Source organism: Harpia harpyja, chromosome Z, assembly GCF_026419915.1.
Source record: "Harpia harpyja isolate bHarHar1 chromosome Z, bHarHar1 primary haplotype, whole genome shotgun sequence".
Taxonomy (NCBI): Eukaryota; Metazoa; Chordata; class Aves; order Accipitriformes; family Accipitridae; genus Harpia; species Harpia harpyja.
In genome coordinates this window covers 79,104,738-80,258,170 of record NC_068969.1, presented here as the reverse complement: position 1 = coordinate 80,258,170, position 1,153,433 = coordinate 79,104,738, and the positions used below count along the sequence as shown (strand labels likewise).

Genomic DNA, 1,153,433 nt, shown 5'->3' with positions numbered 1-1,153,433 from the left:
CAGTGGTCTGTCTTGTGTTTATTTGTCTACACTCTTGTCCCTTTTCTGATCGAAAAAAAGTTATGCCTAGAAGATGTATTTGTTCAAGTGAAAGAGCTAGCTGAGGTAATTTAATATATATATAAGAAAATGAAATTACTATAGAAGATATCTTTTCTCTGACCTACAGCAGTCATGCTGTGAGATCAGTTTAAACATTATTACTGGAAGTATTTTGAAAGTCATTTTCAGAGAAGCAATAAGGACCAAATAACTGTACTTTCATTGAAGAAACTTGAATGCTTGTTTCAGCTGCTGAAACAGTGCATGACATCATCTCTTTCTGTCACTTTGTCCATTTATTCTGTTTTGTCATGTTGATCGTGAGCTATTTGGGGTGGTAGTGCTTTCTCAACCTTTCACAGCACTAGAATCTGCCCTAACCAGCAATAATTGTTCTACCAAAAATGATGGAGAAGTTCTTTAAACTCAGCATTCAGTTCTGTGAAATTCATATCTTGTTTTCCACAGACAGCTGCAACATCTTCACAACGCTTTTGTTTCTTTAGGAAGCTAACCTTGTTTCAGAAAAGATTCTTCATTTCATTTTTGGTGTGATGCTCTGGGTCACATCCTTACACCATTCCAATCTACAAAACAAGTGAGTTTCTAAAAACACATTACTTGTTCATATTGAACTACACACAAAATATTATGTATGGAATTGTTCTGTATATTACACTGTTCTAGACATTTGTGGTTGGTTGACCCTGGCCAGCAGCTAACCACCACATAGTTGCTTGCTCACTTCCTGCCCCCAGAGAATAGGAACGGCAAAAGCGAGAATACTCGTGTGTTGAGGTAAGAACAGTTTAATAAGTGAAGGAAAGAGGGGAAGAAAACGCCAAGGGGTGTGGACCAATGCCCAGCCAGTCTCTGAGCAATGGATACCTGCCAGGCTAATCCCCCATCACCCTCAGGTTTTTTGTTGAGCAAGGTGCTATATGGTATGAAATGTCCCTTTGTCAAGTCAGGTCATCTGTCCCAGCTGTGTCCCCCTCCCTGCTTCTTGTGCACCCCCAGCCTACTCACTGAGGGGGCAGGGTGGGAAACAGAGAAGTCCTTGATGCTGTGCAAGCCCTGCTCAGCAATAGCTCGTGTGTTATCAACATTGTGTTATCAATTCAGTCACAAATCCAAAACACTGCATTGTAGGAGCTGCTAGAAGACAATTAACTCCATCCCAGACAGACCCAGCACAACATTATTACTATTGTACAAAGCACAGTAAAGCTTACAGTTTTCCGTAACTAATGTGAGCCATGGCTTCTGCCATGAGATCTGCACCAGTGCAAGATTTGCAAGAAATCTAGCTATGAATAGCTACAGTGCTAGCATCAGGCTTTAGTTTGTCTTAAGGCCATTAAGTTTTATTATACTACAAACAATAACAATAGAGTGTGTAAATTAACATGGTAATTACGAGAATAGTTTTAGGCATTGACTTCATCATATGACTTTACTTGGGGCCATTGATCAATTTGTGTCAATTCCAGGATCAACTAGTGTCAGAGCTTTTGGGGATGTGAAGACCTTATTAATAGTGTTTTGTCAGGGTCTGTGTATCACCACAGCTTCTTTGAATGTTTAATTAAATATGACCTTTTAAATGAAAGAAGACCTTTGCCTTTATACATATCAAAACTGGCAAAAGATGTGGTGCTAAAAAGTGGTTGCATGCTGAGACCAAAATCGAAAACTATTATAAAGAATGAATATTTTGGGTTGTGAAAATAAAGTAAAAAGTCTTATAAGGGAGATATTTTAGAACTGTATGCAACCCACTAGATGTAATATATACTATATAACCATATGGAGTGGGTAGATAATGCAACAACTGCTACTGATTAAAAAAAAGCTGGGTACTTTAAGCTCATGTTGTTAGAATTTTAAGCTTAATATTTTTCTAGTCAGACCAGTAGCAATTGCACTGGTCTGACAAGATGTGTTGTAGATTTGTTTTCAGGAATTAATCAGGGATTCCTATTCTAGTTGGCTGGTAGCAGCTAATTGTGTTCCACAGGAATAACTCTGACGGTAACATCTAAGTTGGGAAAATGGGTTTACTAATAAAATATCACCTAGATTTGACACCAAAGAAAAGCAAAGAGAAAAGATCAAATCCTAGTATTACTAGTACTAATAAAGGCATTGTTATCATACATCAATACAGTACTGAAGTCTGTGCTCTGCCTTGATTTCATTGCAGGCAGTTTGTATCACCTGTGTATGCTTATAAGTTTAAAACCAAGCAATTCTGAAATACTGTGGGAAGTGGTTTGGTTTAAAAAACCCTACAGTTAGCTCCAGAATGCATTGGATCAATTTCTTAATCAAAGAATGATATTATACTGGCTGTACTGAGTGAGTACACTCACCAACAAAACCTGTGTTGGTAAACTCTTAGGTTTTTGTCATTTTCAGTTTGGAAATGGTTCTTCCTAACTCAGTTAAAGACCTGTGTGGCTTTGACATTGAACATTTCTGTAGTAAAGCATGAACTGACATATAAATGAAATCACTAATAAGTAAACAATTTAGCACATGAATACATTAGTGTATGACGGATGAGGATATATCAACAGAAAAAACCAACTTAAAATCATAGGCTATCATTTTTTAAGGCACTTATCCAGTGAAAAATGTATATCAAAACATTATTATTACAACTTAATAATGTGAAGAAGGCAGGTTCAAAAATATCTGGTCTCTGAGAGTCCAATTTGAAAGGCCATAAAGTAGCCTTATTTTTCACATATGGTGTGTATTTCACACATGCTTTAGTGTATTAGAACTGCTCAGGGAAAAAAGGAATTGAAGTGTAAGTCCTCTATAAGTATGATCTACTGTGATTATACATAACGTGTATGCTTGCATATCAAATCTATTAGTTGTAATTTTATCTTTCCTTGATTTTTGTTTAAACTTCCTTTTTCCTTTTTTCTTTTGTTTTTTAAATTGCTGCTATAGATTCTTGAGGGTCTTTCTGGTACCTTCCTTTCTGGAACTCTGAACTAAAAGACAAGCACAGTGGAGTTGCAGTTTCTGGGATCCACTGTTGCTATTGCTATCAGCTTGTTCACTCATCATGAGCCTCTTTCAGAGTTTGGATACACCAATAAAGTTTATCTAATAATATCGTAAGACTGTTGTCTGGCAATGTTTGTATGTCTGAGATGTTCAAGTCAATGTTTAACTTTGTTTATTATCATGCTTTTTGTTTGTCTGTGCTCAGCTGTTTATCATTATTTGTAGGCTTTCCATGTGCCTTTGCAGTTAATTTCCTTGGTATTTCACTCCTTTAATTTACATTTCTTCTTTGCACCATTATATCAATGTGCATCTTCTAGCCTGATCACCTAAGTCTGAGAGAGATGTTATTTTTAAAACTCGGGAAGCTGATTCAATTTGATTTAAAAAGTACAGTTGAGCTTATTTTTCCATTGTCAAATACATTGCATACATTTTGCACGAGCCAATTTACTGTTGGACCATTTCAAATGCTACAAAAACATGTTGTCATTTATCTGTAATTTTTTTTTTCATAGTGTGTGCTTTTCTACTTGGGGCTCTCTCCTCTCTTAGTCTACTTCCTTCTATAAGCTTGATCCAAGTTGCCCTAGCTCCCTGCCTATAACATTTCAAGTTTCTTCATCTCAGCTCTGTACTTGCAGACAGGTCTATATACAAGATATTTTGCTGGAAGTACTGTGGATGGAGGGACCCACACTTGAATCAGAAAATGGGACAAATTTCATTGTACCTCCTCTCCCCAAATTTATGGTAGGGTAATTTTGGTTTTAATAACTAAATTTTAGATAAGTACAGAAAAATGTTAAGTTGGGAAGTGGTAGAAAAATAAACAAATCTTGGAATCAGATGAATCTGTAGTGCTTTTTTGAAATATATCAGCAAGTCCTCTCTAATGACTGTATTTTGAATACACTAGAGGCTGTAGAGTACTTCACCTCAAATGCCAATAAACAGGCTTCATAATTCTGCAGTCAGTTTCTGTGGGATGAAGGCATTCTGCAGAAAAAGAATTTTCAGGAGTTAGTCAGCTACTGGTGAGAGATAGTTTAATAAGATAAGCCCCATATATGACGATCGAAACAAAACCTTATTCTCTCATTTTAAACTCAGCCAAGGTGTCTGTGTTGACAATCACAGTTCTGCTTGAGTCATGGAAGTTGAATAGGCTAGGAGGATCTTCTGACAATGAGTTACTGCTCTTTTCTCTCAGCCAACAATTTTTAAATAAAGTTGTCTTGCTCTGCTTTTGACAAAATGCTTTTGTCATAGTTGCATATTGAAACAAAATAACTTCAGTTATACAACTGATGATTTAAACTAACGCTTAGTGTTATTTCACTGAACGGGAGAACTTCAGGAATAGGAGAGGTGGGAACTTGACCCATCAATTCTTTGTTGTGCAGTTTGGCTCATGTTTAGCTGCGGAAGGTAGTATTTGAGCTCAGTACTTGTGTGGTGTTGGGGAACAAAAACCAAAATCAGGTTTGAATTCCATTCATCTTTCTTTCAGGTCAACAAAGTCTTTCCAGCAGGAGTTTTCATACTGTTTCTTTTATTCTAGTTTTAAATAAACAAAGGAGAGTGGCCTCACTCCTGCTGGGTTTCTTCTTTCCTGTTAACCATGAGTACAATTTTTTCTCTAGTCATCTCGCTATTTTTTACTTTTCCTAGTCTTTTACATCAGCTTTACTAAATCCCAGTAATCGCTTTTTTCCACTCCAGATAGTGGTTCTCCTTTACTGTCATTTAAACCTTTCAAACAGTTTTCTTTCAATAGTATTATTCTGGTTTTTTTGATTTTTTTTTTTTTTTTTAAGCTGCGAGCATCTTTCTGGCTTAGCCAGATCATTCAGAAATGATCATAGAAAAATTGTCCTTTATTATTATTATTCTCTTTATTAGTTACTAGTTATAGTAGTAATGATAATAAAGTTTCATTATGCAGCATTAGCAGCATCAGACATCCTATCAAGCTCTAGTTCTTGCTTAAAACTAACTAAAAGTCTTCAACAGCAGAAATGGGATCTAAAATTGAGGCTTCTTTTGGCACTCCTGCTTCAGACCTTGTCAAAGGCGGGGTTAAAGAACAATTGCAGTGGTTCTGGTCTGGCACCTGATCTTCCTCCCGCTGCCTGAGCTGCTATCTGTTTAAAACATCTACTATCTGCTGAGAGCACCCTTGCAAAGAGACTGCCTGGCCTGGCTAGGCCTTCTGTATGGACCAGCTGCATGGAGGATACCACCCTTCCTATGCAAGCCTTGAATAATAATGATATGGTGGACTTGTGTGCTCTAAGGGTATGCTGCTTATCAGCAATGGATAACCACTACTGTGATGATTTAAATTGTAAAAATTACATCGGGAAGAGTCAGTAGCCAGGACAGTGTTGAATTACCCTGTCTTGGTGGGAACCAAAATGTTAGGTTTTGAATAAAGAAGTATACTGGTGTTTTTTCATGCAGTGAGGTATGAATAAGCTTTAAAAAGATTTCTGTTTGACCAAAGTAAAGCCTGACAGTTCTGTTGTTATTTCAAGAATATTTCTGGTAGACTGGATCAGGAAAGGATTTTTAATTGATTCTGTGGAAACTGCTTTGTTTTACTACTGATGGCATTATGAATATAGTTATTTTGCTGAAGACACACAACAAAAAATTGTATCTATATTTAAGAACATTTTCTGGTTTAATGTATTAATTAATATTTTGTGTTCTAAATACCAGGTTATTTAATCTTACAGCACGTATCCTATTGAACCAGTAACAAGGAATGAAGATAAGTGCCATGTAAAGGAGCTTAGCCTAAATGATACTGTTTTTTCCCTAGTGTTTGCACTTTAAGAAAAATTGCAACAGAGTATTTTTTGCTTGCACCTTCCAGGCTCTAACCAGAGAGTTACAGAACAGTGTACAAGAGCTGAGAACAAAAATCAAACAGGCAAAAAAAATGGGAGAAGTGAGAGCGTGCAAAAAGAGCCTTTCCCAAGAGTCTGTTCAGTTGGCAGCATCTATCCTTAATGTTTCAACAACTGATCTTGAGGAGATATTAGAAGTAGAAGATGATGAGGTAAGTTATTTTAAGGACTCTTCCGTAAAAAGCAGCTAGATCAGAAGATGCTGTATATTTGCATTCCTGAGGAAAAGGATTTCCTGGTAAAGCCTGGAATTTCATTGTGCAGCATCCAGCACAAAAAGAACAGAATGGTTGGATTTAAATAAAAAGGTCGGGTTAGAGACTCATAAGGTGGCAAGACTTCAGGCATGCATAAATAAAATATAAATATACTGGTTTGAGCATGTAGATGTAGAGACATTATTTGAAAATCCTTAGCAGTTTCCTTTTTCGTGAGACTATCTGGCAGGGTTATACATCTTAAATAGACCTCTACATTAATGAAAATAAAATTAGAATGTGTCTTGCTGTGCCAGATTGATTCCATTGATGCTTCCTTTCTTGAATTGATACCTATTAGAGGTATTTCTAGTAGACAGATGGTTTCTGGGGGAATCCATTGCCTTTTTTGGTTGATTCTATCATACTATGAAATATTTGATAGTGTTTCATCAAATCACCCTCTATTAAATAGAGACACTAATAGGATTTCTTATCCAGATTTATTTAGGCCTGATCAAATAATACATGAAAAACCCTGTACACTAATAATAGTGTCTAGGAGTTGACCATGACTGGGCTGTAACAGTACTCTGGTGATGACTTAGGTAGAGCCTTATTGGAGCTTTATATTAACAGAAATCACAAAAGAGAGTTTTCACATTGGTTAAGTAAAGGTGCATCGTATGTGTATGCACTGATATGGATTACATTCCTGAATACAAATAAAATGGACTGATTCCTGCCCTGTTTACTAACATTTATACACCCCTGTAAAGTGATTCACTTTGACAGAATTGTTCCATGCTTACCTCATTCTCAAAGTAATTTCTACATCCTGTATCTTTTGCAGTAATCACTGTTGTGAATATATGTGTAAAACATAGAAACATACGTAACTATAAATAGAAAACAAATTTAAAATACACGTGATGAATTTATACCTCACATTTTAGATACATATTCTGTTTATCAGTGTGTAGACTCAGGAACCTTTACATTGAACTCGTAAAATTTACACATAGATCAAATGTATATTCATGTGAAAAGGACATGCCGTACACGTTTCTAGGGACACACAGAGACAAGGATAGGTTTATAAATTTAACAGAGCCCTCATACTTGAGGTATGTTTCAGGTAACTAGTTTTGCAAGCATGGTTCCCACTTCCACATGCTGTTTAGTCAATGTATACCCAGTTACACATTTCCTTTATTGTTCATTATGTTCTTCTCGGGTGGCGTCGAAATATTGTGTCTTTGTTATATTTTTCTGTTTTTAGGAAACGGCAAAGATGAAAATGGAATTTGAAAAAGATAAAGAGTGGCTACAGTATATACAGAAACTTATTGAAGCACAGGTGCTAAATTTGCATCTTCCCTTGATGAATTATAACTTTCTACTCTGAGCAGCTAAGTGATTTTAGTTTGTAATTAATCTATTGCATTTGTAATTATGTTGCCACTGATGGTCCCAAACTATACTGTGATAAGGCAATGTAAAATCCTTGTTCTGTAGCGTTTCCTTTTTATTTCTCTTAAAATAACAGTCACTGGATAAAACTGAAGAGATGTTAACCAAGGATTTGTGATAGCTAACTTAGCAGCTGAAACCAGTGAAACAATGCTGGAGAAAAACAGCACAGATCTTCGCAAATGTGTTAATTGAATTATTGAAACAGTGTGTAATGCTTGCTAGAGTGAAAAGGATCCATTCTCTCATACCTCTTAGGAAAAAGAGATTTTTTATTACGTGCCTTTAAAGTTAGTAGTTGATATGGACACCTGAGGAGTTCATGGGTTTCAGTGACCTTTTACTGTGGACCTGTTTCCAGTCAATTCATGTTTTCCTCATAGCCAGACAGCTGTTTATTATCGTGTCTTCTCGCATTCTCTACAATATTTTCTACTGAGACCTCGAGCAGCTTGTTAGTGGGAAGTAAATATTGATTTGGCATCCTGTCAATGCAGAAAGAATGAAAAAATTTCCACCAGAGGCCCCTCAAACATTTTCCTATCGACATTTTCTGGGCAGAGAGGAAAGCTGCATAGAGGATGACAAGGCTGAGACTAGCAGAAATCCCTGAGGGGTCCATTGAGACTGCCGCTGTGACCTGTGTTATACTTTTTCTTCTCTTTCAAGTCTTTTTTTTAATACACACAGAGTCTGCTGGGATGCTCCCCTCTTGTAAGTGATCAAGGGCAGTTTATTGGCAGGTGAGAGCCCTGCTTTTCTAGCCACAGTCGGCTTTTGTTTGGACATCACTGACAGCATACGCTGACTCTTGAAACTTTTCCATTATATTTTAGTTGTCTCCTTTATTCAGATGATGGGTAGCTGATGTCTGAAAAGAAATAAACTTTGATTTATAAATCCAGTGTTCCTAATGCATATTCACTAGCATGGGTCCATTAGCAATGTAGTTCATTTCAGTTATGAATGTGAATGATTGAAAATATTTTGAAAGCCATTTCAAGGGAACATTCACATGCAGATTTATATATTTTCTCATTAATAGCTTTTGTGTCTAGATTGTGTCCTGTGGCCAGATTTTTAAGAAATGACAGTTTTTCCCTCTTTCATTATCAAAACTTACTACCATTAAGAGTGCTTAATTGCTGCAGTGGAAGAGATGGAAATACCAGTTTGCTTTTACTGGCTTTGTCAGAAATACTGGCATTTTAATTTAACCTCATAGTATTACATGGCGTTCAGCAGTAAAAGCACAAATATTTCTATTCACTAAATTGCCTTAATTTTAAGAATTTTTTTAAAAAAATCTGTAAATTTCAAGATTTTTTCCATATTATAGACTCAAAAATAGGAATCAGATTCATGGAATATGATGAAGAATTTTTATTCTATTTTTTTGTTGTCATTCTTTGGTAAATCAATAAAAAATCCTAAGCAGAATTTTATCACTGCTCTTTGTCTGATATACACAGGGAGAAAAAAACAGGGCACAGGGAGTGAGGGTGTTTTTGACTATGTAACCAACTATATTAAGATTGCAAAAGTTAACTAAGGATAGAGGAGCTCATTGCTCTCAGCTGTGTAAGTTTGTGTACAAGTTAATAGTGGTTTTCAGCAATTTTTGCTCCATCTTGTGGGGTTCCTCAGGAGGAGCTCTGAGGGTAAAAGTAATTCTTGGCAAGCTGACCATCTTTAGAACTGCAAAGGGATTAGTGTTTCTTGGGAGCAGCCAGCTCTGCTTTTAATTTCTGTCTATGCTAAGTCACATGGATGGAAATTGCTAAAATTTCTTGGTCTCTATTTGGAAGCAGCTCACGGAAGAGCTCTATGCCCTTTAAAATGCTTAAGTCATATCTCGTAGAGAGTTTGGTTGTGGTTTCCTTTAGTAGGCATTGGTAACAATTTTGATCAGAAAACTAAAGCTCATGGTGAAATGAAGGCTTTGTGTCAGGACTTGGCTCATATCAGACTGCTCGCTTAGTGTTTCAGGTTGGCAAACTGTGTACCAGTTTGCATCTTGAACAAAGATGCAGGTTTGCCCCTTTTCTATTATTCTGAGAAAATGTTCGGTTGAAAATTGCATCAGATCACTTAATATTGCAGTTTGATATAGTGTCTTTTTGTGCCATTGAGCCAGGACTTTGGAACATAATTGCCCAGCAGTATTGATTTAATTGCCTAGGTTTATTTGTGGACTCCTAATTATTGACTGGAGGTAAATTTAATGGGGAAACCTTTATGAACACTGGGAAACTGCTGCTGTTGCTGTTATACATAATGAACTGCATCATATCCCTTTAGATCATTCTTCAAGCTAATTTTATTCCACTGTGACAGTACGATAACATTTAAAATGTCATAGACATTTTATTTTTATTACTGACATACGCCATTTTACTGCTGCATTAGAATTTAGGGGGGGACTGAGGGAAGCACTAGTTGCTTTTTACTGTCATTTTATAGATTCCCCTAAAGTGTAATGATAAAGGATAGCATACCTCTGTTTTACTCTTCATCTGTACCTTCATTTTCTGTACTCTTATGACTTGAAAAAGTCTAATTTCTGTCAGCTTTACAAGTATGTTAATATTTCAGTGATAAATATTTTTGCATTCCTGAGGCTCACAGACACCAGTCAGAGTTTGTGTTCTTATTTTATCAACTGCTATAGAAACACATGCAGAAAAACTACACCACTGCTAAGAAGCTTACAATTTGATAGAGACATCTCTGCATCAGGATGTTATTATGTAAATCAGAATCATATAATTGAAAAGTACAGTCATGTTCTGAATTCTACAGAGCTGGTAAAAATCACTTATTGTCTAAACCTACGTCTGGAATGGCCAAGTGTTTTCTCAGTTGCCTTTTTGTATTTGTACATTAACACCCAATGACTGAAGTGTTCTCACTAAAGTATAAAAATGAAACATCTTAATAACTGACATTAGGATACAAAGTAAAATGTTCACTTACCTATGAAGAACCTGTGTGTGGAGAGGCTTCACAGGAGCACATGCAGGTGTCTGCTACCTGCACAGGGATGTCTGAGTCATGTATAGAGACATCAGAGTGATTACGCATTTGTGACTGGGCATGGGAGAGAGAAGCTGGAAGAGGTAGTGTGTTATAGACCATTGAGTTTTTACTGGTTTGTGGTATTTGGGAGAGGAGGGAACAAGTATGGTTATCTCAATATATATGTGGGTTTACAGCTTGCATGGCAAGTGATGAAGCTTCTACGTACTTTCTTCCTCACATCTGGGTGTATGTCTTTTTATTTGAACCTGACACAGGATAGTGGCACTCTCTTTTTGTAATGACTTCAAAAACCCAACAAGCCAGCAACCTTCTCTAGCTTTTTCCCATCATAGGAAACTTACATAGCTAAACCAAGAGAGTGACTTCTTTTCACATAACTTAAACAAGATTACTTGTACCACCCCAGACTTTCATTCACTGTGGCTGATTGTAAGGAATAGCATCTGGGAACAATCCATTAATAATTTTGTATGTGAGTACAGCATGTTAGCCCAATCCAGATTACTGCCTGATGTCTCCAAGAACTATTTTTTAATAAAATACAAATCATCTGCCTAACTCTTCCAAGCATTGAAGCAAATGACAGCATTGATTTAGCATGTCCCTTATCAGATATACAGCGGCACTTGCCTTCCCTCCATCCTCATGTACTCCTTGGGATATCACATCTCACATAAGCAAAGGTGCCTAATAACATCTTTCCTCTCATGACCTCATTATGAATCTACAAATCATATTCCAATGGTGAAAACTTCCAGAAAAATTCCCTCCCCTCTGTTCTGTGGGCACTTTGTAGGTGTGTGTATAATCCATCTCTAGAACAGGTTTTGGAACTGTATATTCATTCTTCATCAGTAGGGATCTTCCCCAACCCTTTTCTAGGATTTGCACTGGCTTCTAAATATAGATTTCTGCTGGTGTCAACTGGGAATGTGCACCTAACAGCTACTGTTGTTTCCTTTCAAACTTCTTGGGTTGGAACTCGCCTACTTTGCTTTCGTTAGTCTCTCCAGCCTGTGTCTGTCTTCTTTTTGAACAGGTCTCTGTTCTTTGCCTGTGTTCTGCTCACACGCACACATATGTATTCACCCATGCACTAACACACCTGTGCACACTTGCCACTGCCACCATCACCAGGTTTTTCAAGTACCTGCACGTTAAAGAGCAGCACCAGTGAACCATATCCTGGGGACCATTAACATTGATATCAGCCCATCAGAAAGTAACCATGATTTTCTTGTCATTATGAGAATAAGAGCTCAGTCCTGTGCATTGACAATCCATTATGGTATAAGTCTATGTTTTATCTCATACACATAAACAAAACCACATGACATCACTTGTCTTGGACTCAAAACAGGGAGAGATTGGCTTGATTACTCAGGATAAGAGTACAGACAGGCACATACATATTTATATAATCATGTATATACAGCCATCACAAAGTAGAATGGAAGAAGAACAATAGTGAAGCATTTCTCTAATTTTTTTTGTAAACTTTGGCTTTTAGGTCATAGTGAAATTAGGAGGGGTTGGTAATTATAATCTGAGTTTCTTTAGTTTTATTTCAGGTTGTTCTTTGTGGTTCACTTAATTCAATTTGAGGCAGCTCTGCAGTGTGTTTAGATGGCTTTGTTGGGCAGATTTATTATACTGATGATCCATATGGGGAGATTTAAAACAGGTGTAACCACTAATTTGTGTATTCCAGAAATTAGATCCTTTTATTTTTATGTTAACACATTTTAGACTTTGTGAAGCAGAGGCCAAGTAACGCTGTACTCTGTGAATGGAGATGTTGTGTCTCATTAGAATTGCCTTGCATTCATTGTAAGTCTTTTCACTGGCAGATCAGTGTATATTTATGTGCTTGTGCTGAGTGAGACTTAGTCATGTAAGGTCGATATATATTACTAGTTTATTTTTTACAGAAGGGATCTCCAAAAGAAGTGTACTCAAGGTCAGAATAAATAGGTGAGAGAAGTAGAAGTAACTGTCAGCATTCCTGACTTTAGGATTGTATTACCTTACAGTTATCCATACACCAAGATATCCGTCTGATAAGTTGTATAAGAAATATGCCATTTCATTCATATGGCTTTCTAGTATCAAAGAAGAAATCTGTAATTCTTGTAAAGATAAAGAAATAAATAAAAATCTTTAAATCCACATGTAGTTTGTGCTTTCAAATGTTTGGAATTTATACAAATGAATTAAATACTACTTCTCTTAAAGCCTACCATAATGTACTGATTTAGGATCGCTATTATTGTTTATGCGTAGTGTTCAGATAAATTGGTTATGGCACAGATAACTGGAAAACATTTGAAGGAAGTATCATTCTGTATTAAAATATATAATTATCAGTGGTATAAACAAGCTTTCACTCCTTAGGTGTGCACTTAGCACTCACTGAATTCCCAAAGCCTTTCCCAAGCATATGGCAGGTTTGGAAGCTGGGATGAATACTTTGGAGTAGAGACATTTTCAAAAATTGTGAAGTTCTGGAGAGAAGTGTAGAGGGAAGCTTCCCAGGATAGTTACAGAGCCATCATTAAAAGTAAATCTGACAGGCTTCTGTTAAAGATGAAGACTGTAGAGATCTTCCAGTTCTGGGTGTCAGTATAGAAAGAAAACCAGATAAAAACATACAGCACTTTCTCTGCTGCATACCAACAAATGTTGAAAGAATGACATAATATTCAACTTTCAAATGCTCTTGATTTAAATGAATTATTTAAATGGAAAGAGTTCTTGAAAGATCACTTTGCTATGACATGGAAGCCACAGTGAGTAGTAAGCAGCAAGTAAAATGTAGCTAGAATGATATGAGCCAGAGACATCAATAAGAAACCATTCATCTTAGGCACAACATTAAGAAGGTGAAATGTATCAGAAATGAATGTAGTTCAAGCTAGGCAAGAAGAATTAAGAGACTTTGAGGTAACAGTATACTGTTCTCGTAAAAAAACATATTTCGACAAGGAGGGGGAGCAATTAGAATGAGCAGGATGCTGGAGTCAGTGTTTTTAAAGCACAGTAGCAAGTAAGTGTCACAGAATTTCAGCTTAAGATTATGTCTTATATTACTCTGAACAGATTTTTGCTCAGTGAATTGGATCCCTTTATTGCCCAAAAAGTCATCACAGTAGCGTACAGGAGAAGGCTGACAGGTGTAGATGACTAATAGAAAATTCTTGCCATAGACAGAAGTTATTTATGACAGATGGAGACACGTCTGGCCAGCAAGTACCAGCCCTTCAAAACCCTATTCATTGTAGAAAAAGGAAATAATGCATATTATCATCCTTTTTCTGTAACTGCAAAGTGACTGTTGAGCAACATGTAGGATTGCCATTGCAGTCACCTAATGATAGATGCTTGCTATTAACAAGATTTTCCTTGCTACATTTTTTTTTCTGACTTGTTAGTGATTGTAAGTATCAGTATATAGATTCATATCTGTATATCGGTTCAGACATTACACCAGCATTTGTATTTGATGTACTTTTACATCTGGGGGGGTTTGTTTATGTTTTTTGTTTCATATATCTAGGAAACAGGCAGTACTCCATCTGGTATAAGTAGCATACAATTTTCTCTTTAAGTTGGAATATAGAAGTGAAAAAATAAAATCAGAGCAATGATACTCGAGTGTGGAACTAGAGAGTGGTTCTAGACGTAAAAGTGTTGCCTTGAACTACAGTTGTGAAAAGCAGAGGTGACTGGCCTGCCTAACCAACTGCTATATTTTACCTAGTTTATTTCTTGTGGCCTTATTAAAGTAAAATTATCTCTCCTTCCGATATGAGCATGAGCTGTTACTTTTGGTGTGGGACTGATGCCTCAGTCACCGCTGGTCTCACCAGCAGTTCAAGAAAGCTGACAGAGCTCTGTGAAGCTGACAGAGACTTTCCAAGGGTGAACGAAAACTGTTCTGCTCTCCTCTGGCGCAGCACTGACCACTCTGGGTGGAGCTGCAATGCCTAGTGTTTTGTACCACCTCCAAAAGTACTTCCCAGCATACAGCACACTGATGCACCAAGACTGTGAAAGAAAACCTCTTTAAGCATTAAAGCAATGATACTGAAAAATATACCAAATCTTTCTTAGAAGACATCGATTGTGCAAATACATCCTGTTTATCAGAGCAGATATAAAAGAGGTTTTCACTTTTCTCTAAATATGTAAATACATTTTTTCGGTACCGTGTTTTAGAGGAGCAGATGTTTGTGTCATATCCCAATCGATGCAATTGGAACTTTTGGGCTTTGGGGTTTTGTTTTGCTTTGGGGTTTTTTATTTACAAGTTTTCACATGTGAGTCTAACGCAGTTGCCACAGCATTGAGAGCTGTACTGGTAGTTCTATCTGATCCTCCTGAGAGTAGTGAACATACACTACCATTTCTGCATGCCCTAGAGATGACTGTAACCTTTTATTGATCAGCTGATTGAAGATAAATGACAGAGATGCTGGTACTGCAGTTTACATCATTAACATGGTCAGTAAAGCATGAATTGTTCAATAAGGCGTTTATCTTTTTTCATTTTACTCTGTTCTTTTATCATTTTTATGATAGAGAGCAAATTTTCAGACACTAACCAGGCAGGTGAACTTTAAAGATCAGATATGCACATGTGTGGTAGTTGTCAGAACTAAGAGAAATCTAACAGTTTAAAGATATTTAATAAATGTTTTTCACATGAAGAAAATAAAGTTAAATGATCATTTTTCTTACTATGTTTCTCTTTCAGTTTCCTTTTGCCTCATACTTAATGGATGCCATACTGGAAAAATTAAATGAGAAGAAGAAACTGGTAGAAGAATACAGTTCTCTCATGAAATGTACTGTATGATATTGCTAAGACCTCTCTTTGCAAAGTGTGACTAAAATATGCGTGCTGTTCCCTCATGTCTTTTCTCTTCACATAAAGAGCTGTCAATATGCATGTTCAATACATAAGCAGAAACTGTGAATTAATTGTTGAACAAGAGGAATTAATTATGCTCCTATTTAGAAAAGTGTGGAGTCTGATTCCTGAAGACAAAAATTGCTGCAAATCAATGCAAAGTTAAATATTATTTTCCTTTAAATGCATTAACAGGGAGCACCAGTGGAGGCTTTGTAGAGAAAGGATGGTTTTGATACAACCAATACACATCTGTACAATTCAGAAAGTACAAAAAGCAGCTAAGTAACTCCCGGTTGTACTAGTCAGAGCAGTAGAAGTAGGATTTACAAAGGAACTGGGAATATCATTGGGATTTTGAATACCTAATTTCTTTTAGCTTCTTTGTAAATCCAGCTTTACGGTATATGCTACATAAAATGATATGCTCTCTTTTTGTTGGAAAAAATGAGAAAATGAATGATTGTAGAAATAGAGTATTCAATGTAGATGAATACTCCTGGGAAAAGCTGTATTTTCTTCTGAGTTGGAGTGTGTTATGTACAATGTATTTAGTTGTATTTAAAAAATTCAATACAATAAATTTATTTCCACTGTGGGTTTTTTTTCACTAGTAGTCCAAGTTCTTTCTCAGCTAACATCAAGCTGCAAGCCCTCACTTTCCTTGGGAAAATGGTATAGTTTTAGTCATTACCACCAAGATTTATCTGGCAGTACTAACAAATAATTGCTGTTTCTTCATATCTTTTATCTTAAGAGTTTGTATTCCTCTGGACCAACCCACCTGAAAAAACGAAAGACCCAGGTTTCTGAATTCATGTGGTAATAACATTTAACTCTCATATATGACTCTTCACCTATGGATATCAAGTTGTTTTACAACAGATATCATTATCTTTATTTGTATTGGGTGGGGAATCAGAAGCAAGATCTGTTTCACCTAAAATCTCTCAAAAGAAGCATGAAACAGAAAAGTTTTCTGCATGTCAGTCCAGTGCTTTTCCTAGGATGTCACCGTGCTTCTTTTAATTTATGGAGTTAATTAATTGGTGTCTCTAAGGAAAGGATGAGGAAGGGAAGACATTCACTAAACTACACCTGATGACAACAGGGGCTTGAGCTAATTTTTATTGGAATTACTGAAAATCATGCAAACATATTCCACCTGCAGCTGTAAACGAAGACCTGGAACTAGCCCTATATAAAAAAAGAAACACATCTTTAGGAATGGTTGAACACCACTTTTTCCAAAGCAAGAAATAGAGGACATCATATGAAACTATCAGGTGACATATTCAAAGCAAGCAAAAGGAAGCCACTCCCATGCAAAGGGAGTTGAGCTATGGAACTATTTGCCTCAGGGTTTTCCTGAAACTAAAAATTTACATGGGCTCCAATGCCAATAAAATTATGCCAATAAAAATTACAGAAGATAAATCCATCAAAATACATGGAAACCATGTTCATATGACTTTCAGTAATTCCAGCAAAATGTATTTGAAAATAATTTCAACATAACATCTATTGCTGGGCAGTGGAAAGAACTTCATGAGGCCAAATCTCTGTGAAAATTAGCCCTGTTGTCTTCATTTCCATGGTCTGCAAGACTTGCTGGTGCAAGACTGATCTTAGCGCTTGCTGATCTTTCCTCTTAGTGAAAGAGCAGGGAACATCAGCTAATTCACATGGAAACCAAAGAACTTTTGAGACAATTTCCCAGACTAGTACCTTCTTTCTGTAGCTTAAACATCTTGCTTTACTGGCCTTGCAAATTTCTGTATCTCCTGGGCACCTGGATATGGAGAGAGCTCTTTTCTTGGACCAAGAGTAAACAAGAGCGGTGAATGCTGCAGAACCAAATTATTATTCACTTCATCTGAAGAGAGAGAGAGCATGCAAAACAAAATCCTTAAACCCAGGTGGAGCCAGAATTATCACCATTTTTTTCAAGGAATGGAAAATACAGCAAGTGTTATTTATTTGCAGCTGTTTCTTTTGTGCATCATGTCACAAGAGACCCAAAACTGCTCTACAAAGAAAATTAATTCTCCATAAATCTCTGTGGCATAGGTCTTAAGGGTGGAATTCATTTTCTCCCTCTTTTCAAAATTAGGGTCAATAAGCCTGATAAGCTTTCTTGGCTAAAACATCGTATTTGGACTCTACCAAAACAAGTTCTGCAGGATGTACCTCGGTAGAGATACATCTCCTCTTTCCCTTCATCCAAGTCTTCTGCAATTGTCTGCCACTTCTCTGATGAGACTTTAACTCCTTGAAGTAAATGTTCACTCACTAACAAGTGAGCCTGCAGAGCTGCCATCAGCGCTTGTGCTCCATGGAAGAGGCAGATGACGGCTCACTGGGAAAACGAGCGAGTAACTGATGGCAGCAGCATAGCACTTTGATCAAGCGAACAACAAGCCGGCTACGTGGGAGCTGCATATACCCTTCCAATGAAGAAAAAACTTCCTTACTTGGTCCAGCAAAAAGCCTTTAGAAAAGATCACTGAAAAGACTTTTGACCTATCTTGTTGTCACAGGCAACAAAACAGCTTCACGTAGGGGAATTTCCATCAAATTAATTTATTGGCAATTAACAAGCTTTTAAGTACTGATTCTGGTATTGAGAAAGCAAACACATACACATGTGCTTAGGACAGTCCCAAACCTGGTCCCACACAGGTCACCTGCTGCTGCCACCAACACCTGCCAGCTGGACCGTAAATGGATGCTCTCTCTGTCCCTCCTGCTGGTGTGTTAACCTGGAAGCCTTACCGCTAAACAAACTTTAAGAAAAGGTCTCAAGTTTATACAGAGGAAGCACGTGGTTAAGTACTTGATGTAAAGGTTGGAAAGAAAACTACAAAAATTTGCAGTTTGTGCATTATTTTAGCTACCTTAAGTATGCATGGCATCGCATCCCCAATTGCTGCTTCAGGATTTTGAGTGGGGTAGCAGTCTTTGGCATGGCCTAGCAAGCAGTCCTCAGAGAGCTGCTCTGGAGACCTGGCTGCTTTCTTTGGTCGTAGCTCTTAAGGCTTGCTAATCCAGTAGCAGATTGAAATGAATTCTCAAAATAAATCATGGCTGCTATAGCGTTGGTTTTCAGTTTCTAAATTTAGAATTACAAAATGCAGTCCATTTTTACCATTCCTGCCTTTCTGCTCAGGGAAGCTGGTTCACACAAGCCTTGTGAGCCATCAAAAATGCAAAATGAATGGTTGCCAGGTCTGTTTCATCAGTCCCTCAAGCAGCCTGTTTCTTTTTCTCTCTAACGCAGACGTGGAGAGCAGCGGAAGAAATTCTCACTGCATTTTCTTTGCTACACCAACTTGTTCCTTCTGATGCAGAGAGTATTAACTTAAATTGTGTATTTTAAGAAATGTTTTTTAAAACCCTAGCCCCGGCACTAATATCTTGTTACTTTGGCCCCTCTGAAATATAAAAAGTAAACATTTTGAAAGTGGGAGCATGCAGACTAAGGGATGTCTTCCCTTGGATTCTGGTGTATTTGGTGTTTCTTTCATGGCATTTATCACTTTCTTGGGTCAGTGGTGTGTCCTTTATCTCACAAACCAGCTTCCAGCTTCCAAGAGCATCAAACCAGGGGACCAAAGCTCAGATTATAGTTTACTGTCTCAGTTGTGCAGTGAAAATGCTGGATCAGCCCACTTGGATCTAGACTCAGCCTAGAGCCTGGGAGCTCAGTGTCTCCCTCACTGTGCTTCAGGGGCACCTTCGTTATGGGAGAGATGGGGCCTGGGCATCGGTGACATGGCTTGAGTGCTGGCCTTTAACCTTCAACACCTGCCTATAGACAGTGCCACAGCACCCACTGCAGCAAGACATAGGTTGCTATAGCAAACCAGTATAGGTAGCAGTCATGACCCCAGTCTTTAAAGACCATGGGACACCAGTCATCTGCTTATGAAATTCAACAGTAACTTTATCTGTTCCTCTTTGTACATTGTACCAAACAAGGTATTTTGAGTCACCAAGGAAAATGTTGCCAGCGAAAGAATACATGCATTGTCAGTACCAGTTTATCCCTATAAAAGCCTCTGGAGTGACAGGGCCGGGATGGTGTCACAGTCCACTCGGTGGACTCGTGATGGTTCGTTTGCTACGATCTCGAAAGTGCAAAATTAAGGTGACCAACACCAAAGGGGATAGCAATAATCACACAGTAAAACTTTATTGTATTGCCTGTGAAGAGGCACACGATAGTTAGAGATGGGTGAAAGAAAGGAGAAAAGTAAAGTAAAGTTTAGAGAGAGGACAAAGAGAAGTTATAGCTACCACTGCTGATCTCAAGATGTCCTAACGGTCCCAGATCCAGCTAATGCTGCGTTGTCGATCGTCGTGGTCCTTGGTGGGGAAGCTTCAAATTTCCGTTGTTCAGAAGTCATCTTTTATGCTTAGTAACACACCTTGCTCCACCTCTGCCTCAGGAGTCTCCGCCCTTCTTGAGCGAGGCTATTACGCAGGCGCGGGGTCGGTGTCCGAGGCGTGGTAAGTCTTGGAGGTGTGTTTTGGTATTATAATGAAGCAAAGTTCGTCTAAAGTTCATGATTTCTTCATCGATGTTATGGTAACAATTGCAATCCATCCTTTTTGGACAGTAGCTGTGCGGTTATCTTTAACAGAGCATTGTACCGCGCGTTCTGTTCTTGGGATCGGCCACTGCACTCCCAAACAGGCCGTTGTCAGATAACGTACTGTTCATGTTCCTGATGACGATGTTGAGACAATGCTGATTTTCTGACCATACTGTTCATGTTCCTGATGATGATGTTGAGATAATGCTGATTTTCTGACCGACTCCTACAGATGGGAGGAGGGGGATTATCACTTGAGATAAAACCAGTGTCTCTGCTGAATACTTCATTACTCTCCTAAAATTATCAGGCCTATTCTGGCAAAGATTTTCCTCCTTCTTACATTTTAAATGGTGGTAGGTACAGTCTAGATTTTTAGTACAGTTTTTTTAGGGTGAAAATGGAACCTAAGTACCCTAATGAGAAAAGGAGGGGGAAAAAACCTAAACCATAAATTAGATTTTATGACAAAGAGGAAGAAATAAAAGAACTGTAACTACTTCACAGGTGCTCCTGAAATTATAGCACTGCTAGTCTTTCTGCAAACTTTGCTGGAAAGGTTGCCAAATACCTTTAAAGATGTTTCTTAATTTTTTAAAATGTATTCTGAAGGTATTTCCAGTCAACATTTCTAATTTGGTATAAACAAATGAAAATGGAAGTATCAGCATTTTTCAGTGAAAAAATTTTCATCTGAGATATTTTTGTAAGGAGAATAAAAAGGCTGATATTCCCAAGAAAACACATTTTTACCTTTCTTTGTCACAAATGTTGAATTCTGTCTCTACAATGAACATATTTGTTTGTACTGCTTATTTAATCTTTGATCCACCAGGGGACGAGGAGAGGGCTTCTGAATCAATCTTTCTTACTGTAAAAGGATTAAAAGTACTTATCTTGATTATGTTTTACAAGTATTTAAAAAATCCCTTTTCGCTGGAACCAGGCTCAGCTCACACATGCATGTGACAAATTTAGCGAAGAACTGATTCTGTTTTGGGGAGAAGTATCAGCTCGACACTTTCAGGATAATATTGCCAACAAAGCTAAACATAAAAGATATTAAAGGCAGTGCTGTTTTGAACTAACTGTAGCCACGAATAGCCAGAAAATCCACTTGATCTGTTTATTAACGTAGCAATTTTGTATCCTGGTGCTTCCTGATATGGCCTCTAGATGGCAAACTTTCACAAAAAATGGGTGCCGAGCCGGCTTCTGACGGCAGCCGGTGCGGGGTTTCCCTGCGCAGCCTGGCCGGGACCTCTGATTCCTGCAAGCTCTGAAATACTGTGTCAGACAGACCTGTTAGTCGGCAGCAATGGCTGGTATCTCAACATGTGAAATAAATATATTGGCTCTTTACAGCCATTACGTACAGTGTCACACGGGTGAGTCCCTAAAATATAACGACTTTTATGTATATGTATACAAAGACATATATCTCTGTGTGTGCACACAAGCTTCAGAGTTATGCAGAGCTTCTAAGTTGTTTAATGTACTAACCCTTTCAATAATCTTCATTATGTACTCTAAAATGTCAAAATTAAAGTCAGAGCATCTGTCAATAGTGACTTCTCACACTATGTTTCTGTAGTGCCATCTGTTTAACCCACACAAATCCTTATTTACCTTAGTAGGAATCAAAGACATGAGTTTTCCAAGATGTAGATCTCTTATTACAAATGAGATCCATCTGCTTCTGTCCTGAGGATTTTCCATTAGAGAAGGCGCTGTGTCTATCTCCCTGTGTGCCACAGCACTTTGAATAATCCAGTTATCTTCTGGGGTGCAGTTCTTAAGGTTAGGTATTCTTTACATGAATGAGACTCTGGCTGATAAGTGTAATTATATGATATGACCTAATGATCACAATAAAGAGGAGTTCAGGGAGAAACTGAAAACATTTCAGTGTTCATGTAGCCATCATGCAGTGTCTCACTCTTTGTACTCTTGGAAAAGAAGAAACCTATTTACACCATCATTTTTTTTTTCTGTAGTGCTTTGAAGTAATATACACTACATTCAGTAGAATAAAATATTATTCTAGGTCTACAAGTCCTTGAACCCACTTCATTTACTTCCATGCTTCGCTTTGTTTCATTATGCACTATTCTCATACATAAAATAAGGGTCTATTTTTGAGATTTCCTGATTTGAGATTTGAGAATTCCCAGGGTATAATTATTTGAAATTTCTTGTGGTATAATGAATGAGAGAGCTGGGAACACTCCCTGACTTCTGCTGTAATCACATATTTATAAATCAATTCAGTTGTATTGCTAGCTCTGTTAAGTTTTTGTTGTTATCTTCAGGAATGCAGAGAGGGAGCTAATTTCAGTAGTTGTGTGCCATTGTACACGAGTTTTTGCATCACCACTGGATTGCTGATTGCTTTGTATGATTAAAACTGGATATGAAACTAGTATGTGAAAGGAATATGACTTCAAACAGGTCCAGAGCCAGATAAACAAAGGGTCCAGCTTATTGAGGATATTGGCTCGGTATCTTGAGTTTTTTAGGTCAAGATAACAACCTTTCTGCAATAAGTGGATTAGTATTTGCATCTTGCTCAGCTATGTAAAAGTCCAGCTTTCTGTGAGGGCATGTTTAACTGGCTGGGGAAATTTAAGGCTCACATCTTTGTAAAAGAATGAGCTTACCAGACGAACAGCCTATTCTGATATCTATATCAGATGCTATAGAGAAGAGGTTCAAGTGACTCCAACCTATTGCAGAGCACAGGTTTGACATCTTCCTGAAACAGGGTAACTCCCTTCGTAAAGGAATCACACATCATTATCTGTAATTCAACCAATCCTAGATTTTGAAGGATCACAGTCACATTTCCTTCATGGTTGGTTGTTGTTGAACAAAACAGAACTTGCAGCATAAAAATGTTAGAATTTGTATTTAAAAAGGTACTGAGCCTGGACTGAAGAATTGATGTGATGGAGAATCCAGTACAGTAGCCCTATGATCAATAACTCTCACAACTCAAGATTTCCCATTGAAATTGTCTAGATTTCATTTCAAAGCCTGGCATTTATAACTATCAAGCAAATCCCCCTGTGCAGGTAATCAAGGCTGTGAGCTAGACAGAACTTTAAGTCATGGTGTGCATGTGTGGAGGAGGGGCATGAGTAGACCACAAGCATCGTAATGCATCTTTACATGTTGCTTATTCTGCAGAAAAACTATTTAAAATATGCGCCAAGTAATGATCTCACTACATTATTATTATTCAAAAGGTAGTTCTATTTCCCTATTCTATTTGATCTTCCTCTAGTTACACATGCAAGGATCACATTTAGCCTCTTAGCTACAAATCTGCATTAGGAACTCATGTTGAACTGATTATTTCAAGGGATTAACCCTCGTTCTGTAAGTATGACCAAGGTCTTTTTTCTTCTGTTTATGACCACACCTCAGAAATAACTGTAGTCAACAGGAGCTCTGCCTATAGCTTATCAATGTGAAAATCGAGGTTTACAGGTGTCAATTGAAATTCAAATTATTTTTACTTTGAAAATACTGATTTTCTATACAGTATACCTTTTACAAATGTAAATGGGAGCATAGGATGAATGGTTAGTTAAATGCTTATTTATGTGATTTAGTATCTCTATTAAATTTAATTTAAGGTGCTCATATAGTGAAGCTACAGATTCTGCACTTGTTTTTCAAAATCATAGTTTTAACTTCGGAAAAAAATACATTAGAAATGAAAACTGGTTGTATTAGCAGAATATCATATACATAAGAAATGTACGGATTTGGGAGTGCATTGCTGTGTTCTCCATACAGCCTATACTTGAGCATCTAGCTCAAGACAGGAATTTCTCTTGTCAATTTCTCTTATTGTCGTGCATGTTTTCCCAGCACTAAAAAGCAAGTGAGGCTACTAGCTGGCACAAGCAAGACAAGAGCTAGCCCTGGGGACCTGTGATCTGTTTCAGACAGTACAGACCAGCTTAATGCTCTGAAGACCCAAAGATCCTATGGACTAGGGCTCCACCCTATTGACTTCCCTGGGCCCTGCCATGTGCTTACTCCAGAAGCACAGTCTCCTCCAGCACCCAGTCCCAGACGTGGTGAGATGGCTCCCATAGCGCCTGCCAGAGACCTGCAAGAGCAGGTTGCTGACAGCCACCAGCTGAGTGACAGGCCTGCAATCGTCAGGCGAAGTGAAGTGATGACTCGTGTCCAATGTCAGCCCAGGAAAGCCAAACAACAATCCAGCAGCAGCAGGAGACAGGACCAGAGACAGGCACTCCTACAGCATAGCGCAGCCCAGGACAGGTTGAGGGGCTGGGGGTGCCAGGTGAAGGTTCCCAGAAAAGCCTCATGGCTCTGACAGCACTTTTCCTTGCTTTTCCAGCAGAGCAGAGTTCACTTCCCACTTCAGCCCACTGTGAGAGACTGAAGGAGTTAATGTCTCAAACACTGTGGTGGGGCAAGTTCTGCATAATGGTGGAGTCTGTGTAACAACCAACCCTGCCTAGCAAGGAATCAAACCTCAGGTGAGAAGTCGGTCAGGAACAGGACACGGAGGCCATGCTGTGCCAGAGGGTGCGCAGTTCCGTGTTCTGACATGCTGAGCGGGGCAGCTCACCGTGTTTGGCCAAATGTCAAACAACGGTCACACCTGCAGGGAGGGAGAAGTTACTCCCCAAACAACCCCAAAGTCCACCGACCCATTTCCTGAAGGTTATGGAAGCACAAACTATGCATGGTGCCTAATGAGTTTGAGTGCCTGCCTAAAGGAGGGGCAAGGAGATGATAAAAGGACATGAATTGAAGCCCCCCTAATGCAGGCACCCTCCAGAACTGGACTCTTAGGCTGGCTGGACCAACACTGGACCCAGGGCTGGTGAAATCTTTCTTTTTTCTCTCTCTCTCTTTTTTCTTCCCATAACCCCTACTCTTTGTCCCTTCAGACACAGTCTCTCTGTCTCTCTCTCTCTTTTTTTCCATAATCCCTACACCTCATCCCTTTAGACATAAACCGTTGACCAAGTCTGGGACTAGGATTGGATCCAGCCACCCTGGAGCTCCTCTCTGAGAAGGAGTCTAGAAAGCAAGGGGGTCTGCTCTGAACCTCGTGACTCAATGGGAGAGATCTCCTTATTGTCTTACCTGAAGTGATCCCCAGATAAGCAAGACTTGTAGTATACGTTTGGTGACGTATGGTTAGCACATGTTACATAGTTTACTGACATAGTTTCACGCCAATTCTTGTGAGGGAATAAAAGTTGAGGTTTCTGAGTTAAAGGGTCCCTGGTGTTGTTTCACTGTAATCCTGACCTGGGAAATGGTGAACCTGAGTCATCAGCATCCTGAGAAACTGGGATGTGACACCCATCAGGCTCCTTTGTGTTGCTCCTCTCTTAGCTCTGCTTTGATTCCTTGCTCTTTCTTGGCTCCTGCTCTGGTCCTGATCTGTCTTTCCAAGCCTTCACAGGTAAGATTACATGGCTGTGAAGCTAATGAATGTTTATATGTCATTGATCTAGTTGTTGTTGGCTTCATGTATTATTTTGGAAGTAATGAATACTAGATAAGAATGCCCGTGAAGTGTGAGTCTGAACTACTAGAGTTCATGAAAAAAACCTAGTACATCAGTTCAACACTGGCTGAAGAGCATCATCTTTAACAACAGCAAAATGAAATGCCATCTTCTCTTCCTCTGTCTGTCACTTCAAATAGAAAAATAAGCGGTGATAATTTTTTTAAACATTCTGTCAATAAAATACTCTCCTTCAGAGGAAGACTTTAGAGGGGCTTGCTATGGAAGGAAGTGGTTATAGGATAAGTTCTTAGTCTTTTAAGACTGAAACATCTATGTCCTCCACGTAATACAGACCTTCCCCCTGAACAATGAACAAACAGGGAGCACATCATTTGCAATTGATCTGAACTGCCACTAAGACACATGATCTTTCATTTTTTCAGGACAGAATTTCTCAAATCACTGTGATCCTCTTCCTTTTCTATGTTTAATGCTTGAAATTCTGTAACTGAATTAAAAACTATGTTTCTAAAAGATTTTAAAACAGTAAGTGGGTGGATATTGGACATATGTACTGTGAACTTGGAGAAGTAAATCAGGAACTGAACTATTACTTTTTTTAGGTAAATGACCTTGTGTCTAACACTGGATGGCACTGAAGTACACACTATGAAGACAAGTAGGGTACAGGAAGTGGCTAAGTTCCATTACAAGGCTGCTTTTTGCATGGAATTAACTGGATAATGGGTTTTCCTGCTATTAACCTCCCCCAAAATAGCATCTGTACTTAAGGTGCTATGCAAAGAGGATTTATACATCATCCGTGAGGTCCGGTTCAGAATTAATCCTGGCATTATGACAGAAACTCAGCAGACACTTGGCATAGTGACAATTTAATAATTTAGACTAAGACTTCAAGGCAGAGTACAAACTCCATCCTGATACAATGCAGACTAACTTTAGTCTGGTTTCATGTGACCCTGGCTTATCTACTGATTGACATAGGCAGTTTGTTGAGAGTTGAATACATGCTCTCTAAGAAGGAGATTTCAGTATTCATCAATATGAAGGGTTTGCAGTGGTACAACCCAGGAGGGGAACTGTGCATGTGCTGAATTTTAAGCCCACTAGAAGTCCCCTGGGTATTAAACAGCCTCTTGAATTGGTGCTGACCCTGTTGTCAGAAGAATGAAGAATGATGATGCAATGCAGGCACCAGATGAGTGGCAATGCCTTCTTCCTGCCTTCTCATATCTGCATCTGGTGTGTATTCTACAGAAGGAAAGTCTCAAAACAATCCATTTTGGGGTGATTTTGAAGAAGTTGTCTTGCCCATATTTTAAGTTTCACATTTTTGCTACTCTTAGAGCTCTCTGGATCTTGTTAGCAGAGCAATGAAATGGCAGGATCCCTCCTATTCTGAACCTGTCTAAGACCTTGTCGAGTCACTTGTTTGCTATGACAGAGAAGCTATTGGCAGGAGGTTCTGATTCCTTCATATGACTTTGTTTTGTTTTGTTTTAATTTTAGTAGGCAGTATTTTCCTTGATTCATTGTTCTTTTCCAAACTGTAGTGATTCATTATGATTTATTTCTACTTTTGTTCTTGGATGTGTGCTGTTAATTTTGATCCTTGTGCTAACTTGGAATATGATCCTATATTTAGTCAGAGACAGGTAAAGTACCAGACACTGCTCAGTTCTTCGAAAATATCACTGAACAATAAACATAGCCTAGTAATAATTTTAATACAACTTTTATCACAATTGTTACCTGAGTGAAGTCTCCCAGCTTCCTGTATATGCAAAGTTTATTATTCAACAGCTTACCAGTGGCCTCCAAAACACCTTCTTATTTATGCCTTTGAACTAGAGGATGTTCTGTGCTGCAGGTATAAGCTAATCAAAGCCTAATTCTGACACCCTCAATATAAGAAGTACCTTAGTCCACAAACTATTGAGATCGGTCAGATTTTATCTACAGAGTTGTATGATGGAGACTGGCACATGACAGCAGCATCTGGCACCAGACTAGCATCAGTATCTGGCTGGTAATTAATATTTAAACTCAATGATAAAAGCTAACACACTGATATGAGCTATCTAGTATTATTTATGTCTTACATCTGAGGAACACTTTACACCCAAGGAACTGAAGTCTGGGGACAAGACTACTGTGTCCATCCAGAGATATGGAATGAATCAGTCATAGTCCAAAACTCTGTTTTCCAGTGCTGCACCATGCAGATCACAGATCATAATCAGATATGACAGTCTGTGGAGTTCATGTTTCTTTCAGCTGAGATGGGCACCCATGCTGCTTTTGCTAGGTTTTACGTCTCCTGACATGCTGCTTTGCTGCACAGTGTCCTGTGCCAGTAGGTTGTACTTTAGATACCTGAACCTAAATGACTAGTGATTGTGTTTTGAATCTATGCTCAAAGAACTGGAAGTTTGTGCAGATACTATGACAAGGATGGGAAAACTCTGCAGCAAGGAGATAGCCTGAGAAGCACTTTCTAGTGGTTAGGTCATGTGTATTACAAACATTTCCAAGAAAAAAAGCACACTAATATAGAATACGGTTTTAAAAATAAATTTTAATCATTCATAAACTGAGATGCAAGCTTATCATAATTCATATGTAACTTTTACCTTACATTATCCAGTAATAAAATCTGACATTAGTGACTCACTCCTTCACTCCCTATTCCCTCTCTACATTTAAGAGGATTTTGTGACAGGGACAAGTAGTGGCTATTCACTTTTCAGCTCCATTCCTCTGAAACCTGCTGACTGAAAAAGAGTAGTGACTCATTGTTCTTGTGTGTGGTTCTTACTGCATAATATTTGTTGATAATGTGTGAAATGCTACACACATAAACCAAAAAGAATATGCCTCTTGTTATGGTTTGTACGTTGGAATCATAAATCCTAAAACACTGCTAAAAATACAGTGACTTTCCAACAAGTGAATGAAAAGTGTCTCACCTTTTCAGCAGTTGCTGATGCCCCCAAGTAATGAATGACTTTTGGTTTAAAAGGAAGTGTGGATGGATAGAAAAACAAGCCTCTCCTCTTGTGAAATATCCAATGGCACTTACTTTACAGTTACACAGCAGTCTGTCAAAATAGAGAGAGGAAAATAAATCAATTTTAACATGTCTATAGATGGTCCCACAAAATAATCCTGATCAATGCTCATGAAATTTTCAGTAGAGTTCAAGCCTGAGTAGCAGTAAATTGCTTCTGACATTGCAGTGGTTTATATATCATTTTTATTGGCTTAATGAAATATACATGTGTATGTTCTCCCTTGTCTGCCCTTGACTCTTCCTAATGAGCTCACCTGTTTGTAGCCTTCGTTTGCCATAACAACCACCTTAAAGCAAAAGGAAAAATACAAACCATTTGATAACTGTTGTGAGTTAAACTTGGTACTAGATGTAATCTCGGTGTTGAATATGTTCTAGGCTTCATACAGTTGCCCATTCAAGCTACCTGCCCTAATTCTGCTTATGAAAAAATATCAGGTGTCATTGATGAAAAACATTCTCTTACAGAAAATTATTTTGCCATAATTATTCTGATCAGCTTATTAATTATTAATCACTAATATTTATGTCAATATTTTATAACCCAACCATAAAACCAAGAAGGCAATCAGGAAGAAGTGATAGTTTTTAATGAAGAAGAGGACTATGCTTTAGATGCTGATTCCTAATCAAACTCAAGTCACAGGGTAAATGATCGAGTTCACTCATGGGAATGGGATAATGCTGAGATCTTTGCATTTAGGCAACAATTCATGACCAAAAAGCAGCAGTGTAGGACACTTTGCTGGTTGGTTAACCCATGAATGAGGTTAATTTAGACCATGGTTTTGATACTAGTGGTAGCTCAAGGGGAAAGTACATGGAGCAGAATTAATTTATCTAAATTCTGCTAGATCGGCATAACCTCCTCACTCTGAATCTTATTCACCTCCTCTACCGTACTTTCTATTTTACTGTGACACTGGTTTTGCCTCCAGTGTCTGATGTATAAGTACCACAATTGTCCAGCCTTATTCCTTTGCCAGAAGAACTCATCTGAGCACACGGTGGTGTCATCTTTGTACAGTGAATGTACTTCGCTGATGTTTGTAAACTTCTGTATTTTATTTCTTGGTTGGTTTTAATGTATATTAAGAATTGACTTGACCATATATATGTCTCTACTTTTTCTTATTGTATGTAACTTTTGCCCATCGAACCTTCTGTACTTGTTTTGGCGGTATAGAGTTAATTTTACTTCAGAGCAGCTCTTATGGTGCTGGGTTTTAGATTTGTGACTAAAACAGTGTTGATAACACACCAACTTTTTAGCTATTGCTGAGCAGTACTTGTAGAGCATCAAGGCCTTCTCTGTTTCTCAAGCTGTCCCCCCAGCAAGCTGGCTGGGGGTGCACAGACGTTGGGACAGCTGACCCCCAAAGTGTATCCCATACCATATGATGTCACGCTCAGCAGTAAAAGCTGGGGGAAAGAAGGAGGAAGGGGAAACGTTAGGAGTGATGGCCTTTGTCTTCCCAAGTAAGCGTTACGTGTGATGGAGCCCTGCCTTCCTGGAGATGGCTGAACACCTGCCTGCTGATGGGAAGTGGTGAATGAATTCCTTGGTGTGCTTTGCTTGCACGCACGGCTTTTGCTTTACCTATTAAACTGTCTTTATCTCAACCCATGAGTTTTTGCACTTTTACCCTTCTGATCTCTCCCCCGTCCCACCGAGGGCTGGTGAGCAAGTGGCTGCGTGGGGCTCAGCTGCCCACTGGGAATAAACCATAAGACCAGTCTTCCTCAGATACTGTTTCTTGTAGTATTGGATGCTCAGTTACAGAGTGCTGTGAACTGTCACTTAGCTTCATTACAGACTCTGACTTCCTGTCCCTGACAAAGTCTTATTTTTCTGTCAGGAATTCATTGTGTTCCCCCCTCCCAGCCTGGCCCCCGTAATGTCTCTGAGCTTCTTGTCCCAGAATCTGCTCTGGATCTGCTCTCTCAGTAGGTGTTCAGCTCTTCAAAATCATAGGACTGTTTTCATTTTTTTGTTTGTTTTGTTTTGTTTTTAAATTAGGTTAGCCACATGCTCTTCTTACACTTTGTTTAAAATATAAATATTTTCTTACATTTCACTTTTGTATGGAGTGCCATCCTCCCTGGTTTCATAGAACTCAGTTGCCATTGCCCAACTTAACTAAAAGGCATTTAATTTATCATGTACTTCAAAACCAACTACTGTTTTCTTTTCTTCTTGCAAAATGAACTTTTGTTTAAAACTTTTCTGATACCCATCTCTGCAGAGCCAAAGTCTGTACCCAGCTGCACAGATTTTAAACTATAGTGGGGCTTTTAACTGCTCCATCTTCCCCATTAGGGTTTCTTACCTGTGTAAGTAAGTGGTGACCAGGCATTCCTCAGGTTGTGGTATTACAGTCACCCTAAACCAATAGAAATGCTGGCTGCCATTGAAAGTGATGATCTCTCCATCACTCCCTGCTTTGGCTGCATGTCCTGCTACTCCCTTTGGGCTAGTGCTATTTGCTAGGTAGCTAAATGCAAACTGGACCTTTTTTCTTTCCTTTGGTTACTTTTCAGCTGTGTCAGTTTCCTGACCCAGCTTGCTGTAGAGATGCAGAAATCCAGCCAGTCATAGTGTGGAGGGGCAGGGAAAGAGGACAAGAAAAACACAAGCTTGGGGAGGAGGAAGAAGTCGTAGGAACTTTATCCTCATGTCTTAATTTTCCTACGAGAGGTCTACTTACTTTGTGTTCACCTGCAACAGGCTTTGTATAAAAAGATGCCCTGTCCAGACGCAGATGTAATACTAAACTCCTAAATTCAAGTTCTCCTATGCGGCAAGAATGAAGATATGGGTCAGATTCTTCTGGCTTCAGATATAAGATTCCTCTTTTGATTTAAATAGAATAAACATTGCTCTTTGGGGAACACAGAAATCGAACTAGTCCTTGTTGGTTGCTGTGTGTTAAACATATCTTTCAATCTGTTCAAGAATGCTTAGAGTGCTAAGGCTGGAGACGATCCCAAAAGCTTCTAGCAGCTTCTCACAGAAGTGACCCCTGAAGCCCCCCCTACCAAAAGTTTGCCACCCAAAGCCAATACAAATGGAAACAGTTTAGCAAGTGCACCATGGAACTTTTCAGGTGCCTCCTGCAAATTTAGCGTCCTGTAGAAATGCCCTGTGAGGTCCTGGCAGAAATAGTCACAAGTAACAAATTAGTCTTAACTTCAATAGAAAAATTGTTGGCTCCAGGAAGCTTTCGATTAAGTAGAAAACTGTTGTTACAGCAATATTTAAAACTACTTTGTGACACAGAGTTTCAAAATGTTTAACATGGTAAATGAAAATCATTTGTGCCTGAAAACCTTTTCTTCCTTTCAGAACAGTTCTCAAAAGACCTAAATAACAGCACACGAGTTTGCTCCCCCCCCCCCCCCCCCCGCCTTGGAGAAAGATACTAGAGTGCCAGGGTCTGTATGAACAGTCACAGCCCCCCTTGTAAAGATCATGACACAAAGAAGGAGAGTGCCTTGAGGTTAGCTAGTGATGTTGACATTGCTCTTAACTCAAACCAGCTGTTTTAATTTGAAATCTAAGCACAGGACACTGCTACAAAATTTGTAAAGATACAGGGAGTAGAAACAAAGGAAAACAATGCTACATTTATTTGTTTTAAAAGGCAAGTCCAAAGGTCTTCTTTCTATTTCTTTATTTCCAGCTGAAAAGCACAGGTGCTTATCCACTAATAACTAGATCATAATAGACTCAAAGTCGGCAAACTGTTCTTCTGTTGTGCTCAATTTTCTCTTTGGAAACTACATCCAGAATAAGATTACTGCGCTCATCAAAGAGGAGACAGCTTTGTAAATCATCCTATAATTCTGCCTCCCCTTTGGAAATTACCCTGTCACTTTTGCACAGATAATATGCTGTTTCTTGTATTTGAGGAATCATTTTGCAGTAATCAAAATCTCTCACTAATCTTGCTCTCATCTACTAAGGAAGGCAATGTGTAAATTTCCATCTGAAGCCTCTCCATACATCGGCTTTTATATTTCAAATAAAAAAATATATTGGTAACCATTATCTGATAGAAGCATACACATGAAAATCTTACTCGTGGATTGAGTCAGACCAGATACAACAGTAATCAACTTCTTTAAGATGATAATGTACTTGGAGTCACTAATTCCCCAGCTTTATCTCTGAAGGAACCCATAAGCACAGGCCATTGTTTTTAAGTGAGTTTCTTTGAAGATTTGGACATTAATATTTACTAGTTTCCTTTCTCTCCAATGTGAGAAAGAATGGTATCCTCCCACCAGATGCAGGTGACTTCCTACCACATCCTTGTGATTGAAGGGAAGGAAATGGAAAGATCAAAGGGCAAAGATGGCATACAGATGCAGTCAAATCTAACTTGTGAATTGGAGAGAAAAAAGCTGTCAAGACCTGTCAGGAGGTATGTATAGCTTTCTGGGCTGTGAGACAAAAGCATAACATGGCACCCAAAAGATAAAATATGCAGGGAAAGAATGATTATGAAAGAAAAAAAAAGAAAAAGACAGTAAGAAAATAATTTTTTTAATGAATGAAAGTCAGGAGGAAATATACAAGGAAAGAGAGCTTTCATGGCTCTGAGTTTGTCAATGGCTGTTTTGAAAATTTATGTGAAAGACTGCTCTTTGGATGATTAATACAAGCTGGATACCTTATCTGATATACTACACTTCTTTAGCCTCTTTTATAGTGGCATAACTGGAACTATCTAAACACATGATAAAAGCAACATAATGGAGAGATCACACTGAATAGGAACTCAGAAGATTTGTACTTGGGGCTTTTTGTAAATATTCCTTAGAATAACAATTGTGCCTGGCCCTTTCCTACATGCCATCAATAAGTCGAGAAAGCATGATGCTGAGATTTTGGAAGCGATCTAAAATAAGAACCTCTTAAGAGTTGTAAGAACAAAGCTGCAAAAATTTTAGCTTATTATTCTTTGAGCATAGAATCACAATATAGAGCTGTTGGATTTAATTCCTCAGTGGCAGTTATTCTATACTTTTTTCTTTTCCAAGCAGGTCCACTAATTGTGATGATGTGAGTGTTTAAAGCCCTAATGATTGTTCACTCTTAATGCTAATCCACTGACCTTAAGCAGCTTGAGCTGAAGATATTTGTAGTTTGGCACTGCCTGAAGTCTTGGATGTTGAATGAGAAAGCAGTAAGTGCTTCCTTCAATTGCTCATTTCTGACTATCAGCTTGCACTCTTGGCATTCCATCAACATCTGGGAGCAGCTGGCCTACTTTGTCTTGTATGCACTAGTGTTGATAGAGTATTTAAAAGGACATTAGTAAGAATGGTCTGATGACAGTACTGTGCTACATGACCCATGACCCAAGGTCAGTTTCCAATTTTCAAGCATTATGGCAGAGGCAAGTGCAGGGCAGTACCACTTTGAGCAGTTCTAGAGACCCTAATGGGCTCTGAAAGACCAAACAACAAATGGAAAGGAGCACCTAAAGCATTTCTCTTCAAAGCAGGCGTAAGGCAAGTCATTGTTCTTCAGAAGAAGAAGCTAAAGAAGTAGTTTTTAATGCTTGGATTAGTTCATTGCAGAATATACTTTATTTTTTCCCTTTCTTTTTTTTTTTTTTTTTTTTCCAAAGTTACTTTAAGAACCCAAATGCAATCTTGGGGGAAGACTCTTTACTGATTCCATCTCCTTTACAGCAGGCCTGACTTTCTCACTAGGCTTAAAATTCAGTTTGCAAAGGAAAGTGTGCACAAAAATAGGAATTCTTAAAATGGGTTTTCCTCTTAATTTAAGGACTTAATTTAATTTAAGAAGCATAGACCAAGAAGTAATAGAAGCAGAATTCAGGGCAGAATGTCAATACTATGTTTTACGTAATGTGCTGAGCAAGGACTGCACCTCTGAAAGTTTAAAACCACCTTTTAGAAGGTCCCTCAGCTATGCAGAGAGAAATACTCCCTTTCATTAGTTATCCAGACTGGCGTACTTGGAAAAAACTCTTCTGCACAAAGTCATTCAGTCTTCTAAATATACCAGAAACCTGCCTGATCTTCCCAACCATATCCTCTGTTCTAACAACCTACCTAAAAATATGGTCTGTATTCATTTCAACAAAATATCATGGGTACTCAATTAAATACAGTTCACTTTTGCTGTTTGCATACACAGTGTTTATCTCCTATGGAAGTCTCACTGGGAGAGTGTAAATCAGTGCTGCATATAAAAGACACATTTACTGATCAGTAGTGAATGTGGCATCACTGGCAAAGAGCACAGAGATATGTTGCACCAAGTACAAACCCACAAATGATGTTTCTTTCAAGCCATGAGGAAAAGGCATGATCAGAAAGAGATTTTTGCTTCCAAAGGTATCATACATTTTTAAGTTACTGATTTCTTATCTCAAGAACTTTTCTTCCAGATATGATGTAAGCAGCCTTCAGTTCAAGACTTGCCTCTTTAAACTTGCTATGGGGCAGGAAATACAGATCGCTTATAAGTTTAAAAAAAAATAATAAATAAACCAGTGGGTTTTTCAACAAGTAGCTGCAGTCTTCAAATAGTAAAGTAGACTGAAGAGTATCTGAAATAGCTGCAAACAAACAAACAAAAAGTGTTAGTGGAAAAAAGAGAAGGAATTTGGAAGGATTCCCCAAATATTGTAAAATAAGCAACACAAATTAAAATGCTTCTGTCTCTAATTATTTTTCTAATTAGCTCTTCAGTCTCTCCTTTCCTCCTCCATCTTTATGAGGTTTTAGGGTTATTTTTGTAATGAATTAAATAATCCCCTCATAGTAGTTTGCAGAGTCTCTCCAGGGAAGGAATTGCAACCTGTAAGCTTATCAGGTAAGTTGTGAAACCCTGTCTGAATTCACTTATCTTGAGAGTTTAACATTGTCTGATATGTGTCAGCAACTGGTTTAATGCTACAACCTTCAGTTAGCAATAAGTGGAAACATCTATGTTTACATCTGTACCATTGTGAAAAATCTGTCTTCTGCATATCTTTACTACTTTTAATACAATAAACAAATGTATTCGCTCTCCTCCACCCACACTGTCTTCTCTTCTCCTCTGTCCCCAGCAGTATTATTGCCACCTAATTTTAGGCATCTGCTTTGGAAAAAGCCTACATCTAAGCTGGTTGTCTAGTTATCTTCGAGAGTCCATTGAAAGAATAGGTGTATCTGGAAGGCAATTCATGTCATCTGAATACAGACAAGTAAATCAGGTTAAGTTCTGCTCTAGAAGTAAATATGTCTCTTTGCTAATTAAAAAGAGAGTTGTAAAGATATCTTAGATGCGCCCTCAGCAAGTTTGTGGATGACACCAAGCTGAGTGGTGGTATTGATAATTCCAGAGGGAAGGGATGCCATCCAGAGGGACCTTGGCAGGTTGGAGAGGTGGGCCCTTGCAAACCTCATGAAGTTCAACAAGGCCAAGTGCAAGGTCCTGCACAGGGGTCAGGGTAATCCCAAACATAGATACAGGCTGGGCAATGAGTGGATTGAGAGCAGCCCTGCGGAGAAGGACTTGAGGGTATTATTGGTGCATGCAAAACTGAATAAGCCGGCAATGGGCACTCACATCCCAGAAAGCCATACATATCCTGAGCTGCATAAAAACAAGTGTAGCCAGCAGGTCGAGGGAGGTGATTCTGCCCCTCTAGTCCTCTCTGGTGAGACCCCACCTGTAGTACTGTGTTCATTCAGCTCTGGGGTGCCCAGCATAAGAAAGACATGGACCTGCTTGAGCGGATCCAGAGGAGGGCCACAAAGATGATCAGAGGAATGGAACACCTGTCCTGTGAATAAAGGCTGAGAGAGTTGGGGTTGTTTAGCCTGGAGAAGAGAAGACTCTGTGGACACCTTATAGTGGCCTTCCAGTGCTTAAAGGGGGCCTAAAAGAGAGATGGGAGAGGGACTCATTATCAGGGAGTGTAGTGATAGAATGAAGGGTAACCGTTCTAAACTGAAAGAGGGTAGATTTAGATTAGATATTAGGAAGAAATTCTTTACTGTGAGGGTAGTGAGACACTGAACAGGTTGCCTGGAGAGGTTGTGGATGCCCCATCCCTAGAAGTGTGTTCAAGGCCAGGTTGGATGGGGCTTTGAGCAACCTGGTCTAGTGGAAGGTGCCCCTGCCCATGGCACGGGGGAGTTGGACTACATGATCTTTAAGGTCCCTTCCAACCCAAACCATTCTATGAGTCTATGATTCTATGCCTCTGCTGTATATATTTAAAGCCAGGTGAGAAGTGTACTATTCCTGAATTTTTACAATTTCTTTTTTTTTTCTTGTTTTCAACACAATATGCTTACATGAATTGAAGATGTCCCTTTCTTTCTCTCTTATGGATTTCCATAGCCTCCAATACTGCAGCACGTTCATGCAAATCAGAGTTGTACTTACAACCTTGTGGGTTTAGCCTTGTGACATCACACTTGAACTCAAAGTAGAGGAAGGCTAGCCCATTGGAAAAACTTATGAGTTTTCTAAATACTGTGTCTTTGGACTGTATAATCCACCACTGAATAGTAAAAGACACCTTTTTTTGCCTAACTTACTTCTTTTGTGCAAGGAGTGGTGGTTCAAGTATTACACAGATGACTATACAAGAATAGAGAAATGTGGTTATAGTGGGTGGAAAAAATGCACGGTTCTCAAATTACAGGTGGAAGTGGTTGTGAATCCCTGCAATAGCTGGATATTAAAACTCTGGCATATGTGGATTCATGAGAACCAGCTAATTTCTGAATTCTCAAATGCATCATTATTGTACTCTGGAATAAGGATGTTTGTTGTGGGTGTATATGCTGGAGGTGGGACAGGAAACACAAAACTGTAACTTTTGGCTATAATCCAGGGAGGAAGGTATTAATTGAGCTAGCCAGTGCTTCAAAGAGGCCATGTATCATGGAATCCCAGAGATGATGTTATATTATAAAACAGGCTAGGCAAGAGTCATGACCTCTTTAGGCTGCTCAGCAAAGGTTGAGAAGTTTGCACAGTGCTCAAGATTCACTCTTTTCTCATTGACTTTTGACTCCCGTTTCTTGTGGGGCATTTACATTTATTTTTCGGAGTACTGAACACTTGCACTGCTATCTACATTTTTGCATTTCTGGAGTTAATGAAGTCTAAATACTGGAGCCTTTCTAAAAAAACATCATGGTCTTGCAGGAGTCTGCTGCCTGCTTTTATGAGGCTCTGTCTCCTCTACAATGCAGTGCAAGCTCAGAAGATGCATACAGGAACTCTGCCTGTTTCACCCTGCCTGCTCAGGTTGCATTGATTCCCTCATGCAGGTGTAGAAAAAGTTATGAGAAAATACACATTGATAATCCCACAGCATTTTTGTGAGTTACCCTGTCACATTTTGGGGGAGAATGCCTGAGAAGCCCTGTAGCAAAGGAGCAGATGCTGTAGGGAAGAGAGAAATAATCTTTTGTTTCCACAGCATAAGACCAGAACTGTTTCTTGTTTTTTGTAGTCAGTGGAGGTGGGGGACTTGTTTGTTATCTATTTTGTTTTTGTAGAAGCAGCAAAATTTATTCTTTTTTCCTTTTCTTTCTAGTTTAAGCCTTGAGGTTAGTCCAAACTGTGATTCCTAATGAATTATACAACTGAATTTCATTCATAGTATAACTCCACTGTAGCCACTGGAAATGCATAGGTGGTCAATTCTTCACTTTCTGTACAAACCCTGTTTGTTATAACTCAAGTCTAATCATACAAATGGGACAAAAAACCCTATACTGGAATTCTGAAAGCCTCTCTTGTGCAGGGAAAAGATGGAATATTAATCATCTTGATAGCTGAGAGAACTGTACTGGTCACTTAATTAACAGAAAGGAATCTATAAAGTGACAGCTGTGTGGGTAATGCCAAGCTCTGGTTTGGATGCTCTCCCTGTTTCAGCTTCTTTGACACAGCAGTCTGTGCAAGTTTGTTCACTAAGGGGAGGGTAACACAGGACAGAGAACCTGGGGCATCCTAGGCTCATATTAACACAGGTGCTTTTACAGTACCAAACCAAGTGAGTGTAGGAACATTCCACTTAACTGGGGCATGATGTATGCTGCACAGCAAACTGCTTTTTCTTTCCAGCTTGAACATCAAGGCTAGAGAACTCAAGGCACATGTGTTTGTGATTGAGGTCCCTGGCTCAGCACTTAGTTGGGATCTGTTACATAGTACAGTACATAGCATTCTTAGATGATAATTACTGCAAGGTTTTTACTGGAGCTGGTAATCCTTACCTAACCAGTGGAGAGAAAAAAAAAACCCAAACAAAAAAACAGTTCAGAAAGGAGGGAGAGGGATCTGGGTGTTTCATTCACACTACTAAATAGTCAAAGCATCAGGTCAAAATCAAGATGTTCCAGGATCATCTTATTTCAGCTGAAGCCTTTGAGTACACCAATTGCTCTTCCATTGCTTCTGTTATCCCTTGTCTGACCTATTTGATCCAGGCAAAAGTCTCAGAAACACCTTTTCTGGAATTGGACCAAACTAACATTAATTTTCAAGTTTGTGGATCCATATGCTTGCATTAATATCTTAACATCATTCTTGCATTAAGGACTGCTGGGAATAGGTCACAATGTCTGTGAACTTCATTACTAATCTGTGTCAGGGGTGGCATATAATTCTTCTCAGGACATCAAACAGGCACAGATGGGATAGCCCCTGGACCTGTGGGCACCACCACAAATGGTTGGACACGATAAGATTTTAATGCTGTCTGGTTACAGTTATTATTGGACATTCAATAGTACAGAAGGACCAGTCAGTGCCCAAAACCTCACACAGATTTGTGGTAGTACTGTGAAACAGAGATATGTGGGCAGGAAATTGTGCATTTTGTTCTAATGAGGTTAAGACCTAATGGCACATCACTGAACCAGAATTCACTGCTTCAGCTATTGCTGCAGAGCTGGAAGAGCTGTTTGGTTTTTAAGGCTCATATTCTAATATAATTTGCTATGACAATTTGGTTGTTTCATGCTGGCTGCACTGGTAATTTGAATCTCTGAAGATATTTTTACCTTAATAATGTCCCTAAAAAAAGAGTACATCGGAGGTTCCCCAGTTCCATCTAGTATTTCTGTAATTCTCTCCCACCCCACCTGTCTGGAATGTTTTGTCCTCTATTAATCAACCTATGCTTCCACAAAAGAAAAGAAATTTGAAACGTGAGCAGAAAGTATGGAAAAACTGGCCAGTTGCTGATTCTCAGGGCTTATAGTCTCAAGAGCCAAAAGTTTCTTTAGAAGGTCTACTTTATTTTGTATTAGCTGCATATGCGTCACAAAGAGACAAAGATAATAGGTTAAAAGTTCCTAAAGGTTAAAATACTTAAAAATATCTCCAATGGACTAAAAATAAAAGCAAATATAAAACAGTCATTTAGGCACAACTGGGATTATAGCATAGGAATGAAAAACTGAGTAAGAATTTTGCAACATGTATATATATTTATATATATATATGTTGGTCCATCCAAGAAATTGCAATGAATTCTCACTCTGCACAATCTCTGTCTGAACAGATTGTTATTCTTCTATATGTAATGTAAGCTGTAATGAACCAAACAGATTAAATGTATCACTATGCATATATTAGATTAAGTTATCTGAAATAAGACTATGCTTGCTGCAGTGCTTTATTTATGACAGTCTTGCTGATACAGTACTGCGAGGAACTGGTCACCAACACAGAGATCACAAGTAGCACTCATTAATTTTGTCAAGAACAAATGATGCTTACCTTTTTGCTGTGCTCTGCCTCCTGGGAGTTGGGGATATGGCCATGCTAACATCTGCACAGCTTAGTAGCTGATAGTCTGTTGCAAATAGGCAAGTGACAGAATATGAGCAATTAAGCCCAATTCTTCTGCTGATTAAATTTTTTATTCAAAAATCTAAGTTAGCTGCATACCTAAGGCACATTTCTTATTCTACTGCACACACGCAAACACATGGATGTGTGTGCATGCCTCTTGTCTGCACAACAAACAACCTGAAGGTATCCAAAATCCACTCTCAGGACTTCTGGCCTACGAAGGCACCGATGTCTAGACAGTGCAGCAAGCATATAAGCAGAGCATCTGTGTAAGATGCTCTGGCATCTCTGAAGTCGAGCTAGGTTATTCTGTGTCGCTAGCTGCCTGTCATGGTTTAACCCAAGCCAGCAACTAAGCACCATGCAGCCATGCACTCACTTCTCACCTCTCCCCCAGTGGGACGGGGGAGAGAATCGGAAGGAAAAAGGTGAAACTTGTGGGTTGAGATAAGAACAATTAAACAGAAAGGAAGAAACTAATAATGATAATAATAACAATAATAAAATTACAGTAATAGTAAAAGAATTGGAATATACAAACCAAGTGATGCACAATACAATTGCTCGCCACTCGCTGACCGATGCCCAGTTAGTTCCCGAGCAGCGATCCCCCCAGTTTATATGTTGGGCATGACATCACATAGTATGGAATATCCCTTTGGCCAGTTTGGGTCAGCTGTCCTGGCTGTGTCCACTCCCAACTTCTTGTGCCCCTCCAGCCTTCTTGCTGGCTGGGCATCAGAAGCCGAAAAATCCTTAACTTAGTCTAAACACTGCTCTGCAACAGCTGGAAACATCAGTGTGTTATCAACATTATTCTCATACTAAATCTAAACCATAACACTATACCAGCTACTAGAAAGAAAATTAGCTCAATCCTAGCTGAAACCAGGACACTGCCTTAGCTAAAAACTGATGCTAGATCTACTGGCCAATGGCCTGTGTCTTGTCTGCAGGCATTTTTCTGATATTTCTTAGTTGTTATGATGAAATGGCTGCTGCTGAAAAACATAGATAAAAACTGCTAGTGAAAAAAATGAAGATGGCTGAAAATTAATTTTATTTGTTTATCTTAAAGATCTATTTATTATCCAGACTAGCCAGCATCCAGTGATTGAGGGGTCTAACTACTTATTTAACTACTGGCAAAGCTGAAATTAAAAGAGACTTGAAGCTTGAAAAGAACCAATCCATGCTATCCCTTCATAACCAGTGGAGCAATTCACAGAAACTTATTAGCTTACTGCTGGTGGTAAAGCACAATGACAAGATTCATGACTGCATTGTCCTGCATTTTTCAAATATGGAATTAAAATGGACAAGGCAAGACATATGTGCAGAATAGCAGGATTAGGAACGGATCTCATTCAACATGGAAGGGACCCTCATAAGTATCTTTAGGAACAGGACAGTGCTCAGCAATAATCTTATTAAAACCATGCTGTCAGAAAAGGCTCTCATCAGCTAAAACAAACAAAAAAATGTTTGTTAGCAAGATACTATGGAAAGAACACAGACCTTTTTTTCTGTTGAGCATGGTGGCAAAAAAACCCGCAGTGCTTTAATAAACACGTGTTGAGGAAGTATACTGTCAGAGTATTGGTACTGTGTCCAATTAAGCTTTGGGTACTTTTATAAAGAAGAACTCTTAGACTTTATAGGAAACCTCATTTGTCAATCATCGATCAAGAAACAAAACTGAAGTTGTAAATCCATGAGGCTGGAGATGGATGATTTGGAAAGGTAAATCTATCAGGACTAAACCTGGATAATCTATGTTAAGCTTGAAACAAACACAAAAATTTAGCTATTTAATTTGTAAACTACTGTGTGTGGAAGAACAATAATACTTAACTGATAGGAACAATGCTGTTAATCCTGCTTCATTTTATTCGTTTGTGTGAAGTGAAATGAAATGGCTCCTGTAATTCAAACAAGAGGATGGGGGTTACTGACATTTTTCTGTCCTGCTTCTTTCCTTGTTAGATGTTTCCATCTTCCCTTGCTTAGAACTTAGTGCCTATGTCTTGCGTACCTTCTTACCTTCAGAAGCTGCCAAGACAGTTCCTGATCAATGGAAGAATTAAATTTTTTTAAGAGATAATGCAATAACGGATTTTTTTGTTTGTTTCCTTTATGTATCACACTTCCATGGCCATCATGTTTTATATTTTTTTAAATTAAACATTGGTTTAATGTTCATACAATTATTCTGTGCCTGCTGATTTACGCTCCTTGAATTCACCCATATTTACTAGCTGCCCTGTAGTAGAGTAGCTCAAAGTAGATTTCAAACAAGGACTCTGATACAGAAGTTTTAGTTTCTGGCTTAGTTTCTTCCTGAGCTACACAGTTCCTGAGCAATTGTGGGTGATTGACTAAACCTTCCCCAGATCCTTGAATTCCCATTCATAAGGTTGTTTTATATTTTTCTGTCTTAAACAAGCATTGTGAGGATAATATCAACAAAGATTTCACGTAAAATCATTGACTGAGCACCATAAGGGACTTTATTCAAATTCTTCCCCAGTGAAATGTGAGTGAACACTCTAAGTACATTTTGGTATTTCTGTGTTACTTATTTTGAAAAACTTGTATTCATAATGCCTGAAGGTTTCTTTTTTGTTTGATTATATTGACCTTTGGTTTTTCAGTGTGCTTTTATTACCTCAGTGCTGAACAGAGTAATTTACTTCCAGTGCACATTCTGCAAGGACCTAGAATGCAGAGCCACACCACCTTCTCCTGGAATTAGTTTTTTAATTCTCTGGCTGAAGTACTTTTTCCTAATGTTTTTATTGTATTTTTAGCATTTTATTTTATTTTGGTATGCAACTTATCAAGGGACTTTATTATGCCTTAGGTCCCTTTGTGCTGTTGAAATATTAGCTAGCTGAGTTTTAAGAAAAAAATCTTCTAAAAAGGAGCTTGTATCAAAAAAACATTGATCAAATTCTTTGGGATCTACTGAAATGAATTTTTCCACTTATTTTGCAAAATGACTTTCAGATTGAGAATAGCTCTGCCACCTTGCATAGTAGCAACATATAGTTTCTAAAAGAGATATTTAACTTGCTCAGAATTTGGATGTGAGATTTACAAAGAAGACTCAGGAGACAATGGTGCCATTCCTTTTGACTCAAGTTCTCCAGTATGAGTTAGTGAGTGCTGGTGCAGATTTAATTCTTACTGGCTTTAGAGCTCAGTTTTGTGCAGTAGAGTTGCATCTTTAAATCATCTTACTTAGGAAAGGAGTTACAACAGCATGGCGGCTATTCTGCCTCATGCCACTTCTGGAAGGTTCCTAGATTTATACCTCTATCTCTGTTGCAAAGACCCCAGCAAATACCGTATCTGTAGAGGCTGCAGTTGGCTGGCGCTCTGCTACGCATCTTCATCTCCGGACAACAGAAAGCAGACCAACCCCCAAATCCCTACAAATGACCTAGTTGTGTCACCCCTTTACTCTCTGTCTGTAAAATGGATTTAAGTTCCTTGGAGGACATTATGAGGGAGAACTTGAGAATTAGTCTAAGAATGGCCAGACAATAGGAGTGAAACGTCACTGTAAAAGAAAGAAATGAAGATTTTGAGAAAAACTGGGCACATTTAGTTTGTCTGTGCCCAACTGAAGTAACAGAAACATAAGACTGAAATCAGGGTGCAGAGTGAATGGGAACAAGGCTTAGACTGTATGTTAAAGAAAACATTGATTACAGGCAACATTCAAATGTTGCAAAGAACTAATGGAAAACTTGTTCTGCCATTAGGCTTAACACTGTAGTGATCTGCAAATTGCTACAATGACATTTATAAGAGGTTTATTTACTATCTAGATAGCCATAAAAGATTTTTACACCATGTTTTGCTGAGTAACACAGTTCAGGTGACTTACATTGTCAAAAAGATAGTGAAATTTTGTGCATTCTGCTGGAGAAAGCCAAGGTAGGGTTTTCAGAAACGTTCTGTCCCAATAACTCTGACAACGCTTACTTGTCAGAGGTTCTGAAAACTGGGCATTTTGAATCTGTAGCTTAACATCTGAACTACCTCAACTTAGTTGCTCCCTTGAAGATCAAGTACAAGATTGCTCCCCCCCCCTCCCGTTTTCTTCTTTGCATTCTTTAAAAAACTGAAGTGTCTATGACTGGGCAACTGGCAGAACAGAGAAGAACCTCGTTCTAAATTCTTTGGAATTATATTATCATGTAGGTTAATAAAAGCATTTCTTGTATGATCTTTACCACACTATCAGTATTTACAAGGTCACACTACAGGTCTTTGCAATTCTTTCTGAGAGGTTATTTCCTGTGTATTACTCCCCATTGTACGTGCATGACAAGTTTAAGTTAGCAAAGATTTTTGCTCTTCAAATCATCAGATAATGCAAACCAATACTGCTAGAGGTAGCACGCAGTTCTAAATTTGGAGAATCAACTATGTGTTTTGTAAGAACGATAGTGATAATAACCTGAAGTCATAACAATGTATGCAAAAGACAGGATTGGGGTTGCACCTGCAAAAGCACTTACTGCATTTGGTTATTGCTTGGATATGCAACAATGACATTTTCTTAATTTATTTTTTTGTTAGAATTTTATTTTACTGTATGGAATAAAAAGTGCTTAGCCTATTACATTTACTAATGTTAAAATGGGATTTGGAGTTAGAATATGTAGAGGTACACATATATACACATAGATCTCATAAATACATATGAATATTTTAAAATGAGATGTGATACATTATAGGCAAACATCATTTGCTATTGTTCACTACAGTTTATTAAAAACAGAAGTCACCTCACTGAAGCTCATTTCAAAGCATTATTCATGTAGATTGCTCCAGGAGAAGAAATCAGAAACAACATGATATACTAAAGAGCAGACACTAAATTAAGTTCCCTTTGGCCGACATGTGTCACCATTTAATTTACTCAAAGTAGTTTTAAGTCCATTGACACTGACACACGTAAATTGTGTTTTAATAAAGGTAATACTTTCTGCTCCCAGGAATATAGATGTTCTAGAAAAAAAAAGAAAAACAAGTGTGAGCACAGGTAAAAGTGTTAGATTCAGCTGTGAGAATACAAATATGCACAGCCAGTAAATTAAGGTGAATCAGGGCATTCAACTACTATTTGGGTTGATTTATAGCCAGGCAGCATACTAGTAATTTCAATTGACATGCAGTAGGAGCTGCAGGGGCATAATACCCTTGAAAATGAGGCCTTGTATCTCCAGCTTATCACCCAGAAACTGAATTTGTTGGACATTTCTATGCCCACATTGTCTCTTATTTATTATTTTATTCACACAATTTTCACGTAAAATTTGTAGCAGACAGGAATGTACTCTTTTGAAATAGCCAGCAAATGCCAGATCCTCAAATGTAACTGTCCAATGCCAGTTATTTAGTAACACAGAAATATATTATTCATTTTATATAAATAATTAAAAGTACGACATTTATAATTTTCATAGGTCTACTTTCTACCTCTCACTGTGTCTGCAGACTATAGAGCCCTCTCCCAAGTACTAGGTACAATGGGAGTTTTCTGTCAAAAGGACAATGGCTAGCACAAGAAACTCCCACTCCTTGCCTGGAATCTCCATATGGTCTCGTTTTTCATCCTTTAAAATAATATTAATACTGAAGTGGTTGGAAGTGTTCTATGTGGACTTGGGACTAGGCCAGAAACCGATGCCTCCTACTGTGCCCAGGATGAGGCTGTTATAATTTCCCACCCTACAGTGAGCAGAGGGATATTCTCGGTTTGCCATTCCTCACGATGAACAATTTCGGTAATACTTCCAAAAGCACTGATGTGACTTGCGTTCAAGATCCTTTCTCTCGTTGCAAGTCGCTTCCAAGAACTGCACGAAGTCAGTAAAACTCGGTGATCTGGAGGCATTGCTCTGCCTCTGGATGCCCAGATATGTGGTGTAGTTGCTTCCCCCATACCTCATAGAGCTGAGATGGTATGTGGGCCTGAAGAGTGAGGCAGTACAGCTTGGCTAGGTGCACCAAGCCTGTGTGATGCACCATGGCAAGTCCACATAGAGTTTAGAAACAGCTTTAGGTACTTTTGGAAAATGCTGTCATCCCATCTAACTAGCTTGAGTGTTTGTTGTGACGGAATTACAAAGCCAACATAGCATGGCTGCTTTCAACCAGCTGGCAAAAGCTTTGTGCGAGCGTGCATCCTGGTTGTGCTTATTTGCAGCCCACGTACACAGTGACTGGTCCAGCCTGCAGAAGCAGATCATCATGTTTGGATCCCATGGCTCACGTTGTTTAGTCTTTCACTGGCAGAGCCTAATAACTGTTAACTACTGTTCTGCTGGCGTTTATAGCACTGAACTGCTGAAGTACATGGCTTTCATCTGGGGTCTAGGCTTTTTACCTTCAAGCCAACAGCCACACCACCAGGTTAGAGCGACGAGGCTTTAGATTTGCTTTTCTACACGCCACTGACATTGTGATGGGAGAAGAAAAACAGTACTTGTTGAGGGATCCCTATTAGCCAGGGTTCGACTACCACCTGTGGTCCGAGGCAAATCGGGCCTGAAGAAGCCGCTGTGGCTATAAACGTTTCTTCGGGTGTCTGGACCACGTTGATCTCCCCTCTGCTACCGCTTTCCTCGCCTTTCCTCGTTCTGTTCGGCCAGTTGCTTCCCTCCGGGCTCACTCCCGTGGAGGACGTCCTGAGGGAACAGACGCACCCCTCCTTGCCGGGGGGGCCGCTGAGGCGAGGCCGAGGTCCGCGTAGGCGGGGGCGGCCGAGGAACCCCACGCCTGTGGCCCAGGCCGGGGCGGGGGAGCGGGGATGGCCACCCGGGGCGGGGGGGGGCCGTACAGGACGAGCGCGCACCCTGGTGCTGCGGCGGCTCGGAGGGGGGGGGGGGACGACGGGACCGGGGTGGTGGGGCGACCGTTGGGACCGGCCGTTCGAACGCGCGTGTGGGGACGCTCGCCCGCGAACTGCGGGCGACTGCCGGGGCGGCCAACACCTGGGGGGGGGGGGCGGGGGGCGGTGGCGAGGGGCGGCCCCGCGCGCCCGCTGGAAGGCGGTGCGTCCCGCCCTGACGTCACGGCGCCCCCGCACCGCCGCCGTCTGGCAGCCTCCGCCGGGCAGCGCGAGCGGCGCGGGCAGGTGGCGTGCCCCGGAGGCGGCGGCGGGACAACCGCATCACCCTTCGGCTCCCCTCGCCTCGGCTGCAGCTCGCCGCCCTCGCCATGTCGGTGGCCGGGCTTAAGAAGCAGTTCCACAAAGCGACCCAGGTAGCCGCCGGCCCCGCCCTCGCCCCGCGCGGCAAGGGGTGTGCGTGGGGCGCACGCGTGGGTGCGCGGTGCCCGGCTGCGCGCTGGGGTGCCCGGCGGTGCACTCGTCGGCTGCGTGGTGCTGGGCTGCGCCTGGGCTGTGCGCCGGGCGCCCGCGTGCGTGGGCATGCGGGGGTGTGCGCGGTGCACGAGCGCGCGTGGGTATGCACGCATGTGCGCGGGCGTGTGTGGTGCACGAGCGTGCAGGTGTTCCCACGGTGCGCGGCTGTGCGTGGTGCGCGAGTGGTCCGCAGGTTTGCATGGAGGGGCGGGAGTGTGCACGCTGCCTGAGTGTGCGCGGGCGCGGGTGGGACTGCACGAGTGTCCGGGGATTTGCGTGTGTGTGCGCGCGCGCGTTTCCGTGAGTGCCTGGGCTGCACGGTGCACGCGTGCGGAGGGCCCGGGGTTGCCGTCCGGCTGCAGGGGCTCCCCGCGCCCCCCGCCCCCCCCCCCCCGCGGTCCTCGGCCGCGCTGCGGCAGGCGGGCTGGGGCTCCCGGGGCGCGGGAGCGCGTCCTGGGCTCCCCGCCGGGGCCAGCGCGGGCACGGAGGGGGCTGCGAGGCTGCGGGGGTGGCCGCTGGGGCAGATACCCGCCGGGGGCCTCGGACCTTCTTTACCGAGGGCTGTGCGCTGTGTTTTCGTCGGCATTTCCGTGGCCTGACTTTGTAAATCAGCAATAAACGTGACCTCTGTTTGTTTGTTTGTTTGTTTTCTGGCTCCAGACCACAGCTGCAATCTGAATAATGAGGTTTGGTCCTGTTGTTTTAGGCAGGGTGTGATATTGCAGGAAGGTCAAGCAGGATGTTTCACCAGTCTTCGAGTTGTTTCATAATATAAAATCTGTCCGTTACAGACCATAAGAGTACAGTTTCTGAATCAGGTTCTGACTCAGCGTGCTTTGGGGATAAATCTAAAATGATTTCATAGAAGTCAGGCAAATTTGTTTGGATTTAGAGATTTGAGACCAAGACCAGTGTAATGTGCCTTTTTGTTGTTGTTGTTGTGTGCAACTAAGTACAAGATCCCCGGTTATTTCCTGCTAATTGTCATTGCAGGCATTTTCAGGTAACGGTCTTGGTCACTGTAAGCAGTCTGTAGCCGCAGGTGTTATGCTTTTCAACACCCATGTTTTTCCCTTTCTCATCCATCTCATCTCTTTCATCTCATCTTTTGTTGCACTGTGGGGAAGCGTTCCTGAAAGAATGGTCCCTAATACGAGAATTTGTCCGAATTCCGATTCTCCATGCCTTGCAATTACACCGATACCCATCATGACTCTGAATGCAGTGGGGTATGTCAAGTCCTGCATGGGCCCATGCAGGCATCGAATGACGACGTTGCGTCTCACCTTTCATACCACATTGTGCTGCATCATTGGTAAAATAAGCTTCACAAGAAATCTGCTGTACTCATGACAGATGTGGTAACGAGCAGTTAAGAGTGCCTGAGCCCATCCTGCAGCACCCATTTGCTGCTGCTACTTTGTTATTTCTCCCCCCTACCTACAGTGCTATCAGAAGCCCAGGAATCATCATTGCTGCACTGAGTTCTGGTACCGAAAATAAGAATTACAATGTCTGTGTCATCCAAATTTAAGAAGCAGGCAAGTAGAAGTTCACTTTTTAATAACAGAAGTCTTAGTTCTCCATTATTGTAAGCTAATGAGTATGCCTCTGCAGCAGCAGAGGTAAACATCTTTTTTGGAGGGAGCATGGTGTGAAAGAGGCCTGTGATGCTGTTCTGCCCTTCAGATGACACTCTCACACTGATTGTCAGCAATACTTCAGGAAGGAAGAGTTTTAGCTGGCTGGAACCAAAATATCAAGTTTTTGATGCCAGATGCAGCAGCCTGACATCAGATGACCCAGGGATTTTGGGGCCCAGCCTTCACTTTCACAGATTGTATGCAGGCCACGAAGACACATTCATGTATGAGAATGATTCACAAGTAGGTTGATCTGTATGTTGGCTGTTTTCAGTATGAGTGAGAAATCCAGGACTTAGTCATGCTGACCTTACTCTAGGGAATAATCCTTTTGGCTAGGGATTAATCCCCAGGTGAAATATGGATTGACATTGCCAGTATGAATAAAGCTTCCCAGATAGGACCAAACAAATTGGAACTTTTAAAAATTCTGAATTATTCCTCTGGTTCTTAGTCACATAAGAACTTGTGTATGATGTGCTGTCATAATAGGGTCCTAAATCATACCAACAACAATTTCAAGTTATTTCTCAGGTTGCTGTGTCCTTTAACCCAGTTTAGCATTGTGAATTCTTGAAGTCTGTGGTGTAGTTTCTTTCTGTCTTTATTGCTATTATTGTTGTAACATTTGTATGCCTTACAGAGAGTTTATGATTATGAGCATACAATTTACTAATACAAAATACAGTTCTAGTTAGAAGTATAAAGATTTGTGGCACAATTTAAATGTTATAAAAAAGTTTTTCTTTCATCCAGAAGTCTGCTTCCCATAGCATAACTTAAAATTATGTGACTTCCATGTCTGGATTGTTTTATACAATGCAAGCATTTTGTTTTCATTCATCATTTTTTGACTTGTAAAATGTCAAACTAACCTGCATGAAATACTGCCATTCTGTTTTTTACTAGAAGCCACGCTGAAGAACTTAATACCTGTCAAATTCCATGCACCGACTGCAGCAGCAGTGAGTCATTGAAAAGTGGGAGGAAACTTCGCTCCTTCTAGAATGAATGGAGTGTTCACCCTTTTGCCTTTTAACCGTTCTACCTCTGTGCAGCATTATAAAGTTTAGAAGAAATATTCCTGAGTTTGTAAAAGGAGGGTGAGTCTGGGAAGTCATGACATTCATGCAGAATTACAAGATGTTAAACTGACAAGTATGGAGCAGGTTAGATTATTCATTTACCGCTGTTACCCACAGAGCACCTAAGAAGAAGTAACCATGTTTGAATGTTAACTGTGCTGCTGCAAATCTGTCAGACATCCTGGAGCTAAGAAGATTGCTCCAAAGAGTGTTCTTCCAGAAATGGTCCCTTTTTATTTAGGCATGCAAACTCCTCTGCCATTAGTGCTATGTCAGTGTGACCGAGAGACTGTTGCTTCCTACAGGTTTGTGTACAGTTTTAAAACCACCAGAATAATTTTGGGTCATGCAGATTTGACAGTCTGGGGCATTTGAACAGAGTTGTTTTGAAATAGCATGAGCTTTGTTTCCACATGACTGCATAAATTGCATAATATGGCTCTTGTGAGGCACACTCAAGCTTTCAGAAAATAATAATTTCGTAGGGAAAGAAATGAACAAAAATGCTGGGAATGGCCACATTCGAGGTTTGCCTGGGAACCACTGAATAAATGTGACCGACATTTAAATAGCGGTCCAGATGTAGTGATTTGAACCAAAAGGCCTGTAATAACGATTTATTTTCTCTGTATTCTGCTTTTATGATACAACTGTTTTAATTTGTCTTAACACTGAGACGGAAGTCATCAGTTTATACAGTTTTATAGAGAAACAGGTTTATTACTGAAAGAAACAGCTGAAGAAGTGACTTCCGCTCCACTCATAGTTGTCAGTAGCTTGTTACATGCCCTGACTTTTAGGTGGAAAGTGTCACGCTTCCCTCTTCAACAAGGCAGCCTGTGAAGTAAGAGTTTGAGCCTAGTGTTTAATAAGCAAATAAGACACCTGCCTTGCTGTGCTATTACCCCCATAGCACAAAATCCTGTGGGCTTCATAGGGATTCTGCATTGATTCAAATCTGTCTATGTACGTTCATTTGCAAAAGAGAGCACATTAGGGTTGAGGCAGAGTTTGAAAACATTGATAATCTGTTTTGGAAGCGTCCTGGAAGAGCATCTGCTTATTAGCATGGATCCACCAAACCTTCTGAGTGTGCGGCATCACCATAAACTCGTGAGCAGTTCCATTAAAATCAGTGGGAATATGAGTACGATGGAAATTAATCTCCTTGTCAAATGATTTTTATATTGTGGTTCATCTAGCTGAATGTTTTTTAAATTCCTTGGTCAGAAGTGTGTAAAATATTTTTCACTGGAACGGGTGAAGCAAGCCTCATTTACGCACAACATGTTTTCTACACATGCTAGACTCTCAAACTGCAACTAACCAATTGTTATGATTCCTTTCATACTGATAGAGAATGTGGATAGTGACGTGTTGATACCAGTATTTTCCTAAATCCCCATCAAGCCCCATATTCATAGCATGTTCCTAACTGTCCTGCAGTGTTGAGTGGGACCTGTGCGTACTTGCCACCAAGTCTTTTCCAGTGAAAGCACCCCACCTGTCCGTTCCAGCTGACTGTGATTGGAGCTGGACTCACACTGGGACTGCCTATCTCCTTCCATGTTTCCTCTCAGCCTTACCCACCAAATTATGGTCAGTTCCCATGTATGTATGCGAGCTGGTCTGGGAAATTGGACAGTGCTATACTTCTCCTAGTGTGGCTGCTGCACTGTGTATTGCTTATGTTGGACTTAAAAGAGCTCCCTCCTCCTGTGGCGTGGAAACTTGTGAGCAGGTGGAGGAAAGAGGAGAGTTGTTTGCAGAGTGGTGTGGCTCTGAGGGTAGTGCCCAAACGGGCTGTCAGAAACTTCTCTTCGAGAGCCATGTACCACCAGCAGTCTGTTGGTGTCTCTCGGTGTGGAGTAGTACAATTTGAGATTAAGGAGAGGGAGCAAATTTTTGATCTGGGAATAAAGAATATTTTTAGAAAAAATATTTACTTAACGGTGGAGGGGATTATTTCCACAGCAGGTAGGGAAATTCCTTTTCTTTGGGCACTCTAACTTGATTGCCAGATACAGTGTTCACATTTGGCATCATTCCCATGTGTCCTTTTATTGATATTACATAATTGAAATGGTGAAAAATTGACCTTAATCTAAATTGCCCTTTAGTTGAATACTGTGTAACCCTTCCTAGCTGTTTATGGCTTAAACAGTCAGCTCTAACTTCTAACCCTGTTTCTAAATCTAATTGGAAGAACTGCTGCTTTGTGTACAAAAAAGATAATGCCTTGTTTTTGGGGGAGGATTTCTCAAGTATCTGTCACTGCAGTAGCAGTTTCCATTTGTATGTATGTATGTAATAAGGCTGGAGCACTGATTGACACCCATCTGCAGTTTTTCTCCCAGTGATGTGTGGAGGCAAAGAGTATCTGTGGACACTGCTCAAAACACAGCCTGCATCAGATTTTTGTTTTATATCTTGACTTTCATCTTTCCTAGAAGTATTACACAGCAAGGAAGAACTAGCTGCTCTTGGTCATTTGTGCAAAACAGTGTCTTTAAGATTTAAATGTGCCCTCATGACTAGCATACTGATTGATAGCATACTTCATAAAAGTGCTGAAGCAGCATGAACAGGTCTAATTGAAGCAGATTTTGCAGAGGTTACTGTGCTGAAGATTCTGTAGTTTTACATAGCTGTCAAGTGGAAATGTAAGAGAGGTGCTGGGGTGGTCTTACACATTTGTTGCGGAGGATGGAGGGTCAAGGAGCTTGAACACTGACTGTCATGATCTAGTAGCGTGCCAGTGAAGTCTTTGACTTTTAAAAGCTCAGCAGGAGGGAAGGACTTGAAAATATGCTTTGCAGGCCACAAGGAACTGTTGCCACTCTGTGAGTACATCTGAAGAGAAATTGTGAATGGACAGCATTTGGTGGGAAGTGCCCTGATGAAGCAGGCCCATGGCCCTCTTCTCAGTGAAAGTCTGTGGTACCCTCAGGGGCAGCCGAAAGCATCCTTCCAAACTTTTCTTCTGGAACTAAAAAGTCTTGCTTTGTGCTGCTTTCCGGCAACTTCTGTGACTCTGGTCTTCATTTTCTTCTCACTTAGTGGTCTCTGATCGTCAATGGTGGTGCTGATCCTCTCTTAAATACATGGAGGTATGCAGACTAAAGAAAAACTGAGCTGCAGTGTGGTATTACTGTGATGATCTTTGCCACAGCAGAATCACCTAGCCTTCAGTGCTTATCTAATCCTGCACTTAATCTTGGAGGCAAAATAGTAGCTTTTTTTAAACCTGAGGTTATAGCACATGTCAGAGGAATCCATCCAACCTGTCACAGAAGTGATAGGAATTAAAATAACTTTTTTTTTTTTCCTCCTGAAGCGGAGAAAAAAGATGGAAATTCATATTTACTGCGCTAACATTTTTCACAAGCTTTCCCTTTATGGAGGCTCTATAGACCTGCATGGGAGAAAATAAAAAATAAGAAGTGGCCATTTGAAGCTCAGCATAATTTCACTTTGTCTGTGGATGGAGACCAATGTGGCAGACATGGGCTAAATGATTCATGGATACGTAGTTGTAATTGAGGTAATACTGATGATGCTCTTGTGCCCATGATGGCAGCCATATCTATATAACTAAATATTGTTTAAAAAAAATTTCCTGTTATGTAGACTGAAATTGGGCTGAAGTAGTTGCAGCATCAGATGGGTCACACTGATGGGCAGCAGTTTGCTCTCACCTTCTTTCTCCATCACCATTCCCCCACCAAAGAAGGGGTGTTATCTGATCCCAGCAAAGGTGCTGCTGAGGCAGGAGTGGTGTAACCTTGCTAGTGGCAGCCTGTAAAGGCGGCATGGTGTGATGCCAGAGGGCCTTCTGAAAGAACAAGAAATTCAACCACTGGTTTGGCTAACAGGGCTATCACCAGAGGAGGGCTGGTGAAGTGAATCCACATCTATTTCAAAATAGATAGGTGCCACTAGCTAGGTTCATTGTCAGCAAAACAGCAGGTATCATAGTGAGGTAATTTCCACTGGGCTGTGTTTTGGTCATACATTCCTTGGGTTTGTTATCACTTTGTCAAATGGAGATACTATACTGAATCCTTTGTAAGCAGAAGTTCTAAAATAGAGAAAAATATTGGCTTCCCACCCACCCCTTTCCCCCCTACTCCAAGGGCAGAAAAGCACTTTACACTGTAAAAATGTTTACATCGTCCTCTTCCTTCTTCATCTTTTTGTGGCTTTCAGTTTGATTTTTTAATCATTTGTTATTTATTTATTTTTCTATCAATTGTTATTTTTTTGATTGCCTAAATTCCAGTTCCCAGTGGCTGCAAAAGGTCTTTAAATGTGAAAACAATTTATCTAAACATTTCAAAATAGGACTTGTTTTTCACCTTTGTGTTAAGAAATTTGGTTAGTGTTGTGCAGTATCACTGGGGGGACAATTTATTTTCCATTTTAAAATATCCTTACACACTGGACATCACTTCTGTTCTGATTCTGTGGGGAAGAGAGCCACCACAACAAAACAGGGTGATAACAGAACATGTTCCAAAAGAGATTGAGGTGCGATTTTTTTTCCCTAGAAAGAAAATTGAAAATTCTTCTGAAAACTATTCATGATTTCATCTTTTATGACTTTCAGTAGACTACCAGGACTTGCTCTTTTAAGCAGCACTAGCCAATTAGACATTTTTGCTGAGTTCTTTCACAGTCTGTACGATTTTCAGCCTTCAAAGTATGTGCCAAAAATTCGTTTTCATGCAAAATCAATCTGGATGCAGCAAACCAGTTAATAATTCATAAGGTATAAATGTCAAAAATAGTGTTTGTCTTTCCAGATGAGTCACTTAGAGCTTGGCTGTCTTGGAAAGTTATGGCACCATAATTTAAGGACTGAATTTGAAGTGCTGCAATTTTACAAGTATAACTCCACAATGGATGGATTTCTTTCTGCCAGTAGAAGAACAGCTTTTCAACTTCATTGATTTTGTTTGGAAAGCGATCTGAGGACAGCAGACTGAGCCCTATCCTTCCATTGGAATGGCAGTGTTTGCATAGAACTGGCCAAGGCATTAGAGATGAGCAGTTAGTGTATTTTTCTCAACTAATTCACCAGCTAAATTTGTGTTTCTCTAGGAATGCTATCTTTGTCATCAAAACAGAGTTAGTTAAACCTGGGTCTTGCTCCAGTTGAAGTGAAATGAGGTTTCAGTACTTAGGAGCAAGTCCTAAGTGAGTTTTCGGTTGGTTGCTTCATCCCATTTCTAGCATTGGCCAGGAATGAGTGGAATTTGATTTTACTTTCTACTGTTATGAAGGGAAATAACAACTTCTAAAATAGAGCTGAGGCACCATGAACGTTCAACAATATGCAAATATTTTTAGGAACCAAAACATTTGAATGTGGAAATGTGCCTTGACATGCAGAATAACCACGTGTACATGGTTTACTGATTAGACTCCATCCCCCAAGGATCCTTCCACTAGCATTAACAAATGGAAGTTTGTCTCTCAGGAAGGATGGCTGGATCTTTGTTTATGGTTTGTTGTTTATGGTCTAAATTTCATAGAATCATAGAATTGTTTAGGTTGGAAAAGACCTTTAAGATTGTCAAGTCCAACCATCAACCCAACACCACCATGCCCACTAAACCATGTCCTGAAGTGCCACCTCTACACATTTTTTGAAGACCTCCAGGGATGGTGACTCTACCACTTCTCTGGGCAGCCTGTTCCAATGCCTGACAACCCTTTCAGTAAAGAAATTTTTTCTAATATCCAATCTAAACCTCCCCTGGTGCAACTTGAGGCCATTTCCTCTCATCCTATCACTAGTTACTTGATAGAAGAGACCAGTACCCACCTCACTGCAACCTCCTTTCAGGTTCCTTGGTTTTTAAAATATGACCATGTTGCTCTGAGGCTGACAGGGAAATCTCCTTCCTTTTCCACAGAAGTGCTGAAAAGCATCTTGCCATATATGAGGCAAATCTGTCAGAATTGGGTATGACTGTTGCAAGCAGTAGGCATAATATGCCATACATCTGGCCTGTCTTAAGTATAGACAGGTAAAATGTGAGTTTCTGGAGGAGAGGAAGACTTAATTGCTGAAAGCAGAGGCAAGCTTAGATAATGTAGATTTTTAACTTTTATGCAGAAGAATATATTTTCCTCTATCAGTTTTGTCCGGTTTGTTTCACCTATGTAAACTGCTACAAAAAGGGCACATGGCAGCAAAAGTTAAGCTTTGCATGGTAGGAATGGGGTTCTCTGACTAAAGTAAGAGCCACAAATACCTGATATCAAGAGACACATGACTTCTTTTCTTTGTTTTGCAATGTTGTAATTCAAAATAAGTCAAGTCAGGGTGATTTGAGACCTGTGATTTTCACATCCCTCCTCAAAGGTCTGGATTGGCACGTTTCGGAATGGCTGCATTTTGATGGCCAAAAAACCTCTAACACTTGAAATAGACTATAGAACTTTTGGTGTTCTCTGGAGAGTATTCTCATTTTTATTTAACTGTAAAGATGGGTGGGAGTAAGATACCTAAAAGGAAGATGAAAGAGGATGAAAGAGTGGGGAGGTCCGCAACAGGAATCCTTGAAAACTGAGCAGAGGCAGTTTCTATGCTCTGGTATGTATGGATAACTCCGACTAGAGGCAGAAGAAATGACAGACACCGGTGAATGAAGCCAGCACTTGCTATTTCCTGCTTCATTGGCCTACTGTATCCAGGATTCTCAGTTCCTGATCTGGACACTGTGATACTGTGTATTGTTCCAGCCCAGCAGAAGAGACGATCAGTGTTCCCAAAAGACATACAGCCTAAATAACACCACTGGGTTAAAGAGGTCAGCATGGATTTAATGGTGTCTGTCAGTATAGGTGGAATCAAATGTGACTAAGGAGGAGAAAAGCCAACGTTGTTTCTAAGATGATGAGCCCATCTGTTGCAGATTTCCTGTCTCAAGGGGAGAAAGAATAAGGAAAAGGAAATACTCCTCCACTGCCCTGATTTGGGGGTAGTCTTTCAACAAAAACTGCTGGACAGTCACTGGAAAACAAGCCCTCCATGACTCAGGTGCTTGTTCCTTCCCCTAGGAAGAGTTTGCTGTCCTGAGCAGGCTGTCAGAGTCTTTATGTTTTGCATGTGGGAAGTTTCCCCAGTGCTGACTGCCAAAGGTTCTGCTAGGTTTTGATCAGCAAAGTGCCTGCTTCAAACCTCATTCAAACACCTCAAAACTGTGCTGGGCAGAAGCTGATATCTGTGTTAGCATATTCCTGGGGCTCCCTGCAATGCCATGGCGTCTGCACTGCGGCCTGCAGTGCTGTCAGTGACTGAAGGTGCCTGGCTAGGTTGCAAAGGCAAAATGCAGTAACATACTAGCTATGCAGACATATGGCTTTTCTTGATTAAAGGCAAGATTGTCCCAGTTTGTCTTACTTCTCCATAACCCTGATGTAGGTAGAAGACTCTGTTACTTTAATGCGAGAAAGCATTGGTGCAGATTCTAAGATAAGAGTTTCAGTGTATCTTTAGGAAAGGAGCTATCCTTCTGGTTTGTGCTGCTCAGTGCTTAACATAAGTGATGAAATGATATATCCTCCTTCTCCATATCACCATTAATCGCTGGACATAGGTGTGTTTGTGGTGCTTAAGGTCTAGAAGGCTGCAGCTCCAGGAGCTGGGGTTTTGGCTGTTGTACTTCTTGATGCACATCCCAGATGTACTGGTCAGGAAAGCAGCCAAGCATGCTTGGGTTGAGTTTCTGACTGGGACCTACTGGTACCACTGCAGAATCCATTTTAATAATAAAATAAGTTTCTGAGATAAAAACAAATTGGAATGTGGTTGGACTTAAATTTGAAAATATCTGCTAAACTATAGGAGAAATCTCAGTGATGTCCAAGGGCTGGCCTTACTCTCATTTCTGTTGCTGTAATTTTGGCACTAGTAGGAAAATTGCTGATTTACTTCTCTCATCTTGAGAACAAGACCGCTTCCCAAATCATACATTAAAATCGGCTATATGGCATTTTTAGCAACTTTTATAAAAAGCAGACAGTCTTCCCGACCAGTTTCAGAAGGTTCTCTAGAGACACGCAGACACGTGCTGTTATATCTTGTTCACTTGTGTTCTGTGAAGGACTTTTTCTCTCTCTTCTTGGACAGCACATTGAAGCAAGAGAGTTTTGAAAATGTAATGAAGATGCAATAAAACAGACTATTCTAGTTCCATATTTTTCTTATTTGTGTTTGCAGATTAACTACACTTGTGTCCAGGGAAACTTCTTGATCTGCAAGAACTGAAACAGATTCACTGCTGTAAACTTTTTTTTTTCCTGATTTCCTCCTGATATTTCTTTGTGATACACCTTTGTAAAATATTATTACTGAGAATTGTATTTCTTTTAAGTGCCATATTCATTTTCTTGCAATAAAATTGAAGTTGGGAAGGTAAATTAATCAGCTGGGGGAGAAGCCATGCGTATCAAATGAGCTTTTTTTTAAAGCATGAAGGCCAGATGAGTAGTTTTGAGTAACAACCCTGTGAACCACTGAGCCAGAGGTGAAACATGCTAGAATCTTAGGGCTTTTGAGAGCATGTGAAGGAGCAGGTAGCAGAGAGCCAGCAACAGAGAAGAGTGGGAGCAGGTGTTGACTTCGCATGCTGTGTTTTAGGAATTTTATTAGCACTACACTGAGGACTTAACAGAAGAGCATGTGAGGAAGATTATGACTCTTTAATATTTTTTTCTATTCTCTAATGCAATGTCATGTAAATAGTCATGGTAGGACAGCACACTGTGGCTGTATCACTGTCAGAGGTCAGCAGTTGGTTGAGGTGTCCATTTTCTGGTTTAAAGATTTAAGATGTGCTGCGTTGAAACTTAGCAGCGTGAATAAGCATGGATAAGCTAATGCCAACTTGCTCCTTAGTATTCCCAGGTGAGAGCTGAGAGTGCTTTGACGTGTTGTTGCCCCATTTTTGCTTGCATGGGCTTGTCTTGGAGGTTACCTTCTGGACATTGAAGCAGCAAGTAGTAGCCATTTCTGGCTGCCCTGTGCTAAGCTGTGGGGAAGCCTTGAGGGAAAGATACAGGAACTCAGTCTTATCCTATCATAGATAAACCTACCTCCCTGACAAAAAAGCGCAGGGATGAGGCGTGGGGGGTGGGGCGTGGGGGGAGAGACATAAAGAAATCAGAGCATAGTTACAGCAACTTTGTTTCCTACCACAACCCTCTCCAGCTGGTGCCAACAGGCAAAACTGCAGCGCTCTCTTCTGCAACCATTTCCCTTCCCACATCTCTGCCGACCAGGAGGGAGGAAAAACTGACCTTTGCCTCTTTTTCTCTGCCATCCTTTGACATCTGAGGAATTTCTGGCAGGTTTTGTGGGCCTAGTTTCCTCTGCACCATCTCGATGTCACCAAGGAGCTGGGACTTAAGCAATTAATTCATTGTGACTACGATTGTGACTCTTGGCTCTGCTGAAATAATGTGTCCGTTTTGCAGGCTGGAAAGGTTGGGGTTTGTTCTGATACCTTATTTATTCTTAAACAGCAAGTGTGCTGTCATTAACAACTGCTCTAAATTATGAAACAGAGCAGTATGGCTTTTAATGCTTAAATGTAATATTTAAAAGGTAGATAAATCAAAAAAGTAAAAAAAAATTTAAAAAAATCACAAAAGCAGAAGGAGTTCTTATAATATCAAAGGTCTTGCAAGCAAGCAATGCAAACCAAGACTTTCAGAAGTTTTTGCAGAATTTTGTCTGCTACTGAGACTTCTTGCAAATGAACAATGGAGGTGACCTGGGTGTTGATAGGAGATGTTCACTAATATGTGTGCTATATGCCTTTAATCATAAGCAAGAAATTATTCTGCAGACTAAATTCTGCTTATTTGGGGTATTTTGCTTACTTATTTTATTTTAAGTGTTCAGAGGTAATTTTTAACAAAGTTTTTGTTGTTGTTGTTTTTAATCAAGTGTTTTTGCAGCATATAATCCCAAACATTAAGAAAACATTACAGAATCAAGCTATTTTAAAAATTAATAATGCTGTCTCCTTTTTCTTCTTATCTGAATTGTCTTGATTTCAGGGTTTAAATTTTCAGTTCTTTTAAGGGTAAAAGCTAATGTTTTGTTATAACCATATGATTATAAAACTTAAGAGTTTTGAAGGGAAAACTACACATAGCAGGAGAGAGATGACAGCCATTGCAAAGACCTGGCAATAATTCCTCTAAGCCATTTTCTTTCCATACAACTTACCTCTTCTGGGAGCGGTTCCAGTTTAAAATGCATGCCAGATCTTTGACGGGTGCATAGTTGTGCCTGCTTGCTTTCTTTCAGATTGAGTGATGTAGCAGCTGACCTGAACTTCTGAGGCTATGTCTATGTTGGAAAGTAGTACAGTGCCAAAGGCATGGGTCTGTAGAACAAAACATTTGGTGCATAGGACGCAGTGTACCCCAGTGGAGATTTATGATTTTTTTCTAATTTTATTTTGGACTAACTCTACTCTGGTCCTGTGGACTGAATGGCTGCTAGTGATTGAAGCATATCAGGTGAGCTCTTGGAGAAAAAAATTCTGCTTCAGTTTCATTCAAAAGGAATCCAGTTCACATGCTACAAGACTGCTCTGCAATCTAAATCATAGTGGAGGAAGTGGGGATGACCATGAGATTTATTTTAAAAAGTTAACTCCTGATCTGCACTGAAATGCTAATGCATCTGGAAAAGTACTTGGTAGTTGTTAAGCATTTATCTTTTCAATTTTATTTGCACTACTTAAAATACTTTCACAAGCCCAATGCTAGTGAAAACTGCAGGAAATATTTGAAGTCCAGGAGGGCTTTTCTATGTCATGTGAATATTTAAAGTCTTGTTTTCACACAGGTGTGAAAAGCTCTCTGTTCAGCTGATGGGTTGACTTGAGTTTTAAATTTACTAAATTGCTTGGCTACTACTAACTTCCTTTGCAAGCAAGGGTGCAGGTAGAAAAAAGAAGAGAAGTAAAATCATCCACAGGGAAAGTAAATCATATATATTTGTGGATAGAGAGGGCTGTATTTTAAGAAACGGTGTAATAGTGAACAGATGTGGCAGAGCACGTTTCTTTACCTTGAGTGCATTTCAAAGAACTAGATTGTGTCTTCTAAGGCACAGACCTGCATGGGGACTGTTACAGAGCCATGAAATACTGAGAGGCTATTGACTCCTGAAAAGCAGCGTGTGATCTCCGGTGCTCTGGTTAACACTGCCACCTTGCCATCGAGGAGTATCCTTTTCAGCAGATCCAAGGAACTGGGTGCCATGCTACAGCACTGATTGTTCACGTCTCCAAGGTTTGGATCATGCAGACCCAGGAGGCTGGGGAGGAACAATTTCTGTGGTCTGTCGTGAGCTCTGATATCTGCCTTAGTTGGCCTAAAAAGTAAAGGATTCTTAATCACTCCTTTCCTGCACACCCAGCTAAAAGCTGGGCAATAGATATTCCTAGTAACTAAGGGATCCCCACTGGCAGTGCAAGCTTTGCTGTGAATTCCTCTCCCTGTTTTGCATCACTTGTCTCACCAGTATGCCAAAGCTGTAACACTGAAAAACCAGCTGCAAACTAGTGAGGAAACTCTCTGAATTCTTGATCTCTTGGTATGCCAAGAAGGATGGCTATTGTAAATGTGGCCCTGAGGGCAAATGTCTGTTTATACTCTTTTTTACTGCTGTTACATATCTCTTTGTTTATCGCTGATGGGAGCCATTGCTCTCATGGAACCAGAGCCCAGAGAGTGGAGTATGATCTTGCCTTATGCTTATGCTGGTCTTGCTACAGAGGCATGCTGTGTAATTCCTGACTTGCTAAATTGCCCAAGTGTACTGGTACTGCCATACCTGCCTCTTGTCAGTGATCTGAAATATGTTGTTTTAAAACTACACTTTTCAGCCAGAGATGGACCTACTATTTCTCCATGAGATGCCAGCTGAGATTTTGCCATCAGTGGGGCTGGCAGGTGTGAAGGATTTAATCTATACTCAATAGGCAAAGCACCTTGTAGGAACTGGAACATCTTAGGTGAGTATAGGAAGTCTCTGGACTCTGCATCCCTCTGAATAGTCAAGAGCATGATGCTTCCTGGTCTCTGGAGACTTATTCCCATCCTTCATTTGCACTGCAGCTAATTTGTTGTGTGTGATAGAACAAAGATGGGGACATCCTGTACATTTATGTTATTTTTTTAAGTCCTTATATTTAATTTCTTTGTAGAGTTGAAGATTTAGATGAAGAGAGTTTATTTGGAGAGGTAACTGCATTGAGAATGAGTTGATAATAATTCATCATCTTTTAAAATTTGGGCTGTCTGGCCGCACTTCCCCGAAGTTCTCACAAAAGCTTGACCAATTGTAATAAACACTGCTTCTCATGAATAATACTTTAATCCATGAAGGAATTTATAGTTTTTTTAATATATGTGGTGAGAACCATTCTCTCTTCAAACAGGTAGGTGTACCTCCTATTTAATCATAGGTTTGCTCAAGACATGAAAGTTAAAGGCTTTTCCACAGGGTCACTCCCTGAATTTGCTTTTTTGTGGGGACTTTCTTAACTTGCTAGACATGTAGGTGGAGCAGACTTGGCCATGAGGTGTAGGAATGTGACCTTCAGGTTTAAAAACAGAGAAAAAGAGCACTTCAGGGTGTCTTCTATTTTATCTATGCAAAAGCTACATGTCAGCTAGCATGCGAAAGTGTTTTCTTGGTGAAAGAGTGGGAGATGCCTCAGAGCACCCCTAGGTGTGTCTGTCACCTGTGGGGCTTGGAGAAACCCTAGGTAGTCAGGCTGTGGTTTACAGCATTTGCCACAATGAAAGGAAGAAATCGTTCCTTGGTATGTAACCTTTTGAGCCTATCTTGCCCTGCACTATCAGGAGGACTATGACCACTCCTGGAAATGAAGTTGTGGGAAGTCTATGGGATATTTATTTGGTGTCTATGCTGGCTGTAGCAGTTCAAGTGCAGAAGTCCTATTGCTAGTACGTAAGTGAAGTAGTGCCCATCTGTGCAATTTTAACTGTTGTACCTACCCACAAGTATAGTGTTCGTCATCTTTGAACTGGAGTTGTGGATTTCAAAAGGCTTGAAAGACCACTGGTGAGAGTGAGCAGTTTGAACAAACTTAGTATTGTGTGTTTTGACCATGCAGTTTTTGGGAGCCTTTTCTTTTTTGATCATGAAGTATGTTAATGATTATGAAGAAGATAAAATGATTTTTAATGTCACAACTTCTTCTAATGCATTCAAGGTCTAAATGGTACCCTACAAATAATTTTGAGAACAAAAAAAAGCTGAAATTCAGGAGAAAAAGCAGTCATTACTTTTTTTTCTTTTTTAATACACCATCAGCATTCAACACTAGAGAAGAAGTTAAAGGAAAAGAAATTTTTAAAAACCCAGTAACAGTTTGTTACACTGTCCCAAAAGGATTAAAAAGAGACAGTCCTACTCCCAATTCCCTGAATAGTGTTAGAGCCATGCCGTTGTTCTTGATCTGTTATCTTTCATGTCTGTGTTCCTTAGAGACAGGTATTATTAAGTTGTAATTGTGTGGCTTATGTGCTTTCATTGATACCTGAGAATAGAATGGTATGGTCATGCCATTAAAATATATAGGTAGCTAATACTTTCTGTGGATCAGTTAGGTATCTTGTCTTTGGTTTAGTCTGTGTTTGCTATTGGTAATACTGACTCCCAGAGCTCAGTATGCACTGAAGCCTGAACATACTGGTGAGTGGGGTGAAGAAACCATTAACAATGCTCTACTTCCTTTTCTTTATGTGGTGGGACATTTGTATCCCTGCAATAAGATGATACAGTGTATAGGAGTAACTGCAGCAAATACACTATTTTACTATATATCTCATTATATGTCTCTCTGGTTCTATAGAGTCATTGTGATCTCTGCAGTCTTGCTTGGTAGGGGCATGTGGATGTCAAGATTTTCAAGGCTGCGTGTATCTTTGACGTTTTCAGAAAGCCCTTTTTGTTACAGAGTGCTTTCTTCTAAAGCGGATAGATATTTTTTTTTTCTTTAAATCTTTCTAAATGAAATGTCAGCTTTGTGGTGTACTTTACTGTCATGCTGCAGAAAGGATGCTTATCTGTACTTAGGCAAATAGCCTTCATGAGAGCTCTGTTCCTTCTGTTTACTTGTGTTTTCTAGGGCTATTATAATCTTCTGTGTGTAAGACTTAATGGCATCACTGAGCAGCACTGCAAGTGATCTTGGTTCTTTAATATGAACTAATCACTTGCAAAGAATTGTCCAAGCAGTGGACCTCAACGTGACTAACCTGTGTTGTATTTTTTCAGTGGACTGTTCAAGGGAGCCGCTGCACACAGCGGAGGTCCAGGAGAGCGTGTAAGAACACAGAGGTTGCTTTGCCCTCAGACTGCTATAGCTCATGCTGCAAGTAATGATAAAGATAGGCGTATCCTAGCAGCATCTTACATATACACCCAGTTCTCTACCTGTGTCCTTGCTTCTGTGAGGACAAAACCAGACAAAACCAGAGTGTGACAGACATTTCCTTTATACAACACTAACTTGGTATGCACAGTTTTACAGCTCGATTGCTTGAGTGACGTCATGAAAAGTAGCCGTGCCACTGAGACTAACCCAGCTTTGCCTGTTTTCAGATGCCTTGGCAGTTTGCTGCTTTTGGGGTGATGCTGTATGTGGCAATTACTCTTCCTCTGTTCTGGTCCTGGTCCTCTCCCAGGAACTATGAAGCTCCTAGGAGCCATATAAATACATTACTTGTACTTGCTTTTTTACACTACAAATGTATTTGTTTTTATAGCAGTTCTTCTGCCCACATAACCCTCATCTTCCCTGCTGCTTTCACCTCCACATGCTCTGCAGAAAGGCTTGTGAGTCACTCTCTGCGTCTCTGCATTTGGAGATGGATTTAAAATTCTTGAATCCAATTAGAGTCTCCCCATAGACATGCAAGCCTTTTTCATTTCATGTTCCTCTGCTTTACTTGTCCTTGTGGAACTAGCAGTGAAATTACTGCAATGCATCCCCTATTCACAGATCTGTATATGATTATGTATGAAGCATTCCAGCCATGAGGATGTGCACATTGTACTCAGACAAAGGAGATATGTGTTTTTGTGTATTTGTCCATTTTTTCATGTGTCAGCATAGGAGATATTTAGATGTATACATCCTGCGTCTGGTAATCTGCAGTACCTCTTTGGACAGACTGTAGAATGAAGGGGTAGGTCAGAGGAAATGACAAGCTGCTGCTACCATCTGACCAGTGCACAATATCTAAAAACTGTGGTTCTGTTGTATATGTATCCACTGCAAAAACAAACAAAAGGGCAAGATGTGGATACTAGCAGAAAAGACATTAGCAAGCTTTTTGGAGCAGACCTAAGCAAAACATTATCCTATTACAAATTAAGAGATAAAAGTGGCTTCTGAAGTGGTGATTAATATTTTATGTTGCATATCCAAGTTGCAAATTATGGTAGTTTAATGAGACAAGCAGTACTATTTTGATATATAGCATAGTCAGCTGTGAACATTTAAAAATCATGAGGTGGGCCATTATGGTACTGAGAGGCTGAACTAAAAGCATGAGTTTAAAAAAATAATTCTGGACTGGTTTTGTATTGTTCTTGATTTCAAGATTTGGGTGTTCATGTTTCCAAGTCTTCCAAAAAGTGCAGGGGCCAAATGCTTACTTTAAAAGTCCATGAAGTAGACATTTGCAAGTAATAACTTGCCTCAAAGTGCATGAGCTTTCAGGAAAATACTAAATAAAATTGCAAGATTTCAAAGTAATAAAAGCACAGAAATTTCAAAACCAATAAAGTGAATTCCCCCATAGACTAAGTATAGTATATGGCCTTTTCTTTCCATTGTTGGTGTTGGGATAATATCCCTCCTAACAAGTGACCTCAGCTGCTCCTTGTAATTCTTGCCCTTGAGGCCTTTTACCAGCATGGTTGCCCCCCTCTGCACACACTGTAGTAGTCTGATGTCCTTCTTATACTGAGGTGCCCACAACTGCTCACAGTACTCGAGGTGGGGCCGCACCAGTGCAGTGTAGAGTGGGACAATCACCTCCCTTGACCAGCTAGCGATGCTGTGCTTGATGCAGCCCAGGACACGGTTGGCTCTTTTGGCTGCCAGGGCACACTGTTGACTCATATTCAACTTGCCATCAACCCAAACCCCCAGATCTCTTTCTGCAGGGCTGCTCTCCAGCCTCTTGTCCCCCACTTTGTACGTATAATCAGGATTATGCCGTCCCAGGTGGAGAAGCCAGCACTTACTCTTGTTAAATTTCATATGGTTGGTGATTGCCCAGCTCTCTAGTCTATCTAGATCCCTCTGTAAGGCCTCTCTACCCTCAAGGGAGTCCATAGCTTCTCCTAATTTAGTATAGCAAACTTGCTTAATGTACATTCGATTCCTGCATTAAAGAGCACTGGCCCTAAAATTGAGCCCTGGGGAACCCCACAGCTGATTGGCCGCCAGCCTGATGTAACCCCATTTACTATAACTCTTTGAGCTGGACCCATCAGCCAGTTCCTCACCCAACATATTATGGACTTGTCTAGCTGTGTGCTGGACATTTTGTCAAGAAGGATACTGTGAAAGACAGTATCGAAATCATGGATAATGGATGCTTTAATTAAGAACTACACATCCTCTCCATTGCATAATATGTTTTTAACTATTTATGTTCACAACAGCAGAGTGTGAAACTTCTTTAACCAATCCTTAAGACTGTCAAGAAAATTATTCTTGAGTCCCCTATAAAGTTTGCTTTAAATCTCACCTTCTCCAGTTCTACTTTGTGAATTGTTTTCCCATATATAAAACTGCAGAGATGACTCAACTGTGCTGGGTGATATCTTGACCCCAGTGGAGTAGTTTTATAAAACCAGCAGGACTGCAACTTGGTTTTTCTGCACTGAGTAGAGGGAGTCAGCTCCAGATAAATTTCACAAAATGAGCTCTGCATGCCAGAGACTCTGTCTATAGGGTGTTGTTCGGTGGCAGTGGAAAAGAAAGGCTCTAGCTAAACAAGGATCACTGTACCAATATGGAAATACTAGTATATGACCCTGGCAAATACCCGTGATTGCTGTATTAACAATACCATTGTGATTAAAGCTACTATGAAGCCCATCCAAGTAAAACAAACTATAGAAGAAAAAATTGCTTTGACATTTCTGTGCAAACGACTTCTTTTGACAGAGGTCTGGAGGTCAGGAGTTAAGTCAGTTCCCAGCCAACACTTAAGATAGTTATGTCAGGGCAAGTATGCAGTGTAGATCTGCCAGAAGTGGTGAGTGTGAAAAAGGAAGGACAGGAGGATGGTCATGTAGTGTCACTCATGCTGGCCAAAGAGCCTGAAGCAATACTGAGTTATGGCTAGCTTGGGGGATAGACCAGGCTGCAGAAGGCTGCTCAGGGGTACAGTGTCTACGTATGTCTTGGAGATCAACCCAGACCTCCAGGTTCTTAGAGGATGCAGGGCCTGGTCTTCAGGCACTGTGCAGGTGATGAAAATGACGTGCTTCCTGAAACATTCAGTTGTGCTTTCAGATTTTTCGTCTAGGCTCAAGATTTTTATTTAAGACTGGGAAGACAGATTTTGATACGTTGAAGTAAACAGGAGCTTGTGAGACAGATATTTATACATAACACATCAAACATTTTTGTATAGGTAATTTCTGTAGCTTAATTCATTCTGACTATAGAAGAAATTTTTAATCTCTTAAAATCCTAATGTTTATTATTACTTTATTGTAATATATTATAGAATTTTTGTTCTGTGTATTTTGGGAAAGAAAATAGATTATTTTTCTACTTCAAGTTCTGCACAGTGGTTTTCTTTGAACTTGAATTCTCAAATAAGTGGTTCTTCCTTGAGCTACCTCTGATGTGTTGAAGAATATTCAAAACACAAATAGTTCAAAATTTCAGTGAGGACATGTGTTGTGGTTTAAGCCCAGCCAGTAACAAAGCACCACGAAGTTGCTCACTCAGTCCTCGCCCCTGCCGGTAGGGTGGGGAGGAGAAAGTACAAAGGAAAGCTTGTGGGTCGAGACAAGGACAGGGAGGGATCACACACCAATTATAGTCACGGGCGAAAACCAGACTCAACTTGGGAAAAAAAGACAAAATCAATTTGTTTTGTTATCAATCAAACCAAAACAAGGATAATGAGAAGTAAAACCACATCTTAAAACACCTTTGCCCCACCCCTCCTTCATTCCTGGCTCAAATCCACTCCCAGTTCTCTCTACCTCCTCCCCTGCAGCAGCACAGGGGGACGGGGAATGGGGGTTGGGGTCAGTTCATCACACCTTGTCTCTGCCGCTCCTTCCTCCTCAGGGGGAGGACTCATCACCCTTCCCCTGCTCCAGTGTGGGTCGTTCCCACGGGCTGCAGGTGGGCACCTGCTCCCCAGCTCCCCTCCATGGGCTGGGGGGGAACAGCCTGCCGTCTCACCACGGGCTACAGGGGCATCCTTTCCTCCTTCTGCACTGACCTCGGTATCTGCAGAGGGGTTTCCCTCGCATTCCACTCCCCTCTCTGCTGCAGGTTTCTCCTTCTTAAATATGTTATCCCAAAGGTGCTATCACCGTCGCTGATGGGCTTGGCTTTGGCCAGAGGCGGGTGCCACTTGGAGTCGGGGAAGCTTCTAGCAGCTTCTCACAGGAGCCATCCCTGTAGTCCCCCTCACCTGCTACCAAACCCCTGCCATGCAAACCCAAAACAACATGAAATAATATATCCAGCAATGATGCCAACTACTGTGGTGGTAGTGGGAACAGCTGTCTGTGATTCTGAGGTAAGCGGTAGGTCAAACTGAGAGTGTTACAGCATCTTCTTTCACTAGTAAACAGTAATTGAACAGTAGTTAAAGCCCAGTTAGGCTTGTGATATATTTAAAGCACATATATGTGCTTGGGAGTAAGTATTCTCTGTATGACTAAATGAAATGTAAGTAGATATATATGTGGCTTTGTATCTTGGAAGACACTCCTCTCTTACTGATTTTCCTCCCTGATCCTCACTGGTATGTTCCAAATCCAGTGTTGCTTCTTTTGCTGGTGAGGCCCCTGGCTGATTTGTCCTGTGGAGATGGTCTTGCTAATAAGTAATCACGTGACACAGGAGTAATGCTTTTACACCAGCTGTGGAATAGAGCAATTTTTGCTGAGAACTACAAATTTTCACAAAACTTTTGTGAAGTGTTGATACACTGAAACATTTATCCATGGGATGTAGAGGATGTAGGCAGAAAGTCCTTAGAAGCATTTGACTGGGGCACAGAAGTTTCAGTTTGCGTTTGCAAGCATTTTTTAAGCCAGGGTTTCATTGATTGTCTGCTGTTCTTTCTTAAGCAGCTTCAGTTTCTTAGAGTGGAAGGGTTATTTAGAAGTGAAAGGCTCTGAAAACAAGACAGACATCCACTGACACTGCAAACCACAGCCTACTTGTTATCAAGTAGGGTATAGTAAGAGCAAGGGAACTTACCTGGTGATAAATTCTGTCGCTCCTTTCATAATGGCAGAGAGGACCACATCCTCTGGGCCTTTCCCTGAAGCCCTGGTGCTGCCTCAGTCAGCAAAGTCAGTCTTGATTCAGATGGCTAAGTGAGGGACCCCTCGGATGCAAGTGGTAGCAGAATTACTGTTGTGGGAGGAAAAGGAGGCGGCTTTGGTAGAGTATTGCTCCGGAAAACACTGTGTTCAGGAGACAAAAACAGGTTGAAGACAAGCACAACAGTGAGGATTAGTGGGTGAGACTGGTAGATGCAGCCTCACTGGCATTTTAAAACAAGTAAGAGTGTTTACTATCCTTCTTCTCAGGACCCGCTCTGGAAGCTCTCTAGTTGTGCAAATATGAGAACTGGGGATTTAATTTTCCTAAAACAGGGATACTGAGTAAGTCCTTTCATATAAATAATGACTTTTTCATAGGAACAGAAAAAAAGAGCTCTTGAAAATTTAAGTTTCCATTGTAAGCTCTCTAAAAGGGAGAAACACAACCATTCAAAACACAAATGCTGGGGTTAAAAAATACACATTTTTAGAGTTGGCCTGAGGGAGGAAAAATGCTGCTGCATTTCCAGATGGGAGTGCAGTCTTTACAGGAAATGCTGACATACCACAATAATCCCCTTCATGTTCACACAAGTAACTTTAGGAGATCGTGGTAAACAATTAGTTAAGAAATGAGTCATGCGTGGTAATACACAAATACTTTTGACTGTAAAGTCCAAATTACACCAACGACAATTGGTATTTCAATCTTGTTTTGTGTGATGAGACTGTCTTTGTGATGCAATGATGGCTAAAGTTCTGACACATCTCAGGCTCTGACACGTTCAGTGATGCTCATTATCAAAGTGCCACAGCTAAGCCACCGTAACTATTGTATTGCATGCTTTTAGTCTGCAGCAAGCACAAATTCCAGTTAATTTAGTAAATAATTTTAAACTGCTTTTGAGCACTAACCTCTGCAGAATCCAGCACTGTCAAAGGGATTATTCATTGTTCAAGGCTTTCAAGCTTATTATCTTTTCTCTGCTTTTCTTCTCCCTAAACTATGTGGAGGCCTACAAAGGGGATCTGAAGAAAGTGGATCTGTAGGGAAGATTAAAGCTAATTGTGTTTTGTAGGAATAGCGTATCTAATTAAGACAGGAAGGGAAATGATTTGAAGGGTATTGTAGAAGTTCAACAGCATCAATAAAATAACAACTTTGTAATTTAACTTTATATAGAAAAATCCATTTGACATTTTGGTCATGTTCAAAATACCCAAATCTCAGTGCACATGCTTGAGATTTAGGTACTTACTATGCCAAGTAGATGAATTAACGGTGAACTAAGGGTTAAATGAATGTGATTTATTGCAGTCCATAGGTAGAGGAAGCGAAAAAAAGGCTATTCCATTTGTCAGGTGAGTTTTCAAATGAGACAGTAAAAATAAGTACATTGATTTGTTGGCTTTATGGATGAGACTACATAAATATATTTATTTTGAGCTTTGGCAATTCTAGAATCACAGAAGAAGATACTCGGCTGAAAAGCCAGTACTGACCTGAAATTTGCATCAGCATGTTAATGGTGTCTGTGGGACATTACAAAGTCACATTTCTTCTAGGCTTCCCCAGAACACTGCTGATTTGAAAATCGAGTCTTCCACTGTTCTTTCCTTCGTGCTTACTTGCACAGAGATCAGTGACATTGGAACAGTGATGCCTGTTTTGGCTGGGGGCACTTTCAGTCAAGTCTGTGGTTTCCAGTATAGAGTGTGCTGTGTGTGGGTGGCCCAGAGCATATTGCTCCCCTGCGACTTTCCCTTAAAGGGAAGCTGCATTTACTCTCAGCTCTTGCTTTTGTTTTATTTCAGCCTAAGAAAAAGCTCTCTGTGGAGAAGCTTGACTGTAGTCTACTTTTACCTTTCTTCCAGCAGAACGCTATTTAGTGTACATCCCTTTTCCATTCAGAAATATTTAAAATGTCCACTACAAGAGGGAGACTGAAGGAAATCTTGTTTTGTATTAGTGTTCCATCTTTCCTTTGAACTCTCCTGATACTAGTCTTGAAGAAGCATTGAAAAAAATAATAATTTGCAGGAATTAACAACACATGCTAAGAGAAAAGAAGTTCAGACTTTTTGAGAAGTCCATCTTGGCATAATCATGTTGCAATAAGCTGGTGGAAGACAAATCTGATACTGTTCGTGTATCTGGTTTGGTGGTGTATAAAAACACAAGCATACGGGAAAATACAGAGCATTCACAGAACTATCAATAGGACATCTGCATTTCTCTAAAAACATCTAATAGTAACCTTGTTGATATAAGCTGGTCATAGTAATAGTATGTAATAGTAGTATTATCATTTAAGATTAATTCTCACCATGGTGGTGAAGTCCAATGAAATTTAATAGGAACTTGAGTTCCTTCTGTCAATGTGGCATTCACGGTTTGGTTTTTCAGTCTTTCTAATAGTACCTTATGTAGAGCTCATTTTCATTTTTGATGGAATCATATGAATTCCTCATAAACAACTACACAGAGGAATAGTTTGCTTTTAACAGCAAGAACTTAGCTAATTTGTACTGTTGAACTAGTGGAAAATAGTTACCATTTTCAGCAGCAGGTAAAAGGCTCATTTTCTATTTAATTTTTTTTTTCCACTGAAAGATTTATTTTTTAAAAACAGCACCATCAGTTGCCTACTAGGTGAAAAAAATGATCTATACTTCCAACGATGATAAACAGTTGTTTCAGTGGGGAGATCCAGAGCTTCAGCCAAGTACTTGTGGGTTTACTTTTTGTTAATTTTTACTTTTGCAGACTAAAAGGGGAAAAATACTGAAACAGAAATTTGCTTAATTGTTTATCCTCAGTTTTTTCTTGTCTGAAAAGCAACCACAGGGAGATGTGGAAGCTGGGAATGAATAGCATTGTCATAGCCAGACCAAAGGCCTGGCAGTGTTTTACTAACACCAGTACGGTTTAGCTTTTAGCATCATCTCTCACTAGGAAGGAGATGAAACTCTGATGTAATAGAAAAGGGAAGAGGCTATTCTGAGTGCTTATGTTACATATACCATACTTCTTCACTTAGTTATCAGTGCAGACTGTTGGCAGTAGTTCAAAGGGAATTGAAGAGTTCACAACAGCCTGTTCTCTGCCTTGCCACCTTGTGGCAGCTGGCTTATGGGTGAGCGGGAAGCAGTGATGCGTTGGACACGTATCCCAGGATTTCTTTGCTAAAGTCTACAGGGATGTTTAAGGCAATTAGGGTGATCCTAGTGGTAAGAGTGCCCCTGTCATTCTAGTTCCTGCTAAATCTCTTTGACAGAGATAAGTTGTCATTAAGGCTTATAAAAAATTCATAACCAGGAGTGTTACGCTGCTGAAATGAGTTTTAGACTGCTGATGGGTTGAAGTGGTAGGAGGCAGCAGTGAGAATTTCTCACTTGTGGAAGTCCTGTACTCATACACACTGTGCAAGGTACCAAACAGGTTTTCATAGATGGCTGCTAGAAAGGTGCTCACTGGGCTCAGCATGATCATGTATGATATCTTAGGATAATTCAGAGTTAAGCTTGGGCTGTGATTCTGGAAGTCTCTGAGCTCTCAGTCCATGAAGTCTTTGTTCAAGATGTCAGCAGTATGTCCACTGTCATTTTAGTACGTTCTTAGAACAAAGTAATCTGGGATCATCTGTTGACTTCTTGCTTGTCACAAGAGCCAGGAAATGGAAAAGGCTTTATTACTGGCATGTAGGGCTGGATCCCTTCTGTAACTGAAAGTGGTGGGGAAAATTGCAGTTGTCTTCGGTAATGGGGAGATCAGTCTTAGACTGAGTGTGGGCTGGTTAGAAAGGAAGGAATTTTTATTTTGTTACCAACTTCCCCAGGCATCTCATGCCATTGTCTCTCTCTATTGTAACTTGAGAGCCTGGTAGCACAGACACACAGTATGGGGATCTGAATATCCGCTGGTAGCTGGAAAATGGTTTACAGACAAAGTAAGCATTTATTACATTAAAAAAATGTGTCCTAATATTTTGTGTATTCTCTGTGCTGACTGGAAGAGTGGGTTGCACTTTGAATACTGATGTGAATTGGGACTGCCCGAAGGGAACAGTGACATTGTCAGTGTAAGTGGATTGTTCAATATTATATTCCATTTAAACCTCACACTCTTGCAAAGGAATACAAAGTTAATAACTTTGCTGTTCGGACATGGCATTTTTAGGGTACAGAGAACACAGCTACAATTTCTTATGCTTGCTATTCCTTCACCTTCTCACTATTAATAGCTTGGAAGCATAAGCACTTGGGAATTTGCAGTCAGATAAACACTGGGTCCTGCAAGGATTCACCAAGGAAAAAGGAGATCTTTGCAATACTTTGCTTGTCTTTGCACTTATGGCTGTAAATGAATAAAGTTCACATTCAAGACTACATCTTGAAATGAAAAGCTCAGTTTTTCAGTGTAATCAATTCATTTTTATACACATAGGAACAGAGGAAGACTTGTTACAATCTCAGCCAGATACCTTGGCTCTGGCTGTAGCTTAAATGGTGATTGCTATTGTGGCTGACTGTTGGGTGCTAAATGAGGAACATCCGTGACTAAAAGTACAAGATGGTTCAGGTTAATCTTGGATCCGGAAGCTCCCTGGCTGGGGCTATGGCTGGTTCACATGCTGCAGAGATAGAGGATGGGAAGGAGCCATCAGTGGATCAGTGCTAAATCATTCTGTCCATCCCTTCAAAAAAAGTTGTACTCTTTTTATTGGTGGTTGGCTCAAACAGAGATAAACCCTTGGACACTGACAGCAGAAAAAAAATCTCCATTGTTTTTCTAAGAGACACGAGTCATTCAATTCCTGACGAGCTGTACTTAGAACCTGTTTTTGCTGTAGAGAGTTTGTCACTGTCCTTGTCTCCAAATAGTCAAATATGCTGTTGAGGCTGTGTCAGTGGCTCTAATTAACACATTCTCTCCTGCCGAGGACTGAAAGCAACTATGCTGAACCGTTTTAAACTCATTCTTCAAAGAACCACATTGGTAGTTTGCATCGATCTGTTTTTAGGGTGTAGAGCAGCATGTCAGTGTAAGAGTTTCAGCAGTTGTTAGGAAAATTTTAAAGATGGCACTGTTATGTGATGAGAGAGTAACTCCCAAAACACGCAAAGTGTGTTTAGAAAGGAGACATTGCTTTATTCTGCGCAGGGTGCAAGGTGGAAGATTTCCACAAATTGAGCACACCTACTGAGGTTTTTCAGTCCAGACTTACACGCTACAGTTAAAACACCACGCCTGTCTTAATACATGTTGTAGTGGGTTGACCCTGGCTGGATGCCAGGTGCCCACCAAAGCCGCTCTATCACTCCCCCTTCTTAACTGGACAGGGGGGAGAAAATATAACAAAAGGCTCGTGGGTCAAGATAAGGACAGTTTAATAAACTGAAAGCCAAGGTCGCGTGCGAAAGCAAAGAAAAACAAATGATATTATTCTCTACTTCCCATCAGCAGGCGATGTCTAGCCACTTCCTGGGAAGCAGGGCTTCAGAACGCGTAGTGGTTGCTCCGGAAGACAAAAATGCCCCCCTTCCGTCTCCCTTTACTTAGCTTTTATATCTGAGCTGACGTCATATGGTATGGAATATCTGTTTGGTTAGTTTAGGTCAGCTGTCCTGGTTATATCCCCTCCCGAGATCTCGCCCTGCCCCAGCCTGCCGTTGAGGGGGGGCAAAAATGTTGGAGAGACAGCCTTGATGCTGTGCCAGCACTGCTCAGCAGTAGCCAAAACACTGGTGTGTTATCAACACCTTTCTAGCTACTGATGCAGAGCACAGTGCTATGAGGGCTGCTGTGAGGAGTATTAACTCCATCTCAGCCAGACCCAATACACATGTGTTCCACCTAACTCCTGCATATTCATTACGTTGAGCAGGCATGATGTGTTGTTCTCTTGAGCAATCATCCCAGAGTCTTCTACGCCTGCACGTCGGTCTCTGGTGGTCTTCATTTGGGGAAGAATACCCCTACTCATTTTGTGCTTTTATGGTCACACGTCATCTGAGGACACCAGGGGCTTTGTTGCTTTTGCCAACCCCTCGTTTCGCTAGTGGATGTATGTCCTTAATTAGCAAGTCTGCGACTCTTTAAGCATGCTCTATTGTAAGCAGAATCTTAAACTACATAAGCTTTACCTTGAGCACACATAGTCTAAGCAGTCCTCGAATAGCAAACCTACCACGCTTCTCATGTTTTAGTTTTTTTTTTTTCTTTAAGCTGTCACGGCCTTCTTGTTTGTTCATCAGTCTTTCGAAGGCTTGAGGCGACAGCACCTTCGATGCCTGCCTGCAGCGCCTGTCCCTGGGTGCGGTTTCTCTCTCCCGTGCGAGCAGCCCCTTTGCCCGTCGTGTTCGGCGGGACGTGGGGCGGCTCGCTGGGGAGCGGGGCTGCGCCCCCGACCACCCCCCAGCCCCCGCCGCCCCCGCCCCGTGGAGCTGCGGGGGTCGGACAGCTGCCTGCCTGCCTGCCTGCCTGCCTGCCTGCTTGCCTGCCTGCCTGCTTGCCTGCCTGCCTGCCTGCCTGCCTGCCTGCCTGCCGGGGGACGTCGGCGCGGCATCGGGGCAGGCCCTCACGTAACAAACTGCAGTTACCATCAACCATAAGCGCTGAGGAAGGAGCGGGGCGGGGGCAAGGGAGCCCTGCTTCACCCCCTGCCTGGCCTTTCCCAGCTGATGTAAGAGTATTACCGCGCTTACGTAACGCCGCTGTTGGCGTGTCGTGGGGGGGCACGGCAGTAGGTCGCGTGCCGGAGGTCGCCCGGTCGGGGAAATTACGAACTACGAGCCCTCGTCGGGGCAGCCTTGCCCCCTACCCTCCTGAACTGATTTATTGCCAGCTGATAAGAGCAGTGCAAGCGACTTCTATTCTCTCGATTTGCCGGATAGGAGGCAAGGCCGCGTTTAGTCACAGGGTATGATAAGCTCCGTATGGCTTATCGGCAGATTACGTAATGTCCCACAGACACGGGCCGGGGGCTCAGCTGGCCTGGCGCTGGCTGTGCTGGCCTTGTGCCGTGGCACTGTTGTCACGGCCTGTATTTATCCATTTATTTAGAAACGGCTCTTCCGTTTCATACGGCCTTTTATAAAAGATGTTAAGGACAACCCTTAAGAAGCCAAGGCATCTAGAATAAAGTCCTTTTTTTCATTATTATTATTTTTTATTTATGGCGCTGCATACATGGAAAGTGAATAGGTGATATCACGAAATAGCTGTCAACGTTTTGCCATTTCTAAACTTTCGTGTACCTTGGCAAGACACAGATTTTGCCTGAAATGTCTCCAGTTCTGTTTGCTTAAATACTAAATATTAATAATTTCTATTATAATTTAAAAATATTTAAGTGCAGCATAGTTACCAAAAGCTGACATGATATTCCAGTAATAACAACTCTCGAATTCTTGGACGTTTGGCTTAAAGATCGTCATTAAAATTTAACCCTGAAAGGATTTGTAAACTATTTTCTTTGTGCTTTATGAGCACTGCTGTTTGATGTTTTAAAAGTCCTTTTAATAATAGTGAACTTAAATCAGGTAGTGATGCAGGTATTTGTGAACTTTGTATCCCTTCTGCAGTTCATGTATCTTATTTCCTTTATTAAGCCCTTTTTTTTAAGGCAACTTCAGTATTTCTTTGAAGTGTTCAAAGGCTGCTTACAAGACTTGTGCTCTTAATTAAAAGAATGAGAGCAATAGGAATTGAAAGATTCTTTCTGGGGGTTATTATACTGTTTGGATGCTGTTTAAAGACATTTTTCCTGCAAGAAGCTTGTCTATGGAAACTCTTTTTTTTCCTATATGTTTTCTTCTCCGACTTGGTATATACTGGCTTATGATTGTAGACCTGCTGGCAACATACTGTGTTTCTGAAGTATGATTCTCGCAACTACAGCATCTTACGTCATAGCACTACTGTAATAACAATACAAAGCAAGGAATTACATTTGAGTTTATCAGCCTTCGCAATGTCCCTTTAAATCTGTGGTCTGTTGCTATTCCCTTGAGTCATTTCTCCTGGTTTCTAATTTACTAGAAAATGGTGCTTCAGCGATGGATTGTAATACCGGTGTGAATACTGTGAAGGATCAAGGAATCTGTATTATTAATCTGTATTACACTACTGTAATACAACCAGTTAACCAGTAGTCAGCAAGTTACCAACGTACAGCAAACGTTACTTAATTTCTGCCAGGATTATCTCCATTGCAGTCATAAGCAAGGATAGAGTTGTGGCCCTCCTGTAACTACTTATAGATGGTGAATAAAGTTTCAAAAGCTTTCAGATTTTGTAGAATTTCTTTTCATCAGGTTTTGACAGATGAACTTTTGATGGCTGTAATACTAATGTGCACCAGGAAAGCACAATATTTAAATGGGTGTGGATTATGTATCTTTGAAGGCTTACCTGTGAGCTTTCACTGGTGTGAATTAAACTGCTTGTTTATGCCATGAATATGCTTGCTTCTGTATGACAGAGAATGTCCCTGTGTTGAAAAGCTTCTGTTACGCAGAAGCTGTTATACACATTATGTTACCAGGGAAATGCCACTAGAACTTAAACATGAAAAATAAGAACATAACGGTAAAAAATAATTATCATACTGTAATTTAACTGATTCTCAGATTCAGAGCCAGAAACCAGTTAATACTGGAAAGATTATTTGTTTCCATTTCTGAATATACGGAAACTTTGCAAGTCACAGTTGCACTGAAGTTATATTCCAACTTGTGATGGATGGACTTAGGGCACTTTGATTCTTAAGATACTGACCTATTAATTGATGCTTCAAATAGAAGTCATCAATGTGCAAGCATGGAGGTATATAGTTTACAGATGAGATATTCCAAAAGTAACTGTCATGACTGCATGCAGAAATAAAAGATGAGAAAGTAGTGAAGATGTGAAAACTCTTAAAGAAGAAGCTCAAGTTGTCGCAAAAAGTTCTGCCCATATAGCAAAAGATGCAATCACTTAGGCTTTGATCATGCAAGGAAATTTTACAAGGCATGATTCAGGTTTCAGTCAAAACCATATTAGGGTACAGGTGCCCCTTTTTTGTGCGGAACTGGTGCTTTAGCCATGAAATAGTTTTAGTCAGTCACTCCAAAATTCATTAATATATTCTACAAATAAATAAATCAAAATGCAATAAGGCAGTTGGATAGTCTTGCAACAGTACTGGTTGTTTTCCTCTCTCTGCCTTGCGAAGAGTTTTTGAGGAGTTACCTTTGACAGGATGAGGCCCACACTCTAGAATAGTTTTTCGATAAATTAAAACATCTGATGAAGTTATGTGTTAGGCACGTGGGAAGTGCTTGGAGTCAAATGTGAGTAATCGATGAACACATTTCACCATAAGCTGTCTTTAAGTATTTCACCAGAATCTGGTATTCTGTTTACTGTATTCAGATAGAAAAAACAAAACAAAACCCCCGCTAATATCAGAAATTGGCAAGTGATTACTTTGTACTAAAAACTAGATAGAGATTTTGATTTTAAGCCTATATGGAATGATATCAAACCCTAGGACTTGTACTTTGAATAAAGATTTCTCCAAATATCCCTTGGAAAATATGGCAGAGAATCTTTTAGTGCCTTTGTGCAAGTCACTGTACAACCAGTTGAGATTTCTGATGGGAAAGGAGTGGATGGGAATTGAAATTGAGACAGCTGGAAAATGAAAGTACATAGATTGAGATGCTACACCCACCCTCAAGTAACCCTGCTATTTCCTACTATAATTCGTTTATGAGCTAAATAAGAAAAAAATTATACCATTATCTATAATAGTAGTCCCTTCCCAAAATCTTTCCCCAGCGTGCAAAGATTTTAGGCAGAAAATGGCAAATCAGTTAGAGAGTAAAATATAGGAGATGTATACAAATGTTCTCAAAAAAGCTGTAAATGTCAAATTCCTGTTCTTTTAATCTCTAATTTATACTAACCTGGCATCTTAAGAATGGTAGTTATTTTTGAGAAAGCATTGTCATTGCTTACAAATTAAATTTGTGTCCTTTTTTTTTTTTCCTGGAAAATAGTAGCCTTTTAGAAGTATTTCCTTCATGTCCTAAATAGAAAAAAGCTGGACATAGCAACTGGGCTCAGTAATAGCAGCACTGCTGGCTTTCACCAGCCTAACAGTGGTTATCTTTTTGAGTGAATGTGTAATCTGCAACCTAAATTGAACCCAGCTGTCTTAGCTTGTTATTTAACTGCTGCAGCTTCTGGAATAAGCAGAAGCTTCCTGGAGATTATCTGTGCCAGCAAATAGGAAATTGTAAAACTCTGATATGTGCCTAACAGTACTGGAAAAATTCATTTGCAGTCTGATGATCTGGGCCAAATACGTAAAGTTGATTCATTTGCCTTCTAATTTTGATGTGTTATGATTATATCACTAATCTTGAGACATTTTCTTTACATGTCAACTTCATAGGGTTTTAGTTTTGGGGGGGTTGTTTTTTTTTTTTAGGAAAAAACCATTGATGAGCCTTTGTGAAGCAGATGGAAATTGTCAGAAATACTGCTCAGTATTTCTGAACCTTTAGCAAAGTACATTCAAAGCTATGCTTCAAAAATTGATGCCTATTTCTGAAAAAAAGGAAGCATAAGCTTTGAAATGTCTGTGGCTAGCCGAAGGCAAAATCCCTGGAAAACTGACATCTTAGAGATGCTATTACCTCTCTGGTTCTCTGTGTCAACGTGTATCAAAGTGGAAAGACACCAGTAATGTCTACTCCAAAGGATTTCTAGTATTTGTTTTTAAATTAAAGCATCAATTTTGGGTAACACAGGAAAGTGCACATCTTTGACATAATTTTACATGCTTTTTAGACTTAAAAAGGTATAAACACTATTTTTTGGTTTTTATTTGTGAGTCTGTGAAACCTACCATATGTATACCAAAAACATTTCTCCACCTATCAAGACACATGCAATTTGAAACGACTTTCCTTTCAAATGGCTTTTGTAGTCTTCCTAAACCCTTGCATGTTAATTTCCTGCAAGGATTATTCCCACTGGTCAATCTCCTTTCTAGATTTCTCAATGCAGCTTCATTTTGAAATTATGTTTTGTGGCAGGAACTGCATGGATTTTATTTCAAACCCTTATCAGTTAGTGATGACTTCTAGTTAGTGATAGTCTTACTCTTCCACTCTCCTATTTAATTTCCAGCTTGTGTATGAATCAGGGCCACAAGAGGATGTTTCCCCTTCTCATTTTCTTGGATTCTGAGTTGATTTTCATCTTAGTTAAAACCATAACTAAAGGACAAGTTACGAGAAGAAGGAGACCCATATAGGCTTGTCACTTCACACGGACCTCTGCTTTCTACTGTGATGGTAGTTGGCATTCTTTACTTGGTAAGAATACATAATGATCATGGAGCTTGGTATGTATCTCTTGTCCAGACACAAACAACTGCATCCAAGAAAGATTGATTAATTTTTTTTTCAACATTTGGATACAGGTTGTAGTTTTGTTTCTTTAGTAGTGTTGTGGGTTTTTTTTTCCTAGTGCAGGGTCAGTGATGTTCACTGGAAATTAATTCACAGACAGTGGAAAACTCGTCTTCAGTGGAGCTGGTACATGGGAGTAAACAAGCAGGGTTAAAATGTTTTAAGTAAAACTCCATTTCTGCTTATGTTTTTTATTGTTCATAAAAATTAAACTTTCAGGTAAACTTCACTTTCACAAGAATTGTCAGCTCTTTAAGTAAAATTTTAACTTCTTTCATTAAATTTAAAGAAGTATGATTAGGAAAATTTTCCTCTGCTTGGGAGATTATTTCAAGTGTATTTTCCCCTTTATGGGCTACAGATGTGTGAAAAGAGGTATGGTCTGGTATGCTATGAGTTGCTTTGCTTATAAAGCCTTCCACAGAAGGATGGGCTGTAGGAGGCTTTTAGATTATAATTCTTAAGGACATGATAATACCTTTTCTGAGTCATGTTTTTCTACCTAGCAAAGGGTGGAACATGGGTAAAGATAATGTATTTTGACTATATTTGATTTGATGCTATTAAGAACATTTTAAGATGATTATCAGACCATAAAACTAGCTTCATTCAGCAAGTCTACTAGTTCTATTGAATGCAAGAGAGATGAAAACGATACCTTGAAAAATTAATGTGTAAATGTTACTACATAATACAGTCCTTTGGGTTAAAGTACTAATTAAATGTTTGAGTTTCCATTTGTAGAATAAATCTTGATGCCTTTATTCAGTCTTTACACAAGAAATAAATCCATTGGCTTCAGTAAGACCTTGCCTGACTAGTAACTGAGCAAAATTGTGGACTTCTTATTCAGTTGAGGGTGAGCAGCTCTGAGTTTAAATCAGCTGGTGAAGAGGTGGAGACACCACTTCTGTGACATAATATTTTACTTATATTTTATTTTCCTTGCTGCTGATTTGTTTCTGAACATATGCAGACAAGCAAGTAATGTGCCTGTCAGCTGTGCTTTCCTATGATGTAATAGCTGCTAAAGTAGTATGTCATGCAGGTGTCTTTCAGTGGCTGCTGTCCTATTATTTCTGCACTTATCTTCACACAGTTAACCTTTTTTGGGTAAACAGGAACGGAGACTGAAAAAAAAGACTCACTAGTCCATTTTTTTCCATGATGGTTTTGGTTTTACCAGCAGAAGTCATAAAGTCAATTTGTATCATTGTCATTTCAGTGTCTCCATACTTAGGAACTGTATTCTAGTACTTGGAAATGTGTTTGATGGTTGGAGCTTGGGTTCTTTGAAGGAGTGTAGTGTTATTTTGAGTATAAGATTATTTAAAGTGCCCAAATTTCAGTGATTTGAAATCTGCTTCTATGCCACAAGCTACCTGTCTCTATTGCTTTATACAGACATATGTAACAAAGTAACCCAGCTGATGAGAAAAACTTTTGTTTAATACTTAATATCAGAATCTATTAATGGCATGCTGCTGACTTTTATGTCCAAGAACAAACCAAATCATCTGTCTTTTCCCTCAGTTTCCCCACTTGGAAAACTAGTGGGATGTCAATCATTCATCTTGGAATCCTGTTTGCACTGATACTTGGATGTCTTCCACCATGCCTCCAAAATGAGTCTTTTACCACTTTCTGCAGAGAAAACCATAGGCAGAAGAAATACTAATGAAATTCCTCATTAGATAATGTAATGTGGTGATACTGTGAAACCACCAGTGTATGCAATAAGGAGTATCTGTTAAGTAAGTAATTTTGATTACTTGCTTATACAACCAAGTGTACCCATCCTGAGCTTCCTCATAGCTCCTGTGAACTACAGAAGAACCTTTTGGGTTTTTTTAACAGAATTTATAAGTTTTGTGATTTTTTTCAAGTGTTTGTGAAGGCATGCTCTTTTCCATAGGCTTTTTATTCAAACATGAGTCATAGTTGAAAAGAAGTACACATTTTTATTGCAGTGGTGTGAAGCTTACAGATACATAGCATCCTAGTATCATCTTCTGATACAGTCGTTTTTAGGCTCCTCTGAGGTCCAGACTTTCTGCCATCTAAGGACTTGGCTAAATGTTTATTTTGAATTAAGGAAAAGGAGAAACAAGTTTAAAACATCACAGACTCTGGAACAGATCTCTATGCTCTAGAATAAGAAACCTTTTGCCATAGCTACTCTATTAACTGGTAACATGGCTTACCATACTTCTATGTTATACCAAAGGATCCATCATTTGTTACGTAATGATTAATTTTTTTGTGGACTAAAACGAAGTGCATTTTTGAGACATTTAAAATTTTAACAGGCAAAATAAAAATGTGATACAGAGAAAGTGACATGGGGTTTATTGCTTGGCTGGTTGCAATATTTCAACAAATGCAAAATAAATTTATTAAAAAGTTGGAACCTACAATAAATCATTGTCTCACTACAAACTATCAAGTTTTCTTGTTAGCTGCTAAATTAAGCAGGCAACAGCTGCCAGCTGAGATGCATATAGGTCTGCAGTCATGTATTCTTAATGAGTCATTCAGATTATGCTTACCTTTGTGTTACCTAAAATAAGTATCGCACCTAGTCATTGCTGTATATGATATTCATCTGCTTATTATACCATTTCTTCAGTCTGAATTTCTTGCTGCAAGATACATTATCATGGTCTCTTAGCAATGAATCTTCTTAAATTGTTATATTTGTCATTGCAAGGGGTAAATGCTTGTAGCCCTTTCTCAGATGGTAAAAATTGTGCTTCTGAACTGCTTACAGGAGCATGCCATCTGCTTAAGCATCATGTTTGAGTAAAAATTTAGGTTTTCATAGAAATATGATAGTTACACAGGGCTTTATAATGTAAACCCAAAGTGACCTGAAATGGTAGATACACTGGAAGAGCATCATGTTCTGATATTAAGGAGTAAGAGCAGAATAAAATGTGTCTCAATCACTAGGCTTGTCTCCTCTCTGATTCTTCCTGGTCTGTTGGGATGCAGTTTGCATTTGTCTTGGACCACAAGTCATCACTACTTTTAAGTGGAATCATGTGACTTTTGCTTCCTCCAGACTGAAGAAGAGTCAGCCACAGTTCCCTGCCAGTTGACTTTAAGTACTTCTGTGGGCCAGTCTTATTTTCTTTGGCTGAAGAGCTTTGTGCTCAGGCATTGATGGCAGTCAAAACTGGTAATGAAACAGCCATCTTATTTTTTATTTGGGACACATCAGAGAAAACAGATCATTAATTTATAAGCCATTTTTATTCCCGCATAGGTTTACCATTCTCTGAGTCTAGGGGAGGATCTTGAAATTCTCTATATATTATGACTTCTTGACTAACAAAGTTTTGTGAAGGTGCCGCATTTCAGTGTTAGGAGATACTCACCATGAAGTTGTATAGTTTTATTTTGGAAGGTAGCTAAAATTGCCTTTTATGGTTTGTTTTTTTGGCATTGTAAATGCAATGATTTTTTACTTAACAATGTCAGGCTTCAAACTTAACTTGAGAAATAAAAATCAGGTAGATTCTTTTCTCCAGTACAAATGGTAATAATATATGTTTTGCAGGCCATTTGTCCTTACAGCTGGATTTGAAAGCAGACTTAGCTGAAATCTGTCCCTGAAATTCCAAACTTGAAATCCTGAAAAATCCTATTCAGCTTACCCCTAGGCCAGAATGCATCCAAACTTTTACTGGCTTTTAAAATCTCTCAGTGACTTTAGTTCTGTTTCTACAGATAACCAGCTGAATTCTAGCCTTTAGACAAATTAGTAGCTGAGCACCTTGCTTATACTTCAGAAGAACTGGGGTTAAGAAAACTGATGTTCATCTCTCTGAAGTGGTCAATGCTTCATGCCTTCTATGCAGTGAGAAGATCTGATCTTATACTCACTTTGGGATGGTCATCTCTCTGTTTGTAGTGGATTCATTGTACTACTTCTCTTACCAGGCCTTATAACACTCATTCAGAAAATGGGAGAATTCTTCAATGGCCGTGTCTCCTATTTTTCTTAGCAGTCTTTCAGTCACCAAAATGGGGATGTTACACCTTATTCCTGAAGCAGATCTAACAAATGAACAAGTGACTGGGAACATGTCTGTGAGATGTGATGTTCCCCTACCTGGTTTGACCATGTCAGATTTGGAAGATTTCTATCCAGGGACTGAGGGGAGGGCAGGGAGTCAATATTTGCAACATCTCTTGCTTAAATTATTTTACTGTCATATCATTTTCATTATACCAAATTGTTACTTAATGCTCACCAAGACCCTCCAAAGAGTCTTAAATGTTAATGTTATAATAAAAACCTAACTGAAGACATAGAAGTGTGCAGATACTGAAAGTGTTTTTCTCTACTACATTCCCTTAACCATTCTCTGAGGGCTTGGAAAGCTGCTAATGGAACAGAACCCCGGCTGCGGATGGAAGGTGAAACATGGGAAGAACAAACAAGACTGAAAATTGAGCTTGTTTTGGTGTACGTGTGTGTTAGTGGTACTTGAAAAGTTCTCCAGATGAGTGCATACCTATGTTTTCCCTTTCAGCAAAGCATCATGAACAACTCATTCCACAGGACACCAGGGCCTGCTGGCATCTGTAGGAGCAAAGCAGGTTTTAGCAGCAACTACAGTAAGGAAAGGAGGAAGAAAAAGGAAGTCTAATGTTTTGGCTTCCTCATAAGGTATTTAAATGTGTACTGTGTTCTGGGCCAGCTGGTTACAATTAACCCTGTTCATTTAGAGCAAGCAGTTCAAACAGGTTTTGGAGACATCTTCTGCAGTATAGAAAGGAGGGAGTGGGACTGGAAGGGAAATGAGTTTACAGAATATGCATCAATATGTCCAGATATTGTGACCATAAAGGTACCTGTCTGTCAAATACAGTCAAGCGAGAAGTTTATGTATCTGTTCCAATGCTCTTTATCATGCTGTTGTAGCTAGGCCCCACAAAGCAGAACTCAACAGCTGTTAGTCTTTTTCTGAGAGGAACGTGTGTAGCATAGCATCTGTTGAGTCTAACTTCACCCACGTTTTGCTTTACATTAAGAAGTTGCCTATAATTTCCACTGCTTCCATGAATATTTGTGGATGCAAAGTTCTTCTAGAAATCACATGCAATCATTCTTGTAAAAGCTGCTTTCAAAAAGGGGAGAAGCATGTAGAGAAAATGGCTTCATAGGAGACTGGGAGATTTAGCTGAACAAATCCTCTTTTCCTACAGCAATAGCACTTTTCACTTAAAGTGCCTCCTATGGCAGCATCTCAAAGATTTTTATCTGTTTTCCACAGGTGAGGAAACTGAGGCAATGGGATAGGCAATTTACTTGTGTCAAATTGTAAGACAGCTCTCCTGTGCAAGTACAATTTGTATGGGATGTGCATTGTACATTAGTAAAATCAAAGCCTGTTTTGTTAGTGCTTTGGACACAGCATTACCCATATTTATATGCAAGCAGAAAAAAATCAACCCTAATAAGCACAGTTTGCCTGGCAAAGGTGTATCATTGCTACTGATGTGGAGGCAGAGAAAATCCTTCTTACACAGTTCTTGCTCTTACAGCTTCATCTGTAGAGTTCAAAAGCAGAGTAAGTCCATGACATACAGACTGCTAGCATGTTATTTTTACCCTCCTGGACTTGCGAGAACAGAGAAAAAGATGTTGCTACTAATGTTTCAGCCTTCAGTTTTAAGAGATTATATGTTGAGAAAGAGAGGGAAGGGAAGTACTCTTACTAATTCCTGGTTTTGTTCAAAAGTTGAGCTTTTCCATTTTGATACTACTGTCATGAAGACGTAGACACCTGCACATCTATCACGGTTCCAGTTAAGCCACATAGACTTAACACCAGGCAGGATCACTCTAACAGAAGTTTTATTTAAAGATTGTTGTGGGCATAATAAAATCTATTTCTGGAGGAATGGGGCGGAGACATAAGGATAAAAGCAGAGGTGTGATTATCTCACAGCTACTTACATCTGTATTAGTCAAAATCCCTGGTAAACTATCCAAATGCACTTGTTCCCTTCCAGATAAACAGACACTGCATGTAAACAAACAGCTTGTGTTAAGAATGTCAATCTGCTAATTAAACTCTGTGTTATTGTTTGCATTTATTTCATTTAATCACTTGGTGAATATAATCCTCGGAAGTATCTTGCAAGAAGGAAATGTACTTTGCGAAAGTCCAAATCCATGACAAACCCAGAACAGTGAATGGCTCTTGACATACAGGTATCTCCCTATCTGGTTCAAAAAAAGAGAGTGGAGGTACTTGACCTTATCTTTGGTTATTCACGTATCATCCATAACAAATGGAAGCAATAAATCATCTCCAACTCTGATGATCCTTTATAATACTTATAGCTTAAGAAGCAGGTTCCTATCTTAAAACTTTCCAAAAATAACCATTCAGCAAGTGACAGAAGGACCTCTGTCTCTTTTCTTTTGTTTTTCCTTTATGATCAACTGTATCAGTGCATTTGAAATTAACTAATAGGTGGCACTGAGAATTCATTAAGAAATCAGGCTCTTGGAAATTGAACATGTTCATCCCTTAAGAGATTGCTTTGTGCCAGTTGAATGTGGCAATGACAGACCATGATCATAGGAGTTACCTTATGGTAGAGACACAATGCTATGTAATTAAAGACTGTGTCTAGATTTCTTCAGATGACTGAACAGTATCAGCACTTGTCAGCAGAAACTAACTTATTTTTACTTGATTTTTAAAGAGACTGAATATTCCAAAACGAGTCTGTCAAGTAGCTTTAGCACATGGAATATCACAGGAGAGAGTGGTGTGTAGCTAATATTATTCAGACAGGGAGCCTTGAAAAGTATTCTATTTCTTTTGGAGCTGTCTTTAGGAGAAAGATTGTATCTTTTTCATTTCAAGGAAAAATTAAAACATGCATCTTCTGGAAAACACTGGGGACTAGTAAGTGATGCTTTTTCACCTCCTGCTCTCATGCTGTGTGTCCTTAGAAGTGCTCATTTTTCCTCTAGTATACTGTCTTTGATAGTGTTACTCCAGAATAAAAGAAAATTTGAACATTTATGCGGGAAATTTTAAAAGTGTGTTCCACCTCATCCCTTAAATGTAAGTGAACAGGTATGGAAAGAGCATCTGTCATTCTGCTGTATGCACAGCTTTGTATGTATCATACAATTAAGAACTGCATTTTTATTCTGTTGAATTTTTTGATGATTATAAAACAGAGGAGTGCACTACTTTGTGTGTTATTTTGTAAGTGAATTACATTTGAGGTTCCAGCACTGGCTTCCATTACTGCTGGCTGCTATGGTGGATGGTATATTTTCATATGGAGCCACTAAGGAAGAATAACTAAGGAGTAGATGACTTCACATTTGGTCGTTAAGCCTTCAGGGAGGAGATGATGACCTGAGATATCCTTTTCTTCAAGCTGAAACATCCTTGGGAGCTATATCACACCAGTGTAAGTATAAGGTCCCTCTGCAGCTGCAAGGCACAATGCCCTGGACCTGCAGGCTGCAGATGACTTACATGGATCACCAGGAAACATTTTAATATGTATTTCAAATGGCTGACTATGTGAAAACTCAGCTGAAATGTAGTCAGCATCCTTGAAGCTGACTCTGGATCTAAATATGGAGGACAGCAGTTTGTCTGGGCTGCAGGTTGCTAGACCCTGACCAGCAGCCTTCCTCCTCCTGGCAGTGAGTACCAACTGCTGCCCTGCTTTGCTTTATGATGGGATTTTTCCTTTAATGAGGAAAGGAACCATGGCCCAAACTATCTCTTTCTGAGACAGTTTACCTAAGTTGTATTCTTTGGCATTTCTAATGGAAAATACTGTAGTAGTGTATGTAGCATGAAAATGCGTATTTCATGGACTAAGGGCAGACCTGCCCGCAGCTTTACAGCAATAATGGCAGGTATGAACTGGCACATTTTTTGTACTGATTAGTTACATCTGGAAAGAAAAACTATTTTGTTGGTGGTGCCTCCTCTTCAGGACTTTCACAGCTAATTAAGACCCAAACTTCTCATATCTGTTATGTGATGCTACATGTCTGGGTTAGCTTCTGGGTCTCGAAGATGTGGGTGTAGCTTTCAATGCTTTGCTCATGTTTATAGTGGTAGTATCCTGAGAATCCCAATCTCCCTATGTTGATATGTTCTTACCAGGTTTAAAAAGCAGCTAAGATTTAATGCTGCAGTAGGAGATTTGGGATAAGACCTAGTACATGATATAGCACCTTACAGTAGCGCCAGGCTAGACAGTCCAATAGAACTTTGTAATGCAGATACCCTCACTAGAACCAGGTAAAGCTGCATAGTCATATAGCAGGTGCCAACGATAACTGCTGTAAAGGCAAATTCAAAGACCAGAATTCTGAGTTCCCACATCAATATTCCCATGGGGTGTCTGGACCCAGTTTCTCTGCTGTCCTCCTCCTACTCACTTTCTGTGCTGTATATTCTCAGAGAATAAAGCTTAAATTCACTTTTATGCCCTTTCACTAGTATCAATGGGTATTTTGCACCGATGTGAGTAGCAAATGCCAAATGATCATTCAAGACAATGGTTTATCAACAGTTCCTTCCCTTAAAAATCAATCATGGAAATGGGGAGAGTGTTACGGTCTTTAGAGCATGTTTCAATTAACACAGGTCTCTGAAGGTTAAAGGCATTGTCTTGGACTTTATCTGAAAGAATATGGAACTGATGCAGATCTTGAAAATATAGTTGTCAAGCACCTACTGTAATGTACTCAATTCTTGCATGGGCATTTCAGTAAAACATGCAATATTCTTTTCTTGTTAAGCAGTACCCCTTTTCAGTAACAGATGTAACACAAAACTGTGTAAGTCTTTGGTATGTGAGCTTCTCTATTTGCCATGAACATATAGGAATAAGGCATTTTCCCACTTGCTGCCATATTGGCCAGATAACAAGTGTATTTCCAATAAACCAAGCCCCCATAGGAATTTACATGTACATTGATTTTGTTAAGAAACAGTTTGGCTGGCTTAGCCATTAACTCTCCTTTTAATAATACTGTTCTTCATTTTACATTGGTACTGACAAGAACTGTTCTTTAAAGAATTACTTAGAGCCCAGAGATTACCTAGAAAATACCAGACTCTCAATATGCAGAGGAACAGCAGAGTCTTGTTCAGCTATTATAAGTACCTTAGAAAATCTTCTCTTTAGATTACAACAATGTATCTTTTCTTTTCCTAAAATGACATATTTTTGGAGGCACATTGAGGAGAAAAGTCCTAAATACTACAGTTTACATAGATACCTTCAGAAATAAACCAGCCTCTTCATTCTTGTTCATGTTAAGGTTCTCCGTGATAAAGTTTTGGGTTGATGTCTTTTCTTTTTTTGCCTGTTTTTTCAGGAGCAATTGTTTTTTCTTTTTTCTCTGGAGGTTAGTGGGTGTTACCTGGCAAGGATGCTGTTGAAATTGTGCAGAATATTAGAGGTCAAAATCAGCTTTGCTTTGTACCCTTCGCCTTCCTCTAAAGTCAGAAGTGACAGTTGAAGTTAGCCCTTAGGATTCGTGTTTGTTATTAGTATCAGGAGCATTTACAAGGTTAGCTTTTATTAAAGCTCAGTGTGGAGCTAGATGGGTGCTGAACATTTTGCCCTTTTGACGTACTCAGTAACTGCATCATCCTGATCAGAAATGAAAATGTGTAAATATTACCATTCATTGAGATATAAGATGCTAAAAGTCTTAAACCACTGAAGAAATAGAGCCTTACTGCACCTTTATTGAACATGGCTCTGATTCTGTGCTTTGGGGCATTGTCCCCTAAATCTAAAATCACAGAACAAGAAAGGAAACATTGCTGCTGAATGAAATAACGTCAAGCTCCTCCCATCTTAAAAAGCAACTAATACAAACATTTTTAAAAAGCATACTGCATCATCAGATTAATCCTTCCATATTCAGAAGTGTAGCTGACTTCTCAGCCCTTTAACTCCGAGGTTAGACAGTTCTGGTAGACCTTCCTGTGAAGTCCAACAAGTGGTCTTACTTGCTTGAGAGAGCCTCCAACTGACGCTGGCTTTGCCACCAGATAAATGCAGCTGGGCCAAAATGCACCTACCACATTTTACAAAGTCTTGACCCCAGGTGATACGTTTTCATCTTAAAATGTTCGTTTTCTTTTTTGAGTGTCTCTCTGATGTTCTGCATGCTGCTGTTCAACATCTTGCTAACAAAGATAATGGTTTTATTACAGATGTCTAGCAGCCACCATATCCTAATATATTTCTAGGATTGGGGGTTTTGTACTGTACCTCCATTAAGTAATAATTATTCTTATAATCTTCATTGCAGATTATATATATTTTTTTTTAAAGATTATTTTGAAACTGTTTTCATAGAACCACAATGTTTCTGGAACACATTCTTGTTTAAGCAAGTCTTTTTTCAGTTTGGTTTAAATAATTGTAATTTAGTTGGTTTAAAATCACATTACATTATAAATAGAGCAGCTGCTTATGGTGGACAGACTCTTCTTACAGTTGGATAATCCATTTGATGTTAGTTTGGAAAGCTCACTGCAGACAGGGAAGAAGAGAAAAAGGACTTGACCTTTCCTTTCACACTTAAAGAAAACCCCCCAAAACTCACGGAGATGCTTCTGCACAGCCCTTACTCGTTGTTCTGCAGGCCAGATCTTCAGCAGTTAGAGAGAGGGGTAGCTTTAGTAAGGAACAAGAACAAATGCAGCATAAACAGTAACCGTCCTAACCAAAAAGTGGGTTTAGGTTCTCTCCAGCTGCCAGATGTCAAGTGATGCGGAAATGGTATAGCTTAATTAATTTCACTGGAGATATTCTTACTGAACTTCAGTTGGGAATTGAACTCTGAGATTCTAAAACCTCTCTTTACTGACTGTGTATGCCCTATCAATATCACTAAGAGGAAGAAATGTGATTGGCAAAAGAGTTGAAGGTAAGTTAGGGTCAAGTCCTAGGGTGGAGTAAGGTACCTCATTGCTGTAGTGAGTAGCAAGCTTTTAAGTACATCATTAAAAAGTAATAAAGGCTGTGATGTTGGCAGTTTCAGCAGGGAGGAATCCCCATGACTCATCTTGCGTAAGTAGAGCTGAGTCCTAATGCCCAAAATAGAAGAAAATACTCCAATTCCTTAAAGTGAAAGCAAAATAGTTGTAGAAAAATAATCTCTTTTTTTACTTTTGTCCTTTAGATTTATTTCAGTTGTGATTTTGTGGCTCTTAATTAAGCAAGACTTTCACAAATTCATAAAGTCTCCCGATAGCATAAAAAGCCCCCAAATCACTCAAATGTGCTTGCACGTGTAAAAAATGTTACTACAACCAGATGGTAGAGTAGCAAATATTTTGTGTGATAATTATTCAATTTTTTGTGCATTTTATTAAAAATGGACTTTGCCCTGTGTTCCATCATGCTTTTAGAAATGGTGTCTTTTTAAAGACATTAGGGAGTGCTTTTGCTAGATGTATAGAAAAGCAATCCAAGTAATTTTTTTTTTCTTTTATATAGTATGATTGTAAATAGTTTAGAGAAGAACAAAAGGGCCATCTATTTACTGTGTTTGCATAGCACCATGCCCAGAGATGTCTTTTTTGTATCTTATGTTTTGTCATAATACTATTTTTAAACATACCACGTTAGTCATAAGAAGTGAAGACTTTTGAAGTAGCAGTAGCCACGACAACCTTCACTTTTGGGGGTGCAGTACAAGGTTTTTCACTGTGTGACTGGACAGCGCATGCTGCAGGTGACTGGACAGAATGTTATTGTATATAGTAAAAATAATTATGACTTCATTAAAGACTACTTTTTCCAGGTTTTGCTACAAATTAGCAGCAAACTGCAGTTCAGGATATTAGTTGTAAGTGCTATGCTTGTTCCATCAAACACTAGGTAAAGAGACTACTGTGCAAGCAAGGGCTATTAAAAGGGCATGTTTTGTAGATTTTTTCTTTCTTTCTTTTTTCTTTCTTTCTCTTTTCTGTTTTCTCCTTCTCACATTCTGCTTTTCTTCCTTTCCTCCCTTTCTTCTTCTTATTTTTCTATTTTTCTTCTTTTTTTTTCTATTTTCTGCTCTTGATCATCGTCTGTACTTATTGCACACTTCATGACTGAAGTCAAGTAGGCAATTTTGTGCATATTGACTTAGGTCTTGGGAAAGGGGTATGAATCACCTGAGGTGGCATTTCTGTTGCTGGCTCTTGAAGCTGAGACTAATTGAGAATAACATGAAGTCAGAAACTGAGAAATTTGCTGCAGTTACAACTTGAAAATGTAATACTGCTTTCATATTTATAGTGCTGCATAAGGTTAATATTCAAGGTGAGAGTTTTTCAGGTGAATGCCTGTAATGGTAGGTCTTGCAGTTAAAGCCATACAGTAGCTTCTATAGTTTTAATCATATCTGGGAGTCAAAGGAAGACCTTTCATCAGTCACTATTAACATTTCAACTACACCTGTGAATTTGAAACAGAAGTCCGTGTGACAAACAAGCAAATAACCTCTTTTTTTTCCCACTTACTTGGGAGGTGCACATGTTTTTTAATCCCATTTGAGTTGTATTGATCTTTAGCTGCTTAATTCTCAGTATAGTCAGCTGGAATAATTCAGATGTTTTGTGATGCGCATCTTTCATTACTTCGGAATTAAATTATGATGTATTTTCTGAAGGGACCTGAGGACATTTGAGGGTCACCAGGGCTATATTTAGATAAGTGATGTTCTCTTAAGCACCTTCGATAATCAGCAATGCAGCTAGAAGTGGCTGAGTAAAACTCTGAAGCCCCTGTCTCTACTGTAGTGGGAAAAAAAATTCTTTAAGCAGAGGTTAAGCTTTGTACATAACCCCAGAGGTGTTTATGATCATGTATTCTTGTCAATCTGTAAATACTAAATTAAAAGAATATCAGAAACTGTAATTAGCAAACACAAAAAAGTAAGGTTTTCCACAATCTCATAGAGTTGTTATTACAATAAATTAAAACATTTTTTTGTAGCACTCAGTTTAGGTATTAATGAATATGGTTGGGAAACAACATTATGAAAAACTTAATCTTTATGCAGGATACGGTTTTCTGGTAAGACAAGTGTACACAGATTGAACAGCAGAACTAAAAGCAAAAACCAGGTATTTTTTAAGTGAATACTGCCCATTCTGTATAGTGAATGAGAGTATTATAATGAAGCTGCAACTAGCACAAAAATAGTAAAAATTTGTGTATCATAATGCAGATGTACAGAGAGCCAAATTAAAATTACATAGTTATTACATAGTAATTTTAATTGTGTCATTTCTTGTATTGTTGAATATGTCTCTATAAATCCTTCATTATCTTTAAAGCAATTTTATGCATGCAAGTTAGTTTATCTCTTTTTATATCTGTAAAATACAAAGTTATGTAGACAATATTTTAGAAAGAAATATATAGATCGTATCTTAGAAATAATTGTAGATTGTAAATAACTGATTAGAAAGAAAATTTATTATAGATAGAATTAATTATGGTTAGATTATATTATAATAAATTTATAAATATTAAAGAAATTTAAATTTTTACATATATATCTTCAATTAAAGAATAAATATCTTCATTAAGACAATTGCTTGATTGCTTCTCTGAAGTTTAAGGAATTTTTACTTTTCAGTTGAACAATAAGAACAAAGCTAACCTGGATTTTTTATTGAGTCATTTGGGAATGAAATAGGAAAAAATTGTATCCAGGCAACAGCACTTTAATAATCTTATAGCTTCTTAGGTCCACTTGCTCAATGTGAAACCATTTTCTGAGTGAAAAAGAACATCTTATATAAACCACTTGTTTTGTACACTCTACGTATATACGCATTTCTGGTAGACGGGAGAGTTCCTCCTTGTTAATGCAGAGCTAACAGTTAACAAGTTAACAGTTAGTTAACTTGTGCCTGTATGCTTAGAGGCATATGCATCGATCTGTGCTGACAACAGTGTAAAGTGCGATGGATTGACAGGCAATGGCCTCCGTACTCGGATGCAAATATTAGGCACTGGCTTTCAAATGGCAGGAGGAGATGAGTGTAAAAAACATCCTTCCTTTTCTCAGCATCTGGTGGCATCTGCTTCTGGGGGCAAACCAGCGTGAGAACCGGCTGTTCTTGCTGTGTTGGGGTGGCAGAGACCTGGGGACCTCCTGCCCTGAGCCCACTTGTGGTGACCCTGTCTGCTGGGGGGGACGGGGATGGGGTGTTTGCCCCCAGGAACAGGCTTGGAGGGCAGGGGACAGGGTGGTAATGTACCATGGACCATGACTGCTGGTGAAGTTGTGTGTGCTGAGCAAAATGCCTGGGAAATTCCAGGGGGGGAGGAAGAATGTGGGGAGGAGCAAGGTTCACGGGGCCATTTCCAGAGTATCTGGTGTGGGGACAGCCTGGGCATGGCACCCCTCCCCCAAGGGACAGCCTGGCACTTAAACAGAGATGCTGGCTCAGAGCTGTCAGTACCAGGTTCTCTGTCAGGCAAGTCAAACCCGTCTCTGTCGGAAAGACCCACAGAGGTAACACTCCTGCTTGTGATCCAGCATCTTCAATTGGAGTTTGCTTTTCCTTTTTGTTCATTCGTACAAAATAAATCTGGCCCCGTGATAGCTCCTTGTGATCAGCACAGAACATCCTGACACAGCGTACAGACGAGTTACGTGCTGCATGTTTGTATTGCACATGACAGTGTGAGCAAGCCACCTAATAAGGTGATTTTAGTGGCACAGTTCATATATTAGTTATGTAACAACCCTTATTTCTTTACTGAACTTGGACATAATCAAGTTTTCCTGTATGTTTGACTTCACAGCTGCATGACAGATCAGTAACTTCTGTATTTGAAGACAATCTTCTCTAAGGTGTTCTAGCACATAGTATGTGAGCATGTGAAAGGTGAGCACGGACTGCATTATGTTTACTTTAAAGGGTGATATATGTCTCTGATTTTGCTTTTGAACTGTGGCAGATGTGACTACTATGTTTCTTTCTCTTTGGCATTGGTACCCAGCTAGAAGTCTGTGACAATCGACATCTAAATCTATCCATGATAGAGCTATCACTTCCAATACTACATTTTGTCAGGACCACCAGCTTTTGGTGTGGCTTTTCTGAAACACTTCTGATAAAGTTCTAGTATTTAATTTTTTCATTTCCAAGACTGTCCCTTGGACTTTAAAGTCTTTTTTTTTTAACTATAAACCCGACTGTACCAGCATAAAAGAAACCTGTCTCATACATGAAGAAAAACATGCACCTGGAGGGCAAAAATGGGAAAAGGATAAGGACAGGAGTGTATTGAGAGCCTATGCTTTGTGGTGCTAAAGCTTTTAGTATTCCTTGAAGGGAATAGCCTAGTCTTCTAGGAACTATTGTTTTCAGCTAATTTGTTGAAATAAAATGCACTGGCATTCTTCTAAGTATTTCAGAATGGCTCAGGAAGCTCATTAAACAGCCTATAACCAATGCTAGTGTACAACAGTGGAAAAAAACCTGCTCATAATTAAGTTATATTTACTGACAGGAAGTCAGTATACTTCTGTGCTATTGATTCTAACATGATAATGCAAAATATCCTTTAGTTCTTAAAAGAGAGTGGAATTTCCATTTTTTTCTTATGTTTTATACCTGCTTGGGAACACCTTATTTTGTAACTTTGGAAGAATTTACCTGTATTTTAACTCTTGTCTGAAATCTTTTTTTCAAGCTTCTACCTCATGGAATGCTTATGACAAAGCCACACAGTGAATTTAAAACACAGATGATTTATTAACTATTAAGTTGCTTTTTAAAAGTTGCTAAACTTTTTTCATGACAAAAGTGATAATGTTGAAGTTGCCTATCTTATAGAGATATGCAGTACGCTGCACATAGCAATCCCATGTAAATCACGTTACCTATTCTGAAACATTCAGGCAAAATTGCCTGTGAAAATGATTTCTTTTTGATTGTGACTTACCTAAAAATCAGTGAAAAAATGTTGATACAATAAGGCTAGCTGAAACTGAAAACTGAATTCTGGTTGTCCCTGCTTGCTTTCTCACAGCTTTGAAGGTATGAAGCATCCATCCTGGGACAGCATTTGCTTCAGAGACTCCCAATGCCAACCGACCCTCTTTACTTTGTAACTGCATGTGCAGTGCTGCACTGCATCATAGACTCAGGCCTGGGGTATTAATTTTCAACCTTGGTGGGCCAGGTTCCATTTTTGCAAGGTACAGAGCTCTGAGTCAAGAGCTGTCATAGCTTACTGGGTTCTGTATGTTTCTTCAGATAAACTATTGTCTTGCAAGATGTATGATTCCTATAGACCATGCAAAGTTGTGAGGGAGATCTGGCACCGCCACCACTGACAATCTCACAAGACAACAATTTAGTCTTAAAGCTAATTCAAAACTTCAGCAGAAGAGAGAGTACAGAGCTGACCTGCTGCTCCTGGTAAAGAGCTGATGAGCTGTATTCTGTATAACTGCAGCTTATGGAGGTCAGTCTGAGCCTTGCAAATAATGAATTGCAATAGTGAAGCTGAGGAATGGCAGACTGTTAAATCACTGGCTCAGGACTTCCCAGCGAAATAGGCACCTCAGCTTGAAAGCACTCTACAATTGATTAAAGTTTTTTTCTCAGTGCTATGTTAGAGAGGCTATGAAAAAGCAGATACTTCTTCCAGAAAACAAAGCAGAATTTAAAGCCTCTTCAGGGCTGAGAATCCAGTGTCACTTTGATCTAAGTCAGAAAGTTTTTGTAAGGTGAGAACAAGGACTGATAGCTTCCTGAAGCAAAATTCTGTTTGGTATAAAGAAAAGAGGATTTAAGACTAAAAGTCTACAGTATAAAAAAACAAAAAAAGACTTGTTTGTCTTGGCTTTTATGTCATCAGCTGTCACAGTGGGTCTCTCTCTGTAGGTAGAGGACTCTGCACAGAATGTGATCAGAAAGTTACTTCTCTTTTGCAGATAGTGGTAGGAACAGATTTGAGGTGTGGTTTTTATTTCCTGCTTTAAGAAAGCACACTGGTTCTAATTCTTACACATGTGAAATAATATAAACTTTGTGCAGGAAAAAAAAGAAAACTGGACCTTCAAGTTGAGCTGATGCTTAAATATTTGAAGAAATTGCTTCAGGAAAGCTGTGTTAAAAGGATGATTTTGGATTCTAAAAAGCAACAAGTGGACATATAACAAAGCGATTAATGTAACCTAGGATAACATAAGATCTGTGAATATGTTTTTACATGATTTATTAAGGTCATTAAGTGACCCATGTGAAAGTAGTTAAATAACTCAGCACTGGTAATGAGGTTAACAGACTTTGATCTTTAAGTCACCAGCTTATATCAAGATGAATTGTGTAGGTGGAGCTAAAAGTAATGACGCTCTTGGTCTGCTGCAAAGCATTAAGCTATCCTGCTTATCCTTACTCAGAGAAATGATAAAACAAAACTGACCACATGTAGGGAATTAATTAGTTTTTTAACTTCCAAGGATGTTACTGTGAACACAGAGTGAGATAGCAGCTTATAAACAAGCTTCTGCTGCTAGCAGTCTGGATGTGTTTAGGCTGTTGTAGGGATTTGTCCCCCCCAAAAAAGCAGTCTCTGTGACAGTTTATCTGAGTCTTTGACTAAAAAAACCCAAAGTGTTATTTCTAATGGGCCTGTTTGATAGCATCCTTGGGGTTGTGTGCTCTGGTGTGTAAAAAATGTTAGAATTCAGTGCATGGTTTTGCCTCTGCTGGATTAGAGACGGAATCTGGTAATGTAGTATAATTTCCTGGCCCATTTCCTATTTGTGACATGGATTTGTTTCTGTGATATATTAGTGTACAGTTATATCAATACCCTGATTCAACACCTACAGAACAAGAGTACTGTTCTTCAAGTTATGTTCCCTGTGGGCCAGTTTCATAAATTGAAATTGCTTGCTAATGAACTTGGCTTTTTGTAGGGGTTTTTTTTTTCAGCAATATTGTTTATAGATTCAAGGTTTCTTTGATATACAAATGGATAGGTATTGGCAGGAAGCATATTCTAATGTTTTGTTTACACTGCAGAATTCAGAATACATTGTTCTCTTTTGCATATTCCACATAGACCTTCTGGTGTTTCTACCTGGTGATAGAATTGACGCTGGCTGAATTCATTGGTATTGGAGCCAGTATTTGCTAGACTTTCTCAGGAAAGTGTAAAGAGCTGTACTAATTATTTTTGTTTCAGCAATCTGATAACACAGGACAATTAGTTTCATATTCCTTTTATTTCATTAAGATATACTATTTTAACTTTTGGAGAAGAAGCCTGCACGGTTCATTCATCTGTAAAGGTTTTTAGGGTCTTCTTCATGGGAATAGCAAATTTGGGGATCAAAAATCCCAGTTTAGTATTTTCAGTTCTATGGGAAGTATTCTTGCAACTACACAATTAATTCCCATTAAAGCTAATATAATGTAGGAAAATTAGCCCAACCTGGATATTTAGTTACCTAAATGGTCAAACAAGTTTTAACCTTAATATCTATAAAAATTCATGGAGTTCAGTACCCATGAAACTGAAGCTACTCAGCTTTGAGTAATGAGATGCTATTAGAGACTTGCTAAATAGTAAAGAATTGTTACAGAATGCTGAGAAAATTGTCAGTTGTGACCGTCTGGTGGTGTTGGTAGATGTGATGTGTGGAGGCACTGCATCATTTTGTTACAAAGGCATCATTTTACCTGTCAGGAGGTAAAGGGACTGTTTATTGTGACCCTCACTTTCCCATCAATCTTTCGCATTTGTGTAGCAAAGTGGAATCTCAGTGTTTACTTTCAGAACTAAAAGCCTGTGGGTTTACAAATTGGCTGAGAGTTTGCAGGTGTGTTCTGCCGGGCATGTTGTGCAACGTGTCCTGCATATGGGGTGTGGAGCATGGTGAGGCCTGTTGTGTAGGTGATGCTTCAGTGTTATTTAGTGGGTTGGCAGTCAGCTGTTCTGGGATAGTGGTGTTATCTAAAGGTTCTTTCTAATGTACTCTAGGATTGAAAATACTACAAAAACTATAGTGGAGTTGTGAGGTTTCAAGTATGTCATGGAGAAAAATGTGGGGAAGGTTTTTTGGACTAGTGACTTTGGGTTGGCATTTTTTCAGTTTTACTTAGAAGCTGTGTGCTGCTCTCTTCATTTGGGAGGAAGTATGTATATTCTGATGAGCGGCTATTGAACTGGTACATGTTAGGCTACCTGGTTAATCGCTGATCACAGTAAACACAAAAACCCACCAAGGCTCAGGGAAAGATCAGAGGAATGATGATGGGCAGAGGAAGCCCTATAACCTAGTGCAAAGTACACTGAATCAGGGACTAGGCATCAAAACCCACCAAATAAAATCAAAGACCATCAGAGGTGAATGGTTGGACCATTGTACTTAGTGCAAAATCTAAGGAAAAGGTCTAAGGAAAAAAACTCTGACCTCACTAACTAATTGAGGGAGGTCCTCCATATGGTTTGAACTGACAGCAGAGAAATCCTGTACTTTTGGGGGGGAACTCTTGCAGAACTTAGTCCATTCTCAGCCTATGTCCCTTCAAAAGATCATTTTGAAAACAAAGAAATTTCTCTGACTCAGAGGCTCCCCATCCTGCATGCAAGAATAGCAAGTATAAGCAAAATTACTCCTTTTGCAGGAAGTCTGTGAAACAAAACCAATTATAATGTGTTGCTAAGACCATTGCCAAGTGCTTAGCTGAAGGTGAGACTGCAGATGTTGAAATGCTCTTCCAGTTCAAGGTCTTGCAAAAATTCAGCTTGCTTATTGTTGCCAGAAAGATCTCTTCCACCATAAAAATAAACACGGAAAACATTTTAGATAGTGGAGAAGAGCTAAATGGATGGTATAAAAAACCCAGCTTGTACTATTTCAGATTCCAAGTTTTACTGTAAATTTCATTTCCTACTCAAAGGAATAATGTCTTACCTAGTGGTTTATTCGAATTTACTTCCTGTGCAACTACAGGAGGTACTTTGGTAATTTCTTTTCACAAAAGTCCTAACATTAGTACTGCAGAAAGACAGTGTTGCAATCATGCACATCTTTTTGGGGCTGTGTGAGACTGAGGAAAAATAATAACTTGAAACTTGTTTTAGGTGGTTATTAAAGAGAGGGAAAGAGTTCAGTTAAGGGAATGATAAACATTTTAACACAGTATTTACTCCTTTTAGGTCCAAGTTAAAAAATAAATGTTTGCTGCTTCTCCAACAAATACTCTGTTGTATGTAACTATTGTAATAGCACAAAAAGATCCTGATCCCTGTCTAGAGCCCTAGGGATTTTTTGAATTAAAATCCTTATTCCTGGGTCAGTGGCAACACACCCCTTTCTTACTTAGTTTCTACTTAATAGAATTATTGTAATTCACCAGGTGCCTATTTGGAAACCTTAACTCAGTCACAAAATGAAAACTAGAGTGTGGAAAACATGAAGGATTCAGCTCTGCAGAAGACCCTCCCGTAGCTTTGAGAGTGCTATGTCAGCATTATTAATCACAAAGATCCTCCTGAAATTATGTGCAACACATCTTTCTGTTGGCAGGTGTGACTGGGTGGTGTCCTTGGTACTGCAAGTCTCAGGGCAGGCTGCTTAGGGCTAGCGCTGTCTTTCAGCTAGCCAAATTCAAATCAATCCTTTCTCACTACCTGAGGCATTTTGATGCCTATTGCAGAGGTGGATTCAGCTCTGTGTTGAACCGTAAGTGGAGTAGAGACCTTCAGTTTATAAAGAAAGGTAAAATTCACCCCAAGAAGAAATTAGTCCAGTCTCTTTCAAGTAAATGTACTAGAAATTTTCCTTCCTGTCCAGCTTAGCGGAAATGTAGACCACACAATAAGGACAATTGTGCATATTCTGTTAATCTGCTAGAGATTTTGCTCATATTGCATCCTTACCTGAAAACTGCTGGTTGGCTGTCATTTTCCACACCCTCTGGGACCCTCCTCCCTCATGTTCAAACCACCTGGGCTGGTACTTTTTATGCTGGTGAATATGAGCTGCACAGCTCCATGCTTACATTGCTGTTTTGGGTATCCTTCTCCAATTTAGATTTGTGTAGCTGAAAAATCTCTGCATGCATTGGCATTTCTTTTGCTCTATGTAAGTTGTTTTATTCTTGCTTGTAGTAATTCCTCTTCAGTTTTCTGTTTCTGCATTTTCAAAGTTTCATCATTCATTAGTTTGGTACTATTTGCTTTATCTTTTTTCCTGCAGCTTTGAATATTATTTTTATTGCCTTTACAGTTCTGTTCTGTGTGGTTTTCATTTGTACTTTTCAGTAGATATCTCTTTCATTTCAGAAGTCAGAAAAAGTAAAATTTTAACCTGTATTTCTTGGAAACAATATTATTGGCAACTTTACTGACAGTTTGAGATTTGTAAAATGACATTATAGGTTTGAGAAGTATTGTAGAACTGTCCTTGAACCCAGCTTGAGACATTGCTTAGGGAACTGACAAAGACAATACCTAACCTGAGTTTTTTTAGCATCTGAAGAGAGAGAGGATGTTATAGTGAACTTCTTTGAACGGCTTGTTTTCTCTAGAAGTGGGGCTTAAGTGCAATCATAATCCATAGTGGAGAAAAAACAGAGAAAGGGAGGAAATACTACTAAATCCTACACAAAGGAATACGTGCTTTGTTTCATTCCGTGTCTAAGAGTCTGACCTGTCCCATTTCCTGATCCTCTCTAGCTCCCTGGCTGGTTTGTACCTCTTGCACCTTCAAGATGGCTTCCTACTTTTCTCTTCCTCTTTTTCTCTCTCTTCCCCTATTTTTTAACTTTCCTTTCCTTTCCTTTCCTTTCCTTTCCTTTCCTTTCCTTTCCTTTCCTTTCCTTTCCTTTTCCCTTCTCTTTTCTCTTTTCTCTTTCTTTTCTCTTTTCTTTTCTTTTCTTTTCTTTTCTTCTCTTTTCTTCTCTTTTCTTCTCTTTTCTTCTCTTTTCTTCTCTTTTCTTCTCTTTTCTTCTCTTTTCTTCTCTTTTCTTTTTTCTTTTCTTTTTAAGAGCTTTCACGTAGGAAAGGCATAGCAGTGTCTGGCAGGTCAGCTATTAGTAACAGTGACCTGAAAATCTCTAAGCTTTTGGGCTTTCAGATCACACCACCTCTACTAATGTCAAGGTCACTGAGAGGGTTAATCGGTGCATGTGAAGTCTTTACAATGTCATGTGGTTGATAGCACTAGATAATGACCAGTAGCAGTCTCTCCATCAAAGCTAATGCACTTCAGCCATTCTGGGACCTTTCCTAGACAGAGTTTATTAACCCTATGATTTCATTCTATGAACAGGTGGTCTCTAAAAGTAGGCTTGAAACCAAACACATTTTTCTTTGTAGGGTTAAACAGGGTGTGGAATTAAGCACTGAAGTGAAAGTGTAGTGTACACACATCAACTCTGCAAAAGGTGAACAACCCAGGGAGAATTATTTTCATGCACAAAGTCTGTGGATGCTCTTTAATTGTCTGTTACAGAATGACATTTAAGCATTGTCGTGGTTTCAGCCCAGCCGGTAACAAAGGACCACGCAGCCGGTTGCTCACTCCTCCCGCCCCCCTCCGGTGGGATAGGGAGGAGACGGAGGAGAGAAAAGAAAAAAACCTGGAACCTCGAGGGTTGAGACAAGGGCAGTTTACTGGGACAACACAAAAAAAGGTTACAACAACAACAACGGTACTAATGAAAGAGTATACAAAAAGAGTGATGCACAGTGCAACTGCTCATCACCCGGAACCCGACGCTCCGCCACCGAAAATCCAGAGCCCTCCCCCCGGCCCGCTCCCCATTTATATTCGGAGCATGATGTCACATGGTATGGAATAGCTCCTTGGCTAGTTCAGGTCGGCTGCCCCGGCTATGCCCCCCCACCTCCCAGGTTCCTGTAAAAATTAACTCTATCCCAGCTGAACCCAGGACAAGCATCTACTGCTGTTCTTAATTTTTGTTTTTATAGCTACTCTCTGAAAAGTCTTTATATAGCCCTTACAAAGTTCTAAAAAACCTTTCAGTTTAGTAGTGCTAGATGTTAACAGCATGGTGAACTTGCAATAAGTCAGTGGCGTGTCCAAGAAGAAAAAATCCCACCACCATCTGTAACAAGGAGAGAGCTGTGTCCTGGTTATGAAACACAGCTCAAAGATAGCATTCACTGAGTCACAGCTCTACCACAGTTCATATAGCTGATGTAGGTGAATCTAAACTGTGTACAGAGATACATCTTGCAATTTTTCAAATGAAGGATTAGCTCAGCTTAGGTACAAATACAGCGCCTTGCAAAATGAAGCTGGAGCATGGTTCATCCTGAACCGTCTTTATAGCTGCGGCAGACAATAGCATAGTATGTTCTGTGTCACATAATGGTGGTATTCCCAAGAAAATAAGATCTTCTGTATCATCATCTTGAATACCAAAGAATAGTTATGAGTTATCCCTGTTGTCAGTAGTTGTTCATGGCATTGTATAATGTCTCTCTTGTGACTCCTGGCTTATCTGACATCTTCCTAAGCAAAACTAAAACAGTCATGGCTGACCTGATAATAAATTAGACAAGCTAGTAATAAATGCTACTTGTGTGGGAAGTGAGAGCAAGATTGTTTGTATAAGACTGAGTCATGATACCTCAGAGAGTGCCCCTCAAATCCAAACACAGGAGAAAGCCATGTCAGGATGGTTGTATGTCTGACAGCATACCTGGGACTTCTCTGCTCTTTACCTGCCATTGACAGTGCTTGCAGAAAAACAGAACCAACTTGTGGTGTGGATAGTGGTTTTAAACCTTTCTACTGCTATATTGGTAGTATATTTCTTTTCTGAGAGAGAAATTTTTATAAAGTCTAAAATTGTACAATTGTAATAAAAAAGTAAAACAAATTTTGAATGAAGACACATTTTACTTCTGAGTTGTTGCAATAAACCTGTATCTATGCTGACTTCTGTGCAGTAATGGTTATTGAAGACATTGTACAAATCTCTGTATGATGAATACTGTTTCCCCTCTGTGCAATCCTAATTTAGGTCTAACACAGGAGTGGGGCTTTATTGTATGTCAAATTGGTGACAGGTAGATTGTAAAAATAAAGCATATGTCCACTGCTTTGCTTGAATAAGTGTGTTTGCGTGACTTAGTGACCTTTCTTGGCAAGAATTCACCATTTTGTCAAATTATTAGTGCTCTTTTAAGAAAAACAACAAAAAAGTTCACTCTTCACTGATTTGAGGGATCTGTCTTATGTCCCAGTGTTTTCAACAGGCATCACTATAGGAGAGTACAACTTTTAAAAAGGTGGTTGTCTTTCTTCAATTTTTTTTCTATGCATACTCACAGTTTATAAATCAGTACAGGATGATGTACTGTGCTTCTGAGACGTTATATTAACCTGTGGTGCTTGATGATTATCAACCTTGAAGGCAGCAGATTTCTTTTTCTGCATGTAGGTTGAGATGACAGTTCTGTAGCTCTGCATTGGTGTTGTGGCCTAGTGATGCCTTACTGTCTTAAAAGCTTTTCTTCACTAAGTATTTCATTTGAGCCAAGCTAATTTAGGAAACATGTGCCAGTGGCATTTCTACTGAAATTGGCCTAATGCAGAAATCAGCTTAATGAGCCTGAAGACAAGAACTTAGGTCTGATTTTGCATGCGTTGTGTAAGTGCAACAGCTGCTCACCTGTCAGGAAATACGTTATATTCAAATCAGTGAGACCTGCCAGTTGCATTGCAGCAGAAAGCAATTAAAAGTTAGTTTAGCAATGACCTATACAGTGAAAATATTATCCTTCATCTGTTAAACAATTCTTTACATAGAAAAATGGTAGTAAATGTGTGCGGTCTAAGGACATATTTGTGTATTTGCATACTTTTTTTTTTACATGCAGATATAACCCAAAAGAAAGTCCTCAGCAATTGCTACAGCAATAAGTAATAATTCTATCTTATATTGTATAAAACATTACATGATTTGGTATGCTGCATTTCTGTGCATAGTGTTCAACTGGACTTTTACTGGGAACAGAGTCTGAAGCTTAAATACAAATTTCTGGTAAGTTTCTACAACAATCAGCATGCAGAGTATCCATCTATGCTGATGAGTTTTACCACAGATTATTACAAACTGCTGTTGCCTTCAAAGTTTACAAGTCAATTGCACTGGTTAAAATTTTGTTTCTGTAGGGGAAAGGCTTGATCTGTTCCCTTAATGGTAATTGATTTAGGAATGCAGATACATCGCTTATGATTTTCAAATGCAAATTTCACTTAAAAATTCCTAAATTACGTTTTAAAGTATTTACATATTCTGCAAGATGATGTGGGCATTTGCTTTCTTTTTTGCCCAGAAAATCAGCTGTCTAGCCACTGCTTTTTCTAAACAAACAAACTGTTCTTGTAGTAATTTTGCACTAATCACTCAAATTCAGATCTCTCCAATTTGCTTTTTCTACCAAAAGATTCTTAAAATTCCCTGAGCTTTTTTCTGATGCTGGGCATCCTATTCTAGTTTTAGGCAGAGATCATGTAATACATCCAATCTGGTAGGATGTACAAAATCGGTACTTTACCATATCTACTTTATATATACTGATGTTTCTACTGTTTAGTTAGTCAAACAGTTCTTAGCTTACAGAAGGTTCAGTAGTCCTAAGAACAGGGCTGTAGTCCATAAACAAAGCTAGAGGCAGAGAAAAAGCACATGAGATGGTCATTGTGGCTTGTACGGGTGTACTCTTCACGGGGGAAAAAACTGGCTGGATGGCTGGGCCCAAAGAGTTGTGGTGAGTCGAGTTAAATCCGGTTGACGTCCGGTCACAACTGGTGTTCCCCAGGGCTCAGTACTGCACCCAGTTCTGTTCAATATCTTTATCAATGATCTGGATGAGGGGATCGAGTGCACCCTCAGTAAAGTTGCGGATGACACCAAGTTGGGTGGGAGCATTGATCTGCTCGAGGGTAGGAAGGCTCTACAGAGGAATCTGGACAGGCTGGATCGATGGGCCGAGGCCAGTTGTATGAGGTTCAACAAGCCTAAATGCCGGGTCCTGCACTTGGGTCATGACAGCCCCATGCAACGCTATGGGCCTGGGGAAGAGTGGCTGGAAAGCTGCCCAGCAGAAAAGGACCTGAGAGGTGTTGGTCGACAGCCAGCAAATATGAGCCGGCAGTGTGCCCAGCTGGCCAAGAAGGCCAATGTCATTTTGGCTCGTATCAGAAATAGCGTGACCAGCAGGACTAGGGAAGTGATTGTTCCCCTGTACGTGGCACCGGTGAGACTGCACCTCGAATGCTGTGTTCAGTTTTGGGCCCCTCACTACAAGAAACACACTGAGGTGCTGGAGCGTGACCAAAGCAGAGCAACAAAGCTGGTGAAGGGCCTGGAGCACAAGTCGTATGAGGAGTGGCTGAGGGAACTGGGGTTGTTTAGTCTGGAGAAAAGGAGCCTGAGGGGAGACCTTATCGCTCTCTACAACTGCCTGGAAGGAGGCTGTAGCTGTAGCCAACACCCTCCAGGGTGTTGTTCTCTTCTCCCAAGGAACATGTGATAGGATGAGAGGAAATGACCTTGAGTTGCATCAGGGGAGGTTTAGATTGGCTCTTAGGAAAAATGTCTTCACTGAAAGGGTTGTCAAGCATTGGAACAGGCTGCCGAGGGAAGTGGTTGTGTCACCGTCCCTGGAGCTATTTAAAAGACATGGAGATGTGGCGCTTAGGGACATGGTTTAGTGGTGGACCTTGGCAGTGTTAAGGTTTATGGTTGGACTGGATGATCTTAAGGGCCTTTTCCAACCCAAATGATTCTATGATTCTATGATTATGGCATAAAATTTGAGGCACAGATTTCAGCAGAATTTAAGATTAGTTACACTCACTCTAGTAAAGGCTGTTTGACTTGGGGAACCTAAATCTTAACTCCATAAATTACTTCAACAGATGTCCCAGGAAAGCTCAAACTTTTGAAGTCTGGGTTTAAGCTACTCCTGCTCAGAAGGACCAATTGTCTCTGTCACTGTAGTGAAATTGTATGCTCCTTCACGGTCAGCTCTAGCCTGTGACAGATGCACCTTGGGAGGTCTCTAGTCCAGGCCCCTGCCCTGGCTGCACTGCTGGGCAGTCCTCCTGGGGAACAGGCTTCACCTTATTTACTGCCTGAGCCTCTTGTGTTCAGCTTGTGCCGCTGTTCTCATGGGCCTTGCCATGCTCATACCACCCTGGGCGCTGCTGACTCCTGTTGCTGCCCAGGCACATGTCTGGCCCTGGCTCAGCTCACTACCCACCAGCACCCAGGGCTGTCCCCTAGAGCTGCTTCCCCAGGCAGCCATGTCCCTGATAAAGGTGATGAATAGTTGATGAGATTCCAGGGCAGACCCTTGAGGAACTCCAGTTGTTACCAGCCTATAGGTAGAGTATGAACCATTAACCATGACCCTGTGAGACTGATGATCCAGCCATTTTTTCACTCATCTACTTGTTCATGCAGACTGTAGCATCTCAGCCTGGTTACTTGGATGCTCTCAAAAGTCTCGGTAAAATTACTATAGGTGACATCTGCTGTGCTTTCTTCATGCCCAGATTTAGTCATTCTGCCACAGAAGGCAATCAGGTTGGTTTGCCTTTGACAAATCCATGCTGTCTGTTTCCAGTCACCTTCTCCTTCATGTGCCCAGAAATGGCTACTGAGAGGACCTGCCGTATGATTTTCTTAAGGACTAAAATGAGGCTGTGGTTCCCTGGATCTGCCTTCCTGTCCTGTCTGGAGATGGGTGCAATATTTGCACTACTTCTGCTTTGAAGGGTTCTCCCTCAATCTCCATGACCTTTCCAAAATGATAGAGCGCACCCTTGCTAAGACATTGGCCAGCTTGCTTCGCAGCCATGGGTGCAGCCCATCTGGTCACATGGATTCATAGTAATCACATTTTCTCAAGAGAGCCCCGACTTACTCTTCTTCCACTCCTAGTAGCTCCTTTCTGGATGGAAGACATTACTGGTGAACACCCAGGCAATGAATGCACCAAATATCTTGGCCTTATCTGCACCCCTTGCAATAATTCCTACCCTGTTCAGCAAGGGGCCTCCATTTGTCTCGTTTATTCTTTTAATACAGTGATAGAAGCTCTTCCTGCATCTCTTGGTGTCACTTGCCTGTTTTGGCTCCAGCTGGGCTTTCAAGATTTCCAACATTGTCCCTGCACACCCACGCAAGGTTTCTATATTCCTTCTTTGTAGCCTCTCATTGCTGCCATCTCCAGTGTACAGCATTGAAGCTCAGCTGTGAGTGCCCTGCTTAGCCAGGCCAATCTCCTGATGTGTTTGCTTGTTCTCCTGAGTATGGAGACCATATCTGTGCTCAGAGGTGGCTGCCCTTCAAGGCCTGCCAGGCTTGCTGCACACCTTTGCCTTCCTTCACCACCTCCTGTGGACCACATCTACCATTTCCCTGAACAAGCTGAGGTCACTTGCTCACCACAGCACTGTGCTATGCTCTTGTTGATAAGCCAGCTTTCCCAGAGGTAGCTGGGTATCTTTGACATGTGGCTGCATTATGCAGTACAGACATGCACGTGTGCCTCAGCAGTGTCAAGCAAGACATGTTTGATACTAATCACAATTTTGCAGCTTTGTCAACATCCTTAACATCAGCAAGTTTTGTTGCTTCTGTTGGTCAAAGTATTTCCATGAGGTAATTAAGCATATAGAATTGAAGATAAAGCATGAGAGGGGGATGCCTAGACACCAAGGTTTCACTTGTTGATTTAGTCCTTAAAAAATTTTACACATACCACCTGGGGTAAAACCCAGCAATCCTATGCACTGCATTGGTGCTTTTGTCTAAAACCTCCACAAAGCAGCAAAGCCTGTCTGAAAAGCCTTACCATTTTCTCCATTGGAAAGACGTGACAGAAGTGATGGGAAATTACCATTCTGCTGTGAATAATTGGCACTTATTTTATCCTTTGTAAAAGCTGATGGCTTAAAAGTAAAACCTTTTATTAGGTGCAGCAGGCTACCATGAAGTAATTCAAACACTTTATTACAGTGCAATCAAAATACATAGTTTATAACTTGTGGTTATATACAAATGGAAGGAAGATTTCTGTGTCTTAGCAGCAGCAAACTTTGTAATGAGTGCCAGAATGCTTTTGCCTGAGTAAGCACAGTTATCATTTAGTTTCTCAAGAGCTATAGATGAATGGACTTATAATGGCTAATTAAATTAAGAAATGCTATATAATTAAGTTCACAGATCATGAACAATTTTCCGTGATATTTTTGCTGTGCAAACAAATTGTTTTTCTCTTGTGTATTTAGTTACTGTAGCTCTTTCTGGTACCTTTTTAAGTGGGAATCACACAATGAAACCTCACCAATGCCATGGTAGGGCAAACCAGGCCTGTGTTTTTTAATTTACACATATGGAGGGGTTCACACATTCTGTATTTGTAATGTTATCTTCCACCTTTCTTACCTTACTTTGTAACCTGCACATACTATCTGCTGACTTAGTTCTCAGCGCAGTCAGTATCGTGATAGGAAAGGGGTTGGCGAACCAACTTGTCACCAACCTCCAGAGCAAGGTATCTTCCCTAGGGTCTATTAAAAACACGACATACCTAGAAACTCTGTAAGGTACAAATTCGTCAAATGAGAAAGAGCATGATTTTCTTGCCCTGTGCAGCTTTTTGAGATTACAGAAAATTTCCTAACTTGCCTGATGCTGAAAACAGTTCTGAGGTACCACAGAACTTTTGTGGAAAAAGCTGAGAGCAGCCTACTTAGATATGTACTGTTCTGTTCACGCAAATTTCTCCTGTGAACTGGATGATCTTAATCTCTCCTTTTGGACCTCCTCCACTTTGTGTGAGTTCCTTCTTCTCCCTTTTCCTTGCCTCCAAATGTTAATTTGGCCAAGCATAACTTTTTTACTGAATGGCTAAGGCTGTGAGATGTCAGAGATCCACATTTTAGGTTTTTTTGTAAAAGAGACTGTCTGAGTGACCTTACAGGGTCGCTTCCTATGTGCAGTTTTGAATAGAATTTCTGTCCTGGCGTGGAGAAGACATTTCTCAGGTCATAGTGAAACTGGTAGAATCCTGTCCAAAAAAAGGCTTTTTGGCCAATTGGCATTATCTGTCAAACTGTTTGAGAATTCCTAAACATCTCTAAATTTACTCTATAGTGTACTGGCAGTTACTATTTCTGGTTATCATTCACATGCCCTAAATTATAAAAATCTTTCTGCAGTTATTAAAGGCGTTGATATTGTGGGTTCCCAACTGTCTTTAAAAAGGGCATCAGAATGATCAGAAGCTATTATTACATAGAAGATTCCAGGGAGGAACAAGACATTGTCATGCTGTATCATTTGAGCTGTTTAAACAGAGCTCAGATCAGTCATCTCCTTGATTGTGTCAAGGATCACCTTGAGATCAAGTCATCACCTTGATGCCTAGAGTCATAATAGCTTCACTTTCATTGCTTTTGTTTGCAGTTTGCAGGAGGCTATAAAGCTTACATGTAATGAGGAATGTGAGAGGTTTTTAGTTTTTGGACATATACTCAGGCAGTTTGATGCTGGAAAAGTTTTGCTGCATTTTGCCTGTCAAAATGAAGGTATACATCTCCTCAGCCCTAGTGCCTAGGCAGTGTCAAGCCTATAGTCTTGATAGGCTGAACTAGGATGATGATGTATACTCTGCATAAAAATAGTCTTGGCTTTACCCAGGCAGACTTACAGCTCAAATACACAAGAGAGAGAAAAGTTGAGGAAAAAGTAAATGCTACTCTTCACACAAAGAACACTGACATAGAAACATTAGCAGCCTCATTTCAAAAAATGGCTAGCTCTGTCAGCTTGTATGGTTTGTGCATCTGGTCCCAATCCTGCAGTCTTTTAGAGGTAAAATTTCTCTGAATTTTAATTAGGAATTTTTCCTGTGTCAGGACAGCAAAATTGGAACTTTAATTGTTTTGTGCTGGTTTATTTTTCCAGCTAAAATTTTTCCAAATTTTATGATAATTGTAAAATTTATTGATAAGCTATTCAGGGCATAATGTCCTTATTTTAAACTGGTTTTTTTCACTGATATTCCCACAGTATAAGAGAAAGAAACACTCATTTGCAATTCTAACCATTCATTTTGCTCTGTTTGACAGAAGCAACTTCATATGTTAAAGGAAAAGTGAACTGGAAAAAAACCCAACTTCACAAAAGAAAGTTGTACAGCAAATAAGAATTAGAAATTTATCAGTTACTGCTAAAGATAAGTACAGTGTTTGTTATAAGACCAAATTACATGCTCTTTTGCATTAAGCACAGTAATTCTTCAATTTCCTCAGTAATTTAAAGTAGCATTATCCCTCAGAGTGGCTATGCTGTGGTAAGATAAGCTTGAGAATGAAATGGAAACTGTAGAGCAGCAAAGGCTTCTCATCCTCCCACTTTCTGCTAAATAAAGTAGGTCATCAGTCATGAGAGTGGAGTGCACTGCCAGGTTATCTCAGCAAAGGACTCCAGTTGTAGTGATGCTGAAACGGTAAAAATACAAAGTCAGGGTGGCTTGTGGCAGAACTGATACATGAACAGATTCTAGTGTGGTATGTGGTAGTTGGAAATGAAAGCAAATGGTTGGGTGGCCACAAGGTCATGAGAGCCTGTAATGATTTTTCTGACAGCTCCACCACTACACATTGCCTCATGTTCGTGGGGAAGAGCAAGAGATGGTGTATAGCTGGGGGTAGTCTTTTTTTCCCTTAGAAAGAAGACTTTGGCCTGTGCGTTTTTGGCATCTTTAAAAGGAGATGCTGTTGGCCTTGGTTCTCCTAATCCCCCCCAACACGCTGTCCCCTTTCAGAAGTGTAGTGGCAGTACCAGTTGTCTTATTGAACATTTCTGTGGTGCTGGAAGGCAGTGTTCTCCCGGCTGCTGTTTCCACACCACTGCTAAGGCCACAGCTTGCTTTCCCATGGGGCTCTTTTGGAAGTCCTAACACAGACAGGATTCAATGGGTCATTGCCCACCTTGTCATGGCCCACATGCTGGTAATGGAGAATGTAAGGCTTGAAGAATAGTAAGTGGATAATAAGTCTTGAGAGCACCACTAGTATATGTACCCATACAATTTTTTTAATCTGCCCTGATTTGTCAGATTGCGTATACCAAGCTTATTTTCACAGTGTTGCATGTGTGTGACACTCTTTTGGCTTTTGAAAAATGCTGGTAAATTTGTATAAAGAATCTTCTCTTTTTGTAGCTCTTGTTTAGAATTTATTCATGCTTGTGTTGGCATATGGTAGCTGCCATGTGAGATTATTGGATCATAATAAGAAGGCAGAACACGACTGATTTGTAGATCCCATCACAACTCATGCATACTTTAAGGAGAAGATACAAAAATGGTTTATTCCTCTGGATATTACCATTTCACACAGTAGCTAAGGAACTGGGACACAGAGAAAATGTTATTCACAGGTTCACGCATATTCACAACATGGCTTATTTGTTGTCCACCAGTTTACACAACTTCAAAGTGAGTGACATATTCAGTATAAATAAAGTGTGAAAAATGAGATATTGCAAAAGCCAGTATGACGTCTCTGTCTCCATACTCCCTAGCTTCAGTTCTAGATACTTTTCAACCACTAAAATCCTTAGTTTTGCATTGCCATTAGCTAATAGTGAAAGAAATACTAGCACTTACATGTCTACATTTTGTATGTATATTATACATAATTATATAGTTTTTATTATTTTAAAAAAACCCCAACTTCATCTGTACTCATATGTATTGTAATGCCTGTATTAGGATGTAACTACATGATGAACAACCATGCTGCAAATTTCACACCAAATTATTGTTGGCAATGTAGAAGCTCAAGACACAAGTAGTTCTTTATGCTTAAGGAGAAGGAACAATTTTTCTTTTTTTGGATGCTGTAATGCCATTATCCTGTAGAGCTAAGTATTAAGGATAATTCACCTAGGAAACAGGTGGCATACTGTTACCATGCTTGCTAGCATTGGATTTTGTGGAAACAATTTCTGACCTTCCACATTTGCATCTAATTTAGAGGATCAAAATGCTTTCATTTGCATAGTTAGAATGTTAATGGTTAAAGTGTAGCTATATTTTCACTCATTCCTTCTTTCTCACCTTCCATGTGCAATGGTAGCTTTAATTCAGCAAGCCACTATGCTACTGCTTTTTTTTTATTCCAGCAGCCATCTTCAAGTCTAAGTTGTCCTTACTATATCTTATCTAAAAGAAGTGTTAAACTGGTTGAGTTCCAGCTTTGCTGACTGTATGGGAAGTCCAGGTGTAGGGAGGTCACCTGGCTTTGCATAGTGAAAACCTCTTCTGAGCAGGGCTGGAAGTAGCATTGTTCCAGTTGGCAGCAGTGTACTGCCAGCATTTGAAGGCCTGCTGGAGCCAGGGTGCTTCTAGCCATAAGGGAGGTGTTTTTGAAAAGACTCCCTAGAGCAGGCAAAGCTTTTATGTATTCTTATTAATAAACTAAAATGGTGCTTAAAGCAAAGACGCTAATGGCTTTAACTGTGGACTACTGCATTATAGTTGTTAAATACTGATTGTATTATATTGTATCAAACAGCAGCTGATAGATAATAATGAAATACAAAACCATTGCAAGGTTGACATTTCTTTAAAAGTTTCTCTTTCAAAATGTCTAACATTGTGTGGCAAGGTTTTGGTAGTGGGGAGGTGTTACAGTGGTGGCTTCTGTGAGAAGCTGCTGGAAGCTTCCCCTGTGTCTGACAGAGCCAGTGCCAGCCAGCTCGAAGACGGACCCACCGCCGGCCAAGGCCGAGCCCATCAGTGATAGTGGTAGCGCCTCTGTGATAACATTTTTAAGAAGGAAAAAACAGTTGCTGGAAGACAGAAACGGCAGCCAGAGAGAGGAGTGAGAACACGCGAGAGCAACAACCCTGCAGACACCCAGGTCCAGACACCCAGGAGGGGGAGGAGGTGCTCCAGGCACCAGAGCAGAGATTCCCCTGCAGCCTGTGGGGAAGACCATGGTGAGGCAGGCTGTCCCCCTGCAGCCCATGGAGGTCCACAGTGGAGCAGATATCCACCTGCAGTCTGTGGAGGACCCCACGCCGGAGCAGGTGGGTGCCTGAAGGAGGCTGTGACCCTGTGGGAAGCCTGCGCTGGAGCAGGTTCCTGGCAGGACCTGCGGATCTGTGGAGAGAGGAGCCCACGGAGCAGGTTTTCTGGCAGGACTTGTGACCCCATGGGGGACCCACGCTGGAGCAGTGTGCTCCTGAAGTACTGCACCCCATGGAAGGGACCCATGCTGGAGCAGTTCGTGAAGAACTGCAGCCCATGGGAAGGACCCACATTGGAGAAGTTCATGGAGGACTGTTTCCCGTGGGAGGGACCCCACGCTGGAGCAGGGGAAGAGTGTGATGAGTCCTGCCCCTGAGGAGGACGAAGTGGCAGAAATAACGTGTGATGAACTGACTGTAAACCCCATTCGCCACCCCCCTACGCCACTGCAGGGGGTAGGTAGAGAATCCGGGAGTGAAGTTGTGCCCAGGAAGAAGGGAGGGGTGGAGGGAAGGTGTTCTGAGATTTGGTTTTATTTCTCATTACCCTACTCTCGTTGATTGGTAATAAATGGAGTTAATTTTCCCCATGTTGAGTCTGTTTTGCCCGTGATGGTAATTGGTGAGTGATCTCTCCTGTCCTTATCTTGACCCATGAGCCCTTTGTTATATTTTCTCTCCCCTGTCCAGCTGAGGAGAGGGGAGTGATAGAACGGCTTTGGTGGGCACCTGGCGTTGAGCCGGGGTCAACCCACCACACATTGCTGTTCCCTTTGGGGCTGGTATTTCTGAAACGTGGTTAGTACATTATCAACTCCAGTTATCTTTTTTTTAACGTAACAGATTCAAGAACTTAAGATCAGTGACTTATGAGGAGAACCTTGAAATTGATAAGACTAACTTTAAAAATGAGATTACTGATAAGCAGAATGCATCATTTATTACAGAATCATTTGGGTTGGAAAAGGCCCTTAAGATCATCCAGTCCAACCATAAACCTTAACACTGCCAAGGTCCACCACTAAACCATGTCCCTAAGCGCCACATCTCCATGTTTTTTAAATAGCTCCAGGGACGGTGACACAACCACTTCCCTCGGCAGCCTGTTCCAATGCTTGACAACCCTTTCAGTGAAGACATTTTTCCTAAGAGCCAATCTAAACCTCCCCTGATGCAACTCAAGGTCATTTCCTCTCATCCTATCACATGTTCCTTGGGAGAAGAGAACAACACCCTGGAGGGTGTTGGCTACAGCTACAGCCTCCTTCCAGGCAGTTGTAGAGAGCGATAAGGTCTCCCCTCAGGCTCCTTTTCTCCAGACTAAACAACCCCAGTTCCCTCAGCCACTCCTCATACGACTTGTGCTCCAGGCCCTTCACCAGCTTTGTTGCTCTGCTTTGGTCACGCTCCAGCACCTCAGTGTGTTTCTTGTAGTGAGGGGCCCAAAACTGAACACAGCATTCGAGGTGCAGTCTCACCGGTGCCACGTACAGGGGAACAATCACTTCCCTAGTCCTGCTGGTCACGCTATTTCTGATACGAGCCAAAATGACATTGGCCTTCTTGGCCAGCTGGGCACACTGCCGGCTCATATTTGCTGGCTGTCGACCAACACCTCTCAGGTCCTTTTCTGCTGGGCAGCTTTCCAGCCACTCTTCCCCAGGCCCATAGCGTTGCATGGGGCTGTCATGACCCAAGTGCAGGACCCGGCATTTAGGCTTGTTGAACCTCATACAACTGGCCTCGGCCCATCGATCCAGCCTGTCCAGATTCCTCTGTAGAGCCTTCCTACCCTCGAGCAGATCAATGCTCCCACCCAACTTGGTGTCATCCGCAACTTTACTGAGGGTGCACTCGATCCCCTCATCCAGATCATTGATAAAGATATTGAACAGAACTGGGTGCAGTACTGAGCCCTGGGGAACACCAGTTGTGACCGGACGTCAACCGGATTTAACTCGACTCACCACAACTCTTTGGGCCCAGCCATCCAGCCAGTTTTTTCCCCCGTGAAGAGTACACCCGTACAAGGCATGAGTAGCCAGTTTCTCCAAGAGAGTGCTGTGGGAAACGGTGTCAAAGGCTTTACTAATGTCCAGGTAAACAACATCCACGGCATTTCACTCATCCATTGAGCAGGTCAAATGTTTAAAAAGCCATCACTTCTGCTGGTTTGCTTGATCCTATATCAGTTAAGTCATTGGGAATCTTTCTGCTCATCTCTGTGGTAAAAGGTAAGCTCTGGAAGCTACAGCATGTTTGCTAGGAAGCAAGTTTTGCTACCTTTCCACTAACAAAATTTGTACTTCGCAAACTTTCTAACTCCAAGATGTGGTGGAAACTGGGATCCTAGCTAATTAATCCACCCTTCTACTGATGTGGTGTAGGGAATAATGTATGCATGCTGAAATCTGATCACAGGTGTTTAAATGACTTGGCATAGGTCGCGCTCAGTCAATGGGATACCTCACTAGAAAAAAGCTGTAAAGCCAGTGGCGTAACAGAGACCCACCAATGTATGAGTAGAAGTGGTGTCTGAAGCTGTCTGTAGGGGGTACAGTATCAGTTGTAATACAGGGTTTCCTTGTTTGCTGGCTTTCTACCTAGAAAGCTGTGAGGATAAATGAGTTCATAGTATTTTTAAAACTATGTAAATGTGAGACACCATCATAAGCAGGTAACAGTGAAAAATCTGTGCTCCTCAGAGTCTCCATAATCTGTGGGTAGTACTGTGACAAATGCCAGGAGCTTGTGCATGTTACTGAATGTTTTGTGCAGGCTAGTGTAGGATCTTCCCTAGATTGGAAGGTGCATTAAGACAGCTCAAAACTAGCAAAGCATATTTATACATTTCAAGCCAACCACCTCTGTGTATAATTTCTGCTTGTATGTTGCCTTTGAAAACTAATTCAAACACAGGATTTTAAAGCGAGAAACAACAGTGTAAAAGATGTAGGATTTCTCAAGAATTACTTTTAACTTCAGACTGAGTATACTGCTAAGCAGCTTCCAAGGCAGAGTAAGGCAGTTAAGTATTTAGTAGCATTTCTATCTCTGCGTTTCTTTTACAACCAACTACAGGTCTGAAGTCTGTGGAAGAATACAGAGCCCAACTTATTCTTCCCCCCAACCCCCCAAGATAAAGCTGCTTGGGTATAATGAACATGTTAGTGGCATAGCTGTCTGCACAATGGACAGTAACTCTGAACACATGGGTAGTTAGGCTAATTAGGCTCATTAACTAATTACATCAAGAGGCTACTGCTGTATTTTTGTTTGTGGTTGTGATGTTTGAATTTAGACATTTGAAAATCTCACTTGGTCTGCATTTTTTGTTACTTTTTGCTTTTGCACCACCACAGAATAACTTTGTGTAAGTTTCGTATTGAATATAAATGTTCTACTGAATTTCATTAGCAGATTGACATAAAGGATCATACATGCTTTAATATCCCATGCAGACTGCAAGACATTTACATCCTAAAATTCAAGACAAATTTTAGTACTTGCCAGTATGGGAAATATGGGGAGGAGAGAGGGAAGAAAAAGTGTTATTTTCTCCTGTAGTGTAAGGTGATTGTCTTTAAAAACATTTTCTGTTAGGTTATTTCAAATGGAAGAGAAATCCTATGCATTTAAAAGCTTTATTTTACATGTCCCTTACATCTCATTCTGTAAAGTACGCGGATACCTTTTGATGAAATGTGGTACCTCTGGGATAGAACCTGGCACAAAACAGATCAGCACCTGGCAACATAATACAAATGTTTTTAAGAAAAAAAATGAAAGAAGAGGAGATGGTTTTTTCACTGACAGGGGCAGCATAGAGCATCTGTTGGGATTACTTGTGTTGTAAAATGGAAGCCAATTTGTGTATGTTACACCAACAGAAGATCGTATCTCCTCTGTACTTTGCTTTCCTTGCTTTTTTCACATCCCCTCTCTCCTCCTGCCAGGTAGTAACTCTTTTGCAGGTAGCACGTAGTAATCTCTATGTGTTTTACAGAAGCTGGAAAGTCCCTGTGCACATGGCAAGGACTGTATAGCCTGCCTTATGTCAGCTATGTACTGCAAAATAGATTCAGTCCAGAGAAAAGAGGTGTCAGTGAGATGGCTGCGGATGTGCAGGCAAGCAGGGTCTGTGGGAGTGGGCCACAGGGGCTGCCTTTCCTAGTCTGTCAAAGACAGATGTGGTCTCTCTAAATGGCATGAGACCGGTTTAAACTATTGCTGTGTAACTGTACTTGACATGAATATGCAGCTGTCTTTTTAGAAAGGCACTCTTAGGATGGCCTTTCACCTGCATTAGCATGCTGAAAGAATCAGGTGGGGTTTTCGTACCAAGTAGTATATTACCATGCATACATTTCTGCACTCTGAGCTGTGAATATTACTCCCTTTATGTAGCTATGGTTTTATTTTGTAGTGCACTGTCTAAAAGGTGACTGCCGTTCTTTCAGATGGGACATGCCTATGGTGTGCTTTAGGAAGGATGAAACGTCAGTGTTCATAAAGTCTTATTTTTTATGGAGGCTCCAGTATTTTTCAGATGTAGTTTATCTCTGAAAGTAGTCTACATGCATGTGCATGTGCACATTGGAATCTACCTTGCCTGTTTAGTTTTCTGCATGGGCTAATGCAGTGTGAAAATACTTTCATTATGGGTAGTGGACTGGCAGAGGACTTCCAGACACTAAGGGCAGAGAAGAATGTAACAATGGATTAACTCTCAGAAGGAAATTCAGAAAAGAATCTGTTGCCACTTTTCATATTTTTGTATTAAGCAAGAAATGTAAGCAGTTCCACTTTTGCATCTTGCTAATCTGTTTTTAAAATTCAAGGGCTGTAAATGAGCCTGCACAGCCAGTTCATGAAGATTTCGTAATATTTCTAGGAACAGTTAATGGAATCTAATAGCTTTATAAAACTGAACTTATTCATTGCAATAGTTTATGCTCATGTGATTTTATAATTACTGGGGATATAACCTGGCAAAAAGCAGCAACTGACTTTGCACTGTAAGAAGAACATTTCTCTTTTCTTTTCTGAGAAACTTCAGGTATGTATGTAATTTCATCCACAATGGCTCAGAGCTTCAGCTGCTGTAAAAGACCGAAATATTGACTGTGAAAGACCGTAAAAGAGTGTAAATATCTTGAGATAGTCAAAAGTGTAAGTGCTTACAGTTTTTGAGCTGGCCACAGGTCCTTTTACCAGGCCCAATATTCTCTTTTATTATATTTTCATCTGGATTCCGCCATTCAAACAAATTGTGAGGTAACGTTAGCAAAGAATGCCTATTTCATTGTTATGTCTCAAAAATCTCTATATCGCTCCTGGTATTAAGATACTACTTTGTAAATTAGATAAAAACCTAGTGAAAGGTTTTCATTTCTGTTTGTCTGAGGAGCCGCCTTAGAGCATCAACATGTCGAATACCAGTTAGAACCATAGACACTTACTATTACTGCACCTAAAGCAGAGTTTGTTGTGTTGATCCATGTTGTATTATGACCAGTCCTGACAGTGGTCATGAGCCAGATCATTGCTATAGTATAATTTGTTTCCAGGGGGATTTTGTAGACATTTTTCTTATTTCTTCGGTACCTCTTAGAATTTCCAAGTAAGTATCAGAGAGCACTGGGCTTAGCTCTGCTTTTGCTTAATTCAGGTATATTTACGTAACTACCGGGACTTCAGGGGTGCTGCTGGTGAATTGCTGTTGTTTAGGTCAGAGCCAAGTCTTGGGTCTCTTGTTTATGCAGGTTTTGTTTCCTTACATTTTAAAATGTCCTTTGTCACTGGTAGCTGATACACACAGTGGTGAAAGGAGGAAAATAATCGTCTTCAAATTTAAATATTAATCCCCTAGGGCTGTGGCTATGCATTCATTTTGGTAGGAAGGGGCTGCTCCTCCTCGCCACTAGGGACTTTGACAGAATCCCTTTGCTGACCTTGCTACAGCTGCTGAAGCAAAGCTGCATCTGGTCCTGGCCATTGCGCTGTGCAGCATGCTCACACACAGTACACAGTCAGGCTAAGTGGTGATGTCTGTCATTTTTTTCTTATATCTGGATATGTTTCATCCAGTCCTAACACATGCAGTCCCCTTTCTCATCTTTTTCATTTGCGTACATCTCAGAAGTGCAAAAAGGCACACCACAATTTCAATCAATCAATCAAGGGTGTCACGCCAGAAATAGCCAGAGCTTGTCTGAGCATTACTGTTGTACTGTAGTGCTCTCCTGCCCCTGATTACAGGCCAGTGCTTTGGCACGTATTGCTCCTACACAGTGAGTGTGAGATGCAGGACATGAATTTAAGGAAAGAGCATTCAGCTTAATATATGTAGTGCTCATGTAAAAAAGTTAAAGCTTAAAGCAGATCTCAGCAATTTCTGAATGTGCTGCTGTCAAACTGAAAGTGGTAGATGGCTTTGGGTTGCTCTGTATGTAGTTAATAATTATCAACACTGCCGACAGCATAAGAAGATATACAAATAGTTTGGACTGGCAATTTGTTGTGCTGTACAGACTGCAATCTTTTAGACATTGTGGCAATAGGAACAACCAGAAATAAAATGTACATCAGTACCAGCAACAGCTTATAGACGTGCTTTTCCTCACAAACTCCCTTAAACATCTTGTCTTTGGCAGATAACAATTCACTGACAGATTCCAGCAAATGCACTTTCAAATGTAGTAGGGATGAGTTCACAATAGCGCAGTTTGTACAGCTGTTAAATCGATGAATCATATTTAAGCCATGTTTTCTTCTCTTGGCCTCTAGCAGCTTCTGAATGTTGCTGGCATTCTCCCATTTCCAGATGTTAAGGTCTAGGCTGACTTTCACCCAGCAGAAGACATGCAGACTGGTGTACATTATGTAGAATTATAAAATATGCCTTAAATGGGATTTAATTGCTATAAATGTCTCATGCTCTTATTTTGCCTTTTTTTTTGGCCTGAGTATATCATATTTATTTCTGCTAAACTTTAATTCATTCCCGTACTTAGAGAAAGAAATTATGACACCCCCAAAGCTTTAATACTCTGTAAAAATGAGTAGTTGATTTGCCTAACAAAGTCTTGTATAGTAGAGTCTGCTTTACCAATCAACAGTACATCTTTGCATCACTGCTTGCATAATGCTGATCAGATATTTGGACTCCACATTTTGTGGAGATCTTAGCAAGGTATAAACTGTGCCCTGGCACTCTTCACCTGCTATGCCTGCATGTGAAATATTGTAGTGTTTTTCAAAGTTGATGTTTAGTGCATGTAAGTTAGCTGGATCAGTAGCCAAGCCTAAACATTATTCTTCATGAGGAGTGAATGTGAACTCTGCCTCCCAGCTGGCAGCTTAAACCACTGCTGCAGGAAACAGTTTTGTGCTGAAATGGAGTAGGTGAGCTCAAGCAGTCCGGTGACGTGGTTTGAGAAACCATGGGACGGTTTAAGCCACCTGTCACCTGTACCCAGATTGGGTCTGCTGTGTGGTGAGGTATGCATGTGCCAAGTGAAGCAGTGGGAAGGAAGAGATCCTTGTTTCTGCTGAACTTCGAAGCTATGTGGATGGAGCAAGCATGTCTTAATGTATGTAGTTGAGATAAGATGGATCATGATCTTTAAACTGAAAGAGGGTAGATTTAGATTAGATGTAAGGAGTAAGTTCTTTACTGTGAGGGTGGTGAGGCACTGGAACAGGTTGCCCAGAGAGGCTGTGGACGCTTCATCCCTGGAAGTGTTCTAGGCCAGGTTGGATGGGGCTTTGAGCAACCTGGTCTAGTGAAAGGTGTCCCTGCCCATGGCAGGGGAGTTGGAACTAGGTGATCTTTAAGGTCACTTCCAACCCAAACCATTCTATGATTCTGTGATGCATAAGCATGCTGTACCTGGGCTCCAGATTAGGACGCTAGCTGGATGGATACATGCTCTGTGTTCTCTTTCCCTCTTTTTCTGCTCTGTGTACTGTCATACACCTCTGTATATGGTTTTAAGATCCACAGCTCACCTGCCTGAAAGTGCAGCAACAAAATTTAAAGCTGCAATTCTATCTAGCCAGAGGAAGCATCTTCCCCTTAAAGCTTCCTAAAATTCCTTCTTTGAGACATGAGAGAAGTATGAAAGTTTGAGTGAATATGTAATTTGATGGTTTACACTCTCCTTCTAAAATACAAAAACATTATTTATTTATGGTAACAGGGCATGATAGGTCAGGAGCAACGCATAGCCGTCCAGATGAGAAAGCTGTTGCTGTGCAAGCAGGCAAGAATTCTGAGACCCCCCCAAACTCTTAGTGTTCTTGTATTAGTTTTACCCCTCTCTCAGAGTTTCCATATCACCATGCAGCTGTGTGAGCCACTTACATTGAAGAAACACTCAGGTAGCTACCAATTTTTTTGGCACTCTGGGAAGTAGAGCACAGATGTCCTCTTTCTCTGTGCAGTGCAGTGTAGGGCAGGGCTCCCACTACTGCTTTGTGGAGAACTCATAAGGATTGTGGGTCTGAATCCAGATCCCTTTGCACAGGACTAAAAAAATTTCTGAGCATTTTATTGCCCATAGGTCCACTAAAGGGACTGTTGTCGTCAGAAGTAGAAATACAATGTGGGAATAGATAACATACGGGAATAGATTCTCTGCTCCTTTTCTGTACTGAAAAAAAAAAAAAAAAGCAAAGCAGAGATTGGCACATCTCCTAGCTAATACAGCCACCTTTTTAATTCCAATGTCTTCTCTGTTTCTCATACTGTTGGCCTGCTGGGGACAGAGCGTGTTAAAAAAGCACACAGTGTTCTGACTGTCCTCAGCTCTCTGGCAGCTTTTGAACTTTTGCCAGCTTCTCTTTGCCAGCTCCTGAGGCCACTCTAAACTGCAAAGGTGTGGGGGTTGTAACCAGATTTCTGGCTGATCTTAAAGTTTGCAGAGGACTGACCTCCTAAAGTGTGTGTTGGGTAAACAATGCGAAACTTCAGTAATAATTTTAAATGTATGAAATGGATTCTCTTGGTTGTCGTGGATGCACTGTGGTGTCTCAGCTATCAGCACACCTCCATCCCTGGAATATGTAATACTGATTTAAATTTTTGTCTGCCCTAGTGTAGTCCTTACCTCATCTGTCATGGTGGGTGCCTCTGTGCAGGGACTTTCCATACAGAGATACAGCACAGGGCACCTCTACACCAGCACTTCCTCAGCAGTTCTTCCCCTGCTCGCACCCTGCTTTTTTTCACTTACCAGTGGACAGCTTCCAATGCGATGCAGCGGCATTGCAGCAGAGGCTCTGCAGTAACTCCTGCCAGTGCAGAAGCTTGCGGCATTCTTTTGTATTTATTGTGTGCTAGTGCTGAATGTGAATGGCTCCCCCTGTGATGCTGGAGTTGCAGGAATTCTGCAGTGTGGTACTTGCTAGTAGTCAGCAAGCAAAATGCTAGATCAGACAGGTTGAAGAAAGGATTGATCCAGACACCCTCTTCCCTCCCCTTTGACAGGTTTAGCTGAAAATGAAAAAAAAAGGCAAATTAGGGATTGATTCTAAATGGGGAGAGTAAGAATGCAGGACAGGTTCACAACGCGTATTTCTTACACTGCAACAATGCTCGAGGTTGATACCCTGATCTCTTTTTGTCCTTCTGGGGGAGAAATAGTTCCACTGCGCTGATTTGCTTTTGCTCCAGACTATCACTGGCGTTACTGGAGATCCTATCCCATGAACGATTTCCTTCGTGACTTGACAAGCTTTAGCAATGGCTTTTCTTTAGCATTGCCAGTTCCTGTGTCTTATGTATGTCACATCTATAGCCAATTTCCCTGGCTTTCTGACCGCCTTCAGACTGTTAATGGGGCTCTAAACAGGGCTATGGGCCCTACTACTAGCAGCTGTGAGGACTAGCAAGGCGAAGCTATTGTATATATATAAAGGGTACTTAGAAAATGCTTTGTGAGAGAAGAAGGCAAGCCTTTTAGAGTCCAGTCATAGCCTTCTGTTTTCTTCTTGAGTTTCCAAAATTCAGTTCACTTCCTGATCTTTGAATCGTGCACTTTATTGTTGACATTCTGCATCCAACAGCAGAGTCAAGGGAGCTTTTAAGGGAGGATAAACCTACCCAGCCTGTGGCTGGTGTGGTGTTGTGGTGGAACAGGCCAGCGAACAAAGACTTCTAGCAGGAAGAAAGTGATTTCAGTGCTGTCGGGGGAGGGAGTATATTATTGTCTGATTAAATATATTTGCTGAGTGACAGAGGGAAAAGGAAAAGACAATCTCAGGCTTGCCTGGCAGATGCTTACTTTAACTACATCACAAACATTTCTGTTAGGTATGCTCCTGATGGCAAGCAGTGGCAGGTGTGAATTATTGCTCACAATCTTCCCATGTGGTAGGCAAGTGTATTTCTTCATTTTGCCAAAGGAGAAAGCAAAGCTTCAATGGCATAATCAAAGTCTCAGTGCAAACAGGAGATAAACAGTGAAGTTCCCTGGAGATACATGGATCTCCCATTTTTTCCCTTTTGCCTTTCACCCTGTCTTCATGTCCCCTTATAGCTTCTGTGATAGCAGTGGAGTCACTGTGCTCCTCAGTTCTGCAAGGGAAGGATCTTCTGCTGAAGAGCTCCAGCTGGCATTGCACACTGCCCTTTTAGCTGTCCCAGCTGAAGAAGAGAAATTTTCTAATGAAATGTAAATGGGCATAACTGTATCTCAAATGTGTGTTAAGTTGGGATCCTATTTTCATTTTACTACTGAAGTGGCTTATTTTATATTCTCATGCCATGTCCTATTGACAGTCCCTATTTTGCACAAGGTGTTTACAAATTAAAAGAAAAATAGAATAAAATTCAAAGAATTTGAAATGCAAGGGAGAGGGCGATAAGCTTTCCTGTCTTGTGAAATCTTTTGTGTTTAATGAAAGTGTGAGTTTTGCTCAGTTTCTCTAACGATGAGTGCAATGTAAGTGTAAGGCTAATCAGACACTTCTGGCTTCTTGTGAGATTTATCACACCTGTTGAGTTTCCTGAAGCTTTCCAAAACTAATGATATTGGATCATTTGGCTTGTAAATCAGGACTTCCCTCATCTAGATGGCTGTTCTGGAAAAGCTTGAGCAAGATCACTTTACCTCAGTTGAAATCAGATTTTAATTCCTTTCCGGTACAGGATAAGGTGCAGTGAACGAACACTGGTATTTTCTACAGCCTCTTAATGTTTCTGAAGATAAGCTATCTCCAGATTAATCTGGAAAAGGTCCTTCTTTTCTTTTATATTCTGATGTTAGTTGGAGAAGGAGGAGAAGTCTAAAATACAGCTAATTTACATGTGCTTTTGTGGTGGGTTTTTCTTTTAGTCCCTGTTCTAATTTATCTGAAATCAGCAGAAAATCTCCTCTCTTGCTTACTGTTGTTGCCGAGAGTGTGATTTGCCGAGAACGTGGTTTGCCACAAGTGTGATTTGCCACAAGGAAATATGCTTCATTATCTGCAGAGAGCCAGAGCCACGACCATAAATCTGAACTGCAGATGTCACATGTTTTCTGTTGTAGCAAATTCTGATACCATAAATGCCAAACTGTGCAGGATCAAACAGACAGAAAAATTAGCCTGCAAGTGGCAGTTTTATCTTATTCTAGCATGTGAAGTGACAGAGAGAATAAAAAAAAATTCTTGATTAGACACTGTGCTTTTTATAAATGTTATTTTTAAAATGTTTTCTCCTTCTGAAAAGCCTACAGTGTTGGCAAACCTTCACCATGTGTACACAGACTTCTTCTGATTAAAATGTGTATTTCTCACTACTTTCTTTTGCAAGTCAGCTATGTCTTCTTGTGTTTGCAAAGCTAACAAAGCATCACAGCATTTTAGAGCCTGTTTGAAAATCTTTAACAAACCTGAAGATAATTCTGTTGCTATGCTTCCAGAACACGAACACTTACAGTGACAAGCAAAAGTCAAAAAGGCAAAAACTACATGGAAGACGCACGGAAGTGAACAGGTGCTAAGCAATCAGGAATAAGAAATCAATAGGGTGACTTGCATTTAAAAAGCATGAACTACAGGAGCATTATTTTTCTCCATCATGAATTTGTAAGGTCCATTCATTACTGTTTCCTGTAGCTTTCATATTAATAAAATTTTTTTTCCTACCACCCTGTCCACTGTGTGGCAATTTGACAGGACTTAGTGTCAGCCTTCCTTTTAGGGATAGAGAAGTTATGCTATGGCAACTGAACTGTGTGGTAGATAAGAAACGTTGTGGAAGGACAGTCTCCAAAATATCCGAATGGGAAAACTAGTCTAGGATGGTGGTAATGATAAAAGGTATAAAGAAGTAGATCAGAGTTTGCTGTGTGCTTTGAGTAAAAATGTTGCTGTGCTCCATATTTGGAGCTATGAATGCATGCCATGAAGAGACTGTTAGATTTTTCAGTCTTACTGTGGTGTAACTGCTTTGCAAACAGGGCATTCGATTTGCATCACAGGCAAAGGTGGTGTATTGTGCTGATAATCTATTCAAAGCTGGTTTTCTACTCCTGTACAGAAACAAAGCTGCCTTCTATACATGCTGCCAAACTAGTATTTCATTAAATTAATAGAGCTGCAGACTCAGGTGACTACTATTGTAGTTTAATGCTGATCTTGCTGCATTTTCAAGTAGGTAGTGGTATATCATACTTGTGCAAGGCTTTCTGGTAGCAGTTGGTTGAAGTGTGAATTGTTCAGAAGGCACTCTAGTACAATGTAGTGTCATAGTACTGAAGAACGTAATTCTCATGGATTAGCTATCTAATGCACATTTGATTTACATTAATGTCTTGTGAGTAGTGAGAGATGAGAGCATCAGATTCACATCGTCATTAGAGGACTGCTGTATGGGATATTGTACAAGTAATCATCAGTGTATTCTATAAAAGGCAGCCGGAATTTTCAGCATATTCATAGTGACTGCACAAGCATTTTTTTGTCCTGCATAACATGCTGCATCATGACACAGCAATACAGAAAAAAGGTCAGTTGCACAACTATGAAAAATGAAAGAAATGGCTCCATAACTAAGACCTAATAAGTTTTGTTGTTTCACATGAAAGCCATCTACCAAACCACACTCCTGCCACTATGGCTTATATTCAAGATCCTGTCAGCATTTACCAAAAACCTGCCTTTTTAATATTATCTGCCAGGAAAAAAACAAGTCTATTTTTTCTCCTAAGTGTAGGATTCATGCCACTTTTGTTGTCCCTACTGAAACCATTCTGACCAGCAGATGTTAAGTTAATATTCTACCTGAGTGGAAGTGGGATCTTTATAAAATTGGAATTTGCTCTAAGGCACATAGCACTTGTTTTCAGTCATATAAAATACGGAGATCCCAGCTGTAAAACACGACATTTTTCGGTGCAGAAAAGGTCTGTATATTTTTGATGCATAAAAAAATGTTTTCATGACATTTTTTCCCCCACCCAGAAAATATTTTTATGTTGACTCTGTTATTTTTCATGAAAATATATTGATATTTTAATGATAATTTTATTGTAAGGCTTTTGGGAAGCAAGGTGGAATAGGTAATCAACATTTGAAAGAGAAGGCATGATCACAAAATAACTAAATGAAGTTGGCTGTGGTATCAGATTAGGTTTTAATTCTGGACTGGACTGGACTAGGAGGAGCCGAAGTACAACTGTTTTGAAAGACAACTTAAAGGCCCTAATTTTCATTCTGTTGTAAAGCAAGAACCGAAATGTTGAAACCTTGACTCAAATGACATGGCAAAGGAGTCTTTTGTTTTCTGGCTGGCTGTAGCTGTTAGCTGCCGATGTTTCTGACTGCTTCTGAATCTTTAGCACGAGAGCAGATCCTCAGCTGTTCTAGCTGGCATAGCTTTATGACCTAGGATAATCAAATCTGGCGATTTAGAGCATGGTGGAGCAGTAGCCTTAATGAAATGCTTTAACAGTTGATTTGGAGGATGGATATAAACGTGCTGAAGAATATCTCTAAATTTAATCAATACAGTGATGACATAGATGTGGGCTCTGTTACAAATGCTTAGGCTGCCTTTTTCAGGCCCACTGCTCCCACCTGACGACTTTAGATAATGGCCTTGTAAAGGGAGCTTAATATCCTCTTCTGAGTAGATTTCCCCCTTCTGCCCTAAGGGGAAAGAACTTTTGAGGGTTTAATTTTTTAATATTTTTTTTCTTAAATTTGAATCCTTAATTTGAGTTCTCATCTCTGACTGCGAGTGCCTGTGGCCTTCAGGAAAAAAAGCCACTATCTGAATTTTCAAGTGGGATTTTGGTTCGGCTGCTCTTTTCCTGTGGTCTGTCAGTGCTTCTCCAAACCAGATTTTTGCCTGGATAATGGAGGTGAAGGTACTTCCTTGAGGGCCTATGATGTAACTACCTTGAAAGAAGAGTCACCCAGCTCCTGAAGGGCTGAAGTCTTCACAGCTCATGTCTCTCATTTGACTCACCTCTGTTGTCTGTAACAGTACTTGACCCAGAGTTTTACAAATGAATTTCCTGCTTGGTACATAGTTTTGTTAGTCACCTTAAATGAGTGACTCATGATGTGAGGCTAATACTGACAAAATGGAAATGGAAGCATGTTTAGGAGAGAGGGATGACCTGCCTTTTTGACTTCTTAGCAGTGACCACTCCAGCAGACTACAGAGCTGCACTATTAAGAGTGTCATACATTCCTCAGCTAGAGTAATGATGAATATGGAGGAAGGAGTAATTGCTATGGTTTGTAGATGTGAGATGGGATCTTTAGGGCATCTGTGGGGATGATATGCCATGTCTTTGCAAATCCTCATCAGCTATGAAAATATCTCAAAGTGATGAAAAGTAAAGCTACAGCTAAAAAGGGCTGGAACATTAATTATCTTTGGGTACTTTTTATCCTTAGAGTTGAACTTCAATTATTCAAAATCTGTTTTGAATATTTAGGTACAAGCATATTTGCATACTGTTGTTTTCAGGGACCTTAAATCTTTGTGGTAGAGAGTCCTGTGTAGATTTTGCTGTATCATTTGTAGTAGGAGGTCCATTTGCAGAAGATTCATTCATGGGTTGATGAAGAAAGCTTCTGGTCTTTTATGCTTCCTTTGTTACCATTTTTCACAGAAACTGCAAATGAATAGCACCTTTTAGGACACTAAATCTATCCCTTGTCCACTGCAGAATTGTTCTTAACAGCACTGAGTTTGAAATCTATGATTTTTTTGTAGCACTTCACTAATCTCTGTAAGGCACAAGTTCAGTCATACAGACCACACAAACTGATCTGCATTCAGATTAATGATACGAGAGTGTCTGCGTGCATTTTCCTTCTGTATAGGAAAGAAGGGATAAATAAAGTTCTTTTTTTTTTCAGGATGTTTCATAGTATTGTTGGCTCATTAATGCACCATTTTGGGTACTAATTTGCAAGGAGCTGACAGAAAACAAACAGAACTGACAGCCATTTCTTATTGCACAGATAATTATAGCCTGCATTAGTAAGTACTTGGCCATGCTGCACTTGCAGCTTTGTTGGATTGAACTGTAGTGAATTTGAAATTAATCCAATGTCTGGATTTTATTAACAGCACGTGAGTGATTGACTGTGGGTCTTCTCCTTTATAGTAAAAGAAAGCCGTAGAAGAGTTAACACAGTGGTTGAAACCAAGAAGAAAAAAGTGCAATTTTTCCTCCGTTACTTCTTGTTTATTGCAGGAGTCACTTCACTGTAATCAGTAGTTACACTTAGTTAAAACAGTCTAAAGATGATTCAGAGGCATCTAGGAATGTTTGTAAAATTAAATGGTGTTCAGTACAAAGAGCTAAAAATGGATAGGAAACAGAAAGTCATATGTCTGATGAATTTCTTATGACAAATAACCAGCCCAGTGAAAGATTAGTACATTCACTGGATCATATGCACCTCACTTAGTTGTGGAATTACACCACTAAAAACACTTTGTGACTGACAATGCAATTGCTAACATCCATTTTGAATGGTGCTGCATAGCAGTTACCATTCAAATCTGTTGCTGTCACTTTTACTGACAGTAGAGGGAAACTCAGTTCAGTGTGTTCCTCTGAATCAGGGAAATGAAACGGTAGCACAAAATCATTTTCTAATTAGTTTTCAAACTGAGTATTTTATAAAATAATGGAGTATTTGCTAAAGGCGTGGCACCAAAGTTCCCTTTCATTCTTTCTAACAGATGTGTCAGCTGAGTATTTTATATATGACTCGTGAACCTCAAAGCTCTTGCATGGTGTGAATGTAGGGGGGTTTGTATCTATCACTTTTATTTAGAAACTTGATTTTTGATGGTGAAGGTCTGGTTGTGGCTTGAGTCAGTATGTTTCTGAGAGTTCTCTGGTGTGGGTGCCTGTTGCCTTCTGGGTGGCTAGAGTCAGGCCTTGGGAGCTTCTTCTTGCTCTGTGCTTAGGCATTATGATTACCCATGGTGTTTCGTTGATACAGGCTGGACAAAGGAGCTGGGGCCATTTTTCAGCTCTGGTGAGAAATTTTTTAGTGCCTTAATTCTTTCCCAACTTCATTCTATCAAGTCACCTCCTTTTTCATCAGCACACACAACCATGGATATTTCTGTCTGCTGAATACAGATCTGTCATTGTTGATTATTTGCTTGATAAGGTCCAGCGTACAGATATTCATTCAACAGAGAAATAGAGGTGTGACCTTGGCAAAGACGTGATAGTATGTACTTCTGACACCAGCAGAAGATTGGGTCTCTGAGAGTTAAGCAGTAATGTATTATTTTCTGTTTGTTTAACTTAAGTTAAAGTGTGTTTGAAGTAAGTTTTTCAGAAAGAATAATATGTCTGACTGTTGTACCAACTTAGAGAAAAAAAAACATTTCCCCAGGAAAACACGGTGGCTAGATTTTTCAGTTATTGCTGGATCTGTTTATTGTTCTTTTTTTAACTGCAGAAAGTGAGTGAAAAAGTAGGAGGTGCAGAAGGAACCAAGCTAGATGATGACTTCAAAGAAATGGAAAGGGTAAGTCTAAATACAGATGTGTCTATTCATTATTACCATTCATTTTTCCTTTCTAGGACAGGAATTTCAATCACTTGAATAACTTTGAAAGATTTAACTTTTATTTAGCAGGACTGAGCTTTCTGTTTCTTACCTCTTTTTGTTTTCTAACCAAGGCATATGTAATATATGGCACTCTTTATAATGCCAATATTTCATTCAGAGATTGAGGCTGTTGTCAGCTACAGATTAGTTTCAGTTAAGCCATTGTAGAGGATCTCTGAAAACAGAGTCTGTCTACAAGATGGTAATTTCAATGGCAAAGGGTGCCAGTCATTCTCAGCACCTTGAGCATCAGTCAAGAGGAGCAAGAGCTGTCTGCCAAAGGGGGTTGACAGTGGCACTGGGATATTCATTCATAGGTTCAGACATCCTGTTAGGCAGCCTCCACTGGCAAAGTGCATTGGGTAGATGCGGCTAACCTCCCAACAGACTGCTTGGTGAGACAGGCAGTGGTAGCACTGAGTGTTTCTATGGGGAGGGAAGCCACAGCTGTGTGTGGTGGTGATAATATTTCAGTTGGAAGGATCAGTAGGGGCAGGTTTTTTTCTGGCTTCAACTTTGAAAGGTACTATCAAATCTTGTAGCACAAGCTACTGCTAGGTGATTTGTAGGGTATGTATCTGATATATAACTCTGATCAAGAGAAACAGAAGCTATTTATCTGTACATTTGTATGATGAGATGAGGAAAAAAAACCTTGGATGAAAAATAAAGGAGAAGGGCACATCCTTTGTACTTCTTACAGCAAAAGTACTGCAGAGTTGGTTTCTCCCCTTCTGCCCAGCTTCCCTTCAAATGTGCTGCAAGTATAGGCACTGCCGTCAAAACTGGAAGATGTTAACAGAAAATTGATGCAAGGTTTAGAGTGGAAAATAGGACATTGCAACAGCCAGGGGTGAGTCCCACGTAGTGCTTGTGGGCGGCATGGGTTGGCGGTCCGGGAGATAAGAGCACTGAGAGTTGAGAAGAGAATGGAGTAAACTCATTGGTTGCCTCCACGCTCCCTGCCTGGCCCCGTGTTCCTTGCCAGCTTTTCTGCAGGCAGTGGACATGCTCCTTCTGCCTATCTCTGGCCTTCTGTTCCCTCGCCCCCCACTCTCCTCTGCAGCCTTCTAGCCATTTCTGCGGTCCCTACCAGGCAGTTCAGCTACTTACTCATGCAGGGCTGGCAGACCTCTTCTGCTTCTTTGTGTAAAGTATAGAGCAAGACCTGGCAGATGGCAGTGGCAACAGGAAACAGGAAAGACATCAGTCACAGCGTGCTGCAACCAACCCATCTCAGGTGTTCTTTTTTAAAATAGGAACTTGCCATTACGGTAGAGGAGTTCACCCTGTGGGACACAAGCTACCCTGCAGAGAAATGCAATGTGTCTTCATAAATGCGTAGTACAGGACAGGTTATGGAGATCCCCAAATCTGCCAAAGCAGCATTTTTTTGTTGAGGCCTGATTCTGAGGGGGAGAGTAGTTGCGTACTTTGCTATATGCAGCTTAGGAAGCTGATGCAGAGTACTTAAGAAAGCAAGAATTCCTATTACAGTAGAAAAAAGTAATGCTATTGAGTTCTAAGTATTTTAAATTCCTAAATATAAAATAATTCTTCCTGGAGTCAGCCAGGGGAAATAAATGGTCAGTGCATCCATGCTGATAGGTTTCTTGAAATTGGAAACTAAGTGATACCTGGTCTTCCTTACCCCAATTTACCAGGCCTCGCTCTGAAAGAGGTAGACAGCCCGTTTTATCATTGGTGGTTGGTTTTGATTGACATCTGCTTTCCCCTCATTTTGCCAGTTATTAGGCAATCAAAGATGGCTAATTCTTCAAGTAGTTTTCAGTGACCATTCTGTCAAAAAGTTTTCCCTGTTGTGGACGCTTCCCAGGGTGACATAAAGTATCAGCATGGTACAATGAGTCATATCAAATTCCTGACACATCCTCAGGTACTCTGTACTTAATGGCCTTACTTGAGAATGGATCTGCTATAAACTGAAATGGTGGACTCATGCTTTGGTAGTTTTCTAGGTATTATCACCATTCTGGTACCAGGGCTGCTCTCAGGGACACAAAAATAAAATTATAAGAAGAGTTAAAAGAATTTATAAGAACAAAAAGAAGAGAGAAAAACATTTTCCTGTTGTCTAACATCTTTTTTTCATGTTTCTTTTTGTTTAACTCTCTGTCCTTTAGAAAGTGGATGTTACCAGCAGGGCAGTTGTGGAAATAATGGCAAAGACAATAGAGTATCTTCAGCCCAATCCAGGTAATGTAATTTCACAGTCTCACAGTACTTGCAGCACTTTTTGAAAATACTCTTTCTCACCAAAATAGAGTACGACAGATCTCATCCTCACTGGTGCAAGTTAAGACAAAATTGGTGAAGTTATCGTCAAGTAAAAGACAGAGATGAGTACAGGCTTCTGTGTTAGGCTGTCAGAGGGAATGGAGACTGGCTTTGGGAGGTGTGTTTTCATTTTGTGTTGTCTTGCTTTAGGTGAGGGAGCAGCATGTGCCTAGAAATCACGTGTGTTTACTTGCAGGCATCTGAATGTCAGCACTGTGAGCATGGGGGGGCTTCCTGGGAGCTGGAGATGGCTGTGGACTCCCCAGGGGCGGCAGGGCAGGGCCTGGAAGTCAGGGCCCATCCCACTGCTCCAGCCAGGAGCAGGGCGGCCCGGGTGCTCTGGGGCGGCAGCAGCAACCCTGGGCATCAGGCATCTCCCTGGGTATGGGGACGGGCCAAGGCCAGGCAATCAGCCCACAGGTGGGGATCAGGATCAAGCACGGTGAGGGTGTCTGCATGAAACATCTCTTTATGCTGCTGTTCCAGTCATTTACCCTGTGTGAAGGAAAAGGACCGGGCAGTCCTTGCAGACTGTGGGAAGAAAGACAAAGTTATGAAGCAGCTTCCTCCAGGGCACAGGAAAAGATGTAACAACACCTTTCACCTGGTTGTCTAGCGGTTTCCCATCCTCATTAACGTTACTACAAAAGGGAGGGTGGAAAAGAGGCGTTGATGCTGAACTGGAGAAAAGGGCAGATAAACGGATGTAATCAGAGATGACTAAATTGAACCCTCAAAATAGAAACGAATGATTGGTTTCATTGGGGAGATGAAAGAAAGGTTTTGTGATTGGGCTGATGGAGAGCTGCATGCTCCTTTCTTGCCAAAGGATCCTCACAAGGAGGGGTGATCTGGAGCTGTTAAAATCAAGTAAACCATTAAATTCAAGAACTTGAAGATTTCCATAGTGATCTAGGAACATAAGGGCTTTGATACTAGCATAAGTCAATGCCAGCTTGACTGATGGCATCAATGGAGTTATGCTTGTATAAAATTAGCATGAAGGTAAAATGAGGCCTCTACCTACAGTAAGTATCTTAGAATTTCATGGAAGTACAGACCAAATTCACTCATTCACTGTGAGGAATTTGTTTCCTAATAGCTGGAAACAAATTTGAACCAGTGTGAAATATTTTAACTCCAGTGTGGTAGCATGAAGGACTGTTGCTAGTATAGCTTAACTGGTGATATTTTTATGTTAGACCACAGAGGAAAGGAGGATAATTTGATGATGCTGCCAGTGGATTGAAAAAAGGAATAATAATATTTACGAGTTCCAAGAACTGCTAGAGAGAAAATAATGATGACTAGAACGGTTTCTATGTCAACGGATGAAATACTGTTTATGACTTGAGTCCACAGCTTCATTGCTCATCGTCAACAAGCACTCTACAGGAAAAGCAATAGGATTGACAAACATTATGGGGCTAGTGATAAAATTGTTAACTGCTGTCAAGCTGCTGTTGTGCAACATTGTATAGACTGAGTAGTAAGCTTTGGCTGCTCAGCCCCTCTCTGGCTGCCTTCCTGACACATCTGAGTGATTATGATTGCTGTGAATTGTGAAGGAGGCTCACAGCAATGGCAGAGAGCAAAATTTCTGGAAATAGCTAAGGATGTGATTTCAGGCACCTCAGGCTCATGTAAGTTTGCCGTGCTGCAGGAAAGAGCAGTTTCCATACTCTAGCTACACATCCCTTCATCTGCTTGTGGCATTGTCCTGGTTTCAGCTGGGATAGAGTTAACTGTCTTCCTAGTAGCTGGTACAGTGCTATGTTTTGAGTTCAGAGCGAAGAATGTTGATAACACTGATGTTTTCAGTTGTTGCTCAGTAGTGTTTAGACTAATGTCAAGGATTTTTCAGCTTCTCATGCCCAGCCAGTGAGAAAGCTGGAGGGGCACAAGGAGTTGGCACAGGACACAGCCAGGGCACCTGACCCAAACTGGCCAACGGGGTATTCCATACCATGTGACGTCCCATCCAGTACAGAAACGGGGAAGTGGGGGGCAGGGATTCGCCGCTCGGGGGACTGGCTGGGTGTCGGTCGGCGGGTGGTGAGCAATTGCACTGCGTATCATTTGTACATTCCAATCCTTTCATTATTGCTGTTGTCATTTTATTAGTGTTATCATTATCATTATTAGTTTCTTCTTTTCTGTTCTATTAAACCGTTCTTATCTCAACCCACGGGTTTTGCTTCTTTTCCCAATTTTCTCCCCCATCCCACTGGGTGGGGGGGGAGTGAGTGAGCGGCTGCGTGGTGTTTAGTTGCTGGCTGGGGTTAAACCACGACAGTCCTTTTTGGCGCCCAACGTGGGGCACGAAGGGTTGAGATAACGACAAACCTGACCAGAGCTTGTTAAAACAAATTTGTTATAAGCATTCATTATAGCGGTCTAATAGTTGCTGGTCATTATGTTGATTTATGTGTTCTTAGAGTTGTTGCTCTGGTTTTTAAAGTTCTGTTATGTATCACCTCGCTTGCTGTATGTAGTCCCTCTTCTGCTGCTTATCATCCGTGGGAGGTGGATTAAGGTTTTCGCTTTGATGTATTGTATAACACTGGTTTATGGTATGATAAAGTCGTCGGCTGTGGGATTAATCCGGTACTTGCACCCAGCATTGTCACCTTTATACTGTGGAAGCCATCTGTGGGAAACTATTAATAATTATACCATTTACCTTTCCTCCTTGGAAAACCAGTCTATGGGTGGGATACCTTTCTTCCCCTCTCCTTTCTCCTTCAGTCCAGTTACAATGGTGTTTGAGAATTTTGAAAAATTTGAATACTCTTGGGATGTTGGGACCAGCACGGTCCTAGCCCTACTGCTAGGAATTAGCATGCTTCTGAATGTGGTTCAGCTCTCATTTAAGGTTAAACAACTATTTAAGAAAATCACCCAGAGATCTGCCCCAAGGCTGGATAATTATGAGTGGCAGGGTGTGTGGGGTAGTATGGGCAAGTACCTAGAAAAGTGGGCACCTCCAGTGTTTTGGAAATTCACCCCTGAACAAGTGCAGAATCCAGAAGAACTAGTAAAATATTTGGAAAAGGTATGCTGTCACCCCGGCAGCTCCAGAGAGATACAAATTACTGCAACGTGCTGGGGCCTGGCCCATGCCTATCGAGCCCTGTTCGACACCACTCAGTACCCTCAAGGGGAAGAGAAGGTCTCTGGACCTAACAACAAAACGATGAGCACTGTGGCTATCCAAACCTCAGCGACAGGCACTGCAGCCCCTCCAGCCTCGGCAATGAGCACGGCAGCTACCCAAACCTCGGCAACGGGCACTGAGGTCCCTCCAGCCCCAGCAACGAGCACAGCAGCTACCCAAACCTTGGCAACAGACACTGCGGTTATCCAAGACCCGGCGAGCGGTACTGCAACTGAACCAGTGGACCAACCTGCACCAGTATCAGTTGCCTCCGTACAGAAAAAGAAATATACAAAAAAATCAGTTCGCTTAGCGAAGGATGAAGGCGAACCAGGGTCATCACGGGAACAGGAGGAAGAGGCAGAACCAGAGGTAATAACCCGGTCCCTATCCTTGAGTGAGCTGCGGGATATGCGAAAAGATTTTGGCCGCCGTATAGGTGAGCATATTATCACCTGGCTCCTCCGATGCTGAGACAATGGGGCTAATAGCTTGGAATTAGAAGGTAGGGAAGCCAAGCAGCTGGGATCGCTTGCCAGGGAAGGTGGCATTGACAAGGCAATTGGAAGAGGGACACAAGCCATCAGCCTCTGGAGGCGACTCCTGTCAAGTGTGAAGGAAAGGTACCCCTTTAAGGAAGATGTTATATGTCAATCAAGCAAGTGGACAACCATGGAAAAAGGTATCCAATATCTGAGGGAATTAGCTGTGCTAGAGACAATTCATCATGATCCAGACAACCCACAATTACCCAAAGATCCAGACGAAGTCCAATGCACACGACCCATGTGGCGGAAGTTTGTACGGAGTGCACCATCGTCCTATGCCAACTCACTGGCAATAATGACCTGGAAAGACGAAGAGGCACCGACAGTGGATGAAGTGGCTCGCCAACTCCGTCAATACGAAGAAAATCTCTCCTCCTCCCTACAAGCCTGCATTTCGGCTGTGGAGAAGCTGTCTGAGGATTTCCAGCAATTCAAAGAGGAGATGTCCTGTTGCCCACCTGTAAGGACCAATGTCTCAGCTATTAGGAGTGAGCGCTCCTCTGCCCAAGAGAGAGAATATAGAAGGTACACACCGCGAGGTGCCCTGTGGTTTTACTTATGTGATCATGGAGAGGACATGAGGAAATGGGATGGAAAACCTACCTCGGTCCTAAATGCACGGGTACGTGAGCTGCGAGGAAAAAACACCACAAAAGGGGATTCTACCAGGAAAAATGCCGCTCCGGTTTCCAAACAGAGTAGAAGGGCTGATCTTATTTCTGATCCTCTTGAAGGGACTTCTGAGCCAATTTTACGAGAAGTGAATACTGGATACTCTGACCAGAATTAGAGGGGCCCTGCCTCCAGCCAGGTGGAGGAAAGGGATAACCGGGTCTATTGGACTGTGTGGATTCGATGGCCTGGCACGTTAGACCCACAGGAGTATAAGGCTCTAGTAGACACCGGCGCACAGTGTACTTTAATGCCATCAAGTTATGAAGGGGCAGAACCCATTTCTATTTCTGGTGTGACAGGGGGATCCCAAGAGTTAACTGTATTGGAAGCTGAAGTAAGCCTAACTGGGAATGAATGGCAGAAACACCCCATTGTGACTGGTCCAGAGGCTCCGTGCATCCTTGGCATAGACTATCTCAGGAGAGGGTATTTTAAGGACCCAAAGGGGTATCGATGGGCTTTTGGTATAGCTGCCTTGGAGACGGAGGGCACGGAACAGCTGTCTACCCTGCCTGGTCTCTCTCAAGACCCTTCGATTGTAGGGTTGCTGAGGGTTGAAGAACAACAAGTACCAATTGCTACCACGACGGTGCACCGGCGGCAATATCGCACCAACCGAGACTCTCTGATTCCCATCCACAAGTTGATTCGCCAACTGGAGAGCCAAGGAGTGATCAGCAAAACTCGCTCACCTTTTAATAGTCCCATATGGCCCGTGCGAAAGTCTAATGGGGAGTGGAGACTAACAGTTGACTATCGCGGCCTGAATGAAGTTACGCCACCACTGAGTGCTGCCGTTCCAGATATGCTAGAACTTCAATACGAACTAGAGTCAAAGGCAGCCAAGTGGTATGCTACAATTGACATTGCTAATGCGTTTTTCTCAATCCCTCTGGCAGCAGAGTGTCGTCCACAATTTGCCTTTACTTGGAGGGGTGTCCAGTACACTTGGAATCGATTGCCCCAGGGGTGGAAACACAGCCCCACCATTTGCCATGGACTAATCCAGACTGCACTGGAAAAAGGTGAAGCTCCGGAACACCTGCAATACATTGATGACATCATCGTATGGGGCAACACGGCAGAAGAAGTCTTTGAGAAAGGGAAGAAAATAATCCAAATCCTTCTGAAAGCCGGTTTTGCCATAAAAGAAAGTAAGGTCAAGGGACCTGCACGGGAGATCCAGTTTTTAGGAATAAAATGGCAAGATGGGCGTCGTCAGATCCCAATGGATGTGATTAACAAAATAGCAGCTATGTCTCCACCAACTAATAAAAAGGAAACACAGGCCTTCTTAGGTGTCGTGGGGTTTTGGAGAATGCATATTCCAAATTACAGTCTGATTGTAAGCCCTCTCTATCAAGTGACCCGAAAGAAGAATGATTTTCAATGGGGCCCTGAGCAACAACAAGCCTTTGAACAAATTAAACGGGAGATTGTTCACGCAGTAGCCCTTGGACCAGTCCGGACAGGACAAGATGTTAAAAATGTGCTCTATACTGCAGCTGGGGAGAATGGCCCTACCTGGAGCCTCTGGCAGAAAGCACCTGGGGAGACCCGAGGCCGACCCCTGGGGTTTTGGAGTCGGGGATACAGAGGATCCGAGGCTCGCTATACTCCAACTGAAAAGGAGATATTGGCAGCATATGAAGGAGTTCAAGCTGCCTCAGAAGTTGTTGGTACTGAAACACAGCTCCTCTTAGCACCCCGACTGCCAGTGCTGGGCTGGATGTTCAAAGGGAGGGTCTCCTCTACACATCACGCGACTGATGCCACGTGGAGTAAGTGGATTGCACTGATCACACAACGGGCTCGCATAGGAAACCCCAGTCGCCCAGGAATTTTGGAAGTGATCACGGACTGGCCAGAAGGCAAAGATTTTGGAATGTCGCCAGAGGAGGAGGTGGCACGTGCTGAAGAGGCCCCGCTGTATAATAAACTGCCAGAAAATGAGAGGCAATATGCCCTGTTCACTGACGGATCCTGTCGCATCGTGGGAAAGCATCGGAGGTGGAAAGCTGCCGTATGGAGTCCTACACGACAAGTTGCAGAAACTGCTGAAGGAGAAGGTGAATCGAGTCAGTTTGCAGAGGTGAAAGCCATCCAGCTAGCATTAGATATTGCTGAAAGAGAAAAGTGGCCAGTGCTCTATCTCTATACTGACTCATGGATGGTGGCAAATGCCCTGTGGGGGTGGCTACAGCAATGGAAGCAGAGCAACTGGCAGCGCAGAGGTAAACCCATCTGGGCTGCCGCACTGTGGCAAGATATTGCATCCCGGCTAGAGAATCTGGTTGTAAAAGTACGTCATGTAGATGCTCACATACCCAAGAGTCGGGCCACTGAAGAACATCAAAACAACCAACAGGTGGATCAGGCTGCCAAGATTGAAGTGGCTCAGGTGGACCTGGACTGGCAACATAAGGGTGAGCTATTTATGGCTCGGTGGGCCCATGATGCTTCAGGCCATCAGGGAAGAGATGCAACATATAGATGGGCTCGTGACCGAGGGGTGGACTTGACCATGGACACTATTGCACAGGTTATCCATGAATGTGAAACATGTGCTGCAATTAAGCAAGCCAAGCGGTTAAAGCCCCTGTGGTATGGAGGGCGATGGCTGAAATATAAATATGGAGAAGCCTGGCAGATTGACTATATCACACTCCCACAAACTCGCCAAGGCAAGCGCTATGTGCTCACGATGGTGGAAGCAACCACTGGATGGCTGGAAACATATTCTGTGCCCCATGCCACCGCCCGGAACACTATCCTGGGCCTAGAAAAGCAAGTCTTGTGGCGACATGGCACCCCAGAACGAATTGAGTCAGACAACGGGACTCATTTCCGAAACAACCTCATAGACACCTGGGCCAAAGAGCATGGCATTGAGTGGGTGTATCATATCCCCTATCATGCACCAGCCTCTGGGAAAATTGAGCGATACAATGGACTGTTAAAGACTACATTGAGAGCAATGGGGGGTGGAACTTTCAAACATTGGGATACACATTTAGCAAAAGCCACCTGGTTAGTCAACACCAGAGGATCTGCCAATCGGGGTGGCCCTGCCCAGTCGGAATTTTTACATACTGTAGAAGGGGATAAAGTCCCTGTAGTGCACATAAAAAATATGTTAGGGAAGACAGTCTGGGTTACTCCTGCCTCAGGCAAAGGTAAACCCATTCGTGGGATTGCTTTTGCTCAAGGGCCTGGGTGCACTTGGTGGGTGATGCGAAAAGATGGGGAAGTCCGATGTGTGCCTCAAGGGGATTTAATTTTAGGTGAGAACAGCCAGAATTAAACTGCATATTAGTTGCTATATAACCCTGCTACTGTATATTATCCTTACTATAATTATGTGCTATATCCATAGTACTATAGTAAGAATCACTTAGATCAAGCAAGAAAAGAACTGTGATAAAACTGAGCAAAGCGCAGTAGTGATGGAACCAGAACTGACTCCAGCATGCAACAATCCAACGGTGCACACCATCCTCCTGCTGCGCCAAATGTCACCTGCTTGTCACACTGCACTGAAGCCCAATTCTGCTCTACCGACTGAGAGGACTTTGCACCATCCCTTCTGCCCAGAAAGACTGGTATGACAGATGGAGCCCAGAGTCGGAAACTAAATGAACTCAATGAACATTTTATGAACATGACCCATGAACTAAAGGAATGATATCTCTGTGTGTGTATACATATATATATATCATTGCTCATATGTCTTAAAGGGATGGAAAGGTGATGATTGATCAGAATGTAACTAAAGGTATGGGAACTGTGCATGACGTCAATGGTATAGAATAAGGGGTGGATACTGTCCTGGTTTCAGCTGGGATAGAGTTAACTGTCTTCCTAGTAGCTGGTACAGTGCTATGTTTTGAGTTCAGAGCGAAGAATGTTGATAACACTGATGTTTTCAGTTGTTGCTCAGTAGTGTTTAGACTAATGTCAAGGATTTTTCAGCTTCTCATGCCCAGCCAGTGAGAAAGCTGGAGGGGCACAAGGAGTTGGCACAGGACACAGCCAGGGCACCTGACCCAAACTGGCCAACGGGGTATTCCATACCATGTGACGTCCCATCCAGTACAGAAACGGGGAAGTGGGGGGCAGGGATTCGCCGCTCGGGGGACTGGCTGGGTGTCGGTCGGCGGGTGGTGAGCAATTGCACTGCGTATCATTTGTACATTCCAATCCTTTCATTATTGCTGTTGTCATTTTATTAGTGTTATCATTATCATTATTAGTTTCTTCTTTTCTGTTCTATTAAACCGTTCTTATCTCAACCCACGGGTTTTGCTTCTTTTCCCAATTTTCTCCCCCATCCCACTGGGTGGGGGGGGAGTGAGTGAGCGGCTGCGTGGTGTTTAGTTGCTGGCTGGGGTTAAACCACGACAGGCATGTGCAAGTAGGATCAGAAAATTAAAATTGTAATAGGCAGGAGGAAGATTTACTTTCCTGCATATCAAATTAGATCATGTTATTCATTCCACAGCTGGGCAATGGGTAACAGATGGAGTAAGAGGAAAGGGGGACTGACTCTTTTCAGCTCTCACCTGATCTTAGATTGTTTTATGCCAATTGCAAAAGGGCTCCCTACAGTGAGAAGAATTGCGTGGAAAATTACTTCTTTTTTCAATAAAATAAAAAATTTCCTTTTAAAATTCTCCCTACAATTATATTACAGTTTATCTGGGACACCAAAAATGCTGATTTCCAGTATTTCCTGTTTGCTTTCTCATTTTCATAAAAAATAGAAACATTACATTGGGGAGAAGGGGGAAATTTAATGAAAAAAAAAGTTCTTTAATGGCACTGTTTAACAGAAGAATTTCTTTAAAAGTTTACCTGGGTTTGGTAGGGAGAAGAGGTTTGGGATGTAGGAGACATTCCTTGATAAGTAAGATGTGCCCTGGAAACATCAATATGCTTGGATAACATAGTACTGCAGTGCTAGAGATCAAATGGCTTCATGGTGTTTTGAAGGATCAATAAATTAAGTATGAAGCATTGTCTAACTTCACTAAACAGATTAAAGACAAAGGTGAATTTATTGAAAGAGGTGTTGGGCTGAGGTTAGTATGAATGAAAAAGATAGCTTTGTAGACTTCTCAGTTATGAAAAAGACCTGAAGGGCAGCTGAAAATAACTAAAATTGGACATGATGAAGGCTGAAAGACTTTCCGTGCAGAGGTACATGACCATAATTTCAAGAAAAAGAGGTGTGCCAGATGAACAAGATTGAAAGTACAAAGAATGAGCAATTGAACCCACTGCTGAAATTTCTTTCAAAGACTTTTGGCAGTGTTCTTATGATTTGCCATGGCTCTGTTAACACTTAAAATTAAGGTGAATCATTAGTGGCACCATGAAAGTCAATGTAAAGGAAAGGGAGTGCAACTGGGAAAAGAAACAAGTGTTCAGGTCACTTCCATGTGGTTTTTTTTACATCTCTGTCTGTCTTCACTCAGGTTGAAACATAACTTAGCGAAGAAAGCACATGGCACTAGCACAATAAAGCAATAGAAGTGAAGGGGCTCAGGATGGGATTTTGAGATTGACTGAGCACAAACTTACCTCTCCTCCCATGGAAGTTACTGGAATCAACTTTAAAGAAGGAATGAGACCACTGGTGGATGTATTCTATGATTTCCTACTAAATCAGGGTTCTAATGTAATCATTATTAAATGATTAAATGATTCATTGAAGCATGAATTTTTCATCCTTACCTTTCTTCTCTTTATGGTTTATTTCTTGCCCTTGCCTTATTGTCCTTTCATCTGTCATTCTTTCCTGTACCTTTTGCATTCTACTCTTACCTGCCTGTCCAGAATATAGCCACTTCATTTTTTATATTCCCTCATTCATTTTTTCCTTTTATTTCTGAAAATACTCCCATTTGTTCCTGTTTTAATTCAGCTTGCTGCCTTCATTCCCCTGACTGATTCTGTTTGTGCCTTAGTTTCTTTTGTGCTTCTGTATTTTCCCATCACCATCATCATTTCAATGCCATTTTTAAAGGCCAGACACATCATTAAAATGCAATTTCTTATACTGAACAGTCAGCCAGTCTGCTGACTGTAGTTTTGTAGTGGGTGGAAACAGAAGGCATCAAGAAATTCAGATGCTGAAAAGCATGATCTGGTGGCACTCAAGGGTAGTGAGAAAGTTATCAAAACCATAATTACTATATGTTAAAAATATGTTATCCTTTCATAGCTGCTTCTCAGGCAAAATAAGTACTATGACACTTGCCTGATTTTCCTGTGTCTGTTTCTGTGTCTACGTGCATACACTTCTATGCCACGAAGTGAAACATATTCGGCAACAAGAACCATCTCTTGACAGGCACTTTCAACAATAAATTAAGAGCAAAACACTTGTTGACTCCAGTCTGCTAATGTTTTCTTTTGTTGCAGAAATGTGTGCAAGGTCGAGTTTTGACCAATGAAATCAGCACATGAACAGTGTGAGCTGCTAATGTTTTGTAAACAGAAATGCTAACTCATAAGAGCAACTAACAAAGTCAAGCCTTTGCAAGGAGGAAGGTAGAGGCATTCATAGCTGCCCTCCTGTAGCATACACAATAATGTAGGTAGAAGCAGCCACTGAGTCAGTTTTGCTGGCAGTAGGATATAGCTGGCAAAATTTGAAGTCAAGTGCCATTAATTAATTCACTCTCTGCAGGCCATTCACATTCTCTAGCTGCAAAAATTCACTAAAGCACATCATCAAACAGATTAGTTCTTTTATGTTTGCTGTCTTTGTTTTCATCAGTTATGATAATTGTGTGATTTCTTCTGATCTGCACTTGTATATCTGAAATAAAATACAAGCTAAAGTACAGCTGAAAACTGTATTGAAGTAGGAGTTTCCCCAAATACCCATAAAAAGCAAAAAGTGTTTCAAAGGTTGTTGGGCATCACGTTTGGGGACATAGGTTTTATTTAATATTCTACAACAGAAAAACTTTCAAATGTTTAAAAAATGTAGGGCACCACAGTTTCATTGTGAGTGTACCTAGTCTGGACTTTTTCTTGAGAGGAAGGCTGGCTCAATCTGCTATCGATCTGGTACCCGAGGATTTTAAGATTAAGGCTTTGGGGACTGCTTCAAGATTTTTCTACCTGAGTTGTAGCACGTCAAACATGCTATCTTGGGAGTGTTCCTGGGCTTTCTTCTGTCCAAGTCATTTCAAGGGAAGCTTTGACTTAAAGTTCAGGACAGAGCCTCCTCTCTGGCCTACCAGCAGAAGAAAAAAGTCAGTGACCAACAACATTTCATTCCTTTGCTCTAAAAATAATTGATTAAAAACAGGGCTTAGTCCTAAACTTAGATAATGTCCTTCAAATACATTGTGGGTAGCTCAGATAAATTTAAAGAGTGCATTCGTGTCTGTGTAGTCAAACTGTTGCATGCTTGTAACCTCTGTCACTTGCCTGCTTCAGCTTCCAGAGCTAAACTCAGCATGATCAACACTATGTCAAAAATTCGAGGCCAGGAAAAGGGACCAGGTTACCCTCAGGCTGAAGCCCTGCTGGCAGACGCGATGCTGAAATTTGGCCGAGAACTCGGAGAAGAATGCAACTTTGGTAACTTGATTGCTTCCCTTTCTGTTATAATGCAGTAAAAATGGCAGTAAAATGTAATATAACTCTCATTATTAAAGTGTTGCGCTCTTACAAAGGAAGAACTTCTGCAAGAAGCATCAGAGTTCTGCTTCATCAGATTTCTCCTTTAAGGTCAGTTTAGGCCTATTGAGTATCCTTTGCAGATTTGGACTAGAGATTTTTTTCTTGTGGATGAAAGTCAAATTGTTTCCATTTGGACCCATATCCATATAGGCTTAGGCTCTCTGTCATAGATTATGTTACTGGGGATGTGTTGGGATGAAAGATGTACATGTTCAGAAATCATATTATTGTCTATGCATGTGTGCAATAAAACCCTTTTGTCCTCAGAATCCTTATAATAAATGTTACTGTCTTCATTGCAGTCAAGGAATAAAGGCTAATAGGTTTTTAATAGACTGTGACATTTTTTTCTGACCAAATTCCACATTTTAAGGCTCTAGTGAATATTCCTGTCTTACCTGTCAACTGCTCCCCCCTCCAAGCCCCAGTTTACAGCTGCCTGAGTTAAAAATGTTAAACTGAGACTTAACAGTGTGTTCTTCAACAACAGAAGTCTAACTAAAAGAGATGACATTCACAACAGGATCCTTTGTCTTTCTGTCCTATTTGTTTGGGCTTCTCTGTGGACATTTTTATATGATAACACACAGGACCCTCAAATAGGACTGTGAAAATCCAATTTCCTATTTGAATCTTCATAAAGTGTTGCTCCTGGCATAAAGGCATCTGCAACGAGAAGGGTCCTTTCTTGGGTTTGTTATATAATTTACTAGTTAGCTTGGCAGATGTAGGTTGATTTGTGCTAAAGACTACTGAATTTATTTTTCTAATTGGTTGCCTCTCATTTGCTAAGTTTCAAACACATTTTTGAAGGGAAAATGAATAACTAATAGAATTTAGTTTGTGCAAATTGCTATATATTCCCCAATGATTGCAGTAGCATGCAACAGAATAGATATGGCAATTATTTTCACATTCTTAACTAACAGCAGCCATTGTGGCTGTTTGTCACTCTTCACCTGGGTCTGGCAGGCTCTCTAGTTTTGCAGTGCATTGCTGGCATCCCCTGCTTGAGAGACAAAGCTCCTTCTGATTTCTCACATTTCCAGGTTTTCAGGTGCTTTGTATTCTTTGAAAGTGGATTTTTTTCCACCAACCTACGCCTCAAACCAGGAGGGTATTTTTGAGCTTCTTGCTTTTGGTTTTATGGAGAGGAGGTAAAGCAGAGTGGTAATTTTTGTGGCCCTCAGGTTAATCTTGGAGGAAATCTCAGAAGGCAGATAATTCTTACTGAAGTTTATAACTTGAGTAGGTGTATGAAGTCGATAGTTTCATCAAAAAAATCTTTCATCAAAAAAAAAATTCTGTGAAATTTTAAAGAATTTTTTAATTTGATACTGTCACTAGTCTCACTGATACAAACAGGGAGACTTAGACTTCCATTAGAGCTATGTTTGTATGCAGTCTAGTGTCTGGTGATGGCAACACTGGAGCAAATACAGGTAATTCTTTTCTAGCATGTTTGTTTCACCGGTGTGAGGAATGAACAGACAGCAAGGGGCGTGGAGGAGGCTGTCTTGATGCAGCCTGGATGCTCAAGTTCAGCTGTATTACAAGGCATAGACTCTGGGGGCTGCAGAAGCGTGAAATCCATGTTGCTGTTTCACACAGTGTGTCATACTTTGTTTCTTTCCTAAACTTGAGACTTAAAATGAAATGTTAACTGAAATTTCCATGACTCAGTTTCATTCTACAGTGATTTGGAACTAAGTTATTTTGAGATAACCGGACATCTTTTCTTTCAGGACCAGCACTTGCAGATGTGGGAGAAGCTATGAAGGAGCTTTCTGAGGTCAAGGACTCTTTAGACATGGAAGTGAAACAAAACTTCATTGACCCACTTCAGAATCTCCATGACAAAGATCTGAGAGAAATACAGGTATTGCCCTCAATGTGGCATTTTAATAATGTCAAATGTGCAGACTGTGTATATGTTCAAAATTTATGTTAGTTGTATAGCTTAAAATGGGCTTTCAGATTTACAGATGATTTGATTTTAGTCTCTTCTGTCTTGAGTTTTACTTATCGGTTCTGTCTGTCTTGTTGATGGTTTAGAAAGGGAAAGATTGAAATTCTAACATTTTTTGACGGTAGCATCACCAAGTTTAAGCAGGCATGAGCACAGTACTCTAATCCTACCATTTGAAAGCTCATTTCACTAAATAAATGAACAGATGTTTACATTCAATCTTCTAGTGTATGACATGTGAGGGCGTTTTGATAGTTGCCTCTGTACTGGCACTACCCTTTTGTCTGTATGAAGACTGTGTCTGAAACATTCCCAGGAATTTGGAACACAAACACTGTTTGCTTGCATGAATTATGTAATTAGTAATCCAGGAACCAGACAGCATTTACAGAAAAAAATCTGTTTGCACACATACTTCTGCAGACACAACCTACTTTTGTAATTGTGGAAGTGTCTCCCAATTCAGCAATGCTTATCTGTATAAGTAACTGTTCTTCTGAGCTCAGTAAGGCTTTCATATTGTTAAATAGGTGTGGAAGAAAGATATCTTAGGCAGTTTGAGATAACTTACAAAGCTGACAAATTTATAAATATCAGATGACAAATTGATTCTTCTGAGGGAAAGTAAACACCTAAAGTAATCATGCTCATGCTGGTAGCATTAGCTCCTGGCCAGCTTAATGTGGCAGCTGCTAAGCAGATTGACATAAATGTTACATCAGTTAACAAACTAGAAAATCTTTAATAAAAGATAACATTAAGATCCTTTGGTGGTCTGATGGACATGATAACAATATTTTCTGTGTTGCTTTGTTTATGAGAACTGTTACACAGGCAAAAATGTACTGACTTGTGCTTTTAATAGAGTTTTCTCTTAAACATCTAGGGAAAAACCATAGTGTTCAGGTAATTCTGCATCAGAATTAAAAAGCTAGAAACTCACATACCTTTTATACAGGTGGTGAATGCAGTTATGCATTCTGTGTGGCCTTTTTTTAATGTTGAAGGTCTGTCATTTAGACAGCAGCACACCATAGCTTCTTAAGTGATACATAAAACCACCTACTTCATTGTTCTGTATTTCTCCCTTCTGAGGAAGGGTTGATGTACAGCAAACAGCACACGCTTGCAAATGTACGTGGACTACCTGATTACAATGTAGTAGAAGGAGAGTCGGGGAACATCCTTTATTCTGTGCTTGTGTTTGCGTTTTTGTTTTTTAGCATCACCTAAAGAAAATGGAAGGTCGACGTCTGGATTTTGATTACAAAAAGAAAAGACAGGGCAAGCTCCCTGATGAAGAACTTCGCCAGGCTCTGGAGAAATTTGATGAATCAAAAGAAATTGCTGAGTCAAGCATGTTCAACCTTCTGGAGATGGATGTGAGATATCCCTTGTTAATCTTTGAGCTGAATCTTAAGAAGAGCCAGATACTGGTTCAGCAGCGAAGGCAGTCTAAAGCAGTCTAAAACTTGAAAGCCTTATTACATCCATGATGCCACAGATTCCTGTCACTGTACAATGGGGAAGGATATACTTCCTTGTTGGACTCAGTGAGAGGCTCAGAAGCTATAGTAATGTACAGCATGCACATGAAGGACTAATTTTATAGGTAACTGAGCTAAAGAACATAAATCCTCTGAAGCATTGATGTGCTTACAAAACTGAAATAGCTTCCTTCTTAGAATTATGTAAATGTAAGTCATGACTTTTACTTAGCTGTGGTTTTAGGGTTTGAGCCAAGGCTTTTGCTCAAGCGTGTGGGCTGCTGAGAGGATTGGTAAAGATCAGAGATGATGAACTCACAACCCCATCGTCTATGCTGTAATCAGATGCAATAGCGAATAGGAAAGCCAAAGTTAATGTGACTGCTCAAATCTGACTCTGCAGCGTATTTTTTGCTTACAGAGTGGTTTAGGATTGAGCATATATTAGGTTTTTTTACACTTTGATTTATAATTAATGTTGAAACTGTAAAATCAAGCGAGAAGAAAAATTTCTCTCTTTTGGAGGAAAAAAACATTTCAGCTGAAGTCTGTCTTACAAAATATGTGGTCAAAGCAAACTCAGTTTAAATATTTCCATTGAAGTAAATGACTGGATTTATTTGAAGTTTAAATACACACCCAATTTAATTCTTAATTTTGTTACCAGATGGCTGTAGAGGGGCCATAACAAACCTGAAAATATTTGTATGTTAGAAATTAAATACAGCTGTGCTGAAGTGAAAGAAGTATAGCAAGTTTGTAGTTTTAATCCTTGTAGTAACATCCAACTCCATGTGGCCAGATACTGCTGGTCTACATTAGACCATTGCGACATTATGTATTATGGAAACTGCTAGCAATTGCATTGCCCACACAAGAGTTTTGGATGTTTTTTCCCTCATGAAGTAGAATGCTACCTGCCTTCACTACAGATATTGTGCATCCAAGAGTATATAGTATCCTCCTGTTTTGGTCTGCTTCACAGGCCAGAATACAACTGCAGCATGACCATAGTTCCTATGGTTTTGTGCCCCTCACATGCAGGGAGGGAGAAGGTGTACTACATTCTCATTACAGTGTCATTTTTGCTTTCGTAGTGTTCACTGAATGAGGTAGGTTTGTAGGCTGCTGTTCATGCAAATCAGCCATGGAGATGATCAGTGGAGAAGAGCTGCAGTTACCATTCCAGATCAGGTCATAATCAGACATGATAATGAATAAAGACTGATATGTAACTATTTACGAACTACAAAGATGAATCAAGGTTTTAGAGAGATAAGTAAAACTGCCTGTGCAGTGTCAGCATGACAGTGGTCTTTACTTGCTATTGCTGAGCTGTTAGTAATCACCTAAGGTCTGATGTTTTAATGTCAATCCTCAGATTGAGCAAGTGAGCCAGCTTTCTGCTCTTGTACAAGCCCAGCTGGAGTACCACAAGCAGGCCACACAGATCCTACAGCGAGTTACTTCTAAGCTGGAAGATAGGTAATGCACTTTTTGTAAGTTTGTTGAATTGATATTTTGTTTTACAGAGGCAGAAAACCTATGAATAGAATGCAACACTTATCTTTTGCAACTTGGTAATTGTATGTTTATGAAAACAAGGGCCATTTCATTAGGTAATTGCAAGCTAAGATTTGTATGTTTTGGAGATGCATATACTTCTAAGTATGACTGAATGAGGACTGAGTTCAGGAGAGCATCTCAGCTTAGTAAAGCTGTTAAATGTGATTTAACTGAAAGCAAGTGTTTATAAATATTGGAAGTCAGTGGGACTTAGAACTTTGGACTCCGTACCATTCCTGCATGTATTCACAAAATAGTATTTCTGAGAGAAGATGTTAATGATTGCTACTGAAAAAGAGTATCTTGTTATATTCTCATCTACCTGAACATCTTCCTGAGCCAGGTAGTGAGATGCCCATCGTTTGCCACCTTATTAAATACTCCTTTTTTCCAGCTGTATTGCCAGATCAAATTTAGTACAAGGCTTAATTGAATTTACGTCTTCCATCCCCTTTTCTGTAACTGTGAATGCTGTCTCACAATTGATACAATATGTTTTTAATAGAATTTTAGAATATTTAGTTTTGAATTTCTGTTTCTATCAACACAAACCAGATTGTACCCCCTTGAAATGAGGAAAATAATGTTTGTAGAAGTTTATCAGCTTCCCACACACACATCCTTCGTCAAGGAAACTTAACATATATGAAAGATTTCTTTAGTCCACATAGTTCTGGAAGACTCTTCCTAAAAGCTGGACATAATTCCCAAGAGCTGATAATGTTCACATACTGTGTGAAGGCAGCTTTTTAGTCATGCATGATTCTTTGCTGTTTTCTGATGTCTTTAGTGTAGATCTAGTTTCTGGTGCTACTGGGTCTGTCAGTGTTTATTTTCTGAGAGCACACAGTCTGTAAGCCTCATCCAGTTCTAAGTCTAAAATTTCTTTGTGATTAGGAGCAGCACTTGGTAGGTAGGCTGCCCAGCAGGCTGTTTTCTGGATACAGTTTACAGTACTGTCTAAACAGCTAACAGAATGATTTTCAGCACTTCCAAATGAATACTGCAGTTCACTTACTTTACATAGTCATTAAAAAATCCAGTTCACTTACTTTACAGAGGCAATAAAAAATCCTCAGGAGTAGGTGGGTTGTTCTGTAGTCCCTAAGTTATGCCATAAAGTGAACATACCTCTCTCTGCAACAGATTTCTCTTCCTGTATCGATTCGTTTGCCCTTTTGAAAATTCTCCTAAACAGTCAGTATCTTTGCTTTAAGTTTCAGCTCTTCATCGTCAGCTGAATGATTTTAGCTTCTCAAGAACCTTGCATCAGACTGCTATTATAGATCAGCTGAAGTAAATATTTTACATAAATTTACTGTGCATCCCTAATTGTAAAGAGTCTACCGGCTAAATCATCCTTTGTCCACACCACTGGATGCAAATTAGAGCACTATGATATGCTCATGCCAGGAATTAAGCAGGGACGTAGAGCTGTTACTATTTGAACTACTTGTCTTTTCCTGCTGGTGATATGCAGGTGGCAAAAAATGCATGGCCCTGAGTTTTGGGGGCTGTTTTTTTGACCATATGGAGCAGAAAATAAATAATGCTTTACTTTTAAGCTAAGAAAATTTGTTACAGTTCACTCTCAGTGATGTCTACAGCACATACTGCCCATTTTCTGCATAGTTTTTAAAAGATGTGAATGGAACTTGTTCATGCTGTTGTTTGGCATGGACAATGTCTTCTAACTGCTAAGACTGTCCTGTTTGAAATATTGCCCAAAGAATTTTAAAATAATATGAGTTACGACTGCAAAAACCATGAAAAATTTAAAAATATACTCAAGTCTTCTATTCTTTCTGGGCCCTTTAGGCTTCAAAACTTTCTTCAGAAACTGCAAGAATTTTCATTTTTCTTCTACACATTAATGGAAAGCATAAACTTCCTTAAAACACCATGATTACGTGAACTGGGACTTTAGAAACTTGGCAAACATTGGGAGACTTGCAATAAAATTAATAAAATCTGGAAGGTCAGCAAAAGCTTTTCCTTTTAAACTCTCTTTTTCATCAAGCAGAAGGAGGCTGCAGTTTTCAAGACAGAGTATCGTGACAGAGCAGCTGGGAAGCAGGAATGGTTTCCTTGGAGATGTTTCTTTTCTTAAGAAACATGGCTCATGCTGAGCTTTTGGGTAATTTTTAGCAAGTCACTAGAACTGTTGCCTTCTAGTTCATAATTGTAAAAAATGGTTTTTGTTTCACAGAAGTATTAAGTGTAATAGAACTTGGTTTAAGTATTTATTTCTTCAAAACTACTGTTTTGAAAAAGTAACTTCTGTTAATGAGTGAAACACAGCAAAGCCTTTTTATTTAAGTTTATTTTGACAATTTCATTAATTTAAGTTTTTAATATGCTTATGTTTTTGTTTATGAAGAAGAAAAGCAGTTTCTGGGGACTGACTAATATTGATAATATTTGGGATGGTGAGGAAACCAGTGTTATCAGGACCAAAACTAGTTAAGTTAGAAGCAGATATTTTCAACAGAAAAATCAAAACGTGCTACAAACAGCAAGTCTGGGGCAGATCTAGAGAAGGTTAGAGAAACCAACTTGTCCTTTAAATATGGAGGTCTTGATTACCCTAGAATCTGAAAATGTACCCTTTCCTAGAAATTCTAGATTTCTCAATCAGAAGAATAAGTTGGAATGAATGAATGATGCATAATATTTTTATTTTGAGAGTCAGGAAAGCTGGAGTTGTGTGTCTTTGTGAAACAAGTATTCCAAATTACAAATGAACTAAGTCTGCAACTGAAGTCAGTACGTTCCCACACAGTCTCCTCACAAAATGACAATAGTTGGCATCGACCAACTGAATAGTTAAGGCTTGCCAGGGATAGAAGCAAAAATCACACTAAAAATGGGGGCAGACATGTTTGTACAGCCCTTCTGTAAGCATTGCTAATCACATAACTAGTTTTTCTCCATTAGAAGCTCTTTGTTATTGTTAGACAAAAGGAATCCAGACAAAATGCTTGGTTCCTAGAGGGAAAGAAAAATTAACAACCTCATGGAATAGTCACATCAGGTAGTTTTTGGTAATTTAAACTAATGTTGTAAACAAAAAATTACTCCAAATGTCAAAACTTGTTTAGTCTGGATGATTGGTGGATGGGAGCTTCAGCCATGGAAATAAAAATGTTTGGTGCAACTCATCTGTTAACAAGAAACTAACTCTTGACATTGAACTTCATGTTTTGGCAGAATAAAAGAGGCATCATCTCAGCCCAGGAGAGAATACCAGCCCAAACCCCGTATGAGCCTGGATTTCACAACTGGTGACAATACTCAGCACAATGGGGGAATATCCCATGCCACCACACCTAAACCATCAGGTAATGGCAGTAGCAATGTCAAAAGAAAAGCCAACTCTGTCAAAGTTTTGCTACAATGCAGAATTTCCATGCTTTCATCTAGAGATCAGTTCTTCCATAGTGAGGTAAAATGAGAATGAGGATAGTATGGGAGACAGTTGTTTGGACTGTTGTAAAGCATTCACATCCCCAGGCAGAAGAACAGGCATGGATCATCCACTGCTTTAAGTGAGTCTTTGGGTCAAAAATTTCGTTAGTCCTAGAAGCTCAAAGAGATGCCACCGTACTAAATTCACCTTGAAATATAGATCTTTACAAAATAGGCATTTAGAAAACTGGAAGAACAACTGGAAGTTTCCATGAAAATGCAGAACCCTGAACACCCCCAAAACCTCTGTAATCTTATCCTGCTTTTTAAAACCAGGTATTACAACACAAAGATTCTGAAAGGAAAAATCACTAAAAAGAAAAGCAAAGCCATCTGAGTTATTTTCTTTGTCCAATTGGGAGCGGCACAAGCAAGATTAAGCATTTATATGACTATGCATAATTGTTATCTTAAAGAAGTGTTTATTTCATATTAGCACATACTAAGAAAGCGTTATAAGTTGTTTCTCACAAGTAATTGTCTGTTATCCCATGCCATGGTGAGGGCTGTCCTCTGTCAAGACCCTGACCTCAGTTATTCCATTTTACCTCAGTGACAATTGCTAGCACACTCCACCCTGCAAGACTGAATTTTTTTCACTAGATCTTTAATCAGGATTTCCTTCCTTCCCATCACATCCTGATGTGAATGTTTCATGTTCTCCCAGTTATAGGCAGCAACAATACCTCCATGTGGCACCTGCAACTGGAAATTGTCTTGCGTAATCTTGCAAACTCCTAGTAATGTCTTCACTATGCTAGCAAGAAGGGGGATACAATGGGGATGCCTTGTGCATGAGCATGGCTCGAGTCTTGCATGCTAAAGCTCTTGTCATGCCACCAGTAATTTTCTTCTTCACTTTTTTTTGTAGTGTCATGTACACTTGTCTGTGCTAAGGCAGTGCAGACTGATGTTCTTGTGTCTCTTCTTGTGTTTTCGTCTTCAGAGAGCAGTATTTAGCTTTTTCTGCAATAGGGGTTCTTTCTTTTGAAGTGTTTATTGGTTTCATAGAAATGCCTTCTTTGAAAATTCTTTAATATATGTTTGGGTTGGTTCATTCAAGGCTCCAATCTTCTATGGTCATTTGAGTTTATTTGCTAAGTCTTTGAAAAATTCAGCTGGTAGCAACGAGGATACCAAACACATGCTGTAAGGCTTGTTGATGCCAGCAAAATAGTCTTCATGACAAATAAAGCAAAATACACTATAAGCAATATGTAAAGAAGTTTTCATTACAGAATTTAATAAATTAAATCTGGTATTTGAAAAACTTGCTCTATTGCGATCTGTAGGAATGGAATATTTTTGTCCTAAAATAGCTCAAGCATGGGCCTTCTAGCCATAATGAGTGGTTGAAATGAATATGCAAGAAGTTTGAACCTGAAACTTACTCATTCTGAAGCCAGTATACATGAAAAAGCTGAAATACATACTCTTAGAAGTGCCATTCTGGTGGAACGGCATGTGTCAGTTCATTCTGACCACTGGAAGTACATGAACTTTTACTATGGAAAGTCAGGTAGGGGTGTAAGATTCCTTACAATTTAGTGGTGCTAAATCCTAAATATTCTGACCAGTTACAATTTTGCTTTTGGTAGGCTTGAACCTGTAGAGACTTTGGGGCAAGGGGGAGAATATGGGGGATGGGAGGAATACTTATTAATTTCATATAACGTTTGAAAATCTAATCTAACTAATGACTTATAATAATACCCATTAGCCACCGTAAAGGGTTTATGGTCAGGTGTTCATGAACTAGCATATTAGAAAGCTTTCAATTTCAAACTTGTTTTGAATCTATACTGGTGGCCCTGCAATCAAGTGTCTTGTGGGAATGGGGAGAAAAGGTCTTTGGAAACCTCATGCTAAAATTCAGAGGATTAGGAGCATATACAGTGGTTTACAGTATAGCTGTTCCAGTGAAGTTTCCAAATAAAGGACAAAGACACAGTTATATCTTCACTGTTGTTTTAAGCTACCCCTTACATTACTTACCTTAGGTAAATAGATAAAGCATCTCTGTGCCAGGAAATCTGGAAATACATTAGGGCTTTTTCTTCATTTTTTGTATTTTGTAAACTGATAAAAATTATGTGCCAAACTGATTGTAGCCACGCTTTTTGGTGTGGGCTTGACTGTAGCTTGGTTCTTTTAGGATTCTCTGACATGTACTGGCAGTCACATATGAAAACTGAAGGCTGCCAAAAGCTGATAGCTGTCTTCTAATGAAGTTTAGCAGTCCAAATTTAGATATTATCAAAGAACTGTCATCAGCATATGAGTGACACCAGAAACAGCAAAATCTGTAGTAGGTGCAATGGTAAAAAGGATACTGAACTGTTGAGATTTTTAAGCACATTGTTTCTTTGTGTTTCTTCTCCATAGGTGTTCACATGGATCAGCCATGCTGCCGAGCTCTGTATGACTTTGAACCAGAAAATGAAGGGGAGCTAGGATTTAAAGAGGGTGATATCATTACCCTCACTAACCAGATTGATGAAAACTGGTATGAGGGGATGCTTCATGGCCAGTCAGGTTTCTTCCCCATCAATTATGTCGATATTCTAGTTCCATTACCCAATTAGGATGGCTGATCCACCACCTCTGACCCAGATAGTTGAGTCAGTACCACTGCTTTCAAAATGCTGCTTCTTACACCTTACAAGTGCAAACTGCAGTGGTTAGTGTCATTGATTCCCACGGAGCATCTTTGGTTTACATGTTGTCATACTGCGTGGTGGTGATGCGTGGTATCTTCTGAGCTAGCATAATGTGGGTTAGGTTGTTGGCCATGCTGGCCTGGTGGTAACCATTACTGAGGTGAAGCTGGGAAGGTGATGGCAAGCAAAGCAGGTAACTCATAGTGAAGGAGCAGGAAGTGAAGGTGGTATTGGGAAGATAATGCCTATCACCACTGTATTACTTTTCAGTCTTAGTTCTCTATAAAAAGAGGGAAAAGTTCTTGCCATTCCATCTTTTCCTTCCTAATGATACAGTTTGCACAGGACTAACATTGACTAACCAGAATTGTCTCTTCCAACCAAATTGGCTTGCTGTTCTCACAGAGACAGTGTAAATGTACAACTTCTGGTTTCTTACAAAGTGAACCACTGTACTGTGTGTCCTGCTGCTCTCTGCTCATTTTTGTATTCTTAACTATTGTTAGAAGGCGTAGTTCCATCCAGAGGTAAGCTGTAAACCATAAAATGGGGATTCCTGTAGTAAAAACCTTGGACCACAAACCACCTGAATTTGCCCTTCAGGAACTTTGAGCATGCTCACCAAAATGCCAGTAAGAGGGCAAGATGGGGAATAAAACTGGCATTTGTTAACTGTTTCTTGTCAAGTCTTGGCACAAAATCATGCTGCTTAAGCACCAGATATCCTTTGTAAACTCCTTGACTGAGGAATACAATAACCAACCAAACATGACCCTTACTTCATTTGTTTCTGTCTAGCATGTGTTCTTTGAACATCATTTGTGCATATTCTGCCCTCAATGAGGACTAAATAAAACTTTTCTTGTGTTGACCAATTGAAGACACGTGGCTGTATATGCAAAAACATTTCCCATATGTTTAGTTGGTTCTCTTGTGTTCCTCCTTCCTGCACTTTGTGTGTACAGTGCTGTGCCTAGCTTCTTGGCATTCTTTTGGTAACAGTTGCAGAAGTTCTGTTAGTTTAGTTATCCAGAGTTCTATTTATCTAAATTGTACAGACTCTTTCAGAGGTTTAATGTGCTGCTTCCAATGTGCCACTTCAGTACTGGATGATGTGAAATGAAGACAATTAGCTACTGCTTAATCTATAAACTATATCATGGAAAGTATTGATATTTCAAATAAATGCTGAGAGAATAACTAGTATAATGTTGTGGATTATTACTTTGTTGCTTTCAAATCTGTTGTGCTAACTTCAGCTAACAAGAATTTTATTTCAGAAAGCGTATTCCTCATTTCCTGCAAATGTGAAAAATACTTTGTCATTATGATACTGCTTCAGTCAACTAAAACTCATATGTATAATGGCCCTCATAAACAGGATAAACTGAACACTGAGTACATTAAATTACTGCCAAGATGACCAGCATGCAATCTTGTGGATACAGGTTGTTTCTCATTAAAGAATGCTGGTGTTCACAAACACCCTAGTAGAGCTTAAAGACATGGTAACTTATTATTTATTTTTTCTTTCATATGACACAGCATTTTATTTCATTTTATATTCTTTGTTGTACACATACTGTGGTGGGTTAGCCTTGGCAAAATGCCAAACACCCACCCAGCTGCTCACTCACTGTTCCTCCTCAGTGGAAGGATAAGAAAGCTTGTGGGTTGAGATAAAGACAGGGAGATTTTTTACCAGTCATTGTCACAAGCAAAACAGACTTGACTTGGAGAAAACTAATTTATTACCAATTTAAGTAGATTTGTGTAGTGAGAAACAAAAAGGACAAACATTAAAATAGCACCTTTCCTGCCCCATTTCCCAAGCTCAGATTCACTCCTTCACTCCTGTCTCCTCCCCACCAGCAGCGCAGGGGGATGTGGAATGGGAGGTTTATGGTCAGTCCATAACAGCTCCTCTCTGCTGCTCCTTCCTCCTGACGGTTTTCTGCTGTTCCAGTGGTGGGTCCCTGCACAGGCCACGGTGTGAGTATCTGCTGGTGGGTCATCATGGACCGCCTCCTCATCGTTCTTTGACCTTGGTGTTCCCTCTGCTGTTTCTCACTGTCTTATTTTTCCCTTCCTCCTCTCTCTGCCCAGTGTGTTTTGCCCTTTCTTAATACGTTTTCTCTGAGCTGCGACCATCTCGCCTCAGGGGTTCAGCCATGTCTGGCGGTGGGTCGGTTGGAGCTGTGTCCAGCACGGAGCAGCTTCAGCCTTTCACAGGGGCTGCCCTGCAGCCCCCCACTGCCAGTGCCTTGTCACATAACCCCATAGGCCTAAGGGATGTCCATACGCACACTGACAGAGACTGACAGAGTAGAACAAGACAGAGTCTGACAAAGATGGAGCCTCATTCAAGGCTCAGTTTAAGGTCAGGCTGGACGGGGGTCTGAACAACCTGATCTAGTTGAAGATGTTCCTGCTCATTGCAGGAGGGGTTGAACTAGATGACCTTTAAAGGTCCCTTCCAACCCAAACTATTGGGAAAAAAAAAAAAAAAAGCATGTGTGTGTGTGTGTATACACACATACAACTCCTGTTACTTTTTATTACAGTTCTGGCCTAAATTCTAGGACTGGCCTCTAAGTAAGTTTCTGTCAGTGATTGGAGGCAATCTGTTTCAAACCCAATGGCCCTGAAACTTTTAACAGATGCGTTAATGGTGACGTACTACAGTTAAGAACTATGTTACAGTTAATTAACGATATTAATTATCAAGGCCTAGCAGTCACAGGTAGTGCCACTGGATCTGAGACACATGTTTCTGGCCATGCCACACCCCTATTTTATCAATTATTATTTTGTAGTGTTTGTGGAGGGCGTGCAAACATAGGGCAACTATCTTAGAGATAATTTTACGTGTTTTAGAGAAAAAGGATAATTGGTGTGTAGTGCTGTCCCACCCTGCTGAGGGGGCTTGTTTTTTAAGGTGTAGGGAAATATTGTGTATTTCAACAAATGGGGCCAGAAGGAATGCACAGAATAGTAAAAAAATCTGTTATACGCCATCACTGGATGACATGGGCACAGTCTTGACATGTTACACAATTCTTGGCAGTTCTGTATTGCTCTGTTCTCTGTATCATATAGGTAGTCCCTGAAGAACTCTTTATTCCTCAGGTGGCAAGATCAAAATGTGACTTGGCCAAGACAGAGATTACCAGGTCTGACAAAAGTTTGCATCTAAAGCTTCAGTGCTAGGATGAAGGGTGTGATCCAGGGATTGGAAGAAAGCAGGAGGCTGTTTGCTTTTACATCTCAAGATAGTTCAAAGCTTTGCCTACGGAGCCCTGTGACTATTGCCTTCTAAAAGCACATAAGATGTTGGTGGAGGTGACGTCCTTTTTTCACTGGCAGACTTAAAACTTCTGTCATCCTGGTTCCTAAGGTGTATGTTTTCAGAAACATTTGAAAAATGTGACATGGGTTCTTAATTGCCAAACTTGGCTGTAGAACTGCTGCTCCTCACAGAGGAAATTAGGAAGTCTTCCAGTGCTGAGCTATCAGCTGCCGAATATAGCTAAATGTTTTGGGTTTGATGTTGGGTTTTTTCTTCCTGTTGAACCCTAAAGTTTCTTGAAGCTTTTACCTTCTTAGACTTTCTCATTTATTGCAAAGTGAAACTTTCTGAAAAATACAGCAAAAAACCCCAACAGTTCCCTGAATAGTTCTCCATTTAAATAAAGAAGTGATTAAAGCAAATGAGGGTGGGTTTTTTTCCCCTTTTAAAATATCCCCTTCCCTCCAGAAGGATAGTAGTTGAGAAATTTGTATTTGAATCTCAGCTTAGTGATTAAACAGACAACTCTCTCTTCACAGATAATCATACTGCTTTTGCCACATGAACTACATGTACAAGACTTGAAAACTGCTATGAGGATTTCTTTCCTGGCTTCTTATTCTTAGGTCTTCTAAATCTTTACAGCTACCACTAGGCTGAGCAATAGTTCTGCTCCAGGATGTCTCCTGGACTTGCTGTATCTACAGGCTGAGGAAACTGGCTAGACTTACGAAAACAGGGGACAGGTTATGTGTAAGTCAGTGTGTAGATGTCTTCTTCCCAGCTGAGTTTGAGATGGGCAAATGAAGTAATGAATTAGGGCATATTCCCAGGTAACACTGTATAAAACTGAGTGCATTCTATGGAAATGAACATGATCTTAAGTTTCTATAAAGCACCAGTAGGTTGTCTTAGACAAGCTCAGAATTTCTAGAATGCTCTGTAATTATTATTTTATTAATTGTAAATTTGTAGCAGTCTGGTAGTTCAAACACAGACTTGGAATTTCCAGAAGGCTTTGCTGTCTTTTCTTATCATTTGGCCTGAAATGTTGCAGAAGATGGGAACAGCTTTGTGATAAATTCTTGCTGTGCACTGTAAACTACAGATAAATTCTAAGGTATTTACCTTTAATAGTATCTCCTTGGAGATAAAGCACAGGGGAGCAGGTCAAAGAAGCAGCAGCTTCTGCCATGCCTTCCTAGAGCCACTGGCTCTGGAAAGCCCCGGCAGCTCTGGGACTCAGAACATAGCCCTTTCAGATGCTGCTGGGGCAGACAGTGGACGAGCTGAAGTCCCTGCAGTAGGAGCCCTCTCCTGGCCTGCAGCTCATTTGCTGGGTTAGTGGCAGCCAGCCTCATGCTACTTGCACAGTGCTTGGGGCTTGTGCCTTTCACTCTCTTCACCTTTTGTGAAACCTGGAGTAGAAAAGAAGCACTAACAAAGCAGGGAAAGAAAAGAGTGCTCGTGCTCCTGTGTGTCTGCTTGTCTGTGAGCTGGGAGGCTCCAGGAGGGGCTGGGCAGTTCCCTGAAAAAAATCTGCTTTCCAGATACCTGCAGAAACACATGGGTGCTTCTTTGGGTCACTGCCTGAAACTGGAGGATTCAGTGATTTATCCAACCACCATCAACAGTGCTCCTCTGTGGGACTTCCCTGTCCCTCTACAGTCACTGACCTGTGGCATGTCCTTTGCTGAGACCATCCACATGGGCAGTGAGGTCCTGAAGTAGGCACCAGCTGTAATTCACATCACCAAGAGAGCTATTTTACTAGAATTTCTAATGATCCCCATAGTCACTCTGTCTCCTCCCACACCAGAGTGGCAGAAGGTTCACTGAGGACATGGAGAACTGGTGCAGAGGGAAGGCATGGCTCTAAAAGGGTACCCTTTCCCCGGGCCTTGGGGGTCTGCACATCCCTGGACTATGGGTGTGCTTGGCACCCCACAGCTACTTGCCATTTCTTCTACCTGCTGTGGTGAGCACCAACACCAGGCTCCACAGGCTGCGAGAGAGACTTCTCATAGGTCACTGTTAGCTGTACTCTAGGTGCTGTGCTCCTGCCCCACAAAGACCACATACTTTGGTCTGAAACCATATACCAATTTAATGCCTACTCCCAAATTCAGTGTAATGCATAAACTCTCTTGTCCCACTTACAGACCTCTATTGTGACGTGTAACCTTCACACTGTCTGACATTTCTCCTCGGGTAGGACTTGGCATTTCCTTTTGCTGAAGTTCATGAAGTTCCTGTCAGCCCATTTCTCCAGCCTGTTCAGGTCCCTCTGGATGCCAGCACAACCTTCTGTATCAGCCACTCCTTCCTGTTTTGTACCACCTTCAAAGTTATGGAGGGTGTACTCTGCCTAATGTTCCAGACCATTAATCATAGAATCATGGTTCATAGAATGGTTTGGGTTGGAAGGAACCTCTGAAGATCAGTAGTTCCAACCCCCCCACCCCACCATGGGCAGGGACATCTTTCACTATATCAGGTTGCTCAAAGCCCTGTCCAACCTGAGTTTGAACACTTCCAATGAGGAGGCATCCACAACTTCTCTGGGCAACCTGTTTCAGTGTCTCACCACCCTTATTGTAAAACAATTTCTCTCTTATGTCCAATCTATATCTACCTTCTTTCAGTTTAAAACAGTTGCCCCTTGTCCTATCACTACAGGCCCTGGTAAAAAGTCTCTCTCCGTCTTTCTTATAAGCCCCCTTTTACATATTGAAAGGCTTCAATAAGGCCTCCCCAGACCCTTCTCTTCTCCAAGCTGAACAACCCCAACTCTCTCAGCCTCCCTTCATAGGAGAGGTGTTCCAGCCCTGTGACCATTTTTGTGGCCCTCCTCTGGACCCACTTGAATGAAAATGTTGAACAAGACTGGACCCACTACTGACCACTGGTGTACAACATTCATGGCTGGCCTTCAGCTAGTCATTGTGCTGCTGAACACAACCCTCTGGGCTGTCATTCAGTCAGTTTTCAATCATCTACCTCACTGTCCCCTGATCTAACTCATACTTTATCAGTTTGTCTATTAGGATGTTAAACCACAGAGAATGTTACACCACAAGACTTTCAAAATTATAAATTGTATGTATTTCTGTAGCACTTCCCTCTATATAAAACTGACCATAGTCTCCTAAAACATTTGGATTCTTAAATAATGGGTAGATTCTTAAATATTGAACACTTTTAAGTCTGGCATCTATTTTCATGTTAGATTTGGAGAGTCATCTGTGGAGTCTAGTCCAACCTCCTGCTCAGAGGAGGTATGATTAGATCATGCTGCTTAGGGCCATGTCCAGTTAAATCTTGAACATATCCAAGCTGGAGCTGCAGATTCCCCAAACTTTTTTTTTGCAGAGAGGTAGAACATCCTTAATTTCCACTGAAAATAGTGAGGTCACAGCACTGTAAAAGTTAGCTGGTATATGCTATGCATCAGAATACTTGGATATCCACAGGTCTTCAGTGCTTGCTGTAGTGGCTGCTTCCAAAGCTTGTATGCTATGTGTAGTGAGAAGGAGATTAGTTATGACTCTGTGTAACAGTTATGACTATAATGGTTGACAATATGAAGTACTTGAGGGGTACTGAGGCATTAATGGTGGAAGTGACAATACACAGCTTGCATAATTACACGGAGTTAATTGCATAAGGAGAATTCCACAAATACCTTGGTTAGGTTTCAAAGATTTAACATGCATTCTGAGCGCCTGTGTCTAAGGTTTGGTTTCTCAAAGTGCCCATTGAGTTGCCACTTAGCCCAGTGGTCATTACAGGTTTTGTTTCTAAAGTTCCTCAAGTGTCTGCGTTTCTTACCCAGAAGCACAGAAGCCTTGGCAAAACTCGTCTGTGACCCTTTGCAACTGATGAGCTAGATAATCCTCTGCTAATACTGCAAGCAGAACTTAGTCCAGTATGCAGTCATATTTTCTAAATTTATGTCAAGATCTGCTCGGTGATCTGATCTTTAAAACCCGTCAGCAAAAATTTAGCACTAACTCTAGCTGGGCAGTCCCGTCAAACATTTTATAACCCCATCTGCCTGGACCTTCCAGAGATCATCAGAACAGGAGGAAACCCAGAAGCTCCCGCAGTAATGTAGAAGGTATCAACTGTCTGAAGCTTCAGTCCATATATGGAGTTGCATGATGAACAAAGCAACTTTAGCAGAGGCAGAAAAGATGTTCAATCTGCTAATAGGAAGCTTCAGAGCCAGAACTGTCATCTCTTATTGCTGACTTTTCAGGTGGTGCTGGGAAATTAATACTTCCTAAATCATGAAGGAACAGCAGAGTGCTCAGTAAGAAAAAGAGGAAGGGATTTTATTTAGCTTCTATTCTTCTAGAGATGGGACTTGTGTTCCTGGAATTTCTCTGATTTTAGCCTTTAAGTGAAATGTGATCAGAGCTGCTTGTAAAACAAATACTGACATGAAGAGCAAAACAGAGTCATTAATAGAAAACCTTGTAAGCATACTTTACTTCTTCAGAGTGAGAGAAGGAGGTGGCCTCTGACAGTCCTTTTGCAGTAGGCTGAAGTAGCTTGTAAACAGCTCACAGTTACCGTAATGCAAACTTGAACCATCAGGAAACGATATAGTGATGATAGACATCAGCATGCATCAGTGTTGATGTCCAAAGGAAACTGCAGATGCATCAGCTTCATCAATCTTCTGATCCAATGTTGTACCTGGTTCCTATGTGATGAGTGGGGTAGAGGGAAGAGTAATGCTAAGGCAGCTGGACTGTTTATGCCATCATTTTAACATTTCTGAGCAGGAGGATAAAAAGGCTGGCACACCACATGAAAACAACTTAGCTCGCAACATCCGCTACAAAAGAGCAGCAGCTGCTATGCTCAGCTGTGTGTAAAGCTGAGAGAGCTGTTTAAAATGAGAACGCTTCCAAAGGTGTGGGACATTATAGATCATTTCACCATGTCCACAACACTCCTTCTCCCAGAAACTGCTCCTTGCTTTCACTTTGGAGCATCATGAAGTTATTATTTGCTTTGGCCTGGAAGTCTAGCAGGGTCTCATGGGGTCACCAAGGTCACATCACTTGTGTTTCCAGATCTGTTTAAGGCTCTAGGATGGGACTCAGCATAGATTTGATTTCTAGTGCTGGCAGAGAATTGTTGCCAGAAACTGGGCAGTGAATTTAGTTTAATTCTCCAACTGTGCAATAGGGGTGTTAATAATTCCATATTTCACAGAGCTGTTGAGAATATATATTAATGTGCAAAAAGCTCTCAGACTTTACACTGTAGATTTGAGGAAAAATCTGTTCAGTTTGTTCTGTACAACTATGGTATTAATCCAGCCAAAACAAAATTTCTGCTTTTACCCAAGGCCAAAAGTTTTACTTTTGCTGGTTTAAGAATATTTACTAAACATTAATACTCTAACTTTCAGTTGAGAGTCTGAAAACAGAATTAAGCCGAAGGTAACTTCCACTGAATACTGGGATGATGTCTGGCAGCTAGAGGTATTAATGCACTACAGTTTCATAGGTAGATGTCTGGAGGTTACAACTTCAGCACTTGTCTAGACTGTGAAGTTAACTGTAGATGTGCTCCTCCACACCCTCATGTCAGAGGGCCTATCAAGTAACCAGCATCAGTGGTTCTTTCTCTGTTCTTCTTCTCAGTGTGCAAAAGTAATAAACAATCCTATTATTTTATATATTTTTCATTTCTTTATGTCTAAAGGAAGTTTGTGGAATTCCAAAATTCCCTATAAACCAAGAAAAGTTCTCACTTTCTGCTGCTCTCTGCAATATTGCAGTATGAAGAGGCATGAAGAAACAAGTCTGCTGATCTGGCTTGTAGCACTGTATGCACACCTCTAGAGATTACCAGGAGGTGAAACTGGAAGCACAGACAGGTGTTGAAATGTTCTTCCTGTGTGGGACACTGCTTGCTGAAGGTCAGCAATCACCTGCTGCCACCTCTGAGCAAGTATTTCCAGTTTGCGCAAGAAACTTCTTACCTGGTGTCTGAGGTGAAGAGCTCACTCTTGATAGTGTGCAGCTATCAGTCTTGTTTCTAAACTAAATACAGGCCAGTAGACCACTTTTGTCATGGCTCTTGCGGGGCACTAGAACAGGGAAAGACTATGCAACAGCAGAAATTTCACAATCCCTGCTGAACTTGTAGGCTCTGATGAACTGTAGAAAATATAACAGGGCATGCTTTGTTTCTATTTTCATACCCCAGAAAGCATTTTTTCAACTGATGATGCATAACGTTGCAGCCTTGTTGCTGCAATATCAATGTGGTTTGCTCTACCATGCAGTCAGCAGCCACTGGAGAAGCCAGTCAATTTCTTCAAGCTGCATACAGCCTATGCTGCCACCACATTTTCAAGATGTGGGAGGGATCCAAATCTGTTTTTAACAACTCCAGCATGTTTCAAATTAAATGCAGCTGGCAATCTTCTCTTAGATTTTGGACCATGGTTCCTGCCAGGTTACAAATGCTTGATTTTTGTTACTGTTTGGTGTTAATACTGTGAGCCAGTAGAGGGCATGCTGGCATTTAATTTTAATATTATTAACTTTTAAATAGATACGTTTTCTTTCTGAAATTTAAAGGGTACAGTTAACAAACGCAGAGATTCCTATAGAAAAGGGCCATTGTGCAAAGCTAATTATGAAAACCTGCTTTTCCAATATCACCCAAACCTGAACATTAAAATTAAAAAATCCCCAAACAATCCAGAAGCCCAAGCTGTGGAAATTGCTAAAGTTCACCCTACCTACTTTCATCTATTGCATTTTCATAATGTAGGCAAATTTTTTTTTATACATATCTTCAGAATGGGTTAATAAAACACACCTAAGGATTGAAAAGTCCAGTAAAACAGTTGAATAGCACCAACATACTCATGTCACCCATCTGTCCTGAATAAAGTTATTTTTAGCTGTCTCCTAGCTACAGATCCTTCCAGCACAAAGCTTTATAATTTCAGACACACATGCTTACATGTAGCTTTTCCTCCCCTCTCCCCCATATAATACTAGAATTGCAGATGCTCACCTTCAGAAAACATAAAATAAAAAAAAAATCAGAACAGCTTCTGAAATTGTTCATTCAAACACAAACTATTCATCATGAAATATATCTGTCAGCCTTTACCTGGAAGGAGAGTTATGCTTACTTTGGGACAAACTGTCTCAAGGAATATATTAGAATATGAATGTTTTGACAGTTTATAGCACCTTTCATCTGAAGTTCCCCAAATACTTCGAGTATATTAATTGAGGTTCCTTCTTGTAGCAAAATCTTTTTATTAGACCCAATATGCATATGGGCCCTTGAGGCATAAGTGATTAAGACCCACTTTTTCCAAAGCATGTCTTGAAATAGTCGTCTCAGTGCCTGGTTGCTTTTCACTGTAAGATTAGTGAAACAAAAATGTGTTTTGTTTTGCTTCTCTAAAAATGTATTAGGAGTAAGAGGAGTGGGAAGTAATAATGTCTAAGAATTTAATTAATCTGTAACTTGACTCTAAGAGATAAGTATAAGAAAAAAGATCAAGAAGTGTTTTCAGGAGTAAAGATAGGTTCGCCAGAGACATTCCAAGAGTGATTCATATTGGCAAACAGCTGAGCTGAAAGTGCCTGTTAAAAGTGCTGAAACAACTACTCTCATGTGAAATCTTAAAATGATCCTCAAAAATAAATTTTAAGAATATCAACCTCATGCACATGTGCAAAAGGACACAGTGTGTGGGGCAAGTGGATAATAACCTGAGGCATTATAGGCTTGGTTTTGACAAGGCAGAGAGGACTCAGGATGTCAAAGGTAGGAGCAATGATGGCAAATCATTGCCATGTGTGTCCTGTGTGGCACCGCCAGAAAGCTGAGCTGATGTCATCAGCAATGCCAGTGCTTTGTAAAATGTGTTTTTGCCCAGAGGCACACAGAGACATCTTTTCCTGAGACTTTCACTATCCCTAGCTATCATTTTAACCCTTGAATTATAAAGAAAACAAAAGAGTCTGACAAAAAGAAACTAGGTCTTTTTTGGCTTCATTGGAATAGAAAAATAAGTGTGGAGATAGAGCTCCATGGATACTGGGGCTAGAGCTCCATGGGTACAGGCTTCTGCTTCCACCTGTACACAACTGTTGTAGGAAAGGCATAAAAGCTGTGCTGTGGGCAGACAGTGTCAGCACATTCCTTGCAAGTATCTTGAATGTGCAAAGTAGAAATGTTTTGTTGATGAGCTCTGGAAAATCCATTCTAGCAACCTATCTTTGCTGTCTTTATTCCTGGGTGCTTTCAAAGCATCATTAGTGACAGCACTTGCTTCAGCTAGTTCCTAAGGTTCCCTAGGTTCCTAAAGACCTAAGGGAATTCCTTACAGTTAAACCTATCAGGATTACAAAACACCGCGTTTCCAAGGACTAGGCAGACCCAGCTCCAAATTATTTGGATATTCTGTGTTGTGATAGATTTCCAAAATTTCTGGACATACAGACAGCAAAATAACTTGTGATGGCTGAAGGCAAATCCTTTTCATAGGGTGTTTAAACTTTCATTCCTTTCCAAATATTTAGTTTGAAATTTTTGTCTCCAAAATCTTTTTTATTTGCTGCAGGAGTATCACCGCCTTTGCCCCGTTCATAAGTAAGTAACTAAGCATAATTAGTCATGGCTGACAGGCAAGCAAGCAAGCAAGAACTGAGGTGGGATGAACCATGGTATGATCAACAAGTGCTAGGAGAACAATACCTGAAACTGCTGGAAAGGCCTAGTGTGGTATCATCGTGTATTGATTTGAGACAGCATCTGGCTATAAACCCCCCCCAGCAATAGAGTTTGGAAAAGCTGGTATGTGGACATCTCACACCATGTAGAAGCAGAGGACCCGAGATGCAACCACTAAAACCTTGCCTACCAAGCCCTCAGGCAGACCCCACCATGGAGCAGCTGGAGAGTGTCACTTTTTCTGCAGCCTCAACTTCTGGCATGGAAACAGTGGGGGAATCATGCACATAACTATGCATGTTAACTGTGTGTGTGTCTGTGTGTGCACATGCATGTGTGTGCATGTGCACATGTGTGCACAATCCTTTACCTGATGCAGCTTATCCTACTTCTTTGGTCCACTGTCATGGTTTAAGCCCAGCCAGCAACAAAGCACCAGGGGGCTGCTCGCTCACTCCTCCCCCCTCCCAGTGGGATGGGGAGGAGAAAAAATAACAAAAAGCTTGTGGGTTGAGACAAGGACAAGGAGGGATCACTCACCAATTATGGTCACGGGCAAAACCAGACTCAACTTGGGGAAAAAAACAAAATAAATTTAATTTACTACCAATCAAATCAAAACAAAGATAATGGGAAGTAAAACCAGATCTTAAAACACCTTTCCCCACCCCTCCCTCCTTCCCAGCTCAACTCTACTCCCAGTTTTCTCTACCTCCTCCGCCCAGCAGTGCAGGGGGATGGGGAATGGGGGTTGGGGTCAGTTCATCACACCTTGTCTCTGCCGCTCCTTCCTCCTCAAGCGGAGGACTCCTCACTCTTCTGCTCCAGTGTGGGGTCCCTCCCATGGGAGACAGTCCTCCACGAACTTCTCTGGCGTAGGTCCTTCCCACAGGTTGTAGTTCTTCACAAACTGCTCCAGCTTAGGTCCCTTCCCGTGGGCTACAGTCCTTCAGGCACAGACTGCTCCAGCGCGGGCATTCCCGTGAGGTCAAGGCCATCTTTGGTGGCATCCCACTGTTCCAGCGTGGGGCCCTCCCCGGGCTGTAGGTGGGCATCTGCTCCCCCACTCGCCTCCATGGGCTCGGGGAGGACAGCCTGCCGTCTCACCACGGGCTGCAGGGGCATCCCCTCCTCCGGCGCTCCTCCTCCCCTCCTTCTGCACTGACCTCGGTGTCTGCAAAGGGGTTCCTCTCACGTTCCGATCCCCCTACTCACTGCAGGTTCCCCTTCTTAAATCTGTTCTACCAGAAGTGCTACCACCGTCCCTGATGGGCTTGGCCTTGGCCAGAGGCAGGTCTGACCTGGAGCCAGGGAAGCTTCTAGCAGCTTCTCACAGGAGCCACCCCTGTGGCCCTTCCGCCACTACCAAAACCCCACCACACAAACTCAAATCATGCACTTAATAAAGTCAGCTCATCTGTGTCATGTTATCCAGTGTTCCTTTTCCCCCATGACATTATATTAATTATCAAAGAATAGAAGTTATCTTGCTTGAAAATATTTTCTCCCTTTCTGTGAGGGATTACAACTTTCTCTTACTTTTAAAATGTTTTGTGTAAACATCTCAGCATTGGAGAATTTTTTTTTTTAAGAAGTTCTTACTTTTGACGCAATATGGAGAGTGAACAGGTTTAATGTTCTGCTCTCTGTATTTAAATGATACATTTTGAAGTAAAATGACTAATATTTTCTCTCTCTTCCACATTTTATATGCCATGTTTTGCCCAGGTTTCAGTAGATAAGAAAGCATGTGAAACAAAAAAATGAAAAAATATGGGAATATATCTAACTTTGGAAAAAGGTATTTAAAGTATTACTCTTACACTCTTCAGGTATTGTACTCTGAGTTGGTATTCTAAGAAAAATGCTACTGGAAACAATTTGTAATTAAAAAGTCTCAACATTTTTTTCTGACAAACAATTATTGATCAGCTCTTGAGTATTTCTGTAATTCAGAGATGTCACCTAACTACAAGAAGAGTTCTTAGGCCAAGGTTAAGATATACTGCTTATTATGTAACATGGTATCTATAACTGCTTTGATATGCAAAATTACTGGACAACTTGCACCATGTCTTCACCCCTGCACTAGTTTTCCAGTCTGCAGATTTAGGCAACAGCCTCTTATTTTATATTTTTTTCATAGTTGTATGGAGGATAACTTTTGTTTATGTAGAAGATGTACACCTACTTGTTAAGGAGTTTGTCCTGAAGGAGATAATTTTGATAAAGATAATACCAAATTCTGCATCTTTGTTATCAAGATTATTCTTCTTACTTTCATTTTTTCCTGTCATCACATCTGTCTTGTGTATTCAGCGTAAACCCTGAGAATCTGCTCATGTTCCAGCAGAGCCTGAAAACAGTTACTCCTTTTCACCTCTTCTGGCTACATATCAGAGTAGCCTCTGCAACTCTTTTGCATTTGGCCTTTGTCCTCTTTTTAACATTCTGTAAAACTTCATAAAGCTTTTTTTTATTTTTGTGTTGGATGCTCAGACATCAGGGATCTAGCTGAAAAGCACTTTTTAAAATCCCCTAAATTTGTAACTCTTGCCTGCACTTAGCAGTGTGCTGCAACAGGGTATGCGCATCTCCCTTATCTTTCAAGTATTTTGGTCCAATGCCCAGGCAATTAGTGACCTGACTTTATTCCTACAGCACTTAGTATAGAAAGAGGAAAAAATTCTCTATATTGTCTTTTTAACACTCTGCCTGGCATGGTGCAAGTTCTACAGTAATTTTGCATATCAATCCTCAGCAGCTATAGACACAATTCTACATAATACCCAGTATATCTTAACCTTGGCCTAAGTAGGTTTTCTGTATATTTTCTATAATAGTATATTATTCAGACTTGCTTTTAAAGATCTCCAGTACTAAGCTCTGTATTGACAATCTTGACTGTAAGGACAACCTTCAGATGCTGCTGCTCAAGTGCACTTACAGAGAAAGTAACAGGTGAAATCTCTTGCATTAGCAACATTTAGGAACAGCTAACCCTATGCAGTTGGTATCCTTGGGTTTAGCAGTCCTGCAATCTGGAACCAGTTACTGGGGATCTGCACTGAGAGGGAGATAGAAAGGGATGCTGAAGACTCAGAGTCTGGTGAATAACTCTGGTGATAAGAAAGGTTAATTAGAAATTCCTGGCTGGTTGGTATCAAGCAGGATGCCATCCAAGGTTCCTGCTCAGCTTGACACAAAGGAAATACAAGCAGCAAGAAACTTCTGACTGAATGCTCTTCTCTCAGAGTAATAAGAGGAAAAGCATCGGGATTTGTTCTTCTCTTCCCATTAGGTCTGAAGACATTTTCTTGTCTGAGCATCTCATAGTTCCTGCTTTTATTATTTTCAGTTAAGAGCAAGAAAGCTAAACCTTCCCACAAAATGTATTTCCAAAGTGCTGATTTACCAGTCAAAATATTTTGTGTAAGCTTCTGTGTGACTAGGTTTAACTTAGTTTCTGACATCTTGAAAATGGCTAAAGCATAAATAACCACATTGATAAGATGTCATGGCTGGTTTTACTTTGTAAAACTTTATCTTTAAAAAAGAATGGCTACATTTCTGACCAGCTTCTCTTATGTTACAGCTGCATATATCCAGAAATCTTTCTTAATAGTTCTGTGCAGGTGATCTGACATTTAGAGGGATTAATACTGACAACCTGTGGTTGTTCTTTAAGAATTGATCAGAATTCCATTCCTCATACCTGCTTAGGCTATCAACAAGGTCTGAAGATTTCTGAGGGGTTTTTTCCCCCACCTTTTAATGTCTATGCTCTTTCTTCACCTCTACAATTTGTTGGCTCATGAACAGAGCTGAGGAGTTTGTCCCATTCAAAACTGGTTTTCATTCTGGGCTGCTGTTAGAGGCTGATAAACAGAGATCATAAAAATCAGTGTCAGGTGACAACATGGGTATCAGTACTGAGATATAGGCATAAAAACAAAAGTCACAAACTTTTACACAAGACGCCGTGGTGAGAAGCAGAATTGGTATCAAGTACAATATCCTCATTAAGCATCATTGGGGACAAATGTTCAAAATAAGGCCTTGGCTGTAAATGCTAGTTTCTAATAGTAAACATATTGACTTGATCACATATTTGCTATGAATTTGCTACCTTTACAGCTGCTTCCAGCAATTCAAAATAAATACTACACTTCCGCCCTAACAACAATGCTGCTAACTTTCTGAAATATGTAAATAGGGTAGTAATCAGTAGATGTAGAGAGGCCATTTTTGTGAAACTGATGTCAGAACACTACATAGAGCTCCAACATTAACACTTACAAAGCACTGAAAAATGGAAATGTGGGAAAATACTTGCTAATTGTTCAAAGTTTAGGGAAACACACTGCCAAGACCCAATCCTTGTTTAGCTCTAATAAGAAACAGAAATAACTCAATTTTGGTAGAAAAATATATTTATTGGTATAACTGGGATAAAATATAGAACATACTGGGTCTACTGAAGCTCATAAATATAGTAAAGAAAGGCAGTTGGCCAAAATTTGAAGAGATGCATCCACAGTCTGTTAGTGACTGGGTCCCTTCCAAAACGCAGAGCATAATAAGGCACAGTTTATAGGTGTAGTTACTAAGTGGCAATTGAATGAAATTCTGTGGCTTGAATAAATATGTCTAAGAAGTGTTTAATAGCTCCTACCACTCTGAAAGACAAGAAGTTGCAGTGAAGAAACCAAGGGAATTGAAGAACAGAGGAAGAAATGAACATGCCATCAAAGAAGAAGAGGTAGATAACAGGAAGGTAGAGCAACATCACAGTAATGACTTTCCCTTGATTAAATGAACAGCACTGATGGTTTATTAATAAGAAGGTTTGTTTGAAATGTGCAAAGAATACTTTAAGTCATACATTAATCAAGGCTTCCTCTCTAAATTCCCCTCTCTTTTCTTAAAAGGATGCTGAATGGGTCACTGTTCCTGACTGCCAACACATTAGACCAACAGTGTAGCCTCAGTTGAATGGGTTAATAGGATCTGAAAAATTTATCTCTCTGGTATGCTGTCAAAAAACAGCTAAATATCATAATCTTTCATTACGGTAGCTAGCCTTTAATGGTGATGAAATCCAGAGAAAATATGGTGTATGGAAAGAATGCACTATGGAACTTTCAAAAATGTGACGATATTTAATATATTACTGTCGATTGCAATTCTGCGTCAAAAAAGCATCAGAAGAAATAGGCATGTAGTGGGGTTTTTAACTACGTAGTTTCTCAGTATGATTTAGTATGACACAATTGCCTATGACCAGCAGTTTTTACTCAAGTGCTTCAAACAAGGGAAGAGCTTTGGAGCATGACTGAGATGTTGTTAATGTTAATATTTAAAATACATTTTCTTCTATCTGTGGTTCACAGTAATTATGCAACATTCATGATCTGAGAGAAATTTGTTGTGATTGAAATAAATAAAAAATTGAAAAATAAAAGCTAACTTCCACACAAGATAAAACAGAAATATTTGTATTTAGGCACTATTTTTCTTTAGAAATTTACAAGCAGTTCCTCCTCACTCATACTTGGCCTTTTCTAGTGTTCTTCGAAGCTGAAGATTCACACTTGTTTATTTTAAAAAGAGAATATAATACAAGGATCTTTCTAACATGGGCAGCTACATAAATAATTTCATTTGGCATTATAGAGTCAAACCCTTCAGCATTTCACCTCCATAATACCTACGCTGAAAATTTACCTGACTTCATCCATTTTAGTTTAATGGCATATGTATGTTTCTATAGTACATGAAGAACAAGGCAATTTATATTCATGATAGGTAATTTTAAAGTTTTAATGGATGCTTTATCCCCAGCTAGACCTGAAGAATGTTCTTCTACTGTATTTGGGCACTTGTAACTGCATGCTAGAACTACACAGTGCAATAGAAGTGTTATCACATTTAAAATCTTTGCCTAGCTGGCATACAAGTGCTTTTTCTTTTCTATTTTCTGTTATGGAAAACATTCCTAATGTCAAGCATTATTAGCACACCTCTGTATTCCCTGCATATTTTCAGTTTACAAAAGAAGCTGCATTGTCCTTGTTCTTTTTTTTATGTAACTAGGGAAAGAAATGAATTCCTTGTACAGTAAAGAATATAATAATTGAGTAACCTTTGAAATATGTCAAACAACTTCTTCAGATAGCATAAGTGGGTAAATTATATCACGTAACGCTCATACAGGCTTTTAGCTAGAGATACACAACACAAGCTGATAGATGACAAGAACAAATCTTTTAACAAATGATCTTTGGGCTCTTTTTCATGCAAAACTAGGAAGGCATTGTCTTACTTCCAGCTCTTCAACAACTTTGAGCAATCGGCACCAAGCCAAGACAGAAAGAAATGGATACCTGCGAGTACCTTTATTGCAGTGAGAAAGGATTGCATACCATCCAGGCAAACTGAGAAGAATCTTGGTAATGAAGAGGGAAACACTGTTTGCATTTGGAAGTGTTCAATAGGTTGCTTCATCTTTTCATTTGTTCTCAGAAAGCACCTATTACGGAGTTTTGTTTTCCTGCTCATTAATACATTGAACTCAGTGCTGCTCTTCCAGGCGTCTCAAAAGTGGCTCATGAAAAGGTAAATTTGAGTCATAAAGGTTGGAGGTAGAGAGCCACTGACAGTGTTGAGGAGGAAAATAATGTCCAGAATCTTTTGTCTGTTTTAATGGCTGCACCAAACTCTCTGCTAGAGCCTACATTACAGTATCTAGTACCTAATTACTCAAACTTTCTTTATTGTCTATCTCTTTGAAAGACTTTTAAGTTTTCCTGTGTATTCTATGCATCTTAAAATCAGAATTATTATTCGACTGCATGGATAGTAAACAGTAAAAATCCAAACTTCATGCTTTAAGTTTCTTTTAAAGTAAAATCAATGTCTTCTTTATCTTAATGATTCTAGCACAGCTCACTGCTGCAAAGTACTGAACATTGCTTTTCTATTTGGCCCAATTATTTGATAATTTATGAGGTAGAAGATTTGTGATTTGTACTCAGATTTGATGTGATTCACTCTGTGCACCTGAGCAAAATGTGTACTCTCTGCATACCTCAATAGCACTTGTTAATCAAATATCATTAATTGCCTATGTGATAGTTACCATAGCATTTATTGACATTGCTCTAAGTACCAGTTTGCTGTGCTGTGAATAAGATGATTTTTGGTGGCTGCAAAACCACAGAATCTGTTACAGTGTAAACCAATTTATTAATTGGATAATAAAGAGTGAATCTGCACTACTTAAGACATATATATATATATTTATACAAATATATATATATTTATATTTATACAAATATATATATATTTATACTGGCATAATCTAAACTGAAACCTAACGTAGTGTTCCAGTTGGTTCAATGGGCTTTGTATCAGGACCGAAATCCTGTAGTGACCGAATAGATGACCTCTTCCACCTTGAGAAGCTTTAACAGGAGGAATTGTGTATTGGTAGTGAAGTGCTTGAAACACACTTAAAAACACCTGAAAAATAATCTCCCAGAATTTGCCAGTCAAAATCCTCTTTAATCTGCTTATAGTCTTTCATCCCGGTTAGGCACAAGCACAAAGAAGTGAAATAAAATTCCACATGCTTCAGCCAACATAATGAGAAAAAAACTTTTTACTTCCTGTGTTTCTTTTCTGACCTGATAGAAAAACTCTTCCCAGTTGTTGTATTTCAGTAGATAATAGATTATGAAATTCTTCTAATATTTATTTTTGCTGCTTATCTTCAGCCTAAGATTTTGCAACCCTCTGCAAATAGTTTAGCTTGCAGATACTCTTCACTTCATTTTTGGCAAATTTGTCCTATCGTGTGTTGGGTTAAAGAGTTTGCAGGAGCACACGTGCCAAACAGAGAGGCAGGGGCAAAACTAGGCAATTTATCTAATGTCAGAACTACAGACTAGAAATCTATCTGATTAGGTTAACAGACATTTGCCATGTGAAAATGCCTTGAAATACTGCAGAATGAAATCCTGGGTTCTTGCAGTTCTCTTCTTACCAAGGGACCAGTATTTTTCTCCTGTTTTTTTCCCCTTCTCATCGTTTCAAATTGCCTTTCAGCAAGGTTGTATAATAGTAGATAAATACATGGGTTGAGAGTCTTTTTTTTCCCCTTCCTTTTCCTTTGGCCTGGGAGGTACCTATGCATAGACCACTCCTTTTCAGCTTTAGCATAATATTACTGATAAAATTGCTCATCCATGAAATGCTTCAAGATGGAAAACTGCCACTTTACCAATCTCAGCAAACGTGCTTGTTCCTAGGCAATAATCGGTGTGTACTGCACCTAGTGAATGGGGTCACTTAATAATAACCCCTTTTTTTGTGTTTCCCATGTCTCCACCAATACAAATGAAAATATCACATGAAAAATCCTTATTTTTGGAGGGTTGTGGGATGTACAGACCGTTTGAAAGAAGCTAGGCAGGAACTGTACTTCAGATATTGCCCTGAGAAAGAAACTTAATTTACAGGGCTTTCCTGGAGTAAGAAGCAACAAGGTAAACGCAGAAAAGATGAGATAAACTAGACTGATACTAACAGTCTCAGTGCTCTGGTATGCTACTTCCTTTGGAAAGAAAAGAGGTCAGTTCATTCCAAAGACTTTCAAAAAAGCTCCTGAAATCAATGGAGAGTGTTTCAATGAGGAATATTGCATCTAGTGATGCAATGTCTTGCAAAATATTTAAGGCAAATCTCACACTTGTATAGGTACTTCCCATGCTTTATATGTGTGTCTGTGTAAATGTATCTGGTGAATTTGTTTTTCACAAATCATTAGGATATAACTGATTAATTGTTAGTATGACTTTGCACACTTAGCTAATGGTAATGCAATGTTTCAGATCCTTTTAACCCACACCTAATATCAGGTCATCACCAAGTAAGATTTAGTGCATTTCAAATTAACACACATTTTGGCAAACAGGAAATGCTCTTGGTATGAATTCCTAGATGTAAACAACTTTAACTAACCCTGGCTAGTAACAGTTAGAAAAATATCTCAACATGCTATAATTATTTCAGAAGTGATTATGGACTGCAGAGCACATGATAGGGTAGAACTTTCTTTCGGAAATTCCGTAGCATGTTTACCAGACATTTTGTTGGCAATGGGATATAGATTTTAGTACATGGTTCAATGAAATATCGCCCCAATTTGTTCCATACTATAGTGCTACAAGCAAAAGACAAACAGATTTTATTCTATTCATAGAAGACTCTGTGTTGCTTATACTCATGCTGAAAATGCCCTGTCTTGCAAATTTTCTTGCAGATTTGGATTGAATTATTCAGAAAATAATATGCCACTTATTCACTGTAAAGGCAGCAAACTTCAGCCCCTAATAAGATCTATTTCTATTTTCCCTTCATATCCCCTGCAAATAAAGTGTTTTATTCTGCCCCTATATTTTTTGGTTCCTATGTTCTTCCTTCAAATCTAGCAAAATGTAAATGTTTTCAACTCTAGTACTCTTTCAGTCTGGCTGTTTTACATTTTTCACTTTGGATTTCTTTCACTCATCTAACAGCTGCACAGTCATGCTATCTCCCTAGGAGTCCCACATTTGTTCAGATGCATACCCCGCACCCCACCAGACAATACATGGCCAAATGTGGTAGGATTTCTGGATCCCTGGGCTCCAAGAACCCACTGTTGGAGTCCAACTGCTCAAAAAACTTCAGAATTCATAATATGTCCATTCCTCTTTTTCAGGGCACATTTGATTTTAACTTCTGGAAGGGCAGAAATAGAAAATTTATTGCAAAGTAATATTCCTTAGGATTCACTATTAGTTCAGTCTGGAAATGACTTAGCCTGCAAGGCTTCTTGCCAAGCTCCTGCCCCTTAGGTATTAGCTTCTAGGTTGATTCACTAAGGATGCACGAGAGATATCTGGGTCATTTTCAACACAGATACACTGTCAAACTAACTGCTTCTGAAATAAACAGATCAACTTCTAAGAAAAGGTCTTGTTTAAAGAGCTGCCAGTGGGTATGCTACTGTTTGCCTCCTTTCCAACCTCCTTTTTCATTTTAGGTTATGAAATTTTCTTCTGCTTTGTCTGGATTCTGCCTTTTTAAAATCATTAAGAGTTTGTGCCATGGGATGAAGTCTGTAAAACAGGAGGAATAGGGCCTAACTTACAAAGTTTTAAAGTTCAAGGACAAATATATGTACAACCTTGCCAAACATTTCTTGGAAGAGTTCTTGCCCTATTCACCTATTACTGCACTTAAAAAGCTTTCCCCTTTTCCAGTTTATAATGTCCTCCAATTTGATCCACCACTGTAAGTCATAATAATGCTACATTTGTGACACTGTGTTCGTTTCTACGGCAACAAAATGCCAAGTCACAAATATAGGATTATGGCTGTCAGCAAAATTATTCTTATCCAAGCACAAATATGCCATATAATAAATAGCAAAGGAAATATAGAAAATATAGAAAAAAAGCTAAGTTGTTCTGCACAGAAATATAAAAGAATCAGTCTTAAGAGACTACTCAAGAGACCAGCAAAAATTGGTTGCCTAGTGTTGGTTTTTATTAGAGGTCAAATAAAATCACATTAGAAAATTTAGGGATGTTCTCAAGTGTCACTAAAGGCAGGAAGTTTCCTGCTGGAAATGGGATCCTTGGTACCAACGTTATTATATTCTATTAAGGGGTCTTGGTGTGGAAAAGGCTTTAATAGGAAGACTTCCAGTAGGAATTTTCTGACTGTTCTTGACAAACTATTTACCTCTTGATAGGATCATAGAATCATAGAATGGTTTGGGTTGAAAGGGACCTTTAAAGGTCATCTAGTCCAACCCCCCTGCAATGAGCAGGGACACCTTCCACTAGACCAGGTTGCTCAGAGTCCCATCCAACTTGACCTTGAATGTTTCCAGGGATGGGGCATCTACAGCCTCTCTGGGCAACCTGTTCCACTGTCTCACCACCCTCATCATAAAAAATTTCTTCCTTGTAGCTAGTCTGAATCTACCTTCTTTTAGTTTAAAACCATTACGCCTTGTCCTGTCACAACAGGCCCTGCTAAAAAGTCTGTCCCCATCTTTCTTATAAGCCCCTTTTAAGTATTGAAAAACCGGAGCCTTCTCTTCTCCAGGCTGAACAACCCCAACTCTCTCAGCCTTTCCTCATACGAGAGGTGTTCCAGCCCTCTGATCATCTTTGTGGCCCTCCTCTGGACCCACTCCAACAGGTCCATGTCTTTCCTGTGCTGAGGACTCCAGAGCTGGACACATGTCCTGGTTTCAGCTGGGATAGAGTTAGTTTTCTTCTTAGTAGCTGGTACAGTGTGTTTTGGATTTAGTGATAACACACTGATGTTTTAGTTGTGGTTAGGTAGCGCTTATCCTAAGTTTTTTGTTTCTCATGATCTGCCAGCAAGGAGGTGTACAAGAAGCTGGGAGGGAGCATAGCCAGGTCAGCCAACCTGAACTAGCTAAGGGGATACTGTATACCATAGAACTTCATGGTCAGTATATAAACTGGGGGGAGTTGGTCGGGAAGGGCGGATCGCTGCTCAGGCTTCAGTCAGCAGGTGGTAAGCAATTGCATTGTGCATCACTTGTCTTTTCTTGGTTTGTCTTTTTTTTTTTTATTTTATTATATTCCTTTTCATTACAATTATTATATTTTTATTGTTATTGTTAGTATTACATTTTATTTTACTTTAGTTATTAAATCGTTCTTATCTCAACCCACAAGTTTTACTTTTTTTTCCGATTCTCCTCCCCATCCCACTGGGAGCAGGGGCAGTGAGTGAGCAGCTGTGTGGTGCCTAGCTGCAGGCTGAACTTAAACCATAACAATGCAGTATTAGAGCTGGGGTTTCACCAGAGCGGAGTAGAGGGGCAGAATCACCTCCCTTGACCTGCTGGCCATGCTTCTCTTGATGCAGCCCAAGATATGGTTGGCTTTCTGGGCTGCGAGTGCACATTGCCGGCTCATGTCCAGCTTTTCATCCACCGGTACCCCCAAGTACTTCTCTGCAGGGCTGCTCTCAATCTCTTCATCCCCCAGCCGATATAGGTAACGGGGGTTGACCCGACCCAGGTGCAGGACCTTGCACTCGGTCTTGTTGAACCTCATGAGGTTTACATGGGCCCACTTCTTGAGATTGTCCAGGTCCCTCTGGAGGGCATCCTGTCCCTCAGGCACGTCAATCACACCACTCAGATTAGGGTCATCTGCAAATTTGCTGAGGGTGCACTCAATCCCATTGTCTATGTCACTGATGAAGACATTAAACAGTACTGGTCCCAATACGGACCCCTGAGGGACACCGCTTGTCACTGATCTCTGTCTGGACATTGAGCTGTTGGTCACTACTCTCTGGATGCGACCATCCAGCCAAGTCCTTATCCACCAAAAAGTCAATCCATCAAATCCATATCTCTCCAATTAAAGAGAAGGATGTTATGGGGGACCGTGTCAAAGGCCTTACAGAAGTCCAGAGAGATGACATCTGTAGCTCTTCCCTTGTCCTCTGATGTAGTCACTACATCATAGAAGGCCACTAAGTTGGTGAGGCAAGACTTGCCCTTGGTGAAATCATGCTGGCGGTCTCGAATCACCTCCCTGTCCTCCATGAGTCAGCGGTGAGGCCAGCAGAGGCAACGGTAAGTCGGCGGCTAAGCACTAGACTGAGATGGACAGGGAGGTTCCCGAGGCCCAGGAGCGCCGGGGAAGAGCGGAGGGACCCGGCCAGAGCCGCCGGCTCTCGCGGGAGAGGCTGACGCGGCGTGGGCGTTGCCAGGGGCAACCGCGGGAGATTTGAACGGCCCTGAGGAGCGCCGGCGACCAGGAGCGCGGCGAACAGGGCGTGGCGCGGCAGTTTGCGCAGGCAGTTTGCGCAGCCCCCGTCTTCCTCTTCCGAGCTTGAGAAGGCTACTCAAGTGGCAGGCGTCGGCCTGGAGGGAGACCCAGGTATGGCTGCCACTCGGGGGAAAGCCATTGTTAGGAAAAATGTGGCAACGCAGACGGAGCTCCCATGTAAACATGCAGCTGTCCAGGTCTCTGGCTGCAGGGAGTGCCTGAGTCTATGACTGATGACGGAGGGCAGCGGGGACACCTCTTGTGTGAGGCGTGACCAGGTGAATGATCTGCTCAGACTGGTGGTAGAGCTGAAGGAGGAAGTGGAAAGCTTGAGGAGTATCAGGGAGTGTGAGAGGGAGATAAGATTGGTGGGCCCACACCCTGCCATCCCTGAGGCAGGGGCAGCAGATGGAGGCTCCGCAAGAAGCGGAGGTTCCCCTGCCCTCCTGCCACCAGGCAGGAGGGGACCTAAGAGATGGAGGGGAATGGATACAGGTCCCTGCTCGGGGAGGCAGGCGAATCCCCTCCCGGTCTCCCTCACCTTCCCAGTTGCCCCTGCGCAACAGGTATGGGGCTCTGGAACCTGAGGACCAGGCCAGTGAAGATCAGGGTGTAGATGAAGCCATATCTAGGGAGGTGCCTAAGCCCAGTCGGGCAACACCACACATTCTCACCTCCTCCGAAAAAAGAAAAAGGAGGGTAATTGTCGTAGGCGACTCCCTCTTAAGGGGGACAGAGGGCCCGATATGCAGACCTGACCCATCCCACAGGGAAGTCTGCTGCCTCCCTGGGGCCCGGGTAAAAGACATTACCAGGAAACTCCCTGGTCTGGTTTGGACCTCTGATTATTACCCATTGCTGGTTGTGCAGGTTGGCAGTGATGAGATTGCAGAGAGAAATCCAAAGGCAATCAAAAGGGACTTCAGGGCACTGGGGCGATTAGTGGAAGCATCGGGAGCAGTGTTTTCCTCAATCCCTGCAGTGCAGGGAAATACACTGAAAGGAACAGGAAAACACATCTGGTTAATACGTGGCTCAGAGGCTGGTGCCATTGGCAGAATTTTGGGTTTTTGGATCATGGGGAGGTTTACACGGCACCGGGCTTGCTAGTGACAGATGGTTTCCAGCTATCTCAAAAGGGTAAAAGAATCCTCGCTCATGAGATGGCAGGGCTCATAGAGAGGGCTTTAAACTAGGCTTGAAGGGTGTAAAGGATAAAACTAGGTGCACCAGAGACGAGCCTGGGGGCAGCGTGCCGATGTTAGGGGTGGATTTGATAACCCAGCTCAAATGCATCTATGCCAATGCACGCAGCATGGGCAATAAACAGGAGGAGCTGGAAGCCATCGTGCAGCAGGATAGATATGACTTAGTCACCATCACGGAAACATGGTGGGATGACTCCCATGACTGGAGTGCTGCAATGGATGGCCACAAGCTCTTCAGAAGGGATAGGCAAGGTAGAAGAGGTGGTGGGGAGGCTATCTATGTTAGGGAATGTTTTGACTGTACAGAGCTACACGATTCTGATAACAAGGTGGAATGCTTATGGGTGAGGATGAGAGGGAAAGCCAATAAGGCAGATATTGTGCTGGGAGTCTGTTATAGACCACCTGACCAGGTTGAAGAGACGGATGAATCATTCTACAAGTGGCTGGCAGTAGTCTCAGAATCGTGTGCCCTTGTCCTCATGGGGGACTTTAACTTTCCAGACATCTGCTGGAAATACAACACAGCAGTGAGTAAACAATCTAGGAGGTTCCTGGAGTGTGTGGAAGATAACTTCCTGACACAGCTGGCAGGTGAGCCAACCAGGGGAGAAGCCTTGCTAGACCTATTGTTTATGAATAGGGAAGGACTGGTGGGAGGTGTGATGGTCGGAGGCCGTCTTGGGCTTAGCGACCATGAAATGATAGAATTTTCAATTCTTGGTGAGGCAAAGAAGGTGGTCAGCAAAACCACCGCTATGGACTTCCAGAGGGCAAACTTTGGCCTCTTCAAGGCACTGGTTGAGAGAGTCCCTTGGGAGACGGTCCTTAAGGGCAAAGGGGTCCAGGAGGGATGGACATTCTTTAAGAAGGAAATCTTTCAAGCATATTACTTCTGAAACCCAACTTCTGGCTGAGGTGAGGTGCTTATACAATGTGAGCAGTATCTAAGGAAAGAGGACAGGGCCCCTGCAGCCTGGGGGAATACCAAGCATCTTCCAGACACCAGAAGTACTTGGCAGATCTCCAGGTTTTGACAGACTTTTTTTTCTTTACAGAGAGACTGAAGCAGGGAATGGATAACTCAGGCAGATTTCTCGGTGGTAGGGGTGGACATGGACAGAAAGAGAGAGAGAAACATCAAGTATTAGTATCAGCAGATGCTGAGCCACAGTTTTGTGGCAGAAGCTTAACCTTTTCAAACAGTCATTTTCCTGGCCAGGTATTTAGGTCAACTCTCTTAACTGTGTGCATCTACAAGTACCACATTTACTACAGTGGGGGTCAGACTTTGTATATCTCTGGTTCACAGTAGTTATTTTCTGAAAAACTGCTGTCAGGTGCTTTTCATCTAAGTATTTCTATCTCACACGATATATATGAAATAAATAAAATAACTATCTTTAAAAGCAATAGCATTTGAAGAAGAGAATTCATCTCTCTGGTACAAAATGAATTAATCTGTGTGATGGCAAACAAGGAAATAAAGAAGTGTTATTTACTCATATTTCTATTCAAACAAAAAAGCTTCTTATCTTGCAAGAGAAAATATTCTGATGAATATCAAAGATCTTCGAGATTTCTACATCACCTATGAAAAATGTTAAGAATTTTGACTGATATGTGAGAGGCCATGCTATAAAGAAGTGAGCAGTTCAATAGATGGTGCTTTGTGCTTACCAAGCTAAGTAATACTGTATGCAAACAAAACCGATAAAAAGCATTTAGTTGCCTCTTAAATGTCCAGTACTTCTTTGTAATGTAAAAGGTGGAACTTACAGACATATAATGCATGTACATTCCATGGGACTAGTAGGGTGTGCACAGTTAAAATTTTATCTAAGTGAATATGTGAATAAGTTCTAAATAAGAAAAAATAAAATTAATTTATCCAGTTTCTTAATACAGTAAAGCATCTCAACATGTATTTCAAAATGTTTTGGTTTTTACAAAGCTTAATCATTTTAGTAGTTCAGAAATATCTAAAATGCATGTATTGTAACTGGGCCAGAGCTGCAAACTAAGGTCCAGATCCAAACATCTTTAAAACTCAGATATGATCAGATCCAAGGTTTTGGTTCAGCTCGTTACAAGACAGCTGCAAAATCTGGATTCTGATGCAGTAACTTCCTCAGAGTTTGCAGTGTCCAGATGTTTGGTGGGGAGTGTTGCTTGCTTGGGCCATTCTATCTATTTGGTTTTTGTCTTGCCTTTTCTTTTTATATTCTTACATTTTTATTGTCATCTTATATCTGACATATATCTTTTGAGACAGTAAGTTTTATGCTGACTGTATTTGAAACCCTGAAATTCCTTTAATACTGCTTTTTTTAATGCAGTAGAAACAGAGGATAAGCATGATACTGTACAGAGACTATTCTGCATGAATTCGTTGTGGGATTCTACTACTGGCCACTATCTTGAATTCAGTTTTGGAGTGATCCAATGTATCAGTTCAGGGGCTGGTAATCTTCAAGACATTCCTACTGCCTTGTAAGACCAGTTAAGCTAACCATTGCAAATTTAAAAAATGGAGCAAAAATATTTTTCAAATGTGAGTTTTAAATTAAAAAGTTTATCTCACTAACACAACTGTGTCATGTTCATACTCAGTTAAAAAGGTGTCATTTGGATTAAAAAGGCAAAATAAGTTGTTTTCAAAACCAGAACCGTATAGATAATGAAGACCACACAGTTTGTAATATGCTGGCAGATCTAGCATTTTCATTTATTATGAAGTTTCTGTTCCTCTGTTTGGAATTCCTTAACTCCAACATGTCAGCTCCACTCTCCATTTGTTACTGATTTGTTGCTTCCTTTACACATGACAATCATTCCAATGAGTTGAAAAGTGCCATTGTTCTTGAATGACCATACCTTCTCCAAACTGTTCATAGAAATTGACCTGGCAGAGTAATTATGCTTTAAGCTAATGATATCACTGAAGTAAGTACCTTAACCATAGCAGACTACACTTCAAGAAATTTTGGTTTGCTTTCTTATGAAATTAAGCCCAGAGGCCAAAACCAGGGATGCACTTCTAGGTCAATTTACCCAATTTAGAAAACAAATACACTGTGACGGTATGTACCTTCCATGAAAAATAGTGAATATTTTACTGACTGTATTGTAGGCTGTGCAGCATGCAAACAAAACCTTCATCTAGAAAGGGCTGTATTTGAAAATAATTTGTTCTGTGGCATCTAGACAAAAAAAGAAAATGAATTCCCTGCCTCATAAACATACTCTGTTCTGCAGAATTGGACTGCAGGTGGTGACCATCCGGAGGCAAAGCTGGGAGCACTTCTCAGCAGAGAGCTGGAAGATGTGACACTTCTACATTCTCTCCCTGCTAGAAAGCCATGGGCTGTAAAATGGTGCGTGTTGGGGTGGGGAGGGCAGGGCCATTCTTTGTGTGTCTCCCGTGCCCTACGATCAGTGTTCACTTGGACCATACTACGTTCAGTCAGTATGACTTCATTAACAGGGGACAGTTTCCACATGTGAGGCAAGGAGGAGCAGTGCCTTCTAAGTCACAGGGATGTTGACAAAGCTGAGCCTGAGCTGCACAGGAACAGTGTGCAGACAAATGTTTGGCATCAGAAGTACACTTGGGCTCCAGCAGTTTAGCTGCTCAAGTCCGGTGAGGCTCCACAGCCAAAATCACAATCCTCTGACTTCTCACTTTATAGAGACCAGTTTTATATTAGGCATCAATCTCTCCTCAGTTTAACCTACTTCACAGTGTACCAGGAGCAACTACTTGCAGCACCTGCAAAGGTGTAAATATTGACTTACAAAGACAGCATGAGATATGTATTTTTGTTTGAAAAGGAATGACAAAATTACTGTATCAGGAGCTGAGCAGGACTTCCAGCTTCTGCAACTCAGGATAGTCTGAAAGTATGTATACTGGCTAAACTCCTACTGAGCTGTCTAATAACAAGAATTTTAAAAGAAGGGCTCAGGGGGTATTTTGTGCACCATCTTTACTAGCAATGGAATATTATTTTATTTCATAAGTAGCCTTATTGATCTCTGAGTGAAGACTTGGATGGTAAATTACTGTTTAAAATGTATAAGAAAGGCAAAATTAGACCACAAAGCAGAGCTACCTTTACAATATTGGGGAATCCAAAGCAAGTGCCCTTACAGTGGGCCAAGGAATTGCTGGCCTTTTTTTAGAGCTCTGCTCATCTAATCCATCTCAACAAGCAGGGCTCAATCTGGCATTTAGCAGCAGTGTCAGGGAGTGTACAGAGTGTACTTCCAGCACCAGAGGATAAGTAGGAGGCTCCTCATTTGCTTTCTTTATGGTTCCCCTTTAAAGAGTGCCTCTGGTGCATCTGGCAATCTCCATTCACCTACATATAGAGGCAGAAGCATGTTGTACTTCTTCATGTACTTTTTCCTGGCAACATGCTCAATAAGAATTTTTGTACTTTTAGCACATAAGCAAGATCAAAATTTTGCTTATTTCTTAAATTAATTTTTAACTCTTGTAATAGTAAATGTTGAACAATTTGCAGAACAATCAGATATCCCTAAGTTAGTGCTATGAAAAGAGGATCCTTTTCCTGAAACACGATAGTTACACACAAAAAAAGGATGGAGAATTGCTTTGGGTGGTACCATGGAGTAGAGCTGGGAGTACTGGAGTCAGATGGTAATAAAGAGAAATCAGCATAGACTGAGCAATCAGAAAAAGTTCTTAATGAGTTAGCATCCCAAGAGGCATAGGGAAAACCCTGTCATATGGAATGCTTAACATTTCATGTTTAACCTTAGACTGCAAAATGCATTGAATGAGGGAATAATCCTGCTCTGGCAGAGAAAGGTACTTATAATGCAACTAATAATTTCAGGGCCAAATTCTCTGCTAGCATAAATAAGCCAAACTCTGCTGAAGTCAAAGGAGACCCACCCTTTCATGCCAACAAAGGATATAGTCTTCTCTGCTACTCTGAATGTAGCACAGTTTTGAATGGGGATCATTAATCCCCACGAAGCAGAGGTCTGTGTGAGTACTTGGCTCTCCAGGAGGGTTTCTTTTTTTTTTTTTTTCCTTTTTTTTTTCTTTCTTTTTTTTCCCCCCACTATGAGGAAAGCCTGAATAAGAAAAAGAAAACTGTGGCATGCTTTCTTTAACAACCAATGTGTGGCGTTGACCCTCATAGCAGTCTTTGTCCTAGCTGTGTCTCATGAGGCTGTATGATTTTTTCAAATCAGGTACTGCCAAGAAGAATTGCATTGAACTAAATCTTTAATTTTTTAATGACTATGCTTGACGCAGCTAAGGGCATAAAAACAAGTAACCAGAATTCTAACTGCATGCATGCTACTAAAATCCCTTTGGGTTTTTTTGTGGTCCTCCCTTACTACCTACACTTAGTTTAAACAGCTAAATCTCTCTTCCCTCTCTCTTCCCTCTGCTTCCACCAGCTTCATTCCAAATAATAATAGGCTCGAATGTGAGCTTAAGATGTATCCTGGGAGATCATCTAACCTCACACTTTCAGACCTCCAAGTTTCACATGCCTAGCAGCAATTCACAATTTACTTGTTCTTCTTGCTAGCTCCTTTGCAAGGCTTGAGGGAATTATCAAGACTTACTAGCAATTGCAGTGGAGAACTTTTCAGCCAGGAATGAAAGTTGCTGTCATCAGGTAAACAAAATCTGATGAGATTTAGTCAGAAATAAAAATTAAGCCAGCATAAACCTGCTGGACTCTGACCCCCATCTATTCACAACATCCATAAGAATTTGGTTGAGTAGGCCCAGGCAGAACATTGCTTGAAACCCCAAAGGGAAAGAGCTAAGTGTGATTCAGTGCATTATGCAGGCAGAGGCAGCACACAATTTTTACAAGCATATTAGAATATCTTTAACTCCAGGTTTGGGATCTGAATGGGCTTTACTCTTCTGTCTGTTTCCCTGCACTTTGGGTGGGATCACTGCATTTAAGAAATGAAGAGAAATCTTGCCACCGATACCAGTAGAAACAAGCGGAAGTGCCCTGCAGAGATAGCATTCCAGTTGATCTGGTCTGATCCTTATCCTGACTAATTGTATGCCTATGCCACTTTGACATGATTAGTATTTATTGATTATAGGAAAAAGTGTTTTGCTGGCTCTTCAGCAGGTTTATGAAAAAACTTTTGCTTCTAGGAAGTGTGGGGAAGAAAGACAAATTGTAAGTCCGTAGTGCTTTCTATCTACCTTATATATCAAAACGATGCAATACTGCCAAAATGGCAATATATTGAAAGGATGCTTTGCTACAAAGCACTTTGCATCCATTCAACCTATCCAGAACCCACCCATCCTACTAAACTAAAGCTTCCTTTCTGATTTCAGCTTGAGGTTTGATAGACTGTAGGTTTTACTCCAATTTGCATCAGGGTGGAAATGCTTTATCCAGTGCTGTCTTTTCAGTAGGCACTGTTGTGATGTGTAGACTTGAATGGAGACATGCCTATGGTAGCCTTGCAGGGAACAGGAGTGTTCCCTGGACACACTTTTACTACTCAGACTTTTAGTGAATCTGCAAACCTTTTTCAGCATGTGCATCTCTTGGGGTGTTAATGCAATGCTCCCCTTCAACATATCCTGGGCAATTTCAGAAATGGCCTTTATCAGGCCATCAGAAGCAGTGCAGAATATTGCTTTCCTCTGCCAGGGGAAGGACTGATCAACAGCTCCAGGAGGGACAGACATTGAGACATTGTGTTTCTGAGTCTGCACTGATAGTAATGCAATATGTCCGTCCAGATCCTCTCTCTTTAGTGTTGAACACCAGTCTTTTTTATTTTCAATGTGTAAAGACCCACTCTGGCTGGAAAAGACCAGTTCTTAGCCTAAAAGCCTCTGGGGTAGAAGCATTTAAATCAGCAACTAGATACCCATGTGGTACTTCGGAACATCTTTTAATGGTTCTAAAAAGAACAGGGCCTTGCAGGATACATCTGCCTGGCTAGGGACACAACCTGGAGGTTGTCTCTGGCATTCTCTAATAACACCATATATTTTGTGTTGAGAGTGACTGTGCAGCTCTTTTTGCACATACTTAGTAAAAGCTTTCTCAGTTTTGTTGCTTTCACAAGCAGAGTTCGTCAAATCATTGATCACAACCATATTTACTTTATTTGAAGGAAATAAATGGCTATGACTACGACTTTCAGATGAGTCCTCCACAAATTTGATAAAAGAATATTTACAGAGCAGTTCCTGCCAACAACAGTCAGACCACATATTATTCTCAGGCATAACAGAGAGGTAGTGCTTGGCATTCTCCAAAAGACCTTTTACAAAATATACTTTCCCACAGTTGCTAGGCCATGCCAGAATAGCAGAAGAGGGGTGCTTCCAGCACATGCCCATAATCAAAAGCTGTACGGGAGGTTTTTAAAATTTTGGTCAGTTCTCTTTGTCAGACTACCTTCTGCATCTTCTGAAGGGTCCTGGTTTCTATTGCCCACTTCTCCTCACTCCTGATGATAGAGCAGTGCTCTGTCACACTCTTAAGGTCATCACTGGCTAGATTTATGATACAGTCCATCGTGAGACACCTCAGTGCTTCAAAATTGATACTTTCTCTGTTTGTTGCATTTAAAGTGATACCTTTAACCTTTAAACACTTGCCTCCATACTGCAAGTAGCCATAGGATTTGGGGCCTGATGACGCAAACTCCGTAATGTGCTCATCTGGCAGCAAATTGCCTGTCAACTCACCTAAATAGTCCCCAAACAGCAGCATCCAGTCCCCTGGATGACTCACAAATATCACAGAGTCTGTATCATGATAAAGGCAATGGTCTTGCAGGGCATTTAAAAGATTGTAAAGCTCGAGGCCTGGGTATGCCATGGTGAAGCACACTATGAAAATGTTAGTGTTACACTCCAGGGCCACAAATCATTTAGCATGCTTCCATAAGACAGTGGCTGCATCCTTATCAATACAATCACAGGAGGGCACATCGTAAGCCAGAGAAAAGAGGTGACCCTACAGCTCATCTGGTTCTCTTACAATGGCAGTGTTGGGTAGGTTGGATCTCTGTTTCAATTTTCCCCATGGGGAGTTTAAAAATGATTTTGTAATTTGGCATTTGACAAGGTTTTTCTTAATATGTTCAGGCCACAAAATGACATCTTTCTGCCTGTAATCTTCAACATGTCAGCTTTTTTGTCATCATCTGTGTACCAGGCTGGGTAGCCTGAATCTTCCTGCTTCTGGCAAAGGTGAAGTTTTGTATAATCTGGGAAAAGACTCCTAACCCCTGTTCAAAATGTCAAACCTCATAAATTTCACAGACCCTGCAACCCTTCTCCAGAGCCTTGTTCGCTTCCAGGGAATACCAGGAACCCACAAGAGCTCCTTCTTCATTGCTCTGGATGCAGAGGGCCTGGCAGCTTTCTGCAGAAGTGTGGCACAAGGGAAACAGTAGCTTGCCATTTACCCTCATGGGAAGCACAGGGAGAAGGAGCCCGTGAGGTGCGTAGACCTATACTTTGAACAACCCAAAGTAGGCTGTCAGGGTGTAAAAACTTTCAAAAATAACTCCAGGGTGTCCAAGAGGGTAATGTTTTGTTTTGCTGATGAAAGGATAGAGGCTAGAAAAATCATACTAATGTATTTTTCTGTCAGTGGCTGGTTTGTAATACTCACAAATAGCATTTGTCCTGCCACATCTCTAGGGACCAGCAGCGTGAGCCATTTTGTCTGCAAGTTCCATGTCTGATTTTGTCAGAGTAACCCACTCATGCACCTGTTTAGATCTGATGTTAAAACCTGCTGTCTTCAGGTGGCCCATCTTTTGTTGTGTTGTGTAATACACATATCCAAAGCTAGGCCCTGCCAGAGGGTTCCAGTGAATTTCATGGTAGCATTCAATACAGCCATGGAAAAAGCACCCATTAAATTAAAAAGCCGTTGGCATCCTATCAATGACTGCATGGCCATCTAGGAAGTAGGATCCTACTTGATATTCACCATCTTGTAACACATGACAGATTTGATTATTTTCATTTTTGGCCACATACATAAGCCATTGAATAGAAAAGGCTGAATATCTCTTTTTCCTCTGATGATAGCTGTCTGGAAGGAGGAGAGTGTAACTGTGCTAAGTTTAAGGAACATAAACTGGTACATGGACATGCAAGTAGAGGCCAGTGTAATGCTGGGGATCTCTACAGCAATAAACCTTCACCTTTCACTGTCCTTTTTCTCAGAACCTGTGATGGGTCATCGCTATAATCTCATTCTTGTATGAGCTGCAGGCCTCCCTCAGCATTTTTACATCTTGTTGGCAATAGTAGCTCTGTTCATTTCGCAAGTCAAAAGTCTCCTGATTAGTTTTGTGCCATGGCAAGACCTGATTTTTTTATTCAAGCATCATGCTGTCCACCCCATAATATTCCTGTGGTGGAAGAGTGCCCAACTAACTCTGATTTTCAGCAGTGCTGGAAAAAATGGGGGAAATGAAATAAATAACTTTTGCAGATCTTGATACTCAAAGCTTGGGGAAGGCTGCTTAGTTTCATGGGTAAAAAATTTAAAGAGTCTATGAAATGTATACTCAGGCTGGGTACTTCTATGCATATGAGTTTACCACCTTGGGTGATTAATTGCACACGCATTTTTTCATTTAGAAGCTGACTAACAATGAAGTAGCCATCATAGCCTTCAGCATTATGTGCTAGGAAAGTGTAGCCCCAAAACTTTGTGTCCATAAACAACTGAATGAAGTGCATGAGACATGTGTCCCCTTTAAACTCCCATTCTCCTTCAGTTTTCCTTTCTGCTCCTTCTTCTTCATCCCAAGGGGCATCCAGTGATAACTCCATGGCAAAAATGTAGTTTGGGATATGTGTAGCAGTCTCCTGCATACATTCCATGTGATAGACAGTACAGTTTTGACCTTCTTCTGGATTTTTGATCATGGGCATGAAACATTGGTGCTGGTTTACGTTACAGACCTGTGTATAGCATATTCAGCACTTCCAGCTTTTACATTCATGCTGTTTCTCTACATAGACATCACACTTTTCACAAAAAATCACAGCCAAACAATCAATTATTTTTTTTAATAGCCAGAGTTTTGTGCCTCTCTGTAAGCATTCCCCAGAACTGCACAAGAGGCTGCAGCTGGGGCACCTTATACTTTTCCCCAAGGTAAATGCATGGTCATGAGACAAGCAGAGCTGGCAGTAATAATAAGAGCTGTGGCCACGGTTATACAATGTGTGACAAAGTTTACAAAAGTTTCTCACCCCAAATATCTTCCTGACCTCCTTAACACCATAATAATGTTCATCACATAAAACAAAGAAACAGGTCTTGGGGTATTTAAGACTGTTGTTTGGCTTAAAAATCCCCCAACCTGTTAACCCTTCAGATAGGAGGATTATACGTAAATCAACATGTAGCAGATTCTCATGCAAGGCTATGTCACTCAACATGACCCTTCCATGCACAGACAACCACACTTTGTCACGTAGCTCTTTTGCTCTGCTTAACAGTTCTACATCTGTCAAGTCCCTCTTGGCTGTGAGTGCTGCAAGACTCACAGCAAAACAAAGATTATTGTCACTGTTACTTAGAGCAATTAAATAGTTCTGCTTTTTGTCTATAATTTTGGATTAGGGGATAGGGTGCAGGGTTCTGCAAACCCTGCACCCTATGGCTTTCACAATGACAGCTAGAATTAAAATTTGATGAAAACATAGCGCGCTCTTACATTGCAGGAGAGTACTGACCCAATCTAAAAATTCTGTTGCATTCACATTGTTTAAATGAATAGAGGGAGAATATAAGAAGTCATGCAAGCTGACAGCTTCAAGATGGAGCTGAGCATAATCACCAGCTTCAAACAGCTGGCATAAATAATCAAAAATTTGCTCTATACCCTGATCAAATGTTTCATAAACTTCAAGCAAGGATACTGGACCTAAAGTAACAAATCTGTATTCTTCTACATATCACCCAGCTCTTAACCTCTGCACTGGCCAGTCCCACTGCCTAGCATGCTCCATGGCAGCCATGGAGAGGAGTGCTGCCTCCTCCACCTCTGCTGCAATAACTGGTAAGTCTTTTCCAGGGGGTCATCTTCTACCTTATTGGGAGACTTGTTCACTGGCCTGCATGTTCAGAAAAGCAGTTTGCACCTAAGGGCTCTGGCTGTTCCCCCTTGCCAATAAGACACTTGCAGTGATGCAAAATCTGTTTGGCTTTCCTGATTAGCAGTCTTTGTTCTGACATTTTTTTTCTGTTTTGCTGGCTTGTAAGCCAAGACCCCAGAACCAGCAGCCCCACCAGCCCTTTTATCACCACCAAACTGCTTGCTGCTCCTCTGTGCATGAAAATAAATAATCATGGTTTGTGAGTGCTAAAACCTTTCTTACTGTTTATTGTTGCACCCCCAAAAACTGGCTTAGCTGTACTAATTAATGGCCTTGTTCATAACACTGTGTTTTGCTTTGATGTCCTGTGAACAATAGCCACAGCCTTATAAGAACAGCTAGTGCTTGTACGACCATCCTCTTGACTTCTTCAGCCTCTGTCATAGCACCAATGCCTGCCCTTTTATCAGCAGCATCCTGCTGATGTTCTCCAAGAGCATGGGGCTGCAGTCTGTGTCCCAAAGTCTGGGTCTTGCTGCTTTTGCAGTTATCAGGATGTTCTGTAGCCTGGTGAAGTGGGGGACCCCAACCTGGCCCCAACTTCTGTTTAATTGTTTTCTATTCACATTTAAACATTAATTAGTCATCCAATTAGCTCTTATTAAATAATGCTTTATCCATTTTATACCTATGCTTTCATGGATTATATAGATTTAATTTCTATATTTTTATAAATGCACATATATATTTTTCATATATATAATACTGTATCTATGTATATATAAATATATATGTATATACACATATTTTACCCTCCTTTTTATATATATTTCTATATATGTATATATTAGATACAAATATATATATTTTTATATCTGAGCTTTTCCTGGCCCAAAGGACACAGGTAGCCAGTCACAGGGCTTTCTGAAAACATGTGGGTATGATGGTGTCAAGAAATGGCCATTAGCCAATCCTAGTACAGTATGAAAACATGCGGGTTACTGTGTTTAACTAAAGGTGCCATAAAATGTATGAAAAAACACGATTTTCCTTTAACTGTTTGAGTACTGTCAGGTCCCTTTATGCTATGTGGTGTCCATATCCCAGCTCCCCGAATTAGGTGTTGATTTTGTGGAACTTGCCAGACACACAGATGTCCTCACCTTTTTTTTTTTTTAATAATTTCTCTTTTCATTTGTTTTTTTACGTTTGGAACAAGCAGAAAAAAAGAAGAGGAGTTGACCTGAACAAGCAAGTAACATCTCTCTCAAATGTTCTACAGCCTTAGAAAATATGAGGTGTAGAGGTTGAAACTGCCTTCAGGCAGCTTCAAGTTTTAGGATTGGTACTTACATAACTGATCATACTAGGCCTTACTGAATTTGGCAGCCAAGTAGCAGTTATGTTTTTCACATGGATGAACTGTTTTTGAACAATTTCTCCAATGTATTGAGCACAAACAGGCTTTTCTTCAACATTAAGCACGCAGGTGTCCCCTCTCTCTTTCTCACCCTTTCTTCGTCCCTCCCGTCCTCCTAACAACAAATGAAGTTATTGTGGTCACGGTGGCGGCAGAGTGGATTCTGTCTAACAAAAAAAAATATTTCTGATAGCACGCTGCTATTAAGAATGGGGAAATAGAAGTAAAATCACTTTGGGCTGGGTCGCAACCCACACAATTATGCCAGAGAGGGAGCATACAAGGATATTGCCTCTGTGCTCACACACTCTGCAGATCAGCAATAACCACAGTCCCTGAGGATTAGCAATGCTCCAGCACAAACAGCTGAAATCCCTGACAGGGTGGAGGGAATACTGCAGGGCCCCCGCCTGCTGTGCATGGCCCACGCCAGCAGAAACTGCTGCTCCGTGTCTGGGAGCAGGGGGACATGCGGCTCTGACCTCCCTGTGCAGCAGTATGGTTCAAGCCTTTAGAGGGGGATGGAAAACTTTTCCTTTTCCTTACATCCCAGCGTCCAACAGGCACAGGGAGGTGGGGGTAAAATACCCATGATGTGTTGTGACTGGCTGTGTACACTCGACTCACCTCTTGTCCACCTTTTGGGTTGTTTTCTAAGTAGTTTCTGTAGTGCTCGCTATATGAGCAGTCCAGGAATAAACAAGGGCTTTCTGAAATTCTGAGAAAACAGAAACCATAATTACTGTTACAGTTTGAGAGAGGAAACTTTTGCTAAAAATTATGCTATATAGCTATTGTAGGAGGAATAGGGAAACCGGTACATTCATTTTCCAGAACAATGGCATCCAAACGAATATTCCAATATACATTTCCATCTTTTTTTTTCATTTGAGATACTATCAGGAATAGGGAGAGCAATCATATGTAAGTTAGTCACTCTTTCAGAATTAGTCTGTGAGCTAATAAAAGCTAACAAAACCCATATATTATATGAAAGTTAACACAAACTGTGAAAACCTCATAGACCCATGTGGAATTTTCTCTGAGATTTTTTTATTCTATTGTTTCACTACCCAAGCGTGCATGAATGAAATTTTGGACCTATGGATGTTTCATTTTGATTATAGTCAATCTGATTTTTCTCATTTATTAAATTTTTATATTCCCTGCTAGGTTTCTCATGGCTGCTTTTGTTAACGTCATAGTTAAATATAACATCTATTTAAATGTGATGATTTTACTTCATGCATTCATGCTAACAGCAGTATTTACTTTGAAGGCACATGTTGCCCATGTTTTCTGATTCTGGGAGATTAAGGCATCAAACTACTTTTTAACATATGGAGAATCTATTTTACTAAATATTGCAACCATTTTACATGACTCTCTGGTTTCTCAGCTTCCCTAAAATGCTGGAGAATGGAGACTGCAACTGTTTATTAATTACAGATGAACTAGGGACTATCTGTGAGGAGGAACATAAATAATGGGACAAGTCCTACACTGTGCCATCTGCTATTCTAAAATCAGTCTCCAAACAGACCTTAAAGTGCTATAGGACCTGGCACATTCAAACCCCAGCCTTGCCTGCCTTCAAACCCCCAACTTAGCTTGTGTGCTACCACAATGATAGCCCTGTAGTAAACTGTGTCTTCCAGGAAATCAATATTGTGCTTTAACTCTGTACCAAAGTAATGAGAGAGATTCAAAAAGTAACAGCAGTGAAACAGTGGTGAATTAATTAGTTGATTATCAGAGATGTTAGGCTAGCCAAGCTACTTACAACAAGAGCAGCAGGTGTTTCTGTATATTTGAAAATCAGACTATAAATGGGGAAGAAATGAAGCAGAGCAGCTTTAAAGAACATCTGAAAGCAAAATGAATGCAGGGAGACACTTCCTAAAAAAGCCCTGTGCAGTTGTGCTTAAATAAAACTGTTCCTTGTTGAATAGTGGATATTCCCCATAGGACATTCTAGCAGGATGATGTAAAGTAGTTCGGGTGTGGGAGGCCATACCATGAAGCACAGGAAATAGTTGAAATCTTTTGATATGTTTATAATGCTAAGTAAATGGGAAATGGCTACAGCTGAGGCTGTCAACCACTTCACAGTCATTTTTTCTGGCAGATGGTCACTTTTCACTGTCAACATTTCTCTGAAATTGCATACACAAGCAAGGTATAAGGGCACTTTCTGCAGCTAGATCTCAGGATATGCTCTCAAAGCAAGTTGCTTTCAATTTAAAAGTTTTGCTTTGTTATTCCTTATCTCCTCTGTGAGGCTTCTGAATACTCCACATGCACATCAAATGTTTAAATATGGTGGCCTTTTCTTTTTACTGGTGGGGTTTGAATGCTCTTTACTGTACAGCACATGCTTTTAAAACAGCCTGCAACACCAGCCATTACAATCTTGGAAGGCACTTCTGTCCCTTTTTCTGCTGTTGTAAAGCTGATTTCCAAACCACTGAAAACATAGCAGAAGATTTTTTTCTTTTCATCCCATTCTCTGTCCCTCTCTCCTTCCCTTCCTCTCTCCCTCCCTCTCTCCCTCTTCCTTCCTTCCTTCCTTAGAATCACAGAATCATTTAGGTTGGAAAAGACCTTTAAGATCATCAAGTCCAACCTAAAGTAAACCTAACACTGCCAAGTCCACCACTAAACCATGTCCCTAAGTGCCACATCTACACAGCTTTTAAATACCTCCAGGGATGGTGACTCAACCTCTTCCCTGGGCAGCCTGTTCCAATGGTTGACAACCCTTTCAGTGAAGACATTTTTCCTCATATCCAGTCTAAACCTCCCCTGGCACAACTTGAGGTCGTTTCTTCTCATCCTATCACTTGCTACTTGGGAGAAGAGATGGATGCCCACCTCACTACAACCTCCTTTCAGGTAGTTATAGAGAGTGATAAGGTCTCCCCTCAGCCTCCTTTTCTCCAGACTAAACAACCCCAGTTCCCTCAGCTGCTCCTCATAAGACTTGTTCTCTAGACCCTTTATCAGCTTCATTGCTCTTCTTTGGACGTGCTCCAGCACCCCAATGTCTTTCCTGTAGTGAGGGGCCCAAAACTGAACACAGTACTCAAGGTGCAGCCTCACCAGTGCCAAGTCCAGGGGAAAAATCACTTCCCAAGTCCTGCTGGCCACACTATTTCTGATACAAGCCAGGATGCTGTTGGCCTCCTTGGCCACCTGGACACACTGCCAGCTCATATTCAGGCAGCTGTTGACTAACACCTCCAGGTCCTTTCCTTCCTTCCTTCCTTCCTTCCTTCCTTCCTTCCTTCCTTTCTTCCTTCCTTCCTTCCTTCCTTCCTTCCTTTCTTCCCTCCTGCCTCCCTTCCTCTCTCTCCTTCTTTCTTTCTCTCTCTCTCTTCCTTTTTTATTTTTCCTATAAAAAGATAGCATTCCCCTTTAGGATGCCTCAGTGCAGGTAGGTTTGTGCCTACCTCTCCTGTATGCTTAATAATTTGGTTGCCAAAGAGGCTCTGGAGCTTTTAGTAGGGAGAGTAATTCAGAGCTGTTTAGAAAGGCTCAGGATGAGGGGACACTACAACAGAAAATTAAAAGTATTGAGACCCTGATCCAGGACAATGTATTCATTCAGTGCACTTTCATCTACTCCTGAAACCACTAAGCCTGAATCCAGGGCTTAAAGTTAGGGGTTTAGAATTCACACTTCAAACTGAAGCAAGTTTGGTTTGTTGGGGATTTTTTTTTTCAAACTTGCATAATACCACCTCATTTTTGACTGATCATAAAGAGAAAAAATAATTAAAATCAAAAAGCACTGACCAAAAGGAAAGCCTGACCAAAAAGGAAGGTTTTTAGCACAGTTACGTTTTTTTCAATTTCACTGTTAACATGTACTGTTTTCATATAGGGGACTGACAATTCCTATTCCTATTCTTGTACTGAATGGGTGGTGTGCTCCACAGTTCTGTTCCCCTGAGTCTCTGAAAGTGCAAACCAGCCTGTCTCCACCTGCCTCTGCAGCCTTCTTTCTAAGGGAAATGAAGGCAAGGGGGGGGGATAATACACATGCTGGTCTTAGCAGCAGCTGGGAAATGGGCCCAGTATGTATGTGGATCTAGGAACCTTATTCCTTGATTTAGATGCAAATGTATTGAGTGCTCTTCAATCACTAGCCAGAACCCAGAACTACATCTGTCCTAAGAGAATAAATACATAATGGGCATTAAGGCAACTGCATATAAAACTATAAATACTAATAACCTATTTGATAAACATTAGTTTGAGAGATCGTGCAACACACAGTTTAAGCTTAAAGCTGGTGTTGAATACACAGGAAGAGTTCTTAGGCTGAATGACATATAAAGTCTTTTATATCAAACAAGTATTTTGATATCGCAAATTATCCATATCTGTAAAGGTCTCTGCTACCTGTAGTTTATCATCTTCCTTGTCCCTTCCTAAATTTAACTTCGAAGCAAGCCACTCCTCATTGCTTCCAACAAATATGATTGTGGTGGTTGGGAAATCAAAATAAGAATGTTTTGTGAACAAGAGAAAGAAGTAGTCTATTCCATGAGATTTTGTTCCTTAAACTTCAGGGACTTTAGACTTTGCTTAATCCTACAGGTACAATACAAAAAGCAGCACTGCAAGGTTCAGCGTAAGTGTATTTAAGCCCTGAACTGCATGGGTTATCCTCTATGTCCCTTCTGCTGTAACTACTATAAATGAACTAAAAGTGGTTTGTTCTAGTTTTGCTGTAGTTTTCATCCCATCAAAACTGAACACCCACTTAGCTTGGAACAAATTATTGGAATTGGTAAGAATATTTTCAGCATAATCAGAGCCTCGGCACTGAAATTCTGCCTGAAATTTTTATCTGTAATACAACACTTGCTTGTAAGATAGACTACGGAGAAAGGGTCCTACCTCGGGACTTTAAAATCCAGGAAAAGAGGTGGTTATTCAAAAATTCTCATAGAAAACTGTAAAATTATATATATATCTTTAAATCTGTGGTGGGTCCTTTTCAAGGCATTAAGGGAACACTACTTACTGCCCACAAAATGTACATTCTTTGGCCCAAAAGCTAGACATGAAAATGTTCACTGTTTACTAGAAAAAGCAAACAACAAAACCTGCTTTTCTCCATTCAAGTAGTTTAATATACGTGAATCTATAATCCCATCTAAGGTAGGGTAAATGCCATATATATAATAGAAAAATCTCATACAGAGTCTCTTATAAGAAGAACATCTTTCTTGTCACAGAGTTCATAAAATGGCTGTAAGCTTGCCCATAACACATAGCAGCCTTCAGTATGAGTGTAGCAGGCAGTCACCTCTTTAGGCAATGAAGTTAATACTTCATTCTGACCTCTATGGATTACTTACTACCAATGACACTATAAGGGAGAAGGATAATTCATATCTGAATGATCATTATGTATCACGGGTCTTCATTTTGGCTAGGTTCTGGTTTTCTGTATCACACATAGAGGTGTGCCTTAGATGAAGGTAGTTCCAGTCCCACTTGACTACACATTATAGAAGAATTATTTTTCTGAGAAAATGTATGTATGCTTTGGAAGAATGCATATCACAGCTGAAACATAATGTGGCATAAAAGTAATATTTTTTTTAATAATTAGATCTGACTTGCTGAAAACAAAACAAAATAAGAATTTTAACTATTTTACTATATTCTAAAAACACTGTTCCAAACTTTTAAAAATAGAATCCAGGCCCTCCAGAGGTAAAACTATTGTAGAGTTACTGGAATGAAAGCTTTGCAACAGACAGGATCTGGTCTTACAAGTAGCAGCACTCCATTTTACACTGGCTGGTGCTTATCTCCCCTAACCCTATTATTTGCGACAGTTTCCACCTTATAAGCAAATTACCGTATCTCTGTGTGCATTTCTTTCCTAATCTGTGAAACAGAGATCTTTATACTTTGGTTTGAAAAGCATGTTGAAAATTACTAATGGAAGAACAGTATCTAAAACAATATTTTGGTTTTGGTCCATATGAATGTATTTTTCACACTTTTTTTTTACAGCATCTGATTATTGCCAAATCACTATTAAGAAATGCTTATCTTATTACCTGCTCTTTTTCTGCTTATTTTTGAAGAAAGGTTATGAATTTATTGGGTCAAGTTATTTTCCTCATCATAATATGAACAGCCAGACTAAAATTGGGAATACTGAATACTGTTCATGGCAGATGCCATTTCAACAGCACTGGAAGATACCACATCCACAGAGGAATGGGTAGAAGCAGTGCCTACAACCGTACAGTTCTTGAACCAAACCCGATTTACATGCACCAGCATCCTCAAAACAGCACATCTTAGCTTCTGTTCTTACTTAGTGTCTTCTAAGACTATCAAAGCGAGATGGTTCATATTAAACTTTTTTGTAATAGTAGACACTATTTTCTTAAAACTGTCCCAAACTGTTTAAAAAATTACCTACTGTGCAGCTGTGAATTGCTAATGTATTCCATGCTGGACAGATTCAAACATGGTCTTCTGATGTTTCAGAAGTAGAGTCTGAAGTCAGAGTAGTATTAGAATAGTTTAGGTTCCTGGTATTATATCAGTGGTGAAGTATTTCTATACTTTTCTGGAGTGAAACTGTTGAATAATAAATGACAAAAAAATATTAACATTTAACTATTACATCTATAGTCTTTTTTCTTCCCCCACAAGCCTAGCATTGAATGAAAATTAACTGAAACTGACTATTGCTGTGATAGTTTGAAATCTTGTGTTCTGCGTTTGAGTTGTGTCTGGAAAACACTTTAGGAATAAACACGATTGACTGCGTTTTTTCCCTTTCTTCCCATTCTTTACTATTGGAAAAATCTTCTTAAGATTTTTTTCTGTAACAAATGCAAATTCCTAGGGATATCAAATTAATATTGGTGAATATGTAATACCCAATACAGCCCAAACACATAACACTCTCTTTGTTCCCTTACATGTAAAAGATACAATTTCTGGCAAATAAGTTAGCCATAGTTGATAAAACCCAAAGAGAAAAAGGCAATTGAGGCTTTCAAATTGTTTTCTTTTAGACTGATGGGCTGTAGGCTTTTAATATATTTTGAAGTTAATATTGCTTGGCAATATAATTAAACATGTCTGTCTTTATTCACTCAGTCTGAATGCTAATTTTGATTTAGCCCTGAAGGGATCAGTTCAGGAAGAATTTATGCACCTTTTGCAATATTCGTAGCCTTTTTTAGGGAAGTGTGGAATGCTGCAAAAACAAGTAGAGTCACAGAGACTCCTTATCTATTTATATTAACCCTCCAAGCAAACTCTGCTCTCATCAACGCACCAATAAAATATGGAATTCACTTAAGGTGGATAGTAGTTCCACTGTAGTGAAGTGTGAAATACTTGTTTTAAGCATATGTTAGCTTTTGTGGATACATGTAAATTCCCTGGGGTAAATTTTCTATGAAACAATTTTAATTTTCAAAGCTAACAGAATTTTGCAAATAAGGTTCAGTGTCCAGTTTCATTACCTACCAATATATTCACATGCAAAGATTTATATCTTGTGCTGATGCACAGAGTTTTACAGGGTAACTTTTGCAGATCCATTACATGTGTCAATAATTTGTCCATGTCTTTTACATATATCTTTGTACATGAAGTTGCTGTTTTCTATGTGGCATATTTGTGGTTAGGTAACTGCAAAGCATTGGCCAATTCCAGCTCTAGAAAGAGCTTGCTTTCCAAACACAACTCTCATTGATCCTCTTCAGCAATTCTTGTTAGATAGCAGCAGTTAGATGGCAGCATTGTAGGTTGGAAGTGATGTCACTAAGAGCAGAGGAAAGTAAAAAAGACCAAATTATTCCTTGTGCTATTGGTCCACTGTCTGAAAGCACCCTAAATTTAATAAATAACATCTCTACTTGTCATCCAAAAGTTTGAACTGCGGTGTGTGGGGGGGTGTGTGTGTAGTTATTGAATGTGTGTGATTTTTTAATTTCTGCTTAAAAAAGGCAGAGTTCTTATTTTCGCTGTATAAGGTCCATGTTCACTCTTGCTTCACAAAGGAAGTCTGACGTGGGCATTCTGGAAGTCCACAGTTTGTTTGTAAAGGCAAAGGAGCTAATTTATAATTGTGGTTAAGGTTGAAATGTTCGTGTGCCTTCAGTTATTCACATTAACCTTAATGCTGTTATGATGTGGTTTCCTGGTGCAAATCTTGTTCCAAATGGGCAAATGTCCACAAGAAAGAGACTGGCACTATGAACAAATGATCTTAATCAGGAGGCAAAAGGCTACTTTCTTCTTCCAGCAGAAGGTATTTCTTAAGTAAAACTGAATACTAGCAGTATCCATGCTTTACTTTACGGTTCTTATCAGAAAGCAGTTTACTGCTATATAAACAAAACAAAACCAACAAAAAAACTCATATGTAGAAATCAGCATTATAGTATGTAACAGCTCTTTAATGTTTGGTAACACTTTCTGTTATTACTTAAAAGAATGAATGTCATGTAGAATGCAAGGATGATGACACTTCTCTAATGTCTAGTGAAGAACTGATTAAAACTCTCCTTTAAGAAACTGGTAATGGTACTATGATGCAGCCTAACTCTACCTGTGCTTCTGTCCTCCAGACAGGCATGATAGAGGAGTAGATAGCTGCGTAGATACTACCTCAAAGGAAGGTGATAGGTTTTAATTATTGGATTTCTTTAAAGACTAATCAAATCAATTTATTTTTATTTGAAATTTTGAACAGATTTTAAGACAGTTTTTAATTCTTCTGTGAAGCAGTATTCAAAACATATATACAGATCATTAAGTAAAGATTTTTATGTAACAAAATCAGGGATTTGCATTTTGGAATCTGATTTTCTGCAGTGTCAGATCTTTGAGTATTTACTTCAGTGAAAGCGAGAATCTTTCTTCATTTGAGTGTTCTTTACAGTACTGTTCTTCATATTTTTTTTCAGCAGGCAACGTAGTTGGCATAAACCAGACCTATGCTTTTATGATATGAACAGCTATTTTAAATGGTGTTCAGATGTCTGTGTTTATGGAATGTGCTATATCACAATCTGCAGATCGAGAATAGATGGTACCACGGTGCCCCACAACATATTTTCACCTTGGCCTGGAAGGGAATGAAAGAGTACACTACTGGTGCTTAGTGTACTGATTCCTTAGCATTTTTTGCGGAGACTCTTAAACAGTGGCAGAGACAGCTTCTGTAATGTGAATCCTTTTAGGCTCAAAACAGCTCAAAATAGAGCTCTGAAAACTGGCAGCAATTTTATTTTATTTTATTAGTGATGTGTGAAGACTTTTTAAGTTAGTTATTCTTTCTCTCATTTTTTAACTGCAAGCTGGAAAAAAGGATAGAACCTGCAAAATGCAGATCTAAAGCCACACCTTCCCTAAACTGGGTGATTTGGGTTTATATTTTGATAAAGAATGCAACAGACGCTAGCACCTATGTTCAGGTCCACTAAAACTGAATGCAAATCACTAAAATATGGGAGTTCTTGGAAGCATGATTTTAGTCTGTAGTCAGCTGTGATTTGCGCCAAGGTAACCAAGATATATTTACCATAAACACTGGAGGTTCTTTCCTTTTTTTTTTTTTTTTTTAAACCAAATGTTTAACTTCTCATAAACTTTTGATGCACTGTATTTCCCAAAGCTTGAAGGGTTTTATTAAAAGACGTAAAATTTAGTTAGACATTAGTACAAGATAATAAATCAGTAATCAGATTGACTACTAGTAGCTCTTCATCTTATCCAGTTTGACAGCATGTATTAGCCAAAAGGTGTATTGGATTGTGTATTCCTCATGTTCTGCCCTTCACTATTCTTCTCCTCTTTGTTACACATGGATGAACAAAAATCAGCTGCAGAGCAATTTTGGAGTAACTGTTGATGCTCCTATTTGCATAACATCAAAGATATCTTGAGAAATTCTAAGGCAAAAGGCAAAATTCAAGGTAGTATGTAATTGAAGTGCCTGGAAATGATTGTTAGGGCAGAGTATAGTTTGTAAAGTGGAAGTCTTAAAAGGATCTTATATTCTAGAAATATCTTTTCTTTTTCTTTTTTTTTCCTTCTTTTTTTTTTTTTTTCTGGTAAAGAAAGGAAAAAAGTTTGGGAAGCATTTATACATGCAGCTAGCAGTCTAGTTCTGTAGTGCCCATGAGAGTAGCGGGCTCTTCAGACTAGAGAGCAGCTACTGATCCCTTAGGGTGTCCCTGGTGAGTTATGGAGCAGGCTGCAGAGTGTTAAAATCAGTGCCAACTGTTTAGATGCTGTGCACGTGCATCTTCTACTCTATTTCAAAAAAGGCATAAGTAGAACTCGAAGGTGAGTTCTCACCTTCTTTCATACTGTGAGATCTTATCCTGACTGATGGGATTCCTGTAGCAGAGGAGGAGGAAGCCTGGTCCACTGTATACTTTCTCCGGGGCAAGAGTTAGTCTCCAGAGTTACTGGAATATAAATCTGTGGAGCCCTAGGAAAAGCCACTGCTGAGCTCATCTTTCCTGCTCCTTGTTTTTAACTATTTATGCAGGAGCTGCCATATTAGGGGAAGTCAGTAGCCTGCTTGGCTGAGGTTGTGCCTGTCAGTGTTGGACAGACATCGACTGTGCCATGCATGCTACAATTTAGTCAACTGTGTGCCAGGACAGTGCACGTTTGTGCCTAGTCGTCATCAGGTAGCTGGAGACTGACAATGTAACCTGTCCCTGATACTTTCTGTACACCATGTTTTAGAACTAGTTATTTTCCTTGCAATATGTCTAGCCCACTTTGCCTTATAGTGATTTTTTAGCCTCAGTGACATCTTGTGGCTGTAACATGCTCATCCTTCAATTTTCAAAAAGTTAATTTTTTTCATCTTGTAAGGGTTCCACTTTGAAAACTTTATGAGAGAAGGTGAAGAGGAAAATTCTTAGTGATATGGAGCTGTAGGCTTGCTCTCTGAGTATCAACAAGTTGAATAAAAGTCTTTAAATAAAAACATTATCTGGGGTTTTATAATGAGTTTTAGCCTGTGGTAAAATGGAATGAAACATGGTAAGAGATTTACACAGGTATACACAAAAAAATGAACACAAGCTAGGACTTAACACAGCTGGGCATGACTTTTTACATCTCAGATAAGAGGGTATCACTGGCTTTCTTGTCAGGCACCAATTACTTCCCCACCAGTAGGACTGAACTTTTCTGACTTCTGAAATGGTATTTCAGAAGACTGCATCTGATCCACAGCTTATCAATAGGCTTCAAGGGCCATGGGATTACCCTGTTAACATTTGTCTTACTTCTTTGTTTTCCATCTGAAACACATCTCTATCCAGTTCTACCAGTTGCTGGCTTTCCTGTCCTCATTTATGTCAATGTTGTACAGAAGCTAATGTAACAGCAGCGATATTCTGTTCAAATGCCATCTGACTAGTATTTGCTGACTCTTCCTATGTAGGAGGACCCTTGCTTTAGGCTAGATAGGGAAGGAGAATGCAATCCAAAAGAAACAGCTGTCCTAAATGCAAAGAAAGGTGAGCTTTTAAACTATGACGTTTTAAAATACTTCACACTTCAACTACTTGTTCATGAAACAAAATTTCAGATAAATGAGTATCAGTCAATAGAAAGGGAGCTAAATTTGCTTTATGGCTAAGCTGCTGACCAAATGCCTGGTACAGAGCTTGTTCTTCACTGAATCATCTCCAGATCACTGGTGCGGCGTTACTGCTGTTACTCTAAAAAGGAGAGAACAGTTTTTTCCATGCATGGGTCCAGCAAGTCCAGTGTGCACCTGCCAAATTTCATAATTCTGCTTCAAACTGTCAGGATACAATGTGCATTATTGTTGGCTACTGTTTCCGTTTTGTGCAGAACATGAACAGGATTTCTATTTTATTTTACAGTTGCACTTTAACACTGAGATGTGACGTTTCTTGATGCTAAAGGAGAAGATAAGACTGCCTAAACTTTTCAGGTTGCTTTTGTCTTAATGAGCACATGGGCTGTTCTCTCTTCATTACTAGGAAGGAGAAAAGTAGTTTGGTTATGTGTGCATGCCACTGGTGAATGTAAATGTTTTTACTATGCGTACACTGTATATGTTAGGTTAAAAGAAGATATTCTATGCTGGCAATTTTTCCATGCAACAGTTGTCTCCCTTTCACACAGACAGCCTAGGCTCATCAAAGATTTTGGGCCTAATTCTGCTTTCACCCAACTGCTGATCAAATGTAACTCTGCAAAAATTGGTCAAATTGTTCTGGCAGGAGAGAATATTTGGGCTCATGAGTAGTTCTCATGGGCCCAATTTTCAAAAAAGTGGATTGTTTATGTGGCCTTTTAACTTGTGGGTGGTCTGCTCCCCTATACCTCAGACTGATATATGAAAGTGAATTCACTACTGGGAGAGAGCAAGTTGGAATAAAATGAAAAAAAAAATGCTGCAACTGGATGGCTTATGTCACTAAAACATTTTGGTTTTCAGTAAATCTTTCAAAAGACAAGGGTGCACAGAATACCTTAGAGCTTACAAATAACCTCTGCGATTTTTGGAGGATGCAAGAGGAAAAAGATTAAGTTATCCTCTTGAAAAAATCTTCCTGTGCTGTAAGCAAATGAAGCCAGATTATGGCTATAAAGAGCTGACAAGGAATAAAGTAAATAGTTCTGCTTTTGTGGAAAGTTGATCCATCTTCTGCGGAGAAGGAAGGAATACACAATGAAAAGAGGAACAACCCTTCCAAAACAGCTGCTACTCTATGCACCCGAAGTCAACATGTCAGGAAGGAACTTGATCATTCAATAAAAACATGCAAATAACCCCCAAATGCTGGGAATTGCACTGACTTGATTTATATAATAATAGGCTCTGAGTAATAGAGAATGATTTGGACTTTTTGTGAAGTGGGTTAGGTAGAAATGGACTATGTATATTTTGTTAAATCAAATGTGTTGCTACCTGTGTCTCCAAAGAAACACAACTAATATTATAGGACAGAGGACTCTACCTAGGAAACAGACACTCTGGAAAAGATTTGTAGGTTATAGTTGATACTATGAGCCAGTGATACAGTGGCCAAAAGGTTTTATGCAACCATTGGATGTGTAAAAAATGAAAACTAACTAGTGGTGAATAGCTGACATTACCAGCGTATCTAGCACAGATGCAAGTATTGCTGATCGTTTTCTTACATCCGTAACTCCTGCAGGATGCTAAACTAGAGAAGGCTCTGAGAAGAGTCAAATGAATGATTAAGAAAAGACTCAGGGAATCAAACCTACCTAAGTTTGTCAGAGGATAAAATTGATAAGGCCATAGTTCACATTAGTTCAGGAAGTCCTATGGCCTGTCTTATACAGTAAGTCAGCATATGTTATCAAAATGGTGCCTTTTGCTTTTCAGTCATAAAAATGAAGTCTTGGAACAGATCTTTAAACACAGAATTGCTTCAGGTTGCTGGCTTTCAGGCTGTCGTGGTTTAACCCCAGCCAGCAACTAAACACCACGCAGCCGCTCACTCACTCCCCCCCCCCCAGTGGGATGGGGGAGAAAATCAGGAAAAGAAGCAAAACCCGTGGGCTGAGATAAGAACAGTTTAATAGAACAGAAAAAGAAGAAACTAATAATGATAATGATAACACTAATAAAATGACAACAGAAATAATGAAAGGATTGGAATGTACAAATGATGCACAGTGCAATTGCTCACCACCCGCCGACCGACACCCCGCCAGTCCCTGAGCGGCGAATCCCTGCCCCCACTTCCCCGTTCCTATACTAGATGGGACGTCCCATGGTATGGAATACACCGTTGGCCAGTTTGGGTCAGGTGCCCTGGCTGTGTCCTGTGCCAACTTCTTGTGCCCCTCCAGCTTTCTCACTGGCTGGGCATGAGAAGCTGAAAAATCCTTGACATTAGTCTAAACACTACTGAGCAACAACTGAAAACATCAGTGTTATCAACATTCTTCACATACTGAACTCAAAACACAGCACTGTACCAGCTACTAGGAAGACAGTTAACTCTATCCCAGCTGAAACCAGGACACAGGCTGACACAGTAAAAGTGGCATGTGGCTCCAATCTTCAGTTTATCTTCTTATGTAAAATAAGTAGTGTTTCATGCTGAGAATTGCAGTGACAATGTTGTCCAGTCAACTTCTTGACTATGACATTTGGTGCTCTGTACCAAACACTGAATGATATTAGCTCAGAAATATTTTTGCCCTGGAGAGTTAAGTGTTTGAAGTGATGCAGGAGCAAGGGATCAAGTTTAGATTCAAGTAAAACAATAGATACTGACCTAAAATTTCAGTAACATAGTGCTTTGGAAAGATAATCTGATGCCGATTTACCAGTATCTGAACAGTGCAAATGAAACAATTGCATGAAATTGCTTATGGATTTTTTTTTTTTTTAATCAAACCTTTGGAATTCAAAGGGCTTGGATGTTTACTTCTTGCATTTTCATTCCCTGCTGTTATAAATCTTTCCATTAGATTGTATGTCCCAAAAGACTGGATTTTGCTCCAAAACAGGGCCAAAGGAACAGGTTAATAGAAGCCATTGTTATGGTTGGTACTTCAGAAGAGGTCCGCGGATGACAATCTAATTTAGAGGGAGAAAGCCTATTTTTATTTTTATTACAATTAATATCACTAAGGATGAGAGCATCATGAGCAAAAGCTCATACTAATGAAAAGTTCCTTAGGAGGCAAATAAGACTGCTTATTTTTATTATCAGATAAGACAAATAAGAAATACTTAATAAACTCCAAAAGTCATATTGCTAAAGCATTATGACAGAATGTAGGAATTGCCATTATTTGTTTTGGAATAAATACCAAACCTCACGAAAGAGTTTTCCAGGTATGCTGTAAGTACACAAAAGTAACAAAAAAATGCCCTGGTTCTATGCTAGCGTGATGTTTTAATGAGGAAAAAAAAGCACCAAAATACGCAAACAAATACTTAAGCCATGTCAGAGATTGCCATTCTACTGCAGCAGAGAATGGTTTCTGGGGATGGAACATGTAACTGCCTGACAGCTCCTATATCAACAGAGCATTTCCTATGCCACTCCATCTTCCATGAGGGGGTAAATACACCATGCTGAAATACTGAAGTCTACACCGCAAATGGTTATTTACAGGTCAACAAAAAGGTGTATCTCTTTCTCCACAGCTCCTTACATAGCATATTCAAATGCTGATGACTGTATTCTGCTCTCATCCCCTTTTCTGAGTGATTAAATCACTTGAAAAGAGTTGAGAAAGAGGAAGGAGGGGACAGAGTTTAGCTACCACCTGTCTCTTCCTCTAGCACTTGAGAAGAGACCAAGGATTGCAGGTGCAGGATGAAGAACAGGATTCATCCTAACAGATAACAGGTTTTAAATAGATCTGGGAGAGGCTTCCTTCCCTGAGATGTTGCAGCACTTTTCCTGGGATGGATCTACCTTGCCCTGTGTAAAAGGACACTAGCAAGTAACTTTGAGACCTGCTGGATTCTGTCTACCAATTTGGGTTTATACACTGTTTGACATCACTAACTGCATTCACAAGTCAAGAAAGTTGCATTTTTTTTTTGCTGTTGTCATCCCTTTTCCCTAAATGATGATGGAGAACTGCTAGAGGAGGCTGTCCCAGAACCGCCCTGCACTCATGCACTTCTTACTGTAGACATGACCACATATTTTGGCAGCATTGTTGACTTCCACTTCTGGGGCTTCCTTATTTGGATAAAGGAAATATCTTAAAAACCCCGTACGTTCTTGAAAAATCATAGTCCTACTAAATGTAGTCCAAAACTAAATTCAGTACATTATATGTGACTGTTTCCTGATTACATCCTAAGTATAGAGACTTCTAAGCTACAGGTGAGGTGCTGAGGGAATCAGAAATAACTTCTGCATCAGTCTGCCTCTTCCACAAATGTTACGTATCTTAGTATTTTATCCTTGGGGAACAGCAGATGGTAAGTGCTTTGGGAAGGTCTTTAAACACTCTATGACAATTTCAACAACTTTTTATTGTTATTAATCCTAGATCTTGTATAGCTAGTTAAGCCTCACCCAGAAAGCCTCACCCAACAGAGTTTATATGTGTTTTTATACTTTGGAATGTTAAGTGTTTTAGATGCAGTCTCTGCTGGGAGCTCTTATATAAATAACAGGTTTTCTTCCATGAAACAAGCAAGTATTCAAAACACACACACCAAAAAAAAAAAAAATCCTGAAATTGTGCTGTATTGTTTAACTTCTTAAGAGTTTGTGATGTCATTTTTTATAAGTTAAGAAAAACAAATCCTGTCACATTCTGAGTTTTGAATAAGCCAAAAAAAAGAGATTAAGTGTTCCAAACACGTAAACATTTCATCCAATTAGTTAGTTCAGTCTGGCTTCTCTATCTCTGAACTGCTTCCAATAAACTTTGAATATAGAAAGATAAACCCATTGATAAATTTCTACTACTGTCAAGATATAATGTTGCTTTTCATAAAAAGTAGTTTTAGTATTTGAATTTGTGTATGAATTATTTGTTCTTTTTCTGTGGTGATTCCTGAATTTCTGTGACTTTTTTACTAATTCACTATATTCTGTTACTCTGAAACAATTCCGAAGGGGCCTGATTCTGAAGACTCTGAAAGACCATCTCTGGAATAATCAGATGTTTGCTGGCTGAGTGTCTCCAAAGACAGATGACAGTAGAGAAAGATCACAGAGAAGTAGAGCAGCTAAAGTTAAAAAGTGATTGCTCAGATGCCAACAGATGAAATCTGATTGGTGCAAGCATATAGCCAGCAAAATGCTAGATTTTTTTGGTTTAGGAAATGGAAAATGGCAAAGGAAAAATGGAGAGGAGAGGAGCTGTAGATATTCTGCTTCACTGTTTTTAGCATTGGTAGTAAGGCATATTGCTAGAGTTTGAATCCCTTTCAGCTTCACCATCTGGGGTGGAACTACACTATCAAAACTGCATGCTCTAAGGAAAATGATTAACTTTTCAAGAATAAAACTTTAGCTCACTAACATATTCAGTATTTCAAACATTGCTGTTTTCTGCATAAAATGCTTCCGCCACTGGTTATCATTTATTTAACTTCTAAGGTTCAAGTCAAAGTCATGCCAGATATTAACTATAAAGAAAAATCTTGTTTGGTACTTCTAACTGATTTTGAATAATGTGTAGTTAAAAATGCGGAAGAAAAGGAATCTGAAGATACTTATACAATGTACTTCAGCCACCCCGTACCTGAGCGAACTCTACCTATGGAATGGAAACTGCCAAACAAGCTGAAAATCATTGTATCACTGGCAAGCAGTGGAGGAAAAGAAAGGAAAACTTATACACACATACTGTATATTCTTTGAAAAGTGCTGGGGCTCTTCACTGCCTACACTGAGCAGCAGGTGACATACAAGAATGAAGGGCCTACCTACCCCGTGAGACACCTGAGGGCTCCCACATTCAGAATCCCCCAACCATCTAAGCAGGACCAAAGTATCACAACAACTTTCTACATTTACGAAAGGATTGTGTATTTACAACACAAACTCCTGCTCACTGATGCAAGTTCTATTTATGCAAGCACCTAAGTGGGAACTGTGAATATCTAAATGGAAGTGCATCTCCCATTGTAGCTTCTGAGCTGCTGGAAAACCTGGGCCCCTGGAATTAATCCTGCAGAAATACTGAGAGCGATGGGACATCACTATTGTAGTGCAGAGGGGGCATTTCACCCAAACATGCTGTGTAATTCTGAGAATGATGTAGGAAAATGCCTAAACCCTCAGATATTTAATTTAACATTGACCTACCATGTATTATGCCTGCTTGGAGGCTCTACCTGAATTTAGAGCTGCAAGTCTGTGTTTAAAAATGCATTGCCTTTTCTGCAGGATATAAAGAAGTTATATAGGAAACAGAAAGAGACACAGAACAATCCTATCTTGTAATACCAAAGCAATGTTCCTGGGAGGAAAAGATAAAGAAAAGGTTAGATTTTCTAAGAGCGTACCCTGCCTGCATTCTAAATGTGGAGAAAAGCATATTCTTGCTAAGCATATTATTTGCCTTCTTCTGGCTAATGCTAAAAACTACTGCAAAGTTGTTAACCTGTCTCTTTTTCTGAACAAGGAGAGTCATTCCTTAGGAAATCTCCTTACATACATTCACTCCCTACACATAAAGCCTTGATCTTTTCTTAGATCTTAAAAGATCTTAAATCTTCCTAAGTCTTCTCAGATCCTTGGGCTGAAGACAGTATAGCTTTGATATCTTGTGCCTGGCAATATTGTTGTGAGTCTCACAAAAGAATAAGAAGCATACTTCTGTAAGTTCTTCTCTGGTTAAAAATAGCATTGTCAAATGTCTTCATGTCGATTTAATTGGGAAGACACTTTCAGAAAGCTCTTTTTTTCTCATAATCATTAATGCATAACTCTACTGTTCTTCTAGACACAACTGCAAGAAAAATAACTGGGTTTTTTGTTATATCACTGTTAGACAACAATAGTACACTTCCAATATCAAAGGAGTGTAAAATCATCTGCAGCTAGAAAGTCGGTGTGATAATGGAGGAATCTTACATTTTATATGCTAATAACACAGAATTCATAAGGTAAATAGTAACAATTGTCAATAAAACATTTCCTGACAATTAACATATAGCTTGGTTTTACACTGAACCCTCAGGCCCTTCAAACTATTGTAAATGCCAGGAAATGTCCTCCTTATTTCTTAAAAGATAAGCATAGTTTGCAACATGAAACTTGTAAACAGCTCATTCCTGACAAATTGGATGTCATGTTTTCTTCAGCCAAATTGCGTTTCTTGGATTATGCAGCATTTATGACATATTTTAGACCACACTACTCCATGCATACAGGAGCCTTAACCTCTATAATTACATGCTAATAAACCCAAGAACCACAGAATGTTTACATCTTTGCCCAACCAAATGTCTTTAGAAAGAAACAAAAATTCCAGAAGTTCATCTGTCATGCATATTCATAGATTATTCCAGGGTGTACTTGAATAAGCAAGCACTTTTTAATTTAAGCTACTGTGCTTTACGTAGCTGTACTTGAAAGAGCATTTCTAAAATGTTAACCATGGCACTTCTGTTTGTTGTACAAATAATAGGTTGTAGAGAGTTATCAGATGAAATACATTGTAAATCTCAATGCAGAAGAGCTGTTATGATTTCATGTGCAGATCTGAGCTTTAAACCCAAACATGCCTTCTCTGCACAGGGCAAAGACTTTCTCAACAATGGCTGACATAACGCATAAAAGATGAAGAGAAATGTGGCAGTCTTTAGTCCATGCACATGCTGCTTCATCAACATATAGTTTTATTTAGGATTCCCATATGATTTATTTGGCTCTTCAATGAGGTGTGCATTTTCCAGGGATAATCCAAGTATGTAAACACATGTGCCCAGACGCTATGGGAGCATTCGAATAGGCTCATGGCAGGAGCTTTAGAAATGTGTGTAATAACAATACATTTTCTTGTGGTTTTGCAAGAGACTTATAGGAGCTGCCATGAACCTTTCACAAGCGGCCAACACAAATTTGGCCAGGTTGATGTTCTCATCTGATTGCCACAGCTTGCATTTTGACTGTTCTATTAGCAGATGCTGGAGTTGCAGATACTAGCCAACACGTTTAAGTGAAGGCTTGAAGGGAGCTAAGAGAGCTGTATGAAGGGGCTTTGCTCCCCAGGCCAAGCACCTGCAGCCTTTACCTCCAGACAGACGGGAGCAGCGAGCGTTACAGCACAACAGCATTTCAGCTTATGTGTCCTAGAAACGCTCAAAGCCTTACTAGGCAAGCACATCAAAGGAAGCAGACCAGTGCACCAGGGCGGGAGGGGGCCCATCCCTGGATCTGCACACCCTGCGCCTGCACGACTGGCTACGCCTGCCTGCCTTGCGCTGGCCACCGCCTCCCACCCTTGCCAATGTGCCCTATTCCTGCTTCAGCCATCCCTCCCCGCGTGCCCCTCATCCTCACGGGGCCTCACCCACGGGGCTCACCCCTGCCCGCACGCCCTCTGCCTGCCTGCGCGCCCCATCCCTCCCCACACACCCGACCCTCGCCCGCGCCCCGTCGCTCTCTGTGCGCCCCACCGCTGCCCGCACGCTCCGTCCCTGCCCGTGCGCTCTGCCCTTGCTCGGGCGCCCCGTTCCCATGCCCACCCCGAGCCTGCCCGTGCGCCCGTCCGCGCACGCCCCACGCCCGCCTGCGCGCCGCGCACCCTCCCCAGTGCCCGCTCCGTCCGAGCCCCGGGGGATCCTCGGGGGAGGCGGCGGCGGCGGGCGGGGGCGGACCGGCGGCGGCGGCCGCTCCCCGCCTCCCTCCCCGCCGCCCGGCAGCGGGGGGCCGCGCCCCCGCGCACCTCCCTGCCCTGCGGGGCCCGGAGGCGCCGCGCACCCCGCGCCGCTCGCAGAGGTGCGTAGGGGCGGCCGCGAGGCAGGCGCGGAGCGGCGGAGCGGGCGGCCGCCGGTGCGCCACGCCGGAGCGCCGCGGGAGCAGGATGGCCGCGGCGGCGGGGCAGCGCCGGGGCACTGCCGCCTCCCTGCTCGCCCTCGCCCTGGGGCTCCTCGCCGCCGCGCAGGTAAGGGGGTCCGGCGGCTCGCCCACCCCCGTCCCCGGGGGGGTGGGGGTGGTCAGCGCCGGGCCGGGGCTCCCCTGCTCCGGGGGAAGGGCGGGGGGGCGCGGCGGCGGGACCTCCGCGGGGCGCGGCGGCGCGCTCCGCACCTGCGGGCGCCGGGATGCTCCCGTCCCCGGGCTGGGGGAGCGCTGCCCCGGCCGGCGGCGGGGCTTCTCCTCAGCCGACAGGTAGCTGCCGCGGCTGCCCGCAGCCCCTGCCCTGCACGGGGGGCTGGCGGGAGGCTCTGCCTGCAGCTGTGTTTGCCGAGCGGACGTCGGCGGGAGTCTGCGCCAGGCTGGTTTTACAGCTCTCTGGAAGGGAGGATGGGCGGGTCGTTATTACAAAAGTTACGATACTGCCGAGCTTTGCCGGGTGTTGGGGGGGTGCTGGTGGTGGTGAGGTTCTTAGCCTTCTTCGGTGGGGGAAAATACTCTCCAAGATGCAGAGCAACTTTCGGAGTCCCCCGCCTGCGTTTCTCGGACGGATATGTCGTTTTGAAAGCAGACCGCAGAGCTGGGCCGTGTCACTGCATTTCCCTTGGGTGTAATTTACATCCTCGAACATGCTCTACAGGTAGTTTGCTTTGCTTAGTCATCAATTTGCCATTGCCCAGCTTTTATTTCAGACTCTAGCAAAGGCAAGAAAAAGAAAGAAAGAAAGAAAAAAAGAAATAGAAAAAAGAAAAATAACCTCTCTGATGATGCCCCAGCCAGCCCTCTGGAGACAATAAATGAACTCACTTTCAGCTTTGTATGTGCCCTAAAGAAAAGCAAGTGTGAACATGGCTCTCCTAAATCATTCCCATTTGTTTTTGTTCTTAAATTTTGAAGCTGAGTTTTAAATAAGTAATAGCACATTTGCAGTAAAGATGACGATCTTTTTGTGTTTAGGGCATTAGCTTAACTTAACCCTCTCAAGGAAAAAAAAGCCCAACTTAATTAAAAAAACGTACAGGGTCACTTGAAGTAAACTTAGAAACATTATTCTCCATATAACTTCAGGCTGCTGCTGAATGGGACATTTCAGGTCCCCTCCTGTGCTCCTGACCATGTATTTTCTCCTCCCTTGAACCTCAGTGGTAACTGTACATCCATGAGCAGGTTAGCCTAGTGATCTGAGTAAAGTTCTTAATCTTGATAGAGAAACTTTTATGTTAGATTACTTTGCCTTCTGTTGCACTACCACTGGATCCCATGCGAAGGAGGTGATTCAAAAGCACAGTGGGGGGCTGTGGACGATGAGATGTGATGCCAACCTACAGTTGCAGGCTTGTGGTCAGGACTGGATCATGACTGTGTCACTGGAAAATTTGCTGACAAAAGGCTACTTGGTGCATTGGTAGCACTGATGTGCCTCAGGAACGCACAGATTGTCCCATAGAGGCCAATGTATAATGGGATCTGGTATCTGTTTCTGATAAAGGCCACTAGAGCTGTAATAGCAGTGGTCCTGCAATGGAAACCTCATCTGCCACATCCTTTAACCCTGCCACCAGGTCTGTTCCCAAAACGGAGATTGAGCTGATCTCCCCTGGCACTCAGCTCTGTCCCTGCTTATCCTGTCCCTGTGCACCTGCTTGCCCTCTTTTTTGCAAGCAGCTCCTCTTTGTGGGGAATTAAAATAGCTCCTTACTTCTTTTTTACATGCAAATACAGAATATTCAGGCTTACTTTGAAAAAGTGTGGAGTGAGTGAGATGCAGTGCAGTGGCCTGGGAGCTGGAACAGACAGGCAGTTTAGTTTCCTTTGGGTAGTTAGTTACATGAATTTCATTTTACAGTTACTGAGATAGTGTTACTCTTGAAATAGCAGTTTGGCGCTGCCTCCTGCCTCTAGTCTCAAATTTACACAGTGATATTGTGAATAAAATCAGTTGTCCTCAGGGACAGCATTTCCTAGGGCCAAGAACATAATCAGCCCGGGAAGCCTGCTGTTGTTTTTCTAGCATTTGTAATGCGAGATAGTGGAATAAGTGAGGATTAAAGTTATGCTTTACTAAGCAGTCACAGATATGTGCATGCATCACAAAGAAGATATTAAAAATGACTGTAATTCTGTAATGCTGCATTGTATTAATCTAAATTTTAGATTAAATTAAGATGAAAAATGATTGTTCTCATGTAGTAAGTATGACCATGAATTTAGGATTTGGATGATATTGCCATACCATATTATGATAAAAAGGAGAATACAAAACCCTTTGTATTTTTTTGGAAGGAGAAGTAAACTGAATCTTCAAATTGCGTGTTGTTATTATTATTTTATAAGTCCTTCAGGAACTAGGCCAAATTGGGTCTTTTAATTAGTAGTTAATAGGATCTATTAATAATTATAGGTCCGAACTCTATTTTGAAGCTGTATTTTGGAATTAAGTACTAGTGTGCTGGGGATGACATGCATTCCTACTGCATCCTCAGTTCGGTGTTCCTGTGGAATTTCAATTTCCTCTTCTTTTTGCATAGTTTTGACAAAGAATGGCTATCACAATTTTTTATAGTTTTGTCCTCCTTTAGGTCTATAAACCAATAGCTGTCGAGTTTTAGTGGCACTTCTCTTCTTTAGAGTGATTCTTCTCACAGTGATTTTTTTATTTTTATATACTTGCTGTGGCAAATTTTAAAAATGTGGAAGAGATTACAGTAGATACTCCAACAAAAAAAACCTAAATTGGCTTTTTTAATTTCATTGTGACACAATAGTTATTGTAGTAGACTCAGCTTTTAGCTCTGCTGAAGACCTCATGTAGGAGCTTCATGGATAAGTGCAGGCATTTTCAAATGTGTTTTATGGGCTGACTGGATATGAGCAGGTTTCTGTCTGGAAGGGGTGTAGGGAAATGTAGACCATTGGTAAATTGAATTTTCATTGTACTCCTAGACTTTTTGTGCCTCATGTTTGTTTTTATATTTAAATAGTGTGGATGTTACAATGTTCCCTTTTTTATATCCATGACATGTATTATAGGGTGGGAGGGAGTGAAGTGGGTGTATTTTGTGTGTTAAGAAATAGTTCTTATGGAGAAGAAGGCATCCTTCTAAAATACTTGCATGTAGTGAAATAATAGTAAATTATATTAAGCATCTACCTTTATCATTTCTCCAACAAAAAACTTACCAAGTAAAAATCCACCGAGTTTTGTTCCACTGTCCAGAGAAGACTATAACTTTCTCTTCTATTGAATAAAGTCAGAAACAAGGCCAGTCAAAGCTACTGGAAACAGGAATACACTCACAATCCCTACATTTGAAAAACAGGCCATGTTACAGTTAGAAGGTCAAAATACTTAAGTCTGGAAGCAGCTTAGATGAGACTGTAGAAAAAAAATGAGTTGAGGATAAAATATTAGAATACAAATAGTAAATTGATGTAGTTCAACTAGTCAAGCCAGCACTGAAATATCACCATGCCCCTGCTTGTTCCATATAGAATCATCTTGAAAGCAGTTTGTACACATCAAAATAATTTTGTAGTGTGTTTCTTGTGGATATTGGTAGTATTACGACCAAAATTACACCAGTGAATGTAATTATGGCTGGTAATGTTAAAGTTGAGCAGACTCAAAGAAATTCACCTTGTTGTAGAAGGCTTAAATAAACTTCTGTTACTTTAATGACTGGAGCTGTCTTTTGAGCTTTGTAGTACATAAAATGGGTTCTTGTTTATATTGTCAGCTGAAGGTATGAAGACACAGGAAGTTATATTCTTTTTACACCATCATCTGTCATATCATTGAAGTTCCCATTGTTTCAAATAATAAGACTCCTTCTCCCCCTCTAATTAGAAACACAGGATCACAGACTGGTTGAGGTTGGCAGGGACCTCTAGAGATAATCTTGTCCAATCCCTCTGCTCAGTCAGGGTCACCCGGAGCCAGTGGCCCAGGACTATGTCCAGATGGCTTTTGAATATCTTCAGGGATGGAGACTCCACCATTTCTCTGGGCAACCTGTGCCAGTGCTCAGTCACCCTCACAGTAAAAGAGTGTTTCCTGATGTTCAGAGGGAACCTCCTGTGTGTCAGTCTACAACCTTTGCCTCTTGTCCTGTCGCTGGGCACCACTGAAACGAGCCTGGCTCCATCTTCTCTGCGCTCTCACTTCAGGTATTTCTGTACATTAGTAAGATCCCCCTGAGCCTGCTTTTCTCCAGGCTGAACAGTCCTTCTCAGCCTTTCCTCATACGAGAGATGATCCAGTCCCATCATCATCTTTGTGGCCCTTTGTTGGACTCTCTATGGTATGTCCATCTCTCTCTTGTATTTGGGAGCCCAGAACTGGACACAGGACTCCAGGTGTGGCTTCATCAGTGCTGAGTAGAGCGGAAGGATCAGCTCCCTCGACCTCCTGGCAGTACTATGTCTACTGTAGCCCAGGATACCATTTGCCTTCTTTACCACAAGGCAACACTGCTGGCTCATGGTCAACTTTTTGTCTACCAGCCCTGCCCCTGCCCCATCCTTTTCTGCAGAGCTGCTGTTTACTTACAAATTTGGTGAAGAGAAGACTTTGGGCTAGCTTTTTCCTGTGGTGGGCACCTGACTTTAACCAAATGTTTTTAGGAAAGTTTCATGCAAAATTATAGAGCCATTTCTGAGAATTCAGGTGGATGGGGAAAAATGTAACTTAAAGCAGTTCTAATGACCTTTCTTTCATGAAAGCTTTAAGTCCCCTTAGTTTCTTTGTGAAGAAGGGTTGAAGATTTAGCAAGAGGAAGGCTTTGCACTGGAGATGTCTGTTGCTAAAATTGTGAAAGTGAGACTAAATTTGCTTAAGTTACAGGTTTCTGAGCATTCATAGCCTGCAGCTCACTAAGGATTTAGGCCGTCAGCATTTTCACACGTTTTCACAGGCCATATGTGAATATATGCATATGTCAGTGAAGAAGCTGTACTTCCTTTTCTCTTGTTGCACCGGGCAAAGTCAGATTATTCACAAACTGATATTACATCTGGATCCTACAGTCATGTTTTCATCTGGACATACTGTGCAAAGTTGGGGTGGATGAAGGATTTGTGACATCCAAATGCAGATGAAACAAGAGCTACAACAGGTCAAGAGATAAACACAGGGAATGGGAATATTTTAGCACTGGCCTGATTGTACAGCTTCTGACAAGTTATATGATATCTGACAATATTAGTTGTTGCTCTCTTGTGTGACCCCAATACACAACTCTTCTGTAATAGCTTTTGCCTCCTTAAGCTCAAGAGAAAAGAGGGAATCAAACTATACTTTCATGACATCTATCTGATTTAAAATTTTATCTCATTCCTCTTTACAGCTATATGCCAAATGTCACAGAGTTAAAAATATTGCCCTGTTTGTATTTCCAGCAATAATTGGGTTGATAATGCAACCAAATGTACAGTTAGGTACAGACATGGAATACTCTGTTATCTTATCATTAATGAGTGATGGCAGGATTGATTGATGAACATATCCTTCAAACAGAAGAGGTATAATTTTTGATAATCTAGATTAGATTACTAGTATCATGTTCCAGTCTCATGTCCCTGTAAATTACTTCTCTTAACAAAAACGTAACCTGTGCATTAAAATGCATCTCTGTTCTTGGTGTAGAAGTTCATATGGGGTGCATGAAGTGGGCACTGCTACAGCTTTATGGAAACATCAGAGGATGTAAATCATTGCTGCTAGGTGTCCCAAGGATTAAGGAATTTTGTGTGGCTCTTGGATACGTATGTGTTTTGTACTAGGAGTTTCGAAAATCTTGGTTAGAAATTGAATCTTTTCCTTAGATTTTGAAGTCACTTAACATGAAAAAAAAAAAAAAAAAAGAGCCCTGGTATGCTTTTAGTCCTCTTTCACTGCAATCCATACTTCAATACTTTTACTCTCCAGTGTCTTCTAAATTTTTTTTCCTACAACATGTAATACAGTATGCCTTGCCTGTGATCAAAAAGATGATCAAACATGATGAAGTCTGCTAATGGGATGATGTATGGTGAGTACACTAGCAAGTCATTAGCTGGATTTAGCAACCACAGTATTCCCTGTATGCTTCTGTTCCTGTATTTTAAATCTTCCCATAACAGCTCAATGTTACCATTGTGGACCTTAAGGCCCTCTGCACCCTAAAAATGCAGTTGTGTCTCAGCTGCAAACAAGCCATTTCTGTTTTAGTAAGCAATGTAATAGCAGTGTAACATGTCATTTACAAGACTTGGTGAATAATGCCATGTGCATCTGAGTCACGCCCCTATTAAATTTAATTAAACTCTTTAGACCCTTCTCAGTCTTAAGAGTATGTCTTTTGTATGCCTTTTGAGAGAAATGCGCAGTCAGCATAATTGTTGAACATGTATTTGCAAGGAAACTTACCAAGAGGGGGAGAAATGGAAAGAAAAAAGACAATTCAAGGCCTTTGGGAAATACATTAAGTGGAGCTGCAGTAGGTACCTTGGAATAAATTATGGGATGAATAGATCACTAGTGTTGTTTGACACGCAGTTATATTTTCTACAAATAGGAGAAAAAAAGAAAGGAGAGAAAAAAAGAAATTGCATAATTTGGAATGAACATGTAGAGGAAATGAGATTACAACGAGTTCTGCTGGATAACAGAAAGCCTGGTTCTTTAAGCACGTTGTTCTACTGAGTGGACAAGAGCAGTATTATATGTGCTGCTTACACACCAGTTCGGGACTGGTGTGGGAATGGAGTGGGTGATCTAGCAGAATTGTCCCATCTCAGCCAATAATATCCATCAGAGGAATTAAACAAAGCCTATTCTTGCATCCATGCTTCAGTTTGTTCATAGTCCTATGTGGCTAGGTGCCATAAATAATGACTGCATTACATCAGTCCCAGATATGGCTTGTGGAGTGTTGTTTGATACTGTTACTTTTGACTCAACCAAGTGTTTCCAGAATTTTCATCTGTACAAATATATTTTTTTAAACTGACCCTGTATATGTCAGTTCTTTCAATGAGGCATTTAATAATGGAAGAGTGGATTTATTCAAAACTGCCAGTAATTGTTTCATTTAGTTTTGTTTTGACGGATTAAACAGGCATATGTATTGCATTGAAAGGAGAGACCTGCCTGTGGATTTTGACATAGTTGTAATAATACTGCGACTCTCCGTGTAGCTCAGGTGGGCTGCAGAAACCAGTTTATCTTTGGGCTGCACATGTTTTTTGATTCTATGAAGAGTTGATATGAAGGAAAGACTTCATGTATAAGAGTGACACTACTATGTAAGATAATAGCCAAAAACTAGTCCTGTGCGGCTGCGTGTTTTATTTTCTTTTATTTTATTTGTCTCAGTGTTTTTTAGAGGAAATAGAGGGGACCTAGGTTCATCCTGACTTACGCTAACTCCCAGAGAAATGACTGACCAACTGCTGCACTGGAAAACACCCCTTCCTTCTTGCTGTGGGCTTGGCTGGGCTATGTCGTGGTAGGGAAGGGGAAATGAAGAAGGGAAGATTTTTTTAACAGATGAATGACATTTCAAGCTTTCTTTTCAATTTCAGAAAATCTGATATTTAAGTGTTTGAAATTTTTCAGTTGGTTGGAGAATTAAGAAGGCAGAAAAGATTGGAGCTGAATGTCTCAGTGATCATTTTGCTTAACTAATGTTTGGAAAAATGGTGCATTTGTAAAACTTTTTTCAAGGAAAGAATAACTGCTTAATTGTAATAGGCAGTGTCAGTAATTTCATGGCAATGTACTATGGTAGACTGGTGCAGAGGGTGGTACATGGGAACATTTTGAAGTGAAAACAGTTTAATTTTTCTCTGAAGTTTAATTAGAAAATTCTCTTTTTGATATCTGACATTTTAAACATCTGTATGTTTCAATGAGAAAAAGCTACCTTTGCAAAATCTCTCAAAGAAATAAAGGTGTGCCAATGTAAAAGACAGAAATTAATTTCCAAATATTTTTTGTCTTCCCCCCTTACTTCTCCCTGGCTTTCTGAATCCTCTTGCTACAGCCATGCTCCTGCTAAAATGTGTGTATGTTGTGTGTTTGTAACTTCAGTTGTAAGTGATCCCAGTGAACCTAGGAAATCAGTCATATGAATCAACTTAGGTGTTTGCAGATTTGGAGGCTGTGTCTGAACAGTCCTTAGAAAAGCAACAAGACCTCTACGTTTGGTATGTTCTCCCCCATTGCCTTTTACTTCTGACCTTTAGCTCACAAATAATGGCACCGGATATTGCATCCAAAGGCTTATTATGAGCACTGTCACTGAAGCATAATGCTTCACCTGCAATTTGTGCAGCGGCTTTTCAAATTCTGTTTAGTGGAAGACTGCTGTCAAGAGGTAAACTCTTGAAATCCACTTGGAGTTTAAATGAAGTACCTACAAGTTTCTGTGCTGTACTGCAATGATTAATTGAAGGTGGTGTTTATCCTGGAGGTGAATGATCTTCAACCTTTGAATATAACCTTTTTTCCTTTTTTTTAAGAGATGCTTTTCAGGTATGAGTCAGCATTATATTTAATGACCTGTCTACAAACATGTTTTTGTAGAAATTGTCCTGTTTAGGGTTAAATTCTATGACATGCTAACCAACCTTTGCTTAGTCTTTATGAAGGAGTATTTCAGAAGATTAAAGAGCAGTTGCTAGATAGGTTAGAAATTTGAACCTTTGGCTTTCATTGGAATATTTATGTTGGTATTTAGGTTCCTACTGAAGTTCATTTTATGACTAAGCAAGCTCTCTCTTTGCTTTTTAAATTCCATATTTTCATGTTGCATAGTTGATAAACGCTTAAGCATTTGCATTTACTAAGAAAATGTACACTTATCCTGTAGTCCCTTACAAGAATAAGCTGTTATTACAGTCTAGCACCTATACACCTGTATATGCATATGTTGGGCAAAGGTAGAAGTCATTAAAAAAAGATCCCTTCTACATTTGAAAGCTACTTGCCTCATTACCTTAGCATTCAATTACAGAGAGAAGATCTTTTAATGGGTGATTTTGAATATGAATTATGCCCTACATAAACTGTGCTTAATTTGTAGTAAGCAAAACTAAGATACAGAACAAAGACACGTTGCACGCAGACAGGAAAAGAACTCTGTTTTTCTTTTAACATAAAAGCTTGTGCTGTATTAATATTTTTATTAGAAAAATGTTTCTTTCCTCTCCCTTCTGTATTCAGTCTCTGACACTTTTGGCGACAGTGTCATAACATTGTTATGATGTTTTGCATTTAAAAGTAAATAAGCATACTGAAACGAGGACTACGTAGTTTTGGGGTTTGAACCAAAGACCAGGAAATGGCTTTATCTTTGCATTGGTTTATTTATTCAATTTTCCTCATTTAAAACAGTTTGAAGCAGTGTGGTTGTAGAACGTATGCGTCTTCAGTGGCAAATTTTAAACATATCTGGCCTGGGTTAATCACAGTGAGGTTGTAGTGTAGAAAGGATTTATTATCTGGTGGCTGGCTTTTTCAAGGAGGTTGAGTGTAGGGGTTACTTGACTGCCATTAACTTTTAATACAATTTTGAAGCCTAACTTAATCTTCTTATTACGACAACTGAGGAATCTACTACACACTGAACAGCCACACAGTGAAGAATGTTTTTACCTGCTAGAAAAGACACATAGGGGAAAGAAGCAGGAACAGCTTGGTTGCTGTTCAGGGGGAGAAATACAACAGAATTCATCTGGCAGGCGGTAGTTTCTGCACTTCCCTTGACTGACTGACCTGCGGCAGTCAGGGGATAGCAAGCTGAAAAGTGATGTGCTTAACATTTCAGGTAGGTAGTATAAAAGTGATTGCACCCAGTGGGAAAATGACCTTACTAGATGCGTATGTGAATATGAACTGCACAAAATTATTAGACTTGTTGCTAAAAGACAATTTTAGGAAAGGATTTTAAAGCTATAGCTGAACATTTTTTAAAGAAATGTCTACTCATCAGAAGAAAATTCTTCTTAGGAAAAGCTTACTTCTAGACCTTTTAGAAATTTTAGAAACTATTCTTATTTTTTCTAAAAGCTTTATTTGAATTATATTTAAAATAAAAAAATTTGACTTTGTCAGGCTCAAATTTTTTTTTTTCTGTAATTATCTGAAACTTCATACCTGGTCAAAGTGGACCATTCTGAAATTAGTTTAACTAGTGAAACCTGCACGCTGTTCAGAGGGTTTTGGCAGGGGTAGGTGGTGTTTGCCTGTTTGTTTTCTCTCCAGATTTTTAAGATTTCTTGGGGTGTAGGGGTCTGCTTGTGATTTTTTTTTCTTCTTTTCTTTTTTCTTCTTAAAGTGTAGTAAGAACATTTCTGATATCTCAAATTTCTGTAAGAGAGGAACATGGATTTCCCCTCAGGTTTAAAATACTGAAATTAGCTGGCACCATGTCCTTATTTCCCTCCCTCCTGAAATTTAGGTGATGGAGCAGTATTTGAACATGTTGATGTAAATTAAATTTTTGCATTGAATCTGGGATATTTTTCAAAAAATTGTAACAGGGTTCTTCTTTTTTTTTTGTGGCAGTGCTTTTAGTTTTAATTTCCTTAAACTTAAACCTCAACTTTCAGAAGAAATTTTTACCTAGAACAAGTTTTATTCAGTATGGCAATTGTAAAGCAGTAGTCTGGGGAAAATGAAGAGAGGTTTATATAGCATCAAAACTACCTTCACCTGTAATTCCAGAGTCTTGCCATATGTCTAGCACTGGCATACTGCTATTAATTGGTTGCTGATGAAAAGGAAGGAGAACTGATATTTTAACAGGATCCCTGAAACATTCTGGGTTGTGGAACAACCCATTTCCTGGTCTTGGAGACTGCATGTTTTCATGTCAGATCACACAGAAAGAATTCTGGATATTGGAGTGCAGTTAAAATGAGTATTTACTGGGTCCCTTTCAAACTGGTTTACTACCAAGAAAAATATTACAGCTATAAGTTATGCCATTTATGTAACATCAGACCTCCAACAAGGTGAAAATATAGAGGAAAGCCCAAGAGTTCATTAAAATAATTTTAAATGTTTATATGAGAATGATGAAGGAAAGAACCTGTGCAGTAAAGGATGGGCTAGTTTTGTTTTAAAGGGAATATTCCTCTGTAGCTGATTCTATCCTTGATATAATTTGACACTGTATTGAGACTATGTCAATACTAGGAGGAAAACAGGTGTATTTTTAAAAATGTGCTAAACCCCTTATATGTACTTTATGCTAGTGGTTTGAAATTAACTGCTGCCTATGTTGGATTTTACTGCTGATGTGATGTATTTTTGAAAGCTTACCTCTCTCCTATCTATACAAAGCCAAAGTGTCTGTTTTCATATGAAACATCAGTTTGGCTTAGATAGTTCCATGCAGAGTTTCAGTGCTGGTCTGTGTTTACTTCTGTGCAGAACAGATTCTGGCTTTGTGAACCTGAGAGCCTGGATCATGAAAACATGGAAGAAGGCTAAGTATGTAGCTGCTCCCCAGTGTTTTTATAAGAGTATATTTAGAACCTTGTCAGGCTCCTGTAATATACTTACAGGATTTTAACTATAATAGAACATGTTCTGAAATAGTGACCATAGCTACAGAAGAAAGCTGACACATCACGGGGTCACTGTGGGCACATAATATGATAAAATGCAATAGTCCATCAACCTACTTAGAAAAAAAGCCATAGTTTTGTAGATTGTTAGTCAGCATTCCATATGATCCAAAATATTTCATCATGTAATGACCATTTTAAGATTGCAGCAGATACGATTATCTGACTGCAGTGGTTAGTAAAAGTACAAGTACAAAGGTACTACTGGCATAGCTACTTACTGGCATAGCTACTGTTGTATTTTTGTTTGTTCGTTGGGGTTTTTTTGGTTTTGGATTTGGGTTGGGGTTTTTTTTTTGGAAAAGAGCTCTTGGGATTAATGTGGGAGTCAAAATATTTTTGCATATTTTGAAACCAACCTCAGGATGCTTTTTGTGTTCCTGTGGTCAAATTGCATCCAACATTCAGTGGATGAATTTCAGTTAAAGAAGAGGGGATGGAAAGGTATATTTTTGCATTTATTTTGTTATCTTTTACTCTCTGCAAGGCTTTAATCCATCCCACAGAATAAAATAGGGATCTATTACAAGTGGGGAAGCAATTTTGCAGAAATATAATTTTCAAAATACTTATATTTAATACTCTGTTATTAAGGTGTCCTTGTGATCATGCAGCTGAAAGTTGAGGTTTGTTTCATTCCTCTTGTAAGTTTTGCAGTCATGGCCTTCTCTGATGGGGTTACAGCATTGATGGATAAGGGAAGAGTGACTGACGTCATCTACTTGGACTTGTGCAAAGCATTTGATACTGTCCCGCACAACATTTTTGTCTCTAAAATGGAGAAACATGGATTTGACAGGTGGACCACTTGGTGGATAAGGAATTGGCTGGATGGTTGCACTCAAAGAGTTGCAGTCAACGGCTCAATGTCTGCATGGAGACCAGTGACAAGTGGCATGCCTTAGGGGTTGGTATTGGGACCAGTGTTATTTAGCCTCTTTGTCAGGGACATAGTGGGATTGAGTGCACCCTCAGCAAGTTTGTGGATGACACCAAGTTGAGTGCTGTGGGCTTGTATCCCCTGGTGAGTTTTGACTTCAGCAGCTTGGAAAAGTGACCTAGCTCCTTCCAGTGTAGGGGGAAAAGGAGTGGCTGTATAGAGTACCAGGTGCTGTTACAATTTTTGCTTATGGATAATTTTGCTAAACAGATTTTTAAGTATCTAAAATACATTGAAAAAGTTTGAGTTGAAAAATTTTAAGTGTTTGGCAAAATGTATATGAGTATATAAATACTATTTATTGCATCAGGCTTATATGTGCATGAATAGATATTTTCCAAATGTCCATAGGTTCTTGGATGGAAATCAGTTTCCTGCAGTTCAGAGAAAGGGACAATTGTACATTTAAATGGTAAAAATATCCAGGATTTTCAAATATTCATGAAAAACAGGAAACAGCAAAGCAGGTAAGCAAAGATATTACTTTAAATTTTTTCGCCAGGCTGGAGGAAGCCTGTTCTTAGAATCAGATGTTTGAATGCTTTTTTTCAGATTGTGATACAGGAAGGCAATTATGTTTTCAGTCAGTGAGTTTTACCCAGCTATAACCCCCCAAATTTACTATTTTGAAAGTCCTCCACACAGTTACCTGATTTTCTTTACCTTTTATTGTGATATAGCCTAGATTTTGAGGGAGAGAAGATAATTTAATATAACTTAGCATTGCATCCTGTCAAATGTAACTTTGTTCAAGTTTTTATGTGTATTTTGTGTTGTAAAAGAGTGGTGTTGACTGGCAGTCATACTCCCACTACTTTAAAAAAATACACCTGTGAAAATCAAATTGTTTTTTGGACTTGAAAAATAATCAAACAATTTAGAATTAAATATCCAAAAGAAAAAGAATCATTCGTATGGATGAGTGGATTTTGAACATGCAGAGTCAGATGCTCTGGGCCACATAAATGCATTTAACACTGTTAAATATCGTGTACATGCAGCAATCTATAAATATAGCTGATGAATTGCTGTATGCTGTGAGCACAAGAAAAACAAGTGGGTTTTTCAGGGGTCCTTACAGTTGTTATCTTTACAGAAAGAAAAAATTAACCTCTGGAGGACACAGATTTGAAACCTTCAATTTGAGAGAGAAACAAATGCTAAACAAAAGAAAAAATATCCAAATTTTATTAAAAGGCTCGTGGGGGGGTTTGTTTTGTTTTGTTTTGTTTTGTTTTTTAAGGGTCCATAGGTAAAATGAAAGGTAAAATGGTAAAGCTCCATATGGAAGTTTGTACAACATTTGTGGCCTGCGGTTGAGCAATTGCAATTCTTGAAAACTGAACAGATGTGTTAGAGTTCCTGGCTGCCGAGGAAACTGCATCACAATACTAAGTGGGCAATTATTGCCAATAGAGGCTTTGTAATGAATCACTGCTTTAATTCGTTGTAGTTTTTCTTCTGTAAAGTGTAGCATAAAAATGTGTCTTTGAAATTATAAGTTAAATAATACTGAAAATTGCCCAAGAACTCTAGTTAACTCCACGTAGTTAACTAAGTCAGTTTTGAAGGACTGGATTTAAAAACAAAGGTCCAAGTGAGAAGAAACTGAATGCAACTAATAAGCTGACCTAGACTGCCTTGCCAAGGCTAAGTCTAGGCTGCGTATCTAGTTTGGGAAGTGGGGCAGGAAGAGCTGATTTAATCAGTTGATCTCTACAATTGAGAGTTCAGGCAAGGGCTGGTTTGAGACCACATTGCCTTTTTCTTTACTGCTCTGTTGCCCAGGTCTCTGGTCATGCGAGAGCTCAAGCTGCAGTTAGGTTTACGGAAAAGTGGTAACTGAGCTAATCTGATTCATAGGCTTTTTCAAGATAAAGTGCAGACAAGGGGATGGGGGCTGCACTGGATGGAAGGTATTGGTGTGGGGTTTAGCAGCAGATAGAACTGACCAGATATCACTGGGTCTAGGATTTGTGTTTCAGAATGGCTCGAGAACAGGGAGAATTAAAAAGCTGATTTTGTGTGTGCTGTAAGAGTCTAGCGTGATTAATTCAGTATGTTGTTTAAATGAATTTTTTTTGTTAGAAAGAAAGCAATATATGTTGCCGCTAAGAGAAGCATGCTACTGCTGACAGATCTCACTGCAGCTCAGTTCTGCACATCAGACATGAAAAGTATTTCTAAAAATATCACTGCAAGCGGTTCATCATCAGTGATACTGCAAAAGTAGAAGAGAGGAACATTTTCCTTATTTCACCTGTGTGAATGCAATAGTGCAGTATATATAGATTTTGCTATAAGTTGGTTTTTGTAATTTTGTTTCAAGACATTTTTAAAGAAGCTGAGAGAACTGTAGTTGAGATCTTTGAGTTTCTGAACTGACTTTTAATGATTTGACATGTTCCTTTCATCTACCATTTGGTTTGTACAGGATATCTGCTTTTCTTTTTCAAGTTACTTTCTGAAGATAGGTAATGGTGTAACATGAGAGCCTTATGAAACCAGTTTGCTTCATGATTAAGCGTCCATAGGTTTTGCCAAGTCAGATACGATAAGATGTAAATTGAAATCAGCTGTGGATAGATCAGGTATGCGTAAATAGATTACTTATAAAGTGATGTCTCCTGTAGATTGTCCTGTTACAGGTTTGTTCTCTGAACTGTTTGGGTGTATAAATGCATAGGAGTATAGGATGTATAAAAGTGCATTTCAATATATGCTACTTCTTTCCATCTGTTCTTTACAAGGCATGTTTGTGTTTCTATACATAGTGGATTCTAATTCAGTCTTCGGGACTCAAAGTTTTACAGATGGCATATCTATTTGTGATAGCATCTATTACTACTACAACTGTATTTTATAGTAGGTATATTTATTGCTGATTTTGTCTTCATTGCAGTCAAGACCAGTGTTTATTCAAAGGATGTTAATCCACCATAGGTTACCACTTTGCTTTGAAGTCTATATGCCCTGTTCTATAAGGTAAGTAATTTATTAGTATAAATTTACATGTCTCTGACTGGTTCGCGATTACCCCAGGAAAGAGTCCACTAAAATAAAACAGTAGTTCTATCAAAACTATCAAAAAAACCCAGTAGTTCTATCAAAAAAAATGACAATGTGGGATCTGAGAAGGAAGGAATGACATTTATATGAAATTAAAATGCTGAACGCAATCTGCAGGCTAATATAGAGAGGAAGAGATAAATTCCTGGTATTTACCCATTAAATGACAGATGATAGAGGCTTGAATTCACTGCCAGCTACACCACAAAGCCTCCTTGGCCTTTGGCTAAGCCATCTTAGGACTGTGCTTGTCTTACGGTGATTATACTTCACCTACCTGAGGAAAAAGAGGGTTAGGAGAAGCAACAAGTTTGTAAAGTGTATTGAAAATGAAATGTCCTTTCTTTTAAAATTCTTATTGTTAGAAATAAAAGACATTTTTGAAGGGCACGCTGGCATTTGAAAGATTATTTTATCACAGAAATGTCAGTGATTGAGCAGTGTTATGGAGATGAAGAGTTGGAGAGACCTGGGAGGATGGTACTGCCAGTGTTTCAAACAAAGCTGCTTCCTTCAGGTGGTGTACAGTTTCTCAGCCATTATTTCTCCCTTAATAAAGAAGATGTAATGAAAGGATGCTTATGCAGGCAATTACTGGGGAGGCAGGAATCCCAAACTGTTGATGTAATTTGGGTGTTTTTTCCTCTAATCAAATGTGAGGGAACTGATGAAATTAATTTCTTACTTTTCATCCTAGAAAAAAGGTTGTCCTAGAGCACAGAGGTGCCTAGTTATTTTTAAACAAAATTTAAGAGTTAACCACAAAGACAGCACCAAGTTTTTAAATTATTATACTTACTGGCAATGTTGCTGAAGTATAGGCAAAATATTTTGAATAACAGTAAGACAAGTATGTAATAAAAATGGACTAAAAAAAATTTGATATAGCTCTTGGACAGTCAATTTACTGGATGCTACACCAGAAACAAACAGGTTTGTAAGTTTCCAATTTAAGGGAAAATTTCACTCATATTGTATAGTTATATTAGTTAATTGTCTATTTAAAGTTGTTCTTGAAGAGCCAGAGTTCAATGTTTTGTGTGTGTGCTGGTGTTCGATAATGAGAATGGAGTGAGGCACACCGTTATGTATCGTGTAGTAGGGGAAAGCTGAATTTTCCATTTGACCTGGTTCTTTGATTTTTGGGGGGTTGAGAAGAGAGAGTCACTTGCAGAAAAATCTCACTGTGTTGTTTTTAGGCCAGTGGGATAGGAGGCGAAGGTTCACTTCTTTGAGTGCTGTATCCTGCAACAAGGAGACAGGGTTGAGATGGACTATTTAGAAAAGAATACAAGCAGCAAAACAAGTTGACTGTAGTTGAAAAGAAGAAATGGATTAGTGTTAATCTCAAAGAAGAAAATAATGTAAGTGAAAAGGAATACAGTACATGTATTTACGTCTCAAAGAAAAGAGGTAGAATTTTTTTGTTTTGTTTTCATAAACTTAAACTCTGATATCACATTTAAGATTTTATCCTCAAATTCAAATGCTTATCTGTCTGTCTGATGAACAAGACATCATTCTGTATATTGCCCAGTTCTGTGTCAGGAGGGAGAAACCCTTTTGACAGCAAGACAGGAAGAAAGATTGCTGCTTGTCTTTTGCATACCCCTTAAACACTGGTGAATGGAGAAATGTGAGAATGCAAGGAGGATGTTGGACCTGCATCTTACTAGTGTTTTCCTTTGGGCTGTGAACTGGAGCCTCCTAAAAACCTTTTACCTCCAGACTTTTCTTTCTTCCCCCATACAACTCTACATTTAGAGCATGATATTTTGTTCATAGATCCTGCCACAGTATCAAGCTGAGGTCTTGAATTCCTAACATCTCTTAAGTACCCCATATTTTACACTCTTTATACAACTTTCCCAGTTGTAAAACAGAGATGAGAATTTATATTTTCTTGTGTCTTTTATATTTTTGGTTGGTTTCAAAGCAGGGATTTGTATGTTCTTTAGGCAGTGCACAGCACAACACAACCTAGTTCTTTGCAAAGTTCTTCAGAAAACATTGCAATTTAAATAACAACTGTGAAAACCACAAGCTTTAATGGCAGAACCTTTGCTAGCTGCATTCTTGCCAGTTGAATGTTTTTGGACTACAGGATTAACACCTGAAAATGGTTTTTAAAATAGTTAAAGTTAGATTTTTGCACTTCAGCTCTGAAATTCAGCTTAGGATCTGCTGGGAGCATTTTTCTTACTTGTAATAACAAGATTACGTGTCTCCTCCCCAAAGTCTGCATTGTGTAAAGAATAAATTATGAGCACATATCCTTCAAACTCCTTCTCAGTGCTCTTTCCATCACTATCCCTGCTTTAGTCAAGATATCCAGGTTTTTCCAGGATTACAGCTGCTGATAAATTTGTCTGTAATACTGGGTAAAATCATGGTCTGGAAAGCAATTTGTAAAACAGAATTAGGAAGAAACTTCGACTTCTTTAATGCTGTGCTTTAATGCTTTTGTCAACATTTCGTAGCATAGCTGAAATACAGGAGACAGAAGCCAAAGAACTGACAATACATCTTTTCCTCTGGAGACACCACCTTCATGAAAATTCCATCTACAGTTCTGCATATTGGTGTATGTGTCTAGCTGGTTGTCTTTGTAATACAGAAACCTTATAGTAAGCAAAATTGGCAGTGGGGATATTGAACTTGACAGCTCTACTTCATTTCTTGAACATGAGTTTTTGGCACATTTACAATTCTTGCAGTAGGCAGTGTTTGTCTGAACAGTGGCATCTATTATGAACTCAGAATATAGAATAGATTCTTGATTGCATAAAAAGCACAAAATGTCAAATATCCTAAGGCCAAAATAATGTTTACAGCAATTACTTTTTTCTACTACATCCTATTTTAACAAAGTAGGAGGATTTTTTTTTTTTTTTAACTTTTTAGGAGTACTTTGGAAGCACTTCATGCTGTTCATTTAGTTTGGTTTATAGAGCTTCTAACTCTGTTTACTTTTTCTAAATATTTCAAAATGTCCAGACGAAAGACTGGATTTGTAAAATGGCGTGAGTTAGAAAGATGTAGGTGGTTCTATGAGATGAAGATAACATGGGACTTAATTCAACCTGATAGAAGTTCTCCCACTTAATCTGAAATCTAAAGCCTAGGGATCCAAAGATTCCTAGTTTCTTAAAAGCTCTGGAGTGTATACTTGTAACTCTGAGAAGGACAAATAATTTATACTGGATTTTAAGTTAAGAAATTTTAAATCACTTTCAGTGTGTGCTAGAATGACTAGGAGTATATGGTTATGTGGCAACTTGGGTATACTTTCCACGTCATTGCTAAGACCTGGTTTTCTGTGCCTTTAGTCTAAAAGGGTAGATTCTAGAATTGTCAAATTTTGAAAATGTTTTTTTGGTTCATGTTAAACAGCAGCTTCTTCACTTGATGCTAAATTTTCAAAATTGTGAAAGAGTTAGCAAGAGAGATCTGAAGAACTCTTTTGACGCTAGGAACCTAACTAGAGCTTTTTTTCAGTGTTTCAGAGGTAAGCCTTGCCCTTTGCAGTATGACTTGTTTCTTAGGAATCACAGATCAGTAGGTTCAGAAATTCTAAGGATTCTCCCCTATAGCAATGGGGAGAGAATGAGATTACTGGGATTATAGCTTCAAATCACTTCAGCTGGTTTCATGTCACTGAGGACTGCAGCAAGAGATGTGTTCATGTCAGGGTTGTTTTTTGGTTTTCTTTTTTTTAAATAGAGGGGAGCAAACCATCTGTGGAGCCTCAAACAGTAGTGTTTGGAACTGGTCCTTTCCGGTTGTGTCTGATTGGTTTAGATGAGCATGTCACTGATCTTACTGAGGTCAAGAACACGTAGAACATCTTCTTTAACTTTCTAATTGTTGAGCTGAAGGAACATGTCTTCCTTCTTTAACACAATCTGACAGTAGGAAATCACTGCAGGGCATTGAAAGCTGAGGACTTACGGTGTTTGCTGTGGGTTATTGGATGCCAGAATAAAAGTGATTGAGTTACAAAAGAAGGAAGTATGAATTTTTAAGCAGAATTAATTTTAAACTATTTTTAAATAATTAAGTACAATGTAGTCAAACAATATGAAATTTGAGATTGTGTTTGTCTTTAGTAGCAACAAGTAGCTTGATTTCTCAGGTTATAACGATTAACCATACAGTTACTATTTTTAAGTAGTTGGTCAGAAAGAATAGATTTACCCTTGGAAAGCTTGTTTACATAATTCAAAGGATTAAATGAACACAGATAGTATGTGTTTATTATTCTTAACTGCAGTGGTAAACTACTTAACAAAACCAAAACAGCATTGTTCTTTTGTTTTTGAGCACTATGAGAACAAAGAAAGCAAAGAAAATAGAAGTTATTCTATGCCATTTCCTGATTAGAGTGTGTAGGTACTGCTTGAAACAGTTTCCTTAAATATGGTGTCGTCTTCACATTACGCCATGATTTTTGTTATACTACTACCAATTATAAATGCTTGTAAAACCAGGCATCTAGCAAGGATATCTTCAGACAAGAGTAGTTTGGAAAAATACTGTTTCATTTCCAAGAAAGAGAAAATTCTAAAAATGAGAAAAGAGATGGTTCACAGGATGTTAAGAAAACAGAATAGAGGATGACCCTGGATTTTCACTTAATGAATTCCTCTAGCAACATTCACTAGCAGGCACAGGAATCTCACTGGAAATGTTTTGAATAGTTATATGCAATAATACATTGCACATTGGTAAATGGTTTAGAGGAAAGTATGGACAGAAACAATTAAACAGTTAACTCATGTTCATTAATCTTTTGGGGTAGGTATTTCCTTTTTTTAAGAAGCCTTTAACTAATAATTTATTTGTTCTTTAGAGTTGGACTTCTCTTGGCTAACAGTTCGTCCATTAAATTTAAAAAGTAAGAAAGAAGGAAAGGAAGGAAGGAGGAAAGGAAGAAAGAAAGAAAGAAAAAGAAGGAAAGAGATAAGAAAGAAAAGAAAGAAAGAGAAGTGATTGGTTTAATGTTGGCAGTAGCTCATTTTCACGAAATTGCTATAACCATTGTATTCTGTATGGACACACGGCTTTTCTCAGGTTTATCTCCCTTCTTCCTCTTCTACCTCTTCAAGTCTTCCAGCAAAAATACACGGTTTTCCCCACAATAACATACCATGTCTTGTTGAAAGCAAAGTTTAATACAAAGATTTAATGATACTAATTACACAAAACCAGTGATCATAGAAACAGGACTTTGTTCCTTCTTAATCTTGAGTAACAGGATGACATGCTAGTTATCTCCAGAATCTTGGAAGAATTATTTACATCCTCTCCTGACGCAGATTATTTGTTTCACCCTCCCCCTCTTCCCCCACCCACATTCCTCTGAAGCTCTGGACATTTGCCATGGCTCGAAGGATGTTGAGCTGCATGTTCAAGTGTTGCTGTTTACTTGAGAAACTTCCCTAGTGCTTGGTTGTGTCATTTTGCTCACTCTTAATCCACTTGCTAGATTTTTAGGTCAGCATCCCTACGCTTTTCTCAAGATCATCTGGGAAGTTTCATTTAACAAATTCTTTGTTGTAGGGGTGCCAATGATGTGTTCAATTTTTCCCTTCCTCGTGAAGTGCACCGATTTGTGACCTTAGGTACTTCGTACAAAAGCGATGTGTCTAACCGTCATTCCCAGGGGTTGTTGGTTGTATGTGTGCGGTAAGCATGCTATGGAGCTTTCTGAAGTTGGCTTATGTGAAAATAGTGACCCACATGATTCTATCTAGCCCTGTTCTCATAACTTTACAAAAAAGAAGTACTGCCAATTGGGTCTTTTCTGTCAGGTGATTGCCTTTTGTAAATAATTCATTATCAGCTTTTGTATTATGCATTGTCATGGGCTCTCCAAACTGCCTGTCTTGATTAGTATGGTAATAAAATTTCACAACGTGATGAATCCTGTTAATCAGTCTTTTTCATTTTCTTTAGGATGGTTTGGATAATTAAATCTGTGTTCTCTGGAGCTGTATTTTGTTTAATGGAAAAAAAACATGACAAAACCAGAAAATCAATCCTTTTCAAGTCTTCCATCAAGCTTTTGTTTATTAATCAAAGCAAATTGCCAGTGCATGCATTTATGTTTGAAAACATATTTTTGTTCTCTTCATCAGGAACTGTGATAGTACGGTTCAAGGATTTCAGTGTTTTCTTACTATGTTAGAAGCTAGAAAATACAAATTATCTAAAGACAACTGGATTAATAATCATAACCTGGAATTTGTACTGAAGAGCTAAGAACCACATTTATCCTTGATTTATCTAGGTATGAATGCAGGGCCATTTTAATGCAATAATGCATAGGCACTGTTGAATTAAAAACTCAAACTCTGTAATGCTGACATTATTTTCTCTGCTGATGGTTTTTCCTATTACCACCCCCACTCTCACCCCAAATCCTGCACGTGCACTGGCACATTTTCACAGAAAAGTTTAGAGGAGGTTGTTTTGATTTTTTTTTAGTGTCCTGCCCTGGAGACCTAAATACTAGGAGGTAGTGGCTTGTCTATCTTTGAAGTCCTGTCACTAGAAGAGGAAAAAGAAGCATGTTGTGGATCAAAGTCACCAGCATGCAAGCAATAGCGAGGGAAACATAGATATATGTCTGTATATGAAAAGAGCAGTGATGAGCAAATGTGATAGTAGAGCAGAGTAGATACAGTAGAATGGCATGTAAGTGAGCCATAAACACAGAAAATCTAGAGGGACACAAAAACAAGAGAGGCAAAAACTTATAAGCAAAATGATACTATGTGACCAGTGGGTATTTTTGTGCCCTTTTATTTGCATGTCTGAGGCAAAATACATGAAAACGTTATTAATACCAGTCAGATCTTAACATGCTTTTGTAGACAATTGCTACATATAATGAAAATGGGACTCTGTAATTAGGAACCACACTGTGTTATCTTAATCTCACCTTCTGCTTTATCTACACTGTAGAATTTTACCCAAAGAATCTGTAGCTAGACAGTGACTTGTGTTGAAATTTAAAAAGTTAGCTATGCAAGATACCGATATATTGACTCAAAATTATTTATTTTTAATTACATAGTAATAGCATTGTTGCGCAAAACCAATACTATCTACCCCTTACAGAAGGCACAACATTTTGCATGGTACAAGAGATGGTTTTTGTTGTGCAATAAGGCTGTTTGAACTGGGAGATGGAAGTGGCAGCCTCACTAACTTGGGGTTCTGTGATAAACTCTTCATGTAACTATAAGCCACAAACAGATCCCAGACACCTTGGTGAGCAGAGCTCAGAGGCAAGGGAGTGTGTGGTTCCTCAGGGACCCTGTCCTGGGGACAATTGCTGGGACTGGGAGCCTGCTGGATCCTGCAGTTTCTTTGCAGCTCCTTCCACCCTATCTGGGAATTTGAATTATATATTAGCCCCCATGTTAGCAGAGGTCTTCAGCTGCTCATATGAATTAGCTGGTAGCACTGCAAGAGGGTTGTTCGTCAGCCACATATTGATTGCCCATACTTTAAGTATGTGAGCATATAAGGAATTCTGTAGTGCCATTTGTATGATGGTCTGTATCAGCAGGAGATAAATATAACCACAAAGGGATAAATTCGATAGAACTAATGAAGCACACATTCCAGAATGTGGGCAATTAGCCAAAGATGCATATTTTGACTCTCTAAGGTATGTGATGCCATTTTAACTAGGTGGGAAAGCAGAAAAGCAGGTTTGCACATGTTACTTCTGCTTGGGAACCATCCTGTATTGTATAGGAACACTGTTTAGATCAGATAATCTAGGAGATAACAATATTTAGTAAAATCATCACTTCATTCAAGGAAATTGAGACTTTTGAATCCAGTGCTGCAGAATATTTTTCTGTTTTTCCTGACACTGTGCTGCAAGAAATTGAAGAGCACTGAATGATTTGAACAGTAGTAGGCTAGATTAGATCTGCAGTGAATATAACCACTATAAGAATTTATTATTTGGATTTGTTAGTTTTTCCTTAACGCTTTGAGAATGCTTCATTTAATTTTTTGTGAAAAGGTTTTCTATTTATTGGAATGTTAACTGGGAGCAACAACCATTAGCCTTTGCTTTTCTAAGAGCTGACTGAGCCAACGTGCCAAAATCACCATGTATGGTATGGCGGGTACGTTCAGGTCCTGAGCAGCATGTACTGCATGTCTTGTGATCTTACTGGTTCAGAATTTAGCACAGATGCCTTTTTCAAGTAAAATAAATAAGTCAAACTGCACACCCTTCATAACAACACACTTTAAAGGAATGTGCATATATATCTCTCTATATGTAAATTTATATTTATATGTATATACATGTAAAAATTCAGATAAGCACAGAGTGAGTCTTAAGAATCTTTTTTATATAATTTATATATGTGGTATGCAAACTTAGAACAAACCATTTTATTTCTATCACAAATAGCATGATACTGAAGGATATGCAAAATAAAGCTTGGTTATAACAGGAAATAAGCATTTTTCTTAATAAATTTTAGATACAACTTTTGTTTTCCTGCCTCTAGCTGGGGGAAAAAATGATGTAATTAACTAACCATTTAAAAATGTTAAACTAAGTCATGATTTCAAAGTGTCAAAGTTGTCTAACACTGTATAAGTACTCATTTTAATACTAGTTAATAATATGGTGGCCAGCAGTCAGTTTTTTTGGAAGACTTATGGGATTAAGGAAATACAGGTTTATTTGAAAACTGGTAAGCAGTGCTTTTAATCGGTCTGGCAGTAACAATATGTGATTCTGGTATTTTCTTCTTTGGGACATTATAGAGACAATCTATAAAAAGGTATATCAAGGCTATTTAGTTTTCATATATCCTATATTCCCAAAAGGATAGGGCTGCAAAAAATGGTGGATAGGATAGTTCTTTTAATACTAGATTTTCCTGAATTCGTTCTACACATGCTCTGGATTGCTTCTTTTGAAGACTTCAAAGGGCACTCCTGATCCTCATGTGAACTAAATGCTGTCTGGGGGTTGAAGGGATTGAGAGCAGCCCTGCAGAGAAGGACTTGGTACTGGTGGGTGAAAAGCTGGATGTGAACCAGCAATGTGTGCTCACAGCCCAGAATGCCAGCCGTATCCTGGGCTGCATCAAAAGAAACGTGGCCAGCAGGTTCTTCCCCTCTACTCTGCTCTGGTGAGACCCCACCTGGAGTACTGTGTCCAGCTCTGGAGTCCTCAGCACAGGAAAGACATGGACCTGTTGGAGCGGGTCCAGAGGAGAGCCACAAAAATCATCAGAGGGATGGACCACCTTTCCTGTGAGGAAAGGCTGAGAGAGTTGGGGTTGTTCAGCCCAGATAAGAGAAGGTTCCAGGTAGACCTTATTCCAGCCTTTCAATACTTAACGGGAGCTTATAAGAAAGACTTTTTAGTAGGGCCTGTAGTGATAGGACAAGGGGTAATGGTTTTAAACTAAAAGAGGGTAGATTCAGACTAGATATAAGGAAGAAATTTTTTATGATGAAGGTGATGAGACAGTGGAACAGGTTGCCCAGAGAGGTTGTAGATGGCCCATCCCTGGAAACATTCAAGGTCAGGTTGGACGGGGCTCTGAGCAACCTGATCTAGTTGAAGATATCCCTGGTCAATCCAGGGGGCTGGACTAGATGACCTTTAAAGGTCCCTTCCAACCCAAACTATTCTATGATTCTAAATACAAAATAGAAGGAAAATAGAATTATTTGTCCAATGCAGATAGATAGAGGACATGTGACTGGAGTTGGCAGAAGGAAGGAATAATGGTTAAAAACTGCCAGACATCAGTTGAAAGTCACTATCCAGCTGAACATAAGGAGTGATGAGAGAGGGGTGGTGTTGTCAACTGACCACATGTAAATTCTTTCCATGTATTTGTGGAGAGTTCAGTGAACCATAAGATAACTTAATGAGGAATGCCTTTGGTTTAGATAAAATGGTGAAGAAGGGCTATTTTAATATCATCAGATTTGTGTGGTGAAGAAGAGCTATTAAAAATATCAGGTTTGTGTTCAAGTCTGTCTCTTGTCAAAGATGAATGGAAGGCTTTTGAGTGAGATCTCCTCCATTACTTTTCCAATGCAAGCAAATGATAATTAATTTGTAGGTTGTCATAAAGATACAGTACAATGGATTTGTTCAAGGACCAGGTGTGGAAGCAGCACCACTATTTGACTTTTTCCTTTGACAGATGACTGGAATTGAAGATTTGTCTGGGGCAAACATTACCTCATAACATATTTGGCACCAGCACAACTAGACAGATTATAAAATAGTAAAGTGCTAAAAGATGAAAGAGTGTCTTTTCCTCCATGCAAAATTCACAATTTGTCCATTAATGCAGAATAGATTGTCTGAGAGTATCTTATTTCGCTATTTTGTGTATGGAAACAGGTGATGCTTGCTGGGTAAGGTATTTCTGGACATCTCTAAACATTTGAATGAACAATTTCTTCGTATGTGGTGATAGGCAGACAGTCTTATTTATCATGCTTGAGGAAGGTTAACAAGGTGGTCATGCTGTTACTTTGTGTACTAGCATACCAAGCTGCCAGTTTCTCCCTGTTTCGTCAGGCCTAATTACCTGTGAGCTACTAGCAAGCTAGGAGCAAGCTATGTTTAGAATCATTTCTGTAGTAACACCTGGTAAGAGGGGGACCTACCAGCTCCAAGATCCCTGGCAGTTGAGTCCACCCAGCAATCTGCTTTCAATTTTCTCACAAGCATTCCTGGTTTTGCTTTTCAGCCTTTGGGAACTTTATGGACTAGTTTTCCTTTTCCTCTCTGAAACAAATGTCAGCAGAGTCAAGATCCATAAACTCACTGTTGAAAAGTGAAAACAAAGTGCTGACTCAGCCACAGGGAGTTGGAACCAGGTTGCTCCCATAACAGGTTTGCATAGAAATGGCTGCTATGATAGTTGGGAGGGTCTTGTAAGTTTGTTTTTTATTGACATTTCCATATGGGCATCTGGCATTGTGCTTTTGCATCATTGTTTGAATTACATGGGCTGCACAAACTGTTTTGGGACACTGGGCCAGTAACTCTTGTTGAGACTGTTCACTTATTTGTGTGGTTTTGAATTGGTATTGTCTGGTGTTAATCAATGTCTCTCTCTGCTCTGAAATGTGGCGGTGTTCACCTCTGGGAACTGTGCTGATATAACTACGAACTGGCAGGTGGAGGCAAAGTGTGAGCGCTTTCTGGCTTGTATTTTATTTCTCCTGATTACATTCTGAAGGTGAAATCAAAACTATTCTTTGCTTTTAGAGAGTTGTATCTCTGAATTAGGTAGGGTTTGCTCCCTTGAAGACTTGCCATGTGCTGCTATCCATTTACATCATCTCTGCAGTGAGAAATAAATCTGGCAAACAAAACTGGTTTCATTAGCCTTAACTTTATAATTTTCCACACTAGGCAGTTATCTAGTTAACATATGGATTGTACAATAGATGATCCCAGTGTGACTATGCTGTAACCCACTCAAGGGATTCTGCTGCTGTGATCGATCACAAGAGCATGTGCTCTAGGGCCATGTGTTATTATTTATAATATATACTGTTTATACTTCATAAAACTCCCTTATCATTCCTTATTTCATAAAATCAATTTATTGAAAGAAAGAGCCAAAAGATTCATCATTTTTACAATAAAATATCTGACTTCACCTGCCAGAAGTAGCCAAATTGATTTTTAACGTCTGTTAATGATTCAACTTTCCCTTTTTACTGACGTCAATAAAAGGGTGTTACCACTCCCAGTCCTCAGTGAAAGGGTATTTTCAGTTTACAGAAGAATATACTGCTTGTCTCTGCATTTATATATGCGTAATGTACACTATGCTTTCATTGCTTACCTGTAAAATGTTGAAAATTTAGTTAGAGCCTAGATAATAGGAAATCTAGAGACTCTGAATGTGGTGCTGGGCAAGAGGGCATAGAGAGGGGTTTCTTGATGATTCATATCTTACATTTACTCTTCTTCTATTTATTATGAATACATAAAGTAAGACATCACTTTGATTTGCTTATTTATCAATACCCCTGGTTACTATTCAGAGATCTTCAGATCAAGTACTGATTAAGTTAAGTCCTGAGGAGTGTGTGTGTGTGCACACATGTGTTTTTAGAAAGAAAATCCATTTCAAAAGGAACTGAAGTCATTAATTTAATCAATGCTGTCTTATGCCTCATGGTATATAACATAAACACAGATACTGTTTTCCTCATTTCACAGTAGAAAACATCTTCTTAAAGCTATCATTAACATCATGTGCTGTGTAAGGCTAGGGTGAATTTCAGCCTTCATTGTGCTTGTGTGATAGGTTTTCTTTCTTCAAATGGATCTTCCACTCTTATTAAAAGGTTGATATAAATGCCTAACTTGATTATAAAGGGATGTGATTACTTTGTATGTAAGATCTTACCAGTTAAACAAAATACATCTTTGTTTACATGTTCTTCCTAAAAACGAATTAGTCAGAGGTTCCTATCTAACATATTTTCAACTGTTGCCTGATGTTTGTCAAAACTTTTTGTAGAAATTTAACAATTTCAATTTACCAAGACTTCTCTTCTGAGCGTTTTGCACATCCAGGATGGTTTTCTTGTTTCACAGTACGAAAAAGAAAAAGAAGAGCACCCATTACAGAGTAGCCAGAAAGATGAGAAAGATGCCTGCGCAGTGAGGAGTTTGTCTGTTTCTGCTGCACTTCATTTGTAAGTTGTCACTGGTAATTATTATTACAAAGTCTTACGATATGGCTCCTCTTTGTTGAAGAAGGAAGCTGGGATGCAAGGGTCATTCACTCTGCTTAATTCTCAAACAGGGGAAAAATATTTTAGGCTCCCTGTTCTGTCAAAAGCAGGCAGTTTTTTGCACCTTCTGGAAGATGTGATTTTTTTTTTTTTCTGAAAGTGCCAGTGTTTCTCTATTCAGTATACAGTAAGCTTAGGAGGACTGCCTTCCTAATTTGGCACATGTAGGTTAACTTCTGGTATCTCGGTGATGAACCACTCTAAATCTGTGGCCCAGTGACAGCCTGGGAGGCCATAGCCTGATGGAGAGGGCACTGAGCTGCTTTGCAAAAGTCACTGGAATCTGAATCCGAGTACTAGTCCTATGTGCTTTGTCTGAACTTGCTGTGCTTAAATTTCAAATGATCATGGTTTGGGGTTTTTTTTCCCTGATAGAAAAAAAGAAGATTCTGAAATTTTTGAAATAATGGTTGGCATGAGCTATAATCATGAATACATTTTACCTGTTGTCTTAATTCCTTAGAAGTGAAAGGTTCTGAACTCTCACCGCCTTTGAAGTCTCAAATCAGATCCAGTCAGTAAAAAAGAAAAAAATTACTATGTCTATATTCTGAATAATAATCAGTTCTCACTAACACTTATTTAAGAGTGTATTTTTACCTGTTAAAATTATATTATCAGAATTATTAATTTTTAAAGGTCTGTCTGAAGAGCCTAGTCTTTTGGCTACTTTGCTTTGAGCAACAGTGAAATGTTGCATTTTTCTTAAAATCCACTTGCTATGGCTTGAACAGTGGTTAAGCAGAACTGGGTCAAGACAATCATGATATTTCAAAATTTTTTTTTTTTTTTAAGTTATATTCAAATGAAGTACGGACCTCTTTCTTTTCTTTCCCCTCTCCACCTTCTGAGAAGACCACTCTCCAAACAGAAGGAATCAGTTTTGAGATTATCATCAGGAGACTGACCATTTCAGTAGTCCATTTACGCAGATGGATATCTGCGTTAATGGTGACATTAATTTTTCAGCCTCAAGAGGAGAAGATTATTCTTATTTTCAAAAAGTCTTGCTTACACTCAGGTTAGTAATAGCAGAAGTAGTTTGTTGCCTACTCTAACAAGAGCATGGATATTTATGGCTATACAATTGCATTTTACTCTGATTGATAGAAACCACATTCCGTGAGCTGAGCTATTTTGGACAACAGAGTATATGACTGAGCTTGTGTGTGCCGAGATTACTGACCATGGCAGGAGCTTAATAATACCAGAGGGAAAGAAATTCCAAGGACAGTAGCAGTTCATAAAAACATGGTGTGTAGACCATGTCTAAGAGATTTTAAACCTGGTGGGAAGCACCAAAAGGTAATCGGGAGCCTTTAAATGTGGGAATAGGTATGACAGATGTATGAAGATATTTTTCTCCTCATTAGCAAGTCAGCTAACTCTGGCAGGAATTACAGGACAAGGGAAGCTTGGCAAAGACAGGTCACAGGCAGTTTAAATAATTATCAGGCTTTTCCAGTGCTTTGCAGGACACAATAAATTGCAGCAACTTCAGCTACTGGGTAGTCCAGTGTTACTCACTGAAACGCCATTTCTTCAGTGAGACACCCAGGAGCCAGTTAACGGTTAACCTGATATGAGTGAAAGTGTAGTTCCCTGAGTTTTGTTACCGGTTTCCCGAGAGTAGGGAAGGTCTGTTAAATCTCTTCTCTGAAAGGCCTGGCTATAGCTGGGGACTGTGTTTTGGCTTTATGTGGAGAAGCAACTTCAAACTGGCAGGACAAATATCTCTTATGGTGATGAATGTATGGTTCAGTCAATTAAATGCTAAAGTTTCCTTATCCCTTGGGATCCGTACAGCTACTTTTTGATTACATAGCTAACATATGCCATTTTTCATCAAGAAGCGTGATTGCCCATATGGTGAGCAAATCCATGCAATGTAACTATACCACTCCAGAAAATTAATTTCAAAGCTGTCTATAGGTGGGAGAAACACTTTGAAATTACATTTGGGGGCCCACTGATGTACTGTTGTGAGTCTAGGCTACCAAAGTAGCAGCTTCTCCATTTGTTTGCCTAATTGGATAAATATTCTTTCAGGGAGGTAACACAACTGACGACAGGAAGCTTGGCATCATGGGAAAAATTGCAGAGAAAAAGGACTTGGTTTAATCATTGACACGGGATTGAAAATGTATGGTGCACCTTAGATCATAGTACAAAGCATGCACTGCAACAAGTTATCCATGAAATAGTTGTATTCTGCTTACAATAAGTTCTGTACATAAAATGGCTTTCATAAAAGACAACTGAAATGTAATAATGGATGTGAGGAACTTAAGATAAGGTTATCTAAAAAAGTTTTTTTTGGGGGGGGGTGCAAAAGAAAACAAAAGCAAAGGACGGTTAATACAAGTTAACAAAATTCATGATTCAAATCAGAACTGTGCCTTCAGGTTTCTGCTAGCAATTAGCTATTAAGTAAAATGTGAATGGAGCATCTGTGTAATCCACTGCAAGTGCAAAAACTGGACCTATAAAGACTGACTTGTCAGTCTTATATATAGACTGACTTGTTGTGTTACTCTTTGTTTAATCTGGTACTTGATTGAAATTTCTTACTATATGAAGCACAAAGAGTACTTATCACTGATAGTGGAAAAACAATTCACATGCCTTAGCCTTCTCTGGCATGTAAGGTGTACTGTGTGTTACACTTCAAATGAACAGAGCATGTAATCTCCATTGGCAAAAGAGAGACAAGCCAGTACAAGCAGGAGTCAGAAAGTTAAGAATGCAGTGATCTTTTAACACAGAGTAGTAATAATACATACTGTGTTTTCTTACCTGAGGTAATTAACCATTTGTTGCAATATTTTGACAGGGGTTCCAGTTGCTTTCACTGCATGTGTGTCTTATAGTTGAAAATGGAAGCAAAAGTTAAATTAAGCACAGATCTTTTACTTTTTTATGTAGAACTTTTAAAACATCCAAGTACACAGTGAAATCACAAAAATAGCAATATAAATGTTTTTTACTCAGAGATTTGATCCAAGGTCTGAAGAAGCCTGACTGTTTTGAAGACCTAAATAGAATTTGACGTCCAAGGTAAGTTGTGTAACAACCTACGTTGCAAACTGCAATTAATACCCCACACAAACAATCGGATAAGCCAGAATAGGCTTGGGATACATGGATAAGACAAAAACTTTGAAAAAAATTAAAAATTTGCAAAATATCAAAATTTTATTTTCAGAGGTGAAAATTTATTACTAAGAATCAATGAGATCTGGGAGCATAGGTGTAAGTGAGCATTTTACAAAACAACTTTTTTGTTAGGTTAAGGACTTTAAAGCTATATGGATAGGACTCTGAAATGTTTATATAGTGCAAATATTTTTTTCAGGCTAATCTCACTTTTTTATTTTTTCATTAGAAACTCATCAGTTATTCCATTGAATCATGCCAAAATCCTCAATCCAGCATTTCCTTAACTTTTCCTCATATTACACCCACCTTGTCCCATTCAGTTCAGTAGCTAACCAAAAATAGTGTGGCAAAGTGTGGCATTGCTTAATGGCAATGATAAGGTGTGACTGTTTTGTTTTTTCTAACATAATGTACTAGAGTCAGGAATGCTGCACTGTAAAATTAAAAATATTTCCTTTTCACCGGAGATAACTGCATTCTTAATTAAACTTCTTTGCCTTTCAGATGCAAAGGAAAACGACTTCCATTTACACAGGCAGTTTGTTTAACTTTGAGCTATTGATAGAGAAGTTCCTAGCACACTGCTGCATTGCGCAAGTGTCTTTAGTTCCTAGTGAGTATTAAAGAGTATGGTGTGGCACTGGGTTTGTCCCAATCAGATTAGAGTATAACTCAAACTCAGATAGACATTGAAACAGGAATACATATTTAAAAGATACTATCCTGCCAAAAGCAAGCTCTTAATTAATTTATCTTAACTGGCTGCATCTTATAGAAGTCTGATCTCTATTCTGTGTGACCTGAGTACTCTGCTTCAGTTCTTAAGCTCTATACCTCACTGTGAGCTTGTCAAACCCTGGTACTTATTCAAAAGGAAAGATGCTGTAGTTAATTTAGGGCAGTGGACAGGACAAGTCCCAGGTTGACGCCTTGTTGTTTTGATGCATGTACATCTTGTTGTTTTGAAGGATGTGTTGTCCTTTCCTTTTTTTTTTAATGCACCTTTTAATTTTCATCAAGATCTGTCTCCAGCTATAGAGTGAACACAGTATTAAGGTTGTGGTTCAGAAACGTTCTAGGCTTCGCAGACTTAAATGTTTCTGGGTAAAACTGCTACCAACCATGGTGAAAAATGACTTTGATTCCTGTCTCCCTGTTCTGTAGATGAGGATCCTTATATTTTGCAAAATAATTTATAGGAATGGAATAAGCAGAAGGAAAAGTACGTGGGGACTGCGAAGGCATTACTGAGAGCAAATTCTTCAATAGTCACATGGGACAGGATTGTTTGGTGGTATGTCCCTCTCACTGCCTTTGTCTGCCTTCCTCTTCGGACACGGATCAGTGGGATGTGCTATCTGTCAAATGCTGTAGGACAGAGCATGCATCCTATGAATTCAGCATTCTTTCAGACCTTTACTTTGATAACATATGCAGAAAACTCTCCAGAATGAGATAGTTTGGACAAAGTCAGATAGTTTGTGGAAGCATTACAAACTCCATAAATTAGCTGGTTTGTGTTTGGTTTTTTTTGTAAGTGGTGACAGTGACAGGTTACATGCTACATCTGATAAATTCCATTGACTAAATCCCTTCACAAGACTTGAAAAAGACTGTGACTGAAGTATCAGCTTCAGGGACTTTCCTTGATTACCCATGTGGATCATGAAAATTGCAAAGAATGACTAATATAGAAATTAGGAAATGTAGTATGAAACAGAGGATCCAGCAAAGATTTTTCTTTAAAAAGCTGAGTAACATTAACTATTATTTTTAAAATGAGAGTTGTAGATTTTCAGGGTTTTTTTTTAAAAAAACTTGGTTTCGGTAGCTTTGTGATTTATTCTTTGTCAGTGTTGTGACTGGTAACATTAGTGCCAGGATCTAGTCGTTAGGTGCTAATAAAGGGGCAATATTCACAGCTTAAAATACCATTGATCCATTGTGAAATAGGACTAAAAAAGGAAACCTATGGCAAACAGAAAATATAATTTGATGACAAACAAAAAAAGCAGGTTCTGTTTCTTACTCTCTTCCCCATTCTCTTACAATTTTAAACTGTATCACATGCCCTCTTGGTTAATTAAGATATGATATTCCCATGCTTCAAGAGTAAGCTTTCAGCTTTCTCTATCACCAAGAGAATCACACGTGCTAGAGTTTTAAATAAGTTAGTTCTCATTTGGTAACAGAATACATTGCGGATTGGTCTGCATTGTTGCTCCTGGATGAATGGAGCTGGTGGGCACTCAGACAATCACCTTGATTTTGTCAGTTCTGAACCTGTTCTGTACCAGTGGAGTTTGCAGTATAAGTCACAGCAAGCTGCTGTGAAACTGGCTGGCTGGCATTTGCTCCAGAGACCTAGTAAGGAATTTGGGGATTATTAAAACATGTGAAAGCCCTACCTGTACCACTTCTTCCCTGGTTATACTCACTAGACCAGAAAGTAGTAGGACTATATTGTGTTTGACATCATTGCATCGTTTTTGTACCATTTGAAAGCTTTACTTTCATGTTCCATCTTAAAACCAATCTGTACATATTTTAGCAAGATGGATAAAAATTATGGAGGAAAAGAGTAAAACTGAGTAGACTGTAGTAGGTATGGTGCCAGAGAACTGTTATTTATACATGTCCTGGTGGTATATTCCTCAATAACTGGATTACACTCAAAATTAAAAAATCGTGTAGGACATATTAAAAAGTGGTTCATTTCACTAGCTGCAACAAATACAGTCAATCTTTGATGAAGCATTTAGTTTTAGATGTAGAGCACAGTTCTGATCAGCTCCATAATTTACTGTGTACAGCTAGTTCTCAATAAGTAATAACAACAGGGCATTTTAAATTGAATTACACTTTTCAGCCAAATAGTAACTGATAGTCATCTGGTAGTAAGAAATGGATTCTCCAGCTTCTAAATCAGCGCATCCAAAATGTTTGCATTTATTATGTCCTTCTAGTTAGCTGAACATAAATTGGAAATGATATACAACGAGATTTCAGCTATTTTTGAGAAGATTAATGTAAAAGTAGGTAAGGAAAATAATATCTCAACAGATTATTGAAAATGAAAATTTATTCCTTTTTGGAATTTTTAAGATTAGCTTAAAATTTGCTTTTAGAAAGAGTATACTAAGATTCTAAATGAGTTATTTAAGATTTAGCTTCAGAGTAATTTATAACACAGGCTGTCATTAAAAAAGGAATATGGGGAAATGCTAGTTCTAGCACTAGCATTTAAAAAAAAATGCCATGACTATACATAAGGGATCCTGTCCCAACATCATTGTGGACTTATTTTAGCCTGCTCAGCAGAATGTTTAATACTTCCATTACCTCTGACCAGCTGCTTAGTGATTCCTCATCTGCAGAGAGATCCCAGTGATGCAGAGGAGAATGTATTAATTCAAGAACTGAGATGCAGTCCCCTAATTCATAATCTGTTAAACTCAATTTGAGACCATTTTTTCCTTCCAGCTGAACCCATTTTAGAAATGACCTCTTGTTTCTGCATCGTTTAATGGCTCCTGTATCCGAATATAAATACGGCCCTATAATGTCTACAGTATGTTCTTATATTTATACATATAAAATAAGTAAGAAAAAGTGATGAATTTATATTACATAAATATACAAACCAATACTGTAATTTTTTATATTTTCAATCTCCAGTAAAGCAGCCATGTAAATATAAATATACTACCTTATATTAAATTATCTACCTTCTATGCACTACTACTAATGTTACTTTGAAATTATATAAGCAGAGATGAGAGTAAAAGAAATACCCTTTGCAGTTAATTGCCTTTGCTGCACATGTCTTAGCGTGTCCATTTAAAGCATCCAAATTCACATGTAATAATTTCATGGAGTTTCCTTTGAACTGAGGCATACTTGTGCTTGAACAGCCCTAGTAGTTTGGGAGCAAATTGCCATCTGAAAATACCTTTTTTATTTTCTGATCATAAGTGTTTAAGAAGTGTGCTACAGGTCCCTTTCTACTTCTAAGAAATTCTGTATTTGCGTACTGTACTGCAACAGGCTTTGTCTGTCTGTTATGTAAATTAAACCTGTAAATATTTCTGTTTGTTTAAGCCTTTAAACTACAAGAAAATATTTTAAGTAAAACTTGTTTTCTTTTGTTTGATGGGGATTTTTCTGTTAGCTCCCTGTAAGTTTCTGTGATATTAATACTTTGAGACTTTTGGATGACTAGCTCTGGCTTCTTTTCACTTTTTCACTGATTTACAAGTTTGAGTTTATTTTCTCAGTCCCGTGACTGGACAAATGAAGCTAAGACTTAATTAAAAAAGGAAGCTCTGAGCAAAGAGAAATCAAATTGATGTAAAAATTTTTCTACTTTCAGTTTTACCTGTGCTACCACTGCAGTGTCTAGTGAGGCTGACACTGGTGCTGCTCAGGAGGTGCAGAATTTCATCCTAACAGCCCCCTGTAGCCTCAAGGGGATTCACTTACCTCTTTTTCACTTTTCTTTGCAAAGCTGGGTCTTACAGAAGACCCTTCTTCTGCCCTGTAATCCTATCATGAAAGGCAAGATTAATCTGAAATATTCTGAATGTCAGTGCTGACTGTCTCTCAGACATGCCATGAGACATCAAAGAAAGGTCACAATGTGATACAACATTTGAAAAAGTCCCATCAGATCTGCTACCAGACCCCTATTAAAACTTTTATTTTCAAGGAGCTAACTACACTGACCTCCAATCTACTTTCCCTGTGGTCAGTTTTTCAGTCACCTCCAGAAGTGCTGAATTATAATCCAGCCATAACTGAGATGTTGATGAGGGAGAATGATGGTATGAACAAATAGGCTATGCACAGATGTGAAGCATTTTTCAAGTCTGCTGATGTAGCTCACCCTTGCAACACAAAGCAAAACATATTTAGACACTTCATATTCCCTTTACATATATAATGACCTCTTTAAGGTAGAGAAATCTTACGGGGCTTTCATCATGGCAATCCATGTTAAAATTTTTGAAGTCAGATGGACAGAGAAGCCAGGTGTCTGCCACCCTGAAATTCCCCTGTGAAAAGTAATGCTGAGCTTAGTAGCTCTGAAGAAGTAATTTTATCAGTTCATATATACCTGTTATGCTCTACTTATCTTTCAGAAAGTAGTTGACCATAGTCTAGCTTTCTGGTTTAGTTATGTCATCCAAGCATACTTCTCAAAAGGTTCTGTTAAGTATAAAACATAGAACTCTTCCCTCTTCAAGCAAAGATATTGAAAGCTTAATTTAAAAATTCTATATCTAATTCTGAAAAGTGTTAATATTATTTTAGATCTATACCACTGTAAATAGTTACTGGTTTTGAGAAAACTGATTCTAGAGTGAAGACAAGAGTATGAGCAGCTACGTGATAATGGATAGTGCATGTGGCAATTAAAACCAGACTCAGTAACTTACATGCTGGAATGCATTTCAGTATTAGCTCCACTGTTTTGATAATCAGAATCGTGTCTCCACCAGATTCACTGAGTAGGAAAACCTAGTTTCTTACTGAAAGCAAATAAGCCCTGAGGGTTTGAACTTCTCTGTGAATCAATGGGTTCTTGTCTCCTCTCTTTTTCCCAAGCAGTGCCTTTCACTTTAATATCTTGCCTCTGTAAGGTCCTCTTCTTTTTATAGCACAAGGCAGTGGTCTAGAAAGACTACATTTTAACAGTTTTTATTGTTGTTCAGAGTTATTCTAATCATATTCAGTGCTTTTCTGTGAGGAGAGAATTTATATGCTCCTGTATGTTTATCAATAGCAATCCACCTCCTGAAGTTGCTCCACCATTTTTGTGATAGCCTTATCGACAACAGTATGAGAGTAAGGCAGATTGTTTTAAATCATGCTGACAGTGACTTTCTATATAAGGTCCACATTTTGCTTTAGATTTATTGAAAGTTTGAGCAAAGTTAGTGATCGGGGATATTAGCAGATCTGAATCTTGATTTTTTAGAGATATAGCTCCCCTGGTAATGCCCACAGTCTTCTAAGCCACTGCGGTGTTCTCATTTGGTCATATACGTGTAAAGGCTAGTTACAGACAAAGTTAATTCCGGGGTTGTTTGTCAGTGTAGTGAATGAGGCAGGTTATCCTGTGGATAAGCACATAGTCTGACTAAAGACTGCATCTTAATGAATTCTCAAAAGGTCACAGGTTAAGAATGCATCAACAATTCTAAGTTTTGAGTGACCTGATTTCTGGATTGATGAGACTGTGGCCAGACACAGTCAGTGCTGGGTCTTACCTCAGGACCAGAGACTTTCCTAGGCTAAGTACAGAGTGTGGCCCTTTGGTTTTGCAAAGTTTTCAGGAGAACATTAGCCAAAATATATCCTACAAATGTAAAATATTTCTGTCTTGATGTATTTCAGCTTTGCAGTCCATCACAATTTAAACATCTTGTTTTTATTTTTGAATAATTACCACCAAGGTAGAGGCTTGCTGTCAAATCCCAATGTAAATACCAATACCATCTAAAAATAACATTTATGGGGAGTGCACAAAAGATGAAAAAAAGTAAGCTGTCATTTTCAGGTGCTAATGCAGAGTTGAGCTAATCCTTTTATGCTGTGGTGATGCGATGGTAAATAATGTGTGACAGTATCTGCCAATAAATTGATAGTATCTTTGACTAATTCAACCATAATTCTCCTTGTTTCACTACATGCAATGTCATGACATGGTTGAAGTCCCACTTTGCTTATTTTATGTGTATACCATCCCTGCATTTCACATGTCATCATGCAAAGTGTGGAGGGCAGTCCCAGGCTGGTGGTGTTACATGGATAGGTATCACTTTGTCTGTATAACTGGTAGATTAAAAACACCTGTTGGCTGATAACGTGTTGAGGTTTAATTGCAGTAGATGTTAATGAACAAAGTGGTTGTATTAATGGCTACGGTTAGCCTGCTAAGCTGTGGGCTTTCATGCTTGCGGGCCAGGAGGGTATAAAAGCAGAAAGAAGCATTCAGGTTCTTGAGAAGCAGGCTTTTTGAGAATACCGGCAATAGGATCTTTTGATCTTAGAGCCTTGCTTTGCATTTTCCTCAATTTAGCAACCATTAGTAAGATGAACTTATGTAATTTCTGAGGTCAAATTGTAGATCCCATTGTGTTGATTTTGTTTTTTCAACATCCTCATTCTGGAACATGTTTGTTAAGTTTGGGGTATTTTTAATTACTATTTTATTTTATTCTTATTTTAATACAATTTTTGTCCAAGTAGCTGAAATATTTAAACAGTGAGAAATACCCCAATATCTAGGATTATTGTTACAGCTGTTCTTTTCAGTCCTGCACCCCTTCACCCCATGCCAATTCAAATATGTCTAGAATGAATTGAAAGCATTCAGCTTCAGTGATAAGTGTTAGAAAGTTGGCTTATTGTAGTATTTTTGTGTCCAGGGCATGACACTTAAGTTTTCAAAGCTAGATAGCCCAAATAGAAATGTTGTGGTAGTCTTCTAAGCTGTTGAGGTGCCTCACCTTTTGTGGTTAGGACAGTGGAATTATAAAAGTAACATGACAGAATAGAGCATATTAACAAGCATCTTGATTTTCAAAAATAGTAGTGACAGTTAGAATAATGACCTTCCCAACTGTAAAGCTGGTAAATTTGATGTGGTCCTTGAGGTAAAAACTTTGTGATGCCATTTTCACTGCCACTTGAACAAATTCAGTGTGGTGTACTTTTAAAATACCAAAAGTATTCTAGAGTTCCTCATGTATATGGTCACCAGCCACACATTTTTTAAATGATCTGTTTTGGAAGAAAAGAAAATCATATAGTTTGAGATGAAGTACAATTTCAGGGGAATATAAAAACCTACTAAAATACATGAGCTGATAATAAAGGAAAATATATAGGTGGAGAGAGTGGTTTTATTGTTTAAAATCCTGTGATTAGAATGGAAATGAGAGTCCATTCTTATCTCTAACAGAGACTTTCCATGCAGCTTAGGCTTCTTTGTCTTTCCCTTTGTTCTGCCGTTTATCCATCTGTAAAATCAGGTTGGTACTTAAAAAAGAGCTTGGCTTTCTGACCTCTACTGTGTGTATGTATAGTGGAAAGCACAACAGAATCCTGACCATATGAGAAGGTCACCATCTTGATATAGTCATTCTCAAACTTGGAAATAACCATGAAAGAAAAAAACCCATTACAACTCAGAATAATTTGTGCTGAGAGAAAGAGCAGCCAATGACTTCATCAGTTATGAATCACCCTTAAAACTGAATAATCTTAACAAAAAATTATAAATTGTATATATATTCTGCAACAACACATTTGAGATTTTAATTTTTCCTTTTTTTGTATGTTGTTTTTGGCTGATTAGTTTGTGTGACATCCCGATCCTGTGAATATTTATGGCAAAATCCTTGACGATTTGAGTGAGAGTAGACTCTCAGTCAGGGTCCCATCTCACTAGGACATAAGAATCTAAAGACTGGTGAAAACAACAATCCATAAACCCCAGAGTTTTGATGTCTGACATTATGCAATAATGAGTGCCAAGATATGTGAGGCATGCAATGCAAGTATACAATGATATTTTTCACTATAAGGCTTCTAGCACTTTGTGTCTATGGTTCTTCCTGTCCCTTACTGGCGAATTGTCTTATGAATATGACTAACAATTCCTTGAATCTATCTGTGTGTTTGACATCCATAGCATCTCTGCAGTGGTGGTAGCAGCATTTTTAGTTAAGAGTAAAGTAAAAGCAAAATACATGTGCATATGGATAGGCATTTGTTTCTTGAGAATAGATGATCGTTGTAGTCAGTCTTCAGCAGTGTGTAGTTCCCTTGCAAGCTTCCAAGATGTGTTAGAAACTCTTAAAAGCATTCCTAGGAGCTTCAGCTGGTCTGTAGTCAGCCTCCCCACCTCACCCTCCAGAACAAGCAGCAAAGGAAGGGCTCCCCAAAACTTGAACTCACAGAGCAACTTATACATTGCTCACACAAACACAGGAACAAGCAATCACACCAAAGCTGTGGAGGGCCATTTATTTTAAGTAATGCATTGGTCATTTATGGTTTGTTCCACATAAGGTTTTTAAAGAAAATCAGGGACATTTACAGGAATTAAAGGCTAAAGAAAAAAAGCAAACTATGTTCTTTTCCTACACAGCTACACGGGGAGCAGAATTTGATCTCATACTGAAATTGATTACCTTAGGTCTTCTTGCTTGCTCTGCTTGCAGTGTTGGTGTGTGGCAATTTTATGCGACAATACTGGCAGAGGTGGAGGAGACCTGTGAAATGAGCAGATTGAGTGATGGTGAAGTAATTGTCAACCCAAGCCATTAAGGGTTTTTAATTCTGCCCAAGCACCACGGATCCTTGGTTGTATGACTAACATACAGGAATTTGACACTTAAACCAGAAAAGTAATTTAAAAAATTACCTTTTCTTAAATATTCATGCAGTTTTATGGCTGCTGCCTTATATATTATTATGTTATTTCCTTGTTATTATGTTATAGTTACACTTCAGTTGTAAGCATACCCACACAAATTTGCACCTAATCAACAGGGATAGTATCAAAGGTATGTTAACACATTTTTATCTGCACAGGTCAGAGTAAAGTTAAGTGCTGGCAAGATGCCTGGTGTGGCAGTTTTGCTGTCATTGACAATATATACCTATGCTGGTATATATACCTAGGCTGGGCTGGGCTGTAAATTCAAAATAGGAAGTTTTACAATAGAACTGGTGATTCTAGTTGGATCTGGGCACAGGGATGCAGAAATTGAATTTACATATATCTTTGTCAGCTTTTTTTGAAGTGCTTTGAAGTTCCAGAAAGTGAAACCACATTTTACATAGCATCTTCTGTATAAATAGCACATCCTGTTTATAGAAGTGCAGTCTGTGGGCTCCTGTTACTTAATGTGTATGGGACCGTGCATGGTCATACATGATGGATTTTACGAAAGCGCAAGTTAAATGCATAAAGCTAACGACTGTAGTGTGGTCTTTTATATATGAATATGTGTATATTAGGAAGCATAATTAAGATTGTAGGAGTCTTAGCTTTGGTACATCTCTGACTCTTGAAGCTTGATAGCATAATTCTAATGTTTGTTTTATGTAGTTTGTGTCACATGGGATAGATGGATCACTGGTAGTCTCCATGCAGTCCCCCCAGGAAGGAAAATAAAATGAGGTTATGGTTTAAAAAAATTATAATGACTTCAATGCAAGGCATTTGGAGAGGAAGGAAGAATTAATGATTACATCATCTGCTAGTGATAATGCAGCATTAGTGAAAAGATTTATTATTATTTATGGCATTGTAACGGAATATCTTAGAAAATATCTCTGATAATTCTCTGTCTGAAGCTATGTGAATTTTGGTTTGTTTTTAGTTTATATGGGTATATTCCTTTAATGACCTCAAGGGCAGGATAGATGCAAACATTCAAAGCTTTGAAATTTTTCTTCTGCTTTTTATATAAGAAAAACAGCATCTATCTGCTCTGTGGATAGCGATATCTGTTTAACAGTATGTAGTCATGGTACTGCAAACAATAAGGAGGTAATCTTTCTTCCTGAAAATACAGCAGTATTGTCAGTTATGATTTTTGTCACAATTCTCTTGGGATTTGGTGATGTTCTTTTCCCTTTTTTTTTTTTTTTTTTAAGCTCCCCCTTGTGGAAGTGTGAGAATGTGAGATTCTCACCTTCCCCTTGGAAAAAAGCAGTTTCCAGTTGTACTGATTATGGAGAAAATATTGAATATATGAATTCCAGTGATTTCAATGAAGGTGAGCAAGTAAAAAAAAAATCTCATAATAATTTTACATCATCACTCCTGGAGACCTGGAATGTAATTTTGCAAGACTTGGGGTGACCGATACTGAGATCTGGTTTGTTGCATCTATCTACATTGGAAATTAAACAGGATGCTTCTGCTAACATTGACTTTTGTGTGAAGCATTACAGACCTTTCTATGTGTAAAATGTGTGGGCAGATCTCTGCTACGTTTCCTAGGAAAGGTGGACAGCAGTCGTAAGAAAGATATGATATTGTTGAGAGTTTTTTGAATGAAATAGAAATTGAGGTAGAATACCCAGAATGTCTGATTGACATCTAGAGACTGTGTTTAAGTCTTTCTGAAAACTTTATGGCTATTCCAACTTGGTTAGCTAGACTAAAGCTTTAATGACTGACCGTTAATCCATGGAACAATGCTTTCTTCAGGTGGAGGCACAGCGAGTTACCTCTTGCTGTTAAACGTATAGGTCATCCAAGGCAATTCCTTCTCATCAGGCACTTATTCTTCTTTTTCCATCAATTCTGTAGCAATTGTGAGAGATAAAACCAGACTGCTGTAACAGATTTCTAACACATTTGGATAAAACACTACAGAAGCCTGTCATTCAGAGTTACTCACAGTTATGCTCCCATGGAGCACTCCTCTGGAGTGCAGCCATGAGTTTATATTGGTATAAAGCATGCTTGAGTATGCACCAATGTTTCTGTCAATGGAGAATTTTCTTCCATATTGTAGGTACCATAGAGTTCAGTGGTGTTGCCCAGCCAGGGGAGTCTTTGCTGAGCTGATGCTTTCATCTTGTTTCTGCCTGGTTTGCAGCAAAGAAAACCTTTGCTTCTGAATGTTTTTTTCAGATGCTCATCACCAGAAAACACCACATTTTCTCATTTTGAGTTGTCGTGGTTATAAGTGTTTGGGAATTTTTGAACAGTATATATGGTGTGCTTTTTTTTCTCGTGAGAAAATGTAGATTCATCAAAACTGAAACAAGAAAAACTCAGTTTCTATAAATTTTTGATCAAGTTTAAGCATATTTCAAAATTTTCAGAATAAATGTGATTGTTCTGTTTTACAACAGCCTTTTGGTTTGAAACGTCAGTTACTTAAAAAAATGTAACAAAATAAAAATTAAAATTTTTGAGGTTATACTAATGAAAAGTGATAACCTCAATCTTATTTTTAAAAATTATTCACTATGTTACATATTTAGGTAATAAATTATAATAATAAATTAGATTTATGAAATAATAACGAATATTCTCTGGTAATTTCCAGTCCACAGTGGCCAGGCTTCTGTTTATGGGTATTAGATATTGTTATGACTTTGTTTGTCAGTTTAGAGAGCTACCTACTGTTGAAACTTTGGCAGACATTTATAAGTGAATTTAAACAGTATATTTTGATTTCACTTATTAAACTAAGTTCCTGAAAGCATTTGTCATGAGGCAAAACATTTCCTTAATTCTTCACATTATTTTTGTAATTCGCTCAGAATTTTTTCAAACTTTCCATAACTATTTTGAAGTACAGATGCCAAAAATGAGTTAAGTGGTCTCATCAGTGCTCTAAATGTATGATATTACAACAAACACCTTTAAACTGTTATCCTGGTTTTGGCTGGGATAAAGTTAATTTTCTTCCTAGTAGCTGGTATAGTGCTATGTTTTGGGTTCAGTATGAGAATAATGTTGATAACACACTGATGTTTTCAGTTGTTGCTGAGCAGTGTTTATACTAAGTCAAGGATTTTTCAGCTTCTGATGCCCAGCCAGCAAGAAGGCTGGAGGGGCACAAGAAGTTGGGAGGGGACACAGCCAGGACAGCTGACCCAAACTGGCCAAAGGGGTATTCCATACCATGTGACATCATGCCCAGTATAGAAACTGGAGGCAGTTGGATGGGGTGGGTGGATCGCTGCTCGGGAACTAACTGGGCATTGGTCAGCGAGTGGTGAGCAATTGCATTGCACATCACTTGTTTTGTATATTCCAATTCTTTTACTATTATTGTAATTTTATTATTGTTATTATTATCATTATTAGTTTCTTCCTTTCTGTTCTGTTAAACTGTTCTTATCTCAACCCACAAGTTTTACTTTTTTTTTTTCCAATTCTCTCCTCCATCCCACTGCTGGGGGGGTGGAGAGTGAGTGAGCAGCTGCGTGGTGCTTAGTTGCTGGCTGGGGTTAAACCACAACAACTGTTAAGACATCCTCTGCAGGGGAAGGTGTCTTTGGTATTTCTAGTACTTTTAAAATGGAAAGGAGCATGTATGTGTGCAAACATCTTGATTAACAAGTAACAAGTAACAGTGATAGTGACAAAATCACATATATAGGCTCTCCTACCTAGAGAACAAAATCCCTCCAACTGCTTATGAATGTGGAGAACTTATTCTGTCTGGTAGGTAAAATATGTGTAAGTCAGGTAGCATTTAAAAAATACATTAGCTTTTGTACTTGCAGACATTCACTATTGTGGGATACAGTCTAAATATCAGTAGAGGTTCAAGCTAATACTAAGCTTGGGTGTTTCTTTAGTTTGAATGATGCTGATTGCATGCATTAAATAGTGTTATTGCTTTAGATCACTGATGATGAGCTGTAAGGTATATCTGTACATACACAATGCAGTTCAAGTACAACTTAAGCTAATTACATTTGTTCAGCATTTGAAATTCTGCCAGGTGAGATCTATGGCAAATTTAATAAGCTAATGGCCATTCTAGCCCATCATAGGCCATTCTAGCCCATCATAGCTTGCGGCTACTGTTCTTCTGTTGCTATATGCTTTTAACTACACTGTTTGGTATAAATATGATGGAGTATCTGCTGATGAGTTTTACACAGTTCCCAGAAAATGTTGAGCCTAGTGAATTAATGGTGACTTTCTCAGTGCCAGATTAAGTTAAAGAAACTGCTGAATAAACTGCTTAATTATGAAGCTGATTCATCTCCTAGTTTTTTCTTTCCTGGTGTTCCTTCCTGGAGAACACCATAATTCAGCTCTCATGCAAGGATGGAATCTGGACCTGTGGAAATTTTCAGTTAAATGCGAGCAAAGATAGAATAAAATAATAAAATTATTTATTTTATTTAAATTGCAGTGCTAGTGGAGTGGGGTCATTAATTAATTTCACAGATATTGTGACATCCTTTGGATTGTACCATAAATTCTTTGCAATATCAAAATTCTTCTATGGTCATGGGTCTTTTTTCAGTTAAAGGTGGCAAAAGTCATATCTAGTCTGCTGTCCTGAAATACTGAGCTCTCAATTCAGCTGACAGGACCTTTCTTGTCTTATGGTCTGCATGAAGTCAAAGTGTATGTTAGCAGATCTAAATGATGCTTAAAAAAAAGGGGGTGGGGAATGGAGGAATATGTATAATAAGAAAAACACATATCTACTGGGTGAAGTTTGAGCTTTGAGTGTTTTACTGGGTTGTGGCTAAATGCACCTTTGCTCTCCTGACTCGGCTGTACATACGCAGTACTTCTCCCCAGTGAACTCTTTACCCTAAAAAATTAGAAATGTTCACAAAGTGCCTAGTGCTGTAAGAATTTGAGATTTTTCAGCATGTAACAGTAACTAACCTGCAAATGTTCACTGCACAATTTTGTTCGTGTGAACTGGGAAATATCTCTCCTTGTATATCCGTGCATATCCGTGTAACTTTTTCGTTGTGTAATTACCTCTGAGGTGGTAGTCAAAAATAACCCCAAGCCAATCAGATTGAATTTCCCTGAACTTAAGCATGACAGTCAGGTTTGTAGCTGTGGAGAAACAAGAGCTTGGCACTGTTGCTGTTTCACCAAGCTTGAGGACGAAGATAAAAAGGAACACCAAGCCAGGAGACAACTGTCATCTCCTCTTCCCCTCCAAGCCTAAATAAGGGATGTGTTTGGCATCACTGAAAGCTGCTAGGGGGATTTTCTGCACAAAGGCAGAATTTGTGCTGCAAGCAGGATATTTTTACTTCAGCCAGGGAAGGGCCAAGGGGAATTTATAGAAGCTGACATTAGAAGTTAAGGGCTGAAGAGAACACATGGATAGTGGCCGAATGGTCATTTTATCCTTGGCTCAACTTGCTTTGTGCATTTAGGGAAATTAAGACGTATGATTTATTTTTTGAGACTTTTTTTTTATAGCGTGCTTTAATCAAAGGTCCCGGGAGTGAAAGCATAGATGGGTGTCAAAAAATGTTGCTATTCTCAAATCAACCCCAACGGCAAAGTCAGAGGTGGCCTTGCTGCCAATCGGCAGAAACCCAGTATGAATGGTGGAACCAACTGCCAACTCTGAGCAAAAATCAGAAGACTATATTGTGCCTGAAAGAGATTGAGAAAAACAAAGGTAGAGTTTCTCCTGCAGTGGTGCCAGTAGGCAAAGGTATGCATTTTAAAAGTTATCTTAAAAATTTTGATCTATCAGTTCATCCTGCTATCTTGTTAGCCCATTTCTCAAAATCTTTTCATTGGTTTAGATGCTGAGAATTAGATACCTTTATGATTTTTTTTTTCCCTCTTTACCGGTATAGCAGTGATAAATCTATGGTGGACTAAGTTTTCTTGCACTTCTTAATGTTTTTTGCAGAGTGACATGCTTCACAAGAGATGAGCCTGAGTAGCCTAATAGATAGGTCTACATGAATACATGAATAACACCCTGAATGTTGTTTGTATTTCCTCCATGGTTCAGTTGAAAGTCTTTGATAGTTGTTTCAGAAAATGTTGATATTTGGTCAGCTTCCTCAAAACATCTTGATCCATAAATGTTGTATCAAGGAATTAGAATTTTTCAGTTGCAATTCAGAATGGGTACATTCATACTTAAGCTGCCTAGTATTAGGATAAGATTGGCATACCTTATCATCAGAGAATTGAGTACATAGCTTTGTTATTGTATGGATGTCACCACTTTGAATTGGCTGAACCATTATCTTATCACAGAATCACAGAATGGTTGAAGTTGGAAGGTACCTCAGGAGGTCATCTTGTCCAACTCTGCCTGCTCAGGCAGGGTCACCTAGAGCCTGTTACTCTGGACCATGTCCAGATAGCTTTTGCATATCTCTAAGGATGGAGATTTGTGGCGGGTTGACCCTGGCTGAATGCCAGGTGCCCACCAAAGCCATTCTATCACTCCCCCCTCCTCAGCTGGACAGGGGAGAGAAAATATAACAAAGGGCTCATGGGTCAAGATAAGGACAGGAGAGATCACTCACCAATTACCATCACGGGCAAAACAGACTCAACATGGGGAAAATTAATTCAATTTATTACAAATCAACCAGAGTAGGGTAATGAGAAACAAAACCAAATCTCAGAACACCTTCCCTCCACCCCTCACTTCTTCCTGGGCACAGCTTCACTCCTGAATTCTCTACCTACCCTCCCCCAGTGGCTCAGGGGGACAGGGAATGGGGTTTACGGTCAGTTCATCACACGTTATTTCTGCCACTTCATCCTCTTCAGGGATAGGACTCATCACACTCTTCCCCTGCTCCAGCGTGGCATCCCTCCCACAGGAGACAGTCCTCCACAAACTTCTCCAACGTGCGTCCTTCCCACGGGCTGCAGTTCTTCACGAACTGCTCCAGCATGGGTCCCTTCCATGGCGTGCAGTCCTTCAGGAAGGAGCACACTGCTCCAGCGTGGGTCCCCCACGTGGTCACAAGTCCTGCCAGAAAACCTGCTCCAGCGTGGGCTCCTCTCTCCACAGATCCACAGGTCCTGCCAGGAACCTGCTTTATCACGGGCTTCCCACGGGGTCACAGCCTCCTTCGGGAAACCACCTGCTCTGGTGTGGGGTTCTCCACGGACTGCGGGTGGATATCTGCTCCACCATGGACCTCCATGGGTGCAGGGGGACAGCCTGCCTCACCATGGTCTTCCCCACGGGCTGCAGGGAAATCTCTGCCCCGGTGCCTGGAGCATCCCCTCCCCCTCACTCCTCTCTCCGGCTGCTGTGTCTGTCTCAGCAACTTTTTCCCTTCTCAAATATGTTATCACAGAGGCACTACCACTATCGCTGATTGGCTTGGCCTTGGCTGGCGGTGGGTCCGTCTTGGAGCTGGCTGACATTGGCTCTGTCGGACACAGGGGAAGCTTCCAGAAGCTTCTCACAAAAGCCACCCCTGTAACCCCCCCCCCCCCCCCCCAAACCTTGCCACACAAAGCCAATACAAGATTCCACAACCTCTTTGGGCAACCTGTGCCAGTGCTCAGTCACCCTCACAGTGAAAAAGTGTTTCCTGATGTTCAGACAGAGCCTCTTCTGTTTCAGTTTTTGCCCATTGCCTCTAGTCCTGTCACTGGCCCCCATGGGAAAGAGCATCCCTTCAGGTATTTATATGCATTGATGAGATCCCCTATGAGCCTTTTCTTCTCCAGGCTGAGCAGTCCCAGCTGCCTCAGCCTTTCCTGCAGTCATTTCATGATCTCAGTGGCCCATCATTGGACTCTCTTCAGTATGTCCATATCTCTCTTGTACCCAGAACTGGACACAGTACTCCAGGTGTGGCCTCACCAGTGCTGAGTAGAGGGGAAGGATTGCCTCCCTTGATTGCTGGCAACATTCCTCCTCATGCATCCTAGGAAACTACTTGCCTTATGCGCCACACGGACACTTCACTGGCTTGTGTTTAACTTGATGTCCACCAGGACCTCCATGTCCTTTTCTGCAAAGCTGGTTTCCAGCCAGTCATTCTCTGGCATACACTGATGCATGGGATTATTCCTCCCAAGGTGCAGGACTTCGCACTTCCATTTGTTAAATTGCGTGAAGTTTCTGTCAGCCCATTTCTCCAGTCTGTTGTGGTCCCTCTCATGAGCCATGACTTAAATATTGTATAAATCATTAACTCAGCTGACACTGCAATATATTGCTATTCATGTATTAACTGCAATTAAACACTTGCTTTACCACAAATGTTACCTAACTGCTACAGCATTAATCAACCATACCTAAATATAGGACTTATTTTCGCTAACTGTAAAATAAACAGTCAAAGCTCAGTTTACTTATTCTGGAATAGAATCCAAGTTTTTTTTTTTTTTTTGTTCTGGTGGTTTCTTGTGTTGTTTGTTTGTTTTGTTTTTTGTTGTTGTTGTTGTTTTTTTAGTGCTATTTGGTTTTGGGGTTCATTTTGTAGGGAAGCTCCATGAACAGTGTGATACAAATTGATAAGTAAGTCTTTTTTTGTCTGTCTCATAGCTTCTCTTCTTGACTTACCTGACCTCTCTTTACATTTTCCTATATCATTTGCATTAGGAAAAGAACTACATTGTATAGTATTTCTTCCCCTTTCTTCTGTGATTTCATCTTTGACCAAAATTTCTTCTTGGTCTTCTTACTGTGGTCTACAAGGTATAACACATAAACAATTAAGCATGCTGGCCCAGATTTCATAGCCTAACAGTAGAATCACTGTCAGGACATAGTTACGGTGTGTGAATAAATGCCAAGTGAATAATACTATTGTAGGGATCACGGCTGTTGAATTTTACAGAAAATGAGTTTTTGGATTTAACTCTTTGTTGTGTTTTAACCCCAGCCAGCAACTAAGCACCATGCAGCCGCTCACTCACTTCCCCTCACCCACCCAGTGGGATGGGGGAGAGAATCAGGAAAAGAAGTAAAAGCTCGTGGGTTGAGATAAGAACAGTTTAATAGAACAGAAAAGAAGAAACTAATAATGATAATGATAACACTAATAAAATGACAACAGTAATAATAAAAGGATTGGAATATACAAATGATGCGCAATGCAATTGCTCACCACCTGCCAAGCGACGCCCAGTTAGCTCCCGAGCAGTGTTCCTCCCCCTCCCACCCGCCCCAGTTTATATACTAGATGTGACATCACATGGTATGGAATACCCTGTTGGCCAGTTTGGGTCAGCTGCCCTGGCTGTGTCCCCACCCAACTTCTTGTGCCCCTCCAGCCTTCCTGCTGGCTGGGGCATCAGAAGCTGAAAAATCCTTGAGTTTAGTCTAAACATTACTTAGCAACAACTGAAAACATCAGTGTGTTATCAACATTCTTCTCATACTGAACTCAAAACATAGCACTGTACCAGCTACTAGGAAGACAATTAACTCTATCCCAGCTGAAACCAGGACACTCTTCTGCAGTGCTTGCAATCAGAGATAAGCTTGGGAGGGCTTTCCTATGCAGAAGACAGGGCTGCAGGCACCCTTCTGGGAAGTGTGTGCATGTGTATACAGGAGAACACTGTAGAAGGATGGGAGCTGCTGATATTGAACAATCTGGCTGAAAAAAATATTTCTTACCTCAGCTGTTAGAGATGGCATTACAGCATGTGGCATAAACATATGCAGTTTATCTGAAACTTCTTCCATTGAAGACAACAGTCAGATTTCCACACATTTACTTGGTGTAAATTGTCCTCTGAGTAGTAAATTTCTGTTAATTTGTTAAAGAAGAAATATTTATTCTTACATATTTTTATGTTAAAGTTGATACAGTCATATCTCAGCAAATGGGTTAAATGGTGACAAATGGCTAAGCTGAAATATGGCTAGCCAATTCCAGATACGTGTCCTGGATAAAAAAAAGAACTGGAGACTGGATTCTTACCTTTTTGCAAAAACAAATTGAAAACTCTTACCTGATAATGTATTGGTTTGAGCCAAAGTCAAACGTCCAAAGAAATTGTAAGCATGTTCTGAAAAGCTTTACTTTAAAGTATTTTTCTTTTTCTTTGAAATTCCAATAGGCAGGTTTTGACCAATCCTACTTAGATACCCTAAAAGACACTATGGCTTTGCACACAAATATTTTAATGTTTTGTTCCAGTTCTGTTCTGTGAAAGATAGAAGGTATGTACTAAAATGGGTCATTTACTCTCACTTGAATTCCTTCTCATCTGGGGGAGGGAGCTGGGACTGGGGGGGAGAAATAAATTAATAATAAGTTGAAATAAAGACATTCATGATAGGGGAAATAACTTGAATTTGATACTATGCTACCAGCTGTGTCTGTGTCTTACTGCTGTCATTTTGATGATAACGTTTAGAGTGATATGGTCACCAGGACTATTTAGAAGAACTGAGAAATACCAGAATTATGACAGCTACAGGAGGATCTCTCAAAGGAGGAAGCTGGAGGAGCTTTTCTTGACTGTCACTCTTGCCTCTCCTTCAGGAAAGGGAAACTCATCATTGTTTTCCCATGTCCTACCAACTGATACTGTTGGAGCATATAATTTCCCACATTTTTCTATCTATATCACTCCATTATGGAAAATGCATTATTGTAGGATAGGGTATGTGACTGACAGAGAAAGAGATTCCTCTGCACAATTTTATGTTCTGCTTGCAAGTATACATATGGCAGGGAATGGATTAAAAAAAAAATAAGTGAAGTTTAAATCACGTGCCTTTTAGACCAATAAACAGAGGAGCTAGATCTGTTGTGATGGCACTTGAACTTCAGGACTGAGTCTTCACATTGATTTGCAATATAGTCTGAGCAGTTCTATCATCTATTCAGTGTGCCTAAGAAATGGAAATCAATGAGCTGATATTGTGATGTCTTAATGAGGAAATATATTAAGCAAATGATCTCACATTCTTTAAGAAAAAAGTAAGAAATGAAATAGTGTGTAAGGGTATTGTTTCTATTTCATTTACAATTAAGATCAACAATTGACGGCATGTCCGTCTTTCTTCTCTAGTTAGTCCTAAATCCTGCTGAAATGCCTGCTGGGATCTACATTTGTGTGTTCTCAAGCTGAGCTATATGTGTAAGTTAATTATATTTTTTTCCAAAAGTATATTAAAAACAGTTATTAAAACCCTCTAAATCTGAGGCAGGCCCAAACATATGTGTATGGAAATGCAGAAAACGACATACTACTTCTTCATGTGACTGGTAGCAAGTTAATTTAAACAAAAATACATAGTGCAAAGTGAGAGAATCTTGTTTTCGGAACTGCTTCTTGAACTATCTCTAGCACAGAGAAATCAGAGGAATTAAAGTCTCAGAGGGCATATAATTCTTGGTGAACCTAGAGAAGTATTTGCTGGCAAAGTATTTGTTTCACTATGGAAAACAGTATTCAGCCTCTGTGGCTGGATGATGAGTGTTCTTCTCCAAATAAGTTAGAGGACAAGATGGCATGCTCACTCATCAGCTTCGGTTCTTTTCTCAAGTAGTGAAATTTCCAGGCATGGGATAAGTCTTTTCATTAAAAAGCTATGACTATCTCAATCAAAAATGTAAAAAATATGACAATGAATTTGTATTCCATGAGAGGGGAGAAAATTACCATTGATATGAAAAGGTATTTTAAATGAGAGCAAGGCAGTATGTGAAGCAATACACTACTCTCAAAAGGGTCTACCACTGAATAATAATTACTATATAGGCATGGTCATTTTGGACCATATAGGCACCGTGGAAATCACCAGAGACTTTTATTCATGCTTGGTTATAATGTGACTCTTACATAAATGTATGGTTAATACACAATAGTAAAGAAAAAACATACAGCAGCATTTCATAGTCAATCATTTACAAGTTCTTTGTTTTGAGTAATTTCTTCTGTTTTGCCATGTCCCTGTGCCTTCTCTGCCTCTAAGTGTCCAGAAAGACTGAGATTTAAAACACTGATTTATGGAAGTTCTTTTATATATGAAAATCTACAGTGTTTTTTAAAAACCACTTCATTCCATTGATAGTTCAAAGAATTTCAACTGCATTGTCCAAAAGTTGCCTTCCTGCATGTGGAAGTATAAAATAACTTTAATCGGCAAAAATAAACAATGCTAATACTTATCTTCATAAAGAAGAAACAAGTTTACTGTATGTTGCTTAACTGTTCACTTGAACAACTACCAAGTATAAGGCACCCACCTTTCCAGTGAAAATCTGCCCTTTGTGTCTTGATGCCTTGTTCCCTATGTAGCAAAAAATTGCCCTGAAAAGATATTTGATTCTTGATAAAAAGTGCATTTTTTTACATTTACACTTAATAACTGCAAATTTAACTAAAATTTCGCATAAATGAAAGTGTTTAAGGCTATGGGTTAATACCGTGTGATTTCCCAGGATAATGAGTTCAGCAAATGCTTGATGAGGAAATGAAGAGTTAGGTATACGAGCGCATAACTTTAACTCTGTTTTCTTGGAACTGGCAGAAGCCACTGGAAATTATCTGTAAGAGTTCCTGTTGCATGCATTATGTTCTTCTTGTGTCCTTCTACTGTAACTATGTTTTTCCAAAGTGAGGAACATGCTGTGGTGCAATTTGTAGTCCCAGCTTGGAAGCCACTTGTGCTTTCAGTTGGCCAACAGTTGCAAAGTATTCTTGTAGAGGATGCTTCTACATCCTCGTTCTGCCTGACCACTCTGCATGTCCAGGCAAACATATAGATTGTTCTCAATAAGTCTAAGGCATCTGCTAGTGCTTATTGCTAACACCTTAGCAGTATATTCTCTCAAAACAGTGTATAGCATTTTTATATATGTACCTTTCCACACCAGGCATAAATAGGACTGGCACAAGCCAGTGGCAGTTGCCTTGTGGCAACCCCATATTTTTCTCTGTGTGTGCCTGCTTTTGCAGGTTTTTCTAAGGAATACTATTTGTATGAAGAATGTCTCTTGAACTGTGGTGTCATATCCTGCTGATAGATTTGGTTTGGAAGGCATGTGGAATAATGAAAGAGGAAAGCTTTTGTGGTGATACAAGGTGATCTGAAATACATGACTCTCCTCTTCCTCAAGATTGAGAATGATCAAAAGGTATGGGCAGCTTAAAATACATGGCATACTTCTCCTTAGTGCAACTGAAGATAATGTTTTATTTTATAAATAGAGGAGTCTTAAAGTGAAGTAGAAAACATTTTCAGGGAGCTAGCTCATTGTTTTCGTTCTGATTTTTTTCAGCTGAGTCAGAAAGCACAATTTGAAAGGGAACCCCTGGCAAAGGTGGATGCCTTTATTCATCACAGTGTCTATTCTTCCTCTGACCTATCCCTTCTTATGTCCCTGAAAGCCGTGATGTACATAAAGATGTCCCTTAACAATTCCTCAGCACTGTGTGCTTGAGGTGTGTGCCCACCCTAGTACTTCTTAGCTCTCCATTGAGACAGAGGGCTGGCGTTCCCTGTGTGTTCCCTCTGATGTCTAATGGGAAAAAAATTACATGCAGCTAAGTACATGTAGAGGGAAAAAGTGGAGGAGTTCAGGAAAGCTCAACTCCTTTTGTCTTTTCTTCTAATAATTACAAGCAGTAAGGTGGGTTGAGTAAAAAGAAAGAAAGCGGGAGTAAGGAAGAGGTAAGAAGGACACATCTGGAGAGGTAGAAACCTTTCAAAACCTGGACTTCTGTGGTTTAAATTATGGATGCAGAAGAAAATTCATGAGGAGAAGGGCACCTTGGATGGTGGCAAATTGCTGCTGTAATTGTAAAATGGGATGAAACGTTCATTAAGTCATTCTGTGTTGGAAGATTTTGAGGGAGTATACCTTTTGGCCATTCTGTGTATATTTGGTTTGTGCACATATTTCATCTGCACAGTTTGGTTTGTGATGCTGGCACCTGCCTGAAGAGGAATTTTGACTTTGTTGTTACAGCTTTTGGTTTTGTTCTTCCCAATGAGAAAGAAATGTCCTGCAGTATAAGATAATGGTCAAACGAGGCATGCAGATATAGCAAAATGATCAATTACTGTTTGTTCAATGAAAAAAACCTGTTAGAACCTATCAACATATTTTGGGCTTTTTTTTGGTGAGGAGGTGGGGAGTTGCAGGCTGTATCTCTGCTCATTACTCTGAGAGGCTGATGAAGTTGATGAAGTCATGAATGGAATGGAGAGCACATGAATAGAGAAGAGTTGGTTACTATCCCTTCCAATCCAATAATTGGAGATCCTCAAATTACAGCAATAGATGTTAAATTAAAAGGAAAAAAAAGGGCCATATTTCTTCAAAATGTACATAATTAAGCTGTAGGAAGACACAGATTCAAAGAGCTGAGATCATAGCTGAGATGAAAATAGGCTCATACTTGCTCTGTTCTTATACTCCCTCTTAAGTGACTGCTTTGGCCATGGTAGAAGCAGGGTACTGCTAGGGAATTTCACTGAAATCAGTGCAAATTCTCTATCTGAAAAAGAAAAAAATATTAATTTCTATTGAGAGGAAAAAATAAAAACCCAAACCCTGCAGGCAAACATCTCCTTTCCTGATGGATCAATTTTAAATTAGCATAATCATAACCAGAAAACATTTCCTATAGCAATACTGGTCTTGCCTGACTGAGCCTTGTATGAATATTCTAAAATGATTATCTTAGATTGTGCACAGCACCTGTTTTTAAAAACAGTCTAGAATCACTAAGGAGAAAACTCATTTAACTGAAACATTAGTATTTACAAAAGTTGACTATATCATAATTTTTAAAGAGCAAATTTTGTACAGATGTTCATCTGTACACAAATAAATTTTTAAAAAACCCAACACAAGCAAACCCCAAACAGGTTTGCCTGGACATCTGTGGTATTTGTGTTGTTTTGTTTTTATGAATAAGTGAGGGAAGAATGTTTGTATCTCATAAATATTTTTGCAGCAGGAGAAATCACAGATGTAACTGCCAGTCTTAAGTTTCTAACAAATTACTCTGCCAGTCCCATGTGAGGTTTTTAATTGAAAATCTCTGTTGCACTGAAATTTAATGTGTTAGTTGTTTGGATTATTTGCTTGTCTTGGAATCAAAAGGTTTTTTTCATTTTTATTTTGCATTTCTTTACTTCTTCCTTTCATTTCGAGGATCACAATTTAAAATATTTCCTTCAAATGGATTTTGTCCATGTCCTGCTCTTCTGTTACTCCAAATATAAAGTAGGCTTCACCTTTGCATTTCTATATTACTGTCAAATATAATTAAATGTAGCAAGAAACCTACCTGAAAGGATGTGGCTTGCAAGCTCTACACTACATTAACCTGAAGGAAACAGTAGTGTAAACTGAATAATCCCAGTGTTAGCAAAGCTTATGCATTCTTGGCAGAAATAGAGGGAGGGGAAAGAAAGATAACTTGCTGCTTTACAGAATAATTTCAGCTGTCTGAATCTCTTGATATTCTAAATCTCTCTCCTATCCTGCCTGCACATTCCACCATGGAAATCTTCTGTAGTAGCTAAATACCTAGATTAGGAGTTTGTGCAGTGGCTGCAGCCCTGCTTGTAAATCTCTGTCTGACATTTGAGCCCACTTAACACTGCTGTTTCAGTGCTGACTATTCATTTGCAATTTTATTCACTGCTATTAAAAAAGATAGAATGTGTCTGCTGCTGTTTCTGGAATACATGAAAGATTGAGTAGAAACACTGATTTCCTTGGGTTGTGCAGGCTTCCAGACTTCCTCACATACATGTAGAAAGAATGCCTGTCCCCCACACCTCTTTGTCATAAACGCCATGATCCCGATGTGGATCCTGAGTGGTTTTAACTGACCTTAAATAAATTATTAAAAGTGTAAATGTAAAAGATTAATATGGAAGTAAAATTTAGAGGAACAGTTAAACCTGATACTTCAAATGTGCATAACTGAAAGGTAGAGAGACATACCACTGGCATTGTATCTGATCTCTCTGTAGATCTGTCCTTGCAGTTGAAAATAGTTGATATTAAAAGTTCACTAAACAGGAGCCGCTGCTCTGGTCCAAAAATGTTTTTTTGTGTGTCCTTGTAAAGTGAATTGTTCAGGTGCCTCTATAATCTTAAATGGTTAGATGTCCTGTATACAATGTAAAAAATGCCATTTCTTATCACCATCTCTACAAGGTATTGAGTTGCAGAGTTAATCTCAATGACACTCAATCGCTAGCAATAAAGATTTTGTATGCCTGGCTGTTGCCTTCAGTAATATTTGTGCAGTGGTGTTACCCGGAATGTCTTTATTTATCCTCTAAGGGAAAATTAGCAAATTGCTTTCTTTCAGAATATGAAAGAAGCAAAAGCCTATTTCCTCTCCACCTTTTCAAGGCTAATGGGAGTAAACAGTAGTAAACAGACATTTGTATGTTAGCTCAGGGGCACTGATGATGTGAGGTATCAACTACATGTTACTATAGCATTTGCCCAGAAAAGAGAAATATTGCACTTCTTTGCTGTACTGTACTGAAGTACAGGGTTAACGTCTGATGTGTGGTAGAGAATATTTTAATAGGAAGCTTTTCAGTGGAGGTATTACTGTAGAACTGTTGGGCCAAATCCTCAAGGACTACTTGTTGTTTCCACTGTTTTAATACCATTGGAGAGCATGGCAGGATGTCATGTCGGTATTAACTAGCTCTAAGGACTTCTTTTAGCATCAGTTGTATCTTAGTACTGCTTTACAATTACATTAAACAAATTTAGGAAGGTGAGTGATTTTAATTTGTCTCATCTTTTATATACCCGAAGTGAAATAAATTTTACTTTGGGAAATGCATGTTAATGTTTTTAATTAAAACTGGTTTAATATCTTTAAAAGTTGTTTAGCCTCTTAGAGAAAAGATACTTTGGAATCCTCTCCAGCATGTGGCCTTGGTTAAAAGCTGTTTTGCTGAAAAGCCTGGCTGTCACATAACACAAACTCCTCTTTTACAACATGCCTCTTGCTGTTAGGCGGATTGTTTGGCTGTTGTAAATCTCTTTTGTCAAGTGGGTGTTCTGAGTATGAACCAGGCTCTACTCTAATTTCCATCCAGGTTCTGAAAGGCAAACCCAAACTATTCACATGCACTTCTGTTACAGTATCTCCTGGGCTTTGGCTTTTGTTTGGGTTTTGGGGGTTTTTTTGTTTTTTAAAACGATTTTTATTCTACCATTTTATTTTGGCTTTTTAAAAATAAAATGAGATAGGTATTATGTACAAGCACCACATTTATGGTCAGTGACTGGCAAAATACCCTTTTCCATTGTATGCTAGGCAAACTGTAGAAAAAATGAAAATAACTATATTGATCTCCACGTTCTTGGGACTGTGCAGCTGGATGCAAAACTTTGCGTTCTTAAAAGCAAAGAGAAATGAGGAGAAAAGTGAACTGGCTGCCACATTCTTTTCAAGAAACAGATCTGTGGATCCTCATTTCGTTGCAGACAACTTAACTCATCAGAAGCCAATCTCAATAGTCTCCATGGGTTTACAAGTCTTTTGTGAATATGTTACTTTTGAGAAATTTCAGATGAGGTTTTGGATGATAACTGGGTCTGATTTGTTTGGTGATGCTGTTATGCTACCACATATTATATCATTTTTATTGAAAAAACCCCTTTTCTTGGGGAATAATAATTTTGGTGCAATTCTAAAAGTCTAACTGAAAGATTTACAATATTGTTCTTTGTCCATCTGTGGTGAAGACTCGCTCATGAATGCTCTTATTCAGCATAAGAAAATCAGGTAAATTAACTCAGTGATTCCTGATCAGTACCAATACAGTAATATTTGTCCTCTAGGGACAATTACCATGTAGAGACTACTTCCATCTGCCCTTTCTGTGCATGTGAGTGATCATACCACTTTCCTTATTTCCTGTACTATTAGCCCTTCTCTCTCTTTAGCAGTTAAGCTGTGTGTTGCTCTAGGGACACTTATGTTAAGGGTTTGTGGCCTTTGGCTGAAATTAGCTTCTATAAGGTATAAAGGTTACTACTGGTTGATGTGGGAATCTTGTGGCTGTGCTGAGCTGACTTTGACTTTCATAACAAGAATTGTTATGACTTTCGTAAGCAATTTCTGCAGCAAGCATTTGTGTGGGAGAAAAAATGAAATATTATTAAATGTATTTGGAGTGGCTCAACATTTTGGTGGTGGAGAGAGGAATATTTCAAAACAGTGCTTTTCAACAGCTGGAAAAGCAACTACATGTAAAACTGACTTCCCAGTTTAACCCCCAAAAGGGAAGGTGCTGAATCATGCAGGCTGCACTCATGCATCTATTTTCCCTTTGAGCATGTTTTCTCTGCAAAGCAGACCAGGAGCTTTGTCAGTTGTTTTTTTTAAGTATTATACTGCATTGTAGAAAATATACCTTATTATTGCCTTTGGCAAGAATCACATTCAGCTCGTCTTGTTTTTCTGTAATAATCACGATAAAAAAAAAAGGTCTTTATCCGTGAACTTGATTTAATCTGAAAGCACCTAAAGCCAGCTTTCTTGCTGATTTGGCTGTGTTTGAGATAATCTTCTAGTGGTGGTAGCCTGGTGCTTTTATTTCTGGAGGTCAGTATCCCGTTTTAGACTCTGTGACTTGTGCATTTAAAAGAGAGCAGGTTGAAGGAAAAGTTTGTCTTGTCTGCTACCTACTCTACCTAAGCAGGCCTTTGAAAACAGCAGCCAAGGGTGTATTTTCCTCCTTTCTGTTTCTGTATCAGTCTGGAGGCAGAGGCAGCCTCCTCAGTGCTAATTTTCATCTGTGAAATGGGAGCTCCAATAGAACTGGAGTTTGCTGCAGAGAAGTAATTTCCTAGGGTATTGTTGAAATGACACAGTTGAACAAATTAATAGTTCCCCCATGTTAATTTTATATGATGGGTAAATCCTTTGAGGATAAGTTCTTTTGTAACAAACAAGGATGGGTTAAGATACTATAACACATTTTTAGTGCTCTCTGTACCACCAGAACAATAAGGGGACAGAGAGTCTAGTGCTGAAGTGCTCGAAGGGCTGGCTGATGCCATCTTTTGTGTTTTGAGCTTCAAGGCTGTAAGTTTAACCCAGATAACTGAAACATCCCCTTATATGGCCTTACCATCCTAGGAGATGAGCAATGAAATTCAAATATCTCTGCATGTCCATAATCCCATTACAGTTTAGAAAAAATTCTGCAAGAATGGCTGTAACATTGTATTCGTTTGGAATAGGGGAAAAAAATGGAGTTTTGCCTTAGCTTATTCTAGTTTCCTAGAATATATTCTATTCCTTGACTGGTAAGCACATGCAAACCACACATCTGGACTAAAAAAATGAGTTTGGGGTATCTAACACAAATGCGGAGGTAGCACAACTGTCTGGTTATTGCTCATTAAACATTTCCTGCTCTTGTGATTACTTCAATTCTTTCTTGAAATCCCCTTTTGTAACAGAAAGTTATCCCCAGCTGAGTAACAATTCTGTTGACACTTGGCAAGGCATTTTGGCTCTTGACCCATGTTTCTGTGACCTTTGTTCATGTCCAATTTTACCTGAATGCTTTTTTTTTCCCCCAACTTTTTTTATTATTTTTATAAAGACCTCAAAAGTTACTTTTAAACCAGCTCTCCTTTTCAATGTTGTTGCAGTGGTTGCCATTAAAAGGTCATCTTTCACTCCCAGTTAACATTTACAGTGTTTGAAATAGGATTATCCAGGTTTAGAATAGGAAGTTAGTTCAGTTTCGTACAGCAAATGCTCTAATATAGAAAATGATGCACAAAAAATTGGATCTGCAAGAAGGGACTTCCATATTTCAGAGAGAAGAAGAGTAGAGAGCAGTGAATACTTTTGAGTAAATCAAAGATTGAATGCTTGTGGCATTAAAAAAAAAAAGGATTAGGGGATTAGGTGATATTTGGAAATGGAATATTTGTCTAGGATACTCTGTTACAAACAGCTATGCTGCATTACCTGTCTAATGAATTGTCACTGAGACTGATTCAGCCTCTCCACTAACAGAGATTGACTTACTCTAGTTCAGCTTACTTTCAAGAGTCACGAATGTTTATGCCTTGATTAGAACATGCAACAAGTAAGAAATTAGGAGGATTATAAAGTCCTCCTAAAGGTACAGCTACAGCCAAACTCCTTCACCTTTATTCATGTCGGTATTTTTTTTCCCCACAAGTAATCTCATCAATGGTACTGTTCAGTCTGAATAAATAAGGGAAAACAGCCCTTTGGAATGACTTTTTATCAGATATTGGTCTTCAAAAATGGATTTCTGTGCAGCATTGTAATTCTTACTGTGCTACTGATTTGGACTTTGTTCTCTTGATTTACTGGTAAAATACCCATAATCGCACTCATATTGTTGAAGAACAGCTACTGTGATCCATGTTGTACAGCTGTGGCTGTTTGGGGCAGGGATTCCTTGAACAATTTTTATACGATGGCTTCCAACTACTTTCCCGTTTCATATTTCTATCTTTCAAAATATGGTGCGAATGTGGGAGAGTATGACCTGTTGAATACAGGTAATGTTTTCTACAGACATTGCTGAATCCTTTGAACTGGAAGCCTCATCTAGTGGCTTGAACACTAGAGAGAGACGCAAAGGATAATGTTTCTGTCCACTGTTTTACCTAAGAATTCTTGAGTAAGAAGGGAAAAAGGCATAAATCTGGTGAGGCACTTGTGACATAACATGCTTGTGAAGTTGAAATGAACATTCAGTTAGCTAAAATTGGTCTGGTTCTTTGACATTTTTAATTGAATGCTTGCAGAGTTGACTCTATACACACATAATTTTCATGCCTTCGAATGTCTTAACTACCCTTCAGTGAGGACATAAGAATGTTTTTGCTGTATGAAATTTGGTAAGTTTGGCTGATACTGGTTGTAAACTTAAACATATGGTCAAGCCCATTTGCTTTTCCTCAGGGGATTTAGTAATTCTGAGCTCATATGAAAACCAAAACAAACAAAATAAAATAACCTCTTTTGATTTTGGTGACTATCTACAAGCAAAGAGCAGTTTTGTATTCATCAGTAGCCTACAACCAGAGCTGCTGATTAACAGTCAGTTTTGCTGATGTACTGGAGCATGATATTGGGGAAGGCAGCTTTGAATGAAGAATGTGCATTTTCATATAAACTACTGTTACAGTTATTTAGTTTGTCTTCTCACATGACAGGTCTGGAAAGGAGTTGTGTATCCAAACTTTCTCTCATGGAGAAAGAAGGTGGTAGACGTTGTACATCTGCAAAGTCATCTTAAGGGAGATGACACAGGATGTCACAGAATAGGTTCAGAAGTCACAGACTGTAAGTCATAGACACATCTCCAAATGACAACACACATTTAAGGGAGAGTTCCTGAAGCCCCTGGAAGAATTGTGCAGTCTTTGTGTCTTTCGGGTAGCGAAAATGCAGCCTAGGCAAACTACATGCAATTTTTAAAATAAGTTTCTCAGAGCTCTTTCTAGTATAGGCTATTTTTGCAACAGTTTGCAGATGTTCAGTTCAGGCTTCCTCTAGAGAATTGTTCATTTAGTACTCTGGAACTGATGCAAGGGAAACTGAGATCATTTTAAATTGTCCCAAGTTTGTATACATAATATGTAATAAAAACTGAGAAAAAGGAGGAGAGAGGGATGTCAGTTGGCAAACTAAAAAGTAGTTTGTTTTCTAATCTATAATTTTAGGAGTGTATAGAGTTTGGTTTTCATTATTATTTTTATTTGGGTATTTTAAAATGAAGGACCATACTTTTTTTTGGGGGGGACAATTAAATCTGTTGTGTAACAATTAACTTGGCTATTTGCAGACCTCATGGAATTCTTTTGGGAAAGCATTAATGTATGAAGTAGTTGCTTTCTAAAATGTGTTGTCATGGCTCTTTCAAAAGAGTTTTCTACAACTTTTAAGAACCGTGGGTTCAAAATCAGTTTAAAAAATCTTTTCTTCATTGTAAAAAAGCCTGAGATGAAGAAAATATAGTGTCTCTGAAACCTGTTGGAGTTCTTTGTGAGAACTCCACTTTCTGCCCAAGCATGTAGATACAGAATGTTTGGTTGATATCACAGAATCACAGAGTGGCTGAGGTTGGAAGGGACCTCTGGATGTCACCTCATCCAACACCCCTGTCACCTGGAGCTGGTCGCCCAGGACCATGTCCAGATGGCTTTTGAATATCTCCAGGGAAGGAGACTCCACAACAACTCTGGGCGACTTGTGCCAGTGCTCAGTCACACTCACAGTAAAAAGTGTCTCCTTACATTCAGAGGGATCCTCCTGTGTTTCAGTTTGTGCCTATTGCCTCTTGTCCTGTAACTGGGCACCAGTAAAAAGAGCCTGGCTCCATCCTCTTTGCACCCTTCCTTCAGGTACTTTCATATACTAATGAGATCCCTCATGAGTCTTCTCTTCTCCAGGCTGAACAGTCCCAGCTCTCTCAGCCTTTACTCAGAGGAGAGATGCTCCAGTCCCTTCATCATCTTAGTGGCCCTTTGTTGGACTCTCTCCAGTACATCCATGTCTCTCTTGTACTGGATAGCCCAGAACTGGACACGGGACTCCAGGCATGGCCTTACCAGTGCTGAGTAGATATATATCCTCTTTCATTTCCACAGAAGTCATTTGACAAGATCCCTCACCACTAAGTATTTGAGTATTAAAGAAGACAGGTCCTTGTATAGCCAGGTAGTTGGCTGAAAAACAAATAAAACAACGGCCAGATTAACTGGCCAGTTTTCACAGCATAGCAAGATCACCCATAGAGTTTTTCAGGGACTCTGCAACTCTGCAGGTGCAGGCAGCTCTGCAGATTCATCAATGATCTTGGAAAGGAGTATGTATCATTAGGTAGGAAAGTAAGTTGGCTATACTAAGTTATTTCAGGTGGGGGCAGATATGAAGAACTGGAAAAACACTATATGAAACTGAAAGACAGGACAATAAAATGGCAAATGAAGTTAAATATGGGTAAATGTGAAGTGACATTTTATGGGAGAAAGGAGGTACCTTAGGACAGAGCCTGTAGTTTTGTAAGTGAATGAACATCACCCAGGAATAATAACTGAAATAGGAGGTTCTATGGAAATGGTAATGCCTAGTAGTAGTAAAAAAATGCTGAAAATTATTAGGAAAAGAATAGAGAAAAAAAAAAAAAGAGAGCATTACTGTGTCCCTGTATAAATCTATGGGGCCTGTTATTTTGATTGATACGCAGAGTACTGATCCAAGCGATCTCAGAAAATAAAATAACCCAACAACTGAAAAAGCTTCAGAGAAGGGTGACAAGGATAATCAAAAGTATGGATGGCTTCTCTTCCAGGAAGAATTAATAGCATAAATCTATATCTATAAAACCACCAGTTACAAAGGGAAGATATGTAGAAAATGGTTTCTTCTTTTTCTACCCAGTATAAGAACTAGGGGGCATCAGATAAAACTAGCCCATGGCAAAGAAAACCAAAGGAGGTTGTTCTTCACTCAGGGTGTAGTGGAGCTACGGAGTTCATTGTTGCAAGCTGCTGTGGACACTGAAATTTTGTGTAGATAGTAAGATAACTGGATATTCTCATTGAAAAGGAAGTCCAGTAGAGGCTATCTTAAAAATCCCGTAAAAATGCCATTTTTGGCCAAGGACGTTCTTTCCAAATTGTTGGAATCAGTGACAGTATTGTAGGGAAAAGCTGTGTTTTTACATTCTTCTAGAGGCATACACTGTTGGAGACAAGGTAGGGCGTCAGTGGAAGTGTGATTTCACCGACTACAGTTGTCCTCATAATTTTATTGTCCTTTGTATATTGTATAAGCCAAAGCAACAGTGATATCTGCTCATCATTTTCCTGTGGACTATTGGGTAAAATTAATACTTGCTAAGATTTGAACTTAAAGGAAATTAACTTTAAGCTGGTGTCCCCACAGAAGCTAGTTCAAAGAGCTGGTATTTTGCAGAGGAAGTTTATGTACAGCTAAGGTGTTCTGTAGCATCTAGAAAATTGGTCTTCACTGCCTTGCTTCTGCAAGATGAGACTATCAGTAGCTGAAGCTCTATAGTCACAGCTCCAAAGCTCCTGCAACTACATATGAGCTTATTTGGGTTGAGCATGGGAATGTTTGGGATAAGCAGAGGGAAATAAATGTATGGAGTTCAGAGTGGTAATAGAACTGAAGCAGTAATCCTCATGTCCTGGCACCAGCTTTCTGCATCAGGAATAATTTTCTTCTGTGATTAATTTGTCTCAAATTGTTGTGGCATTAATAATCTTAAATGCGAATTTAAAGTAAAGCAGTCAGGATCTGGGGAATGTGTATTGTTATTTTTTGTGCAGAATTTTAAAATTGATAATATATTTTTGTTAAAAAGAAGACAAAACTTCCCAGACTGAGATATGAAGCCAATAGCAGGAAAAGTTTACTTCTAAATTTCAAACAAGAATTGATAATGGAAATGGGGCATCCTGTGTCTTTAGCTATAACTTTCCACAAAGGCCATCAAAATAAAAATGCTGTATGTTATACATAACTGATATTATAAATGTTGTATAACCACTCATAACCACTCACCAATCCCCACATATTCAAGAGGCCCTATGAAAACAAAAGTGGTTGGACACTATATTTTAGGGGGTAAAGGACTTTATCTTGAAAATACAGATATTGTTCCTTTCAGCATACTAGCTGCAAACAAATGTAAACAAAAGCATAAATTAAAAGTTTATTTCTGCAATATCCTAGCTGAAAGAAATGCATGATGTATAAGGAAAGAACACACAGACAACACCCTTTTAAGAAAAATTTTAAATTCAAAGTATTTCTAATTTTTGCTATCTAGGTAACAATCACTAACATACTGGATAACATAATTTATATCAAAATTATGACTTTGTAAGAAAAAGGGAAAGAAGAAAAGAAAATCTTGAGAAACAAAGAATCTGTGCTTAAGAAAATAATAGTTGAACAGTCCTTTAGACTCCATAGTCTTCACTGGTCCTATCCCTTTACTAGGTGACCTGGTTGGTGGGAACATTCTCCAGCCTGTCAGTCACCTAAAAATATAGGAAATCTCCCAGCTATTTTTATTCTCCCGGATTGTGCATAATTCCTTTCAGGTCACTCCTCAAATATACCAGTAACATCGTGTGCTTATAACCAGTCTATGATCATGCTTTCCAACAAGTGTGTAGCATATTGTTTCAAGTAAGCTGGGCTTCTATAGAACAGTTTGTCATGTGGAGTCAGTGTAACCTATCCTCATCCTAGTTGTCATCTGGTCACTTTTACAAAGTGAAAGGGTTAAACCTGCCAGCTGAATGCCATGGCAAGAAAATATATGCTGTCAGCTCAGCAGAGGGTCACCTGTACTGGGCTGAGTGAGGCTCATTCCAACTAGTTATAATTGCTGGACATTGGTGCATACTCAGGGCAGGAATGATGAAAAATTGTAGTTGCAGGATGGCTGAATTTTACGGTGGCAATGAACTAGCTGAAGCATTTAGTATGAATAGTATTCACTGGGATAAAACTTTTGGTGCTAACCCTTTGCTCTAGAATATGTAATTTAAAAAAACCCTGGCAAGGTGTCATGTCAGTGCAGAGGCCTGCAGTTTTGAATTTGTTTAGCAGAGCTATACCAAATGAACCAGAAAAGACTGCCTGTTTAAATGATGAGGAGACAAAAGCTAGAACAGTCATTCACTGAAGACCTTGCCAATTGATCAGAATAACACCAGTTTTGATTGGCAACTAGTTATAATTTCACCTGCTTACATAAGGTTCTTGGAATACCTGGAGGAAAGGGCTCACTTCAGTAGAACTAGAGTAACTAAAATAAAGGTCAACTCCTATTGTCTGGGGAAAAAAGTGATAAATATAGTAAAAGAAAGCAAAAATAGGATCGTATAAGAAATACATAAAACTTAGAGGTGGGAAAGTTGTTCTGTTACTAAATGATAAAAAAAGCTAACTCACTGCCACAAAGCACTGCTAAATCCTTGTGATTGTTTTCCCACCTTTTTATTAATCTTGCTGGAAATTTAGAAGTAGAAAAATAACATTTTTTTCTACTTGGCTACTAGTTGCTTAGTAACAGATTTAAAGCCTATTGAAGTTCTTAAAGAGGTTCCCAGTGTCTACTGTGAGACTTTGGTCTGGGTTTTATTTGGTCAAAAGCTCCTTAAATGCCTTTCGAGTCATGTAAAAACAGTCTTGATCTGTCAGTGAGTTCCCTGCACATTCAGAGTTTAGTTTGTGTATGTCAAGGTTCATAGGGCTTTATGTCAGCAGTAGCAGCAGCAGAATTTCTGAACTTGCCTACGTGACTTAAAGTATATTTACACAAGCAGCTGATATGCAAAATGGGGGTGCCTGAAATAATTAAGATTGTAAATTGTTAGGCTGGATCACCATGCTGCCCTGGTTACCAGACCAGCTTGACTGTGAATATAGCACTGGAATTGCCCTAAGGGTAATGGATCACAGGTCTGAATTTCCTAAGTCCTGTAAGCAGTTAAGAAACTTTTTCTTGCTCTTCAACTTGGAATGCAGTAAGGAAAAACTATTATAAAAGTAATGTAGATTCTATACCTTTTCAGTTTCTCTGTCAGTTTTTGACACTTCTCATTAGTTTGCCTTATGTTAAAATAAGTATCCTTCAAATGAAAAGAAAAAAGAATATGTTGGGGAACAAACATCCTCTGCAGTCTGCCCTCTCCCCTTTCATATTTTTTTAGGTAGATTTATTTTTTCTTTCCCTATGGGGAAAGAGCAACATAACATCACTGCAAATTGTTGGGACATGTGTGGTTGCTTTTTGCTTTCCTATGGAGTAATTTATAAAAGTCCTGTTTAATTTTAAGGGTTGCATAACCTATTCTGGTTTAATTGTTTATGTGGTATTGTTATAAACCTTTTAAAATGGGGATTGAATATTTTACTTAATGTTAGTCTCGCATTTTATCTAGTGCACATAGGTATAAACACTGACTGAAATACTATGACCTGTTTTTCAGATGTCAGATTACCTGGTTACACTTTCTGGATTTATAATAAATTGATTTTTCTACAACCATTATAGTCAAGGACCTTCGTTTGCAATACTTGCATCCTTTTCAACATTGAGAAAGATGAACCATGTTTATAGCCCTAAATTATACTGAACTCTTGCACAGACAAGTCACATTGATAAATTGAACATGATATGTGCTCATCACTGGTCACCTGAATAAAAATTTGAACAGAGAATTGCACTTTAACAGCCCTTTAATACCAGTCCCTGGTATCCAGTTACAGGATGCGTCAGAATGGTTCAAAGCTGCCTCAGGGAAGGTTCAGACTTGGCATTAGGAAGCATTTCTTTACTGAGAGGGTGGTCAAACAATGGAGCAGACTTCCTAGAGAGGTGGTCGATGCCCCATGCCTGTTAGTGTTTAAGAGGCATTTGGATAATGCCCTTAATAACATGTTTTAAGTTTTGCTCAGCCCTGAAGTGGTCAGGCAGTTGGACTAGATTGTTGCAGGTTCCTTCCAGCTGAAATATCCCTCCCCTCCCCTCCCCTCCCCTCCCCTCCCCTCCCCTCCCCTCTCCTCTCCTCCCCTCTCCTCTCCTCTCCTCCCCTCCCCTCCCCTCCCCTCCCCTCCCCTCCCCTCCCCTCCCCTCCCCTCCCCTCCCCTCCCCTCCCCTCCCCTCCCCTCCCTTCCCCTCCCCTCCCCTCCCCTCCCCTCTCCTCCCCTCTCCTCCCCTCTCCTCTCCTCTCCTCTCCTCTCCTCCCCTCCCCTCCCCTCCCCTCCCCTCCCCTCTCCTCTCCTCTCCTCTCCTCTCCTCTCCTCTCCTCTCCTCTCCTCTCCTCTCCTCTCCTCTCCTCTCCTCTCCTCTCCTCTCCTCTCCTCTCCTCTCCTCTCCTCTCCTCTCCTCTCCTCTCCTCTCCTCTCCTCTCCTCTCCTCTCCTCTCCTCCCCTCCCCTCCCCTCCCCTCCCCTCCCCTCCCCTCCCCTCCCCTCTCCTCTCCTCTCCTCTCCTCTCCTCTCCTCTCCTCTCCTCTCCTCTCCTCTCCTCTCCTCTCCTCTCCTCTCTTTTTTAATGTGTATTTGCCTACATAACACTTGCCATCTGTGATTACTTGAAGAGCACATCAGCCATTTTTATCAATGTCACCAAACCACAAATGAATGCTGAGCTATACTTTTCCCATAGCTAATTATTTTCTGATCTTCCATTTGCAAAATGGTTGCTGCTCCTTGACCTGAAAAATGAAATTCCATGCTAGTCTGTAATTTTTAAGTAATGTTAGTATGTAAAGAATTTATATTAAACTTAACTATCACCTAAAACTGTGATAAATGTGTGATTGATTTACTAGAGGCCAAGTTATATTTTCATTAGGAGTAGAATGAACCCAAATGACATTATGGAATCCCTTAAGCTAAACCTGGGTGATGAAGTCAAATCTGGCTTTAGTCTCCTGTTTATCAGCAGAAAAGAACATCAGTGTGATGGGTTGACCTTGGCTGGCTGCCAGGTGCCCACCAAGATGCTCTATCACTCCCCCCTCTATTAACAGGACAGTGGGAGAAGATATGACAAAAAAACTCATGGGATGAGATAAGGACAGAGAGATTACTAACTAATTACCATCATGGGCAAAACAGACTCAACTTAGGGAAATTAATTTAATTTATTGCCAATTAATTGTAACAGAGTAGGAGAATGAGAAATAAGAACAAAACTAAAACACTTTCCCCGAACTCCTCCTTTCTTTCCAGGCTCAACTTCACGCCTGACTTTTCTACATCCTCCTCCCAAGTGGTGCAGGGGGATGGGGAATAGGCGTTAGGGTCAGTTCATAATCCTTTGTCTCTGCCAATCTTTCCCTGTCATCTTCTTCCCCTTCTCAAGCATGGGGTCCCTCCCACAGGATACAGTCCTTCACGACCTTCTACAATGTAGGTCCTTCCCACAGACTGCAGTTCTTCAAAAACTGCACCAGTATGGGTCCTTCCCACATGATGCAGTCCCTCAGGAATGGACTGCTCCAGTGTGGCTTCCCCACGGGGTCACAGGTCCTGTCAGAAAACATGCTCCTGCATGGTTTCCTCTCCAAAAAGCCTTGGACAGAGATGTGACTATCTCAGAATCATGGCTGCCTAAACTACAGTCTGATAATTGGTCATTGACTTTTCAGAAGAATATAGCATGACATATTTGAGTTTCATGACCTCATTTTCCCACTTTCTTCAGACAGATTGGTCTACATTAATTTGTGAAATGCTATGAAAGTCAAAGGATGACTTGAAGGATTGATTTGTCCCAGGAATAAAAATGAATTGCATTGATATGTAGGAGTGACTCATCTGAGCTTTTGATGCAACAAATGATAGTTTTAGAGCATGATATCCACAGCCTTTCGTGACATTAATGTCATCAAATTCCCCATCATTAGTGCATAAGTAAAATTACTAGATTCTCCTTAAAAACTCTTTTCCTATAACTTCCAAGTTGACAGTGGTCATGTTTTGGAAAAGAAGGTTTCTTACAAGTAATATAAGAAGCTTTTCTTGAATGCAGCTAAGGTAGAGGTTTCACCAGGGAAAATGCTTAGTCATGCAGCCCTTGATAGGAAGTCTAAGGGGATGGGACATGTAAAGGCATTCCAGTACATGTTTTATGAGGAGAAAAACGTGTTTCAAGTTCAAGTGAAACTTGAAATGTAGTTGTTGGAACTTGAAGATAATAGACCTGACAAAATTAAAACTTTTGGAGAATAAACCCAGGATGCTTTATGCATCCTGCTGCTCTGCTAGAGGTGTATGTTGTTAGGCCAACCCTCTGTAAACATCTTGAACACAGTGAGCTGGATGCTTCTCTGAGCCCCTTCACTATTTCTGAACTGCACCAATAAATTCAATTAAGTTTGACAGTTGCATAAGTGATTTAAAGTGTCAGGACCTAGCAAGCTCTGCTTTCAACATGTTCAGATGTCTCCTGGCAAACAGACAGAGCTCAGGCTTTTCCTTCATTCTTGACAGCAAATCTGTTGACTAATCCCGTGGATTTCAAAGCGAGTTGATTATCGTCCTGGAGCTGTTCAAGGTACTAACCCTCGCTGCCTTTGACCACTTTGGCCTACCTGTGTTAATCCACCAATTTTAAGTACTGATTATTCCTATCAACAGGAAAGTGATGTAGTAAAGATATAGAGAAACAAGAAAATTTAAAAAAAATATATTACCTTTTGCTCAGCCATTGCCAGACAGAAATGTATATATATTGTGTTCACGTGCTGACTTAATACCTACTTATTTTGACCAGATGTAGTCAGTGCTGCTGTAAAAGGTGAATGAATTAGACCTATTTGGCACAAACATCTGTCTCCTTTTCTCTCAGGGCTAGACAGCCAGCTCCATACAGCAATGATCTTGTCTTCATGCTTTGCTTTGTGCTTAATACTGTGAGTTCCTGTTCTTTGAGTGCCCTAAAATAATACTGAAATCCATGGAAACAGGAGCTTTGAAAGCAAGGCTGAGGGAGAGATAGAAAGGAGAACTGACGGAAAGAATATCTATCAAAATGAGGCCAATATTCATCCTGGAGGAGAGTAATTAATAATTCTAAAAGGAATGATTTCAGGGCTGCTAAAATAAAGGTGGTGTTATTACAATGGAAATCACAAAAATTAGCAGTTACATGCAAACTTAGAAATACAGATATCATCTTTACTACAACATCGGAAGCATGCACTATTTATTGTGTGTGATTTTGCTATGATCTTAGTTTCCAAAATAGTCGTGAAAGAGGAAATGCAAAGCTTTCAGTAGGTTATATAGTGCTGCTAGTGCTGGCCAATGTGGACCTCCATGAAAGGAAATAAAAACATCAGCTTCCTGTGAGGAAGGAAAGGTGGATGATTACTATCCAAGGGATAGTCTGCATGTAGCTGATGTGCTTTCCCATAAGACTCCACAAGGGAAATGGAAGTTCATGCTGTGAGAGGATGTGGGAACAAAAGACGGTAAAAGGTGATGAACTGAAGTGATCACCTTCTGTCTGATTGGGTGAGGCATAGGAAAAGATGTTGAAAGAAGTGGAGTAGGGGCACACACCTGCTATAAAGCAAAGACCAGCCTGTTCAAAAACACAGTAAAAGGAAGCAACACCACTGACATATGGTGATAATCAGTGGACTGGTAACATTGATAAAAGCATGAGAAGGACAACGTGGAGAAAGGAGCAGTGCTTTAAAAATCTTCTCTGCTATAAGGACAAGCAACTTTCTTTAAGGTTCTGCATCTGATGCCTCAAGAAAATGTGCTTTTTTTTCAGGTGCCTAACGTAGCTTTCATTTTTTTTAGAGATTCCAGATATAGAAAAGGAGTATCAAAACAGTTCAGCTATTCACCAGCAAGGCACATCTGCCAATCCAGGAAAAAAAAACTACCTAGCATATATTTGCATATCTCATTACACTATAAATATATCATTCCAGATAAAGGTTGCATGTTTGGTGCAGTTTACTTCCATTGCCTTTATTTTAAATATTCTGGTTTTGTAGTTGCTTGTTTTCCAGCTGACATATATTTGATGGGAATATTTGCATTTGTAGAAATCTATGGGACAAATCTTCCCTGTCCCAACATATTGACAGTTTTAGAGAGAAGTTGGCCATAAGTCTCTAACTCTCAGGTTCTGTTGAAGCCTTAGGGTAACTTAAAGTACACAGGAGACCTGAAAAATTAAGAAAGCCATTCAGAGTCCATAAGCACTCAGAAGCACTGGGAGCAGAGACGAGTTCCTCAGTGTCCTTAGTAATGGATTCCTGTGGGTTGAGTGCTGGGACAATATGAACGTCAGCTCCCTGGTCTGAGAATTTTTCAGATGTCTTAAACCTGTTTGAAATTTCAAGATAATAATACTGATATTGAAGCCTCACTCTCTGATGTATTTTGAATCACAAGATTTAAATACTATATAGGTTGTCCAGGTAGATGATAATTTTTTTGTCTTCTTTTTTCTAACAACAAAAAAGTTGATTTATAAATGCAACCAATTTACAAATACATTTATAAATACAACCAATAAATTGGTTGTAGGTACTAGCTTTATGCAGAATGAACACAGGGCTTGAATGAGGGTAAAATTTTCACGCAATACAGGGAGTCACAGCTTGTAACATTTGGACAATAAAATTACTTCATTGAACTGTTCTAATTGTAGGACAGGGTAAGTGTATTTATCCCGTGTATGGTGTCTTCAGGCAAAAGGATCATTCTTGCACCATACAGTTGAACAAGTGTTTCAAGGACATAATGTAGAAAGAGAAACCAATCTTAACTCCCAAGGAAGGAAAAGGCATGCCAGAGATTTAAGCAGATCAGTCAATACCTAAAGTATTTCTGGCAAAGTTTTCTGATTCAATCTGAACTAGGGACATTATAGACATTATCTTTGTACAAGTTAACATTTTGCTCAATGGTAGTCCAATGAGTTATTGATCCTAAATTCCATATACAGACTGAATTTCCAAGATGTTTACCCATTTAGTTCAGGAAATACCTCTCTACCTATGGCCTTTATGGAATATTCCCATTAAAGCTTTCACGACAGAATTACAGCGAATGTTTAAAGCACAACTTTATGATGTCTAACCTACTTTCCTCTTCCTAGCAGCAGGAATTGTATTTGCAGAGGCTGAAACACAAGTATGGCAATAGTCCTAATTTAATTCTAGATTGTTTGTAAACTACTTTAAAAGCCGTATTGGAAAATCCTTTGCAGCTGTTTTTTTGTCAAAGATTTCTACTGAAATGCATAATTGGGCTACCCCACCCCTGGAATGGTCACAGCAGCATGTGCATGCAATTAAGTAGAGTGGACAGGATCATCTTGTCCATACCTGCTGAAAATCATCTGAAAATGCTGGTGGTTCTTTGTGGATCAGTCAGACACAGAACATAAAATCACCATGTTTAACATGTGCAGAACTAGTAAGGTGGGGCTTTTTGGATTTAAAAAGTTATTCTTGCAAGGATGAGCAAAATATCAAGGGTATAAATATCAGTCAGACAGGGGTCTGCATACCAGTAAGATGTTCAGAGTTGCTGAGGGATTTGTATTTCAATTTTTAGCCTTTATATCTTTGTTTGAGAGAAAGAGTGAATCAGGCCCAAACATGATGTTTAAGTAAGTCCTTCTCATTTTGTCCACTGCCTTCTGTTACTCTCCCTTTATAGAATGTTCTCAATCTTTAGAATCAGCAAGCCTACATCTGACTTTATATATCATGGCGCTCCAAAGTCCTATTAAATATTTAACAAGTCTTACAAATTGCAGGCAGGTAGGTTATGGTGAAAGATCTTTAAAATACAGTGTATTTTATACTGTGATAAGTTGCACGCCATTCCTTCATGATCACTTGTAATAACTAGGGCACAAGCTGTCTTTGAATCATTTTCTATTTATTCAGCTTTTCAAAATCCTTTACAGAGAACACATGGTAGTCTTTACAGTAAACTGTTAGTCGTGCTTCTGATTGAGAAAAAAATTCTAACCTGTAAAACAAATGCTTATATTTTTAAAATATACAGATCCACCTTCTGAATTGTAAATGCTATGGTGTGTAACTCCTTACACAGTCAAATGTAAGAAAAAAAAAATCCTTTATTAGTCAAGGAAAATGCTAAAACAGAAGCAACCAGGGCTAACTGCAGAGTATGACACTAGTGCTGGCAAATCCTTCCAGCTGACTGTTTTGGTTCTGTAGACCGCTGATCTGCTATTAGTGTGTTAGCAATCCTTCCTTCTGGTTTTCAGAAAATGCTAATTATCTCCAGTAGACTAACTGTACCATTGCAGTGTGTTTGTAAAATTTGTGTTGGATAGGGTTTTTTTGTTTACAGGAGCAGCACAGCTATTCTAATACAGGTGAAGAGGGTGTGAGAATTGAAACTGGCTTTAGATACACCAAGGCTCCAGACAGGCTGAAGCATGGTCCCCTCCCTGCTGCCACCCATACATTAGATGACTCGTAGTACTAATTAGCTTGGCCTCCTGGGGTGCTTTCTTCTGGTCCCTGGGGTCCCAGGCAATTGCCCTGCTGGTTCATCCGTAAAACTCTGTCTGAATCGTGTTTGTGACGTGCATTACATCAATCTGGTAAAGCTATGAATAATGAAGACCTGCGTGTTGGCAAGTGTGTGTGATTTTAAGTACTAATGTGAACTTTTCATGCCCCCCTCCCCAACATTACTATTCTTAATCTTTTAGTGTAAAAAGGTTTCCTTTTAAACAGACATGGTTTAGTTCTTACAGTACTTCAGTTGTTGGCCTTATGCCCAAGAAATAAGTGAGGTGTTTTTTAAAAAGAGAGTTTGTGTCTCTTTTATGGGCAAGTTTGTGTGTGAATTCAGGCAAAACAAGTGATACTGAGAATTAGCTGCAGTTGCTCTCAGCTTCTCTGTGTAATGTGTGATCTGATGCTTCTCTGTGAAAAGTAGCCCTGATTCAAGCATCTAAAAATGAAAGTACCAGTAAATAGCATGAAGACACTGAGTTTTAGCCTTATGGTTCAAATTCTTCTGACAGAAGCCAAGGATGACAATGTGTTAGCTTCCTAACCCTGAAACAGACAACTGCTTTTTGAGTTCCCTCAGCTGGAGATGAAACAGAGTGAAACAGCTAATTAGTATGTAGGATGGCAAGCATTAATTAAGCATAAAGTGCTTATATTATGGATGTAAATTTCTCTGTATCCAGTACAAAGATTTTTAGATTCTCCCAATTGCCCAAGAAATGTAAATATCACACCAATGAATTGAACTGAGTAATTGTAGCTTAGGAAGAAGCTATTTAATATGTGGGAAAGGTCATTCTTCAGTATGAATAATATGTGATTAGGAATACCATATTAAATTTCAGGAAGGAATTGTCTTTCAAGGAGGAGTCTCAGAGAATTCCCCTCCATTTTCAGTCTCACTGTTTGCATCTTGTTCTTCAGTGTCCTGAAATGAATCTGTAGCGCAACTGTTTATGGACCTAGTGTGCCAGAAGCATAGTAGGTATAGTTAGTATCCTTCTTATAGTCTATCTTGACAGCGAAAAACATATGAGAACATTAATGCTCAACAGGATTAGACCAGCGCTGGGTACATCCACCAACAGTGGTCTGTTTCCAGCAGAGACAAAAGCAGATGCTGCTTCAGGAGACTGCACAAACCTAACAGTTTCTTCAGTCCCATCCCCTTGTACTCCTCCAGCCTATGGAAGAGGAGAGCACAAGGTGGCAGCGGACATCCCTCCTTACTTCTTTTCAGTAGCTGCTTACAGATTTCCTGCCTGTGCATCCGTCTGACCACTTTTTGTACCCACTGTCACTGCCTGCTTCCACAGCCTGATGGAAACAAATTCAAGAATTTCACCACCCACCATATGACACTGTACACGGCTTTATTTGTTTTAACCTGATCTCCTGCTACTTTCAGCAAGTGAACCTTACGCTCATACCATGGCATCTGGTGAGGCACAGTCTCCCATTCAGGTTACCTGTAGCCTTTAGCAGTTTACAAATCTCAGTCACAGCCCTCTTCAGCCTTTTCCTTTCCAAACTGAAGAACTACTCAGCCTTTTAAATCTCTGCTTGTAAAGCAGCCAGTCCACCTCCTGGACCATTTTAGCTGCTTTTCTTTTTATGTCCTCTAATTCTCCTACCTTCCCTTTGAGATGCAAAGACTGGAATGACATACAGCACTCAAGATGTGGGCACATCAATGTTTGTTACAGGAACAAACAGATGACCTTGTCTTCAGTGACCTTCCTGATGCAGCCAAACTTTTTCTTGGCTTCTCAGATGCCCTTGCACTCTGAGCTGATGATTTCAGAGAACTGCCAAGTTTGACCCCAAGATCTTGTTTCTGAGTTGAAACTGCCAGGTCTGTGTTTTTTTTCCTCAGCACGACCTTACACTGATGCTCACCTACCACACCCCTGAGGCCCTTCTACAGTTCCTTGCCATGGGCACAGCATTTGACTACCCATAAAGCATGGGTATCAGCTCAGTATCACCTGCAAGCTTGGAGGTTTCACAATTGCCTCTCCTTTCCAGGTCACTGAAAGGGAGGTGATATAAAGCTGTTCCCAGCACCAACTCATGAGGGAGGGACCCTGCTTTTGGCATTTTTCTATCCTGAAAGTGACACCTAAGCACTACCTTTTGTTTCCTCTGCTTTAACTGGCTTCCTCTTGCTAAAAGGACCTCTTCTCCAATCCCGCAGCAATGGAATTTCTTTTTAACATTTCGTGTGATGCTTTGTCAAAGGCCATTTGAAAATCCAGGTCAGATTTTATCCACATGGTTATTATTATCCTTCTGCAATTCCAACAGGTTAATGAAGCAGTATTTCCCTTTACAGAAGCCACACTGATGCTTCCCCAACAAGACTGCATTCATCCATGTGCATATTAAGTAATCTTTTTTTTCACTCTTTTTTTTTTCCTTTTCTTTTTTCTTTTTTAAAGACAGATTGCCATCTTCCCATGGATGGGACCAGTCAGGCTCACTGGTCTGTAGTTTGCAGGATTTGCTCTGGAGCCCTTTTTGTAGATGTGAGTTATAATGGCAACTTGCCAGTCCACTGGCACAGTGGCTGTTTATAATGGTAGGTTACATACCTTGGCCAGCAGTTCTGTAACTTCGTATTTGAGTGCTGAAGGAACTCTCCAAATTCATCTCAAAGAAGTAGGAAAGCTGTCTTTTCCTTCTCAATTTTAATGTAAAACCACTTAATCCTTTTGGTAGTATGGTGATTTGCTACAGGGAAGGAGTCGTATTTCACACTTTGCCAGATTGTTTTGTTTAGTCATGCATTTGATCTGACTTAAACCAAAAGTCCCCAAAACTCCAAAAATCCCCTTCAAATCATGTTTTTTAATTTTGATATTAGTGTATGGACTTACTTGTTTGCAAAGGGCTACTTAAGAAGGATTGTAATTAAAAACATTTACAAATAAAGAATTGAAACGAAGAGCTTTGCATTATTATTTTTAGTGATTTTTTTCATGTAACACTCAGTAGACTGTTATAATTCATAGTGTATTTGAAGAATTTGGATACTTTACAGACAATAAATTGACATGTGAAATTCACAAGTGAGATGAGTATTTCTTTTTTTGGATGGAGTGCATAGGAAATCTCTGGCAGAACATGCGTATCTTGACAATCAGCTGTGTGCTTTATTGTTAAATATTTCTTCTCTGGATAAATAATGTTTTTGGAATTTATTGCATTTGTCTAAGAAAAAAAAATCTGTCTCAAATACAGTCATGCAGGAAATTCAAGGAGATTAGATTCACAAATCTTAGATTTCAGTTTTATGATAAAACCTTCTGAGTTTCATGGAGGTTAAGTCCTCCTTGAAAGAACATGGCTATGACAAGATACTGTAGTTGCTTTCCTTTTGCAGATCTCAAGAGGGATCTTTTAAACAGCAGACTTTTATTCTCTATGCAGCCCTCCTGAGTTGTGTTGCAGGGGGCTCTGGAAACCTTCACAGTTGTAGGAATAGAATGAATCTCTGGAAATTTTGGAGGTGGGAGGTTGAGAGAGCGTAAGATGTTGATGACTCTGAGAAAATCTTCTCTCCATGGTGAGACTTCAAGGTTTGTAGCAGGGCTTCCAATGCCTTTCTTCCTCTATTTCATGGATTAGGGAGCACCACACATCCCCTTCCTTGCACCCCTGCAAACACACATGATCTGCCCTATACACATCTACCTGTTTCCTGTTTGGAAAGCAGTCTGTGCGTCAAGTAATTGACTATGGCTTATGCCTTGAATATGCTCTTAAGCTTTGAAATCACAGATCTTTGTGCACTGCAGGAGACTTAGTGAGACTAGGTCTGACAGGTAACTGAAGGATCTTAGTTAAAATGACCACACAACTTTTAAAAGGTTATGAAGAGGTTGAAGGAATCCTATGAAGAGGTTGAAGGAACTCTGTCCCCAGTATGTGAGTTAACATCTATTCCCATTATTAGCATGAGAAAAAAGTCACCTCTCTTTGTGGGTTTTCTAAAGCTCTTTTTGATCCTTGGATAAATGAATACAAGTTTTCAACCTTTTACTTTGAAATAACATCTGAATTTCTATTTCTGTCTGACCTTGCAGCTGCTTAGGTACTCGCACACTGCAAATTCATGCTCTAGGGTGATCCTTGTAGTTATTAGCTCATCTGCTACAGCTTCCTCACCGGAGCTGGTGCTGCCTCCCACCAGGATAGTCTAGTCAGGATACTTTTGGGCCACCAACAGAATAGGGAGTTGCCAAAATAAATGTTCTCCAGCAAGATTTCACACTCATGCCCAATGAAATAGACATTTTTCTAACTGTTGCTTTAGAGCTTATATTTTCTTCAAGGTTTGTAATGAAAATATTTCATGACCTGTTGACATATTCATATGGTGATTTTCAAAAGAGAGATTTCGTTTACAAAATGGTGTTGGCAACAAACTGGAATATCTGGAAAGCTGAACAAGACTGTTGACAGGCAAAATTAGGGCTGAATCATAACTGACATTAGCTTTGCAGCTGAGCCATTTTTAAAAATGACCGATAGGATTTGCTTTGGTGTTTTTGAGAGTACAGAAGTGAGATGGGTAATCAGTGCATACTCACAGTGGTGATTGTGGTTGTGGAGATAGTTACATGAATGGCAGGTTTTGACAGAATTGGCTAGCTCTTATCTCTTGTAGTGTGCACACTACAAGAATGGCACAAAGAAAATGCTTGACTTTTAAGAAATAAGTCATGCTGAGAAAAACTCTTTTTTCCTTGCCAGTAAACAATAAAAAAAAAAAACTTTCTAGGTTCCCCGCTTCTGTATGTTTTTCCTTTATATCCAACATTTATTTTCTCATCACAATGGAGAAATTCCAGGTTTTGTCTTACTGTCCAAATTCCCAAGTGCATCAGGAGTTGGCGATTCATTTCTGCTGGTTCTAAAGCTTGCAAGTACCCCAATAATTCTTTGTATTTATTCAAGAAATGAGCACAATCGTTTATGTCAGATTGAACTGTGAATTCACTCCTGTTAGAGGGTCATGTTTTTGTGTGATGCAGAGGACCTTAGAAATTCTGAGGTTTTAATTACAGTTGCAGTCATTCAACATCATATAAATGCAACCCTTATCTTTGAAGAGCCATATCATTCACTGCAAGAGGGTGAACAATGTTCTTTATAACAGTGGAAACAATAGTTCAACCTCTTAATAGTATCACTCTCAGGGAAACAATGCATATTCCATGCAAGCAGTTGCAATGTAAAACTTAGGAATCTATTGATGAAAATTATGCTAATCACTGCAGTGATTACTTTTTTGTATTGGAGTATTTCACAGAAGTGTGATAACCTTAAGCGTACACTGTGATGTAAATATGAAAACAGATGACTTTTAGATGACAATTCAGGACAAAAATGTTGATCCAATACAGTATAATTGTGATTGTTCTAAAATTTAATATAGCTTGTAAATTGATTTTACTGACTCAGTGCAAAATAGAGACTCATATCTGTGGCAAACAGGGAGTTTACAAATTGTATCTAATGTAACTGAGCAATTGCTAGGCCTAAAATCTGAATACTTCCTTCAGATAATATAATGACACTTTGATAGTACCCAGCAGCGTAATTGGGGATGTCTGTAAAGTAGACTTGATAGAAATGGTAGAATTTATAGAAATGAATAGCAGTTTCATGTACTAAGCATTTTAAATACATATGCTTACACAGGCATAGAAATTAAATTACACCCATGCATTTTAATTTTCTGTTGAAGTTTTAAATTTGCAGAAGTAAACTTTCCTAACTGAAAATACAATGCTGTGCTCTGTCAAAGCTCATTTTACCTGACTACATATAGTACCTCTAATAAATAAAAGCAAAAGTTTAGGGTTTGCATTTAATAAAGGGTAAGAATAGAAAATATTTGGCATAGTAAGTGTAATATGCTTATAAAAGAAATGCCAGCCATCTTTTACATCATCCACATTTATCAAAAAACAGAGTAGGCTATTTGTTTATAAGGTCTGGACCACCTCAAAAAAAATTTTTGGCAAATAAAGAAAGTCGTATTTAATGGAGGACCTTGACTTTGCACAGATGTAGAGCTTCACTGCTTAACATTTTATTGCTGTGTTTTGTGGTACCAGCACTTGCGCAAACCTTCTAAGCAATAGGCTGTGAAGCAAAAAGTTGCAATTATATTTTCTGCTAGTGAAGCATGCTTATACATATAACTACTTGCTAAAAAGAAAAAAAAGTGGTGGGATGGATTAAAAAAACCCATAATGAATCATAAATCCATACTTTTCAACTTTCCTTCAAACACAGAGCACCAGTGGGAACAGGAGTGTGGAAGTATGGAAACTGCTGATTTTTTGGAGACTGTTGCTAGTCCCAGGTCTAGTATTATCGATGTTACAAGTGTAACAAGTTATAAACTTTGAGGACTAAAATATTTTGACAAATATAGTTCATGCTTTTTACTTCCTCAGTGTATTTACAACCATATTTTGATACTCGCACAGATCACAAGTTTAAAAGTGTTAATTTCTCACTACATAAAGTCAGAAGTTTCCTAAAAATGAATATGTTGCATAAAAAGCTGCATGTACTCATTCATCTGCATTCTTTCATCTGTTAAAGATTAAAGCAACTGAGGTTGGGTAGTAAAATAACTTTTCATTTTGCAAGAATTTTATTCTTGCTAAAAGGTAAAATTTCAGTCTTCACAAAACTTAGTAGTAAATCTGTCAAAATGCTTTGGCTATAAATTGAAATATTCTGGATTTTGTTTCATTTTTTGTTTCATAAACAGAAATTTTGGAGGAAAAAAATTGTTTTGCACTGTTCCAAAGAACAACTAGTGAGGGGAACGATTAACCTGGAGAATTTTTCTGAACTGAGGTTTTTTTGCAGCTTTGGGTTTGACAAAGTTTTGCAACTTTGAATTTTCCAGTGTGAGACTATCTTAAAACAATATACAATATTAGCTCTAGTCATTACTCAGGGATTACATTAGGAGACATTGCAATATGACTTGCCTCACCTTTAAAAAACAGGTTCTCACAGATGCTGGTCATATGGTATAATTTATTTAGCTTCATTTTAGCATTCTTTGAACAAGCAGAATGTCTTAATCAGGGTTATGTACTGCTGCAAAATAATTTAGAGTGATAGTACTTACGACCTGCCTTCACTGAACTTGGTAAGGTAAAACCAGAGGTAAAGATGGTCTGTTCATGAGCAGTTTTTTGTATTTCTTAGACTGTGATGCCACAAACTATGGCTTGTCCAAAGTAAGAAAGCACTATGCTAAATAAAGGACATAGTGCAGTACCTAGCCTCTCAAGCTATGGTCTGAATCTTTCTATTGTTTAGATTAAGCACAGTAATAATTCTTGCAGTCACTTCTGTGGTTTTAAATGGAGGACCGTATGCTTTGGTTTGGTTAAAGCCATTCCAGTACAATAGAGAAATTACTTCAAGGAAATATTTCATCTTCAATTAGTTCAATATTGAGGTTAATTTAGCTAATAATGATGTATTCTCCCTTGCTTGAGTTTATTGCCTGTAATAAGCTGCAGTCTCTCATTCCTATAGAATAAGGAGGAGGAGAAATAGAAGTGTGTTGTGAACATTCTTGGTCTGGTTTTGGCAAGTCCACACAAAAAAGCATGAGTTACTCAAACTCAGCCTCACAGGATGCAATGATCTGAATTTTTCAGTTTGGGTCTTTTTTATACTTGTAAATTTCTTAGAGCAAGATCAGTCTCTTGGTTTTGGTTTGCATGCCACATAATTGTTCAAAGACACTAAGGATTATCACAACATAAACAGTAAATTGCAAAAAAAAAGTTTGAGATAAAAAAATATTTATTTATAAATCACTGACTAGAGGGAAATTTCCCTACTCAGTTTTGTATTTGATGGAAGAGGCACTCCTGGTCAAAATGACACAGCCATCTCCAACAAGTTTTTGAGTGCTCCAGGAAGAATGATGTGGTATTAACGTGAATTTTTTTTTTAACAAGAAAATTAAAAACAGTAGGTACTGAATAAATCAGCCTTCTCTTAAAAAAACCCTGCACATTTTACCTGGCTGAAAAGAGAAAAGATCCCTTGGAAACTCTAAAATAAATTTATATTGATAGAATCAGTGGCATTGTGAAAGGTTTTCTTTTATTGATTATTTTTTAAGTTTCAGTTGTTCAGTAATAAAGAAGATATCTAACAGTTGAAAAAAATTGAATTTTGAATTGTTGGAAACTCCTGAACATATTTCACTCCATTTAAAGACATTACAACTTTTTATTTATTTATTTATTTTATTTCAGCTGGAGTTCTGGTTATTCATGAAGCCTTATCTGATATATTTGTTGCATTATTTCAGTGGTATTTTAAAGTGATGTTAAGGTGATGAAATATACACTAAAGCTTACTTGGCTGTGTTTTGAAGTCCTGGAAAGCATCCAACTATTTTCCTTTAGGCAGTCTCTTGGTGTCAAATCAAGAAGATGCTATACCACTATAATATTGATATAGAATGAACTCAGAGAACACTGTTTTTCCTCATATTTACTGAACCCAAAGTATTTTCAAATAACTTCTCTTTGTTTGGTTGTTTTTTGTTTTGTTTTGTTTTGTTTTTTTAAAGCGTATCATCAGTAAAGGATGATGGAAAGAGAAGAATTGTGACTACATGAGATTATCATGTAGCATATGTAAAATAGGTTGTTGGATTCAACCCGTTTCAAGGCAAACAGGTGTGTCTATTACAAAAACAACATTGCTACATGTAATACTAATTGAAACTCATGTTGCTGGGTGTTTAAGAACAAATGCCAAGGATTAAGCTGGCATGAAGCCTAAACTAACCTTTCCTTCTGTAATAGGTGCATACAAAAAGCTGTTCCAGTTTCATGAAAGAGCTGAATTTCTTTATAATAATACTTGTTGAAGTATTATATTTATGTGCACACAAAAAGCAAAACAAGAAGCCTAAGTAAATAATTACTTCTCATTGTTTTCTGTAAATTCATGTGTAGGACCTAAATGTAACTCAAGCTCAGCATTGCTTTTTAAAATTTCAGTGTAACTTGTTGTTTTAGAAAATAATTTTCATTTCACACATGGAAAATTATTTTAGCTGCATTAGATGATCATGAAGCTTTTATGTTGGCCCCTGCATACATACCTAAAGTTTTTTAAGGCATGTCTTTGGTAGATAATAAATGGAAATAATTTTCATTATATAAAATGCAGTGCAGAGAAAGTATTGTTTGAGGTGATTGAAGCTGTTCTTTTCCCTGATTAGAGAAATAACAAACATCTATTTCTTTCATAAAAGTGAGAAAGAACAGGACTAATGAAGAAACAATTAAATGGCAGTAATGAGAGGTGGATTCAGTGAGAGCTTTCAAGTGGATATGCTTAAATTTTCTCCTATAATGAATTCCCCAAAAGGCTTTCTAAACTTACAAAAAGCAATTAAAAATAAAACCAATAAATTCAGCTTTTTAAATTGAGAAAAAGACACTTAGTAGGAAATACTTCAGTAAGAGTAGAAACAAACAGAAGATTTATAATAGCAGTTCTTTCTCTGTTATTTCCATCCTTACAGAACTTACTTGTTTCCAGCCAACTCAGTGGTAGCAAACTCATACATTTCTCCCTGGTTCCAAGGAGATGCTTCTTTCTACCACCTCAGAGATACCATGCCATCTCTCGAACTTTCTTCTCTTTCAGCATACTTAGCCTCTCTCCATGTGAAAGAGAAGTAACCTTTTTTTCTCTGGGGGAATCTTCCTTACTTTTTCTTTTCAGAATAATGTAAGCTTAGAAAGAGCTTCCAGTGGACATGGATAAAACAGAGGTACTCAGTGCCTTCTTTGCCTCAGTCTTCTCCAACATGGTCTGCCTGATCCACCTGACTGTCTTTTATGAAGGATAAAATGGCTGGATTTGTGAATTATGTGAGGGCACTGGATGTCATTTACATTGCCTCTAGCAAAGCTTTGGACATTGTCTACCACAATATTCTTGTATTCATTTTAGGACAATGATGCTCGGGTAGGTGGATGAGCAGAACGTTGTTTGGATGGTCATGTTGCTGTTTGGATGGTCATGTTGAGAGGGTTGTACTCTGGAGGCCAGCAACAAGGGGGCATTCAACAGGGTCTGTCCTGGGATCTGTTCTGTTTCACATCTCTCTCAGTAATTGGGAGGAGGGGATGGAGGGGACACTTGTCAGATTTGCAGATGACTCCAAACTGTGGTGACCACCCCTCCATCAAATTTTGTGTGCTTTCCTACAATATTTCTCATAATTTTTGAAATGCATATAAGCAAAGAATAGAAAATAGCAATGTTTGTGAGCTCAAAATGCCATAACATCTATTTCTTAACTGCTTCTAATTCAGGGATATAGGTTAGAATATCAAAATTAAAGTAAGTAAGTTGATTATATAAAACACATAATGTTTAGCTTAGTGTGTTTACCTTGGCTTCATCCATTCAGTTTGTGAACTTGTGAGCTACAACCATCATAAGTGAAAATTTGGAAAAGCGAGATGTCTATTGTTTTTGCCCTGATTAATTTTTATGTGGTTTTTTTCTTTCTTTTTTTCCCCCTCAGCTCCTTTTGCCAGGCTAGTGTAAATCAGTGATGTGATTTTGCCAATGCTTCACATATTGATTAACTCATTCCTTGGGAAACTTTCTTGCCTGCCCCAGAGGAGTGTTTTGAGGAAAATTTAATATTCGTTAATCCTAAACAAGCTAGGATTAAGTTGACTTTAAAATTAATGCCTTATTGTTTCTGGTAATTTGAGAAATCTCATAAACTTGAAAAATCTTGGAACTTTGTTTTGGTGTTACAATGCTGCTATTTGCTGTTCTTGTTGAAGCTGGAATGAAACAGCAAGAGGGGTTATCAGACCAGCTAGCAGTTATTATTGAGGACAACAAAGACAGTGCAAAATGATTAAAACACTCTCTTTGGAGTTGTGTGTTAGAAATCTAGGACATAGTGTTAAATATATTTCTATTTTTGCTTAAGAATGTTTTAGCAATAAACACTCTCTTGTGCTAATAACTTTCCAGGGAGACTTGCCTAACATTAACCTACCTTGTTTTAACATTCAGTTAACAGACACATGGCAGCTGGACAGGGTCCCGTTGTTAGGAACACCCCTAAATGAAATGCCCCTCATTACTCATGATACAAATGGTATGTGCAGAAAGGCAAAGCAGCCAACTCTCGATCTGTGATCGCCTTTAATGGGGGCGAAGGGGGATACTCTGGAGCCACAGAAGTCGAAAACAGAGACAAACATAGAAACAGCATGGTCAGGGACTGTTTTAATCACATAATGGGGACATGATGATTTGATCCAGCTCCACTCAACATTAGGAATAGATAGGGCTTCTGAAAACTGAGTGTATTCCAAAGTGTAATAGTTTGAGGTTCAAATGAGTTGGACTGCTTTCAACTGAATAATCAAATATCTTTCTCTCATTCTTGTGTATTTATTACTCAGATAAAAGAAAGAGTTGAACAGCAAATTATCACAGGCTGCCTTCTAACTATAGTACAAACTATGCTAATAGAGAAAGCTGCAGAAGTTGGCACTACTGTATTTTGGGGATAGAATCTGCATCGTTCTGCACAGTGATAATTAGATGGCATAGATTTAGCTTTAGATGTTCCACAGCCTCGCAGAGAGGAGGCATAAATAGTCCTTGTCTGCTGCTTAGCTACTGTTTTCAGAAAACAGAAACAAAATGTCTTCCAAAGTCTTGAAGTCATTCTGCTCTTATTATTGTGGTAGCACTAGGGCAGCCATATCTGGAGGGAGTCCTTTTAAAAGTAATTTTTTTTTTTTTTGGCAGTGTCTTTTCTGATGGTGAATAGCTCATAATTCTAATGTGAGACTATTACAAGCAAAGTCATTGTTCCTATTCAATGCTACCTGCTTTTATTAAAAGAATGAGTAACTTCCATAAATTCCTTAGCTGTTATTAGAGATTCCGATCTGAGTTTCTGATATAATCACCATGAATTTGTGAAATATTAAATTTATTGTGAATATAGGCATATGTTTATGCTGTCCTATTAAAGGTTGTACGCTCAGCAAAGAAGAATGCCTATCCTATTGCTTCTCTTCCTTAAGTGGCTGCTAGTGGCCACTGTTCTAGATTACCAACTGGACCACATAAAGCTTTGGCCTGATGTAGTATAGTTGTTCGTATGTGAATACCACTGTAAAGGAGGACATTTCAGGTTTTATATGCTGCATTGTTGTAGCTTGAATTGCTTATCTTCGATTCATATACTTTTAACTGATTTGAAGCTGAGATGAGGTGGTTTGAGCAAAATACTGTAGTAGCAGTGAGCCTGGTCCAGATGTCAGCAGGGTCTCCACTAGGAGGTAGTACCGTTTGCTCAGTAAGCTAGGCTTCTGACGAAGTACAAGCATGAAAAGTCGGGGTGAAATGTGTACTTTTACACACTCTGTGACTTTAAATCTCAGTTCTCATTAGTTTGAAGATAATCTTCATAATATGAACTGTGTTTAGGCAAGTCTGATTGCTTCTACATGAAGTCCTAAAAAGCAGCGTTAGGAACCTGGCAGCTATCCTAATTTCCTCCGAAGACTTACAAATTCTCTTCTACTAGGTACCATAGTGTTTTCATTTGCCATATAATGCTGAGTTTCCTACATGATTGTTTTCAGCATGCTAAACACCTACAGCTTGAGCTGAGGGGCTTGAGTGTTGAGCTGAGATAGTGAAGAGAGTATCACCATACTTTAAAGTAACCTTAAGCCTAAGGAGTGTATGAAGACAGTTTCCTGTGAAAGTAAAATTTCTTCTCACACTTGGCATTAAGTAGTATTCGAATAAACTGTTATTCTCAAGTACTGTTTTATCACTATATTGTGAATATAAGTTTTAAAGGTGAGGAATGCTTCATTTTGCACTGTTTTTCCTGGTTGGACTTCAGTGCACTAGAGACTCTCAGCCTTGACTCACAACATTTGAGTGGATGTTTTGGTCTCCCCCCTCATCCTCATGGAAATTACAAGACAAAACCAGAGATGGCCCTAGTTTTAAAACAAGTAAATAAATATGTATAACGGTAGGAAATAACGAATGATGATTTTGATAACAGGTTAATAAATGAATATAATGTTTTGTTGTTTGTTAATTACATATACCTAGCGTTTCTATGTTTCTCATATGTAGTGGAACCAGTTATGTGCATGAATCACCAGGTTTGGAGCTTCTCTAATATTTACCCAACATGCTGCTGATTTTTACTGTTAAACAATGGAACCAGTAAAACTTATCTGTGGGAGAAGGAACTTGACAAAATGGAGTGCTGCTACTTTGAAATGCTACCATGACTGCTGAATTAAGCACACTGAAACTTTGCGCTAATAACATGTAGCTTTGGCATACTGATGTTTTTCAAGTAGATGCTCCAAGCAATACATTTAATCTACAAAATGTATTGGTATTATGACAACTAAATATTTTGTATGTTTTTTAAAAGTGATTTTCCTGTAAAATCTGGGCCATTACCTCCTCTGTGGGATAATCTGAAGGTGCACTAGGGTATAAGCACATCCATGTAGCCAGTGGCACATGTCCTGCACAACTGTCAGCTGATACTACTTGGGCTCAGCTGAAGTTGCTGCTCAGCGTTTCCCTTAGTTGGCCTGCAATATATAAAGGATTTTAAGCAACCAAATAACTTGCTAGTCTGACAAAACCAGCCGGAAATAGAGTGAAGGTTTGAGTAAATTTAAATCTTAAAAACCCAATTTTAATACACCACTGGTAGAAGAGGCCTGAAATACCAAGGAATACTATAACCTTTAGGCAAATGGTGTCTATATAAATGTTTGTCTTATTGGCACAATTTCAATAACCAAGTAGTTGAATTTACGTGAGTACATTTTGTGCTTGTAATTCACAAGCCTGGCTTGGGGTGGAGGAGGAGTGGAGTGGGGAGGGGGAACCTGAGGCTAAAGGTCCTTAGTGCTTTGGAGTTTCTTATAGTCGTGTTTTGAAAAGATGTTGGGAGTTCCCAAACAAGAAGGTTGGTTTTTATTGTTCACTAATACCTCTGTTGCCAGACAAGGGGGCAGGGCTGGTCTCCCAAACTGTCTGTCATCCTTGTAGAATGTGGGGAGTGGAGACTTGGGGAGCGCAAAATGAAATTTCATCGTGTAACCAGGGACTCATTGTTAACACTGTCAAGCATATGGCACAGCTGTGAAATTTTTGTGCCAGGCCTGGTGAGCTAGTGGGAAAGCTCACAAAGCCAAGCAAGCCATTTGGATCGATGGTGTTGTTAGTAGGAAGAAGCAGATGATAAAACAATTTTATTTAAAACCTTAGAAAAATAGTCCTGTGATTTATTACCTAAGCCACCAGATGTACTGTACTATACTGTACTACATCATTGAGACAGCATTCTCTGATGTAATAAAGATATAAAATGTGTGTGGGTGTGTGGAGGAGAAAGGAGTAGTGGAATTGAGGGTAAGTTGAATAAACTGTTGGAGATTTGTTGCTGGCTTTTTTTTCTCTCATTGCAGAGTGTAAAATCCTAATATGCCCCATAACCAGAAGGCTCTTAAAAATAATGGTAGGCTCAGAAGGGCTGATTTTTGCCACAGATCAAATCCCTGGCAAGCCATTCCCTGTGTATGGAAAGATGGTTCAGATTTTGTCATTCTTTTTCAGAGTCGTTGTTGTCAGCGCTGGGAAGGTTAGTGACCTAGGGATTGGGTGTGGAGAGGGGAGAGGTTTGAGCTACTTTGGCAGACTTCAGATTATTAGCAGGAAGCAGCCAGGAGGAAACGTGCTGTTTCTGGAGCCCCGTTCAATGCTCCTAGAGCAACGAGAAACATGCAGGGGTTTTGGTAGCACAAATGGCCATGCTGGACACGGTTTTGTGGTCTGCTCAGATGGTTCCCTCAGACTACAAGATTTTTATGTTGCCTCCAAGCCACAATTTGAGAAGTCCTCTGTAGCTGTATGTGAAAGGCATTGTCCAGATGGTGGGGCTGGGAATATAGGTCAGCTGTAGAGAAGGCAGGAAGGTAAGAGCCGTGGTCAGTGCTGGCAGATATCCACCATGTCAGAAATACATTTGAAACTGCTAAATGTTTATCATGTACCTGTAGATGTCACCTGTTTTGCATTATAATTGCACAAGAACCAAAAGCCTTGCAAGAACTCTGACAAAAGCAATTTAGTTTGTAAAACTGTAAAGCTGTTTGAGATACCAGTTTTAAAAAAGAAATCAGAATACCTCACTGCTGTGCTAAATGTATTCTTTTCATAGCAGGGATTCAGGTAATAGAGATAATGGCAAAAAGGAAAGGATGAGGGGAGAATCAATGTCTGTACAATTTCTGTGAACCTTCACCCAGACGAGTTTTTTTAGACCTAAATTCTGGATGTCATATGTCTCTTTTTATAACAGAGCTAGCAATGTACAGGTGCACAGTATTTTTAGTCTTCAAAGAAGAGAAACTGTGAGGTTTCAAATAAGACTCATTATTTATCAAAAGGGAAAGGGAAAAGGAAAAGGAAAAGGAAAAGAAAAAAGCACTGTTATATCAATAGACTTTTTTACTACTTGGATTTTGACTTTGTAGAACAAAATTTCTGATTATTTTTTTCTGTCTCTAAAACAGTGCAGTTTTACTGTACCTGCTTGATGCAGAACCATCAAAAAAGGTAAAGCTATAAGTGAATAGCAGTTCAGTAAGGGAAGAAATGAAGCCATTTCCCTACTCTCACCTCAACTCAGAAACTAAAAAGTATAAGAAATTGTAAGATACATCTGGGAAAATTTCTCACAAAAATGTTGTTTTGACTGAAAATAAGCAAATTCCTGAACAGGGAAAGTGTTGATTTTGCTGGAAATTTTTATGTAAACACAAATTCAGACTTTACAGAAATCTGTTACATTCAAATATTTAATTCTGAATAAAGGAATAGTTTGATAAAGCAGAATTTGCTGTTAAAAAATATATTTGTTCCAGCACATTTGTTTCATGATTTGGGGAAAAAGCTTGTAAGTGAAAAGTGCAGACCTGTCCACGAAGACAGATATAAGTCTGTCTTAAGGAATGGATAATGAAGCCTTTATCTGAGCAGCAAGGAGAAGACAAATATGAATATGGGCATTTAAGACTGGAATTTAGGTCTTGTAATATATCAGAGGCAAAAAGGCTAGTTTTTAGCCCTTAAGTTATCCTGATCTATTGTACTCATATGTTATATTTCAGATTCTGACTTGTGCAATTATTATAATTTATCGGATTCAAGTCAGTTTGACACTACCCCTTCCTAAAATAACACAACCTTTTTGATGTCTGATTTCTTCTGTAAATCAGAATTCCTTGATGGAACAAGTCTCAATAAGTGTCTGAAGTGTATGAGGCTATGTGGGACATGTAGTCTGACAGTGACTCAATTATTATAGAAGAATGGAGGCTAGAGATTGTTTTTAAGACATACAAATACTTTTAAAATACTAATTTTCAATTATATTTGTAACGGGAAATGTCAAAGTATATCAGAATTTTTTCTGTTTGTTTGTTTCCCAGTACTTTGAATTTTTTTTTTTTTACTGTGTTCTTAACATTAGACAAAAGGAAAGGTTGAAATTCAATTTTCCAGTCAGGCCTAACATCATTATTAAAAACCATAATAAAGCCTGTGGAAGAAATTACTATTGGCATTTCCTTGTACTTGCAGAATTAAAATCCTTTTAAGTTTTATTTTCGTTGTGTTAAATTTAGGCCATTATCACACATGATGCCTTCTTTAATTTTGCAAGGAAAAAGTACATACTGTGAAAAGAAGGTGGCTTATGGTAGTGACTGATGAAGTAATAGTTTTGTTCTGTTTATATCACAAAAGGCAGTTTTGTAAAAAAGGAGAAGTCTTACACAGTTTGCTCAAAAAAATCTTTTCAGAAAATGGGTTGTATACGAAATGTCTGTTTGTATTCTATAATATTTTTATGTTTTTGAAATGATAGCATATTCTCATAAATAAAATTTGGCACAGCAAAAGATGCTTTCTTGCTTACATTATTAATCTTAATTAAATGACGTGAAATAATTTTCATCATGTCAGGGAAATGGGACATCCTGTCCATCAGCACATGACCTCTAATTTGTGACATCCTAAAGAGAAAGACTGTGTGATGTTGCTATGGATCCAACCTTTGAACAAATTTTCTAGAATATTTTGGCAAAGGAATTTTTGTGCAACTCAGCTACAGGAATTATACTTTTACTGTGAACCTTTCAATATTCTGGGGGCTGGCTTTTCTTTAAAATTCTCACATATTTCTGATTTATGCATTTTTAGGAAATGTTTCCCTAAATCAAAATAAGTACTACCTCCCTACCCTTTTCTGTAAAGACACCTTTTCAGTAAAGGCATCCAGGAGCTGTGCATGGACCTCCTCATCTACTTATCTTTACCAAAGCAACCAACTTCTGGCTTTGAAGAATTATTATCTGACCTTTCTACAGAAAGGTTATTGTGTCAAAGGCCAAGAAAGAGACAGGAGACTGCACTGATTCCTGGAAAAGGACTATGTTACATGCCCCAAATTTTCAGTCAGCATGTTTTTCAGTCACCAAAAAGGGGTGCCATAACTTTTCTCTATCCTGAGACTTTACATGTTGTGCAGTGACATTTGCCTTGTCTCCCAGGACCTGTGCTGAAGGTAGTCCTGCATGTTGCAGCCTGTATTGCAGGCTTTCAGGTGGTGAGGGGTGGGAGCTTTGCATTTTTTTGTGTGAGATTGTGAGGCCTGAAAAGTAGGGAAAACTGGAGAGTAGGAGACCCATTTGTTTCTACTGACAAAAAAAGGTGAGGTGGTAGAAGGCTATGGGAGAGAAAAAAATGAGTACAGCATGAAGCAAGAGCATGAGCTGAAGGTGTTGCATATCTTGTGTAGGTAAGGTGTCAAATCAGACAAGAAAGGTTTTGGATCTAGGTCGTCTCTTTTCCACAAAGCTGTTTTATATACAGTGTCAGTTACTGTACTGAGTATAGGGTTAATCAGAAGTTGAATTCACTGCAAAGTACGTGGAAAGCCACAGTAAAGCTTATTTTTAAGGTTTTAATGAAATGGAATTCAATTTTTTTTAGGCAGCCCTAGGTTTTTGACATAGGATGCTTGCAAAACGGACTGGGAGAGAGCAGTTGCCCCAGAGTAACAACATAAGAATATCTAAGTTAAATGAAAAAAAACCTTATGGGTTTTTATAGCACTTCTGTAGCTCATGATTTTTAAAGCAGTCATCAGTGTTTTGAGCCTGATTTAAAGCTCCTGGGCTATGAAGGTTTCTCAGGATAAGAAGTATCCAGTTTAAATATCCCTTTTCTACTATATCTATGAAGGCTAGGGTTCTGTATTAGCTCGTTTCTTTGTAGGGTCAGAAGTTCTCATAAATAGGATTCTACACTGTGAATTTTGTGGAACAGGGTACCTGTGTGTGATTTTCACTTCATATTACCCAATGTCATTTCTTTTCTATCCCTTTGTTTCTCAAGGTCACATAATGGTTCTTTGTGTTGACAATATGTCATCATCATATTTTGTTTTTTGTGCCAAGATCATGAGTAAAATATCATAAAATATTGAATATGAGGCCCTTAGAAGCCTTCTCAGATTCCTGTCCTCTCTCATTCGGTCTTAACTTGCTGTTTTTTCACCATTTGCTGCAGAAGAACTATGAAATGCCAAACATTTGATGTGATAAATACCAACTTGTTCTTATCTTCACATGGAACTTATTCACTCTCTCTTGCCTTCCTTACCTTCCCCTTACAATATTGTAAGTTTTTGAATTACATTTCAACATTTGCTATGGCAGTTACCTTTACACATTCTCTACTTCATAATACTCGTTCTGTGCCTTTGCCCATATGGTCAATGCAACTAATCCTGTTTCAGATTTATAACAAAACTTCACTTGTGTTTCTAGGCTGAAATTCCCTATCTTCAACCTTGATTCCCGTTTCACCCAGTAGCATTTCTCCTTTTTTCCCATCTCATGATCATTATTATTTTCTTCCTCGGGGTTATATCCAGTTTGGCTTTTAGTGAATGTTGTTTTATCCTCACAGTGCTAAATCCCAGCTTCCTTTCAAGTTGAGTCTCTCTTTTTTTTTTTCTTCATTTTTTGCAGGCACACATATATTGCTGATAGCCCTTTATATACAATGATTCATTACATTAGTTCTGGATGCTTTTCTTACTTGTTTGGGATTTGTGTTCCAAGTAGGGCTTCTATGTAGTTTTGACTTGGGGAAATTTAAGCCCCTATATAGTTTGAGACTTTGAACTCTTTGGTTTAACTGAATTTGCTTACCAGAGGCCTTAATTTCTCACAGACTGATTGCAATAAAAGCCTATTCAACCAACTTATTTTTTATCTTTCCATCTGTTTATTTAAATAAATAAACATACAGCTACTTCATCCAAGTATATTTTCCATTATTTCATTCCTGCTTACCAAAACTACGTCTAAAGTAGATAAGTAGTTCCTTTTTTTTTTTTGCTGGTTAGTTGATTAAATGTTTTTTGTTAATTTTAAAATTCTCCTAGCTACTGCATCTAGAAATTACTGGGCCTACAATTGTTAGTAGTCCTTTCTTTTCCAAAGTATGTTTGGGATATTAGTTTTCCATAATGACACAATTCTTCCAGTAGTTTCCTCTCCAATAATAATACTGACATCTTTGCCTATATCCAAATGGGACTGTAGTTGTGATTGGCAGACTTATTCTACAGTCCCATTAGAACCTTTTTTTTTTAATAATTATTTCCCAAAATAATTTTCTTCCATATAATTTTTAAATAAGTGAAAGCTTACCCAACAGTTTTATTTCCACTGTTATTGAACAATTCTTCCTGCACAGTACCTATATTCAGAAGTTTTGGGTTTTTATGTTACACTAAGCTTTACGTCTTATACATGTCAGTCTAGTTTGTTCAGTGTGTTGATCAGCCTTCTTGCATAATTCTACAAAAATCTTGCTTATTTCTCATTGATTTCATTCATTTTCCAAGCCAAGTTTGACAGCTTTTTCACCCTCTGTTTTTCCTATTTTATTTTTTCTCTCCACTTCTTGATGTTTTCTCTCATGTTTGTGTTTTCTCTAACTTTTCTGTAGATCTTTAAAATCTATTTTTTTATTTTTTTTACCTGTTTTTCTACATTCTCTAACGTAGAGTTATGAAAACAAGCCTTTCCTCTCTCTATGTTTAACTCTTTCCAGTCTCCCACTCGCCCTGCTCTGAGAAAGCTATTATTTTACATTTTTGGACTATGTACATTCAGACTCCTTTTTCCATTTCTGTCTTCTGACAGCTAAAGGCAGTCTAGTACACCAGTTCTTGCTTTTTGTCATTACATAATTCAGTTTTTCTAATAAGCAAAAGAATTCCACTACAAGTCACCTGAATGTCTGTTTCTGTGAAACCTCTTTCCCAACATGGCAGATTTATATTTTGCCTGGAAACATCCTTTCTCAAGGATGGCTTAGCTTGATCAATAACAATCTCCCACCACCACCACTTTAGGATACTTTTCAGGATTTAGAATGCACTTTGTAGCATTATTTTGGCAGATAGATGGATATTCTGAGTTTGGTCTCTTTGGCGTCAAGCATAGACCTTCTTTGCAAAGGCCCTGAGTTATTTAGTTATTTAGGCAGTTGGACTAGATGATAATTGTAGGTCCCTTCCAACTATTCTATTTCTTTTCTATTCTATTCTATTCTATTCTATTCTATTCTATTCTATTCTATTCTATCTACCTGTTCTTTTTTTTTGTTACTGATCTGAAAGTATGAAATATATGTATTTGTGAAATACATTGCATGTATTTCTGTTCTCCAGAAGCTTGCTTCTTGTGTTGCCTCTGATTGTGGCTACATGCTTCACTGGTCACTTTCTTTAGCTAGTGGCCTGCTATTGCACAGAAACTGATAGGCAGAAAATTTGTTTTTAAAAAGTGCCCCAATTTATTGGGATCCTGGCATAGGATAGTGCTCTCATAAATTCTTTCAAATGGGATGATTGGTTACTGTCCAAATAGTGATATCAAGGGTCATTGCTAACTTCAGCAGGATCAGGTGAAACTCTCTGAACCACTTTTTACATTCACGTGGTCCTGTGTCACTACTCCAGAACATGCATGATCCTTCATTATTGGTTGGCTTGGATTACATACAAAATATCTCCTAACCATATTATCCATGTGCAAAGGACTGTTGTACGTGACAATGTCTGCATCTGCAGGAAGAGTTTCTACTGACTATTTATAACTGTCCTATTTCTTACTCAGTTCTGAAGAAGAATCTCCTAGGGAGTATCTGGAAGGAAGGGTGGGATTTCTCCACCCAGGATGTTAATCACCATATTGAAACATACAAACTGGTCAGTGAACTTTGACCATGTTTCAGGAGGCATCTTCAAGACAGTCCAAAATTCCCACCCAAAGCACTCCTGGACCAAGTAGTCAGGCACGTTGTTCTGAAGGTGGCTTGGATTTCAGTGAATCACCTTTGTTGTAGTCAACTCACTGTTTCATATCAATCCATTTTCTCACCTATGCAGATGGCTGTCTGAGGAGTTCCTGGATTGTGCAAGGAATTCATGACTTGAGTTCACTGGATGCACACACAGGCACAGGTCTGATACTAGACTATATCACATTAATAGCTATAGGACAAACTTGAATTTCATCCTTGTATCTTAGCTATTAGCTAAGTTCTGTAGCTCTTGGTACATTACCCTCGTGTTGTGCAGGTTTCTGAAATCTCATTTTCTGTGCAGCTTCCCTATCTTCAAATTCATCTGGATTCCTACTGTATTTATTTCTTGTCAGCTGTCATTTTTTCCATGAATTCATTTTGGAAATAATTCAGACATAATTAACTTCTAGCAGATAACCATTCAAAGAAGAGAGAGCTTTGCATCTATTAAGGAAATTTTGCTGCATGCTGAAGTTTACAACTGAGCGAGAATTTGTTGAAGCCATATTACTATTATACCATTGAAGAAGAGGAAAAAATACCAGTTGCCAACTTTTGAAAGGTTTTTAGCAGTCCTGGGTTTCAGAATGTCTTGCCTTTTCATTTCCAGATGAACTGAAAGGACACAGAGAACGTTAGAATCAAAGACAAGAATCTGCATAGATGAGAATCAGAGAAACAAGAGGCACGGGTGGTTGCATTGTGTAAAGAGTCATCTCTCTGTTAACCTGCAGAGTAGGGATACAAAGGTGTATAAGAGGTACAGTCTTAAATTCAGAGGGAGAAAGGAACAAAAAGAAGTGACTAGGCCTAGGGTGAAAGAAGGCATGAGTTTGTATTTTCCTTTCAAATTTAATTGACTTTTCCTTAGTTTATTTTTGTTCTTGAAAAAAATCCTTGGTTTGATCTTCACTAGAATGTCCCTCAGGAGAATGAGAGACAAAGGGCACACATTGAAATGAGAAATCCACTAGCTTTCCTATGAAATGAGGGGAGCTGGTCAGCAGTTTCCTAACATTATTTTTCCAGCATCTTTTCCACTTATTTGTTGTATCTTGTTTTTCTGAATTGCTAGCCCTTTCTTCTGAAGGACTAATGTTATCCCTTTTTGCAGACTTTATGCTCGATTTTACAGTGTGATCTGTTTGTATCACTGCTCAAAAAATGGATTGGTACCTGCAGGCTGGAGACTTTGAACAGCATTTTCAAATGTTTTGCTTGTTTTAGCACTTACATTCCTTAAGTTTTCACCTGCATGTCCTAATACTTTGGGATTACTTTGTTTAATGGCCCTTGTCTCATTGAGGCTGGATGTCAGCCATACCAGTGACCCATTGTGGTTCTCTGTAATCTCCTCCTTTCCTGTGTCTTTCTTTGGGGAAGATAGAAGTAACAGCTACAGGATGCTTTCATGCATGTGGCCAATCTTCTCCCAAGTAAAGGCTGCAGATTGCACAGCTGCAATTCCTTAGTGAAAGCAGATGAACCGTGACCTACTGCCGACGGCCACTTTGGGTTACATCATCCCACTAGTCACCACCCACTGCTGCAGCCAGCCAGCCAGAGGGACGCAGCGAACAGGCAGCCTTTCATTGACACTTCATGAATTAACGACTAGGGGCTGCTCAAGAGGAGCACAGTTGGCATCTCTTCCTCCTCAGAGACCCAGTGTTTCAGATCCCTGTAGCAGAAATTCAGGGAAAAGAGGATAGATTACAAGTGTCTCCTTGCTGTTTTGGAATATGTTGTTCTTTTGGCAACAGTGCTTTTTTTTGTTTTGGGTTTCTCCTTCTGTGCTACTAGGTTAGTATATTACCTAAAAAGATAACCCTCTTCATGCAGAATGCTTGAGGGAATGTGCTGAAGATGAATTCCCATTCTTCTCGCATGACATCCTTTTGGTTCTTATTAAAAGGTGACTGCATGTCTCTGTTTCTTATCATCCATGTTTTATACTTTAGCTCTCAAAACTAGTAATGGGCACAGTGGTGAGCAAACGCTTCCTCTTTCTGAATTGCTGATTCGAGATCTGCTCCTATGAAGTGATCTGTCAGGCTGCCTTCAGTTAGAGTGTGGTTTTACTTTCAGATTAGAAATCTTATGAACAGATCAAACAAAAGGTAGCTAAACAATGGCTTGCTGTTGGATGTCAGACCAGCAAAAACTGCTTGTTAATTCCCTGGAAATAAAGTAGTATTCAATATAGTGAGACAAAAGCTGTTGAAAAGTTAAGTCACTTCAGAGTGGCATTTATCCTCAATCACAGCTAATCTGATGTAATGACCTCTTAATACAGAAGCAAAGAAATTCTCCAGGGCAAAAGATTTTTTAACCTGAAGCAGGGTCTCTCAAAATTTTTCAGCATCAATGCACTATCTAGAGTGAAGGGTAAAGAAGAGGTGTTAGGCAGGCAGGATAAGTACATACAATTGGTAGCCTGATCCTAGTTACTAGTATATAGTTTTGCATAAATTACTTTATACAGATGATTTTTCATGTCAGTAAAACTGCATTTAATATTTGAATCTGACTTTGTGATTTTTTGTTCCACAGAGATACTTATGACTGTGAAAAGAAAATAGAGGCTTTGAAAATTCAAAATGTACTGAAAGGCATCAGTCTTATTTGAAGGATAACTAATAGCAGCTGCATATCTGTTGTGTCTTTAAAAAGTGATGCAAGTACTTAATAATCTATGCTCATTTATTTTGAAGTGTAGTAGACAAAGATCTATCCACCTACTTTACTTTTGAAAATGGCTACCAAACTGGACATTTACAAGTTTTTATCCAGTAGTAACTACTTCCATGACTTCATTTCCTTGTTTATTTTGATAGAATTGTATTTGCAAATTAAATAGGGAAAGGAAATCTGTTGATCAGTAGAATTTTCTTCAAAATTCAAATGTGCTTCAAGTGAAGTAAAACATGAAAGATGATAGCTTGAAATAAAATAAGTGGTTTTAGTTTATATTGGCTTCAGTTTATTTTTGTTCAACAACATTCATAGCAGTTTTCTGTATGATATTAGACGGTCTTAGGAGTTAATTAAATAAGCTTATTTCTAAAAGAAAATTGAAGTAGCACTGAAGATAAAATTAATGCAGCCTCTGTCTGTATTTTATCTGGGAAGTTAATTCTACAAAGACCTGCATGCTCCCAATTCAGAGAGCCCTGGCTGGGTATGTTCATATGGATAAGGAGAAAATCCTGGAAGACAGAGATTCTAGATTTAGTTTGCCTAAGTCCCTTAAAGATTTCTGACATCTACCTCAAATTTTGTCTGAGCCACCAGAATCTGCAAAATTTAGCTGGGAATTGCTTGAAAATTTACAGTAAGGCTGCTAGTATTTCCTGCCCCTTCTTGATCTGAGATGGCTGTAAGAGCAGTTTGTCTATCTTAATGGAGTTTTAGCACTTTTCTCTCTGGGGAAAAATTAAACTGATTGGAAAAACAGGAAACCAAATATCTGAGCAACTTCAAAACCATTTGTGGTTTTGGTTTTAGAAATACGAAGCTTTTTGTAGGTGGAGGCACACATTTATTTTTCTGAAGCAATTTACAAGCCCATAAAAAGTTCATCAAACCAATGACCGTTAGTTGCTCCCTTCTTATCCACACATTGTGGTGTTTAGATTATATAAGTGCTGCAGTAATATAGGTAAAAATGATTTGAATAAAACTGAAGTGATCCATTTTCTTGAGAACTAAACATTAAGCAACAGTTGAACAATCTTTAAAACTTTTCCTGCTGTCACTTGGATAAATATAACAGCTCTGGAACTGGGTCATTGTCAGGCAAGAGAGAAGTAGGGAAATCTGTTTAATGGAACAGTGCAACTGGGAACTGAGTTCTTATTGGAAAACACCTGGTTCTTCCATTATTTCAATAATATGAATATACTCTAGTGATCAAATTTCCCATTTTGTAAAATTAAAGTTATAGGAAGAGAGCCCTCTTTACTTTTGCTAAATCCTGGAAGAGCACTCACAGATGGCTGGGAGTGTGTAATAGCTGAGAAAATACTGTAGAGAGGACTTCGATTATCTGAGATGAGTCAAGTGATGATTTCCCTGGTTCATGATATCCTGTAAATTCCTGCTATAGTTTAGATAAAGTAGTTCACAGAAACACATTTTGGGGATTATAAGGAGGTACCATTAATATTCATGTGCTGGATAAGATGCCTGAAGCATGCCAAGATTTTTTTTTTTTTTTTAATTATCCTTAAATAATCCTTTTATAAAGTTTGCCAAAATGTTTTCTGAGTTTACTCCTGTTCCTCAAAATAAATAATAAAGTAATATATAATAAACTGTACATTTGAAGTGATTTCTGCTTGTGTCTGATTAAAACTTTTACCTGAAGAAGAAAAAAGTTTGTCTGAACCAAGGCAAATTCAAGGCCTCGTGTCTAGTAAAAGACGGAGTGTTTTGCCCTTTTTTTTCTCAAATAAATGTGGCTCGTATGCTGAGTTACATTTATCAAAAGAAGGAAGTGCCCCAGAACAGGTGTTGAAAAAGAAATAAATTTTTTTTCTGCTGTGTGAATCAATTTTCCTACATATGAAAATAGAACTAGGAGGTGTTTCCAGGACCCCCATCTGATACTAAAATAGGAGTGTGAAACATAACTTCATGTGTCAAGACAAGAACTGTTTTTTCAATTCCTTGATTTCCTACTGGAATGAAATTAGTTTCTATCTTTAATATAACATACACTCAAATGAGACAGAAGCAAATGTCAATAGGTTATGCATTGTGTTGCACAAAGTATGAACAGCTTCGAGAAGTAAGAAAGATCCCAATACCTAATGTGTGTAATGAAAGGTGATAATACATAGAAATAAAGGAGAAGAGGGCAACTGAAATCTAGGGTACATATTAATTTCCATATCATGTCTGGATTTTCTGTTTGGGCAGATGTATTTATGTACTGAATAGACAGCTTTAAATTACTTACCATGACTACTCTTCTACTTAAGCTTATATTGGTGAAGTTTCAGTGTAAAACCCAAACACCTCATAATTTGCAATTCTAATCAGAATAACAAAGGTGGCTTTATTTTATACTAGTTAAAAATGCAAAATAATGAGGTCTAATACAACTATACTCATTAAAACATCTCATTTATCTGTGATTCAGAGAAGTATATAAACAAATGGGCTGCATGATGAAGTACTGCTCCATCTCTAGTCCCACTTAGCCGTAGTCTTACTCACTAGTGAACCAAATATGAAGGTAATTATTATGATCAGTACCCCTGTTTTTTAGAAAAAAAAAAAGTGAGACAATTACTTCATTTTACACAAGCTGCTTAATTGTATTTTAGAAACTGTCATTGCTGAGCAAGTTTTTGTGCAGTAAATGATTTCTTAAATGCTTAGCTGTCTGTTTGCAGATTATCCATAAGCAGATCTGTTCAAGGGTGATTCTGTCTCTTGATTTACTGATTTACAAGGTATTGAGGAGCAAAACTGAAATCAAGGTTTGACTAATCTATAATTAGAGATTGTTAAAGATTGCTAACAGATTGTTAAAACTAAGTTGAACTTACCTGGGAGAAGAAAGCAAAGGCTCATACGTGACCACTGGAAGTTTATAGAAAGACTTTTCTTAATTAACTTTAAACAATAAAGCACTGCTGTGAATGCTAGTAGAGTTAGAATAAACAGGATTGTAAAGATATAAAATCAAATTGGCAGAATTTATTTTAGGGAATATATTATGAGTGTTTGCTCAGCTGCTATAACTACCAATCAACTGCATTTCAATAGTCAATGTAAAAATTAAATTTTTGTGAACCCTTTCAGCCAGTCAGTAACTTTCATATAAATGAAGTTTTGCACTGGGTTTCATTAAGGGGGAAAAAATGATTCTTCTATTAAATGAGCAGATGAGTAAAAACTGTGAGCAATTTTGAACTTAGTAAGTGGTCTCTTGTAAATTCTCTGCCTACTCTGTGCTTTATCTACAGCTTTTATGATAAGCATTTGTGCAGAATATTAATTAAAGATATTTTTAGCATAGCACCAGTTTGGGTGGGAGGCAGCTGTGTGTACCTCGTGGCAGATGGCTTTGTTTTTTTCAAGTTTACTGACACAGAAGAAGCCATAAACATGTAAAAAAGTAAGAAGATTTCAAATTGGGAAATCAGCAACAGAGCATAGATACTTTTTAAAACAAATAATGTTGTGCATAGCTTTCAGGCCAAATGGGAAAAACAGTGTGGTGTATTAGACTTTTAAAGGAATTTTTCCTATGTCATCAAGTCAGTGAATCAAATTTTTGATTAGCATTGCCTGTTATTCATTTTCTACCACTGAAGTACACTGTTATGTCTAATTCAGTGTGATGCATGTTGTATTCTTCTTTTCCAAATCTATTGACTGTAACAATATCCTCTAATAATACTGTGTTTACTTCCTCTTACTGCCTTCCTGTCCCTCTTTTTCCTTATTCTCTCAATATATGGCACCTATAAATTAAATACTGGTTTTCTGAGTACATAGATTCTATTTATCTTTCTTGTCTTTGAGAGGATTGTAGAACTGTACTGGTCATTTCTTAGCTACTTGCAGTAACTTCATTTGAATTCATTGTTTTTTCTGACTTCTGCTCTGTTTCAAAATTTCTGGATTCTGAGACCAGAAGAAGAGTAAGCTTCTCAACTCCTGTGGGAATCACTTATCATGTGTTCTCATCCATCATTTCCACTACCATTGTGTGAGAGTTCATTTTTCCTGCTTTCCTTGCTGCTGTGTGTTACCAAAGTGCCAAGGAGATGAATGGTAGTGGCATTAGACTAAGGAAGTAGTGAGAACTCTTTGGCATCTATTATGTGTAATGTCTCAATTTGCTGCTCTAAGATTTGGAGTATATTAGTTCTTACAAGATTTTTCATTGCCATTCAGAACATCACCTGCTTTTTTCTGGAGTGTAAACTTCTTTACCCCAGGAATTACTTACATGGAATTTAAAGTCCTTCATCAAGATGTGCCTGTGAATGAAATCACTACAGGAGATACTCCTAGACTTCCTTGGGAACCATTTCAGTTTTCTGTGTGCTGTAGACATTCAAGATGCCCATACTAGTTTTCTCCCTAGACTTGAAGACAATGAGAAGGGTGTAAGAAACTGTCTTGTGGGAGCCAGAAAATACAGCCCTGTTTCCATTCTTGAGATGTGAGAAGAATTGCAGGCTGTGTAGAAGAAAGTAAGCTCAGCTCAGAGGGTTTACTTTGCTGCTAAAGGTATCAAGGCAGGTGAAAAATCATTTTTCAGCCTGTCTAAAGTTAGTTTTAAATAATCTTGCTGATTGTTAACAAAAAATAGATTCCTACATTATTTCTTGGAAACCGTAGGTTGCTGCTGTCTTCCAGGATCATGATGGCTTTGCATGATTAAATCCAGTGGTGTAAAGCATGTGACATTTAAAGACATTTTTGTTCTTTTTATCATAGTGGCTGTTTCACAGCTGTTGAAACAACACCTCATTTTTTTTCCCCAACCTTTCTTTGAATTGAATACTGTGACTCAATGCATTCTGTTGGAAATTTGAGAGAGAGAATCTTTTCTTCATTCCTTATAATAGCCTGGATCTGGGCTTCTGGACAGGAGGCAATGTCATGTTTTGTATACTGTTATTTTTGCCAGATATTCTACTACAAATTGTCACTGAATGTTGATATGAATCTACAACATTTAAGTTCTTTGATAGCTATCTTCAGGGGGTCTACAGCTGAGTGTGAATAAACAAACATGGAAAAGAATGTACTCAGCCTGTTAATAGATGATGTTCTTCCAGTTTAAAACTCAAATTTGAAAATCCAGGAGCTTTTAACTTCATAGCTTTATCCACTTCTGCTTAGTGATGGAGTCTTCCAGAACTTCATGATGAAGGTCATGAGTACATTACTTCATTGCATTCTTAAAGGAAGATATTCTATATAAAAACTTATTTCTGAAAAAAGTCAGTCTAGTTTCTGTTTCCTTGTTTTGCTAACATAACTGTAAAACTCGCAGATTAAGACCCCCAAAATTATCTGCTTGAGGTTTAGAACTTCTTGTTGATGTACCAGATGATTGTGGAAAGACTAGTCTGTTTCTTTTTAGGAATACCTCACTTTATGTGAAACAAGGTCCAGTCACTAGACCAAATTGGAAGTTCTAATTTAGAAAAGTACACAATAAATTCTGTAGAATATATTGCAACATGAATATCAGATATCATCAAATGCTTATTTTCTAGTGTGCCAGCACTGATATCCTGAATCAGACTGGTGTTCATCTGGTCCTGTGGTACATATCCAGCTTGCGAAATTAGAGACTTCAGCCAAAAGTACAAACACAGTGAGCAGACATAGTATAATCTTCCTTTTTCAAATGGAACATATAGACGTCTCTGATTTTCTTGTCCCCTGAACCCTAATAGGTACTACACATTCCAGTGTATGTTATAATTCACTGTGGTAACCCTTCATACTCTTCATATCAATTTATATGTCTGGTTCTGTTCTAATCTATTTCAATTTCAATCCTACTATATTCAGTTCATCCTTTGCTAGTAAGTTTCACAGCTCAGTTATCTTAGGTGAGTCTGATCACAATACCACCCTGTTTTCAGCTGTACAGCTTCTGGGCAGCTTGGACGATTGGACAGTGGCATCTGAATTTTGAGTTGATAGACTCATAGTATCAATAAAATGAGACACTACATTTGGCAGGATGCTCACTTACTTGTATATTAGTGGGATATTCCCATAAACTAGTAAAAAATCCAGAATTAACTTATTAAGAAGGTAGTTTGTCTAAAAAGTGCAGCAGTAAGGACTGCTAGTGAAAGTTGTCAAGAGGTTGAGATCAACTGGAAGATTCTTTCCACCTGGATTTTTGATGCATTGCAGGCTTTTATTTGGAAACTCCTCTGCATCTTTTCTTTCTTTTGGAGTTCATCCATGCGAGGAGTGCTGCATTTTACTCTGGGTTGTGATAAACAGGAAAGAGTTGAAAGTAAAAATTATCTTTTAGAGTTCTAGATCAAGGTATTTTACTCTCTTTACAAATTAAGACCTAAACAAACAGGATAAATTTTCCTGTTTTACATGGATGCCCTATCAATGCCAGTATCTTCAGGCTGAGAAAGAGTCAATTTCAAATTCCTTGATGCCAAGGAGGCCCTCAGAGCAGCCTCATTGCAGGCATTTGGGAGCTTACTGAGAGGCTGTTTGATTCTCTGCTCTGTCTGCCTCTGTGCAGACTCCCTTGGCTGCTGGATTCTGCCTCTGTCTATGCCTCAACCTTAAACACATGCAGTAATCTTCTAGCAGCTCTGAGTAGCTGCTGGATGCTATACATTCTATAGTTGGTATTTCTTTCACTCGCATATACCACAATTGTTTTTTCGTTACACTGTACTGTGTTTTAAACAGAAAGATGTGACAAACTGCACTGAAAAGCATTTCAGGAGGGAATTCAGGTGTAATACAATGTACTTATGCTAGTACAGGATGTTATTTCATGCTCCCTAATCATCAAGCGATCAGATGCATTTTGAGACTGGGTGCTTTTTCTAAAAGATGTATTTTCCTTCATCTGAAAGTTATTGATGAGTAATGCAGAGTACATTGATGGCTTAATGCAGGAATTATATGTCTGAAACTGTATAACCTGATAATGGATGTGGCCTCTGGCCTTCAATACTATGAAACTCTGAAAATGCTGTGAAACACCATCTGGCGAGACTAAGAGGTGTATCTAACACAAAACAAGCTTCAGATAACTCTGCCACAAAAGGTATATGACTCATGTTCTAGGAAATTCTCTCATTACTGACTGTAGGAACACAGCACAGTGTAAAAGGGGTACTCTGTTGTATGTGCAGATAGGGAGACACCCTGTAGTACAGGTGGTGAAGGGGACCTTGGTCGTGCTCCGGAGAGGCAGTGGGATTTATCGGGAGCTGGGAAGGGTGCAGGGAAGGTGTTCTCCGGCTGGATGCATGAGCTCATAACATTGGGCAGCTGCTATGTCACTGTCCACTGCACTCAGACAACAGGGACTCAAATATTCTGAAAAGTGAATTAGAAATAGCATCTTGCTAAACAGTACAGCCAGAAAGATATATGGAAAGGTGAATAAATAATTAGAAAGTCCTGCTGTGATGTAAAAAAAAATGTATTTTTGTTAAAGCAGGTATAATTCTTCAGCTGGTATAAATCAATAGCTTAAATGAAGCTGTGCTAATTTACTCCAGCTGAATATCTGGTCTGTTACTTGCTAGTTTGTGTCAAATACCCAGCCCTGCTATCATCATCTCCAGAAACCATTCAGCTCCTTATTTAGAGCATAAAGATCTGAGAGAATTTAGAAATTCTGATTGCAAGAGTCTGACCCAACTGACTTCATTGATAACACATGTGACAGAGGTTTGGTATACTAAATATGGAGCGATAAAAAAGGAAACCTCCAACTCTATAAAGACAAAGCTGCCTTTTTTTTTTTTCCCAAAGGGAAAAAAAAAAAAGCCCAACTCCTATATCCACATACTGTTCAGAATTAAAAGGACTCTAAAGTTATTAAAACCAGTCTTACCATTGGCAGAAAGCATTACAAATCTCATCAAACGTATTTTTAAACTAAAATACAGGATGTAAAATCCAATGTGAAGAAAAAGGTTCCTCAGAGTCTATGAATCAAGTCTTCTAATGCAAGGACAATCACAGTGGAAAGATTTACACAAAGTCTCATTCCATGAAGCTACTCATTCTGATACTTTTCTTACTGGATATTACTTAATATTTCACAAGCATGAGAAAATCCTGGCTTCTATTTCAGCATTTTGCAAGCTGTCACAACAGCTTATGAATCTGATCACAAAATACAAACAAAGCCAATCATTGCGTTGATGGAAACAATGGCAGTTTAGCTACCCAGCCAAGAAAAACCATACTCACCTGGACTGAATAGAATTTGCAATGCTTCATTATAAAGAAATGAGGTAACTGAAACCTATCTGATTGAATTGCAGGTCATAAAGATAGCGTTACTACTGTTTTCTAATGTCTATGTTGGCTATTTGAAGCATCTAGCTTGCTGTAAATACTGTATGATTTGATTAGCAGACAATAGTATAAACGTAATAAATACCCATCAGTGGTCTGCCGGGACATTATCGTCTCTAATAAAGCAGAGAGATGGTCAGAGGCCCAACAATATGACAAGACTGTAACGAACAAACTATGGTTTGCATAAAGAACCCCACCTTGCAAAGAATTATGTTGCGATAATTGCCTTTTTTTGCATTAATATGGTAGAGATACAATAAACAGGACCTTCCACCACCAATACTTTAACTCTGTGTAACTAGAGTTTGAGCCAAAGTCCATAATGTCAGCTCAGTGAATTTTCTAGACCGTTCATTATTCTGCAACATAATAAAGTTTAATAGTAAAAAAGAAGCAGAATCAGTAGTTTGATTACTTTGTTTAAAAGTTGTTTGGTGTCCACTGGTCTTGGGTCACAAAAGCCCAAGATTCAAGTACTGAAGAACATGTGAAGGTTATCATTATGAAATTTTATTTTCATGATGAAAATATTGTGCTCAGAGTGCCCAGGAAGACTGATGAAGTGATTCTGGAGAACTTGCCAGTTTCCTCTTCCAAAACTCAGTCAAAATTGAAGAAGGAAGCCTAGAGGATTCTGTAGTTCAGCTGAAATAAAAAACCTCTGAGCAATGGGATTCAATGAAGAGGAATACAATGACTTCTTTAAATTATTTGGTCTCTAGATTAAATCAGATTATCTAATTTAATTATTTTCCTGGGTGCACATTTGTCTTTTGTTATTTCTTTACTACAGGAAGGTTGTCTTAGTAGCATTTTTTCTAACATGCACAAAAATACGAAGTGCAATAAATTGTGATAGCCCAAGTACAGCTAATTATGATGTATGTTGCAAAACAATGGTAAATCTTATTTTCTGCTTTTTTTCATGCTAATAATAATTTGAAATCATGTATTGCTGATTAGGTAATATTTGGAAATGGCTGATCCTGCTAATCCCAGATGATTTTTTGTCCATTCAATTTGGCATAGTTTGTTGTCTATTCTGGCCTCTAGGAGGGTATTACAGGTCAGCGACAAGGTGCATTGGTAAATGAACATATTGAAGCTTGCAGAATGATTTCTGAAGCTGTTACTTGCTCCAGTTTCTCACATGGCACATACTGATTCTGACCATTTTAAAACTGATTTGTCTTTTGAAAAATGGCAGTGGAGTTAACCATTCCTTACCTGTTGGTGGTCTAACCAAGTGGGGTAATGAAACAAGTGGTAGAAAATGAGTTCTCCAGATTGTACATCTTGGTTTCCTTTAATTGTGTGTCACATAACAGTTCATGTGTCTGCTTTCAAATATTTTGAACAATAGTATTTGTTTGGCATGTTTTGGAAGAGAAATCTGGCTTGAACTTAGACACAATATTGCTTAAACCACAGTAGTTTTTTGATTTTTTAAAAAATAACTTGCTTGAGGAACACAAGTCATACCCATCTAAATATCTCTTGTGTATCCAGTAAATGAGAAACTTGATAATGTTCTTAAATATAATTCTATCTCTTGTTTATGAAGCTTTCTAATGTCTGTGCATTTTGTGTTAAATACAACTAGAAAGAAGGTTCTAATCAGCAGGATTTAAAAGGAATTGTATAACTTTGATTTGTTTGTTTCCATGTGACTTCACATTTTTCCCCACAGTCTGCTCTTCTTTTTTTTTTTTCTTTTTTTCCTTGTTCTTTCTCCGTTTCCTCCCTCCCGCCTTCTTTTTTGGCTAAGGTTGCTTGGCAGCAGGAGAATTGCTGTGGTTTTGTGCATTCTGCATTTTTGCCACTCCATTTAATGGGCCCATATTGGCTTTCTCCCTTGTTGGTACACTGTGGGTCAAGTGTAGGCGTGTGCATGCTTTACAAATTTATCCCCATCATTGCTAATGTCTGTCCAAGATGTTAGTAGCTGGTAGTTTTGTTTGAGGGACACTTCATGCTGTAATTCTTGAGCGCAAATCACTTTTTGTTTCTTTTGTTCATTTATAATGAGAGACTGAAATGGAGCTTAAATAATTCCTTCAATGAATACATTAACCAGACCCTTCTATTGTGGCTGTTTAAGAACTGAAAACAATTAGCACAAAGCCACATTTCCTTCACAGAGCTTTAAAAGAAGTCAGGGCATTACCATTAAGATAATCATGAATTCAGTCTCTGTGGAAAGGCAGGGAGGAAAGAAAAAAAGATTAAATATATTTCAAGTCAAGCAAAAAGATTTCTGGTGGGAACATTTCACCGTTGAATAAAACATTCCCTTGGGAAATAAATTGCTATTTGGGTTTGTATTTTGAAGCACTGTGAGTACCTTCAGCGAAGCCAAATAAGAACGTCCTTCTCTAAAAATTCTAAACCTACAAACCCACTACAAACAGTAGCCAGTTTCCCAAGAGACAGGCTGTTAATTCAGAAACAATAATATCATCACTGTTTGGAAAGACTGGAATCAGAAAGCAATATTGTTGGTATTCAGGTCTCAAGAAAAATTTGTTTTCCACAGGGCTAAAATTTTGTTTGTTTGTTTGTGTCATATAACTTATCCTTCCCAGGACATGCAGTCCTATTTTGTGACATCAGAAGAAGATATTGCAGTAGTGAAAAATGCTAGCTTAGGATTGATTTAATTTGTAAACCTGGACAACCCTTTCTTCCATTTAGAAGAAAGTTAGTGAGCTGAGAATCAAAGCCATAAATTGTAAGGGTTGTAAGGCAAGAAATAGCTACTAACTATCCATGCCAAGGAAAGCTGGGAATCTAACCTCTAAAGGTTACCTTCAGAAAAAATTCTGCATGAACAAAGAGAACTCCCCTTCAAAATATACTGACAGGAAAGCTAAGAAGAAATCCTGCTGATAGTAGTTAGCTTAGACCTGGAACAGCCTCTTCTACCTTCAGTAGATGCTGAACTTCTTCCAAGGGTAATAAAGAATTGAAGGTGAGGGGAAAACACAGAGAACATCCTGAGAATCTAACTACTTTCTTATAAGCTTTCTACTTGCTGTGACTGCGTGAGAGTTGTGTATACAATCACCTGAGTTTTCTCCTACCTTCTGACGTGGTGTTAAATATTTTCTATATAGTGATACCACTCCAGTAGGTGGAGTTCCAGCATGCTAATAATGAAGATGCTCATGTGAAAGCTATCTACACCCCCATGAGCACATTTGTCATTGGCTATGGGGTCACTAGGAACCTAACCTCATCACCTGTGGTAGATTTATTACAATAGCCCACAGTTGCCTTTAATTTTGTTACAGTGGCCTAGAAATGAAACAAATCATCTTGTCTGACCTCACAAAAATTAAAGAAAAAAGAGCTTTTTTGTTTTGTTCTTGTTGTTGTTTTGGCAAGAAAACCATTTATTTGGAGTGAATCCAAACAGAATTACATTTTATAGATGGGAAGGGAGTTTTCATGAGGAGAACAGTCATCTTCACAGACCTAGTTCAATCTGTGGGAATGCAATTGTAAAAGAGGAAGAAAAATCTAAGCTGGAGGTATTACTACTTCAGCCTAAAAATCAGATTTTTTGGTTTGGAGTCTACTTTATCTCTTGATTCACATTAGACATGGATTCTTCTATTCTTTGGTTTAAAGCAAAAGCTGACTTCATGACAGTAAAGGTTTCAAGTTGTCAACCCTATTACAAATGCATTGACAAAGCCTCTCTGATTACCTGGGCTTGCGTATTCCCCTATGGGGACCTAGAAAATCTGTTTGGAAAATCCTGAACATTTCTGAAGGACCAGTGTATAATGTGTAACACAGAAACATAGCATTTGGAGAGTGATGTCCTTAATTAAATAGCGTAGTATTCCTTTTGTATGTATTCCTCTGAAAAACATAGCGTGCTCATACCCGAGAAATTCCCAGAAGGAAACACACAGAATAGATTTTAAATTGTGCATAGCTTTCTGGCTCTCCATGGAGGAAAGAAGAGTGTTCAGAATGATTAACAGTGGCAGAATCAGGCTGTAAAATCTCTGCATATTTTCAGTTCTTACATGTTCTTACATGGACTTTGGTAAAGACAAACAGCTTTCAGAATTCGGATCTGGAGACAGACTATAATCGCTTCTCAGTTTGGGACCTAGTGTTGGGCTTGTACCCCTCTCTACCCACCCTAATTCCATTTTGGAGAATAAAGAAAAAGAAAATTTGGATCAAAGCTGCAACACAAAACCATGGAAGATTAAAAGCAACAATAATTTTCTTATTTCAGAACTCCCTATAAGATTTTGTTAAACATTTGCTTGAGGCACTGGTGGTACTACTCAAGTTCATTTGGCAGCTAGCAGCTGCTTAGACACACCTGTGAGTCCACTAGGATGCCTTTCCTTCTTACGTGATTGTGTCTTGCGGGGCTGAGGAACGCAGTAAAGCTCTTGTCACCCATATAAAAGTGTGGTGCTCTTTCACTTGGAAGTGTGCAGGCAATGAAGTGGAATATTGTTGTTAGCTTTTACGGAGAGTAATTCAGAGTTGAAATACATGCGCAAGTTGCTGTGCTGTTTAGAGTGGAGTTTAAACCAAACAGGGTGCTGCACAATAACTTGGCTTATTAAAAGCCTGCATTCCTCATCCCACACTATAAATGGCATTGCTACCTTTCTGGTATTTAATACCTTAATTTCTGTCATATGCTTCCTGTTCTAATTTGTTTCTGTCATAAAATCCAAGAGATTCATGCCTGAGAATACTACTAATAAGGAAAAGTAACCCTTCTTATCATTGTCAAGACACTCAAAGCCTCTCAAAAACCCCAGTAAGCTTAAAGAAACTGATTTTTAAAATCATAATGTTAGAAGAAGCGTTTTTAATAAACCAGTACATATTTTTTTGCCTTAAATTTTGATGTTAGTAATAATTTTCTAGGTGCTTTGGGCTTTGAATATTCAAAATTAAAAAAGCTTCAACTGAGCAACCGTCACCTTGAAACTACTCCTGGGATGTGCCCAAATATTTAATTATAAATATTTGAGGTTACATTTGATATTTGTGCTTTGTGAGTGAGATACTTTGGAATCCCTTGGCCTCTGTGCTGAAAAGGGTGCTATCAAAGGTACCATGATTATTTGCATCAGATTTTTGGCCTGTATTGTTATTTCTGTGCCTCCTGAATTCAGCAAAGTATCACTATTACACCTTGGTAACAAAGAATTAGTACTAGTTTATTTTATTGCTGGTCACAGCAAAATTAATGAAGCTACTTCCACAGCGAGACAGTACTCAAGTGCAAGAAAACTTAGACTCTGTTGGCTGGGATGCATCCTTCCACCCTCTGGTTTATGTTAGGTTTTTTATTTCCTAATTCTGTATTTGTCTGCATGACTCCAAAGATTTCTGCCTGTCCTGGTTTCAGCCGGGATAGAGTTAACTGTCTTCCTAGTAGCTGGTACAGTGCTATGTTTTGAGTTCAGTATGCGAAGAATGTTGATAACACTGATGTTTTCAGTTGTTGCTCAGTAGTGTTTAGACTAAAGTCAAGGATTTTTCAGCTTCTCATGCCCAGCCAGCGAGAAAGCTGGAGGGGCATAAGAAGTTGGCACAGGACACAGCCAGGGCACCTGACCCAAACTGGCCAACAGTGTATTCCATACCATGGGACGTCCCATCTAGTATAGGAACTGGGAAGTGGGGGCGGGGAATCGCCGCTCGGGGACTGGCTGGGTGTCGGTCGGCAGGTGGTGAGCAGTTGCACTGCGCATCATTTGTACATTCCAATCCTTTCATTATTACTGTTGTCATTTTATTAGTGTTATCATTATCATTATTAGTTTCTTCTTTTCTGTTCTATTAAACCGTTCTTATCTCAACCCATGGGTTTTGCTTCTTTTCCCGATTTTCTCCCCCATCCCACTGGGTGGGGGGGAGTGAGTGAGCGGCTGCGTGGTGTTTAGTTGCTGGCTGGGGTTAAACCGCAACACTGCCCCATGGACTGACACCACTGGATCTAATGGAACAACTCATGTTTTTGCACTGATCTAAGAGATAGGAACTGAGCTAAAATGAGAAAAACATTATTGCTTAGATATTTTCTGGAATTTTCTCTCACCTCAATTTCATAACAGTCTCCTTTGTAACATCAGTTGGGCATCTGAATACCCAGATAGCTTCCTTGTGCTGAGAAACTTCGGTGCTATGCTGTTGACCTTCAGGTATGCATTAGCGAAACCTCCTTTCCAATGTTGTTTGCAGATCCTTGAAAAGCCACATATTGCTGCAGATGATTGCTGCTGCTAAGGGTCAGATTTCTGCCAGGCTGCTCTTTCTTCATATGGTTTGCTCACTGCTTAAGAAGGGTTCAGTTGCCTTATTTTTGGAGACTGTTTTCTAAGCTCGTCTGATCATAAACTGAAGGAACAGAGATGAGAGATGTGGTGGCTGTGTTACAATGATAATAGGTTTCCTGAGAGAATGAAATGGTGATATATTTGTAGCCAAGACTTTAAGGGAACTTGAAAAATGGAAAACAGTCTTTCCGGATATTAATCCAATTTACTGACACTCATCTGAAATGGATTCATTCCAGCTCTCTCAGTAAGGATGGCCATACTCTACTAGGACTAAGTTTCATCAGCAGATGTATAAATTACAGTGAACCCAGGAGGAGCTACTGCTCAAAGCAGAAAAGTGTACAATATAAATCAAGAGGAGGATAACCTTTTTTTAGATAACTGCATGCTTTTCAGTTCTTTCCTTTTTTCAAGATTTTATCATTCAGGTTTGCTGAGTTAAAAGAAAAAAAAAGCTTTCATTACTGCTTTTCTTGTTTTTTATTTCTCATCTTCCTTCAACCTCAGTTTCCCAATGTCTTTTTCAACTCTCTTGGACTGTCTGTTCTTCCTGAATAGTGCCTCTGGCATCTACTTCTCTCCCATGTAATTATCAGCAGTTAGACCATTAATATTGATATGGTAAATAGTTAAGTTTTAAAGGTTAGCAATACTTTGTTAAGATTATTGATACTGCAAATGCATTCTTTATGAAGTCTTTATTTTAAGTATTGATAACTTAGGAAGGTGACACAATACTTTACTAAGTTTGGTTTCTTTTTGAAAACCAGTTAGAAATTGTAATAACAGGAAGCTGACTGCTCTTATAAAGAAAAGATTTTGCAGAATCTGGGTATATTTGTATAGGAGCAGAACAAGCAAAGTAGGAAGGTGAATCATTGGTGAGGAAGTTACTTTTTTACACTGTTTGTAATTTGACTTCTGAAATTAGAAGCACAAAATTGTAAGAAAACCTAATTAATGATAATTTTATCATTACATTTGCTGACCATAAGTGCTTAAAATCACAAGTAGAGAGTGTTACTTAAAAATAAAATAAAACTACAGTTTTCCGTTCTTGAAATAAGTTTTATTGTTGAACATTTTTTGCCACTCCTGGGATGAAACATTTTTATGAAATATGAGCTATTTCAGGGACATTTTTATTTGTAAGGTAGTGATTTGTCCATAATTTTTATTAGAAAAAAGAATATGTGTCAGTAGCAGGGCTTCTTTTTCTTTTGGACTTATGCATGCTTGGTCCTCTGACACCCCTGAGGATTCTTCATTGCCCTGACTCAATAATAGAAGAGTAATATCAGTGGGTGTATCTCTCAATGTTATCCACAAGACAGAAAGCTAAGTATAAATTTTAAAGGCCCACACTTGTAAAACTCTGTACCTTTTATGGAAAGTGTGGGGGTTTGGGTTTGTTTTAAAACTTAAATTTTACAGTAGAGGAGCTCAAAGCAACCAAGAAAATTAGGTGCCCTGTATTTTACTACTAGAGACGAGAGTCTTACATCAAAGAAGAAGTCTGTTATGTTAACCAGCATAAAATTTGGATTCAGGAACTCTTACTTCTTCCCATTACCCACTTCATATTAAGGTATTCCCATCCCCCACTTTAATTTTATTAGCTCATCTCCTTCTAGTCACCCCATTATAGCTGCACTAGCTTTGCAACAGCTCTGATCTCACTTCGCAGCTGGCAGGGAGAACTGCTCCTCCCAAACAGCAATACCAACTCACTTGTAGGGAGTGGCAAGGCAAATCTATACTTCATCCTCCCCCTGGACACTACACATCATATTCATGGTACTCTCAGGCCCTTCTTTTTCTCTGAACTTCTCAGCTAGGATAAGTAGAGCCAGGATAACTATGGCATCTGGCTATGCAGAAGGATGAATGCAAGAAATAGTCATAATAAAAGCAGCAGAGCATTGACTTTCTTCTTAGTAAAATAAATTTAGTAATACAGCAGTTGTAAGTAGTAACAACAGTCCATTTATTAGTCCTGTGCTTATCTTAAATAAATGAGAAATACTGTATTTACCATGCCTGATTATAGTATCTTGTCCTTCAGATGGAGAAACAGAAAAAGATACCCAGAAACTCCAAACTCCACAATTACCATGCATGTGTATCTCACATACGTTTATAGGAAGATAAACCTGTATCTCATGGAAATAAATTATTTACGATTGTTACACTTGCCTAATTCATACTAGAGTTACAATCGCTGTTGTCAAATACTAAAGTACAAAATATTCTCACTTAACCATTTTGATAAAACATACTTTTCTCTCAAGCTGAGTCACCTTCAAAATATGTTGTTAAGTGCTGAAAACCAAAAAATTGACTAGATTTCCAGCTGATAATACACTCACAATTTCTGGTTGTTAATCTTTATGGGTATTTCACCTGTAGTGGAATTCTTTATAGTCAGTCTAATGAAAAGCAACATATTCCATTAATATGTAAAAAATCCTCCTTGATATTTCACTGCTTTCCAAAGTTTAAAATTTACTTTATACGTAAAAAAAAAATATCATTCTTTGGCTTGGATAACCAAAAAAAAAAAGGATGTGGGAGCATGAAGAATGATGTGGAATTGTTTTAATGATTTATTTCCAAAAACTGTAACAATGCCATATTAGTACCTAGGACATTTTGATAGGTATTGGTTAGACAGTTACTGAAGAAACAACCCCTTTCTCAAGTAGCTTATATATCTTCCTAAACGTGAAAACAATAGGTGTAAATGATTTTGAATGCATGTGCATATTTAAGGTTGCTAGCTAAAGTACTTATATATAATTTTTTTCTGGTCCTCAGAAGTTTTAAGCTCTAACTTCTTGTGATAGAGCAGTCAAAATACTGGACAAATATGATCTGTTCCAAAAAGTAAAAATACACTCTAAATATTAATTCATTTCACAAAAGAGGTTATAACTGTTAACTGCCTTATAGACCATAGCTTTAAGTAACAACACAGAAACTTATTTTACAACAGAATCTCATGTAAATGGCAGTTTTATTCATTAACTTACTGACTTTCTTTAAATGCATGTCTGTTTTCATTAATGGCAATGCTGAATGGTTAGAACGAGTTTAGTAATGGAAGACAAAGGACCATTAATGGACATTTTAATCTTCCAGTCTGATTTATCTGGATATTATGATTGTGTCTATGACAGAATTAAAATTTTGCTTTTCCTACTATGATGTTTTCCTTCTAGGTTTGTGGAGACCAAAATCAAGGAGCAGTTTTCCTACGTGAATTTACACTGATTCGGAGAGAAAGTCTTCATGATGATTTCCTATCTGATCTGCTGAATAACCACAAAACAGAAGATCTGGTAGGAATCTTCTATTATTCTAAAATATTTGATCAGAAATGTTTGCAGAAGTATAGATATTTGTGATAGGTCTTTCATTCTGCTTCATCAATTTATGGAAAGTTACAAAATTAGATTTGCTACATAAAGATGTCACCCTAAAAATATTGGAAATTCCATGTAAATAAAGACTGTTCATAGGGTGGGTGTCAAATGCATACGAAGTTTCATTATTATTTTAAGGACAGATCTTTTCTTAAGCACCAAGAAGCACAGATTTGTCTTTTGCTTTCTAACAAATATTTTTCTCATTCAGAATTTTGGCAGTCTAATTTGCTACCATTGTTTGATTAGCACATGCAAAGGGCATTTATTTTTTATTGAATATGAATGAGTAAAGTTAAATTCACAGGTTATCTAAAAATAAATAAGGCTTTGAAAAGAATAATTTTATAAAGTGTACCAAGGAATGTAACAAATAGGGAAAAAAGTTTTATGAAAAATATATTTTCACTCTCTTCTATATATACCTAGCAAGGTATTTCTTTCAGGTCTGAAGGATTTCATGTCCTTCAGGCAGTTAATTGTCTGATGTTTCTGAAGAAAAGAATGTCAAAGTAAAGAACTTGGTAGTCATGTTTAATCGTGATTTAATATGAAATAAAGCAAGCCAACTGATTTTAAACTGCAGTAGATTTATAGGTCTGATATTTTCAAGGGCTGATATATTACAATGTCCAACACATTGTGGTTTAACAGAAGTGGTGGTGCATTAATGTCTGATATTACCATGAACTGGTGATGTATTTTAGGGATTAAAGTTCAAAATAAAGACTGTAGAATAGGAAAAGAAAAGGAAAGTGATTCTAGAATAATTAAGTGTTGGCACAGCCATGCTTACAACCTGTTTAATCAACTTTTTCTCATAGCCTCAGAGGGCAATGGCTGTAGTTACCTTTCTTAGTGCATGAGTGAATGTTAGCCAATTATCATTGGTGGGAGTATGTAGAGCTAGGACTTTGGAAGGATGGGGTGGATGTCTTTTGATAAGTCTTGTTGCTCAGAATAAAGAATCCAGTTAACGAAGGAGTGAAGGTATTAAACAATCCACTGTGTTTGTGCTAATCCATCTGCTCTCAGACAAGTTACCCTCAGTGCTTTACAACTGCTAAAAGAGATTTTAGATAGGCAAAACCAACACTTTATTCTACCACTGTGCATAATTTTATGGCAGTTCAGGATTGTATGAAGCAACAGCTTTACTGCCAGGACAATAAAGATTCATTGAACAGAGAATGCTGGTCTTCTGCTACCCCCATCCACTCATTGAGGAGATATGGCTGAAATTCTTACTCATTAAAACCATTTATTCTCTGTGGTCCAGAGAAGCAAGCAGCATTTTATTACCATTTTGTCAGTACTGGTGAACTGATTTGTTGTTTTTCTGAGTTGTGCTGGTCTTATGCCTGTTTGTAAGTGTATCGTGATTGCGTTCACATAAGCAGAAAGTACTCTGCAAATTATTCGTAGATTTGACTTCAAGGTAGTGTTCTTTTTTATTATTATTTCACAAGGATGCTGTGTCATTCCTGTGATCTCCTTTCTGTGCAACTATGTGTGTGTGAAAACACAGCTACACTAAAAGAATATCACACAGGAAATATGACTTCGCAATCTTCATTTAGATGACTTAAGGAACTTTTATTCCAACTTAATCTCTCTGTGATACCATCTTCAACTACAGAAGCACGTACTCTTTTCTCTGCATGACTGGTTCAGTAGGGAACAGGTGGGATGGAAGAGCTTGAAGTAACTTTACTGTATGTAGCCTGAAATATTTAAATGTATATGTGGTGTCATGACATGTTTACTGTGTGCTATGCAGACTTTATTTCAAATGCAAGCATTAATTGCAAAAAGGGCTTTTCTCTGGCATTTATTCTAAGTTTCTGTTTCTTAAATATTAGTGAATTTGTTTTCCTAATTTCTGTGGCACAGGATATTGTTCCTATTTTACGGATGTAAACTCAAAGGTTCACAGACATTAATGTCAAAAGCATCTACCTTTCTTGAGTGCTCTGAGACACAAGGATCTGTTTTTTTCAATTCACCTCGCATGACATAGCAATAAGTTCAGAGGGTAACTATTGACCTCAGATGCAATCATGAGTGTTCAGCATCTTTGTCTATCAAGCTGAAGATAACGGGTAAGGCATGTACAAGAACAAAGAGTACATGATTTCTAATGTATCAGAAAAAATGCTACAAGTGGCCTGGCTGGAGTGATACAAAAAGTGTTGCAGAGGCAGAGATTTAGATAGAACTTTCCAGAATAGAAAGCACAAGCTATATTTCAGGACCAATCTTTCTCAATTCATGGGACCAATCCTTTTTTTCCCTGTAATTTCCACTGTGAACATGGTGTATCTAATGACAAAATCTACTGCAAAGATGTTTTCCTAACAAATAAGACACAGACAAAACAGCCTGTTTTATCATACTTCCCCAGTAAATGTCCCACTTTGGTTCTTTTTAGGAGTCCTGTGACTAACATAGGGTAGGCTTATCTGTTTGCAACTTTTCAAAATCAGTGTGCAGACAAAGCCTCAAGGAAAGCTGTGCAGCTAGTGTCTTAATTATAATTTATAAAAATCTTTAACGTTTGTATTTTCCCTGGAAGATGACATGAGCTGATTTGATGCTTTCTGGGAAAACTCAAGCTGCTGTTCCTGATTTAGAAGTTACCGTCTGAAGAACGTGTCTTCACTCTTAAAAAAAAGACCACGTATGACTATTTCTGTGGGTAGCTGACATCATCTAAAAAGGTCGATTCACTTCTGATGTTGAAAAGTAATAGCCCCATAACTCCATAGCCATTTGGGAGAAGAGATGCATTTCCAGAGGTGCCAGATAAGTCTCTTATGGTATAAATGAGAGAATGGCCACAGTCAGCGAGTGGATATGTATAGCTTTCCGGTCCTATGCCTTAAAGCTGTTAGCAATGGTGCTATAATAATGCATTGCAATTCCCAGCAAAAGTTGGAGAAATCAAAAGAACTTGTGTTTTTTGTAACCAGTTACTACAGCAAATATGCTTAAACAGGAAATACTCATACTATGTGCTTGTGAGGCAGTTTTAAGCAATTGTTTGCAAACTTGTGTGTTAAAAAGTGTAAGTTAGCGCAATTATCTTAGCTTGCAATGGCCAGTGTCCAATGAAGAATACAGAACAGTGTGTCAGTTCTTTTGCTGTACCATAGCGGATGTCCTGTTTCTACAATCTGTAGGCTTTATCTTGGTCATTGAAATGGCTCACAGAGATGCTTTTCTTATCTTTAAATTATATGTCCATCCTTTCAAATAATGTGATTTAGCCTCTTAATACTGTAGCCATTATGTCTTAGAGGTTCCATTTCAATATAAGCACTAAACCCCAAGTCTATTGGTATAGCTCTGTCATCATTAACTTCAGAGGGGAAAATACTAGAAGCCAGAGAAGATTTATATTTTTTTCATTTTCTGTCTTGTGCAAAGCCAATAGCTGAGATTACACTAACAAAATTATTCAAAGGAAGCCACTGAGGTATGAAACCCTCAACTCCTAAATTACGGTGGTTTTCTTTCTTTTTTCTGGAGAAAATATTGAAAATAATTGAAGAACTAGGGCAAAATAATTAAAGTATAACGGAGCACATGGATTTAGAATGTTTAGTGGAAACAAAACTTAGAGTTAAAAAAATGCCTAGTTTAAAGAACAGCCCAAAGATTATTCTCCTACAATTTTCTGAAAGTTCCTATTTGTGTGTTCATGAAAGCCAGGGATAATACTATTTCAGATTCATGAATCCTGAGGCAACTCTATAAGAAGTAACTGTTGTATCTAGAAATCATTTTAAAAACTTAGTTAAAAATCCAGAGTTTTCTGTGCTGAGGTCTTATTCTGAGATAAAGTTATTGAATAGAATTTCTCTACATCATTATGAAGTAAGAATGAAAGAAAGTCCTGTATACAGTGAAGAAAATCTAAATGGGTGTCTAAACTTTGGGGATTTTTTTCCCGTGTAACAGTTGATTTACAGTGTATTGCTTATGCATTTCAGATGGAGGGGATAATTTTCAGAATGTAAATATCATGAAAATTTTATTTATGCTATTTTTTGAGTGACACTTCTTTTTTTCCTTTGTACTCTGAATTATTTGATGTATAACAGTAGAGGATGTTAAGCCCATTGCCTAAGGAATTTCCAAGCTTCTTAGCTAAAGATCACATATTTCTAAATGGTTATAAAACATTGCTGCAGAATCCAGCTATAAGCTCCTTAGGGATGGGAAATCACCAGACCACAGGAATTACAGGGCCTGCCCCATGCAACTGCTGACATGACAGATAAAGAAAAATGCTTTAATGGTAGGAGGGACTCTTTCCTGACTAGCCTTACCTTGTATTTGCTCTTTGTAGAGAACACATCTCCCTAGTGCAAGTTAAGACAGTCCTATGTACCTTGCTGCCAACCCAATTATTTGAAAATCAAGTCTGTTGTGCAAAACCACGAGACTGACCTCAATATTTTGGGGTGTAAAGCAGATCTGCCTTAATTTCTACTTGCACCCAGAGACCAGGAATTGTTTAAGAGTTCCCTGGAAAATAATGCCCCCAGACTGATCCAAATCAAACTGGGGCTTTGTCTGGGTTGGTAAGGAAAGCAGTGGGAAACAACTAGGGCACAGACTTCTCACAGGCCACCTGTAGCAGCTGCATGGCATGGCAGAACATGGTTTGTGAAGCTCACTTCCATGCCATAACCGCTTCGTTTCTTTAGAACAACAGCATGCCCGTAGGCCACAGGTTAAACATCATTGCTGTGGGAGAATCTCATACTTTTAGAGATGAGAGCAGTCTTCTCAGTTTTTCGGTGATGTGGAAACTTGACTGCAGATAGTGGAATTCTCTTCTTCCATATAACCTGGCTCAGCTGTTCCATCAGTTCAGCAAAATCAGTTGGCCACCAGCTGATGAATTGTGTTCTGATTTTACTGAGTAACATCATCCTTTGTGTTACTCTTCTCACAACTGATAATTGTCAGGTTCTTTAATATATTGTAGTAATCTTGAAAAAAATTATTTTGTTAAACTTCTGTCTCATGAGTCAACCCACATTCATGACTGCTCCTTATCCACTTGCTGTTTTGAGCATGGACTGTTTTCAGTGAAAATAATTTCCTGCCACTAATGTTCTGAAATGTTTTTCAGTCTATAATTTAAAAAATTGTTACTTGTTTCCTCCAGACTAAATTGCTCTAAGCTGATCAAGGTTTTTATCTTAAAGGTTCACCTGCTTTAAAAACAGAAAGTATTAAATATCTTTAGAGATCTGTGGATCATCGAAAACAAAAAATAGGATGGACCATTGGCATCTCCCACTTGCCTTAATTCTCAATGTCTACAAGGACTTAGATACCAAAAGGTTCTAATGCTTCTTGTCCATTTTTCTGATTGCTTTTTAATGATATTATTTACATCCCTTTAAAAATAGAGGTATGATGATTGAATGTTTTGGATCCCTAACTGTTCCTATATTTTTCTTCTTCTGTTAGAAAGCCAATCAAGACACTACTGCTCAGGGGAAAAAAAAAAAAAAGAGAGAGAGATTACATTCCAAAGCTTTGAATCCAGGTCCCACAGCTGCCAAAACTGTACCATGACTGTATCTAGTGCTAGAGTTGACGCAGGAGGAAAGGAGATTGTTTTTAGAAAGACTGAGTTATTACCCTTGCCCACATTAGGAAAATGAAAAATTGAAACTCAGCTAAGCCATTGTTTGTGTAATGATATAGAACACTGTTTGGTCTACCACAGTACTTAAACAGGTTAAATATATTCATATCTGTTCCAGATAACTCTTCCCTACAACTGAAAATTTCCCTAGTTTCTATGAGATTAAGCAGCTTTTCTGTTTTCTTCACTGAAGTACTGGAAACTCTTTTTTCATCACAGTTTCCACTCTACATGAGCTTAATTCAAATAACTACTAGCTTATTTTGCACTAATACAATATGGGGATGCTCTTTATGTGTGCAAGTCTTGCTTCTGTGCATTTTAATAAAGGTCTTTTAAAACTGTAAATTGCAACTGTAGTGTAAATAGTTCATGAAGGAAATTAGTTAAGAAGAGTTATTACACTTAAAATATGTATAGTTCTAGCTTTTCAATGCAAACACTCAATATCACCATTTTATAAGGTCTTCATTAAAATGAGCAATTCCTCTTTTTCATATCATTGGCAAAATTCATACAATAATTTTTATGGAATTTATTAATTAAGATACAATGGGTGAAAGGTAAACATGAAGTAGATGAAAGAATAATATAAAAAGTCCCTAGCAAGGAAGACAGGATACTGACCTGAGGTATTCCAAACTTCCTCCTCTACCTGAGGTCATGAATTTCACCTTGAATTGTTATATAGAAGGCAAAGTGTGAATGAAAAGAGCCATAATCTTTTAACAACTAGTGATGATGACATGAGTAGCTCATTTAAATGTTTTGGAGGAAAGTGCTCCTTTTTGTTGGACTTAGATTACCTCCTTGATTAAGAATACTTTTTTCTACTGCTAGGAAAATGTTTGCTGATTTTCTATTTTACAAATATTAACTGATCATGCTAGTGAAAAATGTGGTTGCATAGCTTTAACTGCTTGCAAGTTTACCATTCCTCATACCTTCATATTTCTGTGTTAGGCTGGTGTTTCTTTGAAGTTCTGTTAGTTTTCTTTCTTTCTTTGTATGTGTATATATAATACATATATGCCATATATAGCTAATTGCAGATATAGGTACACACACATACCCCTTTATAATGTACGTATGCCTATCTAGATGTCATGTATGCAGCATGAGTCTCAGAAGTCTGAAGTCATGTAGACATTTTAGCAAATGCTCATTACTAAGTTGTCTGAAACAGACTAGAGGAACAAGTCGCAGCTTATTCTTTCAGTTTTGCTTTTCTGGTAAAGAGACTTCTGAACTAAGGCCTGTGGTGCTTTAGCAACAGAGGCTTTTCAAGAACGCTTCTCTTGCTTCCCAGTTGTACAGAGCTTTCTTAGCTGCACTGAATACAGGCATAGAGACTTTGGGATTAACGCTGCCTCTTACAGAGTCTCTTATAGAGACTCTGTCTGCTGTCCTCCACCCTTGGTCAATGCCTCTCAGCATCACTGCAAATGAAAGGGGGATTATTTTTTTCCATTCCCTGTTCACACGGGCCCAGGCTGCCTCCTGAGGATGTGGGCTGGAGAATCCACCCTAGGGAGCTTTGGCTATCTAAGGGAGAGGTAGCATATTGGAGGGACTAGAGAATGTTAGAAGTGCTTAAACTTTTTCCTTTTTGGGGCACACTAAGCTATGCCAGGGCATTATTCCTAGAAAAATTACACTACTGAAAAATCACTGGCAGGGTTCAGAGTCTAAATTTAGTTTTCTGACCTAAAAGTAAGTCTGTATGCCTGCATATTTCCTAGCTGTCATGTGTGCCATCATATCCTGGCCTGGTTTATTGAGTTGCCTCTGGTCTAGGACACTGATGAAGGGTTTTGGAAACTCCTGCTCCTGAATTGTGTTAAGTAGGACACTGCCAGTTTCAGTATAAGGAAAAAGCACCAGTGGATGAGCATATAGTTTACACCAATGATCAGAAGTCTTGGATTCTAACATCTTCACTGTCAGTGCCAGAAAGTCTGTTTCCCTTTCCTTAGGTCTCTTTCCTTTCCTTTTTGTTTTGTTTTGGTTTTGTTTGTTTTTGTCTGGTTTTGGGGTTTTGTGTGTGTGTTGGTTTTTTGTTGTTGTTGTTTTTTTAAGGATGTTAATGTGATCCTCATCTCATGGTTGCCACAAAGCTTACAGTGATGGAATTCAAGAGATAAACTTTTAGAAGTGACTTTGTAGAAGCATACCTATAGACAAAACTCATATGTTTCTATGTTCAGACAAAGAAATCAGCAAGTGGGTTTGTAGACCTGGCTAAAGCCCGTACATGGTCAGAATCAAGTGGCTGCTTGCAGAACAGTTTTGTAGCATTTACTCTGCTCCTAATATCTAGATTCAGAATAGTAATTACTTGAAAAGCTATGCATGGATGACCACAGAATCAGAATAAATCCTAAATTGCTCATCCTCAATTGCAGTACCATTATGCACAATGTGGTTTCAATAATCAGTTGCCACATACTGAATTGTTAAAGCATGATGAATGTGTTTAATCTGTTGGCATTTTTAATTAACATTCCATAATTGTCTTATTAAATCCTTATTTGAAGATTACATTCAAGTCAGCTTCAATTTTATTCTTTTATGCTTTCCATGGCTTCTCTTCTTTACTTGTAGCTTTCAGATTAGTAGCGCAAGCCTGTATCCAAATATGTTGGCAGTACTCCATTATTCCTTATAACAAGATGTTTGTCAGTCTGATCATACCAGATTTTTTGCAGACTTTTGGGAAAGCAAGCAGCAAAAGATTATTTGTAGAGTCTAAACAGTGGGTTTATCAGAAAAATTCTGCTACAAGATATAGGACATATAATATCTAGCCTTGAAATGACAATCCACTCTAATACTTTGTCTGCTACACAGAGACTTTGCTGGAGTGTGCTTTCAAAATAAACATATTGAATTTTTGCATCATTTTGTACAACCTTTTGTGCCTAAAATATCTTATCCAAAGAGTATTAGTTATTTATGATTCTACAGACAGATTACTATTTGACTGGGAAGCTTATTTGTGTTCCATGTAGGTTTTTGCTCTGTGTCACTCCTACCTGATCTCCTTCAGTAAAAACAATATTTGTTCTTCCCTCTTCCTCAGGTGGAATAGTGGGGGCACTGGAACAATCTTCTTTTTTGAATTTGAATGTACTATGATAGGTATTTATTATCATTCCTATTTATGATGAAGGTAGGAATGAATCTGCATTAGGACCAGAAGATAATGAGGTTTGGATGAGAAGGAAGGATGGAGTGTCATCTCTCCAGGAATTCATTTTTCAGTATAGTACTCACCCCTAAAAAAGTTCTTTTTATGCAGAGGTTTCCCTATGCTATAATGGATCACAGAAATAAATCTGCTAACCACTCCCTGTGTACTGAGTTCAGTTTTCAGATGCTGTATACCTTGCCCATCATGCAGCTTCTGGACTAAGACCTGGACCAAGAATTTTATTGAGAATTTATGGGGAGAAAAAGATGGGTTTCACGTGGTCTAAGGACTCAGAGCCAGTTCCTTCACTCATCACTGAAAATTCTAGACACAATCTTCTACATGATGAGAATTTTAATTCTTTCCCATCCTGTGCAAAAAAAACCTGTGGCATTTTTGTGTTGCAAGAAAGGTATGATGTGACTTTTATTCCTGCATGCATTGCTGACCAGTTGTGTTATCTTCATTAGAGATAAACTTTTTTGCCTTCAGTTCTCTATGATTTAAACCGGAATTGTGAAAAAATAGATTTTAGAAGGATTTTTCACCTTTTTACATTAATCTCAATGAAGCACTTTGGCTTCCATATATGAATCTAAAACAATCAAATAGAATATTTTTTAAATATATTAAGAAATGTGCCTAAGGACCTGCAGGTATATTGGATACTCTGTGTCTATTTAGAAACTACAGTGCTTGGTGTATAGTGAAGTTGGATCCACAGAGTCTGGAATATGTGTGTATGAATTTTTCTCTCTTTGGATTTAACGTACAGAGAAGAAAATATGGGAGTGATTTATTCCAGAAGCAGCAATACGAGCTTTTTATTTCTCCATTCCCCTTCCTCCCCACCAAAAAAATTCAGACTATTCCACCTCTTTGTCTTAAGCTGATGGATTTGTTGGAAACCTGATATCCAAAATAGAACTTATGTATAGTATTGTCAGTAATAGAGGGTGAATTTTTAATGATTAATTCAAAACCACTTGCTTTTCTTGGTTTCAAAATCCAACAAGATGAATTAGTGGTCTGCTTTGATGAAATTGCCTGAAAAGGAGCAATGAAGGGAGAGGGAAAGAAAAACTGTAAGGGCAAAATTCTGTATTTTGGTCAACTATTTGCTCTGTCCCCTTGTTTCCGAACTGATAGTCTGCTAAGCTTAGTGCATAGCATAGGCTTTTTTGAGCTTCAGAAAACAGAGGTTCATTTTAATTTAAATTGCTACTTTAACAAAAATTATGAATTTACAGTATAGGAATATGTCTTAGCTGACTTATGCAGACATTTACTTCTTTTTTTCAAAAAACTGTTTTAAATATGTTAACAAATGTGCTTGCTTGGTGTTGTATTTAACCAAATCCACATTTCAACATATTGCTGGAAATTCCCGCTATTATCATATGCAGATAGCTCAGTCATTTAGTTTCCTTCAGTATCTCTGCGTGCTTAAATGTCCATGAGAAACTACGCAAAATAATGTTAGCAAAATTATTTTGTACTATATCCTTTGTATCAGCCTTGGCATACAGAATGGAAGAAAAATCACTTTAGCAAGCTCCACTGACTTTGCACAATCTATAGCAGAGGGAAAATTGTGTGGTTAAATTCTTATAGACTGTTTCATGAGTGTAAAATTAACTTTATGGTAGTTTGTAGTCGCTCAATTTGCATTCACTTGGTGGTGGAGATATAAATAATGATACACTAGCAATTGACTTCATGTTCAGGTCTCTTTGGCAGCATTTTCTGGGTCTTCGTTTTCTATGTTTTTCTCAGTCTTTGTGATGATATATGGGCATTATGAAATTAGGTAGTCACAGGAAACAATAAAAAGAGATAGGAGATTCGGAAGGTGTAGGGAACAGACAATGTTCTTTGTAACAGAAAATAATAAACAAGGCATAAATTGATTGAACTGATGAACTGATGAGTGGAAATGCATTAAGGATTGAGTGGAAAGAGGCAGTGAGTCTGATGCCACAAAAAAAAAATAGGTGAGCATGTGAGGATTTGGGGCAGACACTTGCATCAAGGCAAATTCTGCTACATGAGGAAAGTGGACAAGTACCTCAGGAAAGATACAGAGGGGCAGGATCACTCTAATTCTAGATGCTATAAACCATCCCAAAGCAAGCCCACTTACTGGTTGTTCTCAACAAGAATCACAGACCCATATACTCACACAGGCTGGCAGGGATCTGGGGAGGTCTCCAGTCCCAGCCCCTGCCCAGAGCAGCCTTAGCCAGAGCGTCAAACCAGGCTACTCAGGGCTTCACACAGTTGGGGCATGAAAGTCTGCAGGCAGGAGACATCCCAATTTCCCCAGGCCCCGGCTCCCCCGCTGGGGTGTCCTCCTGGGGAAAAGGCTCCTCCTTATCTCCAGGCTGTACCTCTCCTGTTTCACCTTGCGCCGCTGCCTCTCACCCTCCCTCCTCCACACACTGCTGTGAAGAGCCTGGCTGCATCTCTCTCCTCCATCCCCTCCCATCAGTGCTGGCGATGCCGTTGGGTGGCCCTGAAGCCATCTCTCCTCCTGGCTGAACCAGCCCTGGTCCTGCAGCCTCTCCTCGCAGGGCAAGGGCTCCAGTCCCACTGCCTTGGTGGCTTCCTCTCACCTCCAGCCAGTTTGTTGATGTCTTTAATGCATGCAGGGTGATATTCCTGATGAGGTCTGATGAACACAGTGTAGAGGGGACAATCCCTTCCCTGGTTCTTGGGGTTGTCTTGTGCTTACATCCCCAGGCAATGCTGTCCCTGGCTGCTGCCCAGCAGGGTGGCCCCTGCTCAGCTCACTGCCTGTCAGGGTCATCCCCCAGAGCTGCTCCATGGCCCTGCTGGCCCTGGACTGCACCTCGCAGGGTTCTGCCTTCCCAGGGAAGATGTCCCTGTTGGCGAATTTCTGTCAAGGTCCCCCTGGATGGCAGCCATGCCCTCAAGAATATATGCTGTTCAAACAAAATAGTTTTGGAATGTAAATAACAGTGTCCAAGACAGTCACACGAACATAACTTTGCTGTCCACAGAAGGTCCAATAGAAACAGGTATGAAAGTATGGGGAGGAATAACAGATAATTAATTGTCTAGTTATAAATTGCTTAACATCACAAGACTGCATAATTAATTTAGTTAGTCTCACAGTCTGTCATTCTGTGTTCATCAGCAGCTACAAACCAAAGACTTCAGTATATTAGTATTTCAGGAGACCTGCAGTACAAGCAAAAGGAATCAGTGCTGGTGGTTCCATACTAACTTACTGGTTGCATGCGGAAATGACAAATACAAATAAGGTAGGGACTCCAGAATCAGGGACCATATGGTTTAGATAAAGAAATATTGTAATCATGAATATGCATAAGCCCAGGGAACATTACAGTATCATTAACACTAAATATGTATCTTTTATATTAATGGATCATGAAAAGAACGGCTAATTAACAAATGTGTACAGAAACTGGACTTTCTTTTTCATTTCAGTTTCCTTGTTTAGGCCTCAGTGGTGGTATCTGTGTTTTAGGGGGTTTTTTTGTCTTTTTTTACTTGGATTTACTTCAAAATTTGTTGTGAAAAGTAAGGCTAAGATTTCTGGTTTTACTTCTGGTATTGAGGTCTTTGACAGTAATTTTTCTACTGCAGAATGTAATCTGTAGGCTAAATCAGAGCATACTAAATTCCAACAAATTGCCTGATAGAATTAATGCAAAGTACACATTGGGCTGCAAAGGATCGCAGAAGTACAGGCACATGTTGAAGTCTTTTATTGCTTTTAGCTTTGAGGATAAGGGATATTGTTTCTTAGTGACAAGAACTACACACCACTAGGGGAGATGTGCCATCGCTCTTAATTAGAAGATATAGTGCTGACATCTAAAGTCGCATCCCAAATATCAAATTTAAATGTAATTTGATAGTTAATGGTTCATATCTTTCTGTCTTCTGTTCCACACAGATAATCTCCTATATAGCTGTGTGGTCATAGCCTTCTGTTTAAATGGATAGAGGTATGGGTTTGCTTTTTTTAATAGAAAAAGATGAAGGTTAGAAGAGGAATATTTCTATCTGCTCAGCTATGCATGTTTCTTTGAGATATGTAATATAAATACATGCTCTTAATTGTTCTTAGCTCTTTCATTGATTTTATGGTTCTTCATACAGTTAATGTTGGTTATATTACATTTACAAAGAACAGAGTAATTTTAAATTTCCTAAATGGTTAAACTAATAGTTTAAAGCATAGATATAAATAATCATATTTATATTTGTTGATTTTAAGTATCTCTATATAGACATAAATTTATTTAGCAGTAAATATATGTTTATACTGCTAGACACAAATGTAATATAAAGATAAATATTGCCATTATCTATCCCTAATCTGTGTTTTCAGATAAATTTTAAGTGTACTTAGCTACAGGAAAGAGAATAATATGGAGATAGAACATACTAGTGGCTTAGTGAAGCAAATTCCAAATAAAAAAAAAATTCCAAAAGCACATGTCTATTACATTAAGCAATAAATAGATGTCCTGGAACTTACCATTATGGCTTTGTCAGTATCCCAATTATTTAAAAAAAAAAACAAACAAAACCCCAAAAATACCACAAAAACCAAGCAACAAAAAAACCAAAAAACCAAACCCATGAGATTTTTTTAAAACATGGATTAAAATCTGCAATGGAAAATGACCTGACATATTAGATTAGCCACCTGCAATATTTTTTGCCCTCATTAACTGTGGTGGGTTGACCCTGGCTGGATGCCAGGTGCCCACCAAGCCACTCTATCACTCCCCCTCCTCAACTGGAGAGGGGAGAGAAAATATAACAAAAGGCTCATGGGTTGAGATAAGGACAGTTTAATAAAGTAAAACCAAAGGTTGAGTGCAAAAGCAAAGGAAAACAAAAGATTTTATTCTCTACTTCCCATCAGCAGGCAATGTCTGGCCACTTCCTGGGAAGCCGGGCTTCAGTACGTTTAGTGGTTGCTCCAGAAGACAAATGTAAATAACGAATGCCCCCCACTTCCTCCTCCTTTTACTTAGCTTTTATTACTGAGTAGATGTCATATGGTATGGAATATCCTTTTGGTCACTTTGGGTCAGCTGTCCTGGCTATGTCCCCTCCCAAGATCTTGCCCACCCCCAGCCTACAGGTGACGGGGGCAAATGTTGGAGGGACAGCCTTGATGCTGTGCAAGCACTGCTCAGTGGTAGCCAAAACACTGGTGTGTTATCACCTTTCTAGTTACCAGTACAGAACACAACACTATGAGGGCTGCTATGGGGAAAATTAACTCCACCTCAGCCAGACCCAATACATTAACCAACTAAAAATCAGAAGATTACCATTAGCAATAATATTTATGGGCAATCTTTTGCTTTCTTTTTTGGTAGTTTTTATAGATGTAGTTAAGCAGCTTGTGGATCTTTGATATTATTTTAGCTGAAACACATTGCTTATGGTAACAACAAGAGCGTCTGATACCATCCTTATTGAGGCCTGCAGTAAAATACATTGCCCATTGGCTGGTAAAAGTTACAGAGCACCATCAGGTTGACATCATTCCAGTTAAGAGATGTGTTAGAGGAAGAGGAATTTGTCCTTGACTTTCACCTGAGTTCTGCAGAAAATAAAAGCTATCTTATTCTCTTGTGAAATTCTGTATAAATGTATGGTTATGAACCTATTGTTCCTAATCATTACATGAATCATAATACTAAAGTATTGTGAATACAGATAGAAATTATCCCCTCTTGATTTTTTAATGTTGATATTAGTTAGAAATAGGTTGAAATAAATAAACAGTAAAGAAAACCAAGCAATTTTATTATTTACCTCTCTATCAATTATTTCTTCTTCCTTATTTTACACCAATTCTTAAGTCTTTCCTAAAAATTTCAAATTATTTTATCCTTTTTTTTCCTCTGGATATGCCTGGACTCTCTTTGTCTGCTATTTCTTCCTTTTGCCTTCTTAAGATACCATCTAGTTCTATGGGATATGAATAAGGTGGGATCTGTGTTAACCAAGTCTTGCCAGTTTCCACATCTGTTTTTTTTTTCAACCATTTCTGTGTTAAATTTTATTTCCTAAATGCCAATCCTATAGTTCATCTCTGAAAACTCTGTATAAGACCCAAGTAAAGTTAAGGATATTTGAGTATAATCTTCTGTGAGGCTTTTGCATGCCAGAAGTACCTATCACTTCCTTTTGAGCAAACTATCTTCAAATTTAATGCATGAAGATAACAAGGGAGAAAGACAAAAAGAAATACATGAATGGTATGTACCCTCTGTGGCAGGAAACACCACCCTGTAATTCATTTTATAAACCTCTCAGGACTCATCAAAATTCTATTTAAGTTGTTTGCTCTGCTGTTTTTAGTGCAAGGTTATTCCAAAGCCTTATTGCTTTGATAGTTAGAAATATTATTTCCAACTTTGCTTATGTTGTGTTTTACATTTATCTTACAGAAGAAATCTGATAAGACTATGCTGCTAGATTTTTTTTATATATTTTTTAAACTTCTTGATGTTGTGTGATGGATGGATAGCTTTCTGCCTTCTGACTTGTGTGCCTTAAACTACTGACTTCTTCCTTACATGGTTGCTTTCCTTTCCATGTCATGGCCCCTGTTTCCAATTTTAACCTTGTCCTCATATTCTATATTACCTTTTTTCATGGGAGAAAAAATCTTTACATGATTTCCCAGCTGTATATAAACATTCATTCACCTCAATTCCCTCCTCACTGCAGACAGGACTATCTTTTTTTTTTTCTTTTTACGTTGCCTATTTCACTGTATTTATTCACATATTTATTAGTTATAGGCTGAAGAACATCTTCAGATTTTATTCACAAAGTCTAATGGGAAGGTCACAATTGTCTATTTTTCGTGAGACTATTTTCTATGACAAGTTCTATAATTTCTCTATCTAAATTACCAGATTTAAAATAGCACTTCCTCTTACAGGTTTAGTGACTCATTGGTGAAGAACTGTCTGAGCTGCTGCATCCAGAAATCTCAGTATCCTGTTGTTAGTAACTGTCCATATTTGGAAAGCCAGCCTCCCATAGTGACACAATTCCTATTAATATCAGTTCCTCCAGTAACATTGCAGAACTCCATATCCAAAGCGAATCCCTGATTGTCCCTACCTGAGAACATTTTGATCTGAGGTAATTGTGTTTTTTACAACACTATGTCCCTTCATACTCTTTTACAGGCTATCATGACCAAGTGATGTTATGGGTGAATAATCTTAACCAATTTGAACAAATTTTAGCAAAAGGAAGTGTTCCAGGGTAAGATTTGTAGGTGACAGTGACCTGAAAGTGGGAGAAGGCAGTTGGATATCATTGATATATTGTGTATACACCTTTGCTTTTGTTCTTGTCTTTGCAGCATGTATAATACTTCTCAGCAGCTATATTCTAGTCATAATTGCAGGTCCCCAGGGTGGGAACCTCCAATTTTAGGGATTTCTCCACTGTTAAAATTCTGTTTTTCTTGTGCATCAGAAATTATCTCCTGTCTGTTGTGCAGCCTGGGATCCTTGCTCAAGTGCATGTTTCCTCCTTCCACATCCAGGCTACAGTCTTATGTGGTCGTGTGACTTCTGCTCCCACCCGTATTGGTACACTTTTATTCTTTGTTATTCTTTGTCCGTTATTGTGTTGCCATTTGCCTATTTCCTTTATCCTCCTCTGTACCACAGTCAGGTGAGGAACATGTGTGTCAAATGTGCCACATCATGATAGAGTTTATCCCTAGACCTGACAGATGGTTTGCCTTGTGATGAGGACCAAAATAGTGTGACCAACACTACCTATCACTCCAGCACAGAGATTTTATCTCTACAGTGGAAATGCTTGGCTTAATGGAAGGAGCAGAAATCAGAAAGCGGGAAAAAATCCTCAAGACTTATTTCAACCTCTAAAGTCATATTGCAAACACAAGATTATGTTGATCCAGTTCTGCGTAACTATGGTTGGTTTTCCATGTGTGTCCTCTTTAGGATAAACAGTGCAATAAAATCAACCTGGTTCATGTCGTTCACAGTGTTTATTACAACAATTTGTCGGGTTCACAGTGTTTATTACAATAATATGTCAGGTGATTTTATAAACAAAAGAATGAACAGCACAACATTCATGACTGAAGTATCCATTCAAGTGCATAATTTCTTAAAGAATAATGCCTATTAATTGCCATGTGCAATGTTCAATAGGCTTTTTCAGAAAATACAAAACATGTCACAAGATCAAAAAGTACAGGTTCTGTTGTCTAGAAGACATTGTCTTTACAACTTTATCAATAGTATATGCATTTTCCTAATGAGTAGTGTTATAGATAAAATGATAGAAGATATTAAACATTAAAGATTCAATGGAGAATCAAGTTTGGGGGTTGCAGAAGCGTGCTTGAAAGAAGTTTTAGAGTAATTTTAAAAGAAAAGAAAATTATAATTTTTTCAAAGTTTCAAAATTTAACATCAAGTATCTTTTAAAAAGATTATATGACACTGGTTTTGTTTTCAACCGTAATTTTACTATCTTCATTGGGGTTTTTTGTTTGTTTTATATAAAAAAATATGCATTTGTGAATACAGTCTGTGCAAAGTCTGACTCCCAGATACTGGATTTACTGTCTGCTTGTTGCTGTTGCATATCCAGGAAGGACTACAAGTGAAAATCTCTCTGCAGGAATCTTTTTCCCTTTCCTCCTCTCTTGAGAAATGCAATGTCATAACTGACTGTGTGAAATGATATATGGTGTGAATTGCCCTCTGAGCTGTAGAGGAACCGAATGCTTTAGAGACATACAACTGGATAATAATGTAGATTAGTGAAGATAGATGCAGTAAAAAAGACTGCTGTTAATAGAAGTGTTTTAAAAATGTGCCATCAAACTGAGAAATTAATCATCTTAACATTAAAAAGAAAAGAAAAAAAAAGAAAAGAAAAAATCGAGCAATGCTGAGAAGCAGCTGCCTTAAGAAATTATTTTTTTAAAACACTAATGACCAAGAAACTATGGATATTGGACAAGGAGGTGCTACATTAGATTATCTTATCATGTCCACTTCCACAGCAGGAAATTAAATTCTTTAGTACTTTATTCACCATACTGTAAAATGTTTTACCCAGCCTAGTTTTAAATGGCTTAAGCAATGGATATGGGAAATTCCTTGATATTTTTCTGGCTGATTTATGTGGAACTTAAGCACAAATGATGAAATTCCAAAATGTGGTCGATGCCCTGAAGGAATACCTGGATAAGGAGCAATGAATACTGTATAAAGGTGCCTAATGATAAAGCTGATGATAAAGGAGTGTGAACATGCAAATGCATGAAATCAGACCCCTCAGTAATGAATTTAAAAACCAGCAGAGAATGCTATTACATTTGCAACCTGCAGTTCAGAAGGCAGCCCAGATAAAGGAGTCTTGATGGAACTTGAATCCTCAGTCTTGGGGAACACAAACATACTTATGCGATTGTGTCCTCAGCCTGTAGAAATAAGAATCACTCCCTGAATGCGCTTTTGTGAAGAAACCGCAGAATGAGAACTTCATAATCCACCTGCTTTTATGGACCAGAATAATTGCAGGATAAGTAAAGAAAAAGGTGACATGTATTCTACATATCCAGCTGTATTGGGTTTGTGTGGCAAGCTTTTGGTAACAGGGGTGTTACAGGGCTGGCTTCTGTAAGAAGCTGCTGGAAGCTTCCCCCATGTCCGACAGAGCCAATGCCAGCCAACTCCAAGACGGACCCGCCGCTGGCCAGGACCGGGCCCGTCAGCGACAGCAGTAGCACCTCTGTGATAACATATTTACAAAGGGGAAAAAACTGCTGCACCACTGTAGCCGGAGAGAGGAGTGAGAACATGTGAGAGAAAGAGGTCTGCAGACCCCAAGGTTGGTGAAGAAGGAGGGGGAGGAGGTGCTCCAGGCGCTGGAGCAGAGATTCCCCTGCAGCCCGTGGGGAAGACCATGGTGAGGCAGGCTGTCCCCCCGCACCCATGGAGGTCCACGGTGGAGCAGATATCCACCTGCAGACCGTGGAGGACCCCACGCCGGAGCAGGTGGATGCCTGGAGGAGGCTGTGACCCTGTGGGAAGCCCGCGCTGGAGCAGGTTCCTGGCAGGACCTGTGGACCCGTGGAGAGAGGAGCCCATGCTGGAGCAGGTTTTCTGGCAGGACTTGTGACCATGTGGGGGACCTACGCTGGAGCAGTCTGTGCCTGAAGGACTGCACGCCATGGAAGGGACCCATGCTGGAGCAGTTTGTGAAGAACTGTAGCCTGTGGGAAGGACTCACATTGGAGCAGTTCATGGAGGACTGTCTCCCGTGGGAAGGACCCCACGCTGGAGCAGGGGCAGAGTGATGAGTCCTGCCCCTGAGGAGGAAGGAATGGCAGAGACAACGTGTGATGAGCTGACCCCAACCCCCATTCTCTGTCCCCCTGTGCTGCTGCGGGGGAGGAGGTAGAAAAAATCGGGACTGAAGTTAAGCCCAGGAATAAGGGAGGAGTGGGGAGAAGGTGTTTTAAGATTTAGGTTTTATTTCTCATTTTCCTACTCTGATTTGATTGGCAATAAATTCAACTAATTTCCCCATAGTTGAGTCTGTTTTGCCCTTGACAGTAATTGGTGCATGATCTCTCCCTACCCTTATCTTGACCCACAAGCCTTTCATTATATTTTCTCCCCCCTGTCCACCCAGTGAGGGGGAGTGATAGAGCAGCTTTGGTGGGCACCTGGCATCCAGCCAGGGACAACCCACCACACCAATATATGACCTTGTATGGAAAGACCAAATCAAAAACATTAGCAGTGCTTTTCTTTGTGCCCTGTCTCATTCTCTGTGAAAAGGACAAGAGGAATCTCTCCCATGGTGAGTTCTCACTAGAAGTGAATTTTCTGTTTTCAGACCCTGAGAGAACAGTGATTCCAGTGGAGCCAGCTGGTGAGATTACCTTTAGCACAAATACATTGACCATCTAGCTATACTGTGGCCCTTCATTTATGAACAGATTTTCCAGAAGAATTGCTTGAAGATAACAGGAATGGGTCTAACTGTCTTGAGATCTAAAGGTTCCTTTAATTTAGCAGACCAAAGTAGCATGTCCCAGAACTTTCACATTCTGCATCATCTATAAATTTGTAATTCTTGAAAAAGACCATTTATGTGTGCACAGAAATTATCTGCTTAACTCTTGTAAAATAAGTGTCATAAAAGTGTACCAGCATTTTTTGTTGGAGTGGGACCATGACATTATCTGCAGCAAAGGTATTTTACATATTTATTTATTCAGTTTTAGTCATCTTTTTTTTTCCCCTCTACAATAAAGATAACCAGATACCTTTTTTTTTTTCTCCTGCATTTGCCTTTGTAGTCTTTTTTTGTGTGAGTACTCTTAGACAGGCTGATTTATTTTTTACTTGTACAAGACTAGCTGGTATGAAATATCTTCAACATTTTTTTTGCCCCAAAATGCATGATAAGTGGAGGAGAAAGTAATTAAAAGTATATACAGTTGTGTCTTACCCAGAAGTATCATCATATATCATGACTGACCCTAGCTACCAGGTTTCATACCAAATAGCTCACTGCTATTTCACCTAGAGTGGATGCTCATTGAACCTTTTTCTCCTACCATCTCAGTTCTTTTCTCAAGAAATACCTTTTTCATTTTCTTTTCCAATAACGGTGTCATAAAAGTCCCTTTTGCAACCTGTGGATGACAGCTAGAAATAGCATTTTCCCCATAAGCATCTTAATCACCATTCTTGAACTCTTAATTCTTTCTCCATAGTTGTTTTGACTATTATTTTTTCATCTGTTCTTCCAGAAAAGTCCATTTGATTTAGCTTGATGTAATCATCTGGAATCTAGAGGTAGTTTGAATAATATCCTTGTTCTTTAAAGACACAATACACCAAATTTCTCATTAACAAAATTACATTGGATTGTGGCATCTGTTGGTGTCATTGTCTGTAGAAGTAAATTTTGATTACTTAAGTGTTGTGCTTAGGAATAAAAATACATAGATAAAATATTAGGTTTACTTATAGGTAGGAAAAGATGATATTATGAACCATCCAAGGATTTCTGCTCTGCAGCATTTGCAAGATATCTGATTTTAAATGGATTTCATAAATCAATTATGTGAACTATTCTTGCAAGTTGTCTCTTACAGTGGAATTTAACAGTGATATAGGAAAAAAAGGAATCCATCATCTGGCTGAAATGAAATGAAATAAAAGATCAGGTTGAGTGTAGAAAGTCCTTCACATTTTTTTGAGGGATAAAATTATGTTTCTTCCAGGAATGTTGGCCCCATTTTTGATTTATCACATTTTTGTCCTTTACATATTAAACATGCTAGGCCAAATTTCTTCCTAATACAGCTCTGCTAACATCAGCTGAATTTACAGCAGTAGTTTAATGTTTTATTTCTTATAACTTTACCAAACTTAGTAAGTGTAAATTTTACGTGGTTATTTTGCTGTGTACTTATATGCAACAACCATCTCCCTTCTCCAGCATTACCTTACTTTCACTTAGAAAAGAACACATAACAAAGGAAAATTTCCTATGAATCCATCCAAATGTATCTTTTTCAGGAACATCCCATTTCTCCCTGTTTTATCAGATCAGTTATCAGCTGACTCACCAAAATAAACAACACCAAATATGACTCTCAAAATCCGAAAAGTTAGTCTTCATGTGCAGGGAGAGGATTTATGTAAAGGCCTTAGGAGGTGAAGATAAATCAGTCCTCCTTAAAAGCACACTCCTTTTTTATTTAACTGGAGTTCATCTGAGTTCCTTCCTCCATCAGGGTGCATTAGCTCAGACTCTTCATGTTGTTTTCCCATGTCTTCCTGTCATTAACATTCTGGGCATCTTAAGCACTGATTGCTGTTCAGTTTCATAAAGAACCCCTCAATTCCTACTTTTGTCCTTCAGATGAATTTCTCTGAATTTCTCTGGATGTAATTTATCTGAAAAAGCAACCAACCAACCCTATTACTGAATAACTTAAGAATTTAGTTGTAATTTGTAAAAGTTCATTAATTATTTGTTCTTTTGGCCACGTTTCCTTCCTCTTTTTACTGCATAACGTGAGTTTTGCAAACTTTAGAGAATGTTATCTTCTTTTCCGTTCTCTTCTCTTTCTTTGATTTATTTTCTAACATTAATTTTATTTGGATAAGGTATCTTGTCCTTCTGGCTTTGTTTCAGATTTGTTTTCTTTGTCCCCATCTACATAGTACAGAATACTTGTTCATAAAATTTTTGCAAGTGTTGTTGTAGGCTTTATTTGGAACTCATCCGTAACTATGTGTTTTTACTGTTCACAAAAACACAGCTGATAAACTATCAGTTGACCTATCCATTTTCTAATGAGTTAGCAAGAGTCTTGATTACTGCATTAACTTACATGGTGAAGAAATAACATGGCATGTAAGTAATACTTTCAGGAACTTTGCAAGGTTGATGTATTTTATATTTTTAATTTTATATAGCTATAAATAATTTGCAGGTTGTTTGCGGGAAGGTCATATCCAACTGATGGACGTGCTTAAAATGGAACTGTTGAAACAGATTATGATATATTGCAGGACCCAGTTTGAAATCCAACTCCAAATAAGGAGAAAGATAATTGTCGTAGTTTGAACACGACATGCTATGCTTAATATTTTATTGCATTTATATTCAAAATCCTGCTTAAATATATGCCAGTTTCCATGAAAACTGGTTATTTCATATGACTTTTTTTGGTATGCCGGGCTTCAAGCTTATCATCCTTGTTCTTCACCTAGCATATGCTGAAGATGGGAATATTCTTTCTGAACAAATAACAAATCAACAGCCTGTGATATAATGCAGCAGTTGAGCCACTCTGTCTGCTACTGAAACCCCAAGGATGTGATAGTTCCTTTTTGTGGGGTACCATTGCCTTTGGCCTTGGTCATGCATGAGTTCACTGGTTTCCTACCACCCACAAGTACTTCAGCCACCAATTCAGTTGCTGAAAGTTCTGTGGCAGACAGAAATAGCAAATGAGTTTTTCTTCATTTTCTGGCTTAATGGAGTCAGAACTATTTTTCTATGATAGCTAAGGCTACCTGTAGCTGTCACAGAAAGGCAAAACTTTATCTTTTTAGAGTTTTAAGCAGTTATACAGAGGTGGTGTAGGGTTTTTTACTTATTTCACGAGTTGCTTGTAAAAATGTATAAATGTACATTTTGGAATTAGTTTAAACAACTTTTTCTACATGTTGGCTTTGGCTTCTAAGCATGGTAAAACAAGTGTACATTTTTCAGATTTTAAATCTCTATTTCCAAATGGATGTGTTCATTCTCAAAGTGGCATGGCAAGAAATTTCTCCAAGACAGACAACTTGACAACATGTTCCAAACTATTAAAAAATTATGGCACAGATTTGAAAAGGTAGCTTTTTCTACTTTCTTAGGTTACCTAATTACAGATGTACTGCTAAGACACAACTGAACAGTTTATAGTGGCTATTCCTAATTATGTTTTAGCTTGTCTTATTCTCTAGTGAGTTTCAATGTGTCATACTGATGTTATGTCATACCTCAGCGCAAACATCTTTAAACCCTTAAATGCTTTAAATTTCTGTAAAAAAGTGGCTTTGCCTCGGGTGCATATGATATTGTCTACAGAGCCCACCCATGAGCCTGTGTTGATTTTTTCTGGTGGGCAGGAAGTAAAGAGTCAGGAAAAAGCAGCTTTTGAATGTTTTATTATGAAGAGTTATAAATAAATATATAAATAAACCAATAGCCTGAAACAGTGAGTGGCTGGTGGAAAAAGATGGTATGGGCTTTCTGTGAAATTATAAGCTGAATGCCAAACTGAATTCCTTTTCTGAGATGTGTGCTAAGCATTTATGGTGTGAGCTAAATACTTTCTGTAATGTATGGTTACCTATATGCTTTACTGCCAGGCACTTTAAACGTATTGCAGATTAATGTGAGTCTATTCCATTTTTTTGTGTGATACTGGACTTTCTTATAGGGTCTAGTGTGTCTGTCTATACAAATGAAGTCAAATAGCGTGTAGTTGAGTTGCAAGTTGTGGGAAGTAAATCTAGCCTTTATAGCTAGACAGAGCGCATAGAAACTTTTTTTTGTAAATTATTAGTCCTCTTATTAAAAATAATTACTATTGTTGGGATGGAAAAAAATTGAAGTAGCTTAATATGACTTGGGTTTGGGAAGTGTCGGAAAGCCTTGATGCATTCAAGCCCTGGCAATTCTTTGCATTCAACCCTCAGTTATTAAATTCACAGAATTATAGAAGGGAATAGAAATTGAACCTAGTGTCTAAATTATTTTCCCCTGAATGCTGAATTGGATAGTTGGGCTGAGGTCAACTTTAATATATACTACATCAAGAAGCTTCATACTTCTTTGAGGACTCTCTACATGCTAAGTGGAAAAAACCTAACTTTTTCAATTTTTTGTTCCCTAAACTGACATAAGTTAAAAGTGGCTTGCATATATTAGTACAGGTATTAATGGTGTAGTATTTGTTAAATGTATCCCTCTGGTTACTCTGAGTAAAACTGTCTGTCCTCTGCATATCAAGTGATTCTGAGACAAACAACATTTTTTAATGTTGTTTGCCTAAAAAGCTCACAGGCCATATAACAGTGGGTGATTAGGCTTCTGATGAATTTATGAGATTAAGGAACACTATATACAAGCAATATCATTTGCCACACACCTCATTTGTCACTAGTACAGCTGTTGGTTATTCATGAAAAACTCTTTCAAGCTAGTTTGGTTTTCCTCTGTGTGTGAACTTTCTTTCATGAATTTCAAACCATTTCCAACTTCTGGGCTTTTAAGAAGGTTGTATTTGGTTTCATGAGTTAAGTGTGCATCTGCAGTGAGCCCTCTGTACCAAGATCCTCCAACACTAAGTGAGAGGTACTTGAGTTTTTGGATGGCATTTTTTCTGCTCACTTCCAACCACAGGTAACTACGTGTATGTTTTTCTCATAATGTTTTCTCAGTTTGGCTTATTCAATAGTGGCAACAGCAGTACCATTAGTAGCAGGATTAGTAAAAAGTCTTTTAAAGTCTAGTTCTTTGGTCATGAGATTTGGCAGTAGGCTTGTACAGCCATGCTTGTGTGCAAGTCACATATACTATGTGGCTGAAAAATGCACCTCTCTCTGCTTTCCCTTTCTACCTCATTTATCAGAATGAGACAGCTTTTCCATGTTTGGAAAGAGAGTTCGTGGAATAGGATTCCTCTGACTTTTTTTATAGAAGCCTTCTTACACTGGAGTGTTTTCCTGTTCAGTGTTGTGGTTCAGCACAATGATCTGTAGCGGGACCATTCTTGCAGGTCATTGTATACTGCTCGGTACACTAAACATCCAAACCTGAATGAAGTCTGAGAGAAAGTGGGAAAAAGTGAAAAAGCAATAACATGATACTGGTTTCACAGCATTGCCAACTGTCATGAGATTTTTTTAAAGTCTTAATCTTTTAACACTTGCCTTTTACACTGTTCATGAAATACAGCTGACCCATTGCAAGTTAGTCTAGTGGTTTGTTTGTTTGTTTGTTTTCCAAAGCCATAGGTGTACGAACACTGGATCACAGTCACAGAGTAGCAATGTTCCCTTTCCATGTTATGACGTCCCTGGCTTCTGAAGTTTCACTGGCAGATTGAACGATGTGTTAACATCAAAAAAAGCTGTGATAATTATAAGCCTTCTGTTGTGCTTTCTAAGTCCTTATAGGAGATTTTGCTCTGCTTATATGATTAAAAAATACTTAGCATGGTGTTTACTTCACATTTTTCATCAAGGATGGCTTGAACACTGATATTACCTGAAACAACTCCCAGACATTTCAACCCAGTCTACATGATTTTGTATTTACCTGAAGTAACCATCAAATACATCTCTATAAATCTGTCATACCTGCTAATGCTTAGGCACAATTCTGTAACATTCACCTGAGACTGGACTTTTGCCTTGCCATCTTTTTCTCCAGACAATGTAGAATATTTGCGATTTGTATCCAGCTGCAGATAGCATTTGAATTTTTGGAGAAAGAGGAAGAGTTATACTGCTTATGTTTTCAGGGAGAATGTAAAAAGGGAGCTGGTGGTTTGCTTCTTCAAAATTCCTAACCAATATTTGGGACAGCAATCAAAAAAATGGCCAACAACTAGTGGAAATTAGGAGGACTTGCAAGTTTGTAAAAATGATGAGACTCATTAGAAATTGAATTAAGTTTTTGGTTACAGACGCACCTGTAAATACATAACATAACCCTAAACACTTCAACTGAGCCTGAAACTGCTCTGCGCTAGCAACTGTTTACATGCACAGAAATCAAAGACAGTTCTTGCCTCAGGGAGCTGACAATCCAAAGTAAAGCAGGAAGAGGAATATTAATGCAGTGAGTTGAAAGACACCTCTGGGTCAGACAGAGCTGAGAACAGAACTTCTGTTTTTCCACTGCTCATCTGAGCCCATGAAGGAGCCTGAAGCCTAATGTGATCTAAATAATATATAAATGTAAATATAAATATAAATGCTCAAATAAATTTTGCTATACCTTGTATTTTTCATCATTCATAGTGCTAGCATCCATCTACTGCTACCACTAGAGACTGTTTCAGGCTTGTGAAGAGGAAACAAATATACTTGTTAATTGCAGTGGTCATGAACTCCCTCAAATGGTCTCCTCATTATTTGCCAAATAATTGCACTATCATCTCTCAGAAAGTACGCTGACTTCAGGTTTATTAGGATTAGTTTGCTGAGATACTTCTTTATTTGTATGCTCTGACCTGTCTTCTCCCAAAATCTTAAGGAAGTCTTGTCTCTCCAAACAGGTCCCCAAGGTCAAATAGAATATTTCAAGATAATATGAGATGAAGAAAGTGGTGATATTCTCACTGGCTTTTTTTCCCCTTTGTGGCACTTTTTAGCATTGTGTTGAAGAGCCTACTTGTGTTAACAACTACATTTAAATTTTTTTCTTCTAATACAAAATTCCCCAAATTTTCACTTTTCATTCTAAGCATAGATAAATATTTGTTTAATTTGACATTGAATTAAACTATTTGTGAATTACAGTATAGTGGACCAGTCTGATTTTAATTTGTGATTTCTAAACCTTTTTTCCTATAAATGAATAATGGCTATAATATGAAAACAAATCTTGGTTTCTTCAGTCCAGCTTAGAATTTCATTTTGGATTGAACTGAATTTGAGCAGCCTGCCAAAAGCAAAATAAAATGGTCTTCCTCCTCAAGTCCCTTCTGAATTTTATGCATGGGAAAAAGAATTTTTTAATGGTTCTGTGCGATGTCCTTGTTTCACTCTAATTTTATTGTCCCTTGGACTTCAGCAAAACACGGGTGAAATTTAACTGTAAAGAAAAGGATGTTTGCTTAAAAGGAAAATTAACTAAAAGGATTTCCAACAAAGAAGCATTATCCTGGTAGTTAACAAAAGCTAATGAAAGCTATGAAGTGCTTATAAGAAAGAACATACTACATGTCCAAAAGTTAGTGAGAAGAGTTCTAACCAGGCTGTAAATAGTGCAAAACCATTTAGTAAATCATAGAGTTCTTGGCTCTGGTAACCTCCTCTAGGGATAAATCTCTACATACATCTTCCTCTGAAAACCTTGTCCACATTTAATCCCATCATTTAGGAATACTGTGGATTATATTGTGAGTCATCTTAACTTCTTAATTAGAACATACTTTGACTTTCATTAGCTGTAGGGCAATGGGTATTTCTGCCTACTCTTTGGTATGCTTTACCTGCAGGGAACAAAAGTCAGCTTTTAAAAATCATGGGACATGTAAACTAAATAATAAGTAAAAGTGCTTACAAGTTGCAGGATGTGAAACAATTTTAAATTGATTGTTCAGATAAAATAACTTATTTATTCATGACTATCCTACAAAATGTTGTACTCTGATTCAAAGCCTGAAGCAAGTTGAGGCATAGTTAAAAGACTCTTGTGCCCTGAAGACTCTCCTTTTCCTTATTTATTTTTCTCTTCCTTTTCCCTTTAATTCTTGTGTAGGTGCTTCGCAACATGTTTTAAAAACAGATGGGTGTAGAGCTAGGATAATGAGATGCTGGATGCTGAAAAATACAGGCTTATCTTCTCCTTTTGTTATTTAAAGCTACCTACAGGTTGAAGCCTGGTATAGAACAGTATGAGATCACATTATTTCTCTTTCATTTATGTATTTGTGTATCTTGGTCAAACTTTTCATTCCCGTAAGAGTAGTGTGCTGTTTGGAAATATTTTGGGGTTTGACCCCAGAAAACTCAGCAGTGTTCGTTATTGGAGTATTCTCAAAATATCCTTCTCTGTCTCAAAAAGTACAATTTAGAAAAGTTGTTCTGTATCTGAGATAAGAAATTTCTTCTGGTAGAAGAGAAGTACAAAAAGGAAAATGTCACATCTACTTTGCATAAGCAAATGTCTGGATCTAGTCATATTTGCATGGAAAATTGTTATCTGCAGAAAGGTAATTCTGGTAAAAGTTTTAATTTATGGCTAAAAGTGATGTTCTGATAAAAAAAAGGACAGTCTTTAAGACATGTCTTTCCTTTGCCTCCAAATGCTTCTATAGCTGATATTTTCACTGAAGTTTTCTGTGTATTACTTGCTGAAGGAGGTCTGAGCCATTGAATATTTGCTTTTCTCTGTTCCTTATGTTTTACATGTGAATACAAATATTAACATAAAATAAGACTTTTTCTGATGAGAAGATTCTTTAAATATAAAACCAGTTTGATGACTGCCTTTTTAAAGAGTATAGAAAAACCTAGGAGGTATTCCTGATTTCTAGCTGAAAAGACTTCTAAAAATTCAGATAGATGTCTACTGTTCAAGGTTTTTTTGAGTTTCTGCTTTTCTAACTTAATTCAGTTGCATCTTTGTTTTTTTCATTTCTCTCCACACTCTTATCTCTTTTTCCAATATAACACAAAAATTCAGGCAATTACAGTTTATTCATTCTCCGCTTTGAGGCAGCAAAATCCTTAAGAAAGCCAACTAATCTTTCTTTCAGAGGGATATCCCCCATACCTCTGCCTTCAGAAAGCAGTGAGAAAGAGTGACTCTTTCATCAGCCCAAGCCTTTAAAACTTTTGAGGGATTGTGTGGACAAAAAGACTTAATTTAGAAATATCCATGGTTTTTTTAACCATATATTTTTCCACCCCAAAGGCAGAAAAGAAACTCAGAGTACCCCTTTGGTCAGTTTGGGCCAGCTGTCCCAGCCATGTCCCCTCCCAACCTTTGACCCACCCCCAGGCTACTGGCTTTTGGGGATGCAGGTGTTTGGAGAGAAATCCTTGATACTGTGGGAGGATTGCTCAGCCATAGCAAAAACCTTGGTGTGTTATCAACACTGTTCTATCCACAAATGCAAAGAACATCACCATGTGAGCTGCTGTGAAGAACGTTAACTCCATCCCAGCCAGACTCAGTACAATACGGAAATTGCTCAACCTGTCGGTGTACTGACTGTTTTATTAAAATGCTCATAGAGAGGCTACAGGTGCATCTGCAGGCTGAAAAGCACAAAGGCACAAGTCAACATCTTTGTCACAGAGAAAGAGAAAGAGATCATGTGTTCGCAACTGCACTGTAAAGAAATCTGAACCTGTTTCACTCATTCAGTTAGAGAGTTAGCCATGTAAGGGTGATTATGTTCTACTCACCCAAATTAATTTTCAGCTATGTGAAGCATTTACTTCTGCTTCCTGCCCTAAGCTCTTTCATTAAATTTCCAAGTGGTATTAAGCATGACCATGTATCAGTAGAAATGTTTGGTGTTACAGGAGGTAGCTGTGTGGGGAAAATTAAATGACAGTATTCTGCTTAATTAACAATTGTGTATCTGAAGGGAATTCTGGAGTGCTTTATCTAATTAGACAGTTGCATTAATCCATTTAACCACAAATGTTGATGCCAAGTATTAGACTGATCACAGGTCACCAGTCAGGATTCCCAGCATGTTATAAATAAATAAATAAATAAACTTTTCTTTTTGCACTGTATGAACATGCTCCTGAGAGCTGAGAGCTGTTGTGAGTACCTCTTTGCCAGTCTGCAGGATCACAAAAAGACTGGACACAAAGGGAGAGCTCTTTTCTTCACCCTGGATCCACCTACCGGAAACATCTACTTGCTCCCGCATTTCAGAGGACTGACTAATAAGCAAGTTTTGTCATATCCCAGACCGAGTTTTTCATCTGTCTTCCTGAACTAGTTTCACCCTGTACAAAAAGTGTACAGTGACAGGAACAGAGAAATGCTACCTGACCTTCCCACATTTTACAGAGCTATCTTAATGCAGATTCAGTTTCCCTTTTCCTGGACAAAGAAATATCTATTTGCTTAAGGAGGAGCAACTTAAAAAAGGAAGACACGGAGAGAAAATTCTCTTCTCCAGTGACCTAATGGGCTATGGTGCCTTGCTGGGTTATGACAACCACAGTTCAAGTTCTTGCTGTTGATCAGGCAGAACAGAGATTCAATGGGCATCCAAAGTGGCCTTCCCCAAAACACCCTGTTCCCATGCTTGTTCTCCTCTCCCAAAAAAAGATTCTGGGAAAATGTCTGGCTTTAAGAATGCCACTGGTGTTTAATAGCAAGACCTTGGGATTATACATTTATTAGATTTACTTAAATTATTAAATTTTGATGAAATACTGTTTTAAAACACTGCTGTACATTCTGGTGGTGGGAAAAGCCTGAGAAATATGAGTGAAATCATGAGCCAGAGGTATTCATAAATCTGAATGTAGGTTTTAAATACATTGAGAATCTGTGTGTAACAATATGAGAAAGCAGTGACTCACCTTGAGATCAGCAGTGGGGCGCAAGGCCAGCTTTACTCAGCACCTGAGGCAAGCACTTATCTTTTAATAACCTTTCATGTTGTTTCACAGATAGACCAGAGATTATTAAATTAAACTGAAACACAATTAAGCAATTGTGAGTTGTCAAATGTCTACCTCTTCCAGAGCACATTTTATCAGTAGATTCCAAAGGGATATAAAAGGAGTTGGAGTATATATTTAATTACATGACTTCATTTTAATCCACTCACAATTTAATTTTGGAAAATGTTATTGAGTCCTGGATCCTAAAATATCCAAAGTCAACTTCAGTCCCAGCCACTGCATCTGCATTTTGAAGCCTTTTGAAGTAGCTTTGGATTGGACCAAAGCTGACAGATAAGTCAAAACTTGGCTGTGAGCAGAGGATTTTTTTCTCCTTCAAACCACTGGTTCCTTCCTTGAGTTGCTGAGGGCAGTGTCAGCTCAATCTGTAGATACTTCAAAGGTTTCAAATAGCAGACACTGTGGCTAGGGCTGAAGCTGAAACAGACAGTTTGAGGGAACCAAATGATCATGGGGCCTCCCAGTGCTTTTCAGTGCATTTAAAAGTAGATTAAAATTGCTATAAAATGGAAAGAAAAGCGTATAAATCTTTCTCCTTTTTCTTTGTGTGTGATCTGGATTTTACGAGGAAGAATGGCTGTCTACCTTCAGATCTAAGTGAAGCTCTTCCCCCGTAAAAAGAATGAAAAAAACTTTAGCCAATCAGCTTTACAAAGCCAAATGTCCGGTCCCACTGCTCACTTGGTTCTGCCAATTTTATTGGTTTACTATTCAAGTTTCTGGTGATGGTGGAAAGCGGTTCACTTTAAGGCTGAAAGATTTAAATATAAGCAAAAGGAACTGAAAAATACTCTGCACGTGAAAGAAAAAATACAACAAAATAGTTACTATATTTATATCTTATAGTTCATAACTTCCAACCACAATCAATTAAAATATTTAAAAATTGTTTTCAATGTCTATTTCTGTTTCCCACTCAGACATGGGATGAGGTCGATGACAGCTGGAAATTAAACTAGGCCTTGAAAATGTGAATTTTAGTCATTGGGCTGTTATACCTGTACACTTTAGGCTTTATTTCAAAGTATTACTCCTTGCTTACATCTTATAGAGAAGGTATGCTGCTTACTCCTATCTGTGTGGATTTACCTACACTTTACTTATATATAGTAAAAGCTGATTTACAAGTTAGTGGCAAAGTTGCATGTTTATCATAATATAAACCTTGACTGAAAAATAACTAGATGGATATAAAAGAATAATAAGAAAGGTAGGAGATTGATCTGCTCGGTATAAAGAGTCTTCTGTTTTAGCTGATTTCCTTAGACACCACAGCATCTTTCAAAGAGAATAACTTTTCACCTCCATTAAACTAGTCTATAATCACATTGTTAAACTATAGGTGAAAATGTCAGCGAGTCATTAGCAATAGCAGGAATTATTTAGTTCTGTGGTAAGTATTAGTGCAGTTCATTTGAAAATGAGTTTACTTTTTGGATAGATATGTTTATTAAACCTGGTTTTGGCCTTTCTTAAGCTTACCGCTGCAGGCCAGGTAAGTCATTCACACAGTGGGTGCAGAAGCATGCTTTATTCAAGTGCTCTGTCCAAAATAGCCCCACTAACACAGGACCTCAAGTTGCAGACCTTTGCCAGTAAGAACCTCCTTTATTTAAAATAAAAGTGTCCAGGATCAAGGCGGGGGAGTTTCACCTCAGTCCCTGGGAAATTTATATCTACATTTTTGAGCAATGACTTTCAGTCCCAGGGAGTCTGGAGGGCGGGTCTCATGGCATCCCTGCAGAGAGTCTGGAAGTGTGCTGGACCCTGGGCTCAGTGGCGTGAAAACCCAGGTCTGCCCTCCGTGGCAGGGTAGGTCCAGGAGGAAAACCTTCCTCCAGGGAACAGGCATTGATGCAACTGTGCCTAGCCCAGAGGGAACAGCACACTAGGCTCTGGCCGGTGCTTCACAAGTGCTGCGCTATTGTGAACTGAACGTCAGTGACAGAAGGTAAGACATTGAAACTCACTGAGGAAACTGTAGCAACAGCGGCACTGGTAGCCAGATCGCTCCATGTCTCACAGCAGGAATGCAGCCGAGGGAGCACTCAGTGCCCCCCATGGGCAGCTTTACCTGTCCACTGCTGCTCTGGTGGTGGTTCCTGCAAGCAGCACAAGCTCATTTCATTAGGCATCACAAAATGTCACCAAAAGGGTTGTATTTGCCTACTTGGAAATTGTACCGTTACTACCTTCGAAAGGCCTGATGCAAGGCACTTGGTATTCCATTAATGTCGGTCACCTCTACATTAAACTCTTGTTGCCTGCCAGGCACGGGGATTTGTTGCTTACTGATTGAACTCTTTGTGTGGTCATGAGTGGATTACCTCAGGTCTGAAAATGGTACAGTACACATTATAAAATACACCAGATTCATTGTACAGGAGGGAGCGTATGCAAAGGTGACTTTTCTCAGCTTTAAGTGTAGACAGCTGAACAGCTTGTCCTGTGGTCACAGTGCCTGAAACTCACATTGGATGTCACTCCTATTCTGAACAAAAAGGACAGAGAGACCTTGTTCTTTACGAGCTCACAAAGCTAGAGGAAAATATTACCTTTTTAGTTTAACGTGTACATTAGGGGCCTTACTAAATAAAACATGCCATATATTCTTAAGCTTGTGCTTTTACTCACTCTTCTCTTTTATTGCCAAGGACTAGACACATCATAGTGCAAAATCATCTCTTGCTGAATAATCCTAGCAATGGAAATAGACATTTGCTAGTCAAATAACCAAAACATAGGTTTTACCAAGTTGCTTAATTTTAAAATACTGTTCATAAGAACAAGTGACTGTTAATTATCTAGAATGCCTGAATCAATACAAAACAAACATCTTGACAGATGAAAAGTTAAATTAATGTATTTAAATGATTCAGTACTGATAGTGCTGGAAGTAGCTCAAGTTTGTGGGAAAAAAACTATCTAAAAAACCCCTAAATCTATTAGCTAGATCTTCAGTGTGTTGAATTGTAGTATTATGATACCTTGATACCAAAGAAATTAAAAATGTTGTTAATTCCATGTATCAGATCTTTGGGCAGGCTTGACAACAGGCCAAGTAGAGTTGGAAGAATGAATAGAAAGAAGTACATTCAGCGTGTAAACTTAGATAAGGAATAGGCAGATTCAGACATCTGCAAATGATAATTTAGGTCTTTTACTGTTTATTTTTTATACCTTTTGTAGCAAAGTGTCTGCTCTGCGTAGCAACCTGAATGTTGAGATTTTATTATAGTGAAATCTTGATTCTTGATATTGAACAGCCTTTTGAAACATCAACTAAATGTGGCTTAGATGATAATGTAAAACTTCACCACTGAAAAGGTTTCCAGATGTAACTGGATGTCAGATGTACTGGCAAAGACTTTGCACTGGGGAGAAATGCATTGAAAGGTATGACCAGAGGCAAAAATTCCACATTAAAGAGGCTTCTATCTACATGCTGTATTCTCATTTTTCTTAGCTTCTGGGTTGGATCAGCATTCAAGAAAGAAACACATTTTGGGGCAAGGAGAGGTCTTTTCCTTTTAATCTCAGTTAAAACAGCTACAGAAAATAATTTCTTAATAGGCTGTCATGGCATAGATACTGGATATGTTTCACCGTTTGCTAAGATGGTCATATTGCCGATCAGCAGGCTTGAATCGTAGTAACTTGGTGGTGTCACAGACAAGGCTGGTCAGAGCTGCTTGATACAAAGCTTTTGGTGAAATCATCCTGTTTATATGGCTTCTAAGCTCCATGGACAAATGAAAATAGACAACAGGAGAGTCATGAGCATCATTTTACAGTTGAAAAAAGCAGATTACCTTCTTTCAGGTGCGTACCTGGTTGTTTATTTACAAAAACAAAACAAGAACAGGCCATACACATGTTCAGGTAGCACAAAAGAGGTTTACCCTAAATTTCCCTCTTACCTATTACCTATCTCTAATTCCACTTAGTTCCTCGATGTTTATCCCCCCCCCCTTTTTTTTTAATAAATAAATGAGAATTTATTTTCAAAGAACAGTACTGCAAAATGATGCAGGTTATCTGTGTTGAGAGTCACATGGGTGAAGTTATAGTAAGAGACTTGCCCAAGGCCACCAGGTCCGTCTCACATATGAGGAGGAACTGAATTTCAGGCTTTGTTTTTGTCTGGGACTAAGCTAAAGTGCCACATTTCTCATGCCCAAGTCACTCTCCCATACTTCACAGGTCACATTTATGCCCAGCTGTGAGTTTTTCTGAGCTACAAGTGACTGAGGAAAAGCCAATGCAGTTGGTGTGACTCTCTTGGGAAGGACAGCAGGCTGAGGTGGCCTATAGCTGGAGGTAGCAGGGCTGTGTGTACATCCTCCTGGTGTGGTTGCTCCACCCTTGAGGAGCTGCAAGTAAGATGAGTCACTGCTATTTTCCCTGAGGTGCCAGGGACCACACCTCTGCTCAGTATAACTATGCTAGCGCTAAGCAACAGCATCAGTGGCCCATCTGTTGTGAAGTGGCAATGCAAGAGGAAATTATTCTGGTTTCAGTGAAGCTCAAGAGTAGTTTGCTTTGCTCTGGTTTGACTGGATTCAGTACCAGTGAATGGTGCTTGCAGTCATTTTTGGGGACAGGCTTGGTTCCAGGTTACAAGCTCACCTCAGGACACAATCCTCTGTCTGGAACTAGTATAGGAAACAATGGGTGGTGGAAATGTGGATTATGCTGACACTGCCAATTTAACCCTTTTCATTAGCCCAAGTAACCACCTTTTTCCTTTTCCTGAAACAAGAAATAGCTGAATTAGCAGGTGTGGTTCCTGTGTACTAATGTTTCCTGAGGACAAAATAAATATCTTTTTCTCTTCTCACTAGTTCTTACTAAGAATTTCCACAGATAAAGTTATTAAGTGGAAAAGCAATGATTATGAAAAATTACATAGCTGCACTGGTGGTGTGGAGAAAGGGTTTCAATAAGCAGATATGATGGTGCAGAATTATGCAATGAAAAGACACAGAAATAACAAGGAGAAGGCAGGAATACTGCCACTGCATGGGTGATGAGAGGTGAACTTTTCCCCACCTGTTTATAGCAAAAAATATAAATATTTAAAAAAAAAAAAAAAGAGAGAGAGCTCCCACTTCTACTACTTAATAGACTAAAGAAACAGCTGGGTTTTGGTGTCTTCCCTTTGCAGTGTGTTACAAGTTTGTTCCACAGCAAAGCCTGTAGAGCAGTGAGAATAAATTTTAAAGATCAGGAACAGATAGAATAAAGAATGTTTAACCCAAGTGTTCTGAGTTTTCCTGTTCCCAGGCTGATTTTCTAAGAAAGCACATATGTGGCAGAAAAAGACCCAATTGCTGTCCTTACTCAAGGGAAGTCTACAGGTTGGGCTGAAATGTTACTATCACCAGAGAAACTACACAGGGAAGTGCTAGTATGAACTATCACTACCGTGGGAAGAGGATGGGGTAATATACAGCCCTCATTCAATTCCAAGGGACTCACCAAGACACAAAAGGACACTAGACGCCAAGCTGCAATCAACTTCACCGAGAATTAATAGGGTGCTCCTTGGTCTGGGACTCAGATATCTGAAGGCCAGTATGTCTTCACGTTGTCTATATTCCTTTAGAAAAATGAAGAAGCAGATGACAGTGTTAAGAGAGTTAGAACATATGTCAAGTATATGTGTTATTTTCTGCACAGTATGAGCATATCTGTTTGCACTGGACATTATTTCTGGTGTGGACGTGCACCATGTAGGTATTCATATGATTGCAACTTTAATAAGCACTAAACAAATTAAATAGTGTTTAAAAGTCCAGTCTGGGTGATGTGTTGATGCATGAAAGAGAACTGACTGCCCTTCTGCTAATCCATTTGCAGCCAGAAAAAGGGCAAACCTTTTCTCCTCTTGTTCCAGTGTTGCAGGCTGGACGGGAAGCATCAGTCCTCTGCTGAGGTGGGAGACTGATTTTATGTTCTTCCTCATCAAGTCCTTAACCTTGTTGAGACAAAAGCTGTAATAACAGCAAAGCATAATGTGGGTTTTTGTTGAAACTACAATTCCCCGCAGAAATAAGGTGGAAGTATAGTTAAACTCTCCACTCAGGGATCTTAGTATTTACAGCTATCAGATTAGAAGAATATTGTACTGAGTGTTACAAATATTATGGGAGAGCTCCATCAATGGCAGATGACTGCTAGGGTTAGTAAATAATGACTTTATTTGAATGTGAATCTTAAATAACACCATTAAAATGTTCCAGTGTGTTTTACTTCCCTTATTTGGTCCTGAGGTTCTTTGCCTTCCTGATCAAACTGTCTGCTAGGCCTAATGCATGAGGTGTCTGGCTTTGCAGTGGACAGTCATGGTATGAGCTGTGTTTGTGGCTGATGTTTTATTTCTAGGCAGATACTTGGATGACTGGCACTTTCTGAATACCAGAGAGAGGAATTCTTCCTTTTCCACCACACTGTACTGCTCATGCTACTCATCCCTCCTGCCTTTCGAGGTCTGTCATCATTACTGCTAATAGTGGTTGCAGAGAAGAATTTTCAAAGCCTGTCCATATTAATATGGCCATTGGCAGAGAGGTCAGAGCACTCCTTTGAAACAAATACAATACCCCTTAGCCCACTGACTCATAAACATCTGGTGGTGAGAGGAGGGTCGAGATCTATAAGAGAAATCCAGTACACTACTGATTACCATCAAGTGTCCTAGATATTCTCAGGCAACACAGTTATTGTCATAAATCTTGTACTGAATTTTTGCAGTGTGATACTATAGGTCTTCTGAATAGTCTCGTCACATCCTGACAACTAAATTACCTGAAGTACAGTATTAATACAGTCATGATATTCTGTAAAAGCTACAGACTGACAGTTCTTTCAGTTATGCCTCAGTAATTTCCTAGAAGTTAGAAATTAACATTCTGAGTATGACTGGCTCCAGCCAGTAGCACATTGCTTAACCCCATTTGTTTGACCTTGTTTTAGTTTCATTGCCAGCTACTATTGCTGTGGATTCTTGGTTGGGGGAACCAAATGCAGTTAACCCTTTTCTGTTTTGAAGCAATCCTCGATTTTCTCTTTTGCCTTTATACTAATTTTATTCACAAGGAATGAAGTTGTTAAGTATGTATTGTGGTAGCCTTGCCTTCCTCTCTCCCATTCACTGAGTTATTCCTAACAGCATTTGGTTTTCAGCAGAAATTAACTCTTTTCTGAATCAACTTATTTTCCTCAGGTGAAATTTACTCTGTCCTGACTGACAACTGAAGGAATACTACCTGCCCACTTGGGCATGAACTCTCCCATGGAAACACCACTTAAGGATAGGTTGCTGAGATCCTACTGTCCATGCTGCACTGGCAGCTGATGTCCTGCTCTCTCCCTGGCCAGCACAGGGCTCTCCTGAGCCCAGGGTAAGCTGATTCAGGCAGCTGTACTGGACAGACACTTTTCGTGCCTGGAGTGTTATTGCAGGATCAGAAAAGTGCCGGCACCAGCACAAGGAAAGGCAGCATGCTTTCATAAAATGCGGTGCAAAGGACTTATTCATACTTCTCCAGTGAAAGTCCATTGGCCATTTGTTTGACAAGTTGATAAGACTTGACAAGTTGTGTTACTATGAAGGCAACTTAGAATTACATTTAAAGGAAAACAAAAAGATTACAGATACTTCTGCCCTAAGAAGAGGAGTTAACTTTCTGCTAAATGTAATTACTCTTGCATGTATGCTAATTGTTTCCCAATAAGTAATTTTTTTGCTGCCTTTCATCAGATAGTGCTAGACAAATTTGCATAAACTGGTGGCAAAGATCAAATCAATAAATACTCATTTTCTTAAATATTTGTGCAGATAGCTATTGTTACATTTAAGAGTTTTTCATTTTCTTTTTAAATTTAGTCTAGTATCTCAAGTATTAGTTTTGTGTAAATATATGAGTTCTGAGGGGAATTTAATGTCTGTGCCATATGTTTCAAAACTGAAAATATAGTTTGCCAATTATATGCAGTACTTAAGGAGTTTTGTCAAACAGGAGTGTATTCAAATCTCAAGGATAGGCTGGCCAATGACTGATAAATCCTGATGGATAAATTAAATCTGGGCTAATTATGGTTTAAAACCCCTGTAATTACAGAGCACCAACTTAATGTGATTTTTGCGGAAGATACCTTAACTGTACTTGTAAAGCAGGAGAAATGTGTGTTGTACACACATTGTATGTTGTTCATTTTATACTCTGTCCCTACAGCAAGATCCTACAGAAGAAACAGCTATGTGTCTGATTACCTGTTCATTGTGAGAATGGTGTGAACCTCATTTCTACCTGTTTGTCTTTACTCCTGATCTCAGCTGACCAGATGATATTTGCAACTCAGTCAAACCCAACAAACAGTATTTTCATGCTTCAAAGAATGAAACAAAGCAGGCCAATATTAAATTCCCCATTAAAATGTGTAGTCTGTAACAAAGGCCACCTTGTTCACAGTATTAGTAGCATCCTCCATGAGGAAGAAGAGTGGGGCTGAGATGTGCCTGAGTCATAGAGCTGATTTTAACTGTTCTCTCACTCAATAAAATACAACCATTAATACAGATTGCCAACCTACAACAAAAATCAAATGGTTGATACAATTAAAAAAAAAAAAAATTAAACAAATATCACTTTGTAAACTCCGTTCTTATGGGTACACTTTCATTAGTGCTCATGTCACGTTGGACTTTTCCAAAGCTTAGGTTAAATGGATTTCATCGTTCAGTTGTAGAATTTGGAGGTAGTTGTCCTGATTATGGGCTAAGTTAAGTTTTAGCACTTCAGAGATGAGGAGAGCTTTGGAGAAACAAGTGTATAATTTACCAGAGGGATTCACCCTGCAGGAGAGCAGGTGATGTTATTGCCATGTGGTCTTTCCTTGTTATTTTGATGGGGTTGGAAATTTCGCATTGTCACCAGAGGGTGTGAAGGAATGTGTGAGGGACCAAGAGACTGTGAGGGACTGGAGACAATTTTGTCTCAAACAACCAAGCAGGTAGCCATAAGCAGATGAAACAGGACTTGCCATGCGGAGGTGGGGTAGGGAACTGTTTCTGGGAGGCTTTCTAGCGGTTGTGCCTCAAAGAGGCTTTCTGGCGATTGTCTTTATGGGAAGTTTTCTAGGAGTAGCACTTCGGATGTTTTGTCACAGGTTCAGAGTTTTGCCACGAGCCCTTACCACGGCAGTTGTGCAAACAAGTTAAGTGGGATAAGGGGGCATCAGCGACACCCCCCTCCCTCCTCAAGAACTTTCAAGAAAACCCCACAACGCATGTGCGAAGACCAGGCATGCGCCCACTGCATGAGGAATCCAGACAGTTACTACCGAGACTCTTTCCTCACTGGATCCAAGGGTGGTAATACTTACCTCTCTTTTTTTCTCTTTCTTCTCTGTCTCTGTCTTATCTCTTCTCTTCCTCCTGCCTTGTTGTTAGGAATAGTTTGCTACGGCTGTTAGGCGTCAAGACTTTTATTCAAAATATCTGCTACGCCAAATTTAGCCACACTTGTGTTATAAGTCAATGTTAAATAAAACATATTTCAAGCATTTAAGAGCTGTTGTCGTGACTCCTGCCCTGGGATTCACCAGGTGAAACGAGGTGTTGAAATTTTCCCTGTCCTTCCTCAGTCATTGTCATGACTCCTGTGTGCAGCAACGGACTATCTAAAAGATCATCTTCCCCAAGCCCACCAAGTGGAGTTTGACAGAATGTCTTCAGATATGTCTGCTGGATGGATGTGATGAATAATGATCATTAGAATACAGCCTTTCATCTGTACACCTCAGAGGACTTCACAGTGGTTGGTGGAGTCATGAAGTGACTTACCCTTTATCACATGGTGAACTGGTCACAAATTTGGGAGAAAAAAACAGTTAGCATCATTTTCAGGTAGCTAGTCCATACTGTTTCCCTCACTGTCCAGTGTGTCTTAGTGGAATCCTTCCTCAAAACAATGTTGCACATTTTTGTAGTCTGTGCTAGCCTATAGGCCACTTTTATTTTTCTCTCCTGGAGACTCAATCAATAGAAATTGGGATAATGTCAGTGGTTAGTAGGAGAAAATTTCTTGTGTGTTCTTTGAGCAGCGAAGAACAGAAGCTTCACCCACTTACTGCAATTTATCTACCAGATTTTGTCAAGTGTAATCGTCTTACATTTGTAGTGATTTCTTCATGACAAAGAAAAAAGAGCATGAAATGTAAAGGGATTTGACACAAATATGTCTGCAGCTAATATACATCAGGTTTTGAGCATTAGCAATGTCAACATATGCTTCTGACAAGTGAGGCCCTGAAGCTACTGGAAAGAAATCCTTCAATTTCTGCAGTTGCAGGTTACAGGTTATATAATTAATTCAGGCGTACAGCAGTAACATGCTGCTTCCTCTTACTTTGGCAGTATAGCATGCCATTGGGTATTTCTTTCTCTAAAAGCAAGCATTTTCCTCTTCTTCTCCATCTTTTCTCCCCTCCTTTTCTGTCTCCAGACACTGAGTAAATGTTGAACAACTTCCAAAACATTTTTCCCTCCCTCTTCTCCCATTAGATCTGTCCCTTGTCACAGCCAGGAGTGAGATTTTTATTTTCTAATAGACAGATTTTTCTCATGACTGAGATTGTACATGTGCGCGTGAGAAATGCCTCAATTGCATTCCCCATCTATCAACAGTTCCCTTGATTTGTGACTGCGTCACCATTTTAAGCAGAGCTGAAAGCGTTGGAAGTTTAGACATCATGTGTCACAGTGATGATATGCTGCAATGGGGAATATAATTCATATGGTGTTGCATCCTGCTTTATTATTAGGTTTCACTCCTAATGCTACAGGCATTCATTTGAATATTCCCTCATTGTTAATCAAGACTCCCAGCTAGAGGTTGCCATTGGGTTTTGTATTTTTCTGCTAGATTTTTCACTTTCTGCTGAGAGCATCATGGATTACTGTTACCCCAAGAACTAAGATTTGCACAGAGCATGATTTTATTTCAGTGCTACAACATACACTATGACTGTTGAATGCTGAAGAGAATTTTATTGCCTATCACAAGTGATGGGAACTGAAGTGTACTCAACATGAGATCTGACCCTGCTCTTCAGTATGTGCAGTTCTGTTAAATCCATGGGTATCTGGGGGCATCCACCAAATTTTAGTGCAAGTTCTCTCTAGGTAGCCCTATAAACACTTGTCTGCTGTGATTTTTCCACTTCTTTCATAACATTTGCACCATACACTGCTATCTCTCTATTTGCAGAAGATGGAAGAGGACAGGAGAAGGTTTGTTGGCTACATTTATTTGCTGTTCTCATTCTATGCAGTGTTTCAATGAGAAATGTGTATTGAAATGGGTACAGTTGTTTTTTTTTCTGGTCAGTAAGTCAGTAGGCTTTTGACCCCCAGCTAGGAGCAGGACTGGTCTCAAAATGCACCACGGAGCTTGTGTAAGTTTTCATTAGTCATCTTAATAACTCTAGATTTAATTTAATTCAATGAAAGGGATTTAGAACAGAATCCTTCTCCTGCTGCTGTTAGGCAATTGGCAGAACATGGTGTTGTTACAGCATGACTCTCCTGTCTTAGCACCTTCCACTCATGATTAGCAGAGTGCCTGCATGACCTTTCAGATATTTTCACTAAGCAGTCTCACAGACAAGAAAGAATTAACACCTTACTGCTCACTTTTCCATTCTGCTACCATGCAACTGCTGCCATTCTCCATCTAAACAGCTGCTTGGAAATTTGGTTTTTGTTTGCTTTGACTATCCTTTACTGGGTTATTACCATTCCTGTCAGGATGCTTAATAACAGCTGGTCATTTAGAAAACTCTACGGCTTGTGGTAGCAGGAACAGAGTTAAGACCTTTATTTCCTTACCTACCTGATATTTTTAGAAAGTCTTGAACGTCAAGGGAGGAATTCAGCACTTGACAAATACTGCAGGAATCTTCCCAAAATCCCTTCTGAGTTCCCTGATGGAGGAAATGGGATGATTTGGATTACCTTTCTGGTATAGGAGCAGGGCCTCACTATCACATTTTTAGATCATGTTTGCAATTGGTCTAGACAGGATTAGGTAGTCCAGACCTCGCCAAGACCTGTGTAGGTCACTTGCCAAGCAGCCCTTAGTATGAGATAGGCCTCCATGGTCCAACTGCCTACAACCTTGTTCAAAGAGTGATTAGTTCCCACAGTTTTGCTCAGCTGATGACTGTCTCTCCACATGGCACTTGCATTTTTTTTGTGTTATCTGATTACCACAGACATCACAGAGCCATATTTTTGTGTGTGACAAAGTGCAGAACTGCAGTATATTCTTGCAAGTAGTAGTGAAACAAAGAGTCAGGAAAACTCTTTAAAGGAACTTCTTAAACAGCTGTTCTTTACTGGCAGACAAAATATGAAAGAATGATCTGTGGAAAAGTTAAAAAATACTGTACAGAAAACTGTCTCTCCAAAAGTCCTTTTCTGCTCCCCAGTTACTTCCTTTTTTATCTTCTTACTTAGTCTTCCCTTCTTCTCTGCTTTCTTATGTCAAAAATATGGGAATAGAGTTTTCTTGACATAAATTCAAGCTTGCCTCTATCAGTTGACTCCCCTCGATGACTTCAGAGACTAGTTTTCACTCATTGTAATTATGAAAAAAAATGAAATTGTGGTTGGATTCAGACATGCACCAGCATTTGTCTGACTCAGTAGGTCATTAGCAACATCATTTTTTTTCCTTGCGAGAAAGAAAGTAGAGTAATTGGACAGCTCTACATAGTATAACTGAATTGGTAAGATCTTGTCAATGTAAGTTAGTTGTAATGGTGGCAGGAGCTGAATGTGATGTTTTCTAGGACTGTGGGAAAATAACAATTCCACAGAGATCCTTTTCCCATTCAGAGCCTGGTGTTTGTGATCTCTCTTGTGTAATACTGGCATTTTAATGATATCCATCCTCCTCCAAGAGAGTAATGGGACACATATATTACCCTAGTTATCTTGTAACAGTATTAGGTGGGATGACTCAGTCATGAGTTTCAAAAATCAAATGTAGTAGCTGAATTAGCAATTATAATAAGAAAGCTGATCTTTGTTCTTATATTTAATTTCAAAATAAAAGCTTAATTACAGCAAGCAAGTGGGAGATCTATATTCTCTGTTAAGAAGACTTTCGAAGCATATCTGAGAAGACAAATTTAATGAAAGAGTGAAACAAAAGAAATAAAACCATTTTATTCCCTTGCTCTTTCATATTTTCCTCTATTTCTCAAGTGCTGCACTGAATAAAGGGAAGCACACAAATTTAGAAGTACTCTTATTGACTCAGAAACATTTTCCAACTATTTGATGGTGAGATAAACAGCCCTTTTTCTGTGTTGTCCCTTCAGATCCATCTCAGAGAAATTCTTCAGTGAGTTTAAGGAAAGTTTTGCTTTCAGTAGAGGTGCATTATACTGGCGTCCTTCTCTCCTTGTTTCACCACCACATCCCCCTCTTTTTCATTGCCAAAAAGAGGAGGAGAAAGTACTCCTGATGGGACACAGATTTGTTGGAACAGAATATGTTGCAATTAGAGCAGGACGGTACAGTTAGAATTAAAAAAACAGATATTACATGGAAAATTTCTGCTGTGCCCTCTGTAACTGACAGAGAGCACCATCCTGAAAATGGTGGCTCTCAGCCTGCAGGGTAGAGGGCAGGTACAGAAATCTGTTACTGGCCACCACTGGAAATTATGTCTGATTGATGCTTACAGTGTCTTTAAGCAAATCTCAGACTGTGTGTTCGTAAGAAGATAAAGGGAAGGGTACATGGTCTTCAAATCTGTAAACAAGTGATGAAGAAACAGGGAGGATAGTTTGTGCTCTGTGTCCGTAAGACAAGAAGTAGTGGGTTTAAATTATATCAAGGAAGATTCAGGCTACATATCCAGGAAGAAATTCATTCCAGTGGAGACAGAGTAGTTGACACGTCTGACGAGTCTGTGGATTCTGTATCACAGAATGTCTTTATGAGTATATGTCATGGTTTAATCCCAGCCTGCAACTAAGCACCACGCAGCCACTTGCTCACTTCCCCCCTGCCAGCGGGATGGGGGAGAGAATCAGGAAAAAAGAAGCAAAACTTGTGCGTTGAGATAAAGACAGTTTAATAGGACAGAAAAGGAAGGGGGAAAAAAATAATAGATATAGAATATACAAAAGAAGTGATGCACAATACAATTGCTCACCACCTGCAGACTGACACCCAGCCAGTCCCCAAGCTGCAGTGCCCCCTGGCCAACGCCCCCCAGTTTATATACTGGGCATGGTATAATATGGTATGGAATACCCCTTTGGCTCATTTGGGTCAGCTGTCTTTGCTGTGTCCCCTCCCAGCTTCTTCTGCACTCCCAGCCTCCACTGGCAGGGCAGTATGAAAAGCTGAAAAGTCCTTGGCTTAGTATAAACAGTGCTTAGCTACAACTAAAACACCAGTGTGTTATCAACATTATTCTCATCCTAAATCCCAAACACAGCACTATACCAGCTGCTAAGAAGAAAATTAACTTTATTCCAGCCAAAACTAGGACAATATGTTAGACAAAGGTCTGTCAAAAATGTTAAAATTATAACTGTTCTGTGGGAGAAAAGTGAAAAGACTGGAAGACATCTTTTAGTCTTTTCCAATTTTATGATTCTACCATTTTGGCTACAGTTAATAGCATTCAGTTTTACAGGACTTAGTCAACTATTGAAGGTTTGAAATGTAGAAAGACAGAAAGAGCCACCAGGCTTCATTGGGGTGGCATTTTTTAAATGTTGACTGAAAAATAGCTGAGAAAGCCAAGTGATGGGATACATTTTGGTCACATAATACCTGGAGAATTTTTCTGAAATAGAACTATAGATTTTTATACATAAGTACTGAAGAATCAGATTTTTGCTATTATGTTTATTTATGTTGTAATACAAGTACCATAAAATCTTGGAAATTTTGTGTAGGTACTAATGCTTTTCATCGATTTTTAAAGTACTTCAGTTTTTTAAATATTCCATATGCTTTCTGTAGTGGTTTTACATATTATGAAATATTTCTGTAGTAATCTAGTTCAGCTGTTTTTTACTTTGCTTAATGCTTTTATAAAGAGGACTTAAAAGGAAAAAGCTCTGGATTCTCTTTCACTGACAATTTAAGGAACTGATCTTTAAAAAACCCTGGAGAGTAAATGATACTTGTGCATCACTTGCTATTACAAAAATTTCAGTAGAGTCAGATTCTGGGTGATATATGTGTTGCTGGTAATTCTCTCAATTATGAACAGTCTTTCTGAATTCTTTATTGGACTTTCATTAGATGAATTCTGATTAAGTGAAAAATACTGAGTTTTATGTATTGCTATTTGCTACTTTTTTGCCCTGATGACCAATATGTAACTACGTTTCTCTGTAAAACTTGAAAAACATAATGAACAGATTAGATAATATTCTTTGAAAAAGAAAACAGCTTTCTGAATACTGTTTTGATCTTCTCCTTAAAAACACTGAAGATTTCAGAGAATGATTTTTTTCTCAAATTAATCTTTTTACTCAGTTGAAACTTTCAGTGAAATGGAAATTTACAATTATGGTCTGGCTGGGAAAGCTGGAGAGGGCTCTTTGCCTTCCATTTGCCCCTTTATACAATCACTTGCTGTGCCACTAGCAGGTCCTCACTCTTGACTGTGGCTCAGAGCTACACCTCTCCCAGTTCCTCCAAAACCAGCTAGCGACCTGTCTCATTCCCATACTGCAGTAGCCATGCAAACCATGCTATGTATTCCTAGCCCTGACTTCCCATGGTGTCTGCATGTCAGGCTGCATTTGCTCCTCTTGCATTGCAAAAAGTGCAAGCCCAGCAAAAACATAGCTCCAAAATTCTCTTATTCCTCACTTCCAATGGAAAAACTGAATTCATTCAAAAACCCCTGTTAAGCCCAAAAGCTTTTGTTAAGACTTGAGTACTGCCTGCCTTAAGAGGATAAACTGTGTACATAAGGCTGAAAATGAGGCATGAAGATTCCAAAAAATGCCTGTAATAGTGAGGAAAATTGATTAGCCATTTTCGGTTGTCCACAGATGATAGTCATTCTCATATAGTATAGTACGTAATTCAGGTTAAATTCACTTAGAGGTTTGCAGCACCCAAGGCATAAGTCAAGAACCACATCTTAAAATCTGATTACAACCTGTCCTGGGTATCCATTCTGGCCTATCTTGACTCAGGCTTATTTTGATTTTGCTTTATAGTTAAAGTTCTAATTTCAAATATTATTATCTGCCTTTTTCTCAGCCACTCTCTCTGTCCTGCTCATGGTATCAAACCTAAGGCATTAAAAGGTAAAGGTATTTAGCCAGAGTTTTAAAATAAATATTCCAGTTACGTTTGATGAAGGTATTATATATACTCTGAACGTGTGATCGGCACGCTACCCCAGACAAACGTCACCATAGAGCCATCTGGTGCATTTTTCTTGCAACTCCACTAAAAAAGTACTGATGCTGCACAAAATAAAGAATCCATTACAAAAAAAAGGATTAATTTTTAACAGCAGTGAATAGTATAGAAAACAGCTACTTCGTGTTGTAGTTAGACAATGAAAGAGAAAAAGGCAAAATTATTTACTGGCTTTTAGATGTTAAGAAACAAAGATATGAGGAATCATTGCTCCAAAAAGTCTGACCTATGATTCTTCCCATACATTGCTCAGCTATTGCAGCTGTTGCTGTTCTTAGGAGTTTGGGAGCTAATTCAGCTAGTACCACATCATTTGTGAGAATTCATGACATGAGGTATGTAATTCAGGCGGTTGTTGGTTTTTTTTAAAATAGAGCACCTGGTGATGAGTGGGAGTGCTCGTGTGTTGAGAAGGCAAGAAAAGACAACATGAGCACAGAGATTAATACAAAGTACTGGCATCAATGTCAGCAGTTCTTACTGCCTATTTGTTTCTTTTCTGGATTGTAATTTGTTGTAAATTAGGTCACTGTCTTGAGGAAAAGAGTAGCGCACAGAAACAAAAGTACAAGGGTTAGAGATTCAGAAAACATAAATCATACAAGCAGTTGTGCAGATGATCCACGCAGTCATTGGAGAGCCAGTGTCACTTGTACTATTTCCCTAAATCCACAGAGAGAATGAAATCAGAAAAGACTGGCAAAAAATATACGCTGGAGAAGACGGGCTGACAGGGAAAAACTGAAAGAACGATTTTTGTGTCATTAACAATGTTTTTTGATTAACGCTCTAGTTTCAGTGTAAAATTATGTGAAGAGTATGTTTCTTCTAATACCTCAGATACCAGCTCTGGACAATTTTGTTACTGTAACAAAACACGGGATGTTTCTCTTTAGTCTAATTGGAGTCAGCTGCTGCTGTATTCAGCTTTAGGAAGGTCATGCCATTCGGTATGAACCTCTTTTGCCATCTGCTGAAATTACTAGAGAAGATCAGTTGCCTGCAGTTTATTTTTGGATAGGTCATGTTAGGCAAATGGGCTGATGCTCCTTGTGTGCCAAGGAATAAGTGTAATGCAAAAAATAGGACAGGGGAATGGGAAGAATATACCAAAATAATGCAGCCCTCATTGTTTGAGCACTGTGCAATGAAACAGAGCCATTTGGGCAATGCCTTGTGCTAAGCTGCTTCACTGGCAGGGCTGCAGCAGCTGACATGCCATATCTGGATTTCGGGTTTCAGTGCATTTATTCTGATGTTAGCTGAAGGACGTATGGAATGGCAAGTGATGCCACTGCATATATTTTTTCTTTAATTTTTAACAAAGACTGGAAAGCAATTATGTTCTTTTTCCACTTACACTGTGTATTCCTTGCCTTTCAAAGGTGAATATAAACTCAATTCAGTTTAACCTTACATAACCTTTCATAACCATCTCAGGGACAGGTGAAGAATGAGCAATTTGGTATCTGAAGAGTGGTCAGCACACTTATCTCTTTAAAATTTCCTGGATTTTCCACTGATGAAAACTATTTCCTTGTCAGTTCCTCCAACACTGTCAATCTTAAGAGCTTCTGGAATCTAAAATCACGATTTAAGAAAGTGAGTAGGGATATTTACATGCTTACAATAACAATTTTCAAATGCCCAGTTTTCAGAGGAAGATCAAATATCTTTATCAGTCACGTCTTTTTTCATTGCATTTAAGGTTAGATGCTCAAAGTCAATCATCACTTTTGAAAATCCAGAAAATTGTATGGAAAACTAGCTTGAAGCATAGAAGCTAGAAATAATCAGAAGGCTCTAAGTAACCTGGGAATCTAACTGTCATTTAAAAATTAGTTCAGGCACTTTAAAGAGAAGGATTCACCACTAGGGCTAAAGGCCCAAGTGTGACTGGGGGCTATAGCTTCTAAATTGCTTTTCAGATGTGGGACTTGCACTTACTTCTGAGAGGTTTACTTGACTAGAAAAGTGGACTTTTTGTTACTTCCAGCTTCAGTTATTTGTCTCCTTAAGCACCATAAACATCACTATTATTATTATTATTATTATTATTATTATTATTATTATTATTATTATTGGGGTTTTTTTCCTTTTTGAAAATTTCCGTATAGCTTAAAAGCTCATGAATTAAAAGACATTGGAGAGCTCATAATAGACTGCAAACATGATTGTAGCAACACATTGGTAAGGATCAGCATGATTTATGTTGGCATATATTTTTTAAATAAGTTTAATATTTTTGCCAGATTAACAAACATAAAATGTGAAGTAGTCTTATTATCCATGAAACTGATGCAGTATGAACAGCAGCAGTGGAAGCATCTTCACAACCGCCTGCCAATGTTCCTCAGTCCTGAACTGGGCCCCCCTGCAGGAGGGGAGCACAGGTGGCCAATTCACTTACGATCATTTATGATATGGGCCATGCGTGTGGTGTGTAATATCCCCTGTGGTAGTGCTTTAGTTAGTTAGTTAGTGGCTAAGTAATGTGTGACAGCTGTGGAATGCTATTCCTCATATCTAGTTCTCTTTGGTTTCTGAAAAGGAGCAAGTGGCTGAGTAGAGGAAACTCACAGGTGAAGCATAATTATGAGACCTGCCCAACTTCATACAGGCATATATTCTGCAAAGGTCTTATCCACTCTTCACAAAGGACAGGAAGACCAGAACAATATCAATAAATCCTTTTGATATTAGGCATTGGAAATTCTGATCAAAAAATAGTTTTGATCACTGCCGTGCTGGCCTAGATTTTAGTCATCAACTTCCAGTTGAAAGGCTAGCTAATCTTAAGGAGTATTCAAGTGTAGAGAGTATTCATGTACACTGCAGGATAGACTTTCATTTTTTTTCTCCTGTTTTAAAGGAGCTACTTGAAAGTTAACAGAATGATTAAATTTCTTGTTCTCATTGTGTTTGTGCAGGAGCTTTCTGTAGGAGAACAAGCACAAGCACAGAGGGAAAGTTTAAGAATTGAAATCTTGATACTGAGCAACCAAGAAGTAGAAAAATTGTTCCACACCTTGTTTAAACAGAGACCTTAAGTATTGAATTTGACTCTTACTTGACCATCCTTATCCAAGTTTATTTTGTGGGTGGTTTTTTTTTTTCCTTTTTCCTTTTTCCTTTTCTTTTTCTTTTTCTTTTTTTTTTCTTTTTCTTTTTCTTTTGCTTTTTGAGTTTGGATTAGGTGACTTACTCAGTTTGTGACTGAAAATCATCAGATGAATTCCACATTGTATCTCTTATTTCTCCACTTCCCACTTTCCGTACTTCACTCCTCTTTGGAAATTGATTTTATTCAATTAAACAAGAGTCTTCTCTAGATGGATTGGTAATGCAGCAGATGGAGTACCAACCTACGTGCTTTCAGCTGGGAAATGAAAAATGATACTCGGTCCCACAGTGTTACTAAAGGACAAAACACCACCTCCTTTCAGTAAAAAACCCAACCCAAATATGTTAGAGAGAAGCACTGGCTAAACGGGCATGGAACTCTATTTATCATGACCTCTCCTTGGCAATCTCAGAGAAATGACAAATTCTTCACATTTTCTTTCTTCATCTTTCTTGGTGAAGATTCATGTTGCTAGAAAATATTACTCAAATCATTAATTTCAGAGATTTGAACAGGTTTTTGTCAAAAAGCACCTGGAATAGTAAAGACCTGAAAGAAAAAGAAGGGAAGGAGAAGGAGAACTTGTGGAAGATACATGCTGCCTGATCTTTTTATGTTATTGAGGGGATCATAAGTGTAGAATTAGAGGCAAGCTTCATTTTTGTTGCAGGTTTATCATCCAAATGTATATATTCAACAACCTAGAGAAAGCCCTGTATTGTTCTCCAACTACAAAATGGAACAATTTCTCAAGTAAAAATTTCCAGGAGATATGGGGAAAAAATTGCTGCAGATAATACATACTGTCTAACAGCAGTGATTATGTGAGACTGTGAAAACATTCAGGCACAAAAAGGCAAGATCGCACGTCTTTTCTATCCTTCAGATGCCACTGACAACTCCAGTATCTTTCAATCTATTGTGATTTCCTTAATGGGACCTATTAGCAAAACAATACCTTTTGATAGGATCTGGAAAACACTCAGTGAAGAATGCATTTTAAGGAACTATGAAGTTATTCTTTTGTAAAAGCAGGAATGTGATCCAAGTCACACATTGTGTTGCAATAATTTTCTATAGGTATTGCAAAAAGGGCTGATGTATTTTTTCAAGATTTGTGAAAATATATCAGTTGCTTCTTAGCATCTCAAGGCATGCTCATGCTAGTCCTCTTAAACCCATTTACACCACTGTTCCAAAATGGTGAGAGATCCAATAAGCTGAGGCACACAATACATAGTATTGGCCCCCCAGGCTTAAAAGAAGCTTGATTCCACATATAAATTTGGCACCATCATCCTATCTCCAAACAGACTTCATTATGGCAAGACCTAGGAAGTGGATTTTGTGTCATCTAGTTATTAAGCACTTGCATTCAACTGGAGATGTTTATTCCTGCTAAAAGTTGTGAGAACTTGCTAACAAAAAGATGAAAGTCAGACAGTGGTTTGCTGTAAGTGCTTAGGCTGCTTCCTCAAGCATTTTCCAGATTTCATTTATCAACATGTAAGATTTATAAGATAGCAAACCCACTACGTGCAGTACTAAATTTATAGTTGTTTTGAAAACCTAATGAAATCTTTTTTAAAAAAAATTCAGCTATTTATGATCTTTTTCCATGAATTTATGTGCTGAGAAATTCTGCCAGAAGAATTTGTACTCTGGCAAGTTCTTAGCTACAGTGCTGCAGATCACAATGTCCTCCATTAGAGGGTCCCATAACACCAGTTTAAGCAGAATATGGTACTGCTGGTAAAATTGCAAAAAAGACCATTAAAGTGCAGAATAAGTGTCTGGGATGAACATTGGTATTTTGATTGTAATATGTAAGAGCAGATGAGAAGAAACACGTACACATTAGAAAGCAATGTGGCGAAGTGACACAACACAGATCTCAATTCAAAGTAGTCATGGGTAATCATAAATTAGGAAATTTTGCTTTTGTTTTATTGTAGTTGTTTACTTCCTTCTAGCACTAGTTATTGTTCAGCATGCCTTTGAGACTGTAAACTTCACATCAGATCTCCATATTAATGTCATATCTTTATGATCCTTTCTTTGAGTCTTATCATCTGCATTTCACCATTTATTTCAGGCCCTGGAATGCCCTCCTCTTCATTATGTAATATAATCTTGAGTTTTTTGAAAACAGCACTTTTTACACATCTGGTGATCTCTCATTCTTCATAACATATTTGTTTCCTTTGGGAATGCTAATATGGTATTATAAAATGTTTCTGCAGACTTAAAAATTGATTCCACTTTTTCAATCAAAGGACAGCATAATTTGTATAATGCATGGTAAATTTATACAATACAGATAAATTTTGAATTTGTGCCATGGTTTCACTAAAAAGTAGACCATAGTCAAGGAATTCATAGTATTCGAGTTAGTTCTTATCTTCTCTGTGTTTAGAAGAATTATGGTGCTTAAGAGAGGTTCAATAAGAATTAATTGTTCTTATAACTTATATGGTATCTAGATAATGATTTTATATATTGTTACTAAAACAAAACTCTTTTCTAAGAGTTACGCTCTAAAGACTGTAATGTCTATGTTTCAGCAGTGAAAATTTCAATCAGGATAAATATTTTATCCATGAAACTACTTCAATGAAAACTTTCACCTGGAAAGTGCCATGGAAATAATCTGAGGATTAGAAGGTTATATTTTTTTTTAGCTTGATTCAAAGACTGCTGTGAATAGGATTCTGCTAGCTAACTGCAATAAGCTTTTGTTCAAGCTCTGTAAATCTTAAGCTAGTTAGAGCATTACATCACTTTTCCTGTGGAAAGGCAAAATTCCACTTTTATTACTTTGTACAGTCTCTAATGCAGCTCTAGGACTTATACTTGCTCAATTGTCCATATCTTTTAGAAATGCCATTGTAACTGAATATTGATTATATGAACAAAGGAATTTTTTTTGTTTGATTCGAGAATTTAGTTCTTTTAAAGTAAGCCCTTGTCACTTAGTTGCCAAAACTTCCAGGCACTGGAGCAGGAGAGAGGATACTGTAAAGTCTGAAAGATTTAGAAACTGTATTTCTTGAAAGAAAGAACATTGGAAATTATTATCAATAACTTGAAATATTCGTTGGTCAGGATGCAATATTCCTACTGGAAGACTTAGTAAGGATTTTTCACTAAAGGTTTTTCAGTAGAACTGGCTGAAAAATGAGAAAGCTGTTTCAAAATTGATACCAAAAAGCCGGTTGAAGAAACTCTCTAAGACTTGTTTTGGAGTTTTAGAAAGCAGGCATTCTTTATTGCAGCGCTGGATGCACGGGGCATAATTCCACCTAGCGTGCATGCCAGCTTCAGCACAAACAGGTTATATGGAGTAACAATTACATATTAAACAGATTAGTATACATATACACAAAAAATATTGTAACTGATTATCATAGTACTGCCTACATCCGATCGTGCACAATGAAGAATTCGAGTTGAAGGGCTGCTTTTACGACCACAGATCCATTTGAGATTATGTTGGCTGTCCTTGAAGTCTTTGTTCTTGTCCTTGTTCTTTGATCTTGAAGCTTAATGCAGTTTCAATCACATGTGGTCAGTTTCAACATTGTTCTCATCTACTGTACTGGAACATCTAGTCATAAGAGCAAAGAATTGCAAAACTTATGAGTAACTACCTCTACTAGTTAATTACTTGGCTATACTTTTGTCTATTGTTTCAATCATAGTGTTCTAATAATTATTTACCAAATCTCACTTTTACAGTCATCTAGTAGCAAACCAGTTTCCACGGCTGGTACAAAATATTAAAACCATCAAAATATTTAGACATACCCTACAGAATGTGTGGAAATGTGCTATCAATCCCCCCCCTTTCTGTTTGAGGCTACTAATTCTTTTAGTAGTCTCACTTGAACACAGATCATGTTACAGCTCTTTTAAGACAGCTAAAAGCGACACAGATTATAACAATGATAACTACTTCCTTTGCTTTGTTGGTGCAACAAGGGAAAGCCTCAGGCCACCCAGTAAAGGTATCAACTAGAACTAGGATATATCAATATCCTTCTTTTCAAGGCAATTCTGTAAAATCAATTTGCCAATATTTTCCTGGAGAGTTTCCTTGCTTAGTAATTCCAAAAATGATTTTATTATTGGTTTGGGGATTATTATGTATACAAATTTCATATCTACTTGTAATTGTTGGAATAATTTTTGTCATATCTCTATGCAAAATACACTTTTGTAAATGTTTAAGTAGGTTTTATGTTCCCCGAGGTACTTTGTTACGTTCAGCTCAGGCAGTTTCTCTCATTGTTGTGGGTGGGACTATTATTTGACCTGTCAGTGTTACAGCCCATCCTGTTTCATTTTTGTTAGCCTGCAATTTAATAATTAATTCTTCACCTTTTTCATTATAATTTGGAGCTGCTTTAGGCAAATTTACACTTTTCTCTGGAACTAGTGCTAGGATGCCTTTTTCTGCAGCCTCTTTAGCAGCTCTATCAGCCAATCAGTTACCTGTTTCAGGCACAGTCTTACCTGACTGATGTGCTTTACAGTGCGTTATCACAACTGATGTTGGCTTTTGAATGGCTTCTAACAATTTCAGTATTTGTTCTGCATGCTGAATAGTGGTTCCTTGTGCAGATAACAGTCCTCTTTCTTTCCATATCATTCCATGTTCATGTACTACTCCAAACGCATACTTTGAGTCTGTCCAAATGTTGACTCGCTTTCCTTGACTTAGTTCCAGTGCTCAAATAAGAGCTATCAGTTCAGCCTTTTGGGCAGATACATTCGAAGGCAAAGCTCATGATTCAGTTACCTTCTCAGTAGTAGTTACCGCATATCCTGATAGATGTTTTCCTTCACAGATGAAACCGCTTCCATCGGTATATAGTTCCCAATCTGTTTCTTCTGGTGGCGCATCTTGGAGATCCGGTTGGCTGGAGTAAACTTCTTCGATTGTCTGCAAGCAGTCATGTTCCGGTTCTCCTTCAACTTGGTCAGTTGTTGAAAACACAGCAGGGTTAGCGATGGTAGTAGTTTTTAAGTAAACATCATCTTGCTCCAGCAACACCACTTGGCATTTCAGCATTCTGCTAGGGGATAACCAATGCCCCCCTTCCTGTTCTAGCACAGTAATTACCATGTGGGGAACATACACAGTAATTCTTTGTACTAAGGTGAACTTATGACGTTCTAGGATCAGTAGCACAGTTGCAGTGACAGCTCTCAGACAACCAGGCTATCCCAGACTCATACTGTCTAGTTGCTTTGAGAAGCAGGCCACTGCTCACCAACTTGGTCCCAGATATTGGGCCAGGACACCCAGAGCTATACCTTTTCTTTCATGAATAAAAAGTTCAAATGTCTTTGTGAGATCTGGCAGGCCTAGGGCTGGTGCCCCCATTAGCCTGTTTCAGTTCTTTGAAAGCAGCTTTCCCGTCATCAGTCCAATCTATAAATCCATTGTTTGAGGTTTTGAACTGCTTGTATAAAGGTCGGACCAGGAAGCCATAATTTGCAATCCACAGGCAACACCACCCAACCATTCCCAGAAAGGCTTGCAATTCTTTTAGAGTCTTAAGTTCAGGGAGAGGACAAATTGTCTCTTTTCTCTCAGTTCCTAATTGTCTCTGTCCTTTAGGATTTCAAAACTCAGATAAGTTACTTCTTTCTGGGTTATTTGCGCTCACTCTTTTGACACTCGATATCCACTGATTCCCCAAAAGTTCAAAAGGCTAATAGTTAACTTTGTGCATTGTTCTTCTGTCTCAGCTGCAATTAACAGATCATCCACATATTGTAACAAGATTCCTTGATTATTTTCTTTCTTCAAAATCTCTAATTCTCGTGCCAATTGATTTCCAAAAATGGTAGGGCTGTTTTTAAAGCCTTGAGGCAAGACTGTCCATGTATATTGTGTTTTTCTCCCAGTCTCACGATTTTCTGGACTCAATCCTGACTTTAAATCAATTCTCACAGGCTCTGCTCTTTTGGATTTTACCGGGAACTTCCCCAGTCCAGACGACTAGAATTACAGCATTATATACTTCAACTGGTATGATCCTCTGCTTTCAGTAACCGTCCTGTAACAACAAAGCCACTGCTTCGATATGTTTAGTTTCTGGAATTAAAATTCTAATCTTACCATTTAAAAATCTAATTTATGCCTCCAATTTTTCAAGTAGGTCTCTCCCTAACAGGGGTTTAGGAGAATTTGGCAAATACAGAAACTGATGAGTGACCCATTGCTTTCCTAATTTCATTGCCAAAGGTTTAAAGAAGGGTCTAGTCTCTCGCACCAACACCACTAATTTCTTCAGAACTTAACTCCCCCTCTGAGGTGTTTAAAACTGAAAAGGTGGCTCCAGTGTCAACTAAAAATTTGATTTTCTGTTCTCCCAGGTTAGCTGTAACCAGAGGTTCTGCTAGGAGACTCCCCTCCGGTTCCCGTCAGGTACTTTCACTCAACTTTCCCAAGAAAGGGGGAACTTGCTGAGATTGTATGGTCAAAATTGGGATCACTTGTGACCTTGTAGGTCTCAGGGGACACTCCCCTTTCCAGTGTCCTTCTTGTTTACAGTATGCACACTGATTTGGTCCCAGGGGCTGGTTTAATCCCACTGGTGACCCCAATCCAGTTCCTCTCCCTCATCCCATTCCTCGACCGCGTCCCCTTCCTTGGAGGATAACTCCTCTGCCTCATCCCATGCCAGCTCCTACTTCTAAAGCAGCCACTAACCTTGCATTCCTTTTACTCTGTCATTCATCTCTATTTCTATATATCACCCAAGCAACTTCTAATAATTTCCCCCAATCTCGAGAATCTGCTCCTTGTAATTTTTGTAATTTTCTTCTGATATCATCAGAGGATTGTCCTATAAATAAAGGAGCCAATTGAGCTTTTCCTTCTTCAGACTCAGGATCCAGATTAGTATATTTCCTAGCAGCATCTTTTAATCTGCTTAGAAATTCAGTAAGAGATTCTTTTCTATCTTGTTTAATTTCATACAATTTAGACATGTTAATCGCCTTAGGCATAGCAGTTCTAATTCCAAATAGAACCCATTTTTGATACTGATCTAACAGTCTTCTCTGAGCCAAATTATTAGGATCCAATCTGGGATCAGTAGATGGAAAATTTTGTTCCGCTGTTCCCTGTAATACTCCAGAAGCTACTTGTGCTTCTGCCTGGGTTCTAGCAGCCCTCCGAATCATATCTCTTTCTGCATTATCAAAAAGTACATCCATTATTACTTGTATGTCTTTCCAGTCAGGGTCCTGAGTCTGAATCATTGTTTCAAAAGCATGAAAATATGGTATCAAAATACATAAGAACCCTAATGTTTTACACTAAATCTAAGTTTTACTTGGTAAAACCTTAGCAGCAGAACCTCAGCAGCAGAACCTTGAAGCCTCAAACCATCAAATTCGAGGGTGTAACTTATGATAAACTGTAAATTTTGTCTGCCCAGGTGTATAAGCATACTAATAGACAGTCTACATGTGTTAAGGACAGACTTGTATTATCTAGTTCAATTTTCAGCATTCTTTCATCACCATTCTTTGTCTTCAGCAGTGCTTCCAATTTCAGGCTATGTATACAATATCATTTTCCTATTATCTCTAAGTTTGAGAAATAAACATTTGAAATAAACAGTTTTGCTTCCTCAAAACTTCTATAGCATCTGTTTGTTCATTACCACAGTACTGACCAGATGTTAATCTCTGAAAATACTGGTAAATGGAGCTTTTAAAATTGCTAATGCACTATCTTTCACAGATATTTTTTAAAAGATTAATTACATAGGATAATAGAGGGCTCTAAGGGTTCCAGCTTGCCAAATTTCCTACCCTGCATATTTTCAGCTGTAAAAAAGACACACAGATGACAGTATACTGCATCTATAAATCTTTATATCTAGTGTATAAGTAATTTAAGTCCTGAAGTATCAATTAATAAGGTATGTTGCACTTCCTCATTTTAGCAATGTTACCTGCTTGAATTGTGAGGCAGGAAAGCACGTCCATAATTATTTATAGTTTCAAATTGCAAATGGAAACATAGCAAATAGCCTGAAAGCTTGGTCCATGAAAGATTAAAAAAAAACACACAAGAGCAAAGAGAAGACAGTGAAGGATAATGGACAGCCAGCACTTCTGAAAATTTGGTCACAGTTCTAGATGGTCCATGATACAGGTTTACAGGTATAAATTTATATATTCATCTTTGAAAGCCTTAGTTTAGAGGTACAAGTTATGACTGTTGCTTGAGGACCTTTAGCTACCAGCTGTAACCTGGTCTCCTCCCCATTAGTTTCATGGAAAGTGTGGGCATGTGCTTGCAGTGATTTGGTGATCACAGCTTTCATCATATTTTCTTTAGGTTTTTTACATCAATTAAAAATGAATTAATTTTTAAGGAATTAAATAAGTCAAATTGAAAAGGTTCATTCTGAAGGCTTAGGACATCTCCTGTTTATCTAATAGTTTGTCAAGTGAGGTGGGAAAATCAACACGTCAAAACACATTGGCAAAGTCTAGCATTAGCAAAGCTTGTGAAATCTGCTGCCAACAAATGCTGCCTTTGATTCTCATTAAATGAATTTTTAAATCTGGGAGAAGGATCTTCTGCTGCTTTGACATAGGAAAAATAATTCTGCATGTTTTTCAGATTCTAATCTTTTTCTCTGGGCTTCAACATCTAACTGAGAGCTCAGAAATAAAAAGATTTTTTACAGGAACCACTTTCTTCTCTGTAATAGCTGGAGGCACAACACAACCTTTCTACATGGGGGTATAACCATATCACCCTGAGTTGTAGATTCTGGGGGGACAAAGCATGTTTGCACATCTGATTGAAATATTGAGATAATTCTCTGAACTTGCAGTTTAGAGTCCATATGATATCAATTAGGTTCAGAGATGATCATAATATATACCTGTCTGAGACTGAATAACAGTTCTCATGATATGTTTTCAGTAAGAGCTCTTTAACCTGTCCAGAGACCAGTTACAACATTAGCACTGTTTAGGAGGAGGAAAAAAAAGCTAACTACAGTATAGCATTGCTTTGAAAGCAGAGCTGCAATGTATCCACGGCTTGAGTACATCTTTTGTTTTGCAGTATCTCATTCTGAGCTTGAGAGTACACGATACTGTTTTTTTTCCTAGGCCAGGAAAAAAAAAAACACTGATGCAGTTCATGGAGTAAAATTCTCATTACCTTAATTAGTTTTTGTAATTTAGGCAGTTACCTCCTTCATTTTATATTTTGTTGAGAATAAATTCTGAAAGAAATACACAAAAACTGATTTACATAACAATATTGTTGAAATATTTGTTAAAGCTTACCTTTCAAGACATACAGAATTAAGATGGGAATGAAGGGTCACACATACCACATAGATTCCAGAAATATGAGGGATTAAACTTGACCCATTTTCTTCTCAGAACTGAAAAGCTTTTATGTAGATTTGTCTGTATATTCATTTTTGCATCCTGAATCAGATCAAAATTCTTAGGAAAAAAGCCTATTCATTATCATTTTATCAAGAAATACTTCAACATTTTTGATGAATACTTACAGAATTTGATCCAAAAGGTTAGTTCAGTAGTTTAGCAATCTCAGCAATTATGTTTTGAGGGGTATTGAAACTCTGAATTCTGTATGGTTCTAGGCCATCTGAAATAAGGGAATGACTATTCTCAGTATCTTGGGATATACATGGGCTTACGTATGCTACAAGTCAGCACTGTATTACTTCCAAAGGCAGTGCACATTGCAGAACTGCATTGTGCTAGCTGGTGTTAAGAAAAAAACCTGTATTTTTCAAATGTCACAGGTGATGATGACAAATAGGAGAAGGGAGATGCTAAGTGTAGTAAGAGAATGTAATTTATCCCTGGTCTCAGTTAGGTACTTCTGAGAACATTAAATATGGTCTTTCATAGAAAAAAAACCCCAAAACTAAACCCAAAACAAACCCTGGAAATATCAGCCAAGATGGACCGTTTCTGAGCTTGTCTATTATTATCTGGTGGTTTTCTGTATGCATTTTAGCTGAAAGCTATGGTAGAATAAAGGTTAGCTCTTAGAATTGGAAGCTCAGGAAATTATTTCCTACATAACAAGGAGACCAGCATGCCTCCTTCTCAACATAATCATATGGGTTCTGGGAAAGTGTTTAATGCGATGATATATTCTCACCCTGCTGTGTTCTTCTAGCCTCTCTGTTGCTATTCCTAGCTGATGTGTTTTGTTCAGTTTGGACAAAGAGAAAGACTTTCACGTGCATCTGTGGGCTACTGTCATGCTTGGGCTGCAACTGCTTGCTGCTCTTCAGGCTGGGACCTATCTAAGTGGCATGATAGAAAAATCAGAACTTATTCTTCAGGCCACACAATACCTAGTCCTGTCCCTTCATTTCCTCCTAGTTCTGTTTCCATTCCCTACTGCACAAATTTTACCTTCAGTGGCCTAAAGAAGATGCTGAAGAAGTAAGTTTTAAGTGTTACATTTTTAAGATCTAGATTAACAGTTAATGTTAGCATATGGTTTGTGTTATCTTAAGTGCTCTGTTCAAAAGGTATACCCTAGGAGGGTCGGAGGTCCAGTGGCCTTAGAGACACATTGTGGAGGAACCCATGGGAAGAGAACATTTGCCAATTGGTAGGCAACAAATTTCTATGTTGGATGGTTCTCAGTTTTAACCATTAGAAAAATCAGATAACAATTCTGCTCAAAAACTCTGTTTTGTGTAAGTTATTCCTGCATTTATATGTTCCTTTGGCCTAGTTTTACAGCACTAATTCTAGCACATTTCTCTTATTCTCATGAAAAAGCATTTGACTAGAATTTTGTATGCTTTAGGTTTGCAGCCTACGTTTATGAAAAGATCCGATTTAAAAAAATGACGTTTGTCAGCCCAAAATAACCAGAATTCATGAAAGGTCCTTGGAAATGTTCTTTTTCATATTTTTAAACTTATTTTTAACACTTTGTTGCCTCTTATGCTCACTAACTATTAAATGAAATATTCCTGAACATAAATTAATCTGAAAACATCTAAATCTTGACATAGGTATCATATGCCAATCTGGTATCCTTGCTGAGGGCAGAGGAAGCTGATTTTATTCACCACATTGAGAATCCGGTTCATAGAAAATAAAGTCATCTGCTAACTGAGCATTGCAGTCAGGAATGTACTTAAAACTGATGTTCCTGATGCTGAGATTTGGTCTTTCTAACATCCCGCTCTGGGAAGTAGTCCACAAATAGGTGGAGCTTCCCTGATGGAAGTTTTCTTTGATGTTAGCCTAAATTGTAAGAAAATAACTTTCACCAGCATCTGTCTCCTTTGAGAAGCTTTCACATTTTCCTTTGACACTACCTCCCTTTGTATAGTCCAACCATATTTTTCTTAACGTTTTATAGACAACAGCAGTATTCTGTTTGTATGTAGGTCCAGTAGGTATAGTTGAAAAGCTTGTGCTTTCCTACTATTTTTTTGTACGATAGCATTGATTTTAAAAGAAGTTTGTTTTCAGATGCTTTGATAAATTCAAATCTGCTTATTATTTAATGTTTCTTTTTTTAACGGTTTTGGTGCAACTGATCCAACTGGACACTAAGGGGTGCTGTTCCATATTCTTTTTGTGCAATCTGCCTCTCACCTACACGTACACGCATGTGGCTGCGCTGTGCGCTAATTTAGTGTCTGTACAAGTTTATCTCCAAGTTAAAAAAGACAACATGAAGTACAACCAGGTAAACTTTTTGGATCTGATATATAAAACCTGATTAGCACAGAGTGAGGAAAATTATTGTTGCTTTCAGCTCTGCAACAGAGTCATGGTAGTAGTAAAGATACTCAGCAAGTAACAAAGGCTAAATAGAGCTCCGGTACAGCATGATGAAGGGGATGCGCTCACACTAGAAATCCAAAACTGCCTGTATATAATGACAGGGCAAAAGTATTTGAAATGAGGATCAGCGATCTAATTTCACTTTAAAAACAACCAACTAAACAGGACATGGAGGAAAGCTTTGATCAACAATACCTAAAACCTGTGTAGAATCAGGACTGCAAAAATATATGTCAGCTTGTGGTGGAACATGTGATCGGTGTGGTTGTAACTAACATAACTTAAAAAACTTCAGTGAACTAAAAAAGATTATCCCATCGTGTACATTAAGTACTTTTGTTAAACTGTGGAAGAAAAGTATATTGACAAATTTTGTCAGAAATAATATGACAATATCTTTTTCTTGAAAAATAGCGTGGCCAAATTTTTTTTGTGTTTTGCACAGCTTCAACAATAGTTAAGGTAAATGCATAAACCTATGATTCGTCAGGTGAGATAAACTACAGTACAGGAATTTAGTATGAAAGTTAGGTATTGGATACATTTTAGTAGAAGCAGCACATATTTTGTGTTTCCTATTTATGTGCTAAGGCTCACAAAGGCACATGTTTTCCCTATTTTGATGTTCTTTACATTAATCACATTCCCTAGCTAACAATACATCATGGGGTTTTGGCTTCACCCAAAGTGAGTCAAGTTTTGTTCTGTAGAACCGTTCTTAGTTTTGAATTTACCACCTCTCTGAAAAGGGAATGCTGGTGTACATGTGTGTAGTGATTGATCATCAGAGCATTCTTACTGCCTCCTCCTTTTCTACCCCTTCAGGAAATCCTGGCCCTGATTCTAAAACTGACAGTGAATCACAAATTACATATAACTTTTCCAGCTTGCATCTGACTTGGAATTCTTTAACTAAAATAAATATGTCTTGCCACTCATTTGAACTTAAATAACCATTCATGTGATTAACAGAATTTCAAATTGACATCCACTTTCTATGCCAGTCTTAAAAAGGAAAAATTGTGCACTTGTACCAAGGAATGATTTAATAAGATACTGAGGCCCAGTCTGATGAACTCACAGCTCCAGTCTACTTCTGCTCTTGTATTTTCTCTCTCCCATGAAGTTTAGCAGTGATGAGCATGGGACTTCCAGCCAAAGAAAACAAAGCTTCTGAAGGCATTCTATACTGCAGATATGCTCATCAAATTGCCACATTTGATAAGCTGGACAGTAAAGAAGAAAGTAGCTCTTACCAGCCAATAATTGTGGCCAGAGGGAAGAGTGATTTCACTGGCAGTTCCAGAGGTGACTAGTGCCTGACTAGATATTCAGGTTTTGGTTGCTCAACTTTAAGACAATGGTTTTTGTGTTTGGGCTTATGTTAAGTTTTCTCCTCAAGGAGTCTGGGTTTACTATCTCAAAATCAGGTTTCTTCAAGGCATCATAAGTAATGCCCTTAAAAACATTAGTGAAATTAGAAAAACATTAGCAGAAAAATGTGTATTTTAGTTGCTGTTCAACTTTTAAAGCCAACTGAAAATCCATCTTTGAAGAAAGGAATGGAATATTGGGATAACAAAGATGACACTGTGAAGGATGAACTGGAAAAAACAGTAAGCATATAATTTAGGATGAGGGCTCATTCACGAAGATATCACATGAATAAAAACTCTGCCCAGTAAAGTACAGACTGGAAACATGCATATAAATGCTACCTTTATAGGGCAGAAACAAATAAATAAACTATACAGCTTGCAGTCTTCCTAGACTTTACTTCCCCACCTATGGAATATACTCCTGCAACTTTCTCTTGCAGCCCTGTTCACACTGATATTTCAGCTTTCTTTCAGAAAAGATTAAGAACGTCTTATGCTGCAGTAGTCATCATGGGACAAGATATCTTATATTCACCAGAATTCCATGCTCATTTAATGAAAGATGAAAACTATATTGAACCTGTGTTAACAGCTCTGTACCTAAATGCACCTAGATGGTGCATGCCTTGGTGGTAACTGGTGGTATCCAGAAAAGTTAGATGTACTAGCAAATAAGCATTGCACAATTCTTTCATTCAGCAGCAGTCAGAAAGAATGACAGAAGTATGTTTATTGATGGGTCTCCACCATGTTCACACAATCACAGAACCACACAGTGGCTGAAGCTGGCAGGCACCTTTGGAGGTCTCCTAGTCCCACCTCTGCTCAAGCAGGTTGCAGCAGGTTGCTCAGGGCCATGACCAGACTGGTTTTAGTATCTCCGAGGAGTGAGACTCCACAGCCTCCCTGGGCCACCTGTGCCAGTGTTTGATCACACTCACAGTAGAAATGGTTTGGGGTTTTTTTCTCCCTTATGTTTAAATGGAATTTCCAGTATTTCAGTCTGTGCCCATTGCCTGCTATTCTGCAGCTGGGCACCACCAAGAAGAGTCTGCTGCTGTGGTCTTTCCACACACCCCCATATTAACAAACACTTGCAAAGTCCCTCTGAGCCTTCTCTTCTTGAGGCCAAACACTCCCAGTACCTTCACCCCCTCCTTTTATGACAGGTGCTCCAAGACCTTCATCATCTTCATGGCCCTTCGCCCTTTGTCCAGTGGTGCTATCCAGTATGTCCATGCCTTTCCTGCACTGGGGAGCCCAGCAGCCAGGTGGGTCTCACCGGTGCTGAGTGGAAGGGAAGGATCACCTCTCTCAGCCTGCTGGCAATACTCTGCCTAATGCAGCCCAGGAGGCTGTTGGCATTCTTTGCCACAGGGGCACTTTGCTGGTTTGTGGTCAGCTTGGATCCCCAGAACATTTTCTCACAAGGTGCTCTTCAACCAGTCAGCCTCCAGAGTGTGCTGGTGCATGGGCTTATTCTTCCCCAGGAGAACAGCTTGCTGCTTCCCTTTTGTTGAACTTCTTCAAGTTGCTGTTGGCCCATTTCTCCAGCCTGCCCAGGTCCCTCTGGATGGCAGCAAATCTATCTGGTGTATCAACCACTTCTCCCAATTTTGTATCACCTGCAAACTTGCTGAGAGTGTACTCTGGCCCACTATCTAGGTCATTCAGGAAGATATGAAATACTGTTGGCCCCAGTATCCATCCCTGGGGTACGGCACTGCAGACTCCAGACTTTAGCTGGAGTTTGTGGTGCTGATCACAACCCTTTGAGCCCAGCAATTTAGTAGTTTTCAGTTCACCTCACTCTCTACTTATCTAGCCGATAGTTGTCATTTTTTTCTGTGAGGATGTTCCAGGAGAAGAATGTGACTGAATTAAAGAGAGGCTTCATGCTGCTGGTAGTGATGTGTTTTGCTTTAGGCTTGATAAGATTGTGCTATATATCATCTATTTTAGCACCATCTTCTGAAACATGGAGGCTAGAAACAATTACTTTGTCATTTAAACTCTGAATCTGCTAATATAGGAATCCAATTTCTGTACTATCCAAGAAATTGACATTCCCATGTTCTTTGATATGGAAAATATGTAAAAGATGACCAGTTAAGTTTGGATAAATTTTCAGTTTCCAACAAAGTTAAGATATAAAAACTCTCGGTCCTTCTTAACCACTTGTTTCATCAACAGTTGTTAATTTTCTTTTCTTAAATTATTGGACTGAAACAGCAAGCCAACAGAAGAGTAAGAAAACTCACACTGAAAGGGGAAAAGCGGTATTTTAAAACAGATGTTTATGGAAGCCGCAGTGCCTGTAGGCTCCAGAGATATCTGCAACAAAAAAATCCGGCCTACAGCGCAGTTTATCACATGGCACAAGGGAATATGCTTAAAATATGAGTTGTTTGGCAATCATTGAGATGAAAAGAGGATTCCACGTATGGCAAAATAGCTTCCAGGATACAGACTGAATAGACATAACAATCCATACTCTGCCTTACTTTTCACATGCAAAGATGTTTTGCACAGCTGTCTTAGGTTTCAATGAACACTGTAAAAATATTATTTTCAAGATGTAGAAGTATATGTAAACCTCCTATCTTGTTTGTTATGTAGGTGCTAGAAGAGGAGGTCATCCATGCTTAAAATGCTTCCCTCTGTTATCTGATGGTTACTTTACTTTGTCCCATCTGTTGGTCACTGGGTCTGACTCTCCTGTGGACAGATGCGCCATTTCAGATGCCTGCCTTTCTTCACCAAGGCCAAGCACTGGCATGGTCTAATTGCCAGTCTGGTTGCTTTCTTGTTGCCTTTGGAAGGCTGTGCTCTCACTGCGGCTTTTGTGGTTGTTTCCATCAGGCAGTGTGGTCCCTCTCAGAGGCACAAGCATGCCAGACCAGCCTTTCTGAATCAGTGCCAGCCCTCTTACTTGGGAGGTGAAGCCAAATATCATATATTTAAAATTGTTATGCTTTGCTTGTCCACCTAGCTCCTGTCTCCTAAAGTCATTAGTTGTGGTTTTACTTCACTGTTAAAATAATCTTCAGTTTTTTCCCTCTCAGGTTTAGCTATTTTCAACTCTGTTTAGCAAGCTGTGCGTCGGTAAAATGGAGACATTCTGCTGTTCTAATTAAGACCTTTTATTTTTTATTCTTTTTGTGTCCTAAGGAAGTAGAATGTGTTTCTTATTAAATGTGAAACTCTGTTTAAATAATATTTAGGATCTGCCTTAAATCAACTAAAGCCAGGCTACTTAAACTTATTTTTGACATTCTATCTCTAGCAAGTGACTGTACACCATACTGGAAAATGAAAGCTAAACAGTGCTGGTTAAGATATTTCTTCATATGTTAAATTAATGTTGCTTTCAAGATTTTGATGCTAATTTGCATACAGCGTCTCCCTAAGGTACACATCTCAACAATGGGTGATCCAGGAAGGCATGGCTTTCCCAAAATCAAAACTGCTTGTGTGAGACCTGAGTCCTGACTCTCAGCACCCACACCCTAAATCCCTGCAAAGTGCAATTCTCACTTACATGGCTTGCTCTGTCAAGAGATACTCAGACTCATTGTTAAATACCTAGTCAGTTAAAGGTCTTGTTCTTGCTATTCAAGATTCACAGTCATAAAGGCTATGTAGTCTTCTCACACGACAGGTATAAAATACTCATGGTCCAGAGAGGACAACTCCAAGTCTTTCTCCATTTTCTCCTCAGTCTTTCTGCTCAGCTTGCAGTAAATTGTCAGTCAGACTGCAGTGAGACATTTCTGTTAATTGACAGCAAGCCCCAGAAAGATAAATTTATACTGGTCTCATATAGCACACTAGATTGAGGAGATTGAAGTAGACGGACACCTGTAATCTTGAGAGCAGACAGCAGACGACTCTTTATTGCTAAAACACACACATACTTATAGTCACATATTCTGCAAAGTCACTGTACACGCGCACAAGCATAAAATATGATTGGTTATATCAACACTGTATATGCACATAAACATAAGATATAATTGGTTATACTAACACTGTACACGCGCATAAACATAGGACACAATTGGTTATACTAACTAAAACATGCGAAACTTGTCTCAGTCTAATTGGTCAAGATAAACTGCCGAATTGAGGTTCTTTGTGCCAAGTTCCCTTTATCATGGAATGCGCACCTGTGTTCTTCTAATTGGCATCTTTCTTTTTTTGTCTTCTTGTTTATCCTGTTCAAGGTCTTCTAAAGGTGTCTGGAATGCTCTTGCGACCGTTAGCTAAATATGTGTCTACACTAGATATCCGGCACAAATATACTACTTTAGTTTAACTCCAAATATAGTTACTAAAGTAATCTTGATTGTCAAGACTGAAGTATTGAAACAGCTATAGCAGAAGGAATGCCTTCAATTACAATGAATCAACATTGTTTCTTGTAATACTGTGAAATTATTTTATTTCAGCAAGTCTGGTTGTAGGACAAGAAATGAAATCTCTTACAATCTTCTCAAATCTTCTGGTTATCTTAACAAGGAAATCTGAGATGAGCAAATAATTTATCATATTTATGTAATAGGTTAATCAGAATAATTTATTTTGGTTTGTCTTTTGAATGCTTATGTAATGGATATTTTCTTTTGGTTTGGGGTTTTTTTCCTCACAATTCACATGTTGAATAAAAGGAAACAGGCTTTTCTGATGGTATAGTAAATGTGACACAGTTGGGTAATACCAAAGAGTGTGATGATTCATTATCTGAATTTGTTGGTCATAAAGAGCTCTGGCAGAAAAATCTGTGTACCAGCAGCACTCTTAGACATTTCATAACATTTGGGCCTAGTTTAATTTCTTTTTTTAATTACCAATGTCTATCTTATTCTAACAACTAAAAAATATTCACCTGTAGTATCTACATATTCCCACATGTACCATGTACTCTTGTAGTAAACTGCCACGATAAATGAAAAGTTACCGAGACACTCAATGGACACAGAAGCAAAGACTATTGAAGAGGTCAAGAAAAAGTTAGCATAGTGTATTGATAAAATCCGTTATATGGGATTTATGTTTCACCATTGGAGAATACACAGAGGTCTGGTATCAAGATAGTAAGGTCACCATTCCTGCACTTCTATCAGCATTGAATAATTTAATATAAGAGAAATGGAAAGATTAGTCTGTGACTAGGACTGCTGTTAAACTAGTGGTGAACAGAAAAGCAAAAAAGAAGGTACCAAATTCACCTCAAATAATTGTTATTGAAAAAAATAATGGTAGACAAATCTGGTGCACAGGATGCCATCAGTGCTATATAATTCAAGACTTAGATGTAGTTTACTCTTTTCATCTTACATTTAATGATTGAAAAATTTCTGCTTAAAAGATTCTTGAATCCTTCTGGAATAGGGCCTGGAATTGCTTTTCTTGTTCTGAAATCTGGACAAAGAGAAAAATCATGGCCATTTTAAAAGATAAATATTTTCCTAACTACTAGAATTACATGACTTTTGAAAACTCTAGAATAGTATTATGTTATAAGGAGTTTATTTTAACTTGGAGGTTTGATTTATACTGGGAATTTATTCTATTTTTCTCTTTCATAGCAAAATAAAAATAGTAAACTATTTGTTATAAAACATGCTTTGTTATTGTTTAGCAAAGGTTTTGTTAGGAAGCTGAAACATTACAACCTCAAGTCTGTAACTTCTGTCCTTTTTAGCTTCCTCCCTAAGTTCTTGGCCCTCACCTGTCTATAATTCAATTCAGAAACTTGAGAGATCTAGAAATTGTATAAGACTTCTAGGCTGGTTTTTATATAATGAAATCTCTCTAATTCAATGAGTTTGTGAGAGACTGACCCTTCCAATAATGTCAGAATTACACAGATAGCAAAGGAAAGCAAAACAGTAATAAGCTGTAAACTAAAAAGGTATGCTTTTTTTAACCTAGGAAAAGTAATAAGCTGTCAGGTTTGTGATAAAATCTGCTGTGTTGGAAAATTTTACTACATTTAGTGTGATAATGGGATCCACTGTGAACTGAATACTGGCTAAGTAGTATGCCAGATGTATCAGTGATGGCCAGTTTTGAAAAATGGCAGCAACAAATAGGTGATAGGAACTACGAGAGCAATACAGGTTAAGAAAAAGTGTCCATTAGACAATTAAAAAATTAACATTCTGGAAGAAGATGCCTCAGGCCATTCACATTTTACAGATTTACAGATTATGTATTACAAGAAGAAAAATAAGAGCAAGACAGTTCCAGCAAGCAGTTGTGAGTCTGAACCAATGAAGGAAATAGAGTGCAAACAGCTGATGTATGAAGTGCGGCTTTCTTATCAGCTCACATTTCCTCAGATTTGTTCTTTCCACAGCTACATATCCAAATCAATGAAGATTTGTTACTCCAACAGATGACTTTCTACTGCTTTTAGGCAGCAACAGGAGAGAGAAATACAGGGCTGGGATGCAGTTTGCCTACCAATAACTCCTTAAAACATAGCAAAGAAATGTGATAATGCGTAGCCCAACTCCTTAGTAACTTTAGTCCAGCTAATCCCTAGAGGACAACCATTATGAATTGTCTAAGGCAGCTGGAAGTTATCATCAAATTAATTTTACATGTATATAAAAAAGGCCATTATTCATCCTACATTTCCTTTTGAGCAAGGGACTAGCTGGTTACTTCTAAGTTAAATGCTTTTTCTGTACCTATGACCTAAACTATGAAGCTTGTAAATGACTTGGTTTAGGATACATGCTGCTGTTAATGTTAATGGCACTTTGAAATCATTAAGATAATAAGTTAAGAATGTTGAGATCAGAAAAAATTAATGATGCTATTTCAGCATGGTGTTATTTTATAGTGAACAGTTAAAACTACAGGAGAAAGTTTGCTTTGAACATACAAAATCTCACTTTGATTAATGGTGTCACATAACATTTGCTTATTCTCAAAGAAGAAAAAAACCCTTTGAACTGACAGACAAAGGATAAAGGATAAAGATAAAGGATTTACCATTATATTTACTTTTATTAAGGAAATTCTATTTTAAAGAGCTGAAGGGCTTACTTATATCGGTTGCATTCTTTTTTGGAGGAAATGTATAACACTTCTCTAGTCAGTCTTCTACACTGTCTATTTGAGCAATCTGATTGTTTGATTTAATGATTTACTCTTAATTTTTCCTAGTTTTCGTACAGTTGAATTGGTATTTTAAAAGAAAATATTCTTTTCAACTTTACAACCTGGAACAAAGCTAACGAGTGTTTTCAACTTTATTAATTTTTCTCCTCCTGACATCTGGCTTGAAGGCCTTCCATTCAGTGAATATTTACACTGTCCTCCCATTTTCTCTTCCTTCTCTCTTAGTATCAGAACTGTTTTTTACTGATCTTGTACATGAGGAAAAAAGAGGAGAAGGTGGTAGCTGCAGAGCTGTATTACACTACTTCAAAAGCATTTTTTTAATCGTAATGGGTACTTTTGATTATCAAGCATCTGCACAGTGTTTAAATTGTTAGTCTGTCGTAGTTTGTATTAAACTTTTAATGTGTGTATGGGAAATAAGTGAAAGCTAAGGTATGTCACTCTGCTTAGGTGATCTGGTGTACCTCTGAAAAGGCAAGGACTTTATTTTTAAACTCAGTGTAGCCCTGTAACCAGTGGAATATTTGTGCCCATTCCAACTTTAAGGAGTCCTCTTCGCTGTCTTACACTCTTATGAAACTATATTCTGAGCACAGAGCACTCAGCTTAAGGACACTTGTTTATACATGGAAATTTACATCACTTTATATACTTACTATAAGGCAGTTGGATGTTAAGCACTTACATTATGATGTTCAATGAAAAACCTTACAGAAGATTAGGAAAGTACTTCAATAATAAAAATAATATATGCTATATTAAACTCCATGGCAATATGCCCTATTTAAGTGGTTAGCATCCTTGTGGCTAAGATTTTTTTTTCCTGGGGCTACTTACCATCCTATTTGAATGTGTTTCTCATCTTGTCTTATCCATGTGGTGATGCTCTTGTAGATACATGACTTGCAAGAACATCAATGCCAAATGTGTTCTTTATTGCATTCATATCAAAGGGCAACCACAAGTTTGAGAAGTCAGACTATCTGCACAACTCATTTGGGGATCTACTGTATAGTCTTTCATATGCAGTTTAGGTAAGATAGATAAGATTCTAAGAAAGAGAGGGTCTGGCACTGGGGGGTAATGTTTCAGTATTAGTCAGGTATATTTAAGTCTGTTGGATCCTCCAGGGTGTGAAAAGTAGATGGAAAATTACCAGAAGACAGTGATGCCTCTCTGAGGCCAATGTTTGGACAGTAAATGTTGCAGTCTGTAAAGACAAAAGAGATGCATGAACACTTATATCCTTCATTTATCAAATAGCCCCTCCAGGTTTGCAGTCCACCAGCCTTTATTCCTGATGAGAACTTACTTCATGGTCAGTTGTATTAGAGGCTTCTATGGATCACCAGGTGCCTTATTCCTCAAAGAGCCTGTATTTGCTCATTTATGTGGCCAGGAGGAAGGAACGCAACACCCCTGTCTGTAATAAAGGCTAGTTTTGTCTGTAAACAAATGGCTTTTTGATGTCAGTAATCAGTATCTTCCAAACTACTATAATTTTTTGTGGTGACCATACTGGACCACCTTGGCCTCTTCCATATGATGGATGCAGACCCCTCCATATTTCCCAATTTTTAGAAGCTCTATAATTTTAGCCACCCTACTAACCCTGTCCTCCTTTGACTTTGAGTTTACTTCTGTAGTTTCCAGCTTCCCTTAAGTGACTGGAAGCTCTGTCTTCTGCCTTCCAAGACTCAGCTCATGTGTTTTCCTGGCTTTCAGGTTTTCCATGCTTTTATACAGAGTAATTTCAAAGACACAGGATAATGAGATGTCTAATGAGTCTTTGCTCTTCACATAGGGTTTGTAATTCAGCTGTATCTGTTTGGCTATTTAATTTGTAATAAGCACGTTAATCAGTCTCCATGAGTGCTCTAATCATAGTAATATTTATTATTTTGTCTTATAAGAATGCTAAGGATATCAGGTTGCCATTGTCAAAGACCCTATAATATTTCAAAGTGACCACAGAAATATTTTCTTCCTTTAAATTGCAATATGAGGTTTACCCTTGCAATTATAGTAATATATGGATTGAGTTAACCTAAATTACTTTTAGAATTGCAACATTTGCATATTAAAACACTATTTAGAGGTCTGTTAAGGAAGGGTTGGAATTCTTATATTCAAGCCTTTTGAGTAACATATTAGATTTGATATTAGAAACAGAGCAACATATAAGATAATCTCACTCATTCTTATTTGATAAATTCTAAATTATGCCTGAATTATTTCCCTGTATAACATGACTTGTAAAGAACAAGCGCATAAAGATTTTATTGTTTCTTCTTTGGGATCACCTGCACAGTCAGCTCATGACTTGACTCTTGGGAGTTCTTGTGGGCTTTTCCAACTCGTGCTGTGCCACCATGTGCCTCTCTGTAATGTTTATTTTTGGTATTTTTTACTCTTGCATAAAGAACCTGCCAAAGAAAATCTGACCCACTGCTGTATGTGGTTGCCTAACTGCCATGAATTAGTGTCACTAGCTTCTCCAGGGAGAGCTATCTAACTCTGATGAACTTGAAACATTAGCTCAGAACATGCTTCTGATCTCATCCAGTGTGAACTTTCTGTTATCTCATGTCCCAGGTGCTCCGCAGTCTCTTGCATCCTGAGCTGAGCTGTAAGAATTTTGAGTGTAGCTCTTATGCAAGCCTTCCATCAGGTTTGTTTTCACAACCTTCTGGGTAATCCTAGGTCTCAGGCATTCCTGCAGGACTTTGCTTTTCTTCAGTTTATTGTGTGCTGTAAACTGGCAGATCACTGAACACAGTGTCAAGCATGTCCTCTGGAAGGCAGCTCTTCCTTGTCATTGATCCTTAGAGGCCTCAAATGCTCAGAAGACAGGTTTGTAAAGTGAATGAATAAAATTCATATTGCTATACGGCTAGCTTCTTATTAGAAATGCACATGGCATCAGTGAAAGCAAGGCAAACATCAGGGAGTTTTAAAAGCATCGTTTTTCCACGCTTAAGTGCGTGACTTGCAAAATCTCAGTCTCTTTAAACCCAGAGGGGTTCCTGTTTAGGAGCCAAATTTGCTTTCCAACCCCAAACCCAAACATTCAGGGCTGAAAATATTTTTCTCAAGGCATTGAAGGTCTCTATCTCATCTGAATGAATGTATTGCCTAATTAAAAAAAAAATGGTAACTGTAGCAGGGCACTGGGGAAATAGTATTATGTAGACAGCATTATTTCAGTGTAGATGTAGTAATCTATTTTTTTCCTTTTCCAGAAGGCACAAAAACATTTTAAAATTTTAGTGAATTTTTCAGTCCTTTTTCTGCCTAAAAGCTGAGGAATACTGGGAGGAAGATGGACAATTTTCTTTGAATAATTACATCTCTCTGTTAACTTTCTACTTTTCTTCCACCCTGCCTGAGTAACATAACTCAAGTTTGCAACTTTACCGCTATGATCTGCACATGCTCCTGGGAAAGCCTGTCAGTTGCCTGGCATCTTATGTGTGTTTCACAGAACAGCTTACCTGGTTAGGAGGGTGTGGGTAGCACAAAGCTGTCTAACCTGGTGCCTCAAGGCATGCACTGGTCCACGGGCAGCAGCCATTTTCTAGGCAGTTCACGTGCAATGTGCAAAGTCAAGTCTCTTGCAACTGCTTACCAAGAACCAAGCAGGCCACAAGGTGACCTGCCTTTCTCTAGCATTTTATCCTTTTCCCTTGGTAAAGTCTTTTCTGCCTAGGAAGGTTAATTCTTGCATCTAGGCCAGAGTCCTGTCATCTGTAGAGTCAGACTGCTTGGAACAGGGTCACAGGGGCCTGTCAACAGCAGCTACATGCCAGGCAAGCTATCATAACTAAAATCCTGTCTTGTAGGTGCAGATGACAGGAGCATAATTATGTTTGACATGCTACTAAAAGAGGAGGGAAGCAAGCCGCAGAGCACTACTTTTCCTTCTCTCAGTGCTTTATTCACCCCCTCACTGCTGCTAACATGCTCTGTTAACTGATCATTTTAGGTTGCCAACATAATGGGAGCCCTGGGTAATTAGTCTGCATCAGATGTAAGAAGCCGCTTCTTGGTAATGTATTAGTCATTTCAAAATGCTTTAATGAGGAAGCAGAAAAAAATGACAAGCTAATTCTCTGATATATTTCAGAGGTATTCAGGCCCCTGTGAGAACAATACCTCTATTCATGCCTTGGCACTGTTGGGAATTTGTTTTTCCTTCATTCGAGAGAGTGGCCTGACCAGAAGCAAAAAGGAGAGAGGCAACGTGCTCTTCCCTAAGCCATGATTTCTGCAACTATCAGAGTGAATGACTGGCAGTGTTCATTGACTATATTAGGAGACAAAGGCCGAATACTTTACAAAGTATTCTGCATGCAGTCTTTCCTCTGGAAATCTTCCTTGCCTTGATGTAGCGCACGCAGGAATCAGGCAAATCTGACAGCTTGCTTTCTTCTGATACCTACATTTTCATATGTAGGGCAGTAAGTTTATAAGGACTGTGTAACATTTGATTTATTGGGAAAGTGCATAAAACAAGATCATCTAGCTGCCCATTCTGTGAAGGAAACGGCAGTCTAATGAAACAAGCTAAATAATATCATAGCATGCTATGGGGATAAGGTTGGCTGTTTTCCCAGCTCTGTGTTAGCTTGTTCAACTCTAATGGATATAGGTAAAGGCAATCATCGCTTGATGGAATAGCGCATGATAAATAGAACTGTGAGTAGCTTGGCATTAATTAACTAGAATGGTAGCCATTTTCAAAATTAGGAGTTGTGACTTACTGATAAAAAATTCTGGGAGCGTTACATCACTTTGTTTCAGCGTATATGATTATTGAACAATGGGAGTGCAATTTTCATCTTCAGCCAGTTGTACCCATGTACAATCCTATTTCAGTTTACAACCAATCAGCTTCAAAGAGTAGTAAGCTGTATAAACACCATCTCTCTCAATAAGGGTGTAGACAAGGCTCTCAAAATTTGTGTTGGGCTTCTTTCAAAACCCAGGCCTTCTAAACCTTTCCCAGAACTTGTTACCACAAACCAAAGTAGGAAACTCCACTGAGAGATAATTTCCTCTTTTTCTTTGTCTATTATTATGCAACTCAACTATATATTTACCTCATTCTATTTTCACATGCTCTGTGTTACATCCCTATCTTGTGACTTGGGAAGCTCTCTTGTGAGTGGCAAAGACATTGCAAAGTATGCTTTATTGCTTAGAGTTATGTCTCTTCTGGATGTTACTTCCCAGCTTTGCAAACCAAGGAGGTTAATGGAGTTATTAAAAGCTATAGCTATGTCTTCCCCAGAATTTTGCGAAAGTGATTCAACAAAGTATTTAAACAGTTATCACCAAAAATAAGTGTTCAAATGCTTTGGTAACTGTGCATAAAAAATGTGCCTCTTCTTGAACTGAATATTCTCCTGGACATAGAAAACTTGCCTGAGAAAATAAGTGCTAATAAGAAAGCCTCTTAGAATGCACATATTCTCTAAACAGATTTAAATCAGCAGCTACAAATAACTAAAATTATATTTCTGAATACCAAATAATTCAGTGAGTTTTAATGAATTGTATGGAGAATACTAGAATCTTTTTCTAGTGACACAGCTAGCACAGCAGGAGCAACAGAATAAAACTTACTTGGTGTGAACCTGAATGTTCAATCCCCAGAGATGCTGACCAGCCTCAGCCACCCTGTGGTTCTGTGATCCCATGATTTGGTGAGAATACTGATATATTCCACTCAGTACACTGAAAACCTGTGGGATGTAAAACACCTTTGGTGGCCTTTAAGTTGGACTGATGTTGTATTGCAACAGGAAATAAGAAAGCCTTCAGTCATTTAATTGTAATGGATATAATTCTTCTGCATATGCAATGTTAAGTATTATTACAGTACAGAAACCATAGTAGAGCAAGCATTAAAACGTTACATAATTTTTACAAACCAAAATGCCATACTGGCAGAGTCTGCATGTATTGAATTAGATTTGCAGAGTGGTTTACTCACCCATTACAACACATGGTACAGAGCAGAGCACATGTGTGTAGTGGCTTTGTTTCTGCAATTTCAAGGTGTCTACATGGTGCTGTGGTGGTGGAAGTTACAGCAGAATAAGAACTGACAGAGCCAACTTCCAGTTCTAGCACCAGAGCTGAAAAATAAGGAAAGGTAAGGGTTTTTTTAATAACAACAAAAGTGCAGAGGAATAGGCCAATTTCTATTTCAAATGGCATTTTTGTGATGAAGAATCAGAATTTATATATAATTGATCTTGCTCACTTTCTGTCACAGGACTTTGGAATTTTAAAAAGGCAAGTGTGAAAGCCAGTGTATAAAGAAATAGTAAACGTGCATTTAAATTCTCATTCAGAATTATTTCAGTAGAATCCAGTAGATTTCTGTAATGAATGGTACCCAGGGCGATCCTTTCCTTTTGATAGTCTTATCTCGTGCAGTTTCACAGGGGTTTTTTTAACTTGTCTTTTATGTTTTGGTATTTATTTAGGATCTGAAGCAATATTCACTTTGCTGTTATAACTAAAAGATATTAATATTTAACAGATTCTTGACTTTTTCCATGCATATCATTACTTTCTTACTGAAAAATACAAAAGATGTTGCTGGTTTCCTCAACAGTGCTTTCTGAGATGTGAAGCTTCCAAGCATCTTTTCCAGCACTGCACATTGAATCAGTTCTTTCCTAGAGTATGTCTCTAACTATTTGGGTGTTATATAGGACCTTGAATGTTAACATTTAAATTGCACTCTCTGAAGTATTTGCCACTATTTATTTAAAGCATTCTCACCTCAGCCTATGTGAGACATCCCATTCTGCAGATACCCAAAAGGCACAGAAAGACTGTAAACCAGATCCAAAAAAGGACATGGGATTCTCTTGCCTTAAACAGAGTCTTAAATTACAGAGCTGCACTGCCTACCCTCTACATGAAAGATCCATCTGGAATCCAAAATTATGAGTTTACCAACCAAGGGGGTAGGCATCCCCCTAGCCTAAAGGCTTAAAATTAAGGTGTTTGGAATATCTGTTACTGACCACATACATACAATGACAAAAGGGTGTGTCTTCAATGTCACCTCCATGACAGGCTGCTATGAGAAACTCCCATCCATTCAAGACAGTTTATATATCCTATTCTTAAAGGCAAGTGCCTATGGCCTTCTTTTAAGGAGCTGAGAAAAGCTCTTTTTTTTTTCTTTTCTTTTATAACTGGAAAACTCAAAGGAATTTGAGCCTCTGTTGCCTGCCACCTGAATGAACATTACAAATATTGAAGTGTCACTCTATTCAGAGTGGAGACACTTTCAACTTCTGTTGTGCTTCAGTGCAAAAAAATGGGGATAGGACTCCTTAGCACTAATTTAGCACAGAGGGAGGCTGGAGTCCTCCTCCAAGGAACACTTCAATTTTTTTCTGTAATTACTTTAGAATTTAAAAGTCTGGGTAGTTTAAGAGGAGTCACTGAGCTCCTAGGTTGCAAGGTTGTTGTGCTGTATGGTATGCTCAGTGCCTGTGTTCCCAGCAGCAATTTCTGTCTGCACACACAGTTGGCTTCAGACCCATTCCTTCTGTCCAGTGTGCGGAAGTCTTGCTGATACCAATATGGTCCTCGTGCAGCAGAGGTAATCATACTTGACTTCAGACAACCTTCTCATCTCATGACTCCACTGGCAGTTTTCATTTTAAAGCAGGAGAAGACACTGAGCACAGACAGGTAATTTTCATCCCTCCCTTTGTACTGAATCTGATGACATTCATACGGAAACCTTTTGCCAGTTTTTGGCAGTTTTGGAACTGATTTTGCCAGTTTCTTTTAAATGAACAAACACTGATTCTCCAATGTAAGGAATTTTGCCCTTCTTGATGTTTCTTTTTCTCCTGTTCTTTAAGAAATATGGTTAGTGATGATGGCTTGCAGAGATGTAGGCGTTGCAAGAGGGAGAAATGAAAGAAGAAGCAAGGAAAGAGGGAGAGAGAGGGGACAGCAGTTCGTCTAGGATCACAGAGCAATTTTAATCCAAAGGTAAGAAGAAAAATGTGGCACCATTCCCATAACACATTTCTTTTTAAAAAGCACCAAGGGGTTGAGTGCCTGTGCTTGAATAGGTGAAATTCAGTTAATTTTGCCAGTTACCTGATCTGTGTGTCAAGATTTCATTTTCAGTCCTGTTTAATGAATTCATTTTCACAGTGGACAAGTCAGTGAAGTGCATATCAAAAAACTAAAACCTGAGACATTTTCCCCCCATCTAACAGGGCTTTTCTGTTAAATAATATCATGGAATACTTAAGAGTATTTAAGTCCTGGAGCTAATAAGAAGTAATAATAAAAATCTTTTATTTGAATTATGTTAGTGACCTCATCCTTACAATAAACAAAAAATAATATGCATCTCCTACTCAAAACATGTTCTGAAGTAAGCAGCAGTGTACAGACATAAGGCCCCAGTGTGGTTTTGCTCCTGTGGGATCAACTGTGAAGTAAAATGTCAAAAAAGTGATGTAAAATTAGTGCAAGAGAAACCAGGGTCGGGTTTTGTCCAATACTGAGAGCAGATAAGTGACTAGTTTGATTTAGCAAAGATAGGGATTTTGAGTGTTTATCTGCATTCCCATGTCTTTCACATTAATCCTGAGAAACTCTGGAAAAGTTAGAAATGGAGACTAGATGTTTAGTGGAATATTTTTAAAATAATGGAGAAAGATTAAAAGCGATTTCTAGTTCTTTGCAGATAATTTCTGTCAACCAGGAAAGTTTCTGTAAATGTTCTGTGAAAACCCCACAAAATATTGGAGGGAGATTTTTCAAACAGAGGCACTCTACCATCAGGTCAAGTTACTGAGACCTAAAAAAAATTGATGTTTTCTACTGTCCTAAATAATTTTTAAATTTCATGTGCAGTCAGCAATTTTTTTTTGGAACAATATGACTTCTTATATGAAGTTTACTAAAAAAGACAATAAATGTTACCTATTCGAAGACCAGTGTTTGAAGAACTATATTGATATCTATCAAACACTGTGGCTTTCTTTTAGGCCTGGACCATTGTATATGCTATACTAATATAGCATCAAACTGAAATTATCCATTTAAGCATATTATAACAAGGAGGAATAATAATTTTTGGATATTACACATATATATTTTTAGATGAAGGCAAGACATGCTGTGTTTGGACTAGAAAGTTAAATTGCACTAAACATAGAGAATAAATAAATGTCTCTGTGTTACAACTCCCTGTCGACCTGAAAACTTCTGAAACATTTTGGAAACACATCACTGTAAATTCTGTGCTATGTCTGAGTAAAATGGTTGGCCAAAGGCTTTACTGATAGTAGGAAGTTTGCCTTTGCTTGCACTGCATATAAATATGGAACTGTATTTGTTTATTGCAAAGAGTGTAATTTCTCAACACCGGTATTCTTTGACATTTTATCTTATATTCAGTAATGTTGTATTTACTAAATAATTAACTAACTAAATAAAATGTCATGTTTTAACCTCAGCTAGCAACCAAGCACCACGCAGCTGCTCACTCACTCCCACAGACACCGTGCGGTAGGGGAGAGAATCGGGAAAAAAAAGTAAAGCTCGTGGGTTGAGATAAGAACAGTTTAATAGAACAGAAAGGAAGAAACTAATAATGATAATAATAACAATAATAAAATTACAATAATAATAATAATAATAATAGGATTGGAATATATAAAAGAGGTGATGCACAATGCAGTTGCTCACCACTAGCTGACTGATGCCCAGTTAGTTCCCAAGCAGCGATCCCCCCAGGGCATCTCCCCCCACTTTATATACTGGGCATGACATCACATGGTATGGAATACCCCTTTAGCCAGTTTGGGTCAGCTGTCCTGGCTGCATCCCCTCCAAACTTCTTGTGCTCCTCCAGCCTTCTTGCTGACTGGCCATGAGAACCTGAAAAATCCTTGACTTTTTCTAAACATTACTTGGCAAAAAGTGAAAACATCAATGTGTTATCAACATTCTTCTCATACTGAACCCAAACCATAACAGTATACCAGCTACTAGAAAGAAAATTAACTCTATCCCAGCTGAAACCAGGACATTATCCAGCCCTTACTCTATACCATTTATGTTATGCTGAGGTCCTATACTTTCCAATACTTCCTAATTAATCACATCACCCTTCCTGTCCTTTGAGATATAGATATATATAGGTGTATATATATACACACACACACACACATGGAGATATCACTCCCTTAGCCTATGGACCACCCCTATAAAAAGTCCACTGAGTTCATTTAGTCCCCAGCTTTGGGCTCCATCTGTCATACCAGTCTTTCTGGGCAGGAGGAATGGCACAAAGTCCGCTCAGTTGGCAGAGCAGGATCGGGCTTTGGTGCAGTGTGGCAGGCGGCTGACATTGGACACAGCAGGAGGATGGTGTGTAAAGTTGGATTGTTGCATGCTGAAGTCAGTTCTGGTTCCATCACTACTGCACTTCGCTTAGTTTTATCAAAGTTCATTCTTGCTTAATCTAAGTGATTCTTACTGTAATACCATTGATATAGCATATACCCATTATAGTAATGATAACATACAGTGGCAGGGTTATATAGCAGCTAACATCATGCAATTTAATTCATTGGCTATTCTCACCTAAAATCAAATCCCCCTGAGGCACACATCAGACTTCCCCATCCTTTCACATCACCCACCAAGTGCACCGAGGTCCTTGAGCAAATGCAGTCCCATGGATGGGTCTGCCTTGCCTGAGGCAGGAGTAACCCAGGCTGTCTTCCCTAATGTATTTTTTATGTGCGCTACAGGGACTTTATCCCCTTCTACAGTACGTAAAAATTCTGACTGGGCAGCGCTAGCCTGATTGGTAGATCCTCTGGTGTTGACTAACTAGGTGGCTTTTGCTAAACCTGTATTGCAGTGTTTGAAGGTTCCACCCCCCATTGCTCTCAATGTAGTCTTTAGCAGTCCATTGTATCATTCGATTTTGCCAGAGGCTGGTGCATGATGAGGGGTGTGATATACTCACTCAATGCCACGGTCTTTGGCCCAGGTGTCTATGAGGTCCTTTCGGAAGTGAGTCCCATTGTTTGACTCAATTCTTTCGGGGGTGACATGTCGCCATGAGACTTGCGTCTCAAGGCCCAGAATAGTGTTCCTGGCAGTGGCGTGGGGCACGGGATATGTTTCCAGCGACCCGGTGGTTGCTTCCACCATAGTAAGCACATGGCACTTGCCTGGGCAGGTTTGTGGGAGTGTGATATAGTCGATCTGCCAGGCCTCCCCATATTAATATTTCAACCATCGCCCTCCATACCACAGAGGCTTTAACCGCTTGGCTTGCTTAATTGCAGTACATGTTTCACATTCATGGATAACTTGTGCAATAGTGTCCATGGTCAAGTCCACCCCTCGATTATGAGTCCATCTATATGTTGCATCTCTTCCCTGATGGGCCCACCAAGCCATAAATAGTTCACGCTTATGTTGCCAGTCCACATCCACCTAAGCCACTTCAACCTTGGCAGCCTAATCCAGCTGCTGGTTGTTTTGATGTTCTTCAGTGGCCCAGCTCTTGGGTACGTGAGCATCTACGTGATGTACTTTTACAACCGGATTCTCTAGCCGGGACGCAGTATCTTGCCACAGTGCGGAAGCCCGAAGGGGTTTACCTCTGCGCTGCCAGTTGCTCTGCTTCCATTGCTGTAACCACCCCCACAGGGCATTTGCCACCACCCATGAGTCGCTATAGAGGTAGAGCACTGGCCACTTTTCTCATTGTTACAGATGCATGCACACTCAAATCCAACAGGTGTTAAAGCTCAGATTTATTCTTCAGTAAAAGTTACTTAGAACTCCAGTAACAGTAGTGAACTACAGGCTCAATGGTTTAAGGGGAATTAGTACTACACAGGTGACTTAAGAATCCTTGAGATTTAAAAGTGATGACTCAAAATGCGCATATCACTCACCTAAAAGCTGAGGGCTCTCTCCCTTGAGGAGTTACCTCAGGTGGTGCCCCGACCCAACGGGGAGTCCCCGACTGCAGACCTGCTGCTCCGAGGAGGACTGATTCCAACATGTCCTCCGGTGGGACCCCATTTATACCCTTGTCAAATCTGATCTGTGGTCATTTTAATCCCTATTGGCCAAGAAGGTCACCTCAGTGTACCTGGCACGTCTCGATTGGCCAGTTCAAATTTCAACCTGCAGCCTCCAGGGTTAAGGGTTTTTTTTTTTCCTTCCCCTTCTCCCTGCCTGGAGAAGTTTTGTTTCCTGCCAGAGGGATGGGGCGGGGGAGGGGCAGAATGGGGCGGGGGGGGCAGGAAGTGTACTGCCACACTCATTCAACAATTTCTTAAAGCCAGTTGGATGGCTTTCACCTCTGCAAACTGACTTGATTCTCCTTCTTCAGGAGTTTCTGCAACTTGTCATATAGGACTCCATACAGAAGCCTTCACCTCCAGTGTTTTCCCACAATGCAACAGGACCCATCGGTAAACAGAGCATATTGCCTCTCATTTTCTGACAGTTTATTATACAGTGGGGCCTCTTCAGCATGCGTCACCTCCTTCTCTGGCAATATTCCAGAACCTTTGGAAATCTTTTAGCCAGTCCATGATCAGTTCCAAAATTCCTGGGCGACGGGTTTCCCATTCGAGTTCGTTGTGTGATCAGTGCAACCACTTACTCCACATAGCATCAGTTGCATGATGTGTAGAGGAGACCCTCCCTTTGAACATCCAGCCCAGCACCGGCAGTCAGGGTGCTAAGAAGAGCTGTGTTTCGGTACCAACCATTTCTGAGGCAGCTTGAACTCCTTTATATACTGCCAATATCTCTTTTTCAGTTGGAGTATAGGAGGCCTCGGATCCTCAATATCCCTGACTCCAAAACCCCAGGGCTTGGCCTCTGGTCTCCCCTGGTGCTTTCTGCCAGAAACTCCAGGCTCCAAGTAGGGCCATTCTCCCCAGCTGTGGTATAGAGCACATTTTTAACATCTTGTCCTGCCTGCCTTGGCCCAAGGACTACTGCATGAACGATCTCCTGCTTAATTTCTTCAAAGGCTTGTTGTTGCTCAGGGCCCCACTTAAAATTGTTCTTCTTCCGAGTCACTTGATAGAGAGGGCTTACAATCAGACTATAATTTGGAATATGCATTCTCCAAAACCCCACAATACCTAAGAAAGCCTGTGTTTCCTTTTTATTAGTCGGTGAAGACACAACTGCTATTTTGTTGATCATCGACGTCCATCTTACCATTTTATTCCTAAAAACTGGATCTCCTGTGCAGGTCCCTGGACCTTACTTTGTTTTATGGCAAAACCAGCTTTCAGAAGGATTTGGATTATTTTCTCCCCTTTCTCAAAACCCTCTTCTGCTGTGTTGCCCCATACGATGATGTCATCAATGTACTGCAGGTGCTCTGGAGCTTCACCCTGTTCCAGTGCAGTCTGGATTAGTCCATGGCAAATGGTGGGGCTGTGTTTCCACCCCTGGGGCAGTTGATTCCAGGTTTACTGCATGCCCCTCCAAGTAAAAGCAAACCGTGGCTGGCACTCTGCAGCCTGAGGGATTGAGAAAAACGCATTAGTGATGTCAGTCGTGGCATACCACTCAGCTGTTTTTGACTCCAGTTCGTGTTAAAGTTCTAGCATGTCCAGCACGGCAGCATTCAGCGGCAGCATGTCTTCGCTTAGGCCATGATAGTCAACTGGTAGTCTCCACTCTCCATTAGACTTTCCCACTGGCCATACGGGACTATTAAAGGGTGAGCGAGTTTTGCTGATGAATCCTTGGCTCTCCAGTCGACGAGTCAGCTTATGGATGGGTATCAGGGAGTCTCGGTTGGTGCGATATTGCCGCCGGTGCACCATGGTGGTAGCAATTGACACTTGTTGTTCTTCAACCCTCAGCAACCCCACAATCGAGGGGTTTTGAGAGAGACCAGCCAGGGTAGGTAGCTGTTTAATTGCCTCTGTCTCCAAGGCAGCTATACAAAAAGCCCACCGATACCCCTTTGGGTCCTTAAAATACCCTCTCCTGACGTAGCCTATGCTAAGGATGCACGGAGCCTCTGGGCCAGTCACAATGGGTTGTTTCTGCCATTCATTCCCATTTAGGCTCACTTCAGCCTCCAATACAGTTAACTCTTGGGATCCCTCTGTCACACCAGAAATACAGATGGGTTCTGCCCCTTTATAACTTGATGGCATTAGAGTACACTGTGCGCTGATGTCTACTAGAGCCTTGTGCTCCTGTGGGTCTAACGTGCCAGGCCATCAAATCCACACAGTCTAATAGACTCAGTTATCCCTTTCCTCCCCCTGGCTGGCTGCAGGGCCTCTCTAATTCTGGTCAGAGTATCCATTACCTACTTCTTGTAAAATTGACTTAGAAGTCCCTTCGAGAGGATCAGAATAAGATCTAGCCCTTCTACTCTGTTTGGAAACTGGAGCAGCATTTTTTCCTGGAAGAATCCTCTTTTGTAGTGGTTTTTCCTCGCAACTCACGTACCTGTGCATCTAGGACCGAGGTAGGTTTTCCATCCCACTTCCTCATGTCCTCTCCGTGGTCACACAGGTAAAACCACAGGGTATCTCGTGGTGGGTAGCTTCTATATTCTCTCTCTTGGGCAGAGGAACGCTCACTCCTAATAGCTGAGTCACTGGTCCAAACATGTGGGGAGTAGGACATATCCTCTTTGAATTGCTGGAAATCCCAGGACAGCTTCTCCACAGCTGAGATGCAGGCTTGTAGGGAGGAAGAGAGATTTGCTTTGTATTGCCAGAGTTGGTGAGCCATTTCACCCACCATTGGTGCCTCTTCATCTTTCCAGGTCAGTATTGGCAGTGGGTTAACATATGACAATGATGTGCTTCATACAAACTTCCGCCACACAGGTCGTGTGCATTGGACTTCATCTGGACCTTTGGGTAATTGTGCCTTGACTGGGTCATAATAAATCATCTTTAGCACAGCTAATTCCCTCAGGTACTGGATACATCTCTCCATGGTGGTCCACTTGCCTGATTGACATATAACATCTTCCTTGAAGGGATACCTTTCCTTTTCCCCTGACAGGAGTCACCTCCAGAGGCTGAGGGCTTGTGTCCCTTTTCCAATTGCCTTGTCAATGCCACCTTCCCTACCTTCCAATTCCAGGCTACTAGCCCCATTGTCCCAGCATCAGAGCAGCCAGGTGATAATGTGCTCACCTGGACGATGGCTGATATCTTTTTGCATATCCCACAGGTCACTCAGGGATAGGGATCAGGTGATTACCTCTTGTTCTGCCTCTTCCTCCTGTTCCCGTGATGACCCTCATTCATCTTCATCCTTCGCTAACCAAACTGATTTTTTTGTATATTTCTTCTTCTGTATGGGGGCAACAGATACTGGTACGGGTTGGTTCGCTGGTTCAGCTGCATTGCTGGTCGCTGGGGTTGGAGTGGCTGCAGTGCCTGTTGCAGGGGTTGGAGTGGCCGCAGTACCTGTCCTATTGTTGTGAGATCCGGAGACCTTCTCTTCCCCTTGAGGGTACTCAGTAGTGTTGAACAGGGCTCGATAGGCATGGGCCAGGCCCCAGCATGTTACGGTAATTTCTGTCTCCCTGGAATTGTGGGGTGACAGCATACTTCTTCCAAATGTTCTACTAGTTTTTCAGGATTCTGCACTTGTTCAAGGGTGAAGTTCAAAAGCCTGGAGGTGCTCACTGCCCTAGGCATTTGCCCATACTACCCCACACATCTTGCCACTCATAATCATCCAGCTTTGGGGCAGATCTCTGGGTGATCTTCTTAAATAGTTGTTTAGCCCTAAACAAGACCTGAACCACATTCAGGAACATGCTACTTCCTAGCAATAGAACCATGCTGGTTTCAACATCCCAAGGATATTCAAATTTTTCAAAATTCTCAAACGCCATTGTAACTAGACTGGAGGAGGAGGGAAAGGTGTAGAAAGGTGTCTCACCCATAAACTGGCTCTCCAAGGAGGAAAGGTAAAGGGTGTAATTATTAATAGTTTCCCACAGATCACTCCTGAAGTATAGAGGTGATGACAATGCTGAGTGCAAATACCGGATTAGTCCCACAACCGATAATTTTATCATACCATAAGCCACTATTATGCAATACATCAAAGTGAAAACCTTTATCCACCTCCCACCAATGACAAGCAGCAGCACAGGGACTACACACAGCAAGTGAGGTGATACATAACAGAACTCCAAAAATGAGTGCCACAACTCTAAGACCTCATAAATTGACATTGTGACCAGTGACTATTAAATAAATATAATGAATGCTTGTAACAAATTTGTTTTAACATGCTCTGGTCAGGTCTGTCATTATCTCAACCCTTCATTCCCCACATTGGGTGAGTAAAATGGACTGTTGTGGTTTAACCCTGTCACATCCCAAAGTTGGAGCGACTCAGGTTCCTGGATTTCCTTTGTCAGAATTAAGGTGAAACGACACCAGGGGAGTTCAAACAACAATCAACATTTATTCAACCTAGCTAACCTTGCCAAAGTACAAGTGAACTTATCAATATGAACCTTGCATTATGTCATTAAGCTGCTGTTTGAAAAGAGAAAGGAGGTGTAGAAAAAAAAGTGGAAAAAGGAACATGAAACTGTGTCAGAAGTAGAGCCCTCCCATTGAGTCACAAGGTTCAGAGCAGACCCCCTTGCTTTCCGGACTCCTTCTCAAAGAGGAGCCCAGGGGCAGTTGGATCCACTTCTAGTCTCAGACTTGGTCAACGGTTTATGTTTAAAAGGATGAGGTGTAGGGACTGTGGAAAAGAGAGAAGAAAAAGGAGGGGGGGGGGGGGAGAGAGAGAGAGAGAGAAAGAAAGAAAGAAAGAAAGAAAAAGAAAGAAAGAAAGAAAGAGGAGGAAAGACAGAAAGACAAAGACAGGAAAACAGGAAGAAAGGAAGGAAGGAAGGAAGGAAGGAAGGAAGGAAAGAAAGAAAGAAAGAAAGAAAGGAAGGAAGAAAGAAAGAAAGAAGAAAAGGGTTTCACTAGTCCTGCGTCCAGCGTTGGTCCAGCCAGTGTAGAGATCCAGTCCAGAGGGCATGCCCTGAGAACTTGTTCTCCCTTCTTTTATAGTGTGTTAGTCGGTGGTCTCAACATGCGCAGTTCATGTTCCTGGGGTTCTCTGGAATTGGTTGGTGAGCTTTTGGGGGGGTTCATTGGGGACTTGCCTCTCTTTCCCTGCTGGCATGACCACTTAAGATAGAAGCACAGTCCCATCCTCCATGAGGCCCCCTCCTCCAGGCGCATACACTGTGCTCCTTCTCCTGGTCACTTAAGGAATTGTGGCTTTGGAGAAGCGTGATACCACCCTCCGTGGGGCCATCTCCTCCGGCCACATTGTCCTGTTTACACAACCCCAGCGTTTTTACAGAGGCTGTCTTCTCCACCAGAGTTCTTTAATGAATGTTTGAGACATTGGCTATAATTTGTCAGACCATAACAAACCCCAGCTGGTAACTAAGCACCATGCAGTCACTCATTCACTCACACACACAGACAGTTGGGTGGGGGAGAGAATCAGGAAAAAAAAAAGTAAAACTCATGGGCTGAGATAAGAACAGTTTAATAGAACAGAAAGGAAGAAACTAATAATGATAATAATAATAATAATAAAATGACAATAATAATAATAGGATTGGAATATACAAAACAAGTGATGCACAATGGAGTTCCTCACTACTCGCCAACTGTGTTTGCTCGCTGATGTCCAGCTAGTTCCCAAGCCGCAATCCCCCCAGTTTATATACTAGGCATGATGTCACATGGTATGGAATACTCCTTTGGCCAGTTTGGGTCAGCTGTGCTGGCTGTGTCCCCTCCGAACTTCTTGTGCCCCTCCAGCCTTCTTGCTAGCTGGGCATGAGAAGCTGAAAAATCCTTGACTTATTCTAAACATTACTTGACAACAAGTGAAAACATCAATGTGTTATCAACATTCTTCTTATACTGAACCCAAACCATAACAGTATACCAGCAACTAGAAAGAAAATTAACTCTATCCTGGCTGAAGCCAGGACAAAATGTAATCCCCAGTTCTACTGATGTGCATAGGGGTTGGTTTTGCTCATTTCACTGGGATTAAATCAGACATCATCTGTCACAGAGGAAGAAAATTTGAAGTTTTATCTTAGTGAAAGATGATGTTCTTTGAAGATCTTTAAACAGACTTTTACAAAACTAAAAAAATGAAATCCCATGAATAATACTATCGTGAGACTACTAGTCTTATTATTCTAGGGAACTTGTCCTTTAAAGACAGATAAACCATCTCTTTTTAAATAGTAGAAGGATACTTAAAAGCCAAAATTGCTTTAATTAAGCAGATAAATTTTTGGAGTAATTTTAAAAAAATTACTAAAGAGATTAATTCAGTGAACCATTTCTTACATAATGTGATGCACTGCATGAAAATAGCAATTAGATAATTGTATTTAGAGTTTGTGGGATGTTCTGCATTTCAGAAAGCCATGAAGCATGTGTATTCACACACTGGTGATGGGTTTTCTCTGAGTGAGTTAAAGGAGTATGAGAGAAAATAGCATTCTGAAGATTTAATGGTTTCAGAATTCCCATGGATTTACAATTCTCTCTGTGCTTACTTGATATTAATGCTTCATAATAGCTATGTATGCTCAATAAACCAACCAAGTTTAAATTGCTTGCTGTGACTTTCTTGTTGGAACAACAGTAGCTGCAAAATGCACTGAATCTGGTGAGATCTATAGCATAGATGTTGGGCAGAATCCTTATAGTCCTTCAGTAATGCTGTATGCTTTTCTACATTTGTCCAAGGACTGTTTCAGTGAATTACAAAATACTTGTTACCAGAAACAATCAGAAGGAGCTTGATTTTGTTACTTTGATAGTTACAAAATTATGCATTAAAAATGAAAAGGTAAGTTAAAAGGCATCTGAAGATTTTCTTTCCAGTAACTTAGATTGTCTAGACCTATGTTATGTGTGCACTTATTCTGTGAGGTACCAAACTCAGTTCCTGCTGAATTGTTTGAAATACAGAAAGCAATATAAACATTTTAAAATTTTAAAACAGAGGATTTACTGTTTGTTAATTATGTAAAATTCTACTTAAAATACTTCTGTTATTTAGGGAAAGTGGTGTTATTTCAAGAGCTGCATGCTGTCAATTATTATGCAAGGTTCTGCATGCTCATATAATATAATTTTTAAATATTTATTTCCTGATAATGACTCAATGGCAAAACAGGAAGTAAAGAAAGCAATTTTAAAAAATAATCTTAATAAAGTTCTGCACAGCATTCTGCTTATAGCACGCTGTGCTACTGTGTATATACACACATGCAATATCTGTTACTTTGTGCTTATTCACAAACACAGTCTAAGCAAACAATTATTTGCCTTTTTAAGGTGTTTTGCTCAAAACTGTAATAACTCAGGAATTAATCAGTAACAGTGGGTAATGATATGACTCAACGTTGCTGCAAATCTGTGATCATAAAGTAAATAAATGCATCTAGTTTGTTTTTACAGTCCTATTCATTTATAATCATGCATGCAGAGTCATCTGTCTCTGTCAGCCCCTCTCTATGAGGCCTTCTTCTATCAATAAAAGCCCCTACATTTGTTAATACCATTCATGTCTGTACTAAATCAGGTTGTATGAGGGATTTGGGTTTTCCATTTGAACCTCCTGAAAGTTGGCTCTAAGTTTTTTCAAATGAGAACGCAGTGTTCTCTTTTGGAAAATGCAAACCATAAGTCAAAATAAGCTGCATTTGGGGCTTTTGGGGGTTTTTGTTTTATCAGGTTTCAGATGTTAACTCCAGTATGAAGTCCTTTGATATGTTTTGATACAAATAATTGTAATGTCCAATCAGATACAGTCTTTCCATTTTTTTTAAAACTACCTCTGCATATTACTGGTGTAGCAAGTTTGGCCAAATGCTTCATGAGAGGTTTTTTTCACTGACATTTCTGTGGTATTCACTGACAAAGGATTTGATGCTTTGCATTGCCCTGTTCAGAGACAGTGCTGCACTACTGTTGACTTTACATAAAGGTGAATACTGAGACAAAGTGAAATAAGTGATTTACCAAAGGTTGCATGGACAGGAAGAGAACAGAACCCCGATGTCAGGATTCTAAGCCCTGTTCTTTAAGTGTACACCCATGTTACTCCTATAAATGATCTATGCCTAACATAATAATAAGAAATCCTCTGTGCTTCAATTTAGCTGAAGGAGAAAAGAAGAGAGACTGCTGGAAGACAGAAGCTGGTGTTGACAAGAATTTGAAAAATGCAATTCTTCTTGATTAGGGATATGAGTAATGATCAGCTCTTTTCTGAGTAAGAATATATCAAATGTCGAAAGGATATCCATCCTGTGTATGCAATTTTCTTCATAAACCAGGTTTTCAAAAAATAATTTTTATATGTTGTTCTTCAAAATTTAATCTGCAATTAGTTACCAATAGTGTTCCACACCTTAATTTTTATATACTCTTGACTCTGTTCTTTGTCATTGTTAACTAAGAAACTAAAAGGCTTAGACTAACTTTTTCAGAAGTTAACAGCCTCAGAGATTGTCTTGATAATTTACCACAGAACAGTATAAATAAGTGTCCTTTCAAAGACCGGGGAATCAAGTAACAGCTAAGTGAATTATAATAAAATGTAATTCTGTGGTACATTCCTTCCATGAAGCAGTCAATGTAAAATTTCTTATAAATAGACTCAAGATAGTATCAACATGGCTTTAAGTCTCAAGGAGGGTAAGAATTAAGAGTTGTGACAGTGTGTACAAAGAACTCTACTAGCCCATACATCTTTGTTATTTAGGAATTTGATTTTGGAGTAAGCTATTCTAAACAGCCCTATAAAGTGCAGTTCAGCCCAAATTAGCATATATCTGGATTACTATGCTAATTTGTTTATGAGACCTAGACGCCTAAACTGAGGCTAGACAACTAGGGCATTAAGGCTGGAAACAATGAGTTTGTACTCAGCTAGGTGTTTTGTATAATGAAACTGACACCCATACCAATTTAGAAATCAAGAAGAAATGGTAAGATTTACTCCAACCAAGACATCTGTAGTAAGCTCGCAACTAGGAGTCACTGGGGAGTTAATGGTTAAAGGGAACAACTACAAATTAATGTAACTTTTTGTTACAAAAATTCTTTTCTTTGTTAACTCTAGGCCTAAAGCAGTCATCTCTGGCTAGAGAGCTATGTTATGTTTGCAATGTGAGGGTATTTACTGCATAAGAAATAATTGCTTGCTCATGCTGTGAGGCACTTTTTGGTAATGTACCCCCTACTATCACAGAAGAGGTGAGATGAATAGAGTACGTGTTTAGTTTTATGCTTATTCACAATGGTATAGCCTGTGAATTTTATTCATGGGACTCATTTTACCATTAAATTTCATAGCAACTTTAAATTTCCTAACCCCATATTTTAATAGCCAGGTTCAACCCAAGCGTACTGTATAAGGTGCTAGAAATGTTTCACAACATCAGTTGAGGAAGAAATCCAGGATGTCTTAACTCAGTTTTTCCTTTCATATATTTTCCTCTTACACTGTAGGTTATAGGGTAAGACAAATGGCTTAAATCTGGTACCCTTTGTCCGAGCTCTTGTTTTTCCTCCCCTTCTTTCCCTTATTTTGTGTTTTATTGTCCCCTGGGTAACTGAGAAAAGGGCAGGCTGTAATACTGAGAACAAGAAGGAGAAGAGAGAATGGGAAATTCTTGCTCCTGTAAGGGTGGAGTAAATATAGGGATGACAGTTATTATGAAAATTTAGAAGGGAAATATGATCTGGACTAGCTCTTTGGAAAATACTGCTGTAACTTTGAAGAAAGTCCCCTTTTCCTTAGCCTCCTAAGTTTTCTTTTCTCTTCTCTTCCGATTGTTCTTAATTTCTAACCCATGAACCCTTCCTGAGAAATCCCAAGAGCAGCCCAATGTGCTCCCCTCACACTTTTGCTGTTCTAAACCACTTATTGCCCATCATAGTGGTATTTGAATGCCTGACAGAGTCACAGGCATCATTAATAATTGCCATCATCAAAATAGTTTACTTTCCACACTTCGTCTGTTCAGTGTTTCCTCATCTTGTAGAGTGTACACTCAGGGGAAAGACTTGCTTTCCAACAGCTCCTCAGCTGTTCTGGATGGCTGAGCAGGCCCTGAGAACTTCCAATAAATTTTTAAGTAGTCAAGTAGCATTGAATACACAGTAAATTAAAAGGAAAACTTTGCAAAATGGTTTATTTCTGCCATTTTCTTTAATTTCTTTAATTATTTCCATATTTTCATCTGAAATCTGAATGATTATCAGTAGTTGTACAGAACGCTGCAATTTCTATGATAAAAACGTCTTTTTCTCTTCCAAATTCTTTCAAGTCTTTCCTTCTTCAGGCTCCAAATTATGAACTTTCACTTAGTACCTACAAAATGGAGCTGTCTGTCACTTTGTAAACAAAATATGATCTTGTTCTTCCATCTTTTATTAAATATTATTATTTTCTTCTCTATTGAGCAAATCCCACTATGCTGAATATGTGGCACGGCACTGCTAGTCTGAAGTGAGCCCTGAAGGAAGAACTTTTGTGTAGAAAGAAAGAAGGAAATGTGAGATTCCTAGCATTTCCTACCACTGGAGAAAACAATAGAAGCACAATAGAAAAGGAAAGGTGGAAGAAAATTAAATTCCTCATATGCTTCCTCCTTGCTGCCGCTTGTTACGATACAGGAAAGACAGGTAGAAAAACAGAACACACACATATCATGCAAAGACCATTTAAGATTTTACATCTGAGTAGTATGGGCTTGCATTATCATGAAGAGCACAAAAATAGATTAAGGATGAAAGAATAGAATAGAATGGCATTGTCCAACAGGCTTAGTTCAAAGAATGATCTTGGTAAGCCTCCAGTTTGGTCCTTCTTAGCACATTTGTCCCAGGGTTGAGTATGGCTCCAACAGAGAAATTCAGAATGGAGTGTTCATTCTCAGCTGACAGCAAGACAGGGCAGAGTAGTGGCAATGTTAGGTTAAAAACCTGCTCATTAAAGCAATTTCTGGTCATGCTCACACCATAAACCATGCTCTACTCCCCGTTGCCAAGTTTATTACACAGTTAAATAATTTGGCTTCTGGAACTCAGGCTTCGTAATTATGAAACTGAAAAAGTACCCTTTTCACCTGTGCTGCTGGAAAGGAAAATACTGGAGAAGCATTTGGGCATTACCCAAACTTATTTAGTAATAGGTGAGATGTAAACATATTTTTAAAAAATATAATTGTTTGGAAAAGGTAAAGAATTGAGGGAGGGGGAGCAGCAAGATAGTTGCAGCTTAAATTGAGCATAATAAATCCTGGACTGTACATTTCATGCTCTGAATAAAATAGAAGTCATTGAGCTGTGAGTCAGCGCTTTCATGTCAACGTCCTGGTGCCTGTATAAACTGTTTGAACATGATTCTTGTGGGTTATGGAGGCATCAGAAACCTAAAATGATGTTACAGCACTATAATTCGTATCTGCTTTTTGTTCATTTTCTGTGCATACAGAGTTACATAATTTATTTCTTTTACTTAAACTGTGCTGTAAAATGTAAAGCAAACAGAAATCATTTGGCAATGTGATTCTTCTACTGCATTGAACATTACATGATTGCAAATGACAACCATTTAAAAATCTTCTAATGCAAGCATGACTATCATCGGCTTTAGATGTGAAGCAAGAAAAGTTGTATGTATGTGTACTTAACTTCAACACAGATGAGTTCTAATATAGGTGAAATAATAGATAGCACAGTAACTGTAAAGCAGCTGTGAACCAACGTCAGATATCCAGTTCTTGCAGCAAACTAGTGAGACAACTCAGCCATGTTAATGGAAACAGCACCACTGAGGTCTATTCTCTCCTTATTTTGTGCTTACAATTCCCATTGCAAGTAATTAGAGATGCATCTGTTGAAGGGAGGATGCGGTGCCATTACCTATGGCAGAGCAATTATTTCTGCAAGTTCTCCAGAAATGTTAATAAATATTTCCTTTGCGTGTTTGCTTATAGACATCAGGAACATACAAGTGTGTTTATGGCAACACTGCATATCTTTTGATAGAGACAAAATATTTCTTTTTCATACTTGAATATGAAAGGACAAAGGCTTCTCCTTGCCTCTAGAAATACTGGGATGGAAGGCAGGAGCTGTGGTATCAAAGGGCTGTAATATTCCTACACTCCTTGGAAAGCCCTTGATACATGACAATGCCAGCTTAATGAACTACAAGCAAGTACGCGCAGAGAGACACATTCAGTTCTGCCATTATTTACAAGAAATGTGCCCAGTTGTCCCCTTTGTAGAAATCATGTATCTCTGAGTGAGCACTTCACATCCAGAACCATTGATTAAAGTTTTAAGAAACATAGAGACAAATGCATATCTGCAGATGTTGAACAGTGAAACTAGGGAGGGAAATAGGGAAATATTCTTGCTCTACACAGTATTTCAAGATTAGCAGTAGTGTAATTGTTTTGACCATCTGCTTCATACCTGCAAAGAAAGGCTGTAAAAAATACTGTAGACTTTTTTGATTATTATAATTATAATTCTTTATAGTATCTTGCATCTAGAAGAAGGCTATTTTTTCTTTTACCTTAGAACAAAATCAGTACAAAACTATCAGCTAGCCTTGAAGTAGCCATGGGACCTGCTTTCAGTTGTACTTCTCTCCACTACAGTTGACAGTTGTCTCCCCATACACCTGCAACTGTTAGAATTGGACCTTTACACATGGTTGCACCTGAAATAATTTTACCAGTGCTATAGCAGGACAAAAAGCATAGTTAAATCACAGCAGCTGCTGGGTGTTTTCTTACATTACAGCTATTAAGAGTGGTATTTAATAACAGTATTGGGCTGTATCTGTGTGTCTTGTAGTAAAAGACAATAGACTCCAGCTACAAAAATACATCAAGTGCTAATGCCACTTTCTATGTGCATAATACCGATAATATATAATATAAAGCACAGAGAGCACAATGTATCTCTCCTGTGACGAAAGGCTGAGAGAGCTGGGACTGTTCAGTCTGGAGAAAGGCAGGCTCAGGAGGATCTTATCAATGTATATAAATACCTGAAGGGAGGGTGCAAAGAAGACAAAGCCAGGCTCTTTTCAGTCGTGCCCAGTGACAGGACAAGAGGCAAAGGGTGCAGACTGAAACACGGGAGGCTCCATCTGAACATCAGGAAACACTTTTTCACTGTGAGGGTGACTGAGCACTGGCACAGGTTGCCCAAGGAGGTTGTGGAGTCTCCATCCTTGGAGCAACCAGCTCTAGGTGACCCTGCTTGAACAGGAGACTTGGACAAGATGACTTCCAGAGGTCCCTTGCAACACTAGCCATACTGTGAAATTGTTTATGGTCAGTTATGGCTTTCATGGGAAATAGAATTAAAATCTTTGTGTAGACATATTTTGAATTGATCACTACTAGGTGGAGGAAGAAGGAAATGCAAAGGTAAAATTAACTGCAGAGCCTCTGTAGCTGTCCTCTGTAACAGGGTCATGACAAAAACAGCTTCCTTTACAGGACATTTTAGTTCATTAGCTGTATAAAATATGCAACTAAATAGTAGTAAATCAGATGGCATTGTGCTAAAGCAGTCAAGTGTCAATAGCCCCAGCATCATCTGGAGCCTTCAGGAAAGTTGAACTGAAATGAAAATAAGATTAAAGATTTCATATCTCATAACACTTTTCCTATATTAGTTGCCTAGACAGAAGGGGAGTGTATAGTAGCATCAACTTGCAATAGTATCGCTTGTAGTTTTATTTTTTATAAGACATTGGCAAGCAGCACAACACAATATTGATGTAAATCTGATCTGCCAGCACTGTGGAATTTCTTCTGTGTTGGAATTGAGATGGGAGGTTTGAAAGTGTTTGGCAGCTGTTGTAAATTCAGGAGCTGGAGGCAAGGAACAATTCTTCTAGAGCAAACCAGAAGTTAATATATTGTATAGCTTTGCAAACTGTGCTGTGTTCTGCATATGCATGCATGTATGACCAATATCTTCTCCTCACTGGTTCAGACACACATTCATTTCATTCTGCTACTTTAAGTCAATAAAGTTCACTTTTCTCCTGCTAATTTTTAATTTTAATTAGACTTTACAGGGATGACATTTTATATCCCAAAATAAAATGATCCAGTAAGAAACAAAATTGTACTGTTAAATCCAATTATTCACCACTTCTCCCAAGGAAGTGGACTAGCACAGAGAGATTTACCATATGTTGTAGTCATTAGCACCTTCAGTCTCTAGCAAATCACTGGAATACATAACTTACAAAGCATGGGATGCATCTCTGCAGTACTCTGCCAACAGCTTCCTTTTCAGCAAGAGGGACAGTTAGCTGATATGGTTCATCTGAACTCAACTGTTATGTTGTCATGTAGAAGAATGACTTCTGAAGCAAAGAGTTCTCAAAATGTACAACTTCTGAAGTTATAAATCTTGTATCCTCACTTGCTGGAGGCAGTGCTTAGCCTTCAGAAGTGTATAGCGTGTTGTCTGCAGGAGCCACTCCATAAGACAGAAGTTGCAAAAGCACTGAACTCTGCATTTATTTAAAAGGACCCTAAAAAAAAGATTGCGTACAGAAGAAGTTCAGTCATCCATCAGCACTTGTAGAGACTTCCCCAAAATTAAAACAAGTCACTAGATTCCATTAAATCCAATCCATACTGCCTGACAGCAGGTAGCATCTGTACAGGCTAATAGTGTTAATCATTATCTACATAACATACTAGACAGCAGAATCTAGTAGACCTGAGTGAAGTCCAACACAACTGTCCTATAGCTTTTTCTAGTGTAAAGGGAGACTTGAGGTGGGGCAACACATGGTAATACTATCCATGATCAGAATAAAAGCTTAGCAATCACTTCCTTATGGAAAACAGCAACATTGTTTTCCTAGAAAGGGACAGGAGATTTTCATCCAGGCACTGACAAGATACCAACTATCATGTATTCCTTCAGTCACCTAAAAAGCCTTGTTTTGTGATGCTACCTGGAGGGGTATTTAACTCTCTAGAAACTTGTCTAGTGCTAGCTGCTAACTTGATTTAGCCTGAGCAGTTTTCAGGTCTATTGTTCAGAAAAAAACATCTGTTACTTGAAGGGTTTATCAGCAGACCCTTTATGTAGATGGGGTTTGCACTAAAACTCTGCTTTGATTTCTGAAGAAGCATCAATTAAAATTTCAATTATAATAATATAGGAGGGAAGCTACTAATGTTCAATAACCATCTGCTTAGTGGGATTGTATGCCTACAGTCAGTGAAACCATCACTAAACTGTGGAAATCTTTGCAGACAAAAAGCAAAAGGATTCCTCTCTTTGTTGTGCTTCCTCCCCTCCCGCCCCCCCCCCTCCATTTTTTCTGGAGTTCATTTACGTTGGAAACACTACAACTGATCTGGGTGGCAATGAGTGGTGTTTGTTACATTCAGTAAAGTCTTATGATGTGCTATGAATTACCAGCAAGAATTGTGATATCTGGGTAATGAATTCTTAAAGATATACATTTCATTGCCTGGGGTTCTGTACAAAAAGTATGTTGATCAATAATTTCAGTGTAGAAAGGCTGTACTTTCATTTTTCTGATAATAGGTAAGTATATTCAGTTGTAAGCATAAAAAATCAAAGTTAAATGAATTGCATCATGTCACACTGATGAATTCATGTTAAAAGAAATCTGTCTGTATACTGTCTCCATTGTATCACCAATTAAATGTGGACTCTGTCCTGCTTGTTTGAAATATCATTAGTATATTCTCTTTCTCTTTTGGTTTTTTCTTTTGTACAAACTAGGTCTCCCATTTAGCTCCATCTGCCACAACTTGATCCCAAAATGGTTATTGTAAAAGACTGTGTGGACTCCCCAGCAAACTCACTATAAATGTCTGACGTCTAGAAGGGTATTTTACAGGATGTAACCAGAGTCTTTGACATACAGAAGATAGTTGGAGATCAGTGGGAAAATAGGAGATTTAAATAAAAGAGAGAATGAAGCAGAAAACAAAAAAAAGGAGGGATTTTTTTTCTGAGAGGTGGTCCATCTGTGCTTCATTTTATACACTTGATATATTTGCTTGCAGTTTTAGCTGTCTCTATAAATTGTTGTTCCTGAAGTTGAAAAGATGATGCTCTATCTAAGAGACTGTGGGAAATTTTGCACTATGTTCTTGATTATGCTATCCACTTTTTATCCTGTGTAGTTCAAATAAGATGCAAGCCATGTGTTAGATTCTTCATTCAGCAAATCATTGATTAATTTTCAGAATTTTCTATGAAAATTTGAATTTAAATGTATTTTATTGTACTAGCTAGACATTATTAATAGACTGGTTGGATAATTTGTTTTGTTTTTAAATAATAGTACTTACTTCAGATAACACAGTAAAGCCACTAACTTTTTATCAGAATCTGTTTAAATTAGAAGTTTTAGTGACATCGTGGATATTGCTTTTAGCATCTTATTCAGTGATTTGCACCTGCAATTGAATAGAGTGCAAGTGCAGGTTTTGATTTGTTTGACTTCCTTTAAATGGCGGTACTGTCAAAGATGAAAGTATTTTAATATATTTGGAGGCCATAATAAAGTGATTGATGCAAACATTTGCTCTGGGCTGATGAGCTGCCTGCTTAGATCTACAGAATATATCACAACAGTTCTACTCTCAAAGAAACTTGCTCTGTGTTAACAAAGTTGGCAAATACAGGAGGTTAGAGAAGTTGTCACTGCTGCCATAGCATGAGATCTTCACTGTTTGTTACTTTCAACCTTGTGGGTGATTTTAATGTCCAGTGTTGAAGAGCTCTGCCAACACTAAAAACTCTGCCTAAGATGGGACAACCTCTTACTAATTATGTTGATCATCCTGTAATAACAGTAACTGTAGATAAGAAATCTTATTTTGTTGCTAAAAGGTAGGTTATATGGTTCTGAATTTGTCAGCAGGTTTGTTTATTTTTGTTGCACTGTTGGGTTTGATTGATAGTTTCTTGGGATTGAAGTTTGATTTTTTCAGAATACTGTGCTATTTTAAACTTCACCAAGATTTTGTTTCAGAAGGACATCATGAAACTTAGCAATTTAAATGAAAATATCTCCACAGGCTCCAATCTGACAGCCAAACACTTCACAAAGCCTAATAATTTGAGCCTCTTCTGGTTTTGACTGATTTCAAAGCATCAGGGAAGAAAAGTTTTCCGGTGGTATTTTGGTTTTAGCAGGAAGCCTAAGGAATACATTTAAAGATTTAACTTTTATTTTAAGAAGTCATTTAATGATATGTGTAAAAAGGTTGTGCTTTTTTCTAGATTTTTAATCAAGCAATGCACTTTTGCAGCAAGAAAGGCCAAGAGCCTCCTGGGCATCATTAGTGGAATGTTGCCAGCAGGGCGATGGAGATGATCCTTCCCCTGTACTCAGCCCTGGTGAGAGACATCAGTGTGCTGGATCTGTTTCTGGGCTCCTCAGTGCAGGAGAGACATGGATATACTGGAGCAAATCCAGCAGATGGTGAGATGATAGCACATGGGCACAAACTGAAGCACATGAAATTCCATCTGAACATAGGAAAACATTTTTTTGCCATGAGGGTGGTTGAACACTGGCACAGGGTGTCCAGAGAGGTTGTGGAGTCTCCACCTGTGGAGATTCTCAAACCCAACCAGACACAATCCTGATCAATCTGCTGTAGCTGACCCTGCTTGCGCAAAGGCTGCAAGGCTGCACTAGGTGATCTCAGGAGGTCCCTTCCAACCTCAACGATTCTATGATTCTACGATTCTGTGATCTTCCCATGTGAATCCTATGGTCTAAACCATTATTACAACACATTTGCGAATTAGTGACTGAAGCTATGCACCTAAGTCTTCATCTAAGTACTACAAGAAAGTTTAATGAATATTATGATTTTCAGCACTTCTGACATTTAGGCTATCTATTAAAATTTTCTTGATGCAGCTTGTCCTGCTTTAACATTCAGATTCAATCAGAAGTGTAACCTAGCTCATTATCTTTATATGAAGGAGGGTATGTCAGTATGCATGTGCTATATTCCCATGTAGGCCACATGGTATACGACATACGCAAACCTGCAGAACGGTGACCATGGTGGGGATTAGACTGGTATAACTACTTTAAAAAAATCTCTTAACTGTAGATCTAACAGCAATCCTGTTTTTAAAATAATTTTAAGAATCTGAGTACGCACATAGTGCTGGGCAGCTAAATGTGGATTTTATTTGCCAGACCAGAGTGCTTGAAAAGTTGCTTGCACTCACTGAGATTACCTTGTAATGTATGAATGTTTTGCTGTTGGTTTTAGATGGGTTAAGCAACCAACTTCTCAGATGCCTGTCTCCAAACTGTTATCCAAACAATCAACAGATTTTTGATTAAACAGGTATAGAATGGCCACTACAGTTTTCACATTAGAGTCTTACCTGGCATGACATGCAGCACCAGAGCATTTTCAAGAGTCTAGTAGAGTTTAGACACATTTCTAGTATCTGTCTGTGGGAAGCCGGCGCAGCAATACTCCCAGTTCTGTCTCACATGTATGTCAGGATGTTTTACTGTTGCAGCAGCATGCCACTTATTCCAAAGCTGTTCTGTAATATTAAAATTTTTTGCCTCTCACCCTATCCAAAACTAGGAACTCAAGACGTGTGCCAAAGTAATGAAACATGAACAAAGTGTTTAGAATTTTTGAAGAAGTTTGTTCGGCTTAATCTTTGAACAAAACTTTTGGATGTTATTTCCCTTTTACCCAAGATGGTTTGTGGGTGGTTGGCATGTTTTATAGGAAAATACCAAAGCTTTCTATATGTTTAACATAGCTAGTTGTATATGAATATCCATTTGACTGATCTGTAGTTTCTTCAAGTTAAGCATCTTATAGCACAGCTTTACAATTTCATGCACCATGGCCCAAACCAATTGGGATGATTGTTTAAATGTTAGGTAGCTCTTATCTTGAATCAGGAGTGAGATAACAATTTCCTTACATCCCTTACTTCAAGTGCATCCTTTCCTTACCTACATTCACATCCTGTAGATGAGTTTATGGCGCTTAGCACATAAAGTAATATATACTATTGCACTGAATGACAGGGTCAATTGTTATTGGGTAGGGGTAAGCAATTAGGCTATAGAAACTGTCCTTTGTTCACTGTTCAATGGGCAAGCCCATGGAGAGGCAGTTAGTTCAGTCAATTGCAGAATATGAATCTGAGTTTTGTTTTCCTTTGCATATCAAATGGTGCAGGATTTTCCTTGTTCTCTCTTCTGATTTCCCTTGTTATGTACCAACAGTTTGAATCAGTTTCATATATGGAGCTTAGAACCATATTTACAGGAAGTGTGCAAAGAAAATTAGTGTTACCAATGAGTAAATGTGTCAGTGATTTATGAATGCACATTTATATCTGAATCTATCCGTGTATTCAATTTGCTTTTTTACTATTCAGATAAAATTTCCACTGTACTTTAAAAAAAAAGTTATATGCTTATTCAGTTTCATACATAATTGCTTTATTGACTTTAATGACAGGAATATTACTTTCACTAATACCTGTATTCAAGTATCTTTGTCTAGGATGTGGTCATAGTAAGAATCTTTTAAACTGTTTTTCCATTTTATATCCAGTTCTTATTGGTTTGACGTATTTCACTGGCTTGCTTCTATCATCAAATCTCTCACTGTGTCTGAGAGTTGAAGAAAAACACCTAGAAATATGAAAGAGAATCTGATATTTTTAATAAATATGCTTATTCTTAATTTTCAAGGTTTTCAAGGAGTGAAATATAAGTTGAACATGATCTTTAAAAAAAAAAAGGCCATGAAAAAACTGTTGCTGCGTTGAATATCTGCAGGAATTTGCACTTACCTTGGAAGCTTTATCAGCTGATTCATCTACATGGAGGAAGACCCCTATCACATCCTAGAAATTAAAAAGTGAAAGATATTTTTGTTGTCCTGAAGTTAATTAGGGAGTGGAAACAAAAGCATATAAGAACATAAATCTTTAGCATACAAATATGAAGCTAGTTCTGTTATAAAAAGTAGCAACTGAGGAAACAGTATTATGAAAGGAATTCAGGTCTTCATGAATTAGTGATAAGCTCAGAGTTTAGCTGTCAAGTGACCTGAATGGATAACAACTGAGATGCTACAAAGTACTGCTGGATTAAAACTTATTTAAGGCAGTATTTCAGGAAATCAAATCAAAATGTAGCAAAAAAGCCCAAAGTGAAGCCTTCAAGGAATTGCAGGGGATAGGTGATCAAAAAAGTCTTGGTGAAGAAGTCACGAAGAAACGTCATATGATCTAAAGATCTATTAGCTACAGAAAGATTAATCCAAACATAAGCCAAAGACAGCATTGAGTACATTAACGTTATACTTTGAATTGTGGTAGTTATTAACATTCATTGTCTTCAATAGTTCATACTAATCCTAGAAGGGTTAATCTGGTGCTGAAATTAGAAATTTTTTTTATGGAAAAGTAAGTAATAGCTATGCATAACCTCCAGCTTTTTTTCCCCTTATTATAAAGCAGCCTTGCTGTTGAAGAAAGGAGGAAAGCATACAAGCGAGACTGTTTAATCGGGGAATGAATCATAAGTGGTGCGAGACAGAAATAAGCACAGAGGCAAGAGTAATATTCAAATTAGAGGATATAGAACCAAGTTTGAAGTTTCTCAGATAAAGTCTTTCAATTTGGCATACTGAGCAAGCAACAGGTTGGAAGTATGAACTGCTTTAGAGGGCTTAGGTTCAGCTTAATATCCAGTATGAATGCATCTTTTGGAGTCTTATTCCACTCCAATACCCATTCCCGAAGTTATTTTGTTAGATTTAAGAACCATTCTTCTCTCACTATCCTTAATTCACTCTCTCCCCTGCCCCCAATTACGTTACTTGAAATGATATTTCCTTTTTCCAGATCCTTGCCTCAGCAGTGATAAATGAAGTGACTGTTAATTGTAAGTTGTAGCCCAACAGGAGTCAGTTTGGCTTCAAGTCAACCTCCCTTGGCAAACCAGGGAAATATATAATTCTGACTGATTACTCCCAGAGAATATTTTTGTCATTTTCAGTGCATGTGTTTGAATTTCAGCTGTTCATTTTCCCCCAAGGTTTTCTCCCTTAACATTGCAAAAGGGAGGGAAAAAGAGGCAGAGATGAAAGCTTGGATTGTAATCATGCACAGCAGTAGGAAAACAACACCATTCAGGGTGTGGATGGAGACGAGCCTAGCTTTTATTTTATATGGACTAATAAGCTGTGATGGATGTCACATGGCAACTTGGCTCAAAGCATTTATACTTTGTATGCACCAGTTGTTTTGCTCTTTGAGAAGCAGATGCTGTTTACTAAATAACCAATGAGACAATGCTTCAGGTACTGGGAAAACTAGTGTTCATCGGGGTCACTGTTCTGTCAGCAAGGAATAGTGAATTTTCATTTTGAAAAGTGTTCCCTTTTATATAAATTCTATTAATTAATATAAAACTATATAGCAATTATATTAATCTTATAATATATTTTATATAATCCCATATATTTATATAACCCTATGTAGCTAATAACATAACACAACATAATATACTATAATAATATAATATAGTATAATATAATATAATAGCTATTAATTAATATAATTCTACCCAAAAGGCCAGACTAGCTGCTCTTCAACCTGGGGAGCCTGCCACAGCACAAGTGCATCATAAGCAGCAGTAGTGCCAGTGGTAATAGCAGACTTCAGCCTTTGAATTTGACACACTGCTGCTGACATCTGCGTTTAGGTAAAGAACCATGCTAAAGGAGTCCTATTACAATACGTCAGCTATAGCAAGAGCTAAGCACAAGGGCTGGATCCGAGTATGGTCTTCCTCAAAGCTGAGGACCGTGTTGCAAATTTCAGGTGAAGGCAATCCCTGTGCAATTTTAAAGTGTCATTAACCAATATTTGTGCTGATCCCTCAATTAAAAATTAGAAAACCAAGAGCATGGTGATAAGCAGAATTGGTCTGTGTTTCTTCATGAAATTAAGAAACTCCTGTGCTTATTTTCTTCCAAATATGGATGGATATTAATGAAGTTGGTGAAGTTATTGAGAGGAAAGTTAATGTATGACTCTAGAAGTGCTGTTGCCTTTGTATTCTTTTCCACAACATCTTTCCCAGCTGCTTTCCCACTGTAGGACTTGAAGAAATCTGCCCAGATCCAGATATTTTCCTAAGTAGGAAATGATCCTTTCATATATACTTCTCTGTTCTTTTACAGAGTTCTAAGATAAAATGCTTCAGAAGAATAAATTAAATACTACAGAACTGACAATACAGTTAATAAATAACAAAAAAATGGAGCAAAAAGCTAGAAATATTTACAAATAGAGTTGATTTGTGGAAGGGGAAGGAAAAAAAACAGTACAAGCGAAGTACACCAGAATACCCTTTCTTTAAAATGAAAGTCACTTTTTTACCACTGTCCTGTGCAATATATATCTTCTACTTGATCCAGGTGACCATCATCTGCCTGCCCTGAGGCTAATGACATGCCTCAGAAGACCTCCACAGTTCTTCTCAACATGAAAGCATTTGACCTCATATAAGAGTTAATCATTCAGGTACTTTGTAAGTTCTACCAAAAAACCCCTGTGGCTGACTAGTAAATTAATCATTCTTTGCAAATCTCTTATGCTACTACCTGTGTTTAAAAGGGGGGGAAAAAGGTAAAAACAATATTTATTTTCTCTATTTCTGCCTCTTATTTAGTCATTATGACTGAACATAAACAAGACACTTGACACATCGATGCTTTCTGACATTTTTAATATGGACATTTCAGCCATTTGATTCACTGTAGTCTTTTAAGTACTTTTATGGGGGGGAAGTAAAATATGCATTAAAATCTCAGAAAGTGTACTTCTGACTGTGAATTGCAGTTTAAGTAAGAAAATTATTTTTGTTATTATTGAAAACATACTTTTAGGGGAATGTGTGCTTGAAATAGTACCATACTATTCTGTTGTCACAGCATGTTTTCGGTATTTTATATGCACCCTTCTTTTATGTCTTTGAGGAGATTTTCATATGTTTTGGGCTTTCCAAGTGTTTCTTTGACATGAGACATGGCAGGAATTCTTTCTGGGTTTTGTTTTGTTTGCCAAGACTACTCTATACAGTTTTATTTGGCAGTCATATTGCCCATCCATACAACTGAACATGGGCTCCTCTCTGTGCAGGTGGGCATGTGACCTCCAGACTGTCAATTTGCCTTCCTTATAGAAAGGGAAAACTGTTAGCTGTATTAAAAACTTAACTCCTAACTTCTGTTACTGAAGTAACAGTACTGTTCTGTTTATGAACACTGGCAGGTGCTGACTACAAGGCAGTGCGCCATTTTCTAAAAATAGGCAAACGAGTTAGTGGAGAGCAGCTTCTGCATGCTACATTCACATTATGGTTTGCTGCCTAATAAACTCATACTACAGACAAAACCCAGATCTGTTGGTGGTAGAATGACTTATTGTGTGAAAAAGTCATATATTGTCAGTGTCATGTGACTGTAGCACATGAAGACTTTATCTGTTTTCAGTGGAGTAATGGCTTGCATCAGCTTTTACTTTCCCCCCTTTCTTTTTTGTATAGAGAATTTCCATATCTCATCATTTGGAAAAAGGGTCAAAAGGCAAGGTGTGCTGACAGCCTCCTAAAGGGATGTATGTTGTTGGAGTTCATTGTCATGCTGTAAAGAGAACAGTGTACATTTCTTAGTGGTATCAGGGTGGTTGTTAACAGAAAATACTTTTCAGTATGGATGGACTTCACTGGACACACTTACAGAGTTCCACTGGCACTATCTTCTGCCATATCATGTTCCTTGTAGGCATTTTCATCTTGGTTTTAACATGTGTTCTAAAAATGAGAAAGTTCACTTGTTCGGGTTTTTTTTCTTGTGATGTATAAAAGACCACAGAAAGTGGGGCATCGCTTTAAGAAGCCACTGTTCTCATTCAGGTCTTTAGTTACTTGTTATGTAAGCAGAATATGTGTAGTGGAAATGCCAAAACAAGGGTTCAGGTGTGAAATTAATTGAGAGCCCAGGGATAGTGCCCGCTTCCTACATTCTCACTGAGCACCAAATATCAAGAACAAAACTCTGGCCTGCTGGAAGCTGCTGGGAAACTCTTACTGACCTTGGCAGGGCCAAACTTTCACCTTTGGCGACTGTCTTGCCAATGTATAGACTCTATCCACTGAAAGCTGTGGTAGCTTTGCATGAGCAGGCTGGTTTTTGCCTTGCCAATTTAGCAGAAAGCCTAGGGCAATATTATCAAATGGTTTCCTTCTGCAGATCACAAAACACTTTCCAAAAATGGCTAAGTATTATTTAGGCAGGGACCAGCTAAATGACTGTTTCATGTTCACAAAGCAGGTAACCTGAAACAACCAGAAAAACATCTTCCACTACAACTACAGTTGTTCCAAGTGAAAAACCAAACCAAACCAAACCAAACCAAACCAAACCAAACCAAACCAAGAAAGCCCACCCCAACTTCCTGACTGAACCTGCATTTTGTTTCTGTTGAGTCATGCTATCAATACTGATATTTTGGGGTTGCCAACCTTTCATTATTCTTAAGTACTTTTAGTAAATATGTTTGGGAAGATGGGGGTACAAAAAGAAAAGAAGTATTAATAAAATTGAAATGAAGGACCTAAATCAGCATTAGAATTGTTAATTGTAACACATCTGGCATGACTGTAATTCTCTGGATATAGTTACCCAATTCACAAGGTGCTTCTGACTACAGAAAGGCTTGCTGCAGAAAAGATCAGTCATTGATACAGTACTATTTGCATTCATCTCATACACCACTTGGACTCCAAGACAGATCCATTATAGTATGAAATAAGGTGCCTGATGAAACTGACTTTTGTTCTTTGTGGAGCAAATGTGGTTGGAATCTGTCCCTGAAGTGACTTAGGAACAAGGTTTGCCAGTCTTTTTCTTAAGGATTAGCAAGCGGATGGGGGAATGAACAGAGGGAAAGGAAAGCAAACAGCCTTCCCAGCCTGTTTGCTGTCATCAGTGTGATTCTGTATTTTCCTGTCTAAAAGGATCCTGTATTTTCTTTTCTGTCTTTGCAGTTTTTAATTGACTGTACTTACAATTTTTAATTGCTTATGCTGCTGAAACAGCTTGAGGGAGGAAGCCTAGAAGTTCATATAAATGGATATTTTGAATCAACCTTATAAGAGATACCGGAGAAACTCCCCAGTAAATACCACAAACGTAACATATATGATTCAAGGTTTTAGCAGTTTACACTGGAGTTACATATGGTTTCTGAAAGGACTTTCTTCTCCTTTTCCATATTGTATTCTGCTTTGAGTCTTCTTTTATTCTTTAACTTACAAGAAGAACTTGGGAATCTTTAGTTTGTCAAAACCTTCTGTTTTTTTTTTTAAACCATAATCTCTCTTCCTTGGGTTCTTTTCTTTGGTTGGTTTTGTTTTGTTTTGTTTTGTTTTGTTTTCCCAGCCAGCTCCTGATTCATTTGCAGGCTGTTTTCAGGTGATCAGTTCACTGCTGTCAGCATCAGTTCTCTGTGTGGCTCAGGGTGTGGGTGCAGGTCAGGATCAGACACTTGTGTACTATTCTCTGCAAAGTAAACTTAGTGTTCAGATTTAGACTTCTTTGCACTGAGAAGTATCAGCCATCTTTTTGTTTTGTTTAAAAATAAGAATTACAATATGGATACTGGTAATATTGGAAGTTCCTGTTTTCATTTTTAGAATTTGTCTGGGGAAAAAATATGTTAGGAGAAAGCTTAACAGAATTGCTTCTGATTTAGTATCACTGCTATTCCTAGCACTGAATTGGTCACAGAGGAAGTTACATGCCCCAGAGTTTATGCAGTTTAAGGATCCAGTTTTAGAGGTTGGTTTAAGCATTATACTGAGAGAATATATGACTGGGGGCTTTGTGCCCTTGCAGAGTGAAGAAGGGCATGGGACTTGTGCAAAAAGCGGATAGAGTGCTGACCAGCCACTCTCTCAGTAAGATTTAAAAAGCACTGCTACTTTTCTCCCAGAACTGAGGTACAGGCACTCAGCGCAGTACAAGGTTTTTGCCTGCATTCCACAGAGTCTCAGGTCAGCTGAGGTCATGTCTCAGTCCTGGTGGATCTAGGCTGCTTTTTCCCATTCTTGTGTGCTCTGAAGTGGCATAGCCTGCATTATTTACTGGGCCAAAGGGAGGGAGAAGGAAACAGCTGGTGCCAGGGCAGAGAGGGATCCTTTTTACCTGGTGTTGTGGTTTACCCCCAGCCAGACGCTCACTCACTTCCCTTCCCCCCGCCCCAGTGGGATGGGGGAGAAAATCAGGAAAAGAAGTAAAACTCGTGGGCTGAGATAAGAACAGTTTAATAGAACAGAAAAGATGAAACTAATAATGATAATGATAACACTAATAAAATGACAATAGTAATAATAAAAGGATTGGAATATACAAGTGATGTACAATGCAATTGCTCACCACCCGCTGATCGATGCCAAGTTAGTCCCCAAGTGGCGATTCCCCTGCCCCCAGTCCCCCCAGTATATATACTAGGTATGACCTCACATTATATGGAATACCCCCTTATGCCCATAAAGAAAAGAGAGGATGGTAAACCTGCAATCAGATCTTCAAGCTACTGTATGTTTCAAAAAGTACCAGTCTCATGTATATATGCAAAACATGAATATAAATATCAACAAGATACTCTTTAGAATTTATGATACATGTACATATGAGGAAAATATGTTGAAATATATCATTAACTGTGAGTACATTTATTGACTTATAAAAGCACTAAAACATTCTGCATACTTTGGGAGCCAGACTGCCTCATTCCTCTTGTTTCTGCTTTGGTTTTTATTGCAACATTTCTAAGGATGAGAAGGATTTGTACTGAGAAAGACAAAATGCATCTTTAAGGTGCCCTGGGCTGACCATGCTGTCAACCCAAACATCCTGGCTGACAAAATGCTTCTGCAGGCTCCCTATGGTATCTTTCACTGCACCAATAAAAACTGTCTTCATGTCATGAAATAACAGGCCAGATCACTGTGATAGGTTTTCCTTTGTATCCTACCTCTTTCTTTTCTGCAGCTTTACGTTATTGGCTGCTTCTCTGTTACTTAAAGAAATGTATATTGTTGTAGTGGCCTAATAGATGTGGTCTTCAAAAGAACTACGAATTCCTGTGTCACAAAACATTAAGATGTCTCAGAAGTTGATGTTTTTCTGCCCCAAATAGGCTTTTTGATATGGCATGCTTGTGTAATTTCTTTGTTTTCGCTCTGTGCTGTCTCTCACATGACCTGTACTTGTCTACCTTCTGTGTATGCAGTCCAGTACACTCTTCTCTCCTGAATGTGTTAGGTCTGCTTAGTATTTAGAAAGTGCACTGCTCTGCCCAACAGGATTAGGAGGTCTGAAAGCAGATAAATGTAAGAGCATCAGAAACACATGATGACAAATCACAGAGGAGTAGCAAGACTTATATAAGGAGACCAAAGAAATTTGAACTGTTTAATGTTGTAGCAGAAAAACTACAGAGGAAGTTGGAAAAGGCTGTAAAGTGGCTGCCATAAAAATACGCTAAAGAAAGTAGATTAGGTTAATTTACTATTACTTATTAGACTTTCACATAAAACTCTATCAGTTGTAAATGTGTTTCAAGGCTCTGATAAATACTTCATTTCCATGGTGTGTAATTGTCCTGGTTTCAGCCCAGCCGGTAACAAAGGACCACGCAGCCGCTCGCTCACTCCTCCCGCCCCCCTCCGGTGGGATAGGGAGGAGACAGAGGAGAGAAAAGAAAAAAACCTGGAACCTCGAGGGTTGAGATAAGGGCAGTTTACTGGGACAACACAAAAAAAGAGAAGTTACAACAACAACAACGGCACTAATGAAAGAATATACAAAAAGAGTGATGCACAGTGCAACTGCTCACCACCCGGAACCTGACACTCCGCCACTTCCCCCACCAAAAGTCGAGAGAGCTCCCCCCAGCCCGCTCCCCATTTATATACGGAGCATGATGTCACATGGTATGGAATAGCTCCTTGGCTAGTTCAGGTCAGCTGCCCCGGCTATGGCCCCCCACCTGCCAGGGTCCTGTAAAAATTAACTCTATCCCAGCTGAACCCAGGACAGTAATTAACAACAAAAATGTGCTGTGATAAGACATAAATACGAATAGGCACTGTCAGAAAGCAGCAAGTGGTGCTCCCATGAGGGAATCTGGCCTGGGAGGTGATGGTGACTCCAGCACAGGCCATGCTTCACTGACAGGCACAGCCCTGCAGGGTCTGACCGCAGTGGGCAGCTGAGTGCTGATAACAGGGCTCATCAACATCACAGGCCTAGCAAGGGGATGAATCAAGGCCAGGGTACAACCAGAGGCTCCTAGATGTAACACAGCTCAAATCTTAAATAGCAGATTTGATGTTGCTATACCACTAAGTTCAACTCCTGACAGGTAGTGGGAGACCTTGCAATAGCTTGTGATAGGCTTACAAGTGTCAGTAGATGAGGGATTTATCATGTAAATATTCTTGAGTCCTGTAAAGATGTATGTAGCACATCTGTGCTGTAGTCAGTTGTGCATTGCCTCTTTGTAGTTCGAGAAACACAAGTGAACTCATTTCATTGCTCCACTCAAGCTCCCTAAAGCTTGTTGTCATGTCAGCTGTAAAAGTTGAGCAATCATAAGAATCCATTTGGAGGAAATTTGAAAAAATAGTTGTTGGAACAGGACAGTCCATAATATGCCTGATCTACGAGAAGACAGGCTGCAGAGGCTTCAGTCATCAAGCCAACAAAAGGCAAGAGGCACTGTGCACCAGCTTATGGTGCAACAAGATCAAATAAACAATGCAAGGTTACCTCAAGTATAGCCAGAAGAATCAATGGAAGCTGTGGCAGAAGGGAGGAGGACTCTGGAGGGTAAGGCTCCTGTCTCGTAGCACTCCAGTGGCTTGTAAAGCAGCTACAAAATTATTGTTGGTGGGTTGGGAACCGTCTGGTTAGTACAAGGGTTTGGCAGCATCCTGCTTCTGCCAGCTCCATTGTCATGAAGCACTGACACTGCTTTCCAGACTGTGACTGATGTCTGCACATCCATAAAAAAGTGGCAGTGATATTCTTTGTATATGATTAATGTTAATTTGCCATTGTCATTACAAATAAAAATTTCCCAATAGAAGAAGAAATGTATTCCAACAGTGAATCTGACCAGTTACGTGCAGTAAAAGCCAATAACTGCAGACTAAATATGGCTCTACCATGTTTCTACTCTAAGCCAAAACTGGACGTTCAAGTCAGAACTATTTGGCAACACCAGGCAAGAGAGAGGCAAACTAAGCCCCTGTCATTTGTTTTCATGTAACTAATACTGAAGATCATTGCAAACAATTATGTCTTATTTTGTGGTTACTGTTTGGGTTTTATTTTAAATCACAGTGGTAATTATTTAATACAAGATGGTGAAGTAAGACAGAAAGCTGAACTATGTTCATTTAATATTCTATCAAGCAAATGCTTTAGATCTGCCCATTCAATCACTTCAGAGACTTTTCTTACGTGGGGGTTTAATATTCTTTATTATATCTAGAGGATGTGCTTGTAATTCTAAACTTAACTATTGAACGTCATTAAACATGCACTGCCCATTGAATCATACCCTTTATGAAGGAAATCAACACAACTTTGCAAATGCCTTGCACAGCAGGTCTGTTAGGCAAGGCTTCTGGTAAAATCTCTGAGGAATGTGGTCTGCAATGAGATGAAGTATCTATTTTTAAACACAGGAAGAACATTAAAAGGTAGATGAGAATTGACAGGCTATGCATAAGCAGGAAACCTGAGCTGTCCAAAAAAAAAACCCAAACCAACTTTGGTTAGCTCAAGAGGTACAAAGAGATAGATGAAATTTACCAAATTATCCTTTACTTCGGGTTTGTTAAAGCCAGGGAGTTCAAATAACCACAAGGTAACAGAAAGTTGTGCAATGATCAGCAAGATGAATGTCAGAAAACATTTTGTGAGTAGTTTATTTTCTGCTTGTTGTTCCATTGGCTGAGCTATAATGACATCGTTTGGCCAAGTGTCCAGTTTTCAGGATGCAGCACCACACACCAGCATCCTATTAAAAGAAATTCCAATTTCAGATTTTTTTTTTTCTGGTTTCTTTTTTTTTCTTCTCCTAATTTTGAGTGTGCAGTTACTACTATGCCATGCATAACTTTTTTGTTCAGTCTTGCCTTCTACTGAATAACAAGGCAAAACTCTCAAAATCCTTGACCAGGTTCCCATACCCAATTAGACTTTAAAAATAATAAGTCAGATCCTTAGGTTCTGTTTTATTTTTTACGCTGACATTTATGTTTTATTTATCTTCATTGCTCAGGCTTATAGCATAAGATAAGTAAGAGAGTAAGGAAAGATGCAAGATTTGGTGTTGAAGTACTACGGCCACTCAGTTCCCCCATATAATTTTGGTATCGGTTATTTGCGTAGCCACTAGCATTTCAGCTGGTGCCCTTCCGTTGAAGGGAGGGGAAAGTCTCTCCTGAACTGCTGAAACATGGGACTTATGACCCAGTGTCAGGGAAGGTAAGGATGAGTTTAATGATTTTGTGCCTCCTGATTCTGGATCATGTGTGGAGTGGTGAAACTTGGCAGTCTCTCTCCCAGGATGATCTCCTCCAATTTATGTGGCACACCCCTTGTGTAAAAGATAATGAAAAACCTTTAGGCTATTTCTGATGTTTAAACCAGGAGTAATCTTTCCTGGCCAAACCCAGAGCTTTTAAATGCCCTTTATCTGGCTTTATCCTATGTGAAACATTGGTAGAAAGGGAGAGGACTTCATGAGTACCCATAATATATTGTGTTGAGAAACTGTATTGTAATCAGCATGCTGGACCTCATTATTTCCTCTTTGGGAACTGCAACTAGTACCCTGTGCTGTCTTCCGTAATAACACTGGCCCTTTGCTTCTTGTATATTTCATGGAGCTGTGATTTGGCATTACTTTGCCATCTCATCTCATACTTTCATGGTATATCCAGCACAGTAAAAAATGCAGGATTTCTGCTTTAGTATGCTGTTTGTATACTAAAAGCAATAATTTTATTTTTTTTTTTTATTCAGGCAGGTTTTGATTTGACTGATACACTTGGCTCTTACCTTAATAAAAACATATTAATGTATAAAAATAAGCTCCTTGTTTATGTAGTATGGTTTGTTGTTGACTTAAGCATATTTTAAGAGAAGTTTGCATTTTGGGGGTGAGTACTGTTGCTTCTTTGATCCACGACCAGGCCCAATTTAAGCCATGCTGTTTTCCCACTTGCTTTGAAAATGATGCATTTTAGGAATGAAGAAAATAATTTTCTAGCACTTTGTTTTCTCCCCTTTAAATTTAGCCAAAGTTAATCTTGGCTCCAGAATTTAAATGAAATGTTTTAGATGTTGTTTTCTAAAGCAGGAGCAGCTGTGGTCCAAAGACACATCAGTTTCAAAGTGAACAGACAAACATTACAGATCGAGGGGAGGATCAAAAGACCAAGTTTAACTGCACTTCTTCTGTATGCAATCTCTTCCTGAAAACAGAATTAATTCATTCTGACTACTGTAATTTGCTTCGTTATTTACTGTTATTCCCAGCAATCAATTTACAGTACTACTCACAAATGATAAAATCATAACAAAACAGAACAGCAGTTAATTCATTCACTGTGCATAAGACCAGAAGCAAGAAAGTACTCTTCAAAAGCTTACAACTTTCCCATTCCACAGCTATCCTAAGGAACACCCAGTTTGGTACAAACCTGCCATCAAACTTAATGTACTGGGAGTTTGTAACAGCTTTTGGCTGACTTGTACCTCATTAGCACTGGAGATTTTCACTTCCTTTCCCCATGTTTTGGCCAGGTGGTGGAAAAATACACCTCTTGGTATATGTCAAGTCCTAAACCCAGCTATGTGTTCAGTGCAATAAGCATTGCAATGTGTTTGGGCCGTCAACAAGTTCATGTATTGCAGGACAAGAGTGAAAGGAGATTGCCAGATGCAAGGACAGGAGTTTCTCCAGGAGAATGCCATGCTGTCAACCTCTTTCCTCTCTACTGAAAAGAGCCATGATATGAGCATGAAAAGGCTGTGGGCTGCTGGGGAAGAGTTTATCACATGTAGCAGTATCAGAGAACTTAACTTTTAAATAAACATAATGAAGTACTAGAAAATATTCTCCTCCAAATTTACTTGCTAATAATCTGCTCTGCTACTTACAGAATTTGTTTTCTGAGTGGATGCAAACTGCATTGCTGCCCACTAGTCCTGATAGCTAAAATTGGGATGTTTCTGTCCAGAGAAAGATGATCACATGCTGTTGATATAAAAAATTGATTGATTTTCTTCAGTGGCTGACAATCTATCTAGTTTGAAATCTGTTCACAAATAACAGGTATGGGAAAAGCCTGTAGGATATGAGGTTTTGCAGATTCCGTCACACACTGTAATCACATCATCCTAGGCTTCAGCCATGTTGCTGTCATTTATGTTCCTGTATGGCCAAATCTTTGGACTGGGCAAGTCTTTGATATGCAGTGAAGACAGGAGAACCCAGAGCAAGTGAAACATAGCAGTTTTCCAGAACTGCTTTTTGGCTCTTCACACAAAAAAAGACATGATCACATATCTCCTAGCATGTTGTTGTGGTTTAAACCCAGCCGGTAACAAAGCACCACGAAGCCGCTCACTCACTGCCCATCCCCCAGCCCCAGTGGGATGAGGAGAAAATATAAAGAAAAGCTCATGGGTCAAGACAAGGACAGGGAGGGATTACTCATGACTTATGGTCATGGGCAAAAACCAGACTTAACTTGGGGAAAAAATAAAATAATTTTCATTTACTACAAATCAATTCAAAACAAGGATAATGAGAAGAAAAACCACATCTTAAAACACCTTCCCCCCACCCCTCCCTCCTTCCTGGCTCAACTCCACTCCCGGTTCTCTCTAACTCCTTCCTGCCAGCAGCGCAGGGGGACGGGGAATGGGGGTTGGAGTCAGTTCATCACACCTTGTCTCTGCTGCTCCTTCCTCCTCAGGGGGAGAACACCTCACTCTTCTTCTAGCAGCTTCTCACAGGAGCCAGCCGTGCAGCCCCCTCCCCCACTACCAAAATCCTACCACACAAACCCAAAGCACATGTGAAGCCACACTATGCATGACATCTGCCAAAACTCAGATTGGTGTTAGACTCCTCTATTGAGTCCTCTCTTTCCCGTAAGGTGGCTTAGCTTGTCTTTAAAGTCATAATAATAACTTGATTTTTTTACCTAACATATATCAACTGAAAACAGTTCAGGTATAATGGCCTGTCATTCTCCACCTGTCTCCAAGTTTCAAAACAGATTATCTATTTGCCTGGTTCACAGCTCATGGAAGAAATTTCTTTACTAATGTTTGCTACTTAGGAGTGTAAGACCACACACTGTCTTCCTTCTTGCTTCATCTGTTATGGGTTATTTTACGGCTTATCTGGATACTTCCTACCCTTTTAATAGTTTCTGGTTTGCACAGTATCTCCACCATGGCTGGACAAATCTAGGAAAAGGGTGAGTTGGTGCTACTCAGAACTTTTCCTTTCTGTGTTGCATCATTTTGGTACATGCTAAATTCAGCTCTCTCTGGCTTTTTCTGCAATGCTTATTTATGCTCTGAGATACCTGATTCTGTGGTGAAAGACAGGCTGAAACAGAGCTTGTGAACAAAGTCAGACAAGATTGGATCTGTAGCTGAGCATGTTGTAATTTTCAGAAATTCATGTCTATTGTGACAAACTATGATTTTTATTTTTAATACTACTAAAGCTAAGGAAATAGAATGATTGGGTAGTTTTGTTTAAAAATTTTCCTAAAAAGATGGAAAATCCACATTCTGGAAGGTGTGTGTGTGGGGTGTTTCTTTTTTTCTTTTTTTTATTTTTTTAAATAATAACATTCCCATCACTCTGTACTCAGTTTTTTCAGTTTTCAGATAAAGCTCATTTACAAGCTAATGGTTTGTATAATCTCTCACACATACATGCTTTTCCTTCATGGTGAAGCAGTCTCTGTTGGAGTATGCTGCTTCTTGTAGAGCTCCACTGCACCTATCATACATACCATCATTAGAAAAATATAGCTTAAAAATGCCTGTTTCCTGAAGCTGGTGTTTTAACAAGGGTGGCATGCATCTGTAATTTATATCACGCTGCGAACAACTTATTACATGAAACGTTAAATGCAAACTAGAGCTACTGGACAATTTATTTTGTAACAGAAATGGGTATTTTAGTTGTTCATGTGATCTTAGCTTTGTTTTGTATTTTTGTTCATTCAGATACACTTGTTAAAACAAAGCATTCTTGATGTGTTTCAACAAATCTGAAATGTGTTATTCTTTACTATATGTCAGAATCAAGATTACAGAATTCCATGCTAATTTGTGATGAAAATTTGCTTATCGCAGGTGAAGAAAACATCCTTTTGTGTTTGAGATACATTTGTGGAAACAGATTTGCTTAGCATCAAGACTGAATTTGCCAGGACAAAAATAATGTACATGCTCAGCTTCAGGTAAATGTTCATGGACTGGTTAACGTTAGAATACATGGATAAAGCCTAAAGACTGAGAACAGCAATCAAATTACTCCTGCACTTGAAAGGAAGTTTACCTGAGTATTTTTGGTGGTTTTTTTCCATAAGGACCTGACAAAACACACTTCACTATTTAAAGCCAAAATTGCTCCTGACATGTTTAAGCGGAGTTGGGTTTTTAGCTACAATCCCGCTTCTGTTTCAAAACAGCCGTGAAAGCACCACTGCTTTTTGAAATAGACATGGAGATAATTTCTAGGCATTTGGATGACAGCATATTAAGTGTACCTGGGTCTGAAAGTTGAAACTCTTTCTTTTTGTTGGGCTAGTTAGGAAGACTGAATGTTCATTAGCTTTCAGCCTGATCTGCAGACACAGAAATCACTCCTAACTAAATATGCAGTGATTTCCCTGTAAAGATTTGTAATAGGAAAAAAACATCCATTTCTTTAAAACTTCACTTATATTTTGCATCAAATTTGTCTCAGTGAAGATTCTCTCCTAATGTCTTGGTTAATCAACAGAAACCTCAGTCTGAACAGACTGAGCTTCAGAAACTGCTCCAAGGTCTACTGAAATGCCACAAGTCCAGTCTCTGTTACAGACCAAATACCCTATTTGCATTAAAAAATTAGTATATTATCCTTAAAAGTATTACCATTTGTGGTTAAAACATTCTGTTCCAAAAGTAACTTTCCCCTGAGGGGCTAGTGGAGTAGTCTCAGTTTTATCCTAAGTTTGAAAAAAGCTGTGCTTTATAGAAGAGAAAAGAATGGTTTAGTTTTCATAATTTTTGACAGTAGCAGAAAAAGAGGTTTTTAGGGTAGGAAATATATCAACCTATATGCTTGCTCAAGATATCACACAGCTGTGATTTGATCTCGGGAAAGCTATCTCATTGTCACTGTTTTCTGAAGTGGATTATTAGAACTGAGCCAGCTGTAGGAAGTATCATACTTTCTATTTCTTTGAAAGCAGTATACCAGACTTGTGGTGTGCCTAGGGGATCAAGGGAACAGAGCCTGGGGATTCTGGGAGGATATGAGGGAAGAGGCAATGAAAAGAGTAGGGGAAGTTTTGGAGGGCAGATGAGGGGATATCTCTCCTTACCAAGCACTTCACTGTTGCTGATGTTTAAGGAGTGTGATACCTATGTCTTGTTCCCTCCTGATACTCTACTATCAGCTCAAGGTGCACTGCACATTTTCCTTTTTGCTGAGTGGTTGCTGATGGCTTCACATGCAAAGATTTCTGAGGGCTACAACGCCTGAGCTTATACATGGATCATGTGTTTCAGAATATTACCTTTCCATTTCATTTTGTACAGGAAATTCCAAGGGTCTAAAGTGTTCTATTTTTCATGTGAGTTTGGGCTGAAATAAGTGTAGGGAAAACATCAGATGAGAATTTACTGCTCAACCAATTCCCCAAACCAGAAATATAACATAGGTTTATTTTAGTCAAAACGTGTGCAACCTCCCATGCATGGAATCACACTCACTACAGTTGTGTTGTACCAGGGGTTGCACAGCAGAAATTACACTTCTTACAGTATTTATTATTCAACTGCTGCTTTTCAGTGTAGGTTTGCTTGAGAGACAAGTTCCAGGTTTCTAGGTTTCTACCTCTTTTGTCCTTTACTCCATAAAAGAAGGAAAATCAAGTGAAACCAAGGATATAACATCAAATCAATCATAAGAAGTATGCAGCACAGGAGAGTAGTGAGAAGTACAAATTGTTTCTTCCCCAAGGCCTGTGTGTATGTAGTCAAAGATAATGTTTTGCACACTGTTTGAAGCTGTGTAAAGATTTCCTTTCTATTTTAAGCAATTTTTAATGCATTGACAGTCCTGCTTTGCCATCCTTCGGGATTAATAGAAGTTGCCTGATCAGATTTTTACAGGAGTTGTGATTAATCTGTAGAACGTTGTACCGTATGCCTGTGGTTGTGGTCTGAGTACCTCCAGCTTGGTAGGCTAACTTGCCTAGCGAAGACTCTGGAAGGTGATTTAATGGGACTTTGTGACAGGGGTAGAATGGGTGAAGTTTTGTAGCAAAAATAAGGCGACAGAAGAGAAATGATTTTTCATTCTACTTCTATAAATTTGGTAGTGCCTGAAACAGAGCAAAGGTTTCACCTCACTGACAAATGGGAATGTTCAAATGTCATCCATATAGTGTCCTGTTCTCTGAAGCATTTTCGCCTTTCAAACCAATACAGGAATAAGCTTTCTGGCTGATTTTTACCTATTTGTTCTTTATGGAGCTGACCTCTCAGCTTTCTGAGAACTCTATGATGCCTTTGCAAATTGGAATGATGCTGTCATTATAGGATCTCTCCCCTCAGCTATTAGTTTTATGTTATATATGCCAATGAAGTGTTGCTTATTTTACTATTTTTTGGTAGCATGTGCACCTCCTTTCTCCACCCCTTTCTTTTCTTTAAGTCCTGATGTGGATAATTGCTGACAGTGAGCTCCCAGCTTTCTTCCCCGTTGGCAGGTGTTGAAGAGTTAGTTCTTCACCACAGGAGTGAGGGGGGTTATTGAAAAGTCTGGCATTCAGCAGCTCTGTTTCCTGCCAACACTCAAGAGCTGATCAGTGTTACCTTTAAAAGCCAGAGGATCTGTTGTGGCTATGGGAATGTTTTCTGGGTTATCATGGATGTAAAGAAGGGCCACTGGTTTAGAGGTATGAGAGTGCTTAAAGGCTGAATAAAGAAAACAATCACCCTGAACTATGAGGTATTAACATTGCCATTTGCCAAACCCATTGCTACACACTGCATGGAACACACACTCTCTTCATTACCCTCCCCTCCAATTCTTTTCAAAATTAGTATCAATTTGGGAATCTAAATTCCAGCTTGGGGGTAGAGGTGGAATAGGATCTGCACCCAAAATTCACACCAGATCTGAATTATTCTATCTTTACCTACCCCTGGGCACTTATAGCTCCTCTGTCCCTTGACTAAAACAAATTCAACTATTTCTACTTGTGGTTTTGGTTTTTTTTTTTAAAGTGAACACAAACATATTAGGCAGGTGTTTCTGTGGGTTTTTTTTGCAGGAGGAGAAGGCTCACTTATGAATGCAAGCCTGACTCTTTGTTTCCACTCACACAGGAAAAAAATGAATCAGAGTGTGTATAAAAATAAGAGACAATCTAGAGCCCGTGGAGCCTTTACAGTACTGTAATCAATGACAACTGTTTCACTGACTTGAATGATACAACATGAAGTCCCAGAGCAAATGAACCTTCTTTTATGTCAGAGGACCAGTAATCTTCATTGGTCAATATATCCTGTGGAACAAAAGGGTAATTTATGGCACTTCCAAATCAAAGTTTCAGTAAGAACAGTTTTGTTTCATATTTATGAAAATGTTTTGAGTCCAAACATTCTTGTACTGTATGTATCTATTATGGAGTTAAGATCAAGAGGAACAGTTTAAAATGGAAATTAGAACAAATGAATGTCCTCATATCAAATTCAAATTTATGATATATTTTTAACAGATGAATCACAAAAATAGTTTCAATAAACCAAAACAGAATTAATAAACCTGGGTTGTTTTTAAATCTCTTTTTCTCCTTGTATGAGTTCCTCTTGCTCTTCTGCTTTTTTTTTTTTAACTTAGTTTTTTGTTTTGGCATGGATAACATAGGATCTCTTAAAAAAAATCAGTATCTGACATCATCTTGGTAGCAATGATTGGGAAGGAGTATTTGAACCAATACCCAGGAGGAAGGACCTTACAGTGTAACAGAGCACATCTTGTTCTGTGGTTCCGATTATGCAAGAACAGTGTCATGTTATGTTAGGCAAACACATAATTTCGTTGATTGAATGGGATTATTGAAGCTGATTTTTTAATAAGTATGATAGGGAAATTTTAAAATTTGTTTTTATTTCTGTCTGTTTGGATGGCAATTTCAAGTGGTGTTTTGAAATGGTGTTTTGAGTAACTTTTATGCTGACTTGTATTTGTAAAGCATAGTACACTTCTGCATTTATTCTATGTGTTTGTAATTTTATAACCCATGCTTGTCAAGGTCCAGGTTTGTTTGCAACTTAGACACAACTTTTTTACCACCTAAGATTTTCCTAGTGTAATTCATGCGTACTATACCATGTTTTAAATATTGCAGAAAACAGCAGGTGCAATTTTTAGAGGCCTTTAAGCTCATTTGGAGAGTTTGATCTTGTATTGTGTAAAGAACTTCATGTTTCCTTTGTTAAAGTTTTAACAGAATTAAGTAATTCAATCCTCTAAATCCAAGATCAGACTCCTAGTTGCCTTAATGAAATTAATAGGTGTTGCATAAGCCATACCCAGAAAATAAGTCTCTTGTGGGTGGCAAGAGCAATTTTGCCTGAGTAAAAGCCAGAAGATTAGCCCTTATAGACTTTGCTGCATTTTTAGTATAATAAAAGAGAGAGAGACATAATACCATTCGTATGCGTTACAGCTTCTTTACTGAAGCACCTCAGGATACTTCAGAAGCAAAGATGAATTGCTAACAAATGATTGTAATGAAAATGGATCTAGGGTTGTCAGTCCTTTTAAAGAAACATAACTTCTTTAATCACTGACTGCAGTTCTTGCAGTAAGCAGAAAACTATTAATTACATTTAAAACAAACAAACAAAAAACCAAAGGTTCCTAGCTTCTAAGAATGCCATTTTGGCTCTTGTTTTGACTTTACCACTATGCAGAACTTGGCTGACATTTTACTTTTTCTCACACTTGCCACATTCAGAGCTGCTAACTAGCAACACATGGCATGAGAGAGGAGTCCTAAGAAAAGAGTGGCAGGGCTTTTGTCTTAATGATTTGGAAATGTCTGTCACTTCACTTACCTTTGATCTTAACATTTTCTGTTAGTCCTCCCACATCTTTCTCTCCCACAAATGTGCATACTCCTGTGCTGAAATAAAGGCACTCGCATTCTCTGAGTTACAAATAGGTGTACTTGCATAAAATACCAGACCACTAATATAGTGCCCGATTCTTAATGAGGCAACTGGCCTGCTTCCTAGTCCAGCAGAGGACTGATACCTATATGAAGCCCCACCTCATATGGACATGGTGGATCTGAATCAATCTGATTGCAGTGCTGGGACTAATGAGAATGAACCCAGAATGAAGGACTGCAATATCAGACTGAAGAAATTATCACTAATCTTACAGATTCAGATAATGTTGGATGTGCCTTTGCTTGAAAAAAGTAGTTTCATCGGCATTTCAGTACTGCTGCCACCTCCATGCTGTAGTTCCATGCTCTTCTAAGTTTTGACAGGAGACACTGGAATTTATTATCAGCATGGTAAATATACCATACAGTTATTCTTAGACATCATTTTTCTTAGATGCGCTGGAGGGACACTGCACAAATTTGGGATAACTAAATGTTAGACAGGAGATGAGTGTGTAATTACTGTGAGTTACTTTGGCTAAAGAAGGCATTCAACAAGTTCCTGTCCTTCAGATTCCTTCTGCAAGATGAAAAAGTAAATATTTTTCTGCAGTATGTCAGCTTTTCAGTGTCTACAAAAAAGCATTTTTGCAGTAAACCCTCTAAAGGCTTCTACTGTATTTCCCTCAGAGGTGTGTGTTGAACTGCAGTTCCCAGCAACCTTGACTAGGTGATACCTGGTGTGGTTTGAGTTAAGTCAGAAGACATCTCCCTGCTGGTGGGTCCGGAGTATAAAGATACATGTTCTATTTAAGACACTACGTGTTTTCTTAGACATGGACTTATTACTCTAGGATGTGTTGCTACTAAGTACTAGTTCCTTCTGCTACAAGTTGGAGGCAAAGAAAGTGCAATCTTGAGGTGATCAAAATATATAAGGTACCAATTATTCCTACTCAGCCTGTTTTTTAAAACCAGACACTGAGGCAGCACCATTAGAATGAAGAGCATCAACTCACTTTTAAAGTTATGTTCTCAGTGACACTAATGATTCTCAAACTTTGGTTTTTTCCTTGTTTTGTTTACACTAAGTTAGTATTGTTGAAATATAAAACAAAATATTATATTAAAAACGCTTTGAACTATAGCTTTAGTTACACACAAGTTCATGTTCTCAAAATAAGAATACATCGTGCCCTGTTTTGAAGTTGACATGGTAGAAGTTAAGGGATAACAGCAACTGCATACTAGTTACATAACTTTTTAACTTTATAGGCAAACTGATCTTCACTTCTGCCACTCAGAGCTTAGCCATGCTACCTATTTTCTTGGATTCCAAAACCAGTAAACCTCTGTGTAAAAGTTCATTCAGTGAATGTACAGTTTACACAGAAGTTAGAAAAGAATTGAATCTTGCAAGATATCTAGTTTGTTAAATCAAGCAGAGAAGGAATGATCAGTAAATATTACTTTGTGTAAGGTGCTGTACTGCACTTCATCGTATTGTGTGTTTGGGCAGGATTCATTGTATGAGGATGAAGGAGAGGCAAGAAAATCTATGTGTGTATGTAAACGTGTGCATGTGTGTACTTGCTGTGAGGCATGTGCAGAAGGTGGAGTGGAATGGGGAAATATTTCTGATTTATTTGTGCATTCACCACCCTCATCTCTTGTCAGTAATTTACTAAGCTATTGTAAATGAATATAGAAAACTGACAAATTCATCCTCTCCCTAACTAATTCAAGCTAATGATAGGTTCTCTTGCCTTATCCAGGAGGGAAGAAGGAACTGGAAGTAGAGGGAATATGAGAAGGAAAACTTCCCATGAAACACAAGAATTTGAGGATTTCCAGACTGAACAAACTTTCCATCAGATAGTCATGTTCCCTTTACTAGTAAAAGGCTCTGAAATTTGTGTAAACCTGAAATCAAGCACCTGCTTCTTCTTCTGTTCACACCTGAGATTCTTTTAGCTTGAACCTTCATGAATCTTTATTTCAATGGTGAGTGAAGATATGGGAGCATTTTAAAAAATTTATGCTGTCCCCAGTGTTAGAAGGTGGATGGAGAGTTTGATCTCTCCATTTTCTTCACATAGCTACTGCTGAGCATTCCTGGATGGACAAATTACAGGCCTCTCCGAGCTCATTGACTTAACAGTTCTCAATTGCTGGGCTGATGCCAAGGTACAGGCTTTTTGTGTGGTTATTCTGTAAATACAACTACCTTACTGTGATAATGCTAAGGCACAAAACCCGTTTAAATTCTTGGCTCAGAAACGCCATCTGGTTTGTCTGAGGTCAATGTCCAAGTTTGAATGTTTCTGAGCCGTCTCCATCTTGTTGGTATGACGCCAATGCACAGGCTCTTCTTTACAAAGTTTTGGCTAAGTAATTCCTACCTGGGCTGATGTCACAATCCCTTCCACTTACTGGATCATCAGAGCCTCTTTTTTAGTACTTTGATGTCAAGGGACAGGTTGTATAAGCATGGGAACTGATTTTGCACTGGTATGCTAGTTTGGTGTCAATGGCCAGACTGCTATACCGGTTCCCATCACAAAAATGAGCTTAGTGAAATGCTCTCAGAGCACTTCTGTCTTTTCTTTCTTTCTTTCTTTCTCTTTGGGGTGTGTGCGTGTGCATGCATGCTTGTGTCTGAGTGTGTGTGTGTTGGGGGTGGGGTGGGATTACTGCCTTGTCTGCTCAAGCTGCCTAGTTTTGCATGAGAGCCCAGACTTCTGCAGCATTCCTGGCTCAGCATTTCCAGCATGTCACTTTGATTTCTATGCTCAAGCCTCTAATTGTAGGATTACTGGGTCAGTAACTTCATTTGATTCAGCTGGTGTCAAGATCTAGTGAACAAGAACACTCAGTTGCCCCTAACATGACAGAGCTGGTGTCAAGGCACAAGTTTCTCAGGAGCTATTTGCTCAACAGTTCTTTGGTTGCCTTTTCCAAATTATGTAGTGTTTGATGCGCTAGGTTAGCACACTTGGACACAGCCATCTTCAGCTGCACAGGACAAGAGTTGTTCAACTATCCTATAGTTCACCTGTTACAGAGAGCTTATTAGCTCCTGAGGGTGAAATTTGTCCTTCTGTTTAGACCATTGCTTCTAACAACATCTCCAGGACTACCATACAACTGGCTAACTCTGTTACAATGCTCTGGCAGACAACTATGTATTTGGAATAAAACTAACAGTTTTCAGTTTCAATACCAATAGATGGACCCTGTACCTAGAGTTAGATCCTTCTGTATTTTTACGATTTCACATTTTTTGTGACTGCAACATAAAGTTCACTGTTCAAATGGATCTACATGCTCTGATGCTAGCTGTACCCACACTGCATCATATGAGGATGAAAATATGCATGGTATCTGGATGTTGATTTGGGTATCTCAGGCTCTCAGTCACTTTGGTCTTTGTTTCCTTGTCTACCTTCTGTGGAGGCAGACATGGGTTTCAGAAGAAATTTAATTTTAAACCATGTGATTACTGTTGCAGTGGTTTCTGGGAAATAAGGTACGGTAAAGCTGGCAGAAGACAGCAGGTAAGATGTCTGGCTTTTACAATATTAATTACCAAAAGGCTTACCTCAGTGTAGTGTAATTACACTATTCAATTTGATTCAATACAGGTTGTACATGTACAAACAAAAGAGTTGACAGAATTCCATTTGGTCAGAAAATGAACAGGGGCCTTGTTTGAAGAAAGCATTCTTTGCATCATGCTATTAAATGGAACACTTAATCAGCTGCTTTGCCAAAAGAAAGCTTCCCATTATACTTGTTATAAAAACTACAGTAAGAGAAAAACATAAAGGGAAACTGAATTGTTGTAATGCTGAATATACTCTCTATGGTTCTTCTGTATGCTAGTCTAAGGTACAAAGAGCTGACTGAATGTTAATATTAGAAAATCTAGGTTTAGCTAGAGCTATGTGTTCTGGGAGGTCTGAGTTTCAGATTTTGCAAACAGCTCAAGCAATTCCCTGAACAGTTTTGTTAGTCGGCTTTCTCCCTTACTCTTTTTCTGAGCTTTTTCTAGGTTTAGTACTATTTCATCCAAAATAAATTACATCATGGAAAATAAGAAACTGTCTTGTGAAGCTGGTTTCAAAAGATAGTTCACATTAAGTCTGTATGAATTTACATGGGATTAATATAAATCTGTTCTAGATCTTACCATATAAGTTTGTTTGGACCTTCCCAAGTCTGCTGAGCTCCAAGGAGGCTGAATGAGTGGGAAAATTGTATATCAGTCTGATTAGAGCCAACATTTGCCTTCAGAGACTCACACAGAAAATGAAGTACTGCATGTTATCCTTTGTTTTACCCAAAAGTGCTTCTACTGTAGTACTATTTTGATATATTTACGCTGAACAAAAAGTTTGCTTGGTTTTCTATGGCAATCAAATGATAATAAGACAGACCTTCAGCACTATTAACTGGCATAATTTTGATAAGCTAGTGGAACTCACTACTGATTTACCCCAGCCGAGGATCTGACCTTTGGCACATTGCTACAGACTTCATGCACTAAAGAGAAAATATTCAGGCCATGAGAGGTCTGGACCAAGATACCATCAAAACCAAATGGCTAAAGCTGTGAAGACTAACTTCTTTCTGACTTCTGTGGCATACATTTCTTTGCATAGTCTCTCTCCATTTTGTAAGTCATTTTTTAAGAGGAGAACCATCCTCCTAAAAACACGTCTGTGAAGTTTGTTGTAGCCTTGGAGTAGAAATGCACAAGAATTTGGAGTGAATTTGCTAAAATGATCAATGCTTCTACATAGATCAGAGAGTATATGATCATCCTAGGATGGCATGCTGTAAAAGAGGTGAGATGAACCATAAATACAAACTTTGAAAAAGCTAAAGAAATTGTTTTTGCCGAAGCAGTGATATCACTGAGTATAGGTAAAAGAAGTATACCTGTAGTATTTATGTCTAACCTTTCAACTAAATATATGTTCTTAATGTTTATAAATTTTCAGATGTTACCTTTTAGACATTCTGTAAGCACAACATATTAGCATCTGGCACCAAAGGAAATCCTTTCCCACAGGAATTAAAGAAACCAATGTTATTCCTCACATATGCAAGCTATTAGTGTATTTATGGGTACCCTGTGGGCACACCTTTACCAGCATAAAATCAATCACACTGCTGTCGCATTTGGGAGGTACAGTTTTTCTGTCATTTCAGAGATGGTGTGGTAAGCCAGTGAACTTGTACAGAGCTCAATCCTTGTGACATTGAATGAGTGTCTCTGCCTGCTGGGAGTTCATGACAGTTTGGTGCTTAGCATATGATAGGATTGGTTTGGTTTGACTGTTGAGAAAGGAACAAAGCAAGCAGAGAAAGCAAGCAGAGGAAGTAAGCATCTTGCATTTTAAAAGGAGCAGTTACAATTTCTGCCTAGTAAGACAGATATCTTGATGTAGAAGAAAAAGGACATTTGCCAAAACCCAGAAAATTCTTTTTCAGCAATAGATTGCTCAAAACTTTGCATAGTCTGCATAGATTTACATGTTAAGATGCTATAAAGTACCTGAATTCATGTATCCCCCCATATATACATGCAGAACACACACACACACAAATCTTTTTGTATTTTGGAAAGCTTTTACAGGATCCCAGTCATAATGGGACTTTGTTCATGTGTTTCAAATAAAAGCAATCACACTTCAAATCAAACACTCAAGGGCATGTAAAGAACTATTCCTGCATTGCTGTTACAACAGGTTTTTACTTTCTTTCCCGATTATTCGTTTTCCTAAAACTAGTAACCAGCATCTGTATATTTTAAGTGAGTAAAAAGAAAAGGAAGTCAGGAATAACTGAAAACTCGTAAGCAAGGCAGTATCTGTTAAACATTATCTGATTCAACAGAAATAATCTTTCTAGTTTCCTTAAGGCCAGGCAATGTGGATGCTGGCTAAATACTTTTTTCCTGATCTTGGATATTCAAAACACAGAGTTAGTGTGCATTTGGAGACCAGAGTCTAGAATAATCACTGGAGTTGTCAGTCTCATCCCATATAATTGTAGGCAGCTGAACAGAAGATATCTAATGAAAAAATATCCACAGAACAGCCATGTGCTAGAAAACGTCAGGCAGAAGCACCCTTCCAGCAGACAGTGCTGGCCTCATTGCCTCTGCCATTATTTCTCCCAATCTTAAATAACTTACATCTCTAGTTCCTTTACATGTCTACTGTTTCATCTTGCCTCATGTTATTCTTCTAATATATTGTGTTCTGTATGAGAATTCAAGTGCATTTGTATTTGTTGCTCAGGACACTTGAATTGATAGACAAATTTCAACTTCTCACAAAAGAAGACAGGTAACTTTATTACTATTTATAAAAAGAGAAACTGAAGAGAGATTATTTGATGGAGAGATCATATGGTTTGATGTAATATATCAGCCAAAAAGCCAGGAATGCTACCCCTTTCTTCAGACTATAGGCTCAGTGCCTTTCACACTGCTTATACTAATCTGCATGTTATATTTTATGTAATATTAAACTTGATCTATAATGATCCTTGAGGAAAATACCTTTTCATACTTGGAGAAAAGTCAAAGAACATAACAAGGCAAACAAGAGCACTCATGTGCTCCATTTCTGAGATTTAAGAGGATAATCATGTGTTCAAGACTGTTCAGTCCTTAGTCTTGCTGATAGTTGGAGGTATCATAGATTAACTACTAGCAACATCACACGTCATCAAATTTCAGCCAGCATAAGTCTCCTGACCTTCCAGTGGAGGAGTTACCACTGATTATGATCACATTCTTTAATGTTATCATCCAAAAGCTGGTTGTTGGCACATCTCTTTTTCTCATAAACTCCCTGCGTTTTATGTAAGAGCTCTTGTTCCCTGTTCCTGAGACTGAAAGATGCATTTGTATTCCATTTGGCTGGCAACTTTTATGTAATACAGGAAGATTTTTGGACGAGTTGGAATTGCCTTGATTTCTTCCAGTGGTGGCCTTTTTTGGTCATGTTAACATTTAGAAGCAACTGTTACTTTTATCTAAGTTTCCTTCATTTTCCCCAAATTTAGACAAGGGCCACAATTGTTCAGATCCTATATAAATCAAACCAGAGAATCTTATGTTACTCCCCCTACTCACAGAATTCTCCCCCTACACACAGAATTCATTTTGAATATATTCCAAAATTGGCATATTCTTAATACAACAAACTCAATGGGATGCATGCTAGAGCCTTTAAAAGGCATCCCATATCTTAAATACCAACTGAAAATGACTGAAAAATACTGAAAATTACATTATGATTTGCATCCATTTGGTCAGTTGGCTGTCTGCACCCTACATTTGTTCCCCAAAATCCTGGTGTGCCCTTCATTCTAAATATGGAATTAGTAAGGAAATGTGAGGATTATTCCTGTGCTATTGAGTGGAGTACTTTACCTCTCAGACACAAGGTGAAAACTGATCATAGAACCTTGGACTCACTAGAATGTGTATTGTTTAATTAAATGCAATAATTTACAGAAGATTATTAAAGGTTTACACAACTAATTATTGACTGATAGTGGTTAAAAATCATTATCATCTGTAGTAGTTCAGTGGCTCATGAGAAGCGAGTTGATGATGGCCTTCCACTACAAAATGCTAAAAAGAAAATTAAAACAACAAAATGAAAGGCATTACACTAGTGGGTTTCAACAGAATTTATATTAAGTATCTGAATTATTCAATAAGAAGTGAATTCAGTCTGTAATGTGACTAAGCTTTCATTTAGGATTCTTCCTCAAATATAGAACATAAATTTTTTTAAAAGATAGGAAAAAAAAATATTTTCCATGACATATTATGGATTTTTTCCACATATGCAAGTAGTTCTTAGTGAAGTTAAAATGAGATTTGATATCAGTCAGCATCATTGAAGGTAGTCTACACAAAGAGGCAAAGAACCAGCAAATTTGACTGCAGCCCAACATGCAATGAAATCCTACAGACAATAAAGTCAGTGGCACTTCTTATTTGGGATTAAGAAGGCAAGACTTGATCCATCCTCTCTTCAGGTGAAAGCTATGTGGCAGAGAAGAACATCTTCATATTTGTGCCATATTTGTTTTACATTCAGAGAACTTTGGTGCCCTGGGTCGTGCATATGTTACTTTTCAGTAATACTAAATTCTCTTAAAAAATGGGGACAGAAACTCTGTAATACACAGATTTTGAGAGACAATGAAGCAATGATACTTCAAGAAATAGCAAATCTTTTGATTATTGAGAAGTATGTTTCTAATTGCTAACAAACCTTTAATTCAAGAAACTAACAGAAACCCTCCTACCTTCTATCTGTCTTTGAAACTGGCTGCTACTCATTTTCTAACCACTGTAGTTCATGCTTGAAGTATGCAGCTCTGACTTGAAAAATATGAGAGTTTCTGCAGCTGCTGCCTGCCCTCTGAATTTTGGAGGTGAATCTCAGTGTTTGTTCTTGGCATGCAAATTGGCATTGGTATGGACATCTTAACTAATTAAATCCTCAGTGGTTTCATTGGTAGGTAGGATTCATTGGCCACTAAACTATATTGAAGCACATTGTAGATCCACATGTCATACAAAAGCAGAAAAGGAGTTCAGAAAAGGGAGCATGAAATTGCTGCCACTGTAAATTGAACAATGCTGCTGCATACTTTGGGCTACCCGAAAGTCTCGAGTCACTTTGGTGCTTAATAGCATATCCCACTCAGAGCTGATGGACATTAATTACCCATGTTTTGAAAGGAAAATGTATGTGTTGGAGTAAGGTGGATTTAATATTAGTATGGTGTGACTTGGCTAAGTGTTAAACTTCTTGCTTGCACTCTGTAATTATGTGCTTATGTCAGTGTAAGGAAAGACCAGTCGATCTGTGTACTCTTGTGGTTAATAAAAATGCTGTACTTTGTCTCCTAACAGGCCTGCTTCACATGTCTTTTGGAGCAGACAGTAATTAAGATCAAGAACGAGAGCCAATCTTCAGCTGGTGTAATCCTGTACCCCTTTGCAGAGCAACTACACTGATTTACATCAGCTGAGAGTTAGGCCTTGAAGTATTCTTTTACAGTTATGTTGTTGGAGCCCCAGGCCACTTAAAACCCAATCTATTATTTTTCCCCTAAAACTTAGCTATACCTCAGCCCTTAGACAGACAGGTTGGCAGTTGCCATTTAGGAGTTGCTTCCCCTTATGAGTAAAGTTACATAGTGATTAGGTTTCAACTCTTTGCTTTATGCTGAGAAATAAAATCATCATTTCTTTCTGTCGTGGTTTAAGCCCAAATGGCAACAAAGCACCACGAAGCCACTGACTCACTCCTCCCCCCTCCTGGTGGTATGGGGATGAGAAAAAATAACGAAAAGCTCATGGGTCGAGACAAGGACAGGGAAGGATCACTCACACTTATGGTCATGGGCATAAAACAGACTCAACTTGGGGAAAAAAACAAAATTGATTTGTTTCCAGACTAATCAAAACAGGATAATGAGAAATAAAAACAAATCTTAAAACACCTTTCCCCACCCCTCCCTCCTTCCTGAGCTCAACTCTACTCCCAGTTTTCTCTACGCTCTCCCCCCAGCAGAACAGGGGGACAGGGAATGGGGGTTGGGGTCAGTTCATCACACCTTGTCTCTGCTGCTCCTTCCTCCTCAGGGGGAGGACTCCTCACTCTTCCCCTGCTCCAGCGTAGAGTCCCTCCCACGGGAAACAGTCCTCCACGAACTTCTCCAGCGTGTGTCCCTTCCGTGTGCTGCAGTCCTTCAGGCACAGACTGCTCTAGCATGGGCTTTCCCGTGGAGTCACGGCCAGCTTCAGGGGCATCATCCCCCTGCTCCAGCATGGGATCCTCCCCGGGCTGCAGGTGGGCCTCTGCTCCCCTGCTACCCTCCAAGGGCTGGGGGGGGACAACCTGCCATCTCACCACGGGCTGCAGGGGCACCACCTCCTCCGGTGCACCTCCTCCCCTCCTTCTGCACTGACCTCGGTATCTGCAGAGGGGTTTCCCTCGCATTCCACTCCCCTCTCTGCTGCAGGTTTCTCCTTCTTAAATATGTTATCCCAAAGGTGCTACCACTGTCACTGATGGGCTTGGCCTTGGCCAGAGACGGGTGCCACTTGGAGCCGGGGAAGCTTCTAGCAGCTTCTCACAGGAGCCACCCCTGCAGCTCCTCCCCGCTACCAAAACCCCACGACACAAACCCAATACACTTTCATACACCAGATCCATAGGAACTGTATTAAAATGGGATGGCACTGTCAAACATCTAACTAAATATCTAAGTTCCTTTTGTGTTTACTTCAGCTTTCGCATTTGTAAATGATTACTGACATTTGCATAGGCACTTTGAGAAGTCTTCTGGGTTCTAACATCTGGAGGAATAAAATAAAAATATAGAGAAGCAGAGAGCAGAATATCAGATCCAAAATCTCAGGAAATTCTGATTCAAAATCAAACTAAATTGAGTTGGTCGTGTGTATAGTAGATGTGTTCAAACTGGAAAATATTCTAGTTTTTGCTGTCTCTTCAAAAAGTCACAAATCTGAGTCTTCCACCACGCTCTGTGTCTGTTCTTTAGATCAGTTCTGGTCTGGAAAAGTGACTGCTTAAACACATTTTTAGTGTGTTTTATATTTGTGTTGCTGAGGGCAATAAGGAAAGTTAAATTATTGATGAAAAATTGAAATACTGATATTCATAATCTGTATTGATTATGAGTACTGATTATACTCATGTCATGCTTGGGTAAAGAATCCATACATTTGTTCCTGTGTTTATCTTCCTTCCTAGACATCAGCTATTGGCCACGTTTGGTGGCACATAGTGAAGACCTTTGTTCTGACTGAGAACATCTTTTAATATGTTCCTACAGGAACATTAAATCTGCTGAGAAAATACTGTATGTCTAAGCAGACTTTTTTAAAAAAAATTTTGGCAATCATATTTTGAAAGTAAAGACAGGCAGACAAATGCACGTGCACATCTGTCTCTATTACTGTATTACAAATGGACTGATGACTTGCTATTCCGCATGATTAAATGTACCTTCAGAAAAAATACCCTCAAGTGCTTGGGACTGGTTTAGAAGATAAACAGTGAATTGCAACTTAGAGTTTGTAACTCTGCTAGGTTCATCTCTAACACACTGTAAGTGATGTTTTGTTTTTATATCCTAACTAAAGCACAACCTCTCAAAGCTCCTATGTGTTCATGCATGTCTTTTTTTTAGTCAAGGCGAAGATCTCTTTTGACTTTTAATTTATAAACTATCTTAAATTAGTTAGTAGCTGAAAGTAATTTTGTCACAGTTGCTAGTGAGTAACTGGAAGAGTACAATAATTTCCTGATATTAAAAAGGAAAAAAAGTGTTATCCCATACTAGTCTGTGTAAACTGAAAGGGAACATCGACTGTGATATATGTAACATATACCCATGGCTAGTTTTCTGTGTATCACACTTCCCAGAAAGGGAAAATATTACTGGGAGACAAATAAATGTTTTGTAAATTTCTGTCCTTCTTTACTGAAAGGAAATGCTTTGGTAACATATATGTTATTATTACACGATTATTAATTTGCCTGCTCAAATATAGCATCTAATCTCTTTATGCACTGCTACTTTATATTTCAGTAACTAGAGGAAGACTATTCTTTACATAAAATAAACAGTTATAGGAAATAGGTAGTATCATTATATAATGTTGTTATAAATAAAATGTACATATAAAAACCAGTTTGAAATAAGTACCCGTTGTATTGGAGAAATATTTCGACCCTTAAATGTTTTGAAGTCTTGCCCATACAGAAGGGAAAAGAAGGCCTAGCAGAATCTAGTAGTATTGAATAGTTTCTTATTACGATCTGACTCACAGAAAACACAGTTATTTGCAAAAATGAGTGGCTTCATTTTTTTATTGTTGGTAAAGTAATTTTAATGTTTCCTTTGAGAAAAGACAGGAAACATTTTAGGGGAAGAAAGCTGTGCTGAAGGGTAGGTAGAAGTTACACTATTTGTCATCTGGTTACACTACTGCTTCTATCGTATATGGATTAATGAACTATTCAGCCTTCATTCCAGACTCTAGCATGTCATGCTTGTAAGATCCTTATACATGAAGTCTCTTATTTGGTGGTGGCTAACTGTGTCAACTCTGAAGTTCTTCCTGGAACCCACTTCTACCAATTTTTCCAGAGTGTTTCACTGGTGTCTGGAAGGCCCACAGGGTTTCCATGTTCTGGAACAAATCTGGCCACATGCCCAATTCTCATGCTGTTTTTATTTCTTCATAGAGAGAAATTACTTGCTGCTCAATTTAAACAGGAATTCACATTTCTGCTTTGGTTCTGGAGAAGAAAGATTAATAACAAAGGAAGAAAAGCTTTTAAATAAAAACTGAATTAGAGTCAGTGACATGGTCCTCTGGTCTTATCCTCCCTTTCAGCCTGATCTGTTTCTTTAGCAGCCCCCAAGCTTGGGGATGCTCTTCTTCCCCTTCAGAGAAGGGTGATCAGGATGTCAAGGCAAGATTACAGGCAAGGCAATAAGACAAAAGATTTTCAAATTGGACCATCTTGACCCTTTGGGGGTAATTTTGATTCACCTTCCTTCACATGCTGATCTGTCGTTTCATGAGGCGTGTTGTTGTGAAGTCAGAAAAATGCAGGGCTTTGCTTCCTTGTTCCAGCTCTCTCTCCATGCACCCCTATTAACTGTCCTGGTTTTAGCCACCTCTCTGAATAGAACAGTGATTTTCCCAGTAAAATGTGGATTGCAGTCTCCCTGTATAACGAGTATCACCTTAGCTGGCCTGTGTTAGTGTCAAGAGCCCTATGTTTCCACTGTCTTCAGCTTAATGACAGTGATAATCACAACTGAAGAGCTTCCTTAAAATAACATTTGCTAAAAGCAGAAAGCTGTGCCAAAAGAGTCACAGTCAAAAATAAGAAAGAAAAAAATAGTAGTGTGTGTGCATGCCTGACTTCCAGGAGAAAACCATCCTCTTCACAGGCAGCCTGAATATAATTCTGCAGGATCCCCAGGTGCAGCAAAGGTGACCTGGTGGTGGGGATATGCTGTGGACCTCCTGGTTGGGGTGTGGAAGTCAGCAAAATCTTCTTGAAGCAACCTGAGGAATTCTGCAGGTCACAGACTGTGGGCAAAGTGAGCCCATCAGGGTCAGAATTCGCTGTCCAGGAGCCCAGCTGAAGATGTGCTGGGGTTCAGTGTGGCTTTGGTTGTAGCAGACATGAAGGAGTGGATCCCACGACAGGTGAGGAAGGTGAGTAGCAGGATACAGATCCTGCGCTCGAGGGGAGAAGATCTGGACTTACTCTGGAAGCAAGGTGGGTTCTCATGGAAAGCTGGCAGGGGTTTGATAGGCCCCTGCAAGCACAAGAACATTCTTTCACAGTACGCAGATGTATTGGGAGACCAGCTTGGCTAAGCAGGGAACTTGTGGCAGTGCTACAGTGCCAAAATGCAGTGTAGAAGGTGGGGACATGGGGGGAAGCTACAGAAGAGGGGTAGCAAAGCATTGCCTAGGCATCCAACTTACCATCTGGCTTTGCTGGGAGAGACCAGCTCCACAGGAAAAGGCTTCAAAGCCTGTGAAGGGACAACATTTGGGATCTCTGAAGCAACTCAGTGCACTACCGTATTGTTTTATCTGTGTAACTATTAACATACCTGTAGAGTCATCATATCATTTGTGTCTTTCATCTTTCTACAGTTTCCTGCTACCTACCTCACAGTTTAATAAAATTGTTATAACTCAGGGTTTAGGACACTCCTATAGCATCTTCTTGGGGAAGAGTGGCTGGAAAGCTGCCTGGAGGAAAAGGACCTGGGGGTGTTGGTCAACAGCCAGCTGAATATGAGCCAGCAGGGTGTCCAGGTGGCCAAGAAGGCCAACAACACCCTGGCTTGTATCAGAAATAGTGTGGCCAGCAGGACTAGGGAAGCGATCATGGCCCTGTATTTGGCACTGGCAAGGCCGCACCTCAAATACTCTGTTCAGTTATGGCCCCTCACTACAAGAAAGACATTGAGGTGGTGGAGTGTGTCCAAGGCAGAGCAACAAAGCTTGTGGAGGGTCTACAGAACAAGTCTTATGAGGAGCAGCTGAGGGAACTGGGGTTGTTTAGTCTGGAAGCTGAGGGGACCTCATCACTCTCTACAACTACCTGAAAGAAGGTTGTAGTGTGGTGGGTGTCCATCTCTTCTCCCAAGTAACAAGTGATAAGACAAGAGGAAATGGCCTCAAGTTGCACAGGGGAGGTTTAGACTAGATATTAGGAAAAATTTCTTCACTGAAAGGGTTATGAAGCATTGGAACAGGCTGCCCAGGGAAGTGGTGGAGTCACCATCCCTGGAGCTATTTAAAAGACGTGTAGACGTGGTGCTTAGGGACATGGTTTAGTGGCGGAATTGGCAGTGTTAGGTTTACGGTTGGACTGGATGATCTTAAAGGTCTTTTCCAACCTTCTATGATTCTATGATTCTCTTCTCTTACAGGTAAATATTTAGTTAAAATTTTGTAATTTTACTAAAACCTGTGGATACCCTGGCTGTTAAGGACTAATTCTTGTTGCCTTGTTTATTAAGTCTCCTTTACACTGCATGAAGCATTTGACTCTTCTCTGAGTATACCATCAGGTTTTTAAACTTTTTTCTTCTAGAATTGGTGAGAAATAGAGGGTAACAAGAAATCTACATCAGCCTAGCTGTTTCTGAACTTTTGGGCCCAGTTCAGAAGTTTTCAGTAGGATCATGTTTAACTGATAACAAGTGAAGTTCAGAATCACACAATACCTCTCTGTGAGTTGCTTTTTAGCATTTGGGGCTGTGGAAACTGTATGCATCTACAATATGTGAGCACAAACCTACTGTGATTTTCAGGTACAGTATGCTTGTTTTAAAATTGTTTTGCCTATGCAGCTGAGTTATTTTTAAATCTGCAGTGAATGAATATATCTTTAAGAAAAATGTTCAGGTACCTAAGACTGACATTTTAAAGCAAACGTTATAACTGTTACAGAATTGGGTAGGCATTTATGACTTCAGGCAACCACAAAACACAAAAGGACACTAACATTTGAATGCAGAGAAATTAAATTAATTTAATTTCTTCAAAAAGAAGTGCATAACAGTCTTTTGTCAGGTCAATATTTGCTTCTTTTTCTCCCTATAGGTAGATGATTGGATACACAACATCGCGCTCTTATGTGGTTTCCCACTATCTTGCATCTCAATGGTTTTTGATGTTAATATCAGTAGACCTTCAGGTCAGGATAGATAAGGATTACTAAAGTAGATGGGACTAGTATGGAAGAAAGCACATCAAACTCCTTTACAGTATTTGCAAGAGAAAACATGATCTCAAGTTAATGGCCAAACTAATACAAAGGCGAAAAAATGGCCTGAATTAATCAGCATGTGTGTGTGTAAGAGACAGTTGTTTGTCTTTTTGCATCTGCGAGCAGAATCATGGGACCAAACATAAAGCACAGCCCACAGAAGCATTGTCTGGATTTGTGACACTCTTTGGGGGGCTTTAGACCTATGAGTGTGAATGGATTACCTGGAGACACGAATATAGCATTTTCCTCTGTGACAGATACAACTTGGTCTTATTATGTCAAAGAAAACCATACTTATTTTCCTCAAAAGACAAGCACTTCTATATCTCAAGTGGTAAAAGGCAATTCAAAGAAGACATAAACTAAGAAATATTCATGATGCTTAATCTGTCATAATCTTTTAAAGCTTTCAGGAAGAGCAGAATGGGTGCTGTTTTCCATTTATGATTTTACAGCACCACAGGTAGGCAAAAAATGTAGGAAGGGATTTACTTATTGAAAGTAGGACATGAATTTCCCAAATGTTACAGCATGTCTTGCATGTAACCTCCATACTAGAGATTATATGTCACAATGAAGCAAGTGGCATCCACAAAATTGTGCATCAAGGGAGCCTAATTTGCCAAAGTTATTAGGCAATACTCTTTTCCCTTGGTACCACATGTCTGAGTTCACTGCTGTTCAGAATTAGATGATGAGGTAATTAGAACATCTTCAGGAAATTCTAACTTCTTCACCTAACTTTTTTGTTACCCTGGTCTGCTGGGGCTGCTGCACACAGGTAGTAGCCTGCAGGCCACTCTGGGGCAGGTGAGAAGTTCCCATCTAGGGGCAGTGTGTGTGCTAGGGCTGCCCTAGGACATCAGGTTTTAACAAACCTACAATCTTCAGTGCTCAGGTCTGGATGGCAGGATCCTCTCTAAGGCAAAATTTTAGTAGTCCAAGCTCCTGACCAGTCCATGAGATAAGCTGGCAGAACATAAGTTTCAGCTGGCCGTTATTGAAATGACTGTGAACAACATTTCTGATGAAGATAATTTCATTGGTATATTCCAGTGTTTTCTTACTTATATATTTCCCTATATCAGTATATGCATTTCTCCCCACCTCAGCATCATAGGGTCCTTTATAACAGCATGTTATTTTATATTATGTTATGTTGAATTATATTTAGATCTGTTTTCTTGGACTTAGTAGTTGCATATAATATGTGAAATCTCACTGTGCTTGCTGTTAGTCCTCCAAATACAACTGAAAACATAGCTGCACTAGTTCAAAGAATTCATAGTCCAGCTACTGCTTTTCTCTGTTAGCTCTGTAATATACATTTCTTTGAGTCTTACAACTCTGTCACAATAAATCAAAAGCAATGTACTGATTTTAGTGGTTTGCAATTATTTTTTCCCTGGTATATGTTGCACACCAAGTTCTGATCTGGTAAAATTGCATAGAAGTTTACTGAAAGAAATTTTCTGTATGCATATAAGTAAATAAATTTTGTGTCCATTCCTGCTAGAGTGCTGGAACTATTTTGGGCACTATTACACAACTGGGCTTGGAATTCACAAGTTTAGACTTTCTAAATTTGACTTAATGTCTTTTGCAGCTTCTACCACGTATTGTATTACTTTTTGCAAAAACTTTGTTTTCCTTTCTTAATAAATGACTGCATTGTGGTATAATGGAAATCTCTACCATCTTCATAAAAGCACTTTACATTCTTCCTTGGGAGGAATTTTTATGTGGTGGGGGTAGGAAAAATGAATGTTATATAGGGGGGGAAGTGGGGGAGGGGAGGCGGCTGTATTTAAATTAAATGACATTTCTGCTTTCCTAGTTCTCTAGCCACTATTTTGATTAAAGTTGAATCACACAGAAGCCTTCAGGGTAGCTCTCTCTGTTCTGTGAAGTAAGCGAAATGCTTCAGGTTTCACATGAAAAAAAAAGTCTTTACTGGTTTTATATATCCTTTTGGATTTGCTTCTGCAAGCCTTTCATATACTGAACTCCAACTGATGTGGATGGAAATTCCACATATGGAGGGCCTGGAGAGTCAAACCCCTTGCTTTTCACATGTTTTTCCCTCTCTTTCAAATATGCAGGAATGCGTGCATTGTACTGGTGTTTTATAAATTTTATGACTATTTCCAGAGCCAGCTCCAGACTTCTCAGCAGTGAAAGCAAAACCCTATCTTCCCTCCCCCCATCCCTCATGGATAAAGGCAGAATGACTTTATTCTCATTCTTAGGTCAGCAAAATTTGATTATCTCATGGCAGCTGAATGGTTTCTGGAAGAGGCAAGAGGCGGAGGAGAGCCAGCCTGGGTCAATCAGGGGGCAATGGGCTGCAAAGGGTCACTGGGTTGGGTCATGCCTTCCTGTCTCCCTTTTTGTCTCTCCTCCTCACACTCTCCCCAGCTGCAACACTCATCCCTTCTCAAACCCTTTGATTCTGCTGTATTTGAAAAAAAATTGATAGGAAATCTATATAACTTGAGACACAGTAAGAGGTGTAAGGAAAATAAAGTCATAAGGAAAGCCACCTGATGATAAATAGGTAAATTTATTAAATAACAAATTTTTTTCTTTTTTTTAAATTTTTTTTTCAGAAGACCAGTGAGGGAATCTGTGGAACTGTATCATAGGGAAAACAATATGGAGAATCTAGCTTTGGACATTTCTTTTGAATGGTCACAAGAGGGGAAAACCTGTAGGCATTTAGAAAGGTCGTTCACCTTAAAATCTGTATTCAAACAAAAATATTGGCGTTATGATTTCATAGTGCTGGTGTGTAGCAGTCACAAATTGATACTGTTGTTATCTTGCACATTACTGAAGTCATGAACATTCTTTAATTTTTTAATGCTTTGTCTGGATGGTATTTCCACATTTTTTCTCACATTGTTCAATGCCAAATTGTTTAGACAGTCAGTACACACGTCCCTTGTTTGCTTTTATTAAGATACATGTTTTGCAATAAAGCCTCTGTAACTGACATTTTGAGATGATTTGAGAATGAGGATTTTGAGATTACCACAAAATTTTCTCGTAAGTATGCCACCAAGCAGAATTTTCCTTTAGAAGGGGATAGGCATTAGATTAAGAATATTTCTTGAGGTGCATATCATGCCAGTTCAACACATTGATTGTCATTTAAAATAAATCTGAAACTATAGGATATGAGCAGTCATGAGATGGGAAAGTTCCCATTCATTTAAACAGGAGATGCATACACTAATTCCCACCAGATCTCCAGAGCAAGACCGTAGTAAACTGGCTTCTGAACAGCACTGCCAACTTTTATCTCCATTGAAGGGGGCAATACATCACCAACAGACGTCCTTGAAACAGCTGGAAAGTACTAGGATTGAAAAGAATTGCATTCATGCAGGAGCATGAAAAAAATGGCTTACCTGTCTCTCCATTCTGAGTTTTAAATCTTTTCCTCCTTGCTGCTTTTCTTCTTTCTTTCCTTGGGCTCTGCAGGAAGACAAAATGAAAGTCTGGAGAAATACGACAATTGCTTTGGAGAAACCTGCTGCTTTGCTTAACACCTGAGTAATAATCTATAAAATATTTTCAGCTAACTTGGAGGCAGTAAACAGGAATTATAGTATATAGACTATTAAATTAGTGTTAGTTTAATAGAGGCATAATAACATCCCATTGTCCTTACCTGTTACCAGCCACTCTGGTAAGGTTAACATTTATCCATCATGACAGATGATTAATTTAATTTTTGCACTTTCCTCATAGTTGTAAAGAGCAGAAGAACCTCATAGATTATTTTATACAAGAGGTAGGTTTGGAGCCCCACTGTTGTGTGTTATACACTGAAAGCACAATAAAGAAGAGGCACATCCCATAAAACAATATTTTGTAGACTTTAAAATGAAAAATACACCCAGGAACTGCAGATCTGTGAGCAGCAAATATCTCATTTCTATTAAAACCAGTTGCATACTGTGAACAGGATCTCATTTCCTAAGCGCGTACTCTGAGAGCTCTGTGCTGCCAGCTAGTGAGCAGCACTGGCTCCCTGGGCTCCTGTTGGATTCTGCAGGAGCCGATGAATTTATGTCAATGTCAGCCCAGAGGAGAATCAGGCTCTTTCTTTGAGGGTCTCATGAGCTTAACAAAATATGTAGAAATGTGGAATAATATTTGCAATAAGTTTACACTACTTATTTCTTTTTTTTAAATCTCTGTTTTGATCTAAGCAGCAACAGCAGGCAAACCATCTGTATCTAGCTATCCAGTTATCGAAAACTGAGGGATCTCCTGTCAGTCTCCCATATTATTGTGGTGATTTTTTAGTCATTAATTTTTCATTGCCAAGTATTGTTTTCTCTGGGACTTCAGCTGAGTTTGTCTGTAGCAGCATGACCAATAGAAACCACTAGAAACTAGGTAGGAGACCCTCGGTCTCCGGTTGCTGCTTACAAAAATCATTGTAACCTTTGCCTTTAGACTCAAGCCTCAGGCCTCGTACTTTGTGCTGTAATTCCCATTTTGCCTGCTGCTCAGTCTCTGGCTTTTAAAGTTTATCAGCTGTGTTTTCTTTGATTGTGAGAGGCCAATCTTCTTTTCTGCAGGCTGTTTTGTCTTCTATGGAGAGGTCTTGCAGCAGAGCCCTCTTTCTAGTCCCCTCCAGCCAGCTGATGCTCTCTGGTGTTCACTGGGCCTCCTTGCTCCATCACTTCCACCTTGCATATCTGTCTAGAAGGCAGTGAGGACGAGTGAAGAGCCAGTTTAAGTGGTATCAATTTGTTGAAACAGCCAGACTAGTCAAAGTCCTACCTTCTGAAAATTTTGCTTACCATCATTTGCTCACCAACAGATGACCTACGTTTGCAAAGAGTTAAAATATTAGCAATGTCTTTGACCTCTCATTCTGAGGTCTGGGGTTTTGGGGCTTTGTTTTTCACTTTATTGCTTGTGTTATTTGGAAGCATGTGAGGTGGGTGTTCTGTGAATCTGCCTGGTCTGAACCTATGACAGGACTCCAGCTATTATGCAAGATTGGATTCTGGTGACTCGGATGATCCAATGTCATGCTCTTGTTTCTGTCTTGTATCCCTGGCTTCATTCTGTTCTGTGTCACTGTCTTTGGAGGAAAAGAAGGGGAAAAAAGCAGAAAAGAAGAGGAGAATTTCAAGAAAGACTGAAAAAGTTGAAGTGTGCAAAGGAAGACTCAAAGAAAAAGCAAGCCATAGGAAAGTGTATTTAGGGATAGAGAAAAGGGATATGACTCTTCAAAGAGTACAAGCCATGTTCTCCCTCCTACTGGTAAAAGAAATAAGCAGTAGCTAATATGCTGTTTTGCGATAATAGCTTCACCTTCTAAAGATACTGGGAGCATGACAGCGACAAATGTCCTCCAATGTCTTTGACTGGCACTGCCCTTTGGATTTTATACATTAAAAAAGCAGTGTGAGCAGTGTGACATAGCCATTTTGCCGAACATGATATCACAGAGAAGCATGAGAATCTCCCACATGTGTATACTCCAGCACACTGATAGCTGAAATCCCTTTAGTCAACTTTTTAGGCCAGAGACTCCAGCTTAGTTCCCAAAGCTAACACAGATCTATGTATTCAATAGCTAGAGACCAGGTATGTCTTCTACGGTCTCTGACACTGGTGAGGATCTTGTTTCTGTTTAGGGCCATTGAAAAAAGGTCAGCTTGCCATGTTGTATTGAAATGATCCCACTGCAGAGGTGGTCTGAGATGATGACAGGAGATGGAGTTGTGCTGGGATGCTGAATCAAACTTTTCTGTGCTTATGAAAAAAAGCCATAAAATGTGAAATGTCCAGCATGGGTGCTATGGGAATATTGTGCAATGCAGTATTTGTAAGACATGGCAAACCAGTCCATAAAAACAATAAAGCCTGTAAAGCATGCACATATGTTCTACTGCAAGCTAGCAAACAAAAAAGGGGAAAGAAAAATAATAAATGGCAATTTGAACTTTCTCTTAGTTTTCTTTTAGTTCTAATTGAATATCATTTGCAACACCACAAAAGATGGCCTTTGGAATTTTTTTTCCTCCCCCAAAAGGCATGATGTTCCTCTTCACCTAGAGATAGTGAGAAATAGTGGTATCATTGACTATATGTCATTATGGGAAATCTTGTGAGTTTGGACTATTGATTCCAGGATATTTTGATGAAATGGGAACCATTTTGTTTCTGCAAAACTACTACCTTGTATGAATTAATTTTAAAATTACTAATTCTTTAAGTAGTTTCTGATTTTCACCACATGACTACCTATTGAACAATTGTCAGTCACTTATGTACACAGCAAAAGTCCATTTTGAATCAGTTGCCTGTGTTGTAAGTTTAAAAGGAATTAAATTAAAATAAAATTGTTTTTCTCATCTACCATTTTGATCTGAACTGAGATTATATTTTGAAAAAAATATATAAGACTAAAGGTATAGAAAGGATTTCTTCTTTCAGAAAAAGAATATACACAGCATTAATTTTCTGTTTCCTACTACCATTTTGTCTATTGTTTCTATCTTGTCATTAGAGAATTAAAATGCAAGTGACCCTTCTCTCCTGCGTTTCCTCCTCCTTTCATACAAAAACCCAAAGGGCATTAGAGAATTTCTGATCTGGTCTGTGAGTAGAAAAAATTATAAGCCTTAAGCACAATAACAGAAATAACTAAGGAAGATTGAATAAGACCCAGTGACAAAAATTTTCATGGTTAAAAATGAGCACTTCCAGTAACTTTTTAAATTTTTTTGTCATTGTTTGCATACTTTCTGTACAAATACTATCAAATTAAATTTTCAGTGAATTTATTTTCATAGTTCTGTTATGTCTAATTGATCATTTAGTACCACATGAAATTTTAATTTGTTCAAATTACAAAAAATATATTATAAATAAAATGTAAAAGTAGGTATTATAAAATTGGAGATGCAAAATGTCTTTTCTCTCCAGATAATAAAGCAATCAAGCTGGTTCTTACTGTTCAAGTTTGATTTGGTCTCAGGAACTATTAGGATAAACACTAAAATGTATTTATAACAGGTATTGAAACAAGCATTGTACTCAACAGAACAAGAGATTCTCGATGGCATCAGCTGTGAGATTTTGCAGATCTAGATAAGGCATCTGACCCCCGTGGCTGAAAAATGCAGCAAAGGAGAATATCATTATGCTGGTGGAAACAGAGGGGCCCGGCCAAAGCCGTGGCTTTAGCAGTGCTCCCCTTGCCCCTTGCTGGTGCTGTCCCTGTGCACGCAAGGGTGAGCTTTTTCTCAGTCCTCATCAGTTTCTTCTACCTACCTGCCTGTCACCCACCCGTGTACTTCATTGTCCTGAAGGCCATTAGAAAGTAGTCAGTAGTGAAAATTACTCTCTCTGCAGTATCAGCACAAACATCACATGATAAGAACGGCTTATCTGCATCTGTTGTATGATAAAAGAAAAATAGTGTTATTTTAATTGATGGCCGTCACAAGACCTCTGTCTTCTGCTGTGCAGGCAAACATCTCTGTCCTACTACAACACTAATCAAGCAGCAGGAAACCATTATCTTCTAACAAGATTCCTGCAGATTGGCTTTATTTCATAATTAGCTGTGAAGTTTTTTTCTTGAGCTGATAGGGTTGTACTGAATTTTCTCTGTTTATAAGTTTGCTTTTTGTTTCTGTTCTTCTAAGCAAGGAAAAGAAAAAGCATAAGAGAAAGCAAAAGACTTTTTAGTTGAACTTTCGAACTAAACTATATCAGTATAATTATCGCTTGCAGTTAATGCCTACAATCTGTAAACTTGCAGTCTGTGCACTTGGCATTGCAGGCAGAAAACAAAACGTGCTCTGCTCCAGAGAGCTTTTGATATGCAGTGCCGCAGTTCTCAAGTGAATTGCAGTATGTAAGTCATCAAAGTTGACAAAATGTCTGTGAGAAAGGCTTTTCCGGCTTCTACAAGCATTTTCAAACCCTCTGGTCTTCCTCAAAGGAGGGTGTCTAAGCAGGAAAACCACTTCTGCTCACTAGGACAAAATCTGTGTGTAAGGTCCCTATGCCTATTGACTTAATTTAGGTTCATCTGAAGGCAAAATCTGGCCCATTGCATATTACAGCATTAAATGGCATTATGTTGCTGAAGAATGAGTTTTAATATCTCTCCTATACAGACATTGAATTAATTTAAAGGGTGCCAAAATAAGTTCTTTCACTTGTATTGATATGACTTTGTGTGAGCACCTTGCTTATTCAGTTCTTCTTAAAAGAAACTGAATTCAAGTATCATCCAATTGAAGACATGTAATCAGTAGGGCTATGCTGAGAATCTGACCCAGTTTTTTCCCTGGATACTGACAACTTTTGTGAACAAAAGTGAATAGCCTATGTTGAAAGGTTAGTAAGGTGGTGCATAGTAGTATTTCTCATTGTTATTCAAAGAAGCAATCTTTTAATTAGAAACACAGCCACCGACCTAACAATGCAATGAGAGGCATGTTAATAAATACCAGAGGACCATGTGATGTTTCCATTGCCCAGTGCTGCTTGGAAAGCAGCAGCCATGTGAAACACAGGCTACTCTGAGCACTGAAAATTGCCATTGAAAATTACATGCTCCCAGCTGTTATTTTTGCTACTATCTGGGAGAAGGGGACAGATGTCATTTCCAGGGTACGTCACCACCTCCTCTGGATTCTTTAATTCTTTGAGAAAGGACAAGGATGGAAGAAAAGAGCTCATTAAGGAACCCACTATAGCAGTTTTACTGTCCACTTTGTAACTTGAGCAATTTTGCTGTTTTCACCTGGGGAAACGTGCTAACCTTAAAAAGAAAGCCACCTGGTCTAGCACAGCAGCTTGCTATTCATTTCAAACAGCTGGGGCTAACCCAGTTGAGTAAAATTAAATTAATACAGCTATTTTCACATTCTTGATGGTGAGGATACTTTCGTCTACTGCCTGTTGTCTTTCTGCTCTCTAATCTGGAGGGGATCTTGTTTTCACTCTAACAGCCCTGGCCCTTCCTGGGGTACCAAGGGGACGTTTCAGGGTGGTGGTGGAGCTTGACTGCCAACGTGCCTGTGGGTGCACCCCTTCACAGCGGTGAGTCTTTCTTTCTGTCCAGTAGGACTTTGGGGGTTCATCCTTGGCTGGTCCTTTAGTTTTTCTCCCTGTCATTCTCTGCAAGTTGTTTCCCGTCTTGCTGCTATTCTCTGCCTGGTCTTTTCGGCATACCCTAGAGGGGGCTGCTGCACCGTGGGCCTCTCTGCAGCGGTCGGCTGCTAACCTGGGTTCTGAGCCAGTCCATCAGCATCGTCAGACTCTTGCTCTTCCCTCTGGCACACTCTTCATACACACACCTGCACGCAGAGGTGCAGTATTCATGCCTGGCTGGCTTCTAGTGGCCCGTTTGGGGACCATTTCGGAGACGAGGGTGTGTAGGACAAAGCACAGTGACTTCATCATTCAAAATCTACACAGATGAGCTGCTCCTTATAAACCAGTAATCATGCCTAAAAGTGCGCGCAGTATGTATGAGAGAACATGCATTAACATTACATGGGGCTCCAACACGGTATTTCCTAGCTATGAAATGGAACAAATACTGTAAAAACTATGAAAGCAATCGCCATGATGACTCCTTGCTACTCCGGGCCCCTCACTGTCAATGAAGAACACTGTTTCTTACAGGCATGCCATTTAATATCCTGGCTGTGTTTAAACAGTTCTGCCCAGAGAACTTAATATGCAGACTTGATGGCACTAAAAATACTGGTGATTTAGTCTGCAGATTACTAGTTGTTGTGGTTGTAAATCTGTTGTCATGCAAATGCCTAGTTTTTCCTGTTTATGAAAGCAGCTACTTTTTCATTAATCTCTGGGGCTGTATTTTGAAGATGAGGCATTCTTTCTGAGGAAGCTTATAAATGGAAATACTTAGCAGGGGTATAGAAAGTATATAAACCCTTATTCTATGCTGTTCAGTGGGTTTTCAGAAGAGTTCAGTGTCTCATATACAGGCTTTTAGGCAGACATGTCAGGTCAATGCAAAGAATGAACTATGCAAACACAGGCCACTGCTTCTTAAAAAATCCACTTTCCGCAGAAACACTCCAATGCTGATGAATATACCTTTGCAAATCCTCTGGGTCAGGCACCGACATGTGTCATTAGTTACGTGAGTGCCTGGTATCTCTGGCTCAGGACTTTTTGGGGAATATGGCTTATTATGTTCCCTGAAACTATATTAGTTGCTCCAGTCATGATACACAGGAAGGAAGCAGGATAAATCACAGCAAGTGATGACACACACACACATTGAGTGAGCATGTATTCATGTGCTTTCAAAAAAATCATGAAAAGTTTTCAGTCATACAAGGCACTTCAAAAACCTTGTCATGTAGAAGCCAGAAACTGCATGTCTAACACTGGAAAATCTGGCATTATTTATTCTAAGATGCATTGTTTTATGGTTGCCAAGTAGATGCAACTGAATCTTCTCTATACTGCTCTACCTCCTGTGTTGTCTTCATGAGACTAGTGACATCAAGAACAGGTCAGTCAACATTACTCAAACTGCTGTTTTCAGTTGATTATCTTTGACATAGAGTCTTATGTCTTGTTCTTACTAAGGATCGAGAAATGATTCTCTGAAATGCAATCAACCATCCATGTTCCTGAACCACAGATTCAGTGAGAACCACTGTTTAGAAAATGCTCATTGTAATGGAAACTGAAAGAAATTTTAAGAGATGGGAAATGCAAGTATTAAAACTTTGTGCAAAATATTATTTGTAATCCAAATACATTCTGTTTAATTAAACTCATAACTATTTCTCCCTAATGATGCTTCTCTTTAATTACTTTCCCTTCTGGCAATAACCTTGAATAACATGTAAGGTTTTCTCATGTCTGGTGCAGGAGTGTATAAACTGGGGAAATGGCAAGCTGTCTGTCTGTGCAGGTCCAGCCCAGTGTTTTGTGGAACAGTGGGAGTCCAGTCTACATGTTACATGGTGATGCCACAGTAAAACATTCAGACTCAGTGTTTCCTAGAAGAATAAAAGAAAACATACAATGAGTGGAAGAAAAATATAGGTGGAAAAGGATGTCTTTTTCCTCAAGTACTGAATCTCAGCTGCAGCGTTTGACTCTGCCCTGACCAACACCCACTCCATTCTTACTGGAATCACTGGGCTATTTGTCAGGCCAGAGTGAGCTGCTACTTTTTATTATGTAGTAAAAAGTACTTCTTTTTGCTTTTTGACTCTTTTTAAAACATTAAAATGCAGAGGGGAGCCTTAACTCAGCTCTGTCTCTCCCACAGCTTAAGTGGTGAAGCTATTGCTATATTCATGCTTCAGGAGAATAAAATAAAGCCAAGGTTGAGAAAATTTGAACCAGTAATTTAACTAATGTTTTATCAAACACTGTCCTTGGATGGGTGCACCAGCTTCCTAAAGGGAGCTGTGGATACCTGTTCAACAGGAAAAATTATATCTTGATGTTACACACGTTGAAATCAATTTGTTTTATTTTATCCCACCCCACCCAGTCACTGTAGAGGATGGAATGGTGTGTTTTACCTTCCTGGGTATCAGATAATAGATAATCAAAGCTGCTGTTTAATTAAAGTAGCTTTGAGCAGCATTACTTCAAACACAAAGCACATGACATCTGGGCATATGCTTAAAAAAATTTTATTTACCATTAAGCCAACTAGGCAGAGAGTGGTTTGGTGCTCATTTACCAGGATCTTGACACTTCTAGACAATCTTCATGTGCTTTTAAGCATACCGTGCACTTGACTTGCCTGTATCTTATATTCTCACATCTGAATGTGGAAAATAAAAGATACTTCTGAATCATGTGGTGGTAACAATGCTAATGAATAGGCGTACCTATAAATTCCAAAACCTCAGTTTAACGTGACTCACACTGAAGAAACTGGCTAATTCTGTAGTTTGTCAGACACTTGGCACAGTGATCCTAAAATATGCATTATATTCACCAGGTGAGCCTCATTTGTATGTGGAATGTTTTTCATTGAGGTGGATGTTTCTTTGGAAAGGCTGCCCCTAACCATGAGCATTAGTGGGACAGTGGTATTAATGGAATACAGCTCGCTTCTCAGCCTGCATTTTAAAGACTCCAAGAAAAGACTGCCTGTCAGTTAATGGACACAAAGCTCTATTGGACGAAAAGGCCTTAGAAATGTAAAGCCTAAAGATTATGGATGGCACTGTAGGAGATGTATTAAAGACATGTAAAACTCCTGGTGTTACAGCTTCTGTTGCTAAGTGATACCACAAAAGTACAGTTCTTTAACCTTACCCATTGCTGTTGCACAGCATTTCTGAGCAGTTTTCCTCTCCCCAAAGGACAGAGGTTTTTAGTTGGCATATATCTTTCTGAATGTCCAGCTACATATAAGTTTTAGAAAGTTGAGCCTTTGATGTACTTCATACAGATAAGGAAATATGTCTTATAGTATACTCTATTAGGCATATAGTGCTGCATTGTTCTGTCAGTATGAAAGGTGCTATTTCATCTCTAGCTTCTTCCAGCTTACCTGCATTAGCTTTTCAACTGATGGTGGCATTGCAGGAAGTTATTGATGAGCTGACAGTATTTTACGATGCAATGATATGTCATTTACTCTGTGTAGTGAAGGTCTGTGCTCATAAATGTTAAAGAATTACCAACAAAACACACCAACCCCCCCATCACAATTCACAGAGAAGATACAATGCAGGCCTGCAATACAAACATGTCTGATCTGCTTTATCTTTTACTCTGAACTTTAACAGACGAACAAGTCCATACATGTGCAGTCAAAGCCATGAGGGGAGAGGGGAGAAGGGAGAAGGCAGAAGTAACACACAGTGGGGAAATGTAGATGTTTACATATAAATAATGGTGTAAACCACAGTAAGCAATTAGGATTGCCTAGGTAATCTGCTCCATAGTCTTTCATGATTTAGATACAGTTCTTTCTCACTACATCAAAGCTTTTTGCAGAAGAATGACGTTTAGCCAGTAGTCCTGTTATACTCTTTTGCTGAACAAAGTCATACTCCAGCACAAGAATATTTTTTATCAACTTCAATGCTGTTGTGCAGGCAAATAAAATTACAAACCTAAGTGGTCAGAACAATTGTTAATGTCAAAGATACTTAAAAGCAATTTTTATAAATCAGGACTCAAATAAAAGAAAGAAGATAAGCCAAAAACTGCATTAAGATAGCTCCATAAAAATCTTTGTAAATTAAATGTAGAACAGATTATGCAGTGCATCATGAAGAAAGTATTGGAAACAATAGTTTCATTGGAAACAAGTGCGCATGAAATACAATATCCATTTCAGTGGATAAACTGGTTAAATAAAGCAAATGGCACCTGGAGACAGCCAAATTATAATGATGGTTCCGAGAGGGTTTTTTTATAAGATATATGAAGATATTTCTGTTATAGCTATGACTTCAGGCAAGATGCTAGATGTTGCAAAAATAAAGGCCAGTCTGTCAGAGACTGTAATATGAAGTAGCTAAAAAGACACTGTGAAAAGCTCTCAGAGAATCTGTGACATAGAAAGATGATGGGACTCTAAGCTTCTCTTGCATGGATAAAGGAAGTACTTTTGTTTCTTACATTTCTCATAATTATTTTGTCCTTGGGATTAAGACATGCATGATGCAACAAGATACCTGACAATAGTAGATTCTCATGAGAATTCATCTGGTAAATGGCCTTTGAGGTTAAAGCTTTGAATTATAGTAGGGTGCAGGACTCAACCTTATGTGCTTTTCCCATGAAAAAATGTTGACACAGCAGGCTTTGAACCATTGAGTATGTGAATAAATGACGTTTCTAAATAATCTAGTCCTGAAACTCAGTTAAAGAACAATTATTCCCTTATTTGCTTACAAAGTTACTCAAAATCAGAAGTGCAATAGAACCAAATCATTTGGCTTCTGACTCTGAGTAACTCCAGCCAATGGAGTCCTGTGTGCTTATCCATGCAGCATTATCTGCTTGCCTCTCAACATGTCCTTTAATACGTTTTGATAATATATATTGACCAGCTTGATCAAAACAGACTGTGCATGGAGTTTAGGGGCAGATATTAAGTTCTTGTATGACTAAGGGGTTTAGTTTTCACTGATTAAAGCTGGTGAGGTTTATTTGTGAATGCCCCTTATCTTCCATTGCTCAGAAATTTGTGTCTACTGCAGTAATTTATTTGATTGGAGAATCTCATTATTCTCATTTGAATGGAAGGTTTAATGCTCTTAGTCAAAATAGTTTTCTTCAGTTCCTCCATGAGTATTTGTCACACATAGTGCCATGATCATCTTTATCTTCAATTGCCACTTGAAAGTCTTTCATTTTTGAAATTCAGATTATATGAGCATACATTTAATTACATGATAAAACAAATTATAATGCAGACTAAATATCATGCAGATTAAGATTTTGCTCCAATTTTCACCTGGTTTAGTTTGTAGAAGACCCTACTGAGCTCTCTTTCATTATTCCTGATTTCTTCCAAGAATGAGGGAAGGATTAGGCTCCTTAAAATTATATCATCTAACCACATGTCTGGCTCAGTGCAAGCTACTCATATATTTACCAGCCACAATCATTCTTCAAATGTTTTTAAAAAGATCCTTTTCTGTGAAGATTCAGTCCACATATGGATTTGAATTTTGAGTTGCCAACCTTCATGAATTCAAACTAGAAGGTCAGTAGATCCCACCAGATGTAAACACAGGAAGTAATTACTTTATTTTTTCACTTGTTTCTCTGATAGTGAGAGTATTTTCTGCTTAGCTCAAAAGAAGAATACTATCTGTCCTGTTTCACTGCTTCCTGTATTTCTACCATTTTGAAGCTGTTTAATACATCAAGTAGAAACTGCTGCTCTTTGCATAGTGAGCTGCAGTCCTGAGAAATTTAATATGGAACACGATAGCCTCCTAGTTATTAACATTTTAATTTCTTCCAGTATTTTACTGGTTGCTTATAAATACATTTTTGTTACAACATAATAGTGCATTCATGGTCACGATTGTATACAGGTAGGAGTTGTTCACTTTTCTCAAATATTTGCAAGAAACATAAACAAAAACCATATGTTTCAAATATTTCACTGAATACCTTTTTCCACTTCTGTGCTTGAGTTGCAGCCATTTGAGCCCTGTGCTGTTTCAAAATCCTGCCACTTACCCTCATGTTTTATGACATATTCTTTATCTTTCTATATTTTTGAATGTGCTTTGTGCTCCAAACTGAAGGGTTTTTTTCGTAACACTGACCCTCAATTCTTCTCCATCTCTGTGATTGTCACAAGAACAATATTGATTCCAGCTTTCAAACAGGTCATTAGGTACTTTTGTGCTATAATCCTTGTTGTTTGTCTGCATTGTTAATCTTTATTAACTTGGCCAACTTGGGGGTAAGTACTCTGTGTCTTTTGCATGGAGAACCCCGTTGTGACTGAGTGGGTGTTCCATCCACGTGGCACCTTCACTAGTGTTTTGATATTCAAAACTCTATTGCTAAGAAAGAAGGGTTTCTCCACTGCTTAAATATCTTGCTGGCTCGACATTTCAAAGTATGCTTTGTGCTGTCCAGGCATTCTCATTAATTACTAGTACAAGAGATGGGCCAAACCCCAAAAACTTTGAATCCAAGTCCTCTCCTTCCTCCACACCCCTAGTCTTTTGGAAACTTTGGAAAACTGAATCCAGACACAGAGCTGAGTATCGCAAATTGGCCAAACCTCAATCCCACCTCCTCCACCTTAGGGGTTTTCCAAATCCTGATCCAAAATTTACTCCCTAGTCTTCTTTTCTTCCTCATTTCTTTGTAAGATTCTTAAAACTTGCATATTCTTTCCTTGATGATACTTTGGCAGTTTCACTTGATTAATTTTAGGTTTGCTCACAATGGTCTAAGCCCACCTGTAGAACCTGAATTTTGTTAAGAAAAGGAAAGTGGAATCAAATCCCATTTGCATTACAAAAGCTAAAAGCCATATAAAGAATTACCTATGCTTTACTGCTATAGAAGGAAAATAAGACAAGTCAAAAGCTTTGTAAATTAGAGGTCCGAAGAGGTTAAAAAGTGTCATGCTTTTTTTTTTTTTGGTTTGGGTTTGTTTCTTCAGTGAAGTAATTTATAACTCATGAAGCTCCAACTGACTTCCAGCTGGGGTGGTTTACAAAAATATAAGCTCTATTCCTGAAATATTCAAAAGCAATGTCATCAACCCCAATGTTTTTGTGTAATACCTCTAAAATCCCAAGCTTGATAGCTTGAATGATGGGACTTCTAATAATTGCATGCAACCTGTTTGTATCTGCTGTCCGTATGTGAGCCTTTAAAGATCATGTTTTCCTGTTATTTTTTGCCAACCGTGAGCCTAGAAACAGTTATGACAAGTGAAACGCATATATTGACCTGACATCTGAAGCTGGGCCTGTGAGTTAAAAACCCAGTAATGACTGTGAAACTGGTCATGGACTTGCAAAAGTTGTCAGCATATAACACGTCTCTTACTTGCTTGAAGTTCATCGCAAGATCTGGATGTGTTCTGTAAGGTAATGGAAGTGCTCTGCAGTTAATGTCAATCTACTGTCATACTGCTCACAGTGTATTTCTTATTGCCATACATGGTTAAATGAGATTTACTTTAATGTGATTTCTCATGGAACTAACCAACATATTGGTCCATGTAGCTAAGGCTGCTAGTTTGCCTCTTCAGCCATCTTGTACAATTCCGCGTTCTGTCAGTGACTTCATGTACAATCACGGGCAAGTTAGTTAATCTCCCTGTACCTACAGTGCCCTGTTTGTAAAACATAAAAACAGTACTTCCTGTGTTTTGTGGGCTGTTCAGAGAGTATGGCATGTAAACAACTGTCAGAGCAAGCTGGGATAGAGTGCTAGCTGGGAGGCAAGAGGCATGGAAAGACTGGAGATGATAAATAAATTGCACAGGCTTCTGAGAGTATACTTGAAAAGGAGCATGCAGCAGTGCAACAATAGGAGAAACAGTGCTGTGTGAGTAAAAAAAATTGGAAGGCAGAGGCTCACTTTCCAGCATAGTGCGAGTGGCCCAGAGTCGTGTGTGAGCCCACTCACAGACAGGCACTGGGATGACTCTAAAAACAGGAATCCATTTTAGTCTGCCCACACGGAGCATGTCCAAAAGTTGAAGAGAGATATTAATGGTATGTAAGTGGCACCCTGGGAAAGGAATAAGCCTGAGACAGATAATGTCGGAAGAATAATGGGTACGTGCTTGTCTGTTTTACTCGGGATTCTCCGTCAAAACAGGAGGAGGACGCAGTTTTGCATCTGCTGGTGCGGAATTCCCCTTTTTGCTGTCATAATTCAGATCTCAGGCAAGTCAATTCAAGATGTTTGGCTCATCTGCCAAGTTACCACACCCTTCCAATGAAAATATGTGAATACAGTGTTAAATTATTGCGAAAAACACTGCAAAATTATATAAATATTTATATATATATAAACATTTAGATATTTTGGTGAGATTTTGGTTTAGATTTTTCTGCTGCCAAATGTTAAGGGCTATTACTGAAACACAACAGGTGTCTTAATTCACAAGGTAAATGGTGACAGTCTAACATGGGAAGGGGGGAGGTCTTTGTAGCTCATCACTTCAATGAGTGCAGTTAACATTTCTAGAAAGAAGCAGTCCTCACATATGAATTCACTCAATCTGTTGCCACAACTCCCACAGAAGAAGCAACTGATCAGCTTCAATGTTGAAAGCGCAAAATGTTTCATGTGAAAGCATCTCATCAGTTTGATTTCTGCCCAGCTAAACAAAATGGATTAAGAAGTGTTACATATCATCTCTTTCTCGAGACTTCTCCTCATGTTAGATGTAGAGATTCATGTGGGTGCCAAAGACAGAGAGGTCACAGCACACTGGTTCCGAGGTGACCTCACTGCACCCCAGTGCTCATGGCAACCAGTCTCTCATACAGGGCAAAGACTGGGTGAGTCTGAAGGCTGAACTATCCATCTATTGCCCTGCTAGGTGTGAATGAGGGTGTTCATAGTCCTCAGAGGTATATTGTTCCTGCTATTGTACCTTTGAATTTTATCTCAAGTCAGAGGTCTAGGTAAAGGTTTTGTATGCATCAGGTCATGTACACCTGGGTGAGCTTTACCCAAGCAGTCCAGAATATTGCAGTCCTTATAACTTTCATTCTAGTTTCTTTCATATCTACTGAAGGGACACACAAGCACACACACACGTAAATGCAAATCCTATCTAAAGCTCCTTATAAAGCACTGGCTCCCTCCCGCTTCTCACTTTCCATACCTGCGCAGGCTTCCAGGTTCCCAGAAATCAATCCAGGCTTATAAGAGAAAAAATCTAAGAATAACTGTTAACTGAAAAAGTAAAAAGAAATAAAAAATCCTGGTTGCTACAGACCTGATGGCAAAAAAGAAGTCCAACCTCCAGGAAGAGACAGGTGGCTTCTGAGTGAAAACAGTAACATATTCTCCCCAGGGAGATCAGCTCCAAAGTTGAGTTCACTCTTTCCTGCTATAAAGCATATTGATGTTAACAGTTTTCTTCTGCCTGCACGTGTGTTTTTCAAATTAAGTATTGTTAAATCTGTACAGCTTTAAATGCTACTTCAGACAGCCTCCTTTTCTTCTACTTCCATTTCATATAACCTGCCATAGGTGCGCAGTGCCAATAACCGGCTCTGCTTCTCACAAACAGATGCACACTGATTTAATTTAAACACCTGCCAGAGGTGAAGGAGAATTGGAACTAACGACCAGTTCAGAAAGTGGAAGGGGTAATTTTCAGGACACGGAGTAGCATGTATTTGTGCATTCACTCTCCCTGAGATCGTGAAGGGCTTACATTTGTAATATCAGGGTTTGGAGGTGACATATTTGCATATGTATACTAAGAAAGTGATACTGAATGCAATCCTTGACTCACCAATCTCCAATATCAATTTTGCAAATGATCTTAAAGGACTCAGGATTTTATCTGTAGCATTAAGGTTTTGCTGAGAACAACCTTTGTCTTACCAGTAAAACAAAGTGCTGGGCACAGTAGCACCATCCACATTGGCTAACACACCCCTTGAGGTTTCAGCTATTAATTCTGTGGCACGTGGAAGCCTTTTATTGCTCTGAATTCTTGCATTCATTTGGGGTACATGACAGAGAGAGATTTGGGGGACAAACAGGGCCTGAGGCTTTGCACCTTTCAGGCAATGTTACCTCATTTATGGCATATTTTCCTTCTTACTATAGGCTTTATTTTTTAGTATATAGGCAACCCAAAAAGAAATACCCCCAACACCAAACTAGTGTTCCATATCTAGAATGACCTTTCAGCAAAATAAATAAATGAACTCCACACAAAATGCATATATGCAGATAACAAAACCCTGGACCCGAACAGCAGGATATGGAGATGTTCAGCTCCAGAACATTTCCAGGCACTTCATGCCTTAAAGTCATTTTTCAGTAAATCTACACTTCTTTTTCAGTTCTTTTTTTTTTTTTTTTTCAGTTAGGAATAGTTCAAATGAACCTTCAGGTAGATGCAACACTGCTCTGCAGAAATTGGCAGATATTGGGCATGACTCCTCATTAAATCTGTATGCAAGAATTTGAGTAGACCTTTCCTTTGGACTCGATTCATGTAAGTTTCCATTCCTTGAATTTCGCTTTGATTTCTAGGTTCAAATACGTGCAGAAAACTGAAAGCCAAACTGTTGAAAGTACGATCGTGTGGTTTCATGAAAAAATTATGGGGTTTGCATGAGTTTGTTGTGAAAACAAAATTCAAGCTGCATTTTAGAATCTGGTCTTAATTTTAAACGTGCAACAAAATATCAGGTCTAGTGAATTTCATACAATTTACAATGCTATTATGAACATCTTGCTGCTCTGCTACTGATTAAACACATATCTTGAATAAACAAAGCTCTTTGTTATAGCTAAATCACCTTTTTAACATGTCTGAACATTGCAGGCCACATATTTGGTAACATTACTGCAAGATCTTCAACTCACTACAAGAAAGACACTGAGGTGCTGGAGCGCATACAGAGAAGAGCAACAAAGCTGATGAAGGGTCTAGAGAAAAAGTCCTATGAGGAGCAGCTAAGGGAACTGGGGTTGTTTAGTCTGGAGAAGGGGATGCTGAGGGGAGACCTCATCACTCTCTACAACTGCCTGAAAGGAGGTTGCAATGAGGTGGGCGTCGGTCTCCTCTCCCAAGTAACAAGCAATAGGACAAGAGGAAACAGCCTCAAGTTGCACAGGGGAGGTTTAGACTGGATATTAGGAAAAATTTCTTCACTGAAAGGGTTATGAAGCATTGGAACAGGCTGCCCAGGGAAGTGGTGGAGTCACCATCCCTGGAGCTATTTAAAAAATGTGTAGACGTGGTGCTTAGGGACATGGTTTAGTGGCGGACTTAGCAGGATTAGGTTTACGGTTGGACTGGATGATCTTAAAGGTCTTTTCCAACCTAAATGATTCTATGATTCTATTCTATGATTAACTTCCTTCTCTTGCCATCACTCTCCATGCAAAATCCCTATAAGATTCAATGAGAGGTCCATGAGCAGAAAAATGGCAGGATACATGGAATCCAAGTATAATCCAGTTATTCCATCTTAGATGATTTAGTTGCCTATTGAGACTTCTGTACTGATAAGAAGAATCTCCAAAACTTCCTTTTAAAAACTCCACCTTCTCCAAAGTTGAACAAGAAGTGTCCAAAATCAGAAATTCTGAAATGGGCTTATGTAGTGTTAGTGCAACAACTCCAGTGAAAAGTTGGGCTAAGAAAAAAAAAAAGAAAAAGACAAGCATATGGTTATGAAAACATCCTTCTCAGTTGTTTCATTCATTGTAAGCCATGTAATCATAATTGCAGCAGTTTTGTTTTTAAAAATAAAGCAGTCATCATTTCATCTATTCAATATTACAAACCTTGCTGTTTACCATAAAAATTTGGCCTTGAGAATTTTGTGTACAGGAATTCCAGGAGCTATCTTTAAGTACTTCTCCTATGATGTTAGTCTTCTTGGGGTAAAGAGTGTGGGAGAAAAGAGACAGCTGTGGCCAGGAGATATAAGGAAAAAATCCTTTTGTGCAACTCTTAGGTGTGTGTTGAGACCGCTGGTAAAGCAAAGGATTTGGGGGCTTTGTGTAGTGGTGGTGGTATTTTTAAAAGGTACACTAGACTTCTAGTAAATTTATATGTTTAGTTTCCTGAGTTTTCAAGGGCAATAGGAGAAGTTGTAAATTCTGTCATGGTGTCATCCTATGATGGTTTCCCCACTTCTGAGCCACAGGGTGGTGCAAAGTGGTCCATCCCTCCCCGGTCCTCCTGGAAGTGGTTTCTGAAGTTGCTATGTGAGGGGATTTGGACACACAAAGGACTCACTGGTGGTCGAGGAATCTTAGTACCCATTTTAGACCTTTTCTCACCCCTGCTACGTTCAGTCCATGCAGCTGGTTTTCCAACATAGCCCCTTCCCACTGAGCCTTTTCAGTCTTCCTGGCCCTGTTTCCTTGCCTGCCAAGTCCAAAGGTCCCCAACCAAGCTACTGCTGGCCAGTGCAAGCTGAAATCTGTTTCTCCCACTGTTCCTAATTACTTTTGTTTCTTGTTCCAAATTTCTCTCTTCAGCCTAATTTCCCAAGTCCAGCTCTGTCTAGTTTATCTCTTTTCTGTTTTGGCCTTCAGATGTCTTCAGCATCTATGTTCCTGTTCCTGTTACACCAAGCCAGACGCTCTTCTTTCCTCCTGACTTCCTAATATATGTAACTCTTTTTTTTCCCCTCAGTTCTTTCCCTCTTGCAAACTCTGTATCACTCTCCATCTGCTCGTCCAGCTTTTTCTCCAGGCTGTTTTTCTTTTCTACTGATGTGCAGTTCTCTTAAATGGTCTGTGGTCTACACTTGCTCCATTTTCCTTTCTGTCCCCAGTCCTGGTGCCTTAGCAGAGTTTCCCTTTCTTCTGCTAGCTTCTGACTTCAGTCACTTTTCAGGCTTATTGCTAGCATACTGTTACTAACACACATGGACCTTACTTTTCTCCTTCATTGTCTGAGCTTACTGAGGTACCACAGTTAAGAGCTTAGGGAAGACAGGGCTTTCTGCATGCCCATGTGGACATAGCATGCGCTGCAGCACCATAATGTTGTGACTGCAAGAGACGTCCAGGTCAGCCCCATGTGGGAGAATGCCTACTGCATTCAGAAAGAGTTCTTGGATCCAGTTTGCAATTTCTGCTTCAGAAAATAAAACAAACAGACAGACAAAAAAAAAAAAAAGGAGCTGGAGACTTCAGGCAATGCAGGGGCATAGGCATGCAAACTGCATGAATCCTTAACACAGTGAGAGCAGTGATTTGAAACTCCTATCTGTCAATACTTAAAAGGCAGAGTTCCCAGCTTTCCTGAGCTGTGTGGATCTTTGCCTTTCTGTGCAAAATTCTTCCTCCCATAAGCTCACTTTCCTTCTAATGCAGAATAGGGTACGTTTCAAATTTCCCCCAAAAGAAAGAAGTAGTGACAGAAAAAACGTCACTCGGTCCTGTTAGAAACATTCCTAGTTTACAGTTTGGGAGTGGAGTCAGACTCCTTTATTGCTGAACAAATGGTTTAAAAGGCTTCCAGAGAGCATTTTTCTGTAAAGAATGCAAGGCTTTAGTAAAACATACATTCTCCCTGGAGGTTTTCAGCATTTTCCGATTGGTGCCTTTTATGGCATACGTTATGTATTGACACAGATTAAGTTTCCCTCCTGTCTGGAACAATGCATGCTCGGGAGGAGAGCTACTGACCTAGAAATAAGCGTGAACAGATCATGGCAAGTGGTGGAGCAGAGCTCCTGGAGGACGGCTAGCTGAAGGCAGAGCACTCCCTTCAGCTGTGCCATTCTGACTCTCTCCTCCTCCTTCTCCCCCTCCTCTCTCTCTCTCTCTCTTTTTCTTCCCCTCTGTCCTTCACTGTTACACTTTCCCTAGACCCCTTGGCTTTGTTGTGCTGCTTGTCTGACTAGCAAGAGGGGGATTGGCTGCTCGTCGGCTCAGGGACCGCTTCCCCGCGGCTCACCCCAACCCTCCCACCCACGCCTGGGTCAGGAAATGTGAGCAGAGCTGATGGAGGCGGAGAAGCAGGGCTGAAGGTTCGCACCGGCGCTGGATGTGACAGCAGGCAGCCGAGCGCTCTGCAGCCTGTGCAGCGTCCGACCCCAGGTCCAGCACGGACCTGACCATGGAGGGCTGCCGCTGGGCAACTGCTGGCACCCTGCTCCTGGCTTCCCTCATCCTGGTAAATGCCATTTCTTTCCCGCAAGTATGTGTCGATTGCAGCTGATATTGTGTCTGTGTGTATATATGCGGGTGGGTATGTTTTTAATCTTTAAGACTGCAGTTAGGGAGAGTTTGTTTTGAACACATCGTGTAACTCCTGTCCTCTCTAAAGTATTGCAGGCGTGGAGGCTTGATATTGTGAGTTGCTGCAGGTAGAACCAAGAAGTTGATGTTGGCATCACTTTTATAAACTTGGAAAGCAATGACCTGTGAATGGTGATTTAACTGCTTGGGATTTAGAGAAGAGCTGTTTCTCCCCTCTTTAAATCAAACTTTATCATGCTGTAATGTTCCTGAAATTTTCTTCCATCCTAAAAAACAGAAGAGAAAAAGTATTTTTCAGTTGTGCACATGCAGAGAAACAAGGTACAGCATGTACCGAACTTTTTCCTGCAGCCAGTTTAAATAAGCTCTCATTACTGCTGTAACTCATTACAGAGACAAGTTTATACCAACTTCTAGAAGATACTTTATATGATATCTGGTATACTTCAGGGCTGCAAAGCTGATCATTATGATTTTCTCACATACTTCCCCTCATTATCCTGATAGGATGCTCTACAGCTGAGCACTGTAGCTCTGCTGTTTGATTGAGATTAAATGTTCCATTTTGACTCATACTTAATTTTGTAAGTATGAGCTGTATGTTTGCTATCAGAAAATCTGCAGTAAGAATAGTATATGCACACACATTCTTGGCATACATATGTGCTGTCTTTTTCTGAAGATTTGACTGAATGTAGTCATTGAAATAGGTAAGAATCTTAAAGAAATGTATGAACTTTATAGCAGCTTGCATCTCCCTATTTATCTGTATAATATAATTTATGACAATCATTGTAAACTAATCTTAAGACATTTTTTTAGCAGCCAGATAGGGACTTAAACAATGGGATAACCCTATTCAAAACGCTTATTAAAAAATATTTTATGATTTTTTTAAAAAAAATTGCATATAGAATCACTAAATACTAATTAATCACAAGGAATAAGTGCTGTCTGGATTGATCTAAAAGTCTTATTTTGTTTAAAGGTCTATTATCCATTTAAAATACTGAATTCACACAAAACAGCATAAAGTCAGCATAGATTCTCTTTCATTTATGAAAATGAGAAGTTTATAACCTGATGACTATAATATGTTATGAGTCAATCCTGCAGTAATAATTTAGGGAAGATCAACAGGAGATATGACTCAACAAGACTGTGTAAGGACTGTAGGATTTGGCCCCACGTTAAGCTCATACTTATAACATTTGTGCTTCACTCTGCTGCTTGTGAATTAAGTTCTCAGTCCCTAATTCATGAAAATAAATAGTGCATTCTGCTGCCAACTATTATGCATTATGTTCCATACTATAGTAGTTTGTATGACTTACCCTGCCTCAAGAGATTTCCCCCCCACCTCCCACCAAATCTTTGTGCCTTAAGAATAGTGATGTGAAGCAAGCTTAACTTTCTTTTTTGAATCAGGCTATTCTTTAGCTCTTTCCATACTCGGGAAAATCTCTCACTTGCTTTCAGCAGGAGATTAGGTAAACATGCAAGAATTTGACTTATAGTTGGCTAGAGATAGAGGTAAGTTGTAGGATACCTTGGTATACATGTTACTACTGTAGTTCATTGCAGCATGAGGTCGCACAGGACATAGTAGAAAGCTCATGGATGTTTTTGAGAAAAAAAAGAGGCATTGGATCAGGTGTGTAACCTGGCTATTAGCCTCGTAGGTATTAGCCTTTAGTCAAGTACGTGGAATTAGTTTGAAAACTATGACAATCAGCATTTCAATTTATGTGTTTCACCTTGTATCTCTCTAAAACCCCTGTCTTGGCCACACTGAGAAACATGAGCAGCTTCTAGTCATGTAGCACTCTAGTAACATCAGCAGAAGTTTACAGCTGTAAGCACTAAGGCTAGGTAACAAATGCTTACAGGATTGGTCTTACAATAATTTATCACATGTTCCAATATTTTCAGTAAGGCACTGTAGAGCGAAGTAGCAGCTAAACTCTTTGTTCCACACCCTTGCCTCAGTAATGAGGTTGCATAGCCCAGACGTGCACAGTGCATGCTCACATGATGCTAAGGGGATGGACAAGCCCACAGGTAGTATCAGCAATAACCTCTCCTGTTACCCTCGTTAGCCAGCAGGTAGAGTCTACTTCAGGGCAGATGACCTGGAGTGGTGCAGTAGTGAATGTAGCTCACTACCCCATCAGAGTTCTTAACCTTCTTCAGAAGAAATTGTATTCATTTTCAGTTGAGTGGTGTTTCAGTAAGGTCTGTGGGGGCTCAGCAGTTTATTGTTTAACTGCACTAGAACTTGCTCCATACTCAGACATCCAGTTTCCCTGGCATAAATGGGAGTTAGGTACTTTCATAGATACTTTTGAGAATCTGAGCCATAACACTAGATGCCTGTTTTGAAAAAATAATATCAGACTAAAAGTAACTTGAAAAGACAGTTTCTCTCTTTGCAGACTAAGACCAGGTATTTGGAGAATTTTGCTCATTGCTCTGTGAACTTTTGCATGCTAAGGAAATATTAGCACACCACTTTTACAAGAAACAAAAGAAAGCAGGCAATCCATTCTGAAGATTCCCTTTTCTATTGGTTTAAAAATAGAAGCCTAACACAAGCAAATCACAGTTGTCTAACTCAAAGGAAATGTGGCCAAAACCATAACCATCCATGTGTTCATCTGAACTTGAAGTCAAATCACTTCATGTCAGAAGGGCATTTAATCACATTTGCATTTGTTGTTTGCATCTTTTCAGCAGCTTTTTTTAGCTCTCTTTGTTGCTCTTGTGCTACTTACTGAAGTAACACTAGGAACTGTAATAAAGTACGTGTGTTTTTCTGCAGGATTTCTTTCTTTTGCTGTGCTAATTTGTACATGGAAAATAGTCAAATACAATAGTCCATTCCTTCCAGGCTCTTTGGCATTACATTCCCCTATTATCTAACTGGGTCTGTCTTGGATGACCACAAGCACAATTAGCCAGTGGAATGAATATGATGTTTCTTGTTTACATCTGAATGTATAAAGCCTGGCAGTTTTTCCTTTCATGTGTAGATAGGTCTACCTACTGTTGTATGTCTGCTCCTCTGTTTCTACAACTGTAGCTGTATAGAGTGGGATTTTTCCAGTACAGGGTCCAAAGTGCGCACATACATTTTCATGCGCAGTCATGCCTATGTAGAGACTGGCATTTGATCACATCAGTTGGGTAAAATGCACTGAAATACAGAGTACAGCTATACAAAGCTAAGATTTATTCATGTGAAGGAGTGCAAAATTTCTCACCCTTGTGGTTTGTGGCCAGTGCTGCTGTGCTCTGAATGTCTTGTCTATAAAACAAAACAATTTCTTATATGAAGGTCTAGATAATAGTATGTATACTCATCACTTTCTTCTTACATTCCTCTAGAATTTTGTGTTCGGACTTATTTTATTGATCTCTTCCTTCAGATTTTTTTTTAAGTATATCATTTATTCGCTCGTTTTCTACCAAGTGCAAAGGCTTTCATGAACTGAACTAAGGTTGTGTTACAGGTTTTTTTTCTTTTGGACTTCAGTGAATGGGAGTCAGTACTTTATGTAGGCTGTTGAGCTATTGGTCTGCCCCTCAAATGTCAGTAAAGTTAAAAATGTTTTGTTTTAATGACTTTTGCTAGATTCATAGGTTTGGCAAAGAATAGTAAAAGGAACTATAAAATTGAACACTGTGGAGTGTCTAAACGTTGGAGTATAGTCACCTGTAGTCATGGATCTGTCAGCTGGACAAACTTACATGCTTAGGAGGTTCATGAGTTAATGTAAAGCCTGAGTAGTCCACATGCCCAGACAAATAATTCTTCAGGAGAGGGCTATCAATCTCTGCATAACTGATTTCTCACTGAAGCAAACAAAACCTGAAACCCTTATAACTGTGTTTTTAGCCATCCAAATATAACCTCATGGTTTCTGTTACAGTGTTGTTGTCTTGTCAAATCTGCAGATGGCACTGTTGTTTCTATTGCTTTTCTTAGCTATTTTCTTAAGCTTGTAAGAAAAGTAAGAAAATTATTACTGTATGGGCAACAATTACATGGAAAAAAAATGGGAAATTGCAGTCTGTTGCCATGGAGGCATGTATTCTCTCGTATGAGGAAGGAAAGCAGAATAATAAGGCCATCCTTACAGAAACAATCAGAAAGCTGAACATAGTGAAAAACCAGTGAAAACACATCAACCACCAGATGCTATGGTATCAGAATGGGGAGCAGGAAAAGGAGAAAGAAATTACTTGTTCCAGTCCAAGCCAAGGGCAGTTATGAAAGAAGTCTTCTCATGTGGTGGACAGCAACTAATCAGAAGCTGGCACGAAACATGGAATTCCATCAGAATATCATACTCTGATATGAACCACAACTTGTTCCTAACTGGTGTACAGGAATGGCTAACTTTTGCTTTTGGCACCTCCATCATTTCATATCAGCCAGTGTATGTAGGCTTGTCTTAACAGATGGTTGACCAGCTGTGAATATTCAAGGTCTTATAACATCCCCTAGCCCTTAAATGTATGTTCAGGCAAAATTGGGGATGTAACCAAGAGATATACATTTCATGGAGTGATGGAAAATCTTTTCTAGGTCCTTAATGCAGTGTAGTGTTGAACACAGACCAATAATAGTCAATGTTTAGTGCAACCTGATCATTTAGATGTCCTTCTGTCTCAGGGAATGTAAAACATTTCATCACAGGTCTGAGATTTGCTATCATGCGCGCTAAGACTCACTGTACATGTTCAGACCTATTTTTTTAATCAGCCAAAATATTTCCATATGCAAAGTGGACACAGAGAGAGGGTTGTCTATTGGGGATTATAGATACTAGAAAGATTTAAAGGTTGGTATCGTGGTTTTAAAGATGCCATTCTCAAATGTTTCATTTGTCTTTCAAGATAATTGTATGCAGTATCTTATCTGTCTCTCTTGAAGGCTCTCCCACAACCAGATAGGGTCATCAGCCTTTAAAGTTTTTGCTCTTCTTTTTGGAAGTGGCAAATACCATTCCTGGAATACTAACTATTAATACAAATATAATGGTTCATAAGTATAGTATTAGCTGAGATTTGAGAGCAAGCTTCTCATCTATACAAATTTATTCGCCTCTGTTAACTGCAATAGAACTATATTAAATTTCACCTGCTCAGACTTTGTATTAAAGTCTTTTCATTTAATAACTGTTTTCATGTTGAGCTTTTACATGTGGTATTTAGATGCCATGCATGGGAGCAATTAAAATACCTTCAAAAAGCATTGGTCATGAATACTTTCTTGTGAAACCTCTGAATGGCCAATTTATCTTATTTTCAACAGGCCACCTTTGCTGGGTGTTGTGAGTTTGTTACGGCCTGAATCTGAGTGTGCACATTGAAGACTACTGTAGGCCAGGACCTTCTCCCTGCTTCACTGACAGTGAGATGTTACCATATCAAAGATTACTAACTCCAGGTGCATTTCTAGGTTTTTTTTTTCTTTTTTTCTTCCTTTAAGTACCCTGATTAGAACTTCGTTTCACATATGAGCACTTTTTTTCTTTTTGCTGCCAGAAACCAACTTTTCCGAATTTCTTATAAAAGTAGCTAAAGTTGTGGTGAAATTGGAAGGCAATATGGACAGGTGACTGGGGGAGGAAAAGCAGCATTTGTACTTGTGAGATTTAATTTGCTTCCAAGGCAATCCTATGTATAAATCCTAATAGTTTTGCCACGTGTGAATTATTTGGACTGCTTATAGGAGCAGTCCTTTTTTGAGTTGTGTACAGAAATAAGTGGTATGTTCACTGATTCTACAGTATATTAATTTTAACATTGTTTCCATTTTCATCTTCACTGCCTTTATGGAATTTCTTCCACAGCTTCAACCCTTTAGAGGTTGTCCTGGGATTTCTGCCTTTCAGGGACTTCTTGTAGAGCAAGTCCAGCAGAGAGGGTGTCAGGGTGGAGGGAAGGGGGTGTGTGATAATGTAAGACATCCTGAAATAAATTCCAAGAGTGCTCAAGAAATGAGACAGGAAATTATATGCAACATATAATAAATTCAAACTGTCCCATAAAATAAATATTACTCATTTTGTTTCCATATGAATGTACTGTAGGGGTGTCAAATTTCCCCTTCTAGCTTTGTGGGATATAATCTCAGTCCCTGTTTGAAGTTTGCTAGTGTATTGTTCAGATCCTGTGCTATATCAACAGACCCAGAAATGAAAGGGAATAAAGGAAGCAATAAGTTCTCCTACCGTTCTGGTGCTGGCATCATATTGGTGGATTATTTATTTATTTACTTACTTAACTGGCTTATTTAAATCCCCATATTTCTTTCAGCCTGGACTGTTAAAAGCAACTGTTGTTGAGGGCAAATATAACTGCCCTTTACAAGCCCAGGGCTGTCTTTTCTTTTTTCATTTTGGTATATGGATGGATTATGATTATAAATGTGTTTTGGATATGACATTTTCATAGTTCCTGTAACTTTTAAAAAAGAGAGTGGGGGGTTTTCATGTTACTGTGGTATCGCCAATATGTTCCTTAAAGGTCTAGCCAGGGCCATGTTTTAAAGATGAAAGATCTGAATCAGCTCAAGGAGAGAGGGACTTCTCTGAAACTAAAAACATGAGTTGTCACAGCTTGAATTGTAAGACTCTGCCTTGCTAATCCAAACTTTAGCAGTGTCATCATTCTCTGATGGGCTCAGCCACCCGTCAGTGCTGGTGAGCACCAGGGCAAGTGGGAGTGCATTATCACATCTTACCAGAGCTGAAGACTGGCATAGAGAGGAATGCATACCCTTTCTCTGCAGCATACTGGTTCCAAAGTGTGGCTATGTCTTTTCTTTTATTTGGTGAGAGCAATGGAAACATAAATATTTTCACCATGTGTGATATTAGAGGGCAGCATGAGAGTAGCAGCAGTTTATATCCTGATAGTGTCTAGGTCCTTCCATCTTTGTAATTCAATGTAAAATCATGAAAAAAGAAAATCTGGTACTCCTAGAAAACTCCAGCTTGGTACTGCAAACTCTCAACAATTGAGTGTAATTTCCTGTAAAGAAACATTACTTTGAGATCAATTACTTGGTGATTAAGGGAGGGAATAAATATGTAAGATAAACTCTGAGGTTTATAGTTAATTCCTAAGGGTCCCATGAACACTTTTTTTTCCTGTCTTCCCTTTATTTTTTGTTACAACATGGGATCTTGAGCTTTCTCTGTGATTTATTTATTTCTTTACTTCTCCCTCTTCCCTTCCTCCCCCTTTCTTCCTTCCTTTCTTTTTTCCTTCCTTCCTCCCTTTCCCTCTTCCTCTCTTCCCCTCTTTCTCTTTCCCCCCTACTTTTTTACATAAATATTTCCCTTTCAGTTTTCCTGCCTCCACCAAGGCTTAAAATTTCAACCCTTTATACGGCCCCTTGTTGTTAAAATAAACACATACACGGCTCCATGAGGTAACTGAGGGAGATGGCAGACCATCAGAAGAATGGGAGGCTTCATTTATTTTGAATAAACCTCATAACTGCGGGTGTTTATCTGAAATTACACAAACCCCCTTCACTGAAATGCCTCCTGACCAGAGAGTGCCATCTTTCTGTTGCAACTTATGGCACCTTGTCTTAATGCTCTGACCTGCTCCAGAGGAGGCTGAGCCATCCTAGGGCTGATGAGCCTGTTAAAATCTATGCTAATGTGACAAGGTCTTCTAGCTCAGACTTTCAGAACCAGAGTTTCTAAATCCAGTCCACATGGGGTTTGGTGCACATTAAGAGGACTCACTGTTGGATGTCATGACCTGTATGGAGAGTTAGGCTGGGTGAATATGTGAAGCTTAAGGTCAGTTTACTAAAGCAAGGGAAAATGGCTAATACACATTCCCCTGGTTCTTTGGGGGAGACAGTGGTTCACCTGTGGGACTGGGAGTGTCAGCCATATGTTGGCCATTTTTTCCTGAAGCTGATGGACACAGCCCAGCCAGCACATAGCTTTCACCTCTCACCACTTAGAAAACATTTGGCATGCAATAGGCCTTGTGACAGATAAGAGTTTTACTTTTCTCTCTTTTCCTTTCTGTGTGCCTCTGTGGGCTCTTTCCCCGACTGCAGTTCTTGCTACGTGGAAGGCAAACCCGAAGTCCTTGAGTAAGATGCACTTTTGAACCCATACTGTTGGGTGGGTTCCGAATTCTGGAAAGTGATTTCACCCATCCTGCATCTGAACCAGTCCTAGCCTCGAAAAGCCTTCTGAGTCAATCAGGCGACAAGTCTGAAGCTGAGCCAGCTTGGACCTGCTCTGTATTGGATCACCCATGCCTGGTGTTTACACCAGCACGGCAGGATTTAAATACAACAGGGTGTTGTAACTTGGGTTTGTGAGAGCAAGAAAGCAAGCTCTTGTATTCACATCACTCTCCTGGTGTATATTTTCATATGGGTAAGTGGAGTGAGAGATAGGACTGATCTGAGTTTTATAAGGCACTGTTATAAAGTGTTACAGGGAGCACAGCGTGCAGCATGTTGAAGTGATATGGTGTCAGCTCCATCCTCTGCCAGCAACCTGCCCCCCCAGCTGGCTGCTGCCCTTTTGGGTGAAGAAATGAGCTCACGTTTGGCACATTTCTCCTGGGATACAACTTCCAGTCCAGGTTTGGGGATGGCTGTTTAGTTCCTAAAGTCCTGAGATGGCTGTTTATCATTTCTTCCCTGTTTTGTTGCAGACTAGAAGCTGTGTACTCCCTATTATGTTTGAAGACACTGCATATATACAGTTGTATGACTTGCTTCAGGACAGGAAGAATCCCATGGGACTATGGGGACAGCACTGACAATGTTTTTATTCTTCAGAGAGCACTTGATGTGTGGAGCTAACAACTGTCAAAGGGTGCAAATGTGTTTTCAGGATGACAGACTTCAGTGTGACACTTCGTCCTTATTATTTGTGCAATAACCATATCAGGTCATATATGGCTAGGAAGGGAGGAGGGGTTATTCCCCCCTTAGTTAACCTTTGCTTTCCTGCGCAAAAGGAAAAGATGCCATAATTTCCCTTTTTCTGTTCCCTTATTAAAGAGCCTGCCTCCCATGACTGTGCTGTTAAGAGTAAAAGAAGACAAAAAGGAATGCAGCGCTGAAAAGGACTAACACAGCAAATTCTTACTTATGTCCCTGGGAACTGAGCTAGCTGTATGTGTATCAGGTGTCTTCCTTCAGGGTAAAAAAAAAATTGTCTACCTATTCCCCTTCCCCCTGTCTGTGTTCATAGGAGCAGAATAAGTATTGAAAAGCTGCAAGAGGATCTCAGTGAGATTTCTTCTTCTCTCCTTCTCATCAAGGTGTGTTCCCCTGTTTCTTCTAAGTTATAGATGATGTTGATCCTGAAGAAAGAGTAAATTAAAAACTACTCAGAAGGAGATTTGGACTTTTTTGTTTATTCCTTTTTAAGAGGCTGAAATATAAAAATAAATCCTGGCCTATTTATCTGCACTAGCAAAATCTGAACATAAAGTAATTACCCAAAGTGCAGTATATACCCTCACACATGTGTGCTCCTGTGCCAGTGCCTTCCTTGGGGCGTGGAGTCACTCAGATCAAGGGTTCCCTGTGCCAGGGGTTTTCCGTAGGAAATACACTCTTGATCCCCTCACAGGCCTTTTGCCTGGTCTTGCAAGTGCAAAGGAGGCAAAAATTCCTAAGTTAATTTCCAAGACTGGAAGCCTGGGGCAAGTGGGCTGGTAATGTTCAGCTCATAGCCCCACACCCAGCAGAAGGGAGCTGCTGCCCTGCAGGGAGCAGGGGAGCCAGTGTACAAGGTATAGCCACTTCCACCTCAACATCTGATCCTCATTGCAGCTACTTTTCTTTCCAGGTGGTTTACCAGAGAAAACAGTGTTTTAGCAGTAGTTTGGACAGTTCTATAATCTACCTTTTGATTTGGCCATATGGAACAGCATGCAGTTAATCACGGGAGCAATTGTACCTGTCAGTAATTGTACCGGTCACTCAGCATCTCAGGTGCAATAAACAGCTCTGGCAGCTTGGGTGCAAGGGCATTTTCTCTCTTCATCTTCTTTTAACTTCAGTGAGAGCAGAACTCCCATTACTTTGGTAAGAATGCCAGGTAGGCAGGTTTTTCTGGCTTGTGTGGTCCTTTTGGAGGGTGGCTAGGTGGCAGGTCTAGTGGCTGACGTCCTCTCTTTGTCTTTACAAGGGATACACTCAGGGTAATGGGAAGAGAAGCTATCTACCACACCAGCTAAACAGTGTTCATTCATCCTGACCCTGAAGCAGACCCCTTGGGAAAAGAAAATAGGTTGGTGTTCATTCCCAGTAAGTCCTTGGACATACTGCTAAGGCTGGCTTGGGGACCTCTGCTTTCATGAGGTGCATGAAATGGGCAGATATCTGCTTGGAGCTGGAGGACAGCTATTGTCATGGGGAATCCTAGTGCTTCCAGGGAATTATGCTCCTCACAAGGATAAGGCTTACTTTAATAAGCCCTTTCTTCAGTATGGTACAGTTATTCTGGAAGAGTGGATGTGCTTCAGTCATACAATACTGTTTAAAATGAAGTGCAACTCTTTGCCTAGATACATTAAACATGTTTTTTGTGCATTGCAAAGTGGATGTGTCAGAATATTTTACTTACAATGTTTCTAAGTAATCACTCTGAAAAGTTTCAACAGCTAGTCAGGAATGTCTTGCATATTAACATTTTGTTTGACAGTAATTACGAATATTAATTCAGCTGGCTGTGATTTTGTTCTGCCTTGCCTTCCTTCAAAAGCCAGAGATTTTCAAGCAATTTCCCATCTAAGCTGTAATCCAGCTGTTTCCTTGGATGGAATGCAATAAAGATACACAACATTGTGCAAATGAATTCTTATAAACCATATATTTGCATTGGTTGAAATTTTGAAAGATATGTTTCTGAAAAAGAGACGAGGTCACTGGCCTTGTCTCCTGCTGTTACACACCTAGGTAAGTGCTGAGACCAGTTTCTTCCTGGTTCACTACAGACAGCTTTTCAGTACTGTGTGAAGTATGTATTTGACCTAAGTGACAACCATCAGAAGATGATCAAGGATTACTCAAAGGAGAATGTATGGCTTGGCAAGAATTCATATAGGGATGCACTTGGACGTATCTGAAAAGGGAGGGCAGAAAGACCATATAATAGGGAAAAATACTGGTTTTCTGTCCCTAATATCATTTTCACAGTAGCAAAAGACAAGTCTAGGCAGTGGCCTCAAAGGAGCCTTGCATATTGTCATTGACAGTTCATCGTACCCCTAAACAATGGGGATATGATAAGAAACAGATGATTTAAATTTCTTAACCAAACCCAGAGGTGCATATCATCTGGGAAATAACTGTGGCTTAAAGTCTGTATCAGTGCCTTAGTCCAACAAGACGTTAGCTGCATTTTTCACTATCTTGCTGTTTAATCTAGGGAACACACTGGGTGCTTGAAAAATATGACTTTAGCAGTGTTTTACTGAATGAGGAGGAAGACTGGAACCCTTGGGAACTGAGGAGCAATTAAACAATGTGATCTGCATTTATACACACTCTTTTCTGTGTGACACTGACAAATAGTTGGATTCTGTAGGGATAGCACCATTCCAAACAAAATTTTAAATTCAATTCCAATATGTGACTAAGATTTATTTTCTTAAGGCTGAACTTCTTTTATAGGTCTCAGGGTATGAACAGAGGTTTTGCTACTCTTCATGTTTCTCCCTCTGTGCACCCCCACACATGTGTACACACATGGTCTTAGAAGAAACGTGGTTCTCTCATCAGGGATGGCAGCTCCTGGATGGCCAGGCAGCTGTTGTGATTTAAGGATGTGTGACGCTTGTGGTTTTTACATATTATTCCAGATAGTTTAAATGATTTCTGTGTGCTGTGTGTTAGTGGAGAGGGTAGGAAAGACCTGTTATTCATCTCATAGTCCATATAGAAAATGAATGCCTGACAACTCTTTAATAAATTCAGAAATTACTGTTAAACACTTAAGCTAGATTTTTTTAAGAATAAAATTGGATACCTAGCTCTTCTAGTCTTACTTCTGTCAGATTATTTATATTATAAATGTCAGATTGTTTATATTATAAGAAGTCCTTTGTTCAGCTTGTAGTTTACAGACTTTTTTTTTCTTGTAAGCATCTTCACCTGAGTGCCCTATCCACTGACAGTGATTTCATTTTGTACAAGTGATCCTTCTTGCTTTCTTCTCCAAAAGCACAGGGCTTTACTTCTCTCTCATTAGAGGACTCTTTGGGAGTTTATGCCCATTTCCTCTGGAGCTTCTGTGTTAGGTGGTAGCTGCAGGATCACCCTCGGGTTAAATGTGTATTAGGGTAATGAGAGATAAAGAAAGAGCTGATTTTGATTAGTGCTAGCAGACTTACTTTTTTTATGTAGCTCATTGATAAGCAAATTGCTTTCAGGTGACATTTCTGCCATTGATGCTGTAGATCTGAGGACATCATGAGTTTTGTGTGGACAAAGCAGTGGGTGTTTCCTGGGAAGCTCAGGCTGAGAACCACCTAGAATGGACAGAAGGGAGAAGGAAGCTCTTCAGATACCAGCAGCAGGGCATAATGAGCCTTGATGACTGTCTACATTTTGCTGCTTTAGCATACACTGGCATTTCCAGAAGCACTAACCTGGGGTACTTCTGGCAGAGATAAAAGATTTTTTTCTAAGGAAGCTTTAAGTGGTGGCAGCTTTACTCCTTGCAGCTTTAAAGGCATGTACCCCACACCCCCCTGGGTTTTTTCTCCTTTTTTTTTTCTTTTTTTTTTTTTTCCTGTTTACTCTTAGTGGCAGGAACGTTAGGGCTTTCAAGGAGTATTGTAGGAGTTCTTGTATTGCAGAACACTGCTATGTTCTTGACTGTTATCATAAGTATTTTAGTGTAGGTTCTTCAGTTTATTTCACTTTGTTGAAAGAGGGTAGAAATCATTCCTTAGCAGTATAAGCTACTTTTGAAAAATCTGTGCTAAACAGTGAATTCTTACCTAGTAATGGTATATATCCTTTGAAGCTGTAAAAGACCTGCAATAGACAATCTTCTTCAGATTTAAAATGGCTTTTCAGGCACTGCTAGAATTTCAGGCTCAATCTTAACTGTGTAGTTCACAGGAGGGGAAACCACTCTGCTTTCTTTAACATTAAACATGGATGGAGTTGAAATGAATTATGTTTATTCCACTTGTTAAAAGAAAACTTGGAGCCTGTTCCAGCTTGAGATCACATGCTTTCTGGGAATATATAGGTCTTATAACAAATCTTGGAATGCAAATAACAGGCACATGGCTCTCCTCTGGGTGGGAGTACAATTTATTTCAGAAAAATTTGGACCCTTAGAATGTCTAGCTGTGCTGATGCTTATAATTTGCGATGAGGTAGGAGTACTTGGTTCAAGTGACTTTACCTTGCAATCCTTTTTAATTATGTCTTTGGGCTTTCAACCAGTGGTGAATGATCAGGACAAAGATCCATTTGCAGTTTGAAGATATCTTTTTCCTTGTAAACTAACAGCACAGACACACATTTTATTTTTAGCAGACTAAAAGTGCAAACACACATTTTCATTTTATAAAAAATACCCTTCAGAAAGCGGTCAGCTGAAATAACCTCAGTAAATTGGCATGTCGTAACTCTTATCTCATGTCTACATGTTAAAGAGATTGTATCTAGAGGATGGATCACATCTGGCTATGGTCAGAATTTGACCACTTATGTTACTTTAATTTTTACACTTACCCTTGCAATTATTGTGTTGGAATTAAATCTTTTTGCATTTTGATAATGATAGGATAAACTGAGAGTGTCAAATAATTGTTATACACTCATTAAGCAAATCCAGTATCATGTCTCACAGACTAAGTTAATTTAGCTTTTTTTCCCCATCAGTAGATCCAAAACAAAATTACATCATACTAGTGTTACAGCAACAAAAAACCTGATTCAATTACCCATCTAAACTATCTTCCAACAGCTGTTCTTCAGAAGAAAGTGCTACATGTGTTTAAAATGCCATTACAAGCTGTGCACCATGAAGCAAAATGAAATTGGAGGTTGGCCACACCACAGAATAATCATTATATTTGGCATAGCTGGCAACCTCCGCTTGGCAAAAGTGCTAAGATAGAGCAGCAGGATCAGAGTGGAGGTGCTTCAGCAGAGCTGTTTGAAGAAAGCTTGCCTCCTGCCTGCTTGGTTTAGCTTCCTTGTCATTCACAAGATTTATTTGATTAATTAAAAAAAAATCTTTACAAATTGTGTTGGGTCCCCTTTTCAGCCTATCTTTTAATGTTCTGCCTCTGAACTCCTTTAATTTGATGGAGTTTTCATTTGACCTCAGCATGCTTTGGACCAGATCCTAAAGGTCTTTCAAAAGGGTTGGCTGCCTTTGTGTCAGAAGGCCAAACAGACTCAGCTCTATTTAAGTGGCATTTGTGTATTTGCTGTTTAAAATACTCTGGTTTAAAAAAAGGAGCACTCATGCCCTTGAAGGGTCCATGAGCAGCAGCATGAGGAATGCAGCAGGCAACCATTGTGAAATGCTGGGGAGCCATGACTGGGTGGACAGTCTGGTGTGTTGCTGTGCACTGGTCCTGCACTTGGCCCTTGCCACTTATTGAGCTCTTCCTTTCAAAAGAAATAGCTGTATTTGGTGTGTTTGCAGAGAGGAAAATTCTTTCTTTTTTAACCCATGCTGCCCAAACAGACTGATGCATTCTTTAAGATCAGGTTTGGACTGTACCTTGATAAAAGTAATAATGGGAAGAGAGAGAAAGAAGAAAAAAATGGCTGGACAGGTGTCCTGCAAAGTTTTTTTTTTTTCTCCTTCAAACAATATGTCCATAGAAGTTTGCCAATTTGGCATACAGTCTGAGCTCACTTAAGCAGGTTTAACACGATCAACTTTCTATTTAGTTACCACTAATTTATTGTGCCAGTGTATGTCAGAGTAGTATCAGGCTTTTGGAAAGGATATAGCAATACAATTATTCTGTCAACCTGAGTAAGCTAAGTACTGATCCATGAGCTAATGACTTGCTTCAGGGCAGGAAGACTCCCGTGGGACCATGGGAACAGCACTGGCAATGTTTTCATCCTTCAGATGCATGGAGCTAATAACTATGAGAGGGTGCAAATGTGCACAACACTGAGATTACGGGCTTTCTGTTTTCAGGAGAACAGAGTTCAGTGCGAGACTTTGGCCTTATTGGTGAGCTGAGTATAGAGACAGCTTATAAAAGACATGAGCTTTCACTTCAGCTAATCTTATGCCTGGGTGTTTATTCAGTGTCACAGACAACACTAGTGGGTGAACTGCAATCCCCTTGCAGAATTTTATAGGACTAAAAGGTTTCCATATTGGAAAATTCTTTCATTATTAATGGTTAACATATATAATGAATTCCTGGCTCCTTAAAGTATACTGAATAGTTAACCTCTTACCTTGATAAATCCCAATTAACACACATTTCATATCTTAACATGCCAGACTTAGTCCTTTGCTCTACAGACACAGACTGTTCAGTTTAGGATCTCGGTTATGTGTGACAAATTCAGTATCTCCTTTAAACAGATGTATATTGACCCTGTTCACAGCCCTAAACCATCGCCAACATTTTTGGGTTTTGCCTGTGAATAACAATGTTCAAGACTGGTATGTTTCACTAGGTTTCAGATTTCACGACAAAATTTTTACATAGCTTCACTGAAGATAATATGATTTCAGTGTTGAGCTATCTCTGTGGCTCAAATAATCCCTCAGTGTTGAAAACCAAAGTTGATTCCTCTAACAAGCAATGATGCTTGGTGATGTTTCTCTGTTGAAGGTGTACCATCAAAGTCTCCCTCATATAGTTTGCTTGCCTCTTCATTTATTCCAAATACAGTTAGAAATGCTATTTACCAGGTGTTGGCCCCACAGCACCAAGATTTGAAGGAGAACACTGCCTGCTTTCCATCAGACACAGGCATTTTCCATGCACCTTTGCGTGCTTTTTTAGGTTATTCAGTTTCTTCCAACAAAACCACGTGATCCATGAGGGACAATACCTATCTAAATGGTTAAATCATTTGTGTCCCTACAGATCTATGTTTCTGAGCTGTATTTGCATGAATGAAAATGAAATGCTGGATACATGCATGACTGCATTATTTGAGGCAGGTACTGCCGTACATTTATGAGTTAATCCTAGAAGAGCTGAGAATTTCTGAGTCCACCAGTGCTGCTTTTCTATAAAATTGTTTGTGCCCAACCATAGGCATTAACAATAGCACTGCCTGGGTCTGTGCCTCGCATTGGAGAACTTCAGCTCTTCAGGTAGTGTACACTTTCTTTTTTAAGTTAGCAAATAGCAGGGATAAAACAGTTCGGGAAACTTTGTCCAGAAAGTTTTCTAGATCTTTGGACAGAGAAGTAACGATAGTTCCAGTTCCCTATGGTGAGTGCATGAAAGTCGTTATGTTGAATGTCTTTGTATCACATTGATTCACTATGTTGTGATTCTTTTTTCCTCAAGAGCATCTTGGAAGGCACTTTTTAATATGCCCCTTCATAGTTTCTAACACAGTAACAAAACTTCAAAGCACAATTTCTAATGTCTACAATACTCCACCTCTTCCTTTTAATCAAGAAAAATCCCTTGCCTCACTGTTGTCCACTGTTGCTCTTTTATAATAGCCATCAGCAGTCTCAAACTGAGGCAGAGTATGATGCTCAAAGTATGAAAGCAAGTTCATACAGCAACCCCCCCAACAAGAACCAGCTGCCAATCGGTAGGAATGTCAGAGACTAACAGATTTATTCATTGCTTTCAATGACCAAGATGATATCCGATAAAAAGAAAGGTTAAAACTAGCAACAATAATTTTTGTCCTTTAAATGATTTTTTCTGATTTTTTTCCTTCTCCCTCTCCTCAGAGCTCCAGAACAGCTCGCTCAGAGGAAGACCGAGACTCACTGTGGGATGCCTGGGGCTCATGGAGCGAATGTTCACGCACTTGTGGAGGAGGGGCTTCGTATTCACTGAGACGCTGCCTTAGCAGCAAGTAAGTGGGTGAACGCTTTTTACTTTACTGATGGGAGAATTCAACCTACTTGTATGTGTCAGATGATAAGAAGTAATCAGTAGAGGTCCTGAACTACGCTGATATTTCCAACTCGATGTCAAAAAATCAGGGTGGTGTGTTTTTTAATTCAGGCAAGCAGCCAACACGCTTGATAAGGCAACAGCCTTTTAAAATATAGTGAAAACGTATGGGGATGCAAAAGTTGCCTGGACAGCTTGCAAGGCTGCCAGCTACTGAAAAGTGAAACCTCCCTACCCTTTCACCGTTTAAGCAGTAAGACTTTTCACACACTTGTACCAGACTACAACTAATTCACTGGGTTTAGCGCCCCACAATCTCAGCCACACTGAAACTATAAAACCATCACATTGACCCAACATGGCATCCTGAGCTCTATAAGAATGATAATTCTGCAGAGGATATCTTATGAATTAAATTTCAGATAGGAAGTCTTCCATACCAGCAAACCCTCCCAACAGACAGAATTAGAATGGCCCAGTGCAAAGGTGAAGTCTGGGTACCCAGTCAGACATCTGAGATTTTATTCCTCCGCAGTTACTAGCTTCCAATGGAACATAGACAAGTCATTTGACATCGCTTCCACTCTATAGCATGTGTAAGTTTTACCTGCAAAGTATTTCTAGCAAGTATTATTTCTATCTACTTTAGGAAAAAGTTTACCTGTAGTAAACATGGTATATGTGATAACTATTAACAGATTTCTGATAAAGGATGTGAAGGAAAACTCCAGACCAAAACTTCATGGCTTACTGCAATCTCTGATACCTTATATATTGTAGTATAAAAAAATGTAATACAATTTTCCATCCTGCATATGTTTCTTTTGTATTTTCTTTCATCTGCTTATAAAACTGATGTTAATAAAACAAAGTGTGACAATACACTGGAGATTGTTACCTACATTTGACATTTTAATACCTGATGCTGTTCAGTGAGGACAAGAAACAGCACAAGGCATTGAACCATAAGATCAGAATAGAGTATTGTGTATCTTAGCTTTATCTGTGTGCAGTTTGGTCTCCTAGTTCCAGCTATTATTGAGTTGACAATGTGCAAAAGTCTGCTGGAAGGAGGAAGGATAGGCAAAAGCATCTACTGAAACCAGTGGAAAAAAGAAAAAACTTTTCTATTCCATTCCCATGGAAAAAAAATAAGAATAATTTGGTTTTTAAACATGGGGCCAAATTCTCCTCTCTTGTTGGTTCCATAGCAAATAGTGGTTCTGCAAAAACCTCGAAACTGGGAATTGCAGAGACAGGTACTTATTTTCAATCACAGTGTATCCTTTTCACACTTAGGAAAATGAGTGATCTTCTATATGTTCCTTTAATGTAAACATGATTCCAGGCATATCAGGAGATCTGGGGAATCTGAGTAATACAAGGGCTTGCTGACTACACTTCTGCTTCCTCACTGAGAACTGCCTCAGTAGTTTCTAGAGGGGAAAAGTCTTGGAACTCCATGACAGTATTAGTAGTCATAGTGCTCTGTAGTATGTGAGTATAAACCATTCCTTCTGGGCAGGCTCTCCCCATCTGCTTCTCTTTGATTCTTTTACTATTCAGGATGTCCCTGAAGCTACTCAGTGGAACAGGGAATAAACTCATAAATCACACAGTACTTGTTTTTCATACAATACCTTACTACTGCCCTGTCAGTACAACAGCAATGCTTCTTGCCTTAAGAAACCAACTGCAAACTTTGGCCCGTTCAGATTGGGAAGCCCCCTATTCCAGGATAGGATACAGGGGTTTAACTAGGTGCACAACTTTTGCTAGGCAGTAGCAGTAAATCATAAATAGTAAAATTTCACCTGGAATTAGCACAGTATCAAATATGTGATAGTTTTTCCTTTTTCCTGATCTGTGTGCAATTGCTAATTAAATAAAGGGTTTAAACGATTAAATTTTGTGCTAGGCAAGCATTTTAAGTCGCTAAGAAAAAGGCAGAGAGGGAGCAGGGGAAAGAAACTTACCCAGGCTTCGAAGGTTTGGAAATAAGCCTGTGCACATGAATATTTCAAACCTGGCAAGTCTAGAACAAAATGCCTACCTCTCTGGGACAATTTCTTGGTTGGTACAGTTTCTGTCATGTATTTGCTGTGTATAATTTCATGGCAGCATGAAGGAAGATACTAGATATTTTTGGCAAATGAAAACTGGCAATATATTTAGGTGTTTTGGAACAAATTACTCCTTGATGTTTCTCATCCTGGGAGGAATGTTCGTAGTGCCTTATGTCTTAGTTCTGTATGAGGTGACTTTCAGAGCATTGCATGAAAAGAGAGAACCCAGTGCATCTGCTTTGAAGAAAAGCAAGGACTAATTGCCCATTCCTAAACACCGTTAGTATATGCAGCTAAATAAAGGAAACCAGTTTTCTTTCCAACTTTTGTTTGCCAAAATTATGTTAGTGCTTGTGTTGTTTGTTTTGGGAACATGTTTTGTGTTAGGCCTTCACAGCTGTGATGAAAGAATGGAAAGTGTTAGTGAGAAATTCTATTTTCTAGTGTTTTAGATGGCAAACACTTCAGGGTAGGGGCTGTTTAACAGTACATTTCGTTAGAACAACTGGTCCTGATTATGCTAAGGACATTTAGTGTGATAGTAATATAAATAAATATGCCCGTCACACAAGCAGACAGGAGTTGTCAGCCCAAGTCAACCATGCGTCCTGGTATCCCACGCTGACAGCGAGCAGCACTGGGTCACTCCGGTAGCAGAATAAGCAGAATAAGGAAAATAACATTTTGCTAATTAGTAGTTAAAGACTGGGCTAAACCTCAAAGCATGACATTTTTCATGCTCTTTGTTGACATTAACTCTTTATAACTTCAGATATTCTTGTTATTTACACCAAAGAACAGACCCCCTCTAAATGTTACAGTTGTCTGCCTCAACTCACTTGAAAGTGAACCTTCCAGCCTAATTATATATTGGGTGAAGAAGTATTTATTTTTATCATTCCAGAGTGTTTTACCAGAAGTGTTTTGTCTCAAAGAGAGGGAGTCTCTCTCTCTCTCTCTCTCTTTTTTTTAATACAGAGCTCAGGAAAGAGAAACTCCTCAGCTCCTCATCTGTCTCCTCTCCATCATAAACTGTCATGCAGCACTGCTGATCAAAACCTATAGAGAGAAGAACCACAGACCATTTCTGTTTTTCTTGAGGGCCAAACTAACAACTGTTGTGCTTCTACAGAGAACTGAGTTTTATTAGCTGTTGGATACTTTGGCTACAGGGACACGGAAATACACAGGCAGAGCTGGTGGAGTGACACTGCAATATGGTCTTTGCCCTCTTCCTCAGAATCTGGCTATTATTTGTTGTGGTCTGTCTATTGCACAGCACATCTGGAGTTTGTCATGCAGCATAGTGATGGATAGTACTCACACACCTTCAATCTAGGTATTAATAATAAGTGTGCATGTTGATTCAAGCAAACTCAAACAAGGTAATAAATGGCTGAATATTTGTTAGATACCTGAAATTCATGTGCATTTATTTAATTTCCTTGTATTGGAATAGATTTTCAAACCTTAAAAGAAACTATAAATTCTCCTATGCTAAGTTCACCCATCCTGGTCCTAAAAATATTCTGTGTGTTCTGAATTGTACTTTACATATTGACAAGTACTGCAGTAATGTCAATAGTGTTTTATTGTTTCTAGGCTTGGCAGGAAGATAATTGTGATTTTTTTCCTATCATCTTCCAAATTCGTCATCACTTTCTAGTAAAGCAAGGTTGTAGGTAGCAGAAGAGCAAGATGTCCTAGAGTTTTCGGAATTATTTTAGCAGATAATAGATAGGTAGTCTTTTTTTCAGTCTGCTTAGAAATCCTACCTGTTAGTCTTGCTGCTGTTTCCAGCTAAAGCATGAAGCAAGGAACAGTTTGTGTGAGTGTATAGCAGACTGCTAAGCTGGTTATGGAGTCCCATGGATACTGAATCTGGGTTAAGGTGTCAAAATTTGTGATCATCACTCTTACTTCTGGGAAATCATGTGTAAACTGCTGAATAGAGTGGAGGTTTTCCACCATTAGATGAGGGATGTATGTTTAGTAGCAAAAGAAAGTCAACATTAACATCGTCCTGACAGGTTTCCCTCAGTAATAAAAGTGACAGAGATCTAAAAAAAAATTTAAAAAAAAAGAAAACAAAAAAAAGAGGGAATACACATGAGAGAATCACAACCCCAGCTTTGTTTAGAAGCCTCATACTGGATCTGTTACTTGCTAGAATACTTTTTTTCCCCCCTTTCAAATGCCTCTCTCCATTCCTTCAGCTGATGGCTGCCTTTTGGTAATGCAAGTGAACCACCAGTATGAAATAACCTTTCCACCAGCTCTGCTTGCTAAATTAGCTGAAGTGAGTGATTCACTAGTTTGGTAATTCAGTCCACTGCCATTGCATTCTGCAGGATGAAAACAGTAGATCTACATAAATGACTCTCAGTTTTATTGCAGTTTGACTCAGGTGATCAGTAAAATAGCCACCAAGACATACCTTTGGAGGTTAGGTTTAATAAACTAGCTAAATTAGCTCTAAATTGGCTAAAAGTAGGTCAGTATTATGCTGTGTGATGTTTTTCATAAGACAGAAGCCCAGAATAAATTGGATTTATTCATTAAGGAGTAATCTTTTCTCATTTTGGTCACACAGATTATCAGTTCATAAATCAAGCATCAGATGGTTTCGTGCCTGTCAGATGATGATGGAATAGATGCATGTTATCCATGTTAAAGTTAAATAATAGAATAAGAACCCATTACAACAACACTGACTAGCACTGAAAAGGGGATACATCAAATACTACATATTTTAAAAACACTGTTTAAAGTTGCAATTGTATATACCTTTCATACCAAAACATTTTCTGCTGTTCTGTTGCTGCTTCACAACCGAATTTAGAATTTAGTCCAAGCATGTGGCTGTGGCCCATAGTTTCGGGCTACAGTCACAGACTTATCTGTCTCAGGGGCTTAGATTGCAAAAGAATCTGAAGTTTTTCACATCTAACATTGACAAATGGTCCTTTAAACTTTCTGAGTGAAAATTACAATGGAACCGTTATTCTAGTTTTTGGGTTGCTTCTTTGTCAGATAGAGGCTAACAAATTTCTGCAACTATTGTGCAATGATATAAATGCAGTCTGCTCTAATCCTGGCATTACTAAATAAGGCAAATTATGCCACTTTATGAAATGTTCCTATGCCAGTCACAATGATCATTTTAAATACTGTGGAGTTTTATGACTTCTAGAATAAGACCTTTGCTATCTTAAGGCCTGTAGAATAAAGAGCAAAACATATTTGCAAAAATGCTGTCATAATTGCTGAATACATCCACAAAAATAAATAACTTTCTGATGAAGCATGCCACATCACTGAATGGGAGTACAGTCAATGTCATAAAATTCTTAGGTGACCTGTGCTACCAAATGATTTTGGAGGATGGTTCTCATTACACTGATCAAAACTATATCTGTATGCTAGCTCAGTGTATTACTTCTTGCAAATGACCTTCAGGATACCTTAATAGCTGGCTTGTTTTCTGCTTCAGTTGATACCTGTAGCTGGTTTACTCTGTAAAGGACATCCTCCATGCTATACTGTGTGATTTTAAACATTTGGAATAAATTTTGAGTATATTTAGTTTGTAGATGCTTCTGGTTAAAGCTGTGCCATCTAGCAGCATTTTAAAAGGGAACTTTTTATTCTCTTTACTCTGGGATTAGTCAAATGAGTAATTATGAGAACATTTCCTGCTTTCATTTGATGGAGAAGCGTTTCTATTTTTCGAGAGAGACTACAATTCTAACTCCTAATGGCAGAAGCAGCAAGCGACAATCTTAAATTTGAGTCAATAATATAAAAAGCTGCAAATTTCACACAATCTAGATCAACGTTGTAATCTGTGGAGTGATTGCTGACAGTCTTTGGAGAACGAGTTAGTCACTGTCCTAATTTCCTACTTCTAAGCCTCAGTGAAATAGCTAAAGATATATAAAATGCTTTCCTAGTGTTGTTTGCCCATGTAATCCATTGCTAGAGTTGCCACAGGGATGTTTTATGTTGGTGTTTTGAGTGAGAAACTGATCTACTGATCTGTGTTACAATGAATGGTAATCAGCATTGTACCTACAGATGAGTGATGGATATGGTTTCCATAAATCTGTCTTTCTGTTGAGAAGTAGCCTACCTAACAAAAATGTCTGTGAAGCCTTCACCTGGATCATAAACTGTTCATAAGTCCAGGTTCACTGGAAGAGCTCTTGTATGTTCATAATTCTTTCAATAAATCTGTTCTGGATTTTAAATGAAAAAGAATTAAATCAGCCAGGCCTTTGCATGATGTGGAGTTTTTGTAAGCCTTACTACCTATAAAAAAGAAGTTAAGATGTGATTCTCTAAAGCCCCAAGCAATAGATCGTACATGAGAAAGCATAAGCATTTCAGCGGAGCTGGTCTAACACATGTGATTCAGACCCAGGTTCAAACTTCCTCAAAGCATGGGGAACTAGGGTTCCTGCTCAGCACATTTGTTTTGTGAAGACCAGCTGCAAAACTTGGATCCAGATCCAAGCTCAGGCATGTTCAGATTTGGGGTGTTAGTACTTTGGGGCCTGCAATATGTTCTAGATGTTATCTTTGTGACACAGCAGGCCAGGTGAGATTTAGTATTGTATTTTCTTTCCACTTGGACTGTGAAGAGACCTCTTGCTGTTGTTTTGCTGAAAGGCACTTCTTTAATTCTTGCTTTTTTTCTGCCTTTCTTGCCTAGTGAGCATCTGAAAAATATTTGCAACTGTAATTGCTTTCTGTATATATGCAATATGTTATATATGCAAATGTAAAGCTAAAGACACTTTTTAAAAAATTCTTAAGAAAATAAAAAATACTGCAGTGACATACGTGAGAGACTAAATGGCTGAAAATAAACAGTAGTCTGAAAGCACTCTGACAAATTTTTCTCCTTTTCCTTTATTATTCTCAAATTTGATTTTTGTTATTTTAATTGGACTAGGCAATCATATTTTACTGAGAGTTTAGGCACTGTCATTTAATGCCAACTGTTACTTAGAAAATAAAATTCAGTGGCTCTGAGTAATGCAAAGAAGAATTTGAAAGTAAAAATTAGAATAAATTATTCTGTTCAGCAATTTGTACAGCAAAAGTCCAAGGTCTGCCTTACTTCTGAGTAAATATAATGCCACCCTTAAACTCCAAGGGAAGCAGAAGCTACCCAGAGTAAGAGCTTTGTGCAGGTTGGAGCACTGTTGGAGGTGCAGCTGATCATAACATTTCCAACAAAATTCTCAAATCTGAACCAGTCCCCTCATCAAGCTTCCAGAGTTTAAAATGAAATTGTGACACAAGCCTAATCGTACTTTTAGAAGGAAAGGCTTATCTCTGCAAAACCAATAGATATATTAGCTTTCTCTGAGCTCTATGCTATCTTGGCTAGACTGCTAGAAATAGCCAACTTAGTATATCAGTAGGTGGGCTAGCTACCTTTACATTACTTTGGTTATTTCTTGCACTATAGCCTACAGTATAAACAAAACTTTAGAAGAGATTGGATGGCATTCTGTAGGGAGCATTCAACACAACTTCAACAAGCATCAAGTAGCCAGAAACATGTACTTGTTTTCTACTAATATCACCATGAAAGGGACTTCATCTTTGAGAAACACTGTTTACTTGTCCTTCAAATTCCTAAACAGCCAGTCAGGTTTTGGTTCAGGCTAAGTATTAAATAAAGGCATTTTTTCCTTTCTTTTTTCTAACACCATCTCTTTGGTATAATGTGTAGTCATATTGCATATGTGTATAGCCATATTCCATTCTTTTGATTCCAGTGAATTTATTCTAGATATACAAGAGTTTCACAGAGTAAAGCCCAGCATGATGGCTTTTTTGTTAGTTCCATACTCATCCCCTTCACATACATGAGGGTCAATGTTTATTTAATCATAGAATGGGCTGGGTTGGAAAGGACCTTTACAGATCATCTAGTCCAACCCTCCTGCCATGGGCAGGGACATCTTTCACTAGATCAGGTTGCTCAAAGTCCTGTCCAACCTCACCTTGAACACTTCCAGTGATGGGGCATCCAGAACTTCTCTGGGCAACCTATTCCAGTGTCACACCACCTGCATTATGAAAAAAATTCTTCCTTATATCCCATCTAAATCTATCCTCTTCCAGTTTAAAATCATTGTCCCTTGTCCTGTCAGTACAGGCCTTGGTAAAAAGTCTTTCTCCATATTCCATATAAGCTCCCTTTTTATATTAAAAGTCTGCAGTAAGGTCCCCTGGAGCCTTCTTTTCTCCATTCTGAACATAGAATCATAGAATCACAGAATTCCTTGAGTTGGAAAGGACTCATAAGGATCATAGAGTCCAACTCCCTGCTCCTCGCAGGACTACTTGAAAATAAACCATATGACTAAGAGCATCATCCAAATGCTCCTCGAACTCTGACAGGCTTCATGCCGTGACCACTTCCTGGGGGAGCCTGTTCCCGTGACTGACCACTGTCTCAGTGAAGAACCTTTTCTTAATGTCACATTGAACTTCCCCTTACACAGCTTTATTCTGTTTCCTTGTGTCCTATCACTGGCCACCAGAGAGAGGAGATTAGCACCTCCTCCTCCACTGCCCTCCTTGAGGAAGATGTAGACTGTGATAAAGTCACCCTTTAGCCTTCTCTTCTCCAAGCTGAACAAACCAAGTGACCTCAGCCAGTCCTCATGTCTTGCCCTTGACACCTTTCACCATCTTGGTTTTCCTCCTCTACACACATTTCACTTCAGTAGTCTGATGTCCTTCTTATACTGAGGCGCCCACAACTGCCCACAGTACTCGAGGTGAGGCCACACCAGTGCAGTGTAGAGTGGGACAATCACCTCCCTCGACTGGCTAGCGATGCTGTGCTTGATGCAGCCGAGCACACAGTTCACCCTTTTGGCTGCCAGGGCACACTGTTGACTCATATTCAACTTGCCATCAACCCAAACCCCCAGATCTCTTTCCACGGGGCTGCTCTCCAGCCTCTCGTCCCCCAGTTTGTATGTATAATCAGGATTACGCCATCCCAGGTAGAGAATCCTGCACTTGCTCTTGCTAAATTTCATATGTTTGGTAATTGCCCAGCTCTCTAGTCTGTCCAGATCTCTCTGTAAGGCCTCTCTACCCTCAAGGGAGTCCACAGCTCCTTCTAGTTTAGTATCGGCAAACTTACTTAATGTACATTTGATTCCTGCATCGAGATGATTTATAAAAACATTAAAGAGCACTGGCCCTAAAATTGAGCCCTGGGGTACCCCACTAGTGACTGACCACCAACCTGATGTGACCGCATTTACTAGAACTCTTTGAGCCTGACCCATCAGCCAATTACTTAGCCAACATATTATGGGCTTGTCTAGCTGTATGCTGGACATTTTGTCCAGAAGGATGCTATGAGAGACAGTTTCAAAAGCTTTGCTAAAATCCAGAAAAGCCACATCTACTGGCTTCCCTTGGTCAACTAGATGGGTAATCTGGTCACAAAAGGATATTAATTTGTTAAACTGGACTTTAACCTCATGAACCCACCTTCTACCCCAACTCTCTCAGCCTTTCTTCATAGGAGAGGTGTTCCAGCCCTCTGATCATTTTTGTGGCCCTCTGGATCTGCTCTAACAGGTCAATGTCTGTCTTGTACTGGGAACCCCAGAGCTGGATTCAGTACTCCAGGTGGGGCCTCATCAGAGTAGAGTAGAGGGCAAGAATCACCTTCCTGGCCCTGCTGGCTATGCTTCTTTTTATGCAGCCCAGGATAAAATTGGCTTTCTGGTCTGCAAGCAGACATTGCCAGCTCACATCCAATTTTTCATCCACCAGTATGCCCAAGTCCTTCTCTGCAGGGCTGCTCTCAGTCAATTCATCACTCAGTCTGTATTGATATTGGGGTTTGCCCCAGGCCCAGGTGCAGGGCCTTGCACTTGGCCTTGTTGAACTTCATGAGGTTCGCATGGGTCCAATCATGCTAAGTATGATACATTATTTACAACAGAATTATTGATTCCCTAATAACAATATTGCAGAAAACATTATTTATGCAAGAAGTAGGCCTTTGGTGGCCACAGATCAGTACCCATGCTTTTATTTGCCTGGCCAGCTTCCTGCATGTAGTGACTCAAGTTGGTATTTTGCCTCCTGGTTGTTTATTTTTTTTGCTCCTGCAGAAAGAATATTCATAAGAACTGTAACTAAATTTGCCAGGCAAAGTTGGCTTCTCTAGGGAAGGTTGGCTTGTCTATCCATGCCCACTTTTCTTGTCTCAAAGTTAACTATTCCTGTAACATTTCTGGTATTTCACTATTTCAACAAGGTGCAGAAGTCTGTAGGAGACAGTCTCCTAAACATAAAGAATGAAAGATTTTTACAGTTGCAATGCCAAGGTGCATGGCAAAACATACCAGTGCATCTACATTGTGGCAGGCAAGGTGCTTATTAACAAAAGGATATGGAAAAATTTTTACACATCTTTTCAATATATTGTCAACTGAATGATTTGGACATGAAGTTGGGCAGACCCAACCAGACATTTTGAAAAAATAAACTCATAAAGTCAACACAGTCCTGCTGCGTCTTCCTTTTTCTTAACAATTTGGTGTTTATGGCTTTCCCTCACATTTCCATTATGGTATGCTGAAAGAATAAAAGAGACTTTTTTTCCCCTGGATAAGGACAAACACAGAAGTTGTATTGAGGATGAGAGGGGATCATAACGCTGTGCAACATTTGGGAAAGAGGTAAGAGCAACAGGGTGGGGAAAGAGAGATGCAAGATGGTGTTACTGTGTGTATAGCACGGTCTCATGCCTGCTGGCACCAGGGAAAGGGGAGGGCTAACACAGTCTGCCTAAGATCTCATGGGAGCAGAAAGGCCCACAGCATATTTTTCTCACAGGTGCAGTGCAGAAACCAGAATCTGTCCAGAAAAGTGATTATCAAGGGGTGTGAAAATAAAGGAGAGTGAAGATTGTCCAACATTACATCATCTTTCAAACCCCTGTAGTGAACAGTTGCATCAAAATTCACATCGACAGAAATAACCCACCTCTGGCTCATAGTTGCTTGCTTATATGGAGATTTGTTTCTTAAGAAAAGCATTTCAAACTTTGATGACTGCTGAGGGTGGCAGGAGTTGATGAGGTCCTCCTCTGCAAATCTCTTTCATCGTTTTTGGTAATTACAGATAAAGGCAACTTTGGCATGGAGTTGCTATTCTTTCTGGCATGGATTATTGCAAGGCTTCTAACTCTAGCTGAGCACAAATACACATCTACTTTAGACCTTTGGGGCGGCGGGGGGGGACACGACTTGAACTAAGTCCCCCTACAAACTGGAGCCTGGAGAAATAAATACTGGGGTTTCGGGTTGTTTACGTTAAGAGAAGTGAATATTTTAATATATTAAAAGTTGTTAACCTCTTTCAGAAACTTTACTGGAAACAAGTGACTAGGTTTGAAGAATGAAACATGATTCCCATTGACTTGCTTTTCTTTCATATTCACTTGCTAATAATTGCCTGTCAAGCCAAACCCTCAGCTACCTTTTCCCTTCTCAAAATCCCCTGCAGTGTATAGATAACAGAGAAGACTAGAAGTACCTCTTACGGTTCCCACTCTTTGTGTGCTCTCCAAGATGAACTTGCCATTCTGGGTGACTTCTGACTTTTACAAATGGCTGTGTGTACTCCTTCTTCATATGAGTTCTCATTTATATCCTACAGAGGTCAGAGGATGTGTGGTGACTGTATCTCATAATGTCGTCTCACTAATCTGCTGTGGTCCTTCCTTGCATGTTAAATGCTCTGTGCTGTGGCATTCTGCAAAGCATCCACACTGAGATAAGGGACCCGTACCATTAATTTGAACCCTGACTAGAGGAAAAAAACTAGTCTGGCCTGGTGTCATGCAAGGTGCTGTGTATTTCACTCTAGCAGGATTAAGTTCACTAGATGGTTTCAGCTTCCCTATTTTAAGCATAGACAGGATCAGAAACAGAATTTACTTTTGAAAATCAAAGTTTATGCCCCCCCGCTATTTAATTTTTTTTTCCCCAGAGTCTTTTTAACCATCTTTTTTTTTTTTTTTCCTACAAATCGTATGATTTTGAATCCAAAAGTAGATACTTGAGTTTAAGAGAATCTGGAATACTGTCCTGAAGCAGCATAGCTCTGAAACACAAACTACTCTACAAATCTATTGTGAAAATATATCAGCTTAGGCTGAAAGCAGTTTACCTGCTTTTGGTTGATGGGTGATAACTGGGAAACTAATGAGCTTAAGCAACAAAACCCCAAAGTTTGCTCTTGGAGAGGGGACAAGGGAAGTTTTGGAAGAGTGGTTCCTAGTGTTCATGAATCATCACAGCACTAGCTACATCCAGAATTGCACATTTTTTTCTGTAAAACCCTGGCCATTAACCAAAGAAGGGAAACTGGAAGAAAACTCTGAATAGTTCTGTGGCACATGTCTAATGAAAGTACCCATTCTTTTCTCTAATGGAAAGAATTACTGAAAAATAAGTGGGTTTTCATTTCAAAACAGACAATATGAAGAAACTCTGAAAAGAAGAAGAAGAAACTGTGAGGCAGCTGATCGAAATGAAGTTTAAATTTCCCTTGCAGTTCAATGGTTCTGAGGTTAATAAATTGTGGTAACAGCAGGTCTATGTGAAGCAAAGGGATGTCTGATGGGTTTTATGGCATTTCTAAGAGATAGGTGGAGCATGTATCAAGCTTGGCAAACAAGCTATTCCGTGTGGAGTACAAGGCCTGCACTAGGACTGCCTGCATGCTGCATATACTTTTTTCTTTGCTACCTACCAGTGTAAACCAAGACTACCTCTACTGAATGTAGTGGAGTGTAAACAGGTTTGGCCTGCCCCACCATATCTCTGCCAGCTTGTCTATATTGCTCAGGAATGACTGGGATGCTGGGGGAGTTGCTTGCAGTTATTTTCAGGTTTTTAGTTCATAGCCTATTGTGAATATAATTTTTATTGTTACCCTGCTAAAACTGTTTTTTGTAGTGCTAGATACTTTGTAGACACTTTTCACTTCTGTGCATGCTTGTAATGATCAAAAATTGCTTCAGTTAATTACATAACATTACAAAAGCATTGAATTAGTGGTACGTCTATTGTGCTTTTAATAGCATCCTTTTCATGCTAAATGCTACACAAGAGAATATGTTATCTTTCTGCTTACATTTCTTCTGAAAAAGTGGTAAGTTTATTTACTTGTTTATCTTCTCTTGTGATAATTTACACCCCTGTGATACATTTGCAAAACTGTGTTTTGCCCTGATTTTGTACTGACATAGGTGTAAATGACTGCTGGAGGAATTTCACAATTAAGTTTTGTGGATAAAGGTAGGAGGAAGTATGGCTTCAATAATTTAAAGGAAATCTGTTCAGATTATTTTAGAGTTAACTCAGTATGGAAAAAGTTCTTCTGTTTTCAAAAAAACAAAGGAAAAAGGAACGACACAAACGCATGCAGATGCTGTCCTCTCTCTTGGATAGTTCAAAATGGTTTGGATTTAAAAATTCACTCTTGGCAGGCATTTAGTCCTCAAGGAATGTGTACTTGTTAAATCCTGGCCAAAAAAAAAAGGGGGGTGGGAGAGGAAGTTGTGAAATTAAGAAATTAAAAATGTAAGGAATTCTATTCTTTTGAAGGATAATCTTTAAAAGCCAAACCCTGCATTCTGATTTGTACTGAGGACCTCCACAGAGTATGCTGTCTGAACTCATAAAACACATGAAACTTCACCTAAGGTCAAATACTCGGAATACACACTGCTGAGTGCTAAAAAGATACCTGGGTGTTGACCTTTCTTCTGGGATTCCCGCCAGCATCAGGGCTGGTATGGGTCTGCTGTGGGGGAAAAGAAGGAGAGCCATGGAGAGCACGTCAGGGCACGTGCTCTCCTTGACCTCTGTTGGACCCAGGTGCTCTTTGGATGCTGTTCTGCAGCATGGATCTGGGAGTAGTGAGGGGCTGGTGGGTCAGGGGGGAAGTTTTATACTCTCCTTCTCACCTCACTTCAAATTGGGAAAAAGCCCTGTCCTGCTAGCCTGTCATTTCACACTGCTGCAGGCAGGTTTCTTTCCTCCCAGTGCACAGGTTGTTCCCCAGCAGATAAAGCCTGGCTGCTGAGACTGTGTCAGTACTAAGGTGTGTGCCTGGGTAGAAGCAGAGCTGAGCCTTTGTGAAACCATTGTGGATAGCTGGGAGACACGGGGCTTTATTAATGTGATTCAGATGTTGATTTCCAGCTATGTTCTGTACTCTGAGCTCCAACCTTATTTACAAACTGATCCCGCCTTCTAGAAACTAATTTTTAAAGCAAAGGTAGGAAACTGAGGAGTTGTAGAATTCATACCTCAATACCCGTATGGGGACAGAGAGCCCTTTACTTTGGGGAAGAGGGTTGATGGGGAATTAGGTGATTAGCGATCATTGTAGGAAAGATGCTGACAGAATAAACATCACGTGTTTGCTTTTTATATTCAGCTATTAATGTTTTGGGGTTTTTTTTTTAATTTTTGGACACAGGACCTGTGAAGGGCGAAACATCCGGTACAGGACATGCAGCAATGTGGTAAGTGAAGTATAGTTTTGATATGATACAAATCATCACATACAACAGTCGCGTCCAAGTTACATAAAGTGACTTGGTAATGTGATAGTTAAACTACTATAGCTATCTAAACTGCCTTCATACCTCAGGACTGTGGGCAAACTTTTGTCAGTTTCTTGAAAAACTGGAGAGATTATGGCATAGCATGATGCTAAAACTCTTTGGAAGCCATCGCAGTCACAGTCTTTTCAAATAGAGTGTCAGTGAAACTTCAGAGTTGCTCTTTACAGTCCCCCTGGCAGAATCAAGACCACTCGTGTTCCCAGTATTATTTTGATAACCAGCTGGTTCACACTGGGGAGTCTGTCAGGATGGAATATTAACCTGCTAAGGACTGAAGACAAGTCAGTAAGACATGTATGTTTCTCCTCACCTGTGCCCTCCCAGCATTGCTATTCTGTTGCATGTCTTAGAAAAGCAGTTTTAGATAGCCTGCACCAGTGTTTTGGCCTTTCCAAAGGCTCTTGGTTGTTTTTTATATATGGTGGATACAGTTTTCAATACAATAAAATAAGAAACTTCAACTTCTGTGCTCACTGAAGTGAAAGTGTGTTTTCACTGGTGAAAATGGAAATAAAGACTTTCATACAGAAAGTTTTATTGGGTGCCAAGAATAGTAAAAGCTCTCAAATTACATGGACAAATGTCAGTTTTACCAGTAAAGATGGAAAATTAAATCAAACATGCACTGGGCCAAGCTTTCTCATGCCTGATAGGGACATATTCAGAAGCCTTTCAATAGGTGCTTTGTCTAAAAAAGTTTAAAAGTTTAAGTTAAAAAAATGAATATGTTCCCTCATATTTAGCTCGTATTTTCTTCAATAGACTACAGTTCATAATGAAAGAAAGTGCTTCTATCTGAGTTGTAGTCTCCCATGCATAAGATTTCTCACATTTCTTCCTCTGAAATTTGTTCTGGGTGTATCCTTTGGGTTCCTGAAATCCCTCATCAGTCTAGACATCTGCTTCACTAACTGATAACAACCAGAGTAGTCAATAAATAGGTCTGCTGGCTGATTAACAGTCCAATTTCCATCTCTGAGGCACTTAGGCTACACCACGACCATGGTGGGAATGGGAAGGTTGATTTGTGCCAGTCAAGTTGCATGCTGTAGCTCTGTGGAATATCTCAGACACACAGACACACAGACACACACAGACACACACAGAGATATACTGTTAAAGGCTAATTGGACTACAATCAGACCCACAGTCCCCTTCCCCTTCTGACCTGCCCTTGTGTATGCTAAGAGCAGTGAGGCAAACTAGCATCCTGCTCTGCTGCCATTAGCTGTTCCTGCATCACCATGCGGAGAGGCTGGGGTTTTACCTGTGTTGCAACCCTTATTTTGGAATCACTGAGCTTAAATTTCCAAGATAAGGAATAAAGTTTTTAAATGTTATTTTTAGCTTAGGTTCTGTTTTGGAAATGTGCACCTGAACAGTTTTCCTTCAAAATAAAACCTTGCATAGTTTTTTCAGGCAATTCCTTTACATACCTTGTATTTGGCAATACTGGCTCCAGGCTTTCCAACATAGCAGTGAGGCGTGCAGCTGCAGAACTCAGTTATTTCATACCAAATAATCCAAACTGAAACTTTCAAAAAGTGCTTTACTATGCTGAAATCAGTGATAGTTTTGCCTCTGAATTATGAAGACCCAGGACTGAATTTATGTTTTTAACCCCCTTTTTTAGAGAGGGTAAAGAATGGATTGTGCTACATTGCTCTTTTCCTTAATAAAAGGATTAAGTGAGTTTTCGTTTGTTTGGTTTTGGTAAACTTGCAAAACTAGCAATAAATCAAACTACTATTCTCAAGGTTCTGACTGCATCATACTTTGACCAGGCCCTCCAAATACAGCATTATGTCGTAAGGAAAGTACTTGGCTGTATTCATTTCACAGACATTGATTTCAGGGGAAAGTATTTTTTATTTTTAAAGTATGTTGAGTCTTTGATTCAGATGTTATGCCCTTCCACTTATCATCTTTATTAATCTGAGATACTGTGCACCAGTATCCACAATATCAGTCATTGCAAGGGCACTGCCACCATGATCAGCATCAGAACTTGTTGTAGGGTCCTGCCACAGCCATGGTGGTCCTCAGCCCCTTGTTTCTGGAGCTAGGTACCATTTGAAATACCTTGTGCAGCACCACTGTACGACTGAAATACTGTTTGTCTCTTTCAGAATAGTAAAAAAAAATCATATACTTTCTCTTTAATGAAGTCTATTGTCTTTGTCTCCAAAAGCCAAAGATACATACATACTTACAAATTGGATCTTGGAAACAATTCATTAACCCCATGGCTTGTTATAGATTTCTGCACTGGAAAAGGCACACAATATTGTGTGTATTTTTGTTAACTCAGACTTTGCCTTTTAAGATTTCATCCACAAATACGCTGAAAATCAGGAGGACGGAACTTCCAGGCTCAATGAGACCTACAGTTTCATCTGTTAGATGACAGTCTGTTGCTTAAAGGAAAATTAGAGCAAATCCCCCCATTCCACCCTTGCACATGAAGCTAGCTATCATGCATTGTGGAAAATTCCTTTTTGATTCTTGTGGAAACCAGTGACTCTTGAAATAAAAGCTTTCATTACCATTAGCTTGTGCATAACTTGAGGACTGATCTTATTGTTCACAAAATAACCAGTCTTTTTATTTTCTGCAAACTGTCTTTCTGTGAACTGACATGTTTTTGTTTATATGACTGTCTTCTTACAGGAAAGGATGGGTAGTCACATATACTAAAAGCAAACTCTTTATTTCAAAGGGGAAATTGGAGAATGAGAATAATACTTCTTGGTGTCTGGCAATGAGCACGTTTTCATAGGCACTATCATTTGCAAGATTTTGCTACAGCTGGTTTTAATTCATCCTGAAATTAAATTACAGGGGAAAAAAAAGAATGATATAAAGAAATAGAGAGGCAAAGGGAGAGAATGATGTGTCTGTTTCTTCAGTGACCTGTATTATTCTAGGGATGCTGAACCATTTTCATAGCATAGACTATAAGAGAGATTGATACTGCTGTCTATAAAGCTTCTGAGCTGTCCTTAAAAGAACAAATCCAGTCCAGTATGTTCACCGCTTGCATTGCCTGGTGTTGATCAGAAACTGGAAAGATTACAGGTATAAAGCCACACGTATACATAGTAAAAGAAGGAAAGAGGGAATCTGAAGATGGTTTAGGGTTGAATTGCGTCTGCTTTTTTTCTTCTTACTATTCATATTGACTCCAAGTATGTTTCCAGCCATTTTAGAATATAAGCATGCGGTCAAGAGAGCGAGTCATTTGTTTTTCTTTAGACAATTACTCCGAATGCAATGAAAACATGCTTTTGTATCTAGGTGAGTTGTTATACTAAACATTATGCAAAACAAGCAAAAATATTTCCAAACTGCAAGTCGGATTGATTTTTTTAGTAGGTTTTTTGTTGTTGGGGTTTTTTTCAAGCTAGCACGCTCTCATTCCTTCTTTTAGGCATGTTCTTAGCTGCCAGGTTCTCTCCAGCTTTTGTAGCAGACTATCATGCCACCTCATTTGCCCTTTCTCTTTTTCAGTGCTTCTGCCACTATGCTGGTATTTGCTTTCTCTTCCCCCATTTACACAAAAATTTGTCTGGAATGTGTACTGTTTCCATGCCTCCTCTCTTCATTCTCCTCCATTACCGAACCCCTTTTTGTGATTGAAAACATTTTTATTTTCCCTGATATTTTTCCTTTTATTGCACTGCGTTCTGAATCAGACCAGAAAAAAAAAATGAGAGGCATGAGACTGGCACTTCATTCCCAAAGGAGTTTGCTTTTCATATTTACTTGCTTATACCTGCCAACATGATGATGAACACTACATATAAAGCTGCTCTTGAGACTTTGCTTTTTGACATGAAAATAGACAATGCTGGAAGCTGCAAAATATTACTATATCTCTTTCAACAAGGTTTAGAGCAGTTCTGTTAAGCCTAAGATAAAATTTGTAGGTGGTAGATCCCATTAATCAGACCACCAAAACTTGTAAACACCAGTAAACGCTACCTGCAGCTCTTTTTTATATATACCTTGCTTTCTTCACTTGGCTGAAATACCAACTGTAATGACATCCCCCATTTTTTGGCTTGCATTCAGACAGGCTACTTCCATCCCTGTTTCTTATCAGCTCATGCTGCATTTTGTACACACCAGCACCGATACTGCCTATCTTACTTTCGACAAAATGACACTGTCTTCTTTCCATGCAGCAAAGCCCAGCCTGTTGGAAAGTGTCAGACCTAAACTTCCATGTAAGTGCCTAATTCTCAGAAGCATTGGCTTGTGTGTATGAGAAGCATCATCACCAGGCAGAAGTTTTTCAGAGCTACAAAAATGATTAGCAGGATTTAATTTTTCTACCCTCTGGTGGCTAGAAATGCCATGTAAAGTCTTCTGCAATCAAAACTCCCACTTTGCATTTTAAATAAAAAATAAATTTAAAAAAAACCCCAACTACTACACATATCTCCCTGCTAACACCAGATTTACTTAATGTCAGTTTACTTTTCAAGTCAAAATTCTTCCAAACTCAGATTATTTATTGTGACTACAGTCTGTTCTTCAAAATGCTGGATTTTAATAACTATCATCTTGTTTCTGAATGGGTGCATTTTAAAACCTTAGTGTGTTGTCTAGGAATTATTTCTTTGTGCTTGGAAACAAGTGCTTTTATTATGTTGCTAATGGTAGAAGCTTTGACTTCTGGATTTGCTATTTTCTCAACAAGCAGACTTGTTAATCTTTGACTATTAAAAAATAGAACTACCCCCCCCCCCCCATTGCTGCCATTCCGTGTAAATGCATCAAGAATCTTTGTAGACCAAACAACCTGGATCACTTCCATTACAGTGGCATTTCAGGACTCCGTTCAGGACTTTTCAGGAGTCTGGATGATTCATAGATTTAAATTCAGTATTTCTGATAATATTTTTATTTATTTATTTAATTATCTCTTTTTGATCTGCCAGTGTGGCACCCATGGTGCTTTTAGGAAAGTGTATTCTAATAGTAGGTACTTGTATTAGTTTTGAACTGAAATATTTGGAAGTTTTTAAAGCTGAAATACAAGTTACTGTATCTAATTTAAACACTTTAATATTTAAAAGGTATGAACAAACAAAAATTTTTAAATACCATGAAAAGCTGCATGTTGAATTATATGCCAAAAATGGGAACATACTTAAAAAAAAAATACTTTTTTTGTAATTGATTTTATAAATATTTCTAATGACAAACCTTCATGGAGGTTTAGATTTATACTTCACTGACTGTTTTAGCCCTCCTCTCTGTTCCATGTTTATTTAATACAGACTAGAAGCATCTGCTGATATTCCCCCATTTATTCATATTATTTCTCTCATGTTTCTCTCTGTCAGATACTGCAGTGTCTTGGGGTTGTCAGAGAAAGCTATAGTATGAGTCCCTCTCAATCTAAGCAGTTAAGCATGATCCTAATCTATTTAGAAGTTCACAGGAGTAGAGTAGTGAAAAACCTGGCTGCAAGAAATTTAATTCAAGCAGGCACTCAACAAGGCTTCAAGGCCGAGTGGAGTTTCTGTTAAATCCCTAGATCTCCTAAGTCTCTGTATTTTTATCTAAAGTTCTTATTTAGTCTTGGGCAAGCCTCTACTTGAGGACTTCATGCTTTCTTTCTCAGTAGGGAAATTGGTGCAGCTGAAACGCTGTGCGTACTTCATGGAACTGGTTCAATAAGCTGTTCTGTCAGATGCTACACAGAGTAGTCCAGTTGTTAGTCATTTTTTGCACAGAGGAAAAGCTCCAGGTATAGTAAATCTTTCTTGGCCTTTGCAAATATATAAGCACATATATTGTAAACTGTTTTAAGGTTCTTTGACTGTTTCCACCTATTGTAGCTTAAATATGATCTTCCACATTTCACCCACTAAGTAAACTTTAAAAAGCTTAACCCTCTTTTGTCCCATGAAATCTGATCTACCTATCACCATCAAGCGACATCTGGGATTCATCTTATCTTTTCCACTGGTTTGTTGATTAATAGAAATGGTTTTGAAAGGGATTCAAACATTGCAAAACTCCATGGACCTTATGAATTACAACAGGGTCAAATAGGAGGTCAAGTTAAAAAAAAATTTTGGATGTGAGGAAGCAAATGAAGCCATAATAATATGGCCAGCATTAGGTGCCTGAGAGGTGAAGATGAAACTCCTGTGTTTATTTTAAAATAAGTTTCATACATCAAAGGGGTTTCTGATCATCTTTAAAATGATATATATTTTCATCGCAGTGGAGGAAATCCTGACCTGATAGGATGAATGGAGATTACAGGTATCCAGCACAGGCTCCGTGTTTCAGGAATATCTCATGAGCCTTCACAAGATCAAGGTCATGAAACAGCCATCTAGGACTCACAGAGTTAGAGGTGGAACAGTTGTTTCCTATTCACTGGAAATTTTCTTCCCTAAAAAGTCTTAATGAATAGGAAGCTTAAAGATAAATGGACTTAGACGAGACTTTCAAGTTTATTAGTTCTTTCTGATTCTTCAAGGAGTGCAATGGCAGCAGTTCCTCATGTCTTCAGGGCCCCACAGATAATTTCCAAAAGAAAACAAAACTGGTACAATTTGAATATAGCACCAAGGCTGGATTAACCTGAAGCAGGACTGTAGTGCTTTGCGGCCAGATGCCAGTGCTACTGCATGCTCCAAGCCAAACACAGGCCATGCGGATGTGGTTAGCAAAATACCTCGCAGAACTACATAACCTATGCAAAGATATGCTGCCTTGGGTTCACTGCTACACTGACTTGGCCTGTGACTTCTGGCTGTCTCAAAGTGTGGGCACACCTTTGTCTGTCAATCTGTTGTGCAGGTAGACAAACTGCATACTGTTAAATAACTTCCAGGATCAGACCCTTAGGTGGAGTAAAACATAGCTTCACTCAGGCCAATGAAGCTGTGCTAGCTGGCAGCTGTAGAGGATCCCCTTCCACTAAGCCCCTGTGCACATACTGAAAGCAGGCTGATTTTTTTTAAAAGGGGAAAAGACTTTGTGGAGTCAGGGTCTACAGTTTCTCCTGTCCAGGAGCCAGCACTGCAGAAATGAGGCACAGGAAGACTGCCTCAAAACAGCAAAGACTCTTATCTAAAGGTGTGTGAAGAGTTTAGAAGAAAATAGAAATTTACAGCTTGAACAAATATGCAACAAAACACTGGCTTTGCCTTATCTGTTATTTCAGCAACTAGAATATTCATTTACAGGCTGTAAGCTTGTATCTGTCTTTCATTATGTGATTGCACAAAGCCCAGCACAAAGAGGCTCTGATCTCCACTGACATAATACAAACAGTAAATAGTAAGTTTAGAAAGAAAAAAACCCCCATGGACAAGAGATTAATAAGCAGTGCCAAGTTCTGTACAGTTCCTACCTTTTCAGTCTCAGTGACTTGTGTCTAATGATGGATAATATTCGGACCACTACTTTCCTTAACATTGTCCATTTGGTATAAAAAAACATTACACAGGTTATGCAGGTGTTATGTGTGTAGGTACAAGTACATGTACTTTCTTAACTGGAAGGAAAGTTCCACCCTGAGGGAAAGGGACCTTCAAGGCCATCAGGTAGATTTTGGATTCAGGATTTCAGTAGGAGAAAAGTGGTGGGCCAGACTGTGACCCTTTTTATATCTGTGTGCCAAGATAAGTATGCATGTCTGTGTTTCTGACTGCTTGAATGTATTCTTTGAGTGGCTTCAAGTTTCACATGAAAACTTTTTGAAACACAAGCTCTACTATTTAAATCCATTGTTTTATTTTGATCATGATATCAAAGACTGGAAGTATTTAACATTGGTCCTGGTCACCTGCCGTGTCCTGAAAGCTTGTTGTGTTGACTGTACATTTTTTCTTTCTTTGATTTAAAAATAAAATCCAACACAACAAACATAGTATTGAATACTGTACAAAGCAGGATTATGAACTCTGTATGTCGTGTGCTTTATTGGGCCTTTCTGTCTTTGTAAAAATAAAGCTATTGCAAGCCAGGAAGTTTCGAAGGTAGAGCCAAGCTTGAACCAAACAAGAGAGTTGGCTTGGATCTCTGCAACAAGCCTAAGCCAAGCCAATAGACCTGACTGTATTCACTTACGGACAGAAAAATTCAGAGAAGGGTATTCACCAGAAGAATTTGTGGCAGGAAATAAGGCCACAGTGTTCCTCTTTCCTTGTCTCTTCTCTATTTGAAGATAGAGCTAAACCAGACCTTGGGTCAGATTGTAACTGTCTTGTTCATCCTCTGTTTAAAAGCAGAAGATAAAGATCACTTTTTCTCTAATTATGCAGCTATAAAGGAATAATGAATTTCCCACATATTTTTCTGCTCTCTTCACTCTGTGCTGCTGTCCAAATTTTGTCCTGTATCAACAGTTTGCCCAGATCACAAAAAGGGCCTGATTGCCTCTAAGTTTTTCTGGAGATTTTAAAATCCAACTGAAATACTTCCAACATTTTACTTGGTTTTTTAATCTTCCATAACATATGAATAGAAAAACTGTCTGCTGTCTAAGTCCTCCAGCAGTAAAATTCCAGTTACAAGTTTGGACTTTCAACCTCCACTTTCAAAAAGGATGAATGAGCTCTGGATTATTGCTCTCTGATACATATTCTTCTAGAGCAAGATTTAGCCCAAATCCTTTTTTTCTCTTACACCTTAAGCCATTTAAACTTTTGTACCAGGAATACTATTCCCTTGTACTTAGACAACAGAACTTTTGACTGAAGCTTGACCCCATTACTTTTGGGCTGCATCACACTCAAATACAAAGCAAATTAACTGAAAATTGCTCTCACAGTACAAAGCAAATTAGCCGAAGATCTGTGGCTTAAGACCATGGCTTGTATGTGTGTATAGTTCACTGTAAGAAATGTTTGGAGTGGTGTGATCCTACATCATTCAACATTCAAACAAAATGGGCATAACCACATTGCCAGTCTACAGTGAATGAGAGGCCAGATTGGGCCTGGGTTTGGGCCAAGGGTATACAAATGACAAATTTATAGCCAAGATTCTGCCAATTTGCTTCAAGGGGAGATCTGAAAGCTTGATTTTTAAGACAGGTTTTATTTTAGACCTTAATACTAAACAATGATCCTTTAATGTCATAAAATAACATGCAGCCCCCATGCCATTCATTATTGAAAGTTGTAACAATCTGCCCTGTTTAAAAGAAGCAGAAAAGCATTAGTGAATGAAGGTGTAGAAAAAGGTCTGAGAAACAGAGTCGATTATTTAAACCTCAGAAGAGATATTTTGCCTCAATAGGAGCAAGATTTTCCTAGCTGGGAAGGTAAGTCTGTGAATAAGGTTGTCATTATTGATAATTGAATTTCTACAGGATGAAGTAGTTTGAGGACAAAGAGAGAATACAGGCATCTTATAAGGATATTGTCTAGTTATGTGGTTGTATATGTATATCAAAATCCTTTCCTATCAAGTCTATAATCAACATATATGATTCTCTGTAGAAAAATGTTACAGTCCTCAAGTAAAGGGTATAGCAGGTATTCATCTCACCTGGTATTTGACCAGGTATCATTGAGAAGCAGATTTCCTTACAGCAGCAAGGTGGAGGTCTATGGGACCTTAATAATCTGCGGCAGCCATATTGCCAACATTTGGGTTTTTGTCACAGTTCTCATTATGTTTAATGTTTTTCCTAAAGCTTAGCTCCTGTATTCCCATAATTATGTGAGAAATTCAGGTTTCTTCTAAAAAAAACAATGAATCTCTAGCCTTTGTGGTTGCTTGCACAGGAAAACTTGAAATATCATTCTTCAAGGATCAAAAACTGGAAAGGAAATAAAAAGAACTCATGTTTATTTTGCCTGAAATCTCTTGATTTTGAAGCCCTTCTTGCTTACTTGAGAACTTGACTCATGGTTTTCAGTGCTAAATGATGTCAAGAAAGTATATGTGAGTAAGAAAAGCGTCACGTTCTCATCAGCAAGGGACTTTGATTTTTATATCAGGTGTACTGGGTTCGGAGTAGGGTTTATGTGTCTTACAAGCCTCCTGAAGATTAACAGAGGGGCTTTTTAAAGGTCTTCTCAGTAAAATAATACTAAGTCACTAATTAAGCAAGTTATGAAATCTTAGGTTAAAGAAATGCAAATATGTATCACATTTTTCTGGTTCTTCTTGCCCTACCAACTGATTTAGGTCACTGGGGTGAAAAAAAGCTAGTGAGGAGAGCTTAAATAATCAAACAATTAAATCACATATTTCTTTCTTCTTTCTCTTCAAACAAAGAGGAAAATTTGTCTGGAAGAGAGTGGCTGTGCACACGCACTTCTCCACATACGTGCACAAGTGGAAAGAGATTCAGCAACAGCATTTCAGGGCTGCGATTAAGACACGTACAGTGCATTTCTTATGTCCCAAGCATATTTACACATGGTCTTGATGTTTTTTCAGTACTTTTGCAGAAAGAAGAAAGCAAGCTATAATTATCCAGTTGAAATATGTGTAGCTCTAGCTATTTCAATCAGTCGTCTTTGTCTAAACAGAAAAACTCTCCACATCTGGCAGCTGTGGAGCACAGCCGGCTGCATGATACTGTGACTGGCTGTCCCAAATAGACCTGCTGACCTTTTCCTCTTTCTTTTCTGCAGGACTGCCCACCAGAAGCAGGTGATTTTCGTGCCCAGCAATGCTCTGCTCACAATGACGTCAAGTACCAGGGACAGTTTTACGAGTGGCTTCCCATCTCTAACGACCCTGACAACCCGTGCTCGCTGAAGTGCCAGGCCAGAGGAGCGGCTCTAGTTGTGGAGCTGGCACCAAAGGTTCTGGATGGGACCCGGTGCTACACTGAATCCCTGGACATGTGCATCAGTGGCTTGTGCCAAGTAAGGAAAGCAGCCCTACCCTAATGCCTTTCTTCATGACCTGTCCCCTCAGATCTCTCTCACGTGCTCAATCTCTCTCCTCCTCCATACTTGTATCATTTTAGGGTCTTCATTTTAATTATCTGTTTTCATTCTCTTAAGTTGAGTTCTTCTACCTTGTTTGGAAGAGGTATACAAATTCAAAGGTTATTTTGTCACTTTATGCTGTTTCCTTGGGGTTTTTTGGAGGAATGTATTCTCAGTTTTGAACTCTTTTGTACAGTTAGCTGCTGTAGCAGATGTCATTTGAAAGCACCGTAAGAAAATAATGGTTTAGCTTTTAATTTGGATATACCAAAGTTTTCCAAGTTGTCGTGGTTTAAGCCCAGCTGGCCACAAAGCACCATGAAGCTGCTCGATCACTCCTCCCCCTGTGGTGGGATGAGGAGAAGAAAATAAAAAAAAGCTCGTGGATCGACACAAGGACAGGGAGGGATCACCTACCAGTTATGGTCACGGGCAAAAGACAGACTCAACTTGGGGAAAAAACAAAATCAATTTAATTTACTACAAATCAAATCAAAACAAAGATAATGAGAAGTAAAACCAAACTTGAAACACCTTTGCCCCACCCCTCCCTCATTCCTGGCTCAACTCCACTCCCAGTTCTCTCTACCTCCTCCCCCCAGCAGCACAGAGGGATGGGGAACATGGGTTGGGGTCAGATCATCACACGTTGTCTCTGCTGCTCCTTCCTCCTCGGGGGGAGAACTCCTCACTCTTCCCCTGCTCCAGCGTGGGGTCCCTCCCATGGGACACAGTTCTCCACAAACTTCTCCCGCATGGGTCCTTCCCATGGGCTGCAGTCCTTCATGAACTGCTCCAGCATGGGTCCCTTCCACGGGCCAATCTTCAGGCACAGACTGCTCCAGCGTGGGCTCTCCCAGGGAGTCACAGCCATCCTGGGGGGCATCCCCCTGCTCCGGCGTGGCCTCCTCCCCAGGCTGCAGGTGGGCATCTGCTCCCCCGCTCCCCTCCATGGGCTCAGGGGGGGACAGCCTGCCGTCTCACCACGGGCTGCAGGGGCATCCCCTCCTCTGGTGCACCTCCTCCCCTCCTTCTGCACTGACCTCAGTGTCTGCAGAGGGGTTCCTCTCACATTCTGATCCCCCTACTCACTGCAGGTTCCCCGTCTTGAATCTGTTCTCCCAAAGGAGCAGCCACCGTTGCTGATGGGCTCGGCCTGGGCCGGAGGTGGGTCCAACTTGGAGCCGGGGAAGCTTCTAGCAGCTTCTCACAGGAGCCATCCCTCTAGCCCCCTCCCCTGCTACCAAAACCCTGCCACACAAACCCAAAACACAAGCCTATGAAATTACATTATCTTTGAGGATTATTGCTCCCTGTAAGTCACAAACCACATAGCAGTAGATGAGGTACTAAACTGGAAAATCTCCCATTGGTTTGCTATGGGACTAAGCATGCTGCTACATCTCCTTGGACCTCAGCTTCCCTGTTTGTTAAAAGTGAGATATGAGGACTTTTTAACCCTTCACTTCACAGTGCATGGAGATCTATTGATCATTCAACCAATTTATTGGCATCCTAATTTGTTTTTATATTACCTTTGTGCTTTTATTTATATATTGCTACTCTTTTGAACCTATCTACATCAGACTTTAGTCTCCTGAACTGCATGTAAGCTACAGGTTGATGGAGGGGATGACATTTGTGCCATCTCTGTTAAGTAATGAATACACCTGAATCTCAGAAAAACTTGAGTCTACATTCATGCTTCAATGCCCAGTCTCCTTCAAATCTATGTAGACTTGATTTGTTGTTGGCTTTCTAGTGTATTTTCAGCCACTTTATGTGCCTTTGGAAGGCTTCCTGCCTGTTTCCTTTCTCTTTGATTTTCTGTTCTGAGCTAGAAGCAGTCCTGCAATAAATGAAACAGAGTAGACAGTTACTGGGCTAATCTTATTTGTGATCTGAAGAAGGCAATCATCTAGACCTCTTGACCTCAGCCGAGTGCACAAGTTTCTCAAAATTTCAGATTGCCTAATGAGACAGACTAATTTCAGTCTTTTGTGGTTTTTAATCTTTTAAAAACTTAACTGGAGGCACAGAAATCTGGATGGGAAAATCATTCAAAGTATTCTGCCTATAGTCGCCTGGAAATTAGAATCAGTGCAATCAGGCTCTATGTCAGGCTGATTTCTGTTTTGGTCCAAATATGAAGCATACCTTTCCGAGAAAACCTTCCCTTAGGAGCAGAGCTCGTAAGCATCCACTACTAAAACAAACTCATTTGCATTTTCATGACACTTCTTACTCCTAGAAGACTGAATGTAGCTGCACTATTACAACTATGAAGACTGATGTTATTTTTTAATTGTTTCTGTGGGTAGTGTAAGTATTTTAAAAATAGACAAATATAGTAGCAGTAGTATCCCCTTTCAGTTAAACTAACCCTTTCTTTATATAACCTAGAATGGTAGAGTAATTTTTAATGCATAAACACAATGACTATATGTTTTCCATGATCTTCAGCATTCAGTTTCTTTATCAGCATTTTCCATATACTTTACAATTACTGCATCATTTTTGAGCATGGCCAGAAAAAATATTAAAATACAAATGATCATGCTGCATTCCTCACAGTGAATAATTTTATATTTTGGGGTGCATTAAATTTAAAGCAACTCAAAGTATTCTTGTCACAGTGCATTCCTGCTAGCTAGTCATATCTTTATGACAGTAGAGGTACTGCATTAGACAGTTCATAACTAGATTTGCCCTAATTGTATGCTTTAGGACCGCAGCTGCTTCACTATCTATCACAGCAATAGCTAATACTACCTAAGCAGTCCAGAAAGGTAAACAGTATGAAGTTCGCCAGAATTAATTTCTTTGAAAGCAACATTTTTCTATACTCTCTATAAAGGCTCTTTTACAAGAATGGGAAACAGTAGGAGAACAAAGTGAAGCATTCTCACTCTGTAATATTTGTGTGAATAAGCTTTCTTCTGTAAGCGTAGTGAGTGAATGCATGTACATTTCAGAGGAGACAAAATATGATCTTAGAAGTTATTTCTATGCATTTGCAGTAGTAGCTGCAGGCTACCACTTACCTAAAATGGTTAATGTGCTCTAAACATAACAATTAGATCTCAGTAGTTTGTGAGAGTTCATAATGATCCTGGGTGTTCAACAGCGTTCATAATGATCCTGGCCTCAAACAACATTTTCATGAGATGTCTCTGAAACTGCATGATGTAGGGCAGTGCAGCAGACAGCTGTAACAATATGAAGGCATGGTTTGTCACAACTGCAGAAAATGCAGTCTCCTTAGATTTGTATTCAGTCTAAGGTCCTGAAGATTAAAAAGTAGAATTATGTTTGTTAACATGTTCTTTGCAAGAAGTACTTACACTATCTCAGGGATGAAGAGGTATATTTTCTCGATTGCTCAGAGCAAAACTACTGAAAGCAACTTTAAGTTTGCCATTCTAGTGGGCTTGCATTGATCCAAGTAGTATTTGACTCTGTCTTTATTACAGAGAAGTGTAGGGACTTTCATCATATGTTCTGATTACACCCCTAGGTATGATTTTTTTACTTAGGAGTTGGCAACCAAGAAGGAATTGAATGTCATTCAGCTAGAACACTTTTATAAGACATATAAGCATGCCTATTCGATTACAGTCTGTGCAAAAATCCTGAATTAGTAAGAGTGACATTAAGATCAGTGTATGCTTACGTAAACATAGTGCATTTTTCCCAGTGGAGTGTCAGCTCTCTGAACTAGCCACAGGGATATTTCTGCATGGAGATTTGGGCCAGCCAGTGGCCTGTTGTGTGCTCACAAGCTGTTCCTGAGGTTATTAATGGCAGAAATGAAGAGTTAGTTGTATTGCCTTCTGTGTGTCTCAGTACTTTTTCCTGATTAAATGGTGCTGGTTTTCACTCTCATTGGCAAATACGCGTTCGTTCACCAGATGAAATAGTTGGACATAACAAGATCCCTCTTTCATATATATCCCTTCATTTTTCATGTTTGGAGGTTTAGAATTATCAGTAGCTTAGTGGCATATTTATGAGTCTTTGTTTAATTACTAGTTGTTGAGCTGAAGTCTTTGTTTTACATGATTGCCACCTACCAGTTAAACTTAAAGTCAGAAGAGACTTCTAATTTTATTCAGGACAAGCAAAGCCACCTTTTTGTGTAGAACAAACTGTATCCCTGAATCTTTGATTCAATGAAGAGTATGGTTAGAGATTCTTAAAAAGATGTTTAAATTATTTTTATTTACAGAGGTAGGGTATGGGAGAGGTTATGCAGCTGCTGATTCAGACATGCTTCATGGCATAGGGCAGTACACGTGACTGTGTCAATTCAGGAATCATGCAAGCTGTGTATGTCTTGCCTCTCCCCATATTACGTAAACATAAATGTATTTACCTTCTGTGAAGATATGGGCTATATCTTGGCATCGTTCTTTGTGTAAAACACCTAAGAAATTAATGGGAATTATTTTCTGAGCATTGTTTTTTTCTTTCTGGAGTTTTACTTCTTAATCCATAGGTGACAGAGATTGAGCAACACTATTTTTCAGATGAAAACCTCTTTTTGTAATGCCTTTTATTTCTTCCTAATTGTCATGTTCCTTCTAACCATTTTAAATTCCTTTCTACGTGGATATCTGTGTTATTTGGGTCCCTTTTTCATTTTCCTTTTTTAAAGAAATACAGATTTCTTCTCAGATGTAGTATTTGTGTCTCATTTTGAGTTTACCTCAGGATACAGTATGCCCCATTGGTGTAATGCAATTAGCTTGAACCACCATGCTGAAGTCAACAGAATGCTCATTAAGAGAAATAGGGCTTTAATGTTCCACATTAGGAAATGTCTATATGGATAGAATTAATGGGGATCCAGAGCACAATACATTTTAAAACTTCCAATTTCTAGTTTAATTTTCCCTGGTTTAAAAAAAATTCCTGTACTTTAAATCCATTATTGGGTTTTTGAGGGTATAAGCAATTTCTGCATATGGCAGTTGGAGTTAACAAAGTTGGAGTTACTGGTCTCACTTTGCCAGTGATCCTCGATTCCACCTGTGAAGCTCAGAAGAAATTATCTATACTTTGTGGAAGCAGCATTTCAGACTCACTAATGACTGTTTGCTCTAAAGTGCAAACAAGAGTTTCCTGCTCACCTTCACATTCACTGAGGACAAGAGCTTTAAAAAACTTAGGTCTCCATTCTTAGCAGTAAAAATTCATTGTTTATAGTATTGCATGCTGACTATCTTAATGATACATTTCTATGTCAGAAAAAATTGGCAGTTCTATTTCTTTTAAAATTCTCATATTATGCTTTTATTTGAAATCAAGGTTGTCCTTTCCCATCACACTTCATCCCAGCAACAGAAAGAGGGGATCGCTGCAGTAAGCGTGTGTGCTAGAACACTAATTTCTCCACTCTGCTTCATGCGGCTCACACCTAACGTTTAATCTCTCTGAAAAGGAAACAACATGGATCCTTTCCGGATTATTCTTTCATTCTTTCTTTCTTTTCTTTCATTCTTTCTTTCTCTTTCTTTCTCCTCCCCCTTTTTTCCTCTCCTTCTTACTCTCTTTCTTTCTTTCTTTCTTCTTAGTTAGCTTGAAAGAGCTGAAGCTTTTGCACTTGTCCTATCCCTCTTCTCCATTTTTTGCAGGTTTGAAAAGTGTTGGGTTTTTCCTTTTTTTCCTTGTATAATAAGGTTGCACAAGCAGAAGGAAGTGTCTGGCTTTTCAGAAAGAATGAAGATTGCTGCTACATGCTGACAGGAACTAAAATGAGTAACAGTAGATTTTTCCTCCTTTCTAATTTCTTCCTGTTCTAATAAACTCTACTAAAATTTCTAGCAAGTTTCAAATAAGGTGGATGTTTTCAGGCAAAAATGTGATAGATAAATTGAATGCCTTTGCTTCTAACAAGTATTTGGTCTAATTTCTGGAGCATCCCTTTCTCAATCATCTCAGGGGTCAGATACAGGCAGCTGCCACCACCCTCTGTTTTCCAAGGTGCTCCTGCTCCAGAGGGGTTATTCCAGACCACAGTACTATCAGTGGATTGTTTGAAATTCACATGAAGAAAATTTCTGTCATATTTCATCCATTTCATTACACAGCATCCTGATGAAGAACCAGACTTATATGGTGCTCATCAAAATCATACTGTAGTTTGGTAAATGCACGGACTTCCCCATTTCTGTGGTTGCCAATTCATCTGTTTTGTTCTGTCACCACACATTTTTTATCTTCTCTCACATGATGACTTCACTTGGTTGTGGACTGTGACCTTTCCTGACATGTCCCCATCACTGCCTGCCATGTGTTTAACTGGGAGTTCTCCCTTGCTTGTTCACTCAAGCAGCCGCTTGTTAGTGCAGCTCTTTCTTCCTTCTCACTTTCACACTTGGGGTTCTAGACAAATGCTGGCCAGGTTGCAGCACTGGGTAGAGTAACATGGGCCTTCATGCTCTGAAAGGCCTGTGCCCCAAACAACAGTAATCCATGAAATCTACTGGGACTTTTGCTAATGAAAACAAAATCTCCTTCCTGTTATCTAGTTCCCTGCCACAATCAAAAAATCTTGGATTTCCCTCTCTGTTTCTGCTGAAGGGGAAATATTCCATTTTCATTTTTGGCTTTTTCTGTTTTCCTTATCCCTTTTACTTATTATTCCTGTTATCATAGTCTTCGTACTTGGTTCTCTCAATTTAATTTTTGTCTTCTGCTTGTGTAAATTCCACAAATGTTCCTTCTGTTAAATCTGGCAAGGAAGAACAAGAAAATCAGTCTTTGCTTTCTCATATGGGTGATCAAGGATTATCCAAGGCTTCTATCTCCAGTACTAATGGCAGAATCTGCATGTTGCTGTATAGCACCAGATCAGGATTTTTTTTTTAAATAACTATTATGTTTTTTAATAAATATGTGTCCAGACAGTAAGATGCAGTGCAGTGTTTCCAAGAAGTGGGTCCCATCAATATTATAGCCAAATCCTTACCTGATGTAAATGAGTATTGCTTCCCTGAAGTCACATTCATGGATGAGATGCTTGCAGTCTGGGCACTCTCTTTTACTCAAGTATGTGGAATGGCCCTTCTCTTCTGCTATCCTTTCCTTTCCCCAGCCTGGGGATCCCAACTTCACAGGAACCAGGAAAGTGAAAATATGGCAGTTTCCCTGTCCATGCAGAATCACTGCCTCCCTTCTATTCTCACAGGCATTTACTCTTTTCACACACTTTTTTTTTTTTTTTCCCCTGCAATACATGCCACAGCAAAGTGTGTAATTTGGGGTCTTGCTTTAAATGTTTCAGCCACAGCACAGGACAACAGGAGTCCTTCTCTGTGAAAAATCATTACAGCCTATGTCATTTTCATATTGAAAGGTTAGACATTGAAAATGTCCATAACCACAACACTCCCTTTTAGCTAACTGCTGAAAGGGTGCAACTGTGTAAGGTCTCCCATCAAAGACAAAAAGTGTAGCCACTGTCACTCAAAGATAGTGTAAATTTTACTGCAAAAACCTGAAAAAAGAATGATGCTACAATTAATAGCAACTTTTAGTTGAATGGTACCTATTAAAGAGTCAAATACAGTCTTACTAGCCCAAGAAATTGATGAGATGTATGTCTGGGATGTGTTAAACACAGACTGGTTTCTTATACATGTGGGTATATAAGACCTATTGACTCCTTTAAATTTCTCTGAAGAATCAAGGTAAAAGAGGTCTACTTTTGCTTTCTGTTATTTCAACATAAACCTGGAATAATTTTACAGCAGTTTCAGACTGTCCTGCTGTTGAAAAACCAACTCCGATCCTAATTGTATGAGTGTTATTAATATTATTATTACTACTAATATTATTGTTGTTGTTGTTTTTATTAAAGACCATTAAATTATTTCATACATATGGTGGAAAAACACAATGAATCATATTATAGCTCTAATTGCAGGATTAGATCCAATGATAAAAAAGCTGGTCATTTCTAAGAAGGTTATACAAAAAGGTTGTTCAGGATTGGAAAAGCACTTTTGTGTCTTCTCCCCAAACTGCCTATCTTTCTCCATTACATTCTTTCAGTTTTACAGGTTGTAAGTTAAAAAGAGCTGCATCCCAGAAATGCTTATCTTAATTTCTACTATTTGTGATAGTATTAAATTGTTCTTTACAGATCTACTACCAAATGCTATGGGAGGTAGTTTTCAACTTCTCTGATTTATTGATTCCTAAGACATTTTCCTGCACAGTGAATTCAAGTCAGCTGGCCACAAGCTTAGTTTCCTTAGTTACCTTTCACAGACAGTGAAAACTACCTGTAACAAAAGTGGTCAGTCTATGGACCCCAGTATACTATGGACACAGGCTGAAAACCACTGATTTTAAAAAATATTAGAAAAGATGATGTAGTAAAGTGCAATGGCTTGCTACGGCTTGTTTATTTTTGAAGTCAGTATTGCAATAGAGTTGTAGCCAACAAAACTCAGTTGAATTTCCGAATATATCATTCATCTTGAACTGAGGCAGTGAATACACTGGGTTAAGAATATTTTGCCAGAAGTGTATTGAGGATAGTTTCATACACCTTCTTCACAAATAAAACATATTTGTTTCAAATATTAGCATTAAGTACTGTTGCTTACGATTTTGATGTTACTTATTTGCTGTTACAAATCTGTGATAGGCAAAAAGAAATTGATTGTGAATTGAGATTCACCAATTCTAAAAATATTTTTAATGTAAGGGAAAAATTACCTTCTGGATGGTCATATGCTGCTTTGTTTGGTAGGGTTTGGGGATTTAATAGGTGAAATAATAACATAAAAGTACAAAAATGTGATAAATGGGAACATCTGTCATAATACAGCGGTTTAAAACTTAGACACCTGATCTTTTCCCATATTGTACTTTGCAGATTTTTTTGCAGACTTTTCTGCGGTGAAGATATATTTTGTGAAATATTTTTTCCCACTGTATAGTTCCCAAATTATTATGTTCTCTATATACACATACTTAAATGGCTATATATATACATGTATGTGCTTCTAATTTTTTCCATCAGAGACAGAGGCTACACTGGCTGGTGCATGATGTCAGAAGAGTGGAAAAATCTGCCCTTCTTTAGACAGATGACTGTGCTATATTGCCTGTATATCATGATTTCAGGTTGGATAGTTTCTCTTTCTTCCTTCCATCTACAAAGTGTTGTTGCATGGATCCTTTCCTGTTTCCAGCTCAGCCCAAAATACAGAGCTAATCAGGATAAGCATCACTTAACAGTGTGTTCAGTGTTTGGTGAGTGGATGTTGCACCCACTGGCACAGTAAACCTGCTTGATACAAGTAAAATACAGATTTTAAAGAACATAGATTAGGTGGTCGCCTCAGCAGGCTCTTGAAGGCTCATGAAACTGCTTTGGACCACAACTGTCCCTGTGGGATGTGCCTAGGGCACTGCTGCAGAAATTGGTACCTAGGCCCATGGCCATTCCTAGTCATTCCTTAGCTTGGGACATGATTTCTCTGCATACCCTCCTCAGACCCTTAAAGTCAACTCCAGTTTTGAGGAAGGAGAGGGCCAGGAGTCTTTCCCACCCTTTTTGAACCCCTGGAAGAAAATGGCCTGCATTTTTCCACCCTCCTACACTCATTGCTCTAACATTAGAAACTGTTGTCATCCATCCTTGCTACCAGTGACACTGGGGATCACATGCTTATTTTGACAAGATCCCATTTTTCTGCACTTTAATTTGGCATATTATCTCACTGTGAAAACTCTGAGAGGCAATAATTTCCAGAAAGAGATTTTTACCTGTGTTGCTGTTTTACATTCACATGAGGACTGCAAGTGCCTGTCATTTGCCTGTTTGATGGCAAAGTGGAGAAATGAATGGCTTTTGTTCCATTAATTCTCTACAAACAGGCATCATTTGTGTTTCTACCAGTGTGTATTCATTTTTAGAGGCATTCAGTCTCCCATGACAGCTTCCAGTAATGATCTTTTTCTTCTGCCAAGGCTATGACAGAAGTCAGCTTAAAACAAAGCAAAGCATTGGGGGAAAAAACATCTAGGTATTTACACATTGCTGGGATTTCAGTCTCCTGTAGTCCAGCTATTTCTGGCTGGTTTTTGTAGCTGTCTTTTTTTTTCTTTTTTCTTTTCTGAGCAGTAAAACACCAGAAGAAAAATGCAAAAGGTGTAGTAATAATTGTATTATTTAGGCAAGAGGGTGGCTATTTTTCCTCAGACATGTAGAAGGCATTGTAACAGGATCAGTTCTAAGTTGTCTTTCAGTTTAGCCGAGCCTTTTGGCATGATGATTATAATGGCTTCAGATTCTGATTTCTGCACCAAGCTCCTGGGCCTAAATGCTTAAAACAAATCCATCTTTTTTTAGAGTGTATTAAAACCTAGATGCTTTCTGGGGAGATAACATTCCAGAAAGTACTGAATTCTTGATTTCTGATGGTCACGTGCTTTTGAACTGTGTCAGCCTGAAGAGCTGAACTGCTGTTTGAACTTTTTGTCTAATACTCACCATCCTCATCTACCTCATGTTCTGTAGATAACAAATCTTAATTTTGTTTTTGTGTTGACAAGTATTGTTCTGTGATGAAAGAAGTAGCTTTTCCCCCAGCATGACATCTTTCCATCACACTGAAAGCAGTGGGGTGGAGGACATATGACTCATAAGTATAATAGTCAAATGCTTAAATTGCTATCATTGTGCCAGGTAACAACATTTTTGTGGCAGAGAGTACCAAGGAAATGGGGATGTTTATTGTGTGAAAGAATCTGCATTTGCATTATTAGAACTCCACGCCCCTGCCCTGAGCTATCAGTTTTCCACTTTATGGTCCAACAGAGATTGGCACCACTGCAAAGATACTTTGTTCTAGTCTTTCAGCAGAAACAATACCTGCTGTTACTCCCAAGTAGACAAACTGTCTACTGTGGGCATGTCTTTGACCAGCAGCACACAGAGCACCTCCCTTTGCTGGGGGTGAAGCACATTGTAATCTGGGGGCATAGCAAAAAGAAGACATTCAAAAGAGCAGTTTGGAGACTCCTGAGAGTTCATTTACAGTTACCAGGAAGTCATCTGTGTCCATGTTTTTCCTTAGCACACCTAAAAACCTGAGGTGTGTAGAGTGGCAGAGAGAGTTTAGTGCCGTGTGAAGATGGCAAGATGTCCGCACTGGCTGGGCAGTTTGAGAGTCCCTACCAAACAGATGTGTGGTTCTCACTGAAGACTGTGGCAAGGCTTCCAGTTACTGTGAAGATCCGGGATACGGGGGCTGCAGGCATTTTAGCTAGTTTCCTCTGTCATCCCAAGTGTCTTCTCATAGAGCCTGCACGCACTCCTCTTACACACTGAGCAGCAGGTTGCAATACCATATAGACTAAGCAGTTTCAGCAGTGGCTTGTGGTCATGCAGTCTCTCTCAAGTATTTGAACTGTGGGTGAAGTCTCTTCCTTGATAACGCAGATTATGTGACTGCCTGAAGCACCAGAAAGTCTGTGCTGGCACTGTTAATAGCAAAGCACTGCAGCTGGATTCCCATTGATCCAGCTGACAGAGCACGGGCTCCTGTCAACAAAAGAAGCCTGTCTGAGAGAAGGAAGCTTGTACAGCCAACAGAAGAGAAATCAGAGTGGCAATATCAAGCATGTCATGTAGTCACCAGAGCTAACAAAGGATCACAATCAAATGTAATGTATCACAAGTGCCAATTAAATGCTTCTACAGTTTAGTCCTTCATAGTCTAGGAGAAGAGAATGGGTCCAAAGGGCAGACATCGTTGAATTTACTTTCAAGTACTTGAAATGAACGTTGAATGTACTTACAAGTACATTGTTCTGAGGAAGCTGAAGGAGAGCTGCTTTGATGAGTTTTGACTTATAATGGCCTTTGCAGTCACCTTCTGTTGCAGTAGTTTCATCTTCTACAAAATCTGGCAAATCTTTCCCCTGCAAATGCTAAATTAGCTATCTATCCACAAAATACATGCAATTCTTTTGGAGAAAATCAAGCATTTCAATAACGACCTGCTATAGAGCATTGACTAAAAAAGGCTAGGGGTTTTTGTTCTCCTCCATCAATAAGAGCACAAGTGTGCAAGAATAAAGCAGAATCCCATTCTTACTCTGGCAGAATATGGACATGTGAACCAAAATCCAGCCAAAACCAAAGAAAAGTGTGAATGAAATGGATATGTGAATATGAATAATCACAATAATCGTAATCTTTTCTTCCTTTTGTCATCTGTTTATAAATTCTTGGAACTTAATTCTGTTTAAATGTTGCTCCTTACAGAATGGCAGCCTCTGGATTTCTGTGTCATCAGAGAATGAACTACGTATGGCTTCGTTTCCACATCTGTGGGCTCTCCTGTGTTGGCCTACAAAATTGATTGGTTGATTATGTGTGACTGAACCTGAAAAATTCAATCTTTTTTATGTAGGAAGATCCCTTCTAATGAAATTTGCATATAAGGATAGGAGTTGTCTTTTTCCCACATCCAAGATTTTAATGCCTCTATAAACCCTCATATAGAAGTTGTAGCTTTTAAATTGATTTAATTGCTTCTTTTTAAATCAAAGGTAGTTTCAGAACGAGGTTACATTTATTCTTTTCCCTGAGGGAAACCTGAGAAACAGGAATTTCTCTTCAGTTCCTTCTGCTGCTGGGTGTCTACCATTTGCTTCTAGAGCATTGGCTGAACCACTGATTGTCAATATATTGTGTCTGACATGCTGGTTGGGTAAGGCTCCATGAGGGTCTTGGTCTGCATTTAAAAATAGTAATAGCAGAGAAACCTGGCTAGCTGGGAATGCTGGGCTGATACCAAGTAGGATCTGCAAATCGATTCCAGTGGATCAGTGGCAGATAAGGCAACAAACAACACCAAATCACTGACCTGGCCAGCCAGACGCTTAGCGTGTTGGAAGGTGGATCTCAGTCACTCCACTGGTTATATTTAACAATTTGGCTACTGATCAGTGACTGAAGTTTGTTTACGCTGCCTGAACAGTTGCAAGTTATGTTTGGCTCAAGTGCCAAGCAAGTACATTGATTGCATCTGTCACTGGGCCTACTGTTACTAGCACAGTTACAAATTGCCTTGCCATTGTGAAAATCATCTTACAGCCTTCAATTATAGTTGCTGATTGTGGTGTGCTTGCACCTAAATTCCTCGGGACATAGGAGAATCCTGCCTGGTACTTGGTGCTACACACGATTGCCTGTCACAGGATAATGTTGGCAGGCTGTGCCAGAAAAATGCTGAGGCTGCAAACTGTCATCATAAGGTATCAGTGAACTGAAGGGCAGATATCACTTTGGCAGGGGTTGCAAGTCCCTGTATCACAGACACCAGTCCAGTTCCAGTTTGCTGTACAGCCTGGAGCTTGTTCTCTCCACAGTAATTTAAAGAGTACAACAACTCTTCATCTTGATTGTAAAACAGGATTTTGGACCCAGTTGAAACAGTGGCTCTGATCCAAAACTTTCTTCAGCTGAGTAGTGACAATCAACCCAAGGCTCAGATTGAGCCCCACATTAGTATCCATGTGAAGGCCAACTTTGTTTTTCTCGGATTCTCAGAACTTCTTGTGTTTAAACTGCAGACATGCCCTTTGAAAAACACAGAGATTTGTTTATAATTGGCTAGATTTGCAAGCTTGCTTTATTACATTATTTCCTGCCCAGAGTTTCTTAATACTAAATAGAAATTATTATGAAAACTTCTTACTTCAGGGCATTTCCAGGCTAGCAGGGCTGGAGCAGAACCTGTCACTGCTGGTCCGGTTTTATTTCTGGAAAAATCTGCTACACTGAGCCAGAGTTAAGTCCACAAGGGGAACACATACACACATAACATTCGTGCATGCACTCAGTGAGTTAGTTCCAACTCCTGTTGTCGGACTTTCAGCCTGATGCCTTTAAACTATACATGAGCAGTTGCTCTGCTAACTTGATGAGCATCTTATTTCTTGCAGTGTCCTGTAAAACTTATTTTGCGAATGTATCTCAGAGTCAGGAATATCCCTATTTTTCTGTTTTGCCAACTCACTGGCTGTCAGTGGAGTAAAAGTGGGAGTTGGGGAGAGAATCAAACTCAGCATGAAGTATGGGACTTCAGCCTAAAATGTAATATGGAATCTTTACCTCTGAGCAGAACTGTGGTATCTTATGCCAGAAAACAATACAGGCTCGGCCAGCTAGGGATTAGCTGTTATTATTCTGGGGTTTTGTTGCTAACTTCTTTATGCTAAACCCATGAGAAGATAAAAAATCAACTCAGTTTAGAGGTGGTAAAGAACTGGGTAAGGAGTTGGTACTCACCTGTGATTTCCTTACTCTGGTACTGCGTGGCTGACATCTTCCATATCCTGAGAGACCTCCAGAGCTCTGCATGATCTGCCTTTACTGCTATAAGGGCATTTAACCACAATAGCAATGAGCTTCATAGGAACACCTTTAGAAATATGCAAGAGCTTCATTCAAAGCCTATTGAACTTATAAGTGCATTTTCTTGATTTTAATGGGGTTTGGATTAGATTGTCAGGGAACTTAATGGAGCTGCTTCTGACATTTTGTGCGGTAACAATCTGCAGTTCAAGCCTCCGACCGCACTTCAGCAATTTGAAACTCAAAAGATTTCAGTGTGGAAAGTCTGTGCTTCATTACCCTGCTTTAAGGGGAGGAAGCTTAATATGTAATAGAAATGAGTATGAAAACTGCTTACTTCAGAACATTTCCAGGCATAACTTGTTGCAGTAATCCATTTTCATTCCTGGTGGGGGCTTCCTACCCAGCCCTTTATAGACTGAAAAAGGCTTCATCTCCCTAAACCCCCCAGGATATATTAAGGTCAGGACTAGAATGCATTGGAAAAGGAAGTTTCCATCCCACAGAAACTTCAGAATTTCAACATTGGTTCTAGTTTCAAACCAAGACGAGTTGACATTTCAAAGCTTTTCAGAGAGTGAAGTATTCCCCAGACCTCTGATTCAAAAATGTCAGTATTTTGTTTTGAACTGTATCCACCAAACCATTACTCTGAGCTGTAGATTAGAGGTACAGTATCCCTATTCACTCCTTTGCCTACCAAGCTGATCAAGCAGTATCTCCTGTGGTGCTTATTTTCATGACGAGTCCTCAACCACCCCTAGTCAGATGAATATGTCCATAGGTCAGTGTCTCAGCAGGCTTTTCTAGTTCTGCAGCCTAAGTGAATCTACTTCTCCTGGTAGCTGGGTCTCTCCTAGTGTGTTACATCTTTGGCATCCCTGATAACAGCCATTCCAAAACCTCCCCTCTGTGTTTTGTTCATGTTATGGGTAGATACTGAAAGAAACAATTCTGCCTTCTTGTTCCTTGCTAACCATCTGCAGGTTTCTGGGAGGATGGTGACATATTTTCACCCATACCTTCATCTTTTGCAGTGAGTTCTCTGCAGCCTTGATGAAGAGTGAAAATAATATTATGGAAATGACATATTCTCATCTCAACTCAGCCAAACCTATGTTTCTTCTGCTCATAGAGACAAAAGTTATTATTCTCATGAACTGTGTATTTTTTCAGGAGCACTTTAATATTTCTTTGCCTGATCTTTTGCTTTCATAAGAGTCCAACCTATATAATGTTTTCATGTAAGAGCTACTAAAAAGTAATATAAGAGATCTGGAGTAGTGTTTTTCATTTTAAAGCATCAGTGACTCATTGCAAACACTACCAACTTTTTACTGAATGTAATTACCTCCAAAAGATGGAAGAAGGTTTTCCCTAGGTAGTGAAGGGGGGGGGGGGGGGGGGGGAGAAAAAAGCAGTGAACTTGGAACATTTTTTATTTCAGGCATTAGTTAATTACTCATAAGGGTTTTTAATGAAAATTTAATCATATTTCCAGAGCTCTGGATATCTATTAAAACAGATAATCTAATGGAGTAAAGCAAAAAGCTCTGCAGAAACCTTGGGGAGAAATAGGAAATTCATTTAATTTCATCAAAATATCTAATAATGTAAAATTATCTGAGAGACTACCAAGTACAGGAAGATTAAAACACATTTTGTACATACCATATAATTTTTGGTGTTCACAAGAGGTCCCTGTTTTGCTCCTACTTCTATCTGAAATACAGCATTTCAGAAAAAGAATTGGTTTTGTGCTATGCAATGGTGTCTATCTCAAAAAGAACAATGAACCTCAATATAACTTCCTTTCACACCTGAGATTTTCCTGGCAGTTTCCTCTACATGTTGTGACCTAGCTCCAAATTGCTCAATTTATAAATTAACTTTAATCAGAGTACAGCCCATGGCAACGTGTGAGCTTGATGATTCATGAAATTAAAAAGGCTTTAAAGTAGTAAAGGCTGGTTTTGAAATTGGTTGCCTCCTACCTGGATTTAAGATCCAGCCCTTTTCCCATCCAGGCAGTTCACATGTTCTTTTCAAAATAGGTGAAAGCATACAGATTTGGATACCACTCTAGACTGAACCATTGAGTGAATATAAAATATGTTATGAGCAGATATGAAAGGGAATTCTGGCCTTTCCTCTGATGTCTGGGTTCCTCAGCAGGACCGTTCTCACTGTGGGTGCTAGTGAGCTGTAATGCACTTGAAGGAAATTCATCTGCTTTGTAGGCATTATGTCATACAGTTTTCAGATCATACAAGTGATTTTTTCACATTTGTCTATACAGAGACATTCAAGAAAGTTAAAGCAAGTGAATCTGCATATATCAAAGGTGGTTCAGCTCCTGTAGGGATATTCTTATTCAGAAAAAAATAGACCTAAATCTTACATGGTATCACTGATATAATTTATATATCTGTACTTGGAAGCTCTGTATGGAGTAGTCACAGTCAAGATAATCTTAACTTTGCTTCACCTATCTAACCATTATTTGTCATGGTGTTTCTAATGTGACAAAATGTTCCTTGCAGTCTTGGTATGACTAGGTTTTCAGGGAAAGGTATCATTTATGCATGACTATTACTCCATTAGCCATCATTAATTCCCCTGGAGACATCATAATATAATGCAGAAGCACAGGAGACTGACCTAGTTCTGACCCAGTAGAAGTGGGTAAAGTCAAAGAAATTTGATGATAGCTTTCATCAAGCCTGAACCTAAACCTATAATGATTTAAATTAAATTATTTATACTATCAATATGACAGATAACTAAGAAAACTGCTATTGTGCAACTAGTAAAATAATGATGTTAGAAAAGGGAATTGAATTGTTGAAAGTAAATACTGGTTATTAATCAAAGCCTGCATTTTCACAAGCAAGTGAAGAGAAAGTGTCAAACCCAGAAGTACATCTCACCCTAGCAGAGATCTGCAATTCTGCACACATAGATTTGCTTATATAAGAAATATTAGCCTGAATGCTTAAGTGGGCGAGTTACACATGTAGCTTTTATGAGCCTGGATGATAAGTGCCCCATTTGTTCTTATCAGCTTCTAGGACCCAGCTCTCTGATTTAAGTGAGACTCACAGATGCAGGAAAATTTAAAGCTGAAATAAGCACTTTATTTAAAATTCCTTGTGTTTATATATATTCTCTGTTTGGCTGAGAGTCTTAACACAAACTCTTCAGAAGTAGAATTTATACAGAAATATTTTTTCATTGCTTACTTTGCACGCCAGAATGCTAGAAGGCCTTTCATTTTCTAGTATGTATAAAGATAATTATAACACTGTATGGACTTGCTTAATTTCTTGGATTTCAATTATTTATGTGCAAAATTCATAACTTGAATGCAGAATTCAAAGTTCAAACAAAAAGCTTACATTAGCACTGTGCTAAATAAATTTATATTCCATTTATTTAATTTTAAATGTATTTAATTATACATTTATATTTGATTGTCCTGGGAGCTACAGGTTTTTTGCAAACTGAGAAGCCTAGTTTATCTATTAAACTTTTAGAATTTTGAACCAAACAATTTGCAAGTAAGCATAAAGCCAGTTTCAGAGCAGGTAATTGTATTTCTGACTCTCAGTTCTTTTGTTTTAACCATTCCCTCCTTCTTTATCAGATCTTTAACAATGTCTGAACACAGGCATTGATAGTGTGGAATGGGATTATTGTTAAACATAATTAAAACCACATGGTTTTCCCAACTGCATAGCAGGTAAAATTTCACTGAGATCTCAAGCCATGTTATTATTTATCTGGGCTGCTCTTTTATCTATCTGTCTGCTTCCTAGCTGTCTTCTTATCTATTATTTCAGGCGTTTTTCTTTGTGAAACTCTAGAAAGTGTAATTTCTGATAGGACTCTGACCAAGAAATGTTCACAATGCCCTAAACAAACAACGTCCAACAATAGTCTTTTCTTTCTCTGGACTGCAAAAGCCATTGAGTACTAACCTGCTCACTATCTCACGTCTGAATTCAGTTCAAAATCCCAGCCAGATTTGCGCAGCCTCTCTCATTGTTAAGATACTTTATGGCCCTCTAGAGATGCTGAGAGAGAAATTTGGCAGTAATTAGTTGCAGAGATGGATCGAGCAGTCAGTCAGTAAGTGCTCACGTTGAACTGCACATCTTTTTTTCTTGCCAGATCGTTGGCTGTGACCGCCAGCTGGGAAGCTCTGTCAAGGAAGATAACTGTGGGGTCTGCAATGGCGACGGGTCCACCTGCCGGCTGGTTCGAGGCCAGTATAAGTCCCAGCTCTCAGCAAATAAACGTAAGCTGTCTCTTCTCGTAACGTGCCATCTTCCACTCTTGGTGAAATACGTGGGTTTTGCAAGCTAGATTGCACCCCACTCAGACAGCTGAATGATCGTGGTCAGTCTGGTTGTCCCCACAATTTCTTCCCTCTTGGGTTAAATCAGGCTTGCTCAAACTACAGCTCTGGCTGTGGGGGTGGACAAAGGATTGTGGAAAGGTGTCACCGGTATATTCCCCATCTCCGCTACCTAGTTGCTTGGGAGAAGAGGGAGAACAAGAAGAGCTGGCTCTAGCCACACTGCTGTGGCTGTATTAGCTGGCTCGGCATAGGACACAGTCCGTGCTGCTCTGAACAGAGTGCTTTATGCTGCTCTACAGCAGGGGGGTCCCTTGGGGGGGAGGGGGGAGGCAACCTGTCACAGTGCTTCCTCCCAGCCCTACACCTGCAGCATGTCTGCCTGCAGGCTGAGTCCTCGGGTGGACTGAGGTGCCTAAGTCATCAGGAGGTGCCTACATGGATGGGTACAGACAGATGTGGGCTTTTCCACATACTGTCTGAGCCAGCTTCAACTCACGAGTCGTAAAGTAGCATTAGCATGCCCCAGTGACAGAGCTCATTTATCCTGGACCCCAGGCAGGCTTTCCAGCCTTGTTACAGCACCATACTGGAGCTATGAAAGTTTTGGGATGAGAGGTAGCACATGTCTGGTCAGTATGAAGGAAGGGTAAAAAGGTAGGTGTACTTTCATGCCTATGTAGACACACCTGAGGAATCATGTGTGCTAGCCTACAAACCTGCCCCCAGCCATACTCAGTGGCACTAGAGTTTAATCAGACCAGCTCTACCATTCTGGAGCACTTTTTCCAGTGTTGAATAGCACATGACCTAAAAGATTCAAATAGCAGTGTAATATCTGCTGAAGACTGTGTGTGTACACTTTGGGATTCCTGTATAGGTAACATTTGGTTTCTGTGAGGAGCAGTGAGAGGTGATTTTTACAAAAGCTTCTCTCTGTCAGGGAATAACTGCTTGGGTGTGGAGCGCAGCAAACAGAGCAGTAGCTAGCACAGTGCACCTCTGGGTCTGTGTTTGCTAACTGAGAGGGAGAGAGTAGAAGAAAGAAAAAGAGAGAAGGAGGGAAGGGAGGAAGGAAGATGGGGAGAGAGAGGAGGATGGAAGGAAGGAAGGAAGAAACAAACGAAGGAACAAACCGAGGAACAAAGGGAGAAAGAAAGAAAATGAAGGAAAGGAAGAGAGAAAGAGAGAGAGAGAAAGAAAGAAAGGAAGAAAGAAAAACTGTTTTGTATGAAGGAAGGAAAGGAGTAATCCTCATAAGAGTTTCATTGCTGAGGCAGAACTGCACATTAGAGCACAAAGGACATAATTCACAAAGATTTAGGAATGGAATTTCACCTCATTGTTACTGTTTCTGCAATGTGCATGAACAAATTCAGAAATCTCCAGGCTACTTGAGACATGATAGTATTTATGAACTTTTTTGGCAAATGTCTTTTCCTGTAGGAATAATTCACTGTTTTTCAGTTGCTTTGTGGTAAAAAGGTGCTCATCTCTTTTCTACTGAGGATAAAGGCACTAATATATTATGCATAGTATGAAAATGTTAATAACATGAAGTCCCTACTCCCAATGGTTTGCTGTTAAATATAAAGAATGCTATACAGGTAGAAGAGCAGATGGCAGAGAGCATAGTCTTCGAGTGAGACAAATGTAAAAAAAAAAGTTAGAGAATGGATTGTTCAGGATGAACCATGGATGCAAATAATTGTTATACAGGACTGAAGTAGATAATCAGATTTTTGTATGCATGCTGTATAAACCATGTGTGATTATTCTCTCCCCTGCTGTAGACATACATGTTGTTATGCAATACAGTATGAATTTCTAATGTGTCAATAGTTAGTGCTCCTTTAAATTGGCTTTTTACAATTGTAAAGGCACACTTACGGATCTCCACATATGAATTAATATGAATTCTTTTTGAGGTTTGCTCCCAAATGATTTATGTACGTGCTGTGAAAATTTGAGATTTTAAATGTTGAAAAGCTTTAAAAAGTCTACTCTGTGTTTATTTTCTGCCTTTATTCTCCTCAGCGCTGTTTAAATACCTGTCACTTTGGCACTATGTTTGTGTCAGCATCTTGTTTATTTGTCACTGTAAACATACCTACATAAGCATATCAGGGATCAGGGCCTAATTTATTTGCTGGAATGACTGGATTACTTTTGGCTAGTCAATAGCTTAATTCCAAGTTACGTCTATAAAATAATCCTTGATTCTCAAGAATAATGCTTATTTTGTCCACGGTATGGACAAGGCATTAAAAGCCTATGTGAGCCAGACTGCCACACTATGTCGGAAAAAGAAGGGGCATTGTGCAGCAGTGACCAGATATCAGCAGAGGTGTTCTGTGGGCTTACTTGGGATTTTTATTTGCCTAACAGATCACAGCATTCAATTCTGAGGACTGTGCTAGGGAAATTGGTCAGTAACCTTTATTCCAGTGCTGTCCCAATAGCTTCTAAAGTTGTTTATATCTCAAAACCATGCCAGACACAGTCTTGAGCTGATCATCCTGAATTCATTTTCTCTTGGTGCTCATATCCAGTTCCCTTCTCCATGTTGTTTATATCAGGCAGAGGCATAGGAGAAGGATAGTACTAGGAAGAAATTCATAGAGCTTTTAAACACTTAGCACTTGCTATGGGAACAGCTTCCTCAGTATTTATAGGGGTAGCACACATCTCCCAGTGGTCTCAGAAACAGAAGCATAGCAGGGCAAGAGGCAATGTGATGTCTAATTCTCTCCTACATTTTATGAAAAAGGAAGCACCTGTGTCTATGCTCTTGTTTCTATTTAAAAAAACAAAAACAACAACAAAAAACAAACAAACAAACAAAAACCCAAAAAACAAGCCTACAAAAAACGTTGTTCATTCCAGAAATATCCTTTTCTCCTAGTCCTAAACTTAAGTGGTTCAATCTTTCTAAGTCTGCAGAAAGTGAATCTTTCTCTTTCTTATAATACCTCCTTTTGGAAAGAGTGTATGTACCTTCTTATAGAGATGAGCTGTATTTAAGCAGGCTTCTTTGTATTCACCAAGGAGCTGAAGAGTTGATCACACAAGTGGTGGGTGAATTCTGCCGATCACCTTGTGCAAAGTTAGTATTTCTCTAAAAAAGGATTGACATCTACTAGTGAAGTAGGTTACTTTTAAAAGAGATTTGCAGAAATTGCTATGCTGAGGCAGGATAGATACTTATCTGATTACTTTTGCCGTGGCTGTCAAAAATAGATGCAGTTCCATATTTCCATTGAATATCAATAGTAACGGGGAAATAGAAACAGCTCCATTTTTCATCATGAGAACTGACAGTTAGACTATTTGGACAAAATCCAAATTCAGAATCCCAAACCAGAAGAAACTGATCTCTCACAGGAATCTGATGTATGTACCTGACGTATAACCTTTGCCTGAATCCTTGCACTTTCTTCACAGCCCTGGGCCACTGTCCTCTCAGTTATCTGGGACTCTCCCTTGCCTCCCTGTGCATCTTCTCTGGAGAAAACCAACTGCCTGTTAACACACTTTGCGGCTTTTCTTCAGAGTACTCCACACAGCTGCTCCACAATCTTCATCTCTGCTTATTGTTGGAGGGAGCTGTGACTAAATATTACCATGCTTACTTTCACATGTCTCTTCACAGGAAATGTCTCCTTCTTATCACTGTTAACCTCAGGAAATTATCCTTCAGTCCCTACTGCTTCTGCTTGGTGAAAGCAGGAAGCACTGTGATAAGCATAAAGCCTACTGAGCTTTGCATTTCACATAAAAAGTGTGCTAGGATTTCAAATGGACAGCAACGACAAGATCAGGTGAAATATAGACCTAGCAATACCCTGGGGCAGAAGAGACATGCTAAGAATATGTGATATATAAGCTTGCGTGATCTTTAAACTGTCCAATTTATCTGTGACATATCAGTGAGTTGTTAGCTCTCCAGCACAGAGCTCATAACTGACAGTCAAATATAATAATTACATGGGACTGTCTTTAAGTAAGACTTGTAAAAAGACAATTAATATTTTTTGAAAAATTGAAGGTATTGTTTTCCCAGACTCATTCCAATAAATGTGATATAGATACAGCAAAATGATAAGTCATACTCATGGATTTTCCTCCCCCACATGGATAAAATGTATTTATCCTACTGGGTATCTTGAATATGAGTACCAGAATGGTACCAATAAAATCAGCATTAGAATACCAATATTTAATGAATTTTGTAAGACTTGAATATTTGTCTTTTCAAATAGAAAACTTGAATTCTGTGTAGAAATGAAAGCTCTCTATCTTTGCTAATTATTGTGATATCAGAGATATGTATAAGCAGAATGTGTGCTGAATAGAGTTTAACCCCAGTGTTACAGAAGTCTTAGGAGACACTGAAATTTTTGGATAGGTTGAGGAAACATACCAAATCAGATTTTGAAAATAGAGACAACTATTAGAAGAGCCTGGGCACATAAATAGGCTTTATCTCCATGCAAGTCTCGTGATACTCAGAGATTTATCAAACTGCCCACATTTGCCCCCTCACTTCTGGGATATTAGGAGGCCACAAAAGTATGGATATTTCATTCCATAAATCTCTCCAATACAAGAGTGTCAGAAATTCCTATGATGCATGACTGAATTTAAAATTTAAAAGGTCTCTACTTCACATTTTTGAGATATTATAGGTTTGGATGAGTATGTTATTTAAAAGAAGTCCCCATTTCTTGTAGCCTTCTGTCTTTCTGTTGCCTCTTTAATAACTAATTTGCTGGTAACTGAGAATCCTGATTTAGCTAGGCTGGAACAGTTTTCCCAGTTTAGTCTGGTCAGAAACTTAAGAAGCCAGCTCATATGTTTGGATGAAAGATTATATGCTTTTATGGGCTGAGTTAGCCTTATCTGACAAAGTAACACATTGCTTTGAGACCAGAGCTATAATTCTTGCTAGCAGGCATTATATGACACAGATGTGAACAGTTCTCATGAACAGATAGTGAAAGGGGTTTCATTCCTGTCATGTCTACCACCTCTCAAAAAACCCCCTCCTGTTAGACATGCATACTTCTTCTTTCCTGACTTCTAGTTATAGGAGAAGGAGGCAGAAAGGACAGGGAAAGGTGAATGAAGAACTTTTAGTCTTGCTGGTTAGTCCAGCTCAGCATTCTCTGGGCACCCACTCCACGACCCTGGCATAGAGTTGGGAGCATTTTCTATCATCTTTCCATACTTTTCCTTCCTGTTTCCCTTCAGGACATTACTGAGGTTGCTGCCTCTTTAGACATGCTTACCTAACTAACTTTCACAGCAGCGTGTAACCTACATGCTAATTCACACCTCAGCTTAAATCCAGTTGGCAAAGCTCCCAAGGGCTGCATAGGTGCAAGATCCTGCTCTAAGACCTGTTTACATGACAGTCTAATGGGCTTCTCTTTTTCCAGGGGCTTTCTGTTAGTGGTGTGGAAAGGGAAGCAGAGTTATAGCACTTCTAGTCATTGAAATAAAAGGTGTGAAAAGGAAGGCATGCCTGAGGGCAGTGGGAGATCATCACATAGCATGGGCAGGGTCATGGGGAAGCTGTAGGGTTCCACTGGGAAAGAGCCAAGTGAAGGAATGGGCTATTCTGGTTAAACATCAGAATAAGCTTATGCTTGTCTACTTCACCACAAACACCAATTCAAAAGACTTGGAAGAGGTTTAAGTGGAGTCGTGGTGAAATAGAAAGCTATTAGTTACTTGTGAAATCCAGAAATGGTTGTGAAGGAGTTGAGAATAAAGAATATCAACAGGTTTGGGTTCTTCTAAGTAGAAGGTTCTTACCACATTCAACAAGTTCTTTTTTCAGATTTTTAATATTATCTCATAATTCATAGGCTTGTTTAATTGGTCCAAAAGCTTTTCTTTTGACTGTCTTGTAAGTACCTATTTCACTGCTTATTTGACAACAGATTGGAATTTCTTTGCTTATTTACTCTATGCATTTTTGCCTTCCCACAGCGGATGATACAGTGGTTGCTGTTCCCTATGGAAGCAGGCAAGTTCGCCTCGTGCTGAAAGGACCAGATCATTTATGTAAGTAGAAAAAGTTAGTGCACATTTGTTTAAGAAAGCCTTGCTAACCCGCAGTGCTCTGTTTACACTGTGGTGTCTGGTTTCCCTCTCTCAGATCACTGATTTCAACACAGGGATGAGTCCTGCCCTCAGAAGCTCTCCTCAGACCCCATTACATGAGTGGTACATGCTCTTTTCAGGGCAGAGCTTGGCCAACATTGCAGAATCCTTTGGCCCTCCATAATTTTTCAGTCATTTCTGTTTGCTTATCCTTTAGCTGGCTCATTTGGTGCCAAGTGCTTTTGTTTAAAATTAATAAAATAAATCCCACTGAGTGAACAAATATTGAGGACAGTAAAGTATAAGCTTCCCTACAGCTGAGCTTAACCATCAAGCTGCTCATGACTTTAACACATTTCTGTTATGATAATCTCTCTCACTCCCATAGATGCACATACAGATGTGCAGGGACACACACACAAAATCACAGTCTAAAGATCAGAAACAGCATGCATGAGTCAAAACAAGCTCCTTAGTAATGATACTGCTCCAAGGAGTTAAGACCACTGAGTGCTGCTAGCCCGTCACTCGGTGGCTATAACACTTCCCTGCTTCATCTGACAGGGATCTGCATATCTCAGCAGCTGTGTATCCCTTCTCTGGAAGAAAAGTCTCAGGATTTGAGAATACTCTGGGAGACCTGAAGGCAAATCCATTTATTTCATGACTAGAAACTCCTTGCATCCTTCTCTCTTACCTTCCAGTGCAGTAGCTACTCACAAGATGCTCCTTTTTTCATCAGCAGCAAATGAACACTACAGTGTGGGTAAATGGGATTTACTGTCATAAAAGACACAAACGGTACTTCATTACCTCTCAAAGCACAAATTATTGTAAGATAAGTAGGGCTCCCCTTCTTTTCCAAATGTAATAGGACTTCCCTGCAGCATGGACCAGTTAAAGAGTCCTCTATGCTTGTCACCGTAAATGCAAACATTAATGTCAACAAGGAGGTGAAACACCAAATCATTCCCACTCTCTCCAGATTTCTGTTGCCCAAAGAACTTGTACAGAGTGGCTAAATAAGGGGTGGTTTATCAGTCCTGTTCTGTAGCTCACTGGTTGTGTTGAGAAAGCAGTGGGCATGCCATAACCTTTTAATGGTTCTTTAGATTTAGAGCTGTGAATAAAGACCAGCAAATTACAGGTTATAAACTAAGAAAAAATATATTGTGTTTTTCTTAAAAATTCAAATGCTGCCTATGCTTCAGTTTTAAGTGGCCCTTCGGGTATTCCTGAGCTGCTCCAGTATGGTTGTTATTATTTTCCCAGTAAATGATTTGCACTTTTCCTTTCTCTCCTGTCTTCTTTCCCAGTATAGATGTTCTCTTCCAAGGTAGAAAAATGTTATACTTCTATTATATTTTCAGTGAAATTAAGCTATAAGACAGCTTAGAGCAAAATGAGATTTTAGCAGGAGAGATTGATCTAAAGCTGTCTTCATTCAGGCCATATCACATTTCAGGACAAAAAGATTTGAATCAGCGAGGTCTGCCTGAGTGACTGGTTGAGATTTAGATTAACTGCTCTGTGTAAACATGAATAAGTCCAAATACATCGCTTTCTTGTTTCAGATGTCTCCATGAATCTTTCTGTTCACCCATTAAAGGATTTTATGTATGTATGAGCTACAACCAGTTGGGGGGGAGGGACTATTTTGCCCTGTAAACTTTGGTAGTGGGAGAAGTCAACAGGAGGCCGATTATATACACACAAGTCTTAAAACTATATTTATCCCTGATGCATGCAGCCTTCTCCAGAAATAAATATATGGCCGAGTGCATCACAAAGGAAGAGACTAGTCTCACTGAAAACCAAGGAATTCATTACTACAGAGCAAATTCTTAGTGTACTGCCTCAGCAACTTCCTTCATGAATTAATTCCCATGACCCATCTTGAAAAGCAGTCTAATTAGTGCAATTATCTTTTTCCCCTAATTAACAACTTAATACTTGCTAATAAAAACATTTCTCCCATTTACTGTCTCTGAAAATATGATTCCATCACAGATTAATAGTATATCCCCATCTAATTCAGATATTGCCTTAGCTGCCTCTCTATGTGGGAGATTTTGTGCATAATTTCACAAATACATGTGAAAGGACTACAGCTTTGCAATCCTTCATGATGAACTGTGTTGTCACTTTGAAGTAACCACAAGAAACAGTTTTCTGGTGAACGTGCTGTAAAGCATAATCTGGAGTTGTTGGGGAGGCTAGCTAGAAGATGGAACAGATCTACTTTCTGATGGTTTATTTCCATTTAATAAATTATTTAATATATTTATTATGATTTAACAATCAGAAATACTGCTAACAAACAGTATCTGAATTAGTGCCCACTTTTGGGGAGATGTGAATGCAGGGAGAGACAGAGGGAGAGCTCAGGAGGGTTCAGCACTCACCTTCCCTTCCTACTCCACTGGGATGGATCACACTACTTCTGGAGAGGAGGCAGGACTGCTATCATACTGATCTTTCTTTCCTGGATGTCTTGCTTTCACTTAATTGTCTGCCACAGCAACATGTGGTTAGTGACCCACCTTCTGAACTGAAACAGTGAACAGCAACTTAACAAAGCCAGCACTCATGGCCGAAGGTCTGAGTCATGCTCCCCATACGAGTGTGACTTACTGAGAGTGAGTTAAATGACAGCAAATATGCCTAGCTAGGAATGGATTAATATGTCTGCAAGAGAGTAAAAACATGACCTGTGGGTGAGGAGGTGAATGCGGAGCTAGAAATCTAAGGGTTGAACAAAGCCAAAAAGCAGATGGAGGAGAAAAAAAGAAAAGGAAAAGTATGGGAATGTGAATAAACTGTGGAAAAGAACAAAAAAGTTTCATTATCACTAATTTAGGAGGCAAATTTGCACCACCACTGTTTTGTGTTGGTTTTCTTTCTGCTCTCTTACTCTTACTTCAAATTTTAATGCTCTAGTTTCCTGTTAATTTGTTTGTATTTGTCAGATTTGGAAACCAAGACTCTCCAAGGTGTGAAGAGTGAAAACAGCCTCAGCTCCACAGGCTCCTTCCTCGTGGAGAATTCTAGCATTGACTTCCAGAAGTTTCTTGACAAGGAGATATTAAGAATGTCTGGGCCTCTCAATGCAGACTTCACTATCAAGGTGAGGGTCATTGGTCATTGACCTCTTAAAGCAACATAAAGTAAGACAAGATGCATTAGAAAGATGGGAGAGATTTTTCTAGATCTTCATTTTCCTGTAGACATTTACCACAAAGCCTAGTCCAGGCTAGCTCTTGAACTCTACATGAAATTCTTTATAGTTAAATATCTGACGAAAGCCTCATTGGACACTCCTTGGAAAAGAGACTGAGTTTATGCCAAGAAAGGCATACCCTATGTGTGGCCTAAAGAGAAAAGATGAACTCATTACAAGAAAAGGCAGATTACTTTTTGTATGTGCTGCTGAGGTACCTATAAAACAAGGACATGCAACTTGCTTCATCTGTGACAAGCAAGAAAAAGAAAGTCTGTATCTTTGGCCCATAATTTGTGGGGTTTATGCTAGCATACTTGCACAGAAGACTGTAAGGGAGTGGAGAATGAGGTCCCCAAGCTCCAAAATAAATGGGATGACTTTGCTTAAGAAGTCATGGTGTCATTTTGAAGTTCTGCTTTGTGTTGCACTGGCAATAAGAATAAAATTGTTTCCTCCCATTAGAGCATTTCTATTCTTCCAGGTAATATAAAACACATTGCTGGAAGCAATGCACACATTCTGTGGGAAAACACACATACAAAAATGAACATTTGGGAATTACAGTAAAATAAATCCTTTTCCAGTAGGTCCAAGGAACTTGAAGGATTTCAGCTGTAAAACTGTAAAACCTGTATCATGTCCAGGACTACATAAATTTTTCACCATGGGTCCCAGGGGTAGATGACATTTGCTTTAACCTAGAGCTGATGGCAGCTAGAAGTTTGAACAGTGAACTGGAAAATGTGATAAGTGATTGGGTTGGGTTAAGCTGGGCTGGGCTGGAATGGGTTAACTCAGGAAGTAGCAGAGCCCTGTAGACTGTCCCCTACCCATCTTGCTATGTTAGCAGCACAAAAAGCAAGCTGCAGTTATCAGAACTGGTTCACAAGGAGAAGCCTGACCTGAAGAATGCATTCCTTTCTCTTTGAAGGTCAGAAAGAAAAACCCTTAATAAAACAGATGCTGGTCAATTCAAAATGCCTAAAACATTACCTGTATTACAGATCATATCCAGATGATGAACATCAGTGTGATGTTAACAGTATTGCTCACTTTGCATTTTTTGTGCTGTCTATGGATTTAAGGCAGCCTGGTTAGTTAGAACAAACCTGTTGGGGACAGGTGGTCATGTAGACCAGTTGCCCTGAAATGGTAACAGGAGGGTTGGACTGTGTTCCTGGTATTTCCACTGTTATCTTTTACGACAGGGGAAATACCTTTATCCCTTGGTGCCTGCATTTCCTTCTCTATCAAAGCAAGGTAAGAAGCTCTAGGTAAGAAGCGCTAGTTAAATTAAAGGCAGTACCCTCTTTGTATGATGGCTGTCTGGCCAATATGAGTGTACAAGCTGGCTACACACAGGCAGAACAGACACTACTGAGTTGAGATTAAACTATTTTAATAGTTCTGCTATGTGTTTGCACCTTTTGAAAGTTAGAGTAGCATGGCTCAGCAGGTGTTAATTTATTGACATATCCATTGTCTTAAGTGGATATGGAAGAATGCCCAAACAAAACACCTGTTCACAGTTGTAGGATCTTTTCTAAGGTTAGCATTAGATTTTGCCTTGGATCAAGCACTTAAAAATTCCTTGCCTTTGAGTCACATTTAGTTTTTTAATAAACAGCTGTAGAAGATACTTTAGATATTACTTCATGCAACAAGGATATTATTCTATACTGTTTAATTATTTTTCTAACAAAATTTTTTAGCTTCTGGATATTTCACTGGTTAGGTTTTGTTGGATATGGGAATGTACATACAAATAAGGCTAACATAGGAGTACCAAAATGTGTGCATACCTCTCAGTTACGTCAGACTTGGCAACTGCTTTCCATACTTACTATAGCTGTGACTATTTTGCCTTCAGCTTGTGAAGGTACTTTTTTTTTTAAAATCACATGTAAGGTTTCTCTGTGGTATTAGCAAGTTTTTCTTACGAAGTGGATCTCTTTGGGTGTCAAGATTTACTTTCCCAGGACAAGGCAGTTTTTATGCAAACAGATCTAAATGAATTTGTAGATGTAGCAGAACTCTAGTTTTAGGATCATTGTCTCCAGAATGACTGTTATAATCCTTTTCAGTTGACCCTGAATGGTCTTATTCAGAGAGGTCACGTTAGACACCTGGATATAATTCAGAAGTAGAAACTCAATGTTGGAGTTGACGTTTAAGTTTCTTTCTTGGTGACATGGAGTGCTTTAAAATTGCAAGAAGAAACCTCATGCTGTTCCTGTAGGAGCTGAATTGTGTAATTGCTGGATTTCTTGACTTTGTAATAGTCAGTAGTACATTCCTTGAGTGCTAAACTCTTGGCAGTCTTTTCACAAGATATATTAATGTTAAAAATAATTCAGTAGAACAGCACTGTCTTTAAAAGATAAAGGTGTTATCACAAAATAGAACTGGAGTTTTTCATGTTCTTATTTCTTATATTCATAGTTTGAGAATTAGAAATCTCCATTATAAACTTTTAATGTTTGAAAGGCAGAAGACCTGGAAAAGATGCCAGCAAACTTAAATTCCACTTGAATTTGGCTCCTAAATTCTGAGGATTTCCCTATTTTGATTTTTTTTAACAGAAAATTCTGATTCACATGAATAGAAATGCCTTTTTCATAAAAGAAAAAGTTGTCATGTTTGTTAAAATCCTGGTGAAATGAAGGTCAGTTTCCACTTGGAAATCTTTCTGGCTGGCACTGTGATCTAGAGAACAGAGCAGTAATACCGCATAGGGGGACTTGTCCTTTATTGGCAGAGCTGCCACTGATCTGCTGTGTTGCCCAGGTCACATACTCACCTGTCTGTGCTAAAAAGTCTCCTCTGTCGATATTGTCCATTTCAGACACAAAATAGAGAAACTCGGAGTGATCATTTCATGTCACACATCTGCACTCCTTTGAGCAGGAGGAATCAATATTGTCAGGTGGGGTCTACAGCTGATAATGTAATGCTAACAGTCATCACTGGTTGACTAAAGCAATCAGCACTGCAAATATGAACCACCTGAGTTATAGGCTTAATGAAACAGCCAGTGGGGGTCGCCAGGGAAGGGTTAGGGTTGGTAAAGCACAGCTTGCTAGGGTTTGTTTTTCAGACAGTGGTTTTTGCATAGCTAGGGCCCTAGCCCTGTGGCTGAGGTGTGAGGCAGCAAAGACCAGTGGGTTTAAAACAAGCTCTAATAAAGAGTGTGGTCCAGTCTTCAGCCTGGTTTGGAGGAGAAATCACTGTTGGCCTAGATCTAGATGTGACTAGGTTTATGTTGATTTTCAGTCCCTGGTATCAAGATAAAGGTTTGTTCAGAGGACCGGCACGGACCAACAGCTTTGCATAAAGGGTGTATAGGGTTGGATTGCATAAGTGTTTCCCTGGAGGCTGTCAGAGGTATTTGGATTAGGATTGGATTTGTATTGATGTTGTCTTTTGTAGTGTAGGGCTGACAAACTTTGGTTAAGGGCTGCTGCCAGAAGAGACTGCCTGGCTATTTTTTTGTGCTGGTGGCTGGGGGTACTGCTGGCTGATTTAGAAATGGTGCTGACTGGGTTCCATTGAGCAGAGTTACTGCTGAGATTAGGATTTTGGCCAACAATTGTCCAAAAAGTCATAAAATAGAGCTCAAAACTGGATGCTGAGTTATGCAGAGCACTAGAGCTAGCCAGACAATTCTTATCTCCATTGTGATCTAGCACTGGCAGAAACTGCAGGTGAGAGAAATGCATTTGATTAGAGTCCAGGTTAACAAAAGAAAGTAAGGTTGATTTCCTGGGACTTGCAAGGGCATGCAGGAGATAATGCATGTACAGGCAGGCAGCTGGCGGAGAGGCTGATGGGCCTTGTCAGGCTGGGGTCAGGATTGTATTAAATAATCACTTTTAAACCAGGAGCATACAGTGATTTACCTTGTGGAATGAAATAAGAAATTACTTCAATGCAAGCTTTAGGGCAGAGGCCAAAAGATGGAATCTGCTCTAGCAGCGAGGACCTACTGTTTATGGCTGGCTTATTGTTGGATTTTAGAGATAGGAGAATTGGGGGTGATGACAGTAAGGGTCTTCTGTGTAATTTAGTTTTGATATTGGTAAAGGTTTACAGAGGAGATTATGCTTCATGTTGGGAAAAGGCTGCAGGTCAGGCAGGAAGTGGTGAAGGATCTAGTCTTGGAAGCACTGGCAGATCAGGGTTAGGATGGTTCTCCTGGGGGCGGATGAGCTAGAATTAAGGCTGAGCACACAGAAATAGTAAGAGTAAAAGTTTTGTTATGACTGAATCAAGTTTTGTGTTATCAAGGTCAAATGAACAAAACATTTTGCCTAATTTAGAAGAGACCATTGGAATATAGTCCCTTCATCATAAAACAATACTACTTCTTGAGATATGTGTCTTCCTGAGGTCACTTCTGTGGAGTGTGGATTGGACTTAGGTTGAAGCACTTCTGTAACATGGTCTGCATCACTGACTTTTATCAACCTATGTTTGCATTGAATACTTTGTTTTTTAGCAATAGTTATAAAAATTATGCATTCTGATTTCCTAATTTCAAAAAAAAAAAAATACAATTGTTGTAATAATTTCTAGGTCAAGCTCACAAGTAATGACCAGCCTGAAAAGAGACCTAATCATTATTTATCTTGACTAGATCTTGTGACGAATTCAGAAAAATTCTACACTTTTTCTCCTATTTTGTGAAAGACATGTAGTAGCCTTTTTGAAAACAGTGTACAGATTCTATTTCATATCTCCCTTTTTTTTCCTGTTCAATATAAATTATTTCAATTAATAGTTCTTAGAACATGATCATTCTCCTTATCAACATATTCCATCTATAAGTACGTTAGAACTGCCATACTAGGTCAAGCAAAAAGTCTGCTTCAGTCAGGTTTCGGTTTCACGGAGGAACTGGTTTCAGACATTGAAAGAAAGACTGCAAGAAACAGATCAAGGTTACCCTCTGCTCATAGACCCTCCTTCTTGACCCTCATGTTGCATTTGGACTATTGTGTCTAATGACTCAAATGAGCCAGTCTTCAGGAATTTCTGTAGGCCCTTTTGTGCTATATTTACCCTTTTGACAACATTTAGCTTGTCGGATGAGTTCCACCATGAACTATGCACTGTGTAAAATAAGGAATACATCTCATTTTTAAAACCTTGGTACAATATTTGCACTGATTCCTTCTGGTTTTCCCACTCTGAGAAACAGAAAATTATTACTGCTGTTTACCTCCTTTCTCCATTACTTCTATATTTGAGATCTGTCATTATCATTTGCCTCTTTCCTAGTGTCCTACTCTATTAATCTTTACTTTTATCAAAGATGGCCCATAAGAGGGTTATCCTTATTTCCCTTCTCTGTCCTTCTTCTTTTTCCACTGTGGTTATATTTTCATAATTTGTTATAATATACATAAATATGTAATTTGTGACTAGTGTTTGAATCTATAAATGTATATTTTGGAAATATCCATTTCCTATAAATAAATGTGTAGTTTAATAAAATTTAATAAAATAGTTTGATATTTATTTAATATAAGTAGATGAATTATATGAGATTAATTATATGTTGAGAAAGAGTGAACTACACATAATGATCAGGACACAAATGTATTCAACTTGGCTGTGTCATGTTCCCTCCTTTTTCCTTCCTCCCTGTAATAGTCCATTAATCTTTTTAACTGTTGGACACTGAGCTCATATTTTTCAGAGGAATGCCTGTAACAACCCTACCACCATTCTGAATAGTAGTAGCTAATGTGGAGGACATTTTAATGTATAATTAGTATATATAATTAATTGTTTTTTCCCATAGGCATTATTTCTTTTTTACTGAACTTTAATTTGGTCTGCCAAAACTTCGAGTACTTTCACAGACAGTTTCATTTTTAGCTACCATTCATAATTTTTTTTGTAAGTAAACTTGGTCAGCTCATGGTTGACCCTTTATTCTGTTCATCTGGGGGTCTGGCTAAAAAGTCATGCCCTAGCACAAATCCCCAAGGGCTTCCACAGGTCCTTCATCCATTGCAGGAACAGGTTATAGGACCCTTCTCTGTTACCCAGTCATCAGTCCATGGGAGGATCTTAAGTCATGTGAACTTTGTCTAGGACCTTTGGTGAGGGACCTAGAAGAAAACTGGTACCTAAGCTGCCTTTATCAGTGTCCCTTGTGAATCTTTGGCAAAGCAAATCACAATGCTCAGAAAGCATCACCCTTCTCAGGGACCCATCTTTGAGTTCTGTTCTTTTTTTTCATTCTGGCTACTGACCCCACAACAGAGATAGAGATTATTGGTCTGCAGTTACATGCATTACTCATGGTGCCCCTTCTAAAAAAATGTTGTTACAATTTTCTATCTATTTTCCTGTGGTTTAAACAATAGCTTGTTCATGAAAATAGGCTAAATATGATCATATGTGATTTGCATTCCTGTGTTCTTCAAAGAGTACATGATTTGAAACTACTGAGAAGATGCTGTTTGGATCTGGAAATATGTTATCACTAATCTTACACACTTCTTTAAAATAATGCTGTTCTGGAATCTACTGTCAGGTTTTAATTTGAGGCAATAGAGACAGTTTGTTAGACATGTTGTTTTCTCTTCCTCTGACAAATTGTTCTTTGTAATTTTTCCTTTTCTTTTTCTGTAACTTTTTTCTGGTATCATGTGTAAATTCCCCAAATCTGTCTATTTTAAAAATCAGTCTGGTTTAAGTACTATGAAGCTTTGGTGCCAACCTTGTTCAGTTTTCATCATTTTAACAAATTTTTTTTGTGGCAAACATTGTCTTTTTATTTTGTTCATTTTATTTTTATACAGTATCTATCACAGTAGGTTCCTATTTTTTTACATTAATTTCTTAGGTATTGCCATGATTAAATTAAGGTTAATAAATATTCTGCAGTGGGGATTAAGGTGGCTTGCTCAAAGGTGAATTCTCTCAGCCTGGGAGCACGTTGGTGGTGGTGAAATGGTCTTTCTATAGATGAGTGGAGTGTTATGGGCGCTATCCACAGAATAGCAGGGATGATTTTGGTGTATTTGGGGTTGCCCTTAGTCTGTGGAATAATTCTGATCTTCTCATTTGAGAAGCTTCTCCTTTTGTTGCACTTAGTAGTGGATTCTGTACAGATTATCACAGCTATTGAAGCTGATACAGCAGGCTCCATTGCTGCCAGCTATCCTAGTCAGTCCATTGCACTGATTTTGTATTTTGTTCTTCCTTTGGGGAGAATAATTGAATTTCAGAAAAGATTTGAACCTTTTAGCTTTCTGTTTTGGCTTTGTGAGAGATTTAGTCTAAGGGCTTTTTAGCAGTCATCCTAATCACCTAAAGGAACACAGCTTAATCCAAGATTGAGGCATGGTGAGCAAGTTCAATTCAGAGATGCTTTGTAAAGCATGTAAATTGGTGATAATGTAATTTCACAGCAAATTCTCTGGCTGATTTAGAGGCTGAATTGAGAAGCAACAGACAGAGCTGCCTTCCATATAAAGACAACCCCAAAACCAAGCTGATCCAACACAGGGCTATCACCATCAAGGGACATGAAAGCTGAAGTGGACAGTAGACATGTTCCCTGGAGCTTAAAGGCAGAGGTCCCTTCAGCTTTCCAAGGGAATTAAAAGGCAAGCTCAGAGGAGTCATGGTGTAGTCCTGTGCTAGACAGTATGCTTGAAAGCTTTCAGCATCTCTCATGACTTACATTTTTTTGTACTTTTTATGTTAGTTTAAACAAGCTTGTAAAATTATTTTCCCATGACAATGTCTGGCTTCTATTTCTGCTTCATGAACAAATTATGAACAGCAACAAATCTCTTGCACATCCTCCTTTTTCAGTGTAAGGTACCTCTACATACAAACAGGAATATTAAAGCACTGTAAGTAGAGAAAGGAAAGCATCATACAAAACCTTTGTTTTTACTAACATGAAAAGAACAAAATTACATATGCCACATGATGACAGTTCTCCACAACCTCATCCCCAGTTTCTTTATATGTTACTTAGAAGACTTCAACACTGAACTTCTCCTTAATAAATCAAACCTGATGATTTGGGATTTGGCACTTGCAGAAAGCATTTGTAATAATGTTGTGGAAAAATCCATTAGAACTTTTTTAATAAGCATGGTGGCATGGAGCTAGATCATAACATACCAGATCAAATTTCATAAGACAAAAGATGGTATGCAATAATAATTCCATCTCCCTGTCCCCAGTTTGGGACACACACACACACAAGAAAGAAATGGTGCCTTTCCTCTTATCCCAATACACACAATTTCATAAAATAAGAACAACTTATTGAATACATTTTTCATGGTTTAACCCTACAATTAACATTGATAATTGCTTGGCTATCACTGCTGGTTATAAACTGCTGATTAAATTTCCCAACCACCCAAGTAAACTTACTGCAGTTTTGTAGGCCAGGCCATGTGTCCTTCAGTGAACATAAACAAACGGTTCAGGCATATGCTGCTAAAATCAAGCATGAAAGGGTTGGGCTTTGGGGGACTTTGCTTGCCTGTTTTTTTTCATGTGAACTAATCAAATTTGGGGGATATAGGAATAACAACATGATACAAAGGTGAAGTCAGATAGTGCCATCTCTTAGTCACAGGACAGATCAGAATAATTCAAAAAGATTATGCTGCTTTCCTATTCAAATTATGAGGTCTGGTTTTTTCATTCAACTTTCTGTGGATATCCCCAAAATTAATACTTCATTTTATCAATCCCAAACTTCACCTAAGCAACAGCTTGTGCGTCTGTTGCACCATCCCAGACAGTCATTTACAAAATCAATTTAAAAAAGCAGGGTGCAAGTGATGATTTTTTTCCAAGGTCTCTCTACAAGAAAAAATAGGTCTCTCTGTTGCTAGTGACTATAGGCTAGACAGTTAATTTTTGGTGGATGGTCTGAGGACTCGAATTTTAACCAACTCTTTATAAGACTGGTGATATCCTCTTGGGTCTTACAAAGTGGTGAGGGCTGCTCTTGGTGTTCAGAATACTCCAAACTCCTCTGAAACCTAACAGAAGTAAAGGATGATCTCTAGCGGGTTGCAATACACAAATGCAGGGCTGAGTGCTCTGCAAGATCCGAGTACTTCTGCTGTCTGCTATTAAAAAATTTAGATAGGATTTTATTTGCAAACATAATGAATGATTGCCTTTTTTTTGGTTTGGTGACCTAAGGATGCAAAACTCACTGTTAGTTAGAGGACTAACTAAAGATTCTCAAGAATTGACCATCTCTTTTTGAAGCTCTCATGTTTCTCATAGCTAGCAGGGTGTTGCAAATACTGCAAGGGTAAAAAATTTCACCATACTCCAGAGCTGAGTATTTCAATGTGTGGAAGTTGGCCCTGTGCAGCAAAGCCACAACATTTCTTAAAGCATTTAGCTATCAAGTCTCACTTTGGGTTTTGCAAGACTCAAGCAGCCACTGACGTTTTCTCCTGGATCAAGATCTTAGCTTTAACAAACTGTCAAACAAAATCAGAAAGAAATTTTTGCTGTGTGGAATCACCATACATTGTTCCTCTTCTGCTCACAGTACTCCTTAAAAAAATAAATGATACTGTGCCTGCTTCTTTCATTTGCTTGTTTTGTATAATTTTAGCTCATGGCTGTGGCTCACTGTAATTGTTTCCCACCTATTTTGTTATCATGGCTGTATGAGTGACTTCCACATTAGGCTGGAAAAGATGAACATCTGTCTTTTCTCTGTGTCAAAACAGAGCGATAATTCTGCAGACATGCAGGAATAGTCTGCAGGGAGAGGAACTCTTCTGTCTTCCTGATTTTTAAATTTTTTTTAATGTGAATTCTTTTTCCTCCCCTTCCTTTTATAGAAGGCCCTGTGTGAGCTTTTGGTCTGTTCTTCATGATTCACTGAAGACCGTATTGCTGAGCAGATCTTCTGAGTTTAAGAATCACTGATGATCCTTAAAAAACAAAGAGTAAGAGCAGAATTCTCCCCAATGAATGCTTTTTCTGCACATTCAGATCAGAGACCTCCCCGAATGGCTTCCAGCACAATAGAACATTTTTCCCAGGAGTGCGTGAGGCTTTTATGAGCCCAGAAAGACCCTTCTGAAGTGTGTGATTAATGCACCATCCCCGCACAAGGAATTAGATATCCTGTTTCTGACACACAGACTCAAATGATACTAATCCATGCAAAAGGCCTCCCATTTGCTGAAGAAGCTGTATTGCTACAGCTGTATTTTTTTTTCCTGTTGGGAATTTACGTCACTGTTTACTCTAATTAGAAAAGGGCAGCTTTGGTCTCGGTGGGCCAGATCGCTTACAGCCATTGACATATTCTGCAGTATTTTTGCCTTCCTCCTTCTCTTCAAGGTATAGTCTGATTTGTAATCATGTTTCTATCCATCTACAGGGGAAAACAAAACAAACAACCCAGATTACGCTGTTCAGCACAATCTGTCATATTTTTGCTTCTGTTTCACAGTCTACTCTTTGACAATGTCTCTTGGCATTTGGAAAGAGAGAAAAGGAAAGGCAGATTGAAAAATGGTGTTTCCAAAACAGGGCAACTTGTTCAAAACATGGGAAAAGAAAAAGGACAGGGAGGATTGTTCCTGAAAGCAGGAGTACTGACTTGGAGAACGGTCCATCTTTTCTGGTTGTCATTTGGCAGTTTTCTCTCCTGAGATATCATCATGCACTGGTGCAGAGGTGCCCAAGCAACACCAATACATTATGTTCTAGGACAAATAATCAATTAGGAGTGGCTTTTAATAGCAGCCTTTTTGTTCTTCCCTTGCTAGCTGCTCATGCAAAGGCTTAGAGGTAAGGACAAGGGATGCTCTGCAGAGGTTGTGAAGTCCCCATAACTGTATTAATCAGCACAGCTATCAAAGAGGAAGGATTTATTCCTGGGCCAGTTGCAAGTGGTGCTGCCTTAGCAGTGCGAAGCTCTCTTTTCTTATTGCACTCCTTGCGCTACAAACTCTTGTTTACAGCACACAAAGTACTGGGAGCATAGTGAAGCTCAGGTGGCTTGAAAGTTGGCAGTATTTGTAGGCTCTAAAGAGTGTTTTCCAAACATGCACTTAGCTCCAGCCAAGAGTCCACACCTACAACTGAAAGGAGCATTTTTTCAGCCAAAATAAAGTAAGCAGAAGGACAGCCTTATAATAATGATAGTACCACAAAGAAGAATGAAAAAGAGACCTCACATCAGAAACAAAAAAATCTTGAATTAGAATTTTTATACTTCTGTATTTCTCACAGCACAGGCTCCCATTTTTTACTCTGAACTATCTAATATAGTATACATGGTCTCAGAAGGTGTTTGGGAAATAGTAAAAATCTAAAATCCATGACAACATGACAGGGACAGCAGGTAGTGGTAGGTGGCTTTCTGATGGAGTAAAGATAAGTCCATATCCTCTGTGCCTATAAAATTATTCAGTAGCACTAATCATGCACTTACTGTGCATTCATTATTTCAGAACATGGTCTCAGAATGGTCAGAAATGCCACTGATTATGCCTGGAAATTATTTGACTGTGTTTTGCAGCTAAGATTTTGCCACCAATCTATGCTCTATTTTGTGCATTTCATTTTGCTATTGCAAAGTATCTCTGGTACTTCACGTAGCTGGAAGATGTCTCAAAGCTGCAAGATGCATGTGACAGAATGCTTCTTCCTGATATTTATGTCAGGTTCACTCTTTGGCATTACATCTTTTTCAGATCCACTATGCTGGTGCTGCCGACAGTTCAGTTCAGTTTATCTTCTATCAGCCTATCATTCACCAATGGAGGGAAACTGATTTTTTTCCTTGTTCAGCATCCTGCGGAGGAGGTAATGAATTACCACTGTATTCCAGAAACAGTCATCTACATACAGGATCTGTCCCAAATGCTGCACTGAGATTTGGACCATTAAAATGGGCAAAATCTGCAAATTAAATTAGTTACATCTAAATGAAGGGAGGGATGTAGCAACAGTGGTAGTAGTTTGTAGATTTTTTAGCATCATACCAGGCTGTGTACATAGAGTACATTTTTATATCCACATGACTGCATTTAATGCTACACCTGTCACACATAAGGGCTGAATGGATCTGGGCGAGCTTTATTGTCAAAAGATGTCCCCACTTGCCCCCATCCCTACCAGCTGCTTTACCCTCTGAACTAAAACTGAGTGTACGAGTCCTGGTGACCAAGGAATCTTGGCCTTTGTTTTTTCTGTTTGCTGTAGGCTTCTGAATTTTTATTTGACCATACTGGTTATCTTTTTTCCTACTACATGTGATTTAAGCTGTTGTTTTCAATCTGGTCTGTAAAACAGCAGTTGTTATGTCCAAAAGCGCTGATATTTTCAGTTTGCTTTTTACCAAACCAGAACTTAGATGAAGTTCAGAGAGAGACAAGAAGAACACCACATATTATTTCTTCCACTGTGTATTGCAGGTTATCAACTGACATCTGCTGAATGTTTTGATCTGAGAAGCAACCGGGTAGTAGCAGATCAATACTGTCACTATTACCCTGAAAATATCAAGCCAAAGCCAAAACTTCAAGAGTGTAATCTGGACCCTTGTCCTGCAAGGTCAGTCAGCTCTGATTTTAAAAGAGACTGGGTTCTAAAGAAGTAAATAAAGTAGGAAAATATTCTGTTGCTACTGCTTACAGTGTCATTTAGCCCATGTAATTCAACCTGTTTCTCATCGTGAGGATGTACCGTGTAGAAAAAGACCTCTGTTTAGCACCTCCACATTGCAAGGACTGATTTGAAATGGTTGTTTCTTCCCCTCAGATTATGTTTTGCCTCATTAAATTTTATAAAGTGTGAGAAAACAAATTGTCCCTTATACCATCCCATGATCAACACATGTCTCTTAAGTGTTAGGAGATGGAAAAAATTCTCTTGGGGTAAAAATGTTGTTGGAAAATGGTTGTTATCATAATTAGAGGCATTATTTTTATGGCTTTTTACATTTTCTCCTTAATAAAAAGCTTACTTGCAGTTATGGCAGCTTTTAAGACTGTAACGTGTGAATTTCTTCTAATTATCAATACCTTTTGGCCCCATACAAAAGACTCCTCTCTGCTCCCCTGCCAAGCATTCTTCCTCAGAGGACTAATAGTAAAAACAGTAAGATCACTGAGTCAGATTTCCCATGTATAAGAAAAGGAACAAAACCACAAAAAGGACCAGTCCTTTGTTGCACTGATTCCCCTGAACTTCAGTGGAAGTCAGTCTGCAGCCGCTCATAAGCCACAAGCATTTATTTGTGTAATCTAAACCGTTTGGTCCTCTTGTGTGGCTTTGCTAAAAGATGGTTAAGTGCAGCCCAGCAGACATGCACGCAAGGATGCCCTAAAGCCATTTATTTACCTTCTGCTTTCCCTCTAGACTGGTTTTGTGCCAAGTTTGATAAAGCGAGTTCAAGTAAGTGTCACCTAAAATGTTGCTATGGCCCTTCAGATTGCTGGAGGTTGCCATAGAAGAAAGATATCCTAGCCAGGAGAAGGATGCTTTACGGACCTACGGGACTATGTATCCACCTGACTGAGGATGATTGTGTCCTAAACCAGGTATACCAGCTTTAGACTAGCTAGGCATTATCAGAGCAGAACAAATCACTCCAAGCCCAAGACAGCTTTTACCTCTTCTAGAAAGTTTTCATTAAAGTTTATTGACTTTTCATAGCTGGACTTAACGCTCGGGTTTCTTCATCACTGAAGACACTTTTACCCAGACTGTGTGGCAGTTTATGTTCCTTTGTTCTACTAAACACATTTTTAATGGTAATTCTGTTTGTGAATAATTAAAAGCCAGAAATGTTCTTATACAGTTTAAGATTTGAAGTTAAAATCTCCCAGAATTAAATAGTAGAAATATCAAATCTCAAACCCCAACATTTATCTCAGCTGTACATTCTTTAAGTTACATACTTTATCATGTATTTCATTAGGATGCATTAAGGATATAATATTAAGAATGCAGCTTCACTAGGGCTTTGTGGAAAGTATTTCCTGTTGAGCACATATTCAGAAGTGATTTTTCAACTTAAAGGTTACTTTCCCACAATGCAACAAGACCATTTTTTTCCTTTAACAATATTCTGTCAAGTTCAGTATCTGGCTTCTCTTGTACTAGTACTTTCACAAAAAATATATATATATTTAATTTCTCAGGTTACTTAAATATATTAACAGTTGCAACTAGAAACCTTACTATAATAAAGATCTTGTATTTTTTCCTCAGTGATTTTCTCAGATCAAAAACTCTTTCTCTGAATTCTCCTTTGAATTGTTTGAGACAGATGTCAGTAAAGTAGAGGCCAGGTATGATCAGCTAAAAGACCTAAATATGAACATCTCAGAAAAAGGATTGCAGAAAGGTGTGAATTGATATGGAACCTGTCTTTTAGATTCACCTCTCACAGTACCAATGAGAATGTAATTTTATGTAGCTGCCTTTTTTTTTTTTTTTTTTAAAGCTTAAGCTGCTATTTTTTAAAAATACAGTCCTGAGTCAAATATGTAATTTGCCTCTGGAATTTATACTATCGATAGTTTCCATACTTTTCCGGATAATTTTAAATGACATTCTCAAATGGTAAGACAGACGACTGCATGGTACATGGGAGGAAAGAGAGAAAAAAAAATAACAGCTAGGCAGATGTCAGGAAGCAATTTTTGTTTTATATAAAACATAACAAGGCAAAGTTGTTGATATAAAAACCCTGAGGGGAGGGAGAGTCATTTAGAAGTACAGCTATGCCGTCCCAGGGTACAGGCAGTAACAGAGAGGAATTGGCTTTTTGGAAACATCCTCACGGAATGTCAAATTGCAAATGATTATTTTCAAAAGTGTCTTTGTAAAGAATTCAAGAATCAACAACCCAGACAGAAAACCAGAGGAAATCTGTGGTAACTTCTGGAATCCCAATGCTGTCTTACAATCAGGAAGAGGGTAGGTGAAGCAGAACAACGGGGTCAGAAGCATGAGCAAGGAGAGCGTCTTGGCTCTGCAGTGTCTTTGCTGGGTGGCAGCCACTCTGCTCTGCCAATATAAAATGAAGATGTTAATTTTTCCTGGCAAACCCTGTTCCAGTGAGGCATAGCTGATTAGTGGTTGCTGACTGTTCCTATGGTGTGTCAATGAATGCCACAGAAAATAATGGTGGAAGACCACAGTGGCACTGAATAAAGAAACTGAGAGGGGTTACTGTAGGAGAGCTTACATTAAAATTTTCAGCAAAGGGCGGGCTGAAAGAAAAGTTTCAATGAATACCAGGAGTATCATGCGGACCTGCAATTAGGTGCCTCTTTAGGCTTAGTGCATAGAAACATTTTACTTTATTGTGCTTATTATGACAATAATTAGCAGTATTGCTGGCATCATAAGTAGCAAAAAAAGCTTAGACTAAACAGACATGGAAAATGAATCAACTTTTTCTGTAACCCCAGCTTCTCACATACTCAGAGGAGAAGCAGTGTGGGGGAAGTTACTTATCAAACACATATAATTTATACATGTTCCTTTTCTGGGTTAAGTAAAGGTGGCCCATCCACCTAAGTAAGACTGGTAATAAGTGTCTTCCAGGATAGATGGTGAAGTCCCTTTTTGTCCCTCCATGCTATCAACGCCCTATCCAGCCTCTCTGGCTGGATCTTTGGGATCCAGCTCTCACCTTAGGAAGATAGAAAGAAAAGATCTGTTTATTTACAGTCCATTAAGATTTTACAACAGTCCGTACTTGACTGGCAAATATATGTATAATGTCTCCTGATGTAAATAGTACCCAGTTCGATCTAGTCCACTCCCCTTCTACATGGCAAATTCCAACATTAAGATTTCATGTATTTAATTAATTGCAAATCTTTTAACTATCCAAAACTTCACAGACTGGAGGGTTTAGGGGAGGTTTTTTAGCTGTCATCAGTATCCTCCTGTCTGGTATCCTCTAATAAAAGGTGAATGGAATTTTTTTCTGCTTTGAGAAAAAGTCTGTTTAGATTTGACTTAACTGGGTGTGCTAAACACTTACTTAGGACAATTCTGAGGTGCCATAAGATGAGGACACCATTTCTTTCATAATTCAAAAGCATTCCTCCAAAAAGCAAGTTTTACAAATATGAAAAAGGCTTTTACCCCAGTCATCATTCACCTACTCACCAGGATACTCTCTGGAGCAACATCAGTGCTGCTTCTAGATTTCATCTTCAGCTTGTAAGTGACATTCCCAGCTGCACTGTTCTGCATTTTTACCAATCATCTCCTCTATTTTTTGCCTATCTCTGCTACATGTTTATGTGGGGTTTTCTGAGTCACAAAAGCTCTACTGGTGCTTTTACCAGGACATTTCAATGGTGTATAAAGATTTCTAAGGCCACTTCAGCAAAGATTCTAAATTCATTCATCAACTGTTTCAAAAATGTCATATTAGCAAGCCTCTAACATGTTGGCTTCTTTTTATCACTTTGCCTATCAATAATGCCAGTCTGATCTGCACAGGCAAAAATCCTGGAATTTGCCTAGAGCATTATCTGTAAGCCTGCCACCAGAAATACTGTTAGTACCTGTGGAAAGTTTGGGGAAATACCTCTAGTTCAAGCAGGAACACTCAGAGACCTGAAGGAATTCTCAACTATCCACAGTTTATGGAGTCCTCCAGCAAAATTGCAAACTCCTCTTCCTACTCATCAAAGTTTTTCTTTTGGCATTTGCACTTAACAATCCATACTGGGTGGTGGCGGAGGCAGGCATCAGCAAATAGAAACTTTAAATAAAATTGTACTTTTTAGTTGTTAATTTTTAGCTAATCTGACAAGAGCAATGAAGTACAAGTAAAAGCACACAAAAGACTGCTAGGATATTATGGCCCTTCAGAGTAATGCCAAGTAGTGAGAAGTCCCCAAAATACTTGGTGATGTGAAAGTGTATACAAGTTCCTGGGCAACAGTGTAAGACATGTGCATAATAACTTCAATATGTTTCCTTCAAAAGAAAAAGGGGTAGTAATGAGTAAATGTACATTATTAAAAGGGCAACATAGAGTATTCTTTTAATCAGTAACAGAGGTCTCCTTGCGTCATTACAAATTGGCAGCTGAAGCAGGAAAAGGCCAAACACATACTTATTTGCTTGTTATCAGCTTCCCTAAAGGTATTACAGGAGATAGCAATTATAAGCCAAGTATCACAGCAGTGCAGTGTTCCCATTTTCATTACATTCCTTCTGGAAGATGAACAAAACTGGAGTGCCCGTATGTTCCTGAAAAGGCAGGCTGCACTTTCTGATTTACACAGTAGCAGCCATAGATCTGCGGTGATGAGAGGGGTGTGAGACACAATGACTCATTTATTGTTATTGCCCTCGACTGGGACATATGATAGATTTAAACTTTGTTTTGAATACTCTTTCACATAAAATATCCCATAGTTACCACAGACACTGGGCTTTTTGACAACACCCCGCTTTTTGCATGGATGTGGGACACTGGTCATGACAATGCCCTTTCCTGATCTCTGCCTCAGGCAAATGGTCATTTCTGTGGATTTGCATTTTTACTTAAGTTCTTAATTTGTTACAGGGCGGGGTAAGAAAGCCTTTTTGCCTTGCAGTGCTCTCTGAACTTTGGTTGCCTCTGATTGCTGGGTCTGGTCTCAATTTCCACAGCCAATCATACGCATATGAATGATCCTAGAGACAGCAAGAGAGAGCCATTCCAGGGGAAGATGAGACATGAAGGTTTTAGCTGTCAAAGCAGAAGGGAGAACAAACCTCTTCCACCAGCATGGTTGAAGCTGCATGTGCTGGAAAAATGAGACTGGTAGTAGCAAAAAGTACGCTGCCTGCAAATGAGGGAGTATGGTCAACAAATATCAGTCATTCCAACTATATATTTATGGAGGGTGATTTTTGAACAGTTCAGAATTTACTGAGGAACTACTGAGGTTGCTGGAGAAATGAGCAAAAAGTGATGTATTATGCCTGAAAAATGTGGGGAGAAGTTTAGGAGGCCAAAAACAATTCAGAGCAGCAGGAAAAGAACCACCAGATAAGTTTTCAGGAAGGCTGAACTGGAAATAGTGGTACATTTGAGCAGAAATGGCAGTACATATGCCTTCATATACAGGAGTTGTAAATGGAGAAGGAGCTGATAGCAACAGCAATGTTCTGGTAGTCATAATCGGGGTCACCTGAGTTCAAGAGCAGGATAAAGATGAGCTGCAGATACTCCTAATGCCTAAAAAGGCAATTTTCTTCTCAAGACAAATGGACAAAAACCTTGAATTTTGGGGCAGGGTAAAAGGCCTTTAAATTAAGCTAGAAAATTATTTTGTCTGAACAGGCAGGGAGGGCAGGCCAGGAAGCATTTGTCAAATTGTTAAAAGATGTGAATAGCAGAGCAAATTCATCTCTAAGGAGATAGTTTATATTAAAGAAAGAGAAAGAAAGGCAGAAAGGAGCTGTCAGGATGCATCAGATAACAAACTGTAAGGTGGGAGGGTAGTTCTTGTACTGCTATGAGCATCAAATGCAGATATCTGTCTGCCCAAGATGAAGTTACGGGAAATGTAGTCTATTTAAGTCCTAGAAGAGACCAAAACTGCAGCAAATAGTAAGACGGTCATTTACAGAGATTTTCACTGGCTATTCAGTTGTTAACAATTAGTAGTAGAAAATAACAAATTTCCACCTTTGTATCAAAACACTGCTCATCCAAAACACCATAAAATATTTAACTGAATAAAAAAGGGAGGATTTTTAGAAGCACTACAGTCGTGCTATAGGAAGGAAGTACTTTTGCTGCTTCCAGTTGATAACACCCATTTCAAGCTGTAAAAAGATTAGTTTTTAGCAGTCTATGGCAATGATAAGTAAACCATATGTGTCTTAGAATTTGAAATCTGTACACCACGAACAAGTCATTTATTATAAAGGTGAGATACTGTTGTGCTGAACAGACATACTGTCTAAAGTGTGAGGTTTTTCTGGAGGTTGACACAGAAGGATAGCTTTCTTGGCAGTCCTTTGCATTTTTAAGTGGGTTATTTAAGTATCCACTGACATTCCATTTAAAAATATTTAGGTAGGGGACATTGGTTTTTACCAATCCATAAAGTATTAACACCATATAAAAGGATATGTAAACACAAAATACATGGTAGCTCTTCAAGTTCCACATTGATAGAGTGCAATGTGATAAGATGACCACAATACTATCTATATCTGAGGATTAGGCAAGGTGGTCCAGAAACCAGAAATGTCACTCATACTGGTAGCATAACTGAGAATTACGATACTCACCACCTGCAAAAGTAGGCATTCAAAAGCCAATGTTGCCTGTACCTGTGGTGTAACCACAGATGTCATCTTCCCCAGCTCTGAATAGAAATAGTGATAGTTTTACAGAGTAACCCATGGGAAACACTAACAAATACCGTCTATCTGAGGGCCTCAATACCTGTTTCTCAAGTCAGAAAGTGTTCTTGTAGCACAAGGTGATAATGTCACACTGCAGCATCTTCACAGAGCACTCTAAGGGGAGGGTCAGTATTACACACTGCCTTAGGGTCAGGACTTGTAGTGTTAAACTGGAGACTTTTTCTCAAGCCTGTTGTCTGTCCAGTGATAATCATGGCTCTCAGGGAGATGCTCAGATCCTAAACTCTTGTCTTTTGTGATGAACTTTTTCAGGTCTTATTAGTATCTTAGGCCTGCTTCGGACCATTGCTTATATGGCATAGTCCCTGCCATGCAGGTCATTTACTCTCAAGTCCGACAGATTTCAGCGAAGTTCTAAACCTTCACTGGGCAAGTCCTCATTAGGAAAGAGGTGTAACAGCTCTAGCCATCCAGGAGTGTGGGCAGCCCTGGGGCTGCAGCACTGCACGTAGGAAACCCACAGGAAAAGAGGGTCCGCAGCAGAAGTGAAGGTTGTGAGCCCGAGGCATGCGAGTGTCCTGCAGAGGCTGGGCACTGGCATGGCAGGATGTGGGAGCACCAGCACAGGAGCATCAGGCACCCCTCCCCACTCCCAGCCTTGGCACATCATCGCCGTGCAGGGTCACACCACCCTGAGGCATCTCCAGGGGAGATGTCCTTTCTCTCTGCTGGCTCTTCTCCCAGTTCTAGCTCCCATGCCCCTGCTCGGCTCAGCAGGTGGCCAACCTGAGAGCTGTGGTCATGCAGGAGAGGGAGGCAGGAAGGGCTGGAACCTTGTCGGAGAGAGAGTCATCAGGGAGCTACAGGAGAGAGGCATTTGTGCCTGTCATTCGTGCTAAGAGGGTAGCTTAAGGAGGAAAAGGAGCTACCAGGGAAGACGACACCAAACATGACTTTCAAGGAACGCAGCTGCAGGCACCCATCCCAGGGGAAAGCCGAAGGTTTGCAGAGATGGCAGGCCTGGGTGCAGCACACCCACCTCTGGTATGTGCAGCTCCCGCTCCAGCTGGACATGTGCCTTGAAAGAGCAACTGTGCTGAAGCCGACAGAACTCAGGAGGAAAGCAAACCAACCTGCAAAGTATATGGCATAACTTGTTGGTCTGAAAGGCATGGGAGATTTCAGACACATGAGACACGACAGCTCTTCAAAATTATTTGCTTTGTGCTCCTGCTCCTGCCAAAGCAGGTTTGCTGTAGGTGTTGTGTGAATGAGTCCTGTTAGCTACTTCCACATCAGCCAGAAATCTCAGTATAGTGGAGGAATTATTACTATTTTCTCTGTTCATTTAGCACACCATCTCCTTTGCTTTGTCTGAGTAATGTACAGTGAACAAAGCCCATAAACTAGATCTCTTCTATCTTTTTATAGGAGTATCATGGACTGACAGATTTATGGAATTTAAACCACTTTGTCCAGCCAAAAAGTACAGGATTCACCAAAGTAATCTCTAAGATGTTTTTTAAATAGTTCATTTAGGCTTGGGATTTTTTTGTGGAACACACACAAAAATCCCACACTAGACTAGCTAGGAAAGATGCAGTTGCCATTGATGGTACAATGACCATCCACTGTTTTGTTGTATCTTCAAGCTGATTTTTAAAATCATAGATTAAGCCATTGTGTATTATTGGGGGGTCTTTTTCCTCACTGTAACCATGGGACTTATGTTGCTGGGGATCATTATCTTGCAGTAACAGAATGAGAGCCTTTGGCAGCCCCTCACATATGCACAAGGACAGTGTCAGTAATTCTGTGGAGCTCTATACCATTTACAGAAAATGTAATTTATGTGTGCAAAATTCTTTGAGGGTCAAACCTTTCCAATGACAATATTAATCTAGTGCTTTGTAAATGTTATATAGTCTTCATAACAGTGTTTGGATGTGGTACGGTTATTTCCATTGGAATGGCCTTGGATATCATGCATTCTAATGCATGTAGACCAGGATTATGCATACAGATCATGTTTATTAGAAAGAAAACATTTCTCACTGCAATGAGTGAGAAATGTTTTGAAATCTATTTCTTTCTTAGGCAACAGATGCTTTTATAGTATAATTATTTCATTTCTGAACTTGTGTTTTCCAAGTTTTTCCAACCGCTCCTCAGCAAGCTGATGAGCTGGAAAGTGCAAAAGGCTTCAGAGTGGAGCTTCAGCAGCAGTGGTAGAAGAGTCAAGAAAACAGCAGAGATTCCCAAAAGCATGAGCAAAAAAAATCAGAAAAAGTCCCCTTCCATCTTCTTAAAATACTAGTACAGAATTTCTCAAACTTCTCCAGGCATTTACCCATCAAGCTAAGTCTGAAAAGACTTGTTCATTGGCCATACTCTAAATGACCCATTTGTCTTTTCCAAAGTTTCCCAGTGGCAGAATTGCCTCTCCTAGATTTCTAGATTTTTGCGGAGACAGGCAGCTCTCTGAAGATGCGAATATGCACACTCATGCAGAGGGCTCCTGAGACTGCAGAGGCTGCTAATCTTAGAGGGAGTTGTCTAGTCCCCATCACACATTCCGAGGGCTCCAGCATCTTTGCATGCTTTAGCTGGAAAATTCCAGCACGCTGACCTGGCGCTGGCTCCTCGCTGTGAAAACACAATGGGATCCATTCTCCTATCACAGACAAGTTATGCACATAAAAACCCTGTTGATTGAATGGAGAAAAGACCCCTTTAGTCTTAGCATGACAAGGCTCCTTTGAATCCTTACAGCATTTTTCAGTGAACTGTGTTGAGGGTGGAGAATACTTTCTCCCTTCTACCTCCACTGCTCCTTCCCCCTTGCAGAAATCCATAGCAGCATACCTAGCACTTCTCATCTGTATGTGGCTCTCAAAACCCACCTTCATTCTTTTCAGTCAGTTTTCTCTCTCTGTAACTTGCAGAGGGACACACTTTTTATTTTAATGCAATTGGCATTCACTCTTTGATAGTTCTGCCCACCTGCCCCATCCAAGTCCCCTGTTGCACAGTGGCTTCGATTAAACTGATAGATGAGGTGCTCTGGGATCATCTATTTGACGTTAATAGATATGCCTGACAATTGGGAAACAACATGGGTAGAGTTACTCTGAGTCAGAATCCATAAAAAGTGCAGACAAAAGATGAAATTCCAGACTAGCAGTTCAGTGAGACCCTGTAGCTGTCAACAAGTCAAGTGACATCCGTCTCACACATAACTGGCATGACAATGGTTCAGATAATAACTAATTTTGACCTACACTATTGCCTTCTATAACCTTTAGATGTTATATTATTTAGACACTATACCAATACCACTACAGCAATCCAAGCCAACCAGTCACAACACCACCAAAACCAACCAACCAAAAAAACCAACACGACATGTTACTCTTCTCTTCAGCTCCTTCTTTCTTCCAGAAAAACCAAATAAAGAGACAGGTTCTGAAGATGAATGATATTGGGCTGATTTCAGGTGGAGAGACAAGAATTACAGATTTTGAATTCTTGCACTGGGATTCCCCAAATTTCTAATCCCAACCCCTGTAAAAGCAGATGTTTTATCCGAAGGGCAGAAACAACCATATAATAGTTTAAAAAAGGGTTTGATCTAAGTTCTCTGAAGCAGACAGAGGTTCCTCTATTGTCTTCAGTGACTTTGGATCCAAGGTCCAAGAAAGTATTTAGTGTAGAATTATTTTTTTTAATGGCAGATAGTAACCTCATAATTTTAAATAATATTTGGACAACTCATTTGGGGAATTTGTGGTAATGGATTGCTTCTTAGTCAAACAGTAATATATTCATAAGAATAAAGTAGTAATCAGTGGTTTATTCTTTGAATGACTCAGAAACAGTAGAATGGGAGCGTAAGTTTTGTTTTAAGTGTGATAGCAACTTAGGTAAAATATCTTGTTTGTTTGGGGTTTGGGGGTTTTTTGTAATACTGTGTAAAAAAAAAAGTTGTATGATGTAATCATTTAGTGTTTATTATTTTATTATGTGTACCTTCTACTCAGAGGGTTGGCATTATTGTTCCTAACAGTGATGGATACAAGCAGATCATGCCCTATGACCTCTACCATCCCCTTCCTCGGTATGTAAAACAGTCAACCAGATGCTAGGATTAACAAACACATTTACTTCTTTTTTTCATGTCTCTGCATTTGTGCTTTGCTCTCAAACTAAGTTAACAGGTGCTGCTTGTCTTTTGCTCTCAACTGCAGATTAACCTAGAGATGTTCAAGTGCTAACCTGTTGGTCTAAACTCTGTTCATGCAGAACTGAAACAATATTCTGAAGCTGAAGCAGCAATGCAGACTTATTAAGTGTGTGGTCCCTTTCTTTCCTCACCCCCCCTGCCCCTTTTCTCTCACACCTTTCTTTTTTCTTCCATTTACTCATCTCTGAACAGGACTATAACCTGTGGTTTTGTAATGAACCATCAGACTTTCTCTCTCTTTCTGGCAGTGCTGCTTCTTGCATGCTTACAAATTGTGAGATATTGGGTTTAGGCAGTATTAGTGTTATGTTCTGATCCTGCAAACCCATGCTAATGCCTTCCCCAGGGGCATTAATCCATTGGTTTTTCTAAGGAATCAGAGATCAGGGGCAGGAATAGGATCAAGGCCTGATTTGTATTATTAATTATCTCACAATTAAAATGTCTTTAATGTAAGACTTGAGGGTCTCATGGAAATAATCACAAGTAATTACTCTTAAAGCAATGAATAAGACTGGTGCTGATAAAAATGTTTGTTAGCTGAAGGATAATAACCTTTTGGTTTTGAAATACTGCCTGGATATGCAATAGTATTGTGCTGTGTTTCCTTCTTCATTAATTTATTGTGTCATGGAGTATGTAATCACAGAAAGAACCCCCTAGGCAACTTGTTAGTCTCATCCTGCTGAGGAAACGACCTCCTTCAAACCATGAGGAGGCCTAACGCAGACAGCTTTCAGCATCAGTGTGCAAGCACAGCGCATTCACCTTCAACAGAGTCTCTGGCCAAATCATGGACCCACCCCAAACTGTGACTGAGAAGGCAAGGAGGAGAGCAGCTTACTTGCCAAGCATTGTGGCTGCCATTCATGCTGACAGCCTTTATCAAAGATCTGTTTTTCTCTTCCTAGCTAAGCACTTATGGTTATTTACACACAGTCATTATCACCAAATATTTGAGAGATACACTTTTAAAATATATCTCTGCGTCTAACTCCTTTTTTCTGGAAAACACTTTTCTCTGTTCTTTATTTTAAAAAAACCCATACATACCTCCTAACCACAAAAATTAAACCTCTGTTAATAAGCAATATAGAAGCTAGAATATTAATACAGGGTTTAACACTCTAGCTTTGAATAAAATGGATTTTATTTCAATTGTGTACAAAGGGCATGTACATTGACAAACGATGGAGAACAATTTTAATCAGAGGATGATTCAGCAGTACTTAACAGTGGAGGGACTGCATTTAAGGAAAAAGCATCCTGAGCTGGCAGCTAGGCAGAGGCTTTTTTACTGCTGAAGAAAATCCAAAATAAAGGATCAAAATGCCCTGAGGTATTTGGCTTTCAGTAACACTGAAAGAAAAAAAAAAAAAAAAATCATTCCCTGAAAATGATCAAAAGGCTGAGACTGTTTCTCAAGCTGTTCTGGATTATGGTCTCACCCCATAACAGTCCCTTGACATTCACTCTCCCAGCCGCACTATTCTCCTTTAACCGCCCCCCTCATTGATTGCTCAGGCTGCAACTGCTGGCTGGGACCTCTCCCCTCCTTTTTCTCTCTGCTGTTTTGCTGCTGCTTTCCCTCTTCTCCATCTCCCTCACTCCCATATGTGCTCCTATGAGCCCACAAACAGGGCTCAGGTCTTCCTCCCTTGCCCCGAGAGGAAGCACACAGCCACATATCTCTTCGCCAAACCTCAGAGGCATCAGAAACTGAATAGACCACGAGGCTGGCATGAGACAGAGCCAAGGCAGGGGGATATAAAATGTCTTTCCTCTGAACCTGCAGAGTTTAGGCAAAAAAAACCTAAACAAAAAAAAGAAAAACAACCGAACCAGAGAGGCCCTGATTGCATTACCTGTCTGAGACTGGTACCTAATACCAGGGACAGAGTAGAGCAACAAACAGGCAGAAGTGGAGAGCAAATCTGGGAAGGCATCTTTGCAAGATTTCCCTACTGCAAACCCTCAGCCTTGAATTTTATCACAGAGAGGGAAAGGTATGGTTTAGCGGATATAGTGCTCACTTTTAATGCACCACAAATTACTTTCATAAATTCTCTGTCAATGTTGCACCCTTTGTACCTCGAAAGGAGCTGTGACACCTGCTTTAAGAGCTGTGCAACAGAGAAACTTCACCTTACATCTTACACTCATAAAAAACCTGAGGACCAAACAGCTTGCCTAGATTTAAGCTGCTTGGTATTACTGAGGTTGCCTAAGGCATCTGGAAACTTGTCCCAAAGACTCCAGGGAATTCCCTGGTGCCATCGCTTTTTATGCCTGAGAAAAGCTGGCTCAGGCTGGCTGCAGCAATTTCCACTGTTCATGAGTTTCAGTCTGAGGCCTCTTCATTTAGATTTGTGGTGGTGAGATACCTAAGCTGTATGCTGGGAAACTTGTTCAGTAGCGACACAGGTAACACATTTGAAATAAAAACATTGCTAAAATTAACTGTTCATGACATATGTGGCTTATGCTGAGCACACAGTGATGGATACGGCATGGTGTAAACATGGTTTCACCACTTCTCAGTGATAAGCCATAGAATTAATCAGTGGCTTTACCATTCATAAACAGCTATTAACATAAGCCATTTCACATTGAGTTTTATGGCAGTTTCAGCTAGTAGCCAAGTGTGGGTAGTGTTTACATGTACTGGAGCTGATGAGAAAAAGATGGGTTGATGTGATGAAAAATCAGAAGGAAAGATAAGCATTTTTCATATTGTTTAACAATCTTGGTGATCCTGTAATTGTTACTCAATAAAAATAATTCCTCTGTTTTAAGTGGGAGAAAAAATCCTCACCTATCCCTTTCTTTCCTTCTTGCCTGAAAGAGGAAACAGGTGGAGGTTTTTCCACAAAAATTATTTTTTTAAGTTAAAAAAATGAAAATTTATGACCAAAATAATTGTTTCAAACATTATTTCTAATGTCCTTATTAAAAGGATATCAAAAGGACATATATTCATATCAAAAGAACATTTGTCTTTTTGAAAAAAAAAAGATGATTTTGTGAAGTGTTTCCAAGTGGGTAGAACATGCACACTTTTATACCATCAGGCATGCACAGGAATAGCCACACTGGATCATGACAACAGTCCCGGGTCCTCTCCGTGACAATGCCTTGAATTTAAGAGAGGAAATACCAGACTATTTTATGTATGTGGAGAGACAGGTACACATATGAAACAATGCCTACAGTACTGTATAAACTATGCCTACGTTATTGTAATGCATCACTGTAAAAAAAGGATTATCCTTGTAAGTATGCATAGCTTTTCACATTGTTCTGTGGATTTGTCATTACATTCTCAAGTGGCACCTGTAGAGAAAAGATGGTTTCTCAGTTTCTCTCACTGCCTCAACTGTAAGGAAACAAGACCCATGTGGTTTATCCATCAGAGGCCACATATCCTATTAGTATAGTCACGTCTTCTTTTTGGTAATTTCCTCCCATCTTTTTTTTCTTCAACTCAGTTGTTTCCCTGGAAAGAAACATTGCTGTTTCCCTGTATGTTCTTCCAAAAGGAGCATCAGCTTCAGAGCACACTAAGCTTCCAGTGATTTGTGACAAAGATTCCTCAGAACATGACAAATTGTGATGATATGATAATCCCATCAATTAAATAAAAGGAATTAAGTTAAAAGTATTTAGAGTTTCTGTAGTAAGCACTGGGTTAGTGGGAGAGAGGAGATTTCATATTACTAACCTGTGATTTAGAGACAGGAGCCATGAGAGTGCTTTGCTGTTATGGCCACTTATGAAAATATATATGTGATTAATTTTTACTGACATTAATCGGAAAAAAAACCCTCCTGCAGATAGCAGTTTATGCATTTGGGGGGTGCAGGTGAGGGTGGGGGCAGCAGGGGTTCCTTTTCCTGATGCCTCTCTGTTCTGGGCTTTTTTTTCCCCAGATGGGAAAGTACACCCTGGACTGCCTGTTCCTCATCCTGTGGAGGGGGCATTCAAAGCCGCAGTGTCTCATGTGTGGAAGAAGACATTCAGGGGCATATCAGCCCCGTGGAAGAATGGAAATGCATGTATACTCCAAAGATGCCTGTTGTCCAGCCCTGCAATATATTTGACTGCCCAAAGTGGCTTGCTCAGGAATGGTCTCCGGTAACCAGCTTAGCTTTGTTGATTTTGTATTTATGGCACTAAGAATACATCTTATAGTTTAGTGAGCTTGTGGAAGTAGAAACATTCACTACTTTTCTTTCCTTATTACCATGACCTTTGTTCTAAATTACGTTATTTGTCTAACTGCAAAGTAAATACTCAGGAATAATGTATTAATAAGATTAACATGATTAAGGAGAATGATGGAAAAATAAATCAGATCTGTAATGTTAATTAGTGAACTTCTACTAATAATAGACTAGGAACAAAAATGAAATATACAAAAGAAAACCAGTAAGCAAGTAATGGTATCTCTTTATTACAACTTTTCAGCCATAAATTGAATATAATGAATTGCTGAGAAATTTCCAGAAATACACAAAGCCATAAATGACTCTGCTCTTTGATGCTTGCAGTTGTCTGTTCCTGACTCACCGTTCCTTCTGTACGAAAGTAAATGTCTTTGAAAAGTCTTTCTACAAAAGTAGAAAAGTATTTTGATTTTGTACATAAAGACTTAATCTTGAATGTAGTTTCTCACCATCCCAGTTTCTTAACAAGTAAAATGGGTTTTAGAAGCTAAGCTAGCTTACACGCAGTTGAGGTGTTCTTCACTGATTGCTAAGTGTTTAGCGATTTCCAGATGAAAGCTGCTATCCAAGAGCAAAGTAATATTGGTAGTGTCCATAGCCCTCCGCACTGGTTGGTAGTTTTGATCCTCTCCTGTACAACCACTTCTGAAACAATCTGTACAGGGGGAAAAATTGATGTACCTTACCAAAAATAAATGAAAAAAATACTTAAGAAAGTGTCTGAGGGAAGAAAGCCCAAATAGTTTCTCATTCTGTTCGGTGCCATGTTCCAAAATAGCTGAGTGTCACCCCTGTTAACCCATAAGCCCCAGTACTTTGTGCAAGCAAAGCAGAGTGGCTCCAGATGAAACTGACGGGGTGTTACTGAGCATATCCAATATGGGACAGATGGCCACAAGCCAAGTAGCCAACTCTGAGAGAGTGATACTGCGAGAGAAATCCAGCTGCAAAATGTCCAAACCAAGTAAATGTACAGAGAAAAAAGACACAAATTTCTGTCAGTTTTATACCTTATCCATAACTACCAAATATTATGATGAATAACTTATGTTCAGGGCTCGGTGTTTCTGCATCATATTTTGCTCTCCGATGTGCACATACTTGTATTGCATATTCCCCTTTTATTTATCACTCCTGTGACATATCACATGCACCTTTTTTTATCTTTTTTTTCCCCAGTGCACTGTGACCTGTGGACAAGGACTCAGGTATCGTGTGGTCCTTTGCATTGATCACAGGGGGATGCATACAGGAGGCTGTAGTCCTAAAACAAAGCCACACGTAAAAGAAGAATGCATAGTACCCACTCCTTGCTACAAACCCAAAGGTAACGAGGCAGAAGGGTTCTCATACATTTTTCAGAGCTCTTCCATGTTGAGCAGTTTTGTTTTGTTGCTGGTAGCACTGTTTCCACCTGCACTGAGTTGTGAATTTGCACCTTTAAGGCCTGCCATTCCTATTCCAGTCTGCCTGCTAACAGCCTGAAGTGAATGCTGGCCCCTTCCTCTTTCTTACAAGCTCCAGGGTTTCCACTGTTAACTTGTGGTACAGCAGACCAAGCAATGTAACTGCAAATTTGACCATTGTGTAAGCAGGTTTGACCTCACTGATTGTGTCTGGGCTAAATTTGCCCTGTATTTTAAAAGGAATTAAATAAATAAATAACATTTATGGTAGATAAATGTAACCATAATTTTAAAGTGCCCATTCATAATTCAGAGTTGAAATAGGTCAGAAGCAAGCATTGTACATCCCAAAATGAAGTTCCTTTTACTAGCAAAGCTGCAAAATTTGGCAGACTGTTAGACTTGAAGCACCTTATAGCAAGGAGTACTCAAAGTTTGTATAGAAATGTTTCTTGACCTGGGCCTCAAACAGAGAGTAATACTGTGGTAAATGCCCCACATTTTCTTAAGAGAAGGATAAAACATTTCTGCAGCTGTTTGGACATTCTTTTGGGGTAGGAATGTTAGAAAAAGTCCTGGAGACTGGATTGGATTAGTGGCAGTGGCCTAGTGCAGCAGACACAGGTATTTGACCATTTCCACAGGTATATGAGTGTACATGTGTTTGTGTGTGTATACAGCTCTATCAATACAACCTCTGTGTCTGTATGCTGACTAACTTACGGACAGTTTTGGGCTACAGCACTGCACGTGAACTTAATTTCCCTAAACTGGAGACTTAAACCCCACCATAAGAAGAAATCAATTTCTTTTAAAAAATTAATTGCTATCCTGATACATATTAAGAGCACTTATTATGAAGCCCTGTGAAATAAGAGTGATCTGTGACCTTGTGCTGGTCCAAGATGCAACAGTGAAATTTGGAATTTTAATTTCTGCACTCAGTGGCCAGTGATGGGCACACTTGCCAAGTTTCAAGATTCCAGTTTATCTGGGCCATGAGAAATCACTGTGTCTGCCAGCCACCAAAATGGCAAAACCCAGGCCACAGGGAGTCTGGAGAGCAGAGTATGTTTGCACTGTATTTTGCTGGCCGACATGAGCTCACTCCGTCCAATTTGCAAGATGAAAAAAAAAGTCCTTGTGGCTGTGTTAGCATGACTCTGAGCCTGATACAGAGATTCAGTGGGTTTGGGCTCAGTCAGCGAGCTGCTTTTATGGGGCTTTATCTGTTTATGGTGTTCAGACCACAGGTAAAGCAAGATCCTGTCTGCCTGCAGCGTACGTGTAAGCAAAATGCACTAAGACACCAAAAAATCAGGTGTTGCAAACCACCCACAACCGACTTCTGCCTAGGGAACCTGAGAAGGCTGCAAGACCAGCTAGGAAAGCTTTCCTTGCCTGCATCTCTTTAAGAAATCTCTTCCAGTGGGACTTGTCTGGGAACAAAGTAAATTGCTGTTTGCTGGAAGACCACCCTTGCAACATATTGGCATCTTTACCCTGGATAAACTCTTGTGCTGCCCTTTGCAGTACATACATAATTAATTTCTGATTGTAGGTGGTTATTTCTTTCTTCCATTTTTTCCCATGGGATGGAAAGTCCTATGCAAAGCATAGTGTTTTGCTTGGGTTTAATTTTACTCCTCATCTTGGTTCCACAACACTCTCACAGTTGTCCTTTCATAATGCAAGTGGTGATGTTTGAAGACCCATGTATCTGAAGGCTGAACCATGCTTTCAGAAGAGAGTTGGACCAGATGATATCCAGAGGTCTCTTCCAATCCAAATCTATTTATGTGCTGGAAATTTGTTGGTTTTATTTCACAAATCTAGAGTTTAGAAATTTAGAGCAGTAGAAGTAGCAAAGTACCTCTCCTCTACTGAATGTTTTAATCTTAGCCCACTTTTTTCTTCTGGAGCTGGATTATCATAAAGCAGAAAAACAATCTTCCTAGATGACTGAAGCAGCAAGACAAAAAATGTGGAATTCCCTCTTCTTTTAACACACTGTGCTAAACAGAAATAGAATGCAAATAGTTCATGTAATTTATTTCATTTTAGTTTATTCAAGCACTGAGGCACTTTATCTTACACCAATAATGGGAAAAAATAGGATATCCCTGGATTAAGTAATGATTTTCAGTTTTAATAAAGTAGGTGTATTCATCTAATACAACTCTCTGTAAAATATAGGATTTAAGTGTTTTTATTGGAACAGTTTTATAAAAGAAGAGATTTTACTTTAATCTCCAAAGGTAACAGTTCCTCCTTAGCTTATGTTAGGAGTGCTTTTTAGTCTTTCTTTTTTTTTTTTTTTGTCAAAGCACACTGTACAACATCAACATTTCTAATCCTCTAACAAATTTTACAGTGTAGATGATAATTAACTACACCTCTGAAAAGTTATTTTAAAAGTCACATAACAGGCAGCAGTACACAAGAGCTTTTGCTTTTTATAAGCAGTTGCATCCAAGCAAAAAAGCACAGAAGTAAGATCTAGCTTTCCAAAACCCATAAAACAAACTGCAGAACATATAAATAGAAATATCTCCTACATATTTTGGATAACAAATGCAGTAAAATATAGATTAAACTAAGAGCTGTGCTGGCAAATATTCATCCTTAAATAGCACTAATAAATATGTTAAAGTAAGAGCTTGGCCAGCTATTTCTAAGAGAGAGGCATAGTAACTCTATTACTGTCCCTTTTTTCTTCAGTTAATAACTTGCTCCAAGAAAATTTGCTTGACTAAAGTTGCAGTAGCTGTGTAATCAAGTTGTAAGTTGTTATTCCTCTATGATACAACTGACAGGTGGGAAATTTCGTGTGCATATGTGAAAGGTTCACTGTTGTGCACAACAGAGTCACAGAAAATTCCTGACCATTCTGAATGACATTAATCTGCTCCCGTTGGCGAGTGCAAATCCAGGCATTATGTAAACCTGAAAGGCTTAGGTGATTTGTGAGTGGCAAATAGGTCTGGCCCTGGTTCTCCTCAGCAGTCTGAGTGTCACTCCCTTTTATTTGTGTTTTTTCCCCTGATCCTAGCCCAAAATGTTTTGTTGAAATGCAGAGCTCCTTCTCAAATTATAGTGCCAAATTTGCTCTTGCTTTATACCCCTGTGGACCTAAAACAGCTCCACCACCTTCAGCTCAAATACTCCACTTTGATGCTGCATGAAAGCGGAGTTTGGCTTGTGAAGCAGCATGGCCCTGCACACCCCAGAGCAGAGCAGCTCATTATGCTGTGTGCACATCCTGGAGGGGAAGAAAAGCAGCTCTACTGTTTTCCATCAGAAATGACAGAAAAAGTATCAAGCTCAGTTTTTTAAATCCACATAGCTGATGAACTGATAAACTTAAAGTTGAAAAGTATAGCTGGGCCATTTTATTACAGTTTCTCTGTTTTTCTGTGGTATCTCTCATCAAATGAGGATTTTCCTCCTTTTTGTAACCTATCAAAACCAAGCTTAATGTGTCTTCTGATGTTCTAAAATTTAAGGGTAAACACAAGGATTTTATATATTTTGCCTTTGCAACGTCAATGGAGGCCTGCTACACTTGCAAGACTCCCTCCAAAAAATACTTTCCAAAGGGCCAACTTTTACAGCCCAATTGTATGGTCTGAAAAGTGATTTAATATTCCTTTCTGGCTTTAGAACACCATAGCCCTTCTAGCTGCAACAGTGAACTATCTGGTCCTATAACCTTGTAAGCATTATAGTCCAGGTGACAAAGGAGTTTTGTTCTCTCTCTCCTGCTCGCCTTTCTCTCTCTTTCTTCTTTGTGCTCAGCCTCTACATGGATGAAGGCACACGTGAGTCACAAGCATGATCGACAAAAGAGGGGGGAGGCTGACACAAGTAGCAGCATTGCTGCGTGCTTCCTATTTTCACATGCTTGTGCTTGTTCCATAGAGAAACTTCCCGTGGAAGCAAAGTTGCCGTGGTATAAGCAGGCTCAAGAGCTGGAGGAAGGAGCAGTGGTGTCTGAAGAACCATCGTAAGTCCTAAAAATTTGCTTACAACAGGTCCTCATGATGTGGGGATCTGGGGCTTGTGCTGAACTAACACTGTCTCTTGAAATTGTAATTTGCTTTCATTGGAGTGTAATGTAAAGGCTAAACCCAACCATGTGGAAATCAATGGGCTTAAGGCTGTATCACACTTAGGTATGAAGAGACAGAATTCAAGAGGGCAAATGCAGATTTAATTTGAGCAAATACATACATGTTGTATTTTAGGTAATGTACAATAATATTATAGTGAGAGTCTATCTACCTACATAGTTATATGTTCCCCACTACCACTGTATCTCTGCAGCTTAGCACCTTTATCTAGTCTCACAATATCCCTGTGAAGTAAAAGGTAAAATACAGGGCAGCCAGTGATGATTCTCCCTTACCTCTCCCCCCCAGGAAGAGTGTAGTAACAGCAAATTAAATTAATTAATTTTAGCGGAAAATAAACTAGAAACCTCAGCCCTGTGGTTTGAATTGCCTTATCATCACTTACCTCATCATTTCAGGGATTTTCCCCTTCCTGCTTTTCTAGCCACTTCATGGTCTTTGCCCAGCCACCTTTGCAAGTTGGATCTCAGTCAGCACCTTGTACCCTATTAATAGCCCTTCCTCCTGCAGGCCTTCTTGGATGGCAGGTTGGCCTGTGTGAATACATTGACAGTCCCCTCACATTACGGCTGCCTGAAATGATGGAAAATGTACATTTTCCTCCTAAATACATGAAATTAACTCATTATGTCCCTTAACTGTAACTTTTCGGTTTTTCTTTTCCGATTCATTTGTCTTTTGTTTTGTGAAAAAATATCTTTGAGTTAGAAAGAGGTAGAGGGCATAAAATATTTACAGGTAATGCTGAAGGAAAAAATATTACAATAAAAAGCTGGAAAAGAACACTTCCACTTAGGGTTGATACCTACCTTTTTAATATATCAGCAGGAAAATCTGACTGTATGAATCTGACCTGGTGTAGCCAGGTTCTTCACATGGTGCTATTGAAAACACAGTTTAGCAGTTTCTGCATGTGCTCAATTTCATTAATAGCAGGACTGCAGAAGAAGTTAGAAAAATTTAGTGGTTTGAAAAAACCCTCAGAATTTCATTCGGAATTGAGTTTTATTGTCATTTATGGATAATTAATCTTCCTTAACCTAATAAAATTGCAATGAAAAGGAAGCTGCAGTAAAACTGGTGTACCACATAAACCTTTAGCAATGAGGTTGAGAAATTAAAAATACTGTTAAGATTATGGTTTGGATTTTTTATTCTGGAACTGTGATAAACGCATGCTATAATTGTAACCTCTGTACACAGCTTTAATCAGTATCCAGTTCCTCATGGCTGAGCACATGGCCGTTTTTATTGCAACTGCAGCTGTGTATTAGACCAAAAAACTTTGTTCCTTATGCAATATGATTGCAGTTTTTGCATGGTTAAACTGAATTGAAGTAATTTGAAAATGAAACATTGAAATAGAGCTAGAGACATACATAATAAAGCCCTTAAAATAAAAATTACTTTAATCCAGCTGCCATATGTATACATAAATACATGTATATACACAGATACCTGTGTACACACACACATTTATACACACATATACAAACACACATACTTATATGTGTATGTATATATATCAGTAGTAGCTATCATATGTAATATAATGAGTTGTTCAACTGTTTCCAGAGTTTTATAGACTCTGTAGGCTGATTCATTCAGAGTCAAAGTCTAGTAAATTCAATATTTGTGAATGTACTCATTTTTCATTTGTAAAGTGCAGTTTATTATCTTGTGACTTTTCTTGTGACTATACTAAACCACTTAGCTAAATGTGCTTTTATCAACCTGTAAATAACCCTTGGAAGCATACATAAAGAAAATGTATTATCAGGAATTTTATCAAAAGGAATCATAGTGATATGTGGTCATATCTGGAACAATTTGTTACACTAAGAAATTTTTTGATAAATTTTCTGAACGATGTTGACAGTACTGTAGAAAAAGAGCATAATAATATATAAATATATAAGTATACGTAGCTTTAAATATTAACAAGAAGGGGGTTGTAGACAACAGGCATAACCAACAGGGAAAGATGAAGAGGCTTTTATTTATCATGACCTGTATTTTAATAAAATATTCTAGAAAACCTTATGCGTATATTACTTGTGATATTAAAACAGACCTTGAGAGATATAAAGGGAAAGGGATTTAAGAACTTTAAAATGTTTTAAGTGCAGCTAGGACACCTCCTTACTTTATAGTTCACTGCTCTGGGGCAATAAAGTTCCCGTTCTGCAAAGACATCATAATCTTTTTACCCCATCTCATGCAACACTTCAGTGATACCAATGGGATACTAACATACCAATACAGTGGGGCACAGTCCAGACTAGGTTCATTCTGCTATGGGGTGAATTTTGTATATTTTTTTCTCCCTGCAAAGCACAGCTCTGGGAGGGTGTATAATCTTTATTTTAGGCTGATGAGAAATCAACCTGACATTAAATTAAATTCAAGTATAGATTTTTATATGTGTTGACTAACAGCTAAAATAAAGGGCACAAAGTCAGGATCTTTATGCACACTTTCCCAAAGCTCAGAGATCTCTATGCCTCATGTTTAGTTTGGAATGATTTTTAGTGATAAGGCATGAGACAGAAAGACCAAGTAAAAACTTAGAAAACTTGTGCTGAAAGGGCCATCCATGCAATCCCCATCTGTAAACTCTAACAGCCATCTGCATATTGTTCCAGAATATCTAATCTGTTGACAGTGACCTTGAGCAGTGAACTTGCACATAAAATTGGTTTTGGTGCCTCACTATTAATAGTGTTTTTCATTAATGTCTAACTTTAAACAGTTATTCATTTTAGGTCCTGGTTATTAGATCAAAACACTGTATGTAATGACATAAAAAAGGAGACAAAACATTCAGAACTCGCCGAGATACAACCAACAATCAACTCTGATGCCAGTTTTGTAGCATCACTTGTCCTCATTCAGCTGTGTGGGAATTTCAAATACACCAACTAGTTGAAAAGCAAGGTGTGTTACGTGATAACGCACTTTTTGGCCTGTGTTTCTGCAGCTATGCAGAGAAACAATATAATACTCCATGGCCTACCATGCTGACAGATGTCAGCCTATCACTCGCATATTTTGGCTGATGAGTGTAGGTGCATGCTAATTTCAGGGTTGGAATGGTCAAGAGTTTTTAAATGTTGGATCAAGCACTAGCTGGCATAAGACAGCATGTGATTGTGGCCAGCTATTTTGCTGACTGTGAATTTATGTAACTAGAACAAGACCATCAATTTCTTACTGTCTTACTCCTAAGCATGTTGTAGTGTGTTACTTTGCTGTAAATATTTTCAGAAAACATACAAGGCATTGTAAAAAACAATTTTAATTGCTTGCTTCCCCTTCTCTGAGGAAGCCCTTTTTTTTCTCTGATTCAATAGAGCAGAGCTGGCTGAGCAGGGTTTGAGGGTGGGAGTTGAGCTGAGCAGCCAGGATGGGCTTTCTTTGAGACCCCACTCCTTTGCTCAGCAGGGGGGGAACGATGGGCAGAGGAGACGCAGCATGGAGGGGAAGGGGAACAGTTGCAGAGCAGGAGGAACAGCAAAAGGCATCCAGGGGCACAGTAAGCCAGGTGCTGAAATGAAAAGGCAGTGTTGTGTTTCATGAGCATGTTTGGTGAAAGTTGGAGTAATGGAAGTTTCTTCAGACAAGCTATGCTTATGTGATTTTACTATTCACTCTGTATTAGTACAGTAATTACCAATTTCATGACTGCACTTAGGCAGATGTCAGTAAGGACTCATTCTTTGCCTAGACTTTATCTGAGGCTCTTCCCGAGCTTTCTTACACCACCAAGTCATTGCCACCATTCTCCTCTACAGATAGGGTTGCTCTTTGTAGCCAGCAGACCATTCTTCCCTGACCACTGTCACCCTTTCTTCCTTATCATTCTTCAGGCAGAGAAAGCAAACCCCATCTATAAGCAGCTATATTGTCCTTTTCAAAGTTTATTTTTGACTGGAAGTTTAAAAACTAAAGCTGGTAATTTTCAGTGGGTTTCTTCTATGCATTGAGTTCTCATATTTGTGACTCTCTGTATTGCTGTCTTGTGACTTTTATGACTTTCTATTGAATACGATTTTTGTTATGAAATTGCATACTATGAGTTATAAAGTTACACATTCTTTTACATTGTCCTTCCGCCTGTGATTTGTGATCATTCTCTAATGCGTGCTGCTAGAGCAGCAGATGCCTCATTTTATTCCATCTGTATGTAGTGCCTTCCATTATTTACTTCTTCAGGAATTTCTAAAGGAAGCAAGTCTTAGAGTTTAATTTTGTCTGTATATGTCTATCTGTCAGTTGCCTTCCTCTTCTCTCAGTAATGTCTGAATTTATTCCTATTAACTGAATTTGACAGAGGTATAAAGTCATCACAGAGAATTTTAACCCTCTGTCAAATTTGCTTGATATTCACCATGAAATTCAGTGGTAGTATTTTCCACATTTCACTGAACTAAATGACTAGGTAGAAAACTGACACCCTACAATTCCCCAGTTAGAAAGGTTTCTAGGGGGATTTGATCCTTAAGAGATACCAGAGAATCCACTTGGGCATTCAGTCTTCAAATATAAATCCATGTTAAATTGGTCTTCATCAGTTCTGCTGCTCAAAGAATTAATCATAACTAGTTCAGCCACTTGAAGTCTAGAGGGATAGTTATGTGTGTGTTGTCTGACCTGCTGCGCCCCTAGATGGGGTCAATTAAATATTAATTGCTGACAGAACTACTATGAAATACTCTAGGTTTGTAAGAAAGTATTGTAATCTTTGTTAGGACAAATGTTTAAGGTGAGGAGTCCTTGCTGTCCTGTGTTGTCATACATATTGTTCTGCTATTGCTGTCCATCTCTGAAAGGACCATTCACCAGGCTTTAGAAGTATGTTATCTGAGAGAGAAGCCACAGTATCTTTCTGTCTGACCTCTTTTACTGGAGCTCATTACACCAGCACAGCATGGCAGCCAGAGCCAGAAAGAGCAGCAGTCGTGATTAAAAAAGCATGGGTTTTTCTATGTATAATGAGATTGGGTTTATGGGTGGTGAAGGGTTGTTTAAAAGATTTCTGTCTCTAACTCTTGAAAAATGCTTTTGTATGTTAACACCATACCCAGCTTTTAACATACTGCCATAAATAACCCTGGTGCTAGCCATAAAAAGTGGGGGGGCTGGGAGGAGGGGAGGAAGAGGGCAAACAATAATATCTGGATGCCAGATGGCACCATCATAGTGATGGGGCCAGTTCAGTAAAAAACAAAAGGAAATTCCTGACATGCATCGGAGGGGGAAGGAGGGGGCCAAAGCCCTCAGGGAACTGGATATGGACAGAGAGGCCAGTGTGGCAGAGTCACCCAATATCTCTTTCTTTCTTTTCAGTAGGTATTTATGTTTCCAAAGACACATAAGCTATTTTATTTTGGTTTTGCCTGTTAAATAGTTTCCATTATGATGTTTGTACCTGATTCACAGGTTAATAAGTAATTCTAAAACATCTTACAAATGTTTTACTTTAAAAATATGATTATTGGATTGCCAAAAAAGTAGTGAGGACATAGATACTATCAACTGCTAGGCTGTTGCTTGTTCACTTTGATGTCATGTAGTGAAGAGGAAGAAGGAAGTTTAGGGAAACTTGTCCATATTAAGAACTAATGGCAAAAAAATTAAACTATGTATGTGGTTGGTCATAGGGAAGATCAGCTGTGCAGCAGCCTAACATTAGGTAATGATTTCTATCTGTTCATTCAAGGACCCCCTTAGACGGTCACCACTACTTAGGATTTATGTGTAATATCTATACAAGGCAGAAGCAGTTACCTTTCCCTGGGGAGAAAGGCAGCAGTGAATTTATGGAGAGCACCAACGGTATAGACTGATTTGACACAAAGCTGAAGGAAAAGATCATGTTCAAACTAAACTGAGGAGAAACTATAGAGGGACAGATTGTAATCACTCAGATTGGAATTGGACCTATGCAGCTGGCTCTGGTGCCATTACTCTTACAGATGGAGCCCTGAGATTTTACTGACAAGTGGTCATGACCTCTGTTTCACTTCTCTGAACAATGGCACCAGCAGCTACCCATGCTGTGTGTGAGCATCCTGTGGTGTTATTCACACCTTAAAACCTATGGAAAGGTGGCCTTTCCTGCAGAAAAAGGACAGATTTGCATTTCAGCTCAAGGCAAAGAGTCTGGAAGTCTGAGCTCAGTTCCCAGTTCTATCACATAAAATTTCTAAGCCTTTGAACAAGCCACTGAGCATTTTATTTCACTGGTAGTATTAGATGCCTTAATAGACAGGTGTCTGTGCCTTTAAACACTCAGTCTTACTGGTATGTGCCATTCTCAAAACCTCAGACTTCGTCTGAACCATGGATCTACCCACTGATGGATTAAAAAAAAAAGCATTAAGCAATAAAAATTAAGGGCAATACATAATTAGGTGACAGTGAAGAAAATAAGCTATTTTTCTCCATAGCTCAATGGACATCAGTCTGTATATACACTTTTTTTTTTTTTCTTCATAACACACATTGTAGGAACCCAAGTCCTAGACACAAGAGCTGTGGCTATGTACATCAAGTGGTCTGGAGATCTTCACAAAACTCAGCAGGTGTCTCCATGGGTCTCACCCTGAACCCACTATGACTTGCTGTGGAAGGTCTCCCATTATTAAGCATTGACTTTGTCTTTGTGTTTCTCTTCTTCTGACTTCCCCATTTACATATAAGTTGTTATATGGAGGGGAATACATACCAGTCCTTAGCTGTGCCCAGAGTTTGAAGGAAAAAATATCATTATCCCAAGACTAAGTACTGCCATTGTCATCACTGTTCTCAACTTAAATTTTGACATCCCTTTTGCTGCCTTTATATGCAAGTGATCAATGCGTAGCACATTTTAGTCTGCAAAAGCCAGAGTTTAAAATACCTTCCCTTTATATAATTTAAAGAGAGGAATTTTTTTTTTAAAACACTAGACACAGTGTTGTCTGAAAGGGGCATTCTCATGTTTGAATGTGAATAAAAATATCTATAAATGCAAATCATCCTTGCAAAATTGAGTTAGGCAAGTGGTATCTACCCAGTGTTCATGTGTGGATGAAATTCTGTGGACAGCTGCAGTTCACTTGTATTTGTAGGTCCATTGGTTGTGCAGCCTGAAGGCTAGACTGCTGTGTATTTCACAGTTTGACCAATATTTTGTATTAAGTGCTTTACATACAAACACGGTAAGTTGGTTTTGCTGTCATATTAAAATTTCTTTAAAATATATTTTCAGTGATTGTAGTACACTACAAAAGCAATGAGCCAAAACCAGCTTAGTTCCACATCTGAATGACTCCTGCAGAAGTCCATCGATGTCAATGGCATTGCATTTTTTTTCCTCCATTTCTAGAACACATTATGCAGCCCAGCATCAGCTAATGTGCACATGACAAATGGTGCAATAGTCCCTTCAGCTGAACACAATCTTGTGCAAATTGTGAAAGCTCAACAGCTAACAAAAACCACTGAAAAATACAATGCCTTTTTTAAATCCAGAGCTCACTATTTTGCAAGAGTGTTTGTATAATGGGAAAAGGTTCCTGGTCCATCACCACTAAAGTGCTCACAAGTCAAGGAAACAAGTATAGACATTTGTGTATAAGGAACATCCATTTTTAACTCCCAGTTTTGTTTGGAGTTTTCCACCTTTCATTCCAACCTTTTCTCTTTTCCAGTTTGAGAGCACTGCTGCCCATAGAGGTGCCCATTTAGCGGGGGGTGACAGGTGGAGGGAACCTTCAGCTCTCCCACAGCTGCGTGCTGTAATGTAGTCAGCGCTTCAGCAGCTGAGTAGCAGCAGACACAGTTAAGTCAGTCATAACAAAACAAGGTCATGATTTTCCCTTCTTCCAGCTTTCACTTCTCCACCTTATAGTGATCTCTCTAACATAGGAGCAAAAGACTCCTCTTTAAAATATTCATTAGAGCTCTCGGAACACACTTACTGCTGTATTTTTCCTTTGAGAAAGAAGCATTGTCATGTTTGTTGTGCAGAGGAATAAAAGAAGTTGATCTTTGATGCAATGGCACCATGCTAATCACTGAGAATTATGCTAAGAGCTATGAAATAATGTAAACTCTTCGAGGCAAGAGGCAACTTATTTTTCATTTGTACAGCTATTAGCACAGTTGGGTTCTGGCTGACAGCTGCTACTGCTGCATTTCTAGAACTAGTTATTGCCATTGTCTTATGAGGGTTGTTACTATAAGGACTATTATTGCAGTGGGATATAATTAAACCACATGCAATGACAACTGAAACACCTCTATCATTTCCTGTTTTCTAAAAAATCCTACTTCTCAGTAAATCTATTCCACTACTTCCATTTTCAAAGAAGGCTCAGATGGTAGCATACAGAAAAGCACAACGCTGTGCAGTGGAAGGTACACTATATGCAGAACAAATAACTTTAAACCCATGTAACTGACTGCTTATTATTCACATACTTTTTGTGTTTTATGATCACAATTTGGCAACATGTATCATTAATGACCACACAAAGATATCTGAAAGCCTTTGTAATTTCCTGGGTTTAGGATGATGGAAAATTCAGAACCATTGTAAATTTATATTATACATTCACATTACATAAATGTTCAGTATCTAATAACAAGTCCTACAGGGAGATTTTGTTTGCAGGGTTTTCTTGGGTTTTCCCCCCTTTCTTTCAGCTTTCAACTCTTTTCATTCTACCAACACCCTCTTTAGCAGCCAACAGTTATATTAGAATTAAATTACACTTCCAAATTTATCACTTAAAATGTAGAAATTGGGTCTAGAAAGCTGAATAAAATATAATTTCCTGAAGGTATTCCAGTGTTTTCATTATGAGTTGCTGACTAGCGTAAAATAATATAATATGTGGCATTTATAGATCAAGCCTCATTGCAGAAAGGATCCAGTCTGCTTTAATAATGTTCTTACTTCCCTTTTGTGTCCTCTGTCTCTTTTGTTCCTGTGTTTGTATGTGTGATGTACATCATGTGTAAAAGAATTATTCTGAGTATATGAACTACCTCTGTTTTTCTAAATGAGTAATTTTAATACCTGGCAAAATATCATCCCGTTTGGTTTGGAATACAGCAGCTCTTCAACAAAGCAAAGTTACACAACAATTCACAATGTTAAGGAAGACAGATTCTGATGAAGACCAGTGCCTTTTTTTTGTAACCTAATTAGAATTTCTAACTTCAGTTTGTCAGATCAAGAAGCTATACATTTAAACTAATCAAAATATCTAAGTCATATTGGCTGACATGGTCCGTTTAATCTGTGACAGGAGATTTTCCACATCAAAATAGTATTGTAGCAGTTGAACAGTCTTAGAGAAGACAAGATGAGTGGCCCACCTGTACTATTAAAGACTATAATTCTTTGAAAAGGAAGGATATAATCTTTGAAACTAGACCAATTTTTTAAGATAAAATGTCTCCGAATAGGGAGTGGAATCACTTTGCATCATTAGTTTCTCAAAGGCTTTGCTCCAGGAAGAAATCTTGTGGTCTTTGTAACAGCATTATAAAATTGGAACATTCAAATGTTCCAATAATATATACAATCCATTTCTTTCCTTTCTATTACTTCAGGTGTATAGTGCTAGCAGTGGATATCAGGTTTATAACACAATGTTATAAATACCCACAAAGAGTGGGTAAAGAGATGCACACTCTCTGCTCTAGGAGACAATGCTATTCCAGTCAGGGATCCTGGTACATACACACTGGGGGTGCACCAGGTTCCCTTCTTGGTTTTGGATCCTTTTTTTAACCCCAGAGTGAAGGGAAAGTCTTTTTGTCAACTACAGAAAGGTGGTGGATGGAAGAGAGAAGGGCATAAAAATACTTTCAAAGATGCAGATCACAAAACTAAATTTCCTTTTTCTTCCTATCAGACTGTTCATGGGATTCTCAATGTGAGAAATGAGTTTCCTATAGCCCCAAGTAGCCCTAGACCATAGAAGAGACAGAAGTGTGTGTTGCCTTCAGCCCTGGGCAAAGCTGTCCAAGTCTGTTGTGGCCTATCTAAACAAAGACCAAAAGGAGAGGAATACTGTCAGTGGCAGCCTGTTTTCATCAAAAATAACATCCCGTAAACTCTGATTTATTTGACAAATTTTGCTAATGCCTATGATTAGGTGCTGAAAGACCTAAATTTCTGTCAGGCAGTTGACTCTATCACACAAAGCTTTCAGTTCATTAGATTAACACTCAAAAATATTAGTAAAGGAAAACGTGCTGAGTTTGAAGGAGCCGACAGATCCCAAACACTTATTGTTAATGAGACAGTGTTATCAATAGGGATTGTTCCTGTGAGGTTCTTAAGGGATCAGTGCCAGATCCAACTACTCACTCTTCTGTTCTAGCCCTTGAAGTATACCAAAACCACTGTCTTGGAATTTGCCCATGGCAGCAAGCTTGGCAGAATGGCCAATAGAGAAGACAAGACGGTCAGACAAAGCTATCTGAACCACACTGTAACCAGGATTCATTACTGCAGTGCTTTAATACCACCAACATCAGGTGTCTAACCATAAGTAACACAGGTCATGGAGTACCCTGGAACCATTGTTTCCAGAAAGATTTACGAATGAGCATAGATCAACATGAGCCCAGCAAAACAAGGTGTGTTACATTTAAACAAGGTGGTAATGATGTGGTATGGAGTTGAATGTGACTCTTCTGCTTGATGTTAGAGTAAAATGCTAGGCCAATTTCCAGCACTGATTTTTTTTTAAGATGTTGAAAAACTGGTGACAGCACAGAAAAACTGAGAAATTATTCCATTGTTGAGAATAGCAATGGAACACTTTTTTTTAACGAGAAGGGAAATTAAATGTACTGGGGGGGGGCAGGAGGGAAAGCTAAAGATATGGTGGGCTCTTTATCTTTTTTATGGCTTCAAATTATGGCGTAAAAATGGTTACCGCAATACAGCAACAATGATTGAAGTTATTTTCCCTGTAATACTGCAACTAGCTGATAACAGCAGCCTGTTCAATACTTACTAGTGATATAATTGTGGTATCAACTAAGGCAAAGGTGATCTAGGTTGAATACTAGCAAAAAGTAGCTAGTGGGATCATGATGCACATTGGGAGACTGTAGGATGGCTTGCACTGAGACATTTTAGGATCAAGGCAGGTGCTCTAAGCGTGTGTCTTTCTTTCTGGATATAAAGAGACAGTCCACATGAGTACTTGAGAGCCCTTCCACTGTTGCCATTGAGTTGTCAACAATATGTCATGGCTCTTATGGGTATTTCATAATAGCCCTATGATGAGGAGAAGCATTTTTTTCTCATTAAACACAGTTTGGCCTGCACAGGACTATACTTGCTTGCCTGGTGGTTTGTAGACATAATGTGCCTTGCTTTCTTCCTTTCACAGGTTTATTCCTGAGGCTTGGTCCACCTGTAGTGTCACCTGTGGAGTGGGCAGCCAGGTGCGGCTTGTGAAATGTCAAGTGCTCCTCTCTTTCTCTCAGTCTGTGGCTGACTTGCCCATCGATGAATGTGAAGGTCCCAAACCTGTGTCTCAGAGAGCTTGTTACAGTGGTCCCTGCAGTGGGGACGCAGCCGAACATACCCCAGAGGAAACTGAGCTGCTGTATGGCAGCTTACAGGAGTTTGATGAGCTGTATGACTGGGAGTATGAGGGCTTTACGGAGTGTTCAGAGTCCTGTGGAGGAGGTAAGTGCAAAGTGTTTCTGTGATGGATTTGCTTTCGCTCTTGAAATGTATGCTTTACAGTTAACACCCATGGACACACTGCTTTGCTACAGCTATTTAGAAACATAGAATAATTTAGGTTGGAAGATACCTTTAAGATTACAGAGTCCAACCATAAGATCATCAAGTCCAACTGTATTTGAAAAGGCATGGATGAAAACTGTGAAAAAAAACCATGCGCACAACATATTTTAGTCTAGGACTTTAAGGCTCCATGCTTAGGCTGTCACCAAGAGTGATCAATGTATTACATATTTCTGTTTCCCTGTATCAGCTGATCAGTCAAAAGGCACTCACGCAAAGAGACTGAATGTTAAAGTGGTCTGGTGATACAGGCTAAGAATCATGTGTCATTTTTAGTTTTTCTCTCTTGATTTGTACTGTGCAAGTATAAACATGTGGAAGTAAATTGTTCTCCCATAGCAGATGCATTAAATTATTGATATTCTAAGGGCCCAGCCAGTTGCCTAACTCCTATCACTATGAGACATTAGCTCCGATCCCAGTGCAAAAGAAAACATATGGTAAAAAGCCATTAATGGTGTGATTGTCTGAAGCTAGCAGGCTTGGCACTTGGAGTTTCTCAAAGTTAATCAAGGTCTCAGGTTCCACATGTTATAGGCTATTAATGCACAGTTCTCTGATATCCTTTTTTCCCACCATTTTGTCTAGCTAGTTCTGGGACATATGTCCACTCCAGTATTTTTTAAATTAAACCTAGACTTCTCCAGCTGCTGTCTTTTTACATTACAAGTTTCAGGCTATTTAAAAAAGGATTACTATACATAAATACAGAATAGATACTGTAGAACTGGAAACCATTCAGCACTTTATGAATGGTTAATAGTGTGATCTGTACAGATTCACCAGTAATCAGTTACAAACTTAAAAAACACAGTTAGTAGAAAATAATGCAAAGGTTTTCTATGCTTACTTTTAGCTTGCAGATGGTAGTCAGTGTTTAGAGCAGTTCACAGAGAGTTGTCAGACCATTGCCACTATTACTTTGTTTCCTACATAAAAATATGACACTAGTGTATGCTAAGTGATGAACACTGACTTTACAGGAGTATCTGTCATATATCGAGACTACTAGCAAGTAGTAACAATTTGTCACACTGTGCATACAGAAACCTGAATAGCTTCTAGAAATATCCTCTTGAAAAGGATTCATATATTTCTTTGAATATAGTGACTATGTTTGAGTTTTCAAATATAACTCAGACTGATATGACAGAGACATTTTTCTTTATAAATTTAATCTCTTTCAATTGTCTGCAGAAATTGTTAGCCAAGATTTCTTTTTGTCTGACATCAACTCCTAATTTCCCAGATTAGCAGATGCTAAGTCAGATATTTTTGTAGCCATAGGTGCAAGACCGGTCAAACTAATTTTATTGGTTTTGGAGTCTCAAGAGAAGAAATTGGATAGATGCAGAAGTAACCTTTCACCTCCCAGAAGTAGCAGCCAGAAGGAATTAGTTAGTCATTTAGTCTGCCGTTAGTGGCTGTATTTCCCAGAGCTGTCATCAGATATCATGTAACAATTATTCTATTCTGGTAGATATAAACACAGAAAATCTCATTTGATGGTATTTTGAAAGTGAACTTAAACTGCCTAGATTCATGTCCCACCCTTACACTCTTTTATACTGTGATTTCCTATTGAGAACTGATTTATTTTTTTCAGGGGAAGCAATTTTAAAACAGACAGCTTTTTGTTCTGGTAATATCATGCAGTAAATAGTGTCTAGAATTCAGTTACTTGGCAAATAAACATCCTGAAGTTCATATACTTTTTTTTAATTATCTCTGTTACGTGGAACTTCTGACGGATAACCAAAAGTCTCTATATTCTCTAAACGTTCAATGATCGATCTTCAATTTAAAGCTTATAACCATTTGCCGAACTGACCTATCAAAAACAGAGCAGCAGATGTTATCAGTATGCTGAGATATACGCAGTGCGAAATTCTAGGATAAGCCGAAGAAAGGGATTCTGAGCACATTTGTTTGCTGCTGGAACAAGCCAGATTTTTTTTTTTTTTTAAGTCACTTAGTATTAGAGCCAGAAACTGTGTCAATACATAGTCTAGCAACCACAGACTTGTTAAATTCAGGCAGGAGCCTTTTACTTCAATACCCTGACAGCATGTCAGGCAAGATTACCAGTTCTAGCAGTACCTTTAAAAGGTAAAAAGTTGTAAGGACCTCTGTAAGGAAATTATAATGAGCAGAGTAGAAGGCTGGTGGGATAGACTAAAATTATTGGAAATACAATCAGAGATTACTTAGGTGACAGGAATAAGCATGGGGAATGAACTTATTGGGAGGCTTGGGGTACGTTGAATACTGAAGAGTGAAGAGCAGCAGTATCAGAGCTTAGCTATATGAATTTGATAAAACAAAACCATCAGTCTGAAAAATGGAGAAAAGGCTGAATTCAAGACCTTGCAGTCAATCACTTTTGGATAGTCAGCACTGAAACAGGCAATGCAGAAGTGTTAAGGTAATTGATAACCATTAGTCAAGAGCTCATTAGTGACACACTTCAGAACAGAGAAACTGAAGCTGTGGAGCAGTTTACAAAATTTTGATCTGAAAAGAAAAACATCCAACATATATAGATGGTAAGCAAGCTGTATCCCTAGCAAACTGAATGATGTCACCAGCATGTGGCAGGACTCGGTGGTTTCTTTCCACAGAGTTAAGAAGAGTACTTTCCTGGTTTCCATACCTGTGGATTAGCAGTCCTTCTCTCCTGGCTTCATCAGATTGCTGTCAGGCCTGCGCAAATGATCAATGCAAAGTAGACACAAGTAACTTGAACATAGTGACATTTCCCATCAGGTAGAGAGCCACCTCTGTTCTGCTGCCAGGAGCAGTCTGTCCTGGGGAATCCACGTGCCTCCGTTTGCTGTACACAATATGATAACATGCTGAACAGAAGAATGACTGAGCTGGAAAGATACTGAACATGACCGGGTAGAGAACATATTGTTTATGTATAAATATTTAATTGGTTTCCTTTCCTAGAAATAAATCACTACCATTTGTTTTATTCTTTCAGTGGGCTATCCTTTTTACAACTTACTTTAAGTCTTTCAGGAGATTCCTTGAATAGCAAAATGGCTTGAAAATACAGGGCCACCTTGCAAAGAAGGAAACCCACAACAATGTTGGCTGACTTCAGGGACTTTGGTAATTTGATGTTGATGTCCACATCCAAAAATGTCAAATTTCTTTCTTCTTTTCAGCAACTTGAGTACAGTGGAGACACTGCCTATCCTTGAGTCATAGGCGTGCCCTGAACTGGCTTGCACACATAAGACCCAAAAATTGCTCAACATGCCACTTTGCTGTGGGCCGCTCCTCAGCCTCTACTGAGAATAAGGGGAATGAATCCATGAATAATTTCAGGAGTACAGGAACTATGATGAGTTGCAGCACTTTGGTCCTGTTGAATAATGATATTATTGTTTGCCTAACAACATGTGCTCTGGCATTAGAAACAGTAAAAGGTATTGTCAGTTCTGTTACACTACTCCTGGAGCTGTTCAAGCTCTTCCAACACTATGTTTTTCTTTAAACATTGGTGTCTTCAAAACATTGTGAGATATTTTGGAAAACTAATTATTGGGTTTGAGAAGATGATGCAATTGTTATGAGTTCAGCTAATCTTTTCCTAACTCAGGAAGTAGGGATGAATGTAAAAAGCATACTTCCACTTTGTTTGAACCACTGTGGATTAGATTTTTAGGAAGTTCAGGCCAATTATTATCCTCAGACCCCCTGGGGAAGAAGTAGTACTCTCACCAAGTACTCTTTCCTGTGGTATGTAGTGTTGCAATCCCTGATTTTCTAGCTTTCTAACCTTGTGACCTAAAAAACCTGTAATATTCCTACCTTACTCTTAGGAATAGCATGACAAAGTAACTGGTATGCCTAAGAGTACATAAGGAATTTGGTATCACCAAGGATTTCCTGAGTTAAAACATAATCGCCGAATCTTCCGGCTTCTCTCTCAATCCCAACAGCTACCCTTGTTCTGTCCCAGCTCTCAGATACACCCTGCAGATTTGCATCTTCGGTTTAGGTGCAGGTCTGTGGATGCAGAAGAGTAACTGAGAGCAGCTGAATTGTCTGACCTTGGTTTACTTTATTTTTGCAAGTATAGCAATCATACTGTTGCTTAAAATACAGCATGCTGAAGTCAAGGCCATTTTCACACCTTAGCCTGTTTGACTGGCAAATAAACAGCCTCATTGCACTCACAGTGAAAGGATGAGTCACTAGAGAGCACTGGACAATTTTCTGTCCAGGGAAGGTAAGTAAGTGGTGAATGAACCTACGAACTTTTCACTGCAGCTGAGACACATAGTGAGACTGAAAGCAAGGCCAAGTAAAAGCCCAGCATCCCACTCAGTGTTTTGATCAGGCCATCTCCCAGGTGGCTGGGGAACAGAATACAAAAGGTGCAGTAAGCAATATATGACTGTGCCAGGACAATTGCAAGAGTTACAGATGAAGGCTTTTCCCAGTGGAAGGGAGAAAAGGAACAGCAATTTTCCGTACTCAGTCAGATACACTGTGCCAAGAAACATCCCCCTTTGGTAGACATTCATGCTGTACTCCTCAAAGACCGTCAGGCAGAGCACTTCGATGTGGACAGCAAACACCTCACTGCCGTGCGGGAAGCAACCTCCTCCCTCTCTGCAGCCAGGGTTGCGGCCCCTGAGGTGGCAGCCCTGGGTGTGTGGCTGTGCTTCCCCACACGCTGCAGCCCCAACACAGCCCCGCTGGGCCCATCTCTGCCCTCGGCTGCCCCTCCAGGTACGGAAAGCTGGCTGTGACGATGTGTTGTTGTGTGCAGGTGTCCAGGAGGCTGTGGTGACCTGCCTGAACAAACAAACCAGGGAGACTGCGGACGAGACACTGTGTGTAACCAGCCGCCGTCCTCCACAGCTGCTGAAAGCCTGTAGCCTGGACCCCTGCCCCCCAAGGTAGGCTTCTTACATCTTACCGCCAGGCATATGTTTCTTTCCAGATTTAAGAGAGATGTGATCACTGATGAAGTTGAGAAACTGATCTTCAAGCTGCCCATCAATCTGAGATGTTCAGAGCCAGGGATGCTTGGAACTGGGCGTGCTGAAATGACTGCTGAAATACAGGAGTAAAACATGCAAACAAGACTATGAGATGGCTCCCCAGGTTGCAGTACCACAGACTCAGCTGCCTGGGCGCAGCAGATCTGTGTCACTCCTCCTGGAACTCCTTTTAACTGACGTGAATTGAGCAGAGGTGATGTGCGTGAGTAAAACTCTGCTGCTGCATAAGGTAGCGGATTGGCACAGCCAGGTTGGTGTTGTTATTGCAGGTGAGGATACCTGAGCCAGGGCTCTTTCATCTTGTCCAGACATCGTTTAATGGATTTTGAGAAATCCATAACAAAAGCAAAACAAATACACAAGTGTGCATGATTGTAGTCCAGTATGTTGCCCAGAGCCATTTTAACAAGACTAGCAGTATGAAGTAAAGGATTTTAAGTAAGTCATGACTGCAGACTCAATGGCCTTTTGGTCTGGAGGTGTGCACTGCCTCACACATGGTCTTTCTCAGACTGCAGGGGCTAACAGCCTCTTCACACCACATCACAGTCTTATTGACCGGGAAGTGCAAAGTGATGGTAAAACCAAAGGGCAAACTTCAGGCCGCTTGCCCACTCAGGTCCTGGAGGCACACAGTTTATGGATTGGCTTAACTTTACCCAGAGCTGTGTAAAGTTTAAGGAGACTTCTCCAACCTCCCACAAAAGGCTTTGCAGAACCTGTTTCTCCCTGGGCTCAGGCAGCTTCCACAATCCTGACCCTAAAAATAGCAGGTATTTGTGTGCAGAAATTCACATCTGTACCCTCCACAACAGAAAATAGCTGTCATGAGGTTCCCATGGTTTATTTAAATAGACCTGGGCCTGTCAGGACTTCAAGATGTACTGCATACATATTGTCTTTATTCCCAGCACCAGAGGTGCATTTACTCTCTTCTGGTAGTGCAGCAGATCTGAAACACATTGATTTATAACTTTGGACTATTTAAAACACTCAGTGCTGTCCGGGTGGTAGATATTCCTTAGAGAGTATATTGGTAGGTACATGTATGCTTTATATGACAGCATTTATATGACAGGCTATACAGAGGCATATTGTTATGAATATTAGTAGATTTTGGGTACATGGAGAAGGTTCACATTAAAAATCAAATATGGCATCAAATATGGCCAGCACCCAAGAATCATAAAGACAGAAATAATGGTTTGATTGGATGATCAGGATTTTGAGTCAGTGAGAAGCAGAGCCAAATGACACGTTTCACCAAAGCGTTACAAGAATTGCTTATGAGGATATTGCAAACCTGATTTTGATAAATTGTCTGTATTACTGGCAATAACACACAAATATTATACTAATGCTTGAAAATAAATTTGTATGTGGAAATCTCACTGTAATTGAAAGGTAGCAGCATCACTGGAGCTGAGAGTGCATGGTAGGGGATTGACCACCCATCAATTCTGAGATGGAAAATAAATATTCACTGGTAGAGAAAAAATAAGGCATGCTCATGTAGGCCAGTATTTATGTGAGTTCCGTTACAAAAGTAGTCTGAGAAATTGGGTGAATACTTTTTGAATTAGTCTGTGTGATAATCCATACCACTGTGGTAACCTTGCTACCGGAGCTGAGCTAGTTTAAAGTAACCTTGGGCAAGTAGTTCACTCCATGGATTACAAGATGATTGTACTGTAGGTGAGAATCAGGCTGTGAAGCAAAGCTGAAAGGGGAATGAGGCAGCAAGGGGAGATTAAGAAGCTTTCATCCACCCCTAGGTCTGCAACTGAGAAAAGGGGAAATGACTCCCTTCCCTGTATATACCTCTGTCCCTTCAGTCCCCACAGTCTGGAGGAAATTGCCTGTCTGCAGAGATTTAAGTGGCACAGGATGAAGAACAGCACAAGTTCTGCAAAATGGCTCCTTTGGTAAGACCACGGAGGCCTAAAACTGAGGGCTGCAGACAGCAGGCAGCATGGCTAATGGAAAGAGGGGCAGGAAGGAAAGTTGATATGTCTCCCAGGCAGGCTGTGACAGGATAACTTCTTAATTCCTGCAAGCTTCTGAAGTGCTGCATCTGCTAATGCCACTGTATTAAACACAATGGTATATTAATTAAACTGATAGTATTTAGTGTATAAAGATTATTGCTTTATAATCATTAATTCCAACAGTCTTAAGACTTCCAAAGAGAACACAGGACCAAAAAAAAAAAAAAAAAGAAAAGAAAAGAAAAAAAAAGGCTTTAGGAGTTTCTCTTTGTTTTAATCAGAAAATGCTTCAGGATTCTAATTCAAGATATCTTGATCCAGGAATCTGATGGAAATTTAGGCTAAAATCCTGTTCTTGTGAATGCTGATGAAGGTACTGCTATTGACTGACAAGTCCAAAACTTGTAATACACTGTGCCTGTGAACATACAGAAGTTCCCAAAATGCAATCTGTGAACCATTGATATTTCCCAGAGCTTTCACTGACAGCTTATAGAGAAAGCTAGCTGGTCTCACAGTGTTGGCTCTTCTCTCTGTTTTCCAGCTGCTAAAGTGCATTAAAAGAAGCTAAAAATATAAAAACCACTTTTCTAGAATGTCCTTGATGTGTAAGTGACTGTTGGAGCATGCAGTTGTGGTGGGTAAAGGAGACAGTCTGCTGAAAAGGCAACTGAGACGAATGTCTCAGTAGACAAGGGAATGCTGTCCACAGCATGAAGAAAAAGTTGAGAAGTCTTGCCCAAGAGAAAGAAAATTCCTTCCTAATATATTTAGAGAAATTATTCCAGTGATGTTTCTTGAACCGAAACAGCCCGGCATGCTTAGAATTTAATGTGTATGTCTAAATTTAATACAGTTCAAGATCCTGTTTAGCTTAAGAGGAAGAACATTTAAAAATTACAACTTCCAAGCTCAGTGTTGCTTCTGCTGCAGGCACTTTTGGTTACATGTAGCATTCTCTGTAGCCTCTCAAAGGGCTAGTCATATAAGCCTCTCTTGGTCAATAATTGGTTTACCTCGTTTAATACAGATAAACAAAAGCATTGAACCACAGAATCTTGTCAGCCTTTCTGGAGGGTCAGAAGGCATACACCTCAAGACAGATACTGTAGAAGTAGTCAGTGAAGAGTAATTTCATTCTGGTTTTGTTTCATCATTCTTTTTGGACACTTAAGAAGAATGATGCTAAAGGGATCTTCACTGTTGCTGTTCTTTTTGCTCCCTGCTGAGAATAAATGTGGATAAACTGGAAGACTTCATTACTCACTTCATGCTTCACCTTGAAATTAGTCTGTGACATCCTCATCCTCTTCTATTCTTCATTGCTGTCGTCTCTCCTGGAACAAAATATAGTAAAAACTAGAATATACTGGCAATACTTCCAATTTATGAAAACACTGAAAGGTTATGGTGTTTGTATAGCAACTGAGATCTTTATAATTTCCATTGAAATTCTGGCTTAATATTTTAGCACATTACTATTCTGAGTCCATTGAAGAGAGACAGAACTAAACCATAGAAATCTGTCTTCAAATATTCATAGCTCTATGGAGTCAGCAAAATCTCATGCTTAAAATTCTTACAGAAGAAAGAAGAACCAGGAAGACTTGCACACAAAAATTGGAGGATTTCATCCATATTCAAACCCCAAAGCAGCTGAGTTTCCTGTGGTTTCAGACTTTGTTGCGAGTTTTTTGCTTATCACTTCAAGAACAATAGCAGAAAAAGAGCCCAGTCCCTTTCTCCTGGAAAACAATATAACAAAAATTCCCATTTTGCACTGAACTAAGAATTAGTGAAATGCTGTGGAGCTGATTGCTAAGTTGGGACCTAATAACTGATTTGCAGCACAGTAGGTACAGAGTAAAATTTCATATCATTAACTTGGTATGCCCTTGTTTGATATTTCTATGAAAATGATATAGCCTGTTTTAATGTACTGGGAGACCCAACGTGCTTTCTCCAGGAAAGAGAGGAATGAAGACTATGATAATTTTAATTCAGTCATTCAGTTACTTAATTTGTGTCAATCAAGCTATATCACTTCCAAAATTACATAGCAGTACTTGACCAGAGCACAGCCTTCCCAGAAGTAAATGCAGAATGTTCAATGTCTAGAATTTTCTTCTCTAAGCTCAAAACATGAAAGGGAAGATCACTCAGATTTGCTAATTGCTGTGTTTGCATAGTAAATTACTCCAGAAACAATCAGAAAAACCTTGTTTTAATGTCGGCTTTACTGTTTTCAACAACAAAATGACTCGCATCCAAAATGTGTCTTTTCCTCAGTCTCCCCAACCCAAAATACAGCGGCAGTCATCATCTAATCAGATATAATTGCTCTTGTTTATAACAGCAACAGCATGAGCACCTCGTGGTGAGCCAACAGAGTCTACCAAATGGGTGGAAGAGAATGTTGTAACTGTGTTATTAATTATAACTGCTCAATAGCTGGGTCAATGCATGTTGAAAAAATTTGGTAAACATGTATGGAGGACTGGTGAGAGAAGCAAAGCAATGAAAGCCAGATGGCTGAAAATGGAGGAAATTCCAGGCAATTTCTACAGCTTTGTTCTTGTGTATTTTCAAAACTGAACTTTTATTCCTGCAGAACAAAGAACAGCTGAATGCTACAAACCCTCAAAAATCAGTGAGGAAAAAGCAGACAGTTCTAGGAATAGCATAAGATTTCACCCTAACACTCACCCTTTACTCCTTCAAGCCTCTGTTATTAGCAAGAAAAGGTAGGAAACAGTCATCCTGATACCTGACTGAAGAGTCAAGATAGCCTGAGTTAGGCTAGGATCTAGCTCATTGCACAGTATCTTCTTTTTCTCGTCCTTTTCTTCCTTTTTTTCTCCTGCATCTGCTTGGTTTGTGTTTGTGCAATAAATTACCTGTTATTATTTTAATGTTAATTTGGTGAATGCAGTATTGTCCATCTGTTTTGCTCTGTTTCACTTCCCAGATGAAGTCAAACTATAAAGGAGAAAAAAAATCAACATGTTTTTCGATGTATTTGGAGACGTGAGGCATTAGGTTGCTGGTAGGTCAGACTTAGTGTATGATGTGCTCCCATCAGCAATCTGAAATGAATTGAATGTGTGTGGAAAGGCCAGAGCTTTCCCTAATCCGTTAAAGGTGACCTCTGTGTGTGGGAGGGTGTCAATGCATATGTATTTTGCATTGCTCAGGTGAAATATTAGAGCATCTGTCTAGCTCATGAAAAAGGTTAAAAGATTTGCAAGTCTACAGATCCTGCCAGTAAGGCTGTACTGCAGTAGATACCAGTTCTTGATTTGTTGCAGTCTTTTCTCAGAGGTGTAAGTTAGAATTAGCATTATTGAGGCAATGATGGTGTTACTGTCTCTTTGTGCCACAGAAAGATTTTCAACACCTCACAAACCTCAGAATTTCTTTAACTGGGATGTATTTCAGTCTATTTTGAACTGAAGTGCATTGAGAATATCTTTGACAGCCTCTTAAGATGTAGCCCACAGAGCCTCCTAGGATCATGGGCCACAGCTTGAACCATTAATGGAGTAGATTGGAGAATCAGACATTAGAAGGAATATGCTGTCAGACAAGATAAATTCACCCTTATTTGAAGCCTTTAGGTTGAGACACAGCTAAAACAGAAGTCATGGGCTCAGTGAGAGAATCATAATCCCATTTTTTGTCTAGGTTTACTTTGCTAAAGATGGGACTGTACAAAGACATCTTAATAGGCTGCTGTCCCTAGGCAGCTCAGTTATGCCATACCTGCACAACCTGCATGCCTACCTTGCAGTACTGTAATAACACCCTGGCCTTAAAATGTATTAATCTGTGACCTAAAACATTTATCTTTCTCTCCCCTTTTTTATAATATAATCTCCCCCTTTGTACCCTCTCCAGTTGTTAACAGATTGTCCAAGATGTGTCTGACAGCCCACTCTTCCGCTTTCTCACTGGATGCATTGCCTGTGGTGGAGCAGTAACTGCATGCTCCTTGGTATCTCTTACTCAACAGCAGTTACAGTGAAGTCACCAAGGGGACCCACAGGGAGTGGTCCTTTTCAGCCATGTGTGTCACATCTAAATGTGAAGCAAAGCAACTTGCAAGTTACCAGGGTCAGTGGAGCAGCTCTGGAGTCTCCATCACATACTGCCTCCAGCTCTTCTAGTTTAAAATTTCAGACCTCTTCCCCAGCCATTTTGCTTTTTAAATAATATGATGGTTCCTTCATTAGATAGGATTTCACTCACAGACGTTTTCCTCCATTTCAGCTTATATTCTGTTGGGACTATTATGTTCATAAAATATTAGATCGCAATTATAAATACTGTTTTTGATAATGTACACCATATTTCTTTCTTACTTCAAAGAATGGTAGATCACACTTCTTATACAGAATCCTATATACTTAGATACTTTATTTTCCTCTACACAAACCTCCAGGTCACAAGTTTCACCAAGTTAGTACACCATGGTGTTGAAACAATCTCACCATGCCCTACCACAGGTTTTTTATAGCTTGGCTTGTGATGAATATGAGCTTAAAGTCATGGTGGGGACTTAGTGAGTCCCTCTGCAGAGGACAATTTCTCTTTTTTTTTTTTCCTGGCACTGTTAGTTTTCCAGTTTTAGTCACCTTAATACAGTTCACTTCTCTCCACCCTTCTCTAATGCCTGTGCTAACCAGAACTTGATATTCACTACCACTTGATATTTTTCAGTATTTTGAACAAATATGCTCTCACTTCAGCATTTCTTATGTTAACTTCTAATTCTTTTTTTTTTCTCTAAATTTATTCTCAGTTTTCTTAATTTACTATGTCAACAGCAGGATTTCACTCCCAAAGGAGAGCTTTCCCAACAGTGACGATAAAGAGCATGTCTTTGCTCTTGTGCCAACTATGAAGTTAAGTCAAATATTTTGTAGCATAATGGCCAGGATTAACATTTTCACTGCAGCATTAACCTGTGAAATAAGCTACAGGGTCTTATAAATGGTTGATTTTACTATGTGTCATCACTTCCTTTAAAAAGGGGTGAAACTAAGAGCACCATTATATCTTCCATTTACAGTACTGTTGAAGTAACTTATTATAGCAGTAGTCTGAGGAATATCCAATACTTTCAAACCAATAAACCTTTACAGATGAAACGATAAAGTATGTAAAAGGAGAATAAAAATATGGCCCTAACTGCTGAAAATGTACTGTACAGTTCTGTGCCATACTTACACATGAGAAAGATTCACACATGAAATAGATGGAGGAGGCACCTTCCTTTCCATTCAATTTGGAGTGAATTAAGTACCTATAGAAGGAGACAGACTGATTAAACAAAGAGTTCTGTATCTGTCAAGTTGGTCTGTCACATCTGCAGAAGCACAGCAAACCCTCCTGTTTTGTGTCCATGAACGTTTCTATCTTCAATTATGTAATCTCCATTCCTCTGGCCTCTCTGCTAATGCTGTTAACCATTGAAGGTCTCACTGATGGAGTAGAGTTTGTGCTGTGCAGTTACCCATTAGAAATATGACTAAGATGATGTATTCCACACTGTAACCAGCTGCTAGTAGATCTTAGTCATTCACAGCCTTGGGAAAGACTTTAACTACTCACACAGAGGTGAACAGCAATGCATTTAATTAAGAACCAATGGATCCACAGATTTGTATTGTTATAACTATATTGGATGGAGGTTTGGGGTTGGCTTGTTTGTTTTTTTTTTTAATTATAATAGCTACATTGTTGTGGTTTCTGATCTCAACAAAGGTGTTCAGATACGTCAGACAAGTTCATTCCCCTTCCCACAAGGAAGCAATCTGTACTATCTAAAGTAATTTTCTCCAAGATCCAAGAAGCCAGTTTCTCACTCAGGAAAAGTTAGAGAAGTGTATTAAGTCGGCATTCTGTAGTCTGTGGATTCTGCACTCAAACCTATATTGATATAACTATTAGGATGGAGATATGAAATGGTTTAGTACAAGTTTGCCTATATACATAGTAACTTTTCTGACATCATCACTTTGAATGTAATAACTTTTCCTTTTTTGAGTCAGAATGAGATCTTGGTTGATACTTCCATGAATCTGAATATTTTACTATGCTTGTTTTGGTTATTTATGGGTGTAACATGAGTTTAGAGCCTCCTCACTCTGTGTCAAGAGCCTCTGCATGTTTGGATCTCTGCATGTCAATGTGAGGAAAAACATCTTTTGTTGCAGAAGAGTGAGTAAGTAAGTTACTAAATAGATTATCAGTCACAGTTTCAGCATCTCAAAGGGGAAAGTAAAAAAGAAATATTAGATCTGGATGTGCCCTTGGAACAAAATTCTTGAACTACCTTACTAACAATATGTTGCAAGAAGGGCATTGAAGGGAACTCAAACATAAGGAGGCATTGGGAGTTTCCCAGTTTCAGTCACAGCACCATATAGATATATATAGCTAAGTTCAACTAAGTTCTCCCCTCACCCTACTTAAAAACTGGAGAGAAGCCTTGTATGCCTGATTTTGAGAGACAAAGTGTTTGTACCTTCTGCACTGGCGAAATAGTTCAGGAACAGTTCATCCTAATGAAAATATTATCCCTGCAATGCTGCCAGCCAGGTCAGCAAGAAGCTCATGTTATCTGCTGGTTTTGTGGCAGTACTGCTCATAAAACTTGGACTTGCTAGAGAATTACTTAAGCCCACTCACTGTTATCTGAACACTGTTTCATTCATTATTCTGCTTTCTTTGTCCATTCAATCCAGTGACGACACCTTTACTTCTTTCCTGCACTGATCATTTCAGCAAAGGCATCCTTAAATTTTAGGGGAGTCTTGTTACTCTGTGGGACGAAACCACATGTTCATGAATATTGATCTTACAGGTTGTGAAGTCAGGTTTCTTATATATTCCTTCCATGCTATCTACATGCATTTTCAAATGTCTCATTTTTTAAATGTTTCATTTCAGATGTACTTCACATTACAAATAGTCAGTTCATTGCACATCTTTCTCACCTGCTGAGCTTTTTTTGTTTGTTTGTCTTCTGGTGCCTGTAAGCTTGTTGATTTCTCCTTCAGGAACAGCTGTTTTTTAACTTTTTCCATATAGCATAAAGTTAGACCCAAGAAAAGGTGTTGGCTTATGAGCCAGTCCGGCATGGAGAGCACCAGTGTGAAAAGAGTCAGAGAGTATTCAACATAAAGCAGCTCTGTCACGGGCAGCAGGGAGTTAAACTGTCCCTCTGCTTATTTGCAGAAGAACCGTATGAGAGTGCTTCATAGACTTATGTGCACAATTTATTTCATAAATTAGAGGTTCTTATGTTTTTGCATTACTTCGATGTAGGTTTAGGGCAAGGGGTATTATCCTGCTCTGCTGTAGCTCCCCATCTGTGAGTTCCTTCCTGCACTACTCATTCAGTTTCTGCCATCTGCCATTACAAGTGCAATTTGTGCAATTTCTGTCCCATTCCTCAAACTGCCCTATATTGCTTCTTCACCACCTTTCCACCTTTACATTAATTCACTCTGTTCCTCAACTGTTTCTTTTCTTCATTTTTGAAAGGGGCTACCAAGGACCTATTTTCATTGTATCTCCCATAAAATATTGAGCAACCTCCTTGTTAGAAGTGCTGCTTTACGCATGAGCCCAAATCTAAACTTGGGACAAAAACTGGTACTCATTTCTCTATCAAGCCTAATCTGATCTGTGTAGCTATATCAAAGACAGCCATTGCTATCATTTATCTCAGTGCCACAGTTATACAGGGTAAAAGTCTCTTGTGAGGTACTTTTCAGTAGCCAGTATGTCTGCTAATCATTCAAACCAATTCTTTGCCAAACCAGTTCACTTACCTGAAGTTGTCTTTTCGTGTTCCTCTATGGTTCAAACATTCTGCATCTGCAGTAGTCCCCCAAAAGACCAACTAGACAACCTCACACTGTTCAAAGGGTTGGCAGAAAAACACAAAAGCTCTTTTCTGACCTGCCTTAATTGATGATGTCCACTGCCTTCAACTCAAGGGACATCAAGACTTTTTTACTGTAAGGAATCTTATATTTATTGCTTGAAGCATGTCAGAAGGTTACTCCAGCAACCAAAATTGCCATTTGTAGAGTTGTCGCATACTCCATTTACCCTCTGTTCTTCTCTGACTTTTGAGTTCCTCCTCTGTTTTCCTCTATTTGGCTCTGTTACATAAATATTGGCTCCCACCACATTCAGCTATAATGAGCTGCAATATTAATTGATACCGATAAGTCTACAGAGTGAATGCAGGCCACTTCTGTCAGCTCCCAGAGCATTCTCATTGAGCCTTTGATCTGCTTGCATGTGTTGGCTGCATAGACATCTCTTTAATGGACTCCCTTCACTTGCAAGGAAGATGGTTTTTGAAGAAAAGTACCTCACTCTCCCTTGTGCACAACAATCTGCTGAAACCTTCCCTGCCTGTTCAGCTCCCTTGTCATGTTGGTGATACTCAACAACAGATTTTGACAGGCTGGCACTGAACAACAACTAAGCATGAATTATTTTTCCGTTGCTGCTGCTGCTGCTAATTTAGAAGTACTTTGCCTTTTCACTTTTATTTCTTAATCAAGTATTAACTTTTTCAAAGTTTAGTTAAATCTCAGCTTTCCTCTGAGGTGTGTGTGTACTGTATGTATATTTGTAATGTTCTCTCTAAGACGAACTGAACCCTACCAGTAGGAAGATCACTTCCTAGAGACTCAGGTCCATGTTTAAACACCTAAGTGGAGGTCTTAGCTCTCACACTTCATTTCAAAGGAGCAGTCTGATTTTACTGTGAGTGATTTAACAGCTGAATGAAAAATCAGTTGTAGTTAAATTCTTAGATTTTATGCCCTTTCTTTGAGACTAGTTTGACTATAAAGCCAGGAACTGACCTGGGAGTCCTCATCTCAATCCTGACACTTCACTGCAGGAAAGTATGCTACCCAAACAGGATTGATAGTAACTCTCTCTGCTGACCAATGTTTAAGATCACATTCTGGATGGTATTTAAGACCTGGGGATACTGACTCAACCCAAGACAAATATGCTAAAGGAGTCTCAGGAAAGCCTTTCACACCTATGAAACAGGAAGATTTGCCACAAACTTAACTCCAGATCAATAACAGAAAATGAAGGGAGATGTATGGGCTCCAAGTAGACTTCTTAGTCTGCAGGGTCCAATGGAGGACACACAGGTTGACAGAGGACAAGAGGAAGCCAGTATTGACATAGTATGTGATTTACTTAGTCTGTTGCATGCACATATACACAGCTGCCACCCAGCCGTTGTGCATTGAGGGATGTCTCTATGCAGGCAGGTGTCAGATGTTAAGTAAGATGATTCCAGGCAAACGTCTCTCCACACTGATGAATGTTTATTTTAGAAATAAGAAGAGTTCTTTTGTATCACTTTCATATGGTTTAACCACAGAAATATGACAATAATTTCATTTTTTTAGAACTAGTTTGGGAGGTCTTTGTGTAGAAGGGTGTTTACTTTTCCTGTACAGTGTTAAATTTTCTTGGCAGTGCTTGAAGGGATTCTGTCAGGATGAAATCGTATATCTCTAGAAAATATTCTTTACTTGTAACACCTAACAGCTTAGAAGGCTTCGTTTTTTACCATATATACTGTGCATATAGGGACTGATCCAAAGCTGTTGGCTCCATAGTGCTTTCGCTAAAGACTGTACATTTTTCAAGTTCTACCTACATCATTTACTTTTTTCCAGACTGAGTATGGGGGTGCGAGAATGCTTTGTTCTGAAGGGTGGGGGCTCCACTGGGGCAACAACTCTAATTCTAGAAACTTCTCCTGCCATGAGTAGCTGCTTACTAGCTGGTGCTACTATCTGGTCTGTCTAGCTAGCAGAATTATTACATGGGCTCCAGTTCTTGTAGCAATGAGAGGGACATATCAAAACTGAGGCAACAGTGCATTGTTGTCCCTGTTGTTATTCATAACACGCTGATGCTTAGAGGGTCCTGTCAAGCTGAGAGTCCCATTGTGCTAGATAGTAGATAAAGACAAAGCGAGAGATCATCCCTGCTGTAGGACCACAACCTAAGCAGACAACATGGACGAAGCTCAAGAGAAAAAAAAGTATTGTTACAATTTTGCAGATGTGAAGTTGAGACACACAAGGGAAAAGAGTATGATCCAGCCCAGGTCTTGAGTCTTCCCATTGGACTCAAAGGGTGTATTCACATACTCACAGGCTAGCCCATGTTTCAGCAGTTCTGGTCTCAGTCACCTCTGGATTTCAGCGAAGAGCCAGGAACAAGGTCCTGCTCACTTGATCCTTCAGTTCTTCACCTGAACTGCTTGGGCAAAATATGACATTGATACTTTTTGTTCTGTCACAAGAAACAAGGAAAGTTCATTTCTAATTAAAATTAAATGTATAGAACTATTTAGGAGTTCATGCTCGTGTTAGAAGGTTTTTTTCTTTTCCTTTTAAACAGCTTGATCACAAACGTCCAGGCTATATTCTAATTAAGTATATGGGCCCTCACAAAACTTAAAATTCATTAAAGTATAACATAATAAAGTTTAATTTAGGTTTTGCAGGCAAGATTTTTATTAACTGTGTCAAGATAATTTCCCTTATTAGAAATGTCATGGTTAAGCTGGTCTTTGAGGGCATCTGTAACATTTTTAGACTTATATTAATGATACAGAATAATTGTGCTGTGATAGAAATCAATATTTTCAGATTATTGGGCCTTTTTTGGCAACTGGAGCTTCACAATTGTTCTCTTTCTTTTATTCATGGGAGCTGCAAATATTCACGTTTTAAAACATACTGACAATGATTAACTGTGGAAACTGCTTGTCTACCTGAAGTTAAGCACATGCATAAACACTGCTTAGTCAAGCCTAATTTATTTAATGAGAATGTTCTAGAAAATTGCAGTTTCTCATTGACCCTTTAGAAAATAGAATTTTAATTCCTAAAATTAATAGTATATAACAGATTATTAGTCTAATTCATAATATGAACTGACAGATTTCCTAACTGGTGTTTTTCTGTTCATAAAAATCCGTCCATTACTAATTCACTTTGTTAGTTTATAGTTCCTGGAAGTGCAAGAAATTTAGTGCTCTAGTTGGTTCGGCTTTTCATGAATTTATGTCCAGTTTTAGACCACACCCTTAGCACTGTGTATAAGAAAACCTAAAGGAAAAGCATTGCCTTGAGCAGTCAGATCAGGTTCACTACTTAGTTTGCCTATCTTCATATGTATCGTATGTCTCCATATACTTCACCAACTCCAAAAAAACCTACTAAGGCATCACAACATTCCATTGGAAGCAGAAGATTGTTCATTTGGAAAGTGAAAAGTTTCTGTGATCAGTTTTGTATTTTGGATTTGTGATGATACTTGAAATAAGCTATATTTTGGGACCATCCTCTGCTCCCTATACAGTTGCGGTGCAAACTTGTTTTCATTTATGTTCATTTGAAAAACATGCATATATGTGTATTCTAATACATGTATCACTAATATACACATATCTATTTCAACACACCCAGCCCTATGAACTGCCTTTTTCCCATTACGTTCCTCTCTGTTAGCCATCTCTAAATGTCTCTGTGGTTCTGTATTAATATAGTTTTCCTTCAATCAGTTCAAATATTCAACATATTGTATGTATGCCAGCCTCTTCAGAGGATGAAAAGCTTTTGAATTCTGTTTTTTATGAAGTACAGTAGTTGAAATATTTTAAAAGTCTAGTTTGTGCTTAAATACGTAACCACTACTTAGGTATTTAGGAGGCGGAGACAGACAACTGATGAACTGATAGATCTAGAGTTAGGAAAAGCCAGGGGTTTAGGGGCACAGATATGCCAAAGCCCTGCTGTAAAAAAGGCTAAAAAGACATTGTTTCCTTGTTGCTACATATTAGTATAGCTTTGGGCACGAGTAGAGGAGGAAGAAGGAGGGATAAAAATGTTTCAGATGAAAACCATGCAATCTCTTCACTGGGCTCTGAGAAGCAATACAGGAAGTACCAAACCGATGACTTTCAGCTGGGCTATAAACTAGCAAGTATGCAGATTTTTCCTAAAGTCTGTACCTTACCAACAACCACAGTCAGCTCACAAAGATGCCAGTTCCACTTGCACAAGGTTGCCTTAGCTTGATCCTGTAACTACTGTATTCACTTTTTTAAGTATAGGATTATTTCCTACTTGAATTTTAATTCTGGTAGTGTCAGATGCATGCAGGACATGATGGCATTATTCTTTTTTGTATGCCATACACATTGGAAGAGTCAGTTCAGTATGGCCAAAACACCCAAAAGAAAAAAGAGACAGAGGAATGCACAGGTAAGGACCATATGAAATAAGAGAGGAATTATTTCAATTAGCATCACATAACCCTCTACAGTAAGGGTAAAACTGTGTTACTACAGAAAAGCAGTATTTTTTTTAAAAAAAGGGATTATTATCTCCAACAGTACAAGTAGTTTAAAAACTAAATTGTAAATTTAGTAGGATAATATTAGTTCAAAGTTTTGCAAGCACCTTTAGCTATTATAAAATAATTCTACAGCCCTGTGATTCTATTCTATAAGATTATCATTGGTCCTCTCTGTGTTTTTTAGGACTTTGGAATTCTGCCAATCATATATATCATTTATGGTTTTGGTTACTTGCACATCCCTACTCCACTTTGCATGTCTCTGCTCTACTCTACATTCTTTACTTTGTATCTATGAAAGCCCATAAAAGTCACTGGGGACTATGAAAGTACAAGGGTAAGAGAGAATTTGACCTCATATTTCCTGAGCACTTCTAGGGAATCTCCTGTTTAAAGCAGCTGGAAAGAATCGTGAACAAACTGATGTTATGGGTAAGGCAACAGATGCAACCTGCAACAGAAATTTCAAACACTGGAAAAACAAATCCTTTCTCTTTACTGAAACACAGCATTTCTTTCTGGAAGAAACAGACAGAAGCCAAGATGTCCAAAGAGTTTATGTGGCCTGCTAGCCACCAAGATGTGAACTGCCAACAGAAACATTGTGCAGTTATACCAATAACAAACAATGAGTTGCTGGAGGCAACAGCTATTACCGTCTCTTGAACAAAAGAAACTCTGGCAGCTAACCATGTATCAAAATAGATTCTGAAATAAGAAAATACCTTCTTTTCAGCACCTACTCAAATATCTTATTTTAGATTGTGCCAAAACTGAAGGGTGGCTGATATCCACATTAATTCTGACTGACAATTTTATGAGAAAATCTGGGAAGACCTCTCCCCCAAGATCATTCATATGGAGAACATACTCCATATTAGTTTAACTGGCTGGCAGATGTCACTCCTATTCCACTGCTAAATAGCTCCCGGTACATGTATTAGGCTTTAGTGGCCTTCACTGTATTACAGCCTGGAAAGTGACCATGGCAACTTCTAGCTTAGTATGCAAGATGTGTTCCTTGTTAGAAAGAAACAGATTTTTGTCATTGCTACTAGCAGAACCAAGGCTGTTGTCTAAAAGCAAACTACAGTGTCGTTAGTTCTTATGGTGATGCTCAGGACATATCCTGTCCTGTTATAAAATCAGAGAATGTCATCAGCAGATGAAGGACAGAAGGGGAGCAATGTGGCTTTTTGGTCCATCAGCATTATCATCTAGGGAGGAAAAAATATTTCTTGCCTACTAGCTGTTTCAATTTGTTATGGGTGTTACAGTGAAAGGGAGGGAACAAATGCTCAAAACAACTTTATAAAATAAATAGAGAAGTTAGAATTGTTCTGTGACTGTAGGATGGCACAACCTTGAATGATTATTTCCATAATGTGTTTACTAACATGATGCATTTTAAATGTGCTGAGCAGTTTCCATTGACTGCTGATCTCAGAATGTCAGTGTTTTTCCTCTGCTTCTTCCACAAATTCTGCTTCATGCTGCTGACATGTTTCATAACTTTTCTTCATTGTCTGCCTCCATCCTGCTTGGAGCCTGAGGGTGTCTTTCTTCATAATCAGTCTCTTTAGTTTCTGCCTGGCTTTACTTTCTTCAAGGGCAGTTCTCTGAGCCTTCCTTGTCCTGAATGTTTAATTTACTCCCCCAGCAATCAGTTTCAATAACAACATGCAGGAAAGGAAGCTGTTCTTCAGGATTAGAAAAAGTGGCAGTATCTGGCCCTCATACTTTCATTTTGGATGTGGGAGTATGTCCAGGTCAGTGTAGTGTTTTGCATAAAGTTGATGGGGAGACTATTTTCTTATATTCTTATTCTCAATATAGGACTTTTTTGTGTACACAACTCTGCATATCTCTGAAGTGTCTCCTAGTAGATTAGTATCTTAAGCAATTTTCTGTGTATGGCTGACAGAATTAGGGGTTGTATTCAGTACAGCTCAAACAGCAGAAATCTGTTTTTAATGTGAGAAACACTGAAATTCAGTCATCAACAATCCTGTTGATGCCGGATTTACACAGCTAGTGCAGAGAAGGGCTGGCTTAGTGACAGGTGTTCACCCAGGGGTTGAAGAGGATCTCCCTGCTCTCCCATTGCATCTCTCAAGGCCTTAGCACTTCCTACCTCCACAACAAGGAAAAGTCAGTCAGGAACACCACAACTGGAACTTCTGGAAGAAATTCCTGCTCAGCAATTCACTGATACATTCCTTTGATGGACTTTGTTAATATCTTCATTTTTTTTGTTAAAGACAGAAAAAAACCCAGCTAATTAAATCCATTCAGTCTTGAAATACAGTGGTCAGGCTCCTGCACACCAAAACCTTTTAATTTAGGATGCAAAACTGTTCCTGTGATACTGCAGGACTCCCAAAGACTTCAATTCCAAGAGCTTTTGGCAAGAACTGAAAATGCAGAGGAACAGTAAATATTCTTCTTAGCCTCATCCTGCGGCTACAGGAAGGGTGACAGTGATCAGAGAAGGAGAATTCCCTTTCATTTACTGATTCTTCACTCCATCTGTCATTATAAAAAGAGAAAAATTAAGGTGACTTTATTCTGTGCTTAAGGTTTTCTCTCCTGACCCCTTCACAGATGGGAGATTGGGAAATGGAGCACCTGCAGTCTTACCTGTGGGGTTGGATTGCAGACACGAGACGTCTTCTGTTCTCATCTACTATCAAGAGAGACTAACGAGACTGTGATTTTGGCAGATGAATTGTGCTATAAACCTAAGCCATCCCTCGTGCAAGCCTGTAATCGCTTTGACTGCCCACCCTCCTGGTATCCTACAGAATGGCAAGAGGTAAGAATGTATGTGTAATCTCATTTTATGACTGCTAAAACTAGTAATTACATGCATTATCGATGCATCATTTTGCTTTAGCCCGTCAAGAGGATTCATTAATAATTCTGACAAGCAATTAAAAAACTGGAAAAGTATGTCTTTTTGCTCTTTAAAAAAAAATGCATCAACATTTTCAGAGGTAAATAATGACTATAGCTACTTCTAATACAAAGTTACTGGATACTCTTAACAGCTGGCTATAGATGCCAGACAAAAATATCTGGAATATGATGGTCAGCTGCAGTAAGTGGATTTGGGTTAGCAATGCCAAGGTTTCTAGGAATACAAAGGAACAAGGAGGAGAGAATCTCTAAAAGTTCTCTCTTTGCTCTAAAGCATGTTGGGTATTCCATATATTCTCAAATAATAATTTAGATTAGGACAAGAAACACTCCTCATTCTTCAGAGTCACAAATGAGTGTCAGGCACTTCCCTGTGGAAGATGGATGCCTTATTACACTAACACTGAAAACTGCTGTCTACACAATGGTTTTCCATCTTTGGAAAGCAACCTGAAATAAGTTTCTTTGCTGCCATCTGGTTGCAAATTAAAACATTTGTGCAATTCAAAAGACTTAAAGATGCTTCTGTTGGATATCATACTGCACAGGAAGAAAGAATCCTGCCCTGTTGTCAAGAGTAAATGAAAAATTTGCAGTGTGGTAGAGGTGCAAGCAAAAGGTCTGTTTAAATCGTCACTTCTGCTGGGTGCAAGGATTCATTCCATCCTATGAGAAAATTACGACCATTTGGCATGGTGCTTACATATGCCTACCCTGTCTCCATCTATAAAATCTGCTCTTTACTTAACAGCCAGGGAGATTTTAATGTACTCACCTAATGAAGTTAATAAGTCTGTGAAGCTCTACTTCATAGGAGATCTCTGGGTTTGGGCAGCCATCCCAGTAACAAAAATTGATGCCAGCCTGATGTTCAGTCAAAACTAGATTACTAGCCTATGGCATTAGTGCTATGTTTAAAGCAATTCAGTGATATTTTGTGCATTAATTTGTCTACTGATACTCACATACACCCATTTGCTTAGTTGTACTTTTGAATATTTCTAGGCTGTAGTCATACATAAATGCTATGTTTGTAAATAGCAAACAGTATTCTACTAGTACATAATGTAATAAAGTCAAGCATTTCAAAGTTAGGATATGCTAGAAGGAGTGCCTGTGCTTGTTAAAATCCTATAACTGGCCACAGTCCTTACAGAAAGCAATTTTCTTTAAGTTTATTTGAACAGCCAGAAGAGACATACATTACAGCATGCTGAAAAACTTACTTTCTGCTAACAACGGCCATTAGCTATAGGCCACCCTAGAATGGTGCTGAAATAGTTTCTGCCAGAGCAATTTCCAGTTTTTTTTCAAGTTTTGAACATCTTCCTCAACAGTGTAAACAGTGTATTTCTGCCTGTCTAATATTTTAGCCATTTTTTTACCTGCTCAGGGGCTCTCAAATATGCTGTCTTTTTGAAAGGCGTAGCAGATCTCAGGGAGGAGGTAGCTCAAGTAAGTATAAAGGCTTTAACAAGCATATTAATCAGGAATGAAATCAAACTGCTCAGTTCACACCTTTTGTGTTAGCTGCTGCCTTCTCTGGGCTCAGTGGAGAGAGAACCTGTGCTGCAATTCATTGCTGCAGCTTAACGAAGGTCACATTATAGCTCTCCTGCGCTTACTTCCACAGGCTTTGCAGGCTGGCCAGCTGTGTGTGTAGCTCCTCACTACACGAATGCTAAATATTGTCTGTGCTTACCTTCCACCAGGAGAAAACAGCACAAAATTGTACTTTTCTACCCACTGTCTTCTGCCTCTGTTTAGATGAGTATAGTGCAAGAAAAAAAAGGCTAATCCATCAAAATTAATTTCCATTCTCTCATTTTTTGAAGATATCTGTCTTCCTTCTTTGCACCACCAACCTCTGTATGGCTATTTACACCCTGTAGGAAAGCTAGGCCTCGCAGTTCAGTCTCACACAGGTTTTCCATGGATGACCTCCATGTGAAAACCTGCACCATCAGGCCTGTGCACTGCTCTTAGGGATTATTACAGTTGTTGGCTCCTGGGATGTGTGAGGGAAAAGACCATGTGGACAGGACATGAGTGGCTGAGAATTCTGCAAGTGAGCTCCAGCCATGCAGCAGAGCTGCCATGGAGCCCTCCAGCAGAAGAAATCCTGCAGGAGGGTTTCTTTCCTTGCATTAAGGGAGCCACAACACCTCCCCTCCACCCAAATCCCTGAGAGGGTTCCCCACATACGGGGAGATGGAGGGCCCTGCAGGAAGGTGCCTTCCTCACCCTAAGGAAGGTCCTTTAAAGCTTCACCAACACTAGAGGGTAACATCTGTTCTCCACACAGCCTGGTTTGAAGCCATTTCTTTGGACTCATCTGTGCAGTTCATCGTGCTTTCAGAGCACTCTCTCACAAAGTTTCAAGCAAACAAACAAACAAAAGATTTAAACTGCAATGAGCAATGTTTTCTTTCCTAAGACCTTTTGTGCTTGTTAAGGAAGGGTTGTCTGAATCAAATGCCGTTAGAAGCCCCAGTGTTCCTGGCAGATAAACACACGATAATTATCAGTGTTGCAACATTCCAAGAGATTTTTAAACTACCTCTTTACAGATTCATGACTATTTATTTTTAAATAGTTCTGTTTCTTAGCTAAATCCATTAGGATGTTTACTTTTTTTTCAGTAGTGTGCTTCTGGAGGAAAGTGGATATGAGCTTTCATTTTTACAAGGCCCTATAAATATCTACTCTGCAGACCTCAAGTGGGAGACATCCATTAGTAAATCTTCATTCTCCTTTGTTTTTTACTGAATAAGTGCTATAGTCTGAGTCCCAGCATTCTTTTTTAGCTGCTCAGTGCTATCCTTGCTCCAAAGATAATTAGAACAACGGTTTGACAACAGAATCAGCATTGGAAAACTGGTAACATTTTCAGATATTTCCCTAGCTATTTTTTCACCATATTGTGAAGAGTCCTTTCTAAATCTTCAAGTGTCAGGCCTTAGAAAGCAACTGAAAGACCTGCTGAGAGAAAAATGTTTGCTCCCTTTGCAGATGTTTTATCTTACTGTAGAGTCAGCAGAGAATTCATTTTTGAGAGTAAGGCCAAAACTTGTACTGCTGTAGTCTCACCACCTTGAGCAGAGGGCAGTGCAAAATTAAGCCACCTGGGAGAGCTGAGGGGTAGGACAACCCCTTCCTCAACTGTCCCTGTAAGCAGGACTGACCATAAGATGACATCCTTTCAAACATTCAGCTACCGCCTCAAACCGGTAACAGTTATGATGCTGAGCAACAATTTCCTAGCCCTTAATTTTTCATTAATAACTGCCTTTCTTCCACAAGTTTGAGAAAAGACCAGCTTCTCTGCCTCCCAAACAATGGAAATGGTGGTTTTGCCTGAATCCTGTGCATCGTATGCATGTGTGTAGATGCTCATAGGCATGTGCTAAGGCAGAGACACGGCCACTTTCCCTCTCTGCTTTTAATGGTGACCATCAATTCTTTGTGTTAATTGTCATTTACAGATTGTTGTATGAGCAGAACTGATACCAGAGCAATGACTGCTGTGAGAGAGGCCAAGGCCACCGTTCCACCAGCAGTTTAGGATGACATATGCCAGCACTTCTACCAAAGGAGAAAATAGCTGCTGAGGGGATCTCTTTCTTGCACTTACAGCACCCCCTTCCTTTTATCTCCAGAACTGCTGTGCAATCACACAAAGGTCCTGGTTAAAGCTAGCCAGAAATATCATTATCTTTAGCCTAGATTAATTTCCACTCTGGTTCACTACGCTTACACCACCAGCATATGGGGAAAGGCAGCACAAATCCAGGAATGACTGGCTGGTAGAATTGGGTATATAGGTTTTCTCCTTTGGTGTCAGCCTTGCCTCCTGTTTGCTTAAGCTAATCATTAAACTAGGCATAATCAGGCAGCAATGTGGGGAGATGCCACTTTGGAAGTTGGTACCTTGGCAAAGTCCCAGATCCCCTGTAAAGGAATGTCAGGGGATATTGGGCTTGGCTCTGCTCAGAAGCTGTGAGGAGCAGGAATATCAGGAGACATAGTTCAAACAGCCACGCTTTACCTACTTGGGTGGGTGAGGTGAAACCACCCTGTGATACAAGCACCTTTATCTTTTGTAATTGTGCTGTGAGATCTTTCTGAACAGCAGAGAGAGATTGCATATTATTCAGATGGGATATGTCTGAATGAGGATCCTCTGAATACTACCGTTTCATATTGCCTGTAAATACAAGCAGATGTTGCTGTCATTGATTACCCCTTTTCTTGGAAAAATGTGAGGGCTGGAACCTTCCACTAGAGAAATATCAGCAAAAACCCCAGGGTAGTGAAGGCTCCAGAGGTGAAATACAGGTACAGGCACAGCTCCAGTGCAGTAATCCAGGACTGTCCTAGGAGAGCATTCCTGTGGACAAGGACAAATCTCATGACTGTATTTGGCTCTCTCTGGCACTTAGCAATAGAGTTTGGTGTTGAGTAGCAAGTTATTGTTCATGGAACAAAGCTATGTAAGTGACTGAAGGGCAAGAAGCAAGAGAAGATCTCTTTTGTCTTACTCTTTTATCTGGTAGTGAGGGAAGGGCAAGGAGACTTCCTGGGATTTGACTGATTGACAGAAGGGACATGCTTTTGTTGTATTCATACAGTGCCTAACCCATTTTGGCCCTGGTATACGATGACAGTCCTTAGGCAATCTTGAAATAATACTTTTAATCATATTTTTCTTGATTTACTCTCTCCTCAAGAATGAATTGTCCTTGGATGAAAGGTCGATAAATGTTTTCTTTTGTTGAAAACTAAAGTATTGTTTTAGTTGTTTAATTTTTTGGAAGCTTTTGAGCTTTGTAGCATTCTAAATAAGTAGGACAAGGGCTATTTTTACTCATCAGAGAGCAAACCAAACTGAATACAAATATGTCTTTCTGTACTTCCTTTCTGTCTTTCAGGGAAAATGTATATCCTAAGTAATCAGGCTAGCATTAAAGTTTATGCAGCTCTCTCTATCTAAGAGAGAAGGGCCTTTCACAACTACAAGCTTTTCTAAACCAGTCCCTCTTTAACTGCTTGAGTATAAGTTTTAATACTTCTTCATATGGTTTTCTGCTTCTCAGACACAATTCCCATGTTGCAAGCTATAAGCAACTCCTGGTCATGTCAGCGTAGTGCAAGCTCCCCCTTCTTCTCTGCTAGGAGGAGGGAGAAAAGGAGTTGAGCTGGCTCAACTGAGCAGAAGAACTGGGAGCCTGTTACCAACCTCAGGAAAAAGATCCTCGGGAAAAAGGGCTCAGCAACCAAGTTTACAAAAAAGATTTAGGAAAGCTATTAAATCTGCTTGATCACAATTTCCTGCCCTGCTTGGGTAGAAAATGGATAGAGAGAGGGATATTTACATTGAAGAGAGAGCAGAGGTGCGTTCTCTGGATATTAATCATCCCAATTTACTATGACTCAAATAAAACTTCCTCCTTACCTTCTAGAAAGAGTACACACTGCTGTCATGACAGTCATAAATATAAAAAGGCTGCATGGATATTTAATGGTTTATTATATTAACCTTATAAACCAATTACTGAGACTAACAGCAGATTGCAGCTGATATACAGCTTTCACATGACTTAAAAATCAGAGAAATGCAATAATGCAAGAAGTCTTCAAGAACAGGAACTCTGGGCTGGACAGTTAAGTTTTGAGCTGCACTATCATTAGACCTCATGCAGGTCAGAAATGAGAAATGAGAAAATTACAAAAGGAAGAAAAAGCAAAGTGATAAACTGGGGAAATTTTTATCACGCTTTCAAATTTTCATTTGTTTTTTCTTGCTAATACAAAATTTTTTTAAACAAGTTAAATTTGAATGTTTAGTTCAAGCTAACTATTTAGTTCATAGCTACTGTTATCTATTATGTATAATCAAATCCTGGAAATGAAGATCTTGAATCATCTACTACAGAAGAAGACTTTTCCACTCTCTCTGGCACTGTCATTAGCACAGTCAGAGCTCAGGCAGAGACATTAGGATGTAGATCCTCCACATCATGTGCAAGTGCCTCATTTTCCAGTTGGTGGCTACAGGGAAGGACAACTTTTTCACCTCCTTACTGCAATTCTGACCCATTTTTTCCTTGTATTTTGTAGAAACACCTGAAAACAGAACATTTCAGGAATACTGAAGCAGTTTTTCTAAATATTAGCAAAATAAGCTGCTTCCACTTTCCAAAATATTTTTGACATTTTTCAAAGAAGTCTGCTTTGACGTCTCTGAATTTTTTTTTATATTTTCTATGTGGCCAAAACTGAGTGTTGATTTCTACCCAAATTCACAACTAATTTTTGCTGCAAGTTGCCATGGTGCAAGCGTGATGTGAGGTGGCTGACTCTCATCTCCCACAGTGTTCACAGACATGTGGCAGCGGTTTCCAGAAGCGAGATACACTTTGTAAGCAGCGCCTGGCAGATGGAAGCTTGTTAGAGCTGCCAGAAACCTTCTGCTCCATGCCAAGGCCAGTTACCCAACAAGTCTGCAAAAATGAGGATTGTCCCAATGAGTGGCTTCTCTCTGACTGGACACAGGTATGCTATTTGTATGCATGAGTATTGTGCTGTTCTTGGTGATAAAAGTTCCGCAGTCACTTGGGATAGAGGACCCAAATGAGCTCAGACTGCACAAAGTGTGTTATGCCCAGTTTTGTCCTGTAATCTGTCCTTATCACCCTGGTAGGGGATGTGATCACTAGCTCAATGCTCCTCCTTGGAGATTGCATCCACAGACGTGGTTTAGCCATCCAGCCAAACCATTAAGACCTCCCTTCTGGCATAAACACAAGCCATGCTCAAAACAATAAATCCCTGCCTCTCTCCATGCCTATGCTTATGTTCATTCAAGGTCTCAATGAAGAGTAATCTTTACTCCCCCAAGCTAAATGCTTTTTCTTCCCAAAACCTGGCTGTTCTGACATCAATAGCCTTTTCCTCTTGAGGCCACTCCAACCTTTCCCTATGATGCAGAGAAGAGAAGGGAGGAATTTCTGCAGTCTGCTGTAGGCACATCATTACAGACACCAAGCTTCTTTTGTTCTAGGACACTGTTTTTGCAATGTTAGCTAGCTACTTCCTTCCTTCCATTTAGGGATAGCAAAACAAACTCACTCTACTGAAGTCTCTTGCACATCCCCAGGCTCCCTTTCTGGCCCCATATGGCTTAAGAAAAATTCCCTTTATATTTATGACAGCATAACTGAAAATACAATTTGACCTTTTAATGCTAGTAAGCATGAAAATCATTCCCCGTCTTGCAATCTCTGCCACCACTCTCCCAATTTCCTTTCCTGAAAGGCAGAAATTGGCTTAATTGTGAAAGAAACACCGGTCACCTCACAGAGCTGTCCCACCTGTACCTTTGATATGTTGATCTATCTTGACATTTTACTCAAATAAGTGGATGTTCTCATGAAGTCTGCTGCCAGAAGACACATAGCTGTTCTGGCAGTGAAGATGGTAATTCTATTCCCAATCTGTCCTACTTCACCAGAAGTTACTACAAGGTTTATGTTGACATCCATACAACTCACATTTCTGCGATTGGCACTTACTAAAATCAAATCTGACTTCACTCACTCCTTCCCATTTCACTTGAAGGCTGCTATGTTTTTGCTCTTCTTACCCTTAGTGGGTTTTCTCTCCCTCACTTCATCTCCAATTCCCATTACCACATGTGTGCAACTACATGTAAAAGAAGTGCATGTGTATCTTTGTACTACCAACTTTACAGCACTCAACCCACTTTCCAGCACCTTTACAGACTGCTGCATGGGTCCCAGTGCAATGGCACTGCCTGTATTGTCACTTTCTGTGTTGCTGTATACATAAATATGAAATAAAATAGTCACGCTGGATTCCATCGAACAATGCCCAGCTGTACATTGAGCACCACAGTACAGTATTAGATGGTTTATACTCTTTTGTGTAAGCCATGTGTGATAACTACCAGGCTGAGGTTACTCACTGGCATCTGAAACACTCATCCATTTATTATTTCTAATAGAGCTGCAACAATAAAGCTCAATCGTTAAGTTTAGGCCAGATTTTAGCAGAACAGGATTTATCTGTGAAGTACAACTCAATGTGGTCTGCTTATGGCTATGAGCAGGAATTTTTCCAGCCAGCAGACACAGACATATGGAAACAAAGTGCAAAGACTAGCTTTGTACTGTAGCACAGTATCATTAAAACAAGGGACACCATCTGAGAGAAAAATGTGCTAAAGGAAGCATGGGAAGATTCAAAGCCTCAAAGGACATAACATACCTGATACATCACCTCCCTACTGTGCTTGCACTGCTTGTAACTGAATGGCCAGGTGCTGCTCTGCTTTATTCCACTGCAATATTTTGAAAGCTGTAACTGATCTGTACCATGGTATGAGTATGCAATGTGGATATGGGAGGTGAGCGAGTGTGTGACAAGGAACACCCTTTTGCTTTTAATACAACTTGTTCCTAATGTTTCTTACTCTGTTCCTAGTGTTCAGTGAGCTGTGGAGAGGGCACGCAGAGTCGAAATGCCATTTGCAGAAAGGTGCTGAAAACTGGTGGTTTTGTCATCATCAATTCCTCACTGTGCCCACCTTTGCCATTCTCATCTTTGATCAGGCCCTGTGCACTAGACACTTGTGCAAGTAAGTGGAAAAGATGCTTGGGAGTGTCTGGGGAAAGGGGGCTTGGATGTCTGTCACTAAGAAAACCATGCTCTCACCTGCTCCATAACCTTCTCTTGTGCTGGTGTCACTCGGTCTTGCAGAGTGGCTGCTCTGCTGAGTTTTTCTGTCTGTGAACAACTATGCTTTGTTTAGCAATAAGGCAAGTCAGTGGATGAGACCTATAAATTTTACTGTTGGAGCTGTGTCTGAGCAAATGTGCTGGAAGGGAGCTACTGGTTTCTGGAAGAACTGGCTCAAAACTCTGACCTAAATCTAGGTCTAAATTTCACAACTGGAAGGTAGAGGCTCAGAGATACAGCACTGCAGTCTGAGGGCAGCTGCAAATAAACTCTCTGCTAGAACAGCTGCAAAGAAAATGGTTGGTAAGGGATTTTGTTGAAGATCATTTAAAAACATATTATTTCATTATGTCACCCAGAACCCTCTATAACCTGGGATTTCTAACGAACCATGCAACATAAGTTAGATGTATTTTATGTTGGTTTTTCACGCATTTGTTGTTGCCCTTCACAAGAGCAGTAGTCTCCCTGTATGTCCTTCCCTGGCTTGCAGTAAGCCAACTGGATATGTGAAAGTTCAAAAGTCAGCCTAGCTTCAGCTTAAAGCTGACTGTGAACTCTGAAACTGCTAAATGTTGGGTATGTCAGGGAGAAAAGAAGATCTGATATTCAGAACCAAAGCTGGGACAAAATGTTACATGGTATTTACTAAAAATATACCTCTGGTGCTTTATTTAGTGCTTCATAACAAAGATCTCTGTCACAGAGATCTGGAAACTGGAAGGGAACACTGAATAGTGCATTTTAACAGTATTTACCATGTTTTTAAGCCTAGTCCAGACAGTTTTGTTCTGTTCAACGTTACTTCCTGAGGTAGCAGCACTTTCACTCTTCCTTACCACTGTGAGTTGCAAGAGTATGTTGCCTTTGAGGGTTTGGATGGTAAACACTTGTCTTTTCAGTGTATTTATTAAGCAACTATCTTAATTTAAATACTTTAACAAGAACTACATTTCCACTCAAGTTTTCTCCCTTCCATAAAGCTTTTGTCCCTGGCTCTTTGGTTTCTGCATGTACCCTGGGGGGGACTACTTTTGCATTCCTAAAGTGCACCTTGTTATTCCTCTTATTTTGATTGCTCCAACTTAACGTTCAGCAGCTGGTGGCTGGTTTCTCCCATTACTGTCTAATGGGTTGAATGCTGCCAGCATCAAAGTAAACTGCTTGTTTTGTTTGGTATCACATACTAATAGTATTAACGATATTTCAGGGCACAACAGGCCAGCTCATAAGCAAAGCCCCCATATTATGGCCGTAAAGAAAGTTTACATCCAGACAAGGAAGCAGAAGAAGCTACACTTTATTGTGGGTGGATATGCCTACCTGCTGCCCAAAACCTCTGTTATTCTCCGATGCCCCACAAGGAGGTTCCGGAAATCAATGATCACTTGGGAGAAGGACGACAAGAGGCTCGTCAGCTCAGCTCACATCACCATTGCACCCTACGGGTACATGAAAATCCATCGTTTGAAGCCTTCAGACACCGGGACATACACCTGCACAGCAGGCCCAGCTCTGGAGCATTTTGTAATTAAACTAATTGGAAACAAGAAGATCATTGCTGGGCAGCCAACTGGTATTAGGGAGGAAGAGGCCATGAGAAAGGTCAGCTTAAATCAAGCCTTGCGAACCGAGGAGAAACATATCAATGGGATTCTCTTCAATGGGAGCAAGGCTGAAAAGCGAGGGCACCTTGCTGACCCCAGCAGGTGGTATGACTATATTGTCTCAAGGGTGCTACAGCACAGGGGCTGGCCAGGGGAAAATCTGGAGTCCTGGGAAGCCCAGGAGTCCATGGAGAGAAACACATCCTCAGAGGAGGACCAGAGCCGGGAGTATAGCCTGCCATTTACTCTGGTCACAGAGCAGGAACGCTTGGATGATATCATAAGGAATTTGTCTCAACAGCCTGAGGAGCTTAAAGATGTCTACACTGAGCAGCTTGTTGTGCAGCTGGCTCATGAGGTTTTCAAGAGCCACTGGGAGCACCAGGAATCTGTCCTCAAACCGTCAAGGCAAAGAGTAGATTCAACCTCGGTGGAGTACCCTCTCCACAGACACGTTTCTGGATTAACCAGCTCCCTGAGGACATCATCTGCTGAAGCATTTCTTCCCACCTCTGTAGACCTGGCAAATGGCTTGCACAGACCTCATCAAAAGCCTGCCATCCTCCGAAAGATTTCAGCAGCACAACAGCTTTCTGCTTCAGAGGTTGTTACCCACTTAGGACAGACGGTGGTCCTAGCCAGTGGCACACTGAGTGTGCTGCTTCACTGTGAAGCGGTAGGAAACCCAAAGCCGACCATCAGCTGGGCTAAGAATGGAGAGGAGGTGAAATACAATGACAGGTAAAACATATGATTTAACTTTTAAGAAAAGAATTGGTATTTTGACTCTTCATTTTCCATGTTTTACTGCCTGTCAGTCCCATGGACAAAACCGTATTTTGCTGTAGTCTGATTTCATAGCAGAAAGAAGGGCTAACACATGTGAAGTGGTAAACAGGGTACTGTAACTCTTCAGCAAGGTCTAGATGCTGGGTCAGTCTGGTGTGGCAAACAGGAGCTTTGCTTCTGTTTCAGTAAGTAAAAAGAAGAGTTTGGAAAGTACTTAAGTAGGTAAGTGCATAATGCAGTAAACAGAGCACTCCATGTCTGGAGGCTGGGAGGCTTAGTGTATTTTCCCACTGAAGGTGGAGACTTCTGCTATGAAGACTGGTTTTGAGATACAAAAATTGATTATTGATTATTACTGTTACTATTATCTTCTGTTGGAGATATGAATTGCATTTCTCACAGTGCTCCAGCAGGGTCTGTCTGACATGATTGTGGTAACAGAAGATGGAGGAAGTGAAGCTTCTGCCTTCCGCATATGTATCTGTGTGTAAAACTGCCCAGGGATAAACCTCAGGGGGCATTACAATCACCATTCCCTGTGTGTGTTCTGATAGAGGCTGTAAACTACGGAACCTTGCTTCATGGCTATTTGCAGCTATGCTGTCATCTCAACACACTGTTCCCTAAGTGCTAGTCTTCTGATGTGAGTTGGTGCATCCTCATCTGTTTAAACTCCAGGGTGCTGGTCCCAGGTGTAGCCTGAAAACTTGAGTAGCAAAATGCTTTTATCAGCATACCACAGAAATTATGCTGGTTTTCCTTCAGGTAGCCTTTACCTGCCTATCACTCTATGTTATTCATTTGTGTGCAAGAGCACACAAAAAGAGACTATTTTCAGTGTTAATTATATGCTTAACTGTGTTGATAGCACACATTTTTCTCATGTGTATACTTGAGATTTTATATTTTGGTTCTGTTCTGTGAGAAAGTGGTATATAAGGACAGGCAGTAAGAGCATAAGAGGCAGTTATATTAACCAACATGGTACAACAAAGCAGTCCAAAGATCTGCTAGCAGTTCTTTCTGCACAAGATACTGACCTCAGGTAAGACATCTGAATTTAGTCATAAGGTTAGGTTGGGAAAAAAGAAAAGATGGAGTCAAGGCTAAAATTGATTTCTAGTGTGATGCCTGCGGATCATCCAGAAAAGTGTTGATTTAGGAACAACTGCTACTTCTGCATAGTTACACAATTAGTTTATTAGCTCCTTTCTCACTTTGACAGCTGAATCACTCCAAAATCGTTGTTTTCTCTAATGTAGTGCATTTACTGGTTCTTGTCTCTCTTTCTGTGTCTGAAGGCTAGTAAGTATATTAGGTTTCACACAAAACATGGTAACTTTTGGAGGGGGAAGGGACACTAAGAGCAAAAATGTAGAAATCACATGTACTCTTCATCAAGACTTGGGCCTATAGTATCCCTTTATTTGGCCATATTCCTGTGAAAATATCTTCATGGCCCCCCAAAAAGTTTCATATACAGATTTGCATTGCCAGTGGTTGCATCCTGCTGGAATTGTGCCATTAAGGGATTCTTTTTTCTCTACTTGAAGTGACTGTGATTTCTGTGGTATGCTTGAAAGGGAATAGAGGTTACATAAAGTCCACGTGTGGTTAATGCTGGCCACTACACTCATGAGAAAATTACAAGTTTGTCTCACATTATATAAGCAGCCATGGTGTAGCAACAGACAGATTCATTTAGCTGACAATAAAAGAGTCTTACGATTTCTGAAATTTTAGTTTGGATTTTTTTTTTTAATTTTAAAATGCCTTTCTATGGGTTTTTTTTTCCATTCAGTTTGGCTGAAATAGCATTAAATGCTGTGTTGTATTTCTGAATTATCAGGCTACTATGTGTGCTTAAAATTTCTATCAGAAAGACTCAGCGAAGTACAGTTTATTTGCCAGTTAGTAGCATTATTCATTGACAACTCTTCTTTAAAGGTTGAGGCAGTTTCCACTTTACGAAATTCATTCCGTACTCATCACTTACAGTTCCTTCAGGTTGGTGTGGAAGGAAATAAGCAGTGCTCTGGGCTTCAGAGATACTCAGCATCTGCAACTTTGGAGTTAATGGAAGTTTAGAAATCACGGTGCATATAAAAATTGGGTTGTGGATGTTTTGCTGGGTTCTTAGCAGTATTCTGGTTTTGACTCAGAATGCTCTTGCTGGCTGCCAATCAGCTGTGTAAATGAAAGTCGCAGTTTAAGCAGTCTCACAGTGTACTTCTGTAAACTGCAAGGCCATCTGCATGCAGCAGTGTTTGGTATGCTTGAGCTGTCTTTCAGCTCTACAGCTTGTCTTCTTCGTACTTTGCCAGCCACTGAATGGAGAAGAGAAACCAGTTTTTCCAGCCCACCTCTGTCTCAATGAGAATGAGAAAATTAATATAGATGGGCCTTCCTGTAGCGGTATCAAAGAGAGATACTTTTGGTGAGGAAGAGAGTTGTGCTGAAGTCCCTCAGTTCGTGCCCTACTGACTGTACTGAGATTCTGGTTGTATCTGGTTTGTATTGTGTTTTTTAGAGTGTAGGCTGCTGGTTTTAGGTTAGGTGATCGCTATCTGTATTGTGTATTACCAGTTACTGAGATAAAGGCACTCACTTTTATGCATTGTGGCCATGGATTTTGTCTGGACCAGTGATGTAGCAATGAATGGCTCTGTTCCTACTGCCTCCTTCCACGAGCTGTTCCATCTACCTAAAGGTATTTATGACTCCTACTACACAGCTCCACTTGCAAAAATTAATTTCTTTAGCTTTGGTCTAGGTACTGTCACAAAAAGATATAACACAGGCCCCCAAAAAGTTTTGGTTTTCAGTTACTCAACAGAATGAAAACATATTACACAAAAAGCTGCAGCAGTTGAAAATATCTGTGTGGTTCCAGTAAAAGATCCTTGACTTGAGTCTACATATTCAGCCTGAGTGCATATTTGCATATTTAACATGAGTGTCCATACTCTGTCCTAAGGTTAAATTGTCAGGTTAGCAGCAGCATGGCTTCTGAGTGCAGTTTCAGAGCCTGCTAGTATCTATACCAAAGTCTGGAGACTTCTGTAAATGATGGAAAATGTTTTGTTTCAAAGAAAATTCAGATTAACTTCCTTAGGAATCAATTTTAAAAGTGAAAAATCTTCAAGGGATTTATGCATTGTTTAGTAAGCCTTCCAAGTATGGTGTAATTTCCATCACTGGGAACCCATTGGTACTTGATAATTCAACTTTTCTAAAACAGAAATGTATTTTAGAAATGGACATGAAGCTGAATGTAAACAGTAGGTTATACAGAGTTAGGTGTTTGTGAGGTGCCATCTGAATTAGTCACTGATACAAGTCCTGTAAAATACATTTTTGTCTTGGGGACAATGCAGTGTGGACCAACTGAGATGAGACTGACTAAATATTAAGCTGTATTATTTTAAGTCCATAAACAAGATTCTGAAGACATACTGCTGACAGACAGAATTGCTACAGCTGGTATTTTTTTCACTACTAACAAGCAACTCAATACCTAACAAAAATAGCCATCTACGAGCAGATAGGGAATCCAGCCAAAATCATTCTATACAAAGAGGGATAATAAAAGATCTGCTTTCAAGAAAAGCAGCTATGCCAAATTGAGACACACAACTAACAGAAAGAATTTTTGAAAAGAAGTGGACATTAGCTTAGTTTCTAGAGAAGGACATTAAAACTAGGTAGATGGAGGTGTGTTGGAGTTTTTTTTTTTAAAGGCAGGTAGCTACATGGCCTATTTCTATTTCTAAAAATATTTGTGCTGGATCTTGAGATGACTTAAACTGACAAACAGACATTTACATCAGCAGAGTTGATTAACAGCAAACAAATTATGATCCCTTGTGTTTTACAAGGTGCAATATTAAACAAGCTCTTTCCTCAACCTGAAGGTGACAGAAACATTTATAAAAATTTTTTAGGGTATTGCAGGTGTTAGTTTGATGGAGGACTGACTGATCAGCCTACGTGCTGTATTTGCACACATGCAGGAAGAAGACACACAACTTTCAACTGTTACATGCTAGTATAATTTGGGACAAATTCTGAAGCTGTAATGAATTCCATGTAGAGATTGAACCAGTCAGTGTTAAAAAATTTACATGTGAGATATTGATGCATGCTAACACTAATTTTGTAAGTAAAGAAATTTGTTAGTTGGTGGCACTGTTAGCAGTGCCTAACTAGAAGTCTGCCCTGTTTATGACTAAGTGGTAAGAAAGAAAAGATCCTTGAAAGCAGAAGTGGGGAGGGAATTTTTTCAGCCACTGGGGTTTTTTTGCTGTTCAAGCGAAGATGCAATTTTAAATGATTAATGTTTGTTTTGCAAATGTGCATTTTTCTAGGCACTTGCAAAAGTTTGTTGACAAAAGGCAGCTCTTTCCTTTTATTATTATTAATAATAATAATTATTATTATTATTATTACTCAAATAGGGTCAAAAGATAATTTTAACTCTGGATTTTTTCCTATGATAGATTTTGATGGGTGGCCCTAATCTGGTTTGGTTTAGAGATCTACCACCCACAGCATTGTGCAAAATCAAGTATTTGCTGCTTTTTGGTCCATGACACAACAGTTTTCATTGCGGGGCTGGGAATGGCAAGAAACTCATCAATTCCAGGATCTGTGAGCAGACTTTTATTGCGTGTGTTTTATATGCGTATCCCTCCCCCAGTTTCACCCTTGTCACTCAACTAAGAGTTTACGTACAACAGCTGCTGAAAGTTGCTGATGAGAAAAGTAATTTATCATTAGGTTTTATCCACAGTTTCACCTGAAGTATTAAGAGAAAGGAACAATAATCATGAAATACACTGTGCTGAAAATAGGAGTACATAAGCATTGACAAGAGCCCATGGACTGAATTCTTGCTTAAACGGGTATACATCAGGCCCTGAGGCAGTTACACCACTGCAAAACCAGACTGTGGAAAGAAGCAGTTCATAAGAGCTCTAAGGCCATATTCATCCCATTTAACCATTGGCAGTATGCTGAGATCATGGTAGGCTCCTCTTACTGGCAGAGGAAAGAAAGAGTTGGTTCAGCCCAAGGAGGAGCTGAGTATTCCTCTCTGTCTTCACTGACTATTAGGGCAGCAACAAGACTGTTGAGTTTGTACAAACTGCCCAGCAATCAAAGAATTTGGAGCCTATTTCAGGCTTTGACACTGAGCCTGTGGTTCACTTCACTTCTTTCTGCCTAGCTTCAGGATGTTTCATGATTTTTCCCCGTGCAATAATTTGGCTTTTTCTTTACTACTGCTACTCCTGTTTTGCAGGACTGGGAGACAGGGAGGCTAGGCAACTCATTCAACATCATACAGGAAGTGATACAGCAGAGGAGGAGGTTTCACAAACCATGGGCAGATGTCCTCAGTACTCAGCAATTTTTTCTCTAATACATGTTATTAGCAGTAGAAGAACTGGGAATGAGACCAAAATTTAATTTAAGTTATCACAGCTCACAGTCTCAATATAAGACTTTAAATTTCTTAATAGATATTTAAACATAACCTAGAGGCCTGAACTGTAAAAAAATTACCAAAACCTGAAAAAATCCCAGTAAATATATTCATGCTCACACAAATTAAGAGACTATTACATCTTTCTTTCTGCTTTATTCCAGGATGCTGCTTCAGCCTGACGACTCCTTGCAGATTCTAGCGCCTGTGGAAGCTGATGTGGGTTTCTATGCTTGCAATGCATCCAATGCCCTGGGATCTGACTCTGTCTCCATTGCTGTCACTTTAGCAGGTAATAGTTCACTCTCTGCGATTGCAGGATAGTCCCTGCCACTTGTGTGATTCTGGACAGAAATTGTTTGTGGGGGAACAGATGGCTGTGAATGCTGGGTGGGCAAGGTGAGTCACCAGAGGTACACTGGTGAAAACATAGTGTGTGAACTCTGGAAAACCCTGAGGCATAGTCCAACTTTCACAGATAGTTCATGAGATTTGTGGATTTCTGCAAGAGATCAATGCCTTTTCTCCCTTGCTACATCTGACGTGCTCTCAAGACAGTGCTCGTCCTGATTATTCACAGCCTATATGGGCAGAGCAGTCCAAGCCTCCCAAATCATATGCTTCATTTTAAACCTAACACTGATCTCTTCAAGTCTAACAAACTGATTGAAGGACTTATTCAGATGTACATTAGGCAGGTCTGAAAAATACCAGAGCTGAAGAGCTAGCCCCTTGCAGGATCAAGCCCTGTATCATATTCAACCCATTGTGGCACAAGCATGGCTGACACTCTTTTAACTGCTGGCAAAGAGAGGCTCACAAAAAATTAACTTCTGTGTTTATATTTCTCTACCAACAGTTGAGTTCTAAAGCAGACTAAATATCCTTTGTTAGTTTAGATTTCAGTTTTAAAGAAAACTCACCCAAATAAAAGCCAAGGAAAATGGGAGGTAGTACACGAATCCAGCTTATTCAAGGTTTGTTGGCAGGCAGTGTCAGCAGGCTCACAACCATGTCAGGACTAGTAGAAGGACAGAGCAGCAAACATGAATAAGTGGCTGTGGGGTAAAGTGAAGGGACAGAAAAGACAGCTAAGCACTGTGATGAGGCGGAGAGGTCTTAGAGAAGGAGGATCCTATTTATTGCAAAAGCAAAAGGAAACACATTAGGAATGCTAGAAAGCTTGCTGACTTTTCAGACCTCTCCATTTCACTGCTCCAGAATGTGGAAGAATTTGGAGGCCTCCAGTGTGTGGGCAGTGACCATCAGCTGCCAATGTGTCCATGTATGATTAGAGGAAGGAATAGTTGTTGATGAGCTTAAGTTTTTTACACCAAACATGGAGAAAATTTCAGGTAAGAGGAGCATAAAGAAAACCTAAGAATGCAGCAACAGCCAGCAGTGAAGCTCTGATGATCAGTAAACTAACCGGAAAGAGACCCTGTCTGTCCCTTAGAAAGAGAAGAGCTGAAGCCCCCAGAGTGGAAAAGGAAGATCTACATATTACATGTAGGCAAAAACACTGATCCTTTTTACGCTGCTGTAGATCAGGAATATCTTTGCTGAACCCTGAGCGACATGACAGTGGTGCTGCTGCTGAGACAGTATATTGTTTTATAAGGAGCAACTCCACAGTAAACTTCTTGTGTTCCACCAGCAAGAAGCTGAACATGAGGTTAAAAAATCATCAGTCAAAACTGCTATTCTGTCCATATTGCTCCAGTGAGTTTAAAAGCCACAGTCTTTGTAGAACATAATTTGTGGAGACAATTTTGTGTGAAGCTATAGAAAAATAAACTGATCATTAGGTTTACATGTGGCACAGGAAGGCTATTAGGTTTTTTATTATAATTAATTGTCAAGGCTCTAGTTTAACCTTTGTAGATAAATTAACATTCATGAATCCCAGACTCAAGCTGAACTCTGCTTAGAAACTGGTATACATTTCCATCTCGCATCCAAGGCAAAGAGCTGCACATCTTATGAAATGTGTTTGGAACAAAGCAACAACTTTTTGGCATAATGGAAGTACTTTCTCCAAAAAAAATGGAAAGATCAGACCATCTTTAGAGGGATCAGGAGTAGGGCTGAAAGCTTATTTCATTGAAGAATTTTCTGATTAGTTTAACAGAAGCATGGAAAAAAAGGCAGTGGAATATGCTTCCTTTTTTCTCAATGGTTTGCTACTCATGGGTTGAACAGCAAACAGATTTTTGATCTTTTGATGAGATTGTGGAAACCAATCAGGAAAATAAAAGGCTGATGGATAGCTGAAGAACTTTTCTTTCTTTTCTTTAGGCTTTGCCACAAAGCTTGAAAACTTTTGGAGATATTTCAACAATCAAATGTAATATTTTACTTTGCTATTCTTAGGCATTAAAAGCACCAAAATAAAAATTAAAAAAATACCACCACCACCACCACCCCCCAAACTGATATGACAGGAATTCCAGATGAAAGGCATCTTTTAAAAGCCCTGAAATATAGCTATATGGAGCAATATTTAGTTAGGGCTGAATTAAATTTTCAGGACTCTCCATGAGCTCAATGAAACCAAATTCTTCTTCTCACCTCTATCTTTTCTTCCTTGGTCACCACCAGATTAACACACAAATGAAGCCAGTGGTAGACATTAGCCAAACTGCAGCTTCTGGAGGCAATTGATGATGTTTGAACCTGTTTTGTATCTGACTATTTAAAGGGGAAAAAAATGTGTTTATAGATTTTGGGGTAAAGATGAGTTTGAAAATACAACACTGAGTCAAAAGCACCTAAGTCCCATACCCTTTAAAGCAGTTTTGTCATGTTCTGCCCCTCGTGCCAATATCCTGACTGCAGAGCATTTTGGCTGGGACAGGGGCTGCCTTAACCCAGCTTTGTCAGCTCTGCTGCTTCACTCCCCTCTCTCAGAGCTAAGCCCAAATATCTCTGAACTGTGTGGTGTCATGTAGGCATGCCTTTGCAGTGCCCGTACAAAAGGAGTTGCAGAAGGCTCCTCAAGCCCCCAAGGGTGGATAACTCCATAGCTAATCCCACATAGACAGGCACAACAGCAGGGCAGCACCTTGACCCACTTGCTCTCTGTCACCAATGTTGGAAGCACACTGAAAACAATTTGAAAATTTTGTTGGAGGCAAAGCAGTTGTCTTTGTTAGAGATAAACAGTGTTAATGCATAACACTGTTACTACAGGCTTTAGATAAAAAAAAACAGTTTATCTGACCGAAAGGAGCTTGTTTATGTCCCTGATCTTCTTACACTAGCCATTACAAGAAAACTTTCTGGTTATGGTCTGGTCTTCCCAATCCCAGTGTTTCCACTATAGGTTAAAGAAAACCTGATTAATGTGTAGAAACAGCTTGTGTGTTCCTCTAAACTTCCTGCACTATTAATGTGCCTGTAGCCATCACTCAGGCTTTGGCAAAGGATGGTATTTTGGTTGCAGTACCAGGCAAACATCTTGCTGCAGCTGCAATTGTACTGGTAGTTATTGATTCAGCTGGTGCATGTGGCTTTAATGCTATTCTGCCTCTGCTCTAAGTATGCTTTTTCTTTTTTCCAAGACAGCTTTTCCCATGGAATTCCGCAACACTGTAATATTATAAAGAACACGTGGCCTTATACTCCAGCATTTTCCCTTGTCCACCTGTCCTGTGTAGGTACTTGCACAGAGTGTCCTAGGCCATCTGTCCATGCAAGTCCAGTGTGCTTGGTCTGATAAACTGTGGTGCTTCTTTTATACAGGAAAGCCACTGATAAAGGCATCAAGAGCTACTGTGATCAACACTGAATCGCCTGCTGTCACTGTTGATATTGGAAGCACAGTGAAAACAATCCAGAGAGCAAATGTTACCATTAGCTGCCAGGTCGCAGGTGAGAAATTACTTAGTCTCTGATGGAGGTACCTTTGGCTATAAATTTATGTGGGGTTCTTTCCTAAATTGGTGTCGCCAGGTGCAGCTGAGTGAAACTGCAAGGATTCCTAGGACTCAGGCAAACTTCATAGCTTCCATAAATTCTTAGCATAGAAATTGTCTTCCTTTTATCAACAGCAACAAGAAAAGTGTAGTGGCTTAAGAAAATTGGTCTGGAACAATACAACAGGCATCTTTGTGAGAGATACACTGTATGATGTGGGTACAACAAAACTGATACACATTCCTACCTGTGGGGGATTCTTGGTGAGAATATACAAGCATGGACTGACTCATTTCCTCATTGATGGGGTTTTCAAAGACCCCTCAGGTTAGTTCCTTCTCTTCCTGCCAAACTCTGTTCTTTCAAATGAAGAGCATGTTAGCACACTCTTTTTCTGATTTTTCTTTTTTCACCTTGGGAGTGCAGGAATTCAGAGGAATTCTGCTGAAACAGGGTTCTCCCTGAAACTGTTCTCCAGCCAGAGCCTGAATGTCCCTCAGCCTTACAACGGCAGTTTGCCTCTTTCCGTGTTAACCAAAAGAGGTTGACCTTATCTGCATGTTGCAGTCCTACAGCTGTTGATGGGAATGGTGTTGGTATGGGGAGGAGGGATGGGGGAAGAGACCGAGCTTGGAAATCCCTAAAGACCCAGGGCCAGACCTTTGATTCATTACACTTCCATGCATAGTATGAGGAGGAATTGGAGGGGAAGGGAGCAGCTTATAAAACACAAAGTGAGCCATGCTGAGTGTTACACAAATATCTCCGGAAGAGACTTGTATGAAGTCCCTTAGACCCTTGCTTTAGCTTCTTGTCCCTAGCAGCTACTTCAGATGACTCTAAATAAGCATCTGCACTGCAAATATAAAAATGTCCTGCTTTTTTTACATTTCCTGCTCACTTTAAGCACTTAGCAGTTGTCAGTTTTCCTTCTTCAAGTGCTGCCAACCACACCCCTATGCAAATTCTCACATGAAAAGAGTATTTGGCTCAAGTTTCACTATTTGTTCATCTGTCCTTTAGCAAAGTATGCACAATAGCTGTGAAAACACTAAGCTGGGATCCCAATTTATTAATTATTCTCAGTGGGATTAATGAAAGAAAAATACAGCATCATTTTTCCTAGTGGTTCATGAAGGAGTAAATTCAGTAATTCTGTTGCCCTCTCAATATAGACATTAGACACTGTCTTGCAATCAGACTGATGTCCAATATCTTTCAAGGAAGAAGGAGATGAAAGCTGTACTCTTTTTCCCCAAGCCTCTGCATGGCCACCTGCACTGACAGTGTGTGAATGAGACTAAAAATTATATGAACATAAATTACTTTGAATTTCTCTCTCTGGGTTCTCTCAGCTGCAGATGGGGAGGTCCCACAGATGTAGACAGTGACTGCTGATTTAAGCAGTGCAGCCATTTCCCTTCATTATAAAGACATCATGAAAAGAACAGGACATAGCTGAGCAAAGTTGCCACAGTTCTTATGGCATCAGAAAAATAAAGGAGGGGAGCACAGCATGGCCAGGGACACAGATTCAGTGCCTTTTCTGAGAGGAAAATCATCTCTAGCAATTTTATGAAGACTACCTACTATGACAATGTATGTCCACAATGGAAAATTTTAGCAGTGTCACTGCAGAATCACTGTCTTCTCTCCCAGAAGAAGCCTTTTTGCTATCTGGTAGAATTACTGTATATTGTATTCTTCTGTGATACAGAATAAATTCGCTTAAACCATAATTTTTCTTCATGGGTGTTTATCCTCTGCTACTGCCTCAGCAGAAAATGTCAGCTATGTTTGACACCAGAGATTAATACTGTTGAAATTATGATAAAGTCATAGACCACAAGCTGTGATGTTACACAGGGAATAAGAGAGTGAGTAATGAGGGCAGAAATATTTTACAGGCACTAGAATCCTATTTTCATACAAGTAGTGTTAATAATTCAACAGCAATTAAAAAAAGCTACATATGCAAAGAGATCCAGGAACAGAGTGATTTGTCAGCTATCTCACCAATGCCTGGAAAATATACCTGGTAAAGAACATGACAATAAATATAATTTTCCTTCCAATGTAAGCACTATTTTTTTGTTTTAGCATCAGGGTTGTGATTATCCAAACTTTTAATATATTTTTGATCATTCTACTTAGAACAATCAGTTCTAAGGAGAAGAGTAACATGGCAGTATTGCTTCAGTCAACAAACATGGTGTATACTAGTGACTTCTTCAGAGTAGATGAACTTTACAGCTATGTAGTTTGCCAAAGTTCTTCAGAAGGCATTAACAATGAAATGGCCATCAAATCATAGCAAGTTCGTGAACATAATTAGACAGCAAACAAACATATCCAGAAAATATGTGGAGACTTATCTAGATGAAAAAAATCTTCACACAGCTTTGTAAAGCTATAGCCTTTTTTCTTCTAGTATTTTCTCACTGGTCATTTCAGGATGCCCTGAACCAGCACAGCAACTGAGAGTTGTTCCAGATCAGAATTTGGTGCCTGTTAATCTCATCATTATAAGCTGTGTTGCATTCACTGTGCTGAATAGTCTGTAGTATAGGACCATGCATGTATTTGATCTTGATGTCTTGGCTCACATAAGGACACATCTTTACTGAGAGTCAGCAGGACAGCAGAATAAATATTTATAAGAGAAATATTAAGTATAAGGATCAGTTCTGACATTTTCTAAAGCTGCTCTTGCTGTCAAGGGACAGAAGTATACACTTGCTGCTGACAGGTGTTGATAAACCTGGAGAAGGTTTCTTAAGAGATAATGAAAGAGAACATTACCAGAGCCTAGAGATTAATTTTATATTGCTCTTTAACTTCTTATGAAGGGCATAAGCACTGTCAAAATCTGTGTTCTGAGCTGTAATCTATAGATATTAGCTGTAAAACAAGGGAAAACAAAATAATTCTGGATGCATTAGAGTTTAATTGGCCCCTGACATGAATTATGTCAGGTTGAAACTCTGTTTTGGTCATACCACAAAGATGGTGGTGTAATTTTGTTCAAGCTTGAAGATCAGCCTTATTTCACTTGACATAACTTTGCCACTTTGTTTGTAGAGGTGAAAGAATGTTTTTTAAACATAGGTGATTGTGGTCAATCCCAGACATCTCCAAAACTAATCCTAAGGGAACTCCCACCCAAAAGTCACTCAGGAATCTTGCAGATGCCTGTGACTTCCAGCTGGAGGATTTTCTCCAAGCTTCAGAAAGCCAGCAGCATTTCTGGTGTGGGAAATTTGATTGCTGTGGGCAATTTCACTTCCAAATGGAATGTGGGAGCCATTTGGATCACATCAGTGTCACTAGGAAGCTTTCTATTGACTTCAACACTTAAATTGTGCAGATACTTCTTCGGATACCAGAAGTCTCAATCAATCTGGTCCAAGCTGTTACTGAAAATATAGTTGCATATGAAAGGAGGAACCAATTTTAAAAATCTAGTTCTTAGGGCATTTCTCTGTGGTATCCTTCAGGCCATAAGACTTCTAACAGAGGCACCCCCACCTACCAAGTGTCATGTACAATTGGTCACTGCTGAGTCAGAACAGATCTGGAAGAGTGACTTAAATATATTAGCATCCTGCACTGTATATCCGTCTCTCTCTGATGTTTCAGCTTGCAGCTTTTTCAACTCTCCTAAACATTCCTTTCCTCTGTATTTCTTCTATATGCTGGAGGTTATATTTTTCTAGTTCTTACCTTGCTTTATGTCCCATATTTGTTCATCAGCTATACCAGATTCTGACATGCAAGTCACTATTTCAGGAATATTATGTCACTGGAAACAAGTTACCATTGATAGATCCGTGTATTGTTATGCTTCCTTTCCCCAGAAGTGCCTGGTTTAGCAAAATTATCTTGATTGGCATGTGTAGTTCTGCTTGCTACATATCCCAAGTAGCCTTTTTTGTGCTGGATACATGCACAGTGATGGAGGGGAAAGCTGAAGAAGAATAGGCTTGCGTAACTATTCACCACCTAAAGTCCTGCCTGCCCAGCAAAGTGAGTTTTGTTTCCAGCTGGCACTTCTCAGACTTTCAGTCTCTGTGATTGTTTCTGCAAGGCAAACACACTCAGCCCTCTGTCATTCACCATTACCTAACAAGACTGATTTAAATGCTCTTGCTACACCTTGTGGCAATGCTGTGCAATGATGTGTTTGCTCACCACTGTGCTGGCTGCCTCCGGTTCCTGTCTTGAGGCTTGTGTATGTCGCTAAAGGTGGAAGCGCAAAGGAAAATGAAGCTGCTGCTCACTGACATATACTGCTTACCTGCCCTAAACCAAACTGTAGGAACAGCTGTACAGGTTAGTTTCAAAAAATCTTCTGTTAGTGTGGAAACTTCACATCAAAGACAGAGGAAGAACACACTTTGTAGAGCAGCAGTCAGAAAAAGGTTTTTGTAGAGTTGCTGGACATTTTGTAGGTACAGTGCACCTTTCCTAGACTCAACAGTAATACTTCAACAGTAAGGGGTCTCACCTTTATCCCCTTGTTGCTTCTTCTACTAGTGAAGTGTATACAAGAGGAATCTGCCTTTCTGGACTAAGACTACCTGAGCAGCTGTCTGCAAGAAGCTAATTAGTTCTGCATGACTTTCTGTATTTATTTATTTATTTTATTTGAGTCCCCGCCCTTGAGGACTGTGGTCATATGAAATCCTCATTGTCCCTTTCCCTTCTTCTTTACCCTTCGCAGCACTCCTCATCCCTTCCTCTTCTCCCACTATTTGCACTTGTCTTCCTTTATTTTCAAGAAAAACTTGAAAGCTCTACCCAATTTTAATCTTCAAAGTTGGAATTGGAGAAAGCTTTATAATTTTATAATCTTGTGATTGTTTATTTCTGAGGTACATTTCTTGGTACTTTCATGCCTAAGTTTGGCAATAACCATAATGTGAAAACCAGTGCACTGTAAGTAGGTTAGACTGCAAGAGAGAGTGGATCATCCCTTCACTAGGGTGGCACTGGGAGGACAAGTGCTGGGATGTGAGTGTTTTTCCATTTCAGGGACTGCAGAACTGGAAGAGTCTCCTTTGCTCTCCAGAGCTCACCTCTCAAACTTCCGTTCCCCGCAATGGAAATACAATAAACACAGAGGCTTGAATAAACTCAAGGGTTGGGGTTGTTTGCTATCCAGCAGTTGTCTGAACTCCCCTGAGGACTCTGCCTGGATGCTCTGGAAAAAATCAGAGTGAGTTTTTAAGTGGTGGTCGGCCCACCCATGCCACGTAGGTCAAAGAGTAGCAGCCAGATGGAGAGCTGTGTACTGGTCCTATCCCAGTTGTGGGGTGGGGAGGTCATAAACAGGCCAACAGCCCATCCTTTTCAAAAAGCTGAGCTGTAGCAACACAGACAAGGGTAAGCCTTTGGAAAACAGTATCATAGACAAGAATGATTAGTTCTCTGGTATGCCATGAAGGATCCAGATTAGCATATACTATTTACCCTCAGACAAAGGTGAGAAAAACCCTGCAGTCTCTTACAGCCTGCTTCCTGCTGCTTTCTGAATGTGGATGAGACCCTCTGCCCTTAGAGGGCTTCAGCTTTCCTTCCTGGCTGCCAAGATCAGACATACTCATCCCAGATGTCTTGGCAAAATCACCAGGTGACTCTGGGAGAGGTGGAAAAAAGGCCACAATGCTTTGATGTGGAAGAACAGGGAAAATCTCCCTTTCCCACTTCCATCTGCATATGCTTAGTGAGGCACCTGTATTCAGGCAGCCACTATGAATACAGACAAATAGGTGGTCATGCTCAGTGAGCACAGCCCAGGTGAGGTATTTCTGATGCCAGAGCCACAGAATTGACAGAGTGGGTTTTGTTTTTTGACATGGAGGGACAACCAGAAAGGTACTGGCAATGGGCAGAGGAACATGCTGCTGTGACATAAGGCAGGGAAGGACTTAGGTGGGCAGCAGATACTTAAGAATAACTGCCTGCATGCATGCCCTTAATCTACAGTAGACACAAGGAAACTGCATGTTCATGTGAAAGAGATTAACTGCCTCCCACATACAGAGGGTACCGCAAATGGGACAACATGCACTCCGGCAGTTAGCAGGATTACTGATCTGCTACTCCTTACAGCCATGGGTCCACACACTACCGTTTCCTCCCAGACACAGCTCCATAGGTCTATCCCATCTGTTGAGACTTCCAATACCAGTTCACATAAAGCAATTTTTAGTAGTCAGTGACACTAAATTACCTGATCTGGTATGCATTTAAGTTGAGGTAGAAATCTCTATGCCAAGGAAATACTACCTAATGGAAAACCAGAGGTATTGCCAGCTACACATCAGAACACATTCCTACAAGGGGATACCCAACAGAGATAGCTAGACCTTAGGTCCAAGCACACAAAAGGAGGCAATTCTTCCTATAGTGGGTTATGAATCTGTAATCATCTGTTGTCTGAAGACTCGTAGTGAGGCCAGTGAAACTGCTTTTCTGAAGATGTTAACAATGCTAATTGTTTGCATAATTTCAAAAAGGAAGATTGGATGCATTAATAGAAGAGAAGTCCATGGAGGGCTCCTGACTGCACAAAAACTAATTCTGGCTCAGAAAGTTCCTGAGCTGAAACTAGTGGGAGGCTGGGTGAGGCACCAGCTTATGGCTTCTTCCAGAGACAGGACACTAGGCTAGATTAACCTTTGTTCTGATCCAGTTTTAAGAGTGATGAGTTCAGAGTTCACTTGTACAATTCTGGGACACTAAAAGGGAAGCCTTCAATTCTGTTTTAACTGTTCTGCTCTGTCTCATTGTTCTATCTTAACAATTTTGCCTGTAGCAACCATCACACTGTTTAGCAACCACTGTATCTTTCTTGTGTTATGTTTTGTCAATGTTTTTTCAGGTGTTCCTGAAGCAGAAGTTACTTGGTTTAAGAACAAGGTCAAGCTGTCCTCTGCTCACCATCTGCATGATGGTTTGCTGCTAATTGCAAACGTTTCTCTGTCAGATCAGGGGTTGTACTCCTGCAAGGCAGCCAATCTTCGTGGGGAGGTAACTGAAAGCTCCCAGCTGTTGGTTCTTGGTAAGTCCAGGGTATTTTGCACTTACAGCAATAGTAATGTGGCTGCTGGCATATCTAGCCTACAGATCTAGTCAGAGGATGTGGAAAGAGGGAAGGACATACAGGCAGCCGTGTTCTAAGAAAAGAGTCAGTCTGCATTTGTTCTCATGACAGCATTACCTGAAATAAGGTGATGGTAAAAGGAAGATGGATAATGAGAAAATGTCTCAGCACAATGACTGCACCTCCCAGTCCTGAGAGATTCAGTTTCACTTTTTCAGACTTGCTAGTTAAGAAAAGCATTTATTAACCATTTCTTAAAGTGACTCTCTTGAAATCAGAATGATGCCACTTTTTCCCCCTGAAGTGCTCTGCCTCTGCTGAGCAGCCTTTCTGTACATGGCTGTGTGATAGTGACCCATTTCACCCCTAACAGGTGCATAAACCCAGTGCACTTTTAAAAAGCACTTCCTGAGTTCAGTGAAGGGCAAAGTTTACTTTTTCTTGGGTTTCTAAACAACAGAGAGAAAGCCCAGCTGGGTAATTTGAAAAGACAATGTCAGCTGTGAAGCATGGGTGGAAGTGTTACCTTGTGGTAATTGGATGTGTGGGAAAGGGTTTCCCTTTCCTAGTAACTCATCTTCTATCAGTTCTCCATGCCTGGCAGATGAATGATCCAGCCAGACTTTGTAAGCGCTTCTGTACATTTGATAGTGAAGTGTCAAATTTTGAAACCTAGTCCCTGCTATTGGTGCAACACCATTAAAGTATCCGTTACAGCTCTCATCTTTTACGACTAGAGTAAGCATGGGTTCCATGGATGTTGCAGCTTCCAAAGGAAGTTTTAAAGTGAGATTTCTCAGTTTCACAGACAACACTAAAACCCCCTTATGAATGTTCACATGATTTCCCTGTGAATCCAGACTGGCTCTAGAAACTCAGTCTAAAAAACTCTGGAAAAAAAAAAATCAGCTGGGTTTTAGCCTATAAATAAAAACTCCTACATGATCTTTAAGTCCCTTTCTGATCTTTATAAATGGCTTAGTTTTTAAAGATGCATTGTTACTGTGAGTTATGCAAGCTGCTTATGTTTTTAGGCAAATGGCATTTTTAATTCCTTGATGGAAAGAAACAGTTCAAGCATCCATGACTCGTACTTCTGGTGCTGAATGTGATCAGCAATAGAAAACTTGCTTAGTGTGTGCCGTGATCTATTTGGAAGGGGATGAAGCCACCATTCACTTAAATCAAATATCCCATAATTTCCATGACAAACAGAATTGGGAATGATAGGCAAGGCAATTGATTTTTAAAATAGCTTTATGGTTGGTAAAGAACTAAGTCCTGGAGTTCTCAGTGTAGACTGATCCTCTTGAGCTCTGAACTCTTAGTGCTTTGGAGCTCTGCCTGAATATACCACAGGATTTGGCAGGGTTATAACCATATTTAGTCAGTGCTTGATCTGGGTTGTAGAGGACATTAAAAAGTTTTCCACTGACTGCCGTGGACATTTGATTCAGCTTCTATGCTGTATAGATTTGCTCTTTCATATCTCCTGATATCATGTATCTTCGTCACATATGAAGAGGGTCAACCAGAATGCCATGGTAGTCTTCAGAGAGAATTTCTTTCATTTTGTGGTCATAATGATAAGATATTTTAATAACTTCTCTAGTGCCTTAACTAACATGAGGCAAAGCACACCTTTAGTAGTTTCCCAAAGTTGCTTTGACTGCCCCTCTAAAATGCAGCAAGGCAAATAATGCAGGAATAACTGGTGGTGGTTTTTTTGATGTCCGTGAGATGTTTTCTGCTATAATGTTGCTCATCACTTCAGTCTCCCAATCTGTTACCAGAGCCTCCACAACCTCTTCCTTACCTAGAAGAATTGACAGCAGAGCTTTCCAGTTCTGGGACCAGCACTCATTCAGTGCTGACCTCTCCCTCAGGAACAAAAATGACCATCAGTCCAGGGAGTTCTGTTCTTATAGGTAAGTGCTTTAAGATTTTTTTAGATTAAAAAGGGTTTAGGGTTTAGATTATAGTTATGCATCCAGTTATCCATTACAGTTAAGCATCCAGTTATCCAGGCATGGAGCACTGGGACAAATGACATCAAACCAACAGCACATTGTCAGTCATAATCACTGCCAAATTCTTCTCAGAACTCAGAAACTCATTTAAAAAGAGGAGGTCCTCTTATTAGTGTAGTGCCCCAAAGCTGCATGCAGTATAAGGGCTCCACTGTGCCACACTTTATAACACCCTGTAAGAAGCAGTACCTGCTCTGAGGGGCTGGCAATCTCATTCAAAGCAAGACATGGCAAACTGGTGTGCCAGCTAATCTAAAAGAAGAAACGCTTGTGGTTCTGCTTTTCTTTTTCTTCTGCGTTTGTGTACTAGTCTTTCCATATGTCTGCTATTCATATTGTATATCCTTCTTCTTCAGAGCCTTTTCTAGAGTTTTGCCTATCCCTTTAGACATGTTTTTCTCTTGCAAGCTCTCTGCTTCATTCTGTTCATTTTATTCCTCTCTGTTATATCACACATCCAATGTCTGTACAAAACCATATAAGTAAATAATCCCCAATGAAATGTTTTCTTTCTTTTCATCCTTTTCTGCCTTCCATACAGCTTTCTCCTCTTTACACTGCAAGTTCTGTTACATGCTGTAAACTCCTTTCAGATCTGTGGGCATGATTTGTTTGCAAAGAGAATCTCATCCTTTTCTAAAGTTCAGGGTATGTTTATTTTAAAATTTCATTTCTCATGCTGATCTTGAGCCTCTACTAACTGTCAGGCTCAGATGGGTGAACAGCTTCTCTAATGGCCTTTTTACTGCATGTGATGAAATCTTGTCAAGTCCTGCAGTTTTAGAACAATCTCTTGTCTTTTTAGGAGTAGCGATCTGAAACTTTTAGCCAAGAGTTTGTAGCTGGTTTGAGTGTTTATAGCTCTGGTCTCTGTACCTTCCAAAACATTCTTTGCTTACATTTAGTAGCAATTTTAAGATTTTATTTTCACAGTGGAGGCTTTTTATTTATGTTTTTAGTTTTGTATGGTTTACTTTTCCCCAGTGCTGACATCTGCATATATTTGCGATGGCTTTTAGCATGCAGCTCCGTATTACATTTCGGCTTGCACAAAAACTTCACTGCAATAGTCCTTGGTGGGGGGAATATCTGAAGGTATTTATTAGCATTGAATAAATCATTTTGAGTATAGTTTTATTGTACTCACTGTTGTAAGACTGGGTCACACTCCTGCTTCATCCATTTCCTCTCAGGTTTCCAAAAAGAGGTCTTTAGTAGTTGTAGGGATTTTTTGTTGTTTGAAAGCAGTAATTGAACCACAAAGGGTGTTCTGCACTGCCCGTATATAACCACGTCTAAATTAATTTCATTTGGCCTAGTTGCCCTGTACCCTGCCATTCCACTTCAGGGGCAAGGAAACTCCATGAATTTTAATAGCAAAATAGCAAGCCAGTTTCATTCTTGAGGCAATTCCCTCAACTTCACTGGAGTTTTACTGACCTGGATTTGAGGCCTATTATTATTAAAATCTAAGGAAACCTCCTGAGAGATTTTTTATAATGAAAAATCAGCATGGAATGGGCTATCCAATCAATTAGAAAGCTACAGTCCAGTGTGCTGCATCATGTTGTATCACTGAAACAAACACACAAAGCATTCAGCTTCTATGTATGTTACTTAAATACGTTGTCTGTAGTCATACCAACGAATTTGGATTCATCCACAGTGACGATAACCATTACTGCAAAAAAAAAGGACTCATCTCTTAGATTTTTTTTTTTAATCTACATCTACTTTACTCTGTACACTAATATCAGTATGGATTACAATCAAAGACTCTATATTTACTCCCAAATTTAGTCTTCTCACAGTCTTCCAGTGCAGTGGCTAAATTTATCATGGACTACTGTGATACCTTCATAGCCTCACTGTATCCTGATGAAATGTTCACATTTTGGCAAAAAAAAATAGCAGCAATTTTTTTGATCAAAAGAGGAGATGCTATCATTATGTAAATTCTTGCCCTTTATTCTGTTTTTATTCTTTGGATGACATGAACGCAATGCAAATCCTGGAGCATAATGGTTATTCTAGGGAATCTGAAGATATGAGTGAACCTATGGGGAAAATCCTAGGCAATTATTTGGAATCTGGTTCCCATCCCTTTTATCTCTTGGATTACATATTCTCTAGTTTGTTCACTGGGAACCTGCTGTCACCCACAGCTTAGGACTCTGAATTTTCACTTTTCCAGGCTATACTACCTCTATCCAATTTTGTGTTTTTAGCAAAAAAAAAGTGCCTATTTGTAGGAGATACTGAAAATAACTGTAAAGTTAGATGGTAAAGTGAACTTTTTCATGACCAGAAAAGTACAGTCAATTGTAAAAAAAGGAAGTACTGCTGCTCCATATTTATTGTGCTCTCCCTGCAGACTTCCATATCAAATTTACTCACCTCACAAATCAGAACATGATTTTACTGACTGCCAGCACTGCAAACACAGTCCTAGAAAGCAGATTTCTTTCTGTTTTATACAATATCCCCAATGACCACAGAGTTAGAGCAGCTTAGCTGCCAATTTCACTGCTGCTTCAGAAGATGAAGAGCTGGACTACAAATTCCTGTTCTGCAAACACCAATGTTATTTAGTGATGAAGCTGTTTTTAAAACAAAGTAATAACAAAAACCTTTCACTTAAAAGATGCAAAGGATTGCCGTTACCAAAACTAGTATTTCCTCTCATGTTTCTTTTACTGGCAATAGTATATCCCCCTCATTTTCTAGTAAGAGTCACTTAGATGCTCAGAAGTCCCAGAAAGCAGAATGGAAAACTATAATTATGATAGCCACCTTGCTTGCAATGGCCAGCCTTTTGTGTATCAATAAATTACTTATTCTGAGAGGCCCAACTGCATTAGAGCCAAGGCCCAAAGTTCAGGAGGGTTTTCAGTCTTTTTTTTTTTTTTTTCCCCAGAGGGGACCACTTCAAGTCTGTGGCTAGTATTTGCCTACCTGCAGATTTAAGGGTTATCTAGATGTGGCATTGAACAGACAAATTAACCTAGAACTTTTTGAATGTTCTGCAGTGCATTATAGTGAGTCAAATGCTGTGCCGCTGAGTACTTTAGGAGAAGAAACAGATCATACAGATAGACTGATGCCATGATCGGGGCCAAACTCTTTCAGCAGAGCCAGAGAAGATAATGCTGCTATTCCTTGCTATGTATCTTGCTTTTGAGCCATAACGTCTGTAAAGATGGGTCTAATACTTGTTCAAAATCAGTGTAAAAAGCAATAAAAGATCCAGATGAATACAGCTGATCTTACCAGTACAAATTTCTTGCAAAGTTTGGTGATATACTCAAGAGCAAAAGTATATGTTCTTGAAACATAAGTTTTCCTTTACTCCCCTTTGCTCTTCCCCTCTCTACCATAAGCCGGCTCTACATTTTCCTAGGTTTTGGGAATTACTGCTGCATTAAAATGGAAGCAGAAATGCAAAATACAAAATAATTTACAATCTGCACAGAGTCAGCAAAGAGAAAACTCATGAGTAATTATGATTAAACCAGTGTCTGTGCTCCCCTAAGGAAAAAGACAGCTGTAGAAGTTGTGCAGTAGGAGTCTGGTAAAATCATGACTGTCTGAGAAGTTATTTTGCACAACATCATTGTTTTCCTCTTCACTGTCTGTAATAAATTGGCATCACATTTGAGAAGTAGTTCTAATGCTAAAGAATATTTTTTTAGCAACTTTATTTTACACTAATAATACTTCCACTGTGATGAGGATAAAGCACCAGGTACATTCATGGGATAATCTGTCCTGTTAATTGTGTTTTCCATTCCCTTCCATTTTTGTCTCAGTGAAAATTCTGCCTTGTCACACTATTTAGGAGAATTCCCAGGTAAGTGATATTTCTATAAAGATGAGAATTAAAATCGATATCAAGAGTATGCCGTTATCATTGCAATTAATTCCCCAGACTCTATCATCACATTGATTACATTCTAAATATTGTATAAAGTTCATACGGTGCTGCAGTATCTTCCTTCTACCTCAGACTACACGGTAGCATTTCATTGAAATGTGTGGCTTTTCATTTGCATATTCGTACTGTGTACATTTCAGTGTATACAGTACGTGATGATCTCTCTGCTTGGTTGAACATTTTGACCACACTGATATGGTGTTTGTTTTTCAGACAATCAGACACTAGTCCTGCCGCTGCCAGGCTCTGAAAGCAGAGTCGAAAGAGCAAGGTCCTCTAGGCAATCTGCTCCCTTGGGTTTTTTTCCTGCCTGCTGTTTGGTGCCATGAATTAGTTAATCTGAAAACCAGTGATCTACAGCAGCAGTCCAGAATGCTGCCACAGAAAATAGTATCACTGACCTCTGGGGCAACATCTGTTTAATTTGGTGTTTGTGGTAAGAGTTGCAGCCCTTGAACTTGTGTCTCTAAGCTTTTCCAAAATCACTGACCTAGATTCTGTTCTAAAGTAGATACAAATGATGCAGAGCTCCACCAAGGCAAGTTCTGGTAAAAAACTAGGGGTACCAGACTTGCTGCAGGTATCCCAGTCTGGAGACCTGTCATTTGGCCAGATCCTTCGCATAAAAGATCTTTTAGCCTCTTGCACAACTTAAGCTTTGCTCTGGAGTAGCGTTAAGGGAGTTTTCAAACACTGTGGGATTTCTGACCTGTTGACTAAAGGACTTACCCATTCTAAATTTTGAAGCACCCTCTCCCTCCGTGTTGGTTCTCAAAACCTCTCCCAAAAGGCTAAAGCATGTTGTTAATAGGACAGAAGTAACAGCCTCCCTGGAGCGAGCAGCACTGGCTTTCCTGCACCTATCTGCCCTCCACCTCCTCTGCTCTCTGCGTTTGTTATTTTTCTTGTGCTACAGGAAGTTTCCTGAGCTGCTGATGTCTTCGGATATAGCAAGTTTATATCAGCTTAAGAAATACAGAAAGGCTTCTACAGCAGCACCTGACCTTCACAGCTTGGGCTGGTCATTACATTATGTGCTAGCTCTTGCTCTGCCTTTTGTTGAACTCCTTGTGCTGTACTGTTGTTCAGTGCTTGCTCCACGTGCCTCTTTTGAGTGTTATTTTTCTCCTATAAATGTACTTGTACAGTTAACCTGGAGCTGTAGGAATGGTGGGGCAGAAGGGTATTCCTTTTCCATTTTTGTCATGCACTGAATAAACCCATCAGAGCTAGCTCAGGAGGTCATTTCAGCATACTGTATCCATTCTAGTAGGCTTTGGTTTCATGATTTGCCATTGGTGATTGTTTTCAGCCCAGTCCTTATTAATAAAAGATTCTCAGTGTGTAGGATTCCTGTTGTCAGAGTCATTTTTAGAAAACAATATTACTGCCACAGCTTGAAAATCCCCTTGCTTTTTACCACCAACCATGTGGCATATATTTGGGAACTTCTTTTACAGCCTCTGTGGGGCAGGGAATGGACCTAACTCAATTTTTCCTGAATGTGGTGTAAATTTACAATGCTGTGTAAATTTACAATGCTCTGTAAATGATATCTAATAACAACAACATGTGTGGCATTGGGTAACCAGTTCAGGTGTTTTGAGGACTGTTTAAAAACCATGTCATATGTTTGGTATAATAAGTTTCAACTGCTCCTTTGGAGCCATAAATAGTAATTTAAAATATGTTCTTTTTTTAAAATGCTACTGTCATCAGCTGAATTGGCCTATTTCAAGAATTCCTAAATACATGGCTTTTCTTGTCTAGCATAAGTTTATGTTCATTTGACCTCCTTTAAACTATTAAAAATAAAGGTTGTACTTACATTAACATTAATTCTTTCTTTTGGGGATTTTCAGGATCACATTACCTTTTGTAAGTTTTATTTCATTCAGTGTATGAAAGCACTGAGAAGTAATTTGCATAACACCCTGAGTTAAGTGTCTGTTTAAATTTCCACTTTGTACTATATTGAAAAATCTTTCCCCATAAGACAAACTATAAAGACTTGTCTCTTAGTTTTGCCACTTCAGCAAAACAGGTTTTACATACATATGACTTTCAGACATGATCTTACCTATCTTCATTTGGTTTGATAGCATTTTTAAAAGTGGAATACATGCTGTGAAATTTTCTTCCTTATGTTAGATACAGGACTGAATTAAATTTAAGTCAGTTAGGCTTAACATGCATTTCTTATTTCAGTCGCTTAAGGAGAAAATCAGGTATGACAGAAAATTGGCTAAGTATTTCTCTGCCAGTCTGATCTCACCTGTGTAGTGTGAACACAATAGTACAGTGTGAACTACGACATAGTAGCTCAGCATCAAGCTTGCATCTATTCACACTGATCTGTGGCTTCTCTACATTTTGTTCCAAGCATTTTTTTCTTCATTTCACCCTTAATCTTGTTTCTATTTTGGAAGTATACTTTAATTCTTTGAATGTAGAGATTAGGATGGAATGCTGTCATATTTTAAATCCTGTAGCTGCATTATATTTATCACTTTAACACAGTGTATTGTGGTCTACCACAGTTTTCGGAGTTCAGTAAAATATATACAGAATCACAGATTTTTTTTTTTTTAGCTTGCTTTGTTTCAGTTTTAATATAGTTAATAATTCTGCTGCCAAATCCCTTCTTTCCTCCTTTGCCAGGGATTTCAGACAGTAGTTGGCAATCAACTTTCATCTCCCAATTTTATGTTTGGATAGGTACATATCTGTGACTTCCAGAGGCAGGGTCGTAGGCCTTCTGGGTTTTAAGTCTAGCTGAAATTTTCTGTGGACTTTCTGTGCTACATTTATTGTACTTTCTGATGTCCTGAAACATGCAGTCCCTAACCAACTGGGATGCTTACTTTTTTTTCAAATTCAACCTTTTTTTTTGTTGATTCAAAGTATTTTGAACTAACACAGCACAAACATTTGCCTACTTTGCAAGGAGTGTGATCACTGATGAATAGCGAGGGTGTAAAACTGAACTTTAAGGTACAAGAATGTAGCTGAATATTAATACCAATGGATCCAAACTGCATGCTACAGTTTATATCCAGGCTATGCTATCCAGACCGATCTCTTAAATAGGAAATAATTTTCAAAGATGAAAGTGTTGGCCTGAGACTAAGAAAGCAAGAGGTTGATTTCCAGCTCCGTTGCTGTCATATGGCTTGGCCTCAGGTAAGACAGCATGCACCTCCATGTGCCTTGGTTAGCTGCTGGGATAATGGAAAAGCTGAGCTTAACTCCCATGGCACAGCAGCTTCAGGGCTGCAGTTGGAAAGCTAAGTATTTTGTTGAGCTCAGACTGCAGGACTATTTTGTTTAAAGACATTTCAAAGTAACTGCTGCATCTTGACCTGAAGTCTTCATTCAGGTTCCATCTTTAATAACTATTAGACATACTGCCTGGGATTAATGAGCAGGTCAATAGCAAATTACAGAGCTATTTGTTAGACAGATATGAATGCATGAAAATAATCTATATTTTAAGAATAGATATCTTTTTTAAAAGCAATGCTGTTTTGGTTTTTTTTATTTGTACTACAAACTGTATTTAGTACTTGCAAAATTTGTTGGATGTTTTCACCATTGCTTTCCATACAGTTCTGCTGATTGAAGGTATCAGGCTGCTAAAAAAAAGAATCTAAAATCAACAGCCTTTGCATTTGGTTTTTTCTGTCGTTCAAGTCTGCAAGTGAAAGAGTGATGCATGCTTCATATTTTGTTCTCTTAGCATTAGCACAGTAGCCCGAAGTCTTTCTGCAGCTACAGTCATACGGGAAGTGTTACAGAGGTATAATGAGGAGCTGAATTTGGCCTGCGCTCTGCATTTAGTCTTTTCTCTCAAGAAATTATTAGCATTGTTGTGAAACATTGGTCTTCCCTTTCCAAATACCCGCTTGTTACCCGTGAAATACTAGCATTTTCCCTACTAGAAGATGTAATTTGTATTAGATTTTTGTTTGTATCTCCAGCTTTTGCCCATCTGTGACTCATCCTGGCTTTGAATGAATTCAGAGTCACAGTAGACTTTGGAAGGGAGGCTGAAGGCAATATTTTCTTTCTCTACTTAAGGACTGAAGGAGAAGGGCCCTTTCATGCCAGAACTTTCACTGCTCAGAAACAGACCCCCAAAAATGTTCCCTCCTTGCCTTCCCAAGGGTTCTGATGCACTAAAGCGCTGCAATAGCTGTGCTGTCTGGAAACAAAGCCAGTTTTTCTTTCTCAGGTGTTAAAGGGACAGGTATTGAGCTTTAGAATGATAAAGCAGTCAATGTCCACTGGGATCGGAGGAAGTAGAGAATAGGTGTTGGTAATCTGCATTAAATGGTATTAAAATTATTGCTGGGAGATGAGAAGGGGATATTAATGGCACGTGGTTTTTTATTGTACTCTGGTTCTCACTGAATATGCATAAAACATTATCCCACAGCTTATGCATCCATACACATGGGAAACGTATAGGAAATATCACTTGTGAAATGTGATTGATGCTTGTTCTGCATACACAAATGAGGAGTATCCATTACATATGAGTCTCGTAGGTGTTAGTAAAGTTTTATTGTTAAGTGTTAAAAAAAGTAATAATTACTCAGTGGTAGAATGTATCTAGGGAATAGAGTTTGGTTTTTTTCCCCCATATTATTGATTACTCGCTGTTCCTTTAGCTAATATTTTATATATACATTTTGGAAGAAGAAATAATATACAAGGCAAGTAAAATAGTCAGTACTAGGAAGACTATATTGTTTGCCTGATAATAAAATTTTTAAAGAAAAACAGGCACAAACTAGGACCATTTGCACACTGAAGTCATTTCAGTTCCTCTGTGTTTAACATCAAACTGACCTTTCTGCTTTGTTAATTTATCCTGTGCAGACTGTTTGCAAATGCAAACGGTAAAACTGAGCTCACAGCATATCTTTGTCAGTTGTCATGGCTATATGCTGACCTGTGGAAACCCCTGCAATTATCTTAAAAGACAAGCAAACTATAAAAAATTAGAATACTGTAGGCAAAACTCATACAGCCACTTATTGTTAAGTTTGTCCATTTCCTGTACATTCCTTTGTTTTCCATTGATTTTAACTTAGGCAGCCTTAAACCTGTGAGGCTTAAATCTTTCACATCACTCATTTACTTGAGAATGAGTATCTTGGAAATTGAATGAGTTGTTTTTCAGCTCAAGAGTAGGAAAAGACATATTAGTACTTCAGGACTAAAGGAATAATGCAAAATGAAGCACAGCAGGAATAAATAGAGAGCTTACAGAAATAGGAAAAAGGACTGAGCAGCAAAGGAAGCTGTGCCTTTGTGGTCAGGAAGTGAGCGCTGGGGAGAGAACTGCCATGGGTAAAACTGCATTAGACCTTCCCAAGGAAATTAAAACAAATAGCAAAGACTCTTTACCATTATAAATAAAAGTGGGGAAAGGGAAGAGGGGAGACCACTGTCAGCAGTGCGCACACTCTCATTCTGCCTTTTTCTTCCCTTTTTCCTTCTTTTTTAATACTTAGCTGCATTAACTAGTTCCTTGCCAGTGAAACATCGTCACTACAACTGCAGAGCCTACTTTGTGCGTCACTCGCCTTCTGCCAGGGAGCCCTTGCTGTCTGTAATACCTATTTCATACAGAGTGAAGCAGCCCCAAAGGGCAGCTTTATCCAGCCCACACCCTTCCCCACTGTGGATGCAGGCAGGGCTTGCCAGCAACAGGGGACACAGAAAGACCCCTGTAGCCACTGCACCAGTGAGTGAGAGGCCCAGTATTTATCCTCTGGTGCGGCAGATGGGGTCTTCCCAGTGCCTGGATCTACCTCTCAGCATGAAAATGGCTGGGATGTGCCACGGGTCACCACTGGCTTTTTCCATCTTGTATGAGTTCTGCTTTGTATGAGCAAGAAAGCTTCAAATTTTGTGGGCAAGGCAGCATCTTCTGCCATAGGAATAATATAATTGGAGATGCGCTCAGTGGCTAAAGGCAGATGAGTAAAGACTACAGCAGCCCAGTCCCTAGTGTTAGTTTAGGGGTGTGACCAAGGTCAAAAGAAGGGTGGCAAGAGTTCCTAAACCAAGTAATGTGCTCCTCAAGTCTCAAGGCTTTGGTCTTGATGATGGTTGGAAATCAAACTGTTCAGCCTTCCTGGCCAGATTAATGAAAATGGTATTTTTGTTCTTGCAGTGATAGGCACCTCAGTAAGGTGTAGATAAGTTCTTAAGGAAAAAATGTATATTTAAATAAAAACTTGATTGCAGCAACTATAAATCATCTTACCTCTCTTGTAGGAACAGTACTTGCTCAGTATATGTTGGTTGAGCATCTCCTCAAGTGGACGGGCAAGAATGAAAGGAAGAACAGTAACAAAAATGTCACATTCCAGTGTCTCTTCACTGTGTAATGCAGCTACAAAGGCATTATATTCAACATCCTTATTTGTTTCAGTGAATAATAAGTAATAATCAAATAACATGGAGATGACAATGCAGAAATATCAGCTGATAGAATTATTCCTTAATCTTAGAACAGTCTTCCATCTTTTAGTATTTTAAATTTGTACTCTTCCTTTTTTTACCCCATTCCTTTTGAACAGTGCTAGTGTGAATGTTCATGTACACATGTTAGGTTTTTTATATAGTACACTTCTTTCAGAAGGGATTTTGTATACAGTAAAGTCATTCATTACACATACGTACTAATATACACGAAACAGTGTAAAGTTGCAGTATAACAAACTAACAATCAGTATAGATTGCATTCACAGAAACTTAGCCAGACTTTTCATGTATCAGTGAGACTCATGGAAGTGCAGGACTAGCCTAACCCCCAAGCAGTCCAAGTAATATATGCCATCCCTTGCGCTTGGCTTTTCTGGGTCCCTACCCCTGCAATTGGTGTGGATGGTTGCACCACAAAAATTGCCTAGTTCTTTCTTTTTCCCCAGGAAATACGTAAGGCAACTTAGCTATCTTTCCCAGGCTATGCAAGTCTCGCAAATCTTCTGCAATTCATCATGAGACTGGCAAAGTGTTCAGATGGTATGAGGACCACAGGAAATAGTATCTTACAGATACTCTCCCTCAGCTCAACAGGCAAAGAACTCACTGTGAACCTAAACCTCATCAGCTGTGATGATGATCCATAAGCATACCTGTACAATGCTTCAGAACAGCAGGGGTTTTTCAGTTGCTGGTTTTGGTTGGTTGTTGCTTGGAGAATTCTCCATTGCTGTGGCAAAAAACCTCTAAAAGCTCAATTTTATCACTTTGTTTTTTCAACAGTTTTTTGTGTAACAAAAATTTTGTGTAAACTTCTGTGTAACAAGAACTTCTGATTTTTAATGTAAAAAACAAGAGAGGAAGGAGGCCCTGTGATTTAAATAGGAGGTTTGGAGACCAAGTTCTGTTTGTATTGCTTGTTCAAGCGTGCTCCCTGAGCTTATGCTAGGTGTGTAACCTCCCTATCCCACTTTTCTCAATACTAAAATTATGATGATCCAAAATAATGGGAATTTTAGAAGGCTTGATATAAATATTTCCAAGCTGATTGGAGATTTTCATGGCTGATTAACTGGCTTTTGGATAATTTTTTTTTCAGCTGATGAGAAGGTACTTATTACCACGGTATTCCTATTTTTCGTTATGACAAAATGGGATGGAATTGACTTTTTCCCATAATTTTGACCACTTCAGAGCATGTAATTTTGCAGCAAGTTCAGTACTCAGCAGGTTTCTTTCATGTCCCTGGTTTTTAGGTTGTGCTGTGGATGGTCATCCAACCCCGAACATCACCTGGCTTTACTCTGGTGAGCCTCTCAGTGTGCGGCATCAGCTCCTGGCAGCAGGCCGGATTCTTCAGATACTCAACATCAGTGATGCTCCTGATGGTGAATTCAGCTGCCTTGCTCAGAATGAGGCTGGCTCACTCACACAAAAAACATCCCTGTCTATACAAGGTAACCTTCCAGTTTCAGTCCTGCTGCCCTGTGAAGCTCTTGCCATGGACTCCCCTGCACTGCCTGTCTCATCCTGGATTTCTCCTCTCTGAAGCCAGGACTGCCATGTGCAGCCAGAAATAGATGTTTTGATGGTTTACTGCCATGGATATAGATTTGCAGGACTACCAGGTACCTTATAGTGTCTTAGGTTTCACTTTACCAAAATGACACCTGATATTTCTGGCCTGCTGAGCATAAAACACACCTTACTGATTCAAGCTATACTTATGCTTGTTGAGTCTAGACAATTTTCTTGTCCAGAAATTCAAGACAGTGTCACAGTTTGAACCCCTAAAATTAGAAGCCCCTCTGTTAATTTGCTAAAGTCAGTGTTTCACAGTCTCTTCTTGCCTGAAAACCTTTCACTTGTGAAAATGCCACAGCTGTTATATTTACCCTAGAAATAAGCTGAAGGTGATAAAGCCACAGAACAGAGCAGTGCAGATGGGTTGGAACAGAAAATGCAGCTTTCGTTGCTCCATTTGTCAGGGATGCAGTGGAGAAGAATTTTACTTTTCCTTAAATTTTGCCATACAATTTTAAGTGTGTTGGAACTCCCCTATTCATCTTCAGGATTGGTGATCTGTGTGATCTACCCAGTAAGAAACACACTGTTGTATGATCATAGAATCATAGATACTGATGGCAACTGCAGTTAACCACATCTTCACTAAATCACATCCCTTTAAAAATATAGATCATAGAATCATAGAATCATAGAATCATTTCGGTTGGAAAAGACCTTCAAGATCATCGAGTCCAACCATTAACCATGCCCACTAAACCATGCCCTGGAGTACCCTGTCCACTCGCTTTTTGAATATCTCCAGGGATGGTGACTTAACCACTTCCCTGGCCATCCCATTCCAATGTTTGACAACCCTCTCAGTAAAAAAAATTTTTCCTAATATCTAACCTAAATCTCCCTTGCCTCAACTTGAGGCCATTTCCTCTTGTCCTATCTCCAGACACCTGACAGAAGAGACCAACACCCACCTCACTACAACCCCCTTTCAGGTAGTTGTAGAGAGTGATAAGGTCTCCCCTCAGCCTCCTCTTTTCTAGACTGAACAACCCCAGATCCCTCAGCTGCTCCTCATAAGACTTGTGCTCAAGGCCCCTCACCAACTTGGTTGCTCTCCTCTGGACACGCTCCAGCAACTCAATGTCTCTCCTGTAGTGAGGGGCCCAAAACTGAACACAGTACTCGAGGTGCAGCCTCACCTGCTGCTGGAGGAACAACCACCTCCCTGCTCCTGCTGGCCACACTATTTCTGATACAGGCTAGGATGCGATTGGCCTTCTTGGCCACCTGGGCACACTGCTGGCTCATATTCAGCCAGCTGTCAACCAGCACGCCCAGGTCTTTCTCTGCCGGGCAGCTTTCCAGCCACTCTTCCCCAAGCCTGTAGTGCTGCATGGGGTTGCTGTGACCGAAGTGCAGGACCCAGCACTTGGCCTTGTTGAACTTCATACGATTGGCCTCAGCCCATCGATCCAGCCTGTCCAGATCTCTTTGTAGAGCCTCCCTACCCTCAAGCAGATCGACCCTGCCTCCCAACTTGGTGTTGTCTGCAAACTTGCTGAGGGTGCACTCAATCCCCTCATCCAAATCATCAATAAGGATATTAAACAGAACAGGGCCCAACACCAAGCCCTGGGGAACACCACTTGTGACCCACCGCCAACTGGATTTCACCCCATTCACCACAACCCTCTGGGCTCGTCCATCCAACCAGTTTTTCACCCAGTGAAGAGTGCACTTATCCAAGCCATGAGACGCCAGCTTCTCAAGGAGTATGCCATGAGAGACAGTGTCAAAGGCCTTGCTGAAGTCTAGGAAAATAACATCGACAGCCTTTCCCTCATCCACTAGGCGGGTCACCTGGTCATAGAAGGAGATCAGGTTGGTCAAGCAGGACCTGCCTTTCGTAAACCCATGCTGACTGGGCCTGATCCCCCTCTTATCCTGGAGCTGCCATGTGAGTGCTCTCAAGACAAACCGTTCCATAATCTTCCCCGGTACCGAGGTCAGGCTGACAGGCCTGTAGTTCCCCGGATCCTCCCTCCGACCCTTCTTATAAATGGGAGTCACACTGGCAAGCCTCCAGCCCTCTGGGACCTCCCCTGTTGACCAGGAACACTGATAGATGATAGAGAGTGGCTTGGCAAGGACCTCTGCCAGTTCCCTCAGTACTCTTGGATGGATACCATCAGGTCCCATAGATTTGTGAGTGTCCAGATGGCGTAGCAGGTCCCTAACTAATTCCTTCTGGATTAAGGGGGGTATGTTATGCTCTTCATCCTTACCTTCCAGCTCATGGGGTGGAGTACCCTGAGGATGACTGGACTCGCTATTAAAGACTGAGGCAAAGAAGGCATTAAGTACCTCGGCCTTTTCCTCATCTCTTGTTGCTACGTTCCCTTCTGTACCCATTAAAGGAAGGATATTCTCCTTCGGATTCTTTTTACTGTTAACATATTTGTAAAAACATTTTTTGTTGTCCCTTACAATAGTGGCCAGATTTAGTTCTAGCTGAGCTTTCACCTTTCTAATTTTCTCTCTGTATGATCTAACAAGATCCCTGTACTCCTCCCAAGTTGCCCGCCCTTTCCTCCAGAGATGATAAACTCTCCTTTTTTTCTTAAGTCCTAGCAAAAGCTCCCCATTCAGCCAGGCCGGTCGTTTTCCTCGGCAGTTCGACTTGCGGCACATGGGAATAGCCTGGTCCTGAGCCATTGAGATTTCCTTTTTAAAGAATGTCCATCCCTCCTGGACCCCTTTGCCCTTCAGGACCGTCTCCCAAGGGACTCTCTCAACCAGTGCCTTGAAGAGGCCAAAGTTTGCCCCCCGGAAGTCCATAGTGGTGGTTTTGCTGATCACCTTCTTTGCCTCACCAAGAATTGAAAATTCTATCATTTCATGGTCACTAAGCCCATGACGTCCTCCGACCATCACACCTCCCACCAATCCTTCCCTGTTCGTAAACAACAGATCTAGCAAGGCTCCTCCCCTGGTTGGCTCACCCACCAGCTGTGTCAAGAAGTTATCTTCCACACACTCCAGGAACCTCCTAGATTGTTTACTCACTGCTGTGTTGTATTTCCAGCAGATGTCTGGAAAGTTAAAGTCCCCCACAAGGACAAGGGCACACGATTCTGAGACTACTGCCAATGAATGTCCTTCAACACTGGCATCTGGCTTCACTTAACTGCTCTACCTTGTCATTCACTTTGCATGCCTGATGCTTCTAAGCACCAAAAAATGGGGTTTGTTACACCAAGGATGGTCAGTGGCTTACATCAGCTGGAATCGTGTTCATTCTTTGTTCATTGCCTGGTGCCTTGTAGGAGTAGGCAGCTTCCGACTGCCTAGCAGTCAAGGATGTACAGTGGAGCCAGGAAAAAAAGAGAGAACTGGGTGAAAAGGTCTTGGGTATCAGTTATGGCCATGGATCTGGTATGCAGATGATGTTTCTACCAACCTGTCACAAAGATAATCAAAGAAAGCTACCAGGGTGTGCAAGAGGCAGGACTTGTGCAGGCTGGTGTAGGTCTGGTTGGATGGGGAGGGATGCCTTGTGAGGCTGGAAATGGTGCTGTGGAAATGAGACTCCGAGTCCAAGTATTTCATCCTGGAAAATATCTCTGACTCTTTCTTTTCTAAGGGTCTCTTGCTGGCAGGTATTGAGTGTTAACATGTCTCTCCCATGCTTTTGGCAGAATACCGGTGGTCAGTGGACAAGCTGGTGGCTTGTTCGGCTTCCTGTGGCCACAAAGGGGTGCAGCTGCCCCAGCTGAGGTGCTTATTGGATGGGGCTGAAGTCAACATATCCCACTGCAAAGAGAAGCCCAAGCCAGCCCTGCAGCCCATCGCATGCAACAGGAGAGACTGCCCTTCACGGTTCGTCTGTCTCATGTTAAAATGTCATACATGCTTTTAAAAGGTGCTTGAAGAGTTCTTTGCACTGGACATCATGCCATTGCAGCCTGTCTGGTGCCTATCTGAAGAAAAGTCATGGCTAAAAGGGAATTTATGAATGCTTAACCTAGACAGTTGGGAATTTGTAGCAAGATTTGTGGAAAACATTGACAGTACATGGTAGAAAGACAGTTTATTACTTCAGTAATTAGGTTAGAAAATAATAGAGAGGCTATTGTCTACTCTTTATTAGCAAAGCTCACAGCTTGAGTTGTCTCGGGTGATTCCAGCCTCACCCTATGTTGGATGTAAATGTCATGCCTGTTCTGAGCTCTGTACATATGGGAGTTCTATCACCCAAGAACTGTAGGGTCATACCTTTTTTGTGTTCCACATAGTTTCATTCCAGTTTATCCCAACAATCTAATAGACAAGAAGCTAGCTTTAGCAGATATTTGGGGGTTTTATTCTGAGTTCCTGTGTAGCCTGAATGAACATCAATACGGGTAGGACGGTAGCTGCAGCTGCAAAGAACTCCCTTAGCAGAGTGGAAATGTCTTTTGTAAAATGGGCACATCCCATCAGTTCTAGTGGGTGTGAAGGGGGGTCAGACTGAGTTCTGCCTCCTTTTCCAGATTGCTGGCTTGTGGTTTCCTTGGGATTGTAACTCTGCTCCTGTAATCCCCTGTTTTTCACTTACTGTTAAACAAAATGGAACCAGGACAACTTGAAGGACTTCTGACTACTCTTAGGTCTTCCTCTGCTGCTTCGTCCTCACGCAAAACACTTTCCTTCTTTGACAACCTTTGGTGCAAAGAATATATCGTGAGTGCCTATCCAGAGAGTGGATGTAGTGTTATGCTCCCTCCGTGTTAAAAATGTCCTACTTCTGTAATTCAGTGGCTCCTTAGCTGAGATGTGTAAATGTATTTTTCCATATTTTTCTGGGGTTTTACTCCCTCCTCTCCCTTATTTCCAGTGGACATGGTGTGTTTCAGTAAACAAGCACTTAAAAGTAGTCAGGATCTCAAGAGAGATTTAGTACAACTTCTCTGATTCAACAGTCATTTGGGACTTGTATTAAAAAAGAGACTGTAAGCTGAGACAATGAGAGGTGCTAAGCAACCCGATGAGAAGTAAGCGGCCAGAGTTACCACTCTTGCTGTGTCTTGGGTATATGGCAAGGTTCTGTTTAATTACCTTTAAAAATATATTCCTACCCCTCTTTGCAGGGAAATGTTTTCTGAGTTGCCAGCTGAGTCATAAGAAGGAAACCAAAAGAGATTTGGCGAAATATGAAACACACTCATTAGCAGCAGTTTTCCTTGGTGATGGCAGTAAATTCCGTGGGAATGGTTTATGTCTTTTTATACCTTCCCTGAACTGTAACACAACCCACAATCCTCCCTCAGCTCCCAAAAAGCTGCTGAGGTGTAAGCTTGGAAATAGAAGTTGATTGAAATGCAGAGCAGAGCTTTACAAGGGGTGTGGAAACTTCAGATTCAACCTCACCATACTGCATGAAAAAAAGTAACAGTGTTTTTGTTTTCTGTGTTGGGACTGTGTTTGTCTATATACTTGTTTCTGTGACCACAGGAGTTAATCACCCGCAGAAGACTGAGTAATAACAATGGATGCCTCTCCATGGGACTGGAGAATGCCTATTGCCTATTTTGTAAAGTAATCATAAACACTGCTGGTGTGGGATGCGATAGGCACTATTTTCCTCCCAATAACACACAAATCCTACCAAGTATCCTGAAAATTAATGAAGCAAACTGCTGACTTGACCATAAAACTCTTCAGGAAACTAGTAATCAGTCACATCCTTCCCGTTCCTACCTCCCTCCCTACCAAAACCAACTGTACAAGTGTTTCACTTAATGATCCTTAAAGAGACAAAATGTATCGTCCATCTTGGTAAGAGTTTGGACCTGGACTATTATTTTCTGTTGCTACAGGCTTTTTACTAGTTATACTGGATTTCTTAAACCGTAGCCCATAGGGGTTCAGAGCCTCAGCCTCAGCTGGTGAATGCATGGTCTGAGCTCAGGAGGAAAGAAGAAAGGTGTCCTTTGTCCCTGGGCTGACTGTGCACCAGGCGCATCCCTGAGAAACCTTCAGGCCTTTCTGGATTATCCCAGCTGTCAGGGGCATAGCAAAGCAGGCAGACACCAGCAGGACCCAGCAGGCTTTTGGCTATTCTGCCAGTAGCAAGTTCAAAGTGGCCTGTGAGCTTTTGGCTATTCTGTCAGCAGCAAGTTCAAAGTGGCCTGTGAGCTACTCCAGCAACTTTACAGAGATAGTTTTCCCTATTAAGGGGTGTAAATGGGCTAGTCATTGCTGGTGTTGTGACTGTAGTCTGTGACCAAGGCCTCCATGGCACAGTGGTGTAAGAGCAGCCATGCCCAACCCCTGTGCCTGGCTTAGAAATATTTACCGAGCCTTTAAAAACAGCCTTAAGGGCTAGAAAATTAATTCTGGGCCCAAAGAGCCTTGAGAAAGATAATTTGATGAAAAATGTGCTCTTTTCTCATCTTTCATCCTCTGAGCCGTTTTCAGTGACTACTATGGGAGGCAGAGGCACTCAGCACCTTCCGGGATTGCACCCTAAATGAACCAAGCCATTGTTGCCTTTCTTTCTTTGGTCCAATACATAAAGACCTGTTGACACCAGTGATCCTGCAAATGGTGGTGGCACATACCTACTCCCTGACCTGTTCGTCTTTCTCTCACAGATGGATGGTAACATCATGGTCTCCTTGCACACGGAGCTGCGGTGGAGGCATCCAGATGCGGCGAGTGACGTGTCACCGCCTGACAGCGAAAGGCAGCTCTGTCCCAATGTCAAATGAGGCTTGTGCCCAGGTGTCCAAGCACCCTGTGGACACACAGAACTGTAACAGACAGCCCTGTGTTGAGTGGGTGGCCTCCTCCTGGAGCCAGGTAAGGAAGAAGCCAGCAGTCCAAGGACAGCCTTATAGTGTGGGCTAGAAAAAAGTGGCAGAAAATGAGAGGAGTGATTTTGCACCCTGGTATCTTTAGATTAGGGTCTGCCGGCTTTTGAGGAGGCAACTAAGTTACTCAGCTCTTTCAACTCCATATTTGATGCACTGCATGCTTGGATTTCTGTAGCTTCCCATGATCCCTAGAAATGCTGCTTGTGAGCAGGACTTTTACTGCAGACCCCTGTATCACCCCAGTGGAAAGTTCTGCAGCTCCTCTTTGTAGTGACAGGTAACACATCTGGGAAATAGCATTCTCCAAATCTTAATTCCCCTTACCACCCAGTGAGTGTGTTTCAGTTTTGGCTGGCAGGAGTCAGGACTGATGATTGTGATAGGTTTGGGGCAGTGGGGTTGTACAATAACCCAGTTTTACGAAGTTGCTGGTGCTTCCTGAGAACACCAAGAAGTGGGAGCTTTCTTGATTTGCTTCATGTCGAAAAGCAGAATGGAGGGCTAAAAGCGTTTTCAGACTACTTCATGCTGTTTTGTAGATCTTCAAATTCTCTCCTTGCAGCTTCATGCAATGATTGGATGTTAAAAAGCTTCACTCCATAGATACCCAATGTTTGAAGTATTTAGAGTTAAATCGCTTTATTGTGGGAATCCACAGAACAGTTTGTCTTTCTGTGAGCTATGAGATTTCCTGAAAAGACACTTGTCAATATGTAGTCAATTATAACCTGGGGCCAGTCATTACTATGTGCTTTCCTCCCTTTTCTCCCCATTCACCTTGACTGAGCCATATGTGGAGGTTGATGAGTCCACTACAGTCCAGACTTAGGGGTAGAAATTCACAGATTTTAGCCCAAAGGTCTCCAGAGTAACAATTCACATGGGGATACAGCATTCCAGGGTGAATGAGAGACAGTGTTAAAACCACAAAAGGCAATTTTGCTAGAGGTTAAAGCCAGATACCGATACTACTTTAACACCACTTTTGGTGAAATGAACATTTTCAATGGGAAAAAGAAAAAGCAGTCTGATAAAATCAAAGTAGTCATAAATCTAATTGAGATGATAAGTCAGGTAAAGGTATAGAAGTGGGGCTTCTTACCGTGCAAAAAGAGGCTAAGAAAATAATTACCCAGAGTAATAACTATCAGTCTTGACATATAGTGAGCTATCATGAAATATTTTGCCTCCTTTTCTAATTAGCGTGTGGTAAGTCAGTTTGAAAACAATGGCAAATGCTATCTCATTGTATTAGATGTTGGAGTAATATGATAGTTTATTATTAATAACAACATGCATTCTGTATTTGCTTGGGGTAATATGCACCACACATTGCGCTGCATCAGGTTTTATTATGGTGTTGGTAGTAAAAAGCATCTTCAGCTACTAGAACTTGTTATTGTTCACTACTTGAAAACAACTTCCTTTAACTCTTGCCTGTGTATTTTGGAAATCTCTCTCATGAAAGGTGATTGAGTTATTGTATTATGAGTAAAGCTTGGAATTATCCTTTGATATGAAAGAAGCGAATTTTCACTCCGTGTGGAATTCCAGGTAAAGACTGGATTATCCTTGCAAAAAACCAATTAACTCATCCTTATTTTGTTGATCTTTATGGGCTATATTGTTCCTCATGACATCATACTCAGCTGAGACAATCAAAGAGGTGTGAATTAATTTGTTAGACCTAACCTCTGTGCATTATAATATAATATTTCTTCTAAGTTAAAAAAAAAATCAAGTCCCACATGATTCTATACAGCTCAGTCTCCAAGCCAGAAGACTGTTATCTAATTACAGTTAGAAACATACCACTGGCTCAGTGGCTCAATGGATCAATGACCTTCTTGGTAATATCATGGGGTATCAGGTCCATGTTGCCCACATGTAGTGACCAACTTTCTGAACTCACAGAGAAAATAAACAGACTACCTACCCTCCCCCCACCTCTAGAATGAATTCCTTTCCTTCATTTAATGTTAGTGACATTTTAAGCTCCACTGTGTAATCCCATAGTGTTTTAAAACTAGTGACTCAGACTTGCTGGGCATGAGGACTGCTAGCCCCTGCAGATATCGCAGAAGTGCTCCACATACTCCAACCAACAACATTTCCATCCACCTTGCTCAATGAGGGAGTTAACTGGGAGCAACTGGAAGCCTGGCAGTCACTGCTTCTCTCTCCCAATTGTCAGGGAGGGAAGAAATAGCAGTGGGAAGGGAGTATTATGTGAGGAGTGCATGGTAGTGTGGAATAGGACTTCTACTGATGAGGGCATGGAGGGGGCAGAGGGATTGGTCAGCAGCCCCTCCCTGGCAAAAATTCCTCCCTCACACTAAGGTCCCTTTCTTCAACTCTCAGTTTTTCTTGAATATAATTTCCAGATACTTAGAAAAACAAACTGTTTCCTAACAGTTGATATAATTTTCAAAGAACACAAATACATACTTCATACCTATAGCTAATTATGATTTAATTGCAGCAGATGATTAGAAGGGTTAAACAGTAAGCATGTGATTGCTAACCTTGAATAGGTTAGGATAACCTCCATATTGGAGCAAGCTTGCAGATCTACTGTGTTCATCATGTTTGCTGCATTTGTTTATTGTCCTGCAATGCTTTTAAATTATTAAATTGAGTGGAATTTATTCTTCATTCAATGCATTCTTGGTTATTAACTATTTGCCCATAAATTGTGATAGTACAAGCTGCAAAATGCACAGTAAAAGGAATGTATTCCTGTATGGTTCACAGGCTCTTGGCTGATGACATGAGAGTACTTTATTTGCCCTAACAGATACATATTTAAGATTGAACTATTGAAGAGGAGAGGTAATGAATCTACAGAGCAGATATAGAAATGCAGTTTTAATGATGCTGGAGGGGAGTGAGGTAGGGCAGAAGGTGACTGCATGCTCAGCCTTCAAAGCCTGCAGAGCTGCAGGAAGTGCTCAAAAGCTCAACAGTCACTGCACAGCAGTATGCACTTTATTTCACCAGCAGTCTTATGGAAGGGGAACATGTCCTGCCTTAAGTGATTTTTCTGTGTTCACAGTGTAATGGGCCTTGCATTGGGCCACGAGTGGCTGTACAGCACAGGCAGGTATTTTGCCAGACCAAAGATGGGACTTCTGTGTCATCTGATCAATGCAGTGCCTTACCAAGGTAGGACAGGAATCTCTTATGTCTGAAACCACTACCCTTTGCAGAGATGTTGAATGGACTAGTGACTTAACTGGCAACTTTTGGGTTTCCCCTGTGTAACAAAGAGGTCATGCTGCAACCTATACATTTGCGTGGTACAAATCTCACCAAGCTTAAGCCCAGGCTACACTATTTGTTCCTGTGAGCCCCAGTAAAAAACACTAGTTGGCCAACAACTGGAAAGTCTTCTAGGCATGCCAAATTGTGACTGAAAGGCTGTGCTGTATGTTCTTAAGCTGCCAGTCTCCTTCTCTCTTATTTAAACACAAGCTCTAACTGGGGAAAAAAAGGGACTCCGCAGCTTTTGTTTTCCTGCAGATAAACTCCACTGTCAACATTGTAAAGACATACTTACTTTACATGAGACTTAGGTATGTAAATCATACCTGATCATGACTGAAAAATAATATAATTGGCTTTTTGGATCCCACTTGTGTTTTCATTATCTGCGTGACAAATAGGTGGGAACCAAGTGTGCCGATGGATCTTGTGTTAGAATGCATTGAAGGGAAAAGGAGGGTTTCAAAGAATTGGTTTTGTTCCCACTGGCTGTAAAGCCATAAAAACTTATAAAGCCCTGCTGGGTCACCATTTCACTCATTACATCTTTTCAGTGGACCTCTGGTTTGGCACTTCATGGAGAGGCCATTTTGGCCAAATCCTCAGATATTTCAAATGGTCATTTAGCTCCAGTAGTGCTATATCAGTGTGTGCCCACTGAGGGTCTGGTCCTTGAGTGCAGCTACAAACTGCCTTTCAGTGCAGTGCAGTTTCCTCACCTTGCACCTGTTGAAGACCTGACCCATATGGTGCTCTGATCGAACTATGTTTGGGATATGCAAGGCTTGCTGTCCCCGGAGCTTGCATGAAACCTGGAGCGGTGTGTGGTGCTCACTGGGCAACGTGATGACAGGTCATGCCTCTCTCCCTCCTGCCCACAGGCCACTGAGCACCCAGAACTGCTGGAGTGACATCTGCGGTGTGCACTGGAGGGTCAGCCTGTGGACCGTTTGCACGGCTACGTGCGGAAACTATGGCTTCCAGTCCCGGCGTGTGGACTGCGTGCACGTCCGCACTAACAAGCCTGTGCTGGAACATCACTGCTCCTGGAGGCCACGGCCAGCGAACTGGCAGCGCTGCAACATCACACCCTGTGAAAACGGTACTTTACTGCGAGGAGGGGCAGCAGTGCAGCGGTAGGGGGAGGGAAGAAGGCAGAGCCATCTCTCAGAAATGTAGCAGTGGACCTTGCTGCTGAGCATCCTGGGGAACCTCCAGCCCAAACATGTGCAAAACACAATGTCTAAAACTCAGCACCCCAGTGGGGAATGATGCCCATTGTGGTTTGGTGGCAACGGTGTTAGTGCTGGGATTGTGTCCCCTTGCTAACAGCGTGTGAAAAGGCTGATGCAGTCTTAACTTTCCATTAATGGTACAGACAGAAAGAAAAACGCGAATCTCAGACTGCTGGCTGTAGTTAAAATACAGTAAGTCTAAATCCAGTGGGTAGGTTGATGATGGGAATTCCTGGACTGGAGGCTGCTTCCTGTCAGGTGACAAGCAACTAATTTGGCCTGCCAAAGGACTAGAAAAGTTGCAAATATTAAAAAAAAAAAAAAACATATAAAAAAGAACAGATGATGTGTCTCTTTGGAAAAAATGCCCTGCTATGGCAATGTCCACTTGGGAAACACGAGGCAGCACAAGTTTAAATCACTATCTTTTCATTTGCCCCGGGTCCCACTTCACGTGCTGATTTTGATGGGCAGATCCCATCCTCTAGCATGCAAGCCAGTTGCTGTGCAATCGTCATAGAAGCAGCAGCAGAACCCACTTGCGCTTGCCTACAGCTGTGCCAACTCTGACGCTCCCTCCTAGTAGAGGCAAAGCAGACTCCATAGGTCCAAACCCATGAGCTGAGTTTGGGGTACCCTAATGGAAGTGGAAGGGTTGAGGGAGCTTACAGGTACCAAGCAAGACCTTTGCTGTCACTCTAGCTTCTTTCTGCTGCATAGAAATGTCCCACATCTAGACAACCGTGGAGTTATCTGGCACAGACAGTACTGGAAGGGGTTGTACAACTGCCCTGTGATGATCCCCCTCTCCAGCCCTAGCATGGGAAGTGGGACTCCCTCAGGCAACAACACACCCCCAGGGTTTTGCAGGGATATAGGATAATTTTCCAATCTGGAGCTCAAAAGCAGGAGGCTGCAGGCCTCAAAAACTGTCCAGATGATGCCAGGACCTAAGTCCTAGGGGAGTTCAAAAAGTGTCTTAACATCTTCACTCTGGGCTGTGTTTTGCAACACATGTGCAAAAAACACAACACTTGGTGAGCTGGGGTGACACTCCCACACACTGTCTTTTCAAATGCAGAAGGTTGGCCAAAGTGCCAAACTTACTCTGTTAAAATAAGTTTCCAGTTTTATTTGCTACTTCATCTTTGGTTTAACAACTGTTCTGAAACTCCTCGAGCCTCCCTAAAATGCTGGTAGATGACAAACTGACAGTGTTGGAGCAGCCTCAGAAGCCCTCTCTCCAGGCTCTGAAAGAAAAGGCTGCCCACCAAGTTCTCCCTTGAGCCTTTGGCTGATTGAAGTTCCCGTTCAGTCTTTGCAGCCAGTCAAGCTCATGCTCATAGTGAGACCTCACAAGACAAAGCTGTCTTGGTCCCCCTCTCGACCACTCCAGGAAATGTTCTTAGGTAAGAAATCCTTTTTTCATTGCTTCATCACCATTTCTCCTTTTTGTTTCCCCTTCGGCAGCAGAGTGCAGAGACACCACAAGGTACTGTGAGAAAGTGAAGCAGCTCAAACTCTGCCAGCTCACCCAGTTCAAGTCACGCTGCTGTGGGACTTGTGGAAAATCTTGAAGACAAAAGCAATGAAAACGGAGAAACAAGGGGATCACAGCCTTTGCTTCACTGGGGCAAGGACTGTTACAGAAAATATAAATGGAATGGAATTCTTTTTTTCATTTTATTTATTTATTTCCCTTTAAAAAAAAAGAAAACCTTTTACCAAATCATTGTTGTAAAGGGACTTGACAAGTTTTCTTTGCTATGAATATGGGAGACAGAATGCAGCAAAACACAGTCATGAGGGTAGACCACAAAGAGTCAGTGAGACCCACACCACCAGCAATGGGCCTGAGAGGAGTGGGGCTGCCCCATAATCCATGTACATGTCTGAGGATACACCAACAGACAAATGGGGAAGCAGATCAGAGTAAAATCCTAGCATCATATTGGATCACCACAATATGAAACAAATAATCAAACAGCTTGGCACGTCATGGGGTACTGGAGGGAAAAAAAATACCTAACCTAAACATTCAGCTATGCAATATACAGTTACTTCAGCTATCTTAGGCTACTTTGAGAATATAAGCATATGATTTTGCTTTATTCCTTTTTTCTTTCTAAACCCCTCTCTTCTTCTCATTCCAGGCCTTCAGATGATTTCAGTGGGACATCCTCATGATCCTTGAGGATCTGGTGTCTGGGGAAGTTGAACAATGGTGTGTAAAATTAGTGAGTCTAAGGCACACCTGAAAAAGTTCCCAGGTTGTGCTTGTGAGGGAGAATTGGGGATAGGAGCGTTGCCCTCAGCACAGAGGTGAGGTGATGATGTTAGTTATTATTCAGGAGAAGGAGAGACAGTATGAACTGCTGTTGACAGACTGTAGTACAAATATGCAAATGCTGTCCTGTAGTGAGCCCAGGCAGGAAAGATAGAAATTGTCTGTGGTAACAGGAGCTACTTTGCATACTGCATCCTACTAACGATTATCTGGAAAAGAGAGGAGTACAAGTTCCCAGAGTTCAGGTGCTTTCAGACCTGGGGTTTTGGAAAGGAACTTGAGGAAGTGGGTTCTCCTGTCCTGCTAATGTGAAATTTCTCTCTCCTGGCAGCAAAACCTTTTGGACAAGTTGTATAAAATAGCTGTATTCTGATTTCTTGTGGTTATTCCTACTCAGTAGAAACAGAATGGATTCAGCATCTATCCCAGAGGACTAATGACAATAATTTTTAACAAACTTGCTCCTCTCCTGCTGCCTCCCACAACAAAACAGGTGCTATAAAGCAGCACATTTTTAAGCCCATGTGTAACACCCTGAAGATGCAATCTAAAAAGTGAGGCTCAAACATCACACCCACAGCATGACTTTGCATGCTGTCTGTGAGTCTCTTCCCCTGGCCAGCTGCAGTGGTTATTCAGCCAGTGACGTGCTTCATTGTTTTAGTTCCTGGGCACTCTCTCTGCTCTGCTCAGAATAGAACCCTAAAATTAGAGGAAATCTGCAAAGTAGGGTGTTTGAACATCATGAAACTTTAAAGGAGAGCTATCTGGATCTGACGCTTTGGCTCAAGACCATCTCTAAACTAAAGACTTGGCTGCGCCCCTCCTGTCACCCCCAGTGAGGGCTCATGCCTTGTGGTACGTTAATGAAATGCTGTTAAAGTACTGCTGTGTTACAGCTTCCATAACACATGGGTTTTTCAGCAAAACTGGGAGTCCACTTTTGAGGTCAGTGCCAGGTTCGTGACATTAAACTGTCTCGAGTTGGCTTACTTCAAAACACATCTGGCAGTGAACCCTCTTACTACAAATGGGTCTTCAAGAAATAGTGTTGCTAAGCATCAATGTAACTTTTTATTTAAAAAAAAAAAAAGAAGAATGTCTTTCTATGTATGTAAATGTATATCTTTTCTGTATATTTATTAGGATTTCTTGTATAAAAAGTGCAATATTAATAATTGTACATTATTTTGTCCAGATAAAACTATTTGGTTTTTTTTTTTAATCTCCCCATAATTTTGTTCCTCTAAAATCATCAGTAATAGTGTATTTCTCTTAATTTTAATAGCACTTGCATTTAATTGGGGATCTGCATCACTGCGCACAGAGTGCTTTATAAACTATGACATGAGGGAGGGATGACATTTTTAACTTGTGAAATGATAGTTATGCATGGAATGAAGGACAATTCCTTAATAACAATAATAATAATGATGATGATGATGATGACGACGATGACGACGACAATGTGGTGGATATTTCTAGTACAGTAGTTAAAAAGCAGTATGGGGAAGTATTTTCATTTGTTTAATAGCAAAACATATTCAGACAATCACGTGTTGAATAGTAGCTGTGTAACTGTGCACAGGATGAACATGAAAAATCAGATTTGGAGGGGCCACTGTGTTGTCTCTGCACAGTGTGGATTTAATTTCACATGTCTGTCTGAATTGTGACTTGGCAGCATCTCAGTAAGATAAGGACTGCTGGATATTTTATGAAAGGATGCTTTCCTTCTCTAAAAAGAAAACAAAACAGCAAACTTGTATTTATATAACTTTTTGTACAAGTAATGCAGGTTACTTATTTAACTACTGCTGTCTGATGTGTTGTTTATTAATCTTAAAAGCAAAAGCCAAACAAAGTAGCAAAGCTGTTGGAGTACTCTGTCCTTATTCTGTATTATGATAGCAGCACACAGCTGTTACACAAAGTACACATGATCTACCTGTCTTGGGGAAAGAGGATGTCTTAACTTGTTTTTAAACATCTCCAGCCATTAAGATTCTGCACCTTGTCTTGGAGATCCATTTTAATTCTTAATTTATCTTGCTTTATTCTTTTTTGCTAATGTCTTGCATCTATTGCTCTTGCAGAAGTATAAAGCCATCACTGCTGGTCCTAGGATCATGGAAATCAGTAAAAGTACTCCTTTTTTCCATGCAGCAATGCTTAAAGACATCTTGTAACTCTCCTCAGCAACCTAGGGCATGAAGCAACCCCTATTCCTTCGGTTTTTCCTTATAGGTTGCTGCTGCCTTCAGTAATGGAGCTTCCAACTCCTTGAAGCATCAAGTGTATACATAGAGGGAATCCTGGTAATGGTCAGAATTACAAGGAGGAGAAGAAAGAAGAAAAAAAAATTAACAAAGCAAAAGCATTTTCTCTTAACAAAGACAAAATCAAGTTTTGAAAACTAAGCTGGTTCTGCTGTTGCCCTTTTCAGACAAATGATACAATGTCTCTTCCAAAAGGGAACAGTGATTTTGCTCTGATTTACTGACAATTTCCCTACTATGATGTTCCTGCATATGCTTTTTAGACACCTACACTGCAGGTAAATAACACCTCACACATACATAAACAGACACAGAGATGCAAGCCAAAGACCAGACCTAAGACTTCCAAGCAACAGTGCCAAAGGCAATGGGAATTTGGTCATTCATTTTGAGTAAATGAGTAAATTGAGTAAAACAATTATAGAAGCTGGTGCTGATGTAAAATGAACAGCAGGCCAGCTTAGGTTCTCAAGAGAATAATTATTCTCTTTTTATGCATATGGCTCTAGTTACCAGTCAAGTCAAAAAGCCTTCAAAACCTTCAAAGCAAGCTTCCAGTTTTGTTCTCCCTCCTAGTTTTCCTCAAGGAAGAAAAACAGTTCTGCAACAAGAAGAAAAATGCAGTGCTGAAAGGTTTCCCACAGGTGGGACAAGGTAAGAACAGCTAAACTACTCCAGGCATGTACATCTACATACATACTCTTAAAACCATAGAGGCCATAGGCAGAGTCTTCCAAAGTAGCCTTTAGCTGGAAATTTTTTTTCTACTATCTCGCTGCAATCATATGGACTGCAACTGAAGATCTTTTTAAGTTGTGTTCCTTTCTGCAAATTACGCTGTCAAACAGAAAACTAATGATCACCTTACTATCTGTTTGGTGCCCAAACACTGATTCATCAATAAATATGATTATTCTCTATCAGCATAAGCTGACACCTCTATTTGTAGAAAAAGGTGAACAAAAAGCTTACTTTCCTCCAGATTTTCAGGACCGCAGAAGTCCTCATAAGTTCTTAATGGCAGTTGCCAGTGAATCACTGATCATTCAGCTAGTAGTTGAATGAATTAACTTCATTCTTTCAGTTATCTAATTTTTAACACAGAAGCTTTCAAACTGTTTTAAATGCCAGATTTTCTTGGAGTCTGCCAGTGTAAACAGATGGGAAGCTCAGAACCGCTAATGCTAATTATGGCTTTGCATATTAGCTGCAGACCACAGTTTGGGAATCACTGATTTAACCATTCCCTTCATCTTCTTGTTTAAAGGTATACATATATTTGTCACTGATGTTATGTATTAACTGTCACGCTCAGCTTTTATTTGTGGACACTAAACCAAAGAAGATGTCAAATACTTTAGTTTGCACAAAATTGAGGGAGAGGACAATCAGACACCTTTTTTCTACTGATCTTACACATTTCTCACACTAAAAGTATATTGATTAATCATTTTCACCTACATTGCTTTTCATCATTTCTACCCAACGTCTCCCCTCCAGTCAATCAGAATTAAATCTAAAATCTGATCATATATGTAAGTCATTTTAATAAAATTTTGATATAAAGTTCTCACTAAAGCATTTCAGTAATATGCAACCCAACAAGTTATTTATCCAGATTTATAAAGCAAAAAGCCATGTCTCAGCATCTCTTCTGATTAAAATACCTACTTCTATCCTCCCCTGCCTTTTCACTGAGATACAATACTTGCTCCCATTCTCAACTTCCTATGTGAAGACATGAACACAATAACGCCTCTTATTCTCCATCTGTCCCTCTGAGGAGCAAATACGGTGTTCAGCCTCATCTTTCCTTCAGTGATCACTGATGAAGACTGGGACTAGAAAGTCCATGAAATCACAGACTCCAGCCCTTCTTTTTTGCCAGAATGGTCACAAAACCTAGAGCAGCCTCTACTGAGCCATCCAATGCATTTTGGGTGGCTGAGGCAGCAAAGCTGAGAGTACACAAGTGCCTTCACATTACAGGAGTATCACAGAAGGGTCCATGTGGAAGAGTTTTTTCAATTTAAAAAAAAAAACAACCTGACAAAACAGAGCACAAAGTAGTTTGTTTGTGAAATGTATTTAAAACAGGATCATCAGCAGTGGCTCCTCACTGATCTGAGCTTGCATATCAGCTCATGCTCATATGAAGAAGGCTTTACACGGGGAGAAACAAAGTTAGCACAGCAAAAAATGGCTTCTGACCAATAAAAAACCAAAGATGAAACAAAATCAGTTTGTAAGTGCTATTGCTAGATATACTGAGGGTAAAGCATATACCCTGTCACTGACATGGAAAGTAGCTGACAGCGTAAGGTGATAAATAAAAGTGTGAAAGTTGAAATATTTGCTGCCAGTATCACCAGCTATAACCACAATCAGATGCAATTAATTCTCATGAGAATCTTGCCAGTGCTTTTTGTTTTGCTTTTAATACAGGAAGCCCACTGGATGTGCTTTGCCCTTTATGCATGCTAGCTTTACATTGGTGCCTGCTTTGCCACTGTGACTGATGAGCACACGTGTTGGGAGACCTGCACACACTTACTTCACACAGAAACAGGGGGTTGCATGGGAAGGTCTTTAATGCCCTTCTCTGAGTCTGTATCAATCTGTACCATGTGCAAGTTCTACTGCCTCAGGCTGCTCTGAATTGCACATGTTGAAGTGTGGCAGATGGGAAGGAGTGATGCAGCATTGCATCACCCATTGCACACCCACATCTCCTTGGCACCTCACTATCCCAGTGACAAGAGCCCGGAGCCACTCCTCCACCCCTCACTTGCTTACATAGGTCCAAAGAGCTCTGTAGGTCTTTGATGCTGACAGCTGATGTAATTACTAAACATTACTTCTTTCCAAGGAGAGACTCCATCCTACCATGCTCCTTCCACACTCCCTTCAAAACTACAGCTTCTGTCAGCCAGAGCAATGGCTTTTGAGGAACATGGGCACCAGGTTTCTAAAGGCCAGAGTCCTCTGCACAGCATCTCCGTGAAGCTACTGCAGCATCATCACTAAGCTCACACAACAAAAGCAACCCTGGTACCACAAAATGCTCATCCTTCACCAGAGGCAATTTTCTTGTCTTGCAGAGCACCTCCACACTTGCCCAGACACACAAATTTCCCAGGTACCAGCTGGAAGACCAAGCATTTGGCTAAGTCCCTGAGGCTACAGGAGGGCTGCAGCACAGCAGGCAGGGCTGCACCAGCCTAGTCCCCAGCTGAACAGAGCCTGGGCCAGAGACTCCTCTCTGCAGGCAGAGCAAGAGCTCTGCAACCAGGGACGAGCAGGGCGGCACCTCAGCTGGCTTGAGCAAAGGATAGGGTTTATGCAACTCTGATAACTAGGGCTTTTAAGCGAAAACAATGAACAAATAGTGTGCTGCTTGTTGGGGTTGCAGTTCTCCATCATTCCTGCTAACACCCTGCTTACCTCTTAGAAGAGGGAAAAAAGGGGAAAAACAAGAGTGTTGCCTAAGCCTTTAAGCCCTTTGCAAAGAAAAGCTTTATATTTGTGTAGATAAAATAAAAGTATGCAGCTTTATGTGGCTAAAAGGGAAGGGGACACCAGAGGATTGTACTCTGGCTACATATAAATACCGTTTGTTTAAGCAGTGGCAGGATGTGAGCAATTGCATAGTAAGCATATAGTTATCCACACATGCTTAGGATGACACGGGCATAGGGAACCACTCCATACTACTACCCTCTTTAATACTACAATGTAGTCTGCTGCTTCTAGGTCTCGCATGAGGTCTGAGCCTACTTCATTTACAAACTCCCTAGGGCCAGTGGCAAAGCACAATAATAAAACTTGAACCAGAAAGATCACACCAGACAGGGCATCAACAGCTTGCTGTCGAAGTGATGAGCCAGGACGGGTTACTTTTCTCTTAAGGAAGTGCTTAATGGTTGGGCTGAGGAGTAATTTGGTTTGGGCTATATGGAGACTTCCCCCCACTCTTTTCAACATGCTGCTTTTTTTTAAAGCATAAATTATTGGTTTAAATAAAGAGCCCATGAGGTTGGTGGATGCTTGTTAAAACACTTCACCTACTGAAACACTGATGGAGTCAGTTTTCGACTAACAGCATACAACCTAGTGATTTTATTACCAAAAAAGAAGAATCTCACTGTTAACCCACTACACACAAATCACAGCAAATCAAATCCGGCTGTGCCAGGAGGATCCCACAGGCACTTTTCTGTTTTAGCAGAGAGCAAAGCAGAGCAGTGGCTTGCTCACCCAGCAAAGCAGCACCCTCGAGCGCACGTGATGGCACTCAGCAGTGCCGCATGAGCCCTCCCGCCTGTCTGGGGACCGTTCACATCAGCAAGCACAGCTCTAGTGAGCTGGTGGAAACAGGGAATATAGAGCCAAACACACCACTGCCTCTTTAAGAGTGACCCTATTCCTTCCCTGCTGAATGCAGCCTAAAACATCTGTGGGACAGACCTGCAGCCAGATGGAGAAGTGAAGATCAGGTTGCCCCAAAGAAGTATTTCCCCAGAAAAACAAGGAGAGAGGCACAACTCATCAAACTGCTTCCAATGTGGGAAAGAGGCAGAGAGAGACACACTAATACAGTAGGGGGAAGAGGGATTTGTAACAATATCAGCCAAAAGCAAACTCTGCTCAGAAAATTCATTACGGAAGTTTCCCATCCCAGCGAACCCAGACTGCAGTTCTCTGCCCAGATGCCTCTTTCCAACTGAGATGACATGGCTCCCTCAGAGAGATCCTGTCCATGCCCCAGCAAAGTCCTTTTTTTGTCTTGCTGTCATGACCCAGACCGGACAGACCAGGGAGTCCTGTTTAACTCGAAATTCCCTCCGGCTAAATTAAGGTGAAACGACACCAAACTATCAGTTAAAGATTTTATTCATGACAGAAGCAAACTGAACTGGGGAGGCGTGCTAGTAGGTGGCAGGGTTTCTCACAACAGGAACTGGCACAAAACTACTTCTGTAAACCGTGTAACCCAGGGTAACCATACACATCGATTCAAGGAGTAAGGAGATCCCTCCCGTTGAGTCACGAGGTTCAGAGCAGACCTCCTTGCTTTCCAGACTCCTCCTCAGAGAAGGGCCCGGGGTGGCTGCATCTACTCTTAGTCTCAGACTTGGTCAATGCTTTTATGTCTTAAAGGGATGAGGTGTAGGGATTGTGGAAAAGGAAAAGGAAAGAGAGAAGAAGACACAGGGGGGGAAAGGAATATAGAAAGATTTCACCAGTCCTAGGTCCAGCATTGGTTCAGTCAGCCGAGGGGTCCAGTTCCAGTGGGTTTGCGCGCCCGGGGCTTCTGTTTGTGTCCTTTTATCATCCTTGCCCCTCCTTCAGGCCGGCACCCAAAAGCGTCAGGTTAATGAGCATTGTGAACCTTTAGGCTTGGGGGTCGTTTGTGCAGTAACTTCTCCTCCCCTGCAGACAGGGCCATTGTTTAATCTTTGTATCAGAACAGCTTATCAGAAGAGGGAGCTGCGCACCCTCCAGCATGCCCTCCCCCTCCTGTTGCTGATGTCTGAGCTGATGGGCTTTTCACCTTGGTTCCTTGCTGTGCAGGGTTTGTCTTTAAGCAGAACTTGCCCCACCACAATGTTTGAGACATTAACTCTTTCAGTCTCTCACACTTGCAAAGAAAGGGTTTGTTTTTTGTACATTAAGTTCAGCTGCCTCCTGTCTCCAGAGTATCATGCTCAGGATCAACATTGCTTCCCTCTGTGACATGAACAACCTCAGTCCTTACTGAAGTATACCGCTTGTAGTTCAACACTTTCTTCATAGCTCTGAAACACTCAAGGTGCTGACAATTTGCCCTCTCTAGCAATCCATAGCATTGGTGAAGCCCTTTTTAAGGTTTGTAGTGGTAAACTTTTCACAAATTTGCTGCCTGTTAATATTTCTAGACCATAAGTATCTAACTTACTGGGCTTTTTGACCTCTTGTGTATTGCCAACTGCAAAACTTCTCCAGATGGAATAACTGTCTCCTGCAGATGTGAGGCACCAGGGGTTTGCAGTCTTTGCAGGCACAGGTGGTTGAAAGGCTGATATCATGCAAGCCAAAACCGAACTGATTAGTTATCTATCTCCCCCATTATTCCATATAGCTTGGTTTCTTTGGGGGTTGTTTTATTTTGTTTCCAGGTGAGGACAGGGGAATTAAGTAGTTTTGCTCTGCCTTTCCACTGGCAAGAACTGCAGTCCTGCCTGCCTCCTGGCTGAGCAGACATTCAGGACCTTCCAGGAAGATGCAACCCTTGTAACGTTTAGTTTGTACATGTCTCCTTAATTCAGCTTTCATGCTTAAGACTTGTCTAACAGATTGTGCTTTGCCCTGGAGATCAGTAGTACTGGTGAGTTCTCCTCTTCTGTGTTTTCAGGGATGCAGGAAGAAGCTATGCCTTCAAATAGGCTCTGCAGTGTATGTACAGGGGACTGTTCCTGTACACAGCTGATGTCTATTGGCAATGATTACAGTAATTGATACCAGTGTAGTAACCTGCTCTGACAGTGACAGTTTTCATCTACTATTGCTTAGCACAATTATCCTTGTTCTTTTTTTGTATGCTTCACAGTACAACTCTCCTGGATGCTGTTCTCAACCCTGCCAAGGAAAAAGCCCCTTGATTTCATCCTTGCATTTTGGCTTTTGAAACACTTTTCAATAGTAGCCTTTGTACTTAGGTCAGTGTTTAGGTATTCATTACATTGTCCATTCTTCAAATGTACCAATGAATGAAGTAAAAGGGGTTGATTACAGCTGACTTCCCTCTTTCTACCCATTTGTTCAGAGAGTTAAGAAGTGTTGTCTTGTGCTGCATCATGAGTGCAAGTTTCATGAGCTCCTCAAGGCTGCTCCCAACACTGGAAGCTGGGCCAAAGGCAGGTAGTCTTTTTTTCACCCATTATTGTCCCGCAAAACAGACAAGATCACTATAGAGCATCTGAGAGTTTTCCGAACAAGTGCTAGTTCATCTAGCACTAGCATCTAGTTCTGCCATGCACACAAGTATAGTTTCATTTTCCTCCTCCTGTAAGTAACTTCAAAAACAATTTCACAAACCTGTGGTGCAGTTCAGTGACCTTTTAAGCTCTTTTTCAGGCTTCTAACTTGTACTTCCTTGTTTCTGAGACTGTGACCACTCTAAGAAGAAGATAAATTTAATTGGCACAAACATAAGGTAAAATTAACTTCTGCTCATCTTTATCCATAAATTCATTCTGCATGAAAACAGTAACCAAATCCTGTGTAATGCAGTGCAGCCCATCTTTATTTTCTGTGTTAAGCACCTCAATTCTCCCCCAAATTATAATTTTCTCTTATGCCCATTTTCTGATGACACTGCTATTTTAATCAAAATTAAACCACAGGCTAGGAAGATGTTGCTTTAACTGCGTTACAGAGCAAAGGGAGGACTGCTGCCCACACAGGAGGCCAGGAGGAGCAGAAGCACAGCCCTGTCCATGCAGTGGACAGAAGAAGAGGAGGCTAGCAGACAGGATTAAGCAAATGCCTCCTCCAGGGGAGGTCAGGCAGCACACAAAGGTTTTGCTTCAGGGCAACACCGAATTAGGAGGCATTGAACAACTTGTTTGGGAAGGGGAGATGCACTACAACAGCAGTTCCAGCCAAGCCACGTCTGGGCTACCTGAGTCACGTGTTTCTTTCTGCGCTGACCTCCTGCACCAAAGTTGGCAACTGTGCAACTGAGTGGTGCACTGATTCAGGGAAATGAAGTAAATGAGTCTTAACCTTACTAAAACACTGATTTGCCTTCAGCCGGGTCAGTGTCCTGATCTAGTCCATCACGCAGTCAGACAGCATTAATGTTACCAGAAAGAGAGAGAATGGGGGAAATATGCAGCTGCAGGCAGACAGAAAGGTGAGACCACAGCAGCCCAAACTTTAATCAGCTTTAATTTCTGTGGAACACCTTTAGTCACTCAAGTGAGCTCACGTTGTTCCTTAGTGTTATCATATAATGATTTTAATAAGTTTTTTATATATTTAAGTGTAAGCCAGGAAAAAAACCCAAACCTGTGTCTCATGTGGTGAAAGTGTTGGCATTAAACCAGCTGTGTCTGCTTGATGCTGCTGTGAGTTGATCCACTGTTTGCAAAATCAAGATTCCTGTTGTTTATGTTCAAAATCCAGCAATTACTAATGCTAAGCAGCATATTGCATTGCTATCCATTTTGATAAGCCTAACTTTCACCCAGCAAAAAACCCACAAACCTGTAATAAAGACAGATTTACACCCTGGCTGCATTCATTGCCAGTCTTACATCAAAGAGTTGAAGGAACAGTCAGGGAGCTTTCCTGCATAAAACAACAATCTCTTCTGCAGCCACAAGCCCCAGCTGTTCTTTCAGATAAACACTGTTTCAAAATTGACAGAATTATGGGCTGATAAATAAAAATCAGAAAAATAAGTGAATAAAAAGAGATGGGGAAGAAAAAGTATTTTCCTGTCAAAGCTCAACATTAAAGACATGAAGGTTCAAGAAGGTTGGTAAGATAGCAGGAGCTGGCAAAAATGCCATACATACTCTAGGTCAATACCTCACTACAGGTAAGTGAATAGTTTACAGATTCCTGTATTTCTGAAGGTTGTGTGGAGCCATCAATGAGTACATAGTTTGGCCCTTTTTTATAGCGTAGTCTGTAGAGATTTGCCTAGTTTTTCATGCTGCAAGCACATAATTTTTCATTGAACTAGAGCATATGTTTAGAAAAGGCCTCTAGGACTGATTTAAGGACTTCAAGTGATGCAGAGCCACTGTGCTTCTAGGGTGAATGCTCCATTAGCTTCCCACCCTCAGGGTTAGGCATTCATGTTTTCAGAAAGAATGTGTTCGGCTTTAGCTTACAAGCACTTATGGAAGACTTCTATCCCAACAAGTTTCAAAGCTTTTCAAAAGTTTTAAAACACATTTATACCAAAAATTGTCTTCCACTTCCTCCTTAAATGCAGCCACTTTGATGGTGAGACCCAAGCCTTTCCTCCAGCATGCAACAGCTCTACCTAGCACTTGAGCTAAATACTCAGGAAACAGCCAGAGCCTCCAGGAGTAAGGGAGAGGAGGGTTTAGGGAAGTAGAATGCACTTAAGAAGCCAGTAAGTTTCATAGTGCTAATTTAACACTCGTAAACCTACAGAAAAGCACCTTGGACACAGAAATGAACAGTTCTGATCAGGAGCTTAATACTGGCCTTATCCAAAAGATAATACAAATCCAGCTGCTGGCCGAACTGTAGCAACACAGGACAATTTCAACCCTTTGATGTTTCTGGTACCCTCACTGCATCCTGCAGTGAAAGACTTTTACTGAAAAGCTTCCCTTGGAAGTTGTCAGCAAGGGTGGTATCTTTGGCATTGTTACATTTTAAAAGAAATCAAATCTGATTACAGCTGAAATATTAGGAATATAGAGTTGTGGTGTGTAACTATAGTAGATAAAGAACTTAAAGAATGTGCAGTACTGTACTTTTAGCTGATTATCGTTGGCTTATATTTTCTTTTAAGAAGCCAAGAAGATTTGCTTCTTGGAAACTCCCTACCTTTCCCATCTTGATAACAAACTGAAAGACCAATCATTGAAAAGGTTGGATTTCAAAAGAGAACATAGTATACATTTTTATGCAAACTAATATAGATAGTGATGAGAATCATACTGCGCAGAATCAGCTAAAGGAGGTCAACAAGCAGACAAGTGAGGAAGACTATGAAAGACCACCAGAGGGCTTCTGAAGACCACCAGAGACCTTTGCTGCGCCTGCGTGAAGAGACATATACATATGCTAATGATTTACTGGAAAGTTGATGATTATGTATAACATTTCCCAGAAACTTAATGAATATGTATAACAGGTGTGTATTTAACTGTATCGTTAGACAAGACAGGTGCACACGATCCCCGTGTACCCAGCGCTGCAATAAAGGAGTGCCTGCTTCTTAACTTCTCATTGCTGTTAAGGAGTTTTATTCCGGATTTTGGCAACAGCATGACAACCTCACATCTAATAGCTCAAGTCTGAGCAGCACAGTGGCACAATGAAGGCGCAATCTTCAATAATATTTATCCAGTAATTGTACCTTTTGTATGTGTCTTTGATGGGAGTGACAAGTAAAGCCAGATCTCAGACTTTGTTATCCAGCCATGACTTTTAAGTGTGACTTCCAGCATGTAATTCATCTGAAGAGGCTATTCTACTGCTGTCATCATGGATGCCGCTGACCCCATGTTACACTAATAATTATGTTACTATGAGATCTCTCTTTTAGTGTCTCAGGAGGAGGATATCGCTATTAATTAAAGAGCAAGAGTTAGGTGGGAAAAAGAAAAAAAATACAGAGAAACAAGGATCAGTGTGTCTTTTCCATGGATTTTATGTTTTTCATTTGTGCAAATGATCCAGAAAAAGCCAATGCCTGGGAATTAAGTTTATTTTAGGAGCTCTCCAAATATGAAATCAGTAATTGGTTTGAAAGGTTACAAACAAAATCAAGCTGTCATTTGTAGCTCACTGAGGCCCTGCTCTTTGAATCCATTTCCAAGAAGGCTGCATCCACTCTCTTTTTCTTTCACTGTCCACCTTGCAGGCACTTACTCTTGGAAGCAGGCAGATAAAATTTGTGACCATCAGCATCAGCTCCCTCAAAGACATAACCCGGTGGGTCTTTGTAAGATGCCAAGCATCTAGTAAGGCCCTTTGGTGTGTAGCTGGTGGCATAGGTCGTTTTAGCATCTAGCAGAGTGTGATGATTTGGGCCTGACCAGCCAGGTTTATAGCTCTTCACAACTGTGAGTGGATGGGGCACATAATGGGTCTGAAAGGTAGTCAAGCAATCCATTGGTTTTGCTGGGAAGGTCAGCTCTGGAGCATGAGTGATAGGTTTTAGTCTCTTGCACAGCCAAGGCTGATAGTCTTCCTTCATTATAGAAGAGCTATTGAATGGCTCAGTACTTTTTTTAAGGTGGGCCAAAGATTGACACATCTTGGCTGGCTTGCCATTTGGGTGCTTGTAATGTACCTGAGTAGTGGTGTGAAGGTCCATTTTCTCCAGAGGCGGAAGATATATGTCAGGTTTTTTGGTGAATATGGGAGGCCTTGGCCAAGCTTGGTATTTTTCTTGAAAGTCAGTTGTAGAGGAAAATGGAAGATCATGGAGAAGCTTCAGCTGGTATGGTTTTGCAAGCCTGGCTGGCTCACCAACCATCCCCTTGTAAGAAACTTTGTGGGTAGTGAGGCCATCAAATGGGACCTCATTGACCTTGTATTTCTCATTTTTATGGACATAACATTTCTGCAGAGGATGTGGCACATAATTCATTCTATAATTGGTTATATTCTCAAAGGGACCCTTGGTTTTCTGGACCAGATTCAGAGGTTTGCAGCTTTGAGTGGCAACTAGCCCCCTGTAGAGATAGTCATCCTGGACAATGGTTCTGTGGTCAAATTTTTCTTCTGATGGGTGAAATCTGTCGTTTGGTCTGATCGGCTCTGTCTTTGGTTCATTCCATAGCACATAGTCATCTGAAACGTAAAAGGAATCCTTTCTAAGTGCTCAGCTGAAGTTCTTTGGTGAGTTTAGGCATATACCATATTATGTTTTGATTATTACATTTTCTAGTGTAATAAATATTTGTTGATGTTGTAATGATTGACAAACCCTATTAGAAGAGCTGCTGTAGAACACATACACTAGTGTGCTAACCCCTGGAAATGCTTAGCATTTACACAGAAAATAGAATGAAAATAGTCCAGTACCCACCCATACCTACAGACATGGTGAAATACAGTGTGGGAAGATTAAATTACATTCTCAGTCTTGCAGAGACATTTTCTGCAGGTGACTGAGTGGCTGCTGTCCTCATGCTTAGTCAACCAGAAATCATGAAAGTGGAGTATCATGGCACTGACTTCGACCCCCTTCATTTACCTTCCTGCAGCTATGTTGTGGCTGGCTCAGAGCACAGGCAGAGTATGCCTATGTCTGCAGAAGGCGGTTCAGGTGTCTCCCACAGTAACTCTGTGGCAAGGAGAACCAGATGTCCATCATTCTACTCTAAGGGCCAAGTTGTAGAGCTATGCATCGTTTTTATACCTTCTCATTTGGGGACGACCTGATTTCTCAACTGCACAGATGTGATGATGCCTACTGTTTGCCAAGTTCAGGGTTTTGCAGCTCATTTGGTGTCAGCAAGCTGTGCTGTGTGGCATCTCTTTGGCTCTTGGCTTTGCTTTCTGTGGTACTCTTGCTGTCAGTACAAGCAGGAACCGAGAAGGAGCTTGTAACTCTGTCTCCAATTCTTCCTTATTAGAAGAACTGTGCCGGAATTTACAGACTAAGCCTACACTGATCTGAAGCATTGAATCATACCACAGAGATGGTCCATACTCCAGAAATCTTGCTATCCAAATTCATGACTAAGAAAACATTTTACATAGCATTTTAGAGACATTCATATCTTCCTTCCTCGGCAGGATACCAGGGAAAAAAATGAGGCACTGAGACTTAAAAAGATTTGCACTCAGTCACACTAGAAAGCTATTGCAAAGCTGCCTAGCTCTGCAACCAGTGCTGCAGCCAGAAGACCATCATTTTTTCCCTTCCTAGCAATCTTGTGCAACTTCCCCTAGAGAGCATTATGGTTACTGGTAGGAAGTTGAAATGAAATAGTCTTGGAGCTAACCCAAGTCTTTTTTTTATTTAATTGTCCCTCCTTTCAAACCACATTCAGAGTCATGAGGCAAATAAGCTTCCAGCTGACTCTGCACAGGAAGGAAGTCTAGATTTCAAAGTACTAGAAAGTAAATGATGCAATTAGGTATCAGGATATTTGAACTCTCCAATCCAAACAGAGTTATTCCTTTTGAATGGCAGTGGCTATGGTACTACACAAACACAATTACACAAAGGATGTGTTCATTACAATGTGAAGTTGACCAAAAAAAAGTAACTTTTTGTCCCAATTAGATGTCTATTTAAAGTCCTTCTGGTTCATAGCAAGTTGCTCTGCCCTGGCACAAGAGAGGAAGCAGCAGCCACAGGTGCCATGCTGCTCCCAGGAAGCACCCCAGCCCTTGGGTACAGAGCTGCCCTCATGCCACTAATTAGTGTAGTCAGTGGAGAATATGGCCCTGCCTGTGTGCACTGGCATAGACATTCATTTGCCACTGTCAGTGCCACTGAACTGCAGGCTGCGTGCCCTGCTAGTGTCAGGGTGTTTAAATGCCCCAGGTACTCCTGTTTCTCTGGGGGAATAGGAGATGTCCAGGCACCACCAAGCTCATGGGATGCTGACCTTGTACTCGTGCCTAGGGTACATCATTTTCCTGGAGAGATGGTCCAGCAGGGTGAACCATGAGCACATATGGACATGTGTCATTACAGGGGATGTATTAATAAAGTGTTAAAAAGTGAGAAGCTAATGAGCTTCAGCCCATCTCAAAGCAAGGGGTCATTCAGAGATCTGACATTTCAGACACCAATCAAGAGTTACCAAAAAACTTTTTATGTTCTCCCATCATCTTTGCTAGAAAACAGTCTGTGCATTTTGGATGTAACCACAGCTTTTGCAAAATATTCAAAATATGACAAGCAAGTCCATCTGTCTTCAATTTTAAAAATTTACAAGCTCTACACATTTGGAGACCTCTTAGGCATTATGAATTTATTTTACTTAGTGTAAGCCAGCGGTGCTACTTTTCCTTCAAAATATGTTACAATTTTATTGTAACTTTAATTCTTCTCCCATAGATATTAATAGTTTCTCATACAGCACAATCTTGAAAACATTAGGGGGTACAGGAGGGAACAGAGGATATGAACCATATGTTATTGGAGGGTTAGGCACATCTCACTGTAACAAAGCAAGACAAAACTAAAATTAGATTGTGTACCTGCAGATGGATAGAAACAGCTATGTGCGTATCTTGGAGAAGATGTGAATTTTGAAACCTTAAGTTGCAAAGTAATCTGACATTAATTGTGATATGCAATAGCATCATCTTAAACCTACAGTGTCATTTGGGATATGGTGTGTTTAGTGGGAAGGAGTATGACACTACAGTAGGAAAGGTAATTTAATGCCAATGCAGCACTGTTTTATATGCTGCTTAAATATTTGAATTATGATAATTAATTGAATAGCATGTTTCAAAATTTCACACTTGAGTAGTGATCAGTAAAACCTAGCAATGCTTAGAGAATAGCCCAAAGAAAACTTGTATTTTTTGTGAACCTGGGCCTTTAAAAGGGAATTTATTCAGTATGCAACTTGATCTTTGAGGGGGTTTGGACAAAGATTTCCATTTGCAGTGCTTTGAAAAATACAGAAATTATAACCAAATGTAGCTGTGATATATTTTAGTAGAGCTCTAGAGTAACAGTTAAGGTGCTGACCTAAACACTGATAAAAGACAAAGATATACATCTGGTTCAGATACAGAGAAGTTGGGGATATCTAAACACAGAAGGAACAATCCTCCACTTGTGCAAAGCAGCCTTTTTTTATTGGCTTCACTGAAGCTATTCCAATGAATACCATCTGGTGACATTGCCTATGCAAAACAAAGTGTTCAAAATTGTAAACGTGGGTATTTTGCACCTGCGGTTCATGGTCTTCACGACTCAAGTCATTCTAAATGGACAGTATTTCCTGTGTGCTTAATGTAGAAATTTCAGTTTATGCCATTGCAAACATACAGCTGCACTAAAGTCTGACTTTCAGTCATTTCAGCTGGGTAATCTTAACACTGCATTCACATAGCTTTTATTTGCTTACTTCCTTTATCCTTTCAAGTTTTAAGAAAAAAATTGTTTCTTTACATTGGGACAAATATCAATGCCAGCACCTATCATAAGCTTTTATATTTGCATAGCATAATAATAAAATAAAATAAAATAAAATAAAATAAAATAAAATAAAATAAAATAAAATAATTAAAAATTATTTTAAGAAGTACATAAATGCTAGCTATCTGCCTAGCAATGTTAGCTAGCTGGAAGGTGTGCAGAGGGGAGGCAAAATCCTCTGATTTTCTACTTATGACTTACTACCAAAACTAGTACCATTGCTGTAAATATGTAACTGAAAGATTTTGCCCAGTGCATGCAGAAGAGATTTCATGCTGTTGGAGAGGAAGGAATAAAGACCCCACAAACACAAACCACCTACACCAAGTTACTGCTACTGAGACACAAGGGCATAGTTAGATGCACAGTTCACCTGTTTTACCAGGAGTAGAACTTGAGTGCTTTGGAAATTTGTGTGGAACTTCTGTGTGTCCATAATTCCCATATACGCCTCTTGCACATTGACAGATTAACTCTGCAGCACACAGAAAAAGGGTCCCATGCTTCATGACCTGCTCAGATGCAGCAAACTCTATGTATTTTAGATGTGTCTGTTCCACTGAATGTGTGGACCAGCCCTTCAGTATACCAAGAATATGTTCAATATATCCTAAAGATGATGATGATGGACCCATTTGCAGGAGTTCACATGGCCCTGCTTCTACCTAGGATGCCTCTAGGCCTCTCAGACATGCAAGGGAGGTGAATTCAGAGAGATTCCAGTGCTACCATTAATGCGGGGCTGTATTCCCAACAATTTGTGTCTGTGTGGTTCCTGCACAGCTTGCTGGCATACATAGACAGAAGAAATAACAACTGCACACTGTTTTGATCTGTCTTCTTCAAAAATGAAGCTACTGGTGAAGTCCTGGAAGAAGCTGCAAGAGCACATACCTTCATAAGTGGTTCTTGTATCCATCTTGGTGCTGGGGATGTGTCTCGTCACACAGGGGAGGCATGGAGGTACTTGAGAAATAGGGTAGGAGTTATAATCTTGTTTATAAGTGGAGGTCAAATCCATACTCTTATCACTCTTCTCATGCTTTTCAGGTCGTTTAAGTTTCTGTGGCAACAATTCATGAGCTATGTAATCTCTCCTGTGAAGAATAATTTCATTATGTCTTTTGTCTTAAGGAAAAAATTATGTTCATTTTTCTGTACACACAAAGAAATTAATACTTTCCCCTACCTCCACAGCCTAGGAAAGTCTGGATAGGATACAAGTGGTTAATGAGACACACAAGCCTTTCACATTTGGAAACCTGGACTCTGAAAAAGGAACTGAGGCAGCTCTGGACAACCTCAGGCAGGCCAGGTTCCCCCTTCTCTCCACCCAGTGAGGTTAATGGCCTTACACAAAGATATCTCTGTTCTACAGTGGAGTTACACCAGAAGACATAACTCCTTTTAAAAGCCCAATAATTATAGCAGGCTATCTAGTACATATGGGAAACATATGAGAGGCAACAATAGCCTTCCCAGACAATACACTGTACAGCAGTCCAGCCCAGGATGGGGAGATAAAAACAAAGCAGTTTTACAGTAAAACACCAGCTGAGGAAAGAAACATCAGCATGGTCAGACAGTCAGCTTTTTCTCCGGTACCACTGTAAAAGAGCTATTTTAAGATACTGGAGCAGTGTCACTTAACTCCAACAAAACATTACAGAAACAAGATGGAGAAGAAAATAATATCACCATCCAACATTCACTAACCTGAACCTATTTCACTGCCCACATCCTTTGGTACAGGGCAGAGAGCTGCTATTTGGCACGAGTGAATTCAGTCTCTAATGTCAGAGTACTTTTCCACTGGTGTGCAGATCTGTTTACACCACAGGCAGCCAGCCAGAATAAATGGTCAGTACAGGAGCTATTCTAATATTAATATTGTGCTTTGCATCTGGAGTGGTGCTGCGTGAGCAAGAGCCTGAGTCTCTGAGTATACCGTATTTGTTAGCAAATAAACAAGACTCTCAAAATTCTGTGTGTAGCAGAACGGAATTCACATTGCAAATTATTAGGTATAGGGGTAAAAACAGAAATGCAGATGTAAAAAAAAAAAAAAAAGATTCAAGAGCATCAAGAGGTACTTATGTAGATGTTACACATGTTGTAGCCCCTTTGGCATACTTCCATCAGCAATTTAAAGCTAATGTGTTTTTTAAGAGGAGCTAAGAAAAGACAAGCAGGAATACAACAGGCATGCAGCATCCTCAGTAGCAAGGAGGGCTCAGTAACAGAAAGGGTCTTTCCCAAGCCACTCACAGTACACTGCACAGTCCCACGTTTGAAAGAGCTGAGCCTGTACCAGAGGCAAGTAACAGATCACAGACAGGCAATTCTTCACGAGTGTGATTAAGGGTTTTCTGGCAGTGGGCGTATCTTTTCCCACTCTGACTATTGCGATACAACAGAACCTGCAGTGAAGATTACAGAGGAAGGATTGATCTGCTGATAAATCGGTGGCAACCTGCATCCAAGATACCATGAAAAATGGTACTGCCTGCAACTCCCAGACTTTAACAAGGGGGCTTGCTGTTGCAATATGACACCTAACACTCAGTGGAGTGTTATTAGAGAAGACTGGTGACAACTCAGTGTTTGCTCGCTGGCCTCACAGTCCCTGCAACTATTCTCATACACTCCATCCATTCGTTCTCTCTGAGTTTAGCCACACAGAACCAGAGCTTTTAGCAGCCCTCTAATAGGTGGTGGCACTTTTCCACTAGGCCTTGGTACTTTCACGCTGGCTGTATTTTCTTACCAGTGTTGCCCAGAGGACAGCAAGACTTGCAATCCAATGGCTAACTGTTCAGCCTCTGTGTTTTCTCCTCTCAAAAGGGTGGGCAAGTTTTACGTATTTGGTAGAGTGCACACTCTGAAGAAGCAAATGTAAGTAGTTTCTGCGCTTTCTTACTAGTCTGCTTTTCAGGAGTTGTACTAAACTCCAACAGTTACTGTGGGAATCACTAGCCTTGTCTGAGCAAGGATAGTTTTGCTGGTTGAACCAAAGTTTATAACGACTCCTCGACAGACTCCACATGGTGGCTGCCCCTCCTCGCCTGCCTTAAGAGGACACCAGCGAGCCCAGGATTTAGTTATAGGCAGACACAAAGATGTCTAGCTGCTTCGGCTCATGCTGGAGATGGAAGGCCTATACAGAAGTGAAGTCTGCTCTTTGAAACCCTCTGATCCTCTCTGTTGTTGCTGAAAACTCCCACTCAGACAGAGGCATCCCAAATGTAAATCAGGCATTTCAGACTCCATCAGCCACATCTGTGATTTAAATTCACAACTCTTAAAAAGGCATAGTTAGGGGAAGGAGTTGGTAGAGCTTCTACGCCAGGATAGGGAAAAATAGGTGGTGTTAGCTGTTAAGACTTCTATTAACAGCCTTTGGCATCTCCTAGGTGTCTAATTCAGTTCAGCAAAGGCAAGAGTGATGTTGCTTGTGACTGTGCCTGGGATGAGAAAGGAAGTAAACATCAAGATCAGGCAGCAGCCACTGTTTGAGGAAAGGGAAGCTCTCAGATTCATATTAAAGGATCAGATTCCTATTTTTTATGAGTTTCTTCTGTGGACTCGTGCTTGGCACATCACTCTGTCAGCAGCAGGGAAGAGCCTCAGCAGTTACTTCCATCAGGGAAATGGGCACAGTGCAAGAGCAGGGGCTTCTGCCAAACACCAGCAGTAAGCAACGACATACCTGAGGAGCAGAAACAGCCCAGCAATCCACAGTGAGTGCCTTGAGGAGAACACCCAGACCCCCTTTCCAATCATCAAGCCCTACTGTATTCACACCTCCTTGGAAACCAGTCATTCATGTTACAGTGTACAAACTGCCACACAACACACAGAACAAAAGACAAATACTCCTCCAGTATCACCCATACTTTCCCAGACAACACTTCTGCCGGTTTCCCAGAAACCTTCCCAAAACAGAAAGCAAGCAAAAGCCAAGACTATGACTGCGTTTCTATGGCCCATGTATTCTCTGATCAGATCACATCTCAGCCTCCAGGAAGTGCAAGAAGAATAGCTGCTTGCCTCTGCTACAACAACTGGCCTCCGACAGACCTTCGTCCCTCCTTCACAGAGCCCACAACATTGTTCCGTTCAGGCTCCCCTTGTGAAAACCAATCATTTTTCTTTTCTCTGTTACCCGTCTCTCACACACACATTATCTAAGTCACAGCCCTCACTCTTTTTCACTGTTTTTCATACTTTGTAGTCGAGATGCCTTCCATGGGTATCTGTGCCATCTTGTATGCTTCCTTTGGCTTAAATGAGACTCTGGGAACAGTGATGGGGTAAAGGGGATATCGCTCCATGTACTCTGACAACATGCATGGCTTCTCATTCTTCTTATAGGGCCTCGTGGACAGGTGTGGACAACGGTGACATCTGCAGGGGAAAAAAACCAGCACAGCAGTTAGTGATTCACAGGTAGCTGATTAACAATACCTCATTGTGTAAGTTGGCTGCAGGTTGCAACTACAAAATAGGGGATGAGTGACCATTGCAATGACTGCTGCAGCCTTGATTATTTAAAGTGCAAAACCATAACCTGCCCAAAGAAAGGGCTACTTCCATTTGCTACTATAGCCTGTGGTAAAAAAGTCTGTGAAGCCAACAAAAACTGCCTAAGAAACACAAGTTCACCTAGATGAACTAAAAAGCAAGTTAACCTGAGATACTACCAAGTGCACCATATTGTGCTGGACTAGAAAGTCTATTTAATGTCCCTTTTGTTCCATTTCTCATCAGTTTATTACCCTACTTTGTCCACATATTGAGCTCACTGGTGTAGACAAGCGAGCAAAAGGGTAACAGTTTGGGAGTCTCTATTCACTCACACTTGGGCAGCACTGCTCTGCCCATCTCTCTTTCTGAAAGCAATTCAGTCTGGGTGCTGCAAGACCTCTCCATAACGCACACCAACATGAGGGCAGTGAGAACAAACTGATTTTCTGAGGAAGCTCCCTCCTGACTGAAACTAAAACACCACCATGGATCGTCCATCACTGGTGGCCTCCTTCCTTCCACACTGGGACCAGGACAGAGCAGGGTGGGCAAAGCTTATTCTGTCAAAAAGAGGTTTGGGATCCCACCCTCAGATTTCTTCACAGAGACATTAACAGTTTATGTCCCTTTCTGGTTTGAGGCAAACCCGCTAGAGTCAATGCGAAGGTTGCTGATTAAGGACTTCAGGAACCACCCCACAGGAATTACAGTGAGAAGAGGCAGCCTCTGGTTTTATGTCTCATGCATCATTCCTGCCAAAGACAGAGTGTTCCCAACTGGATGTATGTTTTCCAGTGCTAAATCTAGTCCAGATATGAATTACTTGTTTGAAAGGGCTTCTATACTTAACAGAGTCCCTTTCATTAAACGTTGAGCAATCTAGGATCAGTAGATGTCTGATTACCTAAATTCATACAGATAACCTCTGGTCTACATTCAAGGGTACACCTTCATATACTGAATGACTTTCCAAACTAGCACAAGAGGGGGAGAAGGGCTCAGAGGGCTCAAATAAAATTCAGCATCTTTTTGACAAGCCAGTTTCTCACTTGGATTACAACTCCTTCTGTGAAGTGATAAATCAGGAGGAGTCCTAGTGGAGTCATTTTTGCCTTAGAGAAGTTTTGAGTTTGGACCCAAAGGGAGTCCTTACAGCAAGTAAGGCAGACTATACCTGTCAGTTAAAATACTGGAAGAAAAGACTTCAGGGTGGAAATCGGGGGGGGGGGGGGGGAAGAGATGCCTCACTCTGAGGAACCTTATAAAATTGCAGCTTTCACATAACTGGTGGAGAGGCAAACAGGAAAATGAAAAAAAAGACTAATATGCTCACTCTTGCTGGTCCATGTGACCTTGCTGGAATGGATTTTGTGACAAAAGCCTTCCAAACTCAGGCTGCACTGACACTTTCTGTACACACTTGTGGTCTTCCAGCATTCCTAGGAATTATTCCTCACTCTCCAAGGGAAAATGATCTGCCTATTCTTTCTGCTTCAAATCTTCACATCACCCCTAAGTGCACTTTCATCCTCCTACTCTCTTAAAGTCTATGACGCAACAAGCTGGTCCTCAGCTTGGCTCTGGATTGTGTTGATGAGGCCTTTATGTTAACTTTTTATGGTAAAACTGCACTCAGACCTGAGTGGGGGAAATAGCTATACGACCTAGTTCATTGTGGCCCTGCATACAGTGGAGACACGGGCCAGGAGTAGCATTTTGCCAATGAAGAATGGCTATTCAGGAGCAAATTAATGACACTTCACTAATACCATCAGTTAGTATCCCATTACAGATCAGCTGCACGCACAGGGTTTGGAGGGGCTCGCTTGTGACACCGGGTTTCCCAAGTGGTCCAGAGCGGAGGCTTTGTGCAGCTCGCTGCCCATACCCAGGCAGGCTCTCTGCTGCAGACAGGTTATCCCGCATCCTGATGGATATTTGCGAGACAGAGCCCTGTACCTGCCTAGTAGCACTGCTGGCACTGGAGATGGTGAGGGGTCCTGCGGATCAGCAGGACAAGGGTGGGTAATGCAGGTACCCCTCTGAAGACCCCACAGGAGCAGGCAAGGAACAACAGCTTACGAAACCTACGTTTTTCCCCTTGCAGACATCGCTAGCAGCGTGAATGCTGGGGGACTTCTCAACAGCCCAGCATGGGAAAAAGTCCAGCATCTCCTGCAGATGGCAGCAGCCCCAGGCTGCCAAGCTCTTTGCCCTAGGATGAAGTTAAGCTTCCAGCGTGATCTGACAACACAGGTGGCTTTACACCACAACTATTCACCCGCTCTTTATGCATACAGTTCTGCTTTCTTTGTTGAACTTCAGAGCACGCAACAACAACAGAATGAGATATTTCAGAGTTAGCTCTTGGGAAAGCACTTTCCCACAAATAAATCCTTCCTGACAGGGCAGAGAAGTAAACCCGAATGTTTTGTCTTCTATTATTTTGCACTACATTGTGACGTATGCCCACGGATTTTACAGTAGTACTCTATTACAAACTGTGAGCAGAAAATGATCATCAGTGATAATTCACCACCAATATATGATACTATAAAAGCTTTGCTTCTGCATCCAGAGAGATATTCCTGAAAGTATTTTTTGCTGGAGACTAACGTAAATAACAGAGCAAGACTCTTAACAACAAGGAGTGGAACAATGCTAGACTTCAAGGTTTGCTACACTTTACTACTCCTTCTGACACGATAAATATTTATAAAATAAACTACATGATTCTTCAGTACTGAAGTCACTGCTATGTGACTGCAGCAAGTCAGCACATTAATGTCAGAGCCAAACAGGTGAAATATTACTGTACGAACATTTTGATATTGCAGTTGTCAGACCATACCCTATTTTCTAAAAACTGATGAGAACTAAATTTTGACATTTGTTATGCTTGCCTGCTTAGATATTGGGGGGGTGCGGTGGGGTTGGCTAATTCTACTCTGACTTTCACTTGTGCAAATTAAGCTTTACTTGACTGAGGTCTATCAAGTTAGCCTGGCCAATATTAGTAATAAAATATAACCACAAGGAAGCACATAGGGGTTTTTTGTTTATGAAGAATTATGGAAGAATATGCAGATTCTTTGAGGGTAAAAAGGAAGCAGGTCCCCTGCCTTCAAAGGAGTTGGGTTCATCTAGACAGAAGCTGAGGTGAAACACGTGAACAATTTATCAGCTTACATTAAATACTTGTTTAAACCAGGAAGGACAACCTGGAGCCACAGCTCAAGACCAGAATTCAGGATGTTTGAATTCAATTTCTGCGTTCACCACAGTGTCCCTGACCAGTACAGCTCTTTGCCAACTAAAGATAAAACATAGCCTTCTCCAGAGGAGAAAGAGAAGGAATCCTGTAAGATTTATGGATTTCTCAAGATAAGGCTCTCAGACTTATCTGATTTTTTTAAATGTGTATGATTAATAACAAAAGATTATCACAGTGGGCTTAAAATGCAGGTGGAATAGTGAGAAAGTTGTACTATTAGAATCCTAATTTATCCCGGTTATGTGGCTTACTACTGGTAATTACTGCCCATAGAGGTCACAGATGTCATGGTATTACTGCTTGAGAGAAAAAACATGAGGCTCAGAAATGGCTGAACTGTCATTTAAGAGAATTTAGCTTTCCCTTGTAAAAAACAGTGGTCCTCAGACCAACCCTCATAGGGAAAAGCAACATCTCCTTGACCACATAATCTGCTTCCTGTACCATCTCTAATTTACATGAGTGGTCAGATCAAGTCAGTATTATAGAAATCTCCAGTTCAGAAGGAATGATGATGCTGTCCAAAGAAAGATAGGGATGTAAAAATGTGCCAAAGAACTGGGGCAGGCTCTAATAGCAGGAACTGATTGCCAGTAGTCAGGCTGCAAAGAAAATCACTGAAGGTGAGCCTTTATTTGTGCAAATCTCTTCTCTTCCAAGCAATGGAGATGCAATCAGAGGCCCAGCTACCTGATTGAGTTACAAAAGGATGGATGACACATTAGATGTTTGTGAAAGGAAAAAAGCATCCATGTGCAAAGTATCAAAGTGTATCACAAATAAATATTGAATGGTAATAAAATCAGGAAAATGAAAACACATTGTGGACAGGGGCGTAGGGAAACTACAAGGTTCTGCTTTTAGATTCTGAACGGTTTTGAAACAAGAAGTGAATGCACAACAACATCAAGAGATCCCTTGAGAGAAGTTTGAATTCCTTGTGATCATAACAGTACAAAAAATATTAATACAAAGCCTTTGGAAGATTAACTGTAATTCCCACACAGCTCAGGAGCTTTTTTCTCTGTGTCATATCAGAACGCTGAACTCTGGATGCCAAACTTCACTTTTTCCCCAACACGCTCACCAAATGTTGGAACAGATGAATCAGTAATCACCTCAAAATGAGTAAAAGTGGCAGTGGAGAAAGAGGTTTGACACATTTGCATGCACACAGCCTTCACTGTGATTTCGGGCAAAAGTTTAACAAAAAAGAATGTTGTGGTTTAACCCCAGCCAGCAACTAAGCATCGTGCAGCTGCTCACTCACTTCCCCCCCCACCCAGTGGGACAGGGGAGAGAATCAGGGAAAAAAAACTAAAACTCATGACTTGAGATAAGAACAGTTTAACAGGACAGAAAGGAAGAAAATAATAATAATACTAATAACAACAATAAAAACCAATAATAACCAATAATAACCAATAATAATAATAATAATAATAATAATAATTGGAATATACAAAACAAGTGATGCACAATGCAGCTGCTCACCATTCACCGACTGATGCCCAGTTAGTTCCCGAGCAGCAATCCCCACCCCTCAGCCAGCTCCCCCCAGTTTATATACTAGATGTGACATCACATGGTATGGAATACCCTGTTGGCCAGTTTGGGTCAGCTGTCCTGCCTGTGTCCCCTCCCAACTTTTTGTGCCCTTCCAGCCTCCTTGCCGGCTAGGCATGAGAAGCTGAAAAATCCTTGACTTAGTCTAAACACTACTTAGCAGCAACTGAAAACTTCAGTGTGTTATCAACATTATTCTCATACTAAATCCAAAACATGACACTATACCAGCTACTAGAAAGAAAATTAACTCTATCCCAACCAAAGACAGGACAGAGAAACACATATTTGTAGATGTACAATGCTTGTCAGTGCCAAAAGAATGAAATATATGATTGCTCGGTCTTCCAAATTCACCCTCATTAGAATGCTACCACTGGGAACGCAGGGCAGCTGGAAGGAGAACAGTACCCTGGAAGAGGATAAAAGCCTGGGGTTCGCTATTACATGTTGTTGTGGTTGTGTCCTCCTCAAAAGCTGCAAGAAGTCATCATGGTCATCCTTTTTCGTGACCTAGTGCACTTTGAGCAAGGGTCTGTATTAAGCTCACTATACTCCTCATGGCTACCCTTGCCTTTATTCACACTTTTTAGCTTGCTTTCCACATGTGCAACCAAGAAAAGATAATCTTGTATACAATCTTCCTACTAATTTCGTCTCAAATAACCCTCAATGAACAAGAATTGTACTGTTTCTTCACATTGTCATTAATATGATTTTTAGGCGCTACCAACACAGTTTAGAGGGCTTTGTTGACTTATCCATACTTCAGTACCTGAAGGTTCACAAGAAATAATTTGCAGAAATAAATATATCTTCCCACCTCTTTCATACATGTTGTCTTTGAAATAATGTAAGCAAAGATTAATATTGACTTATTTAAAACAGAAAGTATAGCAAGTAGAAAGGGAGTCTTAAAGATCCCGACTGTCATTAACCCAAACAACAACTGTGCAACACCAGGCAGTCATGCAGGTTGAGTAACTCTTTTATGTTGGCAGAGTTCACTCAACCTAGCTACATGCAGCAAACAATAGAGAAACCGATGCCAAAACTCAGTTTCAGGGCTCCCCGGAGCAGTCATGGCGAGAGCACACACTAAACGTTTGTAGCTGCATTACTTTTGGCAGCTGACCCAAGACATTAGCAAAATGAAGGTCCAAACAGTCTGATAACTTTAGTAGATGATTTGTGGAAACAGTATCCTTTGAAATTGGAATATGCTCTTGACAGGAAACAGGTAGATATCTATGTCCAGGGTTACTAAATATGGGTGGTAATGGGTTTAACTTTCACAAAATGAATACAGCGATTTACCTGTGCCCTCCAACTGAGAACAAAGTTTCATACTACTCTCCCTGAAGAGAGCGGTCAAAGTGTTATTAGACCTGTCATGAAATACTATAATGTCATCCTCAGTGTAAGCCTGAGAGCTCTCAGATTTCAGCACATCAACACAATCACTGCAGATCACAATTTACACAAGCTAGTTGTGATGGATTTTGTGACTTACTAAAACAAGACCTAGTGAGGTCTGTCCTTTTGCGTGCATACCCACTGCACCTAACCAGCAATGATGGAGCAAATACCAATTTCTTTTATGTCTTGTCTTGTATAGCACTACCATCGAGTAGAGGTGCACACTTGATATTTAGCTGAGATGAGACAGGAAGCTAGAAAGGTATTTCAGGTAAAATATAAAAAACGAAGAGATTTACATATCAGTCCTCAGAGAATTCATCTGCAAGCCACAAAGATTAACCAGTTTGAGTAGACAATGTTGTTTCTGTATGTGAAACAAGGAGTTTGAATGTTTAATGTCAATAATGTTACCACGGACAGATGCCAGCGAGGATGCAGACAAGGTCAGTAAACCCTGACTGGGATAAAGCGGGCAGAGACAACACAGTGACAACTTACCTGCTCTAGTGCTGAACAGCTCAACTGCATTAAAGGCTTGCAGGGCTATTAAGGACTCGAAAACAACACCTTTAGAGGAATGATAATTCCATAGGAGGGCATCGAATGAAGGCAACATCCCTTCTAGACTGATGACTATCAAGAGCTGATTGTATGGATGACAGGCACCACTAGATGTTATGTTTTCTGCTTGCATATTTACACTATACAGGAGCAAACTTCACGCAAATAACTACATTAGAAGCTTGGAGAGATTCAGAAAAACTTGTTCATTTGGATACTGCCTAGGCTGCTAGACTGGTGCCCAAAAGGAAGACTGCAATTAAGGGCATCAGAGAAAGGAATGAGGGAGTGAATGAGTCCTGAAGACATCATGGTACATCTGGTGTGCCTGCTGAAATGCTAGGGTATGGATTACATAGATTAATCATGCCATCCTTCCTTACTCTGAAATATACTGACCACATAGTATATCAGGTGTCAGTAATATAGTACATCTGGAGTAAAGAATGATTTAGTGTAAAACAATCATCTGGTTCTTCTGGACAGATGGCTACCAGTCCTTGCAGAGAGGATGGAGGGTTAGAAAAATCAAGTACACCCGCACACGTTGAAGTCAGGAATGGCAAATAGTTACACACATCTGAGCAAATTAATTGCCTTCTGGCTGCAGACAAGAAACAAAGGTAGGCACCCATTCCCCTACACTGCCCATTCCTTGTTTGTTCAAAAGTCCAGGATATGGCAGTGCTATGCCAAAAAATGGAAAACATGCATCCTCATGAAGGAGCTGTTGAACCAAAGTTTATTCTGTGTCAGTACTCATAAACATGTGAGATCTTAAACGGAGAGATTGTTCTTTTACGAATGTGAAGCAAAAGCAAATCCCTCAATACAAGCTCCCCAGTTGTGAACTCCCCTGGACTTTCACTTTGGCTACAGATGTCACTTTCGGCCTCTATGTAATAGGGAGCTGAGGCAAACTCTGGGCTAGCTAAGCATCACAAAGACTTAAGAAAATTTAGATTTAATTCAAATGTTGATGACTTCAGTTCTAAATAGAAAAATCTGTTAGACTTTTACTAATCGCTCCTATTCCAGCTAATAGTTTGCTATATATACTCAGATGAAGGAAATTACAGTTCAGCTGAGTGATGGGGAGAAAAAAGAAGTAGAGAAATAAAGGAGAGAGCTGAAACTTCCATGAAAACTGAAAGGAACCTAAGCTGTCTAACAAAGTGCACAAGTTTCTCAATAACGAGGTCCAAAGTTGCTCTCCTTCACACCATTGCAAAGCGTGGGTAAGTCCAGAAAGCCAAGTGAGGCATGACAACAGCATAGAAACTATCATAAACTAAGTGTAAGTTAGTCCAACTGAAATAGATATACAAGTACTCAGGAAAATGAACAGAGAAGGGTTTGAGAGTAACATTGAATGCTTAAATAATCAGCTTTTTAATAACTTCTGAGATGTGAATTCATCGATTTCAAACAGAAAAATTTTCCCATGGTTTTGTGCTAAATTAACAGCTGTTGCCTTTACCTCCACTGAGACAGAGCATGCTGGAAAATGAGAACAGAAGGTGTTACTCAGAGCTGCAATGGTATGCTTCCCATTTGATCTTGAGAAGCTCCCGTGTATCTAGTGCAAGCTGCTCAACAAGGTTCCTCTTGAGGAAAAAACTGAAAATACTGTATCTCTGCTCACAGGTTTTCCACCAGTGAATCTCACTTAACTTACAACCCCACTCCCCCCCCACCCCTCAAGAAAAGAATTAGCATTGTCTTAGTTCTACAAGTGGAGGCAAAAACGACTAAAAGTGACTCCACAGAGGCTGCCAAAAGAGACTATATTCAGTCCAGTGGCTGCAGAATTCTGGCTCCATCAGTATCTGGATACTATGCCCTGCAGGCTGTGCTTCCTGCCCAGGCACTACACCAGAAGAGCACAGCAATACAGACTTTTTACCCATAACAGAGTACAGTAAGAGGGACCCAAAAGAAGGAGCCAAGCTCAGTTACCATTTGTTCAGTAGGCAAAGGACACTGATGTGAATGACAGCAAGCTCATGTTGTCTTAGCCTCTGCTGCCAAACTGGCTAAAGAAGTGCTGTGCTCTCCTTCCAATCAGAAGGAGTGAGAGTCCAGTCATAAAAATGATGTGGCCACTGCTACTTGAAAGACACACAGGTCTAAACCAGAAATCATGCTGTATAACCATGCTTTAATGGCAGGTATCTCCCTCAAAGCTTAGAGCCGGGAGAGAAACCTCAGTAAAATGAGAGGCAGGATTCTCAGACAGGATTTTCTATGAAAGCTTATGTCCTTGTGCTCACTTTAAATTAGGGTTACTTTACCTTGTTCCATGACACGGAGAAAGAAGAAAACTTTTCTGAGCAGAAGACTGAATTTCCCATGTCTGAAGTAATAGGATGTCTGCATTGAACTGTATCTTCAAGTGTTTCTTTACCACACATACAAGAAGAAAACTTGTGCTACACATGGACACTTCTTCAATACCTATATTAAAGCCTTTCAAGCTCAGTGTGGGAAACTACTGTTTTATAAAAGACTGTCAGCTGCTGCCACACCAAATAGGATATAACAGACAATCAATAGCCTTTGAAAACCATTCATCTGAAGATATGTAATGATAGAAATCACCGTGAACTGCAGTCTTGGACTAGAACTGCCAGAACTGACCTTAGAATCTGTGCAGAAATTTATTTCTACATACCCAACACTTCAACTCCATTAAAAACACCAAAAATTATGACCTGGCCTGGATGCTGCAGAAAATCCCAGCCCCAAAGCAAATGCAAATGTCCAGTTTTTCAAGACAGATAGGAGGGAAGACCCTGGTAATTACAGGCCTGTCAGTCTCACTTCAGTGTCTGCTAAAATTATGGAGAAGGTTATTCTGGGAGTTATTGAAAAACACTTGGGAGACAATGCAGTCATTGGTCATAGCCAGCATGGGTTCACAAGGGGAAAGTCGTGTTTAACTAATTTAATTTCCTTTTATGACAAGGTCACCCAACTAGCTGAACAAGGGAAGCCAACAGATACGGATTTTTTTGGCTCTTAGCAAAGCTTTTGATACTGTGTCTCACAGTATCCTTCCGGACAAAAAGTCCAGCATACATCTAGAGAAGTCCATAACACGCTGGGTGAACAATTGGCTGATGGGTCGCATTCAAAGAGTTTACTAAGTGGGGTTACATCAGGCTGGTGGCCCGTCACCAGGGGGGTACCCCAGGGCTCAATTTTAGGGCCAGTGCTCTTTAATGTTTTTATAAATCATCTGGACACAGGAATCAAATGTACATTAAGGAAGTTCACCGATAATACTAAATTAGGAGAAGCTGTGGACGACCTCGAGGGCAGAGAGGGCTTACAGAGGCATCTAGAAAGACTAGAGAGCTGGGCAATCACGAAACATATGAAATTTAACAAGAGCAAGTGCTGGCTTCTCCACCTGGGACTGGGCGATCCTGGTTATACGTACAAACTGGGGGACAAGAGGCTGGAGAGCAGCCCCGCAGAAAGAGATCTGGGGGTTTGGGTTCATGGCAAGTTGAATATGAGTCAACAGTGTGCCCTGGCAGCCAAAAGGGCCAACCGTGTCCTGGGCTGCATCAAGCACAGCATTGCTAGCTGGTTGAGGGAGGTGATTGTCCCACTCTACACTGCACTGGTGCGGCCTCACCTCGAGTACTGTGAGCAGTTGTGGGCACCTCAGTATAAGAAGGACATCAGACTACTACAGTGTGTGCAGAGGGGGGCAACCAAGATGGTGAAAGGCCTCGAGGGCAAGACTTGAGGAACGGCCGAGGACATCAGTTTGCTCAGCTTGGAGGAGCCTGTCAGAGTTCAAGGAGTGCCTGGATGAGGCTCTCAGTCATAGGGTTTAGTTTTAGGTAGTCCTGTGAGGAGCAGGGATTTGGACTCCATGATCCTCATCGGTCCCTTCCAACTTGAGATATTCTATAATCCTATGACTCCATGGAGTTCCTCTACATCATGGTGGTAGCCTGAGTCCCTTCCCTCTGCTCACACATGCCAGTCTCTCCTCTCTCCCAGTGACATTGCTCTGTAGAAAGGAGAAATTCTCTGCCCAGCAATCTCTGATTCCTCCCAGAATCTCACCTGTTTTTTCAAGTCTTGCCTCAAAACCTGCAGGCCACGTGCACTTCCACAAACCTGGCCTGGAGCTGGTGGAAATCCCTCAGGCAGGTGGAGTGGAGATCCAACCCCACAGTTCGCTCACTTTGCCTATGCCCTTGTATTTCCTTCAGATTTGTTACTGTTCTGGCATATTCTGTAAGCTTGGATGATCCACTTGACACAGCAGTGGGATGCTCTGCAATCTCTAAACATACAGACCACAGCCCAGTGTCCTCAAATTCAAGTCAGACTTAGAATATTTATTTTTTGTAAAATAAGACCACCAATTAATTTCTGTGTTATAAAAAAATGGGAATGGATTTCCATTGATTTTAGGGCAAAACAGTAATTTTGTTTGAGACAGCTGAAGAGGACTTTTAAAATGGCTATTCAGAGAACCTGGAGCAATACCTTCTACAGGTAATTTTGTTTTACACCAGGGAAAGGAGGAGCTGTTCCTCTGCAGCCAGTAGATTTAAACTAGTGTACAACAGGTATACCTGAGAGGGAAATAAGGTGCTGTGTTCTTTGAACAGGACCTGAGCCTGGTGCTGTAGCAAAAATGAAGGCTTCTGCAAAACAATTTCCAAAGCCATGTTTTCACCAACTGCTCCAGCTTTCAGGAAGCATAAGACAAGTGCTGGTAAAACTTTGCCAGAAGGTCTCCAACATCTGCTTCGTGTGGTCTATGTCATTTCTAACACACTCTGCATAATGTAAGCCAAGAAAGGAAAGGGCCGGGGAAGAGATTTACAAACAACTCCCTCACTCCTACACTAAATTTGTCCTTCCCCATGCAAAAGGAAAGGCAGTTTTCCACTGCTTCTATTTTTGTATTAAATTTACAACCTGAAGTGCTATGGAAAAGTCTGGTTAGCAACATGGCAATACAGTCTGACAATATAAACAGCATGGAAAGATCATAAGCTGCTCTAGGAGTCCATTTAGCTTAGAGAATTGCAGGCAAGTTTTGGCTGTTGCAAGAAAGTCACCTTGCTTTGCCAGGATGGAAGTCCTTAAGCCATAGAAAACCTTTTGATAGGAAAAAAAGTCAAATGGAGTAAGTTATACATCAGGAAAAATTTAAGTTTCCTGTTGAACTCTTCCCTGTATAAAAGAATTCCAGCCACGAGGAAGCTGCCAGAAATCCTGAAATTCTTAACAGCTTTCCATTTCTGGAAATGGAAAAATGGACAATCAGTCATTTTTCACTGTTGATAGGTGATGGGCTTCCATATTTCCAGAGTTGTAAAATAAGAACACAACCAGCCCTTTTGGGGAGAGATTAATTTCCTAGTCCATCCCTCCCTGTGGTAAAATACCTTATGTATTTTCATCTCTGTTTTATCAGACTTTCACCAGTTGTAAGTTTGAACTGGATCCTGAGTAACCAACAGCTTTTCTTGGTCAACGTTGTCTGATCACAAGAACAATAACTAACAGTAACTACCATGTCTATAACTCGGATGGGTTCTGTTAATTTAACTGTGGAAAAAGCACACATTTCTGGTGAAAACTTTGAGCAGGCTCACTTTCTGCAAACAGATACACATATTGAACATCAAAGCGGACTTATTAATAGTGGGTTCATCATAGGGCCCTCTAAGCAACAGCCAAAGAATACTGCAGCTATCATCTCCTTTTTTTTCTTCATTGACTTGATTTTTTTTAAAAGTGTGTGAATGGCAAGAGAAAAAAAGAGACAGGTAAACATTGCGTTTAAGTATATGACTTTGTTTCTACCACGATGTTTACAGTGGCTATCCATATTATTGTTGCATGTGCCTACTTACGCTCTAGTGCTAAAAGCACACAACAGTGACAGTTGGTAGTCACTGTTGCTATGCTCTTTGTCATGAACATTTCTATAAACCTCCCTGAGATCTCTTTTTAAATATCAATCAACTGTTAGAATGTATTTCATGAGGCACAACGAACAACCAGAACTTTGGAAATTTTTTGCGTGTATCTCATCAAGCAAATATGGATATGGAATTTAAGAAAAATTATTTCTTTTGGTAAGATACTTAGCTAGCATACAAGCTACCATTTTATCCCTTCTTAGAAAAGGAGAGCAGCAAGTTTAGAACTCACAAAATACATTAAGACTGTGAGTACTTCTTCAGTTACAAAACATTACTTTTAATGCAGGTACCGCACAAAAGTCCATACATTATGAAAGAGGTCACAGTAGGTAATTGTGTGTCCTTCTAGGCTTGAAACTTATTTTCAAAGCCACTTAAGTGATGCAGATACATATCTTCTCTTTGAAACCTGTTACCACAGATTATTTGCCTTCAATATTTAGAAGCTGTTTAAAAGAGAGTGTATTTCTTGGAGATATGCCAGTGTCCTAGCATTACAACCTAGTACTACTTTACTGCCGTTCATTCACCAGGGACACCAGCCTCCAGAGCATGCTCTCTTCGCCTTGTATCAGCACTAGCAGTGCTATTCTTTCTGCCAACCTCTACTGGGCTGCAGCATGTCAAACTATTCAGTCACGAACTGGTTGTTTGAGCATTTAAATAAAGAGTAGGAAGAATTATGGAAGGATCAGTGACATTCCACACATAAAATTTGCTTGAAATACTTTCTCTTGTAGCCAAAATTTTACTAAAGAGCCATGTACTTAGTTAAAAGTTTCTGGTTCTGCCTTCGGCCAGCTCTATCTGGGTATGGTGTGATGCCTAAATTTGGCAAACCTGGGTGCTGGAATTTATTAAGGACTTTTGCTCATCTTGCTTTCCCAAAAACTTTAGAGAAACCTAAGATACTTCCAGATTACACAACTTCAAATGAGGGTACATTTGCACAGAGTGAATTTCAGATACTTATCGACAGCCTTCTGTAACAATCTGAATGCTAGAGCCCTTTTGGCAGAAAGAAATTGAGGTCTTCAGGGTGTGTAAACTAGGAATTTGTAAGAATAAAGAATAGAATTCAACTCTCACAAGCTTTAGGTAAGTTTTTAAATACCGGTTTTTACTACAGTCACATAACTAAATCAGCAAGAACTGTTAGCTTTTAGAGGGAAAAAATACATTCTTTTAATTAAAACTGCCACAGTATTTTCTAGGTTTTCTTTCCTGAAACCTGCAACTTGTGTACTTCTTACAAGGCATTAACTTGTGAAGCTTTTTCTTTAGGAAACTATGTACACATAAGCACAATACAGCTAGAACAGAAGCCAAAGCATACAAGGCAGAGCACCTGGCACCAAGTGGCTAAGTCAGAGCAGTCAGACCATCACCTTGCACTGCATTCAGTTGTGGCCAGAATAGTTAGCAAACACCCCACTGCAGAGAAAATTGAAAACGCAGGTGCAGCAGCAGCACCTACAAGAAAGTCACAGCTATTGGTGACTTGTGATTATCCATGGCCACTGGCAGCATGACAGACAATCCAATACAGAAGGTAACACATGGCGAAGAGAACAACCCCTCAAGAAGCAGTAAAATGTCACATCCATGTGATGTCCCATGTTGTGCACAAGGCCACTGTCCAGGGCTCAAATTCATCAGGAGATCAGGATAAGTGACCTCTGCCCTGAGGTCTGTGCTTGTCCTTCTGCACTGGGCTGGAGGGGTGGGCTCCTTGGATACAGTACAAAGCACGCCTGTGTCAGGCAAGAGAAATCTCAGAAACCAGTATCCACCTGCAATGCCTATCCTACATGGTAAAGAAGTTCTAGATGATGTATCGTTGAGCAGTGTGGTTCTGTCCTGGCAGCCAAGCCACCCAATTCTCCCATGACCACTGCCCTTACCAAAAATTACCAATGTGTTTTACTTAAAACTGCTGGCTTGTGCCTACCCAGGTGGAGCCACACTCACCGCCCTTTCGTTTTTTCTTGACGGCCAGATTGACTGGCTTTCTGAAATGCATGAGATCATGCTAAAATGGTCATACAGTTTTGTGTTCCTTCTTATTTCTACATGCATCTGTCAAACTTTGCAAATTGGTGGTGTACCCTACTGATGGGAATTTTAATTGCTCCATTTTCCTTTTCCCTAGTCTGTACAATTGCTTCCCATATGGTCCCTTCCATGCAGAAAAATGCAAATTATTCTGGAAATTTAAATTCAGGAAGTCTAATATAATCACCGATGTCTTAGTGCAGTTTATACACATTCCTGATCAAATCCCTAGGCTGACTCTAGAGTGTAGGATAACACCTTTTTGTTGACACAATGCTTTATACACTGTTGCTAAACACTGTAATTGACAAAGCACACCGATATTTTCAAAGCAGTTTCTGCAAATGATAGGAAACATGAAGAGGGTCTTCTCCAGGATTTTTCCATTTTGAAGAAGCAGGCTGTGAACACGAAAATAATTTGTGAGCACAGTAAGGACCTCCTCCAGCCCTTCTGACAGCCAACTAGGATCTCGGAGGCTGTACCTTGTTCATTCACGTTGAAAACACAGCTCCTGCAGGTTTCCCATCAGAAAAGTCTCTGCAGTAGTCAGCTATGTGGAGGGAAACAAGCTGTAAGCTGAGAGCAGATGCTCTCAGATGTATAAAGAGATGTGAGAAAGACGCTGGGGGCCAGAAGCAGCAAAAAGAGAAACACCTGAAACTAAGAAGGAGGAAATGTGCTTAGAGGGAGGCTGAGGAGAAACCATGCAGGAAGACAACAAAGGCGCTGTCTGGCCTTAGACAATAGGACAGGCAGTGTAGAGGGATATCCGTGGATTGGAGAGAATTATGGAAAGCCTTCAAACAGAAGAGGGTACCCAGGGCTTAAGTGGGAAGGAAGAAGCATGGGAGAAAGGAGAAGTGGTGTCAAAGTGCCAGGAAGAACAGCCCCTTTGGAAATCCAGATTTTGCTTTTAGCGATCAATTTAATTATATAACTACACAACTTGCACTAGCTGTAGAACAACCTGGCAAAATATACGCTGTGTCTCTGCGTGCTAAAGCCCCCTGATACTTCTGTATTAACTTGCAGGTACATGAACTCATAATAGCTCACTAGCCAGAGGTACTCGGTCCCTTTAAAAACCAAATATAACAGATTGAAAGTATGTCTGTGTGCAACCTTTTCATGCTAAGTAGTGTGCATAATCAGATTTATAATAAAAATATACGCGAATGTTTGAAATCTGACATCCTTCATTCCTGGCTTTTGGCTTGTGCAAAGCTGGCCATCAGACAGACGTGAAAGCCCGACCAGTGGTGTTTACTGGGAATGCAAGTGCAAATCTTAAGCTAACTAACTGTCACAAATGAATGAACTTCTGCCGTCTTGCATATTGAAAGAACTATTTTGGTAATGACCTTGTGATTACTTTTCCATAAATATGCCTGGAAAGGCTGCTGTCAAATTGTGGAGTTTGAAGTTTTCTGATGTAATATTCCTCTTAAGCACTACACATAATACTTAGATCTTTTAACAGTGAATGGAACCAAAGGTACAAAATGAAGCATTCAAAAGCAAGGAAACACTGGAATTACCATTGCCTGTAGTAGATCAGTCCAGCCCTGTTGTTGATGTGGAGTATGGTGTAGTTTAACTTACACAATCAAACACCAAATTTTCCACAGGTAAAGACTCACTTGAGAGTCACAGTTTCAAAGAATCCAGATCTTTTACTTTTCCTTGTTTGTTTTGGAACTGTCAGCAAGTTTTGCTGTAAACAGGTCATTAAAAACAGCTGCAGGCACATCACGGTTACGGATGTGGATAAGGAAACAGCATGTGGGAATAAGTGGCAATAGCACACAATATTTGGACTGCAGCATCTTGGACTCAGTCTGTAGTTTGTCTCTGTGAGCTGACAACTGGGCCTGGGCAAGCCCAAGTGACCTTAGGCCAGGTAACCTCTTCTTGTGTGTCTGCCCATATTGAACACCTCAAGGGAGCTGAGCCTCAGGCACATGGGGAAATCTGGAGGTTTAACATTAAGTTTTATCAAGCCATGGTGGAATGGATCACACTGGCTGGATTTGTTTTACTTCTCATCAAAGAAAACACCTGCATTTTCCTCTCCTTACATTCTTCAGAAAGAGGTTTTTGCCAATGGTGAATTTACTCTGCAATATTTGAATGCACTGAAAATAGAAAATTCATAAACGTAACTAGCACTGACATTTTGTGCTTGTTAACATGTTAAACATTTACTATGGCGAAGATTAATTTATGGCTACAGGGTAAAAACCATCGCTGTTTCTCTGGCTAACATAGCTTATTTTCCATTAAAGATACCACAAAACATCTGCAAGAGCTGCTGAACTCCACATTTTTTGGTCAATATTTACATAGGCTTTTCACTGAAAACAAGAATTCTTTCTGCATTGTGCAGTATCAGTTCCAGTCCTTTCTCCGCTTTTGCTGCCTCTGTCACAGAAAACATGCATTCACATTTAACTGAAGTTTGTTGGCAGGAAAAGTAATTCTAGGAACAGAATGAAACATTGGCCTGAACTGAAAGGCAATATGTAACAAATGCAAACTCCTTTAAGCAACAGCTCTACCTGCTTCGATTTTTCTTCCAAAACAAATGCTCTTGAAAGACTATCAAAGGAAAGTACATCACTGAACAATGGCCAGGACTTGCAGAGGACTTGCAGGCCAGCAGCCAGCCAGACCTACCAAGCCACAAAACTGCTTGACATGCAATGCTTTGCAATGCCTGCTTTCTCACTGTGAGCTGTGGTAAACTATTCCGTTCAAAGTATGGAGCACAGTATCTCCACATTTATGCAACAGTAAGCAGTAGAAGTATTGGTGACTAACATCGGCCTGCTGCCATCTTCTGGTGAAAAGGTTAGGACATGAAACAACCGCAAATACAATCAATTCTGGCTTGCTCCCATTACCACTGGGCTTTTATCTCACAGTAAGGCAATGAGCTATTACCTATGCAGTAATATTACTTAGAAAGAAACAATCAGGTTAGTGATCTCACAGGAGTAAGGAACCTTTCCACAAATCCCCTTTCATGGACACTTTACCACACCTGCAATAATCTGGATAGTGACTGTGAGAGGAACAAAGTGGCTTCAGCATTAAGTAGTAGCTATGATTTTACTTGGAAAAATATACCAGTCCAGCAACAGTAAAATATACTTCAGGAGCAATCTATTTGTAGGCACTGTAAATAGGAGAGACAACGCACAAGTAAAGTTAGGAAAAGCAGAATTTGACACTAAACGGGCAAAACAAGGTTACGTTAACCAAGCCAGAAATGAGAGAGTATAAAACAGGTGCCACCCCCGCTCACTTCTTCTACCAGTTAGTCTGGACTCTCGCCTGTTCTTTGCACTAGGCATGCACATCTGGGAAATGTTCCTCACAGAGTGACACAACGCGGGACATGAGAAACCAGCACATGATGGTTCCAAAGGGAGACATAGGATTCACATGCCCAAGTCACTTCTTCCCATATTTGCAGAGAAGAGCGGCAAATCCTTCACCGCAATGTGTCCAAACTAATGGTGAGCATAAGGAACACAGATGAGAAAATTATCTTCAGTCCACTGTGGTATTAATGTTGATGCTTATAATACCCAGCAGAAAGATGACAGCAATTTGCAATCCTATTGTCCATTTAATCCAACCATAACTAGCTCTTGATGAACTGAGGCTGACTCACATAAAAAAAATATTATTGAGAGAGCCACTATTTCAAACATTTAGATGAACATGCTCACAGTAAGATTAATTGGAAGGCAATGCTGCCATAGTTCAACTGAGTGTCAAACATTGCTAGGGGTACAACATGAACATGCAGGTCTGCAAATTACTCTGGCAGACCAAGCAACAAAAAGTCAGATGCACAATTTGCAGAATGCTTCACAAAGCTAAAAAAAAATAATAATACAGTACCCATATGCAGTACAGTCATTCCTTTCCTTAGGGAACAGGAAATACAGACCTCCTGGTGCACTCAAAAATAAGCTTCCCCACAGCCTGAAAAGCAAAGACTCTAGGAAGAAAACTGAAAATGGATTGAAGGTCACAAGTTCCCAGCTGACTTCAGAAACCCAACATCTCTACCAGTAGCTATCTTCAAAACCCTGCCAAGAGCAACTATTTGTGCCATCGTAACAACGAACCAAAGTTGTAATAGAAAGAGACAGTCATTTTGGACAGCTGTTTTTCATCAGAAGGTACTGATGGAAATAATCCATGAAAATAGGTTGATTTTTAGGTGTGCTTTCCTGTTAACCTGCCTTCAAATTTTCCCTTTTTAATAGTTTAAGGTTTTAATATTTTATTTGATGTTCCAACATTTTATGTTCCTACAATGCCATGTTAATATCTCTGAAACAAGTAACACCAGAACATCTGGTATCACAAAAACTCCCTTTTCAATCCACTTGCATTACAATTCAGTTAATAGAAATTTTGAAATATATTGTAAAAAAAAGGTTGATTTTGCACTCCTATCTATGCAATAATGAAAGAAAATATTGCCAAAGCATTAAACTGTAAGTCCTCGATGAAGTCAGGCTTTTTTAACCGTTAACACTCCGCACTATTTGAAAAACAGTGGTTGCAAGAAATATTAACTGATGATTAATACTGATTTCCAAATCTAAACTTGCTAAGCAGCAGGGAGAGGCCTTAGAGAGAAACGCTGAGTAAAGCTTACTCTCCTGACCAGCATTACCACAGAGATTGCTCCTCCTACTGCAGAAAATCTTCCTGAAAAAGCCAGCCCAGCTGGCCAAGCCCCAGGAAATCATTCTTGGCTCACACCAATGGTTTGCCTCTTTCTTCAAGCTCAACAGCTTTGATTTGCAAGAACCAGCTGTTCATGCTCCCTAAGCACCTAATTATATTGAAGAGTGAGGGCGTGACCTCTGAATCTCGGTCTCAGCCCTGGCCTTTCTGGTGTGACCAGCTTTCAGCAATCGCAGGTCCCCGAGATCAGTAGGAAAGTGTGGGACAAGGCAGACTTACCCTTGGTGGAGGAGCAGGAGGTTAGGAAACAGAAACGGCATACTTGGGTCCATGGAGCACCCACAAGCACTGGGGGAGTTGGCCCATGTCACTGTGAGGCCATTCTCTTTATCACTGAAAGGTTATGACAACTGGGGGAGGTTCCTTAGGGCTGGGAGGAAGTAAATGTCACTCCTGTCTTCAAGAAAGGCAAGAAGAAGGATCTGGGGAACTACAGGCCAGTCAGCCTCAGTCCCTGGAAGATGACAGAGCAAATAATCCTGGAAAACCAACTCCAAACACTGGCGTCAAAAGGGCTGGAGGAAGTCATTTGGAGTCGTCAACATGGATTTACGAAGGGGAAATCATTCTTAAGACAAACTGAAAGGCCCTCTACAATGAGAAGACCGGCTTGGTAGATGAGAACAGTACATGTTGCTTATCTTGACTTTGGTGAGGCTTTTGACACTGTCTCCCATAACATCCTCATCGACAAACTGATGGAAGTATGGGCTAGAGAAGCAGACAGTGAGGTGGACTAAATAATGCATGAGCTGCTGGATTCAAAGGGTTGTGATCAGTGGCACAAAGTCCAGCCAGAAGCCAGTCACCAGCGGTGTGCCCCAGGGCTGGATAATGGGGTAAATGCTATTAAATATCTTTATGAATGACCTGGATAATGGGGCAGATGGCACCACCAGCAGGTTTGCAAATGATACAAAACTGGGAAAAGCGGTTGATAGACCCACTGTGTGCATTGCCATTCAGAGGAGCCTCAACAGGGTGAAGAAATGGGACAATGGGAATGTCACAAAATTCAACAAAGGGAAATGCAAAGTCCTGCATTTGGAGAGGAATAACCCCAGGCAGCAGACAGTCTGGTGTCCAAGCAGCTGGAGAGCAGTTTGTCAGAAAAGGCCGTGGTGGTCCTGGGAGACAAGTTGGCCAAGAGCCAGCAATGTGCCCTTCGGTAAAGGCCAGTGGCACTCTGGATTGCATTGAAGGGAGCTTTGCCAAGGGAAGCGGTACCTCCTCTACTCCACACTGAGAAAGAGGCATCTGAATGCTGTGTCCAGGTCTGGACTCCCCAGTATGAGACGTGGACATACTGGAGCAAGGGGCCACAAAGACATTAAAGGACTGGAACATGTCTTTTACAAGGAGAGACTGAGAAAGCTTGGAGGAGAGAAGGCCCAGAGAGATCTTGTCAAGATGTATAATACCTCGTGGGGCTAGGCATAAAGAGGGAGTGAAGCTCTTAGTGGTGCCCAGTGACGGGACGGGTTTGCCATCCACAGAAGCAGGTAAGAAGTAATTCAAAACAACCCTTGCCACACCACCACCCAAGAAAAATATAGACAGTATCTATGCCCCCATCCTCCACAGTGACTTCTTTCTTCTACATATTAATTCCTTTTACAGCACTTTTTTTTTTTATTGATACAAAAACACGAGTTAAGCAGGACTGGGAAGTTACACGTGCTTTTGCTGGGTTTATGCCTTTTCCAAATAAATTGTGTACTGTACTGAAGACAAGGACTCTGAGCACTCCAGGTCTGACTTTTTAAGTAGTGCTTAGCATCTGCATCTCCCATTGGTTTAAATGGGAGCTGTAGCTACCCTTCACTGGCCCATCCCTGCCCAATTTTTTCCTTCTTCAAGCCAAGGCCAGAAGAGTAATACCATATCTTTCCCAACACCATGAAGAATCAACTACTCGCTTTACAGTCTTTAAGCTGAAGGAAGATGTTTCTTAAAAGGAAGAGACCCATTCTGCATGGGCCCAGTGAGAGTTAAGTACATGAAGAGGATTTGGCTTTTGTTTTTTTTTCCTTTGAAGCCTCTCCTTTGACTACTTAATATGAAGTATACTTTAAAACATTTCCTGTGTTCAGGAATATCACAGGAATCTACAGAATACTTCTAAACCTTGCTTTTGACTCCACACTCACACCATACAATCATTTAAACATTATATAGACTGAATACCGGAGTCAACAGCATATAGCCAGTGGAGATACATCAACTTACACCAGTACTGTAAAGACCTAATGCAGTAACACCATCTAATGACCTGATGCCATGATCTCTTCCTGCATTTTGGATACGAGATCAGTCCAAATGCTACCTTTCCCCATTTGAAAATATCTTATAAAAAAATCCACATTTCCTATTGATTCTTCATGGAAAGAGAAGGGAACAGGAAAAGAAGGGTTAAAAAAATTTGTCTTGACAAAACAAAGGACCTCTATTCTTGCAATGCTAAGACTGTGATGTCTAGAATAGGGGTTTAATTCTATTGCTCTTCACTCACGCATAGGAACAATGGATTGAACTGGTAACAGGTAATTGTAATAGGTAGCAGTGTGGGAAAGTAATAGGAAGGAAATGGCCAGTCACTGTCAGGAGGACTGACAGAACTGAAATCAAAGAATTTATCTAGCACAGGCTTCACATTTACATATTTATTTTTAGAATCAATTTGGTTCTTCTGTAGGAACAAAGAAAATTTTCTGTTAGGGTTGTAAGAACTGTTTTACTTGAATTGAATCCAACTCTGGCCTTTACAAAAGCTCTTTCTAGACATGCATTTGCCAGTTTGTTAACAAGCTATTTCCAATACAGCAAAAATGATGAAGCCTTAAGCATCTTTAGTATCTGCTAAAAGAAATCCCACTCAGTTTTTTTAAATTTGGTTTAGACTTAAAGCCAGAATTTCATTAAAACTAATAAAAGAAACAGAGCTCTATAGATAGAATTTCACTCAGTACTTGCTGAGTTTTTCCTGAGTTTTGCAATGTTTGGTCTGCGTGAAAACAAACACTACCCTGTGAAAATTGCATCACAAACTGCTGAAAAGAAACATGTACCTGGAAGTGCTGTGTAGGACTTCCCATCTCAGGAGACTTCCACAGTTTGACATTTCCAGGCTATCATATTTCCGCTCTCCGAGTGAACTTACTGAAGTTTCAGTGCTTTCCATAGTGATGCACTTCATTTACAAAAGCTGTGTTTTGAAGATGGGACCCTTCTGACAGACACTCTTTCAAGTTCTTAAACCAGTTCTGAGGCAAAATAATCTTAGTAACTCCCACTGAAACGAGTTGTCACTGCAGCCACTCAGCACCTAAGTGTTTTATTTCACTTTACCACCAAGAAATCTTCACAAGAACTACAACAGGCAATAACAAAATCCCTTGTCAAACATCTTCAGAGAGGGACTTGACGATCTCAAGATGGAGATGAGCAGTACAACATACTACAATGTTAACAGACCCACTTTATTTAAAAAAAAAAAAGAATTGGAAAGTCACACTCCAGTGGCCAACTCGCTTTCCAAACAAAAATTGCCAAGAGTAAAATACAAAGCTCCCCTTGCACTGGGAGATGACATCACTCAGCAACATGACATCACCATCTCCATCAGTGAAAAGATGCACCCAAGCATCCAGAATTGGTACAAAAAAGCATCAGGTGAAAAAAATACTCGCAGTATAGCTGCACCTGGCATTCAGTGTTGAAAAAAGTTTGTTACAAATAGCTTGTTAAAAGAACCAGAATTTTCACCCTAGATGATTACATATTTTGCATAGTTAGACAATTATGTGTTCAGTCTGTTCAGACTTTTTTTTTTTTTTACACTACCCTTGCTGATTAACAAAATTCCCTTGTTACAAGATGGAGGAAGCTTTTAAGGACTGCCTAAGCCTATGCTCCCAACTGTTTCCTATAAAATAGCTGATCTTTTAAAATGGTAATCAGCCACTGACAAAAATTTTGGCCCCAATGACATGAAATAAAAGAACTACCCAAAAATTCAAAGATAGGACTATTGGGTATCAGAACCCTGGGTGTTAGGAATACATTGACAATGACAATGTTAGACAACATTGGTGAATCCCATACCAAGTGAACATTTCTCTAAGATGGTATGTAGTGCAAAATTCAGATCAAGCACCTTCGATAAAAATTACTGTCAAGAATCTTGATTTGGTCATTTGGTCTTTCCATTGCCATGAACTGCCTGAGAGTCAAACACAGCTTCTACCCTGTAGGACAGCATGGAATGCAAAACGAGCACTGTGTAAGAGGGAAGCAGAATAGCTATGGTAAACCTGTTCCTTGGACAAGAACATCAGACATTTCTCACACCATTTATTTCATGCTCTCTCATGATCTGTGCAGCACTATTTCTGCATACACATACTGTTTTCTCTTATATTCTGATGAACCACATCAGCAGCAGACATCTTACTTCCTGTCTTTCCCACAAGCTACATGCCATCTCCTTGACTTCCAACAGGTGCCAGTTGTGTCCTATTCTCCATTTCTCTTCATACACGTTTTCTACAGCAGCTACAGCATACACACCACCAGTCCTATTTTGATTAAAAACATCCATCTTCCACATCTCTAATTAGGCTTCTCGGCTAGATTTTTGTCTTTTAGTCTGAAAGCCTCTTGGGACAAGGACTGTTTCTACTTGTATTTGTCACTGCTGAATTACATAAAAAAAAAAAAAAAAAAAAACAAAACCAAAAAAACCCCCACCTGTGTAAATAAACTCCTTAAGCAACTAAAGATGTCCAGACCCAAACACAAGCGAAACGATTGTGCCCCTGGCTCCTGCAGTACTTTATGCTAACCATGAAAGAGCTTCTTGCAGCTTTCCCTGACTGGTATTCTGAAGAGCAAACTACTAAAATGCATGCAGCTGGAAGAGATAAGTCAAGCTGCCAGAAAGTACATAAATGAGTGACGATGGACTAGATCCACCTCTTGGGATGACTCTGCCTACGTGTAAATGTATCAGAAACCACTGTCAATGCCACAAACACCACCCGATGCGATATACAATTTAGAACTGTTAAAATGCCCAGAATAGGGACAGAAAGATACTCAAACTCTGCAATTGTGCTTTATGCCAATTAAACATTGTTCCCCAGCTGTAAGCCCACACACAGTCCATCAGACACACCTGAACAGCTCCACATAGACTGGAGTGTAGGTAGGTATCACCAGGCAGGATGGTCGGAAAAGTACTCATATGGAAGAGCTACCCCCAAATGGTGCCACACTTGACAAGTTAGCCCAGCTGAGGTTGTTAAGCACTGCAGAAGGTAAGATAGAGCTCTCATTCAACGTTCTGCCATAGCTACCAACAGAGTAATTTCTGCCAAAGTTTTTCCAAATGATGCAACACAGAGGACTGAACCAGAACTATCAAGCCATGGGTGTAATTCAGGCTTGCTGAAGGACCCTGTGGCTGAACTCAGACTGGAGCACTCATATCCTTTTAAGTCCCTAGTCATCCCATCTTCTCCAAATCGCCCCTACAAAAAAAAAAAAGAAGTTTAATGAGTAGCTACTAAGTTATCTTAGATAATTTACCAGTTCAGCTCTGAGAAACTTCTCTGTAGTTATACTGAAGATTAATATACACTCCTACATGCAAAACAATGAAAGCTGTAAGTTATTAGGCAAAAAGCACATGATCACTTCGACATATCTCAAATATACCACAAAAATCTGCTTCCTCCTATTCAGTTGTCCCCATGACACTGTGGAAGACTGCTCATCCCTTGTGCAAGGCATTGCAAGAGCCTCAGCTGTGTGCTTATGGAATTACTAAAGGTTCAGTGTTACTTCGTTCTGCATAAATGGGTTTTGCACAAGATGCAGGAGCAAGAAAAGAAGTAACCCTTGCCTGCAGTTGCTCTTGCCTTCACACATTCTTATTTAAGAATTTATTCCAACAATTTGTGGAAAGGGAAGCAAGAAAACATGGCTACGAACTCACCAGTTATCGCAAACACCTCACCGTACAGCTGCTGCTACAAAAAGCCAGTTTGCATTGCTGCCCTAATACACTGGAAATCTTAACCTCATGCCTCTGTCCATCACCTCACACACACACCACCCACAAATGAAAGAAACTTGGTGTGAATTTGCCCCATAAGGAATGACAATACATGTATTTCTGTATCCCTTCATACACGCATATATACTCACAGATCCATAAATGTCACTTACCAGTTAGCACTTGTGTGGTAAACATCCATACTGAGAATTACTGAGTACTGAGCATCCTGGACTCATTACAAAATTTGTGGCTCTCACACGGGACCCATAGGCCGGTGGACTGGTCACTGTTGCTTGTAGTGTGTTAGCTAGACCAGCTAGGTCAGAAGAGTCTCTCCCTAACATCTCAAAGTTGTGATGGAACAGGTCATCTTAATTTCAAAAAATACGTATTTCATAGCCTCTACTTCTTCTGCCTCTCGCAGCTGATGATAGTCTTTTCTCAATCCACACCATTATAGACCGTACAGAATGCATGAATGACATGTTAAAACTGTATCTTTCTGCCTTTATGGAGAATAAACATATGTTTTCTATTCACGGTCATTCCTAGCACAAAGCAGAAATCTTCTCTCTCAGCTAGTGCTACCACTGGCCACAATGAACAATTCTAAAAGCAGCAGTTACACAACTAACAAATGGGACTTGCTGTTCATTAAGTCTTGTAATTGAGATCATTTCTCCCATTATTTGCAGAAATCCACTGACAGAACTGTATTTGCATTTGTCAATGCTCAGTGAACTACTGACAGTCAATTGTATGTCATTTAGTTTTACTTTTCAATAAAAATAGCCTGAAGTATGTTCAGTACAGACAGAACATATCCAGAGCAGACTGCAAAGTTACCTGTTATCCTGCAAAAGTTATAGCAATCTATATTTTGTTATAGCTACACATCATTTGATATGCTACTACCAAACATTGTACCACTTGATATTATACTTGGAGCAGAGATACTCCAGACACTTCATCATACCTTTATAAGCAACGTGTATATGCTTTGGTAAGAAGAGAACGTTAGTATAATCTTCCAAAGTAGAAAAAAAAAAGACCAAGGAGTATAGTTTGTAAAACTGTCCTTTTGGAACTCACCTGGTAAGGATGGGCACACCTAAACCGTGAAGTACTGACTGCTCTGCAGCGTTGCACTAAATTACGGCATATTCTCTTCTGGCGAGGAAAGTGAGGTATTTACACTGTGTACTTCACCTAATGATAATCCAGTTCACCTAACTTCAGAAGCTCAAATTCCTTATTCTTAGGAAGTTAAATGGAGGAGTCTTCTGATTAGGAAGTTAAGGAGAAAATTAATTTCCCAAGCTTAATGGGCAAGTACTTCTGCTCCACCGTGGACCTCCATGGACTGCAGGGGGACAGCCTGCCTCACCATGGTCTTCCCCACGAGCTGCAGGGGAATCTCTGCTCCGGCGCCTGGAGCATCTCCTCCCCCTCCTTCTTCACTGACCTTGGTGTCCGCAGGGTTGTTTCTCTTACATGTTCTCACTCCTCTCTCCGGCTGCCGAATACCGCCGTCCCAACTTTTTTCCTTCTTAAAAATGTTATCACAGAGGCGTTACCACTATCACTGATTGGCTTGGCCTTGGCCGGCGGCGGGTCTGTCTTAGAGCCGGCTGCTATGGGCTCTCTCGAACACAGGGGAAGCTTCCAGCAGCTTCTTACAGAAGCCACCCCTGTAACCCCCCCCGCTACCAAAACCTTGCCACACAAAACCAATACAGTATCTTAGACACTTAATGCTGTACATTTATGAATACTGTATTCTTCTTCAGCAAATACCATTTCAAAGAAGTCACAGAAACGTATACAAAGTTGTATCTGTAACTGCTGATAATACCCTGCTGTTCTCCCAACTCCCCCTCGCTAATCAGTAAATCACTGCTCTACAAGAGGATTTGATTCCGAAGTACAACACAATTATGATGTCTAACCAAAATTTCCTAAGTATCTGCCACAAACTACTTATAACACAAAACCCATAGCGTTGCACTTAACACGCAAGCAGTAAAGATCCCTAAGGTGCACAGGTACATCATTTCTGCTTTTATATTTATCACTCGCAATCTGAGGCCAGGTCTTCACAGGAAACTCAAAATTCTTCGCTGTCACTTCTTAATCCAGGACTGTCAATGTAGTAGCAACCCAAAATCCCGTTCGATTTTTCTTAAGACAGGCCATGATTAAGGTAGTATCCACATCCTTACATCTAGCCACCATACTAGCTCATCCAGCATCTGAAACATTACTGCAAGGCTCAAAGACAGACCTATACTTCAGTACATTACTTGGTTAGAACCAGAGGATCCTTCTCAATCCACATCTCCGTGCTACACATTTAGGTCCTTGATAGCACGGTCCTCTAACACAATAATCAAATCACTGTTACTTCTTTCCATAACACATTTCCCAAAGTCAAACACAAATACTGATGAAAAAAAAAAGGAATGATACATACAGAATGAGGAATGGAGGGAGTGGAGTCACCTTACAAATAAGTTTGATAAAAGTCATCAAAAATACAGTTTATAATCTGCTTCGTATCAACATTTCTATTGGTTTTCTTTTTGGAGTACATGTGCTTGTAACTCATGACAAATACCAACAATGCATACCAGCCCAATACAAACTCTGGTGGGAATTTTGTACTTTTAAACTTTCTTCGTAATTATTTAGTACCTTTAAAACAAGGTAAGGCATGTAATCTGAATGGGTCTATGATTTTTTTTTCCCCTAATAATGACTTTATTCTTAACCTGCAAATATGGGAGAATGGATGTTAGGCCGAAGGGCCTAAAGCTAAACATTGCTTTCAAGAAAAGCATTTTTTTACGTGCATTTGCAAGACGGACACTAACAAAACTGCTAATGAATTCTGGTATTTTCAGCTGTCTCTTCCATTTGTAAAGTTCTACCCCTGTATCTTTTCCAGAATTCACATGTTCACGAAGGAAGTATCACTTTGTATTACATTAAAACACAGATTTAAAGCCAGTAACATCCATTTGAAAGCAAGTTTGTGGCCAGAAAGTGGCAAGCTCTCCTCTTAGAGATATAATCCACTGTGGGAAAATAATGGAAGATTGGTGAGGAGGATTGTCAACACACCCAAGTGACTTGCCGCTAGGGTGTTGAAAAGCACATACATCATACTAATTCTTTAGTCTTGTGTGCTTGACAAATAGAACATCCATTATAACATAGGCCTGTGATAGACTCTGAGGCACCCTAACTATCGTACATGCTCAAGATTCCTGCCCTGCTGTGGAAAAGAACAAAGCACAGTGGTAAACTACAACTGCACAAATCCCTGAAAAACAGGCAAAACCAGCAGGTTCAGAGATCCTCTAGCAAGGACTGAGCTCCACGGTGCCTGCATTCCTGCTTGCATGCCGCTGCTGGGGTGCTGCTTTGGGGATCCCCCAGTTCACGAGGTAACGAAAATAAAGTTACTCTGCATTTCGTCTGTGGTTGATCCTGCAGCCTACCTGTGTCAGCTCACACATCCACCTACACAAGAAAAATGGGAAGCCTCCCTGCCATTTGTTTACTCCTATGACAAAAACAAGAACCACATGGTTCAAGAGACAGAATGGGGGAAAAATACTTCCTGTTTTAAAGCTTTAAAAAAATGCTCTAAGATACCTTTATTTATAATTTGTCAGATGCAACTTACAGCAGTGAATAACAGTGCAGCCTGCCAGCCAAGTAACCACCACTCCAAGCTCCTTCCCCCAGCCTCTTTTACATACCCACAGGTGCACAGCTGACAGATGCACTTCTTCAAGGATGAAACTATATGCAAAGGCTCAGGCAATATAGGAGACATGTGGCAGACACGCCCCCCCCCCCAAAAAAAAACCAAACCACCACCCCACTCTTCAGCAGCAGTCCTGGAAGACAGTTAGGTCAGAAGACCTAAGAGCCGCCAAAAGCAGGGACAGAGCACACAAGACTGGTACAGACTGCACCACACATCCCAGCTGACGGGCTCCTTTCCTGAGGCAGCATGCCCAGGTTCCTCTGGTGGTGTCCCAACCAGAGCTCTGTGGTCCTGCTTTCAGGCCTCTTCTGACCAGGGCATGAAAGCCTTGACAGTCACTTGGGGAACCTTTGTGAAGTCACCAGCACCAAGCTCTACAGCCAAGTCTGCAAGGAACACAGCTGGGCCTGCTCCACACAGCAATAGCTAAGGGCAGAGCTTCCAATTCTCTAGCTGCTTGACCATGATAAGATCAACATCTAAACAGACTGTTAAGAAGCACTTCCCTCTTAGCTGTTTAACATGTTAGCAGCCACATTCCAGTTTCCACAACCAGCCACATAAAAGACTTTCCCTAAAGCTTGTCAAATTCTGCTTTATAAGGAAGATGTCAAATACAGGTGGAGATTCTTCTTAAAACCTATTTGCAACTGTTCGGGAAGAAAGAAGGAGAAAGACGTACCAGAACAGAGGAACAACTTTATTTAGCAATGCTTCAAAACTCTGTAAACACATCAGGTTAGGGGTCAGTACTTTTACAGTGAGACGTTCATCTGCTGTAACCTCAACTTTCACATTCCCACCCCATCAGTTACTTACATCACAACGCCAGAAACGTGTATCAACTATTTGAAAATAAAGTGGTATTAACACTACCACAAGTCATAAATTTTTACAACTTTAGGCATATTACTGCACAAATGTTTTACACTAAAAAAATACACACTTCAGTGGAAGTCTACAAAAAGAGAGCAGCCTCTATCAACAGGTAGAACTGATGGCAATATCAACCAGAATTCTCAATGAGAGAGAAGAATCCAATGAACGTAGAGCACCGAGTAAAATTTGGGGGCGGGGGGAGGCAGGGAATTAGGAGCAAGATAGAGACACCAATGATTTCACTATTTCTCATTTGAGACTGTTTTTCCAACATCTGCTATTTTTAAATCATCTACTCAACATCTATTTTAAAAAATATGCTTAAAAACAAATATATAGTTCTGTACATAAATAATGGGCTGTACATAGAACGCCACTATGGATGACATGAAATTGGAAGAACCGGAGCAGGCAACTGACACTCTTAAACAAGGAGACTGGAATACAGTCTCCACAAAAAATAGAAAGGAGTGCAACTTCTCCATCTAGGCAGTGCCTGGAGAAGATGTTACATGCCCAAGTGAACTGCAATTGCGTTGCTATGGTTATGCTTCTGCTGCACAAATTCTATCCTGACGATGGTTCCTCTGTGCCCGACTTCTCATTCGACCCCTCTTTCTCTGGAAGAAAAAGTGTATTAGTCAGCACTCTATAATATTCAATTAATTGACAGAACTACTGCTCCAAAAGTGTTTGGCATGTATTAAAAAAAACATATACAAAATGGTACTTCCAATTTTGGTAAGTGTTCCAAGTAAGGTCTTGGAATCATCTGCTATCAGTACAGCCACAATTTTAAGCAAAAGCTAAACTGCAGCAAGCCTTCGCACAAAGTGTAAATCTCACTACTCCTTGAGAATAGCTTGTTGCGTTAAATTCCTAGTACTCCATTAAATACCCTCTGTTTTGGTGAAAGTCTTCTGTATAACCGTTACCGCCTCATTTTTATTAATGCATTTCAAACTAGCTTTGTGAATTCTCAAAATTCAACTTCAGATTACTCCATTGCTAATGCACCTTAAGGCTTTGTTTTTTTCTTTAGTAGCTGCAGATTACCTCAAAAAGTCAGATGAGCACCTTTCCTCCTACTTGCAAGATCTTAATACAACAAAAGGAAGCATGTTTCCTTCGCTTTTATGTCTCATCTTCCATAAGGAATAAGCATGCAAATAATCCGTATCCCTACACTTCAACAGCAGGGTTCAGCTACTCGGAGCAGGTTATTCATAGTAGTATACCCAGTGGCAGAATGGACAAAAGCTTGTTGCTACAGTACATGGACACTTACGTTTCAATTTTTGCATTAGGTCTAATGGGATTTCATGTATCCTTGATGCCATCTCCTGCAGATGTTGACACGATGCCAGCAACAGGGAGTATTTTCTTTCAAGAGACCTTGGCGATGACGTCTTGGTAAATTCTTCATCCAGCCTGAAGAGTTCTAGAGGACTGCACAATCCATCTCTTCCTCTTTTTTCTGGTGCAAGACTTCGGTCTGATCTACCACTTACAGTTTCATCTCCATTATGTGTTTGATGCAGCTCCTCTTCACTTCCAGGGACAGTCTTTTTCAGCTCTTTATGCGTGTTTAAAAGGGACTGTAGATCTAGCTTTGATTTTTGAATATCCTCCTTATTTTCTGAACCACCTGTTACATATGTGCTGTCTAGTACATCAAAATCAGACTCTGAGCTTACAGATTTGTCGGGATCGGGGAGATCAAGAAATTTTGGCAGTGTCTCATCCAATATCCCCACGTAGCCAGTTTCAGAACTGATAGAACTTAAGAATGGAAATAAATTTGAGTGAAGCATCCCATCCACTAAGGAACCCTGAAAGTGGTCTGAAGGCAGAACATTTGTTACATTATTGTTTTCTGAACAAGTATCTGGAGCATTCATGCTCTTATTTACATATTGAAAAGTCTCTTCTTCTGGATCTTCTACAGCACTTTTGTTCAAAACAATACATTTTAATTCCTGTGCTTCAGTTCTCTCGCTCTCTTGCTTTCCAGATGTTTCCAAAACTGGAGATTCAATGATATGACTTATGCTTATCTGCTCTTGAGGTCTAAATTCTGTAGAACTTACTTGGGAGTTCCTGTCTGACAAGGGAGGATCACAGTCGGGTACAGGAGATGCAAGGATGGAGCACATGAATCTAGAGTCTGCCGGCTTCTGCATTATAGGTCTAGCATCCATTGGAGCTTCTTCTAGCATTACTTCAGTTGGGGCCAGCTCTGTGTCTGATGAGCCCTCAGTCTGAACAGCTTTTGGCCGTGAGCTTGAAATTTCAGTAGCTAAATGGAACAAACCACGGTAAAATTTTAGTACTTTCATACTCTCAGTCAATCTGTTCTTCTTCTGTCCCTTCAGTAACAGAAGTGTCATGATTTAACCCCAGCCAGCAACTAAGCACCATGTAGCTGCTCACTCACTTCTCCTCCCCGCCACTGCAGTGGGATGGGGGAGAGAATTGGGGAAAAGAAAAGTAAAACTTGTGGGTTGAGATAAGAACAGTTTAATAGGACAGAAAGGAAGACAATGACAAAGTGACAATGACAAAGTGACAATGACAAAGTGACAATGACAAAGTGACAATGACAAAGTGACAATGACAAAGTGACAATGACAAAGTGACAATGACAAAGTGACAATGACAAAGTGACAATGACAAAGTGACAATGACAAAGTGACAATGACAAAGTGACAATGACAAAGTGACAATGACAAAGTGACAATGACAAAGTGACAATGACAAAGTGACAATGACAAAGTGACAATGACAAAGTGACAATGACAAAGTGACAATAATAATAGAATTGGAATATACAACACAAGTGATGCACAGTGCAGTTGCTCACGACTGGCTGACCAATGCCCAGTCAGTTCCCAAGCAGCGATCCACCCCCGTCATCTCTCCCTACTTTATATACTGGGCGTGACATCACATGTTATGGACTATCCTTTTGGCCAGTTTGGGTCAGCTGTCCTGGCTGTGTCCCCTGCCAACTTCTTGTGCTCCTCCAGCCTTCTTGCTGGCTAGGCATGAGAAGCTAAAAAATCCTGAACTTAGTATAATTATTCTCATACTGAAGCCAAAACATAACACTACACCAGCTACTGTTAAGAAAATTAACTCTATCCCAGCCAAAACCAGGAAAACAAGCAATTCAAGAAGGAAGATGTATAGCTGCTTCATATTGTTTACGCTTAGTTTTTTTCCTCAACACAAAGGGGATTCTACACAGGAAAAAAAAAAAATGTTTAATCAAATTCACAGTATTCACATTGTGTTAGGCCTACATCTTATTGGCCTACTATGCTGTATTACAGAGTGAGCCATTACGGTAACTTGCAGCTGCACTGAAATAATTATCTTTTTCTTCCTGTGTGACATGTGCAAGGTCAATGAACTAATCGCATTTCTCATCAATGAGTATTATAAAAACAAGCGGTTTAGACTTACACAGATTTTCTGGAGTTCGGGGAATTTCTTTCCTTACTAAAAACGGGTTAAAAGACAACGAGCTTATGAGATCTTCTAATGCCATGCCTTTTCCTTCACCACTCTGAGGCAACTCAGATACCACTGTCTTTGCAACCTGTAGGATGTTAGAGAAGGGCAAATCCTGAGAAAGCAAGGTTATAACCCCTTTATTTCTGTCACTTACAGCTCAAAATAAATCCCATTCTCCAAACGATCAGAAGAGTTTGGAATCTCCTGACTACTCTTCTGCCATTTACTACATAGGCTCACAATGACCACAGTGTCCTACAAACACAAAATGAAGATAGGGGACTGAAATCAGAATTCAGTTCTAAGTTCCCTCATCATCTAGGAATCCATCTTTAAAATAAGAAAATGTGCTCAGATAAATAAAATATATTTAAGACACTAGTCAAGAACTGCATAAGCATGAAGACTAGAGCTATATTTACACAAGTAAAACAGTTTAGCAGATAAAAAGTAACTGTACCATTTCAGTGAAAGATGCAACCTACTTTCCAAATCAAGCTGTGGCACATTTTACAGTGACTCTTGTGAAGGAATTTCTCAGTTAAATCTTAAATAAAATACCCAGAAGAGGAAATACTTAAACTCCTGCTTAAAATTCTCAAGCCCCTCTTAAATATTTAACCTGCATAACTTCAGAAACAAAAAGCACTACTGACTTCTTCATATATGCAGTGGCTCATAGATTAAGGTATGAGAGGTGACAAAAATCATACCATGATTCTACTGAAAGTGCCATTCACTTCACCATCATTTTTAAGTATGACAGCTGCACAAGCCCCATACTTTCAGGGTGTACTTACTTGGGCAGTCACCCCTAAAACTCAGTGACACCGATTACTATCCAGCAGAAAAAAGTAACTTTTCACATATGCAGCTTACAAGAGGCATTTAATGATATAATGAGTAATTTGTTCTCTGAACTTAATGACCATTTATTTAAAAACAAACAAAAAAATTAAAAATATTTTTTCCTAACCTCTTCTGCCAGTTCATCTCTGGCTTTCTGAAGAGGGTCTTCTTTTTTAACAGGAGACTCTGTCAGGAGAACACAATCACCTGCACTCTCCAACACTTCTGAAATGGCGGACTCATCCTTTCCATTTTTTAAGATATTTGGAGGCTCAGGCTTTTCTTCCCCCTTGCACGTTTCACTATGCAAGTTCTAGAAGAATACAAAGGAATTATTAGAAGTTTTAAACTCAAGTGTCAAAAAATTAGCATGAAGAAACTGCTGTACCAGTTCTGAACAGCAATGGCCTTAGCGTTTAGTCAATAAAAATATTTCAGTCTCAAATTCTAAACACAAAATATTTTTACAATCATATTTAAAGCAGGACACAAGTAGTGGCTAGGATAGAGTGTTGCATAGAACACAGGTGACTCATCTACAACTACCTTGAACGCACTACAGTGAACAATTGTGCAATGGCCAACTGTACATCCAAGTTGCTTTTAGGCCACATTATAACCCTTAAGTTCAAACACAACTTAAAGAAACATCAAAGTCTGACCACTGCTCACACCAAAAAAGACTGTTTCAGCAAGCAGGGTATCAGTGACACACTGTTGTACTCGAAGTCAGGTGCAAGTGCACCTACTTCCTAGTGTCCTTGCCTAAAACTTAATGAAGTCCCTGACAGATAGCTTTTACAGTTTTACAGGACTGACTCAGATTTGTAAAAATACCACTTTAAAAAATTAAACCAACAACAAAAAATCACACACCCCCCCACCCCAAATATTAAGTCTAGCTTTCAATCAATGTAAAAAGCAAATATCCCAAGTTTAACTTATTTGACAGGCAGGAAATTACTGAAGAATAACCTTTTCAATTAACACGTCTCTGTTTTCAGACGCTTTTGACAACTCCAAAGGCACTGAAGAGATCCTTGGGGCAGTGGTGGAGATGAAGGGGTATAAAAAAAAAAAAAAAATTTAGAGACAAATAAAACAAGTGGCATGCAAACCTTAGTAGCAAGCCATTACATATTGTGTGCCCCGTATCTGTCCGTTACGATTTCCCTCAATTCGTCCCGGTCATCAGAAGGCAATTTTACTATAGGGAGAACCTGTGACAACTAGAGGAGATGTAGCCCTAGTTGTGTATCAGCCTCCCAAAATTAATAAATTACAAAACTTTTCTCTTGATTATCAAATAGAAAAAGAAGAGATTTTGAGACACATTTTGTAAACAAGTCTTCTGTATTCTGCAATCAAAGATAACTGGAAAGTCTCCTGTGGACTTGATAATGTTCTTTTCCCTAGATATTCTTCCTCTGAACAGCCTCTGGCATCCACAGGCCTTTTCCTGTATGAACTTACTGATATTTAACAATCACCTGGCTACCAAAAGCTTCAGTCTTATCACTTCTGACGAGTGTAGTGCTAATTGCATAGCTCTCTAAAGTGTAAGGTACAGTCCATGCTTCTTAGGGAGAACACGCCTTAAAACGTTAGTATTTGCTGTTATCTGTCTTCAGAATCAGAAGCAGACAAAAATCAAAGCTGCATGAAGTCACTGAGAGAAATCCAAGCTCTAATTGTCAACTGCTTGGACAACCTTTGAGACTTGCATGCAACTACATCTACTGACGTCTAAGTATAGGGCAGCCTTCCTTTGTGAATTCCCTTTCTCTCCTAGTAGGCAACTTTCAAGTATCTGTAGGAGTCCTATTATGAAATACAGTGTTATTCAAAAGTTCATGAAGCCTTCCTGAACTAAGTAAATGACAAACAGGCCAAAACTTTTTGGAATACCATTGTTTTGTGTTCTATCCTTTGCTGGAACTGCAGTTAGAGAAGTTACAGAACAAAGTGATTTCAGAAGATTCAGGAGAAAAGCCTTGTCAGGAAGGTTTAGCTAGCACAGTAATTCTGCTTGGGAGTCAGGGGTTTTTGTTTTGGTTCAGTTTTAGTTGTTGGGGTTTTTTTAAACACAAAAGAAGGGCTCCTGTGAACGTCTGTTCTTTTATTCTCAGGCTATACTGAACATACATGCCCATCTCAACCCAGAATTCTCCGTTTTCTCCACCCACCTCTTAAAGCTTGAAATAACATAGTTAAAAAGCGAGATAAAAACCTTGCAGCTTGGCTGCTGCACATCCTATTCAGCAGCAACCAGCTGATCTATCAGTCACCAGCTAGAGAAAGTGGCAGTTACTTTAGGACTATCTTACTCAATCAGGTGGGTGTGACATGTAAGCAGTGGGCTACTGAAATATTCCACTAAGGATCAAGAGATGCAATATATTCAACTCCAATAAGTAAATTTCTATCTTTTCCACTGCTTTTTTATCAATTTCTCATTAACATCATACCATCCTGGTGGTGGTTCTGACTCATCCGTCATAGCTTCCAATGCCTCAGCATCTTCCTGGTAAGGTACTTCATGAATAGAGTAAAAAACATCTAGAAAAGCAAGTCAAGGGTTTTATTATTGCTTCCTGGTTTTTTGCTTCAGCTTCCCAGGTGACACAAGATTCAGACCACTTCTGTAGACTATTCAGGGGATGGACTTTATGAACACTTGAAGAAAAGTAAATTAATACATAAGCAGGACAGTGGAATCAATCCTTTTGCTCAGGTACCACCTGCAGCCACAGATGCCACTAGCAGCCAGCACCTATTTGTGTTGTTCCTGAACACGTTTGAGAGGCATGATGCTGCCTGCTGCCCTGCACATATCAATCATACGTTCCACCTTCGTCCAAACTGCAATCCCAGCCACTTGTCATCATTATCCCCTTCTCTCCACACACACATCAACTGCGTGGCACATCAGTTCCACAAAGCAAAATCCCACCCACATTTTCCCCACCATCTCCACCTGCATTTATCAATAAATCTCTCTGTGGACATACTCATCCCTCTGATCAACACTGTGTCAGTCCAAACAAGGCAAGGCACACTATAAGGAAATGTTTTGCACATTATCAGAGGTCTGCATACCTCAGCTCAGGACTATCCAGAACAAAAAAATACCAATTTTGGTACATCATTCGGATAAACAGCCAAAGTCTAACATCAGTAGTTCTCTACTAACCCTAAATTTCAGCTTCCGCAGCACAAATGGCACTTCCTTTTGTATTCAACGCAACACCACCTCCAAAACCCAAGCTCACTTCAAGAAGTTCAGTGACATTAACTTATTTTTTAAAGCTTACCATGTTAACAGGCAGAAAGTTATTTTTCTTAGCGGCTGGATTTGCAGATCAAGTATCTTAACCACAGAGCAGAGAGAGTGCCACAGACACCAGTTTGTCTCAAGCTTTCTAGTATTACCAGAAGCTCAGAGCATTATTGCACAGTGCTTCAATCTTTGAAATTTTTAAGGCAAATGACCTTCCATTTGCAATTCTGTAGCCTTTCCTTTACGGCTTCTAGACTTAAACCCACATTCCCTCAGACTGCTAGAGCAGTGCTTTCACCTTTGTAACCGAAAGGATCTTCTCCCTGTTGCTTTGCACCTTGAAGGTCCTACACACTTCTGCTATGTCTTTCTTCCTAAAAGGGACTGCAAATGACATATGATTCAAGCTGCCTTCCCCCTCCTTTTCCACCCTTGCTTTGTAGCTTCTAATTTATAACTCTATATGAGGGACAGTCAACATCTGGCCAACAAGCACTACCCAGTAAAATACAATCAGCTCACCAGCCGATCAGCATGTGCAACATACACGTCTGATCAAAGTGACCTCTGATCAGCCCTGTTAAGCTAGTGACTGAAAGCAATCAACACAGAGATCAAGTAAGGTCCTGATCAAATAGCACAGTTACTGTGGAATAAGTATTTCAGAATGCACCAGGGAAAGATGTTTACCTGGGAGGACACGTTCAATTTCTTTTCCCAGCTGGCCAATGGGAAAAGTTTTACCTTCTTTCTCTCCTTTGTATTACACCTCCAACCTGAAGCAACTTTTACTGTTAGAGTGAATGTATTCTCTACAACCCATGAGTGAACCTTTGTACACAGAAATCTGTCTCAACATGCTTTGTGCAACAACAACAAAATACCAAACAGCTCCAGCATTGGGTTTTTTGCCATATCAAAAGCTTCAGAGAATCTTTGAGATACCACAAGGTTGAAAAATGTAAGGCAATTGTGGCAAGGGGTCACACAGAACCAGATTATCAGAGACCATCAAAGATACTTGCAAACTCAAGCAGGGAGTCTTTTCGACTCCAAGTAACTTTTAACAATTGGGGGGGGGGGGAAGGCAGGGGAAGGGAAAGAAGCTTCTCCTGTTCACCGACCTGAAAGTGATACTAGATGTTGACAAGGGACGCTATCCTCATCATCTTCTTCTGCAACATTAAAAGAATGGGGTGACAAAGCCCCTAACAAATCCTGAAGTTCCTTTCAAAAGAAAACGAACAGTTACAGAAGCAGGCTGAAAAAAATCTGCATATCAACAGCAATTAACAGACAATTATTTACAACAGCTGTTCTGCAAACCAGCTGTCAGACTCAACACAAAACTTTTCCTCTCTCTGCTGGGTAGCTAGGCAAGGGTATAACCTCAGATCCCTGTACCAACGTGAGTGTCAGAATGGAAATGACTGTTCATTCATCAAGCAGATCACTCTAAAAGGGAAAAACAGAACTTGGCAGATGTTCAGACTGACGGCACACGTGAGCTCAATTTCCACAAGGGGACGGACATGGACAAAACCAAAGCCAATCAGCTCGCTCTTATGCTGATTTACTGTCTTGACAAGATGGTTCCATCCCCCATCTCAAATGAAGACACCAGCTGTCATTAAGTCACACATATCTTCTTTAAGACAGACTACTTCATAAAGCAATTTCTGCTATACTGTGCTATCTGATTCCCTAACCTTACATACAAAGCTTAAGTGTTGCAATAGAACACACCAGCGTAGGTGTACATCCTCTCTCACCTTCACCCTTTCTCTTTCCCAGAATCAGATAAATTGAACACTACTTACTGGATCCTTAGCCAAGACTAAATTAAAAGGACACAGGCCAAGAAAGCTTTTCCACTTCTCTTCCCAGCCTTCCTGTTCTTTAGAAATCGGTCCACTCGCTGACATACAACGCTGTTGCTTTTTTAGCCTGTAACATAAGAGCACGGAAAACAAACACAACACATCTGTTGGTGGAGACAGTTCCGCATAAAGATGGAGAGTATTATGTGTTCCCCTCATCTTGCAAAATCTTTGATATGTATCAACTTAATCATGCACTTGCGCATGCACCGAGAACTAACTGAAACAACCTAAAAAGCAGCTGCTAGGTAGTCTTCACGTTTCTTACACTAGAATTGGAGGAACTATACTAAAATACATAACACACAATGAGATACAGACTTAAACTTTCCCTAAGCCAGTTGCAGATAATGTTTTAAAATCCCAGAACTGATGAACATAACAAGAAAAAAAAAAAAAAATCAGATCAGCTAGCAAACAAGGTCCCCACGAACAAAGCCTGAAGTGTTAACGAAGCAAGGGCGTCGTGGTTTAACCCCCACCAGCAACTAAGCACCACACAGCCACTCACTCACTTTCCCCCCCACACCCAGTGGGATGGGGGAGAAAATCAGGAAAAGAAGTAAAACTCACGGGTTGAGACAAGAACGGTTTAATAGAACAGAAAAGAAGAAACTAATAAAATGACAACAGCAATAATAAAAGGATTGGAATATACAAACAATGCACAGTGCAATTGCTTACCACCTGCTGACTGATGCCGCCCAGTTAGTCCCCGAGTGGCGATTCCGCCCACCCCCCCCAGTTTATACACTAGATGTGACATCACATGGTATGGAATACCCCATTGGCCAGTTTGGGTCAGCTGTCCTGCCTGTGTCCCCTCCCAACTTCTTGTGCCCCTCCAGCTTTCTCGCTGGCTGAGCATGAGAAGCTGAAAAATCCTTGACTTAGTCTAAACATTACTTAGCAACAACTGAAAACATCAGTGTGTTATCAGCATTCTTCTCATACCTAGCTCAAAAACATAGCACTCTACCAGCTACCAGGAAGACAATTACCTCTATCCCAGCTGAAACCAGGACAAAGGGCAAAAAGCTGAAGTTACCTAGAGAAGAATCTCAGTTAAAAGCTATATAGACAATCGAGACAAATGTGAATTTCCCAGAGGCAAAGGAAAGATTGAACCAACATGTTCTCACTATAAATTATATTATTTTAGAAAAGACTTCAAGGCAGGAAGACATGATCCTTAGACTGAAGAACAGGGAACCAGAGAAAATTTCCAGACAATTACCTCATTGCTGCCAAATGCTGTAGTACTTCATCGCTGAGCACACTCCTATCATCAATGACCTGAAGTTGTTTTAAACCACATTGACAATGTTCATCTCTCAATGTCCTCAGGGCTTCATTTAATAACTGAATGACTGTTAAGAAATTCAGTTTTTCAGCTTCATACACGCTTCCCGTACAAAACTTGAAGTATAGCAAGCAAGAAAAAAAGAATTAGTGAACAGCATCAATATCAGAAAGTTTTGTCTTCCATAGTCAGAGCAAGGATACAAAGTTCCACTTTGTATTTTGATTTAGTTCCCGATTGTTTCATTTTTCAAAAAAAAAATGCTCTCTAGATTTAAGCCTCAGGTTTGTTTTCTAGAATCAGCTGCTTGAAAACAGCCTATAAAGCAACACAAACTAAGAAAACTTCAACTAATGAGGTATTCTGTTGAACCACTGCCCCAAAAGATGCGGCAGGCCTGAACAGCACCATATACTACACACTGGAAACAAAAGCCCATTAGTTAAAGCAAGAGTTAAACTGGTCAACGTAGTTTTAAATGTCCAAACAACAAAAAAATCAGGCACTAATCAGGCAGACTTACAAATGCAGTTATCGAACTTAAAAATGGTTGAAACATAACCAATACAAAACAGCAGCACAATCACAACAAACTTTCACATACAAATTAGACATGTTTTCTCTATCCTTGAGCAACCACCTCCTATCATCCGTGAAGTATGATTTTTTTAAAGGTATCTAATTACAACCCTGGGGACTGAAAAAAACAAACCAGAGTTTAGCAAGAGGGACAAAAATTACTTACTTGCTGTATGTCACTTTCAACTCTGTGAGCCAACAGCTGTGGAACACTGAAAGCAACATTAGTTCCATCTAAAACACACTGACCAGCACAATCTTCAAGTACAGAATCCACAGCTTCCTTTTCCTTTTTCAGAGATGTAAGCATTTCCATTATAAGTGTCCACATACTGCAGACCTTAACAGGCAAGACAGACAAAAATGCTACGTTAAAATGTTTGCCATAATATCTATAATGACGGAGTATCAAAACAGCGTAAAGGCAGATGAAGGGACCTGCATAATCGCAGGCAGGCAAGTGGTAATAACAGTATCTGAGAGTAAGTGTTACAGAAATGTAAGAAGAAATACAGTACGCTGCCACAGCAGAAAAAAAATGCTCACCTTTTGAATTCTCTCAGTTCTGTCATTTTTAGTTCGGTCATTTTGTTTCATCCTATATGCACATGCAAAACAAAAGTTCAGGTGGACTACAGTGAAATTATAGTTCGTATTTCATAAAACTGAGTAAGAAATCAATTTTATATATGTTTAGTTACAAGGAGAAACACTTACTTCTGAGACAGTGTCTGCAGGACTGCATATTCAGACTTCATCTCTTCTATTTCTTTCATTAAAAGCCTAGCAAAACAGTTAACAGCACAGATTTTTTTAAAATCCAAGTTTCTACTCTGCTGTTCTCAGAATTCCTTGCAATGACTAACCAATCACGCTCACTCTTTCCAAATCGGCATACTGAGGCAGTTTTGGAACAATGCAATAAAAACGTATCCTTGACTTCCTCGCCATGACTTTGTGCAGAAAGACAAGCCAGGAAAGCCACCAAGATATTTGTAAATTAAGCAATTAAGATTGTCGCTTATTCTACTGCAAGGGAACAGCTTTTATTAGACCCAAGAACAATAATGAAGTTACTAGAAATGCACCTATCAATATACACCACCAAATATATTCAGCAATTGTACAGTCACCAAATCCTTCAGTTTCAAAAAAATACAGAACAGAATACTGGACTACAAACAGCTGGACCACTGAAGTCCTTTTCCCAAAGCCAAAGTGCTTTTATTAAATTTTTAAGGATGTAAAAACACAGAGGCCTGATTTTCAGAAACACCAGGTGCCTGAATCTTGTTGAATGCATTGATCTTCTGATGCCTTGTTGAGAATAAAAAAACTAGAGAATTACATTTTTGAAGAGTACCACTCACAAGGTAAGTAAGAGCACTAACACTTCCCAAGCGGAGTGAGAGGGGATGCAGAATTATAGAAATCAGAGAAGCTTAGGAGATTTTGACCTCTGGAAATTATACTGTTGAGTGTTCCATTGAAAGCAGAGCCTTCAATTATATTACTCATGGCCCTGTCAAGCCAAGTCTTGAATGTTTCTAGCAAGGGAGATTCCACCACTTTCCTGGGCAACCTATTCCAGTGTTTAATTGTTCTCACATGAGATTTTTTATTTTTTTTAAATCCAGATGGAGTTTTCCTTTGGGCCTGTTGCCTCTTGTCCTGTCACCATACATCCTTGTGAAGAGTGTACCTCCATCTTCTCTACAACTACTTTTGAGATATTGGAAGACTGTGATTAAACCCCCTGAGCTTTGTCTTCCTCAGGCTAAACAAACCCAATTTCTACATCTTTTACTCGTATGTGTCAAGTTCTCCCATCTTCTAACCATTATGGTCCTCTGCTACAATCTCTCCTATCTTTCAATCTCTCTCCTCAACTGGGGGGACCAAAACTGAACACAGTATCCCAGGTGTGGCCTTAGAATTGCCAGGTAGAGTGAAATACATCTTGATCTGCTGGTTGTGCTCCTTTTCATGCAGCCTAGGAGGCTGTTGGTCTTCTTGGCTACCAGGGCACACTGATGACTCGTGCTCAGCCTGTGGCCCAACACTACTCTCACCTCTAGTTCTTCTTAGCAGAGCTGCTTCCCAGCCAATCATCCACAAGCCTGTGCTGCTGTTGGGGATTATTCCTCCCCAGGCGTAGGACTTCACACGGATCTTTGTTAAACCTCACATAATTCTTGCTGGGCAAGTCTCCAAACCCAGCAAGGTCTCCTCATTCTGTGCAATAGCTCTTCATCCCAGTATATCTACCTCTCCTTACAGTTTGGCATCATCTGCAAGTTTGGTTCATTTGCATTCAATACTGTCATCCATATCCCTTATGAAGACAAGAAATAGTTTAAGACACCGTATCAACCCCAGAAGAATTCCATTCATGATCACCTACCAGTTAAGACTTTGAGGCACTACCACACTTTGGGCGCACCCCTTTAGCTATCCTTCTACCTTTCCAAAGGTGACACAGCAATTCTGTTAAGTATCTCTGCACCCTTGGATGCATTCCATCAGGTAGCAAAGGTTTGTCTATGTCCAGTTTATACACATGAACCACCACTCTACCCTCTTCTGCTATCAGTAGTTTGTTGCTTCCTTCATCATTGCTTCTTGGCAGAGACTGGGCTACTGACCTTACCCTTGAAGACGGAGGCAAAGAAGGCACTGGGTGTTTCAGCCTGTGACACTTGTAACTTAACTTACCATTTCATTCAGAAGCAGACCTAAATCCTCCATGTACTTCCACTTCTAACAACATACCTATGGAAGCCTTTTCTCAGGCTCTTACCACACTCTTGGAGCTTTAGCTGAACTTTGGCCTTCATAACTACATCACTGCACACCTGAGAAATATTTCTGTACTTATGTCTGGGAGTCAGTCCCCTCTTCCATATTCCATATGCTGCTGCTTTGGTTTCTGAGCTCTATCACTAGCTTACTGTTTTAACCAGGTTGGTTTCTTGTTATGCCTGTTTCTTTTCCCACTTAAGGGGAAGGACCATGCTTGAGCTTCAGCAAGGATCTCTGAAAATATCCTAGCACTCCTGAGCCCTTCTGCTTTCCACAAGATACCTCCTGGCAGTTCCCTGGGCAAGTGGAAATCTGCCCTTTTAAGTCCAGTGTCACTACTCTTCCACTTGTCTTCCTCATGTTCCTTAGGATCTTAAGTTCCACAGTCTTGGCTGCAGTGACCATAAGGCTCCTGTCGGCAGTTACATCTCCAGAAAAGGTTCTCTTACTTGTAAGCAGCAAGTTCAAAAGAGTGCCACTCCTACTCAGCCCACCCAGCGATTGCATTACAAAATCATCCTCAGTGCACTGTAGTTCCCCGGATTGCTAATGTACCACCATGCTGCTTTCCCAGCAAATACCAGGGTAAGCTAAAATCCTGTGTAAGAATCAAGGCCTGCAGGTCAGAGGTGCGTTTGATTGGTCTGAAGAAGGCCTCATATACCTTCCCTTGTATAGAGGGAGAGGTGTAGAGCAGACATCCACCATGAGGTCTCCCTTGATGCTAAACCCTCTGATCTTGATCCAAAGGCATGAAACACATCGGTCCTCTCAGGCAGAGCTATGCTACATGCACCGAAACCACTCTTTTACCTACAGTGCAATCCCCCTCCTTTTCTGCCATTTACTGAACAGCTTGCAACTGTCCATGACAGTGATCCAGTCACGTAAACTATCCCTCCCCAATTCTGTAAATTCCACTAATACATAACTCTGTGCCTGCACAGAAAGTTCCAGTTACTCTTGTTTCTCAAACGGGGAATGTCTTCCATATACAAGAATAAAGAATAGCGTAATTCTGGTGAAGTAATTAAGGATTATGTTGTCCTAGTTTCAGCTGGGATAGAGGTAACTGTCTTCCTAGTAGCTGGTACAGTGCTATGTTTTGAGTTCAGTATGTGAAGAATGTTGATAACACTGATGTTTTCAGTTGTTGCTAAGTAGTGTTTAGACTAAAGTCAAGGATTTTTCAGCTTCTCATGCCCAGCCAGCCAGAAAGCTGGAGGGGCACAAGAAGTTGGCCCAGGACAGAGCCAGGGCACCTGACCCAAACTGGCCAACGGGGTATTCCATACCATGTGACGTCCCATCTAGTATAGGAACTGGGAAGTGGGGGCGGGGAATCGCTGCGCGGGGACTGGCTGGGTGTCGGTCGGCGGGTGGTGAGCAATTGCACTGCGCATCATTTGTACATTCCAATCCTTTCATTATTACTGTTGTCATTTTATTAGTGTTATCATTATCATTATTAGTTTCTTCTTTTCTGTTCTATTAAACCGTTCTTATCTCAACCCACGGGTTTTGCTTCTTTTCCCGATTTTCTCCCCCGTCCCGCTGGGTGGGGGGGAGTGAGTGAGCGGCTGCGTGGTGTTTAGTTGCTGGCTGGGGTTAAACCACAACATGTAAAGAAAGTGTGTCCCACGGTAATTAACCAAAGACCAAATGTTTCATCCTGAGACAGTTATATTCTAAGATACGGCCCTTCAAACGTTAAGAAATCACAGTGCTGTACATGCAGAACTCTCTGATCATTTTTAATGCCCAAGCAACCTTATCTTCCAAACTATAGCATCTCCTAACTGAAGAACTCATTTCTCTAGACTGCTATGCTTCACAGAAGACCCAACAAACAGTATAACTTTCAATTAAAGGAGGTAAAGGGGGAAAAAATGGGGAGAAGCTCAACAGAACTCATGATGTAAAGCAGATGCAGCCTCCTCAAATCCTTTTAATAACACAGACACACACAAAAGCCAGCTTTTATGGAAAGACTCCAGTTCTTTAAAAGCATTACTTACTGTGCTTTTTTCTCATATTCTTGAATAACAAAAGCTTCCTTTTGAAAAATTTGCAGAAGTTTATTGTATGCAACTCTACACCTTGCATCTGCCAGGTACACATCCTTAGGTCTCAACTTCACAGCTTCAGCAAAAGGTATACCAGTGCCTAAATGGAAGTTAATGTTTGGATTACATCATTCGCTTTTAGCAAATAAGCAGCTTCCTAATCTACATAGTTTGAATTGAAAGAATCACAAATCACAATGCCCATTTTACCCGGGCTGAAACAGACTATGCAGTGTGCTGTCTTTTTTTGCCAGTTCTTTCTGTTGTATATTTTCATTCCCTCACTCTCGCTCCCTTTCCCTACTCTTTAAGTCACCAGAACAATACAAGATGCCTAGAATAGACAGTTCTGATCCTTCAGAATTCCTCAAGTTGTGAGAAAGAATATAGTATAGCGGTCCAATACTTGTGGACCAAACCATTGCTTGTGTGGGTAATGGTGTACAGCATTACACAAATGAACCTTGGAGCAAAACTCATAAAGCAATACAAAGCAAAACAATCTGTATTCTTCTATCAGCAACGGCTCTACGCAAAAGCACAGAACCCTGTGAAAGATTTTGAAGCGAGCAGCCAGCTCACAGATGCTTAAAGCTCTTGGCATATAATACAGACTTGACAGATTCACTGTCAAGCACGACAAATGAAGCATTTTTATTGTTCCATTACAGCTTACCTACAGAGTTCCTTTTCAGGTCCTCAACCAGTACATGTCTTGCAAACCGATAAGCCAGGTGAATAAACTTAGGACCAGCAACAGTAAGTGAAGAAGGTGTAACTTGTGGAAGACAGCTTCGTTCTTCCTTCTAGAGAAGTTAAATTGGTTTTAAACACAAAACTAATCTAAGAAATAAAGCCGAAACAACAGCCATCAAACATTTAGCCGAGTACCAAAACACTGCAGCCTACTCGCTAGCAAGCCTGATGCAGAGCTAAACTACTTTGCCACCACAGTTGACAGCTACTCTAGTCAGCAGAAGAGACTAAAACTGTTTGAATGTTCCGCCCCACCATCCCTATTTCCGTACACGAAAGACAGTTTCAATGCAAAGACTGAAACCAGTGTTGGGTCAATGTTAGAGATCGCTGCCCTTCTCAGTCCTAACTGGTAATCCCTACCTTTGAAAAAACAGTCAAGTTGTCTTTCATAGTTTCTACTTAAGTCCTTAACCAGTGTACTCTGTCCTGCTTTTACCTTACTCAAAGATACTGCGTTGTTGGCTTTCACCTTGCCCATTACTACTAAAAAATAATAGCGTTCCAGTACATACAGACCTGATTTATAGAACTGTCATTAAAAGAAAGGCATCGTGAGAACTTAATAACCAATGACTGCTGAAGGAATTGACTTTGGTTTGTCTCTTCCGTCAGAAAGCTCACCTTAAACTTTAGTCCCTCTCTCCACACGTAAGGAAAAACTAATGTTAAAAAAGTTTTTCAAGCATCTGAAATCACTTTCACAATAATAAACACCTTCCCAGGCAACATAAGCAAACACCTCTCGAGTTGAAGAAAATTATTCTCACTCAGAGCTGAGGAACCCTCTAGACTTCTGTTTAAGCAAATACCATTACCCAGAAGAAAGCCTCAGCAGTTTTAAGACCTAAGATTAAGCTTCTGGCATTTAAATTTCACCATGCCACAATTTTTCCTCAAGCAAGTCTAAGATAAACTATATGAAATAAGACACAAGGTAAAACTGAATTTTTGGTAAATCAACCTTACTTAAAACTCTTGTTTAAAAGCACTACATATTCTCTCAAAAAAAGAGTGAGGCCACAGAAACCAGCAGAACATAGATTTCCACTCTTCATAATACTCACTGCAATCTCTTGTAGCCACATAAAGCACTGCCTCCCAAATTGATGGTCTGCAATCTTTCCTGATGGAACGTAACCGTGTCTTTCCGTTTAAAAAGGATGGGGGAAAAAGAAGAAAAAAAAAAAGAAAAAAGCAATTTCAAAACACGTTTGAATATTCCGTTACCTCATTAACCATTATAAGAACAAGACTAAGACAAAGATTTCTTAGTGATGCCTCCTGGAGGAGCCAGAAAATGAGGGGATATAGCCTAGACCAAGAATAGCTAAAAGTTTGTTAAATGACAAGGTTTTCTTGCCATAATAAGTTAATTACAGACCATTTCAGAGACACATTCGTCTGCAGCTCTTTTTAACTCAGGAGAAGGGAAGAAGAAGAAAAAAAAAAAAAGGGAGGTCAAAATGCTGACACTTTTCATGCCACTGGTCTTCCTCCAGCCATTTCTTTAATGTGTTAGCTAAAATAGCTCAGCTATATGAGGAAAAACATTAAAGAAGATGAGGTTCTTGCCACGTTGAAGATCCTGGCAGCAATTCATAACTGGGAAATGTTACTCGCTGTTTGGTCAGGGCAATGAATGGGAAAAGTAGATTACTTTGCAACCACGGAAGTTTTTACCAAACTTGTCAAGTGACAGATACTGTAAGAAACAACTTTAATTAAGGCAAGGTTTCTGACACATTACAGAGTTGTGACCAAAAGGAAACAAATTCTCTGACTGCATGTTCTTCTTCCACAGCATTCCCCAACAGGCCACTTCCCCCACCCCCCCTCCACCCCCTCAGCAACTGCATAAACAATACTCTTGATTATGTGCACAGCAGTAACCTCACAAGGCAAACACTTACCTGAAAATTTCTGCTGCGCGGGACCAGTCCAGCTTAGCAAACAAGAAGTAGGCAATGAGATGAAACATACTGCTCCTTGGGTTAAGAAGGGCGTTCCTAATACGCAGATAAACAGCTACATCAGAAGTAGTTAGGAAGCCGACTGACCTCTGCATTTTAACTGGACGCTTAAAATGACACAATACGACTTTATTGTAAAGCGTCACAAGCAATACCCTGAACGCCTTATTTTCTGCACGGTGAAAAACGCACATCCTCCAGCCTACCTGACGAAGCTGAAGTAATTTCGGTGAGAGCGTTTTCTCTCAAATAAGTTTTAAAACCAAGAGGTACGGAGCCAGTCAGCTCACTCTCTCCAGCTGACCGTCCGGGATATATCAGTCGGCGAGCAAGAGTTACTACTCTTTCTGGGCTTCATTTCTTCAGACACAGGCAACACCGGCCACTGCAGCAATTCGGGCATTTCCTCTGCGTCACGTATCGTCAAGGGCACCAGGCCCCCTCGGCGGCGGCGGTGACCCTCCTCTTGCGTCGTGCGCTCCTGGGTGAATCCCGCGCTGCACAAGGGCCCCCCTTCTTCCTCTTCCCGCCGCCCCCCCCCCCCCCCAGCTCTCCCCCGCACTTACCCTTGCAGTAACGCAACGTTCTCCTGAGACTTCGGGTCGAAGCCCAGGGCCAGCACGTACAGCCAGAAATGGTCGCTCTCCTGCCTGTCGTTCATAGTGCCAAGCAGCTGACGGAGCACCCGACGACGACACAAGGCGGACACCGGCCGCCCCACGGCCGCCACGCCGCCGCCGCCCTGCCCGGCCCGCCAAAAGAACGAGCCCGCCCACACCAGCCCCTCACACCGCGAGATCTCCCGCCCGCCCCCTCGGGCCAGTCAACGGAGGCGCGCAAGGCGAGCCGGGGCTTGGCGCCAGCGGGGCGCGCTGCCTCCCGGGAGGCGTAGTCCGAGGAGGCCTGGCGCCTGCGCGCCGCGGGGGCCGCCGAGCGGGAGGGCCGCCCGCCGCTTGGGTGCAGGCCGCGGGGTGGCGGCGGCTGGCACCTCGCTGCCGCTGCCGCTGCCGCCGCCGCCACGCCGAGGGGCCCAAGAGGCCGAGCGGCAGCGGCGGGACAGGCCCTGCCCGGCGCTCGACACCCCGCCCCGAGGCGGCCCGGAGCAGCGTGAGGTGATGGTAGAGGGCATCGCGCTTTGGGCAGCGCTTGGGGCAGGCGACCTCCAGGGGGCCCTTGCAGTGCAGCTAGCTTCCTTGGTAATCGGATTACAAAATTGAACACGAAAACCCAGTAAAACTCGCACGGCAGCAGGCTGAGAGGTTCAGACTTTTATTCCAAGGCATTTCAGTGACTAGACTTCAAGGTTTTCACAACAACCGAGTGTGACGTGACGAGAGAGCAGGGGGGCCCACCTCGCAGCTGTCCCCGCTGCCGAGTGATGTTTCCGCGGCTGGACAGAAGTAGCACCGGGCAACAGCTCCAGACTTGTGCGGTCACCCCGACGACACCGAGGCGATCTCTGCGGGAGGAATTCCGTCTGACCCTCGGCCAGAAATGCTACACGCCTGCCTCCAGTCCCGTTCCCACTCACCCCTGCACCTACAGAAGCCGCTGTCTGCAAGCAAATGCGGGTTCGGCATGCCTTAGCAAATACTTGATTGAGGTTTAAACACAGAAAGATCATCGCTGTCACCGGAAGCATCCCTACCTTCAATTCCCTTTCTTTTTTTTTCCGCAATTTTCTTTTGTCCCACGTCAGTTTGTGTCTCTTTGCCATCTGTTTTTCCTTACTTTTTACACCCTCTTCCCCTTTCTTTTTTTAACTGTCATCCATATTCCTGGAAAACTCCTTTTTAAGCATTTATTCTCTTCTATTCTCAGGCCTCACAACTGATAGCATCAGGATGGCCGAAATTTTTGCACGCTGAAGGCATGTAGAGAGAAAGAGTGTCTCTCTGTGCATAAAGCACTCCTGCCAAAGGGAAGCTTTAAGCTTCAAAGCTCTGTAGGTACAGAGCCTAACAAAAAGAACCTGAGAGAGTCTGAGACAAAGTCTCTTACCCCTTCCAGCAGCAAAGACGTAGATGCAGAAGTGCTTTCCCTGTGGACTGAAGGGGGAAATTTTGTGGGCAAATCCTCATCAACTCCTTATGTTGGCAGCCCTTTATGCAAAGCACTGGAGTGTTCTCATGGCTGCTGCCAGCAGGAGAACGAATAATTAACAAAGATTAGAGCAGTTGGATACCCTGGTTAGGCTATACCTGGCTTGTAGAACGGGAGCTTGACACCCATGCTAATGAATCAAGGTAGCATGCATTCCTTAGGTAGAAAAAAAACCCCAAACAACAAAACCAGAATTTTGATGCAGCTAAGTGAAAGAATAGTGATTAAAAAAAAATATCCCCAAAATCCCTAAACTAGGCAGGTTCATCTTCAAAAAGGAGAAATCTAAGTTAGACATGGCAAAAGTACACTGTATCAAAAAGACATTTTTACGCTTCTCTTCATTCAGCTCTTTGCCCCGTAGTATAAGGGCCATTTGTGCGTGAAAAGTCTTGTTGGTCATCTTCATCCAAATCCAAAATGTCTGGGATATCATCTGACTCTGAAGACAGGTCTGTAATAGTGAAATCTGGAACCTGCATAGGAATGAAATTTCAATCAATTTAAAAGTAAAACTAAATAAATTTGTGCAGTACTCCTCACTGAAGTCAGGAGACAAAGATGCTCAGCATCTCTAGAAATCAGACCCAAAATACTGAATACAGAGTGAAATATGCTCAGTCACATATGAAACACAGCATTAAGACAGACCAAATACTATGCAAGATGTAGATCAGTTGCTTGGGAGACAGGATTTTATAGTAGAGATAGAACAGAGCTGAAGTTACTGGAGTGTATTTAGTGAAACTGGTGAGTGGAAAATTAAGAAAGGAAGTTTTTAAACTTACTTTGCCTTTCTTCTTTCCTTGGGAGCAATGGGCTATATACAAAGGAACCTGCCCTGAGGAGCTTGGTATGGATTGCTCTGTACTGCTCTGTCTGCCTACCACATCAAACCTTTCCTGAGAAAACAAATATCTGGAATTTGGCCTCTGTTTTAGCTGCATGTATAATATTCTGTACTGTTAGGCAGCGCCGAGACATTAGTGGATACATGGACGTTACTTCTAAAAATGTTGGCTAAGACACTTAGGAGCTTAAGTCCCAACCCTTAAGTCCCCTTAGTAGGACTTAGATTACTTAGGCACATCTGAAAAATGGCATACACTTGAGCAATTTACTCATAACCAGAAGTTTTTTGCCCCAAGTGAAAATTACTTATATCTATAGTTTGACTCATGGTTAGCTTAAATGTTGGTGATGTGACATACTTGGAGCCAGGCACAGTACCAGTACATAACGCTGGCTGCATGCTGACAGGACTTTGGTTCTGCACATACAAAGAAGCAGCAACTTGAAGACACTTCTAGGAATTTGTGTCACTTAAGCTCAGTGCTCACTGGAGAAGCAGTTTTAATCCATTCCTAACTGCAAAACACTTTGCTTATTACTTACTTTTATGAAAGATAGTATGCAAGACAAATCTATGCTTTGCCTGCTATGAAGACATGTCAGAAGAACAGAGAACACATCAAAGGATAAAGGGATTCCTGTTTCAGCTACTGGGTTGTAGACAGCACTGAAGCACTGAACATGAATCACTCAGTTCCTTAGACAGTAGGTAGTCATAGGGCACCAGGAACTTAGAAATATTAATTAAAATATTAATTAAAACTGAGCTTCAGAAGAATTTAAGCAGCATGTCACCTATCAGGCACTAGTGTGAATACAATGAAATGCGTGGACCACTTTTGAGAAGCTAAGCTTGATCAACATGAGATCAGTAATCTTTGTCTCCTAAAAAAATCAAAAGGCACTAGGAATGGGCGAAACACATCTTTCTACCAGCAACAGCTATCTTGCATCTTTCTGCTTATGGCAGTTTACCTAAAAATTTGATTACCACACTTAGAAAAATCAACAAGTTTTCCCATTATCAGCACATGACCCTGTATTTCATACTGCAGTACAAATGGGGATGTCTTAACAAGACTAAGGCCAAGTAGTCCATATGCAAATTCATTTAAAAATGTGCTCAAACAGATGGTTTAAACAAGTTGTTTTATTCTGTTTTTACACTGAGCAGGACACTTGCCCATGTTCAGTAACCGTGTCTGACCAGTGATAATTTTCACTATATCCTAGGTTTAAGACACTTTCATTACTTATATCCATGTTGTTCTTACCAACAACAGGATAATCACTTTAAGTTTGTGGTTTCTTCATCTCCCTCATGCACACATTATAAGCAGCTGACTCCTTTAATGTACTAGTAAGATGTTCATAGCCATGAAAGAATTTCAAATTCGAGCATATCTGTCAGCATCAAACAGGGTTGATGTCAATATGATTTATCTCAGTTTTGAACATGCTAAATTTTATTAGAACAGCATATTCTGACATCTGCACCAGTCTTACTAAAACAATGCAAACCCCTTGGTGTTATGGGCTTACTTAGGTAAAGGACCTTCACTTCCATATCACTTTTCACAGTTGATAGGAAGTTGAAACAAAGCAGCAAGTCCATTCTTGCAACAAAGAATGAGGCCAGATAGGACTCTTCTTCATGCTGTTTCTCTGCAAGATGCAATTAGATCATTTATACAAAATACTGCAAAACTTGCAGAATCCTTGCATGGAATAGTGCAAGACATACTTCAGTGTTTTGCTGTCTTCATATACAATATACAGGGTCATATACATATACAAATGTTAATGTCAATACTAGCTTGACTTTAAATTTATCCATTTTTTTCTTGCTTCATGTATTTTCAGAACTGAGCCACTAGCAATTTGAGAAATCGTTATTTTGTGCACTTTCAGAACAAGTACTTATTTTTAGTCATTGACTGTATTATCCAAAAGAAATAAAATTTCCATCTTAATATGGAAAGAAATACATTTGACAAAACACTGTGCACAATACCTCTAGCAAGCTGTTGCATGTAAGACTTTCTGATCATGCAAATGACCAACAGATCATGCTTAAAAAATGTTAGATTCCATTTTCTCTTTTTAATTAGATGGCTTGGGTAAGTTTTTGGGTGGGTTTTGGTTGTTTGTTTTGGGTTTTTTTAATAAAGATAATTAATCAGTTGTTTGCAAATCTTTTCACCTATTTTACTAGCTATATAGTATTACTGGTAAGTTGCAGTTTGGAAAAAGATTATTGCAAAAAAGTCAATCTCAAGGAATGGGAGAGATTCCAAAAGCTTTCCACCTTTCTTTCATTTGAGGCAAACTAGCTATATCCCTGCAACTCCAGTCCTTATACAAAGCTTGTAATTTGGATTTGACCAATGTCTATGCCACTATATGTTTGTGAAACTTTTGTACCACGTGGAACTATTTACAAATGCTTATATTTAAAACTTCTGTAGCAAAGGATTATCAGCAATGATAGAATAATAGTTCTCTGTTAAATGAGCCTGGAAAGGGAAATTTCAACCAGCATGAATGATTTTTGAGTGATGTCTTAAAGAGAAATAGTAATTTTCTGAATTTTAAATAGAACCTAAATAACCTTACCAGTGATAATTACATTAGTATTCTAAGCTTTACCATCCCAATTTTTGTATGACTAGCAGCCTTTGACACTTTGTTCCATTTCATCTACTTTATCTGCGTTGCTGCAAATAGGATCAACTATTGCCTATAATTTTCAACATACCTGGTCTTACCTTTTTTAAAATGTTCCAGAGAGACTTCACAGCTTTCTAGCCCAAGCTACATCCTCAAAAGTGTTTTTGGACTAAGAACAACCAAGTTTCTGTGCAGTATAGCTGAGCTGTTTGTTACAGGCAATTATAGAGAAACAGGTAAGATAGCAGGAAAAATTTATGAGCAGGCTCTGCTCTGTTCATATCTTAGGTTTTCCTCCTATTTGAGAGTTTTTAGCAGTTATTAGCATGCCCTTCAGCTTCAGTCCACTGTGCCAAAAAAACCCAATGATGGCTTTGGAAGGTGTCCACATCATTCTTGCCTCCAGCGGGCATTTTAATAGTCACTCTAACTGTGCTAGAGAAAAATACAAAGTTTTGTCTGTAGACCTGTAATTAAAATAGAGTCTAGGGATATGCTGTACTAAATTACCAGCCAGAAGATACCCATGCAAGCTACAGTTGCAATTCAGTTTAAACATTGAGTTTATAACAAACCAGGAACATACCGATTCGCTCTTATTCAGCCCTCTTTTCCTCCAAGGGAGGGTTCCTAATTCTATTGGGGGGGGGGGGGTGTAGAAACTTACACACTTTCAGGGAGGGGGCAGGATCCAAAGAAATGACGACACACCACAATAGCTTGATACAGGAACCCACATACAGCATTTTGGTACAACAGGCTATTAGCCCAACCATTAGGTAAGCATTTAACCAGATATTCCTCTGTCTGCAGCCACCAGTTGTAGGTCAGCTGTCAGAAGTCAAAGTAACTTTTACACAGAAGTCACCCAATAGTCCATGGTGAGAGAGAAATGATTTGAAGGTCTATGCTGATAACATTTTTCCTTGCTTTCTACTTCATCTGCTTGCTGACATTTAGTAAAGCTATCTAAGAGAGTACAAAACAGTAGTGCAGCTTAAGGAAGAAGAGAGATGTATTCTCTTGCATTAATACTAAATGGTGCTGTTTATTTCTCAGTCCTCAAAAGACAATGGACAGTTTGAGTATCTTATTTAATTGATCACCTCAGAATGAAGGCCCACAGCCTTCAGATCTTAAAATACATAAGAATGGGAGTTCCCTTCTTTCAACTGCCAGCTGCTCCCAGAGCCAATTAGTCCCACTCTGTTCCTGAGCACCTCTACAACAGTGGATGCACTCTACAACTTTGATTACAAATGGAAATAAAAAAGGATATTCTCTGGCTAGACTCATTCAATACTTAAAGTAAACAGAATTAATTGCTGAAAGAATTCCAGAAGTCTTAACTTAGGTCCAAGCTGGAAAGGAGTATCTCACCATCTCATGTTAATTTCGTGTTAAACAGCCCCCTTACAAAAAGCACGTATGTAAAGCTGGAAGTTACAGAATCTTTCTCTGTAATCCTCATTACAATTGTGTTTAATATTGTGCTTAAAACAGTCTTCCTAACACTTCTAGACCAACCCTGACTTAACAGCTAAGCAAGCCCCATCACGTTAGAAGGATAGATTACATGTAATTTGCTTTCATGCCCACATTGTACCAAGTGGAGGTAGTGTTCCATGTAGCAACACGTCACTAGGTGACAAGCTTCCTCTGAACTCTATTTTTGCTTCACGCTGTTTGGTGACCTCTTTGAAAATGATGGCCAGCATTGCTACACTAAATGATTGCAACTCAAATACGCAAAGGGTATGCATTAACAACACAGACACAACTTACCTGGACAGCCTTAAACCAAGAAAGCTTATTTCTTAGTGACTGCAATTCTCTTCCAGGGGAGGGGTTCACAAGATTTATTGAGGAACAATTCCACCCAAGTAGCTGAGTGTTAATGTACATTAGTCACTCAAGTTCAAAAGAAGGTAAATAAACAGGTTTAAAACTGGTGTTTGCAGCTGAGGAGCACATACTGTTTATAGGGAGCCAGCAGCCAAAGCAGGTAGCCAGCAGTCTCATGCACAGAACACCTACTGCAAAGGCAGGACAGGATTTTTTTTGTCCATATCCTTCTCTTCTCAATATTAGAACATCCATCAAGTCACAGCTTAGGTCATCATTTAAGGTAGGCAACAGCAAGCACCAAAAAAGCAGCAATAAAGCTAAGACTGAATGGAAGGATGCACAGGAACCCAAAGGGAGGAAGGAAATGCTGCAGCCATACCTTACCTATCTATACATACACACAAATACATTATCAATGCGGTCTACTTCATTTGCATTTTAAGCTTGCTTTCTGCTGGACCCAGTTTGAAGGAGTCACAGAACAGCAAGTTACATTTATTTTAAACAGCACTGAAATGGAGACAGGCTTTGGCTACTGAAGCATTTATTACTAACATACAAAATGAATTACAAAAAGATGGCTACAGAAAAAACACCACCACACACAACAGCAGGCACCTGGGTACAAACAGCATGAATCTTGTATTTATACTGCATATTAAAAACATGTATTGATAATGATTTGGTCAGTCACTGGAACAGGCTCTCCAGGGAAGTGGTCACAGCCCCAAGCCTGTCAGAGTTCAAGGAGCATCCGGACGATGCTCTTAGTCATATGGTTTAGTTTTAGGTAGTCCTGCAAGGAGCAGGGAGTTGGACTCGATGATCCTTATGGGTCCCTTCCAACTTGAGACATTCTGTGATTCTCCGGTCAGCTTACTATGCTATACAATAGTAAAGTTTATATAGTTAACACTGTCACAGCATTTAAGTAACTCCAGCTGACTTGTTCAGAAACCCCACTTTCAGCTTCGGAATTCTGCACTTGCAGAACTTTTGTCATGAATTGTGTAGCAGTAGAATTTGAGAGTCAGATCCATAATAATCAAACACGTGATTTGCACCAAACAAGGAATTTACCATACTTAGCTAGACTGCAGAGCTTTTAAAGGCATTTCATAGTAGGTAAGGCTTTTATGTCATTCTGGTACAGATTAAGCAACAAATCAGATGCTTTTAGCTATGGTAGTTTTCATTTAGACTAATGGTATTAATACCATTAATAAGCATGGTGAGGTTTCTTAACTTGACAGACAAATAAGGCATCTTGACCACAGTAAGCTGCCAATATTTAGGCACTCAAGACAGTCTGAGTTTTTAGAGTGCCTTAACTACACAGGACAATATAGCCCATGTGTAAGCATGTCCTTTCTCTGTATCATTCCCCTACTCATATGTTTATGGATTTTTCTCCAAGGCTGTTTTGACAGTTACACTTGGTAAGGCCACTTGTTTGGTCAGTCAGCAGAGTACATGCATGCTATGCAGTTTATTCAATAGTGTGTTCAGGCTGTTTGTCTTTCTGGCTGGAATTTTTCTCCCCTTCACCTTTGCTCTCAGCATGCTGAATGCCAGGCAGTTGTGGGTAAAAGGGACCTACCAGCCAGTTGAGCGGCGTGTTGTTAACAAGATAATCCATCACATCATCCAGAGACTCCTTCATTTTCTTCAGCTGCCCTTTGCTAGTGGTAAGAAAGCTGTCTGATAATTCTTGGAGGGAGGATGCTGACCAAAAGCTCTGGTAGACATCACCTGCCATTGACCCAACACTGTAAACCTGATCCTGCACATTCTGTGGCAGCCCCTGTAGGCTTGAGACCAGTGTGAGGCAGGTGGTCTGAAGCTGCTGAGTGAGGCTCCGTGCAATAGCTAGAGTTCTTGACTCAATAAGCTGGAAACAAAAAGCATAACAGCACATTAGTATCTCTTTATGACTGTAGCAGCTTTATGTTGCTTAAGATACATAAAGCAGCAAAGTACAGAGGGTGTAAGCAAAATAAAGCTATAGCAGATAGTAAAACAGGTCTTAAGTCTGAAGAGTCAGAGACTTGAAAGTACTCGCTATTTCTTCAATGCTCAAGTACTTTGTGGAATAGAAACATTGGTAGCTTCTACCCAGCGACAGATAAACAAGCTCTTGTTTCAACTCTGGATAACAAATCACAGCAGGTAAGTATATTCTAATCAATGAATCACTGTTTAAAGCTACATGTAAGACTCAGTGAGTCTGTGTCTAAGACTGCTTTATGCTGACAAACTGTTATTTCTGGTCTGGCCACATAAGGTAAGCGAGTCCTAGCTGATCCAGATATGGATATCCCAACACAGGTTCACATGCTAAACAGGATAAGCACTCTCTTGAAGGGAGAACAAACCCCAGAGCGTTTGCAGGAAGTAGCCTCTTTTAAGAGTTTGGGTGTCCCCTACTTTTCATAGCAGTCACTAGTCAGCTGCCCTGAGCTTTAGCATTCAGATTTCACATTTGCACATAAGCTTCTGTGCCGTTAGGATGCTGCACGCTTTGGGGACTGTTAGCTTGCCATTACCTTGGCAGTATACAATCCATTTATTTCTGGTTTACATTTACATCTACTTACCTCAGCGCTATGCAGTTCATCACCATCATTTTGGCCTGTATTTTTCTTCCATTCTACCCACGATTGATAAAGCTTTTCCTGAGCATCAAGAAGTTTCTGATTGGCACTATTCATGTTCTTTCTGGCATACTCGATCTGAAATAACAGCCAAATAAGGAAGTAAAGCAAAGAGTCCAAACAGTTCCATTAGAGCTACACTACCTTACCTGCTCTGTAATCTCCTTTTTAAATACTTTTAAAGTTCAGTATAAAAGACTTTCGGGAATATAAGAGTGTGTTCCTCCTCCTCAAAGAGGAGAAAACTGGAAGCAGTTTTGAGATGTTGTGTAGTGTATCCCCCTGCCTCAGCTTTTTCCCCCCTCGCCCACTAGCATCCTACACAAGGATTTGAAAGTGTATAGAAGACTGTGACTCTTTATGCACAGTTTGTCCTGTACATAGACATACATTGTTAGGATAAGACTACTGAAGTACCCAGGAACACTCAGAGATACCCACAGCAAGAAAAGCAAGCCCATAAAGAATCTGACATTTTATTAACAAAAAGGACTTAAAGGACTGAAGTGTTTCTACATTGCAAGACACTTTCTTCACTGAATGAAGTCTGTATCAAACCCAGCACTCTAAAACAGCAATAGCATTTTAAACATGTCACTTCTGTTTCTGCAGTGCTTAAAATTACAAGCAATTGCTGGTTAGTTTAGAACTCAGCCTGATTTAGGACCTCTCCTGAATGGTGGTGAAAAGCTCTGAATGGGAAGTGCTTTATATCTAGAAAATGCATTTAGTCCAAGAGCACAATTCCAGTTTTCCTATTCCTCTTTTGGCTGTTGTCTACACTCTAAAACTATGCCAGTATTTGCTTTTTGTACCTCAAGTGAAAGCTTAAACTTACCAGACTAACAGTGTGGTGGAGCTGCAAGATTGTCTCCTGGCTTTTCTGTTTAGCATCTCTAACTTTGTTTAAGGCTTGTTGGTAGGCACGTGTGCGGACCTTTGAAGACAGGGATCCTAGTCTAACGTAGTAGCTTGGCTTCTGAACTCCAACTTCAAAACCTTCAACTTTTGCAGCTTCTTTCTCTAGATATGTAGAAAGGAAGCAAATTGACCACTGGAAGAAAACTTAAGAGGTCTGAGGCAGTTTTATTTGCTTTGTAACTGCTGAATACTAGACATGTTTAGTAGTCCTTTAGCACCAGGGTAGGCTGATAGACCACCATTCTTGGAAACCCTTACTTGCACTCTGCTTCCCTGCAAAGAAGATGCTATTACAACCAGCAAGGCAAAAGGCAGTTTGGGAAGCATGTGCTCCCTCCCCACTATGAGTAAGTAATAAATGGATGATTGCTTGTTTCTCTCCAATACGAGCATTCCAACAAAATCAAACCTTGAATTGGTCTTACCTAGTTCTGCTTCTGTAAGTGGGAGATACTGGTCTACAAGGGTCTCCGATTTAGTGAGAGCACTGTCCACTCCACTGCTCACCATTTGCACCACACGACTTCCCAGGACAGTGTTAATGCTGCCATTGACAACTGACTTGGTCATTTCTACACTGTCTTGCATGGCTTCTTTAGTCCTGCCCACAACGCCAGTGATCGTGTGAGCAACAGTTTCCTTGGCACCAGTCACAGTGGTTGTTACAGCTTCTCTGGCTCCAACAACTACATCCTTGGCATTGGCGACAACCTGCCATAGGAAACATGTTGATTCGCTAAATATTTTCTAGTGAGAGCTGCATAATCCAGGAAATATAAATATATGCTAAAGATTGTACAACTATCAGTTACCTAGGAGAAATTCTGCCCTGAAAACATATGTGCAAGACAAAACATAATATGACTGCCATGCAGCCTTCAGCTCAAAACACTTCAGTGAATGTAATCCAGGCACTATTTGCTTCACACTGAGCAGGAAAGAGACAAGAACTCAAATTTTAAAAAGAAAAAAAAAAGAAAATAAAAAAATGCCACCAGTGAACAGCAGCTATAGATAGATGTATCAAATGGCAGGCAAATTAAAAAAAAAACCTAACAAAAAAAAAAAGAGGCTTAATGGCCTCCCAAAGGCAACAAACAATTCTACAGAAACACCTTTCATTTCCTTATTGCTCCTGAGCTGTGCTTTAGACATGGCTTATTGAAATCTGTCTCCCTGTATTTTTAGTGGTAATAGAGAAGAGGAAGGGTGTATAGTTCTTCTGCTTAGTCTATGTACATGGAAGGAACTTACCTTGTCAGTGGGTTGATTCAGTATAGGCAGTCTCTCTTCAATTTTGTCTAGACCTATACACGCATAGCTGTTGGCAACTACAACTATAAAAGAAATTACAATAGTTGATTTTAATTTGTTTTTTTTTTTTTCCTTAGTATAACTCCTGTTGAGAATTTCTCTTGTAACAGAGCTCATGCAACAACGCTCTTGAAGTAGTTTCCTCCACTTTTCAGGGAGATTTGAGGCAGCAAAGCCTAAGAACAAGGCAGGTTTACAGTGCCAGAAAAAAAAGCTCACTTGCAGGCAGAGAAAATCCATTCGATACTTTACAAGTAACTGTTAGAACAAGCTGAAGCACCTGGCCTTCTGCCACTTCATGAAACCAGGCTTCTGGTTACAACAGCCTTGTGACACTGCTGCCAAATTTAACTGCAAGTTGTTCTCAGCAAGAGAAAGTAAAAAAGTAGCATTTTAAACCAGGTGAAAGGTGAGGAAGGTGTTGAGCAAGAGACTACGCAACCACCTCGCATATCAAGAGGAGTCAGTTTAGTATTATGAAAGCTGGAAACTACTTTGGCTCTGGATTTTTCTTGTTGTTAAATCATACCTATCTGTAATCAGTTACTCAACAAGCCAGGCAACAGGTTCAGTCAGCTACCTGAAACAGCACTCCAGTTCAGCACGACCATGCTAAACTGTAAGCGCATCTGGATATACAAAGCAATCGGTTGAATTAAAGTTAACAACTCCATCTTTGCCTTACTTTGTGGTTCCAGTTTCTGGATGATAGGCATAGCGCTTGTCATGGCTACTGAAGTAATCGTCTTCACTCCTTTCTCTGCTATCTCACATACTGACTTCAGATAAGGATGGTTATCCTTTGTGGTAATGTAAGCTGTGGACACCATATCATAGGTGGAGCTCACCAAGGGAAGGTTGACAACCCTTGATACAATGTTCTGTTTAAAAGAGAAACAGGTTAGTTGACTCCTATTTTTCTGAAGTAGACATAAAAAACTCTGGGGCTAACTCAGATGTACCTGCTGCGGATCAATTGCTGCCAATGCCATTTTTCAGGTCTTGAATCTTAGCCTGTGAAAGAAACATATCTGAGTTACGGCATCCTCATATCCACTCCACCTAATCACCAGACTTTGAAACCAACAACCCTTTTGTAATCAACCCCATTGAACAAGGGGATTAGGATGTTCATTCTTGCATACAGGAATTACATTTTATTGTAACAATTTATAAATGCAAAACTTTGTTTCCCAATTACTTTGTTTGGTTTAGGCAACACAAGTAGGGCACATGCAAGAAACAGGCTGTGAGGTACAGCAGTTCATTGCGGAATTACCAAACAGTTACCAACTGATGGATTAATTTGTTTTTCTAGAGGAAAGAGACACACTTGGGCTTATCTGTTGAGCCAGGACAAAAAAACACTAGCCAACAAGTCACTAAAATTCTAGTTTAGGATGTCTAAGTCAGATGAAGAATCCACCACCAATATCTTTAGTCAGATTAGATCTTCTGTTAGCATAAGGGAGTCAGGTTTGAAATTTGAGTCATCACTGCTGTCCAAATCTCGAAAACACATGGCAGACTGAAGTACTCACTTCAGTGACCTCAGCTTAATTCTCAAAAGTCATTCCATTAAACTCACAGAGTTTATTATCTCTAATGCCATGCCTGATACCCATGTAAGGCATTTAGCATTCCTCTAACACAGAGCACAGGACTTTTCCACTGCAGAAAGTAACTCTCCTTTAAGCTAATTTAGACTTACTTATTACCCATCCCATGCTGAAACAGGCTGCAGACACCAGTCATTCAACAAGCCTATGCTACGCAATTATTTTCCAACATGTATTCCCATGGAGAAAAAGCTAGCAGCTCTCCCCATATGAACCCTGTAAAAGGAGAGGGGCATTTCAGTACCACATAAGGAGAACACACAGAAGTGCACTGTCATCCTATGCATGCATGCAGGCGGAACTAGATCTGCAAGAAGCACTTTTTGCATTGATGGTTTCATGTGACCCTTAAGTTCCAGAAAAACGTGCATAAATGAAGGCACAGAAAGGCAAGCCAGAAGTCAGCCCTCAAAAGGACTGTGGTTTTCAAGGCTTTCTGCTATGTTTCTTAAAAAGCCAACAGCTGCTTTCTTTCTCATACGTATGACAGTATCAGGAGCGTGTTAATATTCTGCCTGGGGTCAAGTAAAACCTTTCCCCATTACATAACAGGGAACAAGGACAAAGGCATGCTGTTAACATTTTACAGGCATATTTGCATATATTAACACACACATGCCATAAGGTAATGCCTGTAATGAGATTAACCACTGTACATGGAACATACAAGCAGGTAATAGACAAGGGTTACAACAGTAACAGAGAAGTTTTCCTTCCACCTATCAAGTATTGAAATACCCCCAGAAACATGTTATGTTTCTCACATAGCATTACAAGTCAGATTACTTAAGAGTACAACTTAATTTCACTTTGAACCTCAAAGCATACTGTAGAACAGGAGGAGAGGCTAACCCTGCAGAATCTGGCCTCTGAAGGAAGAAGGGCCCTTTATAAGGATTATTCAGTATTTGCAATGTGTCCCAAAAGATCCAGCCACACATTGCATGGATTTGAATTTTAGTCACTAAAATGAGAGAGTTAAGTCTGTGAAGTTATTCCTGCTTGTCAAGACAGGGAAGATCGCTAGGATCCTGTGGAGTTTCAGAGATCCCTTGAATAGTTTCAGCTCTGGCGAAAGCGAGATCCACTTCACTGGAGCAAGTAAGCGAGATGCCCGAATCAAAGCCCACGGTAAAAAAACGTTTTGGAGACAGCAAAAGCTCCTCAAGAGGAAAGTGAATAAACTAAGCCACGAATTTCTCGCTAGGGAAAGAAGTTAAAGACCAGAAAGCAGCACCAAGAGCGACGCAGAGGAGTCAAGGAGCTTGCCCCGGCTAACCGCGGTGCCCAAGGGAGGAAGCCGCCCCAGTTTTCAGGTGCCACCACGGACCTCGTCAGGGATGGCGCAAGTCATCTTGCCTCTCCCGGGGCCGGACAAGCATCTCGCGAGTCTCTGTTCCCGGGAGTGCCCCGACCGGCCTACCGAAATACACCGGGATTTGGGCCGCGGGGACCGCAGGGGCGATGACGGAGGCAGCGGGGGCGGCGCCGCGGCGAGCCGCAGACGGAGCCGGAGCCTCCGCCCGCTCCGCCGGCAGGCTCCACCATATTGCGGAGTCAGCCCCGCGGAGCGAGCGCTCCCGCCGCCGCCGCCCACCTCGGCCGACGAGAGCCGGCCCGGAGCGCCGCGGAGCGGCCGTACTCACCCGGGGAGGAAAGAAGGAAGGGAGGGGGGGAGAGAGAGAGAGAGAGGGAAGGAATCCGAACCGGAACCGCCGCCGCCGACTGGCGAGGCCCGGCCTCGCCCCGCTATTTATAAGGAGCTCCCGCCGCCGGCCGCCCGCCGCCCGCTCTCTCGCGAGAGGAGGGAGCGTCACCGCCGCTGCACGTCACCGCCGGGCGCGGGCGGGGCGGGGCGGGGCGGGGCGGGGCGGGGCGGGGCGGAGCGGAGCGTGACTGGGCCGGGGACGAGGAAGGTAGTGTCTGCCATTCCCGTCCGGCAGCTGAGCAGGCGGGGAGAGCGTCATCCAAGAAGAGAAATCTTAGTAAAGGAAACTCTTGTTCCACTGATCCTTCAGGAGACCAGTTCTAAGTACTTTAATGCAAACACAAGGGCCAGAAAGAGTGGTTGATGCAGGCTTTCAGATGAGGCATGTAGGCCTCCTGCCTGTGGCCTAGCCAGGAACAGACAGGTTACAAACAAAATGCTGGCTCCCTTCTCTCATGAAATTCTTTCAGCTCATCTAGTTGGGAAGAAAACGAGGCAAGAGATTTGGCTGTGTTGGTCTTAAATTAATCACCTCTCTTCCTTCGCCCAGCACCTCCTAACCAGGACTTGTCCCACGTGGGGCTGGAACACGGGGTGAACTGAAACCGGGGCCAGCCAACTCTGAGACCGCCACGCAGCTGCCCGTCCCAAAGTGAGCTTCCTGCTTGGAAAGGCAGACGAGCCTCCAGTCTTCTCCATGCTACAGGTTCAGTTCAGCATGCTCCCAGATAATTGTCTCAGCACATTTAAACATGCATTTGGTATGCTGTAACTTTCATAATTCCAAAGGTGCACTTTTAACCTATAAACAAATGAGATGCACATCGCAGTTAAGGATATCAAAATGGCAGAGAAAAATAGTTGTGGACAAAGGTCCTGTCGTGGTTTAACCCTAGCCAGCAACTAAGCACCATGCAGCCGCTCACTCACTCCCCCCCACCCAGTGGGATGGGGGAGAGAATCGGGGGAAAAAAAGTAAAACTTGTGGGTTGAGATAAGAACAGTTTAATAGGACAGAAAGGAAGAAAATAATAATAAAATGACAATAATAAAAGAATTGGAATATACAAAACAAGTGTTGAACAATGCAACTGCTCACCATTCACCGACCAATGCCCAGTTAGTTCCTGAGCAGCAAACCACTCCCAGGCCAGCTCCCCCCAGTTTATAAACTGGACATGACGTCACATTTTATGGACTATCCTTTTGGCCAGTTTGGGTCAGCTGTCCTGGCTGTGTCCCCTCCCAACTTCTTATGCCCCTCCAGCCTTCTTGCTGGCAGGGCATGAGAAGCTGAAAAATCCTTGACTTTACAGTAAACGCTACTTAGCAGCAACTGAAAACATCAGTGTGTTATCAACATTATTCTCACCCTAAATCCAAAACATAACCCTATACCAGCTACTAGAAAGAAAATTAACTCTATGCCAGCTGAAACCAGGACACAACCTACCTATCCTTAACTTAAGAAAAAAAAATTTAAAAGTGTGAAATTATGGATCCTCTTGTGCGTCTCTTTTAAACTCATTATAATATCCTCCATGACAGGGAATAGCTCAGGTTTCAGCCTCACAAGCTTTGTAACGTATCTCTGCCAGAGATAGCAGCAATAGATAGAATTGAGGTCCTCCAGCTTTTCTTACGGCCTCAGTACAGCAAAGAGGAAGAGCTGCGCTCCTCTTGCTACAGTGTCAGGGCCCAGTGTGGGCTGATGGCTTCCTGGCAGCTGGGAGCTATGGGGCCTACCTGTGGGGGCAGCAGGGCTGGGCCGGGGTCCCATCACCCCAGCCAGGAGCAGGGCAGCCGGAATGGGGGGGTGGGCAGCTGGGGGCAGCCCCAGCCCTGGGGATCAGGAACGTGGTGGGGACCAGGATGGGCCGAGGCCAGGCTGGGACATCAGCCTGGAGCCCAGCAGGACTGAAGTGAGCTGGAAACTGGCCCTGCTGCGGCATCGCTGGGGCAGGGGCTGACAGCCCAGGGGGGCTGATGTGGCAGGATGGGGGAGGCCCCGGCGGAGGCTGGGCAGGGCTGGTAAGCCCTGTCAGTGCCATCAGGGCCCTGACAGACAGTTCCAGCTCGTTGCAGGTACTTTCACTTCAGCTGTGAACCTCATGAGACTGGGGTATCAGCTGTTCACTAACAAGGTGACAGAAAGGCCAAAGGGGAGAGCAGTGATAACTTCTGTAAGGACCTGCCTGGGCTGATACTAACTATTCCTTTAGGAACAGGTATAGTCTAATACGCTGAGCCAGAGCCAACTGACAGCTAGAGCACTAGTGTATTGGCAAGATCTCATACAAGGATCTTGAACTGGCCTCACAGCCAGTGGATGGAGGATATCCTGGGAACTCAAAGTGGGGGAGTGAAAGCTATGGAGAACAAATAAAGCTACTTTTATTTAAAAGTAGGCATGCTTCCACATCAAGATGTCTAACCAGAGTCTTTACTTAGTCTTTAGGATGACTGTTCAAAGCAGTGAAATAGTGAGATACTCTTAACCACGTCAGGAGAAACTATCTGTGCTCTTGTCCTGCAAAACAGGGAGCACAAAAGGGTGGCCCTTTGGAGTTGTCAAGAAAGCACATCCAGTCACAGCCTTAGGAAGCTGGCAGGCTTTAAAGGACTGCCTCCAACCACAGTTTGAGGCTGTCTGGAGTGAGCTAGAAGCACAAGAAAACTCGTGACATGCCTTCTGTGCCTCAAGTTCTTACCAGTAGCACCAGCGCTGCAGTAGTTCTCAGCAGTCAGGATTGCCATAGGGACACAAAGAAAAAGGTGATCAGAGCTGTGAAAGATAGATGGTTCAGGGTCCATAACATAAATAATCAAGTCAATTGATTATAACAGCTCCTATGGCCTTAAAGATTTCTAATATTCAAAGCACATTTTTCTTTTCCGTGTTTATAAAAGTTGCTTTTTCATGTGAGATGCAAGTGATTCTTTTGAACTGGGAATCAACGTGCTTGTGTTGGACACGCTGAGACTGTTATCTGTGAAATAACACAACTGTCAAGGCTATCTTCCCTCAGCTCTCTCACTTTACCCCTTTCTTTCCAATCCCACAGCAATCTATTTCTAGGCTTTGTAATCCTGCCTTGCACCGTTCTGTCTTCGGACTTGCAACTAACTCCTTATCCACTTAAGCTGTCTATCTCCCTTGCTCCTTGGTTTGGGAGTTAAGCCTTTTGTATGTTTCCCCTGATCTTGGTTAATCGTGTCAATAGTTTCCCTGCTGTGACTCACTTGGTTTTTCCCTCTCCAGGAGAGGATGTCAGATTTGTGAGGCATGATCCTCCTTTTGTGAGTCCACACTAATTGTCTTCACAAAGAATAGCATTCTTATTCTGCTCTGCCCAAAAGTAAAGCACTTCCACCTTTTGTTTCTGAGCAGCATGATCTGCAGGTTTTCTCTATAACCTGCTCTATTTCCTCTGGAATGTACTTATCTTCTGAAGTATCTTATCTTTTGTTAGCTGTCCAAAGATCATTACCTCTGACCTCTTCAGCTGTAACTGAGTTAATCTGACATCTGATTCAAAAGAGACGAATTGGGTAAAAGGTAGTTCTCCTCTGAACACTTGAAGAAAGGCAAAGACAAGCAAAAGTACTATCAGTTACAGGCAGACAGGTACTATTGCCCATCTAGTGAGTATGAACCACCCCCACAACAGATGTGATGTTTAATTAAGACAGAAGAAGAGGGAAAGGGACTGACTCATGCTGGCTTGAGAGGGACAGGGAGTCAATTACACATATCTACATACTGTACAGGAAATTTTTATTCATTTAGCTGCTGTTGTCTGTAACCATGCCAGATGTCCTCAGAAGGCTAGGCAGCAATGTGTTATGATAACATGCAGCACCTTCAGAAAGATCACAGCAGGCCTTCATGTCTCATGTAACATATTATGTTATTACTCCCACTAGCCCACATATAGACCTGTAGTTTTCAGGCTTTACATAGTCAAACACACTAGATGAGGCCAGGACTGAAGTTATCAATAAGGCAGTCTGTTTTAAAAGACATAATGACATACCAGCAGTGACGGATGCACTCAACCCCTTAACCAAACTAGCAGTAGTTCGGTACAGGCTCCAAAGGAGGTTAAAGGCCTGAGTTGTAGCCGGGCCAAGAACAGCTCTAGAAAATCCACAGAGGAGCAGAGTGACACAGTGAGCATCGATGCATACGAGCTTGGATCACCAATCATGCGATTAACACATGAATAGCGGGGGGGTTTTCCAAGACTTATTTATCAAGGAACAAAGAAAATTGTGGGTACAAGGAGTCTTGTGCATACCACTACCATTGTATGCAATTTGACTATGAGCCAACCTCTTTATTCCACAAATATGACAGCCTAAGTGAGCCTTCTCTGAGGTCTCCCTGCTAGGCAGTGTGGCTGCATGGCTGTGATCTCCCCTTGAGCTGGGACGTCTCTCAAGTTGCTCCTCAATGCTGAGAGACCTTTTACCAACAACGGATTGTTGGATGAGCCTAATTTGAGTTCTCCCTGAATTGCAACTGGACTGCATGCCAGGCAGCTCTCCTCTCAAGCAGGTACACCTCTCAAGGTTTGAGATTCCTTACAAGAGACTAAGAGAACCTTCCTCACCCAGGGCAGAGAGACCCCTTATTCGCAATAGATCCTTGTTAACTGACTGATAGCACGCTGAATTAATACTAATGAAATCCATGTGTCTAATTCCATTAGACACAAACCATTGACCAAGTCTGGGGCTAAGGCTGGATCCAGCTGCACCTAGACTCCTCTCTGAGAAGAACTTTAGAAAGCAAGGGGGTACGTTCTGAACCTCGTGACTCAGCAGGAGGTTTTCCTTACCCTTTGTATTAATACCGTTAGACATAAACCATTGACCAAGTCTGAGACTAAGTTTGGACCTAGCCACACCTAAGCTCCATCAGGGGTTTAAGAAAGCAAGGGTGTCCACTCTGAATCTCGTGACTCAAGAGGAGACCCTTAGCCTTTTGCGTCTCCGGTCTCTGTGTGAGTCATTCTAACTCAATTCTAACTCAATTTTCCTTTGTATGTTTCTTCCAAGCAGTAATTAAGAGTGAACCTTGCCATCGAACTTTGTTAAGTCACACTTTTACAACATCATATTAAAATCACTTTTGCTAATACCTTTGATGGTCATTCTAAATCACTCATCTGCAACACCAGCAGAAAGAAAAATGAATATCCTAGGTTATTTGGCAATTATCTATGTACCATCAGTTAAACAATACAGCAAGTTTTGTATTGATGTTAACATGATCCTGTAATTGTTTAATTGTATTGCATTAACACCCAGGAGATGCACTTATGCGTGAGGATTTTGTTATGGTAGACACAACACAAACATAGGACAAAAATATCCAGGCCTTGTTCTAGAACTAAGGAATAGATCTATTACTGCTAGGGGATAAAGGACAGCAAATTACAAGGATTTAAAATATGGCAATATCATATTCAATGCAACCGAGAGCAGAGACATGTAACCATAAGCCACCAACTGAGGTGTCTGTGGGGACATATCTGAAGTCATAATTTATAGCTGCCTAAAAGCTGCAAGAGAAACCGTTCTGCTAACCAGAGGCCAGAGAATTTTGTTCTTAAGCACTTCTGACAAGGACATGCCTTCTTCACATGCAGCACACGTGCTTAGAAGAGGGCATAGAGCAAGGGAATGAAGGTTAGTACTGCTAAGTCTGTGCTACTGAAAAAATCCCAGCTGTCAGTTTTCGGACTGCTTTGCACTTTTCTTAAGAAATCAGCATTCCAAAAAAGTTTCTGTGTATTTCTATAAAGTTACGGCTTATTCCTGTCCTGGTTTCAGCTGGGACAGAGTTAATTGTCTTCCTAGTAGCTGGTACAGTGCTATGTTTTGAGTTCAGTATGTGAAGAATGTTGATAACACTGATGTTTTCAGTTGTTGCTAAGTAGTGTTTAGACTAAAGTCAAGGATTTTTCAGCTTCTCGTGCCCAGCCAGCGAGAAAGCTGGAGGGGTACAAGAAGTTGGCACAGGACACAGCCAGGGCACCTGACCCAAACTGGCCAACGGAGTATTCCATACCATGTGATGTCACATCTAGTGTATAAACTGGGGGGAGTGGGGGCGGGGGGAATTGCCGCTCAGGGACTAACTAGGTGTCGATCAGCGGGTGGTGAGCAATTGGACTGCGCATCATTTGTACATTCCAATCCTTTTATTATTACTGTTGTCATTTTATTAGCGTTATCATTATCATTATTAGTTTCTTCTTTTCTGTTCTATTAAACCGTTCTTTTCTCAACCCACGAGTTTTACTTCTTTTCCCGATTTTCTTCCCCATCCCACTGGCTGGGGGGGGAGTGAGTGGGCGTCTGCGTGGTGCTTAGTTGCTGGCGGGGTTAAACCACGACAATTCCTCTTCGAGAATATAATGCTGTTCCATCAACATTACTCAGTGTTGTCGCAGTTCATACTTATCATAAGTGATAACAGTGACATTCAAGAATTCTCAACACGATGCATACAGAGTCCCTTGAAGACAGTTCTTTCAGTACTAGCCTGGTGAGTTTCATGCAATTTCATTTTCAAGGAATTTAGTCAGGGTTTTTTTATTTATAACAGTAGACCTGTTGAAAATATTTTGATAAAGAAATTAAAACTAATTATATAAAAGAGTTTGGTTTGATTAAGAAGTAAAAAATTGTGAAGCATAGGTATGGGAGTGTTAAGTTTGAAATGTAGTCATAGGAACTTAGGAACTTTAGAAAATGTACTATGTGTGACTATAAGAATTCAAGTGTTGTGTAAAATCAGTTAACCACAGAAACTTTGACAAAGATTTGTTGGTTTGTAGTGTTTTGTTTTAGGAAACTAGGGAAACCGTTACGGACACCAGTTTGCTGCCTGGAAACCCCTTACCCTTCCCACCTCAATCTAATTATCGAGGATTCCAATCAGTAGAGTTAAGTGAGATTAACCAATGATTGTTTTAACATAAGAATATTAATAAGATGGTGTGACTGAAGGACCAATTATTAGAAAGGTTAAATTTAAGAATAGACATAGTATGCATTTTTATGTAAACTAATATAGATGATGGTGAGAATCGTACTGCGCAGAATCACCTAAGAGAGGTTAAGAAGCGGACAAGTGAGGAAGACTATGGAAGACCACCAGAGGGCTTCCGAAGACCACCAGAGACCTTCACTGCGCTTGCGTAAAGGACATTTACATATGTTAATAGTTTCCCGGAAAACTAATGATTATGTATAACATTTCTCAGAAATCTAGTGAATATGTATAACAGGTGTGCATTTAACCTGCATAGTTAAACCAGACAGATGCACACGATAGGTGGAGTGATCCCCCGTGTGCCCAGTGCTGCAATAAAGGAGTGCCTGCTTCTTAACTTCTCATTGTTGTTAAGGAGTTTTATTCTGGATTTCGGCAACAGACCTAAACCACAGACTCCTTCCTAGACAATAAAATTGTGATATATTTACTAAGCTGCATAGAATAATAGTTACCATTTGCATTTAACTGATGCCATAGGAGCACTGGGTACAACACATTAAATAGATTGTGCTAGGCTTACATTATCAGTATTAAGCTGCTTCAATAACTTCACTCATTTCTACTTCATCACAATGCCTTTGTTATGCCCATGAATACCATCATTGCCTATATGTAAGGTGATCTTCTTAGTAAACTTTGTAACATAACCAGAGAACACTCTATTGGTTGTTTTCAAGGCATTCTAATGCAGACATTATTTTTAAGAGTGCACTGCCATTTCAGTAGACATCTGTGAGTTTGGGAAGGATAAGGGGTTGAAGAATAATATTGGCAATTGCTCTGCTAGAGATGTGTTCTTATATTAAAGATTAGTACATTCTAGACAACAGATAAGAAAAATCTGTTTCAGTGGTGTACTTGTCAACTGTTGGTCTGACAAAATACTGGTATAATAGCAGAACACAAGTAACATTCAAAAACTTTCATATTTGCTCAAGAAGTTGCACAAAACCCCTCATGTTGGTGAAGCCTGTATTATCTAAAAGCAACACTGAGAAATTTTAATAAATCAGAACAATATTTTATTAAGTGTGGTTGCTCATCTATTGAATTTCATTTTGGTATTGGTAGGAATTAGTCTGGTGGAGAACTAGGGTATGTCTGAAGGCAATGGCTTTAAGTGTCAGGGATCAAAAAGAGTCAGACTGCTCTTTAAGGGAAAAAAGCCATGAGTCAAGGGTGATCCTAGCACAGGCCATGCCCTCCATGACAGGGTACAGTCCCACAGGGTCTGTCTGAACAGGGTACCCAAGCAGGGTCAGGTTCAGGTTGGTGATAATAACAGGTCCCATCAACAGTCTAGTAATCATCAGATAAGGCAAAGTAATGAATCAGGTTCTAGGTGAAGTCAGGAAATCCAAACAATTCAGGAGCAACAGAAGACAGGAATGGAGAAAGGTACACATACAACACAGCTCAGACCAGGACAGGATGCTCAGGTCTGGAGTTAAATGGGACTCCTGGGCCATGGGCAGAGGGTGCATGCGTGATGGTCCCTGGTGAGACCAGTTAAGACAATTAAAGCTTATAAGTGCACTCACGGCCCTGCCATAAAGTTGCAGTCTGCACCCTTAAGAAGTCCTGTGGATGCAGAGATTTGTATATTTTCCTCCACACACTTTCCAGATGATGATAATGACTAGATCAGCCGATGGGATGACAGCTACCCTAGAAAGAGAGGGTTAGAAGACAAATTAATAGATCATTATTTCACTCCCCTGTCTGAAAGGAAGAGCAGTAGTATCTGTCATTTCTGACAGAAATCTGCTCAACCTGTTTTTAAGACCCTCTGACAATGAAAGTTTCACATCACACACAGGCAATCTGTGTCCTACCATTTATAAGGTTTCCCTAATGTTTATGTTGAGTCTTTCCCAATGCATTTCAAGCACATTGGTGGCTCTTCTGTCCTCTGCAAAGATAGAGACCAAGTACCCTCTTCTCTTCTTTAGGGTGAAGAACTTAGTTCATCCCACCCTTCTTTGGTCACATTTGTTAGCCTGATGATACTCATTCTCATCAATTATCTCAGCTCTTTCTCAAGTAGAAGCACTGTGCTCAAACTGAAACCCTCCTAGTCAATCCATATTACCAGGATCTCACTACAATATTGGCCTCTGTCCTAGTATTAAAGCAATGTTGATCCCATACAGCTAGCCTGCAACCTGTTATAATTCTCAGTCTTCCTTGAAGAAAACCTGCCTGACAAATTGTTCACTGTCCAGTGCCTGTGCAGATATTTTGACATCAGACAACATCCTGCATTCAACTTTACTAAATTTCATGCCATCTTTTTATTTGGACTGTATCTTCAATATCTCCAATAAGCCAAGTTCATTTTGAAATCTGATGCTTTCCTTCTTATTTCAAGTTATTTATAGTGCAGTATATTTCCTTGTTTCAAGAGGACAACTGTCAATGTAACATAATACTTCCGACAGAGTAACATTCAGATGCCCTTCATAAGTGTGCAATGAGTTACTGGGGTTTTCCATAAGACCTGTTGCTATTAATCATATAACTCCTGACCTTTGCAACATGACAAGGTGTGACTGAGATTAGTCATTACATTATCTAATCTATTTCTTAAAAGAAAATAAAACTTTTTTGTTGTTTAGTAGCACTGCAAGTACCTAACTATTCTCTAGGACCACAGTGCTTAAACAAGGTGCAAAGCTATGTAACGCACATACAGTTGGGCAGGATGCAGGAATGAAAGAGGTTATTATTTACAAGAAATAGGGAAAGTAGAAGTTACTTATTTGAACTAATACAGCAGGCCACTAGAAAGGAGAACTGAATTCCACCAAACCCCACATTGCTTCACTGAGCAGTAAAACATTTAATAGCATCAACTTGACAAGAAGTACCCAAGCCTTCACTAATGGAAACACTTCCATAGTTTGAAATCATACCAATGAGTCAGCTACCTTGAAATTGAAAAATAATAGGAAGGTCTTTGTTTCTGTGCCTTCTGTGCCTTCTTCTGCAACCTCCGCAAGTTCAACAAAAGGCTGAACATATTCAAGGAGAATCTCTTCACTGATTTAATCCTCTCTACTGCCCGTAGGAGTTTATATTACATGCTACTAGAAATTTTCACTTTCAGAGAGCATTTCAGATCACCTTTTTTTTTTAAAGAAATACTAAAATTCACCACAAAAAGTAGTCTGTATGAGTGCTGCACATTTACTTAGCTTTCTACAAAACATATAACATGCAGCACACAGGAATAAGCTTCTCACAGGCAATCCTAAAAAAGTTAAATCAATCTCTCTGGCTGTAGCATAGGAGACCCTATCCTTTTAGTTTGATTTTCCTTATTTATCACCACTGTACAGTCTGGGTTTTAAGTTATGATGAAAAGCTTTTGTTATAGTCAGATCCAGGTCCCATTATTGCTATGCTGAATCCTGACTGTGGATTCCAAAGCAAATGATGAAGCAAGATTGGGTACTCTGTCTTGATATTGACATAGATGGGATTCAGCCACTTCGGTCACATTCACTTGCAAGCCTCATGCACTTGTAAAGGAAAGACCTGTAAGGAAGGGATGGATTGACTGTTGGCTGATACCATATGTGAAAAGTATTTTCTTTTCTCAGCTTTTTGTTTTCTCTCAATAACGAAGAATACTATTCTGTCCTGTTTTCCTTATGACAGAAGAAAATTGCCAGAGGTCTGTAATACATAAAGGATTAAATCCTAAATAAAACATTAACTGGCTGAAGATGGTAATTTTGAGAAAAGGCTTAAGCAATCTCTCAAGATCCTAGGAGAAAGGTGTTCCACTGAAACCCAATCAGCCACTTTTCCTCAAAGATAAAGGTAGCTTCTTTACCAGAGCATTCCCATTTAGAGTAGTACTTTTCCCTCTTCTCCCATAGGCTCTCATATAAGACTTTCCCACCACAAAAGCCAAGATACCTCCTGTAATTCTCCACCTAAACAACATCCTTTTTTTTTTTCTTTTAAAAACCAGCTACTTATTAGCAACTAACTACTCCTTTTTCATCTGGGTCAGAGAATTTCCTTTATTAAGCTCAAAGAGGTTCCTTACTGGCAGGGTATTTATTCTTACATGTTACACAGAAATCTAAGAGGTGTACACTACAAAATACTCAAGCTTTCTCCATTTACATTTCCTTTTACTTGACAGAGAAAGAGAAAACAAGGCCAGACAGAGAGCTGCCATAAATCATTTTAGCATTACTGACTTCAGGGTTCTATGCTGACTTAGCTGCAAAAGACCTCACTGCAAAAGCCTTTGGAGACAGAATCAAGTCTCAGGTCTGACAATGTAGGAAATGTTCTTTTGGAACCCAAGGAGACTTCCACTGCAGCCTTGCTCTTGCTCCTTCACATATGTCCTTCCTTGCTACTCTGAGGTTTCCACAAGCTCCCCATCTTTGTGGCTTCTTTCTTAAAGAAGGCTAAAGGGGTTTCTCTTAGAAGCATGTTAATCTCCCTGGGGAGCACTGGACAGTGTCCTTTTCACAAGATACTGGCTGTGAAGATGAGCAACTGGTGTGCCACTAGTGCATGGAAATGATGTTAACAAACATGGGTTAAACTCCACTTGGCTGCTTTGACACAATCTATAAAAATGACTCATCTTTTATTGTAGTACAGAGTTCACCAACCTGCTAAATCAAACACTACTGTTAAAATGGGCTGTTAGGTGCTTGCTGAACTGTACTGTGCAGAGCTGGCATAAGATGCCCGCATTATTCCCCAAGTACACAAGATGATGTATTCTGGTCAGTGATGCAGGGGAGTGAGAATCAGCTGATCAAAGTTCGAAATCCACTGGTAATGCAGAGGGCCTCCCCTAGACTTCATACTGGCTAAACACAAAACTGGTGATCCAGAAGTTTTTATCACTATGTTAGCATGCCATTCCTCTCAAACTCATCAGCTCCACTGAGAGGTAGAGCATTGAGAGGCAGAGCTTAGGCATCTCATTTCATTAACAGTGTTAAATGGCTTCCAGACTGCAGATGCTTGTCTCCCAGTCAGACTGGAGCATAAGGCTGTGGCACTGGAGTCCATCTATGTTGACCTACCCTAACTTACAGAATTTGAAACTAGTTACTTCATTCCATATCGTCTCTAAAAATGCTTCACAGGGATGCTGTGAGGTTTAATTGGTTGTTTACTTCTGAATGCTTTTCTCATATTCAGAAACAGAGCCCTCACCCACAGTGCTCAAAACCAGCAGTAAAGTCAACTTAATAAACCAATAATGCTAATGTAACTGTTTTTAGATTAATATCCTACTGTGCTTTATAATGTAGTGTTGTCCTTTTTCAAATCATAAAGTCTGGGCAGGTAGCTAACATGACTGCACAAGGGCAAACTTTTCTTCAGCTCTAACTGGAGTTCCCAGATACTCAATGCCTCAGAAAGGCATGCCCAAGTCAGACATTCAGTATCAGGCTGCCTTAGAAGCTGAGTTCTAGCTCTTAGTGCTTTAATTTTCCCAACTGTAAAATAAAAATGTTGAGTTCACTTTGTTATTAATTGGAGATACACTTAGTGACCTTCAGTCTCTGGGGAAGTTTTGATCTACAGTCCTACATAGATATGTCTGTCCAACAAATTTGTAGCAGAGGCTCAGGAACACCAAGAAGCCAAAGAAGAAAAGACTTTATAAACCAGATTCTTGTCTTTGATTGATAGCATCTCAGATGGAAGAGGAGTGACTGAAAAGAGGAGGGGGAGTAAGGGATAACTGGACAACTGAAAGCCAGGAGGGCTGAACCTTAGGCTTACCAACCACAGGCAACTTGTCAATGAGTTCTCCTGACTGGAGAAACGAGATTCATCCAAGAGTGACTCACATTTATTGTAAACTGATCTGTTTAAGCACTGTGAGGTTCATCCATGTTGATTCCCTTTTCTCCCATGGAATTTCCTGGCTATGTGCATTAGGAGTAATAGGTTTGTGTAAAGAACAGAGCACACAGGCTGCCAAGGGATAGAACAGTGCAGCTGGAGTACAAACTTACAGCTGCCTGAGATATCTGTCACAGGAATACTGGACTTCCTGTAATCTGCTTGTTAAAAAATGTTTTTCTCAAGTCATCTGGTTTGTTAAGGGACAGTAAACAACAGCTATTTTGGCAATGATTTTAATTTCCACTTCGATATTTTAATCCAGGATTTAATAGTCCCCAAGTCCTAAATTTCTCTTTGATTGAAGTCTCACCCACAGAATACAATCCAAACATCTGCTGTGCTCTTGTGGGGTTGAAAAGGGCTAGTGAATTGCAGAAGAACTACTTCAGAGTGGCTGTTCAAGTACTTCAAAATGCTTGTGAATGATGCTGCCACAGTCATTGTATCACACACAAAGCTTCCATGTGCGAAGACATCCACGGATAGCCTTCAGGCAGACTTAACAGTACCTGTGTATGCTCTCAAATTTTGCTATTCTAGGCATTAGAACTGTATTGATTCTGTCATTAAGGACTTCTGTATTGGTGGGTGGTGAGTTACAGAGCTTTGCACATAAAATTGATTTTTGACCTATTGGTCATTCCTGAGTTTACACTTTTGTTTCTTAACATTTCACAAGAGGCCTTATTTCATCCACAGCAAACATCTGAATAACTCTGTGCTTAGGAGGTGAATCAATGCCTACTGAAATCAGTGGAAAAGGTTCTACTAGTTTAGAGGCATCTGTATCTAACTCTTAATAGCTTTGTCTCTGCTACAGGAGGGGGAAAAGTTTTCTTAATCTGAGCAAGAAAGTATTCTTCATCTGAACTAACTGACTAAAAATGATTCCTAATGAAGGAGAAGAGTTTGTAGGTTTCATATCAGTGGGAGAGTATGGGAAGCCTGGTACTTAATCTGTTAGCTTGTGTGAAACCTATACCTTCACTGATTGTACATTCAGTAGGCTAATTTAAGAATACTCTTTTTTTTTTTTTTTTTAAGAGAAGACTAAGAGACTTTAGCCAGCATCTTCTCTTCCAGATCCACCTTTGCAAGTGGAAGAGGTTATTTTCCCAAGATACTTGCCTTACATTTGCTGTATGAAGTTACTTTTTCCTTAGATTTATTCGCAAATGACTTCCTGGGAGTGTTCCTTAATTTACTTCCGTCAAGATCAGCTAAGCTTGCTTAAACAGGTTCAAGGCAGATAACAACCAACTTGCGTTAGGCTGTGGGAGGATGCTTCTCCATGTTCTGTCCCCTGAAGTTCAAGGAAAGCTAGTAAAACAGACACTGAAGGTTGTTCTTTGCCACCTCCTGTTTCCACTTAAAGCAACAGGAGTACAGACATCAGCAAGTCTGTGACGGTCCAAGCCTGTAACAGCATCTGAAATGAAGCCCAGAAGGAGAAGAAAATGCACTTACAACAGAATAAAAAGTAGTATCTCCATAAGCTTAGTTGAATTTCTGCAAGTGGAAGAAGTTCAGCTCTTATGCTATATTTTGTTAAGTGTATTCTGAAGGTTTGAAGAAACTGGTCTTCTTTCCCACATGCCTTGCTATTATTCCATCATCTAGGCAGTTTATACCGCCAGGGCAGGATTCCATCAGTCATGAAACTTCACAATTTTTTTTGATAGCTCAGTAATTACCCATCTTAATGCATCCACTTGTATTAAGTTCACACAATAATGGATCAACTATATTAATTCTCCATTTGTTATGGAGGGGAGCAACCATGTTTGTTTCAGGATATTATGACCCAGTATTCTGAAACCTGTACAAAATTTACTGAAGAGGAGCTGAAAGGCATTTTAGTCAATGAAACTATCAAGTTCATATTTCTCTGATGCCCCTGCAAACAGATTAAATGCAAAGACAAAATGATACAAAGAAATGGAGAAGCAATTGCTACCCTAACCTGTTTGTAGCTCTGTACTGTTCCGTGCCATGTCAGATGTCAATGCCCTCTTAGATCCGCCAAATGAGACAATTGCTTAATACCCCCCAATCTTTGTCCATCAAAATAAACTTGACTATTTCAGATAGCTTAAATAGCACTGTTAACTCATCTCATGTTGCCTCACATGGGTTAATGAATGAGTAATTCACACAGGCAGCTCAACTGCTAGATCTGATACTCTAGTAACCCTTAGTAAGGGATAACAATCTGTTCCATCAGCATTGGTGAAATGAAAAGAAGTTGTGTCTCCCCTGTACAACACTGTAATCATGCAGTAAGATCATCACAGAACAAAACTTGGTAGAATTACATTCTTGCCAAAGTAAATTTTCATATGCGAGTAGTCTTTCCTAAGATTTCACTTTGAAATAGTTTGAATGAGGGCCTGGCATAGTACCCTGATATTCTATTTGTAAAGCCCTGTTCTGCAACCAAATGAACAATAGGTGTTGAGCCCATGAAAAACTCTGCAGTAAGCCAGTGAAACTCTGCTCATGAGAGGTTTCAGGTCAAAGGTAAAACGAAGTTGAATGACATGCACAGAACAAGAACAAAGCTCATTTGTTGGAACTGCATATTCCAGTCATACAATAGATCACGGAAGGAACAGAGCAGCTTGACTAAAAAAGGGAAAGATGTAATGGAATGCTCAAGGCCATCAGTCTCTGTTGGGGAATGCATCAACACCAGCTGAAGCTGCAATGGGATTTTGTTTGTAGATTTTCTTCAGATATACTCCCGGAAGGCAAATGCATCATGTGTACCTGTTACAGACTGGTGTAGTTCCCCTTTTTGGTCAGCAGTTTTCTATAAGCAGACTTAATTCTGGCTTGTAAGCTCCTAATTTCCTGGGTCTGGACAGTCACTGTTCATTCTTCTGACTCTGTTAGGCATGTACACAGGTGTAATTTTCTCCCAGGACACCTAGCAGTATGACTGCTTCAAACACCAAAATAAATGCCAAACCTTTATGCATGTATGTATACTAATATATAGAAAATAAGTGAGAACTCTGTTTAATCCTTTATCCTGTAAAGCGAGATAGCAGAAGAGTATTATCCCTCAGTAAATGTAAGTACTGTGAGTGCATCCCTCCTCCCAGATTTGGCTGCCTGGGCTGAGGACTCAGGTAGGCCTGAACTGTCACTGTGCAGCACAGGCTGGCTGCTCCCTAAGGGAGGGGAGCTGGGAGCTGAGGGAGACCCCAAAATCTTGCCAGCCACAGACTTGCCTTACAGCTTCTGAGCAAGATGAATAGGACCTGCTCAGGTGTACTGGCTTTGGCTGGGATAGAATTAATTTTCTTCATAGCAGCTCTATGGTGCTATGTCTTGGATTTGTGACCAAAACAGCATTGATAGCACACCAAGTTTTAGTTATCGCTGAGCAGTGCTTATACAGCATCAAGGCCTTTTCTGTTTCTCACACTGCCCCACCAGCAAGTACACTGGCAGTGGGCAAGAAGTTGGGAGGGGACACAGCTGGGACAGCTGACCCCAACTGACCAAAAGGATATTCCATACCATATGACATCACGATCAGCAATAAAAGCTGGGGGAAGAGGGGAAAAAGGGGGAACTTCTGGAGTTACGGTGTTTGTCTTCCCACATAACCATTACGTGTGATGAAGCCCTGCTTTCCTGGAAATGGCTGCCTGCCCACAAGAAGTAATGAATTAATTCCTTATTTTTTTTTGCTTTCATGTGCAGCTTTTGCTTTAAACTGCCTTTATCTCAACCCACAGGCTTCCTCACTTTTACCCTTCTAATTCTTTCCCTCATGCCACTGGAGGGGAGTAAGCAAACAGCTGTGTGGGGCTGAGATGCTTGATGGGATTAAACCACAACGCCAGAAACAGCAGCCAGAGTCAGCCCAGAGCCCAGGACATCAGGCAAGCTCAAGGTGATGACACAGGGTCAAGGTGAATCCAGGAACGCAAGTCAGCAATTCAGAGTTAGGATCAGGCCCTGTGAGGGTAACAAGTGATCGCCAGGCAGGCCCGTAGTGATAAGGAAGGTCCAAGGTCAGGCTGGGATGTCATCCTGTGGGTCAGGGTCTGGGCTCAGATTAGCAGGCCAATGGCCAGACATAGGCAGGGTTGCGATGCAGTGGCAACTGTAGCTCAGGTGGGATCCAAGCACTAGAGCAGCACCTTAGATCAGTTCCCACAGAAAGCTGAGGACTTCCTGCAGTGCTGTCTGGGAGGGGTGTCTCTGGGAGGGACCTCTCCAAGGTCACTGGAAGGAGGGGACAGTCCTCAGCTATACTAAATTGGCCCTGAGCACAAGCAGCCAAACCTCCAGGAGGAGGGATGGTCTCAGGGCCCTTAAAGCAAGTGTATTTCATAGCCCCAATAGCCAACAGCTGCTGAGAGGAGAATAAAACTCATGCAAGACCTGCGAACCCTTCTCATGCACTGCCAAACCAATTTATTGCTCCTTCCAGCCTTCTTTGGCTCTTTCCTTCTTCTGCCAGATACTTAAGGTTTCTATACTTGAGCTTAAAAGCAGAAGGATGATTCAAAAGGGAAACAGAAGGGAATGCTCTAAGTTACCACATGATAGCTGAAAAGACATAGCAGTATGTGTCTTCTTTTCCTTAAAGAAGTTAGGCCAATAGATTCAGAAATTTAACCCATTTTAGCTGCTTGGTAAGTAAATAGCATTAAGATTGTGTCTTGTCTTTCAAACAAGAATTAAGGTAGATGTCCAGTAACAATTATTTAATTAATGAAATTGCTGATAACATCACGTAAGAATGAACACCCAGAATCCTCCGCAAGTGAATTTTCACCTAAATCCTAGCAAGCAGGCACTGAGCCCACAGGTGCACACAGATCCATTAAAATATCCACATCCTTCCTACGCCAGCAAAGGAAGGATGCAGAAGGCTTACTTTCTGAAGACCTGTTTTCTGAACATCTGCAAAGTACTATCTGGGAGGCATCTCCCCTTAGTATCTTAAGCAGGTGGAACCTAACTTCACCGTTACTTACATCACTAGTCTTTCTTCCTGACCCCTAACAAAAGCCTGGGCTTCCTCAGCTTTTCTTATTTTTGTCACAAACAGGTTTTATTGCAGGTATGCTTTTAACTCAGTCAATATTCCTGGTCTACCTAAACTGATATTAAAAAAAAAAATAAAAAAAATTGCATATCATGTAAAGTTAAAACCCATTCCTTTACTACTGCTTACACTTAAAAACTCAGGTTTTTTTCCTTGACTTTCCTCAGAATTATGCAGCTAATTCTGAAGCCTCTTCTCCTGTGGAACCACTTTTTCTGGACGTGAAGTGATAGTGAGTCAGTGAGTCAGGAGACAACAAGCTTCCTGAGTGAAGTCAGCAGACTGTATTTCCCCCCTATTCTGTAATATGGTAGGATGTGTCAAACACTGCCAGACTGCTACATATATTTACCAGCACTGCTTCAGACTTCATCTTTGACCTTTCCCCTAGTTTGTCTTTTTTTCTTTTTGTACTTTCCTAGTCTTTTGTATCAAAATCAACACCCTTGATTTAAAAAATAAGGAAGGGAAACATTCAAAAATTAGAGTATCTTCTCCCTCATCCTTTTTTACTTGATCTTAATCAACTCTCTGAACAGTAACTACATTTACACAAATATTAAGGGCAGAACTAGTCACGCAGCAAATACAATAAATTATTCCACTAAATAATTAATGTCAGTACCTCATTTTTTGCTAAATCCCTGCAGTGGGGCCTACTTATAAAGCTCTCTTTCTGATAAAGCTGCAAGATTATGGAGCTTCTGGCAGAAAACAAACATCATGGCTTCCTTTACAGGCATGTAATGTTTCTCAGAACAGCTGCAACTAAGAAAAGCAAAGCAAAAAAACCTAGCTCTGTGCTATTGTTTTGTAAGAACTTTCCCATTTTGGAACCACTAACAGTGACATCTGTAAATGTCATTCCTGAGAAAAAAATAGTAACTTTCCAAAACCACAAGGGTCTTCTCAAAACGTAGTATACGCTGTTTGGAGCACCAAAAATCCTCATGGAAGTTATGCTAATAACACTAAGTAATAACTATATTCAGAATGATTTAGCACGAATAATTGATAAAGGATGTAAGTACCTAATTAGGAGTGGAAGATCATTTTTTCTTAAACAGCCACTCCAATTCTGACAGTCCTAATTCTCAAACTTAAAAAGTACATTTAAAACTTGTTCTTGTCAAAATTCTTAACTTCACTTAATTTTGGATTATACTCTAAGTATAATCCAAGTATCTGTCTAACATCCCTCAAGGAGCAGGCAGAGATGCTGACAGGTATTGCAGTAATCTCTCAGGATTTGGAGGCCACTCTTCTATGACAGTTATTCTGAGCAAAAAGGTTGTATTTTCTTAGGTTATTGGCAGCTAATGGTTCATTTAGATCTGAATCAAAACATAAAAATAAAGCATTGTGCTGTAAAATGGCTGGTATTCGTAAGCTGAGACACCATATTAAACCATGAAAGTACATATAATTTAATACTTTTGATGCAAAGGCTCTGTTCCCCCAGGTGAAACAGCCTCACAGTCTTGTATTTGCTTTTGTAGAATCACTTAACTTTCATGCTCACTTTCACATCTCTCTTTCAAAAGCCAACCCTTATGAACATAAATTGCTCGAGCCTGTTGGCTTCCAGGCAAATTCTAGTGTAGCCTGTATTTGAATAAAAAATGAGTAGACATGGCCTATGGACTGTTACAGTGAATAAATATACAATTCACTACTAATCTTCTTTCTTAGCAACTATGGCTTTAGCAGCTTTTCAGCATTTTTCTTCCACTACTCTCAACCCAGCACTGATTTTCCTAGCTTTTCTCAAAAACCTTCAGTCAAAGTACATAAATAACCTAAAATGAGTAAATATCTTTTCTTGCTCTTTGATGTGGATTATTGTGTGGGAATCCATTTTAATTGTTTCATTACAGCATCAAAGTTTTAGCTCCACCTGTGTGGTACTAACATTCTTTGCATATCCACATATTGCTTATCAGTATCAGTGAAGTGTGGAAACTTTTGTAGCTGTATCAGGACTAGACCACATTTAATACTCCACAGTGAAATGAACTATTCATAAAATAACTAACTCTTCAAAAATCTTGAAATTTTTTACAAAACTAATGTTTCTTTTTATGTGAGAAGAAAGGTACAATATCATGAATGGCAATTGATTTTCAGATCATATCACCTACTTCTTAGAATTATGGGTACCTCATACAATATGCTCATACATATGCTGTACATGCTTGCAAGCTGTTATGTTATTATTTCTTTAAACTTTTGTGTAAAAGTTACTTCTGCAGAGCTGTATGATTTTAAGAATAATTTCAATTATTTATTTAGGAAAACCCATTTCCTATTTCTCTTTACTGACATATTAGATATAGATAGTAGCAAACTAATCTTCTGGTAGTTTCCAAATACCATTTTGATATCACCTTGTAACTCCTACATGATTTTGTAACAACATCATTAATATATTTTGATCATGTGGACTTACTGATGTTTTCTCTCCTTTTCCAGCAACTATGGAAGTTACAGGAAATTATGAATTTTTTTGGTTCATTACAGCTCCCAATATTAATAAAAAGTTTACTGCAGATATCAATTAGAATAAGTCTTCTGAGGAAAAAATGAATGAAGGTAAGGTAGTGAAAATACACCCAGTCTTCTTTGTAATATTTGTATGTCGATTCCTAAATGAAAACTCATTGTGAATACCTCATTTGTTTCCTCTTACATTACTAAGTTGTATAGCACATTATCTCACTTGAAAACAGTACTGCATATTCTAGTCATGCCTATTCTGCAAGATATACATAAATAACAGTAAGAAATATAATAGGCAATATGATTTTTGTGACAATACTAATTACTATGAGTACCTAATGATTTGTTTCCATCCACCATGCATTCCACTTCATAGAATCACAGAAGCACTGAGGCTGGAAGACACCTTGGGAGGTCTCTAGTCCCACTACATGCTCAGAGCAGGAGTGTCAGCTACAACAGGTTGCCAAGGACTGTATCCAACTGAGTTCTGAATATTTCCAAGGGTGGACAGTCCACAACTCTTCTGGGCAACCTGATCCAGTGTTTGACCACCATCACAATAAAAAAAGGTTTTACTGTGTTTAAGTGGAATTTCCTATATTTCAGACTGTGCTCATTGTCTTACATTATCTACTTGCATCCCTCATCAGGTGTTTATATTTATGTCTAGCCTTCTCTTTTAAGGCTAAATAGTCCCAGCTTTCTCAGCCTCCCCTTGTATGACAGATGCTCCAAGCCCTTCATCATCTTTTTGGTTCTTTGCTGGACTCACTCCAGGATGTCCATGCCTCTTTTGTACCAGGGAGCCTGGTACAAGCCAGACTTGGACACAGAACCCAGGCATATTGCACCAGCACTGAGTAGAGGGGAAGGATCATCTCCTTCAACCTGCTGTTAATACTCTGCCTAGTGCACACCATGCCACCATTGGCTTGCTCTGCTTCAAGGGCACAGTGCTGGCTTATGGTCAGCTTGGTGTCTACCTAGACCCCCAGGGCTTTTTCTGCCAAGCTGCTCTTCAGCTGGTCAGTCCCCAGCATGGGATGGTGCATAGGGTTATTCCCAGGCACAGAGCCTGGCACTTCCCTTTCTTGAACTTCATGACATTCTTACCAGCCCATCTCTCCAGCCTGTTAAGATCTTTATATACAGCACAGTCTTGATGTGCACATTTAAGAGCATGCACCCTGGCATTCCAAAAGTAAACAAAATTATCTGAGTTGGCCTGTCCATTAAAAGAGATGGTCCTGCCTTCTCCCTGCCATTGACTTTTTGTTCCTGTCTCTAATTCTGCACTACCCTGCTCTTTTACACTGGCAAAACAGCCTGGACAGCTGCTTGGTTAATTCATTCGCAGACTTAATTATGATGTTTCTAAATTAAACATTACTGTCAGGTTAAAGTCATCATGACCTATATGAAGACCTGTGCTGACACTAAGGATCAAGGCAGTTGGGACAGAAGGAAGCTGCACGGAACAAAAATAGTGGTATCCACCTTCTTCTGTGGCAGTACTAGCCTGACTCAGCTTAGAGCACTCATGGAATTTCAGCAATAATGCTTGCCTTTAAAATTTTAAGATAACAAATCAAACAAGCTCCAAAAAGCCTGCGGATCCAGTGTAGCAAAGCTTTTGGGAAGGCAAGATCATAACTTATGCATCAAATGAAGTGCAATATTTGGGTCTACATAAAAAAGACACACACAAGAAGAATGTCAGTACTGTACACAGAGTTACATAACGGGGCAATGATTTCAGTATGCTGCTATTATTTGTTGATTAGTGGCAAGACTCATATATATGTTTATGAAACATGTTTATACATCAGGAACCTGAGTACAATAACAGACTTTAATTGCACTGACCAGCCCTGTAACCATTGTTCTCTGTGTTTTTCTTCTGAAACTCTTTCCCAAGTGAACTAGGGGTTTAGCTGTCCTTGTTCAAGATCTGGTCTAACTGATGCAACTGTGCAACCTTGGATGAGACTATTGTGACAACAGCTGTTGGGAGAAAGAGCTGTATGAAGCATCATCTGGGGCCTCCACCCATTCACCATCTGTCCATTGGCTCAGGAACTGGATTTAAACTCAATCTCTTGCTTTTGATCCTTACCTAATCAAGGCATGATATAAGTGTGTTCTGCCTGGATTTGCACCTAACTGATACTGAACCTGCCTTGCAAAATAAAATTCATAGAATCATAGAATCATTTAGCTTGGAAAAGACCCTTAAGAAGATCGAGTCAAACTGTAAACCTAACACTGCCAAGTCCACCACTAAACCACGTGCCTAAGCACCACGCCTACATGGCTTTTAAACATCTCCAGGGATGGTCATTCCACCACTTCCCTGGGCAGCCTGTTCCAATGCTTGACAACCCTTTCAATGAAAAATTTTTTCCTAATATCCAATCTAAACCTCCTCTGCTGCAACTTGAGGCCATTTCTTCTTGTCCTATCACCAGCCACCTGACAGAAGAGTCCAACACCCACCTCGCTACAACCTCTTTTCAGGTAGTTGTAGAGAGAGATAAGGTCTCCCCTCAGCCTCCCCTTCTCCAGACTAAACAACCCCAGTTCTGTCAGCCGCTCCTCATAAGACTTGTTCTCTAGACCCTTCACCAGCTTCGTTGCTCTGCTTTGGACGTGCTCCAGCACCTCAATGTCTTTCCTGTAGTGAGGGGCCCAAAACTGAACACAGTGTTCAAGATGTGACCTCACCAGTGCCGAGTACAGGGGCATGATCACTTTCCCAGTGCTGCTGGCCAGGGAATGTTTTCAGAAGCTGAGCAATAAAATCTTAACTGTGTATTTCTGATACAAGCCAGGATGCTATTGGCCGCCTTGGCCACCTGGGCACACTGCCAGCTCATATTCAGCCAGCTGTCATGTTTGTGTTCATTTAAGCTACTGTATTCAGAAATTATTGGGTAGCCCATCCAAGACTAATGACACAAACTAAAACTGAAGAGTCAACATTGCCTTCAAAATTCTAGGAAGAATGCTGTTGCAGACAGCAGTGCTTAAAAATTCCTTTGCAGACTGAGTAAATAATACAGAATCCACATGGTTGCAGTGGTTTACATTTTTCTAAGAATGGGTATATATTCCTATCTTTCTTTAATTGTGATTCTAAGGGTATTTTTGATTGAAAAATGCTTTCCTAGACCTCTCCTGGTGTTATGCTGTGACACAGCTGGCATTACCAGTAATTCTAGTACGTTATCCTTTGGTTAAAGTCTATGGAAGATACACAGCATAAAACCTGTCACTACCACGAGTCTGATCAAAGTTTCATATGAAAGTCACAGTTCTGTTGTGCAATTCCACATACATCAGCATAAAAACTATCTGCACAAGAGTGAAACAATGGTTCAAGAAGAAATTATTCAGAAGTAAGCATACCATGTTGCGTTAAGACATATGTGAAACCTCTAACCATATTAGCATGATAAAGTGCTGCCCAGTTCAGCACACAAATAATAGCTGAAGGGAAAATTCCCATTACGTTAATATTGATATGGATGTGCTGAGCACTAAGATTAACTAACTATACTAATTCTAAAAAACTTCTGTCCCTCCCTGGGTACCTATTTGCTTGTTCTCCTCTAAGAATCTGTTATTCCTAGTCACATGGCTACTGTGACACGCCATTCTTAGAGGGCAAGCAACATCAACCCAAATCACATTAAATTCCTCCTGACTTTTCAAGACTTCTCAAACAGACTAGATTTCACTGTGGCAAGGGGCAGGAAGAGACTCTTTTCTAGAGGGTAAGAGCCTTCAATGGACTGAGACAACTAATCAGGACAGTTTCACTTCAGGAGAAAATACTCTTTGAATCAGACTCCAAAACAGTGACAACCAGTGGAGGTGGTAATTATCATCTCAGTGAAAACAGTACTAGGCTCTACTATAGCAAATGATGTTTACAATTTCTGTTGCTCAAATACCACAGAATAATGAGTTATTTGAAAGGAATACTGTTTTTTCCTAAAGTACAGTTTTCTCCTCAATAAAACCAGTTAGAAGATTTGTTTCTGCCTTGCAGGTGTCATCTAGCCAATTCAACAGTATTTTATAGCTTACAGGTCACAGGCTTTTTTAAACAAAAGATATGAATTAAACATGTTAAAAGAATGCTGGCTTCTACATTTGTATGTCACATATGAAACGAAGCATGTATCACAACAGAAAGGAAAGTTTAGACAATTAAACACAATTTTAAATACCTTATGAATGCTGCACACATCACTAAAAAGTTGCAGAATCTTTACAAAAGGCTATAGTATGAAGGATGGTGGGAGGGAACAGCCAAGAACTCTTCAAATTATCTCCATGGAATATGAACTTAACAGAAACTTGAACAGCAGCTTTGTCTATGTATAATAACCACAAACATATTTAAGGAGTTTTGGAAGGAGTAGCTATAATTCGAAATATATTCAATTTTTCTACAAAAATCACACTATTGCTAACACATTTAGAACCTGTTGTGCTTCCTCCCACCACCACATGGAAGAATAAATCCTACAAACTGCAAATCGTCCCCTTCCTCCCCTGCTTCAGTACAGTTGTATATTCTGTGAATTACAAATAAAACTAGGACATTCGCATTTCAAATTACAGCCTGCTATTGTATCTGTATCTGTGTGCAGTAACACTCTGCCTACGCAAAGCCAATGCAACATCAGTGGGACAGAACACATTTAAACTCATTTGAAGTGTGAAGACCTCCTAGATCATCGATTTTAGCCTGTTTTCACAATTAAAAAATCTACATCAGATATGTAGATAGGTATTAAGGTCCATGTGATAAGCAGGTTTCTCAACAGATATTTTACTGCAGCAATCCAGACATAAGGAATACATAAGAGCCAATCCAGTAAAGTGCTTAAACATTCATTTAACTTAAATAATATAGATAAATACATTGATTTGGGGGATTTCACTACTGTACAAACATGCTTAAATCCTCTCTGCCCCTGTGTTACACTCCTTTTAGAAAACATGATGGTTGTAAGGATTCAGTAAGGATTAGCCCAAAGTATTGAAACACTGTGATACACATTTCTTGTTCTGTAGAAAATACAGCTTGACAACATCCATAATTAAAGAAGCCTTCACACTTACGATTTTATTGCTCAGCTTCTGAAAACATTTTCAGCTTTTTCGGTAGCACAGAAACCGATTTGTGTCTGAAGTTTCCTGACAGCAGCTTATACAAAAAGGCTACACTCTATCAGGGAAAACTGAAAGCACATCAAAACCGAATAGAAGCCGGGATAACTTGATGGAAAGAAACTGAATCAACTTTTTAATTTACAGGATGTTTAGCTCCACCTAATGGTCAGAAAGGAAAAGATTTTCCTGTCAGCCTCGTATTTGCTATTTGAAGACACAACTAGGGTGCATCAAAGCAATAGACATCATTATATCAAAATAACATTACAAGTCGGACTTACAGCAACAATAACCAAGAAACACCAGCAACTTTACCTCATACAATGAACAGCTAATGGACATTTGCTATCCTTGGAGCTATATCAACATTTAGCATGGCAGTTTCCAAAGAACAGGGCATGCTGACTGTTACTGCATTTGAACGTTAAATAATAGGAAATTCCTTACCGGGCAAAGATTGATAGCACTTGACGGAACTAGATGAACTTACACTGGTGAAGATCCGGTCATTATGTTCTGCTTTATTTGCCAAAGCTTTGTTCCATATTATACCAGTTACTTGTGTAACATGCATTCTCTGGATAAAAACAAAGTCCTTCACGCATGCCACTCAGAGATCTATGTACTAATTAATTAGGTACTTGCAGGTGGTTTTTTTCACCAGGCATGAACTTAGAGCATAGACCATCAGGCCAAGTCAGTGACATGCTGTGTGCATCTTTTTTTATGTAGATATACATAAATTCTGTATATACTCCAATGCATGTAATGGAAAACATCTTTCTTCTAAGTTTTGAGAAAAAAAATGGGAAGGTACCAAGGGTTGCATAAGCTGGATTCTTATCGTAAGTAATTCAGTTTGAATATTCTTGTGAACACTGCAATATGTAAGCTAAAAATATTCTCTCAAAGTGCCATAAATTACTAAGGAAGGTTTGAAATACTTTTCAAAAAAATAATGCTGTTCTCACATATATAATATCTGAATCCATATGCACTGTATCTTTACTAAGATGTATAGAATACCTTCAGTAGTGGTATATCTGTATGGAAAACCTTTTAGTATTATAGTAGTTTCCATCTTGTAATGTGGCTCTGGATACTAAGTCACCAAGAATGGGCAGATTTGGGCTTAGTTACAAATTTTCTATGAAGGACCTAAATACAACTGAAATGTGATCGGACTTGTTTAGTCATTAGCTCCAGGGAGGGGTAATTCTGTCCCAAACTGTATGCAAAAGCAGATAACCTCTCCATGTTTCCCTACTTAGTAATTTGATGGCAGATGACTGTAGGTGACACTATTAAGAGTGCTCTTGCTCTGCTATCTAATAAGAGAATATCAAGAACAACTAATAACAACATAACCACACCACAAGATACTTCAAAAAGCATTTTATACCCTATTCTGTTAAATAGGATTATGGCTTAATGTTCATTCTAGCTGCAAATACCACTACTTTCTTTCCTTGGGAATTTATATGTACCTTCTATTTAAAAACAGAAAAAAACCCGAGAAGAAAACCAGCATTAGATAGGCAAGAGGAACGAGAAGACCCTAGAAACAGATTAACATGTGGTAACAGAAATACTTGTAGTAAGCCGGAAAAATATAGAAAATAATGTGTTAAAAATTCTTAGTTTGGTCAGAATTGAGAAGAAAGCTTGCCATACCTAAATCATAGCTACTCCAACTAGATTTTTATTAGAATGCATTGTCGTTAATATTGCTTTAAAGATAGGCTGTTCTGCAAAATTTTGTCATAACAGAAATATGTGAACGTATGGAATATACAATACCAGTTTCTCATTAAGATACTTGGTGATCCAGATTCTAATCACACTAAAGCTTGTTCATGTCTTTTTTAACAGTATAAGGAACCTTTCTATTTCTAGAGTTTTGCAAACAGGACAAATTATTACTTTGGAAATACATGTATTTTAGTGTATGAATAAGTAAGTTTAGACTTCAAGCTACAGTACAGAGCTATTCTGAAATTAATATTACTCTACATGTATTAAACTGTACCTATATGCTTGTAATATAAAACACCAAAGGAACAGGTTCTGCTGGTGTACAACAGTATCCAATTATGAACCTATAAAGCTCTTTATAAATATTATTCACACCATCACTTTAAATATAATCAAAATAACAAAAATGAATGTACTATTAATGGTTTATATCTTTCATGTTTTGGAAGTGCCAAAGAATACTAGATTTATATAAAGTTTGAGCTCTCATCATAGATACATTAAAAAGAACACATGAGTATCACTGTACTGCAATAAGTACCTTAGAAGTTATATACCCACACAATGTCATAGAGCATGTGACATCAGTCCATGCTTTCAGTTAAATTTAGTTACTCTAAGCCTGTTGCGCTTGGGTGTGTGGTGGTGCGTTTCTTCCCCCTTTCTGGGCTGATCTACAAACTTGGGAAGTCTCACTAGGCCTTAACATTTGTGTAATGAGTTGGGCAGTTAAGTGTCCCTTGATCATACCAGGAACTCTTACATGAAGCTGCACTGACCGAAGCAAGGACTCCTGTTGCCTGATGGAGGCTGGGGACAGGAGTAGGGGTAATTAGTCATTTCCTGACAATCTTGAGACATATCTCAGTCCTTTCCAGACAGCCTTGGATCATCCCATATCTGAATCTTAAGTCATTCTCTGACAGCCTTGGAGCCTTCCTTATCTGAATCGTAACTCATGTGAAACAGTACTAGTGCTACCGGAATCCCAGTAATTTGCTGATGACTAAAGCCAATCATCTCCTGAACCCATAAAGAGCGGTACTAAATGAGACCCTTTGGGCTCTCTTGGGCTGCAGCAGGCTGCGACCAGCATCTCCCTCTGAGTGGGACGCCTCTTGAGTGGGACGCCTCTCAGAGCTCGCAAACTTTTCATTTTGCGAAGATTGCACGTCTGTCGCTGAAAGCCAACGAGGAGACTTGGGCTGATACTCTTTGCTCCTTGAGGCTCAACCCTTTGCCCGTTGAGAAAGATGCCGAAGCATTTGACGTGAAGAGTTTCACTGAACTCGAGGGGAATTTTTAACAGGTACACCTCTTTTACTTGCTTATATGTATATCCCTCAGTGTCTTTGTGTATGTGTGTGTGTACTAACCTGAATATTCTATAGCAAGTATATTACAAATATTGCTTTTCAAATCTATACTCAGAGTCACTGTCGTGAACTTTATTCAACTGTGAATGAGTCTCAGGCTGCTATTATACTCATAATCCCTGTAGATATAAACCATTGACCAAGTCTGAGACTAGGAGTTGACCCAGCCACACCTAAACTCTTAACAGGAGTTTAGAAAGCAAGGGGGTCTCCTCTGAACCTCATGACTCAACACGAGGGTCTCCCCTACCTTTTTACATTCCAGATCTCTGTACAAAACACAAGAAATCAATTGTAACTCGATTTTTCTTTTTATGTTTCTCTTTTACCCTATTGCATCTTTGGTCTCTGTATACATAATTTTCGTTTGATCCTGACTTAATTTTCCTGTATATGTTTCATCCATGTATTAAGTAATAGACTGAACCTTGCCATCAAATTCTGTGAAGTCATGCTTTTATATAAAATCCTATTAAATCATTTTTTTACTAACACCATTGGACATGATTCTTTAAGCGGTCCAAACCACTCCTTTTCATGACAGGGTGACACATAAGCAACTATCAGGCAACTATTTCTGAACTAATTCGTGTCAGTGTATTTCACCCAGTGCTAACCATACATTTTTTCTTGCTATTACTCATTTTATTTGTAAAATAACATTTGCTTTTGGACAATTCAAGGAAAATCTGTTGTTTGTATGTGTTTGGATTGTCTCAGATTGAAACAAAGTCTTCACAGAGGTTTGCTATGTTTCATGTGTAAACCCATACAACAGTTAAATGAAGTCTGAAGACACTGTTTTAGCAGGGATATATTTTTCTATTTCAGTCCTAAGTTTTCTAGTTAGTCAATAGTAATGTAAAATTTTAACAATACTTTGCATTTTTGATGTGGTTTTATCTTGCTACCTCACAATGTTACAGAACATATTATTTATACAAGATTATGATTAGAATAGAGAGATTAAGGAATTTATACAAGCTAGTTTAAAAGCCCAGGAGAAGGAGTAGAAATACAGTGGCTGTGTGTATTTCTTGTGCCTTTGTGTTATGCTCTGCCTATTAAATTTTGCTGTTTCCTGATTTAGTGGGTTGACCCTGGCTGGATGCCAGGTGCCCACCAAAGCCGCTCTATCACTCCCCCTTCTCAGCTGGACAGGGGGGAGAAAATATAACAAAAGGCTCGTGGGTCAAGATAAGGACAGTTTAATAAAGTGAAAGCCAAGGTCGCGCGCGAAAGCAAAGAAAAACAAATGATATTATTCTCTACTTCCCATCAGCAGGTGATGTCTAGCCACTTCCTGGGAAGCAGGGCTTCAGAACGCGTAGTGGTTACTCCGGAAGACAAAAATGCCCCCCCTCCGTCTCCCTTTACTTAGCTTTTATATCTGAGCTGACGTCATATGGTATGGAATATCTGTTTGGTTAGTTTAGGTCAGCTGTCCTGGTTATGTCCCCTCCCGAGATCTTGCCCTGCCCCAGCCTGCCATTGAGGGGGGGGGGGCAAAAATGTTGGAGAGACAGCCTTGATGCTGTGCCAGCACTGCTCAGCAGTAGCCAAAACACTGGTGTGTTATCAACACCTTGCTAGCTACTGATGCAGAGCACAGTGCTATGAGGGCTGCTATGGGGAGTATTAACTCCATCTCAGCCAGACCCAATACAATCTCCACCCCTTATTCCATACCATTTGCGTCATGCTCAGGTCCCACATAATTTAATACAGATATCTTCTAACCATGCCATTGTATTTAATTCTCATTACTGAAATCCCTTCTTACCAACACTTACAACTGAAACTACATACTTAAACCACTTTTATACCCAACATACAGATTTATACATTCTTATTAATTACTATCCCCTGTCCTTTAACAGATAGATATTCCATGGGCTTCTTCCACTCTCCAGATGTTCACACACAGGTTATGACTTGGGCCCCATCCGTCAAGATGAGTGGTCAGGACAGGAGAAGCAGTATGTTTGATCGTTGGGCACCAACACCGGCTTGGTTTGGGTCACCGATGCACTTGTCTGGTTCCTTGCGAAATTCACTCCTCTGCAGTTCAGGTCATTCCTGCTACATTACCTCCTACAACATACAACTCACATCACAGATTATTTTTCCCTCAAGGTCAAATGTCCTTGAGGCACACACTGGGTCTCCCCATCCTTCTGCATTACCCACCAAGTACACCCAGGTCCCTGAGCAAAGACAATCCCACGAATGGGTTTGCCTTTTCCCATGGGAGGAGAAATCCACACTGCCTTCCCCAGCCACTTCCCCATGTGCCCTACGGGGACCTTATCTCCTCCCACAGTATGTAGGGGTTTTGTTTGGGCAGGACCAGGACGGTTAGCAGATCCTCTGGTGTTAACTAGCCAAGTGGCTTCTGCTAAATTTGTATCCCAATGCTTCCATGTCCCACTGCCTAGCGCTCTCAACATAGTCTTCAACAGTCCATTATATCTCTCAATTTTTCCAGATGCTTGCGGCTGATAGGGTATGTGGTACACCCACTCGATGCTGTGTTTCTTTGCCCAGGAGCTTATGAGGTTATTTCGGAAATGAGTCCCATTGTCTGATTCAATTCTTTCCGGGGTACCATGTTGCCATAAAATTTGCCTTTCGAGGCCTAAGATGGTGTTTCGGGCAGTGGCATGGTTTACAGGATATGTTTCTAGCCAACCAGTAGTTGCTTCCACCATCGTGAGTATGCAGCGCTTGCCTTGGCGTGTTCGTGGCAGTGGTCCAATGTAGTCAATTTGCCAGGCCTCGCCATATCGAAAGCCCAGCCACTGCCCTCTGTTCCAGGGAGACTTTACTCTGGTGGCTCGTTTGATTGCAGCACGTTTCACATTCATGAGTGACCTGTGTGATGGCCTCCATGGTCAGGTCCACCCCTCGATCACGAGCCCACCTATATGTTGCATCTCTCCCTAGATGTCCCGATGTCTCATGGGCCCAGCGAGCTACAAATAGCTCACCCTTATGCTCCCAGTCCAGGTCCACCTGAGCTACTTCTATTTTGGCAGCCTTGTCTACCTGTTCATTATTTCGATGTTCTTCAGTGGCATGGCTTTTGGGCATGTGAGCATCTACATGACGTACCTTTAAAGTCATGTGTTCTACACAGGCAGCAACGTCCTGCCACAATGCTGCTGCCCAGATGGGTTTACCCCTGCGTTGCCAATTGGTCTTCTTCCACTGCTGTAGCCACCCCCATAGGGCATTAGCCACCATCCAGGAGTCAGTATAGAGGTAGAGTACCGGCCACTTTTCTCGTTCAGCAATGTCTAGGGCTAGTTGGATGGCTTTCACTTCTGCAAACTGACTTGACTCGCCTTCTCCTTCAGTGGCCTCAACGACTTGTCGTGTGGGACTCCACACAGCAGCTTTCCACTTCCGATGGTTCCCTACCACATGACAGGATCCATCAGTAAACAAAGCATAACACCCTTCATCTTCTGATAACTCATTATAAGGTGGTGCCTCTTGGGCACGAGCCACCTCCTCAGGTGATGCTCTAAAATCTCTGCCTTCTGGCCAGTCCATGATCTCTTCCAGAATTCCTGGGCGGTTAGATTTCCCCAGTCGAGCCCGTTGCGTGATCAATGCTATCCACTTACTCCATGTAGCACTGGTTGCATGATGTGTAGAGGGGATGTTTCCTTTGAACATCCAGTGTAGCACGGGCAATTGTGGTGCCAAGAGAAGATATGCTTCTGTACCAACAACTTCTGAAGCAGCTCGAACCCCCTCATATGCTGCTAGTATCTCTTTTTCAGTTGGGGTGTAATGGGCTTCTGATCCTCGGTACCCCCGGCTCCAAAACCCTAATGGTCGACCTCGGGTTTCTCCTGGTGTTTTCTGCCAGAGGCTCCAGTTGAGACCATGCTCCCCAGCTGCAGTGTAAAGCACATTTTGTACATCTGGTCCTGTCTGGACAGGCCCAAGAGCTACCGCACGAGCTATTTCCTGTCTGATATGCTCAAAGGCTTGTTGTTGTTCAGGGCCCCATTCAAAATAGTTCTTTTTCCGCGTTACTCGATAGAGAGGGCTCACAAGCTGACTATAACCTGGAATATGCATTCTCCAGAACCCCACAAGGCCTAGAAAAGCTTGTGTTTCTTTCTTGTTAGCTGGTGGAGACATAGTTGCTATCTTGTTAACCACATCCATAGGGACATGATGGCGTCCATCCTGCCATTTTATTCCCAAGAACTGAATCTCCTGTGCAGGTCCCTTGACCTTGCTTTTCTTTATGGTGAAACCAGCTTTCAGAAGAATCTGAATTATTCTTTTTCCCTTCTCAAACACTTCTTCTGCCTCGTTGCCCCACACGATGATGTCATCTATGTATTGTAAATGTTCAGGGGCATCGCCTTGTTCCAGTGCTGTTTGGATTAGTCCATGACAAATGGTAGGGCTGTGCTTCCACTCCTGGGGCAGTCGATTCCAGGTGTATTGGACACCTCTCCATGTGAAAGCAAACTGTGGCCTGCACTCTGCTGCCAAAGGAATGGAGAAAAACGCATTGGCAATATCAATTGTAGCACACCATGTGGCTGCCTTTGATGCCAGTTCATATTGGAGCTCTAACATGTCTGGTACAGCAGCACTCAGTGGTGGTGTCACTTCATTCAGGCCGCGATAATCTACTGTTAACCTCCACCCTCCATCAGACTTTTGCACTGGCCATATAGGACTATTAAAAGGTGAATGAGTCTTGCTGATGACTCCTTGGCTCTCTAGTTGATGAATCAGCTCATGGATGGGAGCCAGGGAGTCTCGGTTTGTCCGATATTGCCGGCGGTGCACCGTCCTGGTAGCAATTGGCACCTGCTGTTCTTCAACTTGCAGCAGTCCCACAATGAAGGGATCTTCTGAGAGGCCAGGCAGGGTAGACAGCTGTTTGATCTTCTCTGCGTTTACAGTGGCTACACCAAAAGCCCATCGGTACCCCTTTGGGTCCTTGAAGTACCCTCTCTTGAGGTAGTCTATGCCAAGGATACAAGGGGCCTCTGGGCCAGTCACAATGGGGTGCTTTTCCCACTTGTCCCCTGTCAAGCTCACTTCAGCCTCCAATACAGTCAATTCTTGGCATCCCCCTGTCACTCCAGAGATCCAGATGGGTTCTGTGCCCCTGTACACTGATGGCACCAGCGTACACTGTGCACCAGTGTCTACCAAAGCCTTATACTTCTGTGGGTCTGATGTGCCAGGCCATCGAATCCACACAGTCCAGTATATCCGGTCATCCCTTTCCTCCTCCTGGCCAAAGGCAGGGACCCTCTATTGCTGTTCCTCATCAGAGTATTCACTGTCTGACCCTTGCGGTGCCAGACCAGAAGTCCCCTCACCAGAGTCAAGGGAGGTCGTTTCAGTTCTTCTATGCCTGGAGGATCGCTGATTGCTTTCTTGGGCCTCTACAGCAACGACACTGACAGCCTTCTTCTTGGGTGACCCCTTCTTAACAGCTGTTTTCCCTCTCAGTTCACGTACGTGGGCTTCCAGCTTAAAGGTGGGTTCACCATCCCACTTCCTCATGTCCTCCCCTTGGTCACGCAGGAAGAACCAGAGTGTACCACGTGGCATACACCTTGGGCTCCCTTTCCCTCTGACCGGGGCAGGAGAGGACTGATTTCTTGGAGCGTCCCTAAGAGCCAAGGCACTGTCCTGTAGGGATGAGGAGACACAGAGATTTTCTTCAAAGTTTTGGAGCCAAGACGACACTTTCTCCACAGTTGGTGTTTCCATATCTGGGCAATACATTGCTGCCAAGCTGTTAGAATATGACGCTGGGGCACCTTGAATCACCTTTCTCCACATGGCCCGTGTGCACAGGACATCCTCTGGATCTTTTGAGACTTCCTCATCATCTAGATCACTGTAGATGACTTCCACCACTGCTAACTCTCTCAGGTACTGGATGCCTTCATCTGCGGTAGTCCACTTTTCTGAGGAATTCACAAGATCTTCCTTGAATGGATATCTTGCCCTCACACTTGAGAGGAGCCGGCTCCAGAGACTGCAAATTGCTGCCTCTTTTCCAATTCCTCTTTCAATTCCCCGGTTTCTAGCGAGGGATCCCAGCTGTTGGGCTTCCTTGCCTTCCAGTTGCTGACTGTCGGCCCCGTTATCCCAGCATCGGAGCAGCCAGGCAGCAATCCGCTCACCTGGCTGGCGGCTGTAGTCTTTCCGCAAGTCCCGAAGTTCTGAGGACGTCAGGGACCGGGTAGTTTCTGCTTCCTGTTTAAGTTCCCTCACTCCTTCCTCCAATTTCTTTATCAAAGGACCAGCTTCTAGATTAAGCCTTTCCTCTTCTTCTTCTTCCCTCACTAATCAATGGTATGGACCTGTTGATCTCCTTGTCCACTGTTTCTTTTTCACTATTGGGGCAATTACTGTAGTTGTTGTTGTTGTTTGGGTCCCTGCCTCGAGCATGGTGTCCTCAGATGCAGTCTGGGTCCCTGCCTCAACCGTGGTCCTCTGAGAGTGTTGAACTATGGCTCGGTAGGCATAGGCCAGGCCCCAGTACAGTGCGAGAAGCTGCTGGTTTTCACTGGGATAGGCAAGGCACCCTTCTATCAGGTGGCGCGTCAGTTTGCCAGGGTTACTTGCCTGTTCAGGTGTAAAGTCCCAGATTATGGGAGGTGATAACCGTCCTAGGAATCTGCCCAAATCCTTCCATATACCCTGCCACCCAGGGACCGGTCGCTTGAGGGCACATTTCAGTATTGCCTCACCCAAAACTTGTCTTCTTTTATACCAGCACGAGACCAGATTCCACAATACCCATAATATACCACCAGTATTAATTATTAGTACTGAACAACTCACATAAGGGTGAACAAGGACCTCGGGAGCCTGCATAATAAAACCATTCACATCAGTGCCCGGTAGGGAGAGGGAGATGTGTTCCCTCATCTCCTCCACAAGATAGCTCCCACAACACAGCAAAGCCATCAGTGCCAGGACAAAGCACATAGATATTATTTGTATTAGCATGTTCCCGAGTTCCTTCATTCTCCCCACAAGATAGCTCCCGCAGCACAACAAAGCCATCAGTGCCAGGGCAAAGCACACAGCCATTATTTGCGTTACCATGTTCCCAAACTCAGCAAGGTAGAGATAAGCAAGCAGCCAACAAGCTCCGTGACCTGCACAGGAGCTTGCCACTTAATAACTAGCTATGGCACGTTTAATGCAAAACTGCCGTTGTCTTGCCCCACGTTGGGCGCCAAAAAGGACTGTAATGGGTTGACCCTGGCTGGATGCCAGGTGCCCACCAAAGCCGCTCTATCACTCCCCCTTCTCAGCTGGACAGGGGGGAGAAAATATAACAAAAGGCTCGTGGGTCAAGATAAGGACAGTTTAATAAAGTGAAAGCCAAGGTCGCGCGCGAAAGCAAAGAAAAACAAATGATATTATTCTCTACTTCCCATCAGCAGGCGATGTCTAGCCACTTCCTGGGAAGCAGGGCTTCAGAACGCGTAGTGGTTGCTCCGGAAGACAAAAATGCCCCCCCTCCGTCTCCCTTTACTTAGCTTTTATATCTGAGCTGACGTCATATGGTATGGAATATCTGTTTGGTTAGTTTAGGTCAGCTGTCCTGGTTATGTCCCCTCCTGAGATCTTGCCCTGCCCCAGCCTGCCATTGAGGGGGGGGGGGGGGGCAAAAATGTTGGAGAGACAGCCTTGATGCTGTGCCAGCACTGCTCAGCAGTAGCCAAAACACTGGTGTGTTATCAACACCTTGCTAGCTACTGATGCAGAGCACAGTGCTATGAGGGCTGCTATGGGGAGTATTAACTCCATCTCAGCCAGACCCAATACACCTGAAAATGAACATTCCATGTAAATGAACAGCATGTATCTGGAACATATCTGCACATTTTGCCACCAGATAGCACCAATATGATCATATACCTAGGCTGTCTCTTAGTTATGTGACATGTAACAAAATCAAGAAAGAAGTGGAGAACTGTAGCAAAGATTCAGTGAAAAAGCACAATGAGCAGTTTCTCTTCTGAAAACAGCAAAGAAATGCATGGAGCAAAGAGAACACAACCTTCTAAGGTCATGACTGAAACCACCACCCATGGTAAACTGCAGAGAACTCTTTATTTACTTCGGAAAGGTGAAAGGCTGAGTCACTCCTGAGCCAATAACATAAACCCTGGGTAGGGACATATCCTACCTCATTCCTCACTCATCTGATGCCAGAAATATGTTACAAGATCCTTTTCCCCAGCTTTTTTAAGCAGGTGATAAATAACTTGAACAGAGAGGCCTCTGGGAATGCTGCAGTCTTTTATGTTCAAATGAAAACACCATTACCTGAGAAAACAAAAGGGCTAGGCAGCATTCATCTAGCTGTTTACCTGTGGAGCCCCAAAAGAGAATCACTTCCGTACTCTAGGACTCCCCAACAGAATCAAATATTCTTTCTACACACAAACCAGCCTCTGTACCCAGTCTATTCTCACATCTGACTTCACACCCTTTTCCCCATAAAGCACTTAGTAAATGAAAAAGAAACTATGAAAGGAAAAAAAAACCCCCAAAATGAGTGATATTTTTTCCTCTTGAGGGAAGGGTCTCAGGTAGGTGCTTCAAGGATTAAAATCATAACAGTGGACTTAGCTTCTAAGTCCACTTACCCCAAATGTAAATTGTTAAGTTTTTTTTGTAGAAACCTGAACTGTCTGGATGAGGCAGCTCTACCTGCTGTCCCACAGCTCCAAGAGTACTTATCTGCTTCCACAGTAACGAGACCTGCTATGAGTAAGCAATTGCTTTTCAGAGGTACTTTCTGAAGGACTCCTTAAGCTGACTTACTAGCTTGGGAAAGGAATCCCTTTGCTGACACCTTTCTTTTGCTAGCAAAAGCATTTGGAAGCCACAAGAAAACTAAACCTGTGGGTTTTGGGTTTTTTTTTTTTATTACATTAGTTGCCTAGCTTTATTCACTCCACAAGAACATGAGCTGTCTTGCCAGCATAAAAGAGGTAAGAAGAGAATCAAGAACTAGGCACTAGGATGTGATGGAGGCATCCCCATTAGCTTGAAGTGTTTGTGGAATCACAACCTGAGTTAACGGGTCTCAGATTGCATTAAGACGTCTGTCCCTGCAGACATACTAAACACAGTCTTCATTAGTATGTAGCCAAAGATCCTAGCATGAGAACTGCTTAATAGAAAGCTTTCCCCCTCATATGTACCCTCACACAGCAGGATGGCTGAGGACACCTGGCTGTCACTGAGATTAGATAATGGGCAGTAACAGGGAAGAAGTGTCTAGAGGAGGGGTAGAGTCAGAGGACAGAAAAGTAGTGAGAAATCTGCAGTCAAGCAGCAGTGGCCTGTGGTTAACTCTCAGGGAGAAACCCCGCCCACTCGCAGTGAGGAGTAACTGATGCCATGCAGCTCCCAGACACCTGGGTTCATACTCAAAGACTCTCACAATAGCTTTAGTCCCCAGCCACCTCCCCGCTCCCTTCTCAGAAGGCATTTTGCACTTCCCTAGTGTAAGAATTGTTGCTCCTTTAATTCTTAAATGAAAACAGCAATATAATGATAATGTTTATGTTTACTTGCCTCCATTTCCTTTTCTGTTTTGTTCAGTTTTCTAGGAGCATGTCTATTTCCAACAGTATCTGTGAGACTTAACAAGGAACATACTATTAATATAGGCAAAGCTTTCCGCATTTACCTTTTATCTTTCTGTTAAGGATAGATAAAATAACAAATTAATTTTACTCAGTGTTAGGCACTTCCAATCAGTCCTCACAGGACCAACGGAAGGCTAGTTGGGTAGGCTCTATTTTTTTAAATAAATGAGCTAAATGTTGTAGTTAATCATGGATGTTGAAGCCAAGAAAAATCATTACCTCATATCGTCTTCTTCAGACTACACAGGAGTAAACAATGCTTCCCAGAAAAGCAGCCAGAATTTAAGTATCTACCATCTATCAGTTATTATTACATGGTAAGGAACAATGTCTTATTTCACATCTGAGTTTGTATGGCATTATATTCCAGCTGTTATTTCTTGTTGCTTTTCTCTAAATTAAGAAGTCCTATTTACCCTTTGTGAAGGTATTTATTTATTCTAATCAAGTCAACCCAAATCTTTTGATAAACCGAGCAAGTTAATGATCTTTTAGTCTCTTTGTAAGACATCTCCTCCAGGTATTTTCAATATATTCAACTGAAATCATAGCATCTCTAAACTAAACTATATATCTGTTTTCTCTTAACACTGCCCTTTTCAGTGTAAAATACTAATAGATATCTTGGCAACACAGTATTCCCCAAGGACAGATAACCATTTCTGCCCCAGACTACCAACATCATCTGTTTAATATGAATCATTTGGATATTCTCCTTACCTTGATTGTTATTTTATGTATCTGTTACACACATTATATAATGTGATTACAAGTGAAAGAGAAACCAAATCAAGTTCACAGTCACTTTGCTGTCCTCATTGTATTGCAAAAGTCTAAATGGAACAAAAGTAGTTATCCGTGATGACTATTATGACGAAAACAGTGAAGACTTAAGATAATGAGAATTTCAGGGTCTACGGTACTGAACTGGTTACAAGAAATGCGTTTTCTTGGAAAGTAAAAACGAGGTTATGTTACTAAAACAGCCAATAAGACCTAGGTAAATACCTACAGGTCATAAGTTAGGTTAGATAGGCGAGGGACAGAGTGAGTCAGCATAAACTGACCTGAACTTTAAAACAAAATTCATGTTCAGAAATATTCATATTAGGATAGGATCAATTATCTCGTCAATTACAGGTAGATCAAAAACCACACACATCACAAATCTGACTGTACTTACGAAACAACTGTCTTTCTTTGTGCATTTTCACTCATGTGGGCTGGCTGGTCAGGTTCAACATGCAGCAGCATATGGAACGTTCAGTTGAGTAGAGAGAAGTGGCTGTTGAGTAACAGCAAACCCAGGAACCTGCTAAAAAATACAAAGCAAAAGCTATCAGCGAAGACCAGACAACGCAGAGCCCTAGCAGAAACAAACATTGGAAGAATCTTATGCTTATTTAAAACCCCATTTTCTATAGGTTGCCCAAACCAAGAGGTACCATGCTCAGTCCTTTTTAGCAGGAGTAACCTCTCTTTTTCGACTGCTGGGGACTCATATAAGAAATAACGTTCAAGGGAATCATAAGCATTTTGAAAACAATTCTAAGACCCGTTATCTTCCAAGATGGACACAGACAGACTGTAACTGAAAGCTTTTAAAGGGAAAGGGAACATGTTTCCAGAAAAATAAACATAGAAAGCCTTAAGAAGATAAATATTTCGAAAAGCCCTGCCACGTTTTATGCAGAGAAGATTGAGATAACTTGATTTTTTAAATGAATAACTTCAAAGTATTCCTGAATTCAGGCCAGTATTTTAAGCAGCATGTGTTAATTGGTCAGAGAAGACTGTATAAAGAAAGAGATCCCTCTGCTCACCTGCTGGTATTTACAAAGACCTTTCCAGCAAGAAGGGCCTATCTAATTTGGGTTTTGATCTCTTAACACAGTGACAATTAGAGAAAATTTCCAAGACTGGACTGAAATTCTAACACTTTCAGACAAAATGGTGTTTTTCAGATAAATGGGTCTGCTGAAATAGCATTGTCAATTACAATTACATTTTTAATTAAAGTGAATCAGATACCTGTTTTAACCTGAAGCTATGTATGAAAATGACTGTGTTTACCCCATCTCTGTATGTCACTGATTAAATTATTAAAGCCAGAAAGAGCTTGTGAATCTTCAACTTCCAGCCCATATCATACAGTCTGAGTGAATAAATTGTGAAATCCTAACCAGCTGTACAGTAAGATGAAACACTTGGACTCAGAGCTTTCTATCTTATACAGCTATTCAAAAGTAAACATTGATCAGGATCTTCCACATACTACACTGACAGCATTACTTCAAGCAATTTTTAACAGACTGTGATTAGCAGAACTCCTTGGAACAGCAGGCAACCGTCCCTTTGTTCATTTTCATTATCCCCTTTCTGGACAAAACTCCTACTCCGAATGTCAATTCCAAAAGCCAGAGAAGATGAAGTGGTCTCTGATGTCATGTCCCTAATTCATATGACTCTGGAGGCAGCTACAGGATTAAGGAATGAAATTTTCCAGCAGTTATGAAGAAATTATCAAGTACTCAGTCAGGGATCTGTAAAGGGAAGGTCTTTTTATTCCCAAGGACTCAAAGTAAGCTTATCACAGACTCAATCTGCATAAATCCTCACCTATGTGTGTCAGAGGCACCCAGAGTAAACAAATTATTTGCTCCAACGAGGCTAAAGGATCAGGCCCTCCTGGAGCTGTAGATCTGACAACTGGTGACAAAGTGAAGACAATTCTTGAAAACTCTCCGAACCTACCTTGAATAGGATTTTTTTGTGCTACTCAAATGGAAATGAAATGGAATGATTTGCTATAATGTAAAATTCTTAAATTATAGGTTTTCAGCATCAGTCACAAGCTGCCTGGCACATGCATGCTACTGAGTGTTATTTTTTAACAACAAAAAAAATATTTTTAAATTATCTGCTCCTCTTAAAAGATAATAAGGGCAGTATGGATCACGAAACTCACGATATTCCAGAAAAAAACTATTATTTTAGGTGCAAGGATCAGAGCTAACCTCCCTGGGCCAGAGAGGTACAAAAAGACATAAATTAGCTGCCTTTCTCTTAGCCTCATTCTCTCCTTTGGGTAGGTGGAATTTAATGATGGCATGAGCAATGTAGTGACACACATCTGGGGTTACAGCAACGCCACTGCCCGCTCCACCCTCCCATCTCTTGTCTTGTGCTTGACATTGGTGTTTCACACCAGTCACCGAGGCCTCGGCCATGTCTTCCCAGGGCCCCGTCAGGTTGCTCTGGCCGTGGCAGATGTCTCCAGGCACACAGAGCAAGGGGTCTTCCCTCATGCCCTTCTGGTAAACTGGAATAATGTTGGCGAGCTTCCAGTCAGCAGGGACCTCCCCAGAGTCCCAAGACCTCTGGTACATGACTGAGAAGTGTCCTGCTGTAACATCTGCTCCCTCCTCCAGTACACTGGGATGAATTCCCTCAGGCCCCATGGAGTTACAGACATTCAGCTGACACAACTGCTCCCTTACAACTTCAATGAAATGCACTCCTGGCCTCCCCAGGGCCCAGGCGTGCCCCTCTGAACTTGTCTCTACTGCTACAGCTTGCCATCTTAACAGAAAATGCACCGAGCACTGATCAGGTAATGAGAATCACCTACAAAGCGAGCAGCCTTGTCCGCGCTGACGGCTGAAACCACCCACCGAAGCCCCTTTCTGACATTTTCTTTTCTGGTACAAACCAACACCTGAGAGAAGCCCCAGCCGGGGCGCAGGCCGGCGCCAACCGGGGACGGCACCCCACAGATCCTTAACCCTCACCCCGCTGCCTGCCTAGAGGGGTCCCCCGGGCTGGCCCCCTCTCCCTCACGCACACCCTCTGCCTCCCCGCCGCGGGGCCCAGGCAGGCAGGCAGGCAGGCACGCACGCAGGTGCCCGGGCCGAGGCGGCGAAGGCGGCCGAGCGCCGGGCTCTCCCTCTCGCAGCACGCCGGCTCCCGCCGCCCGCGGGCGCCCCCAGGCCGCAGCAGCGACTCCGGGCGGGCTGCGCGCCCGCTCGCCTGCCCCGCCACCGCCTCCTTTCGGGGCGGGCCCTGGACCCGCCTGTAGGCGTTTGCGGGGGAGAAAGTAACATGGTGGCCGCGTCGTCCCCAGACAGGAGCGGCGGCGGGTCCGGTGGCTCCTGAGGAGGCGGCGGGCGCGGAGAAAAGCTCCAGGCCGGGAGCGCCGCGACCCTTGGAGCGGACGAGGGGAACCCGGTGGCGGCTGTCGGCGGGGCGAGCCGGCGGCAGGTGAGCGGCCGCGGGAAGGAAGGGAGGCAGGGAGGGCGCCTGACAGGCGGGGACGGGCGCTGGACCTGGCGCCTCGTCCGCTTTCCACCGCCCCCTCCTCGGGGCGCGGCAGGAAGCCGGCACTCCGGCGGGGGGGACCCCTCTCCTCCCCCTGGCCCCTTCCCTCTCCCACCTCTGGAGGAAACCTCCCTCCTCGCCGGAGAGGGAAGGACGCTCAGCACGTTCCCCTGGCGCCGAGTCGGTCCCTGGGAAGGGCTCCTTCCTGCCCTGCCCTACCCTGGCAGAGCTTCCGCGCTCGGGCTAGCCCTTACCCGGCACCGCGCGGGGCCGGCAGGGCGGAGGCGGTTTCTGGGCTTTTTTAATTTTAGTTATTATCGTGATTGTTGTTAAATTCCCTGCTCCTGCCCGCCGCGGCCGTTTCTCGGGGAGCGCTGGGCTCTCCGGGCGGCGCTCGGCCTGCCGCGGGCGGAGAGGGGCGGCGCAGGTGGCAGGCGCTGCAGGTGAGTCCCCGGGCAGCTCCTTCCTTGATTTCTCCATTTTTCTCTCCCTTTCTATGCCCCGGCTCCTCCCCTAGGCTGCGGCGTCAGCGGATTTAACCCTTGCGAGGGACGGAGGCGAGGCGAACTCTTGGGCAGTGGTCGGGCGGCGGTGAGGGCCCCGGGCGCTTAGTGCGCTGTGCCTGCAGTGAAGCGTTAGCGCTTCTGGGCTGTCGGGGCTTACTCTTCTCTCTGTCGAAACGGAGACGGTGGACGAGGGCGTCGTGGCTGTTAGAAGGATGTTTGAATAGCAAACGTCCCTCCCCTCCCTGCCCCGCAACCCAGTGATAAAGGCACCATTAGCGAAAGTCATGCTACGTTTCGGAAGCTGATTGTATCAGTAGGATGTTATAAAACTTGAAGTTTAGTACTGCACATTTTAAAAAAAGAGGAAAAAACTAGAGCCATAACTTTTAATCAGCCTGCACTATCATCCAGGGATATCTGATGTGTCTTTGCTGCATGACCCGATAATCTGTGTAGCAACAGGATCTGGTGATATGCTGGGGCCTTCATATGTCAAATAGGGAAAAAACATTTACAGAAGCTGTCACAAGCTTTAAATGTGATGTAAGCTGATTAACTGTGTTGTTAATGCCAAACACGATTGATCTTCTGAAGTGTCCAAGCACAACTTAACATATTGTTCACGCTGCAATCTCAGAAAGGATGCAAAAACTGAACAAAATTCTTTACATCTAAATTAAATGCCTGTTCTATGCCAGTCTTTTTAATGCAATTTTCTCTTTTGCTGTTAAGATCCAGCATGTTGCAAACACAGACTTGTGCTGATTTCAAACTTAATGCCTGTGGCTAAACTTTTAGACCTGCATGAGGGCTTAGCTTGTAAACAAACAGGACGTTTGATCTTCTTTCTTTTTTTCTGTAGGCTGTGTTAGTGTGAATTCTGGTGACTTCTCTAGTATTTTCTTGGCTTATTGTGATGTATTTAACAAAGCTAAATCTGAGCCTGTACATGGACATGTTAGTAAAAAGAAAATTGTTTGCTTTTAGTTGCTTTTATTGGCTATTTTTTTGTGTAGACTAAAGACAAAGTTAGTAAAAGTTTTTGTGTCACTCTTTTTAAGGTAGCATGTTAGAAGTTAAGGCAGTAAACGTTCTCTGTGTTCTTGGGGAAGAAACATAATGATAGACTGCAAATTACTTCATACCTGTTTGGAAAATGAAAGGATTTTTATTTGTATTTTTTTTGTGAAAAGCAGTTATGACCAAACTTAAGTGACTAACCAGACTAGCATATATATTTCAAACGCTTCGCACAAAGGACACAAGCTAAAAAAAATCAAACCTGCTGGATAGCTTGAGAATGCCTTTATTATAAATGTGACTCTAAGTCTTTTTTGAGAATTTTTTAAAATAATTGGCTGAAAGGCTGCTTTTTACAATTCCAGTGGATATGAAATGCTAATAATGCATTCTGTCTTGAGTGGTGCAATTAAAGAGTTCAGTAGAAACCAGAAATGTAAGTATTGGCTTGCCTACATGACTTCGGACTTCTACGTTAAAACGAGTACTAGCGCACATAGAAACTTACTATTGCTAAATTCTCAAAAATTGGATTAAAAAAAAATTCTTATAAATTAAGGTGGGCATTTTCTTAAATACTTATGGATAAGTATGTTCTGATTCTGTCTGGGATATTGTTAATTTTCTTTCTAGTAGCTGGTATAGTCACGTTTTGGATTTAGGATGAGAAGAATGTTGGTAACACACTGATGTTTTCAGTTGTTGTGAGTAGTGTTTATACTAAGTCAAGTATTTTTCAGCTTCTCATGCCTGGCCAGCAAGAAAGCTGGAGGGGCACAAGAAATTGGGAGGGGACACAGCCAGGGCAGCTGACCCAAACTGGCCAAAGGGATATTCTGTAAGATGTGATGTCATGCGCAGTATATAAACTGGAGGGACCTGGCCTGGGGGGCGGATCGCTGCTCAGGAACTGACTGGGCATTGGTCGGTGAGTGGCAAGCAATTGCATTGTGCATCACTTGTTTTGTATATTCCATTTCTATTATTATTATTGTTGTTGTTGTCATTTTATTATTGTTGTTTTTATAATTATTATTATAATAATTATTATTTTCTTCATTTCTGTCCTATTAAACCCACGAGTTTTACTTTTTTTTTCCTGATTCTTTCCCCTATCCCACTGGGTGGGGGGGAGTGAGCGATTGGCTGTGTGGTGCTTAGTTGCTGGCTGGGGTTAAGCCACGACAAAGTATAATGTTACATTTGGCTGTTCCTTCTTAGGTTAAGGCTGGGCTCTCTATTATAGCCCAAAGTAAACGTAATGAGAACTTCTTGGACCATGTCTTACATGTTTGTTTTCTTATTTGAAGATTGGGGGGGGATTTCTTTCCGATCAACTTTTGTATTGTTTTGAATGAAAACCGTCTAACTTAAGCAAATTTGGCATATCCAAATGGTGGTATGGATAACATCCCTCTTACTCAACATGTATGAATTCTCATTTGGAGTAGCAGTGCTACATATTGCTGAAATGTAGTGCTTGAAATGGTATCTTTTTAAGCTTTGTTCTTTCTTAAGTCTGCCTTTGACCAGCAGAGAATTTAATTTGGAATTCAACCTCGATATGCTTTAAGGACAAATAAGTTCCAGTGTTAGCCTTGATACATGTGTCTGGGTTTGTTTAAAAATACAGTAGGAAAAAAGTTTCGGCAGAATGAGGTAGGTAAGGTATATTGCCAAAGCTGTAAGAGGAGGGTAAGATAGTCTTTCAACTGTTATGTAAGATCAGATGTCTTATTTGTTAAGCTTTCAGATAAATTTCAATGGCAGCCATAGGCATAGAGCAGTATGTGTAAAGACTAGCATGTTTGGTGGTCTTCTTACTGCTTTCACGTAGCAGTGTCTCCTTTTCTGACTAACTTTGCTTTCTGACTGAAATAACAACAAAAAGCACCTGTAGCCTCTAAATCTGGCATCTTTTTGTTTAAAGGTAGCTTGCACTGTAGAAATCAATGTGGTAGAACCTTTTTTTTCCTGTGCTTGCTAGTCATGCCAAGGTATGGATTACCCACCTTCAGCATGCTGCTTTCTTGAGTAATATTCAAGATACTGAAGATCTTGGTGTAGGTGACCTCTAAAATAGTTCGTGGCAATCATAGTCATAGTTATTAAATGGCTTCCCATGTGACTTGCCAGATAGTTGTCCATTACTGCTTATTCAAATCTGTAAAATGAGAATCAGTTTGCTGTACTGTGCAGCATGAGACCTGCTGTCTTCCTGTAGGGCTTCAGACTATAAACTGAAGTCTTTGGATTTTTTTATCTACTTTTGAGCTTCTGTCTTGCTACAAAAATCATCCCTCTGCCAAAATTGTTGCCCTCAGTTATGCAGAAATTCTGCTGCTTCTTTCCCACTGGATGAAAAAGTAGTGTTATTGGAAATACTCCACCTCCATGATGATAATGAGAGTGCTTTCTTTTTGCAGATTTGTGGAGATAAAGGCTCACAACTCTGTGCAAATGATCGTTAGAAGCGAAGTGAGTTAGTTCAAGACTGTTTCTGGACTACAACATAGGTTCTGGTAGAGTGTGGCGGTTTCGTGTTCAGTTATTCTTGTGACAGCATCTGTCACAAAATGTGCGCATACAGACTTACTTATTCTAACGTTTCAGGAATACAGTTACATTGTGCTATGCATTCCAAGCTGGAATAGAGCAGAAAGTTTTATCTTGGTTTATACCTCACTCTAGTCCTTTCTTTCTGCTTACAGGCTCTCCAAGGCTATAAATATGGTCCTGATGCTTACTGTTTGCTTTGGCAGACAGGAAACTTGAAAACAGTTTTCAGAATAGCAAATATTATAATGATGTTCTCTGTTTATGCATGTGACTCTCTGTTCTAACTTTTTTTTTTTTTTTGAAGAGCAGCAAACTCAAGACTGTTGATGCAGGGAAAGTAAAAATGTACCCATGACTTCTTGACTAAAAGGTTGGCTTGCATGTCATTAAACATCCCATTTGCTTTGTTTCAGTTAAGTGCAGTGAGCCAGTTTTGCCTTATTCTGCTTTCATCTTCACATTTTGTGACACTTCAGTTCCTTTCCTTTACTCTCAAAAACCTCTCTAAAGAGACTTGATGCTTTTCAAGCATCAACCAAGAGCCTGTGTTTTTCTGTCTAAAAGATGTTAAAAATAGTGTAAATCAGGGATTGACTTGCAAATTAAGTTGTTCAGTTCTGGCAGCAAAAGCTAAGTTTACAATTACAAGTCTCCAAAGTAGTAGAAGCTTTCTTCCTGTTGAAATGAAAGTGTTTTCCAGTGGTGAATGGGTTGCAGCTCTACTACAAAACTTAGCCATTTTTCACCAGACTGGCAAAGAGCCCCATGTTTTTGCTTTCTCTCTGAACCTACACATTTCAGTGATAGATTTTGCCTTTATAATTAATTAATCACAGCCTTTGATCAGTAATGCTTAAAGTGAAGTCTAACCACTGATGCATTCTTCAGTGCTCCTCTTCCCCTTTGCAAGTCTTTCATGTTGAGGCATTGTGTGGCTAGTGAAAGCAAGACTTTTTTTTTTCTTTTTTTTTTTTTTTCCTTCTCCCCCGTTGGGCAACCCAGTGTTGCTATTCCTGGTGTCACATAACAGGGCTCCAGCCTTCTTTGTTATTCTCTGAAACTATACTCTCACCCAGATAAGAAACCTGACGTAGGTAGATGTCTTGTGAGTAAGATATCCTCCAGCCATGTCTATATAATGTGTAAACTATATCTTTCTGCTTTAAGAAGGGATAAAAGTGGGGCTGAAGTTGGGAGAAAGAGAACCACAACTAGAGAGCAGCTACCTAGAGCAGCACATGAAGAAAAAGAAGTTCAAGCACTTAATCAATATTTCAGGAAAAGCAAGAAATCAAGGCAGCTATAGCTATATAGTTAAGCCCTGAAGCTTCTACAGGATATCCACCTTGGTCTAAGAGAAAGTTATAGAAAGGAAAAATAAGGTAAACTGCTGCGTCACAGCAACAGGTTATTCAGTTGGTTACTGTAACCATCGAATGGGACTATTGCAAAATATGAAAACCGGTGTGGCCAGTTCTCAACAGTTAATCAGCCAGCCACCCTTGGAAGTAACAGAAGCAGCTCGCCTAGACGAGGGAGTCTTGTGTACCTATGCTTTCATTGTTTTCTTGACACTTGAGTTTTCCCAGTAACATTTTAAGTAATGAATGAGCCGACCCTAATGAGAATGTAAACTGCTGGGTATCTAGATGTAAGTGGCAGAAAATTGTTGTGTTTGAAGGTAATATGAACTTAAGTACACCGAGGTTTGTTTTTTGTTGAAGGCATAGGCAATATTTTTTGCAGGTTGCCTTAAAACAAATCGTAAAAAATAAGCTGTGTGTTTGCCAGAGGAAATACTTACAAGGAGGTGGATAGCCTGAGAAATGTTTGTTGTATGTAAAATGTGTGTCTTGTACCTGTTAAGCTTCTGAAACCACCAAAGATGTGACTGAAGAGGGATATTGACAGAAACTAAGTTTAGCCTGGGGAGACCCATCTTTCTCAGCTCCCTTCTTCCCCTGTTATCCACCACTTACTTTTTAGGGGGAATTCCCAATGAAAGCCTGACTTTAGGTGCTCTCAGTTATCATTTGAAGCTTCTCTTCCACTTCCTATCGAAGGAACCTGGGAAAGCTAACCATGTGAGGTTAAGTTTAGTTTTCTGAATAGGTCCCACAAACATCTACAAGTAAAATTTGGATTTGGCAGGAGGAGGAAGAGTACAAGTCATTTTCTTATAGGCTAAGTCATGAACCACTGTGATGTATGGATGTGGTTTGTTAATGAATGGGAGCAGTATGCCTCTTATTGGTTACATCCAGGTTTGATTTCAGTTCTGACTATTAAAGGGTAAGCAGGACATAAAAGAGAAAACTTTCTAACTGCATAAACATGTTACTGTTTTCTCAAAGCTGTGATGAAACCAGAAAAAATCAAGTCTACATGTCTCCTGTACAATGTTTACTTGACTCAAATTGAATTCTTGCAGTTAGAATCATCAGTGAAAGACTTGAGTTTCTTCTGACCTTAAATTCTTGCATAACCTTGGGGATGCATCCTTACTTAGCTTTTTTTGTCTTTTTTTTTTTTTTTTTAGTTATGCCTCAGGCTTTAAGTAGTAATTCTCCCTGTATAGGACTGTTTATGTTTTGTTACCTGGATAAAGTATAAGTGTATGACTAAAGTTTTCCAATACTAATAAACTATGTAGGCAAACTTGCAGTTGTACTGGTATAAGAAAATCACGAGTCATAAATAGAATAGACTTTGCAAATGAAAAATTGGTTTTGCTGGTGGTGGTGTATTTACACAGTGGCGTATGCCAGAATACCTGTATGTCTCTGAAGAGCAGCATTCTTTTGTGCACTCCTGGCTGTGCTGGTAAAGTTCTAGGAATAAACCAAACCTACATTATGCATAATAAAAGAAGGAGTATGTTGTTCAAGATTGGGTAGAACATGTAGAAAGTTTGCCTTTGAAAAAAGGCACAGTATGTGACCCATGCTTTCTTAAAAAGGCAGTGTCATTTCAAACTCTGATGTATATACTTTGTTGCATTTCTGCTTTGAACTTTTTTGTTTTGTAGGCATCTTCTTGTAAGATAATTGCATGTGAAAGCCTTAAGTTCCTTTGGGTTATGATGACTCATTCACCGTGAATGTAATGACTAATGTGACATTTCAGTTTATTTTAAAGAAAACAGAACAAATCCTGCACAAAGACATTTACAGCTTTTTCATCTTCGTTCTGTGAGATTCAGATGTACAGTGTATGCACTGTTAATCTCAAAACCTATCCTTCTTAGTCTCTTTGATCTAACTGATTCTGCTAGGGAAAAAAAAATCCTATTAAATAAGTCACTCCTCTAATTTTAAACTGTTTTCCTAGCTGTATTAATAGCCAGATGATGCACAAATCTGAGAAGGGAAACTGCTTTGAGCCTCAAGTGCGTAATTGTCTCTTGCACCTTTTAAAAAATCTTATCCTTAACTGGTATGCTTGCTGGATTGAACATCTGCATTGAAATACTTTGCATTTGAGTTGTCCAGGTTGGTAAGTGCAAAACTATCTTATATCGCTCCATTTGTATCCCTACTCTTTTTGTCTGTATGGAGTATTGATGCTGCCTTAGACCTGTTAAAAATGACAGAGGATGAAGAAAAAAAAAAAGTAAAGATTTAAAACTGTGTGATAGAGGGCTGTGTGATGCCCTTTCTTTTGAGCAGGGGCTGAAATGCTGGTAGCCCACCTCTCAGATAAATCCTCTGACTATGTAACTGTGGTCCCGCCTGCCTCTTCCCAGAGCCAGCAATATGTTAAAAGATCACAGTGGAGCAGTATCAGTAAAGGAGAATGAGGATGTTCCACTACTCTATACTTGGGAGCAGATTGTGAGGGCTGGCATGGTTTTTTTTCTTTTTTTTTTTTGCAAAGGAAGAGATTGTGAATTCCACTCCACCCTGTGCAGAGAAATGAACGTAGGGGTCTCAAATGTTTTGTGCTTGCCACAGAAACTGAGCATTGGGTAGAGTGATGGGACTGTGCTGTTGTGTAAGATGTATGGGAACAAATCTTGGGAAAGGATGTCTGAATTTCCAAACAGTTTGGAAAAAGCTGAGATCAGCCCTCTAAGGAAAATTGAATTAATCTGTTCCTAGACAATTAAATTAGAAATAGAAATGCTAACGGTTGTGAATTATATCCACAAAAGTCATAGCCTGCTTTAGGAAACCAGATTTTTCATTTCTACTGTTACTACTAAATGAATAAAAACATTATGTATCAAAATATTTGTATCAAAAAATACATAAAAACAGGCATGAAGAGTATTTTAAATAGGAGCACAAGTGCGTGTGTTAAATTATGACAGAAACGGATGTTGCAAATAATAAAGGGTAATAACAATAACATGAAGGGCAGAACAATATGAAACAGTAAATCAACATTGCTTTTTGCATTGCTTTCTCTTTGCACAAGAGAAAATATGACTGAATACTTAAATTTGCTTTCAGAATCTGTCCTGGTTTCAGCTGGGGTAGAGTTAATTTTCTTTCTAGTAGCTGGTATAGTGTTATGTTTTAGGTTCAGTATGAGAAAAATGTTGATAACACACTGATGTTTTCAGTTGTTGCTAAGTAGTGTTTATACTAAGTCAAGGATTTTTCAGCTTCTCATGACCAGCCGGCAAGAAGGCTGGAGGGGCGCAAGAAGTTGGGAGGGGACACAGCCAGGACAGCTGACCCAAACTGGCCAACGGGGTATTCCATACCATGTGACATCATGCCCAGTATATAAACTGGGGGGAGTTGGCCTGGGGGGCGGATCGCTGCTCAGGAACTGACTGGACAACATTTGGTGAGTGGTGAGCAATTGCATTGTGCAGAATTTGTTTTCTGTATTCCAATTCTTTTATTACTATTATTGTAATTTTATTATTGTTGTTATTATTTTCTTCCTTTCTGTCCTATTAACTCAACCCATGCGTTTTACCTTTTTTTTTCCCCAATTCCCTCCCCTATCCCACTGAGGCGGGGGGGGGGGGGAGTGAGCAAGTAGCTACATGGTGCTTAGTTGCTGGCTGGGGTTAAATCGTGACAGAATCCTATCATAGCTAAGTTTTAGGCTCTCTGAAGGGATATTTCTCCAGATTTTTAGGCAAGTGTGTTGGAGGCTGCTAGTAATATTGGCTGAAATTTTACAAAAGATAACCTTTTCTTCCCTTCTCTCTTTTTTTATTTTAAGTAAGCAGGTATGCTCTTGGCAATGATCTGGCTTAAGCACTTCTTTTACTGTTTAAAATCTGCATAGTTCATCCCAGAAAATCAAGTTTCCTGTAAGAGTTTTGTCTGAGAACTCCACCAGTGTGTTGAGTAATACAGTATAGATATTTTGAGTGTTAGATGATAGTATTATGAGAAGGATCAAAGTATGTGTAATGTCAGACTTCACATTTACTTGCCATCTGGTGAGTGATAAGGCTTCATGACAGAGAATCTCAGGCTTGCTATCCTTTGACAGCTTTTTTTAGTGTTGGGGGAAAGTATTTATTGATACATTTGTCTGTGTAAGTAGTACCTTTCATAATATGTTATCTTTTGTGATTATTTTCTTCAGAAGTTCATATAATACACACGATTTTAATATTGTAATGATCTCATATTTGACGTACATTCAGAAGACTGAAATACGGGCTTAGATGGATGCAGATACTCAGTTCTCCTGAATACGTATATTCAGGAATACAAGTGAGCACAGCAGGAAGCAAAGGTTGATAACCAAGGGCTTTTAAGGGGTGCAAACATAAGTTTCTTTACATTTACTGCAGAATTCAGAGATGTCATGGCTTAACCCAAGCCTGCAGCTGAGCCCCACGCAGCTGCTCGCTCCCTTCCCCCCAGTGGGATGGGGAGAGAATCAGAGGAGTAAAAATGAGAAAACTGGTGGGCTGAGATACAAGACAGGGTTCAATCTGTGTAAGCACTGCTCAGCAGTAACAAAAACATCCCTGAATTATGAACACTGTTGCCAGCACAAATCCAAAACTTATCCTTGTACCAGCTACTGTGAAGAAAATTAACTCTATCTCAGCCAAAACCAGCACAAGAGGGAAGAAAGATTTCTTGGTTTTGTGATGAGTTTCTGTGTAAAAATCAGATGTTCTGGTTGTCTTAGAAGTGATTGAAAATTTTAACAGAAAAGAAACAAGAAAATACAAGCTAGATTTCCACAGAATGACAACATTTTCTTGTCTGTGGATAAAAATTAACTTTGTCAGTACAAACTTAAGCAATATTTTAATGTTTATTCTGGAACAAGAGTTGTAGTCATAATGAAGAGTTTGAATCACTTTACCTGTGTGCTTTCGCAGATACACAGTCCACTTGATGACTTTTATTTGTGAATGCTTTTTGATTTCTGTACTTTAAATATTGAGATAGCTTTGCTGTCCTTTAGGTGGCTTTGGTCCATTTTGTCCTGGCTTTTGGAGTTGTGACTGGAGTGGAGTGTGGTTGCATGGGTCCTCTTGTGAATATTCTTTAAAATAAATTAGAAGAGACATGGGAGGCAATCATTGACAGTTACTGCACTTTCTTAGATTGCTATGATCCATTTCTCTATTAGCCTTTATCTAGGATTTAGTTCCTAAGCAAAGAGCTTGTCTTTCGAAAGTTTTGCTAAAACATTTGACAATACAGAAAACCCTTAGGAAAGTCGAGGGCATAAATTTTCAGGAACCATACTCCTGCTTAAGCTTAAGCTTATTACACATGATTTATGTTTGTGGTAACTTCATTGCGAGGTGACCTGCAAAGTGAGTGGTGTAGAGGGGCTACTTGGAGCCCCTATGGGTTAGCCTACACTCTTTCTGCATTTGCTGCAGATGTGCTAACGTAAACGCTCACTGCAAAAATGTGCTGCAAATCAAGATCGTGGTATGCCTGGTGCAGCATAAAGAGCAAAAAGACAGTTCTTCCTGTAAGGTTCTCACTGCCGCAGCACAAGACCAAAAGCATGAATATTCTAACCGCTGTCAAGCATGTGGTTTGGACTTTTTTAAGCCATCTTGGCAAAAGAGAGTTTCTTAATGAGGAGTTGGCAAGAGGATTAAAAGACAGACTTCTGAAGTGTTAATAAGCTCCTGCCAAGCTTGAAAAACAGCCGAGAAGGAATGAAAATGCTGACATGAAACCAAGTGATTTGAGGCTGGTGTCATAGGCCAACCAGAAATGGGAGTCATCCTCTTGATAGCCAGGAAAGGTGTTCAGTGGGGTGGGGATAAGCTGTGAGGCTCTGAAAGTGTCGCTAGAGTAGCCTGTGTTTGATGTGATAAAGCTGTCAATGGAGAGACCTACAGAGAAGAAAGACGTCGTCCTGCAGCGTTTTTTTTTCCCGAAAGATAAAAATGAGTAAAATCATGTTCCTCAAAACCAGTGAATGTGTTTTCCACTCTGCATTTGTGGAGCCCTTAGGAGACGTTTTCAAGTGGTATATGGTCGATTGTATTGTAGGCAGCTAAGAAAAATGAAATCAAAGCATGATTGTGTGATCTGGCAAATCTCTGTCCCTGGGGATTCTGGCAAAATAATTTCAAAGCTAATACTTAACTATTTCAATGCTTTGTAGAGAGAGCAACAAGAAAGAGAATATCTCAAATTCTTACAGCTTACTTTGAGTAACCTCTCAGGTGGATTTGAAACAGAATATCTTTTCTTCTTTCCTTTGACCTCTCAAAACCAAAACATAGTCCGGCCTTACCCCAACCAAGAATGGGCACCAAAAAAACTACAAAAAGCAATCTAGGAGAGTTGGGCTCCCAGAAGGCACTTAACCACTAGACTATTGTCTCCTGACTTTTTCTTCACTGTTTTATTTTTGTTTCAGGCTACTATATTTGGTTCTGTTCCAACAGAGTTTCCAATTACAGAAAGAGTTCTCTAACAAAGAATGTTTCCAGGGCTGCAGATGTTTCACTCATTACATAATACTGAGCATGGCTAACCTTTAAAGCTTGCAACTGGGGCAGTAAGTGCGTTTTATAAAGTACTTCCCTTGCTCTGAGAACTATTATTATTATTATTATTATTATTATTATTATTATTTTAATTTTCTCTCTTGGACTGTTTTGTTTGCAGCATCTGGAGTAGTTGCCATCTTCTGTTATGTGAAAAAACAATTTGGGTACAACACTGATAAAACAAGATTAAGCTGGCTTAATAAATGAGTATAGCTGGACTGCTTGGTGATTATCATTCTTCCCATCTCACATCTTTTCCATTTCTGTTTTCTGTCCTTGGCAATAGAACTTAATTTACTGGTACCAAACTTGCGTTCATTGATTCCAGCTGCTTCTCCTCTAGACTCTGGAGGTCACTTCAGAATTTGTTTTTTGGCCTCAGATGTCTGTAACTGCTCCAATTTTTATACCATTGAACTTGAAATTACTGTACAAAAGGAAAACTTGAACTGGTGAATATGGCAGAGATAGTCTGGATAGTCTAGAGTTGGGGTTTTTTCTCTTTTTTTTTTTCTTTTTCTTTTTTTCTTCACTTAGGATTTTTCTGAGGGGCATTTTCATACTCCTGAGCATCCTGGATTACAGGGCCTATTAACCTAGTGATATTTTCAGTCATTTATAACTTGTAAGTAGCTGTTCAAATTGCTGTCACAAAACTTTGCTTCTGAAAGCTTTGTTATGTTTGATACAAGCATTTATATCATAACATCATTGCCCCACTGTTTTGTAGCAATGGTAACTGGTTTTGCTGAGAATCAGAAAAAAATCAGACTAAAAGCACAGTTCTGCTTCCTAAGACAAAATCTTAAATTGTTAGTAGTTTGCTTTTGTGTCTTCTCTGAATAATTCCGATTTATTAAATATAAAGCTGTAAATTTGTTACTAGTTTCCTCCCTTCCTTTGATAATTTTTGCTCCAGCAATCCAAGGCATCGCATGCAGGACAGGAAAACATAGAAAATGCAAGGAAAATTCAGGGTAATGGAGAATAATGATATATTTTGTTTAAGGGAAAAATTATTTTAAAATGTTCTCCATTTGTTTCTAAAACAGGTCTGAAAAGCTGTAAGACTTATCAGTAACAAAATTGATGCTGAAGTGGCAAACTGTATATGCCTTACAAAACCAGAGAATTATTGCTATGTAATTATCACTTATTATGATACTGGATTTGCAAAAGTCAGTTCATTTCCTCACCACCCCTTCTTCATACGAAGCACACTATTGCACTGTTTGAAAGCCCACAGTTTGAAAATGAAAAGGAAAACTAAGTTGGACGAATACAGACACCTGTTTCCCATTATATCAATGATGTATTCGTTAGTGGCTGTCATGAAAATGTCAATTACACATCCCCAAAAAGAGATACCAAGTATCTATCTTAGTCAAGTTTTAAAGAATTATGGATGTCTTTAGCCATCATAGAAGTTATGGTTAAAATTGTGAAAAAGATCTTTTCATTTCCCATCTGTGGTGTTTTAGCCCTTGGTCTTTGATTTTTAAGTATGACTGCTTATGTGATGTTGACATTTTTTTTATTTACTCAATTTATAAAATACAGTTTGTTTTTCAGCATTAACTGTAGAGCTGTGTTTGATATTTCAGGAGCTTAAAGCAGAAGTGATTTTGTTCTCAAAACATTAATAGTTTGCAGAACTCTGGTGCTCTGAAAACTGTTTTTTGTATGGGTGGGGAAAAAAAAAGCAACTGTTTCATCAAATTGTTTCTAGGCTTGGTGCCTTTGCTTCTGTAGGAGTTTCTTACCTCAGGTGATTTGATGAGATATTTCTTCTCCTTTCCTACTGTAGTGCCCTGATCTGTTTGGAAGGCTTTAGGAAACTTTCTCACCAAGCTGATTACATTCATTTTACGTGTGATTTTTGTGTTCGGGTGCTGTCAGAAAACGATCTGGTACACAAACAGCTAGTACAGAGTCAACGTATTTTTCTTTGAGTATGTGCAAATTTGCAACAATTTAGCTATATGACACAAAAAGCCAGTTTAGATTATTTGCAGTACTGGACCTTGATACAACTTGTTTTCTGGATGAAGTTCAATTAACTGATAAAAGCCATCCTATAGGAATACTTCATTAAGTGTAATTGGCAAGCCTTTTATCTTTCATCTGGTCCTTATTTTTCACAATGTTACAGACCTCTACACGATAATCAGCATGTAGCTTGTAACCTATTTCAGTTGTGCAACCATTACATTCTCAAATGTTTGCTTGAAAACTGCTATGAAGGAATGGCCCTGTATTTGCATAGGTGCATGTTCAGACCCAGGCGTGGGTGACATCCAACCATTCTTGTTCCACAGCTGGTTGTGTTAAGACAGGTAGAAGGTAGGCATTGCGTGTCTGTGAAGTTATTTTTGCAACTCTAGTTTTTCTAATACTTGTGTGATTTAGTCAAGTGACTGTAACTGTTATTTCATGTCATAATTTATGACAATGTGATATGTATTCCGAAAAAGAAAGCCTTTAAACGCGCATCTAGGGATTCTTTTCCTCTTGTTACTGACTGACTGTGACTAATAATCTGTGGACTACTTTTTTTTCTGTTTTAATGCTGTTCAGTGCTAATGGTATGCTTGAAGTAATATTGCCTTACCTTGTCTTTTGTTGTGGTGTGTGTATATATATGTGTATGTATGCATTCATAGTACATTCTTACACATAGTAAAATGTGCTTTGTATGACAGTGATTTAGCTTCTTCAAACATGTCTTTAAAGGCATTTACAAATTTGTTTTAATTTCTTCCCATTTTCAGTTTTAAGGAATAGCTGATACTGCTTTACCTGAAGAAGTATGCTGTCTTGCTGGTTACATTTTAACTATCTAGCATGTGTGCTTGTTAGGTAATGCTTTTAATGTGAATTGGGGACATTTCCAAAGTCACTCATTGAAAGACATTCTGCACTGGTTGCTGTGGCATAAAATTAAGATATCACAAGCATCAATGAAGATTCTTTTATACAAGGGGGAAACAAATTGTTCTTCCCGTCCTTTCACCAATAAAGTTATTTAATCTCAGCAGAAGATAAAAGAATGGTCTGTGTGAATAAAGAATCAGATCCCTCCCTTCTCTACCACAGCAAGGAATGTTTCTTTCTGAATTTTCAGAAAGGTAGACAAACTTTGCCTACCCTTTCTCACTTCTCATTAGTTCATTGGAAATAATACAGAAGTTGCATGTATAAAGACTTGGTCACATAGCTTATAAGTTCAGTCCTGGGGATTGAGGTGCCTGTGGTAGTCCTTGTGTTGTCTGTGAAGTTTTGCCTAGCGCAGTGGTTTAAAAACATAGTAATACTTCTCTCTTACTCAGACTGTAGCCAGTAAATTTTCCAAGTGTTGCAGATGACCTCCTGACACGCTGTCTCGTATCCATCCAGTAGAGTCTTTGTCTTTTAAATTAGCTTAGCAAATCCAGTGTCTTCCCCTATCTTTAGGCCAGTTTATTTTAGGAATAAATTTCAGAGCAGAACGCATATACGTTTTTCTTTTAACTCCTTTACTGCCAATAGCCAAGTATAATTCACTTGCAAAACTAAGCATTTGTGTACAAGTCCTGAGTTGTATTTGACACCTACCTTGCTTAAAAATCTTAACTGTGCAGGCTGTTTACAAAATAGATGTTTCAGCCACAGCGCACAGGAACTGCTGAAGTTATTCTTCAGTCTGGAATAAAACTTATTTCCTATGCAGTCTGGTTACAAAAACATTTTCAGTTATGAGGAAAGTATCCCATCTTGTCTAAGTTCTTCAGTCATCTGTGTATGCGTGCTGTAGGCATCACACACCAAGTACTTTGTAAGTAGTAGTTTCCACACATAAGTTTTTGGGCACTGTCAGTATCTGGAAGAAGATGCAAGTGAGTTGAATAAATTGCGAAGTTGTGTGTTAGCCATTAATCACTTGCAAAAATACCTTTATAATTTCCGTTCTTTGAGCATCAGTTAACCAATATTTTCAGTTAAATAGATTTCTGGACTATGATTATATTGAAAATAGGCTAAAAAAGCTTTTTACGGCTTTATTTGTGATTCCAGGTCAAGAATATCTCAGTTCTGAGTCTTCATGTGGGTGGTGAAGGAAAAGGTCACTGATTGTAAGAAAGAGTTGGTCTTTCTTATAAAGTCTTGTTAAAAAGCCATCTGCTTTTTCAAGTGAGCATTGTATAAGATAATACAGTTACTTCACTGCTACTTACTGGAGTGTACGTTTCTTCAGTTGCAGGAAGGTTGTGTTTTGTCTACAAAACTGACTGCCATCTCTCTGATGTTAGGCTTTTACTGATCTGATTTCATTTCTTTCTAGTGGACACTTGCTTAGAGCAGAATTTTGAAACTAGTGAGATTTTGGTAAACAAAGTTCAAGTCTATTTCATAGACTTTTGCTATGTAAAAAAAACTTGAGAAGAACTTTTTTCATTCAATTTGTGTATAGTATGTAGTGAGTTTTCTTTGCAGGTAGTAGAGTGCTCAGTGATGAGGAAAGAAGATGCTTTTAAGACTTTACCGGGTAAAGTTATGCTAGTTGGCCTCCTGAGCTTTATGCTGATTTTTTCTTGAGAAGAGGTAAGATCAGCACTCCAGTTAGGAGTCAACCAAAACCAACTTTGATATCCACACACACTCTTGACATAAATTTATTTTATTCTTTGTGTGCATTGAGATACCAGTACTTGTACCACTTCTTTCCAGAAGTTGAAAGGAACAAGCAATTACTCAAGGATTTGCCTGCACATAAGCCTTAAAAACAGCTACCTCTGAACCCATTCTGTGGGTGGTTATTCTTCCTCCGGAGTCAGCGTGTACACACGGGTTTCCAAGAATACCTTCTCCTTAGTAGTGTCAGGTGTAAGTATGGCATTTGTATGTAAATTATCAGATTGGCATTTGTGACAAAACCTTTCCCTTGGTTGCTGCTGTATGCAGGTTTTATGTTTTCTTTTCTTCAAGTCCCCTTGCGAAAAACTGCATTTACCTGTACCATTTGTTTCTAGACTTAGGCTGGCTTTCCAATCTAATTTTAGAGGATAATTCAACACTTGACATATTTTTAAGATTAGGACAGACCTGTACTTAGAATTCTAGACTTGCATAATTTTATCATAGGTTTGAAGGGAGATAGCATAAATTATGCCATGACTTTTAGGAATGAAGACTTTAATTAAAAGCTCTTCTGTGAAAATGGTCTTTTGTCTCTACTAGGATGAAAGTTCCTGGAAAGTGGAGGACAATGTTTTATTTTCTCCACTACTATTTTTTGAGCAGGTCTAAACTGTGCCTTAGAGGTTGGTTCAGAAGTGCCCCAGTTTCTTTGATTCAACATGGTAGGCCCATGTGGTATTGGGACAGCGTTGTATAGTGATGGCAGTTTGGTCCAGAAAAAAAGATGGCTGCAAAAGTTCTGTTGATAGGCCAGAAAGGGGACCGTAGTTGGAATAGCGTGTTAGACTTAAATGGCTACGTTGCTTGTGGTTTCTGACTTGGTGCTGTATCTGCTCTGCACAACATTATTTGGCAAATTAGTTATGCTGATGTCCAAAGTGTGTTTAAAATGCTTTCTGAAATACTTGAAAACTTTTAAGACTATACACACTGCCTGCCAGATCATCTTCCTAGTGTCCTTTCCAAGAGCCTTTTTCAGAAATGAAGGAGGTGGCCTAAACATTTGACAAGGTTAATGGATCTTGCATCTCAGATGCTATTTTCAGAACAGATTTTTCTTTCAGTGAATACTATCTTCAACTAAAACACTGAAATGAAAGGCTGAAATCATACTCTCTGACTTTCTAAAAAGACAAAAAAACCCTGCACATCATGCATGTTTTCTCCTAGCAACTTTCTAACGTTTAGTAGTATTAGAAAATAAATGAAAATTCCTAGGATATTAAAGTTTTAGCATACTAATTGTGCTGGTATTCCTTTTTGCTGCATCTATGTCTACTTTAGATGAGCAGACAAGCACTTTCCTGTAATTCCACCCTTGAGAAATGAAGTAGTGCTCACTGTACTTACATTGTGGAGAGTTCTAAGCAAATGTTATTTTCACTACAAACAACCAGTGCAGTGGTAAAGCAAATGATGTCATTAATGAATTTAAATGGAGGAGTCTTGGGAAAAGAGTTGTGGATCTAACAATGTTAAGATAAATATTTGCTATTACTCAGAGTATGACAGGTAGGTGAAGCAGATTTCCACAAATGAGTATGTGTTAGAGAAGTCTTCTTTTTCTGTGTTTTGCAGGTAATGCAGCAGAAGACTTTTTTATATCTAAAGAATAGGAGTTCTCAGCTGTGGCAATCGCTGTAAATGAAGACTGAGAACTTTAAATTAGTGATTGCCATTTTGGAATTTAAAAGCTTGTAACTGTTATAAAAGCAACATAGCTATGAAATAAAATACAAATACAATACTTATTTACATTGTCATTTTTACTTCGTTGTGCCTGTTTGTAACTTGCTCACAGATTTTTATATCTTTGCAAGAACAACTCTTTGTTGTGGTTCAGCTAACTGTAAATAGAGGAAACAGCAGTCTAACTATATCAAAAGAAAAATCTAACGTGTTTTAGACAGCAGCCAATAAACTGAAGTGATTTCTAATAACGTATTTTTTTAATAATTGTTCAAAATTCATAGAAGAGATCTTTAGAATGGAAACCTTTTCCCCAAGGTACTTTCACTATAAAATCTCTCCTTAAGAAAGGGCTATGGCCTAATAGGAAGCTAATAGTTGAGTTGCTATATTTTTGATAGAACGTTACGGAAGAATTGTAAAATTACATTTTGGTTGTGAGAAAGGCTGTTGTCTTTTTAGAGAGGTCAACCTTAAATGGACTAAAAAAGAAATACTTTGCCGTATTTCTGGCACTTAGCAGTGAAAAGAATTTATTTCGTTTGCTCCTGCATATTTTTGCTAAATGGATCTCTTGACTTAGACTAGTCGTACTAAGTGTGTTTAAGTGTTGCCTGTGCAGGCTGGTTTTGTTTTTCATCTACAAAGCTAATTGCTTCTAGTGGGAATTCCTTTTAGAAAAGCATGGGGATTTTAAAAGTAAATCTTTTATTCTGAAGACTTTTTTTCTTTTTTTTTTCATTTAAAAAATAATTTTGGTCCTAAACTGCTCATAGCAAACTTTCCTATTGTGGCCTATGAGTGAATTGGAAAACTAACTTCACTTAAGTAATTTCTCCATAGCCCTTATGGATCTATATGGACTTGGAGGTTTGTAATTCCTCAAAGAGTATTGCTCATGTTCTTAAAATAGAATTCCCAATTTTTGTTTTCAGTTTGACTGTAACTGAAGTATCTTTGTAGACTTTAAAAAAAAAATCTTTCATGAGACTTGTATATTGGGGTTTTTTTCAATATATCCTGCATTTTCATCATCCAACATCAAGGTGACAGTTTTTATTTTTAGAATTTTTTTTGTATTTGGGTTTTGCCCTGCAAGGGAATGGGGTGTTACAATAAAAATCCCAATGCTGAGTTTTCCTATTAGTCTTGTGAAGTACAGAAACCTACTCATAGGAAACTGACAGAGGAGGGTATCTCTTGAAATTATGGTGGGGAAAACTTGCCATGATAAAACTTACAATAGAAGGTCTCTTAGAAGAATGTTTGTTCCCTTTTCTATTAAGAGCAGCGGTGTGCATACTTATTCCTGTGTGAGGTATCACAAAAATAGTGGAAAATGGTAGTGGATTCATCTTGTTCCTCCACAAATCATATGTTTATTTTTTTCCTGCAGTTCAGAAGGCAAAGTATCCTTGGACTAACCGAATTTGCTGTTTCCATGTGTTTTGGTGTCTCTCCGCAAATTTATAGTTTAGTGTCTATTTGTATTTATAAAGCTATTGCATTAAAGAAGATAACCATGGCTTAATTAAGAGCTATTACTTTAAGGTCTCTTTTGAGAGATCATGTTGCTTTAAATCTTTCTGAAATTGGAGAATAAATTCTTGAAGAGCTGAGTTGTAGTGCTTAGTTGAAACCTTACTTCTCTTATCCTTGTGGAAAAGGAAGGGAACTGTTTTGAGAGGCTCAGAACATTTTGAAAAACTCGCTAAACATTGTGCTGACATAGGAGGCTTGTGTGCCAAGTTTCTCAGCTGAATTGTCTGGTGATTCTGACTTTTGCCTGCCACATATTACAGGGTTTCTGTGAAATAAAACATAGCCATGGCTAAGAGAAAAATATAAAATCATAGATATAAGTGTATGCTCCTTAGCAACCAATTGCTACAGTTTTACTGATCCCTACTTGTAAAAATTTGGGAATGGATTCTCTTCCTTTGTATTCTAACCTTCAAAATCTTACTATTCAAGTTTTCAGGTCCTTTTAATTTTTTCTCCCTCCGTTTACCCAAGAAACCTATATTTTCACTTTAAAACACATTCAAGGATAACATTAGCGGAACTCCAGGAACTACAGCTGTGATTAAAAGTACAAACTGTTGTGAGGTTTCTGACGTTGTATGCCGTTATTGTTACTGTTTTATTTCCTGCTCAGTGTGCTAAAACTAAATGTGGGCAACAATTTTAATGTTACATTGAGAGAACATGATATTGAGCTGTGTGAACATGTAGCAGGTAATAAAAGGCTGGATCATTTAACAAAGGTTTTGTTTTTTAAAAAAAAATCTGTATGATGCCAACAGTTTTGCTGTTTTCAGCAGCTTGTTCCAGTAATTTGGTTTCATGTATGTGAAGTCCAAACAGCACTTTCCAGATTACATGATGTTCTGGCTCAGGACTTTCCTTTCCGTTAAGGGGAGCAGGGAGAGGTTGGTTGGTTGGTTTGTTTGTTTGTTTGTTTTTATAATTCTGTGAACAAGTCCAAGCATCTACAAGGCAAACTGAAACATCTTAGACTTAACAATTTTATGATTAATCCAGTCCAAGTCAGTGCTGCTGCTGAAAGGGGTGTACTGCTGCTGCTTTTATGCTGACACAGTGAATCATTGGAGAACTGCTCCGGCTGAACACTCAACAGTCTCTGCCAGGTTAGCATTCAGCCAGAGCAATTCCTTGTTCTAGTTAACTACATGGTTGCACAAACTATAGTTCTGGACAAAAGTGAAGGTGGCAATGAGCAGTGGCAGTATGAGGAGGAACCTTTTAACGGAAGCACGAATTTATAGGAGATTAAGTTGAAGCCATTACTCCTGCATTTCATGTTGACTTGCTTATCTGTAAAGGGCTTTATGACTAATTTCATGTTGTTTATGACAGTAAGAAGGGTAAACTGCTGCAAGTTCTGTAGCTGAAAGTGATTCAGAAGCTTCACAAGTAGCTATGGCTTTGGAGTAATTTTCTTACTCTTCAGGAGACCTAGGCACCGAACACCTGACAAATTGAATAAACCTTTTATTGTTCCTGTTGATACGGCATCCATATATTTTAGGCCTGAAAGCTCAGTCATGTGAGTAGCTGTCCCATGGCTTTTGCCTTTTCAGGGGAGCCAGACACTTCTCTGTCTCTTCCCAGGATCTCTGTTTATGGATTGCCCTACAAGAGCTGTTAGCCAAAGTGTTTAGAGAACCCTGAAGTGATGCTGTGACAAGCATTGTGGAAAAATGTTGCAGAAGAGAAGAGTCTTTTAAAGGGTATAGGCACTCTTCTTTCAGGTTTGAAAGGATTTGAAAAGTTGTCATTTCAGTGTTAGAAAATAAAAATTGAGTTAGTTGGAGTGTAGAGGTACTACAAATTTGCATGAAGTTATCTCCCTTCCCCTCCCTACTTTCATCTCATGCTGCAGTACCTTGCAATATAATGGTTGGTGCCTAAGTTGCATCAAGTTATGCTAAGATTTCTTAGTAAGCATGTAGCATGAATAACTGATTTTTCCTTCAGCTGAGTACTCAGAACACTTTTGATGACAAGTTTTAGAAGTTTTTGTGAAGTGTGAAGATGGAAAATACCTTTTCATTGTAATTTCAGTAAGAAAGAGCAGGATAAGAACAGGAGGAGAAACTAGGTTGCAGGGAACGGGATTATACTGTCTCCGCCAACCACCTTTCTGTTAGCAGAGGCCAATATTTCTGCAGTTATCAGACTAGTACATTCTAAATGCAAGAAACTTTTCAATTTTGGTGCACTTACTATTTGGTAATACCCATGGATCACTACTCCTTGGTAGGTGGGACCTTAGCAGTTGTAGCAGTCTTGTTTTCAAAGATGGGAACCAGACTTCCATTCTTGGTTAGCTTTCTAGATGGGATCCCCAGAAATCTGGTGACGGAAACACAGGGATCTAAAAGAAGGTGGTCCCTAGCTCCCTGAAGCGGTATAACAGTATTCAGGTTTATTGCTTGGCAAGTAATGTTTAAATATCACTAAACTTTTAAAAAGATTGGTATTTCATGAGATTGTGTACTTGAAATTGTACTTGTGATATTTGAGCATAGTCTGTCAGCTAGTTTTGTTCTTAATAGAACCTTGGGTTTCATGGCTTTAAAATCATACACTTAGTGAACATCGCTGGTGTTGGAAGAACAACTCTTTCCAGATCTGGAATGTGCAGCTAAGCAGTGATGTGTACTGCCTGATCAGCTGATGAAATGTGGGTTTGGATGTGTGATTTTTGTAAACGACTTCCAGATGTTACAGTTGCCAGCCGAATGTCTCAAGACTGCACTGTTAGGTCTTGATTATGAAACAAAATGGATGAAATGTGCAGAAGATAAACTAGTGAGCCTATACTTTGAATTGTTCTCTCTCAAAAAAACCCCCAAAAACGCAGCACAATTCTGCAGTCAAATTACTTGCTAAGCAATGGCAGAAAAATACAGATGCTTTTAGTGCATTTATTTATAGCCTGTGAAGAGCTTCAGTGGTCTGATAGCTAATGCCAAGCAATTTTCTGTGTAGCTGCTATGTTAGGAGCTCTGAGTTCTTATTTCTCACTTAAACTTCCTTGTGCTAAAACATGACTGTTACAGTGCTAGAACTGAAATCCAATTACTGACAATACTACCTTTTTGAGCCGCAGAAATTGAGGTTTGTTTTGGAGTTTCCCTAGAATTTTCATGAAATCTCTATATAGGAGATATATTTTTTATTTGCAAGAATTTCTTTAAAGGTTTTAAATCCTCATACTTGTTGAGGGAAGGGGTTTAGCGTGAAAGCAGAGTGTTTGATTTCTCTCTCTTTATTTTCCCCAGGAAGTACTGACATAACCATGATAGAAGACAAAGGTCCACGAGTGGCTGACTATTTTGTAGTGGCAGGGCTCACTGATACAGATACTGCAACCCTCCTGGACCAAGAAATAAGCCGACATGAAACAAAGTCAACTGGTCCAAAGGCTCCAATTACTGATATTGCTGTGATAATTAAATCAGCTGGTGAAACTGTCCCAGAGGGATACACCTGTGTTGAAGCCACCCCTACAGCCCTTCAAGCCAACTTAAACTATGGAAGTCTAAAGAGTCCTGAACTTTTTCTTTGCTACAAGAGAGGCCGGGACAAACCACCTCTTACTGACATCGGGTGAGATTTCTATGACAGTTCAGTTCCTCCTCCAAAAATGATCAAATCTTACTCTTCATAGATGATGATGAAAACAGATGTGAGAAAACTTTTGAAAGCATATTGTCTTTGAATCTATATTGCTTATTGTGTGTGTCTGTATAGTATTTTCTTTCTGAAATAAGTTGAAAGAAGTGTCAGTCTTCAGTGAACTTGTCTTTTTAAAATGAATGATAATGTTTTACTTAAAAATATATGATATATATAGAGATGGAGCAAATAAAATATGAGAAATGGAAGTTCTCTGCTGCAGTTTTATGAATGGTGAGAGAATAGTACAAAATTAATATACAGAAATGGTATCGTGCAAATCCAAAAATATGACATGCTTACTCTGAAAGTGATGATTTCAGAAGACAAAAATTATCACTTTGTGGAATTCACTGCAATGCTTAAGGTAAAAGATACCACTTAGAAGTGGTAGGACACTGAAACAAAGGTCTTAAAATTATCCACCCACCTAGATCTTGTAGCCTACCTTACTGTCAGATCAGAGTATTTGTGAGGTTGCTTACAAGTTCTGAAATGATTGGCTGCAAACACTGGATTATGTAGTCTCTTGGTAACTCTAACCACGCTCGTATTTCAAAACCCATGCTTTTTGATATCTGAGGTGTAACAGTTATTAGCACTGTGTTTGAAAACCTTAGATATAGTCAATGCTTTAAGTTCAGTGCTTAATAAATGCAGGGGGCAACCTGGCAGGGAAGCTCTGAACCAATTTTGTTACTTACAGGATACTGAGTTTAATGTTAGTATTCGGGACCAAGATCACAAAATCCCCCAAGATCTTGAGGTGGTGAATATTATAGTCTGTGCTACTAGCATATTGAGATAATGCTGAATCTTAACAACTCATGCAGCACTACAGTATTGTCTAAATTGCTCTATACAGCACTTCTACTTCTCTGGTTTGGGTAAGGACATTGTAGCGTTACTGGGGTTGTAATGAGAAAGACAAAATGGAGCATGGGGGGGGGAATTGTTAATGATGGCAAAATAAGGAATGTGTGTGTTTTTCCCCGTTTAGTTATTAAATAGTATAAAGTAAAAAAGTAAAAAACGTGTCTATATGTAAGCTATAATAAATTTTGTTAATTTCATTTGCAAGTTTAAGCACATCAGGCACAATGCCTACATAGCCTGCTTTTGACCTACAGTTTGAGTGCCAATTGACAAGTGGAGTCCAGTCAGGAGGAAACGGATAGTGTGTCACGGTTTAAGCCCAGCTGGCAGCAAGCACCAGAAAGCCACTTGCTCACTCCTCCCCCCTCCCGGTGGGATGGGGAGGATCAAAAATAACGAAAAGCTCATGGGTTGAGACAAGGACAGGGAGGGATCACTCACCACTTATGGTCACAGGCAAAAAACAGACTCAACTTGAGGAAAAAACAAAATAAATTTAAATTACTACCAAGGATAATGAGAAGTAAAACCGAATCTTAGAACAGCTTCCCCCCACCCCTCCCTCCTTCCCAGCTCAACTCCACTCCTGGTTCTCTCTACCTCCTGTAGGGGGACAGGGAATGGGGGTTGGGTCAGTTCATCACACCTTGTCTCTGCTGCTTCTTCCTCCTCGGGGGCAGGACTCCTCACTTGTCCCCTGCTCCAGTGTGGGGTGCCTCCCACGGGAGGCAGCCCTCCACGAACTGCTCCAATGTGGGCTCCTCTCTCCCCAGGCTGCCGGTGGGCACCTGCTCCCCTGCTCCCCTCCATGGGCTGGGGGGGACAGCCTGCCGTCTCACCACGGGCTGCAGGGGCATCCCCTCCTCCCCTCCTTCTGCACTGACCTCGGTGTCTGCAGAGGGGTTCCTCTCACATTCCGATCCCCCTACTCACTGCAGGTTCCCCGTCTTAAATCTGTTCTCCCAGAGGCGTTACCACCATCACTGATGGGCTCGGCCTGGGCCAGAGGCGGATCTGACTTGGAGCCAGGGAAGCTTCTAGCAGCTTCTCACAGGAGCCACCCCTGCAGCCCCCTCCCCCACTACCAAAAAAACCACGGCATACAGACCCAAACCATAGTGAAATCTTAGTAATGAAACTAGTTACATTGCAAGATCTCTGCTCTAAGGATTATAATTCAAGTTGTGTAATTAACCTGGTAGATTCTAATTTCAGTTCATCTCAATCACCTAAACTATGTTCTAATCTTCAGTGAAACTGTGATTTTTAAAATAGTCTTTTCCCATGTGTGTGACTAACGCTGCAAGAGGAGATAACTGTTACAAAGGAATTTGTGTAGAATTCAGTATGAGGTTATTCTTTGAATGGTATGTCAAACTTCAGTAGGTTTTAGCAGAAGGAAGAATTTTTAGAGGGAGTGATTCCTCAAAGGGATTCTTAAACCATTGGTCTTCAGCGTGTGCCTTTGTGGAAGTGACTCTGCTAGCACAGTTTATTTTGATGTCTCCCACAACTTCAGGAGCTTGAATGCTTGGGTAGATTTCATAGGGAATATCTGATAAGCAAAACAGGCAAATAGTTGGCTGACTAAGGGCTTTCCTAACAGAGACACTTTTTTAAACTATTGGTGGAAAACTGTGGTATTTGGCAAGTAGCATTTATTCTGGTTTGTTTTGTTTTGTTTTTTTTTTACACAGATCTAGTTTGGGTGTCACACCTAACAAATCATGGCAGGCTTTTCTCTCTGACCAGTGATGCATATGAATGTTTTCCCCCTGCCGCTCCTGCTGTTTTGCAACTACGTGCAAGAGATAGTTAGAGCAAGCTTGCTTTTTTTTTTTTTTTTTCATTTCAGTGTGTTCAAATGAAAGTGGAGTTTGCACATGAGATGTATGTACAGTCTCAAGGCTAATTTATGCTGTTCTCTACTCTTTTAATTAATGAAACAAGTGTGAAAGAATATTTTATCTTTGAGCCTTAAATATCAATTAAGTCAGCTGACGTGCTGAGTGGACTTAGTAGGTAGAGTATATCCCTTGAAAGGGTCAAATACATAGTCTGGTGTCAAGGTAGTTAATATATATATAAAGTTGAGTTATCTTGTAGTCAAAGCATTCACATGGTTCTTGATAAATATGTGTGTGTGTGTATTTCTTTCAGGGCTATTTTTAGGGAAACTAATTAAACAAATGCTGTTTGGAAGAAGGAGGAGATAGGGGTACGCTCTACTGATTCTCTGCCATTGTCCTTGTGTTCTGTATTTCTGTGCCCTCCATTCTCTTTCCTGGCTATTCTTCCACTGGTTCTTAACTTGAAGTGTCTGTAAGCTGCTAGAGTGACTTCCTGCTGCAGGTGTTCACTTGCATATAGTTAGGCCATGTGCCATGCCTCTAGATGTTGCATTTGCTGTGGCTGTTTTTAGTTGGAAGAATAAAGGTTTGATCCTAGGACAAGAGATCTCTAAGGTCCTTTTCCTACATACAGCTGTGAGAAATGCACTCACGCTGAATTTCCTGAATTTTACAAGTTTATTATAGAACAAAGGCAAACAGCGCTGGGCGCATGGTCAAAACCAGAGGTGCGCTGGTTATACCCAAACTTGTCTTTTTATACACTGTGTTTGTGGTATTTCAAAGGGGTTATTTTAATATTTCAGGTATCTATTAACATAACTCCACCCCAGACCACCCCCCCCTTGCGTGCGTCTCTTGTGGTTCAGAGGGGCCTTCGGGGATCTGCAAGGGATGAAGTCAGTAGTCTTCCTCTGGTGGCCTTCGGAGATCTGCAAGGGATGAAGTCAGTAGTCTTCCTCTGGCTGCACTTTTCACCCTGTCATTTTCCTCCAGTCACACTTTTTAATATTTTCACATTAAACTCCTGGTTTTCCTTTGTTCTTCTCGTATCTTTCATGTCAAATAATCTTTGACCCCCAAAATGCTGTTCTCGTGCTAACAAATCACTCCTTATCTTCTTACTTGTGTTCTCAATTTTACTCGTCCTTGAGTCCATATGTCTGTTTTTCTATGTTTTCACAAATCTATCTACACATACTTTAATTACTTGAGTTACAGGATGTCTTATCTCATCAAAAGAAACTACATATTCTGCTTGTGCCCATTTATTGTCCCGTGTTAAGGCCTAATTTAGTGGTAGTGAGGCAAACATCCTTTCGGGATGTAGCTTATGCAGTAGTTAGGCAAATTTCAGTGTTCTCGTTTTGCGAAAGCCAATATACATTTCACACAGCTGTAAAATTTACTATCTTAAACTTATATTTCTATAAGTAATTCAGCTACTAGTCATTCTGTTGCTTTCCTAACAAGTATTTTTGCTGATGTTCCAGAAGTAGACAAGAAACAAGATTTGAGATTTGTTTGGGTTTAGGTGCAGTGAGACTTTGAAACAAGATCTCAACTCTCTTTGTTTTACACTTGATTTAGGAATATGGGAGAGCTCCAGCACTTCTTTTTTAAATGGAAGAAAGATGTCAGAAAAATGCTTTTTACGTGGTAATTTGTAACACTTAACTGTAGAAAGGACCAAAGAAAGAATATCAGACTTCTTGTCTGAAGCAGCGGTTCTTGTATTACTGAGTAACGCAAAGGTAACTTGCATTGTGTAAGTAAAGGAATACTGTTTGGTTTTGGTTTTTTTTAAACTAGTGTGGGAAGCTTTAATTTGGTTAGTGATTCTGTGCCAAGGGCCCATTTCATTCTGCATACCTGGTTTCTACAAATATCTGCAAGAGTATCAATTGAACAAATGTTTTGCTTTACTTAGAGATGTATTTAAAAAGTGAAAGTGAACTCAAACTTGAAGAAGCGTAATAGAAATTGGAAGATGTTTGTAACAGCCAGCATCTTCCATTGTTTTGTATATCCCACTAGTGTGACAACTGCAGTTGGGTGTTTGGAACAGCTTAGGGTAATAATGATGAAACTAATCACTTATATGTTTAGACAAATAATAATAGTGGTGCAGTAGAAATAAAAGATAAGTCAGTCTTTTCCCTCTGCTTCACCCAATGCTTCTCTGACCCTCCTACTGCCTAGTATATTTATTTTAGTGCCTTTATTATTCAATACTTGCATACTGCCTTCTCTTAAATGAGACAGGAAGAGTTATTGTAAAAAGTTGTTTTGCATAAGGACTGTGAGAGGCAGAAATATTGTTAGACCTAGAGGAGAAGTCAAGCTGGAGAGCAGCCCCACACAATGCAATTTGTAACAGTCTGCCTATTTTGAAATGGTTTTCCAGAAGCAAAATTTTCAGTGGTTTAAGGTTTTTAACTCAACAGCTGCAAGAAGGTAGTATTTATCTTTTCTAAACTCTTTTAACTGATGTATTGAAGTATACCTTTGAATCAGTAAAGCTGGTCATGAGAGAACTTCCATGTGCAATGTGAAACAGCCTTATGAATAGATAACAAGATTTTTTTGCTTTTCTTACGAAGACAGGATCTAACATCTAGAGGAAACTGTAGGTTACATTTTGCTTGAAATGAAACTTTATTGAAGTTGATAGAATAATGTAGCAAATAAGGTATACTTAGGATCCAGGCCAAAGTGTAAGCTCACAGAAGCAGGAAACAAGTCTTAACCCTGATCAGTACTAATAATCGAAGGCAGACACTGGAAGTTGGAATAAGTAGGAGTAAACTTACTCTCTCAGGGAGGACTTTGTATATACAGGGTGTCATGTTAAATATTTCATGCATCAATTCTGAATGTTTTTGTCTGAATCATTAAAATAATTGTTTAATTTGAGTGATCCATGGGTGGTGGTTTTCTTCTGTTTGCTTGTTTTCTTAAATTCAATACTGTGTATGAGGTCAGGAAATGGTGTAGTTTTCATAATACTTCTGCTGTTATATATGTGAAAGGGTAAGAGTTGCTTTCATTTTCTTTTTGCTTTTGATGGGAGGTGACCCTACTGTTACAATCTTGAGTACTGGTCAGCCCCTTACCTCTTAGAAGTATTTGCACAACTGAGAAATTGTTCAGTCTTTAAGTATCTTTCTGAGAATCCTTGTAGACCTATTAAATTGAACTGCTGGAACTGTCTGATTAATATGATTTTCCTTCTCAAAAGCTGTCAGCTGACAAATGTTTCTGGAATAGCTTTATATTCGTGGATTTGATTTAAAATACATGAAATTGAAATAAAACTGAACTGAAACTTCCATTGGAGACTGCTCTGTTAATATTCTCTTCTGATTAATGTAAGGCAGTGATGTGAAGAGTTCATGTAAACTTTTTATGCACAATGAAGGTGGCCTAAGACCTGCTGCTATTGTGGTTGTTGGTTTTGTTTGGGTTTTTGTTTGGGTTTCTTTCAACTTCATGAAGTAGGTAACCCAATAAAAAGAGCAAAATACATGTTATTCCAGAAGATTATTTAGTTTAGAAGTAATTGGAATAGCATGTACTTTCTCTATACGTATCTTGAACCAGTAGGTAGTATATTAAAACTAAAGTTGCAACTTGGAAATACTGGTATTAGGCTGGTTTTGAATCTGAGATTACATATTGTTTTAAATGTAGCAAAAGTGTGATGATCAGACTCTTTACAACTGAAACCATTATTGAAGGCAAGTATATTGTCCTCCATGAACTAGCTGAATAAATTTATATGGCAGCCTGGTAGTTACATGAATATACTCCCAACTCATGTGATTTCTTTGCTTTATTAAAGTATTCTAGGACTGTAGTTCACATATATCCTCAATACTGTGACAAGATATGCATTTGTTCTGTGGAATCAGAATAAACCATAATATTTGAATATTCCAGTTTAAAGATGGACAGTGGTATTTAAGTAATTTGGGAAGTTTAATGGTATGTGGTTTTTTGAAAGTTCTGAGAATTGTTGAATCTGGAAAAAGTTGAGGGTTTTTTTCTAGATTATTCACATGACCTTTTGAAGGTTTCAAATATATACTTACTAGTAGTCTGTCAAACATTTAACCAAGGGTGTTTTGGGACAGTAAAAGATACACTGCCTGGTTATTTTTTATTTTAAAGTTGTGATGGACTACATGTGGGAAGCTGCAGGTCACAAAATACAAAGTTTTAATGTGTTACCTTTATCTTAAATCTTGCAGAGTATTGTAAAGATGAAAACTCATTTGAAGGTGGCAAGTACTCTGTACATACTGCAGAGAATCAAGCAAGTGGAACCGTTGCTTATTTGGTTGTGGAATGGGAGATAAAGCATGCCCTATCATAGCATCCATGCATTAAATGTATGGCAGTGATATATGGTTTGCCTTCCACATTTCTTCTCATGGTCACTTCCTACTAGCTTTATGTTTGGGAAAGATCAGAATGTAAAGTTTTTGTTCACTGAGCTGCTGTGAAGCTGTGAAGGATGTTTTTTTTTGCTAAGAATGTGGTGATCTACGAGTGAACTGGCTATGTGAGTGTTGCTGTATGGCCTTGTAAGATATATTCCGCTTTCTAAGAGTACAGCCAATTGTAGTTATTATTTCTTCCTTTTCTGTGGAATGGAGTATTAGTTTGTCTTTCCCCTCAGCTTCCATTAAGGAATGTTATTCAAACTATGAATGTAAATCATTACTGGGTTTGGTTTTTTTTTCCTGTAAAAATTCATCTAGGAAGCAGACTTCTGTCTTCTGTTGTTCTTTTCTAATAACAGTCCTTAAAAGGAAAAAAAAGGCAAGCTTGAAATGACTTTCCAGACATTTTAGTGATGGAAATATTTCTAAGAAGTTATCAGGTATCATGTGTGCAAACAAACTAAAGCTTCCTTTATATTTAATTTTCATTGATAGTGCAGCATTCCTACTAATTCTTTAACTAAATCTTTTTCAGTGGCTTGATTTTATTTTTCCATAACTATGATATGTTCCCACAGAGATTTCTTATAATAATTAAAAATTTCTGAACAGTTTCTTTGCCTCAAATCGTGCACAACGAGAGACAATATATAAAATGCATATTAGAATGTTGCAGTGATGACATAGGGTGCTAACGGATGGGCGGTTTCTGTGAATTTGTCCAAGTAACTTCATATATATTTGAATGTGCATAATATTTTGTTTCCTTCCTGTCTGCAGAGTTCTATATGAAGGGAAGGAACGCATCATTTCAGGCTGCGAGGTGATTCAAGCTACTCCTTATGGTCGTTGCGCTAATGTTAACAACAGTTCAGCTTCTTCTCAGCGGATCTTTATCACATATCGAAGGGCTCCTCTAGTACGACCTCAAAATTCATTGGCAGTGACTGATATCTGTGTTATTGTTACCAGCAAAGGAGAAACTCCTCCTCATACATTCTGCAAAGTGGATAAGAATTTAAATTGTGGTATGGTGAGTATTTAAAAGCTTGAGTGTCTCTTTTTTTTTTTAACCCAACAGAGCTACTCCTTTGGGTTGGGAGTAGCTCTTTGAACTTTTCTTAGCACTGTTATAATTGTGTTCTATCACTACATCATAATTCTTTCATTCTATATACCATGTGTGAGACTTCACTTTTGTAGGTTTTGTTGCTCTGATTTCCTCTTGTGTTAGGAATTACTTCTTCATACTGATTACTCACTACTTCAGTTTGCATATTCATGTCTAGGTGCTATTTAGGAGTAGTGTGATGGAATTTTTTTTGTTTGTTTTTAATCTTGTTCCTGCGCCCCCCCTTTGGTGATGCTGACACTCTGGATGAATCACGAACACTTTTTTCTTAGTTATTAATAATGCCTATGTTACTAAGACATGCAAGAATGATAATTACTGCTTACAGTTCTTCATGTACTTTTTTTTTCAATCAGTTCGCTTTTATTTAGTCTGTTTTGCATTTAGTTTACTCAGACTGAAATAAGTGATTTTTTTCAAATGACAAAGTGTATTTAGACAAACTGCAAAACCACTATGTAAATAACCAGTTTATGGAAGTATGATAAATCTTCAACTGATGATGTTTAGAATTTCACTTCCATGGATGAGGTTCCCATAAAAATCTCCTTCTAAATAACCAAGAAAATGTGAAGCTGCAAATGATCTGCTTCACTTTTTCCTGTTCTTCTGTTGGAATAAGACAAAGAGTAGTGTGGTGGTGTGATTATTTTACATAAATCCTGTAATCCCTAAAAAATATGAGAAGGGTGAATTCCTGATTTCATGATTAACATGCACTCAGCAGCCAGCCAGTCATTTTATTCTGTAACGCTTTTTATTTAAATGTCTGCTCTGTTTGTAATATTGGGAGTATATTCAAATGCTTATACTTGATTCCTCGGCTGCCTGTTGTCATCTTTGCTGGTTCTAAGATGAAACTTGTGTCTTCCAGTGGGGTTCCAGTGTGTACCTTTGTTACAAGAAGTCTGTGCCAGCTTCTAACTCTTTAGCATATAAAGCTGGTAAGTAATGTTAGAAGCACTGTCTAAACATGCTAACAGAAGGATTCGAATGCCTTGCTGAAATTGAATAATAATTTTAAAAGCTTAAGTGCTGTCTGTCAGTATTCTGTTCCTAGAGCGTGTCAGCTGAAATCAACTCCTATAATGCCTCTTTGCAATCCTCACTTTTTCCCAGGCAAAAAAAAAAAAAAAAGCCTAAATAGGAATAGCATTGCTCTTTATTAATTTAGTTCTTATCACGGCAGGTTTGGTAGCTTAGGACCTTTAGCGGAAAGCTTAGCAAGCATTTCAGATGTAACAAAAGACTTCATATTTCTTGTGTTGGTGATGATGGAGAAGGAGTAATTTAAAAATTCTATTCAACCTTAGTCATATCTCTTTTTATGTCTCACAGCTAATGCAACATCTTTCATTTAATTTGAAAATTAAATGTGTTTCTTCCCTTCAGTTCCACAACTATTCACTTGTTTCTTATTTGAGGAGAGTGAAAAATATTCTGAACAGTAAATGACAAAAAGTATTTTCTTTTAAACCTGGCTTTTATAAGTTTTTTAATGTATTGCTACAGATTATTATTTTTTTTCTGAAGTCAAAACTTTCAAATGAGCACTACATGCACCAAATTCCTTTGAAAGGAGTAAACTACCAAGTAGAAGTGGTAAGCATAGAAAGTTAAGTCAGTGTACCATAAAATAAGCTAGATGAACAGCAATAATAAACCAATGTTTGTGTGCCTATTTTCTACCAGCAAGAGTTAGATATATTTATGAAAACTGAACAAACTATTTGTTTAAATTGAACATAATGAGTGATAAGCAGAAAATGTGGACAGTTAGCTAGTTCATCCTATTTTCAGTGGAGGTATTGCTGCTGTTTTTACAGTAGATAAATAACCACTTTCTTCATAGGAATTTCTTTGTAATAAAATCCATTCCAAAGGCACATTTAAATAGCACAGGTAATTCCCAACTGGTTTAAGGTAAAAATCTTCACTAATTAGTTTTTACTAAGTACTGTTTTTCGAGCACTTACAAAAGAGACTGCTTCAGTATTCGTACACAATTTCTAGATGTTTTTACTTGGATGACTTAGTCTTACTGTCAAATGGGAGAGTTTCTTCTTCTGCAGATGTAATATTTGGTTATAAAGTCCAGATGGCCAACAGACTTTGCTGTATGTTGTGGAAAATGTATTGCTTACATTGTTCAGAGCTTGCAGAGCAAATGTGCTTACTTTTCCTTCTCCCATTCTGAAGGCTTAATTTTCAGATATCCTCAAGAGAACTATGAGTCATTCCCACTATCAGAATCTGTACCTCTCTTCTGCCTTCCTATGGGAGCTACTATTGAGTGCTGGGACCCACAAACCAAATATCCACTACCAGTGTTCTCAACATTTGTACTGACCTGCTCTTCTGCAGAAAAGGTATGGCTCCACACTGTGACTAGTTTTTGCTTTTAGTTCAGATGGCTGCTGTGGAGATAAATTGGCATTTTTTCTTCGGTATTTGAGAAATACTACAAAATAAATTGTTAAATACTTCCCTTATAAAATTGTATTTCTTAAGCCTTCATGTAAGACGGAAGTAAACCAAAACAGGAAATAGCTGGAAGAGTATGTGCTGTTTAGTCCCATGTAAGCTGAACTGTACACTTAACAAAACCAAAACTCACAGCACGTGGATTTCCCTGTTCTTTCAAGTAAGAAGTTTCTGGGAAATGTAGCCTACATATTAAAGCGATGTTCACTTACCACATGTGTTAGCAATGTTTAAGTTGTTACGGTTTTCCTATGGTTACCTTAAAAGCCACTTCTGTGTGAATTTGTGTAATTTGGCTCTGTAGGTATCTATGTACTTGAATAGGAAAATAGTTACCAGAAAACAGCAGGGCAGGGAGAGGAAAAGTATGTGCTGAGAGGTAGCATGTGAGAGGCTCTGACAAACTGATGAGCTCCTGAGACTGGTGATCCTGTTGAATTTACATGAATTGATGCATTTGGAACACCAGCCATCTGCCAAATCTGTATAAGGCCACCAGCACACACGGGCACCAAAAATGTGTTGCATGACTCAGCCCACATGTGATAAGGCAGTGTCTGCTATACACAGACAGAGACTACAGAGGTACACCTGATGAAGGAAGGGAGCCCTTGTTTGGGGTTGGTCTCCCAGGTGTTGCTTCAGCTTGCCAGCTGTGTCTGTGTGTGTGTGAACTGCATGAGGGAATAAGTGATTATAATGTGTGATTAGCTCTTTGACTAATAAACAGCAGTTTGGCTCTATTAGTGTTAACAGGTCAACTTCCACTCTGCCTGAGTCCCCTGTCAGGAAAGTTTATATACTTCTACATTTCCAAACAACAAAAAAAGTCTTTCTCCAATATATTAATACTTCTTCTGCAAGGAGGAATGCAGTACCTGCCAGTATTTTTCTCAGAGAGAATGTATAGTGTGGTATGCATCTTTCCCTGTTCTCTTTTTGCTAAGCTTGCCAGAACAATTCAGTAAATTATGAAACTGACAAATAGGGAAGGAATATTAGAAAAGGTTGGTAGGTGTTTAGCTTGATAAAATGAGTGAAGTCAAAGCTAAAATTATTTTATTGTTTAGTGTGCTAATAGGGGAATTTACTGAGCACAAGCATTTCATGAGAGGGTTTTGGTTGGTTTTTTTACCATAATAGTTAATGGATAGGGTTTTGTCACAGCATGCAGTTTGGTTCCTTCCCTTTCAATTTACTGAGTATGAATACTTTGTTCAGTAAAGTGCAAAAAGAGGGAGAGAGGCACAAGTATCCAAAGCATTTCATTTATAAGGATACTTTGTGTATGTTTACATAAATGAAAAGGCATTTCACAAGCTACCTGCAAAAGCACTGTAGTGTGTGTGTAAACACCAAAGACTTAAGAATGCTTCGAAAGTTCTAATCCAATCTCCTGTTAAATACTGGGTCTGCTCAGCTGTTTTTCTTCACCTTTTAGGTTTATGGTGCTGCTATTCAGTTTTATGAGCCTTATCCCCGGGAGCTGCTAACAGAAAAACAGCAATTGCAGCTGGGTCTCCTGACAGCTGTAGAGAGGAAAGTGGTTACTTCCAAGTCCATCAATTCCAACAAATGCATCTGCCTTCTCTCACACTGGCCTTTCTTTGAAGCATTTCGAAAATTTCTTATGTTCATCTACAAACTCTCTGTCTCTGGACCTCATCCTCTTCCCATTGAAAAGTATGTAAAATATTTTTCAAGTTAATGTGGGAAGGTAGTTGTATCGGCTCAAGGAGTCATGTGATTTATACATGTCACACTTACTTAGTTGGTATGTTTGCTCCATCCTCTTGCTTGAACTGTGTAACATATGTTATACTGATAGAAATTACTGCTGCTTCTGTTTAATGGTAGTGGCTTTTGCAGTGCCAGGAAAGTGAACTGGATTTTACTGTGGCTTTCTGTTAGAACATGTCAAGCCTGTTTACCTTTCTCTTAATGACATCAAACACAGAAAATGGCTGAGCTATAAGATACATGCTAACATTTGCAGTCCTGCATTTTAGGTTAATAAATACAAGCTCAGGGACTGTGCACACTAGCAATGAATATCTGTGTCTGTTTCCAAGCACTGCAACTAATGCATAGCATGGGGGGCGAGAGACAGAGAGAATGAGCGTGCCTGCGTGTGTGTGTGCATAAACTCTGTAGAGGATGCTTTTCATGGTCCTAAAAGTTGTTGAAATACGGTGTTACCTTCAAAATTGTATTGGACATCTGGCAGTGAAGTATATAGTTTCTCTTAGCTAAGCCTCATTAGAAACTCTGTAGAATGAGGTTAGGCTGCCTGGGATTTTAAATCGCTTGCCTAAATGCCAGTGTGTTCTTATCTTTGGCATATGTATCTGAAGATGCCAGTATTAATTTTCATGCATTAAATGTGAGTGAACGGAGCTTCTTTGTTTCTGTTTGCATAAATAGGCTCTTAAACTTATCAAACCAGTAAATAAATCTTAACAGCCTTTCTAAAACTTGGTACCATAGTAATTCCAAAACGTGATTAACATTGTTTTTCCCCCCTGATGAGTCCCTGGTGCCGGTTTTCTAACAGCTTGACTTCTTTTCAGGCACATATCCCATTTTATGCACAATATACCTTTCCCTTCACCACAAAGGCCAAGAATTCTGGTGCAGGTAAGTAAAACATTTGCTTCCATTTTTAGTTACAATAATGGCAAACCCTCTTTCTTGCTTTTGAAAGCCTGGTTTCTTCCTTTAGGCTTTTTACTCAGCTTTGAATACCCATCTGCTGGAAGGGAGAGAGGAGGAGATGGATGGGTTGGCCTTCTCTTTCATTGGTATAAACCTGGGGTAACTTAGCAAAGGAGACTATTTCAGACTTCAGGTGGTGTGGGTGGCAGCAGCTTCCTACTTGCGCTTTTGAAATTTCTGGCATATATTATCCTTTCATTTTATAGGATTTCACCATTTGCATTACCTCGGGGGGGGTTGTTTGTTTTCTGTCTTTCTCTCACTTGTCCACCCACTACTATGGGTCAAAGGTTAGTCCCCTGGGGCACTGCCTCTTGTGCTTCTCTGTTTAATCACCTAGCAGCAGTCACATATTCAACACTGAGTCACAGACAATTTCCTGTAACTTCTGAGAATCATTTCAGTGACTAATACAAGCTCTGTTGACCTAGTGAACACAAGTCGCGAAGATTGTCTCTGATTTGTGTCTCTTACATGACATTGTGACTGTCTGCCAGGCAGTTTATGAGACTATGGATATACATTTATATTGGAATATTATAGTGTATTAACTTTGGAGTTGTCCTTATCAATCACATACTACTTTATGTGTTTCAGCTTTCTGCCCATGATGCATTAATATTGTCTCAGCCAGTTTCTACACCATTGCCATTGAGGTATCATTATTAATGCTTTAAATGTATGCTACTTGAAAAATTCAGATGCAAATGGGAATGAGTCATAGAAGGAAGCCAAACATTACTGCAATATTATTAGATATTATAAAGAGAAAACTCAATACACATTTATTATATTATACAGTTTTGTCTTTTTGACATAGACCTGTCCCTTGTGGAAGAATAATATCACTCATTATCCTGAAGTAAAGATGAATTGCCAGATTATTGTAGGAACTCGAAAGAAAGTAGAAGCAGGCTGTGATGAAAAAAATACATGTATTTAAATATCTTGTATTTTCAGAACCTGTGTAGTAAGCAAAACTTTTTTCTAATAGCATATATAGACTGTTGGGTTTTTTTCTGTTTTCGGATCCAAGAGAGACATTTACGTCAAGCAGTTATGTGAAATCAGTCAATGCATGAGTGTGCAAACATTTCAGAAATTCAGAAGCATACCTAAAAATTGATATTTGTGCTTGAAGGTTGATGCAGTCTCTGTGGATACTGCCTGTATCTTCTGGGCTGGACGTCCATATGATTTTTACATGGGGTTTTCTTTGGATGGCTTTGTTGATTTTTGGTTTGTTTTTAAGTTAAAAACCAAAATATTCTTCCTTTTTTTTTTATTTCTCTTCACCCCTTAAACATTATCATGTAATATTCTGTATGCAGAAGAATCCCATGTTTAATCATATGTTACACAGCCTCTTAAGTGAAAAATTGCAGCCAGCCACCAAACTGCAAAGTAACATGTAAGCACTTTTCTAAGGACAGATTTTACACCCCTGTGCTCTTACAGATGTCATTACAATTCCTAAATGTGTACAGTCCAAACAAATGAAATGGAGTCTAAACTGTAGAAACTACATGCATGTTGATATCAGAATGATGGATTGATTTTGCTTGACTAGTATTAGAATTTGATACTGTGATTCTAAGATCAAATGGATACTCTAGTTCACAATTTTTGCCTGAGGTAATCCATCCTATGAAACTACTGGTGTTATATGTGCTCGGATTAGTTGTTAATCAGTTAGATCTGTTTTACCGTTATGAAGAAAAGATGCCTGTGCATATATGAGAGAGATTGCCATAAACAATGCAAACTCAGCAGTAGCATGATATAGCATATGTTTCTTTAGCAATAGAGTTTGAATTTAGGTTTCTTTGTGGCAGTACAAGTCTCATATTGAGGTGATAGCTATTAAATAGATAGGTAGATATTTGATGTGTGGTATTATTAGCAGCACTCAACTAGTTAATCCCAAACAGTTGTTGGAAGTTTGATAGCAGTGACTTTTTTTTTTTTTTTAACATCCTGTAACGTTCTTTTTCTATTCCCCCTTCCCACCCACCCCTTAGTGGAGCAAACTTTAGCACTCTGCTCATGAATCTTGGACCGGAAAACTGTGCCACTCTGTTGCTCTTTGTATTACTAGAAGGCAAGATCCTCCTCCATTCTCTTAGACCAGCTGTGTTGACAGGAGTTGCTGAAGCTGTAGTAGCTGTAAGTACAAAGTGTTCTGTACAGCAGAGAGAGAAATCGGTTCAAACTCCACAGTTGTTGCAAGGCTTTTTTAGGTTAAAATGATTGATGCACTAAATGATCATTTTTCCCAGCAATAGCATTTAGTTAAAGTGCCCTAGCATGTCTTAATATTATAACTATTAGAATGATCAACATTTTTGCATAGGTAAGAGATGTGCCATAAATTAGTGGTCAAATTTGAAGACTTTTTTCAGACAGTGTTACAAGGCTTCTAGCAATTTCAATTTGCTGCATGTAACTTCTTAGGTTTTATTGTACAGTATCTGTTGTCTTGTTTTAATGCATTGATTTCATTTAATTTTTCCTTCAGATGATATTTCCATTTCAGTGGCAATGTCCATATATCCCTCTCTGTCCTTTGTCTCTGGCCACCGTACTCAGTGCACCTGTTCCATTTATTGTTGGAGTTGATTCACGATACTTTGATCTGTATGATCCACCACAGGATATTGTGTGCATTGACTTAGACACAAACATGGTGTACATGTAAGTTCTACGGAGTTTTTACATTTATCTAGATAGATTGCTGAAATGCTCAGGAGATAAAATGTGGTTCATTTCTTATGTCCTCTGTTCTTTTCTCATTTCTGATGCTTCATAGCAAATTAAAACTTACTAAGTCAAGGGTCAACACTTGCCGCTGCTTATAAAAATGTGATGCAGATGTTACTATAAATTTAGTAACAATGGTAATGTGTTCTGGTTTATTTTTCCACTTCGAGTACTGCTGATTAGGGAAATGGGATAAAAGCTAGAAAAGAGGAAGAAAAATTGTTTGGGTTTTTTTTTTAATGCCCCACCATTTCTTTCATTTTCACCTTGACCTGCCACTTTTGAATTTGGTTTGCCTGTGTTCAGTGACTATTGGTATGAACATGAGTTCTTCAGGACCCTTCATGACAGCTTTTGATGCTGTCTTGCACTCAGGGCACTTTATGTTTGTGTAATAAAGAAATTTTTCTGAAGTTACAAGAGCCAAATTTCTGGTGAGATCAGTCAAGCAAAATTTGGTGTCTCGACTACATTCAATCTCAAATATTGTCACTTAATTACTACACTTCTAATGCTTTTCTTAAAGTGTAGGTGTTGCATGAACAATTTCTTCACACCTTGAGGAGACCCTAATTCAGAGTAACTCTTCTGTTTTTCTGTAATGTATCTAAATGAGAGTACAAATAACTGAATTGAAAATTCAGTTGTTTCAGGTGTTTAATTTAGTAACTTTATGAATAACCTTTCCATTTTAAATTAATTAGATCATAAATAGAAAGAGGCATCTAAGCTAGTTCAGGATGAGGCTGAACATCACTAAATAAAGTGCACATCTTTTCTCTGTGAAAATATAGTTTTACTTCATCTCATGTCACTTTTTAACTCTTGACTTTTGTTTTTACTAACTTCAGTTAGAATTAGTCATTTGATTTATGGGTCAGTTGAATGCTTTCTTGATTTTCATTGTGTCAAAAGGACCCTTCCTCTACTGAAGCAAATGTTTCCTTTACATACTGAAATGCTTTGTTTTATTAGTAGCATCAAAGGAAATAGTAAAAAATGGAACAGTCTGTGTTTATTTTTTATTTGGTTTTTTTCTCCCTCCCCTAGGTCCCCATTAAAAACACTGCAAAATGCATTTTCGTCACTGTATATCAAAGTATTATGCCACCAAAAGAATTATTATAATGTGTTGTGAAAGAAGAATGTATTGACGAAACTCAAGGAAGATAACTTGTTTATATGAAGATATTTGCAGTGAGAAATACCTGAATATTTTTGTTCATAAGTAGAATGGAAGTTGAAGACTGGGTTGCAGAAAAATGAAGGAGATAGAAACAGGGGATTTAGTAAGGTGATAAGGATGTCAAGATTCTGTTGGGTTGACTGCTAGAAAGACGAAGTACCAACTTTACTCGGATTGGTTACTGAATGAAAAACCTACCAGTGGCTGATCTTTTATGAGGCACTCAACTGGAAGGATTTTTGCGCTTTCTCTTTTACTGTCTTATAAGTCCATTTCTCTTCCAATAGTTCAACTGATCTTTTTTGCTGCCCATTTTACATGTATCTCATCTGTACCACTTATTTGACTGTAACATTTGACTTAGGTAAATGTGAGGTGTTGGTACCTACATTATAAAACTTTTTAAACCTGGAAATGAGGATATTTTTCAGTCTTGGAGATGTGTAGGTAAAATGAAATAAAGCCCTTTGTGTTGAAGATCATACAGAATTCTAAAATACCACATTATTAGTGAGTAAAGATTGATGTTCCATTTTATTTTATTCACATGTTTCTGCCTCTCTTTATTTATGTGGCAGTGCTGCTTTTTTAAAAGCATTTAACAGCACTGTTGCTTACTTTGACAGACTGTGTACTAGAAGCATAACATTTGAAAAATTCAGTATTTTCTAGTATATCAGTCTGTCTGTCTAGTGTCTTTTTAGAGCAAGTTTGCTGCTATCTTCCTTATGATAGACTGGAGATTTATTTACTGCCAAAAAATACTGAAGGCCTTTTATTCATTCGGCAGCTTCCTTAATGCCTTTTTTTGGATGTTTTCAACTATCTCTGTGAAAGTAACACTGAAAGCTGGTTAAGGAAAGTAGCCTTTTTAGGGCAAAGATTTGAGAGTTTGTTTTATTTTTATAGCAAGATTTTTTTCCTTGCATTTTTGGAACAGTAGTGCTTATATTGTTTATAGGCATGCCATTATGGTGGGGAAAAAAATGGGCAAAGGCATTCGTAAGAGTGCATCTTTTCTTTAACTCCTGAAACCTTGGCTTTCTTTCTAAGATAGTTCTGTGTCGGTGCCAGTTGAGCAAATAATAATTGAACAAACATTTCACTGATGCAAAGTGCAAAACAGGCATTGACAGCATCAACTCAGATAGTAATAACTGATTAGGTCTTTTGGCCACAAGGTTTGCTGTACTGTCTGTTACGGCAATTGTCCCCCACCTTCTGCCTTCCAGAAAGAGGCATAGGAGTTCTCAGGATTTACTCCCTACTCTCTCTTTATATCCAACTGCTTAAAGAAGGTCTGGCATTGTACCCATTCTCCTTCTAACAAAGATGAGCATCCCTTTAGGCCAATTTACCCCATTGCTTAATCAACCATGTAATTTTCAAACTGTGAACTGAATTGCTGGTCTTCCTAGTTCCTGCTAGCCTGTGGTTGAAGCTGGAACTGTGTTGCCATAGACATGTTACAGTGTACCAAATGACCATAAAGCTACCAGACTCGTCTTCCAGCATTTTGCTGGAACAAGTTCATGTTGTATTCTGAACTGCCTTTATTTGTATCAGTAGCAGTATGGCAGGTTTAAGGTAGTGTAGACTTTGCATAGTAATCACATACAGATTAGTGTGCTTAAATTGTATTAGCAAGACTGATAAAATTCTGAAAAGGACATCAGCTAAGTGAAACTTCAACTAAAAAGTCTAAATCAAATCTTAATGCAGATCCTTCTTACAGACTGGAGAAAATTCTACTCATAACTCAATTTATAGTGTTCTCTATCTGAAGGAATGAAATTCTGACTTATGTCACTCCCATTTTTTTATTTTGACAAATATGGACAGTAACAAGATTTCTTTCTTTTCAAAACAATTTCTTTTTTTTAGTTACTACGTTCTGAAAATGAAGCAATTTAGGGCTGTGGAAGCTATTCTTTTTAATATGGTCTGTATTTTATATATCCTTTTTTCCCTCCCCTGTGTTTTAGATCAGATGATAAGAAGAGCACCAACTGGAAGCAGTTTCCTAAGAAGCCTTGTAAAAGTTTGCTCAGCACCTTAAAGAAACTGCACCCACAGCTGGCAGCAGGTGAAATATATAAAATAAAATGGGAAGGGGTAAGAACAGAAACTGTCTAAAGCAGGGAAAGTAAATATTCAAAGAAAACTACTAAATTTTCTGATACACACCTAAGAATCTTAAATTACAGTTCGTATATAAATGTAAGGACTTCATTCTATCATATGTAGTGTGAATTATTTTTTTAGACTTTTATTTTCTTTGGTGAGACTTCTTAAAATTTAGGCTTTTTTTTTTAGCGTTTACTCATGATTAAGTTATATTTAAACAAAGATTCAGCTAAAACACGTTTGGATCTCAACCTAGAACAATATTCACAGTTCTGATCAAAAATAATAGAGGAAACGGGGATATGAGTAAAATAATGTTGAATATCTCAGCTATTGTGCCGATACTGCAGAATATCTCAGATAATGACTATCTACAAAAATAATCAAGTAACTATATTTTGACAAAGTATTTTGTCAAAAGAAAAAGAAAAACTGACCATCTTCAGCCTAATGACTTAGACAGGTAAGAGCAAAGTTGTAGCTGACCTAACAGTTCTCAGGTATTGCTTCTTTCTGACTGTAGACAGGCTCTTTAAGGTAAGCTGTTTCAGAGTATGTTAGGTTGCATCATTATGGAGAAGGAGACAATGATAGCCTCCTAGGTATACAAGATTCATAAAATTTGTAAGTTACCAAAACAGAAGAGTGCATTAATTAACAGGTAGGTGTTCTTGCCTCAATTTCCTATAATTTGTTTGCAGATAGCCTTTACTTCATCTGCTAGAAAACTTCAACTTTTCCTTTGGTTTTATCAGCAGGGAATGTCATGCAATCTACCTGATACAGAACTACTGCCTAGTTTTAACTTGACCAGAACTAGTGATCTTTGATAGATAGATAGTTTTTCTATTTTAGCAATACTATAATAGATATGTTATTTATTTATATTTATTATAAATATTTATATTACAATAATTGATATTTTTGTTATAATGAAAAGTGTGGAACTATAATTTCCAGCAGTACCTGCTACTGTGTTTTCAAGAGTGCAAGAGTAAACTCTGAATGTCATCTACTTGTTTCTACCCTTTGGTGCACTAAAATGTTAGAATTTTTATTAGAAAAATAGTTTTAGGCCCTTTCTTTCTAGATCTGCAATCTTCAGAACAGGAAAAACATGCTCCTTTGTGTTGATATATTACTGAAAGACTACATTCAGTTGGGTGTGTGGTAACATTAACTCAACTGAGATCCTCCTCATTGGTTCATGTCCCAGAGGGCTAGATGAGTTAGAAAAACACATAATCAACTCCTGAGGTAACTTGTCTTTTATGTGGGCCACATCAATTGGAAAACAATCATAGGATTTCTAGTGTTTGTCACTTCTGAATATGGGCAAGTAGAAAAAAGAAAAATCCATCGTCAGCATCTTGCAAAAGTTACCTGTTTGAATGCACTGAATTTTAATATAGGATTGTATATGTTGCTCATTGCTAGTTCACAGGAAAACTCAAGAAGGCTCTGCAGTGGAGATGACTCCTATTGAGGCAGATTTTTCCTGGCAGAAGAAGATGATAGAACTTGAGATGGAGATCCAGGAAGCTTTTCTCCGTTTCATGGCGTCTATTTTAAAGGGTTACAGAACATTCCTCAAGCCAATCACGCAGGCACCTTCAAATAAAGCAACTGCTGCTGATTCCTTGTTTGATCATCAAGGTGAGGGTGAGGCAAACCAGCTGCTGATAGCATTGGCAGTGTTACAACTTTAGGGTTGAGGAGCTGCTTAACTTTAAAAAGTCAAAGTTCCCTTTGGTTGTACAATTCTTGGCAATATTTAAAATTGCAATTGTATGAAGTTAAATTATTCAAAGTTGATTAGAACACTGATATATGCACAAAGAACTGCAATTTTGCAATAGCTCTGGTATTAGAAAAGTTGTCTTTCAGTAGCATGATGTAGTCTCTGCATGGCGTATTCCATAAGGGCGGCTCTTGGGAATGAAGGAATATTTCTCAATTTGTACAGAGCAAAAATGCCAGAAGCCCAGTAATGAATAACAAAGTAATGTTCTTGATATAAATGGGAAGATAATAGAGAACAGGGCAGAGATTAGAAAGATAACAAAACAATAGTCAGCAAAGGTAATTTTGTTTTCCTCATGTTATCACCTTAACTTTTCAGATCTGTACATGGGCTGAATGCTAAATAAAATGTCACAGGTATTTTGTTTTGTATGTGGTGGTGATGTTTCGGGTTGGTTTTTTTTTGGTTGGGGTTGGGTTTTTTTAGTCACTGGCAGAGAGATTTGATTAGAGATTTTTTAGTCAAAGGTTTCGAAAGTCTTAAATATTTTCAGGCCCATCACCTTTTAGGATAACAAACATATTTTTTACTTTAGTGTTGTTTTAACTGTTAGATACTTCTGCTTTTATATGAGGTCATCATCTTTTTCTTGCACAAAAAGTCAACAAACACAGTGAGCAGATTACATAGGGATGATTGCTTGCCAAGCACTGTTAACTATGGTGAAAAATAATTATTTAAAAAAAAGCTGTCATTTTAATCTTCCAAATGCAAGTAGTGATAAATAGTTGATTTTATTAATGAAGCCAATACTTTATGTAATAGCACTTTAAATATTTTATGTTGACACTTCATATGTTAACTTCTTACGGAAATCATAACTGGTATTTAGTTGTGTGTTCCTTTTTATAACCAGGATTTTTAAAAAGCAGAGACCGTGCCTATACAAAGTTCTACACACATCTCACCAAAACACAGATATTCAGCCGCTTTATTGAAGAGTGCAGTTTTGTGAGTGACAAGGATACTGGCTTGGCATTTTTTGATGACTGCATAGAAAAGGTGAAAAATATGTAGCAGTACTATTAAATTATATGCTTCTGTTCATTTTGTGTTATTGTCCTGGTTTTTAGTTGTAAAGGTAGGTACTCTCCGCAGCAAGTGTTTCGAGGGATTGGCATTCTTGGTGGTTATTTCTGAGTCATTTTCTTCCTTCATCTTCTTGCATGGTCATCATTGTCTGTGTTGATGGAGGAAACTTTCATTAAAGCCCTGTAGGATGTCAAGCTGTAAGATAATGTGAGAAATACCAGTAGCTGACACTTTAGCACAATGCCATCCATGTCTTTCCTTTAAATGTTAATCACCCTCCCTCTAATGTGGAATTACCTACCAGTGCTCATCGGCATTGTTGCTCTTTTTCACACAATTTAAACTTAAAACACAAAAACATGCCTAGTGCTCCACTTGTGGTCAAATCTGATTTATGTAGATAAGATCCCCTTTCATTGCATGTATTTTATATGAGAAAGATTGCTGTCACCCCTTCTTGTTTTTTGAAACAAAGTCTCTTCAGCATGGTTCTAGTCTAGATGGGTTATTGAGCTTATAGCTTCATCTGTAAAATGCCAAGTTCACAATATAAAAACTAGGAGCTAGAGAATTATATGGGGTTTTTTTGAGGTGTGTATGTATATGATTTGTTCTGGACAGAACCTTCATTTTCATACCAAGTTCTTATAGACTGAGTCTTTGATTCGATATTGATTCCAATCAAATTAACACTTGTAAACAGACCACAAAATAAGTGTTTAAAAGTTTTTTTGCCATTATTTTTCTTTCTGCTGAGGATGGGGGGTATGCATCTACAGTATGCGTCCAGAGTATTCTTTGTTTAATATTGTTAATAATTTGATATTATTGCAGGTTGTTAATGTGTTGCATACTTAAATTGTCAGAATTTTGCAAAAAATATCTGCAAAACAGCAATTTCTTTCAATTAAACTAAATGAAAGCACTTTCCTTTGATAGATTTAGGATTTTGTATTTAGTAGCTAATGTCAACAGGTTGAAAGCATGCCAATTACTGCATTTTCTTACTTTCAGCAAAGGAAGTATTTGAAAAAAAGATTAATTGCTTCTACAGTAATATGAAAATTTAGCGTTTCTTATTTAATATTGCAGTAAATGACACAGCTTTAATAGAATTATTTAGGATTTTTTTTGAGTTGAGAAGGAACTAATTTTTTTTTTCTCTTTTCCCAGCTTTTTCCAGATAAAGGAACAGAAAAAGGAGAAAAGGTACTTTGTCCTTCAAAATGTTTAGGGATATCTGATCGTGAAATAAAAATGGAAAGACAAGGCTGTGGGCTTGATGTTTGAGTAATTAGAACAAAGTTAATTTATTTTATATATTATATATATAATCAAATACAGTATATAGTAAGTATATTTTTACATATACTAAAATAATTAATGTTAAAAGGGACATTTTATCCCAAAGCCAAACTCTGTACTTAGAGGACAAACTCTGTTTTCAGGTTGATGTAGATTCTGTTGAAGATGCACTGTTGATTGAGCTTGATGAGTCACAAAAAAGTGAACACACAGTGTTCATAATGCCACCAGAACCTCCCGCTGATGACGGACAGGAGCGAGTGCCAAAATACAGGTACAAGTTAAACAGCCATATGTAATGAAACTAGAATGCTTATGATGTTAAGCAGGGCAGATGTTCCTTCTTGGTGCAAGACTTGCCTTAATATAATGTTCAGAAGAATCTTTATAAAGATATGAACTGCCTGGATTCTGGTAAGTTTCTGAAGCTCTAGAAGTCGGTGGTTTTTGTGTGTGTATGTTTGAGGGCATGAGGATTTTGGTTTTAATTTTTCAGTAACTTCTTGCCAACTTTATAGTAATACTTTTTTCTTCATGTATCCAGTTTCTTTCTTCCTGTTTGAGCCATTTACGTTTCATAGTGGGAATGACAGGGGGTGGGTAATGGATCTGCCCAGTACTATTGATCTGCAGCTGATGAACCAAAAGAACAAAACACCCACTCCACTTTTCAGACTTCTTTCATTCAGTGTTTTTCAACCCTGTGCAGGAAGAGTGGAGTTTCAGACACTCTGGGTATGATTTTTTTTCTTCCTGTCTCTCTTGGAGGTCACAAAGGTTCTGCTTCCAACTGTTGTCCTTGTTAATCATCATCTGTGCTTCCCCGACCTTCATGGCACGGATGGCTGTCTGGTTCTTGTTTCCATTGTCTATGGAGGTTTAATGTCCAAGGCATCTTCTTGTGATACCTGTGTGAATAAGACTAAAAGGATCTCGCTATCTTCTTTCCCTTTTTTTTAATTTTTTTTTTTCCCCCTGGTTCTTTATTCTCCTGTTTGTCAGTTCCTTGCATGCAAGTTGTCTTTGTATGGCTTTCCTGCTATGAGCAGGTATGTGAAATCTTTTATTTTCTGGTTTTTTTAATCATCTATATAGCTATAAAAACTTCCCACGACTAGATTTCAAGCTCTTTGACAGGCCACAGGAGCTCAAGCTCTCCTTCAGCAGACACCCAGCTGGAAGCAGCATTTCAAATAGTCCAGCACTCATGGCAAAGAGGACAAAACAGGTCAGATGAGTCTTACATAATCACTGTGTGAACACTGAAAGATATGAAGTTTTTTGGTAAAATTGCCACTACCTATTTATTCTGTAAGTTAATGTTGTTAGAGGTTCAGTCTTTGTAACTACTGAGATCAACACTTGCAAAAGAAAGTAGGCAACAAATAAACAAATTAGCATCTGAGATTAGTTTACTGGCAAACCCATTTTTAAGCTTTAGAGTGTAATATAGAACAAAAGGAAATTAAAATTAATACTTGAATGGGGGAGAAAAAAGAAGAGGATTAATTGTGATGCTAGTTTTGCTTGCAGAGAGCCTTAATAAGAGAGTGGTAAGAAGGGAGCTTCAGCTGAATGTTGTCCATTATTATTAAATGCTTACTTTTAAGAAGCCTGTATCTGAGTTAGTAACGGCTTCTAGATTCAGGATGTTACATCTTTTGTCTGCTTTTTTGTTTTGTTTCACCCTTACAGGAGATAAAAACAGCTCATAAATTAGCCAAGAAGTATTATGTAAGCCCCCCACAATGGGCTAAGTGTCTCTTCAGTCATAGTTACAGCCTATGGTTTATTTGTCTGCCAGCCTACATCAGAGTTGCACATCCCAAGGTCAAAGCACTGCAACAGGCATACGATGTTCTAATTAAAATGAGGAAAACTGATGTGGAACCACTAGATGAGGCAAGTGCGAATAAAAAAACATTACCATGAACATGGAATAGAAGACAAGGTCCAAATATAGTGTGTTTCACCGCCACCACCAGGTTAAGCATACTTACAGTTTCACCTGTTTTGAAGCCACCTTGAAATGATCTTAAAGAAGTCTGCTTAACTAGGGCAACTGGAAATTAATTTCCTTTTTTGTCACCAATGTAGTGTCAGCTGTGTCAAGTACTACAACTTAGTGTTGCTAGTCTTTTCCCAGACTTCTTCAAGCAGGAAGTTCTTGAATATTCCTATTTTTTAAATGCACTTTGAATTAATGTTTGCAGTTACTGAACAGAAGGGATAAGGGGTTTGTGTGCAGCATGCCATTCTTTCAGTAGTATCCACAGGCACACAGCAGCAAGTTATCCTGCTTTTTGTGTGGGTGTTTCCTTCCCTCGTTTATTTCGCAAATAGAAGAGCCAAGTGGAAAAAAATTCAGCATTCTTAACAATGTGACTGCTGATGTTATTTCAGCTCATGTTATTTCCTGTTTAATTTTTGCTCCCTCTTCTGGCTGTTGAGTGTTAGGTACTGAGTAGCTGCTCTCACATGGCTTTCCCTTTTACATGTGTAAAAGTTGAAAATCAGGGAAGAGCTGAAGCTGTTTCAAAATCTTTGTCATCAGTCCATTTATGCATTTCTGTATCTTGTCAGGTCTGCTACAGAGTTGTAATGCAGCTCTGTGGACTGTGGGGTCAGCCTGTTCAGGCCGTGAGAGTCCTCTTTGAAATGAAAAATGCTGGAATACAGCCAAATGCCATCACCTATGGTTATTACAATAAGGTAAGAGAAGTGTTGACGAGGGATACTGGACCAATGTCTGTCTTGCTGCTGTCACTCCTGTTGTCCTGTAGCATGTTTTGAAGATTGTTTCTTCCAGCTCTTCACTTGGATTTGCTGATTCTGTTGGGCAAGCAATCATTTTGGACATGCTTACGGTTCACTGGATCTACACTGTATGGTTGTACACTGTTAAGTGTACATTCCTGTGCTGTTTGGCTAACCAAAAATTCTGTTGAAATACACATTTATAGTGGTTCCATTTCCAGGTTTTGGAACCTGTCTAGTGCTTCCATGTCAAAACTGGCTGTTCCTAGGTGTATCCTTTAAGGTAGCAGGATCCTTTGGATGGGTGAAGACTGGAATTAGGCTAGTTGAAGTAGCCTCCCCCTCTTTTCCTTGCTTCCAAGTTCCTGTAATATGTTGATGAAACTTCTTAGTAAAGTAAACTATGTAATGTAATAGGAAAAGAGGTGCTACTATGGTCTTTTGTTGCTACCAAAGTATATAAATAAGAATAAAACCCACCTTGTTTACTTAAAGAAATCTTGATCCAGTGTTTGTTGTTACTCAGCTATTGTATCCAGAGCTGTGGGATACAAGGGAACAGCTCATAAAAACTCAAATATTTGTCCTTCTTCCCATGGTTGACAGGAAATGCCTTTTTTGAGTATGGAAACAAAAGCTCCTCACTGTACTGTGTTTCTTAGTGTAACTTTCTTACTGTTTTTATTATTGCAATGTCTCTTTCTGTAGGCGGTATTAGAGTCTCCTTGGCCTAGCAGTAACCGCAGTGGCATATTCCTGTGGACAAAGGTACGAAATGTAGTTCGTGGCACAGCACAATTTAGGCAGTGCTTAAAGAAATCGACGCAGAGCCTACAAGTACCTGTGATATCAGGTAATAAGTTAGTTGAAATGGATTTATTTCTGCTGAAGAAGAGCATGACGTGCTTTCTGAGGGATTGCAGCTAACATTGTGGCTTTTACAAGTGGAAAATCTTTCCTTAAGTGTATAAAAATTGATAATTGCTAACTTGATGCTTGAAACAGTCTTAGAATGTCTTTCGCACGCTGAAGAATTAATTGTCTGAATTTTCTTGCTAGAATTTCGTATCCTTATTTTATATGTGCAAGCAAAAGTATTTACTGTTGTCTGAAGACGTTACATTTGATTAAAAACCTGAAAAGTTAAATCCTCTCTTACTAACCAGCTCTCGTTCATGTCTTTAGCTCTGCGGAGTACCACGGGTGGAAGTGATGGGGACATGGTGAGCCATGGTAGCGTGGATAGTTCTAATGATGCTAACAGTGGGGAGCACACTGTCTTCGTCAGTGACTTAGTCAGGCTTGATTCCATTGATAATCACTCTAGCACAGGTACTAGATTCTGCTGGGTTTCACTACTAACAGTCCCCCAAAAGGCTAAATTTTCTAGTCTCCTGTTGATTTCTCCTTCACAACCACCACCTTCCCCTCTTGAGGCTGTAGAGAATGAAGCATGGAGTTAAACTACATAAAGACAAAGAAATACACTGTTGTTGAATATTACTCCTTCACCACAGATCATGCTACTTCTTTAGCTTAGAGTGAACCGTAGCAGAAGTACTGTTATGTTAAAATAAATGTTTTGCTGTGGTCTCATGAACCTTGCTTTTTGTGCTAATCTTCAGAAAGGTATGACGCCTCTGACATATGAGTCTGTTCAATTTTTGCATAGTGTCATTTATTTATAAAAATGATTGTGTGAGTAAAACCTTTCTCTGCATTAAAGGAAAGGAGTGAAAGTTGCTGAGGTGATTAGAAGCTAACACTTTAAAATGTTGCTCCTTGATGGTAATCCAGAAAGGCCTAATCAGCATTCCTGGAATTAATATGTTATGTTTGGTTATAGTAAACTATGCTTTTAAAGGCCATATTGAAGCTTCTTAATAGTAGTTGCTAAACTTGGAAATAAATATAGAAATTATCAGAACCTTGTTGTAGACTTTATGAGACACCTTGGGAATGGAAAGACAGATGAAAAGCTGGAGAAAAACTCTGCTTTAAACTCGGTGTGCACTCTTCCAGACAAACTGGAGTAAAAAGAGTGCGCAGGAAGTTAATCACTTGAGATGGCAAGACAAAATTCATGGTTCTTCATATCTGCTATAGTACTGATTACATCCTACCTTTGCACAGTCTCAACTAAACTTCGTTTCTGTGTGTACTTCAAAACTTAATGTACAGATGGTTCTTGCACACTCTTCATGTTTTTAATGTCTTGAGGCCTTCTGTAAAGAGAACTTTGAGTCTGATTCCTTTGCTTCATCTGATATGCCTGCCTAGATTACTGAACTTCCCTTCTCTCTGCTCTTTGTTGCTCTGCTTTTTGCTCTTTGCTGTCTCTTGGGTGCCGCATTTGTCCTTGGCTATCATGGTGTGGGGTGCAGACTTATATGGTGTGAAGCCTTGGATGCACGTGTGCATTATTTCTACCCTTGAATGTTACTTCTGCAGGTAATTCACCCATTTATTGATAGGGTGTTTTCACTTCTCTGCAAAGCAGGGATACTAACATTGTTGAAATGATGATAGGGAGAAAATAAGGACTGAAGAATGTCAGAACTTACTTTTCTGTATAAAAGGTTTTTCATATAGTAGGCAAATGTAATAATTGATGGCTGCTCAAACTTCTAAATTTAAATCTTTTTTACATGTTTCCTCTTTGTTGGTAAAATAAACAGCAGTCATATGTATATGACATTGTAGATAAATTATATCTGTCACTCAAGTTTTATGGAGCTTCCTAAAACCTTTCACACTCAGTAACTAACTTACACTTTGATCTTTTTGAATACTGTCATGTATTCTAACAGGTACTCTGAGGCATATAAATAATCCTGTTTAACATGTCACTGTGGGATGTGTCCCATATAGTATTTTTGTACTTTTGCATATGCAGCAGCACTTCAGGTAAAAATAACAAAGAAAAGAGTGTCTTTCTGGATTGTTTCCTATAGCAGACTTTTTGGACTACTGTAAACTGTTTAGTTTGGGTTTTGGTTTGGGCTTTTTTGTTTGTTTTTTTTTTTTTTAAGAATGAGTTACAGCTGTCAAGTTTAACTGGTATCGTGGAGGAACAAGACTTTTTAAAAATGTTCAGATTTTTACTTTTTTTCTATTAAATTTTATACTGTGTACTATAGCACGAAGATGTAGCACAGTTTATGGTACAGTTCTTTTCAGGGATGTATTCATTGTTAGAAGCTTGCTCAATTACTGTTGCGCTTGTCTAATTTCTTTTGTAGATGCATTTGAGAATTTAACTTGCCCAGCAATGAAATATTTTATGCTATCGAGAATGGAATGAAAGGAGATACAGTGCGTTAAAAGTAGTTAATCACTGTAGTGTTCCTGGGGGAATAATTTGTATTTAATATAATAATTAGAAAAGTAAATTTGGATTGTACAGCCTAATTGTCTCACCAAGTAGATCTGTGCACAGATTAGGCATTTTGGTGATCTTACTATAAACTTCACAAACGAAATGTGAAACAAATTAATTTCAGTTCTTTTATTTTCTTATTGAAAAACTAATTTAGGAAAGAAAACCAAATCTGAGGCATGTGTTTGTATTCCTTCAAACAGGTGGTCAGTCAGACCAGGGCTACGGGTCAAAGGATGAACTTTTAAGAGATGATGGAGATAGTCTTCATGCAACTGAAACACAAGTAGAGAAAGATATTTCTTCTAAAGCTGAAGACCTAATAGGAGGTTAAGTATGCGTGTTTACATCAATAAAGGCTTCTTGTAATAAATCTGCTTCATGCATTAGACTACTACAAATAACTTGATATATTGAACTCATAATGTTGCCAAGGTCAAAATATGACTGTGTGAAATCTGGTGGACTACTTCTGTGCCCTAGATAATAGCAGTGGTATACATATAGGTAGAAATAGCCCTTTATTAGACTAATTAATATAGATGGAAAAATTGGACAAGTGCTGGGGCACACAGTATTTTGTATTCCGTTCCTCTAATTCGTTTATTTGAAAGCGTGGCCATTTTTTTAGCTGTACCAGTTGACCTAATAAAAGGCACTACTTTTTCCTACAAACTCTTCCCAGCTGTAGAAAATGTGGTCATCTCCTGTATTTTGTCCAGATTTTCCCTTAGTTTCTCTGTATTTTGTCCTTCTCACTACTGAATCTGTTTCATATCTGTGTTACTGGATCCTTAATGGGAGTTAGGGCTTCTAAAACTGTCATTAGACAAATAGCCCTGCATGAAAATCTTACAACTGCTGTTCCTGCTCTACTTTTGTTAGTTGAAAAAACAGCAAGGGAAGAAGTTGGCATATGCTCTAAACTTGTGAACAGCTAAGTGCTCTGCATAATACTGTCTACTGTCATCTGTCTGGGTATTATTTCCAGGAAATGCTCAGTACCTAGTAAGGACTGATCCTTTAGGTTGTAATTACCTAAGGGAACAGTATTTGAGTTTATATTTTCCATAACAGTGCAAATGAAATTATTTAATTAAATTAACTAAAGTTCACATTCTTTTTCTTGTAGAGGTTTGTACTGAGAAATCTGATGAAAAGCAACAGCTGAATATAGAAACTCATAGTCCAACAGATGCACCTTCTTGGGGTAACAGCATTGTGAAAGTTCCATCTGGCATTTTTGATAGCAGTGGAAGGAAAAGCAGTGGTGGTGAGTCACTAGGTGAAGCAGAGCTTGCTAAAGTCCTGATCTTATTGTGCTATAGTGTTTTGCAATCTTTTTCATGCTATGAAAAGAAACAAAACTTCTATTTGAGGTGCAGATAATCTCACACATTTGCTTTCTACCATTATCCTTTGCAGGTGACTTAGAAGGAACCTGTGGATTCTAAGGTTGACAATCAGTGTTGAGTAGATTGAAATGAAGATTTTCCCTTTCCCGCACTGACAGTCTTTCAGTAATGTATTAGAAACTCAAGAAAATTAGGGTCTCTAGTCTTGATTTTGTCACCTAAACCCTGCTGACCTTGGACAAGTCTCTATTCCTGTGGCTTACATTGCCAGTGTATAACCTGGGAACAATGCATGTTGTCTTTGTGCCATACAAAATTTGTTTACATATCTGGAGCTTGAGGAAGACTTATGGCTATATGAAAGCCAAATCTTGGGGCTCATTGTTTTTTCTGCCTTTGTGCCTGTCCTTGGCTGTCCTCTGTTGGGATCCTAATATAGTAGAATTCTCATACTTATGGAGGTTTTTGCCTCGCTAACAAAGCTTTCTAGGCAATAAATAGTCCCAATTCCCCCAAGGAATGGGAATATTTGTAAGATTAGTTTATATCTTCCACATGCTAAATTTAATTAGCTTTCTCTAACTATGACTGTGTCATAAACAAAGTAATGCTTCTGTGTTGTTCAGACACACACGGCAGGTTTTTTTCAGAACCAGAATGAATTACAGAGTTTGATGTATAGATCTGTGAATATAGCTCTGGAAAAAAAAGTAGAGCAATCTTTACTTATAATTCTACTTTCCTTTAGTTCATGGATGTAGTACCTATTCTCTGCTGGTGTTAGCACAGGGAAAGGAGGTAGAAGCCGTAAAAGGCTTTGACTTCAAGGAGTCAAAGAGTAGATGCCTTTTGATCTGCAGGATGCCTTTGCAGCCAGTAAAATGACTTGTTAATACTAGTGTAATTCTTAATGGATAACTTGAGATTGTGGTGCTCCCAGTCTTCTCACCAATAAGGAGATAAGGAGATTTCACGTTATTTCAGGAAATAAACATTTTTGGTGTCTATGGGTACCATATGAATGCCTTTTCTCTTTTAGAAACAGGTTCCAGCCCACTGTTCATAACTCAGGATTCAGCTGAAGATGTAGTCTTTGGTGATGTTTCTCCTAAGAAAACAAGTGAAAAAGGACAGAAGAGGCAGAAACTGTTTTCAGAGAGAAGCTGCAGTTTCAGCAGTGAAAGCAGAGCAGGAATGCTGCTGAAAAAAGGCAGCTTGGACTTGCATTCTAAAGAAATAGCAATAATGATGGGAGCAGATGCCAAGATTCTAACAGCAGCTTTATCTGGGGCCAAAACTTCACCCTGTCATTTGAATAAATCCCACAGCTTTGAAAGTATTGTTGACCAGCAGGTTTCTGGCGTAAGTGGCACTTGGAGTTGTGTGACTGAGAGTGATTGGGAATCGGAGCATAGGTCTTCACCGATGCTGGAAGAACCTGGGGAAGGGCAGGAACATCTTGAGAATGGAAGAGATGAAAACATGGCCACAGTGGAAGACATGAACCTTGAACAGTCAACTGAGTCAAAAAACCAGAAACCAGAATCCAAAGATGCAACTACTAAAAGGAATAGCTTTTATGGAGTGGTTAAGCCTATTGAAAGGGAAGATGTTGAAGTAGGCTTGGACCCTTTATCTTTGCTGGCTACTGACAGCATGCAACCAAGGCATCCAGAACCTGAGGAAAAGTTGGTGTCACCAGTTGCAGCACGTAATTTGGCAGATGAAATAGAGAGCTATATGAATCTGAAGAACCCATTGGGTAGTAAGTTTCCCAGCATGGAACTGCACAAGCCAGAGAGGGAAACAGAAGCTTCTGGTACACTTGGTCACTCCCAAGAAAGGAGGTCAAGCCTGCCTTTGGATCCCGTCCTGCCATCCCCCAAGTCTTACGAAAATCGGAGAAGTCCATCTGTCTCCAGATCCAAAACATTCACTGGACGACCAAAGCAACAAACCTATCCACGAGTTCAAAAGGAGCGGTCTTCATCTTTGACAGGACTGGGTCGTTCTTCTCCACATGGCTCGTTAGGATCTGTTGTAACAACTTTATCCAATCTGAAGTTAGACAATATACTGTCTGGACCAAAAATGGATGTTCTGAAATCAGGCATGAAACAGGCTGCCAATGTGGCCAGTAAGATGTGGGGAGTTGTAACTTCAGCATATAGTTATTCAGATGATGAGGCAAGTGTTTTTCAATATGAAAAATTTTGGGAGACAAACTTAGACGGGTAACTTCTGTGTTCAGAAGATTGTGTTTTATGTGTGGTGGAGTTTTCCTCTGTCATTAAAAGCCACTTCTCAGACAAAAGCAAATTAAGTGGTCTTGGTGCAGTAAATTTAAACTTTGACTTTGTGTTCTCAATGTTCCCTCCCCTTTATTTATTTATCTATTTATCTTTTTATTTATGTTTAAAGAAACTGCACCAAGAAACTCTAGTAAACAAAATTATGTCATCTTAAATGATATCATACTGCCTGTCCTATTTTAAAAAATTAAGAAAAGGTTGTGAAAACAAATCACAAACCTAAGAAGTTGGGTTGGTGAGGATTAAAGTTGAAAGTAGTAAAGGACAGCTTGAGATCTAGTAAATTCACTCGTCAGGAATTCGGAAACTAAATGTTATGGTTCTAGTGTGAGCACACTTGATTAACAGAGTCTTTTTCAGAGTAAAACATTTCAGAGTATAATGGCGTGAATGAATGAGGAGATGGAGGGATGAATATTATAACTTCCTCCTTTCCATATATGTCTTTTTATTGTGCCTCCACATAGTTTTCTCTCTTAGAAAGGCCTCTGCTTGATCCAGTTAACCCCTCGATCTGGTGTTTGGCTTTAAGGATCTTTTGTCTCCTCTCTTCAGGCTGTTAAGATAGCTTCTTGTTTCCTTTTTCATATTATCCCTCCTTTCCCCAACCTCCATAAAAGGTGGGAAAGGGGAAGATAGCTGTCTGGCTTTATTTCTACATGAAACAAATTTAACTGATGTTACTAATAGGGTCCTTTCTATTAAATAAAAAAAAAAAGTTTTTCTTTTTTTTTTTTTTTAACCAGATTTTGCCTATGACAATGAAAACTCACTGATTTGCTTTCTTTCCTGAGTTTTTTTGCTGTGACCTAGGTTTTCCTGTGTGCCTTTCTATTATACTGATATATTCTATAGAATTTTGTTTAATGGCACATCATAATCTCCTTAATGGGACTTATTTTCATTTCCTTCAAGGATGTTTTCATTCTCTCCTCTTTCATTTCTGCAACTTCCCTTTTTTAATATCCTAATAATTATACTTTGTCACATCCTGTGTCTTAGTGACTGTGTTATTGCTACATTATTTCAGCTGGTATGTTTCATTCCTGTCTTCAGTTCTGAAAATATGACTTCAACTCGGTCCTTTTTTCTGATAATTCCTTCATTTTGTGTAATGACTGCCAAATCACAATTACTTGCATCATTTTTCCTCCTTCTCCTGCAGTGAAGAAGTTTACATCCCTGTTGCTTTGTCACTCAGTTTGATCCTCAGCTAAGTATTTTCACTGCTAAAGCCTTTCATTTTTTCCCTATCCTTCCGGTTTGTCTAATAGCTGCTCTTTTTGGGGTTGCATAGATTTATCTTGTGTCTCACAAATTTTTACACCAGGATTTCATCTTAATCTGCTACTATTTATTTATTAGGATAAAGATGGAGGTCAAGTAATGAATCTGGGAGTACTCAAACATACTAATTTTCTTCTTCTTGTATTAAAGGAAGAAAACAATCGAGCCGACTTTAACTTCCCTGCTGGTTTTGAAGATAATATTTTAGGAGATAATCTGTCATCAAGAACTGGTGTCCCGGGTCTAATTACGAATGAGCTTGCACAAAGCACTACTAGTCTAGGCAGTAGCAGTAGCAGTGGAGATGCAGGAAGACAACATTACAGTGGAGGTGAGATTTTTTTGTTTGTTTCCCCCTCATAACTTGTTTATAATATAAAAACCAAACAATTATGTGTGAAATAATTCGCAACAGTGGAAGCTATGGTAATCTGAAATTATTTCAAGCCCTTAAGATAAGTACAAGCAAATTTGTACTTGCGTTCTGTACTCTTCTTTTGCAGTAGCAAATAGCTAATTCTCTTCTCTGTTGAATATATAAAAAGTTGATACAAAATACAGGGATTTAATTGTAAAAATACTTCCTCTGTGTATGTGATAGGAAGGTTCCTAACTAGTAATAGCCAGGAACACCTGCTGTCGTGGTTTCAGCCCAGCCGGTAACAAAGGACCACGCAGCCGCTCGCTCACTCTTCCCGCCCCCCTCCGGTGGGATAGGGAGGAGATGGAGGAGAGAAAAGAAAAAAAACCTGGAACCTCGAGGGTTGAGACAAGGGCAGTTTACTGGGACAACACAAAAAAAAAGTTACAACAACAACAACGGTACTAATGAAAGAATATACAAAAAGAGTGATGCACAGTGCAACTGCTCACCACCCGGAACCCGATGCTCTGCCACCGAAAGTCGAGAGCCCTCCCCCCGGCCTGCTCCCCATTTATATACTGAGCATGATGTCACATGGTATGGAATAGCTCCTTGGCTAGTTCAGGTCGGCTGCCCCGGCTATGCCCCCCCCCCCACCTCCCAGGTTCCTGTAAAAATTAACTCTATCCCAGCTGAACCCAGGACACCTGCTCATTCATGTAAAGTCATAATACCCTGAAAGTTCTTGAAATATTAGTACAGAAAAGCAGAGCAGTGTTCAAAAACTGCAAATAGTTGCATAACTAACAGAGGCAGATCTTGCAGACTGGACATAAGCTGGCCCTGTCTAGCAAAATCTTGATGAGATACCTCCTAGTTCCAGTTAGGAGGGTTGTAAGAACTAACTATAAAGAGTGGCAGCCATCAACAGGATAGGTAAAATTTGTTCACAAACATAAACTTTAGCTGAAGAAGCAGAGGAGCCTTCTTTATGATGAGGGGACTGTGGTAGTCATTTTTTGCGTAGGGAAGTTTGACTGGGCTTGTCAGAGGAAGTAACGCTGATAGGTTTGCTTCCTAAAACTGATTCTAACCATTTCCTTCTGGAAAATACATTCCAAGTCCATTCCAAGTCCTTTCCCCTTCTTCTGGGCAAAGCTTATAACCCTAAAACCCAGCCTTACCAAAGAAAGATTATTTGTTTTACTCCAATATTAGCCAGGGAAAACTTAAGCACTGTAATGGCATATTTGGTATCATGTGTCTTGCCTGGTACTATCCTTCTGTTTGCTATTTACATATGGATGTATCATTCAAGAAATCTTGAACAACTTTTTCGAATATATATATTGGCAATCTTACTGTGCTTTGCCATTCTTTATTCTTTCTTTGTATCTTCAGATTTTATTCACTGATGCTTTTTTTTCCATTACCAGTCTGTGATATATTGGGCTAGACAAAAATAACTTTGAACTGTTAATCACAAAAATGCTATTTATCTATATTTTAATTATAATATCAGTGAAGTTACAGAGCTACACATATCTTTAGCAATCTCCTGGTACAATTCTTGTCTTGGTTGAACAGAAATTACTTTCTTTGGGAATGGATGAATTGCTCTCTCCTTGAATACAAGACCCAAACAACTCTTTCTGTACAGGTGAAGTTTCATTCCCAAGAAGTATGAAAGTTCTAGATTCTGAGAAGTCAGAGCACAGCTCTTCACATAATACTAGTTTATCCAGCATTTTCCAGAACTATGCAATGGAGGTAAGATTAATAAACTCATAGATGAAAGATACAATTATTCAATATTACTGTATGCATTTAATTACCTCTTTAGTTGGATTGTGGTTGGATTTTTCAAAACAATTTTTTTTCATGTTTCTACTGCAAAGATGCTTGATATTTTAGCCCAGGGTGTGACAGTAGCTTAAAAAAAAAAAGTGTGTTAAATTCTTTAATGTATCTCTCATATATAGAGAGAAGAGACAATTGAGGGAAGAGTCAAAACTTGAAGTGAGACAGAAATTAGAGAGGAAACAAGTTGGCTTTTTCCCCCCCCCCCCCCTTTATGAAAATTTTGTGTTGTCACTGAGTAATTGTGGTGGGTTGACCACAGCCAGCAGCTAAGCCTTCACCCAAGCCTTCACCCAGGCACTTGCTTACTCCCCCCTCATCAGGATGGGGGAGAGAATCAGAAGGGCAGAGAAAAAAGCTTGAAGGTCAAGATGAAGACAGTTTAAGTGAATTGGGGGAAAAAAAAACCAAAAACCAGGAGGGGGGACAACAAAAAACAAGTGATGCAAAGGCAATCAGTCAGCACCATGACACGCCAAGCAACAGCTACCTTGCAAAAAACTCCTCCCCACACACCTAGTTTTATTGCTGAGCATGACATTATATAGTATCTCTTTGGTCAGCTGAGGTCAGCTGTCCTGGCTGTGTCCCCTCCCAAACTCTTGTGCACCCCCAGCCTCCTTGCTGGGCTGGGGACAGAATGAGAAAGAAAGGCCATGATCATGTGTGTAAGGCATGTTCAGGCATAGTTAGAACATTGGCGTGTTACCAACACGGAGTTGGTCACCATTCTAAAACACACTACCATAAAGACCGCTATGAAGAAAACTAACTCTATTCCAGAACAATAATGATTTAGTATGCCTCTCTGTTTCAGTTATCACTTGTAGATCCTTTCAGACTTCAGATACGTAGGCAATGGTCACTGCGTTTGCCTTGGTTGCTTTTCTTTCAGCTGTAGTGTTCTTTTGCTCGGTCCCATGTAATTTTCTTTTACATTTGATCTTCTGGAGATCTATGCTTGTCAAACTTGTGCACTCTGTTATATAAGGGGCATAGCATAGTAAAAGAAAAATGTTGCCGTTGGGCAAATATCTAAAATACATTAGATCTAAAATATATTATATGCTGTGTTGATCTAAAATATATTATATGCTGTGTTTGGTGGTGTTGTTTTGGTTTTGTTTCCTGTGAGAGTGAACCAATGAAGAGAGAGGAAGTGTAAGAAGTAAGGATTATAGACCATTCTTCAGCTGGTACAGGATTATCTTTTACCATCTTTTCTCCAGTTCTCAATTTAGTTTAGTGATGAGATTGTCACTAGGTAAAAACCAACTTTCTGGTTTTTCCACTTGTATTGATTTTGCATGGAAAGCTTTTGGTAGCAGGGGGGGTTGCAGGGCTGGCTTCTGTGAGAAGTTGCTAGAAGCTTCCCCCGTGTCCAACAGAGCCGATGCCAGCTGGCTCCAAGACAGACTTATCACTGACCAAGGCCGAGCCCATCAGTGATGGCGGTAGCACCTCTGTGATAACATATTTACAAAGGGGAAAAAACCAGCTGCACAACAGCAGCCGGAGAGAGGAATGAGAACATGTGAAAGAAACAGCCCTGCAGACCCCAAAGGTTGGTAAGGAGGAGGGGGAGGAGCTGCTCCAGGTGCCAGAGCAGATATTCCCCTGCAGCCCATGGGGAAGACCATGGTGAGGCAGGCTGTCCTCCTGCAGCCCATGGAGGTCCGCAGTGGAGCCGATATACACCTGCAGCCTGTGGAGGACCCATGCTGGAGCAAGTGGATGCTCCCAAAGGAAGCTGTGACCCTATGGAGAGGACACCATGCTGGAGCAGGTTTGCTGGCAGGACTTGTGACCCTGTGGGGGACCCACGCTGGAGCAGTCTGTTCCTGAAGGACTGCACCCCATGGAAAGGACCCACTCTGGAGCAGTTTGTGAAGAACTGCAGCCCGTGGGAAGGACTCACATTTGAGAAGTTCATGGAGACTCTCTCCCGTGGGTGGAACCCCATGCTGGAGAAGGGAAAGAGAGTGAGGAGGAAGGAATGGCAGAGACAACGTGTGATGAACTGACTGCAACCCCCATTCCCCATCTCCCTGCACCACTTGGGGGGGATGATGTAGAAAAGTTGGGAGTGAAGTTGAGCCCAGGAAGAGGGGAGGCATTGGGGGGAAGGTGTTTTAAGATTTAGTTTTTATTTCTCATTACCCTACTTTGACTTTTTATTGGCAATAAATTAAGTTAATTTCCCCTCGTCCAGTCTGTTCTGCCCTTGACAGTAATTGCTGACTGATCTCCCTTATCTTGACAAACATGCCTTTTTTCATATTTTTCTCCCCCTGTCCAGCTGAGGAGAGGGAGTGATAGAGCAGCTTGGTGGGCATCTGGTATCCAGCCAAGGTCAACCCACCACACCACTATAATAGTTGCTTTTGTGTTTGGTTGGTTTTGGTTTTTTTTTTTCTTTTTTGGAGAAGTAGACATGCGCTTATTTATACAATTCAAAACAATTCATATATGCTGAAGGCTTCATAGGAGCAAGCAATTGCAAATGCTAAATTAGTAGCATTTCAGGTTACTGCTTCTTCCAGGTCTCAAAATACCTAAGAAAAATACATTATTAGTATTTGCATTTCATAGGTAGATGTTACGTGGACAAGATAACTCTGGGTATAGTGATGAACTCATGCCTCCCACCTGGCATTCTGATACCTGTTAAACTCCTGTGGATACTAAGCCTATAAAGCCAATTATAGAAGAACCCTGAAACAAGACTGGTAATACTCATTCTTTGCTGTTCTAGGTATTGATGTCAAGCTGCTCTCAATGTAGAACTTGTGATGCTTTGGTTTATGATGAAGAAATTATGGCTGGATGGACAGCAGATGATTCAAACTTGAACACCATCTGTCCTTTCTGTAAAAGTACCTTCCTACCTTTACTTAATGTTGAATTTAAAGACCTACGTGGCTCTGCAAGGTTAGTGGGTTTTATAGATACTCTCTTTCTGCCTTTGCATTTGTACATGGTTATATTTTTTCATGGAAGGATCTTAGTTATATCTCCCAGTATTTTTGTCTAGATGTTTGCAAGAATGTCACTGCCTGTTTGACAGTCGTGATTGTACTGAACGAAATTTTAAGTCATGTGAACTATTGACTTTCATTGTAAAACAGCCAAAAAGCAAGAACTGGTTGCCTTTTTACCACTTTTTCTTTTCATATTTTCTTTGCAAGCATAACTGTACAGAAGGTATAAGTCTGTTTTCATTTTGTTTAGCTTTTGAAACAAAGCTAATGGATCATGAACTTTCTAAAATCATATGAAGCAGTTTTTAAATGTCAGCAAAGAATTTCTCCCAAATTAAATTTACTAACAGCTTGTAGTTACCGATGCTCCAGCCTATTGTTTCTCCAGTAGTTCTCCAGTTTAAGCTTCTCCGCTGACTATTTTTACCACTTACTATTTTTACCTCTTTTAATTGCACTGTGAAGGCTGGAACTTATTTTAAGGTAATTTAAAATGGATTCTCACTGTAGCGGTTATTGCTGTGAAACAGAGCTTCCATTAGTGTTCTCTAATGCTGAAACTGAACATCTGTAGAGTGTGTACTTTAAAAAGCTTAGCAAAGCAAGACACGTTCCTGTTATCTTGTGCCTATAATGGTGTATGGTCTTCTAGTCTGTAATGTCACATTACAATAACAACCAGTTTCAGGGATGTGTCAGCTATTGCTATATTGTTGCTGACTGGGAACCGTGACAAACTAAGGTCACTTGTAATGACTTATGTCCAGCATAGAATTTCTTATTTTGCAGATCAAATCTCTGTATATGTTCATTTACTCTGCCTATATAAGTTACAGTGGAGAGAGTAGGATGAAGTTTGTGTCTGTTGTCAAGGGTTTTAATTTTGTGTTTCCTCATTTTTGCTACTTTTTGAAAGTAAATGTAGAAAATAACTTTTTAATGATTTTATTCTTACATCTTAACCTTTATATTTCTCTCCCCTCCCATTCATGTTGTAACTTAGCTTTTTTCTGAAGCAAAGTACCTCAGGAGATAGTTTACAGAGTGGTACCCTTCCATTAACCATGGATCCCCTGGAGCAGAAACTGTCATCCAGCCCAGCTGTTGCTGACTTGATCAGTTTTTCAGATCACGCACAGTCCAGCCACACCATAGCTGAAGAAACTAGCTCTGCAGCTGAGCAGAGGTAGGTAAAACAGGGTTGTTAGTTCTGTCAGAAATGTATCAACAATTACTGTACTTCTCCTCCACTTCTAAAGTGAAGGTTGGCTTATGTACCAAATATGGTGGAGAAGCACAATTGTAACTTGACAATCATCTGTTTCCTCTCATTCTTTTTGCATGTTTTAAGTGTACTTTTATCAACTTGAAGTAAGCTGGTTCCACTAAATGAGTGAGTTTTAGAGATAAAATTATAGAAATAAATCTTCAGGTCCATTGGCTATTGAGCAATTGGTAAAAATTCTACTCTGTATTGTTAGAACACACTCACCTTTTAATGACACACAGAAATTTAAGCATTACTTCTCCTTTCCATGTGTTTAGAATTTAACAAGAAGGACACTGCATTATGGGGAAAAATAAGTCAATTTGCTGGAACACTGTTTTTTGAAAGAAAGCTCTCAGAGCACTTAACGCTTGTACTGAGCATCCATTCTGTGACCAATAATACTGATGTAAAACTGAAACTCAGATAAACAATACCACTTTTGAAACAGTTTGAGAAAAAGAAGCATTAAGGAGAAGGTGTCATGTTGGAAGAGAGAACTGAAACAGTGCTGCTATGAATTGTGACTTTTTTGCTGGGATTTGTTGACAATTTGATGTAAAAAAGGGGTTTTTTTTTAAATCCTTATTCAGTTTGGAATTCTTGAGTATCAATGCCTGTGAGCTAATGAGCTAATGCCTGTGTCAGAGTATTAAAACTTAAATCAATGTGATAGTAGTTAGTCTTAAAACTTTAAAAATGTGAGGTGGTATTGCTTGTGTTAATCTCTTAACCTTGATGTTATATATTTTTAACTAAAGTCAAAGTTGGGAGGGAAAGTCACCCCTAAATTAATCTCTCTCTTAGCAGATTATTTGGAAGCAGACACTTTCTGTTTCACTAGGTGTTTTTTCTTGTGTATTGTAGTTGAATTGTTTTTATCCATTGTTTCAATTATAAGGGGCACAAAATGAATACTCCCAGATCTACAAGTGGCTTGATTGTATGGGTTAAATTTCACAAGCCTGTAACAGAAGTTTGCTTAAATTATCTTGTTGGATGAGTTTGACACAATTTTATTTTTTCAGTTATTTTGGCGTGCAACTTATAAATTGTTTTCTATAATATTTTTTCTCTGCTTATGACATTTAGAGAAAGTAAACATAAAGGGAAGAGGAAGTACAAATGAGCATAGTCAGAACAACATAATCTTTGTGTGTTGACAAAACTGCACATGGCTGTTTTTCTACGCAAGATAAAGATGTGCCAGAGCAATGGTACCTATACAGACCTGCAATGCTTTCAGATTCATGTCTTAGTTTTTACTTAGCTGCTTTTCTAGGGGGGTGGTTATACTGTTCTGAGAGGCATTTTATTTTGTTTTCCCTGAACTGTGGAGCTAACTGGGTAAATATGATTCCTTATTAATAGAGAAACTTGCTTTGGGATACTTACTTGGCAGCCTTTCTCTGCTTTCTTCCTATTGCCGTAGGAATGCTGAATAGTTTCATATTAGCATATTCTCTTCTAAAATCCAAACAGTGATGTGGCAGAAGATCAGAGTAAAGATCCCAGAACAATGAAGACATCTGCCAATAATCCACCAAAAAGGGGAGTGTCCTTGACTCGGAGCCACAGTGTTGGAGGTCCACTGCAAAACATTGATCTTTCCCAGAGACCATCTCATGGCATTTCAACAGTTAGTCTTCCAAATAGTTTGCAAGAAGTTGTGGTAAGTCTAGAAGCTGCACATTCAGTTGACAGCAAAATATTGAATGCAATGAACTTACAATCAATAATGTTCTACTACTAGCATTCTTGTCCATTTGGGGAATGGGAATGGCCAAGCATATTTTCATGTTCTTATGACAAAAAAAATCTTGGTTCAGTTAATCTAAAATTGTTTTTCAGTACATTGTACAAATGGTGCTGCTTGATTTGAAATGTTCTCTCTAGCAGAATGAAGCTAGTCTTTGTCTTTCTAAAACTGGAAGTTTGATTTAAAAATAACCCACCTTCTACAGCAGACTAAACACAATAGCACAAGCAACACACTGTTACAAGAGTGAAAGTTTGTTCCTTTTCCACACATTTACTTACACTCCTCCTTTATGTTCTGCTAGGCTTACCTGTTGAGTGGATGGGAGAAGGTAAGAGGCAGTATTGGGGCTATTACATGATTCTTGCATGTGAAACAAAGTGTTTCTCCTCTCTCCTGGTGCTTTTATTGGCAAGAAGCTGTCTTAACATGTGAACTCATGGTTCAGTTCTACAGCTGATGTAATTACTGACATTTTTCTGCAATCTCTATCACTGCTGGCTTAGTACCAGCTTAGGTAGCTTGAAACTGCATAATGAAGAACAAGTTACAACAAATTAGCATTTTCTCTTTTTCACATATGTCCTGGTTTCAGCTGGAATGAAGTTAACTGTCTTCCTAGTAGCTGGTACAGTGCTATGTTTTGAGTTCAGTATGTGAAGAATGTTGATAACACTGATGTTTTCAGTTGTTGCTCAGTAGTGTTTAGACTAATGTCAAGGATTTTTCAGCTTCTCATGCCCAGCCAGTGAGAAAGCTGGAGGGGCACAAGAAGTTGGCACAGGACACAGCCAGGGCACCTGACCCAAACTGGCCAACGGTGTATTCCATACCATGTGACGTCCCATCTAGTATAGGAACGGGGAAGTGGGGGGCAGGGATTCGCTGCTCGGGGACTGGCGGGGTGTCGGTCGGCAGGTGGTGAGCAATTGCACTGCGCATCATTTGTACATTCCAATCCTTTCATTATTGCTGTTGTCATTTTATTAGTGTTATCATTATCATTATTAGTTTCTTCTTTTTCTGTTCTATTAAACCGTTCTTATCTCCACCCACGGGTTTTGCTTCTTTTCCTGATTTTCTCCCCCATCCCACTGGGTGGGGGGGAGTGAGTGAGCGGCTGCGTGGTGTTTAGTTGCTGGCTGGGGTTAAACCACGACAACATAATAGAGAGAGCTTAAGTGATTGTTCTTTAAAGTTAAGAAACACCTCAACAGTCAAAACTGCTGATGCTATTAAAGTTATTGTGTGTTCAGTGCTTCCAGAGGCTTCTTCCAAATATCAAAAGAAACTGTACAATGGGGGATTTTCGGGGCAAGTAATCCTGAAGACTATTTCTGGAAGAAAAATCTTTGACTTTGTAAAAAGACTGATTTTTCTTTTGTGTGTATTATTTTGTTTTTAGGATCCTTTAAGAAAAAGACCTAACCCTCTTGCTGTATCTGTGCCCTACTTGAGTCCTTTGGTACTGCGTAAGGAGCTTGAATCGCTGTTGGAAAATGAGGGAGAGCAAGTAATTCATACACCCAAATTCATCAATCAGCACCCCATAATTTTCTGGAACCTAGTTTGGTATTTCCGACGGTTGGATCTACCTAGCAACTTACCTGGACTCATTCTAACATCTGAACACTGTAATGACGGGGTGCAGGTAAGTGCCTTCATCATATTAGAACTGCAGATACTACAGTAAGCTAAACTTGAGAGTTTGGTTCAAAAAAAGTAGCTAAATAAAAGTAGCTTGGATCAACGTTCCTGGTTTTTATAATACAAGTAGATAGGTTTGTTTTCCTCAAGGAATCTTGAAGGAAGATGAGTGAAAAGAGCATTCAAATTCTAGTCAATCTGTTCACTTTTAAAAAGCCAGAGAGTAAGATTCATTAAAGAGAAGGCTCATATACAGAAGGAAACAAGATGTGTCTGTGGAGAACTCACAACTTGCAATACATTTTAATCCACAAAGTGTGGGTTACATACTTTAGGATATAGACCTTTTAAGTTATTGGTCCATATTTTTTGTTCTTTTCACAAATAGTTTTTGCTATTCAAACTCCACTGAGTTTCATTAGTATACAAATAGAACAAAAGAATGCAGAGTGAATGCTATCTTTTGAGTATTTTGCTTTTCCCATTTTAAGGACCAAATGTTTTTCTGAAGTTGATACAATTTGGGTATGTAAGTATCAAATTCAATAGTATTTTTATATGATGCATGTGAAAAGGTAGTATTTTCCTATCTACTTGTATGCACTTTAATTTTAAAATTCTCTCCCTCGATTTTCCAAAAAGCCCCCACGTAGAACCAAGAACAATTTTCTGAGTAATGTAGTTGAAGACCAATGCTAACGAAATCTGAAGCATACTGGGAAAATACAATGCATTAGCAGGGAAAACCACAATATGGGACATAATATCTCATAATTACTACTTTAAATTGACACACTAGTGGTAAACTTTTCTTGCCCGCTAATTCTTATTGTATTAGTGATTACAGAGGCACTTAATTTTATAAAATAATTATGGAACGATTGTTTTGAGTGCCATATATTTTTAATGGAAAGTTATGTTTCATATCTATATGCAAATACAGATTCTTTCTGCTTGTTGGGAAGACCAATACGTAGACATGCATACCAAATCTTAATCAGATCAGAAAATACTAAGGTATGGCATGATAAGTAGTACAAATCAAGTAACATGTTTGGTGCAGAAAAAATATTTTCAGATACATACTCACAAATATTTTCTTCAGATATCTGTAGAAAACTGAATGGTCTTCATATATTAAGTGAAACTAGAAAAGGCAATTAAATGTTGCAGTACTTATGACTTTGCTCTGGTTGAGTGAAGTTTCCTCTAGAAGACATCAACTGTTCCTGTTTGTTGGATTCAAGATAAATGAAGTAAACCTTTTTCTGTTTGCAAAATGAGTAGAAGAGCAGCTTTTAAATAATAAGACTGTACTGATGTTTGTAAAACTTCTTCCGTTTCTCATGTTTTTTAGCTTCCTTTGACATCTCTTGCTCAAGACAGCAAGCTAGTCTACATCCATCTTCTGTGGGACAATATCAACCTCCACCAAGAGCCAGGGGAGCCCCTATACATATCTTGGAGGAATCTCAGTAAGTAAAACCAATGTTACAGAAAGCAGAGGGAGCAGAGGCTATGGAAAGAAGCAGTTGTTCTGTAGCGTCTGAAGTGTACACAGCCCATCAAGTTGGAAAGCTTTTTTAGTGTGTGAAGCATCTGCAATCCCTTAGGTACTTAACACAGTCTCGGTGTCAAATTATTTGTGAAAATATCTTACTGATCTGTGTGAAAAGGTATGTTATCTGTTCTTTATATGTCATACACTTATAAACAGGGTGGAGGATTGTAAACCATCAGATATGTCAATTTTATGAAAACCTTAAGTTGGTGTGATTGTTATTATTAGCCTTGGTCTACATTTCATTTACACGCAATGTACTTGCTGCCTAATCTATAGCCCTATATTTTTGCCCGTAAATGGACTTACTATTCCCTCATGAGTTACTGTTTTTCAACAAATAATAGTTTAGTGTATTCTGGAAGTGGCAATGGAAGCAACAAATCGTGATGGTAAATGTCTTGATAATTTTCTGTCTTGTTTGACACAACTGTGTATTATCTATTTAAATATGTAGCCCAAAGTTATCAATGAATTGTACGTGGCTTTTAAGAAGGGCTTTGATAAGAAAAGTTTCTTTGATAAGAAACACAACTGTTTTCTTTTGTTTTATTTCTTTTCCTTTGTGTAAAAATAACCTTCTTGGAGTCAACTTAAGTACAGCAATAAATCTGAGCTAACAAACCATACAGGCAACATCTGATGCTGGACACTCTTCAGTCTCTTGTATTGCTCTGTCATGTGGGAGTTCTTGCACATGGATACTTGTTGCATCCTGTCACTTTAATGGTGGAGTAAAGACTATAAGCAGACAAAGCCTTTCCTTTGTCACAAGTTTGTGTAGATTGAGTAGAGGTTCTGTATATGTATATCTCACTTTCTGAAATATCTTCTGCTTATTAAAGTGAAAGAAAAATCTTTACAGTTTTAATAATCTATACTGTCGCATTTCCCAGATTCTTCTGAAAAGACACCCGCCACAGTGGCAGAAGATCAGCAGGCAACAAAGACTTTGTTGGAGAACATCAAACTAAGTATTCAACACAATAATGTTGTTAAACCAATCAACCTCCTTCTACAGAAAGTTAAGCCAGATGTGAAACGGCAGAGGTAAACGGGTAATCTCTTCTTACTTTCTCCCCACTCAAAGTTAAACAAGATCAAACTGTATACACGTATAATGATAGTTCCATAAGGACCTCTTGGGAATATTCAGTTTCATTTGTGTCCACCAAACACTTAATTTGTTTATGCCCATGTTTACAAACAGATGCATTCTGTAGCCAGATGCATTAATTCATGCAAATCAAATGGATAAATGTAATTCTTTAATCAAAACGGACATTTTACAGATGAATAAGAAAAACACTATGCAGATTTTGGTGTTGTTCCAGATGTAGCAAATTGATAAATACAAGTGTGCAGCATCCTGTTGCAGTGTCTGGAATAGTCTCCAAACTACCTAGTTATACCTATCGAAATTCTGCCAACCTCAAGAACTGGCTAAGAAAAGTGGATACAGCATGATCCACAAACAAAGTGAGACATGTAAATAACACTTGTACAGTACATTTTGCCATCTGCACTACAGTTCAAAGAGGGCTTCGTGCAAAAGCACAGCCTCTGAAGTAAATTACAGCAGATACAAGATGTGTTTGAAGTCTATCATGCTAAGTCATCTTTGCTTTTGTGGTTTCTAGTTACTAAAAAGAAACAAGAACTAATCTGCCTAGAGAAGAATCTTTATGAGTTCCACAAGGGAAAAAGAATAAGTATCTAATTGTTTAGTGATATCGAGTTCTGAGATAGATCATGACATTCTGAAACAAAAAACAAAGTATGGGTGATCTGAAATAAGCCTGCTCCCTGTACTTCACCCTCAGGAAAGAATGAGTTAATAAATAAGTGGTGCTTGATTTTATATTTCTTGTTTTTATGGAGTTTTTGTGGCACGTTTGGCAGAGGGATTTTTCATAGAAAATGTAACTGCTGGGATTTGGTGATAATAAGACTTCATGCATTAAGGAAAAATATTCAGACATGAGAAAACCTTAAGCTAGTGATCATGTAGATTGGTCACTTTCCTCACAAGCAAGATTAACAGAACAGTTGCAGAAACTACATAATGCAAGATTAGCATCTTCAACATTGACTTTCTAAGCTTAGGATAGTTGGTGCTTTCATTAACTTGCCCTTCAAAATATTTCCTAGGAGTTTTTACAGAGAAATTCTTTTCCTGTCACTGGTGTCCCTTGGAAGAGAGAACATTGACATTGGTAAGTAAAAAATACTGTGAAATGGATAGTGCCTGTCTATGAAATATATGAATACTTTATATGAAAACTAGTGTATAAAATCAACTTTTCATCCATGAGCTTCTAAGTAACTTTTCAATTGATGTGTTTTAGTGAAAAGTACTGCGCTGTCACTCTTCAAGTAGATGTTGCTTTTGTGAAAGTGTAATTCAAATGGGGCTGTTTTGACTTTGTTTGAAACCAGTAATCAGTTATTTTAAACAAAATTTATTAGCTTTAAGCTTTAATTCCTCATGTCTGAAAACTTGTTCTCAGTCTTGTCCATCTTTCTCCAATCCACATATTAGACCTTTGTCATCTAGCCACCTGATTGCCCACCCCTTCCTGATCTCCTCTGCCCTGACTTCTGTTTGGTACTATGCAAGCAAAGGGACTCCCTTATGGGATGTGACAGGGGAAATACCCTGGGAACAGGCAAACTGAACTGTGATAGAAGTAACGGGCATCCACTGTGATGCATTGTGATGCTCCAGCGCGAAGATGATTTTCAGGTTCTCTGAGAGGATGCATTTTAAAAAAACAGCAGCTAGTTAAGTTAATTATTTTGTTATATAAAAATCACCAAAAGTATTTTATAGAAACAGTAGTGTGCACTGTACAGGGTTTCTTAAGTAACTTCACCTATGCTTTTTCTATTTCAGAGGTCTTTGATAGTGAATACAGGCTTGCACATAAAAATCTACCAAAGGATGTTCTTGAAAAGATGCAAAAGATAGATGCTCCACCAAGCAGCAGGGTTGAGTGCTGTCGCAAGTGCTTTGGAGCACCTTTAATATAAAAATGAGAAAGACACACACTAAACTTCAGTGAGACAAAAGCAGAGGTGAACAAACCAGGAGCATCATGAGATATACACTTTGAATCCCAAAAGGTGATAATTAAGCAATTTGTCAAAGCAATTTCATTGAGCTACAACATATATTCTTGTCTTTCGTCTCATGAGACACAGTGTAAAGCACGTTAAAATGTTTTAAAACTATATTAATAGGGTGAGTTGGTTTCAGTGATTGATCTGCTTTTTTTCCTTGTATATACTTCTCCTTTTCCTTCCTCAAATCTTTCCCCCACAATATCAAGTTGTTCAAAAAGGCTGATGAACAGCAGCCTGTAGTTGGTGACTTTCTTAAGGGCCACCAATATTGGTGTATTTTAATGAACTCACTTTCCTACCACAGAATACATAAGATCCTTCACTACTTCTTTAAAATTACCTTTACCTAAAGAGGAATCTTTTTACTGGTGTGCAGTATGTATGCAAGAATGTAAATATTTGAGTCCTTGGATTGGAAGTTGCAACAATGCAGTTGCTTTTGTCAGATCACAGTACCTAAAATTGCTACCCTTTGCCTTGTCCCAATCAGTATTCTAAATTATCTTTGGCTGACCTTTTCATAATGTATGTCTATAGTTGTAAAAACCAGAAACTTAAACTCAGTTTTCCTGTATTCTTTGACAAATTAAAGATCTTATGAATGTTGCCGCTTTCTCCAGAAGAATGATAGGCTTCTACAGTAAGCAGCTCAGAAATGGCTGGCTTTCTAAGAATGAGATAAGAAGATTAAATGGCATTAGGATACATAAAACATTCGTGAAACAGATACTGTCTGAAAAAATCATGCTTTATACTGTATGCATGTGTGCTTAAAAAGTGTCTTTTCCTTGAATTCTTTATCACCTTTTCCCATGGTTTCATGCTAGCCTGTGGGTTAATTATTTTGCACTGATAGTTCAAATTCAATATTTCAATTAAAATGTACTTATAAATGTGGTCTTCAAGGTGTATATTAGCACAAATGAAGTGCTTGAGTGTATGATCTGAAAAGATGAATCCATCTTTTGGATTGCTTCTAGTAGATAAGACACTTCCTCACCTTACATATCTCATTGACTACAGTAGTCATAGTCTTTGCAAGAAGAGCCTGGATACTGGTCAACAGGTTAAATGTTGCTGTTACTTGAGGAATATGATGAGATTGATTCCAGGTTTTTTGCTGAAATTTAGTGGTGTGCCTTTTCTGATGGAATTATTCTTAGAGAAAAAAAAGTTAAGATTTGTAGCATGTTAAAGGAGCATAGCTAAAACTATAATCACATTTGAGTATGAATGTATTTACTTCGTACTACTCTCTTAAAAATTTTCGTTCTTGAAAATGATGAGGGATGAAGATCTGTCTGGAACAGCTTCTACATGAAACAACAAAACCAACTTTTGTTTTTTCATGAGGCTAAAGCAAAGGATTTGCACTATTTGTGAGAAAATACATTTGCATCATAGACTGATTCCTTGTATTTTGTCTAAAAGTGCTGATCCTAAGTTAATATGGGGATATTGCCTGGACAGATTCTCTCCTGATGAAAATATTGTGCTTGCTCAATAATTAAAAGCAAGAAAGCACACACTGGCTTTTTTTTTCATTCTTTATTCTTTGAGTTTATGCATGGTTGGTTGCAGATATATGACCTACATCACAATGGAAGAGTAGAGCTTGATTCTTCACATTTTCCTCTCTTCTCCTATTACATAATTGACATGCGCCGTTCCATCCTTTTAAGGTAAAAGTCTTGCTGAAGCATTTGTCCAAACAACTTAATACTTCTACAAATCAAAATGGCAAAATTTTCTGTATAAAGCTATACTGATCTTAACACTCAAAAATTATCTTTGTATAGCTGTATGTTTAAATGGACAAACTTATGATTATGTGATGCAACTTGCAAGGAATCAAGTTTTCGTTACCTGTAAATTCTCCCAGCTCATTAAATTACAAAGAAAATCTATCCAGCGAGTGCTGTTTTAGAGAATTGATGACATCCAAATTGTTTTAAACCACTGTAAATTATATTATTATGAACTAAATTCTGTAAGCAGATCACTTTCTTTTCAAAACAACCTTCCCATCTGTTGCTTAAAATACAGATTAATCAGGCAGTAGTGTTGTAGAAACAGCAAAGCAGATTGTGTCACAGCATCTAGTGCTAAATGTTAGACTTTCCCCAGGTATATACACTAAACAAAAAAACCCCTAAAGCCTGAGGGGAAAAGGACAGCTATAGGATTGAACTTGCTTTGATTTGCTCCTGTATATTGGCATTTCTGTACACTACAAATTAACTTCTATTCCTGTTGCATGTACCTGGACTTCAGAGTGGTAGAAGTTCTGCATGCAATTACTTGAAATCTTGAATCTGCCTATTGAAATTAATTCTTTAATATAGAATGACAAAAGTAAGCGCTCACTCTTTTTAATTTTGGGCTTTTTTTAATGCCTAGTTTTTAATGGCTAACTAATCAGCTGGTTCTTAAATGAAATCCATAGTTAAATGCAAAGAGAGATCTCTGGAAGTGATTTGTTTATTAAGGTTTCATCTAAGAAGATGCTTTTTTGGGGAAAAAAAAGAGTTCACAAAAATTGGAAAGGAATTAAGAACTGAGTGGTTTTTTCCTGGTTGCTTTCTCTCCTTTCAAACGCATGATGGCACTTCCTGTTCTTCCTTTGACTTTTAGGTCTCCTCCTACAAACAGGTAGAGACTGCAGTTTTTTCCTACACAAACTTTCTGAGATGTAGGCTTCCCTAATTTGAATGCTGAAAGAACTGGTGAGCATGCCTAAGAGAAGGGCACGGCATAAAACAGTTCAGCATGGCTCAATACTCATATGGTTGAATATCTGGCCAAAAATAAACAGGGAAAAGTCTTCAAAAATTTTTTTGTGAGTGCATTGCAAACACTTTTGTCTTTCTGAAAATTGGGCACTAAAGGGGTAATAAGTTCTTCTCTGCAAGTTAGTAGTAACAGCATGAACTTTTTAGGCTGCACGGAAATGACTTAGTTACCTACAAATGCTTCTACTTTGTTTGACACCCCACTCCTAGTAATCCAAATTTACTTGAATCCCTAATGCATGAATGAGCTGGACAAAGAGTTGTGAAGGAGGAGTGTGGATAAGCTTGATCTTTGTTCTGTTTTCCTTTCAGTGTAAGCAGAAAAAGTATTATTTTGCTCACTTGCAAAACTCTTCCCTCCAAGTACTCCTTTTAGCAGCTCAACAGCCAGTGTTCAGGAGGAGATGGCTCTTCTGTGTGTATTTTGGAATTCTCACATATAAACGTGAAGAAAATGGCTGCAGATCAGTATTAACTTCAAAACCTGCAGTGTGTGCACAAAGTGAGGGTATAAACCAAGCTGATTACATACGTGGATGCAAACTGTTAATGAATTTCCGGTAAGCCCAAGAACTTTGAAAGTTTGTGTTGGAATAATAATTATCACACAGAAGCTTCCTTGAATTGTTGCCCTAAGGATGTTGAACTGCAGTCAGTTATGCTGAGGAGATACTATCTTGCACCTTTCACCAGCTATAAAAGTTACATACAGCTTGTGTGCTTACATCAAAATAGCTATTTTTTGTAGAATTAAAACAACAAATGGGGTCTTAAAGGTTTAAAATCAGGATTCTTAAGTGACAAAGTTTTTCTTTATGAATTACAAATGTATTCTGGCACACAACAACTTCCAAAACCCCATAGGTAGAGGATACTGTTGTGGCTGCAGTATTGGCACAGTAATAGGTACCAGCTTTTACATGTTACTAGATGCATCTGTATGTTACATATAGTCATATCCTGTCTTCACATTTTATATAACTCAAGTTTAGACGATACAATTTTAATGGAAAATATTTTATTTAGTATATATGTTTCAAACTAAATTCATTTTTTTGCAAGTAACTTAGTCTTGTTCCTAGTGAAATTTCACAGTGGTTAAGCTCAAGCTACATTGCACTTGTGAATGAGTAATTTTATTCCATTTTAACTGTGAATTAATGGCTTTTGTATTGCTGCAGCTAGAAGAATATACCTTTCATTGAGTTTACTGCTTTTCTTGAATAACTGCAACATAGGGGATATTTTCAAAATGTATATTAAATTAGATCATAGAAATTATATTTTTAAAACAAATTGTTAAAATGTAAGTAACTGAAGAATTCACTCAGTAGTTTTCTCTTTTTAAAACTCTTAATTCAACAATTGTTTCAATGCAGATAACTTTATTTCACTAAATAAAGGTCGTCTTATTCATATAATTGTACATTTTCAACAAAGGTTTTTTTCTTTCAACTAATAAAAGCCTTAAGGTGCCTTCTGTATATCAGCTTTTCATTATGGACCTTTTTAAAAAACAAAACACACACCCTTGTGACTTTTAAGTCTTGAAACTAAATGGTTGAATTGGACTCTAGTTCTGTATTTTACTGTGCTGTATATTGTGATGCATACGAGGAGAGAAACGGATGGGATTTTTATTTGTTCTTTCAGTCTGCATCAATCAATGGTGCAAATAAAAGGGATTGTTTGCTGTTTTTAGAAGCACATTAAACTCCTTTCAGGAGCTTAAAATAAACTATTGTAATGAGGATGAAAGGATGTAGTGTGAATAAATTATGAATTTATTAAGTGAGCTGGGAAGTTTTCTTTAATGCAATAAAATTTGCACTGGTTTAGAGACTGTTTTGAACTGTTGAAAAATGGCATCCATTTACTGTGCTTTGATTAACAAGTGTTTCTCTGTAATGTTTTTGTACATTTGACAAATGTTTCTTGAGTTTAAAAGGGCACTCTGCATATTCTGAATTATGTATAGATATCCTAGACTAGGAAACAATTTTTAATGTATTTCCCAAAATAAAACATGTATGCATCCTGTGTAAAAATTTCAAATGTTCAGCTTTTTTTGCCATTGGAACTTACCTGCTTGACAGAATTTAATCTTAAATGCAAATTCGACCTATAGTTGGGCAAAAGCAGAGACTTTTGATTGCCTTTTTCTGGAATTGTTTCATAGTACCTCAGTGACTTCTGAATGGTGGGAGACAGTGGGAGCAGTTGAGGCAGGGGGAGAGGAAGAGAAAAGATGGGATTCAGTTGTGGAGATTGGTTCATGAGAGGATGGCTCCATGGCAGCTTAAGCACGCCATGGGTTGGTGGCTGTACTTGGCAGAATACTTCCGAGGAGTTCTGGTTTCTCAGTGGCTATGTAATGGGGGCACAGAGTGATGCTTTCAGTGATGCATCCTAGCTTGCAAGAGACACTGGTGGACCTCCTGCCTCATAATATACTTGCAGGTTTACATGCAGTTTCCAGACTTTTTTTTTTTTTTTTTTTTTCCCAAAGGGGTGGGGAGAGGGGAGTGGAGTGAGGCTGGAGTGAAATTTAAGCAGTAGAAACCGCCAGTTACTGTCAAGTGCTTCAGGCCTTCACAACAGAGTGTCTTTCAAAATCCCTTACATTCGGCAGTCAGTTCATTAATCTGTTAGCAAAAATAAGAATACCAGACCCTAAAGACCTTTCTCTCTGAAGAAACTGCTACACATAGCACAAACTGGTAGCTCGTGGAGAAGATTCATAATAAACTCATCTTTTCAGGCCTGTTTTTAGGTAGGGTGCTCAGGAACAGTGTTTTGGACTTTCCTTTTATAATCTTGTCAGCATCACAATGACTGCGCTTGTTTTGCTCTGACTGCTTTTGTCACTGCTGTCTTTTTAATAATGCTGCCTGCTAAAAATTTTACAGCTGCCTTCCGAATATGCTGCCTTTAATGTGGCCTGTTGAGAGACGAGGCTGAAGCAGGGAGGGCGTAACAGACAGGAACAAAAACTTGCATTTGAGGAATCCCCAAAGAAGCATGAACACAGGATATTTGTGTTTGAAGCTGTAGGGAAGAGGGAACTGCTGTCTCCTGTGCCAAAATCAGGTGGGAAGCTTGAGGCAGTGTGATGGTAGAAGGTGATCGATAGCAGAAGGACCTGGCTTAAGGAAGCTCTGATCCTTCATGTGTTTAGAGCTACCATCAGAACACTCATTAGTGGTAGTTCCCCCCAGCTCTGTAGAGACAAACTTCGACTGTCTACAGAGAGAAGTAAAGGAAGAGTCACTAACTTGCCAAGCTGGAGAAAATCGGATGGGGTCCAAAACGGAACACAAAGTGTTAAAGAATTTTGAAAGTGGGTTTCTCTAGGTTTGTTTTATTAACAACTCAGAGTTGGACCACCACCGCAGTGAATGGCAACTTTCCAAAAATTTCCCAATCTTATATACCTTTTTACCACCCACTGTCCCAGTCCAAAGACTTTGTAATTTTCCAGTCGATCTCGGTTCCCATGTCGCTATTATTCGTCAATTTATCTCATCAGTTCTCGTGTCACGGTTCTTCTGAAGTTAGTGGTCGTAGGCAGAAGGTCTTGGGTCACCACAATCACTTATCTTCTTACGCACCAAAGATTACCTTTGAATTTCTGAAAATCACTCAGGCTATTCTATTAATTTATCTTGTTCTAAAGTTAATCACTCCCATGTCTTAGGTCCTAAGATGTATGATCCTTCTTCTATTGATTCAGCTTGACCGGGTTTCAAGCCAGCCATGGAGGGGGAGACACATAGGACAAATAAGCAGCTTATGCATATTGTTTTATAAGCACCTGCATTCTATTAATCATATCTAAACCAATTTCTAATCATTAGTTATATGTCTAATATGAATAGTCTTAAAAACAATAAGGCTTAAGGCCTAGTTCCTTTTACACAAAGATCCTGCCTCTGGGTAGGAATAACCTCACGCACCAGTGCAGGCTGGGGGCAGACCGGCTGGAGAGCAGCTGGGCAGGAAAAGACTGAGGGTTCCTGGTGGACCCCAAGCTGACCGTGAGCCAGCAGAGTGCCCTCACAGCAAAGCAAGCCAACAGTGTCCCTGGATGAACTAGGCAGACCATTGCCAGCAAGTGGAGGGAGGTGATCTTTCCTCGCTACTCAGCACTGGTGAGACATGTCTGGGTGCTATGGCCAAGTCTGGGCTGACTAGTACCAAGAGAGACTTGGACTTCCTGGAATGACTCCAGTGAAGGGCAATGAAGGTGATGAAGAGCTTGGAGCATGTCACACAAGGGGAGGTTGACAGAGCTGGCACTGTTCAACCTGGAGAAAGCTTGGGGGGCAGGGAGGAGGGAGAATGTCATCCATGTGTCTAAATACCTGATGGGGTGGGTGGGGAATAGAGAAGACAGAGCCAGACTCTTCTCAGTGGCGTCCTGTGCCAGAAGAAGCCATGGGCACAAACTTGACCTACAGGAAAATCAACTTAGATGTTTTAACTCTGAGGGTGGTGAAACACCGAACAGGTTGCCTGGAAGGTTGTAGAGTCTCCATCCTTTAAGAAACGCTCAGACCTGACTGGAAACCACCCTGCTTCAGCAGGGGTTTGCACTACAGGCTTCCAGAGTTGCCTACCAGTCTCAGTGGCTCTGTGGGGATGGGTGGCAGCCAGAAACTGCTGGGAGGAGCACATGCTAGCTTTACCTGGTTACTAGAGTAGTTTAGAGGGATGTTCCACCATTTTTGTTCAGGTTTCCTCAAGGTGTTTTCCTTTGGCATTTTTCCCCATTTTTTTTCTGTAGTGTCATACTGGTCTGAATTCAAACCTCGCCAGTTAAAACTGATTAAGTATGTCAATGTAATGTAATGTGCGTTCCGTTTCCTTGGGTTGTGGAGTGATGAAACAGCAACCTATCAGGTTGTGACCAAAGTCCCTGTTACTTGCCCTGAAGCTTAAGATGTCTCCAAGTTTGCAGCTGAGCTTCAGGCTGGCTGAAAAACATTGCCATTGAAGAGCAGAAATCCTGCTGAAACTGCTGTTAAATTCAAAGAAAAGCTGCTGCTCCCAGATAGCACTTCCTGTTTGTCATTGTTTTGTATCACAGGTTTTGAACTGCTGTTAAGGCATAAGAGACTTCTGCTGCTGCTGGCCTTGCAACGTTTTATTGCAGATCCTACTGTAGTAAAGTTGGAAAGGGCACAGGGGGCACAGGGGCAGAGCGCCAGCACTACATCATTAACCCCTTCCACGTCTGGGATTTGATTCATCCATAACCTAGAGCCATGGTGAAAGCAGGCGACTGGGAAAATCCAGTATGGATTTACCAAAGGCATATCATGCCAAACTTCATCACCTGCTACAATCAAGTAACATCTGTCAGCAGAGGGCAAGTATTGTTTAGCTAGACTTCAGCAAAGCATTTGACACCATTTCCCACAGCCTTCTCTCGGACAAATTGTCAAGGTGCAGACTGGATGGGCGGTCTGCAAAATGGGTAGGAAATGGTCTCACAGCCTCCACTCAGAGGGTGGTTATCAATGCTTTTTTACTCAGGCTGGCAGCCTGTCACAAGTGGGGTCCCCCAGGGACTGAAAACACCCTCACAAAGTTTGCTGATGACACTAAACTGGGTGGTGGGATGGACACATCAGAAGGGAGAGACATATTTCAGAGAGCTGGGCAGGCTGGGTAATACAACTGGGTGTTAGTTGCACTGCTTCAGACTTATTAGCAGCCTATACAGTAGGACATCCTTGTTAAGAACACAGGTCTCTTCCAGGACACACGGATCTCGATGCTTGGTGACCTTGACCACAGTAAATGCCTCTTACCTGTTACTAGGATCCAAAAGAGAAGGACAGACTGCATTAAGAAATTAGTCATGTGTATTTTCCTTCCATAGATTATTGTAAAATTCTCAGCACCGTGAATGCACTTTTGCTTGACAGTGCCTGTTGATATGACTTCTTTACAGTAAACATTTGTAATGTGTGTGTGCAAGTTGTTTTTTACTAAGCAGGTTAAGGATGTCATATGAAGCATTTTTGACTGCCAGATGATATAGATTTATCCGCATTTTCTCCATATCAATTTGGCAGCTGAGAGACTAACATTAAATTCTAACTTTCTATTTTAGTGAAGCTCAGGCTTAACAGGGCCTACATGGCTATCTTCACTAGTAAGAGAAAAGAAACTCTTGGCTGAAGTGAAACTGTAGGTCTGGAACATGGCCTCCATTAAAAAAAAAAAAAGAAAGAAAGAAAGAAAGACAGTGATATATCTAGTTCACCTTATGTACGTTCTGCAACTCTCATTTTCTGGAGTCCAGATTCCACATTCAGGCTATTAAAAAAACTGCTTCTAGACAGTCATGGGGCCCTGACTTAAAGAGCCTTTCCATGCACACAGGAAGGAAAAAAAGAAAAGCTTCGTAACTTCTAAGGCTACAGTAAAGCTTAACGTATTGCAATTTTTATACTAGAAACAGAAGCACCTATCTCAACAAAAACTGAGGTGGATCCCAATTACTATTTTAAGAACAACTAAGACAATCTATTTAGCCACAGACCATTCTAACATCAAACACTTAACACGTATTCTTAAGTCAGAGTAGAATTCCCATCACCCTTACCTGGTACTAGGTCTGCATGAAGTACAGTCTGAATACATAAAGGCTACTGTAAAGTTTTTTACCCTTCAGTGAAATTTCTAAGTCAAACCTTTTAAAGGCTGGCTTACTCATGCTCAGCATTCAGTACCAATTTCAAGAGCAGAATACTGAAATACTTACAGAATTATATAGTATCTCGAGCTGGATGGGATCCATAAGGATCAAGTCCAACTCCCTGCTCCTCACAGGACTACCTAACACTAAACCATATGACTCAGAGCCTCGTCCAGACGCTCCTTGAACTCTGACAGGCTTGGTGCCGTGACCACTTCCCTGGAGAGCCTGTTCCAGTGGCTGACTCAATTGAACTAAATTCTGCCAAGAATCAGCTGAAGGGTTTATGTTTTACCAATGTTACACTCAGTATCAAAAGCAAGTGCCATGATTCCTCAACTGGAAACACTATCTTGTGCTTGAGATTAAAAAACCCACAAACAACAAACCAACCACTGAACAGCACCAAGTGAGTTCTACCCACAGCTTCTAAAGATTAGCTTAAATTTAGTACCTGTGGGCACTGCTGCACCATCACACAGGACTTTGCCATTACAGGTAAATCCTGCCTACAGAAAAATCAACATGCATGCTCAGGGTTATTATAAAGTGGAACTTCTCACTAAAGACATGAATATATATTACAAGTTCTCAGAAGAGAACTGAATCAAGACCAAGGTTTGTAGTTCCAGTTTGGTCTGCATGATGCAGTTAGTCTAGACTACTATTTCTTTTAAGAGATGGCCATTAACAATACACACTGGGAAGTCTCACACTGAAAGTTAACCACAAAAAGGGTTTATTTTTAGCTTCATGTGCATCTCTACTTCTGACTGGACTCGGACTTGGATGTAGAAGCTCTCAATGAAGAAAGCCGGCGTCTCTTTGCAATCTGCTCCTGGCGTTTCTCCTTGGCTTCCTGAAAAGCCAAACAGCATGAAGTGAGTAATGAGACACTACACATAATCAAGCACTTCAAAACATCTACAAAGGAACAAACTAGGGAAAATGCAACTTGAGGGAAGCTACCAGAAAGAATGGATTCCTTAAATGAATAAAGGAAAATACAGTTTCACTTCTTCACTGGTCAGAAGAATTTTACAAGTATCCGAACCTGTTCAGACCCATGTCTTTAAACGATATGGACTACCGTCCAAAATTACAGTAAAAATGCTAATGCAGAGTTCACAACATACTAGAGGTCTATCTATTCTCAGTTTCCGCCTGGAAGTCATGAAACACTCAAATACTGTGCCAAATATTCCAACAGTACTGCTTTGGCAGTCACTGCTGCTTTAGGTGCAAGAGCGAAATCATCCAAACATACAACTTCTTGCCAAGTTATCTTCCAATCCAGATCCTATTTCTCCACACAATCACTCAAATGCTTGGGCATCTGAGTTAAACCAGAATTTTGCAGTAGCAGTTTTAGTTCAAATGAATCTTCACAGGCCATAACTGTTCATTATTCTCTTCAAAATCAGCTCTCAGTTAAATTAACTGGTCTGGTTAATTTCTACTGTTCTAGGACTGGCAAAAACGGATAGAAATGCTAACAAAAACATCTGACCAGCAATGTTTATACTCACATTCAGATATTCCTATTCAAAATGAGCTAGGTACAGAGCACCTCTAAGTGTACAGTCAAGTTTATCAAATCCCTTGATTCTGGGGTATGAGGTATTCCATACAGCTGAGTTATAAGGGCAAAACGCACCTTCATTCTCTTGGCCAAGAGCTTTGCATATTCTGCTGCTTCCTCCTTATTCTTTTGAGTGCGCTGCTTCTTCAGAGCAATACGTCTGCGCTTATGTTGCAGAACTCGAGGAGTCACTAGTCGCTGGATCTTAGGGGCCTTGGTTCGGGGTTTCTTGCCTAAAAAAGCATTACAAACCAGCAGAAGTGGCAGATTATTTTCCAAAGAGGCCTCAGGCCTCATCTAGCAAACTTAAGAGTAAGTTCCATTTACTGTTATGGTAACATTTAGTGTATACATATTATAGCAACTTACACAGAGTTCAAGCTCTTGACAGATTTTGCAGGAAAAATGATCAATTACTGTCAGATGCAGCATTAACAAAATATAGTCTTAATGCTCATGATTTATTATCAGCAATGAAGTGTAAGTAATGCATCTCTTTACTCCGTGCATTTTTATGAAAATTCATAGCTTCTCAGCAGGCCTGTCTTAAGTAATTCCCCCTAGACTTAAAATGTTTAAAGAATACAGAAACTCATCACGGAGCTTTCAGAACAAGCCATTATGTTTTCAGTGTTAAAAAGCTCTCTACAATTCTACATAGACTTGACATGCATATCTAAAAAAGAACCCCAGATCTACATAGCCCATAACGAGCAAACAAAACACAACACCACACACATCTGTAAAATTTCACTACTCAATCCTGCCTGACTTCAGAAGTCACAAGCAACAGCCTGATGTCCACCAGGATCACATTCTTTAACAGACAGAATAGTTCCTATGATGCAGAAAATAGGAGTCTTTTTACCCAACAAACTTTCACAGTGCCCAAGCTTTATCATGTCCTTTCTGCTAAAAATCCTCACCCTTTCTGTTCCCTGATCAAACACAAAAGAACCCCAAATTAAAACTTTACACTGCAAAAGACAGGTGGTAAGCAAACCAGTGCCCTTCCAAGAAAAGCTCATTTCAGAGACTGCTATAAGCAACGGGGAAAAAAAATCTTAATACGTTCTCTACTGCTTTTTTCCTCCACCTCATAAAAATGTCTCAAAAACATTCCACCTCATATTTAACCTTCTTTTACTAACAATTCTTTTTGGATTATTCTTAGAACCACTGTTAAGTATTACTCCAGATTCTAGCAAACATTTAAGAACAAATTATGCCAAAGTAGATGGAAAGGGAAGAGAGGGGTAAAAGAAATGGGGCAACCAAGAAACTCCACTTCTTACCCGTAAGTTACAGCTGACAAAGCTTAAATACCATGACAGTCAACTCCTGATCTACTACTATAGTGAGCTTCATTCACTGCACTAGGCTGGACACCTCCTTGCTGATAACAACATGAAACCAAAGAGTTTGAAAATTTGAGTTCTTACCCTCTTTGTTCAGAGGCTTCCTCACAACATACTGGCGAACATCATCCTCCTTAGACAAGTTGAACAGTTTGCGGATTCTGCTAGCCCTCTTGGGACCAAGACGACGAGGCACAGTTGTGTCTGTCAGCCCAGGAATATCCTTTTCACCTTGAAGAATGTTAAATTTAAACATGCCAATTAATCCTGCACCTACTGAACACCTCCTTTGTTAGTGAATTTAAATTTTAAGTTTAAAATACATAAAAATTCCAGGATACTACTAGGTAATACTTGAGGTTTACCTGCCAATAGCAGCACACCCCCAGCTACACTTTGCTGATTTAATATGATCGGATTGTTGGCAGCAATAAATGTTTCAGTGACCAGTTTCAAAATTATGAGAACATTAATGCTCAGTGGGAATTTCAAGACACATTCACACTCTGAAGTTCAGACTGCATATGCATTCCACAGAAATTCTCAGCCACCAGCAAGCAGGGTCCTTCCAGACGCTTACTTCAACATATTTTTTGCTTCATTCAGTCTTACCCTTTTTCACTATGACCAAGTTCAGAACACTCAAGTTGGCATCAACGATGCAACCACGAACAGATTTGCGTTTTCTCTCTCCAGTTCTTCTGGGGCGGTAGCAGGAGTGGCCCTTGCTGAGCAGAAGGCGGACACGTCCATGAGTCAGGACACCTTGTTTCATGGGGAAGCCTTGTTTGTCATTGCCACCACTGATGCGGACAACATAGCCCTACGAAAACACAGAAATACACTTAGTTGCTCACACACCTCTTACTTCAAGGCGAACTGGTGGATATCACAACATACTGTTCAAAACAACAGGGCACTGTGCTCATGATTCAGGAAAAGTCACTGTTACTGGCGATGCAGACATTATTTAACCAACACCACTCCAATGGTTTAGGAATTTTACTTAGCAGATGTGAAAAATACCTCTGCGTAGCCGAATTCACGTTTATTCTACTGATCTTCAAATATATATTCAAAAATTAAATTCCTATCCATTCAAAGTTTTGTTTAAGCTACACCAGACCGAATTTTGTCCATTATTGTCTAGTTTTTCTTTAATCCTAAACCTACCCAAAGCCCGTTTTCATCACAAACTGGAAATCCGCGTACAACACAAGAGTGTCTGGAGTAGGGACACAGGAGTAAAAAGGAAAAGTAAGGCTTTTATTGCCTTCCCAGTGGAGGTGGCAGCAGAAAGATCAACTCAACCCAAATTCAGCTGGACTGTCCATATTAACACTCAACTATTCCAAGCCCGTCCAACAGGCCCAACATGCTTTTTCCCATGCACCAGCAGCAGTTTAAAACACAATGACAGCAATTTCAAACTTGTTTGGTAAAGAGGAGATCAGCAGTTTTAGGGTACAGATTTAGTTTGTCCTGAATGCCAAGACAGCAGTCAAATGAAGAATAAAAAAGCTACTGCAGAGAGCGGCAAGAAACTCTAAACACAAAGCTTAAAAACAAAAAGCACTTAGACAAATCAAAGTAGCAGAACAGGCTAGCCATATCACCAAATTCGGTACATATAGCAAGAGAAACTTTCAACATACCTGCCACACGTACACCACACAAGCGGTCTAGCATGACAACTGCATACTGAAGAAATTTTGTAGTTTAAACTCCTCGAATACAGCTCTGACGCATACTTGCTTACCTTCCACTCCTCACCAAGAGAATCAGCTGCAACCTCCGTGGCCATCCGTTTCTCATAGAATGTTCTCAGCTTGCGCTCGTCATCCACTTCAATGAGTTTCTGGCAGCCAGTGGCCGGGAAAGAGATGTTCAGCTAATACGAAAAAAAAAAAAAAAAAAAAAGATTTGGTTAAAACTTCCTGTGAGACATTTTAACGGAAAATCAGCATTTATCTGCTGGCTTCATTTTTGCATTTCAAAGCTGGAATTCCCCACATGCTTACATGAACGCTTACCAGCCCTAACCTGTTACTACCATGCTCGAGAGAGCCAAGCAGGTCTGTCCTTGGCCACGCTGGGCCACATTACGCGTTCAGTTACACCCAAAACTGTCTTTACCACAACCGGAGCTAGATCACCTTCAAACAGACTAGAAACAATGACGTCAAGGCGAGGGCAGCAGAAACCCGTTCCCTCTCCTTCTGCAAGCCCTTAGCGACACAGGCCGCGGTAGAAAATCGCGTTAGCAGGCCAAGCGCGTGCGACAAGGGCCGTCGGCGACGACTCGTGCTTCCCGCGTGCCGGCGCCATGCCCAGAGCGTCGGCGACGCCGCCCGGCACTTCCCCCACCGGCCCCGGCCCCGGCCCGGCCCTCGCGCACACGGGGCCTCACCGCCAGCCCCCACCCCCCACCGCGGGCGCAGGCCTCACGCCGGCAGGCGGCCTCCTCAGCGGAGGCACGGCCGCTGCCGTAACCCGCTGTTCCACGGCCAGGTGGGCAGGGGAGGGCCCGGCTGAGAAGCCGCGTCCCGCGCGTCCGCCATGTCGCGCCGCCCAACAATCCGCTCCCATCCGCCCCGCAGGGCCGCTCCAGCCCCGCCGCCCAGCGACCATCGCTCCTCGCCAGCGGCCCCGCACGCAGTGCCGGGCCCATTGGCGGCATAGGAATCCCAATCCCGCCGGGCGCGGCCCCACCTTCATCCTCGCCGAGCCGCGCCACTGCAGGAAAGGGACCCACTTCCGCTCGCGGCCCGCACATACACCCCGCCAAATCTCGCGAGAGCGGCGCCGCCCGTGCCTAGCGTGGCGGGCCTACCCAATGACGAGCAGCGCTTCGCCAGGCTGGAGGGCGTGGCGCGGGCGCTCTCGGCGGAGGAGCGGCTCGCCGAGTGGCGGGAGGCTAGCGGCGGGCTACCCCCCTACCCCAACCCCCCCACCCCACCCCACCCCCGCCCCCGCCTGTGCCGCGGCCCGCGACAAGAGCTGTCGCCCGCCGCTCGCTGCCGTGGCAGGCGGCCGCCAGCAGCGCCGGGCGCCTTCCGCGCCCGTGCGGGCCAGTCCGGCCGGGCGCCAGCGGCGGGCGGCCGCGCTGAGGGGCTGGCGGGGGGGGTGGGCGGCCAATTTCCCTGACGACGGGAAAGGCGCTCCTTGAGTTCCGGAGCAACGGCGGAGCCGTAGCGACGGGGCTGAGGTAGCCAGCCTAGAGCTGAGAACATCAACAGTGTGCAGCGGGACGCGTCATCGGTACGTGCTGTACGCCCGCTGGCGGCGAGAGGGAGAGCCGGTGTTCCTCCAGCTGGGGCAGCTCCCACGCCCGCGGGACGTGCTGCCTGTGACGGCTGTCCGTGCCGGGCGCCGGCCCGTGCCGGAGAAGGCCGCGGCGGAACGGCGGGCGCCCGCTGGCAGGCGAGAGAGCCCCCGGCACTTGGGCGGACTGAAAGCGCGGTCCGCATCGGCCTCTTGCGCTTCACAGGGCGTGAGGCGCGCCGCCGGCCGGCTGCCGCCTTCGCCGGTGCAGCTCTTCAGCGCCTGCAAAAAAAAAAAGCACCGGCGCAGCGGCGGTAATGGCGGCGCTCCCCCGCCCGTGTCGCCCGCCACGCGGGACAATGCGGGAAGCTGCCGCTTGTTTCCATCAGGCTGTCTGAGCCAGTATTTCCAAGGCGTGCGAGGGAGGGAGCGCCCGGTTTGGGGAAGCTGGCACCTCAAAGCTGCCGGGAGAAGAGGCAAGAAGCGCCTCAGCCCGCCCGGCTGGCGGGGCTCCCTCCCGGGCTGACGCCCCGGCCGCCGCGGAAACCCTGTGGCGGCCATTTGTCGCCGCGACTGGCGGGCGGTCAGCGGAGCGAGCCCTGCCAAGCCCGGGGCTGCCGCGGCCGCCCCTCAGGCAGGCCCGAGGCGGGCGGGAAGGGGAGGGGGAGGGAGGCTGGGACGGGCACTCTGTGGCGTTGCCGCCGCCGGGCCGGGCCGGCGCCATGGGCGCGCTGCTGTGGTGGGACCAGCTGCGGGCCGGCAGCTCGGAGGTGGACTGGTGCGAGGACAACTACCGCATCGTGCCCGCCATCGCCGAGTTCTACAACACGGTGCGTGGAGGCGGCGGCCGCCTCGGCGCCGGGGGTCGGAGACAAGGCGCCAGCGCGGGGAGGGGAGCGGGGGGGGTGTGCCGGCGCCGGCCGTGCTCGGCGGCAGTCCCGGTTGCGGAGCGGCGGGTGGGCGAGCTTACGGTGGCGGGCCGGCGGGCGCGTGGTCCCGCTGGAGCCCTGGGGGCTCCTGCTGCCTACAGAGTCCGTCTCCTACAGGTCTTCATGGGACTGGAGAATGCCCTTTTGTCGCTGCCTACTTCTTCATTCTCCAGTCCCTGGTACGCCTAAAATTAAAGAAAAATGAGAGGTTTGGTAGTGTAGGTATAACATCGGGAGGTTTAGAGAGGGCTCATGACAAGGTGTTCGGTAAATAGTGTGCAGCAGGCCGCCTCCTCGTCTGCGTCAAGCCTTGCGGCAGCTGAGTGCAGAACTTTGGGCGGTGGGTTGCCTGTGTCCAGGTACCCCTTTGCACAGGTGTCAGCCGCTTGACGGCGTGCAAGGTGGTGATGGATCAACCAAAAAACCACCTTAGTGTTTGGAGGCAAAACGGGGCTTCATCCAGGTAGGTTTGGCTCCAAGAAGGCAAAGCTTTCGAGAACAATTTGACTTGAGGTTGCAGGATGAAGTCAGCAGTGTACTTTTTGGAGAAGACAAGATGTCTATTTAAGAAAGTAGCTGCAGAAAGGAAGGAGAGGGAAGAGGACTAACGTAATTATTGCTTCCTTCCACTAAGCTGTGGTTCACCTTTGAGTTCTCTCACACCATCCCAATACCTCTCAGCTGCTGGAGAGAACTTGGGAAAACATAGCCCCAGCAACAGAGCCAGACTGCCCTATACTACACATCTTGGAAGGGGAGCAATGCTCCTGACATCCTGTTGATGTAAAGAATTGCAATGACAAATAGATCCATGAGAGTGAGATAATGCATTGGGCTTTCTGGTAGTTTGGCTTTCCATGAAGGACGCATGTCCAGGAGTGAACCCTACAAATGCCCTATGTATTTTCTGTTCTGTAGCAGGTGGTGTGTGCACGAATAAGGACCTGGTGCTTCTGCCTTCCCTCTTTTTTTACTTTAAAATGGTCTCTTAGGTTTTTTCTCCCAATTTCCACCATCTTTATCTGAGCTGTCTTTCCCTTTCAAGCTGTTTCTTTGACTGCTAACATCCAGTAGAAGAAAGAAGTAGGTGTCTGGCTTCACTCAGTGCAGTGTGTATCATGGGGGGGTGCTGCACATATAGAGCAAGTAATTCCACAGTGCATGGTGTACATTGCTAACCTGTTGTTTTTTCTTGTAATTTGCTGCCAAAGTCGTCTGGGTGATGGATGGCCTGTGCCATTGGGGAACTCTGAGGGTGTGTGGAGGAAACTGTCTGCTTTTCTTTGTGTGTGATGTCACTGTGCAAGAACCAAAAACAAAGGGAGGAAAAGGTCGGGGTAAATAAGTTTCTTGAAGACAGCAAGTGTGTTTTGGAGCCAGCTGTGCGGGGGGATGGGTATCCTTCTGACTGTACTGAGCTGATTAGCAGCGTTACAGAAGTTTGCAAAATGCTAGGAGCTGCAGGTATGTCCGGAGGAATAACTTAGGGTCCAGACAGGTTAACAGACGCAGCAAAAAGTTTGCCCCAAAGCCCACTGTATTGCGGCAGCTGTGTACAAATCGGCGAACTGTACACTGAAAGGGGAGAAAAAAAGAGGCTGCATTGAGGGTAGTCATGTTTAGTCTCTCTTCTTTCTAGCAGCTGGCATAGTGTTATGTTTTGGATTCAGTCTGAGAATAATGTTGATAACACACTGATGTTTTCAGTTGTTGCTAAGTAGCGTTTATACTAAGTCAAGGATTTTTCAGCTTCTCACGCCCAGCCAGCAAGAAGGCAGGAGGGGACACAGCCAGGACAGCTGAGCCCAACTGGCCAAAGCTATATTCCGTACCATGGGACGTCATGCCTAGTATATAAACTTGGGGAGTTGGCCTGGGGGGCAGATTGCTGCTTGGGAGCTAACTGGGCATCGGTCAGCAAGTGGTGAGCAATTGCATTGTGCATCACTTGTTTTGTACATTCCAAATCTTTTGTTATTGTTACTATTATCAGTATTATTTTCTTCCTTTCTGTCTTAATAAACTGTTCTTATCTCAACCCACGAGTTTTACTTTTTTTCCCAATTCTCTCCCCCATGCCACTGGGTGGGGGGGAAGTGAGCGAGCAGCTACATGGTGCTTAGTTGCTGGCTGGGGTTAAACCATGACAGTTGCCTAAAGTTTTTATGCTGTTACTAGTTTAATAATGTTAAACAAAGCAAGATGATGCTTTGCAAAGAAAGCTCAGCTTTGGCAGAAACTGAGGGCCATAATTTGTTGAGGCTTCACTGGGTGACACAACATCTTTATAGGTGTCTTAGGCAGCCCAAGAATATTTAAGTTTTGTTTATTTTCTGTCCTTGTGATACTGTTGTTTTTTTTTCTCTAGATAAGCAACATCTTGTTTTTTGTTTTACCACCTATATGTATGTGCTTGTTCCGTCAATACGCAACCTGCTTCAACAGTGGCATATATTTAATATGGACTCTGCTAGTTGTGGTTGGTAAGTTGGTTAGTCTCTGTTTGCCTGCTCATGCATGAACTGAGAGAGGAAATCAGTTTTTCGTGCTTGCACTTGATTGTTTTGCAAAACAAAGCAATCCTGACGTCTAAGGAAGAGTTTGCTTGTAGTTGCTTGAAGCTGAAGCAGCCATAGTTTCTGAAAGGAAGATACCTTTTGCAATCTGAGGTTGGTGGGAGCTTTGGCCTTAGTTCTGTTCCTTAGTTCTGTTCCCTTCGTATCCTTCCTTTGCATAACTTCTTTGTTTATGTCTGGGCTTACTCTACAGCAGTGCTGACCCTCCTTCCTCTGTTCTTGCTTAAATGAGAGCTGAAAGTGCCCAGCACAATCGAAGAGGATAGCAGGTTTTGCATTGTAGTGAGAAGGCCCAAAGGCTTAGCTATTTTGTAGATATGAGATTCTTAAGCTTTTTTATTCCTGGAGGCACTGGGAACTTTTAAAGGGATAATCAGAGCCCTGTGGGGCAGGGTGACACTTTCTACTTGTAAACCTGTATCACGGAGTAGTCATCTGATGCTGCTTTTTATCTTTGCCTTACCCATTCTTGTGCTATTGAGAGAATTCAAAATCAGCATTTGGCTTTTATTTCTTAATTGGCTTTGCATATAGCTTTACCACCTGATATATTTTCACATGCATCTACTTTCCTAGTAGGAGCTGGCATCTTTAGCTGCTGCTTTTGTAATGTGTTTGCTTTGTAATTAATGAGGTGCTGATGATTTGGATTGCCTTCTTAGGAAGGTTGGTGTTTGTTTTCCAGTTTGCTTTTTTCCTAACCTTTTCTAGACCAAATGGTATCCACCATTTGCTATGAAGTTCTGAACATGAGCAATGTGTTCTGGATTATGCAGTACTGCAGCTATTCATATTGCCTTCTGATTGATTCTTCCAGGAATTGGATCTGTTTACTTTCACGCCACCCTCAGTTTCCTGGGCCAGATGCTGGATGAGCTGGCTATTCTCTGGGTTCTGATGTGTGCTCTGGCCATGTGGTTCCCTAGGAGATACCTGCCCAGAGTTTTTCGGAATGACAGGTAATCGTATAGTCATATACATACACTTTCCCGTTTCTTGAAACTTCTTATGCTAACACCTAAACCTGCACGTAATGGCACTGAGTTATGATCCAATGTTACCGCTGTTGCTGCTGTCTTTTCTCACTCCATTCTCTTCCTGTTGCTTGTATCTCAGCCCATTTTGTTGAGAATTTCTGAGTCTGCAGTTGCTGATGGTGGGGTTTATGCCCTGTAACTTCAGATCTTGGGTTGAGGTGACTTGCCTCTGGAAGTGCCTGTTCTTGTTGATTCTAGGGAGACATTTACATGAGTAGTTTATATAAGTTGTGGCTAAAGTAAGAGAAACCCTCTTTCCTTCTTTTGTATATCCTAAAGTGTACATACACGTGGACCTATGGAAGTCAGCTGAATTGTCATCTAAATATTTAAGGCAGTGGTTAAGGATGGTGTTTAAGTATTCAAAGGCTAAGTGTTTGTTCAGAAGCCTATTGTTGTTGTAAAAGGATTTTTCTTCTTTTTCTTGCAGGATTAAAAAAAAAGAGCATTGTAGCCAGTTTAAAGAATCTGGTTGTGGTTTGTCCCCACTAAAGAAATTGTGCTATAATCTTTGTACATACTGCTCTTTTATGCAGTAAAGAAGTTGAGGTAATGGAGAGGTTTGAATTGCAGCACCAGTGTTCTGCTCAGAAAATTACTAAGGCTGCTGCCTCTTGCCTTCTTGAACTGTTACTGTCTGGGGTTTTTTTGTGTTTTTTTTTTCCTTGACATGTGCCTGATTAGAAGTTGGGAGTGGAGAGAAGCTTGGTGCCTTGACTGACCGTTCCTCAAAATAGCTTGCACTGAGAGAAGTGTATCTTGAATTACTGTGTACAGTCTATGCAGTCTAATGGCTTTGTCATGTTGGTGTGAATTTAGTACTTCTACAAACTGCAACCCAGTGCTATTACAGGACACCATCAGCTTAACAAGCAAACAAGTTTTACTGGGGTGTTTTGGTCAATGGCATGACTTTTAGACATTTAGTTCAAGTGAAGAATAGTTCAGAGTCTGAAGAATTTCTGTGACTGCACATAAATTATTCCTCAGAAGCCTAAGGGGATTGTTTTATGTCATCTATCACTACCTTCTAATAGGGTGCTGGATAGGCTCATAGTATGGGCCAAGAGGTTAAACTATCCTTTTTAAAAGGAATAGTAACACTTTCTGGGTGAAATCCTGTTTCTATTGAATTTAGTGTTAAAACTGTAAATAATAAATCTCCCCAGTTATAACTGATTCATAAAAACACTGAGATGAGGTGAAGGATGTCCCCTATCCTAAATTGCTCGGAACACGTCTTCCTGAGAATTTGTCAAGGCAGTTACTTGTTAAGGTCATGATTGCTTTCTTAAGCGTACAGAGAGACATAGTGGGCAACAACCCCTAACCCAGAACAGATTTGGTTTATATTTTTGGGTTTTTTGCTTTGCCTAGATAATCCTCTAACATTATATCTATCCTGTGCTCACTGCTGTGGTCTTCACTTTCTTTATCCTCATCAGAGTCTGGATTTTCGGTGCTGCAAATGTTATTATCTACCATGACCACTTTGTGGTGTCTTTAGTCATTAAGACATTCACATCAGGTCAAAACTTCCTACTTCAGTAACTTGTTGCCTTCCAGCAGAAAGAAAAACGTTAAAGCAAAAGGCGGATGGAATGAGCTAGGTGAAGGTGATGACACTTGTGGCCAGGGAATGGTGCTGCACAAGTATACTGAGACCCTACTTCAGACATAGAATTAAGGACAGAAGAGCCATCCTTGGACAACAATTAATCTTATAAAGCTGTGGGCCAATAGTTGAAGGGCAACGTGACAATTTTCTGTCTGCCATAGTGCTGCCACAGACTGGAAATGGGTTGTTTGAAGTCCAAACTTGAAATTTAAACAACAGTTAACATATATTTAATTTAAAAGTTGTCAGGCTGCCTATATAGGCCCAAATTGTAATTTTATTTATGCTAAGAATATACCAAACTGTGATCTTCAAAAAGCATGGGAATCCCTCACCTACTGTTGAATTTGGTTAAAATAAATGTTCTTAGTTTTCAGTATCTTTAAGGCTTAAAAGAGAGAAAGGAAAATAAACCAGACTGTAACATAGCTCTAGAATTTGGGGCATTGACAGTAACAAAATATCCTAAAAATCCATGTTAAAAGCATGAAGAATGATGATACAACACTGCTTTGAGGAAGTAGAGTGCTGTCTGCAGAGATGGACTTGTTCCTGACTTCCTGTGGGAGGAGGAAGATCCGAGTATGGCCTTTGGATTTTGAAACCAGTGATGAGTGTGTGTGTGCATGCGGATGTATACATGCACATGGCTGCTTCAGGAGACCACAGTCCAGCAAAGATTTGTGTACATGATTAACTCTGCATGCACGTGCAAATCTGTGCAAGATCCACATCCATTTTATGTACATTGTCATTGCACTTCTTGAATAATCACCTAGAGAAACCTAAGTTTTGTTACATTATTAAAAATAAGATTTCTGGTTTTACTAATTAAAAGTTTGTCATTAAAAGCAGTTTTTCTTCCCCCCAAAACCCTATTCAGGAGCCGATTTAAAGCTGCTGTAGGTGTCCTGTCTGGAGTTACTACCTGCCTTGCCTTCATTAAGCCTGCCATCAACAACATCTCGCTAATGACTCTGGGTGTTCCCTGCACAGCTTTGCTCATTGCTGAGTTGAAGAGGTGAGTACATTTCTCCTGAATGCAGCGTTGCCTTCTGAGATCCTTAGGCCACTGTGTGACGATACACTAGATCTGGCTTCAGTGCTTGTAGTAGCAGAAATGCTTCTCTCACATGCAAGTGCAGGTCTGGTAGAAACTTGCTCTGCCAGTTCAGACATTTTTGGCAAGCTTTTTTTTCTTCTCCTAGGCCATTATACTAGGTCAGATATTATCTGTCCCCTTGCGATGTATCTCTTGCTGCAACGTGATCTAACTCAAATTTGTTTGTTTACTGTGGGATCAGGACAAGGTTTTCTCTCTACTGACAGCGTTTCTGCTGTATAGTCTGCATAAGGGTGAGGTGATCGCATGATCACAGTCTGGGTACTAGAGGAAGTGTAGCGCAAGGCCCAGGCATGTGCGGAAGATGTTCCAGTTCTCAAAGTTGTACTGTGAGTCTTATACCACTTTGTCTTCTGACATGGATAATATGATGGAGTCAGACTGACAAAGATAAGGTTAATCACTAGGTTGTAGAGGATACCTGTCAGGGTCTTAGGAACTATAAAAGCAGAATGTAAATAGAAGAACCTGAGACTGATCTTGACATTTTAAAGAGTCCTACCATGACAGCGATACCAGCAGCTGTCCGAAGACTTTGTTTTTTGCATCTTTTCACGCACTGCAAAAAGGACCAGATGAGTACCAGCATACGAACTTGTCCTTTCTCCCTCTTCTCCAGTGTCTGAGAAGGATTTTACAACTTATGTTGGCTCTCACATATTGCATATGTAAATGTCCATGAAAAGAAACAAGAGTAGGACCAGATGTCTGCGTTCTGACTGCTCCTGTTAGAACAGAGATTCTCCTGTTGCTACGTTACCCTATTCTGCCACTGCTTCTCCATACAGTGGAAGCCTCTGCTAGCATGTTTTGTAAAGGTGTTCATGAGTCTTTCCTCATTAGACATTGTGCTAAGCAGCATTTATTTCTGTGGTCAAAGAAACTCAAGAAATATCACATTAGTTAGTTGTAGATGAGAAGGTCAGTAGTTGAAGAATGTTGGTGGAGGTGTCTCATTTTGCTGAAAGCACCAAGGAGGTACTGACAGGGCAAATGGAGATCTGGTTGTGGCACTGAATAATTTATGTGAACTCTCTACATATCAGTTTTCCAGGCATGAGCTCCTGAGAAGCTTTAAAGGATGAACAGATAGTGTCTCCTAAGTTTGAATATTATTGCATCAAATCTAGGAATTGGTATGCCTACAGATACTTGCTTTTTAAAACTCCTTCTGAAAGGTCATATCTTACTAGAATGTGTGGAGTTTCCCTTCTGTTTTCTGAGAGAGAATTACTGACAGAGATAAACCTTCTTCTAAATTGGTGATTAAAAAGGGACCTAAAGTGACATACGGCCCTCTTAATTGTGCATTGGGATGATGTAATACCTATGATATTTTTTGATGGCTTCCTAAGTGTAAAAGGCAAACAATTAAAGATTTCATTTTAAGCTATGCTGATCCCTAGGAGATTTAAATGAGGTATATTCTTGTAAACCCAGAAGAAAGGAGTCATCTCATCCCTTTTTGCAGGAGAAAAAAAATAATCTAAGCATTATTTAAAATGTCTGCGATTCTCCCATTCTTTACTACCACAGGAGGGGGCTACACGTCCAAGTCCTGGCAGTCTGCAGCAGAAATTTTTCTGTGAAACAGCTATTTGGGGAAGGAGGGAAGGAGAAAAGCCTCCCGAGTAGTTTCTTCTGTTCCATGCTGAGGCTTGTGACGTGTTAGACCAAACTCCCTGTTGTTATTCCTGTTCTAGGCTGGTGTCAATCTTGTACAGAATTCTGGTGAATCAGAACCACTCTGTTCTCAAATGAGAATTTTCTGCCTCGTTTGTGCTTGATGAGGAGATATTATTGTCACAAAAGAGCATTATGTTCTTAAATGTCCGCATTTAAGTGTTCTTAATTTAAGAATTTAATTTTAAATTATTTAAGAAATTAAATTTTAAATTAATCTTAATTTAAGTGTTCAATTTATTATGTTCTTAAATGTCCTAACGCTGGTAGGGTAGAGTATGCTAGAAAGTATTGTGGGTGGGAGGTGATCAAAAGAGCAAAAGGTAGTTAGGTGCATACTTCTTTTTGAAAGACAAAGAAATTGTAAAACTTTATTCTCATTTCTGTCCAAATACCTTCATGTGTTTCATTAAAAAAGAAAAGAAAAAAGAAGAAGCTCTGCCAGGGGATGGTATCGGGGAGAAAGTGGATGTGGATGCTTTGGTTTGCTGGTCCAAGCCAAATAACCATTGAGATTATAACATCATCAAATTAGTATGATTTAGTGAGTCATCATCAGGCATGTAACTATCTCCATGTGCAGATAGATGCTAGAATATTGTTGCTCAGCTGACATCTGAGCCCTAAGCAGTGAAAGTTTACCCTAACTTCAGGTCTGTCCATTCGTATTTGATTCTCTTAACTAGAAATCTGGCTGTGGGGGAGTCCTGCTTCATTGCTGCAGGTTGCTCACAGTTCCCTTATTCCCGTGACTAAAAGGTTAAGCTAGTTAAAAGTTTAAAGTATTCCTTAGAGTATGAAGGGAGATACCTGTGCCAAAATGAATCAGGCAGGTAACTGAAATCCAGCAGCTTGCACCGGTTTGAAGAAAAGCTAGTACGTTTTGTTGGGGGATGTCGTGATGTTGGAAGATAAAGCTGCTGAAGTGTGTACCAGCCCAGTCCCTTGGATAGCAAATGGCTGGGGAACACAAGTGTTTGCAGAAATTTTGGTATTTAAATAACTGCTGTTTGTGTTAAACTGAGAACACCGTGCATTGTATAGGCAAAAGGTGCAAGTGGAAATGCAAGCTTGGTGGGGTCCAATTTCTTTCAGACTAGATTAGGGTAGGAGCATGTCACAGATCTGTGCACAGCAGCATGAATGGCTTTTGTAGAGACCCTCAGCTGACAGGTCTGTTTCAGCAGTAGTTTGAATGATCAGTGTCCGTGTCTGTCGAGAAATAAAAGAAATGCGTTGGGTACATGTCTCTTGCCAGTGTCCAGGTGGTATCTGCGTTACGTCTCCTCATTGTGGTAAAAGCAGTGGTGGGTAGGAAGCTTTGCAGTCTCCTGTCTCCTCAGCAAGCCCATCCTCAGCCCATCCAAAGCACAGTCACTGCAGGAACTGAAGACTCTATGATGGGTGATCACAGAAAACCTGGGTGTGTTGCACAGATCAGCAGGCTGTGCTCTCCTCATTGTGCTTGACTCTTTATGCCTTGGAGTAGTCTTTTGCAGTACACCCTGCATCATCTAGTCTTAAATTTATAAAAATAAATTGCAGTACCTGATGGTGGTACCTAGCAAACCTGTCATTACAATCTGTACCATTTCTGTGCCTGATCTTGCATTGACGCAGTTTCTTAAGTAAGCTTTCAGTTTTCCTTTGCAGCCTTGAAGTCTTTGAACCATGGAGGTTATTTGTCCTCTCCTCTTGGTATTCAAACTAGTCAGATATTGACATGCATGGTTACTGACTGAAGGAGCTGGATGTTTGAGGCCAAGCCTCTTATCTTAAATGGGATGCGGTTGCATGTGTTTGTTTATGTCCTCTGGACAAGTCCAGGAAAGCCTCTGTGTTCTCAATACACACACCCTTTCTTCTGTCAGAATGCACAAGTACCCACTGGAGCAGTCTAGTTTTATCTGTCAAATGTATGAAATTGATTCATGCATGTATCCACTTAGGTACATGGTTTAGCATCCAGCTCTTACAAACAGTCGTGTGTCTCACTGAAGACTGTAAATCTGCCTGGGCATTAATGGGAGAGAATTAAGCCTGGTATGCTTAATACAGCGGTGGTTTTTGACCAATGACTGTTTTCCCCCTTCTTTCATGAAGGGGTCCATGCTGTCTAGCCATTTGGTAGAAGCATGAGTCCTCGAAAATGAGGAGGATTTATCAGTAAAGTTTTACTGATAAAACTGTGCCAAATCTTGGATGTTTTTCTTACTGGGGTGTCTCATGAAAGAGTGTAAGGAAGAATTTGTGTAGCTTCACTCTAGAACTTGATACGTAGCTCAAAAATCTCCTTACCTTTTCTTTTCTTCATGTTCCTTGTAGCCTTTTTAAATGTCAAAGACACTATTTCAGAGAAACAAGCCTTTTTTACAGTTTGCAGCACAGTCAGCCCTGAAGCCATCTTGGGCAAGCCCTGTCTCCTCTGACTGTGTCTTGGTAGTTTGCCAAATGGATTGGAAAATTCCAGCCTAAGAAAAAAGCCATTTTGGTTTATATGCTAGGTGGACTATTAATTTTTGTAGCAGTCATGTAGGTGTTTCTGTTATGAAAACAACTATTGTGATACCTTTCTTGTGAAGGAGATAACAGTTTAGCTGGTAGTTGAAGCACTTTTTTGAATAATAAAGATAGGTATGAAGATACTGAATGCAGCATTATTTATAGATGGCTTAAAAAAGAAATGCCAGATCCTAAAACCTACTTGTGCTAAGGACACTGGAGAAAATCCTCTGTCAACAAGATTAGGCAGTTGGTAGCTTTTCTGTCATTAATCCAGTAGCTATAAAGGTGCCTTCTGCTCAGCCTTAGGAGTTTCTTAATCCCAAATGCCTGTTAAAATATCACTGAAATAGCATTTCAAGAGTGAAAAAAATACCCTACAGGGAAAACTGTACAAATTCTTTAGCTTGCAGTACACCAGAGCCAGGTGTACTGCTGCTCCTGCAATATGTTCATAAAAGTGTTCCTGGACAGAGCACTCTGTGTATGTTTTTAATTTTTCTGAATGCTTAGCTAGGCTCCCTTAGCAAAGTTCTGGTACCAGTGGCAGTTCTGCTTTTCCAGCACAGAGAGGCAGGAGTCATTCTCTGCCCCTGTCCTCCTCCAACTGAGTAGTTGGAGATGATTATCTCATATGTGTGGGAGGGTGTAGTGACAAATCTTAGCTTGGGAACAGAGCTGGCATTACTACTTCCCTGACAGTGAATGCAGGGTAGCCTGTGGCTTGTAGGCTGTGTGTGAGCATGGAGACAATTAGCAGTAAATGTTGGAAAAATTAGAACTCTGTAAATGTATCACATGAGAACAACAGGTTTCAGGGTGACAAGTATTTTGTGTGGAAGACAGAAAGACCAAAGAGCTTTTTTAGTCTGTGCTGCACTGTGTTAGTCAGTTGTCAAGGACAGTGGTGTACAAAGGGACCATAAACCATACTGCAGTGCACACCATAAAAATGTGTTTGCCTAGTCTAGCTCCCTCATCCAGGGATACATATTTTAATTGCTTCTGAGTGTCACAAGGTGAAATGTCTCTTTAAAGGACCTGTTTGGCAGGCATTGCTCACCTTCCATGTGCAGTAAATGAGCCCAAGAATTGTGTGGAAGAAGACTGGTGATTCAGTGTCAAGTCTACAGGGGTGACTGGATTGGAGCAGAGAGAAAGGTTGGCTGGTGACCTGCTGGAGAGGGAGTCTTGATTTTCTTTCTAGCAGCTGGTGTAGTGTTATGTTTTGGGTTCAGTATGAGAATAATGTTGATAACACACTGATGTTTTCCATTGTTGCTAAGTAGTGTTTATACTCAGTCAAGGATTTTTCAGCTTCTCACGCCCAGCAAGAAGGCAGGAGGGGACACAGCCAGGACAGCTGAACCAAACTGGCCAAAGGGGTATTCCATACCATGGGACGTCATGCCTAGTATATAAACTTGGGGGAGTTGGCCTGGGGGGCAGATTGCTGCTTGGGAACTAACTGGGCATCGGTCGGTGAATGGTGAGCAATTGCACTGTGCATCACATTTTGTACATTCCAATTATCTATTATTATTACTGTTGTCATTTTATTATTGTTATTATTATCATTATTATTTTCTTCCTTTCTGTCCTATTAAACTTTTCTTATCTCAACCCATGCGTTTTATCTTTTTTTGCTGATTCCCTCCCCCATCCCACTGGGTGGGGGGGAAGTGAGTGAGCGGCTGTGTGGTGCTTAGTTGCTGGCTGGGATTAAACCGTGACAGCCATTTTTGGTGCCTATCATGGGGCATGAAGGGTCGAGGTAACAACAGATCTGACCAGAGCGTGTTAAAATTAATTTGTTACAAGCATTCATTATATTACTTTAGTAGTCGCTGGTCATGATGTTGATTTATTGGCTCTTAGAGTTGTGGTGCTCGTTCTTAGAGTTGTGTTATGTATCACCTGACTTGCTGTATATAGTTCCTGTGCTGCTGCTTATCATCTGTAGGAGGTAGATTAAGGTTTTTGCTTTGATGTACTGTGTGACACTGGCTTATGGTATGATGAAATTATCGGTCATGAGACTAATCTGGTATTTGTACTCCGTATTGTCTTCACCTCTATACTTGGGAGCCGTCTGTGGGAAACTATTAATAATTACACTCTTTACCTTTTCTCCTCGGAGAGCCCAGTCTATGAGCCAGACACCTTTCTTCACCTTCCCCTTCTCCTCCAGGCAATTACAATAGCATTCGAGAATTCTGGAGATTTTGAATGTCCTTGGGATGTTGAAACCAGCATGGTCCTACTGCTAGGAAGTAGCATGTTCCTGAATTTGGTTCAGGTCTTGTTAGGGTTAAACAACTATTTAGAATATCACCCAGAGATCTGCCTCGAGGCTGGATAATAATAAGTGTCAGGGTGCATGGGATAATATGGGCAGGTACCAAGGACAGTGGGCACCTCCAGCATTTTGGAACTTTACCCCTGAACAAGTGCAGAATCTGGAAAAAACTAGTAAAATATTTGAAAGAAGTATGCTGTCACCCTGGCAATTGCAGAGACACGCAAATCACTGCAATGTGCTGGGACCTGACCCATGCCTATCAAGCCCTGTTAAACACTATTCGGTACCGTCCAGGGGAAGAGAAGGTCTCTGGATCTGACAACAAAATGACAGGTACTTTAGCCACTCCATCCACTGCAACAGGCACTGCAGTTACTCCAGCTCCTGCGACAGGAGTTAAAAACACAACAAAGTTTGGGACACAGAAGATGAGTGTGGATTAGAGGAGCCCCCCTTGAAGACCTTGGGACAAGGAAGAGATTGTGGGGCGCTTGGCATTGACTTGTTTTCCTTCTAGGATGTAGAAGGAGAAGACAGGGGCCTGTAACCCTGATGAAGGCTGAGTATTCCTTGTTATACTGGCTAGAGATTTGGTTTATTGGTTTACTCTTGTGCTGTAGCTCAAACAAGTCACTTTAAACAAATTACTCTGTCCTCTGATTGGTAGGTTTGGGAATGCTTTGGAAGGTCATATCAGTGACCTGAGAAGAGCTGTTCATTGAAGCAGGAATTGTCCAAGAGCACTGAATGGTTCTCAGATCCCTGGGAAATTCACCAAGAATTTAACGACAACAAGAACAAAAAAAGGCAGGGAGGAAGATCCCAAATCATAGCTTCGTTCTTGCAGAAGGCAGGAGAGCTCAGCCATGCCTTCCCGTGGCCACATAGGGCTGGTCACGTCCCGGTCTAGGTTTACTTTGTAGGTATTAGTAAGAGCAGAGCTCCATCTACTGGCAGTAAGAGGCCTAACCCCAAAATAGAACGTGTAGGTAGTCAGCCAATGGTTGACTTTAATAGCGGGTTTGGACCTGAAGTTTATATTGATGTCTCCTTTTTCCCGATTTTACTCTTTTGAGCAAAGCTGCACGGTTGTTAGGATAGTTCCAAGATACAGAAAAAACCAAAGCATCATATAGGGAAATAAAATTGTGAGGTTTTGAGTAGACCTGCAACACAGCTAATGCTATGCAAGCATCCTGGCATCCGCTGTTGTATTCAGTGATAGTCAACTGCAGACCACACTGCATGTGACCACAGCAAATGTTTTGTGCTGTCTTTCTCTCTGGTGTACCTCTGTATGAACAAGTCGGGTTTCTTGTGGAGGGAGAGAACTGCAGCTTAGTCAATATGAGGAATTCTGTCTGAGATGTGGATGCCTGCACCATCTACTAAAACATGTTTCTTTGGGCCCTCTGGGTAGAGGCTCCTACCTTAGAAGTTCTGTCGAACTGTTACATTGTACAATACTAACTTGTAAGGGGAAAAAAATTAACCAATTAAAAAAACCCCTCATCCAGTTCCTTTTTTACTAATCTTTATATAGTGACAAATATGAACAAATCTGAGCACTTGCTGTGTGGCTGGTTGTTACTAGACAGCATGTGTAACTAATCAGTAGCTGTCCTAGATAGCCCTCCCTAGATATGGGAATGATTTGATGTTTGCCCACCACTTGCACATTGGTATTTAAGACAATACCCAAAACACAGCTACTGATTAAAAGGTTTGTTTTGTCACCTCACCACTGGCTTGCATCAGAGCCATATTTACTGTAAGTAAAGTCTCTGTTAAGGACATTTATGGTGGAGCCATTTTAAAGATATGTGCCTGGCACTATGAATCCTACCCTAAATTACATACAGCCAAAAAGCATCAAGCTGCCATTACAAAGCAAACTTTGTTTTGTTTTATAACAACTTCCTTGTGTTTTTCTCCTCAGATGTGAAAACCTGCGTGTGTACAAACTGGGTCTCTTTTCAGGTCTTTGGTGGATGCTAGCACTTTTCTGCTGGATCAGTGACAAAGTGTTTTGTGAGATCTGGTCCTCATTTAACTTCCCGTATTTGCACTGTGTATGGTAAGTGTTGTGTATAAATTCCACAATTTGATTCAAATGTGATATGTCCTCACCACATTACCCTCCTGTGCTGCCTGGTGGCTATTTCTGATTAGTGCTTGATAGAACTACTGGTAAGATTGTAAGCCCAGAGCAAGTTTTATGCTCTCCAAGGTGGCAGATTTAGGAGTCTCTTTGGCCTGGTCAGATTTTTCAGACACTAAGTTCATTAACTCTAACTGAATTCCTTGCCCTACTGGTTACTAAAAATCCCCCAGCACTGCTTAACTGAAGCAATGTCTGTGAAAGCTTAAACTTCCACTGTTAACAACTGAGGGTGAAGTGGGGGAGCAGTGAAGGGCTTTGATGCCTTTTCTCTTCTAACACCCAGCAAATTGTGCTCTCTTATTCAAGGTGCTATATCTCAGCATTTCTACACAAATCTGTCAGGTGCAGAGAGGCCAAAAAGCTGCAGCCAGTTTAGACCAAGGACAAGCTACAGTTTTGTAGTTTTCCTTATTCTCTGTATTGTTTGCCTGCATGCAGAGGGCAGACAGCAACCCTATGGGGGACTCAGGCGAAGAAGGTGAAGGACAGACTGATTTTAATACACAGTGATATATTTGATTGCTTTACTGAAGTCATGTTACTGATTTTTTTCTCTTTTTTTGGGGGGGGGGGGTGTTTGTCTATTATCAGGCACATTTTGATTTGCCTTGCGGCGTACCTGGGCTGTGTCTGCTTTGCTTACTTCGATGCTGCCTCTGAGATCCCTGAGCAGGGCCCTGTCATAAAGTTCTGGCCCAGTGAAAGATGGGCATTCATTGGGGTTCCCTACGTCACCCTCCTCTGCGCACACAAGAAATCACCTGTGAAGATCACATGAAGTTGGCCATGGAATGGGGATGGAGTTTCATCTTACATTCCAGCACAGACAGTATTTAAATAATGATAAATGAATAGGGTTGTATTTTATCTTCTTCCTAAGATATGCAGCACTTCAGGTGTCATAGAAAGAGGAGGTGAGTGTGTTCCTTCCTCTCTCTGGAGAGGAGAGAGGAAGCAGGAAGCAGGAAGGTGGAGGCCCTTGAACGCTAAAGTAACCACTAGCTTCTTTGGTTGGCTCTGTTTTGCACTGTGTTTTCAATGTAGCATTTCTCTTGCTAAAAGCTCTTTCCAAATACCGGGGTCAAGGAATGATGTTTCTGCAGTAGGTCACCTCTGGTGCTTGATTCACTTCTTTTCTAACTTCTGGCTTAAGGCCTTCTTTGCAAAAGAAGCCAGTCGAAGGTGCCTACATGCCATCTTGTGTCCTTTTCAGCTCTGATTTTGATGTGGTTGCATATGGCCACAAGAGTGTGCTCGAAGCACGTGCTCCTCCCAGCCTGGCGTGTAACACAGGGAGCCTGGCTGTGCTTCACATCGGATCACAGAGCATGTGGTTGCTTCCCCAAGTACAACAGGAGATCAGTGCAAAGTGTTTGCAGCTGGGTAACTGGATCAGTGTAGTTAGGCAGTGTAAATGCGGGAATAGCTGACAGAACGTTCAGTCCCTAAAACTAAATAGGAGTTCAAGGGTTTTGAATTTTTCTGTATTTCCACTGACCTGTGGACATCTGTATGCTGCGTATTTCCCTCTTACAGAAATGTCACCGAAATCCCTCTCTACCTCTACAGACATGTTTGGTCTTGAATTTGGCATTGAAGCTCACACAGAAGTGTGAACATTAACTTCAGTGAGAACTCAGGCCAGCATGGATTGACAGTGTGATTAAACTACAAAAGCTCGCAGGTGCCTAGCTGTATGTCTAATTTGAGAGTTAACTTCTCACAAATGCATTGCAAAGTAACATGAACAATAGTCCAGTGCTCTTCTAGTTATACTTAGGAAAAAAGTAGATAACAGCTTAAAAACCAAGCTGAAGACTTAGATTTCAGTGAGCAATGAAATGTGACCTTGCATTCATACAAAAGACCAGTAGATTCAAGTTTTCTGTTTATTTTCAGCCTGTTTTGTAAAGATAAGGGGTGTCTAGATCAATTTAGTTCTTAAGGTTATACTTTGGGGTTGAGGTTCAGGAATGGCTATGGTCCTTGCAAGCAATTTATGCTAGGTCTGTTTAAAAAATGATGCAAAGTGCAGGCATGTTTTTCAAATATTAGCAATTGTAGCTGCTAATAGCTGCAGTGTTGGAGAAAGTAGGATCTGCTTACATTCCACCTAATACCAGAACTGTAAGTGGATTAAGGCTTTGGATGTACACTTTTGTTAATAAGCAGTATTTCCTTTTTGAATATTAGACCAAGAAATACTATCTCCTCTGTGCTTTGCTAAGAAGTCTCATGTTGTACTTGTTTTTTGTCAATGTGAAAATGTAGTCTATACAGTATCATCTTTAGGAACGTGGCTTTTAACAAGAACTTTGGGGTGAATTAACTTTCAAGCATTGTAAAACATTTCAGATAACTTTTGTTTTCAAATTTATGCCTAGAAAACAAGAGCTAAGGTGTATGCTGTTACACTTAAAGCAAAGTTATTAGTGGGAGATATGACTGTCTTTTTGAGAACTTCAAAGCGATTGGCTGACAGATCATAAAAGCAGCAAAATCTGTCTGGTGGAACTATGCAGATTTGTACCACTTGCTAGTAGATCTGTCTGAGAGAAATGTGTTTTTTGGACACACAGTCATATAATTCTTGTAAGAAACTTGTTTGTAAAAATTCATACAGTAATCTTTGTTACTCTTTGAAACACAGCTGTGTTTCCCTTCCTCTCTCCCTAATTATGAAATGCTCAGTTTTAAACACTTCTCAGGTATTAAAAGTCATATGATTAGATCCTTGTACAGATAGGCTTGCTGGCTGGAACTCAGCTAAGGTTGCTGATGTCTGACATGGCCCTACTTTGAGTAAGATTTTTCAATATTGTTTTCTAAATTATTATGTTATGGTAAATAAGTTATTTTCAGTATTGCTTGGGAAATTAGTAACTGCAGACATAATGTACTATTCAAAATGACTGGAGCCTTCCTACTTAATATTTTGTTTGAAAGCAACCTCTGAATCAAAGGGCTCTAATCAGCCTGCTGTCAACTGCTGTCTTCTGCTCTGCAGAGTCTGACTGCTCACAAAGAAGTAATTTTATAATTTAAAAAATGGCAGTAGTGCATTCAGCTATTGCAGAGGTGATTGAATGCAGGTACAGGCCAATAATCATCTCCTGTATTTTTATTAACTAACCTCTAACCTTTGTACTCTTCATAGGAGATTCTGTGAACAAAAGTCACTCACTATCTGATATTCAAAGCTCTGCTGTAGAACTGGTTGGGGGTATTCCACTGCAACAGCAGCCCACCACTTTTAGATATAGCTACTGCACTTTACATTAATATTGACTTACATGTTCTGACAAAAGCGACATTTATTTCAAAAAAGAAAACACATGCAGTTTTTACCCAATTCACAGCTTCACAACTTGCACTTTGGACTAAGGCTCCAGTTCACGATTAACATTAGTACCCAAAGAAGTATGTGACTGGCATACAGAGCGGTTTGTGCACTGCCCTGATCATGCAGATGAATAGACATGCACACAAGTAGCTGTATTATGTTGGAGTATAAAGTGATATATATGCACCCTTTAAAGCCCCAGAATGCTTTCTTCTCTTGCTGGCAGGAAGCAAGTGGGTTCCTAGTCCTTGGGTTCAATTAGTATTTTAGCTTAATTAGTGGGATGCAATAGTGTGTTGAGCATAATGTAGATTCTGTATATTGGCGTGTGGTATCCATCATTCCTTGAATGTTAAACTTTAGGTTATTTAAGAAAGGACATTTAGCTCTCAGTGATGGCAAACACTTGCCCAATACACAGTCACTAAAAACTCAATAAATAGTGTATAAGAGTGGTGTTGGGTTTTTTTTCCATCTCCATTGAAGTCTGTATACTGAATGTTTGTGGAAGGCCTGTAGTACTTCACAACATTAAATTGCATTCAGAATAAATATTGTTTGCCTTTTCATACATTATGTTTGTGGAGAAGAATGCAGCTGCCAGTATAATGCCTTGAAGTATAGTAAAGATCACTTCTCCCTCACCCAGGTAACAGCAGTTCTGACTCTTACAGGAGGAGGGAGGCTGCATTAGGTAGAAGACCATTAATTAATGAGATAGAGATTACTTTGCTGAGCAAACTGATTTTTTGCAAGTAGAGTAAATACTTGGAAAACTGCAAGCTCATGAATCAACAGGGACAAGTAGCAAGAAATGGCTAAAAATGAGTGGCCTCTATTTCCACAAATCCAGAAAACTGGATCAGAGTGAGTATCTCTAGGAGAACAAAGTGTGAGTCTTCATTATTCATTACCTAAGACCATGCTCCCAACTTAGGGAGGGGGATAATGGCTGTATAGTAGTCTTGCACCTGCCCCTCCCCTCCTACTTTTCTTTTACCACAGTTCCTCTCGCTCCATATAAAAGACCTTCGTTGAGACATTTGCAGATACCCATAAGCCAGTGTTACGGGGCTTGAAGTAACTTATGTGGAAGTGTAGCTGTAGTTCAAGAATGTTACTGACTTGGAGTTAATGTCTGTAGTTGGCAAGATGACAAAAACAGCTGGTGGATTGGCTCCTATGTTGTCCTGTCACTTGGCCTGCTCTGGAGATTACTGACAGGGTTTCCCATGGAAACAAGGGGACCATCATCATGACGAATTCAGAGCTCCTGGCTTGTTTTGACCAAATCTGACAGAGGCAAGAGCCTTAGAGATAATTTCCTACAAGCTGTGCAAGACAGATGGTCAGGTAGAAAAGCCAGGCCTCTGAGACAAGCTGTATCAAGAACCATGTTAAAATAACAGAGAACTTACCCAGGAAGGAAACCAAAGCAGTGCTGAAGTTCTGGATGGGTTCTTTGATTGCGGCTTATACCAGCTGCAGCATCAGTAGCCAGTTACAGATGGAAGAAGGTTCACATCCTTCTGTTCCAGAGACGGAGGAATTACTTCACTGTAACACACACAAACCTGCCTTTTTCTCCAAACTTACGAGGCAGAAACTTCCCCAGCAGGGGCAGTTGGAAATCTCATATCACCGTACACCTGGCTGTTAGTTAAACACAGTGCAAGCTGAGAAGGTCTGAAGTTTGATGGAGGAGACTTCTGTGGCCCCAAACTCAGGAACCATAAAAAATTGTTTGTAAACTCGCAGCATATAATGAAAAGGTGAGTAGGAGTTTGTCAAGAGCAAGTTGTGTCTACCTAATTTAGTTTTCTACAGTAGAGTATTTGCTGTCCCTGTGGCTATGGAATAAACAGTATACTGTTAGATTTTGACAGTGGTAAGATTTATAGCAGTGTCTGACAGGACATTATTATAAAAGTGCTAGAAAACCTGGGTTTAATAAAAATTCTGTGGATTAGTGTGAAATTGTTTGGATAGCTGCTTCTGAGCTGTTCTAGACAGCCCATTATAAAACCAGAGGAAGGTGTTGAGTGGAGTTCAGCAGGGAGTCTCTCCTGGGTCACCTTCTGTTTAATTGCTCAGCGGTAGCCACCTGGAAGGTATTGATAAACTAAAGTCTGGGAAGGTTCACAGATACCTTGAAAAACAGGTCTAAAATCCAAAGGTAGCTTGCTGAATTGTAGATTGAGTAACAGCAAGGTGTTACACATTTATAGGCATCATTGACAACACTGAATGCAGAATAACTAGGAAAGGAGCAGTTCTTTGTACAAGAAACTGAAAGGTTAGTATGGATCAGGAGCCAAATATACTATAATAAGGTATCACCACATTAAAATGAAAAAGACAACATCATACCAAAAAAAAAAAGATCTGTAAGACAGGAAGAAATCCTTTCCTTCAGAGAAGGATAGCAATGAGGATTACCAGCATCTGGAAAATAAATGACCTGTGTGGAGAAATAGGCTTAGTCAGCCATAAAAAGCAGTGTGAGGCGGGCGTTAAGAGGATGTAAGTGTGTAGAAGGAAGTGTGTGAAGGTTCAGACAGGGCATTAGGGGAAGTGAGGTGCAGAAGGCACAGGAATAGACTGGAGGCTCAGAACATTATCTCTTCATGGAGATAGATTTTTAAGGAGCAGTTGGAGAAGCTATAGGCATTTATATAGGCCATGGGCGTAGCTGATCCTGTCTTGGGACAGGGACATGGAGTAGCTGGTGGCAGTCTGGTGACTTAGACACTGAATTTTTTTCCTGTCATTTCTATGCTTACAGACATGGGCTGGACACAAAATGGATTGTGGACAGAGCTGGAAATGAGAACTCAGCCTGATTGCCCTGGCAGGGAAATACCAGAGAGCATCTGTGCTCTCTAAAGAGACTGGGCTTTGTAAATTATCAGTGTCCCAGCTTATTTCCCATAAGCAGGATCGTGGCTAGACCTTTGTGTTCTTGGACTTTCCTAACTTAAGAGTCCACACAAATCACAATGGAAATCAGTTTTCAGTAATGCCCACAATGCTGACCGTTGGGAGGGGAGAAGGGTGGAACCCAGAGAAAATTTAGTGGTGTGTATACTGGGGTGCACACTATTTAATCACCTTCCCAACCCATATTCTAACTGGCTCACTCCTTGCTGCTTTTATTACCCTCAGAATGCAGAAAGTTGTCTAGAGAGACACTGCCTGCTCTGTGTCCAGCTTTCTCCAACATAAGTACCTTTCTTTTTAAATGTATGTCTTCCTCGTCTTCTGGAAAGATTACCATTTAATTCCTGATGCAATAATTAGTTCAAACAAAGCAAAGGCCTTCAGAGAGGCAGCCCAAAGCTTGGCTTTCTCAAAGCACAGGCAGAAAAAAACTTGCATCTTCTAGCCTATGCTCACCCTCAAGCACACTGTGTCTTTAAGTTTTCAGCAGCTGATTTGTCAGGTGTAGGGCTGACATAGGATGTACGTCTCTTAAGAATCCCAAGAGGGATATGACTGGCATAGTGTCAGACTCTCTAGTATCTGGATGCTGTCTGAACCTTAGCTTTGGCAAGAAGTTGGTCCATGGTCACCATTTTTATTAACTGTCAAGACTTGCTCACACTGAGGGGCTTTCCCTTACTGAGGAGACCTGACAGTCCTTCGTTTATTATTCTAATCATTTCAGGGGTCTCAAAGGTTCCCAGGCCCCTGGATCACAATTTAATTTGTGAGAATTTGCCCCAGGAGACTCAGGAATAAGAGAAATTATGCTGTATGACATAGCCTGTCATTGACCACAATGTAGTTGACTGCCAATTTAGAAACCAGGTTGCATGTGTCGTGTCATACATTAATTGGTTCAGTCTGTGACTTCCCAGAGTTACAGGATTTATCTTTCCGAAGCACTCAGTGTCAGCTTTTAAAGTGTCAAAAACGCAGACTCCTTTTTAAAGCATCTACGTGACTTCCCTGCATTGTTTCTGGAATTCAAAAAGAAGCTCTGAATTTGCAATTTCTCTTCATCACTATTAACCATTCACATTTCTGCTTCATATGCTTAACCAGAAAAAAAAAAAGAGAACCAGTGAGCAGAAAGTCCACACAGCATTCTTTGAGTTCATTGGTTTTTACACGTACTTCTGCCAGAGTCTGGAATGGTCTACTGAAATAGTCCCAATTATCTTTGAAAAGTTACCAGAGTTAATCTACTTGTTCTCCATAGTTTCTTATAAAACATTGAGAAGTACTGTGGTTCTGTCTCTATTCCTATTATCCTAAATATCTTTGTTTATGTCAGGGTTCCTACCTCAATGCCAAAGTAAGTATAACACCTTTATTTTGTTGCATGGATTCTGTTAAGGCAGTTAGTCCTGTAAAATTTATTTTTAATATATCTTGTATACTATATGAAACATTCATACAATTACAAAGCGATCAACTTAATAAATACTAAAGAAGAAGGAAAATATCTGCAACTCAGAAACAAGAAAAAAATTCTAAGCAAGTTGTTTTGATGCTCATGTTCTGTATAACCTTGGTATCAGCAGGGAACATGGAGAGTGCAAGGAATCTGAAGAGTCTGGAATTTTTTTTTTTTTTTACATTCATGGGACTGGATAAAATGTAAAACATATTTTGGTCAAGAAAGAACAGTGCAATACAGTCAGGGCATCGAAAATAGAAGTGTTAAAAGAAAGACACATAATCAGTAACTATATAAGTACAAAATGAAATCAAAACCAAACGGATTAAAAAGTAGAGGTTTAATGTAAAAAGATAAAGGTTATTCTAAAACACTAGATACACTCAGTATTTACATTATTGGCTGTAGGATCTCACTATGGTTGAAATGTATCATTTGTATACACATTGTGTTGGGTGCTCTTTCTCCACAAAAAGGAAGCTACAAGCCATTGCAGATGCTAGTTGACAGTGACAAGTGAGTCATGGCCTGGAAGAAACTGGTTTTTTTGAGAAAAAAAAAACGTGCATATTTAAACTACGAACATGAGGGCAAAATCTGCACAAGACTGCGTATTTTGTTTGCACAGAAGTGATGCCCATTATTGACATTAATGACTACTTAGAGAAATTACTTAAAAGCTGGGTTGCAAAACAAGTGCCTTGCTAGACATCTGTGGGGAAAAAAAAGGGCTGTGGAGGAGGTGACTATCAGTTCAGGGAAGATGTTCCACTGACAAGAGGAAACTGCTAAGCTGCCCATGAGAGAAGTAGGAAACAGGCTGTGAATGATAGCCTTACTGGTAGGTAAGAGGGAAAAAGTCATAGGCAGACAGCTGCTTAGGGAGAGACTGTGAAGGGAAAAACCTCAAAGGAAAAGTGGGAATTGTAAAAGAACTGCGGAGAAGGGAGGAAGACCTACTTTGTTGTAGAAACCCAACCAGCACTGCAATGTGATTCTCCACATGAACATTTTGGAGTGATGCACGCAATCCTTATACTTCTGTCTACAGGGATGTTGTCTGCTTCTCAGCTGACAGTGCACAGAGCAATGATTGCAGTGTCACAGACAAACAGATAACTCTCAGTAATGTACCATCACAGCTGCAGACAGTATCTGCACAGAGGTGTGATGTGGTCTATCTTGCTGACCACAGTGCCTGGACTACCATTGTTAATTACTAATCTCCTTTGCTAAAAGGAGAGAAGTTGATTATGACAGCAAAAGCAATGTATACAGTCTGCTCTCAAGAAGTCATAGTAAAATAGGTCTAGAAATATTCTCAGAAAGTCATCTAAACCACTAGCAGCTCAAAAGCAGGCTCAGCCCTTCAAAAATATCCCAGGAAGATTTTTGTCTAGCCTGTTCTTCAGAAATCCAGTGCTCCAATACCCACATTCTCCCTTGGTTCCACTTACACAAGCAGAAGGGACTGGTGGACAAACAGGCTGGAAGTGTTTTACAATCATCAGCACACTTTTATGGTACAAGGAAGAAAGATGCAGTGGGGGAAGGCCTCCCTGCTGGTCCTGCATTCATGTCTGGCTGGGCCAGAGCTTTAACAGAGCAGAAGCACCCTGAGTAATGTGCCAGCTAATTTGCCACTTTTGCAAACTGTAGTGAAAGGGATGAGTCAGGCAAAGGGTGGGAAGGTTCAAACTCAGCCTTACCGTCTGAACTAAGCCATCAAAAAAAAGCTCCCCCGACAAACAACAAAAAAACCCCAAAGCAAAACAAAACACATGGCAGAAGGGACACACTAAATAGTTAGTGATGCCTATTAACTCTTCCTGTAAAAACAGATAGATGCAATCACAACATGACTTTTACTAATCCACTTCTGTAATCTGAATAAACCCTGGTCCAGAAAAAGGGAGGGCATAATGGCAACTATCTTTGAAGTCCCACTATGGTATTTGGAATGAATCAAGAAGTAGTGATGTAAAGAGTAGATTAATTCAAAACTTAGATTGAAGCAATCTGTTTCCAGAACCTGCCCTTGACAGTTTTATAAAATGGGATGTTTTGTCTTGGTTTCTGTAAATTCTTGGCAGTTATTAGGGCCACTGGAAGAATGAAATATTAAACCTATGAGCAGGATCATAACCTGACCTGACCTGCTCTTTGCCCCTCAGCATATGCTCTGGATTTAATACTTAGGAATTTTTTCAGAAATCTTTAGCATTGTAACTTGTGATGCTAGTACACTATGTCCCAAGCTCTCTTATCTCCAAATGTGCTGAACTGATTTTTGTGGCTGTGTTAAAGTACTGCCCCACCTTTGAAAGTCAATGTAAGTTCTGCTTCTGGTGGCATGTAATCAGGCAGAGGGCTCCAATGCCTTTAAAAGCATACCACCAACGGAACTGCTCTGACATATTTATGTATGTGTTTGTGTGAATCCCCCCTATATGCCACTGTAACCATATGCCATACCTGCAGTGTCTTGCTGATAATGCTACCCTCATGTAAGGCTCTGGCTCACTGCTCACAGGTGATTAGGGAAATCCCAATCAAATTCAGTGATACTCTCCTGTGCGTTAGAAAGCTGAAGACCGGGTATGAAGGCAAGACAGGCAGGCTCTACGTAAGTTATTGTGAGTCTTTGCACAAGATAGTGAAAAAGTTTGTGTCAAAATGCTACACTATTTTAAACTACGAAAGTGAGAGTTCATTCTGATGTTAGCTCACACACACATGCAGTGTCTCCGTTCCTTGCTTTGAGATAGCAGCTATGCCTTTGAGCCAAAAGTCAACAGTCCATGTTATTTTTTTGGAACCAGATGCCACAATCCATACACAGAACTGAGGCAGATCATCAAGAAGTTCGAGTGACCTGTCCTTCATCCATTCAGGAGAATGAAGTCCTCTGTGGCTCGCGTCTCCTGGTCTCTGAACTGCAGCATGATGTCAATTCCCAGACAGTGCATGTTTCTTTTCATGCTGTAAGGTTGTGCCCTTGTCAAAATAAGGTGCATTTAGAAAATGTTTAAAGATCTATAAAGGTCCTTGTGCCAGGTTTCCACCACAGGAAGTCTTTGCTCAGCTGCGATCATGAGGAGCAGACTAGGTCAGTGGCAAATGTCTTCTCCACAGGCACAAGGGAGAGGAAGAGGATTAATGACACAGAGCAATGCCTCGTAGAGCACAATGCGAAGCAACCAGCAAAGGGGAGGCTACATCTGCTGTCTAACAAATGCTTGCTTCTTGCTTCGTGCTCTCTGTTCATTTTGTGTCACTTCTGGAACTGTGATGGACAGCACCATGTATTTCCACTGAGGGAAAGGGGTAGTTAGCCTGGGCATGGAAGAAGCCTAGCACACCAGAGAAGAGCTGTGATGTGTGTTGCCAATACCAGTTTTGGCTTGTCTGCAGAAAGGGAGAAGTGCTGCAAGAAGAAAAATATATAGGAAAGGAAAAAACCCCGCAGTGTCATAACTGATGTTGGTGAGAGCGCTTGTGGTGTCTGCAGTCGGAGACCATGTGGCCCAACACCCTTGTCCTTTGGCCTCGTTGCTCTGTGCTTTTTCCTCAAATCTTCACATGCTGGTCATCTATTTTGCTTGCTACCCTGATGTGTGGTTGTCCAATTCGACATTTCTTTGAATTATTTCCCCTGTTTTCCTCTCTCTCTTGCTCTCTGCAGCAAATAAAACTGCTGGTCATGGCTTTCAAGCGAGTACCTATGCTAGCAGTTATTCAGGAGTCTTTCATTCTCTATCTGTGCAACCACTGCCAGTGATTGCAGCGCTGAAAACTAATACAGACAGCAGAGCTACATGTTATCTTCTAAGCTGCTAATACTGGTGGCAGTATGTAGCCACAGTGTTCAGCAGCATAGAAATGCCTATATACACTTAACATACATCGGGTCTGAGTATACAAAGCATAAGAAATTTTGCTGTAAGCCATAATATAAAGACATACCCACAAGGAGTGCTGCTCTTATGCCTGAAGTGAAAGGTGTTAGATCTTGCAAGAAGGATCAGCTTCTGCTTAAGCACTATGTTATCTTAATGCTGCGCATTGCTGTCATTTATACAAAGGGCCAGTCCTCCACTGAACTGTGATGAATCCCTGGCTTCAAATATACCTTGTAGCTATGAGCATCAGAGTTTAACTGTAAAGTGTGAGGTTTTGTTCATTTTTACAAGTGTTAAATCTTTTGATTCATTTTTTTATACTGGGGGAAAAATGAGGAATACACTTGAGATCTGTCTATCCTCAGACTGTAACGTGCTGTTTTATAGCTGATAATTATCATCTACAGTAATGAAGAATAATTAAGATAACTTAAAAATGTATGTTTTATCCTGGTCAGTGATTAGATGCAAGGATTAGGTTTTACTGTAAGGCTCTTTTTCTAATAAAGCTGAGCATTTAGATAAGCAAATAATTCTTAGAATTTTAATTAACCACAACTACAGCTTATTTCTTGCTTATTTACCACTAGAGAAGCATATTATCTGTTAATACTACTACTTCCTTTTGGCAAGCTTACATATGGCATTTGTAATATAATTCATTGTGTATCTCGCTGGTCACTGCAGCAATCAAAGCTGTAGCACAGGCAGGACAATGACAAATGTAAGATAGAGTGGAAGACAGACTGGGAAAAAAATCACAAAAATCTTTTTGCCTGCCAGCCCTGACTGGCATTTGTGGCAGATAAAAGTATTATATCATAGAAAAGCCCCCCTATGCCACATTAGTGATGCTATTTATTGGACCTAAACAACCTTTAAAGTACTTGCAACCTTGGGAAACAACAGCTTTGAAATCATTGACGGAAGTTTGCAGCTGAATACCAGCTTCGGTGCTCCACGAGAGCTCATGTCAGGCTCTTTCTGTGAGGAACCATCTCTTTGTGCCTTTTTTATACAGAACCGCCATAATGGAATATGTGATTGACCCTTAAACTGTAACTAACAATGATCACACCGCACCTTATTTTGACAACGGCACAATCTACAGCATGAAAAGAAACATGCACTGTCTGGGAATTGACATCATGCTGCAGTTCAGAGACCAGGAGACGCGAGCCACAGAGGACTTCATTCTCCTGAATGGATGAAGGACAGGTCACTCGAACTTCTTGATGATCTGCCTCAGTTCTGTGTATGGATTGTGGCATCTGGTTCCATAAAAATAACATGGACTGTTGACTTTTGGCTCAAAGGCATAGCTGTTATCTCAAACGGACATCCTAATGGAAAAAAAACTTTGAAATATTCTGCAGTGATCTCATGGTTTGCTCTGTTCCTATTGCTCCTCCCTTCTCTGACCCCAAATGTTTGTTCTAGGAAAAGGATGACTCACACAACAGAAAACTGTCTGAGGTGAATGTGGGCATATATGGCATTATTTGTGACTCTGTAAATGTGCATCTTAAAAGGTTGTACAGTCCTGGACCTTGCTTTAATAGCAGAAAGGTCTTATAAGGTCAAAGCATTCAGAAAAATGGGTGAGACATTGCTTTCTGTACATAACACAGTATCTGAGTACCAAAATGCGTGCTAGTTGATAGAGAAGATGAAATTGATATTTGTATCATCTAACATAGAGGCTTCCTTGTTTCTCATAGCAGAGGTTTGGGGTTTATTTTAGAACTGGAGGATTTTACACTCCTGTTAAATACAGGAGTACTTGGTGCCTCTCATCACTCAGCTAGGAAAGCCAGTCGTAGGGACCCTGCTATGGTATATAGGGTGCAGACATTCAAAAGTGTTTCTTTCAACATCTCACCTTACAGACCCCAGAGGAAGCAGGGGGTGCTGTTCATTTTGGATTAGCTGTATGGTGAGGGAAAGGATGGGACTGATAGCTGCTATTGGGTCTGAGCACTTTACGAATAGGCTAGCCACTTCATCTCCCCTTCCAAAACTCTTGGTGTGAAGTATTCCCCTCCATTGTTGCAGGGGAAGAGTTGCTCTCTGAGGTTGTGATCTTGCAGGGATGTCTCCCATCCCATGAGATGTCACTGAAGAGAACAGACAAACCTGCAAACTTGACTTTGTATGTGATAGAGACAGGCTGTGGAAGCCGTAATGGTTTGGGTTCCTGACTAAATGGCAGATGATAAGTGGAGGGTTAAATCCAAGCAGTGTGGAGTTCATTATGGCACTTTTGCCTCTTCTTTAGCACCATCTGTGAGTTTACCTGCACTAGATTTAACATCAACCATATGACTGTCATCTGGATGCTACTGTTCTTCAGAGAGTAAGAAGAACAGGGAATGGTGCAGTCTGACAGACATTTCAGTTCTGTCCAAATCATCCAAATATTCTGCCATTTGAGTCTCTGTTTTCTTCACATGAACCTCATCAGCACCAAATAGGTCTGCAAAAAGAATCTCTTTTCTTTATGCCTCCATCAGACAGGCTTTTTAAATGAAGCAATAGTTCACAACAATGTTTTTTCTCTCATGGTCTGGTTAGTTGTGAGAGACTGAAAGAGTTAATGTCTCAAACATTGTGGTGGGGCAAGTTCTGCTTAAAGACAAACCCTGCACAGCAAGGAACCAAGGTGAAAAGCCCATCAGCTCAGACATCAGCAACAGGAGGGGGAGGGCATGCTGGAGGGTGCGCAGCTCCCTCTTCTGATAAGCTGTTCTGATACAAAGATCAAACAATGGCCACATCTGCAGGGAAGGAGAAGTTATTCCGCAAAAAGACCCCCAAACCCAAAGGCTCACAAACTGCTCATTAGCCTGACAAGTTTGGGTGCCGTCCCGAAGGAGGGGCAAGGATGATAAAAGGACACAAACTGAAGCCCCAGTTGCGCAAACCCACTGGAACTGGACCCCTCGGCTGACTGAACCAATGCTGGACCCAGGGCTGGTGAAATCTTTCTTCCCTTTTCCCTCTGTGTCTTCTTCTCTTTTTCCTTTTCCACAATCCCTACACCTCATCCCTTTAAGACATAAAACCATTGACCAAGTCTGAGATTAAGAGTGGATCCAGCCACCCCAGGCCATTCTCTGAGGAGGAGTCTGGAAAGCAAGGGGGTCTGCTCTGAACCTTGTGACTCAACAGGAGGGCTCTCCTTATTCCCTGAATTGATGTATATGGTTACCCTGGGTTACATGGTTTACAGAAGTAGTCTTATGCCAATTCCTGTTGTGAGAAACCCTGCCACCTACTAGCAACGCGTCCCCAGTTCAGTTTGCTTCTGTCACGAATAAAATCTTTAACTGACAGTTTGGTGTCATTTCACCTTAATTTAGTCCGAGGGAATTTCAAATTAAAAAATGAGTCCCTGGTCTGTCAAGTCTGGGTGGTGACATTGGTACAGCCTGCAAGTGACTCAGCTGTATTTTGTGATCCAGGACAGTGATACTTGACAGTATTTCCTGAAAAACATAAATGGACCTAGAAGTATGATTATCTCTAACTGGCTGAATGGGATACTTAGAAAGATTTCAGTGGGCTTGCTTCTAGAAAAAGAGTGGTGGTCTACTAAGATATAGTTTGTGTGGTTAGCTGGGTCTAGCAATGATTTCCTGAACAACATTGAGACTATTTTGTTCTTTTAGATGGTGGTAATTTTTACCTTAAATTGTTGAGGATGTCTGGTTTTAAGTGTTACTGGTGTTCTCGCCTTTCCTCTATTGCCAGGATGTACCCATGACATCAAATTAACAATTAGCAGAATTGTGGGGAAGAATCTGCAAATTCTGTTAGGCCCTGCAGGGGCAAGTTAGGAAACAGAAAGTCTGTTTATTTGGGCTACATTTGGCATGTTGCCACTGTTGTCAAAATCAGTCTTGTTGATGGCACGCAGGATAGTTTCTCTGTGAGCTACGTTACTCATTCCTTGCTGCAAGATGTGCTGGTCTTTAAAAGAAAATAAAAACTCAGTGAGTGAGGATTTATGATGCAAATTCATCAGGCCATTGCTCAGTGGATGCTAGGGAAAGACCTGTTGCAAGGATTCTCCTGCTTTCAGTCAGTGCTGGGATGGGACCTCAGGCTGTGATAAATGTCTTTCGAGTCTAATTCTTTTGCTGCTAGAAACCTGTAAGAAAACCAAGGGTACTGGCAGATTACCACACATTTCTGTTGAAGTTAATCACTAGAGAGAGAGAATTCATCTTTTTTCTCCCTCAAAACATGCTCAGCTGTATTTTAATCAGGCTAGGAGTTAATCCAATAGACAACCTTCAAAGAAAGAAGATTTAACAAAAATTTCATCATCCATTAGTATTAGGCCTGAAATTCAGATACAAAGGTCACCTTTCTTTCTGCGTGTTTCCTTTCAGATATCCTCAACAGGAGAAATCAGACATCCGATTTCCTTCTTAATATAACCTCTATAGCCTTTTTAATAAAGAATGTGGAAGTACTTCCTAAAATATAAGAAGTTGCTTAGTCCACTCAGATGAAGAAACTTGTCATGTTAAGCAAATAAAGGTCTCTTACAAATGTTAGCCTTTGATGGGTGTTTAACAACCCCCCCCCCCCCCCATATTCAGCCAGTGTACACCTCAGAGACCTATGTGGTGTAACACACATAGAGGAATGGCCTGAATGTTGCCCCATTGCAATGGAGCATGACATGCAGGTCAGGTTTTTCTTGTTGTTCAGAAATTCTTACATTTCTTCCTCTCAGGAGACTGTTTTTATACTCAGCACTGCCAAACTGTTAGCCCTGCTGGGGAACGATCACCTGGGACAACTAGCAGTCCTCCTCCCTGTGCTGCCTGCATATGGCTGGCACTGCCAGCAGGGTGGCATCTACCTCAGCCCAGCCTGCAGACTCTGGGCAGGACCTTGTAGCAGGCAACCTGTGTCTTCAGACCCATACCCTTCAATGCTCTACAGTTTTCCTAACCCCACACATCATTACTTGCAGGACTGCTGCTACAGAAGAGGCGTTAGTCACCATAAAAGCCAGCCAGCCAGGGAAAGCAAAGGATGCATGGCACTCCATAAGCTGCTGAAGTCGGACTCACTACAGTTCTCTGCCTTACACACAAATTGAGATACTTCATGTCATTGGGGTATTTATAAGGTCTCTGGCTCTCCCTCCCATGACTTCTCTATGTCTAATAGTGTAGAAGGTCACTCACCTCTTTTTAATCAGAGGCACTTGATAGCAACTATTCCCTCCTCACAAGTTGACTGCTTCCATGAAGCTCATGGGAACTGGATTGCTTTGAGATCTTCGCCTTTCTGTCAAATCTGAGTGAAACTAGCCAATGAGTAAAATACAAGAAAAAGTCCTCACTGGGAGAGGCATAGGGTCAGGCATCCTGCTGTGTTTCCTAAGGAAACCATATCAGATTTTTAAAGGAAACAGGGACAACTGAGATATTTGGGTAATGTGTTTGCTATTGATCCCCTATTATTTTGTCTGCAGTAGACTTCATACTTTCAGGATATTTCATTACACCTTGCAAGACTGAGGTAATGGTGTAAAATCAGCAATTGCTGTTCCACAGGATCCATTTTATAATTTTTTTTGCCTACAACAGTATAATGAATTTGAACTCAATGTACTATCTCACCAGCCCTTTGGTTCATGAAGAAGTACTGCACAAATTGTACTCACCTGTGTTATAGACACTCGTGACAAATTGGAGGAGCCAATTTGTATTAAATGACAAGATCGAATTTATTAGCAAGCGATAAGAGAGCAAAACAGCGCTGGGTGGCCGGGGAGACAGTGTTCCGCCAAAGGCTCGCGCTGAAAATGGGGAAGAGTTCCTTTATTTATACAGTTTCTAGTTTCTGTCTACCTGATGGCTGGTATCTTCTGCATTGTGTGTGTGTTTGCGCCGTCATTTGTTTGTTAGGTGGAACGTCTTTCGTTACTTAACTGGATACTGTGGTTTTAGATAAGCGAGGAATGTCTCTACCCCCACATGCAATTTCATGAACAAAGTTAACCAGTTCATTACAATCCCCCCTTTTCTATTTTATCCTGATTTTGTTCATTAAATCAATCCAATGTTTCTTTAGCCCACCTGAGGATAGGAGTAATTCCTCCGTCTTCGATTTGTTCTTATTGCTTCTGGAGTAGCATTAAGTGTGCAGTTTCTAAGTGCCCTTTAACAATAGTGATTAACCTGATAACTGGTTTGAAGCATATCTCACAATGGGCTGACTTCGAGTGCAAGAGTCGAGGGTTTGATTTTTTTTTTTTTTTTGTTGATACGCCCGGGGTGTTATTTTCAGTGACGTTTATGTTAGGAGAGATCGTAACAGTATGTACAATACTGTTACTATCATCTTCCTCTGCTATGACTAGATTTGGTCCGATCGTTGAAGGAGGAGAAAATTTGGCTGTTTCTTTTCTTATTTGAAATAGGCCACCCCTATCAAATCCATGTTCTCAGACTCTTACCCTCCAAGTTTTTCCAATTGTCCACACAGCTTGGTTCTGGTTCAATACTGTTAGGTGTAATAGGTTACAACTTCCTGCCGTTATCACAGTTCCGTCTAAAGAATGTGTCGGTTGAATGCACCCCGAGGGTCTTCCATTGCACAGAAAGGTATTTATCTGGATTCTTAACAGCTCAATATCCTGTAGTTATTGTCTCACAGCTCTAATATCCACAATAAAAGTGACTAGGGTAATTGTAATACTCTCGTCCAGGGTTAGAGCTTGGGTACCAGTAGATTGCCCTTTGGTTAGGTTTTCCCCAATTGTTGTTACAGGTATCTGTCATATAGATTCTTAATAAATTACAAACCGTTACTTCAAACCTCGGGGGACCCGCCGTGATGTTTTCTTTTATTAAGTTTGAATCATTTACTCTGGTCAAGGTTCACCTATAGGGTTGATGGGGCTTCTTGTCCCCACAGGCAGGTTTCGTTAGCATTGGTAACAGACTTATTATCTACATACCTAGACATAAGATTGAGAAAAGTGGTGTGGTTTTGTCCGTTCTATAAGCATTTCCAAATTTTTGACATTTAATTTGGTTTGTGGTTTTATTCCCCGAGGGAGATAAGAAACTTCGGGGTGGCCCTGAGGTTATCGGGTTTGGGAGTTGTGAGTCAAGGGGTCTCGTGTGCCATTTCTGGAGGTGGTTCATCAACCTCAATCCCCACAGCAGTACGCCTCTGCCTTCTCCTCTGCCTACTCTGTTGCTTAGAGCAGCGAGGTGTATCATCTTCTCGGCAGCAGTCGTATTTTTCAGGGGAACCTCCTTTGTCATATTTAGTCAACCTTGACTTATAGCTCTCTCAGCTCTTATCTTTCACCTCCCAAACTCTACACCTCACTCTGGCCACAGTCTGTCTGTAGGTTACATGTACGATTTCGGCTTTTGTTGGACTGGGCTCATTTGTATGGAAACAACACTTTTCAGGGTTTATGCCTTTGGCAAAGATATCCCACCACTTTTCTCTACAGAGTTTACACCTGTAACATACAAAAGGATAACATATACAGTTAGGATCTTTACAAAAGATAGTCTCACTCATCCGCTTTTCTTCGGAACTTAATTTTCAAGCTATCAGGGTCTCTGGTCGTCTCCCAGTGAGAACTCTGAATTGGTCCTTTGATTCTGTTTGCATGAGACTACCTTCTTTCGGCAGTCCGGACTGCAGTATCTGTAGTAAACAAAACAAGAAAGGGCCCCTCCCACCTAGGAGTGAGAGAGGATTCTTTCCAGGCTCTGATTAATATCATATCACATGGTTTCACCGAATGTATAGATATATCTAGGGGTGGCCTCTGTACTACCATTCCCTTCTTTCCTAAATATTTCACCTCCTCTTCCACAAACTGTAGTTTTGACCATGATACCTTGAGGCCTTGAAGGCTCAAGGAATTTAACAACCGTATGCTTTCTTTTCTGACTGCCTCCTGATTTTCTCCTGCCAACAATAAGTCATTCACATACTGTATTAACACGACTCCATCTTGCAGCCGGTATTCCCGTAGAATCCGTTCCAGGGCTTGTCTAAATAAGTTTGGGGATTCCGTAAACCCTTGGGGGAGTATAGTTCACCTTAACTGTTGTCTCTTATGAGTGTCTGGGTCTTCCCACTCAAAGGCAAAATAATCTCTACATTCCTCCTTTAGAGGGCATGACTAGAATGCATCCTTAAGATCTATTACACTATACCATTGGTTCTTGGGCCCCAATTGATTCAACAGGGTGTGTGGGTTTGTCACTACCAGGAACCGGCTGACAGTCTGTTTATTGATTTCCCTTAAGTCATGCACCAACCGATAGCTATCACCGGATTTTTTTTACTGGTAAAATCGGGGTATTGTAAGGGGACATGCAGGGTTTGAGTAATCCCTTTCCCAATAGTCTCTCGATCTCAGGTTTTAGTCCCTTTCTCCCCTCATTAGAAAGGGGATATTGTTTAATTCTCACTGGAATCTCGGGGTTCTTAATAACCACTTCAAACGGTTCAATATCTAGTTTTCCAACTGTTTCGGGAGTATACCACACTTAGGGGTTAATTTGCTTCTCGTCCACCTCTGTAAGGGGACAAAGCCTGATTTTTAACTCCTCCTTTTCTACGTCCACCTGAATCCCCATTTCTATGATTAAATCCCTACCTAATAGGTTATATTCCGTTTCAGGTACTAACAACAGTGTCCCAGTTCCGTACCTGTAACTTGATTCCACCGCCACATCTTTTATAACGGGGACCTTAAAAGGTTCCCCTTTTGCTCCAATTACATTAACTTTATCTCCAGAGATTTTACATCCCAGAGGTAATGATTGTACAGTAGACCTTTTGGCTCTGGTATCTACAAGAAAGGTCACCTCCTGGCGTTGAGGACCCACTTTTTTAAAGTTATCAAGGGTTCTTTCTTACCAGGGGTCCTCAGCACATAGAGCTCCTGACCCTGCTAATCCTCCTGGAACACTTTTTCATCTTGAATCCTTTTTCTATATTCTTTCTTCATGTGTCCCTTTTTCCCGCAATAGAAACATTCTACAGCTTTATCTCCTCTCCTCTCGATTCTTTCCTTATCTCCCTCACCAGACCTACCAGGTCTCCTTATCACACCTTTCTGTCCTTCTCTTACCGCTGCAACCAGCAGCCTAGTCTGCTGCTTTTCAGTTTCCTCTTCTCGCCTTACATACACCTTCTGAGCCTCTCTAAGTAATTCATCCAACTCCCGCTCCTGCCAGTCTTCAATCTTTTCCAATTTCTTCCTAATGTCTTCCCAAGATTTTGCTACAAACTGAGTTTTCAGCAATGCCTGTCCCACAGGGGTAGCAGGGTCCACCCCAGAGTATAACTGGAAACTTTTTCTTAGCCTTTCAAGTCATTCTGTCGGGGTTTTGTCTTTCTTCTGTTGTTTATTAAAGTCTTTATTAATATTCTGACCTCGGGGAACAGATTCTCGTATCCCTTGAATTATAGTTGTTCTCAGATCCGACATATTATTCCTATGAGCTGGATCCTGGTTATTTCAGTCTGGCCGATTTAAAGGCCACTTCTGATCCACAGCCAGGCCAGCTTGATATTGTTGATCCCACACTCTCATTCCAGCCCTTCTAATCATGTCCCTCTCTTCCACGGTAAATGGTATGTTCAGGATAGACTGTAATTCATCCCACGTGTACAAATTCGGTCCCAAGAATTGATCCAGCCTCTCGGTTACCCCCAGGGGATCATCTAACAAACTCCCCATTTCCTTCTTAAATTCCCTTACATCCCCCGTATTATGGGGAACTGCCACATACCCCGTTCACGGTCCCCCCTGTCCATCCCTACCAGGCACTAACATTTCCCGAAGAGGAAACAATCTCTCCTCTCCTCGCCTTATTCTATTACGTGTAGACCTTCTGGGAGGGGGTGCCTGGGAAACAGGTTCCAAATCTGACCCCTCCTGGGCCTGGGCTATTTCCTGGCCTTGGGGTGGGCCCTGAGGCGGAGGGGTCTGAGGGGCATAGGGAGGGGGCCAAAGGGGGTCCTCATCATCTTTTTGAGGTTTTTCCGGTCTTTTTTTCCCTTAAGGCAAAGAGGAATGACAGTTCCCAGGATTGGGGGATCCATAAGGCAGCATATTCGCTCTCCTCTGAGCCGGCTGGTGGTCTCCTATTGTTTACCCATATGTTTAATTGTTGACACACCCAATCCTCAGAGGACTCGAACACGGGCCAGAGTACATGAGGATTGCTGAGGGGTTTCCCACTCCAAATCTCAATACAATAATTAATCATCTTTTCCTTAGACTTATCCTTTCTCCTTGGGGAACTGTTCCAATATCTTATCATCAGGCCTAGGGGATTATCTGGGGGTATATCTGGTCTTCCCCATCCCCATGGGTCCAGAGGGCTTGTTTTTCCTCTGCCCCATCTTCCGAGGTGCCTTTATCCACACACACACACTTCCCTTCGGTCGTGACTCGCTCCCTCGCGGGCTATGAGAACTGCACTACTGGAGGGTCCGCACTCACATGATCTCAGAGAGACCTCTCACACAGTCGCACCTCGGGATAACCACCCCAACTAAATGGCTCACAATTCATATACTCACCTTCTCCTGAGGTCTTCGTTTGGTCTTCGTGTACAAAATCTAAGGGGTCCTGCAGGTTCTTTTGCTCAATTATCGTAATTTAAAGGGGGTTCGTGGGTCCAGGGTATGGTGGCGGCACCTCCTCAAGACGGGGCTATCCGGGGATAGGGCGCCTCCCCGCTTGCGAAGGTCCACACCAAAGAACCTGGATCCGAGTCACAGCACCAAGTTTGTTATAGACGCTCGTGACAAATTGGAGGAGCCAATTTCTATTAAATGACAAGATCGAATTTATTAGCAAGCGATAAGAGAGCAAAACAGCGCTGGGCGGCCGGGGAGACAGTGCTCCGCCAAAGGCTCGCGCTGAAAATGGGGAAGAGTCCCTTTATTTATACAGTTTCTAGTTTCTGTCTACGTGACGGCTGGTATCTTCTGCATTGTGTGTGTGTTTGTGCCGTCAGTTGTTAGGTGGTCGTAATCTGCCTTCAGGTGGCGGCTGGTATCTTCTGTATCGTGTGTGTGTTTGCGCCGTCATTTGTTTGTTAGGTGGAACGTCTTTCGCTAATGATCGGTACTTAACTGGATACTGTAGTTTTAGATAAGCGAGGAATGTCTCTACCCCCACATGCGATTTCATGAACAAAGTTAACCAGTTCATTACAACCTGTGTGTGTTTTTAATCTTTCATCTTCACTGATGGATTTATCTGGCTTTCAGTTCTCTTGATACAATCTCTGAAAGCAGTAGTCCAGGAACTAAGACACAAAGTTACTCCTTTAGACTCACTCTTCCTGCATCTACTAGATCTCCCACTGTGAAGCGAATGGGGATTTTGCTACTATTGAGTGCAAGACCAGGCCTGTAGAGGCTGTTTAGACTGTGAAACAAGATAGCTTGATAGTTAACTCAGGCTGCACTACAAAATTAAAGAGGATACAGAGTCCAGTAGGAGTAAGGCAGACCACTTAAAAGGGATGAAGAAATATAGACCTAATGGAAACAAGACATGGGACTGTGTCATGCAGAAATGGAAATGCCCCCCCCATCTCTCCTTCCTTTCCTGTCATGCATCTTTCTCCCTTTGGTATTCTCTCCCTGCCTCTTCCATCTGTAAGTATGGGATGATCATCACTCAAGCAGCAGAGCTGTGCTGTTTGTGGCTTTGATCTGAGGGCTTTAAAGAACCTCATCATTGAGGTCTCCTGCCTGAACTTTTCCCCATTGTCCTCCAGACAAAGGCACTGAAGGTAAAGTGAATAGATTGTTCTCCAGAGCTACTCAAGGGGCATTTTCCCCCCCTGCCGTGAATCCTATGATTCCCAGTATTGCCCTTAACCCAGATAATGTCCCACAGTTAGGGGAACTCACAGCCCTTTTTCAGCCTCAAGGTCTGAATACTGTATCCACTACAGAAATACCTTCCTTCAGACACAGTCATGTTAAAACCTGGTGATTATGGAAATGCACAATGTATTGCTTTGGGTAGGTGTCTCAGGGATGAGAGATCATTATTCCTCATGGGTTCTCACCCATGCTGCTGTGAATAGAAAGCTGAAATGCATGCTAGAGTGTGTTGTATCAAAGAGAAGTCAGTAGCAGGAATGCTATAGTCAAGAGATATCATCTACCTCAAACCTATTTTAGCAGAGAGAGCTCTGTTATTTGGCATATATTGTACAGAAAAATGAAATATGCACTGGTTTTCAGCAGCATTTGATTTTTAAGGTGTGAAAACTATCTCAGCCTATAATGCACATGGAAAACACATGTGTTTGTTCTGCTAGATTTTCATGCTGTGTTAGTTACTGCACACCAATTAGTAGGGTGTAAGGGCAGGAGGATGTTAACAGGGCCTACCAATGCAAGGGAATCAAGTTTTCCTCTCCCATAGGTTTCTGTATCTGTCTGTTCTTGTCATAGTCCAGAGGGACTGGACACCTTATGCCAGAAAAGGGTTTTGCCCAAAACAAATGCTCACAACTCATAAAGATAAGCATCTCTGCAGGATAACTTTCCGTGGAACAAAAGTGATATTAACCATTTCACAGGCTGGAGGACAGAAGCAGATGAGGAGCTGTAACCTCAGGAACTCACTGCGCTACTATGCACAGGTTAAAAAAAGTAGGTAAGCAAGACAGTTTTACACTAGGAAAACATTTAGGTCTACAGCAGTCTGAAGGTAATACATGGGAAGCAATGCATAAATACTGAATGCCCGAAAATGGCAGTGTAAGCTATATTCCAACAGTGTACGTGAAACAAGTTGTTGGACATCCTGTAACTACAGCATGTTCTATTTCATTTATATCATGGGAGACAGGGGTAGAGGAAGAAGTAAATTAAAGGAACATTGTTACATGAGGGCAAGGCTTACTCCAAGTGAAGGACACTAAATACAATAAAGCACAGAAATATTTTTAATACCTATTTTGTAATTCCTGTGGAAACAAACATATATATATATATATATATTCACTATTTAAAATATTCCAAATAGTTGAGATCCTTGGCAAATGCCTCCACATTAGCATGCAAAGCGTACCTTCCTAGCAACAAACTCAAATGCCCAGATGGTGTCTCCCAATTCCACAGAAATTCCAGTTCAAATATGCTCACTTGATTTCTCCTAGTTCTGGTTAGACAGCCTTTTCCAGAGCCATAAAAAGGTATTATCTTCTCAGACTAACTCTGCCCACAGTAAATAAGAAGTCCAGGAAGAAGTGAAGTTTTGGCTAGAAAACTGACCTGTCCTATATGAATTTGACTTTTCTCATTGCTAGTTCATTCAAATTAGCTGCATATTAACTGAGATTAAAACAAGACTCCAACCTGGGGGAAAGACAGAGGTTCATTGAGCCTCCTCCCTTTGCTGTTTCTAGCTCTATGTAGGCTAACATAATCCCCTTCCCAGCTTCTCAAAGACAATGAAGCCTTTTTCATTCTGCTGCTGACTCATTGATGGTCCACAGAGAAAAAATCTGCATGGACTATGCCTTCAGATGTAACCAGTCTGGACAAATCACTCCCTGCAGCCTGCTGGCAGGTTGTGGGCTGCATGGTGAGTTTGTGTAGCTAGCTCTGGATGCTGAGCAGATGCATGCTTTCACCCAGAGCCCTCCTGCAGCTGCATGGAGACCTTCACTGTCCCTTCCTCAGGGAATGATGAGATATGCTCCATTACTTGGCATGCAGTTGGGTCACACAGTGAACAGGAGAAGAAAATCTGTTGAATTCTCAGTGTGGAAGGAAAACACCATCCGCAGATCTTCACAAGCACGTGGCGGGGCTGAGGAAATTCACCCTGCATGAGAAACCGCTCCCTACATGGTTGATGAAGAAAGGCAATGATCCATGTAAGCCCAGCTGCTGTCTGACTTACCTGGGACCGGTGTAGGAGCCTAGAGAAACCTAGAGCTTTGTTTACGCACCTACCCTGTATTGGCAGATATAGTCAGTATTTATTTACTGTACTTATTATGTTCTCTGTCACTGCCCTTACTCTGCAACATTCAGAATTGAAACCAGCCCAGTGGATGATGATTTTGTCACAAGGAAGGCCAGCAGGGATTTTGACTGGGGAGGAGAACAGCTGCCACAATGTTAAGAGAAGTACATATTTGGAACAAGGACATGAGGAGATGTACCACCCTGCTTACTGTGCTTGCCTTGGCTGCAGGTTGCTCTCTCCTGCATTAGGGGTTTTATTATTATCTCCTTGTTGTCAGCAGGGATGATTGCCTGCAAATATCCGCAAACAGACCTGCTGCCGAACACTTCGGTATCAATGTAATTCCAAGAAAATGAGAGCTTCAGCAACCATGCTGGCACCAGTTATTAATCCAGATAAGCCACATCCTGTGCACTGAGGACACGACCTGTTTGTGTTGCAGTCCGCCTACCTCCCTTGGCACTTCCCAAGACTAGCGCCTCTCTGGGAGGTCGCTGTGCCCACCTCTTCCTGATGTAGTTTGTGGCAGAGCTGGTGGCTGGCAGATTTCTTTTTTTTTGCCCTTTCCCAGAAGTGTCTACTCACAAGGCCTGCTTGTTGGGGTCTGTGACTTTAGCTGCTCTAGACAAGCTGGAGCAGGTGCCGAAGCACCATTATGCCAATAAATTGTTTCTATTTCCCTTCTGTAAGCTGGGAGTGGTAGAGCTTGCCAGGGCAGGTGAAGCAGCAGGTGCATGTACATAGTGTCACCTTTCTGTTGGTGTCCAGACTTTGACACAAACCCACTGTGAAATGACTGAGGATGCCCTGCTTATGCCAGTTGCTCTCTGCTCCTTCCGTGATGCCTGGTGGTGCCTGCAGAGCTGATCCTTGCTGCTGTACTTTCAGCTGCCAAGCGATACCAAAGACAAGTCAAAGTAGCATCAGTTGTGCTGCCAGCTGGGGCAAACTGGCCTCACCTGGAGGACAGCAGTGTCTGCAATGTACCTGAAGGAGTATTGTGTTGGCATCAGTCCCTTATGCTGCTCTTTTCTGTAAGCAAAACCCACACTTCTCTCAGGGGTGTGATAGATTACAAAAGCACAAGTGGCCTACTGAGATACTAATTAAGATGAAGAAGGGTGAAAATCCCAGGTATAAATAAAAGAAAACTTCAAGCAGAGAACCTGAGTAATGCCAAGACTGTTTCATCCCCGTTTAGCCAGGGCTGGGGATTTACTTCTACACGGGGTCCTTTCCCTGCCCAAGCCTTATGAGGGGTAAAAAAGGCCTGAACCCTTCGCATTCTGAGCATTGCCTGCCTCCACTTGCTGGGGCACCCTTTGTGACACCATTTATTTTGGATGCTGGGCAGTGTGGGGAGCAGAGAGGACAGCAGTATGGAGGGGCCCAGGGCAGGTTTGGCTCCACCATGCTTGCCTCTGCCCTTCTCAGGCTAACACCCTGGCAGGTTTTAATCAGGTTTTTAGCAGAACAGGTGGTGGTGGGGAGAGGTTGTACAGGAAACTTCTTCTGGGGGGGAAATTGTTTATTAACAATAATGAACATTAAGGAATTTCTGCTTTTCAGTCAGTTTCCAGTAAGAGATTTGCTGAAAATCATTGTTCTGAGTGGGGAGTAAACTGGATTTTAGGAAATAATTTTTAAAAAATAGGCTATAAAATATAACAGAAAATGGCTTTACTGATGCTTCTGACAGAGGCACAAATGCTGAACAATACAGCACATTAGCCTGGAAGGAGCTAATGTTTCCAATACCCAAACTAATTTTTCTTGAATAGTCTTGCGTGTTGTGCGATTCATAAGTCAAGCTCTGTAGAGCTAGTTTTGGCTAGCAGTATTGCATAGCTACAAAGGATCAGGCTACAAGCCCTTAGTCAAGAAAATGCAGATACCAAGTTAGCCAGAGTTGGTCACTGCCATGGGAGGCAAATTCTGACCAGCAATATGGCATGGTATCAAGGCAGGCAGGCAGTACATGTTGACAAGGTCTAGATCTTCACAGCAGCTTAGAAAATTCTGGGAGTCGTTTCCTCTTCCTTCATCCTGGTTAGCAACCAAGAACAGGAAATAAGCAGGGGCAAGAGGGGAGGCAGAGGCAGTGTATTTTTCACTGTCACCAAATTGAACAGTGCACAAACCCATTCCTTCTTTTTACAATTGTTGTGGTTTAACCCCACCCAGCAACTAAGCACCATGCAGCCACTCATTCACACCCCCCCCCCCCCCGGTGGAATGGGGAGGAGAGAATCAGGGAAAAAAAGTAAAACTTGTGGGTTGAAATAAGAACAATTTAATAATTTAATAATAATAATAATAATAGTAATGAAAGGGAGATAACAAAAAAAAGGAGAGAAATAGAACCCCAGAAAAGACAAGTGATGCACAATGCAATTGCTCACCACCCACTGACTGATGCCCAAGTAGCGATCTGCCCCTCCCAGCCAACTCCTCCCAGTTTATATACTGAGCATGACACCCTATGGTATGGAATATCCCTTTGACTAGTTCAGGTCACCAGTCCTGGCTGTCCTCCCTCCCAGCTTCCTGTGCACCTCCTCACTGGCAGAGCATGGGAAACCGAAAAATCCTTTACTTGGGATAAGCACTACTTAGCAACAACTAAAACATCAGTGTATTGTCAACATTATTCTCATACTACCTCTGAAACACAGCACTGTACCAGCTACTAAGAAGAAAATTAACTCTAGCCCAGCCAAAACCAGGACCACAATACAATTAAACTGGGCTGCAGAGAGACAGGAAGGAAAGCAGTCTATTAAGTGTCCTTTTAAGCATAAATTGGAACTGATAATTTTCTTATCAGTTTTCCTCATAGTCTTCCCCTCCTGCCCTGCTCTCTGGAATACAGTATCAAACTCAAGGTCCAGTGAAATGACGTATTTTCCCTAGAAGACAGTACACACAAACATACCCTCACACCCACCTCCTCTTCTTCCTCAGACAGCAAGCCAGACCTCCTCTTTGGCTCTGACCCAGCCCCGCTGCAGGGAATCTTCCATTACAGAGGAACCAGCACATGCAGCTTCACACAATTATGGCAGCAGTTGGGGAAAGTGGTAGTGGAGGGCTGGTATTTACTCATCATTGCTGGTGGACAGTTGAAAAGTGGTTGCAGGTAACTCAAAGCTTTATGGGACACCTCTTGTACATTCAAAGATCCTAGTCAATCTGTTGCTTAAACATCCACTTTGGTGCTCTTTAACTTAGGGGATGCTGGTAACTTCTCTGCCTATGACCCTCCTATTTAGCATGCAAGAAATGGTTTGGTTTGGGTTTGAGGTTTGAGGCCTCAGACACAATGCTGTATTCACAGACTCATCACTGGTACCTCACCACCCTGCCCAAAACAGCCCTTGCCCACAACAAACGTATGTTATCCAAACTGTGATGAGGAAATTGCATAAATGCATAAATAAGAGATGAAGGGATGATTAAAACATCTCTTTAAGGCTATAATCTGTAGTCTATCTCTTTGTATTCTTTGCAATTATCTGGCACAAATATTTATTTCTCTGAGAGATATGTTGACAGAAAGGGAATTCCCTATTTTAAAGGGAACCTCTGAAGTCTTTCCAGGGGGAGGCATCAAATACTCAGTTTTAACAACACACATTGCTTTTCTCCTTGTCAATAAACACTCCAAATATAACTACTTGTAAATGAAAGAAAAAGCAATAGTGAATGAGCAGAGATTTGTTTTTTTTCAGGCACTACAGATAAGGCAGTGAAGTACTTCCTTGTGGAACGGGAAACACATGGCAAGTAAACTTGCCGTTAGTCCCCCAGGCAGGATTGCAGAGGATATTTAATATATTTTTCTCCTTCTCCTCACACCAGTCATATACCATCAAGGCCTGCTATGGTAATGAAGGATTTAAAATCCTCTACTTCCTTTCAAAGGGGCTGAAGTTGAGGCAGGGATCAAATGTTACCAAGCAGTGGGGTAAGACAACACACACCCACAGAGCACAGCTGTGAATAGCTGTGTGTGTGTATGTGTGTGTATATGCATATTCACTGCTCAGATAAAGCCTAACACAGTCTTTCTTTTAAACTCTCGATCTCCAACCTAAATTTCAAAGCATCCCACATGTGCCTCTCTGACTTGCACATACACCAACTTTGCTTTTCTTAGGATGTGCTTGACCTTGTTGTTTTTCCCATTTGGCAGACATGAATGTCTCAGGACAATCACCATTCTCACCTCGTAGTCTATTTGCAAATTTCTTCTGTTGCTTCCAATCTAAAATTTTAAAGCTGTAATATGGTTAAAGATGAATGAAAAATCTCTGTCCTGAGCTCAAACCTTTAGGGTTGGCGCAATGCCTCATAAAAAATGTCTTGATTCACCACGGAGGATGAATTCCTGGGGCTACTGCGGGAGAAACAGCAAGTAATAACATCTATTGCAACTTTTTATAACTTGTGAAGATGGAAAGTTTGGTTGATTAGGGGAAATTTTTAACATTACTGATTTTCTTTTGCTGTTATTTATTGAAGATCACTGTTTTGCTTAAAAGTATCATTCATCCAATGACAGACTGAAAAAAAGCCAAACATCCTAGCTAGCAAGGACAACAGACTGTGCAGCCTGAAGATTAAACAAGAAGGCGTCAAACTGAAGAATGACATTCAAAACAACCTATGAGCAAACATTGTCAGTAAAGAAGTGTAGGGGAACTTGGCCCAAATGGGACCACAGGGCTCCAGACATACACAGTCCAGGAAGTTGTCATCTAGTGGATTCACATTGGGCTGTAGATGAAAAATCCTTGTTTAACTACCTTTTAAGCTCACCGGAACACAGATGTTTTCCTTACTCTGTGTATGCACAGCAGGTAGCACAGTGACATGGCAACAGGCAGTCAGTGCTGCTTAAACACTTATGATGTAAAGTAGCATTGCAGATCATCATTCAACCCAGAGCAGGTAGTTAAAATACTATTTTCAGAGCCATAGTCCAAGACAATTAAGACAGAAGATACTGAGAGAAATGACACACTGTTAAGTCTTTTTATTAGTATTTATTGTTGTTATTCTTATTCACACTTAGACAACTCAATTACATAAAGTGATTTACATGAAGAGCTCTGTATTGATATCACAAGGTGAGAAAGTGTACACGCCACAGCGAAACATTCTGTAGATACAGTGAAGTAGGACCTCTGATAGAAGGGATTATTTCCGAGAGCCTATGTACAAATAATGGTAACTTTCACACTATATACAAACTTATATTCACAGAGAATATACTGATTCAGAGATAGAAGAGTTTCATCTAGTGAATAATGATCCATACACATAAACACATGAGAAAAACTGGAATTTTCAGGGGGTTGCCTGGACTGGCTTCCATGGCAATGTATTTGTTTTTAAGTTTGAAATGAGTACGATGGGGGACTTCTTCAGATTTTTCTTACAATAAGTTGAAAATGAGAGATGAAAGAGTATGAAAACTACCAAGTGAAACAAACAAGCTAAAAAAGCTTTATTACAAAAATAGCATCTGATTGTCAGTTATAACATGCTACTATTAGTTTCAAATGACAATACAGTGGCCTGATCTTGCCATCTTAAGTGACAGAAATAATTTCTACTCATGTGAGTCAACTCCCCAGAGTCAGGATTGCAAAATTATAACAGTGTTAACAGAGATCTTGATAATGGAAATGAACACAAACCCAAGCAAAAATCCCTTTGGCATTACTTAATTTTGATGGGGGATTGAAAGAAATGGTTGGTTTCTATTGGATAGCCTGACCCTGAAAACTTAACACTTTTGTAAAACAGATGTGACAGAAGTAACTCATCTCTTATAAACTTACTAAAATATGAGGAGCTTCCTTTACTGTGATCTCAGTGGGAGAAAGCATTAGAGTAACAGGATGATTTAATTGCTTCACTGGGCCTGACTCTGCAAGCATTGTATTCCTTCTTCTGGGGTGAACAAGGATGGCAGGATTGAGCCCCTGCTGCAAAGGCAGTGTGCAGCATTTTGTGCAGTCTCACAGGGAAGCTCAAAAGTATGAGCAAACTCTCCCTGACTTACTCACAGCTTACTAAGGCAAAACCAGATCCTGCTTTACTGTACATTTATTTGACAGTATTTTACATTATACCTTAAACAGAGACATGTAATGGATTCTTTACTTTTAAATTAATGATCCCCTTATTTAGAAACCCCATACTAGTCTTCTGGGTTTTTATGGCTTCTTTTTGCATTAAGACAACTATGTGACATAAAATAAAAGTAAAAAAAATAGTAAAGTGCAAGATCTTTACAAACGCATATAAATTTCATTGTTTGGATTGTTTTTGTGTTTGATGAGCGGTGAATTTACAATAAATCTACATGAATGTACAGTTCATTTACCAATCTCAGATTACACTATTTCTTACTCAATCTTGTCCTGGGCCACTTATGGCTCATGTAGGAACAATATGGCCAGTTGTGTGTCTGGTCTACCCATGCTCCAAGTGGTTACATGGCTTCTAGGCTGGGGCTGACCTGCGTCTGGCTGGCTGGGAGCATGGGCTCAGTGCCACACTAATGCGATTACATGGCTTCTGGAGAAGACATGGCTTACATCCAGCCAGGTAGGAGCATGGGCAGGGGAACGTGCAAACTAGCTGCACCCATTCAGACAGACAAGTCCTGCAATGGTGATGCCATACACTGACAACTAGCAACACACAGCAGATCTACAGAATGACTTGTCTGGACTACGGGGCTGTGATCCATGTATGACTTCTGTATCAGATGGGTGCACTGAATTGCATAACTTCAATCTGGAAGATACTCTCCCCAGTCCCAATGGAAATGACAGATATCTCAGTACTGATATTCCTGTAACTGATGGCAACAGATTCAAGAAGGATCATTTTAACATCAACCAGGAGTGAAACCCACATCTGTTGGAGGACTGGAGCAGGACTCTTCTCCACACTGTTGAGTGCAAACTATCCCCATTTGCTAATCTCAAAATCACTTTCTGCAGATATGTTTCCAGCTGCAAGTTCTTGCATCAAACTTTCCAGGAATACCAGGAAAACAAGAATCACCTGCTCAAAGGAACTAACCATGCCTCTTCCTCAGTTAGTTGTGTCATTGTTATTTACAAGAGGTAAAATAGTTTCCAAGAGTACAAGTGAATGCAATTTTTGTCTTTGTACATAGCTCCCAGGACAATTATGTTTGTTATGCACGTGCATTTATGAAATACGGGATCCTAAGATAGATAAAAATCTGTATCTTGCCCAAGTTAATGGCAGAAATCTTCTGGATTTCAGTGGGCCAGTTGTTGGAGAAGGGATTATTTCTTTATTATAAGTTAAATAAATCTATCTGATACAGACTCATATTTGATTCAGAACATAAGTTACATGGACCACAAGATGCTATTTTAAGGAATTACTGCTGAAAGAATAATAATTAAAAAACATTGTATATCCCCTTTTTTGCAAAATATGTAATGAAGTAAAAGACAACCAGAGAAATAATCCCTTAAAAAACACCCAAACATTAAGAATATTTCTAAGCATCTATTTTTTACAGTACTTGGATTAACCACATGTTTAACCTACAGCTTTGTGGACCTTCATATCCACACACAACAGTACCATGAGTGACAGTGACCATAAACTACTTCTGAGTAGCATGTGTGGAAATTATATGGTAGGTTCATTGCCATTACAAACATCAAATGACATCTAGATAAGTTTTTTTGTCATCCACTGTGCTTTATGCTTCATGAAGATTATGCAGACAGCCACATCAATTGAATAAATAAGCAGAGGCATACGGACACAGAGAGCCTGTCTGCACTACAAGAAAGCACTAGCTTTCAGTAAAATAGTTCATTTAAAATACACAGAGCTTTGCTGAAAGATTTTTCCATGTCTACGTGTAGTTCCTGAGGAGATCATCCTCATGTCACGCTTTTTATCACACTTTTATAGCATTTACCCTACAGATTCAACTATGGTGGTTCCTGCAGAGGGAAGGCAGCTTTTTTTTTTTTTTTTTTCTTAAACTGGAAAACAGCAAATACTTGTAGGAGTCCAATGGTATTTTGTACTGATGAGGCCCACTCACTTCTTTAATTCCAATGAAGTTAGTGCAGAAAATCTTTAAAACAGGTTACAATCTGACCCGTGATCCTACTCACATGCTACTGGAAATCCCTTCCAAAAATCATGTCCAACATGGGTTCTGTTCAGGTGTGATGGTGCCACAGAGAGTTGGCTATTTAATCTGAAGTTGCATTCTTATCTTACTTACAGTGTTGCCAACCTGGTGTTGTCCTGAAAACACTAAGCTAGAACAGGATCTTGATCGTAACACCAGTTTCTGTATTAATTATTCATTTATGCTTCATAAGGATTATGCAGACAGCAGCATCAATTGAATGAATGAGCACAGGCATACAGGCAAGTGGAAGAGGTTTCAGCATGGATTAACTCACTGTGGAATTCGGGCAGTTTGTGGGCTCAGATCCCTAGTGAAATCATTTAGAACTTTGACTGAAGAAAATAGAAATCTAGTTTTGACTTCTAGGTGTACAGCATTGAGAAATGTTCATGGATCCCACACTGAAACAGTTATGAACAACGAGAAACACTTTATGATGTGAAATTTGCTGTCATTGTAAAATAGGAGTGTCCTAACAAGTGGTATGCATTTTTGGCAGTGTTGAGCCTGGAGAGCTTATGGCCATCCAGTCACTGGGTTGGAGCAGCTCTCGGCTGTTCCGTCAGCACTCCAGTTTAAGATTTTCAAACTCCTCCTGCATGGGATAAGGGGCCATACTTCTCCCTCTATCCCATTCCTCTCTTTTCTCTACCAGCACAGCTGTTGCTATATATATCTGGTTATATATCTATATATGCTGATTATAATCAAAGAGCACATCAGCGTGCAAGTATCCTGAAACAGTTTACCCCAGCATTTATGTAGAAAGCTGCCTTGATACATATAACCAGCTTTCACAGCCAGCCTCCACAGAAAGCACCCCACAACTGAAATCTCTGTTACCTCTGGAGCTGAGCTGCCACTGACTGCACAGTTATTCAGCCATTTGAATAATGATCTGCCCAGCAGACACAAGGCAGTGGGAGCTGTGAGGTGTCTCACTCCTGAGGGGAAAAAAATTACTTTTAATACCTTCCAAGATAAATAGGTTGATAAGGGCAAGCAGACACAGGGATGAAATGAATCAGATATATTTTAAGACAGTATACAAATGCCATTACAGGATACCAGCGCTTAGCCCTACACAAAAAATTCTTCATTCAAGCTGTTCATGCCAGCTTTGGACTGAAATATTCCTCGTGTCTACGGCATTCAATCAGTAACTCTTTTCTCCCTACCTGCCCTCAGTGGGGCAGTAGTCTCTGCTGCTGCTACCCTCACTTTGCAGAATGCACCAGAGTGCTCCTAAAGCTCTCAAGGTCAGGCAGGGCTTTTTCCTTTCCAGTGTGGGAGTTACACCATGCTGGCCATGAAGTCATTAAAAAAAAAAAGAAAAATAAAAAGGACTAATCTACTGAACAGGGATAAGACTCTTGCCCTTCCTTGGTTTCTTGATTTGAAATGTCAGACCAGTGAATCTGGGCATCTTTGTATATTCTAAGTGCTCATACATGCAGACCTATCACGATCCTGCACACGCTCATTTAGATCACTCTGTCTTATTCTGCTCAATTGGGAAAGGATCGCTTGTTTTGAGCTAGTCATCAGAAATAAAAGCATTTGGTGACTCCTCTGGGACAGATTATACTGTGGAGTCAGCTCTGTAATTTGGGACATCCGTTTCATTTGAGCTCAGAATTTGGGTTATAGATTTCCTTTTGCAAGATTGCTGATCTTGTCAGTAGAGGGCACTGTAGGTATGTATATACCTATCTTTCCGTTGTGTACACCCGTTGAAACAAATGTTAAGAGTTGGGCAGCACTATCGTTAAGACAGGTAAGGATTCTGGAGCAATGAAGGATCTTAAATACATAGGCAAATTTTTGCTCACAACGAGAGAAGCTCACACCAAAAAGCACTAAGAAGCAAGAGATGTTGCAAATGTATGGTTAAGATCAAATACTGATTCTGACTGTAGCTAGGACTTAATACCTTAGAACAAGACATGAGTAGTAGACATTGTAACTCACAGGTTTTTTTGCTTTTGTTCATGAGTATCTCACTTTTTTCTTCATGACATCAGATAGTATTAACATTTTAGCAATTTTTAATATGTGTTTTTTACTGTTTTCTCTACCATTGTTTTCTGTCAAGTCCTTACTCTCTAACCAGATACTGTTACATACAAACACATATAACAGGAAAACAGTAAAGGACAAAGGGGATGAGTGAGATGCAAACAGCATGGAACACAGAAAAATGGACAAGACAAAATGTGCTGAGCCTTCTGTTACACAGCTGTGAGCATGGTATTGCCATTGTGAGCACAATACAAATACAAAACAATGCTGAAACAGGTCACAGAAATGCACTGAAATTTCATGAATTCTAACTGCACAAAAGACTTGAACAAACAAGACGATTATCTGTAATAATTTCTTAACACCCATTCCAGTCCTCTCATTATTTTTTTTTTTGATCATCCAAACTACAGGAAAGATGAAAACTTCGTTGCTTTCTCCCTCCTTATTTTTTTGTTCTAGGTTTGGACCTTCTCCTTTCCTCAGGATTTCAGGAAAAGAATATTGCATTTTCACTCCTTCCTGGGCTTCTTTAGACATTCACACTTCCAGCAATACTGAAAAATTTTCAGGTAGGTTTCCTGCAGCTCCACTATATTTAAATTGTTAGTTTCTCCTACCTAGTTTCAAGATTTGTAAGAGCAAATATGAACTGCCCCAGCTTTGTACATCAGCTGGGGATCTCTTCCAGCAATGGCTATATGTAGCTGTGAAGGTCCTTACACTCCAAGTAATAGTGAAAGATACCCACTTCAGCAATTAGGCTGCCACTTTACAACTACTTCTATTTTCTGTATGAAATACTATGCATAAGCAAATTAGCCTTTTTCTTCTGGCATGAAAAGGCAAACTCATAATGATAACAGCATCTGAAAGCCATTGGTACTGTTGTTGGTATTGCTGCATTAGAAAAAATGGTGTGTTCACACAGTAGTTGTATAATCTCTCTGCATGCTGCATTGCTGTTAAAGAAGAAAGAGTATCCCCATTTTGGTCTTTGCATGTGAATGCAATGAAAATCTGCACAGTTACAAAATGGCCAGGCAGTGTGGCCCCTTCAGTGCCAGAGCCAGAGTTTCTGGAATCTGAAGAGTTTTGCAAGATGTAATAAACCACCATTAATGTCCTGCTGATTGCCTTTACAGAACTGTGATGCAGAGGATCAAAACACTGATGAAGTCCCTGGCTTTGCTGAAATCACATCATATAAATCCACTTATATGAAGAGACGAGCAAGCTCTTCCCTGTCTGTGATTCATGTGCTCGGTGTATGCTTTCCACTCAGGAGTTTCAGCAGATTATCAGAAAAATCCCATACCAGGATGTGTGTGGGGTGGTACCTCCACAAAGTTAATATTAACATTCCCCCTATAAAATGAGAGCTTTAAGAACTGAGCATGCTGTGTGTCTGTGTATACTACTACAGAGAACGAGAAGTCTGCAGATATGTACCATAGGCATAGGAGAAGCAGCAGCTTTCACCACTTCCATGCGTGCGCAGCATCTCCAGTACTGAGCAACGAGGATGTCCTGCAGCAGACAAAGAAAACCTCAGTGCAGCTGGACTCAGCCCTTCAGGTGTGACTGTGCTGTCCAGCAGCGGTCATTCTTCATCTCTGGGATCCACCCTTTGTATCCTTTTCTTTCTTTCTCTCTTTTAAAATTGAGGGAGAGGAAATTTACAAATCCGCATGTTATTCTCATAGAAGCTTTCCATTGCGGTTTTTCACTGTTTCATTTTGATATATGTATTTTTTTAAATAAATATATTTTTTTTTTCTTGAGAAACAGCACTTTCCACTAGATGGAGACAGGACATTGGATCACTTTGTCCTCCAGGAGGACACTGACAATCAGGAACACAAAATAAAGCCCAAACATGAGAAAGCCCAGGATTTTATTCATCCTCCACTTGCAGAAAGCGATGGAGAGGATGACAAAGAGCAGCATGATGAAGAGGAGGACAATCGCACAGAACAGACCATTGCTGCTGACTGTCACCGGGGCAAAGCTGTTAATCACAGCATACAGGAGCCACGGAAGAGGAAGGCTGTTAAGAAACAGAAAAATAAATTGGAAAAATTGCAGAGGTGCAGAAAGGGACACTAGAAAGTTTCTGGAGGCACTTCAAAATACAATCAGAAGCTTCCTGCATAAAGTGAGGCAGGAAGAGTTTCAACTCTTCTAATATGTACATAAATCTAATTTGTCAGCTTGCTCATGGTTCTTGGGGAGAGCACATGGGATTTAGGCTCCCCACTCTTCTACCAGTTACATTGGTGAATTATATTTCCCTTGGCTGACAAATCACCAGGCATCCTGTCTGTGAGCAGAAAGACCCCTTTCTTTTGTTTCTGGATTTCAGACCATCTGTGGAAGAATCTACTTCCAAGAGTCTGCATGACAGGAGGGTGGGTCACATAAAGACATGTCCTTGCCATGAAGAACCAGCACTCTGCAAGGCACTGCTCCCAAAATTTGGCCCTTAAAAGTCTTCATCCACATTTATTGTATAAACCTGTGTTAAAATGTGAACTTCAACGGAACTCCAGTTTAATTTCTGTTTCTGTTTTTGCTGTCATTACATTTCTCATCTCCAATGCCACAGAATGAGGCAACATCCCTCTGGAAGATGTCAAGCTGAAATAAATATTTAAGCCACTGGTTGGAGCTTAGCAGGCTTAGAAAGCATGAAGAGAGTTGTCAGAAGCTTACAACATTCAAACTTTGAATAAGCAGCTCAAGAGAGAATAATTTATTACAGCCTCAGTACTAACTACACCAGCCTATAGCTCCACTGTGCCATTTCTGTTGTAAATATACCAGGTCTAGCAGACTGGTAGAGGACAACATTTCCATTGGCAGGAAGACTAAAAATTTTAAGAAAAGTAAAAAAGCACTTCAAAAGGGAAAAGTTTTGTAATGCACCCTATGTGCTCTAAGTTGAAGCACATGTTAGGGAATAATATTTTCATGTATTTTGCAGATCTGCTGCTTATAGATGTTATTTCAAACACTTCATGCTTCTGGACTAATAGAAAAAAGTGGCCCAGTCTTTCTGCTGTGTCCAAAGGTACTGCCACTAGCTAACAGATGGAGTAAAAAAGCCATTTACTATCCACTCTAACTTCAGGATTCCTTTTTGTATCTGTGCAGTTGCTGGTATATTTTCAGCAGTGAAAACCATGATCTATTCTACGACTAGGCTGTCCAGGACTACAACTATGACTAGACCTGTTCTTCTGCTTATGTGACAGCAAGAAACAATCAAGGATGGAGAAACTGAGAGTATGGACATGATTCTCTGTGCCTCTATCCTGTGCTGAAGATGGGAATGGGGATATAAAGACAGAGTTTGTCTGTATATTTCCTGCACATTTTTGAAACACTGAGACATAGATTACAACATTTCTGGACCTGATCTAGCTTGGTCTCAAAAGGTAAAAAAGGAATTTGATTTCCAACCACACGCCACACATCATTACCCTAGAGCTGCCATGAAGCAGTAAAGTGTAAATAGCACATTTCTGCACCATCTTACGTTGCTTCACATTGTCAGAACTATACAAAGGGTCCTTTGTGTTAATAGAGAATTGGTTTGTAATTTGGGACTTGCCAGGTATATAAGAAAATCACATATCAAGAACAGCCTAAATGAGCTACACAAAACAATGACGTTCTGTTTTTATTACAGGCAACATGCTGAATACGGCAGAGGCAATGAATTGTTCCTGATCATCATTTATAAAGAAAGCTCTAGTATAACCACAATGAGTGGTAACATAAGCAAACAACAGCAACCTGACAAAATGAAAAAAAGCTTCAGAAATTCTTTCTCAGAACAATGCTCTTGCATACTTCTTGAAGTGCAATTCAGTTGCCGAGGCAGCTCTGCAATATATCAGAGAATTAGGCAACAAATTTGTAACAGTTCTGTCATGCAAATATCTATAAACTTCTGAGCACTTGAAACAGTAACATCCATTGCATATTTGCATCACTCTCCTTTTTAAGCACCAATGGCAGAAAATTGTTGTAGACGGCACCTTGGCAAAACCACAGCAACATGCTAAGAACAAAAGACTTGTTAAAATAGACACAATTTTCTTGCTGTAGGACTTACCCCACTGTGATGTCAAATATGTTGCTTCCAACAGAACTGGATACAGCCATGTCCCCCAGACCTTTGCGTGCTACAATAACACTGGTAATAAGGTCAGGAATGGATGTGCCAGCAGCTAGAATAGTCAATCCCATGATTTCTTCGCTAATACCAATGGTCTCTCCAACCTAAAAGCAAAAAAAGAAAAAAAATGTCCTGCAGTGAAGAAATGCTTTCTGCTGTAAACTTGTTTAACCAGGAATATTAACCTGGAGCTTGCCGACTAGCTTGGAGAATACAGGCAAGATTGGAGAATTACTCATTTTCACAGATTTCCACAAGTTTCAGGAGAAAGGTAAGATTGTCAAATAGAACCAGTAGGTATTGACAAGCATTTGCTGATGGCTCTAATGTTACCAGAATGATGAAGTCCTGTGGTCCGGACAACCACAGCCCTCTGAACTACTTTCCATTTACTGAGTAGTGATTTACTTTATCCATGGTCACAGCTCCTAAAATAACGCACTCCTCAGCATGATATAGATGACGGACTCTGATACTAAATGATCTCTCACAGTGCAAAACACAATGCAGGGCTTGTATTTTGTACCAGTATCACCTCCTTACCTGATGTGCCCACCAGACCATTAAGTAAGAAAAAAATGCAATCCAGCTGATAGAGCCAAAAAATGTGATAGGAAAAAATTTTCTTGAGCTCTGAAACAGAAACAGAGAGAAACAGTGAATACCTATGTTGAAGGCTGACATGCTGTACTCTTATTTGCTTCTCAAAATGTCAGCGGCCTCTCCTTTTTTCTGATCACCTGTTCTGACCAACTAGTCTCATCATCATTAGGTGATCAAAAAAAATGTCAAGAATGGTAAGAAACTGACTCACTACACTGATATATACTTCCCTGTGCCTCATTCTTCCGACTGCTTCAGTTGTAAAATAACACCTCCTAACAAATTGTATGATGAATGGCAAGTTTGGGGTTGTCATTTGTGTCATATTCTGTTATGCCACAGTTTGGATATGTGTTTAGCTGAATGGTGGTTTGACTTCTAAATTTATTAATAACTTCATGCTTATTCAGAAAGAATGTTTTCAAATTGCTAAAACAGGTTCCCATACCTTTCATTCATACATCGATAACTTTGCACAACACCTTTCACAGTCAGTATAACAAGGGCTGCCATGTGACAGAGCTAAAAAAATACACATTTAAAATTTATTAGGGCATTTACTTTTCATCGGAAAACAACCACTTTCTCAATTAGAACAGAAGATACGCTAAGCACATATTTGCCATGCTTTGTTTTGTAGAGAAGTTTGTTATAAAAACATGTAAAACACACTTCAAGGCCCTTCAATGAATTAAAAAATCCATATAACACCAAAGTAACTTCATTTTCATTTTTAGCGTCTCCCTTACTAATGTCAAACTTGGAATAGAAAGCATTCTTCTAGCCAATGAATGGGTTATTTACAGATTAATTATTTATTTTGGTTTCTGTTCTTTCCAGTCTTTTGTATCTTCCATATTTCCTATTGGCTAGCTAGATCTATGTAACAAAAAGAGATCAAGTTTACTAAAGGACGGAAACATGACTGCAGTACTGTACCAGGCAATCACTGTCTAATCAAATTAGTGTTTGAAATGAAATTTGTACTGTGAATGAATGCTACCAGTCTTGAATGAAACCACAATCTTTATGGGCATCGACCTTCTGAACACAGATCCTCACCCCAGATTACTTCTGACATGCCACTAGCAGAGTCCTACAATTTTTCATGAATAACCAGTAGGACTGCTTGTGGAAGTTATACCACTTTGAATACTTGCTCCAGGACTACCTTTTCGTGTTAAATCCTCCCTAAATCCACTTCCACTTTTTGCTCTGCAGGGTCTTCCAAAATTTTTGGGCAGTGCACCTTGCCTGTACCCCTCTCCACTGCAGGACATGACCCTGGTGCACAAGGAGACTCATTAGCCTGTGGGTCATTCCTAGGTGTTGTGGGAGCAGACAGGACTGCAGGGCTTTCCCTGAACATGACTTTTGGAGAGAAAATACTATTTGGATTTTGCCAATTCAGCTTGCTCAAGCCATAACAAAGACCTCTTTTAGGGAGTTTATGGAGCTGCACAGCCAGCTTTTCTTGTATAACAGACACAAGAGGCATTTATATGGGATAGCCTCACGTTTAGGAACTGATCAGCATGGGTGGCTGTGGACTAAGAGGTGCTTAGTGAATTGGGCTAGCCATTAGAGCTGGTTATGTGGGGATGACACTGTCTTTTGTCAGCTGAACCAGAAAAGAGCAAGGCTGGTCCACAGCTCATTGAAGTTGTGTAGACTCTTTCTGCTGATGTAAGTGGAATGAGATCAGGTCATTACTGATAGAGAAAAGGTAAAGTCAGCAATGACAATTGTGCATACTCATCTACAAGATGCGACAATTTAAAAGGTCCATATCTGCTCTAGCAGCAGGTGCAACTGTAGGCTGTGCTACAGAACACTTACTCACTCCCTGTGGGCACTCTGCATAATGCTAAAGGCCCTCCTGAAAACTGAGCTCATAAACATTGACTAATGCAACCTGTACAATTCCACAATTGAATATACATAGGAACACATATTAAAGATGGTACAGATTTAACAACAATCCCAAACCCCCTCATACATAAATAACTGAACTTCTGTTGGAGTTAGAAAATCATTCCAGTAGGTGTTTTAAAGGCATTATCTTTAAATACAGGCGTAAATAGCCACAATGGCACCTGGAAACATCCTTTTTCATAGAAATTCCATTACTGTCACAAGCACTGTTTCTAGAACTGTCCAGGGTACTTTGGTTGATCTGCTTCTTAACTGCTTAATTCTTTACAAAGCAGTTAGTTTTTCTAAATTTTTGTCAAATCAGAAAATCTGATGAGCTTCCAATATTTAAACCTACTCAGATGAAGTTTAGATTTTAAAACCAAAACTTTACATGCATTGGGGGATGGAAGACCTTAGTCTGAATAGGAACATGATTTGAAAGGAACACAAAGATGGCTGTTAAAATAGTGATCTGACACCAGTGGGAACAGAACGGAGTCTGGGAGGGATAAATGAATCTAAACAGCAATTTCCTTTTTTTAAACTTAATAGCTAGCACTTCTTTTTCACCATTCTTAGTAGCCAACTCTCTTAACTGTCAAGATTTTTTGTCTTCCTGTAAATACTGGGATTTTCTGGCAACACATATGGTGAATGAGATGATGAAGTCATAAGCTAGTTGCAGCTGGTCACAAATTCTACACAGAGCACCTCATAGCAATGCAATTTGAATAATCACTATACAACACTCCAGATATAAGCATACATTGGCTTATACAAAACTAATACAGCAAGAGCTGTACTGGCCAGTAATAGCTCTCTGTCAGTGTGATTATATATACCAAATGGTTCTTGCAAAACAAGGAGACATTGCCTATCTGAGTCAGACACCCACAGAATTTGGATGGCTAAGAATTACGAGTCAGTAACTTTGCAGCATGTGTATTCCTAGCCTGTCTTAGCCAATCCTCTCCCAGTAAAATTAACTGATAAGCAGCAGTTCAAGACTAAGAGTACTTTAATAGGCGGAACAGTTTAATGACCTATCTTAAAAGGGGGAACATTTAAACTCCAAAAGGGCAAAATTTTAAGCTTGTACATATTACAGGTGATGAAATCAAGAATGGACTCCATAGATGCTGCTATGTAATTTGCATATAGATGAAATTTTTTAAAAAGCAGTAATGAGAGTGCTGATTCTTTTTCAGATGCTGGATTTTATTTCCAGAGTATAATAATAGTCATGCTTATTTTGTAACTAATAACAGCATTTTTTAGAGATTGATCTCATTGCAGCTCCCTCGCTATTGGAAATCTAGAGAGCTGCCAATTCCAAGCATTTTCCTAGAAGAATTAGTCAGAGATGGCAGACAGCAATACTTCTGTCCACCTGTTCTTGTAGCTGTTGTGATGGTTGCCTTGTAAAGACAGAGAACCCCATTTATTACCAATTGGTTCTGTTGTGGTCATGGTAACAGACAAATGAGAAAAGTCATGGCTCATTCAGTTCATATACAATTTTCTTTTAACAAAAGAGAAAGAATTTTGTAGTTTCACTGTAGGTTGGTTGTATTGGTACTGTTCCTGTCTATTAGCAATCTTAAGGACATTTTTTTTGGTACATTTCTGCATTGATTTCATGCCAGCGTCTGAAAAACAGGAGTTTGAGTAGCAAGAATAATCCAAGTACGAAGATTTTTCTTCTAAGAGCCTGATCCTGAAAGATAGTGAGTGCTTAGTAATTTGCAAAGTAACTGTCCTAATTTTAGCCAGTATTATTATCAACATCTTTACTTTACCTTTAACCTGAATGAATCATATGTTTGTCTCATCCATAAATTTATCTGCATTGCAAGCTTTGATTTTCCTTTCATACTTGACAGTGCTTAAATCTGATTACTCAGAACCTCCTCCTGTAACTGGATCTGTGCAGGAACATCTTGTCCTTGTCCCCTTGGTAACAGTGCATCTCTGTATGGCAACAAGAGTTCATGTAAGTTGTACCTCTTCATTGGTAATGGGAATTTGCAGAGATACAACGAACTGCCCCATATGGGTCCAGTGACAGCAGGACTGGAGCCCCAGTAGCCATTTGTCTGGCCTGTGAGACAAAGGGATGGACAGTGCAGTATGGCTATAACAAGAGAGATGTTGTTCAATGTCTGCCACTGACCCACTGGGCCACCTTGGTCATGTCATTTTCCTTGCAATCTGTCAATATCCCTTACTGCAGGAGGTGGACAGTTAGGTTTGTGGCCTTTACAGAACCACTGGGGAAATACGCTATTAGTACAGGAAAAATACCTGTTATTGAACAAAAAGTCAGGTACAAAATTCCCCAAGGGCACACCTACCTCTGGTGTACTGCCAGCAACATTACTGATGTTATAGTAAGGATTTTAATATATACTGGCTTAATGTGAGCAGGTATTATTAAGGCACTAAACACACATTAAAACATGTCAGCTATTGAAACAGCTGAGAGTTAGTTGAACTAATGCATAGCCTACTCTAAGTATATAAAAATCTGCGTATCTGTACACCAGAGTATAATAAAGCAGCAAGGATTTTGCTAACTTTATAACCAGAGACCTTGTATAAGAAATAATTTTTCTAGAGCTTCTGGGTCTCATGGAGCTAAATATAGCTCGGTATAGTACAAGTAAATGCAGTCAAACCATCTCCATTATGTGGAGATAAAATATACTGTAGAAAAGAGACTCTAGGAGGAAAGGAGAACTCATTTTTGATAAGTGGACACCCACAGAGGATGTCAAAGGATCCATATGGTCTCTCAAATCAGTATATAGCACACAAGTGTTCATTTTATATATCCACATGCTAATCTGAGCATCCTGATGCAGAATTTGGCTTTCTGACTAAAATTACCACGCTGGCAAATCAAGCCCCTGAGGGTAGGCCTACCTACAAAATCTACTTAAGTATTATTTTAGGTTTGTTTTAACTTTTGCCTTATGGATTTCATGGAAAGTTATTTTCTGATGCACATGCTGAGCTGTGATATTGGGTTTTGTTGTTGTTAGGAAGGGAATAGCAGGGATGGCACCCGGGCATAAGTGAAAATATTTGAGAGTCAAACACACCAATGAAGTGTCCTTGAAAAGTTACACAGTTTATGCAACCATCTGGTTAATTCTTTGACAGCAATGTTCAAAGCAAGCAGCTTGTCATACTGATACAGCCCATTACCTCTTCTGTTATTACTACATGTAATAAAAACCTATATTTCTTTTACTTCTGTATAAAAAGCTACTCCTTTCAGTGAATGAAATTTAAAAACTCTGTTGCCCATTGACGAATCTGGCGTATACAACCGTGCTTATATTTTGTGTTACGGCAGGGTATTTTAGCTGTAAGATGTCAGCATGCCAGTTCTGCTGTGAGTAATACTAGTGTTAATAATCACACCCATCACACATTTCCACACAACTTCTTGAGATATTTGCTTTCCAAAACCATTATTGTAACAACGGTTCTCATTTGTACAGTACAGAATATTGGATAAGGCTAAATGTCTATTGATGTTAACTCCAGATTTTCAAAATTCAAAATAATTGACGTACTTATTTCTTAGCAGTACTTTCTTATTTGGGGCCAAACTATGAAAAAAAATTACAGGGATGGTTCTCAATGATAAAAGGAGGGCATAAATAAAGAAATAAACAATCTTGAAATTCATGTAGTATGTTCTCTGTGTTACCAAACAAAACATGTTTACCAGAGTTGTTTGAAAACTTCAAGAAAGCAAGCTTAAAGATTGGAAGGGAAAATGTCAGTTTATATCCTTTGAGAAACCTTTATCTAAAAACAAATCAGAGGTCTTATTTTAGCTTGTTTCTTGCACTGAATTGCAGTTTTTCAGTGTGTGTGAGGAGGAAAAAAGAATTCAGGGTGTTGATTTATAACCTTATAAGCTGTGCATCCCCCTCTTGCAGCAGTTTTAAATCAATTTTTGATCCAGAAAGGAAAAGAGATTAAAAAAGGATTTTTTCAGCTCTTGACTTTTTTCCTTTTACTTTCCATGAACCTCCCCAGTCAGGTCTATTTGTATATGTGAACATAAAAGTGATAAGACCTGATAACTTGTCACAAAAAGTCATTTGTATTAATAATCAGTCTTACATTACTTCAAGCCGTGTTTGGGACAAAACTAGCAAGTATTTTACACATGGATGGACTTATGGATCTTGTTCTAGTATGAAAATTAAAAGATGACAAGTAGAAGACAAAGGTCTAGTAGAACACGCATTTAAGAGAAATGCATATCATTATTTTTGAATCACAGAGAAAATTTAGACAGTCTAAAATCTTTCCAGTCATACCCTTTAGGGCACTGCAGATGACAGACTTCCTCAGCACTTATGTGATATTCAGTGGAGATCTAGAAATGCAGATTTGAAGGCCCTGAAGAAGTTTTAAGAGCTTTCGCTTTGTGTCATAAAATATTAGTGAATACAAAGAGCAATCTTTATAGAGCTGTTACCAACCAGTTGCCCATAAGCACACAATTGAAGATTTGAAGAATGATGTGTGACCTCTTCTTCAAAAAAGAAAATATCAAAAAAAATCATTAGCCCTATTTTTACATAAATCCATTACTGTCCTTTTTTGGCATTTAGCTAGAAAGCCACCCCGTTGTGCAGAACACACTGACTTACAACAACAGTTACTTACAGGTTTTCTGACATCCGGGAGAGAAGCCCACAGTGGAAAAACAATAGGTAGTACAAGAAGGTAGGTGAGCTGCTTGCGTGGGGTGTCAGGCCAGGCCAGGCTGAGAGGCTGGTCCTCATCCTCTTCATTCTGTAAGAAAAGCCGCAGTGAGTAGAATACTGAAATGGGTGAATGAGGTTATGGATTCTTTAAAGAGGAGTCCTGAGGACTGTGCTGTGTTTCAGTGAGAACCCATGGGGCCAGAAAACATACCATTAACACTGCACCTACCTAACAACATTAGCTAGTACAGAGTAAAAAGATTTTGGCCAGACTATGAGATAACCCTGCAGCACAGGCTGCCTGAGGACATTTGTCTGTGGCTATGCTGACAGTGATGCTGGTCCCTTGGGATGCATGGAGCAGAGTTGTGCCTTCTCCCTGGAGGGGAACCTTTGCCTCTGATACGTCTTCCCACAGGCTCTCCTTTGGGATGTGGCCTAGTCTAGTCAGGGGTCAAAACTGGTCTGAACTGCATCAAGCCTGGCCACATACAGACAGAGATAGAGATAGAGATAGAGATAGAGACAGAGATAATGTATGTGCGTGTGTGTGTACACAAATATACGCACATAAATACATATATATGTGCATATATATGTAAATATATATCTAACTTTTTAAGCTTTTGTGAGTAACTTTAAAAGTTATTATTATTAGAGAGAGAGAAAGAGATATTTATTTTCTTGTCCATAGGACCACAGGGTACTTCAGGCTGGCAGGGACCTTGGGAGCTTCACTGCTCAGCTGAGGGGGTCAGACCAGGCTGACTCAGCGCTCTGCCCAGTCAAGCTGTGGAACCATCAAGGATGGAGATGACCCAACCTCCCTGGGCCCCGGCTCCACTGCCGGGCTGTCCTCGTGGGGAATCTCTTATTTCCAGCTTGACCCTCTCATGTTTAGCCCAGCCACAACACAGCAGTTTTCTTAACAACTTGGTACTAGAGCTAATGGGAAGACATTCCTCTCTTATTTGTGTAGCTGATTTTCACATCAATCTCTAGTCTCCTTTTATGTGTATGCTGTTCAGCTCTCATCTCCATTACAGAGTAGGTGTAGAGGGACCTTCTGCCATGACAGAAAACCTTTTGGTTGCCACACACTTCTCTTTCCTTAGACTGCTTCTGCTAACAAAATGGAGCCCTCTTAGACTGCCACAGAAAGAAAGCAAAGTGAGCGTGATTCAGTCTTTTGGGTGTATGTATTAAAATAACTTTTTAACTTTTATCACAGGTAGGCGATCACTCCAGAATTGCACATGGATCTAACTTATACCACAGAATAAGGCAACAGAAAAAAACGGCCTAAATGGTTCTTTCACATAGATGTGTGTAATGCAAACCCTGTTAAGCTTGTGGAAAAATTTCTAGAGAGCTCAGTGAAAGCTAAAGAAGTCCAAAAAAGAGTACGTGGTGAAAACTGTGTTTGAGAGCATCAGAGGTATACAACTACTTCTTCATGTAGTGTTCTTCTTTTCTTCTTTTGCAAAAAGATAATAATTGAGAATTCAGTCCTCTCTGCAGTGTGCAAGTTACTCCTCCCATAGATTTATAATACAGGTTTCTTGTTAGTTATTGCCCTGTCTTAAGATCACTTACATACACCTTATGACAATGCTGTAAGAAGCAGTCATTTGAATGACCACATCAGTTATTTTTTTCTAAGCAAAAGAGTTACTGATGAAATGTCAGCATATGTTGGTATTGTTCAAAATATTTTCTACTTACTGCTAGTTTCCGCTGAATAACTGGTCTTAATTATTCTACTATTATGAACTCCTGAATTGTTCAACTACTCAGTTACCTGAACTGACCAGTACCTACACAAGCAAGTGCAACTATTAGCTCAGGCTCTTCCATCATGACAGTATCACCTGACACCAATGGACTGGAAGCAAATCCCTATTTACCTCTTGACACATTGACAGGCTGCAGCTACTTTGACAGTTATGTCAGATGACAGTATTTTGTTAACCCCTACACTTTGTGAAACTCCCAAGTTGCATGATTGTAGGACAACAGTAAAGTGAACAGGCTATATAATAGGTTAAGATTTTAAAACGTACATAGGCACAATTTGCCACACTCCACACAGTACTTAAGGGGCTCCTAAGCAACGTAAGAGGCTAGCTTTTGCCTTTAGCTTTCAGCTCTTTACCAAAGTGGGCAGATGATCTGTACTTCACTGCTGCAATCTATTGAAGTCTGACTTTTGGGGGACTGGACTGGTGCAGGAGTTTGTGGGGCTACTTCCTAAAAACCAAATCCATCCCTTTTCCATTCTGGTAGATGCTCTTGGGGTGGGAAAATCAATCTGAGATGGACACTCAGCTTTGAAACATGATGACTGAGGTAAAATTTGAGCACAAAAGGACCAATTGAAGGGTTGCCTAGGTAACTTTTTCTGAGTGGCCTGTGTATAATTCAAGCTGCGGACTCAGCTGGAATAAAGCTCCGTAAATGACTGCTTCATAAACAGCACTGAGTGACAAAGTACTTCCTGAATTGCCATCTTTAGAGATTAGGCATGATTAACAACTGTATTTAATCACAATAAAAGCTTTACATTAGTCTGAGTTTGCACATGAGTCTGCAAAATATATGGAAATTAATACTTAAGTTGGTTCACGCAGTACTGTACCAGTACACACCGTACTTCAACACTGGGCCTTATTCCGGTCTCGTGTCTGTGTCAAACAGCATTGGGCCAGCATGAGCACACAGGCAACATGAGTGGCTCTAGCAAAGGACCACAAAGAATTACATACGGAGATTGCCAGACGTCTCCTGGGAAACCTTGATCCATCCGTTTGAGATCTTTTCACCTTCAAGTTGTACTGCCTCATCCTTCTCACCAAGAAAACTATTCCCAAATTGTAATGCCAAACTTGAGCTCACAGTGCAGTGGGACAAAACCTTTTTTCTCACTTGTTTAACTCCAGGATGCATTACAGATGCTACAGACTAGATCTCCATTTCCTATTTTGTAAACTGGAATCAGCATCTGATTTTCAAATGCTGACCTTCCAAAAATCAGTGGAAGTAAGGAAGTTGAATGTATTTGTAAATCTAGCTTCCATGAATTTCAAAGCAATGCTGAACTATCCTCTGAGGTTGAAGACATGAAAGGGAAATAATTTTGGCAGCTATAAAACCACGCAAATGTGAGCGTCATGCTCTGGACTAAGCGGCAGTGATATAAAATGACTCAGCACAGATTTATGGCAGAGATTGCGTGCACTGTCTGTGGTTCCAGCCTATCTGCAATGTACATACTGAATATGCATTCTCACAGTTTGTACAAACTAATACTGAAACCACAGTTTTTGATTTATTTTAGTCTGCATAATGAAAACTCAGTACGTGCAATGTTCAGTATGATTCTCTTCTGCAATGCTAAGAAAAACACAATGATAACATGACATACACACTGGAATTCAGTTTCCTAAACACACATATGGTGGTGACATTTTAGTTACCTTCTGGTGTCTCACTTGACCTCCACATGCTGCATCAGAAGTGGAGAATATTCTGCTCGTTTATGACATACCTGCCACCACTATGCAAAAATCTCCATTCCTCTAAGCCAGCTCAGGTGGTACTACGTACCCATCTATACGCAAATGAGTATCACCCTAAAACTCATTCCCTGCTATAACTCTGTAGCTAATTAGCATTAAAGATACTAGAGTGAACGTATGGGAAACCTGCATTAGTTGACATTATGAACTCTGATGATAATCCAGTATCTACTCAGTTTCATGTGAACCTAAATTTAACTGCTGTCACAAAAACACAGGTCATACTATAGTCAAGTAAAACCTGAAGCTGTACAGACAATCATGGTTCTTCTTCATTTCCAAGTCCATTTTGGTGACTTTTCTGAAAGGATTGTCCAGAATATGCTAATGAACATAGAAATGAACAGTTTGTTTATATTGTTACAAATAACATTAATTCTAAGTGTTCTAGATAGTCATTAAACACATTAATACTGTTCCTGGCAGAAATGACTGGCACCAATATAACTTTCTCTTATGATCATGATCATCTGAAGACCTTTTCCATGGCTGCATTTAAAAGCTGATGCCTGGTAGGTAATATGTGATTTGGAGGTGGGAGAGGATAAAGTAGTGTAAAATCTCTACAGTTTTTTTATAATATGGTAAGACTGACTGGACTAAGAAGATAGAAACAGCCATATTAAGCAAGACCAAAGGCCCATTTACACTAGTATGTTGCTTCTGGCAATGGTCAGACATGGGCACTCAGGGAAGAAGTATTGGAATGAGGCATATTTTTTAATCTTCCACAAATTCATACAATCATAGAATCATTTAGGTTGGAAAAGACCCTTAAGATCATCAAGTTCAACCGTAAACCTAACATTGCCAAATCCACCACTAAACCACGTCCCTAAGTGCCACGTCTACACATCTTTTAAACATCTCCAGGGATGGTCACTCCACCACTTCCCTGGGCAGCCTGTTCCAATGCTTGACAACCCTTTCAATGAAAAATTTTTTCCTAATATCCAATCTAAACCTCCTCTGCTGCATCTTGAGGCCATTTCCTCTCATCCTATCACTTGCTACTTGGGAGAAGAGACTGACACCCACCTCACTACAACCTCCTTTCAGGTAGCTGTAGAGAGCAATAAGGTCTCCCCTCAGACCCCTTTTTTCCAGACTAAACAACCCCATTTCCCTCAGCTGCTCCTCATAAGACTTGTTCTCTAGACCCTTCACCAGCTTCATTGCTCTTCTTTGGACATGCTCCAGCACCTCAATGTCTTTCTTGTAGTAAGGGGCCCAAAACTGAACACAGTGCCTCACCAGTGCCAAGTACAGGGCAATGATCACTTGCCAAGTCCTGCTGGCCACACTATTTCTGATACAGGCCAGGATGCCATTGGCCTTCTTGGCCACCTGGGCACACTGCTGGCTCATATTCAGTCAGCTGTCAACCAACACCCCCACGTCCTTTTCCTCCAGGCAGCTTTCCAGCCACTCTTCCCCAAGCCTGTAGTGTTGCATGGGGGTGTTATGACCCAAGTGCAGGACCCAGCATGTAGCTTTTTTGAACTTCATACAACTGGCCTTGGCCCATCAATCCAGCCTGTTCAGATCCCTCTGTAGAGCCTTCCTACCCTCAAGCAGATCAACACTCTCACCCAATTTGGTGTTGTCTACAAACTTACTGAGGGTGCACTCGATCCCCTCATCCAGATCATTGATAAAGATACTGAACAGAACTGGCCCCAGTACTGAGCCCTGGTGAACATGACTTGTGACTGCCTGCCAGCTGGATTTAACTCAATTCACCACAACTCTTTGGGCCCAGCCATGCAGCCAGTTTTTTACTCAGCGAAGAGTTCACCCATCCAAGCCATGAGCAGCCAGTTTCTCCGGGAGAACGGTGTAGGAAACAGTATCAAAGACTTTACTAATGTCCAGGTAAACAACATCCATAGCCTTTCCCCCATCCACTAAACGGATCACCTTGTCATAGAAGGAGATCAGGTTAGTCAAGCAGGACCTGCCTTTCATACACCAATGGTGACTGGGCCTGATAACCTGATTGTCCTGTACATGCCATGCGATAGCACTCAAGATAATCTGCTCCATAACCTTCCCTGGCACCAAGGTCAGGCTGACAGGCCTGTAGTTCCCCAGATCCTCCTCCCGGCCCTTCTTGTACATGGGTGTCACATTTGCTAAACTCCAGTCAACTGGGACCTCCCTGGTTAGTCAGGACTGCTGAATAAATGATGGAAAGTGGCTTGGTGAGCCCTTCTGCCAGCTCCCTCAGTACCCTTGGGTGGATCCCATCTGGCCCCATAGACTTGTGTGTGTCTAAGTGGTGTAGCAGGTTGCTAACCGTTCCACATTGGACTATGGGGACTTCATTCCGCTCCCTGTCCCTGTCTTCCAGCTCAGTGGGCTGGATGCCCTGAGAACTGGTCTTACTATTAAAGACTGAGGCAAAGAAGGCATTAAGTACCTCAGCCTTTTCCTCATCCTTTGCCACTGTTTTCCCTCAAATCCAATAAAGGATGGAGATTCTCCTTAGCCCTCCCTTTGTAGGGAATATATTTATAGAAACATTTTTTATTGCCTTTTACTGCAGTAGACAAATTAAATTCTAGTTAGGCTTTGGCCCTTCTAATTTTCTCCCTGCATAACATCATGACATCCTTGTAGTCCTCCTGAGTGGCCTGCCTCTTCTTCCAAAGGTCATAAACTCCTTTTTTTCCTGAGTTCCAGCCAAAGCTCTATGTTCATCCAGGCTGGTGGTCTTCCCTGCTGGTTCGTCTTTTGGCACATAGGGACAGCTTGCTCCTGCACCTTTAAGATTTCCTTCTTGAAGAATGTCCTGCCTTCCTGGACTCCTTTGCCCTTCAGGACTGCCTCCCAAGGGACTCTGTCAACCAGGCCCCTAAAGAGGCCCAAGTCTGCCCTCCAGATGTCCAAGGTAGCAGTTCTGCTGACCCCTCCCCTTACTTTCCAAGAATTGAAAACTCTTATAATTTTGTGGTCGCTAGGCCCAAGACAGCCTCCAAACTCCAACCACTGCATCACCCACAAGTCCTCTGTTCACAAACAGCAGGTCCAGCGGGATGTCTGCCCTAGTTGGTTACTCACCCACTGTATCAGGGAGTTATCTTCTACACACTCCAGGAACCTCCTAGACTGTTTCCTCTTTGCTGCATTGTATTTCCAGCAGACATCTGGTAAGTTGAAGTTGCCCATGAGAACAAGGGCTAGCAATTGTAAGACTTCTCCCAGCTGCTTATAGAATATTTCATCTGTGTCTTCATCCTGGTTGGGTGGTCTGTAACAGACCCTCACCATGATCTCTGCCTTATTGGCTTTTCCCTTGACTCTTACCCATAAACACTCGACCCTTTCATCACCATCAAGCTCTAGACAGTCAAAACACTTCTTAACATACAGGGCCACCCCACAGCCTCTTCTTCCTTGCCTATCCCTTCTGAAGAGTTTATAGCCATCCATTGCAGCACTCCAGTTGTCATCCCACCATTTTTCCATGATTGCAATTACATCATAGTTCTCCTGCTGCACAATGGCTTCCAACTTCTGTTTGTTGCCCATGCTGCGTGCACTGGTGTAGACGCACTTCAGTCGGGCTATTGATCCTGCCACCTTTCTGGGAGGAGAAGCCCTAATTCCTATGTGACTGTTCCCAGGTGCTTCAGTGGTTTCTAATGCATTGACAACCCTTACATCTTTGCTGCTGTGTGGATCTCCATCCCCCACCTCCACTGAGATGGCTGTGGTGCTGTGTGCATTAGTACAGGGACATTTCAAATGTCCTCCAGTGTACTCAGCACATTGTCTAGTAGATTGAAGGACGTTGCTAGCACACTGTCCTTCCCTCAAACGTTGGTGTGCCACCCCCAGGCTTAACTCTAGTGAGCCTGGTTTTATCCCTTTCCCCCTTCAAATCTAGTTTAAAGCTCTTTCAATGAGCCCAGCTAACTCCTGCGCAAAGATCCTTTTCCCTCTTTGAGACAGGTATACCATGTCTATTGACAGCAGGCCTGGTGTCATGTAGACCAACCCATGATCAAAAACCACAACATTCTGCCAGTGACACCAGTCTCAGAGCCAGTTATTGATCTGCTGGGTCCTCCTGTTTCTTCCCTCATCATTTCTTGAAGTGGAAGGGTAAAGGAGAAAAATACTTTTGCTACTGATCCCTTAATAGGTCATTAAAGGTTTAGACGTAAGCTGCATTAGATCTTCATATATAATAGTCATTAATGTGTTTCTATGAAATTCTCATTAGCTGTCATAATTCTCTCCACTCTTTTATTTATTGTATCCTCATTTTTTCTTGCTTGGGACTGTCTTTTTGTTACATATACATTTGCAGTGCTGAATATCATATGTATACTCATGCCTAGATGGGATGGATGTAGTACCCTAGCGCATATTAATCAATAATTATAACCAAATTAATTCTCTAATAGGAAAATGCTCCCTTTGCATATTCTACCAGGGTTAATGAGGTACATCTTTAAACTACAAAAGATACAGTTAAGATACCACATTTTCAAAAAATAAGATTAGAAATGTTTCGCTCTGTGTTCTCTTTTATACATCTGTAACAAATATTCTTTTCTTGTAAACCAATCTATGCATATTCATAACCCTCTTCTTGCTACTTCAATTCTTCTATGTAACTCATTACAAATAATGAAAAAGGTACCAAATCTCTGGATGCTCCATCCTTCACAAGTTCTTCATCCAAGAACTTCTATCTAATATTTGTCTGTAATCCACAGAAACCTCTTAGTGGTTTGCTCAGGACTGGTCAGACAACTTTTCCCAGTCTCCCAAGAAAATTCTTCCAAACAGAGGAAATGATGGTGTGTTTCTCATTATATAAACAATATAAACATATGGTGAGATTTCGTCAATAACTGTTTTGTTTATAAACAACAGCTTATAGCAAACTCCATCTGCCAAAGTCACAATGTAGTCACTACTTCTAGCAAACATCAGAAAATCATCTCAATGGATGCTTATGCTCATATTATCTTAGGAAAAACAGTTGCTTTTCTGGCACACATCAAACTACATTTTTATACCTGTTTCCTGACAGTAGGACAAAATGGAAAACAAGTACAATGAGCCACCTCAAACTTAGCTGAAATACTGAATCTGCCACTATTTACCAACTAGTCTGTATTGTGTAACAGCTATAGCATAAGAATTATATTCTGAGGGTTATTCTGTTAGCCCAACTAAGCTGAAGAGCTGAGCTATAAATTCTCATGGTTGTACATTTCTTGTGCATTTTGACTTCTGATATCATGAATCAATACAGAATTAGCATTAGGACTCCAGAAGAAAGAAAACTGCAGATAGGAACTATCTGCAGCTCTATTTGCTTATGCTAAAGTAAAGTACAGATATTGTACCATCTATAAATAGGCAATTTATTTCTTTGCCTGATAGTGCTGCAAAAGACTGCTGAGCTTTTTTTTTTCTCGGAAATGAAGAGCTCTGTACAACCCAACTTCTCACAGTGAGTGAATCAAGAAAAAATTATGATGTCTGAAAATGTTGCCTGTCTCAGAGGTAAGTACTGATTTTCAGAACTGAGATGGATTTTCTTCTATAGAATAGCAAATCTCACATTAATTTATTTCACTAGAAAGGCAGAGGACAAAGGCAATTGGAGCCCTACTGTGAACAGCCTCAAGTCTCTGCTTTCTGTTTCTTGTCTGTAACTTGAATCGTGCATTTATCTTCTCCTACCTCTCATCTGGAAAAAACAGTATGTGAAAGAAGGTGAGATAGTAAGCCAGTACAGTAGTATGCAATTTCTATGGGTAGTTAAGACAGAACGCAACGTCTTTCCTCATGAATTCTTGAGTAAAATTCAAGCAGGGAGTAAAATTAAATCCCTGAGCTTTCAGAATGCATTCTGTATATATGGATACTCTTCTTAGGGCAGCTAATTTGTATTAACCCTCTCTGCACTGTGAACTCACTGGGAAGAGGTACCTTTGTGGTGGAGCCTATGTGAAGGAGCGAGGCTCAAGTAGGTATTTGCTCCAGATTCTGCTATTGCTGCTTGTATCCTCTTGGGCTTTTACACAAATACCTGAAAGCAGAGCTCCTGGAGCTTATATGCAGTTTTTTTATGCCCATGTTACTGCCAGCATTCTTCAGGCAATTTGAAAAGAAATACTCAGAATGTAATAGTCAAAACTGCAGTCAGCCCACCAGGAGAAGTAACTGCTATGGTGTGATGGAGAAACATCTGAAGAATAAGCCTTTGTCTTCATGCTGTTTTTCACTGTCCTAGTTTTCAAGTAAGGCAAACTGGTATACAGCAGAAGAAAATGTGGAATAGGCAACTGAGAAGCCTTGGGAAAATAAAGATCAACCCCTTTTGATGGCAGCGCCATTCTCATTAATTTACAAAGAGCTATACAGGCAAACAAGATTTACTTTACATTTACTTTAGACTGAGTGTGGCAACTGAAAAAAAACGTTTGGGCTTTGGAAAATTTATTTTTAATGATCAATCAAACAAATACCAGGGATGCTGGAATATATAATGGCCTTACAACAAAGGCTGCTCTAATCACCTCTACCCTCTTGCTATGAAACAGAAATGTTTAATATAGCCCAGAATCATAGCCTGAGACAGAGAACGCAACGCTACTCAGATTCACATCATGCTAATTTGATTCAAACAGAGTGAGTACTCCAGGGCAGGGGAGATCTGTCCCCACCAGGGGCTCTGTCCTGAAACACAGCACACCGTGCTGCCGCTCTTTGGTGGGGAAGGCAAAACATGCTTTACGACACTGTTGCCCAGGTAAGTGGGTTACATCCAATGAAAACAATAAAGCATTTGTGGCATTTTCCTACAACATACAAGTTGCTCTATATTTTCATGGAAAAGTTATCTCTAACATGGTTGGCAGGTAAACATTTTCCAGTGGGGTTTCCATGGAAACAGGTAAAAGTGTGTGCATGGGTATGTGTGTGCGTGTGTATATGCATGTGTGTGCATGTGTGTGCGTAGGTGGGAGGAAAAGGTGTTATCTTCAGATTGGAAGCTATTTTTAAGAAAGCCACAGGTTAAAACGGCTATGACTGAACACACTTAATCAAATGATTGTTAAGAAGGTGGGGGGGGGCAGGGACGACAATTCGACTTCTCAGAAGGATCATTTCTCTGAAGGGCACCCTATAAAACATTTAATGAGATAGTCAGTGTCCTTTTAGTCTCCCTTCATTTTCTCATACACACTTGGTACCACTCTATGAAGTTTTATATAACAGTCTTCTCCTTTGTGGCAACCTGCTAAAGGTTAAGAGACAGAATGCCGTAAGTAGAACAAAATCCCCAAGGAAGATGCAATATCCAGCAGGAGGGAAAGCAATTTCTGGCTGCAAATGAAGCAGGAATGTCTTACAGACTGTATGGTGGGAGGAGGTATTGTTCCCTGCTGTGCTGGTTAGGGGCTGGGAAGGAGACCATAGCCATCTGTCCTTCTCAGCTGAGGATCCTAGTTTTATCAAAGTGTAGGAGATCTGCTGCTCCTTACAGTGGGAGTGGGATTATATGAGTCTTAACTATCTGGGACGAATGACTGGGTTGCTGGGGACATTTTCTGGAAAGCCTTTTTGAATTTCTGCAAGAAGCATCAGGACAGAGCTTATCTTGTTGCTGAAGAGCTTGGGCTAGCAAGAGGACAGATGAGGTTCCCTGCAGGAGAATAGAGTAAGAAGAACAGAGTTAAGGGCCTGGGAAAAAGGGAAAAGCAAGACAGTGGAGTTTGGATGAGACAAATGAAGAAATTAAAAGGAAAAAAAAAGAAAAGGAAATAAAGTGAAATTCACCTAGTTCATGAAATCTTGTGAAAAGTCATTGACTGACAGTGTCTTCGACTCTGTCTTGTGTAGTGTTTCAGCCTTGTGCAATTGAAAAAGGAAAGGAGGAAAGAATAAGAGTCTGGAAAAAAATATAAAGATGACCAAAAAAACCCTAAAGAAACTGGGAGAGATATAAGGAAAACTAAATCATGGAATTTGCAGTATTATGCTCTTTTAAAAAGAAGTTTAATTTACAAATATGTGAAAATTAAATTACAACATAAAAGCTATTTTTTTCCCCTGTTCTTGCAGTCTAGCCTGAGACCTTCCTTTCACAGGGGTACTTTGCTCAACATCATACTTTTAAAAGAATAGGGGTTTTATAAGATGGATTTTTTTTGCATATTCTCTTTGTGCTAGTGGAACATACAAATTTTAATGTACTTACTTTCAGACAATTCTAAATCCAATACAGAACTTCATATTACTAAAATGCTTGTGTATAGGGATTTAGACCCAGGCACCATAATCTGCACCAGTGAAAAGTAAGAAAAAACACAAATATGACTATGCTTGTTTTGCAAGAGGGAAAAGCATGAAGACCATAATGGAACTTGACAATGGAGGAGAAGGAATTAGATCCCTATGCATGTCTTCTGTATCCTCACTGTAAACACGTTTAAGGAATACTCGATAACCTGTGTCATGGTTTAACCCCAGCCGGCAACCAAGCACCACGCAGCTGCTCACTCACCTCCCTCACAGTGAGATGGGGGAGAGAATCAGAAGGGTAAAAGTGAGAAAACTCGTGGGCTGAGATAAAGACAATTTAATAGGGAAAGCAAAAGCTGCGCACACAAGCAAAGCAAAACAAGGAATTCATTCACCACATCCCATGGGCAGGCAGGTGTTCAGCCATCTCCAGGAAAGCAGGGCTCCATCACATGTAATTGTTACTTGGGAAGACAAACGCCGTAGCTCTGAACATCCCCCCCTTTATTCTTCTTCCCCCAGCTTTATATACTGAGCATGACGTCATATGGTATGGAATATCCCTTGGGTCAGTTGGGGTCAGCTGTCCTGGCTGTGTCCCCTCCCAAATTCTTGTGCCCCCCCCAGCCTCCTCGCTGGGTGGCGTGAGAAGCAGAAAAGGCCTTGACTCTGTGTGAATGCTGCTCAGCAATAGCTAAAACATACCTGTATTATCAACACTCTTTTGGTCACAGATCCAAAACATAGCCCCATACAGGCTACTATGAATAAAATTAACTCTAACCCAGCCAGAACTAGCACACCTGCTATGTGAGTACACCCATTTCCCAGCCCACGGTTTTTAGGACAACATTTTTCCTCCAAAGGCATATTTGCAGCTTGGTTCCTCAGGATGGATGGTTTAATTTTCTGAGTTCTAAATGACCATCACTGGGACATGGAGGCACTAATGGTGAGTTTTCTTAAGAGATTTTCTAAACAGCACTTATGGATCACAAAACTGTATCTTTGGTCATATACAAGAGGAAAATTGGAGAGAAGCAACTTTATACTATATTTCTAAATTCTGACACTACAGCACTTATTTTTGAATTGGAGTAAGGAAAAATCATGAAAAATTCAAGCCACCGGATTGAATGCTACTCATGGAACAGCAGAAAATTATGCTCTCAGTGAAAAATGGAGAATATTTATTCACAAAAAGATCAAAATTCAAGACCATTTGTAGGTCAAGACTGAGCTGTAATGAGTTTGTTCTTTTCGCTCAGCTTTAACGAGCGAGTTTTTGAACGAGAAGGAGAAATGGTTGATGAGGACTGGCTGGCATACTATCCTGTGCCTTCAGTATTACTTCCCTGAACAGAGCTGCTCTTAGAACTGATACCATTGTCTATGAAGATACGCTATTTCCTAAGGGTACATAGTGTCTGCATAAAGTTTAGAAAAGCTAGAAAGAAAGCTTGGGAGGGCAGTGACTGATTTCCCTTCCTCAAATTCTAATCTTCACCAAAGAAAAAGGTCACGTGAATGCTATGAGTGTGATTCTGTCATTGCCTACACTTCTATAAATGAGGAGTAATCCTGTAAGTGTCCATGAAGTCAATATACAAAGCAGAAGGAAACTGAATAGCCCAGTCTTAGCTTCAGAGTGACACCACAGCTTCGGTACATGTATCAGGAAGCTGTGAACAAAAAGCTAGGCAATGCATTGAGGAAGGGGCCCTGTACAGTACAGAGCAGGCAGTGAACCTCACAGCAAAGTAGGGTCCTAAGTATCACAGAGACCTATTTATTTGTTACATGGATGAGTAGACTATTTTTATTACAACTTTTCAAAAATTCCAACATATACTTTTAAATTACAAAATAGGTTCCAGTATATCAATAACTGAAGCAGCCTGATATAGCAGCAGCTGTCAGGTTATCACCGGAAGATGACAAAATTAGAAACGCCCCTGGGGAGGAACCCAGTGTGGGAATATCCAAAATGTTATTAGGAGATCGCTATTTTTTATCGTGACAGCAGACACCTAAAATCTTTTCTTTCAGACTGATGGAGCTAAATCTGCAGAATCACTCCTCCATCAGTTACAAACCTCCCTGCTTGCTCCATCTTGGCATTTGGATAAGGATAAATAATGTATCCCACCTCTGATACAGCACAATAGTTTTTCAGAATGTCCAAACCCTGCCTCACTGAAAGTTTAAAATAAAGGGTGATGAGAGAAAGACATTGCTGAGTAATGTACTCTTGCAATAATTTTCCCTCCTTACACTGCAGTTGCTTGAAATTGAAACCATCGTCTTGAATGATGAGGCTGCTTGACCTTGCAGATTTCTGAACAAGCTTAGAAGCTGCTTCATTACAATGCAAAATGATAGCATATGGACATTGCTGTGGGATGTGATTGCTTAAGATTGCTTTTCTTTCATTGTTTTGACTGAACAATCTCAGTGGAAAAAATCTTACAAAGCAAGACCACTTTCCTTCTTAAGCTACTGAACTCTGTTGAAGTCTATTAGTTTTCACACATCCCACAGACTGATTTACATACACCTCAACAGGTTACACCAGGCTATGTCATCCCTTATTGACCTTTGAGAACAGAAGTCTAAAAGCCACTCTGCTTTGGATTTTGGTTTTGGGTTTTTTTTCTGAAGTCAAAAATAGTCTAAAGAGCTATTTCACTGCAGCAATAAGGTTGGACTGTCAGAACAGGATCCAAATGGATCTGAAAATTGATCCTTCCTTACCTTAAAATGTTGAGCGTTGAAGTGCCATGCTGAGATTTTTTATTACATAGATTTTACTCATCTCATTTATGTAAGAATAATGCTTGTTGGGCTGACAAGGATCTTTAAGTAGCATGTCAGTCTGAACAACTTCGATTAACAGAAAATGTAATTTAACGTTCTCCTTTCCGTGGGAGACTCATTACCACTACTGATCATTCAGGATATCAGAAACTACCCGTCTCTTTTAGATCCTTGATTCGGATTCTCAATTTCTATTGCCAGAGACCTAATTATCTGCAAACAGTGAAGAATTAAAGCTATCTGCCAATATTTGGTGCACTAACAAACCAGCTGGCCAGAATCATCTTGTCATTGCTCCACCTCCAGCTGTGTAAAGCAAACAGAATCTTCTCCAAAAGACTCACCCTAGTATACATCACAGTGTTTTTTCCCAGTCTTGCAGAAAAAATTTGATACCCTCTCCCTGTTATAAGTACATTTCAGTATAAATTATGCTCCTTGTGAGAGATAATTGTGTTTAGGAAGCAGCCAACAGACATAAACACATTCTGTTACTTCTACACCACTTTTAATTTTTCTTGTGGCTTGCAGAACCTCTCAAGGAAATAATTTCACCTACAGTGATATTGCTCAGGTCATGAAAAAGGCAAGATGATCTGTGACTTGGACTAACAATTTTGTTAAATGATAAATAAGTGAAAGCAACTAAAATATCAAAACCTAAACCTGGGATGACTCAAAACAAAACATGGCCATTGCCTTTTGTGCACAATTTTGCTGTATGTAAATGCAACACAGCTCATGCAATTTTAATAAGGGGAAGCTCATGTTATGGTATAGACCACTGCTCAGCCATCTCTTGCCTTTCTTGTGCAAGTACCTTTCTTCTGTCACTATAGCCTAAGGACAAATCTAAGAAGTAAACTGTACAAACAAAACCATTATAAAAGCTTCTGTGTCAAGGATTACTTTTAACAAGACTTTCTATGCAGGTTTTGCTGTTTCAGTCTAAAAGAGCAGTGCACAATTTTAGCAAAATCTATTCACCAGCATTTTTCCACTTGTTTGCTTGCTTGGGATGCAGGTGGTATTAACAAAATTTAAAAAAAATTAAAAGATATTAAAAAAGGGCCTGGCTGGGCCAATTTTTTCAGTCAGCCACTCCTGAGAATTACAACTTATTTAAGAAAGAAGCTAGCTCAACTGTACAGCTATTTCAGTAGCCACTGTGCAAGTTAGACACAGTTATGCACTTATTAATGATACAAAAGGTATATGTTAAAATAAATACATTTAAGTGTTTAATTACTTCTTTTGCAAATTTTAACCATATGCAATAAGAGTCATAGAAACACTAGTATACTATATCTCCTTCAGCTTAATTTGTTATTTGTATCAAGATAACAGAAGGCAGGATGGGGAAGAAGTTTTTGTACAGCTCCTCTTTTAGAACTACTTTTAACTATCCCATGAAGCACAACATGACAGGTTACCCTCTTAAGAGAACAGGTTTTGTGCAATGTGATGATCAGACAAGCAACTTCCATTAGCTATATTTAGGGCTGTGAACATCTTATCTGATAAGTAAAAATACATTTCCTAAAAGAATACATTCCAGACTACCATCTTATCTTACACTGAAGGGCAGGGGCACAAGAGAAGGGCTTTTATATATGGCAAACCACACACTGGGTTCAGTTGTAAATTAAGATTAAATATATTGTAGACGGTTCATATTAACAGCTTCTTGCTGTTAAGATATATACTGTCATTGAAAAGCACAATCAAGCATGCAATATATTTACCAATATAAAAATAAAAAGAAGAATAAAAAAGACATTAACCTCTTCTTCAACGTTATGGGCGATTCCATTCTGCACTGGTCCTGAATCACTCGGTGGTGTTACTGCAACTTCCACTTTTGCACTTTTTTCTGTGGCATCATCCATAAATAAGAGTGCGAAAACAACAGAACAGTGTATTAAGTAACAAATCTGTTAGTGAAACTGCTGTCATATATTCAGTCTGAGTAAATCATCAAATACTGAAGGTGGACCAACATCTGCCTTTAAGAGAGACAAAAATTCTGTCTTCCATTTGACTAGTACACATTTTGAATAAAATTCTTATGAGTGAGCTTGCATTTGAATAAACTATTCTACTGGTACTCATGTCCTCGAAAAATTTACATTCTCTGCAATATTCAGTGCTTTTTGTTTAAACTAAACTCACTGAGCCTAATACTTCAGGTAAAAAAATGACATATAGCATTCTTCCCAGACATTAAAGAATGCAACATGTTGCATTTACAAGTGAGGGGATATATTCAACAAGATATAACTTTTATAACACAGAAACCGCTGCAATTAGTAAAGTTACTTCCAAGCTGTAATCATGCTCTTTCTCATGCAAAAATGTGGGAAAAGAGTAAACGGATGGTCTAATAACATCCAATAACAGAGGATGATCTTTAAAACAGAATCCCATGGTCCTTGTGCTAAACTTTTACAGGAATTAAAGGGATAAAATTGTTCCTTTGGTTTCTGATGCCAAATTTATTCAAATTTATTCTTACTTTGACTATCTTGAAATTCTGTAAACAGTAATTATCTCTTTAAGTATGTACTAGATAAAAATGTCAATGACCAAAAATCCCTTGGACAATATAAAGTTACGGGGAATAGCAATATGAAATGTCTAACTCAAGTTCAACATGCCTTATGGTATGCTCTTGTGCACAGAAGTAAATACAGCTGTCTAGTTACATTACTGCTATCCTGAGATTCTTCTAAATTAAAAATCTGAGATCACAGCCACTATGTGTGAGTGCCAGACTATCTGTAATTATTTCAGTGCATGTGTGTTGTCTCTTAACCCCACAGCCAGCATTATGGTTTATTAACAGACTGTCCCATCCAACTGCTTGATTCTGGAAGCAAATAGTATCTAAACATAGCACAAGGTCAGAAACAGTGTCAGCTAATAAAATGATTCAGCTTTTATCAGACACATTTGCATCTGGTTTTCTAATGCGGACAACATGCTGAGGTAAAGGAAACAGGACATAGTACAGATTTTCTTTTAGTATAGGAACTTTTGAACTAAAATACAAATTCTTACCCTTGATTGAGAACCACAGTAAGCTAATTTTGCACAGTTAGCATAGATGGGCCTAAACGACTCTCAGCAAGTAGCAGATGATAGACAAATCAAATCTTAAATATGAAGGTTATTTCTTTTTGTGACAAGGGTGATACCACATAAAACACGTGTTCTCCCAGAGCAGCTCAATAAATTCATTAAATATGCACATATAAACTGTGAGTAAGTCTTGTCTCTCTATTTCTGTCACTTCAACACATATCCAAAATCAGCACTGCTTTTTCTTTTCAACCCTGCTGGGAGGCTTTCCAGATGCCTTAACTGACTTTCTCTTCTTGCACTTAACTCCTGTTCTGTCCGTAATTTTCATACTATTTTGTATAGGGAATGAGAATATTTTTACTAAGATAGCATAAATGAAGTAGAATGAGAAATTAATCCCTAAGGACTTTCAAGCAAAATAAAACAGTGAAAAAGGCCCTCAGGAACAGGTGGTAAATCTGTACTGCTGCACTCACCATGATTAGCAGCTCCATTCTGCCTTTCACTGTCTTCCACCTGGCACTTCTTTTTGGCAATCTTATGCAGAATTGAGGCCCTTTCCTTGAACTTTCCTAAAAGAAAGCATTGTCATTATTAAAATGCAGCCATTTTGAGAAGCAAAATTTCTTTGCCATAGCTTAGGCTCCATAAATCAGTGCCGGTAATCCATTTCCATCCCTCCTCAAACAGCAAACATATTATTAAACACTATCTGATGTTTTCAGATATACTTTTTTTCTTTTTTAGTGGAAATAAAAACATAATTTTTTTCTATTCTCAGAACTCAGCAATAAATTGAACAAGAAATTGAAAACAAAAGCTATTATTTTTCTTCAGAAGCATTCAGTAAAGTTCCACCTATAAAAGTGCTGGTGTAGGATTTCAGCCTAAACAGAAGATGAATACAGATGAATAAAGATACTGTAAACAAACACAAACAGTTCCAGGTCTCAATTATTAATACAGTAACACAGAATTTCAGATAAACTTATATATTGCATCATGGTGACTGTGGTCGACTTTGTCATGTTGGACTCAGCTATGTGCCTGTGACTTCTACAGATACTTCAGAAGCAGAAGCAAACATTTCCAGAATACATGATTTCCATACCAGCTTCTCAAAGGCAAATTTTCTTTTCAACCTGCCAGGTGTTTTTTGTTTCCCATGAGTTTAACCATGCAGCTGATCATCTAGACTGTCTCCAGGGCAACTCATCCTGTCCCAAGATAGGTCCAAGGTTCTGTCACTCTTTATTGACCACTGAGTCCAAATGACACATTAAAACTAGGCAATGTCAAAGATGGCAAATTTTAAGTGAAATTAATTTACTCCTTCCTCTACATTGGTTGATCTTAATATGTAAGGACTCTTTGGGCAGCTTATGACAGTCTATGTTGTGTAGAAAGATGATGTATCTGCCTTTCTTTATTGTTACCCTCACTGCTATTGCTCTTTAAGTCTTTTTTTATCTTTTTTAAAAGTATAACTGGTGGCTACAGTACAGTACATTTCTAATTAAGAACACTATTACCATACAGGGCCCAAGACTGTTTTAATTCTTCATCTCCAGTTAAAAAAGTCCATTGAAAACTGTTGGTGTCCCTGCAGCAAAAACAGTGCAGGCTTAAGACCAAAAGATATTTCAATGGAATCATATAATTGATTAACAGTGGGAAGTCACAGTGAGAAGTCATGAATGAACTCAGTTAGTTGGATAACAGTCACTGTTTCCAAGCTAAAATAAAGACACACAATAATAAATCATTAGTCAAGAAAGAAATCCTCTCTTCCCTTCTCACGAATGGAACCTTCAAACCCCTGTACCAACACTTTTGTATATGAAGAAGCATAAGCACAGTCCACAGGGAAGAGCAGCTATCATGTGCTGGGAACTGGAATTAATTCATCAACAGCAAATCACTTGGAAAGTAATAAAAATACCACAAAGATTTAATAAGCAGTACTGTCCTTTCAGCAGCCCCTATCTTTTCACAAACAGATCATGCTCCCAAAAAATAATTAGCCATTCACAATACATTGCAAAGATTATCTTTTTTGGTACATGGTACCTAGAGTAAAATTGCCTGCAGAACAGTATCTAAGCATAGAACACAATCATAAATAGCAAGGCATCTCATTATTTCAGTGCATAGGGTCAGTGGCAGAGACTTTAGTTAGAAGACGAAGAAGAAAGAAAGAGTTAAGAAAGAAAGAAAAAGAGAGAAAGACAAAGGGAATTGCTTGGGATATCAGATAAGAGAAAGAAAAAACGAGGAAAAATGCAAATCATATTTCCAAATATTTTAAGCTGAAATGCTATGAGTCAAGTCTGTTCCTAACTTCTTTTGAAACACTTGGGGCATTTAAAAAGTGCTTATCCAGAAGCATGTGTAGATACTGAAAGGTGCCTGCATAATTTTCATACAATATGTATGCCAGTTTGCTAAAGGATTGCTTTACATTTCAGACTCCAACTCAGCTTCATATGTTTGAGAATTTGGCTTGTGATACCCCAAATACACAAATGCATTTTTTGTAAGTGATGCAAATGATGCAGCTGAGACATCTTCTGAAAAATATCTGTGGAACCATCCATGTCGCCACCTACTTCAGGATAGTGTAGGACCTTTTAATTTAAGGTTCAATTTAAAAAGTTTAATTAAAGTGATGCAGAATTCTATAAGGATATTCTAGTCTTCTGGTTTGAGTTTGAAACGGTTTAGTTTTTTTAATAGAGAAACTTGAGCCATTATTGAACTGAAAATAAAATGTCTCCACAGAGATTCACACTGTTTTAGATTAGCTTAATTGAAGTTGTCTTCAATTTTTTTTCACATTTCCAAAAGCCTCCTCCCATCTTTAGGAAGTATTTCTTACTTCTGACTTTTAACATTGTAAGTTATATCACTTCATTCAGGAGACTGTTCCACACTTACAAGTCACTGTCATGGAAATTAACCCCAACATTTGAAATGGAAACTGTATTTTGCTTTATTTTTATTTCTCAGTACATGCATGGTTCAACTTACATTGTTTTACATCATTACCTTCCATTTGGTTCACTCAGTGTAGGTTACAAATAGTGTGAGGAAATGATTAAAAGACATACTATCAACTATCAAAAGCATGAAACTAAGGAAAGCAGTAGTACTAGCCTGCATGAAGACAGTGAGATGTAAAAAGGTGGCAGAGTTATGCCTGCTCTCTCCCTTTCCCTGCCATTTTCCTCCTTCAAACCAAATCAAAACTTGTTCAGCAAAGGGGAAGCACAGAGCCACCAGGAAAAAGGACCAGCTCAGGATATTTCTAAGTCATTGAAATATACAGAAAGGCCCATCTTAGGCTCAGATCTTCTCTCATGCCTTTTTTCTCATCCTTAGGTGGGATATTAAATAATCCATAGGAATTTTATGTTACTGTTCTTATTTCTAGGAGTAGGCAGCAGCTTATGTTTCCTCTTTAACAGTCGCATGTACTATGGGTTTGACTACCTAAGAGTAATTTTCACACCATCTGGCACCATGAGAGTTTAGGTGAATGAAAATGGTTGATTCCCTGGACTCAAAATAGGATAGATTGTTATGGAAAATTCTTAATTAATGTAGATTTGCTGAACTCAGACAGATTTTGCAGCTCATTCTAATTCACAAAGGATGGGGTAGAAGGAACAGATCAAGGCCAGGTGATTAGCAAAGAAGGTAGCTTAAAACTAAATTGGTTTTATTTGAATATATGCAAACAAATCAGTATTGTATAATATAGATATGCCTTGATCTGCACGAGTAACTCCAGCTGGCATCAGCTGGCAGAGATTCTCCTCCTGATCAAGGATATATTAAAAACGCAATCCTTTGACCACAATCTAAATTGCAGACTACAGATTCCCTAAGTCAGAAAAGCCTTTGATTTGGCAGGAAAATAGTTTATCTTCAGAAGTTCACTAGTTTAAAAAATTCAACCATTTGTCTATTTTTCAGTCTCTGATCAAATGCGGATTACTACATCTATGCAGCTATAGCCAAGCTTTCATGAGCCTGAAGATATCAAATCTGTGGCTGTTGAGCAATCTGAACTGTACCTACCAGTCCTGCCCATGGCTAGCTGTGGAATGCAACTAGTGGGTCACAATTGATCAATTCCAGAAATCCCCCTCATGTGCTTTCTCCTTTAACTTTAAAATCCCACAGAAGCATCAAATAAAAACATGCAGTTTTGTCATGTTATAGGCTGTTGGTGGAGGTTACTTGACAGCACAAGATTACTGTGAAGGTCTCTTCCCAACTGGCAGGGTATATTTTCTCTCCCAGTTGGGCCTGACTAATCTGCAATTAATTTAAAGTCACTTTCAGACCAAATAGGAGCAAAGAAAACAATAGACATCAGTTTCTAAGACCTGGAGCACAATGGCCCTCTGGCCATGAGGCTGTATCTGAATGTGTATTGCAACTTAACTGTTACTTTTTGTCTCTGATTGTTCTGATGTAGCAGCAAGAATAGATATGCCTGTGCTTCTCCACCAGAGGACTGAAAGATTTGCTACCTCTCTCCACTCGGGGTTTGAGGACCTGGAGATAACAATGTACTATATTAGAAAAAAATCCATGGATTTGTAACTGGGGTTACATGTTCCTGTGACTAACTTTCTGCACAAAAGGTATAAAAAGCTCAGTCAAAAAAGGAAGAGAAAGAGGAAAATGGATAATGCAAATAAGTGTGATGCAGAGTGATAGTGATTATACTTTTGAAAATCCAAACAGAAAGTTCAAAATATAGCACACTTTGATCTAAATACAGCTTCTGAGATACACTATTCATTACTTGCTTTGTGAAAGACATGTGAAAACAATGAGGACAGTTGTATCTGAAAAGGTAAACTATCACAGACTCTTGTCAGTGTTAATATTCCTAAAGACAAAGAGTTTTCTTTCTTATTTTTGCTACTGGAAGATTTTTGCTACTGGAAGATTTTTGCTGCTGGATTTTTGCTATTGCTACAGTATGGCCCTTGATTATTTATTCGTGAGGAGTGCTTTCTGAGATGACATTGAATATCAACAACATTACTTAAGCATAGGCACAGTATTAATATATACATATATTGTATGTATCAGACTTCCATGAGTATTTTCCCACAAATAGCTACATTTAACTGTCAATAGAGTATTTATGAATATCAGAAGTGACTACTTTTGAAGTGGTAGGTTTAATCTTCAGCATAAAAAATTTAAAACTTTAACATACCCAACTCTGAGGCTACAATGAGAAATGACCTTTTCATCTTGATTGTAATGAAGACTGAGATGAGACATACTGCAAAAGCTTTAGCTCTGGTAGCCATATCTGAATGGCTTGTGTTAACTACTCATTTCATGTGCTTGAGAGGTGTATTTGAACAACATAGACACCATTGTTTGCCCAGTAAAATTTCCCGTCAGACATCTTTTCTTATATTGGTGCCATCCCTGTGAACCAGATGGTGAATCTGGGCAATGGAGGGCAGTGCAGCAAGACTGCCCTATGAGCTCACGCCTGCTACAGAAGAAAACAGCATCTTGTAACATCAGGCACAAAGGTGGAAGGAACTGCGTCCAACAGCCAGCCCCAGAATAGTACAGTTATATTTGAGTATCAACAGCAGATACCGAAAGTGGGAAATAGTGAGAAGTTATGACTTTTTTTTTTCCCCTGGAGAAAGATCATGAGTAAGTCATATAATGAAGGTTTTCTTAAAACCTTCTTAACTTCAAGATTAATCTAAACTAGAAAATAACTGTGTTTTTAAAAACAGAGAATTAAGCTATCTGACTTATATTCCCAACATTAAAACCAAGTAGGAATAGGCAGCTAAGTTTTCTACAGGCCTCAAGCTTATCTCCATCCTTGAACACGCCACCACTAATTATTAAACTGAACATTCATGAAACAATCTGTCTGGCATTGTAATCAGAGAGCTGGAGAAGAGGTCTTGATCCTACAGACAATCAGGTCTCAGTTCAGGGAAACTTCCAAGTTACAGAAATGCTGACCACACTAGGACCGAAAGCATGTGCTGGAAAATTAGTACATAGCTAACTGCTTTCCTGAATTAGTACAATAGACTGCAACGCTTTTGAATCAGCAGAAAAATTTCCGAAGATTTCATTGAGTCCTGATTCAGGCCCTAATTACTTCCTTCTTGTATTGCTAGAATCAGGATTTTAAATTGCATAATTTTTGCATTGCAATTAAGCATACAATTAATACTACAGGAATAGTCATGCCTAGTTTTTAAACTTTATTCGTTACTTTTGAATAATACAGTAAAGTGAAGTCACTTAATAATTGTTCTCAAACTGATTTGAACATCCATAAATTAATTCATCTTCTTGAATGCATTGTAAAATGTGGTATAAAATAAGCACCTACAATCTGTGTTATACTGTGCCTTATAATTTGCAAGTGTGGTTTTGCATGTATGTTCTTTAATAAAAGCATTCCATTGTATTTCCTTATCTGAAATAGCAAAACCAAGATGCTGAAGAAAAAAAACCTGAAAAAAGAGCCATAACTGATCGCGCCATCAATGAAGACATGCAAAAAGGAGTTATTAAAAAATGGAGAAACTGAAAATAGGACTAAGAAAAATGAAGGAAAAAATAAACACATAAAAGGCGCTTAAAGGGCTTCAAAAAAAGCTGATACAAACAATTCTAAAATATTTCTTACCTTCTTCAGTCATTGTGTCATAATATTTTAGGTTTCCATATGATCCAAGCTCTACAACATCACAGTAAAAGACACAAAGATAAGGAACCAGCAGACATTCAAGAAACGTACACGTTTTTGCATGTGCTTCATAAACTCGAACAGTGATTATGCAAAAAATTCTGCAGGACAGCAAAACATGTATTACAGAAATGGTAGTGCCTTCCCCCCAGAAATATGACAATTCACTGGCTTTAGATGAGTAAGTTGCTAAAGTGAGATGTAGAAGAAGCACTGAAATCTAAAATTCAGCCTTTTCAAGGTGATTGCCATTTGGTGCCTCTACTTTTGGGAAAACACAATAAACCTTGACAGTACCTAATCAGCAGGAGCTTTGGAAACTAAGCTCTTTTAACATTCTCCAGTCAGACATTCAAATAGTTAGGCATCAAAATTAATCAAAAAATCTCAAAACATATAATCTAAGGAACTGTTCATAAAGCTGTCCCAGAAAAATTGTTTTGATAACAGTGCTGATGTTGACTTGCTTTAGAGGGGTTACTTAATTTAACCACTCTCTTGTCACTTGTGAAATCAGAAAAGAACTATTTACTCACTTCATCAGGTGGTAGGAGACCTAAATTAATTAAATTATTAAATAGATTAAATTAAATATATTGAATATATTGCATTACTATATTCTAGCATGGCAGAGAAAATAGAATGAAGAGATTTCCAGATCTGTAGGGCTACAATTATTTTTCTGTGATGCAATCTTGTATGAAATCCACTTTTGTCTCCAGATGTTGCTTTACACTTCATTTCTTAAAGTGCTTTTTTCTTAAAGTTTGGCATATATGTAAATATATATATAAATACAATAATTAATTGTTGTGGTTTAAGCCCAGCCAGCAACTGGACACCACACAGCCGCTTGCTCACTCCCTGGCCTCCCAGTGGGATGGGGAGAAGAACTGGAAAAAAAGTAAAACTCGTGGGTTGAGATAAGAATGATTTAATAACTAAAGTAAAATAAAATGTAATATAGTAAAATATAGTAATAACAACAACAACAATAATAGTAATGAAAAGCAATATAATAATAATAAAATAAATAATAATAAAATAAATTAATAATAAAATGAAATAAAAATAACAACAACAATAATAATAATAATAAAAGTAAAACCCAAGAAAAGACAAGTGATGCACAATGCAACTGCTCACCACCCACTGATCAATGCCCAAGTAGCAAGCCACCCCTCCCAGCCAACTCCCCCCAGTTTATATACTGAGCATGACGCCCTATGGTGGAATATCCCCTTGGCTAGTGCAGGTCACTAGTCCTGGCTGTGCTCCCTCCCAGCTTCTTGTACACCTCCTCACTGGCAGAGCATGGGAAACTGAAAAATCCTTAACTTCGGGTAAGCACTACGTAGCAACAACTGAAACATCACTGTGTTATTAACATTATTCTAACACTAAATCCAAAACACACTGTACCAGCTACTAAGAAGAAAATTAACTCTATTCCAGCCAAAACCAGGACATCCATGTAGGTCTACAAAACAGGACAGAGAAAAATTAAGCACAAGGAGGAATTTGTAAATTATTTGTCTGGGGAATTTGTGGATGATTTCACTCATCATTTTTATGTAAAGTTTTACAACTGAGCTTCCGAGCATCCAACCTTTGATAGAATGTAATCATTAAAAAATGGATACTTAACAGTTTGGTAGTGCTGTTTTCTTTAGAAATATTCTCTCTTCATGTTTATGAAACAGCTTAAGCAATTAAATGTACAAATGCTGTCCAATTATTTTGTTTTTAGCTCATGTATCTCATGATCTTTCAATATTTTTCCACACGAGTAAATTTCAATTGAGGTCTGGCTATTAGTTTTCAACTGTAAAATACTGTGATGATATGCAAATCTGACACTTTGAAAGATCCCCTTTTTTAAATCTATTTGAAGATACCCGAATCTGCCAAATGAACATTCTTTACATCATTTGCAGAGACAGAGAACGCTTTATGCCATGGAACTAAAAAGCACATGATATTATCACTGTTAATTTTAAAAAATACTTATGATTGGATTGTAAAGATTTTTTCATAGACATACTTTATCAAAACCAGTTACAAATACTGACATACTCTTGCTTGTACAATGCAGTGTCTTTCTTGAACATAAGTATGCTCAATAGAATATGACGTTACTCTAAGTCTCTCTTGAAGCAAAGAAAGACATCATTTTAAGATAGAATTTAATATATTGTTTTATAATGATATACAATGCATATACTGTTTTGCAAATATGTTCTTACTGTTGCAACATAATCTTTGTAGCTGCTTTTACATAAAAGCATCTATTGTTCTACCATCTTGATTTTAGTCCTAAAGATTTGAATTCCTTACCTGAGAAGAGCTCCCAATAACTTCAATGTGGACTTCCCTGCATACAGCATTTGGGACCATATGTGATGTTTAATTAGGGCTCAGTATCTGCTGACTATGGCCTGCACCTTTGCTTAAACTTATTCTCACGGATCTCCGCCTTGATGTGTCTGGGGTGTGCTTTGCTAGAACCTGGGGTGAGGCATCCACTGGAGGATGAGGACAGGAGTGGAAAACAGATGCCAAAAGGAGTCCAACAGTAATCAGAGAAATGGAAGTACATGCAGGAGACAACACTGCCAGAGAGGGACTTTATAAACCCATGGAGAAAAAAGACTAAGGATGGGGTTGCAGAAGGACGAAGTTGAGAAGAAGAAGGTTGTATCATAGCAACAAATTTAAGAACTAACAGAATGATAGCATGAGGCCTCTGACTTAATGGATGAAGCAGAAGAGGTTTCAGAGGAAGCCAACAACAATGGTGAATTATGCTAAAACTCCAGAAGAAATAAAAGCAGTAGCAGAAAGGCAGGGCACTTTACATACTGGCAACCCAGTTTAGATCTATTTGCTTCCCATCTGAAGTGAGACACAAGACAAACAGGAAAGAAACAAGGAGACTCTGACCTTACAGAAACTGAAGAGAAAAGAAACAAGGAGATGCACGAGAGTGCATGATGCTGATGATGATCATGTTCTGGGCACTTCAGCAATTCAATATGCCATGGTTTAAACTAGGTTAATTCTTGCAGTTAGCAAAATTATTTCCAAGAAAACTCTAATCTTGCTGTTGAGATTACATTCCTCAAAGCTTTTATAGTCCTATACTCAGAGCAGAACATTTTATACAATCACCAGCCTCCTGACTGCAATGCACAATGATGATGATGCTAGAAAATGTCAGCTGCACGTATTCACATGAATTTTTTTGTGGATTTCAAGATTACTTGGTTCAGTGCTGCTCAGCAACACAAAAGGTCTGCCACAATACAGTCTGCCTCTAATATATTGCACTGGCTTTTGCTGTAAAATTTGGACTAAATCTGCCCTTTGGTATTTATTTTGAATTTTCCTGTTATAATAAGATTCTATTCAATATGACGCTATGTAAACTCAAACTGAATTGAAGTACTTTTAGAAAAAAATATTGTAATGGAAAAAGTTATCAGCTTTTAAAATAAACTCATTTTAAATGGAATTGGAAATCTGAAATACTGTGATAAAGGGTACTTGAAAAAATACCCCCAAATCCAACACTATTAAAATTTGATAATTCCAGTTTCATGAAAATGCTATGCCGTTCCCAAAGGGAGGTCATAGCAGACAGACTGGCTGACAGCCAGTACCTGCATCCCTGCTGGTCACATGAAACAAAGAGGATGCAGAGATGCAGCTTAACAGCTGATCCTCAACAGTGGCAGAGTCATTGAATTAATTTGTTTCCTTCCACATATTTTTACACCAGAAGAGAACAGAGGGTTCCTGGTAATCCTGTCTGACGTTCCTGAAAGATTACAACAACATTTGTGTTATTACCTATTGTTCTCTACTGTGTATGCAGGTGCCACACCATATCAAAGTAAACAGAAAGGATAATGTTGTTTGTTGACAGTGCTATATTACACTTGAGACAGCCAGCACGGCTTCACCAAGGGCAAGTCTTGCCTGACCAACGTAGTGGCCTTCTATGAGGGAGCGACTACATCAGAGGAGAAGGGAAGAGCTACAGATGTCATCTATCTGGACTTCTGTAAGACCTTTGACACAGTCCCCCACAACATCCCTCTCTCTAAATTGGAGACTTGTGGATTTGATGGCTGGACCATTCAGTGGATGAGGAATTGGTTGGATGGTCACATCCAGAGGGTAGTGGTCAACAGCTCAATGTCCATATGGAGATCAGTGACAAGTGGTGTCCCTCAGGGGTCCGTATTGGGACCAGTACTGTTTAATGTCTTCATCAATGACATAGATAGTGGGATCAAGTGCACCCTCAGCAAGTTTGCAGACAACACCAAGCTGAGTGGCACGGCTGACACGCCTGAGGGATGGGATGCCATCCAGAAGGACCTGGACAAGCTCGAGAAGTGGGCCCATGGGAACCTCAGGAGGTTCAACAAGGCCAAGTGCAAGGTCCTGCACCTGGGTCGGGGCAAACCCCAGTATCAACAGAGGCTGGGGGATGAAGAGATTGAGAGCAGCCCTGCAGGAAGGACTTGGGGATACTGGTGGATGAAAAGCTGGACATGAGCCAGCAATGTGTGCTCGCAGCCCAGAAAGCCAACCATATCCCGGGCTGCATCAAAAGAAGCCAGCAGGTCGAGGGAGATGATTCTCCCCCTCTACTCCGCTCTGGTGAGACCCCACCTGCAGTACTGCACCCAGCTCTGGAGTCCTCAGCACAGGAAAGACATAGACCTGTTGGAGTGGGTCTAGAGGAGGGCCACAAAAATGATCAGAAGGATGGAACACCTCTCCTATGAGGACAGGCTGTGAGACTTGGGGTTGTTCAGCCTGGAGAAGAGAAGGCTCCGGGAAGACCTTATTGTAACTTTTCAATACTTAAAGGGGGACTATAAGAAAGACAGGGACAAACTTTTTAGTAGGGCCTGTAGCAGGTAATGATTTTAAACTAAAAGAGGGTAGATTCAGACTAGATATAAGGAAGATATTTTTTACAACAAGGGTGGTGAGACACAGGAACAGGCTGCCCAGAGGGATGGTACATGCCCCATCCCTGGAAACACGCAAGATCAGATTGGACGGGCCTCTGAGCAACCTGATCTAGTTGCAGATGTCCCTGCTCCTTGCAGGGGGTGTTGGACTAGATGACCTTTAAAGGTTCCTTCCAACCCAAACTACTCTATGATTCTACAAAATAATATACCTAATTACTCAATTTATTTTCAGTGTTCACCCATTTAAATATTGAAGATACAGTCTGTGGTGAAATACCCATTTCTGCCTTTTAAGTATAGTGCCCCAAGCTGCCATAGAAAGTAAGTGTAGCCAGTACTTCTCTGCTCTCCTGCTATGAAGATCTCAGATGCAGATTGCAGTTGTCCGTAGTTATGTTAGAAATGACCCTGGCTCAGAGTTTCTCAAAATACTCGTAAGACATACAGATATTTTAGAGATAGTAACCTGCATTGTTAAAGGTATGTATGCCTTCATGAAAAATGTGAACTCAGACTCTCAAAACAAAGTAATGCATTGTGGGTTTCTTCAACAAGCATAAGACTTTCACTCCGCATAAAAAACCATATTTGTATGACAATTCATGTCACACTTCTCAAGGCAATTAAACAGCTTAAAAGTTGACATATCTTTTACTCCAAACAAAATTGCTAAAGAGAAATCACTGAAGGCAATCCCTGAATTTTTAGTGCAATTCCACCATTGCATTTACTTGACCTTCCTTGTGTTTGAATTCCACAGTCATGATGGTGTCAAGGCATAATCCTTTATCAGCATCAGTGGGAGCTTGGCTTAGAAGGAATTGTAAGGCATTCTGGAACTAGCAGATGGAGACCATATATTTTTCCTGAGTTTTCATGCCCATAAATTCAACCTACCAAAAGGTTGAATGCATAAGACATAAGGGAGAAGTGAAATGAGAGAGTAAGGGCTCAAAACTGATAATGAAATTGAGAATGAGCATGCAGCCAAGAACTGCAACTTAAAAGCAAGCAAATAATTATTAAAAAGATTGTAAACATGAAGCCTAACCAAGTATTGGAGACAGAAGTGAATTTTTGTGTGAGAGGTTGCACACATAATTCTGAAAGTCAGCAAGTGTCTGACAGTCAAAGAGATTAATTTGGTAATCCACTCTTCCCCTTTACATCTGTCTGATATGACCTCTGATTTGCACTTACTGTTGTCATCATGCTTAACAGGATCTCCTTTTTTTATTTGTATTTTTTTAGAAGAAGGCTGAGGAGTTAGGCCAAAGGACTTAGAGGAATTCATATTATAACATCAAGGATGACTGGGTTGTTTATCCTTAATGTTTACTGTCATTTCTTCTAGCTTTCACGGTCTTGAGAAAATTCAATTAGGTAATCAGAGACTCAACCATAAACAAAAAAAGGAGGCCACTTCAAAAGTCTTGCTAGGTAAATTGTAGCAGCTATCCAAACTAAATTGGAATCAAGGCTTGATTTGGTTTCATCAGTGATGTTAGATTAGGAACAAAGAACTCTCAATGGTAAAAACTTGTGAAAGATCTCACAGAGCTTAACATTACAGGTGTAAAATGAGAGTCCTAACCTCTAGCAGATCTTTAACAAAAGATAATGCCTTTGTACATAGACTATTCCGGGCAAAACACAAAAAATCCCACCAACTGAAGGATAACAGGCATTGTGAAATTTAAAAAGGAAGAATTCTTTTGAAATAATTTTCTTTCAGTAAATCTCATCTTAATATTGACTCCTACCTTTTATGAACTTCATAAACCTCTTAACTTTCTCATAGAGTACTTATATCCCATCTGGGATAGACTGGGACTGCTGTGGCAGTTTGTATGTATTATCACTGCAGAATGCAGAGGAGAGAAAACAAATGTTGTTTTAAAAAGCAAACCACTTTTTCTCCTACTACCTCCAGATCATCCAAACTATGCAAGTTATAATTAAATGCTGTAGCCTACATTTTTACTTGTGGACCATCAAGCTGCTGGTTCTTGCAAAATGGAGGCTTTGCCACTGAGCTGGTGTAGTGGAAAATACAAAGGGACCTCTTTTGGATCTGAGTAATACAGTAGGTAATAATAGTTGCATGCATTTTAGAATTACATCTTTTTGGATTATGCTACTACCAGTGCTGCTTTATTAACACTTCTAAGCAAATGGAAAATCATACAAATGAAGACTTTCAGGTACTTGAACAATAGGCAGTACATTGGGAATAACTAAATTATGTAATACTCTGTGCATCTGAGCTCGTAAAACACATGTGGTCACCTTTCATCTGTCTTTAAATTACAAGCCTTCTATTCCTGTTTTCTCTCCTCATGTGTCCTTACTCTGTTTTTTATTGTAGGTGGTTTTGTCCTGATAATAATCTTATTAAAGTTGTCTGCTTTTGTTATAATTAGTTTATTGCAATTCTATCAAATTGGAGTGTGAATATAAATACAATTAAAAATTTATACAATCATATCAGTAGAGTTCTGGACAGCTCAGGACAGTCACAGCACTCAAAAGCAAGATCTGCCTATTACTTTGCTCTTAGTGCAGCATTTAAAATTGGGGGGGGGTTAAGTGATTTTTTTTTTATTTAAGTATGAAGTTGCTTGCTCCTGAGGGTTTTGCTTCCTTTTCCGACTTCTTTCACTCATAAGTTACCTTTGAGCCATCTGCGACCAAACTCTTAAAGACAGGTGCCATACATTCTCCAGAATGTAATAACATCAAAAGACAACCATTATATAACAGAATTGACCTTGCCTGGATCAAACACAATTCCCACTGGCTTTGAATGGGGTATTTATCTTTGCAGAATTTTCAAATATTCATGAAAATGGGAATTCCAAGATATAGAAGTGAAAACCTCGTCTTACTGATGATATTGGGAGCTTTACCACTGATTCTGATGGGGTCGGGATTTCACTGAGTGTATGTGGGACCAGGTACTGGGGGGTACTGGACACATAAAACTCCAACTGCAATAAATTCCAGCTGTTCTGGTTTTCAGCATGTCCAAGGAGAATAATGTAAGGACAGCATATGTTCCATTCACTCTTCAGTCACAAAATCCAACCAGCCTGTGGAAGATGAAGCCATCTGCCATGTGCAAACTGTACTAAAGGAAATCTTCCTCTTTCAGCTTCAATAGAACATCCCTCAGAGCTACTATTACTCCCTGATCTGTACAGGTTTATAAATTATTTATGTTCTTTGTTGTTCATATGTTTAACAAGGAAATTCAGAATTAGGAAGAAACTTAAAATGAAGCTAAAGCCATTAAGCATGGAAATGCACAGTCAGGACAGCTGTACCCTGCTCTGGGATCACACTTGCATTTAAATATTCATGTCTTCCTTGCACACTCTGTAGGGGATCCCAAGAAGAATATGCTGTCTGAAGAACAGGGTATCACTGGAAAATACCATGGAGATGAGAGACAAGAATTTTCCCTGCAGTGAGCAGCTTGAGTAGATTCTAGTTAAAAGAATAAAGCATGACATACGGAAATAAATTGTTGCAAAAACTAACATTTACCACAAAAAATCCCACAAGGATTAAATTTCAGATTTTCAAAAATAAATTAAAAAAAGGCATCAGAAAACTTCCATTATTTAAAATTTGCTACCTACAAAGAGCAATACTGCTTTTAAAGGGAGACCTGTTCTTCAATTTTTAAGTAGCTAGATATTCTATCAGTGAAACTAGCAATGAGTCCGTCCTTCTCTTTGTACCTTGGGTCCATCTGAAATTAAGCAGACCTGACATTTATTGCTGCAGAATTTGAGAACATCACAACAAACAGCTACATTTTGCCATTGAACTGCCCATTCTGAGAGAAATTTGTAAGGGTTTCTCTGCACCCCAAGTTATGTATAACAAAAACATACCCAATTTTTGATACATATCACTAACTATAGACAAATTCTGTGGATAGGATAAAAGTTGTAAGCCCACTCACCCTACAGTCATGGAAGTGCAGCCACTGTCTTTACAAAAAGCAAGACCTACATCCCCAAAATATGACAAGAATGAAGTGGTCCCTGCAGGTATGCTAAATAAACCCACTCAGTAAAATAATTCAGACTTCAAAAGTCTACTTCTTTGTTTGAAGATATACATTTGTGACTGACATTTAGATAAATCAGCTGAACAAAAACTTCATAGTAAAATTCTCTTCATTAGTCTAAGATACTATTTTCTCTATGCCAAAGGCACACATCTTTGTAGACAGCTCAGGTTCCACAGCTGTTACAGTGACATTTACATCTTATGTGCGCTACATGGAAGTTTGTGAATTCAACTGCTATCCATTTTTAGCTTTGAAATCTTAAGTAATACTGGGAGAAACAGCTATTTAATTTCTCTGAGACTCAACTTTCTGACAGATCTTAATAGGGCTATCTAAAACACCACCTCTGCCTATTTAAATAGATCTGCCCTTAGCTGCACATAACCCACAGTTTCTATTCTACCTATGCTGTTGCTCACTCTGGCAGCATGGGGAGTTCTACCTACAGTTTCTGAATTCAGTTTGATGCTGGCGATATCTGTAAAAATACTCATCTCATCTACATTAACCATGCAGTCTCAGGCACCTAAATAGGGAACACAATTTCTGTGGTCTCTACCGTAATTGAAAGGTAAAGGAAGGGGAAAGGAGGCCTCACTGAAGAGTGATGTGCCTCATCGCTTCACCAATCTCATTTAGCTGTTTAAAATCTTCCCCGGAAGAAAGCTTTCTTCTTGCTAATGACTGTGCAGAGAACTGCGCCACTGAAAGCTGAGCTAGCAATGTGCCCTTACACCAAAGGCAGCCAATAGCATCCTTGGTTCCATTAGGCAAAGCATTGCCAGCAGGTTGAGGGAGGTGATTTCCCTCCACCCAGTGCTGGTGAGACATATCCGGATGCTCTGTCCAGTCCTGGGCTCACCAGTACAGGACAACTGTGGACATACTGGAGCAAGTCCAGCACTGGGCCACAAAGATCATGAAGGGAGTAGAGCATCTCTCATATGAAGAGAGGCTGAGAGAGCTGGGACTGTTCAGCCTGGAGGAGAGAAGACTCGGGGAGTTCTTATCTATGTGTTTGAATACCTGATTGAAGGCAAAGAAGAATAGGGAACAAGACTCTTCTCAGAAGTGCCCATTGGCAGGGGAGAGTCAATGGGCACAAATTAAAAATGAGGAAATTCTATCTGGACAGAAGAAAACACATTTTACGGTGATGATGGTCAAACACTGGAATGGGTTTCCCAGAAAGACTGTGGAGTCTCTATTTGTGGAGATATTCAAAACATGACTGGACACAGTCCTGGGCAACCTGCTCTAGCTGATCCTGCTTGAGTAGGAAGTTAGACTAGCTGAATTCTGTAATTTAAGAGGTCACTTCCAAACTATGTGGAAAAAAAAAAAAAATTCTGTGAAAGCTAGCTGCATAAAGAGGGCATGAGTATGTGCCTTTGTAAGACATGACACTCCATTCTGAAGATCAGCCTAATTGCCCTTTTTATTGGTTTCCTATCTTCATATCAGACTGAGATACTGTGGGATGGAGATAAAGGGAAGACACTAGATTGTAACTAATAGCTATTAATTTGTACATGAGCCTGGCAGAAAGCCCCCATCTTCTCTGGCAGAAGTCCCTTGCAAACATTTCAGCCTTCAGCAGAGGAGAAAGCCAAAATGCTCTGAGTGCCCTGCTCAGAGGACTGTTTTTCCCTAGTGGGCGAGAAGAGGAAGCAAGAACTGTTACAAGCTGGGTAAGAATAAGTGTGCAAGAAGAAGGATGCTGACCTCCTTTGTAAGCCCACAGGTGTGCCTAAAGGACACTCAAGAATGATGAAGGATCTAGATCAGAGATAGTTAACATACATAATTATTTTTATTAATTTTGTCTAGATTTGCATATTTCCTCATTTTAGATAAAATGCTGTGGTGCTCATAAGCCACTGAAGAATTATTTCTTTAATCTCTGGCATGGTGCTAGGAAGTGCACTGAAGTCCTGCAGCATCCACACACTGGAACTGAGGAAAGTGGAAGTGCTCAGGTTACTTCAGCAACGCAGGAGCTGAGCATTACCCATGAGTTGGTGTAAGCTGAGCTGTCTGGCCTTACTTCTCTGAGGATATAACAAATAAACAGCTTCAGCCAAAAAAGGCTCCCAATGGGAGTGAGCACAGACATGATGGTGCAGCTTACCTAGGTCAAGGGAAGAACAAGAGCACAAAGTTTGTGAAATGAGACCAAAGCTGGGAGTCTGCTGAGTGACCAGGCAGGCGAAGGTTACCCAACCTTTGTCAGCTGTCTTTGGGGTAAGCTGACATTTTTCATGACATCTCAGAAAAGAACACAAGTAGCAGCAGCAAATTAAGCAAAACAGTTTGAGGTGAATGAAAAAGCTGGGAAATTCTTAAGATCAGCATCTAGGAACACAACAGGATCTAGTGAGTAATTATAAATAATTCACTACTATGTCAAAAACTTTGAGGGTCACATCATTCTTTATTTTACTGAGAAGCATGAATGCAGGTTTCTGGTTTTTCTTTGTCAGAGCAGACAGTGACAGTACCATATTTTTCTGCATTCAGTGAAGGGACAGAATTGTCAGCTCAGCTTTATGTAACAGAAGGTTACTTCTTTCACCACTAACATGCACCATATTTATGTTTTAAAAAAAGTAAAGCATAAAAGATAAACAACAACTTTTCTGCAGAAGTACATCCTGTAGTTTTCCACTTTGGAAACAGGAGTAGAGATGGGAATAGGAGAGAATTGCCAAAGATACCTACTTGTGACTGGGGACTGAGCCATGACAGAGATTTAGATCACACACATTTTCATGCAGAGGATGCCATTTGCATATGAGTTATGTCCTTGTCACACAGGAGCAAGGGAGTCAGCATCTAGCTAAATCCTCCCTTGTGGAAGATGTTTTGTTGGCCCACTGCACCTTAGCAGCAGACAGAAAAGGGGTGGCATGATAAGGAAAAGATCTCATTCTTCCTGTACCCTTCTAAATCTGTGCAAGAAAAGCAAGGTAGCCTCAGGTTGCACTGGTGCTCTGAATCATCACTTCACCACTGGTATCTTCTCTTTTCAAAAGAGTACACATAGGAGCCTCCAGAGAGAAAAACCTCCCTCCACAATCCTGAATGAATCAGTCTTTAAAGTAACCTACAACTCGTAGGGAGAAGCTAGGCTTACTATTCATGGCAGACACTTCCATACAAAATACTTTCCATGCTTTTTCTTCCCTGCTCCCACTGTAAAACAACAGCCCTCTTCTATTAAAAATGTAAAGAGGTCTTTGTAAATCCTACACTTTCATAACCCAGGAATGTCTGTTTCAAAACTAGGACAAAGGTATCTGAGGTACAGGACTCAGAAGAAAAAAAGCCACAAATGATCAACAATTGCCATGATTTATGTTCAAGTTGCTTGGATTTTGGATTGGGGCCTGACCAACCCAGCAGGTCTGATGATGCCATCCTTATTCATATGGGTAATGCTGTTATGAACAGTCCAGCTCACTACCCAGTGAATAAAGGATTGCCAGACCAGCACTTAAGCAGAAGTAAATAAGGCACAGGATTTCCTGGGGATTAATGACTGGCTGGGAGCTGATGATAGCCTGATGCACAGGCAGTCATTAATCTTAATCCTCAGGAAATGATCTATACCAAGGTCATTTTTTCTGTAATAAGATAAAAGCAAACAAAAACCTAATGTCATACGGATATTTATATTTTTAATGTACTGTGAGTCTTCAACTGTAATGCAAAGTTCATGTCCCATTAATGAATACCCTGCACATTCGCCTGTTAGAGTGGCTGAACTCTTATCTTCTCATAAGCTTTATGCTGAGACCAAGATTTTGAAGAGGAGAAGCCTTCCTTGTCTTCGACTGTTAATCCACAGCATGGCCACATACCTGCCTAAATGCAAAGTGCCAAACGTCCAGCAACTCTCACTGATCTCAGATGTTACTGATCTGTCAGAGGTGGGCTGTACACTTCGCAAGCCCACTAATTCCAGAGAGTTTACAAGCTGGCTTTCACAAGATGGGCACAAACCATGGCAAAACCACATTTGTGTGGAAAGGGAAAGGGAAGGACAGGTTCAAAAGTGTGTAATTGTATATCAGGATCGTTCTGTTTACATTTTGTGGAAAGTAAAAATTTCTTAAGGTCATTTCTTTCTCATTTCATATTTTCATATTTTCCTACTTACAATCAAGTGCATTTTTAAAAGGCTGTCAAAGTAGAGGTTGGTTCTGACTTCACAAATTAATTATTCAGGACTAAATATGATGAGCTGGTTTTCTATAAATACATTGCATGTCAATGTAACAATAACACTGTGTAGGTCAAGCTGACCTTTAATAGTCACATGGCCTGTTTATACATTCTATACTGCTTATGCTAGCAAGAGGACTTAGATATGACTTCTTTTCTGTCAGCCTTGCAAAGCCCACACAAGTCCAAATGACAAAGCAGTGTGCCTTTTCATGCTTCCATTTTCCTTGCAATTATTCAAGAGAATAATTATTGATGTAAAGAGAAAGAAAAGCTGGCTCTTCTCGCAGCAGTTCAACAACTAGAAATTTTACTTCTAATGGCAACACTTGATCTGGAAGCTGTGAAGAGTCAAGCACAAAGCTCCCAGACTTTACGAGTGCTTTTCCAGAGACTGAAAACCCAGTTCACTTGGCTGTGCCAGCTGCAGGGATGCTGGCATCTGCTTGGCAAGTGTTTTGACTGATGGACCCAGCAGTCCAGAAGGAGAGCAAGCGCTGAAGAAGCCATCCTACGGGAAGAGGCTGAAAGAAGGTGGTGCAGATGAGTGAGATGCAGTATGAGGAAAGGCAAAGTAAAAGGTAGCAAAATGGGCAAAGAGGAAATGAGGCTGGGAGGAGGACAGAAGGAGTATGCCCAAGTGCAGGGGGTGCCAGAGTACCTGTGTATGTGTCAGCTTTGATATACACCTTTTCACACTTTTTTCCTTTGAAAGTGACACTTTGTAATGTTCTTGTATACTGTTCTTTTGCTGCAAATCCAACAAATATGGCTAATGACACAATGGTTTTGACCTATTGATCTAAGTCATCATCTGGCAGAAATACTGAGGGGATCTAAATTGACTAATATGGGACAGAAAAATGTTCAGAACCTCTTTATGCTGTTGCTTTAAGTCTGATCCATACTCGCATTAAATGATTAGGAAGAAATTCTTTGACCTCGCAGGTCATGCACCAGGTCCATCATCCTTCATCACGTGAGTACAACAGAGCTAATTTCCTTTGCTTACACAAAACTCAAAACTAACATGAATCACTTGTTTATTTCTTCATTATGTCTGGTTTTTTTGTAGTAGGAAAGGGTGTGTGAAGTGGAGAAAGCCACATGGGCCAGAGAAGGCACCAGGTAATCCTCTACATTTCTACATCCCCTCAAATGATGGGTTTATAGAGCAACGGACTGCACTTCTCAGACGCTTCTGAAAAATACTACCCCTTCCTTTAATTCTTAACAATGAAATGCTATCAGCTTAAAAAATTACTTAGCTAGCATGGTAAAGGTCTAGGTAAACATGATGCACCAGTTGATTGGTCGATGTTCATTATACACAGGAAGATTAAAACAGAAGAACATGGTGAGACTTTAGTAGGTAAAATTCATACAGAGCCAAACAGATAATCAATATTGCATACAGCAGGTACCCATATCCGTTATCACACATATTTTTAAATTGAATGTAAGATTCAAGTACAATGACATCCAAATTTGTTAACTAGTATTACCTACCTTGGCCAGCCACAATATTTTCATCAAACTAAATTACCTTTTCTTTTACGGAGGTTTGCAGAATTATCTGAATACAGAATAATGAATGTGGACACTTAAAAGCTCAAAATCTCAGGAAACAGTATCAGTGTTCAGTGGAAGTATCCAGTACTCCCTCTGTCTGCCTTCCAAACGGCCTGCAGTGCAAAAGATCTTGAAAGCAAAGTGCCTACAAATTAAGTGGTGCCTCAGAAAAGGTTAATGACCATAATGTGTGACAGAAAGTGGGTGGATTTTTTTCACATTTCTCCTATACATCTGGGCATATTTGTAAAAAACTAAAAACAGAGTTCCACATGCAAAAAATACTTACTGAATTGCCCTCCTATATTGGCACTTTTGTGCTCTCATTAGTTAAAATTTGAATTTTGTAAAGTCAGTGGAAATTTGAAATATTAGCTCCTTTTATATTAATACCAACTTAGATGTCTGCATATACATAGGCTATTTGCCAGTGTCTTCTTGGCCACCTCTTCATGAAAGCTGTGCATTAAAATACAATATTTACTGCAAATGTAGGTAGATTTTTTTTTCCCTTTGTAAATTTTAACTCAGTCAGTTTTAATGAAACATACAGGTGGTTACTGCCTTGCACTTATTTAAAGGCCACAAGACCTTTATATTCCATTTTTTGAAGAATATTAATTCCAGGACAAATATAAGAGTTTGGAGAGGAAAATAACCAAACAAACAGTAAAGTATTATGAACAAAGAAAGCCTGAAGAAAATTTTACTGGATTAATTTAAGTAAGATTTATCCATTTCAACTATCTCTATCAATCCACATTGATCTCAAGTGTTTTAATGACATAATGAAGAACAGCATTGAGTTACCTGATAAACTTAATTATAACACCTAATTTTCAAAAGTGCTGAGCCTCTGTGTCTCCCAAGATGGATTTCAGATTTCAAAACCCCTTTTTCCTGCGCTGTTGTGAAGGGGGAAGCCTCTGGATCACACTACATGGTGCAAGCTTGCTACAGGGGAAAAGCAGTGACAAAAGGTCTGCATGCTGAACAAGCTATGTCTAAGAAACAAGTGAAATAAGCTTGAGCAGTGGAGAAATACCTAAGAGCTGATCTTATTTCTGAATCTTTGTTAAGGCCAAATTGAATTCCAGTCAACATATCTAGCTTTCCTGTGGTCTTCAAGCTGTCATAAAGGTTCTATCCCTGCTAATGAGCTCTTCCCAACCTGCTTCTGTTTTCTCTTATTTTTAAAAAATATCTGATGAAGTCTATTTAGTGCTTCAGATGATTGTTATTTTTGTTTGTGTTAGCACTATTTGAGTCACCACGAATGCATCTGCAGCTCAGGAGCTTTGCTTTAAAGGAAAAGAGGAGTGCAAAGGATTGTAATTAAAAATTATGATTTTTCATTAAAAAGTGAAAAATTGAGATTGGAAGTCTTTTCTTCTTCTAGCAGAGCAAAAAGCTTGCCTACCAGCTGGGTAAAGATGAGACTTACTTGGTGCAGCAGTTAGAAAGCCTGCTCACCTGCTGTAGTGATGCAAGTAAAGGAAGCCAAACGTTTAACTGCAAAAAATTTCTTATGTCCTTTTTCAGCATTGAATGGGAATAGATTGAGCACAGTCTCTTGATGACTCCACTTTAACAGGCAACAGACTTTGGCAGTGAATAGTGCAGCATTAACCAAAGAGAAAACTGATGTGAATCATGATCACAGTAGCAGTAATGGTGTGGAGGTTGCAAGGGCTAAAATTGCCCTTGTGTTGGCAAAATGAGTGTCAGCTTCAGCTTTTGAAGAGGGAAATGGAAAAGTAGATTTGCCTGGTCCAAGAGATACGGAGCAATGTAAAAAGCTGTACGCAATGTTGCAATGAGAAACATGAAGGAATTTAAATGCAAGGAAGTGCTACATATACTTTTTGATCAGTGAAGTTTGGAAGGTCTCCCTGTCGGTAATATTTAGGTCTCTTTAGTCCCTCACAATTCCTTCATAGGTGCTATTTCTCAAGACATTTATTACTACAGCAACAAAAGTCCTACAGACACATATTCACCAAATAAACACCTGGCTTTGAAATTTTTTGGAAGTCTACCAGAAGCTGAGTTTCAGATCACCCCACAACTGCAAAGCAAGCATGGTCTTCCTGCTAACTTCTCAAAGAAAAAAAAAAATTACACCACACTTGGATAGTAAGCAAACTGTTAACATGCATGTAACACAGAGGGATGTTTGTTGCATTTTTTCTAATGTCAGCATTAAACCATCTGAAGTCAAACGAGCAGAGTCTCATTCTTTTCTATATTCCATATAACAAATTACCCATCAATTTGGCTTTTTGTTTCTGATGTACTAAAATCAAAACCAGGAAAGAAAACAAAAAAAACCTCTACAAAAGTACAAGAGAATAGAGTTTTTGTAACTTTTAAATTGCTGCTGAAGCCAGAGGTGAAGTGAAATAGTAGTTACGATATGCATCAACCAAGTGATCAGTTTTAGTTAGCACCACAATGAACACATTTCCTAAGTCGCAAGTCTTGGTGGGAGTATGTATACCATGCCATAAGAGTGCAAAACTCTCTCAGAAAATTCAGACACATTCAGAAAAGACTGGTGAAAGCAATAGAAATTAATAGTTTCATGGGGAGAAAGGAAAAGGAAGGTATTTGTTTGCTTTTGCAACAGAAAACAAAAAAAATTAATAGGAATACCTTCAGCAAGTGGGTCAAGTGTGTGAATCATCAGCTGGAAGATGCTGTTCCTCATGAGACTGTTGTGGAGAGATGCAGAGCTTCCTCCCCGCTGGAGCCGTGGCTTGGTCTAAGTGGAAAAATAAGGGAAAGAATTTAGGGTCTTTTCGTTGCTTGTGTGGAAACAGGTCTGAAACACTACGAATTAATCTCGCATCTCACTACACAGTGAAACATTTTCAACCATCACCTATATCAGATTATATTAAACTACACACTGTATTAAACATTGTCATATATATAGACAATTTCTCTGGAGGGAATGGATCATCAGATTAGTCATTAGTCTCCAGGGCTCAGGCAAAGAGCAGGGAAAAAAGAACCCTTCTCTGTGAAAACTCTTAAAATGTTAAGAAAATAAAAACCTCATACTTGCATCAGGAAGAATTCATAATTTGTTTCTTTGTAGAGCCTTGTGGTTGAATCCCTGAAGTAAGTTCTAATTTTTATTGCCTTGGTACATTGAAAATATGCATATTATCAAAATTATGGAGAAAAAGGGCAGAGAGTACCCTTTTTTAATGGCAAAATCCTAAAGCTCAGTCAGAGTGAAACATACTCCTCGCTTTGGTTCAATCCATTAAACACTGATTGCAAAAACAGATTGTGAATGTGAGAAGGCAGTGCAGACACCTACAGCAATGGAGCTAACATACAAGCATCTTTTACAGAAATTTAAAAGATATTCTGAGGTTCTTTTCCCCATGCCATTGTCTAGTACAATAATTGATGCACTTAATATATACCATAGAGTAAGACTGCTTTGTAGATGGATGGCTGCTTGTTTCGATAAAAAGGATAATCAGAGCCACCAGACTGCTGACTAATAAGACCCTGAAATCCAATTATAGGGAAAAAACAACACTGAAGAAAATAGTATTTTGCAATAATACATAGTACATGGATTAATCCTTGGTGTCATGTAAATACTAAATGAAAAATGACAGAAACTGAACACAAAAATTAATTCACTGCTTTATCTTTGGAAATAAATTATTTAAATTCTATAGCAGCATAGGAGGGGGGGGAAGAAATCCCCGTAATTTAGAAAAATGCTGATGTGTGCCAAACCAAAGTAAGGCTTGTCTCACCACCCTCCTGAGAAATTAATGCTCAGACACATACTAATTGCTGCCTACCGTCAATGTTTGGTCATCCTTGTCGCCAGCATTAGGTGACTGCATGAATGGGAAAAAGAACAAAAAGAACTGTCAGATGGAGCATGCATAGAATGGAAAGGCAGTAAAACACCACAGATGTCTGATCCTATGAATGCTGTTGTGATAGGTTTTTGAACCACTCAAATTAAAGCATCCTAGTGATCAAGTAAATCAGAACAAATTCACACTGCAATGTTGCAGGAGTCTTTTATTCTTGTCAGTTTATTGGACAGGAACTGTTGTCATTTCAGGGCCTGGCACACAGCAGCTGGGCTGCAGATCATGATGTTCACTTCATACAAATTACGCAGGGAAGCAAACTCCCTGTACGTCAACCAGTTAGAGAGAGTGAGGACTGAAAAACCAAAAGCGATAAGAAACTCAGGATTAACCAACTGTTCAATGAAAAGACTAGAAAGGAGTAACACTATCTTGGTATTTGGCAGGAATGGACTAGGCAAGGAAATGAAACAAAGGCGTTTCAATTTAACCACTCCCAGCAAATGGCCATTTAGCCCAAACTGGCAGCTCTGGTTAATGGCAGGCAGCATGGCACATACTGCTCTGCCATGAAGGAAAATGAGACTCTGGATGGATTTTAAAGGCAATTAATGCTTCCAAGTAAGCAATGTATCCTAGAGATGATTTGTGATTCCTACATCTTATCCCTAGGACAACAGCAGCAGAACATACCACCAGGAGATACTTCTGAGGGATAACAGAATTTGCACTGAAAACAAGCAAATGCAAAATTTTGTATCTGATTTGTAGTCCTGAGTTTTGCTTGTTTCTTTAATAGAATTAACACTTATGTTAAACATGAACCCATAACTTTTGCCATGGAATATGTTTCCATGATATCTTGAAAGTTGTGTGATAAAGTCGTGTTATTTTTCTAGTCATTCTGCTTATCCTGAGAAAGGAAAGTTAACACCAGAATACACGAAATCTGAAACTCCAGTCATCAAGTACTAATTAAAATAGGACACAGTGCAAACTCCAGCTGCCACATTCATTCTTATTTGATCATAACCTCTTTCCCACAAGCTGGCATATGAATAATTTCCTCCATCTCAAGGCTCTTGTTTGGTGCATTACATAGAAAACAAATTATGTCACAACTGTTCCATGGAACAATCTCCCCTGTGCAGTGAAACACAGGTTTTGCACACACATCAACACTAACTTTCAGGACATGCCTTTTGAGTTAGCGAATTAACTCAAAGGTTAAGTGGAAGGCAAGCAGTTATGAGCAAACACTAATAACAGAGCAGATCCCTTCTGTTCCATAATAAGTGAAAGAATAACCAAAACTGAACTCTGTCAAAAATGTACCCCCCAGCCACGAATATTAACTTGAAGAAGAGATAATGCGGCAAAGAAAAGATCTTTGTTCTGATAAAGGAACTACATGTCACCTCTGAAATTAGATTGCCCTCATGCAAGAAATGGTTAGACGAAAAACGTTTTACGCCTGTATTGAAGACAACCATCATGGAAAGAACTTTTAACAGAGTGGAAGGAAAAGGAAAGAAAAAGAAAATACAAAATCTGTGTTCCAAAATGTCATTAAAACAGTGGATGCATCTTAGAAATTTTTTGCATAATGTGTATGTATATACATGTAGTATACATACACATGCTCTTTCAGATACAAATCCACACACACACTTGCAAATCCATGATTTATTTGTGCATACTTTGAGGGACCTTCATGGGAGGGAAAATTTATCTTCTAGCAAAATTTGCAAGAAAGCAAAAAGGACAAGCAGGAAAACTTCTTCTTGTCTCCAAAGAGGCGACTTGGGACAGTCAAATCCTAAAGATCAGTGGTTATAGTTACAGAAATAAAGTTTGTGAGATGTGGATGAGTGTTCAGAACTGGAACTTTAATAAAAGTTTAAAAAATTATTTGGGACTTTGAACTTTTGAAGATATGAAATTTGTTTCTTAATTTTAATATTGAAAGACATAAGAATATATACTTGATAAATCTGAATAATTTGTCATTTCTAGCTGACAAAGGGCTGAAGAATGTCACTTTTCTTATGGCCAAGAGGAGTTGAGAACATTCAGCGTGCCTCAAAAATACTAAGCATGCTCTAGGCTTAATATAAGGGCAGTCCTAAAAAAAAAAAAATCATGTTGAAGGAATCCCTGTCATTTACTTGAAAGGGAATGGGATGAAGCTGCATGAATGTATAAAAACAACTAGATGATAATTTGTACCATATAATTTAATTTGTAGAAGATAACTATGTTATAAAGAGAAAGAATAATGAAATACATTTTGCATATATGTTAAGGAAATAAAAGAACAGTGAAAAACACATCTGAAATAATTTAATTCTTCCTCTGTACAGAATGGGATATAACACTGTGAAACAGATTTTTTAAATTGTTTTTTTCCACACTTGATTAGTAACACAATTGCTTCTGAGCTTAACTTGCCAGTCAAGTTACATCCTAGAAGAAATGTTCAAGACTGGAATACAAATAAAATTTCAAGGCAGAAATGCCTCCACAGTTTTAAAACCAGGAATGTAAACAACAGTTAGGCATTTTGGTGATACCAAATACTTATAATGCCTGGATTACCTCCTGGATTAACAAGAATAACACCTTAAAATAGTGTTTTAAACTATGGCAGTGAAAAATTCAGTGGTGGTGTTGCTGCTTACATCAGGTATTTGATGGCATTTTGCCCCCACTAGTATGGCAAATTAAACTACTTTCCTATTGTTTACAGTGAGTTTTGCATTTACATGTTCATTGCTATGTAATCTGGGTATCACATGCTGCATGGCAAAGTATTCTAACGTATCATTTTTCCCTCGTAGAAACATCTAGTACTCAGACATTTTATACAACCTTTTAATTTAAGACAATTTAAGACTTAAAAACTGGTCCAACATTAAAATGGTTGTGTTTCTTTGCACTAGGATTGAATACTGTACTTTTGGACATACTCAACAGTGATTTCTTTAAAGAAAAGACACATTTTCTGTAAAGATAAGTTTGCTCTTAAATCATGGCAACTGTTGCATATCAGTTCCCTCAGAATCAGAAAGAGAAAGAAATTCCATGTAATCTGTGCATTACATCTATTTCTGAAGGAATTACTAGTAAAAAAATTATCTTTTGCAATTACATGTTATAATTTCTTTAAAACCATGAATTTATTATAGTTCTGCAAAATGAAAACAATGCATTCTAAGTATACTCTCTTATTCAAAAGTATCTGGGGCACAATCCCTTATTATGTTTTTATCAGAATTATAAAAAGATTAATCATGAGACAGTTCACTGAAGTTTTTTAGAGAATTCACAAAAACATTTGTTGGTTCTCCTGTATGCCATAGCAGTATGTAGGAGTTTGTCCATCCTCCTGCCTGTGTTGGTGATCACGTATTCAAGTTTGCTCCAGCTGTGCTAAAAGTCTTAAAACATTTTATTTCAGGAAGAATAAAAAAAACCCCTCTACTTGCTATGAAGAAATGGTCGGTGGTACCGTTTTCACACATCTCTTTTTCTCAGTGATGTAAGTCCATCAGTTATTAAGCCTGACATGTTCCTTGCCTTGTTTGGAAATGTGTGTACTTGAGAAACAGGCTCCTGAAGTAATTCATGCAAGAGATGATGCCTCACTAACTACGTGGCGAATCTCCTCATGCTTTCCTTTAAAATAAAGGGCATCATGACAGTCAAATGAGAGCAGAATCTATAAAAAGCTCTAGGTATGTGATACAGAATATCCTTGTTAATAAAGATGGCTAGTAGCTTGAATCATCTATTAGATTGTGTATTCCAAAACCAGAATCGGAGAGCTGACTGCCTGCAGCTCTAGGAATTGCTGCTCTGGTTGAAGTTTGCATGTTACAAGTTCAATAGCCTGAAGCAATTAGTGAATTGGACTGCCCACCCCGTTCTCCTAACGTAAGAAAAGCAGGCTGTCAAACAACAGCAGGTAAAAACGTAACTGGATTTCAACAGCCTTTCTACAGTGTGGGTTCACATCTCTTTCCTGCTTGCTAAACCTTTTCCAACTATAAAAACTAAAAAGCTACTTTGTTTTTAATCAGCTTTATGGGAATAATGAAATTTCATCATGTTTGGTGGCTGGCAGTGTGGTGCTGAATGGTGTCTCTAATTACTGTAGAATATGAGCCCAGATAGGGTTTTGCTAAACTGTCTCAAGATGTTTTATAGTGAAGGACTTTGGCTACTCTCTCTTAGCCTTGTTTTCAAAAGCAGCACCTGGACTCTGCAATTTCATACCTATCAGTGAGTCACTGCTTGTCAGTTCTGAAGTAAATTACAGATGATAGTTTTCTTGGTGTACAGGGCTCTCTAATTTTAGCAAGACACTTACACTTAAGGTCTGTGGGTTTTTTGTTAGGCTGAACTGCAGAAAAAACAAGATGCATTTCAAAGGCAGACACTGAAATCAATCTAGTTAACTTAAGAGGGTCTAGATAATATCTAAAAATCAGTATCCTAAGGTGTGCTAGTACTTGGAATAGAACTGTTCTGCATTTATTTGAAATTATATGATAAATTAGCTTAATGCGTAACTAAAATCCAAAGCAGCAAACTCAACTAGACAGATTTCAGAAATAAGCCTAATGAGCTCAGTGAAGAAACAAAAAAATGAAGTAAGGTATTATTTTATCTAGTTCTCTTAATATGTATATCTTTGGATTTTACCAAATTAGAATCCCTTAGACCTCCTTTCTGTGAATATCCCCAAACAATCCCATATTATAACTCTTGCATACTTAATGGATAGGCTTTATATGGTTGGCAGGAAGCTGAAAAGTGCAAGTCCTAGTGGTCTCAATATACTTAAACTAAAATTCTTCTAGATATCCATGGAAATAAAAGTTGACCATCACTGCCACAGTCTATGGAAGCTCTGTCAGGTGCTGCAATGGGGCCAGTACACATTACTAACTGAAGGTGATGCCATTACCCCAATCTCTAGATTCATTATGTAGAAAGGCTGCAAGTGGCTGTAGGGGAATATTTCTGCATTTAAGCTATAGCAAGCTGATGGTAAGGATTGTAACTTGCATATTACTGCTTAGTAGATCATTACTTGAATCTAGACTGATCTAACACGTAGTATAGAACCTTGGATCTTATTTAAAACAGAGGAGGAAAAGCCTTTAGTAAGCATGCTGTAGAAAAAGAAGCTAAAATTCCCTTTCACTTTGTCTGCCTTCTTTCTTCCTTTCGCCCTTATCTTTCCTAAAAGTAAAGTAAAACAGAGAGTTCTATTTAAAGAAGCAGACTTCTCTATTGTTGAATGAAAAAAGCATGATTCACAAGAACCATATCCAAAATTAAATTGAGGTTGTAAGTTTGCTTTACTCATCAAAATGAAGAATTTATTAAATTAAGCTTGAACTTTCAAAGACATTGAGCTGGACCATCAAACTGGGATACCTGGCTGTATTTACAACTGCTTGTTTACAAGCACCTAGTGTGAAAGTTGTAGCCCTGGGCAAAGCAGAATGGCTTTGTTCATTCAGATCAGTTGCCTCTTTTATGCCAGTCTGTTCATGCAATTACCCAATGTGCATACACATAGCGAATCCTCATGAATGTTCAGCAGAGACGCATCTTAGCTGATTCGAGCAGTGACAAATGGATGGTTTAAGGTATCAGCTGCTAAATCACATGCTAATGTTAGGTCAACTGATTTAATTCCAGATTTTTATGCATACCATTGTATGAAATAGGATTCTTCCAGTCAGCCTGTAGGACCAGTCATATGGCATTTAGTTATTCAACGTATGTAAGAAAGTCAGAGCCTGCCCCATGCCTCTTACCTTCTCTGAACTTGCTTAAAGTCAGGTATATTTGGCTTAGGATGGCAATGCAATAGCTCAAGCTTAAAGACTTGATGAGCTCTTAATCACCTTAGTGTCAGGAGTAATTATGCAGTTTTAAGTTGTCCTCTTATCCTCATTTCAAGACTTGCCAATGAAGTCACCTTTTGCTATTTTTTAAATTATATAAATTAGCACCATAGCTCTGTATGTCTATGTAACTTTCAGGGGGACAAACAAATCTTAAATTAAAAACAAAACCAAAAACTAAAGCTAGGTACTTACAGTGGTCATTAGATACTTATGCACAAAACCCATTTGTTCGTAAGTGACAGTTTAAGTACTTCAGTATGGATTTAGGTAGCTAGCTTTAAAATACCCGGATTTAAAGTGTTTACTATGCTGCTACTGCATGAACAATATTACATGGGAAAGCATAGTGAGTGTTCCAAGATTAAGTTCTCAAAATTTAAAAAATATCTGAATTAAAATCACCCATGAAACAAGCTGCAAATTCTGGGGGGGGGCTGGCAAGGTTTTCAGCTGAACTCCCACTACACCATAGAGACTACTGACAGGAGATGCCGGTTCTTCATTTCTTACATCTCAAACATGAATGGCTTAGCAAGAAGCCAGCAAAAAAGCACTTCCTAGGCTTCTGCTTACCTAAATACACAAAGGATCTGCTACAGGTTATGGAGGTTTTAGAGTTTGCCTTAAAAGTAGTCACAGTAATTCCCAGAGAGGAAAGTGTTCAACAAATCTTAGTGCTTGCTGATGCTATGCCAATTTGCAACTACCAAATAAATCTCATTGCAGTAAGTTGGCTGTACATTGCAGAAGATTCATCACAAGGGTGAAAAGGCTGCAGTTTCACTGCCTTTCCACCTCCAACACCCTGGAGATCCTGAAGGACATGGGCACCTCCATCTGCAGAGAAGAACCTAGCCTGCACAGCCTGTAGGGAGGAAATGCTGAATCAGTGCATCCTCAGATGCCCTGGTCACATCCCCTTTCCACCAAGCTCTGCTCACTTCTCTGTCTTATTTCACAGCTGCCTTCCACCTTCAGGTGACTTTTTGTCACCAGGACCTCTGCCGACTTTATTGTCAGGTGGCAGAAACTCACGCTGGATCTAGCTCTCAGGATAGCGACTGCAAGGATGTAATCAAATGTGAGAGGGGCATATAAAGTAATGAATGATATTGAGAAAGCTAGCTGAGCATTGCTAATAGTTGATGTTTCCCACAATGTCAGAAGGGGACAGAGAATAGAAGGTAGAATGCTGGCCCTCAAATGAGACAAAGGGAAAGCCTTGGTATGCTGTATCTATCCTGTAGGACTACCTTTTCCATGAAACAGTAGTAACATTTAAAGTGGTCTACCTCACACATTTTAAAAAAGAGGGAGCAGGGAGAAAGGAAAGCGTCACCAAAACAGTTAGGATGATGCTTAAGGTACAAATGTTTCAAATAACTATGCTTCAAAATGTAAAATCCTCATTCACTGGGAGCACACTGCCAGCTCTAGGCTGCAGGACTCTGGGTGTCAGTTTTACACAGCCTAACAGGCAAAATGTAGCAGTTGGTTTCCGTTCCTCTACTTCCCCATCTGTAAACTTGGAATAGAGACATTGTTTGTAGAGAACTTTGTTCTGATGAAGAGGGCTGATTGCTTTATGGGCAAGTTACTGGTTAAACTGCCTTCTTTTCAGCAACTAACTATGCTCTTTGGGTTTTGCAGCTTCTACTGAGCACAACATACATATTCATTGCAATAAGCTACAAAGCAGAACTTCTCTAAGAGCAGCATCTCCAATAGCTATAGGTAAAGGATCAAAATGTACCTCTTGCAGTGTTTGTTAGCTAACAAACATCAAAGATTTTTTTTTTCTATTTTTGGACTATTTATGTCTCTAACAGGTCTGAGACTATGGCTTTACAAGATTATATGAGAATCAATGCAATCAAAGCACACAAAACACTTGTACTTTTTAGATCCAATAGCATGTTAGACTGATTCTTCAACATTGTAAAAGGAAAACCAATGAAAATATGTTGGTTTTATTTTTTTATTCACCCACTAACTGGATTATATTACACTTTCTCAGTTTTAAAATGGGAAACCAGACATTAAGTCTGAGCCAAACCCAAGTATTACTAAAAGCAAATACCTTAATTTTGCATATTTGACTCAACAGTATTTCAGGCTCACTGTCTTTATAACTGACATCGAATACCATCTGCCTGCATATTCATCCTTCAGATAATAATTTTCAGCTATTTTCACCACTGCCTCCTAGGTCTTTCTGATCACCTGAAACATGCAAATGCCATCTAAGGGTTTGTAAGAAACGGTAGGGAGAAAAACTGTTAAGAAGAAATAGAAAAGAAATTTTACAGAACAACCTGCAGGTAAGACACCAGCACTGTACTGCCAGTGAGCCTGATGGAGCTGTGGACAGAAAAGCAAGTCTGAATTTCCAGATTTTATCTACAACCATAAAGCAAATCAAATTGTTTTCTTCACATTAGGTGAAGAAAAAAAGGACTACATCAGCTTCTGTCTTACTCTGATTCCTCCTGCCTTTTAACTCTTTTTCTACAACATTCTGCTTTGCATTAAGATGGAAGAGAAGATCTGTGGTTCTGAAATCAAGAGCATCCCTGTATGCTGGGATTCTGGAGACCACCAGGCATGTGTTCTGGAGAATAAGCAGCATGCACATGCCAGGCTACTTTTGACTCCCTTGGAGCCAAGAGATGAAACTCAGGCAGAAAGACCTGAACAGCACTGTTTCTAAATGCAGAGTTACAACATTAAGAACTTAAATCAGACTTCACCCATTTTGGCTCTCAGTGTTTGGACACCTAATTTGGGGAATTATGTCTTACATGGCATAGCAAAGGATAGACAGAAAATCTTTGTGCTCACCTTCCTTCATCAGTCTGCTATTTCACACTGCCTTTCACACTATTGATTTGTCTCTGCAGCTACGAACCAGATGCCTGCAGGTAACTCATTGCCCCACATAATGCAGAAGCAGTGGCTCTGTTGCTCTCCTCGGCAAAGCCCCGTTCTCCCAGAACAGCCTCCTAATATTCAAGGTAAACCTACAGCTCCAAGGAGAATTCCCACTGTGATCAAAGAAACTAAGGCATTAGGGGAAACAGATATTCTGGAGTTAGGGAGGACTGAATCATGGAAGGGTGTAGTAGGAGACCATAGCTACAAGAAACCATGAGAGAGTTTGTGGTGAAGTAGTGACTGTGGCAGCCTAAGCAGCTAGCAGACCTAGCTCAGGCTCATATCTACTTTCCATTTCTGCCTTTCTCATTTACAGCCTAGGACAAAAGCATTCCTTTACCTCCAAACTGCCAGGTGAGCTTCATTGCAAATCATGAGATTTCTCAGAGACTTTTTCTGAGATACGTTATTTTGGACACCAGCCAAAATCACAGTCTGCAAGGTCTTTCAAATAGAAAGAGTAGGTCACAGTAGTAACTCCACCCATGTTTTACTTAATCCCATACCACAAAAAAAACTTAAAGTTTGGTTTCTCTAAGCCCTGTGGGAGTCACAAGCAGGAGACCATGCCATTACCCCCAGCTGTAAACTGTAAGCTGTAAGCCAACAGTTGTTCCCCAAAATCAGTCTGCCTGTATCTTTTCCTCTCATGACTTTTCTCCCAGAACTTGTGCTTCTTTCATCAAATCTTGGACCTGCTTGCTGCCTTTTTTCCCCCCATCTCTTTGGCAGGCACATCACACAATGCCCATGGAAATCCAGTCCACCATGAACACCTCTGTTCCAGGGACGGCCATACCTCTTTATCTGAGATGGATGCTCCTAGTGTTTCAGCTATCTGCTTTCCTCAAGAAGTGCAATCATAACTATCTGCATTTTACCAAGGAGAGAGCTGTTACACCCCACTGGTTTCAATAATGCGCAGCTCTACTAGACTTTCTTCAGTGTAAAGGGTACAAGAAATGGAAAGATCAGGGGAAGCCTTCAACAAAAACTACACCCTTGTATTAAGTGAAGTCACCATGACAGCGGAGATATGAAAACAAGACTTGGACTTGCATAGTAAAGCTGGGCCCTCATAATGAAATATACTGGGTGTGAATTCCATTTAAAAAAATAAGAATACTTTCAGAGCCTCAGTATGAATACTTGCTGATTATTTAATAGCCAAACTCCAGTTCCTGTGTCTATGTTCTAGGTTGGCATGTTTCTGGCTTTAATTACATCCCAATGTAAATCCCTATTTTCATGTAATGCACATACTGCCCAATTTACAAAAATCTGGTTGTTCCAAGAGGGAACAACCTAGTTCCCTAGGATAAACATTTGTTACAACTAAATTAGTCATATAAAGAAAACTGTAAGGTAAGGTAAGCCAGAAATCATTATGCATGTTGCAGTCTTAAGCTGTCTGGAAGTAATCCATAAACTAGTTTTTGGTTCTATAGAAAATTCCCATTGCTATGAATCTACACATTTCTATTTCTACATGACTCTGCAATCATTCTGCAAGCATGTAAAAGCCTCAGTAAACGATGCACACATCATTCTTTTTACAATATTCACTTGAACTTTGGGAAACTGCAGTCTCTATCAAGATAAATTGTCAGTAAACATGGTTCTCTCATGGGAGTTTGTGAGGATCCAGCCAGGATTTAATGAATTTAAGCCACTTTTTATTACATTGTGTTCTATACACGGTCTTTTATGTTAACCAGCTTTTGTGCTCACAATGCTGACCAAGGGAGTCAGAGAGAACAAATGGATTTGATTCTTGACATATCATCTTTCCATTCGTAAAACACCGTGTGGCCAGAATGAGAAGAAACCTGGATTAAAACTCCCTTAGTCTCTCTGCCTCATGTTTGTTTTACTGGAAATTGTGCTGTAGATATCTCTGTGCATATACATTTTTGACATGCTTCATAAATATTATTCCTGCAGTCCTGCTGTGGATGTCTATGGCAATATCTGAAGAGTGCTTGTTATATATATATTCTTTTTAATTCAAAACTGTGCTTATTGAATGGGAAAGAATCATTAGGACTGTGACTGCCCAATTCCTGTTAACTCCATTTCCAAACTGAACTCCCTTATATACAATCATAGAAATCTCATCTCAAACCATTCACATTTTTCAACATTCTAGTTAAATCTGAATTATCAAACCCTTTTCATTCTGGTTCATAGACATTTAGCAATTACATGACAAAAATTAAGAACATTGGGTAAAATCATGATCTTAACATAAATAAAGAAACAAGAAGTACAGCAGACACTGGCATGGAAAACCTCCAACAGATCAAAGGAACAGAAAAAAACTGTCTCAAAGTCTGATTTTGCACCACTGCGAATTAATTCCATGGAATCAGCATAAAACTAAATGCATTGAGAGCAGGATCCCATCGAGCATGCAGGAAGAGATGTGCTATTTATTCCACAGTACAGTGAAGCAAGGTGTCAGTCTCACAATTTTTTACATATAAAGCAAAATAAAGTGAAAATAAAAGATGCATTTTGCAATACAAAAGTTTTCCACCTTCAGGGGTCTACTGGCTAACAGATCCTACTGCATTTGCAGCTATAAGAATTACTAAAGCACTAGCTATCATATGCTACGAAATACAAAGTCTCTCTCTCTCTGGATGTTACTGCCTGCTTATTAATCTGTGGTTTTATCTAAGCTGATCTGTAGGACGTGCTCCTATGTCACACCTTCTCCCAGACCTTGCCTGACAAGGGCTTTTTCAGTCATACAGTCAGGCTCTTCCTCCACCCTGCAGATTGTGAGGACTTTGCCAGCTCGGCTTGGAGACTCACCCTCTACCTAGCCAGATACAAAAATTTTGAGAACTTGGTGTAGTTTAAAGTCACATATCCTTGCCACGCAACACTGCAACGACCAGAGCTGAGAAGATTGTGGGCTTTAAATCCAGTTGCTTACTCTGACAAGCAAGATCACACTGTGTTGGGGATCTAGAGAGTTCAACTGCTTCAACAATATCAATTGCCAGAATCTTTTTGGAAAAAGCATTTAAGTAACTTCATGTCCCACCTATGTTGGTCAGCTCTCACACCAGTAGCCATTAAAAAAAACCCAACACATTTAAAATTGCTTTCTTTATGCTATGGCCAACTATGGCGAGTTGTGCCACTGTTTCTCCCTGCTAAAAGACTGCCTGGCCCCTCTCATTAGCAGCATCCAGAGCAGCTTTATACAACACCAGAACAGTCACACTGTGGCTCAGCCACCCTCCACACCCCTCACTGCTTTGACTCCTAGCCTCCACCACATTCAGTCACAGGCAAGTAAGGACAACATCATAAACTACTCACTGAGCTCATTAAAGGATGGCAAAGCAGAAACTATAACAGGATGCAAACCCTTTTCTGTCTCATTTCTAGCTGGAAGCTCATTCAGGTTGGGAATAAACAAGAGCTGCTCCTGCCTGCTGGATTAATAGTGCCATCTGTGAAACAAGGACTCCAGAATAGACCTGGGTTATAGCAGATTTTGGTGTACGAACAAACAGAATCTACTGCAACATTGCCAATGCCTAGCAATCTTCTGTGCACAGCCAGAGAAAAGGAAAGTACAGATTTGCATGGGAACAGACTGGTTATTTCACCAAAGACCTTGGACCTAAAAGCCAGCACAGAGTCAAAATTTTTTGCACAGCCTTTGGAAAAACTGCTCTCCAGACTCTTATCTGTCCTCTGATGGAAATAAGTTAGTTAACACAACTGTACAAGCCTTATTTACAATTGTATTAATACAGAAAAGGCTAATCCCTTGGTTTAGACCACAGAGAATGATGAGATATCTTGAATGAAGACAAGTCAAGAGACATAAAACTAAAAAAGACAAAAATGCTGCCAAAACACAGAAAGTACAAATTTTTGTGAGCATGAAGAAAGTGTTCTACGCACAGAAGCAGGGGCGATTTTCTGTTATCTATCCTCTTATTAAATAAGGACATACACTGACAGCTTGAAAATTCTGTCTTACAAAGCCTTTCTTTTCTGCCCAAGAAACAGCCACGGATCCAGGGGCAGATGAATTCTAATAATTGATTTGGGGGGGGAGGGGGCGCTGAATTTATGTTATTTAGCTCTTGGAAACATGGGACAGAAATCTTCCAGAGAATGTAGACCTGTTGGCTAAATTTTTCCAACCATGACTTGGCATGGAAAATTAATCCTGAGATCTAAGACTACATCTTTTTGTATGAGAATCATAGTGATCATGAAACATTTGTGGAGCAAGTCAACTATGCCTTCCTGGACCATGAAAGAATACCCAACAGAAGGACATTCCTATGTCTCTGATGAAAGTACTGTGAAAAAGCTAATAATAGAAAGACACTGCATCTCTTATAGCTAAAGACAATTAAATAAATCAGAGCAACAAAGAACTATAAGTAGCAATGTCCCAAATAAACAAAACCTTATCGCTTGCATCACAACTTCTGCAAAAAGAAGTTGGGTTACACACAGTGTTGTGAAACTCGGATGTGGCAATTTCGATTCTACTCACATAAAATTTATTTAGAAAGACAAATTTCTTCACTGTCGTCACTGCACTATGAATTTCCTACAATGATACCTGCTTGCTATTGAATTGAAACAGAGTGATTTGAAGCCTTTGCAGCAAATCTTTCATTATCAATTTTCATGTAATTCCCCCTACTGGGAGCTGGAACACTATTTTGTTTAATTATTTCAGGCATTTTATCTCACGTAATGTGAACTCGTATACAGACAGGAGAATTAGAATCACCTCTGCACTTTGTTTTCTGTCATTTAGGACCTCAGAGTTTATTGTGATGTGTGTGTGCCTGACTTCTTTAGAAAAAAATACATTAATTTTTTCTTAACTCATTTGCTCCCTTCTTTCATTAGTTGAAAAGAAATCTGGCTGTGTGATCTAAATTCTATGAGTTGCTTTTTGCTGATGACAAAAAATATTTCATCTGCCAGGTCATTTATCTCCTCTAAATGTGCATAATTTATCACTTATGCAAACTAATGCCTAGTGTTTAATACCTGCAAATTCTTCTGATTTCAGGAGGAAACTAAACCATGAAGATGAATCTCAGTTTCATTTATAAAATGATATTTTTACTGCTTGATCCTTGTGAAGATAACCTTCTAAATGTAGATTGACATAAGCCACTTACTAGGTGTCGTGGTTTAACCCCAGCCAGCAACTAAACACCACGCAGCCGCTCACTCACTCCCCCCCACCCAGTGGGATGGGGGAGAAAATCAGGAAAAGAAGCAAAACCCGTGGGTTGAGATAAGAACGGTTTAATAGAACAGAAAAAGAAGAAACTAATACTGATAATGATAACACTAATAAAATGACAACAGCAATAATGAAAGGATTGGAATGTACAAATGATGCGCAGTGCAATTGCTCACCACCCACCGACCGACACCCAGCCAGTCCCCGAGCGGCGAATCCCTGCCCCCCACTTCCCCGTTCCTATACTAGATGGGACGTCACATGGTATGGAATACACCATTGGCCAGTTTGGGTCAGGTGCCCTGGCTGTGTCCTGTGCCAACTTCTTGTGCCCCTCCAGCTTTCTCACTGGCTGGGCATGAGAAGCTGAAAAATCCTTGACATTAGTCTAAACACTACTGAGCAACAACTGAAAACATCAGTGTTATCAACATTCTTCACATACTGAACTCAAAACACAGCACTGTACCAGCTACTAGGAAGACAGTTAACTCTATCCCAGCTGAAACCAGGACACTAGGATTAAACAAGTTAAAGCAAGCAAGTTTCATTTCTGCATTAAAAGGCTGAGAGTGGTGGTGTGGTCACACGCAAGAGCAAGTCTAGCATACAGTGAAAAGCAAATGTTCTTCTTATACATTCAACCCCTTATTTTTGTATTTATCTTCCCCAAGATATCAGCAAAAATTTTCAGCAATGACTGCACCAAGAACAAAGGTTCCTTAAAAAAGTAACGGGTAGAAGGTAGCGGCTTCTCGATAGCTGCCGTTTCTTACATTTATCTTAGTGAAACTTCAGCCTTAAGTAATACCTGACTCATTCTTGCAAATGAACAAAAAATGAACTTTTCCTATGCCTTTTTAAAGTCCTTTAAAGATAATTACAATTTTAGGATGTTAAACAGAAATAATCCCATTCCACACACTTAATGAACAAGGTGTCAGGATCTCCTGCAGAAAAAGGTTTGATTCAGGACTCTTAGACTGGTTCCAGTCTGGTCTTCAGTCTGATATTCTCAGAAGAAGGACCATTTGATTGTGGATTTTTTTTTTTCCCCTCAACACTTTCTGAATCAGTCTTGCTTTCTTTTTTTTTTTTTTTCTTTTGATAAGGTTATACCACTAACATATTCACTGTCTTGCCTTACATTTTTCTTTAAAACTGCTAGTTTTTCTGTAAGGTCTGTCAATGACCTCTGGACTAAAAGTTACATATGATCTTTGCTGTGGTCAGAAATATCTGACAGAACTTTTAAATACCAGAGTGGAAAATGCCATGCAGTCCAAATCTCACTTCTTCGCAAGAGATCAACAGAACTATTCAAAAAACTACTGATAGCACTGAATTTGTCTGCTGCAGATGAAACAAGCTTAGTTTTGAGTAAGTGTCATGGAGAGATGCAATTATGACTCCTGTCCATTCACTCCAAGTGTATACATCTATGCTACTTGAGCCAGAAAATCTCGCAGCGATTGTTGGTCATTATCTCTTCCCTGAACTACACCACTGAAGACAAGAAACATCTCGAGGGAAAGCCTATAGAAATATCCAAATGACAGACAGTTGTCAGTGTTAAAGAAAAACAATGCAGCCTGTCAACTAGAGAGCCCTGGACACTGAGGAATCATCAGGTTGTGCATAGTTTTCATAAGTAACTCCATAGATGTTTTCAGGGCTATAGCTATAGTAGCTCCAACTAGAAATGTAGTCATATGGCAAAACTCCCATCAGCAACAATTTTGGATCACGGATGACAGGATAAAGACAGACTTAATGTCAGCTTAACAGTCAAGGAGACTTGGTCTAATATGAAAAGATCCAACATCACAAGGCAAAACAAAAAGCATGGCTAGAAAACATTTGATACCAAAAGGGATGGGCACCTGGCAGTTTGGGGGATAGAGGCAGTGTAACTTAATCCCTGGAAAGGCCATAGCAAACTAGGGGAGATTTATCTTTGAATAGATTCGTGCCTGCTTGTGAACGGCTGGTTTTCTGAATTCAAATGCAGCTGAACAGACTTTGTAGCCTGATACTCCTACAGGAGAACTAACTCCTGTGCTGTGCCTGCTCTAGGTGAGAACTCCTCTTTATTGTCAATGTCACCCAAGCCCACAGTTTTTAAATAAATATGGTTTCAATTAACATGTACTACATACAATACTTTTGCTTTTTGGTTAGCTACAGCATGAATGCAGATGGGGCAAAAATCCTTGGGAAGGGTCCGAGTGGAGTGGAACATGATAGTTTTATAGAGTAATTGGCTCCCCTTGAGAATTTCTTGCACTTTCCTGTCTTCTACAGTATTTTTGTAAGTGTAGGATGGCACTCATGCAGACCCTTAAAGATCAATGGTGCTAAATCAGGCAACTCACCAAGTCGCTCATGCAAGTAAGAGTTTTTGGGACTGAGCTCATAATTTCTAAGAGCAAATACATTAGGATTTTATAAGCTCAAAAAGGCTTGTGAGAGTAATAATCTGTAAAGCCTATTAAGCTATTAAGGTAACCAAATAAAGCATCTGCATTTTGATCTGTCTCCAATCTAAGTGCTCAGCACGAAGCTTTCTTAGTGATATAAAGAAGGCTGAAGAAATCATTCTCCATAAGACAATTTTCTGTTTCAGCTTCTGTTAGAAAAGAATATAAATCCCAGAAACTTCTTCCACTTTTACAACATCTTGTATCAGTGTTATGCTTTCAATATTTGAAAATGTCTTCTCTGTTAAAAGGATTTTTCATTCCTTAAGACAAAGGATAAAATACACTGGTTCCTCTAGCCTCTTTATATTGTTATATGTTTGGACTGTTTCACCTGCTGGAAGATCCATCAGCCACGCTACTCCCATGGCCATCTCTGCTCCACTTCCTACTTGTTACTACTGCTCCACTCTATTGGCTGGATGTTCTCCACAAGCATTTGTTTCTTTTTCATTCTTTACACTTTCATTCAGAATCTGCTTAAAGACAAATTTCTGTGCTGATCATAACAGGCAAGTTCATGACCTAACAAAACTAAATTAAATGGAACTTTTTAGCTAATGTTCTTTGGAGGTTGCCATTTTGCATCATAACTATTTTGGTTTTAACTCAGTGAAGTGGTAAGGTCCTTAGAATTTATATTCTTTGGGTGCATCAAGTAGGGCCAAACACACAACTATAGCTAGCTTACAATATATTTCTTAAAATTTTTTATTGGGTGTCATGTGCTAACATCACAAGCAATAATCATAGCTTTTCTGCCATAAGCAAATATGTGCACATTTGCTACCCTCAGCAGCAGTCTATTTAATTTATGTTGTAAAACAAGCTTTCATCCTTCAGAATGAAAATGGTTTACAGTCTTGGTTTTATAATTGTGAAATTGTATTCTCAGACATGAGATTTCATACACGTATCTTGAAATAATCATAATCAAATGACAGGAAAAATGGTAATGCATTCATCACACTCTGCAACAGCATTCACCAATTCAGCCAATATTAGTTGCATAAATATGTTTGGTATTTCTCATCTCCAAAACTTTACTATTTCAGAGTCACAGAAATGCCATTCTTCTGTCTTTCTAGTAAATGTGGTTAATTGAAGCCATTCAATAAGATAATGTACTGTTTCTCTCTTAATTACAAAGGCCCCATTTGGGCAAACTATTTCTTTACATTTTCTTTAATTTTAATTTTCCTTCCTTTTCCAGGCCTGGAAAGTTTTACTTCCAAGACTATGTGCAATTATAATCCAAAAATAAAGACTAGAATGGCTTTACAGATAAGCCAACCAAACAATACTGATTATGATAAGAAATAAAAAGATGAGTCTGTTTCCATGGTAAAATGTAACTACTATATTAGACACGGGCACTGCAGCAATAAACAGAACCTGCAGTGAAGACATCTTCTGCCTGAGTCCAACAACAGGCCAGAATCGGTCATCTTAAGTAATGCTGATTTTATTGTTTTTCCCCTTTACTTTTTTCATGCCAGGTGATATTTAATTACCACACACCTAGTCAAATGAAGATATGTGTGAGAAAGTCTTGGATGACAAAAACTGGTGGTTCAGAAAGTTTATTTGGAGGATGAATTGAGAGGACACAGAAATATTCCCTTCATGATGTTTACCACTTTTACTCTCACCAAATAGTGCTCACTATCTGAATGACTGAACACTATTCAGAAGCAGTGGGCATGGTGAGCTTGGATTTCTAAAGAATATATTATAAGCACTTGTTAAGGGCACAATTAGACGATTTTTACATTTTTCTCCACTATATTCAGATACAGGTACTCCAGGTTTAGTCTCAATGACACAAAATTAATAAAAATATTTTTACATTGTAAGCTAAAATAAAGTACCCTTATCCCAACACCAAGCCTTTGCTTTGTTCAGTCAGATGGCTTGCAGGACGAAAGATTAAAACCTTGAAATTTCATTAATTTCATTTATTCTAAACCTTATGTAAATAACTGTAATGATTAGGTAGTTATTTTTCAAAAAGTGGACTGAAACCCACTAGGCCTGGTCCTGAAGTGTTAAAAACAAACTTCTACTGATTTTAATTCCTGTAGTTCTCTCTGTCCATCAAAGAAAATTACTTTATTTACCACTGAAATATCTCTGGCTGAAAGGCAGCTACAGTTCACTGTAAAACAACACAATAATTTGAGACAGGAAGAGGCCAAGAAACTGCTTGGGAAAACTGGGTGATAGGGGCTCTTTGGTCTATATTAAACATTTATTGAACAGCATAATATTTTTCTTTATTTTTATTTACATTGCCACATACTGTTGTGGTACGTTGCCACATGGCTGCTGTGTTCCACCTGCATTTCGCACATCTGTCACATCAAGTGGCTTGTGAAGTACTTTACACCTATTTTATACTATTCCTTATTCAGAATCTTTTTCTGGATAACATGTAACAGCCGCTGCTCCTTCGCATGTTTTAGTACTAAAAGACTTTTTATATAAATTCCAGAAAGGCTAAGCCAAATCTCAACGGAAGCCCAACACTTCCACCCTGTGATTAGAGAGGTTTCTTTCCCTGCTGTGTACTGCTTCTCGTAGCAACCCTGGTACAGGTAGACATGACCAAAGGCAGGAGTCCCATCATTCCTGGGGACTTCTCGTTGTCGTCTCCTGTCCTATATCTTCATATGATGAATGCTTATATAAATCAGCAGATTAGACTAACATATCAGAAATCTTGCTTAGGCACTGGTACTGCAGTTGACTACAAACCACTGAAGTGAGAACAATGGCAGTCCCCAGTGGACTACCCTGGGATTTGGGGCAAACACTGATCTGCTGTTTCTTCCACACAGATAATAAGCACCGAAAGGGAATAGCAGGGTTAGTGGGGAAGACTGCAAGCTGTCCCTACAGTCCCTTAAAGGATCCGCAGAAACACTGATGAAATTTGACTTCCATCTGTATCTGGAATTTGCTGTGTCCGACAAGTTAGGTAAGTAAGTTCTAAGTAATTTTGCATAAATATCTTTGCTTCGAATGTAATAAAATTAGTGGCGGACATAAGTCACATTTAAATATAAGATCATTGGGCTATCCAAATCACTCTTACCAGAGAAGCTTTACAGTCAGCTCACATCAGCTGTGCTATCCTCTATGCAAATGGCAAGGATAAGCAGGATCTGGCATTTGATCAGACAAATTTGTGACATCTCAATCTTCCCTGTGAGCTGTTGGGACACAGCTGGGACATAACTTTCCCTGGCAGGAGAGAGGGTACAAGACCTTGCTTGCATTTCTTCTATAACAAGCACTTTATTCATCCTCGGACACTTCTTGCTTGCACTAATGCAGCTCTCTGGGTACTCCAGCATTTTTTCTCTTAAAAGCCTCAGAACTCTTTCACATACTTTTTTAAGAGGAAAAGCTATTCCCACACAAAGTGTGAGAATATCCATTTCTTACAGCCTTATGGATCTAGGTTTCTGCTCTGCTGGAAGACGGGGAGCCTAATCCTAGCTCCATAATAAGAAAGGTCTCTTCCCCTCAACACATCCACATTTTTATTTAAACAATGTTAATTTCAAAGTTCACTTAGATGTCAGAAAATTGGGCACCAGGAGAACTCAATTCACTTCTGTAAAGCAGCTTCAGATTTCCCATGTGATAGTTACAGAATTTGGCTCACTACACTATATCTTATTAATATTTTCTTTAAAGAGGAGGTACTTCCCTGCACAATCTATGTATTTTGGTCAGAGCTGCTTCCGAGTGAAGGCTGAGTCCTGGATTTATCACTGAGGGGAGTGCCCAGACAAAGCCCTAAGGAGGCTGCAAGGGGTACAGCAAGTAACACTTCATACCAGTGCTTTATAGGATAAAATAGCTCTAACGGATGTGACACAGTCTTTGAAAGTTTTAGCATTTGCTCCGTTTTTGACAGGTGTCTCAGTTATGCATTGTAAGGAAGAGCTAGAAAGAAATGGGAGTCCTAACAAAGAAGGTGTCAACTTCTTGAGCTAGATTTAAGTCCAGTTTTCCTGTTCCCAGACAGAAAACAGAATTGCATTCTTTATACTGCTGCTGAATTCTTGGTTTAAATGCTGGTACAGACCCACATGACACCAACTAGTGCTGCTGAATCCCATACATCCTATCACTTCTCAACCTCAATGACCAAAAGCAGGGACAGAACTTCTCCTACAAGGCTGAGGGCAGAAAATGATCCTACAAGCTACTGAAAGCTCCCATGTTTCAGTTTGGAAGTAGCTAAGCAGTCACCTATGTAGAATTTGTATATGAGGTTATTTATTTTTTTAGAATACAAAAGGAAAAATATTATTGATCCAATGATGAGCATTACTATGTGAGCAATGTTTATATTCCTGTAAGGCAGGACTCTTATTTGCCAATAAATGGCAGGTTTAAAAATGTTTTCAAGCCACTGGTTCTAGTCCTGCCAGGATAATGGTGACCTCAAGTAGAAGGATCTCCACTTTATTGAGAGCTTTATTGCTTATTAAGACAGGTAAGACTTGGAGGACCTTGCAGTCCTAGCAGAGGTGGAGGAGGAAAGAGTACAGAGATGCTTACAAGCGTTTGTTGTGATATATCTAGCGAAAGACGGTAAAACATTAGGATTGAGGTAATACTGGTAATGTGAGTTGAAGCTAAGAACAAATCCACTTTCTGCCTGCAACTGGCATATTCCTTTCCCCCTGTGCAGGCTGTGCAGGCTGTGCAGCCAAGCAGAATGCTTGCATTTCTCCAGATGCTGAAAACTGCAGGGTCTATTCTGAAATGGAAAATCTGATTAAGTGTATCTTTGATCCCACTAAAATGTGTGCTTAAGAACCTTTGTGAAGCAGGTCCTCAGTGAATACTGTGGCTTTTTGATTAGCTACAGAAAATATGAAAAAAGCGAGAGCAACCTGCCAAGACATAAATTCATCTTTTCCGTGATGATCTCCCTTCTAGTGAGGGCTGCACCATCGCTGTACATTTAGGACAAACTACAAAGTTTTAAGTTCCTACAAATAAGCACTACTTACACCAAACACTCAAAAGATTAGGAAGTATTCTTGGTTCCCCCTTGATGTACTGTATTGCTGTTTGTTTCCCCATCTGCAAAATTAAGATAATAATACGGACTTTTTGTGAAGTGCTTTGCCAGTCACACATGGAAAATTCAATGAATGAGCTAAATATTTGGTTCAAATCATCCAGTACCTTCACTATTCCCTTGTCAACTGATATTTCTATTTCCATCTGCTTCTAGGTAAATCCCACGCATCTTGGGCAAAGTTTTTTCATTGGTGATGAAAACAAACATTTGAGGAGCTACTCTTTCTGGCTGATGTTCAGAATGCTTTTTATTGTTGAATTGCATATATAAATTCCCAAAAGAGATTCAAAATACATCTTAGTCTAACCCTAATTCCTACATAACAGAATTTTGATTTTATGAAATTTACAAAACAAAATATCCTTTCAACACTGTACTGAAAGTCTGCCTAGGACTAAGCATGTACTAACATGTTAACCTGTTATAAGCAGGAACCAAATCAATGTAAGCAGAATCATCAGCAGAGTGCTGAAATAAATGTGTACAACCTTCCTTTCATATTCTCTAGGGTTCTGTAGCTATGGCCAATAAACTTTCCAGTTAATTCTCTAAGAGGCAGGATTCTGAGAAGAGCAAAAGGGAAGCCTGCTGATGAGCTGCATCAGGTCCACCTGAAAACTGTTTTCTGGTGTACTTTGTTCCACTGATCTAGATGGGTGCTTGTGTCAGCAAGGCTCTGTCAGTCACCCAGGCCAGGCACTTTATGCTGTTTATGAGAGCCCTTAGCTCCTACACTTTTGTATTCAGTCCTTGGCCAGAACACTGTTATTTGGATAATGGCAAAACCTATCAAGAAATGAGCAAGGCCTTCCAGTCAAAATGAAGGTCTGAACTTGTTTTCTCTGGAAACAACAGTAAAATATCTACTGGTTGCAACAGGGACACACCCCTACAGTTGATACTGCTCTGTACCCTTTTGAGAATCCTGCAGAAGAGCAGGAGCCTGTCCTTTGGGTGTGCACGTGCTGGTGCTGCTTCTGAAGTCTTGGAATGAAACAAGAATAAATTCCAAATTAAATGTTGCTGACAAACTACAAGGGGTTCTGACATTCCACAGCCTAAGATGGCCAACATAGCATTTTTGAAGTTCATAAATCTCAGATTTAGTAGAAGTCACATATCAATTTCCTTTAGAAGTCTTGGTCTTTGTTGCTTATGCAGTTAATGATCATCAGGGAAATGAAGCGACAGTAAATATCCTGGTTCAACTTAGCTACCACAGTTTTCACGGTGGCAATCATTGAAACTGTGTGATGTCATCAGAGTTCTAAAAATGCACTGCTTTAAGGTACCTCTAGTCATTACAAAAATAGCATTATCAACACATGAACAATTCTTGTACAGACCTAACTTTTCACAGAGGTTGCAGGCATTATGAGATATGAGGGAGGGATGTTGACATTGCATTAACCTTGGCATGGATAGCTTAAATTTTCTTAGTTGTTGTACACATTAGGCCAGGCTATTAAAATAGCAGGTTCTATCAATCCCAGTACAAGATCTGTTCTGCTTTAGTTAAATCTTTCTCCTAGATCTGATGTTGCTGTACCAGTATTTTTTATGTTTACTGTTCAATGACTAAAATGCATGTGCATTATCACAGCTGTTTCTTACTGTACAGAAAATGGCTATACTTACAGGTGCAAGCATAGTGCATCTTCCAATTGTTTGAGTGGTTCTTGGCTTTATTTACCAATTTCAAGTCAAGGAGGCTCGAAGTATGGTGCAAGGGAAAACAAAGCCTTAATGTACACATTCCATGAATTTTCTTTTTTCTATCAAACCTACAGAGAAAGATTTGTTCCAAAGAGTCATCTTCTTGTCATTTTTACACAGCCTTCCCATCCACTGTTTTTCTCCTTGATTCCAGTCCCACTTGGTCGAATTTTAATTGATGCAATGTCTTCCATTGCAACAATTGCAGGGGAATGGAGGGTTGTTTATTTTTATTTTTGTTTGTGTACATATTCTCTGCATTCTCCAGAAATAGTGTAAGGGAGGCTGGTTTTCAGCTTTTTTCACCTGTCTTTTATCATCTTGTGATTTGCTGGACTTCACAAAGAATGTTGAGGCTTAAATACTGCATTTGGCAGTATCAGTCATTTGACTGAAGAGTTCTTTGTACTAACGAGGCACTGGAAGTCAGTCCACGTCCTTCTCTGCATGTGTCATAATATGGCTCTTACTGCGCAGATAAGGCAGCCAGGTTGACAACACTGACTGAAGTCTGTTCTTGTTTGATGAAAACAGTGCAGATGTTCCCCATCTGATATGAAAAGGTCAAAGAAAGTGACTAAATGTTGCCTTAAAAGAGACATACTTAGGCATTAGTATTTTTCTCTTGTTTTGTGACTCAATGAAAAAGGGAGCAAATGAGTTAACAGGTCAGTTCAGCTTTTTTTTAACCATTTGTAAAGCTTTCAAAGCATTTTGTAGGACCTAATTTACAACCTCATAGAAAGTACATGTTGGTTAAGAAATACACATCAGCAACAACAGCCTATGAGAAGACAGTGGAAAAAAATCTATGATTCTGTGCATGCCATCTGCCCTTAGACAATTACTGGGGCAGAAAGCTGCAAATGAAGGTATATTGTCCCTGTCTCCCTCCCTAAGCATTTTCACTCCCTTCAGTACTGATGAAGCCAAACATGATGGCTAATCAAATCTGTAAACTCAGTGTTCTTGTTTTATTAAAGCATTGTTCAAATTTAACAGAATGATAATGGAATTCTTTAGCATGATTTCTAATGAGTTTTTGGTCCATGGATGAACTTCATTGCTTTCACCAGCTTGCTGTTAAAACAATGTCCTGGTTTCAGCTGGGATAGAGTTAACTGTCTTCCTAGTAGCTGGTACAGTGCTATGTTTTGAGTTCAGTATGTGAAGAATGTTGATAACACTGATGTTTTCAGTTGTTGCTCAGTAGTGTTTAGACTAATGTCAAGGATTTTTCAGCTTCTCATGCCCAGCCAGTGAGAAAGCTGGAGGGGCACAAGAAGTTGGCACAGGACACAGCCAGGGCACCTGACCCAAACTGGCCAACGGTGTATTCCATACCATGTGACGTCCCATCCAGTTTAGGAACGGGGAAGTGGGGGGGGCAGGGATTCACCGCTCGGGGACTGGCTGGGTGTCGGTCGGCGGGTGGTGAGCAATTGCACTGCGCATCATTTGTACATTCCAATCCTTTCATTATTGCTGTTGTCATTTTATTAGTGTTATCATTATCATTATTAGTTTCTTCTTTTCTGTTCTATTAAACCGTTCTTATCTCAACCCACGGGTTTTGCTTCTTTTCCCGATTTTCTCCCCCATCCCACTGAGTGGGGGGGAGTGAGTGAGCGGCTGCGTGGTGTTTAGTTGCTGGCTGGGGTTAAACCACGACAAACAAGAATATCCATCTGCTTTCAGAAGTCACCTACCATAACTGAACAGTGAAAATCACCGAAATTACATTGCTAAGTAATAGCTTGCATATTTTGAATAGGTCTGTACAATTATGTCCATATACAGAAAGGTGTTTTATAAAGAGACAATGATACTCTATCTTACCATGGTAGGTATTCCGTTACCTCCATTACATGGAACTGGTCAAAACCTAGAGGATCACAGTTCAGTAAGTAATAACATAACTGTTCCATAGTTTCTTCTATCAGCAAGGAGCTTATCAGTAAGAAATGATGGAAAAAGAGAAAGGTCGTATTCTATCACAGGATGATGATGAGCCATGTACACGTTTTCACTGTGGAAAAGCTAAATGCTAGGATGTGTCAGGAAAAGTATTTCCAGTAGACACTGGCAACACTTCAAAAAGGCACTGACAAAGGCTCAACTGCAACATGGTGAACAGCTCTAGTCATATGCCAAGAGGAAATATGGGTTCTGACTAGGGCAGGTGCTGGGAAGGACACACAGGTGAACAGGAGACAAGAGGAGACCTCAGAGCTTGATTTCTCTATATAGGAAAAATGGCAAAATGGTAACACAAGGGCATTTAAAAAATTTATCAGTGAAACAAGGACAAAACAAAAGGATATAAACTGGCCACGGAAACAATGACTCTAGAAATGAGAAGGATTTCCATATATGGGAATGGTGAAATTCTAAGCACCAGTACTTCTATCTGCCTTTTCTTGGGGCTTTGACAAGTGCATACAAAGGAAAGCATAACATAATTGCCTCTGATTGCAAGCAACAGGACACAGAAGTCCATCCCAGTGCTATGTTGTCAGGTTTTGCAACAAGTACTTCCAGATTATGTGCAAGGAACCAAATTCTCCTTCATTGTAAAATGGAAACTGCTGATATTCATAGTAGCAAATTCAACACACACACATACATGCCCCACCCCCCAAAATACTCCACTTTAGAATGAAGCAGAATTTGTTTTTTATTTATTTAGGCATTTTATTTTAATAAGCAAAACCTCTTATTTTTTCTGAATTGACTGCTAGCCAACACAATTCATTGGTGATTCATCACTTCAACAGTTGCTGATAGACTTCTGCAGAGGCATGGTAGGATGGAATCTCATCATCTCTGTTCCCCACTTAAAACATGGGAGTGGGGAAGAGGAGATTGACAAACTGGGGTAAACGGTTTCCCAGGAAGGAACTCTAGGCAGAAAGGATACTTTGGGAAGCTTTATAGTCATCTGCAAAAATCAATAACTACAGAAAGTGAGCAATTTTTTGCACCTCAGTGATAAGTGTCACTTTGAGAAATCTGCTTATTTTCAGGATGGAAGAGCAAGAAGGTTCATATAATTGCTGTCTCTGGGTAAACTAAATGAAAATTTTGAAACAAACACCTCTGCCCTGAAGCAGGTTTTGACTATAGTCAGAACTACTACAAGTGAACTAGAACTGCACATGAAGTGACAATCTGAGTTAATAAGTTTATATGCTATTTCATGGCTATATAAAATTCTTTTTCATTCTGCTAGTACCTAGATGGGATATTTTGTGCTTAAGCCACGGAACATAGCAACTAACTTCAAGGACTCAGCAGGGGACTATATTTACATCACTGCCTTTTAAAACCTCCCATTGTAGCAATTGTAAAAAGCCATCTTTACTGTGCTATAATAGCACTTAAAATTGAGGACAGTATATATGTTGCTAGATGCAACAGCATTAATTCCCTTGGAAGTCATGTGGTTGACTAAGTCTAGTATGTAAATGTAATAGTATATTTAATTTATCAGAACCTATGTCCATTAAAATACTTAGCCATATTAATAAAATATTACAAAATCACATGAAAAATTAAAAGAGAAATCTGATTTACTTAAAAAAATTCTACTTTGACAACATAGTAGTGAATTATTGTGTTCACATAATAAACCCACTTAGTACACTTTGTGAAATAATCCCACATGGCAGAACTAAAAATTATATGACAGGAAGTCTGAATAAATATTACTCTAATGCTTCCATTTAAAGCCAGACTATTTAAATTGGATTTTATAAAGGAATTTAGTTCCTGTAATGCTTAATAAGAAAGCAGCTATTAATTTGGATGCAAAATGACCATAGTGATATGATATGAAATAATGACCATAGTGATATGATATGAAATAATGACCTTCGAATGCAAATAAAAAATAAAACGTTTTAGTAAAACAACAGGAGAGGACACTGCCTTGAATACCCATATTTGAACATGAGAATATTTAGGTAACCCTTCTAGGAGTTGGAAGTCCGACGTAGCAACCCCTTACTCCTTCCCTGGTGTAACACACATGCACATGCGCAGACGCATGTGTGCACACTGCTGTCCATGGTTTTGAAAAGAGATCGCAAAGCCAGAAAAACCAACCCATAAAACCCCATTTAGTTCTAATGAGTTAATTTTACCTAATTCTATGAAACATCCTTCAAACCCAGTAATGCTAAAGTATGCAAGGACATCCTTATGCTTAACTAAACATAAGGCGCTTAGATTTAAGTCAGAGTGACACTGAGAAAGTGTACCTTAAAACAGTACTAAAAGATAAGTATGTCATCATTTCTGTAACTCTCCCTTCATTAAAAAAAATCCACTACCATCCCCCAACCTGGATTTCCTATTTCAAAGCAAGCATTCAATGCACCATCCTGAGTCATACCACTGGGGTCTGGCAAGCATCAAGCTGTGGAAACCAGATGACATTTTAAACTTCAAACATAGCTCAGGTTCCTTAAGTAGTCTGGGTGGCTAAAGACACCTTAAACCTATTGTACCTTGGCATTTTGCCTTGCATAGCAGATTATCTTAAACTCCTCCACAGCCATTTATGCAGTCTAATCCAAGGGTGCTCATGATTTAAGATGCAGACAGGCCAGGAAACTGACTTAGAAACCTTCACATCTCCCAAACCCCTCATTCAATTTCCACTCAAACTTCTGCTAAGGCAGAGGTTTAAACCTTTAGAAGTGACATCTATGAAAGTTCAAGCAGATGTAGCTTTGGGAAGGACTGCACATGTGATATTAAATTGCAGAAGAGAATACATCTTCCTCCACTGGTCAAATGTTCTTGTCTCCTGTTTTCCCTGGTCCTCTTCTTCAGAGGCTGTTCTCTTAGGTCTTATCTCTCAAAAAAAAAAATTAAGGGTGAAGTTCTATCAGGAAAAACTTTAACTAGGACTAAAATTTTCCTTTTTTTTTCTCTTCCTCCTCCCCTGCTCCAGAAGGGAGCAAAAGTTCAACCCCCCTAGCTCAGAGATTAGATGTTGCAAGGCTTCACTGTGTAGCATTGTCCACCCCTTTTCTTCCAGTTTGGGGTTTTTTTTTTTTTGAAGAAGGAGTTTGCTTGCTAGTGAAAGAGCTTTTTTGATGATGGAATATATTCATTTGTTCATAGCATTCCAATGGAGTTATTTCAATGCATAATTCATTTCTTTTTAATCTTTGACTGAAAATTACTTTAAACAAGCAAAGCAGCTAAATCTCTGCTTAAAATTTACATATATAGTCTTGGGAAAAAAGCATAGCCAATTTACTTCTTTCACTACTTCTGCCTCTAGATTCTTTTGCCAGCAATAGCATTGCAATGTGATAATGTGACATGGTGCTATGATGACTTAAGTAAATTTTTGGCTAAGCCAGAGACATGGACTTCAAGAAAACTGTGACGTCCACTTTCTTCTTTCAAAATGCCAAAAGCCCATGTATCAAAGCTATTATAGAGATGGAAAAAAAGCTAGAATAGCTTGTAGCAGTGAATAATCCTGTCTCTAGAGCAAGGGGAAGGAAGGAATTAAATCCCCAAGGCAGAAATCATGGCCCATGAATGTTTCTTTATGAAAATAATCGTTTAGAGTGTCTATTATTCTTTTTCAAGGACTGGAGAAGGAGATCCTGATTTTTTATTTCATGACTTTTACAATGGGCTTCAGGTACAACTACATTAGTCATTGTGCAATGGCTTTCTGATCATGCCTGCTCTGCTCCTTTCCTTTAGGACCTTCCATGGGATCAGGCAAGGAGACATTTTGCTGACTCAATCCCATCTGTAGTGACTTCCTAATACTGTTATTCCACAGAAACTACTAGAATGTTGCATCACTGGAACAAATTGTTCATTAGTGTTATTTCACAAAAGGGATATAAAATGCACTGATGAAAATTGTAGCATATTGATGAATCTCAATGTAAGAAAGCATGAATTGAGTTAAAATATGATTATTTCCAAGCACTACCTGAAACTGCACAGACCCAGCATAGTCACATAGGAAATAATTTCCACTCCTGTGGTCGTAACATGAATGGCATCAATATTTTGCTGCAAAGCCTAAGGCTTCAAGTAATCCTCAGCATGAATGCCTCGGTGCTGAAAAGATATGCAAAGTGAGCAGAAAGGGGAGAGATCCTTTCATGTGGATACTCAAAAATTATTTCAGGTGTTGGCAAAAATGGCATTTCACATTTCTAGAAGAAAAAGTGAACCAGTGCATCAGCAGAGCTGTTAACAGGGAGCTCTGTAGTGAATGACAACAGCTCACTACATCCACCAGGTGCCCTGTGGTGCCACAGAGAGCACTGGTACAAGGGACTACATGCTGCTAGGAAATCCTGTCCCTGTGGGATGGTATCACTTCATTTGCCAAGTGGACCTCTGCAGCTGCAGAGAATTATTTGTTTGATAGTACTAATATGTAAGTTAAAAGCATGCACTCAGAGGAATATAGCACTTCAAAATGTACTTTGCTCACTTCACAATTGCAGCAGAATGTTAATTATTTATGGTAACATCTCAGAATGCACTAACTGCATGCAGTAGACATTGTAAAAAATAATGGCTTAGGAATTCTGGCTACAGCAACCTGCTGTTAAGTCTTTCCTGAGAAGAGGGGAGACATTGCCAATTTTTTGTGTGGATTAGAAATATGTGGATTATTGTGGGTCTGCTGTATTGTCATTTTTAATTTATCAATTTTAATTATTTTTAAATTAATCCCCTTGGTAAGCAGGTCCCAAAGAGCACTTAATTTAAAAAAATAATGAATTCATCTTCAAAAATTAAATGGCTTACACAATTTGAGCTGCTGACTCATTTAGAATCGGTTTTCCATAACGATATTAAAATATTTAATTAAGAATGTTTTTTATAAAAGAAGCCAAACCCTAATCAGCTCTATTGTTGCAGCCTATTGTCTAATATAATAGATTGTAATCTTATTAATAGAAGAATATTTTATGGCAAGCGTTTCAGTAGCAGGACCAAATTCATTACTTGCATAAATCTACTACAGACAATAAATATAAATTGGGAAATCACATGAAGCATTCTGTGTCTTATTATGGCAAAATGATTTTACCTTGAATACATCATTTTACTGAACACCTACAATATTCTGTAGATAAAAAGTGAGTATGCACACAGTAACATTAGATAACTGAAAACTTTTCACTTGCAATTTTGAGCTCATGAATTACAAGTGACAACTTAAAGGAAATAAAATAAACATCATAAAATTAGATAAATTATAACAATAAATGCAATAGAGGCATAGCTTTTTTCCCATCTTACAAAGAATTCTGCTTATACTTTGGACATACAGAAATTACTCATAAATACGTATACTGATAATGCTTTTTGGAATTTGAAAAATCCTCAGTTAAAAACATAGCCCACAAGTGAGCCAAGAACTTCTGGAGTTAAACATGTCATACTGTTCTTTTCTTGGAACAAGTATTAATTTAAACTATCCTGCACAGATCTAATTTGCCAGCAGCTGGGTAGCAGAAAATGCCATTGTGAGCTATCTGAGGCCTGATTTAACCATCCTATTTGAAATTAATGAGGAATCAAAAAAATTCTGTTAGTTTGGCTCTTCCTCTGCAGGCTCATCAGTCACTAAAAGTAATGTCACCCTCAGTAACCTCTGTTTCTACATCTTCCTTTACCATCATGTCAATAGTTCTTGCTTAGCAGGATGCTGTTTGCATAGCAAAGGAGCTGTATTCCAATATACACTGAGGAAAAACATAGCAGAGACTACATAGACTTGGGGACAGCTCCAAGAAAAGTTTTCAGGCCAGTGAACACATTTTAGGTACATGAACCTGGAACCGAATTCCTAAGAGAGGCCCATAGGCTTCCCATTCAGTGCATCAAACAAGTGCCTCAAAACGGGGTCCTGTTCATCCCAGGACCCTGAGCAGGGAACCTCCCAAGACAGACAGTAGGACATGGTGAGGCTAGGGACAAAGACAGAGGGAGGTTTTGATACCTCACCCCAGGTGGCAGGAAGGTGCACCTTTTTGCTTTGTGCCCCAGCTCATGGCTGGCTCCTGAATGTCAGCACTTGCTCTGAGATAGCTGGGCAGGCATTGCTCCTGCCTGCTGGAAGGCCACTTCTATTGCTGCTGCCCACATTTCAGTGCAGAAGTGCCCACACTGTGGTGCAGCAAGCCTCTTTAGTGCTTACAGGCACCACACAACCACCACTGCCACTGCTGTTGAGGTCCCCAGGAAAAATATATGTTTAGCCCCTTGACCTTGTGTTCACGTCACTGGTTCTTCCCCTCCTCTGCCTCTCCCTTGCCCAGAAACAGAGCAACCCAGGTCCATGAAAATGAAGAACTCAAAATTCATTGAAATACTCTTCACAGAAATGTGTAAGACATCTGTCATGCTGGAGCCCTCTCTAGCAAGCAGGGGAGTCCTGGCTGCAAGCCCAGAGTCACATTGCCCCATGCTTCATCCCTGGATCAGCGAATCAACGGCAGACCTTCCCCCAAAGAAGCAGATTTATGCCCCCCATCGTTTGAGCCTACAGCCTGATGGTTAAAATACTCACCTGGGAGCCAAGAGAGACAGAACTGATCTCACACAGGCCAAATTGAAGTTAGATCTCCAACTTGCTTGTTGCAGACACTGAATTTCAAGGGTGTTACAGAGCCATTTGGGCTGGAAGGGGCCTAGGGAGGTTTCTAGGTCAAGCCCATGATCGAAGCAAGCGCAACACTGAATTCAGCCCAGGTGCTTAGGCTGCGTCCAGTCAGATCTCGAAAACCTCTGAGGTACTTCACTTTGTGAGAAGCCCAGTCCTCTTGTGTCTGTGTTGGCTGACCCATAAAAGTCTTCCATAAGGAGATGCCTCAGGCACTATGTCAGAGGATGGCTCAGTTTTTCTGCACTGTGTTTAGGCTGAGGTACAAGCTAGCTGCTCAGCTATCGAACACTACTGACAGAGAAGAGCTACATACGTGTGCAGATTCACAGCTCAGGAACACTGGTGTTAGGTCCTTCCAAGATTAGCAAACATTTTCAAAATCATCAAAGTTCTACACTTATGCACCTAATCCCCATTTGATCGGATGCAGCCACTTGTATCTAAATAACTCTCCTAACAACAGACACTATAATTCAGAAATTCACTCGTGGCTAACATCACTTACCTAAGAATTACTAAAATTTTCAGAAAAATCAACTCATGAATATAAAGGAATCATAGTGCTGTTGTTGGCTTAACTGATGTCCAAAATCAGCACAGCACATAAATGAGATGACAGATACTGTAATGAAGCAATGCAATAATTAAAATCTTAATTGTTTCTATTGAGAGACTCAGTAGTTACTCAACAGCTGGTTGAATTTGTCAAAGAATCACCCTTGCCAATTAACAGTGCTGCCAAATATATACTTTCATTTAAAAACCAAGTAACCACTCCTCATGGTGGCAAAAATTCCATTCTGAGCTAAACCTACACAATGCTGTCCTTTTTCAGATACCAGGAACTCTGTCTGCGAGCTGTGTAATTAAGCCCCACTCAACAAAATGGGGTATTAGCACAGTTTACGTAACAGTGCTGCCGAATGCTAAGTCTGTGTTAGGTGAACAGTGGTGCCTAAAGTAGGAAAAAAGTAAAATGATACTACATCAAGTATTTCTGCTTCCTGCTGGATGGCTGGAAGAAATGGTGTTTCTACAGAAAGACAGAGGCATGTCTGTTAAAGGACAGCTTTGCTTTGAATCACCAGGCCTCACTGACTTGCTCGGAATTGAACGTTATGTGAAATGTGATTTTCTCTCCCTTCACAGTGCTGAACTGTTTTATTAACCAGCAGGTACCTGATAGATATGTGGATACCTCCTGCTTAATAAAACACTTCAGCTCTGAATTTCTAGCTGTCATGTAGATACTCAAAGTAATTACTAGGCTTTTTAAGCTTTTAATATGACAAAGGAAGCATTATCCTTGGTGGCTAGCTTCCTCAAAATTAATTGCCCATTATTCACCATTGTTTCACAAATTTTTGCATAGAGTAAGATGATGCAAGGTCTGAGGACTGATTAAAACATCTGGGACTGGGCTGTGTACACAGACTTTGAGCAACAGCACTGTGGAAGAACTACACACGACTCAGTAAAACCTGTTGATCAAAAAAGTACCTCAGAAAAAGGTTTACTCCATTTCTTCCTTGCTCCAAAGGATGTATACAATATAATTTGTTTGGTTTGTTCCCACAGCAATTTGCAGACTGTTCACATGAGCTCAGAGGTTCCAGCTCCCTTGTCTAACTTCGCTTCTCTAAACACATAGCCTTAGTGACCTGCTTTTCAGAACAACTTCTGCAAACATTAACCATTCATGCTCCCACACATTAATTGGCATGCCAGGAAATCTTATTTTGTTAATATGTAAAGGAAGTCCTGCTTCATTTATCACCTTGTTTACTAGAGAATGTGACTCTGAGGAAGTGCACGGACTCGAGGCCCTGGCTGTTTATCTACTCTTGATTTCAGGATTCAAACACCTTCCTCATGAAAAACTGTTTTCTTGTACCAAGACAGGAGGATTCTCTATGGACCTTTAAAATAAAGTTGTCTTCACTGTTATATTTCTCTTCATTCTATGCCTGAGCTATGATACACAAGTCTTAATAGCCTCCTATAAGAACCTAAAAAGATTAAAGTCTAGGAGGGATTGTAATAGGGTCACAAATGGAAGGTTTTATAGTATTGCTTTGAATGTCTCTGTTTTCTTATCACCTTTCTGTATACAGGATGAAAGATCACTCTCTGCCTGTGAGGACAGAAAGATTATCTTCTACCCAGAGAACCATCAAATATAGCCAGCCGGATTTATAAGAACCTTCTCCCCAGGTATTTTGAGTGCTTCCATGAAAGAAGAAATAAACACATGACCCAGCAATATTTAGGTCTTGCCCAAGAATGAATTTTCCCAAAACATTTCCAGTCAGGTATCACATAGTCTTAGCTCACCATTACCATCATCTGTTGCCTTTATCTTATAGTGAGACACAGAGACAAAATGCCAAATCATCCTCAGATGCACACTACTTTTGGGCATGCTTCTACAGCAAGAAGCCTGTTTACAGCAAGTAACTGAATGACTTTACACTGCCTATCAGCATGAAGCAACCTGCCTTTGGCTGCACAAGCTGCCAGAGTAGAAGGGACTGGACTTACAAACAGCAAGTATGCCTAGTCGCAAAGTGTTCCTGCTTCACAGTCCATATTATGACAGTGTGTGGTAGAACAGATATGTTTCTGCCGCTCTTGTTGAGTAACAACCCCGCACAGCCCTACTTAGTCCCAGAGTGCCTAGTTAATTGCGATTCAGTGAGGACTCCTACACAGATAAATCTCCTTGCAAGAAAAGTTTAAATCTTATCACATTTGAGCTAGAGAACTGCTTTAAAATTGCCCCTTTACTACTGAATGCCAAGAACACTGCAATGCCACAGCAGCTCCTGCAGATAACTGAAACCACTACACTGCACTGAGTATTGGTGCGGCTGAAATTAGCAAACCACAGCTTTCACTGCCCTCTGCACCGTGTCCTAGCAGTGAGTGTGCTGTGATTCCTATGGAATTTTAAGCGTTGGTGTATCTTAAGAGGATTTATTATAAATACTTCTATGTTTAGCACATGGACATAAAGCTATGAGTAGAAAAACCTGAAATAAGTAAACTGTTGTGTGTGTCTATTTCAGTCAAGCCCACAGCAGCCACTGCCTGTTCCTGCCTATTCCTACGCAACTCATTAAAAACTGCAATTAACCCTTTTGCTTGACAGCTGCCATGCATCCTGTTTAACTCTTCAGTAAAGTAGTTCTATTTTTATAAAGATTCAGGACATTTTTCTATCATCGGTGCATGGCAGATAGAAAATGGCAATGCTACAATGCCTGCCAGCTGATTTTTCTACTCCCTCTCCCTCCTCTTGATCATTTACAGTGCATTTGGCAGTCACTCATTACAATTCAATTGTTTTAATCCTTTCTACTCCTCCTGATGTGGTGACGTGCTTTCTGCTGGGGAACGAAGGGGGTGGTAATTGAAATCCTTGTGACTCTGTGATTTGGATACTGAAGGTATTCACCAGCTTCTTGCAATAACTGAAATTCAGTCTCATTTAAGCCTTCATTGCAGTGCCTTCCTAATAACTGCCACACATTAGGCAGAAAACCATGTCCTACCTATCCATCATGGTTGGTAGCTGAAGGCTCCCAGACAGAGGTCAATCCCGTATTAGTAACCTTGGTCAGTCTTCTAAGGACTGTTTGTGCTGCCATATGTGGAGTGTCTTGCTGGGGTAGTGAACAAAGAGACCTCAGAAAGGTGGGTTGCAGCACCCCACTGCACCTCACCTCATGTTCACATACCTGCCCAGCTCTTTGTCTCTTTTAGAAACATCTTCACGTTTAGGGACTGTCAGACATGGTCCAGTAACTGGAAGGAAAGCAGCTGATGCTAGGGCTGTTTAATTAATTGACTATTTTGGTTTAGCCACAAAATCTAACAGAAAAAAAAAATTAAATAGTAATGTTTTCTTAGCAAATTTGCTTTGAAATTAGCCGTAAAATTGACTGAAACCTCATTCTTTACAGTGAGTAAAGAATTTTTAAAAAAAATTGTTCAGGTGACTGAGATCGGGTGCATCTGTCTAAATACAGCAGTTTACCTCTGATCAAGTTCTACACTTTCCCCCTGCACATAACAGGGGAAAAAGGCATTTCCTGGGTGCAATGCAGGAATTTTTGACTTAGATATCCACTGTAGATGCATCTATAAAGACAGATCACAATATCCATACTGCATGTGTCTTATGCCAGACAAATCTCACCTTGTTATAAGTGCAAGCAAGCACATATGACCTTCTGTGCATTTTTATTGCCTTCCAAATTGAAAATTTACAATTTACATTTACAATTGAAAATGTTGCTGTAACTGTAGGCAAATATAAGGGTGTGGTTTTTTCATTCTAAGAGGAAAAATGTCAAACATCTGTGAGGCACACAGGATAAATGTGTTGAGGAAGAAACAGTTCGTAAAACAAAGGTGAAAATAAACTTATTTTCATTTAATGAGAAAAAAAAATCAGTTGCTCTGTTACTAGTAATTTCAGAAAAAATCAGGGAGATGACTAAATTTTAATGCTGTTGAGAGTTGCTGGGAAGTCCAAGTTCTTGATAAGATGTCACTGCTATGGTAAAGAGATCCATTCAGTTAGTCCTAGTTAATACTTCAGAGATTGCTCACATAGAAGGTGTTTGGCTTCCACTGCGGCAAGTTAGTGTTGCCAGCTCATAATGGCAATCTAAAGCAATTAAACCACTCATTTTGATCTTCTTTATGTTGTGCCTGAAAAAAAGTTCAGCAGAGATTGGTATATTTCTCTAGATGACTTTAGAGTGGGGAAAAAAATTGCTTAAAGTAATTCCTAAAATGTAGTCACATCACTGTTTCACCTGTTTTCTGCTATAGCTGGCCAGGTACTAAGGTACATTTCTACAAGCAAAGTATTAACTGTTTGCACTGGGTAGAAATATTTTTCACATGGTTTGGAGTTTATTATCATTAAAACTGTATTTCCTTATGTCTCATTGGAATAATTCATTTACTTACACACAAATCTTATGTGCTTTGCTTTTATCTTGCACAGAAGAGGCTTCATAGGAATCAAGCAACAACAAAAACAATATGCCAAAACTACATGTGTCTACTGCAAAAAGCAAGTTAGCAGAAAACAGGTGACTGAGTATAGGTGCCTGTTTCTGCTGGCAGATCACAAAGCTCCTACTGTGATGGACAATGCACCTGCCCTGCTAATGGCTACCAAAACTTCTCAAAAACTTTCCCCTTGTGTCAATAGTATTTAAAAACTGAGTCTACAATTAAGAAAGCAAAATTTCAGAAATGTTGACACTAGGCTGCCTGGTTTTAGATATAATGACACATAAAATAAGAGTAGGTTTTGTCCCCATTAACCTTGTTCCTTCATAATCTCAAGGATACTTCACACCAGGCTCATGCACCAACAGAAATCAGAGACTAAAGGATTTATATAATGTACACCAACTCTCCAGAACTTGGCATTAGTGGTGCTTTAGGACACTTCACTTTTTCTTTTCCCGGACTGAACCTTTTCTGGCAGCTCTGCACTACTCAGAGTTTCTCCAACAAGAGGAAGCCATGGGGCTGTGCTGTGCAAGACAGCCAAACTGATCTGTAGGAACAGGTTCATGCTATTAAAAAGTAGCATAACTCAAGCATTTTCAACAGACATCGTTTACTTTGTAGCCCCGTAATAAAAGTGCCCCATTCCTCACTCGTTCTCATTCCATCTGCACCAGTTCACATTCCATCTGCACCAGAAGGACAGGTTGTTCTCCTTTGGCTTATATCATGCTTTTCATGGACATCAGTTAATGAGTTCTTTTATCTCCTCTCCATATACCCATTTTTTTGTGTGTTTTCATTAATGTATCTTAAATAGGCAGGCAGGGAGTCCAGGAGACCAATGTTAAAGCATCTCCCCATATCATTCCCTCAAACCTAGTGCTGCACAGAGCAAGATTTCCCTTTCTGAACAGTTGTTTAAGCTGAAATATATCAGAAATAACTTAATCTGCAAAATATAAAACATTGATCTGGGACAAGAGTATCTATAACACCTATTATACAGCATACAAATGCACATTGCCGATTCTTACTGTGAAGTGGCTAAAAACTGGACTCTGAGGTTACTAACAAGAATTTTGCCTGATACACAAATAGCTACCTTGATGCAGGGACTGTGTATATGACTCAGCTTAATTTAATTTCTTCCTTCCTTTTCACTTCATGTTGCATTGGGTTTGTGTGGCAAGGTTTTGGTAGCCAGAGGCAGCGGGGGGTTGGGGGGTACAGGGGTGGCTTCTGTGAGAAGCTGCTAGAAGCTTCCCCCATGTCTGACAAAGCCAATGCCAGCCAGCTCCAAGACGGACCTGCTGCTGGCCAAGGCAATCAGCAACAGTGGTAGTGCTTCTGGGATAATATATTTAAGACGGGAAAAAAAGTTGCTGGGGGCACAGAAACTGCAGCTGGAGAGAATGTACGAAAGAAATATGAGGAGGGTCTGTATAAAATTAACGGCAATCTCAGATAACCCACAGAAAATTAATAATCAGATATGAAAATAACAATGTAAAATATTGACAGTTTTCAGTCTTGGGAAAGAGGCTGAATTCCTGAATTTTCCCACAGGAAACAAGGACAGAAAGAAAAATAATTGCCTGATTACTATTCCAGGTGTTCAGGGTAGTATGCAGACCAGAGCGTGCCACAGAAGGAGAGGCTGAGAGAGCTGGGGCTAGTCAGTCTAGAGGAGGGAAGGCTCAGGAGGAGCTTACCCATGTGCGTAAATACCTGACAGAAGGGTGTAAAGGGGCCAGACCCTTCTCAGTGGTGCCCAGGGAAAGGACAGGAAGCAATGGCACAGACTGAAATACAAGACATTACTTCTTAACCTTTGGAAGAAAATCTTTTTTTACTGTGAGGGTGGTCAAACAGTGGAACAGGTTTCCCAGGAGCAGTGTGGAGTCTTCCTCCCTGGAGACATCCAAATCCAACCAGCCATGGCCCTGAGCAACCTGCGGTAGCTGAGCCTGCCTGAGATGGGGTGGGACTGGACAATCTCCAGATGTAGCATCAGCCTCAGCCCTGGTGTGATTCTAAATGCAGAACCTCATTAGAGGTACTTTAATGAAAGCTGTTTATTTCAATAAGCTTGCTTACATTCTCTATGCTCAGAAGAGCAATATAAACAATCAAGTTCCTTCAATAAAAAAAGAAAGCTAAAAACTGAAATTATAATAGTCTTGTCTTTCAAGCTCGCAAAAGGTAACATAGGCATGTGACTTCCAGAATTTAAGGTCTTCAAGTGCAAAATACTTTTGCAGGTATGTGTCTTGCAGTATATGTGTCTTGCCAGAAACTAAAATCTTACTATTTGTGAGTATAGTCTGCCTGTTAAAAGTATTTATTTCTTTGTATATTTATTTTTATATCTGCAACTTTGGTACCTTACTGAAAATCATCCCACATACATGTGGGCCTCTACATCAACTTGTTTGTTGTACATGATGTACATGATGACTGATCTGTGCCAGCATTTATTACGTCCTGGCCTAAAGTTTGGATAACTAATTATCTGCATAGTCAGGTGAAGGGTGTTTCTTATTCCAAGTGACTATAATTACTGTGAAGGAAATGTGACACCGTATTTTATTATAACTACAGTGTACATGGACTAGTTTTCTGTTACTTAGTTCTCAAACCAAAACAACCGTATCTCCTTCTGCACACCCCCCCCAAAAAACCCAAGAAGGTAGAAAAAATGGGAAACATACCTAGAAAAAAAATGTTTAAGATGATCTTTCATTATCTCAACTGCTGTTGAGCAAGACACATCAGGCTTCTTGTCTTTCCTCTGAGTAGGCCCAGCCGGGACACAAAGACAGACTTCTAAGCCATCCACCTGCAAAGCTAGGAGCCTGTTTTTATATTTTATTGTTGCTCTTTTCAGCTGAGAAGTTGAATAGCATCTTAAGCCCCATTAGCTAAGGATTAAGCAAGTGACTGCGTGCCACAGCTTGCAGCAGTGCAGAGAATCTGCTGTTCCCACAGGAGATCAAATCCTACGACAAACGCTGTGATGAAACAGCTCTAATAAACAACAGCGAGGCTGGCCTGTTACAGGAGCTGTCATCCCACTTGCTGGAGAAAACAGCGTTTTAATAATATTCTGATTTCATCATCAAACTGTCTGGGTACCACAGTTCTCAGCTGAAATGAGAAGCCGCATATGCCTATCAGAATATGTAAAAATTGTTCTATTTTTTTCAGTGTCAGTATCACTAGAGAAACAAACACCGTCCAGCATCTTATACCCATGCTGAAACAGCATACCCTCAGCTATCTCTAATGGGCTGAAACAATACCCTCCCCTGATAACTCTGAACTTTGAGGGAGTTTGAACCTAAAAAATTAAGTTTAAAGGCTTTTTGTGTTACTAAGTGAAATGTCTTATGTTAGATCAAATATTTTCACTCTACAATCTGAAAGAAGGTCACCAGATGGCACTATTACACATTGTCTTTCTGATTTCAGTGTCTTAATACACGCAAAAAGTTTTTAATTGTGGAAGAACTGGTAGTACTGTTATTGTAGCACTGCATTTATTTGGGGGCAAGTGTGAGGAGCAGCATCTCTGCAACCTTAACAAACTCTTCCAGAGGAGCTGTCCTCTGAGAACCAGATGCTCTTTCACAGGTTTAAATACAGACATAAAAAAAGGGAAGGGACTGTTTTGTTATTTATGTCTCTCTCTGCTCAAGGAGTAGCATGTATCTGTAATGGAAACACACCACAGCAGGAATGCACACACATTTGGCTATGCTGATTTCTCCTCTTTGGTAAGCAGAAATGCTCTGCTGTCATTATACAGAGATTAAATGCCCTAGGCATACTATAAATATGTACTTTTCGCAATTATACTGACAGAGAGCAAGCATATCCAAGCTGCATCTTGGACTCAATTAAAATGCATCTGCACACCTATCAGCAAAACACTGCATATATGACAGTGAAAACTGACATTTGAACCTCTCTCGATTGTCCTCAGCTCTTCTTTTAACAATATGAGCAGAAATATTAACCTCAAGGCTCTTGATTGACATGACACTTACAAATGGCCTGAGCAACTCTGATATGTATCTTTTATAATAGCAAACCATTGCTTATTTCTGTGGCTACTAATTTGTGATCCACTGATACGTGAGTCATGATTAATTCCATAGCATGTTAGAAGAGTAATTTAGAATAGTAATTTAGACTTGCTAATGCTTTAAGGTGGTAGGGTTCTTTTAGCTTTTTTCAGATACGGTTTTGTTGAAACCTTATATAAGCTGCATTATCAGTTTTTTCCTGACTCACAGGACAAAGAAATAGACTCAGAAAATTATTATTTTGCTTTCCACATATCCCATTTTTTGTGAAGTATATCTTATACTCCAATAAACTCGTAACTAGTGAAACAGTGAAAAAAAAGATCAGGCCATGAACTTTAAAGTATGCGATGCAAATGGTCGACTGTCACAAAATGTCCCAAACCACACATGTTTGACTGGATCTGCCTCTGACAAAATGCTCTTCCTGTATCTTGACTGGGATTTATGTGATAGCAGCCTTAATAAGTTTACTTCATGACAAGTGTATCATCAGCATACATGCTGCATTGGAGATGCTAGCAACCTTGCTAAAGAAAAACAGTGGAAAACATCAGAAACTTAACTGTTTCTGCTAACAAGGAGCCTTCAGTATTGTGTCTGACCTTACCTTCTGATCTCAATTAAATTTTTTCTTCTAAATTCCAGTTTGGAGCGTTCATGCTGGCCTGGACATACAATACCCAAGTGGAACTAACCAAAACCAACAGAACTGCCACCACAGACCTAGGGGAGCACTGCCAGCAGTCAACACACACAGTTCAGTCACATGAAAAACAATTCTCCTATACTTCTTTTTTATGCTTTTATTCATTTTATGAGGAGTAAATTCACCCAGTGGACATACAACTTTGTCTATAGTAGCACCATATTTCAGAAGTACACTGAAAAAGGCAGCAGAATTTTTCACAGGAAATGATGCTGCATTTTACCAAAAGTAAAATTCATAAAACACAGATATGTTCTCTGTATATTTCTGCTCACAGAAGTGAGCAGTTCTGCTCAACACAGCTTTACATTCATCCCATGTAGCTTCATGAACTTGAGTAAGCTTCTTGCATTAGGAGTGCAGCACACATCCTATTGTAATAGTTCTGTTTTTCTCAAGCGTAGAAAACTAGATTTCCAGCAATGTTCTCCTTGCTAGGGTGGGTAATATTTGGCAATACAGCTCCCTTCCAATAAAAAAAAGTCAGCAAGGTACAAAATGTCATCAAGACTTAGAAAATCCTGCTTCTCTTTTCCACAATGTTTGCTGCCAAGCAGCATCTTAATGGTCATTGCTTTCTGCACAGTGTGCTACAGTTACATAAACTTCTTATAGCACTCTGAATCTATCCAAAACCCATTAAACAATGGTGACATCCATCAACTGCAAACAGAAAGCTAGCCCCATGCAGCTGGTCAGCTCTCTGAAATGTACAATCCCTGGCTAACGTTTGGAGCTGAAAGAACAGATTCTTCTCCTGGTCTTGGCGCCAGGAAGCACTTTGCTATGTGGTCTTTCACAGGCTGCCAGAAAGAGTTTCTTGGCCTGCGCTGTGGGAAACAGTGACACAACAATCTCAGCCCCTGAGAGCACCTGGCAAACCTGACACATCAGAACAGAAATGTTGAGATATTAGGAAAACCAGTAAGTTACGGCTCCTTGCCCCAAACCTGCTGGTTTTCCTTATTCTTCCTTTGCTGTAAGAGGCTTGGTGAACAAATTGCAACCAGTGTTGGCCCTAGAAGAGGTCGGGGAGCACTGGCTGAGTCTTGGCATTGGCCAGTCCTCCGCACCCCATCCCCTACACTTAGGAAGAATGTACTCATGTCTCAGGGGGGGTACCTAGCAAAGAGAAGACAGTAAATTTCAAGTTTTCCATGGCAAATGGACAGTGGTATGTATGTTACAAAATCTCTGGTTAATATGAAATAATGCAGGCATAAGAATGCGGTATGGCATCAAATCCTTAACGTAATGGGAGGAATTTTGCCTTTTAAAAAATACCTGTTTATCATTACCAATTTCCTGCCCTTATGCCTTACTCTCTTATCCTTATCCTGATACAAGATGATGCTATAATCGCTACTTTGACTACTCATTCAGGATGTTAAAAAATGGGTGGTGGTCAGAACACACTACAACAGGAAGTGAAACACACAGACATTGTAGCACTGATTATTTTAATGGGGTGACATCCAAGCACATCTAGGTTTTTTTCACAAATTAATAAGGCAGGCATACGATTTTACAAGTCTAAGGGGATCTGAGACAGAGTGAAAGAAATTCCTTGCCCAAATTCAACCAACAAGTCTGAATGAGCCGTGACTGCAACCCGATTTCCTTTTGTTAAGGGACCGTGTGCCCATATGCTTCCTCACAGCAGGCTCTATTCACTCCCTATATTGTAAAATATTTGAAAACAACAATTAGCATTTAATTGTGAAGAACAAACTTTCAAAGGCAGTGAAAAGCAGATGGAGCAATAACAATGTAATCTGAATTTTCATAATTAACCCTCATTTTTCCTTTGGAAGCTGGAGTTGCAGAATCCTAACAAAGGTGTCCTCATTATTTTAGAAGCCGTATACAATTTAATTCATTCATTGTAAATGTTCATTCACATTGAAGGCTAATGAAAATTTAATGAATTAATTAAAGAATGGTTTGATTAGTTAACCAATACTGTAACTCTCTGAAAGTTAAAATTATACCACATCTTATCAAAAAGATAATCCAGAAAAATCCGCTATGAATTCCGCTATTATGCTAACAATCTCTGTGGCTGCAGTGCCAGTGACTTTTCTATAAATAACAGTAAGACTCACTCAATAGCTTATTTGCCACATGCACCTCTTTGGAACCACACGTGATATCTACATACTGACCTGAATACCAAGGGAGCAAATGAAATGTTTACAGACTTGATTAACACCTAAATAAGCATTTTATTTTGCTTAGTGGCAGAGAAAAATGGTAATTTTGAATCACCCCTATCTCGAATGTGACTCTGTGCAAAATGACGTCAGGTGTCATACTCACCACAACCTGATGCAATTTCAGGTGTTAGAAGAGGCAACACCACGATATGTGTTCGGGCTATTGCAACAAAAGCACAGGAGATGGCTTTCAGATTTTACCCGACTATTGCTGTAGGTAATTGCCCAGATTGATTTTGCCCAATTTCAGGTCAGGAGAGGATTAATCCTTGTAATAAAGATCCACATCATGCTATAAAAATGCCCATTTCTCTGGACTGATCACAGAAGTAACCTGAGGAGACTATATTCATAGGTCAGGCAGCACAGCTAAGCCAGATGAATCTGGAGCCAAGAGCTGGATTCTGCAATTGTCTAAGTCTTCAACTTCTCATTGCCAATTTTGAATGCAGATCAACTAAATCTGAAAATTAGTTAATCTGCCTTTTTATTTTTGTATACTATTTTTCCATACGAAGACCAGGTCATTTTCAGAGACGATTTCTCTTCCACTGTATCACTCACAAAAATGTGCCTGTATGTGTACTAACTAATTGTAGAGCAGTAGCTTTTCCTACATTTCAGAAAGTTATTAACTGACTTTACCCATACCCAGTATTCCCCTTAAAGAGATGGGCCCTTAAAAATGATGAAGGCAGCAATGGTTTCTAGGGATGAAGTGTCTGAGAAAAGACTATTATGGGCCCACCATAAAATAATTGCTTTGAGATTTATCAGTAATCCAGAAACTACCCACATGACAGGACAGATCAGGCTGTGAAGCACTGAGTGCCCTTTTCCAGTTTAAGTCCAAGGGCACAGAAAGCTGATAAAGCCTGTTTTGCTTGCTCTGAGTCCAAAAGAAATTGCTTGCTTTGTTTGCTAGAGGTGATTTAATATGGAAAGAGACCAGCTCAGAAGCTTGGAATTATACAGTGGCAGAGAGAGACCAGAAAAGCAGCAAGATCATAATTCTCAATGTCCCGACTTTTGGGCTTAATTTCACTTTCATCGAAATCAACAGCAAAACTTGCCATTGACTTCAAACCTACTTTATATTCAGTGTAGCCCTTTCCTTCACAAAAAGAAAAAAAGAAAAAAAAAGAAAAGAATTCTTGGAATGAGAAAAATCTACACCTACAGGTTTGTTCAAGTCCAATTTCATTTTTTTTCCTACTATTTCTCCTAATATTTTTAAGGAGGGACAATAATGTTAATGATGGGAAGAACTCTTAAGCAAGAAATCTAGTAACATTTAAAACTTTGGCAAAAATGGCTGCTAACAAGATAATGCATATGAAGATGCTTCAAAAATAGCATGCCACTAAATAAATGCCTCATATATGGTATCTGGTTTGTTTGCCAGTTTCCACCAAGCCTCACCACTGCTGTATCTACCACGTTTCCCTCAAATGCCACATCTTCTACCTTGCTTCAAGACCATTTTGCCATCAATATGCTGACCATTGTTTTTCTTGCACACAGTAATCCAATCAAACAAGCAGAAATAAACCTTCCTACAGCACACTGTAAAACGTTCTACAAGACTTGAAAGCCAAAGGTTTCTAAGAAGACTAAATGAAAGAGAGAACCATATCTCAACCCTTAAATCCAAAACTAAGGCATGAGTTTGCAATTCAGGCCACGCCTGTTACTGAGCCTATTGCTGTTACTTTAAGGTGAGAGTCTGTATTCCTTTATGCATGTCCACGTGTGAGATTATAAATCAACATTTATTTCCCATGGCCCTTAATACAAAAGAAGAGGTTGCATGTTTTTTGGATGCTAAATATATATATATTATATATTACATATTACATTCTAAATACCCTTATGGAACTGCTTGCAAGCAAACAATGGACAAGGGAAGTATTCCAAATAACTCAGTAAGTAATTTCAATACTAATATATTTTAAAATACTGATTTTTCAATATTGATATTTGCAAATAATTACTAATATATTTGCAAATGTATACATTAATATATTTATAAATAATTAGGGAATGGGTCTGCTGACTTTTCTATTCCTTTGCTTAAGAAGACTTATGCTTTCTGTGTAGATACTTAAAGTGAAGAAAGTAATACTTTAAATTCACATCCCAACTTACTTCACAGTTTCTTGCTTATATAACAAATTTTAGTTACTGTAATTCCAGCTGTTGGCCTTTCCTCTGAATAAGAAGTGGCCTTTTCTCTGCATGAAATGTCATATAGTAAAGAATAGTGCCCTTGGCCATTCCCATGATAGAATCAAGTCCTGACTACCTCACTGGAAAGCAAGAAATCATCCCTCTCCAGTGATGCAGTCCTCCTGTTTCTATCCTTGTAGTGGCACAGGATAGCAGGAATTACTAATATGATATATTAAGGTATAATAAAATATGTCAATAGCTCAGTATGTTATGTCCTCAGCCTCAGGCAGGAATGATTTATTGCTTGGAAGGAATCCAAATTTAAGGAGAAAACACAGACATATTTCTCTGAACAGCTAATCTGGACAAAAAAAAAAAAAAAAGAGAAATGCGCTGCTCAGAAATTTTAAATATTTGAGTAAGTCTTATGGAAATGGCTTACTAGGCAAAGGACAGGTGAAATGATGTAGGAAGCATGCAAATTACCATCCCATGGACCTTTTATATGGCCTGCATGGCACCTTTCAGACTCTCGATCATGTGTGCATGTGTATATACGTGTGCCTATACACACACACAAACGGTAAATGGTTCCAGTACAGACTGAGAACAAGACAATTAAAAGTTTACAAAATCACTTCATTATAACGTGTAGAGTAGGATTCTGAGTGGCAGCAAGTAGCAATTTTATCTCAGAAACTGAACACAAGAAACAAAGGCAATATTACTCCAAAATTTCATCCGTGATCATTCTCTGACTAAATTTTAGAGGAATTTTGCCATTGGTTTTGAGTGACAAGAGACTCAGGTACTCTGTCTGTGACTTCTGGAGAGCAACTAGCATTGCTGTGCCTGCTTCAAAGATACATATGGGTCAAAAACTCATTCTGAACTTGAGAACTTAACCATTTTTCATGGTTTTCAATAGAGAGAGGAAATAATAACCACTTATTAATCCAAACTTTGCAGACTATTTCATGACTATTTATATCACTGCAGCATTTAAAAATGCAGCCAAGATGAAGTCTTCAAACAGGATGTGCCTCCACCCAGAAACATTTTAAATTAAAACAAAGTGTAGCAAATGAATACTATTAAGAATAAAGCAGAAAAATAGGAATATTTAAATAGCAATAAAATTATACAGAAACAAAAAATAGCTGCTAGACAGCATGATGCTTTCAAATTACTTCAGATGACTGCTTTAAAAATATATAAGTAACTTAATAATATGAACTATTTTTAACTGCTCCTGGACAAAGCAATTTCTGGAGTTCCAAAATCTGGTTATTTTTCCACTCAAACATATGATTCCTATAAATTTTAACTAAGTGATAACTTAGTGATTGTGCCTGCTAGCAATAAAGGGGTTTTAATCAGTAATTTGATAAAAGCTTGCACCAAAAATTAAACAACAAAACTAACATCAGATTAATCCCAAAAGATGTGCCCCTCCTCTAGTGTTACAAACCCTGCAAATTTCAACCTTTTCCCTTGGGCAAAAGCCTACATAACTGGACAGGTCTCAGACAATGCCCTGAAGGTCACCAAACACAGGCTGTGACAGCAGATGTGCCTTTTCCTTAGTGCTCTATATCCACTAGAGCTGTTTTACAGCAATGTAAGAGGGTGAAAAGTTTACACTAGCTGGTTATGCAATAAATGTCAGTGGTATTACCACTGACTTTAGACTAGACTCCCAGCAATAAGCAGTTAAGAGGTGATAAAGCAGGATTAATTCCTGAGGAAAATTTATGATTAATTTGTTAGTGTAGCATGCAGTACAAATTCCCTGCTATCTTTATTCTTCCTCAAAAAAGAAATTATTTTGCACCAATCTATTCATCCCTTAAGTATAGGACTTCATGGTGGCATTAATATTGCACACACACCTTTAAGTCTATTCTCACATACTCACCTTAAAAGAAGTCATCTGAGATCATTGCTATTTATGGCTATTCATGTAAATGAATACAACTTCAATGATACGGACGACAGTGGAATAGCAATGGAATAGTGCAAAACACAGTAACTGAGCAGTAACTATTCTTTGAACTGCCCTGATGAAATTGTATCTGACAGGGACAGTAAAATTACCCAAAGTGAGCCGCTGTTGACTAAGGCATAGCAGTAGTTACACCACTAGATAAAACTGCTTTGGAGGCAACGTGAGCTCTGAAGCCTCCACCTGCTGTAGAAACACGAACAACACTTGAGACTCTCATTGCCCTCCAAAGCAATAAGGCTCAATTCCACTGTCAGTAAGGCAATGGCTGGTTTTCCAAAAGTGCATTTTTTTCATTTCCTCTTTTCAGATAGGAACGCACGTAAGCCAACAAACCACCAATGACAGCAAATAGCAACTGTATTTCCTCAAAGTTACAGGTATTGCCTGCAAAATAATGAAATATGTGGTAGTGTACTACAATGTACTTTCTGTCAGATGTAATTGGTTTGCCAAAAGTATGCCCTAAGGCTGTGCTAACTTAGAATTTTCATCTTGCCTGCAACACTGACCTGTGCTTAACAATGCAATTGCAAGAATTTCACACACACAGATTTACAATACAACCAAACTAAACTCAAACCATCTGATCTGCCTGTTTTCCCCAAAAGCAAAACAAAGCACCAACACTATTATTTTGACTTAGGTCCTATTATACAAAGATGCTGCCTTCTACTAGATGCATCTTTGACTGATACTTGCAAAGATCTATTGAGAGATCATAGAGAGAAATAAACTGTCTCTTCAAATTACCTCCTGGACATCCATCTGTAATAAACAATCAGCAACTCAGTGACAGCTCGAATGAAGAGGAAAAGACTGATGGTATGCTAACTATATAGAAGACTAAGCATATATAAATGTACACAAAATTATACATATGATGAATCATATTCTTCTTACCAGGTACTCTGCATGGCATTTATTTTTTCCCACCATGAGCTACTGAGGGGAGGAACTGCAATTTCATACAGTTGTCTAAGCACCTAGTGTGATGAAGACCGGATTACCATCTTGGTATTTTGGTATGAATATTAATAATAGTTAAAACATGTGTGTCTGTGTTAAAACAGAACAATAAGGAGTCAAGAGCATTCTATAAGAAGGAGTTCTGATTGACAGCCCAAATTTCCAGAATTTTGAAATCCACAGCTAAGTATTACTAAGGTATTTTGTTTGTACTGATAAAGGAAGATAGTGATTTTTCAAGAGAAGTACTTAATGAGGGGTTTTGAATTAAAATCACAAAAACAGTCACCTTTCTTTCTCTAAACCACCTGTATCTCACCTTACAATGCATAACAACTGACCTGTGCATAATAAATTCATTATAATTATCTGACTTTGCTCTATCTTGACATTTTAGGTTCTAAAAAAGCTGCCAGTGTCAAGAAAGAATTTGAATCTCTAGTTTGTGCCAATAGCACACTTACTGCTGCACAGATTAATGGAACCATCCATTAACATAAATAACAAAAAGTGGTATTTAAATAAGAGCTGGCTGAAATACAGTTGAATAAGGCTAATCTAGGTTAACGTGAAGGAAACACTATTCTTTATTCTACAGAATTAGAACCACACTAGTCATAGTTTAGTCATAGTTTGCAGGTTAGGCAAAACATTGTAGGTGACTGGGGAGAAATTAAGAAGTCTTATTCTTTACATTAAAGTTTATTTTATAAATAGCAAAAAAGGTTGCCAAACAGACAAGAGATGTCTTAATTTTTATAGGTATTACAGCTGTTTACGTATACTCATCTTTAATACATCCTCCCATCTGTTGAATACCTCATGTGTAAAACAGTTTTAACACGCATTCATCCCACATAGATCTTTTGAAGTGTAAGCTTTCAGACTTCCTTTGTCTCCACATTTCTTTGCTTTGCTGACTAAAATAAGATTTTGAATTTTGGTCAAAAGGACCGAGGGAAGCTATTTCAATTTTGAAATACTGGTACTGTATTCATTGCTGTTTACCAGAAAGCATTCACTGGTTTTGTATGTTTGCTGTCTGTCCCTAAGGGGTAATGTTCATAAATGTCCAAATCTCACGTTGCCTTACACCATCTTTATAAAATATACAAATGTCCAACCACAAGTGACAGAGAATAGGAACCCAGACTGTCCACTTTAGGTTCAGTCCTTTCAGAAGCTTTCTGCGTAGAAGTTCTCTATTTCTGTGGTTAAAAAGCCTGACTTTCAACAAACGCCAGACAAGTGGGGGCACGTACCTTATTTTTAAGAACTGTCCTGACCATTATACTTTTCCACTTCTACATCACTTTTGTTATAGGACTTTCTTCAGTATGAACATACTATCCATTATGCAGTAACGAATTCAAACTGGTTATAATCTTATTCTACAGTTACAAAAGCAAAATGCCTGAATTCTTGGAAACAATTTCAGAAGGACAAAGGACCCAAAAGGGGCTGTTTTCTCACCTCTACAGTTGGCAGTGGAAAACTGACTCCTGCTAATAAAACGAACACAAACCCAGATCATTAACAGGGCAGAAGCGCTTCATCAAATCTAATTTTTTGGCAAGTGGCCCTGGTGGTGGAGTGCTGGCTGCCTAGGGAGTGTCACCACCCAGAAAGGCCAAAGCCACCCTAAAGTCAGCAGTGCCCAAAACATCACTGTACTGTGGCACCCTCAACACTGCAACAAGCACTGCCCTAAGGCAGCTTCTACCACCCACATCCCACACTTCAGAAAAGACAGGTACCGACACCCACCCTTTAAAAACATGGTGTGGAGGCCTCACTATTGCCTTTTAAAACAAGGCCAGAAAAGTAGGGGAGCCAGCTGTGCCTTGCCACCCAAAACTTTTATATGATGAGTGGAACACCACATAAAGTGAGCAGTGAATGTGGGAGACTTGTATACAATTGCATAAAATTTGAGCACTCTCACCACCAGAATCTGAAAAGTTTGTAAAGCCACTCGATTTTGTTAAATATTAGTCTGGGAGGTAAATTTGGAGAACTAGCTTGGGGAAAAAAGTAGAGGAATGAGGGTTAGAAGATGGAAAAGCAGTACCATGCTGCTCCACCTGGGTCTGGCATTTCTGAGCAAGCCTTAAAGCAAAACTATGGCCCCTGAAGATCTCTGTTTGAAAGTGAAGCTCCTTCAGAGTTCAAGTCCTTCAAGTACCCCCACGCAGGCAGACATATTGAGGTCTGGTATACCGATTTGGGGATTTAAATTCCACCTACAGTCTCCTGTAGCTCCCACATCCTGTTGAGGATCCAGACCAAAGTACCCAAGACTGATATGACAGAAGGAAAAACATTTATAAAGTCTCTGGACTTTGGGACTGCATATTCCTCTCTTCATACAGCTTCTAGCACAATGAATTTAATCATGTCTGGAGTTCTGAATTACAGCATGGTGAACATTTGCCAATGCAGCTGGTTTTGTGCAGTCTCTAAGTATCATCTGACTTCTTTTTAATTACATATGCTTTTTATTTTTAAATATATTGATGGATATGGTGTCCCCTTGTTGTTCACCAAAAGTGGCACAGTTTTAGCCTTCATTTTCCCAGCACAATTAGCAAGCATTGCCTAATGAACCTTAGTGGATGGCCATGATTTAAGAGCATTTAATCTATACTGCATTTCCATGCTGTCACTTTCTGCTCATTACCAGGGTACATACATACAAAACCAAGAGACTCCAGTGGTGAAAACCACTATAATAATTTCTTTGTAGTCAATAAATTACTGAGAGGCACTAAAATAAACTGAGAACAGTATCAATTTCACTGTACTAATGGTTGCACGTATAAAGTATCAGCCTGTGGGTATGTCAGTAATAGGCCTAAATTAAAACAACAATGCTAAATACTTGAGGCAAATTAACTAACAGTTATTGCTATTGGAGTAACATTAGGTTAACACAGAAGTTAACTTGAAAGTTTTTGAGATAATAAAAGCAGATAGAACACACAAACCCAGGCTTTTATCAAAATAAAACATGGTACAAGGACAGTGATGATGCTCACGTTCCAAAAATGTACTCAAAACAATGCAACCATCTTGCATACGTTGGTATGCAAGATCCAGACACTCATAGCTCTATAGCCACACACACGCTTGCACAAGTAGACCAACTGTGCAATGTCTGTAGAGTAAGACTCTCATCTCCCTGTGAACTATGAAACACTGCTTTAAAATATCTAGTGGTGGTGGGGAGAGAAGAAAGGCTATTCTATAGATAGAGTTACAGTTACTGGGTCTGCGGATGCAACATTAAGAAGCCCTGAAAAAGAACTGTTCAGCAGTTCAAACCAACAACAAACTCAGACCTTTTGCAGATTCCAATTTTCCCTGTATGCATGCAGGTGATTTGTGTTTTTCCTTAAACAAACACATATTAGATCATATATTATAACAGTGACTGTGCATGTGCAGTGTTAATACAGCCACCAAGTAGAGAGGTACCTAAAAATACTGTTAACAACCTTTCCTTTAGGATGCAAATACTGCCATTAAAATACAATGTGGCAACACTTGAGATCAGTATAGATCTTAAAATATCACACACAAGCTATTAAAGTTTCTTAAGACAACAAAATTGGCAATAAAATAATGTCAAACTATATCTTGTTGGTAAAAATAGCTCATTTTCCAAATGCAGTTCTCTGTAAATGTAGATAAACTGTAACTGTCTTGTATATAACATAAGCTATCTATCTAAAATGGTACTGTCAGTGAAACAGATGTCATTGCACAATATTCCTGTGCCACCCACATTCTGTTCTCCTAGTTGCCAAACAGAACTGTTTTGAGTTATTTACTGAGCAATCAGATTCAAGTATTTGTGCAATGATCTCCATCCTACATTAGAGGAAAAAAGTACTTAAAAACTGAAATGTAATTTCACATGCCTTCACCAGTACAGACTATGAAGAAAAGACTGAAACCTTAACAGAAGGTCAAAAAAATCTTATTTTTAAGAACTTTGTCCATCAGCTTTTTCCATTTTCCTCTTCCTGTCCATTATACTCCATTTCAAGCTTCTGTTTTTAAACATCTTCAGTCAAATGAGGAATATGTAGAAATAATACCAAAGTTTCCTCCCCAGTCCCCTAAAATAATCTGTTCTTTGCAGGATAACTACATAAAACATAAAAATCACACCACAGAATAAGTTAGGCTGGAAGGGACTTCTGGAGGTATCTGGTAGTGGGACCACACTACCTACTGTAGGGCCCATTCAGGGCAGCCCACACCCTGTGGTGGCACTTGTCAGGGACCCATCTTGGACTGCATATGCCATATGCCACCCTACATTGTAGAACTTAGGCATCTGGGTTTTATGCTGTCTTTTCATGCTGGCTTGATTTTTCATCTTTCCTCCTTTTTTCCCATCTTTGTCACAGTGATCTCTGGGGTTCATCAGTATCAGACTGCCATCAGGCTTCCTTGAGGGTGAGACGGGGCACGAGACTATCCGCAGTTCAAACAGGACCTTGCCAACGCATCCCAGGAACTCTAATTGCAAAAAGCTTGTAGTCTGTTCTCAGTGTCACCAAATTGTTGCCAAAATACCAGATTTTCTCAGCCTGTACCCTTTAAGAACCCGGACTGTATTTGTTTGAAAGTTTGTGAAGGATGACCACAATGAAATTCATATCAAGTACTCTGCTGCATTCACATTTGTACAAGTAACTGACACACAAAAGAACATAAGATCAGAAAAAGTAGTTAAGTTCGAATAGTCAAGGTTTTCTAGTACAAAAAAAGTGCTTTAATCCTTAAAAACAGGGGAGAGGAATCTAAAAGACATCTAGAGATACATATGCATTCTAGCAATGAATACATCTAGAGCAAATGACAGCTATGCAGAAAAATCACTTTGTATCTAAGACCTTTTTCTCATGGGAAATACTGTTCTTGAGAACGTAAAACTTTCTTCAACCTTTCGAGATGATTGATAATAAAAGCACTGAAATTAAGATTAAAATACATTTTAGTATCTCAAGAGGTTTTTTCATCTGATCAGATTTTTATTCTTTGATACTTGTTTGCTAGTAAGCCACCTGAACCTTCAACTATCCAGCTTTATGATGCCTTATTTAGACCTCCTAACTTCACTGAGCTGCTTTCAGATTACAACACGAAGTCTTAAAGATAAATAAGGCAGGCACATTTTATTAGCAGAACATTTGCCAGTTTGGCAACAGCAGAATCAACAACAGATCAGCAGAAGGAGTATTGGTTAGAGGAAAGAAGAGAATTTTCTATACACTCCTGAAATAAAGTTCTTTCAAGACACTCTAACCCACCCATTCCAAGGAGCTGCCTAGGAATTCTCTGCCCTAATGGGGAAAAAAAAGAGTAGAAAAACTTTCCGTTAGAAACAACTGAGATTGCAAATTCTGCATTTGATATACTACTTTGATTATATACACTTTTATTTTGCATTGACATAGTACACCTTTGATGACTGGAAGCAATCTAGGCTAACAGCTAACACTGTAGAAAGGAAGCATCCCTTGCCACCAAAAGCCAAGACTATCACTTCTGCAATACTTATAATCCCCACTGGTAAGGAAATAAGCACCCATGCGCATTGCATTCACTACTAGGCACCGGATCTCAGACTACAAAAACATTTTATCCTTTGCTTCAGGCAATAACTTTCAAGATGAAAATCCTAGGCATTTCTATCAGGCTTATGACTACATGTCATAGTTTTTCTTTTCTCTCTCTTTTTTTTTTTTTCTTAATTTAAAAAGCAACGAAACCAGTTATCTAATAACAGTAAACAAAGGAACACATAACTTCAGTGAGATTCCTTCCAAAGAACATAATCTGTGACATCCTTGCTATCAGAAAATCAGTTCATTCATCCTGCTAAATGCTGTTCAACTGAGTAGTAAAATAATTCATAATGAGCTATAATTTCAAAGTGTTAGCTGAATATTCAAAAATCTGTCCTTACAGCATGGGTCATAGAAGAAATACATGGTCTGATACCTTCAGAAGCTGTTTTCCCCAGGAAGCGGGAAATATGTATTAGCTAAACTGCAACAAAATTACAGCATCTCTTTCATTGCCCTCTATCCCTCAATGATTTATGAATACATTATTTTATCATTTTAATTAACTTCAAGTGAATACATGAAAAATATCTTCATGAAACACATGATGCAAAGCTTGTGTTTTTAGGAAAAGTAGCTAGATTTCTGATTTTTTCATCCCTATCTGAATTCTGTGCACCTATAATGTGAATAAACTCTAAGAAAAAGTAATTAATATATCAAACAATAAATGAATGCTCCTAAAGGTATTTTTTTAAAATCAAGTCCTTCCAGAGTACTTTAAACATTTATTATGTTCAGTATGGCTCGCAAATGATTTATTCTTCTACCCAGTTGAGAATAATTGAGCGCTTACCACGGTATACAGCTACTCTACACCACCCTAGAGCCTGGACAACCCAAGGCAGTTGCTTTTCATATTGACATCGTTTAAGACCAGTTATAGATTCTCATCTCCTTCAAATCCAGTTTATGGACAGATGAAGGTGCACTAAACGGTTACTTGATATACCATAGTCTCTTCCTATCATTACACACATTTAGCACAAACTGTCAAAGTACTTACAATGCACTGTGAAATATTACATTGTTCAGAAACAGCTACTGTAGTTAAAGAAGCCCTTCATTCATTAGGGCAAATACTTTGTTGGGGTTGACCCTTCTTTTCATTTACTTACAAAATCCCAGTTATGTGTTTTGAGAAAGATGAAGATGAGCATGCTGATTTACGAAAGGAACAGAACAAAAAGGAAAATATAAAATTACAAGCTAAGTGTATAGGTGTTAAAATGGGTTAGAAAATTTAAAAATTGAGAATTTTCTGGTTTCATTTTTGGTGGACTTTTCTGTGGCTTGTCCTAAAACTGAAAGCACCTGTCTGTACTGCTAAAATATCAATCTCTCACTTCAAAGTTAGGCATATAGGCAGAATTATCAGTTTTCTGTGAGTCACAGGCAGGTAGGCCCTCTCTACAGTTATATGTGCTCTGTCTCTCTATCCTCCTGTTTATATGCCTGTACACTTTTATCAGTGGATTGTGTCTCTTCTGAACCACTCATACCGGGCTGTTAAACAAAAGAAACAAAACAGTGAATAGTTCCCTGATACTCTGAATAATTACTGGATAATAAAAACTTACCTGATGAATAACCCTATTGTCATATAAAAGCAGACATTTCAATTTCAGCATTAAACATCCAGTTAACATATTGCTACATACACAAGTATTTATGGGTTCAGTTTCACAAATCCTTAAACATAGCCTGCTTTAAGAAGAGAGCTGTTTAAAAGATGATAGTAATTGCTGAAGACCCACCAAGCCCTCCATGCTTAAATTCTCTTCACTACTTGTGGCCAGGTATTAGGCCAAAAATCAGTTTGCTTACTTTCAAATACCATGAATGGGAAACCATCCTGCTTAAACAGAGGACCTCTGCGTTTTGCCATTGTTGTCAATGTTTTTCCAGAGATTTTTCTCATGTAATTGCCACTAATTACAGCTGGAAGTTAATACCATGTATCAGCAACAGTAGATGAAAAACGTGTTTAAAAATACCTTTGTATACTGTTCCGAGTGATTTACTTTTTTGAGGAAGAAAGTGCATTAAAAGTCTTTAAAAAGCCAACTTTTGTCACAAGATCCTCCCCAGATATTGTTACAGCTTAATCCAAAAGCTTAGGGAAAAAATAGTAGCTATATCTCAGACCTCATGAATGTGCCAAAATGCTGAGTAAAGGATTATATCTTTTTGCTGGCATTTTTTCTTGCTTTCTGTGTGACTAGGAACATTCTGGAGTTAAAAGCTATTGATTTACTAGAAGGCTACCTCATGTTTTATTTTTTCAATCCTATTGGACTGATTAAACAAAAAGACCTTTTAGCAGAACATGGAACTTTTTTTTATTGCTTACTGTACTATATTAGAATCCTTATGATATAGAAGGGCTCAGCACTTACAAGGACATTATTACATATATGCCAATTAAAAATTGACCAACCTTTCCTTCAGCGTCTGCTGCTGTTACCTTCTCAATCTTGTTTCTGTTTAAAAATTTCTTCACCCATTCTTCTACTTGAACATTGAACTTCATGAAAGTCACATAGAAAAAATATGCTGTCAGGAGCGTTAAGCTTTCCCACCACATGATCAAGTTATCCAGAAAAAAGATGATTAGCAAGATCAAGTCAATGATGTAAAAGGACACATCTCGAAAGAGTGGCCACCAAGTAAGGTTCAAGATCTCTCTAGAAAATAAAGCACACATTCCAATAACAAACAGGATATTGAACACGGCAGATCCCACTATTGTACCAATGCCGACATTGCTGTGGGATATAAACACTCCTATTAAAGAAGTGAAGAGTTCTGGGGCTGACCCACCAGCAGCCATGAAGGTTGCACCTGCCACATCATCAGATATGGTCAGTTTTTCAGTGATGACAGTCAAGGAAGGTACAAAGAACTCATCACAGACTATGGCTAAGGCTATAAACATGTAAATCATTCCAATTACATGGAGGATCACTGCTCCCTTTCTTCTCTCCTCAAGAGAGAAAAGGTCCTCGGGGTACTCTCCCTTGGCATGATCATCTGTTGCATTGTCATGCTCAGCTTCGTATCTCATAGAAGTGTGTGGGTCTGGAGTGCCATCTTCATTCTGTTCCGTGAAATCCAACAGAGTTCTTTGGTGTCCATGCACCAGCTTTTGGCTATCTAGGCTGCTGGCCAACGCCATGCTATGTGGTTCCATCTTGAAAAAGGCACTAATTGAAAGTGAGAAAGTACTAATGGCCACTACAGTGACAAGAAGAACTATAATTCGTATCGGTCTCAGTTTTTTCCTAACATTCTGGTGCCATCTGCAACCAAACAGCAGTTCCTCCAAACACAACTCCTCCAAGACACCAGCAACAGTTTTTTTCTGAAGAGCCATTTTGTGTTCTGTGTGAGATGCTGAGGGAGTCAGATGGACTGTTCCTTCATACTTTTCTCCAGCTTTCAAGTTAGAAGTGCTTTAAGAGTCTTCCCAGAATCAAGTACTTTTACTCTTCATAGGAAGTATTTTCTTCACGCATCTTAAAAGGACAAACAGGTATTACTAATATTAGTGAAACAGTATGTGATTAAAAGCTTCTAAAAAGCATTTTACAGACTGGGTTAAATTTAGAATTTAAAGCAGAACATTACCAACTGTAACATAAAACCCTGTCACATCCCATCAGACACAGCAACGATATGTTTGTTTCAGCAGTAACCCTGCAGATAACAGTCTATCAATACTCAGATCATTTTATGCCTCTCATATGCTTCTGAGCCATTGCTCTCCTCAGTTGCTGACAAAAAATCCTAGTGGAAAGTAAAAACTGTGCGCAAATGTTACGTAAAAATGCAGAAATGACTATTTTAATGGATACACCGAAGATGATTACCTTCTGTAATTACTTTCCACCATGATCATGTAACATCCCAATCCCAAATACAGGGGCAATAATGTATGAAAAAGCAATCAAAGTGCTAACAAGCATCTCATCAGACCTTTAGGCAGCTGAGGCGGTGTTAATTGAAATGTTATGCATGCATGCAGCGACAGTCATGGAAATGCAGGTAAAACACTACACCATTGGAACAGGATCAAAACGAAGATCTAACACATCCACGATTTCTTTAATCCCTATGCAAAATTGGCTCAAGTTTACACAGAGAACTCAGCTTGCTTCTGATCAGACCTAGGACGCTAGCTTGGACTAGCCAAGACAAAATTTTCATTCACCTCTGGTTTTGTTTTGATTTGTGGGAAACACAGGAAGTTACTAAGAATACCTATGTGGTAAGTATCTTTTAAAAGTGCTCCTCTTACAGATCCTTAAGAAAATAGTTTAAATTTACACAAGAGTTGATCCTGAAGCAAATGAAACGGTGGAAAATTGAACTACGTGAGAAGGACTATTCATGTATGCCTGAGCTGAGCATATTAGACCAACAGCACTTGGAAACAGGAAAAAACCCACTATATAATAAAAGGTGCTTTGGTTACTGGATCCGAAGAATAAATGTAATGTAGAAATTAGTTACATATGCATTATGCATAGTAAGTTGCATTTTATATGACACAAAATATAAAATACTTTCTAAATAAAATTATTAGTCCTTACTCTTACAGTCAAAAAATACTTTGTTACACCACTTATTCAAGTCATTTGTAGCAACAGCTGAACACTGAACAATCTATTAATCAGCAGAATATTGATTTTGTATTCTCAATACAGAATTACAACTGCTATTGCTTGCAGTTATTTACATAAAAGTTATTAAGTCACGTGCAGTTTCTCCTGATTGTTACGAACAGCTTCCACACTAAGAAGATGTCATAGAGACATAGTCCATCTGCAAGATGCAGCACCACAGCAGAGATGTTTTATTTTCCACCTTAGAGTTACTGCTCACCGGACTGCCATAAAAACATTAAGCGGGAAAGATATCGGACCGGCACTACCGCTACCGCGCGCAATTTACGGCGGATGGGCCGATGACCCCACACCGTTATAAATCACCCGAACGGGAAATGGAAAAGTGCCAGGGGTGTCCTCTGCCCCGAAACTCATACGGCTGCGCCCAGCCGGACCGCTCCCGACACCGCCTCCATCCCCGTCCCCATCCCCGTCCCCCGGGGGAGCGCAGCCCCCCGATGCCCCGCCGCCCCATCTTCCCCGTCCCCCCGCGGAAATGCCGCAGAGCCTCGCCTAAAACCCATCCCGAGTTCGCAGGGCTCTGCTCCGCACCCCTCCGCGCCGCACAAACTTTTTTCCTCTCCGAAAGGGGAGCGGCTCCAGCCCTGCAGAGTCCCCCAGCCCCAACCGCGGAAAGCCGCGGAGGCACTCATCGGCTGGCTCGGCGCACAGGGCACCCCTCAGCAGCCGGGTACCACCCACGGCGGGTATTCGGGGAGGTGAGACCCCGCACCGCCGCAGCCCGACCCCGCCCGCGCAAACCGGCGACGCTCACCCAGAGGTGCGCTGCGCTGCGCGCCGGCCCGCGGGCGGTCGGCAGGGGCACGGCCACGGGCACGGCCACCGGCAGCCACCGCCACAGCCCCTCGCCGCGCTGTCTGCGGCGGGCGGCGGCCGCGGGATCCGCACCGCCCCGCGCAGGCGGGGCAGGCGGCGGCCCGCCTCCGCCCGGGGCCGCCGGGGGTGTCACGGCGCACGGCGCAGCACCTCCCTCCCTGCCTCCCTCCGCGCTCGCACAGGTAGTTTAACCAGCGGCGAAACGAGGGTGGTGAGGGTTTTTTTGTTTGCTTGCTTGTTTATTTGTTTGTTTGTTCCCCATTATCTCGGGTTAGCTGGTGCAGATTAACTGAGGTAAAATTCGGCGCTTCTGGCAAAGATAATAAGCCTCGAGGAGTGGGGTCATTTTAAAAAGGAGAGGTATCCTGGTCAAAATATCCTTTATTCCAAATGTTTTCAAAAGGGAAATCAGGAAATGAAGGAAGAGGACGTTGTATTTTGGTTTTGATTTTAAGGAAGACGACATGTCCACTGTAAAGTTATTAACCGTCATTTATTCACTCATGAACAGAAATTTCCTCAAACTGCGCTTCAGAGTTGTCGTGGAGAACAATAAAGACACACTGAACACCCGAGAAAATAGGGTGAATTCGTAGCCAGAGCTGTCCCTTTCTATTCTGGTCTCCATCTTTCAATACAGGTATTTCCCCAATAAAGTGTGCTTCGTTAAGTAATTGCATCAAGATTCAAATACGATGGAACTGTTACGATGCAGCTCTATCATAGCTAATTCCTGGTGCCACATGCGGTAGATCCACTGGAGTATAAAGAGCTGCTCTTTTGAAATACCACTTGTACTACTGCTCTATGCCATGGTTAGAAAAACCCACATGGCAATCCATGGATAAACCAAAGTCACCTAGTGTAGGTGGGCCAACACCCCAGGAAGACCCTCATCGGGTCAGGGCAGCTGGGAAAAACCTCCATGCGGAAATCCTTGAAAAATGCAGAGCCCGGGCGAGAGCAGGGAGATTCAGATGGGTTGGGTGGGACAGTGGTTAAGATCTGAGAAGAGTTTGGTAAACAGCTCACTAGCACTATACTGCTTTCAGTGATATCCTTTTCACATTCTGAAAAAAGTTTACCGTAAACAGTGAACTCTCAGTCTCTTTGGGCAAAAGAACAACTTTCATTTTTACAACTCCTACCTTCTTCATTTTGAACTCTGATTCTATCACATGGAAAATGGAAAATAAGCGTTACTCCGTGCTTCCTGAAGAATACAAAAATTAAGAGTTTTATTAAGCAATAAAACATGGGCATTGTAAGTATCTTCAAAGTTATTATTAGGATATCCCATGAAAAATAAGGATTGTCTGAGTAGGCCTGGGGTGCACAGGCTATTTGTGTCTCCACACTGGCATTTTGCAGCACCTGTTCCATTTGGGTTGCCTTGGCATTGATTGGAAACCCGTGAGTTCTAAAGAGTTATAAGATGGCAAAACCAGATGCACCGAAACACAACCGGCATCATAGAGACTATGTGGACATGCAAGAGATTCAAAAGGTTCAGAAGATATTTCCAAAATTTCAACAATTTGCAGTGAGAACTGTGGCTGACTCACACATACAAAGTGCCCTTCAAAGTCAGAGTTTGCACAGGTGGTTTACATTTATTTCACATTACATATTGGGAGGTTCTCATCAGTGGCTGACAGCTGATAAATGGTGCCTGTTGATTATCCAGCCTTGCATTGTTCAGGCTGATGCAAACAGACACATGGAGATTGTGTTAACCATCCTTCTAGAGCCGCCACCGCATAGATAAGAATTAGTTAAAATGAAGATTTACTGTCTTTATCCACATATGCAAGACACAGATGAAGCGGCTATATCTCAAATATTCAACCTGTGCCTGCTATACAGTGATGACAGCTATAAAAGGTAAGCATGCTTATATGACTTCTTGCGGCTGCTGTATTATTGCCTTGCAGTCTGTGAGAAGTGGCCACTTGAAAAAGATACCTAAAATATGTTTTCACAGCTTTGCAGGTGGCCAGAGACATGCTGGGATATGTGTGTAGTACCCCAACTTCTATCAATTTCTAAAATAAAACTGGAAGCAAGTGAGTTTTACGTTACCTACTAACCAAAAGTCTGTGTATCTGAATTGTAATACTCATCTGTTTCTCTGTACTTGTAATGATTTTTCTCCCACCAATAAATACGTATTGCAAGCTAAGGACAATAAAATCTTGAACAAGAATGACGTGTCTCACAGATGGGTACCACTACCAATAACTTAAGCATTTTGAATCAGCTGACCTGTTCACACATAAAAGCTGCATAATAATGATGACAGAAACAAAAGAGCACAGTTAAATTATATAAGGAGGATAACTGACAATAAAATAAATTCCATATTTTTCTCACAAAATTAAACATCAGAGCATATCCTGGCTAAATACAGAATAATTAGATTATTTGAATGAAACAGTCTTTGGCTTACATCTGGTTCAATGTTTCTCTTCTTAAGTGAGGAGGGAAGAGACATCTGCTAAGTACTTGGATTCTGTATCTAAACATTTGTATATATGACTAGGCTTTCATTTTTGCATACACTGAATATGTAGTTTTTAATAGCTTATATGTAGTTTACTGCACCATGTGTGATGAGCCCTCTGAAATCATAAGCCACTCTTCACCATTTCCTGTTTACAGAAAGCTCCATGAAGTAGAACTTTTTTTTTTTTTTACAGTATTTCTGTTTTGGCTGTGCTCTTGCTGTTGTAAATCTTTGACTTGGTAAAAGCAAGCGCAGAAGCATCTTTTGTGCAGGAGAGGGAAGGAGGAGGGAGCCAAATGAAAAATCCTGAATGGCAACATCTTTAAGTACCACAGCAGTACCTTCTAAACTGGAAGATAAAACTGACGAGGAGGTTACCATGACTACAGAGGCGGCACATTTGAATGAAAATTGATGTTAAGCTTTTAAATGCTAATAGCAGCTGGGAACAGGTGACATTTGAAATATCAAAATTATTTCAACACTTTGCAATGTGTAACAAGTGAAAAAGGGTGAAAAAGATGACAGCATAGAGTTAAATTAAACACTGATATAGTCTTTATCATTCAAATATGTTACATCATTTACTTGTTTGTAGTAATAAGCAAACATATTGCATATAAATCACAGTGCCTGAGGAGCAGAAACTTTATATTACCTGAGTAACACACTCTTCAGGAATATATTGAGCAAAATCAAACAGGCTTCTTTTAAATTAACTACAGTAACAAGTTTCCAGCAGCCCACATTAAAGAGGCTATTTAAACTTAATATTCAGAAGCTACTTTAAATTCTCAGTGGTGAGTATATCTTAGAAGTGCCTGCAGTTAGGAATGTTTCTCATCTCTACTCCGTATATTGGGAAATAAAAGGTGAACATATACACAATGGTACAGAGTCCTCACTAGAGTCAAAACTGTAAGCTAAAATGGCATGCAGACCACTATCATTGTGTAACTACTGCAATTTGCTGTCATACCAACATCTAACCAGACTTAGGGCTTTAGCTGTAAAAGATGCAAAAGGTGTGCTTTACCTTCAACCATAAGCATTGGCTTACCATTAAGCCTCAAAGACCATCTGATATTTCTGTTTCACTTGCAGTGGGTTAAATTCTGCTTGCTAACACATGCCTTTTGAAGCAGTCTTAATACCATTACTATAGGTCATGATCAGTTGTAATGCAAATTTACATTTTGTAACAAAAGATAGATTTGAAAAGCTTTGAGAGTTTTTGAGGGGGTTTTTTTATGTTTAATACGTAAGATGAGAAATCTGGGGGCTTTACCTGTGTTCTGCATAGTTACAATGAGCATTGTAAACACCCTTGTTAAGGAGGCTAAAGCTGACTGCTTTTTTGATTCCACTTTCTGCTAATGAACACAGTGATAGGAAAATATAAATTGAGCATACCTTTAAAAGACAAAAGCTTTTTTGGCCATGTTTGCAGAACACTAAATAACATGTTTTTCTAATATAATGTTTAAATTGCTAATTAGACATATAGCAATTGTAAATGTTGTTGTCATAGCATGCCAGCCTCTTTAAAGGACAGTCTCCATCAATGAAGGTACAAATCTTCCTCCTCTTTATCTAGGCTTGAGAAGTCCATATCAGAGTAGAACCACCACAGCCTAACATCTAGTGACATGACAGAAAAGAATACTGTATGGGATATCATTACTGAAATCCACTTCAAAATCTGCATATATTATACCCAGATGCTTATTTTTACTTACAGGTTAATTGCACTTTCCAAAAAACAGCAGGATGGAGCAACATGACCTTCTCTTTCAGATGACTTTCTCTTTCAGACGTGATAATTTGCTCCTCTGAAGCTCCTTGTATATAAGTGCTGCAATGTAACCCCAGTGAGCTGCCCTGAAGTCAGTGGGAGTGCTTATTTTGCTATAAACTGTGGCGTACCAGCCTCATTTATAAGAACACCTGCAAGCAGGCAAGTCAGCAGCCTTAGGAACAATTGTTGGTTTGGTGGATGAGTTCCAACATCCTTGCCTATTTCACAGCAGTTTCACATATTGCGTTGCTTGGAGCCTCAGCTTGAAATCCTGTGCGCCCTGTGACTTGCAACACTTAGGAGTGCCTCAGGGATAGAGGTCAAACTTGGTATTAGCTACAACTCAGGTTTCTTACACAATTTATTTCTGATTAGGCCATTGTCCAGGCAGAGCTGGAGGGAAATGTCTCCTACTGACTGTATTCCTCTCACAAATTAAATTATTTTGTTGCTATACCATCACGTAGTAATTACATTTTTCTTCCTTTTGTCTATCCTTATAGTCAGCTTTCTCCTATTCCTTGCACTAGATGAATTACAAGCTATTTGTCTTCATCTCTGCAGTAATCTAGTTTTCAAGTAATCTCCTCTACCCTCATGGAATGTTTCAGGGAAATAAATATAAGGTAAAAATTGTCCTCAAATAGCAAGATGTGAAATGGTGAGAATTTATGAAATAAACATCATAATCTGCTGATTAACTGTGCACAGAGCTGGTGTGCAGGGAAGGTAGAATGAAAGAGAAAAAGATAACAAAAACATTTGAGGACTGAAGTCAATGTTAACCCCTTGACATTTCCAACAAAAGGAAAGTCATGGAGTCATTTCCCTTTTACATTGCTAGGTCCTTGGGTGCATAGTACCGGTTAGCATGGTTTAGTTAAAGAGTCCTGCACACGTGCACTGAAAGTGTTTATACCATGGACTAAAATACACCTTGGTCAATAGACCAGAGACCCCACCTATCAGCAGAGTTTCAAAAATTTCAGTGGTTGCAATAGAAACAAAAATCTTTAAAAAAATAGATGACATATTGGGATTTGTATTTGGTAGTGGTCATAGCACTGAGTCATGCTATACTGAATTTTAGAGTGAGATCGAAAGAGTGGTTTAAAGCAGCACCACAAAATTAGTCCCATCAACTGAAAAAACCCAGACCTTTCAAACTAATAAAAGAATCTGGAATCAGAACATAAAAGAAAAGCTGGAAACAAAAAAAATGGATGTTTTGAGAAGCTTTCAGAAGACAAGATACCCAGGTTTTTTTTTAGTGGAAGACTCTATCACAGACTAAATAATTCAAGTATGTGTAATCTTCCTGCATTCATTAAGAGCTTTTTACAGAACTTCATCCCAAAACCTAGCCAAATTTCCTAAGCTTACAGACTTGTCTTCTGTAGGATAATTCTGATCACAGATGAAGTGCAACAATCTTTTTGGTGTACTGCAGTAGCTTTTTTAAAAAGCAGACAAACAAAACAGACCAACATAGCAGTTCAAGAGAAGCAGCAAAGAATTATTTCTACAGTTGTGATTTAAGAGAAAATATAATAATGGGATCTGGAATTAACCATATGAGTTTGTTGGGTTTTTTTAAATCCATCTTGATTATGATGCAGTTTAATGCCCAGGCTAAGATAGGAATAAACAAATGAGATATGATTTGGAAGGTGGCTTAAATATTCAAAAAGCTCAAATGCATCACCCATTCGACATTCTAAGGGTCACTGTAACGTGTTCATCACATTAAGAACAATTTGAGAAGACAGATGCAATTACTTGTTCTGGGGTTTTTTCCAGATATGAGATCCTTTATGCTGAGAACCTCTGCTCTATGTCAGATGTAAAAGATGTTGACTTTTGCAGCTCTCTCCAGCTGGACCACCAGCATCAGTTCTGCACAATCTGAAAGTCTCCATCCAAATACCAAATGCACAGTGCCACCTTGAATGCAATCTCCAGTGATCAGTGCTTGATGTCAAAAGAACTGGAAAGGTGCTGCTTAAACTTGTTTTTCCCTGGCTTTCAGACAAATTTGGACTGTCTCATTGACTGTTACTGACTTGTGACAGCTTGCTTTATCTGTGTTTAAGAGACATGAAATTACATATAATTACAAATAATATTTTAAAATATTTAGTGTGTGACAAATTATATTCCATTTAGCTCTATTTTAATGCTAAGAATGAATAAAGACCTTCACTGATTTCTGTAATCGCTGGAAAAGAGTAGCCCTTTTATGATTTCTTTGTATATAATAGTAAATGGTATGCAGCGTGCCCCAGGTCAGAGAAGATTTAACATGTACACGCAGTTAAAATTAAACCAACCATTATAATTATGGTATAAAATACAGGTTGGTTCCCTTTTAAACTTGGTACTCAAGATCTGTATTTTTCAGCACTAGCAAGGGAAGCAAAACTAAGGACATTCTTGCACCTTATGCAGTCTTTATCACATACATCCATGATCAATTCTACAAGTGGAAGTCCAATTTGTAAGGAAAAGGTATGACATCAATCATCAACAGGTATGACATTGACTATGCAATGTTTCTTCAGGTGAGTGAACAGCTTTAAGCTTGATATTGGACCTTAGATCCATCATTTTAGCTAAACTTGTAAAAACTCTGAGGAGGTGAAAGTGGGACTAATCAATGCTATTACTGGAACTAAGGTTCAAGCCAGGACTACACCACACTGGGAGAAAGGAGAGTGCCTTTACCAACTTTTTGACAGTGGTGATATTGGAGCTGATGCTACAAGGGCAAGCTTTCAACAAAGTAAGAGAAAGGTGATACCCTTCACAAAACCAACAGACAACTTTTTGCACACAAGATCTGGTTCAGGTTTGAAACAGAAGCTTTTCTTAATATGGGCTGTATAATGAGTCTGAGCCACAAATGCTCAGGGTTAAGAACATCTCTTTGCTTGCACAAGGAGAAAGGAGTCTGCCTCTGCAGAGTGTGCCTGTGGGGCAACAGGGAGGCAAGAAAGGGAAGTGATGCCTTGTGGTACTCTTCACCTACCCAGGGGCCCCTGCAGCATACAACTTGTCTGCTCTCCTTGAACATGCAGAGCAAATGATTGCCAACCCTTGGCTGGCCTGAAGGTGGTTCTAGTCATCTTGCTGGCATAACACAAGAAAAGAACAACCTAAAATCTGAAAGAACTTGTTCAGATCTACTGCAGGATGTTTTGAGATGAAAGCTGTACCTCTTTCTTGAAGTTTTCTTACCTTTTATAATGCACACAGTTTTGGCATTTCTTTAGGAAGAACGGGCCTGGAAATCAGCATGGTGTTACACAACTATTTAAGAGCAGTGTTGCGGATTGTTATGCATCTACTGGGCAGATATCAAGCATGCCAGCCTATGACAGTATGATTTTTTTTCAGCAATTAGTTTATTGTCAGACCTTCTTGGAAGAATAGTGAATGGAGACAATACCATGTTAAGTGTCAATTTCACATTATTTAGGGAAATGGCTGGTTGCATGCTGAGATTTTCTGTGTCTAAGCTCAAGTGAAAGACTGCAAACCCCTCCTGGCAAAAAAAAGGGCAAATTGCAAATCTACTTTTTTGGACAAATGCCTTCTTTCTGTCCTTTAAGGGAACATCCTGATTTACTCATGCACAGCAAGAACTTGTAGGGTCAAGCACTTCAACACTGGTATTCAGGCATAAAACACTGGGCCTGTCATTACTTGTAGCTGCCCAACATGTGCATAAGAGATTTGCATGGCCTTTGCTAGCGTGAGCATTGATGCTTCATGGTTTGCATGGAAATTTACTTCTTCAAACCCTATCCTCTGCATACAGGCTGTTTGTTGTGTTGTACCAATGTACAATGTTGTCGTGGTTTAACCCCAGCCGGTGACTAAGCACCATGCAGCCACTCGGTCACTTCCCCCCCTACCCAGTGGGATGGGGAGAGAACCGGGGAAAAAAAAAAGTAAAACTCGTGGCTTGAGATAAGAACAGTTTAATAGTACAGAAATGAAGAAACTAATAATGATAGTAATAACAATACTAAAATGATGATAATAATACTAAAAGTATTGGAATATACAAAACAAGTGATGCACAATGCAGTTGCTCACCACTCACTGACCGATGGTCAGCTAGTTCCTGAGCAGTGATCCCCCCGGCCATCTCCCCCCAGTTTGTATACTGGGCATGATGTCACATGGTATGGAATACCCCGTTGGCCAGTTTGGGTCAGCTGTCCTGGCTGTGTCCCCTCCCAACTTCTTGTGCCCCTCCAGCCTTCTTGCTGGCTGGGCATGAGAAGCTGAAAAATCCTTGACTTAGCAACAACTAAAAACATCAGTGTGTTACCAATGTTATTCTCATACTAAATCCAAAACATAACACTATACCAGCTACTAGGAAGAAAATTAACTCTATCCCAGCTGAAACCAGAACAAATGTGCAGATGCACCAATGCAAAAAGATTTTGGACCGGCAGAAACATTGTTTAGCAAAGGCTGTACCTTACTAAAGGGACATTTTGGGGAGGAATGCTAGGTGTGGGAAGTAAGCTTGTGCTGGATACATGCAGGGTTGAAAGTCACTTGGGTCACTGTTGTTTGTACAGTAAATAAAGAATTTGAATTTTAGGTGCCTTCAGGACAGAGCCAGCTCCACTGAAGTGGCATGTGTGGGCTTGTTTGCAAAACATAAAAGCCAAATCTACTTTGGCAAAATTGTTCCCTCTGTGAGTGATTTCTACCACCTCCTAGAAAGCCCAAGAGATATGTTTTGTTTTATTTAATCTTTGGCCTATATAGTCCAAATTTGATGACTCAGTCATGGGATTTAGCTGAATTGGCGGGGTTTTGTGCGGTGTCTGGAATCCTGCCAATCTAGTTGTAACTCAGTTTTATCCCAGCTTGATATTTTATTTTGGGGGAGTGAGAGGGAGAGGTTGGCTGCTTGTGATGCGACTTTCAAAACAAAGGACTTTGCTGGCAATAGAAACTGGAAGTGTAATTATTTATTGGATTTGTTTTCACATCAGACCCATTCTGTCAGTAATTTCATTAAACTGCTGATTAATACATCTTAAGAACCAAAATTAAATATGCAGACATGTTACACTGTTCATCATGTAGTCATGCTACACTCATCTTTAAAGTTCATTTTCTGAAACTTTATTTGGAACAGAATTTAATGCTCCCTCTTGATAAAACAACACACTTCAGTGCCAAACAGTCTCTCTCTGCTCTCCAGCAAACTTAGATTTCCCATAAATAAGCAGAGCACATGTGCCATGAGTCTCAGCGGGGAGTAAAAGCCGCAAATGTGCTAGTGGGACTGCAAGGAGAGGGCTAATGACCAGGGTGATTCCCCTTTCACAGCAGTACCACATGTTCTGTGGCACATACAAAGAATGAAATGGAGACTGAAGGAGGAAATGTCCCATAGAAACTGCAGCTGAGCAGCTAGGCAGTGTTGCACAGCTGGTCTTGCATGGCTGGTCTTGGGGCAGCCTTGTCAGACTAGGGCAGCTTCTGAGGCAGTCATGAGGATCCATGGGAGGTTGAGCAGCCACGATGTGGTGCGGCCTGCAGGCACGTGCCCTGCAGAGGGGAGGCAAGAGGCAGGGAAAAGCCCTGCTCTCCAGTTGCTCCTTCCAGGCGTGGGGGAGCCACCTGGCCCATGGTTGCTGTGTGGCATGTTGGAGGCCACCATATGCAGAGGGACCCAGCTCTCACCACCCATCCCGATACTATGAAGTCCCAGAGGGGGGCTGCATGTTGTCAAACACCAGTGATCACAAATTTTGCAGGTCCCAAAGCTCTGGAAGAACACAAGCTTTTCTAAGCAATAGTTCAACCACTACCTCCATGAGATATCCTAATTTTCTTAATGCTTCAGCTCCCAGTATCATATCTGTTTTTTCCAAAGCATATTACTACTTAAAGATTTTATAACATGCACTTTCAAATACGTATAGTTAGTCAACAATTAAGCTTTCTAACACTTTTCATTTGATCTTTAAGTATCTCATTCAGTTGCGGGGATTTTCAGGAGGTGGTATGTTTGTTTTTTCTTACAGCAGGTGATATCCTGGCCTACGTTGATGTGGGTGTTGCTGAATTTGGGCTCTCCCATGCGCTATAGCATGTCTCTTCATGTCTCTTCTCCCTCTTCCTTCTGAAAGCAAAGGTATCAGCTATTCTTTTGGTCAGTCTACGTGACACTCCCATAGTTTCCAACCATTAATTTCCATCATACACATATAAGCATGTGACAGCTCCTGTGACTCCAAATAGCTTGTTTTTTCTTGGGTGCAGCTTTGCCCATTTTTTCATAGTACTGCAAATCACGAAATTCCAGCCCTCAGTATAACAACATATTCCCATTTTCAAATTGCTGTCACCAAAAACCTCTGTAATGGCAAACCATGATTTAGTGTTGTTATCTTACCATTCAACAGTGCTAACTATCTTCAAAGTCTTACATCAAATGCCATTTTAGGTGGCTGCTTTATTATTTTTATATAATTTTCCGCCAACCTGTTGAATTAGTTTCTGCAGGCTCTGTCAATTACAAAATCCACCTTCTTTGGCAATTACCTAAACTGATGACTATTATACAACATCCCACTGTCAGACATCATCAGTTGTATAGTATCTGTCAAGAAAATGATAAACAATCACGTAGCGGTCTGTGATCTGTTTTCTAGCAAAGCAGTCTCTGAGATGTTAGAATAATAATGCAATTCCCAGTCAACAAAACCCAAGTTCTTTAAAGGGGCCACATTTTTCCTGATATTCAATGTAAATATTTTTGGTGTTGGCTTGGCCTGTACCTCTGACACCCAGGACAAATTTTAACATTTTTGTTGAAAACAGAGTTGTTGGATAAGACCTTTCACTTTAGTAGTAGTTATGCAACATCAGCTGGGTGTCACCTCTTGCTTTTACAGAATAAACCTTTCTTTCTGTAAGAATGAAAAGAAAAAAAAGACTGTATTTGCTAACTTAGAAGAGCAGGAAGTTTATTTTTTCCTCTTAGCCAACAACACTGCATAGCTTTACACAGTGTACAAGAAGGAATCAAGAAAGGGATATGACATTTAGGAAATAATTTCAAAGGCAATGTTCAACACAAAAGATATCTTCAACTCCTGATTATAAAGGTGATTACTGCTTTGGCCCTTTTAAAAAGTATTTCCCCTACAGGCATATGCAGGTCCAACGCTTATGTGCTCTTGTGGCTTCATGGTTAAGAAAGCAAATTTATGCCTCCATGAGAATCACAGGCAACAGGAAGAAGGTGAGTCTGGGTTTTCCTACCATTCACAATGTCATATGCATTTAAAGGGAAAAAACAGATAGACTATTTGTCAAGAATTCCATGGAATTCCAAGAATTCTAAGCAACAAAATTACCTTAGCAAGTTACAGCTCCATTTTCAGCCATTAAGATAAATCAAGAACCAAACATTCTGCTAAGCAATTTAGGACTCAAAATAATGTATTATTACATTAAATTACAGTCAGGCAGAAATTGGAATATGTTAGCTATGTAGCCTGCAAATTATGTTTTACAAAATGAGCATAGCAGGTCACCAAGACATCAAAATGTTTGTTATTCAGTAATTATACTTTCCATTATCACACTAACCACAGTAGTTGTTTGATTCAATCTAATGGAGTAAGTGAATAATTCTGAGTAGTAGAAAATTTTTTCTATAATGACATGGTGAATAAAGTAACTTTGCAGGTTCTTATGACCTCTCAAAACCAGTGCAAAATAAATGTCTACATTTTTTACCATGCCAAAATTCCTGAATAATTGCAAGTGACACAAGCAATCTTCAAGGAAAACCTTATATGCAATATAGCCAGAAAAAAGTTAATTAATTGTGCTTTCTGATAAGGTGGGAATGCACGGTAACTTCTCAGAGAGACATGGAAAATTATTATAATGTGCTGATGACTGCAGTAATGCTGCTTTTTTATCTTCATGTATTCACACAGTTGTATACTCTAAGATTATAGATAATGAATTTGATGATAAAATTAAAAATCTTAAATTTTATGGACTGATACTGATATCCTCACACATTCTCATTTAGTGAGATACTTGATACTTTCAATGGATGCATTGTCTCTTCAAGTAAAAAGCATATGGGAGCTCATCCCATATGGTAAACAAAATGTAATTACACATATCACTAAAAGTACCTTCTGTTGCTTCCACTGAAAATTTTTTAAGAAGTCAATCAACCCTTTAACATGCACTTTTGTCTTTTAAGAGGGTTTTATTTTGCTGTGATACCCAAACAGGACCAAAGACAAACCTTAACTGCTAGAGAAGGTAAGGATCTAACCATGGTTGTTAAATGATTCTCAGATCTCTGTCAGGAAGTAACATCACCCAAAAGATAACCCCCTGCATCAGTGCAGTGAAGGTACCAAGGTTCATCCCAAAGCTGAGAAGTCCTGAAATCTACTGCAGCATAACCCGGTGTAATTGCTAGCATGGGCAGTACTGTAACCCAGGACAAAATCCCAGGTTTTCTTCTCAGTCATTCTGGTTCTACACTTCAGTAGAGTTATTCCAGGTTTATAATGACCTGGTGAGATTGACCTTGTTAATTACTTTAGCCACAGTGTGACCTCACCTAGAGCAGGCTGAGATCCAGGACAGCAGCCAAGCAGCCTCTCTGTGTAAAAATAGCATTTTCAGAACTCGCTCCCTGTAGAGCTTTTCACTGCATGCTAGCAGTGCTATCATTGACAGTTATATTATTTTTGCATTTCATAGAATCTGGATAATGAGAACACACCGACCAAATAATTTTGCTCTTTTACTTCCACTTTTAGGCTCACATCACAGTCTTATATTTTAAGATAAAAATACTAAGTTGAGATTGAAAATACTATAGAATAGCTTTACTGAAAATACTAGGGAAAAAACCCACAGAAGAGTACTATTAATTTAATTTGGTTTTCGGCAATCCTTATGCTTGGCTTCACCACAGATCAAGTTTGAGGCATATAATTTGAATCACATAAACATGCTTGTTTCTGTGATATCTATGATGCAGATGTTAAACCAAGACGAATTGAAAACATCTTAGTGCTGCACAATTAGCACTTGCATGTGTTTAAAGAAGAGAAAACATTTTAAAGGAAACCTTGGTAATAAAACAGGTGAGATTTTAAATACTTCATTAAATGTACAGCTTGACAGGTTCCAGTTATTTAAATTCACCTTACTTTTACTGCTGTAGAAAACTGAAAATACATGGAGATGAATGAGAAAAAAACCCACCCATTCTGATATCTGTATTCATGTGTTCCAGATGTAGAGTAACAATTTAGATCTGGTTCCAGGAAATAATATACTCAAAGTGTGGTTTCAAAACTGCCTCAGTGACGAAAAAAAATCAACAAATACCTTATGTACATTGATGTATAGGACTCGTGGCCACTGCAAGACACCATTTCTACCTAGCGATTTTTGCAAAAGAACAGTAGAAGAGTTCAGCTGCAGAGGTTATTCTCCCGATCAGATGAGCTCTAATCCCATTTTAATCTCAGTGGGCTATATTAAACAAAAGCAGAAGGTCTGGATTTTAGAACAGATTAGCCTTGACCTCACAGAGATCAGACTTACTAAGTAATCAGGTGTACATAAATTGCCACCAACCAGGGCTTCTAATGATGCATTGTGAGCAGCAATACAGGAACAAAGTAAAACTTCTTGTACTACAAAGCAAGAGGGAAAAGTACAGCAATCACTGCACTGCTAAATTGTACTGAAGTCCAAACAGTTTACAATAAGCTCCTCTCTCCCTATCAAATATTTTACTGCTCCTTAAGGAAGAAAATTTACTTTCTGTAGGTATTAAGAAAGAATGAGGAAAAAAACTCTAAGTGGGAGCTACAGAGAACTAAGTGTTCAGAGTTTGTGAAAAATTTACAGTACAATCAGTAAAAGACCCAACTGCATAAGGGATAATACTTTTTTAAAACTTGCTAGACTGATGATGAATTTCAGCAGAAACACTCCCAAGCAGCTACTCATCATCTGGTTATCATTTATATTTTTACTGCTGCAAAACCTGTTACATACAACTGGGGATAATGTCCAGGGTTACATAGCCCAATACCCTGCTATATCGCCTATTTTTGCATGTGGCAGTATGTTAAAGGCATCAGAAAAAGTCTACTCATAGGAGCTCTAGGAGATTTTACTTGTCTGAAAAACAGGGAACTTCAGGTACTCTGTTAAACAGAGATACCATATTTTAATTTCATTTACAGTTTGTACAACTGGTCTTTGTTTTGTCCCATTTGCATCCAAGTTTTTAACTACTCTCTTGTTCAAAATTTGCTCTGAAAACTTGTGTTATATTAAGGTTATGTTAGGCAGTGGTCATGTGATGGTAAATCCAGTTTCAAAGGACTGGTTCAAAACCTTACCCATGTAAAGCAAAGCACTGAAATGATCTTAGTCTCTCTGCCAGGTCAAAACTGTTCTAAGCTTATTTTTTGGAGGGAGCTTAGCAGATTTTATTCTAGATCAAGTATTATCTGTCTTCCTACAGACAGCGTAAAGTTGACATAAACACAGTATCATATATCTTGCCTAATTCAACAGAAACGGGAATCATGCATTCCCTCTGGTCCAGCTCAGCTTCCTCTGCCAGATGATCTGCTAGTGTGCAAATGTGACCTCAGTCATCATACAACCACAGCCTAGTGGCTGGATCTGCATTTTCCTTTTTTTAAATACAGGTACTATTGATACTATTTTCTAGTTGCATGGTACCAACCTCAAAAAGCTTATTTTGTAAATAAATAATAAATACCTTCAAAAACGTATCTATTGAATACTCTGTATTTAGCCCTAACCTTGCTACTAGGGCTGTAATTTCCCTTTCCATATCCTTATTCACATTTTCTGTTTCCATGTTCAACAGCATCACCTTTATTAAAAAATCAAGCCCAAATACTCATTTTATTTTAGAACATGTGTAGATTCACCTTAATCTTTACTGCAACCTTGCAGAAAGCTCTCTCTGTTTTGTTGTTATTTTCTTCCTGTATGTAGCACTGGTGACTACAAACTTTAATTTCCTTTAAAAGTTCAAATTTATGTTGAATTTTGGCAATCCTAATTCTATTCCTAACAGCACAGGTATAACTTTCTTGGCTGGCAGATTCCTTTTCCTTTTTTTTCTTCCCCTTCCCCCTTCCCCCTTCCCCCTTCCCCCTTTCCCTTTCCCTTTCCCTTTCCCTTTCCCTTTCCCTTTCCCTTTCCCTTTCCCTGCATGTTCTCTGTTACTCTTAAACACTTTTCCATGTGTTTATCTTTTCAGTAAGATCCAGAGCCCTTTCCTAGAAGCTTAGGCATAAGAAAATGTCAGGCCTGCTCTCTGTTCAAGTCCTTCAGTGCTGCTAATTTCACTGATGAGTCCCTTTCACTTACTTTATTGAGTATGTCTCTGCACATGGACATGCAAATTTATTAGCCAGTGTTTACAGTGATTACAGCTTTGAGAGATGTATTACTACTGAAAAAGCAACACAGATAGACAGAGAAATGTGACTAAACTGACTTGAAAAAAAATTGACTTTGATACCTGTGAACCAGAATATGATTTCCCATTTGTCCTATCAGCCTAGTATGTTAAAAGACTTTTCTCATCCTCCTATCTCTGAAGACACTGTACCCAAGACAGATAGTATTTTTCATCTCATCTACCTGTCTGCTCACATACTTGTCTGACCTCTTATTCAACGGACTGTAGCCATATGCCTCGCAATTTTATATCGGTGATCTCCTGCTTAACTACTAGCAGCTGTCCCAGCCTCAGCATGTCTGCTCTGGAGTGATGGGGTATAAGCTAAGCTTATGGTTACAATCCAAATCTTCTTGTCAGAAGCTCAGAGCTTATAATGGGTTTCTGGTCATTACAGATGCCCTCTTCAGAATGGTATTTCATCATTGAGAGCTGTGGGTTTTTTATGTTGAGCAGTGCCTTGGGTACTCAGCCTTATGCCTACCTCAGGGGGCACCCCTTCTCTGGGGGTGCACAGCACAAGCCCCTTGCTCTGCAAGCATTAACTCTATTATTGTTGGGAATGGCTCTGCTGACTGTCTATCAGCAGTGCAATGGGCAGGGAGGCTTTGCAGGTTAGGATTCTCTGGGACAATGACTGCAGGGTAAAGATGAGGAGAAAAAGGAGCATCACACAGAGAGGTGTTTCTCTGCCCTCCAGAGTGTTTAAGAAATATGAAAAATAACCCATAAAGCTCCTATTAGTGGTTGGATACTTATTGCTCCCCGTGAAGTTAGGTTCTTACTGTTTTTTTATATTCTTGTCATAGTGATTGTCAAGTTAATAAGACAAATATAAAAAAGAAACAAAGAATTCAAGACAGAAACAGAAGCCTAATCCAGAGGTAATTTTTCACATTTTTTTTTTTCTTAATAGGACTCTGGTCCATACTAGGATACTTCTATTACTATTATTGTTGTTGTTGTCTCTTTCTTTCTAACCTACAAACACATAGGAAGAAAGCTGCATCTTCCCAGTCATGAAATATGAATAGAGTGCTTTACAATCCACATGTGCTCCTGCTCCACCGGGTTCTGATCAGTGGTTGGAGTCAATCTGCAACAAGACACAGGCAGCTGAGATGTCTCTAGTGAATCTCTTATTTTTAAATAGCACCGGAAATAAACACTGAAGTCTGATTTCTTGCCAGCTTGATTGAGAAAATGGTAGAAGAGTTACAGCAGGTTTCACCAGGCATTCAGCTATAGAAAGGGGTCAGAACAAAGATTCAGATTCAGAGAACAGCAGTGGCAGTCACAGAGGTTTTGTGTTGGAAACTTCTAATTAGTACCTGGAACATTCTTGGGTCATGTTTACTCTTGTCACACAGGTATCACAAGAAGTGTATATATATAGACACATGCATACACGTATATATAAGAAGAAAGTACTTTTTAACTGCAGATTAGCTTCTGAAAACACAAAGTGATTTTCTAAATCAAGCCACCACAAGTAGCTGAGTTATGGTAATTGTCCAACTCTTAACCCACTGCAGAGGTGAGGGAAAAAAATGACTTCCACTGCGCTAGCATGCTTTATTGTGGGTTTTCTGCTAATAAACAGCATGTAGTTATTGCAGTTCAGTGTGTGAATAGGCTTTTCTTTAGCTATTCTTCTTTACACAGAGGTAAACCTGTTCCACCTGGCATCTCTGGCAATGGTATCTTCCCTCTCTCCTCCAAATATTAAGCAGAAGTCTCAGGAGAGGAGTCCCAGTTCTCTGTCCATCTGTTCCTAGCTTCTTAAAGCAACTGGAAAAAGTGTCTGTCCCCACTACTAGCCGTGAGGTATCAGCAACTGCTCTGTCAAGTGTGCACCATGAAGTAGTCACTGAAATACTCCTTGCACTGGAGGTGCTTTTGTGTGCTTACTGTCCTGTGTCTACAAGCCATCAGCCAGATTTTGTTTCATTTGTGAATGCAAGAAGCTCTGTGGGCAGCAGTACAGAAATGGTTCTCCTGAAGGGTGTTTAACGTACAAGCTGAGGGTCACCACTCCTGCATGACACAGAGGGTCATAAGATACCTGCCAGAGTGGAAATGGGAATGTACTATGGGAATAGGGATCTGTAAGTACGCATGTCTATTTTTTAGGCAAAAGGGAGCAATGACTGCACAACCTGCAGGAGACCTGCAGCCACAATCCTTTCGAAGGCTTTCCTGTGCCCGCTGACATCTTTTGCCTAAAAGCTTTTTTGCTCAAACTTGATGCAGTATCTAAGATTTAGCCCTTGTGAGAAATTTTTGAGAATTACAGAGAAAATCGTCACCTTATTTTCTATGTCTGTTACAAGGGAGCCTGTCAGTGCTCTCCTGCGTGGAACCTGTCCCTGGGTGAACTGTGCTGAAGAAAGACCAACACTTTCCCCTTTCTCAGAAAGAGGAGCCTTATATAACTCCTCCTCACTGATTGCACAGATGCATTCAAAAAGCCTTGTATAATTCATTCATCCTCCCATATGCATAGCTCAGCACTGACATGACACAGCATTTTTGCAAGTGGTGTGGAAGTTACTGTGGGTTAATTGTCTTGGTGGTCAGGCTGAATTTTGAGCTGCCAGAAACCTTCACCCAGTTTCATATCAGCACAGCAAGCAGTGGCGTGAAGTACCTGTGCTTTTTAAGGTCCTACTCTGCTGTTTCATTGCTCTTTTTACTGCCGTTAGCTGATTGTTAGCCACTTGGAAAGATGTCCACTGCATGCACTTGGATCTCTTTTAAAGCAGCCTAATCCTTTGTGTTTCAATCTTTACCCTACAGTGGAGGTACCCCTCTCTCCCTGTGACCCACCACTTCCTGCCATTCTCCTTGGAGCTCCAGGGGCCCTTCAGGGAATCATGGAGTGGGCAGAGTGGGCAGGAGGGAGGGCAGAGCAAATGCCAGGCTGTAGTTACTGTGGCACTGTGGGTACATCTGTGCCAGCTGTGCCATGCTGTGCTATGGAATGGCTAGCACACCCCCGGGCACAGGTTTTGGTCTGTTTTCCCTTTTCTTAGCCCAATACGACTTAAGATCACTAGTTCACTAATACCGCAAGTGATAGTATATGCAGAGATGTTTTTGCAGTTTATATAGATGTACATTTACTAAATGCTTTGTAGACCACTAGCAGCAGAGTTATGGTACCACATGTTTTAGCTTCTGAGTACTTACTGAATGCATCTTGCTCTGCTGTAGTTTTACTGATTTCCAAGTGAGACACATACTTCTGTGCACAGCAGTCACGCCTTGGATCTGCAGTGCAGATGTGACTCTAGCGTGAGAGGCATTAGAGTTGTTAACATTTCCATGCACTGCATGAATTAACATTACATTCTAGAAGAGCCTCTTAGAATAAAGAGAGAGAGCTTATAAAAAGGAAATTGACTTTCGTGGCGTTTGCCATCCCTATAATGATTCTTCCCATATTCAGAGCTGAATCCTCGTAAGTTAAAAAAGCTTTTATTTTTAAAATAACAGTGCAACTGTCTTACAAAAAAAAATAGAAAGTACTTCCTCCTTTTTCTAAAAAATATTTTGTTCTTTTATACGCACAAGTCTTTTTCTTAACCACTTTTTTTGTTGGTTAATGGCCTGGTATATAGTATGTTCAATAATTTAAGACTGAGCTAAAAATGGGGTTGATCTACTTTCTTGGAATTCCCTCTGGGAATACACAGAAGAGAATTGGAGAAGCAATTATTTCATGCCACAGCTGTATACTAAACTGCTTGCTTTCTCACTCAAGTGGCATCTTGCATTCTCACGGCTGAGGTAATGGAGGAAGTTGGGACTCTTAAGTGCATCAGTGAGTCCTGGGAGTTGATTAGCACAGCAGCCTGGAACTTATCATCTCCTTCATGCCAGGCAGTTCTTTGTGGGGGCCATTTCCAACAAAAGGACTCAGCCTTCAACACACACCCTCATCTGTTTACTCAGTTCTCGATTAAAAAGTTAATTAATTAATCAATTGATGATGGCCATACATCCTCTTTTGACTCAGTGTGCATGAAGATGAATCAGACTGAAACCATGCCCATTTTTATTCTGAGGGAACCGAGGCTGCTATGATTTGCCTCATTTCTGTAGCACATCTGTTCTTCAGCACAAGCTGAAGATAGCACAGGCATTGTCACAAGAGGCTGCTTCCAGCTGATCAGTTCTCCGGTGGTAATACTTACACTCCATATCCCATATGTGGAACCAATAAATGAATTACATCATTTTTTGCCTCCTTGGCACCAGTCTTTTCCTCCAACTTGCTATGGACTGGCTCAGTGGAAATGACAGAGCAAAACACCCCTAGTAGTAAAAACAAGGTGCAAGGTGCGGGATGCAAAAGCCAATGAAGGTCAAGAAGACTCTGGGTCTAGCCCGATGTGTACCCCGTGTGTGAAAGAGCATCCTACTTCCTTGACAAGGCCTGGGCTGGCATTTCAGCCACTCACCTCTGAACACTGGGACAAGAGGAAATGAAACTCTGCTCTCTGACACAGCCATGCAAAGTTGCAGGAGAACACTTAGTCAGTAGATGGGTCAGTTACTGAAAGCAAAATTGTGGGGCACTGGAGCCCCTGACAGACTACACTGAGGTTCTGACTCCTGTAGGACCTGTATATTCAGTGCAGAACGAACTCATGTCAGTGCCGTCTAAAGAATAATGTCAGACCAGCTCAAGTCTCTTGAAGCCTCTACAGCTAACAGCATGTACATATACATCATTTTCATAAGGCAGGCAGCCTTGCACTATGCAGGAATAGGTACAACAGATGCAGTGCAGGGGGGTGGCCGTTGGCAATGTGACCACTGTGCACAGTTTCAAGGTAGCAAATCCAAAATACACAAAGGGCTTCCAAAATCCTAAGGTTGAAGAAATGCAGAAAAATGCAAGACTTTTTAGTATATTTTCTCCAACCATTGACTCACAAACTCCTTGTAGAAATGCAAGTGGGTAAAATATTTGCAGGTGGAAGGTTGATGTTTACAGCACGTGCCTCTTCTAAATTTGCCAGTAAGTAGAGTACTGGCAGGAAAAGCATTTTGCAGTGCTAAGCAGCTGAACTCAGAAGGCCTAGTTCTCTTCCACTAGTAGGTAACGTGATGGTTTAAATTTTGCCAATTACTTTTTTATGATCATTGTTAATAAGTAATACTGCAAAGACATGATTGCAGGTGGCACACACTGCATCTAAGCTTTTAAACTATTATGAATGCTACAGAGACTCCATCTCCTATATCTTATTCAGCACCTTAGGTTTGCCTGATGAAGCATCATTCTATTTTATCTCAGTCTTCTGATACTCTTTCAAGCTTCAGAAACCTTACAAAGCACTCCTGCATTTGACCGATGGCAATAAATGCAAGAAAGTTGTTCACAGAATACAGTAAGGTTAATAATCACATGAATTTGCCAGAGAGGCAACTGAGAAGTCTCCAGAGATGGTCCAATTTCCCTCATGACACAGGAAGAAAACAACCACCACAGCATGAACGATCAGAGGTTCGTTGAGCCCAGCAGCTGAAGGGGGCTGTCCGAGGAAGAGTCAGCTCACAGCAGCATTTCCCCAGTCCTCTCTCCCAGACTGCAATGTTTTCATGCTCAAGGACTTAACCAGAGGTGCTTTTTTTTCCTTCCCATTTAAGGGCCTCACTGGGTCTGTCTTCCATGAGCTTCTGCAGTCTCCCCTTAAGCCCACTAAAAAGCATCCCATGGCTGTGAACTCCACAACTTTACTCATGAGACAGGTAAAAAAACTGCTAAGTGAGGTTTCTGTTTCCTGCCTGCTTTTTCACGGCTTCTTTTGACAGAAAAGAAGTAGATACCTGCCTTTCACATCACCCACAATGATGCGGGCTCTGTTATAGTGTCCCCTCTCATCTCTTTTTCAGGCTGAAGCACAGGATATGTCCTAGTCCTTCAACAACCTACCAGAAGGAAAGTTTCTCCTTATCAGTGAGAGGATAAAATTCAAAATGCTAGACAAACTTGTCCTCAGTATTTCCCCAGTCTTGTTTCAAAAGGACAAACTCCAGAAGGCAGTTTCTTTCCTGTAAAGCTTTAGCTAAACAGTGCCAGATGGGATTGCACTTCCTGAGGTGTTAACAAGGACATGGCCTGTCCTCTCCAACAGCACAGGCCCTACTGCTTTCAGACGGCAATGATTCAGTCTGTGCTATTGATCTGGAAGTGTCAGTTACCACACGGGGACAAGCCATTTTATCCCAGGGATATAAATAATCTGAACATACGGGGAAGAGAGTGTTCTTGGTCTAGAACCAGCTTCTTCTTTACATGCTTAATCTTTAACATCTGGTCCAGCTCACAGGGACCTGCAGTGTGTCCTGACACTTAGATATTGTTCCTTCTTATGTTATTCTTCAGTCTTCTGATACTTAGCTGTTGTAGGGCTCAGCTTTGACCTTGTACTCTCACTCAAGGTGGTGGCCAGTCTTGCACTGATGTAGCTGTTACAAAACATGCAACATGAGTTATCTTACTGAGTACTAAGTTACCTTGAGTAAAGGCAGAACAAATCTGACCTCTGGGCCCAACTGAATTCATAAATGTGGTCATTTAAAAGTGCTTCTTTGTCAAATAAATTATCAGCTACAAGCCAGGAAACAAACCAGGCTGCTGACATAAATTGCCATCAGCTTTCAGCTATCCTGCATCTTGGGAGAGGAAATAAACTGGGGCCTTGTGAAAGTCTACAGCTAAAATGGTAAAAATGTCAGGGACAAAATCCATAGTGCATTCCCCAGAAACTTTTGTAAAAGTATTTTGTGTCTCATAAGAAAATATAGCTATAACGTAAATGTTGACCACACATTCACTGTACTTTCTTGCTGGGTCTGTACATTTACATGTTTCAAGTTTCTAACATTATTCCTTTGGACAAGTGGTAACTTTTAGAGAGAGAGGCCGTATTGCTGTTGGTGTGCTTTTTTGGCTTGGTGCATTTGCACAGGGATGTGTGCATTTGCTGTAAACATGGTATTTATACTCCAGCTCCTACAGAACAACCCTTTTCTTGGCGTAGTATGAAAGCTTACATTCCCAGTGAGATCTGAAGAATCCAGGATGATGAAAATTTGGCAAACAGGTGAGGAAGGAGAAAGTAAAAGTATGTTTGACATGTCTTTAATACTTAGGGGTTTGGTTAATATTGCTGAGAAATTCCCATTGTATCAAGAGAAGTACAAGTTAAATCATCTTTGCACAGTCTCAGCTAGATCTAGATAATTCCCCACTTGACCTTCTCAAACTTCAGGGAAACTTTTGTTTGTATCTCCATTTTTAGGTCTGAGAGCTGTAAAGAGTTAGACTAAACCTGTGCATTTGAATAATTTGTTGGTATATACCCCACAACATACTTCAGCTAACCCTTTAACTATAGAGATGGGAGACAGCACTCTCCTCTGCCAGGCAGCATTTCAAATGCTGCACCGTTTCTGCATGTGTACAGACTGCCCGGATGTGTCTGCCTCCTTTGACGGCAGGAGGGCAGTGACTGTAGCCTTTAGCACGACCAAAGGGCCATTTCTTCCCACACGAAGGGCCAGCATACCCACCACATGGCTGCTTTGGGGTAGGGCATGGGGATGAAGGCCATGCCAAGCTGGAAATCCCTTTGTTTTCTAGCCTCGCTTTGTCGAAGGCGGCCACAACAGGTGTGGACGTGTCCAGAAAGCATCCGCCGCAGGGGTTTCGCCGGGTACGGCACGGACAGCTCTTGTAGACATCAAGGTCCTTCAGTCACCAGGGAGATAAGCCGATTAAGGGTGTTACTGCAGGCTGGAAAGATGCACCGACCCTTTCGGGTTTAAAAAAGCCTGGAAGGTTTTCTCCTCGTGAGCTGCTTGCTGTAGCGAGAGGCCGATGCCCCGCGCAGGCAGCGGGGCGCTGCGGTCTCGGCGGCGCTTTACCGCCACCTAGTGGGCAGCGCAGGGAAAGCCCCGGCTCCGAGGCCGCCAGCCGCGTCCCCGCCAGACCCGGCGGCTTGCTCACCCCGCCGGGGCCGCGCATCGCGCCCGGTAATGCTGACCGGACATGCGCGCTGGCACTCAGAGGGCAACGGGGCTCGTATTTAGGAGTGAGTTTCCCATGCATCTCTTCCGCGTGCAGCAGCTGATGATGCCAGTTTTGATTGTTCTTTCTTCTTAGTGTACTTATTCATAGAAAGTGTAGCTGGCCTTTGGAACTTCACACGGTGAAGTGGCCTGCAGATAGATCTCTGAAATTTTCTGTTACTCAGCACTGAATTCCGTTACCAGTTGTTCATTCTCTAGCCACTTCTTGGGTTAAATGGCAAAAATGGGAAGCTACTTCAACAGGCCCACCTGGAGGATGTGTACTGAACACAAACACAGAACCATATGTTCTCAGTGGTTGCAATCTTTCTCTGGTGGTTAAGGCACTCACAACGGCTAGGTGGTTGCTCATTTGTCCTAGTAATCAGTGAAAATCGGTGATGAGATTGGGGCATCCTGCACACAGGTCCCACAATACTAAGTCTGCACAAAACACTGCCCCTTCACTGAAACGCCTCTACTCTGAAAGCGAGGGATGCACTGCTTTGCAGTAGGCTGGCAGTGCACCAAAGGCATTGCACTGGTTTATATGTAAAGCCTGGTAGCTGCAATAATAAAAACGATGTATTGGCCAGATTTCACTTCTTAAGATGAAGCTAACAGATATCCAACTGGCCAGATGTTCTAACAGCATATGGGGACCATGAGGAAAATAAGAATGGTCATATCACAGCAGATCAAAGGTCTATCCGGTTTAGTGGTTCTGTTTCCAAGTGTAACCAATAGCAGATGCCTTGGGAAGACTATAATAAAGCAAGCATGTACTGCTACTTCCCGGGATTGCTCACTCATACTCCACAGATTTGGGGCTTACTGATCTCTGAACTTTATAGGATGTGTTGGCATTTTGTAGCCCTCTGTACTTTAGATTCTCTTCCCTGCCATGAGTAAACTTTTAACGTCCATTGCAGTCTGAGTCAAGGAGTTCCAATCTGATTGTATCCTGTTCGCTTTGAAGCCCTTAGTTCCTGTTTTCATTTGATGCTCCTTCTGCTGTGTTATTAGAAGAGACATTAAACAAGATCCTTCTCCAGCCGCAGATGATGTTATAGATTGCTTTTATACTCCCCTTTTCCTTTCCTTTATGGAGTGAAGCACTGAAGCAAAGAGTTTTCCACATGTGGAAACCATCATACCTAGGATCACTCTTGCTACACTTTGTTTTACTTTTCCTAGATCTTCTGTACCCTTTTTTGAGCTGGGGGACCAGACCAGACCTGAAATTTCATTAGGATTGTGACTGAATGAATGAACTGCATGGAACAAATGGAATCCATTCCTTTATGGAGGGGTGTGCTGGGCTAAGAACAAAAAAAGAGGCATGTGGGGGGCAATCCAATACTCCAGATATTAAACCACAGCCTAAGGAAAGTTAAAATGCAGAAGGTGAGAAAGTGGCTTAAAGACTCCAATTCACAAGTAAGTGTAGGAGAAACACAGAATACAGGTGGGCTTTCTACAATTATTTATACACTGAAATATAAAGATAAAACACTCAAGAAAAGTATTTTCTGGGATGCTATCTTTATGTCTCAAGCCTGCATTGTGGCACCACGTCAGGTGTAGCAGGTTAGCACATCTATAATGCTACTTTATACACACAGGCCCACCACATCCAACAGAAGATGATAACACACAGTGAAGCACACAGGAGTTACTTATTTGTTATACAGCTGAGTCCAAAGCTTTTTTCTTGTCATGGCAAGACATGGCATGTCTTGTTTGGCCTTAAATAGAATACCATGGTTCTGAGGTAAGTTATTCTGTGCACAGATTGAAACTGTTTCCCTGTAAGTGCTGGCTTTTTCCAAAGATGGTTCTTTGTCTTCTTGGCAAGTACCAAGGCATGTAGCAATATCACACTTTAAAAATTGAAACTACTGGGGTAGTTTCACTTACATTTACTCATTTGATTCCTTTTATTTAATAAAAGAAACATCAGCTAAAACAGCAATACTCTGTTCTGAAGAAGTAGACCTCTACCATGTAGGGAAAAAAGTAATTCCCTTGGACTGTAACTCAAGAGAGGCACCTTGTACATCTTACTTTTGGCTTCAGGAACCTGCTTAATATTGTCAACATGTAAGTACTGTACTATATAATTAAGCCTTTTGGAAGCAATGTGCCATCCCTGCCCTGTTGCCACCTGCAAGGGAAGGACCTCATTCCTACAGTCATATGTGCAAAGTTGGGGACTTTAAGGAAGGCTGTTATAAAAACATCCAAAAAGCAAGACACCCCCACACACACACTTGAAAAACATTTGATACTAGAAAATACTAGCTTCCTCTCTTAAGTCCTATTGAACTATTCCCTGCAGGATTATGCAAAACATTCCACCAAGAGCTGCCACTCAGAAAGGAAATATTTGAGCTCAGAGAGTTAATAAGGGGATGTATTTGAAGTAAGGCATTAAAGGCTTGAAGAAGCAGACATGACCCTCCTAACTATGGGATGTGAGGCACTGTGGAAGAAAACAGGCACATAACATCACTGCAAAAACAGATAAAAACTAGACAACAGATAAAAACTGCATCGGACAAGAAACATGGTACCTTCCAGAAAAAGCTATTTCATAGAACTAGATTGGACAGATGAGTTAGACAATAAAATAACCTTAAGATCACGTGCAAGGTCAAGACTCGCTCACATCTAATATCCAGGGTCATAATCTCAAGTACCAGCAATTTCACAATGAGGATAATAAATTCTTAGTATTCTCATCTTGCAAAAAAGTCAATGTAGTGTAAAATAAAATAGAAAAAAGGGGTAGAGGAGTGGGAGGAAGTGGGTCTGTCTTTGCCAAAGAAATACAGTATCAACAAGAACAGAGATATGAATGGAAAAGTGATATTCCTGTGTATGTTTGGCTCACAGTCTTTTCACTGAATTCCCTTGAATGAAATAAATACGTTTATTTGAAGGAGACTGTGCTGCCAAAGAGCTGTGAGTGCTAGTATGGCCAAGGGAACACAAGCAGACAACAGAAGGCACATACTGTGTGGGGAGAATTGGAAGGTGGTGGTAATTCTGCCAGTGTTTGTAACATTTGTGATCAGCTGCTGGCCTGGGAATGGAAAGATTTATTTTGCAAGCTCTGTGGGTGCAGGGCAAAATTAGGGAGTTGAAACTGATCTCTTCTGAAACTATAAATTAATCTCCTATGCCCAGGATCAAACTTCCTAACTCCAAAATGCATTTGTCTTAGTCAAACGGAAAGGTAGGAGAATTGATAAAGTAAAAATGATGTAATGCTTATACAACAATAAAATACACAAAGGTAGTCAAGCCTGCAAGGTGTGAGAACTCTGACCCTCATTCCATTACCTATGTAAATGTATACAGTCCAACTGATAAATAAGTTAAATGTATTTAGGGTAATATCACTTGCATGCTTAACTCAGTTACTGTCTGTGTTGAACACTGATTTTCAGAGAATATGTATATATATGTATATAATACCAAAATGGACCACTCTGTGTAAAGGTACTATCAGTACATGCAAGGCATACACTTTTTTTTTTTTATTCATAATGGATGGTGTTAAGAGAATTATTTCTCAAGCTCTGGATAAAAGGAATGTCAAAACAAGCCCAGGTATCAGTGCAATTTTGCTATTTGACTTTCCTGTTCCATTTCTTATCCGATGTTTAGAGAAGACTCAGTGCATTTGAGGGGGGAGAAGGAAGGAGGGGGAAGGAGCATTTATGTTGTCTGAGAGTCTACAGCCAAACAAATGTACATCCTGACTGATTTAGAAGGTAATTTAGTTTGGAGCTTTTCACTCAGCACCTGGCAAAAGATAAACCAGAATAAGACATTAAAGAAACTTTATTACGAGCACTTCAAAACTCTCCTCCCTTCTCCGTGCTGTCTTCCTCTAGTACTTTTTGTATAATAAATCTCATCTTTGTCTTCAAGGGGCTCCTGAAATGTGATTCTGCTTGTCTAAGACACAAACAAAATCTCCAGGGGTCTGTGAATGGCAGGCTGAACTTTCAGAGTTGCTAACTGGGGGTTAAGAAATGAACTCCACTGTAAAATAAGGACTCACCCCTACAGATTTGTTAAAGCTGTTGTTTCACCAGGACTGAAGCTAACATGTAACACACATGCATAGTGATCATTGGAGGGCAGGTGAACCCTCATTGCTCAGTACCACTGACTGCTCTGGAATTATGTAGATTGTTACTGAGTTCCTCTCCCAGTGCAAGATGTTTGTCAACCTTGATCTTGATAGCACAGAAGCAGCACATGAAAGAAAAAAGGCATGTTATGTGTGTTATTCTTGTTTCTCAGTGCACCCTACCAGGAAGCACTGTGTAGCACAATGAAGACATAAGAAGTGATACAGGAGTCCCATACTGCTGTTACTGGCTCTGCAAGACAGTCGACACCAGAGCAGGCTATTCTAGACAAGAGGAGAAGGCAGGATAACAAGCTCAGCTGTTAATGCCAGCTAAGACACTCCAGCATTACGTTTGCTGTGTGAGAACTGAGCAAGGCAGAGGTATCTGCCTCAAACACGCCTGTCACCAGAATAGCTGGGTGCCGAGACACAGAGCTGCCATTAACACGACTGTGCTATCACCTCCCACACAGCGTGGGGGATGTAAGCACACTGATTACAACGTGCCGCTTTTGGAAAGCCTCATAAAGCAGGTCTGCTCTGCCCAGAGGTATGCAGACCAGGCTAGACTAAAGTGCAAAGGTTAACGGTTTTGCTGATTAGAGCAGCTGTAATCGAGTTAAGGACCATGCTTGTTATGCATTTAAGGCTGTGCTTGACTTAAATCACATGCTAGACAGTGTGTGGCTCTCCCCTTATCTCTGCCAGAGGAAGGGTAAAAATCTTCTCTTACCTTACGAGCACTTGTGAGCATCTTCCTGTTGCAAGCCATCCGAGTGTCATAAGGCCACCAGACCCTGTCTGCCAGAGCACCTTCAGATAACTCTCTTCAGATGTCTGCAGGAAAAGTGTCAAGGCTAACACAGATGTACATAAAATGGGCTTTCACAGGAGATACGTGAGCCAGCGGTGTGGACCGGTAAGGGTAGCTGGAGAGAGGGCTGTTAAAATCTCTAACGAGCAATGGCTTCTCCAGGGAAGAGGAAAGGGACAGGACAAAAGTTGCAGGTAGCTCCACAGTCCCTTGATACAATTACAGCCATGAACCCCAAACTAAGAGTTCATTTCTTACATGGAAGTAACAAAAGAAGGAGATACAACACATTGCATCCACTGTGCCTACCAATGTCAGTTCCTGAATATCTCACTGTTCATGCAACCAGAACCAAAACACCAGATTTTCTTTATTGCTCATATGATTACTAATAATGCTTTCAATTTTGAAATTTTTAAAAAAGAACAAAAATCTGCTACATTTTCTTTGAAATTTCCCATCTTGCTATCAACTGGATTTTGTCAGTAGTTGAAAATTCATGTTTTTAAAATAAAAGTAGGTTTTTTAAAATGGTGATTTCACCACTTTCTCATGCGTCGGTTTTCATTCTGTGTGTGCCTATGTTTTACGCATAAGGAAAGAGAGAGAATTAAGCTTCCTCTATCTATACTTAAACACAGATTTCCCTGAAGATACTGAAAGACAGGATCTGACTTTCTCCCACCAGTTTTAAGGTGTTCTAAAACCAGACATTAAAGAGAGATTTTGGATTTAAATGAAAACGGAAACAGACATTGATATATGTACACACAGGTACAGCAATACATGTACATAGATCTCTGCCCACAAATACATATGTGTTAATAAGATATTAAAATATGTAAATTTCACATTGCTTGAAAACTATTGCCATGATAGTAATGATTCAGCAGCTCCACTCTAAACAGTTCTTGCCTTCAGCCTTTATAATTTGATATGACAGTACAAATCTTTGCATGATTTCAGTGGTACAATATTATTTTTTTGCTTTTATATAGTTTTTAATTATTATTCTCACTCTTTCAAATTTTGCTTTGGCATCAAGGCACTCATCATCTAACCAGCTTTCTGTTATGCTAGCAAATGAATTCTTAGAAGACATTTTTTCCCACAATAGCTTATGAATACTCTATTCATGGCTAATTTATCTCCATTCTCTCATGCCGATTGCTTAGAACACCCAATGTGTATTTCTCTACGCTTATCTGTGTTGTCTTTTGTTCTCATTTCCTGAATGAAAGCTGAACCTGACTGAGAGCTGCTCCTTCTTGAAGACACCAGGCGATGACAGCTCTGAAGGATGTGCGTGAATCCTTGGGAAAGGGAAGATGGAAGCTGTCAGGTAACATTTAGCTGGTGGTTCTGAAAAGGTAGTAGCACATGTAGGACTCCATCTATTTCAAACTTGTTTTAGAAAACCTCCACAGCAGATCTTACCTTGCAAAGGACTGCACATTACTACTACCTACAATGGTTTTATGATACAGCTTATTCTTCAAGAGCACTGTACACTGTTGTGATAGGCAAGTAGCCTACACTGCCAGTGGTGTTATTATTTAAGCAGATCATCAGGAAAGTAATGACTGTCTAATCAGGGAGTTCAAAGCGCTCCTTTATAAGCATGTTGATCCCTTATGTTATCTTCTTGCAAAGCCCAGCAATGCACGGAAACTGGGAAACTAGCTCCAGGTTTTATTGTGGTCCTGGTCATTCTAAGAGTCATTTCCTTCTCTTTCAAGGATATAAAGAGGCGTATATTATGTGGCCAGAAGATTCTGTGTTCTGGTCAATAACATAGGCCACAGAGGTCAATGGCATTCAGGCAAGCCCGCCTGAAAGCCTCCATAAATTTTCAAAGGTGAGTGAGGAAGATTTAGAGACTGGATGTGTTCTGCCTGTGCAGGAGGAAAGATAAAATGCCACTCTGTAAAGGGGAATAGAATATTAAGTCCCATAAAAACCTTAAGAGGCTATACAGTCTCCTCAATGGGGGAAGAATTTTGCCCACCCAGGTTTTATTTTACTGCAGGGACACATAAAAGGGCACTTGAAATTAATGCTTAGAACACAACTGATCCACCAAGGCAAAAGCTAAAGCTTTCTCTCAGCCTCCTCTTCTGCCCCCATTCCTCTTTTGTCACCACCTATTTTGATGCAACACCTTCAGAAGAGGCAGTTTGTCACTGACACAGTGACAAAAACTCCCACCATCCCTCCTTTCCAGATGTTTCTTACTTTCTGCTTCCAAGTCAAAGTTGGCAGAGGCCCAAAGAAATATGCATATTCTCACTCTGCTTAGGAATAGAAGTACTATTTTATGAGCTATGAATCTAGCTTAGGTTATTCCCTATGTTTCATAAAAACTATTCCTGTCAGAAAACTCTTTGGGACTCTCTTCTGCAGCAATACAGTAAGGCAGGCCATGAAACATCTTGACTAACTCAGCTGGATATATAAGGACTAAAATATCCCTCTCTTTTTCCTATATACGGAATAATACTGGATATTTAAAAGCAATTTATATACGTATATGTAATAATATATACATTGAAGCAGTCCAATGAAAACAGAAATATTTTGCATGCAAGGAGATGGAGACACTCTGTTTCACTTTACTGTGCTTTGGAGCTTGCCCATTCCACTTTTCATCCATATATCCCGAAGTACTAGCCACTAGAATAGTTTTGTTGCCATTTTTCATAGTGAAACTGAGTCTGAGAGAGAATTATGAGATGTTGCAAAAACTGACTCAAGCAATACACAGAATAGGAAATTGAACTCAGGTTTTCAGATACTCAGACAATTTAATCCCACCAGACATTGCCCCATATTTTGATAATTTTGATTTTCCTGTGATACCTGTGATCTCCTTAAAAAACATTTAAGTCAGTACCAGCTCGTAAGCCAGTCCTGCAATCTTATGTAAAAGCCTCTTTATAACCAATAACAGTTCAAGAAGCATCCAACAAAGCTTGGGACCTGCTCAGTATCTTTTCTAGGATCCAGCCTTAGCATTACAAGAAAATGCACTGCATTGATCTGTATTTTCTGTGTTTTTGTAGGGAGCTGGTAAGTGGAAAGTTTCCATCATCTTCAGTAATAACAGGAACATGTTCCTACAAGCGAGCGTCCAAGCTATTTTATATTTGCTACATTATTGACTTGTCATTTTTTCTTTGCTTCTTTTGTTTATTTCTCAACATGTACAACGACCAATGCTTGTTGCTTCCTGATCAGCTGCATAACATTTTAAAATGTTTGGGATTGCTCTCTGACAAGGTAAAGCATGGGCTGCAGATATGTAGCAAGAGTGAGGGAATGATGAGTGAGAAAGGGTAAACCACAGAACAACAGATGGAAAATCTGGGACACACTTTAAAAAAATCCATAGCTTCCAGGACCTTGCTGGGAGACACATCTGAGCAAAAGGGAAGTGCATATGCACATGGTACTCATCTGCTGTAAGTTAAGACGGTTCTTGCAGACTTTGCTGGAAAAATGAGGACTATTTGGAGGCGGTCAACGGGGTTTTTTTGTCCTCTGGCTCTGTGGCTGTGCACAGGGCACAGGGTGAGACTATCTGGATACCACTGACTCCCAGTACAACTTTGAGCCTACTTTTGGAGCACTGATGGAAGGAAGCTATGTCAAAACTGAAAGTATTTGCTATCCTATCAAACTTTCTCATTTTAAATGGAGAGAAAAGTAGGGATGCAGAACAAGAGAAGGCTTCTTTTTCCCACGCTGAGGAATAATGTTTGATGTACATACTAAATATGCATTACCTGGAGTAAATAATCAGAGGATCACTTTCTGTTGGCAGACCATTATGTGTTTGGCATGTCAGTAGGGCGTTGGAACCAAGAGGAAAAACAAGAAGTAGAGAATCAAGGTTGGAGGGAACAGTAGTATAAGCAATGGACATACAGATCTTCATGTTTGTCACATTTTATAAATAAACTATTTTAGAATGATGTGTCCTACACACAAAAACATGTATCAGAGAGAAAATACAGACAGAATGACACAGCATATCTTGGTTCAGTTTCCGCTGAGCTTTTGCAATATCATTTACAGAAGTCAATCTGAGATCAATATTTAAGTTGTAAAAAATAACCATATTTTGGAGAAAGGGAGACATACAGCTGAATGCCTTTTCCCCCAGCTATTTTTCTTTGACCTAAAGAATCAGAACACCACCAGAGAAACATTTGGTTCAGTAGAGTATGCATTTGTCAGAAACAAGCAGGAGGGACAGCAAATTGCAAAGCAAGGTCAGAAAAATTTTGCATCCAGTTTCTCTGAATAGGTGACAATATTTTTTATTTTGTAAAAGGAAGGAAGGAAGGAAACTTTTTCTTCAAAAATAAAAATACAGAGAATGAGGCACAGCAGTATTTCTGTGAGGGTGAGTTGTCAGAAAATAAGAAGAATGATCCATTCATATTGCTCTTTGAAAAGCCAAAATATCTGCATGCGTTTCAAAAAGGGATTGTATTCTGGGAGTATTCTTAGTTCTCTTCAAGACACTTACACTTTTCTTCTGTTCCCTTCAACTTGTAGGTAATAGTAACCTAGTTTCCCTAGGTTGGATTAACCCAACCGAACATGCATGGCACACATCTCCACTTGGAACAGTTCAGGCTGCCTGATTTGAAAAGGTAGACAGAAAGGTAGATGGAAAGAAGCAGTGTTGCAGACAATGCATTATTTTATTATTTATTATTTTGCATTAACTATTCTGATAGGTGATAAATGATGCCCTAATAGCGTCTGTTTCTCTCAAGTCTATGAAGTGAGTATAGAGTGACATACTAGAAAGCAGGTATCCAAGGCTGGACAAGATGGATCTGAGCTCTATGGAATGAAATTTGTTGTCTCCAGTCTTGGATCCTCGTACAGTGCCAAGGTGGCCTCAAGCAATTTTAGAACACATTTGTTTGCATAGCATGACTGGATAATTTGTAATGTCCAAGCTTCATGAATGTTAAGTTCTTCCAGGATCCTATCACCTGTTTATGAAATTTCTCATGTAAAGGATTATGCCTCTGTAAAAGGAGTAGGAGCTTATGTTAGGAGAATCTGCAGTGTTGGTGAGTTATTTTAGCTTGTGCCATCCCTTACATAGAATCTATTTGCTAATCTAGAACCTAAATTCTAAAATTAACCTAAACTCTAGAATGAATCTAAATTAACCCCATTAACAACTTCTGGTGATCCATCCAGCCTACCTGTAAAAAAATGTTTTGTCACACCTTCTCAGCTCTAAATTTTTTCTGAACCTAATACGAATAATCTGGACATTGAATAATAAAATGCAAAAAGGGCTTTTTGCTTCAACATGTATCTTTCTAATGTTGCTGTATAACAAACTGAAAAATGCAGTTTTCCAGAACACAGCACAATTATGTCAAGATTTGAGGTTGTTATTTGGGACATCTTTTTAGGAAATAACTTTTGAGCACTGGAAAAATCATCAATAAGTGAACAGTTTGCCCACTCTCTGGGAAACATGACAGTAAGGTGTGTAACCAGACAGAATGCAGTTTATTGATCTACTGTAGCATACACATACTTAAAGTGTACCCACATTGCTTTTTTGTTTGCTTGTTTCTCTTTCACTATAACTCAGCATACCATTAATTTCAAATCAGTGTTTCAAATTCAGGGATAGAAACAACTAAGTATAATTTCCAGTGCAAGCTTGGAAGCAAGGTGAAAGACAGTTAACAGTGTCAAAGTCTGTCTATCTACCCGTAACTGTGGTCCAAGACCTCTAAAAAGCATGGGCATTTTTCCACAACTAGTGAAGCTTCATATGTTATAAGATGGCATCAGTGATGGATTTTTTTCAGCCTGAACAATACCAACATCGGGATTCATGGCTGCAAACATAAGGGACACCATAAAAATCCCACACCTCTACAGAGTACTGAACTGACACATACAATGATTGTTCAGGCACATCATGCCACATCACAAAATTTGAATACTCCATTATTTGTCTTCGATAAATTATCTCCTGAAGTTGGGGGCTGAAATTGTTTTCATATAATAGTGCTTGTTCTGAGTACTGCAAGCATGGTTATTAGAAATAACATTAAGCAATGCTATAGCCTTATGTTTTTGACAAAGTATTTTGTATTCTCTGCTAGAAAAAGCCCATGAAGCTACACTTCCAAATACTTCACTGTGATGACTGTATGCACGCCATAAAACCATGCAGTTACATGTGACAGCTACTTTGTTGATAAACGTATGAAGTCTAACAGAGTCAGGATATTTTCTGCCAAAATAAGCCCAAGCAAATACTTGTCTCTTGCTGAATTTTTAACAGATGAGAAACTCCAGCCAGGGTGACTTAACAGTTGAGCAAATATAAACAAAATATGGGGGTCTGAGAGACTGACTTATGATTTTGGACAGAAAACAGCAAAAAGCAGTACCTCACCCAGCTGTGCACCAGGATGCATTAGCAGGGCTAAATTCCAGATCCCCACTCAGCCAGCTGATTTCCACAATGGTTTGGCTTGATGTGGCACAGTAACAAAGCAAAGCCTAGTACAAGCCCTTCTGTGTCAAGGCAGTAGGTGTTAGACATCTCAAAACCCCATGTACCACTCTGACTTTAAACAATGCAAGCACACAGGCAAAACAAACTAGCGATGGCATGCTGCACAGAGATAACTGTATCACTGATCTCAGTCCTACTTCCAGTGGACAAATAAGTTTGTCACAAAAAAACCCAAACCAAACCACTACAATTCTCACTAATTTGTGCCTTTGTTGCTAGTTTCTGAAGACTGAACAGACCCTGAATGAACTTAGATGTTCTCCCCAGACCAGCAGTGAAGTGAATTAAAATGTGAAAACCATTACATTCTCCTGTATGCTTGCATTAGGACTTCTCTTTTGTCCTCCAAACCACTGTGGTTTGCATTTTCTTTCAAAAATTAACTATGCAAAACTATTCTTTTCAGTGACCTCAGCATGAGATTATGTATATGTAGAATCAGAAATGGGGGATATAAGGTTCCTACTGTTTCCAGTGTCTTCATCGCTTTGTGTTGTGTAAAAAGCCAAGCAAATACTGCCTCTTTTTACCAGCAGAGGACGGTACCTCATCTGCTTAAATGAGACCCTCTCCCGTGGCAGTCACTAAGGTTTTCCTCGCAAACTAGTGATACTTGCTCTGCTTTCTAGAGGCTCAGGAAAAAGAAGTGCAGCAAGATTATCTCGTATCACTTCTGCTGCATTCAGTCACATACAATGTGGATGTGAGACAGCTGCTGGACTGCCCATCACCCCAATGCTTAGAGCCCCCAAAACTCCCAGAGTGCAACTATGGGACCCTGTGTGGTGACACAGGGAACTTGGCCCATAAACTTACTTACCTACTTACTTTATTTATTTTTAGAGGGTTTTATTTATTTCATGGAAGGTTTTCCTTTGCGAATTTAGTGCAGGAAGGGATACTAGGCAGTACGGAGTGTGATCTCTCTCTCTGCAGAAGTGCAGTGGCATGGACCATGAAGTCTGTGATTTAGGGTCCAGTTCTGAGGAAGCACTTGCATGCACTACCATAGGAGCTGGGATCTCAACAGCAACAGGACCAATTACATCCTATGATCAGTTATTAGACAGTGTTTTATATTATGCATGTATACATCACTTTGTCCAGCCGTTTTGCACTCAGACGATCATTCTCAGCCTGCCATACCTATATGGTTCGTATTTATGTATTTGACATGCTTCTTAGCACACACATGTAACCAATGTACTCTTATTCTCACCTTGGAGCTGACTCAGGCAGAACTAAAAGTAGGATTCACCTCACATCAGCTGTTCAAAAATTAGGCTTGTCCTACTTTGATGAAAGTGACACTGGCATTTTCAGGTGGCAATTCATCCTAATAATAGGAAACATTTGTACTGTAGAAGTAATTCCCCTCTGAAGCTGCTTCTCACTCTCTCTCCATTGAAAATCAAACCAAGAAAGCTCACTCAGACCAGACATGTCACTTTCAAACACATAAAATAGGCAGCATTAATCCTACCTTCACTGCCTTGTCCAGCATCCCACAGGAAGTCTGTCATGCCACAAACAGCCTGGGGTTTCTTGAGTCCCAGCCCAGAGACTTAACCACTGAGCTATCCCAAAACTTTCGTTAATAATTGCCTGGTACATACAAGTCACCTTAGACAATCAAGCCAAATGATATAGTATGGGAATATATTACAAATCATGTGCAAGGAAAGCTACTGAGATACATGCATTTAAAATAATTTTACAAACTCGGAGCTCCTTGGAATTCTTTCCTTCCTCATTACTCCTATTGATGGCACTAAGACTTATTTCTGAATAAAAAATGCAGATTGGGCCTCAGCAATAGCATAAAATGAAAATCACATTTTCTTCCCATTTGCATGTACTTTCAGTGTGTTTATAAAAGCTACTGAATTTATAGGCCCAGACTTTAACTTTACCTATGCATCACATACAAACAGAAATAACGGCTTTGTTTCCACAGTTTTAGTTCACTTTAGTGCTGGTCTGGGGAGAACATTTAAGTCCATTCAGGGCCTCTTCAGTCTCCTGAAACTAGCAACAAAGGCACCAATTAGTGAGACTTGTAGTGCTTTTTTGTGACAAACATATTCTTCCACTGGGAATGGGACTGAGATCAAACGGCTTTCATGTAGGGAATTTTATAGACATCAAAACACAGCAACTTTTCTGGAGTGGATTCAAACCTAGAAATAAAAAGATGCATGCCACTATTGCCAGTCTCCTTAGTTTGCAATTTCCTTCTAAAACACAGTTCTTCACGATACCCCATCACAATTTGTTGTGGTTTTTTTATTTTTATAATATAATTGCCAAAAACCAGAGCTGTAAAATGTGTGAGATTTGACAACTAGCATTACAATTATTAGACATGGAAACTATTTTAATGAGCACAGTTTAAATAATATTAAGTTAGACAGTCACCAGTTTCTTCCTAAAACTCTATGTCATTACAGATGGTTTGGTGGCTGAGTATTACCAGAATCCTTTCTATGAGGTGTCTGATACCCTCACTGTAAGACCATAAAAGGACATGTTAGAATTGCTCCCTTCTCTGTAATCAAAACAAATTAAACCAGCCATGGATAGATTCTAAGGATGAACAATCATATCAGAAACTCAGGAAAAACTGAAGGATGGTGGTGAGAACAAGTAAAAGTCCAGATCCTCACACACTGTGGAACTGAAGTGCCTCACAAACAGTGATATAATGAGAGATGTGGCACCTTACCAGCCACTATTGTTTGAAATTGGGATGGAGAGACTTCAATATTTCTCACGCTGGCAGTTTTCAAATAAATTTGTAGATTAAAAAAACCCCCCTTCCAGCCCTGACTGAACTGTCTGTGTTAGCTGAGCTGTATTTGTGAAACACAAAGTTTTCTTACTTGAATTCAAGTTAGTGTTGCTGAGGGAGGTACAATATGAGCTGTGTTCAGCTTGACTAATAGAGGCCAACTAGAAGGTGAAGGGGACATTTATAAGGGTTGACTAAAAAAATAAAGATACCATGTCCTCTTTAAAACTAACAGAAATACTACCTTTGGGTAGTAGAAAATAAGGCCATTTAAGGGATCAGGCCACTCCAGGCTTCTTAGCAGTATAGGAAATACTGGAATTTCTTGGTCCCAGAAAGAAAGGCTGGGGCATTTCTGCCACGTGAAAGGGAAGGTAAGAGTAGGGGAAAGGAGCAGAAGAGAGATAAGAGCTTTGGAGGCTGGTATTACTGTCCTGGTGCTTGGGGGAAGCCTAACCCTGTAAGGCAGAGACAGCTATGCATCAAACAGTTTCTTGCTACAGACAGCATCCCTATTACTGTCCTGTCCTGAGGGATGAACGTTACCTAAGGCAAATCTAGAAATATCTATAACATTTAGAATCCCTTTAAAGTCTTGCCATTTTGGTTATCACTCTGTTTCAATGAGCCCAGACATCTAGCATTAACTGGGATGTTTGACCACCTCATGAAAAACAAAACTCATGAACCTGTATGTTTTACTTCACATCTGAAGTGCTTCCAAGCCCAGTAAGTAGCAGTGGTTTTTGCTGTTAACCTTGAGGAACAAAGATGCTCTTTGGTGAGTTCATTTTGTTTTTCTTAAAAATCCAATAGCTGTTGTTAAGAGGACCTTTTCTGCTTCAGGGCTCTCATGTCAGGTTCCTCCATCTGCAGTTTCATAACAGGACAAGTCCATCATTCCTGTAGGTATTCAGAAGGTAAGATAAACAGGTAAGGGCTGTGAAATACTCAGAAATAAATGAGCATTGAGCTTCTCTAGCCTGATTCAGCAAGGCATTTATATTCATGTTCTATGCAGGAAAGTTGCATGCTCATAAGAACACCCATCCTTGTACTGTAGTCTTAAATGCTTTTTAGTTTCCTTAATAATGTTACCAAAAGGAAAAATGCTGGCCAAAGTTGTATTTGGTTTTGAAGTATACTGCAACATTTCCTCTTTATCAGCAAAGATTCTTGTTCCAAATGAAATATCTGAGGAAGGTTGCCATCAGCAAACAGATGACATTTAGATTTTTTTAAAAAAGGATGCAACAATTCCAATTATTTTCATAATTTTCAAGGAGTGAGGATGAAGTTTCCTGTCCTCAGTTGGAAGAAGTCAGTATGGGCAACATGCTAAAATGATGAAAAGTCATTTGGGAAAACAAAATTAGCACAACCTGAAACAAAACTTTTAAAACATCAAGGACAGATATATCTATCATTTGTCTGTAGGGAAAGTTTTTCACTCAGTGAGACATTTATCTCTGAATTTTCCCAGATAATCAGGCATTAGAAATGCTAGCTACATGAGTCAAAATTCTAAGGTTCTTTGTGTTTTCACCAAGATTACCTTTCTGACAAAATCTAGCGAGGAGCATTGGTCAGCTTATTGACATGACAGTAATGTCACAAAAAAGGATGCTGAAAGTGGAACAAGAGCCTCAAAAACTGTATAGTCTATCCTTTAATGCACAAACTCATAATAATTTTATTTTGCTACAGGTCAACACTTTCCTGATATCCAGGTATGCAGGTAAAGCACTTGTCTGTGGGGCAGCTTGCCAACCAGCTGGCTTACCTGATGTGATCTGGCCTGCCCTCTTCACCTGGGAAGTGCTGGTGGGATACACATTGATGGAGCTGGGGAGGAAGCAAGCTGTCTCTTCTCTGACTGAGCTTTCTATCAGCTTTCTATCAGATCAGTTCCTCTACTCAGAGATGGCACTCTTTCCCCTCATTGCATTCTCTGCAACATGGCTGTACCCTCAGCCTGACACAAAAAGCCCATGAGCTTGCTTTGCTGTTTACCTAATAACTTGTGGGAACACTTTTCTTTCAAACCCTGCAGGCACATTGCTGATGCCAACTGTTTATGAAAATTGGTCTGATTATTCCAGCTGGTAATTGTACTTGAGGATAGATGAGTTTTCTTTGTCTAATTTTGAAAAGCTTCTTACAAATCAGGCATTTGAAAGATGGACTTAGGTTGAAACGTTTCTGAGTTCCTCTGCTTGGGATCAATTGCAGTAAAAAGGGATAGAGAGAGGGAAGAAAACTTAGGATGAAAGAGAGCAGGCAGGGTGAAAAATACAGAAGGGTACTGTAAAAGCTGGAAGAGAGATGGAGAGAGGGACAGGTTTTAATATTAAGCATAGATGGTATAGGCAGGGAGGGATTTTCCATCAACACTGAGTGGGTGAAACCCAGAGCTAAGCAGTACTGTTGTTACTACTACGACCATACGCCTCCCTGCCATGAGGCATACATCACCTCTGTTGATACAAAACTCAGTCTAAGAGAGTGGGAGGGAAAAGGTGGGGGCAAAGAAGGGCAATGCAAAGGCTTCTACTATAGAACGTGCTTTACAAACTTACTTATATCTAAGGTGACAACCATAATCCTAAGCAAAGACAAATATCGACAAGGAAATTGACAATTTGCGGCCCCTGAGCCCACACCTGTTTTAGTCAAGGTAAGTCTATCCTTGAAGTATTCAAAAAAAAGAGCTACACCAGCTGCTGGCACCTCCTGTTCTCACCAGACTAGCCTGTCCTCCTGCTCCTGCATTCAGAGGCTCTGTCTGCACGCTGAGCCTCCAGAATGCATTTCTTCATTGCATGCCAATGACCCCTTAGTGCTCCAGCATTCACCACTTACTTCTGTAACAAAATACCTTGCTCCTTGGTATGTTTGCTGTGTTGCAGCATATGTTGTTCATGAGACATAGTTTACAGTGGTAAGCATCGATAAAACCTTATCTAGAATTTTGCACACGATCTGCGTCTGCTGAGGGTAACTCACACTGGAAGAGATTCAGAGAAGGGGGCTCTAACAGAGCTAGGCAAGAATATCAGAGCAAGGCTGAGAGGAATGTAGCTAGTCTATACATAATCTGAGGGAGAGCAGAAGAGTTGTTTCTAGAGAATAACTTTAGATCAGGGGAAAAAATTGCTATGAGCCAGTAATTTCCCGCATGTTGTCTGGGAATTACAATAGTCCTAATAATCAGAGTAACAAGCCTCTGGGAACAGCCTTCCCTTTAGAGCTGTGGAGACCAGAAACCTAACTAATCTACATCTGAAGCTTTATATATTTATTCAAAAGAAAGGAGTAAGAAACAACAGTTGCAGGGAATTGACTTAATCATAGCAAGCTTTATGTTTGTGTGATCTTCAAAATTTAAAATTGACACTTTTTGCATTTTCTTCCATGAGAAGAATGACAAATGGCAACAAATTTGCAAATAATTTTTTAAAATTTTCAATAGATGTTTTCTTAAATCTATGTAATATACTACATTCATTTGGATAGTTCTTCTAGTTTGATAAATCTCATGTAAGATGACATGATCTTGTGCATGCATTAGAGCAAGCTTATTTTTGCAACCAAGAATGCACTCTCATCCAAAATTTCAGTTTGCCAGACAATACTTACTTTCCATAAAATCATTTTATTGCCCTCAGTAATTGCACAAAATGGAAATCAATTACTTACAGAGTCCTGTCTGAGGTTTTTCATCATTTTATGCAAGACTATAAAACCTATTTTACATACTGGTACAACATTGGTTTTTTCCCCCATACTCTCTGAATCTTCCCCAATGACTGAAGATGTATTACATTGCACCTTCAGTGGATTAGACAGCTCCTCAGCAACATTCCTTTGAAACTCATGGGAGTAAACCAAATAGTTCCTGCACACCTACAGTGTTTAACTTCAGAAGTTGCTGTTGAATATCCTCTTGGATTAGTGCTGGAAATGGAAGGATTTTATTGTCACTTGAAGAAGCAAATACATCATCCAGCTGGTTTCCAAATGCAGGACACAGAATTCCACATGGATTGAAACCTGAGCATCTCAGCCAACCTAGCCTGTGAGTTTGCCATTACACTCACAGCCATGATAAACACCAGACCAGAAAATCCTGATGTTCTTAAATGACTACCCAGCACATCCCAAGTGTTAGGGTTTGCCAGGAGTTCAGGAAGAGCTATTGAACCCAGTGTATTTCCACTACTTCCTGTGTTTGTAGGCATATTTCTTCTTGACATCATGGCCATTGGGAAGTGCTTAAAATAGAGCAGTAATTAGAAAGGAAAGAAGAGGTGCATCCACCATTAAAAGGATATTTGTTTACTGATGGGAGTGGAGTTCTGTTAGTGTGCTCAGTTTTCATTATCCTGAAACCTATACACACCACTTTCTCTCTTTGATGAAGTTCATTGGACAGCAGCTCCTGGAAAAGTTTTCCTTTTTCTAATTTAATTACTTTCTCCTGTTTCCCTTTTTGTCTTTGTAGTTGATTTAGTGCCACGTGGTGTCCCAGATGGTCAGTCTGGGAAGCAGACATGGATGTTTTCAAAGAGACAATGTTGATTCCCTTTGGACCCAGAATGATCTCCTCCTCCCACTGCCCCCATGCCCACTCATTCACAGATTTTAATCCCCAGTAAACACAGTATGTAAATGTGGGAAGAAAGGTAGGCCGCAACTTGAAACCAACTAAGGACACAGGGAATCATGGCTGGCATTGGCAGAATATCATTTAGCAGAGCCCAGTACCATTGTTTGCAGCATGGATAAAACCAGCTGGCTGTGTTATGCTTGACTGAGAACTAGACAAGGGAGGGAGAATCACATATGAATAGGAAGTGATATGAGAGGATATGAAGAAAGCAAGCTGACATGCCCAAGACAAGGTCTGAGAAAAAGAAAAGTGATGAAAGCCTTCCTGGATATTTTAATCTATACTAATAACAGCAAAATTCGCTACCCCTTTCTCCCTTTGCGTGAAACATAGAAACAAAAGAAACATTTTGGTATAAACTTGCCACAGAGGAAATACAGGTACTGTATACTGTGAAGTACCAACTTGCTTGACTGCGCACAACTCTGTCTTACAGATGTTTCTTTTAAAACCAGATATACACCAGTAGGAAGTCCACCTGCATTATTTTGTCACTCATTCTGACTTAATAACTTTAGTACTACATAAAAAAATAGATATCTGCATTTAATTTATGCTCTTGAAGTTGAGAAAAGTGAAAGGAAGGGAGAATTGAGCTCAAACCCAGGTATTTTGCAGCAATATTAAAACTGAAATGTTATTAGTTCTGAAAGTGTAGTTAATTTTCCATAACTTCTAGTGACTTCTTCCCGCCACTGAACAAAAGGAAAATATTGTGTACTATGTGAAATTCTTTGATCGCTTATGGAAAAGAATTACTAAATAACTGCACCCAAGGGCTGCAATTACAGGAATATGAAATGATACTACACAAGTAGAGATAGGATTTTTTTTTTCTAGTATCTTATTGAAAAGTTTTATGCTGTGCTTTTAATCGCAGGAGATTTTCACTGTATAGGTAGTGCCAAACAATAATTTCTTCTCATTAGCTACTTGTCAGTATTTATTTTCTTTACTACAAGGGGGCCAGGGTGGGGGGGATCACAAATCAAAATGATGAAGAAACAAAAAAGGCAACATGTATTCCTTTGTTTCAGGAATGGAGCATTTTTGCAGCACCCTGTTTCAAATTAAAACAGGAGATATAATGGTGAGTGTTTAGGAATAATGGAATGCACCAAAAGTATTTGGTGAGAAATTAGGGTATAGTACCAAGAAATCTTCTGAAGGCTTCGTCTACAATTCAACATTTTGTTGCTATGAAGTATGGGTTTTCAACCAGATTTCCTTAGAAAACGATGTATGTACAGTTATGTTTTCTCCTTCTTATGAGTCCATTGGCCAATGCCATAGAGGGATAGTAGGCTCAGGAACAGGAAATATTTACAAATACTATGAAGATCAGGATGGTAAAATGAGAAAGAATCTACTAAATGCCTCCACTGAGGGGGGAAAGGCTGCAGTGCTGTCGCACTGGCACAGCCTGTCAGTGCACTTACTCAACATTCAACACAGAGAACACAAGCAAAGGAGTGGGAGAGGTGGCCGTAGGTGGCTGTAGTGGGAGAAGCAGGACCTGTGAGGTCCAAGGAAACCTGCAAGGGAATTAAACTTATTGTGGCGAGCGTGGTGTAGGGGGGTAGGATATCAACCCATTGAAAATCAGGGTTCATTAACTCCAGCATTTACAGAACAAGTTTCTTTGATTAATGTAGTTGGGTCAAGACAATCCCTACTGAGAATTTGGTTATACTACAAAAATGATCACTTACAGTGCAACAATTAAGCCTTTTCCTTTTTCAGATACACTATATCAGTCTAGGCTCTTTTCTATTGCTAGCACAATGTTAGTACATGAAGAGTGACAGTCAAATAGTGCTGCTTTATATGCCAAAAAGCCTTAAGGAATTTCCTGCTGTCAGTGAGATATCTGTTGCTCTAATACATACCACAAAAAGTTACTATGCCTCAATATGAATTAGTATGGTCCTTAACAAAGGCATTTGGGAATTTTTCTGGTCTGGCGAACTCCCTTGAAAACCAAGCACGTCTGCTTTTTCTTTAGTGTGTCACCCTGTTTGAACAGGACCACAACTGCTCCACCAAATTCTGCGCACAGCAGATGTTAGGCACATATCATGCATACACGTCAACTGTACATACACATCAGTCAACCCTATTTCAGCATCTTCCTCCTCAGATATCAAACCTGCCTTTTCCAAATTTAGTCATCTCATCTGAAAAGTTCTAAAAAAATTTGCAGAACTTTAAGCTGCATAGTGGAAACAAACACTTAAACAAGGTAACTGCCTTCTACAGACCCTGTGTAAGCAGGATCAGGGAAAAGGTCTCTGCCTGGGTGCAGCAGAAGCAGAGGCAACTGCTAGCAAAATGCTCCTGTTTTCTGATGGACGGGCCAGCTTGCATGAACTTGAAAATGTTGCTGCAGCAATTGCAGAGGAGAGTCAATTGGCAGCACAAAAACCCCAATACCCCTCCTCAGCATGCTCCATGATGGAGCTGGAACTCCTCTCTTTCTCCCCATAACTCTTGGCCATGTTGAGCTCTTGCTGCTTTCTCTACAATCCAATGACAGTTTGTTTTCATTTTAATTATAAGTTCTTCAGTTCTTGTTCAGTCCCCCGCAGCAATCGGTAATGGGCTTTTAATTGCTCATTTAGTGAATGAGGAGTAAGAGATGGACTGAGGAAGGCTTTGATGATACTTGAAAGGTCTTCAGTTTTCTCTGAAGAAGAGCCCAAGCTGAATTCCTAGAGTAACTGCTCACCCCCTGAACTCTGGCAAGGTTTCAAAACTTTGACCATCTTTCCTAATCTGCATTTTCAGAAAGCTCTGGTTGGCATTGCAGGCAAAAATTAAAAACCCAGCTTCCCTGCACTCCAAACTCCAAATTATACCAGGCATGGAGCTGGTGTGGGCCACCTTTTACTAAAGACTGGTAGTTGGGATGGGGAAGAGAGTGGTTTAAAGAAGGATGTAATGGTAGTAGCCACCATGAATTTTCCTGAGAACAACTTTTTGCAGGACTCAGGATAATCTTTTTAAAGCCAGTAAGGTTCTGTGGTAAAATATGGGGGAAATGGGAATGAAATAACCTATGTTGTTGTGATTCTCTGGCCAAATGTATTCACATTTTACTGAGACACCCAAAGACATTTAAATAGGCACTTGGCTGAGCGAATCAAGGCATTTGGTTCCTCACAGGCTCGTTCAAAGATGAAATTTGGGTATTTCAATAAAGACTGAAATTTTTTATATTTTGAAGGAAAAGGAGCTAAGACACTGCTTGGGCTAAATTATAAAACACAGCAGAAGGATTTTCTTCTATTAGTACTTCCAGCTGTGCCTGTACTGAAACATAATTGTCACTGGTATATTTGAAGGTAAGAGACCATATTCTCTGCTACTAGGACTTAAGCACTTTTGCCAGAGTTCTCTGAATTCAGCCATTTGTACCTCATCTTAATGTCCAGAAATGTCTCTTGAAGCGAAGCGCTTAAGCAGAGTCACAGCAAAACCCCACACCAGCTTGTGTTACACAAGAGAACTGGAGAGGCTAGGGCTGAGATCTGAGGAACTGGGCCTGTGACACACACTGAAATCCAGAGCTGGGCTCTGGTGACGTTTTCTGCATGTAAGGTTTTGACCAAGCAGAAAGCAGGTGTAGAGCCCTCACCAATGCCCTAGTCACTTAGACCATCCTTCTCTGCTCCTAGGGAGCTCTAAGTATACAGTTAGCCAGAACACCACCTCCGTTTGCCACCTCCAAGTCACAGCTACTGCCAGCCTTGCACCTGAGGAAAGCCACATGGAAACAGTGTCAGTAAAGCCCCTGGGACCAGAAATAGTTTTCCAATCAGTCAAGTTGCCATGGTTTTCTGGTCTAAGTTTAAAACTCTGCATCCCAAATTTCCCACTGAAAGAATGTTTAGCAAAGGCCTACATTTCCATGCAGCTGTGAAATACACATCTGGTTTCCAAGGCAGCAGATAATCATTAGGGGAAGCTGATATGAATGTAAATGAAATGATGTTTTCTAATTGCTCTCAGTGCTCGTCTTAACTCTCAAAGGCACTGAAGAGATAAATGTTAAGCTTATAATGAGTGGCATTTTCTCTTTCCCTTGAACTTAGGGCAAAAATCCTATCAGCAGGTGGGTGCAGGCTAACATGTGGCATTTTTACATTCTATTTCCGTCCGGCTTTTGGGTCAATGTTCACAACATCCTACATAGCTGGGGCCTTGTGGGGTCAATATTCCACTGATCTGCTTAGCTGGTAGCCCAAAACTGGCACGGATTAGGTTATTTTTAAACTACCTAATTATGTATCATCTTTCCTGTGTCTTGAAAATTACATAGCAAGATATATCATGCCAGACCAGTTGTTATAAATCAGATTATACAGCCTATATTATAAACACAGGATTAAAAACATTTGTGCTTTATTTAAAAGATAATTTACACTTATTTCCTCATTTCCACTCTTAATTTTCAGGCAGAAGAAAAAGTCCCCCAAGCCCCCCAGATCTTTTCCAGTTACTTTCTGACTGTGAATTCATATTTCATGTTCTTGATCTTTGTTGGAGACAAGCTGAAAAAATTCGCTTTTAAACAGTGGTTCAATTAACTGCAACAAGGAACCCACTGTGGTTAGAGGTAGTTCTTCATAACAGCTGAAGGTAAAAGAGAAATAAACAAAAATAAAAAAATAAATAAGAACAAAAATACCCCACCCATTGTCCCAAATCAAACTGCCCTTACCATCTCTAGATGTTCAGCCACCCCTAGGTACATGTCACTGATAACTACACACCCAGAGCTTTTAGGAAACACTCTAACATGGGGATATCTGTAACCTGAAAATCAGCCCATATCAGTTTGTGACTTTCACGTGAAATGGCATGATCAATCTTTGATATGTTGACTGGTTGGCTGTGGTCTTCTTACAGATGAGTTTTTTATACATTAAAAACACAGGCAAGAGAATTCGGTAGTAATTACATTCTGAGGCAATTGGTATGCCTTTTTAGTACAGCCCAGAGAATTATGTTAGCTCTGAGAGCTGTGTAGTAATGATTTGGTATCTAGAGAGTAAACCTCAGTGTCCAATGCTTTATAATAAATACTTCAGAGAAGAAAAGTCAGGGTAAACTACATAGTTCATTTCACTGGCAGCAAGCTACAAAAGGCTACATCAACTGGTGGTTGTGTATGAGAAGGATGTGGTCTGAATAGATTTTTATGTCTATGCAATTCCTCCTAACAGGAAGGTTCTTAGCTGTCATTGCATTTTACATGCAATGTTAAACCAGCAATAATATTGACTGATCCATGTCTGCTCCATAACAGCTTCCAAACTAAGAAAGGGTGAGCATGAATTCCTGCAGAAACTTTATCCTGACTGCTAGAGATCAATTACGAGATGCTTTCCTGAGAGTTTTTAAAATAGGAACAAAGCTTTGTCCCACCTTGATGAGCAGAGGGTCTATCAGCATGCAGCTGTCCCTAACAGACCTCTCTGTTGATCCGGTTACACTGGCAGACATCTCCATGGTACAGGCCTGATGTATCCAGGACTGGTGCCAGGATATCTTTATGTCCCATACTTGACAAGAGGAAATAAAAACGTCTAAGCATGCTTTTGGCATGCTTGTCTTGTCTTGTTTATGCCATCTGAGGCAAAGGGTTTTCTCCTTCAAAGGTTTAATCCTGAAGACATTAGTCATGTATAGCTCCACAGACCAAGTAAATCTCACAGGAGTCAGCGATAAGCCACTCCCAGCTGGAGCCTCTGAACTCCAGAATGATAAATTGAAGTGAATAAAACTAAGCCAAAACAGACCATGTACAGAGAATGTGGCTATTTCCACATTTTTGCAGAACTACATCTCTACGTAAAGGCCGTGATTTAAAAGGAAGAAAGAGGAGGGAGAAAATCGGAGCTGCCAACAGCTATTGTTTCAGAAGCAATGAAAGTGAGTGAGAAGTCTGTACGAGTACAGCCTTGTGTCTGGCACTCAGGTGTTGCAGTGGCAGAGGTAGCCCAACAATACAATTACGGGGGCTGTGAAGGGAAAGAAGTGGTGCTGGAAAAGAATCTTCATAACTTTGACCTGAGGCTCAATGTTTAGCAGTCAGGAGCAACCCAGCTCTCAATTTCACCCTTGCTTGGATCATCACACATCCTCTTGCCCTCTGCCTCCATGCACGCATTCATTATAAGCTATTCTTGTCATGGTGACACCCGCACCATCTTCACCTCTTTTCCATTTTATATTTCTCTCCTTCTTCAGTCTCCTCTGCCTCAGCTTCTTCTTTAGCTATATCAGTCTGTGGAACTGCATGTCACTTACCCTCATACTGCATGCAAAGCAATCTCCTGTAATTGTATCTTCGCTCTAGGGACTTGGGTTGATTGGGCTGTGATTCTATCATCTCAGTTGTCATATCTGCTTTGTGATTTTCTGTAAGGAGCTTATCTGAGTCAGCTGCAAGCTAAGTCTGTTTAATTTAGCCCACAATTAGCATAGTTACAGTGCTAAATAATGAAGTATTCATAGCACTTTTTTTCCTGGACATATTTGATTAGGACCACAGATTTTTCTTATGTCACATTTTAAACATAATATGGGGGACTACAGCATGTGTTCATTCTCCTATATACTATTTTTGATTGTAGGTGGCAGTTGCTATCCTGGAGGCAGACAGAAATCACTTTGCGGCATAACCTGCTCATGGGTAACATATTCTCCTAAAATTTATCAGTGAAAGCTGGGGGATTTCTCTGTCTCTCTTAACACATATATACACACGCATGCATTTTCTATCTTCTGAAACTAGAGACTTTCTCATTATCCACCGAAACCTTTAATCCTTCTGGGATCCTACTAAAGTGCCTACTCTTAGTGATATCTTGCTGCAGTGAGTAATGCAGGCTAATTATACCTTATCAGTGGGGTGGGAAAAAAGCCCTCCTTTTTCAAGGATTAAATTGTGCTATCAGCACAGACATTGCACAGATACCTGCCTCTTTCACAAGCACAGAAAAAGCAATAGAAGATGTTTTACTGTCTGGTTTGTCTCTGCTACTGTCTTGTATGCATACAGGTGTAACGGGAATGCTGGAACAGTCTAATAACAGCCAGGAACTCTCTCATACTTAGACAGATGTAGTCAGGCCACTAGCTACAGTGAAAACACATTTGGTTTTAATTAAACCCAGTGGCAATCTGTCGCCATTGAACAAGAGCACTGGACGTTTTTTCTCGAGACAGAATGTCCCACAAAGATGAGTTATTTTGTGTCTGTAAGCTCCAGAGAAAGACTTCAAGACAAGGCTTAACTCAACTGCTTGTTTTAAGCAGGCCCTGTGGGGAGATGTAATAAAATCTGCTCACCCCTGTCCTCATGCAATGTAAAATCAATGGAAAACTGTAGGGTTTGAATCAGCCATCAGGCAGTGCCCACTTCATTCTCTAAATGGAGCAATAAGATTTATATTGACATAGAATAATAAACATTGCTGCAGTGTTGACACTATCTGTCAGAGACAAACTCCACATGGGCCAGAGCCAACATGTAGCTAGAACCATGGTTCATACCTATACATGGAATCACAGGAAGGGCAGAAGACCAGGAGACTAGCAGGTACAAAAATATAACCTAGACTAATATCTTGACATACCCATCACACCTCCCCTAATCTGGCTTTTTGTACCTCCTAGCCTTTGTACTTCCCCTTGCTTCTCATGCCCTAGTGCATCGCCTCACCAAGAGTCATTTTGGATCACCTTTGGCTGCAGCTGCCCTGCAGTGAGTCCCTTAGGCAAGGCACTGATCACAGAGATGGCAAAAGGAGCACAATCAGCCAGAGGATGACTTCTCCAGTGCTGAGAGATTCCTGGAGCAAAAAGGCAGAGTATCAGCAACTGTCTGGCCCTGGATTGATAAAGCTGTCCATGAACAATCCTGGGGGACCTGCCTTGGGAGGTCTGTTGCTGAGCCATGCTTTGTATTGCTCAGACACAGCTCCAGATCTTGTCTAGTAGCCTCCTAAGAGGCCAATACAAACTATTTCTTTGGGGACTGACACACTTAATTTGTCAATTTATTTTTAAAAACACTCAGTTTAATTTTCTTCTTGAAAAGCTGGTTTCCCGTCACCTTAATTTCTGCCAAGAACAACTTAACAGAAATCCTAGGCATCCCAAGAAACACCTGCAAAGTATATGCTGGAGATTCTTGGCAAGGTCTTCCTCTCAGTGAAGTCAGTGGTAAACAGCTCCGGTACAACCACTGCTCTGGTGATGATGTTCTAACTATGTTCCCTCTTGATTGCATCAAAACCAGGATTGAGTTCAATGCTTGTCTGAGCTATCATAGTTTGCAAGTAAAGAGGTTTTTTACAGAAAACAGAAAGAGAAAACAGTATTATAGACGGTACAACAGCGACCACAACAAAAATTGGATGAAAGCAGCTTCTCACTGAAGAGAAAACACTCATCTTACACTCTTAAGCAGGGGAAATATCCATCAGATGGAGCAAAGTCAATTGACTGGCATTTATACTTGATGCAAGTCCAAACGCCACAGTGTTACGTGATTTTCAAACTGAGAAGAATGGTACACCAATGTAAGGCAGAGATTAGGGGCTCAGAAATCAATCCATTTGGTAACTTCGGTGGTGCTATAGAAAAAAGAAGTCAAATACAGCATCATTGGATAGTAGAGATAAAGGTATTAAGCATAATCTTGTCTGGTTTTACTTTTTTCCCCCTTTTCCCTTTCTTGGAATTCTATTACATCTCTAGAGGATGTCTCTATGGGAACAGAAGGCGTACAATGAAAATGAGGTGGGCTGGTAGTAAGTAATAATAATCACAAAGGGTAAAAATTAGCAGCTTTTGTTATTTCAAATTATAGTTACCTGGTTACTCTTCAGTAATTGTGTCTGTTACTCAAGACAGAACAGAATGAAGCTATTCTGGTACACTTTATTTAAAATCATTAGAGGGATTACACATCGTAAAGACTTCCAAAACCAGAAACACCAAGACAAAACAGTTAGTTTAATCTGTAAGCAAAGTAGAATATTAATAACTGGAAATAATGTAACTATAAACAATGGTGAACAACACTATTCTTTATGAAGAGCCACAGATGATGGTACATGGATAAACAAGAGAGACACATTTTACAGTTAGATTCAAACGAGGCATGGAGAGAACATCAATAAAGAACTAGTATGACTAATTGAAGAAGACCTGAAGGTAATATAATTCAAGTGACAGGATTACCACTGGTTATTTGATACTGCATATCTGCCTGGTTTTCATTTTTTTTTAATTAAAATTTTTTTTTATTGCTTTTCTGCTTTTATTTGCATTGATTTATCATAGTAACACTGTAATACCTCCAGGTAAACATTGGAGAAAAGATTCATTATGTGAAGCTACTGTCCTTCAGTCATAGTGACCAAAGGATAACACTGCATGAGTTAGTTTTACAGAGAAAGAAACTCAGGCTAAGGTAAATCAAGTGACTTGCCCATACTCCACTAGGCAAAGAATTCAGGAACTTTGTTCTATGCAGGGCTGCAATCCCTGGTGATGATGGCGAAGCTGAACATACACCTTCTGAGAGCGCCATCAGGGGTAGAAATTATTTCAGTTTTTGTGATTTACCTCCCTAAACTGCTTTCACACTCTGTTCTCTTTATCAGAAAAGCACTTCATATTTGCACTTCATACAGAGCTGCATGGAGGACAAAGGCTATGTGTATTTCTCTAAGTTGCTGGAGACTGTGGAAGGGGAGCAGAAAGCACAGAGGCAGAAGCTGAAAAAGCAAAGTAACAATGGCAGGTATCGCACACAAACAGATCAGTGGTGAACGCTCCATGTTTCTTTATGGTGTAGGTTTGCCTCTTGTTTCCCACAATCAGTGTAGATGTTCTACACAAGAACAAAGAGCAGCAAACGGACAGGCCACTTTAGTTCCAACAAATGGCATTACTAACATAACACAATGTTACCCTATTTGTTCTTGCAATCCAGTCATTGATTAATTGTCTCAATGGTATTTGCTGTAATGTGCACTGGGAAACTGGGAGTTTCCCTGCAACCTTGGCAAACCTTACTGTGCAATTAGCATTGCTTGCTTTTACTGCCAGTTTTTAAACATTCCCATCTCAAATACATTTCAGACTGCTCCAATACATGAGGTAGGCACTTTTCTTTCAGCAGTTCAGGACATGTGCCAATAGGATTCACTTCTAATGACTTGGGAACACAGACCCTGTTAACAGCAAGAGTTGCAATGCCACACCTCCTTGTATTTCACTCTTCACTAATGAATTCAGGCATCTGCAAGGAAAAACTTGTATTTAGTTCTTGATTTTAACTACCTGCAGGATGAGAACAACCACCAAGTCTGAACTCATCTATATTCTTAAAAAGTGTGAAGTAATGCAGAGAGTCTCTAAAGACACTGCCTTCCTGCAATATGCTGGTCACCCAGGTGCTAGACACTTGACTTTCTTGGACAGTCATTAAAAAGGTGTTTGCTAAAACACATCGCCACATTCAAATTTCATCATTGTCCTGGATACCCTGGGGACAGACTTTAGAGCAACTCATGGAACACATAGTGTATTGATCAGTGATATTTTTGCACCCATGTAAATCAGCAATATTCTTACTAATTTTACTAAGTTAATCAGCTGCCACTATCACAGTTACCCAGAAAAAGCTGTGATCCAGTATGTCTCTCCAACAAAGGATAAGTGGGACAGTGATGCAAATAATTTGTTTCTGTGGCATATATTTTATTTCCCAAAAGCATTTCAATGCAGAGATCCACAGCGTACAATCTTTTCCTGTTCAGCATTTGCACTAAAACACTGGTCTAAGGTCATGATGAGCTGTTTGCAGAAGTATATTAAACTGTTGTCAATTAAAAATTTGAAAAAAAGCATATTGGAAACCAGAAAAACACTGAGGTCTGGCAGCAGCCCGGTGGTTAAAACACTTTGAAACAGCTGTTCTAGAGACACAAAGAAAGTCTGAACAAAGCTGCTAGTGTATTGTGTTTCACTCTCAGGAAAAGATAGCACTGCCATTACCAAAGACATATGGAAATAAACAAGAATCTGTATGAAGATCTTCTAGCTACTTCCATTGTAGCTATTTGTTCATGGTCTTGTGCCAGAAATCATTGTGTCAGTCGTCTTTTAAGAGCAGTTTTCTATGCTCCCAGGCCCTCAGCAGTGCACCTGGTAGGCTACATCTGAGGAGAGGTTGGCAGGACTTTTTGTATTACTGAATCCAAGCACCCTGAAAGAAGGAAAACTGGGGTTGCAGGGTCTAGCTTTCTGATTACCTCTGTAGGTTGCTGAGAACGGCAGGAAAGTTGGAACAGCAAATCAACAAGGAATCCCAATATGGCTCTTCTGAAGGGGAAAGGCTTTTCTTTAAGAATATCCTCTACATGGGAAAGATTCACATATCTGAATTTTCACTGAACCAACTCGGAATACCAGTAAAAAGAAGGAATGAACAAGCCTAGGAAAATGCAAAGATTTCCTCATTCCTTGAGAAGTTCCCTGCACAGCCTGATTTTCTGTCACATGTTAAGAGCCAGCTCTCTACCTGCAAAGCATATGCTTCATTAAACACGGTTCTACCACATTTTACTCTGCGCTTCATCTGGGAAATTCTAGCCCCTGTGCCACCTGCGTGCCATTTGCCATTACCTGGCATATTACATGGCAGCACACAACCGGTAATTGCCCCTGTGTGGTAAGAGGAAGTTGCTGGCTCTAGCTATGCTACCACAACTTGCTCTTGCACTGGGGACAAGTACAGGTAGTGGGATTAGGATAAAAGCTCCCCAGATGATGACTGGCTGTTTTCCAGACACCTTGCACCGCTTGACTGGCAGAACACAATAGAAAACCTGGCTTTCCATAAAGGAAGGTAAATAGAAACAGAAAAACTTGATGTGAGAACAATGTGGCTCAATTAAATTGTGATGAATTGGAGCCTTTGGATTGCATTAACTGCTGGATACTGGACAGTTTAAGGACATGGATTGTTTTTCATTTCTTACTGTGGGAGAAAGTTTGCCATTATTTTCTCACCTCTTAAACATCAAGAGTTGAAAGAGTCGTACACCTTTTTTGACTGCAGTGAACTTGCATCTCTGAAGTGAAACATGATTTGTATATTGAATAAAGCAAATGAACACATAAGCAATCCTTCCTTCTTTTGTTCAGGATCAGCAGGAAATAAACACCAGTTTCAGGAGGAGAAAAATCTATGTCTAAAATAAACAATTAAAAACACTGAAATCTAGAAGAATCGTGTGCGAGAGAAGATAAAGCAAACCAGATTTTTTTTTCTTCCTATTTTAGCACCTACAGAAGTGATATCCAGTTGCTGAATATTGACAGAATTGTTTGTTTAATGAAAAACTGACAGTAAAATAGCTGTTTAGCTTTACAGAGTTCCCTTTCCAATTTCTCAACCCATGTTATTTGAAATTTTCAGCCCAAGCATTAGCTCAAAAAACCCCCAAAACACTGAAGCAAAAATGAAGAGTGGAATTTACTAGATTGCTCTTCAGAAGAATGTGGAATGCTTAAAGGAAAACCAAAAGAGAAATGGTTTGCTGATTAGGTGAGACTGGAGGAGGAGGAAGATGAGCCCCTTTCCCCCCAGGTTTGCCAACACAGTTCCAAGAGGCGGGAACTAGCCTTCCTGCACTTGGCCATGGGAGTGCAGCTCACCCAAACCTAAGCCAAGGTCAATCTCCTCACACTTGTTTTGCAGCTAGGCACAGGCTCAGTTGCTTCCAGGATACACAATGTACAAACACCAAGAGTGAAGGCAAGAGAGCAAACGTAAGTGGTGGTTTTGAGTGATTAAATTGCTTTTTGAGTGATTGTTTTTCCTGAAAAGAAAGTTGAGGGTTTTTTTTCTTTTACTCTCCTCACATTCAGAATCTTTTAATGGACTGATTTTTTCATATAAAATGGTGGATTGGGCTAGTTGAAGTATGCTTACATGCACCTCTACAAGAAGTTCTCCTATAATTTGCATGTTAGAAAATGAAAACAAAAGATTGCTCAGCTAAAAACCAAAAAGAGAGTTCTTCTTGCATTCATCTTGTCTGTGGCGAGATGCCAGAAAATTAGTCCTTTCTACTCTTGCTGTCTTTTTCCTGCTTGGTTTTCAAGTGATAGGGACATCAGTGCTAATTTTAAAGGGCACTTGATCACATCTCTGGAGAATATCCTGGAGCAAGGTGCAAGCATGAGTTTCGCCTTAAAACATCCATTTGAGATTACTAAGGGTGTTCCCCCCTGTCCCCCACCACATAGGAGAAGAGAGATGAAGAGTTAGAGAAGAGAGCACCAGCTCTGCTTTCCTATATAGCTGTAAAAAACAGGCATTAGTGCTGAAGTAAAACCAATCTATAAAATGGCTGCACCTGAAATCTGTACTCAGTTTTGAGCAGTTTCTGAGGATACACGGGCTGTGCAGTAGTGTACATTAGCTGAGAATAATACAGCAACTGTACTGAAAAACAACATTCATAGTTGTACATAGCCTTCTTCCAAGCTCTTTAAGCCCATTTCTGTGTATTTCAGACATTGGGTCCAGACATGCAAAAAATAAAAGCTGTTGCTCTGGGTATTGTCCTTTGCCCCTCACTCACCACTATTATGAAAAGCTGGATTTAAAAAAAAAAGGAATGATACAGTTACAAAGAATGAATAAATGTTCATCCCCTCCTCTTCCTTTTACCGTCATCACTTAGGCATGTAGAAAGCACGCAGTGCTTATTTGGAGACAGCTTTGAAGGTTGTCAGTGAATTCTCGATTTCTGTTTAAATGTGTAAAGTAGCCTGCAAACCTTCCCCCATTTTCCTCCAACCCAAAATGTTAGCAATCAATTACTGTCTTAGAAGCCATAAAGCAGACCCACTCAAGCCAGATGTTGGTGTATAATCCATCATATATCCATGCAGCCAAAGTGAAAGGAAAAGAGACACAAAGTCAGAACTGGACTACAGTTTTGAAACCTATCAATGTTTAATTTTTTTCTTTTGACTTAACGACCAAGCATGATAGTACATTATTTCTTTCCTGCAATGGAGTTCTACCAAGTTCTATCAAAATGTTGAAACTTAAGAATTCCTCTTCGTTTTTTCAATAACATGTCTGGCCCAGTGCAGGAAGGCAAGCAAGATAGCAAGAGCTTGTGGAGCTGCATTTTATTTTTTCTATAAATCTAATTAAACGTATGAGTCTGGGAGATGTGAAGTGCTGTTCTTGGTACTTTATATATTTAGTAATAACTATACTTAATTACAGTGTGCCAAGGGTGGAACAGTACTGTGGCAGGTGTTACAGAAACCAGGAGAAAAAAGACTTGATTTTACACTGTAGTTGTAGCTTTTCTGATTTCAGCACTGTTATTCCTGGCATCCTCTATAGTCAGCAAGAGAATAATCACATGCAGAGAGTTTCAGCTGTTTTACCGTAAAATAACAAGAGGTGGAAAGAGTGTTTTTTTCTGTCTAGCAGCAAAAAACCCAGATCTTTTAGAAACATGTGAGATTGCCTAGTCTTGCCACAGGAAAGTTAAGCTTAAAGTTCAAATGTTCTTAGCCATGCATGTTTTCTCAATATCAGTATTAAATACATACTTGTGTCCCTGGGCTCACTTTAAATAGGGGAAAATACCACATATGGAAGAACCAGTGCATACTATCAAATGCCCTGAGAGAAGTCTTAATTACAAGCTCTTCTCAGACACAGAAAATACATCGCTATAGTCTTGAAAGAGCAGCCTCTGAAGCTGATACGAGCTTGCAGAGAAGACCCATGTCTAGCATAGTACTATGTCAGCATGAGTACTTGGGCAACTGGTATCCTGTGTGCTATAGCAGGATGTTTTTGTGCTGTTCCAACAAACACAATCCTGTCAGGTCTTGAAAGCATATGCAGGGTGTCCCAACATGTGTGGTATGGATATGCCCAGAATTGTTTGCGCATGTGTGATGGTATGAGCTTGTATGTATATAAATGTGCATTCACATAGACTTCACTAGGATACTTCTTGTCCCTAATATAAGGTGTAACCATTCAACATAATTGCCTAAAAGGGACTGTGAACCTTCCAAGGAAATGATTATAGAAAACTTGAACAGGTAACAGTTTGCACTCTTCTAAAATAGCAAGAGCTTCATACATAGGAGCACTGTAGAAAAAAACCCAACTGTTAAAACAGGCTGTATGACAAGTTGTAGTGCCACAGACTGTTTAGACATCTTTGCTTCCTGCCCTGTTCAATTTGTTTCATGTGCAATGCATACTGAAGACTAGAAAACCAATGCAAATGCAACTAAATCCCTGAATAATATGTCTCAGTGATTTACTTTTCCATCAGGGTGTGTCTCAGCACCTATCTTACCTACCTCATATTTTGAGGCCAGTTTGTCCCTGAGTTCATCTAGGTTCAGGACTCCTTGGGGATTCTTCCCTAAGAAGATTCTTCCTGAAAAGAGAATACATAAAATATTCCCATACTGTAAAACCATTCAGAACATCAGGTTCATCTTTCCAAAGAAATGATGGAAACACCTTTTTTCATTGCTTTAAAGGCCACACAAAGCCCACCAGGCCTGCGTAGCTCAGCCTTTAAGTAAAAGCCACAGTGAGGTCTCATCACTGTAAGATCACGCTGCACTGCATCTCAAAGGTACCAGGAGAGCCATGACCAAAAATACAGGCATTTAAAACTCTAACCAGATTTGGGATGGATTCATCCAACCAAACGATAAATTTACACAAAATTCTGTCTGCGTGCATCACTTTGCTCTCACCTGACCTGTGTGATATTTATGACACATTGGAGCACCTCCTCAATACCTGGGAGAGGCAGAGACAGTAGAATTAGGGAGCAGGGACTAGCCTGCACACTGTGACATCCAGCCCCCTCCTCCCTCACATCACAGAAACACAGCATATGTGTGACAGCTCATCTCAGCTATCTGCTGTAAATTGGTTGATAAATAGACACAGGGCAGAAATCCTTCTGCATATTAACTAATGCATTGCCCCCAGGAGACCAGGAGAGAAGGAATACAATGCCTTAGCACAGGTAGTCCTGACAACAATGACTGCTTTGCCTTTTGAGACTCCCGTTGATGGTGCTAACAAGTTAGCAAGTAAAGGAGGCTGCAGTGTTCCCAGCTGGGTGGAACTGCAGGTGAAGGTGAGGGGGGAAGAAACATGGGGCATGTATCCGTGAAGAAAAGGGAATTAAATAAACCTGTGTATAGTGAGAAATACAGCATAAATCACAGTTGGAAACACAGTGTTGTCCGGGGGGGGGGTGGGTGTTTTCAACTTTGCGCAACTAAGTTTTAAAGAAACAAGATAATTTAAGATTAAATTGTTTCTAGGGTTCCAGTAGTTTCCATTGCTATTTCCCTTGTATCTCTCAAATCTGGTTTTGGAGCTGCAGATGCTGACAGCTCTAAGAAGGGCTACCTGCTTTCCAGTGCGTCATTATAAGAAAGGCTTTTTCTAGGGACTGAATAGGGAGTTTTGCAAGACAAGAAGGAAAGACTACATAAAAGGAGGAAAAAAGCAAATCAAGAGGTTTGTTTAAAGTGCATGCATATTTCTTCTGAAGTATTCAATTGCTAAACAGCTGACAGACTTGCTGTGACACTTGACCTTCCAACTATTCTTTACTCTACAACCCTATACTTTAGAAAAGCACAGTTTGAGGGAATTCTGTCACCCTATGTATATTTTCCTTTCTTCTTAGAGAAAGAGGTATCACTGGTGCCTTTAATGATATTTCAAAAACAGTTAGGTCTTGGCTTTTGAACAAATATTTTTGAGAGTGCCAGGGATCCTTACCCCACAAAGGAAGGTTAAATAAAATTCATAAAAGTCTTTGTGCTCTGTCAAAAGCACACACACACACACTTTACAGAAATGCATACCATGGGACTGAAAAGCAAAAAGAAAAAGGATAGTTGTATTCAATTCAGAAATAAACTTTAACTATAGAACAAGAAAGCCTGTTGGACTTATTCCAACAAAGCTGAGTCTAGTATAACAATATAACCTAAGTTCCAGGGAAGTACATCTCTGGTTAGTATAAGTTGTCAGAATCCAGCATATTAGCCTATACCTGAGTGATACAGGATGCAATAGGGCAAAAATGTAAATCTTAGAGATGTAGTAACGGAAGGGGCACAAACATTTTTCTACACTCCTCAGACCTGGATTTGACCCCAAGGAAGGGATATCCCACTAAATAAATATTTAAGAAAGAAGAGAAGCACAGGGCACAAAGACTGTACTTTCTTCAAAATACCATCACTGTAATTAGTTAAAAATAGCATAGGGAGACTTGTAGAAATTATTTACAAATGCCATCCCCATAGTGAAGACCCAGTCCCATACCATTCATGTGGGTAGCTTACGTTCACCAGCGGTGTACTTCCAAAGTCAATAGGGGTGCTCACATGATGCCTCATAACATAAGGGAGGCCAGGTTTGTAGGGAGAGGTACTGTTTTTCCTTAGCCAGCTGATGAATCTGGCATTCCAAGTTTTTCATGTACATGCCCCTTTTTGTATCTGTCCAAGCAAATAAGCATTTGCAAGACAAGATTCTAATAATGTGTCAGATAACTTCAACAGCATTAAAAGATGTTGACAATAATTGCACTAAGAATTCACAATGTCCAGATGTGAGTTTAAAAATGACATGAAACAAATTCATTAAGGAACATATGACCTGAACAAAAACAGGATAAAGAGTGACAAGTATGTAATGTCAGTATGTAATGTAACTACAAAGGCATATTAAGATACCTGGCAAGTACATAGGCACAACACTGGAAGGGAGATGATTGTTATCTGAAAGGGACAATTGCTGATGACATTCCCCAAGAGGCAGACTTTCAGACCACTGAAAAATGTTAGCATTTCATTCTGGTTTACCTGTGTGGACACTGCTAAACTGAAGGATTTTCTAAGTTAAACTGGTTCTATGGAGCAGCTCTATGGGAGGTTTGGACAGAGTTTTCCCTTCTAAATCACTTCAGAAATTTAAGAATCATAGATTACTTCTGTACCTTCATCTGTAGAGTAGACATTTGATTTTTTTCTTTGGTGAGCAAGTTTCTTGGAGAACTGGAGAAGAAGGGTTTTTGGATCCAGACACAGCATATGAGAACAAAGGGACAAATAGGTTGCAAATTTTGTTCTTTCTCTTGAGGAATATAAGGTTATACCGATACAATTTTGAGGTGCCTTGTCTTGGTTCATCTGAGTATACTCTGAATAAAGAGATCATCTTTACATGCCAAAAACAGTAGAATGATTTTGCACCTTTTCTTTTGGCAACAAGTCCCTAACTAAGCGATCTCACAAAACAAGTTTTGAGTATTTTTGAAAATTATCTACTTGAATTAACTTTGGCTCACATCCCACATAAAAATACTGAAGGAGACCAATATGTGTGCAAAAAAGCTCCAGATGGATAGAACAGTGAAAAGGGAGCTACAAATTTTGGTGGGGAAGGAGAAAATTTCTGTGCGGAGCCCAACTAATACAAACCTTTCTGTTTATTCACCGCAGCGAGAATTACATGATTTCATAGGCACATGGATAGCAACGTGGAAATATTGAGCACAATAGCGATGTCCAGATAAAACAGATTTGACAGACAAAGACATCACTCAAATGTAATTACTTATTTTGGAGATCAGATGACAGCAACATTTCAGTATGTACATGCTGTACCCCACAAGCACAGTTGTGTGCTGATGCTGTACGAAGACTTAACATTCTTCTTGATAATGTTCTAGAAAAACACTCACAGTGTGCCTTTAAAGGGTGCTTTCTCCGCTCTACAGCTGCTAGTAGAAATAACCTCTTCAGAAGGCTCTAAACCTAGAGGCTTTTCACCACCCTCAGAGGAGTTTTATTTTATATAAATGAAAAAACATACATCATCCTGCCAAACAATATACATTTTTCTTTATCTGTATCCATAGGCAGACTGGCACAATGTCTAACTCCTACACCTGTCTTGCTTTCTTCCAGGGGAACTGGTGTCAGCTGCTTAAAAACTGTAATAAAAAATTAATTGCTAAGTGGGAATGCTAACTTAGACAAAGTATTAAGGAGGTAGGCAGATAAGGAATCAAAGAAGTGCAATAAAACATCAAAGAAACACACACAAGCGTATAATTTTATTATTATATTGTACAATCTTTGATGTGGAGACTTTATGTTTTACCCTACTCTTTCAATAGAAAAAATATAAATAAGTCGATCTTGTTACTACTTTCATAAAAGAATCTTCTTCTCGTGTCAGATAATGACAGCACTTGAGATGATCACGCCTGAGCTGAAATTGGTTTACAACCTCCTGTGCTTGGTTTTTGTGACCTTTGACTTGCCAGCTTTTCTTTTGTTTAAGCTGGCCTCTGCAATGGGAGGCACTTTCCACCCTGAAAGGACAGACTTGTGTTCAAAAGAGTGTGCAGCCGTTCAGACTCTGCCCCAGTTACTTTGTCCTGAAAGAATCCGTGCCACTGAAGGATTGCTGCTCCCTCAGCAGTCTGCTGCGTTATGTTTCAAGTGACTCATGCTTTAAGTAGTACCTCCAACAGTCCATGTCAGGGCAGGTGGGATATTCCAGTTTGGTATTTTCTTAAAGAAAGCCCCAAATGCTATTGAATGCAGAGCAGTATAGCATTATTGACAAGCCTCCTTCTTACAGTAGGTGGTTACCTGTTGCACCAACCACAATTGCTCACTACAGCACACATAACCAAGTCATGGCAATTAAGAGTGACTAACTCAATCCCTATGGTTTAACTAGTAATGAGAATAAACCTCAGTGGTAGCTGTGCTGTAGTCTAACGATCTAAAGAAACATGCAAAACAAGGTTTTTAGGTAAGTATTTTGTTAGGCTAACTGGTATCACTGAAAAAAAGTCCTTCCCCAGCTTGTGGGCCTCAAAATCTTCCTTCAGACTGTGGCTCTAACGCTGCCTATTTTTTTTGTCTAATAACCATGGAAGTTATTCATTCTAATAAAACACAACCCTACCAGCCACAAAGTTGGTCTTGTAAAAAGGTTCTGTGCAATATTTTTACTTATGAAACTCCCTTGATTCTTTCAAGCACTCTAACACCACAAAGATCACTGGAGTCCTTTTTGACTTTCTGCTAAAATAACATACTCCATCATAGCAAGGCATGGTTCACAGACAAAAGGTAGCATCTTTTCTTGGACTGACCAGTATGGCTGAGGAAGAATACCAACTACAGAGAAGTTCTTTGGCACATAAAGGTTGTTTAGGGTGCCTAACTTGATAAATCAGATACAACATGATCCTTCCTCTTAGGAAAATGATTCTGAATGCACAATCATAACCAGTGTCACTTTTATTCAGCCGTCAGCTTCCCTCAGTAGTGCTTGGACTGACTACAGCAACGTGTCATTGTTCTTTTAGCTCTTACTCTCAAAGAGAATTTTGTTTGCAATCCTCATTTCCATACTATTGTACTGGCACATAATTTGTATTTTATTTATATGCACCCTCAAACTTTTTTCTGAGCATCTCACAAGCATTTACCTTACAGCACTCCAAAGAATTAGGAAAGTAGTTTTAGTATTCCCCTAATCACAGGAGTAAAGACAGAGAGATTCAGTAATATGCCCCAAGTCACAACATAAACTCATGACAAAGCTGGAAAGACCTGTGTTCTCCTGGCTGGGTCTCCAAGTCCCTAGAGGCATCTCATTAAGGCTGCTTTGTAATCAAAGGTATGATTGCAGCAGAAACAGAAATACACAGATTCACTTTAATCTGGTTAAGAGGTCTAGCAACACAGATGAACTTTAGCAGAGGCAATGCAAGTCAGCTATGGTATATGAGTGGTTATTTACATTGCTAGCTTGCACTGATGTCTCTGGTGCTGTACAATCCATGCTGAAAAACAAGGAAAGCTAGGCCTGTAAGGGCTGAAATTATCCTTCTGACTGTGGTTATACATAGCTGCAGTCCACTCCTACATGTTTGATGTGTACCTTACAAAGAGAGCTTGAGCCTAGCTCTCCCCCAGGACTAATACTTATTTTCCATCCACCTCTCACAGGAAGATGAATGAATCCATAAAGTAGCTTTTTTAAGTACTGTTGTTTTTTCAAGCACACTGTTCCTGTCACATCCTAATCAGCATTACAGCAACTAACTAGTTCATTACGTGTGAGCTGTGAATGGCTGTTGTTTAGTATCAGAGGGACTCTGTGGCAAATCCACGCAGTGAACAACGATCTGTCATACGGGCTGAGAATGCACTAATTGCTTTGCAGTTTCTTTTGGTAGCATTGCATGTAAAAGCAGTTGTAAAGGACACAACTGCTTGGAAGGACCATCAGGCAGGAAATTCCTGTATGGAGAAAGCCCTGGACAGAAAATAAAGTCACACTCAGTAGTTGCAAGAAGGAAAGAGTCAGACTGACCAGAACTGAATGCATTGGGCTTGCTCAGCTCTCTGTCTGTGTTCATTCATATTTACACCACGCATTTTCTCAGTGAGGTTTCTCTGGAGCTGCAGCTGAGTGCTGGAGCGAGGAACACATTCCAGGCGAGAGGCTGCAGGCTTCTTTCTGTCAGCATTGAAAGCACCACTGACAACATAATTCAAGTTTCAGTGCATATCCTTCTGTTACCTTGCACTTCACTCTTCATTAGGAAGCATAACCCAAGAAAGGGCATGGGTGTTGGAGATATTTTCCTTTCGTGTATTCATCCATCTACAACATCAAACCTTTTAATGGATAGCTATTCAGAGCTGGATGGCTTTGCCTTTGAACTAACTGCTGGCATGCCAAAGGATTTGTTAGATGTTCAGGTGATTTAGAGTCTTTCCTTCAGAGATCCTGTGTGCAGCTCCTAATTGGAATACAAATGTTTGACCTCTGTCGCTTCTCAAGGGTTCCTGGTACATAGAGATGGGGAAGGAAAGAAGAAAGAAAGGAAGAAGGGTTGTGGTGGTGGTAGAAGGAAGGTGGAATCAACAGTCAAACCTGTTTTCATTTTATCCCCCTGGTCATATTGCACATTTTTATCTGTTCTGGCAGTGCGAAGGGTGGAAGTCACCATTAGTATGTATAGTCTAAAGGAAAGTATGAAGTCAGATCAGGCTTGTGAATGTTAGTGAAACTTTGTCTGAGTATTTTGAGTACAGGGGAAAAATGTCCTAAAAAGCAGTTTCTTCCTGATTTCAAAGCTTTCAACCAATGGCACCTACCAACTCCTTCGTGTAGCACCCTCAGCAACAACCTAGGCAGGCCCAGAAAACACGGTATGACCATTCAGAATGGTGCTAATGACTTGTAAGCAAAAGAGGACTCTATAGAGGGAATAAGCCAGAGGCTGCCACCAACTAGTTACTGTCAATTTACTTACAGATAAGAATTTCAGTCGGGAGACACAGAGCATAAATCATGACCCTTCTAGGAAATGACAGCTGAAGGACTTTGCTTAGGCTGCTTTTGATATTATTCCTTCTTTAATGTGGGTTTATAGATGCATTAACAGCAAAATTGTAATTCATTCAAGTCTCCCAATGTCTAGGAATCATTTTAAGTGTAATTTGGGAATATGTTGATGGCTTTAAGATAGCACGGTACCCATCCAAATTATTAGTAAACTCATACTTGCAAGGACTTCTGAAGAAAGAAGAGTAATCTTCTGCAAAAGATGATGCTTGGGGTTGTTCCTTTAGCAATTATTCATTTAGGAGCATCTCGCTGTGCACTAAGGCATCAAATAAATTGGTGCTCACTAATTTGGACTCTACTGAGAACTGAACATTGAGTAGCTCAGACTATCATTATGTCACCTTTGATTGGGAAGGTTTTTGTTCACACATGGTAATGGGTGGTTGTATCCCCTAAGGAAAGTGACACTGTTCAAATATTTTCTGTGATGCAGAAGTAATTTCCTTTCTTTCTCAGTTACCTGTTAACCCTGTTAAAATGAATCTCCAGTCTGATATTCCTGATAATGAGCAAATGCATCCAATCACCCTTCTGGCAGAAATCGTGTTACAATGGGAAGCAAAACCTTAGCTTTATTAAAATATATGGGTTATATAAAAGCAACTCCCATGGTGTATTGGCTCCCAGATCTGTTTGTATAAATGGCACTGCCAAGTCCCCCACTGTAGGACCTCAGGTTTGACTATAGCAATTCCCCATTGCACCACAAAGGATTTTTACCATGTGGGGTTTTTCTGCTCACCAGCCAGTGGAGAGGATGTGAGACCAGGTTTCAGCAGTTGTGGGCATCCCCCAGACACTGCCAGCAGATGTGCTGGGGGTGCATGCTGATCGCTCACGAGGATGGCGCTTATGCCCAGACACCGGAGGTCTTTAAGGGAGAGCTTCATCCACATGGCTCCCTTTGGTTAAGGAGGAGATGTGCTACGTCTGCTACTCTTTCAAGGGAGGTTTTCTCTGAACCTCTGACATCATGATCTTTTGGGAGAACGGGGAGGAAAAGCGATTTCCGCTCGGAAGCAGCACTCTGGCCATCAGCCCTTCTTTTCACCCCTACATCCCCTTGAAGGCAAGAGCAGGGGAGGAGGCTGCATAAACCTCGGAGCTGCATTCAGCTGAGGCAGGCTTGTGCCAGTCCCTGGCATGGGGCATGGTGCTCAGCGCTGCCTGCTTCCCTGTCACCTCACACAGCTGCCTTTCTGTCTATCTCAGCCCAGCTTCTAAGTCTGATACGCCCTTCCTGAGACAAAGCAGAAGGTCCTTCCCTCTCATCCCCAAGATTTGCCACCAAAATCCTCTGCCCACACAGCCTGGAAGTCAGCTGAGCTCACAAACATGTGTCATGGCTGTCTGTTACTGCTAGCATTTGTCTTCCCCACCTCTGTCTTCACATCCCTCCTTTGAAAGCAAGATCCTTGGGGCACTTACAGCCTGCCCTCCCTGTTTGAAATGTATTGCTCACTTGCTCACTATGTAGCATCATGAACAGCTTATGCAAGTAGGGTGAGGGAGAGCATGGACTTACTATCCTATTTTTCTATGTTATTTTTATTTTGTTTGTATTTATTTATTATTCTTTTCCACTGAAATTTTATAGCTGCCAGCTGGATCCCAGATTGAGAGCCCGCAAACATCCTTGGGGAGCTTCCAGCCTCACTTCTTCGAGCATGTCTCCTGCACTGTACATCAGGAGTTTTTTGAACAAGGTTTCTTCCAGCGCTTAGGCTACAGATAGACCGGGTGAGGCACATGGGGAACAAATCTTTCTCTCCCAATACACCTGGTAACAGATCTGAGTTTGTTCCAAACAGTAGCTCATCTTTGCGTATTACTTCTAAGGTCCCTCCCTTCATATAGAACTGTGAATACAGTGATAGCACTTCCCAGTGCAGGCTACCTCAATGGCAAATGAGAATCATCTTTCTATTTCTATGCAAATTGATTTAATTACATTATTATAAACTGTTATTAGTAAAATACCTCAGCAGAAAAGCCTGACACTTCCTTAAGCTCCACTCCAACAGCAAAGCTGCTCTTCTAAGCCTACATTACAGAGGATAGGAATTTCATATGTCTAGACTGCACTGTGCAAGAATTTCACAAGTGGAAAGCGCATAATTCAAATATCCATCAGCAGTGCAATAAACTAGATTTGAAGTGTGATTCTGACCAAGTAACATTATACAGTAATTTTTGTCCAAAAATAGAGACTGGAAATGCAATCATTTTCCCACTGAAACTGATCACAGAGAAAACACTTACGTGTTAATAGGACAATTTGGTCAGGAACGCATCACTAATATTGTCACCCATATTGTGTGCTCAGCAAACTCAGACTGTGAGGGTTCTTGGTAGGAGCTATGCTGTATAAAGCACTCTCTTCACTGGCAGAATAATGTACATGATCTGAGCTCTATTTATGATTTTAAACAATTGGGAAAGTTTGTGAAAACACAGGTGCCCCAGACATCCAAGGTTATATTTAGACATCAAAAAAGTGATCTGACTTTTAAAGGTGCTAAGCAAAGCACCTCAAACTGCAGTCAATTAGTAGGGTATATAATTTAAAAGCGCATCCTGACCACACACAAATGTAAAAATGCAGTTGGCCAGATTGTGAGCTACACGTAAGCTTTATAACAGTTGACAGCCCACCCTGATATTTCAAGAGATTTTGCTGCAACTATGTATGGTTTTAGGTGGATCTCAAGGCCTGCTTGCATTTTTGCATGCCCTCTTTCAAGCACAGGACAACTCCATCATCCAGAGGAGTTGCTTGTCCGTTTTTCAGCCCTGGTTTTGGTTTTAGGCAGTTTAAATGTTTCAGGCCTTCAGCACCCCTGAATATAAACAGGAGGTAGTGTTTTCATGCACACGGTGTAAGCATTGTCATTCAGTGAGCTGAAAACATTATCATTAAGAAGAAAAAGAAAGGATTTTTGTGTGATCTAAAAGCACCATGGCATGCACAGAACCTGCACTGGGTATTCCAGAAACACAGGTAAATAGGACCCTTCAGAGAAATTACTTCACCAGTCATCAGAGAAACAGGAACACCGCAGATCTCTTCCAAAAACAAATCTCTGTCTGTGTGCCCCTTTATTGTTTATCTGCAGAACAGAGACATGAGTAAACTTCAGAGACATTATTTCAGTAGCCACCTTTGGAAAACAGTTTCTAAAAATACAATGAAACATATAGTTCTGAAAATACATTTAAATATGGGTGGTCAAGGTGGACAAATTCTACTTCTTTTTCTTTCCCACAAGAAACTTCTGAGAAAAAAAGGCTGTACTATGCAAATCAGGTTTCACAACTCATAGCTTCTCCTATATTTCAAAGTCCTTTTCAACTAAGTGAACAGGCTATAAAAGCAAGGAACTATTTCACTTACACTGCTTCTGCATCCTCATGTAGACATCCACCTGTACCACTTCAAGCAAAGAGGATGTAGAGAACATCCATCTAGCCTGTGGAGCCTCTTAGCTGAAAACTACTAGCAGTTCATCTCTCATAGCATTCTAATAAAAAATGAGAAGGAAAGGGCACTATCTATCTCACAACACCATCTTTTCTTCAAATTCCAAACATAAACCATATGTGGCTTCTATTGCTTCCTTTTCCTTTGCATTCTTTACGGATGTTGCATTTCTAGAAAGACTCCTCTCAAAATAGTCACTCTGTTTTGATATCTTTTTTTTTCCAGAAATGTGTTTTTAATTTTTATCTCATTTTTCCTGGAGTTTAAAGGGAAGCATTAGAGATGACCTAACATAATGACTGTGTGTTTTGTAAACATACACAGAGAGAGGAAGAAGTGTTGGCAAATAACAATGCAGGCTGGAACACATATAAAAGTAATTCTAAAACCAGTATGAAAATACAGTTACCAGCTTCAAAGAAAAGCAATCAGGTTTGAAACCAAATTCTGTTCAAACTGTTAAAAATTTATGAGTTTTATTATAATACTATCCTCAGACTGACATGCTCCATATGCACAGCAGAAGTGTATTTCCAAATATTTTTCAGTCACGTTAAACAATCTGACTCCAAAAGTAAGAAGAAAGTTGAAGGAAATGGGATTACTGGAAGAGTTGTGGAAATGGTCATGCTGACTATCAGAATCTGGACTATGGTAAAAGACAGGGACTGTTTTAGGGAGAAGAGCTCCCACTCCAGATTATCAAGACAGACTAAAACGGAAAAAATACCATATTAAGAATGGTTTAGAGGATGACAATTTTGTTCTGTGTAATTTGCCAAGTTTCAAAAGCTGTTTTTCTTAATTGGCACAAAAGTAAAACCTTTCAAAAGCTTTTGTGAAATACAATGGTAAAGAAAACTGCATTTTCAGATAGAAAATATCAAGTGTTTGATTCAGGTCCCTCTGCCTCTTTTTCTCTCATCCAAAAGAATCAACAAGACCAGCACCTCAAAACTTTCTGTTGAACATTTGATCGTAAATGATAGGTGTAAATATTTGTGCTTTAAAAAAATTAGCTTTTTAGAAAAAGAGTAATACACTGTTGAGAATACAGTCTGCAACCCATTTACAGAATGGAAGTGAGGAACAGAGAAGGCAAATGGCTGCTCAAGGTCACAGAGAAAGTCTTCTGAACCCAAACCTTCAAACAATACAGTGCTTCAGTTACAAGAACAAACATCCTCCCACTGTCCCCAAAACTGATGAAGGTGCTGGAGGCACACATCATTTTTCTCAAAAGCTGCCAACTAATATAAGAATTATCACTTGCTGTTAAAGTGTTTCAGATCTGTCTTTAAGAAATGTATTATTTATGCTCCACAAGAGAATTTATTGCTAACAAGAGGGTCAGCACCGAAACTGTGCACCATCAAAATGCCTCTGTGAGTGTGAGGAAAGATTTCACCGTACACATTTCTTGAGGGTACAAGGACATAAAGGGTGAACTTGACCTCAGCAGTGGTAATAAGTGGGAAACTTGAAACACAGATGTTTTCTTACCAGGCTGTGTAATGATAGATACCTTGCTGAGACAGTCTGATTTTAAAGTATGCTGACTTCTTAGGATGAGAAGCACAAAGTGTCCCAGATACAGGTATCTTTAACTCATCATCTGCCTGGCTCTTGAGGCAAAGTCTAGTAAGATTTTTCCTAAGAATAAGCAGGAACTTTTTCAGCCAGCTAACCTGGAGTAACAAACAATTTTCTTCTGTCCCACATGAACACTGTGGACCTGACCCAGTACAAGGGTCGGGGTACAGAAGGGCTGCACCTCAGTAGTGTATGGGACTGCACTGTGATATCCCTGCCTGTCAACACCTGAGCGAGGGCAATTGGGCTTGTCAAACAGCAGCCCTTACAGCTGAGCCTGCACTGTAAGAGGTGGAGAGGTGAAGCGGCCATCTATGGGCAGAAAGGCCTCTTCTCCACAGGAAACAATAGCTGTGGCAATCCTAGCACCACAGGCCATACCCACAGCACCGCCCCTGGCATTGCCAGCTCACTGAATGGAGTCTGGCCCAGTCACTCATGGAAACTTGCACTCAGACTGAGGATTTGTTAATTGACAAAACTTCCCAAACTAACAGAAGTCCCAAATTCTCAGTGCTAATCCTCTCCTTTCTGCTCCACAGCCACGGTCACTCTTCCTTACCCATTTCAAGCAATGTAGGTCTAGCCACCACTGGTTTTCAAGAGCAAAGGACTAACATTGCTAATCAAAGTTCCCTCCTAGAAGTTTGTTTGCTGTGGCAAAGCCTCCTTCCTTGCTCCTAAGAGATCACCTTTGTTTCAAAGGGCAAACAAGTTAAGAGATTCCCCACTTGTCCACAGTAAACATGTTAAATCCTGTCAGCACAGATTAGGGCCAATACTGTTGAAATATTGGCAGCACATCAGTCCCTGATACTAATGGAATATCTGTTTTCCCTCTTAACCATGTATCTGGTCAATTCATTAAGAAGTAAGTCTAATTTTGACAGCTTTAGGCTTACTATATTACATTAATTTTAACTGCCTACCAGATGTAAGAGATATATCTACTCTTTCTGTGTCTTGTAACTTACCTGCATATAATTCTAGCCAGTGCAGGTTTGTGAAAAGACATATAATTCACTGTAACAGTTTCATCCACTATGCTTTCCCTGACCAGGCCACCATGAGAGCAGTCCACAACTATTCTTCCTAATTTATGGAAGTCCTCTTCCGTCCCAAATCTTGCAGTTCAAACTCAATCACATCTCCTACTGAAATCATGGTTGTTTTTACTGAAAAAATGTTATGGACTTTGGCCCAGGTTTACAAATTCATTAATGGTTTATATCTGAATTAATTAGGGAGAGGGGAGAGTGTTTTAAATTGCCCCTTATGTTGGCATCTCCTCCAAAATGTTTACCTGTTTGAAACACATGTGGCTTTTATGTTTCTGTGCACTAAAGAATCTGTTCAGCTGCTGGGACTACTGCCATTTTGTGAAATAGGGTTAATGCAGTCTGCTACAAAAAAAGATACTAAACTGGTTCATGGGAACTTATTTTAGCTTAAAAGAAAACAAAGAAATAGCCTTTAAAAGACCATTCAGGGGGGAAAAAGCAGATTGTTTTTTGTGTGCAGGAAAATCTGATGCTACTTTCTTTAATTTCCATGAACAACACATCATTTAAGCTTTTTTATCTCCTGTCAGTTCTGTGGAAGACCAGACCTAGGAAAGAAATCCAGGCCAGCAGGCAGAACATTATTTTGATTTCACAAACCTGATTAAAAGCAGAAAAAGACTTTAAAAGCAGAGAGAACCACAAAAAAACAAAGCAAAAGAGAAAAATGTTTTGCCAAGTCTTGGCAATGAATAAAGTTGAGATTCTTAGTTCAGGTGGGCAAACCAATAGAATTTGATCTTTGTTGGAGATGAGGACAAGATGTACGGAAAGACGAGGAACCATGTTTGAACCTGGCTGATGTGAGTTTCTCTCATGAGAAAGTGGCACAAAACAGAAGTGTCATGAGATCAGATTAAATTTTGGGTTGAAATAACAGAACAACTGTGGTTCTTTACTAATCTTTACTGGTTTGGGAATCTGAAAACCCAGGGGGACACTGAGCAAGCAGGGCTCAGACAGGAATATCAGAGTTGGGATTCCCTCGGTCTCAGCTTAAGGCTCCAAGGATGTAAGAGGCTCTGGTTACAAGACAGCGGCAGCCCTGGCAGATCAGGGGCAATTGGAGACTTAATTTTTAATCCTTGCTTGTCTTTCCTGGCCCAGTGGCACTTGCTGATTATCATCAATTCACATGGGCTCATTTTTATGCCCGTGAAATAGTATATCACAAACTTCCCTAGATTAGAAAGAAATGGCTGAGTTGAAGCAGTAGAGAGGACAGCTGTAGGCCATCTTTCTGCACTGATTTTCTCTCATGGCAATTCCAGACAGCCACTCTCAGCTCTCAAAGTGCTTTGCAAAATAGGTAGTCTACCATTGCTATAGCAAAAATCATGTTGCTGGGAGCATTATTGTTAATTTCAGCCATGAAGCAACAGTCACTGTAAGGCACAGATTCTTCCTCATCCTACCTGCAGCTCAGAGCAATACTGAGCAAAAAGCAAAGGTGTATGAGCCAAAGGAATTCACTTATAACTGCAGAGTGATGTGAAATGTCCTCTGAAATTCATGATGGAAATTGCTCTGAGTTTGCAAGCCAGTTTGTCAAAATCACAAAGAAACCACTGTGACTGCGGTCACCAGAGAAGGTGGGGGGGGTGTATATCTGACATGCACACGTGTGTGTGTACAGTGGAAGATGCCTGGCTTGGTGCCACCATATGCTATTTACATTCAGAGGGGCTCACATTGGATAATAGGCAGCAGAAAAGGAAACAACGAGTTTCTAAAAAACCAAATGGGTTGGTGAAGATGAACAGATGCACACAGCAGATTTCACTAACTCTGATAATCAAGTTCATAATGCTGAGTTGTCAGCTGCGCTACAGAAGTTACTCTCCCTTGGCCTGTACCCAGGAGAAAAGACCAGATATTTCTCGACCCACGCTCGTTAAAACAATTGCTTGTAAGTTCAAGGCAGCTCATGTGACTAAGCTGTTGTTGCAAAAGCACTGCCTTCAGCTAAGGTCCCCAGAGCTTACGGCATTAAAATTAATCTGAACCTTTAAACACACAGCAGATATTGACATTAATGCAAGCCTGGAGCTTGTTGATTTGCTTCTGTGCAGTGACCAGCAGTTCCGATGCAGACCACCAGTACTGCTGTTTGAAGAAACTGGAGTAAGGCAAGAGATGACCTAACAACTCTGACACACATGCCTGCTGACAAGTAATAGATTAAGCTTCTTTGATGTCAACCAAGGTTTGATAGAGCCCAATTTAGCTGGTCAGACAAATACTCACCATGTGTATACAAGATAAAAATGTGCATTTGGCAGGGGGAGGGTGTCTGATCTCTTGCAAATTTCTGAGTGAGTTTTCCTGAAAAAGGAAATTTACTTTTTCTCCCTCAAGTAAATATTACAGTTTGTCTGTCCTTTGTAATACAATATTAATACTGCATTATGCTATTCTTCATGTATCAGGTGAAATAAGTCCTAACATAAGGCTTTCTGCAGAGAAGTTTAATTTTTCATGGTTACTGAAATGCACTTTAGAAGTGTTGGACTTCCCCCCACACCCCAAAACTTGCATTGCACTTTCTCAAGAGTAGTGAAGTGTTTTTTTTCCCGCCCAAATTGCATGTAATAAAAGACAGGCAATTGAGCTCTCACAAGAAACTGTAAACACACTCTTAATACAAGCACCTATTCTTTTGAAATGCCTGCTTCTTGGTAGAAAGACTCTGCTATTTTTGCTGAGTGTTATGTCAATACAGAGAATCTGAAGTATCTCCAAGAGGTGGTCCAGAAGAGGCACTAATGCACAGGAATGAGCACTAAGATATTTTCCCCACATTTTACACCATCAAGAGAGCCCCAGTAACTCCAAACCTGTAGTGGACAGCAATTGACATATTGTGGCTAAGGAACCAGTTCCAGGTTTTGATGCCGACTGTTGTTTACCCAGACATTGCTTCTTTAGCAATGCGGGTTTGTTTTTTAAGGTTGGAGGGGTCATTATTGCCTCCAGCATCAGCCTATAGCAGCCATGTACATTGCAAAAACCACACAGGCAACACTCTGTATCAAGATGCTCATCTCTAGAAGGGATCCCAAGCCACTGGGCTTTTATGATGGCTAGGCAGCCCTGTCTGATGCTGTTGCAACTAAACAAAGTGCAGTTTGCCATAGATGACATGCAGTTAGCATGACATTTTGCTAATGTCACAACTATTTTAAGGTCTGCTGTTGCCAGTAACTAACATATGAAGTGACAAATGCTCATTCAGCAACCTGGAAATTAAAGTCTATTATTGCTTGCCAATATGTAAAAAGGACCTGACTACACTAGTTGGGCAAAGGAAGAAACTGAAAGGTGAGATTTTGTAAAAGTGATTTTTAGCTAGTTAAGTAATGTTTGTGAAATTTAATGAGGCTGTTAAAACTGTCTGGACTTAAGGGTGTCATAAGGTATTCATATCACTGTAATCTTGCTTTTGTTTTGATAGCCAGAAAACGGTGAAGTGTAATCCAGTTATATTTATAATTTTCATTTTATTTCAAATTTGATGTTGTTTACATTTTAATATTGTGACAGGTACATATGTAAGGTGCTGCTTGTACTGTTTCTTTTCAGTGAAATGACATCAAGGTGGGTTTTTCTTCACTAAAACACACATCAAAATGATAACTACCTCTCTTTAAATTATTTTCATTAAAGATTACTTTCCATTTCACACCTGAACTTAAAGATTTACCTGATAATATGAATTAGTATTTTTGTAGTAAAGATTTGTTGGATACTTCAGTTGAAAAGGTTCGTTAAGTTGAAAAGGTAACACACAATTTTCCTTTGCACTTAAAGGATAAAATTGTGCTGGTTTCATTCATTGGGTGAGAATAGACTTTGACTGATCAAGGTTAATGCCTAGGTTTGTTTTTATTTATGAAACAGATTGGCTTTATTCAGGAAAGGCTGGTCATAACAGTATGGCTACCCACCCTCCTGATTATAGTCAGGACACTGATTTCATCTATTCATGCCACGCCGGCAGAATCAGACCCAATGTTTTGGAATTGTTTTGTGTCCCACCAACCACATTTTTCTCCAGTTCACAAGTAACTTTTCAGGACAGCTACGAGGCAGATTTCATTTTTTGAAGCTGTCCTTCTTCTAATTAAATTTGGCCTTAATGGAGGAGAAAAAAGCAAAGGGAGAAAAATAATCTTTCTTGGTGCTTCTGCCCACAAGGTACAACATGTTTTTAGAATTTAGGATAAGGAAAAGCGTGCTGGATTGATTCCAGTTACTTGAATTATAGAAAGAATATCCATTCCCAAAATAGTTTTCATGGTTGTTACTTGCCAATTGACACAAATTAAGAGCAGATTGTTCTTCATTCAATTTCTTCTTTTCTCAGTTCTCTAATTTCATATTCCTGCTATAGCTTCCCCATCTTATTCCCCACCTCGCTCACTTCCTTGCACACTGCTATAAAAAGGAATATTTTCTTCCTTCTTCAGTGCTCAGAAGCTTGATTCAGAGCTTGAGTATGACTAATGGAAAATAATGTTTACAAATTTAATTGAATGAAGAAAGGTTTCGAAAGGATTTTTAGTGTGCGTACTTATGTTTGTTCTGATGTGGCTTTGTGTGATTATTAGGGAATATTTAGTTAATTGTACAGAAAAGAAAAAAATCTGGTTTTCTGTAGCTTTCTGTTTACTAAGAAAAAAAAGGAGTTTAATCTCATAAAATATTCACCTTCCACAACTAACAGCAAGTAAGAAAAAGGAAAATACTTGGTAGATCTACAAAACTGTCGTGGTTTAACCCCAGCCAGCAACTAAACACCACGCAGCCGCTCACTCACTCCCCCCCCCACCCAGTGGGATGGGGGAGAAAATCGGGAAAAGAAGCAAAACCCGTGGGTGGAGATAAGAACGGTTTAATAGAACAGAAAAGAAGAAACTAATAATGATAATGATAACACTAATAAAATGACAACAGCAATAATGAAAGGATTGGAATGTACAAATGATGCGCAGTGCAATTGCTCACCACCCGCCGACCGACACCCAGCCAGTCCCCGAGCGGCCAATCCCTGCCCCCCACTTCCCCGTTCCTATACTGGATGGGACATCACATGGTATGGAATACACCGTTGGCCAGTTTGGGTCAGGTGCCCTGGCTGTGTCCTATGCCAACTTCTTGTGCCCCTCCAGCTTTCTCACTGGCTGGGCATGAGAAGCTGAAAAATCCTTGACATTAGTCTAAACACTACTGAGCAACAACTGAAAACATCAGTGTTATCAACATTCTTCACTCTGAACTCAAAACATAGCACTGTACCAGCTACTAGGAAGACAGTTAACTCTATCCCAGCTGAAACCAGGACAAAAACCCAGGGTTTTTAAGCCAGAGCTAGGTGAAATTAACATACCTCTGAGTAAGAGGATTTGTTTTTAAAATCAGGCTCCAGGTCTGGAATTAAAACTGGTTTTGTTCCATCTTCCCTGCTATATAAAATTAATAAAAATTCACCTCATCACTTTGATGGCTACTTGATCTCACAGACCAGGAAGCCTTCCTCTTCATTGCTCTAGTCCTGGCAATCAGAGAGGTATGTGGACTGTAAGAGGGCGTAGATTTACACAGGAAGTAACACATGATGGAAAGTTCAGGACGGTCGATGTGAGAGGATAAAGAGGCTATTGTAATCACTCTGCGTGTTACTTAATATTTTTTAACAGCAACTGTTAACCAGGTTTTCAACATGGGGCTAGAACAAAGAACACACATACTAGAACTTGTAGTACAGGATCTCTAAAAGCCTCACATGCATTGCTGAACAGCAGCTTGTAAAGGAACAGCCCAGCTAATTTATTTCTCTGTCACTTGACAGTTTGAACAAAACATATAAATAAGATTGTTAATGTTAAGTGGTAGTGA

General features: G+C 39.8%; 10 protein-coding genes, 4 long non-coding RNA genes and 1 other non-coding gene across 38 annotated transcripts in view; 6 read left to right on the top strand and 9 right to left on the bottom strand.

The window, feature by feature from the left end:
• Positions 1-16,221, top strand: part of CNTLN (centlein) — a 198,779-nt gene extending 182,558 nt beyond the window's left edge. For 6 of the 7 annotated variants that reach the window (XM_052777310.1, XM_052777313.1, XM_052777312.1 and 3 more), the window contains 3 exons: positions 5,954-6,139; positions 7,467-7,544; positions 15,456-16,221. In XM_052777310.1, coding sequence (XP_052633270.1) covers positions 5,954-6,139; positions 7,467-7,544; positions 15,456-15,557 — 366 coding nt within the window. In that variant the 3' untranslated portion in view covers positions 15,558-16,221. Of the gene's footprint in view, positions 1-5,953; positions 6,140-7,466; positions 7,601-15,455 lie in introns of all 7 variants that reach the window. The other variant, XM_052777311.1, reaches the window with a different exon arrangement.
• A 31,582-nt stretch (positions 16,222-47,803) lies between these two features.
• Positions 47,804-159,809, top strand: SH3GL2 (SH3 domain containing GRB2 like 2, endophilin A1). Its single transcript, XM_052776387.1, has 9 exons — positions 47,804-47,953; positions 132,919-132,987; positions 135,216-135,288; positions 147,205-147,348; positions 149,196-149,329; positions 150,643-150,801; positions 152,288-152,391; positions 155,683-155,813; positions 158,326-159,809. Exons 1-9 carry the CDS (start codon positions 47,909-47,911, stop codon positions 158,523-158,525), a joined length of 1,059 nt encoding a protein of 352 aa, XP_052632347.1. The 5' UTR covers positions 47,804-47,908; the 3' UTR covers positions 158,526-159,809.
• Positions 159,810-217,769: 57,960 nt separating this feature from the next.
• On the top strand, positions 217,770-692,514 carry ADAMTSL1 (ADAMTS like 1). Of its 5 annotated transcripts, none has more exons than XM_052776382.1 (30): positions 217,770-217,884; positions 335,203-335,322; positions 513,799-513,926; positions 528,586-528,631; positions 539,359-539,595; positions 558,224-558,350; positions 564,408-564,482; positions 567,491-567,648; positions 579,471-579,582; positions 580,194-580,332; positions 591,194-591,244; positions 595,300-595,504; positions 596,776-596,923; positions 600,924-601,008; positions 612,544-612,845; positions 617,758-617,887; positions 635,017-635,227; positions 641,707-641,886; positions 643,837-643,990; positions 645,302-646,439; positions 652,137-652,264; positions 655,717-655,845; positions 662,777-662,956; positions 664,792-664,926; positions 676,720-676,920; positions 680,686-680,866; positions 683,623-683,830; positions 686,900-687,009; positions 687,990-688,210; positions 689,817-692,514. In XM_052776382.1, exons 1-30 carry the CDS (start codon positions 217,804-217,806, stop codon positions 689,918-689,920), a joined length of 5,424 nt encoding a protein of 1,807 aa, XP_052632342.1. In that variant the 5' UTR covers positions 217,770-217,803; the 3' UTR covers positions 689,921-692,514. The 5 variants fall into 5 exon arrangements, with proteins under 5 accessions (XP_052632342.1, XP_052632341.1, XP_052632343.1 ...); XM_052776381.1 differs by having other exon boundaries at positions 217,771-217,884; positions 689,814-692,514; XM_052776383.1 differs by lacking the exon at positions 217,770-217,884 and adding an exon at positions 271,965-272,058 and having other exon boundaries at positions 689,814-692,514.
• LOC128136559 (uncharacterized) lies at positions 614,172-652,988 on the bottom strand. Its single transcript, XR_008233408.1, has 5 exons — positions 652,896-652,988; positions 625,210-625,285; positions 622,878-622,959; positions 621,248-621,317; positions 614,172-614,799 (listed from the first exon to the last, which is right to left on the bottom strand). It is a non-coding gene; the product is annotated as an uncharacterized LOC128136559 (long non-coding RNA).
• Positions 692,515-703,429: 10,915 nt separating the features above from the next.
• On the bottom strand, positions 703,430-712,194 carry SAXO1 (stabilizer of axonemal microtubules 1). Its single transcript, XM_052777396.1, has 3 exons — positions 712,015-712,194; positions 708,682-708,884; positions 703,430-704,462 (listed from the first exon to the last, which is right to left on the bottom strand). The coding sequence occupies exons 1-3, from the start codon at positions 712,134-712,136 to the stop codon at positions 703,510-703,512; spliced, it is 1,278 nt and encodes a 425-aa protein (XP_052633356.1). The 5' UTR covers positions 712,137-712,194; the 3' UTR covers positions 703,430-703,509.
• A 30,261-nt stretch (positions 712,195-742,455) lies between these two features.
• On the bottom strand, positions 742,456-762,183 carry HAUS6 (HAUS augmin like complex subunit 6). The gene is made up of 16 exons (XM_052777395.1): positions 761,603-762,183; positions 760,757-760,835; positions 759,610-759,739; positions 758,886-759,033; positions 754,783-754,848; positions 754,612-754,663; positions 754,232-754,405; positions 753,421-753,602; positions 752,124-752,250; positions 751,428-751,530; positions 749,492-749,582; positions 747,999-748,062; positions 747,151-747,336; positions 746,124-746,259; positions 743,944-744,954; positions 742,456-743,275 (listed from the first exon to the last, which is right to left on the bottom strand). Exons 1-16 carry the CDS (start codon positions 761,854-761,856, stop codon positions 743,223-743,225), a joined length of 2,856 nt encoding a protein of 951 aa, XP_052633355.1. The 5' UTR covers positions 761,857-762,183; the 3' UTR covers positions 742,456-743,222.
• On the bottom strand, positions 748,162-748,291 carry LOC128137918 (small Cajal body-specific RNA 8). The gene has a single exon (XR_008233905.1). It is a non-coding gene; the product is annotated as a small Cajal body-specific RNA 8 (non-coding RNA).
• A 732-nt stretch (positions 762,184-762,915) lies between the features above and the next one.
• On the bottom strand, positions 762,916-775,100 carry PLIN2 (perilipin 2). Of its 2 annotated transcripts, XM_052777265.1 has the most exons (8): positions 774,987-775,100; positions 774,710-774,905; positions 773,965-774,047; positions 773,136-773,421; positions 772,628-772,812; positions 771,733-771,867; positions 770,736-771,026; positions 762,916-764,241 (listed from the first exon to the last, which is right to left on the bottom strand). In XM_052777265.1, exons 1-8 carry the CDS (start codon positions 775,014-775,016, stop codon positions 764,107-764,109), a joined length of 1,341 nt encoding a protein of 446 aa, XP_052633225.1. In that variant the 5' UTR covers positions 775,017-775,100; the 3' UTR covers positions 762,916-764,106. The 2 variants fall into 2 exon arrangements, with proteins under 2 accessions (XP_052633225.1, XP_052633226.1); XM_052777266.1 differs by lacking the exon at positions 762,916-764,241 and having other exon boundaries at positions 769,663-771,026.
• Positions 775,101-778,388: 3,288 nt separating this feature from the next.
• Positions 778,389-781,131, bottom strand: LOC128137130 (uncharacterized). The gene is made up of 3 exons (XR_008233564.1): positions 780,843-781,131; positions 780,063-780,136; positions 778,389-779,881 (listed from the first exon to the last, which is right to left on the bottom strand). It is a non-coding gene; the product is annotated as an uncharacterized LOC128137130 (long non-coding RNA).
• Positions 781,132-815,819: 34,688 nt separating this feature from the next.
• On the bottom strand, positions 815,820-820,429 carry LOC128137882 (uncharacterized). Its single transcript, XR_008233896.1, has 3 exons — positions 820,328-820,429; positions 817,075-817,207; positions 815,820-815,880 (listed from the first exon to the last, which is right to left on the bottom strand). It is a non-coding gene; the product is annotated as an uncharacterized LOC128137882 (long non-coding RNA).
• Positions 819,985-898,049, top strand: DENND4C (DENN domain containing 4C). Of its 8 annotated transcripts, none has more exons than XR_008233895.1 (33): positions 819,985-820,155; positions 843,432-843,759; positions 851,783-852,035; positions 853,009-853,078; positions 854,334-854,503; positions 856,060-856,301; positions 857,189-857,255; positions 857,931-857,989; positions 859,355-859,499; positions 859,852-860,027; positions 863,265-863,365; positions 864,844-865,062; positions 866,067-866,212; positions 867,416-867,451; positions 867,691-867,821; positions 868,643-868,775; positions 869,243-869,449; positions 870,131-870,259; positions 871,013-871,157; positions 871,490-871,636; positions 873,887-874,012; positions 874,816-874,956; positions 876,078-877,225; positions 878,788-878,968; positions 880,662-880,771; positions 883,617-883,792; positions 884,846-885,028; positions 886,592-886,781; positions 888,274-888,519; positions 889,873-889,990; positions 890,973-891,134; positions 892,228-892,292; positions 892,973-898,049. XR_008233895.1 is itself a non-coding variant. In XM_052779116.1 (33 exons), exons 2-33 carry the CDS (start codon positions 843,449-843,451, stop codon positions 893,107-893,109), a joined length of 5,859 nt encoding a protein of 1,952 aa, XP_052635076.1. In that variant the 5' UTR covers positions 819,985-820,155; positions 843,432-843,448; the 3' UTR covers positions 893,110-898,049. The 8 variants fall into 8 exon arrangements, 7 of the variants coding, with proteins under 7 accessions (XP_052635076.1, XP_052635074.1, XP_052635075.1 ...); XM_052779116.1 differs by having other exon boundaries at positions 874,816-874,953; positions 876,078-877,229; positions 878,792-878,968; positions 890,973-891,126; XM_052779114.1 differs by having other exon boundaries at positions 890,973-891,126.
• Positions 898,050-903,419: 5,370 nt separating this feature from the next.
• Positions 903,420-908,468, bottom strand: RPS6 (ribosomal protein S6). Its single transcript, XM_052779122.1, has 6 exons — positions 908,356-908,468; positions 907,403-907,534; positions 906,256-906,466; positions 905,728-905,874; positions 904,361-904,518; positions 903,420-903,562 (listed from the first exon to the last, which is right to left on the bottom strand). The coding sequence occupies exons 1-6, from the start codon at positions 908,359-908,361 to the stop codon at positions 903,467-903,469; spliced, it is 750 nt and encodes a 249-aa protein (XP_052635082.1). The 5' UTR covers positions 908,362-908,468; the 3' UTR covers positions 903,420-903,466.
• Positions 908,469-908,735: 267 nt separating this feature from the next.
• On the top strand, positions 908,736-928,736 carry ACER2 (alkaline ceramidase 2). Of its 4 annotated transcripts, none has more exons than XM_052776747.1 (6): positions 908,736-908,904; positions 912,205-912,319; positions 913,230-913,371; positions 915,951-916,088; positions 924,617-924,754; positions 925,433-928,736. In XM_052776747.1, the coding sequence occupies exons 2-6, from the start codon at positions 912,244-912,246 to the stop codon at positions 925,617-925,619; spliced, it is 681 nt and encodes a 226-aa protein (XP_052632707.1). In that variant the 5' UTR covers positions 908,736-908,904; positions 912,205-912,243; the 3' UTR covers positions 925,620-928,736. The 4 variants fall into 4 exon arrangements, with proteins under 4 accessions (XP_052632707.1, XP_052632710.1, XP_052632706.1 ...); XM_052776750.1 differs by having other exon boundaries at positions 908,831-908,851; XM_052776746.1 differs by lacking the exon at positions 908,736-908,904 and adding an exon at positions 909,565-909,737.
• Positions 928,737-960,673: 31,937 nt separating this feature from the next.
• LOC128137062 (uncharacterized) lies at positions 960,674-971,155 on the top strand. The gene is made up of 2 exons (XR_008233542.1): positions 960,674-961,326; positions 964,449-971,155. It is a non-coding gene; the product is annotated as an uncharacterized LOC128137062 (long non-coding RNA).
• Positions 962,449-1,075,842, bottom strand: SLC24A2 (solute carrier family 24 member 2). Of its 3 annotated transcripts, XM_052777678.1 has the most exons (11): positions 1,075,819-1,075,840; positions 1,072,814-1,073,891; positions 1,015,429-1,015,467; positions 1,014,251-1,014,359; positions 996,659-996,709; positions 990,429-990,524; positions 988,653-988,741; positions 972,156-972,284; positions 965,484-965,573; positions 964,878-965,044; positions 962,449-962,804 (listed from the first exon to the last, which is right to left on the bottom strand). In XM_052777678.1, exons 2-11 carry the CDS (start codon positions 1,073,747-1,073,749, stop codon positions 962,555-962,557), a joined length of 1,956 nt encoding a protein of 651 aa, XP_052633638.1. In that variant the 5' UTR covers positions 1,073,750-1,073,891; positions 1,075,819-1,075,840; the 3' UTR covers positions 962,449-962,554. The 3 variants fall into 3 exon arrangements, with proteins under 3 accessions (XP_052633638.1, XP_052633639.1, XP_052633640.1); XM_052777679.1 differs by lacking the exon at positions 1,015,429-1,015,467 and having other exon boundaries at positions 1,075,819-1,075,842; XM_052777680.1 differs by lacking the exon at positions 996,659-996,709 and having other exon boundaries at positions 1,075,819-1,075,838.
• Positions 1,075,843-1,153,433: the final 77,591 nt, after the last annotated feature.

Bases quoted from the DNA above. Each gene is read 5' to 3' on its own strand.
- SAXO1 (XM_052777396.1), bottom strand. From the start codon at position 712,136: ATGTTGTCAGAGTACATGGAGCGATATCCCCTTTACCCCATCACTGTT. The intron at 708,885-712,014 runs GTATGAAAAACA...TATTCTTCACAG, and splicing joins GAAGGCATCTCGACTACAAA to GAGAGATTACATAGCTCATG. The intron at 704,463-708,681 runs GTATGTGCTCTT...TTTACGTTTCAG, and splicing joins TACAAGAACCACTTATGAAG to ATGACTATGTGCTATGGAAT.
- RPS6 (XM_052779122.1), bottom strand. The intron at 904,519-905,727 runs GTAAGAACTCAA...ATGCTTTTTTAG, and splicing joins GAAGCCTCTGAACAAAGAGG to GCAAGAAACCCCGAACCAAG. The intron at 903,563-904,360 runs GTGCGTTTTGCC...TTGGCTTTTCAG, and splicing joins TCTTGGCCAAGAGAATGAAG to GAAGCCAAGGAGAAACGCCA.
- SH3GL2 (XM_052776387.1), top strand. From the start codon at position 47,909: ATGTCGGTGGCCGGGCTTAAGAAGCAGTTCCACAAAGCGACCCAG. The intron at 135,289-147,204 runs GTAATGTAATTT...TGCCTGCTTCAG, and splicing joins GTATCTTCAGCCCAATCCAG to CTTCCAGAGCTAAACTCAGC. The intron at 149,330-150,642 runs GTATTGCCCTCA...TTTGTTTTTTAG, and splicing joins AAGATCTGAGAGAAATACAG to CATCACCTAAAGAAAATGGA.
- ACER2 (XM_052776746.1), top strand. From the start codon at position 909,630: ATGGGCGCGCTGCTGTGGTGGGACCAGCTGCGGGCCGGCAGCTCGGAG. The intron at 909,738-912,204 runs GTGCGTGGAGGC...TTTTTTCTCTAG, and splicing joins TCGCCGAGTTCTACAACACG to ATAAGCAACATCTTGTTTTT. The intron at 924,755-925,432 runs GTAAGTGTTGTG...GTCTATTATCAG, and splicing joins CCGTATTTGCACTGTGTATG to GCACATTTTGATTTGCCTTG.
- PLIN2 (XM_052777265.1), bottom strand. From the start codon at position 775,016: ATGGCATTGGCAGCAATTGATCCGCAGCAG. The intron at 774,906-774,986 runs GTACATCTGAGT...TCTTTTAAACAG, and splicing joins CAGCAATTGATCCGCAGCAG to AACATTGTATCAAGGGTTGT. The intron at 771,868-772,627 runs GTAAGTTTAAGC...CTGTTATTTCAG, and splicing joins TCCACCACACTGTTAGTCTG to ATCGAGTATGCCAGAAAGAA.
- ADAMTSL1 (XM_052776381.1), top strand. From the start codon at position 217,804: ATGGCCGCGGCGGCGGGGCAGCGCCGGGGCACTGCCGCCTCCCTGCTC. The intron at 580,333-591,193 runs GTCAGTCAGCTC...TGTTCCTAACAG, and splicing joins CTGGACCCTTGTCCTGCAAG to TGATGGATACAAGCAGATCA. The intron at 646,440-652,136 runs GTAAAACATATG...GCTTTATTCCAG, and splicing joins GAGGTGAAATACAATGACAG to GATGCTGCTTCAGCCTGACG.
- DENND4C (XM_052779114.1), top strand. From the start codon at position 843,449: ATGATAGAAGACAAAGGTCCACGAGTGGCTGACTATTTTGTAGTGGCA. The intron at 867,822-868,642 runs GTACAAGTTAAA...TCATCTATATAG, and splicing joins GAGCGAGTGCCAAAATACAG to CTATAAAAACTTCCCACGAC. The intron at 885,029-886,591 runs GTAGGTAAAACA...AAATCCAAACAG, and splicing joins AGCTCTGCAGCTGAGCAGAG to TGATGTGGCAGAAGATCAGA.
- SLC24A2 (XM_052777678.1), bottom strand. From the start codon at position 1,073,749: ATGGCTCTTCAGAAAAAAACTGTTGCTGGTGTCTTGGAGGAGTTGTGT. The intron at 990,525-996,658 runs GTAAGAAATATT...GCTTTCTTTTAG, and splicing joins TGACACAATGACTGAAGAAG to GAAAGTTCAAGGAAAGGGCC. The intron at 988,742-990,428 runs GTGAGTGCAGCA...ATGATGCCACAG, and splicing joins GAATGGAGCTGCTAATCATG to AAAAAAGTGCAAAAGTGGAA.
- HAUS6 (XM_052777395.1), bottom strand. From the start codon at position 761,856: ATGTGCGTTTTTCACCGTGCAGAAAATAAGGCGTTCAGGGTATTGCTT. The intron at 759,740-760,756 runs GTGAGTATTATG...TAACTTCTCTAG, and splicing joins TGTGGCTACAAGAGATTGCA to AAGGAAGAACGAAGCTGTCT. The intron at 746,260-747,150 runs GTTAGGAAAAAA...AACATCCTACAG, and splicing joins GAGATGAACTGGCAGAAGAG to GTTGCAAAGACAGTGGTATC.